The sequence below is a fragment of the Misgurnus anguillicaudatus genome, chromosome 3 (assembly GCF_027580225.2).
Source record: "Misgurnus anguillicaudatus chromosome 3, ASM2758022v2, whole genome shotgun sequence".
Taxonomy (NCBI): domain Eukaryota; kingdom Metazoa; phylum Chordata; class Actinopteri; order Cypriniformes; family Cobitidae; genus Misgurnus; species Misgurnus anguillicaudatus.
The window spans coordinates 18,470,317-19,623,749 of record NC_073339.2 but is presented as its reverse complement, the minus strand read 5'-3'; the positions used below and the strand labels follow the sequence as shown (position 1 = coordinate 19,623,749).

The 1,153,433-nt window shown below is 37.7% G+C and overlaps 13 protein-coding genes and 3 long non-coding RNA genes across 40 annotated transcripts in view; 7 read left to right on the top strand and 9 right to left on the bottom strand.

Annotated features, from left to right (window-relative positions):
* Window positions 1–15,342: 15,342 nt before the first annotated feature.
* vegfc (vascular endothelial growth factor c) lies at window positions 15,343–99,239 on the bottom strand. The gene is made up of 7 exons (XM_055205056.2): window positions 98,676–99,239; window positions 53,819–54,029; window positions 53,373–53,563; window positions 49,589–49,728; window positions 30,178–30,281; window positions 20,913–21,234; window positions 15,343–15,926 (listed from the first exon to the last, which is right to left on the bottom strand). Exons 1-7 carry the CDS (start codon window positions 98,784–98,786, stop codon window positions 15,812–15,814), a joined length of 1,194 nt encoding a protein of 397 aa, XP_055061031.2. The 5' UTR covers window positions 98,787–99,239; the 3' UTR covers window positions 15,343–15,811.
* LOC129444403 (uncharacterized) lies at window positions 96,759–98,360 on the top strand. Its single transcript, XR_008644416.2, has 3 exons — window positions 96,759–97,232; window positions 97,306–97,550; window positions 97,648–98,360. It is a non-coding gene; the product is annotated as an uncharacterized lncRNA (long non-coding RNA).
* Window positions 99,240–258,404: 159,165 nt separating the features above from the next.
* On the top strand, window positions 258,405–952,088 carry tenm3 (teneurin transmembrane protein 3). Of its 16 annotated transcripts, XM_073862719.1 has the most exons (37): window positions 258,405–258,852; window positions 368,251–368,290; window positions 437,866–437,946; window positions 512,260–512,328; window positions 564,596–564,734; window positions 677,477–677,803; window positions 686,611–686,889; window positions 790,801–791,007; window positions 808,373–808,601; window positions 818,298–818,396; window positions 822,096–822,334; window positions 838,212–838,334; window positions 851,988–852,193; window positions 853,445–853,655; window positions 857,097–857,198; window positions 857,543–857,737; window positions 861,168–861,368; window positions 868,196–868,381; window positions 880,648–880,671; window positions 881,679–881,699; window positions 882,770–882,916; window positions 888,652–888,868; window positions 896,719–896,838; window positions 900,252–900,513; window positions 906,369–906,636; window positions 910,102–910,245; window positions 924,293–924,542; window positions 926,595–926,615; window positions 932,439–932,671; window positions 933,397–933,551; window positions 937,421–938,295; window positions 940,925–941,100; window positions 941,625–941,860; window positions 943,496–943,792; window positions 946,005–947,616; window positions 947,737–947,867; window positions 948,059–952,088. In XM_073862719.1, exons 6-37 carry the CDS (start codon window positions 677,572–677,574, stop codon window positions 948,815–948,817), a joined length of 8,457 nt encoding a protein of 2,818 aa, XP_073718820.1. In that variant the 5' UTR covers window positions 258,405–258,852; window positions 368,251–368,290; window positions 437,866–437,946; window positions 512,260–512,328; window positions 564,596–564,734; window positions 677,477–677,571; the 3' UTR covers window positions 948,818–952,088. The 16 variants fall into 16 exon arrangements, with proteins under 16 accessions (XP_073718820.1, XP_055061014.1, XP_055061018.1 ...); XM_055205039.2 differs by lacking the exon at window positions 437,866–437,946; XM_055205043.2 differs by lacking the exons at window positions 437,866–437,946; window positions 881,679–881,699.
* LOC129439902 (uncharacterized) lies at window positions 308,291–311,344 on the bottom strand. The gene is made up of 3 exons (XR_012360381.1): window positions 311,132–311,344; window positions 310,322–310,428; window positions 308,291–308,721 (listed from the first exon to the last, which is right to left on the bottom strand). It is a non-coding gene; the product is annotated as an uncharacterized lncRNA (long non-coding RNA).
* LOC129444400 (uncharacterized) lies at window positions 923,473–968,103 on the bottom strand. The gene is made up of 3 exons (XR_008644412.2): window positions 967,889–968,103; window positions 966,209–966,308; window positions 923,473–924,537 (listed from the first exon to the last, which is right to left on the bottom strand). It is a non-coding gene; the product is annotated as an uncharacterized lncRNA (long non-coding RNA).
* A 1,505-nt stretch (window positions 968,104–969,608) lies between these two features.
* On the bottom strand, window positions 969,609–1,012,018 carry dctd (dCMP deaminase). 2 transcript variants are annotated; one of them, XM_055205037.2, is made up of 6 exons: window positions 1,011,860–1,012,018; window positions 1,004,418–1,004,529; window positions 1,003,385–1,003,520; window positions 984,404–984,520; window positions 975,614–975,710; window positions 969,609–970,562 (listed from the first exon to the last, which is right to left on the bottom strand). In XM_055205037.2, the coding sequence occupies exons 1-6, from the start codon at window positions 1,011,895–1,011,897 to the stop codon at window positions 970,460–970,462; spliced, it is 603 nt and encodes a 200-aa protein (XP_055061012.2). In that variant the 5' UTR covers window positions 1,011,898–1,012,018; the 3' UTR covers window positions 969,609–970,459. The 2 variants fall into 2 exon arrangements, with proteins under 2 accessions (XP_055061012.2, XP_055061013.2); XM_055205038.2 differs by lacking the exon at window positions 984,404–984,520.
* Window positions 1,012,019–1,014,117: 2,099 nt separating this feature from the next.
* Window positions 1,014,118–1,018,640, top strand: irf2a (interferon regulatory factor 2a). Its single transcript, XM_055205034.2, has 9 exons — window positions 1,014,118–1,014,362; window positions 1,014,830–1,014,923; window positions 1,015,080–1,015,179; window positions 1,016,108–1,016,284; window positions 1,016,432–1,016,466; window positions 1,016,545–1,016,659; window positions 1,016,829–1,016,996; window positions 1,017,097–1,017,140; window positions 1,018,082–1,018,640. Exons 2-9 carry the CDS (start codon window positions 1,014,837–1,014,839, stop codon window positions 1,018,400–1,018,402), a joined length of 1,047 nt encoding a protein of 348 aa, XP_055061009.2. The 5' UTR covers window positions 1,014,118–1,014,362; window positions 1,014,830–1,014,836; the 3' UTR covers window positions 1,018,403–1,018,640.
* An 807-nt stretch (window positions 1,018,641–1,019,447) lies between these two features.
* tmem134 (transmembrane protein 134) lies at window positions 1,019,448–1,026,036 on the bottom strand. Its single transcript, XM_055205035.2, has 8 exons — window positions 1,025,842–1,026,036; window positions 1,024,690–1,024,940; window positions 1,024,535–1,024,602; window positions 1,022,205–1,022,291; window positions 1,021,266–1,021,342; window positions 1,020,714–1,020,758; window positions 1,020,451–1,020,504; window positions 1,019,448–1,020,296 (listed from the first exon to the last, which is right to left on the bottom strand). Exons 2-8 carry the CDS (start codon window positions 1,024,894–1,024,896, stop codon window positions 1,020,214–1,020,216), a joined length of 621 nt encoding a protein of 206 aa, XP_055061010.1. The 5' UTR covers window positions 1,024,897–1,024,940; window positions 1,025,842–1,026,036; the 3' UTR covers window positions 1,019,448–1,020,213.
* A 3,250-nt stretch (window positions 1,026,037–1,029,286) lies between these two features.
* Window positions 1,029,287–1,097,829, bottom strand: stox2a (storkhead box 2a). 3 transcript variants are annotated; one of them, XR_008644408.2, is made up of 5 exons: window positions 1,096,658–1,097,829; window positions 1,044,595–1,044,747; window positions 1,036,176–1,038,660; window positions 1,032,001–1,032,609; window positions 1,029,287–1,031,471 (listed from the first exon to the last, which is right to left on the bottom strand). XR_008644408.2 is itself a non-coding variant. In XM_055205032.2 (4 exons), exons 1-4 carry the CDS (start codon window positions 1,096,977–1,096,979, stop codon window positions 1,032,408–1,032,410), a joined length of 3,162 nt encoding a protein of 1,053 aa, XP_055061007.1. In that variant the 5' UTR covers window positions 1,096,980–1,097,829; the 3' UTR covers window positions 1,029,287–1,032,407. The 3 variants fall into 3 exon arrangements, 2 of the variants coding, with proteins under 2 accessions (XP_055061007.1, XP_055061008.1); XM_055205032.2 differs by having other exon boundaries at window positions 1,029,287–1,032,609; XM_055205033.2 differs by lacking the exon at window positions 1,096,658–1,097,829 and adding an exon at window positions 1,073,326–1,074,766 and having other exon boundaries at window positions 1,029,287–1,032,609.
* Window positions 1,097,830–1,102,226: 4,397 nt separating this feature from the next.
* ing2 (inhibitor of growth family, member 2) lies at window positions 1,102,227–1,105,290 on the bottom strand. 2 transcript variants are annotated; one of them, XM_055205029.2, is made up of 2 exons: window positions 1,104,389–1,105,290; window positions 1,102,227–1,103,606 (listed from the first exon to the last, which is right to left on the bottom strand). In XM_055205029.2, the coding sequence occupies exons 1-2, from the start codon at window positions 1,104,525–1,104,527 to the stop codon at window positions 1,102,903–1,102,905; spliced, it is 843 nt and encodes a 280-aa protein (XP_055061004.2). In that variant the 5' UTR covers window positions 1,104,528–1,105,290; the 3' UTR covers window positions 1,102,227–1,102,902. The 2 variants fall into 2 exon arrangements, with proteins under 2 accessions (XP_055061004.2, XP_055061005.2); XM_055205030.2 differs by lacking the exon at window positions 1,104,389–1,105,290 and adding an exon at window positions 1,103,816–1,104,029.
* A 525-nt stretch (window positions 1,105,291–1,105,815) lies between these two features.
* sod3b (superoxide dismutase 3, extracellular b) lies at window positions 1,105,816–1,108,994 on the top strand. The gene is made up of 2 exons (XM_055205031.2): window positions 1,105,816–1,105,967; window positions 1,107,025–1,108,994. Exon 2 carries the CDS (start codon window positions 1,107,037–1,107,039, stop codon window positions 1,107,613–1,107,615), a length of 579 nt encoding a protein of 192 aa, XP_055061006.1. The 5' UTR covers window positions 1,105,816–1,105,967; window positions 1,107,025–1,107,036; the 3' UTR covers window positions 1,107,616–1,108,994.
* Window positions 1,108,995–1,109,163: 169 nt separating this feature from the next.
* On the top strand, window positions 1,109,164–1,120,100 carry aip (aryl hydrocarbon receptor interacting protein). The gene is made up of 7 exons (XM_055205026.2): window positions 1,109,164–1,109,356; window positions 1,114,069–1,114,251; window positions 1,114,331–1,114,519; window positions 1,114,649–1,114,825; window positions 1,115,126–1,115,267; window positions 1,116,663–1,116,898; window positions 1,119,308–1,120,100. Exons 1-7 carry the CDS (start codon window positions 1,109,258–1,109,260, stop codon window positions 1,119,311–1,119,313), a joined length of 1,032 nt encoding a protein of 343 aa, XP_055061001.1. The 5' UTR covers window positions 1,109,164–1,109,257; the 3' UTR covers window positions 1,119,314–1,120,100.
* Window positions 1,120,101–1,120,202: 102 nt separating this feature from the next.
* On the bottom strand, window positions 1,120,203–1,124,541 carry cdk2ap2 (cyclin dependent kinase 2 associated protein 2). Of its 2 annotated transcripts, none has more exons than XM_055205027.2 (5): window positions 1,124,289–1,124,541; window positions 1,123,889–1,124,038; window positions 1,123,355–1,123,446; window positions 1,122,339–1,122,459; window positions 1,120,203–1,120,537 (listed from the first exon to the last, which is right to left on the bottom strand). In XM_055205027.2, exons 2-5 carry the CDS (start codon window positions 1,123,941–1,123,943, stop codon window positions 1,120,470–1,120,472), a joined length of 336 nt encoding a protein of 111 aa, XP_055061002.1. In that variant the 5' UTR covers window positions 1,123,944–1,124,038; window positions 1,124,289–1,124,541; the 3' UTR covers window positions 1,120,203–1,120,469. The 2 variants fall into 2 exon arrangements, with proteins under 2 accessions (XP_055061002.1, XP_055061003.1); XM_055205028.2 differs by having other exon boundaries at window positions 1,123,889–1,124,025.
* Window positions 1,124,542–1,125,857: 1,316 nt separating this feature from the next.
* On the top strand, window positions 1,125,858–1,131,613 carry lgi2b (leucine-rich repeat LGI family, member 2b). The gene is made up of 7 exons (XM_073862667.1): window positions 1,125,858–1,126,332; window positions 1,126,561–1,126,632; window positions 1,126,865–1,126,936; window positions 1,128,288–1,128,359; window positions 1,129,656–1,129,727; window positions 1,129,845–1,130,014; window positions 1,130,101–1,131,613. Exons 1-7 carry the CDS (start codon window positions 1,126,136–1,126,138, stop codon window positions 1,131,081–1,131,083), a joined length of 1,638 nt encoding a protein of 545 aa, XP_073718768.1. The 5' UTR covers window positions 1,125,858–1,126,135; the 3' UTR covers window positions 1,131,084–1,131,613.
* Window positions 1,131,614–1,133,506: 1,893 nt separating this feature from the next.
* On the top strand, window positions 1,133,507–1,148,621 carry ccdc149b (coiled-coil domain containing 149b). 5 transcript variants are annotated; one of them, XM_055205020.2, is made up of 13 exons: window positions 1,133,507–1,133,716; window positions 1,134,462–1,134,623; window positions 1,134,770–1,134,808; window positions 1,135,630–1,135,737; window positions 1,135,827–1,135,943; window positions 1,138,241–1,138,413; window positions 1,141,092–1,141,164; window positions 1,142,481–1,142,565; window positions 1,142,659–1,142,806; window positions 1,143,986–1,144,062; window positions 1,144,258–1,144,290; window positions 1,145,602–1,145,688; window positions 1,147,226–1,148,621. In XM_055205020.2, exons 1-13 carry the CDS (start codon window positions 1,133,666–1,133,668, stop codon window positions 1,147,780–1,147,782), a joined length of 1,710 nt encoding a protein of 569 aa, XP_055060995.2. In that variant the 5' UTR covers window positions 1,133,507–1,133,665; the 3' UTR covers window positions 1,147,783–1,148,621. The 5 variants fall into 5 exon arrangements, with proteins under 5 accessions (XP_055060995.2, XP_055060994.2, XP_055060997.2 ...); XM_055205019.2 differs by having other exon boundaries at window positions 1,147,223–1,148,621; XM_055205022.2 differs by lacking the exon at window positions 1,144,258–1,144,290.
* Window positions 1,148,622–1,151,238: 2,617 nt separating this feature from the next.
* The window catches only part of LOC129444383 (uncharacterized), a 21,462-nt gene continuing 19,267 nt past the window's right edge, over window positions 1,151,239–1,153,433 (bottom strand). Inside the window, exon 9 of the mRNA XM_055205018.2 lies at window positions 1,151,239–1,152,755. Within this exon, the coding sequence (XP_055060993.2) occupies window positions 1,152,505–1,152,755 (251 nt within the window). The 3' untranslated portion in view covers window positions 1,151,239–1,152,504. The remainder of the gene's footprint in view (window positions 1,152,756–1,153,433) is intronic.

Genomic DNA, 1,153,433 nt, shown 5'->3' with positions numbered 1-1,153,433 from the left:
ACCTTTGATCACAGTGACTAGATGGTCTAGGCAAAATAGTCAACTTAACCCTTGTTGTTTTGGTCATACAGTATTGAAAAGGCTGTGAATTCGCCCACATGCCGCTTTTTGAATTCTCCCTTCTTCCATTGTTGCGCACCCAATCCAGCACACCCGTCCCCTGAAACACAACCTTACACACATAATGGGATTCTCAGTGGCTCCTGCCTCGCCCATTAAAAAGGTCGTAAGTCATGCAGAATTTCTATAGCAGGAAAAGTGCATGATAGTAAATAATGGGCACACTGATGTAATATACGGTGTGAACGGGTCGCAGTGGCATAAGGACTATCTGACAATCTTCAGACCAGGGCAATTGACACCGTTTCCTTCCCTCCTCTGAGGATATTGGCCATCCTTAAAAGAGTTTCGGACCCACAACGGTATTGTTTCGAGGTATCTAGGAAACAAGCCGACAACAAACCTTATTTAAACACCTCAAATTACAAAACAGATAAAGTTCTATGGTTACAAAATAGAATGATGTTTGGAAGCATGTCAAAGTAATGATAAACTTAAAAAATCAGCATAATTAGAGATGGGAATTTTCATTTCACCTTAGAGGCTGGTTTTAATCTTACTGCATATTTGCAATGCTACACAAGTAGACTTTGATTGCACTATAACATAAATTAATGTTGTCATTTACAACAATCATGGTCGGTCTGGCTCAGGCTGTATTTAAAGAGCACCTACGGTTCGATTTACGATTTTACATTTTCTTTGGTGTGTAAGTGTGTATAAGTCAGTGGCGGCTTGTGACTGCTCATCCGAGGGGCGCTAATTCAATATAAGTGTTTGGAGTGTCATGTGTGTTGCTTGCGTTTTCAAAATATGTGTTTGTTGATCAACCAATCACATGGCAGTTGCTTCAATGCATTTAGGGGTGTGGTCCTGGTCAAGTCAATCTCCTGAACTCCAAACTGAATGTCGGAATGGGAAAGAAAGGTGATTTAAGCAATTTTGAGCGTGGCATGGTTGTTGGTGCCAGACGGGCCGGTCTGAGTATTTCACAATCTGACCAGTTACTGGGATTTTCACGCACAACCATTTCTAGGGTTACAAAGAATGGTGTGAAAAGGAAAAAAATCCAGTATCCGGCAGTCCTGTGGGCGAAAATGCCTTGTTGATGCTAGAGGTCAGAGGAGAATGAGCTGACTGATTCAAGCTGATAGAAGAGCAACTTTGACTGAAATAACCACTCGTTACCACTGAGGTATGCAGCAAAGCATTTGTGAAGCCACAACAGGCACAACCTTGAGGTAGATGGACTACAATAGTAGAAGACCCCACCTGGTACCACTCATCTCCACTACAAATAGGAAAAAGAGGCTACAATTTTCTACAAGCTCACCAAAATTGGACAGTTGAAGACTGGAAAAATGTTGCCTGGTCTGATTAGTTTCGATTTCTGTTGAGACCTTCAGATGGTAGAGTCAGAATTTGGTGTTAACAGAATGAGAACATGGATCCATCATGCCTTGTTACCACTGTGCAGGCTAGTGGTGGTGGTGTAATGGTGTGGGGGATGTTTTCTTGGCACACTTTTTGCCAATTGGGCATCATTTAAATGCCACAGCCTACCTGAGCATTGTTTCTGACCATGTCCATCCCTTTATGACCACCATGTACCCATCCTCTGATGGCTACTTCCAGCAGGATAGTGCACCATGTCACAAAGCTCGAATCATTTCAAATTGGTTACTTGAACATGACAATGAGTTCACTGTACTAAAATGGCCCCCACAGTCACCAGATCTCAACCAAAGGAGCATCTTTGGGATGTGGTGGAATGGGAGCTTCGTGCCTTGGATGTGCATCCCACAAATCTCCATCAACTGCAAGATGCTATCCTATCAATATGGGCCAACATTTCTGAAGAATGCTTTAAGCACCTTGTTGAATCAATTCCACCTAGAATTAAGGCAATTCTGAAGGTGAAATGGGGTCAAACACAGTATTAGTATGGTGTTCCTAATAATCCTAACACAGTCTAACACATTCTTCCACTCTCTCACATACTACTGTAGACGTATCAGCTCTGCCAAGAATAATGAGGAAATAGGCGATGCTCTTGCATGATTAGAATGGATGGGTTAATGCTTCCTAGCTTTGGGATCTACAAAATGTGAACTAACTAAGCCTCTCAGTGAGTCAGTATTGTTTCATTAAGCAACACAGAGGCTATGTCTCCACAGATAGAGTTTGGTTGTGAAAATGTTACAACACTTTTTTTCCAAGAGCGGGTGAGGTTGAAAGTGTAAAAATTACAACTCTGTGAGTGTGTGGTGGGCACTGCTAGCAGTTAAAAGTGAATTTAGTGTGCGGATCACATTTACATACTAAAGTATAGCCCCAAACAACCTGAAGCATGCATTTATTGGCCATTGTAGACTTTATTAGTCGATGCCAGCATGGACTTACAAGGAGAGAAATGCTTAATCTTTCTATGTTTATATAAGTAACCCCTAAGACTTCTTAAAATAAGCAGCATTGAATGGCCAGAAGAGATCTAATAATAATTCACAGATGACATTAAACAGCTCCAGAAGTAATTCTGAAGCAATCTCTATTAAATAAAAATCTCTGTGTTTATGGTTTAAAGAATGCACGCTTGTAGAAACAGTGCGTGCAAATGGTGTACTTTGAAATTTGTTCCTAGTAGTCTTCCACAGAAGAAAGTGCTGAAATACACTGATGGTTGAGAACAGATGGAAATTATCAGATGGAATTAGAAACAATGGATCATATTCATAAAGGCTCCAGATGACTCTGCTGTCCTACTGTCTTTGGTTTTGATCTTTATAACTGCATTAAATACTGTCATTGTAAAATTGAAGCTTGTTTGCTTATTGGCTTTTCGTATTTGGAGCTGTCAGAGTGCATCTGTTTTATTGCACAAAGATATCTTCTGCTTGAATGAGACTAAAGCAAAGTATAATTACCACAAACTCTGTTATTTTATGTTGCACATATAAATGAAGAAAAATATTGTTTATAGTGGATACATGAAATGTGCTTTGGATGCTCTGAATCACCACTGCAACACAATACATATTTTACAGGAATGTTTATATCTGCAGTCACAAGCTTTAACAACACTTTAAAAAATAGCTGTAGTTATGCAGCCGTTGCCGGTAACTTACTGTAAATTTAAATTTATGTTATTTACTACAAATTTAAATGAATATTAAACATTAACAAGTCTTTGTCTTTACAGAATAAACCTAAAATAACAGCCTCATGCAAAGCATTCTGGGAACCAGAAAACCTCATCAGCCTTTTCTGTTTTTTTCCTTCAGATTTTGGTTCCCAGAATGCTTTGCATGAGGCTGTTATTTTAGTTTTATTCTGTAAAGATAAATACTTGTTAATGTTTAATGTTCATTTAACTTTGAACAAACTGTTGCCAGTAAATACATACACTGTAAAAAAAATTCCATAGAAATTACAATGTTATTGCAGCTGGGTTGCCAGTATTTTACCGTAGATTTAAATTTATGTTATTTACTGGCAAGAGTTTGTTCAAAGTTAAATACATTTTTAATATTAACAAGTCTTTATCTTTACAGAATAAAACTATACAATAACCGCCTCATGCAAAGCATAAATTTAAATCTACGGTAAGTTTCCGGCAACCCAGCTGCAATTTCTATGGATTTTTTTTTACAGTGTAATTTTAAATATACAGTAATACTGTAATTTCTACAGACATTTTTACAGTGAATTCAGTGGGCACAAATAGATTTAAACTGTGGCAGTGCTGGACTGATTGCTCGGCTTTATATTTACAAGCTGTGGTTGGTGTTGACTTAAAACTTTGTGAATAAAAACTACCAACAGGCATGTCTTCCCTCATCCTGAGCCAATCTAACCCATCAGCAGTTCACCCGAGGCATTTTTTTCACCCCATACTGAAATCATCTCACAATTACCAACACATAGGCTATTCTACATCAATGGCAATATTTAGTTGCTTATTTGTTTTTAAGTATTTGCTCATTTACCCCACTGGGTAAATCTCCTGAGAAGGGAACAAAATAAAGGGAAGATAAACTGTAACTTACTTTGTCGTCTTGAACTTAATTATAAGTATGAAATAAAAACATTTAATAAAATAACTGTTCCCAGATAATAGTTATAGAGATAAAAAACAGATTCTGTTATTATTGCTCACAGTCTTCGCTCGTGAAAGTGCAAAGGTTGTACAATTAAAAATGAAACTAAAACACTCAAGCGCAGCCAAAGAAAATAAACAACATGACTGTAAAAATGGGTCAACACCAATCTGAGGTTTGAACTACTTTAGTATGAAATCAGATCAATTTGAAATGTACTTTCCATCTCATTGTGAAAATATTGCAGTGTGGATCTTGAGACAGGTTGAACCGGTCATGGACACTTCTCTCCAAATGTGACCATTGTCTTTATTTTGACTGTAAGATGATTATTAAGACCACCAGTGGGAAAATGTGCAGGTTTGAACTGTTTGCATGGATTCATCATTTTAATTTTACTTGAAAGAGGGTTGTTAACACAAAGTTAGTAGATAAGGACAATACTCACTTTGGTCACGTTGTGTTTTGACTGATTGAAAAACCTATCCAAATGTGATTTATGACAGAAAGGAAAAGTTAAATGCATCTGCACTGCGCGGAAAACATCCGTGTTTCACATTCAAACCATTGTGAGTAATTAATACTGAATATAACCCAAATGTGGCAGGTCAACACTATCTCATGGCAATTCGTACATATTTTAAGAGGTGGCTAATTCATATTAATTCGTATGAGCACATTTATACATTTTTGTACGATTTGGTTTTTGCCCCTGTGACGTTTTTTTTTTTTTTTTGATAATCTGTGTTTTTGCACGATTAACTTGGTACGAATTCATATGAATTAGCCTACCTGCAAAATATGTATGAATTCTCGTAAGATCAGGCTGGGCAGCCCCATGGATCACAGCTCCCTCTACACCAGGGGTCTTCAACTACTCTTCTTCGAGGGACAGATTTTAAAATTGTAAATATGATGCGGGACAAACTTTTACCCCTTTTTTACCTTTTATATATTTTTTACTTTGCCCTTTTTTTACTTTACCCTTTTTTACTATATATATATTCACCCAACAGTTCTATTTAATATCACTGCGCCCTTAGCAACACCCTTAGCAACACATAAACATATAATGAGACAAAGTTTGAGAACAGTTTGTTGTTTTTATTTGAGCTTTCATGTTATTGTTCGCAGTCAGGGACTATTTTTTCTAGCAAAAGGGATGCTTTTATTGATTTAACTTCATGAAAGTTGCACTAATATTTTTTTTTACTTTAATATTGTGTAGTAACCTTTTTATAAAAGCAATAAGGTACATACAGTGGGGCAAAAAAGTATTTAGTCAACCACCAATTGTGCAAGTTCTCCCACTTAAAAAGATGAGAGAGGCCTGTAATTTTCATCATAGGTAGGGGAGAGCGGGGTATGTTGTCACACTTTTCACACTGTCTAACATTTACTGAGCACCATACATCAAAATGGTATAAATCTCATACCAAATGAAAGAAGGAAGTCTTGGGCACATATGTTGTATTCATAACATCTTTATATCTTATCTCATTACAGAGTTGTAGACTGTTGAATAGTGACTGTGCACTTGTGACAATTTGCCCCATCGGAGGGTAAGTTGTCACACTAGGGCGGGTAAGTTGTCACACTAGATTATCTAAAAATAAGAACACAACTACTTAATTGTGAATATTGATTTTAATTTTTAAACTCAAACCAAACTGGAAATATAAACATCCGTGCCTGGAGAATCTGGAAAAACAATTATTTCAATCCAAATAATGCACATTTCAATTAAGTGGCAAGACCACTTTACTTTGAACTTTGGTTCAAATGTTCTATGGCTTTCACATAAAACCAGATAACTGAATGGAACGCTGCAGATAACTTGCTTAACTTAACATGTTGAACCTCTGAACAAAACAGATGCCCTGTATGACTAATAGGACTCATCTCCAGAATCACAATTCTGACACACATAAATTGCCCGGCCTGAGGTGCAAGCATCATGGGCCCAATTGTTGCATTTTACACATTTTACCCAGGTCTCCTTTGGACGACTCTTTGAAAATGGCTCTACACAGACGAGGCAGAAGCACTCTTCATCATCTGATGATGACTCTTGCATGATTTTTCTTCTTTTAGCTGCCTTGTTTTTCATAGGTCCAGATTTCTGCTTCCCTTTCTTTTGAAACAGCTTTTTGCTAGATTGAGGCTTATTCTTTTCTATATCATGTTTTCTGAGCATGTTCGATGTGTTTGTTTGTACAGGGGCAAGTTGTCAGATGTGACGACTTGCCCCAAAGTCATTGAGACAACTTGCCCCATACTTACTTGTGTGCTAATGTTGTCTAAATCTCAAGTTTAGCTCATCATATCACTTTAGCTAAAGTATCAAAAGACACTTTACGGTCTCCTCTATTTTGTGCAAAATAATCATTTTAAACATTCACACCTAACAAAGTTGTATTGCATAAAATGTAAAGTGATTTTTTTTTACTTTTTAAGCAGAAAAATAAGAAAATTGTGCTAACCTCAGATTACAGTGATCTTGACCACATGTGAACAGGAAGTTCACTATAGAAGAAGAAGTCACATAAAGTGGCTATTTGATTTTTGAGATAGAGCCTCTAGTGTTGGAGTTATTAACAGTGTGACAACTTACCCGTGTGACAACTTACCCCGCTCTCCCCTACACTTCAATTATGAGAGACAAAATGAGGGAAAAAATCCAGAAAATCACATTGTCTGATTTTTTAAGAATTTATTTGCAATTTATGGTGGAAAATAAGTATTTGGTCAATAACAAAAAAGCAAGATTTCTTTCTCTCACAGACCTGTAACTTTTTCTTTAAGAGGATCCTCTGTCCTCCACTTGTTACCTGTATTAATGGCACCTGTTTGAACTTGTTAGCAGTATAAAAGACACCTGTCCACAATCTAAAACAGTCAGAATGCAAACTCAACTATGGCCAAGACCAAAGAGCTGCCAAAGGACACCAGAAACAAAATTGTAGACCTGCACCAGGCTGGGAAGACTGAATCTGCAATAGGTAAGCAGCTTGGTGTGAAGAAATCAACTGTGAGAGCAATTATTAGAAAATGAAAGACATACAAGAACACTGATAATGTCCCTCGATCTGGGGCTCCACGCAAGATCTCATCCCGTAGGGTAAAAATTATCACCAGAATGGTGAGCAAAAATCCCAGAACCACATGGGGGAACCTAGTGAATAACCTGCAGAGAGCTGGGACCAAAGTAACAAAGGCTACCATCAGTAACACACTATATGCAGCCAGGGACTCAATTCCTGCAGTGCCAGATGTGTCCACCTGCTTAAGCCAGTACATGTCCGGACCCGTCTGAAGTTTGCTAGAGAGCATTTGGATGATCCAGAAGAAGAGTGGGAGAATGTCATATGGTCAGATGAAACCAAAACATAACTTTTAGGTAGAAACTCAACTTCTTGTGTTTGGAGGAGAAAGATGCTGAGTTGCATCCAAAGAACACCATACCTACTGTGAAGCATGGGGGTGGAAACCTCATGCTTTGGGTCTGTTTTTCTGCAAAGGGACCAGGACGACTGATCCGAGTTAAGGAAAGAATGAATGGGGCCATGTATCGTGAGATTTTGACTCAAAACCTCCTTTCGTCAGCAAGGGCATTGAAGATGAAACGTGGCTGGATCTTTCAGTATGGCAGTGATCCCAAACATACCGCCCGGGCAAAGAAGGAGTGGTTTCGTAAGAATACTTTCAAGGTCCTGGAGTGGCCTAGCCAGTCTCCAGATCTCAACCCCATAGAAAATCTTTGGAGGGACTTGAAAATCTGAGTTGCCCAGCGACAGCCCCAAAACATCACTGCTCTAGAGGAGATCTGCATGGAGGAATGGGCCAAACTACCAGCAACAATATGTAAAAACCTTGTGGAGACTTACAGAAAACGTTTGATCTCTGTCATTGCCAACAAAGGGTATATAACAAAGTATTGACATAAACTTTTGTTATTGACCAAATACTTATTTTTCACCATAATTTACAAATAAATTCTTAAAAAATCAGACAATGTGATTTTCTGGATTTTTTTTCTCATTTTGTCTCTCATGGTTGACGTGTACCTTTGACAAAAATTACAGGCCTCTCTCATCTTTTTAAGTGTGAGAACTTAAACAATTGGTAGCTGACTAAATACTTTTTTGCCCCACTGTATACCAACAGGCATGTCTTCCCTCATCTAACCTATAAGCAGTTCATCCGAGGCATTTTTTCACCCCATACTAAAATCATCTCACATTTATCAACACTTATACCACGGGTCTGTTGAATGCTGCATTCTGATTGGCTGAGAAATGTTCTATGGGTGTTGATTATTTTTCTGTAAACCGCACACCTAACTTTTCAAATGTCTTAAAAATAGGCACCAGAGCAATGTTTGTGGTAACCGTGGTATAAGCGGAATAATTGACTCCGGTCCTTTGAACTATTTGAAAATAATGCACACCTGCGGTGTAACGGCACTCCGCTTCGCTTCGTGCCGCATTACCACCTTGGTGTGCATTATTTTCTTATAATTCAATGGCCCGTCGTCAATTATTCCTTACATAGGCTATTCTACATCAATGGCAATATTTAGTTGCTTATTTGCTCATTTACCCCACTGGGTAAATCTCCTGAGAATATATATATTATAACTTATGTTTTGATACTTTTTTGTTAATAAAACATGGATTTTCAAAAAAATGCAGTATTTTGCCTTTTAATTACTAAAGATTTAAATTTATGTTTAATAAAACCCTTTAATCTATGTATGTATTTATACTTATTTATTTAATTATCAGTAATCAATCGTTTTTAAAGGATTTAAGTGTTACTGACAAAGTTAAACAAAAAGGATTAATAATTTCCACATGATCTTACGGAAAGTCATGTTATAGTCACAAAAAATGTATTAATTTATTCGTGTCCATGGCACGAAATTCAGCTTTTTTCATGCCGTGAGCACAAATGCCTTTTTCGTGTCACTCGGACAAATGTCTTTTTCATGTCCGTGGCACAACTTTCTTTTTCGTGTCTGTATTGTTTTCTCTTTTTTCCCATTTTTAAATCATTGTCGCTTGGGGTTAATGAATCAAATTTTTTGTGACTATAACACGACTTTCCGTGAGATCAGTCTGAAAAATTTTCACCCTGCACACTGGGTACATCACTTACGGTCCCCATGTCACGCAATCTGCCAACTGACTAGCCCTATTCTAAATTCGTTGTCCCAGAATACACACATCTCTGTAATTGGATACTTTTAACACAAAATGACACATCCTTTCTCAAAGTGTAACGTGTGGTTCAGTTTCTTCATTTTTACATTATGACTTTCATCATTTTTGATTTTTTTAGTTGCATCTTCACTGATTTTGCAACTGTTTACTATGTCTTGTCCAAAGTAGTGGATTTTTTTATTTTATTATTTTTATTGTTTTGAAGTGGAGGTTTTTGCAAAAACAAAAACAAAACAAAACAAAAAAACACTAAGAGAGTTTTGCAGATAAAAGACATTTAAATGTGTTACTAAGGAAATTACTGAATTGACATTTGTGTAAATAAGGCATTTCAATTACTGACTAATAATATTTCCATTGCCATTAAAGTGAAATTACTGAACCTAAACATAAAAACCTGCAAAAAAACGAACTTAGAGGGTTTTGCATCTAAACTCCTCGAATCTTCCCAAACGTTGTTTATTTAAAGTCAAAATTTCCAAAGTACCTAATGGCTTTGACATAGTTTGCAGAGAATGGTTTTAGCAATGAAAACTTAACAGCTTGATATATTCTAAGTATTTTAAGCTCTGGGAAAAACCAAAGGCAAGGCGTGTTTAGGTTAAAATGACATATAGACTACAAGGGGAAAGGGCCTTTGGGAGAGATGGATAGTCTTTATAAGTAGTTTGACTTCATGGGTCCCTGCGGCTGGGCGTCTGTTGTCCGCTGGCTGTTTCTCTACGGGCGTACATGGGAGTCTTTAATTGTTGAAAGGAAAACGCCCTCCCAACTTGCCAATATCCACATCCTCTCTTTCTTGCCCTTTCAATTAATTTTTCATAATCAACTAATGGCTTCCTTTTCCCACAAGCTAAAATAACAGACCCATCAGGGCACATAGATGCTTGCTCTGGCCTCTCCTGTCAGTGGGGCCTCGGCAAAAGAGATGAAGTTGGCTGCTTTTTTAGCACAGACGGTTAATTTCCCTTCACCCCAAAGTTGAGTTCTCGAGAACATGATGTAGACCCCAGCCATCACGTGGGACGTAGTTGCGGAGTCAACACATGATTGATTCTCTGAAATGCAGGGATGTGGGAAATGGGGCAGCGTCCTCCTTTTTCCTTGGAGAGCTGGGTGTAATTTAGAGAAAGCCTTAATCTCCCCTACCAGAGGAGTGGTTGGGGGGTGCTTACCTTACGATCTGTGTGTTCACTGTGGTGGTGTGTGGTCTCAGACCAGGAGGAAAACGTAGGAGGGGGAGCTCCAGGTTGATCAGCAGGGCAGGAAGAGGGCGAGGTCGGTTCTCTAGAGGGCGAGTGAGACTGGTGATAGGGAGGGATTTGCATCCTGTAGGTCAGCATGACCAGCCTTATTGCTCTCTACATTTACATTGCATTTGGTACTTTTACACAAAAGGGCTTACCGTGCACTCAGGCTGTTCATTTGATCAGTTTGCATGTACTCTGGGAATCAAACAAGATTTTGACATTGTTTAGCATCATCTACCAACTGGACTAGAGGCAGGACTGAAAATGGGGGTTGGGGGGATTGAGTTCTATGTCAAAATTTAAGACATTTCCATCTTTAATCCACATAAAAGCCTCTAAATGGTATGCAAAGTGTCATTTTCTGTAATGGTTTAACAATAAAAAATAAATATGTGCCCAACTAAAGTCCCCTCAGTGAATCTGCCATTTTTTATATTTGGCTGAACATCTGATGCATGTGACACACTTAACTAAAAACACTTCAGCAGAATTGAGGTCATCCTCTGACACGAATGTCGCGAATGTCTTTAACCATCTGCCTGGAAACGACACAAAGCCGTCTGATCAGAAAGAAAGCTGCCATGCAGTGACAATAAGAATTGATCAAGATGGACTAAATCCTAAACGTATGCATAAACCCATAAGCAGTGTTGTTGTAAACTTTTAAGACATTTGTGAATGCACACTGGACTGTTACTGTAAGGACACTTTTTCATGCCCCTAAATATGTCGTGGCACATGAAAATGAAACATGATTGGTTGCCTTACCTACTTGGAACACCAACTTGCCTTATACAGTAGATAGTGCCAGACAGTTCATGCATCTGTTCCATATGACCATAAAACAATTAAAGTCACAAATACTCTTAAACAAAAATTTGAGTGACAGTAGGACAGCTGTGCCTTTAGCAGTGCTGGATCCATAAAAGAAGAGGCCAAAAAACATTGACCCTCCAGGAACTCATTCAAAATTTTCCATGATTTATGAGAAGAGAAAGAAACTCTTTCCTGGATCTGTTTCCTGGGCCGGTCAATCATACATCTCTTATATATCTGATAGTGACAATGAGTCATCATTCAATGTCTTAATTTGTCAAGTACACACACACACGCACACACACACACACACACACACACACACACACACACACAGTTTTTTTACATTTTGGTTTATATGTAATTTTTATACTGTACAAACTGTATATTCTATTCTCTAACCCAAACCCTAACCCCAACCATCACAGAAAACTGTCTTGTACCTTAGATTTGCAATAAACATCATTCTGTTTGATTTATAAGCTCTTTTCCTCATTGGCAGTGCTTTAAGTGGGCCAGTACGCGCTGATACTCAGTACCGCCACTTCCAAATATAGCTCTTTTGTGTGAAATGCGCAACCATAGCTGCTCGGGTAAAATGAAAATACAAATGAACACTTAATATATGCCCTGCTTGTTTTAGACTCTGAGTAGTAAAAGAACAAGGTCAGAATCAGAGGACTCGCTGGCTGACATCCCACCAAGCCAGAATGATATCGCTGCAGGTCAGACGCAAGCTTTTTCAGTACCCTTTTGTAGGTACGTGACAATCTATGCTGTTGCGGCTGTCAGTTTGGTTCCCCCCGATGCAACTTCGGATTTCCTCAGGCGATGTGCAGAGTAAAAACATTATTGAAACTGTAATATACATTTAGTTTATTGGCTAAACTATAAGTGAACAAAATTTCAATGAATTTGAACGACGCGCACAGGAGTTTTACCACCTGCAAAATGGAAAACAATGGGACAAAATAAAGTGATGACTTTCAAGTCTCAAATGGACAGTATTTTGTTATTCTTGAACCCATAGACATGGTCTTGGTGTCACTTTAAAGTTTTTTCAAGCTCTTTCTATCTGAACAACTAGTTTTAGCATTTAACCATGCTGAAAATTTTACTTGCATACCTTTTGCACATTTTATTTATGTTCAATAGATCTTTCTCTTTCTAAGGGTATTTTTCCAAAATCCTTTTGCACATTTTATTTATGTTCAGTAGCAATTTCTAGCTCAAGCAAATCCACAAACTTATAAAAGGATTTATTATTTTTTAAAAGGTCGTCTGTTGACTGCTGTATAAAAAACCCATTCAATATAGGAGGAGTCGAGTCAGCAAAAAAATAAAAAAATAAAATAAAAATAGAGTACCGGCACCTCTTTTGGGCCACTTAAAACACTGCTTATTGGGACCAGTTGTCCCCACAAAGATATGAATACCAGTAAATTTGTGACCTCGTAGAACATGATAATTACCAGGTACACACACACACACACACACACACACACACACACACACACACACACAAGCTCTATTTTAGTTTCACTTTCAGTTACGAGCTCTTTCTCAGTTTCACTTTCAGACACAATTTTTAAGCCTCAAAATGAATTTGGACACCTAAAGCATCAAAACGAATTTCTCAGATACTTTACATTTTTTTTGACATGAAACAAAAATATTGATCACAGTGTTTTATCTTTGCAGAGCTTACAAGATCATTTTAAAACATTTTACAGCAATAGTCAATTACATAATCTATAACTGCACAGCAAGCTCAATTTTAGCCAAAACCGAAGTTTTAATATTCTGTTTATAATTAAGATAATTAATTTGGACAATTTGCAGTTACTTAATTTGTGAGATCTTTTTATATATATACTAAAATAACATTGGATCAACTGGCTAAACGTAATTATAAAATGCCTCCAAACTTAGCTCTCTGGCATTATTTTTATTCAGATCCTTGTTTTTATTTTGATGTTTTGGTATGACACAAAGCAATGACATCTGGCCACTGTTCATAAATCCTGACAGCTGGACAATGTGTGAGTGCCTGAAACCATGCATGCGCTGGCATAAAAGCACAGGCAGGAAGTTCAAACGTGGACTTGAGGACAAAACCCTTTGAGTTGATTTCAAGTCCCTCCGTAACACCACAAACAGATTCCACAATTAACTATAAACACACTCGGTGTCCCCCCTCAAGGTACGTGCTAATAAAAAAGGCTTGTTGCAAGGATAGCGTGCATAAAGTTTTTTTTAAACGGAGACAAAATTTTGTAATATTCGTAAACAAATCCGTAATAAAATCCAGAAGAATTGAAGTTATATGCCATCCAGGTTATGAACCAAACTGTCTGCCAACTGATCTTCCTTGCTGTATAAATCCTGGCATTGCTGCAGACACCTAACTGATGCCAGGTGTACGATACTGGACTCTATTTAGGCAGAAATTATAGTTTTATAGACTTTATTAATTTGATCCCAATCTGGTTATTCAAGACCACACACAGCATTATAGAGCAGCATAATATATCGACACAAGCTTTTCTATGTATGATCTGCATTAAGTAAAATCTTCACTGTAGTGGACGCTTATTTAGCTTGTTTCATATAAATATGCTTGTAGGGATGTCCGAACTCTAGTTCTTCAAGTTAACATAACAAATCACAAATTTATTTAGATGACTTGTTTTGGTCGACGACAAATCCAAGCTGTACTACGTTGAAATGTAAACCTCATTCTCGGCTGTGAAGAAGCCAAACCTGATCTGGCTAGACAAGGCAACCCCCTATTCTTAAACTCTCATCAGGTGTCTGTTTCTAGTTATTTCATGGTGAGTCCACGCATGTTATTTTTATCAGGTATCTCTTGGGATTGTGCAGCGGATGCAGATGTCTATGGTGCAATCTGCTGCAAACTTGGCTGCAGGGAACCTTACTTTTACCTGGAAACCGCAGTTTTAGGTTATAACATATATGAATATGCAACCATGGAGGGGGGTAATACAATCCAGATGCAAATCGCTGCTTAAAGTGATGCGACCTTAGATCTGAACTTCCCTGGAGAACCTGAAAAGCGAAGATATGCATGCACATGTGTGTGTGTTGGCTGCGTTAAAACGTAAAGAAACGATACAACCTGCTGTATGAATATATATTCGAAGACAAAAGACGTGCCGGATTACACTTGAGCACATTTCTGATATTTTCCATCCAGCGATTGAAGCTTATGGGTCCAGTATGAAGCTAGAGGGGGTTGCTATGGAATGAGAAACATTGAAAAATCACACGCACATATCTGGCAGACACACACGCAAAGACTGGGATGGAGGCAGAGGTGATTTATTATATTTACAGTGTCAAGCTGAAACAGTGAATGGATAGCAGGTGTAGTTGGGAAAACAGTTCTATGTACACATCCATTTTGGGTTCTTGATCACTCACCGACACGCTTGCCGACGGCACTACACGGGCCATAAAGTCCAAAAAGGCCACTGATCTCCAAAAGCAGAGGTCATCATACACTCCACCTTTGCACTTTATATTGAATTTATATAGCGACAGGTTGGATTTGATTGTAGGGTGGGAATCCATCCAAATCATGTAACTCTTATGGAAATGCATACATGTAGCACCGGTTTGTAGCCGTTTTGGTCCATATCCAGGGTTTATAATCTTTTGTCCTCGTAATATCCACACTGTCTTCACTGGTATACACTGCTGTACTGTATGTGACTACAGTCTTGCGATACGATCTTATATTGTTAAACAGCAATGTTTCCAGCACAAAAAACAACAAGTTTTTACCATCTAACTGTACTGTTTAATAGAATTTAATCAGGAACGATATTGTGCACACTGTATATTTGGTAGTCAAAACGGGATACATTGGAATCTTGTGCAGTATTATTTTTAATAAGATAGTCTAGCTTATAAATAACTTAACAATATATAATACAACTTTATAGTTTATTTTACGGGACGTAACATGATACAAAAATATTGATCACAGTGTATTTTTCCTCGCAGACATTGGAATTTGCTATGAACAAGGGAGTTTTAAAACATTTCATGGCAATAAATTACATAGTCAATATCTGACAAATAACGAATAGACAATTCATTTAAAACGATGAAAAAACATGGCTGCAGGCTTTAGAAATCTCTCTCGGTCCTTGATAGCTCACGCCATGTTTGATATGTTGAATGTGGACATTTCGTGTCTTCCACTAACCAATTGTTCTCCACACTAGTTCACATAACTAGCACTTGTGAGTCAGATAAGCAGCAGCTGAACATTAGCACTGCTCCAAATGCCGGCGTCTCTGTCAGCACTCAGTGCCACCTGCCCTGTTGGTCGTCTTTAGTCCAGTCTTCCCCAGTATGTGGGTATACAGTGACATAGTTCCTCGCTGAAATACTCGCTCTCCTTACATTTCCTTTTTCTGGGCTCCACATAGCATGGCGGTCTCCAGCAACTATCAAGAAGAAAAAAAGACATAATGGTAGTGTGCCATTTGGTCTCAGAATGATTTGAACCAGATACACTGGTTCATAAGTCTTAAAAGTCCCATGTATAGTCTAAATAACCCAAAAGAGCCTTTTGTGAAACAGAATGATTATTCAGATGTTTCCTCAATGGAGCCATACAGCCAAAAATGATTCATCTATAGCACCTTTACCTTTAAAGGGCACATTTCACAAGTCTTTTTTAATATGTCAAATAAATCTTTGGTGTCCCCAGAGTATGTGTGTGAAGTTCTAGCTCAAAAGACCATATAGATCATTTATAATAGCATGTTAAAATTGCCACTTTGTAGGTGTGAGGAAAAATGTGCCATTTTTGTGTGTGTCCTTTAAAATGCAAATAAGATGATCTCTGCAGTAAATGGCAGTGCTGTGATTGGATAGTGCAGATTAAGGGGCGGTATTATCCCCTTCTGACATCACAAGGGGAGCCAAATTTCAATGACTTATTTTTTCACATGCTTGCAGAGAATGGTTTACCAAAACTAAGTTACTGGGTTGATCTTTTTTCCACATTTTCTAGGTTGATACAAGCACTGAGGACACAATTATATCACTTAAAGATAAAAAAGTCAGATTTTCATGATATGTCGCATTAAAAGGGATAGATCACCCAAAAATGACAATTGTGTTATTTCCTACTACTATATTCCTACTATAGAAGTTAGTGGGTACCGTCAACTGTGTGCTTACCATCATTTATATAAATACCGGTATCTTCTTTTGTGTTCAACAAAATAAAGAAACTCATACAGGTTTAAAACCAAACGAGGGTCAGTAAAACTGAATTTTCATTTTCGGGTGAACCTAACCCTAATCTCTTTAATAGTGTATGGACAATTCCATTTAAAAAAGCTATTTAAAGTACATTTACATTAATGTGTTTGGGAGAGATGGTCAAATCAAAGTGATTTACAGTGCTTTTAATTAATACATTTTATTTTATCAATATGTGTGTTCCCTGGGGTTCAAACCCATGACCTTTGAAATAATAAATACATTTTACATTTACAAAATAATAAATACCATGACCTTTCGATGTTTTTTGAATAAGATACCATGAAAGCATAATGTCTTCTGCAAAGCATCTTGGGGTATCATGCAAATACCATAGTATTTGAAAACTGAACTTTAGTATCATGAAACATCAAAGTATTGTACCATGGTGCCACCACAACATGACTTTTTATTATAGTAACACTAAACAACACCCGAAATAGTATTACTTGTAAAAAGGAATTTACAAAAGTACTGTAATTAATTAAACATTTCCAGCATAGACAAAAACTACAGCACCAACAGCAGGCATTTGACTTCTCAGAAATAAATAATGCAATAGATGCAATAGGCCTTTAGAGATCAGTCAGTGTTTCTCAAACGGGGACCGAGGCACACAGGAGGGCCTCAACAGATTTCCAAGGACTCCACAAGATGACTTAAAGGATCACTCTACTTTCTTGAAATAAAAATCCAGACAATTTACTCACCCCAACGTCATCCAAAATGTTGATGTTTTTCTTTGTTCAGTCGAAAAGAAATTACGTTTTTTGAGGAAAACATTCCCAGATTTTTCTCAATTTAATGGACTTTATTGGACCCCAACAGTTTGCAGTTTCACAGCAGTTTCTAAACGATCCCAAACGAGGGATAAGGGTCTTACCTAGTGAAACGATTGTCATTTTTGGCAAGAAAAATAAAAAATATGCACTTTTAAACACCAACTTTTCTTTTTGCATCAGCCGTGGGACGCACCAGCACAACCTCACGTAATGCGTTATAACGGCAAAAGATCACACGTCGCAAATGTGAAACGTACACTTGCTGACCATTTTAAACAATAAACTGACACAAATACATTGATTAGTATCATTCCACAATTTCAGAACAGCCCTCCTTCTCCACACATGTAAACACTGGGGCGGTAGTTTCACATACGTCATGCGTGACCTTTCAACATCCTCACGCATTACGTGAGATTGCGCCGGGGTGTCACACGGCTAGCGCAAGACGAGAAGTTGTGGTTTAAAAAGTATTTTTTTCTTGCCAAAAATGACAAGCGTTTTTTCTCGTTTTGGATCGTTTAGAGCCATTTGAAACTTCGTTGAAACTTCAATTTTAAACTACATTGAAAGTGTAAACTGCTGGGCTCCAATAAAGTCTATTAAATTGAGAAAAATCACAGAATGTTTTTCTCAAAAAACTTAATTTCTTCTGGACTGAACAAAGAGAGACATCAACATTTTGGACGACATGGGGGTAAGTAAATTATCAAGATTTCTTTTAAGAAAGTGGAGTAATCCTTTAAAATTATTAAAAATAACAACAACAAACAAATAAATACCTATCAAACTTATTTGGAAGAATTTAAGTGAGTGGAGGCCTTTAAACATTGTTGAAGTGGCAAGGCTGGAAACCACTGCTTTAGAGCTAAAAAACCTAATACAAATGCTGAATAAATTATAACAGTTCCTAGGTCAGAGTGAGAAAGCCTGGAAATCCACATTATACTAAACAAGCCGTTTTTAGGGCCCTTTAATTTCCACGATCACGGAATCATGGAATTGGCAAATTAACACGGAATCTAGTGTTAACATGGAATTTCGAAGAATTTTATTAGGAAAAAAATTCTGTTTTTGTGTGGGAGAAGAATGTATGTCTGGGGGAAATACAGACCGGGGGAAGCAAATCCCCTCCCGTCATTTCAGACCCCCTCCAAAACACTGAAACCACTGAAAAACAGTTTCTCTCCACGACTCTGCATTCGTCAGCGAAAAAAATAAGAAGTTCGATGCTAAGCAGTAAGCATTCAGTTCCGAGCAATTCCCACATGACTTTTATGTGAGCGAAGAACTTTTAATTTGTAAGTTTTTTCAACATTCCATTGACTGGGAGCGCAAAGATACATGCACTCTCTCAGCCATTGTCTCTATCACTGCACCTCTCTCACATGCACGCGCTCTCGCATCTGTCCAAAGTCCGAAAACAAATCCTCATGTATTTGATCAGTTTTATGCGTTTCATGCGAGCCGAGGCAAACTAACTATCCCTCGCATTTAAAATATAATCATCTGCATCGTGGCACCGCTCTCTGTCTCTCTTTCGCTCGCACGCGCAGTGAGCTGCGCGCTCATGCTGTCCGAAGTCAGATCAGTAATCCTGTAAATGTTTGTAAAGTTATATATGCATTTCAAGCAATTGTGTTTAAAATATGGATCGCGTTCCGCTGGACTGATGTGTTTAAGGCATTTCTGAAGGCACCACTGCTTTGACACACGTAGCCTTCTGCAACAACACTAAACAATACATTGAATTGAGTTGTGTGCGTGTGTGTGCGCATAAATGCATGTTTTTACAGTCATTAAATAATCGTGTTATCCCGTTTTCCCCATCATCGAGCAGCCCTACTACAAACAGGGAATGTGAAAAAGTGTTACCTTAATCAATTTAAGGCAATTCCTATTGTATTTGTGTCCATTTTAATCATTAACATTAAATGCACACTCTTTTTATGACTAAAATATCAGTAAAGGGTAAAAAAATAATTGCCAAAAAACAAAACAGACAAAACGGAATTTGCATAAATTAAAAAGGACAAAACGGAATTTGGGAAAAAATAAAACGGAATTTGGGAAAAAATAAAATGGATTTTATAGGGCCCTATGTTTTGGTAATCATCTTATAGCCAGATGTAATTTAATGACTAAACATGCATTGCTATGGCCTGCATTTCAGATCTCGTCTAATAAATGTCAGGAAATTATTTCATCAAATTAAAACAAAAAATTTTATTTGACATTGTTCTGTCATCACGTTCTGTATAAGCAGTATTTATGCAGCGGTGACTATTGTAATGAAAGAATAAGCCTGTAATTGCCCCTAATTCTGCTAATGACTCAAATTAAATGCTTAAGCATGACATCTACGCCTCATTTGTTGGTTAACAGTGTGTAGCATTATAGCACGTACACGTTTTGACAGTTTTTGCTTGAAGCGATCACATAACGTTATTTGTCTCTGCACATGGTTGACATATGTAATTACACTTCAGTTAATCATTAGGATGCCACATTTAGTTTGGGGGGGGGGGGTTCTGAATGCATCATACGCAGTGCTCTGTATGTGCGTGTGTGAAATACAAATAATGTCTCAATACCCTGAAGCCTTAAACAACTGTGGTTGTTATTTAGCTATTAAAACTCTCACTTATTTTTGTGTACATGATATATTTGTGGTCAGTGATAATGCCGTTACATCTTGAAGTATTTGACTGTTTATTATACAAAGGAGTCATTACACTGAAATCTCTTGACTTTAGATTGGTACATGATTAGTCAATGCCATCGTTGTTAGTTGTAAGTAGGCCCATCGATTGAATTCATGAGGGCCGTGACAAAATTGTTCTAGAAGATTATTACATCCATAAGCGAAGTATTGCCAAAAAGGTCTAAACACAGTTGATGATTTCCGGTACACCGTAAACAATAATATTTTCCAAGTCTTCCAAGTATTGTAAATTGTATGTCAAAGAGACGATAAGAGACGAGTATGTGGTCTCGACACATGACCCTGTCAGCGGTTCGAGCCCTTCTTACTGTGAGGCAATCCTGCCCTACAAAGCCAAAGTGCAGTAACTATGCATTTGGTCAAAATTGAGTTAAGGGTTGAAATGGGCTTTGTGAGATCTGTTGTGTCTTGTGACAAAGTCTCTTGGTTCAATTTTGTCCCATTTCAGAGAAACGTGTGTGCCAAAATTGCAGTAACACGTTTGACTGGCTGGTGTAAAAAACTTTATGGGCATTTTTCTCAGTTTCACTGTTTGCGTAGATACAGCACTTAGCATTTGTAGAGCAGAATAGTGCTACCCACTGAACCACTGTGGTACCCAAATATAAACGGCAATAATTTTACATTCAAATGACAAGAAAACTCATTCTCACCTGCATGTGTCTGGTTGAAACCTCCTGCCTTTTAGGAAGCACTTATTATAGGACTCTGTGCATTCGCACACACATTTGTTGGGGTTCAGGGGTTGGCTCTTGGGACAGGATTTTGCACAGGTGCACTGGCAGGTGTCTTTGTTGAAGCTCTGATGGGGCCCGCAGGAAGAGGGCTGGGCTTTGCACACGCACTGACAGGTGTTCTTATCCAGGTAGCGGTTTGGTCCACAGCCTGCTGCTCTCAGTTGCTTTTGACAGACACACTGACAGGTTTCCTCATCCAGCTCTTTGTCTGGCCCACAGAAGTCCTGCTCAATTGAGTCTTCATACGGAGACAGAAAAAAAGTTATTTTTATTACTTATTTCTGCATTTGAGGAAATGCGATGGAATTGCTTGGCTGATTTCCAAAGCGTTATGCAAGTAAAGCACATTGTCCGGCATGGACAATTGTGAGACGTGACAAACTGTTTAGCAATACAACATTTCTGCCCAGCATTCCTTACATTACATTACCCTCCAAAGATCTAAACAGATGTTTTTCTTTACAGATTGCTAAAAACAATGAACTTGGTGGCTTACTCAAATCCTTCATGGAGCGTATAAAGTGGCCTAAGACCTTAGCTGACAGGGGGATTAAATTCCTGTTACAACTGTTTGTGTTTTCTAATGATTCAATTCATATTATAAAGAATAGAACTTTATTCTTTTCCATGTGGGAAGAGTTTATGAAAGGCTACATAAACATTTTGATAGCATGTTCTCACTATACAGCTGTGGTAGCTGTGGAACCTTGCAAAATGCACAAAACGTAACTGAGTTGCTTTTACAATCGTGCCATATCAATAGATTCAAGTTATTTTTGTAGTGTCGTTTTAAATTGCAATTTTATATATTTTTCTTGGGAAACTGCTTCGTTACAGTAAAAAAACTAAAAAAACTATTAAGTTTTCACTGGAAAGGTACCATGCTGGTCTGGTTTTGTTGGTGTGACCACATTTGAAAAGTTCTTTCATGATGGAGAGGATTGTTTATTTAAATGTTATTCATATGTCATTGTGAATTCAACCCACATATGATTTCTCAGCATGTATTGCCTTTAAAACCACACGTTTCAAGCATTGTTACAGTGATTAAAAAAACATTTTTGCAGCTAATATAGGCATACTGTATGTCTAAATAAATTACCCCCGGTTTTACAGACAAAGCTTAAGGGTATTCACAGACTTACTGTGCATGTAGACGGCCACCGGCGAGAGCGTCAAAGTGGCCGGAAGTCATTCATTTTCAATGAGAGCCGGCGGCGAGCAGCGACGTGGCGCGTCATGTACAGCGTGAGCGTCGAGGAGAGTTGAAATCAGCTCAACTCTATGGTAATGAGATATGACGTGGTTCGGCGGCGACCAATCGGAAGGCGGAAACCTTCGCCTGAGAGGAGTTCAGAGAGTGCATTCGAGCTTCGGAGCGTCTGCTGCGCCTTTTCTGTGGCGTCGTTGACAGTGCAACCAGAGCTTTTATTGACGCTCTCGCCGGTGGCGGTCTGAATGCACAGTAAGACCAATGTTGGAGCGGTCTCAACTGAAAATAACTTGCACTGACAGATCTTAAAATATGCCAGTGTCATTGATTTGTCTCAAGATACACACAAGTAAGGTCTTTTTCCAAGGCATGATCAAAAAAGATGCTAAAACATCCTAATTTAACTAAGACCTAGTAAGACCTTCTGTGAAACCAGGCCATATGGTTGATTAGACTTGAGCAACCCAGATAAAATTGCATTGACCACCAAACAGCGTTAACAATTGACTTTATGACCAAGTAAAAGCTTTTCGCGCTTTTTCTGCGGTAGGTCCCAAACTCTGGAATAGTCTCCCATTCCATGTGAGGTCAGCTCCATCAATTGCCACTTTTAAGTCGTATTCAAAAACGTGTTTATTCTCTTAAGCTTTTTAATAAGTTATGTTCAATTGCTGTATGTTTTTTTTTATGTTATTTGTCTTTTAAAGCCTTTTGGGGCCACGTCTGTTGTTTGTAAATGTGCTGTATAAGTAAAGTTGCTTGCTTGCGACTATAAAAAAAGGTCACAAATTGTTACAAATCCACTGCAAAATATTCAAAGAAATGTTTTTAAGGCAGCATAATAGAAAACAATGTCCAAAACATCCCCCTATATCCTTATATGGCCCTGTCCCAAATGGCACACTTTATGTGGACTTTCTGTCTCGTGACCTTAAATTGCGCATGCTCGCTTAGTCTACGAGTCCATAGGGTGGCCCATCTGTCATTTTTTTACGCTTTGAAGTGTGCTCCTCAGCGCCCCCTTTGCATCCTTAATGCGGTCTTTGGCAAAGGCTGCAGGCTCCACACACTTTACCACCCCAGAAGTCCTTGCGAAAAAGCAATCAGACGACGGAAGGGAGGAGGTCACACTGATGGCCAACTTCTCTTCCTATTTTTGGGCGTGATGCTCAAGTCGGTTTCAAAATAAGACTCCGGTGCGCCCTCGTGGATTCACGTCAAGAGTCCCTAAGGTCTGCACTACATGATATCATCAAAGTGTGGACTCTGAGGAAGTCCACATGTCCAGAGTGTGCCATTTGGGACAGGGCCTATAGTGCACTATCGAGTGCACTCATGTAGTCCCATGATGCACCACAATATAGAAGGTTACAACCAGTAAAATTGGAACCAAATGAAACCTGAGTCTGCATCACTTCTGGCACTCCAAGTTCAAAGTGACATGACTGTCAAGTATTTTCATACTTGCAATCTGACCTTTCCATTTAACCCATTCAGTGAGTAGTGAACACATGCACTACAAGTCATGAAAAAATGCTCTCCGGCACCCGGGGAGCAACTGGGGAAAACTTGCGGCGCAAACTGCCGGCTTTAAGATCTCCAACCGGCGATCATAAGGATACAAGTCAGACTCTAACCGTTAATGACTGCCCCAAGTGGGATTTATTTTTAAGTGGACTATATTAGTGAAATAATGTAGGGAATAGTAAATTGAGCCCTTTTCACACAGACATTTCGTAAAATACACGGGAAAGGCATCCTGGATTTTTCCAGAATAGTTAGAGTTTTTGTTCATTCACACTGCCAAGATTACACGGCATCTGATGGTCCCGGTAAGACACGTGACCTGTTAAAAGTCCCGCCCTCTCTTCTACGCAGCCTCTGAAGTTTGCAAAGTATTTATTATTCCTCTCTCCAGAAACATCTCGCGTGCATTTTTGTTTATAATAAGACTACAAAGGAGTGCGTGAACGCACAGATCTATGCTGGTGAATGATTTCAGCTTTAGAGTGGATATTTGACGAGCTCCCTGATCTCTGCTTTAATACAGTTTTCAGACATTTCTCATCGTGATTGTTTATATGCATTTAAAACCCGCATTTTGAGGAACTGAACGATATATCTTGTTGGGATGGCGCGCAGGTATTTTCGTTTATTATAGCTCAAATGAGCACGTGAAGCGATATAAGCTAACTTACCTGATATCTGCTTCAGTCCAGTTTGCTGACATTTCTCGTTGTGAATGTTGTTAATTCCTTATTTTAAAGAGTTGAACCAACTTCATGTTGCCATGACACGCGCGTCCTCACTACGGCACGTGCGTCATTGTTTATGCATCTCATTTATCATATCCTGATAACTGCTTCAATCTAGTTTGCAACATTTCTCGTGGTGAATGTTTATATGCACGTTATCTCTCGTTGTAAGGAGCTGAACCATAACTTGTGTTGTGATGACGCGCGCATCCTCACTACGACACGCCCATTACGGCATTCTTGTGGCTTCTTGTTCACACAGAGGGTTATCTCTGTATCTGACTAGGTCCTATTTCCGGCAACGATTCCAGAAGATTAACGGGACAAGTTTGTGTTTACACAGACGCTTGTCTGGCAATTTTACGGGTATTTTCTGGGACCAAAGGTCTGTGTGAATGGGGTTTTGGTGTATGGGGGCAAAATCTTAATTTCTTGAGCCACCAGTGAGCAAACTAAAGCAACAGTGTCAAGGAGATACCTTCATAAGATGTTAGGTGGTGGAGGAAAATAAACCAGGGGCAAAATACAGCCGTTAAGTAAGACTGTATCTCAAGTAATAGTCTAAGCCAGTGGTTTTCAAACTGGGGGGCCGCGAGATGGTGCAGGGGGGCCCCAGTTTTATAACATTTTATGAAATACATTAATTTATCATGAATTCTGTGTAATTAAACCTAAAAAAATAAGGCTACTAACCAAAAACACTACTTTTTAGATAACTTGTAAGACTAGTATAAGCAGTTCATGCACCCATCTCCATTCTCCTCAGGTCTCACATTCATTTACATAAAATATTACTCAGTTACACAGATACAGAATAATAAATAATAAAAGTTGATTGATTAAATAGTGTAATAAACTACATCTTGCATTCTACCCCAATAAAATCCCAATTTTTTAAGTATCTTGGCATGGAAGAAGCTCTTCCCCCTAATGTTTAAAACAAACATACTGTACACCACTGCTAAAGAATGTAAATTTAATGTCAGCATGGCATTTATTTCTCTCGTGTAACTTATCGCTGCGGCAAAGAAAGCTCTTCCCCTTGATATCTTTAAAATAATTTAATGTTCAAGAGAAAGCACAATAAAATTGCACAAGTGCAAAGACATAAATCCACAGTGCTTAGCTGTTAGTGGTCAAGGTAAGCTGACCCCCAAGATAATACGCTATTAGAGGATGTAATATAAAGCTTTTCTGTCAAAGCACTAAGCCAAATTCCTCTGAGCGTGTCTGCTTAAGCGAAAATTAATTACATATGCACTGCACTCCCCAATCTCTACCGGGGAGTTCAGTGAAAATCTTTTATTTCACTTTAGTAAAAAAATGACCAGTGTATTGCTGGAACATAACCGTCCGCTCCTAATCAAACTGTCTCTTAAAATAAAACACAGTGGCCTGATATGTGTAAGTGGCCTGTATCTACACCCTGGATCTCATACATGCAGTATATCTTTCTGTCTATTATGAGATCAGCTATCTGCTTCTCTTAAAACTTGAGTTTAGTGTTACGCGTCTTTCGAATGCATAGCTTATGCACTCTAATCTTAAGTACATTCACCACAGGGACTCATATCCACATCAGGTTCAACCTGTCACATCTACTCAGAACGAAGAAAACAAGTGCGTCACTCTCGAAAACGTGCATTACGTCACCCTACACTTGAGCTGGAACTCTGATTCGAGATTGGTTGGGAAGGCGAGAATAAAAAATTACTTGATTTTAACTGAACGCACTTTCTTGCCGATGTTTTTGTTTAGCTTGAAAGATTCTTGACCGATTGCCACAGGAGCAGCTATTATGGCAGTTTTCCACTCTGTTTGGGGGTTTACATTTGGACTGAAGTGCTTGTTTTTTAGGCCTTGTTTTGTTACTGCATAGTCGAATGCTGGGTTTTCCTTTTGCAGCAACAATATAGAGGCTATCTACAAAAAACATCTACAAAGTATTTCCTTTACAGTAAAATGGCAAATACCATTGCACTGCCACCACCAATTGACCTATGGCTAAGCCCAGCCCCCCCTTAGTTACTGTTCCCAGCTGGGACAAACACACGGTTGCTAGCTGTTTTACAATGGAAGCTGTCAAGTTTGAACACCTTGTCCCAGGATGTTTTTAATATATTTTGGACACTGAGGGACCACCAAGTGGGACCTAAATATGCCACAGAGGGATACATAAGATTCTCATGGAGGTGAAATGCTGCCCGTTTCTCAAACAAAAGGCTGCATCCTTTGGAGGTCACATTTGTAGACTGCATATGTCCTATTACATAATATTACCAATTATAAAGTTTACTATTATAATTAGTTAATCATAAATTGTTGTAATATGCTTACGAATTGTGAATGTAATGCTCAGTTAACTAAAATAAAGCAGCCTGCATATGCAACCTCCGGAGGCTGCAGTTTTCCGTCTGAGAAATGGGCACAATATCTGCATAAAGTAAAATTTCTGGCTAAACCTTTTCCAGTGCAATGTGCATCCATTATATTCTGTCTTCTACTGTGTGTGGTTTTTTGTTTGGGTTTCCAATAATGTTTGTCTGAGTGTGTTGTGTTTGTCTTAGTGTCAAATGTTAAGGGTCTCAGCAGATTAATTTTTACACGATTTTATCTCTGCATGTTCTTGCTCAAGAATGACAGTGGCTGTAGAATTTCTATTGTAAAGAATTGGACAAATATCAATTTAAACGTTGTTGCTAAAAGTAAGCATCTAAAGCAGGGATGGGCAACTTCGATCCTGGAGGGCTGGTGTCCTGAAGAGTTTAGCTCCAACTTCCTTCAGCACACCTGCCTAAAAGTTTCTACTGTAGTATGCCTGATAAAACCTTAAGTGGCTGCTTCAGGTGTGTTTAATATTATGGTTGGAGCTAAACTCTGCAGGACACTGGCCTTCCAGGACCGAAGTTGCCCATCCCTGATCTAAAATGAAAGTAACAGAAGCGGGTCCGTTAGCGCCCCCTGCAGGCATTTGTTATAATACATAATGCTGTTTTTAATAACAAAGGCTACATATTACTGTAATGTGTTTACTTGTTTTGATACTGTATTTGAAACAATTATTATTGCATCATCATTATTATGTCATTTTAAAGTTATTGCTACCTTGGGTGTATTTTTATTACAAAAAAACCCGTCATTATCAATTAGCAAAATAATTGTTAGGGACAGTCCTAGATTAGTTAAAACATTTCAAAATAATGTGATTTCTGTTAACCATTCATTTATTTTATAATTGAGGATTTCTTAAAAAGTGTAAAAATCTTGTCTCATCTCGTTTTCGTGAATCCGTGTCTCGTCTCGTGGATTAAGTGTTTTTTATACCCCTAAGCGATCGTTTACAGATCACAATGCAAACGGGAGAAGCTTACGCTAATGTTACGGTCGTCACGATCGAGGTTAAGATTAAATGAATATATACATTTAACCAATTCTATATGTAGAGGCACTGAACTTAAGCTAACTTAATGTTAGCACAAGCTATCTAACTTACCAGATGCTGTTTTAGTAATGATTGGGATTAAATACGTTTAGATGACGTTAGCACAGATAAAAACATTGTTTTTTTGACTTACCTTGGAACAAATGTATAAATCATTGTTGATCTGGACATTACCTGACATTTTGTGTGGGTTTAGAAAATGGATTAAAAGAAATTTTATTGCCCATCCACCCAAGTGTTACAGAGTATATCCGTGCCGAATGCACTTCGCCAGGGTTCGTAAAAGTTTTTCTCGATTACAGGTTCAGCTGACGTTTCAGGGGTACACTATACGTATCACTTGTTTTTATGCGCACTTCCCCTGGAAAACCACGGCCACATGTCAACCAGCGGGAGAGCCGAGGACACCAAGTTACAGGCATCACTTGTTTTATATCAAACTCAACAATGGCACAAAAGAAGTGTGTTTTTGGATGTAAGGAGAAGAATTATGGAAACAATGGATATAGTTTGTTTATCCGGGGTACCATCTGTGTTTTGCGTTTGTGTTTGTTTAACGCTGGATTTCAATGAAAAGTCCCAACCGGGTCAGGAGTGGCATGCGGTAAGTAAGACTTCTGTGTTATGTCGTAAATCGGCGCGCAAGTGCATATTATATAAACGACACAAACATGTAGTGAATCATTAGTTATCCAGTCAGTGTTGTATAAAGTGTTGACCCGTGACTCTCTCCTCCCGCAGCTAGTAACTCCTCCTTCCAAATTTTTCATACGTTATCGAAAGAAACGGTGAAGCTAATATTTCTTCGGAAATATGAAGGATGTAATACTACTCCATAGGTACTCCAGATTAACAAGTTATGGACACTTTAACCCCATTCCAGCATCTATGGGTATATTAATGGTGGAAACTGGTTTATCCAAACACACGTTAACCCACACAAGTGAATATATGAAGAGTTTTGCTCCTTTTTTACAGAACGCAATAAATCCATTTCTGATATTACAGCCCACCAGTCACGCAATGTAAACAAACAATGGCGGACGCGCTGAGTACACGGAGTCCTAGTTTTCCTCATCTACTTTGTACTTCGTGATCAACAAACAAAACAAAATAATACTTTAATTGCATTGATAAAACTGTGATGGTTTTCTGTGACGGGAAAGAAACGTAAGCCATCAACATCTAATAATTTCCGCGAGAGGCGATCGGGTGCTTGTTCTCCCGACAGCAAGCTTCTCATGCTAACACATTGACCCCAGAGGATCTTATGAAAAACTTTCCATAATTTTACTCAAAGTCAACGAAAATCGAGCAGGACCAAAAACATTTTACAGCTGATCTCTGTGAAAGACGTTAAGCGAGGACGTCAAGTAACCGCAATGACAGTGATCTTATGACAAAGTAAGTGTTTTGATTAATGACATTAATGTTTATATTTTTAATTAGTGTGTACAACTAGTCAACTAAATGAATATAACATGGCAAAGATGAATGCACATTTATATAGGCTATTGATTCAATAGATTTATAGCATTTTGAATAAAAACTTGTCATGGATTTATTGCATTTTGTGGAAAAAAATTATCCGTTTTTATAATAAATCTTTGAAAATCAACTTATGGATTTGAATTTTTTATGTTTTTATAACCTAAAGATGCTATGTGAAAGTTTGTAACAGAAAATAGTTGTTTTCATCTTGTCACTTTCTTGGTATAGAAAACACGTTTTTACCAAAATTTGTCAAAATGGATTTATTGCGTTTTGGAACCAAACTCTTCATATACACATGTTGGAGGAGGGGCAATTGGACATATTTAAATCACATAACCTGCATGTTTTTGGACTGGAGGAAACCGGAATACCCGGAGTAAACCCACGCTGACACAGGGAGAACATGCAAGCTCCACACAGAAAGGCCTCCTGACCTAGCCCGGGCTCGAACCGGGGACTTTCTAACTGTGAGCCACTGTGCCACCCCGTGTAAATGTTTTAAACTATATAAAGTCCTACATAATTAGCCAAATAAAGGAATTAATTGTTTTGCCTTTGCATTTTTATGTAGTCTTGTTTAGCAATATTTAATGCATCTGGTACAGTGGGTGTTTCTGCTTAAATAGTTTAAAGGTTTGCTCAGACATTATTTTGCTCCACAAAATAAAATTAAAGAGAAAACTACAAGAGCAATATTTTTCATAACATACTAACGTTTCATTCAGGCACACCCAGACACTCAATTTTAGGGTGTTAGCATTATGAATTAGCACTTACCAGAATGTGTTTTTGACAGAAGAGGATCAGGCAGTAGCACACATCTGCATAAGCGATTGCTCCAGCTGTGTGTCTTCGGGCATGTTTTATTTGCCACATGGCATCTGTGGAGGAAATAAATGATTAGCAATGAGACACACAGAAGCATTACAATTAAAAAAGTATTCACATCAAGTCTCAACAAGCAATTGACTTGTGTTGACTTTACTGTTATAACTCAGAAACTAATATATATTCCATAAAAACACTTCTTTTGATCACAGTCTGTGTGTCTAAGCTGGCTGCAAATGAGTTTGTTTGCTTTTCAGGATTTAGTTATAAAATGGGATAAAATAACATTGATTTTCAAAGAGGACTTGAAAGATGACCTCACAGGCAACAAATATGTTTTATTTGGATCACTCACTTTATCTCTTAACTAAACACACCTCAAAGGAACTGGAAAGACAGTTTTATACCATTTGGCTTGACTCCGCAGTGACTGTCAATTAGAGCCCGACCGATTTATCGTTTTGCCGATTTTATCGGCCGATATGAGCATGTCGCAGATATATCTGTATCGGCGTATAAGCCGCAGATATGAAGCCGATATGAACGTTCCTTACAGAACACATTAAATGCATTTGAAAGATGTAAGTACTTGTTTGTCCAGCAGAGTGCGCCATACTGGTTGCTAATGGCGACCCAGATCACTCACTGTAGTGACACCATCCAATCCCCCACCCCCTTCACTTCAGTCAGTCTCTCAGTTCAGGTGGCTGCAGTCACGCAGTGTCTTCTTCACAACATTTTTACACCTGGTATTAAGACGCGCTTTGGTCGATTGGATTATAAATGGACAAGAGAGACGCATTCCCGCTTACATTTGGTGTTTTAATCCGTCTCTTTGTCGACTTGCGAGTTAAAACGCAAGCGGGAGAAATGACGCGAGACGGAGAAATGACACGTTTAAACTACGCGCAGCCGTGCACTTATATATCACTATATGAGATTACTGCTGCTTGTGTTGTTAGTTAACATGCTAATTTCAGAGCAATTGATTCAATAAGCTCGCGCAACTCTACACCCTTGCTAAATAAAAGAGGCGGAGCGAAGACGCTTTATTTTTATAAAAGTCTAAAGTTTGCACGGAACCCTGGGTTTGTGTTATAAAAACGTTGTGCACAACATTAAACATAGTGTACATTAGTATGTGCTCCGTCAAGCATTGTCTTCGTAACTGTGAGTGGCTAACTAATTTGTGAAGAACACAACTTACTGTAAAGCTAATAATCAATGACTTCATAAGTTTCTCTTTATAACGTTATTCTTGTCAAAACTGCAAATGATGCACGTTTTATGTATTTTGTTCTCTTTGTGTTTTAAAGTTATTTATAATAAGTCAAGTTTACTGTTTAGTGCACTGATATCCAACTAATTTTGGATAATAAAGTTTATTGTTAACTTCTTGCCTATAGTACATATCTTTGTCACATCAATATAAGTGTTGGATCACCACATTTGTGAGTGATCACCACATATGTGAGTGATCATTGCATTGCATTGTATTTATTCATATACAGTATATTATGTTAAAGTATATAGTGTATTCTATGTACAGTACTTTAGTATATACTGTAGTATATACTGAACTATACACATAAAGAATATCGGCCGATATATCGTTATCGGTCTTTTTTTACTCCCTAATATCTGTATCGGCATCGGCCCCAAAAAACGCATATCGGTCGGGCTCTACTGTCAATGGGAGAAATTTAATAAACAAAGAAAAAGGAGTGAGGGTATCAGAATAACTTATCAGCATGCATGAGGCACCAGAACACAACAGAGCTTTATTTCAGCTTTACACTCTTACTCCTGTTACTGGGGGGCCACTGGTTGTCAATTTTGTATGTCTTTTTAATTAATCACACCTTTATTTAAATTCAAATTCATATTAAACAGCTGCACTTTGTGGTTACTAAACAAATGCAAAGTGTCAAAAAAGCAGTTGGACGTGTTACAGAGTATTTCTGGACCGAATGCACTTCGCCAGGGTTCGTACAAGTTTTGGAAAGTTTTTTCCATTACAGGTTCAGCTGACGTTTCAGGGGTATGGCTACATTAATGGTGAGAACTGGTTTATCCACATACACGGATATGCACACAAGTTGATATATACACATGTTGGCCGAACTGAATTGTGAATCCGTCAACGTTGCGTTGCCGCAGAAGTTGAACATTTCTCAACTTTTCAAGCACCAACACGTGCATCAGCCAATCAGATCGCCTTATGTATGCTAGCCAATTACGTTTATGCAAGACCGGAGCATGTGTTGCGGCCACTGTGATTGGCTGTTGGCCACCTTCAAACAAGCCTTCCATCAAGCGTTAACGCATTCGCCCCGTGTAAATTAGGGGTGTAACGGTTCTCTGTAAAGAATCAAATCATCCTGTTATTCTCCCACGGTTCGGGAAGCACGTGCACCACGGTGCACCGTGTTTGATTCGACCACGCATTTTTTTATATAGTTTAGGAAAAAAACAACGCATAAAACCGCTAATGTATGATTCTGAATAAGCTCTGCGTGTGTTTAGATGAAAGTACATGTCCAATCAACTCGAAGTATGCAATTCTGTTGCCAACCTCACAGTTCCTCACGTGTTGGTGTGTGCGTGTGTGTGGCGCGGACCGTTTAGCGTGGCAAGTGAAGGAGAAAAGACGCTAATAGAGGCACCGCCAGCTTCATTTAAGTCTACTCTACTAGCCATGCTCAAGAAAACGTGGACAAAACTGTAAAATGCACGAGTGCAGTATGCTCAAGGCAATACATCTAATATGACAAGTCGCTTATTGCGCCGTCATCACCAGGGTTTGTTGATAGCACGCGATCACAGGTGAGACAGAAACAGGACACATTGCCTTCTGTGTTTAAATATTAACAAACTGATCTTCTTGCGAAAAAAACTTGAAGATAGTGGCATAGAATGAGTTAAATCAGGTGTGTTAAATAAGGAGACATCTAAAACTTTCTGGGAGGGGGGCCTCGAGGACCAGGATTGTAAAACACTGTTCTTATGTATGTTCATTTTGCCGCTAGAGGGCGCCAGATCAAATCAATAACAATGACGTAGATTAATGATGCTCTGAAGCAGCGTGGACTGATGGGATTTGTTGTCTTTAACTCAAACGCTGATGCCCATCAATCAGACAGGAACGAGAAATCATGTTAACACATGAGGTAAAGTAATCAAGTTTTATAAATGTTGTGTTTGATGAATTCGTTTTTTTATTATGTAAGGTTTCATGTAATGTTCAAAACGCAATTGTTAGTCATAGATGTTACAGTATTAGTCCAATACGATGGTTTGTTAACACAGCACAGAATTAAGTGTTCAGATGAACAAACTTACCATAAAAAAGCGAGTGGCCCGACAGACGCTATTATTTCCGTTGTCCACGTTGTCAGTAAAGGCGGTACCAAAGGGTAATGTAGATATTAACGTCATTTACAGGCAACTGCACTGCCCCGTGTCACTGTTTAGGGCACCAATTTTCTCATAATTTACAAGTACGGTAGTTGAAAACATTATAGATATTGTTAGTAATCAGCTGGACAAAATATATAACACCGGACTAGTGGTTTTTGGATATTTTACTGCAAATATCTTACAAATTGTATCTTTAAGTGAAAATGTTGATTTTGGCAGAGGTTAAACGGCTTAGGTTTTTATTTTTGTAAAGAAGCCTGTTGTGACCAAAGTGTACCGAAATGCATCGAAAACCGTGAGCCTAAAACCGTGATATGCACCGAACCGTGAGTAATTTGAACTGTTACACCCCTAGTGTGAATGTACCGTAAGTGTGTCAGGTAAGAGATATATAAAATGTTCAGAGCAGTGGGCCCCCAGAAACAGGATTGAGAACCACTGCTTTACAGTATTGCTAAAAATTCGGTCCTTATTCAGATGCAGATAATAGCATCCAGTCATCTATGAACTAAACTTGAACCAAAATAGGTTTATTGGACAACTGCACTCACTGTCACCCAGGTTTTGCATTTAGTAAAATATTTCCATATTAAGTTGTAGATGTGTCAAGAGTCCATGTAGGGAAAAGACTTGCCAGCAATCATACGGTTCAATTCTTTTATGGTTTCAACACTGGGGTCACTATAAATATTGAAATTCTTTGACTGCTGTGCAATGCACAAAGTATTGCGATTCACTTATGCAACTGCATTGTAATTTATTACTTTTTAAATGCAATAGCAACATGTATTTTACCTTTAATGACTGCTTACAAAACAAATATTACACACAAAGACTGTATATATTCTTAGTGTAAAAGCTGTACATGAACCCACATACGTTTTTAAAAGCAAAGACAGCATCAAGTCTATCTATAAACAAAATAAACAAAAATACAAGACAAGACAACAACAAAATATTAATAATAATGAAATCTTAAGGGCTGTATTAGTCTACAGTTGCAACATGGTTGACATAACCAATTGTAATGCTGCGTTTACACCAGCCGCGGTAGAGGCGTCAAGCGCGAGTGATTTCAATGTTAAGTCAATGTGAAGACGTTTGGCACGGTGGCCGCAATTCCACCTCGTTCGCGCGAATGGCATGTCTGGCGCGGTACACGCGAATGGTGCTTTTTGTGCATTTTGCGTTTGACGCGAATTTGCGGCTGACGCCCAAGTTGAAAAATTTGAACTTTGGCGGATTTTTGTGCAGCGTTACCCAATCAGGAGCCTGCTTGCTGCGGAATAACTCATTCAACATGAAGGAACGCTTGATATTGTCCGTAAGCAGTCACCAGGAGCTATACGACACAAGTTCTTATTTCTATAGATGAGACAGGAATAAAAAGGACCTCGCTTGGAAGAGTGTCAGTGAGGACATTGGGCAACCTGTAAGTTGTAAATACACATTTCACTTTTAAGTCACGTGACGTTTATCGACCCGCGCCGTTTATTTTCCCCCTATAGTAAGGTGACAAACCGGTAACTCTCTCGATAAATGCACAATCTACATCAGCCATCTTGCAAACAGACAACCGCATAGCACTTGCCCCTTTCACAAGAAGGGGATTTTGCCTCTGACGCACGGCAAATGCTTGCTTTCGCTCTAGACCCGTGAATACATTCAAACTGTTCAAGCAGCAAACTAGGAGCGCTAGACGCGATTTTGGCCCTGTCCCAAATGGCGCACTTCATGTGGACTTTCGGTCTCGTGGCCTTAAATTGCGCGTGCTCGCTTAGTCCACAAGGCCGTAGGGTGTCCCATCTGTAATTTTTACGCTTTGAAGTGTGCTCATCAGCGCCTCCTTTGCCCCCTTGATGCGTCTTCAGCGAAGCCCGCACTGCAGCAGGCTTCGCGCACTTTACCAACCCAGAAGTCCTTGCGAAAGAGCAATCAGACCAATCAGACGATGGAAGGGAGGAGCTCACACTGACGGGCAACTTCTCTACCTATTTCCGGTGTGACGCTCGAGTCTGTCCCAAAATACGACTCTGTTGCACCCTCGTGGACTCGCATTAAGGGTCCCTAAAGTCTGGACTACGTGATGTCATCAAAGTGTGGACTCTGAGGAGGACCACAAGTCCGGAGTGTGCCATTTGGGACAGGACCTTTGATGCCTCAAACGCGGTTGGTGTAAATGCAGCATAACACCTACACTTTAAGACAAAAGGTACCAAACTGTACCTTTTCTGTCGCTGGGGTTGTCCCCCAAAAGTTAATTTTTTGTACCTTTATGGGGATACAGTACAACATATTTAAATGTTGTATCTTTTAGGGTACAATATTATACACAATAGATCCTTAAGGTACAGTAATGTACCCAAAAAGGTACAACATTGTATTATGTTTAGTATACTTGTAAAGGTACACAACAGAACCTAGTACCACATATAGTTTTAAACTTTATTTTCTGACAGTAAATGCAGTAGATGTCTCCATTACCTCGACTTTCTAGCACGGACTATGAGAGTTAAGACAGAACTCTGAACTAGATTGGCTCGAGACCATTTCATTGTCTGCTCCAGCGTGCATCTATCTTCTCGTGGCCTCACACTTTAAATCCGGGCTGTAGCTACTGGGCAGGCAAAACACAAGCCGGCACCAAGATAAACTTTACGCTGGCTTCTCAGTTTCGAAGTGAGATAAATCTCCAAAATTGGATGGAAAGTGAGCACTACGCACAGAATGGTTTGACACTGGTGTGAAGTATTGTTTTGCTTTTCTGTTAAGTGTGGACTTCAACCCGTCTGGGATTTGGCATTGCCTGCAGGCAAGTAAAATGATATGAAGTAAGTCATCGAGAAAAGCCTTGTTCTATTAAACTGGCGAAAAAGGTCATTTCTGTAGACTCTTTGAATTTTGTCCTTTGTTTCATTGAGTGTAATCAGTGTGCATACATAAGGGTTTAAACATCTGCTATACATTTACATACATACATTCACAGCTGTAAGGCATCTATAAGCCTACATTTGGGGCCTACTCAGATTTATTTTTATTAACGACTGCATCTGAATTTTAATGTTGAGCCGTACGAAAGGACAGATTATTCCAACTAATTTTCTTCATCCGTCGTACAATACATAATTTCAAACAGAGCACACCATACGGCATCAACAAACAGAAAAAAAAGCCTTAATCTGCAGTCTGCAATAAAACTGCCATACTCCACACAGTACAATAAAACTGACAAGCCAAGAGCAATGCTTCTCTTGACCCCTAACAAGATTCCAAACACTAATGTGGAATTTAGTAGATCTTTTTGGAAAGAAATTAGTCAGAATTCTGGGAAACCTATACAGAGAAAGAACAACATACATGTATTACAAAGTGTACTGTACACAAGTTTAGTATACAACCAAAAATTGCTTTCTTAGAAAAGTTATTTTAAACATTTATTTTAGTTTTTAGGAGAAATGCAAGCATCCAGAGCTTAAAACTGAAATGTTGTATATCACAATGTACATTGTCTGAAAAAATGATCATAAAATGATGCCTATACCTGTCACATGGCAGTACCCTTCAAAAAGGTTCCGATATAGTGCCATCCACTAATACTGGCATCGTGGTTAAATAGGCTATAAGAAGGCTGTAGAGAGTTGTTTTTATTGTTTAACATTTTGATCTTTACCTTTAAAACCTAAACTCTGCTCTCATTGAAAACAAACAATTGCAAACACAACACATTTCTATATCTAACATTTCTATACTTTCTGCTGCCTCCCCTTACTAAGATAACCGCTCTGAGTCTTCTCCTTTAATGGCTGATAAGTAGGGGTGCGCCGATAAATGCCAATATACACTAATAATACGTGGCCGACAATTATTCTGAATCACACAGCCGACATTATTCACAGTCCTTATCGATCTGAAATCAGTGTTTGAGTCGTTTAAAACATCCAATATCATTATACATATTCTTTATTATCATGAAAATATCTGAAAAGGTTTGAAGAACAACAACATAAATATATCCTTAAGCCATTTCCTGGTGCAGTTGTTGTTTCTCAATGTCAAGGAAGGATCCTCGGAAGCCAGAATTGCGAGGATGCTACGTCATCGACATCCGTCGAAGTACTGTTCCAATGTCGAGGATCCTCGGAATTGCAACAAAGGTCCTTCGTTTGAAAAATATCCCATATACAGGAAAGGATGCATATGTGTATCTTCGCGCTCTTCATGCTCTCAAATCACCCACAATCCTATGCGCGCAGCACAGAAAGCACACCTTTTTACTGACATAATGATGCAATGACGTGCACTTGCTAGCCTGTTTCATTTACGTGTTCTCTGAATTCTAAAGAGGAGCCTCGTCTAGCCTCTGAAGGAAGTGACTTGGAAAGACCAGTCCTGCCAAGGAAGTATCCTTAACATTGAGAAACGGCCTGTGTGTCATAGCTGCGTGTGTACGGTTACTCATCTGTAGCGCACATTGAGTTTCTACACAAGTGCGCACTCTGGCTATTGGATGTAACGGCTTTTCACTGTAATTCATTGAGAAGCATAGCAAGCTTCATCGGCCGATCGATCTGAGCATCCCTACTGATAAGAGTAGAGAATGCATGGCAAGAGATCCGAGACTATTCCTCCATACAGAATCTCTCCATCTATCAGCTTTCGAGGTATACGCTGGTGGACTCTCCTCTTCAGTTCACACCACAGGTTTTGTATGGGATACGAAATTTTTGTGTGGATTTAGATGTATTATTTAGATGTATTTTTTGGATCATTGTCCTGCTGGAAGATCAAACCACTGCCTATTTTAAAGGGACGCTTCCTTTTTTATTTTAAATATGCAAATTTTCCAGCTCCCCTAGAGTTAAACAATTGATTTTTACTGTTTTGGAATCCATTCAGCCAATCTCCTGGTCTGGCGGTACCACTTTTAGCATAGCAAAGCATAATCCATTGAATCTGATTAGACCATTAGCATCAGGGGGCTACAGCATTTGATTGGACAGGAAATTTGATGAGAAGTTGAAATGCATGTCATACAAATTCTAGACTTTTTAACCCATGTTTTGAATGCTTATATCTTCTGAATAATCATTTTTCCAGTGTTTTGGACCAGGGCCGATGATTGGAATAGGCAAACTAGTCGGTTGCTTAGGGCGACAAATGTGTTGGGGGCACCGGCGCCCTCTGGTGTTACAGGTGGGAGGGGAGTTGCGTTATGTTAGTGCTCAGCTGCTGGCGCGTTGATCTAAAATGAAACGGTCTACTGAACCCTCTGGCGTACAGGGACGAAAACAGAGAAAGGAAAAAGAAAGCCCAGTATAGAGGTAAGTCTTCTCATCAGTGCTGTGATGGATCGCAGTTGATCCGTGGAGATCTCGCATGCGATTCGCGGATTAATATGCAAATTTAAATAGGGAAAAGTTTATCATTTGCACATGTTTTAAAGGCTTGCAAATGTTACATTTTGAACAATTTAAGCGCTAAAGTGAGCAGCTTTCTGTACGCACAGACGCACATGTGTCCGGTCCAGCTCCAGTCAGATGTGATCATCCCTGTGCCCTTTAAAGATCAGAACACTTAATGTGTAAACTTTAGAGAGAGTTGCACTACTGTGTCTCAAACTGTAGTCCATTAACATACATTTGGCGAATGGAGCACTGAAAAACAATGTAATGTTTTTATGCTGCACCGTTTGGAATTCGCCCTCCGTCTGTGTGTGCGTTTAAGGGCACTCAAAAGTGCACACACAAGAGACGCATTTCAAAAAGCAAGCGAACATAAAATCTTTCTGTTCACAACCATAATGTGATCCGAACCGTGGGTTTTGTGATCCGTCACACCCTAAGTTTGTCAGACAAAATAAATTTACTTAGTATTGTGCATTGGACGTTTCATTGCTGTCACTAAGCTTTCACTAGCTATGGCTAGGCTGTTTATGTTCAGTAATGCGATGGAATGTGTCTTTTCATCTAATACTTTTTATTGTTTTATTATTTGAGATAGGGATAGATTTAATTTTTAGTGTTAATAGCTGTTTTGTTTGTTCATCCATTGTTTTAAGTCTTAATTTGTTGTTCATATCCTTTATTATTTGTAGCAGTTTTGTATGTGTCATTTATTAAAACTCAATCTCGCCTAGGGCAACCAAAGGGCTAGAGCTGGCCCTGTTTTGGAGCATAACCGTGTTTATATTTATTCTTAAGCCTAACGTATTTATATTAAAAAGAAAAACATTTCATTTTAATTTCATTGGGGCTTAAGGCTTTCTGGCAGAGGCAATCAGGTGTTCATTTAATATTGGTTGATATTTGATAAGAGTTCATGATGCAATGTATCTTAACAACATGCCCAGATCTTCTGGCAGAAAACAGCCCCAAAACATTAAAGACCCACAACCATATTTTACTGCCTCTCTACCTCTCTAAATGTGCCAAACCCATCTCTATTAATTGCCAAAAAGCTCTATTTTGGTTTCATCTGACCATAGAATCTGATCTCATGTGAAGTTCCAGTATTGTTTGGCAAAGTGAAGACGCTTGAGATTGTTTCTGGATGAAAGTAGAGTTTTTTTTTCTTGAAACCCTTCCAAACCATTTGTAGTGATGTACTGTAGGTGATGTCAGATTGTAGTTTTGGAGACCCAGCTAACTTCTGCCGTTTTCCAGCTGTGTTTCTTGAAGATTTTTTGGCCACTCCATCCACCTGACAGGGCGTTGGGACAAGATAGACACACATCCTCTTCCAGGCTGACTCATAACACTTCCAGTTGCCTGGAATTTCTTATTGCATTGATGGTGGAAATTGGAATTTGTAGTGTTTTTGCTATTTTATTATAGCCATTTCCAATTTTGTTTTGAAGCTCAACAATCTTTTTTCCACACATCACAACTATATTGTTTGGTCTTACCCATGGTGATGAATGACTAAGGGAGTTTGGCCTATGTGTGACCTCGTATGTATGCCCCTGTGAAACAGGAAGTCATGGTTGAACAATTTCCTGTTCCTAGTCACCCAGGTGTTCAAAACAATATATAATAATAATAAAGCAATTGAAATTGCTCATGTGAAATCATATGGGTGCCAATAATGTGGCACACATATATTTAACAAATATAGTTATTTTTTGTTTATACTACGGGTCTGTTTAATGCTTGACTCTGATTCGCTGATGAACATTCTGAGGTGTGGAATTATTTTCTGGGAAATGCACGGCGAAAGTAGTTCCAGGCAGCTCTCTTGACCGCATTACAGTTTCATATCACTTTGCATAGTTAACTGTAATAAGGGACTAACAAAAACAACATGACAGACAATTTTCTGAGGCAATAACAGCGCTGTTTAGAGACGCACAGAGGTAGCTTCATTCACACAATCTCTCTTTCTCGCTCGCTCGCCCTCTCTCTCTCTGTGTCTCTGTTGCTCTCACTCTCTTTCTAATTACTTCATTAATAACTGCATTAGAATTAGAAAGACTCAAGCCTCCATTGCCAGCTTTAAAATTATGTTTTGGAACAAGCAAAAGAGCCGTTGGATGAGACACGGAAGAAATAGTCCTACTCACAATAGCGAATTTAAGTACAAAAACCGGACGAATCCCTTTAAATATATCATGTGATCAATGTCTTGAGTTGTGGTAACTGTAGTATAAGCGGAAAATTAAATCTGGGCCGTTGAATTATTAAAAAATAATGCATTATTTTTCAAATAATTCAACGCCCCGTCGTCAATTATTCCGTACTTATACCACGGGCCTGTTAAATGCTTTATTCTGATTGAGTGAAAAATATTCTATGGGTGTTGATTATGTAAGGACTAATTGACGACGGGCCATTGAATTATAAGAAAATAATGCACACCAAGGTGGTAATGCGGCACGACGCGAAGCGGAGTGCCGTTGCGCCGCAGGTGTGCATTGTTTTCAAATGGTTCAAAGGACCGGAGTCAATTATTCCGCTTATACCACGGTTACCACAGACATTGCTCTGGTGCCTATTTTTAAGACATTTGAAAAGATAGGTGTGTGGTTTACAGAAAAATAATCAACACCCATAGAACATTTCTCAGCCAATCAGAATGCAGCATTCAACAGACCCGTGGTATAATTTTCTTTAAACCGCACACCTAACCTGTCAAATGTCTTTAAAATAGGCACCAGATCAATGTTTGTGGTAACCATGTTATAAGAGGAATAACTGACGCCTGTCCTTTAAAATAATGCACCGATTGAAAATAATACTGTTAAAACTGTGTTCTGTTTTCAATTGTTTGTTTTTAATGAGAGCAAAGGTTTTTAATGTTAATATTTTAAACAAAAGATCAAAATGATAAACAATAAAGCTTATATTTACCAAGGATGCCATATTAGAGGAGGGCACTATATGTACCATTTAAGTACAGATACACTGTACAAAAATAATTATTGTTTTATGACTTACACATAAGTAAGGGCCATATCAGTGGCATCCACTGATCTTGGCTGGCAAAACAGAGCACATTTAATTTATTTTTACAGTATATAAATAGGCAAATATTTATTAAACAAATCACTTTACAGTACTCATCTGTCTGTTGTGTTTTAAACATTTAAATGATTTCCTCACGTTTAATTGGAATGCCACACTTGATTGATTTAAGTTTAATGTGACCAAATCATAAAGTCAAATTTATTGCTAGAGACACCCTGAAACATTACATGATGTCTGCAAAAAATTGTTACTGGTGGTTTGGGCAAATAATTTTTTTTGGGGGGTCCCCCCCAAAAAACGTATCTGTTATGATTGCATTTGCTTATCTAGAGTAGTCTTCCTCACTCAGAAAATATAATGCATTTTATTTTCCACAACAATCACAGAAAACAATGCATCACATACTCTGAAACTGACTGAAAACACACCCCAACTGGCATGATAAAACAAGGTTTGTGGGGGGCCCAAGGGTTGTGGTACACCACTGGTTTGAGTCATTTTTCTCTATATTTGCAAATCCACTCTATTTATGGCTTTGTCGCCTCCCCATTCCTTTAACCACTCTTCCCTTTCTTTCTTTTTTCTGCTATTGTGAGTTTAAGTGGCTCGGGCATAGTGTCAGCTCCCCAGGCAGATTTGGCGTAAGAGTTATCCAGGCTAAAAACAGGCTCAGATGTTGGTTTCCCCTCCAGATCAGAGGCACACGAGGCTTCACAGTCAACCTTTGCACTGGAAGATATGTGTCTTTGTGTGTGTGTGTGTGTGGTTGTGTGCTTGTACGTTCAGCCTATACATCCCGCTGAGAACCGACTCGGATGCAACAGCTCGAGTTACAGGTCCACTGTCATTAACCTCCACTGGCTGAAAAGTGAGAGGTCAGGGCCAGTTAGCATGACCCCAGGCTAGAACAGGACCATTCTCATACATAGATCAACCTTCTCTCCCCTGCAGTCTGGCTGTCCATGAAATCACCACTTTTCCATCTAGACAGCACAGATGATATATTACCCGTGTAGAACTGTTTGTCATTATGAAACTTAAGTAATGATCTTAAATAAATTGCCTTGACCAATCTTGACCAATGCCTAATGGTTAATGGGAACATTCATGTTTGTCGAATCTTATACATTATCATCTTATATATAAACAAGATATAGTTCAAAATTAAGATTAATGACCCAAAGATGGCACTAATAGGCAATTTTACTCTCACTTTACATCTCGCATGTCTTTGTCAAAATGGCAACAGCAAGCATAACAGATGTGGAAATAGATACTGGAGTGTATGATGAATTAGTCCCAAAATGAATGGACAATCTTGGATATGGGGATGTTCTGGTTTTCAAAAAATACTTCAAAATACCATAATTTGCAAGATGTGCAGACAGACAATCGTGCTATATGTATATATCAAGTACCGCCAACTTTGGAAAGATATGAGATATCAAATTTTGGAATATCCCCCAGCCTCTTGCCAAACGGTACTGTACAATGGATATCACAAACACGACTAAATGTCAGTACGCTTTGTATTCTAAACTGCAAACATACCGTGCACGCTATTCATACAAATGTTGGCTTAATTAGTGTTGTGGGTTGTTTACCTAGAAAAGGACAAGCAGGTTGTTGAATAGCAATAGCGTGAAATAAAGCAAATTGCCGACGTCGCCCCGAAATGGTTCAGTGATAAGCTACACATGCAAGGTACTCAACATGTTTTCAATTACCATACTCAGTGGCATAAGACAAGACATTCCTGAAATTGGGGAGAGGGCTTATGATTGGTCCATGAGTAGTGGAAGACACCCTATCGGACGACTAACATGTGCACTTGCACCTCGTGTAACGCAAAACAGATGAACCGATTTAGTCTAGGCAAGGTGTCATGAAGATAACATAACAAAGCTTGGATAATTTAGAGAGCATGTTCTTAATATAACAATATTGCTGTACAAATCCATAGGCTGCATTGAGACAAATTTGAGTCCCCACACCTACTGTACAGTAATTCATCTGCTTGGATAATACGACCCATATGTTGTTTGTTATGGAGAGACGTTTCTCGCTAGGGCTGTCTAAAGAGGTCTGGGGCTCTACTGATTTACATTTAAAAGTCTGAAGAGGTTATAAACATCCCTTTATATGCAAAGATAAATGACACTACCAGGGTTTTCCAGGCTGCACCTTGAATCACATTAAGAAGTCAAAATGTAAGTAGGCGGTTTTTGGTCTGGTAACAAAAACATATCTTTCTTCTGTATTTCTCAACAGTGGAGACACAATTTAACTTATCTAAAATAATGGACTTCTAAACTTAACAATATGAAATGAAACAATAAGCTAATGAGCTATTGTGAGCAAAAGATATTTGGCACCTTCCATGAGCATGGCACAAAAACAGAAAATTTTTGTTCCTTTTTAAGTCATATTTAATTAAATGAGGTGCTTGAAATTTTTGCATGAATCATGCATGAATTAAACATTAATAGGCGCCGATTTCCTTTTCAAAAGCCGTTATTAAGGCAGAATAAAACAGTGGAGTCAGTGGAGTGTTGATGAAAAGCATGCGGGTAAAAGTCAAGTTCAGGTAAAGTTACACCGATTGAAACATTCATCCGCGGTGCGGACGCTGCATATAAGATAAGGCTTTTAAAGATACGTTTTTTAAAGCTAAAAAAAAATAACGCTTAAAATGTGAACATCACGGTTGTTGGTGTAAGTAGTTATTCTCTGCTGTTGGCTTCTCAGTAGCACTGTACAATACGGGATTGTGGTTAGCGCGGCAACCCTAAATCATGTGGCTAAAGACAGCTGTACCCATTTTGATTGACAGCTATTCATTCAGCGCGTCTCCCCGCACGGGATCCGATCACACATCCGGATACAGAAGCCACTTTGATGTTGACAAATGTAAACACACCGTGTCCTGATATACTGATGATCCGATCTGCGTGATCGGATCATAGAGATCGCATGTTAATGCAAAGTGTCAACCCAGCCTTAATTATTATGTTATCATGTTATTATTTTGTTTTATGGTGCTACTTATCTGTATTTTTTAAGTTATGAAGGTTTAAATAAAAACAAACCAACTGCAGTTGAACTGATATTAATTGTAAAATTAAATTCTTTTTTTCCTTAAATTAAAAGTAAATTCTTAATTTTACACAAAATGCAATATCTGCCTTGTTATTCTGTCATCTTTTCTCACTTTTTTCCCAAAACACAATAAATGCCACTCCTCCTTTTTTGCAGAATGCAATATATCTGCTCCACAAATAACAGCCCACCATTCCACGCATTTTAAACAAACAATGGCGGCGCGTTGAATACACAGACTCCTAGTTTTCCTCATCTAGTTCAGCGACGGCGTCTCAAATATAAACGCAGCAATGACCGTGTACTTAATATGACAAAGTAAGTGTTTTGATTAATGCCATTATTGTTTATTTTTTTAATCAGTGTATACCACTAGTCAACTAAATGAATATAACATAGCAAATATTAATGCACATTTATATATATATTCAATAGATTTATAGTATTATGAAAAAACCCTGTATATATATATTTATATATATAGTTTAAGTGCATAGTGTATAGTAAGTCATTTGAAAAATTAATTGGCTTTGTGACTGCAAAAGTGATTATAAGAACTTAAAATGTGAAGAACCAATAACAGAATCCCAATGATCTGGTGAATAATGAAGTGCACACCCACAAGCACACAGTATGTAAACAAGCAACACCACCTCGAGGTCAAATGTCACTATTTAAGAGTCTGTGCGGTTTCATAGCCTCACTAATGTCTGAATGTTTATCCTCCTGGCGGGTCTCTACTTTCCTACATGGTGAGTCATCACCTCCCAAACAATACAGAGTGAGAAAAGTAAGAACGTAACTAAATTCTAGCCAACTGTTGATAATCACTACCAGGCATCTGCCATTGTATTGCACAAGCTCTGATATCATTGCCTGCTTTTATGTGCTTCAATATCCTCTCTGGACCACACATCTGAAGTTAAGCACGCCCAATTTCTCCTTCATGGCAAACGGTGTCTGTTTGTGTCGTCCTTCGATTGATCGGCAGACTGCGTTAGCACCTCGAGGTTCAAATCTGGATGCATGGATGGGACCACCCTGTGTCAAAGCCCCCGGCGGGCCGACTGCCCAAGCATTTATCAGATGGCGCAGGTTACGGCAAGGATTTTTCCGAATAGAAGATTAGAATCGAGCAGAAAGTATTTGAAGCCGACCTGGAGTGATCCTGAATTAATCTAGCCTTGGAGCCAGATTATATGAATAATATTGAAGAAAGAATCCGGACAACACGCTGCAAAAAGTGGACCGGATCGCATGGATGTTGACCTTTACAGCTGCTTAACAGACAGCTGTAAATAATTACAACAGCGTGCAACATTGTAATAGACGTCAGCTGCAGGTAATCGCAGTGGAAGCCACCGCGCATCCACATTAAACTAAACTATTAGTCTCTTAAAGGCGGCATCTCATGTACGTAGACGTTACGCCGTCCCCGCTTGCGTGAAAGCACGAAAGGAATGAGATGAAGCCTCAGTGTGTCCAGGAAACCAAAACAACATATAACACACTTCCTCAGTGCAGGTCGCCCTAGGAACACATCTGCTTTTTCTTAAGCAAGGCCTGGCTGTGCGGGACCTTGTGGGGGATAAAACCTCTTTCCTTTTCACTGCAAATCACTTTGACAGGGGATGACTTAAAAAAACAGTGTTGAAACACATAACAATAAACAGTTCTCTTCTTCACTGATGGACTTACAGTTGGGGCAATGCGAGAAAAATTATTATAGAAGCTGTCTAAAATGCGCCGTTACGATGGCACCTCCAAAGTGTACGTATAATGGCTTAAGCGTGCCACTGATCACTTTTCTGGCGTGAACCGTGCATCAAAAGTTAAAATGGGGAATGTCTCCTTGATAGCAAACAGATCTCTGAGCAATGCTGTAATACACTGGCCTCCACTGCCATACGTTTGCTAAAAAACGACAGAGTTTTCATACACAAAAGCGTGCATAAACAAACACATCTTTTTTGTTATGTATGCGCAAGTGAGTCATCGCTCAGCGTGGTGACAACTCTCCCGAAAAGCCAAATGTGCTAATCCTTCATTCTTCGAGAGGATAAAAACGATAAACATTTACGCAGTGAGGGAACAACGTAAAGGGGTGTGCCTCATGTAAAAAAATATCTGATGATAGGAAACAGACTGCGTCGTTGTGTTGTTTCATGCCTCTGAATCCGTTTAAACAGAAAAATGACATTTTATACAATGTCCTGGTTTACTCAACTACAGCGAAGATGGTTTACATATTTTGGTTAATCTTTTGTTCTATCCAAAACCGGGAAGAGTTTCATTTAAACATCTGGTGTGTTTATACCACACTGCTCCTTTTTCGCTCACTGTCTCTTTCTTTTTCTGACGGCTAAAATTCAGTTATTCGTGTTGCTCTGTGTTTCAAATTAAGTGGTTTGATACACAAAGTGATACAGGGTGTGTTGTGGGTTTGGCTTGTCATAAAGGAAGCAATAAACATTCTCTCACCACAGCAGAACTATTAAAAGCCTCTTGATGTACATGTGGATTAGAAGACAAAAAGTTTATTTTTTATATTATATTGTGATTACAATGTATTACGCATTAGAGTTATTATGACTGATACTTTGATCTAAAACAGCTCTCATAACATCAAAAGCAAAAATACCTAACGTTCAATGGAGATTTTGAGTTGTACAATCATGGTTATTTTCATAGGTCATCAATACTTACAGTAGGTTCAAACCTGTGAATTATGTGTTTTTTTAAATGTATCAGTCAGATTTTACTGCCGCTTCTACCTCAATAAGCTGATGATGAACAATGAAACAACATTAATGAGCTGCAATTTCTTAAGGAGACGTTGCCAGCAAGCCACAGGAACACATGTGCTTTCTAACTTGTTAGAATCAAGCCAACACACTGCATGGTAAGTTCATTAAGATTCCCTACTGGGATTTTCTTCCCCACGAAATTCCTACAACAACAGATGAAGAGGAAGATCACCGTGAACTCTAACAATGGGCAGCCACACTGCACCACCAATATGAAAAGCAATCTAATGAGCCGCCGCACGTCACTGGATGCAGCTACATCCAAAATACACATATCAGTATAGCCGCATATCCGCTCATGAGACGCTGGATTGAGCCAAGGCGCATTTAAAATGCTGCAAAGACAATATATTAAATATCTTGTTATGATATTATATTATATTTCTAATATATGTTACCCTACTGTACCATCAGTTGCATGTACACTCACCTAAAGGATTATTAGGAACACCATACTAATACTGTGTTTGACCCCCTTTCGCCTTCAGAACTGTCTTAATTCTACGTAGCATTGATTCAACAAGGTGCTGAAAGCATTCTTTAGAAATGTTGGTCCATATTGATAGGATAGCATCTTGCATTTGATGGAGATTTGTGGGATGCACATCCAGAGCACGAAGCTCCCGTTCCACCACATCCCAAAGACGCTCTATTGGGTTGAGATCTGGTGACTGTGGGGGCCATTTTAGTACAGTGAACTCATTGTCACGTTCAAGAAACCAATTTGAAATGATTCGAGCTTTGTGACATGGTGCATTATCCTGCTGGAAGTAGCCGTCAGAGGATGGGTACATGGTGGTCATAAAGGGATGGACATGGTCAGAAACAATGCTCAGGTAGTCATTTAAATGATGCCCAATTGGCACTAAGGGGCCTAAAGTGTGCCAAGAAAACATCCCCCACACCCTTACACCATTGCATTAATGAGAAATTGAACAGGTGTTCCTAATAATCCTTCAGGTGAGTGGACATTCACACCGCAACTGTTAAGGTATTAGTTATGAAACACAATTTCTGTGATGCATGAGTAATAGTTTTTAGTAGTGGTCAACCGATATGTTTTTTTTTAATAGCCGATAGGATATTAAAGCAACACTGTGTAGTTTTTTTACCTTTAAATAATGTCTCTAAAATATTTCAGTGATAGAACAACTCTTAACTGGATGAATTCTACTGTTGCTGCAACCTGAGCAGCCTCCTAGCTGCTACAAGCACACTCTGAAAGTGGTGGTGGAGGGTAGAGCACACAGCCCCGCCCCTCCCCCTGCCTGCAGAAGAGTGTCTGATACCAGGCACTGTTGCGCTTTTCAACCACATGGGGGAGCTGTAAGTCATGTTTACATGGAAACTACATAGTGTTGCTTTAAGAAAGCTGTATGGCCGATATGAGGCCGATATAACACAAATGTTATTACTAAAAATACATGTTGTGCATAACTTTGATAAATATACCCTTTTGAAGTACTTAAAACATAATTACAATCAATATCAATAACACATTAAGCATTTGTAAAAAACAATTTGGTTTTACACCTGATTTGAATTGCTCAGACTGACAGTGTAAACACTTACTCTGGTAGGGCTCTTCTAATGATCGAGTGCCGTTGTCGGAACACATCCAGTTTTGAGAGACAGCTGCAGGACGTGTGGTTGGCAAAGCTTATGGTGACTGGCTTGGTCCCTTGCTTGATAGGAACTGTGATTTCAAAAAGCTGTAGAATAATAAAGTAAGGAAATCGCATTAATTGGATTTCTGGAACTTCAAGAATTTCTGTGCTGCATGCCATGGTCATTTGTATCTAAAAGACCAGTTTATATTTAAAGGTGTGGTGCAACCATGCTTTCTAGGAAACCAGCGAATGTACACACACAACCACAACTCAAACTGCTGAGGCAGAATGAGGAACTTGTGCAAGGACATTTGCGAGATAGACAAATATTGCTTGATCAAGAAATCAAAACTTTCTCAACCTTAAGAGGGAAACATTTCCAAGGAGTTTGATAAATTTGCAATCAAGACTCCTCACCAAATGTGACCTGATATATACTATATTGCCGAACATTTTGGGACACCTGCCTTTATATGCACATGAACCTGGATGACATCACATTTTTAATTCATAAGGTTTAATATGGAGTAGGCCCACCCTAACAGCTTTAACTCATCTTGGAAGACTTTCTACAAGGTTTAGGAGTGTGTTTATGGGAATTTTTGTCCATTCTTCTAAAAGCACATTTGTAAGGTCAGACACAAAAGGCCTCGCTCGTAGTCTCTGCTCCAATTCATCCCAAAGATGTTCTATTAGGTCAGGACTCAACTTCCTCCACACCAAACTCGCTCATCCATGTCTTTATGGACCTTGCTTTGTGCAATGGTACACTAGTCATGTTGGAACAGAAAAGGGCCATCACCAAACTGTTCCCACAAAGTTAGGAGCAAGAAATTGTCCTATGATGAAGCATTAAGAGTTCCTTTAACTGGAAGTTATTGGAACACCTTAAAAGAGTGGTGCAACCATGATTTCTAGGAAACCAGCAAATGTACACACACAACCACAACTCAAACTGCTGAGGCAGAATAAGGAACTTGTGCAAGAACGTTTGCGAGAAAGACAAATATTGCTAGATCAAGAAATCAAAACTTTCTCAACCTTAAGAGGGCAACATTTCCAAGGAGTTTGTTAAATTTGCAATCAAGACTCCTTACCAAATATGATCTGATATACACTATATTGCCGAACGTTTTGGGACACCTGCCTTTATATGCACATGAACTTGAATGACATCCCATTATTAATCCATAGGGTTTAATATGGAGTTTGCCCACCCTTTGCAGCTAAAAGAGCTTCAACGCTTCTAAGACTTTCTACAAGGTTTAGGAGTGTGTTTTGGGGAATTTTTGACCATTCTTCTAAAAACGTATTTGTAAGGTCAGACACTGATGTTGGACGAGAAGGCATTACTCGTAGTCTCCGCTCTAATTCATCCCAAAGATGTTTTATTGGGTTAAGGTCAGGACTTTGTGCAGGCCAGTCAAGTTCCTCTACACCAAAGTTGCTCATCCAGGTCTTTATGGAGCTTGCTTTGTTCACTTGTGCACAGGTATGTTGGAACAGAAAGGGGCCATCCTCAAACTGTTCCCACAAAGTTGGTAGCATGAAATTGGCCAAAATGTCTTGGTATGATGAAGCATTAAGAGTTCCTTTCACTGGAAGTGATTGGAACAACTGAATTCAATGATTTGGATGGGTGTCCCAAAACTTTTGGCAATATAGTGTATCAACAAATAATACAAATCTTTCTTCTAAGTATGCAGTTGGCACATGTTTTTACCCAAAGCGACAAAGTATACATTTTTCAGTCTGTTCCCTGGGTTTGAACTCAGGTCAAGTCATGAACATTTTGTCAGACGTTTTGTTTGTAATGCGAAAACGATAAGAAGAGCAGCCTTACACCATAAAATCTCACTGGTTGGCGGGGTGCACAATTTTTAAGAAACGCTTTGGAAAAGGGAGTCAGGCCGAGTACCAAAACACACTTGTAGCCAATCAGCAGTAAGGGACATGTCTACTAACCGACATCTTGCCTGGGTTGGGTATGTGTGGGGCGGGTCTATCAAAAGAAGGTCCAGATTCTATTGGAGTAGGGGCGTGTTTGTTTAGGTGATTTCAATTGTCAACATTGGCTTTTTAAAGATCATGCACCCGCCTTTAAATATTTGTTAAATCAGATCAATCTGATGTGCTGAATCACACAGCCTCTTCAAATTCAGAATAAACAAAATACTTGCCGGATGTCATGTCTGGTTTGGACACAGTAAATAAATACTGAAGGTCACGTGTTTCCAAAAATGTGTAATATTCTGTGTGTATACATTTCATATTGTATAACTTTCTGGAGCTGGTAAAACCCTAACGATAGTTTTCTTGTCTACTCATCAGAATCTCCTCCTTCTCTTCCTCTTTCAGTTAAATGTCTTTCAGATGAATAGATGCAAGTTTGGCAAGACAACAAACAACTCTTCAAAAACTCTGGAATGTTAAACCTCCCTCCCGTAATTTAAACAACTGCCCCACACACATAAATTAATTGTGCTTGATCAGGACAAGAATTATGTGATGTTTGCATCTGTCCCGACCCCTGGCACTGGCTCACCTCACTTTTCAGGATTCCTCCCCTGCGTTATCATTCTAGTATGCCCCAAACATACATGTCATGTGGCCACTTGTTATTTGCACTGATAGATTTGCAGACAACTACTTTAGCATTCAAAATGCATGCGAAAGTACTGTATGTGTATAAGACCACATACACATTTGGGGAATTTAGTCCACTATACCTTGGCACTGCAAGCACCATGCTCAAAAAGTCAAGATATAGGATGAGCAGTGTTGGAGATACAGGGTTTCTGTCCGATGGAAACCAAATTATGGATTACGTTTTTGAGATTTTTCCTCAACTCACTGTAATCCACACCCATAACTTATCGCACTTTGTCTTTCTCGCTTGGCTTTTGCATAAGTCCACAAATCAGTGGTTAACCACTTTTACCAAGCTTCACTTGATCCAAAAAGCTTCACTTGCTCACTCTGTAAACCTGTCAGCCCTCGAGTATTGACAATAAAAGCACTTTAATGGAGTATTTACAGTCCAGAAGGCCTGAGAAATTGAGTCAAGGATTGCAGACAAAACCAGAGCATGGTTTAACATGGTCTCAATTCAAGAATGAAGACTAGCATCATCTTGCATAACAAGGAGCCTAAAAAAATGAAAATAGAATCATAACCATGTTCATATTACTGTGACCCAGTCATTTCTTGAATGAAAACTAGGGGTTGCCATTTCATAATCCAGATCTTACTAAAATATTTTGCAATATCTTCACATTGCATCTGTTGCTCAGGCTTTGTGCCCAGAGGGGGAGTTTTGCATCTGTAGTGCAGTAGCAGGGACATGAAGACCCTGACCTGTACGGCAGAGGGAGGGCGCCATGGTTTAAATCACAGGAAGAGAACCCATTGCTTGCTGGAGGTCAGCCCACCCAAAATAAGTGGGCAATTAAAGAAGGCCTGTTTGCAAATAATTTACATCCATGATCTCCAAACCAAACCGCTGCCTCTTCTACAACTCACTAAATCAAAGCTTAACAGAGATCATCTCTGCAGGCTGTGAAACAGAAGTCAATGTAATACATGATCTTCTAGAGGCATTACTTGAACTAAACAAAGCAAAGCGATTAAAACTTTCTTACAGGTCTTACAGGTGTGGAAAGACGAGGGTCAATTATTAATGACAAAATTTTAATAATGGAGTGAACTAACCAGGGGTAAACATGGATGTTGAAGAAGTCACTCACCGTCTTGCTGATGTATGAAGTGCTGATGTTCACGCACTGATGTTCCTCACTGTTACAGCAGCCCCCACATCTGTAGACAGACACGCAGGGTGGTTTATAGAAGGTGTTTGTAGCTGCCCCAAACTCTTTCCCCACATCTAAACAAACTTGGCGTGGCATGCACAGGGTCTTTCTCCACTCTGTTTCAATACCTGTAGGAGGCGCAGTGGAAGAGTAAGACAGGAAGAGGAGCATTAAATAAGGGCCAGCAGTTAAATGCATCAATTGTTATGCACTGCAATTATTGAAAACCATAGTCTAAAGCATTATTGGTGGGGAAACTTTGTGCCAGGATTGTTGAAAAAGTGTTTAAACTTTACAACTATGAAAATCTTGGCTGTACTAAATTAAGGACAGAAAGCACTGCCAACACAAGCTGTGGCAGTCCCAAATTAATAGTCACTCACTTTTAAGTATATCAAAGTTGAAGTAAGCAGCCGCAAAGGAGACCTCCTCCGACCTTGTTTCCGTGGAGCTGTGCTCTCTTTGAGGGAAGCGAGCTCCTGCTTTGGAACGACACTTTAGCATGCTCCAGTAGCTGGGGTAAACTATCCTCATCAGTTCATCTACGCTGCCCACCGAACGTAACTGCTCCACCATGTCTGTCTCTGAATTCTCCTGACAGGACACAGAAAAACAGGGTAAACCCGCTGCAAAGTTCTTCTTCATTCAGGGGTGGAAAGAAGAAGAGCTGAGAAACAAAAGTTTTGGGACGGACACTTCTAACCTTTTATTTCAATATAACATTGCCCCTATGTACAAAGCAAGGTTCAAAAAAGAGAAATTATTGATTTAGTCTGGTGTGGAAGAACTTGACTGGTCTGCATAAAGCCCAGACCAAAACCTAGCTGAACACCTTTGTTATGACTTGCAGGCTTTGAGCCAAACACTGATCACCAAAACCCTTCAATGGTTTGTACACAGGGGCATAGTTATTTCAGCACATAAAACGTCCTTTCCAAAACTGTTGCATCAGAGATGAAAACAAAAATTAGGCATGCTCTGATCAATGCAGATCTCCACTAAAAATACGTGGCCGATCACTATTCTGAATCGGACAGCCGATCTTATTCACAGCTATTTCATGTACTACGGCTTTTGATCAGTAAGTCCTTATCGATCTAAAAATCACTGTTAATTTTAAACCGTTTATAACATACATTTGAAAAAGCAACACTCGTCAACATAATTATTATACATATTCTTTATTATCATGAAAATACCTGAAAAGGTTTGAAGAACAGCAATATAAATATATCCTTAAGACATTTCCTGGAGCTGCATGTCATCATAGCTGCGTGTGTATTGTTCTTCATCTACAGCGCATTTTGAGTTTCTGCACGAGAGCGCACCCTGGCTTTTGGATGTAGCGGCATTTCGTAATTCATTGAGAAGCATAGCAAGCATTATCGGCCGATCGATGGGAGCATCCCTAACAAAAATATTTGGTAACGCTTTAGATTACAGCCCGGAAAGTACTGCGTAAGTACAGCGAATTTACAGCGTATGTTTCTGTAATTATTGTTTACTTATGAAGTACGTACATGTAATTTTAAGGGAACAATTTATAATATTTGGGGAATAAAGGGGTAACAACCAGGAAAAATACAAATATATATGCAGTGGAGTGCTGCGTAAGTGCAGCGAATTTACAGCGTACGTTTCTGTGGTTGTGGTGTGCTTCTGAAGTACATACATGTAATTTTAAGGGAACAATTTATAATATTTGGGGAATAAAGGGGTAACAACCAGAAAAAATACAAATAATGTATGCAGTAAAGTACTGCGTAAGTACAGCGAATTTACAGCATACATTTATGTAATTATAGTGTACTTATAAAGTACATACGTGTAATTTTAAGGGAACAATTTATAATATTTTGGGAACAAAGGGGTAATAAGTGCCACTTTAATTTACAGCCCGCAGATGCTGTACTTACTCTGTAACTACGTGAAACAAGGGGGTAACAAGTGCCACTTAAATTTACAGGCCGCAGATGCTGTGCTTACTCTGTAACTACGTGAAACAAGGGTGTAAATAAATTTGACTTAGACTGTACACAAAGCAATGGTAAATATACACAGTAACTACAGAAAATAGTTCTAGTTTTGCTTGCTTTGTTTTCACTATAGTTGCCTTGCCTATTTTTAATTTTGATTGATGACCCAACAAATTCCTGTACTCCTTTTCTTTCTTAAGGTAAGTAACCTTTATTGAAAATTCTAAATAAATTGTATCATACTAATAAATAGGATAAACACATTTTCTGAATTTCAAGTTTTGTTGTTTAGTAATCTCCATCATCATGCATCATGAAATGATAAAATATGTACCCCCCCCCCCCCCCCCCGTGGTTAAAAAAATACTAAGCCTATGCCTAAATATATTTTAATAGCCTACCTATATTATTCCAAAAATATATGTGGTGTATGACTATGATTGAATGAAGACCCACAGTTTGCAGAATCCATGTGAAAGCAGCCATGGTATGACGCCAGTGCGATCACCACGCACCAGCTATATGTGGAGAGGAGTGTGATCAAGCCAATTCAGTGAATGTGTTCTCGCTAAATTACTCTCAAACATAGGATTGTTTTGCATGTAGCCTACGCCATATCATGTAGGCCTAATATTTGAATTGTTAGTCCGAAGTTATGAATTACTTACTGTATAAATAATTTGTAATTTCCCACATTTTTAGCATAAGTCATACATACCATGTAATTTTAAAATAATTAGCCCTTACTAAATAAAATAAAATACTTACTGCATATATTATTTGCTTTTTTCCTGGTTGTTAACCCTTTGTTCCCCAGATATTATAAATTGTTCCCTTATAATTACACGTACGTACTTCATAAGTATACTATAATTACAGAAACATACGCTGTAAATTCGCTGTACTTACGCAGTACTTTCCGGGCTGTAATCTAAAGCGTTACCAAATATTTAAATGTATGGTATAGCATTAAAATTGGTTTTGATTGTAATACCTGGAATAGATAAACATGTTTATTTATTCTTAACACAATTTCAGCATCTATTGCTATATACATGCCAGAAAATGGTTAATCATCAGGTTAAAAATGCAGCTAGGTGAATTGGTGATGTCAAATTGCCCTTCCTTCAGTGTGTGTATAGATCAACATGTGTATAGTTTTTGGACTGTGGAAGAAAACTATATACTGTAGTACCCAGAGTAAACCCATGCAAACAAAAGTACCTTGTTCACACTGTTAGTCCATATCCGATTTTGATACGCATGCAATTTGACAGACTCACTGCCCACAGTGTGTATCACTACTGTCCAGATCCGATCTGTGCGTCCTGTACTGTTTCTGTGACAATGTCGTGACCGTTTCTGCCTCGACATTTGACGTTGTAGAAACTATATTCCACAAACACCCCTATCATTTCGTCAGAAATACTCTGGGGTTGCGTTTACCTAACGTGAAAGCATGACGTAATCAAAAAGCTGCACTGTAAAACCAAACAGTAGAACTAACTTATAATAAAAAGTACCTGGTACTCAAAATGTGCCAAAAAGTTTAGCTAACTATTATTTTTGAGTTCATTCAACATCTATCATAGATTTAAGTTAGCAGTAAATAGTTTTTTGAGTTTTTACAACTACACCAAAGGTATAGAGTTTAGGGAACTTGAAAAGTAGATTCAATCATAATTAAATATTTTAAGTCAAAAACCCTCTAGTGGCGGTTTTTACCAAAAGTGACGTCATCATTGAAAGGGCACTTAGACGTGTTTTAAATGGATGAATTTGCTCTTGAATGCAAATAATTACAAAAGTTTGCTGGTGGTGATGAGTTAAATTTGCCAGGTAAGCTAAGAAAGAGTCTGTCACTGCAAATTTACTTCATTTTAAAGTAAAATCAACACCATTGGTTGAGAAGGTTCAGTTCCCAGCATGCTTTGCATAAGCCCGCAAAACGAGAGCATTTTTTGAAATTAAGTGATATTTTATGTGGTTTTTAGTAAACAAAAAGACTCAGTAGTGTTAAACATTTATTTATGTTGGCGATTTAGAAAAGTTTGCTATTTTTTTTAGTTTTGTGCTTACCATTGTTCAGAAGTGTAGTGCCTGTGCTTAGGCTTTAGGTCAATAATGTGTTGCTTTATCATATAAACAATACGTGAAAGTCAGCACTGAGCTCAGTCTCAACACACTTTCACTGGTTTCAAATTTTCATGAGTCACATGATATGTTTCTGTGATTTGTGAACAAAAGTAAATGGTAGTTAGTTTACTTGAATATTTTGAGTACTCTGAACTTGTCAGGTTTTACAATGTTCTTTTAAGTTGTAAAATGTAGATATTTGAGTAAAGGAAACTACAAAAAAAACAAAGCAATCAGTTGCCACAAAATATTTAAGTAGCATTACTACTAGAGTTTAAGTTACATAAATTATATAATTTAATTTATATAACACTTAAACTAAGTTTAGATAAATTAAAATTTTTAATTTTTATATATGAATAATTGAAGTTGTCGGTACTCAAAACTTTTGACTTGAAGTAAAGCAAAGATGAACAAAACACTACATATGTATTTTGAGTTAAAAGATATTTATTTATAATTTACAGTTACTCAAAATAACTAGCTATAAGCTTACTCATAATATTTAAGTAAGCAAACTTACAAAAATAGAGGCAATCAGTTGCCTCAAAATTTTTAAGTTAGTAGAACTTATCCGGGTTTACAGTGTACACAAATGCAATCAGAGCGGTCAGACTGAAATGGATTTCCAAAAATGCGTTTTGAAACGGATTTCAAACCACCTCTGGATGTAGCCTGAAATGGATTTTTTTATTCATGCTTATTAATTCTACTTTTGGATGATGTATAAATCTCAAAAAAACACTGACCCTTATGACTGGTTTTGTGGTTCTAAGTAGATGTTGTGGTTCTAGAGTTTTGAGTAGGGCTGCAACTAACAATTGTTTTCATAATCAATTATTCAGGCGATTATTATTGATTAATCGACTAATCAGATAAAAACCTAAATATTTACTTAATTACAATTATCACTCATTATATCTAAATAAGGCACTAAATTAGGGCATTCATGTGTAAAAGCCACAAAGAGTTTTACGAATATAAGCATTTTGATTTTTATATTTTTAACCCTAAAATAAAACAGCTTTTAAATAGTAAAACATATTTAAATGTCAAAATAATAATAAACAAACCATATTGAGTCAAATAAATTTAGCCACAGATTAATACATTTATTTTAATCTTCAATTTTAGACCTTGATGAGTATTAACATTATGTGTTATTAACAAAATAAATAAGCCATATGATAAGAAAATGTTACAGTATAGCCTACATTGTTGAATTGTTACAGTAGTAAAACATGGATTTCCCCTTACTTAAAACAGGTGGTTAGTTCATTACTATTTTGATAAAAACCCAACAACAATTAAACAAAATATAAACTCACAAATATTAAAGAGGACATACTGTATCATGAAAATCTGACTTTTTCCATGTTTAAGTGCTATAATTGGGTCACCCGGTACTTCTATCAACCTAGAAAATGTAAAAAGAACAACCCAGAAACTTTATTTTGCTAAACCATTCTCTGAACGCTCCCCTTGTGATGTCAGAATAAAATGCCCCTTAATCTGCACTATCCAACCAGAGCACTGCCATTTAGTGCAGAGATCAGCTCATTTACATTCAAAAGGACACACCTAAAAATGGCACATTTTTGCTCACAGCTAAAGTGGCAATTTTAACATGCAATGATAAATTATCTATATGGTATTTTAAGCTAGAACTTCACATTCGTACTCTGGGGACACCAAGATTTTATTTGACAACTTAAAAAGTCTTGTGAAATGTCCCCTTTGAAGGACGAAATAAAACCTTTATTAACCAGCGTTCTTTTGCACTTTTGCTTCCTTCATTGTCCTTTAGGGTTGCCAGATCCACATAACAAAACCAGCCCAATGGCCATACAAAAGTAGTCCAAAAGCATCTCAATAATTATCCACAGCCTAAATGACGAACAAGATAATGAACAACATTTTTCCTTCTCTAACCAGCAGAAAAACATCAACCTGCTGAAACAGTTTAAAAGAAGCCCAATTCAGAACTCCACCAAAAGGCAGAGTGTGAAGAAGCAGCGCCAGATAAACATGCAACTCGCGTTATATGAAGACAAAATGATAGACTTTAATTATAAGTGCACAGCAGGCGCTGTCCAGCAGTGTTGCGAAAGCATGTGACACATCACAGACCAACTAATCGATAATAAATCCCCCTTGTAAATCATCATCATCACTGACCAGTGGTAGTTAAAAGATGTTTATAAGCAGGTACAAAGCTTTCCTGAAAGTTGCTTTAGTTGCCTTTCCTCCTGAAAGCTATTTTAGTAGCTGCTTCTTACAACCAATAATCTCAAAAACACTCAACTCTTTGGCCAGAGAGTGCTGTCACAATCACTTGTTCTTTAAATATATTGTACTGTATTGACATAGTTTTCCTCCTTACAATATTATAACCATAAACCTTGGAAATAAAGGCTGTCTAAAATAATTGCAAAGACAGTCTCTTTGCCTCAACTGGATTTTGCTGTCAAAACCATTTTAGGTTCTGGTTCCCAGCTACACAGTACACCTTCGGGAAAAAATGGTCCCTAGCTGTCACTTGGGCATTACCCTTTAAAAAGATCCTAATATCTACCACTCAGGAATTTCTGTAAAAATGTGTTTTTTATACCAAGAAAGTGAAAACCATTATTTTCTGTTATAAACTTTCACATAGCATCTTTAGGTTATAATAACATTAAAAATTAAAATTCATCATTTGATTTTCAAAGATTTATTATTAAAAAAAATTCAAAATGCTATAAATCTATTGAATTGATATATAACTGTGGATTCATCTGTGGATTCACATTAATGGCATTAACCAAAACACTTTCTTTGTCATATTAAGTGCACTGTCATTGCTGCGGTAATACTTGGGACGTCATCGCTTAACATTTTTCACAGCAATCAGCTGTAAAATGTTTTGGTCCTTCTCGATTTTCGTTGGCTTTGCATAAAATAATGGAAAGTTTTTCCTAAGATCCCCTGGGGTCAATGTGTTAGCATGACAGAAGCTTGATCCTGTCGGGAGAACAAGCAACCGTCATTTTCCGTCTATTGAGTGCCTCTCACGTTAATTATTAGATGTTGATGGCTTACGTTTCTTTCCTGTCACAGAAAAGCACCACGGGTTTATCCATGCCATTAAAGTATTATTTTGTTTTTGTTTGTTTGTTGATCACGAAGTACAAGATGAGGAAAACAAAAATTCTGTGTATTCAACGTGCCGCCATTGTTTGTTTACAACGCATGGAATGGTGCGCACTGCACTGTGATTTGTTGAGCGGATTTATTGCATTCTGCAAAAAAAAGGAGGAGTGGCGTTGCGTTATTGCGTTTTGGGAAGAAAGGGAAAAAAGATGACAGAATAACACAGCGGATATTGGATTTTGCGTAAAATTAAGAATTTACTTTTAAATACTGACCTTACATAATACTGATTTTGGCAGTAACTCATTCTTTTTAATGGCGTTTATCGCGTTTTGGAACCAAACTCTTCAGATATACATCTGGTAGCAACATGTACCTTTAAGTACTTATGGATAGAGTACCGCCCGTGTCAGATTTTGACAAATTTTCTGCCAGGTTCTACGCCTTAAGGGCGATTCGTAGCCTGTGCGTAGCTCTGCGTAGCCTGACGCGCACCTCGCAAAATTTTTAGCAGCGCGTCAGTTCTACGCGGACCTCAAGCGCTGTGATTGGTCCACCAGAACCCCTCCCGTCAGGTAAAAAAAACTGCGTCATAGGTATTTCCGTTTGCGACAGTGAAAACAAAGAATGGCCAAGTTGAGGAGTGATTTAACTCAAACTGCAACAAAAGTCGCTGTTTATGTACATCCATCATTGCTGGTCTTCTGAAATTATACACAACAAGTTGCTGTTTCTTCTTCGTTTGTGGCTTAACTTGCAAAGCTTCTTCTTCTTTGGCGTTAGCACTGCTACTGTGGTTACACGCGTGGTTACTGCCCACCAGCGACCTGTGCGTGTGTTTGCACATCGACGTGGACGACGACGCAAAAGTATTAATGAAAACCGACGCGGAACCTACGCCGTCGGCGCTACGCCGTAGGACCTACACACGACTATAACGAGCCCTTTAGAGTCCTGGCAAAAGTAAAATAATTTCTTTTTTAAGGACCTTGAAAGTGTCATCAATGTTTCATTTCAACAAGGCTCAACTACTTTAATTCCCTATATTTGGGTATTAATCAAACAGCTTTAAATTGGCTCCAAATGGTGCAAAATGTGGCTGCTAGGCCCCTTACGGAGTTGTGCACATTACTCCAATTCTAATATCTTTGCACTGGCTACCAGTTCGCTAAAGAATTGATTTTAGAGTTCTGCTGCTCAGAAGGGTCTGATTTACTAGCCATTCATAATCATCTAACAAAAGCCTATTAGACATGCATTGTTTTAAATTAAAGACAAGGGGAGATTAAGCCTTTGCTGTTGCTGTACATCCATGAAAGCAAAGCACAATGAAATTACGCAAGCTTCAACCACGAGCTTAAAGAGACAATAAGTAGGATTTACCCCCATCTAGTGGTGAAATTGTATTTCGCATTCAAACGAATAGTGCTATCTAGCGCCTCGCTTTTTCAAATGCGTGTTGCAACTACGGTAGCCGTTATGTACTCACTGATCTCCTTGTGCGTTTCAGCTTGTTCATGTGTTCTTAATGAAAACGCGTTGTTGAAACGCATTGGTAGGCTAGTGCTTTTTGTCCCTCTCTGCTATTATACTTTATCATTATGCCGGATGACATGGAAGCCTCCTTGGACTTACCCAAGGGCGTAGGAACCGGGGGGGGGACGGAGGGGACGTGTCCCCTCCAATATTGGAGACAGTCACATTTGTCCCCCCAAAAAAATTATACTGCGGAGGAGAAAAATATTTGATTTTGAAACCTGTAACTCGCATACTTTTATTTTGAAAGCACAAAACAGTGTCTTGTTACCGGCCCACTCCGCTCCCTCAACGGCTAGTGGGGTCTGAAGCTGGTGACAAGATGAAAAGACAACAGCAGCTCAGTTTAAGTGATTTCTTTATCATGGGGAAGAAGAAAGGAATTTGAGTTGGTAATAATTTTGTACAGGAGGATAATTATATTTTCTGTCTAACATTAGACCATGGATTAAAGATATCCGTCGCACGATGGATTAACATCAATTGCAAAATTCTTAAATTCACTTTTCATAAAGACGACTTGTATTCAAAGCCTGGAGTGGAGCCAAATCAAGTTCTTCTCTCTTACGTTCCTGTAAGCGTTCTGTAATCACTTCGTTCAGGATCCACTCCAGGTTTTCTGACCGTGTTAAACTAAGGTAAAACTTTAAACATGGACATACTTTTAATGCAGGAAGGCTCATATCGGAGGTCAGTGTAAAAGACAAATGGAGATTCACATGGCTTAGCGAAATGGGGAAGCCTTTTAGTTTGTGGGATAAAACAGCCAGCCGAGCCAGGTACGTGTCTTTGCACTTTACGTTATGTCTAGGGCAGTATTTTGGGGGTAATTGATTTGTCCCGTACATGATCACTCGCGTCCCGTTTTTTGACTGATACGCTGATCTAACCAGTGACTGATACAGTTTTGTTAAAGTTCATGTGGCGCCATAAGAACCGAGAGGTAAATGACATCAAAATCCTATGAGAGCGATTCAAGAAAACATACAGAGGAGCCTGCTATCGAAATGCTCTCGCGGTACTTTGATGTCATCCGCCTGTCGGTTCCAGCACCGCTGCACGAAGTCGAACCAGCAGCAATGCTGGTCACAACACATGAGAATGATCACCTGTCATCCAATCACAGACCCCTTCAAGTGTACATTAAAGGGGATGATATAATACGAATTCATATTTTCTTTTTTTAAAGTGGGTTATTTAGCCGTTTTGCCTCAATCTACTATGCCTCAAAAGCATTTCCATCTTTGCTTGGACATTCTCGTGAATGATTCACAGTCTGTAACTTACGTGTGTTTTAATAATCTTATTTGTTAAAGTATATGATGTTGACTCGAAACTACAGCTTACAGAATCTATGTAAGATGTTTTTTTAGTTTGTCACACGTAGATTAATATGAAGGGGATAACCTTTTTAACCCTTAGTGCAAGAGTCACAAGTGTTTTGTTTAAAGGATTGTGTTAAAAGTAAAGCTGTAAATTAACTAACTCTTAATAAACCTACCATATGTTGTAGGCATAAAAGTTATTAATCAGGAGATTAGCTATCATTTTGACAAATGGCTTAAATCAATACACTGTATATTTACACAAAACCATACCCCGTATTGTTGCTGTAGCCCACCTTTTGTCCTATTTTATAGTGACGGTTGGCAACCTTATATATATATATATATATATATATATGCGACTCAGGAGACAATGTGGCATTAATGGCAAAAAAATTAATCTCAAAATGCATCAGATTGATGGATTAAAATATGGAATTTTCAAAATTTTCTGGCAGGGGGGCATGCCCCCAGACCCCCCTAGAGGGGTAATATCCTTTTCACCATTTTCACCCCTAACCCATTTTCATGCCTGAATAAAGTATGTTGGTGAATGTTTTGCACTGTAGTTCATTTATGACATATTTCTGTTCAAGCTATTAACGGATCTGTCAGGTTTCCGATATGTGTCCCCCCCAATGTTAAACTTATTCCTACGCCCTTGGACTTACCCGTTCAATGTAAGTAAAGAGACAAAATTTTAAGCTTACAAAGAAAAGTCAGATTACTGGCAGAGGTCATTTGACACCATTGAGGACATATTTATGAATAAAGACATTGATTTTGATTAATAACACTTAAAACCCTACTTACTGTCCCTTTAAAGAGCAGATGAAGCTTGCGAGTGAACCAAAAATTGCATTAAAACTAATAACCCACTGTTTAAAAATCCCCATTTTTTATATTACGTATATTACCAGCAACAGGTGATGCAGCCCTGAATCACATTAACATCGAATGGGCAAGACTTGACTACTAACAGAATCAATATCGCATTGTTAGGAAACTTAATTTACACACCTACTTATCAGATTAGAAAAGATGGTTTGTGACTCAGTCTTACAATCGTAAACACAACTTCATGTGTATACCTTTCCCACATCTTTTACTGCACTCTTTAAATAGACAACATCAACAACTAAGGTAAGAATGGCAATATTTAGATGATGTTGTTTGTTTTAAGAAACCTTAATCAGATGCTTTCTACCAAATAACTTTGTAAAACATAAATGTTTATAATGCCAAAAATACTTTGATTCCAATACGATTCTGATAGAATTTAACACACAATTTAACATTTACTATTAGATGTGCTTTTTCAAATGGGCAGCTACAAATCAACAGCACAGGCGAAGGCCACACATGTCAAAAATCATATGAATGTGAAGGGTCAGATTATTCTGTGAAACTGAAAAATAAAATAATGCCTTCATGGAAAAATGTGGTCAGACCTCAACAGTCTCCAGCGACTCCAATTGTCAGTATTGCTTTCGTAGTGAGCTAATAGGTTGTCTGTGGAGACTAAAGTGTGTAAGTCTGCAGCAAGAGATACAGATTCTATGAGTTTCATTTTAGGAGGGGGGGCTCAGCCCCCAATACAGTGGTTCTCAATCCTGTTCCTGGGGACCCACTGTTCTGCATATTTTGTATGTCCCACTAACCTGACACACTTAGCTTAGTTCATGGAGCTCTCACCTAATGAGCTGATGATCAGAGTCAGGTGTGTTAGATAGAGATGTAACAACACTTTGCAGTACGATATTTCACAATACAAATAAAAATTGCACGGTGTGTATCATAACATGATAATGGGGATATTTATACAATATGCCATTCTGGAGGACTGGAGTTGAGAACCACTGATTTAGAGGATGCTCCATCATCTTAAGTCCTAAGTCTGGCAGCATTTTGGTTTTCCTGTCAATCGACGGGAATCTGAAGGGAATTAGGGATCTTAATCAGTCGCACTTATGCGTCCACGCACAAATTCATGTCCGCACGCTTCTGTGCATTCAGCCGCATTCAAAAGTCCAGGAGACACCAGGTGATAAGTTTTGTTATGTTTTCATAAGATAACTAAATGTAAGTTTCTAAGACAAACTACATCCTCACCCAGCCAGGTCTCCAACATTAGAGGTAAAGTCTCCTCAAAAACCTTTATCTAGTCTATAGAATTGCATTGTTGCTGAGAAAATCAACACATGTATGTGTTATCTGTATTTTCAGATATAAAATTAATATATAGTTCACTAGCTGTTGGACACAGTTGGCAGTAACAATGACTGAGATTATTTTAGTATAGCAGTCATAATATGACTAGTTTCTTGAAATATCGTTATTGTAAAAATATTATTGTAAAAAATAAGTAATTAAACGGAGCTAGAATTAGATTGGGTGGCCAAATGGTGGCCAAGGCTACTTTACGGGTCCAAAGTCCATGAAAGAAAATAATGTGCAACCTGTATCAGAAAGCAAGAATGAATCTATGATTGCTAATTACTTCATATTACCCCACATTAAACAAATATTCCTGTAGGCTACTGCACTGACTGCATGCATTACTGGCACAGATGTAAACATAAAGTAAGGCTGAATTAAAAATTTTCTATTTCTCACATCTGATTTACTGTCTGTTAATGAAACACAAAAGATCTCATGTTAACTCCAGTAACTTTTGTAGAAGTTGTTCAGAAAATGTAAACTTTGTGATAAAACTTAAGCTTAACCCTAATTGTCTTCTATGATGTGCAACACAATTAACTGCCATTGAGTTTTGATGTAAAACAGTACAAAGAGAAAAATAAAGCACAATCAATAAGCATAGACTTTCAGTCCAACGAACGACAAATACTATGCACGCTCTTCCAGCATACAATGAAATAATTATGTAAAATGTGCGTACGTTAAAATATTTTCTTAATATTTCATAATAACAATGTGCTGCGCTGCCACACGTCGAAACAAACATGTCTTTTAACATAAAAAAGAATTATTGGAGGGAGTGAAAGTAGCGCATTAAATTTGGACACCACGAACACCCCTCTAGCTCCGCCACCTTATTGGAGCGTTCCACTGTATTGCATTAATGGGCTGAGCGTGTTGAAAGTGGCAGACTAAAGAGGGAAAAAGAGCCGAAGTCAGCCCTGCTGCCGTGTTCATATGCCGTGTCACGAATTCATGTACAGCTTATGGAGCCACCATAGCTACATTGTAGCCCAATAATGGCCCATGAAGAGATAGCACAGCACAAGAAAATCAAACACCTCCCTAAGGTCTTGACCTACCCTCGATCCTCAGCGGAATGGGAGTTTGCAAAGTGTGAAAACACCAACAGCGTCTGCAAACAGCCTGAAGTCCCTGATGGTAAATGATACGGCTATCCGGGACATTCCAGGAAACATGCCCAGTTTACCCACATAGCCGATCGAGCCTGTCGATAATAAAAAGCACACCCTTCCCTCACTTTTGGAAGTGTTAAAAATAATACAGCTCGAACTGAGCCTCTGCGCAATTTCCTTTCCCTCTTTCAGGGGGCCTGTGCCAGTATTGGCCCAGTCTGATGTATCATATTTGACTGGTGAATGAATATATCTGAATATCTGTTAAAGAGCTCTCACTGGGCAAGATACTCAAGGGAGAATTTATTATCTCAAAAGCTAGAAAATGAGCTTTCTCTTTTTACACAGTTATATTTTACTGTGAAACCTATTATTTACATATGACAGGAATATTTGGCCAGTTAACTGTAGTGTAAGCTGTGCATTTCTAGACCTCTCATTTTCTCTAACTCTAAAAGAAGATCATCAATGAAAACAAATGTAAAATTAAGTCTTACTAAAAAATTTTATATATCGAAATGTTTAATACAAACCTTTTTAGTTCAAGCAACAACAAAAAAATAAGATTCTGCATTCTGTACGCACAGTATACCTAGAATTCCCTTAAAAGACGTTTTACAGTCCTGTATTTTATCTGCAGTTCTACGAGGAAACTTACCACAGTACAATTGCAAGAGGAAAAATATAATCCTTGTAGGAAATGACAATTTCTACACCCTTTGACTCCTTTCTATTTATTCAGGAAACTTAAATACAACAAAAAAAGTCTGAACAAGGCTATTGTCTGTGGCCTCTTCCATGTCTTTGTTTACAGTGATTCCTGAGATAACAAACTTGTCTGTTTCCTACCAAAAACAATGGAGACTGAGAAAATAATATTAGTGTGTGCATTACACATAGACACGTTCTCATATTAGCAAGTCCCAAACTTCAGGTTTGGTCATTGTAAACGCACTAATACAATGCACTATTTTTATTTTCCCTGGTAACTAAAAAGGGAACTGATGGGAAAAACACAAATATGGAAACCATAAAGTCTGAGTGCAGTTGACCCAAAAATGTCATTCACTGTTTTGTTATTGAGATCCTGTTTACAATATTAGATTCAATGAAAAGCACAAACTTGATTTGATTCTTATTTAAGATTGATGGGGACCCTATGAAGGAGTGCAACATTATTTATACACGGCTAATTTGGCATACTGAGTGCCAGGGACGTACTGGGACTGAAATTCAGCCCGGGACTTTAAGATGGAGAGGCCTTTTACACGAGTGCCCTTGGTGCACGAGCAGGATTTTTTGCAGTTATTTTAATTCTAGTAGTGTTTTTATGGTATGAAGAGAATCAGATTATGCTGAAGACCTTAAAGAAACTTTAGGATAACACCTGCCTCCTGAGGTTGTATAAGCAAGTCACCACTGCACTAAACACAACCAGGTCAGCAAAACCCAATCTCGAACACATAAGTCACAGTATATTGCTAACTACCAGCATGTTATGTGTACAGTCAGTTGGAGTGATAAAATTGTTACAAATACTCACACATACCCACTCAGATAATCAAAAACTACAATACAGTCCCATAAAATAGAGATTGTGTGTGTACGTACTCACTTTCAACTCTCCCTGGCTCCACTTCCCCTGTGCTGGACCCTGCCTCTGCTTACTGATTGTACAGCTACATATGCATGAGAAGAACATCAGTCATAAATATGACTAAGAATAATTCCTTTTTTTTTAATTCAATCTGTGCTTTAGTCAGGTAAGGTTATAATCTAGTAAGTGGAACTATTGCATTTTATCCTATATGTAAATATGTAATATTGTGCTGTATTTTTCTATTTGTGTGTCCTTAATAAACCTTTGATTGATTGATATGCCTACCCTGCTGAAAAAACAGCATCAAACCAGCATGGGAATTATGCTGGTCTATGCTGGTTTGATGCTGGTTTAGCTGGTGGTCACCAGCATAAAAGCACCAAACCACAACATATGCTGGTCTTGCTGGTATGCTGGTTTTTCCAGCAGGGTAATATGATTGCCTACCCAGCCCTGCACACTGCCCCATCACTGTTTTTGTACTGGTTCCATTCTCCTCCTCCTCTTGTTCTGCTTTCCTTCCTCTTCCTCATCAATATGACTGCAAGGGTCATCATCAACCTGTCTCTCTCCATCAGTGACCTTAACAGCTAATATACAGACATACAGGGATTCCTTAGACCATTTTACTGTTTGAACACAATGATGACGTGGAAACGTATGAACGCGCATGTTGGCAATGGAAGTATGGCAAGAATCAGCAGTGAAGCAACCAGAGCCGGCGCCAGACCATAACTAACAGGGGGGCACTCGGCTTCCAACGGGGGGGCACGCAATAGCAACAATAACTTGCAAAAACAAGACATTAAAACAACAAATACAGCAAGCACACACTCGTACAACTAGTACAGACTGTCAGCTCATTTCCCGTATAAAGTGCAAAAGACCACAAACTATGCGCAAAACTATTGAACTTCGACCGCGGCGTGAGCACAAGCTGAGCTCCGCTGCGCTCGCGCTTGGCTCGACGCAACAACAAACCGCCCTCGCGCGGCGCAAGCCATTGAAATGAATGGGTTTCATAGCGCAGCGCACACCGCGTCCTAGCTTTAAAAAAGCCGCTTTACCATAATCACGTCGTAATGCTGTTAACGGTCTATAGCCACACTTCACATTTAAGCTTACGTAATTTAAAACAACGCTAACTTACCTTTAAAATAGCAGAAGACGGCGTGTAAGAACATTAAACTTCCTTAAATTTTTAATTAATTCCTTAAATTCCTTAGATTTGTAAATTCCACCTCGACCTCTAATCTCCGAGTTTGAGCCAGTCTGTGTTTGCATGAAGATGAAGCAGGCGGTGCTGGTTCGTTCTAAATGTACTAATATCCATATTTTACACGACCCATAAAATGCCGCGAAAAATCACGTTGCTAGTATCAAGTCACAAATATGCTAAAGACATAAGACGGGTGAGACGCGGCAATACATCCAATCAGAGAAACTGGTCTTTTTTAATTAAAGAAAACATATATCAACTATATTTTCCTCATTTGATTACATTACAAGTCATGAAACATTCAATGTTTAATTTATTTTAATTATTCTTGATATATATTAAAGTAATAAAAAACTTTGTAGGGGGGGCACAACACCTTGTTCGGGGGGCACTGCCCGCGAATGCCCCCCCATGACGCCGGCCCTGGAAGCAACACAGACAGAGAAAGTTATATTTAAAAGTTGACTTTATCAAGTTTTTCAACACAGCTACCAGATCCGTGTACTATAGTGGAGTGAATAGAAGACGTTAGCAGATGGCCAAATATAAAGTATATTATTAGTGCAACCAAACGCAATTACCAGACATTTTGATGCTGGGAAACTGTTTTGATAAACTAACTGAGTTGCTAACACGTTAAAACCACTGGGGAACAACACCACTTCTGTTGCCAAAATGTGCACACAGGCTATTTCATCAATTTCATAAGCGGGATAATGTAGAGCGAGGCGGTTCTTATAGCCAATACAACCCCGTAAGGCTGATTCAAGCTCCGCTTTGCGTGGGGTCTTGATAAGCCTGTCGGGGTTGTATTCGCGCTTATATATGCCTATATTTAAATGCAAATATAAATGATTTCAGTGTATAATAGATGCATCACTAATTGTGCACCTGTCCTGTCCATGCTGCTGGTCCTTCCTCATCTGCACTTCCTGCCACAGCGTCCTTTTAACTGCGAAAAAGGTCTGTTTATTTGGCGCATTTAGCTGCCTCTTTTGATCGGCGCCTTTGAGCCAATCGGATGTGAGGAAAAACGAGGATCAGTCCAAGTTGGGAGGGGCCGCTCTTATCCCCCCTCAAGATTTGAAGAATTGGTTTGGCCCGGTCTGAAACAGACACAGCGTTCCGCTGCAGCTGAGCGGCGCCTGGTTAGGCATTAAAAAAAAAAAAAACTTTTTGACCTCCGGCCGGTTCGGCCTGAAATGGACCGGCCGTTCGGGATTGCTCCCGGAACTCCCGATGGCCAGTCCGCCCCTGCTGAGTGCTCAATAAAACTATTTAAAACAAAGATGTTAGTCTAGAATATAAAGTTTTTATAATTGACATAACGAGAATAAAATGGTAACTCAATGGATGCTTATATCAATAAAGTTAGTTCAAATGTAAAAAAAAGCATACAGTAAGTTTTACAGTTTACAAAAGGTCAACATGTACTAACTAGGGATGTTAGCAAATTGTCGATAAGAATTAAATCGATAAAACTTAATGATTGTCGAAAAAGCAAGCCTCGGCAAAGCATATACAGCCAGTGAAAAAAATGAAACAAGCGCACAGAAGTTAAACTAAATTAGTCATTATATTTCATTTCGAGATTAAATTGATGATTTTTAATAAAAACACAAAATACATTGACTCATTTTACAATCCCACTAGCATGTTTTTTAGACAAAATAAGCTTTTAATTTGCGTGAGGAAGCTGACCATTTTATGTCATTGGATATCTGCTATAAAGGCTTATTGCACTACTACAGTTAATGAGTATTCGATTGATTGGACGTTAATTTAAATAGGGATGCACCGAATTCAGATTTTTTGGGTTTGGCCGAATACCAAATCCACTGTTTAACTCTTTCACCGCCAGCGTTTTTTAAAAAAGTTGCCAGCCAGCGCCAGCGTTTTTCATGATTTTCACAAAAGTTTAATGCCTTCCAGAAAATGTTCTTCTTCAAATATATAAACATACAATATACCAAATGAAAGAACAGACCCTCTGCTTTCAAAAAAAAAAAAAACGATTCATCCTACCTTGAGTAGTTCTTTTGTAATCAGCTTTTGAATATGGGTAGGTTTCTGCAAAAACACCACATTTTGAGCAAAAAGCAGAGATAATTCAATTTTTGTGACAGACTTTTCATAGAGATCCTATTCAGAGCGATCTTTCAAACAGACACGGACATGCAGCAGCTTGCCATAGTTCAATACTTCCGGGTTCAAAAAGTTGCAGAAGGGCGCCACCTAGTGGATAATAGCGGTATTGCGGAAAGACGGAAATACTCGTCATTGGCGGGGAAGCGTTTTCTCTTGATTGACGAGATATCTCGTCAATGGTGGGGAAAGAGTTAAGATTCGGCCGAATCTGAAACCGAATACCGAATCCTACTCGCATCCTTATTCCATTAACACAGTAAAACACATTAATGAAGTAAACAACGTCCACAGCAGTGTATTTTTCATTTTATAACTGTAAAAAAAGGATAGGTAACATTATGCATAGGCTTATGGTAATTGTCAAAATAGATTTCCCACTTGTCATCCTGGCATAATGAAAGCGATGCGGTGCGACATGCCTGTTTGTCCAGGTGCGTCCACAAATGTGAACCGCCCCTAAGGCTCACCAACAGAAAAAGCTTATCTCCACGTCAGCACCCGATGCGTGTTATCAACGGGCGCATGACGTCGACCAGCCTAGGGTTCGGTTCAGTGGAAAAAAAATCTAGGATTTGGCCGAACCCGAACACCGTCAAAAAGGCCAGTATTCGGCCGAATCCAAATCCTGGATTCGGTGCATCCCTAAATTTAAATGATCATCGAATATGGGAATTTGCATAAATTGACATCCCTAGTACTAACTGTACATGTAGTGTAAAGATGCTAAACAAGATGTTTTTTGTTTTAATTTATGTTTGGATTTAGTTTTAGTAGAGCTATCACGATTCTCGATTCGATTACATTTTCGATTCTAAGCTCACGGTTCGATTTTTACTTTTTTTTAAGCACAAAAAAATGCTATGCCATTTTTAGACTAGACTTTTATGAAATATAATATCTGACCCGGAGATGGTGGCACCAGTGGAACATATGGTACACCCACATATCTAATAAAACGAAACTTCCTGTCAGATGAAGATTCCTGTCAGTACTTTGCACCTTAAAAACGCGCTTTTATTACCATCAGACAAGATTGTGAGACTATACCCCAATAAGTCATGTTTAAATGCTGTTTTCATGACTTTTAAGCAACTGAAATAAGTTTTTGGGAAACGGCCGGTCCTGGCACAGACGCCGCTCTTTTTTTGTTTCCCCATGTACAGAGCAGCTTGCGTGGTGTCTCCTGCATCTGCCATGCTATCTTTTAACTGGTTGTAGGTACCGAAGTTAGAGGAGGTTGCAGTCAAGACGTGATTTTTTTTCGCTTGACAAGACGACAGGATGTGACATGGGGGCGTAGCAAAATAGATGATTCCATTTTTAAATTTGAATTTCAAGGTTGTGACTTAATTTCAATCTAAAATCAAAATCATGACACCTTTAAGTTTTAGTGTTGCCTTCTTTCTTGCCCCAGTGCCACCGGTCCCATCCTCTAAAATAGAGCCCTGGCTTGGCTACCAAGGATTGTGAATCATGGTAAATGATAACCTGACCATGCATGCAACATTAGTGGACAGAAAATGGGGAAGCAATATCCTGTTTACCAATAGATAAAATTCACTTCTAATACTAGACAGTATGTCTCATTGAATGATTCACGATGGACATGCAGCTGGATTTAATAGTTTTAGACAGGACACCATGTCAGCTCCAAACCAGGATAAAATATCACCTCAGTCAAACCATCCTAGTAAAGACAATGACATCAAAGTATTGTCTTAAAAAGATCAACAGCAGAAAACTGTTTTCTCACATAAAAACATCAGAAATCCTGTTTTTGTTGCAGACCTCAAATATCCACATCAAAATCCTAAAAATCCTCTAGTGAAGGCACAGCTTAAGCAAATTACAAAACTCAAATCTAACACAATAACAAAAACACAGATCCCTTTATTGGCTATAATGTTAGCATTTATCTTCTTTACAGATAGACCTATTTTGGACAATGTGTTTGGAAGGCACTCCTACTGAATGAATTCCTTTAGTCTGAGTCAAAACACTTCATATTATTTGGCAGGTGAATAAAGTTGTGATTTCCAGACGGCCACCCCTAAACACCCACAATAAAACTTAATCAAAACCTCAAGTCAGAAAAGTCCACTTACCAAATAATACAACTGACCATTAATGCCTAACAAAACTTTTTGAAATTTAAGAACACAATTTTATACAAATTATAATAACATACCGAAACATAATCCTGCTTCATGTATTTGCAAAATGAAATCTGACAATGATTTCATAAAATAAATCAGTCAGTAATAGATGGAACGCTTTCAATATGGCACAGAAACACATTTTTTATAACACAAAGGCACCTTAAGCAGTCAATTGTGGTTTATATTATGGGGAATTCATACTGTATAAAATTTTAAAGAAAGGGCCAGACAGCAGACTAACACACAGTACTAAAATTATAGTCATGACATTGCCTGGCCAGATCGCTTTTGCACACTGCATTTTCAAGCAAATAATAGGGACACCATAACCATTATTAAACTAATATTACTGAATATAATACATACTCTGATTATGGATTATTATAGACTTTTTAGATGCTCACTGCATTGATTTTTAAATGTGCCATTGGCTTGGACAGCATATTGCTGAGTGCACTAGCAAGCAGAAGTACATCTTTACAGGAACACATGTTGCATGTGTTCTAGACATACCTTTCATCCTCAGTATTGGACTCCAGAGAGCAGGTTTGTGTATGGTGCTGTGCTCACTAGACTTGAATGATGTAGTTGAAGTCAGCTTCTGAGGGCATGTCTGGGGCTTTGTGAGCAGACACTCAAGAGAAGTGAAAGAGGATCAGAGATATCATTAACCCTCTAATGACTCTAATGTTCTCTCAGAAACTTTAGACCTGACTGGGAGTCTGAAGTCCCTGACCTGGTGAGAGCTGATCCTTTGGGGAGTTAGTCTGGTCCATAAGTGTAAAAAGTAAGAGACCTGACACTGAGACCTTTCAACAAACTTTAGATTTCAGACAAACAATCCTAATCTACACTGTTCCCCTGAAGCAATTGAGATGTTCCCCATAGGTAAAATACTCCACATTGATCCTCATGAATGCTCTATTATGGTCCCTCATATGTTTCTTAAGCAACTGCTGGACACGGTACACACGCTCTGAGCACACACGAGCTCTTCAGAGAAGACCTTACGCGTGGAAATAGTTTTTCCAGCTTTAAGCCCAGTGCCTGCTAGATCCATTAGAATGAACTAGCAGAAATGGATACAGCAGAATGGATAATAATGGATGTCATTGACAATGTTTTTGAATCTGCAGATACAAGCAATGTCTTCTAAATTAGGGCTGCACGATAAATCGCATGTGTTTGTCACGCGCATCTCCTCAGTAGTGCCGGTTCCTTGATTAGTATTAAATTTCCATCAGCTGTTTTCAGATGGAGCAGCTTTAACTACACAGAGCCGTAGTTCACTGACAATCGGGGCAATTTCGCATTAATTATCGCGGACGTATCGCCTGCGATATGTATCCGATATGGCCCAGCTTGTCAGGGAGCTACGGCTCTGTGCAGTTAATGTCGCGCTATCTGAAAGCAGCTGTTGGCGATTTAATACTAATCAAGAAACCGGCATTACTGACGTGATGCGCGTGGTATCGCATGCGATTTATCGTGCAGCCCTATTCTAAAAGCATTTGCATACTGTAATAAGCCCCAGTTCAGATATTTGTTTCGTATGCACTACGGATGGCCATTTTTCAGTAATAAAATATTCAAATATTTGAGCTCATAAAAATGAATATTCGTTTCTTTAAATGATGTAATTAAGACATACGTTTTTTGAAGTTTTATGTATTTTTCATGTCACAGAAGGTTCATAATTTAAAAATGTTGTAAAAAAATACATTTTTTCTTAAAAAAAAAAAGTGCCTGAAAATAGTCCCCTGCTATTGAAAGTTATCAAGGGGACTATTTTCAGCTGCTGCATTATATCATTGAGCCTGCTCCATCCATGGTACGGCAGCAAAGTTTTAAATAGGAAAAATATCGAAACTCTTTGGTCATTTTTGAACTATATTATTTTGACAGACGGATACAAGGACATCGTTTACATGCAGTTCGCGCCCCTTTTTTTTAAGCGTAAAAACAAAGGCAGTAGCAAGCAAGCATGCATTTGTACAGTATGCGTTTGTGCTGCGCACATTGCGCTGAATCAACAGAGAGGGGGATGCATTTTGTTGGGGGCGGCATATCTCATCAATAAAGGAGAAACACTGTATAAGATACAACTTGGTCTTTACAGCACTGTTTGCACTCTAGTAGCCTATTGCACTAGCCTGACTACGTCAGACTTCGTACTTCAGCTAAATTTCATTACGCTTCTGTACTGAGTCTGAGATACCTCCCATTCAAACCGTTTTCCTCCGGTCTCAAAACGACCGTCCAATCAACGAACAGAGGGCGGGCTGAGAGCCGTGACGTAGACGCTAAACGCCGAATCACAGTTGTAGTTTGTTGTGGACATGGAGATACAGAAAGCTATTTGCTCTGTTGTGGAGAACCGGCACTTGCCAACTTAAACCCGAACAAGAAAAGTGTTTTTTAAACATTTGAATGGAGATTATGTTGTTGCCCTACTCCCGACAATTTTTTTGAAAATTTTAATTTATCAACTTTACCGCTCGTCAGCGAGAAACTTTGTGAAGCACAGCTTGACGTGCACAACGATCGAGAAATCATGGAATGGAATTATATTGTTCACAGTTAATGGTGGAGGACGCGTGGGCAAGCATTCTTTGGTGACATTCCTGATTAACCAGAAAATAAGGTAGGAAGATTTAATTTACATATGGTTATGGTTGTCTGGTGGAAGAGTTTGAGAGGAGAGAGGGGCGTTCCTCCCGTTAGACACGAGTGGAAAGCCACCGTAAGGATAGTGTTCAACTAGCTCTGGCACGATTTACTTAACATAATCTGCAAAAGTCGTTCATAGCCATGTTAACACTGGTATTTCGCTCGATGGGTTTATACGTGTATTTTACAGCAGAGATTCGATGCGGCTGATCCGGCGCATAAAGCACATCATATCCAAATGTTATGTGTGATTGGCTTACGTTTAGACCAATGATTTTAAACTTCAGACAAGCCCCTCCCACGAGAAGGAAAACGATTGTCAATTATGCCCAGCCAGACTCTGTCTATGAAGCGAAGCAAAATAGCAGAGGATGGTATTACCAGGCTACTATTGCACGGTCTCTCTGAGAAATGCTTTGAGGTTTCTAAAAAAAAAGGATGATGTCAATGCCTTAAAGCTGTTGGCTCAACAAAACTTAACTTGACTGGAACATTTTATTTATGACAATGGTCATGACGAATCAATGCAGTTAAATCCGGTTGTCACTTCAGCTTTCACTCCTTAGTCATGTTCTGTACACACACTGTTCAGTAATTTATGGGAGTGACAACCACAATCTACAAAATGAATAAATTCCTACAAAATGCAGGTAGTGACGACCTCATTTACTAATTTTAACACAACACAAATTCATTGCAGTGTGTACAGAGCCAAACTAAACAACTAGCTGTTGATAAAGTATTTAAACATGCATCATGGACGTCACATGACAGGAAAAAAGCAAACAAGAGCAAGCTTATATCTAAATAAATCCAAAATCTTTACATTAAAAATAAGACCAAATATTTCAACCTGCACCTTCCCTATTTAATAACTCCAAAACTTGATTGCTTCATAAGCCAAGCCCAAAAACAAGACAACACCGCAAGACTCACAATGTCTCTGTAGACTGGAGAACATAACACAGTGATATTACTTCGGTCAAAACAATGAATGCAGAACACGCTAGACAACCAAATAATAAAATGTGGTTGTCACTCCTTCTGAGCCAATGTGTTTAGTCTTGAGGAAACTACATCTCCTTGCAATGCTTCTGCTAAGGCAATATAAAGACTTGCTGCTGTATTGCCAATACATGCATTAGTGTTGGGCGATATGCCCCATTTTGAGATCGCATTCAGGTCCGAGCAAGAGTCCAAGGCGTGCGCATTGAGTCCAGGTGCATGCGAGAAGAAATTTGTGTGTGTTATAAGCTCCCTTGCGCAAAGTGAAGCCCTCAAACCCTTTCATGCAAGGAAAAGCACGCAATGTGCATGTTAATGTGAAACTATGATGATAATAATAATTACAATCGCCAACTATCGTCATGTAGGCCTGCTATTGGCGATATGTCTGACGAGCGTCGATACACAATACTTTCGTCTATCGGCACAACCCAAACATGCATGCTGCTGTTAGCATGCAATTGATGCGACTTCAATGCTCCATCATACTGCTATAGAACCCTAAGTAGAGGTTAAAAAAATGCATTGACAGTGACTGCAAAATACCAGACTCATTTTGATTCACTCTGATGTGCAAACTGATTGGCTGGCGGATTGCAAAAATATAGGTGGATGCGGTTTCATGTCTGAACTATGTCATTTCTACCTCCGTAATCTGCTTTCACAGATTTCATATTTCCAAATAAAATGGGAAAAATGTTGTACTTGGATTTGAGTTGATCAATTGGGAACTTATCAGATTATGAAAAATGAACATTAGGTACCAAAATGTCAGGATTGGAATGTTTGGAAGGGAGTGGTTAAAATATAAGAAATATTCAACTTATAGTACAAGTTAATTTAGTTTAAAGGGCCATGGCATGAAAATCTGACTTTTTCCATGTTTAAGTGATATAATTGGGTGCTTCTATCAACCTAGAAAATGTATAAAAGATCAACCCAGTAACTTAGTTTTGGTAAACCATTCTGTGCAAGCACGTGAAAAATTTGGTCATTGAAATTTGGCTCTCCTTATGATGTCATAAGGCGATCTTCTTATAATAATCCCACCCCTTAGTCTGCATTATCCAACCATGGCACAGCCATTCAGTGCAGAGAGAAGGAGAAAATAATTCACAGCACAATCATTGCAATCAGTGTTTGCATTTCATCATTTTGAAAGAAACACCAAAAAACGGCACACCTTCGCTCAGGCCTACAAAGTGTCAATTTTAACATGCTATTAATAAATTATCTGTGGAGTGTTTTGAGCTAACACTTCACATACACACTCTGGGGACACCAAAGATTTATTTTACATCTTAAAAAAGTCTTGTGAAATGGCCCCTTCAAAAATGCTGAAATGTGCACAGATTAAATTCTGCCTGACTGCGAGAGAGAATGTGCTTTAAGAAAAGGTACATTTTGATTCCTTGTTACCCTTAAAAACGCCCTGCACAGTATATGTAGTTTATAGTATAGTATAGGGTTTTTAAGTTATAATATAGAGCAGAGCTATTCAAATCTTACCCTGGAGGGCCGGAGCACTGCACAGTTTAGCTCCAACCCTAATCAAACTTCCCCCACCTGTGATTTTCTAGTGATCATGAAGACCTTGATTAGCTTGCTCAGTAGGGCTGTTCTGAATACCATTTTTTGAGCTTCGAAGCAATATTCGAAGCTTCGGAAGGAGGGGCAGAACATATTTTTCTCTTTAATAAAGACAGGAATCTCTCTGTGTGTGTATGCGTCTGTGTCTGTCTGTCTACAGTTTTATTATGTGGTGGATGTGTTGCTGCCGACCCAAGAAACTGTAGTGCCTTTTTTTCGTGCAATATGGACATGTGACACGTTTAGAATTAATAAACTTTAAAAATACTACAGAACAGCGCAAGCCATGAGTGGCGTGCCTGTCACGCGTCCTGCGAGAACAGCATTAGTGAAACAAAACACAAGAGCAATACTTTTAATAAGGTAGCCTAACATTTTTCTAACAAACAAACATTCCTGTATCAGAAATTAGCAGCACAGTAATTACTGACAACATAAAGGGTAGGCCATTTAAATAAAACAACGAAAATAAATAAACTAAGTTCAACAAACTAATAAAACGGTAGCATTCTTTCAAAATCAAGTTTATTTATAACTCTTACACCATCCAATATGTTTTTTTCATCAGTAGAACAATATAGAAGATATTTTGCAGAAACCCCAGTGCTCCGTCATGCAAGTCAACCGATCCGCAGACTTTAAGAGCTAAAGCATATATATCCAATACAAAAGTAATCCATCATAACTCCGTGTGACATATTGACGTCTTGTGAAGCAAATCAATCAGTTTTTGCAAGAAACTGAACGTTATTTACAACACGTTATTTACAAGCGTGAATGCCAAAGCAGGAAGCACGCTTTACGTTTGAGGCGATCTCTTCTACTGGTGGGGTTTGGTGGCTGTTGGCTATGGATGTTGGTCTCTCTGCACCACCTATAGAGCGGGAGCGTGAAGCGCACTTCTTGCTTGGCAAAAGCTCTGCATTAACGCTGTAAAATAGATTTGTTTGATCAGGGTTGGAGCTAAACTATACAGTGCTCCGGCCCTCCAGGGTAAGATTTGAATAGCCCTGATAAAGAGTATGCATTTACCCATTAAATTGCCTAAGTCCCATGCATTAGACTCATTCTTCGTCTTTTGAAAAGTTACTTTCTTAGTCTTCTAAGTTTCACACATTTAGTCAGACGTGTGTCAAGATGCAATTACTGCTCACTTCTGACGCATACTTGGTTAAGGTTTCTGTGGTGCAATAAAGCTATTAGCCTGGAGGGTTGCCCACTACTCAATAAGACCACAGGGATATTAGGCCTAATGTTCTGTAACCCAATTCTTGAGCTTTCCAAAAACATAATACAGCTCTACAAGAAATCCTTGTGAAACTCCCTGTAGGCTGATTTAAAAAAATCTGTGCAGTGGGGGCAGGGGATGTGGTTCTTTCTTTGGCACACTCATAACATCATAGTATGGATAAGATGTTATGTTAGTAAAGACCATTCTGTGATCAGTCACAAGTCCAGGACTGGTGAGAGTACACTCAACTTAAAGCTCACATAACACACACACCATTTCTGCTTACCGTAATTCCTCAAATAAAAGCCGTTATTCAAATAAACGCCGGGCCTCTGATAGTGGCCGGGGCCGTGGTCATCGCGGACAAATAAAGCCCGGTCTAAAATTAAGGCCGGGGAAAGATGAGTGCCGGGGGAAAATGAGTGAGAGCTTAGCGCGTCAACTATAAATGCCTAGTCCGTTTGGTGAGACGCGCGCAATCCGCAGAGGCTTGCGTTGCGGACCAAAGCGCGAGTATAAACAAAGCTTAGCTTACGCGCAGTGTGAGCGTATTCGCGCCAGAGCGCGTTTCAAAAGGAGAGACGTCAACTGCGCGAGCACTCACCTTTATCTGCCTTCGTTAAAACCTTTTAATGCGGCAGCAGAGCTAGTGAATATCTACGGTGCACACGCAACAGATCAACTAAGCGATAACATAGGCATGTGAGTGGGCTTCAAACGACTAAATAAAAACACAGACTTAAAGGAATAGTCTTCTCATTTTCAATATTAAAATATGTTATTACCTTAACTAAGAATTGTTGATACATCCCTCTATCATCTGTGTGCGTGCACGTAAGCGCTGGAGCGCGCTGCGACGCTTCGATAGCATTTAGCTTAGCCCCATTCATACAATGGTACCATTTAGAGATAAAGTTAGAAGTGACCAAACACATCAACGTTTTTCCTATTTAAGACGAGTAGTTATACGAGCAAGTTTGGTGGTACAAAATAAAACGTAGTGCTTTTCTAAGCGGATTTAAAAGCGGAACTATATTTATGGCGTAATAGCACTTTTGGGAGTACTTCGACTCGCCTGAAAAGTCCGCTCCCCTTCTTCCTCTCATAATGGGACAGGGAGGGTGTTACTGCGCCAAGTCGAAGTACTCCCAAAAGTGCTATTACGCCATAAAATGTAGCTCCTCTTTTAAATCCGCTTAGAAAAGCGCTACGTTTTATTTTATAGTAGACTATTCCTTTAACATTACGATGGGTTCCAGTGTTAAGAGAGTGCTTTACCTCCTACTTTGCTCAAAACAAATGCATTCTATTCTAATGATGAAAGCGCGCCCGGGCGTAGATTGATAAAAGTACAGTGTGAGTGCGTGCATGAAGTAGGGAGGGGGGACGATCCCGCTGGGGCATGATTTGGATAATGTGAGTGCGGTGTTATCTCCTAAATGCATTCAAGTTCATCATGATGCACAGCTGTCAATAGATGGCACTAGCTACATTGGATGGGTCTTATTTAGTGCTAGTGACGAACTTTTCAACAACCTTGAAAAAAATATACTGTTAAAAAATGAATGATCTCTATCCACTAGAATGCTATCGCTTTTAATTTAACTGCTAATTTAAAACAATTATTTATTAAACAGATGGAATTTGAAATAAAGGCCTGTCTGTAATAAAAGCCTGCTTCAAAAAAAGCCTGTTACCTTTGGCAGTTTAGGTAAATAAAGGCCCCGGTCTTTATTTGAGGAATTACGATATGTTAATCTTGAGTACCTATAGTGTAGTATTACATCCTTCATATATCCAAAAAGTCTTTAGTTTTATCAGATTTATAAAAGACAGATCAGCTGTACAGATTCTTTCCGGAAAAAAAAAACAGAGCTGCGGAAAGTGTATCGCGGGTGGATTGAGTCGCAAGCAAACAACATACATAAAACATTATCCCACTATCTCTGGATAACTTATGATTCATTACATGTTCATGTTGCTTATATTATATGCACTTACACGTCGATTGCCAACAAAACACAGACATATGGTGCAGTTTACATACCGCCTGCGACTCATGACCTTGTTGGGAGCGACCCATTTCAAAGAAATCCAGCGTTCCACATACGCACAACTCCACTGCTACCCCGGAAAAACAAGCTATATCCACTGTTTCCATAATGCTGGGTTCTTTGGTAACTAAACAAGCTTAAATTTCCCTCACAAACAACAACACGCTTATTTGGTGACATTGATTTCATGTCAGCCCTTGGTTGGTGTTTGTGTGTGCTATTTTGGTTAAAGTGCCCTTATAAGGTCTTCCATTGTACTTCCTGCACTAAAATTGCCCATATAAGAAATAAAGCAAGATTGTTACATATTTGCTTATGTTTAGCATGATGAATACAACTCTTAAACAGTGTTAATAAGTCAGAATGCATGAAATAGCTTTAGACCCCCCCCAAATTCCTAAACAAGCTTAGGTCTAAGGCACAAACCCTTAAGAATGGTGAGATCACCAGCTCTGTAATATAATAAAAAATGACATGACTCATCGCTAACCTAATGAGTGAGTCCATTTCCACAAGCAAAAACACTTACTGTAGTGCACAATGGACATTACAATGGACAATATATTGCTTTTGAAACAAACTATTTCTAGGAGGCCACTGTTAGTGACACTGTTTTGTGTAGAAACATGAAAGAAAACCTGCCTGCATTGTCACCATAATGAGAATAAGTATTAAAAGAGAGCAATGTTATAAAATATCATGTAAGGTCAGTCTTGTCTTATTAGTAAGGTTTAAGTACCCCTTCATCAACATCACACCAACAAATGTATTCTTTTTAAAGGAGTCATATTATATAAAAAAGCTAAAAAGCACATTACTTTGTGTATTTGGTATAATACAATGTGTTCGTGTGGTTTATGATTAAAAAAATCATTATTTTCCACATACCATACATTTTTTTAGCACCTCTAAGTCCCGCCCATCTGAAACAGGTTGTTTGGTACAAAGCTCATCGTTGTGAGAAAGTGCGGTGTCAACGGGTGTGAACTGATTGGCCATCTATCCAGTGCGTTCTGATTGGCCGAATAGCTCAATAACGTAATCGCAAATATGACGCTCCTTGCCAAGTTTTAGAAGATGAGCTCCCAAAACAATAGTGAAAGCCACGAGATACTATCGCATTTACTACTACCTTATCAACACGAACCTGAATCTGACCCAGAAAACTCACATGGCTAAGCTAATCGATCAACTTTACCAGCGCGATGTGAGCAGAACGTAACAGATGGTAAGGTAAGGATACTAAAACATAAACCATGTTTGCATTTCTGAACGTAGAAACAACAAACAAGCACTAATCTGCACTTCTCAAATCTCACGTATGCATTAAAACACAGGCACGTCTCTGCTCAAAACTCGCCTTTGAATCGTCAGTGAGATTATTAATTAAATATGAAAACATCTATTTACAGGATGTCAGTGTAGTTGCAAAGTTACAATTGCTCCACTTTTTAGACGAAGCCTTTGTGTCCATCCAGCAATTGTACTCTGCGATGTTTAGAAAGTAATCCTCCTTAGAATGTGCAGCACACAATCGAACATTTGGGCTGTACTGTTCTGAAACAGTGTTGTAAATAAAACCTAACCACTGCTTTCTTAATGTTTACTCTGTTGGAATGCCAACCAAAGTAGATTTGCAATGAAACACAGCGTCTGCTCGACATGGCGGAAAAAAACAATACTACAGCATGATTGAAAGTTACACCCTCTATCTTTGCGTATATACGAGGGCGGTGTTATGAAAATGTTCAAACCAGTATGACGTCTAACTGCATGGGCGTGTTAAACAAGCTGTTTTAGGTGGGCGTGGATGAGGCTTAACGTTTAAAAAAAAATTCTCTTTGGATTTGAAACTTTAATTTTTGCAACTTTACAGATCTTTTTTGTGCACAGACATCATTTAACACTCTAAAAACAAAGGAAAACATGAAATCTGACAATATGACTCCTTTAAACTCATATTAGACTTGACATCATTCAGCAATTTCATTAAAGGGAATTGTAAAAGTACTACTTTCGGTGGAAAATTGACTCATCCAGGAAAACATATACTCAACTACAAAAATTTGACAAAAAAAAATCACATATTTTAAACTAGACTGGCTTAGCCGTCCATGTCTAATATAATCTATATAAAATATTTAAAGTAAAACATAACTGAACTAACATTTATTTCATTTAAAATAATAATGTTGCTAAACAGTGATGCCGCTAACGCGTTACTTAGTAACGCGTTGCTCTAATCTGACCACTTTTTTTAGTAACGAGTAATCTACTGCGTTAATATTTCCAAACCAGTAATCAGATTAAAGTTACTTATCCAAGTCACTGTGCGTTACTATTTTTGAAATTTTCCTTAGCAAAATATATATTTTCTTGTATATTTCTTCTTGCGTCTCGGGAAGTGAAGTCAGGTGTGCGACAAGTCACGTTTTCAGCACGAGGACAATTCAGGTCACGTGTAAGCGACACAAACGTAAACAACATACAATGGAGAGAGAAGAGAGATGCAGCTACAAAAACACTACGTCAAATAAAAAAAAACATTTGGAGTCGCAGCAAGGCACAGACAGTCAAACTAAGAGCAAGTCCCACCCGGTGGTGCGAAGCAGTGAGCAGGAGGTCATCCACTACCCAAACAACAAAAGCTGGACTTCAGTGCAAAATCAGTAAGTGTGGGAGAGTTGAAGAACGAAAGTAACAAAGCGATTTTCTCCGAGCCCTGATAACATCTGCATCTCACTATGACAGCATATTAGCACATAACCTCTGAAAGAGTTGACAAATATCGCGTTATTTACTCACCGATTTCCACGTGTAGATCCAGAACTGTGTTTTCAACCATGATAAGTAAATTCCAAAAGCGGTCTTTTTTTCTTATAACGCGTTGTGTTTCTCGTTTCATGTGTTACAATCAGTGTTGGGTGTAACTAGTTACTAAGTAGTTACTGTAATTTAATTACTTTTCCCATATAAAAGTAAAGTAAGGGATTACTCTTATTTTTATTGTAATCTAATTACAGTTACTTCTGATGTAACTTAATACTGTGTATGGACTGTAGAACAATTATGTATACTAAAATACAATAGTGGATTTAACATGGTTTTAGTTTACAATTCTCACTATTAACTGGTTGATTCATATTAATGAGATGTTGGCTGTTTATTAATACTTAATAGCACATATTAATGCCTGATTCTGGAAAACCTTATTCTACATCCTTAACCCTCCCCATTTCTACCAATACTTAAAATTAACAACTACTTAAGTATTATTAAGCAGTAGTTGGAGTATATTGAGGCAAAAGTAGTTTATAGTTAGTTAATAGAGAAATTTTGACCCTAAAGTGGGACCAAAGAAAATTGATATACTTTCATTTATTATTTCTTCGAGCCATTTCAAGCCTATCCTTGTATCATGTACTAATAGGATTTAGAAAGTAATTAGTAATAAGTAATTAAATACTTTTTGAAGAGAGTAATTTGTAAAGTAATCTAATTACATGATTGAAGATGTAATTAGTAACTAGTAATTAATTACTTTTTTTAAATAACTTACCCAACACTGGTTACAATACTGATAAATCTACAAGGTATTTAGTATATAACATCTTGAAGACTTCTCAGTTTTTCAAAATAAAAGTTTAAACTCGACTACCTTTTATTTTGTGAGTAGATCCTGTTGGGTCAAAAGTAACACTTGTTAGTTTTGTCCCGCTGCTAATACTGTGTATAATATGTTAAAAAATGTATATTATTCTAATTTGATTTAATTTCATTTTCATAGTGTTCAAACTATTGAATTTTTTTTAGTCTCAGCAATTTAAGTTTGTACTGTTGGTTGCTTTTGAAACATTTGATAAAACTGAAATTTAAAATAAAAATGTAATTTAATTATTTTTTACAAAGATAAATGACAAAATAAGTTTGCAGTTACATATTAAAGAGGTCATAGTCATATATTTAATAAAAACAAGTGTAACACAAAAATCTATCATGTTTTGTTGTGTTACTTTTGACCCACCTGTGTGTTACTTTCGTCCCTGCTGTCAAGGTCAAAAGTTACAATTCACTACTCTTGTTTAAAGTGAAATTATACCGAAGTCGTTTTACATTTGTTCAAAATTCCAGCTGGTATTGATAGAGCACACTTGTGAGTTATTGACCATAGCAAAAAAATATCTCTGTCTAAAACATTAGCTTTTAAAATTAAGTTTTTCTGAAAATGGCCCCTGCTTTTCCCTATTTATGTTAAGTGAAGTCAAGAAAGACTCGTATATATATATTTTAGTTTTTTAAAACACAACAGTTCAACTTAAAATGTCAGGAGATACATTGTTGACGTTACTGTTAAAAATGCACTTCCAATAAAGTGAGTGTTGGCAAAACCGGTTGACATTTTTAATGTTGAGGCAGTGGGGGTGTTGGCAGCTACTGGAATGTAACTAACAAAGTAACTTGTAATCTAACTTAGTTACTTTTAAAATCAAGTAATCTGTAAAGTAACTTAGTTACTTTTTAAAGGAGTAATAAGTAATCAGTAATCAGATTACTTTTTCAAAGTAACTGTGGCATCACTGTTGCTAAATATAGAACTAACTGATCATAACAACAAACAGCTTTCTTTCTTCCTAGTTACTATCTAAAGACCTGCGGGCCACCACACAGATTTTCTTTAAGAAATTGCAGATTTCCTATCTGAGCTAGAAGTCACTGCAGATAAAACTCTTATCGTTGGGACGTTAATATCCCCATTAATAACCCAAACGATAACCCAAACGACTATTGTTTCTGGATGTTCTTAATTCTCTCAGTATTAGACAAAACGTGACGACGGCCCAATATCCATAAACACACATTAGACTTGATTCTGTCACTTGGACTCAATATTAGTGACATGGAATTATCATCTCAGGGCAATGCTGTTTCAGACCATTGCCTTGTCTCTTACACAGTACTTCGATATAGGATCACTCGGTCCTCACCACGCTACCAATTAGGCAGAAGAATAATGTCCACTACTAAAGATAGCTTTATTGGTAATCTCTCAGACCTGTCTCAAATGAAACATAGCAGATAACCGTGAAGATCTGCTATTGCTCCCATTAGATAGAAAGAGAATCAAGGAAAACAGCAGCACTAGGAGTGGCACAGTTCCCAAAGCTCATGGTTCGATTCGTATCACGATTTTAGGGTCACGGTTTTCGGTTTTGTGGCGTTCTTGTTGTTGTTTTTTCTTTTAATCGTTAACACTCCAGAAATGTACTTCAGCATATGATATATAGCTTAATTGTCCACAATTTAGGATACATATTAACAAAATTGTTATATCATGTAATCATGCACAAACTGAATTTGACTTGACTTTAAGCACATTATTGGGACCATCTCTGAGGAATCCTAGGTGAGATTTTGATACAGCAAGAGAGAAGACATTGACATGCTTTTCATTTATTTGGCAAAAAAGGAGAATGTGTATTGCTATCTTTGCAGGAACGTATGTGCCTTTTTAGCACACAAAGATTAAACTGAAGAATTAACTTGCATTTATCAAACTGCCAACTTCAGTGTAGCTTTACTCAACGCATCCACACGAGCGTGAGGGTCAACGTGGAGTGGGCACTAGTGTCCATGAGATCCCATTTCGCTTGGTGGTGTGCACGTCAAATTTTGTAACTTTGCATGCTGCTCCGCAACCCAAGAAGCACAAGTTCCAGGCGAATCTAGCCGAGCATGACGTCTCATCATGCCGGCACCCAGTCTGTGCATCGAGTATAAACACCTCCCCAAACGGAGGCTCGCGCTGTGAAACCAGACGAAAGCGTACAAGACTTTAGGTAACATACGGGCACAAGGCTACATTGCGCACACGTCAAACCATGCGACACACACACGCTCCGAACCCGAGACAAGCCAATCGAACAGTTCAGATGTTTTTTCATGTACCGTGCCACCCTTAGCCCCCACTATGGTATGACCATCATACCGCAGTCCGTTAAAGGAACAGTATGTAGGATTGTGGTCAAAACTGGTACTGCAATCACACAACTGGTGGTCAATACACAACATGACAACATAAACATCAGTTGAGGGCTGCAACTCCACTTTTTAAATGACAATATCCTGGCCAGACCACTGTTGTCAGTGATATAAGTATTTGAAATGAAAATGATTTCTTAATGTCTAGTGACATATCAGGGCCATTTTATGATTAATTGATATAAATTTCTTACATACTGTTCCTTTAAATGGCAGCTAGAAAATGGAGCTTAATTGGAGGAGCACAAAGAGGTATGGCGTGCTGGAAAGAGAGTGTTCAACACTACAGACAGCCTATAAAAACCACCAGATCTACCCATCTCAACAAGCTCATCGAAGAAAATCATAATACCCTCTTTAACAAGTTGCAAACTTAAAACAAAGAACAAACAAATACAAAAAATCCAACACAGTAGTAACGACTTCATGAACTTCTACACTAACAAAATTGTGGTTATCATGGAAAATATTCGAGCTATCCAAGCAGAGACCATTTTACCCATTAGTACACTGAACACTAGATTACCACATGAACAACAAAGTCATTTAAAGCTACTACAATAGAGGTAGAGGAGCTCTCAAAATTAAGAAAATTATCCAAATCATTGTGTATATTAGATCATGTTCCCACAAAATTACTAAATAAGGTATTGCCTGTAGTGTCTGACCCAGTACTAAATATACGTTCTAACAGCGTTCAAACTGGCAATTATTAGACCACTCATTAAAAAGCAGCACCTTAATAATTTTAGACCAATCTCAAATCTCCATTTTCTTTCTAAAATACTAGGAAAAGTAGAGGCAAGCCAATTATGCACATTCTTAGTGAATAATAGCACATATAAAAAAGTTCCAATCAGGATTCAGGCCCCACCATTTTACAGAGACAACACGCTTAGTCTTTGTGCTATTAAAGTGACTAACTATGTTGGCATCAGTGGTCAGGCATTAGCCTGGTTTAGATCGTATCTAACCGACCGCTATCATTTTTTTTTTTTTTGAGGAGGAAAATCATGTCACTCTTCGGTTAAATACGGCATACTGCAAGGATTCGTCCTAGGTCCTATCCTTTTCTCGTTATGTATGTTACCTCCAGGTGACATTATCAGAAAAACATAAGATTCGGGGTTTTTTTATATTTTTTGGCCATATTGCCTTTATTTTGACAGTGATTAAGGAGAGGACCGGAAAGTACAGGGAGGAGAGAGGGGTATGGTATCGGCAAATGACCACGAGCCGGGAATTGAACTTGGGTTGCCGAAAGTGCGAAAGCCCACATGTCGGAGCGCTGCCCACTACACCATCGGCTCCGACCATAAGATTAGTTTTCACTAGGGGTCGACTGAATTTCGATCTGGCCGATTATTGACGTCGGTGTTAAGCATTTTGCCGATCATCGACATCAGCCAATTTAAAAGCAGATTTGCTGATAAAGTAATATCAATTTTGAAATGCCCTATTTTGGCTCTGATGCAGCCATGGATTTAGTGAGAGCCGTCGGAACACGGAACAGGGCACTCTATTCAGTTGCCTACAGCAATGGCCGCCCACTGCCTGTTTTGTTGGGAGTCTCGAGTCCAGCCAATCAGGGCAGGAGGCTGAAGACACCACCGAAAGCACTTGCTAACTGGAGCTGCTTTACAATGATTTCGCTCTGTGAGTAACAAGTAACAGATTGAGTTATTTTTTGTGACTTATTTATTACATATAAATGTTCAGATAGTCACGGGTACGCTTAAATGCCTGTCTTGGCGACATATATATTTAAGTAAAAGGCTATTGAACCAACTAAATGTGTCTATAATGTGGTATTAATGTTATAGTTTTATGAAAACATTTGCTGTCTTTTCAACAATGCACAATGAAGCTGTAAAGGCAATTCAATTATTTACACTAATTATATAATGCAAATTGTTTAGTTAATTGTTATATACATAGGATAGTTTATCCATTGATGTGCAACATGATTAAATGAATAGTTCTACTATTGTATGCAATGATAAAATCATCAGAAAATAATTAATATATTTAATTCAATAAATTTTATGTGTGTGTATATATATATATATATATATATATATATATATATTATATATATATATATATATATATATATATATATATATATATATATATATATAGTTTATTGGTGCTTCCTGCTCTTTTTTGTTATTATTAATATGATTGTTTTAATTAACATTTCTTAGAGTCAGAATTAAAAATGATTCAAAGCATTAAAAGTTTTTGTCAGAGCCTGAGTCTTAACTTTGAAATTAAATTGTGTTTTTACACCAGACATTTTGGTTCAAAATATCGGTTATCAGTACTTGATCAGCAATAACCGGTATCAACATCGCCTCTAAAAAGCACATATCGCATATGATACCCAGCTTTACATCTCCTCACATCCTAGCGAATCCCAACAGTTTTCTAAGCTAACAGACTGTATTAGCGTTATCAGTGACTGGATGACAAATAACTTCCTTATGCTAAACTCCAATAAGACTGAGATACTCATTATTAAACCAAATCGCTCCAACCTAAATATTTCAGATTATAAATTGCCCATAGATGGCTGCACTGTTGAAAGAAGAGACCCTCTACTTTCAAACAAACAATAAACAAACAAACCGAATGGGGAAATTTTTTTTCATCCAATCTATATTTTTTCTCTGCTTATAAATTCTTAAATATGGGTATTTTTCTTTAAAAAAAATGTTTGGCAAAAAGCTGAAATAATAGCATTTTTGTGAAGGAATTTTTTTAGAAATCAGATTCATGATTCAGAACGATTATCAAACATGCACAGAGATGCACACAGCTTCCTATAATTGCTGACCAGCTTGTTGCACGTCTCCACTGGTATTTTTGCCCATTCATCTATAGCGATGAGGTCCAACTCTTTCAGGTTGAAGAGTCTCCTTGCTATCACCCTGATCTTTAGCTCCCAACACAGATTCTCAATTGGATTTAAGTCAGGACTCTGGCTGGGCCACTGCAAAACGTTAACGTTTTTGTCTGCTAACCTTTCCTCACCACTTTTGCTGTGTGTTTTGGGTCGTTGTCGTGCTGAAATGTCCACTGGTACTGGTACTGCTCCTTTTTCATGGTGCCATTTACTGTGATTAGGTTCCGGCTGAAAACACCTGCCAAAATATTTGTTTCCCACCACCATGTTTGACAGTGGGGATGGTGTTCTTAGAGTTGGAGGCTACACCGTTGTGACCAAACAAATTAAATTTTTGTTTCATCTGACCATAAAACAGAAGACCAGAAGTCTTATTCTTTGTCCAGATTGCAAAGGCCAAGCAGGCTTTTGTGTGCTTTATCTGGAAAAGTGGTGTCCTCCTTGGTCTGTGTCCATGGAACCCAATGGGGTGCAGTGTCCGTTGGACTTTCTGCCTTGAGATATTTTTAACCTCTCTCACTATCCTCTTGGCCAGCACATGTGTCACTTTTGGCTTCCAACATTGTTCTCTGAGATTTTTCACAGTGCGGAACGTCTTGTATTTTATAATAATACTTTACACTGTAGCCACTAAAACTTCAATGCATTTAGATATGGTCTTATAGCCCTTTCCTGACTTATGAGCAGCCACAATGCGCAGCCACAGGTCCTCAGTGAGCTCCTTTGTCATGATTGTCCACAAACCAACAGCAAAGAGCTTCTGTTTTTCTCTTGTTGAGTTGATTAAAACAGCTGTTCCCAATGAATCAGGGTAATAAGGATGCTTTACAACAGCTTGGACTATTTGGAATGGTAAAGAACTTTGGATTTTCCCATAGACTGTGACAGTTTCCAAAGAGTATACATAATTATGGACATGGCACTTTTTGTATAAAATCAGCTACTGTCTGTCTGTCTCTCTGTCTCTCTGTCTCTCTGTCTCTCTGTCTCTCTGTCTCTCTGTCTCTGTCTCTGTCTCTGTCTCTGTCTCTGTCTCTGTCTCTCTCTCTGTCTCTGTCTCTGTCTCTCTCTCTCTCTCTGTCTCTCTCTCTCTCTCTCTCTCTCTCTCTCTCTCTCTCTCTCTCTCTCTCTCTCTCTCTCTCTGAGTTTTTTTCTTCATAGGACTTTTTCCTCCTGGCTAAGTCAGGATTTTTTTCTCCTAGGACTTTTTTTCAACCCCTAGGGAGTCAGCTGACACTGGCTTAACTTAGAACTCTCTTCTATATGTTAAAATCTTAGCCGCTGTATGTTGTCCACCATTTTTGTCTGTGTTTTCTCCTGCTTTTATTAATGTAAAGCTGCTTTGAAACAATTTAACAAATGTGAAAAGCGCTACATAAAATTTTAGCGAATTGAATACCCATTCATGACTCCTGAAAGTGACTGTTAGTGTCTCTAACTCTGCTATACATAAATCAAACTTTGGTCAGATGCACTACTGCCTTCCTGTAGCCAAATTAGTAGAGCTTGGCACTAGCAAGACCAAAGCCATGGGTTTAATTAGCAGGAAATTACAAAACTGATAAAATCTGAAGCCTAAATGCACTGTCAATTTTGCATCTAAGTGTCATATACATGAAAATACTACAGGCCTAAAGGGCCACTGTCCATTCTTAGTCAAACAAACTGAAGAAGCTTATCTTTGTGATTAGTAACCAGCTGGACAGTGGCCCTTCATGACGGTAACTGACGGCCCTGATGTACCGCCAAGGACTTTATAGCCATAGCAATACTTTAAAAGAGCAGTCCTGGTCCTGAATATCTACCTTTTCGCAGATTACAGATCCAAACCAAATAAACCACACATTACCAGCTAAAAGGTTTACTTGAAAATCAAAGGGCAGTTGTGTTAGTGTGCCTGTGTCCATACATTATATATACAGTATGTGTGGGTTCAGTGGGCAAACATTACAAGGTCTTTTGGGGTTGCAATTAACTCTTTCCCCACCAGCGTTTTATAAAAAATTTGCCAGCCAGCGTCAGCATTTTCTATGATTTTTCCAAAAGTTTAATTCCTTCCAGAAAATGTTCTTCTTTAAATATATAAACAGACAAAATATAACAAATGAAAGAACAGAACCTCTGCTTTCAAATAAAAATCCTTCTCCCTACCCTTGTTCTCCTTTATCACCTTTCAAATATGGGTAGGTTTCTTCAAAAATACAAAATTTTAAACAAAAGCTGAGATAATTTTGTCTTTGTAAAAGACTTTTGATAGAGATCAGATTCAGGGCGATCATCGAAACATACACGGAGTTTGAACCGATTGCCCTGAGGGAATACCTCCGTTTTTATAGGTTTTTTATATGTTGGGATTGGGAAAGAGTGTCACCTGGTGGATAATAGTGGAAGTATGAATTGCCGGAAAAACTCGTCATTGACAGGGAAGTGTTTTCTATTAATTGAAGAGTTAACTCGTCAATGGCGGGGAAAGAGTTACACTTACATTTAGGGCCCTATAATTTCCGCGATCACGGGATCGCGGACGGAATCACGGAATTGGCTAATTAACACGGAATCTAGTATTAACGCGGATTTTTGCGAAATTTTACATTTTTTGAATAAAATTATGTTTTTGTGTGGGAGACGAATATCTGGGGGAAATGCAGACCGGGGGAAGTAAATCTGGGCGACACGCCCGCTCCCGTCGTTTCAGACCCCCTCCAAAACACTGAAACCATGGCGAAGCGGCTCTCCACGACTCTGCTTTCGTCAGCGAAAAAATAAAGAAATTCGACGCTAAGCACTTAGTTCCGAGCAGGTCTCACATGACTTTTATGTGACCGGAGAACTGTTATTTTGTAAGTTTTGTCAACACTCTGTTCACGGTGAGCGCAGAGATACATGCACTCTCTCATCCACGGCTGTCTCACTGTACCTCTCTCACATGCACTCGCTCACGCATCTGTCCGAAGTGCGAACACAAATCCTCATGTATTTGTTCAGTTTTATGCATTTCAAGCGAGCTGAGGCAAACTAACTATCCCTCGCATGTAAAATATAATCATCTGCATCATGGCGCCGCTCTCTGTCTCTCTTTCGCTCGCACGTACAAAGAGCTGCGTGCTCATGCTGTCCTAAGTCAGATCACTATCCTGTGTATGTTTGTAAAGTTATATGCATTTCAAGCGATTGTGAATAAAATATGGATCGCGTTCTGCTGGATTGATGTGTTTAAGGCACTTCTGAAGGCACCACTGCTTTGACACCTTGTTGTAGCCTCCTGCAACAACACTAAACAATGCATTAAATTGAGTTGTGTGTGCGCGCGCGCGCGTGTGTATGTGCGTGTGTAAAGGCATCTTTTATAGTCATTAAGTAATCCTGTTATCCAGTTTTTCCCCAAATCATTTACATTTTAATCATTAACATTAAAGGCACACTCTTTTTATGACTAAAATAACAGTAAAGGGTAAAAATATAATTGCCAAAAATTAAAACGGATAAAACAGAAATTTGCAAAAATTAAAACGGAGAAAACGGAATTTGGGAAAAAATAAAACGGAATTTGGGAAAAAATAAAACGGATTTTATAGGGCCCTATACATTTAAATCAAAGACAATGAAGATATTTTTTCTGCATATTTCTTTCTATAAAAATATTTTGGTGGGTCCTTAAATAAATTATCCCTGTCTAAGTGGGGCACAGAATGAAAAAGTTTGGGAACCACTGCCCTACGACAATGTTACTAGGTCCCCTTGATGGGAGCAAACCCAGAATCAATTACCAGACGTGTTTACGTTCACACAGAAGGCACATTGCAATTGGCAATGGTATGGCACTTTCTGGGTTTAACATCCTGTGTGAAAGTTCATGAGAAATAAATTTCTTGGAATCTGTATCACTTACACACTTGACAAATCCTAGATAAGTTTTCTTTTTTATGAACCCTTTGAATTAAGCACCTTCTCAGCTCCTGTGGCCTTGTGGGTCTTCGTAGAACATCAGCGTTTTTCTGCTTTTTGCATACATACAGGCATACTACTCATTTTGCGTACTGATTTTCACATTCTTTATAGTATGGAAGTTGGCGATTTCAGACACAAGGTTTGTTTAGAACCAAACTCTGTAAGTGTGTAATGCTGTTCCTGGAACCAAACCCTACAGAAAGATAGATCTCCAGGAACCAGACTGGGCACCTCTGCTCTAACAGCTCACACTCCCAAAGTGATCTACACACTGGCTGCAGTTTGACTAAGATTACTGAAACAAAGCAGACAATAAAATGTACCCAATAAAGCAATCTGAAATGTTTTGCTTCAGTACACATTACAGTCATCCAGAGGACATAAAAATGAGCTAAGATTTTTTTTAAAGTGCAAAACACAAGCAGAATCAGAACGCCAGTCTCCCAGCTGCTTCAGGCGCACTGCTGAGCCACAGTCAGAGCTGAATTCCTCAGACACATCCATAGCCAGTTTACAGTTTACAAAGAAATAGATGTCACACAGATAACAGAGAAAGTCAGAGAGAGAATGCAACAGATGCATAAACCAGAAACCCCTGTGAGAGTCTTGTGCCCCAAAAGTTCAGCTGAAGTGTGTAATTTGCAAAAAATGTTTTCAAACTGATTTTCCCATCCTCTTTCACTGGCTAGACAAACAGACAGTCTTGCCCTGAACTCATGCCATTGGTTGAGTCAATGTTTCTGGGTTGAAATGACTGGGATGCATAAACAAACAAATCGATTATTTGATAGTACCACAAACCACAGTGTTTACACACTTCAGAAGGTTAACTTACAAATAGGTTACTTAAACTACCCTATAAAGGTAAAAGGTAACTTCACCAATACTTCACTTTTTCGAATTTTTATACATTTTCTAACCTATCGAATTTAAAGCAAATCACTCGAATAGGATTTTGTTGATAACTTAATTTACAACCAAATTAATTTGCATTGTTAGTGCACACACCTTAAAGGGATAATTCACCCAAAACATGAAAATTCAGTCATCATTTACTCACCCTCATGTTGTTACAAACCTGTATACGTCTCTTTGTTCTGATGAACACAAGACAAGATATTTTGAGGAATGTTTGTAACCAAATCATTTTAACCAAATTATTTTTCCTACTATGGAAGTTAATGGGGCTCATGACTGGTTTGGTTACAAACATTCCTCAAAAAATCTTCCTTCATGTTCATCAGAAAAAAAGAAATGTATACAGGTGTGTGACAACATGAGAGTGATTTTTTTGGGAGGGGGGGTGAACTATCCCTTTAAATCTACATCTTTGCACCATACCAATCCTGTTTAATGCACAGGAGCGATTGCTGCACAGTTATGAAGCTCCAGCTATTAAAACGCACTATTTGAAGTAGTTGCCTAATTCAAAATTTGCTGACCTCCCCAAAAAGACAAAGCCTTTGTGCTTATGTCATCTCGGCATCTGACTAGTGACTACCCCTTTTCCCCTGGGTGAAAGCAGATCTCCTCCAAAGTTGTGAAAGTGTTGAAAGGTGGTTGTGCTAAATCCAAAGTTAAAGGACTGAAAGGATCTGGCAGGTGGATTGACTATTAGAGTGGGGAAGATAAGAGAGGCAGATGTGGATAATCTGTTCCACCTGTGTTAACTTTTCCTACCTGGAAAGTACACGCGACCACACGCTCACACTGGAGAAGTCATTTCTAGGTAAATCCCTCAGACATGACTAACGAACTGAAGTAAACAAGCATTGTTTATAAGGTAAGAGCAAACTCTTTTTGTTTATGAAAGCAAAAAGAGCTGGAGGTGCTTTAGCATGGGTGGTTTTTCTCAGGCATTCATCACTAACCAGAAGACACAGTCCTGCAGGCTGAAACCGAATGCTTACTCAAGCCCTGGCGTCCCACGAGGCTTGCAACATAGCGGCTAATAATTTAAGCAGTCAACAGTTTAAAATGATAAAGCCTTGTGACAAAACCGGTCACCAAGATTGAGACAAAGTTTGCAACTGAGCCTGTAAGACTACAAATCTGGCTCCCGGCACCTCATGTGTCCTGTCCAGGCATCCACATTCACCAGGTGACTCTAATAACTCTATATTATTACTCTATATAATAACTCTATATATTTAACCCTCATGGTGTACAACTGCATTTACAATTACTCATGATTGCAGCTAACAGATGAGAGATGGACATCACTGAAATGTGCAAGGGAGAGAAATAAGGTCAGTATATAAGCCACGCGCTGACTGATGTCCAATGAATTATTGAGGGCCGACACTGCTAGCGGAGTCACCGATCCTATACGTTAATGTTCTGCACAGCCATATGTGCAATTACCGGACAATTATTCAAATCCATGGCAAAGGTACAAGACAAATATTCCCCAAATGAATAGAAAATAAACCATTAGGAACTCAGCAGCTTTCATTGTTGCCGTCACAGTTAAGCTTAACTTTCCCTTCTTTCTGTGAATTCCATTTAAATGAATCTTAATAACCATTGAACTTCACTGCGACCCAAAGCGGTTTGAGAGAGCAGGGAAAACAAAGTCTAACTTTAGGCAATTATGATGTGTGTACTGTACGTCCCACGTCATACATTACTGATGGGATATGTTTCAAGATTTTCGTCAATTGCTGTGTGAAGCATATGGTATTATTTATACACTGCTCATAGTAAAATTCCACAGAAGCTACCACTGCTGTGTAACAAAAGATTGTGTCAAAGTAATAGTCAGTGTAATGGTCATGTCTTCTGGCACTTAATGTTGGTGGGTGTTTAAGCCAAAGAGAAGTACAGACAACAAATTCCTCATTTCTATGAATTAATCACATTTCTCTTGGTAGCCACCAATAAAGCACATTGATGACATCAGGTTTGTAAAGAGAGAGAGAGAGAGAGAGAAATAGAGACAGAGAGACTGTCTGAAGTTGATCATCAATTACACCTGCTTTCTCCTTTATGACAATAGAATAAAATAAAATAGAATAGAATATTTAATAAATAAATCAGACTTCAATTTAAAACCACACAGTTTTGAAAACAATTTAGCCAATATTTATCATGGCTTTCCCTTAGGCTGACATCAGTTAAGTTTTACATTTGAACATCAAAGCCTAAGGCAACAATTCAAAGCCAATAAAAGATGCATTAAAACAATCCCTCTACTAGAATAATACTTGAATTTGCCAGAACTTACCAGAATATCTCCTTGATCTTGGTCATAATCATAATAGTCGTGACTTGACTCGAAAGCAACGTTTGCATAAAGCAATGCGAAACAGAAGACAGAAAATCCAAATAAGTGCATTTTAGTAAAAGAAAACCCTCTGAAGTCTGGACAGAGTCTGTTCAAAGTTCCTCTTTTTCACGTTTCGGCTTTCAGTAGCCGGTTTCTACAACACTCTCTCTTTCAACTAAAATAACGCACGCGTATACATCCAACATTTTAAGACAGGTCAGCTGTGGAGATACTGGTCCATGTAACGCTGTGTAAACTCTTAACATCCAGCCCGTGCGGAGACAGATGAGTGTGGAAGTGAGCTGAGAGCTCAATGGCATGTTTTATGCGATTTCACAGCGTTTCTTTGGCTTCTCCTCCCCCTCTTGGTTTTCCCCAGACCGCCTCTGCGGTCGCTGTTATACAAATCCATAGACAAATAGAGTCGCGGCACGCGCGGTTTCTCAGGTGTCCATTAATCACCGAACAGTCGATCGAACAGTTCAGACATATTCGAGTATATTACGCCAAAAACGCGTTGTGCGCGTGACGTGAACGCGCACCCGGTGTACCAATCCACACAGTGTCCGTCCTAAATAGTTTTGTAATCATTGTTATGTCCCATATCGTACTTTGTTGAAATTAGCATCCTTAAAGGTGACATATAATAAGACTTTTAAAAAATGTAAAATAAGTCTTTGGTGTCCCCGGAGTGTGTATGTGAAGTTTTAGCTCGACATAAACAACAGATAATTAACTATAGCATGTCAAAATTGCCACTTTGTAGGTGCCAGCAAAAATGTGCTGTTTTGGGTGTGTCCTTTAAAGGGGACATTTTACAAGACTTTTTTAAGATGTAAAATAAATCTTCCCCAGAGTACGTATGTGAAGTTCTAGCTCACTATACCATATAGATAAAGGCATGTTAAAATTGGCACTTTGTAGGTGGCAGCAAATATGATATGTCCCATTAAAAATGCAAATGTGCTTATAAAATGCAAACATTGATCGCCGTGATGGTGGTTTGTTGAAATTAAAACTCAATTGTGCTGTCAATTTTTTTCTCTCTTTTTCGTGGTTGGATAGTGCAGATTAAAAGCCAGTATTATTGTAATAAGACTCGCTTTCTATGTCATAAAAGAGGCGAAATCTGAATGATCTATTTATTCACATGGTTTACCAAAACAAAGTTAGGCTACTGTTTTTTTTCCTTCACATTTTCTAGGTTAATAGAAGCAGTGGGGAGCTAGTAATAGCACTTAAACATGAAAAAAGTCTTAAGCCGATTATGCTTAATAAACTGATAACACGTAGGGTCATGTAAACACGTAAAACGGTTTTCTTTAATTGGGGAAAGCCCATAAACGGTGTAAGCAAAAAACGATCGGCACGGGTAGTTTTTTGCTCATTACCCCGATTTCGCGTGGCATGTAAACTCCTTAACCAGCTTTCTCACGGTTTTGTCCATGTGCGCATGTTTCCGCGTGTGAAAGATAAACATCAGATGCGGAACTAAGCACAAAGTAACGTATAAAAGTCTCTGCTCTACCAAAGCAGTTGGCAGAGAAACTGTGAAAATAAAAACTGATGTTATATTTACAGGTTCTGGAGACACGAAAAGAGATAAAACAATATAGCTTAAGACAGATATGCCGTCGGCTTTTTGATTGACTATTATGTACTATAGGCGATGACGTCACTACCTGCCAGAAACCTGACAAATCTCCAAGTCCCATGTAAACGCAGTTGTCTGCATAGCCGGTTTATTGATTTGCATGTAAACGCATGAAAACAGTTTTTATAATAAGCAGATTTTTGATAGTTATACGCTTTTTCTGTGCATGTTAACATACTCAATGACTCATTTAATGGATCCTTGTTGCGTATGAGGAGTTTGGTGCTGTTGAACTGAAAAGCAGCACATTATAAAGTTTAAATAAATGCTGAAATGCGAGGAGATTTTGATGTATGTTGATCGTAAACAAAAATCACATACACAGTTATATGCATGATACAACTTAGTGAAATGTAGGTCTGCTTATTCTTGGATTGTGCAAAAACAGAATAACATAGCAGCAAAATATAGCAGTTAACAAATAGAAATGTGCATGATGTTAGACAGAAGTAAGAGTCCAAGCATATGTACATGTATGTGAACATATGTCAGTATACAATTGCAGGTGTTAAACAGGAATAAAAGTTTAAGCAGTAGGCTAATGTGTAATGAATCAGCACAATCTATGTATTATAGACCCTAAAGAGTGAAAGGGGCATGTATGTATTAAGAAGTCTGATGGCTTGAGGAAAGAAGCCACTCCTGAACCTCTCACTTAATGGCGAGAAGGTAGTTGTTGGGGTGCAGTGTGTTTTTGATGATCTTTACTGCCCTTTTGGTGCAGCGTCTGGTGTAAATGTCTTGCAAGGAGGGAAGAACAGCTCCAGTGATCTGTTCAGCTAAAGCCCTTTTTACACAGACATTACAAAAATACACAGAAAGTGCACTTTGGATTTGTCTGGGATCTTTTTTTTCTCTGCAGTGTCTGATGTTTGCTTATTATCCATTAATTATCTCTCCAGAAACCACTCGCATGCATTTTTGTTTATGATAACACTATAAGACTTTAAAGAAGCGTGTGACGCATCGTTCTGTCATCCTGGTGAATGAAGTTTCTGAAGTTTGCTTATTATCCGTTATTTATCTCTCCAGAAACCACTCGCATGCATTTTTGTTTATGATAAGACTATATAAGACTATAAAGAAGCCTGTGACGCACCATTCTGTCATCCTGGTGAATGATCTCAGCTTCAGAGTGGATAGTGACAAGCTCCCTAATCTCTGCTTCCGAAAGCGAGTCCTAAAGCGTCCTCACTACGGCATGCCCCTTATGGCATTGTTTCTGTGTCTCATTTACACAGAGGGCTTTTCGGGTATCTTACTGCAATGTTATGTCCTCTTTCCGGGAGTGATCCCATAACATTTAGGAGACGTGTTTGCGTTCACACAGAAGCCTGTCTGCCAATTTTACGGGTATTTTCTATAGTGCTGTATGAATGAAGTTTTTGTATAGCACTTTTCCAAGGACTTTACGATCATGGATGGAGCGGTTTCCATACCAAACAGAGATGCACTGAGTCAGAATGCTTTCTGTAACTCCTACTGTATACAGTAAGTTTTCAGGATTGCTGGGAAGACCCTGAACTTCTGCAGTTTTTTTAGAAAGTACATCCACTGTCTGGCTTTTTTATCTGAGTTTGGGTGTGAACAGCTTAAGGCAAGTCCTCTTAGATGTGGATGCCTAGATATTTAAAGTTGTTTATCCTATTCACTGGGCTCATGTCAACTATGAGTGGAGAGAGGGCCCACTGTTGCCTTCTTCTGAAGTCTATATCTACCTCCTTAGTTTTACCGATGCCATCACGTTAAGTGTCCTCATTGTTTTTGGATATGAGGCACAGAACCACAGTGTCGTCAGCAGATTTAACAATAGAAGTGGAGCTGTGAGAGTACATAGTCATATGTGTGAGAGAGTAGAGTAGAGGGGTCAGGACACAGCCCTGTGGAGCCCCTATGCTCAGAGTTATGGAGGGTCTGTAGTAGCATCAATTGTGGCACAGACAATGCTTCTGATCAGCCTCTCAAAGACCTTAATTACTAATGAAGTAAGGGCCAACAGGTGGTTGGTCATTTATAGTGCTTTTCCTTTGCATAGTACCCCACGGTTTGGTTTGGGTCAGGTCGGGTCAGCTCACCTCACTTTGGCTTGGTTAGCTTTCCATCAAGTTGACTAACACTTTGGAGTGGGAGGGAGTATAGGCGTTATTTGCGCTGCCACTGCTGTGACATCATGTGAGAGCGTTGTTGTACATTCCCATACATATTTATTTCCCAGTCCGCCACAAAATTAAAATTGACCACCACAAATAGATGTTTGCATATCGCATTTATCACTACCTCTGTCTCACATGACAGTTTCTGTACAAACACCCATGGCGTTGGTCGACGCGCTCCGCAGAGCCTCATTTAAGTTGCATCTTTTACATTATGGCGATGACACTGGTAGTGACGATTCTCTCAGACCAGTCAGTGATCTACAGTGTTTTCGCGTCACGTTTTGGTTTCAGCTCGGGTCGCTTGGAACTAAAAAAACTAAACCCAAATACTAAAAAAGTATCGGGTACTACGTAGCCTACTGCACCCAGTGGAAAAGCTCCCAAACGTAAGCTGACCGGACCCAAACCGTTGGGTACTATGCAATGGAAAGCACCATTAGAGAAGAAGAGTTCTTGTTTTTCGGCAGAGGTACAATAGCAGATTTTTTTAAGGGCCAAAATTATAAAATTAATTAAATTTGACCCAACAATAGATTAAAACAATCCTAGCATTTGTGGGTTGAAACAACAAAGCATAGGTTAAATTATAACCCAATGGGCTCGGTTCGTCCCTGTTTGACCCAACACTGGGTTGAAATTAACCCCTTCGAGTTGTTCGTGGATGAAAACATCCACTAAATTAAACGGCTGTAAAAATTTATTAGATTATTTTTTTTAATTTTTGCATAAATCTGTTAATCAACCTCAGTACTGATCAAAACTACCAAATGTTTACAAAAATTCCATGATTTTAAGTCTTTAATTGCCAAGTTCATAAATCATGTCACTGATTTGGAAAAGAAACAAACACAAAATTATTGATTTTCAATATAAAAAGTGATTGTGGGCTGGATATTTTTTTTACCTTTGTCACACTCTTGGGCATGTCAAAGATTAGTAAAAACATTGGCTTTGATGCAATGCTAGTTTTTGTGCAGCATCAGATTTTATTTATTTCTCCCTTGTTTACTGTTCGTGGCTGTTTTTGCACCATTGACTTCTATTATAAAATCATTTTTTGATTGCAAAACCATGACACCATATAATCATGCATTCTTGATTGTTGGTGGTTTTTTCTTTTGCAAAGAGGTCAAATTTGTAATTTTTACTGTTGATCACCATGTTGCACCATTAACCCTTTAGTAGGCCTGTGCAAAAACAAAGCTTAATTTCTGGTTTGTACATTGAGTTATACGGAGTATAACAGCATATTAGAGTGCGTGCGTGCGTGCATGCGTAAAAAATATTAATCTGATACATTTTTACAACAGTTTAATTTAGTAGATGTGTTTATCCACGAACAACTTGAAAGGATAAATTTGCCCATGGTATATTGTTGAGTTTTTAAAAAATTTCAAAGCATTTTCCCAAAATATGTGTCAATATAAGATTGTTCACCAAAAATAATTCCATTTGCTGAAACACAGATAAAGTTGTGGCCACATTTAGACAAAAAAAAAAAACCCATAGTGGATGAAAACGTTCCCAACAAACCATAAGGGTAAACACATGATTTTTAGAGTGTAGTATACAGAAAAGTAGTATATAAGCATACGAGATGAAGGATGTTCTTATTTTAGCTGACACTTTTGATAATAAAAATTTCAATATGAGAACCAATTTACCTAAATTCGTAGTTCTCAATTTGAGGAAAAATCATTCAAAATTTGATTTAAAACTCCATTCATCAATTGACAGCAAATGACATCTTACACTCAAAACAGTATGATATTATACACCAGTCTGTCGAACATGGTAGATTGGTGGATACAATAGTAATATGTCTATGTAATATATTTCATTTGGGGTGGTTTAAATTCTGTTTAAGGGGTGTTCTCTATATGGGCTCTTATTCTTCAGGTTCACTGAGTGCTCTTGTAATTCTGTGGAATGCAAGTCCCACATCAGTCATTGTGTTCCATTCACTTGTGGTAAAGGGTTGCTTTTAATTTTGTGATCTCCTCAAATAAGAAGCAGGCTAAATATGCACTGTGAAAAGCTTTCCGTGTTAACCCTCATGGTCTATTTTAAAAAAGGCTCAAAGCCTAAGGATTGGTGAATGATAATCTACTTAGCCACGATACTATTGAATACCTCAATATGAAAACATAGGCCTACCTATCTAATAGGTAATAGAGAGGTATAGACAACTTGTAAATAGAGCGGCTATAGACAACTTGTAAATACTGTAGTGTTCACTTAAAAACAGTAGATTTTATTAATCAGTCATGTTATAATAAAACTTTGTTATAATAAACCCAACCTCAGGATTAACAGGGGTCAACTCTGCATTGACATAACTGAATATGCATTCCTTTAAAGAAGTTATAACATTGCCAACTGAAAGTCTGGAGCAGCTTAGTTTAGCCACAAAACAATATTTAAGTCATGTAGGCATCTGGGTTCCTCACTTGGACTTTAGAAATACTTAACTTTTAGCCTAAAAGAGTTGACTCAACTTTTAACTTTTATTCTATTTTTTTTCTTTTTACATAATTATTGAAATGATTTTATATTTTATCCTTATTCAGCCCAAGAAATGAGAGTTTGTGTCCTTATTTAAGCTCTCTGTGCTCTTTTAAGATCAGCACAGCTTTACTGTAGGATTTATTTATGTGATGGTTTGATTGAAAAACAGATTAAAGATGATGTATGTAGTTGTATTCAAATTTTCTCTTGCATTAATCACTTTAGTCTACAGTTGCTTTGAGAAGCACACACTCAGTGGAAGCTTTTACAAGCTTAATAAAATATCATTATGGTATTGAACCAAAGCTAACAGATCATAATGACTGGATAATTGTGGTCTACTGTATTTATTGTCACAAATTTAATCGTTCAACATTTGTTATTCTATTTTTCATAAAGACCACAGTAAACACAGAGAAGTAAACAGTAAAATATTCTAATCCCAAAACAATCGCAAGCTTGCTCTAGTTTCTTCAAGCATAGTTCTGCATCACACCTGAATCAAACACAGTTTACTAACTTCTTCATTTGCCAGTATAGGGTACATATCACCACAGGAATTTACAAGGGTCCTAGTGGCACAGTGACCCAACACTGTCTAGCACTATAGCTTGTCTGCTCATGTGTGCAAAGTTTGTTCCCACACATTGGGAATTGCTCCTGCCGGAACTGGGAAACAATGAGTGTGGGAGTCCTATGACTGGACTGCCGCTTTGGGAAGCGCTGGACCTTGTTAATGCTGGAATTTGTGGTGTCCCTTGCGTGTCAAACAACGGCTGTATTAGCCAAGGCAGATCGATGAGGATAAGATGGCAAGGTCACAGGGGGCAGGCCTAATCCTTTGGCTTGTTTGTCTGTAATAAATTGCACATTGCAAATTGGGTATTTTGCTGTGTATCCAAACATACTTTTGGTGTTAAGTGTGTACCAAAATCCAGTTTTTATTTATAATGGAGAAGGAATATTTGTTGATTTGAAAAGATGAGGATTTCACTGTCAGTACTGACTGGGTAGAGTTTTAAAGCAAGCAAAGGCCCTGAGTTTTAGAGGCTAAGAAGGGAAACGTGTTGGGACTGAGATAAGGAGTTGTTTTAAAGCTTCTTTGTTTCACAGTTGACAGCTGACACAATTAATTAACCAACTAGTAAGGAACATGGGCAAAGGCCTACCATGGAATGTTAGTGGTTTTCTGTGTGTGTTTGTGATAATTTTGTAAGAATCCCTAGTTGTGTCAGCATTCATTTGCAGGTTTTTTTCTGTTTATTTAATGTCTTGAAAAAATAATTATGTATAGACATAGTTGTAGAGTGGCCATTCGTGCCAGTTCCGCCGGACACGTCCCGAACATGTTTTCGGGTTCGTTCTCCGGAAGTCGCATTGGTCGACCGCATACGTCATCAAGGTTTAATATTTCGGGTTTAATTTCAGAAAAGCAACCGTTACATTTCAAGGTAAAAATGAAACTACAATGATTGTATGTCTTAAAAGAAATAAATCTTAATTTTCTAATGTATTTTAACTGAAATGTGAGAACGTCAATGACGTATGCAGTCGAGCAACGCGACTTCCGGAGAACGCACCCGAAAACATGTTCGGGACGTGTCCGGCGGAACTGGCCCAAATGGCCACCCTACATAGTTAAAAAACAAAAATGTTAGCTTTGGGAGATAAAATCTTACATCACCAACATATCTGAATATCTATTATATGAAAAATATATATACTTGCTGAGTGCTGAGTTAGAATAAGAGAACAGAAAGTTATCATATTACAATATAAAACTAACATAAAAAAGGTAACAAGTATAGTATTTAGCCCTGCCTTTGCTCTGGGCTTAGGAGATGTAACAATGCAGCTGATCATATCTCAAATCCTTTCAAGACACCTGTTACCCCACAGTCTTAAAAATAAAGGTTCTAAAAAGTTATTCGCTGCAATGCCCTAGAACAATCTTTTGCCTCAACAAAGAATCTTCAACGGTATCACATGGCAATTCATACATATTTTACGAGGTGGCTAATTCGTATTAATTCGTACGACCACATTCATACATTTTTGTACAATTTGCTTTTACCCCTGTGACGTTGGGGTTTGAGGTGGTGTTTCGTATTTTTTTATAATCATGTGTTTTTATACAATTCACTTTGTACGAATGAATGCGAATAGCCAACTGGTAAAATATGTACACATTTCCTGAGATCAAGCTGGAAACTTTTATGTGAAAAGTTTTTAAAAGATCAACGTTTTTCATCTTTCAGGCTGTAAAACTTTTGTCCAACCTTTGATTCTGTGGAAAGAACCTTCAGGGGCGTTTTCCCGGACAAGGCAGTCTCAGAATAAAATGTATGTTTGAGCTGCCTTAATTTAAAAACATCTTGCACTGACGTATCTTAAAATATATCAAATGCCATTGTTTTGTTTCAAGATCAACACCAGTAATGTTTTTTAAGTACGTTTGTAAAATCTACTTTAATCTCCTAACATAATTATGGGGTGGTTTCCAGGACAGGGTTTAGATTAATCCAGCACTAGGCCTTAGTTATATTAGGACATATATATATTATATTATTAAGTAGTTTTTACAAACAAACCTTACAAAAAACATTACTGGTGTGCATCTTGAGACAAAACAATGGCACTGATATATGTTAAGATTTGTCAATACATTGTGTTTTTAAATTTAGGCAGCTTATACATGCATTTTAGTCTATGACTAGGAAAAGCACTGTCCGGAAACCACCCCTTTAAGGCCTAGTCCTGGATTAATCTAAACCCTGTCTGGGGAGGGGGGCTGTGGAGGAGTGAGCATGTGAGATGAATTTTGCTGTGACTCCCTTGTATTTGTGACATTTTACTGTTATTTTTGTACTAATTGACTCCTATTTCTGTCAAAATTATAATTTTTTTGATAAATTCGAATGGTAATTGAAAAAATTCAGCTAAACATCCAACATGACCAGTGACTAACAATCACAGTGACCAATTAGTAAAGCTACCAGCAAGCAAAAACCGAGACATTGAAATGACGGCTAACTATAGACCTAATTTAGTTTGGCTATATGTAACCCACTTCTACCCTAAATAACCTTGAATTTGGTTACATGCCATTTTTGCCAAAATAACTTGAAGATGTATAATATTCCAACATGTAAGCAAAGTCAACAGGTGTTCAGGTGTTTGCTTTCATTTGTTTTAAACGTAAATATATCGTCTATTCTTGGGCTATGGTAGACATCTATTAGCCTTTCACTGACAGCCCAAATTTAGCCTTGTTTTAGCCAAAATTGTGTCTTTCGAAGAAGTTTGAAGACCTGGAGGGACGATGGAACAATATTCGTCTGGTGGGTTTACCTGAGGGGTCCGAGGGCTCACGACCCACAGAATTCACAGCAAAACTACTTCAGGAATTACTGGGACTTGACGGTCTGCCAGAACTTCATCGCGCCTCGCTTCAGGAAAAGCCTGGTGTAGGAAAGCCTCCTCGTCCATTCATTGTCAGGATTAGCAGCTTTCAAGTCAGAAACCAAATGCATGGCAAACCACGCATCTATTGTAAAACGGAAAGAGACGTTCTGTATTCCCAGACTTTGCTCCATATGTAGCCAAGAAACGGGCTGCCTTTGCTCCGGTGAATAAGGAACTCCATTCTTGCCTGAACGTCACATTTTAGCGATTTTCCTACGCAATACTTAAAGGTCGCGCTGGCGCGTCACATGCCTAGTGCAAGACAAGAAGCTTTATTTTTCTTGTCAAAAATTACTATCGCTAGATAAGACCCTTATGCCTTGTTTGGGATCGTTTATAGCTCTTTGAAGCTGCGTTGAAACTGTAAACTGTTGGGATCTAATAAAGTCATAGAGAAAAATCGTGGAATGTTTTCCTAAAAAAACGTAATATCTTTTCTCGACCAAAGAAATAAAGACATAAACAACTTGGATGACATGGGGGTGAGAAAATAATCTGGATTTTATTTTTATGAAAGTGGAATATTCCTTTTAGAGTGGATTCTCCCTGTGGAGTATTTTAAAAGAATAAGTCTTACAATTCTGCATTCCAAAACATACTCCAATGTGATTTCAGTGTATAGCTAAGGAATTTTAAAATACAATGACAATGTAATTTGTTGTCAAATGTAGCAGTAAACCCCAACTTTTGCTTGTCGTGCTTGTGGAATGTGTGATAAGTGGACAACACTTCATAAAGAGCACAGGCTCTAGAGACATTTGACCCTGGGCTCAATGACATATTTGCCCAGCAAATTACCCTCAGTGAGAAGGTTTTCAAAGCAAGAGACCATTGTAGTGACCCCTTAAAACGCACGTAAAACATTCCTGCTTACACACTAATACACAAACACACTCCAGCATTTGCTAAAGAGTGAGAGAATGGGGAGGGGTAAGAGAGAGAAGGAGGGAGAGACCTTCCACCTCTGGCCTGCTTGCATTCGTATGGAAATAAGTCTTCTTGAGAAGTTTACGTTAAACTCTGAATGAGGATTAACATGGCTCCCGCTTCACTAAACAGCAATTACTGAGCACACATCTCCCCGACTGCCTATATAAATATTGTGTGTAATGGCTGTTAAACACATTGTCTGTAAGCAAAGTCGCAAACACATTTATTTTCTGGAATAAAATAAATGTTTTTATCACAGATGTTTTACTTTATGTTTTACAATATGATTTTAGGTTTTAAAATGTTGTATTGTGCATGGTTGTATAGTGCACAATGTACAGTCGAACATCTTAATGGGTAACACAATAATAAAGTCCTATGTTAACATGAGTTAATGCATTAGCTGATATCAATAGAATGTTTTACACCATTTAATTATCTTGATTAATATAAATACAATCCCAACATGCAATTTTTATATAATATGTATCAAAATTTTATTAAAAATGTCTTGTTGAAATTCACATGAACTATGAATAATAAATTCTGTAAAACTATGAATTGTTTGTTTGTGTACAAATCAACTGGTAATGAAAGTGTTACCACATCTTATAACTTAATGTATCTATATTTTTTAAAGAGAGAATTGATTGTGTATATATACACAAATAAATAATAATAATAATTCGTTTTCACTGATAACTTGGGCAAATACCAAGGTTTTGAGAGGCAATACAATCGAAGGAGACTGTTCACTGGCCATTGTTAGCTTTATATTGCGGATTAAAAATGAGTCCATACAAATTGACCAATTCTTTTTATAAATTAAGGGCAAGGTTGAGCTAGACAACAAAAATTGAAAACATCATACGACCAACTGCTTAATCTTTCATATACTAACACCCGCATATGTCACACTATGTGTGGAGGAATGAAGCATTTTACAGAAGCTAATCTTCAATCTGTCTAACAGACAGATTTGTCCAAACTGGCCCTTTCAGCTTCACTGGTCATATACAGTGGACCGGTTTTCTCAGTGTTAACATGCATTACGACTCTGAAGGATTTAATCAAACATGTTTTACTAGTACTGATGTCACATATTAAGTATTTTATGTAGTTTGTATAACTGTTCTTATTAAGATTTAAAATGTTGTCATATATTGCTTGCTTATAGTGCTCACTTCTGTTGTTTGTTTGTGCATTTTTTATTATTTGTGTAATAAATTGACTTTTAACCATGCAACATAGAGTAACTAATGATCAGACAAGTGTTATAATATGCACTGTAAAAAAATCCGTAGAAATTACAGTGTTATTGCAGCTGGGTTGCCAGTAACTTACCGTAGATTTAAATTTATGTTATTTACTGGCAACATTTTGTTCAAAGTTAAATAAACATTAAACAATTACAAGTCTTTGTCTTTACAGAGTAAAACTAAAAAACAGCATCAAGCAAAACATTATGGGAAACAAAAACTGCAGCAAAAAACAGAAAAAGGTTGATGATGATTTCTGGTTCCCAGAATGCTTTGCATGAGGCTGTTATTGTATAGTTTTATTCTGTAAAGATAAAGACTTGTTAATATTTAAAATGTATTTAACATTGAACAAACTCTTGCCAGTAAATAACATAAATTTAAATTTACGGTAAATTACCGGCAACCTAGCTGCAATAACATTGTAATTTCTACGGAATTTTTTTACAGTGTGTGTTTTATTAAGGATAACAGCCCCTGACTTCAGTTTCTGGAATATGTTCACACCCTCAAAACATGACTCGCAGTTTTTAGAAAATGCAGATATAGAGCTGGATGTCAGAGTGATAAGAGTTTGGGGGGGAAATAGTTGTGAGTGTGTCATTTGATAACATTTAACATTCTTAGGCATTGTCAAAGACTCACATGAAGTTTGGCACAAAGTCAGATACAGATGACAAGAGATATTGTGTGTTGAAGAGTCCCTAGTTGTCTCTGGTGCTTTCACTTTTGCATCTTAAGATAAATATTAGTACCTTTAAAGGAATAGTCTACTCATTTTCAATATTAAAATATGTTATTACCTTAACTAAGAACTGTTGAATCATCCCTCTGTCATCTGTGTGTGTGCACGTTAGCACTGGAGCGCGCTGCGACGCTACGATAGCATTTAGCTTAGCCCCATTCATTCAATGGTACCATTTAGAGATAAAGTTAGAAGTGACCAAACACATCAACGTTTTTCCTATTTAAGACGAGTAGTTATACGAGCAAGTTTGGTGGTACAAAATAAAACATAGCGCTTTTCTAAGCGGATTTAAAAGAGTAACTATATTGTATGGCGTAATAGCACTTTTGGGAGTACTTCGACTCGGCGCAGTAACACCCTCCCTCTCCCATTATGAGAGTGAGAAGGGGAGCAGACTTTTCAGGCGAGTCGAAGTACTACCAAAAGTGCTATTACGCCATAAAATATAGTTACTCTTTTAAATCCGCTTAGAAAAGCGCTGTGTTTTATTTTGTACCACCAAACTTGCTCGTATAACTACTCGTCTTAAATAGGAAAAACGTTGATGTGTTTGGTCACTTCTAACTTTATCTCTAAATGGTACCATGGAATGAATGGGGCTAAGCTAAATGCTATCGTAGCGTCGCAGCGCGCTCCAGCGCTTACGTGCACACACACAGATGACAGAGGGATGATTCAACAGTTCTTAGTTAAGGTAATAACATATTTTAATATTGAAAATGAGTAGACTATTCCTTTAAGGTTAAATACTGGTACCAAATATAATATATCTGTACCAGTAGTGAACTGTCAGTGTCCACTAGGCCCTCAAAGACGACCTGAACTGTGTTAAAAATAACTTTGAAACTTATTTTATTATTATTATTTTCAGCCTATTTCCCTTTCATTACAATCACATTGCAGACCGATCGGTGCATGACATCAAAGTATTGTGAGAGCGTTTTGAAAGTATCTGTCAGGGAGTGGGAGAGCAAAACACAAGTGCAGACAGGTGTTTCACAAAAGACTTTTATTAAATAATGAAAAACGGAAACAAAAGCCCACATGGGGGCAAACCAAACAGGAAACAAGATACTATAACACAAGACAGATTAAACACTAGACTTGACTAAAAACTAGACAATAAACATGACCATAAACTACACTTAACTTAGACTTGACAAAGCATATCCTTATTACATGAAAGATACAACGAACAAGCACAGGACAGCGAACACAAGGGTATTAAATAGGGGAGCAAATCAAAGGGGAACAGGTGACATGAATCAAACAATAATGGGATGATTAACGAGGAAACAAGGGGCGGGGTCAGGAGACGAGACAGAAAGCACATGGCTAGAATAAACAAAGCCAGTGCTTTCACACAAAACATACTGTAGGCCTGTCATGATCCTGTCTCAAGACTAATACTAAAACAAGGACAAGAGGGCAGAATCATGACAGAACCCACCCCTTAAGGAGGTTCCCTCAGGGGAGCACTAGACACATGACATGACAAACTGACAGATAGACACGAACCAACAAAACATGACAAATATACACAAAGGTAAACAATGAACAATGACAAAAGGGTTGTGGTGACACAATAAAAATAACAAACATGGAAGGGGGGGGTGGTGGCACAAAATCATTTATGCAGGGTAGTCCAGGCAGGGTGAAGCTGGGTGGGGCAGGAGATTTGGAGCAGGACGGTGCAGGGCATGGTTCAGGGCGAGGAGTCCGGGCAGGTTTAGTCTTGAGAGGGGCAGGTCCAGAAGAGGCAAACTGAGGCAGGGCTGAGGCAGGGATGACAGGAGGCCCAAAGGGGGTCAAGGCAGAGTTCCTGGGTAAGAAAGGAGCAGCCAAGGGAGTTGGCAAACCAGGGCTGACCGGGTAGGGAAGAGAGTCTAGGGATGACATGGAAACAGAGGCAGGGGACAAGGCAGACGAACAGGGTGATGAGGGTACATAGGAAGCAACAGATAAAACCGGTGAGACAGGGGGCGCTGCAGCTGGCTGAGGTGCAGAAACGGGGGGCGCTGCAGCTGGCTGTGGTGCAGAGACGGGGGGCGCTGCAGCTGGTTGTGGTGCAGAGACGGGGGCCGCTGCGTCTGGCAGCGGCGGCAAGACAGGGGGTGCTGCATCCGGCAGCGGTGGCAAGACAGGGGGCGCTGCGTCCGGCAGCGGCGGCAAGAAGGGGGGGCGCTGCGTCTGGCAGCGGAGGTAAGACAGGGGGCGCTGCGTCCGGCAGCGGTGCAGAGACAGGGGAGGTAGCAACGGGCTGTGAAGCCGACTGAAGAGCCGTGGACCCCTTCCTCCTCTTCTTCTTCCAAGGCCAGGGTGCCGAGGCTGAGGCAGGAAAGGTGGGAGCTGCGGAGGGCGAGACAGGCTCTGTGGAGAACCCTTCTGATGCAGACTCCCAGGAAACCCTCCGCTCGCGTTTCCCTCGGAGGTCGGCAGACTGGACAGAGCTTAAGGGGGCTGGAGCGGTAAGCCCAGTGTCCTCCCGCATTGCCACTCCGATGACGAGACCCTCTGGGATAGGGGACAGTGGGATGGGATCAGGGGCTCTGGCTGGCTCCCTTCTGGAATTGATCCCGGGTCCATACAAGAGAGGGTCAAACCAAGTAAGACCCGGTTCACAGACGAGGGGAAGTCTGCGGCCTCTCCTCGCAGAGCGGCGGAACATCCTGTCTGCTGGGTTCAAACTGGCTCGTTCGTTCTGTCAGGGAGCGGGAGAGCAGAACCCAAGTGCAGACAGGTGTTTCACAAAAGACTTTTATTAAATAAGGAAAACCGAAAACAAAAGCCCACGTGGGGGCAAACCAAACAGGAAACAAGATACTATAACACAAGCACAGGACAGCAAACACAAGGGTATTAAATAGGGGAGCAAATAAAGGGGGGAAACAGGTTATATAAATCAAACAATAATGAGGAGAGGATGACAAGGGAGCAGGGTAAAAGTGACGAGACACAGGAAAAACGTGGTCTAAAACAATAATACTAAGACCACGCTTTCCCACATAAAACATTGTACTGTCAGAAACCTGCCATACTGCACTAAATATTAAAACAAGACAATGGTCCAGCAGAGGCGGGGAGTGCCTTCCAGGCAGCGCTGCCTTGAAAGCTCCGTTGAGGGCTTAAAACACAAACAAGCATAATTTTTTTACTTTTTGTACTTTCTAGACTTTTTCAGTCTTTTTGGATTCAGTGTGCGGTCAGCCATTTTCTCTGTTTTGTTCGACAAGACCAACATTATCAAAATTCCTCTTGCTTTGGACTCACAGCCTGTAAGTTAACTCCTGTTAGAAACTGAATCTTCCAAACATGGTAAGGAGCGTCACATTTCCCGCTGCCGTCAGAGGTATTCAGACAAATCACATCGTACAGATTAGCTGGCCAATCGGGAACACAAAGCTTTTTAAATTGTGCGTTTCAGGAAGAGAGTGAAATCTGGAGCCACAAAAATGTACGGTATGTGGAAATAAGGTGTTTTTTAACCATAAACTATGCAAAGACATTGTATTATACCAAATACACAATTGTTGAAAAAGGTGCTCTTTAACCAAATCTTCATTTATTTTCATTTACTACAAATGAATATAAAACAATTCATATATCAAAGATATCTTATTTCCTATATTCCTCTGGGAATATATTTTTCATAGTATTGTCTCTCGACAAAATGAAACCCATCACTTCACATTAAAGTTGGGTAACCACAGTGTAGAAAGATGAGGGAATATTGTATGAAATCAAATACAGTCCTGCCAAAGAAAATCATCTGAAGGGGGTAAAAGTTTACAGGACAGAAATGCCAGTAAAACTGATGACGGACTAGATGATTTTGGCACCAAGTTTCCTGTAAGTGTGAGCTATCAAACTATATGATACTTTACAGACAGATGGGATATAGATGTATCAGCATGGCATTACTTCATACTAGAGATAAAGCATGACAGACATTTCCCTGGAAGCCTCTGCACTGAAATGAATATAAATAAACTAAAGATCACCCTGGAAAGCTAAAATTACCTACAACCAAAATATGTTATGAAGAGTCAGCAGGCAAATAAGGGTTTTTTGTTTCCATATCATGGGGTTATCCTGAATACGTTGTTCCTATAGCTCATCTGTTGTTTCTGTAGCTCAGTATAGAACGTTGTAGACTATTAGCTTTGTGAACATCATAGGTTTAATTCATTGAAACACACATACAAAGTAATGTAATAATAATACAAATATAAAATGATCATGTTTTTTGGGGGGGGGGGGTATGGACAACATAGATTCCATGTCATGGTGGTGGCATGCATCTCATTTGCAGTATTGAGGCTTTATTGACTGGATATTATCATATGAGAGCTGGGTACATCCAGAGCACCTGCCAGTCAAACAACAAAACCAACTGTTGCTCCTCTAAAGACTGAGGCCAGATCACTCGTGAATTAGGGAAATAACCCTTCCAGACTAGCAGACGAAAGAAAGAAAGAGGGAGACAGAGGAGGTATGCTTCCCATGAACGTTTGCCAGGTTCTGACGGACTAATCCGCTGGGAGAAACAAACCCAGTGTGTTTCAGGGCTTTGGTTAAGTAATGAGGAATTCTAGCCTCAATCTCTTATAGGATAAAATGGGGTGATTTTTTCCTTTCCTTAGGACTGCACAGAGACTGATGTCTCAACCTGCTAAGTTATCTGAGAAGCAGCGTTTTAAGACATTTAAGAGCTTATTTATTTTACAAGAACACAGATAAGTCTTTGTCGAACAACAAGTCTTTGATGAGCGCATGTAAGTAACAGCCAAACTCAGACGTTTAGATCTGGATGTGAGCCACAAAGACTGAACTGTGGGTTTTTCTGGCTCAGGCTTGAGACCCAATCAGCTTTGTCCTCTTTTTGCCATTATTCTCCACCTTTCTCTTTACTCAGATACATTGTGGTCCAAAAGTCTGAGGCTACTACTGAAAATGTTTGTGTTCTGCTATTTAATATGCAGGATTTGAATAAAGATTATAGCAGCATATAAATTTAAGAAAAAAAATCATCATTTAGGAATGTTGAACATTTAATAAAAAATTAGGAGAGAGCGGGGGCGAAAGTACCATTTTTTTTTAGAAAAACTTAATTTTATAAGATATGTTATAGACAGAGATATATTTTTGCTGTGGTCAATAACTCACAAGTGTCGTCTATCAATACCAGGTGAAATTTTGTAAAAATGTGAAACGACTTCAGTATAATTTCACTTTAAACATAAGTAGTGAATTGTTTCTTTCGACCCCACCTGCAGGGACAAAAGTAACACACAGGTGAGTCAAAAGTAACACAAGAAAACAAGATAGATTTTTGTGTTACACATGTTTTTATTAAATATATGTGACTATGACCTCGTTAATGTGTAACTGCAAACATATTTTGTAATTTATCTTTGTAAAAAATAATGAAATTACATTTTTATTTTAAATTTCAGTTTTATCAAATGTTTCAAAAGCAACCAACAGTACAAAGTTAAATTGTTGAGAATAATGTTTTTCAACAGTTTGAACACTATGAAAATGAAATAAATCAAATTAGAATAATATAATTTTTTACATACAGTATACAACACTAGCAGCGGGACAAAAGTAACAAGTGTTACTTTCGTCCCGACAGGATCTCCTCACATTTAAACCCGATTTACTTCTATTTTGAAAAACTCTGAGAAGTCAAACTTCAGGATGTGTTAGAGCACTAAATAACCTGTAGATTGATCAGTATTGTAACACATGAAACAAGAAACACAATGCACTATAAGAAAAAAATAAGCGCTTTAGGAATTTACTTTTCATGGTTGAAAACACCTTTCTGGATCTACACACGGAAAACGGTGAATAAATAGCGCGATATTTGTCAGGTCTGTCAAGGGTTTGTGTGCTAAAGATGCTGTCATAGTCTGGGATGTAAATGTTATCAGGGCTCGGAGAAAATTGCTTTGTTACTTTCATCCAGCGTTACTTTTGCCCCGGTTCTCCCCTACACTTAAGTTGGCATGGACATGATCCGGTTTCACAAATTAGGCTTAGATTAAGATTTTAATTAAATTATGACATTTAAGAAACTTTAATAAATGTGCTTTACAAAAACATTACACTGAAAAAAAGCTAAATAGCACTAAAAGTGGTTCACTGGCTTGTAATCATAGGGGAACCATTTTAAGTGCCTATGTAGCACCTGTGTAGAACCATATTGTGGTCTGTATAACCATAAGTAGTGCTATATAACAGTGGTTTTGAAATTGGGGGCCGCGAGATGGTGCCAGGGGGGCCCCAGTTTTATGACATTTTATAAAATACATTAATTTATTTCTGTATTCTGTGTAATTAAACCTAAAAAATAATAAGCCAACTAACCAACAGCACTACTAGGTATAATTTTATATGTTTTGTTTAATTAAAATTTTACATTTTAAAACTCTTTTTGTCATAAATTTTCTTTCGGGGGGCCGCAAAAAAATGCACTGTACACAAGGGGGGCCGCATGCTGAAAATGTTTGGGAACCACTGCTATATAATATGATTCTTTATAGGTGCTATATACAGGGTTCCCACACCTTAGTTAACTTCAAATTCAAGGACCTTTCAAGGACTTTCTAGCTCCAATACCCTCAAATTTAAGGACTACATGTGGGGACACATTTCAAGTGAGAGCAAGGTTACATCGTGTTACCTTTTAAGATATATTGTTAAAGTTCCCTTTCGAGGGAACTCGCGCTGCGTCACTGCGCTGACACTTTTGGGACGCCTCCAGGGGTAAGTGCATCTGAATGTGTATATCAAATTCAACAAATGTCGAGGCTTAACGACGCCAAAGACAGGGTGACGCGGGAGCCAGGAAGTATATCGCTATCTGAAATATTGCCAAACACGTATATTTTCAAAAACTTCCCAGGGCCTTGAATTTTTTTCCCCCAGATTCACAAACTTTCAAGGATTTCAAGGACCCGTGGGAACCCTGTATATAGCACTAAAATGGTTCCACTATGATTATGAGCTTTTAGTGCTATTTACCACCATATTTTGAGTATATTGGTGTGCATCTTGAGACGAAACAATGGCCTGGATATATTTTAAGATATGTCACCGTAAGCTGTTTTCAGTAAAGACGTCTCAAACATGCATTTTAGTCTGAGACTCAGAAGTTTGTGGCCAAGAAGTTTGTGCAAAACCTAATGATGAATTTTTTCACAAAACCTAATTTGAACATGAGAACAAAATAAATCTGAGCACTTCTTTAAAAGTGCAATGTGGGACTTTTAGAATGATCGCTTGACAGAAATGCAATATAAAATACATAACTATATTATCAATGGGGTACAAAGAACTTACATAATGAACTGTATTGTTTTTATTTCCTTAGAATGAGCCGTTTTTTATCTACATAAAATGGGGGTCATTGTCAGGTTTCTACAGTAGACCTAAACGGACAAACTGTTCTACAGAGCGTGTTTCGTTCCTACGTTGTCTCAGACAACGACACATTGCAGCTACTGCAACTTCTCATTGCGTTTCGAAATTGAGGTTGGTTGCAATTTGCAACTTCACTGCTAGATGCCACCAAAAATAAACAGTGTTTTTGCTGCTCAGTGGTAGAGCATTGTGCTAGATGCGCAAAAGGTCATGGGTTCAATCCTTGGGAAGATACATACTTAAATATATACCTTGTAAGTCGCTTTGGATCAAATCATCGGCCAAATGCATAAATGTAAATCCCAGATGCTCTCTCTTTTAGACTCTACCCTATTTGCTGTTTGCAATAAAATAAAAAGTGCATTATCATGCCATATCAGTTTGAGGTTTGATCCAATTCGTAAGTTTGTCACATTTAATTTGTTTTACATTACATTGTAGGTCATGCTGATTACTGGATCACTTATCATGTGTGGTCAACTAATAATTACCATATGCTCTGCATGATGTTATTGTAGTACAGTTATTCAATGTGGACAGTTGGCCTAATAAAAACCTCCAGCTTGTCATTAGGGATCAATTCGTCCTGGTAGATTCATCATTTGAACAGGTCTGACCCCCAATGAACTTAATGAAATTTAAAGAATTCTAATCCCTGAGATGCATACAAAGATGTGTGAAAGTCAAACAAAATGACTACATGTCAAAACAATCACATTCACTCCCGATTACAGTGATAGCTCTAAATGATAACATGACCTCATTCGCCAAACTGCAGGAAAACAATCGACAAAACTTTTTGAGAGATATGAAGCGTCACATGGCATTTTAAACACATTTGTTTTTTTAGACCATGTGTGTGTGTGATGCATGCATGACATACAGGATTATCTACGTTAAGTCACTGAATGTTATTCTGTTGCTTAATGAAATACAGTCCTCTACTATTGGTATTCCAAACTAGTGAAATCATTCATGCGGACTGTTTTTTATTTACCATGCACCATACCATATGTAGAACAACCCAACTGTTTGATGTTTGTCTGTTTAGCAAATGTAGCAGCATTAATGTTATTCTACAGAAGGTCTATGGGCTGACAGAAGAAACAATAAATGGGCTGCCATGCAAAGATGATAAATGCTTCAAAAACAAACTTTTTATGAGTCAAATGTTGCCGAAAGCCACCGATTCCATTAATAGAAAGTAGAGGTAAATACAACTTTATACTATACTACTTTATTTATTATTTTAATTAAAGTGATTTACTAATGGTATTCCAATCTGATAAGCTACAGAAACACAGCAACATTGGCATATGTACCAATGTCTGGTACAAAATTCATATAACTTACATAATAATTTTAAATGCTCTATAGCTCCAGGTGAAAGTTATCCAAAACAGACTTACTTCTTTCTCCATATCCCTGATCCCAAACCTGTGTTCAACAGAGACCTTCTCTAAACAAACAGCATGCTGTGGTGATTTTGGAGAGATGAGTGATTTATCATCACCTCCCGATGACAACTTGGAGCTCTGGTTGTGTAAAGGCTTTTCAGATTTGAATTCTGTCAAGACTGGCTTTTGTGGGAAGCCACAGAGTGCAAACTTCAGGCCAGCAGATAAAGTCAGGTTTAATATCCATTGAGCTTTAATTGTTATTATGTATACTGTATATTTTGGAAAACTCTGCAGTAATGTCAATCCTTATGATATAGAAATAATCCCTGATCCGTTTTACATTTGAAATAGCTATATTTTTTGGCAGCAGATACAGTGGTGCTTTTGCTCCAACAAGGCTGAACATTCCTTTTGATTTGTGCCCTGTGTGGTACTCATATTTAGGTTTTATATGGCCTCATGTAGAAAGACTATACTCTGTAAGGGGGTGGATAAGAGGGAGGCTTTAGATTTAATGTTCCTGTAGTCACACACCATTTATAACACAACGAGACACACACAGTCAGTTTTTATTATCGTCTGCTTTGAGATTTTGACTCTATAGTTACCAGTCTGGAAATCTGTGATGTTTTTATTTTGATAAAAGAAATTGTGTTGGGAAATTCAATTGAACTTTTAAAGTGGTAAATGCAGGTGGTTTACATTACTTTTTGAAGCTATATTTTGTTTAATATAAATGCCGTCTTCTCTGTAATTTTGAAGTTTAGCATCTGTTGGTAGATGCCAGAACTACAGAATATGATCTGGCCATCTCATTGTTGATCTTACAAATGTCTTTTTGAAAGGAAATCTATATATCAACCATGTTTTACCAGTGCCTGATTTTAAATGTTTTTTCTTTGTTTGTTTATTTCTTAGTTAATCCAAAAATGAAAATCCTGTCATGAATTACTCCCCTTCATGTTGTTCCAAGTCTGTTTGAGTTTATTTCTTCTGTTGAACACAAAAGAAAATATTTTGACAAATAATGGCATCCACACGTTTGACGGTACCCACTTCAATAGTTGGAAAATACAAATACTATGGAAGCCACTGGGTACCATCAACTGTGTGCTTACCATCATTTATTAAAGAGCACCTATTTCACTGCTAAAAAACAATGTTATTTTGTGTATTTGGTATAATAAAATGTGTTCGCGTAGTTTAGGGTTAAAAAAAATTCCACATACTGTAGCTCCAGATTTCACTCTCTTCCTGAAATGCATAGATTTGAAAAGCTCTGTGTCCCTGATTGGCCAGCTAATCTGTATGTTGTGATTGGCTTGAATACCTCTGACGTCAGAGGGAAATGTGACGCTCCCTACCATGTTTGAAAGAATTATTTGCTAGCAGTTAACTGATAGGCTGTGAGTCAATATTGTTCTTGTCTACATTACCAATCCCAGGAAGTAAATTGTTGCCTACAATCCGTGTGCCCAAGAAAAGAGATTTACGTTGGAGATGATAACCCGCGTCATAGTTTACTTTGGGGTATGTACCTTTTGCATATCGTATAATATGCACTAATACACGCTTACACACCAAAGGAAATAAAAAATTTGGAATTGAACCATAGTTGCTCTTTAAAGGGGACATACCATGAAATGTTTTCTTTTTCCATGGTTAAGTGCTATAATTGAGTCCCCAGTGCTTTTATCAACCTAGAAAATGTGAATATGATCAATCCAGTAACTTATTTTTGGTAAACCATTCTCCACAAGCATGTAAAAAATAAGTAATTAAAATTTGGCTCCCCTAGTGATGTCAGAAGGGGATAATACCTCCCCTTAATCTGCAGTATTTAACCATGCCACTTCCATTTAGTACAAAGATCAGCTCATTTGCATGTTAACCCAAAATGGCACATTTTTGCATACACCTACAAAGTAACAATTTTAGCATGCTATAATAAATTATCTATATGAAATATGGAGCTAAAACTTCATATATGTACTCTGGGAACACCAAAGATTTAGTTGACATCTTAAAAAAGTCTTGTGAAATATCTTATTTTATGTCTAACAGAAGAAGGAAACTCATACAGGTATAGAACAACATGGGGGGGGGGGGGGTAAATGATGACAAGATTTTCATATTTTGGTGAACTATCCCTTTAACGCTATTCCAGCATCTATATGTATTTTCCTTCAGGCCCTTTACATCAAAATGACTTGATTTGTGTTCCTCTAGCACCTGTGGGCCCTACTCTTTATCCTGCTTTTCGCCCCTTTAGCAACCACCATCAAGATTAATGTGAATGTTAATGGATACATTACTTTCAATATTTTAAACCTTCTCGTGTTTTTCTTAAATCAATCTTTGCAATAAGCCACATGTCTCGGTTTTTGGTTACCTGACTTGCTCTTGAAGGAACATTTGGAATCTCCATTTAATTGGATTGTTTTTAGAGCAGGATGATTTCTTCGCATCTGAGATCATGAATGTTTCTTCTCGAGAGTTCAAAGAAAATAAAGCATTTTGAAAATATTAACATTTTGTCTGTCCAGTGAAGATGGTGATGGTCAGGTGATGGTGTTTTGGGCAAACTTAGATGTGCAGCAGGACTGTTTTTGACACTTCTAAACTAAATTAAAATATCATATGTTCTTGAAATCTGAGCAGGGGGAATGGAATTAGGAAATGGACACAAAAACAACGTCTCTCGCTCCGTTTTCCTTTTGTCTGCAAAAACAGTTCAGTTCATTGGCACAGTGTAAGTTGTACTAACCTCCCTGGCTTTCTTTATTTCTCTCATCACTGTTTATTTACATCTACTTTGACCTTTAGAGTGTTCTTCAGTTCTACTGCTACAAAATACTCACCATTTATTCATTACACTTCTTTCCATCAATGGTGACGTTCTTTTAACAGTAATGGGAAAAACCAGCCTGATCTCACGAGAAATACATACATATTTTACGAGTTGGCTAATTTGTATCAATTCATACAAAGTTAATTGTGCAAAATCGTACGATTCTCATGAAGAAAAAAACTACGAAACCGACCCCCTAAGCCGGCACCTACAGTAACCCACAGTTAGACTTTTTTTGTACATATGCGGTAACACGTTGCCAGTGAGTTACGGTAACTGCCCCATTACAGTACCATAACTGTATGTTTTTTACAGTATGATGCCTTTACCGCAGTTCCATTTTAATTGGAACGAAATCTTGGCGTCACTAGTATTTTGAAGTCAAATTCAAATCAAGCATTCATCCATAATCCCTTTCTTGTTTATATCTACAATTCTCAATCAATTATTTACACTGCTGAAAAACAATTAACATTTTGAAATTTGCTTCACTGCTAAAAGCGTAACAAATAAAACGTATTTCATTTCATATATATATATATTTTTAATTTTTCCATTTTATATGCTTTTATAACACAGATTAATTCAACTACAGTAGCACTACTGCTGTTGTTTTACAGCAGTCTACCGCAAATTCAATACAGTAAATCCCTGTAAATTAAATGTTAATACCTATAATGCAATGCATATTACAGTAATGAACTGGAAAAAATTATGGTATTTTACTGGGCATTTTGTGGTAAGTAACTGTAGAAATTACAGTTAAGTCTAACAGTGCAACGTCACAGGGGTCAAGGCAAATCTTACCAAAACTTATGAATGTGATCGTATGAATTAATACGAATTAGCCAACTCGTAAAATACGAATTCTCGTGAGATATAGCGTTGGGAAAACTATGGTATTTTACGCCTTTGTTAGCAATAAGTTATTTCAGACTTTTCTACATGCAGAAAACATTGCTGACCCCTGAGATATGTTGCAATAATTAGGATGGGTCAATACAATTGAAGCAGAAATTATGCACTCTAAAAAAATGCTGGGTTATTTTCAACACAGCGTTGGGTCAAAAAAGAATTAAACGAATGCTGGGTTGTTTCAACTCAAAATGCTGGGATGTTTAAACCTACACTTTAAAAAAAAATGCAGCATGAAGTTAAAACAACATGGTTTTGCAATTCAATTCAACCTACTATTAATTTTTTTGACCTGTGATAAGTTGACAAAACTTAGAAAAACAAGTTTGAATGCATGTTTGAGCCGCCTTTAATGGAAACAGCTTGCACTGACATCACTTCAATTATATTAGTGCCATTGTTTTGTCACAAGATGCACCAGTATACTCTAAAAAAAATATTTGTGGTTCAACTTTAAAAAAGAAAGCTATCTAGTTGGTTTAACTTAAAAATATATTTTGTGTACAAATTGTTGTGTCAACTAATATTTGAAAAAGTTAAATTAACCCTAAATTTAAGTCAATAAGGTAACTAGGTAACTTACTTTTTTTAGTTGAACCAACTTTTTTACGGTAAATGTTCTTTGTAAGGCATGATTGTTAAAAACATTTAAATATTGACAAATATAACTAAGGCCTAGTCCTTATCTTAACCCTGTCCTGGAAACTGTTCCATACAGTTAGGGAGTTCCTATGTACATAAAATTATTTCATTCTAAACTATCTTTCTTAAATAATGTGATGTATTTTTTACTTCTATCTTGTCTTTAGTGACATTCTGAGTAGACACAGTTCACAAGACACAGCTGTTTGTAAAAGCAATTGAACATATGTTCCAGGCAGATGATATTATTTTCCCTCTGAGGCACGCCATGTTCCACAGCTGTGATATCTTCATGCAATTTACAAGCATCATAATGCTTTTTATTTTTAGCTTATTAGCTCACTTTTACTGCCCTCATTGCACTTAAGTGATCTGTATATCAGAGAATAACTTCAGGACATAATTTAAGATGTCTCCCTCTTGTGGAGCTCTGTGCAACATACTTCAGAGAAAACCACAAAGCATCCTTAGGAATACACGCCATCCAGCTAACCTGAGACACAGCAGACCAGACAGTATCATAACACAAATCATGTTTTAATAACAGATTCTTCCCAGCTTCAGTCAGACTGATGGAAAAGGAAATAAATTAAGGGAAAATCTATCTCCCTTACTTCTGTAAGATCACAAGGCTTATAAAGACTTTAATATAGGCTGTTCATTTGTATCTGTCAATACAAAACTTTTTATATATTAGTTCTCATGCTATTTAACATCTTTCTTTGACATGTATCTATTGTGTAAATACAGTATAGCCCTTATTTTTTCGTATTTTTCTAATACTCAAAGAGCTCTGCTAAAACTTTGCTATGTTCTCGTCGTGCTCTCTGCATGTGTACACATGGCAAATAAAACTTTAAGCAAAAAAACAAATCTCAGTTTTATTATGTAGTGGAATTCAATTCTAATTAAACAATAACCCAAAAGCAAAATAGTGTGATATTGCTCAAAAAATTATGAAAGACTTCAGGACAAATCTGGTCCTCACTCCAGACAAAATCATGCAACTTTGCTCCCCAAAGTGGTTCAATAAATAAGTGAAATGTCATTGTGCTCTGTGTTGGATATACAGTATGGAGAAAACCTCTGAAATATGATGTTTTAAATGTATACCCTTAATGTGTACAGTTTTATCCCAGCATAATGCAGAATAGTAAGTAACTTAAAAAAGAACTGCAATTGGCCACACGTAATTTCTAATTTTAACATTTAGTTTTGCTTTAAATGTTGTTTTTGTGCAAGTCTTAAACATATTTGGCATGGTTCGCTTTTAGGATAAAGAAATGTACTGATCTGAAATTATTTGGTTATGATGTATTTCATATTGGAAATCAGGGAAATAAGATATTTCTAAAAGGTATGTTTACTTGGAAAGTTTCTTCTGTCCAAAATTATAAATTATTTGGAGGCAAAAAACCATAATATCATGTTTGTCAAATTTTGGCTCTTCACCTCATTCAAAACAGAAGTTTGATCAACAGCCCATCTTTCAGCATCTCTACAGCCCATAGCAGTGCTCTCCATGGCAACAGCAGACTGAATGCACCCACTTCACTTCTCCATTATAACACAAGCCAGACCCCCAGTGGAGAACTTGCACTCTTATTGTTGCATTTTTGCATGAAGTCTAAATCAATCAGGTCTGTGGACCCCAGCCAGTAAAAGAGTAAGAGAACCATCTTGTGTTATAAAGCTTATTCACGATATGCAGCTCTTACAGTGAGCAGTTTGTAATGGGGACATGTTTTATATACAGTATTTACATGCCATTAATATAGTACAAGATCTGCTTTGTCCTCCAAAACTTTTGAATACAGAATAAACACTTTGTTTGCATATTAAGTCAGAATTTAATGAAACCATTGTTGAAACTCAAGGTCAACAAACAAAAAGTTTACAACTCGAAATACCTAACATTTTTTAATGTTGACCGGATGTCCTTCGGTCTCATATTTTTCTGTTGTGTCCCAAACGTTCTGAGTGCTGCCTATATTGGAGTTTTTAAATCTCCGAGGGACTAACCAGTGTTAAATAAAGGTTAGATAAAATGTAAAATATCTGGGGCGGTCACAGTGTAAATAAACAACATTCACGAGCACAGGTATTTGCCATGGTTATACAGCACAAGTGCATTACACTGACTTCAAATTTAAAGGAATGAAATCTAATCTCTTTGTTCTGGTCATAACCTGAGGACCTGGTGCCAGTACATCCAACCTGCATCCTACAAAAACATACAAATGTGGTCATGCACTCACCTAAAGGATTATTAGGAACACCATACTAATACTGCGTTTGACCCCCTTTCACCTTCAGAACTGCCTTAAATCTACAGGGCATTGAGGTGCTGAAAGCATTCATTAAAAATGTTGGTCCATATTGATAGGATAGCATCTTGCAGTTGATGGAGATTTGTGGGATGCACATCCAGGGCACGAAGCTCCCGTTCCACCAAATCCCAAAGATGCTCTATTGGGTTGAGATCTGATGACTGTGGGGGCCATTTTAGTACAGTGAACTCATTGTCATGTTCAAGAAACCAATTTGAAATGATTCCAGCTTTGTGACATGGTGCATTATCCTGCTGAAAGTAGCCATCAGAGGATGGGTACACATGGTGGTCATAAAGGGATTGACATGGTCAAAAACAATGCTAAGGTAGGCCGTGGCATTTTAACGATGCCCAATTGGCACTAACCCTATACAGTCACATTAGCTACAAAAGTGAGCGACACCGAGCACCATCCACTCGCTTGATGGGCGTTCCTTGGCTAGTATCTAAAAGCGGTATCAAAAGTCACTTAAGAGGTATTGTTAAGTTACAAGAACGGTGTTTTTGGATTTAAAAGTATTTATTTCTCGATAAAAGTAATAAAATATATGAGATAAAATGCCAAACTTATCAGATATATACAGAAATACGCATTTTTCTAACACAGTCTCACCCCATGTCGTCAATACTTGACAACACTTGACCATTCGTCAATATGTGACGCGGAGGGTATACCTTTCGCGTCATTTTTTGACGAACTGGGGACTTCAATACTATTACGTCCGTTGCATTCTCTTCTCCTATTTTCTTACCATTTTCGCGTCGGTTTAGGGTTAGATTACGCAAAATTAAACAGTGTACGCAAAATTAAACAGTGTACGCGAAATTAAACAGTTGTCACCTGGCGTTGGGGTTAGAGTTAGGTTTGGGTAGGGATGTCATTATGTAAATCTAACCCTAAACCGACGCGAAAATGGTAAGAAAATAGGAGAAGAGAATGCAACGGACGTAATAGTATTGAAGTCCCCAGTTCGTCAAAAAATGACGCGAAAGGTATACCCTCCGCGTCACATATTGACGAATGGTCAAGTGTCGTCAAATATTGACGACATGGGGTGAGACTGGGTTGATTTTTTGCCATCTTGAATTATTTTCTCCGACTCGACCACAGACCTACGTCACGCTGCTCCTTCACTCCGATTGGCAGTCGCTTTCTCGCATCGCTCAGCATTTGCATAAAATAGCCTGCTTGTCTATTTTGGCCCCACCTTGCCCAATGAATGGTAGCCTGTCGCTCTGTCTCTGTCTCCTGTAGCTAATGTGACTGGGGGGGGGGGGTAAGGGACCTAAAGTGTGCAAAGAAAACATCCCCCACACCATTACACCATTGCATTAATGAGAAATTGAACAGGTGTTCCTAATAATCCTTTAGGTGAGTGTATGAATTAATACAAATAGCCACCTTGTAAAATATGTACAAATTGCCATGCGATTTTGTTGGTAAATCTTTATTTATATACTGTATACGTAAGCAATAAGGTACGAGAGCCTGTACCTTAACATGAATAAGTAACGGCTGAAGGGCGTTGTTAGGCACGTTGCGATGTGGAGTAATCAGATAAAACGGTTACCACACAATATTACAGTAAAAAAAAAAATTGTGCAACTTTCATGAAGTAAAATGAATAAAAGCATTCCTTCCGCTAGAAAAAATAGTCCCTGACCGTGAACAACAACGTTCCAATGTGTAATATGCATGAAAGCTCAAATAAAAACAAGTGTTGCTAAGATAAATAGAACCGCTGGGTAAAGCAGTCATAGCCATAAAGGCTAGATGTGTTACGGCGGAGTCTCTAACATCATCACCTGGCGGCCATCTTACCTCAGACAGCTCACTCACTCGTAGCATTGTGTTTAATGGTGCAGGTACTTTTAAATGACCATAACTTGTTCAATTTTCTACCAATTCAGAATTCAAGTTTTATAATTTATATATTATGTAATGTATATATTAATATACTGAATATTGGTAAATCTTATGTCTCATTATATATTGGTAATACTTGGCCCAAAAAGAATTGTTGACTTTCTAAGTCTATTGTGAAACTCACCTGTATTGTGTATGCGTGTACTAGGCTACAGTTTGCTAGAAACAGCATGAATGCCATTTCTCACAACCTATTTTTCGGATAGGCTTCCTCAAGGTCCCTATGGGAAATCATACGGCTCTCATGGCTATTTCTTTTTTTTTGTTGGACCTGATTGTTCCTTAAAAATATGTCAGTTGTTTGGCAACAGCATCCTGCTTCTCAGACATACTGGTGTTTATTTTTCTCAGTCATAAAGGCTGAAGTCTCTCTCTGCACGCTTAAAATGCTCAATTGACCTTTAAGCATTGCTGTAGTTTCCGAGTTGATGACAGTTTGACCTATGCAGAGATTATGCAACTGATGCTATTTGCTCCTGCATAGCGAGCATTGCGTTAGTAGCACAAAGGGTTCACAATAGGTTCAAACCCAGAGAACAACCATGCTTGATATAAATGTATAGGGGAGAGCGAGGCACAACCTAACACTTTTTGGTTTTGGCTCAATCATGAAAAAATATTTGAGTTCAATTATAATTTGACACAAGAAACACACACGTCTCTGCTAGAAATGAACATTTGAAGTTTGTTTCTGGTACTTACCATTTTTGGACAATTACACAAAACATGAAAGAAGTGCAAACATTACAACTTTCCCCATAGGTGAGGTAAATTTTAACAGGCAGGGGGTAAGTTGTAACACTTGCTAAAAATTAAGTTTGCAGCAAATATTTCAATAATATTTTGTCTACAGTATGTTCTTAAAGTGGATATTGTTTATATATCTGTCTATAATAGACATGTTTCCACACTATTAATCCCTCATCTAACCGTAGTTCAATTATAAATGGATACAAATGTCTAAATATGTGAGAAAAAGCAGCACAATTATGACAAAATTTTTTTTTTATATGTGACCCAGTCTGTAAAAACCATACCAAATTCTGAGATAATGAAAATCAAAGTCTGATTTTGACCAATATTTCATTATTATTTCAATCTTTGACATCACCTTATTCCATCAATATTTAAGATATGAACAAAAATGTATTTTGACAAACCTTTTTTTTAAAGACAGGATTGGTAATGCATTCATCTTCCTGGGATTGGTGATGTAGAGAAGACCGACATTATCATAATTCTTCTCGTTTTGGACTCACAGCCTGTAAGTTAACTCCTGTTAGCATTGCATTTTGTGCGAGTCTTTCAAACATGGTAAGGAGCGTCACATTTCCGGCTGACGTCACAGATATTCAGGGCAATCACAACATACAGATTAGCTGGCCAATCAGGGACACAGAGCTTTTCAAATCCATGCGTTTCAGGAAGTGACTGAAATCTGGAACTACAAAAATGTACAATATGTGGAAAATAATGTGTTTTTTACCATAAACCGCCCCCTTTTGCGCCCATTGGCGTTCTGTTCTGAAAACGAGGTGTGTTCAGGCACATTGATGGCGTGTTGCTATTTTATGTTTTTTGTTATTTAAAGAGCGCATTAGTAATATGCGCCTATAAACGGACGACAACGCAGGTTTGATTATCACACACATGAATGTGCAGCAGCACAAAAACGTTTTTAAATATGAAAGATTAAAGGATTGAATGTAAAAGATTATTATTGAGTCTCTTGGACATAAATGAGGACTAATTATGAGACGTTAGAAGAGCTGCTTCACCTGCAGCCTGGTAAGTAAATAAATGCTTTGCTTTAAACAAATGCATCTGTTTTTAAATGTGTTTTTTAATGCTACCTCACGGATTTATTGTATATGATGACTCTTTACCTGTGGATATGGTGAGATGAGAAACATTTTTAAGTAATGCTTAAAAAAACTGACGCTGTCCAAGTGCTGAAACGTGCTGAGAGCCGTTTGTAAATTCTTTATCTCCTGTTTGTTTCAAATAAAGTATTTTTAGAGTACAAACCTTTTCTTACATACTTGTAAATAATTTTTTGATGATATTGGATAGCCATACATTTAAAGCAATTAAAAACCTGCTTTTTTACTTCCATGACTAAAAGAAAACGGGTTTTAAATGTTTTAATAAAAAATAACCATTTCAATACAAGTGAAAAACAACACAATTATTTAACATTAATCTTAAAGTCGGGGTGTTCTTCCTCTGCTTAGTTTTTCAGTTTACAAAGTCATCATCTAAATAGGGATTAGACATAGCGCCAGCGCAACAGGCTTTTAAAGGGGATGAGAGCTGAGACTCTCATTGGTTTATTGCACATTACACCCAAAATACTCCCATTACTCATTAAAAAAATAGAACCAACCTGTTTCGACCATGCGATCGGCACACAAATCATTTTCCCGTCGTTAAATTAGCAAATGTGGATTCGGACACACCCATTTAGACATTGCGCTGTGCGCTTTAGACAATGCGCTTAGATTGTAAAATAGGGCCCATTGTATTATACCAAATACACAAAATAACGTTGTTTTTAGCAATGAAATAGGTGAACTTTAAACAACATACTGTATAGTACAGGTGAACAAATGCCCCTTTTCAGTGAATTAACCCCTTATTAACATTATCTTTAACATTATTCGGAAATCATATGCTAATATTTTCAGATATCCTAAAAATCAATGAATCGTGACATGTTTAGTCTAGATATTGCAGTCATAATGGAGACAACATTGTTTTCAGTGAAACCTAATATCTTTGTGTATAATTCAAAACTTGCTGCGGAAAATTACTGTTTGTGTAAACGACCTGCAATATCAGGCCGGTATCTCATAGTTGATTCATTCGATCCGATCCGCTATTGCGTAAGAAAATTCAACACAGCTGCTAATGAAACACAGGGCTTTTGGGATAAACAAGCTGTGATTTCTGCTCTGTGCCTGTGAGTTATGAATATTCATGTTGTAAACCATTTCTAAAACGTCTTGTTCATGTCTCTTGACCACATTTGTACCTGGTCTTGAATTGGCTAGAGCACATTATTTCAATAATGATCAAAACCAAAACTTTGGTGATTTAGTACATTGCCAAGGCATTGTCCAATTAATTTGTTAACATCATTTTAAATGCAATTAATAACAAAAAATTTGATTTCTTTTGTTACTGATGTGCCTGGGCAAATATAAAATATGTCAACAATATTAACAGATACAAACAAAATTCAAGATGATTGCAGGAAAGTACTTGTATGAGATCTTGTTTTTATGTTATAACATCTAATAGAATTAAGCAATAGCACTAACAACCGCACCTTAGTCTTGGTCTCCTCTGATCATGGTCTCAGTTTAGATGGTCTTGACTACATCATTATTAAGTATACTAGATGAAATATGGCTTCATGGCTGGCTGTCACTTTCTGCATGTCACATGGTTATAATCAATGTGACCCTGCCAGGGCCCTTATATATTTTATTTCTGGAGCATCTGTACAAAAATATGCAGGACATTTATTTTCATACCCCTCTTTTTTATCTCTTTCTCAGACCATACCATGATAGTAATACATAATAATATTTTACTTAATGGTCTCTGAAAAGACATTGTAGACTCCTGCTTCCCACACAAAGCTAAGTTAAGGGCACTACCACTGACAGGTCTCATGGATTCTGTGGTCCAGAAAAAGATGTCTCACTGATAACAGCTTGTAAAGCCATGGCCTCTGTCACAGCTTTTTTTGGGGACAACGCACTGACCCGCTGGGAACTGAGAATGGAATCTTTGTGAGACATGATGGATGGGTATGATTTTTAGATTGTTAAATCCTCCCTTCATTGTTTTCATAATACGTTTCACATGTTCTTTGATCAAAATATCTCTATTATCAATTAATTATTCATATCAAATTAAAAGCACTGTTAGTAGACTGATATTTGCACATCGACATTGATAAATGAACTGCTATCAGGCCTAATTATCAAGGCTAGTACCATAATAACATTTCCCATACACTCTCTCCTGCACTGCAATGCCAACAAAAACTTTGGCTATTTTACACGGACAAGTTTAAAGTTGCCATTACAGTGGGAATTGTGGGCTTTCACACAGGAGTGTAGATTTGATTTCAACACTGGGGTAAATATGTGGGTCGTCACTGTTGTAACTAAATTTCCCATTTTGTTTTGCTGCTCCTTTGTTCTCATAAAGCATTAAAACAAACAAACAAAATGATTTATAATGGCTAAGGTTCAAAACATTTTATTAATTTTCTTGTGTACACATTGCAGATGTGTTTACTGTATGTTACAGTACATAAAGGTTGTGAAAGTGTGTTTTTAATTGGTTTAGAAATACTTTGTTTAGAGTTATATGTTATAAAAATGTATTTATATAGAAATAAAGGCATTTTAAAGACTAATTCACACTGTCTGAACCAAAAATGCCAACAAATACCAACCAAGACCAACTAATTTAGAATTAATGAGTTTGTAAGCATTTGCTGGATCAGGTCAATTTGCCTTACTATTCTTAAATGCATTTTGATTTCATTTAAGTATTTTAATAGTAAATTTAAGCAATCAATGCACTAAAATGTTACAAAATGAAATTTTGACCTAGAAACAGCTGCTGAAGGCGCTTTTATCCAAAACAACTTACATACACTGTATTGGTAGACAACCAATGCTTTGATATTGGTATATTTGTTCCGTGGTAATCGAACCCACAACATTTTGCACTGCTAATGCACTGAGCTATAAGGACCATTTCTAATCTGACTGTGTATTTTTAGCTCAGTGCATTAGCAGTATCTCTATAAACACACTGTATATTGCCAATGATCTCTACTATCCATATCCAGCCTTTGCCCAAAAGACATTTTAGATCAAGATTGAGGTAAGCAATGCCTTAACTAGTGGGGATAAAAATAGGGAAGATTCCAGGAGTCGACAGGTATAGGAGCCCCAGAACAATTTTACATTCATTTTGAAAAAGGTAAAGGGTTCAGGGCAGTATGCAGTAGCTGTGTTCACCTGACATGCGTAAAAGTCACAAGATCATTCTTTAAAGATGCAAAATCGCACACTATAACCTCACAGAAAAAGTCCATACGTGGCCCTGCCAAGGATAAAGGGCTTTCCTTGCTATGAATGATTGGAATACACGCTTCTCTTTAAAATAATAGGTGTTTTCAACTTCATTTGGCACCATGTAGGCCGACAGACCGATAGCAAGTACCATAAGAGTGATTCGAGATGACCCTGTATGACTTCTTAAATCGCTCTCATGGTACTTTCATATAATTCGCCAGTCTGTATCAAGTCAAATGGCACTGCATCAAGTCAAATGCCCCTAATGACTGATGCGCTGGCTGCGATATGTAAACATACCAACAGTGTTACGCATTACAAGTAACATGCATTACGTAATAATATTACTTTTCTGAAGTAACAAGTAAAGTAACGCATTACTTTATAAATGTACACATTAAAGGTAGGGTAACACATTTTGAAAAATGCTAACGGTAGCCGCCTAGCAATGAAATCCCGATCCCACTCTCAAGTCAAACCGCCATCCAAAGTCACGCCTCTTCCAAAACACATGAACACGCACAGATCAGACGGTCACATCTCATGTCTCATTCAGCAGTGAGACAACTTTGCAGTACAAAGTCGAATAACACTGCCAAAATAACCAAACAACTGGTTTACATCAGAATTAGTTTAAGCACAGTTCGGTTGTGTAGACGTAGTAACTATATCGTTACGCTAATCCGTAAACGAACTCAAATTTCATAAGCAACACAATGTTTCATCAAAGTAGAATATCTGAATCCATCTCAATACAAACATATCGCGTACCTACCTTACCAAAATAAACTGTGCAACGACTCTTTCAGACCCTTTGCGTCCTGCAGCTGTTTGCATCTCGTGGTAAGCAGTAAAGTTACCGATGTTCATTTGGGCTTTTGCTCTTGTTGATCCAGGCAGTTTTTGCTGCTGTTGTTGTTATAAAAGATGCCTTTAGTTTTGTGCCTCCTGTGTAGGTTGTCAATTTAGCAGAAAAGTTTGCTGTTCTCACTGTTTACAGACAGGAGGTTAGCGCACGTGAACGCGCCGATGACGTATGGTGTCTGCGTGGACTCGCTGCGCGGTGGGCATTCAAATTATGCTTACGTATGAGGGACAAAAATGGAAACGTCCGTTCGGACCGAAATCTATGATTTGTTGAACATTTTTTGGTCCTACGCCTTTCACAGATGACATAAATTTCTACAAATACATTTAAACAACTTAACACAGTGATTGCTATCAGGATGTAAGGAGACTTTTAACCAGCATAACAAAAAATGTTTCAGGATCAAATCTGTTACCCTACCTTTAATATTTGAGTTACTTTTTTAAAAAAGTAATGCAAGTTACTATTCAGTTGAATTAATTTGATTTAAAAGAAATAATTTACTGAATTAAACTGAACGTAGTCACATAGAATTGTGCACTCTATGCGTGCACGTCTGAGTCAAAACTGCAGATGGCCGGCCAGAGCTTGACATTTTTTGTGGTGAAAATATGCAATTTCTGAAAAAAAAACACCTCAAGGCTTGAAAGAGATCAAGTCTTAGCCAAGTAACAAAAAGTGACGCAAAAGTAAATTAAAAGTAACGCATATACTACTTTCCATGAAAAGTAACTAAGTAAAGCGTTTAGTTACTTTTTTGGGGAGTAACTTAATATTGTAATGCATTACTTTTAAAAGTAACTTTCCCCAACACTGCATACCAACACCCGTCAACGTGACTTTTGAAAGGACTTTTGCAAGAGGAGAAAACACGTTTTAGTTGCATAACATCTAGGAAATATTGGAAATATTGCTAACCAGGCTAGTGAGAGAGCTCAGAATTATAGGCAGAGTTTTGCGTTTGTGCTCGAGGGGGCGACAGAAAAGGGTACTGTAATAATTTGAGATTAGTGCAGGATTGTGGCTTCATGGTTTTTAAATATGGTTTAAGTGAATTAAAACTGTTTTAGAGCACCTATTTCATTGATAAAAACAACGTTATTTTGTGTACAATGTGTCTGCGTGGTTTATGGTTAAAAACACATTATTTTCCACATACCGTACATTTTTGTAGCTCCAGATTTCACTCTCTCCCTGAAACGCACGGATTTGAAAAGCTCTGTGTCTCTGATTGGCCAGCTAATCTGTACGTTGTGATTGGCCTGCCCTGAATGCCTCTGACGTCAGCCATAAATGTGACACTCCTTACCATGTTTAAAAGATTCGCTCACAATGCAAAGCTAACAGGAGATAACTTATAGGCTGGGTCCGAAGCGGGAGGAATTATGATAATGTCAGTCTACATCACCAACCACAGGAAGTAAACTGTTGCCTACAATCCGTCTGTTTGTTGTAGTCCAAGAAAAGAGACTTTGCATATCAGTAACATGTACTAATACACACTTACACACCAAAGGAAATGTAAAAACGTGAATCGGACAATATGTGCTCTTTAAGATACTCAGTCTACCTATTTCATAAATAGCTCAGACAAAATCATAATTGGATCTAGACTGTAAGACAGTGGCCCCCTGCCCCCCCAAACTTCACCTATGCCCAGAATCCTAGCTAGAACCCTGATGGTGAGACCGTTTTGCGATCATGTCACTGAGCCGGGGGAGTGCGCCTTGATTTCCTCTGGGAAAGCTCCTGCGAGAATTTCTCAAGTGACCAGAAGCACTTCCTGGACAGCGTCAAGGGAGAAAAGTTTAAAGAACCTAATTATATTCATTGTTTTCCCTTTGCGTTTGCCTTTCACCCTTCTCTGACTAATCTAGAGTGTGTGGGCAGACCTTATCGACCCATGTGAAATGCAATTTTTCAAAACCCATATGATCAGAAATGCCAGACAGTAATGTATGTTTTCTGTATTCATGGTTTTCCTTTACTAACTGACGGGAGTAAGGCTCATCTCATTGGTTCTGTCTGAAGACTCAGTGAGATCTCAGATCGCAGTAATAGGTTCAACTGAACTGTCAGGCCTTTGTCAGAATGATGGGGATGGAAAACAGGAGCACGGAGACCTCCCTGAAAGATAACAGCCGCTAAGTACTAATTTGCCAGGTGATGAATGAATCGTCTGCTAATCCTGAACATAGCCGGATAGGTTAACTTAGCTGTACCGCTTAGCATTCATCACACACTGACATTTAAAGATACTCTCCAGACCAGCGTGAGAATGGAAGGAGTGTCTGTTTGGGGTATTTGGCCTCACAGTGATCTTCAACCAATAAACAAACCGTTTGATCTGCCCAAGACATCATTGAGTGAATGTGCTTTGAATATCATGTTCCTTCACAGGTTTTCACATCTGTCAAATGATGTAAGCAAAACTTGACAGCCACCTCAGGGCAGTAATAGCTGATTTGGATTTTTGTATGCAAAAAAATTAAATTGTGTAAGTTATTGCGCTTACAAGAACATAATCACATCTTCTGTCATAGCAGGCAGGTAGTCGGGAATTTATGAGGTGTTTAGAATTTGAATGTTAAGCTACATTTAACCAGTTTAAAGGGATCTTTATACAACACAGCCATCATTAAGTATTTTCCTACCCTCTCTCTGAACCTTTGATTTAAAGACCTTGTGAAATTAAAGGAATATTCCATTTTCTGAAAAGAAAAATCCAGATAATTTACTCGGCACAATGTCATTCACAATGTTGATGTCCTTCCTTGTTCAGTCGAGAAGAAACCAAGTTTTCTTGAGGAAAACACTGCAGGATTTTTCTCATTTTAATGGACTTTAATAGAGCCCAACATTTAATACTTAACTCAACACTTAACCGTTTTTTTCAACGGAATTTCAAAGGACTATAAACAATCCCAAACGAGGCATAAGGGTCTTATCTAGCGAAACGTTTGTCATTTTTGACAAGAAAAATAAAAAATATCCACTTTTAAAGCACAACTTCTCGTTTAGATCTGGTCGTGATCCGGCAGGTGACCCCACGCAATACGTCATGACGTCAAGAGGTCACAGAAGACGAACGCGAAACTCAGCCCCAGTGTTTACAAATGTGTTGAAAGAGGACCGTTCCTACGTTGTTGTGTGTCAACTGATACTAATTAATGTCTTTGTGTCAGTTTATTGTTTATAAAAGTCCGCAAATTTGCGTTTTATATATGTAACACGTGACCTACCTACGTCACTACGCTTTTACGTTAGGTTGCGCTGGACCGGACCTAGATGAAACGTTGTGGTTTAAAAGAGCATTTTTTGTATTTTTCCTGTCAAAAATGACAATTGTTTCGCTAGATAAGACCCTTATGACTCGTTTGGGATCGTTTATAGTCCTTTGAAAAAAACTGTTAAGTGTTGAGTTAAGTGTTAAGTGTTGGTGTCCATTAAAGTCCATCAAAATGAGAAAAATACTTGAATGTTTTCCTCAAAAAACATAATCTCTTCTCGACTGAACAAAGAAATACATCAACACCTTGGATGACATGGTGGTGAGCAAACCATCTGGATCTTTCTTTTAAGAAATGGAACATTCCTTTAATATAAAACTAGCAAGTGTTACAATGTGCTTAAGTTTGGGTAAACTTTTCTTTTTTCCTTATGATATGATACTGTTAGTTTGAAACATTAATAAATAACTTAAATTGAGGAAATATAATGACACAGGAACATCAGAATTAAAAGGGGAAAATCTTATAAATTAAACTGCAGTATAGTGAAAATGTTTCCTGTCTGCTGTAAAAGCCACTTCAGTTTAGTTTACTACACTTCAATCTGTTAAGAGCAGCATCAGCACACACATTTTATTACAGCAGCAACTAAGCTAATTTAGGCCAACTGAATTTTTTTTACTGACATGGCAGAAATCTCAACTCATTTACACCTGAAGAAGGGAAACAACTTTCATTAATGTCCAGAAACTGCAATAACCTAGAATGAGAAAATCCTATGCGTTGTTTAATGTTGGAACTGATGTTAAGAGGATGCTGTTTTTAACAAAACGAACTAATTAGTGGTTTCACAGCAAAAGACTATAAAAGTACCAGGGACGTCACTAAAGGTATCGAACAAGTCTAAGGGCCCACGTATTATTGGGGCCCCCAATGATAATTTTTATTAGTAGTAACTTTGGTGTGGTAGATGGCCCAACCTTTTTTAAAAGGACCAAAAATTGCTAGTGGCACCCCTGTACAGGTCATACATAAAGCATTCAGATGTGCTCATGAGACGGTGACAGATGCTCACTTAGGTCAGATGTATTCAGGAGAAGATTACGTTCAATCACGGCAATGATGTTTTACATGGGTCTGGGATAAATTAACTACTTGCAAATTAAGAAGAAGTGGAAAGGGACTCTTGTGTCATACTTATAGAGGTCAGAAATCTAAACTATGCTGCCATCTCCTGGTGCAAGTTTATTGCATTCTAGAGGCATTGTTTTGTATGTTTCATACTTTTAAACTACTTGTACTTAATGTTTTAGATTGTAAATGTATGGCACTATTAATAAGTCATTTGCAGGAACGGTAATGGTATGCATATTTTAAAGTTAACATTCTAATTTAATGTCTTATTTCTTACAGTGCACTCTCAGAAAAAAGGTACATGAAGGCCCAAAGGTTGTCACTGGGCCGGTACCTTTTCAAAAAGTACAAAAGTTTTTACCTATAAGGTGCGTATTGGTACCTCTAATAGTGATACCTTAGATGTGGATAATGGTGCTTAAATGGTACATATTTTGTGGCAACCATGGTTTACTACAGTATAGTTTTTTTATTAACTGCAGTAAAACCATGGTTAATTTAATTATACAGTTAAAACCCTTTTCAGGTCAGGACACCTTAGAAAGGAGGAGCAGGGACCCCCAGTACATATGTACGTAATTAGGACTGGATTGACATACTTTGTTATGATGGTTACATTACCAAGATATTAAAATACTATTGTTTAAACAGTAACAAACTACAGTAGCCTATATTATATAAAAAAACATTTTATTTTAAATTGGGAATGCTATTCTTTTTAATTTAATCAAGTTTTAATTTGTATTACTGTAGTATCTTATTATGCATTTTTGTTTAATGCCTAATTAAATTTTTCAAAAAAAATAAAAGATAAAATTCAAACAATATTTGAAGGACCTCATAATACCACCACGGATCCCCGCTGGGCACTAGACTCCTTGCTGAAGACCCATGGTTAACACCATATTGCTGTGTGTTTTGTCACACACATTGTCAAAAAAAGGGAGGAAAGTTGTCACTGGGATGGTACCTTTTAAGAAGGTCATAATATGTATGTGTATACTATGGACTGGGACAAAAAAGTGGCCCTGGACTTACTCAGTATAAAATAATGCATTTGAATTATCTGCCAATGACATCTTACTCCATGACATAAAACAAGGATAAACCAGAGTTGTGTGTCAGATCTCTCACTAGAAGTTTTATAAATCATTATAGAGAACAAATTAATTTACTGAAAAGCTACCGGAAAAGCCAGGTAACCAAGATGTGAATGGACTTTGCTAACATAAAATTGAAACACAGGTCTATTTACAGATACACTGTTTTTTGATGATAATGTCCAAAATCAAAACTATTTTTGTCTAAACAAAAGTGAACAAGTGAAACGTACTCACAAAATCTCTTTCTCAAAGGAAATATAAAATATCAAACTAAAAACGATAGTAGATTCATAAAATCGTATTAACACAAACTTAGCCCTAAATCTCATTTCATTATAAGAGTTCTGATTCAAATTTAATCCACAATATACACACATTTATACTTTATCTTATACTATGCTATAAACATCTATTGTTTCTGCTTGACTGACAGTTACTGCAGCAATAGCGTTACATGGCAAATAATCTACATTTCATTTTTAAATTTAAATGAAAAAATTAAACTAAAGTCAATATAAGCATGTATTTTCTGTAATGCTTCTTAGAAACAATATGCATTCATCTGTAGAGCACTACACAAATGCTCAGCTGTGTAATGTGATTGGCTGGAATTCACATTGGAATTCTTTTATTTGATTGGTTAAAATTCTTGCTCGGCAGTATAATTAAATTGGCTTGGAGTCATTCACTGCAGCTTTTGTGAACAAAAACTCTTGCCTTCTTAATTTTGATTTCTCAACATTTTGACAGTGATGTGTGCTGCACTAGGCGACTATGTGTTTTGAAGGAGGCAGCAATGACAGCAGCGAGTTAAGTGTGTCCACAGTATTGTTATCATTATTATTTCTCTATAACTTACATGCATAACATAAAACGACCAGTTCGCCCGTGTCCGCGTAACCTCTGATCGGGTATATATATCTATTTAAATCTCATCGCCCATATAAAAAAAAACGGTCCGGCCCCTCTGCCATTTGCTAGAATTGCCAGATGGCCAATCTGCCCATGCCTTTGAGGTACCAATATGCACCTTTACTTTTTTTCTGAGAGTGCACACGCATGCACATACTCTGGTTATGGTCGAGAGAAGAAAAGAAATACTGGCTTTCTCATTTCCTTCACTCTTGCACCATTTGCTTCATAATTTCTGCAGCAGGTGGAAGTGATTGCTTATTAGACGCCCCTGCACTAATCAGAGCCTAATGGACACAAGGACACTTCGCCAGCAAGCTGCAACTTCAGGAAAGGGACATTGATTTTAATTAAACTCAGAAACCTTCCATTTGATTCTGCTGTTCATTTTCACAGCGGTATACACAGGGGTACGCACAGTGTTTGGTTAATTCAATTTACTTTATAGATCCATGATTTTTCTCTTAAAGAAAATGTAAAAAAGTAATTTAGTTTTACTTGTTTGTAATTTTAAAAAGCATACATTTACTGTAGGCAGTGGCAGCTGGTGACTTCTCTTCCAAGGGGCGCAAATTAAAAATATGTGTTTGTCGCATCATGTGAACCATGTGCATCATGCGTCATTTCATAATACGTGCCTACTGCAGACGCATCGAAAGGGTTTATTATAAAAGAGACGCTCACGTTCACAAAATACTCACAAGACACTAACTAACAATAAACTCGATTACACATGAGATTAAACGAGTATCTGGGAAACATGAGCGTCTCGTTTATCATAAACCTCACGCATGATGTACATAAGTTTACGCGCCAAACACATATTTTGAAATGACGAGCCACACACATGATAGGCTAAATACATGTTTCGCATCGTGCGCCCTCGAAAAATAAGTCCCCAGCTGCCACTGACTGTATTACACTCCAAATACATGAGGCAGTGATATTTACCACTAGTACAGTATTCACCAGAATTTAAAAGACAAGGATTAAATTAAGCAGAGTCTAGGGTTTGTTGATCCCAGTTTTTAAATTTAATTCAAGTTGTGTTGAACCACTAATATTTAAACACAGATAAACAAATCTTAGATTAAAACTTTAGTCTCACAAAATTTCGTTATATAGTCACGTAACTTTTTAATTCTTTTTTCGTGATATTATCACAAATTTCCGCGTTTTTTCGTGATCGTATAACTGATTCCTGTTTTCGTGTGATTATCACGTATTGGTTACTCAACTGTTTTGTCCTATTTTCTTACCATTGTTGCTTCGGTTTAGGGTTAGATTTACATAAATTACATCCTTACCCAAACCCAACTCTAACCCTAATGCCAGGCGACATATAAAAATGAAATCAGAAAAAAGAGTATAAACCAATACATAAAGTGACATTCTAATGCAAGTACCAAATCTAACCCTAAACCGAAGCGACAATGGTTTGAAAATAGGAAAAAGCAGTTGAATAACTAATACATGATAATCAAACGAAAACAGGAATTCATTACATGATCATGAAAAAACACAAAAATCTGTGATAATATCACGAAAAACAAATCTGGGTAACACTTTATTTTACGGTGTCTTTGTTACACATGTTACATGTAATTATTATAGTAATAAACAGTTAATTATGCGTAATTACATGCAACTAATCCTAAACCCTATTTCTAACCCTAACCCTACAGTAAGTACATGTTGTTGATGATTATTACTTGGTACTTAAATATATAATTACAATGTAACAGTGACGCCTTAAAATAAAGTGTAACCAAAATCTGTGACTATATCACGAAAGCTTGTGAGACTGGGTAGCAAAATCTTCATCTGCGATTTATGTTGTCCACCATGATGAATTGTGTAAAAATTTAATTAAACAATAATTTAACAGCAACAGTGTTGACATTGTCATTCAAATAGGAAAATATACAGAAAATAAACTGTTGATGCAGGTAAAGGAAATGTAATGTATGTATTATACATCACAACCTACATACATCATTAATCTAAAAGGCTGATTCAATTAAAAAACATTTGACGATCAGTTAAAACAATCTATTGTATTGATTAACGGAGCAGTGTGGCAGGATATATTGCGAAGCTCAAATATTGTGAAATAATGAACAATATGTGTCATCGCATTTGTCATGAAGCGTTGCCGTATCTTTTCATTAACTCCCTTTCATTTTCTGACTGGAGCGCGCTTGATAGAGGAGAAGTGCGGTATACGAGCACCGGTAGCTGTTGTCTTTCTACAGTATACCGTAGGATAGGGAGGGAGGGTATCCTGGACTTGACACTTTAATGTCAACAAAACATGTTACTGAGCTGCCAAACTCACTCTTTTGAGACGTTATAATCTTTAAATAGCGCCACCACACTTACAAGTTTGGTATTTTACACTTAAAGCCTTGTTTTCAGATTGTTTATGATGAAATAGAAAGGTTTTGACAGAAATTTGGATATATGCTGCTGGCCTGAGAATTTTCGGGTGTTTGTTGTATCACCTCCCACCTCTAGAATGGCTGTATAGGTGCACTGGAACAATCCTTCCTAAAATGTATTAAACATTCGTTTACAAATACGTGAAACTCACCGAGTGGTCAGGGGTGTTCAATGATATGCTCACACAAAAATCGCTGCAAAAGATGCTTTCCAACAGGTGTTTTACCATTTGTTGTAAACTTGTGGACCTATTTTTCCAAATGGCTCACACCCGTACATTCTTCCATTGAGAGCTTGAATAATAGACACTCCAGCCCAGTTGGTGGCGATAATCCACCATTGCCAATTGCAAGAATACAAACAAAGTTCCCGGCGCAGAGTAATACCATACCTCACAGCACATCTAATACAAGTCAATGTAGTTGGACAAAAACTACGATAAAACCTGTTGGAAAGCATCTTTTGCAGTGATTTTTGTGTGAGCATATCAGTGAACACCCCTGACCACTCGGTGAGTTTCACGTCTTTGTAAACGAAAGTTTAATGCATTTTAGGAAGGATTGTTCCAGTGCACCTATACAGCCATTGTAGAGGTGGGAGGTGATACAAGAAACAACCGAAAATTCTCAGGCCAGCAGCATATGTCGAAATTTCAGCCAAAACCTTTCTATTTTATCATAAACAATCTGAAAACAGGGCTTTAAAAGTGTAAAATACCGAACTTGTCCTTTAAAGTTTGGTGCAACAGAATTATTAAATAAGCCTTGATTTAAATCAGATTTAAGACTAATCCTTGTTGGTGCAACCCACCCAGTAATTCAAGTTTTGCAACAACATGCATTAATTCTAAAAGTAACTTTTACAATATTAAAAGTTGAAAAAATTAAGATAAATAACAAAAAATAAAAATGTAGTTTAATGTTCGCCTCTGTAGGTCAACTGTCCAGGTTGCTGTACATGGAGTACGGTCATGTTCACTTAAATCTGATTTAAACTAAAAACTGATTCTTCATATCCCCAAAACATAACAGACCTGTTCTGTTTAATAGTATTTACTCTTCACGACAATATTTATTCGGCATCCTATGTGCAATATATCCAGGACTAATGCTAGGATGACACTGAATAAACACATTTGTTCTTTCATTACTTTTTATTGGTTTGCCATACCCCAGATTTATCTTACTGGTGCTGCTGTCACAGCAGTTGTTTGAATTAGGCAGTAATGTTGTCCAAAGACAAATGCTCATCTCATATGGGAGGCAACCCAGGAATCGTGATGTACCAGTGCACCCTGATGCCAAAGGACCAGGAGGAGAGCTCAACTCCCTCCTGCTCACTTTTAGGACCAGGCTTTGGCTCGGCACAAGTCTAGAGCCAATGTTGGCTTTCGGCGCACTGTTTTCCTGGGGTTAAGGATTTGTCCAATAACTCATTGGCACATGCTTTGTGGTGTTTGAGCAGTGATATTCTGTGCCCAGTCATATTTGGGATTATTTTTTGTTCCTCTGCTTTATATAATCAGGAGCATAGGGGCTTATGATATCTAGATGCTAAAGCGGGACGAAAGTCTGTAATATTTTGTGTTGGAGAAATAAGCTCTACACTGATGAAGACAAGGCTTCTAGTTGGAACAATTTAAACACGCACCGCTAAACACTTCATATTTTTTCTATTATCATTGGATTGTTCAAATTGTTACCTTGCTAAAGTTATTGCCATTGTGGCTGTTCTGTCATTCTTACTTACTGTATTACAGCTCACAGTAATCAAATTTCATACACAACACCGAGCAACAGACAAATGGAAACTGATTTCACCCATAAAGGGCATTTTCAGTTTACTGAACTGATTGTTCATGAATAAAAGGTGAGGTTGATTGAAAAGTACTTATCTGCAAAACCAAATAGCAATTGTTTTGCTGCCAATTTGCATTAGGGCAAGCTGCGATGAGAGTAGGTAAACATCCCTTTTGCACAGTACTGTCCATCATTTAGGATTAGATAATTGTCCCTATTTTGGACTTGTCAGGAGATGTTTTACTTATTTGTAGCTCACATTCTGACATGAAAATTGGTTTCCTATTTTGTAGATATTTTAGGCAAGTGTTCATTTATTATTTTGTGTGGTAATCGAACTGTTTGTAATTGCAAGTTGCACTGTAGAGTCGTTTTACATGCCAATATTTTTTCATTATTTTTTAAATCAGTTCATTAAAAAAAAACACACACACATAAAGTTACTGCTATATAAGAAAAGATATTTATTGAGCTGCTTCAGTGTTTGCTCTCTTAATTTTCCCCCTCGCTGTGATTGATCTCGCTCTCTGCATCTTGTTGAGGTTCTACATGCGTGACGGATCAATCCGGTCACGCCTGTCAGTTTCCAGCTTAGCAAAATCATGAAACCTTTCACTGAAGATGAAGGGGGATTGAATATTCACTCGGCTGGTATAGCATCGACGCCTTTTCCTCTTCCTCTTATTGCTAGGAAATACCCGCATGAAAACTGGAACGACCTGACAAGAACACGCGTTCTACCCTTTGAGCAGCCTCTTCGCGTGTCATGCCAGTCAAGCCGTGAGAGTTGAGATGGATCAGACCTGTTTTACAAGTCTTATGGCAGCGCTTGTGGATCCGCACCAGAGCACCATTCTCTGCTCCCGACACGCCCGTCAGGATGGGCCGAGAAAGTCATCTATTGGCTCTATTTCACTGTTTGGCTATATTTAACAAACAGGCCCCAGAGACCTGTGTGATGGCTCGATGTTTGAAAGTGCTCTTCGAGTTATTCTACTACTAGAGGGTCTGAATGTGAATAAGTTATTGGGGAATTCATTTACCACTGAAGATAAGCTATGGCTGGGAACTCTTACTAACAGCAAACCTTTCTCTCATTATCTGCAGTTTGCAGCGACATGTTTTTTTCAGTGACTATGTTTGGTAGTCTTTTAAAAAAAAGGAAAGCTCTGATTTTTTCTTTAATCTATTTGTAAAGTCAGTTGGACAACAGCTCTTTCTCATTTTAGATGTTTTTGTGGCATTCGTGCTGAACAGTATAATATTAAAATTTAGATTAATTTAAATGTACAATACCGTTGCTGTCAGATGAAAACCATGTATGTCTATTTTGCCGATTTTGAGATTTTTCGATGGATTGAATGTCCAGGTTCATTTCCGTATACAGTATGCTTCACATATCTAAATGGCCAATGAAAAGTTGTGAAATCATGTCATGTGATTTTCACGTATATTCATTTGGTGTCAAAGCTGTCAATCACGCCGCGTATCTCCCGCCCGGTGGAAGCATCTCGCCGGTGTCTTGAAGTTTCATTGAAGCTCAGCACGGATAGCCGAATTAACATAGCCTGGTGAGACAATGACTTTCCTTCATCGAGGTAAATGTTTCCCCCCTGACGCCAGACAAACAAAGTATCTGTCTAGCATAACCATGTCAGTGTATTGATTCATTGTCCCTTCATAGTTTGCAAGAGACATTTAATAAATGTATAATTAATATTAAAAAATATTAAAGCGTATTTAATAAACTAAGACTTAGGCTATTTAATAAACTGAGTGTATTCATCTGTCAATATGAAACGCGCCTTGGCCATTCTGATTAATGATCGGAAGAACGCGTATCGACCACCATTACTGTAAAATTTTCACGTATGTCCATTTCAACTCAATTTTGGTCAATTGTGGATTATATCATTACACATGTAAAGATGCTGTACCAAGTATGACAACGCTACATTCAACTGCTTTTGAAATACGGTGTTTTTTTTTCACTTCCTGAAAATTAACCGTTTTGGACATACGTGAGTTTCATCGGGCAGCGACGATATGTGTGATTTTTGCAATTAATTCTTTCCCCGCCATTGACTAGTTATCCCGTCAATTAAGAAAAAAAAACATTTGCCTGAAAAAGACGTGTTCCTGGTGATTTTTTATGGTAATCTGTAATAATGTGATCATCCACCAGATTACCCAATTTATAAAAAAAAAACTGAAGCAAAAAATTATTTGTTAATTTTACACTCTTCTGATAATCATTCTGAATCTGATCTCTAACAAAATTCCTTCACAAAAATGCCAACGCAGTGTGATTATCGTGCAATATGATACGCCAGTCCTTCCCATTCACTTATATGGCGAATCGTTTCGTGTCGTTTTATTTATTGTTTTCTCATTTGTTTTCTTTTTTTCCCATTTTCGCCTGGGTTTAGGGTTAGAACAACTTTTTGTTATATAAAAATGACATCCTAACCCAAACCCCATCTCTAACCCCAACTCCAAGCGACCATGGCTTAAATATGGACAAAAACATAGAGAAACCTGTATATTAATAACCTGCTTAAACAAATGTGAAATCTAACCCTAAACCCAAGCGACAATGGAAAAAAACAGAAAACAAATGAGAAAACAATAAATAAAATGACACGAAACGATTCGCCATATAAGTGAATGGGAAGGACTGGCGTATCATATGCACGCAAAATCGGAATTTGGCGTATCTATTGCACAATAATCACACTGCGAGTCATTTGTACGCATTTTGGTGAGAACGGGTAGAAAATGCAATTATTTAAGCTTTTTGCTGAAAAATTTGTATTTTTAAAGAAAAATACCCATATTTAAGAGCTAGAAAAATAAATATATCATGATCTGTAAGAATGGGGCGTTTTGTTTGTTTGTTCGAAAGCAGAGGGATTCTTCTTTATTTTATATATTTGTATGTTTATATATTTTCAGAAGAAAATTTTCCTGGAAGGCATTTTGTGAAATTTTTGTGAAAATCACAAAAAAATAGTTTAAAATTCAACAAAATCACTAGCACAGTGTTATATATTTTGTTTATATGTGTACTTACATTCTTACGCTGCTACCCAGTCTCACGAGGTTTCGTGGTAATCACATAATTTTTTTATTCTTTTTTCGTGATATTATCACAAATTTCTGCGTTTTTTCATGATCGTATAACGAATTCTTGTTTTCGTGTGTTAATCACGTATTGGTTACTCAACTGCTTTTTCCTATTTTTAAACCATTGTCGCTTGCATTAGAATGTCACTTTATATATTGGTTTATAAAAATTTTATGATTTATTTTTTTATATGTTGCCTGCCTTCAGGGTTAGAGTTGGGTTTGGGTAGGGATGTCATTTTATGTAAATCTAACCCTAAACCAAAGTGACAATGGTAAGAAAATAGGACAAAACAGTTGAGTAACCAATACATGATAATCACACGAAAACAGGAAAAAACGCGGAAATTTGTGATAATATCACAAAAAAAGAATAAAAAAATTACGTGACTATATAATGAAATTTCGTTAGACTGGGCTGTACATTAACACATATTATTTACTTACATCAAAGCTTTGATGCGAAATGCTTATCTGCACTCTAGATTCTGCTGTTTTTTTAACCCAGTGCTGGGTAAATATTGAACTCATGTTGATTATAAATATACCTATGCCAAACTGAAAGGTCTACACCTATAATGGGTCAAAGCTCAACATCCTGCCAAGGACAAAACCAGGCTTGTGCACAATTCAGAATTGGCCTCCATTCAATTAATGAATTGGAATTTGAATTAAACTGACTCCGCCCTACAGGAAGTTGAATTTGAATTGGAATGACAGGAAGTGGAATTAAATTTATGGAAATTCAAAGAAATTCCACAATCACACAACAGAAAAAAATCTCACATACAGTGTTAGGAAAGTAACTTTGGAAAATTGTTTGGCAACCATTTTAAATACTTGGTTAAAGTAAAGCATTTTGGGAAATAAAGTCATGTTCCATCGTGTTTCATAAAATTACAATTACAAAAAATCTAACTTAATTATTTGTTGTGTGACTAGAGTTTTTAACATTAATTGCTGGGGGAAAACATTTCCTGTTAATGTAATCTGTACAAGTAGTTCAAACTAATATAATTTATAGAGTATAATGCAATCATATCTGACATATAATACTGAAAGCTTCATTTTTAACACTTCACTTACTATATAATATGTATATGAATTTCTTTGAATTTCTATTGAATTGCAATTCTGCTTCCTTTAATTCAAATTCTAATTGTAATTCTAAATCCTGTTTTTGACATCAATTCAAATTCAATTCAAAATCAAGAATTGAATTGGAATTCAGGAGTCATTCTTAATTAAATTCTCAAGCCTGGTGGATGCAGATTGTCATGGACACATGATTTGCAGGGACCTATATGAGACATAAGAAAAAGTAGAAGTAAATAGTCAGTTGTTGTTCTATGTAAGTTGCTTTAAAGTTTAAACTAGGCTTGTCATGTTATTTATTGCACATGCATTTGAAAAATATTTTGTTTCTTCTTTTGTCTAAAGGCCTAGACTTAAATACAAGGCCTCCAATCATCTTAAAGACCCCCTAACCGAAATAAAAAAAATGCACTTTAAATGTGTTTCTATCAGAAAATGAATTGCCTTCTTTGTGTAATCTCCTTTAAACCACAACAGTCACAGGCTGTTTGGAATCCCCTATTAATGTGATGTCACATTGATTACACCCCAACCATAACCGCTCACAGACTCCGCCTTATGTGCAGTTCAACTTTCTGCCAGAGACATGTTTTGATGTAGTAGAAAAGCACATGTATAAGCGCTCTACCCTCTTCTTTGCATATGGGGATGTGAAAAGAAGCTTTCTTTGCATTTAAAGAGACACACACATAACAAGGTGTTTTTCATCAACATTGTATAATGAATGATCTGTTGTGTATTTTGAGCTGAAATTTCACATTCTGGGGATACCGAGACTATTTTAATATTGATGAAAACACCTAGGTTAGGGGCCCTTTAATATCAACTTCTCCAAGTATACTAACACTGCAGCAAAACCTGTGCTGGCATCCTAAGAAAATGATGTGACCCTAAGAGTCCATAGGGTGTAGTGTGCTTCTTGCATACTTTATACAATAACTTTGCTGACACAGTGTGAGTAATCATTAAGCGTCATCCCATTACTCCGTAGATAACTGGGCATGAAATAAGCCAAATAAAAAGAATAAGGCTGTTGACAAAAAGTGACCACAGACACAGGTTTACAGTCTTCTCATAAAATCCACCACATGCTCCTCTCTACGGGCAATGGTCTGGTGTAATATGCATTATGCATGAGTGGTAAGACAGCTCATTGTGTACAGAAAGGAGCAGTGGTCCTGTGCTTTATGTTTATTGGACAGACAGATTTAAGTGTAATACAATCAAGTGTGTGGGTAGGGTGAATGTTGACGAAGTATGTAGATTAAATGTTCCTGGCTATGCAATCTTTTGTTAAACCCTTATTTAAATCATACCTTTTCACTTCATATAAAAAAGATGAATTAATCAAAGGAGTTAAATTACAGTGTACATTTAATAGGAGGTAATTATGATAAGAAGGGCCATTTTTCACTTGACTTTCATTTTGACGCCTGTGGTTGGTGGTAATAAGTGGCTGAAGAGCGCAGCCAGTAGACCATATCCTCTCTGTCTTGTTATCCCAGCTCTAAATCTCTAGTATGTTGGCAGTCTAGGAGATGTGTATTCCCAAACACACTCCCTAACTATCTTCCCCCATTGGTAACCATCATCATGGCACACACTCCCAAGTACTCCTACACATACCGTACAGTACACACTCACAGCGTGTCTGCTATATTTAGTAAGACTAATTGGGTGTGTTGGAAATCACAGTCGGCCGCGAGTGACACCTTTGAAGTCGAAACGAATCTCGGGTGCATTGTTTTATTTCGGTTTTATTAATATGTTTTTCCTCTCTCGTTGAGGATGTTTCACAGAATGGGGGAGTTGTGAGTAAACGCAGTGGCCGTGTGTGACAGCTCATTTAAAGGAAAACGTGTAAAAGATAAAACGCTGTTTCTATAAATGACTTGCTTGTCCTTTTTATCAAGAGGACGGTGGGCAACTTCATTCCCATAAGGCGTCTTTTCGCTTTTGATATCGGAAATAAGTGACTTGTCACCGGGGAGGTAAACAAGCGCGGCATCCCTCATGTGTGCAAATCCGCTGATTGCGTTGCGGATCTACAGGCCGGGACGAAAGCATCTTGATTGTGAGACCATGATGTGTTATTGACAGCCATTTGCGTGCAGGTCGTCCACTTTATTGAGTTGCCTGTTTATCAAATAACAAAAGCTGCCATTGTCACGTCTGTAAAAAGAACAGATTATGTTGTGTTATGCCGAGTAAATCCTTTTAGTGATTTTTTTTCAGGGTGCTCACAGCTGTGCACTGCAAAGGGCTTTAGTCGTATGAAACGTTGCAATAAGACAATTTGTAAAGTCCACATGTGAAAGTGATCGCATTTTGCAATTTTGCATTAATAGATTTTTTTCTTACAAATTGTCTTCAGAATATTTTAGTATTTCGTATGTTACACTTTTATGCTTTGATGTCAGCATGCATTTTAGTAAAGAAGGCAGTTAATCATGTAAATAAAGCACCTGTTTTTAAAAACATAATATCTGACTATCTATTTTTCTTGAATTGTTTTGAGCATCCTGGAAATTTGACCTTTCATACTTAACATGGTCAGTCTCACGAATTTGATAATAAAATTTCGGACCTGAAAATCAGTCCACAATCTTAAATATTTCATATTTAAATTTAATTTTGTTAATCTTATGAAACTTTATTTACAGATACTTTATATTGGGGCGGTTTTCCGGAAAGGGTTTTAGATTAATCCAGGACTAGGCCTTAGTTATATTAGGACATGTAAGTATACAAACAAACCTTACAAAAAACAATGCAGAGGGCTGTTTCATAAAACTCGATTACAAAATAAGCCAGGCCCGGAGAAGATTGTTAGTGTCCTGCAGACAATAATTGTTCACCAAGTAGGGCTTTAGACTTTAAATGTCTGTCTTCAACTGATCCTCACCGTGAAACCATTCATGAACTCTGTTTATCTATCAACACCTAACACTACATTTAAAAAAAATGTAGAAATGACAGAATTACTGTCAGCTGTTTGCCACTTAGTGTAGATTTAAATATATGTTATTTACTGGCAACAGTTTGTTCAAAGTTAAATGAACATTAAATATTAACAAGTCTTTATCTTTACAGAATAAATCTAAAATAACAGCCTCATGCAAAGCATTCTGGGAACCAAAATCTAAAGGAAAAAACAGAAAGAGGTTGATGAGGATTTCTGTTTCCCAGAAATCTTTGCATGAGGCTGTTATTTTATAGTTTTATTCTGTAAAGATAAAGACGAGTTAATGTTTTATGTTCATTTAACTTTAAACAAACTGTTCCCAGTAAATAAATAAACATTTAAATCTACAATAAGTTACTGGCAAACAGGTGCATAACTACAGCTAATAAAATTAAAATTTAATAAAATTAAATGTATTAATATCATTCATCTGCTAAATATTTATTTGTACATGACATTCTAATAACTTACATATTGTCTTTTTAAAATCTGTGTTATGTTTGAATACTACAGTATATAAAGAATACAGAAAAGTAGAGGCAAAGTAAAGACACATGAGCATTGAAGACGGGGATTGAACCCGGGTCGCTGAATGCGCTTTTGAGAGTACTGACCACTATCATTTCTGACATTGCTCCAAACTTTTAACAATAGATATTATACATTTTTACAATAGATTTTAATTAAGTTGCTGCATGAAAGGATTTAATCCGCAAGGACTTTACAGCTATTGTATGGGTTTGCTTATTGCAGCAGTATTATAATTTTCAGTGAATAGTAAATTCTTCATACATTTGTATCACAAATCACCGCTCTCTCTTTAACTTTGATCGAGTTTGTCACTTTAATCCTCGCTTTTCCAAGCGAGTTTTATGAAATAGCCCTCTGGTGTGCATCTTGAAACAAAACAATGGCACTGATATATACTAAAATATGTCAGTACAAGGTGATTTGAAATTAAGGCAGTACAAACATGCAGTTAAATTTGGAACTAGGATAAACCCTGTACAGAAATACGCCTTATTGAGTACCAGATTTTAAAAATGACATTTTTGTCCTTTTACTTAATATTTTTCACAGGTTTTGTGATTCAAGTAAATGTTCATCACTAATTAACTATTTTCGCGCCATTGACAAGTTATCTTATCAATTAAAAGAGAAAAAATTTGCATAAAAAATGTGTTGAAATGTGCTGCCTGGTGAGTTTTCATGTTAATCTGTAATACCACGATTATCCACTAGATGGTGCACTTATCCAATTTATTAAAAACTGAAGCAAAAAAACTTATTTACTAATTTTAAACTCTGTGTATGTTTTGATAATCATTCTGATTCTGATCTCTAACACAATTCCTTCACAAAAATGCAATTATTTCAGGTTTTTGCTTAAAAAAAATATTTAGTATAGGCAGAGAAAAAAATATAGATAGGATTCAATGTTTTTTCCCCGTTTTATTTGTTTGTTTGTTTATTGTTTGTTTGAAAGCAGAGGGTCTGTTCTTTCATTTGATATATTTGTATGTTTATATATTTTCCTAAAAAGGCATTTTGTGAAAAATTTGTGAAAATCACAAAAAATGCTGGCGAGCAACTTTTCAAAAAATAACTGGCGGCGAATGAGTTAAAAAAATACTGTACAGTGGCATTATCATTTTGAGTTATAACTTTGGTTAAAAATGCTCTGGTTAAAGGCTTTATTTAAAATTTTCCATTTTACTGAATCATCTCATACAGTGTATAGTGATCATATATTCGCATGATTTACCTGTGATCATACATACTCATCTTAATATGCATTGCATTGTAGTTTAAATACTGAGATGTACGCAACCTTCCTCTCTGAGGTCAGATGTCTTTGTCTCCTAATAAGTGCTAAGAGACCTCTCTTCTGTCACCACCGTGACAAGAGCAAACCTAACCCGGCCACAGGGACATTCTCACACACTCTTTACCTGTCATAATACGCATGACCTTTCCTGCAATAAGAGCATATCATCCATGGTTTGGAATAAGAAGTGCTGATTAGTGGAAGAACATTTCCTCTCGGCTCCAGAAGAGGGCACAAGAGGACATTTGAAAGACATTTTATAAGCAGGGTTGGACTTAAGATAGCAAAATTTTGATATTTTTATTTATTTATGATTTATCTGAAATTATAAAAATACACAGCAAAAATTACTTTTCTTAATTTGTATTTTTGTTTTGAAGTAAACTCTCCTGTGATGACAAGCAGGCTGAAGTCTTATAATCTAATCTTGAGAAAGTGAGCATCAAAGAATGATTTCAACCAATTAATTTCACAATCATTTCAATGTCCTTACTATATCTATTCACAAAAAAGACTTGCTGTGTATTTATAGACATGGATACATTTCTAAAAGAAGCAGTACGTTAATATAAGAAAGACTATAAGACAAATACATACATTATCAAGCATTATGCTTTTTCAGTTTTATTAGATTTATACTTTAAACAAACATTTGTAGTGGGAAATTGTACAAATTTCAAAATGTGATCACGAATGCTGAAACACGATCAGATAGCACCTACCCCTCCAACGGCACGGCACTGGAAAACAAGTACTAATATTACATGCATATGTATTTTGCAAAAAACTAATTAAGAATTTGTATTTTTGCTGTGCTACAATGGAGTAAATATGATTTATGAAGGCCAGATAGCCCACTGATTTCTCTCTTTGACATGCTGTGTTGGCTGTTTTTTGGAAACAGGTGCTTTGTACTGTAATCATAAAATCTTATCAAAGGCAACCAACAAATTTTACTGAACGTGTCCATCATGTCTGACACGGATAAATGACGGGGTGTCCTTTCATGACACATAAACAAATTGCAGCAGAGCAGACATAGCTCATCTTGTCAGCCAAAGGGCCATGATGGAAAAAAGGTGTATATTTCTATTTTTTACCTGCATTTCTCTGCAAGCATGTGGAGCACAGCATCGGTGGAAACAAGAGGCTTAGAGTTTTGTACAGCTAGATTTCAGTGATATATTGGATGTTTAACCACAGGTTATTGCTTGGCAAGCGGCAATATCGGTGTACAAGAACGTCATTGTCCCATCCCTCGATTCAGGTGGTCAAAGGAAGATAAATATTATATCAACAGGATGTATGGATAGATAGGATTGATAACAAATATGGACTGTTACATCTATTCACATGGTAGTCCTTCTGTTTCATTATTCATCCCCCAAATACAATTTGACATCATATTTTATTCAGAAGTTCCCCTGTCCTTAAAAACAACAACTTGTTAATTGAAGAGATGTTGCTGAAGAACGCTCACAAGGACAAAGATGTTTGTTTATGGAAAACATATCAGGTCCATTTTTCTCCTTACAATATTGATCAGAAAAAAAAGATTATCAATGAAATGAATGTGCCCTTTTAAAATATAGCTTCATCCATCAAAAATGCCCTTTATAAGACATTCACTATGTATAGTTCCTCTATTCCTGTCTCTCTCTCTTTTTCCTGTGCTTCTCGCTATTGCTTCTTTGAAAGTGTCTGTTTTATCATGATCTGGCTCCTTTCTTTTAATGCCGCTCCTCATCATTAGCGCTACGCTCAGTGCTTCCTGCTTTTGTTGTACGACTGTCTGCAGGCTGTGAAGATGCTAAAGAGAGTTTTGTTTCACACCGGTCTTCTGAGATTTGTGAGCCGTCAGAGATAAAGACCTCTGGGGTTGAGGCTGACTAATACGTTAACTTATTTAGAACAATAAATTTATTGCGCATATAAGTTTGAATTATCTGCTCGGATGACCGCACATTCGCATCTGGCCGTGTTTAATAACGCGGCGAGGGGGCACAGAGGGGGCCACCCAACTTCTGCCACTCTCTGCCTTCCTAATTACATTCATCTTTTTGACTTGTATAAATGCCTCGCAAAAACTCATTTCACCGAAGACAAGGGAATCACGAGCTGGCGGCTTTGACGGAGCGCTCATTTTGTCTGTCCATAAAGGGGGCGAGGGGCCTCTTGTTTGAAACAAAGAGCCTTAAATTACAACGTGTCATCAGCCCTCTCCAGAATTTCTTGATTGTAGCCAGGGCAACTGCGGACGTCCGAGGCATTAATGGCAGAAACGAACGCCATCGGCTCCCACTGGCGAAGCCCAGAAGCTACCTGAATAGCCATTTATTTGAATGAAAGAAACTCTGTGCCAATGCGTTGTGATTGCTTCCCTAATAATGGAACGTTCTTGAATTGTTCTGATTGGCATGGCTATTGGTTGCTCATTTAAGTGTGACCAATTACAACCATCATCCTGTCGCATTATTATTTTTATATTTATATAGTTCCCCACATTTTTCTGGCCAAAATTGCCAGATTAATTGGAAAGTTCGCTTTCAAAGTTCCCAAACTTCTGGCAATTCGCAACAATATTTGCAGGCTCTGGCGAGCGGAGGGAAGTCATCACCTATTCTGACACGCCGCACCATGACATTAACAGCCACCTAAGCGTGGAAAAGCTGTGCGCTTTGGCAAGGTTTCCTACGGACAATTGCAGGTCACGACTCAAAGCTCTTTCGAACTGTCGGACTGATGAGAGGGAGTACACAGTTCTTCTGTGTGCGTTTACAGAGCATTAGAGCTGCTGGGCGCTCACCCGCTTGCCTGACAACACTAACTGCGCCTCGGCCACTGGTGTGGTGGCTGCGCTGTGCTCGGCAGTATGGAAAAAACCATGTCGCTTACACTATATGTTCACTATAGCAACACTACAGTTTTCTTTTTTTTAAAGTACGATAATTGACTTTTTATTGTGGTCAAATAAATGGCTATAAGATTTAAGTTTTAATGGTGTGTGGTAAAGGACTCTCTTATCTCAAGTAAGTGAGAGGTATTTTTACCTTTTTTCACCTAACTACTGTCCATTGGTGAGTCATTTGGATTCTTTGCGGCCTATCGTTGGCTGTTTTCCCCCCGCACTTCAATTCATCTTTAATTAAGAAAAAATGTTGAGGCTGAAGGTGAATTGCAGATAATGAGCGGTAAGGTTGGCCCTGTTTTTTTTCCTTTCTTTTTCCCCTACCTTCCGTGCGCCCTGTAAACCGCTCTTTATTTTTCCTGTCAACGGTAGCTGCTCCTCCAGGACAGCTAGAAGCCTAATGAGCTACAGGGAAGAAAATAAAAGACTTTCCTTAACCCCCCCACCATCCATTTCTTTAGCTCACTCTGTCTTCTTATACGGTGTCTCTAGGTGTGACAGTGGGCCTTTTGCCTGGCACTGGCTAGAAACCTGCTTATAGAAAATAGTTTAGAGTCGTGAATACAATCAAGCCATGATTGGATGAGAATGCAAGCAACTTGTAATGCTCTTACTTTTTGAGTCACACGATTGTATTATTTTTCTAAAATGAAGTTGAGCACATACTTATAATTCCTCTGTATTTTTCCATCGCAACAGATGCATGTAAATAAATTAATAAAAGTATCAATGATTCTTTTTGGGAAAGGTAAAAGTTTTTCTGCGTTTTTTGTGAAAATTGTTAATTTTTATTATACAGTAATTGTCATATAATTTAAATTTGTCCTCAATTAAATATAACACTGTTTTTTTTCTCCAATACACTTTTGAATTAGTCAAAGAATGATCAATTCATTACAAGAAAGCTAAAAATTCCTGTTAAGTCAATCACCACAGAAAAAAATGTGTCTTGTGCCTCCTCTTAACCTTCAGATACCGCTACAACCTGAATGGGTGCTGTATATGCTATATGCAGTTCTTCATAGCAAAGTTTCATTGCAGCTTGACTGAGTTTTTTATGTCCTTTTAACTTCCTTAGCTTTGCCCTTAACTTGAAGTGAAAAACTCAAATCTCACCTTTTGTCACAAGACAGTGTATACATTAGACATGCTTGTGTTTGATAGCTGAGGGCACGCTAGTCAAGGTTAGCATCTTGTAGACCTGAATATAGAGACAAAATGTGGCCTGAAGCATTCAATGCCATTTTTTTTCTGAAATGCATGTTTAAACTATATCTATTTTCCATATTATGCTTATGTTGAAATCAAAATAGCAGTCTACAGTGGGAAAAAATAAGTATTTGACACATCAGCATTTTTATCAGTAAGGGGATTTCTAAATGGGCTATTGACACAAAATTTCCACCAGATGTTGCCATCAAGCCAAATATTGAATTCATACAAAGAAATCAGAATTATAATTTTATAAATTTTATTAATATTATAAATTCACATTACTTATTACGACTCAACTTGTATACTTAAATGTTCTGCTTTCTGTATGTATTCAATATTTTGCTTGATGGCTACATCTGGTGAGAATTTTGTGTCAACAGCCCACTTAGAAATACCCCTACTGATAAAAATGCTGATGTGTCAAATACTTATTTTCCCCGCTGTATTAGTAAATTGTGTGGGATCTGGCCTTATGGATTATTCAAAAGCAGTATGTTCAGTTCATGTTGCGATTTAGAAATGTGTTATAAAATTTAAGGTTAGCAGTATTTGGCTGGTGTGACCTCAATGAAGTGACCACCGATTTTTTGTGTAATATTTAAACCCTTGGAAGAGCTCAGATGCAAAAACTCTCTGGGGTGGTTTCCCGGACAGGGATTAGACTAGTCCTAGATTAAAATAAATGTAAGAGCTGTCCAAACTGAAAACAACTTTTACCGACATATCTAAAAATACACTAGTGCCCTTTGTAATATTTTAGTAAGGCATGTTTGTTAAAACTAGTTATATTTCATAATTAATCTAAAGTCTAGTCCTGGTTTAAACTAACCCCTGTCTGGGAAACCACCACTCTAAGTGCATCTCACATGTTTTCTTGTAAATTAGCATTTTTTTATTAGTCTCTTTATAGATTCTGCCAATAAACCGGAATTTCTGGATTACCTGAGGCTGGGATTAAGCTGATTTTAAGCGAAAGTATTTGATGAACGTATAGTACATGCCAAAAGCATTCGGTCAATATCATTATCTCATTTTTGAAGGAGAAGAGGTTTAGAGGCTTTTCATCTAAGCTCCTCTTTTAATTAACCAGCCAATTTAGAATATCAACTAGCTATCGAATCATTTTTTAGGTACACTCAAACGTTTTATCACACTAACTTATTCTTTATTTGTATTTTTTACATTATAAAATATTAAGCTCGGAATAACACACATATAATAACTGCAATTATGTTAAAAACAAACGTTTTTAAACTAAACCAGAACTTTGTGGCTTTATATCTTTAGTCAATGTTTACTTAGATTTAGAAATTACATTTTATTAAAATGTTTTTATTTGAATGTTTTAAACTTAATTGTGTTATAAGATACTTTACATTCTGTTTATATTTATGTATTTGGCAGATGCTTTTATCCAAAGTAACTTAGTTTATTCAATGTATACACTCCATCAGTAGGCCTGTGTGTTTTCCCTAAGGATCGAACCCATGATGTTTGTGCTGCTGAAACACCCCTTGCACACTTGGGTGGTCATGGGCTGAGAAAACAGTCAAAACCACTAAAAAGGTTTAGCAAGAAGATAGGATGAGGTGTGGCACGTATGGTCTGCATTTGACCACATAAGGGTTGTTTATTTTTTTGTTGGTGTAAGGTTAAATGGCAGTTTTATTGCTGTTTATTCCCTAGTTCACTACAATGTCTTGTTCTGTTCATTTAATTAGGTTAGAAAATGTGCAGAAAACCGTGTTCTGTGCTATTAAGAAGACTGTGAAGCAAATCACTTACAAAATTGCTAACTGTAGAATCAGAGGAGGTTGTGTCAGTCTTGACCTTTTTGACAATTCTGGTGTCATTCACACGGCGTGTGATAGAGCAGCCAGGCTTGTCGCGTCTGTACAGGGGAAAGAGGCATGACCCGCAGGAGCTGCCGGTGTTAATAAGTGTGCGGACATGGAGATGAGGCCGGCTGTAAATGAGAATGAGTCTCTCTCTGCAAATGATGAAGGGTAAAGCTGGCAGGAGGGATGCGGCTGATTGGCTCCATGTATCTGTCTTTGATAAGGACTAGCCGTGTCATTGCTCTGCATATGAAAAGAGCTCCTCCAACCGCAGTGCTGTCCACAAGATTTCTTTCCCCAGCGAGCCAATTTCATGTGGAGACCTCACACATCTTATCTGATAAATAACTCTCCTCATTAGGTATTTGGTTAATGTAGTGAATCCTGTTTACCAAACTTAGTCTTAACAAAATATGTGTGTATATATGTAGTTAAATGTTCCAAGTGAAAAGCACACCCACAGACTTTATCCAGACTTTATATGTTGCTTTAAGGTGGAGCTCTGTTAAGGAACCCAAAACTGCTTTCTTTATTTACTCTTTGAAAGACATAAATACAGTGCCTGATGGACTACTTTGATTGAAAGACGATAGACCATTGTCAAATATTTTGTAACGTTTGGTCCTTTTATGCCCCATGGAAACATAGCAACATTTGGTGTTGAAAAAACCCACTCATCTTTGCAGAAAAGTTGTAATTTAGCCACATTGGAGGGTTTTCACCTATTTAAGTTATTCTATAGCATTAAGGTCAGAACTTTGACTAGACCACTACAATTTTTTTTTTTTCAGCCATTCAGAGTTGGACTTGCTGGTGTGTTTTGGATCATTGTCCTGCTACAAACTCAAGTTCGCTTCAGCTTGAGGTCACAAACAGATGGCCAGACATCATTGTCCTTGAGAATTCATGGTTTTATTTATCACAGCAAGTCTTCCAGGTCCTGAAGTAGCAAAACACACTACCACCACCATATTGTACTGTTGGTTTGAGGTTCTTTTACTGAAATGCTGAGTTAAAGGGGACATTCCACAAGACGTTTTTAAGATATTAAATAAATCTTTGATGTCCCCAGAGTACATATGTGAAGTTTTAGCTCAAAATACCATATAGACGGCTTCATCGTACGCACGTCTGGATCCGAACTTTTCTTCCGGTTTCTTTATTTTTAATGGTCTGACTAGTTGCTAAACAAATGCCTTGTCGAAAATAACAAATGTTTTGGTTTACTATGTAATCTATGTGTTGTTGTTTTTTTTGCTTGTTATATAAATAAACTACGTTTAAAAAACTTTGATGTTATTTATTCTTTGCGGAGTTTACCGGAAGTTACGTGCGGACCACGACAGCCCCTTGTTTATGTTGTTACTGTTGAAACCGTCTATAGGTAATTTATTGTGACATGTTAAAATAGGCACTTTATGGATCTGAGCAAAATGCACCGTTTTTGTGTGTATCCCTTTAAATCCAAATGAGCTGCTCAGGTGGGCGGAGTCTTAAGCGCTCGCGCTTTAGAGAAGACAGAGCATAGAGACAGAGCGCAGTTATGCAAATTTGAAAAACACGCCCACCGGGGGGGAATTCAATCCAACCGTCTCCATTGACTTTGTATTGCGAGAGGCCGCCTCTTTGTCATTTCTGGCTTATAACAAAATACAGAATAATGCCTAAAAGCTGCTGTGTGACAATATGTACAGCTAACAAGCCAAAGAACCCAGAAACACATTTTTATAAACTGTCGAGCTGTAAAACCCTGCCTTTGAGGAGAAAAAAGTGGATCGCCGACTACGTTTCCCCCTAGTGGACGCAGTTCTACTAATATGAGTACTATGAAAAGTTGCCTGTTTCCACTTTTCTGTCTGTAAACGGTCGTTTTTTGAGCTCGACAGCTTATAAAAACTTATTTCTGGGTTCTTTGGCTTGTTAGCTGTACATATTGTCACACAGCAGCTTTAAGGCATTATTCTGTTTTTTGTTATAAGCCAGAAATGACAAGGAGGCGGCCTCTCTCAATACAAAGTCAATGGAGACGGTTGGATTGTCCCCCCCCCCCGGTGGGCGTGGTTTTCAGGTTATGATGCGCTGCGCTCTGTCTCTATCGAGGAAGATTCTCTCACGAAAGAAGTTAGTGAGCGATGTTAAGCATTATATATTTGAACAAGTTTAAAAAATCAATCATCTGTTTTATGCATACTAAATACATGTTTATCAGCAGATGGGGAACATTGTGGAATAAAAGTAAAGACTTTTAGGTCTCATGCTGCTTTTAAACAGGCACAATGATTTTCAGCATGTTACAATAAAATACACATCCACAAACACTCAGAAGTTTACTTTTTGACCAAACCACACGAGCACATTTAAATGATCTGTAATAAAACAACACGTTTAATGCTTAAACTTTAGATAAACAGATCAAATGACATGTTTAAGTTTATTGTGTACACATATTAAACACATTCGCATTTCTTTCAGTCTCTCACTCTCTTATTGTGTATGATAGTGAATACGCGTTGTTCTCTCACTCTGTCTCATGCAGTGCATTAATCCTCGTGTTCATTCATATAAACTTCAGAGAAACATATTAAACAACATACTTGAAAGCAAACCGTCGCGTTGCTCTCTCTCTCCTTTGTTCGCTCACTCGCTCTCTCTCTCTCACTCACCAACTCTTTCTGTTGCACTAAGGTAAGGGTAATCCTTTAGAACGTTAATTCAATCTTTAGAAAGATTATTAACCCTAAGAAACCTAATCAATCGTCGAACTGAGGCACTGTTAAAAATTTGGCGAGGTGCATGTTAGGCTACGCAAAGCTACGCAGAGGCTACGGATAACCTACAGCGTAGCTATGGTGTAGACCTTACGCACGACTATAAATTGGACTTTACTCACACCTTCCAAAAAATTCAACTTTTGTCTTGTCAGTCCACATGGTATTTTCCCAAAAGTCTTGGGGAACATCAAGATGTTTTCTGGCAAAATTGAGACGAGCCTTTATGTTCTTTTTGCTCAGCAGTGGTTTTCATCTTGGAAATCTGGCATGCAGGCCATTTTTGCTAAGCCTTTTTTCTATAGTGGAGTCATGGACACTGACCTTAACTTTGAGGTCTGCAGTTCTTTGAATGTTGTTTTGGGGTCTTTTGTGACCTCTTGGATGAGTCGTTGCTGCGCTCTTGGGGTAATTTTGGTCGGCCATTCCCGGGAAGGTTCACCACTGTTCCATGTTTTCGCCATTTATGAATAATGGCTCTCACTGTGGTTCGCTGGAGACCCAAAGCATTAGAAATGGACTTATAACATTTTCCAGACTGATAGATCTCAATTGCTTTCTTTATCATTTGTTCTTGAATTTCTTTTGATTTTAACATAATGTGTTGCTTTGTCGCAGTAATCAAGCCTTGGTGTGGCTAAATTTTACCACGGGGCAAGCACTTTTTTACACAGGGCCATGTGTGTTTAAATTTTGATTTTCTTTCATAATAAAAAAAATGCATGTTGTGTTTACTTGTGTTATCTTTGATAAATATTTACATTTGCTTCATGATCTGAAACATTAAAGTGTGACAGACATGCAAAAAAAAAAAAAAATCAGGAAGGGGGCCAACACTTTTTCACAACACTGCATTAGGCTTGCCGAACTCTTTTCAGCAGTCATACAATGATGGCTTAGAAATACCATCTCACGCAACTTACAAATGCAAGTGTGACAAATGCTAATAGGATCGCACCATATAATGGCTGTCACTGTAAATTATAAGAAAAATCCGGTGGCTGTTTGCAGTCGAACAAATGAGGCCAGAGTAGCAGAGGATGGTGCTAAGTTAAGATATAAAGCTCTGAAGATCTAAACTTTCTTGGTTTAAAATGTTTATTTGCTAACTTCCAATTAATTAGATAGTTTAGTCAGTTGTGTCAATTCAGTGGTTCTCAAACTTTTCGGTGTGCCCTTTTTGACCCAACGCTGGGTTGAAAATAACCTAGAATTTTTTAGTGTGTACATTTATGAAATGTCAATTTATTCTTTAAAACATATTTAGTTAAAATAGCCTACATTTTCAGTATTTTTATAAGAAATACTATTTTTTGTTTTGGTACAAAATGCGAGATAGGGCAAATTACAGTAGCAGTTTAACTGTTAAAAAACGTTTACTTTGTTAAATATAAAATACTTCAGGATTATTTTATGTTCAAAACCTTTCCTATAAACAAATTTTACAAATATCAGTAGTTGTTGGGATGTTAGGATAATTGAAAAACTTTTGTCCAACTTTTTGCATGGTCTCAAATGTCAAGCAGCCGCATCATGGGCCTTTTATTAAGAAGTTAACAAGTATATGCAGTAAACATGATATCACATCATCTAGTGAACCTCAGGTAATCTATATGGCTAAATGAAAAGCTTGTAGATTTTTCTCAAATACAGTATTAATGTAATAATGTAATGGGTAAGCTGGTAAACTCAGCAGGTACAACCAACAACAAAAAAAGTTAATATTTTAGTTTTATTTTAAAAGTTTATTTATAAATTTGATCCTCTATGAATTGCATTTAAGTAGAAGTCTGTTAAATGTAAAGTTATTTCAGAGGTCAAAGGTGCAACTGCTATAAATGCCTCCAAGAAATAAAAAACATGAAGCTAAATAGTTTTAAAAGCTAATAAATTAGCTAAAAAATTTAGTTGTAATAAATGCAAGCTAATATTGTCTATAATTGATATACTTTTTCTCAAATGTTAACTTTAAGGTAAAGTTGTTTCAAACTATTTTCAGGATTATAATTTTAACTCATTCCCCATCAGCCTCTTTTTAAAAAGTTGCCCGCCAGCATTTTTGGTGATTTTCACAAATGTTTCACAAAATGCCTTTCCGGAAAAAAAATTCTTCTATAAATATATAAACATACAAAAATATATCAAATGAAAGAACAGACCCTCTGCTTTCAAACAATAAACAAACTAAAATGGGAAAAATACGTTTTATCATATCTTAATTTTTTTCTCTGTTTATAAACTCTTAAAAATTTTGTCAGAGATCACGGAGTGTAAAATTAACAAAAAAAATTTGCTTTAGTTTTTTTCTAAATTTGGTAAATCCAGCTAGTGGATAATCACGGTATTACAGATTATCATAAAAACTCATCAGTAACACCGAAATGTTTTCTCTTAATTGACGACATAACTCGTCAATGGCGGGAAAAGAGTTAAGTGCCACTATCAAATAAACAAATTGTTCAGCATGAAACAAAAAGCACATTAAAACTTATCTGGCAATAGACAATGATTGGTTTTACCATCTGACTTCCTTGAATGGTGATATCAAAAATATTGTGAATCTATGGCATACACTGTGTTAGTGTTCAGAATATATTAAGCAGTTAAGTGGGCTTGTAAATATTGACGTGCGTCAGATATGAGTAATAAATCACACTTTATCTCTCTGTGCCGCTCAATAGATGTTTATATTATTGCTATATGTCTCTGTCCAGAAAGCACATATTTCCAGCCATTGAGAATAATTTTCTCCACCAATCTATTTACCTAGGTGAATTACAGAGTTTAAGACAGAAAGTGCTCTTTTGGCTGACTAAATTTTGTTTTCTTCTTTCTCTATGTTCTTTATTTGGGAAGAGTCAGCCCTAATGTTTATTCTTGACTTAACGGCGCGATAATGTCGTGCTGTCAGAAAAGGAGGGCGTGAAAGGGCTCCATCTCAGCGATTCACTAAAAGAGAAACGCAATTAGCCTACCAGATCCACCACTAACTGCTTCCATCCAAATCTGCAACACAAGGCACACTATGACAACAGCATTATATGGCAGGACTACAAATGCGTCCCGCGCTCTTCTCCCGGGCGCTATTAGTAATTGTAATGAATGCAATGTATCACAAGTAAGTGCTGGAGGTTAAGACATAAATCCACAAGCAAAAAAAAGAAGGAAAAAATAACAGTAAATATATTGAAGAGTGTGTTGCATGAATAATGCAGCTGCCTACACTGAAATCAAAGCAATATTCAGTTTCTAAATTAATGTCAGTACACGTCCTTTTAGACAAAGTCTAGGAATCTCGCATGGCACTCCATTTCTGCCTCCTTCACTAGTCAATAAAATACTCTCCAAAATGCATAAGAGAGAAAAAGAAGAAATGCAAAAAAAATTAAATGGAAGTTCTTGAGCGAAAACTTTTTGGACGTTTGGTTTGTATCATACCGTGCCCGGGGGCAGACAGCTTATTAAAATGACCCCCCACCTTCTCTCATAACTTCGCCTGACTTGGTCATTTTGTGTGACTTTCCCTTTTCGACTACATGCCTGTGGCAATGTCATTAATGAAAAGACTTCGAAGAAGATTTTTTTTATTCATGTGTTTTGTTTACAAGAAGATGAAAGGGCATAAACTGTGTTTTGCGTAGTAGTGACCGTCGGGCACCCTTGTGAGCCGTGTAACTATTCTTTGGGCTGGTGTAAGGTTTAATATTATTGCAGAGATGTTGTTCATAAACAGTGGGTTAGTGTTTTCGTTTATTTCAATATTCAAATCAAATCATGCAGCCTGGAGGCAAACACAGTATCATAATGCGCACCTCAGGGCAACTTCGCTTCTCCTACAAGGAAAGATCCTTTAATTATTCATAATTCGCCAATATGAGCTTAGCCAAAGCGTAGTTGCTGGGTCGGGACAAAGTTCATGAAGGGGTTAAAGCATAATTTACACTGCCAATGACAAAGCAACCTAAACTCATTTGTTTTCAATAAAAGGCAACTTTTACTGTCAATGCGGGTGTGTGTGTGTGACAATGCAACGTTTACATTTTATGCAAATAAGCAGTGATTCTTTTGGTAACTATCAAAAGGAGTAAGAACAAAAACTTCACGTGGCTACATTTGATTCATGCTTTATAAATGATTTATCTTGTTAATGCTTTGTATAATTCATTATGCACTGCTGCAAATGTTTCCTTTCCAAAATGTTATTTTTTTAAGCAACAGAGGATACTATTTAAGATCTGCAGCCGTAAGAATGGCCACTTGCAACTAATATTACAGTGACCCAGTTGCCTTCAGTAAATACAACGACTGTATGGATGAACAGGATTTTTCTTAATGGAATAGTCTACTCATTTTCAATATTAAAATATGTTATTACCTTAACTAAGAACTGTTGATACATCCCTCTATCATCTATGTGTGTGCACGTTAGCGCTAGAGCGTGCTGCGACGCTTCGATAGCATTTAGCTTAGCCCCATTCATTCAATGGTACCATTTAGAGATAAAGTTAGAAGTGACCAAACACATCAACGTTTTTCCTATTTAAGACGAGTAGTTATACGAGCAAGTTTGGTGGTACAAAATAAAACGTAGCGCTTTTCTAAGCGGATTTAAAAGAGAACTATATTTTATGGCGTAATAGCACTTTTGGGAGTACTTCGACTCGCCTGAAAAGTCCGCTCCCCTTCTCACTCTCATAATGGGAGAGGGAGGGTGTTACTGCGCCGAGTCGAAGTACTCCCAAAAGTGCTATTACGCCATAAAATATAGTTCCTCTTTTAAATCCGCTTAGAAAAGCGCTACGTTTTATTTTGTACCACCAAACTTGCTCGTATAACTACTCGTCTTAAATAGGAAAAACGTTGATGTGTTTGGTCACTTCTAACTTTATCTCTAAATGGTACAATTGAATGAATGGGGCTAAGCTAAATGCTATCGAAGCGTCGCAGCGCGCTCTAGCGCTTACGTGCACGCACATAGATGATAGAGGGATGTATCAACAGTTCTTAGTTAAGGTAATAACATATTTTAATATTGAAAATGAGTAGACTATTCCTTTAAGACATTCAGCTCAGATTAGTTTCCTCTCCAACTTCTCTGATCATTGTTTTATTTTTAATTCATAGTCTGATCTATCAACACATACTCATCAATGTGCCAGGCACGTTCCTTTCTGTAAATTGCAAAACCTCCGTGCCTGAGATGAAAAAGGAACACTGGTGAATCCTTACTAGTCAGTGTTTGCAGGTTTTCAATGCCACCAACCATATCATAATCATCTCCCACTGTGTGAGAAGAGATCGTATGATGACATAATGATCATGTAACATCGCCCTAGTTGGGAAAAAGCTACTCCTAGACCTTGTCAAGCACTGCAGATGTTTCTGAAACGTCCATGGGTGGCTGTTGATTTAATGACTGGGCTCATTCTGGAGGAGAGACCCCAGTGTGGCATCTCAGAACTCAGTCTTGGTGACATTTATGAAAGGTTGAAATAATTACTGCCATGAAAGCCTTCAAATCAGACAAATTTAACCCAGATACTATGGAAAGGCTAAGTGGGAAATGCCAGTCCCTAACAAAGTGCTTAATCGCAGAGGTGTTAAAACAGATAGGCTAGTTTGATGTCTAAGCTGAAAAGCTCATTAAAGATGTGTCATTTGACCCTTGTTTCTTAATCTTTCTAAAGAATACACCCCACCGATGACTGAGGGAGGTAATAAATGGTCTGGCCTGATAAAAGGTACATCGAAATATCACCTCAGTTATATATCAAATTAAGCTTTAAAATGCTGTGAATGATGCTCAAGAACAAAAAGTTTAGGCATGAGAGATAAATACTAAAACTCGACTTGCAGCTGTACTTGCTGTCATTTACACAAGTTTTTTTGCAAGGAATCATGTCCACTATGCAAATCAAATATTTAGACAGACATGCAAACGTGCTTGTGGGCTGCAGAGATGAATTGGCGAGATACAGTACTGTGTAAAAGTCTTAGGCCACCATCACCAGGTTTTTTATTTTAGAAGTTTTAATGTCTATATCCAAATACAGGAAATATGTACACAAAAAAAAATTCAGGACTAAATGTCTTCTTTATGCATCGTCAGTGTTTAGTGTGACTTCTCTTGGTACTAAACACATCTTGAGCGTTTTTGAGCAGAATGAAGTAATAGACTTCATTAGGATTGAATTTTATTTAGGTTTTAGAGATCCTGCGGTTTACTGCTATTGCTCAAGGGGAGTTTACCCCAAAAACTTGACACATTAGTTTACATTTTATACAGTTTTTAATACTATATACACATTTCCTGAATTTTCTGGATGTATTCGAGACAACGAAACAATTATATATGATCACATTGCAAAAACAACAAATCTATTTGTGGCATTGTGGCCTAAGACTTTTGCACAGTACTGTATGCAACTACATATATGTACGTAAAATTGATTTAATACCTTATTACATAATAATTGTGTACTTTTACTTTTCTTGAGTTAAAGTACAAAAGTACTTTTTATTTAAGTAAAGGTAAAAAAAATACTAGATGTTTAATGTACTTAAATATTAAATATAAACCAAAAACTTGAAATTATGAAATGTAGTGGAGTAAAAATTATGATAATATGCTTTGGAATGTATGTTTTCCAAAAAATACTGATAAAATACCAAAAAATATGTAGAAAGTAAAAATACTTAAGCTGTGTCTGGCTCTGTATATGTCACCCTGTCTGTGAAATCAAGGCTAAAATCTCAAAAACCAATTATGAGATTAGGAGTATCAAAGTTTGATTTCATTTAATTTCAATCTTTGACACAGACTTAGTCAATATTTTGTCAATAAAGATATTATCAAGGATATATTTTACAGAATTTTCTTTACATTATGTAGGATGATTTTTTGTGGCGGACAGTTATTCATCAAATAATGACTTTAGCTGGGTTTTCACAAACTGGATTTTTACATTTGCATTTCATAAGTGGATTTAATGGTCCCCATGAAATCCACTTTATTATTACCCAATTTAATTAAAGTTTTTTCAAGTAAAAAATATTTTGTCTGGATTACATTTTGTGGGGTAATTTAAATGGATTATTGAGCTTCTAACTATATTTTTAGTGATGTGAAAATATAACCATTAATTGGATTTAATCATTGGATTTGCAGTGTCAATGTACAAAATGTATATATTTTGTAAGATTCAGTGTTGAATAACATTCAACAATTACTCTTTGCTAGTGTGATATTACTTAAAGGAATATTTAACCATCTAACCCTAACTTTTATAAAAATCAAATCCTGATAATTTTCCCACCCCCATGTCATCCAAGTTGTTTATGTCTTTATTTGTTTAGTCAAAAAAAAAATATATATATATATATATATATATATATATATATATATATATATATTTTGTTTTTGAGGAAAACATTCCAGGATTTTTTTCAATTTTTATTTATTGCACCCCAACAGTTTACAGTTTAGTGCAGTTTAAAATTGCAGTTTCAACGCAGCTTCAAAGGACTCTAAACGATCCCAAACGAGGCATAAGGGCCGTATCTAGCAAAATGATTGTCATTTTTGACAAAAAAAAACAAAATAAGCACTTTTAAAATACATCTCTTCCTGCACTAGCCATGTGACGCACCAGCGCGGCCTTACGTATTTGCGTAAGCAAGTCGAAAGTTCACGCATCACATGTGAACACACATTTGCTATTTTAAACAGTAAACTGACCCCAAGACATTAATTTCATTCCATATACAACAATGTCGGAATGGTCCTCTTTCTACATACTTGTAAACACTGGGGCGGTAATTTCGCATAAGTCATGCTTGACCTTTCAACGTCCTTACAAAATACACAACTGTGTCAACTGCAATTTTAAACTGCATTGAAACTTTAAACTGTTGAGGTCCAATAAAGTCCATTAAATTGAGAAAAATCCTGCTTTTCTTGACTGAACAAAGAAAGACATCAACATTTTGAAAGATATGGGGGTGAGTAAATTATCTGGATTTATTTTTTATGAAAGTGGAGTAATTCTTTAAAAAATTAATTAAAAATAATAAAACCTATGTAGCTGTTTTGTTTAGGTTAGGGTATGCAAACAAAATGCTTTAATGAATTTAATATGAGGTAATATTAATTATTAATTTTGATGATATGGCTTCAGAATTTCAGAATGGTTTATTGTATATATTATTGTAGATTTATTGATTTAATGCAGCATTTTATGCAATGTCTTAGAATTGAATATCCTAGAGGTAAAAATGAGACTTGCCGTGTTGACTGACAGATCACAGTGCACATCCATAAACTCTGAAATGTGGCACTGGTATGCGTTTGATTTTGTTATGGTCACGCTGCCCAAGTGACCACTCAGTATTCAGCCTAAGGGCAAGTTTAACTTTATCTATCTGCCTGTCCCATCATTTCCTCCTTCACATTCCGATTCCACCTTACCTCTCTCTTTCTCCTCTGAGCACGTATTTGGTTTTCCATATGCCATCCACGTCCCCCTGCTGGGTGCGGAGCATCATTCCCTCTCAGCACATCCAGCGCAATCAGTTGCGTTTCCACCGCGCGGCATGCAGCAAAACATACAAGCAAGACAATGAAGGAAAGAGTGGGGAATGGGGCCCATAAATGGGACCAATTTGCCTTCTCCTTCTGTCTTTGTTTTTAATGAGCACATTTTCCCACCAGCAGGTTAAAAATATCAAGCGCTCCCTAAATGATCATATTCACCATTGCCTTGCGGTTCCAGCCCACTTTGCCAGGCTGGTGACATTTTCTCCAGGCATAAGAAGTGCCGCCTTCGATACACATAGACACACACGCACACACACAGACACAAGCATGTGTAAAATGGTTATAAATGAGACATGTGCGTTGGCAGCTGTGTGCTGTTTTTTCGAGTTTTGGGAGGAGAAACAAAAACTGCTGCAATGGGTCTCTCCACCTGCTTCTCTATATTGAGTTGTTCTTTCACATTGTTATTATTTCTCTATTTTCTTTTCTACAACTTTTTGCTCCTAACTTTAACAACCACACCCTTCCAATGCCCTACATTAACACTTTCATGTGTTTATATGGTCAATGTGATTTTGGTAAGCAAGACTTTACCTGCATTAACATCTTTTGTGGGTTCTGGACAAATGCTGATATCAAACATACTGTACATAATCTCAACTCTGTCCCTGACCATACTTTTAACTATAGTCTTTGCATAACCATGGCCAAGCAAACAATTTTGCTTTTAAAAGATCTTGCTTTTTAAAAGTCCAATAGCTATCCAAACACAGCCTAGATAAAACAAGGCAACATTTGGGCTGTCAATGAAAGGTAAAAATATACTTGAAGAGGTGTTCATAAGACTGACATGACACCTTCATAATCATGACACGACAGATTCGTCACGTGTCATTAAGTTTCATTTGTTTGATTATGTCATTTTTAACGCAACATTAAAAAACTAAAGTTGTTCTACCTTACACAGAGGGTTCGGAAATTTTCAGACATGGAAGAAACAACTAACAAAATATTTAATTAATTTAATTAATAAATTTAATGTAATGAACTGTTTTTGCAGTGATATGGACCCAACATTGCATGGCTTAACCCATTATTGTACTGTTTCCATTTAATTTTAGGTGAATCAGACTCCAAATGCAATAAAATACAATTTTATCATTATTAATTATTATTATTATTGGATGATTAATTTACTTCATGTGTTTAAGTAATAAAACAAAAACATTATAAAATGAATATTTATGACGCTGTTATAAAACTATTTGACAGAGTATTAACACTTAATGGCATTTTAATGACAAATTATATTTGTACCACTGTAGTCGAGGTCAAGAAAAATATTCATGACGCTGTTATAAAACTATTTAACAGAGTATTAACACTTAATGACATTTTAACGACAAATTATATTTGTACCACTGTAGTCGAGGTCAAGAAAAATATTCATGATGCTGTTATAAAACTATTTGACAGAGTATTAACACTGAATGACATTTTAATGACAAATTAAATTTGTATCACTGTAGTTGAGGTCAAGAAAAATATTCATGATGCTGTTATAAAACTATTTGACAGAGAATTAACACTTAATGACATTTCAACGACAAATTATATTTGTACCACTGTAGTCGAGGTCAAGAAAAATATTCATGATGCTGTTATAAAACTATTTGACAGAGTATTAACACTTAATGACATTTTAACGACAAATTATATTTGTACCACTGTAGTTGAGGTCAAGAAAAAGATTCATGATGCTGTTATAAAACTATTTGACAGAGTATTAACACTTAATGACATTTTAATGACAAGTTATATTTGTACCACTGTAGTTGAGGTCAAGAAAAAGATTCATGACGCTGTTTATTTTGGCTCTAGTGGGTTACTTAGCCAGACTATATGAGGTCGATAGTTAACCTAGACTGTGACATGACGGCTATTGTTTGCTAGAAACTCTTAACCCAGCAGCAGAAGACTCTGTGCCGGATCCGCACCAGATCTGTGCCAAAGTCATCAGCTCCGGTGTGGATAGAATCCAGATCTGGCCCAGGGTTGTATGCTGTCTAGGAAATCTGATTGTTTGATAGAAATGTTGTTCCTGAACAAACAGGACTTTACTGCAACTGAACTTCAAGATTTTCAACCTGAAATGTTATGACAGTAACAGCAATACACCATCTTCAATGATAACATCATGGAAGGCTTACAACCTTTTCCCTTCGTTTCTCCCATTCTCTCTCTGTCTCCTCTATCTCTTTCTCTCTCTCTCTCCCCTATCTCTCTGTTTCCTCTTAACGGAAGAGGGAGATGTGGCTGTTGTGATGGACTGTCTTCCCGCTGAAGTGCATCTGACAGCCCATGATCAAACACAAAGCCTGTGTATAATTCTGTTTGTCCTGACGCTCAGTGCACGATCAGACATGATAATGCAGTCCTGATGTCTTTGCCCAGCTATTGGATTACTTAACAAGCAGATAGGATTTCTGACACGCAAGTTAAAAAAACAACACAATAAGAGACATGGTGCGGATAAATGATCTTGTTAAACCATTTGTTCCAGAAGTCTTGGGTGAACCAGCATTAGATTGCCTAGGAATACGTCTTAATATCTCAAAGTAGATCCGGCACATTGAATTACATTTGAAGGTAAGCACCACATTTCCGAGCTGTACTGTACTATGACACACGTGGCCTACATGACTGCCTTTTTAATTTGAATCAGAAGGTTAATAACAAAGCAGTCCAATATATATATACTAATAGCCTAAGCTAAGATTTTTGTGTCAAAAAATGCCTAAAATATTTCCTCTTTGTGTCATTAATTAAAATTTTCAGCTTGCATACTCTGTGTGACACTAGACAAAAACAAATAAAACTGTCGGTTAAAAATCCCAGAAAAGATTACCTTGGGTTTCAACATTATTAACGAAGCTACACAACCCATGATCACATGATCAAAACGGCAAAATGACTTCCTTGTAGTGCTTATCGTATGTTCGCTATGCTAATGGCCTTGCGAAATGGGCTGCTTTTCTTGCGGTCCTTTAAGCGGCAGTTTAGAATTCGCCCATAGACATAATAGAATAAATGCCATAGACTTACTGCATAAACTCTGGCTGACTGATCTTATCTCATCATGGTCATTACAGGGTATGAATGGGGTGCTCGATCGGTGCCGATGTTGTTCTGCCACACGCCAGCGGCACTTATTTTCCCTGGCGGCTTCAGTGCGATTCCTCCTTTAAATCTATTCACAACATCTGTTTTGATCAGCATAAGAGATTTCACACTGAATATATCACAGTCTGCGTCACGCTTACAAGAAGTCCAATTAGAGTCACTAAAAGCCCTTGAGATGAATGACATCATATCTTTAGGATTTCATTTGTCACTATATCGCAGAGTCACTCTTCGTTCTCTCCTCGCAGCGGGCAGCTGGCGCTTCGATGTGAGGCGGCTCTCCGCTCAGGTGTGGCCTCATATATGCATTCTCACGGTAAGGTTGGCGCTGGGACTTTTCTCTTCCTGTCTGCCCACATTGTAGTGAAGCCCCATGGTTGGCGAAAAACAGCTTAGAGCTTTGTTACATCGAGCAAATAATCATTAAAAGCTAATGAAAACCAACCGTGGGTTCCAGGCATGAACCCGTGTGGCAGTCACTGTGGGTGGCAAAAAATATGTTATACAAATACAGAGGACGCAGGAGTAACTACAGTAGCTTCATGAAAGACATTTTAGATGTAGCTCTGTCAGACATACTTGAAAAAAAACAGAAAGCACACAATTTTGCCTCGCCGAACATCAGCTCTGTGCGCACACTGAGACTCTGACGACAGTCTATTCTTACAGGCTGTGGTTTCACCCCCGTACCGGAGTTAATAGAGGTCACTGCAGTGTGGTCAGGAGACTGAGCCTCCATTTTCTCCACCCACTGAGTGATGCTGAATTTTCCACCTCTCTGGATATGAGCTCCATCTCACCCACACATGCATTGACATCATTGTCCTTTTTCTCTGAATATGTTTATTAGTATGAATTTTTCATTAAGGGTAATCAAAGGGAAACATTAACCATTACCTCACCCTCATGTTTGTATATAAAGCTATGCTGTTTTTTTCTATTTGACACCGTGCCAGTACAATCTAAAGGCTAAAGTCTCATAATCTAGTATGTCATTGATTTTGATCTTTGACATGGCATTAGTTAAAATCTATCCAATATTAAAGATATCAAGGTTACATTTTCACAGGACTTTCTTTATATAATGTAGAATGATTTTATGTGGAAAAAATATATATTTATAAATTTAGCTTGCTTTTCAGACAGTGAGTGCATTTACATGCACAGAATAAGCGGATAACTATCAAAAATCTGCTTATTATAGAAAACAGTTTGCATATCATGCATATCAATAAACCAGACAACTGCGTTTAGGACTTTGAGATTTGTCAGGTTTCTCACAGGTAGTGACGTCACCGCCTATAGTACATAATAGTCATTCAAAAAGTTGACGGCATATCTGTCTTAAGCTATACTGTTGTCTCTCTTCTCGTGTCTGCAGAACCTGTAAATTGCTTTTATTTTCGCAGTTTCTCTGCCAACTGCTTTAGTTGAGCATAGACTTTTATGCGTTACTTTGCACGCACTTCCATATGTGATGTTTATCTTTCACACGCGGAGACATGCGCACATGGACAAACAGTGAGAAAGCTGGTTAAGGTGTTTACATGCCACGACAAATGAGTAATGAGCAAAAAACTACCTGTGCTTATCGATTTTTGCTTATGCCGTTTTTGAGCTTTCCCCGATAAAAGAAAACCGTTTACACGTTTACATGACCCCACAGGTTATCAGTTTATTAAAGGATTAGTCAATTTTCTTAAAAAAAATCCAGATAATTTACTCACCACCATGTCATCCAAAATGTTGATGTCTTTCTTTGTTCAGTCGATCTTATGTTTTTTAAGAAAAACATTCCAGGATTTTTCTCACTTTAATGGGCTTTAATGGACCACAACACTCAACAGTTCCAATGCAGTCCAAAATTGCAGCTTCAAAGGACTCCAAATGATCCCAAACGAGACATATGGGTCTTATGTAGCGAAACGATTGTCATTTTTGACAAGAAAAATAAAAAATATGCACTTTTAAACCACAACTTCTTGTCTATCTCCGGTCCTGTGATGCCCCCAGCGCAACCTCACGTAATTGCGTAATGCCGTAGAAAGGTCACGTGTTACATATATGTAACGCACATTTGCGGACCATTTTAAACAATAAACTGACACAAAGACATCAATTAGTATCATTCGACATACAACAATGTCGTAACGGTCCTCTTTTTCCACACTTGTAAACACTGGGGCATAGTTTCGCATACGTCATCCGTGACCTCTTGACATGATGACATATTGTTGCGTTGGCGCATCACAGGACCGGAGAAAGACGAGAAGTCGTGGTTTAAGAGTGCATATTTTTATTGTCAAAAATGACAATCGTTTCACTATACAAGACCCCTATGCCTTGTTTTGAGATCGTTTATGGGTTGTGTACACCAAAAATTTTAAACGCGGCTGAAAATGCCTGGACAACGCCGAATGCCAGCGGTTTTCAGCTGAGTGGCAGCTTTCTTCAGCTAAGCGCTTTGGTAGCTCTGATACGTCAGCTGTGAGATGGTTGGTTGCTGTGATACTTGTCCCGCCCATCCTCCACTGTGATTGGACGGCCCCGTGAGAACTGACATTGACGAGCTGAGCTTTTCTTCCAAAGTTGAACATTTCTCAACTCTTGGCGCTCAGCGCTGAGTGCGGAAAAACCGCCAGGCGCCGGTTTTCAGTGCGGAAGAAAACCGCTAGTTGCTGGCTTATTTAAAAAACGCTGAGCTTTCATTGAAAACAACTGAAAACATGCGCCGGCCGCGGGCGTAAAAGCGTTGGTGTGCACGCCCCCTTAGAGTCCTTTGAAACTCCGTTGAATAAAACTGTTAAGTGTTGAGTTAAGTGTTGGTGTCCACTAAAGTCCATTAAAATGAGAAAAATCTTAGAATGTTTTCCTCAAAAACATAATTTCTTCTCGACTGAACAAAGAAAGACATCAACATTTTGGATGACATGGTGGTGAGTAAATTATCTGGATTTTTTTTAAGAAAAATGACTAATCCTTTAAGCATAATCGGCGTAAGACAGGCAGGTAGTGTAAATTGTTTCATTGGAAACCGTGTTAGATTTTTATGCCAACCTTAAGTAAAAAGCTTAACTGCAGTGTTTTGCATTTAATTTTTATCTGCAGCACTTTCTCAGCAGGAAATAACTGGTCATGTCGTACTGTACCTCATTACACCCACCTTTTGCCAGTGAATGAACTCTAATTCAGAGCAAGTTTGTGACATTATTTTGGCTCCATCCTCCAACCTTGAGAGACTCTACCTGTTTATCACTCAAGGTATTTGATAATGGTCCATTTCACTCGTTTTCCTTTATAAAAATCCCATAATCCTTGCAAATGAACCATAATAAAACTCCCAATTGTCTGACATAATTAGTCCTGGATGGCGCTGCATACTCGCGTAAACTAAAATAATCACCTTGAAAACACACAAGCAAATGGTCATTTATTTAATTCAATGCAATATCATTTATTTTCAGGCCATGCAACTCAAATACTGAAATACACGCATGTCCAATATAATCAGCTCTCCAAGAACACGAAATCCCTTTAAACTGTCAAATTTCTGTCAATATAAAAAGCATTTATTCACCCGTTCAAGATTGAAAGAAAAAAAGTTGCAAATTTATTACATTAACACCCAGCTAGCTCCGAACCGATGCGGTTTCTTTTGCAGTTGGAAGAGTTTTGAGATACTTAAACAAACCATCTTCACCCCGTAGCGTCGCCTGCCCTCATTAAACACAACAATTACATTTGTGTATCAAATCAACATCCAATTCATGCAGTGTGACATTATCGCCTGCGTGAGGCTCCGCGCTTTTACTGCGCAGGAAGCGAGTTAAGGAACAATTAGTGACATGATGGGAGGGGATATTTAATGCCTAATCTTCCTTTTTTGCAAAACACAAAGAGAGAACAGGGCCGCTGATGACAGCTGTGACAAGAGTTCTGCTGAGCTTGTAAAGCGATCGCAGAAAGAAGGAAGGGGTTTGAGGATAAAAGATTAGCGTGCAGACCATGAAGCTCATCTCAGCCCGCTGACTCGGGTTGAAATATTACCAGTGTGTCTGACACAGATTTTGTTTACGGTAATTAACATTATTTCCTTTTCCTTTACAATTTTTAGGGAGGGTGGAATGAATGTGGGCCGCCATCTGGGAGTTCATTCAGACTGTTGTATCTGCCCATGCTTTCTCCGTGTGAGCAGTACATGCATTATGACTGTACAATATGGTCTGATTGAATGAAGGTGTATGAATGTGGTACAATGTCTATTATGAATGATTACACCTGCCAGCTCTTACAATGGCATCTTTGAAAGCGCTAAAGATTGCAGCAGAGACTTGGTAGACTGAGAAGAAAGAACGAATGTCACATATCTGTTTCTTATGTCTAAACAGTTGTGTTGGGATTGATACGCAACTTTCCTTTTTGTATTTTATGAATTTCATATTTTTAAGCGATCACATGTGACCATATGAATTTCACATGTGCATAAACACATAATCATGTGTGAAACATGGTTTTTGCACATGAGAAATTGGTAACCCCATCATTTTTTGTGATTTACTTTTCTATAGTGTAAAAAATAATGTCAAATCAACATATGAAGAGTTTGGATCCAAAACGCGATAAACTGCATTTAAAAAAAATGAGTTACTGCCAAAATTCGTATTATATCAGGTATTTAAAAGTAAATTATTTTTTTTACGCAAAATATAATATCCGCCATGTTATTCTGTCATCTTTTCTCCGTTTTTCCCAAAACGCAATAAACGCCACTCATCCTTTTCTACAGAATGCAATAAATCCATTAGTCAACTAAATTAATATAAAATGGCAAAGATGAATGCACATTTATATATTGATTAAATAGATTTATAGCATATTGAAAAAAACTTGCCATGGATTTATTGCATTTTGTGGAAAAAATTATTTGTTTTTATAATAAATCTTTGAAAATGAAGTTATGGATTTGAATTTTTATGTTTTTATAACCTATGCCATGTGAACGTTTGTAACAGAAAATAGTGGTTTTCATCTTGTCACTTTCTTAGTATAGAAAACACGTTTTTACCGAAATTTGTCAAAATGGATTTATTGCGTTTTGGAACCAAACTCTTCATGTATTTTTATGTTACTTTAACTTAACAAATTAAGTTTAAGTGCTGCATTTTTTTTACAGTTTATTATCCCGTCCATCAAAATTCAGACTGATCTCACAGAAAGTTGTGTTATCACGCAAAATTTGATTAATTTATTTGTGTCAATGGCACGAAATTCTGCTTTTTCCTGCATTGAGCACGAATGTCTTTTTCATGTCACTCGCACAAATTTCTATAAATAGTTTTTCGTGTCTATTGCATGACTTTCTTTTTTTTGTTTCATTTTATATATTGTTTTCTCATTGTTTTTCCTATTTGTTGCTTTGGGTTGGGGTAGAATCACTTTCTGTGACAATTTTAGACATCCTAACCCTAACCCCAAGTCCAGGCGAGAATAGTTTTAAAAGCAGAAGAAAAACATGTAGAAACCAATACATAAACGTACATCCTAACCCAAACCCCAAATCTAACCCCAACCCCAAACAGCAATGATTTAAAAATAGGGAAAGAAAGGGAAAACAACTCATAAAATGACACAAAAAAGAAAGTCACGAAAAACTGTTTATAGAAATTCGTGCAAGGGTCACGAAAAAAACATTCATGCTCAAGGCATGAAAAAAATGAAATTTCGTGCCATGGACACAAATAAATTAATCAAAATTTTCATGACATAACACGACTTTCTGTGGGAACATGTTGTCAAAATTTGATGGTCTTAATTTCATAATAAAAGGCTAGGCTCAAACAAGGCAAATTTTGGGCTGTCAGTGAAAGTTTAACGGTACATTCACACGGGGCGTAAGCGTTAACGCTTCCCATTCAATTTCAATTGGTGACGTCATGCGTTGCCGAACTGAATTGTGGATCCGTCGGCACCGCATCACTGCCGTTGCTCGCGGCAGAAGTTGAACATTTCTCAACTTTTCAAGAGGCAACACGTGCGTCAGCCAACCAGATCGCCTTATGCAAATTACCTAGGCAGAGTCAGCCAATTACGTTCATGGAAGACCGGAGCATGTGTTGCGGCCACTGTGAGTGTCTGTTGGTCAAGCATCAGACAAGCCTTCCGCCAAGGGTTAACACTTACGCCCTGTGTGAATGTAAAGTAATAGACATCTAAAATAGCCCAAGAATAGAATAAACGATACCTTAAGAACAAATGAAAGCAAACACCTTGAACACCTGTTGACTTTGCTTACATGTTACAGTTTTTTTTTCGATTGCTAAACGACAGTGAGCACAACTGGAGCTACGTGTGCAAAACTCTAACTACAGTCTGCACTAACAAAAGTCACCTGAGCACAACTCTTAACACATGGCTCAAAACCGCTCAGTGCAGCCAAACACTAAACACAACCCTCACTGAGATAACATCTTCAAGTTATTTCGGCAAAAATGGCATGCAACCAAATACAACGTTATTTAGGGTAGAAGTGGGCTGGACTATATTGGGTCTATAGTTAGCCGTCATTTCAACGTCTCGGTTTTTGCTTTCTTGGGTAGCCTGGATTTCAAAGACAATGTTACTTTAATTTGGCTTTTCTGTAAAGGTTTTTCATTTTGAAAAAAGTAAATAGTTTAAACAGAAAATTGAAAGAGAAAAGAATGGTAAAGGAACCATGAACTCGTGTTACCAAAAACTGTGAAGCATTGTGTCGGCATGCTGCCCACAAGGCTATTGCTCTAATTATTTACAATCTTTCACCAGTAACTTGAACGGCTTAAAAAACATACTAAATTGTTCCTTTGTAAATTGTAAATGAAAGACTGCCAACAGGTTTTTGTGATGGTTGGGGTTAGGGACTGTGGTAGGGTAGGGAATAGAATATACAGTTTGTACGCAGTGTGTGTGTGTGTGTGTGTGTGTGTGTGTGTGTGTGTGTGTGTGTGTGTGTGTGTGTGTGTGTGTGTGTGTGTGTGTGTGTGTGTGTGTGTGTGTGTGTGTGTGTGTGTGCGTGTGCGTGTGTGTGTGCTTACATGCGTTTGTGTGGCCTTCCGTGTGCCGCATTCATGAGCTTTCCTCAATTATTTAGTCCATCTAAACTCTAAATGGATATTGTCTTCATTCAGGCTCATCAATATTCACATTATGACTCATTCAAAGTTAATAGGTGTTTAGCATAGACAAACACAGTGATCTCCCTCAAGGACACAGTGTAGGTTCTGGCACAGGTATCAGAGCAGCCTTCTCTGTGTCAGGGGTCCCATTGAATCACGCTTTCAAAGGATAAGGCTTGAAGTAAACACTCGCTGCAGATAAGAGAAATGCCCTAACAACTGTCTTCTAAGCAGAACGGTCTCTTTGGAGAATTCATTGGCAAATGCAGACTGAATCCGAATCGGGAAATGTAGGCCCCCAGACAGGATCAAATACAAGGCTTAACAATAGAGATGATTTTGATGTTTGGGTGGCATCTCTAACAGGAAATGTTTACTACCAATTAAAATGGACTGGCAGTTTAGCATTCAGTAACTTAACAGGGTCTTTGCAAATGTTAATAAAATTGTACAGTTTACCAAAAATGTTTGTGGCTATCTTTTTTCAGTGGATAAAGGCGCTATGCAAAGCTGTCTGCACAAAAACATGCACTATAAGGTTCTTTCTACAAAAAAGGTGGAAATGCTTGTCCCTTGCTTTTGCAGACCCCTTAATCATTTAATTTGACCCAATAATCCCATAATGATATATATTTAATAAATATAGACTGTCCTTAAAATGATGAGTTTATTTATTTAATTTTCTTTTTTCCTTTTTTTAAACTTTTTTTTTTAAAATGTCTGGTCCTGAAAATTGCCCTGTCCCTTTGATCATACATGGAAGTTGAACTATGTACTTATTATTTAAAACCATGTTTTTTTGTAAAACAAATCAAATTTACATTTACCTTTAACCATGTATGAATTTACTAACACTGAAATGGTAAAAATACACTATTAATATGAATAATATCAAATAAATATTTGTCCCCCAAATTAATGTTATTGGTGTTACCCAAAGCACTTTTATTTTGAAACAATGCATCAGCTCTTTGAAATTTTTCATGGGTCAAGAGGTCAGTGAAGAAAGTGCAGTGGAGGAAGGCAAAAGGTTTGTGAGATATCTTACCTTATTTGTCTAAAATATCATGATATATCTAAGAATTTTGAGAGAAGATTTGTTGGATGTCATTAGTGTTACTCTTTTTTTTTATAGCTGGGAGTGTTAAGATCTTTACATAAAAATACATTATACTGAATAAGTATGTTATTGTTACATCTCTGATAAAATAGCACATGGCTAATGGCGGCCGTTTTGTTAAAATATTAGTTTTTTCCTGTAAATTGTCATTGGTGTTACCATCATTGGTATTACCATCATTAGTGTTACTTCTCTAATGAGTACTTCCTAAGCACTATTCCTTTAACTGACCAACATAAAAGCATAAAAACAAAACAAGATGGAAAATTTTATGAAAGTTTATAAGTTTTATCATATTCATTATCTATCATTATATTCTAATTTTGTCATTGGTGTTACATTGTGTCATTGGTGTTACATTGTGTCATTGGTGTTAAACCAAGTTTTGGTGTTATGAATGTATTTTCTTGTACTTTCTAGTAATATTTTGTTGTTGATATGGGATGTAAGACATTGTTGACATTTCAGTCTTTGCATCAAAGCCTTTTTGGCTGAATAATTTTGTTTTTGGTGGTTTTAAAGACAAAAGTCAAACTGAGAATCAAATAATTGTATACAATGCTGGGTAAAGATGAAGAATTTAATTAAACAAATATTAATAATCAATTATTTTTGTAATCAGAAAAAATATTTAGTATCAACATTAATGTTGTTTAAATCACAGGTAACACCAATGACAAATAAATGACTCATGGATTCTTTATTAAAATGTATTAAAATGTTTTGCCGATTCATGTATTTCACAAGTTAATTAATGATATTAAAAAAGTTTTGGGTTTGTTGAAAGACGTTCATTTAAGCAAATTTCCATCACCAGAATTCCACCTTTTCTGTAGAATTACCCATAAGTCTACTTAAGCCATATGATGGCTTTTTGTGAGTAGGCTTTACTGAAAATCTTCTTTTCCAACCTAGATCTGAATCTCCTGAAATCTTCATTGCCCTGTCTGTTGTCTGTAATGTCAAAGACCATCCTTCTGTCTTCCATAGACAAATATGGTTAAGGAAGTGACAGTGAAAAATGATGAAACTATTTTTATTTTTGGGTGAACTATTCATAATAAAGCTATTGATCCTTTGACCTCTAATGCTGCTCTGATCAAATTCCCAAGAGTACTGTATGTGATTCACAGGAACATGACCTTTAAAGTAATGTTGATTTGTTTCTGTCCTCTACTGTAGATATATTTTAATTTGCAGCCTCTTATGATATGCATAGTACAGTTAGATATTATATGCCTGTCAATGAATGTAATTAAGGAACTCAAATGCAAACTCATTTTCAATAGGGTGGTATAATTTGTAGTTGGTAGTGAATTCACGTTCCTGAGATTTTCTTAATGCTTTGATTGTTTTCTTTGAGAATCCAGCTTTTTCGAAATGACATTATCTCAGTGACATTTACAGACATGTGTGCTACAATTTCAGGGGCATAAAAGCATCCCTTACACAAAATTATAAAATGTTGTGAGCTGAAGTTTGTCTGCCCCCGTGGCATCCCAAAGGTTGTTCTGCTGCCCTTGATATTTCGATAAAAGTTTCTCTGCATATTTTAAACCTCCTTGTCAGGTTGCTCACCATTAAGTGATATTTAGGTTCGTCCCTGGTGTACTTAAGAGGACGCCCCTGTGTTTCTATACTGGTGATAAATGTGGTGTTTGCCAAGTATAAATTCCAAGTAAATGTTTTGGATCAGATGCCATCTGTTTCTTGAAGATGTTACACCTGTTTTGAAACTCTTTGTTATTGTCAGGTGTGTGCCTTAATGTGGAACATTGTGTTCTTTCCCAAGCTTGCAGACTACAAAATTAGGTTCATTTTGAAAGTGCTGGATGGCATTTGCATGCTGATCAAGGACTTTGAAGACATAAGCTTCGTGGCAAATTGTATCAAAGACTTTTTTTACCGTTTAAAAGTTATACTCACTGAATGTTCTGTCCTTAAAGTTTTTATTACATTTGTCCTTACATATACATTGCATAAGTGGCCATTATGTTCTGTCATTATGTCAGTCCTTGAATCAAGTGTTGATTTGCAGTTTTAATGATGTTTCAGCTCAGTACAACAACTGTAACTGTACTTAAGCCCAGGAACACACAATGATCAACAAGTAAAGAGGGGAGAAATAAAAAAGTTCATCTGTGTTTAGTGGCAAGGCTGTGCTGGATTCTCACACCTCCATCGCCTAAAATCAATGCTTCACAACCCATTTCTTACAACAGCGTTCATTTTTTATGATTAACTTTGAGGACAAGTTTAAGGATTGTGCAATGAACACAATGCAATACTTTAATTATTAAAATAACTCTCTAGTTAAAATGAATCATGATGCTACGGGATCCACAGTAGTCTCTTTATTTGCAGATCTATGGCAGAATCATATTGGGGCAGCATCTTAAGAAACTTATACACCACTATATAACATTAATCTCACGAAATTTCGTTATATTGTCACGTAAGTTTTAGATTTTTTTTCCCGTGATATTATCACAAATTTCCGCGTTTTTCGTGATCGTATAATGACCTGTTTTCGTGTGATTATCACGTAATGGTTAATCAACAGTTTTGTCTTATTTTCTTACCATTGTCGCTTCGGTTTAGGGTTAGATTTACATAAAATTACATCCCTACCCAACTCTAACCCTAACGCCAGGCAACATATAAAAAATAAATAAATAGTATAAACCAATACATAAAGTGACATTCTAATGCAAGCACCAAATCTAACCCTAAACCGAAGCGATAATGGTTTGAAAATAGGAAAAAGCAGATGAGTAACCAATACGTGATTATCACGCGTGATAATCGAACAGGAATTTGTTATACGATCACGAAAAACACGGAAATTCGTGATATTATCACGAAAAAAGAATCAAAAATTTTGTGACTATATCACGAAACCTTGTGAGACTGGGTAGATAATACATTGTCTTGTTAATATGCTAAATGCAATTTAAACACATACATATTCATTTGAAATATGAGGGAAAGTTAAAGCACTGAAAAGAAACTTTCCTAAAACAATATGTATTGTACATAAATAATATACAATATGTATGTAATATAAAAAATTCCAGCTGGGGGAACTGCACGGTTAAAGGTACAATTTGTAAGATATTTGCAGTAAAAATATCCAAAAACCACTAGGCCAGTGTTATTTTTTCCAGCTGATTACTAACAAAACCTCTAATATTTTCAACTTAAATTACGAAAAAAAATGCCATTCTAAACAGTGAGACGGGGCAGTGCAGTCACCTGTCAATTACATTAATATACCCTTTGTTCCCACCTTTACTGACATAGAAACCACATGACAACAGTGTTGTGGACAAATGCGGAAGTAGCGTCTTTCAGGCCCCTCGCTTTTTTATTGTACGTTTGTTAATCTAAACACTTAATTCTGTGCTGTGTTAACACACCATCATATTAGACTAATACTGTAACATCTATGATTAACAATTGCGTTTGAACATTACATGAAACCTTACATAATTAAATAAAACAATGTCATCAAACATTTATATAACTTGATTACATTACCTCATGTGTTAACATGATTTCTCGTTCCCGTCTGATTGATGGCCATCAGCGGTTGAGTTAAAGACAACAGGTCCCACAATTCCACGCTGCTTCAGAGCGTCAATAATCTATGTCATTGTTATTGTTTTGATCGTGCGCCCTCTAGTAACGCAGATTACACAAATTGCACCTTTAAGGAACCACCATGTTCAAAGAAAAGGTGCAATTTTGAAAAAAACCTTTGGAAACACTCTTGAAAAAAGAAAAAAATAGATAGTTCAATCTACACTCAACTCATGAACAGAATATTTCCATTGTATTCAGTCAACCTGTAACATTAAGCAGTATTAAGATTATTTAAATGGATGGGATACACAAAATGTTAACTTTCTGCCACAGAATGCAATTACACAAGGCATCATTTAATATTGATTGAAATGTTCATGACGTGTAGAAATAAATAACAGTATTCGCCTTTGACACCTGTATAGTAAGTGTTAGACATGGCTAGTGGATAAATTACCTAGTGACTAATAGTGGGAGTTAAAAAAGTGCAAAAAAGTTCATTTTCTAAAAGTTCCCAACAGTTGAAGAAACACCTATATGTAAAATGAACTTAATGTACATTAAGTTGTAACTGACTTCGAGGGAGTTCAAGCCTTCATTAGTTAGGTCCGAATCCACCCCCCCCCCATATTTCGCCCTTAGAGAACAAACTCATAGGAGTCCTATACAGTCTCAGAGTTGATCCCTAGGTTTCTCTCTCTCCTCTGTTAAAGGTGCTGTGGGTGATTACAGCTCCTGGGGGTCTGCTGCTGGATGGTTCCCCAGGGACAGCTGTCCGCACGGGAGCAGTCTCTCTAGAGAGCACAAATTAGAGGGTGTGTGACAGGTGCGGTGAGGGGTGCATGACGGCCACCAAATTCCTCTGTGCATTAGAAAGATACAGAGAGAGGGAGAGAGAGAGATAGAGAGAGTGAGTGATATATAGAGAGAAAGAGAGAGAGGGCTGAAATATTTATGATCAACGACTTCACAGGGCAGTGCAGAGCTTCAGCACTGTCCCCCTGGGGAGCAAGTGGACTAAGTCAGTGTGCCCGCCGGTCCAAACTGACAGCTCCCCGATGGGTCATTAGTGAGTATTACCTGAATGTGCACACACACACACACACATATGTATGTTATATATAGTATAGCTCACACCTTCACTCCCTATAGTGATGCTTTTTGGCCTGGATGCTGTCACTGGCATGGGCAGTGTGGACAGATGTGTGGAAATGTTGCTTGATTTTTATTTCTTCTGTCGTATGGTCACATTGACATAATCGCAAGTTCATGGTCAATGTAAGCACCTCGAAATGCCAGAGAAAGGTTGGTTTAGTTGTACTGTTCAAGATGACCACTGTCAATGCTGTCTCGAAGACAAAAGAGTATCTATGTTTATTTTATCATCCGGCTTGGATTTGTATCAAACAGATGGGTCACGTCCCCCTCGACACATGTTTGCACCATGGACCACATATCAAGAACTCTGTTTACTCTTTTAGTGTTAGGTTGGAAAGTCTCATTCACAAACAACACATTCCTTGGACTCCATCAAAAATGAGGTGCACAATTTCCGTCGCACAAAAACCCCATGCGTGCATGAGTACAGACTTTGCCTCTGACTGTCTGAGACTCCCTGCCAACACTTGGCTCCATTGACTACACCATTCCATTTACACCCACAAGCCCCGTTCTCTTGCTGTGCAAGAAACGACTTGGTGTGCAATTACACACAATTAAGTTCAAGTTGCCTTTGAGACCATTATGACGCCTAGCTGAACAAGTTTTAAACCACCAGGTTGCTAAACTGTCTACACCCATCTAGTTCAAGATGAAATTTGGCCACAAAGATTGAAACTACATGCATAAGCTTATCCAGAGAAGCTGTTGTCCTTTTTGTCTCTGGGTTGTGAGGTCTGAATCCCTCTCCCTCTGGCCGTGCCTCCATGCCAGTTGCACTCTTTAGCAAGTGACCCACAAGTCTGCCAGCACATACCCAGTGATACGCTGCCAGTTGGCTTGCCTGGGTGGAGGCAACATATTGCAGCACCGAATGTTCTCAAGTAGACTCGGTACATCGGGCATTAATCAGAAAGCCCTGCGTTCCCCTGTCCGTGTTTGAATGCTGAGGTGCCAGAAATCACGGCCAGTCAGTTTAAAGTGAGAGCAATTGCTCTTCAGGGAGCCAAGAGTAGGAAGCGTATTTTGTCCTGCCGGGAAGTTGGTGCAGTTGGTGCTTTGATTGATTATTTGGTGCCCTCTCCCTAAACTATTTCCCTTAAACAGGGCCAAAGGTTAGAGTAATGTCAGCTTTCATTCCGCGTACGTTTGAATGATTAATTGTTCTGATTGATGTCATCTTCAAATTTGATTTTCTGTTTTTGCACGTTGCGCCTCCTCTTTTTGTGAGAGGGAGAGAAAGAGCAAAACAATCAAGTTAAGCGAGATGAAAGGAAACATCCATATTAATATTTCAACTTAAAACGCTCGTAATGCTCTCTCCAAACACACCCCATTCGGTAATGTCAACTCGGAGGCGATCAGTAGCTCATTTATTTGTTCCTTGTGGGGAGGAGGAAGGAGCGGCTGCTGTATGTACACGGATAATATGATTGATTCGCATAGTCTACACCAATTTCCCCTCCAGTCCGCGGTGCAATTCGTGTGCGTGTGACCCCCCCACCACCGCCTCCTAAATGATAAGTGAAGCCATTAGAGTAAAGAAGGCAATCTGCGCTCAGGGTTCGGTTAGTGAGGTCAAGTCATCTGCCGACTCATTTATCAGCTTTATTTCGCTTATTTTTTTAGTTACGGCTAGCTCTGTTAAAAAATGGAAGGGATCTTGTATCGTTTTCTTTTAAGTGAATGGCCACTTCTCTCTGAGCTTGCTAATAAATGGTTTGTACTTCTCCATCTGGAGGCGACCGTGTTTGCTATTTTACGTACGCAAGTGCGCATTGTCGATTGATAGCTTAGACATCGGGATGCGCTGATGTCGCATAGCCAGAAATGTGTTTCTTAGATGGTGCAAAGCAGAAGCCGGAGATGAACCTCCAGCGATCTTTCCCTAATGTGTTTCCAAAACATTAACGCGTGTTGAACTTTTCAACTTTTGCAAGAGTTTTTCTGTACTATGCAAATCGAACAGAAACGCTTGAAAACTAAGACGATAAACCCATCAAATTCCATCTGATGCCACATGCCTGTGTGTGTGTCCATGTAAGCAATTGGCTTATTCTTGTGCGGGGTTTTTGTGCCGGGCCTCTCTAATCTAAGATTTATTGACCATTAGTGAACTCAGAAAGTCATTACAGTTCATTCTGCTTGGGGCCTGACGTTTTATTAGGACAAATTTCCCCGCTGAGAACGTGCACCAGCGCTGAACTGCTCGCGCTTCCCGCCGCGCGAGGTCATGTGACCCGCGGCTCTCCTTTCCTCTTCCCCTCGCACACTAAAAGCACAATGTTACTGAACACCAGTCCATTACCAGAGTGCGGGACCCGCCATCAAGAGGGATAGTGGGAAGAAAATGCCATCTCACCCCCCGTGACTAATTATGTCAAGATGCAAATTGTTTTGCCACGCTCCCTCTCTCCCTGATCATTACGTACGGCTTTGATTTGTGATCTTTAACTACAGAGATGACACAAAAGTTGCAGAGTGTGTGACTAAAGTTTACTAAAAGGGATGATTAAATGACTAATGTGCAGTGTTTTATCTCTTTCTAAATAAAAGAGAAGTATAAATAGAATTACAGAGACTTGTAGGTTTTTGTTTTTACTTTGACTTGACATTACTTTGATGCTAGCAAACCCGTCACTTTTGTCTGGCTTTCAGAGTGCTGTGCCTTTGCAGCCCAGAGGTTTTTTTAAGACGTCTCAATTGATATTGAGTGAAGCCAGGGATGGTGTAAAGAAAAAATGTACCATTAGAACAATGAAGGAAAGAAAAAACAACCCTTAGCGGGACTCATTCAGGTAAATATAGGTTTTAATGCAATTGATCTAGAACCGAATAAGTGTGGGAGATGTACTTTAATGCCGATTCTGTGCATAGAAAATAGCTACCCAATGTATGCTTTGAAAGGGGACATTTTACAAGGCTTTTTTAAGATGTGAAATAAATCTTTTGTGTCCCCAGAGTACATATGTGAAGTTTTAGCTCAAAATACCATATAGATAATTTGTTATAGCATGATAAAATTGCCACTTTGTAGGTATGAGCAAAAATTTGGTGTTTTTGGGTGTGTCCTTTTAAATGCAAATGAGCTGATCTCTGCACTAAATGGCAATGCTGTGGTTGGATAATGCATCCCCTTCTGATATCACAGGGGGAGCCAAATTTCAGTGACCTATTTTTCACATGCTTGCAGAGAATGGTTTACCAAAACTTACAAAAGTTACTGGGTTGATCTTTTTCACATTTTATAGGTTGATAGAAACACTGGAGACCCAATAGGCTTTATGCCCAGCTTCACTACTTCCTGAACTTCAGCCAGCTCCTTGTTTCCTGTCTGCCATTATTGGACAAACTGATTAATCCAGGTGTGTCTGATTATTGTTGTTGTGACTACTGAAGTTAGGCACACCTGGATTAATCAGTTTGTTTGTGACTACTGAGGTCACAACATGTATGTAGCCCGTCATGTGTGTGGTTCCTTTTTTCAAAATATGTGTTCTGTGCTTTGAGAGATCGTGTGTGCATCACGTGTCATGCCAAAATAAGTGCCTGCTGCAGATGCGTCTAAAAGGGTTTATGATAAAAGAGACGCGCTCGCATTTGCCAGATACTCACATAATCTCATGCGTAATCAGAGTTTACTGTTAAGGGAGTGTCTTGCATGTATTTTGTGAACGCGAGTGTCTTTTTTATCATAAACCCTTTAGACGCATCTGCAGCAGGCACTTATTTTGACAAAACATGTGATGCACACAGGATCTCTCAAAGCGCAGAACACGTATTTTGAAAAAGGGAACCACACACCTGACACTCCGAATACTTATTTTGAATTAGCTCCCCTCAGATGAGCAGTCGCGAGTCGCCACTAATGAGAACCAAGAATTGAATTAGTAATTCATTATAACAAAAATGGTGTAGAAATTTGAATAAGAATTTGTTTTGCTTGAAATGACTGGGATGTTGTCTCACATCTCTCACAATTTTTTCAGTCAAAATATGTCTGCTTCCCTACCAACCGTTTTTGCCAAAAATTTTCAAGCTCCAAAGCATTGAAGAAATATAAAAAACAGTGCCGGTGGAGTATAGTCCTGTATGAGTAAGCCTGCTTGACGTGGGTCGTGGTAAGATACACATTTTGGCATTTACCAGATGCTTTTATCCAAAGTGACTTACAAAAGTGACAAACATTTTGATGCTGGATGTATCTGCATGGACTTGAAAAAAGATTAGCCTATGTATAAAATAGCCTATTAAAATTTAAAAACAACAAGTTTGGCAGTAAGATTGTCACGGATGTTCAAAGAACAGACATGAAGGCGGTGTAACAGTGTTAAAAGTCAATGAGCACGAACGAAGACCAGCATTATAAACGAAAACAGATGCCAAGAGTGTTCGTCCTAACAGGCCAAAATGAGCAGTGTGAGCTTTTTCTTTGTGTATGTGTGTGCAGGGGGGGTTGAGTTACTGTCACTGTCTTTTTGACTTTGTGCCATCTTTCCTCTCCATTTGGGCAGACAGTTCACTTTATGAAACCATCATTCTGCCTCCTATCCTCTGTGCCTTTAGTGCCATAGGGGGAAAAGGGAGAATTCCATTTTAGTCATGTCACCCATTCCTCTTAGCCGAGTGTGTGTGAGAGAGAGAGATAGACAGATAGAGAGAGAGGATATGGACGATTTCAAATGGAACCCTTCATTCATTCTGAGTGATGTACTGAACTTCTGGAAAAAAATATTATGTTCATCTGTGCTCGCATTTATTGCATTTATATTCACAGCACATATTCTCTCATTGACCCTTTGCATTGCATGAATCTGTTTGTGTATCATAGATGTTCTTCAACCCTATTTAGGGGGGCTTCATTGTTGCTGTTTGTCATATCTGCTATTCTTTATATTTGTTCAGTAAAATGACTGCAGTAAGCAATATGAGGATATTTTACTGTAACTGCTTTGCAAACCAGTTCAAATAAGTTACGGTGAATATTAGCCTCAGTGATGGTATCCAGTCATAAGCCTTATGGTGCTTTTCCATTGCATAGTACCCCACGTTTTGGTTTGGGTCAAGTCTAGGGTGGCCATTTGTGCCAGTTCCACCGGACACGTCCCGAACATGTTTTCGGGTTCGTTCTCCGGAAGTCACGTTGGTCGACCGCATACGTCATCAAGGTTTAATATTTCGGTTTTAATTTCAGAAAAGCAACCATTTCATTTCAAGGTAAGAATGAAACTACAATGATTGTATGTCTTAAAAAAAATAAATCTTAATTTTCTAATGTATTTTAACTGAAATGTAAGAACCTCGATGACGTATGTGGTCGAGCAACGCGACTTCCAGAGAACGAACCCGAAAACGTGTTCGGGACGTGTCCGGCGAAACTGGCACGAATGGCCACCCTAGTCAAGTCGGGTCAGCTCACCTCACTTTGGCTTGGTTAGCTTTTGCATTGCGAATGTGCCACTACAAACTGCAAATCTGGAAAAAAACTGGTATGGTGTTCCTGCTTCTCAACCTGTGGATGTTTTTCATCGTTAAAGGGAGTTTGGGAACATAAAGCAGAGCACAGATGACAACATGTTTCCTCGAGACAGCGCAAGCCAGCACTAAGGTAAAGCTAATCGTTAGCGATGGCACTGGTAGTGACGATTCTCTCAGACCAATCAGTGATCTACGGTGTTTTCGTGTCACGTTTGGTATCAGCTTGGATCGCTTGGAACACCAACCAAAGTGTTACGAAAAAAATATTGGGTACTACGTACTGCACCCAATGGAAAAGCTCCCAAAAGTAAGCTGACCCGACCCAAACTAAACCAAACCCTGGGGTACTATGCAATGGAAAACCATCATTAGAGTGACCAATGTGTCCTGTACATAATGTAAGTGTCACAGACACACACTGAAACGGCAAAATTTACATGTATGTATGCATTTGGCAAATGCTTTCATCCATAGGCTTACAGTGCATTCAAGAAATGCACGTTTTACCAATGTGTGGGAATTAAACCCACGGTCTTAATGTTGCTAGCAACTAATAAAGCTATGTGAACAAAAATAAAAAAGCGAAAAAGGAGCATTCGGGTGAGAGGTTAAGCCCACCCAAGAGCCTCGAATCACCCTGCTGTGTATGTGTGTCTGTGCTACTGACGGCCCCTTGTCTGCTTTTAGTTTTTACGCTTAGGTTACAGTAGCATCTTTAGGCCAATAAAATGCGATTTCCCTCCAATTAAAGGCCATCTGCCCACGTGCCTCTGTGGGGGCATGGTGTGCTCTATTCATCCACCCCGGGGCAAGTCTGGCTATCATTTTCTTTTCACACCATACACCACTATCAGTCTGCTCTGTGCCTCTTTTTAGCCAGCATTGCACCAACATTTTGCCATCATTCCCTGGTGTCTCTTACACTCCCTCGCTCCCTGTTTACCACGCTTGGTTACTCTGGCCGTGGCCTCTGATAGAAACCTGACCTTGCTAATTGCTCTGGACCCTAGTGTGTGTGTGCACGGCCACCGTCAGAGCCATGACTAATAAGAGAGAGAGCAGATCGGTGCTGGGGAGACAGGCCAACAGTATGGTGTCTGCCTAATGTGGGGCAGAGAAAATATGGAAGGGGGGATGAGCTTAAAAGATCACAAACTGATTTTTTTTGCAATATGCTAACATACCAGAAGCACAGTGTGTTGATTTGTCTGATAACCAGCTTTAAAAAATGATATTTAATGCTGGAGCTTGGTAATATAACAAAGGGATGTTTTCAGTGGCGTACGCAAGTCCACCTGACCCTGCCAATGGGTACTGATATTGTCTATGTGCGTTTTAAGCGTTTGAATAAAGAAGGATGTGTGATGTATCTGATGTAATTGTAATATAGATTTCCTACCTGAATATGAAGTAAATGAGAGAGAAGCAATTCAATGTGAGACATTGCAGTTACTACTGTACCTTTAAAACTGTAAAACTTTACCATACTATGTAACTTTATGTAGTGTAAAACCGCCCATGTAACCATAATTTAATTGGCTCATAATGCCTTGAGGGGACTACAGGGGCATAGGGTAACCCATTGGAGGTCTTACCCTGACAGATGTTGGGGTCATTTGGATTGTCAGACAAGATCTCTCTTCAGAGGCCTCTACACACTTCGCATTGTTGTGGCATCTCATCATGCACATGCAGGTTTACCGAATACACGAATGTGCCAGGTTGGAGAAATCATGATGTGGTCCACAGTTTGTACCTCGCACAATTAGATCGGAAAGCACTGCTCTAGAGTTTATCATCACACGTTATGCTTGGCTTCCCCTCGACGCTTAATAATCGACCATAAATTGTGTTTGCAGGAATCAGAACTCAACCCGTGCACTGTAAACAACTCCACCTCACCTCATTTTCCTTTTCCGCTCCCAGTCGGCCCCCACCAATCTGAGAAAGAGTTTTTGAGCTTCAGAAACACACCACTTTAGATAACTCGCCACTCTTGGTGGCCTTGCTCTCATTAACACTGATATACAGAATGCAGGCAAGTGAAAGAGAGAAAGTGAGAGAAAACGAAGGCAGACACAGAAAGATAACTTGTTTTCCTTTGGTTTTCAATTTTCTCATTATCGCCTAGATAAATCGATGGCGCCTTTGCGAGTTTAGAGGCCGTAACGAGGAAGAGAAGCCACCGTTCGCGTTTCATCTCCGACGGCCACTTTTTCGATAATGAGCTACCCGGTATGTGTACCTCTGCTGCCAAGTGATTGTGTGCGGACGTCTTTTAGTAAGGCTACCGCTTTCTGGGTGGGCGAAAACGTACCCGAGTTCCTCCAATTACCGAGACCCTCCAGCACCAGTGGCTTCACTGCCATAGTGGAGCAGCTCTTTTGACAGCACGTCAGTTATAATGTCAGCCCGTGTCACTGTCATTCTGATAACTATCCCTGACACGCTCGCCTCGCCAAAACGTTCCTAGAATGTTCTCATCATCGAACAATCGCCCCAGTGGAAGCTTCAGATTGAACAGGGATATGCCGTGCCTTTATGGAGCACACCTACCTGATTGGAGCATGGCAGAATGCAGTGACACAGGTATAATTGGGCGTATCTGTACTTATAATGGTTTTTGCCTCGGGTGGCATTCGTATTGATTTAGATTGATTGAGCCATAGATGAACTTGTTTTGACTCTTCGCCTATTACTATGGATTTATTGTCAGGCCAGGTCGTAACTATTTGGAAATGCGTAATTGAGGAAAATGCACATTCTATAATTGCACGTCTGATTCCTTGAATTGTTTTTGCAAGGTGTTATCTCACAGCGCTGTTCGAGTCTGGTCGCATGCAAGTGCTCTTCGTCAAAACTTCTGACCGAAGCAGAGATTAGCGCCCAACAACACTGAATATGAAATAAGCTCATAAGCTGATGGGCGGACAGACTCTCCGGTGTTGACTTGTGCATTGTCCGTTTCAAAAGCCGTGCTATTATGCGTAATCCCCTTCGCTCCGACCCCATTGATCCAACCCACCCTCTTGCTCGGTGGGCATGACAATGTGACGAGAAGGTTTGCTCTCCGATGGTGAGGCTCTGATCCCGAGGAAACAATTCCATCTTCGGCAAAGCACAAATCCCCTATCACACACCAGTCAAATTATCATCCATATCAAGAGGCTTTCTGTCAGATAATGTCATTTTGTGAGGCCAGACGCCAGTGAGTGAAAAGACATGAAAGGCTTGTGGTCCCTGCAGACAAGGGCAGCAAAGGATGACTCTTTCTGATATCTTTAGATCTTTTCTTTCCGGACCCTTTTCTTATCGTTCTGAAGGCGTTCAAGAGAATCATGCAAATGTATCATTCCGTCCTCATTAAACACTCTTTCCATCTTTTTGAAAAATTATGATTTAACCGTGCTGTTGGAGGATCCTTTAATTCTTCATATTGATAAAGGAGTCTTTTATAGTACGAGAAAGCAGATGTAGCATAGATGTAGCATTAGTTATAACTGGGCTGCTGTGTTTACAGATAGTTGCTTTTCGATCAATTGGATTGTTACCTGATTGGGATTTGCACAATGCTTTTTACATCCGGACATAAAGATTTACTTAAGCAAGAAAATATTGTTTCATCAAGTAATGGGTGATGTGATTTAGTTTGATATTAACTTATTGATTTAGCACTCAAAGTAAATCAAATTCCATGATTACACTGTCAGCTGAAAATGGTAAAAAAAAGTAAAAAAAAAGGTCCATAGCAGCTACTGAGGCAGTACCCTTTAAAAAACAAAATACACATTTGTACCTAAGGACTTCATAATAGCACCTCAGAGGTACAATTGGTACCAATTGTATACATAAATGTACCTAATACATATTATCACCTTTTTTAATGGTCCTGCAGGGACAGCTTAAGATTTTTTTCTGACAATGCACCTAGTTACATTTATTTCATGTTGTTTTATGGTTTAATTTGGTCAACAACAACAACACCAAAATAAAACAGAATTACTGTTACTTAATTATTTTACTGTTACAATGATCAAATATCATTTTGCAATAATAGAGCTTAGTTAGAAGGCCAAACTTTGCAATTTTCTGTTAAAGGGACACTCCACTTTTTTAAATATACTCATTTTCCAGCTCCCCTAGAGTTAAACATTTCATTTTTACCATTTTGGAATCTATTCAGCTGATCTCAGGGTCTGGCGCTACCAATTTTAGCATAGCTTAGCATAATCCATTGAATCTTAAAGACACACTATCCAGTTATTTTACCTTAATATAACAGCTTCAAAGTTATTTCTGTGGTAAACAAAGTCATAGTAAGGCGAATCATCCTCCTGTTGAAGCTTGGGGAGGACGCCGCTACCAAAACCAGCAATGCAAGCTTGAGAGAACCGCCCCTGACAAATCTCGCGAGAATCACGACTTGCTTTACGGCAACGACGTCACATACGTTAGGCTTGTTCGACTTCGTGTGGCGCTGCAAGAACCGACTGCCGGATGACGTCAAAGTACCGCGAGAATGTTCAGAGACGGCACTTTGACGTCATCCGGCGGTCGGTTCTTGCAGCGCTGCATGAAGTCGGTCAAGCCGATAACAACAACTGCACGCGTGAATTTGAGACGTGAGGCTAAACAATTTAAAAGTTAAGAAAGCGCATTCGGAAGCGAGTAGGAAAAGGAAAAGAGAATCTGACTGCGTTAGAAACCAGACAAGAGTCCCACTCGGTCAGGTTTTTACTCGTTGGCGTGAGCTAAAAGACAGCACTGGAGGGATGCTGATCTGGCGATCTTGTTGATGAACTAGTAAGTAAATCTCTCATTTGTAAACTTGTTTGCGGTCTATGTTGTATGTTGTTGCGCTTGCTTGTAGTATGTCATGCGATTATCATGACAACAGTTGTCAATATCCAGACATGGGGACTTGTGACTTGGTGACTTGGACTCGAGTCGACTCGAGTCGCTATTTTTGTGACTTGTGACTCGACTTGACAAAAAATAAAATACTTGAGACTTGACTCGGACTTGGAAGTTAAAGACTCGGGACTTGACTTGACTTGAGACACGATGACTTGAATGACTTGAGTGTTAATCACATCATGTTTTCAGTTTGAATATAAAATATATAAATAATTAAAAAAAATAAAGTTGACGCAGCTGGAGCGCAGGCTAAGAATGGCGTTATCATGACTGAATCACGACACTATGCAGCTCTCATACCTTACGCACGCCACGCCCACTTAGATCAGATATCAACATGTCAGCCGGAGGGGTACCGAGGGTCATCGCTTTCGGCTTCAACAAGATGTCAAAAGACGAACAGTGCATTGCAAGACATGCAACATTAAAATCACGGGCAGCCACGTGACGACCTCCAATTTTGTCCGTCATTTGAAGAGCCATAGTAAGTGCTTGTCATTTTTTTAATGTCTGGTTAGTTGGTAGATAGCTAATGTAATAATAGCTAAAGTAGCCATTAACCCTCATCAATGATGAGTCATTATACCGTGTTGGGGACAAATGTGGGCAAAATAATTTAGATTTTTTTTTTAAATACTTCCCTTGATCTGAGCGGTATGAGACTTGGCTACTTTTTCTAAGTTTGTAAGCGTCTTTTGCGCGCTCAAGTTCGTTATTTCATATGTAGGCCCACGAATGGAAGAGACGCGCACGCGGTGTGACGCGCTCATTTTTCTCGGCGCAGCCTTGAGCATTCAGAGCATTACACAAGTGTGTGTGTGTGTGTGAGAGAGAGAGAGAGAGAGAGAGAGAGAGTGTGTGTGTGTGTGAGTGAGAGAGAGAGCTTGTGTGTGTGTGTGAGTGAGAGAGAGAGCTTGTGTGTGTGTGTGTGTGTGTGTGTGAGAGAGAGAGAGAGAGAGAGAGAGAGAGAGAGAGAGAGAGAGAGAGAGAGAGAGAGTGTGTGTGTGTGTGTGTGTGTGTGTGTGTGTGTGTGTGTGTGTGTGTGTGTGTGCACATGTGTGTGTGTGTGTGTGTGTGTGTGTGTGTGTGTGTGTGTGTGTGTGTGTGTGAGTGTGTGTGTGTGTGAACTTGTGTGTGTGTGTGTGTGTGTGTGTGTGTGTGTGTGTGTGTGTGTGTGTGTGTGAACTATGTTTGAGAGAGAGAAAGAGAGAGAGAGGGAGGTGTTCAGAGAGGAGTCTGTTGGGTATTAAGCTGTTATTTGTTTTATGGACTCAATGTTGAAAATTTCAAACATTTTAAACAAGGTTGGCAGAAGTGAAAAATAAATAATTTATGAAGTTACAATTTTGTTTGATTCCATGATGTATTTTACTGAACATGAGTATTTACAATGCAAATCCAAATTATTGTAATTTGCTGATAGTTACTTACTGTATATCTTGTCTTTTCACTTTATTAAGATCAGATTCTGCAGGTAAAATTACAATAATAAGGTGACTTGACTTGGACTTGACTTGACCTACTACAGGACTTGACTTGACTTGACTTGATATAGCCTGTGACTTGACTTGACTTGACTTGCCCAAGACAAAAAATACTTGGGACTTACTTGAGACTTGAAGGTTCAGACTTGAGACTTACTTGAGACTTGCACATGTGTGACTTGGTCCCATCTCTGTCAATATCTCACATAATTATCAGGACATAAATAAGCAAAGAGGTTGTAAATAGTGTAAACATGCACAATTTGCAAACTATTATGATAAATAGCAATAATCATGCATAGTGACATTATAGCGAACAATGTTATGAAATAATGCAACGTACACAATTAACTTTGTCACGGCATTTTGTAATGTTTAATTGTGATTTAGCTGCAATCATGTTAAAACATTATAAGCTAGCAAACGCGGTATTTTATTATTATATGCACTTTACACTTGGAATAAACTTCTTATTATCCTATTACCATCATCGGTAGTTTAGTAGACTATGCAGTAGCCTAATATTTGTATGAAATTGTGAAACATTACCTGGTCATTATCTTTGGAGTAGTAGAGTGGGAAATTACGACAGTTGCAAGTATTCTCCAGCGACTCTAGGGGTCGCTGTTTGACAAAAACGCCGAATTGCATAGAGCGGCTTTAATAGACCATTTAGCAACGCGCTCAAAAATAACCAAATAGTTTCAATATTTTTCCTATTTAAAACTTGACTCTTCTGTAGTGACATTGTGTACTAAGACCGACAGAAAATTAAAAGTTGTGATTTTCTTGGCAGATTTTCTGGCTAGGAACTATACTCTCATTCTGGTGTAATAATCAAGGACTTTGCTGCCGTTACATGGCTGCAGGAGGCGCAATGATATTGTGCAGTGCCCAAAAATAGTCCCTTGCTATTGAAAGTTACTAAGGGGACAATTTTCAGCTGCTGCATAATATGTAAATTTTAACAGCATCTAGCGGTGAGGTTGCGAATTGCAACCAACGGCTTAGTCCACTGCTCACCCCTTACTTTTGAAACACATAGAAAAGCTACGATAGCTGTCACTGGACAAACATGTCATCGTCGGAGACAACTTAGTAAAAAAATTGTCCGTTAAGGGCTTCTGTAGAAAAATGGTGGCACAAAATGACGACTTCCATGTAAGGGAAGTATATAGATAAAACGTCTCATTCTAAGGTAATAAACACATAATGGTTCATTATGAAAGGTCTTTTTACATCACCAATAATATCGTTTTGTATATTATTTTGCATTTCTGTCAAGAGATCCTTCTAAAAATTACACACTGCACCTTTAAGATACAAAGAACTTATCTGAGAACTGTTATATAAAACATCATGTTCACAATCGTGCTGTTGTAGTGTAACAATTAAAGTTAATATTGAATCACCAGTACAGTAGCGCAACCACTTAAGCATGGCACGGCCATGGGTTCAAATTCCAAGAGAAACACATACTGATAAAATATACAGTCTAAATGAACTTTGAGTCAGTTTGTATAAACGCTTTAAGTGCACAGCAATACTCGATATTGAAAAAATCAACAACATTTTAAGTTTTATTTAATGTCATCATGTAATACACAACACATTTTCTTTATTCACCACTGCCCCTGACCTTTCATTTTCAGGGTTGTGCCATTGGAGACATGAGCAATATGCCTGTTTTGTTGTTTGTCTTTGTTAACAGTTCAGGATATGTTCACAGTTAAACTTTCCCCTGCTATAAACTGACAGTTTCTTGAACACAAGAACAAGATTTTTATTTATACTGACCCAGTATTTTCATGTCCTTCCTTTTCCCATTCATCTCCCATTGCTTTTTAGTGGTGTATGAGGACACGATTGCGTTTGTGCGTGTCTCGCTTTTTCATCGGTACTGTTTTTGAAACTTAAAATAGGAAAGACACTCTTTATGTAATGACTGATGCTACTGTCAAACCATGTTCTATTGTTTGCAGCAGAAAAGAGGAAGAAAGGGGACAATGCGCTTCCTTTCTTGAGTTTAGTAACAATCAGAGACGGGTTTTATAGCTGTGATTTAGTACACACCCTTGTTGCTTTGTACTCGCAGATGTTATCCTCTAATTGGTTCTATTATTCTGTAATTGTCGCTTTAGTGCTGGTCAACTAAGCTGAGAAATTATGAAAGCTATAAGAAAAGACAAAAGATTTTATCTGAATCATTACCCTGACTGCTAATCTGGCCTTTATTGTTCCTCTCAAAGGTTATTTTTGTATTTTATAAAGAGATATTGTACCAAATAAATTTTTTTCCAATATTTATCTTTTTCGGTTGCCAGAAATTTGTGTGCAGAATCTTTATTGAGGTAGAGTTCCTGTACTGCTTTTGAGGATCTTAAATATGCTTGGTTTCCTGAAAGCTAAATGAAGATTGGCACACAAAGACAGTTCTGCCAAAGTTCTGCTGATTTTATGCCTGAAAAGAGCAGTGTAAACCGAGTGAATATGCATTAATAGGGTTTTAGGTCAGATAGACAGACAGAAACATCAAAGTTCAAACTGCAAACTTCTCACCTGTACGTGAATGTGTGAAGGGGTAAGTGTGTGAGTTTGAAATGTGTGTTTGTGTGTACTTTGCATGCATGCGGAGTAATGACAGTGCCCATTCATGCTTCAATGACTTCCTCGTGTTGGCTAGGGATTAATTGTTTATGCATAGGATGTGAATTCTTTTGTAGAAATGAAATATGCCTATTTCTGAGTTTTTCCAGTCTGTTTCACAATGTGCTTATTTATACTTTACAACCTGAGTGAAGTACATCCACTCGAATGCCCCACTTAATATTTTTATTTTACTTTTACCTCTTCCCGAACATTTTTTTTTTTTTTTTTGACAGGGACCATACAAGCAAACATACAATACAAAGCCTGTAACTGATGCGCAGCATATAGAGTTTACAAATTTGGTTTGCCTTTAGCCACAACTTAACCCTTGAAGTAAACTTTTTCAAACTTAGCTATTTATTCTAAACTGAAGAATGGTTATCTGTATTAATATGACAGTGAAGCCAAAAGGTATTTTATGACATTTATTTAGACTGCATGTTCATTTTCTGTCAACCATGAATAATCCTTTCTGCCCAACTAGTCTTCTGCACACAGAGTGGTCAAAATGGAAATATGGTAAACTAAAAATTACCCTCTTCATTGTGTGCTTGCCTCTGTTTATGTATCAAAATGCATCTATTTCTACCAAAATTTATAAAATAGATTTATAAAAAAAACTGCACTGAAAAAAATGATTCATTCAATTTACTAAATTTTTTTTAAGGTAAGTGGTCGCAATCAATTTATTTAAGTTACATTTAAACAAAAAAGTAAAAAAAACTGAGCTTGCTTCAAAACTCTTGGCCTTACTTTACACATGTCCGCTTTTTGCAAACGCAACCTTTCTCCCCCACGTGTTTGTGTGGCACCGAATCCGACGGTTTTATTTACTTTCCTTACTCTTCCCTGCAGCCTCTTGCCTCCTCCTGTGCCATCAGCTCTGTATATGAGCCGCCAGTTTTATCTGTCCATAATGACTCTGGCATCCAGCATTTGGAGAGAGTTTCAAATGAACGCATCGGCAAGCCGGCACCGGCCGCTGGCTGCGTACCATGCAAGGGACCAAATTAAAGCGCCTGCTCTCTCAGCGGGGCAATGTTTGTCACGTCAGCTGATTATAAAAAGCTCACATCATACTCCTCACTTAATTCCTGGCCCGCTGGTACCCCAGAGCTGCGAATGGGGAGCCGACTAAGGGCAAAGCGGTGAAAGTCCAAAACCAGAACGTTTTTCCGTAGGACACGGGCTGGAAAAGGTCACCAGGATCGTGATAAAGGGAACTGCGTAGAGATGGGTTGCTGGGTAATTGGAGCTTTCAGCACATTGGCACTAGCCCATGTAGCCCTGTTGTCAAAAAGGTCTCACGGTCTGCAGAGTCGGGGAGGGAACGTTTGTCAAAGTAAAAGACCAGTGACCATGACTGCTGTTTTTTAAGCATGCCACACATGAGTCAAACTCACAGCGCTGCCTTTGGCTGTGTGTGGACACCGGGAGCGGACCGGGACATTGGTATGCACTGTGATTTTCTTGTAGTGACTGGCAGGAAAGTGTAGCTGTGGTTTAGGCAAGTGAAGTAGAGTGTATACTTTAGACGGGAAGACAAAAAGGCTAGGGGTGCTTTTAAACCTGAGCAGCTCTTTATGTACACAGTGTACATAGTTATATGTATGTGAAATGCATATTAAATTAATGGAGAGGAAGAACTGCTTGGCTATTTATTCTAAACTGAAGAATGGTTATCTGTATTAATATGACAGTGAAGCCAGAAGGTATTTTATGACATTTATTTAGACTGCATGTTCATTTTCTGTCAACCATGAATAATCCTTTCTGCCCAACTAGTCTTCTGCACACAGAGTGGTCGAAGTGGAAATATGGCAAACTAAAAGTTACCCTCTTTATTGTGTGCTTTATTGTGTGCTTGTATATCATATTGCATCTATTTCTACCAAAATAAATAAAATTGATTTATTAAAAAAAAACTAAAAAAAATGATTCATTCAATTTACTCAATTTTTTAAGGTAAGTGGCCGCAATCAATTTATTTTAGTTACATTTAAACAAAAAAGTAAAAAAAACACTTTTGTTTAAATGTAGCTTAAATAAATTGATTGCGACCACTTACCTTAAAAAATTGAGTTAAATGAACGAAGCATTTTTTTTTTCAGTGTGGTCAGTTGACATGCTAAATATTAAGTTAAATGACTGGATTTGGTTATAATAATTGTTAATGTTAAAAAGGCCTTAATGGGTTTGAATATGTATTTTTGGTTGATAAGTCGGTTAATTTCCCCAGAAATAATGTCGATAGTCATACAGTAGTGTTGTCTTTTTAAATCCATTTTATGTCACTGCACTGTAAAAAAATACTTTGCTGCCTTAAAATCTTTTTTTAAATCAACTCAGATTTACAAGTCATGTCAACAGAGAAGAGTTGTCACAACTTATAAAATATAGTTGAGAAAAGTCAACTTAATTTTATAAGTTATAACAACTCACCTGTAGTTATAACAACTCATCTCTAAGAGAAATAATAGTAAGTTGAAATGACTTGTAAATCCGAGTTGATTCAACAAAAAATTTTAAGGCAGCAAATTATTTTTTTACAGTGATTATATATGATATTATATAACAATAAAATAGCATAATAATGCAAGTGCATCCTTTCTAAGAACACAACTTAGATTTTTAAGAATATTAAGATGAAAAATACGAAACATGTATATGAAATTGGAATGTAAGAAAAAAAATAATATTCTAAATATTTAAAACATAAATGAATATGTTAAAATACATTTCAAATTTAAACAGCTAATAGTCATTGTTCAGTGTAAATCCCAGCTTCACGGGATTTATAACTTTAGACAAGTGTTAATGATCACATCTGTGAGTATGTGCCATTACACAAAGTAACGTTTAGCTTTAGGTTATGTTTCAGATGACTTTTTTGTATTGCTCTTTTTATTGCCTTTGTTTTTCAATAGAGTAAACATGCTGGCTTACTCTTCTTACATCTCATTTACGTCAGAAATGCAAGTTGTAGCTTTAAACCAATCCCAGTCAAATATATTCTTTCAAAATGTATGTATTTACCAAAGAAAAAAAATTATCTCGAGAAATGCTCTCTTCGCCTGTCACTGTCTGCTCTCTGTCTGACCTGCGCATGCCACTCTTCCGAGACAGACAGAAGACAAAAATGACAGAGGCAATCATGATCGACTAAAATGCTTATGACATTTTTATGCAAACAAACACACATGTAAACATCAAAATATTGCCTCTCCAAAACCACCCATGTTCACTTATCGTGTGATAAGTCGATATAATCATTATCGCGACAGGCCTATTTGTGATTCAGATTTGTGACCTGTGTAAATCTTTCCAATGTTAGCCTACAAAAACATTTGATGTGACCTTGTCTGTGAAATTCAGTATCATAATCTAATGAAATTAGGAGCATTAGAGTTTGATCAGTATTAAATACATCAAGGTTATATAAATCACAAAAAAATTAATTTAGCTGTGTTTTCACAGACTGGGTCACAGATGTGAAAGTATTCTTGACAGACATAAAGTACTCCAAACATTAAATGTGTTAATATTATCTTTCTAAATATTACACCTAGAATCTAGTTTTTGAGATATTTTAGATAAAGGCGTGACATAAAGAACTCTATTATGCCAAGCTGTACCTATAGCTTACAGTCTTATATATCATTAGGCTCAGTCTTAATTGAAATTCAGATAAAATATAAATTATGATCCTGCATACAGTTTTCTACATAAAAATAATGTAAATAAAATTCAGTGAAAATATAACCTTGATATCTTTAATACTGACCATGTCAAAGATTAAAATCGAAAGACTGAAAAAATATGAGACTTTAGCCTGGATTTAAACAGGCAAGGGGACAATTAAATAATTTGCTGATATTACAGCTCTAGATTACAGAATTTTAATCGCAGATACCCCAACGCTCGCGTAAGCCCCCAACGGATCAGAAAAGCCACATGGATGTCAGTGCATTTTAAAACAGAAATGAACTAAATGACGTTTAATGTGTGCCAGAGAGATTTGTCTCTCTAATCTGTGTATTTCAACATCCTCATTCATATTAAAAGACGCCTTGGGGATCCACACTGAGATTTGAATTCATAAAGAAAGTGCCACCGGGGCAGAGTCAGTCGGACCAGGTTTAAATCCCACTCTTCATCCAGATGTGAAATTATTAATTGCAGCTATTAGTCTCTTCCTTTGTGTTATTTTGGTACACACCAGAGGCTTGTGGGTTTAATTGTTTGTGCGTGTGTTTGTATGCTTGCGTGTGCATGAAGTTAAAAAGAGAATTTAGTTTTGAAAATTTCGTAACAAAAGTTTTAATGCATAATTATTGTTTTTATTAATGCATTTACATGTTGATGTAAGTTAATACAAATACAGTTGTTCATGTTAGTTTATTGTGCAATAACAGATATAATGTTTGACTTTAAATATGTGACCCTGCCTGTGAAAACCTATTATAAATCTTTATTTTTATTGATTGGTTAAAAATGCATAATATAAAGAACAATTTGTAAATATATGACATTGATATCTTTACTATTGAATGATTGCAATCTATTTGAAAACAATAATTGAAATCAAACTTTGATGCTTCTACATTTTGCATTTATGCATTTGGCAGATGCTTTTAAGGTATACATGTATTCAGCATGTGTGTTCACTGGGTTCGAACGAACAGGGGCAATTAATTAGATTATGAGACTTTAGCCTGGATTTCACACACAGGGTCACATATACAGTATTTTAGTAAACATTTTAATTAATATCATTACTAAGATCTATAAAAGCTGTGATAGTTTTGTCCATTGTGATTACTGATTTTACTAATGGAAACTGTGAAACAAAACGATTTGCTAATTGTTATGTGATAAACAGCAATGCAACAGTTTAAGGAAGACTCACATGGAAGCTCTGATTCTTAATATTAATGCTATTTTTAGTAAAGCTTTAACAGAGAATGTGAAGTGGTCCCAGAGAGGAAAATGAACTTTAAGCTGAGTGACAGCCGGTCTCGTGGGGCTTATTTCTGTTCTGCTTATAAAACTTCTAAAATGTTCATTCAAGGTAAAACTGTATGTAGCTCATTCACACAAAAGTGCTTTTTCTCTGTGCCCTACTTAGAGACCCGTGGATAAAGGATACTGTATGGTCGTTCCTGATAGCATACATAAGGAATTTAGTAGTGTTTCTTATGGAAGTCACTCCGGTGAAGACAGGAGGCAAGTAGAGCATCACTAGAGGGAGCTCTAAACAGAACCTGGTGATTAAAGAGCACAGACAAAACATTTATTAATGAATATTAAGTGATACAGCTGCATTAAACGTCTTGCGTTCCATTGTCTGGCTTTAGGTGCACGAAGCTGGCAATAGTTGTTAACATGTGAATTTTTCTCTCTGACATGACCACAGATCTACAGTAAATGTGAATATACACAGACTCACACACATGCACTCAAAAGAAGAAGAAAATGAATGCATCTTTGTCTTGCATTGTGAATTATTCCATTTCCTGGCAAGGGTAATATCTGCTCATTTGCAATAACCAACAACGGATGAATCGGTCATTCATTCATTTATAACAATTATCTTTGTTTTGTTTTGCTTAGTGGAGTTTTTTCATCCCAAATTTCATTGAGGTAATAATCAAAATGTTAAATTCAATAGCACGGGCAGTCATTTGTCTCGAGAATCATTAGAGACAAATACATCTGCTGAAAGTCTTACAAATTTTTCATTTTGGGAACGTGATCATTTTCCATTATAAATTACGCTTTACATTTTCGCTGCATTCGCAGCACGCCCGGGGCCAGCATTGTTATAATTTTTTTATATATATTGCTCTGCTTCAAACCTTCTGTCAGCAGTGCAGAGCAATTTGTATTTTCTATTTTATTTGCGTTTGCTTACAGATACCTAACAGTAATGAACTGTTACATACAGCACTAATGTGTTGCGTTATGGCGAGGCATTGAAATTCGATTTTAAAAATACGATTTTAAAACTTCATTATTTAATGCCATTTGCGTGGCATACCATTATAATTGCATGTGACCCTGACATACATGACAGCTGAGATTCGCTTGCTTTTGGGAAAAGAAGTGAAGTATTTTGATTAGCAGAATATAGTATTCGGTAGAAGGGGCTATCGAACGAGCCCCTGGAATACCAACATGGCTGCGCTTTCTCTACAAGTCAATAAGGGGGAAAAAAAAGAGTTTGACAGTTCAAAGAAAGCACCTGAATAAAGTAATGCAAATATTGTTCTAGCTTCTCAGTGAACCTTAAAATATATTCAGTGCGATTTTATATTCAGGCGTGGAGAGTTATAATTAGCCATTGAGGAAGACTTCCAGTGCTTCCTCTAGCGACGTGGTTCCTCATTGGAAAACACCGCTTTCTCCCTCTTCCATCTGGTGAGAAATGACACTCGAGTGTCAGTTTATTTACCTAATCTGTAACATGATGACAACACGCTTAAATAAAGATGGCATATAGACAGGATCGGAAGTGGGCAATTAATTATGAATACCGAGATGATGGACCGAATGGGGTTTTCCGACCACCGTCTGGCCATCGGGTTAAGATAACTTTGGATCCCATAAATATTTATTGGGCTTTATGAGTTAAGCATTGTTTTCTCCACAAATCGATTGGGTTCGGCAGTCCAGCCAACCCCAAACATTGAATGTCCCTTCATTCGTTACAATATTACAATTTTGTTTTCAAACAAAAACACAGTGTGTTTTATTCCTGTTAGCCGGCTTAGCAGCGCTGATGCCTGTATGCGGTTCAGGCTTTCGTCCTTCCGACTCGCCGTTCTGAACATGATTGGATTAGCATATCTAACGCACCATAAAGAAGACCTGCGCCCGCTGTGGAAACATTGATTTGATGTTGATTCGCTGCTGACTGGCCTGCAGTTTCATGTCGACCCCTTGTCCTCCTCGCTCAGTACTTTCATATACAAACAGCGCAGGAGTTCTCTCAAGGTCTTTTTTGCATGCGTTTGTTTGATCGGCTCCGTCTTATCGCCGCATCTACACTGTTTACACTTTTGAATTTGACTCGCGTGTCCGCCACAAAACCTGCCCTCTGCTTTACTTGCACAGATCAAGATTAGCCAAGTGGGAAGGACAATCCAAAACTATTTATATCGATTACACCGAGCTGCTGGGGTGCAAATGATGTTTTGCAACGCTTTGAATAATTCAAGCCCTCTATGCTGTAAATTTTAAAGCGGTCGAGTCTGAGACAATCAATAGAAAGACATGAGATAAAAAATGTATGTAATGAATTTTTGAGTGACTCAGAAAGGGCTATAAAGCAATATTACAATTTCCAAACACCTTCATCTGTGCTTTATGCAAGATGAGTGAGAGAAATTGATTTACAATCAAGCCCAGTAACAGAACGCCTTTCGCGTAGTTTGCAGGATTATTCAATGTTTTTCTTATTTATTTGATATTTTTCTGAATCTTTTACTTGTGACACATTAATCAATGCTGGGCCCATCAAAATATATAAGGCCAATAATGATTTATTTTTATTTGCGTTCTAATGATCATCTCAGCTTTTAGGCCTGTTTGTTTAGATGTATACTGTTGGGTAAAGCAGAGCTAGTTATCCCTATTTCAGAAACCATAACTTTATCACGTCCATTGGCAAAGCTGTGTTTTTTATTTGGCAGTGGTTTTGTATGTTGGATTGTTTAAAATCCTATTAAATATAGATTTTTAAATCATCCAAACCAAAATGTAATTTAATTTCTGCACAGTAGCTCAAATTTTAAATGAATAGGGTAAGGGTATTTTTAACCATGTGGCAAGTTGTCAGGTGTTTTTAAGGTTCAGTGTGTACATTTTAGCGGCATCTAGTGGTGAGGTTGTGAATTGCAACCAACGGCTCAGTCCTCTGCTCACCCCTCGCTTTTGAAAAGCATAGAAAAACTATGGTAGCCGCCACCGGAAAAACATGTCATCAACGGAGACAACTTAGTAAAAAAGTTTGTCTGTTAAGGGCTTCTGTAGAAACATGGCGGCACAAAATGGCGACTTCCACAAAAGGTGACCATCTGTGTATGTAGATAAAAACATCTCATTCTAAGGTAATAAAAACATAATGGTTCATTATAAAAAGGTCTTTATACACCCCTGATAATATAGTTTTGTATATTATTTTGCATTTTTGTAAAGAGATCCTTTTAAAAATTACACACTGCACCTTTAAACAATGGTTTGATATTTTTGTATGCTACTTTGATTTTTGCTCTCAGTTGTTTATATTATGCAGTGTGACCACATACTAGATCCAATAACCTTTATTTTGACATCACCAAGCCACAAAAATATAGGTGAAAGTCTTTATACTACATAGTATACAATTATAAGCACAAACAATATAGAAAATATACACATGATACAAAATATACACAAAACAAAATATGCACAATACAGGATTTGTACAGTACAATATATACACAGTTAATACACTTGTTATTATACAAAAAAATAAATATGTACACAATACAGTATACAGGGCTAGTCAACTTATGGTACGCGGGCCAAATGCAGCCCTCCAATCATCTTTATCCAGCCCATCGTTCATCTTTGTCTGATTTAAAATCAGCGTGGTTACTTTAAAGCTGCCTTCCCACTGTTGACAAATGACGTCCGATAATCCGGAAGGAGAGTCGGAAAGGGGCTGCGTAGGGTGCCAACATCTATGGGTGCATAATTTTCGGATCCAATTTGAGCTTTTGTTGCATTAAAAACTGGTGCAACTACACCACATGTGTCATGCCAACCCGAAGTGATGTATTGCAGTTTGTTCCAATCAAAACACTGTGTGCAAGGTGAAAATTATTAATTCTTTTTAATTTAATTTTAACGCCGTAACACTTGAATCATTTAAAAATGTTAAATTACTGATAATTAAATGATTAAGTATAAAAATGTTCATAGATTAAAGGCTCTTGCGCTGGAATGAGCTTTACCTCTATGTTGACGTGGATTTACGCTTAAACTGAAATTTCATTACGACTGCCACTAGGGGCGAACACCGACAGTTGTGTCTGTTAAAAGGCGGTTTAGCCTATATATCTTTAAAATATTAAAAAAGAAAGCATGAAGGGCAATTTTAGTCATTAGGGAAAGACTAAAATATAACAATTTATGAAAGTAAACAAAAGAATTTATGAATTTAGCAGACGCTTTTATCCAAAGCAAATTACAAAGATTAGGAAACAATAAAAACAATGTGTCATAGGGAGGCAATAGTACAAAAAGGTTTTTTTATAACAAGATACAAGTTTTTACTATTCCAAAACAATACCTATTGAGAGAAAAAAAAATGTTTAACTGAAAGGGAGAAGAGATAGAAATAGAGTCAATATCTATGTTAAGTATTTTTGAAAAGATTGGTTTTTAATTGTTTTTTGAATGTTGCAAGATATGTGGCAGACCGGATTGCAATAGGAAGGTCATTCCACCAGCAAGGAGAAGTGAAGGAAAATGAGCTTGAACGTGACACAAGGTGACACAAGGTAACACAAAGCGTAAGGTTCTAGATGGGGTGTAGGAATGTATGAATGTGTGTAAGTATTCTGGTGCAGTCCCATTGAAAGTTCTGTAAGTGAGTAGTAGCGACTTGTACCTGATACACGCTTCAATCAGTAGCCTGGAAGATAAGCAGAGCTCCTGCATTCTGAACCAATAGGAGTGGTTTAATAGACTGTACAGGAAGGCCAGCAAGAAGAACATTGCATTAGTCCAGCCTGGAGATTACAAGGGCCTGAATCAGAAGTTTTGCATGATCGCCCTGTGAATGCAATGTTATCATAGAAGGACAGTGCATCATCAAAGACTACAGCGAGGTTTCTTGCCGTTTTGGAAGGAAAAATGGTGTGTTGCCCAGTTGAATGTATAGGTTGTGCTGTAGCGTGGGTTCTGCCGGAAAAACAAACAACTCCTTCTTAGCAAAGTTCAGCTGGAGGTGGTGTTTCTTCATCCTTCATCCTTTCTTCATGCTATGGTGGGATCATCAGGGTCAAATGAGAAGAAGATCTGTGTTTCACCAGCATAGCAGTGGTAGGAGAAGCCATGTGCCTGTATAATAGGTCCTTAGGATGTTGCATAGTTGGAAAAAAGGAGTGGACCAAGCACTGATCCCTGAGGGACCTCAGTTACCAATGAAATGCATTAATCGTGCATGTATCCAGTAGTAAAGAATTAAAATGAGTGTGTTCTTTTGTCTCTAAATGTGCATGTGTGTTGGTCATAGAAAAATGAAACCCTTACTGAGGATCTGTTTAGACCTGGTATTAAGATGCGTTTTGGTTGATCAGTTCACCAGTCGACAACACTACAATACAGGTGTAAATGGGGTGTAAAGGTTTTGAGCTTGTCAGTTTTTGACCACATTCTGAGGTTGTCGAAAACGCATTTCGACTTAATTGCTTTTGCGGTGTAGGTCGGACGTGTTTGAACAGGCACAAAAGACCGCCTGCTCTCTGCCTACTGACCTAATGTGTAATATACAGAGTACAATGTTTATCCATCGGTCCTGACTTCTAGAGTGAGGCCACAGTGTCTTTATGCTATTATTAATATTTTAATAATATTATTAATAATTTTGCGAGCGTCTGAAAGTTCCACAAGCTTATGTCATCAGAAATATCTGAGAAAGCTCTTATATACACATAAACAAAATTTACAAGACAAGCACTCTCACATAATATTAGTGCGCATCAACTAACCTGGATCCTTCGAAAGACGTGTCTTTAAATGTTGCAGTCTACAAAGTCAACAAAGAGAACTGAAGTAAAACAGTCTATCCTTCAGAAGATCCATAACTTGGGTCACCTGCTGAACGCATCTGCCACGCCTGTCAGCGGGACACAACAAAGCTGTTTCTGACATATCAAAATAACTATGGAACCAGAAAAATATACATTTTATTTTAGAAACTATGACATGTTGATTTAGATAAACTAACCAACAGTATATCAAATGAATCAACCTAAGAAATATACACAACATACAAAGAATAATATTAATACAAAACATAAATTATAATTTTTAAAACAGTGACAAGAAACTTTTTCAGCTAAATATACAATTTTATTGAACAAAGGTTTAAATGTTTTTATTTATTTTCAGCCGTTAAAGGTACGCAATGAATCACGGGATAGCCTAGGCCTTGAAGGATCTATTCATTCTATCCTTCGCAGCCCAGAGAAAGAACGACGCATTTAGAGGTTGCATTTCATAGGTAGCCTTTGAATTGGGACCGCCTTACTAACCTTCAGTCGCACTGCTGAGACGCAATCAGTCGCATCCTTCAAATTGAGGCACAGCTATAATGTTTTGTTTTATGTTCATTCACATGTTCTTGTTCACAGATGACTTCATCTCTTCAATATTTGCTCATAGGTTTGATTTTATTTATTAAAGAGTTTGATCTGCACATAGATCAAGCCTTTCTACATGTTTTGAGAGAGCACATTACAGTAATCAGGACAGAAGCAGTCAAAAGTGGACAAAAGAAACGGATCAAATTGATCCGATCGACCAAGTCGCCTCTTAATACCAGGTATAAACAGCGCCTGAGTGTTCAGTCTGGAACAGACAAGCTGTTAGTAGAGAGAGACTTGTCCTGATTGGGACCCCTGCAGTGGCAGAGAAAGAGCAACAGACTCCAGAGATAAAGAGTGCCGCAAATCTGTTTTTCTACCTCCTGTCATACCGATTACTGCAGAATGTCATATTTCACATTTTCTGTGAAAGTTAATTATTTTATTACCGAGCTAGTTATTGTAGGCACTTCCACATATTTTACGTGTTTTATATTTAAGTGCCTTTATAATATTTTACAGTGCTTTTTAGAGCTTGACATTTAAAATGACCATCTCATCTTCATTGTTCGGCCAAAGCTGCTAAACTGCTTAGACATTCTTCCATTAGATCACCTTTTTCATGTAGGGAAAAAATAGTAGCCTACTGTACTGGAATATCATATAGGGTTGCGTTAATGATAACAAATGTAGATTTTGGGATCCAGTATAAATACAATTCATTGTATAAAAAGTGAATTCTCTATCAGGGATATACGCATAAATATTTTAGCCTTTTTAGTTTAAAGAAATTGAAAATGGATATCAATCCAAATTACGCTCTATAAATAATACATTTATCTCACAGCCGTGAAAGACACTTCACTCCGGAGGGGAGTAAAGGTGCAGTGGCCCAGGAAAAGACTCTTAGCAGACCTCAGCGCTGATAGAAGGAGAGGGAGCAAGCGATGGAAAGAGGAATAGCTGTCAGTGGGTGGCATCAGAGGCAAGGCTAATGATTTGGGGGCGAGAGTGACAGGCCCAGTTTTAGGGGGGAAAAAGAAAAAGAGTGAAAGCACCGGAAAGATGACACGCCACCCTAGTGGCGCGCAAGCAGGACGGCTCTGACAGGCGCTGGAGGTCTTCCGACTCCTCCAGGCTGCACGGGCCTGACATCCACTGCTGAGAGGGACTTTGGAGTTCATAAAACCCCCCACTTGCATCTCCCTCTTTCTCTCTCTCTCTCTCCCCCCACCCTCTCTCTCTCTCCCCCTCTAGCCAGCGGTTCAGATGCACATAGTATATGAGTGTATTGAAGAGAAAGAGTGCATGTCTTGACAGCACTTGACTGCTAAGAAGCAGGTTAGTGTGTGCAGATTGATGAGTGGCGTTCGGGTGACTGCAGACAACTGCCGTGCAGGTGTGACAGCCAGGAGGAGTGGAACTGGCAAGAGTGACATATCACAGGTAGTTCAGAGCCATCGTGTCACTAATAGGAAATCAACAAAAGCCGTGGGAAAGTCTTGCCCGACTGGCTCTAAGTGACCAGCATAATTCGGCACAGGGACATGTAATTTTAATCATTAATCCCTAGGCAAGAACAGGAAGTGTCCAGTCAAATAAGCCGTGATGGGACTTTCGCCTGTCAGTAGGTTTGGGAATTTTTCCAGAGATGCTCTCGGCTGCGTAATTGCATGGTGATGTTTTCACTTAATTATTTAAAGGATTTATTCAATATAATAAAATGATTTAAATTATTTTAATGAGCATAAAACCTTACAAATAAAAAAATTGTTTTTTAAATAGTTATAAATAGATTTTTTAGCATTAGCATGAACTACATTAAGGCTACATTCATGTCATTTCCAAATGTATTTACATGCAGCGACATAAACATTAAAAAAGCCAATTACATTTTAAATTAAAGGTTGATTCACAAATACTTTCATTTTCATTTTGTGTAAAATTGCACTTAAACGGATATTTTTTTCACAAAAGTATCACATGTTGTTCTAAACCTGTATGAGTTTTTTTTATTATTAAACACAAAAGAAGATATTTTGATAAGTAATGGTAAGCACATAGTTGACGGTTCCCATTAACTTCCATAGTATTTTTTATCCCACTTTGGGGGTCAATGGGAACCCCCAACTACACTGAGAAAATGATTCATTCAGTTAACTCAATTTTTTAAGAGGTTGCAATCAATTTATTTGAGCTAAAGGTTTTTTTTGTTTGTTTTTCTAATTTTTAAAAAAATGTAGCTTAAATAAATTGATTGCGACCACTTACCTTAAAAAAATTAGTAAATTGAATGAATCATTTTTTTCATTGTGTGCTTAACATCATTTATGCAACAGAAGAAAGAAACATAAGGGTGAGCATAAATGATTACAGTTTTCGTTTTGGGTTGAACTATCCCTTTTAATAAACACAACTGACTTAACATCTTTAAGTTTTTACACAAAATTAGTTTTAAGCTAAAAATTCCACCTGCTGACCTTACTTGAGCCTCCACTTAATTTTTTTCCCACTTTATTTTATTGCCACAAGAATTGATCTGCGGATGGAGCCGATATTCTGGTTGTAAATTATTCACATGGTGCATGACTTTCACTGGAGAATGCACTATGGAAAACTCTTAGTCTTAGCTGGGTCGACGGAGCAGGACCGCCGAAACCCAGTCTACCCTCCAGTCTCTGACCCCCACCTCTCTCCCTCTGACATCCACCCAGGGAGAGCAGCCATGATGTGGTCAAACAGCATAACATATGACCCTAAGGGAAGGCTTGAGGCAATGCTGCCTGCCTTCTCTATTTCACCCTTTCTTACCTACACATAGTGAATGCACACAGCGGTCAGGCAGACGAGACGAACGCGGGTAAACACAGGCCAGCCTGCTCGCAAACTGACATGCATATTCTTCGAGCCGGCATGTAGACGTTCGCTCTTAAAACAGATACCGCCTACGGTGATATCAATAACCGGCTTTTAATAAATGAAATTGCCTGAATCAAACTTTAACCCCCGCCTTCAACAAACACGAGAGCCAGAGCGTGTCTGAGTCTATAGCAAGTTGAGAGATGATTTATCGTGTGTGCTTTCAGTCAAGTGCTGCATCATTGTAAAGGCAGTTGCTTTTCCATTCTTTATTGTTGTATCTTGTTGGGTCTGGCGCATCAGCTGTTTTTTTAATTACTGCTATCATAGTTGTATTCATGTGCTTGCGTGCCAATACAGTTTCAGCTCAGTCAAATAAAGGGAGAATTTGGATTTAGGTGAAATAAAATTTTGGCAGGATTTTACAGACTCATTTTAATTCTGAAGAGTCTTGTTTCTGTGTGTGCACACATAATACAGATAGACCTGTACATACAAACATAGGGTGAATTTGAGCTGCTGTATGTTATAGCATGAAATATTAATGTGTATTTATCCGTGGCTGCTTGTATATATACTGACACTATATTCTTACTGTCACATATACACACTACACGTATATAAGCAAAAGTATTAATCCAATAATTCCAATCGAAATTTAATGAATTTTGGGTCACATTTTAAATGAGATGGCTTTAAGTACTATGTAATAACAATAAGTATGGATTTACTGTGAAACTACCAGTTGTTATGGAAATGTACCATATTTTCTGCTAATGAGTTTGAGATATGGTTCAATTTAGGAGTAAGCGCATGGTTAGGGTTAGATCTTGCTGTACGTGTTGGGTTATGGTGTAACAGTAACAGTGTAACTACGCACTTATTAATTAGGTGCCAGTTCTTAAAGGTCACGTTCTTCCTGATCCCATTTTTTAAACCCTAGTTAGTGTATAATGTTGCTATAATAGTATAAATAATATCTGTAAAATGATAAAGCTCAAAGTTCACTGCCAGGCGATATATTTTCTTTAACAGAATTCACATTTCAAAGCTTACAGCGATCGGCCGGTTTGGACTACAGCCCTCTACTTCCTGCTTTAATGACGTCACTAGAACAGTTTTCTGAATAAACTCCGCCCACAGGAAAACGTCAGTCACCAGCTAAGCTAACGGCAAGCTAAGTTTCTATCGAATCACAACACACTAAACAAACTACACAATCAGAACTCGATATGTATTTCTGAAGGAGGGACTTCATAGAACAAGGAAGACATCAGACCGTTTTGAGGACCAGTGTTGGGTGTAACTAGTTACTAAGTAATTAGTTACTGTAATTAAATTACTTTTCCTTTAAAAAAGTAAAGTAAGGGATTACTCTTATTTTTCTTGTAATCTAATTACAGTTACTTCTGATGTAACTAAATACTGTGTATGGACTCTAAACAATTATATATACTATAATACAAAAGTGGATTTAACATGGTTTAAGTTTACAATTCTCACTATTAACTGGTTGATTATTAGCATTAATATTAATGAGATGCTGGCTGTTTATTAATACTTAATAGCACATATTAATGCCTGATTCTGCAAAACCTTATTCTACATCCTTAACCCTCCCCATTTCTACCAATACTTAAAATTTTAACTTCTTTAGTATTAGTTGTTGGAGTACATTGAGGCAAAAGTAGTTAATAGTTAGTTAATAGAGAGAATTGGACCCTAAAGTGGGACCAGAATAATTGATGTATTTTTATATATTATTTATTCGAGCCATTTCAAGCCTATCCTTGTATCATGTACTAAATAGGATTTAGAAAGTAATTAGTAATAAGTAATTAAATACTTTTTGGAGAAAGTAATTTGTAAAGTAATCTAATTACATGATTGAAGATGTAATTAGTAACTAGTAATTAATTACTTTTTTTGAGTAACTTACTCAACACTGTTGAGGACAGTGAAAACAGCGCTATATAAGTCAATTGTGTAAAAAAAATAATGTGTTTTTATACACGTAAAACATGAACACGTTGTTATATTGTGCACTGTAAACACAATCAAAGCTTCAAAAACACAGAAAGAACAGGACCTTTAAATGTAATTACCATGCACCGACATGTACACACACAATAAGTAAATGGTATCAAAATGCCAAGTACATGGCCACCTCAAATTCTACTGGGTTATTTGTTCCCTAATGCTGGGTAAATATTGGAAAAAAACACATATTTAACTCCTGGTTGGGTTAACAACAACCCTGCATAGACTTATTTATAACCCAACATGTGTCTAATATTTACCCAGCATTAGGTTAAAAATAACCCAGCAGAACCCAGAGTGCTAATATAAAGTGTGACCGAATTTTGTTTCCCTCTTTCTTGCAACAGTTTTGGAAGGGCCTTGTTCTGTTTTGAAATGACTGTACTTCTGTGTACAAATCATTGATGGGTCTGGGTGATGTGTTTGGAGCCTCAAAATCTGCAAGTCATACCAAAGGTGTTTAGATTTTTTAGGTCTGGGCTTTATGCAGACCAGTCATGTTCTTCTAAACTACCCAGGTGAAAAAGTAGTAGACTTCCATAGTGTACTTAAAGTGCTTTATTTTCGCACAGTAATTTTGTATTTAATATACAAAAAATTAATCTTTAGTACTTCTTAAGATGTTCTTAAGATCATCTAAGTGTACTTCACTGTGCTATTTTGAGACACCATAAATATGAACTAAAATGTGCTAATAACGTATTTAAAAACTTTATTTACATACCTTGTAGTAAACTTGAACCCATCGTTGTATGAAAGTTGAGTTCAAGTTTGGTACAGGTGTTAACTAAATACATTTTTTTAATACAGAGATAGTATGTTAAAAGTGCATTTTGGTTCACATTCGTGGTGTCTCAGAGTAGTACAGTGAAGTACACTTGGATAATCTTAAGAACTTAAGATCTTAAGAAGTACTAAAGATGAATTTTTAGTTTATTAAGTACAAAATTATTTTGCGAATATAAAGCACTTTAAGTACACTATGGAAGTGTACTACTATTTCACCTGGGTAGACGGTATCAATCCAGCATGTTTTCACTGAAGATCTTACATATTTAGCAATTTGGCTATTTCATATGAACTTTTCCAAAGTAAAAGTTAATATGAATTAACCATCTCGTAAAATAGATACGAATTGCCATGAGATGAATTCATAATTTCTTTGTACATCGGGCCTTTGTCATGTTGGAAAGAAAAGAGCCTTGCCCAGTGGCGGAGTGGCAATCGGGAGAGTCGGGACTTTTCCCGGTGGGCCGGTAGTGTTTTGAGGGCCGGTCTCACGCAGAAAAACGATTAATCATATTTAATATGCCGCAGCGCCCAAAATTTATCTGGCCGCATCGCTCTATCAAGAAGCCGTCTACCCTGGAGTTCTAGTCGAGAGTGTAGCTTAACAGCCAATCAAAAAAAGAAAGAGGCTACACAGCCAATCAGAAAATAGCACTGTTGTATCTGGGTACATTTTAACGCAACAACCACTAAAAAAGCTTATCCTCGTTCACCCACAGAGAAGACGAAACACCAGAAATCAACAGGCTATAATGATGCTCATTAAATATAATTTTTATTAGAACATATCTGAACATTGGTACATCACTAATAGGGATAATTTACACGTGTGTTCGACTTTATGCTATAACATAGGAACCAACAAGCGGATGACATCAACCTGCCGCGAGAGCGGTTCGAAAGCAAACTCTTCCGATGATCTCTCGACTCACCCTCGCGGTACTTTGATGTCATCAGCCTGTCGTTCCTGCAGCGCAGCTTGAAGTTGAACAGTGGGGTTCCCAAACCTTTCCCTGCAGGAGGTCTCATGATGACCGCTGCTGTTGTAATCTTTATTTTCGCAAGTAAATTCCTTTTTGTTTTAAAATTCAAACAGACTCGGTTCTCCCCCACACTCGCGCCATGCATATTGCATACATTATTCCAGAAGTAATATGATTTGTTCTCTGCGAATAAATTTACATGTTCTCTTTCACCGGGAAATTGTAGCGCAGTCGAAGTGAATTGTATTATTTGTGCGCATTTTTTGAATATGGCCACTTGTGGAATGAAAACTGCACGACTACAAAAGGTAAGACTTGTTTTTGCATTTAGCCCTGTTTTACTTACTAGTGTTATAGTAGTTGGTTAACTACGTGTGCTTTATCACATCATTTTAAAGTCTTTATTGTGTGTTTATAAGTGTTTATTGGCGGTTGCAATGACAAGATTTGTGAAGAGATGTGACAGTATGTTTTGTTTTGATATTATCTTGTTTTAGTTTATCTGTAGCTGGAGTTGCACTTAGTTAACAATCACAACATTTGAAAAACATTTTAAACAACCATGATTTCTATTTTTGTTTTTCATTTGTACTGTATTGCTTCCGTATTGTTGTCAGTAAGTGTACATCCGTGCAGTCAGTATGATTTTGTACAGGTTGATGGAGTACACATATAATGTGGTTTCATAGATTTGTTATTTGAGAATGGCCTTCTTGTACGAAGAATTTTTGCCATAACCTAGGTTTTCGTGAAAACGTTTTTGTTACAGAGTGTCTGCAACTTAGCCAACATACAGCCTGTTCACTGACAACATGCTCAGAACAAGTAGTCTAGGCCTCGTTATATTTTCGTTATCACACGATGACTGACATTTTGTTACATTAAACATCCCTCTCTCCTATAGGCTTAATCATTTTATAAGCAACTGCTTGGCAACCAAATTAAGCTTTAGCTTACCTGAAACTAGGGACTGTTGTTGACTTAAAGATCTTTTAAAAATAATAATTATTATAACACTTGGTATTTCATGTTGTGCAGTCATTTCCTTCTTTTTTTTCTACCATGGAGGGCTGGTGGTCTACAAAATGTCCCGGTAGATATTTTGGTCCCACTCCGCCCCTGGCCTTGCCCAAACTAATAATTCTGTACAATATCATTATAAGCATTAGGATCGAGAGTAGTCAAACATGTTCATTTGAAGGGAGCGTCTTTTGTCCATATACAGTAGTCTAGCAATTACACGTAAAAAAAAGTAACTACAGCGGGGAAAATAAGTATTTGACACATCAGCATTTATATCAGTGAGGGGATTTCTAAGTAGGCTATTGACACAAAATTTCCACCAGATGTAGCCAAAAAGCCAAATATCAAAATCATACAAAGAAATCAGAACATTCAAGTACACAAGTTGAGTCACAACAAAGCGAAATGACACAGGGAACAAGTATTGAACACAATTTATTAAATACTTTGTAGAAAAGCCTTTGGGTGATTACAGCTTCTAGACGCCTCTTGTATGGAGAGACCAGTTGTCTGCATTGCTCAGGAGTGATTCTGGCCTATTGTTCCACATAAATGGTATTTAAATCTTGAAGGTGCCCTGGGCCTGTTTTATGAACTTTGATCTTCAGTTCTCTCGATAAATTTACTTCAACAACTTGATTTTCTTTCTTTGAAACCACTTCATTGTTTCCTTGGCCTTGTGTTGGGATCATTGTCTTGCTGAAATGTCCACCCTCTTTTCATGGTGTGTAGAATGACTGCCAAAAAGTTCAATTTTGCTTTTTAATCCACAGACTTCTCCAAATGCTCTTTCACAAACTGTAACCGAGCCTCAACATGCTTTTTGTTTAGCAATGGAGTCTTGCGTGGTGAGCGTGCATGGATGCCATGGCGGTTCAGTGCATTGCTTATAGTTTTCTTTGAAACAACAGTACCTGCTGATGCAAGGTCATCCTAAAGTTCTGCCTGAGTGGTTCTTGGAGAACTCTCCTGATTATCCTTTGGACTCCTCGGACAGGGATCTTACGTGAAGCACCTGATCGTGGCCGGTTTATGGTGAAGTGATGCTCTTTCCATTTCCGGATAATGGCCCCCACAGTGCTCACAGGAAATTCAGCATTCTGGAAATGCTCCTATAACCATTCCCATCAAAATGCTTGATATTGAGAGAGTTCTTTGCTTTTACCCAACATGAAGTCTTTCCTGTGTGCCTCCTGGGTAATGAGAAGCCTTTATAGGCCATCAATTAGTACTAAAGCAGCTGATATCAATTAGTACTGATAGGGGGCAGGGTTTCTCTCTCAATACTGACAGATTTCAGGTGATCTCCTGGCTTTTTATGCCATTTTGCACTTATTTCTCTTCATGTGTTCAATACTTATTCCCTGTGTCATGTCACTTTATTTATTATGACTCAACTTGTATACTTAAATGTTCTGATTTCTCTGTATGCATTCAATATTTGGCTTGATGGCTAAATTTTGTGTCAACAGCCCACTTAGAAATCCACTTACTGATAAAAATGCTGATGTGTCAAATATTTATTTTCCCCGCTGTAAATACTTTCAGCTGTTTAATAAACTGTTGGTTTTTGACTATTTTTTAAATGTTATGCATTCTTTGCAAAGTTTACTGGCAATATATTTTATATTTCTTAGTGACATACCAGCTAAAAAGTTGGATGTTGAGATTTTTTTTAAATGTAATTTGTTCATGTACTATGTAACTGTAATTTGTATAATAAGTCATGTAGGTTAACGCTAATTGCAGTAAAAATAACCCATGAATATTTACCACCTTCAGTCTTATTGCCATAAATGCTTTTGAAGCACTGTAGTCTCCATTTGCAGGTCAATTTATTTTAAATATCAACTTAGTGTGCTCATAATTAATATATGAAGTATCACACTCCTATATACAACCATCGCTTTTAAGTGTTAGCATAGCCTAAACCCCTGTTTTTCCTATTTTAAAGCAGGCGATCAGCTTAGTAATAAAAATCAGCTGTGTTTGAGCGCACTTCCATTGTTACTGCTCCAGGCATATAGTTTATTGTTGTTTTATGTTTTACCTGCCATATAATAATAATGCTAATACCTTAAAGGCAGGGTGCATGATCTCTGAAAGCCAATGTTGACATTTGAAATCACCTAAACAACCATGCCCCTACCCCAATAGAATATGGACCTTCTTTTGATAGACCCGCCCCACACATGCGCAACCCAGGCAACAATGTCAGTTAAGGCCGGGGTATACCTTTTTTCCGCATCCGGCTTGCGCGCGCACGCGTCCGCGCAACTTTCCAAGTATACTCCCCGCGGTTACACGCGGATGGCCGCGTTTGACAGTATACGCAATACAAATGATTTCTTATTCAAATTATTAGTTTAACAGGCTGATTTGGCTACATTTACAGTACATTAAAACATTAGGATAGGTGAAGAAAAGTAACTGATCCACCATTGTAAACACAGTTTGGTACAAACAACAAGACGACAAAGATCAGGAATAAAACAAACATGCTCCACAGCTTTCTGTTCTTGGAAGAGGTAAAAGTTAAAGAAGAAAAACGATAGTGTGTGTGCAAATGCTGTATATTTCCTTTGTATAATGGTTTGTAGTGGAGTGTCTAAATATTTTCACGCGCATGCGGACTGTACGCGCACTGTCTGTGCGGTCTCAAATTTTGGGCTGCATTTCCTGATGACGAAAATGACATCATGCGGACGGCTCGCATACGCGGATGTCCCTAGTATACTTTCGGCTTAAGTTGACACGCCCCCTTACTGCTGATTGGCTACAAGTGTGTTGGTAGTCGGCCCAACTCCCCTTTCCAAAGTATTTTTCAAAAATCATGAACCCGCCTTTAAATTACAGCCAACAGTCAACTTCCATCAGAACTGGGATACCAGAACCCCTTTGAAGAGTCCAACAAACAGGGAGATAAGGGTGCAGCATAAATAAACTCTACAATTCAACAATCTTCTTTTACAAGGACAGTTTTTTTCTATTGGCTTTAATGTTATGCTGTGTGATAAATTGAGTAATTGAATGTTATTTTAGTAAAGGTCAGTATGTGAGCTCTCTGTGTATACAGTAGACTTCACAGAATTAACATTCTTTGCATGTCACAAACTGCAAAAAGCAACAAAATAGTAATGAAAATTCCTCTTCAATTATGAAAAACATCTATGTGGGCTGTAAAAGACTCTGCAGGACTCTATCGCCAGTCTCCAATCATTGAATTCAAATACCTAAATTAACAAAAGGCAGCATGTTCAGCTCTGTATGGCTCCTCTGTCTCTCCAAACAGCCTTTGTCATTCCACTTTATCGTGTGGATTACTCTTTTCTTCCTCACAGTCTTTTTTTAAAGTCTCACCTTCAGTCACCTGCCATGTTGCAGTAATTGTCACCTTCTGATCGTGCTTGCAGGTGTGGAGGATATTGTAAGTCAAGGTGCTCTGTAATCTAGCACCTTGTCTAAATGAGGTCTTTCTTTCAGCAGGGCTATCCTCCATGGAGGCAGCAGTCAGTTGTTAGGTCAGGACTGGTTTTCTCATGAGGACCAACAGAAGCCATATGTCGGGGTATAGAGGAGAAAAGAAAAGACCTAATTCATACAGTTGTAAGATACACACAAACTCTGACTCATTGACCCAACACACATTTATTATTCTCTACTGAGGCTAGTAAAAGTTATAATAAAGAAAATACGTTTTTCGTCACGCTTATGGAAACAGAAACATTTGTTTGTTAGTGATTATTTTTTAGTCGGCTTTTAACCGCCACTCAGGTGAAAAATGAGTCTAAAAGCCCCAGGAGAAACATGAATACATATGTTTTAGATGCTGACACTGCCTTTCTCTTAATGCTTTGTAGAGGTGCATTATTGTTAAGCAAGCTCCAGTAGTCAGAGATTTAAGCTGACGGATTGTCAAAATGAATTCAGGACATTTAAACAAATGTAAATGTTACAATCCAGTTTTGCTTACTTATTCCTTTCTTATTGGAAAGCCATGATTTCCACTTGGAAGCTGTGAATTTTAAAAGCTTTTAAGCACTGAAGTGTTGATTACTCTGGTGCAGGTTTATTGTTCTCATTCAGGGCACCTTTTATGTGTTTTGTTTTGTCAGTTTATATTTCTTTCCACCTTTTTCTTCTCTGTATTTTTATAAAAAATTTTGGACGACTTCTAAAGATAATAAATGTAGACTCTCTTCTTATGATAGAATGATATGAGATTTCAGTAATATAAGTAGGATTTTGTTTAATTAAGTCATAATTAGCCCTATACCAGCAAACGTACTATAAAAGAAGCAGGCTACTTGCTTTGTGCTTCTTTGTGCATTTACCCATTGATGAAGTGTGTGAGTAGTTTATATATCAATACAACACTGAATCAGTTTCTTAGAAACCATGGATGCCGGTTGCTTGCATATATCTTGCTGTCTTAGCTCTTGAGTACAAGTAGAGATATATTAGATGTTGTTAGTCAAGCAGTGGGAATACTGTTACATGGTAACAGGGTTGCCATGGTTCTGATCAAGTCTATAAATGTTGCAATGATGTTAGCAGTATGTAGTTACAGATATGAAATTGCACTCACACACGATAGTTTTATTGATTTCTAGTATTGATTCTCATTGTCGTTGTTCGTGAATAAGTCCAACAGCACGTTGAATAATGTGTTTTACTACATCACAGTGAAGCTGCAGATAAACCAAAGAAAACTCTCTAGGATCATTAAAGGGACACTCAACTTTTTTTGAAAATAGGCTTATTTTAACGCTCCCCTAGAGTTTAACAATTGAGTTTTACCGTTTTGGAATCCATTCAGCCGATCTTTTTTTTTAAGTGGTGTCCCTTTAACCTTTTTTTTTTTTGCATAATAATATTCCCTATGAATACAGATTTTATTTCCACAATTCCAAAAATATAGATTATGACAGCATGCTGTCCAAAAGGCAACCCCAACAAATCTCAGCCCTGAAGCTTTGAGAGACCTGAGAGGTTGAAATATTTGCAAAGTACTGACAGAATTAAGCAAGTATTATTCTTATCAATCTCAGCCCCCTGACAGATTCCAATAAACCTGTGACCTTTCAATTTGCAGTTGATATATATCCCAGGATGTGAGTTATAACCTCTGATCTGGGTCAGCGATAGGCAGCAGCATTTGATATGCATTCATCAAGCCGAGATATACTTATCATCAATCTGCACAAATGATCTGTGGAATTATTGCTCTGTGCCAAAGCGAAGGACGGGGGTTACCGTCAGCTCGCTGATAAAGTCAATAAACAAAGAGCATGTTTGACACATTGGCTTTTTGAACCCTGCTTGGATGGGATTGTATGGAGTTGACATTCCAGCACTGTAGGGGTGGAGTAAGGAAACATATTTAAGTTAATCTTCCAGTGGCGTTCAATCAGTTCAAACCTCTGTGTTTACGAATCGAACAAGCTTTTGATGTGTCTCATTTTAGTTGAGACGGATACCCACTCTGCCACTGACTGTGAGGCTCCATATGTGCCTCGCGGCAGGAGATGAACTTTGTTTTCAAAGAGGTGATGATGGCAGAAAGGTAGAAGAGGCAGCATGTATTCTCAGAGCTTAGTTAGCTGCCTTCTACTTTGTTATTCTGTCCATTTACGCTTTTTGTTGTTGTGTCCTCTTCTTTTGATTTTAAAGTCGGAAGTGACCCTGAAAACCCCCTGGTGCACTTTTCTTGGCACATTCTTCTTAAAAGCAGCACTCTGTTGCTTTGGTCTGAAACTTGTGAGCTGCCTACAGCATGTGATCATTTTAAGGCATCCTTGGTGTAAATCTGTGTTTGTATCTGATTCATAAGGTAGACATCTTAATTCTGCTGCCTCTTGAGCTCAGTGAACAAAATCCATTCAAGAATGTGGTTGAGGTCAGAAAAATTTTGATTATAAACAATTTTTTTGCTACACTTTATTTTGATGATTCCCTTTAGAAATTTTGTTGACTATACAGTAAAACTTGCACCTGCATGTCAGCAAACTCTCATTAGAGTATGAGTTAAGTATTAGTAGAATAAATTTGCATGTAGTTGCAAAGTTAGGCCCTATACACATACTGCAGCTAAATTTGGTTGTCATTTCACCTTTTAGTGCTTAATCCTTTTGTGTCCACACTGTTTAGTAATTAACTCTTTCACCGCCATTGACGAGATATCTCGTCAATTAAGAGAAAACGCTTCCCCGCCAATGACGAGATTTTCCGTCTTTCCGCAATACCGCAATACCGCCTTCCGCAACTTTTTTAACCCGGAAGTATTGCCCTAAGGCAAGTGGCTGCATGTCCGTGTCTGTTTTAAAGATCGCTCTGAATGGGATCTCTATGAAAAGTCCGTCACAAAAATGGAATTATCTCTGCTTTTTGCTCAAAATGTGGTGTTTTTGCAGGAACCTACCCATATTCAAAAGCTAATTACAAAAGAACCACTGAAGGTAGGATGAAACGGGTTTTTTTTTTTGTTTGAAAGCAGAGGGTCTGTTCTTTCATTTGGTATATCGTATGTTTATATATTTAAAGGAGAACATTTTCTGGAAGGCATTAAACTTTTGTGAAAATCATGAAAAGCGCTGGCTGGCAACTTTTTAAAAAAACGCTGGCGGTGAAAGAGTTAACTTAAAAGACCAAAATATCGCAATCTGCACTTTCCCACTTTAATAATACCAAAAACTTGATCGCTTCTTGAGCCAAGGCCCAAACCGGTTGGCACAACGACATATGGTCATGCAGAAAAAGACGTGGACATGGCAACAAGACAGCCTCAGAAATGCATACATCACACAACTCCAAGGCAGTGGTTTATTAAAACTGCAGAACATAACACTGTGATATTACTTTGGCCAAAACAGCAAATGCTAAACACACTGACATTGAACATTGCTTTGGTTTCTTGGTTATGGTTTCTATGTCAATCATCGCAGTTTCGGAAGTAAGTCTTGTTCTGTGTGTATAAAATAGTTTTTTCTTTTAAACAATATTTATTAGTGCTTTTGTTTATTTTTTGTTTATTATTGAGTATTGTGTAGTTAGCTTCAGCATGCTAATGTTAAACTTAATTGCCAATATTTTTCATTGAAGACTCATTCTGAGATTTATTCTGATCAAATTGTATAGCTTACACACTTCCTCATCTTCACTTATTTCTTTAATAGGAATAGACCTTTCCCAGGTAGCATGCAACCATTGAAACAATGTTAAAAACAGTTTATTTTTCAATGTTGCATTGAATCAATATCAGGTTTGCACCCTTAATATTGAAAACATATTGAAATTTCAACAAACCACCATTATTGTCATCAGTGTTTGCTTTAGTTGGGTCCTTGACTCTTGACATTCACTAAGATAAATCTTTCTTTTCTTGTTTTAGTGTTTGTATGTGCTTATGTAGAAACACATGTGCATTGGAGAAGAAAGATGTGTTTCAAAGTTAAGTTGAAAGTGATTGCCTTTTGTGAAGATGTCAAGATGATATAAAATTAAGCTGCTTTACATGATCCATTTTTGACCATTATAATTGTTCTGGTTTGTAAATCCACTGTGATAAGAGATAAACAGAAAAATTCTGACACATTCAGACATCATTACTCATCCTACAAATCTCAACAATGGTGACAATCATCAAACAAATTCAGATAAAACGATAAACTGCAATGCATGCTGGGAGTCATAAATTAGTTTAATACTAGGATGATACCCAGCATGCATTGCAGCATGAAGCTTTCTTTTGTTGATCGTCACCATTGATGAAATTCAAAAACCGATTCATTATGTCAGAGATAGATTCAGTAATTTAATCTTCTAAGTGTTTTTATAATTCTCAAAATAAGACCTGACCACTGATCTATATAAATGACTGGATTGCGCATAGAACGCTTGACGTAACAGCGTGAGGTGAAGCCAGCGCAGAGTTCGAGCCGCCATCTTGGTATACCCAACCTGCAGAGGGCGTCATTGACTTCCATTCAAAATCATGATCAAAATGTATCCCCTTTAACAGCGTATCAGTTACACAAGGTTAATTTTTAGGATATGTGTACGTAAATTGTTTGTTAATTCTGGTGTTATTTGCAATGTTTATGTTTTAATCGGGCAGGATAATGGATTTATAAAAAACCGTTAAGGTGAGTGTGTCTGCTGCATTTGTTAATGACACGGTTATAAATAAAGTTTTTTTGACATTCAGCTACACAGTGACGGTCAGCGTTATTTCTCTAAATAAGTTTAGGTAACTTGTACGTTTAGATAACATAATTACAAAACTAGCAAATTATTGCATGCACATACGGTACAAAGCATGATTATTTATTTTGATTTCAGAATGAGCATGTTTATTGTCATTAATACTAAATATGCTGCGGTCTGTCTGCTGATCTGATACTGTAATGAAGATGAATGTATAATAACTGTTTAAAACGCAAAATGTACAACTTTCAGTAAATAACTATTTACATGCTTTGGACGTTTATGTTGTAATAATGTACAGGGTAACTTCACATATAAAAACGAAGACGAGTAAAGTGATGTTTTATCATTAAAATCTGACAACGTCCATTGATTTAATAGAACGTTTTGGGTATACCAACATGGCGGCGCGGTGGCTTCACAAGTGTGACGTCATGCGCAATCCAGTCATTTATATAGATCAGTGGACCTGACACTATTTCCAACTAGTACTGTAATATTCATTTCTTACACATCTTTAACAGTATTTCATTAATATTATTTAGGTATATCTACAAAAATTAAACTATTTTATCACATTAGATCTTTGTTTTCTTTGCAATAGCAGATGTATTTTAAAACACTGCTAAACTTACCATTAAAACACAAGGGCAAGATTCAAGGGCCCAACTAAAGCAAACACTGATCACGATAATGGTGATTTGTTGAAATTTCAATCTTTTTTCAATATTAATGGAGGGTGCAAACGTGATATTGATTCAATATTAACATTGACAAATCAATGATTTTTAACATTGTTTCAAATGTTGCATGCTATCTGGGTTTCCGTATGTGTAAGATCTGTGGAAAACCTGTGAAATCTGTGTGTGTTATCGTGAGGTAAGTGGACAACTAGGACAGCCAGGAAACTCGTAGTGGTTATCGACGACCAGCTAAGCTTCACTAATTACATTGCTAATGCTGCTCGATTGTACAACATCAGGAAAATCCAACCATCCCTGTTGGAGCATGCTACACAAGTACTCTAAGTCCAGACTGTTGTCCTAAGAAGACTGGACACTCCTGGCTGGCCTTGTACAGTCAAACCTCTATAGATGATCCAAAATCCAGCGGCCAGAACGGTCTTTAATGAGCCAAGAAAACTCCCTTCTTCTCAGTTTATATTGGCTTCCTAACTCAAAGCTCTGCTGCAGACTATAAGACAACCGCTGGCTCTGCACCCCTATAACTACACTCACTAATTCGGACATATGACCTCCAAATGTGTTTTCTGCTAGCAAATGGGAGCTTGTGGTGCCATCACAAAAAGGCACAAAATAACTCTCACACACCTTTTATTGGACCGTTCCTCAGTAGTGGAAAGACATGCCTATTTGTATAAGATCAGCTGAGCCTTTAGCCACATTTCTACTCCCCTTATTGTTCCTACTATTTCTTAAAAAGTAAATAAAAAATGAAAAGGTGTTTATGGCTTTCTGTATGTTAACAGATAAACAACAATTGACTAACATGATAACAGAGACAGAGAGTAGATAAAAAAGGCTTTGAGCATTTGTCCTGTTCCCGTGAGCTGACTCTGTACGTACTGTATGTTCAGTTTGGGGTTTTGTTCACTCGTGTCAGAGTGATTTCTGCTGTCATGTAACATAGCCATGGCCCAGAGACCTGCCATCACTGCCTCTGCTTGCTCTCTCACTCGCTCTCAGAACAGAGATACAGGAGAGCACTGACAGCCTCTTATGATTCATGTCTTCTTATCATAACCACAGGTCTCCGCCAATCAATCCCACTACAGCATATCTACCAGGCAGTCCCACTGGCATTCCCCAGCCTCTTTGTGTTTCTGATTACTTTGTTTTCCACCAAAACACTTCATTTTTAGGGCTTCACACAGAGAAAATTGTATTTTGTCGTTTTAATGGTTTCCTGTTGCTTAATTGGTGGAACATGGCAATGGCAATGCTGAGATCATAGGTTTGATACTCATGGAAGGGAAAAACTGATAAAAAGGAGTGAATTGGGTGAACATAATGAAATTATATCTTATCTGTTTTGATAATGCCAAATAATATTTTTCTCCCTGGATATTCCACTTGTTAAGAAAAAGAAATGACTTTATGAAATGATAATACTTAAAAGGCAACACCTCTCTTTACTTTCATGCAGTTTATATATCAAAAACGATGTACTTAATTTAGGTGTTTCATAGCATATAAAACCATAAAACATAACTGTATCTGAGCACTTCATCCATTGTATATTTCTTATTAACAAGTTTAAAAGAATTGGCACATATCAGCGAACTTCCATGTCTTTGGCTGAGCTCAGCATGTTAACGTTTTTGCAGTTTTGGTTTGCAAAGTAAATAAAGCAATTTGTCAAAGTTTTTCTTCCAGTGAGCCGGATACATCTCTCCTGGCCAAAATCAGGGAGTGTCAAGAGCGAGACCTTTTGAGGGCTTCTTTTTTGCCGACCCGCTCGTAGTTAACTGAGTTAACACTCCTGACGGGCACTCCTCCCTTGCCAGTCCCCTTAAGGAAGGACATTCTTTCTTGGGGGGGCACGATTTTGCACCCTCAACCAGACCTCTTGAATTTTCATGTCTGGCTCTTGGATAAAACATGGAAGACTTAAGCTGTTTCTCAATGTCAAGGAAGGATCCTCGGAAGCCAGAATTTCGAGGATGCTACGTCATCGATGTTCTTCGAAGGACTGTTCCAATGTCTAGGATCCTCGGAATTTCAGCCAAGGACTGAGTCCTTCATTCAAGAAATATCCCATATACAGGAAAGGATGCATATGTGTATCCTTCGCGCTCTTGGCACGCTGAAATCACCCACAATCTTATGCACGCAGCACCGAAAACACACCTTTCATTGACGCAATGACGTGCACTTGCTAGCCTGTTCCATTTAACGTATTCTCCGAATGCTTAAGAGGAGCCTTGCCTAGCCTCTGAAGGAAGTGACTTGTAAGGACTAGTCCTGCCAAGGAAGTATCCTTGACATTGAGAAACGGCCTTAGCTGGCCTACCATCGGCTGTGGGTAATACCATCATTCAGAGGACTCTGTGACCTGAAATGATGTCTTTTCGTGACCTGGTGTTCCTCCCATACTGAGGACCCACAGAGATATCCAGTGTCTTCTGTGCTCACCTTTCTCCAAGAAAGGTTTCACAGTTATCTGTTTCTATGTCTCTATGTACTTTGAAGGCTACTTTAGCTAACCACGTCTTACTGGATGGGAAATCTGTAGGGAAGCATGACCTGGTTGTCAGATTCCTCAGAGGTGATAGGAGACATAACCCCTTCTAGGTCTGGCTTCGTCCCCTCTTGGGATCTCTCTGTCGTCCTTTCAGGGAACCCCTTTTTAGCCAGTAGAATCAGTTAAAGGGACATTCTACTTTTTTTGAAAATATGTTCATTTCCAGCTCCCCTAGAGCTAAACATTTGATTCTTATATTTTTGAATCCATTCAGCTGGAATCCAATCCATTAAAAGGGTTGGGGATCTGCAAGCCTTCTCTTCCTAGAAGGTACAGTAAATCCTTTACCATCTAAATTTTATAATCTCAGCAGTATCGTCCTGGGTGGTGTCTGTTCCGAACACCTAACCCGGCCGATGTCTGTGGGCCTGGATTGTGCACTTGTTCAGTTGCACAATTCTCATCCCCATGAGTTCCTCCTTTCGCAGTGGATCCGGGTTTATTTCCTCACAGGTCGGTTTGCCAGAGAAGCATACCTTATTCTTGGCAACCTTTATGACATTGCCATTTGTTTCTAATTTAGGCTCTCATGATATGACAGTATATACTCTATTTTCCCCATGTTCCCTGGCAGGGTCAATAGCCTCGCCCCCGAGCCATGGTAGCTCCAGTAAGTGGCTCCGGCTTTGAGTTAAGTTTCCATTTTTTATGGAAATGTTTCACACTTATACCTCCTGGTGGTGGGTAATGTTCTCTGCATGTCTCTTAGAGCAGTGGTTCTCAAACTGGGGTCCGAGGCCCCCATGGGGGCCGCGAGATGGTGCCAGGGGGGCCCCAGTTTTATGACATTTTATAAAATACATTAATTTATCATGAATTCTGTGTAAATAAACCTAATAAAAAATAAGGCTACTAACCAACAGCACTACTTTGTATAACTTAATATGTTTTGTTTAATTAAAATGTTAAATTTTAGAACAGTTTTTGTCATAAATTTTCTTTGGGGGGGCCGCGAAGGAATGGACCGTACACACCTTATGCCATGCTCTTGTGGAAGCCTTTTTCCATTCCTTTGGTACAGTTCAAATGCACTGGATGGTTATTAACCTATGCAAAGTTCCATGGCACGCAAAGCTCCTCAGCACTAAAGCGCATATCGGACTCCGTTTTATACCTGGATTCACGGGCAGAGTCCCGCTATGCAAATTCCATTCACATTTCATTCGCCCATTTTCATTGGCCCTTTTTAGAGAGAATCAGAGAGATTGGTTTCCCAAGGTCGAACCCCTAGTGTCACTTCATCGACACAACGTCTCATTCCCTCCATCAGGGAACGGAGGTTACAGACGTAAAAAAAAAGAAACATCAAATGCCCACTGATTCTGTTATCTTTTTAATTTGGCAATTTCAGTCTTTAACCCCCCCTCCCCCCATTGTTCCAGAATGTACATCAGGGAAAAGTTTAGGGGAGTTCTGAGCTGCTCTCTTCTCTACAAGTACTGTATAGTAGGGTGTGTAGTAGGGGCTATTAAACTCCAAAAAGCACTGTAAATGCCTAATCAAAAATAATCTTTTATGATTCATGCATTTAAAAGTCTTCTAAATCCATTTGAAGACTTGGCTTGGTGTAAACCAGTAATTCTTAAAGTGTGGTCCGCCAAACCCCCCTAGTCGTCCTCCAAAAGATGACCTAAACTAGGTGTTTATACACTGTAAAAAATCCAACTAATGAAATGTTGGACGGGCAAAAATATATAAGTTAAACCAAGTTTTTTGTTTGAGCTAGTTGAGAAGACATATTATTTTAAAGGAACAGTATGTAAGAAATGTATATTAATGAATCATAAAATGGCCCTGATATGTCACTAGACATTAAGAAATCATTTTCATTTCAAATACTTATATCACTGACAACAGTGGTCTGGCCAGGATATTGTCATTTAAAAAGTGGAGTTGCAGCCCTCAACTGATGTTTATGTTGTCATGTTGTGTATTGGCCACCAGTTGTGTGATTGCAGTACCGGTTTTAGCCACAAGTTTTGTGATTGCAATACCCGTTTTGGCCACAATCCTACATACTGTTCCTTTAAGTCTAGATAAATCTGTGTTTAAAATATTAAATGAATGGTTATTTTCAAATTCAGTCAACATTCAGAATGTATATGTTGACTGAACTAATTAAGACAAATCAGGTAAATATGTGGACTTATGACAGCTATGTTTCCTGACAACAAAATGCTCATAATATTACTGTTATTTGGTCACAAAATGTAATTTTAAGAGTTGTTCAGGCGTGAATGTATGTGCTTAAAGTTTAAATATGCGGTCGGTTAATAAAGATAGCGTCTATTTAAAAATGTGCTCGGACACTTTCGGACGTAGATGAGCTCCATATGAGCTACAGAAAATCACAGACACTTAAGCGCTCACACCCCGCCCAGCGCAGCCTTGCCTCGGCAAGCGCATCAGAAATCGACTGCTGGCTCTGGTATCTCTGTGGCGTTTAAACGTGATTGAATTCATTTTAATTTCTTATACTTAACAATGAAAGGGTTATGTTTTAAATCATATTTTAGGATTGCACTTAATTGATATCGCTGTTGAGTGATGTTTCATATCTTTTACATTTGTTATAACCGGACTGCATGCGAATTTGAACTTCAGAGCTGAAGAAGCGGGTGGAGAAATAGTCCCAATATCATAACAATCTTAAATAAAACTTCTAAATATACCCGTGTGCGCGCGCACGCGTGTGTATGTACAGTATGTGCGTGAGGTTTTTAATTTAAAATGTCTTAACTTAACTCGGAAGGATCTGAATCACAGGTCATTTCATCTGAGATCATTCCGCATGTAATAGCTGGAATCACTCACTGTTTCCCACAACGACACAAGTCATCAGCCGTTTCCTCAAGGTCACGTCAGGTAAGTGTTTGTAAATAAATGTTAATTTTAGACTATATTAATTGGCAAAGACGCAAATACTCGACGTTTTTGTAAACATATAAGTTATATTGTGTTATGTTATGTGTCCGAGTTAAAGTGTGTGTTATGTTATGTGTCCGAGTTAAAGTGGAGCTATTTTAGTTAAGATAATACCGGACAGGTTTTAGGACTCCTTCTTAATTATAATTGGGACATTTTTACAAACAAACCTTATAAAATACAATACTGGCGTGCATTTTGAGACAAAACAATAGCACTCATATGTTAAGAGATGTCAGTATTTTAGTCAGTGATAAGTCCTGTCCGAGAAAACCGCCCAATAGTGTTTAATTCAATTACGTGTGATGTCTGAGGGAAATTTGGCAATTTTAGGGTATAAAATCTTTCACCGTCAAGCTTTATTATATTAAACATGTTATTTATGTATGTGTGTGTGTTTATATTCCTCTGTTTATTAAACCAGAGCGGTGATGATGTGGAAGAGGCAGACCAGAGGGCTGAAGAAAGTCTCCTAAATGGCCCTGCAGATGTTCTGACGGACTTTGGAGTGCCTTTTGGACTGTTTTATGCCCTCTATTTAGAGAAGACTTTATTCGCTTATCATACAGACTGAACATACAGAATTAAGCTTTTGTTTTTATGTGACTGAAGTTAATTATTTGTTAACAACACCAGCATAAATTATTTGATAAATAATTTAAAAAAGTTTCTTAAAAATTCCCAAATAATAAATATTAATTGAAATAACACATACAACATTGAGTAAATACTTAAATTTTAATTGACAGAGTCTTTGCTGTAAGTTTTTAAAGATTCAACTGATTAAAACATTTTAGTTGAATGAACTATAAAGCTAGTTGAGCAAACATACTTTTTTATATTTGAGTCAAGTTTGGGCCAACTAAAAAACATCAGTCCAGGTAACACTTTGGAGTCAGAAATTGAGTGAACGTAAAATTTCTGTGGAACTAGTTACTAAAAAATAATTCATTGAGCCAACAATTTATTTTTTACAGTGTACAATCATCACTTATTTAAGTAGATTTTTCATATTAAGCTGCAACTCATTTCACATTTACTTTTTCAAATGAAATAAAATTCATATAACAATTTCTGAACATAGCATTGCATTTGTGCTTAAAAAATGTGTTATTAGTGCATATTAAACTTAAATTTAGCTTATCCTTCCTATTTTGTTGTTTTTTGGGGGCATGTTAGAGTGGGATTCTGTTAAAGGAATATTCCATTTTCTTAAAAGAAAAATCCTGATAATTTACTCACCACCATGTCATCCAAAATGTTGATGTCTTTCTTTGTTCAGTCGAGAAGAAATTATGTTTTTTGAGGAGAGCATTGCGGGATTTTTCTCATTTTAATGGACTTTAATAGACACCAACAATTTTTTTCAACGGAGTTTCAAAGGACTATAAACAATCCCAAACGAGGCATAAGTGTCTTATCTAGCAAAACGATTGTCATGTTTGACAGGAAAAATGACAAGTATGCACTTTGAAAGCGCAACTTCTCGTCTAGATCTGGTCGTGATGCGCCAGGTGACCCCACGCAATACGTCATGACGTCAAGAGGTCACAGAAGACGAACGCGAAACTCCGCCCCAGTGTTTACAAGTGTGTTGAAAGAGGACCGTTCTGACGTTGTTGTATGTCAACTGATACTAATTAATGTCTTTGTGTCAGTTAATTGTTTACAATGGTCCGCAAATGTGCGTTTTATATACAGTATGTAACACGTGACCTCCCTACAACACTACGCATTTACGTTAGGTCGTAACTGGACAGGACCTAGACGAAAAGTTGTGGTTTAAAAGAGCATATTTTTTATTTTTCTTGTCAAAAATGACAATCGTTTCGCTAGATAAGACCCTTATGCCTCATTTGGGATTGTTTATAGTCCTTTGAAACTCCGTTGAAAAAAACTGTTACGTGTTGAGTTAAGTGTTAATTGTTGGTGTCTATTAAAGTCCATTAAAATGAGAAAAATCCTGCAATGTTTTCTTCAAAAAACATAATTTCTTCTCGACTGAACAAAGAAAGACATCAACATTTTGGATGACATGGTGGTAAGTAAATGATCTGGATTTTTCTTTTAAGAAAATGGAATATTCCTTTAAGTGGTTCTCAGAAAAAAATTGGAAGATAAAGTGGTCCCTGGGCTAAAAAGGTTGGGAAACACTGGTGTAAACCATTATTTATCACAAATATAGGTTTAAAATTATGTTGCAAAGCAGTGATCACCATTCCCCTTCACTGTACAGTATTAATAGTATTAATTAAAAGCAGGACATTTTGCTACTGTATAAATAACAGCTTTTAGGGGAGTTTAGTCCCCGACTAAAATGCATGTTTGAGTGGCCTTAATTTTGAAGGATCGTACCTTATATCCTCACATGCAGAATATTTTTATTGTGTTTTTTTTAGTTTATTTGTAATTATTTATTTACATAATCATTTTGTAATCATTAGTAATCCATATAATTGTTTATTTGATTATTTAATATTATTTTATCATTATCAATTTCATTATTATCATTTCACATTATTGTTTGTTTATTCATTCATTATTCATTTATTAATTCATTCATTGTATTTCTATATTATATATGTCTCTTATTAATAATTTCATGGTGGTTCAGTCTCACATTTGTGAAGTTTCAAGAGCTGTTCTGTCTGTGTGTAAACAGAGATAGATAAAGAGAATGTTTATGGAGGAAGCCCAAGGTCTAAAGGATGTTGCAGCTGAGCAATTTTGATATAACAGTGCATGCTGTATTCATGGGTAAGACGAGGTTTGAACATTGAGACATACTGTAAGCAACTGAAACTAAGCTGTCCATCAATAAAACTCTGTTCTATTTTATCATTTAAACCTTCGTCACACGTCATGTTTATGCTCTCCTCTAGCAATGATTGATCAACCTTTAAACTGACAGATGCCTGTTAAACAAGTAAAATGATATTTTCTGAAATGATCTGGCGTCCGGGGCTGGATCGTTTTTATTGTGTCTGTGGTGTGGAGACCCGATCTAACAATTTAAAAACATCTTGCATTGACATGCTCTATCTTAACATACAGTATGTCAGTTTCTTTGTATTGTCTCAAGATGCACATAAGTAATTGTAAGGTATGTTTTTAAAACTATGTTTTAATATAACTAAGGCCTAGTCCTGGATTAATCTCGATCTGAGCTCTTCATATATTCTACAAAAAATAGTTTTATGTTTTTATATAAACATGTAATTGTACATTTAGAAAACAAAAATACAAATTTGTCTTTTTAAGGATGAAAAACAACACCAAAATACAGCAAGGCATAATAATAATAAAACAAAAACAGACAGATATATTGTATATGTGGGTGATTCTCACGAAACCATTGAAACACCACGGAACTAATGATTTTAGCTTTAAAATGTGTAATATAGTAATATTAAAAAGCATCAGAATGAACACAATACTGTGTTCTACCTTGGACAATGTGTGATTTCAACATAAGAATTTATAATTGTAAATTTTATCTCATTTTCTGCTGAAATTCTCATTACCGCAATGTGTTTGAACATGCGTTATGTTGTAATTTAATCAAATTAACACAAAAATATTAAGAAAAAAATAAATGGATGTTTGCTAGACTACTTTAGATGACAGAAAAAATATTTACTGAATATTGATGTATAATAATAATGAAGAAAAATTAGGAAAATGATGTGTCCATGCCTGATGTTCTCATCCTCCGCAACACTTTTTGAGAACAGTTTAAGCACATATACAGAATTTTAATAAAGTTTGATTTTGAGTGACCAAGCACATGGACCAGTTACTTCAAGATGGCTACCAGGTAAGATCATTTTTTTTACAGTTAATTTGAAATATTGTCTTGTCAGAATGCTTACACGACATTTTGATTATCATTACCACAACAGATGCTTATTAAATGTTAATTTAATTAATAGAAGCATAATACTTTGATTTTAAATGCATGTGCAGAATCTCCAAATTATGTTCTTTCAGGTTTGACATGTCATTTTGAAAATATGTCAGTGTTGATGTTTTCTGACTGTTGCGGTAATGAGATTTTTTAGGACTAATTTTTTAAATTATGTTACAAAAAGTGTTAAATGATAAGTAAAAGTTTTTAAATTAATGTTCCCATTTACTCCAGACTTTGTTTTTCAATGTCTGGTGGGGAAAAAAGTAAATTTAAGCAATTTTTACATTTTCATGCTTGACATTTTTAAAACCAAGTTTTCGAGAGAATCACTCATGTGTACTATGTATCTCTTTTCTGAGAGTGATGATAGGGATGGTGATGTTTTACGCTACTTTGGAACAATTCATGAGTTCTTAAAAAAACAATTAAAGAGTGTGGATACGTTTTCAGATGAAAAACATCGTAAAGCATGCCATCGAAGTCCAGAGATCAATATTTAATTAATTGTGGTGTTTAAACTATGTAGGCCTATTGAGGATTTGCAAAGTCGCCTACAACAGTGTTTAGAGCTTGTCTCTTTACTGAAGATGTTTGAGATGCAAAACTGAATTATACAACAAGTCAGTTATTCAAATAGATTTAAAGGTTTTCTATGTTTTTATATAAGCAAGGGCATAGATAGGTTTTCAACATTGGGTGGGTTAGTGTCAATACCGCTTTCATTATCAGAATGCTTTCAGTATGTTGACAACATACTGATCCACTATTTACTGATCTACTATCTACTATTCTGCTTCTGATACAAAAATTTCTGCAGCTAACTTGTAGAACTTTCAATCTACATTCACCATACTTTCCACAAACCCTCAGTCTGGCCTGTAGAAGTTTGCTATATCTTTTCTAACTTCTACAAAGGTCCACGTAAACATGTCAATCCTAAAGCACTTCAAACTCTTTGAAATGTAAGGGCCAGGTTTTGTCAAGCCAACATAACTTTTGTCCATAAACTTTACTATCTAGGTAATCGTTGTAAAATGTTTCATTCTACTTGCAGGTTGTAAATTTGCATTGCATATATTAATTTTGCAAATGCTTTTTCTAAAGCAACTTACAAATAAGAGAGCATTTTAGCACTTTGTTTAATAATTGCTAGTTTTGATTATTGGGGCAGGGGGGTACATCCCGCAGGAAACGACTCCCCAGAATGTTAATAAAGTTAATACAGTAAACCATTTCTTATTAGATGACTTAGAGCATAAGTTTGTAACATGCTCACTTAATAGTTAGCGCGTGTTGCATAAGGTGAAATGACATTCCCAACCAACATGTTGTTTATTTTTGTTTTGTTCTGCACCTTTTTATTTACTTCCCTTCTCTGCTTTAGTATTTGCATATGATGCAATGACAAGTGCATTATCATAAACCTTTCATAAATGTCACAATTTTGGAAAGCCGTTACAAATATCCACTCTCGTTATTCAAATGCAGCATTAGCATCTTGTCTCTTGCTAATATGCAATGCACTTGCCAAGGCAAGTGAATGAACTTGTCATTGTTTGGAGCTAATTTGTTTGGAAAAAATGTTGCCAGGTGAAGCAGTTCACAGCTGAAGGGCAATAATTCAATCGTCTGTTAAATCAACTATCATTGCTTGACATTGTGCCTGAGTACAATTAGGTTTAGTTGACGTTGTGATGTGCTCGCAGAAATGCACACAGGACAAGTCCATGGTAATAAAACAGAGATGGTACAGCAGGGTTGGGAGCTGCCAGTAAGAGCTTTACTTAGCATAATAATCACATATCAGCTTCACAGCGTGGACAGTACAGTATGCTTATAATATAAACAGCATCACTGCAATTGTGTCCCTGCAGAGGCTATGGTATAGTATTAGTGTGGCTGGGCACACTTTCTCTCTCATAAGAGATACAGACCGATGCAGGTTAAGCGCAGTAAATTATATGGATGGTAGGTCCAGATGTTAAATATATAACTTTAGGATTTTAAAAAGAAAAATTAAAACAAGATTCTAGACTAATCAAATTTAAGGAATATTGTGACATTGACTAACCCACGTTACAGCATTTTCACCTTTAATCTCAAACATTTATAACTCACTGTATAAGCAAAAATGTCATATGACATCAATAACACAGCACTTTAATCCTATGCAACTATGTACTGTAAATTGGACAGGTTTAAATCAAACTAGATAAGAATGTTTTGTGCTTACACACTACTTATGTAGTACTTATGTACTACTTACACACAAACTGGTAGCCTGTTGTTTACTTATACAACAAAATGCATTAAGAATTGCGTAAATAACTTAAATGTTACCAGTAATACATACAAATTGATCACTATATAAGCTCAAAAATTGAATTATTTTCTTTCACAAACATATGGTTTTCCTTCAGAAGACATATATTTACCCACTAAAATCTTTGAATTACTTTAATGAAAGATGTATGTGCTTTTTGGAGCTTTTACCCTGTTTAAAAAGATAACATTACAGCATTTCAATTTAAAACTAGAGGTTAAAGTTTGTGAACAAACTTAGATGTTGGCTTGACAAAGGTTCTTATTTAACGGTTATGTAAGTGACATCTTAACATGTGGTCTTATAAGCACATATTATATGTACAAAGGTATTCCTGTCACAGACTCAGTTACATTACATTCACTGTTACACTTAACTGTAATTTCTACAGTTACCACAAAATGCCCAGAAAAATACCCTAATTTTCTTTTTCAGTTTATAACTGTAATATGCATTGCATTATGGGAATTAGCATTTATTTTACAGTGATTTACTGTATGTTTTGAATTTGCGGTAGACTGCTGTAAAGCAATGGTGCTACTGTAGTTTAATAAAACATTGTTATAAAAGCATATAAAATGGAAAAATAAAATATATCAATGAAATGAAATACATTTTATTTATTATGGTTTTAGCAGTGAAGCAAATTTTTAAAATGTGAATTGTTTTTAGCAGTGTAAATAATTGATTGAGAATTGTAGATAGAAAAAAGAAAGGGATTATTGATAAATGCTTGACCGTCAGAGTTGAATTTGACCTCAAGACTTCAAAACACTAGTGACGCCAAGATTTTTGAGTGTCGGGAGAGCGACAGAAGAGGCTACTTGGGGAGTGTAGCGAGTAACTTTTATTTAGTGACTCTGTGGCACTGTGGTAGTGTTATGGACCTATGACATGTGCGACCTGGGTTTGATTCCCCTTCAAGGCAATATATTTTTTTAAACTACACTGTAAAAAAAATCCGTAGAAATTACAGTGTTATTGCAGCTGGGTTGCCGGTAACTTACCGTAGATTTTAATTTATGATATTTACTGGCAACATTTTGTTCAAAGTTAAATGAACATTAAGCATTTACAAGTCTTTGTCTTTACAGAGTAAAACTAAAAAACAGCATGAAGCAAAACATTCTGGGAAACAAAATCTAAAGCAAAAAACAGAAAAAGGTTGATGATGATTTCTGGTTCCCAGAATGCTTTGCATGAGGCTGTTATTGTATAGTTTTATTCTGTAAAGATAAAGACTTGTTAATATTTAAAATGTATTTAACTTTGAACAAACTCTTGCCAGTAAATAACATAAATTAAAATCTACGATAAATTACCAGCAACCCAGCTGCAATAATGTAATTTCTATGGATTTTTTTACAGTGTAGGTTACAGTAAGGGTATTATACTGTAAAATGGAACTGCGGTAAATGCATCATACTGTAAAAAACGTACAGTTATGGTACTGTAATGGGGCAGTTACAGTAACTCACTGGCAACACGTTGCCAGTGAGTTACCGCATATACAATAAAAAGTCTAAGAGTGTTGATTGTGATTCACAGTGTTAAGCATTATGACATGGTAACATAGTACATTGCAGCATGTTGCTTTTAAAAAATCGTTATTTATTGTGAAAATTGTGGCTGTTCTGATTTTGGCTGAATGCATTTCATTTTGATGTACAGGTTGCTGTGTCAGATTTGCAGTGCTAGAACTATGTGCACATGACAAACTTGCACCAGGGGTGATGCCAGAAATTGCAGAAAACTGTTCTGAATGTGTTCAGTCATTCAAACGTTAAATTTATTCCACTAGCAGTTAATCAAAAGTTATAGTCATAAAGCCTATGATACGACGTATAGGACTGGATTAATATACGCCTGACTAACTGTACACTGAAAAAAATGATTCATTGAATTTAATCAATTTTTTTAAGGTAAGTGGTTACAATCAATTTATTTAAGCTACATTTAAACAAAAAATATTAGTAAAGTAAAATAAAATATAAAACTTTTGTTGATTCCAACCACTTACCTTAAAGAAATTGATTAAATTCAATTAATCATTTTTTGTCAGTGTAAATAATACTACTGTAAATAACTTTTTAACTGTAAATAAATATTAAAAAAGTGTCTGCCTTTACATGTCCTGCTGTTTTAAGCTGAGTTGATGGCGAACATCTCATCATAACAAAGTCCATTATCTTTGATCACAATCATCTGTCAGTTTGTGCAAAGAAGATCAGAGATACATTTCTCTTCACATTGAGAGTATATTCTATCAATATGTCTTGGATGAATTCAGTATTTTAACATAACATGAAGTAAAAATCCAAGTAATGTGCTCGTATCATTTACTTGACTTCTGAAAAGATGTCCTCAAGACTGTACTTGCTTTTAAGATCCATGATTTGCTACACCAGTTTCAAATTAAATTCCACAATCATGCGAATATTGGGCTTTCAGTTTCTGTGTGCTTAAAGTGGAGCGCTTGTAACATAAAAGAACCAAAACTCTATTATAAAGCATTTCATTCGTTTAGGCATAACTTAGTATTGCAGCTTGACTCATTTAATCAGCATTTGGCTCATAATTTAGTCTGTCAATGTTAGTCTATGGGATTTTATCAAACTTTAATTGCTTGTTTTATGAAACTGTAAGTCCGATCCCTTAGAAAAGATATAGCAAAAATCTGCAGAATGGCCTAAGGGTCTGAAGACCAAGGTTCAGTTGTTGTAGCTTGAAATTTGTAGGAGTTACAGTCAACAGACTTCAGTAGAAATAATCAGTATGCTGGCTTTGGTCAAACATTAACTATTGGTTTGTGTTCAGATGAAGAAAGAAAGTCATGTCTGAGATGACATAAGGGTGAGTAAATTATGAGATTTTTTTCATATTTGAAATAAACTTTTTTAGTTATTAGTTACGTAAATATTCATTCAACTGTGCAAACTGAATCTTATAAGCCCTTTCATAGTGGTTTTATGAACCAGACTTACTTTCTGGTTGTTTGTGCACATTTGTTACCAGTCTGCCCTATCACATTTGAAGTAAGAAACCCGTCTAATTTTACTTTCAGAATATCTAGTGGAAAGTAATAAAACCAAATTTTTTTTGAACCCCACATAAGCCACAGCAGATTATACAATAGACCAGTGATAGGTCACAAGTTAATGCATTAACTGTGTACCATAGCTAGGATGATTTAAATTTAATAACAGCCAGTTCAGGTGAATAATTAAAATGTATCCAGCCAAAAAAAGTATTGATTTTTAATTAACTACTTACTGGACTCGCACTAGCACTTAATTAGCAGAAATAAAACTTGACAGTCCTCACCCCTGAATGTTAGTTCATTGATAATACCTTAACCTGTATTAGATATTTTAGCTTTAAACTGCAGATTTTGACCCACTTCTATGTCACTTCCAAAGCCTGCCCTGACCTCTCTCCACTCTCAGTGCGGAATATGTGAGTATAAAGCAAATTTAATGAATCTCATTTATGTCCCTTAGCCCTCTCGCACCAGGGGAACCAGAGAGAACAGAAGAAGGTCACAACATGCTCACATAATAAAGATACCTCTTCAAAATAACCATGGCTCTATATTGGGGCATGCCTCGTCCATTGAATACCTTGAAGCGCTGAAACTTTCATGCAGGATTTCTCAATGATAACAAAAGCATTGTCAAAGTGAGCTGGTAAGCTTTACTCTACGTGCATGTGTGCGGTGAATTATTGAGTGCTACCAGAGGCTTTTTATGAATTATTGGTGTGAGATACCAGCTGACAGCATTGTGTTAACCACACAGAATCCAAATGCAGACAGTGATCTCCAACCCATCCTACAAAAACATCACCTCTGTCCTGGCAGGTGTTCTCTCTCTGTGTGCAGACAGCGGTTGACCAAGTGCTTGGATCTCACAAAATATGTCTTATATCAGATATGCCCTCACTACTGTACAAAGACATAAAAGACAAAATGTTTTACAATTTCTTTCTTTTCTTTTTTGGGAATGTTTTTATAATGTATTTTTGGTGCAATACTTTTAAATTCATAATACAGACAAGTGAAATTGTGTATATTTGGAAGCACACTGTTAACCCAGATATTGTCTTTATTTAAACAATGACGTAAACATCACTTAATGTCATACTTTTTGGACATACTTAAAATTAGCGTATTAAATTCATTAAACTAAAACATTCAAGTGTTGTAAGGAATACCTTAATCCTTTGTGCCTAAATATATTTTTATTATTTATGCTTTTTCACCAAATAAGAACTTAAAAGAACTTTAGGGTCCTAAATATTTGTTAATAAAATGTCACTGTAAAAAAAGTTGAATTCTTGTTTTAACTTATATGTTTAAGTGAAAAATACTTTGTCAACAATTTAAGTTGGAAAACGTGCAGTAAACCAATGAGAGACTCAGCTCTCATCCCCTTTAAAAGCAAGTTGCGCTGGCATTATGTGTAATCCCTAGTTAGATGACGAACTTTGTAAACTGAAAAACTAAGCAGAGGAGGAAGATCCCCAGTTTAAGATTAATGTTAAATAATTGTGTTGTTTTTCACTTGTATTGAAATTGTTATTTTTTTATTAAAACCTTTAAAAGACGTTTTCTTTTAGTCATGGAAGTAAAAAGCAGGCTTGAAATTGCTTTAAATGTATGGCTATCCAATATCATCAAAACATAATTTACAAGTATGTAAGATAAGGTTTGTACTGTTAAAATACTTTATTTGTTACAAACAGGAGATAAAGAATTTACAAACGGCTCTCCTCACGTTTCAGCACTTTGGACAGCGTTTTTTTAAGCTAAGAGTTTTTTTAAGCATTAGCCTACTTAAAAATTTTTCTCATCTCACCATATCCGCAGGTACAGAGTCATCCATCATATACAATAAATCCGTGAGGTAGCATTAAAAAAAACATTTAAAAACAGATGCATTTGTTCAAAGCAAAGCATATTTACCAGGCTACAGGTGAAGCAGCTCTTTGCGCCTTCTAACGTCTCATAATTAGTCCTCATTTATGTCCAAGAGACTCAATAATAATCTTTTACATTCAATCCTTTAATCTTTCATGTTTGAAAGCATTTTTGTGCTGCTGCGCATTCATGTACTTTTTGATAAGAAAGCGTTGTCCTCCCCTTTATATAACATAAAACACATTGCGCCATTGACTTTAGACTTTAGACCAGGTTTTTGTTGGTCAATGGCGTAGTCTATTTTAGTTGCCTCAAAATAGCAACGCGCCAACAATGCGCCTGAACACACCTCGTTTTCAGACCAGAACGCCCATGGGCGCAAAAGGGGGCGCAAATGCATTTGCTATTTAAACAACGTGGCGCTTAACGTGAAAATTAGGGTGGAAACTAGCGAAAGACACTTGCGTCGCGCAGTGCGCCGGTGTAAGATAGAGCCCTTGCTGTGATAAAGCATTAAGAGTTCCTTTCACTGTAAGTGATTGGAACACCTGAATTTAATGATTTAGAGGGGTGTCCCAAAACTTCTGGCAATATAGTGTATTTGCCCTAAGAAATCAGCAGGCCCGGATGGAATTTCCTCCTTCGTTATTAAGAGCTTTGCAGATGAGCTGACTCCAGCTTGACACCCTGTATTCCAACAATCTTGGACTCTGGTTTTGTTCCCAGCTTGTGTAAAATAACATTAATAGCATCATGCACTTGATTTTTAAAGATTTAGAGAATCCTAAAGCTTACGTCCTGCTACTGTTTATTGATTTTTAGCTCTGCTTTTAATACTATCCAACCTCAATTTGTAATTGAGAAAATGAAGCAGCAGAGTGTTAAACCACTAATTATTAAAGGGTATTATTCTTTTTTAACTGATATACTGTAACTCAATTCATAAAAGTAAATGGTTGCATTTCACATTTAAAGATTGGTGGTGTCCCTCAAGGCTGTCTCAGTTTACCTATTCTTTTTTACACTCTTCACATGAATGAATGTTCAAACTGACACTCAGAATTTCATTTTTAAATATTCAGATGACACAGCCAGTCTACTCTATGGGCACCATTCATCAGGCAGATATACGTTTGTTGACTGGTGTGATAAAAATGAGTTTTTAATTAACACAAAAAAGACACAGGAGATTGTATTTGATCCAAAATGTATTGATGACCATTGTCCAGTATTTATACATGACCATTATATCACTCAGTCGCAGACCTACAAGTATCTGGGTGTGTACATAGACAGTTCGCTTACATGGATTACACATATTGAATGTGTTTGTACTCGTCTAGAGCAAATACTGTACTTCTTATGTAGATTACATCTGTATGGTGTGAATAAAAAGTCACTTTTTACAAAGTATTGTTAGGTTCGGAATCACAGTATGGTTTGGTAATCTTTCAGTTCAGCTTAAATCTAAGTTGCTGCACCTGATACTGACCACATCAAAAAATGTTGGGCATGAGAAAGATTGTAACCTTCAAGATTTATATGAGGAATGTATTCTTTACCATGTCGAGAGGATTCTTGGTGATCAGAGTAATTTTTGCACTCACAGTATGAACTGCTTCCCTCTGGAACAATTTTCATTTCAAGAACAATAAAGTATACTACTACTACTACTACTACTACTATTTTGATCAACTTTCTGAATTATATTGGAACTAAACATGACTAAACATTTTAAGTTAAATATACTTTAGTTTACATAACTCAATTTTTTAGGAAGCAACTTTCATCTATTTTTTATGTAAATTTAACTTTAACTGTAGTATACCTCTATTAGCAAATATACACTCACCTTAAGGATTATTAGGAATGCCTGTTCAATTTCTCATTAAAGCAATGTTGTAATGGTGTGGGGGATGTTTTCTTGGCACACTTTAGGCCCCTTACCAATTGGGCATCGTTTTAATGCCACAGCCTACCTGAGCATTGTTTCTGACCATGTCCATCCCTTTATGACCACCATGTACCCTTCATCTAATGGCCACTTCCAGCATATAATGCACCATGTCACAAAGCTCGAATCATTTCAAATTGGTTTCTTGAACATGACTAAAATGGTCCCCACAGTCACCAGATCTCAACCCAATAGAGCATCTTTGGGATGTGGTGGAACGGGAGCTTTGTGCCCTGGATGTGCATCCCACAAATCTCCATCAACTGCTAGATGCTATCCTATCAATATGATGCCAACATTTCTAAAGAATGCTTTCAGCACCTTGCTGAATCAATGCCACATAGAATTAAGGCAGTTCTGAAGGCGAAATGGGGTCAAACACAGTATTAGTGTGGTGTTCCTAATAATCCTTTAGGTGAGTGTATTGTAGTCATATTGTATATTTTTTAAACTGTAAGCTATAAAATATGGAATTTGTTTATGTATGTTTATGTATATCTATCACCACAACATGTACTAAACACAAAACCATGTTTACATTTTTGTGAAAACGCTCAGAACATTTAACAAGAATTCAATAAATCTTTTTTCGCTTGTACAGTGTGTCACACTGATAGCAGACAAATGAACTAATGTAAACTAGTGAGAGTGTGAAAAATGTGTTTTAAAGGAGCGTTTTTCCATGTCCATGGGCCATATGTGTCCAGAGGTTAAAACAACAAACCCTCATACATGTTGACTTTTATACTTTCTATACTTTAAAGTTGCAAAAAATGTCTTCAGGCATTCTGAATCGCCATCAATGTGGGTAAGACTGCACACATATAGGCTACTCTCAATAGGTTTACAATAAATGTGTATAACTCTATTGCAAACTTTCCCCAAAGACATTTAGATATTCCTGGCATGTTTGCATTTGAGATATAGTGCATGTAAACACAGACATATACAGTATATTCGAAAATGTGGTGCAACATTTTCTGGGTTTAAGGCAAGGGGAATTGAAATATCTGGATTTCTACTGATGCAAACCTGTTTCTTATGGATGTACACAGTCAACACCTTTATACTAAAGGTCAGGCTTCTTGCAGGTTAATTGTCTGGAGGGCTTGAACCGTCCAACCTTTTTTCTCTTAAAGCTTGATGAGAACATTTTAGCATGATGAGCATGTAACTGCGATTTAGTTCCAATGCTTGCAGCAGTAAGAGAGACTGAAACATACATCATACAGTACAAATAAAACATTCAATTCTATAAGAAATCACATTTACATGTTTTGTAGCTGTTGATAAAATGCTGTTTGACTTTAGCGTGGCTGTCAGTAGTAAGGGCTGGGCCAGTTAGATCCTCCCATCATGAAACATCTTGTAGGCTTGCAATGTACAAGGAATTTAGATGACAATAGTATATACCTACACTGTAAGAAAAAAAGGTACAAAACTGTAACTTTTTTGTCGCTGGGGTGGTACCCCAAGGTACCGTTTTGTACCTTTACAGGTATATAAACATAATACAATGTTGTACCTTTTGAGGTACATTACTGTTCCTTAAGGATATATTGTGTACCTTTAAAGGTACAGTTAACTGGTTTGTACCCCTAAAATTTAACTGGTACAAAATTGTTCCTTAAGGTACACAATTGGTCTCTAGGGTATAATATTGTTCCTCATAAGGTACAACATTTCAATGTGTTTTATACCCTTAAAGGTACAAAGGTACCTTTTAGGGTACCACCCCAGCGACAGAAAAAGGAACAACTTTGTACCTTTATTTCTGACAGTGTACTGCAGAAGGATAGTACAGTTATTTGAGGGCTCTTTACTAAAGAGTTTGAAAACTCAACAGGCAAAAAAGAAATTCAGGGTGGACGATGTCTCCTTTCACCTGCAGTGTAGTGCTGATGTTAAAGTTTGTGTAAAAACAGCCTATGGCTAGATCTTACTTGTCTCTTCCGGCGTAGTTGTCCAATGGTGGTGCAGTAGTATATACTGTATTTACCCCCAAGGCAGTGGGGTAGAGCACTGAAACGGTGAGATCTTATGTCTTGTTCTGCAAATACATACAGCATGATATCTTATGCACTGTAAGTTTTGCTCTCCATACAGTTCTAGAAAAATTATGAGGCTCCTACAAAATTAGATTTTTTTCATGTACTTTTTATACAGTATGTGTTTAGGTAAAATGACAAATACTGTAAATCTAACATTTTCAGACCTCAAATACTGTGAAGAAAACATGTTTATATTCATTTTAAATAGCACAATACTAATGTTTTACATGTATTTAAGCAGCAATACACATTTAAAAATAATATTTGTAACCTTAATTTTTAATCACAGCTTTCATGCGTTCATTTATTTGGTCTGCTGCAGATGAGGTTGTTACAGTAGTGGCTCAAAAGCTAAGGGTTTTCCCCCCAGGGGCAACCCATTTCGGATAATCAGGGTAACGCCATAGAAATCCCAGGACCTGACACTAGGGGCACAAGAGGCTGGGGGCAGTTGTGGAAGGCCGTTCAGCCAGGGGACTGTGGAGAGTGTGACATCTTCATTGGCACATAAATTGTCAAGAGATGTTAGCTAAAGGCATTAAGGTACTTTCTCCCAGTTCTCAGAAACCATCATGTGCTGGTGGGAACAGACAATATGACAATGATCTCATATTTAAATCACCAGGGGGGCCTGAGGTCGTACCCTCTGTGCAGACTGGCGCATCAGGTCCTTCTCTGGGCCCAGGAGAAATTTCTGTCGCTCAGAGTGATGCATATCCCTGGAATCCAGAATGTGGGAGCAGACATCCTGTTGAGACATGGGTTGAGACCTGGGGAATGGAGACTCCACACTGAGGTGGTGGAGAAGATTTGGGAGAGATACGGTCTCGGTATGTGCGGTATGCCTTCACCTCTGTTAGTTAGGGCACATTCAACCAGAAGTATGCCTTCATCTCAGGCCGTCTTGTTGGGGTATCTTCCCACCACACATTTATGAGGTCTTAAAGTTTAGAACTCCCATCAGGTGCATGGGTCACAACATGACATATACATTACATTATGGCATAGTGGGCATTGTCATTCCCAAAGTGTAATTTCATAACACAGCATGGAGTTCCCCCAAAAGGGAACGTCTTAGTTACATTTGCAACCGTTGTTCCCTGAGAAATGGAACGGGATGCTGCATCTCTTTATCATAACTCCATGTGCTTGTAGCGCTTGCTTTATGTTTCGAAGCTAGTATGCTTTGTTTGTACTTCCGGTTCTGTGTCACTTGTGACGTCATCACTCCATGCCTTTATAAGGGCTTCGTATAGTGGTACAAAGATTTCACGTGAGCACACGCTGCTAGTGTATTCCCAAAGTGTAATTTTATGGATGCAGCATCTCATTTCCTTTCTCAGGTAATGTCTCAGTTATGGATGTAACCCTTGTGGCGAGGAGACATGATGTCTTTGTTCCCTTCCTTCAAGGAATGAGATTTACATCAGCAACCGAAACATTCCTTTTCATTCGGTCACTCTGATGTCACATCAGTTACCAATGAATTGGGAATCCCTACCAAAGCTCCAAGGGTGCTGCCCCTTCCAGTGCCCTGCATTGGCTGCATATTGAGGTCTCTGGGGTGGCTTAAACAGGCTACACTGGTACACTGGCCATGTTACGGCAGCAAAGTCCTTGATTGTTGTCCACTATGCAGTGTGACATCTGCTGTCCTCCGTAACAGACAAAGAGCTGTTTTGAGGTTCTAAAGCTTTCCAGGTCCACATACAGGCACAAAGCAGGGACGGGACACAACAAAGCTAAGACTGGGTCAGCCTTCTCCAGAGGCAGCGCTTGCAGGTTCACCACCTGATGCTTAAAGGGGTGGTGGAAACCTTGGTGGGGCTAATGGGGTATTTCCAGGGGTCCTCTTGAGAAGAAGAGCACCACTTCACAAACAGATTTCACTTCCGCGCATAAGCGTGCCATATGGCCCCTTCCTTGTCGCAAGGTGTACAAACTCTGTAAACCAGGTCCTAAGGTGTCAGTAGGGTGCCACTAGTAGGACCCGCTCCCCGTCTTCCCTGACTTTGCACAATGTTTGTGTGATCAGGCTCACTAGGGTGAATGCATGTTTGCGAAGGTCCTGGAGCCAGCTGTGTACCTGTTCTAAGGACACACCCACCTGAAAAGAATCAAGAGTTTGGTGGCAGGTCAGAGTGAATTCCACCCAATAGGTGCCTTTTGCATGCCCATCTCAGGACTTGCCCATGAAACCAGTGCTGAAACGGTCTCATATGAAGTGGTGTCATTCCCGCCAAGGCCGCCATATAACCCGGTAGCCTCTAATATGTAATGTCAGTGGGACTGCTGTCCTGCATTCTAACAAATTGAAGCAGTTTAAAATTGACTGTACACGTTCCTCTGTGCTGTTTTTTCGACTGAGTGCAATATCATACCAAGATTTGCTCTTGTCCAAGTTTGACCGAAAAGTCCAATCAGGAGAGGTGCCTGAGCACCAAGTCCCTGTGTTTGCATAATTGCTCTTGAGAGTGTGCTATAATGAGCCAGTCGTTGAGATAGTTGAGGATGCGAATGCACTGTTATCTCATGGGAACAAGGGTTGCCTCTGTGACCTTCATGAAGACAATGGGAGACAGGGAAAGCTCGAAGGGTAAAACTTTGTACTGATATACCCATCCCTCGAACGCAAAGTGGATAAAAAACCTTGTGTAGGTCCGCCAGCTCCTTGGCCTGGTGAACCTGGAGCAGTGCCATTATGTGCAGGGGTTGAGGCCGCCTCCCCACAGGCCCTTTAAGCACTTCCCATTTAGTGCAGATAAATGCATACAAGCCCGTGAGGGCAGGGATGGCTTTTCCCTCCAGGAAGCAGCGGGGGCCAGACACAGCTGCATCACGACAGACCGCTCCACCATTGGGACAGCCATATAACCCCTAGCTCCCACGGTAACTTTCGACCCAGAGAGCCTGCCGCTTGAACCAGACAGCGCTATGGACAGTGTGGGGCAGTGGGATCAGGATGCCTCCTTTCTTGAGGTAAAAGAGCCTCAGATCTGAGATGGTCATCTTCCCACAGTTGGAACACGAACCATCCATAAGCGCTGCTTCAGGGTGCCAAATGCCAAAGCACAAGAGGCAGCGATTGAGACCCTCTAAAGGACAAAGATATCTGCAGCACCCAGAAACACACGGGGGGAAGGACATTGCAAGAACCCCTGTGAACATGAGGGGAAACTATATCTTTAAAAAGACATAAATAAGCTTGTGCCCAGTGCTTGAAGGGGGGTAAAAAAGGTCCGGTACTCACTTGTGCACCATTGAAAGATAGAGATAATAAAACCCATGGCGCTGGTTTCCCGGACATGGCTTATCCCCAGTCCCAGACTTAAAAGCATGTTTGAGCTGCTTTTATTTAAAACATCTTGGACTGACATATCTGAACATATACCAGTGCCATTGTTTCGTCTCAAGATGCACACCAGTATTGTTTTTTGTAAGGCTTGTTTGTAAAAACTACTTAAATGTCCCAAAATAACTAAGGTCTTAATGGATTAATCTAAACCCTGTCTGGGAAACTGCCCCATAGAGATTTAAAACCCTTTTATATGCAGATTGACCACCCAAATTCAGACTACATATATGACCTGGTATATCCGGTATAACACTACAGATCATATCATATATTTAGCTGCATGAAAAACATGCAGTTTAGTAAGGCATAAATAGAGTAGATTTTAGAGAATCTAATAAATGTGGTGCAGAACTGAAAACACTTTAAATTTATTAACAACATCAGTAAACACTATTCATTCAAGACATATACATGAATTTTACTGTCAATTTGTTTATGCAGATAGTATTTAATAAGCTTAATCATGGTTTCTGTGATTTAAAGCAACACCAAAGAGTTTTTTTAACCTTAAAATAATGTTTCCAAAAAAGTTTCAGTCGTTCATCCACTCGAAACAGGGTGAACGTCACTTTCACATTCGCTTTGTTGCCCTCTATTGGCCAAAACTGCACTAAAGAAGTTTCCAGCCGTCGGGTCACGGTCCTGTAGTTCGAGTGAAAACTACAAAAACTGTTGGCATTATTGTTGCGCAAAAGTACAAAAGCAGATGATGAAGATGATGATGATGCACGAGCGCGAACCTCTCTTCCCTCAACAGTTTCATTTGCCTTTGCACAAAACTGGACGCGCGCTCTCAGATACTGTATGCCCTGAGCTCTTTACAGTATATGCAAGGAGTGTTCATGGGAGTTGTAGTACTGCGCATTGTTTATTATTTCACATGGCTTTTACGAAAACTACAATAACAAAAAAATTATATTCAACCTGCCAAAGTGGCTAGAAGGAGTAGCTGTCTTACCCACCAGCACTGAAATCTACCAGCATTTGTTGACAGGTGTTGATGTCAAGCCCTACGGACAGTGTTTACTTTATCTGAGTGTTCTGACTGACACATCCTTTTGGTGCCTGAGTATTCAGATAATAAAAGAAAGCTTTTATTTGTGTGATTTGTCAAGAAGACAAAAATAAGATAATTCACTTAGTGCCCCCTCCCTGTAGTTTATATTATTACTATTAATCACCCATTCACTGATGCTTGGACTTGGAGAGGCGCAGTACCGGCAACATGTGAAAAGTGCCGAAACGCCAGAAAAAGTGCAGGTACAGTAAAGATAAAAATAGAGAAGTGCCGGTACTGCGTACCAGTGAGTACCAGCCCACTTCGAGCACTGTTTGTGCCACTCCTTTAAAGGAAAAGCTCTTTCGGTGGCGTTGAAGCACACAGGGGAGATGGCACCACACAATAACCAAAAATGGGAGAAGTGGCACCACCACTGCAAAGCCGTAATGCCAACGCCTTGTTAAAGGAACTCTCCGGACACAAAAGCTTATAGTCTCGTCTCCAAAGGAAAAAGCAACTGATGCAGTGCACCTGCTGCCCTCTTATACTCGCCCGGCAGGGCGGTGCCACCAGATGCCGACGTGACGTCAAAAGTGACTGACTGAAAGGGAACCATGGTTACATACGTAACCGGGATGTTTTTAAAAGTGTACCGCCCAAGTGACAGCTTTTGTATCTATATTTATGAGTGTGTGTTTGCCGACTTTATGCCATTCCTAAGGTTTGTTTTTGTTAAAATTCCAACAGACACTCAAATGCAGTTTAAAGGTAAATTTGAAGAAGTTTCCTAATTTTTACAGAGCTGTATACAGAGTTAAACATGTATGGCTTTAGAGGTCTGACATTACATGTATTCTAATGAGTATTAAGGGCCAAAAAAACCTGCAGATTTCTTAGAGATTTTGGCTTATATCCAAATATATTATTTAGTCATTTTTTTGAAAGAGTGGATCTAGCACTGGTCTTTGCTTTCAAATGTTGGCATAGACAAGTATAAAAAATCTGAGCCCTATTAGCACTATAACTTGTAGCAGCCAACACATTTTGGCTTTTTAGCCAGTAGTGAAATGCTTACAATTGTTGTTTTCTCACAGTTTTTGTATCATGTACAGTAAAGCATATATTTTCAAATATATAACGTTTTATTTTCAAATGTTTAAAATGATAGAAAGTCATTTAAAAAAAAATTAACAGTTTTAACCTTTTTGGTTCCCTAAACTGTTTCATCATGCAAGGTTTTAAAGTTTTCGCTATCTACATTTCCTCAGTTTTTACACAGCACAACGAACCTAATGCCATCAAAAAAGCACCCAGCGTGCCGAATATAAATGTTTAATCTGACATTTATTTGCAGTCCAGTGGGTTTCATTTGAATGATGTAAATCTGCAGAAGTGTTTACCTTCAGCCCTAGTTGTCAACAGCTATTGAATTGCACAGTCCATGTAGAAGGTTGGTTTCTTAATCAGACAATGCTCAAAAAATTTTAAGAGACCTTAATTTTCTATTTACATTTCTTAATGTTCTATTTTCTTGAGGAAAATAAGACACTAATTAAACTGATAATTTAGTCACAGATTAATTACAATTTATTATCTGCTGATATATATTTTTTATGAACATTAAGCAGAATTATATATTTTATTACTCTGTGGTCAAAGATGTCTTAATGTCAAAGTCTCTAATGACTGAAGACAATGTTGTTGGTGGGCTGTACACCACTGTCTGGGCAGCGGTGAATGTTAGAAAGAACAGAGCTGGTTTGCCAAGCAGAACTAACAAAGGGCTTGTGGATGATGCCGTGTGGACGATCCTGTTAGAGGCGGGTGATGATGTATAGATTCTTAAATCTGAGGTAAAATGATTCTCACATGTTTTGGCAGAAGTCCAACTAGTCATAAAATTAATTTCCCCTCCATGATTAACCCTGATTTGAACAAAGAAAGACCTGGGAATTTCAATAAAGCTTACGGCATACTTTATTTTCTCAGTTTGAAATGTGTTGACTTGCCAGTCCCTTGTGGGTGGTTTCACAGGCATGCAGGCAATCTTTCGAGTTATTATTTCTTCCCCTGTTTTCCTTGTTACTGTAAGTTTATGAGGATGGTGCCCATATATTCCCAAACTGCTATGCATAAAGGAAAATAAAACTCACCCTGGTGTAATAAACAATTTGATTTTTAATAAGCGCAGCATGACCCAAACATCGGGATGCTCTTAAACACGTACTGTCATGGTAATGACTATGTTTCATATGGGACAGTTAAAAGGATATTACTGGGTAAGCCGGTGTGGTCTAGTCTCTTATTGTTAGCTCATATGCAAGCCTACTGCTCACAAGTATAATCTCACTCTATTGCACTGCAGTTTACTCCTCAGATGAGCAGGAAAATGAATGAAAGCTGATTAAAATACCCAACCACAGTTTTGATCCACATCCACAGATAGATTAAAATATGCACGAGAGTGTGAGATTGTGTGATTACTTCAATAAACTACAAAAGCAATGTCTTAAAAGCTTATGAGCGAGTTTTACAGCTGCCCTAATAAAACAGATAAAAGGCCTGTATATTTTACATGTTAAACCTTTTTCTGTGCATATATACAAATTCATTTTTATTAAGCATTTATTAGTTTTATAACTAAACACTTAATGCCTCACTACAGAAAACTTCTTTAAGATTGTCTTAAGTGAAACATGTTAAAACACTTAAACAAATTATTTAGGAAGAGATAGTACATCAATATCTGACTGTTAAACGGAAGATACCCAAAATGCATTGAAAAGACCAACTTTGCATCAAGTGCAGTACAGAATGGACGTTTTAATGATGCGCACGGACATCTGTCAGTCTAGGGTTAACCTGTCACGAGACCCGTGTGTGATGTACAGGGGTTAAAACAAAGAAGCGCGTAAGAGAGAGTCGCCGTTTCACTCCACGCACACGCTGCGCTAGTCCACACAGACTACACGCTCATCCTCGCAAGACCCCACTGGTCAGCCCTTACCCATCACGTTGCCTTCTCCCCACGGAAGTCTCTCTTCAACACCGCACGAGAGAACAATTCTCGAACTTCAGTTCACGTGCGCTCGAGCCGCGTCGCGCGCGCTCACGTTCCGCATCATTTGTCGACGGTTAGACGCACGCAGAAAACCGTTGAAACCGGTACTTGGCAGGCTGTGTTGTGGCGGAGAAGCAAAGAGGAAAAGAAGCAGAGAGAGAGAGAGAAGGTGAAAAGAAGAAGAGCATTTCTACTCCTTTTTCCTCTGTCAAGCGTGTTTCATCCGCTGTGTGGTGAAAAGCACAGAGCTGCGTGGGACCGATTTCCCGCCGCTGCACGGAGACACGAGGCGTCCTCTGAAAGGTAAAAGTTACCTCACACATCTTTAAGACGACGTCGTTTTGCGTTTTATCTGTTTTTGTGTTTTCTTACTTTGTTCCTTTTTACTATCACTAAGTAGCCTAGAGTATATAAACTGACAACCTGCAAGCTAGTCAGGTATCAAAACGCATGGTAGGCTACTTGTTCCTAACGACTGTTTGTGAACATCAGTCTTAAATTCGCATATACAGAACAACAGCCAAATCTTTAAATGTATTGAGAGGAAATTGCATGAGAAGTAATTCATCAGTCTCATAATTACAAAAGCAGTGCTCAGCTGCATCTCAATTAATCTTATACCTGTTGATAGCCCTCGTGATGGATGAGATATTTAATGTCATTGAAGTGACTGCACTGGAATACTTTGTACGTCTGTATTTGAGAAAAAACACTTGACATATGTAAAGAAATATTTAAAATCGCTTAAAGCATTTCAGCGTTTAATTTATAACTAAAAACTGAGCGAAATAACAAGATTCTTTAGATCTGCTTTGTCATATCTGGTTATTACTGGGAATTGATCTTCTTAAAATGCACAGAAGGACAATGGCTTAATGGTGTAACTGTAGGGAAGTTTTTGCATGTAGCCTTATTAATCATGTCAAGTTCTAAAGTTTTATATTACGGTCAAACAAGATACGCTCAGCACAGACTGACACAAAAGCTGGATAATGTTAGCATGTAATAAATGTGATGCTAAATTCTGGATATATTTTATCATTGCTGTCATTGTCCATGACAGCATTTTAGTGCTTAACTGGTAATGCTATTAAAAATTAGCAGCTGATGACTTTAAAAAATGCTAATGCTTAGCGATAAAAGAGCACTTATCCTATGCAATCTATATATTGTAATATATTTTTTGTTTGTATATCCAATGTCATGTTTGAAAAAGCAGTAAACAGACAAATCACATTTCTGCTGCACTTCAATGTGGCATTTTAAAATGACATATTTCAGAGCTATAGATTGGAGATTTACAGTAGAGTTACAGTTGAGAGGATGCTGGAAAGTGTTTTCACCACAAAGCAGAGAATTTCATTCATAATAAAGTGCTATAACTCCATCTTATGACTTCCACCAACTATTCCTGTAAGACAGAATTGAAATGTACCGCACACAAGACACAACCACCTCAGAAACTTAATAGCACTACTTGAAGACAGTTTTAAATTGAGTTGATCCACGAAACGCTTTATTGAAATTGCTATACTTTGCACTTGTAACTGTGTTATTTCTCAGTAATGGGTAATCATGAGCACTGTTCCTGTATTCAGATGTGTCTGATGCCTTTTCAGACGAGTTTTATTGCTGATGATAATCTTTACACTGGCACCTGTTCTTGGGCCCATTTCCAGGTATTTCAGCCAAACAACACAATTAAAGGATCAACAGGGTGATGAGACAGCTGGGGAGAGACAAAGTATGAGAGAGGGAAGGAGAGATGGGGCGGGTGGGTTCAGGAGGTAGAAAAATGCAGAGAACCTAAAAGTGATGTGGTAATTAAGGCTAAATGGGGGTGAGGAGGCACCAGAGAATGCATCCAAGCGGTAATTTGTTTTTTATTGAATATATTTATCAACATTAAATGACTTTTTTATTTTGGGAAGAGGAAAGTAACTTTAGCCCGGGCTGGCCGCATACATAAATCTGGTGATTTAACATAGCAGTGAGCAGCTGTTGTGCTCATGAGGGCATTTTCTGAACGCAGGGGTATTTGATGGATCGTGGCTGCGCCACACTCATTGAAATTGATTATCAATATGCATCATTCGTTTTCTTTATTGCACCTTTTCTCATTTAGAAGGAAACCCAAGAATTTAATAACATCAGTCACTCACTACGAGTTCTGGATTGTAATAAATTTTACATATAATTTCCATCAGAAATTTAGTTTTTTTATATTGCTCTTTGTTCAGAGTCAGCTGATTTACTTTACAAGTTGTTTCACCTCTGTGATCACTTAACAGCTGCTTTTTAACATATAGAGAAAATTATGATGGAGTGGAGTGTTTATCGCTCCTGAAATACTGTAGCCAATAGCTACTGTATGCTATGAATGCATAGAAACCAAATATTTATAGTCGAGTCACACAACTTTGGATTGTACCTGTCAAAAATTATAACCATGCAGCTTTCTGCATACCGCTAGAGTAATGGGGTTCTTCTGGAGTAGCGTTTGTATTCGGTGCACATCAGACGAGAAACCTTTTCATGACCCTAGCGGTAGCCATATAAGTTCACAAGAGATAGTGATGTGATCCCTTCCTCTGAAGTTACAGACAGTCACACAAATCTCTCATGAGTGTTGCTCAGGATTGAAGCTTTATCAACTGCTCAGGTGTGCCAGCCTGCAGGAGGACCTGTGAAATGTGTTTAATTGTAGCTGAAGATATCTAGGCAGCAACAGCAGATCGCTTGTTCGCTCAGGCAGCGTGCTGATTTAGGGCTGTAATTTCTTAATTAAGCTTCTTTAATTAAAGCACAGTAGGGTAGTTATTGCATTGTTTAACTTAATTCACTGTAATTCTTTTCATTCAACAAATAAATAACTACCTGGCGCAGGTGTTCTTATGTCAAATCTGACATTAAAATGTCCCTCCTTCTGATATAATAGACAGGTGGAGATAACACAATGCATCAGTTTTCTGCTTTCAAGCTGTCTGGTTGAAAATGGCAGACTACTATCTGATATCAGTGGGGTTATTTTTTTACGAAGCAGATGTTTCAGATGTATTTGACTAGGTGGCCTCATGTTAGTTTTTCGACAAACCTCTTATCATAATCTACTATGTGTGATGTAGATTTAAATTAGTTACTTTTCTGTTACTTCTTATCTCTTGTGTTTTCTAGTATATTACCAGCTAGTATTAAGCATTTAAAATGCATCCTTGTAGTACAATATTTTTAGTTGTAATGAGGCTCTTCCACAATGATCCAATTTGTCAATTTAAAGGAAGTTTTTTTTTCCTGTTGTAGAAAATGCAGTAGAAAAATTAAGACACTTTGTGAAACGTAGAGACTTTTTAAATAGCAAAGTATTAAGTAACCAAATGCAATTGAATATCTTGAGTCTGGTTGGTAGCATGAAACTATCACTGATGAATAAAGCACACTTAATATTGAGTTAATATTAAGTTTGTTCTAGCATGTATTTTTTAAATATATTTTAAATATATTTTTTAAATAATAAAAACTGTGGTCGGAGCCGATGGTGTAGTGGGCAGTGCTTTTGCACTTTCTGCGACCCGAGTTCGATTCCCGGCTCGTGGTCAATCCCATACCCCTCCTCCCTGTACTTTCTTGTCCTCTTCTCAACTTACTGTTAAGGCAAAAATGGCCAAAAAAATAATAAAAACTGCGAAGAAGAGATAAGTGAAGTGTGACATTTTTTAGGTGGCTTAAGAAAAATTACACATACAGTACTATACTAGCATTTAGTTAGGTGGCTGTCCCCTGTGAGGCATTTAGATTTATTAAGCTGTTTTTCTTAGAGCAATTTCTCTAAAGCAATTCTGTAATGTGGGCAAATACACATTAATATTAGCTAATAGATAACAAATATGAAAATTACACTGTGTGCTTTTTTACTCTGTCACCATTTTCTCTGTGTGGTAGCTCAGGAACATTTCACTGTTAATTAATTGCTCTTGTGATTCAGCTTCTAGGTGGCCGGAAAAGAAAAAAAGATTTTAATTTTCCTCTCAAAGAACGCGTCATATTGACAGGTTCATAGGTGTTAAATTTACCCGAAATGCCAGAGCGTAGGTGGCTAACCTTGTAAAGAAGGAGGAGATGGAGGGGTGTGAAATGAAAGTTTAGGTGGCAAAATACTGAGCAGCCCTTGTTCCATTAAGAGCAGAACATAGATATGACCCATAATTCAGTAGAAGGGGGCATGAGATGAGTGTCCTGACATTTCTCCTGTGCCGGAGGTCACCTTAGCTTTAATATCAGCACAATGAAGCGGCCAGTGTTTTCGCGTGCTGCCTTTGACTCCAAAAGGGCACACAACAGTTGGTCCTACAGTCTTTGAGAGAAAGCGAAAGCGTACATGTAACATTTTAAAATAGCTTGGTAAAGTTTAAGGGCCCTATTTTAACGATCTAAGCCCATGTTCTAAAGAGCACCGCGCACGGTCCAAGCGGGCATGTTCGATTCTACTTTTGCTAATTTAACGATGGGAAAAATGGTTTGTGCACCGAGCTCAGGGTTGAAAAGGGTTGTTCTTGTAATGAGTAATGTGTGTGTTTTGGGCGTAACTTGCAATAAACCAATGAGAGTCTTATCTCTCACCCCCATTTAAAAGCCAGTTGCGCTGGCGCTATGTCTAATCCCTATTTAGATAACGGAGTTTGTAAACTGAAAAACTAAGCTGAGGAAGAAGACCCCCAGTTTAAGAATAATGTTAACAAATTGTGTTGTTTTCATTTGTATTAAAAATGTTATTTTTTTGGAATAAAACCTTTAAAAGCCGTTTTCTTTTAGTCATGGAAGTAAAAATAGCAGGCTTTTAATTGCTGTAAATGTATGGATCATCATCAAACAATAATTTACAAGTATGTAAGAAAAGGTTTGTACTCTAAAAATACATTTAAAAAATTCTTTTCAAAATAGATGCAATTATAAAGGTTTGTAAATAACCAACTTCCATTGTAATTACTTGGTTGTTCACATCTAAAAGACCCTTTGCGATTCCTGTATGTGTGACTGGCATGGCTGCAAACTAAAATCAATACTGCAATGTGTTGTTTATCCTTGATTCTAGCATTTCTAATGGTGAATTTTCTGGGCATGGCTTTGTTTTTCCGTCTGAAAAATACTCTTGTTTTTATTACGTGGCAGCTTTTTGGACCCAAGAAGAGATGACACATTGATTGATGTCTAAATTGATCATTCCTTCTCTTTGCCCCTTCACCCACAATTAAGGGCATCAGAAAAAAATAAAAGCCAGAGGGTACAAAAGTGGCATCTGTGATGGTACTGGGAAGTGAGAAATGAGTGTGCTGGAATTGAGTAGATGCCTTGGAGAGATAGATGCGTCACTTTTAAAATGGTCTTTGTAGGTGTTGGAGATTGCATTTTTGTGTATGTTAGCTTTAAGTGAATCTTATGTAGGAAGGAGTAGGGATGTACCTTTCTTTTTTTAAAAAAAAATTATGAACTATTAACTCTAGTAATATTGGCATAATTGCAACAAACTATTATTTTCATTGTAAATTTATTAGACGATTATTTTTTTTATTTATTTTGGATTATTCAGATAAAACCTAAACATTTAATCAATTAGATTTTTCACTTATTATAGCTAAATAAAACCCTAAATTAGGGTATTTATGTGTAGAAGTGTACTTTTATAGTGCAAGAAACACACATTGAGTTTTACTAATATAATATTTCAAAGTTTTATATTTTATGCCTTAAATAAAAAATGCTTTGTGCAACTTTTAAATAGTAAATGTTAAAATATAAATAAAATATATTGAGTTGTAATCTTCAGGAATGTGCTGGTGAGGAAATTTTTCCACAGATTAATAAACTCATTTTAATTTTCAACTTTATACCTTGATGAGTACTAACATTATTTGTTTTTAACAAAATAAATACTGTAAGACAGATGATATGACAGTAATATACATAGGTTGTCACAGAAAAAATCAGTCACTGACCTGTCAAGCATCATGCTATTTTACTGTCGTCATGTGACCACCCCCACTGATCTGTGCTGAGTGCCGCAGCTTGCTTTGCATTTAATCTGGAAGCACTGTGAGAAGAAGCGGCGCTGCGTCACTTCATGTGTAGGACAACTCGCAGGTATCACACCGGACGTGCACATTCAATAGTGCAAGCTTAGTTAGACAGAGTCTACTTCCAGATGCAAAATATGCATTAGCAGCCTATGTTAATCGTTAACGATTTTGGTAAAAATTTGATTTGATTTGAGCAGCGTTCAAAGTGACAACAGACAGCTGTCGTTAGTGCGCTGCCAGTGTGTTTAAATTCATAGAAAACAATGTGTTCAGTTTTTAGAAACGACGCAACACAGCTCTTCTTGCCTGGTGTGCGACCTCCTTCATGTGCATACAGGAGAACGTGAAGACAAACCAAATAAAGCGCATATAGAAGATTCACACTGGTCGTGTTATCATAAAATAACTATTCACAGTTTATCCTGCATATAAACGCTGACGTATTGTGAACAGATATAATACTGAACTGTGTATCAATACATATTAACCTGTATGATGTCGTCAAAAGATGCGAAACCGGATCGCCCATACAGTACTCCCCAAATCACAGAACTGTCTAGAAATGTTTTCACCTTACAAGCGTATTTTCTGTGTGTGTTTGTAAACCACAAAACAAAACAAAAAAATGTTGTGCTGTTGCACTGAACAATACACAAAGATTAGCTATGACTCTAAACAACAATAATAACAATAATAATAACAACAAGAAGTGATGATACGAGTGATACTTTGCATGCAAAAATATTGTGATAGCTTGTGCAAATCATGCCGCAGTGATTAGATGAGTCCTTTCTCTTGAATAATGCTCAAAAACCAGTCACGTGCATTCGTAATCTGCAGCCATGGCAGCCAATGAACCACTGGCATTTACATCACGTTATGACGTGGCTTCAACTAAACTTTTCATAATGAAAGAACGAAATGGCCCAAAAAAGGGCAAAAATAAGGAGTTTCCACTTTGTAATATAATTGGAGACAGCTATTAATTTTATCAATGTTTTAAGTGATGTGAAAAAAATGTGTTGTCGACCTTTATGACCTTTTAACAATGTGTTGAGGATGTTCTTTTTTACTCCTTGGTTATGTCTTAACATTTTCTCTATTAGAAACATGATTATTGACATGTATGTACATCTAGACTGATCAGATAACATTTAAGTATGCATTTATTGAAGAAGAGTAAGCACATTGTGTATTTTACCTTTGTGCCCTTACTGTCGTCAAACAATGCGGAAAAAGTTCTTTGTTTCATTAAAACACAAACAAATTCACTGTGATTAATCAAACTTTCCAACAATAAATGTAAATATGCTTATCTGCATGTGCTCAGCGTGTTTCCACAGATCTTGAATATCTCCTTACATCAAGATGCTTACATTTTATGTCATCATTGTTTCTTTATGTTGGAACATTTACTGAATGTCAGGGATGCTGCATGTATATTGCATGGTATATATTTGAGCATTATTAATGAGTATTGGATCAGATACTTAGTATTCCTTTAAATCAGTATTAAGATATGCATACATCTGTTTGGTTGTAGTATGAATGACATTTTTGTGGGTTCTATCTCTTTGCATGTTGTGTCATGCACTTGCAACTGCATTAAACTTCCCCAAAAGCAATCTGTTGCCCATTCTGTGGGGACTGCTGAGTTAGTAGGGGTGAAAATTGCCCTTTCTCTAGGTGATAATTTGCTGAAAGCCTCTCCATTTGACATTATGGATAGATATGAAGTCAGCGCTGACTCTGTGGGCCTGTATATTTGTCTCCTGACCTGTGGTGGCAGTACAGGGTGACGCTTCCTTCCCCCTAGACACAATGGTTTTTCAGAGAGGTGAAAACCAGCTGTCTGTCACATCTGCCTTTTTATGAAACCCTGGCTTCTCCAAGCTATGTGCCATGTGACATTCAAAATGTTTTTGCCACCTTTTAATGGGAAGCAGCAGAAGATAACAGTCTGTTGAGTTGTCTTCCTTCTCATTTTCAGGAATATGGATTCGGAGGGATTTTTTAAAGCCTCTGATTGGCTCACACATGTATGCATCCAATTGGAGAGTGGAGAGATTGCTAATTAAGATAAAGCGATTCAAGCATGCAATTAAACAATGCAGAATCTCAAGTCTTTTGTATATTATTCTTATGATTTAAAATATAATTGCTTTTAATCTGACATGACATGCAGGAAATTGTGCAGTCAGGCGTCACTAACATTATTGAGGTCAAAAGATAATTTTTAATTCTGTAGTCAGAAACAATATATGGGCATTGTATATAGATCTACATCTGAAGAAATATATTAACCTTCCTTAAAAGATGTGATGACAAGGATATTTGATGAGTGGCCATTAAAATGAAACACTTATATAGCTGGAAGCTTTTCTGCCTATAGGTTCAATTCGTTCAGAATGTTTCCTTGTGGAGTAGAATTGTAATTAAGGTTGGGAGCAGGATCACATCAGTTCAGATACTTTTAACTGTACTGTAGTGGGAATAATTTACATATTAAGCATTCTGTGTACTTACATCAGTATGTTTATGCAGTAGAGGAGACAGATTTTGATTAATGCCTAACAAGTTACAACTGCATTTGATCACCAGGTGAACGTATGCTTCTTTCCAGGTTAGATGTTAGATTTATTTTGAGAGCCTTAGTAACTAGTGACCTAATGCGCTAATGATTAGGTTTACCAATATTCAGTTGTTATGCAGCTGTATTTGAAATACCTGTACTCACTCTACAGTACTTGCTGCACTTGTCAGTCAAAATATGGTAAATGTTCATTTGTTAAAATGTTTGTGTTGATACTTAGAGAATGTTCCTAAAATTGTTTGCTTTAAATTATCTTACAGCAGTGTTGTTTTCGTCAACAATGACGATAACGAAATGGTTTCGTTGACGCACATATTTTTTATGACGCTAACGCGACGATGACTAGCTAAAAATGTCTCTAAGGTGACGAAAACATGACGAGACGCTTTCGAGTTTTCGTTGACGAAACAAGACGGAACGAAAATGATTATAAGGCTGACGTTCATAATGCATGTCATTTCTGCCTATTTTGCGTGAAATCAGTCTGTTTTTAGCTCAAAAGTATCAGCAATGCTGCCGCTTTCTATCCTTGTTTTGGGTCAACACAGTCTCACTCACGCTCACGCCCACCACCCGGCTGCCGCCATGTCGCGCACGCGCACAAGATTTCAAACAACAACAACAACACACCTGCGGCTGTGGCGAGTTCGGAGGACCGTAGCGGTGACGCCAATAAACGGAAACGATGAGATGATTTATTGACATACTTTCAGTATAATCCATCAGACAGAAAAACGGAATGCATATTGGGAGACGACGGTAAATGTGGACACAAACTAGGTGGGAAGAATACCACCAATCTCAAACGGCACCTGAAGGCTCATCACGCTAATATTTTTTAAAGGTAACTAACAAGTCACGCTGTTAACATATCATATACATTCAATTTTACTCGACAATCGGCTTGTGACACATTTCATGGTAAGCTTAAGGTTTTACATGTATCTGCTTGTCAAACCTAAGCCCATTTCCAATACTTTTTGTGGTGTATTTAAATAAGGCAAGGCACGCGTTTCTCAACTTTATAAGCGAGGTCTCAGCGTAACACACAAACTCAACATGATGGTATTTTAGGCTAAACTTTTTTCTTCATAACTTTTTGTTATGACATGCACAGAAGGCACACCGACTAAAACAACGGCAAGCCCTCAGGGACAACCTTCATGCACATTTTAATTGTATTAAATACACCACACTTTTTAACCTAAATTCATTGGTTAAAAATACTTTTTTTACTAAAATTGACTTAAACTTGACTAAAACCTTTTTGCGTTTTTGTTGACTAAAACTTGACTAAAACCTTTTTGCATTTTCGTCGACTAAAACTTGACTAAAACTATACATTTTACAAGTGACTAAAATGTGACTAAAACTAAAAGCATTTTCGTCCAAAAGACTAAGACTAAAACAAAAACTAAAAGGGCTGCCAAAAACAACACAAATTGTCTTACAGAAAATAAAATAAAATTCATGATCGGTCGGAGTGATACATCACAAGGATCGTAAGTGCGACCAATTTTGTCGCACATGCGACCTAATTTTTCAATGGTGCGACTTAAAAAAAATCTGAGTTTGCACCAGTGCGACCAACCGTTCAAGTGAAAAAAGTTTCCGCAACTCAAAAGTCTTCTTCTGGTCCAAAAACAGATGTACATTATACACACACATACACCGTGGTCTAAACCAATCAGATAGTGAAGGGCGGACACCTCCCTCCCTCACTATGGGCGTTTCACACGGTACGCGGCAACAGCAAGTGTTTAGTTCTTTTTCAATAGGAGACGTGCGGAAAGCGGCAAAATGGGGGCGGATACAGAGGTGAAGCATAGTTGGTCCACAAGCCTTGCCTGTGCACCCCTAAAAACTGTCCCTTTTAAGGACACGGCCCTTCACGGCAGGTGCCGTTGAAGATAAACATATTTGCACTAAATGCTGCACAAAACGCTTCCACTTTACACGAGAAAGCTGTAGCTGCGTAGCGATTCCGTCGCTTGGCGCGTACCTTGTGAAACGGCTTTAACTATCAGCCACGGTTGTGGACAAATCTGAAGCGAATGCCGCGAGAGAGGGCCAAAATGCACGAAAGAGATTGTGTGCTCTTGTACTCATTAACCAGAAATTAACCTAAGAAATAACACCACCTCATAATCACTGCATTAAATGTACAGATTTCATGTTTTCCTTTACTGTTACCTATGCGTCTCCTCTGACTGGGGAGTTATGTTTTCACTTACAAGTTGTTATATATAACATAACAACATGTATATATATTACTTATTTTATGTTCAGCAATGGCAAATCCTGCAAACTACATTAAAACTACAATGAAAGTTGGGGACATAATTGGAACATAGCAATGTAATAAAAGTATTTTTAGGAAATAGATTTTAGAACAAATATAAAAGCAATAGGCTATAAGGGAAAAAAGCATCACAGCATGAAAATTATACAATACATGTTCATTTATATTTTGTACATTTAACCACCATGGGCGCTTGTAAAACTGCGGTGCTAAATGCAATGCAGTCAAAAATTTGGGTGCACCTAACTTTTGTGCTGGTGCACCTAAGAAAAAAGCACACCAGTGCAACCAGTGCAAAAAGTTAGTGTAGAGCCCTGCATCATTAGAAGACAGTACAGACACAGGACAGTACAGTACACACACATATAAAATATGACACATTTGTAAGCCCTTGTAATAGAGCTGCCTAGTTGCAACATTATTTTGCATTCCTAAAACAACATACAGTTACTGTTCTACACTTGACACTAAATTTTTGCAATTATTATCAGCAAAACTGTCTTTATTCGAAGCAACCATCTGTGACAGTTAAATGACTAAATTCTAGTCATATTATAGTCTATATTAAACTTAATATACCACCTTAACTGAAGGCCTGTTTCATACGATACAGATAAAAAAACACGGGGCTCAAATTTGCACTTAACTATAAAGTTTTTCTAAGTAGCCCACAGACCTTGAAATTGATCTGCCATGAATATTTAAAGACCTTTCCTTTATTAACCTAGAGACACAAAGGTCAGATGTGCCTGTAAAGACTACATTTTAATGAAATGTTATCAGTTGCATTATTATTTAAAAAGCATTAGCTTACATGCTTAGTGTGGTTGGTAGATTTAAGAAGTACATTAAATCATTCCTGGTGTAAGTTTACATGAGCATTTACAAGGTGGGAACAACATCGCATCAAGATCACAGAACTGAGGAGCAGGCGGCCACTGGCACTCTGACCCTTCTAATTGTGTCCTCTCATCTTTCAGTTGTGCTCTTCTTTTCCTACCTTTCTCTCTTCAGCCTACAGCCGCTTGTAATTACAGCATCTCTCACTTTGCTCCCCAGTGACATATCAGCACAGTGTGCTTACAACTAGACAGGACTCGCCGTGTCACAGTTAAGAGCCAAAGCCTGTTTCTCACGCTGTTTAGCAGAGGCTGTCAAAATATTGCCTACTGTAAATGCCGGACGCTCTTATGGTCACATTTGGAGGCTCCACCTTTGTTAGATGATCACATATTTACAGATTTACCCATTTGGCAGACGCTTTTATCCAAAGTGACTTACAGTGCAGTTAGGGGGTGTGCACACCAAAGCTTTTACGCCGGCGTGTGTTTTCAATTGTTTTCAATGGAAGCGCACCGGGGTTTTTTTTTGCGCTGAAAATGTTCAACTTTGGGTGAAAAGTTCTCGCAGGGCCGTCCAATCACAGTCACAACAACCAACCGGCGCATCGTTTAACAACTGATACACAAAGCAGACGTATCAAAGCACTCAGCTGAAGAAAGCTGGCAGTCAGCTGAAAAGGTGTCAGTCGGCGTCCACCTGCTGTTTTCAGCCGTGTTTAAAAGCTTTGGTGTGCACACCCCCTTAAGGTATATATTTTTCAGTTGATTTAGTATATAGCTGTACGGTAGATTGATATTGGATTGTTTCTAAATCAAAATTGGCAGGTATAAACTAACAACAGATGATAGTGAACTCAAACTGTGACTGCTTTCATATTGGTGATAAAAGGGCTGTGATTATGACAGTAATCGTTATTATAGAAATGAGAAAAACCCATTAGTCATCATCAGGCATTTGCATCGTTGTGTTAATTCCAATTGGCTAGAATGATGCCCTGCAGCTCTCTTATGAAAGTGTCATTCATTATCAGGGTAAATTCTCATTGCCCTTCTGACTGCCAGCTAAGAGGCTGTGTCATTTATAATAGCCATTGAGACAAAAGGTGATGGAGCCAACTAAACAATTTGTGCCACTAAATGGTACTTTTCCTTCTTATTTTTCCAGATTTGTTTATAAACCTTAAGGTGATGGTGAACAGTAGCTGAAATGAGAACTTAAAGGGCCCATGGCACAAGACTTTTTTAAGAATTCAAATAAATCTTTGGTGTCCCCAGAGCACATATGTGAAGTTTTAGCTCAAAATACCATATAAATAATTTATCATAGCATGTTAAAATTGCCACTTTGTAGGTGTGTGCAAAAATGTGCCGTTTTTGGGTGTGTCATTTAAAATGCAAATGAGCTGATGAAATTTAAACACTGATCACAATGATGGTGGTTTGTTGCAATTAAAACTCAATTGTGCTTTTCTCTGCACTAAATGGCAATGCTGTGGTTGGATAGTGGAGATTAAGGGGTGGTATTATTATAATAAGAGCTCCTTATGACATCATAAGGAGAGCCAAATTTCAACAACACTGAAAAAAATGATTCATTGAATTTAATCAATTTTTTTAAGGTAAGTGGTTGCAATCAATTTATTTAAGCTACATTTAAACAAAAGTTTAATATTTTATTTTACGTTACTAATCTTTTTTGTTTAAATGTAGCTTAAATAAATTGATTGCAACCACTTACCTTAAAAAAATTGATTAAATTCAATGAATCATTTTTTTCAGTGAACCTATTTTTTCATGTGCTTGTAGAGAATGGTTTACCAAAACTAAGTTACTGGGTTGATCTTTTTCACATTTTCTGTGTTGATAGAAGCACTGGGGACCCAATCATAGCACTTAAACATGGAAAAAGTCAGAGTTTCATGCCATGGCCCCTTTACAAACATAGGCAAATGGTTACTATACTATTGTTACTATTGAGATTCATCTTGATGGCATGCCGTTTTTCTAATTCAGACATGAGTAATTGCACTTGGACTTGCCTAGCTAATAGTGACCTACAAACTGAAATTGGAGCGGTATAAATGAAGTGGCTATCTAACAGAACCCTCAGTTACGCTCATCCAAAATAGATGCTTGATCTCTTTTTTTAAAGTGTATGCTGAAAGATGAAACACATAGCTGTGTGTCAAATTAATCAGCATCAGCACAGAGCCGTTTGACAGTGACTGTTTATAGCTTGATGCATTTTGTGTTCCCAGTCAGCCGGGGCTTTGGGATGTCGGGAGTGTTTTCATTGTGTTCATTTTCCAGAAATTGTTATAAAACAAAAGTAATCACTCCAGTCATCAGACATTTGCATTAATTTTGCTGTAGAAGGCACAGTATGCACCTGGTGAAATGTAGAGTAGGCGTTACTTAATATTCTCTTGTGAATTGTTTAGGTTAATACACAGTACATGCACAGGCACTGTGGCTTGTGGAGGAGGCACAGCCAAGCTTTGCTTTGGCTCAGTTAATCAGTTCTGGCAGCAAGGATTGTTTATGATAAACTGTGGTTGCTTTTAAAATTTTCACCCTTGACACAGAAACGCTAAAATGAAAAGAAATTAAATCAGGATGATAGAGTAAATAAGATAAATAATAGTAGTGGTATTGATTGTGAGAAATGGCAGAGCCTATTTATTTATCTAGAACTTGGCATGTGAGCAAGTTTTCTTGCCAGCTTTCAACATAGACATGTTTTTTTACTTCTTTAACAGCTTTTATAGTTTTACAGAGAAATTACAGTTTTTAAAATTTCATTCACCTCTGATAGAGCTTGTCAGTTTTCATTTCCACTGCAAACAATTGATAAAAGCTGAGAGATACACAACTTTCCGTGCTTCATCATGTTCTAAATGCATCCAGCCATGACACACTGCACGTGTTATACCAGCCAGGAAGATTATTGTGCTAAATGAGTGACATTAATGTCTTTGATAAATTGTTTTTAAATCTGCTTGTAATTTCATTGGCAGTAAATTTCCACAACTCAGAGAGCAGTCATCTATTCCTCAATATCAGCTTACATGACCCCTCCCAGCTTGGCTTCTAACTGTGTTAGCTGCAAAACTAAAGTGGTCATTAGGTGCTTTTTTTCCTCCACGGCTTGGCAAGTAATGTTGGTAAAATGCTAATGCTTAATAATGATCCCTTCGTCCATTTCTGGATTACTTTTCAGCTGAATGGCAATGCATCAAAACATAAAGCATTTTGAGGCTCATTAAGGAGGCATTATGCGATGAGGTCTGCGGAGCGGTCACATAGGCCTGGTGATGGATGTGAAAGCGATCTGCTGCTGAAACCCGGTTAGGTCAGGGCTCTGCGGTAAAGAGCGTTGCTCTTTGACATGAGGAGGAGGGCCCGCCACCGGACCCGGCCCATCAGAGCATCATTAGTGTCCACTTTGAATCAGTGACAGGAATTCCATTCCGAGTGAACTCCAGGCCTGAGTGTGGGGCGGTGATAGCCTGAAGAATCACACACGTGGGAGTACTAAAGGCTGCTATACAGAGATGATGCTGTTTTCCAGCATAGAGGTTTACATCCTGCGATAACATGCTAAAAGACAAACCGGCAAGCAAAAAGCCCCTGTTTTTCAAGTGCAAAATGCATTGGCACGTTAATACCGATGTGAATGGCAATATAAAGTCAGCGCTGGATGTTTATCAGCCGATATGTAATTGTATGTTTACCACTGCGAAGTTTTATTTTGCTTTTGTCATCATGAAGCCCATTTACATAGTGCTAGAATATGGCAAAGGTTTCCAGATTAACTTAATTAACTTAAAATAAATAGTAAGATAAATACATTCTGTACTTTATAATGTTATCATTAGTGATGCACCAAGCAAAAATAATCTTCAGAATGCACTTGGTCATAAATAGAAAATGACTTTTGGTGTATTGTGTTTAAAATATAATTGTATTAATTTAATGAATCTGTATTTAAAAAAGAATTGTCACATGACAGTCCAACATTAGCTACAAAAAACAAGGCATTCTGTTGTCATCAGTTAACTGACAAAGCCGCCGATCATTTAGGACTGTATGTGTAAACAACACTTGCGTTTCGCAGAAGGATTTAAACTCAATGCACGAGTCAATGCATGTGATATATGACAATAGAGAAACATTATAGCACATCATGCATAATTTGCTTGTCATTTTATGTCAACTGGTTTGAGCTCTCCTGCTACTTCCTGTGACATTGATTAATTTTTATTTGCTTTATGTTATTCTCCACTGACAAAGGTCCTTGTATGTTTATTAAATTATGTCTATAGGCAACAAATATTGCACAAATATATCACGATTAATCTATAGCAGAATAATTTTTTTGTATATATATATATATATATATATATATATATATATATATATATATATATATATATATATATATATATATATATATATATATATATTTATATTATATATAAATACTTAATATGTAAATAATATTTTTTTCTTAAAATTAAACATACATGTGTGTGCATATGTATATATACATAATTATTATACACAGTTCACACACACATATTCTGCTATAGATTTATAGATTTATCACGATTAATCGTGATGCATCCCTACTCATGAGAAACCTTTAAGTATTTGCACACCACTGATTACTTTTTGCTATGTTGCATGTGATAAAGGTTGCAGTGAGAGTGAAAAGCAAAAGAAAAGGTACGAAAGTATAATAAAAAAAAAAAAATGACACTTAGACTCTGCTGTCAGAAAATTTTCAGGGGCTGGAATTCGGTGCATCCCTAGTTGCCATGAAATTTAGTGCATTGTCTTAAGTGTGTCAAGTGTGACTAAACATTTAACATTCATTTATTGGTTAATAGGCATTACATTAGTATGCTTATCTCAAGCGGGAATTTTAATGTTGTCCCTAATGTGTCCTTAATTTCAACCCACTAAAAACGAAAACATTAAATCTTAAGTAAAAATGGTGCCCAGTTACCCAGTGTTTTTCTTACCCATTTGAATTGTGAAAAATAGAAAGTAAAAGTCAAATTAAAGGAATAGTTCAGCCAACCCATGATTTACTCCCGTTCGAGATGCATATGTCCATCATTTTTCAGTATGCACTTTCCAAGTAAAGTATGACAAATTCGGAGGGCAGAGGCACAGAGCGTCAGCAAAGAACCCTCCACAAATTGCTACACTTTCTCATAAATGCGGATGTGACTAAGATGGCAACGTTATCGGAAGCTAGTTATTTTCATTTAAAAAGCTTAAAATATGGATATTTTTACAACAAAACCACACAGATTACCCTCAGAAGGCCATTTTATGAAAATTCTCAAACTGAAACATCTAGGACATTTTCTAAAATGACTGAAAATGTGTTTGTCTGAAAAATGATGGATCAGACAGCTTTAGGTAATCATGGGTTTAATAGCATTTTTGGCCAAACTATTCCTTTAAGTAGGCATGACAGAAATCAGCGTGGCAAGTTAAAAGGATGAAAACGAAAAAGATTTTTCTAACAATGAAGTGAATTGTTTTACTGTGTTCTGTGTGGATAAGTTGGCTATTGTATCTTTAAGCCAAGTTTATACTTCATACTAAATTTACAATGGTCTTGAATAGCCCCTGACAGAGAGTTATTGGCTACTTAACAAACAAGTGCATTTGTTTGATCAATCAACATTATAGCTGAATTCTCATTCACCCGATGCCACACATAATCAGTCCACATGCCTTTGAAAATTGATTTTATATACCATTTCCTTGATTATCTATCTGAGGTTAATGCAGTAACAACCATAAGTGTTTTTTTCTGTGTCAAGTCAGGGTTGTTTGTTTTGCCACAGAGGAAACTCTGCTTTCTGAGACTTCTGTCTGGGGTCCTCTTTATTAGTCAGGAATGCACAGCAGCAGAAATATTCATAATTACATTACCTCATTTTTCTCTGAAGTCTCTGGCTGAATGTAGACAGATTCTTCTTCAAGTGTCAAATCCAGCACTTCACATCTCGTTTCATTTTCAGTGTCATGATACAACTGTAACAAACATATGGTTTTTATTATGTCATAACATATTACAAAAATACATATCTTCCTTATTATTGTGCAGAACATACCAAGTTAGAGTCTACTGACATTTATCAACAAGTCCACAGTGACAGTCTGTTCTGTTCCACTTGATTACCCATACTAAGCATGTAATTGACAAATGATGTCTATTAAACATAAAAACATAGTTCTACTTCAGTTTATAAAGCACTATTCAATATTCAGATAGGGTGAGAGCTAGGTGGATAGGCTCAGATTTTATTGCTTTAGTATCCTGAATCACAGATGCAGTATTTCTGTGTTCGCAATTAATGATCCAAAGCTGGACAATATGGTTTCTATCCCTGTGTTTCTAGAGCCAGATTATATCCCCAGATTCCAATTTTTAGAGCCTGCTTCCTTTATTATTCCTCCTGGTGTGGACGCACTGGTCGTCATTGCTGTCTGTCATGTCAGTTGAGTGTTAAAGAGCATACTGGGCTTGGAAGCTGTGGCGAAGAAACACTCCTCTGAAGCCCTTCTCACCCGCTTGTTTTACGATGCTTCATAAAAGTGTCATCATTGGTGTCAATGCGAAGGTGTCCGCCGTGTCCTCTTTCTGCAATCTGTGACAGCTTACATTGCTCAGAACCACACGGCTTCAATGAAAGCCTCAAGGCCGCCATGCCCTCTGCCCCTTAACCGGTTGTCCTGGGTTTGTTCTTCATCGGTGTGCTCAAAATGTAAGATAGGGAGTATTAAACCTTCTGTATTTATGGCCTGCTGCAAAAGAGGTACAAATTCTTTTAGCTCAAGATCAAGACAAAGGATGTTGACCTTACTCATTATCATTCCCATGGCATAATACAGTTTTTTTATTCAAACATAATAAGGGCATAGAGCTTTTTGTAAGAACAAAGCAGGCGGATACAGGTTAAAATATTGATCTGCATGGTTTTTCATGTATTATTAAGGAGAGTAGGCTACCCTGTTCAACCATATAGCAATGGTTTGTTATTTACAGATTAGACAGTGTTTGAATGCAGGTTTGCATTCATTTTTAGGTGCTTAAAAGTGGCATGTGTGTAAATGTAAATGGTATCTAGTGTTGTGATTGCGAATTGCAACCATCTGCTTACCCCTGAATTTTAAAACGCATATGGTAGCCGCAACAGGACAAACATGTCATCATTTAAAATATAGTAGGGACGAAACTCGTTCTGTAGAACAGTTTGTCCGTTTAGGGTTACAGTAGAAACACGACGACTTCCATGTAAGGGGACTCTATAGATATATACACTAGATGTCGCCTTGGCTACGGCAGTTTATTGGAACGAATGCGTCAAATACAACCACCATCTTAAAACAGGGGAGCCAATCCTCTTTAATGCATCAGCGTCAATGTAGGCAAAGGTTTAACGGAAAAAAAATCTCCATAAATCATCATGAATTCAATTTTCTAGGTTTTTTTTTTCCGTTTCGTTCCAAGGGTCAGACATGTATTTGGCATTGAGTCCAGAGAAAATGTAAAGTTTTGATATTAAGAAAATCTACTTTTTCTAAATATAATGCACAGTGCTAGTATGCCTAACATCCATATAGGCAGCACAAAAGTCCAGCATCGTCCATGAATTCGAAGTACAGGCGGAGATAGCAGCTTTACCTACAGTAGCTACTTCCTATGACAAGACGCATGCTTTGAAGGCGACATCTAGTGTATATATCTATGAGGGGACCCGCAGTGTTTGTAGTTAACCAATGGCTTATTCTAAGGTAATAAAAACAATACAGTTCATTAGGTCTTTATACACCACTTTATACACCACTGATAATATAGTATGTATATTATGTTGCATTTCTGTCAAAAGATCCTTCTAAAAGTTACACAATGTACCATTAATCTATAGGTCTGTATTTTTATAAACTATGGAAAAATTGGTTATCAAAAATTCTGTAACACTCATAAAAATATCTTGTTCAATAAACTTCAGTTCAAACTGTATAGTTCAGCTAAGAAAAACCTTTTCATGCAATTAGTTCTGGTCTGTTCAACAAGGACAAAACAAGTTAATTCAAACAAAACATGTCATGTTAAACTAACTTAGTAATTGTCAGTTTTTATTAGGGATGCACCGAATGTTAGGCAATCGAAATTATTTGTCCGAAATAGCAAAGTACTCGTTTTCAATGTTCGGCCGAACAAATGAAAAGGCAGAATAAATTTTACAGAAGAATGAGGTCTTGGATTAAGTAATTTGCGCAAAAACAGTAATATCACACACGCAAATATTAGTAAATCACGTTGTGTGAATCATTTAAATAATCTCCTCCCGTAAATGTTGCATATCTAACCCAACACAAAATTAAGTTAAAAAATGAAGTGGGTTTAAAAATGTACAATTGTGTTGTATTAACCTGTTACAGTAAATTGGACAAGGCACTTTTTGACTGTATTGATAGAAGCAATGACCTTATTTGTGTTCATTTCTGAACTAAAACTGAATCATGTCTACTGTGAGACACAAGTGCTCTCAGGGCACATGCTTGCCCTTTTTTTTGTCTTTTACAGAACCCTTAAAATGTGGCACCATAGATTGATTAGCCTTGTTTGGTGGTGTCACACCCTTTTCAGGTTTTATCTGTTTCTATTGTCTGTGGAAAGCTGAGTGAAAACATTGCATTTTGCACAATGTTCACAGTGTTATATGTATTTTGCATGGAATATTATTGTTGGGCTTATTATACTGTTCATAAATTGTATTTGCCAGTATGTAGACTTTTAAATGTAGGTAAATTGAGGTTTTTGTATACTGTATTATTGATGTGCCTGCTACACATGCCATTATTCAATGTCTTTCAGATGATATTTGAATTTTCAGATAAGAAAGGAATCAAAAGCAGGAAAAAGAACGCTATTATAGGGCTTGACTCATGATCATAATTTTTTTGTATAGACATTTTCAATTTACTTGTCAGTTACTTGTTGAGTTATCCGGTCATGCATATAAAGTTTTCTCTTACTTGCCCACACAAAACATTCACTTGTCCCAGACAACTAGAGTTAAAGTTGAGCCCTGTATTTCTATATTAGTGTTTAATCTAGTATTTACATTCATTGTCTAAGGTGACAAAACATTGAGGGGCCTTTTCCTGGACAGGGTTTAGATGAATCCAGGACTGGACTTTAAGTCTATCCAAGACTAAAATGCATGTTTGAGCTGTCTTAATTGAAAACAGCCTAAACACATATCAGTGCCATTGTTTTGTCTCAGGATGCACACCAGTATTGTTTTTTGAAATGTTTGTAAAAACTACTTAAATTTCCTTATATACTAGCACTTTAATTTTTTTTAAAGCATCTGTTTGCATTTTACTTTCTTTAAACTTTCCTTTAGCCTATTTTTATTTTTTAGGTTTACAATTTGATAACAAGATGTAACACAGTGTCTTGCATATTTCACATAATTGTGGAAAGGCTTATAGCATAACTTGTTTATCCGTCTTCATGGTATTTATGTGTGGCAGTGTTTAAAAGACATTTGTACGAAATACTTTTTTACTATGTGATAAATACAAAGTGACAACACAATGGAAGTGCATTATTAGCTTATTCGTGCTACTGTTTAATTGGTTGCCCTTGTCAAGGAGTCTCTTGTCTGTGTGCTTACAGTAATACAGAGATTTACAGATGGTACAATGCTCTATTCTATCACAATGTTTCTTTCCTAAGCGATTAGGAGGTGTAACTGAAGTAACAGTCATAGTAAAAAGGTTAAACTGCAAAGTATACCTCCAGCTGTATTGTATCACGTCAGTATCTATTAAGGAGAGCAAGTCTAATCTCATTTATAGACTTTATTTGCCTTGACAAATGTGTGATGCTTATCAGTAGCATTCAATGTGATAAACTGTTTGCAAAAGTAAAACCTTTAATTCCCCTAAGATACCGTTCACCGTTTGGTAGTCAGATCCGTTCAGTGAACACAAAAGCCAGTAAGTGCTGGCTGCAATCCATGTCAGTAGGAGAATACACAATGCAAACCGATGCCCATGCAATGTAACACAGCAGCCCTTGGGAAACTGGATTGATTTGTCTTGAGGCCTGGAACAGCCGTGTCTGGGCTTTGCTGGAACCTGTGCCTTTATCTCATCAGGAGCAGATTGATCGGAGGTCACGGCATTCATGCAGGTCGCTGACGGACAGCTTGATCAATGCTGGAAGGTGTCTGAATGGGAGATATCTGATGGGGCTTGTTGATGTTTCTGCTCTGTGAGGACATTTTGAGGCATTACTAGTGGAGCGGGAGCTGCTTTACATAGACCTCTAACACGAGTTTTCCTCCCTTAAGACGCAGTGTTGTGCTATGCATTTAAATATGCGCTAAAGCCAGGCTCTGGACAGGAAGCCAAACCGGTATCATCGCTTTGAAGATGCAACTAACAATTTTTTAGGTGATTATTCTGTTGATACTTCATTATTTGATTGCTTGGTTTCTTTTTATTTGCCTTAGATTTCTTCTTTAAACAATATAAAAATTGAAGATACTGTATTTTGTGTATGCAAAATAATTTTTGAAATTGCATTATTAATATTGTTGCTTAAAATAATGCACTCCCGCATAGGTTGCTTTAGATATTATATTTCTAAATAAATAAATGATAGTTTATTATCAATTTAAAATGCAGAAAATGCAAAAATTAAAATCACCAATTAATAATAACAAAGAAGGCATAATAATGAATTAGTAAAACAAAAAATAAAAAATAGATTTTCAAAAACCCTGACATTTTTCTGTATGCTTCCGAACTGTTTTAAAACAAAAGTCATTATGAGATTTCACATTATTATAAAATGTTCTACTTGCTACAGCACACAAATCCAAATTTGTGACTAACTTTATTACCAATTTTAATTAGTTGTTGCAGCTTTACATCACTTTCTTAGAAATAATGTATAATGGGGAATGTTTTAAATTAATTAGGTTGTTTGTAATGTATAATATATACTAAAATTACATTTATTATGTTAATCTGTAATTCCTTTTTACATCATACATAATGAATCTTCTGATGAATTTATTTATACACTCCAGAAAATCTTAAATAATATGTTCAGCAGTGTAAAGGACAGTGATGCAAAATAAAGCTAAACCTACAATAATGTTGATGCCGCAAAAAAACACAGTATAACACTGCCTGTATTTTTTTCTGATTTATCCCTGCAGAAAAAAATAACAAAAAAATAATACTGAATTTGACAGTTGACAGTGTGTTGTTTGTGTATAGAGACATGACAATATTTAGGCAATGTAGCAGCTCTTTTAATGAGGCTGTGCAGAGATGTTGATATTATTGCTTTAAAAAAATCAAATTATTGTGACATGGTTTTGGTCACTTTTAAACTTTTAAACAGTGCCTAGCATTGCCTCTTTTAAATCCATCAAGCTTCTAGTCAAGTTTTGGCCATGAATGTTGCCAATTAAAGCTTGACGAAGCACATAAGTTTTAAAAGTAAAACTTTTAAAGAATTGCCAAGATTTGATCTATAGAAGATAAATAGGTTTGAGCAAATATATTCTGTGTGAAAAACAGGACACTGTGCTTTGTTTGCTGTGCTGTTGTCGTCTTATCCATCATCACAACGTCAATCGCCATCACAACATTGTCAATGTAACATTTGATCAAACGTGCACATTTCATGTTTATGTATATACTGTATATTATATATCATTTCCAGAGGTATTGTATTGCTTTTACTTGCTACTAAGATTATTTAATTTACAATATGCTGTGCCAAAAGAAAGAATGTACACTACAGCACCTTTATGGCAGTCAGTCCTCTCACTAGGGAATTTTTTTTTTGGCTAGAGTTTCTCTCCACCATAGCCTTCCCCTCTTCCTTTTTGGCTAGATAGAGATAAATTGAAAACAATAAGATGCACATTGATACAGGTCAGATCAGGTTATGAAAAAGAATAGAGCCCATATCATTAGATGTGATGATCTGAACTTCCATAAGGCAGAATACCTTACCAGAACTTTTTATACCCTAATTAGATTCTTTTACATGCATTGTGACGTGGACTTACAAAGGAAAAACACGCAAACTCCACAAAGAAAGGCCACCTGACCTAGCTGGTGCTTGAACTGTGACTTTCTTGCTGTGAGGTCACAGTGCTACCCACTATGCCACTGTGCAACCTGCAATTCATTGTACTGCATCGTACCGCTTTTTAATAAATGAATGCAACTTGTGTTTCCCAAAACCCATCACTGACTGTTTAGACTTAAGAGCATGAACATACTTTTGTAATAAATTCACATAGTTTGTTATCCAGACAGAGGCGCTGGGTGAGCAGCATTAGACAGATAAAGTAATACATTTTCAAAACCACTGCTCCTTAACAGAGGTGTATAATGATGATGATCAGACGATGTGGCAGTCTGTGGAAGTTACTGCCTGTTAATATGTAAAATTAATGAGTCACACTTGTTTTAATGTCTGACAACAAAAACAGAACATATATGTAAACGATAATGGCTTTTTTGAGCACTTAGTTGCTTTAAAATACAGTTAATGACAGTTTGGCTATAGTAATCTGACATAATGACGTCACAAATATGCTAATTAATACTTCAGGAATTGATTCTGAATCGAATTATTAGGATCCATTTATTCCCATCCCTACTAAGAAGGTCAGAGGCACTTTGATGGTGATAAAGGTCTGTCAGGGGGGTTATCAAGTAACATGCATTTTATATACAAATCTATAAAGGTTTCATTCTCACGTTTTTTTAGCGTGCCTGTATGTGTGTCTTGGTAAAGACTAATTAATCTTGTTGATATTTTAAATATTTGTGAGTGAAGCTTTTAGGCTTTCTTTAATCCTCTTGATTCAAAAAACAATCAGGCTTGTCAAGCACTCCCATGAGTCATGGTTCTTAATGCTCTCACTGTCTCAATTAAATGATTACATTTGTCTCTGTTGTGAGTAAACTGACAAATTAGAGGTCGAGAGATAATGATGCAAATAGATGTGCAACCAAAACATGTTCTCTCATTGAGTGAGCGCACTGGGTGTGTGATAATTACACACTTGTCCATTTGCATGTGTTGACAAATCTGATTGTGTGTTTGTAGTTTTATGCTAAGTCTATTTAGGATGGCATTGTGCATGCGACTGCTGTACATTGTGAGTTGTGGTGGGTTTTCTGATGATGGTAATTATATTCCTGTGTAATTCAGCTGGGATGGAGACAAGGCTCTCTGTTATCTCTTTGGCAATCTTTAATTATTATGTTCGGTGCCATGTCTCTTTGGTCTTAATGCTTCTCCTCCTAACAGAGTATTTGATTCCATCGCTCATCTTTTCTCTTCCAAAATTCATTTGTGAGGCTTTAATCATTTTGTTTCAAACATCTTAGCAGAATCATAGTAAAATAAAATAAAAATCTGTTTGTCTTTGCTACCTTTACTGTTTTATATTGCTATACAAGTATTGTTATTATTTATAGACTGATTGGTTTCTTTTAGGTACTTGCAAATACCACTTCAAATACCTTTTTTTTGTAATTTCAGTGTACAGTAGAATTAAATTATTTTAAGGTATATTTGAAGATTCCAAAACGAGATAACTCTGCTTTCTCTTAGATTTTTCAAAAATCTCGTTTTTTGATTGTGCATTCCAATTAATATCAATCAGACTGCAGTTGGTTTGTTTTGATTTAAGCCTTAATAACTTAAAAAATACAGCTACCATATACCAATACGTGACAATGACACTTAAACAGAAATTTGTGATACGATCACAAAAAAAAAACTGGGAAATCCGTGACAGTATCATGAAAAAGAATCAAAAAACTATGTGACTATAGGTATGTAATTTCATGTGACTCCATACTACCTTCTGCCCTCCACACACGTGAAAAGACATTGTTTGTTTTTACTTTGATAAACTGATATTTAGCAATGTGCAATAAACATACGCAGTAAATTCCCATTTAACCGGCTTATGCAAGCTTTTGTGTGTCTTGCAAAGAACAACACACTGACATATTTCATCCATTTCTATTGGTGTTTAGAGCCAGTGGACAGTTTTTCTGTTATCTCACCTTTGTAATAAACACTGTGACAAGCAGCCACTATAATCAGAATACTTTTCTCCTCTAATGATGTAGGGAACTACATTTTTTCCACAGTTCTGTTACAATACTTTTACCTGTGTTACATACAAAATTAGAGGAAATTAATTGCACTCTCTTTGTTATAGTGAACACGGATGCATGTCCCGGTTTAATGATGTGCAGTGAATGAGTGCACATGGCAAAGGCAAGCATATGTCACCCCAGCTGTGAAAACCCGGCTAAAGTTAATTTCGGTCATTTACATATTTTTTAACAAAAAAATCATTCTATAGAGAGTTGAGAACATTTGGTGAAAATGTAACCTTGATATCTTTAATAATGACTGAGAAAGCCAATGTCAAAGATTTGATGAATTTCGTTCTCAGAAAATAATTTCTTTGAGAATTTCCAATTTAAAACAAACTTATTTAACGCTGCATTATAATTGAACCATAATTTGCCTGTCTATGTGTCATATACTATAGCATACCTCGTGAAAGCTGAGATTCTCCAGTTTTTTAGAAATATATCACACATGTATAGGAAAAAGTCTTGTAAAAAAGGTTTACTAATATCATTACCAGAAAGCAAAAAATCATTGTACTGGTCTGTGCACTGAATACGCGCTTCAGGTACTGCATGTCTTAAAATTCATCATGCACCAACATCCAAAAACATAATCATTTAGACACTTAGCAACTTTAAATTATTTTTAAAATAGGGTGGTTATCTTGTCAGGAATTGAGCAACAAAACAGATAAGCTGAAATTTTTGAGATGACACAAAAATATCTGCTTTGAAATAAGAACCTGGCTAAAGTCGTAAACAGTTGGAATGGAGCAATAAACATAAAATTTCTCCAAAGCAACTGGAACACAAAAAATACAGCCAAAATTGCACTTGTAGGGATATGCCACTGAGAAAAGCATAATATTCTTCTTCAAAACCATTTATTCACTGAATTTTTTGGAGTTGTTTACAATCTAGCGACAAATTAAATTTAAACCTAATTTTAAACGTAACGACTTATAGCTTTACATTATATATAACACACATAGTTTTTAATTATATTTTAGGTGAGGACAATCCTCAGATGGGGGAAACAGAAACGATCAAAGTCAATGTTCAGAGTTGATATTTTTTGCACAGAATAATAAGCGTAGTGTCAATAAAATGATTTAGGTTTAATTATTGTATATTAATGGCTTAGTTTTTAACAGGAATAATCATAAATTGCATGTTTTTGTCATTTTTATGGTTATGACTTTGACGCTTTAAATCTCAAAATTAGATTAAACAATTTTAGTCAGGGATTTATAGGCAGGGTCACATATTGTTCACACTCTCAGTTTCTTTTGGAAGCTCAGTGAAACATGTTCTAATTCAACAGCAATTTTAAATGAATCATTTCACAGCATTAAATCAAACTTGCAAGAGCTTCAGTCCTTGTGAGAAAGGAAATTCTATAAATGCATATTCCCCTGTCTGTAGCACTTTGTGACTCAGTGGTCATGATGTGTCTACGTAGTTGTTTGCAATTTTGTCTGGAAGCTTTATGCAGACAATGAATGCCGTAGATGTCACTAACCTTGAAATATCACCAGTCCTCTGACATTTGCTCCATTGCTGTGCTGATGTTTCTTTTTGTGGTGATGCTTAGTCAATAGACGAATCAGACTCAGAACTGATTCTGATACCATAAACAATATTTGTGCATCTCTAATCAATTTATTACTCACAAAATTAAGCTATTTATTGTGCTATGTTGACAATTGCTGTCCTAATGAGTTTGTGTTATCTAAATCATGTTATCATGAAAGCTAATTTTGTTCTCACTCAATTATTGCTGATAGGTGATTTCCAAAGTTACACTTACAGGTAGGGATAGGTTTAGTTTTTATCAATTCGGGTTCTTATTGATACTGTTATTAACACTACTCTTTATAAATTGGTGTAGTAATAAAACAGTAATAAAATAAATTGAATTCTTTTCACATTCTTTGTAACAAAGCGTTTAAACGTGGCAGAAAACTCCAAGCGAACGCTGACTGTAGGCCCTTGGCTGCTTTTTTTGCTGAGCGCTTTGGTTGCTATGATACTTCTGCTTTGTTTAGCAGTAGTTAAACTATGAGCGCTAAAAAAACACAGATTGCAGAAGCTCAGCGCGGACAAAACATGCAAACGGCTGGCTTTTTTGAAAAGCGCTGCGCTTCCATTGAAAATGAATGAAAACATATGCCAGCCACCAGCGTAAATGCTTTGGGGTGCACGCTACCTAAGCTACCACACCACAACATACAATATTTGAACAACAACCAATAGAAGCACAACATAATGAATATTCTGGCATCTCTAGGCATTTTTATTCAAGAAACATTTTTATATGGAACTCGTTTTTTGACAACATCATTCAGGGAAGCAAAATAACACCAAAGTATATAAAGAAAAAAAAAAACTATTCAAGTATCGTTTGTCCAGAAGATTACCGATAGTCTGGTACCGACTAGGGGGGTGCTATATCATACTGTCCATGATAACACTGTTTACATGATGAAAAAATGCCATTTTGCGATATAAATGATATAGCGACGTGATGACAGGTACAGCAACAACGTATGAGAGCAAAAGCAGCATGTTAGCAACACGAGTACAACCAAGCTGTAAAGGTACTTGAGGAGAAGATACTAGCAGCTGGTGATGTGCGGCCCAAATGTAAACAAATGACTCAACCGAGCATGATTGTGCAAATAGCTTTAGTTACTGTTAAACGGAGTTGTGTTATATAATGAAAACATTACCAACTCGTACCACTGTGATGACAGTAACTTACTTTACTGACTGAATTTAAATCCAAAAAATTTTCACATTTAGGAAAATCTAGTTGTATTGACGCATGTTTACGTAATATTTAATTAGACACATCCGTCTTGTCTATTAATTTTCCATTAAATTACATGATCGGATCAGTTTAAACATAGACTGTAAAAAAAGATGGATGATGCAACATCGCCTCCTTCTATTGTAATGAATAGACGCAAAAAATGTCCGACCATGGTCGCTGCCATGGTGCGTAAAAACGTCAGTTTGGAGCCAAGGCATGCGCAGAAGGAATCGTCCGTGGAGCCAGAGGCGGAGCCGCGGTATCAAACTTCCGCCCAAACGCTCGCGCACCCAATTCAACCACGCCAATCAAAACGACACGCCCAATATCTATAGCATTTAATTACTAGCTAAAATAAAACGTATCACAAAAAAACCAATTGAACATATACAGGTATTAGCAGTTAGCGTGATATCAACTACCTGAAAGGACCAAAACCATCTTTCGGAAACTTTTATTAGTGTAAACGTTTATGAGTGTAAATAATTTTTTTATTTAGAGCAGAGTCCCATTCGTTTGAATAGAGGGGGCGGGGTTTATGACTTGTACTGCAGCCAGCCACCAGGGGGTGATCAAAGAGCCAGCGGCATCACTTTTCAAGACTTATGAGACACACCCGGTTTACAGCTCCTTTTTACTCCATTACCTGACAGGGTTTGCATGTCGTACATTTGCCTACCCTATTCATCCTCAATTAAGTCTCAGAGTTTATTTCAACTGCATAGAATGGCAGATTTACTATGGATGATGTGTCAGTAGATTTTCTGTCAGTTTGTGAATTGTTCATCTGCAGCTGAGAGTAAATAAATGAGATAAAGCAGACCAAACAGACAGGTGGTACACTAAAAAATAAAGAAATATCTAAGGTAAAGTCAGAGAAATGCATCAAAGCTGCAAACTGAAACAAACAAAAGCAAGAAAAAGAAGTGGCCTCAAGGCCAAACTTATCAGGTTTCTACATTCCACATGCTTGTGTTGAATGGTTAGCGTCTCAAATGAATTCGCTACAAACAAGGGATTATTTTCATCACCTAAACAACGTGTATTGCCTCAAGAGCAGCAATCAGCATCTTAGTGTTAGCTATGTCATCCTGAAAGAAAAGCTGCTTTTATGAGAGGCATAATATGCAAAATTGGGTTTGGTAGGTAATAATTTAAATGACCTTATGCACATAGTTTAACAGAATTTCAGTCATTATCCTAGGTCCTGACAATAATTCAATATCAATATATTTTGTGGCATTTTTTCCAATAACAGTGATATGATTTCTAAACACATTTCCGATATTTCAAAATACATAACAGTATCCCAAGGCCGTTCACATGTCACGCCACATAAACGTGGGTCAAGGCGCTTCTTACTTCCAAAGCATGCTTCCGTGGCGTCTTTTGTAGCTAAGCAACCATGAGCCCCTGTTTCCGGGAGGGCGAGGAATGCCTGATCAGATTTAAATCGCTCAACTGTACCTCGCATCAAATCATAACATTGTCACCATGCAATCAATTAATCTGTTTGGGACTTTGGAGTGTTTGCCCAGAGAAAAGCTGTTACTCAGAATTACGAGACGGATGTGCGGGTTAGTTTGCATCAAGTCACAGCTTTCAATGGTGACACCATATAGGGAGGGAGGGAATCAGGTGCAGCTATGACACTTGTCTCGTTATGAGTATAATATGTGTATAATGTAGTATGCTAGTATCTAATATATCTTTAGGTAGCTTGCTATGCAATAACAAATAGAGCTTTAATATAAATGTTTCTGTCCAACTATCTTATGTTACATAAAAAAACCTACAACCATTCAAACGTTTTAGGGGGCGTGCAGCACACCAACGCTTTTATGCCCGCGGCCGGCGCATGTTTTCAATTGTTTCCAATGGAAGCTCTGCGTTTTTCAAATAAGCCAGCAGCTAGCGGGTTTTTTTCGCTCTGCGTTTTTTCCGTGCTCGGCGCTGAGTGTCCAGAGTTGAAAGAGATTCAACATTGGGAGAAAAGCTCCGCTCGTCAATGTCAGTTCTCACACGGCCGCCCAATCACAGTGGAGGAGGGGCGGGTCATTACCACAGCAACCAACCGGCTCACAGCTGAAGTATCACAGCTACCAAAGCGTTCAGCTGAAGAAAGCTGGTACTCAGCTGAAAAACAGCTGGTATTCGGCGTCCTCAAGGCGTTTTCAGCTGCGTTTAAAAGTTTTGGTGTGTCCAGCCCCTTAGGGTCACTTTTACTTAGGCTATTTATTAACATTTTTCCCCACATTACTATAATAGTAAATTGATCAAAACTATGGAACTGTTAAATTAAATACTGTGACAGAACAAATACTTTAGTTTGAGACCCCTGCATTACAGAATTTATCACTGACTGACGTTTAGGTGCACCTTATTAATATTAAAGGTGAGCCTTAAAGTCTTTTGTTTATTTGATAGGGAGTTTACATTTTATTTTATATAAAGGCTAAATACAAATTAAAGACGAAAATAAATTTTTAAAACCTTTTTATATAAAAAAAAAGGCTTCATAGACTTGGCAAATTTGTTGGTTAAGAAGTTTGTAGGTACAGACATTTGTTGTGGGCATTCTTTGCAGTATATCTCAAGGCTTTTTTAACATTCATATCGTTATCGGATTTATACCATACCGACTAAAATTTTGAAGTATATCGGTAATAGAAAGTTTGGTCAAACAAAAATTTAAAAAGTGAATGAAATGGAGCGTCTCTTCAAGATCTAGAAAAATAGTATTGTTGGAAGAAATATTTTTTTTTTTTCATAATATCTGGGCAGTATGGGCAAAAATATAATCACAATAATTTATTCCGTATACAGATAACAATATTTATCACAATATATATTTCCATAATGTTTGCCAGCATTTTTGTTTTAAATGTTTTAAAATATATTTAAGTATTTTTAAGAAAATGCAAAAAAATAGCACAAGCTTTTAAGATATAAGATATGACTGGCTATAGCCCATAATTATTTACCACAGCTCTCCCTTATTATCTGTTTTATGATTGTTTTTTTTTTTGGTACAGTTCAATTCAATTCAATTTTATTTATATAGGGCTTTTCACAATTGGTAATTGTTTCAAAGCAGCTTTACATTAATAGAAGACTGCTGAAGTGGGCCTGCATTAATCTTGTTGTGCTCGCTGGACTGATGAATACAGTGTTTCCCATAGTCTTACAGTTTATTTGTGGCTGCATATCCAGCAGGGGAGATGTGTAAATAATGAGTAACTAATATGCAGTCAGGACGGTCATTCTCAAATGCAGATACATGCACAAGGTTCCAATAATAATCAGCATGCTGCTTACTACCACGCAAAGCAGAGCATGGTGACTGACACCACAGATGTGTGTACAGAACCTGTCACGAGAATGGTAGTGAATAATGCACTGTGCAAAAATCTATTTGTGGCGGTCAATTATGTGTGCCACCACAAATAAATGAATGTATGGAAAACACTGAAATAAATCTTAGTTGACACTGGTCCAACACTTGACTGTTTTACAGACCATCTTAATCTGCGCTTCGCTGCATTGAAATATCCAAGCATCTTATAAATAACTGATGTTAACTCATGTGTCAACAATTTCCTCAGCTTTGCAGGATAATGTGAGTTCAGTTGCTGGTTCTGCTCATCTTTTCTATTTAAGGCTTAGTGTCTAAAAATGTTGAAATGTGAATTGAACGTGTACTTTAAGGTGCCAGCAAAACTGAAGACTGACTGACGCTTGTCACTTTTATTTCTGCTGTGTGATAGGCTTTAAAATGTACCCTTATTGAATAAAATGCCCAAAGGATTATTATTGTTATCCACAAGAATTTTTATTGCACAATTTAGGATTGATTCACCCACCAGGTATATTCAATTAATATTGCCAATTCATTCAAATGTATTTTTGTAAGAGAAAATCTACTGAAGCTCAATTAACAATTTTCCTGATTTTGACACTACCGTGCTAAGGACAAGCTTTTATGGCAATACATAGTTCCACTATTATCCACCAGGTAGCACTCTTACCCAATTTATAAAACCTGGAAGTATCCCCTCAAACTCTTAATTATCTCAGCTATTTGCTTAAAACTTGGTATTTTTGAAGAAACCTACCCATTATTGAGAGGTGATAAAAAGTGAACAAATAAAGGTTGCATTTTTTTTTTAAAGCAGAGGGTCTGTTTTTCATTTGTTATATTGTATGTTAATATTTTTTAAAAAGAAAATTATCTGGAAAGCATTAAACTTTTATGAAAATCATAAAAAAGCTGGCAATTTTTTTTTTAAATGCTGGCGGGGAAAGTTTAACAGAAAATCTTTGCTGCGTATGTATTTTTTAGATAAAGTGTTCGATTATTTTCATAGTCAATTAATCAGGCGATTATTTTTTTTTTCAATTAATCTGCTATGACAGATAACAAGCTAAATATTTACCTAAATTATTTTTCACTTAATATAGTTAAATAAGGCACCAAATTGGGGCGGTTCTTAAGTTTAAGCAAAGACTAAAATTTGACTAATCAAATTTGATCTGCCTTAACCGAAAACAGCTTAAATTTATCTTAAAATATACCACTGCCATTGTTTTGTCTCAAGACTCACACCAGTAATGTTTTTCTAAAGGTTTGTTTGTAAAAATACTACTTAAATGTCATAATATATATATAATATAATAATATCAGCCCAGCAGGAACCAGCATAAAGGGCAACGACGATGTTGAGCCCCGTATGGGAAAGACAACGTCAGTGGATACTGCTAGAAGATCAGTCGCATGGGTTTTATGTTAGCTACATCAGAATTTATTCAGCAAATGCCTTTCCATCTCCCATTTTTCCCATTTACTCTTTTGTGCATAAGCAAAAACCACATCAAGCGAAAGTAAAAACTTTTTTACTTATTAAGTGATGCTTATTTGAAATTTGGCATTTCAATCAATAGTTTCTGATGCGATAGTTCAAAATGCGCATAAAATCGGGGTGATGGAAACCCAGCTAATGACGTTGATGCGTAGTTGCAGAACTACTCTCACATCTGCTGTTGTTATATGCTATTGCTGTTTTTTTTTCATTACTTCATCCTGCTGTAAATTGCAATTGTTTCATCCCATTGTATTTCATGTTGTATTGGTAAGCTTAAGACAAAGTCCACATCTATTATTCTTGTCCTTGTCAAGTGTTCCTGTACAATGAGTGATGAAAGCTGAATCCAAACATTTAAAAAAGAAACTCCTTGCATTTTAAATCAAATCTCAGAATGATTTCTCATGTTTTACAAAAATGTGTCTTTTCAGAGCTTACTGTTTCTTTACAATGCAATGTTAAATGAAAGTGAAACCTAATTTATTATAAAAAGAAAGAGCTTTGTTGTTTTTAGAAAGGGTAATGTGATTAACTCAGGCTCCAATTTAAGATTAAAGATTGAGGGATTGAACAAAACACTAACATTATAATGAACTCTTCACAAAAACGCCACTTCACCTGTCTGCGCTCTTTCACAAACCCTCTTAGACATGTAACTGTTTTTCCCACATTTAAATAAATGATCTGACTTTAAATTAAAGTTAAACTGACTTAAATTGACCTAGCAGGACTGGAGTAGTCATCATCAGTATTTTAATATGCTCAGGATAAACTCTAATTTAGAAAAGATAGACTTAATGTTGTTTTGTGCGAACTGTGTTGGTGGCAGTGTCAAATGTTATATTGTGTGTATTTAGCTGCCTGTGTACTGTCTCATCATATATTAATAAGTATTTTTATCTGTTGTATATAGAAAAGGGTAAGTGAAGGTCCTCCAGCAGTCGATATGATAAAAGCAATAACATGAGGAAAGCAAAAACAGTTCTTAATATCCTTGCATGCTTTTGTATTGCTGCCGGGACATGTTTGTGTGTTATGCACATGTACATGTAAATTAAAGCAGTAGTCCAAATTGTGGTTAAATCATTGTAGCATGGCGTCCAGTGGCTTTCTGCTTGTACTATATAAAATCCGCTGAGGAAATTCATAGCTTTGTCGTAGTATCATTTCAATATACTGACGGGGTCTGTATCGCTTTTACTCGTACTTTTAAAATTGAGGTTTCGGGTAGTAACCCGAGCACAAAAGAAAAAACTATAAAAATCTGCTTTACGGAATACGCCACTTCTTCTTCTTCTTCAAATTCGGCGTGAGAGTGCAACTATTTATTTTAGGGATGCACGATATATCGGCCGACATATCGTTATCGGCCGATAACTGCTTATTTTTAATATTATCGGTCTGATAGCAAAATTAGGCCGATAAATGAAAGCCGATAAATTATGGATTATTTTTGTTTGTTGAACCACTTCACTTGCTCATTGCTGGCCATGTGAAGTTTTGATTGGTGCTTTCTGTGACATAGCACGAAGATGACACGTGTTGCGGGCTTAAGAAGAGTATGCTAGTCTAGCGCAAAGACAAGGTGTCCGCCCGGTCTGCGAGTTTTTCATTGTGAAAATAATATTAATATTTATCGGCCTATAGATATCGGTTATCGCCCCCCAAATTTAAAGAGTTATCGGTTATCAGTATCGGCCAACATTTCCATATCGGTGCATCCCTAATTTATTTTCCTGAGGTTTTTGTCATGGCCGAACCACCAATTAAAAAAAAGAAGCCCAAGGTTTTGTCGGAGGAGACCAGAAAGAGAGAACAGGAGAGTGACAGAATAAAAAGAAGGACGAGGAACAATTATATTGGGCCAGTGTTCGCTCGCTGGCGTGAACTAAAGAAGGAGGAGGGGTTTCTGACCGATTTTTTTACGCAAATTTTACTGGAGGCTACTTGGAGAGTTTAGAAAGAGACTTATAACACGTGACATTGTGGCGCCGTGGTGGTGTCATGGACCTAGGTCACTGCGATCCTGGTTCGATTCCCCTTTAAGGCAATATTTTTTTATATAAACTTTAACCAAGCGACCACCGTTACAACTAGGCCTGGGGGGTAACCGGATTACCACCATACCGCGGTCACGTGACCCATGCCGCGGGTCTAAGCTCCTCACCGTCATAACCGCAAAAAAAAAAAAACTTGAAACATTGGCCTGCACTTGTGTGTATATGTGGGGATGTTAATTTCTAAAGCAGGACACATTTCAAAAAGTTTTGCTTTTGCGTCTTCTTCCTCTGTTTGTGGAAAAAGACAGATGTTTATGGTAAGGGTCGAGGAAAGAAGCGGTCTGTCCGAGCACGCGAGACAGAGGCGGACTGCCCGGGTGCGCACGAGACAGACACGGACTGCCCTATACTCAAGCACGGACACATATGCAGTACAAGTGATTTCTCATACAAATGGTTATTTTAACAGACCGTCAGGGCAGCAATAATTTGCGTCATTTACAGGCTATTCATAAATTAAGGGTAGAAAAGTGGCGAAATGTCTGTTTCGTTTTTTTTAATGGTCTGACTAGTTGCCTAAACTGATCTCTTGAACAAATGCCTCGTCGAAAATAACAAATGTTTTGGTTTCCTAGGTAATCTATGTGTTGTTTTTTTGCTTGTTATATAAATAAACTACATTTATAGAACTTTTTTGTTATTTATTTATAGGGGAGTTTACCGGAAGTTACGTGCGGACCACGACAGCCGCTTGTTTATGTTGTTACTGCTGAAACGGTCTATAAAGTTTATTATCCTAACTCTATGTGCAGTCAATTTTTATTTTAACATAGAATGTACAGTCACAGATGTCGTTAAAGTCTGAGCATTTTGTAGAGTACTTTTTATACCGGTAGCTCTTTAAACATGAACATGGACCTAAGCCAGAAGCATACGTGAAGACACAGACCACTTTGCTGAAAGATGTTTAGGGCGAGAGAGCACGATTGTTCATCCTCTACTTGTTTATCCTCTAATCCTCTCTAGGGTTTCTGTTACATTGATAAATTTTCTTGTTTTCACCAGCTTTGTTTCATTGCTCAATAGCCGTGCAGACAGCCAGGAACCCCACCTGCGTCAAGCCATCACAGACTTGGATCAATGGTCACACATGTACACACAAACTACATCCCTCTCAGCCTCCTAATGCAGCATGCATGTCAACTACCTCAGCTCAGGATTTTACTCTTTATCTATCGGTGCTGTCACTGCACAGATTTCACTAAACTATTTAAATGATTCCCTAAATGAAGCAAACATGGCATTCGCAAACTTTTGTCCTCCATCTGCCATCTTGAGACGGAGAATGGTGATTGTTATTGGTCCAGAGAACAAATGCTGATTAGGTTGATTTGTGTAGTGTTGTTCTGCTCCAGATGGGTGTTGCAGTGCGTTATGCAGGGTAAACAGACGCAGGATGTGCTGATGAGAGGCAGGGAGTCCCCATGCGTGGCCGCTGAGGCCGTGCTGAAGAGCTCGGGCTTAGACACGCATACTGACAGAGTGACTGCATGTCACACATGCTCAGCTCACTCAGCTCTGCCAGACAGACACAGTCCAACGCTTATCTCCTGTAATTAGGAAAAGCCAAACTTCTTTCTGCGCATGCTGGAGAGGCTTACGAGTAACTCCTTTATTTGTTAATTTGTTCAATATTTTGTTCAAAGTTAGGCATAAATACACTATAAATGTAAGTGAGTCTAAATGTTTTTAGTTTTTTAAACAATATAGCAAATTGATCTTGATTGATTCTACATGATATTAATCACATAGCCTAGATACACAATACAAATTTTATATTGCCATGTGCATCTAATTGCAAGTGAAATGAAACTAAGTTACGTACTGGACAGAAAGTTGTGGATATGCTCCAAACCATAACAGTGTGCTTTAAGACATGGCCAGTCAAAGCACAAAGAATTCACAACATTAATAAGGGCATTAAGTCTTTTGTTATCATTTTAGCAATTAGTTTTGTTGTGTCATCTTCTCAGCTCTGCTTGTGTTGCATTTTTGACTTACAGTAAACTATATTAGGTTCTTATGTCGGGCTTGTCGCAATAATTACTTTATCGACTTATTACACGATTAATGAACACGACCTCTGTAGTTTTTGGAGAGGTGATATATTGCCATAGTGTTTACATGTGTGTTTGTCTACTGTCTGTCTCTGAAGAGTGGCACGCACAGCTCAGGGTCAACACGTGAGCGTGTGCACACACACACACAGACAGACACACACACACACACACACACACACACACACACACACACACACACACACAGAGAGAGCGGACAGTGACAGGCAAAGAGAAAGCATTACTCGTCTAAAGCAATAAACCCTGTGAAGCTGGGATTTACACTGAACAATGACTTTTAGCTGTTAAAAATTGAAATGCATATTTTATCATATTTATTTATGTTTTAAATATTTAGAATATTATTTTTTCTTACGTTCCAATTTTATATTTCATATTTTTCATCTTAATATTCTTAAAAAGTTGTTGTCAGGATCCTGCCAAAGAGTCTTGTTTTGTATTTTTATCTAGGCGTGATGGCAGGGTTCTGACAGTGTGGAGGCTCATGACCTTACTTATCGGGTCATGTGTCTCTGGTAGGGATGGGCACGAGTACTCGTTTGCTCGAGTACTGGAATGTGGCATCGATGATCCATCACGAAAACGATGATTATGTGGGTTAATTTATTTATTTATTGTAGTTATGGCGGCATTTGGATGTCTGGTTAGCATTACAAGCGCCTGCGGTGATAAAGACTGAGTGCGTCACGCTGTGTTGAGCTACGCAGACCGGCGTATGACATCAGTAACGTTAACAAGCAGGATTTAAAAACAAACAGAAAGTCCGCAAACCCTAAGGCACTATGGTTTAAAAGGATGCCGTGATTTTGGGATTCACTTTGGTAGGACGAAAATACAGCGCCGCCGTCACAAGTTCCCTCATGTCATCTCATATTTAAACATCAAACGTCAAGAGATACCAGTGAGCCATATGAGCATATCTTGACTCCGAACAGGTGAGAGGACGACACGACACAGCTAATCGCTAAAATGATAGCAAAAGATTTAAAGCTGCTTAATGTTATGAAGCTTATACTTTGACTGGATGTGTTTAAAAGCACACAGTTATGGTGCACATCCACAATGGGAGTTAAACTTTACCAGTACTACTTAGTTTAAGTCTTGCAGTTTGGGCAGATATATGCACGTTGTATAATACATTTAGGTTGTATATAAGGCTTAATATTATGTAGAGTGCATCATATAGAAAGCGCATCAGTTTGTGTTTATTAACCCTTTAGTTTCACTTCATCACGCAGCTTTTCATAGAGGTTTCTGTTAAAAAATATTTAATTCATCAATAATCTAGTATGTGTTTATTTTTCTGACATAGTTTCCTTAAAATTAATTTTATTTGAGTGTTTTTAATAAAAATATATTCATTTTCACCATGACATAGCCCCGCTCCCAGTTAATCGAGTACTCGTTTTTCAGACCTATGGATTAATCGAAATGAAAAAAAAAATGACATAAATGCACATCTCTATTCTCCGGTGTCTTGCCTCTTATTCCCGCTCCCTCGTTCTCCTGCTTATTATTAATTATCAGTTTACTCCCATCACCTGTTCCCTCTCGTTACCTTGTTTAGTTTTTCTTAATGTCATTGTTTCCTTAGCTCTATGCAGGTTCATCTTGTATTGTTTTCGTGTTCATGTGGTTTTCCAGTCGAGTTATCTTGTCAAGTTTAGTGTTATCTGTCTGCATAACGTGTTTCAAGTCGTGTACCCCCTCGTGAGTTTTTGTTTTATGTCAGTTAATAAAGTGCTTTCTGTTTTCCCTGACATCGTCTGCGATAGGGTTCATCCGTCCTCTGATCCTGACAGTTGTGTTCTTAGAAGGCATGTACTTAAATTATTATGCTATTTTATTGTCATATATATATATAATCTGTGACATAATGGGCCCTATTTTAACGATCTAAGCGCATAAAAAAGCCGGCTTTAAGTTGCTTTAAATGTATGGCTATCCAATATCATCAAAAAAATAATTTACAAGTATGTAAGAAAAGGTTTGTACTCAAAAAATACTTTATTTGTAACAAACAGGAGATAAAGAATTTACAAACGGCTCTCCTTTCAGCACTTGGACAGCGTCACGAGATTTTTTAAGAATTACTTAAAAATGTTTCTCATCTCACCATATCCACAGGTACAGAGTCATCATATACAATAAATCTGTGTGGTAGCATTTAAAAAAACATTTAAAAACACATGCATTTGTTTAAAGCAAAGCATTTATTTACTTACCAGGCTACAGGTGAAGCAGCTTTTTGCCCCTTCTAATGTGACGTCTCATAATCGGTCCTCATTTATGTCCAAGAGACTCAATAATAATATTTTACATTCAATCCTTTAATCTTTCATATTTAAAAAAGTTTTTGTGTTGCAGCGCGTTTAGTGATGCACCGATGTGAAAATTTTGGCCGATGCCGATAACCGATATGACCCTTGTCTGTTATGGCCGATACCGATATTTGCCGATGCCGATATCTCTGTATAAAAACACATTTTAATGATAATCAAATAAAGAGCTATTTTCCAAAAAAGAAAATGTACTTTTGTAATTTATTCCCAGAAATGACTGATTGGGCACCTTTACCCATGTGCAAAATGTCATCAATTAGCTGATTGATATGTAAGCTTATTCTTTGTAAGCTTCGGGATGCTTATTTTTTAAGTGGGTGATCAAATTGGTTGTGTTGAACAATTTGTCCCGAACTCACCCTCGTATCACCCGGCCCTCACTCTCATTGCACACAGCAGCAGGGGTGTCCGGACTTTTTTGTGTGGTGATCTACTTTTAAAATGATAAAGCCGACAAGATCTACATGCTAAAAAACACTTTAAATGCGTGGACTATACTGCATATATCTCTACATTAGATTTAGGGCTGTCACCATTAATCTATTTTTTTGAGAAGTTGAAAAAAATCCTGGAGTTCATGTACTGTATAAAATAGCAGAGACACGGTTTAGTAAAACAAACTAGAAAGAAAATAACAATAGTATCAGAAGCATATAAATCAGCACAATGCTGCAGCTCTCTCTCTCTCTCTTCCTCCCTCGTTCGCTCGGGCGCGCGTACACACACCGGGCGCGTGCATCAGCTGCATGAAGGAAAGAATGCGATTGCATCCTGGTAAATTTCGGAAGTTTACACTGGAGCGGGCAGGCATAAGATTTATAAAAACACATTTGAGAAGAAAAGCACAGCAACTCAAAAAGACTTTGTGTTTCACAATTACTCTAAGACAGTGGTGTCCAGACTTTTAGCCGACAAGTTCTACATGCTAAAAACACTTTAAATGCGTGGACTATACTGCATATATCTCTACATTGGATTTAGGGCTGTCCACCATCAGAGCATGTGAGTGAAGCAGAGCGGTGTGACGCTCCGCTAAATATTCCTCTCTACTGTTAAAGCGCTCCACTCAGTCGCTCACCGCCCAAGCAAGCGCTCCGTTAACTTTCCGCTCACGCTCGCAAATAAACCAATTCCCGCTCAGATCCCGCTCCGATATAATTTTTTTAAGTAAGCCAAATTGTTTTCTTGGATAATTGCATTTAATTAAAGTATTAGCTGATAAATCGCAGTTATGTACAGTTGTGTGTTGGCTATTATAGTTTAACTGATACGGAGCTCCGGATATAATTAAAATTAACAAATTGTTTCCACGACATTCACATGTTTTACTAATTTTAAGTAATAATAAATGTAATAAGTAATTACGAAATATTATAATAATTCGTTCCCCTTATGAGAAAGATTAACAAACTATTCTGTTATATATTATTTGAAAAAACTAAAATAAATTGAAGAACAATTTCTTAACAAGAAGGTTTTTAAAGTGCAAATTTACAGTGCAGCAGTAAATACAGAACACAGCTGTGTCTTAAAGAAATTAAAATTAGACAGTATTCAGTGTTTCCCACAGGATTTTGAGGAAACTGTGGTGGTGATGACGTCACCCGCTAATTAGCATATATGTGACGTCATCATGTCGTGTTTGCGTTTGATCTAGTGTTGGCACCTGAAATATGTTTCACTTCTACTCTTTGATCTGTATCTGTATTTGATCTGTATTATATATCAAATTATATTTTAGGCAGAATAAAGCTGTTTTAAATGGTGAAATAAAAATGTAAATGGGAATCATGAAAATTCTATTTGTGGGGGGCAGTGTTGATTCTGTGGTGGGCCACCACAAATAAATCAATGTATGGGAAACACTGGTATTTATGAACCTGTAAATGTACAAAACGAATGCAATACAGAAGGCCATGAGTATTTATTTATGGCATTTTCAATAGTATATTGGTAGATAAATTAACGTGTATCTATATAGTATGAAAACGAATATATCATTATTTTGGCTAAATTCATCTGGATATATCATTTTAGTCAGACTGATTTGTCATCATTTCAGAAGCTTAAATGCTATCTAAAACAACTTACATTTTATCCCGAGTGTTACTTGGTCAAAAATATTTTGAAATATAGCCGCGAGAGCAAATTATAGCACAAAAATGTTTAGCTCACACGGACCGAATGAAAAGCCGTTAATTAAGCGAACTCTCTGTAAAATAGAGGACGTGCTGAATCAGTCGAGTCGGCAGATTCTCATCAATGTTTATAATGTTCCACGCATGCTGTTGATGAAAAAAATAATATCTAAATGTCCAGGGAAGAGTCCAGTGTTCAGTCAGTTAATATTAAATGCGTTTTTGGCTGAAGCTTTCTCATCCACGGACGGGAGAACTATAAAGATTCTTATTTTAAATGGTTTTAATGCTGGTAAGCAATCAGTTAGCCTATATTATGGCGCTTTGTATTTGTGTTGATCAGTTAAAGTAGATTAAAGTAGCTATTCTCGAACTAGCAAATTACCAAAGGGCATTCTGGGATGAGCGAGCGGTGCTGAGGGTATTGAGCGAGCAGAGCGGAAATTTCGGAAATGCGCTCTGATGGAAATATTACCGCACCGCTCACATGTTCTGGCGGGCAGGCATAAGATTTATAAAAACACATTTGAGAAGAAAGGCACAGCAACTCAAGACTTAAGTTACGTGTGTCACAATTACTCTTGGAGGCATTGAGCAGCATAAGGATACACAGTTAATTTATGTGCAATCTACCGGCATTGCCTTTGCGATCGCGATCGACGTATTGGACACCCCTGTCACACAGCATAGCGAGGATCTTCTTCAGACACTTTGAAGAACGACCAGGCAAACGACAGAACCTGCTTCAGCACATGTGTAACTTATGCCCTTGTGCAAAAACAAACGTACTCGCCCCCACACTCACGTCTCCTACACACACACACGTCAAATACACAGGAATGATTATCGGCCTGTTCACATCGGCCCTATTTTGACATCGGACCGATGCCGATGTGTAAAAAAAATGACCATATCGGCCGATATTATATCGGCGGCCGATATATCGTGCACCACTAAGCGCGTTCATGTGTGTGATAAGCAAACCCGCGTTGCGCTCTTTAAATATCAAAAAACATAGTGCGCCATTGACTTAAGACTTTAGACCAGGTTTTTCTTGGTCAATGGCGTAGTCTATTTTAGTTGCCTCAAAATAGCAACGTGCCAACAATGCGCCTGAACACACCTCGTCTTTAGACCAGAACGCCCATGGGCGCAAAAGGGGGCGCAAATTAATTTGCTATTTAAACAACGTGGCGCTAAACGCGAAAATTATAATTGCGCAGGGTGGAAACTAGCAAAAGAGACTTGCGTCGGGCATTGCGCTGCATTGCGCCGGGTGTAAGATAGAGTCCATAGTGGTCTTAAAAAGACAATAATATCGACTATCACCATTATTTCTGGTGCAATTAACTGACTTATGAAAAGTAGCTATTATGACAGACCTATTCGTATGGCTCTCTTGGTATCCCTTAACATTTGATGTTTATAAATTAAATTATAATGCATTGAACTTGTGTTGGAGCTGCTCATTCATACCTGACTGTGTTTTCGTCTCATCGAAGTAAAGCCGGAAATCACTGCATGCTTTTGAAACCATAGTGCCTCATTGATGTGAGGTTTATTTGGCTTTACCACGCAGGATTGCATGGACCGGTATGAGAGCGTTTGGAAGCTGACTTTTCTGTCTGCTTTTACTCTCACTGTAATGCAATGTCATATCACGATCTGTCTGTAGAGCACAGCATGAGGTCAAACATATCCCTAGTATTTACTATGAAACACAGGAGATTGTAATGCTAACTGGCGCTATAACCAACCACAATTTTTTTTCTTTCATTTTGTATTTGATGCACTCGGGTACTCGTGTCAAACCTTAAGATGCCACCATAACCAACCACATTTTTTAATTTCTTTTTGTATTCAATGCATTCGAGTACTCGGGTACTCGTTCCCATACATATTTAAAAGCAAATCTTATTTTCATTCACCCATCCATTTCGCCCACCTCCATTACAGCTTTAAGGTTTAAAAGGGACTCAAAAGCATCATGCCAGTTTATGGAACTTATCTTTATCTTAACTCTTTTTCACTGTTCTTGTATGCATGATTGCAATATCATAACACTTTTGAGATCTAATGATAGCTTTGTGGTAAAGGATAATCTTCCACACTAATGAGCTTTGAACCAGATTACTGAGTCAGTAGGTGGAAAGTGGTTGAAATTGAGTAAATAATGACAAAATGTACATGAATTTTTGGGTGAACCATTCCGCTAATGATAATGAATATAATTTTCATCACACATGAGTGACCTCTGAGCATGTGAACACAGCACAAATCATAAAACTAACAACTGCAGACAATCAGCAATAAAATGTTTTTTTTTTTTAGGTTTATATGCAAATAAATAATCCTACACATGATTGGTTTCTCCCCACATTTGATGAGCTGAACTCTACCATCACATTTCATTTCTCTCACCATTTTATTTTATTTAATCCACTCTGTATGTGTGTGTTTTGGTTTGTCCATTACTGCATCCCAGTGGAACACAGAAAAGATGCTATCATGGCGATTGATCAGGCTCTCCTTGTCTAGCACTGCAGTCATTAATCAAGTGAAATGCTAATTGTGAACAGAGCAGGGGGTCTGGGATGGACTCTCTGTCAGGCTCCACAGCTGGAGTGATGGAATAGTCCAGCCGTAGCTCACTGCAGAAAAGCCTGTTAGAGGAAGATGCATTGTGCAACTCTACCTAAGATTGATAGCCAGCACGAAGCACCAGCATTTGTTTCTTCTTTTGTTAGCAATAAAAGTCAATCAAATAATTCAATGTTTTTTCCTATGCCATTCAAAACAATCCAATCTAGTAGCCTCAGTTTTTGAAGGCTGTGACCCTTCACTATAAGATGGTGATGGAGCTTCTTATCTTCTGCATTTATCTTTTTCCTCCAGTGGTCATATAGACAGTCCATGCCCTTTCCAAATTACAACGAAGAAACAGACAGATAAATGTGGATCCCACATCTGGAAACCTGGGACCTCAGTCAATATTAAAGATATCACGGTTATATTTTCACAATGTTTTTTTTTTACATTATGTAGGATCATTTTAACTCTTTCGCCGTCCTCTTCAACTGTCACGTTTGGGGAGCTTGTGCAAATTGTAGACTCTTTTTCCTATTTGTAGTGAAGATGAGTGGTACCAGGTGAGGTCTTCGGCTGTTGTAGCCCATCTGCCTCAAGGGTGTGCGTGTTGTGGCTTCACAAATGCTTTGCTGCATACCTCGTTTGTAACGAGTGGTTGTTTCAGTCAAAGTTGCTCTACTATCAGCTTGAATCAGTCAACTCATTCTCCTCTGACCTCTAGCATCTATCTCTAGGCACCATTCACACCATTCTTTGTAAATTCTAGAAATGGTTGTGCGTGAAAATCCCAGTAACTGAGCAGATTTTGAAATACTCAGACCAGCCCGTCTGGCACCATCAACCATGCAACGCTCAAAATTGCGTAAATCATCTTTCTTTCCCATTCTGACATTCAGTTTGGAGTTCAGGAGATTGTCTTGACAAGGACCACACCCCTAAATGCATTGAAGCAACTGTCATGTAATTGGTTGATTAGATCATTGCATTAATGAGAAATTGAACATGTATTCCTAATAATCCATTAGGTGAGTGTATCTACTTTGCTATATTTTTCCTTTTATTTCCGTGTTAGTGAATCTGCACTCTCAGTAAGGGAACACATACTGTTTACAATCGGGTAGCACTATTCTCTTAGTCTTCATCTAGCTTTCTGTTGTTCTCATTTATTGCCTACTAGTAAAAGTGCGGAGGTCTCATGCCCCAATTGTTTGGTTGTAGTTTGTCTTATACCTGTAGGAGCGCTGAGGGCATGCACAGTGGTAGCATGTCATTTGCTGACTCTCCTGCTTATTCCTGGACCACTTGGCAGCGGTTGATTATGTTAGGCCTGTGGGTTCTGTAGCAGCAAAAACAATACTGGTCATTACAAGTCTGAAAGTGTTGAGTGTACTGGGCTGAGGCTGGTGTTTAAGAACTCCCTGACTTGTTCCCCAAACTGTACTGACCGAGCCGCATTTAAAACGAAGTGACAAAACCTGTTATAAAGTACAGTAGCTAACTACAGTACAGTAGAGTGTTCTTACATTCAGAGTCATCTTATTTGTGACAGTAAAGACTGATATGTTTAGAAATGTGGATTTTGTTTTTTCTTGATGTCAGACGGCAGTATGTTTGTTACTAGTGGACATTCCTAGTTGTAGTTGGCCTAGTAATGGTTAAGGGACATAATCACTCAGACGTTATTTATGTTATTTCATGTTGTTATTAAATCAGTATTTTGCTGCTAAAATGAACATTCTATAAGTGTCAACGTATAAATTTGTCTCATCAATGATCAGCAATGATTTGCATTTTTGGCCATCAGTTTGTAATCTCTTCATGTAAATGTCTTTTGCCAGTGGTCATAATGTCTCATAAGTAAACATGTTATATTTTTTATATTAAAAATATTACAAAAAGTTGGTGAACCAGATAGTATGAAAGTCATTTGTTGTGACTGGTGGTTGTTACTGACAGTCCCTGTGTCTAAGGCTGGATTTATACTGCAAATCTTGCCCAATTCGGATTTGTTGCCTGTATTCAATTTTTTTGACCGCTGGCTTACATCATCTTTTAAAAGCAACTCGTATATGATATCTGCATTTACATGAAACACTTGGCAAAACAATTCAAGGTAGACATACTGGCCCGCAACAGCTTTCACAGAGGAAGTGAAATGTTGCAATATGTAATAGACACAGACAAAATGATACAAGATTATAGAGCTTTATTTCTGTAACAAGCCATAAAACATGCCATCGTCCTCCACTGCGCTAAGAGTAGTAATTGCGGGTGGTGTTCACCTGAGTTGACTCATTTGCCAGCGTTGCATTTTCAATGATGCACGACATGTCTTAAAATGGGAATATACACTTACCTTGCGTATGCGAATTGCATATCCGATTCATATCCATCCACTTTTTTCCTGCTTACACGTTCGTGGGTCATTTACAATCTGTGCCACATAAGGTAAAAAATCTTAATTCAGTCACTTCAAACATGCAATATAAATGTGGCCTAAGATATCTATGCTCATTTCGGATTTCTCTACAAAAGGGATCAATGCTTTTCTGGATCCGGAGCTTTTTGCTGGATTGGGTATCGGACTAATGGCTATTAAAGCTTTTAAAGGACAAAGTATTATAAAGCAACATGAAAATTTTCATGCACTATATTTAAAGTCTTCTTAATATACTCGATAGCTTTATGTGAAGAACAAATGCATATAGACCTTTTGCGAGTCGACATCACAGTTACGTCACACACGCATGTGGTGGCAGAAAAACAGTGAAAACAATGAGACACGAGTGAAACGAACAATATAACTCACTAGAAAATGTTTTGTTGTGCTATTGAGTGTCAGAATAGGAATGCCAAAATAGATGACCTTCATTTTTATAGTATACCGTCATCGAAAACACCATTTGAAGATAAACGTAGGTGTTTATGGTTGCAATAAGCCCTTAACCGGACAGACTGGAGTGATGAAATCATTTGGAAATCTTTTAATAATTACAATAGAAAATAATTAGAGAAGATATCCGGAGTTCTGGTGAAGTCTGATCCCTCTATGTGTTTCTTATAGCGTTTTCATCACGTTACGTTTATAATTTATTTAGAAATATTAAAGATTTGAATTACTTCATAATATCAATAATATTACCATTTATTAAAGTTTTCGGGGTTTTTTTTCGTTTTCTTTTACTTCTTTTTACATTATATCTTAGTCTTCTTCTTGTTTGTTCTAAATTATGATGTTTACTAATAAATATATAAACATAGCACACACACACACACACACACACACACGATGTAAAGTGTTAATAATATATATAAACAGGCCTATACAAATTAATTTGTATGTAAACATAATAGTTTTAGATCAAACACGTAGGCTATAAATATAAGGAAGAAATTGAAAACAGGAAATTATGAAATATTTAATAAATTGTATTATACAGAATACATGATAGTATTGCTCTTATAAGTACGTCAGCGATTCATAGTGTCAAAATTATTGATTTACCAATAAAGAACAATACATATACATTACATACCTGCACACAATTAGTAGCCATGCCATTTAAACTTTTAATTTATTTAAAAAAAAGTAACTTGGTGAAAACATTATAAGAAACATTACACTTAAGAGAAATATAGGGGAAACAGACTTCTACAGAACACCAAATCCATAAAAATCACAGTTTAATGCTAAAACACTTCACACAGCTATTGAGAAGCATTCACTTTCTGCCACCAGTTGGGCTCCGCCCACAAAAAACGTTATCTCTGTTTGCAAACACGCAAAAGGTCTATATAAAGATATTTAACCTCCTAAGACCCCAGCTTTGGTTTGGCTTGGATTTTAGATTTTTTCCAGCTATTTGGGGTTAGGAAGAACCAATATATATAACAACCAAATATTTTTCTTTGAACATAAACAGTGTAATTGTCCACGTTTGTATACAACAGGTTCCAGATACACAGAATTTAGTATTATGGTGTAAACAACAAAAAATGTGATGTCCACGTATGTAGACACACCAGGTCTTAGGAGGTTAAGTTCACAGATACTTTAATGTGATACTCGCTACTGGGTTGGAGTACTAAAGAAGCGGACTGGATGAAACACATAATACACATAATAACTGTATTTTAAACAGGGATTTGAACCAGATTTTTCTCCAATTGGTTCGTTCCGAACAGAATTAGCATTTTAAGGTTTGACTAGTCGATTCAACCCTACTCACTAAAAACAGTTGGGTTAAAAATAACCCAATAAATAACCCAATGGTGGGTTACTATAGCACCGACCCATTGTTGGGTTATTTTAACCCAATGCATTGGGTAGAAAGTTTTACCCAATTAGTTGGGCTATGAAATAACCAGTTTGTTGGGTTATTTTTGCCATGCTGTTTTAACCCCATTATTATTATTATTATTATTATTATTTATTACTATTATTTGCTTTATAAATAAATAATACAAAACTTACAAATACATTTATAATGCTTTATTTTCATTTAGTCATTTGCACCTGCATTTAAATGTATAAATACATACATGTATAGAAGCATAAATACATACACACATAAATAAATATATACATACATAAATAAACAAAAACATAAGAACAAAACAAATCTACTCAATCTTATCCAACTAAAAACTGCTTAAAAGCGTTCACACATTTTGTCATAGTTTTCTCCCTCTCATGTTGTTGTAAACCTGTATATAAGTCTTTGCTTTGATGACCACAAAGGTATATTTCAAAGAATGTTTGAAATCAAACCGATCATGGGCCCCATTCATTTTCATAGTATTATTTTTTCCTACTGTGACAGTCAATGGGGCTCATGATCTGTTTGGTTTCAAACATTCCTCGAAATATCTTCCTTTGTGGTCATCAGAACAAAAAAATGTGTACAGGTTTGTAACGACAGGAGAGGAAGAAAATTATGACAATTTTCATTTTTGGGGGAACTGTCCCTTTAAGCAGGTGACAGTGTGTTCAGGAAACATCACATGGTACAAAATGTATTGTGTGTTACAGAAACTACTTAACAGTAGTGAAAGGCTTGGGATACTCTGTATAAAATGTAAAAAAAAATATTAAAGCACATGTCAACTGCTGGTCTTGCTCCTGGGCCATGCCTCCCCACGATAACAAAGGCTTGTGATTAGTCAAATTCATCCCATAGGAGGACATGGGGTCTTCGTTATACCTCCTCCTCCAAATACTGAATTATGTTTGTTTTCTGACCTGAAGACAGAATTTTCACAATGTAAATATGCACACATAAACAGGATAAAAAAAACTAAGTGTCATAAATTATACTTACAGACAGGCACGTGCACAGATAGGGCTCAACCTGTGCAGAACACATGCCCTTTTTGTCCTTACACTCCGAAGTGCCCTTTTTTTGGAGGTGTTTTATTATTTTTTTAATATATAAATTAATGCTATTGTCAACCATTTACGTCTGTCTGTGTGTTTTACAAATATATTTATCAAATAAAATTATTAAAAAACGAAATCTTTTTGGATCCGCTAAAACTGTCTGTCAAACCTCTTTACTCCGCCCCCTGAGTGCAGCGAGCTGAAGTTCCACACAGCAGTCAGTCAGAGCAGCTGAACGTCTTGCAACGGTAAATAAGGTTCTTGTTGTTTGAGTACAATGCTGTCTCATTACGAAAGAAACACTAGTATGTTTATAACGGCGCATGTTTTATAAATTTGAGCAGAGCCGAATTATCCATAGACGGGATTGGACGAGTGGGCAATCAGGGGGCACCAAGGGTTCCAAACTGCGACCAAATGGAGTTTTTGACAAAGCGCAAGCAGTGTTCACGCATGTGAAGGGCACCCGTGACAACAATACGGAATGCAAGGTTGGGTTTTTACCGCTTTTTTTGCATGACGCGTCTCAATCGTTTAACTAAAATCAACACATCTCACGCGAGAAGACGCGCCCACGCGGGTAAATGTTTAGCCTACATAAACACCAAAAACATTACAGATTAGAAAGACATCAGAAGCCCAGTTAGGAAAACTGGATAACGTTAGAGACGAGAAACGTGTAAAGGATCATACAAGTATGTACATTATATTGCCCTGTCATTCATTACAGTATGCTATCAGGATATAACTTATTGTATATGTATGTACCTTATGCCTTGACTTAGTCAAGGGAGTTGTATGATTATTTGGTTCATAACTTTTTATTCTGAAATCAACTGCATAGAGTTAAGTCTATTTAGTATTTAGTAATGCAGTTATTTGCACCTTCAAAAGACCAAGGTTCCTGGTCCTCAGCACAGTTTTTGCCAGGTAGGCAGATACATGTTGAATATGCTAATGGCTATAGTGTAGTATAATCTCCTATTTTGATCATTAATCTCCTATTTCCCCCTCTTCTCAATCACATACATAAACATGTTAACCAAATAATAACAATTAGCTTATAAAACCAAACAGAATACCTTTTTTTCCCTCAAACATATTTTTATTTAACTTTATGTATGTAACCAAAGATTTAAATTAATATATTCTACTATTAAATAAGGGCGAGTACACAAGAGCACTTCACAAACACATGACTACAAATAGGCCTAATACAGACAAACACCCAGGATGTAAATTGTTAAAGCCAACTTACAAGGCCAGATATCCTTTGCACTGCATAATGCCAAGCTATCATAAAATGTCATTTTTCATTCATTAATAGTGATTTCTTCAATCATTAATAGTGAATAAATATAAAGCTTTTAAGATGATTATTATGTGATATTTATTTGGAGTGGGTGCCCTTTTTCAGTTTCAGCACATGCCCCTCAAAAGGTCTGTGCACGGCCCTGCTTACAGATTGCAAATTAATAAATGTTTGCTTTGGCTCTTGGTACTGTAGGAAGGCTGAATCATCTTGCTGGCCATTTTGTAAGGTTTTTAATGCACCATCTCCAAGAATGTCTACATTTAAAGAAAAGAATAATTAATTAAATCTCAAAGCAAACACATCTGGCATGCTGAATAAAAACTCTAGTTTGACAGTAGATGGCGCTGAATTGCAAATTCAACCGTTACCGGGGTTACAGTAAACAGACGTGCATAATTAAACAGCGCTTTATCAGGGATTATACTGAAGTAAGACGACAATAAAATGCCATCGAGTCATTTCTTAAGACATTTACATTCAGAATGACATTTATATTACAGCTCTGTGTCTATAACACAGACCGGCTAAAAAATATTTGGAGCAAAAAACAGCCGGTTGAATCCCTTACAAAAGTTAAAAAACGGTTTTTACTACACTTTAAACCAAAAAACATTGTCTGTTACAGAAACCATGGTTAAAGCAATATGGCAATCAATACGCCATGAAACTAACGTTATACTACTAAAAGAAGAAATGATTCATTTTCGTAAGGGACCATGCTGTTGGTGCTGTTTAGTATTAAAATAAATTGCGATGTCTCTCTACGTTTATGATGGCTTAAAAACGCGTTTGGCATCGGTAACAGTTAATCAATGGAACAGGTGTAACGGACAAACACTAGACAACAGCGTTTTTACACTTATTTAAACGTGACTGATAGTTTACTGTGTGTTAGAGCTTAAAGACGCTTTGTAGCAAAATAAAACATTACACAGAGATATATATTTTAAAACGTACCTCTCGTGTCTGTCCGCACTCAGCAGTGGCACCGGTCAACCGTTGAAATTCAAAATGCATGACGTGAGCCCGGTTTTAACCCAACTCTCTGGGTTGTTATGGAAATAACCCAATACAAGCTAGGAATAACCCAACAGAACAACCCAATATGTTTAACCCACCTATTGGGTAAAACAAATAACCCAACGGTTTTTAGAGTGTAAAATTTACGTTCCTGAACCGGTTAGAACAAAAAAATTTAGTTCCCGAACCGGTTAATCACGTTCCATGTCAGCTGTGGGACATACAAATAAGTAGGCTGATCATTAGGACATTAAACCTAAATTATTAGTCTACATAATTTTCCTTAAGTCTCTATCTTGTCATCAAACATTAAAAAGGCTACATTATATAAAGTGACATAACTGTAATTCTGACATGCCTACATTTGTTGAGTGAACTTAAAAACGCGCACACACAGGCGGAGGACAAATTCCAAACGGCGCTTCGGGAAGAAGATGCAGCATAAACAGTCGCTCCACATAAAGTGAAAATTACGTTGTTTTTCAGTGCTCTATTCGCCAAATGTATTTTAATGGACTACAGTATGAGACACAGTAGCGCAACTCCCTCTCTAATTTTATAATCTCTCACTGAACTAAATCACTTTTCTACCTTTAGTAAGATTTCTAGTTTGAGGTGCATTAACTAATGTTAACAGTTTCAAATTTGATTTAAAAATGTAAATGTTAAAGTAAATAAGATTTACAATAAATAAATAAAATACAAATTATAATTGATATATAAACTGTGATGTATTTGTGTGTATATATGTATGTATGTATGTATGCATGTATGAAGGTTTGTGTCTTTTTCACCTTTTTCAACCCTGATGAGTTTGCACCCCTGGGCTAAGAGCTATGGTTAACTCAAGGGCTAGGTTAAGATAAGGACAACTGATACTCAAATCGACACTACAAAAAAAAAAACACATATTTGACAACGACAATACTTAATGATTACAATTAAACATTAGTGTACCTAATATGTATGATGGGTGTGACACTTGTACCTTATAGTAAGTGGTGCTTTGCATACCCCTTCCACACCCCCAAAAAACGGGCTGCTGCTTGATGTCGTGCTGGTAGTAAAAAATATTTTGGAGGTGTTAAAAAAGGTAGTAAAAGGTAGTAAATTTATCTCTATGATTCCTGCATATACCCTGCGTTACGTGACAATGGAGCATAGTGAAAGGGAGTGATTGGTGGATAATATTAACCAGTCTAAAATCTGCATTCAAGTTAGCAATGTAAAGATGAAGTTTTATTGGTTATGGAACAGTGGACTGGTCACAGTATTAGCTCACAGCAGACACTCACATAAATGTTCCCAAATGTATTTTGAGGTTGCACAGATTAAATTTTGGGACCATATGTGACCAATATAGTTGCAGTTTCGAGCTCTGATCCATCATATTTTGTCCAACAAATGTTTTTTAGAACCAATATCTTACAACCTTATAAAAGCTACAAAGATGAGTGGTGCAGGGCACCTTCCCTCAGTGGTTCACCACCTCAGTCAGGCCTTCATCAGTGTTACTCAGAGCCTCAATCCTGCCTGTATTTCCAGAGGATGCGGCCACGTTTGGTGTCTCCGCTGTCATGTTTCATAATTTCACGCTTCCCTGAACAAAAGGCTCTTACAGTTCATTTGGAGCGTGTCAACTGCACACTGACAAGAGAATCTCACTTCTGTCTGTCTGATTGGTCACTTCAACAAGCAACAAAAAAGCTGGTCCTCTGTGTTTCTCTCCGCTAAATTTGCTCGTGTGCACCTCTTTCTCAGCTTTCCATCAGTGAAGGCTAATGAAAGGGAGCGGGACAGTTTGGAGCGAAAACATTGGAAATCTTTGTCCGACTTCATTGCTTTTTGACAAGGTACAGCGAGTAACTTTATGGTCACATAAACTACAGGGCAGACAGCGTCACCAGGGCATATCCCACTATGCCTGCAGTTATATGGTCTGTTATTTACAGAGGCCTTCAGCAGGTTATGCCTGAATAACTTTTACACTGCTCTGGATTTGTCCATCCAAACTTCTTAGCTAGTGGACTGTTGTGAGCGAGCAGTGTGACTCCCTGCAAATGAGCCGCCAGTCTGGTTTGAATAAACTAAACCCACTGAGTGCACAGTGACTTTAAAAAATGTTTTCCAAGTATACGATGTTTCATGTTCTGCTTTATAGTATGTAATCATAAATGTAATGGTAGGAATGTAAATTGGGCTGCAGGGTCATTGTTTTGTATTGTTTTAGACAGAAAGGATGTAACATTTGAAATCCCGCAGGTGATGAAGCTTCATAAGGATACACAAAATGTCAAATATAGAAATAAACACTGCCAAAATAAATATATTGTGCATCCATATGCCCCAGTCTTTTATCACACCTTAAGGTAAACATGCCTTAAAAACAAGCCTTCTTTTGTCCCATTAAATGTCACCCAATTGTGAAGTCCAGGCTTCATTTCTCTATCTGATTTTAACATCATTCTTACGCTGACCCCATCTCAAAGAGTCAATTATATCAAATTAGTTGGCATTAAAAATAGTACATTTGAAAGCATCCCTTTCAGTGCTTTCTGCAGTTTCTATGGGAACCACATGAAAATCTGACTGAGGTGAACCACTAGCTTTCTGCCTGATTGTACGTGTGTTTTAGCAAAATATGAGCTATAGGTTTATTGGTCCATGTGCATGTCTGTTGTCATTCTTAAAAGGAATCCTTTTAAATGTAAGATTGTGTTGTGACCCTATCTGTGTGAAACACACTGTTATTCTCATGAGTTTTAAGCCATTTCACTTTTGATTTAGTAAAATTTTTTGTTCTTTATTTTAGTGTTGAAATTTAAATCAGCCCATTTCTTACTGCACCACCAGAGTCAAACAGTTTTTGTAGTTCAGATGCGAGACATTCATGCACATTGTTTTATGTTATCTGCTTATACTAAGAGAAAGCAGTAGTCCCCTGTCACAAATCGTTGATTAAATTTTTTTTATAAACTGAAATAACCCAAAGTGAATGAGAAACAAATGGGTAACAGATGTAGAAACAGAAATTAAATGTTAATTAACAGAAATCATTTTTATGAAAAAACACTTTGACCCATGTGTCTGTGTGGGAGAAGACATCCCACCTGCAAATGGCGATATGGCATAAAATAATTAACAAAATGAAATAAAAATGGGAAATGATAGAGGCAGTTGTTAAGCAACTAACTGAAAAAAGTGAAAAAAATGAAATAATTGATTTCATAATTATTGAGCTCTCATCATATGGCAGAATATTCTGACCTGTGTGTTCATGTGGGAGAAGACATCCAACCGATGCAAGTATTAGTAAGGTTACCAATACTAATAAAAACATAGACAAACTAAATTGTAATGGCTGGTGGTAAACTGCTAAGCGCAGTCTTCATTATAAACAAACTTTCATTTAGTGTTTTAATGATTTGGTCATTTAAATAATTCACATTCCTTTTCATTCAGTATATTACATCCTGAAACAAATTTTGTGAACATTAAACTGAATCCCTATTTAAACTTTCTGACACTAATGTGGCTTTAGTTCTGTTTTCAGTTCCGAAGGGGCGGAGACCCCTATTGTATCTGTTAGTGTTCCTATTAATATCAGTGTTTCCCCTGCCATTATATTATAGGGGTGCCTCGTCCCCCAATGTCACCCCCTCAAAGGTCATTATTTATCTTATTACACGACATCTTGTCATTTCTGTTTCTATTTGGTATGTATCATCTGAAGACACCTTAGACCAAAAGTCAAAAACTTTTTGATAGACCAATCTATTTTCATATGCTGCGACAATGAATTTGACAGTGAGCACACCGAATTGGATATGAGGCTGTATCTTTGCAAAACTTTTGTGTATTGACATGACTTGACTTTTGTGTATTGACATCACTGTTTCATCACAGTGCAACCTAATGGTGTTAAGATTATAAAAAAATTGCTATTTTGTATATATTTTTAGACAAATTCTGCTTAAAATAATGAGGTGTTTCCTTTTTTTTTTTGAACTGCATCCACAAAGTCATTTTTTTCTCCATTTGTGTCCTTTTAGGAGCTTGACTCCGTAATTGCTGCTTGCAGCTATATTTAGTTCTTGTTTTTTGTGGCCTTTGCACAAGAAATCGGCAAACAGCAGATTCATTGAGCTCATACAGATTTTTAAGTGATTTGAGATTCCTCTGTAAACAGATATCTTACTTTAGTTGTAAGCCCAAACAGCTGATGTTCTGTTGACTCCTCAACTAAGTCCTTAACCTGTTAGCCCTCATTCCATTTTCCGAACCCCCCCACAAAAACTGTCATAGCCAAACTAAAATAGATACAGTTTATAAAGTCTTTGCACTAAAAGCATAAGTTTGGTCTCATTTGAAAGCAGACACTTGGAAGTTTATTAAGAGGTGAACATTAGTTACTTTCATAATGAAAAAAGTTGTTATAGAGAGCTTAAATTATTCTTTTTTATAAACTCCACCAAACATGTATGAAATATTGTTATGAAAATCTAAATGAAATTGGCCTTGGAGCAATCTAGAAATGCTCTGCAGTTAAAGCCACAGGTCTGACCATGTTCTGTTTTAAATCTGAAGATGATACCTCTAAAACTCTGTATTTTATGAAATGTTTTTTAGACCCATGTCATGTAAATTTATTTAGAGAAAACAGCAAAAATGCTAAGCTAATGTTTGTTTATTTATATCTCACAACATCCTTTCAGTTTATTGTCCTATTGCTCCGTGTTTAAAACAGACTCATTAAATAAGCATCCGGATGAGTCATTAACAACTTTTAATCCGGGATATGGCTGTCTAAATGTTTATTTTATTATTATAAACAATATAATAATTGCTCATAATTTCTGTTTAGTGTTTTATTTCCTCCTTTTGTCTCAATTCACTTTCTTTTTATTAAAGTCCTTTCTTACAAAAAGAAACTTACCTTAAAGAAGCTTTACCAGTCAAAATTATTCATAGAAACACATATCTCATATCTCCAGACAGCAGATGTTTACAGAACAGCTAGTACGTTAGCTTAGCATACCATCAAAACACTACAAATAAAAGCATTTATAATAAAACTCACTTTATAACATCAAAAGTCGAGTGCTTAAACAATCATGCGTGATCTGATGTGGCTTTGGATCATAAAATAAGACCGAAAATAAACAATTTTATGTTATTTATGCTGTTAGCTTAGCATAGCATTATAATATACAGTACTGTTATGAAAATAACAGACATAGCGTAAAAAATACAGACAAACCATATATAATCTTAATCGTGTTTATTGTCTCCATGGTTTTAAAACATCAAAACATCTTTATTTGCATGTTATTATAAAAACAGCGATCGCTCGTTGCAGGTCACTGTTCAAGTTCACGTCTGACTGACAGCTGCTGCTGAGCTCTGACGTCTTATTCTTTTTATAAAAGTTTCATATTGACACTTTCAGACTTTAGCGCCCTCCGGCTTCACGTATGAATGAAACAAACTGAGTGCGAATGACTGCAGACTCAAACTTCCTCATATCGCCATATTTGGAATAAAAATGGGTGAAATATTACCCCCACTGCAGAAATTTGAAGTAAACATATAAAATTTAAGTAATATTTCTCCAAATATGCATACTTTGAATTAAAAGCCCCGATAGATGTTGTTTTATCGAGTGCTTTCATGACGATCACGGAGGAGTATTTTTATCAATGAGTGCGGCTGAGGGTTATATTTCAAATTAAAGGTATGTACCGTTTTTCATTTTCATAACGCCTGACAAAAATGAAGAAATTACTGTTACTAGGATTCTCAGATTAAAATAAAGGTCAAAAACTAAATCTTAAATCAAAACACTTTTTAATGATGTATAGTTGTTTAATGTAAGTACATTTAAACTAACAGTAATTTAAATTATGTAAATAAATAGCTCTTCAGTACATCCACGTCCTCGCGCAGGTTATCAAGTTAAATATAAGTGCTTTATTACTATTTATAATTTCAAAAAAAAGAAGAAATTAAATAGAAATATGTCAATACTGTATGATCAAATAAAATTGGAAAATTACTATAGGTATGTTTTCATGCACAACATTTTGTCAATCCCACTGAATTTAATACGATTGAAGGTTATGACGATACAGTTTACATGCACCCTAAACATTGCAATATAATTTAAATGTTCGTTTACATGTACGTTTTCATGTACATTATATAGAATCCGAACCGAACGTCTGCGCAAGTGCACAGCCAGGGTTGCCAGATTCACGTATCTATTCTGCGAACAGTACCTCTCGTTCAGTTCACACATTATCTCTTGATTAAAGTCAAAGCTAAGTTAAAGAAAGTTGTTCTTAAGAAGTTTTCAAATGGCACAATGCTATTTTATTGCTTTAAGTAGCCTTATGTTTTAAAAGTACACATAAACGCTGCAGAGTGTACAGCGCGTGACCCCGTTACCTTATTAATGCGTGATGCTATTGCCTTGCTATTGGGAGTTTCTGTTATGAGAATCAGGTGATATAAGAGGTAAATATAAGACGTGAAGTTGAGCACTTGTTCTGCACATGGTATTTTTGCATCCAATTGTGGGAAATGCATACTTTTCTCCTGCTGATTGGATCACAGATCGGAGTACACCACCTCCTTCAATACAATCCAAATTTGCATCCGATCATCCTCAATCGTATTGATCAAGGTTTACATGAAGGCTTTTCAATATGATTGAGCCATCAATATGATTACAAACAGATTATTTGGTTGCATGTGTACGTACCTACTGTAATTTGAAAATAGCATAAAATAAAGACAAATACCAAAATGCCAAATGTTAACCTTTTCTTTTATCTTCTTACTAGCATTTTCTCTACATTTACTGCTATAAATTTATTGAACAAACTATTCATCTGTGTGCATTAGCTATTGTGGTGTTTCTAAGTAAATGATAATTGCACCTATGTACCTGGCCTTCTGCTTAAAGCAGCTAGCAGTCATCACCATTTTAGCTTTGTACTTCACTTTTTGAGGAATCACTACTGTCTGCACATCATTGGTGAAAGACACATGGCGTGATCTGAGCCTCGACAAGTATCTGTGCCTATGACATAATGTCAGAGATTAAGACTTTGAGCTGCAGCACTATAACTGTTGAAAATAATGTAAGCACTCAATTCTGACCTTTGATTTTGACCTTTAAAGACCCATTGAGTGCCTTAAAATGAGCAGCTTTGTTTAATGCATTGACATAATTTTTAGAAAGTAGAAGTTCAGTGATTCCTCCCTTTTTAAAATAGCCAATAATATTTGGTTTACCACACAGCCTGTAACAGTTTAACATGAATTGAACATGGGTGAAATGTTTTAAACATCAGCATTGTCCTGCCCTCTCATGCCATTGACTCTCCCAGAGGCCCTGCTTTAGTAATTTGAGATGCATTACATGTTTGGTTATGGAACAACAGTTTTATAACCTTTACAATTTTATATGAATTGTCCTCAGGCATTTCATAAGAGCCAGCTGAGTGGCTGTCTGATTTTAACGGTCAACAGCCTGCACGCTTCACAAGGAACACTTATCTTTTATTAATATCGCTTCATTAAAAGTTTGCCTTTTCGTCTTTCCCTCTGCCTCTTTCCTTTTAAAAATACATTGTTAATTAATCAACAGAAAAACAAAAACATCACAAGCCAAATGGGAAAAGTCAGATGGCAAGGTTCAGTGCTCCAAGACGATTGCAACTAGTGTGAGACAATTAAAGCGTGCAGCAAACAGCAGGTGCTTAACACACCCCAATGTGCTAATTGTAACTCCAGCTGAGGGGCCTTGTGGGCACGATTGAGTGGGACCTTTTCAATATCGTCACCCTTACATGACACAGCCTGACACCCCTACTCTTTCCTCCGTAGTGCCACTCTGCCCTCTTCCCAATTATCAAACTTTATTAAGACATTTGTTTTTTACAGTTGGCCTTTGCACGTTTTGGTGGGCTCTGGATGATCGATGTTGTTTTGTTTCTTGTTAATTAACCCTTTAACACATACAGTCACACTAGTGTTATCAACCTAGACTCATCCCTGGAGCGTACGATCACACCTGTGTGATTAGAAAGTTCAGTGCATCACATCACCTACTGCCTGATTCAAATCGGCTTTCCCGCCACATTCACGTAATGAACTTAATGCGTCACCACTGAAACTCAAATATGACAGTCATTTAAAAACTGCCATTAAAAACTTTCTCAAGGGGGACAGTTGGGACATTTTAAACATACGCATAAAGGGGTATAATCCTGCTCAGGTGATAAAACACATGCTTGTAGTGAATGAATTCCGTTTATACCTGCACACCTCTCGAAAATGTGTTATTTCCATTTATGCAAATGGCAGAAGCATTTATTCAAAATAGTACAGTGGATTCAAGTTGAACATTGGTACTGTATGTGTGCTCTCTAGGAAATACAAGATCTTGATGTCATTAGCACCAACCCAGTATCACGAAATTGCGTGACTATTTCACGCATGGACCAGCGTGACAATGTCACGCTTTGCCGCGTTTGAGCGTGTGCATGTCACGCTTTCTGTTTGTGTCGCTGTCACGTATTGGTTACTCAACTTTTTTGTCCTAATTTCTTACCATTGTCGCTTCGGTTTAGGGTTAGATTTACATAAAATGACACCCTTACCTAAACAAACTCTAACCCCAACGTCAGGTGACAATTGGTTAAAGTTTAGAAAATATAAAAGAATAAGTATTGTATCTTTTTATTTTATAAACCAATACTTAAAGTGACAAATACTTAAAGTGACATATAACAGAAGCACCAAATCTAACCCTAAACCGAAGCGACAATGGTTTGAAAATAGGACAAAAAAGTTGAGTAACCAATACGTGACAGCGACACAAACAGAAAGCGTGACATGCACACGCTCAAACGCGGCAAAACGTGACATTGTCACGCTGGTCCATGCGTGAAATAGTCACGCAATGTCGTGATATAGGGTTGTTAGCACATACTGTATACTTGGTATATACCAGACCTAAACCTAAACTCATTGGGTATGTAGATAACTTATATTTAGTATTTTTTTGTATTTTTTGGATGCACTGTAGGTACACTGCAAGTACACAATAGCCATTTATCTTAATATTTTTTTTATATATAAATTCAAAGTTTTGCATGATCAACTCACTTTCATCCTAAATATGTTGATCAGTTTCCTTTCACTTTTAATAAAATGAAGAATCAAAGATGTCCAATATAAAATGTTTAGTCACACCCCAATGATATAGTATTGAAAATCTTGTTTCTAAATTGCTGTTAGCTCTGGCATCAAAGCCAAGTGTCAGGCTGCAGTTTGAGCCTCCCTACCTCACCTTAGTATGTCTGAGCTCTTGGCAAAGCACTGTCTTTAATGTTTTGCAGCATTAAATGGAGAAGTGTAAGACTACAGGCAGAAGGAGCACCAGCCGTAGCCTGCAGCCACGCTTTACAGGTTGCCTCCCTAATGGAGCTCCCAGGCCTTGAAGTGCAGTCGAGGAGCGGGAGGGGAAAGATGTCAAATGTTCATCTGAGACCAATCATTAAGGACTTTTTCTGACTAGAGATGAGGGAAGTGGATGGGTAGCACAAAGAAGACACAGCAGTAATTGACTACTTTCTGCAATGGGACTAATTCACAACGAAGCGCACTGCACCTAGTGATGGGGAGGAGACCCTGAGTGATCTTCTAAATGATGGGAGATAGAAAGCCAGCACTGTTATCCAGGTGACAGAGGATTATACGAAGAGTTGGGTGTAATATTATAAGCCCGGGATCTCAATCTGAAGATAAACTACTGCTGTAGTTCTCTGTCTTGCTATTGCTTGCTGTCTCTCTGTAGTTTGGTGTAGCTGGTATTAACCTGCTTAGTCCTATTTTCAGATGTGAAGATGGCCATCATTGCAAATAAACTCTTTTCATATTTGATTGCGGTATGCACTTCCCCAAGGCCACACTTTTGTGGGTTAATAGAATTTCAGAGAATGTTCTCAGTCAGTGAAGAAGTGCTGTAATTGTAGTTTTGGCAAACATTTCTTTTTAGCACTTGGTTACATAAATAGTGACATCACAAAAGCCCCTATTAGGTTGCAAAAAATAACATTATTTTGTATTTGATGTAATACAATGTGTTGGCAATAATTTTATTTTCCGTAAAAATAAACTGTACTGTATTGTTGCTCCTCTATGCCCTGCCTCTTGGAAAAGCTTAAATTTTGTACAAATCTTTTTGTTCTGAAAGACGCTCCGATTAGCCAGTTACCTACTGCGTTGTGATTGGCCGAATACCTCAAGAGGCGGAAATGTGACACTCCTTATCATGCTTGGAAGATCAGCTCCCAATGCAATACTGACTGGAGTTAATATCGAGCAACGGCAGTGACGCAACGCCAACGGATCCACAATTCAGTTCGGCAAAGCATGACGTCACCCATTCAAAGTAAATGAGAAGCTTTAACGCCAGCGCTTTGTGTGAATTTACCGTAAGTCTCACACAGGGATTTGGTTTTATTCATTTGTTAATTTATACATGAATTCCCGTTTAGGTACTAATATTGATATTATTAGCTTACTGTTTAATGCCTGAGTGCCATTGTGTACATTACCTGCATATTTCATAATGGCAGTGTTTGTAACAACTACAAGGCATACTGTATGCATGATTGTGTTAGGCTGTGACGTTGATAAACACAAAAGTTTCTCGTTTTATTCACAACCTTGTAATTGTGCCGTATGTTGTTGATTCATTAGTGCCTTAGTGTGTATTGAATCAAGGCCATTTATAGTGCCTGCCTGTCCACATATTCTGTTTAGCAACGTGGAACTAGCTGTGATTATGTGAATTTAGAATCACAGGTGTAAATCACAAAACTGCAGCACTCTCTCTCTCTCTCTCTCTATCTCTCTCTCTTTGTTTTTAATCTGTCACTCTTTATTTTATCCTCCATGTCTCTTTTTCATCTGTATTTATCTCCAACGGGTACATAGATGGAATATCTTAGGCATTTGTATGAATCAGATGCACCTTTTGCCCTGGTGTGCTATCTTGTTCTGAAAGCATGTCAGTGTGTTTACTCATTGGGAAAGGGGGGACAGAGGTCAGCACAAGACAAACCAATGTCCTGGGTGATATAGTTCAGGGAATTCATTCCCCCTTTTTTATATTCGCCCCTTTCATTATTTTGGAGTTTGTGTTTTCTGGATGTGAATTCCCATCTTTTTGCTTTGTCCTTGTGACTAACCAGAAGTGCTGTGTGTGTGCGTCAGGGGTTAGTATAGAGACACAAAAAAGAAACTCTTTTTACATCTGTTAAAATGCGGCACCAAAATACAGAAATATGTCTCTATGAGAATAACCACTGGTGCTGCTGTGATTTTCCTTTTCGCCTCAGGCCACAATTCTTCAGCAGCGAGGGCTTTGCTTTTTTGGTGCAGATGTACCACTAACACAATTGTACATTCCATATATTTTCATAGTTTTTGTGCTGAGGATTACTGCACATGTGGTCCATAAATAATTTCAGCTTTCCACTGCATCTTATTAAAAAGTAACTACATTGATCTTTATGCACTATACAATGGTTTGTACACCATCATTCAAATTACAGATAAAAGATTGTACACTTTTCAATGGGCTAATAGTATTCATCCCCCTGCATACATGTCTGTTGAGAAAGAATAGATAAATTTAGGAGCAGAATAAATGACTTTTGCCTGGCGTATTACACAAGCTGAAGATTTTATTACGCGAATTCCTCACAAGACTCTCTAGTCCAGGCTAAACAAGCCTACCTATTCCATACAATTTACTAGCCATGTGTTATATATCAGAGCAGAATATGTGTTTCCTGATTTGCTGAACAATAAGCTTTTAGCTTTTTACCAAAATTAAAAGGATTTGTGGTTTTCTCTGTAATTGTTTTTTAATAAACTGTCTTGTTTTTTTACTCATGCCTGCAATGTTGCACGGTGTTTGGCTGTCCAACAGTAAATTAGTTGCCTAACACTCCACTGCTGTTTTTTTATTTTTGTAAAAATGAATCATAGTTCAGCTGGATAGCAGATACTACTGTACAGTTAAAAAGTGAGGCGCTTCTGCTCCATGCAGTGTGAGCTACAGCATATGATTCACAGGACGATGGGAAGGGTACAAGAGCAAAAGTGGTGTTGTTAATGTGATTCATTTCTTAATCAAACAGAAATTTTAACATGACTTTGTTACTAAGTGTTTAATATGAGCAAGTTTTTTTATTAATAATTAATCAACATTTTAAGCATTTATATTTTTAAAATAAAAGATGTAAATATTTTACCTTGAAACGTAAAGAAACAATAAAGACTCCGAGCACCATTCACAAATCGCTTTTCTTGTAAAATGTGCACTTAATCATCAAGTATTTTAATCTGTGGAAAATTTCCTCGCCATCACATTGAAAATGCCTACCAGAGTAAATGAGTAAATGTGAAAGCATTGGTGAAGTTTAGAATTGAAAAACAAATACTTTGCCTATAATATTTGTAACACATTTTATAGCAAGGATTATCTTTAAATCCTGCAAACATGCGACCTTGCACATCCAGGGCACGAAGCTCCCGTTCCACCACATCCCAAAGATGCTCTATTGGGTTGAGATCTGGTGACTGTGGGTGCCATTTTAGTACAGTGAACTCATTGTCATTTTCAAGAAACTAATTTGAAATGATTCGTGGGATGGACATGGTCAGAAACAATGCTCAGGTAGACCGTGGCATTTAAACAATGCCCAATTGGCACTAAGGTGCTTAAAGTGTGCCAAGAAAACATCCCCCACACCGTTACACCACCAGCCTGCACAGTGGTAACAAGGCATGATGGATCCATGTTCTCATTCTGTTTACGCCAAATTCTGACTCTACCATCTGAATGTCTCAACAGAAATCGAGACTCATCAGACCAGGCAACATTTTTCTAGTCTTCAACTTTACAATTTTGGTTTTTGTAGCCTCTTTTTCCTATTTGTAGTGGAGATGAGTGGTACCTGGTGGGGTCTCCTGCTGTTGTAGCCCATCCGCCTCCAGGTTGTGTGTGTTGTGGCTTCACAAATGCTTTGCTGCATACCTCGGTTGTAACGAGTGGTTATTTCAGTCAAAGTTGCTCTTCTATCAGCTTGAATCAGTCGACCCATTCTCCTCTGACCTCTTGCATCAACAAGGCATTTTTGCCCACAGAACTGCCGCATACTGGATGTTTTTCCCTTTCACACCATTCTTTGTAAACCCTAGAAATTATTGTGCATGAAAATCCCAGTAACTGAGCAGATTGTGAAATACTCAGACCGGCCCGTCTGGCACCAACAACCATGCCACGCTCAAAATTGCTTAAAGCAACACTATGTAGTTTCCATGTAAAAATGACTTACAGCTCCCCCATGTGGTTGAAAAGCGCAACAGTGCCTGGTATTAAACACCCTTCTGCAGGCAGGGGGAGGGGCGGGGCTGTGTGCTCTACCCTCCACCGCCACTTTCAGAGTGTGCTTGTAGCAGCTAGGTGGCTGCTCAGGTAGCAGCAACAGTACAATTTGTCCAGTTAAAAGTTGTTCTATCACTTAAATAATTTTAGAGACATTATTTAAAGGTAAAAAAACTACATAGTGTTGCTTTAAATCACCTTTCTTTCCCATTCTGACATTAAGTTTGGAGTTCAGGGGATTATCTTGATCATTGAAGCAACTGCCATGTGATTGGTTGATTAGATAATTGCATTCATGAGAAATTTAACAGGTGTTCCTAATAATCCTTTAGGTGAGTGTATATTTTGCTCAAAGAAAAAAATCTTAATTCCCACTTAAATCACAAATAATTGCATATTGTGTTTTGTCTACATCAAGTGGCTGATGCAGAATATGCAGGGGCTCCTTTGAAAAAGTAGTTTTGCTTCCTCTTCATCCTGTAGAAGACAAGAGGCAACACTCGAGCCCACTGCATCCTTCTCCGTCAGCTCTGCTCAGCTTGTTTCAGTCAAGGATGGACAAATTCAATACCTCAACCAGACCAAGGACTTTTAAGTTCTCTGTGCTAGAGCGTTGTAGATTTTGTGAGCCAACTAAAGCTGCTGTTCAAAGAAACTGAGTTACATTTTATACTTATTGATTGGCACCTTACAGCTCTTACTTCAAACCTTATTTTTCTAAGAGGAGCAGCTTCGTATTTTCTTTGCACTTTATTAACCATTACGTTTGTTTATTTATTCCTAACGCCATTCCAGCATCTATGGGTATATTCATAGCACAAGTTGATCCACACAAGTTAATCCATACCAACGTGATCTTATTATAAATTTACTTACGATTTCATACACACTGAAACGTATAATATTGATGTGTTGACAGGACTTATACGTTAGTTATTTACATATTAACAGCTTTACAGATGTACAGATTTGTAGGTATTCCTATTCATACATATTAAAATTGCGGGCATTGGCATTTCTTACTCATATTAATGACATGTTTTCAGTCGTATTTTCTAACTTAATTATTTAAGACAATTTACTAATGAAATGTGTATGACTTTCAGAAAATTTTAACATAATATTAAACAAGAGTACACTTTAAAACTTTTAACTGATTAATATTTCTGTAATCATTTAAAGGGATAATTCATCCAAAAATGAAAATTCTGTCATCATTTTCTAATCCTTGTATTGTTTTAACCTGTATGAACTTCTTTTATTTTGATAAATGATGGTAAGTACACATCTGATTATAATCATTGACTTCAATAGTAGGAAAACAAAAAAATAGGGAATTCGATGGGTACCGTCAACTGTGTGCTTACCATCATTTATCAAAGTATCTTCTTCTTGTGGGAGAAAACCAGAGTACCAAGAGTAAACCTACTCTGACACAGGGAGAACATGCAAACTCCACACAAAATGTCCACCTGCCGAGGTGAAAAAGTAGTACACTTCCAGAGTGTACTTAAAGTGCTTTATTTTCGCACACTAATTTTGTACTTAATATACAAAAAATTCATCTTTAGTACTTCTTAAGATGTTCTGAAGATTATCTAAGTGTACTTCACTGTGCTATTTTGAGACACCATGAATATGAACTAAAATGCACTTTTAACATAGCCTACTTTCTCTGTATTAAAAAATATATTTAGTTAACACTTGTATTTAACTTGAACTCAACTTTCATACAAAGATGGGTTCAAGTTTACTACAGTGGTACCTAAATACATTTTTAAATACAATTTTAGCACATTTTAGTTCATATTTATGGAGTCTCAAAATAGCACAGTGAAGTACACTTAGATGATCTTAAGAACATCTTAAGAAGTACTAAGGATGAATTTTTTGTATATTAAGTACAAAATTAGTGTGCGAAAATAAAGCACTTTAAGTACACTATGGAAGTGTACTACTTTTTCATCTGGGTGACCTACAGTAGCTGGAGCTTAAACCAGGGACCTTCTTGGCAAATGTGCTACACAATGCATAAACGATTCTATTTAATAGCCTGCTGATGTGCACATGCAAATAAAAATACATTTGTATTAAATAGCTGAAGTGTATACCTGTGGATGCTTGTTTTTAGGCAGTGAGACATGATAAGCTTTATTGATTACAAACCAGTTGATTCTAAAAATTGCAAAATTTCTGTTCATTTTAGCAAGAAACACAAATGTATGCTATGAATGAAAGTAGTTTTTCACAGTAGGATGCTAGTGTTTGTGGTATACTTTAAGTAATGGAAACCTTTTTGAATGCATTTCTTATTACTATGTGTACAGTATACTTCAGTATATAGTAGTGCTGTGTTCAAAATTTCGATACGACGATACATCGCCACGAACGCCTGACGATGCGCGCATCGATACAGCACCTTCTGTAACAATTCGGATGCACTTTTAAAAGTAACGTGACGAATTGCTGTTGATCCATGATCCATATGGAAAGGACGCATGTGACTCGCAAAGTACGTAGAGTAAAAGGTAGCGGAGGTAAACTTTCACTTTCCGTGTCCGTCTCGCAGGCTCACGCGTCTGCACAACTTGCGTGCCTCTCTCTCTCGTGCGCGCACGTGTTCGTATTTAAAATAAGTTCAGTATGAAAGTGCAGATATCTTAGCCTATACTACTGCAAAGGTGTTTATTAGACTCTCTCTTATAAAACAGTATAACGCATTTAAGAAGAAACACAACCTGCATGTGAAAAGTGTACGTCTAGAGAAGAGATACAACGCTACGCTCTCTGTAAAACTGCTTTGAAAAAAACATAAGTTAAGTACTAACTCTGAGATTTTAAGTATTTTTATGAGTTACCCCAAAAGCTAATAAATTAATGGCAAAAACGCAACTTTTACAGCACTGCTTATTCAATGTGCAATAAACAGATGATAATAATAATAATATTATTAATAATAATTTTACTAAATTCTGAACAAAAATGTAATTCAAAATAGTCTTGTATCGTGATGTGCATCATACCGTGGCATTGTATCAGGATACCTGTCGTACCGGGAAATAGTTGCCGATACAAAGCCCTAGTATACAGTAGTATGTGTATACTGTAAAGACAGTTAATTCACAAATCTAAATAAAGTCAGTCTTAAGGATTGCTTCCGCCTCCCCAGCAATTTAGCAGTACAGATTAAGTTTAATAAAACTATTTTATGAACCCCTTAGGATTTGTGACATGTTTATTATTAGCTAAACGTTTGCACATTGCTTAAGGCCCTTTTGTTATCATGCTCTTAATTATTATTTTGTCATTCGCTCCCTTCAATGTTCATACTCAATCTATTAATTACAATCTCCATTAGCATTTTAATGAGAATAGGGCCAATAATTAAATCAGTCTATTTAAAGCTATAATTGAATGACCCCTTGCTCTGCTTTGATGGCTAAAAGAAAGAAGTGTCATGACTGTGATTGAGATGGAAAGAAATTTAAACAAAGCGAAAGAAACATGGAAAAAAAATCACAGCTTGGAATTTTGTTTAGAGATCTGAAGATTGAAACATAATTCAGAGGTCACTGCATATTTTACAATTCCCTTATGGCTACAGTTTAGGAGTATGATTACAGGGGCCAGCTAATTATAAAATCACAGCCAATTTTAGAGCCTGAAGTAATTAATTGCTGTAACCTACTGTATGTGCTAAGTAGCATTAAAATTTTTACTGAATATAATAGCTAACGGCTTGAAGTTTGATCCTGGGGAAATAATGTCTAACTTGCATCCAATTTGCTTAAAGCATATGTGCACAGCACTTCTCCAATGTGATAGGGTCTCTGACTGATGCTTTGCAAGCACCGATGCTCAACCTCACAGCTCGTGGGCTGGAGTCACGTGCACCGTAATGAAAACAGACAAGCTTTTTCTCTAATGGCTTTTTTCTCGAACAAACAATGACTCTGACCTCTGTTGGCCCCCTGCTGATGGGGGACTTGGAGCTGTCCATTCTCCGCCCAACAACGCGGTGCGAGAGGGCTGACCCGGGACCAGCGACTCGGTGCCAGCCCAGGGCGGCAATAATAGCCAGGTTAGTGCTCTCCACTGGTCATTAATGGCAGCGCAGTGTAAACAGCATCATGAGAGTGGGACGGGATGATGGGGTCGTGCTCTCTGCGTCTTGGCCATATGAACATACAGGGAGTGAATGCACCTCTAAGGGGTTCTGATTGAAACAGACTTTTGTGTTTTCATTGTGTCTGTCTCTTCTGTGAATTTACTTTTAACAATGAAACTAAGAGTGTTACGGTACAGGCAGTATAAAAGCGAGGTGATATAGTGTCTGACATGAAAACAGACGGGTGTAATTAATGAGCTACGGCGGTATGATTTGCACACATGACAGTAGTGATTGACTAGCAGTCAGCTTTGCAGCTTGATTCCTCTAGCCATAAATCGTACCATCTCGTACAGGTACTCGGGCACTCACATACCCATCTTCAACCATTAATGCTGAGCAATCCAATTAACATACATAATGCACCTGGAGAGAGAGAGAACCGCTCAGCAGATAAGCCTATAACGATCATTTATTTATAGGGGCTTGTTTACACAAATGGAGGATGAGCTCAGTCTTAGGCAGGTCTGGCTGATTCATTGCCTCGACCTCTCCAGTTCAGGTGAGGGTGAGAAGCGCATTAGCCCGCTAGTCATGAGGATATTATTGCACCTGTGGCTGCAGAGTTTCATTTTATGCACCCGTGGGCAATTTGTGGCCCCCTCCACAGCACCTCCTTTGTGTTCATCACATTTATGCTTCTGTTTTCCCTCTATGCAAGCAGGTCATTGTAAATGAGGATTGCGCTGGTCGCAGCCCACAGCTTTCAGCGCTGGCGAGGCAAGCGAACACACGCTGCATGCTGCAATTGGGTTATTACTGGAGTCTCAATGTGCTCTCCCATAGCTTTCTCTCTCTCTTCTTGGTTTTCTTGCTACTTTCTGCCTTGTTCTTTATTTTTCTGTTCCTCGTAGTGTTATTGTGTACAACGCTGCATGTTTAGATGATGCCTAATGTGGTCGGGCATCCCTCCTGTAGATTGCACCCCAGCTGCTTCCACATTCTTCAGCTCATGAAGTTATATGGAAGGAAAAGCATTACGTGTGACCCCGACAGGATTGCATTTGCAATCTAATACGAGAAGCGTCTCCCATTGTCTTCTTCCATCTCCCCTGTTGGGATGGTTTAATAATAGGAATGCTGGCTCCTGGGTTCTGCTTCTTCTGAGTGAGGGTTAGTGGAAATTCACCGCTGTACACAAGCTGCAGGACGTCCAGGGTTCAAGCCACTTCAAGGTGTCCTTATGTGTTCAAGGTGAAGCTTACTTGCTCTGTTCTGAAATGGATGGAAAAGTCAAGCTTTGCTTGAAACCAGATTCAAAGGTTTTTTGTTCACATGTACAACATTAAGATCGATTAAGTTGGCAAATATCTTGCTTTGTAATCATGACTTAGAATTTAAACAGATGCAATGTCTTCCTACAAAAATGTCACACAGTGGCAGCAATATACCGTAACTGTTAAAGCCATCAGAGTGAATGTTACTAGGTAGCTTGATTGTAAAAGAAACTCTCTCAATACTTCAAAAGGGGGTTAGTAATGAGTTTTTGGATGAGGCATCTATTTTTCTATTCCTTTCCTTCTTTTCCCAGCCAAAGAATCATTGGCTGATCCTTTTTGATTGAGAGAAGCTTTGGATGCTCAGAAACGTTGTAACCCAGCAGGCACAGCTGATCAGGTTATCCAAACATCATGAGCTAAACACTGCTGGCTAAATTGCTTTTTGCTATTTCTTGTAAAACATTTTCATTTTAAGAAATAAGACAAACCCCATAAAATCTAAAGTGGTTCTAAGTTGCCAAAAATGACAACTTTCAAGTAAGCAATTTCCAAATAGCAAAATACAAGAACAGTGGCTTTAACTTTATGACATCTGTGTTTACTACAGGCCACATCTCCATTTTACTTTGTCGTGATACCTGTTTGCGTTATTGAACAGAAGGTACATCACCTACCTTACACTATTACACTCAAGAGATGTATCCCACCCAAAAATCAGATAGGTTCGACGCTAAAGTTAAAAGAAGTTTTTCAGAATCTGTCTTGAGACCCCTGATAGCTAAAGTATAATGCTTATGGTAGGAGAGTGTGGGGTAAGTTGTCACATGGGTAAGTTGTCACCCTGTTAACTTTAACACTAGAGGCTTTATCTCCAAAAAATGAAATAGCCACTTTGTGTGACGACTTCCTTTATAGTCAACTTTGTGTTCACATGTTGTCAAGTTTAATCTGACGTTAGCACACTTTTTTGACTTAAAAAAGTTTTTAAAAAATCACTTTAAATTCTATGCAATGCAACTTTGTTAGGTATGAATGTTAAAAAATACTGTTTTGCACTAAATAGAGGAGACAGTAAAGTGCCTTTTGATATTTTAGCTGATGTGTTATGTTGAGCTAACTATGTTGACTATGTTGAGTTTTAGCCAACATTAGCACACATGTCAGTTTGGGGCAAGTTGTCTCAATGACTTTGAGGCCTTAAAGTCAACACATGCATTTCACACTGGAAATAGTTAACCCCAGGTTATTCCAAACTCTGGGTTAACAGAATCCTGGGTTATCTGTTTCACGTTTCACACTGTTCGTACGTAAGAGATAACCCTGGGTATTGATAATCAGACGTTTCACACTGTGCATTCCTAAACACTAGCGGTACATTCATATGGGGCATAAGCGTTGACGCTTCCCATTCACTTTTAATTGTGACATCATGCGTTGCCTGAACTGAATTGTGGATGTGTCCACCCGTTGCCTGCAGCAAAAGTTGAACATTTCTCAACTTTTTAAGCGGCAACGCGTGCGTCAGCCAATCAGATCGCCTTATGCAAATAACCTAGGAAGAGACAGCCAATTACGTTTATGGAAGACCGGAGCATGTGTTGCGGCCTCTGTGATTGGTTGTTGGCCACGCTTCAGAAAAGCCTTCTGTCAAGTGTTAACGCTTCTGTCCCGTGTGAATGTACCGTAAGTCTGGTGTCTGACACCCTGCTCCTACACACCTGTCTGTAATTATCAAGCAACCTGAACACCTTGATGAACTGCTTCAGCTGTGTTTAGCACTGCAATGCGGGGTTAACCCCACAAAACAGGGCTAGGAGGGTTTCATAACCCTGGGTTAATTTCAGAAATAACCCCGCTTCTAAATTACAAGTACTAAACGATCTTTAACCTATGATTAAAAGCAGGGTTTAGAACGAAGATAACCCAGGGTTAAGCGCAGTGTGAAAAGCCCTAGAGTTAATACTGTATTTCCAGTTCTGGTTTGAATTCAATTAATCACAATTAAGTTCTTTTTTTCTTTTTTTAGATAATCTAGTGTGACAACTTACCCACCGATGGGACAAATTGTCCCAAGTGAACATTCTCTGTTCAACAGTCTACAACTCTGTAATGAGATAAGATATGAAAATGTAATGAATACAACATATGTCCCCAAGACTTCCTTCTTTTATTTGGTATGAGACTTATACCATTGTGATGTATGGTGCTCAGTAAATGTTAGACAGTGTGAAAAGTGTGACAACTTACCTCGCTCTCCCCTACTCTAGGACTGTTCTGTTTTGAAGGCCTAGATTTGTTCTGGTCATGGCCATGTCCCTGTATCTGCCCCACAGAGATCCACACTGTTTGTAGTACCACCACCCACATCCCATCTATAATTCCATCTGCTATACTTCTTCTGGACTTCAGGGAGCAAGTGTGTCCAGCTGTTGTGACAGGCTGTGTTTAAGTAGAGGCATGATTGTGTGTGCTTTACCTAATCTGCTCCATTAGTTTAAATAATGCAGGGACGCTAATGAGCCAGGGAGAGAGAGAGAGAGAGAGAGAGAGAGAGAGAGACAGAGTGAGAGGGTTATTGCAATCCATGTCTAATTAGTCCTGTTCCTTAACAACTGAACTCTAATCAACCAGGGCAGTTAGAACATGAGGGATTCAGTATTCCAGCTGGCTTGAGGAAGGTCACTGATTTATGAAACATTAACAGACCCACTCAAGGATATAAAACAATAGTCATTGCCTGCAACAAAAAATGTGAATTATGTCCTGTTCACTCTGCATGAACTAAGTTTACATGTGCAGAAATAATGTAATTACTTCTAATAAATACATCTAAGTAAGAACTTAATCAAGTTAATATATTTTTGACACGAGGCAACCTATTCCCATTTACATGTGATTTTTAATTATTCTGATTATTCCCTAAAAATAGTGTTTATTTTTACTGCAATTATTTATCCCCAATGCACAACACCAGGTAAAGAACTTTAAATTTGTATCAAAGTATTGTTTTTTACATGAGGTAAAGTTTAATAGTGAAAGTTAGGAAATAGTTAGATAGTTCTGTCTTTTACTCACAGTCACATTGTTCCAAACAAATGTCTTTGTTTCTTTGAAAATCAATTTAATGATTTATTAAATATTCAGTTATGTTGGTTCAATAAGAAAAACAGTACAGTATATAGTGACTCACTTTAGTGAACGTGATGTAGTGGCCAGTGTAAGGTAACCCAAATTTGTAATGTGCAGTGGGTAGCCACTCACGGAGCAACTGGGGGTAAAGTGGCTTAGCTTTAGGGAGCAACTGGGGATAAGGTGGCTTGTTCAAGGGCACCTGACTCGTTGCCTGTCTTTTTTAGGAATTGAACATGTGACCTTGCTATGTAAAATACCCAAGAGTGTCTGTAAGAGATTGTGCAGTTAATTATGTTGAAAAAACAACCTGATATTTTGTAGTGGCCGGTGGGGATGCTTACGTGGTGGGACTAAATGTTCCATTGGTCATCACATCAACCCTCCCTCTGGTCACTTCAGCTCTAGTGCTGTTTAACCCTCTGGGGTCTAAGGGGTTTTTAAGGCTCTGTAGAAGTCTTGACCTGCACTGACATTTGTGCTTTTATCAGTTGCTTAAAAACATAATAATGGCAAAAGTCTCATAAGACTGTGTTCAGCACAAACTGGGCTACAATATTATATGATCAAGATGTATGTAAATGTTTGTATTTTTGAGAGAAAATGTTCATGCGTGGTTTTTGAAAAAGCCAAATTTTTAAGTGACTGATGTAAGTCCACAAAACTCATTCTTAACATGTTTTCCCAAGACTTTTCAAAACAGGATCTAGTACTGTAGAGCTTTTCCTTTAAAATGATGTGAAAAGTCTTCCTTCTCATTCACATAAAACAATATATCGATTTACAATTTCGAAGTCACTTTTTGGTTGGGAAGGCAATATTCAAGGAGGCTGGAATGCTTCTGATAAATCTGTGATTGACAGCTGAGGAAACAAAAGACTTGCATAATGAGCTTTTAGGCAGGAATGTAAGACGACGATGATTTGTCTTTTGTTTGTCTGACAATTATTCGTTAACTTACAGTTTATTTTTCTGTTGCGTTTCTGAAAGGAGTTCACTGACGGTACATTCACACGAGACAGAAGCGTTAACGCTTGACGAAAGGCTTGTCTGAAGCGTGGCCAACAGCCAATCACAATGGCCGCAACACATTCTTCGGTCTTCCATAAATGTAATTGGCTTGCTCTGCCTAGATTATTTGCATAAGGCGATCTGATTGGCTGATGCACGAGTTGCCGCTTGAAAAGTTGAGAAATGTTCAACAGATCCACAATTCAGTTCGGCAACGCATGACGTCACCCATCAAAAGTGAATGGGAAGCGTTAACGCTTATGCCCTGTGTGAACATACTGTAAGGGAGAGAGAACTGAAGTGCATCATGTCTACAGTATTTTCTTAATTTTGCGAAAAGCACAACATTTTGTTTTAATTGGGAGTAAACACAAAAAAATAGACACTTTAACAAACATATCTGTATGTCCAAAATCAGCAGAGTAATCTAAGTCTCTTTGTGAAGAGATTGAAGGGTTGCGCCTGTGCCGCACACAACCCCAGAGAGTTAATAGAGATTCATGTGTAATATTGGAATTGGAGGCACACTATTACCTACAAACTGCACATTTTCATGTTCTTGCATCGCTGTCAAGATTCAGAGGATATGTAAGGAATAATTGACAACTGGTGGTTATTAAAATACATTTGACATGTTAGGTATTAGGGATCGACCGATATGGATTTTTTTTGTGCCGATGCCGATACCGATTTTTTCCATCAGCCTTAGCCGATGACCGATACCAGGCTGCCGATTTTCTTTAGCCGATATTTGGAGCCGATACTGTTTTTTCTCATTCAGTTTATATCATAAAAATGACACAATGATAAAACCAAATGTTACAACTCTTAATTTAAAAAAGGAACATTTACTGAACTATATTTAACCCTCTGGGGTCTAAGGGGTTTTTAGGGCCCTGGGGAAGTTTTGACATGCACTGACATTTGTGCTTTTTTCAGTTGCTTAAAAACATATTAATGGTAAAAGTCTCATAACACTGCGTTCAGTACAAACTGGGCTACAATATCATATAATCAACATGTATGTACATGTTTGTATTTTTGAGAGAAAAATGTTTATGCGTGGTTTTTGAAAAAGCAAAAATTTTAAGTCACTGATATAAGTCCACAAAACTCATTCTAAACATGTTTTCCCAAGACTTTCCAAAACAGGATCTAGTAGTCTAGAGTTTTTTCTTCAAAATGATGTGAAAATCATTCGGCCTACTCGTTCACATAAAGCAAGATATTGATTTACAATTTCTAAGACACTTTTGCTTGGGAAAGGCTGTATGCGTGGAGGCGGGAAAGCTCCTGAATAATCAGTGATTGACAGCTGAGAGACAAAAGGGTTGCAAATGAGCCACATAATGAGCTTTGTGGGGATGTTCAACAGGAATGTAACTTTCTCTGTAGTAAAACCATGATAAGGTTTACTTTTATGGTTTACGTTTACTGATATGGTTTACTTTTCAATTTAAATGTAAATACACACTCATTTTATATATATATATATATATATATATATATATATATATATATATATATATATAGATAGATAGATAGATAGATAGATAGATAGATAGATAGATAGATAGATAGATAGATAGATAGATAGATAGATAGATAGATAGATAGATAAATATAGATATATAGAGATATTATATTAATTTCACAAGTATAAGTTACCTTTTAAAAACCATAGTAGCCTAATCATGGTAAAGGTTTGTGTGCAGCAAAAAGCTCAAAAGAACAACTGCCTATTGTTGTTTGGTTTACGTTTACTGATATGGTTTACCAATGATATGGTTTACTTTTCAATTTAAATGTAAATACACACTCATTTTATATATATATATATATATATATATATATATATATATATATATATATATATATATATATATATATATATATAGATAGATATATAGATATATAGATAGATAGATAGATAGATAGATATAGATAGATAGATAAATATAGATATATAGAGATATTATATTAATTTCACAAGTATAAGTTACCTTTTAAAAACCATAGTAGCCTAATCATGGTAAGGTTTGTGTGCAGCAAAAAGCTCAAAAGAACAACTGCCTATCGTTGTTTGGACTCTTAGTTGTGTTTTTGTAATCATTATATCATTATAGTAGAAACACAACAAGGGACAAGCATGATAAACTTGCACGATAAACTTGCTCAATGTTTGTTTACAGCCGCCGCCATTACCTCACGTGTTGCTCATGAAAGCAGTAACTTATGTGTGCACATGCGAGTGATCCTGTGTTTAATAAACGTGCTGTGCGGAGATATATGCTTAGACGCAACTAAATAAGGATTGTACTGTTTGCAGTCGCGTATTTTATAAGATTACCAAAAACCGGGTCGATTTCCTGACTCGCGTGTTTGTGTATGCGTTGCCCATCGCGTGAACTGTTTGACGGAAGACAAAGAAAACACTCGCGTCTGGAGATAGTGACACACATACGCAAGTAAATAACTGTTTTCAATCGCGTATTTTATAAGAATACCAAAAACCGCGTCGAGTTTCCAGACTGGTGTGTTTGTTTATGTCTGTTCCCCTCGCGTGAAATGTTTGACGGAAGAACAATGAAAACACTCGCGTCTGGAGATACTGACACACATACGCAAGTAAATAAGGATTTAGATGTCATGTTTTGGTGCAATCTGATGAAACAACAAGGAATGGAGAGACTTGGTTGTGGATTGCGTATCCATTGACTGCAGGAGGCACAAGTTATGCATATGCATGTCTCTGCTCATTCACTTCAATGGCGCGGGGGCGTGGCGATCTCTTCTCATTACAGATAATCAGGTAACATTAGAAAGACGGTCCCTCTCCTACTTTTCATACAGTTTACACCGAATGACAATATATGTTTTCGATTTCACTTACATCATTTAAAAGCTGACATTCCAAGCATTATGTAGACATTTATCCTTTGTTTATATGACATGAATTCGTGAAGTTACAGTTAATTTTCTGACGCGTTTCTGAAATGACTTCACTGAGGGAGACAGAACAAAACGCGCATCATGTTTATTTTCTTAATTTTGCGAAAAGCACAACATTCTGTTTTTATTGGGAGTGGACAGAAAAAAAACTAGACACTTTAACGTTTTAAATGATGTATAAATCATATCCTTATGTCCAAAATCAGCAGAGTTATCTAAGTCTCTTTACGGAGTGATTGAAAAATAAAGAGTTGGCGGCGCCCGCGCCGCAGCCGACCCCAGAGTGTTAACAAATAGTAAAAAAGGTAGAGCAAGTAAGAAAATTCAGTGCTGCTTATGTGACCGGAGAGTGCTTTCTCATCCTCTACACGGCAAGTTCCAACTGATGCCTTCGGGAAGACGTTATAGGCAACCACGAGTAATTAGGAAGGTTTACCAATTATCCTTTGTGCCAAATGCTGTCAAGATTTTAAATGGTTCTGATTGATGTGTGTTTGTTTTTTCTATTTTCTTTTTTTTTTTATTGTATTTTGTTATGTTATGTGTTGTTGTATTGATGCATGTGAAGCCAGATACAAATTTCCACTACGTGGACAATAAAATAAAGTAAAGTAAAGTAAAGTAAAGTTAAAATACATAAATAAAATAATAATTACACCATTGCACACAGTAGCAGCAACCAAGCAGCATAACAAGGGGAACACTTTACTTTATCCATGAAAGTAACCAACTATTTACAACCTATTTAATGCTTAGGTCTAAGTTTTAGTGCACTTAACTTAATTTCTTGTATAGCAACTGTCTTTCATAAGAAGACAAGGGAAATGTAAACAGCAATACTGATAAAAAAACAACTTAAAAAGAATTCTGAATAACATGCCAATTGCCCCACTTCTGTACCTCACACACCCTATGCCCTATAATAAATGCGAGGGATAGTTAGTTTGCCTCAGCTCGCTTAAAACGCATAAAACTGAACAAATACATGAGGATTTGTGTACGGACTTCGGTCAGATAGTAAAGCGCGTGCACGTGGGAGAGGTGCAGTGAGACATGGATGAGAGAGTGCATGTATCTTTGCGCTCCCAGTGAACGGAAATGTTGACAAAACTTACAAAACAACACTTCTCCGGTCACATAAAAGTCATGTGGGAACTGTTTTGAACTAAGTGCTTTGGGTCGAATTTCTTAATTTTTTTCGCTGACGAAAATTCCGCGTTAACAACCATAAACGTATGCAACCATGAACTGCGCTCTCCACAATGACGAGAAACTATCAGCAATGGATATTGATTTTTAGCCTTTTACTACTACATATATTTATGGAGATGAGAATTAAAAACCCACCCTGTCCAGCTATGATCAGCTGTTCGGCTTATGACCTGCGTTCGCTTGCGGCATTATGAGCACGCGTCGCGTCCAAACGTCAGACTGGTGGTCGCTGAATAAAACTCCTATAAATACCACGAAATCACGGAACAACGTCAGCATTATTTAATCCTATGACCACTGTTCGTAACAGCTGCCGTATGCATACGGTTAGCCTAAAAGCTATCTGAAGCTCCCTAAATACAATGGCAAGCAGTTTTATAGGCATTCGCGTTTTCCATTAGGACCACCAAACTTTCTTAGCTATGGTTGCACGCACATATAGAGCAACGTGTTAACACTTTCAAAGTATATGGCAATATTTCAGTCAAACAGTTAAAAGATGCTTTGAAGTTTAAAACTTACCAGCACAGGCTTGGAGCGCTCCGCTCTGCTAGTGGGGGGATGGGCAATGCACGGGCTGCAGGCAGCCTCCAGCAACACAGAGCTGCCTGTGGGCGCCTGTCTGTAATTAATGCCGGGGGAAAAACTATCGGCGAACGCAAGCCGCGAATCGGCCGATGCCGATACACCTAAAACCTGCTAAAATCGGCCCGATGTATCGGCCGGCCGATATATCGGTCGATCACTATTAGGTATTGCATTTTCAAACATTTTCAAACATGGAATATTTCTCAATAATTAAATTTAATTCATGTCCAAAAATGGGTCAATAGATCACTTCAAAATGTTCTCGTAAACTGATATGTTACTAGCTGGCCTCTGCATTGCGCTCTTTACACTCCTTCATTGCCTTCTCTATTAGGACAAATTTAACAACTTCTTTATTTCAAAAAGGTGATGAGCTAGTGCACACACCACCACTGCAGACCACTGTATGCAGATGGCTGCCCAAATGAAGTCCGTAAACCATTCTGACAAGCACAAATGTCGGCCATGCAAAAGGCACTCTGGAACATTTACAGGCCCTCACTCTCAAATTGAATATCTCTCCTCTTGCTCTTTACAGCTCTCTTTATATTTTTTAATCTTCCTTTTTTCTGATTTTTTTCTATCTGAGTGAAAAAACTGCTTGATCAAAGAGTGTGGTGACCTCGGCCGGTGTTTTTCCTCTGCTGAGCGGATCAGCTGGAGCTGGTATAGCTAATGGAGGGGGCTGAGTCACAGTGCATAGCCCTCACGAAGCTGGCACATCCTTCAGATGTAGCTCCGTGTATTCTCATCAGGGCAGGTGTTTTGGAGGGCACTCTTCATTTTCTTTCAGGTTTCTTTTCTGTGTTCAACTGGCTGTGAGGAATGTTTTCCTCTACATCAGGGGTCTTAAACTGAAATTACCGGGCTACTTGCCTGGTGGTGTTCTGTGGTCGGGATCCAGTCGAACAGAACACCAGAATGCAAGTGTTTTACGACCATGTATATTAAAATATAATAATTGGTGAGGCTGAACAGGTAATAAAATAAATAAATCAAAATAATGGTTACATACAGTAGTTCAGTTTACATGTAGGTTTATTTAATGCAGTTTACGTTTACTTGTTTTTTTACAGTTTTCCATGTAAAGCAGCTTTACAGAAGACACTATGGGGCAGTTTCTCAGACAGGGTTTAGATTAATCCAGGACTAGGCCTTATTATATTAGGACATTTACAGTAAGTAGTTTTTACAAACAAACCTTACAAAAAAACGCTTTCTGCATTTTGAGACAAAGCAATGGCACTGAGATATGTTAAGATACTGTGTGTCAGTGCATGGTGTTTTTAAATGGAGGCAGCTCAAACATGCATTTTAGTCTGGGGCTATAATAAGCCCTAAAACCACCCCAATGTAAAATATACATACGGCACAGACAAAATGTATTACTTTTACGTTACAGATTTCTTTATAATATTTTTGCAGCCTTGTGACCACTGATCTGTATAAATGACTGGATTGCGCATAGAACGCTTATTTTGATTTGTTGCCTGTATCCAATTCTTTTGACAGCCCACCCTACTGAAAAATCCAGCAAAGAGCAGCATAAGCTGGTGGCTGGTTTTAGCTGCTTTAAGGTGGCAGTAGCTGGTCTAAGCTGGTTTTCCCAGCCTGGCAAAGCTGGTCAAGCTAGTGGGTCCAGCTAGACCAGCTTAAAATGTGACAAAAACACAGCTAGACCAGCTTGCTACACCAGCAATACCAGCTAAAACCAAGCTGGGAGACCAGCTAAACCACCTCACCAGCTTATGCTGGTCTTAGCTGGATTTTTCAGTAGGGCACTTACATCATCTTTTAAAAGTGACTTATATCCGACAACATTCACACTAAACACTTAGTAAAATACTGACATATAGACTAGGAACAGCTTTCAAAGAGGAAGTACAACATTGTGATATGCAATGGACACAGACAATATGATAATACAATGTTTACATACAAGATTTATTTAGGAGAAACAATCAACCTGCTTTATTTCTGTAACAACACATGAAACTTCAGCATTACTCCACTAAGCGGAGCCGGCGTCCTCCTTTGCGCTGCTAAGAAGAGTCATGTGATCACGGGTGGTAAATAAAATATCACGAGTGGTGTCCACCTGAGTTGACTTCATTTGCTAACGTCGCTTTATCAATGAAGAACGACACGTCTTGAGATAGGAATATCCTATCTGTCTGCTTACCTTGCAGATGCAAATGCATTAGATTCATATCTGATTTATTTCCAGATATGAATGAGGCCTTAAACTGAATATCGGAATCTATGCGCTTTTTTCCTGCTAACGCGTTTCTGGGTCATATCCGATCCGTGCCACATGAGAGAGAAAAATTGAGCCACTTCAAACATGCAATGTAAATTTGTTTACATGTTTTCTTGTAATTGAGCATTTTAAATCAGACCCTTAATGTATTCTGCCAAGAAATCACTATTTTTGAATGACCTGGGGCGAGGATTAAGCGAATTTTTAGTGAAAGTATTTGATGAACATATCGTACGTGCCAAGAGCATTCAGTTAATAACTCTTATTTTTGACAGACGTGGTGTTCAGAGGCATTTGCATCTGAGGTCCTCATATACAGCCCCAGAGAAAAATAAGAGACCACTCCAGTTTTTCCTTTAATCATTTCTACGTGCATTGTGACCATTTCAGTGTAGTTTAAGAGGCTGAGAGCGAGAGCATGCCAAAACACATGACAGATGTGATTAAAATTCAAGGTTACTCCATCAAATATTTATTTTTGGATTGTTCCTAAACATTTAAAAACATTAGTATTGTGTTGCTGAAAATTAATATAAACTTGTTTACTTTGTAGTGTTCAAGATCTGAAAACATTGTAATCTTTTTGTTAGTTTGCTTAGTTTTCTGCGAATAAATGCAAATATTTGGCAGGAATTTGGCAGAAATGTTGTCGGTAGTTGACAACAATTTCACTTAAACACAAGAATCATCTTTTTGCTGATTTAAGAGTCAGCTATTAACAATTGAGCGGCCTGCCAGTTTAGGCCCCTCTCTACATCATAAATGAAAAAGTGAGACCTGTTGCTTGGGTCTAAAAATGCATACACACATACATACATAAACCTGACTGTTAAAAATTTATGCATGAGCTAAAGTGCTCTTATTCCTGTTGAAGAGGCCGGACTGGTGTTTATTAATTACTCTGAGTGGTCATTGCAAAGTGGTTGTGACCTGTGCTCTCAAAGAGAAAGCTTATAATTATGCTGCCTCTAGGAGGTAGATTAAAGATAATGTTATTCTCCATGCATCTGTGGCTCACAGCACATTTGTTCACACCTCCATTAGTATTGGGCAAAAGGTGGAAATGGCCCTGCCGCAGGTGTAATGTGCTTCAACTGAACCTTGTATTTGCTGAAGTGGAAGGCCAGAATGGAAGGCAACATTATAGTAATTGGGTGAGAGGACGACTCGGACTGGTATTCACAATAATAAGCTGGAAGTCAGACCATGGCAGCACAGGAAATTCATCACTTGGAGACATCTGAATTACTGAGCGACTTTGAGTCTGTATGGTGGTCTGAGAAGTTTTTGTTGCCATTCAAAGTGGCATTGATTGATGTCTCCGTTAGCACTGTTTTCATACAACATCAATCGATCCTCGGACTCTTCTATCTGTAGCATGATCTTTTCTCTGCGTGTTCAATGTTATATATTTATTTAATATACACCACAGTTTGGTGCGTTTTTACATTTAGTGTGTTTTAAAACAGAGCACTACCTTGTGTCTCTTTCAAATAATAGATCTGTCTGCCAGCCATTAATTATAGTACACCACATTCAAAGCTACTCTGGTTGTTCATGTATTCTTGTAGGGTTTAATAAGGGCTGATATGTGTCAGCATCGTGACATATCAAAACTAAATCACCCTTATTATAATCACTGAAGCTGTCTACACTGGAAGGAGAATTTGTTGTAGTGGAACGACACAGTGCACCTCTAGTTGATGAATGATCCGTTTTTTATTATTTTTTTAGCCACGTCTTTTCCTCCATCTATCTGAAATTTAATTATTTTATTTATAAATGCATCTGTGAATTTATTGCTTTGCATTTTTTTATATGTATTTGCATGATTGGCTTAGAATCTGGTACTTTTTGGAGACATTAGGGGAGAGGGGGGCACAACCTAACGCTTTTTGGTTTTGGCTCAATCATTCAAAAAATATTTGAGTTTGATTTATTATAAAATGAACATTTGAAGTTTGTTTCTAGTACTTACCATTCTTGGACAATTACACCAAACATAACAAAAGTGCAAACGTTACAACTTACCCCATAAGTGGGGTTAATTGTAACAGGCAGGGGGTTAGTTGTAACACTTGCTAAAAATTAGGTTTGATATTTCAATGCTATTTTGTCTATATACTTGTTTATATATCTGTTTATTGACGTGACCTTATTCAATCAATATTAAAGATATGAACAAAAACAAATTTGACACAATTTTTAATAAGACAGGCAAGTTTATTTTGTTGGCAGCCAGCAATCATTCGTGTGTAGCCTATTTAAAACAACGGCAAGAATTAAGCTAGCGTTAGCGGTTTTCATATCGTAAGTGCTGAGGGGTTAGTTGTAACACAGCGTTACAACTAACACCGCTGGGTCAAAATATTTTCTAGCCCACCAAAAAAGTTGCTAAGAGCTGCAGACATTTCAAAACGATGCTATGTTTTAGTCAACAAGACACTGCTTAGTATGACATAGCATTGGTTTGGTATCTTACACACCCAACTTAGAAACCGAAAAAACATATGATGATTCATCAACAACTCTCTGGAAAAACATTATACATTTCCATAAAATTGCGGGAGATCTTTTGGCAGCGTGAAAAAAATACCGGAAAAACAAAATGCTCAACATTGTGCAACAATTTAAACAGTCCGTGTTACAACTAACCCAGTGTTAGTTTTTTGCCCCACGCACCCCTAAATCTTATTTAGGACTGCACAATAAATCGCATGTGATTGTCATGCGTATCTCGTAAGTAAATCCGGTTCCGTGAATAGTAAATCGGCATCACCTGCATTTAGATGGAGGTTTTAGATGGAGTGGCATTTACTACACACAGCCATAGTTCACAGAAAAGCTTAGCAATGTCCCATTCATAATCGCAGACAAATTACCTGCGTTAATATGCCGCTCCAGCTGAAACCAGGTGATGGCGATTTACTAAGCATGGAACCAGCTGTACATGCGATTTATTGTGCAGCCCTAATCCTATTACTGCATTACGTTTGTATGTATACTGTACATAATGCATTACATACAATAGTTGTATACTGGAAATGCTATATGCACACACAAAAATATACACCATACAGCTGCTCAGTAACCTGAAAAAAAATGTGCTGTTTTGCTTCAGCTGAGGTACTTAAACAGACTTTTAGTATATCAGTGGCTTGTGGGTAAATGGTAATACTTCTTACTAAGAACTAAGCCGATCTGTTTCTTTAGCCGTTTAAGCTAATCATTATTGCTTGCCTTAATCCGTTCATTCAAGCTTCAATGTGCATTTAGTCAATTTAAGAATTTGCTACAGCATCTGAGGCCTATTATTTATTTATTTAATGTTTTTGGACCTGACCGCCCCCCTTCTCACTTGAGGTCAGATTGTCGTTTGTTGCTTATCGATTTGTGTAGATCGATGTCGAGCTCACACACATATTACATTGTTACAAATTAAATGGCAAAATGACAGGCTTGACAGAAAAACCTTTGCCACCAGACCTCCGCCCCAGTAAATCCCAGGATTACAGTACTGAGGTTTTGGTGTCTGCTACGAGACCAAATAACATTGACCCAGAGGTTAGTAATGCAATTAATGTTGTCTGTGCTCAAAGGGCTTTCAATGGGGCTACCAATAACACAAGATTAATTAGACACGTGTTGCAAAGCAGTCTATCAAACACGCCTGTTTCCATGGAAATGATACTGCTGTCACAAGCTGCTATATTTGTAAAGACCCTGTTAATGAAGACTGAGTTGAATTGTGATAATGACACATTCATGTTTTACCTGCAGGTCTTACTGCCAAGGCGTTTATTTGGTCAAAGCACATGGAAAATACTAGGCAAAGAACCGCAAAGAATGACAGTGTTGATTTAAACATCACATTCATAAATCAGTGACTATGCTTTTAAGTGGAGATGCACCGATATAAAAAGTTTCCACCGATAGCCGATTATTCAGAGTGATATCTGCCAATACCGATAGTTTGGTGGCAATATTAATTTGCAACAACTACATTTTGAAGATTACATTATCTGAATATTAATTCATTCATATAATGACCATTAATTCTAAACTAGTGATGCTTCTTTAAATTTTCTACACAGAGGGCTCAAAATCGTTGCATTTTCCTGTTCTCTTTTGATTGACTGCATATATCAGCCATTAATATATGCAGGGTTCACACGGGTCCTTGAAATCCTTGAAAGTTTGTGAATCTGGGGGAAAAAAATCAAGGCCCTGCAGTTTTTAAAAATATACATGCATAGATACAGGTCATTGAAAGTGCTTGAATCTATTTAATGCAAGAAGTTTTCTGAAAAAAATCCATATTATTCCTTGTGTAGTGTAGGATAATATCATAAAAATTTGATTTTTTAAGCACATGTGCTAAACTGTTCACTTTTAATGCTTATATCTTCTGTATGCAAATTTTGATTCATACCAAAATGCTTTTTTGCATAGTTGTGTTGGAAACATGAAAACGTCTCGGGTTACGTATGTAACTGTTGTTCCCTGAGAAAGGAACGAGACGCTGCGTTTCCCTTGCCATACTTCCTGTGTCCCTGTAACGCCATCTTTGACAATTATTCAGATAGCGTTATACTTCGATAGCCCTAACCCTACACTCTTAAAATAAATGTGTTAGATTAACACATCTTGTGTCTGGTTAAGGACAACACATCTAGTGTGTTGTCCTTAATTTAACACATCTCTGTGTTATTTTTAGAACAACACACTTTGTGTTGTTTTAACACATCTTGTGTTGTCCCTTTTATTCATATGAACTCAAAATCAACATGAAATGACACAATGTGTTAAAAATAACACATAATGTGTTAAATAGTTTAACACAAAACAGTGTGTTAAAAGTAACACATCCAGGGTGTGTTAATTTTAACACATTATTTTGTGTTAAAATATTTAACACATTATGTGTTGTTTTTAACACATTATGTGTCATTTGAGTTCAAAAAAAAATAAAAGTAACAACACAAGATGTGTTAAAACAACACAAAGTGTGTTGTTCCAAAAATAACACAGAGATGTGTTAAATTAAGGACAACACACTAGATGTGTTGTCTTTAACTAGACACAAGATGTGTTAATTTAACACATTCGTTTTAAGAGTGTAACACCCTGTCTTTGTCGTTAAGCCTCACTATTGGTTGAATTTAATTTACACATTCAGATGCACTTACCCTTGGAGGCTTCCCAAAGTGTCACCGCAGTGACGCAACACGAGTTCCCTCGAAAGGGAACTGTAAAAATGTATCTTAAAAGGTAACACCTTGCTCTCACTTGAAATGTGTCCCCACATTTAGTCCTTGAATTTGAGGGTATTGGACCTGGAAAGTCCTTAAAAGGTCATTTTTACAGTGCATTTTTACTTTTAAGCATTTCAAACTATAATGTTTTCTTTGATGTTATGAACATTGTTAATGTGTTCTGTTCATTTTAATATGCCACCAGTAAAATTGTCTCGGTAGCTAACGGATGAGATTTTGTTGAGATGACAAGAATGACTTAGTCTTAAGGGCTCATTACAGTTGTGCGTCCTTTGGCGTATGATACGCGTCAGTTTTCATATATACACTTCTGTAGTCAGTATCCACGTGTGTAACCACAGTAGCAGTGCGACCGTCAATGAAGAAGCACCTTGGCCAGTTTAACCCACAAACGAAAAAGTGACAGCAGCTTGTTGTGTATGTTTTGAGAAGACCAGTAGTGAGGGATTTTAAATAAACAGCTGCTTTTGATGCAGTTTCAGCTGAATCACTCCCCAACTTGGCCCATCTTTGTTCTCACTGACGCAAACGGAAAAACCTATTAGGCAGTCTTTTACCCTGGCGGGAGGGGTTCTAGTGGACCAATCACAGCGCTTGTGGTCCACGTAGAACTGACGTGCTACGCAGAGGCTACGGATAACATACGGCATAGACTTTAGGCACGACTATAAATTGGACTAAAAGGTATTGCGGAGGACTTTGTTTTTCCGAGTGGATCATCAAGTCTATTGGTCCTCCTAGTTGTCAATCAGGAGGGTTGCGCAATTGCATTTTTTTAAAAAGTGGAGAAGGCGGTTCTTTTCTAAAATTCGAGAAAATCCTCCGCTACACCTTTAAGTAGGAATTGTCTTAGAAACATCAGACAAAATGCTTTGAAAATGATTAATAAATCAGTAATGATGTGCATTGTATACCATAATTTTATTGCAAAAGTTTTGTTTAGAGCTAACAGTTGTCTTAAAGTTAACCTATAGGTATAATGCTGCAATAATTTATCATATTTTTTATATAACATAATTTTAAGAAATTTTAAGTGTGGAGAAAAGTTCAAATATTGGCAAGTGCAAATCTCAAGAAAACTCACAAATCAATGAAATTCAGTTGTGTACAGTTTTCTACCCATACTGCAATAAAACAATGCATCGAGCAGCAAGTGTGTTTTCACAGAACTGTTGCCCAAATCATCATAAAGACTTTTCTCTGGAGCCCCGTCTGCCTGGGCTGCCAGCTCTCACACTAGAGATTCATTACAGCCCTTTACAGCGGGTTAATCGTTTAGGAAATATCTGTGAAGCGTCTCACTTTGACTCAATTAATCGCAAAGGCAACTCTGTCAAGCAGCATTTTCACCATGCTCTAATCAGCCTTTTATCTGCATCTTCATTTCTGCACAAACATTGCTGTTAAATATACACTACACAAATGTATGCAGTCATAAAGTCTATGCATTCATCCCAATAGTGTGTTTTTGGTGCATTTTTACATTTTTATGTTCATTTCACCATCAAATAGGCTTTATGTGTAAACAAAAACCTTGAGGTTAAATAGAAATGTGTAAGTGTCATCCACACAAATGTATCAGACTTGCACCTAGTGTTAATTTTTTTACCTTAAGAAATAATAATAATTAGTTTTTATAATCAAATATTTTTTTAAATAATATATTTTCATGTTTTTTATATTTCCATGTTTAACAATCAATATCTTTCTAAGAATGCTGTGAAAAATGCTTATGTACCACCTGGGGGACATGTATTAGTGATTTACACAGTATGTTCTGTGTCTGTGCATACAAATTAGGTTTGAACCAAAATGTAACTTGCTTGGAGTACAGGGTGCACTTTAGAGTCGGTAACCCCCTCTAGTGGTCAGAGAGGTACTGTGCAGGTGCCACGGGGCTTTGGCAAAACTATATCACTATTACTGCTCATAAGAAGCTTAATACACACAGTGTCAGGGGCCCAAACAGGGAAGAGGACGCCAAACACAAGCTCTTTTGTTAACAAGCTCCTTTAGCCTGAATAATGCAGGTGTTGAAAAAGTAGTGAGTCAATATTCTTTTGTCAGTATAATTATATTCTTGTAGTGAAGTGTTTTAATGTGGAGCATTGATGCATGTATATCCACTATAAAGCAATGTTTTCACATTGCCTTTGACACTTCCATTATAAAATCAGTCATTAAAATATACAAATTGTTGTCTTCACCTTGTACCTGTCCTGTGTAAAAATGCACGCCGCAGTGCGAGATTCCACAGGACTCTGCAGGTGAATAAAAGCCGACTTAAAACAATTTCTGATTTTTCACCCATGCTAATGTTTGTCATTCCTGGAGCTTTTTGACCTCAAACTCACGCTGTCTGGGAGGATATTCATTTTGCACAGATCATTAACTTTGTAATCAGGGCATGTTATTTTATCACACCACGGTTGCAGCCTCTGTGTAGTGCGTAGGTTGATGGGGTTCACTGTCTATTAGAAGAATGTCTATTATATGGCGCTGTTATAAGCTTTTATTGTTTAAACCATTTTATGTACAAGTTGGGTCGCTGGAAGATCGAGCGGTGACCCTTTGCTATCTTCTGAGCACATCCAGAAGGGCGGATTGATGAAAATGTTTAAAATGTTGAACTTCATTTGCGAGGTTTTGGTGCAATGCTTTATACGATCACTTAGATCAAATGATCAGCGGAATGGAATGCATTTTACCCTTTCTGCTTCATTAATCAATTTTATGTTAAATTCATTAGAAAAATAGGCTCTTCAAATTCCAGTAACTCTCAGCACATTGAATTTTATGCTTTAATGGTAGGTAATTAGACACATCATTATCAAACAAGTTTTTCAAGGGCTGCTACTGAACAAAACATCAAGACTGTTTTTAATAAAAAACTGCTTTATTGATTTGTAAAAAAAAAGCAATTTCTAGTTCTACGCGAAGGATGCCAGACTTTTCGATATTTTTTCCTCTCACACACTTTCTGGCTCGACTTCAAGTCAAACCTGTTTCAGTAGCTCCTTTCTGCTTGGACCCATGGGAAAGGTTCAGGCATGGATAATGGGGTCTACAGATGCAGCTCGAGCTTTGACAGGGTTGACCAGAAGTGTCCTGGCTCCTCTTTGGGGAGGGGGACCATAAAGCAAGCGTCCGGTACCTGCCTGACACCTGAGCGCGGCCCCTCGTGAAACAAGACCGCCTGTGAGTTATACTTAAGGCATTCATTCGGAAATGCTTCATTACCCCTCAGCCTTCTGTGCTGGCCGGCCTGACAGTAGTTCACTGGGGCTGGGAGTCCAGGAAAAATCCCCGGGTGCTGTCAAATAGCAAGAATATAGACTGAGAAGCTCTCACTTGCACGAGTCTATGCAGATTTTCAAATAAACACAAAGTTTTATATTGTGTATAAAACAAATCTTGTTTTTTTTCTTTCGTTTTCTTTTTGCCACCTGATGTGCTCACTGCATGTGTAGTCAGAGGTCACTCTCTAGCTACAGGCATGTATTTAGCCTCATTGCAGGCTGCTAATGAGTTTTTTTAACTCATGGAGAGACTGGAAGATATAACTATCCAACCACTGTATATTAAGATAACTTTGTTGTTGAAATGCGGTTATTTTTTGCAGATTTAACATTCTGCATAACATCAGAAACAAGGGAATGGATCAGCATTTCAATAGGCCTTAATGTGACCGTAGCATTTGTGTTGATTGCCTCTGTGTGTGTGTTTTTTCTTTCTTTTTTCCTCAATCACAGAGTAATTGTAGACCAGTGAAGGTGGTGCTTAGTGATCATCAAATACAGGATATTCAAAAATGACTCGAATGATGAGAGAGATTGAAACCAGGCATAATGCATTCAGAATCACCCGTAGTGGTCAGTTACTAGAGTTTTACATACTAAAATAATAGATTTTACAATTTGGACATTCCGTACTTCGAAATTCTGTCTAAAGGAGAATTATGAAAATGTTTAAAATATTGAATTTAATATATTGGGTTTGTAATACAAAAAATACCATAAATGCTCTATATCAGCAGGTGTGATATTATAACCCAGACTTTTTAGGCTTGAGTTCTTCTTGGTTATGACCTTCTGAAGCATTTTTTTGCAAGCCTACAAGTATTTGGGTAAGAATGAAACCTTCAAAACTGTGTGTTTCTAACACTTTAACGTTAAGCGTTTCAAAGTATTCTATAAACTCCACTATAAAAAAATTCTGTAGAAAGTACAATATTACTGGCAGCTGGTTGCCAGTAACTTACTGTAGATTTTACATTTATGTTATTTACTGGCAACAGTTTGTTCAAAGTTAAATGAACACGAAACATTTTCAGTCTTTATCTTCTACAGTAAGTTACTGGCCACCCTCTGCATAATTACAGCAATTTTTTACAGTGTGTATATCACTTTATCATGTTTAAACAAATTTGAGCTGTTATATTTCTATACTCTAAATTCGACTGGGTTATTTTTAACCCAATGTTGGGTAAATATTGGACAGAACATGTTTTGGATTATTATATAAACATATGCTGGGTTGTTTCAACACAATGCCCAGCATACAGTAGGTTTATTTATAACCCATCACGTGTTATTTATTTCCCCAACATTTGGTTAAAAACAACCCAGCAGAATTTAGAGTGTATATTTCTTCCATTGATAATTCCGTAAATGGCTTTTAACCTCCACTTTACACTTTTTACTACAGTAACAAGCCTGGCATCATTCTGGCATCATTTTTAATTATTATTTATTTTTGACCCTGGATATGGTCAGAGTGTGTGAGGAGCTGACTGAAATTGATGATGGCAGAAGCCGCGTGCATACTCATTTTGTTATAATATACATATATAGGGGCAGTTTCTCGGACAGGGATTAGCTTAATCCAAGACTAGGCCTTAGTTTACTTAGGAAATATAACTGGTTTTAACAAACATGCCTTACTAAAAACATTACATGTGTGCATTTTAAGGCAAAACAAAGGGGCCTGATGTATTTTATGATATGTCAGTGCAAGTTGTTTTCAGTTTGGACAGCTCTTAAAAATGTTTTAGTATAGGACTAGTCTAATCCCTGTCCGGGAAACCGCCACATAGTGTTTAATATAGGCAAGAGTTTGTTTTGTAGTTGATTTTTTTTCATTAATAATAAACCCATCATTCAAGCAGCGCTTCATATGGAGTAAAAGTCGGTTGTTGGATTGGCGGGCAGGCCCAGATTGGCAATAGGAAGGACCCAGAGAATTTCCGTTGGGCCAGACAATTTTTTTTGGATATGAGGGCCGGTGTTGTCATGCCACCAGGTTGAAGGTGGCTGTCCCTAGGCTGTCAGCACTTAATCAGGCCCACTCACGTAATTTGCCCAATTTGTGCCCAAGTTGATTGTGTCCCGAGTCCTGACCGCATATTGGAAGAATTCTTGCATTAGGGTCTATTAACATCTAAAACACATGGAAATGCAGGACACACTGTTTTCTTCTGATTTTCAAAGTGCGCGCTTGTGAACACGAGTTTGTTTCAGACGCACACAGTATATATTTTTAGTGTGCTTGTCGCACGTCTAGATTTAAAATAAACTTGAGCACGACTTGATATAAACGTCCCCTAAAAGGAAAAGGATCTACAAATTGTATTTAAACATTTAAGTCATATGTAACATTGAATCATCTATAAATAGTCATTATTCATTGTCTGTTGCAAGAGTAAAAAAAATCCATTTGATGCTAAACTCATCAGTTTATTGAAAAAAGTAAGTGTCATATGAATATGATGTTTTCTCAAGTAAAACAAAATGTTGAAAGACCATTATATATTTATTCTTTTTTGACACAAGGTAGGCCTACCTTATGTTATTTGGTAATATACATGATTAAAGTACTAAAAAATTTAAGATAGGATTTTTATTTTTCCATCTGTTTCCCCTACATACAGTACTTGATAAATCTTGCTTGTGTATTGTATATCCGGGGTTTTCAACCCAACAAGTAATCTCAAGACCTCAAAAAAAAAAAGGAATAGGGGAAAAGACAACCACACAGTGCCGGCGCCAGCCGAGCGCTGATGAGGGGGCGTCTTAAATACCAGAGGGGGCGATCACACAAAATGCATTTAATTCCCCAAGCTAGAAAATACATATAGCTTTGGTACGTCCCTTAAGCTTTAACGTGTTATAAACAAACATCTCTGGAATACAATCACAAAAACTACAGCTATAGTGAGCAACGTACATGATCTGAACACTTTTACTATATAAAACAACAAAAAAGCATAGCCTACCTAACGTTACTTAACAGCACAACACTGCTCATTTGAAGTTCAGACCCAGCCAGAGGTAGTTTCTTTTTAATCCATTTCGAATGTCCATGGTGAAATTAGTTAATGCAATATAATACTTTGTGTTTGCTTTCCGTAGTGCAAATAATTTTCACGTAATGGTGGGGGACAGTGTTTGCAAATGGTTTCTAGCGCAAAAACGGTCCAAACGCAACGTTTTATCTAAATTTTGGTTCAATTTGATCATTTAACGTAGTTGTTTTTAACTGCCACAAGTAAGTCACCATAAGCTAGCGAAACACCAGCAGATAGAGAACCACAATAGCAAAATGACAATAACTCGTTTACACATTTAGCTATGCTTTAGGATAGGCTCATTCAAATACCTGTTCGTTAATTATAAATTCAATGTCTGTTTTTTATCTATTAATATTAATACATGTATTTTACTTCTGATAAACAGGTGTGTGTGAGAGAGATGCTTACCTTTAACGTTAAATGCAGAACAAGTATAGGTTGGTTGTACTTTAACTTGCAAGGATGCAGAAGAACATAAACATCTCAACTTTTCAAAACTATGTACAGTCTGCTGAAGTTAATGCCAGAATTGACATGACAGCCGAACATTTGGTTCTGTGCATCTGAAATGCTCCGGTAATAATCCACGCCACGGCATTAATTGATGTGTGATAATCCGGAGTCCGGTTTGCAGAATTTGCAGTGCTATTTTCCATATGTCCATTGCTACAGGGCAGGCCCGGGTCACTCTCCCACTCCTTTCTGTAACTTTTGATATCCTTTCGCACTTCGACATTTTGATTTCCCGCTGAGACTGAGAACGCGGGGTCATTGTCGACGTGGGTCAACCTGTCAACACAAAAGGCTTGTTCAACTCCATGCGGCGCTGCAAGAAATGACAGCCGGATGACGTCAAAGTACCGCGAGAACGATTCGAGAAATCATGCAAAGTGTAATTTCATCTCGCTCCCGCGGCGCTTTGACGTCATCGCCTCACAGTTCTAGTGGCGCCGCTTGAAGTGTAACAAGCCATGGAGTGGGCGTGTATTTATTAATGTCACGGTAGACAACAGAATACATGCACACTTGATTTTTTTTGTTTTGTTAAATAATTAGACTATTAAATTCACTTTAGGAAGACAATACACAAGGCAAATGTGATTTTTAAATAAAATTGTATCATTAAAATCCCATTCAACATTAATGGTGATATAAGGGGGCGGGAAAGTGCCGGTGAGGGGGCGATGCCCCCTCGTGGCGCCGGCCCTGCAACCACATTTGTTCCCTTTCAGTAGTTTTTGAATAAGTTTAATTGAATAATATTAAAATACCTTATGGTAGGGTTGCAACATTTTGGCAATAATCGTATTTGTTTAGGCTACTGTATTTGCACTGAATTGAAAATGATATATTTGAAAAATACAATGAATTGGCTACAGAGAACTGTGCACTATTACAGACTTATATAGACTACTGAGGCTTTAATTATGTTATTTTAATATAGTCAGTCTTGAACTAAAGTGGGTCGGTCTAAGGCATGAAACTCCAGGGCTGAAAATGAGTCCCACTCCAGCCCTGCTGGCGGGCTTCCGTCAGAAGTACCTGCGCACATTGGCTCAAGCACTTAATTAAAACAATTGTTGCCCTCACATTGCACACGGATTCATAAGCGATTTAATGCAGCATATGCAAGCTCTGCATTTAAACAATTGCCTCTAATTCAAAAGTAAAATGTGCACGGCTGCATGTGCATTTATAAGCTCCTCCCACACAGTGAAACCAGTCTAAGGGTAAATTTTCTGAAATTGAGATACATAAGCTTTCCATTTATGTATGGTTTGTTAGAATAGGACATTGGGTCTCATTCACTAAGCGTGCACAACACACAAATTTGTTTGTGAAATATGTGTTCAGATGTTTTAACTAACAAATCATGAATCAACAAAAACTTTCATACTCAATTTTTTTCTAAATGTTTGAAAAAATGTAAAAACAACTTAGACCACACATACGCAATAATCATGAACAAGGAAAAAGAACCCTATAATATATATGTGTGTTATATATATTTTTCCTTGTTCATGATTATTGCGTACGTGTGGTCTAAGTTGTTCTTATGTTTTTGCATACATCTAAAATAAATTTTGGTATAAAAGTTTTTGTTGAATCATGATTTGTTAATAAAAGCATCCGTACTTCATGCTTAGTGAATGAGACCCAATATTTGGCCAATATCCAACTATTTGAAAATGTGGAATCTGGTGTAAAAAATGTGTAAAAAATGAAAATATTGAAAAAAATTGTCCAAATGAAGTCCTAAGCAACTGCATCCACTCACTAAAATAAAGTTTTGATATATTTATGATGTACAAAATTACAATTTACATAACATCCTAATGATTTTTGGCATAAAAGAAAAATTAATAATTTTTACAATGTAGTTTGGGCTATTGCTACAAATATATCTGTGCGACTTAAGACTGGTTTTGTGCTCACGGGGCACATTTATAGCTTCAGTATGGTACAGTACATCTGATAAAATTAGGAAAATATACTTTTAAAACATTCATCCACTAATCCGAAAAGATGAGCATTAGTATTATATTTTTGTTTTGTACATTGTTCAATGTAATGTTGTAAAGAGTCCTTTATTGTATATTTGAGTATTTGATGACGTAGGGGATTGGCTAATTGGCTAATTTGAAGTTGTGTGACATTGATTGGACAGTTTTGCATTTAAATATGTCTTGTTTTTTAAAGTATGTTAATGCCTGATAAAGGTCACGTTGCTTGTGTCAATGAATATTAAGCAAGGATTGATAGTGTGCAGGATTTTGTGGAATGATATGGAAATTTTGGCGGATACCGATAACCGATAACTCTTTATATTTGGGGACCGATAACCGATATATATATATATATATATATATAGGCCGATAAATATTCATATTAATTTCACAATGAAAAACTCCCAGACCGCGGACATCTTGTCTTTGCGCTAGACTAGCATACTCTTCTTAAGCCCGCAACACATGTCATCTTCGTGCTATGTCACAGAAAGCACCAATCAATACTCCACATGGCCAGCAATGAGCAAGTGAAGTGGTTCAACAAACCAAAATAATCCATCACTTATCGGCTTTTATTTATTGCCTAATTTTGCTATAAGACCGATAATCGATAATATTAAAAATAAGTTATCGGTTGATAACGATATGTCAGCCGATATATCGTGCATTCCTATTTTTTATATTTTTGGGGAAATGGCAGAATTTAAACTTGTTCTCAAGTTGATATACTGTAACTGCTTGTTGGGAGTTTTGTACCTTGAGGTGTCGCTTGATCTAAGCTGGCGCTGTAAGAATGTTAAGACAGCAATATAAGTAGCTGATAGATGGTGTTATGCCCCCCAGCATTGTGTGTTTCTTGGAAATGGAACCCATGAACCTGTTATCATTAACACAGTGCTCTACCATTGTGCTAGAGAAAACACACTTAAAACCCAAATACCTTTCAGTATGTCTTTGATGTAGTCATTTATTGCCGATAGTTCTGTATTAGAAGGCTAGCCTTGACACTGATGCGTGTGGCTTACAGCAGTATTTACTCTATTCTAAATCCATCATAAGAAAGAAATGACCAACTGTCTCTATGATGTTCATAATTTCCAGCACTCTCACAATGATCAAACACATTTTATGGTCCATTCCATCACACAGTACATATAACCATACACACCCAGCACCAGGTTTTTTTATTTCATCCCTGATAATGGACTTGTGAGCTGGATAAAGAGAGAGAGAACGAGAGAAAAGATCATTTTGCCAGACCCGAAGCGCAACGCAGGCTCGAGGCTGCCCAAATTCAATAAAGAAACAATCAAGCACGGTAACACGGCATAATGGCTTTTTAAAAAAGATAAATGTTTAGTAAATGACTCTTTTATGTCCAGGAGGGAAGGGAGAGAATGGCTTTCTGCATTAGGTGAAGAAATGCAGCCTCCTGACCCAGCTGATGCTTTCTGATTACCAGCCAAATTGCAGGAGAAACCCCCTTTGTCCCGCAGGTAGCCAGGGCCATTCTTTACCCTCCTCCTCATTTCCTGTGTTTTAAAAAATGTGCGTGTGTGAAAGGGGGAGAACGGATGAGACTGAGAAAGGTAAAGAAATAATATGTGTGATGCAAGATAATATATATATATACATATATATATATATATATATATATATATATATATATATATATATATATATATATATATATATATATATATATATATATATATATATATATATATACAGTAGGCTATGTGTGTGTGGGGGGCTGATCTTGTGGGAGCACCCATTGCTGCCTCGCTGGGGTGAATATATCTCTGCTATCTTACTGCCAGCATCGCTGCTGCCATTAGACTGGTTTGATGTGAGAAAACAAGGGCAGATACTGAGGTAGACAGCAGTGAAAACCAGATAATGCTTCTTAATCATCCAGACATAACACATTTGATGACTAATCCGTATAATACAGGTGTGAAAGGAAACAGGGCTACCCACGAGCTGTTAGCTTTCTGAATAAGATTGAGGTCTACGGTGTGCATGTGTGTTTGTATAAGTCTGTTTGTCTTATCTGTATCTGTGATATAAATCACAGCTGCGGGTCTCCGCCCAATGTGCCTTGATGAAATATTCATAGTCCAGTTTAGCGCAGGCGCCGCTTTTCAGTGCTGCTTAATTCTGTGATTTGTGGAGCGCAGGTTATTAGTACACACTCCTCTGTATATTAATAATGGATGAAGTATTTTCTATAAATCAGTGTAGAAAGGCTATGTGATGTGAAGTCATAAGTACTCGAGGATTAGCGTGTGTTTGGGAATGTTTGTGCTTGTTATATATAGATTTATGCTTTCAAAAAATAGGTATGTACAGTGTTGCTTATGTTTAGGCCCCAAAGTCTGAAGATAGTTGAGTTAGCATACAGTCTGGTTATAGAATGATTTAGCAGGCACTTTAAATCTGTCAACACATGCCACATGTATATCTTATAGCAGGGCACTCTTCTGATGCCATCCAATCTGGTGCCAGATTGTTCTTCAGTTTGATGCACCACTGAAAGTCTTTGCTTAACAAACCAGCTTAGTTTAATTCAACCAGTTCCGGTGTTTTTCTAGAATACAGCACTGATTCATTGAGGTGAAATGCAGCTACAGGTTCCTGTCACATTGATCCATGAATTAATTACAATGCTTGCCAGGCAGCACTGTATTGATATTCCTTATTCAAACATCTTGTCTTGCCCTATTTATTCATCCCACTTAATGTACTGTATAGACTCAAACTTGTAGATACTTTTCAGGTTTTCCTGATTTTTCAGATTGAGAGATGGCCCTGGATAGGGCTTGGTATTTAGATTGAGTTCTTTTTTGGTAACACTTTACAATACGGTTCATTAGTTAACATTAGTTAACTACATTAATTAACATGAGCTAATAATGAACTGCACTTATACAGCATTTATTAATCTTTGTTAATTTTAATTTCAACAATTAATAATACTTTTATTAAAATTTTGTTAACGTTAGTTAATGCACTGTGAACTAACACGAACAAGCAAATAAAGCTTTATTTCTATTAACTAAAATTAACAAAGATTAATAAATACTGTAACGAATGTATTGCTCATGGTTTGTTCATGTTAGTTAATACATTAACTAATGTAACTAATGAACCTTATTGTAAAGTGTTACCATTTTTTTTAAATACCGAATTTTCTGAACTATAAGTCGCATCGTTCAAAAATGTGTCATGAAGGCGAAATAACAGCATATTTATTTAGAAAATTATTTCCCAAAATTCAAGCCGAAGAACAGACATTTAATCTGAAAAGTCAAGTTATTCAACTAAACAATAGCACACAGAACAGCAGGCTGAATAGGTGTCTGTATGTTAAAGTAATGTTATCAGTTATTTACCCGATAAACAATAGCATACAGAACATATCTGGAAGGCTAAATAGGCTAAATTAACCAAACAAGCCAACTAGCATGAAGTTCGCAGGCTCGTCCTTCCACATCACTGAATTCAATAAATTACATAAATACAGGAGCAGCATATAGCGGATTCTCGCGGCTGTAGATGGGAATGTTGTATCTTGGTTTATATATGTCAAAATTAATTTATACTGACTTACAAGGCGCACCTGACTATAAGACACAGCACCAGCCAAATTATGAAAAAAAACGCGACTAACTGGGCATTCACACCGCCACCGGCGAGAGTGTCAATAAAAGCTTTGGCTGCCCTACTAACGACGCTATAGAAAAGGTGTAGTGGACGCTTTGATGCTCGAATGCATTCTCTGGAATCCTCTCAAGAGGAGGTTTCCACCTTCCAATTGGTTGCCGCCAAACGTTTCCTCCTTCCGATTGGTTGCCGCCAAACCGCGTCATTGCTCATTATCGTAAAGTTGACCTGATTTCAAATCTCTTCGACGCTCACATCTTACATGACGCGCCACACCGCTGCTCGACGTGGCTCGCTGCCGGCTCTCTTTGAAAATTAATGACTTTCGACTACTTTGACGCTCTCGCAGGTGGCAGTGTGAAGGCACAGTTATAGTTCGGAAAATACGGTATGTTTTTAATTCGATTTAATTTCAATTTAATCCAATATCGATCGACTAGTTATCAATAATTCATAAAAAAAAATTAGTTTTGCAGACAGGGTATTTATTTGGGGTGATGTCACTTTAAGACCGACATGTCTAACTGTGCATTCACACCAGATGCGGTAGAGGCGGCCAGCGTGAGTGATTTACATAATAAGTCAATGCAAAGATGAGAATAGGCTTCCTGCGCGAATTGAGTTGAAAAATCGGAACTTTGTCAGAAAACAAAACATTTATGTTTTTACTGCTTTTACGGCTGAAATGTCAATACTTTTACACTGATTCAATATACAGTTTTCTTTCTGAATTGTTTACATTCAACGGACTATGTTTACAAGAAAAATTGGACCTTATTTAAATAATTTAAGTAAACTTTCAACCTTAAGAAACGTGAATCCAATTTGTGCGCTGTCTGAAGCCTTGAGATTTTAGGCTTTTGGGACGCATGTTGCTGATGATCTGTGTCTTGTCTTCTTTGATTTAGTAAATTAGCAAGGCCTAAAAAATGCAAATGATACATTTTGTGATGCTTTCGTGTGGCCTGATCGGGCAAGTGACAGTTCTGTTAATTGGCCCAAGCATGATTAATGCTTGCCCCGGGCCATCAGGCACTCCTTATTGTTGAGTCCGGCCTCTGAAGTAAAGCACATACATTAAGAATCGATTTAGGGATTTCCTGAATCATTACTGTTTTGTTAAACTGAAAAATGATTCAAATCACAGAATCTATGTTTTAACCCAGCTCTTTTCCTGGATCAACATCATTGTTGACCCTGGGGTGACATTCCAATCGACCAATCAGATTTAAGGGATACGTTTACAGTAAATGTGAAGTTTTGGCTTACAACCCAGTTACGGTTACAAACTATGTTGGCCTAGTAACGTCTATCACTTGACATATCAGGTTGTGTGGTTTAGTAGCTTTAAGTTTGTTAGTTTAGTAGTAGCTTTTAAGTTTGTTGGTTTATCTACTTTGTCTATTCTGCTGAAAAATCTGCTGAAAATGTAACTGACAATGATTGCATGCTTGATATTTGCATATCACAATTGGTCTTCTTACATTATTTTCCTTGCATATATTTACACCATTCATAGCCACCTGTACACTACACAGTGACTGTATGCTGAAATTATGCAAAATGAAAACAATAAAGCACGCTCCAGGAAGTGGCATTTCTGAAGCAGCCCTCCAGTGATATAAAGCTGCAACCTAAGATTACCTGAAATTATTCTGTCTAGACAATATGGATGTTATACCTTGTGTTGTATAACAGTTGACATGAAAATGACTGAAAGTATTTTGTAATGAGATCACTGTGTCCTAGTATCAGTCCTAGTATCTTAATGTAAAAATCACATTTAAATGACAAAGAAAGCCTTTAGATTTTTAATAAACCATGTGCCCACTCAGATGAGGACAAGATCCCCCTCTTAAAAGTTCAATTTGTTCGTTATTCCAGGACATTTTCACCCAGTTTGTGCAATGTAATGTAAACTTTTCAGTCTGGAGTTTATGACATCCTCCACATACTGTATGTAATTTGAACGTTGCAATTTTTTGCTGTCACACTGTTACTGTTCCCAAAAAACATAATGCTCCATTTGCATGTACTGTTGAGTTGGTATGGCCTAGTAACACCTATTGTACAGGCAAAAATATGAAGTTTAAAGAAGTAAATTACATTTACAGTATAAAATGGCCAATTTTCAAATCATCAGCTGTCAACCATCTCAATACATGCTGATTTACTGGAAAGTGTTGAGCTCAGTTCTTGACAAGTAGGTAGTTGATTATTGGCTACGGTTTGTGACTGAAGAAATACTGCAATGTAAATTCAATCAAAAAGTGAGCAATAAAAGTGTCAAATTTGGATCATTACAATTCTGGTCATGTTGACAGTATCTTGCTGCTCTGTGGACATAGAAAGGAGAAGTCCGTTAAACACTGATTAAACCAGGCAGATAAAGCCCAGAACAAACCTGACTCCCACAGGATGGGCTCAACACAACCTTACACAGCGGCCAGTTATCTCAAGGGTAATCAAGAACAAGCATGTCCACACATCATCCCTCTCATCTGGTGCATTGTCAGACAGAACATGTCATTACAGCACAGTGTTGTGACAACCCATTTTCTTTCTCTGGTATTAAATCGTTTATACTCAGATTATCGGCATAAAATGATCCTTTTGTAGATTTCGGTGGAAAGACACAATGCTTTAATTTAATGCCCTGAATTAGCTTCTCAATCCTTGTCTAATCTTTTCATTTTCAATTTTTTATTTTCTGCCTTCTGTCGAAACTGTAATTTTGCCTAGTAAAAACAAAGCTTTTGAAACTTTTTGATTAATTTGAAAATAGGCTACTGTTTTTGTGTAGTAGTGTGGAAACAGAGGTACTCAGAAACAATGGCATACAGTATGTGTTTGGCCATGTGACACAGTAAATGTGATCAATTTAACCCAAAACATTGTTGTGTTTGCTTTGATACAAATGTAAAATGTATCACAAAATGACCCATAAATATGGATAGGGCAAAATACAATTAATTATTAATCCACCACATCAAAATAAAACAGAATTACTTATCTTGCTTTGTTTTTGCATGCGCAGAAAGGAGATTTAAGCATTTTTAGAGATTTCAGTATGGCAGTTTAGACGAGTCCGACACAGGGCTCCAGGTCGCGACCAAATGGCAGCGCAAGCATTTTTACAAGTACTCGCGCATGTGCGACCGGCAAATTTGCTATTTCTTGTTGAAAGATGTGTAGATCCCAAGCCCACAAATGTGCAGTGGTGGATTTAGGGGGCGCATACACCACATTTAAGTGTTTAAACATTGATGAAAATGGCAGGCGATGCCAACTGTGGGAGCTTACCAGCGTTTCTTCAGCAACGTGCTTTGGTTTCTATGATACTTCTGTTTTGTTTATCAGTCCTTGTACGATGCGCCGGTTGGTTGTTGTGGTATTTGTCCCCCCCTCTTCTCAAATGTGATTGGATGGCTAAGTGTAAAGTGACATTGACGAAATAACGGAATACGTGACTGGGGTTTCACCACTCATTTGCCCAACGGGTCAATTGTTTTATTGTGCGGAACTAAAATTTTTTTAATGGGGTGGCCAGGGCTACTTTAGGGGGTCCATAGTCCACGAAAGAAAACAATGTGTAATGTATCAAAAAAGCATGAATGAAACTTTACTCACCTTTATGTTGTTCTAAGTTTATTTTTTATTTTGATGAACACAAAAGATATTTGCTGTTTGTATGAAAAGTATTCGTTAAGTTACGTTTCTGAAAGGACTTCACTGAGTGAGAGAGAACTAAAGGCGCATCTTGTTTATTTTCTTAATTTGGCGAAAAGCACAACATTCAAGTTTTTTATTGGGAGTGGACATACAAAAACTAGATACTTTAACGTTTTAAATGATGTTTAAAACGTTAAATATCCAAAATCAACAAAGTTATCGAAGTATGTCCAAAATCAGCAAAGTAATCAATATCTCAAAGTGTTTCAACTGAACCAGGATAAAAAATGCCTCTGTACTCAATTGGATAGAACTACAACCAATCAGAGCAACCGAGTGTCCAACGTATGTTGAAACGGCGTCTTTTGCAGCATGACCAAACTGCTAGGTATTTCGCTACAATGACACTAACATTATGATTATACTAAGTCTGAGTTAGCGAACGTACATCGACACCTACTATGTTTACATCATTTCATTCATATCACAACATTGTGAGTTATTTACTAGGTCATACAGTCAGACTGTTATCTCTTATCATTCGTAAGTTAAATGAACTTCATCCACAGGCTTCCGAAAAGGAACTGGCAACGACCGCTAGTTATATCCACGCTGTTGTGGACACATTTTCATTGTGTCCCATCTTCTCAGCGACTATCAGAGTCAGCTGATAAATTAAACTTTTGCCGAATCCCGGAGGAGGGACAGCAAAACATCTTTCTGATAAACAAATGTATTGATCGCATTTCTCTGTTCCTCTTTTAAAATCACTGCGCTGTTGATATCTTCTAGAACAGACTCGATGGCAGAATATTCATATCTCAATTATCCAGCGGCAACCGTCTTTATTCTAAACGGATTCAACACAAGCGCTCTTTGGTCACGTGGTTGATTACGTTGCTGTTGATCATCTGTCCATCATCTTATAAAGCCCTCCCTGACAATTTGATTGGTCCGCCAGTTTTTGTTCAAGCATAGTAGTGCCACAACGGAGCGACTCCAGACCGAATTTCCCCCAGCCTACAATGTTGTAGGCGGGACTAAATTCGGCTGGCATCCAGGCTAGCCATATAACTGGATATAACTTATTGTATAGTTTAATAAAATTATAATCAGCAACAAATCAATAATAATTTAACTAGTTCTCGTATTTTCTAGGTGCTGACCTAAGATCAGCATAGGGAATCTTTAGTTAATTATAAAGACATCTATATTTTGCCTACATGTTGTACCTTTTGTTGTAAATTCAGTCTTTTTGGGGTATCTTATGCCTAGAATTATTCAAGGGGATTGTATGATTCCTTGGTTTATAACTTCATATTCTGAAAGTTTGATCAATTGTGCGTAATGACATGTGCAACATATGCATATAGAGTCAATTTCTCATTAAGGGTTTTTTTTTTGGGGGGGGGGTGAATAATTGCATTGCAGGCTGTTTCAAGGTCAATTCTGCTTGTGCTCCTAAAGTTTTCAGTCAGGGTCTACAGTGCTCCTAGAAAATAAGTTAGACTGAAACCGTGTGACACCAGTGGTGATGCAGAGTGTCAAAACTGAGACAAGATTTTGAAACTTGTCTGGATCAGTTTGGACATCACTTCAATTCTTTGCGCTGTGCGGCAGACTGTAGTTAAAGAAATGGATGTGACTTCATTAACCCCTCATTCCTAGAGGCAATGAAAAGGTTAAACTTTGTGGGGGTATTTGATTCCAGATGGGAAAAGTGGCACAAAAGAGTCTGCAATCTGACATTAATTACTCTGCCAATCTGTGTCAATGTGGGGGGTGTCAATCACGGGCAGGTGTGCAATATATCTGCAGCTGATTCATACACCCACCGATCCCTCAGCTGAGTTTGTTGTTCTGGAAAACTGAGTGCTTCCTGCCAGCGTGATGGATTTCAGAGACCTCTTGAACTGCACCGAAAACTCCACAATTTTGGAGTTTATGTTACTGATTGTATGGAGCAGAAGGAAAATTAACACACCAAAGATTTACTATGCCTGGTGTTAATAAGCGATTAATTAAAGTACTTATTTTTATGTTATTTTTAAGCCTGAGTATTACAAGCGTGCCACACTTGTTAGTAGTTAATATAAAGATATATTACTATATAATTTAAAGTAATTGATGGCTGTTTCAAGAACTGTATGGCACCGGCAGCAGTTTTCTTTTGGAATAATACAGGCCCTATCCAATGCTGTCTCAAAATTCAAAGTTAAAATTTGTTTGTTGATGTGTTGACCTTTTTTGACTTTGATTCAGCCTTTCAGATATTCTTTATACTTTACAAAGAGTAAAAATAATTTGCTGCCTAAAAATTATTTGTTAAATCAACTCAGATTTACAAGTCATGTCAACAGAGATGAGTTGTCACAACTTATAAAATATAGTTGAGAAAAGTCAACTACCTGTAGTAATAACAACTCATCTCTGGTCAAAATAAATAATTGGAAGTTGAAATTACTTGTAAATCCGAGTTGATTTAACAAAAAAAATTTAAGGCAGCAAAGTATTTTTTACAGTGTAGCTTTTCTACTGCTCTGTAGTTGGCAAACCACTTTCTCCAATATCAGTTTCTATCTATAAAGTTAAAAGTAACTGCAGTTGCTCTGTTTGTTACCTACCCATTGGGTCGGAACCGAGTTGTGTTTCCTTTGGGTCTCTGGTCATTCACCTACAGGTCTGAGTCCTGATTAAGCCAGCTCCCTACAGCCCGATCCGTATATGAGGTGAAGGGGTTAATTCCTCATTGTTAACCTGAGTTTGAGTGAGAGCTGGCAGTGTAGGGGAAGTCACCTGCCCCCCTGGTGGGTCCTACAAAAAACTAAAGAAGCTTCCGATGTGCCAAGCAAGGCATGAAGAAGCTTTGGAAATGGGTCTGTTTGAGTTAGGGTTGCTTTGGTCTCGGCAGAATTCATAGTTCCTGGTGCCTCACCAGTCCCTTAGCAGTCCAGCGCGAGCTGTCAACCTGCTCCCTGTGCTGGAGATCTCTGGAGATAGTCCTTCACCTCACCAGAGAACTCCCCCCACATCCTGTCACCGTTCTCCTCATCAAATGCAATGCTCTCTTTCTTCCTCTCCCTCACCTGCACTGCTGTGTCTGAGACATTGCTTAACCTTCACCTGAGGTTCTCACGGCTGGCTGGCTCCTCGCCTCCCGCTGTGTCCCCACTGACACCAAATTCATTTTTGTCGCACTGCTTCCTGTCGGAAAGCCACAGTTTAAACTCCAATAAGAGGAACGTTTGCTAATAGAGAACTTTATTCGCCTGAATCACAGTGACATTATACACAAGAGAGAGACTTTTTATGGTTATTCTGAGGGCAGGAGCTTGGTGTTCAGTCTTTTGAAACATCTCCGGTACACTTATTATTTCAGTTATGATTGGTTCATGATTAATGCTTCACAGTGTTCTTTATTGCTTTTGAATTGTAGAAAAGTGTAAATGTTTTTATTACTGAGCAGAGTTAATTTTTGTGTGTGCGTTTGTTTCCTTGATGCTCTTTTGGATTTTTGGACAGGGACAGTTTATAGACTGTTAATAGTTATATTAGCAGGATGTATTAATGACAAAGTAAAAAAAAATCTCTTCAGCAACATTTAATTTTTACCAGATTTTAAATTGTTGTGATAGCAAATAGCATATTTGTGTAAAACATATATAAATATATATAAAGGATTATTTGGAACACTTGTTCAATTTCTCATTAATGCAATTGTGTAATGGTGTGGGGGATGTTTTCTTAGCACACTTTAGGCCCCTTAGTGCCAACTGGGCATCGTTTATATGCCACAGACTACCTGAGCATTGTTTCTGACCATGTCCATCCCTTTATGACCACCATGTACCCATCCTCTGATGGCTACTTCCAGCAGGATAATGCACTATGCCACAAAGCTTGAATCATTTCAAATTGGTTTCTTGAACATGACAATGAGTTCACTGTACTAAAATGGCCCCCACAGTCACCAGATCTCAACGCAATAGAGCATCTTTGGGATGTGGTGGAACGGGAGCTTTGCGTCCTGGATGTGCATCCCAAAAATCTCCATCAACTGCAGATGCTATCCTACCAATATGGGCCAACATTTCTAAAGAATGCTTTCAGCACCTTGATGAATTAATGCCACATAGAATAAAGGCAGTTCTGAAGGCGAAAGGGGGTCAAACACAGTATTAGTATGGTGTTCCTAATAATCCTTTAGGTGTGTGTGTGTGTGTGTGTGTGTGTGTGTATTGGAAAACCTATATATATATATATATATATATATATATATATATATATATATATATATATATATATATATATATATATATATATATATATATAAATCACACAATAAATAATGTCAAAGAATTACATTTTGCTTTGATTATCTTAGTTTACTCTTGCAACAACAGACATGCATAAAATACATTATTGTTTGTGCAATATAATGAATTCCTAATATTTTAGCATAAATATTCATATTTTAAGATGCAAAGAAGATATTAAGACAAACAATACGTTTATAGATCTATAAGGTATTGTGAAGATAGCAAATTAAGTATCAATAAATAAAAGCATGGTGTGCACAATTTATAATTTACACAATTTAATAAGAACATTAAATGGCAGTGTTAGACAAAAATATTTGACATATTTATATATGTGCCTATTTCCCAGCTTTTTAAGTGTGCCTATTTTGGTTTAACTTCTGATTCATGAACTATTAAAATGCAAAATAACTTTTTTATTACATTTCAACTTTTCTCTTATTTTGTGGTCTATACTAATTTGGATGATATATTTTACAAACATTAATATTTAAATAAAATTCTGCTGTACACAATTTTTACACATGTAGGACATTTATGTTTAAAGCACTTTTGACCTTTCACCCTACAATCCAATTCTTTGAAGCCTTATCCTCCCTTTCTTCATTATTGCACCATATTTAAAAGCAATGTTTCTAGCAACCATGAGCGCAGTTCCCCTTTTCTATGTTCCTGCTATTCTTTCTTTCACACATTGCCTCTGCCAGGCCTCCCTCGTACCTCAGAGGTACGAGGTTCACTAAAATGTCAGGCTGGTAGAGAGGGATCCCAGGCCCAGTAGATGGGGCTGAAGAGCTACTCCTGGCACAAACAAGTGCCCCATTCACAGCCATTTGATCCTCAAGCAGGCCTGATATGTGCAATTAGACTACTAATGATAAGCAGCACTTGGCTGACATTTTGCATATAAATTACGCATTTGCGTGAAATAGCTTCTTATATTCTTAATTGATGAAATAGGAATTCCGCACTGCCCTTCACATGCAATAGAAGAGGTCCAGCATTATCGGTTTTCCAAGCACGCTTTCAGAGTAATCAAACGCAGACATTAAACATCTCCCTCACACTTTGTGTGAGAAGGGGTTTCTCTGCCTTGTCCTCCAGTGGGATGCCGCATGTGTATGTGGGAAAGAAAAAGAGAGAAGGTAGCAGCTGCAGAGCTGTATATGGAGACTGTGTGATATACAGGCTTCATAGAGGTAGACTGCTCTTTGAATATCTGTTTCATCTCTCTTTCTTTCTATTCACAGGTTTCTGTATTTCGGCCCTGAAGGATGGCAAATCGTACATGTAAGTCCTCCTGTTCCATTTAAGTTCAAGAGTGGTATATCAGCACATTAAGATAATGTTCTTACATAATTTTATAGAGAACATATTAAAAAAATGTTACTCTTTTTCTTTTCTTTTCCTATTCATTCTTTCGTACTGTTGCAGATTGTCACCCATTTAGAGAGAATTGCATCAGCTTAATAAAATTGAAAATTTAATTTCATTGCTCGTTGTGTAGCCAGTGGCTATACTGTGTCAGTACTGAACTGTGCAATATGAAACACAAGCTGCCAAAATACCTTCTGGATAATACAGTTGGTCTTTACCTACCCTGATGTGCACGCACACACACACATCCACCCCCACACACCCTCTACACGCTGTGTGAAGTTGTCTCTTTATTTAAGATGTATTGGGACCACCCAAGTCTGGCCTCTCTCTCTACCTGCACGCCCATCGATTGACTGATGACCCCTTGCATCAACTCATTGTACGCTTCCACCTTCGAGCAAAACCATGTGAATTTACTATACTCCCTTTGTCCCCCCCTTCCTCGCCTTTACCTCCTGTATGTAGACTCATGAACACAATCTTTTCCTTTCTCATCTCCCCCTCCTCTCGTTTTTCTTGGATCCTACTGTTCTCTTTGGTGTAACTGTGCATCTGTGCACCACGCTGCTTTCCCACAGTTCCTCCACACTGGAGGCCTTCACTTTACCCAGGAGAACTCTCGCTTTTTCTGACTAGCAAAGCTCTGAATGCTGGCCATTATACCACATAAGCATAAAATGCGGCTTGTTGAGAACGGGCGGGTGGAGTGTTTTTTTTTTGTGATTGTCAGGGTCATAGAAACTGTATGTGGAGTGGAGGGATTAAAATCTGGCCAATGCTGTAAAGTTGGTTGGTAGATTTGAATAGAACACATAAAAGATGCTATCAATTGACACTAAGCTCTTTGTATCTGTTAGGAACCATAAAGACCTGTGTGTGCTGAGACAGACATCACATACTGACTATCAGGGCAATCCCTCGAAATGTGTAGTTCATATAGCTGTAGTTTAAATATACTGCTTGCTATGAATGACTGTAAAGGATGTGTTTTATTCGAAAAGATGGGCTTGTACAAAATGGTGGATAAATGTCGTTGTAAGGAAGCAGTGAAGGTACGTCCAATGCAAATAAAACTATATATTTATATAAATATAATAAAAATATTGTAATATATATATATATATATATATATATATATATATATATATATATATATATATATATATATATATATATATATATATATATATTATATATGTAGATATTGTAATATTGTTTTATATATATAATGTCTTAAAGCCTGGAACCGGAAATAGATTACAATATTTTTTCACATTTAATATTTGATGATTTATTATAGTTGACTTATTAAAGCATATATATCAATAGTGTTGAAAGAAGTCCAGATCAATTCTGCTTCTTGCTTCTTGACCTAGATAGATCAGCAATGCCAACGTTTTCATATAAGCTGTTTGAAATATAGGAGCCATTACCAGATTTTAAATGTCTGTAATCTTGTAGACGGCTTTTATGAAGCACTGTATGTATAATATGGGGAATTAAAATCTTGTTAAAATGAGATCTATAATTGCATTATTTTTCTGTCTAATGTAAGGCTTATGAACATATTCTTGACCATGTATAAATGAAACACTAAAATATTAATTTCATTTAACTTTACTTAATTCTCAAAAGCACAATTCACATTGCTGTTACTGGAGAAGTATGAAATTTACACCAGTGCTGCTCTGTCTAATCTACAAACTGACAAAGAGAAACCAATTACTCTTAATTCCCTTTAAACAACTTTAGGCAACAATTAGAGTTGCTCCATCTGAGAGAGTCTAAAGAAGACAACGTAATATGAAAATAGCCTTCAATGTCAGATTAATTGCCGCTTGATTATTGCTAGTTGTGAGTGGACGTGAAGGTTGAGTAGCTCACTATGAATGTTTTAATTAAAATGGATTTACTTTGATTTAAATTAAGTATAATACCTTGTTCGGTTGCTTATCATTTTAACAGGCCTTTGAAGAAATTATGCAGGTATTAATTATTATTTTAATCCTTGATCACTAGTGTCAGAAAGTTAAAGTTTTTAAGTATTACTAAGTTGGAAAGATATTTTGGCTACAAATGCAGAATTCATAATATATACATATATTTTTTGTTTCAATGATCAGAGCCTTTATTCAAAAGCCATTTCAGCAGGTAATTCTACTGCTCTTTCTTGTACTTCATCCTCTCAGACATGCATCTTGCTTTTCCTTTGTTCTCTTCTCCACGGAAAAGAGTGTTTTGAATACCAAGGCATTCAAAGACGGTACACCGGTCGATCCACTCAAAGTCGGCCATCTTTAGCATCAGGCTAATGGAGAGAGAAGGCTTTTGTCTGGGCGTGAGCCACAGCGCAATGCCTAATGTCAGCGACACTCTCCGATCCTTCTAACCGTCCTTCTGTTCTGTGGAGATAAGACCTGAGTGGAGCGAGTCCACCTGCAGTCTTTTCGGGCAGACGCAGCTGATGCTATCATCCAGAGAATATTTACTTCTGGCTGTGTAATGTGAGCGGGTGCACAGCGGGTGAGCTCTCCTCCTCACTATTCGTCTCTGCCCGAACCTTCTCATGTCCGCACTCGCCGCTATGCTGCAGCTTTATTGATAGCGCTTTTTGCCAAACTCAGTGGTGGAATCGCACTAAAGATGTTTCACGCCTCCGCTTGCATAGGTAGCGCTTGCCCTTTTTAGTCCCATCAGGGTGCCGTGGTTGAGCGATCATCCACCTACCAGTTACTGGAATTCTGGCCTACTCTACGTCACCGAACTGGCGGCACTCATTAGCAGATAGCTGTACTAGCTGTTTGAGCAGGGATCGCTGTCTTTGCGAGTGAAACTAGAGCAAATACGGCTCAATAGAGTCTGCTCTTTCAGTGCCATCTCCTAGTTGGACTGCAGTTCCTTTAAGCAACACGGATTCCCGAGTGTCTGCAGCTCTGCTATTCCCTTTCAAGCCACTGTCAGGCAGGCAGCAGCGAATGCTGTATCCCTCTAACCCAATTACAGATCTGAGCGCAGCTGGGCAGCTCAGCATGTGGCACTCACGCACTCGGTGCTACACGGCCCTCGATATACAGAACCCCACTGTTGCTGAATAATCAGAACGCTCTCTCCTCAATCCTACTTCTGATCACATGAACTTAATGTGAGGTCAAGCGTGACTTAAGATGGCCACAATTGCATTTTGCTGGTGTGCAGGACAGATCTAAATGGGAACACGCATGTGATGCGCATATGTAATCACAACATGGTGGGCCTACACTCCACCAATTGTTGTCCCAAAATGGGGAGCAGGTAAAATTAAACAGTGAATCAAATCTTAAAAGGACATATATTATGAAAGGCCAGTGCAAATCGTTTTTTAGGTTTCCATTATGGTACATTCACACGGGGGAAAGCGTTTGATGCTTCTCATTTACTTTTAAAGGGTGATTTCATGTGCTGCCGACTCCGTCACCGTCGTGTTACTGCTATTTCAGCAAATGGAATAATTTTTGGTTTATAAAATTTTTATATTGACACATATTTTGGGAAAATGCTTAGATTTTTTTTTTTTAATTCAACAATACACCATGGGCAAATTCACTACCCTTTTGTTTTGTCACTGATTTGGAAAAAAATGACAGATTTTTAATATAAAAAGTAATTTTTACCTTTTATCACAGTCTTGGACATGTCAAAGATTATTAAAAACATTGGCTTTGATGCATTGTTAGTTTTTGTGCAGCATCAGATTTTTTTTCTCTCATTTACTCTTCGTGACTGATTGTGCCCCATTGACTTCTATTATAAAAACGTTTTTTTGATTACAAAGCCATGACACCATATAATCATGCATTCTTGATTGTTAGTGGTTTTTCCTGTTGCAAAGAAGTAAAATGTGTCATTTTTACTCTTGATCACCAGGTGGCACCATTAACCCTTTAGATAGGCCTGTGCAAAAACAAAGCTTAATTTCTGGCTAGTACATTATGTTATATGGACTATAACCGCATATTGTTTTTTTGTGTCTGTGTGTGTGTGTGTGTGTGTGTGTGTGTGTGTGTGTGTGTGTGTGTGTGTGTGTGTGTGTGTGTGCGTGCGTGCATGTGTGTGTGTGCCTGGTAATTATCACGTTGTGGGGACATTTTGAGGTCCTCATTAGGAAACAAGCTTATAAATCATACTTGAAAATCTAAGGTACAATAAAGTTTTCTGTGATGGTTGGGGTTAGGGGAAGGTAATAGAATATACAGTTTGTACAGTATAAAATGCATTACGTCTATGGAATGTCCCCACAAAAAATGGAAACCAGAATGTGTGTGTGTGTGTGCGTGTGTGTGTGCGTGTGTGTGTGTGTGTGCATGTGTACTATGCATTTTGGTTCATAATAAATGATGTTTATAAATCTGATTCAGAGTAGATTTTTACAGAAAACACGCACAAACACATTTACACAATAGGTATTGGTATGAATGGGGGAGATCGCAATGGTCAGAATGGCTGGTTTATGTCCCGCCTCCCAGTAAATAGAGCCAATCGTCTACCTTTCCATCTTGTCACTGGAATCCTTGCTCTGCAATAAATAGACATGATATTTTATGCTCAGCACATAGCGTATTGCATCCATCCATGGTTTACTGAGACTTTTTTAAATCAGATGTTTAAAATAAAGCTGGATACTGGTTAAGATGAGATAAAGAGGCAAGCGGTGGTGTAATGGCTGTGAAGGGGGATTGTTTTACAGCGATAACAGTCAGCAGTTGTCTACCTTACAAATCGGACGCGATTCTTCATATGCGTGGCGGCAAGTTGTGGCTTTACAGTGCTGATTAAAATTCATGACAACAAACAAACTTTGAGAGCTGTGCACACACATAACCAAGACATTTCCCACTGCTCTAATATCACAAAGAATGTTAGAGTAGGTCAATTTAGTACTTTTAGAGTTTTAGCAAGAGTACTTTCACTTGTTTGTTTTTTAATTCAGTCGCTCATTGTGTAGTGGTGTTGTTCAAGTTTATTATGTCTGTTACAACCGTGAAAGTTCCCGGTTTGATCCCAGTCAGGTCAATGCAAGACCTAGAGGTAAAATGAATTTGTTGGGTGGTGAACTCCAGGGTCCTGGTGTTTGATTAAAAGTCTGCACATTGTGCGACTGAATAAGAAACCTCTTTGACCCCATCTTTCTGGTCCACTGGTTAAACCCACTTACGAAAATCGCTGTTGAGCGTGGCATCACTGTGTATTTAAGTTTGTGAAGTTTAAATCAAGCTATATCAATCACTCCAATCACGTGAAGATTACCTCATTTGCAGGCTAAATGATTGCCTGCAAGGGTGTGAAAATCACATTCTTAGCTCACTTTGATTAACCATATTTGCCTCATACACGTTCTAATTACTCATATCCTTAATCTTTCTGTGATCTCATAATTACAATATTTTGTGCCAGCTTCACCAACTAAAATGGCAGGGTGATTCGTTTTTTAATGTATTTTTTGCCAAATTTTGCTGAATGCAGTTTAGTTTTTGATAGGCTTCACTTTTGATAAGCTTTCCCCTTAATTGTCATTTTTAATGTTGCACCGATGACAAAATGGGCAAAATGACAAAATGGGCCAAAAATGTTTTTAGTTTTTTTACTTTGAATAAGCAACAGACAAGACAGAATGAAAAAGTACATGAACAAGATGTTTACTTGCTTAATAGGTCGAACTGACCTTAAACAAAAACTAAATATCTGTAGCTATTTAACAGCAAATAAGCACAATGATCAAAGATGCAACTTTCATGTGGCATCAGCACTTGTTTTGGTTTTAAATTAGATTTTCAAGACTTAACAGAATAATCTGACTTCAGCTTTGTGAAATTGGAATAAATATAACAAACTTGCACTAAAAAAAAACACAAGATGGGCTAAAATCAAAGTGCTTTGTGACAGTAGACTGTCATACACTAGTTGCTATTTATGTTTACCCTGTATATACCATTTATTTATTTATATCTAACGCAAGCTCACTTTTTTGCCCCTGTTGAGTTTGCATCCCTGCGATTTATGGCTGGTCGATCGGCGCATCCCTGCGATTCATGGCTGGTCGATCAGTGCATCTTTAGTAATTTTAGCACCATTAGCAGCACCAAGAAAAATGGATTGTCTACACACAGGTTTTCCAAATACTCCCCACCCTCCATCCATGGTTTAGATAGACAGCCCCACCACAAATTCACGCTATTGGTTGATCCAGAAGTCGATGCGCTTGACCGTTTTAACCAATCGAGCACACTGAGGGCTCTATCGTATATGAGCAAACCACTTTTTTATAGGGAATAAATTGAAGATTAGGTATTTCATTGTCTTTTCAAGTTGCGTGTACAATGGGATTGTACCTTTAGCTAATTTTCCTCACTACTAATCTATTTGCAGAAAATACATGACTGGAAAATTGTGTGTGCTCAATTTACACAGTGTAAGAAGCTGATGTAATGTCAGTGCAACATGAAATTTACTATTTAAAAAGCTGTGATTTATGTCATTTTTTCTGGCTTTTTGCTCAACAAGACAGGCATTGAGCCGTGAGCATGCTTGTAGCCATTGCTAGATAAATGTATGATTTTAAATTGCAGACAGGGTCCAAAATTAACTTATTGCCACAGCTTCCAATGTCAGATGAATTTAGAAAATATAATGACCGGCTATACCGTAAATATTTCTTACCGGCTGTATTTTATTTTAAAATGATATTTTCACCCACCAATTTAATTAGCTGTTTTCTTGCTCTCATATTATTGACCATCAACTCAGGCCATTGTGTCACCAGCTGATATGATATAAGCCAGTGAAATGGTACCTGTCACAAAAAAAAAGATATTTTAGTTTTCGAGGGTTAATGTGAGAAATATTTTATTAATATCACCACATTGAGTTCTGGGTAAAAAAAACTATTTAGAATCTTAACCTGATATAAGTGTTGTAGTCAAGACCACCTAAACCGAGACACAGCACAGAATTAAGTTTTCAACGTACAATCTACAATGATTTTTCACATAATGTATTGACAGTACAAATCTTATTGTGAAGTGTCTTAAAATGTCCATTTATATTGCTGTACAATACCTCTTGATGTGCATATCGTCCACGGGAAGACGCGCTGATTACAATCTACACACTAATGTTGTGATCAATATAATAGCATACGTTTGAAGGGTTACGAATCAAAACAACTTACCCATCACGTAAAACACAAGCAGGATCAGAATCTCGGTCTAGTTAAATGTTGTCGTGAAGCTCTCTCCATCCAGATAATGCAACAACAAATTGATCCTCTCTCGTTTTGTTGCAAACTCTTCTTGGGTCGTTTGGTTGGCCCGTACGCTTACAGGAGCTGACACAACAAGCGGCAGACGGTAAAGAGTTATCCATAAGTTCATAAGCAAGCGTGCCGCGTAGCCCGACAGGCGCTATCGCATAGTTCCGCATTTGTCCACGACACTGGCTGTGTCCGAAAATTCAAGGCAGTGAGGACTGTGAGGACTTGTTGCCTCGCTGCCTCATGAGAAAATGACTTCGGACTCGGAGGCATGAAGGCAGCTCAGAGAAAGGCCCTCCGACGCACCTCAAAGGCAGCGTGTTTGAAATACAAACAGAGAGCGCCTCTGTGACAACCAATCACATATTTGAAAACTACAATACTAATTTCTCGCTAGAAATGCAATTAAAATATGTAAAAAGTGAAAATATACGTGTATTTACATTAAATTTGTGCTCCAGTCGCTTCCTTGGCCGCCATTTTATTTTTCCGAACTCGACCACTGTTGTCATGTGGTTTACGTCAGTAAAGGTGGTGACAAAGGGTCACATGGATATTAACGTCATTGACAGGAGACTGCACTGCCCCGTAACAATGTTTTGAATGGAAATTTTCTCACGATTTACAAGTAGTTGAAAACATTACAGATATTGATAGTAATCAGCTGGACAAAATATATAACACTGGCCTAGTGGTTTTTGGACATTTTACTGCAAATATCTTACAAATTGCACCTTTAACACAATGCATGTGTTTTTAGTAATAAAATTAGAAAAATTGTCATTGGGAGAAACTTAAACAATGCTTAAACAATGCCAACATCATATGCCAAACCTTAATAAACTGCATAAAATTAATGATAAAAAATAAGTCTTGACCGGTCTTGAAATAAAATTCCGAGTCCTCTTTGTCTGAGACAGAAACATGACCGAGTAAAAATGTGGTCGATTCCAAGACGAGACCAAGACCTTAAAAAATTTATCTTGAGACCGGTCTCGAGACCAAGATCGGTCTCGAGAACTACAACACTACCTCACATGTTAAGTTGTTTGGACCAACATTAATGCAGTTTGATTTATGTGCTGTATTATGTTGCTGTTATTAAAAAAAAAATTGTCCAACTTGCTCCCCAAACTAATTTTTCTGTCATTTTTGCGACTCTTAATTTTGAATTGTAACAATAAACAGCTGTACCCCAGCCTGTAATTTCATTGCTTTTAGTGCTTCAGCATTTATTTTTTTACATTAGCAACTAAGTAGAAGTACTGTGCAAAATCTCACTATCTATGTATAGACATTCTGTCTCTTCCCATGGTGTTGTTGAAAGTTTGAGAAGAGGCAGAAGAGAATGTTAATGGCTAACTACTGCTGACTGATGGGTATTGGGAGAATGGTGGTGCTGAGATATGAAATTAAGAGGATGCTGACATAGCCTTGCGTGACGGGGCTTTGGACTGATCCACACTCACTTTCAGATCCGAGATGTGCCAGCGTGTCTACCCTTGCCCTTCCCTGCAATTTGTCATCTGCAGCGACAGGCCTTAAGTTTTTTAAAATGCCGCATGATATGTATTATCTGACAGCCCATCATTTTAGTCCCACTCAGGCACATAACATTAAATGTTGAAACTTTGCCCAGAAAAGCAAGATAGACTTGCACCATCTATACTATATGTGGGTGTATGTAGTGGCATTTTTTGTATATGTTTTGTTCATGCCATGCTGTTTGATGTAAATATACAGAATATTTGAATATTATTTTGTATCAGCAAATGTTTTTGGCCCAGAGTAGAACTAGTCCATATATATGTTTCTCTTTATCTAATCAGTTTGCTTTTACTAGTAAAGAAATAAAGCAATGATATTAACACCTGCATATGCTTTATTTTACCATTATCTTTTATGCTTCCCAGTCTGCTAATACTTCTTGCCATTTTACCCTTATAAAACAAGCAAAATGGAGCTTGAGTAAAGGAGTCGAGCATGGTAATCAAAGGCACAGGCAGTTTTATGTGCTGATGTGACATTTTTTCAAAATGACAAAACCTTGTAAAACAAATGAAAGACAATGTGACAGTCTGGTAATAAGATTATTTTACCTCTCTAAATCTCTGGTCTGTGCCCATAGAACTGTAAATCACTGGCCTGAGCCCCACAGAATGTGCACTGTATTAACCCTTATTCTTAAGCATTCAGGGGTGACCAGGGGGTTTCTGTCTCGGTTTATACATGGCTAAAGCTCCCATTTGGGCAAGGTCGTCGGTCACAGTGATTTAGCCCTAATTTAGTATTAAAAGGAGCTTGTGAAATATCCCCTCTAATTCCTTCGACACAATATCAAAATCTCATTCAAAGGCTTGCTGGATTGATATGGCATAAAAAAGGCATTTTCTCTCGCTAAGTCAATCGATGGAGAGGCAGGAGCTGACATTTGCTGAAACTAAGCTTAGAGATTCATTGTATTGGACAATTCATTCCCATTGCATTTAAAGAGACACTCCACCTCTTCAGAGAGACACTTAACATCACATTCATTAGATCCATTATGATACTCTTGTTTAGTGTATGTTCATGGTCTGTAACCCGTAAAATGAGTAAAAAGGTGGAAAAGAAAAGGCCTCTAGGTAATTTCTTTGGAAGGATTCTCAAAAACGGCGTACTGGTATACTCCAAAGTCAGGAATTTAGGAGACAAACAAGCTTTTGAAAGTAATGTTGTTGCTGACCCCCTTTTTCAAAGGCGTGTGTTTTATGTTGTTATGCTTTAGTTTTTACTAAATGACATCGGGAGTCAATCCTGATGTCTCTTCAGACTGGTTTCCTTGATGTATAAAATTGCAAGCATCTGACAAACATTTACTTTCAAATATGATGGCATTCACAAGAGGCCGAATACATTGAAGGGACATAACTTTAAAGAAGCAAATGACCTCTTTATTTGAATAAGGAGTATAAACTTTGGATTATAAGGGCATATTCAATAATGAGAAATAACATCCTTACAGTCCTTTTTAAATACTTTAAATTTTTTCGCTTTTTAAGTGTCAACAACTCAAGTACTTTGGTGCAGAAAACTCATTTTGTTTGGAATCAAAGTTACCTTTTTTGCACACAACCATTTGAAAGCATAAACATTGCAATGTATAGGAAGAATCATGTTAAAAGGGAAAATATCCAAAATTTAAAGAAGACAAGAATGCTGTAGAGCGAGATGTAGACCAAGGCCGGTGTGATAGACGGGAGAAAGGGCACACATCCAGGAGCAGATCCACAATAGGAAATCAATGCTCTTGTGAAAGCATCGCCTGAGCTGGTAAAAAGAGGTTAAATGGGCTTGCGCTACAGAGAAGCCAATTCCCCTGATGTGACCTTTGGGTTATGCCATTAGTTACATACACAAAAGGATGGGAATTAATGGAAGCTTCCTCGTTCTGTTCTTTTCTACTTGTGCAAGTTATTAATCAGACTCCACCAAAAACCTCGGACTTCTTCAAGCTTCATGAGATTGATGCGCCACAAAGATGTAGATAAATGCTTCTCATGGACGATGAGTACAGGGACTGTCTGTATTACAGAGATTCCCCCTGAACTGATGAAATTAAAAATAATTTTGCATTACTGTACACTCTCTGAAAGGTACCAAAGCTATCACTCGTCGGATCCAATGGTGTTGTGGACAGTGCCCCGACATATGGTGCAAACACACTTCCAAACACGCCGATCCCGTACCACTTTCTTCACCCTGTATTTTCCTGTCGCCTCTCCATTACTTACTTTCAATTAAAGGCAAAAATGGCCCTAAAAAATAAAGCTATCACTCGGACGGTGCCCTTTAAAAAGGTCCATATACAGTATGCAGCATTTAGATACAGATACTGCATGTATACACTAAGAAAGAATATGTTAATTTTTTACAAATTTTTGTGTTATGCTTTTAACACATTACATGTAATTTTAACACATTATGTGTTGATTTTTCTGTTAAAAGAATTTTTGGATGTGTGTATTCTGGCATGTAGTGTGTTGTCCCTATACTAAAAATGGTGTGTTGTTTATAAAGCTCACATAACACATGCTGTTTTTGCATTTCTGATGTTAATCTGCAGTACCTGTAGAGTAGTATTACATCCTTTATATCTCCGAAGAGTCTTTAGTTTAATCAGATTTATAAAAGACAGATTAGCTTTAGTGATTCTTTCCAATAACGTATGAAAAAATGAAGAAGGTGGAGTTACTATCGCGTGAGGAGCGAGTACGAGTCATGCAACACTATACAACATTGTTTAACTTATGATTCACTACACGTTCATGTCATTTATATAATATACACATGCTTATTTCCAACATAAGACAGAAGTCTTACTTACCGCATGCAACTCATGACCAGGTTGGGACATTTCAATGAAATCCAGTGCATCAAACACACACGCAAAACTCCGCAGCTACCCCGGATAATAAACTATATCAATGGTTTCCATAAGGCTGGCTTTCTTTTCCTTACATTCAAAAACACACTTTCTTTTGTGCCATTGTTGAGTTTTGAAATTAAACAAAGCTTGCAGCGTGATGTGATGTTTGTAAGTTCTAGCGTCTCCCGCTGATTGACGGGTGGGCGGGGTTTTCGGGGGGAAGTGTCCATAAAAAGAAGTGATACGTATAGAAACCTGGTCAGCTGGACTTGCAATCTAAAAAAACTTTCCGAAACTTGTACGAACCCTGGTGAAGTGCATTCGGCACAGAAATACTCTGTAACACGCCCAACTGCTTTTTTGACACTTTGCCTATATGTTTAGCATGAGGAAACAACTCTTAAACAGTGTTAATACGTCAGAATGCATGAAATACCATTGAACCACCCCTGTAACACATCCATTGAGTGTACGTACATTTGGTGCAAAACGTACCTTTGAGATACAACTATTTACTTGTGAGGTATTAATATGCTTTCTTTAGATACAAAGTTGTAAGTTTTGAAAGGGTACTGTGACATCTTTTGTACCTTTTTTGAAAGGGTGGCTCCATAATGATACAACATTACTTGATTAGATTTAAATGATGAAAGTGCGAGACACGAGATGGATAAATAGCACAAGATCTGTAAACAGTTTGCTCAACGCCTGGCTCTCGGCTGCCATCAGATGAGCTTTTTGTTTGTGTTGTCAGGTACACCTCCAAGGGAATGCTTCACTTTGTCAATTAGCTGGAGAATTTTTTTAATTTTGTCTTCCCACCTCAAATGTTGTCCACAAGGGAAATGTGCGGCTTTAAAGGGTGTATCTACTACATTAATGCGAAAACTTAATTAAGAGAACAGTAGAAACCCATTATTAGGTACACTGGAATTAGCCAGTCAATCTCCACATCTAAATTGAATTTTTTAGCGGGCAATAGTTCCCAATGAGTCTCGTCGGGAGATCCAACCATGACCTCCTGGGTTCAATTTAGGATGTGGTGAACACACATAAAGATGTACACTTATATTAGCACGATAGAGAAGTCAATTAAGAAACTGCTTCTAGAATCCAATTAAAAGTCTTTAGACAATTTCACCCCCCCCCAAGCCCCTCACCTAGACACCCCACCTCCCCAACCCTTGGTAATGAAGACGGGAAGAAGCACAAGGGGGCTTTAAATGGGCTTTCCAAAGGATTGTTTGTCTTTTTTATTGTCTTAAGAGCATGGAACAAGTATTATTGACTTTCGATTTAAATGAAAAGTTCTTTTCGCTTTTTCCCACATTTCTAAAGGACGTCAAGAAATCGGCCCCAAGAAGGAAAAAAACAGCTGAGTGTGGCTATTAGATTAAGCCCGGTAATGAACAGCATAATGGACACCTTGTTAAATCTTATTGTTCTGTATTATTGCGGTCACCAGAGACAAATGCTACGCCAGGACCCACGGAACGAAGGCCTCAATTCAATTTCCAAAAAGTATTACAAGCTGTTCCATAGCCAAGTCCACTATTTCATAATTACTGCTGGTCTCAGAAGATGTAAATGTCAGTGTACCATGCAGACAAGATATCTCACTTACTGGCCATGGATGGTCTGGCCTGGTCATCATTATTACAATCGATCAAAGCCTGAACCAACTTAATTAGACAAGGCTGTCAAGATATCAGCTTAATTTGAGCAGCAGGTAATTCGCTCTGACGGTGTGGAGTGTTGTTCAGAGGATCTGAACAGGTGCCTTGAAGGACCTAATGGGCAGTTTGTTTGTCTTCAGCCCGCACATACACAAACAGCCCCGGCAAAAGGTGTGCCTGCGTCCTTCCGCAAACAAACCTCGCGCCACTGCCGGCGAGGGAGCTGTTTGATGGAGACCTGAATGAGTTAATTTGTCAGTGTATTTCCCCTGTGAAGTTTCCTGGAATTTGGCCGACATGATGAGTGGTGAATGTTTAATTAGATCGTCAAGGCACGAAAGAACAATGCTGAGGTTGCAGGGAAGTTCACGAAGGTTCATTAAAGTGACGTTTATTCTTGTTTTGACGAAAAAAATTTTAAATATCACTTGCGGATATAGTGTCATATGGAAAACATTGTTTTAATGTTTAAAATGTTAACAGTTCTGTACGTATTACAAGGTCATGATAAATGATCTGTTAGATTTATTCGAATGAAACTGTACATTTGAAATCAAAATGGTTTGAAAATGTAGGTCAGGAAACGTTCCAAAGGGTAGCAACGGAGTGACTGCTTTGATGCTGAAGAAGACAGTAGGGCTGTCACTTTTTATTTGATATTCGAATATGCATGCGAACATGAGCTGAAATATCCGTAATCGAACTATAAATAAACCATCCGGTTTCTAAAATGCCACGTGTAGCGCATTTTTTTTCAGTGTAACACCACGTAATAGAAAGGAAGCTGAGAGTGAGACCGACGGCAACTGTGCATAAGAGAGGGAAGACGTGGCTCTGGCTTCTGCAGACTTTTTTTGCTTTTTCTGTGGGATTTTTTTTTGGGAAAATTCTGCGGGATGATTTTAAAAGTTTTTAAAAAATATATTCGAGAATTTAAGCTGTAAATATTACAAATGACTAAAATAATTACTTTTTAAAGGCTTACAATGAAAATGAATGAGTCCTCTGAATTAAAAATTGGACCAACATGAACCAGATAGATAGAATTATAGTTTATATATAAAATTACATATATTATTGTTTATAGTGTTATAGCAGAATAAAATAAGCTTGTGTTAATACGTTCTCATTATGAAATTAGCATGTATGAAGATAATTTCATAATTTTTACAACGCAATGTAAACTTTATATTAAACATAACAACAGCATTTGTCTTAAAAACGGATTTGAAATGATCATGTGCTGACTGTCGCGCGTCACATAGACAACAGAGTCAAGTGAGATCTGCTTAACTCAGCGGTAAGTTTTATTTAATTTCAAATACCAAATGGTTTGTGTTCTCCATCATTAAAAACGGTCAAGCAACGCATGGGATAGGCTATGAATGTGTGCTTGTTGTCAATGCCGATTACTTCTCACAAACACGCTCAAGCGCAGGATATGTGTGCTTGTTAATGACAGGCATTAAATCCGAGGAATTCGGCGGACTTTTCCGCCAAAATCTGCGGGCGTGGATTCCATTTGGGCCTGGCTATATGCCTTACTCCTGCTGCTGTTTAGGTTGTCACATTATTGTTTGTACCTGTTCTGAATCGTTTTTTTTTTCATGTAGCCTAATTGTAATAATACATTTGTGATTGAATCTCCATTACGGTGTTTTTTTAATGCGTGAGGCGGGACACATAGATATATTTAAATATATTCGAATACATTGCATATTATTCGATATCCGTTCGAATTTGATTTTTCTCAAAAGTGACAGACCTAGAAGACAGTGGGGCATTTTCACGCACATTAACACTTTCCGATTTTGGGGACAAAACAGAATTTTTTAAACCTTTAATTGAATAGATTTTAAATAATAGCTGTAAACGTGTGTGAATTGTCACAGAATGCAGTGTATTTTACTCAGATTTAAAAAACATTTTTTACAAAAAGTAATTGTTTTTCTAAGTTACTGTAAAATATTAAGAGTTTTTATAAAATAAATTTGACTTTAAGGAATGCCTAATTAAATTAATGAGTTAAATGATTTATACACTATTAGTTATGACTACTAGCAGGATAACTTCAATAAAATTTTAATTTTAAATGTATTTTTTAGAAATATTTTACAACATTTTTTCTGTTTAGTTTAAAGATGGACCTTAAACAACACTTGTCAAAAATCTTGCTTGCTGCAGTGTTTTTAGTTATTTTATCCGTGGTTAAGTAAATATGTCATTAATTCACAGCTCAACAATAAATATTTTTTCACCATCATGGCTATAATTCTGCAATTAAAACACTTATCAGAGAAAATGTTGGTTTACACTGCAAAACACGGTTTATAATATGCAGCCCTTTCTTTAAATCAGGACAATTGCGCAGAAAAGCTTTATCCATAATGTTAAAGGGATGGTGAAATTCTGTCATAATGTACTTGCCTTCATGTTGTTTTAGACCTGTATGAATTTCCTTTTATTCTAATGAACACAAAATATATTTTTTTTTTCATAAATGATGGTAAACACACAGCTGATGGAAACCATTGACCTCCGTAAGAAAAACAAATCCTATGGAATTCAATGGGAACGTCAACTTGTGCTATCAAAATATCTTTATCATCTTTATCACGATACTTCCATATTTGTCTTTCCTACAGTACTATGGAAGTCAATGGTTTCAACCAGCTGTGTGCTTACCATCATTTATCAAAATTTCTTCTTTTGTGTCTATCAGAATAAAATAAATTCATACAGGTCATGAACAACATGAGTTTGAGTAAATTAAGACAGATTTTTCATTTTTGTGTGAACTATCCTTATAAATTCTGTATTAGCACATCCCATAGATAACAAACCAAAAGATTTGCATCAATTGATTATTATTTTGCTGAATTGAATATATAAAAAATATGAAAGTGCAAAGCCCCATTTACATTGCTTGAGAAGCCAGTGGAGTGCACTGATAAAAAAAATCTTTGCTTACTGTACAAAATGACTGATATGCTAATGTATATGTAAATATTTGTATATGTGTAAAAACTTGCTTTAGTGTTTGTGAAGTAGTAACTTAATCCATGTGAATATTTAGGTGGGGACAAATAGTAATAACTCAACGCTGCCCTTCCTCCTTAGGAGCTGTGATTCGTTCACTGAATTACACATTTCAGTGTTTGATTGGATGGAGAGGGCACACAGTCAGATAAGATCCACCCAGAACTGAAAGGCCCAATCAATAGCGTTGGCTTTCATATGGTAATGTGCCGCAGCAGGAAGCAATAGGTGAATATATTCCCATTCGCTAGCTGCCAGTTTGCCCCCATCAAATGTATACCAGGCAGATGAAGATTTGTTGTTTGCATAACAAAGCAGACCGCGTTTGTGGGTGTGTTTTAAACAAATATGTATTTTTACGCTTAAAAAAATATATTAACAGAGACGTAAGGGGTCAGTGTAACATTAGCTTGGCTGTAGACGCTGAGAGTCTGCGAATTTCAGACTGCAAAATCAGTAGATTTACAGCACACTGCTCTCATACAGTAGATATTTAGTCATTTTGTGAGATTATTGAATGATTTCTCCTTTTTAAGATAAGGCACACTTGGAAAAATGTACAATACTGCAGGCATACAAACTGGTTTAAAATTAATGAATGTTATTAACTTCCTGATTGGAAGCCAGTAATGGCGGAAAGGAAGTGGGATGAAAGTTTCACTGTAAGGCTAGAAAAAATGTGCTTTTAATTTTTTTTTAAGTTCCATTTTTCACAACATTTTGTTAATCTTTTTTAAGTCTCCCATTTTCTTTTTGTTTAACCCCCCCCAAAAAACCCCCCCCAAAAAAACAAAAACAAATTTCAATTAGATTGTATTAGATAATAAATACACTGTAGGCATGCTCCATCTACGGCATGCATTTTTATCTAGCGCCTCATTGTATTATCAACATGGGTTTAAACCCCCCCCCCCCCATCCCACGACAAGGAGAGGCTAAGGAGATTGGGTGATGAATTTAATTCTGCAAGTTCAGAGAGATTTTTTAGTTTGACATGCGCAGCAGGGGTTCTTTGAGAGCTTGGCAATGTCTCCACCACTGCAGGCTTTGAAAATCTCTCCCCACAGTCGAGCTCCTATCAAAAGCCAAGGATAATATTCCCTTCGAGGTAAAAGCATCCTGGTGAAAGAACTTCTAGACCCTTTTATTTATTCATCATGGTTATATCTGAATATATCAGAAGGCTTTGCGATAATGCATGAAAGGGTAATCACAGGAATAGAAAGAAGGAAGGAGTGAAGATAGATTGGAATGCTATTCTGGTTTCTTTAATTCCACACTATGTAATTACAGACAGTTTTATTCCTACATTGAGATCACTTAGTAAATGTATACACTATCCCATTCAACCGTGTATGATTTTTATATTGTCACTATTCAATTAAATTTTTCTGTGTAGTGCTTTTCACAATGCATTTTGTTTTAAATGTGCACTAGTGAGGGTGGGTTGGTTTTAGAGATGTACACTGACTGCCAATCTGCACCAAACCTACACCTCATATTCAGTGAAGTCTGGGTTGTGTAATTCTCAGCCTTTTAGATTGTTTTATGGTTTTGTAGGATGACTGAATTTATGCAGCCTGTCCATATTGTAATCTAACAAATTTGAGTTTTTGCGCAACAGTACAGTATGGGACCGTTTCCTGGACATTTATAAATAGACATTTAAAGGCAGGATAGGCAGGAATTATCTAAAAAACTTTTTTACAAATTTGTTTAAACTGTCTTTATATAGCAATACATAAGTAAAATGTAAGTACTCTGAAAAAGAGAGTATACAAATTGAGTGTCTGTAGACCTTTCAGCTCATTTCAGCTAATTTTTCCATTCACTCCACCCCCTCCCTTCTGGGTTTCTTCTAAAGCCACTCCCCCAAAGCACATGAACGCGCTGGGAGAATCATTTACTTGAGACGAGCGGAGAGGAAGGAGCGTGGTGCATGTAGTAACATCATGTCAGAATCACATGTAATAATACACCTAACTTTATCACTATGAATATAAAAATACGATAACTTTAAGTACTCAATATTAAGCTAGCATATTGATACTGGTAAAGTTTAAAATATATTTAGTTTGATTCGGTAACAAACAAGCTAGTTATATTTATAAGACAAAGCTAAAAACATATTGCAAGTTTTTTTATTACCATCAGTTACACTGTGATGAAGGTGAATTTCGATTCATAACATATACGTTGTTTTGCGTGGAAGAGTTTCCGTGATGAAAGCATTGTTGACTCTGATGAGGACTACACTCCGGAGACAATACCGCTTACGTTACCGCATCGTCGTCTCGAGGAAAACCACGCGATATTTACTCTCATTTGATTTGTTCATTTATTCCTTTTTTTGCCTTGTTTGAATTCGCTGACTGCATATGCAGGTACTGTGAGTTCTGAATGCTCTTTCTCTGCCGTACTTTTGCTCTTCCTAGAGTGCCTCGTGCACGTTCAAATCAATCGGGTGTGCGCATGTGTGGGCAGATCCCATAGCAACAGGGGTGGTGCCAGGAGTGATAGTCGCGCAAGCCAATCATTTGTTTCGGCCCGAATGGAAATAATTAGTTGTGTTTAAAACAGTCGTGAAAGGTCTACAGACACTCAAGTTTTATACTCTCTTTTTCAGAGTACTTACATTTTAATTATGTATTGGTATATAAAGACAGTTTAAACAAATTTGTAAAAAAGTTTTTTAGATAATTCCTGCCTATCCTGCCTTTAAGTAGTTTTTACAAACATATCTTACAAATAATGGTGTGCACCTTGGGACAAAACAATGGCAATGATATATGCTAAGATATGCAAGTGCAAGTTGTTTTTAAAGTAAGGCAGCTCAAACATGCATTTTAGTCCAGGACTAGGATAAGCCCTGTCTGGGAAACCACCACTAAAACTAATATACCCCTTCACAGTTCACGTCACAGGCGGTTCCCACTGCTCATGTCGGGGTCAGAAAAGTCATTACAGCAGGTTGAGTTGCGTATTATTTGGTAAATCTCAAAAATGCCTACTTGCGTCGTGGGCTGTGAAAATCACACCAGGTCTGCCGTTAAGTTTTTCAGGATTCCTGCAGAATCGCATCCATTAAAAAAAACAACTGTGGCTTCAAGCAATTAAACGTGCAGACTGGGACAATGCAAAGATCAAAGATGCTTGTGTTTGTAGTGCTCACTTTATTTATAAGTCATCATTGTCAGCCCTGTTAGATTAAACTAGAATGGTATAAACAGTTTGACCACATGCTGCGCGCGCAGCCTATAGTCATTCAATGTTTACAAACATTGAAGGGGTCTATACAATTCAAAAAGTATATTTGTGATCCTGTCAGTGAAAACCAGGCTAAAGGTTTCTGACATAATGAGCATCAAAGTTTGATTTCACTATGATATTAATGTTTGAAATTACCATTCTCAGTATATTGGGAATGCAGGTAAAAACACATCTGGAAAGCGTCATTGGTAGGGACATGTTTTCTCTTAATTGATGAGATAACTAGTCAATGGCGAGGAAAGAGTTAAAATGCTTTAATCAATATGTTTGTTGGATTTGCGCGTCTCTCACTCTGTGCTGGTTACATTTGATCGCGTCACTGTTCGGTAAAATTTATTCAGTCTTTTCACAATTAGTTTTTTGCTATATTTGGCAAAATAATTTCGTTTGCGGAACATTCGGTTCATCCCTAAAGTAAATATTAATAATATTACATTTTCACAGAATGTTCTTATGTAGAAAAATTTCATGGTGAAAACAGCTAATCTAGCTGGGTTCACAATGATTGATTTGCATTATACTGTATTGTTTTTTATTATGCTTATAAAGACCGGCAAACCTTTTTGGGTCACAGCCCATCAGCTGAGAATCGCATCTGTATCATATTTACACATATTCACATATGAATGCTGCAATGATAATACTCCACCTGGTTGGTTTTAGCTCACAAACACACACGTACACAGATAGTACACCAACATCCAAAAAGAGCAAGTTGTTTCTGTCAATATCAAGCCTGCAGCCAATGGATGTTGACTGTGATGGATTGTCCTTGTTGCTTCTGGATGCAAAGTATTGACTCTATGGGCTATTTACCTGCTCGTTGGTGTTTCTATCTAAATTTGTAGTAGTCATTCAGTCCCAAACAGATATAGATTTTTCCACACCCACTTGTAACAATAAATTTGGAGGTCCTTAATGACCTTTTTTAATTCTGATATTTGTTTTCAACCAATTTCTTGATGAAATATTTAACCACAACCATTTTAAGATTTCCAGTAGAGCAAGTCAGGTTTTGACTTTTTTATCTGTTTGTATTTGATATAAACTATGAAGCTAGTATCTGAATAAGATGTCCAGGACCTCTGGTATAAAAGTAGGTTCCCAGCAATAAAGATTCTGAGGTATATTTACTGTAGACATGGAGCACATTCTAATCCCTGTGTGCACCAAAGCTATCTTGTGTTCCTCCTGCCAATAAACACTTTTTCGTTTCATATGGTTACAGATCCCATCCTGTTTAAAGTTCCAGTACAGCAAATCAATATGTTGGAGTTTGTTGTAGCATGAGAGCCGATGATTTGTTTCTTAAACTGTGTCCCAAACAACTTGTGGTGATGATGGTGCTGTTTTTCTTTATTTTTTAAGCTTTCTGACTGCAAAATTCAACTGTTTTCTGAAGTTCTCCATCTGTGATCCTTGGAGAGTTTTTGTTCACTCGAATTATTCTCCTTGCTGAGCATTAAGACAATATAGACACATGTCCTATTTCAGGCAGATTTGCAACATCCCCGTTTGATTTAAACATCATTTTTATTTCCCTGATTGTGGAAATAGAAAGCTTCTTTCTACTTTGTGTAACTCAACAATCTTTTACTTAACATCAGAAATATCGTCTTGGGTTTACCCTTTGTGATGAATAATTAAGAGGATTTGGAGTTTGTGTTACTTAATATTTATTTCCCTGTGAAACAGGAAGTCATGATTGGACAACATCATATTTCTAGTCACATTGGCGTGCTACTGTATAAAAATATATAAATATACTTAAGAGATTTTTACTTATAAAAGTTTCTAGGGGTGTCAATAATTGTGTCCAGTGTCTATAAAATAGAGAAAAAACTTTTTTTGTGATTTTTTTTATTAAAGATCAAAAGGATAAACATTGTAGATTTATTTTCACAGCTTTCTTTCCTCATTTTTACCAAGGGTGCCCATATTTTTGTCCACAACTGTATGTCATGAATCAAAGAAAATATAAAATGTATTGTATGTCATATGTGAAGTGTGGGGCCATAACGCATCCTGTGGGCTTCTTCATTTATTTTTTCATGTTCTATCCATCATCCAGCATGTGCTTATGAACACATTAGGTATCCAACAGTGTTGGGTGTTATCAAACCCAGACAGCTCCCACTCTTTGTCATGCGTCTTACCAATTTGCTTCTTTTTACTTGACAATCGCGCTAATGATGTTATATATAAGTCGCTGCTCACGGTGGAAGATTAACACTGTATTTAGAAAACCACGGAAAAGCCGGGCCAGTGTCCTAGCAGTGGTTGATGCGAGTTTGTATTAGAATTAGAATTATACTCATAAATCTCATAACATTATTAAGCCCATAGATTAGTGTAGTGCAGTCAGTATGCATAAAAAGCCCTCACTACGTTCCCTTCCTGCTCTTCGGAGACTCTTATTAGTTTTAAACTGCTAGAGCTGTAATTTCACCAGATGTAATCATCAGCTTTGTCTTACAAAACTGCACGCCAGTTGCGCGGTCGAATCCTTGAGCCTTTCATTAAATAACTTCCCTCCAAAACTCATAAACATTAAAAGGATGTTTGAAATTGTTATAAAGCACCTGCAGTATCTCTTCCTCATGCATCCCCCTGCTCCACACCCCCCACCTTTTGTCATTCTTGCTTTGTGCTCCTCCGATTGGGTCTTTCGCCTTAGGGCGTTGGGACATCAGACGCATTAAAAGACAGGCAATGGCAGCGGGCGGGCGAAACAAAAGCACCCCAGCACTCCTGCCACTAATCGCACCGGCCCTTTTACAAGTTCATCTCTCTGCATGAGCCCTTCGACTGGAGAAGTACTTCGTACTTCTGCCCAAAGGGCAAGTCATCAACGTCAGCCATCTTGCACTTGTTCACAAGCTCTTTTCCTTTCCCAACTCTCTGTTAGCATCAAACAGTCCCTCGCTTCGTCGTAATAGCTGTCAGTCGTAATGTAACGATGCCAGAGGTATTAGAAGCCAGTTGTCAGTTTGCTGGTGTTTGTGCTATCTCAAACAAAATGAAAGGTCGATCCCACACTTACCAAAGGTTGTATCCACATACCAAGGCAAACGGGCAGGACGGCGAACTAAGATATGTGATGCATCAAATCATTTTTATTCTACCTCTTTACAGTGCTATTGTAGTACTGTATTTCAAGCCCCTATAATTTATAGACATTTTTAGCCTGTGCCATATGCGGCAGTACAAACACTAAGGTTCATATTTCCCCTTCTCTGCTGACATATGCTCAAATTAGGTTGGACATGGAGAACATCAGGCAGAGGGATGGTGGTTTCTGATTAAGAATGCTTCCGTTAGGCTGGGCCAATAATACAACTTCAGTTCCAAAAGATGAGGTGTATTTGTGCCAGACATGTGGTGGACCTGCTGCTTGTTTCCAAGAATCTACCGTAAGGTTCCAGAACTGGAACCACACTCTTTTTTTGAGTTTTCTTTAGATATATTTAAGCAACTGTGTTGGATATGGTTGTAGATGTTATGACTAAAACTCAGTTTTATTGTGCAAAAAACAACCAGCTTTTTCCGAATCTTGTGATAAACACAATATGCTGCAAAAAGCTACAAACATATTCAGAATATTTCTGACCAAAGTATGCTGTAGGTGTAAATTAGGGATGTCAAAATATGCAATTTCCCATATTCGATGATCATTTAAATTAACGATCAATCAATCGAATAATCGTTAACAGTAATAGTGCAATAAGCCATTACAGCAGTGACATATAGCCAATGACATAAAAGTGTGCGTAAAAATGCCAGCTTCCTCACGCGAATTAAAAGTTTTTATTTTGTCTAAATAACATGCTAGTGGGATTGTAAAATAAGTCAATGTAGTTGGTGTTTTGATAAAAATCATCAATTGAATCTCGTAATGAAATATAATGACTAATAGACACAGTAAACTCCGCCTCATAACGGGCACTCCGCACAGTCGGATGAAAGTCCGTGCGTCCATGACAAAATAAGTTTTCATTATCATCAAGTGTTATTTTTCTAGTTGTTCACCTTGCTTTCTGAGTCATTGATACATCGCTTGTTGTAATTATATCCAAGAAGCACACAAAGGGCACTTTTCCCGTAGTCACCTCAGCTTTAGACCTGCGGCGTACTTTCAGCAAAGATGCTTTTATTATGAAGATTTCAACCTTCCATTAGAAAATCTGTTTAGCGTGTAGCGCCTCAGCCAGTAATGATGATGATCAATGATATATGTTGTGGGCGTTCAGAGTGTAACGACAGTCAGTTACAGTTTACATTTAACAGTTTCTTGCCAGAATGTAAGTTTTACATTTTAATCTGTTTATTAAAAACGGCTTCTGGACGCCTTCCCTGTGTAAAGCAGTGTTAGCAGCGTTGCTATGCTAATCTTGCAGGCTTCCCTGAAAAGGGTCTTTGCTTTCAGTAACTGTGTTTAGATTTTCGGCATCGGAACCTCTCAGATCCACTGCGGATGCCATTTCATTGCGTTACCAGCCAGCCTTGTCTCGAATGAGGTTATAAAGCCCAAGTGAGTGTTTGGCATCAAGCATCGTTGTGATCATGGCTAGTTTAACTTCTTCGCGCTTGTTTAATTTTTTCACCAGCTGTGTATGTGCTTTGCGGAGGCGCCGGACACACGTGCTTGCTTTGTCGACAATCGTTAATTTTTATCGATTTAATTCTTATCGACAATTAATCGAAGATCGATTAATTGTTAACATCCCTAGTGTAAATATTCTATTATAAAAATATTTATCTAAGTTTGCATTCAAATATATTGTATTATGGTTTAGGGATTTGTTGGCTAACTAGACACACAATTGGTCATTAGAATTTCCTGAAATAATAAACTTTAAAAACTAAGGCTCCATTATGCTGCGTTCAGACCAGCCGCGGTAGAGGCGTCAAGCGCGAGTGATTTCAATGTTAAGTCAATGTAAAGACGCGGTTATGCGCGTCTGGGGGTCTCACGGTGCGAATGAGGCATTTAGCGCGATTCTGCTTCATTCGCGCGTCTAGATAATTAAGCGAATTGAGCGCTGCCACGGCAAACGCGCGAGTTAAAAAAATTGAACTTTGGTGGAAAAACGCCAATCAACCAATCAGGAGCTTGCTCTAGTAGTGACATGATTACAGGAAGCGAGCGGAGTCGCAAAAGCCTATGGAAGGCCGTCCCATGACGCGAATGTCCGCGTGAATGTCTCAATGACTAGAATTTGACGTGTGGCTTTCATGCGCGAATGAAGCGAGTAAACTCAAATTGTTCAAGCGGCAAACTCGACTTGGTAGACGTGAATTTGACGCCTCAAACACGGCTGTTGTGAACCCATGGTTAGAGTCTCTGTTTTTGAAGTGGGCATTTGTGCGTCATCTTAAGGTTGAGCAATATCACATCTCAGAGGAAGCTGCATTTGCATAATTTGCGGCCTGTCATAGCATAGATTCTAACTGTAGTTTAGTAAGCAGTAAAATATCCCTGACTTTGGGTCAGGAACAAATTGCCTCCTTTATCTTATAATCTCAGCCTGGATATAGAGATATGTGTATGTTTGCTTTCTGGTTTGATGATATTTGTCCGCGCTCAATGTGTCTGTCTGTCATCGCACTGCTCCTGAGCAGATCTGGGAGCGGTTAGTGCACCAGGTGAGGCGGTAGGCGTCTAGCCACATCCTCATATGAATGCGGCCGGGGTACTGATATACATCACCAGCTGAAAAGAAGAGGAGGCCTGTCTGACTGATAAGGTGGAGCGATAGCAGCCTGTGGCAGGGTCATCGGCCCCCTCCCGCCTCTCCAGCCAATACGTGCCAGAAGAGATCGAGGAGAAATGCTCCCGTGGTTTTTCTTATGTTCGGGATGTGCACCAAGTATTTTTCAGCTGCCAGCTGCAAGCAGAGAGCCTGCCCTTCCGACCAGCGGAGGTAGACTTCGGCCAACTGGCCTCAATCGTGCGGTCTGAGGAGACAAACTTTTGACTTTCCATCTGAGACCCCTCGAAGGAGTCTATTCAACATGCTTCCGAACATAATTGCTTATCTGTTTCTTTATGCGTGTCATACACTTGTATGATACCAAATTCATACCGAATGCCATCCGTCCCGCTGCAGATCCGTTTTTAATGGCTCTAAAATAATGTTTTGAGTGCTTTCTATAAAGGACAACAGAGCACCAATTAATCTGTCTCAGTTCATGGCCAATTCTCTGCTATGATTTATACCAGTGAAGCTGTTGGGATGTTTGATATATCGGCAGTCGTAAAGCTGATATACAGGCCATGGTTACGGTAGGCAGGGGAGAACAGTTTTTGCTATTGTCCACCAATAAAATACAACAGAGATCAAAGGCCTCAGGCTTTATAGGAAGCCTAGCCGTGCTGTTAGGTCTTGTAAAGTACACTTAAGGGTATGTGCTTACACACCCAAAGGCCAGAAGGACCATTAAGTGGCAATTTTTCACAGTAATTTGGAAGTCTGGAGACTGGGTGCCAAGTAACACAAGAAAATACACACAGACTCACACAAAAACACACTTTTGCCATCTTTCTTGACTCTTTCTCCTTGTGTCTAATGATTTGGTGAAATCTACACAGGTCTGTCCTCAAAGGGTCAATGGAGGTGCTGCCAGGAAAAGGCAAACACAAAGATAACACCTCACTGGATAAATCAAACACCTCAGTTCTTCACACAGCAACATTGATCTGCTCACTCGATATAAGATGAGAATGGAGGATTATGCCTAGGCTTGTTTTCAGGACAGTGTCCCTTTATACAACATACACTTTTACAATATACATATTTCTTAAAATCATAATTCGTGATCTCATGTCTCAGAGTTTGGAAGAGATCTCAACATTGTCGTCGTAAACTGTTCTCAGATTTGCTAAGCGATAGGCATTTGTGTAAGTCTACATTGATGTTCTATCTTTATATTTTAACCCTCTGAAATCTAACAGGGTTTTGGAGCCCTGGAGAAGTTTTGACCTGCACTGACATTTCTGCTTTCTTCAGTTGCTTAAAAACATAATAATGGCAAAAGTCTCATAATACTCTGTTCAGCACAAACAATGGGCTACAATAATATGTGAGCAACATGTACTACTGTAATAAGACAATGGTAAATGTGTGGTTATTGTGGTTTAGAGGTCTACACGGGTCCAAAAATTCCTACCCGAACCGATCAGACCCATAAATGTGCTACACTGAACCGACCCGGACTCGTCTGTTGTTTTGAAAGCTGGACCCGGAACCGAACCGGACCCGTCTATTACTTAAAAGCTGGACCCGGAACCGACACGGACCCGTCTATTATTTAAAATCTGGACCCGAACCCGTCTGGGAAGACACAGACCCGACCGGCAAATATTCTTTAGCTAAATGTTATTAATAAGTCAATAAACAAGTAGCGAAAATTAAACTTTTTGTCTTACCCGAAGAAGTTAGTCTTCTCCCTCCTTGTACCTGACTGTGTGATGCACAATCCTTATTTCCAAGAAAGTTCCATCCATGTTATTCCTCTCTTGACGATTGAAATGCTTTATGCTTATTCCAGCTTTAAAGGTGCAGTGTGTACATTTTAGCAGCATCTAATGGTGAGGTTGCGAATTGCAACCAACGGCTCAGTCCACTGCTCACCCCTTGCTTTTGAAACGCATAGAGAAGCTACCAGAAAAACATGTCATCGTCGGAGACAACTTAGTTAAAAAGTTTGTCTGTTAAGGGCTTCTGTAGAAACATGGTGTCACAAAATGGCGACTTTCATGTAAGGGGACCCTCTGTGTATGTAGATAAAAACGTCTCATTCTAAGGTAATAAAAACATAAGGGTTCATTATAAAAAGGATTTATACACCCCTGATAATATAGTTTTGTAGATTATTTTGCTTTTCTGTCAAGAGATCCTTCTAAAAATTACACACTACACCTTTAAAAGTCCACTTTACAGTCATGGTGATTATGTACGCAGTTTTACATTTGTTGTGTATCGGGTCAATTTGCTTAATAATGTCAACCTATCTATACTGTTTGTTTACAGATGCGATTACTGCATTGCATTGTTTGAAAGAAGCACAAAGCAATGCCTTGTGTCTGGAGATGCGTGTGATCGACAGACATGCATAAACAAGATTTTAGATGTCCGGTTTGCAATTGTGTCATTTATAAGAATAGCCAAAAGCATGTCAAATATAGATTCCTCGGGTATTTGCGGAGGCGTCTGGCCATCGCCTCTTGTTCAGTGGCGGCTCGTGATATCTCCTATCCGAGGGACGCTAATTCAAAATAAGTGTTCGGAGTGTCATGTGTGTGGTTCCCTTTTTCAAAATATGTGTTCTGCGTGTCGAGAGATCCAGTGTGCATCACTAGGGCTGTGAAAAAATATCGATACAGCTAACTATCATAGTTAGCTGTATCGATAGTGTATCAATATTTCGACGTCTACTATAAATTTAAAAACACCTCCAGCTTTCTAAGAGCTGCAGGTGTTCAGCTCTATTTTTTTAACATTTTTGATAAAAAACGGAAAAACTATTGCAATGTATCGCAACATGCAAGCCAATGTATCGTGATATGTATCGTATCGGGAGGCCCTTGCCAATACCCAGCCCTATGACTGCAGGGCTTGAGGTATGCATATCGGATCGTCTCAACTCTTTTACTTGTGAATGATGCGGGGGTGTGGCGATTTCAGCTCATTTAAGGAGTAATGAAGTAACAAGCGAAAAACTGTACCTCTCCTTCTTCTCATACAGTTTACACTAAGTGTGAATATTTGTTTTCAATTTCACTTACATCCCTTAAATATTAGACACTCCAAGCATTATGTAGACATTTATCTTTTGTTTATCTGACAAGTATTTGCAAAGTTATAGTTAATTTTGCAACGTGTTTCTGAAAGGACTTCACTGAGACAAAGAGAGCAGAAAGCACATCATGTTTGTTTTCTTTTGCACTAATAAGAAAAAAAGTGTGGCATTACCGCCCGTGATAATATCAACCCCTGGGTGTTAATGAATGTCATCAGTTGTCATATCTGTAAAAAATGAATGAAACAACTGATGATGCTATGATGGAACAACCTCAATATTGGAGTATTTCTTATCCAAACTTAGCCGAGAAACTGCTGACTGATAAATGTTGGCTAGAGATTTGCTGAAGGGTTGATGATTCAAGGGACAGTGTTAAAGGAGCCATTAGCCTACATGTTGTTGACTCATTTTTTGTTGTCGTCCATTAGATAAATGATTCTGCGTCTCAGGTGATGAGTGGAGTGTGTTTTAGAGCAGCGGCGCATCACTTTTGAAGAAATGTCAATCACCCCACTTCATTAGTTTGTCACATTAAGTCAGACTGATGGTGATGGGTGTTTATTCCTGTGCGAGTCAGTAGATTTGCATGAGCCAGGAAAAATGAATGCTTTCAAATGGCATGTTTGTCATTTCCTTGGACACACTTTTGATATGTGTGTTTCCCAGAGTCCTTTAACAAAACCTTTTAAACAATACTTTTACTTTATGTCACTGAATGTCTTTATGTATGTTTCTTATTCTTTAGTATACTGTTATTACTTATTATAATTATATTTTAGTATTAAGAATTACTTATTACAAGCCGGATACCAGCCAGATGCTACCCCAGTTGAATGTTGCGTTAGGTTTAAGGTTATTTCAAGTGAGCACGCATGCTGATAAAAATTATATACAATAAACTCTAAAAGAAATGGTGCAAAATAGTACTAAGAGGCTGTTTACACCTGGTATTAAGATGCGATTTGGACGATCGGATCACAAGTGGACAACGCTAAAGACAGGTCTATAAAACATTTTGAGCGCATCCACTTTCAACCACATTCAGAGGTAGTCGAAAACACATTCGACAGCTACAAAACACTGCCTACTCTCCACCTATTGATCTAATGGTGTAACATTGGACATGACTTTTTGCGCGAACACACAGTGTACAGTGTGATCTCTAGGCTTTCATTGATAAAAGTAAAGTGGCTTTTTCTCCACCTTTTTAATTTTTGCTTCATTTTGGGAGCGTGTGAAAATTGTGCAAGCTTATTTCTTCAATTGCACTGAAATATCAAAGAAAGCTCTTACATTTACATGTACAAAACTCTGTGCAGCATGTTTACTAACAACACAAGAAGAGGACTCTGACATAATAATAGTTTGCGTCAATTTAAACCTGTCATTTCTCCTGCTTGCGTTTAAATGAAATCAGACCGACTCGCCCTCAGACCAACCCCTCAGACAAAAAAGACAGATTAAAATACAAGGTGCATGTGTCTCTCTCGTACACTTGTGATCCGATCTACAAAAACGTATCTTTCCCTAAAAGTGGTTCACTGGCTTGTAATCAAAGGGGAACCACTTTAAGTGCTATTTAGCACCAATGTAGAACCATTAGTGTTGCTATAGCACAACTATAGCAACACTTATTGTTCTACTGTACATTGCACCATATGGTTCTGCATAGGTACTATACATCCTTCCACCTGCATTTCAGCAAGCACTGTTGTATGAAGCACTTATCTTACTTGGTCTGTTGTCATAACAGTTATCAGGCAGTGTCTGCAATTTCAAAATGACAAAAAAACTAAAGTGGCTAAAGTATTAACCTAACTAACCTTTATTAATTTCTTTGATCATTATTAACCAAATAACACAGGTGATTCTAAATGTTAAAATCTTAAGCATGTTTGACATTTCTATCAAATGGGTGTAAAAGAGCCTCCCCCCAAAACATCTTTTTCTCTTGAAAAGTATCTGGGGCTACATCTCCTAGGAAACAAGACGAGAGCTTGTAATTGCTTTCATTTTTGGAGAGGAGGGGAATGGCTCCTTCATACTTTTGTAAATTGAATCGGCACAGATGAGCAACCGAGGTTACTCTTTCTCTATCTTTCAGGTAATTTACCAAATTACTCAAGCCACTTCCTCCAGAAGATCAAGACAATGTCATTTCCAATCTTTCATGTCCTTGGGAATATAATTCATTCTGATTCACTGAACAGAGTTAGAAAAAAACGAACAGTAAGAAACTTTTGCCACATCACTCCCACCTCTCTCTCTCTTCAAAAATTTGAATCCAAGACATCATTCTGAGTTATTATGTTCATGTAATATGTAAAAGATTTTTGGATAGGATTAGTGTGTGATTTGTGAAAAAGTGTAAAACCTACCTGAAGTATTATATTAAAAGATTTTAAAGTTGCTGGTAGCCATAAGAATTCTGCAAAAGTTATTTTTCTAATTGTAGCAAGACTTAAAAGTGGAATGTTGAGTCAAGTCTGCCTTATAGTTTAAATAATATTGTGACCTTTGATTTTTTAGCACAGCATGCAGTGTTTTGTTTAACTCTGCGGACCCTGGGTCCAAAATTATTTATTATGACTTAATATAAATTATTCCTTTAATTTTTAATGGTCTGTCATAGACCCACATACTGTTGAAAGCTTAGAATCTCTACTTTCTGCAGATATGCATTACTTTGACATATATTTTACTGTAAGAAAATTATTTACACTTAATTTACACTATCACCCCTCCCCAAATTTTATATAATTTAATATTCACATATTTCATATTTTTCAAATATGACAAACATGGGCAAGTCTTATATCAAATGAAAGCTCTCACTCTCAGGAATAAGGTTACATCATAAGGTTATTTTTGTTCTATTATCATCACATATCCAACAATCGTTGAATGAATATTGAGGTAAAAAATCGTCTTTTGTAAACGTATGTGAAACCTGAGCGTGAACTGCCTCAGATAGCACAGATAGCCACAAATGCTGCACCATCTTTTCTCTTAGGTCCTACTCTAAAAAAGTGAGTCCATTCACAGCATTTTCTTTGGTTGTGTGCATGCATAATCCCTTGCTATTTATTATATGTGCAAAACAAAACAAATTATTTTTATATGAAAAATGTATTTTCACACCCTTCAGTAAAATAAGAATAACTTTTGAATTCGACATGCCTATTGACTATTCTTTTTTGGGGTGGTTACTGTCTGCTGCTGGTAACAACCAGAACTGTCTGCTGTCTGCTAGAGCACACAGAACCAGAGTTATCCACTTTCAAATACATAAAAAAGAGGATTTGGCGTTTCCTCATAAGAAAAACAACATAAATAACAATATTTGTCATAAACAGCAGCTTTTTATGTAACTTCAATGGGTTTTCTGTAAAATGATATAAAGATATTGGATTTATTCCACTGTATGTGGTTATGGGGACACTTCAAATATTTAGGCGGAAATTGAATACAAAAATGTTATTATTCCTCCCTTCAGTTGGAATAGAATAACTTTTGCATATATATTATGATAGAGAAAAAAATCCTTTTTCCTCTGTAAGCTAACATTTGCTGGAATCAAACAAAACTGTCAGCAGGTTTCGTTACCACTCAGGGCCAGATTTATACACTTATACACTGACAACACATACAACCATGTTTAGCACTTTCAACAGTGTTTTATGTAATTTCAAAGGGTTTCCTGTAAAATTATACCAAACTTTTGTATGTACACCTCTGCATTTGGGTATGAGAAGCTTTTGAAATTGAGTAGGCCAAATCCAGGCGGAAATCCCCAAAATAGCCTGTAGCATCTATAGTTGCACACAGCACATACATTGGGGTCTTTATACATCACTTTTTCAAACAGTTTTTCTGCCAATTTCTTGTTCCAGCGGGTTGATTGTTCCGATCCTTGTGTTTCATGTTAACTGATTGGCTTTTCTTTACTTGTTCACCATCTTTAAATATGAGCTAGCACCTGCTGTTCTCTACAAACTCACAGAACACTCTAAATTCTGTTGGGTTGTTTTAATGCAATGCTGGGTTGTGTAAACTCATGGTTGGGTTAACAACAACCCACCATAGGTTTATTTATAACCCAACGTTTGTTCTGTTCAATATTTACTCGGCAATTTAAAGTGAAGGTCTTTTGCAGGTTTTGACCATATATAAAATCCCCTTATAATTAAATTTAAGTGTCTGTTATCCATGTCTATTAGTTTTGAAGCCATCTATATGCTAGTGGAGGTGTTTTCAAACTGTGTGTCGGGATTCACTAGTGGGTCACACAGTGGGATCAGGTGGGTCGTGCAAAGTCACTTGATTGTTGTAATAAATGAGAAAAAAGGAGTTTCGTTCTATTAATGGCAATGGTTTTGATATCAGGTATTTTGGGATTGCAATTAAACTTACAATTACAATAAAATTAAAACTACTCTCTTCTAAAAGACAATTCTTTTTTTTTTGGTTAGTATTTTTGTTTGCAGGTTTTCTGCATTTTATTCTGCATGTAAGTGGGTCGTGGAATGAAAAAGTTTGGGAAACACTGTGATATTTTTGTCAAATGCCTTTTTTAGCGACAATGTCCATTCCCATTCTACAAATACAGTCACAAGCCTCTCTGCTGTCACAATCCTTTAAGCTGAACCACTCCATCGATTTTTTAAGTAGTTTCAGGCCCTATTTTGTGCCTTACAGTATGAAAAGTACAGTTTGTATCCAACTAGCAAGTGTGTAAGTCAGGAGACTGGAAAACATTTGAATTATCACCTGATCCATTGAGCTTTCATATACAGTATGTGCATCTACTGTATATATGGGTCCCTCAAGTACCTTCTTCATGACTCATTGGAATGAAACCACTTCTCTTACAGACTTTTTTTTCATCTACGTATTTTTGACCTACCTAAAATACCTTGGGACCAAAATGATATTTATCGCTACTGGTCTCAGAGGTAGGTTTCATTTTAGGTGTTACACTGAAGAAATCAATGTGTCCTAATCCTATCGTACCCCCTCTGGGACCCCCATCAACCCCCCTTTCTTGTGTTACGCTTTTGTGCTATAGTACAGACAAAAGCACTGTCATACAACACAATGATTTAGTAAGATGGACCTAATGTGACGAAAACAGGGCTAAGGGCCTTAACCATGCCTGTCATACAGATAGAGCAGTGGAACAAGCAGACAGGGACAGTTTAACAATAACTAAATACACACACAATCCTGTGAATGAGACCCATTTAATGTCATCATCACAATTTAGTTCAAAGCAACAGCCTCGGAGGGCTTGTGTTTGTGCCGTGTAAATCACAAGCTGCTTGTTGCCATGGTAATTTATAAAGCCTAGAAACGTATGAAGGTGCCTTCAGTATTGAAAACACAATGAAGTAGAAAATAATCAGTCAGAAATTATGTAGGTGTAATATAGATGAAAAATTCAAATAATATTTGTTTTTCTTTCTTGTAAATACACCCAAGCATTACATTATGCATTTTATGCAGTGAAAAATACAAGTTATTCCAGTTGTATTTGAAGACATATATATATTTATAATACCCTAAAAATTGTTGGGTTGTTTCAATCTATGTTTGTATCAAATTATGTTTGTATCAGACCATTTTATAGGTTAATTTTAACCAACGGTTGGTTTTGTAAATATTTTTCCAACCTATACGATTGTTAAGGTCATTTTTCAGATGAAGCTTAATATATTGGGGTATGAAATTACATATTGGTGTATTATTTTGAAGTGATGACATTGGGAGATGATTTTCTAAAAAAATCTAGTATTAATTGTATTTATATTATGCTACTCAGGCATTTTTAAGCAAATTAAAGGACAAGTTTGGTATTTTACACTTAAAGCCCTGTTTTCAGATTGTTTATGATGAAACTGAAGTTTGGACGTGTGACGCTGGCCCGAGAGTTTTCTGGTGTTTGTTCTATCACCTCCCTCTGCAATGGCTGCATAGGTGCACTGGAACAATCCTTCCTAAAATGCATTAAACTTTCGTTTACAAAGACGTGAAACTCACCGAGTTGTCAGGGGTGTTCACTGATATGCTCACACAAAAATCGCTGCAAAAGTACTTTCCAACAGGTGTTTTACCATTCGTTGTAAACTTGTGGACTTATTTTTCCAAACGCCTCACACCCGTACATTCTTCCGTTGAGAGCTTGAATAATAGACACTCCAGCCCAGTTGGGCGCAATAATCCACCTTTGCCAATTGCAAGAATACAAACTACTGTCCCGGAGCGGAGTATTTATTTCATAACAATCTGAAAATAGGGCTTTAAGTGTAAAATACCGAACTTGTCCTTTAACGTATGCATTAATTTATTATATAATATAAAACACAGCAAACAAAATGGTCACCAATTTTTTTTCCAAAATTCCAAATATTCTAAATATATAGACGGTTTCATCGGACGCACGTGTGCTGACGCGATACACGTCTGGATCCGATCTTTACTTCTGGTTTCGTTTTTTTAATAGTCTGAACTGATCTCTTGAACAAATGCCTCATCGAAAATAACAAATGCTTTGGTTTCTTAGGTAATCTATGTGTTGTTTTTTGCTTATTATATAAATAAACTACATTTAAAGAACTTTGTTGTTATTTATTCTTAGCGGAGTTTACCGGAAGTTACGTGCGGACCACGACAGCCGCTTGTTTATGTTTTTACTGCTGAAACCGTCAGTATATTACAAATAAGTGTACAGAGGTCAAACGATGGATTTATATGAGAAAAAACTGCTGTAATTCTCAGAACTCCCAGAAGAAGAAAAGCGAAACGAGATATTTGATTGTGAAATTGGCTCTTGTGTGTCTCGTGACCGGTACACTGTAAAAAATACTGTGCTGCCTTAAATTTTTTTATTGAATCAACTCGGATTTACAAGTCATTTCAACTTACTATTCTTTATCTTGACTAGAGTTGAGTTGTTATAACTTATAAAATTAAGTTGGCTTTTCTCAACTATCTTTTATAAGTTGTGACAACTCATTTCTGTTGACATGACTTGTAAATTTGAGTTGATTTGACACAAATTTTTAAGGCAGCAAAGTTTTTTTTACAGTGTAGCGTCATTAAGTCAGCTTGGAAAGTAAAGCGCTATTGGCCCTTGTGAGCGATTGCGTTGAATGACACCTGGAATGACATCCTTCAAAAAAAGTGATGTTATAGCTTCAGTTCGCAATGTTTGCAACGTGAGTTGTTTATGTAAGCAATAAGGTATGAGAGGCTGTGCTGTATCGTGAATAAGTAACGGCTGAAGGGCATTGTTAGGCACGACGCAAAGCGGAGTGCCTGCAACCCCTTCAGCCGTTACTTATTCACGGTACAGCACTTGCCTCAAGTACCTTATTGCTTTTATAAAACGGTTACCACCCAATATTAAACAAAAAAATATATTATTGCAACTTTCATAAAGTTAAATGAATAAAAAGCATTCCTTCCGCTAGAAAAAATAGTCCCTGACCATGAAAAAAAATGTGTTCCAATGTGTAATATGCATGAAAGCTCAAATAAAAACAACAAAACCGAAACGTGTTGTTCCTAAGGGGCCAGTCACACCAAAAGCGCTTTAAACGCTTGCAAACGCAAGGCGCGACGCACTGCCTTTTTTAAAAAAGAGCAGTGTGATGTGGCTTGTCATATTGCTAAGCAACCACCGAGTCAGCTGTCTTGTCAATCAAATATTGAAGCGTGAGCGCTCTTTTGCTGTTAACTGTTATATTAGCAGAAACTTTAAAAAGAGGAGGCTTGCTCTGACCTTGTTTGAGGGTGAGAGGTCCAGAAACACGCAGGAGAGAGTGAGCGAGTGGAGTCCGGTTCTTCAAAGCAACTTTAAACTTCCCTCACCACAACGTAAGGCCCACCTCTCCCCTCATTCGATTGGACAATGGAAAGACGCGAATGACGTCGGGCGCTTCTCCGCTCTCAGGGCTCCTTCAAAAACGCATGCGCAGTTTTTTATCATTCAAAAAAGGCGCCTGCAACTGCCATAAATGCTTTTGGTTAGAGTTGTTCCGATTCCGATACCATTATCGGAAATGCTGCCGATACCACAAAAAATTCTGTCATCGGAATCGGCTAGTACTTGAACCCATTTACCGATCCGATACCATTTTCTTACTAAACCTAGTTATGCCCGTTATAGCTAACGCTGCAAAGCGAAACTCATTTCTTCTTCGCTGCTCTGAATGCGAACACCAGGAAGTTACCTCATGCGTGACGCAACCACTGTTTACTTAGAGCGGCAAAGAAATGAAAGCATGCAGCCGTATGTCCGCTGTTTGTTAGTATTTCAGACTAATAAAACAAAACATCGACATGTCTCAACGGAATCCGCGCCCGCAGATTTTGGCGGAGTACTCAACGGAGTTAATGCCCGTGATTGACAAGCACACATACCCCGCGCTTGAGCGCGTTTGTGAGTGACCAGTACTGTCATTGACAACAAGTACACATACATAGCCTCGCACGTTTGTGAGCAGCATTGATAAGTACATAAACCCTGCGTGTGCTGTTTGCTGTGATTCTTTTTAATGATAAGAGCATGAACCGTTTGATATTTGAGATGAAATAAAACTTACCACTGAGTTTTACCTCAGATTCTCTAATTTCTTCTAAAAACATTTAAAATCATCCCACAGAATTCCACAGATTTTTCAAATTATTCTAAAACTAAAATACCGTTTCAGTGTACAGTGTTAGATTTGTGGCTCGTTTTCTCTTAGGAAAAATAAATATTACTGTTAAATGTCTTTCAGATAATAAAAATACCCTAGTTCACTGTATGTATTTGTTCATGTTTTATACAGGAATAAGTCTGAAGCACACCATAAAACCGTTATAATATAATATAACCATAAATATCCATTCATACAGGACTAGTAGTATGTATAGCTGTATATTTTACAGATATACACCCAGGTATCGGATCGGTACTCGGTATCGGCCGATACCCTGAGCCCAGGTATCGGAATCGGTATCGGGAAGAGAAAAATGGTATCGGAACATCTCTACTTTTGGTGTGACTGGCCCCTAAGGGTGTTGCTAAGGGCGCAGTGATATTAAATAGAACCGTTGGGTGAAGTTGTCATAGCTGTGTTTTATTGTGAATAAAGCACACCTATTGATCAATCAGAATCAAGGATTGGAACTAACCGTTTTTTAAAATACTTTTATACTGTTGTTTATTATTCAATTTACAGCTATGCAATAAATATCCGTGACTGTACTTTTACCTGCGTGTTTTATACGTGGTTGGGTTTAGGGTAGGGGTTGGTCAGATGCTCCAAAATGTCTTTAAAACCATTTTTATAAAACCATTTCTAATTTTACAAATGCAGACAATTTAATTTGTCTAATCTGATTCATAAGGCAAACAACCTTGAAACATAAGCTGCTGGCTCACTCTTCCCCAACACGTAACTGTATGTCGTAATAATCAGCTTGCACAAATTAAATATGAGGTCATTATTTTTGGAGGACAGTCATTATTTTGCCCAAACATGGCCTAAAACAACCTACCATTTTAGAGTGTAATGTCCAAACTATTTTGCTGTAATAGAAAAATGATTCTTATAGATACTTTAATTGAAATGTGACATCCTGTTATTCCTCTTGAGGCTGTACCTATACCTTCTCACTCTGCTAAAAGTCTCAGAGTTACTGTGAATACTGGGTGGTACAGTATAATGATGTTTTCTTTACTGACATACAGTACAGCACACACATTTTTTTTAACAGAACTCTCAGCCATCTGTGAAAGTTAACTTCTGCCAACATTTCTTTAAAATAGATAAGGCAAATACAGCTTGTATTTCATACAGTGCATTATATGTTTTTTTATGGTATGCATTTAAATTTGTTCATCAACATCTGTCCACTTTGTAAGCCTTCACCCCATAGCATCAGAGTAATGAAACTTGATATGATTAATATGGTTATAAAGCGATTACAAAATAAATGTAATGATTTAAATGGGCAACATATCCTTGTCCAAAGATATAACGCTGTATCTCTCTATAACTGCAAAATTTTTAAAATGCCAAGGCTAAAAGGTTTCTGGTAGTCAAAAATTATGATGCTAAATTTGGAGTTTATTTACAAAATGTCAAAAGCATTAGATCATATGTATAGAGTCATGCGGTTGGATGAGAAGCAAAGCTGAGAAAAATAATCAGTGCTTATGAGAATCGACAGGACTTTGAAGTCAAGTCTCCAAAGCACTTTCAATTTCAGTGCAACAGCAGGCTATTTCGTTTCAATATAGATTCTCTTTCCAAATGTGTGAAATTACCTTTTATTCGAAAGAAAAGCCAAACTGTGAGAATCCACACTGGATATTTGCATATTTGTAATTTACAAATGTACCTAATATTCTCCTAAAATCATTTCTTAATAGACCCTATACTCAGTGGTTGTTACATTTTTCTTTTAGCAGTATTACAATGAAACTGCTTGTTTTACATGACACAATTCTCCTTTTCTTCCTACCGAAAGCAATTGTTAGAACAGCGCCTGAACCATTTTAATAGAGGGACTGACTAAATCGTTTTGACCCTGTTGGCATTTTAGAAAAGCTGGGCTTTATAAACATTACATTTATAGCTTAAGTTGCATTTTCGGTGTCCGAAATCCCCAAACAGCACTAAAACAAAGTAAAATTGCTGACCCGTTTGTTTATTCGCTCAATTGTCTATTGGTATGTTTTGTTTTATTCTGTTCTTTCCTGCTAAGATGTTTGGGGAATATGGACTTTTGGTACCAATAAGTAACGATAAATAATTTATCAGTAGTCTCTCATCCTATGTTCCACCACATCTTTTGATCGCACTTCGAGAGGCCTGACGGACTCTGCTTCAATCAGCAGGGTGGTGTGGTGGCTCAGATAAGCCCTGTGCCTCTTCCATTCTGCATGGTTGGACCATTTCGCTTTGTCGCTACGTCAGCTGACACAAACCATACCTCAGGCACTGTTTGAGATACTGATTTATTGTTGACCTTTAGTTTTTAAATGTCTCCGTTCTCTTTCGAAGACATGCAGAAGTGTTGGCCCCCACAGTTACCAATAACAAACTGCTTGATTTAATTCACCATCCCATGTGATAAATCGTGTAGCATGGTGTGGATGTTATTATCAGATTGAGGCTTGTTAAACATTCGATTAGGCATAGGAAAGAAAACACTGCCTTTATTTTGGGTTCACTTGTAGTCATCTTGATGTTGCGGAGACTTCGCTGTACTCCTAGTGACAGATGGGACCCCGTTCCTGATCGGATGTCTCAGCTATGTCATGTTTGAGAGATGGCTGTCAGAAGAGCTGCCAGATTATGGTGCTGGAAACCTCTGCAAGGGTGTTTAAAAAAGGCAATGCTAAGCTCCAAATTCAATTATTCCAGATGGAAGACATTTTGGAATCTCTGATGGCTTGAATTGACTTTTGGACAATTTTCTCAGTGGACGGCTCCGTGTTGTGGCATTAAACAAAGGGCTTAGGCACACTGTATACATTTTTTTCAAACAGGTGGAAAAATCCACTTACAATGATCTCTTTATACTGATTTCATACTACAGAACATTGAGAATGCATATATTCAGACACACTCCACAGATTTTTAAACACATGGAGTGTGTTACCTGAAGGAAGAGGGATTTTCATAACACATTCCTTTTATGCTCTACCTCAGAGGAATGACTTGTACAGTCTCTTTTTCCTTATGCAGGCATTAAAAAAGGTTTTCTCTCCACCAATCATTTGATATGCATGAACTGACCTCTCTGACTCCGAGCATGTGATTTGCACATTCCCCAAAGAAAGCACCAGAAACCTGTCTTTCAGAGATGGCATTATGTCCCACATATTTAGAGCTTGGATCCCACTTCTCTTGTTCTCTCTGTTAACTTCACTGTGCTTTGTGCTGACTTCCTGTCTATCTCGCTCGATCTGAATTCAACAATACTTGTCATTTTATTAGGGCTGCTGGCTTAATGTTTCAATTTAGTGCGATTATGATAAAAAAGTAGAAAGGCACTGTGCACAGGCTTTTTAACTCGTCAATTAAGAGAAAACGCTTCCATGCCAATGACAAGTTTTTTTAGGCAATTCATATTTTTGCTATTATCCACCAGGTGGCGCTCTTACCCAACTTATAAAACCTGGAAGTATTTCCTTAGGGCAAACAGTTCAGTGTGTGTTTTGAGCAAAACTCTGAAACTGATCTCTATCAAAAGCCCTTCACAAAAATGGAAAGTATCAGAGTCCTGCAACGGGTCGGGTACCCGCGGATATCCGTATAAAAGTGTCTCAAACGGGTGGATTGTGACATTCCTAAAATTCACGGGCGGGGCCGCGGGTGGATAATTAACTCCGTGCGGGCGGGTAGTAGCAAAATTTGTATGTCTAAGGGTAGTCTCAGCCTCAGATGTCACGCCCACAGACTGTTGGCTAAACGTCTGATGTTTTTCGTACACTTTTCTGGAAACCCTGTGAGAATGTTGAAGTCTTTTTGATTGCGATTAGTTTCGGTCCCTGGAAAACAAAGCTCTGTTGTCCCATTGAGGAAAAGAATCGGTCGTGTTCACGTGGATAATAATGACCAGTTATCATGATCAGCTAAACATTGGATTCTCAAAAATATGCAAAGTTTGCGGCATAGACTCTCTAAAAGACGTCCAAGAGTTTTGCTTAAGGCAGTTAGTTCTCCTGAATTGCTTGTAGGTGTTACAAAGTGAAGAGATATGCTTCAAACAGACATTTAACGGGAGCGTCTCATTGGTGTGGCTGTTGATGAAGTGCACAACATTGTTCTATGGTAAGTAATGTTTATTTAGATGCTATTCGGTTGCTGCTGGTTATTTCAATAACTGACTTGTTGCAAGCCGGCTCGTTATTGTGGGGAGTCCGAAACGTGACGCTAGACGAAACAAACTGTGATTGGTTGTTTGACATGTCGGTCAAACAGCTCGTGGGTGGGCTTTGTCCAAAATAAGCTGCAAAAAACACCAGACCTTCAGTATTGAAGGTCTGGCTACGCGAGACTAGTCTAAGGGATGTGCACACCAAAACTTTTAAACGCAGCTGTTTTTTCAGCCGAGCGCTTTTTAGCTGTGATACTTAAACTGTGAGCCGGTTGGTTGTTGTGATACTTGTCCCGCCCCTTCTCCACTGTGATTGGATGGCCGTGTGAGAACTGACATTGACGAGTGAAGCATTTCAACTTGAATCTCTTTCAACTCTCGACGCTCAGTGCCGAGCGCGGAAAAACCGCCGAACGCCTGCTTATTTGAAAAATTGAAAACATGCACTGACCGTGGGCGTAAAAGCTTTGGTGTGCACGCCCTAATTTCCATTACACGCGCAACATATGACATTTGACCCATCACGTCACCACCGCGACAGTGCGAAACCTTTTTGATTCTTCTCGTAGCCTAGTTGTGGAGTGAGCGTTGCAGGAGTTGCATAACGTTTTGCTGTTGATAGACGGAAGCTGAACGTCTTCTGTTAGAAAGCATTTCGAGACGAGACTTAGGAGCACAGCAGGGGTTGTGTAGGTAGGTTGTTTTTTCTTGGTCTTTTTTTATTAATAGGTCTATTTGTGTATAGTTATCAGGTTCCATTTGTGCCGATGGTAGGCTACTTAAATGGCGCAAAACAAGCCCACTTTAGCCTGTTTCATTAGCACATTCATGACGCTCTTGTGATGTTGAAAGAGGTACGAGATACAAAAGAAAGCACTTTAATTGGAATGATTTTAGCTTGTGTGATTTATGCGGGTACGGGTCGGATCTGGTGCTGAGCTTTGCGGGTACGGGCGGGAGCGGGTCTCCAAAAATGGACCCGTGCAGGACTCTGTCTCAGCTTTTTGCTCAAAATGTTGTATTTTTGAAGAAAACTACATTTGAGAGGTGATTTTATAGCTGTGACATTTAATTCTCATACATTTTTTGTTTGTTTATGAAATAATGTTCACACATTGTTGTAATTATTTAAATTAAATCTTTTGCAAGGTTTACCTGACAGTAAATATTACTACACATAACACATATTTAAAAGTAATCTGATAATATCTCATTTATACAGGCGCTGCAGCTCCCCCTTGTGTTTTTTAGAAAGATGTGCAATCATTGCGGTGATCTGAAATCATCGCGATGAGGTCAAACATTTGCGATGAGACGATTATTCAATCATTGTGACAGCCCTAACCTGAAGTCAGTGCTTATGGTGCAAAATGCAATGAATTGTGATTAACATGATTCAGTATTATTTTGTTAAATTAAAGAAACAAAAAGAAAAGAAATACAGCATGTACAAAATCATCTAAAAAAAAAACAAACAAAGCATCATTTCAAGCCCTAAGTAATGCAGCAAGTGTAAAGTTTGTAAACATATCCTGCTGTTTCTTGCTTTGTGGAGAAAAGTTTTGGTTTTACAGTAATTGTTGGTTGTGTTTCCTACCTTATGCTCCTTATAACTGCTTTAAATCACAAGGAGAGGTGGTTCTTACATTTAGTCCTACAGTATGCTCACAGCATTGTGCTTGTTAAGGTGAATTGCTGAACCCTGTTTATTCGCTTTTCAGTCTCTCATATTCTCTGTTCACCTAGGCAAGCAAACCCAATCATTCAAATGTCTTTAGAGGAGAAAACGCATTTCACACCCTCGACTGTAATTGCGTACCTTGTATGTGCGCTTTCCACAAAGCTTTACAAGTGTGCTGTTAGCAGTTTTCAGCTAAAGTTTCTGTGTAGGTGTAAATCTGGCAGCCTGTTTCACCTGGAGGATTCATCATAACCGAGATTTAATCTATGCATCCGCCCTCACTTTAAAAGAAGGTTCATTCGCAGTTCACAAGTACACAATCTAGCTCTTTTCTATCATTTGTCGAGTGAATGGCTCAGGCTCTAAATTTAAGAGTAGATGCTTTCTCATGTCTTATTTATGTTACTTTTTGTACATACGTCATTTTGAGTTAAGAACACATCAGATGTGCCCGAACGAGGACGTTCTGAACCCACGATGGCCTTTAGTCACTCTGAGCACGAACAATAACACAGCTCCAGAGACTATAACAGCTCCTCAGGAGCTGCCATCTTGGATGGGTGTGAAAATCTAATAGCGGATTGCCGTGCCTCGCAGGGCCGTGTGTGCGCGCCCGGCATCTTGCGTTCGCACGTCTGTTTGTTTGCATACCCGCTGTACTCCTGCGACTGAGATGAAGCAACAGCTTGTCATCTTTCTGTCACGGAGCAGAGCTTTTTTTGGCCGGAATAAAAAGCAGGGCTTGGTGGGGCGTCTAGGCACAGCCGCCGATAGACAGGCAAGCGGAGGAGCGGTTTGTGAGCATTCTGCATGTAGCGGGCATGCATTGAGAGCAGGCATAATGGGACGGCAGGTGGGCGTTGGGCACTTGAACTCCCACTGCGTCTGGGTTGTGTGTGGTGTTCTGTTAAAACCATTGATGACGGCCAGCTTTTCTACTCTTACCAACAGCTCTCAGAAACATCACCATAATATTTTTACACTCATTATCAATGACTTCATGCAAAATAACCCATTCTGCCTAAGAGCAAGATTGACTTTTTCAATGTTTCACATTCAGTAGCTTATTTTGTAAGCTTTTTGTTGACATTGCAACACCTGTTCATGCACTTCACCACAGTTTACTTAATAAAATATAAATGATGCTTATCTGTGAAATGCACAAATGTCTGATGCACAAGTGTTAGCTTACATACGCCATCAGTTAATAATCAGATAATAAACTGTGAGATAAGTTGAATCACAGACATAATTTATGGTAAGGACACCTTTTGCCCTAACAATTATCTTACCAACGAAGCTTGTGACTAATACATATAAATTGTAAAGCATGCATTTTTCTTTTTCTTTTTTTGCTTGTCTTATGATGAGTAATGATGTTTGCGTTAGGATCTGGCACTTTCTTTAATGTTTTGCTGTTCGTTCACTGCTGTTGCCACCAGTGGTGGAACCTGTTATAGAGTGACAGTGTTTTTTTTCACAGCTCTGCAGATGTGTGCTAATCTCTCAACTGCTTATTTCCATACGTCTAAAGCCAATCAGCAGAACATGATTTAAGAAACGCTAACAATGTGAAAATTACTTGAACTACACAAAAATTATGTTTTTATATTTACGTGACTATACTGTAGAATGCTTTGATCTTCAGTCCATAGCTCAATCTGGCTGTGCGAGAGCCTCAGCCTCTCATCGTTCAAATATCTGCCTTTATTGTATGATGTACATCATTGAAGGCCATCTAATCTTGTCTTTGATGTACATTCTTTTTTTGACATTTGATTCAATTAATTGAGAATGGGGCTCAGCAAGGGGAATGACTCTTCATTGGTAGCCCACTTGACATTTTCCTGGCAATGGCATAAATCTTACACTTCTTAGGTTTTGGAATTGGAATGCATTCTCAGTTTTGTCCTATTATCTCTTCTATACATATGTTGCTTTGTCTGGACCTTTTCAATGTGTGGATGCAGGCTATTGACCATGCATTTTCTTTTATAAGTGTGGTCAGTGGGCAAAGTATATTTGAAAGGTTTGGTTCCAAAACGAGATAACGCGTTTGATTTATTTAAAAAAAAATACAGATAAGTAGCACAATAAAACACAATAAAAACATGATAACATAATAATAAACATGTTTTGAACAGTTTGAACAAAGTTGTCTCGTTTTGGAACCAAACTCTTCATTTATAGGTATAAGTAGGGCCCTAAGAAAATCTGTTTTATTTTTTATTCCGCGTTTTCCGTTTTCATTTTTCTGGATTTTGGTTTTAATGGTTAAATTTCAGTAATCCAAAAGCATATCTTATCAACTGAAAACATTAAACCAATACAATGTAACATCAATTTATTGAAAGTTTTAACTAAAATAACATATAGGCCGATGTATTTTGGCTGTCACAGTAAACCCAATGTAGGGGTGCGCGGGGCAAAACTAACGCAGGGTTAGCTGTAAAACAGACTGTTTACATTGTTGCACACAGGTTGAGTGTTTTGGTTTATCTCCGGCAAATGGAAATGGAAATGTATAATGTTTTTCCAGAGAGTTATTGATGAATGAGTGTTTTGGTGGCATGCAAGTACATTTTTTCATCATAAGTTTTTTCAGTTTCTAAGTTGGGTGTGTAAGATACCAAATCCAATGCTATGTCATATTAATCAGTGTCTTGTTGACTAAAACATAGCATCATTTTGAAATATGTCTGCAGCTCTTAGCAACTTTTTTAGTGGGCTTGAAAATATTTTGACCCAACGGGGTTAATTGTAAAGCTGTGTTACAATTAACCCCTCAGCACTTACAATATGAAAACCGCTAATGTTAGCGTAATTCTTGCCATTGTTTTAAATAGGCTACACACGAATGCTTGCTGGCTTTTAACAAAATAAATGTGCCTGTCTTATCAAAAATCGTGTGTCAAATTTATTTTTGTTCATGTCTTTAAAGAGGAAACCAGGCAAGTCTGCGTAATATTTCTCTACGAGCTCCCCCTAGTGTCTGAAAGTAAATGCTTTCAAACACACTGTCATAAAAACGAACTGTTGTCCCTCCCCCCTCGGAACCAAGTTTATCAGCTTATTTCCAATTCAGTTAGGTTTCCCTTCCGTCAAGGGTTTTCGATGATTCTTCCCCGGCTCTGCCATTTGCAACAATCGCTAGCGGTGTTTAGCTCGCCTGCCTCTGTGTTGTTTGCTGTAAAGTGATACTGCTTCTCGCGATATCTGAGACTTTGCGAGACTGAAGGACACCGGGTCGGATACAGCAAGTGGGGTATTCTTCCTACAGACGGTAGGGACAGGCGAGAGAGACTTCATTCGTCTGGTAGTGAGTCATTTAACCATATACCGACTTACGAAGATGGTTTATTAACATAAAAATGCTGCCTTGTGTCCCTTTAATATTGATTGAATAAGGTCACGTCAAAGATTGAAATTATAATAAAAATGAATGGCTAAAATCAGACTTTGTTGCTCATTATCTCAGAATTAGATTTTTGAAACTGTAGTATGGTTATTACAGACTGGGTCACATATATAAAAAACAATTTTTGTCATAATTGTGCTGCTTTTTCTCACAAATTTAGGCATTTGTATCCATTTATAATTGAACTATTGTTAGAAAACGGCTGGATGCCAGTGTGGATACCTGTCTATTATAGACAGATATATAAAAACAATATATCCACTTCAAGTATATAGACAAAATAGTATTGAAATATTTGCCTGCAAACTTAATTTTTAGCAAGTGTTACAACTAACCCCCTGCTTACAATTAACCCCACCTATGGGGTAAGTTGTAACGTTTGCACTTCTGTCATGTTTGGTGTAATTGTCAAAAAATGGCAAGTACTAGAAATAAACTTCAAATGGTTATTTGTAGCAGAGATGTGTGTGTTGCTTGTGTAATATAATGAATCAAACTCAAACTCAAATATTTTTTGAATGATTGAGCCAAAACCAAAAAGCGTTATGTTGTGCCCCGCTCTCCCCTACTACAACCATGCTCTTGACAAGCAACCAAATGTTTTGATATTATTTTTAATCATAATACTATACTAATCTTGTTTTCAGGCATTTGTTTTAAATGTAAATACTGTATATTAGTTATGAAATTGTCTGTCAACAATCTGATTTAACATTAGCAATAAAAACAAATACAACACTGTACAGTCCTCATTCTATGAATTAAATTATCAGCTGCAAAAGTTGTTCAGTTAAGAGTAGTGAGTGATTTTGTTTTTGGTGTGTAATAAACATTTCTAACATAGAAAATAGCAGGCTACGGTCACTTTAGACCCAATACAGCTTTAAGACTGCACTGCTTCAATATACTGATAAACATCCAGTTGTTTATGTTCACATAAACAAGAAAACTTAGTTCAGTGTTCACGCGTGTGTTGACTACCGGTGGTGATGCTCTGCTCCTGTATGCTCCCTTCGGATGTAGGCCCTCATGTCTGAGGAACATATACAAGCTATACATGCTGGTAAATAGATGTGAAGAGCGTTGCATTGTGCGGATGTGTGTGTAAGCAAGGCTGACGTGGGAAGAAAGTATACTTTGCCTATAGTCTGCTGTGTTCCAGCCTTTGAAAAAACCTGCCTGCGCTCTGATGAGGCAACACTTGTCATTGTTTGCAATGCATAACGAGAAACGGATGTACCTTATTTATACATCCAACATTACACAAAAAGAAAATGTTTCTGCATATTTCTGACATTTGCTGATTAATGAAACAAAAAACTAGCATTTGAAAATGAGTTTTTATGGGTTTTTAAAATGACTGAATGCAAAATTTGCAGAATGCTGTGACATTACGTGTTGTAAAGTAAATTCCATTTTTATGCTTGGATTCCGTCATTCCGTCTGGGTTTTCCGCATCATGGAAATCATAGGGCCATATATAAGTAAAGAATATTTTATCCAAAAATGTTTTTAGTATTTTTTCTTTGATAAAATATATTTACACATGAGACATGTAAAACCTTTAACAATCCTTCAATATTTTATAATGTGTTACAAATACAAAAAGGCACAGTTATTGAAAAATCACCAATAAATTTTTTGAGAGCAAGATTATCAGTAAATTTATTTATTTATTTATTTATTACAGGGATAATGCATATTAATAAATATTTAAGTCAATATGCTAGCCAAAGCAAGTTATGCGAGTTATGCGATTTTTCACCTGTAGTCCCTAGACGGATGGTAATAGTCACCCTAAAAAAGATAAAAGTAAATATTTAAATAACAATAAAGCAACTATATAGCAATACATTTGAAGGACAGGTTTGGTGTTTTGCACTTGGAGCCCTGTTTTCGGATTGTTTGTGGTGAGGTGGAGCGGTTTTGGCTGAGGTTTGGACGTGTGATGCTGGCCCGAGAGTTTTCGGGTGTTTGTTCTATGGCCTCCCACCTCTACAATGGGCGCATAAGTGCACTGGAACAATCCTTCCTAAAATGCATTCAACTTTCGTTTACAAAGACCTGAAACTTACCGAGTGGTCAGGGGTGTTCGCTGATGTGCTCACGCAGAAATCGCTGCAAAAGATGCTTTCCAACAGCTGTTTTAGCATTCGTTGTAAACTTGTGGACCTATTTTTCCAAACGCCTCACACCCGTATATTCTTCCGTTGAGAGCTTGAATAATAGACACTCCAGCCCAGTTGGTGGCGATAATCCACCTTTGCCAATTGCAAGAATACAAACAACGTTTCCGGCGCGGAGTAATACCGTACCTCACAGCACATCTAATACAAGTCAATGGAGTTGGACAAAAACTACGATAAAACCTGTTGGAAAGCATCTTTTGCAGTGATTTTTGAGTGAGCATATCAGTGAACACCCCTGACCACTCGATGAGTTTCACGTCTTTGTAAACGAAAGTTTAATGCATTTTAGGAAGGATTGTTCCTGTGCACCTATACACCCACTGTAGAGGTGGAAGGTGAAACACCCGAAAACTCTCGGGCCAGCATCATATGTCCAAATTTCAGTCAAAACCATTCTATTTCATCATAAACAATCTGAAAACAGGGCTTTAAGTGTAAAATACCGAACTTGTCCTTTAATAAAAATAATATTTAGCTAAGATTTAAAAACAGAACAAATCAGCAATCAAACAAACATTCTTATGCTTGATATACATTTTTAATTGTTTTTCTCACACAAAATTTATAAATGCCTTGATGCCTTGAGAAGAATATTGACTAGTTGTTATGCCTACTTTAATGCCTTTTTTCAATTTATGATTTAAACAAAAAATAGCTGAAAAATGTCCTTAATGAGGCTTCCATCTCACAACCCTGCATACTAACAGCATGTGTAATCCTGTGAGAGACTCTGACTTCACAGCTGGACCAGAAGCAGCTCAGACCACTAAAGAATCTATTAATAGCTGACTAAGACTTTCACCTCTCCTTTTAATTCCTCCTTACAGCATCCCTTTGGACTCACACCTCTGTACTGTACCTATCAGACAAACCACGGACTTTGAATACTCTTTGTAGGACCTTGGCTCACTGTTGCACCCTTGATCAGTGCAGTGACACTGGTGCCAGGCCGACAGCAGCAGTGCACACGCACAGATGCAGCTGCTTGTAGAGAAAGTTAGCAATTAGAACCAAATGGCAAGGCACTTTAATGGTAATCTGCATTATCACTGACAAAAAGTGCAGTAATTGGGGTAATTAGTTCAATGAATTTCGGGTTAATAAATATTGCACAGATTTTGGTGGAGGGCTGAAAGTGCAGATGGTATGCCCAGGCATGCATAGGGTGCAGCTGGGGGTTGAAGCTCCAGCCTTTCCAGCTGTATGTTTAGAGTGTGTGCGTGCAGGGATGGGCTTCCTCTTCTACGAAAGAACAAAGAAGAGAAATTAATCGCTGGGACCTGATTTACTTCCACCTGTAGTAAAATGAACGAATTAACGGCAGCATAATTTAATCAGAGTGGCAAATAAAAACAAACAAGTAAAACCGTTCGACTTCAAAAATGTAGTTAGCTGCCTCAAAACCTCCCACTGCGAAAATGATTCAGAAGAGCCTTCTTTGCTCGACAAGTTAATAATATATTGCAATTTGTTAATTAAGGGCAAAATGCATGGGAGTTTGGGTGTTTTCCCAACACAAATTAATCATTGAAATGAACAGAGCGAGGCCTCACGCTCCTTTACGCCAGCCATAATGAAATAAAGGAGGCCTGCTGTTTGATGGGCTGTTTTGGGAGAGGGAGACGTGCCTGTGCCGAAAGAGGAAATCAATAGCTGGTTGGGTGGCGATGCCCTGACTGCTCTGTCAGGCACACCGTATCACCTCAGTTGCGCTGTGTTTCCGCTTTTTACCTTCCATTTGTTTCAAGCACAATAATGTTTTTTTCTAGCACCTGAATTGCGCTGTGCCTTGGACACAAGGGACACTTGCAAGTGGTGGCCGCATCGATTGCAATGTCTCATGAACGAAAACTCTGCAAAAAGAAATTAGACTCATTATAGATAGCGAATGTTTTTCGCATCTTTTTTAAGGTCCGTGGCTTTTTTCTCTTATAGTAAGAAAATGAACGAGGGTGCAAGAAACGCATTTTCAAAGTGGGAGTGATGCGAGGCCCATGCTGGGTAACCAGCAGGAGGCGGTCTCTGAGCTTGCAGCAAGCGAGGACTGATAAACACTCCTCAAAGACTGTTTCTGTCCATCTCCAAACTTTTGGGAGAGAGAAAAGAAGAATATGGCCCTCCATGCAAATAGCATGCTAATGACAGTGGATGGTGTGAGTGCCACATATGTTCATAATGAGTACTAGAGTGTAACTCTATGTTTATTTTTGAGCCAAAGTAATAATTAAAAATGCAAAAAAGGGTATCAATGCATGCTTATTATAAAGCAGACTCTTCCTCTACATATCTGTCTTGTCCTTAGAAAGTTTTTTTTTGCTTTTTATCTTTAAAGCAATGTGGGAAGTGTTTGGATAGTTCAAATTAAGAGACAGAAATCCCATAAGGATTAGTTAGTAACTTGCTGTGTATGCTGTCCTGTGAAGTATAAATTCTTGATGTAATGAAGCTAATTAATGCTAAGTTATTTGATAAAACTAAGCTAATGTTTGGTCTAATTCACACTCTGAATAAATAAAAAAATGTTTGCCCCCAAATAATTTTAAGGCTGTTGTGGCCTAATGGTTAGGGAGTCTAGCCGACGGTCGCCCGTTCAATCTCACGGCCAGCAGGAAGCGACTAACATGCTTTTGAGCAATTCGGTTGCTTCTCGGGCACAGCAGTGAATAACCATCCCTTGATTCAGGTGTGTGTGTGTTCACGATTTGCGCTGTGTGTGTTTACTACTCCATGGGATGGGTTAAATGCAGAGGTCACATTAAGAGTATGGGTTACCACACTTGGCAATCATGTCACTTTAATTTGTTTACCAAAAAATAAAATGTCACCATGTGCATACCTTGTTTTTCAAATACTGTACAGGTCTAAAATAATAACAGATGCACTTTAAAAAGAACAAACTTGTAAATTATTGTTTACTGATAAGCTTACAGTATATGGTGCATGTAAACAGGGCCTGTCACAGAATTTCATAAACACTGAGGTCCGAATATGTATTTTGCTAGGGCATGCATCCCCAGAAAAATTGTGATAACTATAGATTTTAAACCATGTCAGTATGGTCAATTGGGCCAAAGATCACATTTATACACAGTGCCCTCCATTGGGACAATAAAGGCAAAATTCTTTTGTTTACTGTGGAGTCAAGAAATGTCTAAACAGTACAGAATGTCACATTTTATTTTTAACATACACAATTTACCAACTCAATGGAACAACACGTTTGGATTCTAACTCTTAACTATCTAATGTGAACATATTGAGACAATTGGCTGACAAGTGTTAAGTGAACAGTGAACTATTCTGGTGTATTAATTGTTTACACATAAAAAGCAGAGAATTCGCAGTATCAGTTTGATTCAATGCTTCTGCAGTCTGAGTCTTGCATTTGGTGACAAGAATTTGATTTTCTTGTTCTTTGTTATAAAAAGTTTTTAAAATGTAACATTCTGTTCTTTTGACTGATATTCAACTTACCAATTTCTTGACTCTACAGGAAAAAGAGAAGTTTTGTTTATACTGTCCCAAATACTTATGGGTACACTGTACTGTATGTGTGTTGGTATAGGAACACATTGTAATAATACTTTCCTGGGCACAGTGGACTGCATTAGTAAAGTAAATATAATCTTACTGATATTAATATATTTATAGACAATGTTGCTTTAATCATTTTCTAAATAGAATAAAATGAACTACTAAAGGCTGTAATGAAACTAGGTAAAGAAGTTTATTAAATTCATTCACAATATGCACACACTTGTTATTGTCATACATAATATGCTGTATGTATCATTGTGTGTGTTTTAAGTTATAGCCTATATGAAGAGTTTGTTAAAGTAAAAAAATGCTATAAATATATTAAATCAATATACAAAGGTGCATTCATCTTTCCCATGTTATATTCATTTAGTTGACTAGTAGTATACACTGATTAAAAAAACATTAATGACATTAATCAAAACACTTACTTTGTCATATTAAGACGTCATTGCTGCTGTCATTTTTGTGACGTCGTCGCTGTACTTTTTTGACAGCGATTAGCTGTAAAATGTTTTGGTCCTGCTCGATTTTCGTTGACTTCGAGTAAAATAATAGAAAGTTTTTCATAAGATCCCCTCGGGTCAATGTGTTAGCATGACAGAAGCTTGATGTTGCAACCAGCATTTTCCGTCTCCCAAGTGCCTCTCCCGTAAATTATTAGATGTTGATGGCTTACGTTTCTTTCCCGTCACAGAAAACCACCACAGGTTTAGCAATGCCATCAACGTATTATTTTGTTTTTGTTTGTTTGTTGATCACGAAGTACAAAATAGATGAGAAAACTAGGATTCCGTGTGTATTCAGGATTTGTTGAGCGGATTTATTGCATTCTGCAGAGAAGGAGGACTGGCGTTTATCGCATTTTGGGAAAAAAAGGAGAAAAGGTGACAGAATAACACGGCAGATATCAGATTTCGCGTAAAATTAAGAATTTACTTTTTAATACTGACCTGATACAATACTGATTTTGGCAGTAACTCATTTTTTTTTTAAATGGCATTTATCGCGTTTTGGAACCAAACTCTTTATATTTAACTTAAAATAAAGAATTCAGACAATTAGTTTTAGTTTGCATCCCTGATTATTATAATCGGTTGTTTAACATTTCATTAAACACATGTAGAATTTTCAATGTTTGTTTACTTTTATCTTGTCTCTGTCAGGAACTGGTGGACGAATGAACCCAAACGCAAACAATATCGGTGAGAACAGAAAAACACTTTATTTAACAAACATAAAACAAAAACCCACGAGGGGGTACACAACATGAAACACGTTCTGCAAACAGATAACACAAAACTTGACAAGATGACTAGAACCACATGAACACAAAAACAAATACAAAATGAACCAGCACAAGACCATGGACACAAAGGGATTAAATAGGGGAAAACGTAACAAGATAACAAGGGAAGAACAGGTGAGGGGAATAAACTAATGATTAAACAATTTACAGAGAGATCAAGGGGGCGCGGTCAGGAGACGAGACACCGAAGGCACATGACTCGAAACACAAGATCATGAGCCTTCACATAGAACATGGGACTGCCAGAACCCTGCCATCATAACAAGAAATATCATAAAACAAGACTCTGTGGCAGGATCCTGACAGTCTCACACTTAATAACTGTCTGCACTCGTTGCACTTTGGAGCTTCTGTGATCTACACCTGCCTGGTTTGATCTGATTGGTTTGCTTGTTTGACCCAATGGGGCGCCACACAGACCTATTGCGTGTGACATCACACTGCCGCAAGATTGATTTATAGGCATACTGAGTCATATACTCTTGAAATGCTTTCGCAATGCTGTAATATCACGTGCCAATCGATCGTCACTGCGCCATACCTCAATGGTACAGCCATGCATGTAAGGCCTCATGTTTAAATGTATTCAGAAAGTGGACTTTTTTGCTTTTGCAAAAAGCTATAGTCTTATAGTCTGGAGAAAGAAGTACAGTCAAATATATTACAGTATGTGCTACTTTCTTTAAGCTCCTTTACAGTAGGGGGCTTTTTGTTATTTTGAAGCTTGAGAGCCCAAATCCCTATTCACATATGAGAAAGAGCAAGTGGATAATGTCATAATCTCAAAGTGTATGGAGCACTTTTATCGTACTTTTTCATCATTTTAAAAAATGCCACTCCCCGTTCACTTTCATTATACAGAAAAGAGTGGCCAGTATATTCTTTAACACTTTTCTTTTGTGTTTCACAGAGAAAAGTCACACAGTTTTGAAAAGTCAGGAGAGTGTTAAAGGTGGCATAATTTTAGCTTTTTTTTGGTGCAGTATTTCTTTAATTTTGCAATTCTTATTCATCCCATTCCATTTTTTTCTAGCCTTACTCTATATCAACTAATTTCTTATGGCTCTATCCTTTATTCCATCTGACCTTCACTGGAGACCATACTTTGAACAGGCTCTCTGTACCCATGGCTTTGCCTTGTAGCAGGCCCAGAAGGCCGGTCCACTCTTCACACTCTTCACTTCTCTCGCCTTTTAAATTTGCCATCTCACCTGGTCCAAATCCCATAATGAAGAAAGTGCATGTGTTGGCCCTGGAGATTTACTACAGCACCTGACACTTAGCCTGCAGAAAGCTTTACAGTTTTATTTAAAGAGACTTTGAATGTACACCACATGTCAAGAGTGATTGCTGAATGCAGGACCTGACAAATGACGACCAATCACGTGGCAGCAAATTAATGCATTAAAGTGCATATGGTCAACAGGATCAGCTGAAGTTCAAACCAAGCATAAGAATGAAGAAGAACAGCTGTGTGAAACCAATGAAAAGTTTGAGGATGTGCAAATTCTGGTGATCCTTTCTATATTCCCTTATGCATTGAGTTGCTGCTGTGTGATTGGCCAATTTAAATACTTGTGGTCAGTGAGTATGTAAAATGGCCAGTGAGTGCATGTTATTAATACTAAAAGTTACAATCATTTTGTTTAAGAAAAACAATGCAAACCACAGTTTTTAAAGGCAGAAATGTATGACATACTTTTTGTCTGGTAATTTTCTTTATTCACCTGTTTTTGGTAGCTGTGAAAAAAGTTCATTTTGGGGACTGTGAACAGCGCATGAACTGAAACAGCACTGATACCAAAAGTTTTACATTTTCAATACATCCTGCTGGCAAGTGTGTCTGTGGCCCAATTTATATTTTCTTTCATGAGCTCTCTCAAAAGCTGTAATTTCCTTCACAGATAGGAAAAAGAAAATCATGCTATCCCACCCCAATTGACGACAAAGACATAAGCAGCAAGCTCTGACAGTGGTAATATCACCAAAGTAAATTTCTTCAGTGTGTGGCTTATTTAATGCCCAACCTCTAATCAATTCTATTGATCGCAGCAGGAATCTTTCTTTATCATATGCACTGTTTACACATACCCAATTACACCAGCGTTTGTCATAAATTTACAGGCAGTTACAGCCTCCTGTCATACTTTTACAGGGCATTGATTAAAACATTACAGCTCTAATTGAGTATGTGAATCGATCGACTCTTTGTCCTCGGAAGCCACAGCTCAGCCTGGAGGAAAAAGATGTACTTGCTGTCTCTCTTTCTCTTCCCTACTCCCTCTCTCTTTCACTCTCTCTCCCTCTCGCATATGTACTTTCCAGCAGAGTTGCTTGTCCAGACCTTTGCAGTATGACTAAAGAAAGATGGAATACCAAGAACTAGGAATGAAGATTGAACTTCTTTTGATCGAGTACACACAAGTCACAGATTTGACATACTTAAGTTATTGGATGCTTTTCACGGTTTTTAAAAGTGTTTGATATATATATATATATATATATATATAGCATCAAGTTGCTCTCATGCTAACACATTGACCCCAGGGGATCTTATGAAAAACTTTGCATTAAGTCAACGAAAAATCGAGCAGGACCAAAACATTTTACAGCTGATCGCTGTGAAAAATGTTAAGCGACGACGTCAAGTATAACCGCAGCAATGACAGTGATCCTAATATGACAAAGTAAGTGTTTTGATTAATGCCAATAATGTATATTTTTTAATCAGTATATAACACTAGTCAACTAAATGAATATAAAATGGCAAAGATGAATGCACATTTATATATTGATTCAATAGATTTATAGCATTTAGAAAAAAAACTTCATGGATTTATTGCATTTTGAGGAAAAAATAATTTGTTTTTATGATAAATCTTTGAAAATCAAGTTATGGATTTGAATTTTTTATGTTATTATAACCTAAAGATGCTATGTGAAAGTTTGTAACAGAAAATAGTGGTTGTCATCTTGTCACTTTCTTGGTATAGAAAACACGTTTTAACTGAAATTTGTCAAAATGGATTTATTGCGTTTTGGATCCAAACTGATATATATATACCCCCACGGTTCAATACGGGCATCTGAATTGCGGTTGTTTGGTTTGTCCATCCAAATCTGTCCATTTTATATTCCCTGCACTTCGGTTACTGTGTGCACGCCTGCATGATCTGCGCGCTGGGATATATAAATAAATTCATACATCTATTTGTGTTATTTCAAAGTTTTGCATTCTAAAACAAATGATGTAAAATAGCACTAAAAGTTGTTCACTGGCTCATATTTGAAGGTAAACCACTTTAAATGCTACATAGCACTTATGTCGAATGACTATAGCATCACTTATTACATAAAGTAGTTGCTATATACTTACTACTGTATAACACTTAAAATAGTAAACGTGTAAGGATCATTTTGTAATGCCAGGACTAATGTACTTTAGCTTTTGCCATATGGATTTACACATAACTTTTTATTATAAATTAGTTTACAGTACACTATTGTATTCAGTAAGGTGTTGACTATGGTTGTGTAGGCGCTAAGACCTTTTATGTTAAATTACTTAAAGTAATGTTATACAGAAGGGTTAGTAAGAAGCACGTCATTCTCTCAAACTCACTGTGTTAAGCAGCTGCTCATCCCGGCACTCCATAGGCCACCAATTATAGACACAGAGGGCTGGACACCTGCAGCTTTTATGGCTGCCTTTCAATTAAGATCTGATTTAGGCCAGCAATAACCCTGTTACTCCCTTCCCAATGTACATAACTACCTCAATTAAATAATTAAGGGCCAGGGGACGTCTGAGACATCTTAGACATTACCTTATGTCTCCTGTGGCCAACTGCGGGCATCACTGGTGTCTACAGTGTCTATAGGTCACATGTTATGTTTTAGAATACAGCAATAGTCCCATCATTTTTGTAAGTTCTCCTGCCCCCTACTTAGACATTTTTTATGTGTTCTGCATTTATTGGCCGTCCGGGTTACTGTACATGCAACATACAGTGGTATGAAACAGTGTTTGCCCCTTCCTCATTGTTTTTTTGCATGTTTGTCACACTTTAAAGTTTCATATCTTCAAACTAATTTAAATATTAAGCAAAGATAACACAAGTAAACACAGCATGCAGTATTTAAATGAAGGGAAATAAAATCCAAACACACAGCTTTGTTACAGAGCTGTGGAGGAATTTTAGCCCACTCATCTTAGCAGAATTGTTGTTATTCAGCCACATTGGAGGTTTTTTGGGCATAAACTGCCTTTTCAGCATCATGCCACAGCATCTCAATAGGATTGAGGTCAGGACTTCGACTAGGCCACTCCAAAGTTTCATTTTGTTTTTCTTCAGCCATTCAGAGGTGGACTTGCTGGTGTGTTTTGGATCATTGTCCTTCTGCAGAACCCAAGTTCGCTTTAGCTTGAGGTCACAAACAGATGGCCACACATTGTCCTTCAGGATTTTTTGGTAGACAGCAGAATTCATGGTTTCATTTATCACAGCAAATCTTCCAAGTCCTGAAGCAGCAAAACAGCCGCAGTCCATCACATTACCACCACCATATTTTACTGTCGGTATGATGTTCTTCTTCTGAAATGCTGTGTTACTTTTACGCCAGACGCAATGAGACACACCTTCCAAAAAGTTCAACTTTTGTCTCGTCAGTCCACAGAGAATTTTCCCAAAAGTCTTGGGGATCATCAAGATGTTTTCTGGCAAATCTGAGATTAGCCTTTATGTTCTCTTTGCTCAGCAGGGGTTGTCGTCTTGGAACTCTGCCATGTAGGCCATTTTTGCTTATGGTGGAGTCATGAACACTGATCTTAACTGAGGCAAGTGAGGCCAGGTATGTTGTTGTGGGGTCTTTTGTGACCCCTTTGATGAGTTTTCGCTGCGGTTTGGGGGTAATTTTGTTCGGCTGGCCACTCCTGGGAAGGTTCAGCACTGTTTCATGTTTTCACCATTTGTGTATAACTGTGGTTCGCTGGAGTCCCTAAGCTTTAGAAATGGCTTTATAACCCTTTCCAGACTGATAGATCTTAATTACTTTCTGTATCATTTGTTCCTGAATTTCTTTGGATCTCAACATGATGGGTGTATCTGAAATCAGGGGCTGCGTCCTTCGAAGAACGTATTTGAGGGTCAATGACAAAGGGTGTCCCTTCTTCACATGCAGCTTCCAAATGCGGCCTTTGTTTTCATAGATAGATCCTTCACAGCATTGGCTATCCCAAGATTCAACCACTTGTCAATGATATAAAACACAACATGCAAGTAAAAGTACAGTCACATGTATATATTGCATAAATTGAGCAATAAACAACAGTATAAAAACCACCACTGGGTCAGCACCCCCTTAACTTCACTTGCTTATTCAGCCTTATGTACCCTCTCGATCCCTGCGCTCTGTCACAGAGCGACGGCTTGTGGTGCCATCTCAAAAAGGGAAAAAGCGCATACCATCTCAGGAGCTGTTCCACAACTGTGTAATGATCTGCCGGTCGCGACACGATCTGCTGACTCTGTAGCTGTCTTTAAGAATCGGCTAAAAACCCATCTTCCGCCTATACCTCACTTCCTAATATAGGATACTGTATACTGTGTTGGACTTGATGAAACTATTTCCAGTGCACTTATGAGTTGCTGTTCTTTTGTTGCTATACTTGCTTCTATTGTTAACCTCATTTGTAAGTCGCTTTGGAAAAAAGTTTCTGATGTAAATGTAAATAAAAGTTTTACTGGCAAACTGAAGCCATAAGGTCACTTTATGTGAAGAACGTAACAGGTACAGTCAGATCTCATTCAAATATAATCCGAAATTTAAGAGCATGAGGCAATCACTCATTCGAGCCAATAGTGTTTTACATTCCAAGCTGACGTAATAATACAATTGGTCAAGAGACACACAAAAGCTAATGCTATTTCACAATCAAAGATGATGTATAACATCTTCTGGCACCAGAGTGTACACACTGGATTTGAGATTTACAGCAGACACTTTTGCGTCTTTTCCAATTGTGACAGTTTAATATGCTGTGTTTTATATCATATAATAAATAAATGGGTACATTATGTAATGTGATATGTAATCATTGAAAAGCACTGTTTCTAAAAGATGTCTGAACAGTATTATAATGAGGAATTTTTTAGCTTGTTAGAGATTTTAAAATGAAATTTATGTTTTTTATACTATACTTTACAATATAAAGATGCACAGACTACTTGTATTTATCACAGATCTGAAATTGCTGACTGACATTTGGATAATGGTAAACAATTATATAATTTTTGCACAAACAACATAAACTTGCATTTCTCAGTATCTAAAATTATGTTCTCAGCCCTCTAAATCAAGGCAGCAATAATTCCCAACTTTATCCACCACCCCACCCCCCAAATCCTAAAGGCATTGCTGTACATTTTTTTTAGGAATTTCAATAGCTGAGCAAATGCTTTACACGGCAGTGGAGAGTGCGCTGGGAATATACAGTATGTGCAGGAAATTGATCTAATTATCTCATCAGGCCTCAGACTTTACAGATATTTACTTTGATCTAGTACTATGGTGAAATGACTGCACATCAGCTTGTAGGAAAACTCGTTTTAGGTCTGGTAATCAAATCAAAATCAATCCAGTTTTGCGATTTAGCCTCTTTTGCTCATTTGTAAGGGTGATAGAGCTTCCCATGAGCTTTCCATCTAACTGAGACAGGTAACACCCTCTTTCACAAATAGGGCACATTTAAATGAATTTATGAGCTTGTTTACTTGTGTACTGGGAATGCTATGTCTAAGCTATGGATAGACCATATCTCTATGGGGCTTCCTCTGATCTCCCACAAGCATCTGTCTCACAGGTCTATGTCTCATTAAATCCCTTTCCTATGTTGCAAACACACCGACGTTCATGTTTTGTTAGTGCTTCATGGACAGAGTGGTAGGCACTTAATTGTACCACAGATATTTGAGACCCAAGACATGTTCAATTATTGAGGCAGGTCCTTAAGAAATAGATTTTTCTTATTTCCTCGTTCTGTTTTCTTTCTGTTTTTTTTTTTTGTCGTCCCCTCCCTTTCCCTTCCCATTAAAAAGTAAAGAGTAGAGAATAGATTTGGCTGCAGCATCCTGGTGAGATGAAAGTCCAATTATCTCCACAAATGAAAGGAGAAGCCTTAATTAGGACTGAACCAAATCTGTGTAAGGGGAATGTGTGCAGCCATAGAGATGGACAACCATGCGGTCTCCTTAGCGACCGCAGACAAAAAGGAGGGAGGACCGGAATTGGAGGTAAGGGAGAACGAGAAACGAATAGGTGTTTGTAGCTTAACGCTGGCCAAGGTGCATCTACTGTATGACTTGAGAGCCCAACCCAGTTGCTGACGCCCTGAGATTACCCAACGCTACACGTCCACTACTGTATTTCCAGCATTAGCTTTGATCTGCGCTCTACCAGCAGGGGCTGCTAACAAAACAAGCTTTTAATGTTATCCCCAGCTTCATCCTCTATCTTCACTCTCCAGCCTATAGGACTCCTCACTAGCGCCATAATGCATAGCAAATTGCTCCGTGGCCATTTCTAACAGTATTTTGCAATAGTCACGCTTTTCTCAAGGCCATATATAAGACACAAGGAAGTATTTGACTGCCAAATATATAGAGACACTAAGACGGATAAGAATGGGGTGGGTAGTGTCTCCATTTTATGCTCATGAACACTTTCATGTAGCTGTTGTTGCCACCAAGCATTGCAGAATTATTACAGTTTTAATTAAAATTGCAATATGACTTGCATGCAAATATTAAACAATGAATTCGGTGATTTCATTAAAATGTATGGTCAACATGCAGTGTGGTGCTCTATTTAAATGTCTGCGGTGTTACCATTTTCTGACATTTTTGAATATGATTACGCCTCTTCTACCTTTTCTTTATTGGGTGACTTCTCTTCCATCAAATGCATACTTCAAAATCTTGCCAGTAGGTCACCCACTGTTTTTTAATTCTATGCATACTATGAAAGCCTAATTTACTTTGGTTGCACGGTCTACCAGTGCTACGGTAGCATCACGATTCCAAGGTTTCAAAACACTGGTGATGCTGGCACTGTATTTTTTAAACCATAGTATCGTAGTGCCGTCTGATGTTTTTGTCTGTAACTGGTGATGTGAAGCAGTTGCACTGTTTTCGCCCAAACATACATTTTACACGTATGTATGCAAGAGTATTTAATAACAAGAGAATGCTGACAGCTATCACCATTCTGTGCCCTTTAAGTGTGCAAAATGTAAAATCTGTGCCTACTGAGTCAACAATTTATGCACATTTTACTTCTTTTACAAAACACACAAAGGTTACTGAAACTTAATTTACTTTAAAGCAACACTATGTAGTTTTTTTTACCTTTAAATAATGTCTCTAAAATTATTTCAGTGATAGAACAACTTTTAACTGGACAAATTGTACTGTTGCTGCAACCTGAGCAGCCTCCTAGCTGCTACAAACACACTCTGAAAGTGGCGATGGAGGGTAGAGCACACAGCCCCGCCCCTCCTCGTGCCTGCAGAAGAGTGTCTGATTCCAGGCACTGCTGCGTTTTCAACCACATGGGGGAGCTGTAAGTCATTTTTACATGGAAACTACATAGTGTTGCTTTAAATTCTTTATCTATATTTTTAAAGATTTCTTTTTAACATGTTTAATACAAAATGAGATGTTTTGCATGTCATATTGTTTATGATGCAGGTTATCAGGAGAAAGGGACTGAAAAAATAGCAGCTCAACATTACTTTTCAACATAATAATACATTTATAGCTTGTCTATGGAATGCCAGCATGTCAGCATTTACATTGTCTGGGACTTGAAATGCCATAACTCATGGGCAAAATTCACAAACATTCAACCTCAAGAGTATTTCCTTATCAGGAAACATGTTTGTAAATGTGTTAAATAAAGCTTAAAAGAGTTGTGGGAAGATTGGTGATGATGACGTTGAGGTCGAGAGAACGGTGTGTAGTTCGCTTGTAGCTCAAGGTTAGCTTTTCATTTTTAGTAAACAGCATTTATTCAAAATTCATAAAGGTTGTGTTCATCCATGAAGATAAACACTATTAAAGTATTCAGTGGAACAATATCTTCTGTTTTTGTCTACATTTATTAGGGGTGGCACGGTTCATGAAAAAAATCAGAACCATTCAGATAGCGTGTTTCCCTTTTGCGAATCGCGCAAAAGAAGAGGTGAATGGTGTGGAGAGTGAGTGCTGCAGGTCATGGTATGTGTAGAAATGGCAAGTGGGAAGGAAGTCTGCCCGGATTTGGAGGATGCGCCAGCGTCATATAAGTTTGGTGTGTGAAAACATTTTTTATTTCATGTTACCTATGATGACAGCGGAAATAAAACAAAACATAGAACTGCGGTCTATGGGCCCTATCTTGCACCCAGCGCAATTGACTTTGTCAGTGACGCATGTATCATTCGTGTTTTGCACGGGCGCACAGCGGGTTTTTCCCTCCACAGACGCACGTCGGCAAACTAGGGAATGAACTTGCGCTCCCTGGGCGGTTCAGCGCAAAAAAGGAGGCGTGCTCCGGCGCAAACCATCTCTTATGCTATTTTGCAGTTTCAAAAAACAATTGTGCCACTGACCAAAAAAAACTAGTCTTAAGTCAGTGGTGCGATGCGCGTTGTTCATTATGCTATTTTAAGGGCGCATGCTTGACCATAATATATAGCGTGCACAACCCGCACACACTTTGCTTATCTAATCTACACAGATGCAACAGTTATTTTGCAAATCATAAATTGTTACAATAAAAAATATTAACACATGAGATAAGGGAAATCATAGTGGTGAGCATTGTGGTGATAGTTTTTATTTATTGTGTGGCTGCGTTTAAAAAATTCTCATGCAAATAACGATTAAAATATTTTCATAAGTTTGTTGTGTGGCTGTATTACGTTTATTTTATGTAAATAATAATTAAAATGTTTTCATAAGAAACCTTAATGTATATGAACTTGATTTGTAAGTATACTTTGGGGTTGGACCTTGCTTGCATTTCTTGGGTCCGATTTCAAAGCCCCCAAACCCTTTCAGCGGTGAGGGTGGACGCAGCGATGTCCTCTGCTGGCGTCAGGTCCTGTGTAGAGGCAGATCCACGGCGTGCCCGATTTATGCTGGCAAGCTTGGGATCCCCCCGTCTCCTGACATCATTGTAGCGCTTGGCGCAACGATGGGGATGCCAGCTGATGAGACAATTGTGGCTATTTCCTCTCACGCCTGTTTAACCTAAGCTGATTTGGGCGGGTTTCTCCTATCCCCATACAAAACAACTTCTCTGTCTTTGACTGCTCTTACAAGAACGTGGGTCTCATCGGCTGTGATCCGCTCCTGGCGTGCGCCTGGTAAATCCGTCATAATAATAGCAACCCGCCATGGAACTTGCACCCTTGCGTTTTAAGGGAATGTTGGATAGCGTTCTGTTTGGTTTATTTGACGTTACGCCCAAACCACACCTATGAATAATGAACCTACTTCAGACCAACCCCTATTGATTTGCGCCTGGCGCAAGAGTTATTTCTCCCGCCGGGAAAATAGCAACAGCGCCCAAGATCCGCCCACAAAGTCACTTGCGAATAAATGTAAAGCATGTTGAAATCATCATTGTCTTCCCTCTTGCTGTATCAAAATCTCACCTGGCTTTCCTCAGAGATGGTCCTAATAATGTGCTTAAAGTCAAATTCAGTTTGTGCATGATTACATGATTTTTTAATACATGTTTTTAAACTTGACTTAAACATTTTTATAGATTGTATTTCTGGATTAAAGGGTAAATCAACATCAAAATGTATGCAATACTTAACTGATTAATTTAACTGATAAATAAAAATAAGAAATATATGTATTTTTTAGTCTGCCATGTTACCGGCTTTACTATGACAGCAGTTTTCTGCAGTGTTTCAGTTCCATGGTCTGTGAGTGTGCAATGTTTCCGGCTCTGAGAATCTCGAGTCGCGCGGATCAGCCGGTTACAAGTGGGTCTGTACAAGTGAGTTTCCTTGGCGATTTAGCAATACTGACTCAAGTTACTCACACAACCCGGATCCTTAAAAGGAGTCGAGTTTGCCAGGCCTAGTACCAAAACTGTGATCCTAAAATCGTGATACGCACCAAACCGTGAGTAATTTGAACCGTTACACCCCTAGTTGACACCCATATAAGAAGATAACATAATGACATTTTAATGTAAATACACAATAAATAATTAAATTAATACAAAAACATATTTTTAAAATTTAACATTAATCGGAATAATTTTATTTTTTATAAAAAAAAGACAAACCAGTGTTTTCTTGCTGTAATCGCACAGCACTACTTTTCACTTTTTTTGCAGCCTATGAGATACTATTCTCCAACAGCTATTTCATACACCACTGAGGCTTTGCAAAACAATTCCCATTGCCTACTCTTGGGGAAAATCACACCACATAATTAAATTTACTCTCTCATATCTGCTTTATATAGATGGCCCGTGCGCCAGTCAATCCTTCTCAGTCATCTATACATTTGTGGTCATAAAGTTTTCACCGGAACAGTAGACATGCAAGTATTGCAGCATTAGACTGTGTAATCTTCTTGCTTTACCATTCATAGACTGCCATTTTGCTTTCATACAGTATGTGGCGGACAGCCAAGGGACGAATAGGAACATAGCACGCATTTCATCCCAAGCAGAGGATTAAGGCAAACCCCCAAGCTTACCTGTGGCTTCAGATGCGTCTCTAATATCAAACAGCCAGCAGTATCACAGCATCTTAACAATACACGCCCGCTGCCTTTCCGACACAACAATTTGCTTGTCGTAGCTGAATAGTCACTGATATTCGACAGGGAAATGAAGAGATGAAGAGATGCAATACTCTCTGACTGTATTAGATTAATAGCTTATTGATGAAGGCACTGATCTGAAATGACTCTTGCGGTACTTTAATGTCATATGCTTAGTGTGCGCAGCACCGCATGAACTTGAACAAACGTGGGGTTTATACTATTATAACAATGTTTTTTTTTTGGCATGTTGATTACCATTGTATTATCATTTTACTACAAATGACACGGTTGAGCTGTGGTTACTGTACCAAAAGCCCTGTTAATTTGTGGTTGCCATAGCAAATGTTATCTTTATCTTGCACTTTTATTTATAAAAATACGTTTTACATATCAACAATATTTCAACATAATTTTCACATTATTACCTTTCTCAGTATTTTGTTTTGAAAAAAAAGTAAATAATATTTAGTAATAATATTTAGGGATCTTCCTTATTTTAAATTTGATCCGCATGTTATGCAAATCTGTATCAACTAGGGATATTAACAATTAATTGATCTTCTATTAAAACTTGACAATGGTTGAAAAAGCAAGGTCATGCACGTGTGTGCGGTACCTGCGCAAAAAAAAAAAAACATACAGCAAGAGAAAAAAATAAAGCAAGTGCTCACGAGTTAAACTATTAGGGGTGGGCAATACAGCCTCAAAATATAATCATGATATTTTAAGATTTTTTTGCGGTAATGATATTTATGATGGTATAAAAAAATTATGGAAAAGATATGGCAATTTCCATCCAATGAGCTGTCATTGATGACAGAATACTTAATTCAAAGTGTAAATTCGTTGTCATAAGGTGGCAGAAGCAGCATTAAAGGGAAACTTCACCCATTTGCATTAAGCTTTGTACCGTTAGAACCCCAGTCATGTTTTTGAATGGTCGTGCACCATTCCCTCAGTTTCCCCTGAGAGGGGAGAAATACTGATTTCAGTGAGGCACTTCCTTCTTTCAATGATGTAAAAATCGTCATTTTGCGTCATTGAAAGAAGGAAATCCTGTATCTCTATTGAGTGTGAAAGACTACAGACACTCATTCCTCATTTTTCCAAGGTGGGGGCTATGGGTGGGACCCACTCACGCTTCAGACCAATTACAGATAAGTGGGTGGGACTTACGAAAATATACGAACACAGACCGAAAAAAAACGACCAGCCGCCATCTTTATGCTAAGCTAAGCTAAACAGAAGTTGTGGAGCGAGCCAGAATTCATGTTACAATAACAGTGGAAGTTAATCAATATTACATGGAAGAGGGTGATTTTACAAGCGTGATGCTCTAATCCGCTGTACATTGCACCTTTACTGCAAAGAGCTGAGGCAGATGTAGGAACAGAAGCCCGAGGAGTAGGCCGGAGCCTGGGCGTCGGCTGGGTAGAGGAGCCCGGTGAAGAAGCAGCAACCATCGGCCTATGCTGCGTAGAGAAGCTTGCCTGTTCTCTCGCTGTGTTGCTTCTTTATAACATTTCTGCATCAGATAAGGATATGGACGTTTGTTTGGTTAAGGTTTCTATGAAATAGAGGAACTTTGCTCGCGTTTGGAAAGTTTATTTCACGGACATGTTTCGGTTTACGAGCAGACGCGCTGCGGAGTATATAAGCTTGGACGGACTCGCGCCGTTTGCTTTCGGTTTAACATTTCTGGATCAGATAAGGATATGGACGTTTGTTTTGTGAATGTTTCTGGTCGCGTGCTTATTTCAAAGACGTGTTTCGGTTTACGAGCACAAGCTCCAAGAGCTGAGGCAGCGCGTCTGTGGAGATATTATGCAGGGGACGCGTTTGTGTGGAGGATGCAGGGATAAACGGACTAAAGTGAGTGTTTATATTTTCTTTGTTATACTAACGTGGCATTTATGTACACAATAGCATATCTGAGCGGTGTTTTATATGTCTATATTGTGAGAGCAGTGAGGCCAATAATAACACAAATGTAATTACAGTAAACAAGAGACAAAAAGAAAATTGGTAAAACTAAATAAACATTTAAAATGCATACACTTTTTTTAAGTACTTGGAAAGACATTTGTACTGTGGATCTGAAACCGCACGTTACTGTTTGAATAAGACTTTGATACACACCAGGCCAGAGTGTTATTGTGTGTACCACAATGTAACATCACGTTTAAAAGTAAGACATGATTGGTGTCAGTCATACACAGTGGTGGTGGCTATTTTCTTTGTTTTACTAACGTGGCATTTATGTACATAATAGCATGTCTGAGCCGTGTTCCGAGTAATGGGAGTGGCTTGCAGAGCTGTGCATTGTGGTGCATAGTGGCAGTTGTAGTTTTTCATACAAATGTGCTCTAAAGTCACATTTTGTCTTTTCTCTGTCAAATAGGCACAAAATTCTACATTTATGTTACATTTTGACTACAAATATGACTCACTTTCCATAAAGATTAATGTTCCTATCGGTGAAATGGCCCTTTAAAGTGCAAAAGTAGTGACACTACCACACAGCATGAGTCAAATGTAAACAAAGTACACTAGAGATGAAATGGTATGAAAATTTTACATCACTATGACACTACCACAGATTTTCAGTAATTTTCACACATCCCAGTAACTTAAGTCATTAGCTAACAATTTTAAATGTTGATTTTAAAATGATTTTACATGATTTTAAAATGATTTTTGTTTGCATAAACATCAAATAAATACATTAATCATGGCACATTTGGGTTTGTGAGATAAATGCTCATGTAGTTCAGATAGAAATCAAGTGAATAAATCAGATTTTCATATAAAAACAGAAGAAATCAGCAAGGCATCTGTCTGTTGGGAGAAATTTGGGGGGCTTTAGGACCCAGGAGTGGACGATGCACCCGCGCCTCGCGGCAGTCGCTGAAGAAACAAACAGGGTAAAACTGAGCTTTAAACTCATCAATGAGTTTAAAGCTCGTTATGGAATGTAAATGCACCATACGTCATCACGCCGCTATATCGTTGATATCATGTTATGACATTGTTTATCATGTAAAAATCATACCGGTATTATCATGAACGGTATGATATGGCACACCCCTACTAGACACCTGGGCTTTTTATTGTCATGTGAGACGAGGCTGGCTGTCAACGCAATAAAATGGCATGCACAGTGGATCAGATTGGGTCCGATACAGAAAATGCAAATACTGTTAGCCTACTGAAAGCAAAGACAAGGGAAGCTTGCAAGCTTAGCATAATGCTGCTAACACTGCTATACACAGGGAAGGAGACCAGAGGGCATTTTTAAAGGGACAGTAAGTAGGGTTTTATTAATCAAAATCAATGTCTTTATGCATAAATATGTCCTCGTTGGTGTCAAATTACCTCTGCCAGTGATCTGACTTTTCTTTCTAAGCTTGTCTTTACTTATATTGAACGGGTTAGTCCAAGGAGGCTTCCATGTCGTTCCACCATATTGATAAACTATAATAGCAGAGAGGGACAAAAAGCACTAGCCTACCAATTAGGGATGGGCACGGATATTCGAATATTTGATCAGCAATAATAATTCGAATTTAAAAAATGCTATTTGAATGTTTGTTTGTTTTTAATGTGCCACCAAAGGGTTACGACTTATTTAATGCTTTTTCACTTCATCTATACTGTCTTTTACAGGCTTAAATATAAGATATACATGAACATTAATTCGTATGTATTTCTGATTGTTTGGCAATGCAGATTGCAGACAAATTTAAGTTTTTCCATTTATCTCCGGGTTTGGCCGCGCCGAATGTGGCCGCTGGCTCAGTGAGGGCTCACGTGTTATTAAACGTGCTTCTCCGCCCCCCGCGTCAACACATCATGAGAGATTTGTAAGCTTTCTGTTATAAAGTCTACTTTATTTTGTTAATAACGAGACGGACACGGAGAACGAAATGAAACGGAGAACATTTATTATATGCGGTGCTCTTTCGAAAATAAACTGGATGACTGCACATAGCAGTTTAAAAGCAAAGCTCCGTCTTTGTGAAATGTTGTTAAATTAAGCTAACGTTAGTAACTTTGCACAGTCAACAATATTCTATCGAGCCAGCTTACGTTATTTGTAAAATAATGTTAAATACAGATATTCAATCTTGTTCAATCCGTCTGTTGTTTTTATAGGATAACCACCATCACGAGGAAGAGTTTTGTCCGCAGCACCGGCATTATTGTATCTAGTCAGAAGAACTTTCACCGAAGCAGGTAGGATAAATACGGTTTTCTTCATTCACAAATACATGTTAAACTAAACTGAGAAGATATTTATATGGCGACTGAGCAGTCGGTTATGTAGATGTGTTTTTTCGTTTGCTTCAGGCTCTTATTTGCAGTATGTTTAAGGGTTTAAATGATGATAGCCTACTTTGTCAGGTCCTCAAACTTTGCTTAGATTTGGGGTTAGTATATAATATTTGGTATAATATGTATGTAAGATCAAACAGTAATGAATTCATACTAACGACCAACTTGAAACTAAGGGTTTGACTGACTCAGACTTCGCTCCGCATGGGGTTTTAACACCTTTTTTTCTGTAGGATATTTTTTAAGAAGAATTTAAAAAATATATATTTTTTACAATGTTTTCAACTTAAAAATACATACATATATAAACATACAGAATATAAGTTTAGCTTGTTGTGGATATTTCCTAATTATAAGCCTTCTGTGAAATTATGACAAAATTAAAAATACAAAAGACGCATGTCTTAATTAACGGGTTCGGGTCTATATTTTAAATGATCAGCCGGGTCCGGGTCGGGTCTCAACCTATTAATTCGGGTCCCGGGTCTGTTTAACATTGTGGGTAATACCCGAGGTCGATCGGACTCGGAGAAAACACACTCACATTTAAATAAAATTTTTCAAAAACAGCAAAAAAAACTTAGATGAAATGTCGCATACATTTTTTCTATGACGCTAAAATTGCGTTAAAAAGTTTATATTTGGTTGCTCCAACCAGGCAGCTAACGTGCATGCGCTCTTGTAATGTTTCTCTGGCTACCAGTCAGGAGCTTCTGCAGTGAGACGCAAAGACTTTACCTTTGACAATTGGCTATTTTATTTAGAAGGCGGGACCTATTCCGCCGTACCGCTCATTTTGCACTGACTTCTCTCATTTTTATAATAATATTATAAATTGACCATCTTGCTGTTATATCTAAAGTTTTCCCGATCTGCTCAAAGAGCACAGAGATGATAGCAAAGAAGTAAAGCTAACGAAAGCAGCCATGACACTGAACGAGCAATCGTTATTATGATCCAAATGGGCAAACATTATTAAGCTAGTTGACCCGATACACAACAAATGTAAAACTGCATTATTAATCACCATGACTGTAAAGTGGACTTTTAAAGCTGGAATAAGCATGAAACATTTCAATTGTCAAGAGAGGAATAACATGATGGAACTTTCTTGGAAATAAGGATTGTGCATCACACAGTCAGGTACAAGGAGGGAGAAGACTAACTTCTATGGGTAAGACAAAAAGTTTAATTTCGCTACTTGTTTATTGACTTATTAATAACATTTAGCTAAAGAATATTCGGGTCTGTGTCTTCCTGGATGGGTTCGGGTCCAGATTTTAAATAATAGATGGGTCCGTGTCGGATCCGGGTCCAGCTTTTAAATAATAGACGGGTCCGGGTCGGTTCCGGGTTCCAGCTTTCAAAACAACAGACGGGTCCGGGTCGGTTCAGTGTAGCACATTTACGGGTCTGATCGGGCAGCAATTTTTGGACCCGTGTAGACCTCTACATTACAGCTACCGTAGTTGCAACACGCATTTGGAAAAAGCGAGGCGCTAGAGAGCACTATTTGTTTGAATGCAAAATACAATTTCACCACTAGATGGGGTAAATCCTGCTTATTGTCTCTTTAATGAACATTTTGATTAAAATGTCATCTTAAATTCTTAAGATCCTAACACTCTCAATGCCCACTTTCATGTCATTGGCTATATGCCACTGCAGTAAAGGCTTATTGCACTATTACAGTTAATGATTATTTGATTGATTGATTGATTGATTGATTGATTGATTAATTGATTGATTGATTGATTGATTGATTGATTGATTGATTGGTAATGTAAACGATCTGTATCAATATTGTTAATAGAATGGTAAGGTTACAAAGGAAAAAGTGCCATTTTTGGTCCTTCTACCATCTGCGAATGTGCACCCCACTGGATTGTTGCACGATTGAGTATCAACTAAACATTTACTATAGTGCTTGAAGCTATACTATACTAAGCTATTTAAATCACTACGTACAATCAGCAAAACAACACGTGGTACCTCTGCACCCTCAAACCGTGGATGCAATGAGAAAAATCACTTTTTTTGTCTGTGTGCAGCTTTTTTGAATGTGACAGCACAATGCCACCTACCGCTGTGACAGTGCATTTTAAAGCATGCGTGGCATCAATAAATAATGCGTTGAGTGTCAAAGTGCAGCACGTAATCAGCCAAAAACAACAGCAGACGCTGCTTGATCTGCCATCCAACTAGTGCACCACTTAAGGGACCACAATTACAGCCAACAATCGCCGCCATCACAACAGCTGTGTGGCTACCTGCTTTAAATGCTGTGTGTTACGGATCTATAAAGCGGAGAGCCAGTTTTGGCTAGCTAAATCTGCTACCTGTAGCTGTTGCCTTGTTTAGATAGACTGTCTAGAAATCTTCATGCCCTTTCTAACTTTTGTATATGCTTTTTGTCATTGGCTAGTCCAGTCAGAGACTGAACAATTCTTCTGCTGCAAAACACCAAAGACAGTCTTCTTGATATGTGGAGGTGGTTGCATCACCTCAACTTTGTTCAAATGACAGAAAGTCAGTATTTATCTATTGTTTCATATCAGCTGGTGAAGCTTCTCTGTGTGTGATATGATACCGGTGCTTTTGGCATCTCCCCTAAATAGATGAAAAGGCTGTATTTGTGGTGAAACACTTCTTTGGGGGAAGATCTGAGATGGTGGCTGAAACTTGTGGATCTGAATAGACTCAAAGTATGATTTGTGTGAAGCATAGATACAGTCATCCTATTTATTGTATCTGTCTGCATTACAGATTGTCAAACAATGCTTTCACAAGACCACTATCTTTCAGGCTGGCAAATATCTTTTCATCAACTGAGGGAATATAGCCTCTTTTTCTCTTAAGTGTATTTGTTGATGTGGAATGCCAAAGGCAATTTGATTGGCATGTATAGCAGGTTTAATCCATTTAACCGTTTACATAACTGCAACACACTTGTCCATTGTTTGTATCACCTTGAGATGTTTGCAATGCTATGTACTGTAAGTACCCATGGCATCTCTAAAGATGTATTTTTAGTTGTGCTACGAAACTTGGAAACACTTTTTTTGTGTCAGAAAACTATTTATGCTGTCAAAAAAGAATTCTTTGTTTTGAATCTTAATAGAAACTTAAAGATTGCATTAAAGTGTCATACAGTATTTTGTGAAGCATAAATTCCGTGAATCTGTTCATACCATCTTTGGGCATTGGCATATTTTTTTTACATCTTACATTTAAATTTTAAGTTTTAGCTTGATATCATGTCATCACCTGAAGGAATACTTATCTTTTATACTTGAATTTGTTTATATGGCTCTCATTTATGTCGGATTATTAAATTCTTACTTTAAAGGCAAACTTTGCAGCAGGAGAGCTGACATAAGCGTTGACTTTTCTGTCCCTGGAGATGCTGTGGCGGCTACAGGCTGTCTAATCTCTGAATCCAGGGATGAGATAGTTCCTGCAGTAAATCCCACGGGCGTGGACACTGGTTAATGGCCTTGGTATTTAGACGCGCATAATGGGCCCGGTCTTAAGGAAGTGCCGCGTTCAAACCTGCTCTCATCATCGTCTCCAAGGACCCAGGCTCCGCCGTCTTGTCTTTCTCCCTCATCTCCAGGGCCTTGATCCTGACCTCCTGCTGCATTAAGCTCTTCTTCAAATCCGCTGTGGGGCCACTCCTGTCATCCCTCCCCCTATCTTTCCTGTTCATCTGCATAACATCCAATTCAAAGTAATTACCTTGGATTATAGCAGCTGGCCAGGTAAAGTCTTTTAGGCTTGTAGGATGAGCCGGTCACTTTGTTTTTCTTCTCTCTTTTTCTCTACTTGAGTACATATGTATCCAACACAGTGGAAAGGTTTAATTAGGTCAGCTCTCCAGTCAAACCCCTCCGGGGTCATGGTGAGCTGGTCTCCATATAATTTATCTATGTATTATGATAGGTCAAAGAGACAATTAAATCAAAGGTGATTTGGCCTACATAACAATGGGAGGCACGAGACGGTGTGCCGCTTCAGTTCCTGGTCCTCGAGCGCCCGGGATCATTAGCCAGCAAACGGCTGGTTGCAGATCGAGGCTAGTAGAATGCAGGGAGTCAAACTGCTCCATGCCACAATCACAGCAGGATCACCCCTCATCCAGCCCTCACACTGCACCCCTGCTTGGCATATTTGTGTTCAGACATGCAAACGATGAATCACTAATTCTAAAACCTTGCAAGTTTGATGCTAGCTGCACACTACATCATTTAAACAAGCACTTGCGGTGCACATCCGGCCTTGGAGATGTTGTTTGTTAACCAAAGGATGCGCACGTGTTAATAAACACAGATTTAAAACATGTCTTAATGACAATATTTCTTTGTCCTTCCCATGCGCTTTGGTCTGTGCCGTCCAACTGCTACTAGTATGATCACTGAAGAGTAAAGGTGAAGAAATCCCCTCATTTCTGAGCCAAAGCGAGAGGGCTACCGCTGGTCATTATCCTCTTCCACTAAACAGTAGATCACTTCAAATGACCATCCAAGCTCTTGGCCTCATATCCCTCTGAGTGACTTTCAAAATGCTGAATCCTCACAAGTGTACAAAGCAACACCCACACAGACCCCAGTGTTTTCTTCTATAATGAGCACCAGCGTATCAACTAAACGAAAAAATGAATCAAAAGTAGAACATTATAATTTGCCGTCTCTGCTGTTTCGTCCGCCTGCTTTTCAAGCTTTCCGCAACTGTGCAGGATTTGAGACTCTCATTAATGGCCCAAACTTTTGACATCCCACAGATCCTACGAATAGAGATCTATCAAAACTGTTTGTGTTCGTAGATGTCACACGTGTAGCGTGCGAGTTCACGGCTACACGAGTGCTACACTTCAACATTGAATTGGACTGTGATGTATTTAAAAATAATCTTTGAGTTGGACACTCTGAAACTGAGCACAATGGCGAAAACAAGTAGGCAGACGGTGCGGAATCAATTTTATTGATGATGTGCTTATAGCCCTGCGACCGTATTTAGCTGCATGTATTCGGCCATGCTGTTTTAGCTACATGATGCTTTTATCAATAGCACTCCGAGGGCTGCACTCTGTTTACAGTAAATGAGGACGGAAATCTCCAAGTTTTTCTGGTTTCGCTTTTTGCTTCTCTCTGCTGTTGTACCTCACCACCAAGTAACTATTAGGTTCTTTATTGTCAATGAGGCTTTCAGTGTCCCCGAAGCCGAGAAGTGATGATGAAGCAAGGAAGAGTGAGAAATTAATCTCAAGCGGTTCTTCGTCGTACATTTGAAAACATTTACAATGTTCCTACTGTTTTAATGCAGCATTAATCACAATATCCTTTGACATGTCTTAAGGACATAATATTGTGTATCCACAAGCATTCCCATAGTGGTTTAGAACTGAGATGGAGGTGTTGTAGTCTGTATTGTTTGCTAATGAAAATTTGACCTAAGGGGACTTACAGCTTATGTTGCAACTTGTACTGGATAAAGAACGTGCCTAGAGGGATTTGTGCAGCTTTTGCACTTGGGTGTATTCGTGCAAAAATGGATTCTTAAAGCAATAAAAAGCTGAAAAGACGTAGCCCACCAGCAACTGAAGTTAATTTTACTGAACGTCTTATCAGTATTAACTTGTGATATCTATTTTTGCTGATTCAGTACATGTTGTCGTACTTCAAAATTAAACAAGCTGAGAAGTTTAAAGAAATGCTCCCCAAGGTGACTTTTAGTCTCATATCTTATTTGGTTGGGGACATATGTGGCAACAAATTTGTGTCACTAATAATTTATGCTTCACAACTGTCTGTGCATGATTTATTCAGGACAGGGATTAATTAATATATTCAATCAATGAAGCTAATTAAGAACACAGTAGGAGCTTCGCACATGCACAACAGCCAGCATGACCAGGCAAAGCTGCTATATGAGGTATATATGTGCGTTTTTGGCCATAACAGGAAGAAAATGGTGAGTATTTTTATTTTGATAGCCTTCTCCAGCACAAACACACTTCATAGATAAAGGGGTCATGGGCATCTGAGAGAGGACAGTGGATAGGCATCCGATCAAGGGCCGGTGTTTCGCTTGGCAGCCTCACTCAGCACCGCCACTATTTCCATTTATCACTAAGATTCTTTATTTTGCGCTTTTCTTTCCTCTCTGGCTGTACCCCAAACCTCCCTCCTCTCGCTCCATACCCACTGTCTCCATCCACAGGGACATGCTGACAGTTAAGCGTACAAAAAAAATAGCGACACTGTGGTAGTTGTCTCAACGGAGAGCCATTTCCCAAGCACCCAGAGCACCGGCAGGTCGCTCACAAATAGACAACAACAAAAAGAGAAAAAAAATGAGAAAAAGTAGTGTTCCCCTCCTGTCACTAAAGTGGAAGTTTTTTCACAATTACTTGCACTGTAAAAATGGCACAACGAAGATGCTTGTCCGTCCTTGCTTCTACATTTCTCTCTCTCTCTGTGTTTCTTTCTCTCTGTAGATAAAGTGGGGAAACTGTTGTTCATGTTATGGTGGAGCTTTGCAACTTGCCTATAATGTTAGCTGCTTTCGGGCTCATAATCGCTAATTGGAAAGTTTGATTGGTGAAGCTGCATGGGTTTTCATGGCCTGCTGAGTGGCCTACACTGGAGGAATCAGTTTGAAGCTTAGTTTTACTCACAGTCATACATTTGTTTTTCTTTTTCCATCAACTCTTGGTTTGATGTCCTCTGTTACAAATAGAGCGCTGCACTATTTTCTTTTGTGCCTTAACTGGCAGTAAATGGGTGGATCTGTCAAAAAAAAAAATGGATTATGTTTGTTTACCCTAAATCTACCAAGGAAGATTAGACCAAACTAAAACAAAAAAATAAAACCATCTCGAGATTAAAGTCATTAAAATGCGAGAATAAAGTCGTTATTTAACAAGAATAAAGTCGTTATTTAACAAGAATAAATTCGTTATTTAACAAGAATAAAGTCGTTATTTAACAAGAATAAAGTCGTTATTTAACGAGAATAAAGTCGTTATTTAACAAGAATAAAGTCGCTATTTAACAAGAATAAAGTTGTTATTTAACGAGAATAAAGTTGTTATTTAACAAGAATTAAGTTGTTATTTAACGAGAATAAAGTTGTTATTTAACAAGAATAAAGTCATTATTTAACGAGAATAAAGTCTTTAGTTAACAAGAATAAAGTTGTTATTTAACGAGAATAAAGTTGTTATTTAAGAAAAATAAAGTTGTTATTTAACGTGAATAAAGTCGTTATTTAACAAGAATAAAGTCGTTATTTAACAAGAAAAAAGTTGTTATTTAACAAGAATAAAGTCGTTATTTAACAATAATAAAGTTGTTATTTAACAAGAATAAAGTCATTATTTAACAAGAATAAATTCGTTATTTAACAAAAATAAAGTCGTTATTTAACAAGAATAAAGTCGTTATTTAACGAGAATAAAGTCGTTATTTAACGAGAATAAAGTCTTTAGTTAACAAGAATAAAGTCGTTATTTAACGAGAATAAAGTTGTTATTTAACAAGAATAAAGTTGTTATTTAAGAAGAATAAAGTTGTTATTTAAGAAGAATAAAGTTGTTATTTAACGTGAATAAAGTCGTTATTTAACAAGAATAAAGTCGTTATTTAACAAGAAAAAAGTTGTTATTTAACAAGAATAAAGTCATTATTTAACAATAATAAAGTTGTTATTTAAAAAGAATAAAGTTGTTATTTAACAAGAATAAAGTCGTCATTTAACAAGAATAAAGTCGTTATTTAACGAGAATAAAGTCTTTAGTTAACAAGAATAAAGTTGTTATTTAACAAGAATAAAGTTGTTATTTAACAAGAATAAAATAAAAAGTCATTATTTAATGAGAAAAGTCGTAAAATTTAGTTCAGTTTAGGCTTATTCTTACGTTGTTCACTGCGGTCGCCGTGATTTCACAAAGTAAGATGTGACCTGGATCAAAAATGTTTTGTTGGTCCTGGATCAACATTTTAATCAAAGATACCTCAGCTTCCCCTTAACTCAAACCATAACCATTTTTACCCCTGAAATTAGTGTGAAAAATAGTTAGTAAGAATTTTTTAAAGCCCCTAACCCAATCCTAAACCTAAATCTAACATATACACCCCAATCCTAATCCTGCAATTTTATTCAACAATGTTGTTGATCCAGGATCACATCCTACTTGGTGTAATCACGTTCATCTGTTTACTGCATTAAGACTCAATACACTATAATATATTATTAATAAGCATGTAAGGTCAAGCAGAAAAGCACAGAATGTGCTCGTTTTCATTGAAGGAAACTAACCTGCCCTTTAGCGGTTTGTTTGCTTATTCTGGGATCTTCTGCTTGCCTGTATACAGAATGATTTTATTAATAAAATGTTTGCTGAATATGGTGTTTTATTATTACTGTGTAGATGCATTAAGCCACATTTAATGTTGTCTTTTAGGGTTTTATGAGGGTCTGCACTTAACGTAAAGCTTTTATATTGTTGCTTTCATAAGAACATCCCTAAAGTGAAACGTAGCCTACTCGTTGCATTTATCTTAATTGTTAGTTCACAGAGCTGCAAAGTCTTTCCATTTCTCCCCATTAATATCCCCCATCACCTGTGCACTTTCATTCAGGTGCACCTCTATATGCGTATACTTTACCCTACCCAATTAACAAAACCCTTTATTCATCACGATATTCTGTTCATTGCATGCCTGTTTTATTAAGGTGTGCACCGAATTTTGATCACATTATCTCCCCCCATATTGCCTTTTATATGAGGGAGAATCCTTACATTGCCTTTCTGAGCGCATCTCCCTCATATTGTTTTATTAATAATACAGGTATGTAATTTGGTATCTGCTTTGCAGATCTGCTTGTTCACATCACTCCAAAAACGTTAATGTAAAAATATGACATTATTATCATCAAAATATTACAACTTTATTCTCGTTATATTACGGCTTTATTCTCGTTAAATAACGACTTTATTCTCAAAATTATATTTATTCGGACTTTTTTCTCGTTAAACAAGGACTTTTTTCTCGCATTTTAATGACTTTAATCTCGAGATGGTTTTATTTTTATTTTAGCTTGGCCTAATCCTCATTGGTATAAATCAAATAGGAAAAAGCTATTTCTTGAAAAAGGAGACCCTTATTTTTTCCATTGTGACAATATTTTGAATATACTTTTTATTTCCTTCTTAAAATTGTCTAAAATTGTTAAATTGTCAATTCAGATTTAAGAGGCAGTACAATATATAGTACTATTGTATGGATAATAATATGGATCGCCAAGATATAGCACTGTAGTTGCCTACAGTTGTTGCATGTAGTCTTGTCCATGGTAATTGATTTAATATTTACTTTTTATACTTTTATATTCCAAAAACAAGTAGACTCTGTAGCGCTCAATACTGCAAAATGACAGTTGGTTTGTCTTAAACGATTATGGTGTAATAGTTTATTCTAAACCTAGACTCTGTGGGACAAGAAATGATGGAGAGGGTTTTCTCAATGCTAATATTTTACCTTCTGGCCTAATTTCTTTGTTGAAAACCCTGACACTAAGGCATTTAAGCGGCTCTCCAATGAAATTCACAGCCGTACTGTATGTACAGCTCTGAAAACAAATGAACGGGACCCCCTGGCAGTAACTCAAACACGCATACAGACGCACACACTCTCTTCCTCCCACTGTGTCTTTTATTAATGAATAGCTGAGCTTCCCAACAGGTTGGGCCACTTTGCTTCAGGTAAGGATTAGCCTGGTCAACTCCCTCTCTTCCTCTCTTTTATCCCAGCATCCCTCTATCCTAAGGCCCCCTCTCTCCTTTAAAGGAATTCCCCTCCTGCCTCATTCGTTAAGCTTTTGCCAGATGTGCGCCCTCCCGAAATTTCCAGCCAATTGGATGCTGCCACCCTGGTGATGCAACACAACTGTTTGTGTGCAGCATGGCAACAACCATCTCAAAGCATGACCCATTTTTATTTTAGCTTACGATGAAGCGTGCCCATCCCATTCACAGCTGCCATCGAACTCCCAGCAGACTTTTCTTTAAACACTTTACAGAGTTCCAGAAATTTGTGAACCTTAATAAACATTTGAGGCTCAGAATAAATAACGAAAAATGTTCAATCAGAAGGCTTTTGAGTCCATATGCTCAAATCTACAGTAAATGGTCTAATGATTTTAAAATCACTTTCATTATGTTGACACTATAATCTGTTAAAATACTGTATGAATTGAATTATGTTGTACATCTGAACTATCGAACTCCAGAACAGTATCACATTTTCATTTACTTTTCACCCAAAGATTCTTTCAGAATAAAACAAATAAGAAAATAACCTAGAAATGCTTCGCATGTGCTTTTCTCGGATTATAGTGTGACTGCGGCAATGAATATCGCCCTTTTTATTTTGCATTGGCTTCAAGATTTTAAATCAGATGTCCAATAATTTCACATGTCTTCTTATTGTCAACTGGGGTCTCATTTATAAAACTGTGCATATGATCCTTAATAAAAGTCTACGTACGCATAAAAGCCAAAAATGGCATATGCCAAAAAATATTAATACCTATAAAACAAAGTATTTTTTCCCTTAAAATCACAGATCACCTGCAAGTGTGCATACATGAATCATCCAATCCCACCCTGCAGGCTCATTCTCTTGTCAAGTTTGTTTTTTTATAGATCACAACCTTTGCGTGGGAACTGGCGTATGCACGTATTATGCTTTAAAAATGAGACCCCTGGCTTTTATTTGTCATCTGGCCTTTACAGTATATCTAAGTGACTTAACAGGGAAAATAAATGACCCCTAATATACACTGTACAGAGAGAAAATTATAATGCAGTTGTTTTAAGTAGTTACATCCTTCAGTCTTATGGACTACTTGGTTCAGCCAAATGTTTTCATCTCAAATGTTGGCTTATCACGCACAAGAAATATTGTGCAACCTCTAAATTTAAGAAAAACGTTTAGGTACACCTTTTATGAAGCCCCTATTTACAATGCATTATGAAGGCATTATAATACATATTATAAGTTTCATATTTTGTCATTGCATAATATCTTACTACATCTTATACGCAGAGGCAGACACTACTTAAGTATTTTTACTTTCTACATAAAAGTACATTTTTAAGTATTCGTATTTTATCAGTGTTTTTCTTTGGAAAACATACATTCCAAAGCATGTTATCATAATTTTTAATCCACTACATTTTAGTTTTTGGTTTATATTTAATATTTAAGTACATTAAACTAGTATTTTTTTACTTTTACTTAAGTAAAATGTACTTTTGTACTTTTACTCAAGAAAAGTAAAAGTACACATTTTTTATGTAATTAGGTATTAAATAAATTTTAATATGCAATATAAAAGGAAAATGTACTTAAAATACTCAAGTAGTGTCCGCCTCTGCTTTTACGTGATCTTTGACTGCTTTAACCTCCTAAGGCTAGAGCTTTGGTTTATCTTTTTTTCAGATTTCTTCCAGCTTTTTGGGATTAGGAAGCATCAAAAAAATTATATATATATTTTTATTTTTCATTGAACATGAAGCAGTGCACTCTTTAGAATGAATGTGTTAAAAACAACACATTTGTGTTGATTCTGGGACAACACACTAAATGCATTGTCCCAGATTCCACCCATCTCTGTGTTATTATTGAAACAACACATTTTGTGTTACTTTTAACACAACTTGTGTTATATTTTAACACAAAATCAACACAAAATGACACATAATGTGTTAAAATGACACATAATGTGTTAAAAGCTTAATGCACAAAGATGTGTAAAAAATGAACACATCCTTCCTAAGAGTGTGTAATTGTTTACGTTTGTGTACAACAGGTTCAAGTTACACATCATTAACTATTATGGTGCCAAAAAAAAATAATTGATGTCCATGTATGTGGTTGTGGTCCAAAGTCTAGGTCTCATCCTAAACTAAATTAGTCATAATATATTATTAAGTTAAGTGGCATTATACATTAACACTCTACAAATGGTGTAAACCTTTGATGCACACCTCACTTTTTAGTAGAAGAGAAAAAAAAATCTGGTATCCAAAGTACAGTAATTGCCCATGCATTGACATTTTTTATTTTATTTTTGTGCTAGAAGGTGTCTGCTTTGTCAGGTGATGCTTAGTTTTTGACATAATTGACCTTTAAAAGCAATATGCATCAAGTGGGTTAAAGGTGCTCAAAGGGAATTCACGCGTTGTAGACCATAAAACATTTTTTGTTACATACAGCAAACATCTCACTATCTGCTTGCTACCTGACCGCTGATCAAACTGTAAAAAACTGCGATCTCTCTAGACAGCCCAGGCTCCACAAAGGCAATAACAACACAGTGGCCAAACCTAACACTACGAAACATAACAAAGTGTTCCAGCCAATAAACGACAAGAAGGATTTGGGAGTGGGTTGGTCGCGTTCATGAAAGCACGGAAAAGAGAGGGAGCGGGAGGAGTTAGCTACACTCCGTTTGTTTGAAAACAGTTCAAACATCAACAAAAAGTGACGTCACACAGATTCGCTTAGAGCGCCTTTAAGCAAAACATGAGGTTAACTGGTATAGCTTCTTTAAATGCAAACAGGTAGATGTTCATTAAAATGCATGTCACATAACCTGCACAACAAATCTTGTTGTTGTCACAGAAAACAACAAACCAAACAAGGATAACTACTAAATTGTCTTTTGTCCTAAAATATCCATAAAGTTAGAAATGGAGTCGTCTCAGACATTGTAAAGTGTGAATGGTGCCGTAGTTTGTAAGGACGATGAATGATTTGAGCAAGCAAATGTTTAGCGTCAGTCTCTGGCATTAGAAACTAAATTATCGCAGTCTCTTGATCGCTGGACTCCCATGGTGATGCACTGAAAGCAGGTGTGCCTTTCTCCCCATGGTGTCCTCGTTCTCCTGTCTGAAATACTCTCTTTTTAAAAACACATTTTGAGTAATTTCCCTAAGAGCTCAGCTTCTTGCCTACTGTCAGAAATAGCCTGCAAACTACAGGGCAAGTGCTGGTTGCTGTGAATGCTTTTTCACAAACTTTTTGCTTTTGTTACTTTCCTTGTGACTTTAAGTTCTGTTGCATGACACATTTTATTTGTGCTGTGACTGAAATGCACTTGATGATATAATAAGAAAAACGTAAACCATGTTACCATCTTACCATCTTAGTATTTGCTAGTGAATACTGCACAATATTTGACAATGTTTATACACTTTTTAATTCACCACATCAGGTATAATAGATTACATTACAGTATTTTGTAAATACAGTTTTATTCCTCAAAAAAAAAATTTTGAGTACTTGTTATTCATTTATTTTACACTAACAGAAACACTGTAAATAAACTAAAACTGATAAACCTTTTTGCAATGCTGTTAAGACCAAATATTACAAGTGTACTAGTAAAAGTCTAGTATCATGAAGCATATAGCGGAACAAAAGCCACACTGGTCCTTTTTAGTCAAGCTAATATGTGGTATTAGTGATGGTAACAGCTGCACATAATAATAGCTATTATGATAGCTATTACATTTAAAATGCTGGACATTGTTATGCACTCACCTAAAGCGCTTGCGTCGTCTTTAAACCTGTCCATCAAGCGGTGCTTGTTATATGGTCAGGTTATGCATACATGAAAACAGTTCTCAATCTCCGCACATCTAAAACACAAATTTGGACATGCAGAGCCAGCATGTCTCCATTCCTTTGATGTTGTTATCTTGTTAACATTTGAATGCCTTTGGGAAGACACAGAGCTTGCGCTGCTTGGGATTCGTAAAACTAAGGGGAATGCAGATGTGTTATAAATTCATCAGCCATTAGAATAAAAAACTTGTTATCTGTCCAATATTCGGATCATGCTTTAAGCCTGTTATTGACCGTCGACCTGCCTGCTGATGTACAGTAGTGTGTTAAAAATATCTCCTCTCACAAAAAGGGTACACTTTGAAGTGCCATAACATTTCTTTTCAAGCATTAGATACACAAATCCCATGTTTTTTTTTGTTAATTTTGAATGTAATAATTTTCAACACAAACAAACAAGCATGATTATCAAGTAATATTAATCAAGTGTCCTCTAGCCTAGATACAAGTAGACTCTCCCCCTTAAAACCATCCTAAATTAAGTCTACATTTACACGTTCACTAGAGTAAATCTGTGTGAGACAGAACTTCTGCAGCCGCCTCCATTAAAACATTGAAGAGTGGAAAGACATTTTAAGGGTGTGTGAGTAGGCGAATGGACGACACGCTCACCGAATGTGACAAACCGTGCCAACAACAGTTTCCAAAGGACACATGCTCGCTAGGCAGGACGACAGGAGGCAATAGAACAACATCAGTCTGCTCAAAAGCAGAACGCACCCAGCAGCAATCATTCGTCCCTCATCACAGGGAAGAAAGCAAGCACCTCGTGTTTAAGATGGGATTGAAAATAAAAGTGAGGCACATAACAATAAAACTATACATGATGTTGTTACATATTTGTTACATAGTTACATACATGTAGGATGCAGATACATATTTCCATGTTTGTTTCATTTCACAATTCAACATCATTTCAGATTTCCACGTGTGCTCCAGTTTCATATTCATTTTTAATTTGTAATACGTAACATAGATTTTTTAAATTATCTTTTTATAATACTTTACAGTACAGCTTTTAACCTCGTACAATTTAAAAACAGAATTACAGAAATGGAGTTTTAAAATAATAGAAATTGATTTTTCACTTTGACATCCATCCTGCCTTGCAGGTTATACACTGTAAAAAGTAAAAAATACTCCAATTGGTAAAATTTTTCCACCTTAAATTTTTTACTTAACCGCTTGACACTTATGCCATATATAGGATTCAAATGAACGTGCATTAAATCATTTGCAAGTAAACAATAAATAAATTGTTAAAGGAACAGCATGTAAGACATGTATATCAATTAATCATAAAATGGCCCTGATATGTTACTAGACATTAAGAAAAAAATTTCATTTCAAATACTTATTTCACTGACAACAGTGGTCCGGCCAGGATATTGTCATTTAAAAAGTGGAGTTGCAGCCCTCAACTGATGTTTATGTTGTCATTTTGTGTATTGGCCACCAGTTGTGTGATTGCAGTACCAGTTTAAGCCACAAGTTTTGTGATTGCAATACCAGTTTTGGCCACGATCCTACATACTGTTCCTTTAATAATAACTAATACAGAACAATAGAAGTAAAAATAGAGATTTTAGTGGTTTATTGCATGTTTTACTAAAATGAATTACAGTACAGATTATAGAGCATAGACCTTTTGTGAGTAAATGTTTATAATATTTTATTGTGGTGTTGTCCATTTCTGCAAATAAGAATGTTTATAATGAAAAAGAAACTGAATGCGTTCATGGCCACTATGCAGGAAAGCGCACATTCAGGTGACAAGCTTGATGCGTTGCTATGGAAACCAAAACAGCCATTATAATAACTTACTCCAGGGGGACACATACACTGCAAAAAAAAAAAATCCTTGTTGCACTTGTTTTTTTTTAGTTTATTCAACTTTAATTTACAATTATTTAAACTTTCTTGACTAGTGACGAGTTGCTATAAATTATAAAAATAAATATGAAATAGCTTAAGATATTTTAATTTTTACAGTGTAGGATTTTGAAAACCTACGCGTGAAATGGTCAAAGTGGGGAAATGTATAAAACATATTTTTTAGGTGTTACCAATTGAAGTAATTTATTAAGTTAATTAAACTTTTACTTTTTACAGTGTATGAAATACTGATTAATGTCCTTGACATATTCAACATAGCTCTATTATGTTGTGTAAATCAAAGCCTTAAAAGGAACTGCTTTGAAATCAGCATGATAAAAGCCTCCTTCACACAGTAGTTTCGGTAAATTACCTGAAATTTACCAAAATGAATTTACCAGTAAATACAAAAATTTGCTGTTCACACACACAGTGACGTTCCGTCTTTTTACCAGTAAGAAATAATTCACACATCAGTATCAAAATACCGGTAAACTCGGAGAGAAAGCAGAAATTACTTGTGGCGCGCGGCGTGCTCAGTGTTACATTTGTTAACAATCCACGTCCTTCATATCCACAGGCCCTATTTTGACGCTGACAGTCGTGAAGTTGCTCGTGACTAAACAACACTGCATTAGGCGACGTCAAACAAAAAAACTGCGTCCTGAACCACAGTACTGTTTGCACATGGCTTCACAGAGGGTATGCTAAACAGATGGTAAGTTGTTTTAAACAACATTCGTGAAGAAATATGTACATTAACTTCAGTTGTGCTGGACTTTTAGGCAGCGTGTGTGCAGAAACGTCCGGGGGTAGAAGCGTCATCTGTATAAAAACGTTAAGATTGGCCCAAAGCTGTCAGAGATGTCTAAATGCCTTTCTAATCTATATTTTTTGTTCACACATAGCACCTACCAGTAAATTACTGGTAATCTTACAACCTCTCTTACTGGTAAATTGGCAGCACTGATTTACCGGAAAGGTTCTGTTCACACATGACCTGTTAATTGCAATTTACCAGAAAATTACCAGTAAAGACTGTATGTGTGAAAGGGACTAGTCTGTTTTCATCTTATTGGTGCTATGCACAGGATGTGTTGTTGAATCCATACTCGTTTCCTTTTTGGTATAACGTCTATGTAAATAATTTTTTGCCACAATGTTAAAATTTGGTTTGGTATAATAGTTTTGAAAAAGTCCCTTTCACTATGTGGGACCTAAAATAACAAAGATGACGTTTTGATAGCCTATGTATTGAATGCTCCCTTGCCCTCGTATGCTTGAATACATGCATTTCCTTTTTTAGATGATTCCAAGAGTTCATAAAAAGTCCCTTTCGTTTATATAGCTGCTCCCTTATGTATTTATTTATCTGTTTCCCACAGTGTTGTATTACCTGTCCAACACTGTAGCGAGCTCATCCATCACAGCTCCAGGCTGAGTCGGCCTCTATGTGAGAGCACCTGGTCATGCGACGCACACACATGCTGCCAGCCGCTCATGAATACATTTTTCACTACTACGCTCTTGCATTACGCTCAGACCTACGTTCTGTCATTTTGCCTGCTTCATATCGTTGTTTCCTGTTGTCCCACAGTCGAAGAAAATAAATAGTCGCACTGTATATAGACACAGGGGTGAGCAGACATCCCTAGACTTCCTTTATTTCGCCGTTTCCTTTTTTTAATTACGCATTGTTATTTATCCAGTTATTTATATTTCCTGGTGCTTGCTGTCTGTAATGTGAAGCCCAAAATAGGTTTCCTGGTGCAGCACACGAACGCAGAAAGGCGAAAATCAATTTCTCCCACTTCATTGTCAGGGAGAGAAGAAGAAATAGTTTATTTGGCGACTCCTTTAAGGTAGTGATATTATTATTATGCAAATACCTGCAGAGCAGAGAGTCATTATTTTTGATTGAGTTTGCTTTTCTAGATGAGCAAATCAGTGGTAATTGTGTACTCAGGCTTGGCACACAACAGGCCTATCACAGGCGGTGTCAGAAGTTCACATTTCCATGATGTATGAAGAGAAAGAGAGTTCAGTTTCACACAAACACGCAGGTGTGCACACATCTGCACACACACAATGTTTTTGCCATAGTTTTATTTATGCTGTGGATTCTGGTTTAAAGAATAGTTCACCTTTAACAGAAAATGCTCAATTATCGATTCACTTTGTGTTGTTCAAAAATACAAACGTATGTCGTCCTTTTTTTTCTTTGGAACATAAAATGTCTTTTCCATTTTTTCCCATTTATTTATATGCAATAGCTTTGTGTGCTACTACAAACTACTATTATAAGTGTACTTTTGAGAGCTAGGGCACGAATGACTAAGATGTTTACAAAAAGTATTATTCTGACATAGTTTTTGGATGAACTGTCCCTTTAATTACACTGAGGGATTCATTAAGCTTATCGGGAACAAATACTGTGTAAAGTCAGGGCTCCTCTGAAGTTTTTATTATTTGATATTTCTACATATCTCCTTACAGCCCTTTTCTTGTCAAAGACACATACACGCACTCTTAAATGTTTGTCTCAACCAAGCCTTTGGATCTTGAATTTCAATAGCAAACATATTTTGCATTTCTGCTTTTTTCTCTTTTATCATAGCACGTCTGATTGGACCCCTGCTAAGGAGGTCTGACGACACAGCCACATGTGCAGATGTGATATCAATTAATGAGAAATGCATGGAAAATCAATTATACTAATTGCGTGTTTTTCGTTTTACAAGAATAAAAGAAAATGGGTCAGGGGAGCATATTGAAAATATAACACGGTGTTTGGCTAATTTCAGGAAAAAAGAAACAAAAGAGATGGACAATCTGCATCCTGCTCTTGTGCACCAAGTCCATTCATCGCACTGTAATTTTCTGTAACAGCTGGGAGTTTGTCGCTTACTTTTTAGTCTGTGACACACTGAATAACAGACTTTAATAAACACTTTGTGTGAAAGGCAGAGTGGGAGCTTGCGTGTAAGACCAGCGACTCTCTGTGTCAAATTCTTCATAGAGGTTTTTTTCACGTTGTGCACTGTGGGCACTAACACCCTGTCCTCTTACAGCCAATCAACGCTTTCGCTCCTTCTGCCTCTTATTTCATATTTTCACCTTAGCAACAGGCCCAAACCACAGCAGGCAAGGGTTTTAATGCTGCTGTGTCTAAGATGCTCTTTTCCTTGAGCACCACCCCACCAGTTTAAGTCTTTCGTTGGCTTCTGGTATTCAATCATACTCAATTTGTAGTTATTAGTTGCTGAATCAATGAACATTTTTTAGCTCCCCCTTAAAAGCATATTTTTTAATATTACTAGAGTTTTGTCAAACATATCACAGAATGCTGAAGCCTTTGACAATGCCACGACAATATTCGTCTTGTTAGCTCATTAATCAGTCCTTCCAGAAAAACAAGTTTTCAGCCCAGTCTCACGAAATTTCGTTATATAGTCATGTAATTTTGTATTCTTTTTTCGTGATATTATCACGAATTTCTGCGTTTTTTCATGATCGTAAAACGAATTCCTGTTTTCGTGTAATTATCACGTATTGGTTCCTCAACTGTTTTGTCCTATTTTCTTACCATTGTCGCTTCGGTTTAGGGTTAGATTTACATAAAATGACATCCCTACCCAAACCCAACTCTAACCCAGGCGACATATAAAAATATAAATCTGTAAAAATAGTATAAACCAATATATAAAGTGACATTCTAATGCAAGCACCAAATCTAACCCTAAACTGAAGCGACAGTGGTTTAAAAATAGGAAAAAGCAGTTGAGTAACCAATACGTGATAATCACACGAAAACAGGAATTTGTTATACAATCACGAAAAAACACGGAAATTCGTGATAATATCATGAAAAAAGAATCCAAAAATTACGTGACTATATCACAAAACCTTGTGAGACTGGGTAGGTTTTTTACGATTGTTGCGAGCAAAAATACTTGATCTTGCGGCACGATTTCTTAAAGAATGATATTTATGCAATTTTATGCAATGGAATTGCGGGAACTTGCAAAGATTGCGGGAACTGTTTGCAGCTTTTGCAGCTTTTCAATGATGTTAACTTTACATAATCACGTCACTTCATAACGTTCCAATGGCAACAGGTAAAGGTGTCACGATTACGAATTAAAAAATGGGATCGTCGATGCTGCCCACCCCCCCATGTCACCTCCGGTCGGCTTGCCAAGCGGGGTAAAAAACTCTCAGAGGTGCCTTTCAAAACATCGGTCCAGCGGAACGCAATTTATATTTTAAACACGAGGGATGTATTGCAACAACAACTTGAAATGCATATCATAAACAGGATTATTTACTACCTAGTGATCTAACTTTGGACAGAGCGCAGCTCTCCGCACGTAATTTACCCGAGAATGAGAGAGGATTTTGTGCAGCGGGTTATATTTTAAACAAAAGGGATAGTTTGCCTTAGCTCGCATGAAACGCATAAAACTGAACAAATACGTAAGGATTATCACTTTTGTGTATGTTTAGACTTCGGACAGATGACACGTGAGACAAAGAGAAGCGCAGCTGCTTATGACACGCTGGATTTATTTCAGATGCTAGGAATCCAAGACGTGCGCATTAAATCCATGTGCGTGCAAGAAGGAATCCTCACTCTACAAGCTCTATCGCATAAAGGGAAGCCCAAAAAACCCCATGCGAGGAAAAGCACGCAATGTGCATGATAATGTGAAACTATAATAATAATAATAAATAATAATGGCATAGCATTTTTTTATCTTTTTATCGAATCGTGACCTTAGAATCGAAAATGTAATTGAATCGAGGATTTAGAGAATCGTGACACCCCTAGCAACAGGGGACATGGCTGCGCTTGTGTGAAGTAAATGCAGTAAAGTAAATTTTTTCAACTTTCTGCTAAGATATATGTGATTTTTGCAACGAAAATGCGGGGATTATGAAATCATGCAAGCCCTGCATATTTTCCGCATGGAAATTTGCAATTTATGCTGTGAAAGTGCGGCATATTTGAAAAAATGCGGCCCCAGCATAAATATGCAGACTTTGGCTGATTATGCGTTGAATCATGCGATCGCATAATCACATTTTTCTGGAGGGACTGATTAATGTTTTCAAATTATTATTATTAATATTATTATTATTGGCCCATCAAAGTCTTAAATCTAAATTACAGCATAATCTGCGCATAAAGCATTGCTGCTATTTGCATGGTTTTTCGAGCTTGTAATGCACGAGGCTCAGACTTTTCCATGTGTTGCACGTGAGGGTTGTTTCCATTTGTGATGCAGGCGTCAATAGTGTGCTTGGAATGATGACATTGATTTGCAGCAGTAGTTTACCTTCTCTGGTTTAAAAAGCATTCAGTCAGTTGTAACTATGTTGCCAGCTGCACTAGACATGTGCTCTGATGGAGTAGCGGTTGCGATCACACAAGTATTTTCTAGTCTTCTGTTTTTTCAACCATTCCAGTATCTTGTCATAGATAAATGAGCAAATAAGTAAATGATTGCCCCGCCCCCGATGATATCGTGTATCAGCAATCTAACTATGAAGAAGATCCCCCAACACAAAATTTTACTGCAATTGATTCTGCAGATAGGCACACTTTGCTTACCTGAATCGTACTGAATAAAATCTCATTCTTGATTGGGAGGTCTCAAAAGACACTATGTTTGACTTTTTGGGGAAAGGGTGATAATAGGGCTCTAGCCTGAATTAGTTGGTGAATTCTGGATTGTCGCATACTGAATTGTAACACAGCAATTATCATACAATTCCTGTCTTCACAATCTGTATCACCAAAATCAGCATCAGTTTTATTTGTTTGCATATTAAAATTGAAATACTAGAATATCATTGGACTGGAGTGTGATAAGTACATGTACTGTGCAGGAACAGAAAAAATGTTTTCAGCATGTTTTAGAATAACATAATATAATACTCTACTGTAGATTTAATTCTGGCCCTCTTAGGCCCCCAGCTAGTTCACAAGTCAAGGTAATGCAGATATGTATATACTGGTAACGAAAACATCTTTCAGTAAATGAAAAGTGAATATCTAATTTCTGTTTTTCCTGCTTAGAGGTTGATTTAGTAGATGCCTCCTCTGAAACATTTAATTATTAACATTTATCTGTAAAAAAAAAAAGAAATATAACTCCCTTTTATCTGCTGCTGAGATACACTTTGTAATAAATATGAGCACCTACTTGCTGTTTAAGGCTTATTTAACTTGGCTCAACTATTCTTGCTAGATGGTTTTAAAATCATATTTAAGTTGGCTCTTTTCAGAGCAATTTTGCCTTATATTTGAGCAATTGGCACAGGATAAAAATATATTGTGCGTGCAGTGTGCCGAATATTACTCAAAAATGAAAGGACTTTTGTTTGTGAGACAATAAATCATGGCGGAATTGCTAAATGGGCATGTAGGCTGTGTTGCAGTGCTATTGTTTTAATATTATGGCGGATAAAATGAAGGAAAGTAAATATGTAGGAGACAATATGGTAGACTTTATATGGTACATCAACCACTGTACTGTACTTGGTGGCTTAATACTGACTTTCCTTGCTGTGAGCCAGGAAGCTAAAGGTTGACGGAAAGTTTAAAATATGTTAGGTGTCTCTGCTCTTTGATGTTTTTTGATCTCGTAATGCCTTTTACGCACATGCAAATTTTACTTAAACAGACATTCTACATGGGATTCGACCTACTGTATAAGAAGGTAAATTGTCAGTCACATCGCCTCACATCTAAAGAAGTCTCTGTAAAGACAGTAAGCTACAATTACGGTATGGCGCTCAAGCTTCAAGGCATTCAAGCCCTGGGATAGTGCAAGGATGAATTCTTAAATCTAGATGTAGTAAAGCATAACCCTCAGTTAATAACCAAGTAGTGGCCTGAGACCAAAAGAAAGCTGCAGCTCTTTTAAGAACGCTGCAAAGCTTTAATTGTAAGGAACAAAGTTTCAGTGCCATGGGAAACCCATTTTGACTCAATTATCTCAACTCCCTGCTGCTTATGCCCTCTGTTGTGGTCGATCAAGTAGCCCTATGAGGTCTTTCTCATCTAAAGGGTAAAAAAATAATTATATATATATATTTCAAAATGACTATACAATATACACTCTGTTCATACAACCTGCGCTATGGGTGAGGCTGTTTTTAATTTTCATATTCTCATTGTTAATTATCTCCAGCCTCTTGAAGGTTGGCTTCAGAAACTGAAGCTGACCGGTGATAAAATTGAAGGATAGGTGGCATCATGCAATTTTACTGTACTGAAGGTGAGTTGAGTGTACCTGGCTCAATATTATGTAACTTAACTTGATTTAACATACCCCTCACTTGATAACTCACCAACAATACAGTATACAGTATAAACAGTAGAGACCATGGAAAATCCCTGAAATGACCGAAACTTTGGCTAAATTCATCTATTGTAAAAAAACAACATTTACAGCGAGTAAGGTCATGTCAAATATTGAAATCAATGTGAAATCCATAAGTGAAATTACTGTAAACTTTGATTCTCCTAATATAACTGTAGTGTTAGGTGTGTTCGACATCGGCTGTGGCTGGATGTAACCGATCGGCGAGATTAGCCGTGTGCAGGCGGGGAGGAGCTGAAAAGGGAGACGTGAAGTCGGACATGCTGTGGTTCCCGTAGTTTGCTGCATTTACGTCAGGCATGGCTGATCACGTGGTGTTTGCTTGCTTTATCACAGTAAACATGATTTGTAAGATGTAAACTACATAAAAAGTGAATGATACTGTTTTGAATGTCCGTGTATGAGCATAAGTGGAACTGAAGAGGCTTACAGCATCTGTTTTTACAAGAATAAAGTTCAACATAAGCATATATTACGTAAATACCAATGTAGTGGGGTCTACGTTTTTTATCCATTTTATTTTGATGAACATGACACAATATAACATCGCGACTACATGAAAAGAGCTTTAACTGTTATGAAAATTCAGATTTGGGAGCATTTGTGGAACTGAGGGCGTGAAAATAAACATGAAACAGACGTGATTGTTGTCATGTGGTGAATCCGACCAATCGTGAAACAGCTGTGTCGTCATTACAGCCCGTGCAGCTCCTCTTCGCGAGCTCCGCTGGCTAAATCCTCGCGGTTCTTTAAAACCATATGACACAGTCACGTTCCTGCAGCGCCAGCTTAAGTCGGAAAAAAATTACTAACCGGAATGCACTGCTTCAAGTCAGCCACCGATCGGTCTGCGCAGCGCCGCATGAAGTCGAATACACCTTTTGTTTTGAGAAGACAACATGTGACTTTCCTCAAAGCTGTCCAGATCATTGGACTGGGGATTATGCGTTTCTATAGCAACATTAACAACTGCAAAATGAATCCATGTGAACAAATATTGTTGGGATCTGTAATATATATATATACATTAAAATAAATTTTTATATTGCTAAAAAGTGAATTGATTAAATGCATTAATTACTGCATGGCATGAATGTTAATGAATTTCTTCTGGAGTTTAATGGCTGTTGGGGAATGTACCTTTTAGCTTGTATTTTTTCACATGAATGTACACAAGTTTATCAAGGACAACGAGAATCACCTGAACACCTCAATTAGGTACACTACAAAGACCATGGACCAGTCGTGATAGGAGAAATGCTTTTCAAAGCTTTGAATCAGTTTAATCAATAGCTTCAGAAATTGAATGTTTACAAAGCATTTGAAACACCATGCACGTTGTAGATACCTGCTGTTCAAAATAGTGTAAAATCAACAAGATAAGAATTGCAAATATCTTCACGTTTAATTATTTCAATATTACAAATCATTAAATAGGTTGTTTGCACATTACATCATGTCACCACCTTGCTATGGCACAAAATGAAGATCGAGGGCAGGAAGTGATTTTCTTCAAATGTAAGCAATCGTCACAAACTCAAAATGCTGGTTTTGTGTCATTTTTAGTTGTTCAAAAATCAATCAAACCATAAAACCACAAGGAGCTTTTATCATGTACCAAAAGTTGTTGTTCAAAAGGGGGGCATTTGCCAGACATTGACTGAAAAATGCAGAAAAACGTGGCTTGTAAACCTGCGTCTGCTTTCGGGAGGAGCCGAGTTTAAAGTTTATTTATAATATTCATAAAAACTGACTCAAAATCAGTAAAAACCATACCGGTTCATGGGTTCATTTTGAGATCAACTCCTCCTAGTGGCAGTCATCGAAGTTTTGTAACTGTCACGTCTTTAGGGAATACAGTTAGACGACTGGATACTAAAGTCACGGCTGACAGGCTTGTGGTAATACAAGAAGTGCAACGAAATTTCAAGGTTAAATCTGCATTCAAGTTTCTTTATTTTTTCACTGTGGAAATTGTCTCATAAACAAGCCACAACTGTATTTACTCAGCAGCGCAGTCAAATAAAGCAACATCTTATGACCTGACTGTTTTGTTATTATATTTTAGACACAAAATAATGCGCTTTTGTCTCATAATAATCTCTGGCTAAGTGGTAATTGCTCTATTGATGGCATTAGTACACGGCTTTGACACATCATTACTCACTTAACTACTTGACCTGGAACAAATGTTAAAGCAATTATTGCTGAGAGCTTTTCTACATGGGAAAAATACTACTGACTTTTGCCTGGGGAATGCCATGAATGGTAATGTTTATAATCAGGAACTTTCGTTCGACTGCTTTTAATGCTTTTATCTTGTTTGCCTGTACAGTATGTTATGTATCTACTCATTATTTTCAGGTTAAATTTAGATCTTCTAGATTTAGAATCTGTTTGTAACTCTATTCAGACTAAACTCACTTGGAAAATAAATTAGTTGTTGTTTATCTAAAATTTCGAGTAGGCTTGCGGATATAATTTATTTATTCATTTGTATATTTTCAACTTCCATCCTGGTAGAAGGGGAAGGCTGAAAGGGGGGAAGACTGTCAGACGGAGACCTCTCTCTCACTCTCTGCGATTAAAATTTAACCAGCGCTCATGTCGCCGCTGTTGGTTTTTGCCGAGAGGCTGGCCGATACCCTAGGGAGGATAGCGCTTGTCTGAGGAGACCCAAACAAGCGAGGTTAAATCGTGTCATCCACCCCACGCCTCATCTGCTCTGACAGTGGACGAGGGGTGCCGGTTGACCTGACCAGTGTCACATTAATTATGGCAATAATCGCTCAGTGAGCTGCATTCAGCTGCAGCTCTGCTAGGCTTTGTGACTAGCTAGCACTAATGTTTTACATAAATTACTGTTTTGCAAAATTTCTTGCATGTAATAAGGTGTGTGCAGAATGGCAATATAATTCCTTTTTTAACATGATTTTATGTTTTGGTATCCTTACCTTACCAATCTGTTACATTCTGTTCAAGCCACGCTGGCAAAGTTAATCGATCAGCTTGGTCATTTGCATTTTTGGGATCAGATTTGTGCTCATATTGATAAGGTGGTAAAGACCATATTATCTCTTGAGGTATTCTGCCAATCACAACGTACAGGATAGCTGGCCAATCAGAACACACCATGCTTTTCAGAACGATGAGCTTTGTACAAATCGACACGTTTCAGAAAGACGAGTCATGAAGGAGCAACAATAATGTATGGTATTTTCGGAAAAGAATGTGTCTTTTAAATCATAAACCATGTGAACACAATGCATTACAGCAAGTACACAAAATAATGTTCTTTAAGATTTGTGTGTCTTTAAAGTTAAAGCTGCGGTCTGTAACTTTGCCCCTATATCGCCATCTCTGTTTGAAACCTAAAATTGCAGGTTACTTTACGTGGGTTGAAGTTGAATGAAGTCAAACAGATTTTTGTTAGATTTTAAAGGTAGTCTACAGACAGGAGCTTTAATCATACAAATACAAACATGTGCATATGTATGTAGCTGTTTACAACATTTGTGTATTGTATATTTTTGTGTTTAACAGAGCCATACTGTTTACGCCAAGATTCTGAAGTGTGAATCCAATGGGGACGTTACAATCCCATGAGGCACAGAGAAGCTGTCAGATTAACACATTTCATGTAGTATGCATTTATGCTACTTGCTTGCATGCTGATCAGTACATAATGCAAATGTTTGGCAACCTAATTTATTCGGTCGAAAATAGTCAATGAATGTAACCAGTTTTAACACATCAGATAGCTTTCAGTTCAGACAATGACCAGGTGTAAAAAGGCCCTACAGATGGTTTCATCGGACTCACGTCCGTTGTTGCGGTTACTCGTCTGGGTGGAACTTAACTTCCGGTCTCTGTTTGTTTAATGGTCTGATTAGTGGCTAAACTGAACTCTGAAAAAAATACCTTATTAAAAAAAAATTTTTTGGGGATCCTAAAGACTTCACTGCTGTTTGAAGTATGGATGTTAACAATTAATCAATCTTCAAATAATTTTAATAAGCAAGGTCATGCACGTGTGTGCGTCGCCTGCGCAAAACACATACAGTACAGCAGAAGAACAAAACTAAGCGTATCACAACGATGCTCGACGTCAAACACACACCTGGGTTTTTTAACCTCCGCAGTGGTTAAAATGCCGCAGTGGATCTGATACAGTCCAATACAGAAAATGCAAAAAACGGTTAGCCTACTGAAAGCAAAGACCCTCTCTAGAGAAACCTGCCAGCTTAGCATAACAATGCTGCTAACTCTGGGAACACAGGGAAGGATCCAGAGGCCGTTTTTAATTAAAAAATTAAAATGTAATCTTAAATTCTAGCAAGAAACTGTAAAATGTAAACTGTAACTGAATGTCGTAACACTCTGAATGCCTGCAACTAGTCACTGATCATTATTGGCTGAGGTGCTACACGCTAGTCAATTTGACATTTGCGGGTTTTCTAATAGTAGAATACCGAAGGTTGCCATCTCCATAATATAAGCATATTTGCTGAAAGTGAGAGGTCCTCGCTGAAGGTGATACCGAGAAAAGTGCCCTTTGTATCCTTCTTGGATATAATTTCAACAAACTGTGTATCAACGACTCAGAAAGTGAGGTGAACAACTAGAAATATAACACTTGATGATATCGCTTGTTCTGGTTCTTCATTCTGATTGGTTGAAACGCGTTCTAAGACGTGATAAAATACCCCAGTAACCCCACGGTTCAGACCGCATTACATAGGTATCACTGCGCCATGGTTGCTGCGTACTGATTAAAATAAACACCACTTTAATCATATTTTAAATTTTTCTACAATTGCACAATTAATGGCGATATCCAGATAAATGTCAAAAAATATTGTTGAGTCATCTCGTCAATAAACAAAAAACGTTCCCTGAGGAGTTTCTACCTCAAATCTATATTTCCGCTATTATCAACTGGGTGGCGATCCTACCCAACTTAAACACTCACGCATTCACTCAACACTCACAGTCCTTAATCATATTTTCATTGTGTCTTTGCTGCATTTGTGTAAAAGAGTAATATTTGTACTGTGCTAATTACAACTTATTTGTATTTTATTTTATGAAATTCTACTATGTATATGAAGTAACCATTTTATAAAAGCAATAAGCCCCGCGAAGCAGTGGTGTTACAGTGCATTTTATAACAGCTAAGGGGGTTTTAGTCTAACAATGCCCCTTAGCTGTTATAAAATGCACTGGCAACCCACTGCTTCGTGGGGCTTATTGCTTTATTTTGACATGGACACACACTTTTTCGTGCAACTGTTACCAGAGTGCCCATGTGAGGCGGAGTTAACTTATACACCATGTCTAATTGTCATTTTATTTCATTGCAGTACAGTAATGAAATTACATGCAGTAAAGCCATATTGCACTATTACAGTTAACGATTATTTGATTGATTGATCGTTAATTTAAACGTTTCGTTAATTGATTGTTAATTTAAACGTTTATCAAATATGGGAAATTGTGTAAATTGACATCCCTAATTTGGACTCTGTTTCTGATTCTTTGCGGAGTTTCTTGGAAGTTACATGAAAGCTGTTGGTTTATGTTGTTACTGCTGAAACCGTATGGAATGTTTAAAAATGTTAATTTTTAAATAATGTGAAATAAATATAAAACGTAAAAAGGACATTCTGAATATGACATGTAACGTGGGGAGACAATTAGCAAAATAATTAGGAAAAAAAACATGTTTGGTTGTTGGTTATTCGGCTGACTGTTAAATTTTGTGCAGCTTCGGCCAAGAAATTCCCTGTTAAGAAGTACTACATCGATTTAAGTATATTCTTCCATTGAGAGACATAACGTCAGTGGCAGTGAATGACTCAAATAGTTTTCTCAGCATTTTATTTGATGTTGTTATTGTTTTCTGTGAGAGGCTATCACCTTGTTCATTTATTCATAAGCTGTTGTCACCCCCGTGCACAAACACCTCTACAGAATGAGGGGTTAAATTGAACTTGTGCCCAGATAACCTTTTTCACTGACTTTATGTAATAGACTGAGCAGTATAAATAGGGTCTGACATTTGCAGAAGTAGCGGTCAAATCAGTATTGCCCGAATACACAAGTGAGTGCTGATGTGCTTGATGTCTTTTGCAATATAAAGTATATGGACTTTTAGTAAACTTTGTACAGTTATATCATCAAACCGCTCAGGTAACCAGCCAGCTTTCCTAATGCTTTCGAATTCAATGAGAACTTTTGGACCTTGGCACAAGGTTCCAAAAAAGAACGGAAAAATTATCCATCAGTTATACACCGCAAATTATTTTGACACAAATCAAAATAATATGTCATTCCAATTAATTTGGGCACTTTGCTAAACTGATTTTCTACAGAGTCATATCTGGAATTTATTGATATAATTTCATTCTCGGCTTAAGGATAATAGATCACTCAGTAAAGGTCTTTTTAAACAGCATACTTGTGGCATGCTCACCAGCCAAACAAGAAATAGCAGCCTTATTCAATATACTTCCTAACATAATAGACTGAAAGGACAATAACCCAGGAACACATTTATTACACTGCTTTGAAATTCAATGCAAGTGTTAAGTCGTAAATTTTGCTCTCTCTGCTTATATGAATAGAGGGAAAACGAGATGTATATCATATTAAAAGAAAAAATAAAGTGAGGTGAAGTTGCAGTAGCTGAAGCCCGGGGACACAGTTCTGCATACACGTATACATTATGGGGCTGAGGCCGTTGAATTTAGATGAGGCGTTTATATCTCAAACGCTGGAGGGCTCACTCAGTCCATATCAATAATGCAGCCTTCCTTTTCAAATGGATTGTTGTAACATACATTACCACAAACAGAATAATGCACTGTCCCCACTCATTGCCAGTGTGGATTTAGCCAAACGCCAGCTTTTTAACTCCTGGGTCAAAGTTTGGCACCACACATCGCTGAAGAGATGATAAGCTAGACTGAAATGAATTTGCTGGAGCGCATTAGCCTGTGGTGTGAATGAACTCTTAATAGTCTTTCTGCTTTGCCACACTTAACAGATTTTGATCACTTAGCCTTTGTGTCTACCTAATGTGCATTTTCAGGGGGCATGTTCAGATCATGGAGTACACGATGGCTAAGTATTGCTGTCGGAAGCACTGTAACCTATAGGTCACACATTCAAATTACAGTAATCTGTTAATAAATCTGTTGGTTTGTTGTGTTTCCTGCTAATAAGGATGTGGTGGTGAGTCTCCAAAAGCTACACGCAAAGTAGTGACACCAGACACGTTGTAGGCCTACTTGTTGATGTTTTGACACCTGTCAAATGGCATGTGTCATGCCAGCACTGGATAATATGATAATCAGCCTGGTAGCATGGTAATATATAGGGATGCTCTGGGGTGCATTTCCTGAACAACGACGTAACTCGCTGCTGAACCAACATAGTACGATGCATAGTTTGAGAAACTAACTACCTTGTCATGACTTTTTCCTGAAAGCATAGTAACTTTGTCGCACATTCGTCGTTAGAACCATGTTGGTTTAACAACATAGTTGATGATGTCACGTGGGAGGTGAAGTACTAATAATCTATGCAAATCGATTAAATGTCAGATGTACTGCTTATATTGCATCGGAAGACTGATTTTGTTTTCGTGATTTAGTTATCTGTTGTTTATTTTCAAGATATTTAATTTATGCGCAAGTTCCCTCTTACATCACTTTCTGAGGGATTCCCCAGGGACTTAAAGCTCGTAGCACTGCGCACATACGCAGTTTTCAAATGCAGCGCTTTTACTCTGTTTACAAATTTAAAGTAAAATAAAATGTTTATATATCTAGAATGATGGATATATAATGTACTACATGTTTTCTGCTTATTTTGTTTAAAAGCATGATCAACGTAAGTCTACATATTATAAAAAACAGGAACTATGCTTCTAATTACAGGTGAAGAGCTGTCGTTTAAACCACACAAGTTTGCGATGCAGCTTGCGAATTTTCATTTGAACGATGGTTTCGGGAAACACCAAATCCTTCACCTTCGTCAGTAACGGCGTAACTTACGACAGTAGTTGGCTAACAATGCTTTTGGGAAACGCACCCCTGATCGTCCGCAGATCGGTATCAGCGTATCAAATGACTCGATCGTTACTCGCTAAATTTGCAGATCTCATGAAGCGATCTTTCTGTTTACTTTTGTCATCATAGGGCAGAATGTAGCGGCAATTGGAGACCATTTAACGCAGTGCAAGTATTTTTACAACCCGTTGCTCATGTGCGACCTGCAAATTTGTATTTTCTGTGAGAATGCGCTCCGGTCCTAACTTTCTTCACATACCCATTAAACAGCTTATATATACAACACACATATCAATTGCGGACATTGCACCTTCATGCCGAAGGTTTATTATTTACATGCGTTTTAAAGTTTTGACAGTTTAAACTTTCATTTTACTTACAGCTGCTCTTGTCCGCTTACACTCGACGGCCACGCACACAGACAGCCTGTCATCAGCACACGTGTACAGAGCGATCTCTCTCACGTCTTAAAGGCACAAAAGAGCATGTTTTCGACGACTGAGAATCCAAAGACCATTACTGAGTTTTTGAAATGAGCGCATGCGTAAGAACAGCCCCCCTCCGTCACAGTTTATTTCTAGGGAACGCTAGTAACGTTAGATCAGTTGACACTACTTCCATTTCAACTAGCATGTAGCAGATGCTACTTGTACAAATGCTGTTGTAAAATGTATCAGATTTTTTTTATTCTTTTGCATAAATCTGTTAATCACCCTCAGTACTGATCAAAACTACCAAATTTGTACAAAAATTCCATGATTTTAACTCTTTAATTGCCAAGTTCATAAAGGATATCACTGATATGGGGAAAAAACACAAAATGATAGATTTTCAGTATAAATGTGATTGTGCATAAATTTGTTAATCAACCTCAGGACTGATCTAAAATAACAAATGTTTACCAAATTTCCTTGATTTTAATTTAATTCAAGTGAAAAAACCAAAATGACAGATTTTCAATATAAAAAGTGATTGTGGACTGGATTTTTTACCTTTTTCACAGTCTTGGGCATGTCAAAGATTGTTTAAACATTGGCTTTGATGCATTTTTGGTTTTTGTGCAGCATTAGATTTTTTTTCCCCCTAATTAGTTGTTTGTGGCTTTTTTGCCCCATTGACTTTTTTTTATTGCAAAACCAGAGAAGATTTTTTACAGATTTGTTTTCACACGCATGCACACACACACACACACACACACACACACACACACACACACACACACACATTAACATGCTGTTATACTCCATATAACTCAATGTATAAACCAGAAATAAGCTCTGTTTTTGCCCTGGCCTACTAAAGGGTTAAATGACAAATTTGACCTCTTAGCAAAAGGAAAACCCAACAATCAAGAATGTATGATTATATGGTGTCATGGCTTTGCAATCAAAAAATGTCGTTATAATGGAAGTCAATGGGGCAAAACCAGCCACGAACAGTAAATTAGGATGAAAAAATCTGATGCTGCACAAAAACAAAAATTAATCAAAGCCAATGTTTTTACCAATCTTTGACATGCCCAAGAGTGTGAAAAAGGTAAAAAAAATCCAATCCACAATCACTTTTTATATTGAAAATCTGTCTTTTTTCACTTATGAACTTGGCAATTAAAGAGTTAAAATCATGGATTTTTTTGTAAACATTTGGTAGTTTAGATCAGTCCAGAGGTTTAATTAACAGATTTATGCAAAAAAAAAGAATCTGGTAAATTTTTGTAGCCATTTAATTTTGGGTATTTTTTTAGTTAGTTTTTTTATTTCAAAGCATTTTCTCAAAATATGTGTAAATATAAGATTTGTCACAAAAACATCATTGCATTTGCTGAAACACAGAGAAAGTTGTGGCCAAATTAAGACAAAAAGTAACAAAGCAAGTAATATAACAAAAGCAACATCTGTGGTTTTAATTTATCTAGTAAAAATTTTAACAGTTACAGTCATCAAAGACCTTGAAGAATCAGTATTAAGCATTGGTATTGGGTGGTCATGAAGACAACGAATCGGTACTCAGTATCGGCTGCAAAAATCCTGATTGGAGCATCCCTAGTAATATACCATATACTTTATGTTAGTACCAAAAACATATTTGAAATGGAGGGTTAGGTATTGGTATATGGCATTAGATTTTTCTTGTTTGTTTTTTATGTATATGAAGAGCTCAGATGCAAAACCCTCTAATTGCGTCTGACATGTTTTCTTGTAAATTAGTAAAAAAAAATACATTTTTTGTAAATATTTTGTGTAATTTTTTGTAAATTTTTTGTAAATATTTTTTGTAATGTTTTTGTAAATTTTTGTTACGTTATACATATTATAATATGAGCATTCAGTTAATATTATTATCTTATTTTTCATCTCAGGTGGCATTCAGTTGCTTTTGCATTTGAACTCCTTGTGAATATATAGTGAGATTTTTTTTCTTTGTCTAAGGAGGAAAGAAAAGCTGAGTCTCCGTAAAGCTGCCTGAGAAAGTACATTTCAATACAGAAATAAAACCAAAATTAAAAAGATCAAAACAGTCTGTAAAACACTCATTTTTAAAGTAACACTGTCCAACAGCGACACCAGTGGATACAGGTTCGGATGGAGAAAACATTTTAAGCTTGTTTCTTTTTTTAGTTCCTAAAGCGTAGAGTGAATGTTAGAAGAGTAAATGCAAGAGGAAAGTCTCATGACCGGAGGCTGCACTTTCACTTCACTGTTATTGGCACGTTGCAGTGTTGACAATGTAGTCCGAAAGAAGGTTAACAGTAACAGCTGTACAGCAGTCAGTAGTTACAAAAATAAAAACTGCTTTCAATAGAAATAAATTAGCTTTTTTCTTTATTATTTTAGTTGCTGTTCTAAAAGCAAATTCAACAAATATGGAATAAATATGTTGTTTAAAAATGAATAAACTTTGATGTGATTTTGTTTAGAAAATAGTATGCTAATATAAACATACAACAGTATAATAATATTGGTTGGATGTTGATAAGCATAGCAGAAACTGCACAACATCAAATGGAAACAGAAAATGAATTTACATTGGTCCAAAAAATAAACCTTTGGGGAAGTCACCAAACACCACTGACCTTAATATATTACACACATTAATATTTTGAGTTTAATCTCTACCAACCACAAGAATCCTAGAATTATGTCTTCAAAATTTATGTAAAGAAGACTTTTCATCTCTGTGTTTGTGGGTGGATAATCCATGTACTTAAAATATTCACTTTTTAGTACACATTTATTATAAATGTAATTTAAAATTTTGTGACTGAAGGTGTTGTGACCTGCCATTATTTCTTTAAAGTTAAAGTCACATTTTGCCTTTATTAATTTAACTTAAATGGTTTTGTGATGTGACAAAATATTGTAATTTTATATATATATATATATATATATATATATATATATATATATATATATATATATATATATATATATATATTATTTATTATTAATTATATATATATATAAATTATTTTTAAAATAGATTTAGTTTCCCTGCATAGTGCAGAGCATGCCACCTTCCCAAAAGTATATGTCAACAACATTGTTAGGCTATATATTTTTATCTTTATCCTCTTTTATTAGAAACTCAGGTATGTCTGTCTGTATGTCTGTTACATCATTAGCGAGCATTAATAACTACAGCAGCATGCCACACAAAATAATTGATCATAGATGGCCTGACGCAAGTCCTTTGCAACAGGAATGTGATGTTTCTGCGCCGAGCCTTTTCATGACAAGATATATTAAAGCTTCTCAGCCCTTAAAAAAACATCAGAATCGCGAAGCTGCGTGTAGCGCTATTGCGCCAGGCTCCAAAGGGCGCTGGATTGTTTGTTCCCTGCTTCCTTCTCTCTCAGGGGTCAGCTGTGTGAGAGAGCATGCTTTTTATAAATCCATATATCCTCCCAGGAACAACAGCAACCACATCAAAAAAACTGCAAAACAAGGACATCATCCTTTCCGTCGCCAGCTTGCACACACACTCACAGTAATGCACTCGCTGACACACGTTTAAGCGTTCATGCGCATAAACGCATAGTCACACACACACGCCGTCAAAGGATGGTGACATCTGGAGCGTTTCTGCCTGAGTGATGCTAGACTCCCAGTTCGTCTATCAGTAAAATAAATATATAATTAACACCTCACTCTCTGTGCATTTGGCCAACTGTGTGTGATAATCCCATGAAACGCTTGGGCTAGTGAACCCTTTAATAGGTCGACCCGATTAAGGCACAAGTTGTTGATTGCACAAATGCTGTCACCTTCAATTACATGGGTATGGCTGAATCTGCTGCCGTCTACACCCATTGTGTGTTTTGTTGATGCGAGACACTCTGAATCTGTGAATGGCACCATGTACTTAAAATGCTTATGCGACCGTTAAGAGGAGCAGATTGCCTTCTGGGAAATCAGGGAGGACAAATGATGTGACGTTATGTTGTGCGTGACGTATCTTAACATATGTTTTCGAGTCTTTTAGTAAGTCATGTTATTCCACCGTTGGTATTTTGCTGATACTTGTTTAACCTTTGACCTCCGCAGATAAACCACTTAGAAGATGTTGACAATGAAATAAATGACTCATGTACTTCTAGTGTATTGCTAAGAGCTTGATTTGTTATTACGTGTCGTCTCAACAACAACGCCTGAGAGGAATGAAAATGGGATCCTTTCAAAATGTCATTAAAAAATCATTATTGGCTTACTTTGACCTTTCTTTGAGTAACCATGCCTCTGTGCTTAATTTGGCATACATAATTGATGAAGGCCCATCCACATTCAGAGAAAAAAACTTTCACTCTCAATCTCTGTCAGTCACTTACACGCGAAACAGACGTAGGGCCTTACACAGTGTTGTAGACGTAATTCTATTACAATGATTTAGGCAATTAAGACCTATGCTTTTACATGCAACAACTATGTTATGTACCTTGGATTATCCAGGTCTGTAGACGTGTGCGTCTGAATCTTAAAGAAAATTGAGGTGGATGAATGGGCATCTTTTTTCCCACCACCTTGAATTATTCATTTATAACAAGATGTGTAAAATACAGTTTTTTTTATTATTCTTATCAGACTACATGGAATATGCTTACGTAACGTCTTGTGTAATTATTTTGTAAAGCTGACTTTTGTGTTTTAGTAATGCAGAAAACAACTCTTTATCATAAGACGTGCTGATTGGAGATCAGATGGTTTGGCTTCAGTCATTATTTAATTGTAGAATATGGTCATTTAAATTTAGGTCTGTCATGAGAATTTACATCAAACATATCCATCTTTTCTTAATCACTAAACTATTTAAATTTGATTTTGTCAATTATTTAATTGCTATCATAAAATGTAGTTCATTGAAAGATGACATGGAAAATTTGTTCTTAAAAAAAATAACCGCTACACTTGAAAAAATCACCTCTCCAAAATTTGTAAAAAAAAATGTATGTATATATATATATATATATATATATATATATATATATATATATATATATATATATATATATATATATATATATATATAATATCAAATATAACATATATATAGTTTGTTTTGTATTAAATTAAACTAAAACCTTTATTTAAAAAAGTAAAAGTACTACAATACGAAAAGTAAAGTTATGCATGATGAACTAAATTATTCATCCACAAAGTTCAACTATGTATTGCCCAACATTACAAAAAGCACTATTTTTATTTGATATACAGTTTATATATTTTTGTTCTTAAAGCTAAAACTAGATTTAATACAATGAATATAGATGATAATTGTTTTTTTGTTCTTTCTGCAGTCCATACTTCGTAATTAGAGCAGATAAACCACAGCTTGTAAGTGTGCTATAGTGGCATACATTTAGATCACTGTTTAGCCACAATTAAAACTATTTAATTGAGAAGAAGGAGGAGAAAAACGAAGTGTGGGTAGATTAGCTGAGCTAAATCAGCATTATAGTCATCACAGACCGAGACTCCCCCCTCATTAGAGACAGTGCGGCACTTAGACGCCAGTAAAGTAGGTATCCCATAACCATGTCTCCCAACTTTCTTCTAATTGAGATATCAATAATTAACAGAGGGATATACTATCTAAATAAATCATGTGAAAAGAAGCCCCAAAACTCTAACAACAAAAGTCTTGCAAATATTTTTTTCACTGTCACTGGTATAGCAGCACAGAATCAAACTTTGATTTAAAAAAAAATGTTTCTCTTTTCTTAACTTTTCTTTAACTTTCGTCTCAGTGGATGTGTTCATAAAGGCTTGGAAAATGGAACAAATTGTTTTTACTCTCAAACTGTGAGTATTTCATGCCTTTTTACAAATAATTCTTTACTCAGCATTGCAATCAGTCTGAAGAGCAATCATGTGTAAGAGCTTTTCTCACAGAAGTCAAATCTCTCTTCAAGAAAGTGTTTTTCCCTCCTTTTATTTCTTCTCAAGTGTGACATTGTGAAATTCTTTGATAAAATGACTCTATATAAGATTTCTAGACTAGTGTTGATTTGTTATTAGGCATAATAATAATAATAATAATAATAATAATTAATATGTTACATTAATATTAAACTAATTATATTTTGTAATAATGCATACAGTCTTGTGTTCATCCAACATTTATTAAACAGTAATTTATAAAGTTTTGGCATGATTTACTCATCATTGGTGATGTTACATACATTCTTCCTTCATTTTTGTTTTTATAGCTTTTTATCAAACAAAACTAATGAAAACATCACCAAGAGACTACAGTATTTTTGGCACAGATATTTAACACTTTAACCCCACCCCCTGCATGCATCTAATTTTCTCAAACTTTACGTATCTAAATAAATTAGCAGTAGGAGGTCGTCTTAATAGGTAGTTTAAAGCAATGCTTTATTATTGAATTAAGAAAGATAGGTTTGAATTAGTCTATTGATTTGCCTCTTAATGATGAACTGCTTATTGCATCGTAACTTCAAGTTTTTTATTTGAAAGAAATTGCCTTTTAAAAGACTTTAAACTAATCCAACTTTGTCACAACAGGAATTAAACCTGTATTGCTGTATTGCTAACTATTATCATTTATTAATACTTTTTACACTCATTGAAATGATTACAGTATTTTTTAATGCGTTTATGTATTCTACCATACCGATTAAATGTTCAAAGAGACAGGGAATGTGGGTCTCATCAGTTTATTATTGTGAAGGAGGAATGTGGTACTGCTGTTGTTGTTGTTGAAATCCCAGATGATGTTGTGTAGCAGATGAGACAACGTGCATTTAGCCTTCCTCATCATTGTACGTTTAAATATTTAAGTGTTTTTAGTACCATCACATCAGGCTTGTCAGAAGTTACTTTATGAACTCAAACTAAACTCACTTACTGTATTACTTTTAATTTTGCTTACACCATAAAAAAATCTTCTCAATTAATAAATAAACCTGAGTTGTTCCTCTTCAAATATCTTTTTCATATAAGGGACTATATAAAATGTCACAACTTTTACAAACCATCCACCAGCTCTGTAATTTTATGTAATTTATAGATTGGCATGTAGGTTGGGATGTTTTGGAATTATGTAAATAATAAAATATTATTTTCTTTTGTGCTTGCCCAGTTTAAATTTAAAGTTGAGATAGGGCTTCAAATGAGCTTCTTTAGACGTTGCACAATTTAACATACCTAAAAAGTTTCTTTTAACCCTCTTGAAAGGGTAAGAAGTTCCCAATGATGTCCTCTTTCATTTTTTTTCCTGATGTCATCCCTTCATAGCTTGTTCCAAATGTCAAGTGCTTTGTCTCCTGCTGACTTGATGACAGCAGCAATTAGTCTATTCATGCTTCATTAACACTCCATTTTTAATCAGAATTAAAAGTGTGTGTGGGGAGGAAAAAATACTTTAACACACATGCACACACATCCCGTCTAACCACAAGCACACTAAAGTGCACAGTTAAAAGCACACCCCATGCTGTTTCTTAACCTCTCCGTGCCCCAGCACACTGACTTAGGCAACAATTAGTGAGGTTTAATATAGCCGTATTAATTTTTTTTTTTAATAATGAAATATGGTTAATGATGGTGAGAGTCATTTTTCAGTGAAAATTTTAAAGCAAGTTGCTGGCTTGACCTGCTGCAAAATGGGGTGATTCTATTGGTTGCCAAGTTAGTTCTCCATCACTGAAAAGATAGAGGAAGAGAAGAAAAAGTGATTGAGAGAGAGAGGGAAGGAGGAGAAGAGGAACATAAATAGCACTTGACTGTGGCTTTGACCTTGTTTAAAGGGAACAAGGAGTTTTGGGTGCACTCCTCACTCACCAAAGAGCAGCGAATGGAAAGGCTATCTGGCTTTGTCACTTTTCATTAACCTCATGCCCTTCACTTTACCCGAGGCAGACACGCACATTTCTGTTCAACCATCCTTTACTACATTTTTCTTTCTGGTTTGTCTGTACCTGAGCACCAAACATCCATCCACAGTCATGCTGTTTGTGGGAAATTATTTAAAGTAGCTCACGCTTTATGCTCTTTAGCGTGGCCTGTCTAAAGACACATAATTTGTTCCAACATATCTCTTTAAGCGAACCTGAAGACTCAGCATAATCAGTGCATGTCGTCACCATGATATACCATAGTCTCCTGGCTTAAAGACAGACCTGTTTCACCATTTACAGCATCATCATGCATGAAATTTGATTAGACTGTGGAAATGCAGTCAGCTTGCTCTGCTGTGCCAGTGCTTATGGAAATGATTTCTGCTGACTAAGGGATTGTAAATTCTATAGGATTATTTCATTTTTTTAATCTTCCATTTAAATCAAAGTTATTGTGCTATTAATTTTCAATATCAATAATAATGATGATTATACAGTTTAAATTAGTTGGTTCCGGTCCTCTTATTTAATTAGACAAGCTGTGTTCCAAAAGTTCCAATATTTTTACACATTGGACCCTGCCAGTTAAAACCTAGCTAAAGTATTTTTTATGTGATCAACATAGATAAAGTCGATAAAATAAAAATCATCATCCATAATGTCAAGAATATTCTGTGAAAATATAACCTTGATACACTCTAAATCTGCTGGGTTATTTTTAATCCAATGCTGGGTAAATATTGGACAGAACACATGTTGGGAAAATTATTCATTGGATTAACTCAATAAAATTGTTGACAGGATTTCCATCCAATATGAATGTGTACCCCTAACTCATAAAAAACTGCTTTACACAATAAAAATATATTGGAGTTAGTCCAACTCAATTTAAAGTAAATGGCAATACTCAATTAGTTGCCTCAACTCAATTTAGTGTAGTGTGAAATAACTCGATTTAGCGTAGTTTGAATAACTTAATGTAGTGTAGTCTGAATAACTCAATTCTGTTATTTTATATAAAACATTTTTATATGATACTAATTAGCATAAGCACATGTTAGCATGCTAATAATAATAACATATGATACTTTGGATGAGCATGTGAGAAGAGACTGATCTCCAAAATGTCACATCCACAACCTAACCACAAGGTAACCAAACAATTTGAAAAAATATAACACAAACGCTTCTAAATCAATAAGATAAACGGACATTTAACACTGTTAAGTCTTTCTCTTTACCTAAAAATGCATAAAATATCACTTAATTAAAAAAAATGACTCTCCAAAAGCAGTTGCATGCAAAGCATGCTGGGAAATTCTTTTTACAGAACCCAGACTCAAACTAACTGTGTTAACGCAATTAAAAAGAAATCAATAAATTATACTACATATTCATTTTGTGTTAGACTAATTAAATATATATACTTATTGCTCTTAATGAGGTATTTTTAATTTATTGAACACAATTTTAATGTGTCATCTCTAAGAAGGGCTTGAATCATTTTTTTCAGTGTAATAAATAAACCTGTGCTGGGTTGTTTTAATGCAATGCTGGGTTGTTTCACAAAAAATAATTTATAACTAAATTGTAAACATCTTAATTTATGGATATTATTGTTATTATTGTAACATTTCTGTTGCTAAACCTTTACTCAGTGTGTTGCTTGGCGAAATGCAAATATTGCTGCTTTGCCTTTTGAAAAACTATTTTAGTTGTCATTAAAACAGCAAGAGTGACTGGCTTGTTTACATTTTTAAAACATATGCTACCTTATATGAACTTCTTGTTTATAAACTGCGATATTAAAGCAATATAAGACTCACAATCATACAGAAAATATATATATATATATATATATATATATATATATATATATATATATATATATATATATATATATATATATATATATATATATATATATATAGCCGAGTCATAGCTGTGCTAATAATGTATTTATTAGAAATTAGATTGTTGTTTCGTTCAATTTGGAGAATCAAGCACTTTCATTACGGAAAATCTGCTGTTCTTTTATTCAATCTTTAACTCAAAGTTCTCATCGTCTGTAACCCCTTCAACAAAGTTTTATTCATGCACTAAACCCTGCCGGTGATTAAAGAAACAGAAGAATGAGGAATAGCTTGCCATGTTATGATTGGGGATGTCATTTGCTGCATGAATGGAAATCACATACCATCAGAGAGGCTCTATCAAATGGCTCTCATTTTTTTAATGAAAATATTTGAGAAGATTATTCTGGCATTCACTTTGTTATATATTTATTTTTTTAATTAGGCATGAAGAGGTTTATTAGCATTTGAGGCTGATGTGGCACATTTGATATTAGGAAAATAATTTAATTTAGCAAAGCTCTTGGGAGAACAGATGATGGCTGCTTTCTTAGACTATTATTTTATTTGCCATGAAGTTTTTTGGGGGTTTTTTGCACTGCTCCTGTGTGAAGGTTTACTTTTTTCAACTTACTGTAACTTTTTTAAACATGCTGCAGGAAGCATCTTGTACATGGGTCAATGACATGACATGCATATTTTTGTTTAAAAATGCATTCATGATATGTTAGTTTATTCTATAAAACGTATTTAGTTTAAAAACATTTTAAGTATTTTTAATAATTAATACTAATTTTTGTTGTGGTTTCTCAAACTTGTAAAATAGCACTGTCCGTACAACTGTTAAAATTATAAAAAAGGCATTAATTTATGTTTAAAAGATTTAATATTAACAGATTTTACAAATATTAGTAGTTGTTGAGATGTTAGAATACTTTAAAATATTTTCTCCAACAGTTTGGGTGTTCTCAAATGTCAAGGTAGTACAACCACAATAATGGACCTTTTATTAAGAAGTTAACAAGTAGAGTATAAACAGTAACCTTGATATCACATCATCCAGTAAACACCAGGTGGTGTTTATGCCCAAATTAAATGTTTTTAGATTTCTCTCAAATACAAAAAAAGTCAGTCCAGAATCCAGATAGTAATTCAATTAGAAATTTTAATTGTAAACTTACATTACTATTATTTATTATTAGTCCAAGGGTCAAAAGAGAACTGGATTTTTTACTGATGATGCACAATGAGGCGTTGCAGCATGTTTGCTTTAAATGTGGTTTGAATAAAATAAGTTTCATTTTTGTTTAACAATATGTGACTTTTGAACATTATTCGATAAATGCAATCTATATGACTTTGGTAAATCTGTTATTAATTCTGTGACTTAGTATGTGGTAGAATCAAGTCAGAGGTGTCATGCCTATTCAAACTGAGGGGGCACGTGCCCCCTTGGTTTTTTGAGCCAAATAGATTTTGCATGCAACCTCAAAATCAAAGAAGCATATATTAATATGTTACTTGTCTTTTAATCTGTTTAATATGCACAATATTATCAATTCTGTATTATGGAATATGAGGAGGAACCCAAAAGCAGAAAAACAGAAAACAAAACCCACGAGGGGGCAAAACAAACATAAACAGGATAACTAAAAGAGATGGAGTGAACACTAAACAGAACAAGATACAAAACTACACTAAAACACTAAACTCGATGACACTTAAATATAAACTTGATCAAACACTAAATATACAATTGACTTGACTAGACTTGACACAGTATACTCACAGGTAGGGAAACAATGCACAAGCACAAAGCAACAAACACAAGGACCTTAAATAGGGGACAACTAATGATGACAACAGGTGAGATGGGTTAAACAATAAGGATGACAAGGGAGCGGGGTAAATGAGACAAGACACAGGGAACACGTGGTCCTTGATTCATCTTCTTGGTACAAAGCCAAAGTTCGCCAGAGTTTATGTGGGAGCGGAATCACACATGCTCACATATGAGGTAAAATTGAATGCAAAAATCCGTTTTAGATGTAAATACGATGCCAATATGTCATTATTCCGATTGAATAGTATTTGAAGTTAGTCAACACTTTTATTTTGGAGGTTTTTGCAAGAAGGCAGCGGCGCTTTTACACGCTAAACTGATCCCAAAAAGATGCATCCATGCTTCACAGAATTATTCCACACGGCTCCAGGGGGTTAATAAAGGCCTTTTGAGGGTAATCAAAGTGATTTTGTAAGAAAAATAAATATTTAAAACTTCACAATAAAAAATTACTAGCTTACTGTTAAGGCCAATGTGAATTTTTTTTTTGTAGCGTACAGTGCGTAAGATCTGGTGAGAATAGACTCTCGCAAGAACCGTATGTTTTAGCTACAGAAAGGGATCATTCAATATTCTCGTCTTACAGTATATCGAAATCCTCCGCCGTTTTATTTAAAATCCTCATTTTAACTTTTGACTAGAGTTGTTTTGCCACCACTCTCCATGTTCGTCACTGCGCCACTACGCATTGTAAGCTCACTATGCTAATACTCTATAGTAAATGCAAAGGAGTCCAAGATAGCGTTGTTACCGGAAGCTAGTTATTTTTGTTTGTAAAGTTTTAAATATAGATTTTTTTTTACAAAATTACACAGATTGCCCTTAGAAGGCCTTAATTAACCCCCTTTATTAATCTCCAAAACGTCCAAGTCAGGTCCAAGTATAAATGAAGAGTTTGGTTCCAAAACGCAATAAATCCATTCTGACAAAAAACTTTTTTTCTATACCAAGAAAGTGACAAGATGACCACTATTTTCTGTTACAAACTTTCAAATAGCATCTTTATTATATTAAAACATAAAAAATTCAAATCCATAATTTGATTCTCAAAACTTTATTATAAAAACAGATTTTTTTTAACAAAATGCTATAAATCTATTGAATCAATATATAAATGTGGATTCATCTTTGCCATGTTATATTCATTTAGTTGACTAGTGGTATACACTGATTAAACATTAATGGCATTAATCAAAACACTTACTTTGTCATATTAAGAACACTGTCATTGCTGCGGTTATACTTGGGACCTCGTCGTTGAACTTTTTTGACAACAATCAGCTGTAAAATGTTTTGGTCCTGCTTGATTTTCGTTGGCTTCGCGTAAAATAATAGAACGTTTTTCATAAGATCCCCTCGGGTCAATGTGTTAGCATGACAGAAGCTTGATGCTGTCGGGAGAACAATCAACTGGCTCCCGAGTGCCTCTCACTAGATTATTAGATGACAAAAAACCACCACAGGTTTATCAGTGCCATCAAAGTATTATTTTGTTTTTGTTTGTTTGTTGATCACAAAGTACAAGATGAGGAAAACTAGCATTCCGTGTATTCAACGTGCAGCCACTGTTGTTTACAATACGTGGAATGGTGCGCTGTGATTTGTTGAGGGATTTATTGCATTCTGCAGAAAAGGAGGACTGAAGTTTATTGCGTTTAGGGAAAAAAGGGAGAAAAGATAACAGAATAACACGGTCAATATTGTATTTTACGTAAAATTAAGAATTTACTTTGAAATACTGACCTGATTTTAAATGCCGCGTTTTGGATCCATGACAAGTCTGGGGTCTTTCAAAATTGGACCCAACTCAACAATATGGTAATCTATTGTAACCATTTCACTGTTGTACTATGCAGCCATATCATTCAAGATGAATATGTGTCTTTGTGAGGTAGACTGCTCCGCTCATAACACTGAAATATGCAATTTATAATGAAAAGTGAATATCTGCCTTTACAGGTCAGTGTGATAACTAAAGCTGTTTGATATGGCGTACATGAGCAATTATTTAGTCTGTATATGCATGAATGTATATCTGCTCTAACCTTGATAACTTATACACCATTGAGAATTTTAGAATAGAATGACAAAACCTGACATATTGGACGCGTTCTTACAAAGACTTAATGGATTGCAGGGCTCCCATGGCACTTTTTTGGTTTAAGTACTCATAACTTGACACATTTTTAAGTGTACTGCTCACGTTGTAATATGTTACAAGTATTTGATTGTAATTTGTTATGTCTTTTTGTCTAACATGATTATTCAGTGCTTAACACAATAATCTAGGCATTATCTGTCACAATATTACTTTTATTATTCTGTAACATTAGCAAGAACCTGCATTGGTTGAATTGATTGTTTTGAATATTGAATGTATTTTTATGTGACTAACTACATTAATGTAATTACTTTTTATTTTCATTTTAAATGTCTGACAGCCCTAATGTATGCCATACAGTTTTTGCAGTCATCCAAGTTTTTCAGTTTCGTAGTAGAAACAAAGAAAAATCATCACCGACTGCCACGAGTTGTTATTTTTACAAATAGCTAATAGTCATAGAAAACTGGATATGTTATTAATGAAGCATTAACCTCCATGCAGGGAAAAGTCATTCATGACTCTTGTGCATCTGTGATCTGAGCATCTGTCTGTGTCACCAATATTTGACCCCGTGCTACAGATATTTCTCAAGTGTGAGCTTTCGCTCTTAATGAAATTTGAATTAAATTTCATGTAAATGACTGCACTAATGATGTTAACGCAGGCGCTATGCATCCCTTCTGCAATTTCATCTCTCCAGACAGACATTGATGCAGCCCACTCTCCCCCTTTAATGACAGAGCACAGAGAAAATATAATCACGCACGCCCCAACACCCCGCAAACATGAGAGTGCCGCCGACAAACTTTATATGGCCTGAAACCTTTTCGGTGACCGAGGTTGTCGGTGGGGTAATGTGATATATTCTTTGTAATTTACGGACTCCTGTTTCTTCTATTTAGCCTGCGTCGAATCACACGCTCTCCTAGCGAGAGGCAAAGGTTTGCTGTGAGTTGCCGTTGCGTCCTGCTGCTTTTATGATAAAAAAGGCATCGCTCTGAATGAGCTTCCCCCCACAGCGTGTGGAACAGGGTCTTTAAACTGGCACTGGGTTTCAGCTGCACATTTTGACGGACTGTGTGCAAGGTGGGCCGCGGCGAACGAGATCAGAGGTCGGTCACTGTTTCCACCCCCAGCTGAAATTAGGCTGGAGAAAGAGTGTGAAATTGCTAAAATTTGCCTAAACTAGCCTATCAAAATAAAACTGTTTGACAGGTAGCAAACAATGGGAGCAGATGAAAAAGAATACATTAAAGCCTTTATAGCTTCTGAAATCTTTGATTTCTTTTTCATTCGCTGGTATTGCATCACAGGGTAAGACATTAACCCATGTCATGAGCTTTAGTGTACCTGAGTTTATTTAGGAGAGCACATACACATATAAATTAAAGCACGCAATCAGATGTTCTTAATAACATTCGTATTGTCCAAGCTTGACTAATGGTTCCATTTTCGGACACGGGCTTCTCTCTCTCTCTCTCCCGCTTTGTCTCTACTGCTCATTAGAGCTTCATTATGTTATTAGGTTTGGAAATGGGTTTGAAAACAGAGCACATGAGTAAGAGGAGTCCTTAGAAAAATAATCAAACTGGTAATAACAATGAGGCCAATTTGATCTCCCCATTATCCGATTTTCAGGCTTGTGGATGAATAATGAAAGAGAGATGAAGGATGTTCTCCATGAAGAGAGGCTCTGGACCATGTCCAATTGTCAAGCAAGCCATATGAGAAAGAGTTTTCCCAAGCAAACCATGATGAAGATACATATGAGAAATCTACTTCCTTACATGAATCTATAGTGTTTCACTCTCTGTAAACACATCTCAGAGATAAAAACATTTCTTTTCTGCATGTCCTCAATGACCAATTTTTCTAATGGCCCTATCAATAAATGTATTATAGGGCTGTGACTGTGGCACTATTTAACCACCACGATGGTAATGCACCAATTTACCATGGTTATAGAATGTGAATGGGGGGGGGGGGGTACACGTCCATGCGTCTATGGGCACGTGCACATTGATGCATATATGTTTTATATATATATTATGCATACATATATTTTCAAATAAAAAAATGTAAATGAGTGTCAGATACAAGTTTCTAAACAAACACACATGGCAGCAATATTTTTTTACGCCTGTGGGTGCCCATCACAACTTCAAGCAATGCTTAGGTCACTTAGCAACACCAGACGCTCTGGAGCGCCCAAACGCTTTGAAGAGGCAGAAAGCGGTGCGCCACGTTTTAAACATGGTTTTTGATTCAAAATTTGAAGTAAATGTGAAGCAATTGAGCATATGTGCTTGGCCATTTTGGTGGGTGCTCGAGTCGAGTCCCGGGATCCCATGGGATTGGCACCTATGTGTGTGTTTATTGTAGCAGCTCCATCCATAAAACAATAAATGAGGAACATTCTTGGGATTATAATCTTCCCAGCCGCGCTGAAATCGCACTCTGATGGTGGATTGGTAGCACAGATTGATAATTTTTACAACCTTGAGTGACCAAGAGAGAATATCTTGCCTCATTGTTCTGCCCCGAAGCCAGCGGGTCATCATTGATATCAGTTGCCTCTCCTTGCAAATAGCGCACTAACTTGGAGTCTGATGGCTGTTTGCATTCACACGAACTTGAAGACTTTATATTTTTTATAGTTTGTGCACACCACCACAGGCCGCACTGCACCACCGCGGTGATGCGGTGGTTATGACAACCATCACAGCCCTAGTATTAGCCAATTTAAATTCTTTTTTTGCATTGTTATGACAGAGCTATTTAGTATTTTTTCTAAACCTAAATCTAACCCATATTAAAGTCCCTGTAAAGTCAATCTTTAAAATTGTTTCTAAACACATTATAAATGTTAGAAATGTATTGCTAAAACATGCCACAAAGACTGTAAATTATGTAGTACTGAAATGCAAACAGTTTTTCACCATTTCTGAGTTTAAGATTTTTTTAGGCAGGCCTAAAACGGTGACTCCAAGACACACTTGATCTACCGTGCATAGCTCTGCCCCTAACACAATCGTGAGCTTCCATTCAGGTTGTAGCGGTATTTGAAAGTTGAGAGAGAGTGGGAGTGGTTTCAGCTCTGACAATGGACACGCCCCCACCGCTTGAGAGCAGAGAATGCAGCCTATTTTTCCAAGATTTTTATAACTTATTTTACTTGCTGCTTTTTCATAATTCAAATTTAGTTGGGTGGTTCATAACACATTTTTCTGTAGTGTGACAAGCTCAAAACACATTTAATATTTGAATTTACAGGGACTTTAACTAATTACCTTATATTATTTAGTATTTTGTTGGGTAACACTAAGGGCCCCATACATCCGGCGCAATGCATGAGGCAAGAGTTTTTTGCTAGTTCCAGCCCAGGACATCTATAATTTTCACATCCAGCATCACGTTTGTTTAAATAGCAAATGCATTTGCGGCCATTTGTGCACCCATGGGCATTCTGGTCTGAAAATGAGGTGTGTTGAGGCGCATTGTTGGTGCGTTGCTATTTTGAGGCAACTAAAATATACTACACCATTGATTAACTAAAACCAGGTCTAAAGTCAATGGCACAATGTTTTTAATGTTATTTAAAAATATATGTTATGGGTTTTATGAAAAAAAGTCAATACAAATTAAAACAATGCACTTTTTTAACATCAATCTTAAACTGGTGGTCTTCTGCTGTTTTCAAACTGTTTTTCAGTTTACAAATTCCACCGTCTAAATAGGGAATCGGTATGGCACCAGCGCAACTAGCTTTCAAAGGGGATGGGAGATGAGGCTCTTATTGGTTCATTGCATGTTGAGCCGAAAACACACCCATTATTCATTACGAGAATATACAACCATTTTAGACTGTGCGCAAGGCGCACAAACCATTTTTCCCATCATTAAATTGGCAAAAGTGGATTTGGACACACCCATTTATACAGCGCACTGTGCGCTTTAGACCCTGTGCTTAAAACGTTAAAATAGGGCCCTATAAGTGCAAAAACTGTAAAATACAGTGTTTAATACTGCAGACCCAAATGTTTACATTTCCAAGACATAAAAACATATGTGCTGTATAACATCAGTGGTGTAGTGCAGGGTATACGCAGGTATACGGAGTATACCCACCTCTTTGTTTGATCGTAGGGGGTATACCCACTTCTACTGGGGGCATACATTAAGAGTATACCCACTTCTACTGGGGGCATAAATTAAGAGTATACCCACTTCTCCAGACACCAATACACCACTGTATAACATCAATGAATGTGCAATATGTTACTACTGTATACAGCCTTTACTTGGTAGTTCCTTAAACTGGCCTGTAAACACTGTCGCAGTGTCATTGGACTATCAATTTATCCCTGTTATTATTGAGTCCAGCATTCTTTAATTTGTTCTCCTCAAGTTTTACTTTCATCACCCCTCTTTATTTTCTTTTTTGCTTTATCTCTCTTGTAAAGACAAGATGAAATTTTACATAGTTATTTTCTTCTAAAACACGACCACTGCTTTCATTGCTCTGATCCATACCAGCTTGCACAAGGGAAGTGAACCTGCACGCATCAGATTTATCACTCTGCTTTTTTATTTTGGTTCACCACAGTCAAGCTTGTATTTGAGAATATGTATCAGCAGGTCAGATCATGGTGTGTCAAATAAATGCAGTTTTTTGCGTATTTCCATTAGGCAGACACAGTGATCCTTAGTACACCAATGCAATTGAAAAACTAAATGTATTTCTCATTTCCAATGTTTTTGAATTTATTAGCACATCTATTCTCTCTCTGTTTCTCTCTCACACTCCACCCTGTTCCCCTTCTAGTTTACCTCTGCTCACCTCTTCCTACCTGTGGGTGGGTTTGCATTTGCCTTGATTCAAAGAGAAGCCCCCACTGTGCCCTTGAAGTGGAAGGCTGAGATTATTTTCAGGAGGAAAATCCATAAATTCTCTCCTCTCTCTTTACTCATAGCCCCTTTCAAAGAAAGAGACCTTTACAGTTTGTCCCTCTGTCCTTTACTGAAAATCCTACAAACACCACACACATGAAAAACACTTGGTAGGTGCAATATTAAATTGATATATTGTGTCTAAAATAAACAAAATAATTTAGTTTACTCAGTTTGACATAACAGTTTAATTCTGTGCATATTTGAAATCATAAAATAAATTTTGCCTAAGAATAAATCTTCTTTCCATGCATTTAGCATTTTTTTCTATGAAGTTCATGTTACCACAGGAAAATAAGTATTTGACACATCAACATTTTTATCAGTAAGGGGATTTCTAACTGGGTTATTGACACAAAATTTCCACCAGATGTAGCCTTCAAGCCAAATATTGAATTCATATAAAGAAATCAGAACTTTTAAGTATACAAGTTGAGTCATAATAAGTAAAATGAAATGACACAGGGAATAAGTACTGAACACACTTTATTTAATAATTTGTACGAAAGCCTTTTTTCGTGATTACAGCTCATTTTTTCCCCGCTGTATTAATAATACACCCTCTATGTCAAAAATGTTTAACTTTGTAATGTTTTATAATTTGTATGTATTGTAATATGGACAAATACTAGAAAAGCTTCCGTAAATGAAAGGTAGCATTTGCCCAATATTGTGCTTTTTATGTTGTCATATACTGAAGCAAATACACAGCATGCAGGTTTAGCAGAATAGGAATTTATAGGGACAAAAGGTGAACAGCCATTATCTGATGCCTACCTCTCTCACTCTCTTTGTTAAACATGCACGAGGCTTGCTCAGTCATTTGGAAACACAACTTTCACACTCTGTAAGTCACCTCCACCCCATTCCATTCCTTCATCCAATTGGCTGAGGAGCAGAGGGGCAAATGGCTTTGTAAATCATGAATACAGAACACTTATTTCCCTCCCCTTCATACACATTTGTTCTCTCCAGGTAGTCCGGCATGGCTTGATTAACTTAGACTTACGTCAGGCACTCAGTGTGAGGACCGTGCCACTGCACTGCAGAATACAGCTCGTGATGAGTGCCTGCCGCTTGACGTCCCATCAGGAAATGACACAGAGCGAGGGCTGCACATATTATGCCCCCTCTGTGACTGCACTATAGGACTGGCAGTGCTCTAGAGTGGCTGGGATATGTCTGATATCTGGCGTCAATGTTGATCTGTCCTCTCTCCCTCGTGACATTGCCTCACTCTTTCCCTCTCCCCCACTTTCTCTCTCTCTTTCTCTTGGGTCCTGTTAAACATTTTAGTTTCGGATGAATACAATTGTTCTGCTCATTGACTCAAACCTTAATTGGACACTAGAAGTTCAAAGAGCAATGAATTTGGCCTGGGCTGGACATGTAAATTGCATAATGTACTACTGTATTAAGGTCATTAAGGTTATTTTCAGTCCCTTGTGCCTCTCTTGTGCTGGTTTAAAAAACCTTGCAAGGATTTTAAATTTGAATTTGCCTGTATTGACACAGAATCTTTTAGGAGATGCATAAATAATCATCTTTTTAATCATCACATTTTTTTAAAATATTTCGACCCCTATCATGATTCACAAACAGCTGGTAATGGAAAGTGCAAACAGGGTTTTATTTCCGATTTTTCGGTTGAAAAAAGTGAAGGGTTAGAAAGCATACTATGAAATATCTATTTTGTCATAAACAGGACACAGTACACAAACTCCCTGCCAGCGATCGGTAATGGAAGTGGGAATTCTTTCATTGAACATTCACAGCAAATGAATTGGCTGAAGACCACACGAGGCACAAGCGGCTCTGAATTAGACTGATTGAACACTTCACTAAGTGAGATGACTACTTCAAAGATCAATTTACACATCTCACTGTGTATTGATCAAACTATTTGCAAGCACTGCATTCTCACAGTGAGCATTTCAATTAACCGTACGTCAATGTAGGAGTCGCAGCACAAAACATTTGTTGTCCTTGGCAAAATGCAAAGATGCAATTTCGTTTTTATCTGATAAAAATGTATCAATAAAATAGCAATTTGAAGCATGATGATAATTGACACCAGTGAATTTGTTTCTATTCTATAAAGGAATTTTTACAGGGCTCAACAATGGCACAACCTCAATGGTCCGCAAATAAACAACAAATTCTGATTTAGATCAGGGCCGGGTTTCCCAAAAGCATTGTAAGGCTAAGTAAAATGTAAAAATGATCGTACGAATCGTATTGAAGAAGTGTATGTTTGTAATGTAAATGTATGTTACTGTGTGTATCTTGTAATATTGAGTGAAGTGTGTTATTTTGTTGTAGGACCCCTTTGAAAAAGAAATGATGTATCTCAAGGGGCTATAAATATAATAAAATTAAATAAAATTAAATAAATAAATAGAATCATCTTAGAATGATGGGTCGTTTCCCCAAAGCTTCGTAACTTAAGTAGCACTTATCATCGTAGATCTACGAGTGCTCTGGAGTAATCGTTAATTCATAAGTGCATCGTAAGACAACAAATTTACAAGGTCACCAGCAGGACAACCAGCAAATTGCACTCCTGCAATGACGATAATGTAATGTTTTAAATGTATATTTATTTTTTTGGGTTCTTTGTTTATTTGTTTAAATTACTTTAATTGTTTCGCCGCCATTGACGAGATATCTCGTCAATCAAGAGAAAACGCTTCCTTGCCAATGACGAGTATTTCCGGCTTTCCGCAATACCGCTATTACTCTTCTGCAACTTTTTAAACCCGGAAGTATTGCCCTATGGCAAGCGGCTGCATGTTTGTGTCTGTTTTAAAGATCGCTCTGAATGGGATCTCTATGAAAAGTCCGTCACAAAAATGGAATTATCTATTTTTGTTTGAAAGCAGAGGGTTTGTTCTTTCATTTGGTATATTGTATGTTTATATTTTTAAAGAAGAACATTTTCTGGAAGGCATTAAACTTTTGTGAAAATCATGAAAAACGCTGGCGCTGGCTGGCAACTTTTTTAAAAAACGCTGGCGGCGAAAGAGTTGATATAATATATTTAAAATTCAAATGAGAAATCAAATTTAAATGACTAAACATAAATTAATAAGGAAGGAAAACGTATTTGGTACAATTTTGGTAAAAGTTGGTACTGTACTAGCAAATTGATGAATGGTTCCTACCAATTGCTGCTATAATTCATCTACAGTAAAAAAAATGTTTTGAAGATAAATTGCATCTGATTAAAGAAACCAAATGAATATTTACGGTACAATGCAATAATCCATAATAATAAATAAACATAAATAATAAACAACAAATAATAATCTAAACTATAATATAAAACGCAGAAGGCATTTCGCAGTGGGACGAGTCTTACCTAAATATTTCATTATGCACAAATTATTAAAACATTTAAAAAGTCATTAAACAATAATGAAAAATATTATAAAAAATATAAATGCACATCGGCTGAAGATCATTAGCCTAAACAAGCTTCTGCTACAAATTTGAGTCATTCTCTTGGTGACATTTCAGCATTTGACAAATGGATAGCGACTCGTAAGTAGCACTTAAAACCCAGCTGCGAGCAATCGTTTTACGTAAATTTTTGGGAAACACACGTAAATGTGTACGTTTAGTAGCTTGTAGAAAGCGCTCTTAAGTGCTAAGTTCAATCGTCATCGGAAACCCAGCCCTGATCAATGAATGGAAGATGTAGTAACATAGCAGCATTGGTCCAACATAGCAAGCAATAGTTAATAGACGTAAAACTCGTGACTATTCTTATTGTTGACCCCCAGAAAAATTCCTTAAGGGGGCATGCACACCAAAGCTTTTACGCCCGTGGCCGGCACATGTTTTCAATTCTTTCCAATGGCAGCCCTGCTTTTTCAAAAAAGCCAAAAGCTAGCGGTTTTCTTCCGCAATGAAAACCGGCACTCTGCGGTTTTCCGTGCTCAGCGCTGAGCGCCGAGAGTTGAAAAATATTCAATTTTGGGTGAAAAGCTCCACTCGTCAATCTCAGTTCTCACATGACCGTCCAATCACAGTGGAGGAGGGGCAGGACATTACCACAGCAACCAACTGGCTCACAGCTGAAGTATTAGGGCTACCAAAGCACTCAGCTGAAGAAAGCTGGCGCTCATCTGAAAAACAGTTGGCATTCAGCGTCCTCCAGGCTTTTTCAGCCGCGTTTAAAAGTTTGGTGTGCACGCCCCCTAAATGCATAATTAAATTACAGTTCTGTACAGAATGTTATAGACAGTTTCAGTAGTAACAACCTAAACAAGTGGCTTTCCGGTAAACTCCGGTAAACTCCGCTAAGAATAATCAACAACAAAGTACTTTCAATGTAGTTTATTTAAATAACAAGCTAAATAAACAACATGTAGATTAGCAAGGAAACCAAAACATTTGTTATGTTTGATGAGGTATTTGTTCACGAGTTCAGTTTAGCAACTAGTCAGACCATTACAAAAACTGAAACCAGAAGTAAAGTTTGAACCAGATGCGTATTGTCTCACCGCACGTGCTTCTGATGAAACCGTCTTTAGAATATCCATAGCCGCTTTCATCTCAGGAAATCTTTTAATTTCAATGACAATGTAAATGTTAGGTTGTAATATGCCGTCTTAAAGTCTTAGTAAACCCTCTCAGGTGGAATAAAGTCTGTTTAATGTTTCTATGCAGCCAGTAAAATTCCTTAAATGCTTTGTGGGCCATCCTTAAAAGTGACGATAAAGAGAAGCTATAGCAGTTTATCATAGGTACAGTGTAGTCAGGTCAATAGCTATTGTTTCAGCCGATCATTATTAAGACACAGCAGAATGGCAGAAGAATGCCAGATCAATCAGCCAATCAGACGAAGCGTTCGTCTGGAGTCATTTAACAGTGTGGCTAATGACCTAAACATGATCATTATCCCCACCAGCAATTTCCCTTTTTCAACTTTGGGAAACATTTGGTCTTCCCGGAACATAATGACGATTCAGCTAAAGATGTTAACTCTGAATGATTTAAGCTATACGACTGTAACATGGTCCAGAAGCCATCCTGTCAGCTTCTCCCAGACAAAACTGTGGTTACAACACGTTTTTTTTGTCTCCTGGCTGCCTTCCACACGAGCGAATCAATGCTAGAATAAGTTTTGGAGGTGTAGGGATAATAGCCGTCTGACAGAGAAAAGAGCAGGTAAAATAAATTCTAGAAAAGTTCTTATCTGTTTTTGACATATCCCACAGACCTAGTAATGAGGCCAAGCAGCTGGGTGCTATTAGCACAGAGCACAAAACCTGACATATCACAAGATACCTGGTGTTGTAATCTCCCAGATTAATTTTCCTTTACTCATTACTATTGACTTTGTTTATGATACAAGCAGGCCACCCAACGCCCAGAGTTCTGTTATATATCCAGGCTCTTTTACCTGACCTTGAAACATTGCTCTGCTAAATTTGTATGATTCATTTCCATGACAGATTCTGACCTTGAATGGATAGATTTCAGTCACTCTGCATTAGTTTAACATGGCGTGTTACTAACGTAATAAGCACCTGTTGCATATCATATTTGGTTTAACTTGGCAACTACTGTACATGTTCACGTATCAAGGCTTGACATTAAACATTGTCATGTGGTTGTCCTTCAGAGAAGTACATTTTTCATTCACCGGTCCAAGTAAAAATGTTATTTGGCCGTATATAAAAATGATTGCTATGGGGCTATATCACAAATATAGATATTTGAATATAGCATTGACATTTCAGTTTTTACACAGATATACAGTGTGTGGCGGCAAATCCAACGGAAGGATGGATAAATAATTGGTAACATATGCAGTCAGGTAGGATGCAGAGCCGTAGCAAGTTACAAAAATGCAGTGCACACCGCCACTGAGCATGCACATCTGCGTTTGTGTGCGCGGGGAGTGGGTGGACGTGTGCGCTCAGTGTGCATGGTGGTATGCATGGCATTTTTGTAACTTTGTGCATGGCTCCACATCTGAAAATGGCCTAAAGTCCGTCAAGTGTAATCAAGCCTAAATGAGGGGTAAGAGTCACAGCGAGCGACTGAAGCCATGGGTGTGTGTACAGAACATTTGAGAAATTTAATATAAAACGCGATGTGCAAAAATGTATTAGTGGGGGGAATTTTCAAGTTACTTGTCTGGTTGGGCAAGTTCTCTCTCACTTGCCCATCCTAAACCTCCACTTGTCCCGCACAAGCCTCATTTTTTGAAAATATGCTAATTTTCCAGCTCCCCTAGAGTTAAACATTTAAATCTTACAGTTTTGGAATCCATTCAGCTGATCTCCGGGTCTGGCGCTAGCACGTTTAGCATAGCTTAGCATAAACTATTGAATCTGATTAGACCATTAGCATCGCACTCAAAAATAACCGAAGAGATTCGATATTTTTCCTATTTAAAACTTGACTCGTCTGTAGTTACATCCTGTACTAAGACCGACGGAAAATTAAAAGTTGCGATTTTCTAAGCTGATATGGCTAGGAACTATACACTCATTCTGACGTAATAATCAAAGACTTAGCTGCCGTAACATGGCTGTATCAGGCGCAATGATATTACACAGTGCCCGAAAATAGTCCCTTTGGTAACTTTTAATAGCAGGGGACTATTTTCGGGCACTGCGTGATATCATTAATTAAATATCGTAACTCTTTGGTCATTTATGAGCACGATGCTAATGGTCTAATCAGATTGAATGGATTATGCTAAGGTATGCTAAAAGTGGTACCGCCAGACCCGGAGATCGGCTGAATGGATTCCAAAACAGTAAAAATCAATTGTGTTGTCCCAGAAAATGGAAAATGAGTATATTTTCAAAAAAAGTTGAGTGTCCCTTTTATGTCGAGCCCTGACTCCCTAACCCCTACCCCCCAAAAAATGCTAATAATCTAATGAAAGTTAATTGACATGTAATTGCAAAGTTACTTACAGTTAGCAGTCAACGTCTCAAGTGGACTTTCGAAATAAAGTGTAACTTTAATTTTCTGTATTATTTTAACAGATTTATTTTCTATTCATTTTTATGTTTTGTGGCAAAAACAATTATATGAGGAATTTAGGATATTGAAAAGCTGTTTTGTTTCAAAACACGAGAATGGCATGTTGCTTTTTTGACTGAAGCGAACAAGAAAAATTAATGTCATTTTTCAATGCTTTGTTTAAGATAAAAGCCCAGTTTCATATTTGTGTGAAGGTTAAAAACAATCTGTCTGCTCCATCAAAGGCAATAGTTGCTTGCCTATTATCATCATCATTCTTGTTAATTATAATCATTTTGGATATGTCAAAGGTACTCGAGCCCCTGAACTGTTTCCACACCTTTTCCACAAAGAAACATTATTGTGGTTTCTCTCTCTCTCTCTCTCTCTCTCTCATCCATCGTAATGAAATGTGAAATATGGTGTTCCATCAGAAAAAGCATTGTTTTCTGTACAGTTTATGATAGCTGGGAGGCTGTGTTTAGAAAAAATCCTCTCAGGGCTTTTTGACTAACTTGATGGAATAGATGGTCTGTCCAACTGTTTGCCCACATCAATAGGTATTCTGATGCTCAAGGTCCTGTAAATGCTTCTGCACAAAAGCCATTAGAATTTGACTTCTGCTTTGGGAGAAAGTCTTGCGTGTACTCCAGGCCCTCATCACTTTTCTAAATCCATTTTTTTCTGTGCGTGTGTGTGTTTCGTCACACTGAGTTGCTTTTACGCTGCAACGTTAATGACAGTGAACTATGTTTGAACTCCGTGTTCTGCTCTGACATTTTTTCGGCAAACTGCAACCAGGACTGTTTGCACAAAGTGCCTTTAGAGTGTCATATTTCAAATAGACAGAGTGTCTATCATTAAATAATTCATTTGTGTGCAGATGTCTTGACATGGCAATTAATATTTATTGAATTAAAAACCCTGCAAGAGCAGCCGTCTGAATCCCACCACCTCTTTTAGGAAGAACAGCAGAGGAGGAGAAATAGATTGTGAAAGCGAATCATTTATTTTATCTGTCATGCTCCGTTTTCCCCCTCAAAGCACACACACACACTTTTAACATTAATGCTATGGTGTAATATTATGTTTGATCAAGGCTGCAGCTGTTTTATTTTATTCTGTTGTACTCCTTAAATTTAAAAACTATTTCAACTCTTATCATTACAAACTGTCTTCTGGTTTCAATCAGTGACTTATAAAAGGTCTTGAAAGGGCCTAAACTAATAGCTCAATTTACAAAAAGTATATATAAAGAAAAGAAAGAAAATTATCCCCTTCTGTTTTTATAGACACAATATTTTGTGCAATTTCCCTTCTTAAAGTAGGAATTAAATGGTGGTCTTTAGGAATTAAAATAAAGGACAGAAAGTTTTCTTTTTCTTCTGCTTACAAAAATACCAAGATGTGCACGTTAAACCTTTTCTATCAATTGCTCTGTATTTGATAAAATATGTTTTTTTATAAAGTATTATTAATATTAATGCTATTAACTGCATATTAAACATATTTTTGTAATGCTGATTTATTATTTAACAAGTTATAATATAAATTTAACGAATCTCATATCTCATATCTCATCTCGAATCTCATACCTAAACATGTACAATTAAGCAACCAGACCAAAGTACACAAAAAATGAACTTTCACTTTTACCAATTTAACTTAATCCTCTCATGTTGTGATTACTTAAATCTAAAAATCTATTTAACAACATGAACTTAATTTACTCTAGTTTATTCAACAGAAAAGTGTGTCTTGTCAGCTTTACCTAAAAATTATTTGTTCGGCCAACATAACATTGTTGCATAAAAGTAACATATTAATAACACTAATACAGACTTGCATCTCATTGGATGAGGATTTTGCAGTGTTTTATGGGTAATTGCTGTTCAGGTACCGTCTTGCAGAAGTCTAGCACCATTAGATAGGTACGTGAGTACACTGAAAAAAAATTACTCATTGAATTTAATCAATTTTTTTAAGGTAAGTGGTTGCAATCAATTTATTTAAGCTACATTTAAACAAAAAAGACTAGTAACGTAAAATAAAATATAAAACTTTTGTTTAAATGTAGCTTAAATAAATTGACTGCAACCACTTACCTTAAAAAAAATAATAATAAATTCAATGAATCATTTTTTCAGTGTAATAAGTGGCCAAATTTGAGTCTTGTTCTGATATATTTTAGAAAACAAACAAACAAACAAATAATGTTACATTGCATTTCAAAAATGTTTGTGATATGTTTGATAAGCTGTAATTAAAAAAGGTCTATATGATATGTTGTATTGTGCAACTGCACTGATTGATTTATTTGGACTTATTAAATCCTAATTAAAGGGGGTGGAGTTTATAAAATGGAATTATTAATTTTTTTGTCATAATTAATAAAAATTTTCATGTACAGTTAACTCAATTGTTCTTTGTTGACTCTACTAAGGTTTGTTAAGATTACTTAAAATTATTTTGTAAAATGAACTAAATTATTGTTTGTTGAGATTACTTAAACAAATTGCGTGGAACCTGTTGAAATAATATTTTTAATTAAACCCAACTTTCTTTTTTTTTTTTGAGTGTATACTTCACTTTTTACATTTAAAATTAATGACGTAATTACTAAAAAGTAAAATAAGTAAATAAATTATTAATATATAACCACACCCTTATCTATTTGTTCACACATCACTTTAATTCTAATTGGCCCTTTAGTGGAGAACTGAGTTCATAAGGTCAAAAGCTATTTTTGCGTTGAACAAGCTCTTTTTTCTTATCCTCTCCTGTCTAATATGACAGAGCATCTTGAGCATCATTACATCCCCCAGACAGTCATCAGCACAGGGAGTTAGACTCGGCTGTAGGGAAATTAGATTGCGAAGCTCTCTCTCCTCTCGCTTCCCAGCCCTTTTTTGGGCTAAATACCTGATTATCCCACATTTAGGAGTGTGGGGAAAAAGGGGGAAAATACAGCAGCTGGATTGTAATCAATCCTTTTAAAAAGTGGAGCTCGCACGGCACTTCTCTCCAGCAGGATAAATGTGACACAGAGGCCTCCGATTCCGCTCCTCTGATGAATCGCTCCCCGCTTAATGATTACGGGAATTGTCATCGACTGATCATCAGTCTCCATTTATTTCAAATCAACGTCAGGAGTTTGTAGGGCCCCGAACGAGAATGTGTGTGTGTGAGTATGTTTTCTCTAGATTGCCTCTTCTCGTCTGCACTGCTCCATAAGGAGGATCAGAGCGGGGTCATGTATCATACCGTGTGTGTGTGTGTGTGTGTGTGTATGGCAGGATGGAAGAGTGCAGAACCCCCCGATGTCATCTGCCCCCTGGGTGGTGCTGTTTTAGGAACCATACCGAACATGGCATCCTTGCCCTTTTAACAGTAATGGCTTGTTTAAAACAAACTCCAATATTCTCTGAACTGCATTTACAAACAACTTCAACTACTACATATTTGGTTGACTGCATGTCCTTCGTAGATTTGTACATTTAAGCTACAGTGTATGAATTAAGTACCAGGCAGCCATTGGAGATTTTTTCTCTCCTTTCTCTTTTCTATTTGTCATAGACACACACAGACTAATAGTTAATCAGCCCGTGTGTATGGCCATGGCTGTTTGCTCTTCCTGCTCTCATATCAAGGCTGTAGTTAATACCCAGTGCTCAGTCCACAGTGCTGACATTAAGCAGACTCCGGTGTGTGTTCCAGGGTTAAGCTAGATTAAAGAGAGAGCCCCGTTTACACAGCTTTCTGTTCCAGATTTTCTCCATTAGTTTGCAGGACTTTCACCTAAAGACCTTATGAAATAACTGCATCACCTTGATCTTTGTTTGTTTGCCATAAACCCTTATGCAAGGAATTAAACAGCCACTGTAAGTAAATATAATAACAATAATATAATATATAGACCTTTTGCGAGTAGACGTCACAGTTACATCACTGGAAATAAATTACACACAAGTGAAACAAGCAAGATAACTCACTAAAAAATGTCTTGTTGTGCTGTCAAGTGTCAGAATAGGAATGCCAAAAAAAAGATGACCTTCATTTTTATAGAATACCGTCGTTGAAGACACCATTTAAAGATAAATGAAGCTGTTTATGGTTGCAATAAGACCTTAAACGGACAGACTGGAGTAATGAAATTATCTGGAAATTTAATAATAATTAGAATAGAAATAATTAGACAAGATGTCTGGTGTTCTGTCAAAGTCTCATCCCTCTATGTGTTTCTTATAGCGTTTTCATCACGTTAGATTTATAATTTATTTAGAAAGATTTTAGATTTGAATGGGTTATACTGAAAAAGAAATAATATCACCATTTATTAAATATTTTATATTTTTTCCATTTTCTATTATTTCTTTTTACCTTATATCTTGTCTTCTTCCTCTTTCTTCTAAAAATATTATACATTAGTTTACATAGTTAATAAATATATAAATATAGCACACAAACATGATGTAAAGTGTTATTAATATAGAAACAAGCCTATGCATATTAATTTGTATGTAAACATAATAGTTTTATAATAGTTTTAGAGCAAACACGTAGGCTAAAAATATAAGGAAGAAATAATAGAAAACACAAAATGATAAAATATTTAATAAATGGTATTATATAAAATACATAATAGTATTGCTTAGTTTTTATATGTACTTTAGCGATTCATACTGTAAAATAATTGATTTACAAATAAAGAACAATACATATACATTACACGCATGCACATATATCAGTAGCCAAGCCATTTTAATTTTTTTATTTATCTAAAAAAATAAACGTAATAAACATTACACTAAAGAGAAACAGACCACCGGATCCATAAAAATCACAATTTAATGCTAAAACACTTCAACCGCTATTGCAGAGCTGACACTTTCTGCCACCAGTTTGGCTCCGCCCACAAAAAAACGTCATCTCTGCTTGCAAACACTCAAATGGTCTATATATACATTTATTTTTAAATATAAAAAATCCAATATATACTGTATTTATACATATTCATGACTACTGAAGATAGAAAAATACACACATACTTTTAAGTAAATAAAATAAGAAACAATAGGTGTTAACATAACTAAATATTAATTATTTTATATATGCTTTATATTATTTAAATGATTTAAGATTTAAAATCTGTAGGCTTAATCATTAAAACAAATACAAAAAATAATAAATACATAAAGCAAGTATGTGCTAGAAAGCTGCGCCGAGATGCATTTCTTTTGTTACCAAAAATTGTAATTTGTTTGATGAAGAGTAAACATGCTAAAATCAAAAAGATAAATTAATAAAATACTGTATTGAATGTCTGTAATCAATTAAAAACAACCATTGTTTTTATTTTTTATTATTAGTTTTATTATTTATTTTTCCATGTACATTTTACACTGTTGTCTTTTTATAACTTCAGGAACCAGAACCTCATTGTGGTATAAATGACAGGTGTGCATTTTAAAGGAGCAGTTGTGCTTGAATAAAGTATGTAAAACTCTGCTGCCCTTGATGTTGTAAATACTTCAGTCACTGAATTATTTAAAACATCTTTACTTCTACTTTCTTTACTTTTACTGTCAAAATTATTTAAGAAGTCTGTTGAATTGCCAGTATTTAGAAACAATCCAGTCAAACTCAATCAAAACTCAGGTTGAGCTTGGACATATTCATACCATGGCCCCCGAGCGTAACGCACGTGGAATGATTAGAAATTCATAATACTTTCAAAAAGTCAATTCTCAGGAGGATTTTACAAGCTCTCTCTTAACAATCTCCATGACAGGCTAGGTGTCATCGAAGTCGGTCTTCCACTAGATCCACTAGACTTCACTTTGACGTTTTCACTCGAAGCCCTCCGTTCCGAAAAAAACGTTCTGCCAGGAGATTGCGATTGCTCCTGAGACTGCGAGACTCACAGGTTAATGTAGTCTTTGAAGTAGGCAAATTAGCACAACAAAAATAGACCAATTGACCCCATTAATTTCTTCTTCCACAATTATCCCAAGGGCCGGAAGAAGGAGGCGAAACAATAAATCACAATTAAGCCCAAGTCAGCTACGTTCATTAAGCATCGTAAGGGCTAAATCTGCGCTTCATGGGAGATTTGCAATCAGAAGTTCGAATCATAATAACAGCTAAACAACAGTAGTTGATGAATTGATGAATTTGTTTTTAAGCAGGCTGTACAGTTTAGAAAGTCTTTATAACATTCATAATTGTTTACATAATTCTGCAATTTTTGCTGATATTGCGATTTTTCTTAGTTTATCTAAAATGATGTTCAACAGTTTCTTAAGAAGTAGTAAAAAGTTAACATGAAATAATTTTTTTTAGTGGTTTATGTAAATCGAGCACTTTAAAAGTTTACTTCTTACAAATGGCAAACACAAAATATGTTTTCATAATTCACAGAACAAGAACAGCTGTTTGTCTTCAATGATTTTTTCCATTAAACAGTGTTCTCAGTTTTTTCTGGCGTTCATTATCACCGAATTAATTGATAACAGACTCCATTGTGTACAACCCTGCAGAGATCATTCCTCGAGTTCAATATCCTGTGTACATTTAATCACTTTCTCCCAAACATATGAGTCAACACTTCTTGGGGATGATAACCTCTGGAGATTCATGTCTGTTTGTCCATAAGACATGTAGCTCTAAAATAGCTAAAACGGTCTTTCCTATTAAGCTTTAATTCCTGGTTCATACACACACACATTTACACACATTCATAATCTCTTTTAAAATATTATATTTGCCATGAATAGGATGAAAGTATCACTGTTATTCCAATTTAAAGTATGATTAATTGAATTCAGATATAAATCAGTTTTATGTATTTTTTTACATATAAATTATAAAACGAAAAAAAAAATGCTTCTGCGTGTAGCGAAGCAATTCCAGCTCAAATCGTTTTTGTAGTTAATTAATTACGTCCCGTGATGGTAATAGCAACAGTATTAACAAAGAAAACCAATTAAAACAGCAGGTATGACGTTATCAGATGGTTTTCATTATTAATATGGGCATCGAAAATTGCGCAGTTAAAGCTTCCTAATGTTATCACTCGGCTCATTGACAGAGGTAAATCAACAGTTCCCAGGAAATTAGCAAGCAAAGTGCAACCACATGCATACCTCTGATAAACATTAGGAAAGTGAAGTGGCGGTTTCAATTATTTGCCGACATCTTCATTTCACGTTTCGGCCGAAACGTCAAGGATTGAAAATCACCGCCGCCGCCCGTCACGTCTAATGCCTTTCCTCATCCCATAATTCTCCAAACCCTTTCAACAAGCATTCAGTGCGTCGTTCTCTGACGGCAGGAGCCGTGGCGCCTCTTCGTTTAGAGGGATGAATAAACGAGAAGGAGTGGGAGGGATGAGTGGAGAGGAACCCACCTCAATCAAGAGGTCCATTCATAATTGAGAAGGGGAGAGATCTGTGCAGCAGGTCAAAAAACTCTACTGCATAATTGAGGAGAAGCTAAAGCTGGAGTGGCTCCACGGTGGCACTCTGCGGCCATAAAAAGTTCCTGAGAGGGGGCGCGCATGTATGTTTGTGTACGCGTCTCTGCGTTTATGTGCATTTGTGCGTGCACTTGGGTGCAGCTTGCCTCGAATGCCCCGCTAAACTTGAATGAACTGTTAATGTACGGACATTTACACAGCAAATTTGCCACTTTCCATGTTGAGAAATGCCTGAAATAGTACATTAAGTATTAAATGAAATATCATGTAAAGTGGCATCATTCTTTTAGTTTATTGGTGAGATAGTTGTTTGTAGGTTCTGGGCTTGGAGCAAAGTAAGTCTACCTGAAGATCTGCTTTTTAATCTAATAAATTTAGTGTAGCAGTTGTTGAGCATTATCTGTTCACAATGTGTACATTACAGTAACTTACTGTAGTTTGCTTGGATGACTAATTTATTAAGCTTGCACAAAGGATGTTGTGTCTCGCTTGTATAAGTTGACCTTCACGTCACAACAGAGGACCACAAAAGACATTTTGCGTTTGCAAGCGTTTAAAGCGCTTTTGGTGTGACTGGCCCCTTAGGCCTCCCATCCAGATTGAATTTTTTACCGTTTGTATCGATGAAGGGGTACTTAAGTGATATGACTGTGATGAAACATAAGAGCAAATATTTGAAAAAACACCATCCTAGACAGGACACAAGTTCATACTTTACTCCAGTACACCATTTATCTCGACTTGCAAGATGCATTGGAAATGCCAGTCCGATCTTCTGAGCAGACATTCTTTTGAAAGGTGCCATTTCTCAGAAGCGCAGAGTGATGTTGTTTTTGCTGGGAGCTGGTGAATGGCCCGTGTTTGACCCCGTGAAGGGTTGAGTCATGTCTGTTGGTCCTCTTCATTTGAAAGGTTTGGAGAGTCAGGCCACCCACCTCACCTTTTCACAGTCGTGTCACCTGCGCTCATGAAAGGAAAAGTTCAGCTTGCGTTACAAACGGTGAGTCATTTTTACGGACACTTTCGCCATACTGTTAAATTATGGATTTGAATTCCTCTTCCTCAGATGCCTAAGTGACTCGGCGCACTGGCAAGTCAGTAAATACATCTCAAGTTTCTGGGAGTTTCTGCCAAAAAATGGGAAAGTTGTCAGGCGGTGGTGGAAAAATTTCCATAAGGAGCAATTGGCTGTCAGAATTGGCTGTCAGGCTTTTTTTGTCCTACTTCCTTGCAGAATTGAACCCAGCCACACATTTGCTATGGATTAACTTGACAGAGAACTTGGGATGCTGTTCTTGAAAGGTCTCTGTCATACATATGTAGTCATGACTGGGAGGAAATGTGAATGTGTGTGTGTGTGTGTGTGTGTGTGTGTGTGTGTGTGTGTGTGTGTGTGTGTGTGTGTGTGTGGTGTGTGTGTGTGTGTGTGTGTGTGTGTGTGTGTGTGTGTGTGTGGGAATGTCTATATGGGTCGGTATGTAGAGAAGGGTGCACACATGAGGGCATGTCTGTGTGTGCTGATGCGTGACTGCAGGAATGCCACTTTCTTCATTGATATTTCCCTGTTGCCCTTCATTCCAACCTGTGGCCCCCAGAAACACATATTTATACATATATTAAAATCAGGAAGTTACTTTCAAACAATAAGCTGTGCGAGTTGGCACTCTCCTCATTCCCAAAGGGAACTTCTAGTGTCCTGTTGGTCTATACATGTCCACTCCGATCAGTCTGAGTAACTCCAGTGCTACATGTTAGCAAAAGTCTGTCAGAGTTTTTTTTTTGCCCTTTATATTCTGTAGAGAATGGATACAGCACCGAACAGTCCAATCATCTGGTCGACCACACATCGGTTTTTAGAGTGTTCATTTAAAAATGTACCAATTAATTATTTTAATATTAAAAGTTTTCACTATCATGGAAATCCTGGAAATTTCAGGAAATGGAAATGCTTATATTTATAAAATCTTAAAATATAATTAAAATTATGTTGCGGTTTTATTTTCTAGCTTTGCATTGGTGAAAAGCACTGAAAAGTGAATAAACCAACGTAATGACATCAGTATACTGAATAAAAATTATTCATTGAATTTGCTTTTTTTTTTTAAGGTAGCCTGAGTGGTTGTATGAAATTAAATATCTAAATTTAGATATGCATTTAGTTAACTTACTCAATTGAATTTAGTTACATGAGCACAATTAAATTGAGTTAATCTGAGTAAAAATGAGTTAAATTCACCAATGCTACTATTATCTAATCATGTTAGTTCTACGTAAATTTAGAAATATAAAGTTAATATACAGCAACAGCTAACCATAACTAACACTCAATTAAAACAGAAGCGGATTTTGGCATAAACATTTCCAAAGTAAATGATTTCAAATTAAGGCATTTACACTTATCAAGTACAGTAATTGATGCTAATGAGACTCTTCCCATCCTAAGCAAATGCTCTACTCATCTGCACAACGGTGACTATTTAAAACCCAACAACAAAATACTATCAAATAGTATTGTATTTATACTATCAAATACTAATATATCAACATACTAAAAGTCCCCATCTTTTCTTATCTTAATTAAAAATGCATAAAATAGCACTTTATTTTGATATTTCTCATTATTTGGTTTTATGCAAAGCATGCTGGGAACTAGAAATCTCCGCCTAGTTTTAGCAATTTTGCTTTAATACAACACAAATTATTCATGTAGTCCAGGGGCGTCATGCACCATTTTTTTTAAGGGGGCACAGTGTGCACAGCTCACAAAAATTTGTGCATATATAGACATCAAACAAAATATTATAGAGCTTTCAGTCTTTTCCTTGGCACTCACATTTCTAACAATCTGAACACCCATGCTTTTATGCAGAAACCTCCAAAATAAAAGTGTTGACTAACTTTTATATCAAATACTATTCAGTCGGAATAATGACATATTGATATCATATTTACATCTGAAACAACATGTTTTATTTATTTAAGTTTTAATAAATGACTTGTTTAATTGTGTCATTAATGCATTTTGCACAACAACTGCATTATCCTATAAAATTAATGTAATTTTAAATCCATAAAGTATATGAACAACGAAAATGACATAAGCTATAGCCACGTGATTGACTTTAATGTTCAATAATGATTTAAAAAAATGTAGATACAATTATTAGAGGAACGCATTATTGCATACAATTTTACCTCATATGTGAACATGTGTGATTCCGCGCCCCCGTGAACTCTGGCGAACTTTGGCGTTGTACCAAGATGAATCTAGAAATCTACTAATATAACGTCGATACTTTCACATTTTGAACCATACATTTTCTACACAGAGGAGGTTAACTGCATTGTACTGGGGTTTGGGAATGTTGTGAGCGTTTCTTATACATTTTAATTCTTCAGATAGCAAAATGCAGCAGCAACAGCAAAGAGCCCCGAGCGTGCTCAGACGCTGATGACGTCTGCGACTGTGCTGTCTGCAGTGCCTGCCTCCAGAATAAAGTAATGTAACACGATCAAAACGGCGGAAATCTCCAAAAAGTGACAAGGATGCAGCAAAGAATTGATAATATTGTGCATATTAAACAGATTAAAAGTGAAATAACAGATTAATGGACGCTTCTTTGATTTTGAGGTTGCATGCAAAATCCATTTGGCTAAAAAAACCAAGGGGGCACATGCCCCCTCAGTTTGAATGGGCATGACGCCTCTGATGTAGTCCCAACTTAAATGAGTCAAGTTCACATGAAAAACACGTGATACAGATAGAAACCAATTTATATATTTTTATTAAAATCAAAAATTATTTGGAATGGATTAAATGAGCAATTTTAATTATGTTAGATTTAATAAGGGTCAGAAGATTTCAAAACATTGGTGCTTTACATAACATCTAAATCTGCCCACCTATCTCTCTTAAAAAAAAAAATCTAAAAGAATCATTATACGATTATTTCTGTAAAGGTCATGGTCATGAAATCTCACTGGCTGAAAGTGTGGGAATCCAGTGTACTCCTACAAGTAAAAACAGATGATGTCACACTTTTTATGCCTTTTTTTCTCTCAATTGATGCAGAGGACCATAAATATATATTTTTTTACATTATGAGGTATTTTAAGGTATTTTGCTCTAAGCTAGTTTTAAAGTTTGTCTTTCAGCACATAGAATATTGATTTGAAATGGCAGCGTAACAACAATTCATAATTAGTGCTCTGTTAGGAAACAAGATGCTTTTCTTTGTGTGTGGCCCTGGAAATAAAATTAATGGCATATGATATTTGGCACCTTCTAAGCTTGCATAACTTTATCATCTTCCTTATCCTTTCCTGGATCCCATCACCGGCACAAACTGCACTACGTGTCATTACCCAAATGCACACCGTGTACCGTGACTAATCAAGAAAAGACAATGCAGATTTACCCAAGTAAGCATTTCTGGACATCATTAAGAGCCTAACTGTGGGTAATGGGAAGTGAAGAAAGAAAGTAAGAACTGTCATGACGACTCAAATCTGTGTTCCCTCCTTCTGGCCCAAAAAAAACTTTCCACGAAGCATCTAATGCTTAAATGGGGTCAGCAGAAGGTTAAAAAGCGCTACATGAGCACAGTCATGAATATTTGAACTGCTGACTTGAAAAGACTTGCAGTGTTCATAAGGGAGGTGGCTCGTGTCACATCCTTTTCTCTTCTCTACCGCTGAGCAGCACTTGCCCTCTCAACCGCACGTTTTTAGCCTCTGTGTTAGGTGGATATGAATACCCCCCTCAACCAACACACCGCTGTCTCTGTGCTGCTTAATGCTTATGGCAAATGTCCTATTCATCAGATAGTTACCATAATGTCTATTCTAAACCTTATAAGCTGAAAAACTGCAGAATTTGGGTGATGATGATGGTGACTGTGGTGATGATACATTTTCTATTTTTTATCAATAATATTTGTTTTTTCGTTAGAGCGTTTGACAACAGAGGTACTGTATATATACTTTTGTATACACTTCAATACATGAATTTTTGAAACGTAAAGGAAAAAAATTTCTATTCCAATGTTTTTTTGCTACCAAACAAAAAAATAAAATGATTTCTAGTTTTTAAAGTGTATGTTCACTCTTTACATAAATATACTAGGACTAGGTAAACCTCAGCTTTTGTCAACCATGTCGTAGGTTTCAGGTCCCTACAGTACAATAGGGTTTGAAAAAATAGTTACATTTGTATATAATATAATTATTTTTGACAATATCTCTCTTTCCCATGTAATATTGATTAATAATTAAAGGTTTTACGTGCTGAATGTCAGTCAGTCAAGTCACAAGTCCCAGAAGTGCTTTTATTCTGTGAAACAGTTTTACACGTCGCAAGCGCCTTAAGTGCCGGTTAAGAACAGCTCCATTAATCAGCAAAAGGTTATTCTTTCCATTTTCAACGTCTATAAATTAATTAATATAACACTTTACAAGAAACTCTGGTAATTTTGTTTTTAACACATGTGCTAAAAGCAAATAATGATTCTAGTACGGCCTTTGTTCCACATACATTTGTGTCTGTTCTATTATTATTTCAGTAGAGACATTTTCAAGCTTTTGCATCTTAAAGGGATAGTTCACCTTAAAATGAAAATTCTGTCATCATTTACTCATTCTCATGTTGTTCTAAACCTGTATGAATTTCTTTTTTCTGATGAACACAAAAAAATATATTTTGAGAAATGATGGTAAACACACAGCAGATAGTGAATATTGACTTAGGCATAAAAAAATATGATGGAATTTAATGAGTACCGTCAACTGTGTGCTTACTGTCATTTATCAAAATATTTTCTTCATCATTTATCACAATACTTCCAAAATATTTTTATTCCTACTATGGAAGTCAATGATCACTATCTGCTGTGTGTTTACCATCATTTCTCAAAATATCTTCTTTTGTGTTCATCAGGTTTAGAACAACATGAGGATGAATAAATGATGATAGAATTTTTATTTTAAGGTGAACTATCCCTTTAAATCCCATCTCTATAGAACAAGTTTTGCTAGATTGTCCGCTACTGATGCGTTTCCAAATGAATTTTCTAACAATAGATTCAGCGCTCCGAACTTCTCTTTTCCCGTCCGTCACACTTCCAAACAGGCGCATCCGGTTCAGGCAGACTAGACTATACTCAAGACATGCAGACACAGATTAGCAACGAGGAAGCCGTTAGTCATGGTGTGTCCTACAATAGCCCACCTCTCTATCTGTACTGTTAAACTGTCCAAGCTGCTCCGCAACATAAGGTGCACATTTAACGGAAGTAGACATGTCAAACTGAATCAGCTGGATCAGTTTAAACAACACCTTATTATTATTATCATGGGTTTGTAAAGATTCCCTTTAGCAAGTGACAATAAGTAGTGTCATATATATTCATTAAATTCTCTTTGTAAGCCAATTGCCATATGCAAAAATGTGTACTGTATCATTAATATATTTTTCTTCATGTAAGTAAGACATATGACAGTTTAATTATGACATTTATTAGTATTTTACAATACTTATTAAATCATTGGGGTTATAAAGTCATTCCCTTTATGTACTGGACCATAGAGAAATTCTGCTCAAAGGCTGTTCTTTATATAGGTGATAAACCTAATGTAGTTCTCAGTTATGTTTCAATTCTGTTTCAACTCAAAATGGAGGAATTGCTTTTGTAGAGTTAACCCCGTCCGCATTGTGGTGCCAAACGCATGCAGTGTAAAACGAAGCAGGGTTAGAATATTATGGGTTAGCAACGGACAGCCAATCAGAAACTGAGGAGCACTTACCTAATATTACCATCTGTGTACTGAAAACACTTGAATTGGAGTAAAAAGACATCGCATGAGGTTTAAAACAGCCAGCAGCATAAACAGTGCGAAACGTGAAACAGATAACCCAGGATTCCGTTAACACAGAGTTAACCTGGGGTTAACTATTTCAAGTGTGAAAAGCCCTTTATATTCAGTTTGACTGTTGTCTGGAAGAAAGAAATTGTGCTTTTCATATTTGTCTTTTTTCTTCTTTGAGGTAAAATATCACCTTGTAAGTGATCTTAACTTTTTTCATTTTACAGCGTGCATGCCATGTTTAAATATTTACCTTTCAAATATGAATGGCAATATAAATGTAGTCCACATTGCCTGAAGTGCTCTTTAGCTTTGGACTATTAAATGCTGTCTTTTATATTAAGAAATAACTCCTAGGTTTAGTTTGCTTGATTCACTGGTGTTACAATTTGTACATAATTCTTCGTGAGAAATCTCTATTTCCATTTTTCTATTAACAGTTTTAAAGTGATTGCTTTATTTTTCTAGATCACTGCTCATGTATATGTTGAATCTAAGCCTGAAGAAAATATCTTCCTCACAATATCCCCATAGATATAAATCTCTGATATTTTTAAACATAGAAGCTGATTTGAGCATTAGACAAAGTTTTCATGACTTGACTAATTTGCTTGTGGTTGGGGTGAGTAGAAGCTTTATAAAGAAAACTGTATCGCTATTACATGCAATAGACATAAATTTCCTGTAATTTATTTAAAAATGCTTTAACAAATTATAGCATGCAGCACATTCTGCCAAAAGGATTATTATTTGAAATTATCTAACATTAGCTGGGTAAACTTTCCTGGATTCCTTGATAATTGGTTAATGGAATAATTTACCTAATCTGTCAAATCTATTAAATTGCTTAAATTAAACCTATCATTCACTTACCTCAAACTTTATCATATAAATTGCATTCACTCACCAGGGGTTCATATTTTAATATGGAAACATTTAAAAGAATATGCATTTAAAAGAAACATTTATTTATGTGATTTATAATAATGCACAGAACATAAGACATCACAAACTCTATCATTAATCACAGAGCTACAGTATAATGTGTGTTTAAGAGTCATTTTAATTCTTATATTTGGGAAATCACTACCCAGCGGCGGCCTTACGCATCTGGGGGCCCGTTTCAATAACTAATATGGGGCCCTACCCACATAAACATAATAGAGCAAAAAAAAATGATTCCTGTTGGTTTGCATCAATGATATATTATTTTATTATGTGCACTTTCAGCTTCACGAACAGGCAGCTTAACAGAAATGATCCAACCTTATTTAATTAAAACTATATACAAGTTGGAATAAGCCTTTTATGTTTAAAAATGAAATAATTGACTTTTCAAAAACATAATTTAAATGCCCTATAATACATATGAATGCAGTTCTACAGTTTTATTGTAGACTAAATAAAATACATTAATTTCATATTAATAATCCAATCTCTATCGTAGGCTAAAGCGCGTAGGAACGTCCGAGAGAAAATAAAGAGCGGAAATTAATTGATTTAAAATGAAAGATATGTGATTGCTTAACGCCCACTGGCACTGACACTATGACCCCCCCGTTCAAATGTTCTGGGTCCGGGGCTGGGCCCCCCCTTGAAACATAGGTAAGGCCGCGTCTGTCACTACCTTAAAAAACAAGGATAACTGAAAACAATCTGCATAAACTAATAAACCAGTATTGCTATATGATAAAAATAAAATAAGTCATTCATAAGCTGTGCTCCAGTTGTCAACAGCATTTAAATGTGCTGTATGACTGCCAAAGAAAGGATGATTTGTTTTAATTTTATTGGAAGCACAGGTTTAGAGAAATGTACCAAATTACACGAGTAAATCAAGAAGTTGGATTTATAAAAGAAAATGGTTTGTAATAATGTTATCTCTTCTCAACAAAATAACTCAAATTGAAATTAGAAAATGATTAAAAATAAATAAAAAGAGACATTTCTCGTAGTTTGTACTCTTCATAAAGTCCATAACTTGGAGAATCATACGGTTGTATCAAGTCCCAAAAGACACATGATTTGAGCAAACCTAAGTGCATAACTTCCTAAAAGCTGTTCCCAGACCTGTGCGGACAGGCACGCCTTTCATCAGCAGGGGATAATAACCGAAACGGTGCTAGACGGCGTCCCCCTGGAGAGCCCACACTGATTGATTCAGGAAAATGTTTAAACAGATGATACCTGAGGGGACGCAAATAAATTGTGGTGTGGGTTCTTATTTGTGGAAGAGATCAATACCATTCAAAATGAGTTTGGGACCCTGTGTGCCTTGTCTAGTGGTTTAATATAGGGGAGGTGAAGTGTCTGCATTGGAGTTGGACGGGGAGAGAGAGAGAAAGAGCACTCAAACCTATCCTAAAGGGCACCAATCAAATCTGTGTTTTACAGCGAGTCAATCATCAGTTAGTGCTTTTATTTGCTGCAGCAACTTATTTGAACTTGAGGTATCAGAACTTTGTTCTTCTCTTAGGTGTAGTCAGCTCTCCTGATAGCTTGACTGAAACTGTGTTATGTGTGTTTTTGATGAGAGATGGGACAGTAGTGCATCAGATCGCATCGCACTGAAACGGACCGGCTGTTCTTATTTGCCTTTCTAAAACAGCCAACATCTGTTGTGTGTGTGCCCACATATCCGTGTGTCACCATAGAAAGCTGCTCAAATAATACAGCAGTCAATTATATTTCAAATAACACGTATTCAAAGGACTAATTGTGTTCTTTTCTTTATTGCAGAGTTGAATATCAATTTATCAACACATCATTCGAATCGGTGCAGCTTATGAGGAAATGCACAAAGAAAAGGTAAACCGTGCAGATGTGCTGTTTTTGTTGTTCATTGTTGTTGGTGGTGTTTATCTTTATACTACTTAGATAGACCGATACATTATTTCTCATTCAAACGAAAAGATATGGGGGAATACACAATTGCGACGTAATTGAATCGTGCCCGCTGATAGCACCGTTTATTTATATGCGCAGCCTGAATTGTTTTTAGTGTTCAATTCACTAAAGGAATAATGCAAATCGGGTAAAGGCATAGATTCGTTCACAGAACCTGTGTGAAGTGCAATCTTAGCCGTGCGATCTCCAATGCTTTAACTGTGATCTGGTATACCTTGCTAGAATTGAACAGATTTACTTCACCATTGTTATCTAGACATCTAAATAGGAACTCAAGGCAATGCTTGGTCATTTGATGGATAAATGGTGCCATGATCTATCCGTGAACGTACACAAATACCTCTTTTAAATTAAATTCAGTTTACCACCCGATGGTAATAGCGTGATGGTAATCTCACAAACCATAATGACCTTAATTTACATAGAAAGGAGGTGTGTTTGTGCTGAAAAAAATGACAATGGCTTAATTTAATGCTCACATCAGTGCTATTTCGGCACATTTAGCACCTGCTAAAATCTATTACAGATGGTGGTGGTTTTCGAAATACTGCACGTAGAAAATGGCTTAGCGAATTTGCCCCACGCTTTGGTTTTTCATAACCAAACACCTTCTCTTTTTTATGTATAAAGAGTCTACTTTAGACCAAAGGTGGTCTCAAATTTGTTTCTCTACATTGCTGATAACATGTTCCAAGGCTGAGTTCTCACTTACACATAAATTTACACATGATGAATATCTATAATTCATGGATACTGGTGCTAACCCTGTATGTTGTGACCTTTGTCATGTCCTGCCTGCTGCTACTTTATAAATAAACATCTGTTCACGCCAGGCCTTTAACTGGCGCCCACATGTGTTTTTACATGGCAGCCCAATTCATTCCCTAAACAATTTAAGACTTTAAGGTTTTTATGAGATTTTTCTCTGAAGGAACAGCTAATAAGAGTTTAATGTACTGTGTAAAGACATTGTAAGTTGCAAAGCTTCCATTCCCAGTGCAGAAAGACTATTGAAATAATGAATATGTGAATACATTAATTCCCAAATTAACACATTAAAAATGCCTATTCGGTTCTTACAGACATTGTGAGGTTTTAAGGAGAAATTGTACTATTACTCCTCAACACAAGTAGTTGTTATTTTGCTGCCAAGAACTGTAACTACATGTGGGGCGAGGTTCACCAAATAGTATGCTGTCCTAGCTTTGACGTAACACCTGTAGCTCTGCAGCATTATCTTCTGAAGGTTCCCATCATTTGGAGAGAGTGGTTGAAATGTGTTTTAAACAAGGTCCCTTATGCTGCGTTTACACCAGCCGCAGTAGAGGCGGCAAGCGCGGGTGATTTACGCCTCATTCAGACAGCCAGCGACACGCAGTAGCAGAGCGACGCGATCTCATTTATTTCAATGGAAACCGGATGACTTCCAGCGGCACGAGCGAAAGTGACTGTTGGCGACTGTATGGGCGTGTCCAGCGACGCGGAAAGTTAAGAAAAGTTTAACTTTAATGCAAATGTCGGGTGAATTTCGGGAGCGACTACCAATGAGAATGAAGCAGTGGAGTTCACGTCATCCTTCTCTCGTCAGTTACTGGCGCGGATGGTACTCATTTGTTTATGACAAGCAGATTAAGAAACGCCTCATTGAAAGAGACGGACGACACACAACGATAACATCGCTGGCTGTCTGAATGCGGCTTTACATGTTAAGTCAATGCAAAGACGCGATTAGGCACCCTGCGTTACGGCACGCGCGGAGGGAATGACGCGTGGCGCTTTCCGTGCGAAATGAGCGTTGCCGCGGGAAACGTGCGAGTTGAAAAATCTGAACTTTGGCGGATTTCCGCGCCGTGTTAACCAATCAGGACCTTGCAGTAGTAGTGACGTGATTACAGGAAGCGTGTGGAGTCTCAGCAGAGTCACAGAAGCCCCTCCCATGACGCGGATTTCCGCTTGAATGCCTCAAATGACTAGAAATTCACACGCGAATGAAGCGAGGAAACTCAAATGTTCAAGCGTCCAACTACGCATGAATAGCGCGTTTTTGCCGCCTCTACCGCGCCTGGTGTAAACGCAACATGATTTTATTGTGTCAGAACAGTTTGTGTTGCACATTTCATGTATTGTGTCATAATGCCATGCAGGTTTGATATTCAACAATCATCACAGAAGGGATGGAAGTCAAAAGCATTTACACTGAATTAAAGGAGGACACAATTGCTTGTTTAGTTCTAAGGATATGAAAGATAAGCTATTTAAGTTGTTTACCTTTTAAAGTCTATTTAAAGTCAATTTAGAGAATTGTTTCTAAGCACAATATAAATGTTGCCCTGTATATAAATATAAAGCATTATACAAATGCAATACTAAAAATAAGACTCCTTAAAATACACCCAAATCATCTCTTTAAATTACTTAACAAGAGTGTTTGATACTGTAAGTTTCTGTTCAAACTACAGTGTTCGCTTATTTTCTTAAATAATCAAAATGACAATATAAACCCACAGGCAATCAACCATCTGTTACTGCACTCACATAAGTCTTCCATTAGTTAAGATCAAAGTGATGATTTTAAAAAACTTTAATTTTAATTAAATGTAATCTAAGACTTCACATTACAAATAATCAAAGTTAACCTTAAGTACACACAGCTGCAACAATCAAAACACCAACTAGACTGGACTAGACTCGCTAATTCCTGTGATTTCAGTTTATAATTGTGTTCTTAGGTTTCTTAAGCCTTTTGTTAATTGCTTTTGTTTTATCGACAAAGCAAAGCTGAACAAGAAATAAAACATAAATGTTTCTTTGTGTGTGTGTGCGCGCGCGTGCACGAGTGTGCAAGAAGGCAGGTTTAGTTTTTCTTCAGTTACGACTTACAAGGTATTTCATCAATTGTAACACAAGTTTAAAATTTAATGCACACTTAAATCTAGTGAGAAATGAATTAATGAGTCAATAAATTAAATTAATGAGCGACAAATGAATACAAATTCCCACCAACGATTTTGTAGCCTCCGCATAGTTCTTCATGACGTTGCGCATTGTAGTTCTTTAAAAGCTTGTAAAATCTCTATACGTGCTCAACGTTCTGCGAGAGGAGTTAATCAAAGCCCATAAATCACATCCGCAGGCACTTCGAACATTAGGCACTCAGAGGCAGTCACCCATGTGCAATTAATGGCAATTAAAGCAATACTTTTATGATGTCTGCTACTTGCACTACAAAGAAGTAATTGCTTTTTACGGCTTTTAAGTCGCTAGCTGTCGTTTTACAATGGCCCACTAGTTATGAGGGATTCCCAAAAAAACATGCTTTTCAAAGGGGTCTACATGTACATTACTCTAATGGATTAATAGCGAGTGTTTGGTCAGCAGCCAAATAGCTCTTGTTCATCCTTTTTCCTAAGGAATCCACCGCAATGGTTTCCAGGGTTTCCCCATACCAGCGGTTCATATGGAGCGCTCTACTTATTGCTTTGATGTCGTGTACTTGGCCCATCTCTCTCACTTTCTTGCATTCTGTGGTTTTATTCTCCCATTTCTTGCTTTGGATTTTCATCACCCTCATGACCTGAGTCCAGACGTAATGCCTACTCTGTTCTTTTCTATGTGGATGGCCTGTAGTCTGCATCAAACTGCAGTCAGGGTTTCATTTGCAGTCCTCTTCGACATTTTCGCCATGTCTTTTATTTTTGCTATGTTTATAATATTTATGTCACATTCATACAACATGGAATGAAACACAAACCTCGAATTAAACATTACTTAAAAACAGCTAAGAAATATGAATAAAATAAATATGTAGCCTATGAATCACCTTTTTAATTAGGCTATTGCAGTGGGAAATTTAATACAACTTCCATTTAAAATCCAGTTTTTTGAAAAATCAAGGAATTACTACGGAGGCCTTAAGGGCAAAAAAAAAAAAGTTTAAAGTGCTCACGTGAAACTTTCGCATGCGCGTGTGAAACTATCGCGTGCCCACGTGAAACTACCGCGTTTAGTTTCGCATGCGCACGTGATACTATCGTGTGCTCACGTGAAACTATCGTGTTCTCACCTGAAACTATCGCGTGCTCATGTGAAACTTTCGCGTGCTCACGTGAAACTGTCGTGTGCTCACATGAAACTTTCTCGTGCTCAAGTGAAACTTTCGCGTGCTCACATGAAACTTCCGCGTGCCCACGTGAAACTACCGCGTTAAATTTCACGTGAGCACGCGAAACTAAACTTAAACAAAATTCTGCACATGAAGGTTTCGTGTGAGCACATGAAACTAAACTTTAGATTTTTTTCCTCCAATCTCACCTTAGGGCCTCAGTAAATTACTGTATAAGTTTCAAGTATAAATATTTAGGGTGGTAACAATGAACGATTAAACAACAACAAAATAATAATTAAAGTGACACCTACTAAACAAAGGCATACATAAACATATGTTAATTTTTTATTTATAAATGTAAAATTGTATTTGTGATAAAAGAGTCTTAATGACAAATAGAAAGTATATTAAAAATAAATTAATAAACAATACAAATATTTAGACTACCACACCAATTATTATTATTATTATTGTTATTGTTGTTATTGTTATTGTTATTGTTATGGTTATGGTTATGGTTATTGTTATTATTATTATTATTATTATTATTATTATTATTCCAAGCAGCAATAATGGAAGGCTTATTTTCAGCTTTCCTTGACTTTTGCGCACCAGAATTATTCTGGCAGCTGCAGACCAACATTTCAAATTTGTTTATGTTTTGACAGTCAATAGAACAATTACAGATTCTCAAGCTTGTTTGTGACCGCAGAAGGGGTCTGGAAGGTTTTTTCTTCCAAGCTCTCTATTTTTCTCTATTTCTCTCTCTTTTTGAGTAAGGCAGCCTCCATCTCTTTTAGTCACACAAACATGGTGAATCCAATGGATTACGATGAAGCAGCTGGGGTTCCATGTGTGTGACCAGCTACCTGAATTGAGACATCTGCTTTAGAGACAGTTTGGTGAGAGATGATGCGTGTAGCAAAAGGTGTTTCAGGATATTTTGTTCATTTCCTGATCTGCTCAAACATTTTCAAGCATACAACATACTGATCTTACTTTAGACTTGCACTATATACTCTGATCTGTCTAAGCATAGTACTGTAGGTGAGTTAGATTAATGCAATATTTAGTTCATACAGTAGGCCTTCGGTGAAAACAATGACAGGGATGGCAAGTACAACGAGCTCAAATGCAGCATTGCAAACTGAATATAATAAGCATTACTTTTCCCTCTTGAGGTAAAAGGCAAGAATGTTGTAATGTGAAACTTATGCTCAGGAAGAAAGAGTCTCTCCACGTCTGTGGCAAATAATTAAAATCTAATGAAGCACCTCACATCATCACATTCTGCCACAACATTTGTCGTTTCTCTTTAGTCATTCATTTAACATTTTTAATATCGGGGCATCCAAATTGTTTGACATATTTGAACTTTTTTATGTAGCACAAAAGTTACTTTCTCTGGTAATTAGTTACTTTTGAAATGATGTAACACAGTTACTAACTCAATTATTATTTGTGAGAAGTAACTAGTAACTATTACTTTTTTTTAATACCATCCCAACAATGTTCATGTGCCAAATACTGTAAGTCTGTTGGTATTTAATGTACGTTGCTTAGTTTATGTGATGTACTGTATGTTCATACTGCATGATGTCATCAATACTTCAAGTAAAAATCATTTTGCACCTCACAAGATGATTGATTTTCTTAGAAATTATGTTTGAAAGGCATATCGAACATTCATCTACTTAATCTAAATCTTACAATGTTCTAGAAAGTCGTGGCAGTTTTACCTTGACATTATATTTATGCATTTTTACATGCACTGTATTCAAGGTTTACATTAATGCGTGTTCAGAGAAATCTGAACATATGACCTTGGTTTTGCTAGCTCCCTTTTTTAAACAGTTGAGCTTAACTCTTTCCCCACCAGCGCTTTTAAAAAAGTTGCCAGCCAGCCCCAGCATTTTTATGATTTCACAAAAGTTTAATTCTTTAAATATATAAACACACACAATATAACAACAGACCATCTGCTTTCAAAAACAAACAACAAAAAAAAAACATTTCATCCTATCTTCATTTGTTCTCTTTTTATTACCTCTCAAATATTTGAACAAAAATAATTTGCAGATAATTGCATTTTTGAAAGTGACTTTTATTACAGATCAGATTCAGGATGATGATCAAAACATACACAGAGTTTACACAAACCATGGATGCTTTAGCGTTTTTTAAGTTGGATAAGAGCGCCACCTAGTGGATAATAGCGGAAATGTGGATTGCTCTAAAAACACGTAATTTGCAGGGAAGCATTTTCTCTTCATTGACAAGATAACTCGTCAGTGGCAGCGGGGAAAGAGTTGTATTAGCTTCAGCAATTTTAGTTTTCCAAGAAAGAGTTGATTTGACTTTGTTTTTAACTCTTTCCCCGCCAGCATTTTTCATGATTTTCACAAAAGTTTAATGCCTTCCAGAAAATGCTCCTTTTTAAATATATAAACATACAATATATGAAATAAAAGAACAGACCCACTTCTTTCAAACAAAAAAATCAGTTTCATCCTACCTTCATCTGTTCTGTTTTTATCACCTCTCAAATATGTGAAGGTTTCATCAAAAACACCAAATTTTGAGCAAAAAGCTGAGATAATTCCATTTTTGTGAAGGACTTTTAATAGAGATCAGATGCAGAGCGATCTTTAAAACATACACGGACATACAGCTGTTTGCCCTAGGGCAATACTTCCGGTTTTAATAAGTTGCGGAAGAGCGCCACCTGGTGGATAATATCGGTATTGCAGATTGACGAGATAACTCGTCAATGGCGGGGAAAGAGTTAAGACTTTAGGTGCTGACACTGCTGCAATACTGTTGTTTATGTTGATTGTTGCAGATTATTGCAGTTTTAGAAAGAGGGAATTGTTCAGGTCTTTCCTTGACAAAGCAAGCGACAGGGACCGTTCTAGGCTTTAATTCTTAGGGGGTTGAGCCCTCAATGAGAAAGTGAAGAGAGCATTTTGATTTTTTTAAATCGGGACCAGTATTATATTAATAAAATGTAAAATACTTTCGAATCATCATCAATCAAAAAATACACAGTTGTAGTAATGATGGCCGAAACTCCAAAACATGCTATTAAAGTTATTCATGTGTCACAGTTTACTGAAGGACTGCTAACAATTTGAAATGAAAACAGACTTTACAGTACTTTTTTGTTTTACATAGTAAAAAAATTACATTAGTTACTTTCCAATGAAGTCATAACAGCAAGCGTAGCACAATTCATAAACTAACATCAACCTGCCCTGTTTCTTAACATGACTGACATAAATCATACATGACCATTTTAATCCCTAATCTGAAAATAAAAATGTTTTATTTAATGTATCATGTTTCTGAACAACATAAGGGTGATTAAATAATGGCATGATGTTTTTTATGGGGTAAGTTACCTGTATTATGTCTATAAAACTGCACTTCATTCTCCATCATCGCTTACCTGAAAGCTCTGATGCTGCATTTACACCAGCCGCGGTAGAGGCGTGAAGCGCGAGTGATTTCAATGTTAAGTCAATGTGAAGACGCGTTCACGTGCGGCTGGAGGTCTCACGGCACGAATGAGGCGTTTAGCGTGGCGCGGAAGACGCGATTCCGCCTCATTCGCGCAAACCGCGCAAATTTAGTGTCTGAAGATGTACGTGCCAATGGTGCTTTTGTGCATTTTGCATTTGATGCGAATTGCGGCTGACGCCTGAGTTGAAAAATTTGAACTTAACCAATCAGAAGCCTGCTTGCTGCTTTGGCGGCAGCCCTGCCCGGAGTCACTAATTTAACCTGAAGGAACGCTTGATATTGTCCGTAAGCAGTCATCCAGAGCTGTACAACACAAGTTCTTATTTCTATAAAGACAGGAGTAAAAAGGACATCGCTTGGAAGAGTGTCAGTGAGGACATCATGCAACCTGGTAAGTTGTAATACACATTTCACTTTTGAGTCACGTGACATTTATCAACCCGCGCCGTTTACAGCCGCATAGCATTTGCCCCTCCCACAAGAAGCGGATTTTGCCTTTGACACGCGTCAAATGCTTGCTTTTTCAAACTGCATTCAAGCGGCAAACTAGGCGCAGTAGACGTGATTTTGACGCCTCAAACGCAGTTGGTGTAAACGCAGCATGACAGTGCCAAGATTTACAAAGACACTACCGCTCACACTCTAATACTCAACTGGTAATGCAAGGCCGCCATGCATGCGCAAAACAAATTAAAACATCTCAAACTGATTGTTATTTTTTCTTCATCAAACAGTCCTGAATTTTTGCATTATTTTAACTTCTATTTTCATATAAATTACTTTCAAAATAGAAATATACCTATTTTTTAAATATTTTTTAATAGCTTGATAAAGTTATATGTGGCTAAAATGACAGACAGACTTGCAAGTGAGATGTACAAGCACCTTTATCCTGCAACAAGTTTCACAGCATCCCTCCACCACCCCATCACCTCACTCTTGGCTGTTTCTTTTCCCAGTGATTGAAAAGGAGGGGAGTACTCTGGGTTCGGGCCAAATTCCGAGCTCGGAGACCTCCCCGGACGGCACGCCAAATACGCATACATTAATATATACAAATGATCTTATTGTGATGTAATGTACGTGTAAAGCTTTAAACCTGTTAAACATGTTCCCTGCAAACATATGTTACTTTAAGCTGACAGCTTCAATAATGATACTTCACAGTCTCTTACAGTAAATCCTTCACCTCAGTCACAACATACAATTTTTCCACTTTCTACGCACATTTGTTTCCTTTAAATACATTGTGCTGATGATTGAGCGATAACAACACGATTCTTCAATTCTTGTTCATGACAAATCTCTTGCTGACAGTCAGATATAGTTTCATTAGTAAATGGAGGACGAGTGTGAATAGCCATTCATCTCCCATCCAAAAACACCTTCAGCCCCTTTAAATGATGTGTGCCGTCAGCAGCCTATTGATTTTGTATCGCAGATATGAAGTCTTCAAGTGTTCAAGGTTGACAAGGATGACTGTGAACTGCCAAGTCCAGTACAAGTCACCACAACATCAAACCGTATATTGCCTCATCAGCCAATCACAGCACTGAATGAAAAGCATACATTGTTGTGAAATGACATTTAAATGAATGGTTTAAAAAATAACAAATTTCCATAGTTTGGATCATAAAATTATATTCCCTGAAATTTATGGAAACGAGGAAGAAATGTTCATCAAAGGCACTCATAACAGTCACTGCAGATGGCGAAAAATGAGGGATAATTATTTCAGACATTATCTTCTACTGCACTCTTTATGACACAGAAAGAGAGACTCAAAGTTAAAGAAACAGTAGTGTTGCTTTGATAACCACACTTTTGTTTGGCAACTGTAAAAAGGTTAACAAAATGTTGTCCTTGACAAAGGGTGCGCAATCATTCTCATAAACTGCATGTCACATTGAGCACTGACTGTATACAGATGAACATGCTTAAAATTTTTCTAGCTGTTTTTGGCTTTGTCCCTTGCTTTCATTTAAGACATTTAAGTTTTGAAAGTTAACAGCGTCTCAAGGGTTAGTTTTTTCCTGCATTCCACATGCTTCTCATTTCATATTGAAGTGTGCATGAATATGTTTTCTATTTGTGCAGAACTATTCAAGATGCATTGTAACTGTATTACTTAGAAATGTGAATAAAAGAAACAACCAAGGAGAAAAACTGAATAAAAGTTATTGCATTAAAATAAGTTCAAACAAATCCTCTGTTGTGGATGTTAATCCTCTGTAGTGCCCATGTGATGGACTCAACTGATGGTTGAAATATTTGATGGTATTTCTCTTTCACATTCTTCTGCTGCATATTGATTTAACATTTAAGTACAAGGTCAAGTAATGAGTTAATGAGCGTGTGCATGGTGTGTAAAAATATGTACAACACAGTTTGTTAACAGACCGGGTTTTGTCACAGAGTGGGTGTTGACAGGGTTTCTAGGTTGCGTGGTTAAATTGACGTTGGTGACGCATCATTAGCTTAGTGGGGTGAAATAATAGTGCGCGCCACTGTTTCTTTAGCTTTGTTTAGCGTAGTGTCCTAGCCTCCCGGGATGAAACATAGGTGTATCTTTCTGTACCGAGTGAATGTTTGCAGCCCTAACAAGACACCCAGGAATAGGAGTTTTATGCGCAACACAAGCCAAGCACATTCTGGGGGCTCAGAGAGCCTCAGTGGCTCCTAATGCTCCCCTGACACCGCGATTGATGTTCCAGTTACTTTCGTCCGCTTGAAACCTCCTACAGCTGTCCCTATATGAGCTTTATTTGCCTAAAACTAGTTCAGAAACATAAGGCTGACCTTAAATCATTTGAATAGCCCTAAATTGCTACCAAAGAAGTTTATTTGACACTCATTTGCTTTGGTCATAGTGGAACAATCCATTAGAGTAAATAGCGTGGGATATAAACATATGGATATGGGCTTGAGTGGCGCTATGGAGGGAATACAGTACATGCACAAAAGGCCTGCATGTGTATCGTGCGACACATATGCAGTCTGTTTAGTACTATTATAAGTTCTTATATGAATTTGTTCATTCTTTAATGAGTTAACTTGGTAATGGTTTTTATATAGAGTCAGCATCTGCACTGCATTTTACCGAAATTGTGGGAATTCTTTAGGAGACTTGTGTGTGGTGGGATTTTTAAGTTAATAATATCTAAGTAATAATGTCTAAATTACAATGTGCAATGTGTTTATATTTATAGTTAGATTTCCTACAGGTATATTTTGGCCATGGTTTAAAAAAAGGGCTGTTTAAGATTGGGAAAATGGGCTAAAAATGATCACTCATTAAGTTTTAATGGAGCCTTGCTATGTTGTATATTAAAGATATATAATATTTATATTGTGATTAAATTGCTGACAGATGCGGAAAGTGAATTCGTTTTGGGACTAACATACTTAAACCAACCTGATCTCACGAATTTCCGTGGCATAGTCACGGAATTTTGTGCTAATTTTTCCGTGGCATTCTCACGGATCTCCGCATTTTTCCGTGGGTCTGCTATGGACTTTCTTTTTCGGTGGCGTTCTCACGGATTGGTTGCTCAACTGTTTTGTCCTATTTCTTACCATTTTCGCTTTGTTTTAGGGTTAGATTTACATGATATGACATTCCTGACCAAACCCAACTCTAACCCCAACGCCAGGCAACAATTGTTTAAAGTTTAGAAAATATAAAATAATAAATCAGAAAAAAATAGTATAAACCAGTAGTTAAAGTGACATACTAACGCAAACACCAAATCTAACCCTAAACCAAAGCGAAAATGGTTTGAAAATAGGAAAAAGCAGTTGAGTAACCAATCCGTGAGAATGCCACGGAAAAATGAGCACAAAATTCCGTGACTATCGCACAGAACTTTGTGAGGTCATGTTGACTTAAACGCAGTGTTGTGCCTGAATGAGTTCATTGAACGAAAGTTCATGAACTTGATCATATTTTGGGCGAATGCGAACTGAACGTACTGTATTACTACCTGATGAACTTTAATGTGAACTCGTTCATTCTGGTGTTTGTGAACGGCACGCTCTCTCAGTTTAACGTCGTTCAATAGGGTGAAAATAGGGTTGAAATAGACTTTGACTAAGCTCACGCTATTTAACGTGCACGTGCGGCCTGCGATACCTGCAAGTTTTCCTGCTTGCAACGCCGCATAGCACTTCTCGCCTGGTGTGCGACCCCCTTGAAGCACCTGGCTAGCCTTTTAAGGTGCAAGCAAATACAAAAATGAAAAGACAGTCAATGCTAATGTAAACCCTGGTTGGATAAGAATTTAAAGGTGGAAATGAGGATGAAATCGGACATATTTAGCTTCAGTGTTAAAACTGATAAAACAATTGCTGTCTTTCTGTTGTTCTATATGGGCTATAATGGCAATAATTTTAAAAATAATATGGGAAAAAAGAACAAAATTTTGAACTATGAACTGAACTAGTTCTTTTTAAAGTTTGTGAACTGAACTTTGAACTAGTTCATGTAAAAAAAGTGAACTTTCCTAACACTGCTTAATCGTATATTTTACATCCAGTCACATATGTGCAACCAGTAAATTTGACCTTTTTTTTGTAATGTGATACTGAATTTGAAACAGCACATTGTTCTTTCTTTATCTAGTATTAAATTATTTATTAGTAATACAGTGGAAATTAGTAGAAATGTGAATATTTGGTTAGCATGTTGATTTATGGTGTGCCCCTAAATTGTCTGGTTGCGCCCCTAAAATTTTCAGTTGGGGGCCACTGTGCTCCTAGTGAAAAAAGTTAGTCTGGAGCCCTGAACATGTATGTATACCTGCACATATGCATGCATATAAATGAAAAAGCTACAGAATAAGAAAAAACTTGAAAAAAGTACAACTCCCAATTCCAAGGCCACAGTGTAGAATGTATACTGTAGAACTTTAAAAGCCATATAAATCACTTTGCGTAAAAGTGTCTGCCAAATGCATAAAATGTAAATAATGACAGAATTTCATCCATTCATTTTTTAGGTAAACTATTTCTTTAAGCTGAAAGCTCTGTAAGTCTGAGCGTACGTGTGCAGGTTGACAGTGTCACCGTCAGTTGAGGGATGGTACCACTGGAGCTGTAGGGAAGGGCTCTCCATATCTCCATCTTTTTGACATCTCTAGTTCACAATCAATCACATCTGTGTTGCACAAGCATTCGCAGACAGATACACGGCATGACAGGAATCCTATTTTTTCAGCTCTTGTCGTCCTCCACATAGACACTCTGGGGTAAATTCACTGAACAGACTTTTTTGGGTTGCACATATTCACAGAAGTTTGTGCTATTTTCCTGGTGCATATACCATATGTTGTAACTTGGAAAAGATGGTATAAGCAAACACGCATTGTCGTCCCGTTTATAGGCGCATATTACTAACGCGATCATTAAATAACAAAATCAATACTGCACCATTGACTTTAGACTTTAGACTAGGTTTTTGTTGGTCAATGGTGTAGTCTATTATAGTTGCCTAAAAATGCGCCTGACACACCTCGTTTTCAGATCAGAACGCCCATGAACGCAAAATTAGGCGCAAATGCATTTGCTATTTAAACAATGTGGTGCTAAACGTGAATATGATAACTTTTTGCCTTAAGGGAATACTTATGGGTTCATAAGTTAGGTAAGAGCACCACCTGGTGGATAATAGCGGATTGCCGGAAAAACTCGTCATTGGCAGGGAAGCGTTTTCTTTTAATTGACAAGTCAACTCGTCAATGGCGGGGAAACATTTAATGAAATCACATAAAAATAGCATTTGAAAATGAGTTTTAATGGGTTTATTATATTACATTCCGCATTGTACAGTAAATTCCATTTTTATGCTTGGATTCCATGATTCCGTCCGCATTTTCCGCATTTTCCCAATCAAAGGGCCCTACAAATGTACTGTATCTGAGCTGAAGTGGTGGAGGAATACTGTACAGTTCCATCAAAGTAAACTTGAAAAAATAAAAGTGCTACGAAGAGTTTCTACACAGTGATGATATAGATCAGTGATTCTCAACGTTATTCCTTGAGGCCCACTGCTCTGAACATTTTGTATGTCTGTCTTATCTGACAGACTCAGATCAGTTCATGGAGATCAATACTGTTGAGCATATGATTTAAACAGGTGTATTAAATAAGGGAGACATACAACATGTGCAGAGCAATGGGCCTCCAGGAATACCGTTAAGTACCACTGCTATAGATAAACCATTTTTGGTTCCTTAAGTAACCATTCAGTCAAAAGCCCCATTCGCACTGCATGATGGTTATCTCTCTTGAAACGCTCTCTCTCCTATTGAGCATTTTCATGGAAAGTAAATGCATTTGGATATTTACCCAATAGATGACAAGATTGACCCTCTGCACCCTCTGGGTACATAGGGTTAAAATAACAGAACGTCACAGCGTGGATCTCACTCGGCCAGCCTGTACCAGGAAATAACAGCCTGTCTGTGGATTGATACTTACATGGCCATGTTATGATGAATAGGTGAGCTAAGTGAGCCATTTTTGAAAATAAGAAGTTTATTTTCAACCATTGACCTTGACTTGTTGAATAATGCATGGCCAGGCAGGCTGGTGTGCTAGTGTGTTGACAAGCTGCTGAGAGAAGTTAATTTGTATTACATGCAAAAGGGTTTGTGCCGAGTCCAGTGATGTGCCATCATTCGGAAATAAAGCTTTGACAGCTACAGTCATTACAACCAATGTATACCAATAATTACTCGCCCCCCGCTCCATGACAACAGCTTTCATCTCATTTCTCTCAAATCTTCGAACACTTTAGCCACACAAGTCAGTCTTTGAGATTTTCGAAACGCTAAAACATCCTGTCATTAGCGATACCGTTGCTACATGCCGGCTCTAAGGCCCTGGTGTACTGCAACCATGGCAGCGTCCAGCCTCCTCGAGAACATTCCCTATTGGTTCTCATTCAAACCATGTCCCAGCATGCCTCTCTCAAGGGGTATGCAGAGCGAACAGACGTATGATTAGCTCTCTGTGTGTTAGCGATGGAAGCACAACGTTTAAGACAATTACTCTGCACAACTTTGCGATAGGGTTCCAGCATACTGTGCCCTTCAACGATTGTGATTAATAGAGACCAACGGCCAAAGCAGTGAAAATTGCTGTATGCCATATTTGTCTAATGCCACTGTTTGGCAGTGGCTTGTGATACAGTTTAAACTCTTTTTATGTTATTTAGTCATCGATTTAAAAATCACTTGATTGTTAGAATTTATTTTAAGTTAAGGCATAAGACCTTTATTCTACTGACAATTTTAATGTATTCTTAAAGTATAACATTGCTTACTGGAAAAGGTTGCTTGGTGTCTGCACTACTTTATGTTCTTCCCTAACACTGATATTATCACTTTCTTTTGGACCTAATTTGTGGTATTTCAACTGGGTATACAACCTTATCCTCTTAAACTGTCATTTTACTGTAAGTAAGTAGTGCTACCTTCCTTTTTTGGAATCTTCATTCCCATGTGGCTCGAGTTGAGCATGATGAGTCTAGCATTGTTTACTACTGTTTACCCCATCCATAATGTTAAAAATGCCAAGTCTTTTTACTGCAACATGGTTTAGGCACAGATTTTTTTAGCCATTTTCCCATGGGGCTTTGTAACAGAAATTCAGTGTTCTGTGCAGCACTGGGTAGATAATAAGTCCACGCTGCATGGTTCAATTATGTAGCACAGTTTTGTGGCTTGAATAACATGCAACAGAAAATGGCAGTGCATAATCAAAACAGGTTGGGTAAATTTGTAGTTGCGCCAGTGCACAAACAATTTCATGCCAAACCAAACGTAGTTTCGGCAGAAAAGTCTGTAGCCTATAAATTAGATTTCTTTTTTATCGGGGTTAGAGTATGTGGGCTAATGAGACAGCACCAATAGTTAAATGTGTTAACCAGGAGTGGAAAAGTAAGGACAAGATCACAGGAAATCTTGTGGAGAAGTTGAGGATGGGATTAAAAAGAAAAACTAGTGGTTGCGTGTAGCTTACTGAGAATCGACTCTTTTGAGATGGTCTTGAACAGGGTGAGGTGGGCAGTAGGTCACATCAGAGGTGTGTGAGAATTGCTTTTAAAGTGGGTCAGGAAGTCCTCAGGATTTAATGTGGCCTGCAAAGAGGTTAGAGGGGAGTTCTTCATTCTGGAATGGATGTTCAATGTCTTGGCTTGTTCAATATATGTGTCAAAACAGAGCTGAGCTGCCTGCTGTCTTCAAAAGCAGGTGCATTCAAAGGCAACATCCTAACTGCCATGCAACCTCGTTAAGAAATAAAAATTGGCCAAATTACAGTAGCTATTTTCAGGGGTTTAATTGGAATTTGTTGTGTGGAGGGGGGGCTCTCTGCTTTCAAGAGGTAGGCCAAGCTTATATAAGCGTGAACAGTAAATAAAACCAGTTTTTTATTTATTCTTAAACCAAATCAGCAAAGGTCCTGCCTTGCAGCTAACCTCATTGGTTGAGTTTAGGGTAAGGCCGGTGACACACTGGCTGCGTGGCGTGAGCGTGGCGTTTCTGTTGCGTGTCAATTGCGTGGCGGCTGCGTCGCGTTTTCTGTGACTTTACACACCAGAACCGTGTCTGACGCGGAGCCAGCGCGCTGCTGCTGCTGTAGGTGACATAGAGGGAACCCGCCGACAGACCAGGCTGTTGTCTTCACAACAACAATTTCAACTTCATGTAAAGCATGAATATAAAGCTGATAAAGGAGACATTCAACAGTATTGATGGCAAAATGGACTATGTTAGACCGGTGCATATTTGAAAATTGATCATTATTTATTTATGTATATTTTAAATTACATTTATATCTGAATGTATGTCAACCTATAGACTTTCAAACATCAAAATGTCATTCATTTAAATTAGGGATGCACCGATATGGACATTTTAACGGATACCGATAACCGATAACTCTTTATATTTGGGGACCGATAACCGATATATATATAGGCCGATAAATATTCATATTAATTTCACAATGAAAAACTCCCAGACCGCGGACATATTGTCTTTGCGCTAGACTAGCATACTCTTCTTAAGCCCGCAACACGTGTCATCTTCGTGCTATGTCACAGAAAGCACCAATCAAAACTCCACATGGCCAGCAATGAGCAAGTGAAGTGGTTCAACAAACCAAAATAATCCATCACTTAGCGGCTTTCATTTATCGGCCTAATTTTGCTATCAGACCGATAACCAGTAATATTAAAAATAAGCAGTTATCGGACGATAACGATATGTCAGACGATATATCGCGCATCCCTAATTTAAATGTATTTGTGTACAAAATGACATATAAACATATTTTCCTATTCTATTTTGCTTGGAAAGGGTTCCAACATGCTTGCGTCTCTCGAGCCGCGCCTGAGACACGCGTCTCACGCAGGCAGTCTGCAAGCTTTTACCTGTTAACATGGGAGCCGAATTAAAAATGGACACGCCACGCAGCTGAGAGGCTTACGCCACGCATCCAGTGTGTCACCGGCCTAAGGGGTAGGGTTAGGGGTTAGGCGTAGGTGTTGAAAGGTACAAGTTACTTGCGAGCGTGATGGGAGCTCTGACATAATCTTGTAAACTCTGGGAGCTTTTGTGCTACAAGGCACTCACAAGCATAGACCCTGCTTACATAGAAATGAATGAAAAACAGTATTCGGCCCTGGACCCACCTAAACCCTGCTTATTTTAGAAGGCAACACATTTAACCTGCTCAACTATTTTAAGAAGCCTACATTGAAAACACACATGTGACCCGTCACGGAAACCAGTGACACAAGCCGGCAGCACAACTTTCAAGCAAAATGAAAAAGAAGCGATTTTTTTTTCAAAATTGGTGAGTTTTGTTTTGTTTTGTTTTTTGCAGAATCTGTTAGTTGAGATCATGAAGAAGCCTATCCATGTTTGAGAAGCAGTATTTGTATATTTAAAAAAAGTAACTCTTGAGGTTGAAATCGGCTTGTTTTTCCAGAGATTCTAGCATGCATTGTGGGGGGGTGATTGTCTGTGTGTATTTACATACTGGATAAGTGACATTGGTTTGTTTTGTTATCGCCCCCGCCCCCCAAAGGAACAGCGTGGCTACTTAATAGGGATAGTTCCCCCAAAAATGAAAATAATGGCATTAATGACTCACCCTCATGTCGTTCTAAACTCGGAAGACCTCCGTTCATCTTCGGAACACAGTTTAAGATGTTCAGGATTTAGTCCGAGAGCTTTCTGACCCTCTATTGAAAATCTATGTAAGTTACAGTGATGAAAATACTTCATGTCCATGCACTCCCTAGTAAGGATGTCCAAAGCCACCTTTCAAATTTCAGACAATTTGTGATGTAATCAGTCTCAAGGTAGATGTATAATTAGGGATGTTTGGGTTCATCTGATACTGATTTAGTGATTTTTATGGTAATTTACATAAGACACATCCTTGTGTTCAGAAACAGCTTGGTTTGCAGATATTCAGGGCTCGAAATTGTGACCATTTCAGTCACATATGCTTCTGAAACGTCGATGTTTAGATACATGGCGTGACATAACATGGCGCAGCGCTTCGCCTTTGTTTTTCATTTGGGTTTTTTCAGTAAGATGTCACACACTAAAGTTGCAGTACTGTATTAATTACAATGTTTTAAATGCATCCCATTAGGAGTTTGCAAGCAAAGGATATAGGAGTGTCTTTATTATGGATGCATGAACACAAATTTATACGAAAGTTGAGCCCGCTGGAAAAAATTTGGGAACCACTGGTATACAATAATGTAGCTCCAAATTATGATGATTTAGAATAAAGAATATCCATGTGATTCATAAAAGCCTGAATAAAACACTGAATGTGTAAAATGTACTGTACCCAATGGCCAATGCAATTACGTAAGATGTCGTATCAGCCTGCGATTCTGCCCATTGCAACTTATTCTTGCATTTGTCACTTTTTGATTAAAGGTTGTAATAGATGTACTCTTGATGACTACAATGCTTTTAAATTATCATTGATCAGATGTCACTTTGTTGTAATTACAAAGCCGACATGTACACTTACCCTGCCAATTGGCCATCTGAACAAGAAGACAATTTATGACTGTGGCAGATTTTAGATTTTCTCTCTCTCTCTCTCTCTCTCTCTCTCTCTCTCTCTCTTTCTCCCTCTCTCTAAACCACTTGACATTTCTGTTTCTTTTTGCTTCCTGATGCTGTTCAAGGAAAAGTAAGAAAAGTTAAAATCAATACTCCAAAAAGAAACAGGCACTGTATGTGTGTCTATCTGTTTTTTTGTGGCATGGGCTATTTTCTAGCTGTAAGTTATTGAGCATAAGGACAGTAAGCATTGAGTAAATAAAATAGCTTATTGTGTTCGCCTACTGTAGCCAAATAAACTTTTAGAGTTTCCATGTTCATATCCACTTTAGACCTTTTGCCATTTGCCTCTACTCCGATGTTCATATTTTACAACTTGGACTTTTAATATTGTGCTAATTTCAGCCTCTCTTATAAGTGACCCACAGCCTTTTTGCTTTCTTGTGCTTTCTTCGCCATCTTTTCAGACAAAGAATCTGCAACAGGTGTTAAAGATCTTGGAGCACAAAGGTTTATGTTTGCAACTTTGTAATTCTCTCTTTCTCGTTGAAATGGTAAAATTTGATTCCATTTAAATTTTAAGTAAATTTGCCCTTTGCTCTGTTTTTGTTTATCTCTCTTTATAATTTTACAATCATTATAATTATAATAATCTGTCAAGTTTAAAGTTTTAAGTGGGCAATGTGTTTTGTAATGAAATAAATTTGCCACTGCTGCTACATTAAGCAGAAATTTGTTGACTTTGTTCTAAATAATACCAAATAAGGGTTTTTCAGCTTGTAACAATAGCAGAACCCTTTTTGGTTCTGTAGACAGTTTCATCAAACGCATATGCATTGTAACGGTTACGCGTCTGGGTGGAGCTTGACTTCTGGTCTCTGTTTATTTAATGATCTGGTAATTGGCTAAACTGAACTCTGACAAAAAAATGAAACATAAACAAGAATAATCATGGCATGACATGACAGCACATACAACTACATTCAATAACCAACAAAAGACAATGGAAACATGAGGGCTATATACAGACAGTGAAGCAATGAGAACATGACACATCAGGAAATAGGGCAACTGAAGACAAACATGGCAAGACATGATTTAAAAAAACAAAACATGAACACGATAACTAGACATTCTTAATAAAAGACACAAACATGACACAAGACAAGATAAAACCCTTAAATACCTCCCTCCTACGGGGGTCTTTAGGCACCCAACAAACAACAATTGCGATAAACACAAAGTCCATGTAGGAGTGGGGGCAGTGGCGGGCCTGGGCCGTAGAGCAATGGTGGGCCTGGGCCGTGGAGCAGCAGCTCGGACACAACGGCAAGATCCTCAGTAAAAAAATACACATGAAAGCAACGCGTGGTTAGTTTTAAACTGGTTAGTTTTTCAGTTTACAAGTTCCGCCATCTAAATAGAGAATAGGCATAGCGCCAGGGGCAACTTGCTTTAAAAGGGGATGTGAGTTGAGACTTTTATTGGTTTATTGCACGTTACACCCAAAACATACTCATTACGAGAATAGGATCAACCCATTTAGGCCATGCGCTTGGCACATAAACTATTTTTCCCATAGCAAAAGTGGAATCGGACACGCCCATTTAGACAATGCGCTTAGATTGTTAAAATATCTACATTTTAAAATTCATTTGACAGCAATTTATCAATTCAGTTCACATTTACAAAAGACAAAAAAACATGGTTAGCAAATAATGCTTAGCAGATTATGACACAGAGGTCAACTATTTTGCATGGCATGCCTTGTACGATAAACAAATTCCTAAATGCTTTGAGGTGTAAGATTATTCAACAGAAACCAGTATAATGTATTTTGATGAAAATGACATAAGCAATTGAAAATTTAGCAAACAGCAAACTATTGTACATAATCATCTGCATGATTGTACCAAAGCATTTGTGACAGGAATGAGCAAACTTTCAAAAATTAGTTATTTATATTTTGACATATATAAAAACAGAATCACTGCATCCATACCTTAAAATCAGCCGTAAAACTAATAGATTTTATAAAAACAAAGTAAAACAATGCTATGGGTAAAATATAAGTTTAACCTTTTTTATTTTTTTATTGTTTGATTGAGATTGAGACAGACAGATTTAAGGTTTACTGTAATGCAAGAATCTAATATAATATTACACATCAGATTTTGTTCACCCATCAGTTAACCAAACAAGACATAACAGATTATATCTGTGTAAATTCTTGTCAAAACAGATATTTTTAAAACTGTAATTCGGTGTATATGTGTATATATCAGGGTTGTGCGCTCAGGTGTCTGTGTGGAAGCTTGAGAACTGTCATTCAGCGCGAGGAAGATCATTTTTGAGTCTTGTCACTCTTAATAACTCTTTTAACATCAATCAAGTTCCAAACTTTATCTCTCTTAATAAATCTTTTAACATCATTCAATTCCCGCACTTCATTTTCTAATTCCTGCATGTTTTAAAACTGAAAGCAAACTGTCACATGCATGTGGATGGACACACATCTTCGTAGATTAAGCATTTAGGACACTACACCTCTCAGAAAATACACAAATAAAGATCATTTTAGATGTTTAATGAGCATTGGGATCGCTAGACGAGGGGCTTATTGTACTTAATTGTATGAAAACCTAAATTTCGACCAAAATTGACATACTTTTATTTGCCTCTAGCTCAAAATTACACCTTTCACATTCCGACTCTTTTTGCCAGCATGGGTCACATTTGCAATTTGTCCAAAACAAAGAGAATTTGCTTTAATGTTGTGCACAACAGACATGATGATGTGGAGGTTGTACAAAGTGTTCAAAGTGAATTCTCTAAATATATAATTTAAAACAGTATGAAGCTTATAAAGGGAATGAAGCTTACAGTATAAAGCTTACCTGTTATAAAAGAAATAAAGTACAATAAGAACACACACAATTTCAGATGTTTTAACAGTAAATGACGACTATTTTATATTTGACTATTTTACTTGTTTGTGTTGTTAGTCTGCAGGTGATTCAGCTTTACAGGTGAAACAAATCAGGATGCAGCTTCAAAAGAACTAATTGCATTTAAAATAAAAAAGGCAGGAATTAAAGAATCCTTTTTTCTAAGACAAAAAAACTACAATACTTATTTCTCGCTAGAAATGCAATTAAAACGTGTAAAAAGTGAAAATATAACTTTATTTACACTAAATTTGTGCTCCAGTCACTTCTTGGCCACCATTTTTTTTCAAACTCGACCAGGCTCGACCAATTACATTTCCCATGCATGCCAACGCATAGAATTGTGGGACAGGCCATGAAGGTATCTCAGGATATATGAAGTAAACCTAACATTGGATTCGGACATGCCTTGATGCCGTCCTGCCTTTGAATGCTCCTAAAAAGGCAGCATTTTAGATCTTTCGGACGCAGCCATTGTTGAAGAACCTTTCAAGAACCATATTTTTTACAGTGTAGTCACTAGTCACTTGTGCTCTCCCCTTTTTCAGACAGCAAATAAAGCCCCCCTAAAAATGGCCTAACGATGCCCCTGATATAAAGTATTAATAATTGTGATTTCCTGTTAACTACACTATTTGAATGAACTAATGCTAATGTGTACTGTGTAAAACATTATTGCAAAAGCCAAATTGTTTGTCACTGCTAGTTTTAATCGTGGTAATAGTTTTCATCTTACAGCGTCTACATTTTTACATTCCATTCTGCCCTGTTTAACAGGCAAATTATTTTAATTATTTTCTCCAGTGCTATTCCCTTTTTTCTGGCTCGCTAATTCATTTTCATGAGTCATTAATGTTATATTGTCTCTCTGCCCTACTGTCCACAGAGTAGTTGAACTCATTTGTGCACGGCTAAAGCCCATTCAGAAGACAGTGAGGACTTTGACATGCTGATCATATGACCCGTGCCCTTGTAATACAAATTGCCCATCACTCCTACAATCGCCGAGTCCCTCTGGCATCATTCTATTGCCTTTCCTGGCATCATTCTATTGCCTTCTACTCTGCCTGTCAGGCTTCACAAAGAAATCCTCTTCAGCTTGGTCCAAATGATTTTTCCTTTTCATTTCAACCAAATTGCTTTCAATGTAAGTCGTTGGCTTCCTTTTGTTTTCGCTTTTCTATTCGAAAAGAGACACGAGAGTGGTGCATGCATTAAACATTTAGTATCAGTAAAATAAGGCCATTGTAAATGGATTTTCTTTTGACAGCTACTCTTAGACGTTGTTCAACAACCAACAAGTTGATTAAAGAAGTTGTACATAAATATATACAAAACCCTCTAAGTGCATCTGACATGTTTTCTTGTAAATTAGTTTTTTTTTAATCAGGCTTTGGTGTTTAGGTTCAGTAATTTCACTTAAATGACAATGGAAAGGTTATAGTCATTGAAATTACTTATTTTCATAAATGTCACTTTAGTCATTTAACTCTTTCCCAGCTATTGACAAGTTAACTTGTCAATTCAGAGAAAACGCTTTCCTGCCAACCAGGTGGCGCTCTTCCGCATTTTATAAAACCCGGAAGAATTGCCCTATATGAAAAAAAATGATTATGTGCCTTAGTAAGTTTAACTTAAAAGAAATGATTGAATTCTATTAAAAATGTAAAAAGTAAAAATAACACAAAAAATTAAATTATTCTAAATTAACAAAGTAAATTTCACTTAATTTTATCATGTAAAATCCACCCAAATTTGTAAGAAAGAAATTTTGTGTTGAAACTACTTGAATTATTTAAGTTAATATAACTAACTAAGCAGTGGACTTCTACTTCCCAGCATGCTATGCATGGGACTGCATTTGGAGAGTAAAATTTGAAATTAAACGCTATTATTACGCAAAATTAAAAGAAAGACTTGTTAGTGTTTCAGGATAAATTATCTTTGAGATTTAGAAGAGTTTCTGTTTTGAGTTTTGTAGTTACCGGTGCTTGTATAGAGACAATAGGTGACACAATGAAAATCATGATGTAAACAGTAACTGTGCTTATTCCATTACTGAGACCTACTGAGTCTCTTCTTACTTGCTAAACATAATGTGGCAGTTAAATGTGGAAAGTTAAAATAGAATAAGAGTTTAAAAAACGATTGGATTAAACCATTCAATTGATCTGGTTGCACCTAATTAATTTTAGTGTACTAAACATAAAAAATTGAGTAAATTCTACTCAAAATAGTTTAGCTACAATTATGAATATAAAAATCTGAATCACTCAATTGATAAATTATAAGTACACTTAACTTAAAAAATATATCTGGAGTTAGATCAATTTATTGTGTGCATCTTCTTGCCATATTAAAATGAAGTAAATTCAACATAACATTTTTTTCAGTATAGAGCAAGCAGCTGTATCTGTGTATGTTTTGAGGATCACTCCGAATCTGATCTCTATCAAAAGTCCTTCACAAAAATTGAATTATTTTCGCTTTTTGCTCAAAATTTGGTGTTTTTGAAGAAACCTACCCAAAGAAAACTAATGAAGGTAGCATTTAACGTTTTTGTTGTTGTTTAAAAGCAGTGAGTCTGTTCTTTCATTTCATATATTGTATGTTTATACATTTAAAGAAGAACATTTTCTGGAAGGCATTACACTTTTGTGAAAATCATGAAAAATGCTTGGGCTAGCTGGCAACTTAAAAAAAAATGCTGGCAGGGAAAATGTTAATTATTAATTAACACATTTGACTCTCTTTAGCTGCAGAACCATCTAAGTGCATGTAGGCTTATTTGGCAAAAAACTCCACTTTAGACAAAACACAGTAAACAACTGCAATATCACTGAACATGCGACTAGAAACAGTGCAAATGATGAAAGTCAGAATGCAAAAATGAAGAAACTGAACTCATTAGGGATTGCTGTGATCCATGTTACTACAACATAATGATTGTATCAACATAAAGATAAAGATCAACATAAAGATCCAAGTACTCACAAGGGACCCAACTTTAAATGTGATCCACGGTCATCTTGCACATCGTAGTCCATCTAATTCATCTTTCGTGCACTTAGAGGACAAGTCGACGTGGCATTTAGCCGATTCTGACATTAACACAGTATTTCCGAATGGCGCGAGGCCTGGATTAAACAGATTTAAAGCATAGGTATTTACTGAACTTGATGAACTTTTCGGTGTCTGCATCTCTTCATGGCACCCACAAAGAAAATTCATGACATAAAACAAACTAAACAAAACATTAAATTATGTAGTGCTGTTGGTTAGTAGCCATATTATTCTAAACTTTAATTGCACAGAAAATATAATGCCTTAATGTATTTTAAAAAATCATACAAATGCGGTCCCACTGGCACCATCTCAAACCCGCTAGTTTAAGAACCACTTAATACTTCTACACTTACTTCTTGCTTTTTATTACACTAATAAATGCTCTAAAACTTTTCTTTGTGTAAATGGTTTCATAGTTTTCTATTACTGTAATTTTACCTCACTCCAACTAATCCAAAAACATCAATGTGTTGTGGACTATTTTGTCAACTGGTGGATTAAAAACTTAAACATTGAATTACTGGCTATTTGTCAATACAAAAATTCACAATTGTGAAGGCTTGACCTATAGGTTTGCGTTCTGGTCTGGCTCGGTTACTAAAAGCAATCGCTGACGTATGCCGTCCTCAGCTACCTCTGTGATAACTGCCACTGCCATCACCAAGGCAACTGTTGCCAGCGTTCCATGGCTTGTTCGTCATCAAATACCATTCTTGTTTTTTAGAGAGAGAAGGAGAGAGTTGGATAAACTCACCAGAGCTGACTGAGGCAAAGTGAGTGACCTTTTTGACAAAGAAAAAGAAGACATAAAAGACTTTGCGTTTGAAGCCCATTTGAAGCGAAGGGCAAACTTTTAGGAAAGATCAAGGCAACATTTTGATTAAATAGCAGGGAGGAGCGAAGCAGTGAGAGAGAAGGTGCTGGTGGGCCTTCATGGGTTTACGAACATGCTGGCATATGCACATTGCTCCCCTCATCTGTATCCGTCTCTCTCCTTACTGATGGGCTTGTAGTATTCATCTTTCTGCTGCTATCCATCTCGAGCAAAACAAGATGTCACAGGCACCATCTGTGGGCCATGTTATTTTTATTTTTCGTTTTTTTTCTATCTTCCTCATCCACCCTCTATTTTTGTCAGAGTGGAGGTGTTTGTGATTAGCCCCATCCACCTGGCTAATTAAAAAGGCTGGCAGGCTGACTTGCAGACGGAGGAAGCACTGGTGTCACTTCCTGATTATGTACCTGTTTTTGAAAAGAGCACGATGTGTCAGGGCTTCTCTCAATCTCCTACGCATAGGTACAGTATTTCTCCCCCATACTGAACAGGTGGCCAGATGTTTCATTTTTTTGCGCGCTGAAGCGCTGGCATGCTGTGGAGGCACTTGCCACTCCTGATGGAGTCGAAAGTTTTTCTGAACTACTGTAGTGAGCTGAAACAAGAAGTTCTGGTGTTCAAGCTTGACTTGAACTTTTGCTGTTCGGTATTATGAGCAGTATGAGAGAGGACAGTCCCTATGATAGAGTTGCTGTTTTATTATATAATTCAATAACAACCGCAGGGATTACCCTCAGAAGACATTTGTTTATCATCCTGGAGCCGTTTGGATTTAATTTGTGAAGGATTGACGCACTTTTTTTGGACTTGAAGGTCGTGGACTATGGCTGGACCCCGTATCATTACATTTAATCAACAGAAAGATCTAAAATATTTTCTAAAATATCCGAAAATGTGTTTGTCTGAAAAACGATGGACATATGCAACACACGGACAGCTTGGGGGTGAGTAAATCATGGGTTTATTATCGTTTTTGGCCGAACTATCCCTTTAAAGCTGAAAAAAATATAAATAATATTTCATAAACACATTTAATATTGCTAAAGAAGTAAGGTAACACCACTGACAAAAAATGTTGTATGCAGTCTTTAAGTACATGCACACAGAAAAAAAATCATTAAGCTGTCATTTATGTGTACTCATAAAGTCAAAGAGTAATCTAATAATGTGGTTGAAGTTTAAATGTTAGAAAAAGAAATCAATTTTAAAACATCTTGACATACCAAAAGTGGACATTTCTTTAGAATGACCCATATACTTTTATTCAGCTTTAAGACTTGCGAATGAGAATATGAAATGATTTAATTGAAATGTTTGCTATCTTTACGGTGTGAGAAACCCCTCGGATACTATACAGTACAAATCAGTTGTTTGTCTACACTAGCCAGGCCATCTGCCCAGATTGTACACCTGTTGCGTATAGCGCTGTGTTGTGTATGTGCTTGTCAGAGAGATGTCACTCACCTGTAAAGGCCAATTTCACCTTGTCCTTGTAATGTTTACCAGCACTGTCATCGCTATCATCTAGTTCAAGTAAGAGGGTGAAGGTGCTGAGGTTTGCCAGCATCACACCCACATCAGATTCTTAATGCAGGTGGATACAGACATGCTTCTTGTATCTAGAAGAGGAGGGGGCGAGCACTTACGCCAGTGGTTACTGTAGTTGGTTTGATTCAGATACCAAACCCCTCTGAGAAACCTTGCTGATACTGCCCATGAGAACAGCTTAGCATACCAGCGATGTCTAGTTCTGAGAGGGTTAATATAAAAATCTGATGATTCACTGTGTCAAAGGCACTATTATAAGTGTAAGTGTGAGACTGAGAGACTTGTTTTCTTATACTTAGAGGAAGAATACAAGAGGCAGCGTAGTCAGCGCAGCCAAGCTTCTCATGGTGAGTTCATATTTCACACTGTCAATAATATGCAGTCTTTTCAACAGGTTTATACACATGCAATGCATTCCAGGTCCTCTCTTTTATACTGCATGCTGGTAATAATTAATTGCAAGATATTATGCGATGTTTATCCACAGCCTATTGCTGTTGCTAGTGCCATTGTTCTACTGTTTAAGCACCATGAATGCTAAATCATTTTAAAATATGATTTCATGGATTATAAGGACATTATTTAAAATGCGCATGTCTGTGGTGGAGTCCCTGTGGCCTTTGAATGTGCGTCAATGGCAGGCTGATGATTGTGACTCTTTGTATTATATGCAGTTATATTTAAATGTTGTTCTTTATGTCATTGAATGCCCAAATCTAGGTTGGTGAATGACTTAATCCTATGACCTTCATTTCATTTAGGCTTGAAGTTCATTTAAGTTAGTTCGATTGAAAACTTGAAAATGCATTTGTTAAAAATGTTATTTTTATTTCTTTACAGTAATGCCATAAAAATATTTTTGGTTCTCCAAAGAATCTTTTAAGTCAAACATCCATATTTTTCTTAACTTTTTATAGTGTGTAGAACATTTTCCACAACACTGAACATTTTGTGCAACAGAAGCTTTTGCACTCAGGTGTTAAATACAGGAGCTACACAATGTCATAGTGCAGTGGTTCTCAAACTTAAAATTTATGACATAAAACATTCCAAAACTTAAAATTTGAATTAAACAAAACATTAAATTATACAATGTATTGATGTTGGTTAGTAGCCTTATTTTTCTGAGGTTTAACTACACAGAGTTTATGATAAATTAGTGTTTGTTTGTTTTTTTGTTTTTTTTTAATAAAATGTCATTAAACCGGGGCCACCTTGGCACCATTTCAGGGCCCCCAGAGCACCATGGCTCCCAGTTTGAGTTCCATAAAAAAACTTTAACATCCAAAGAAGCTTCTGTTGAATAAAATGTTCTTTGTAGTAAAACATGGACTACTTAGATTAGAAAATTGAAATAGATTTTTTAAAATAAAAATGATACATTCTTCAATTGATAACACCTAAAAAATTATATTATATATTTATATTTTTACTTTTTACAGTATTCACGTTTACAGTGGTTCTTTTGACTATAAAATGCATCTTTTAAAGGGATAGTTTAAAAAAATCTAATTTTAATTTACTCACCCTCATGCTATTCTAAACCTGTATGAGTTTCTTTTTTATGTTGAACACAAATTAAGATATTTTTAAAAAATTATAGAAAGCACCCAGTTGACAGTATAGGGAGAGCAGGGCACAACCTAACGCTTTTTGGTTTTGGCTCAATTATTCAAAAAATATTTGACTTTGATTAATTATATTTTTACACAAGCAAAACACACATCTCTGCTACAAATTAACATTTGAAATTTGTTTCTAGTACTTACCATTCTTGGACAATTACACCAAACATGACAGAAGTGCAAAAGTTATACCCTATCCCATAGGTGGGGTTAATTGTAACAGGTAGGGGGTTAGTTGTAACACTGTTAGTTGTAAAAATGTAGTTTGCTGGCAAATATTTCAATACTATTTTGTCTTTATACTTGAAGTGGATATTGTTTATATATCTGTCTATAATAGACAGGTATCCACACTGTATTCATTCATCCAGCCCTTTTCTAACAATAGTTTAATTATAAATGGATACAAATGTCTAAATATGTGAGAAAAAGCAGCACAAGACAAAACATTTTTTTTTATATGTGACCCTGTCTGTAAAAATCATACTACAGTTTCAATATAAAATTCTGAGATAATGAGCATCAAAGTCTGATTTTAGCCATTCATTTCATTATGATTTCAATCTTTGACGTGACCTTATTCAATCATTATTAAAGATATGAACAAAAATAAATTTGACACACGATTTTTGATAAGACAGGCACATTTATTTTGTTGGAAGCCAGCAATCATTTGTGTGTAGCCTATTTAAAACAACGGCAAGAATTACGTTGGATTTGGTATCTTACACACCCAACTTAGAAACCGAAAAAAAAAACATATGATGAAAAAATTTACTTACATGCCACCAAAACACTCATTCATCATTAACTCTCTTAAAAAACATTATACATTTCCAATAATTTTTAGGTAAATTATCCCTTTAATCTTTGATTAAAAATTTTATTGGGGAGCCAAAATAATTATTCTATGACATCGCTGTGAAGAACCTTTTGTAGCACCTTCGTGTGTGTAGTGTAGTCAAACAGGTTGTTTTCCCACATAAACACACATACTTTACAAACACATGCATACATTCAGCAGCCCTGGTTATAACATTTCTATTCCAACTGCAGCATGATGCCTTTCCTTGCTTAGCTTATCCATAACGGTAGCGGTGGGAGGTACTTTGAAGTCGTTCTCTCTCTGTATGCAACCAAGTCAAAATGAGAAGAAAAAAAGAATGAATAAAGGAAAGGCAGCTTGACAGAAAAATGTAATAACAACAGCAGTTACGCCAGTCACTCTTTGATCAAAGGCACCATCTACAACACTTGAATGAAGCCGTGCAAACATCCCTCTCATTTACTGACCTCTTCTGAAGGCCTGCGTTGTCAGAATGACATCGGCTAACCTAACATACTTAATATAATAGACTCGTTTTAGAGGTAGGATGGAAGAGACTCTTGTTTGCTCAGACTCTGACCTGTAGCCAAAGGGCCATGCAATGTTGTGTGAGACGTCAGTTTAGTTTAAGGGGGAAGGGCGAGTTTAGAGGGGCCATGAAGCACATTGCTGTAAGGATGTCCCTGTCAGATTAAAACTGACCTGTTGTCTGACAAGCTTTCATCTGGTTGAGGGTAAACTTTCAATAGGGAAAGAAACAGAGGCTGCCATCGCTGCGCTACAGAGGAGAAAATAGATGGATAAGGTTGTCGTCTACACTGTTAAAAGTAATACCGAAATCTAACTTATAAAAAATTAGGCAAGTGGCTGCATGATGTTTTAAGTTGAGTCAACTTGCCTTTTTTAAGTATAACACTTTAATATTTTTTTAATACAAACGCAACAAAATTAAGTTGAGTTAACTAAACGTTCTAGTATTACTCAGTTTAATTTACTTTTCTTGGTACAGGTAACTTTTTTATGGTTTGTTGTTGTTTCCATAAACATTGATCTAGACTTTAACTTTCTGTGAGACGAGGGCACGAATTGTTTATTCAATCAACGTGCCCACCCAGTTTAGTTTTGGGCAGCTGTAAGCTGTTAAATTGCACTGTTCAAATGCAGTCCCATGCAAAGCATGCTGGGAACTACGAGTCTACTGCCTAGTTAGATATCTTTACTAAAATCATTCATGTAGTTTCAACACAAAATGATTAAGTTAATTTCCTTCTTACAAATTTAAGTGGATTATACATGATAAAATGAAGCTGAATTTACTTAATAAAGTGTTAATTTAGAATTACTCAAATTATTCATATTTTTATGTTATTTTAACTCAAATTTTGATTAAAAAACAAGAATATATTTTTTTTAATACAGTTTTATCTTTGTTAAATCTACTAAGGCATAGAAACACTTTTTACAGTGTAGAAATGATAAGTGTTGAGAAATATCCTTGTGTGACTGTAAATATTTACATTTATACATTTAAAGCTATACATTATTATCAGTAACTGTTTCCTGGGATCAAACGCAAACCTTTGCACTAACACAACCCTCTGCCAGATGAACTATAAACTATCAGAATTGTTATTATTAAAATTTAAATGAAATGTATTTGTTTTATTATAAAGTATATGTTTATTGGTAAATTTAATATTTTTATTAGATTTAATATTTTTTATTACATTATATAAATCCCCTCTGTCGGATTGACACTGGGTTTCTCATTGCTCTCCCTTCACGAAATGTTTTTGCTCATGCTCCAGGGCTAATTGGATGCTCCTCTTTCTTGAAAAGCATCACGTAACGCTGCCTTCTCCTCATTTACTTACACTGAATAAATGTCTCTACTGCCACATCATCCTTGCCCTGTGCGCACGGAAATGTGGATGTAAAAGCATTAAACTCACATTTACACACACAAAAGCAGACCTAAAGGAAACGGCTCCGGGTCTGCTGCATCAAATATACAGTCCCATGTCTATAATAAAAGAACAGGACCAATTATTCTTCCGTCCTTGAAAACACGTGTCTGTTTCTGGCTGATCTGAACTGGTCAAATGAAACGTTGTTGTCCACCTTCAAAAACTGAGAGAGTCATGTTTAATCAAACAAGATCATTTACAATTTAATTAAATATAAATATAATAAGTTGTTAAATTGTATGTGAATATAGTCCAAAAACAAAACAAACAAAGCTTTTATAAATATCAACAGTATGAGCAGTGTTAATAACAGTGTGCTATTTTTATAAAAATGTAGAAAAGTCTTAACATATTATTCTTTGTGATGACAGTGTTTTCAAATTAACAGAACTATAGAGTGAGTTGTATAATAACAATAATCGCATGCATATTTAGATCAATTAAATGTGTCAGAATTTTTTTTTACTCTAATGAAATAATACAGTTACATTACTGGTGAGAAATATTTATTTAACAGGTGTGAGTGTGCATCACATTATACACAAAGTTTTGTATAATGTTGAAAAGACACATCACACAACAGCTTCAAGCCGAGAAAATATTCAAGAACTTTAAAAAATGTACAGTTTTAAATATTTTTTTCTTTCAAAGGAAGGCATTTGATAATTTATTTTCTTCCATAATTTGAAATAGTTTAAATATTCACATAATATAGAATGTACACATCAAATTCTTTGCTTATGCGTCTTAGCATATTTTCTATGTGGGCTGTACATGTCCTTGTTTTTGGATTGGGGTGGGGAAATCATCCACGTTTAAAAGTTGGCCGTAGTGCTGAAGTTGCTAAAAAAAAGGCTGTTTGGAGAGCACACTGTTTGATTGTTTGTAAATAGTGGTGAAATATTGGGCTCGCGTGCTTGTACTGATGCTAGAGAGACCTTTCAAAGCTCAATGGAATGAAGGGTTACAGATGGGTCACCATGGTTATGAGCGGTAAATGGCAGAGCTACTCGTTCAACCGGGCATTTATGAAGAGAAATGGAGTTGTGCAGTGTAAAAACTTCATTTTGATTGTGTTTGTTTACCAGGGCTTTTTTATTTCGCCTTTTTCTTATAGAACTATCTTTTCTTATTGCCTATTTTGACTCTTTTTCTAGTGCATGTTTTCCTAATGTAGTTTGTCTCAGTAGCAGGCATCCGGTTTATATATACAGCGACGAAATGGCCTCCATGATCCAGACACAGCAAAATGGCAAAGCATAGAAACATGGCGATTGTTCTCCTCTTTGAGGGGGGGGGGGGGGGCATAAACAATGAATTAATAAATAAAATAAAATCCTCTTTCATTAAGGAACTTTGCCGTACTTGTTGATCTTTAAATCACAACGTTTGCAGTGTACTAGTTTTTATAAGCGTTGTTATTCTTTGCTTTAAACAAAGGTCATCATAACATGTCAAGTAGAGGCTATAAGCTAGGGATAATGTACAGTCAGCCATTCAGTATTACAGAATGAACCCTGACATGATGATTGCAGAGGGATCTTGTATCACACTGAAGGGGGTTATTTTGTGATAATTATCAACTGACTGTACTGTAAAAAAGCTGCCATGCTGTGTACAACTTTTATCAAATTGGATAAGCAAGTCATTTGTTTTTGACTGGTATATAAACTGTAAAAAATGTAAATCAGCATACATTTTTACTTTAACATTACAAATTACGTTTTAATAAATACATTGAAGTAAGTGTTTGTTTGTTTTTTTTAAATAAATGTAAGTACATTTTATAGAATTTTTTATAGTGTAGTTGACATAACTTGTAAACAAGTTGAAATTAGTAACTTGGGACAGTCGTTGGTTGTACTGTATTACAAATGAAGAGTTTGGTTCTAAAACGCAATACATACATTTTGAAAAATTTTGGTAATTTTGGTTTTCTATACCAAGAAAGTGACAAGATGAAAACCACTATTTTCTGTTACAAAGTTTCACATAGCATATTTAGGTTATAATAACAGATTTTCAAATATTTATTATAAAAACTGATTGTTTTTACAAAATGCAAAATGCTATAAATCTATTGAATCAATATATAAATGTGAATTCATCTTTGCCATGTTATATTCATTTAGTTGACTAGTGGTATACACAGATTAAAAAATAAACATTAATGGCACACTGTAAAAAAAATTGTTGGCTTAGTAGTAAATTATTTATATTAACCAGTTCCACAGAAATTTTACGTTCACTCAATTTCTTTTACCAAAGTGTTATCTGAATTGTTGTTTTTTAGTTGGCACAAACTTGACTCAAATATAAAAAAGTATGTTTGCTCAGCTAGCGTTATAGTTTATTCAACTAAAATGTTTTAATCAGTTGAATCTTTAAAAATTTACAGCAAAGACTATTTATTTATTTATTATTTGGGGATTTTTAATAAACTTATTTAAAATAATTTATGCTGGCATTGTTAACAAAATTATTAACATCAGTCATATAAAAACAAAAGCTTTTAATTTACTACAATCACTTATCTGAACATACAGAATTAAGTCCACTCTAAATAGAGGGCATAAAACAGTCAAAAAAGCACTCCAAAGTCAGTCAGAACATCTGCAAGGCCATTTAGGAGAACTTAGACAGTTTTGCCATGTATCTCTTCCTCTCCACATCATCACCGCTCTGGTTTGATAAACAGAGTAATATAAATAAACACACACATACATAAATATATGTTTAATATAATAAAGCTTGACGGTGAAAGACTTTATTCCCTAAAATAATTTTAGGCCAAATTTCCCTCAGACATCACACGTAATTAAACACTGGGCTTATTGGACCGTGCTTACCACTGACTAAAATACTGACATCTCTTAACATATCGTTTTGCCTCAAAATGCACACCAGTATGTATATATATATACAAAACGTTGAGTGTTTTTAATATATACAAAACGTTGAGTGTTTTTAATAATATCTGAAATTTATTAACTAACCTAGTTCTTGTTGTTATAACATTATTTATTAAGGCTACATGGATCAAAAATAATAATGAGGCCTGTTTTATTTTAGTGTGTTTTTGGTGGGGCCTGTGACAATTTTGGGACTGACAGTAAAAAGTAAACCACTGGCCCAACTGAGCCAGTAAAAATATCCTTAGCGTTGAGCACTGAATAAATCCATTTCATTGCTGTCCTGTGTAAGACAGACTTCTGTTCACACAAAACACACTATTATTTTCTGTCAGCTGTTTATGTGAATATTGTTGTATGCAGATGTGTAGATTTTCATCTAAGGCCACTAAGTTCTTACTAGTTTCATTATTATATAATTAATTGTACTAAATCACACATTAAGCACATACAGCATTTATTTGTAGACTTTAAAGTTTACATTTGAAGTTTACTTTTCCTAATTCGCCCTCAATTGAAGCATAATCCTTACTTGCAACATGTGGGAGGATATCCAGCGTCGCTTTATAATGAGTACACATACACACACACATTCTCTTTGCAACTTACAGCTTCTCTCTTGAGAAGTCCCACTGTATATCTCTCTATTTCTCTATCTCTCTCAGCAGGCCTCATTACTGTACCTGTAAACAGTGACAGAGAGGAGAAAAGGTTGTGAAAGTCAGTGAGAAAACTTGAGAGATGTACACAGCATTCTGTCAACACTAAATATACAGTAGAAACCCGTACTAAGCTCAGAGGCAGATGCACCGGTTCTCAAAGCACTGGAGAGGGTCTCCATGTGGCCCAGCTGTCTGCCAGCTCAGATCAGGTCAGGGTACACGGCGCTCACCACGCCACATAGAACAGAGGACTGCGGCGTGGCCTTTGAAGTACTACTCAGGACCCAAGTGGCTCTTTGCATTAAAATTGTAAGTCACCTCAAGGTGATATTGGCTAAAGAAGACGTTTTTTAAGTTCTGATCGGTTTACAAACAGCAGTTTGTTTCTGTACACAAAGCTGTCCTCCAGCCCACACCCTCTGCTCAGTCATTGGTCCCCGGATGGGGCTGAAGCTGTTTTTTGGATCATGACTGTACCTACTAAAGTGCACAGAACTGTGGCGCCTCTGTTCTTTACCACAACTCGCCTTCTCCTCCCTTAACTCATAATGGAGCTCATTACTGTAGCCCTCCATCTCTACTGTGTGCTATATACACACATCAATATTGATGAGGCGCTGATGTCATCATCAGTTTTAAAACTGTTTTGGAAGAGAAACACTGATTTATGAGCGTTTGTTGTAAGACTTTTGATTTATTTTAATTTGCAATACTTTTTGTTTACATGTTTTTGTAATATTTTGCATGCATTTTATAAAAAATAATTAATTCAATATAATAATGTAACTCTTTTTTATTTTCATTTAAACAAAGCCTATTTTTATTCCATAATACTCAAAACTTTAAGTAAAACAACCAAATATTTAAAGTCTCTTTACAATTTTCGCATGACCTCATATTTTCATATTTTTTTCCATAACCTCATTTATTCAGGCATATTTTTCCCTATAAATGTATTTATTTATTTTTGGACCATCATAATAAACCAAAGCATATAAAAATATTAAAACTTAAAGTATAACAACCAAATATTAAGTAACTCAAAGTCTTTTCACAATTCCTATGACCACATTCGGTCAAAAAAATATGTAATTGTATTACTTAAAGATTTGTATTTTTATAGCAGTGTTTTTCTGTATCAAGCCGATTCAAAATGATGGTGATGTTTAAAATTAACTGCTTTTAAGTAGATATTGTTTACATTTTAACATTTCTGATTTAGAGAATGTATTTAAATGGTTAGATTAAATAGAAATAGGTTCTCAAAGTAACAACTGCACGCCACAACTTTTTACAGTGTACCACCAACACATATTCAGAGATTAATTGCAACTAAAGCAGATGCATTGCTGACTATCTCATTAATAATTTTGTTTCTTTTTTGTACGTTTTTATACTCTGATGTTAGGAGGCATCCCATGTGTGTTTAGCACCATATTGCTTAGATAAACTAATTAGTCATACTTCAGAGTCGCTACACTATTCACATAATGTAAAGAAATGCTAATAAGATTATAATGAATTGCTCTTCTCTGTTTCACTGACACCCACACATATTTAGAACTTAGAGAATAAACAGCTCTTTTTCTTTCCTTTCTCTTCAACGAATGCAACTTTAATTTACTTTATATCCCTATACATTATTAAACCATCCACTCAAAACCTATTCCCTTTTAGTGTTAGCCATTTCCCTCGCAGAACAAATTAAAACGAGAATACCGTCAGACCATGTGAATCACAGAGCACACGCATAAACAAGCTGTTTCTAGTTTTGAATATTGTGTTTTGCCCTCTTCTCTAAATTGATTTGCATTCTCTAGTTGCAACCACTTACCCTCAGTTATTCAGCTAATACGCCATTAGTTTTTTGTAATTCCACTACTTTATTTCAGTACTTGCCACGATTATAAGAAAAATAAGAAGAATTTTTAACTAAAACTAAATAAATAAAAAACAAACAAAATAAACGTAATTAAATAAATGTAAAAGTCATTTTTACGCATTAGATCAGAACATCAATTTTGATGTTCTTTAAAAATAACCAACAGGCTGTAAATAGGTTTTCATAAGTATATATATATATATATATATATATATATATATATATATATATATATATATATATATATATATATATATATATATATATATACAGTACAGCATATGAGATATGCTCTTGATCATTATAACATAGTAAATGTATGTTTGACCCATACAATTTTTTATTAGTAACTGTCAATGTTGTTTTCAGTTTATTTGTTTTATTTCACAAATTGTATGAGATTAGTTATTTATATATAGCTGCTTTAAAAGTAAACCTTTTAATCTAATAAAAATAGGCAATATTTAAATGATTAATATAATCATTTAAATCTATTGAAGTGAATTTTTATTTCTTTATGTAATGTCTTTTTGTGTCAAATCAATTACAATTTATCTTTAACTGAAATAAATATTTTGATAAATATATAAATGATTTGAATAAATATTTCTGTATTTATTTGCTGTATGGCATAGTTTGAAGCAATGGCATACCATTTCCAAAACATGCAGCAAAGGAATGTTTTCATTTGGATACTGTGTTGTTTCAAAACATTTATTTTGGTGGAATGTATCAGTAGGAATTTAAAAAATAAAATGCCAAAATTTCTCAGCATGTGTATCTCATTTAAAGGCAAACTATTTATCATGTTTTATCAGAGATGTTTGTAGATATTTAATTTAATCATTAACAGAATTTGTTGTGTCGTCCTGCCTGAAGATGAATTTCAAAAGTAAATTGTATACTAACCGTTGCGGATGAAGATATCCTCAATGTGTTTTTGTATATACGAGTCCCTGTATGCACTTATCTGTGTGTGAGATGGAGAAGTGGTTCTTGGCTTGTGTTATGGTGTTCAAGCAAGTACCACATCAGGGTGGGGCTTAATTTAAACACGAGACAGCAGGGCAGGATCTGATTGATATTATCTTACAGTATGAAACAGTTAAACAAAAAAAGGTCTTATCAGCAATGTGTTTTATTTTTTCTTTCAACGTCCTTGAGTACAATGTGCCAACAGAGTCTCCTCAGGAGAGTGTGACCATAAACACAACAGAAGAGAAATAAAATGTGTGTGTGAATCTGTGCACGCCCCTTATCTCTCTCTCTCTATTTTTCTCTCTCTGCAAGAATATATTTAATTGTCCTCGTTGTACAAGTGTGAACAACATGTGCACAGGTGTGTCTGGATTTCTGTTTGGTTTTTAACCTGTGAACGTGTCTATTTATGTTTAGCTCCGAGTGCTGAAGTTGGTGAGGAGTGCTAAAATCATTCCCTCGCTACCATAGATACACAGTCTGAGTGGTTGCCAGGGTGACGGGGTTCTGACCTGTAGAGGCAGGGGAGGGATTGACCCGTGTCAGAGCGCATTTGCTGCTTTTGACTCGTCAGCCGTGCTTTTCCACTCTGCCGCTGTCTCTCAGGTGTCTTCAAGGCCCTGTGCCGCTCCTTTGTGAGCCCTCCCCCTATCTGCCCGTATTATTCCCTCCATCTCTCCACCCCTGGCATGGAATCCTTTTCTTTCATTTCATGCTGGAGATCAACCGTCTCGCTGGTTCTCCTGCCCAGCGTTGGGCCAGTGATGGGCACGGTGGTATTGTTTTCTCACTTTAGGTGGGGCGAAGACCAAAGACAGCAAAGCAAAACCCCACACCCTTTAAACATCTTTAGCTGTGCCAAGTAACTGTAGATGGGGTAGCTCGAACAAGAGCCCAGCAAGTGGGGCGTCGTTGGTGAGATGCCCCCCTCCGTTTGACATGTGCACAAAGGCGCTGACCCCTCCGATGCGTCTCTCTCAATCCCACCAACCCAGCATCGGTACCCCTCACACGACAGCTGTTTTAAGCTGAGAAGAGATCACCCTCACATTTCATTTTTGTGTTTGTGATAGCGAACATTATTATTTTAGAGTATAGTCTTTTGGCTCATAAAAGGCATCTTTCGGTAGGGTTTATTATTATTTTTTTTGGCTGTCAGCAGGATCGTGCCGTTGTCATGGAAGCGAAAGAAGATTTCACAATGGTAAGAGTGGCTAACTTTTATTAACACATCTAATAGAGGTCAAAGGTTTCGTTTCTTTATTATTTTTTATTGATTTATTTACTATTGATTGTTCTGTTCATGTTGGTATTGTTTAATACCCATGATAGTACTCAGGGCTCAGCAATAAGATTTTCTTGTTGGTTTGAGATTTTCCGGTGTGCTAGCTGCACAACTATTTTTTCCCATCTCAAAATAAATAAATAAATATATAAAATTCACATTTCTGATTAAAAATGAGCAAAATTCCAACAACAATATTAAGTACATCACAGAAACCAAATCGTTTTGGTTGCACATGTACTGTACGGGATAGACACAAAATATTCTATTTCACAGGCCGTTGGCCATCCTCATTGTTGAAACCTTGTACTTGAGTAAACATGTCTCAAAGCACCACAACTTTTAAACGGTTCAATATGCATTTTGCATGTATTTTCTGTGATTGATGTAGGACCTGCTACATTGAACTATTTTTCAGGACAAATTCACACATGTGCTTTTAATGCAGTGACGGTCAAAACAGAACAAAGGCTGATGCTCGATGTATAATTTTGGCCACCATTTTGCCATCCGAGACAAATATCTGATATCAAAATTTATTTATTTCATCATTATTGCTTAGTGTGACATGCACTCTGACTGACAATCAATTTCCTTTGTGATAAATCAAAACTTTTTGTGTCTCTTCCTTGCGGTATAAATGCTCTCATGGCGGACATTGAAAAAAGAACCAATAGCATTTGGTTTACAAATGTATTTAGATACAAATTGATACTAGCTTTTCTATATGATTCAATAAAATAATTCCTTTTTATTATTTACCATCCATTAAGAATATTATTATCTCAGTAACTTTGAAGAATAACCAGGCCACCAAATTGTCACATTCACTCCAGCCACGGCACCTTTTCCCCCTATGGTAAAAAATAAGTACAAGTGCTTTGCTGTACAATTTCATGTCAAAACATAATACCAACTCTGCCAATCACGACTGAACTCCTAAAATGAATATCGTAAAGTCTAACATTAAAGTCTGTTGATATCGTAGTCTCACTTTTATGCAAGACCAGACTACCATACAAACTGACAAGCAACAATCATATAGGAGAGCAAAATAAAATGGCACCCAGCTTACGATGTGATATTCTACTCAACAAATGCAACAGCAGAAAAAAATTATTGAAAACGAACAGCTTGGAAGTCAGCTTGCTGAAATATGCATTATGTTTCTATCTCTGCTCAGCTGATATACTGCCATTAGAGGGCACAGTTGGCTCTCCACAGCAGGAGTCTCTGTGCCCTCCACCGCACCCCTCCTGTCTCTCTCCATCATTCTCTCTCCCTCTCTCGGCTTTCAACCCTGTTTTCTTTAAGAGGACAGGGATTGGGGAACTGGGAGACTTTATAGTAGATATGATCTGCTGTTTACATTCTAGGTTTCAAATATATGCTTGTTGCAAATCTCCTGCACATTTCTCAGCGGGTTTGCAACATCGTCCCACTTACACAGATGGAATTCGGATTTGCACAGCACTCATGTCCAGACACGAAAAGATGTGTTTACTCTTGGCCAAAACGGGCTCCAATTTACACCTAGGTGCGAAATCTTTGAGCTAAGAAGATTTGTTGTGTCATGGTGAGATGCAGCTTCTGTGTGAAACACAGACACATTTACACCTGGTATTAAGAAGCGTTTTGGCCGATCAGATCGCAAGTGGATGAGAGAGATGCACGGTCGTTCATATGTGGTGTTTTAATCCGTCTCTTTTTTCTGCTTTCGATTGCTTCTGTCCTGATAAGCTTTCGTTTAAATGGGAGCAGGTTTTTAATTGATAAGCACTAATATTATGTTAAAGTAAAACTGCTTGTGTTGTTTTTAACTCTTTCCCCACCACCTTTTTTTTAAGTTGCCAGCCAGTTCCAGCATTTTTTATGATTTTCTCAAAAGTTTAATATATAAACAAACAATATTGTAAATAGAGCAGACCCTTTGCATTGAAACAAAACAAAAAGATCATTTGTTCTATTTTTATCACTTCTCAAATATGGTTAGATTTCTTCAAAAACACATAATTTTAAACAAAAGCTGAGATAATTGCATTTTAAAATGCTTTTGTTAGAGATCAGATGCTGAACAAAGATCAAAACAAGCATAGACTATTTAGTGCTTTAGGATCTGTATATGTAGTGGCAGCCAATGTCTTCTCTTCCGAGGGGTGCAAATTCAAAATATATGTTCGGAGTGTCATGTGTGCTGTTCATTATGTTAAAATATGTGCTCGTTGCCTCATGTGAACCAATCTGCATCATGCGTCCTGTCAAAATACGTTTCTGAAAGGATCTGTGATAAAAGAGACAAAATACTCGCAAGACACTAAACACTACTTAACACTTAACTGAGATTACACATGAGATTAAAGGGAATCTATTGTCCAATTCACGTTTTTTTTACATTCCCTTTGGTGTGTAAATGTGTATTAGTACATGTTAACAATATGCAAAGGTACATACCCCATAGTAAATGATGACTTTTCTTGGACTACAACAAACACATGGATTGTAGGCAACAGTTTACTTTCTGGGATTGGTGATGTAAACAAGACATTATCATAATTCCTCCCGCTTTGGACTCACAACCTGTAAGTTAACTCCTGTTAGCATTGCATGACCGCATTGACCAAACTTTCTGACATGGTAAGGAGCGTCACATTTCCGTCTGACGGCAGAGGTTTTCAGGCCAATCACAACGTACAAATTAGCTGGCCAATCAGTGCATTTCAGGAAGAGAGTGAAATCTGGAGCTACAACAATTTATAGTATGTTGAAAATAATGATTCTAGAACCATAAACCACTCAAACTTTTTTAAGAGCAACTGAATAAATTGAAAGAGGTTGAAAGCAGTCTCTTTAATTTTATCAATGAACACTGTGTGTTGGCGTTAGAAGCCAGGATAGAAAAACATTGTGATTTACACATTAGATCAATAGGCGGAAGGTAGGCTACCTCGAAAGTGGACGAGCTCAAAATGTTTTACACCCTGTTTAAACCTCAGGGTTCCCACAGGTCCTTGAAATCCTTGAACGTTTGTGAATCTGGGGAAAACATGCAAGGCGCTTGGAAAGCTTCTGAAAATATACATGCACAGATACAAGTCTTGAAAGTGCTTGAATCTATTTTATGCAATAAGTTTTCTGGAAAAAAATCCATATTATTCCCTGTAGGATAATGTAATAAAATTTCTAGCCTTTTAAGCACACATGCTAAACTGTTCGCTTTAAATGTTTATATCTTCTGTATGCGAATGTTGACTCATACCAAAATGCTTTTTTGCATAGCTGTGTTTGACACATAAAAATGTCTCTCGTTACGTATATAACTGTTGTTCCCTGAGAAGGGAATGAGGCGCTGCGTCTCCCTTGTCATAATTCCTGCGTCCCTGTAACGCCGTCTTTGAAAATATTTCAGATAGCGATATACTTCCTGGCTCCCGCGTCACCCTGCTTTGTCATTAAGCCTCACCATTGGTTGAATTTGATAAACACATTCAGACGCACTTACCCCTGGAGGCTTCCCAAAGTGTCACCGCAGTGACGCAGCGCGAGTTCCCTTGAAAAGGAACTGTAACAATGTATCTTTAAAAGGTAACACAATGTAACCTTGCTCTTACTTGAAATGTGTTCCCACATTTAGTCCTTGAATTTGAGGGTATTGGACCTGGAAAGTCCTTAAAAGGTCCTTGAATTTGAAGTTAACTAAGGTGTGGGAACCCTGAAACCTGTATTTAGAGTCATCCACTTTTGATCCGATCGACCAAAACGTATCTTAATACCCAGTGTAAACATGGCCACACACTTACACATATAGCTTCACTTACCTGGTTTCAGGTGTGGGTGATTCTCTGCACAGTTGTTTTTCCTTTCCTGATTGTTTATTCTAGTTGATTTTGCCACTTACGCAATCATTAATATTGAACTTTTACACACTGTTGTTTTTAAAAAGAGTGCATTATGTTTCCCTTCACATTCTATAGCAGTCTTCACTCGGTTATAACATTAGCATTTTTCGTTCAACTGTTTCTTGAACTGATTTTCAAATGTTCCAGCCAAATTCTGAAATTAACTCACTCACTGAAAGCCAAGTGCGTATGAAATGATGCAGAGTCACGGTTGGCCAGCAACTTCATTATGAAATGCAAGATAATATATGGTTTGAATTGAAATAAGAATGATAGAATGATGTTAGTGGTTTGTGTGATTCAAATCAAAGACATACAAACATCCAACGTTTGCCTTGGTCAAAGCATTTATCCTTTTGGATCTTGTTCCTTTAGACATGTGGTGACATGCGGGATGTTTTCCACAACATATATAAGAATATAATATAGTTTTAAATGTGATATAGTTGTTAGTGACAGTATGTCTTTGTTGTTTGTTACAAGAGAATTGCTACACTACTATGGCTAATGACTCCCATTGTCATAGGGACATGAATGTGATTTTTAATGCCGTAATAATATGAGTACAGTTACATGGCCAGTTGGTTTTTATGGCTGATATGTTTTTTTTTTCATATTTTCTCCACTGATGTGCATACAATAGGCATTTTTATAGTATGTTGCATTTTGTTCCAACTGTAAATATTGCAAGACTAATGTCTGAGGTTTGCTCATTGACTGTATGTGGAAAGATGTGAATTGTTTGTGGTCTCTGAATTTACTCACATAGTGTAAAATCCAATATGAATCATGTTTACCTGCTCTGGTTCATCTGATCTGTCTTTAGGAGGTTTGGTGAAGCACTGCTTGCAGAAATGTCTGTTCCCCCCCTCAACTACTTTTAATTACACATGCTTTGATTCTCGTCTTTGTCTTAATTGTGACTAGAATCTGTTACATACAGCTTTAGCTAATTATTTAATTGTTGCCTCATTTGTGATAATTGGCCATCTGAACAAGAAGACATTCATGCCTGTGGCAGATTTTAGATTTTATCTCTCTCACTCTCTCTCTCACTCTTTCTCCCACTCTCTCTCCATTTCAATTTTAAGTTAAGTATGTTTTATTGACATGACAAAAACTGTACTTTTGTATTTCCAAAGCATTTGCAGCCAGGCTAAATCAAATTTCAAGTAATAAAAGTAAAAAAATAGCATTTAGTGCAAAACTAAAAGTGAAATAGTTACATTTATGTTGCGTTTACACCAACCGCCTTTGAGGCATCAAAATCACGTCTACCGCGCCTAGTTTGCCGCTTGAACAGTTTGAATGCATTTGCGCCTCCAGAGCGAAGTAGACTCGCGGTAAAAGCAAGCATTTGACGCGCGTCAGAGGCAAAATCTACTTCTTGTTGGAGGGGCAAGTGCTATGAGGTTGTCTGTTTGCAAGATGGCTGATGTTGATTGTGCATTTATCGAGAGAGTTACTGCACGGCGCGGGTCGATAAACGTCACGTGACTCAAAAGTGAAATGTGTATTTACAACTTACCAGGTTGCCCAATGTCCCCACTGACACTCTTCCAAGCAAGGTCCTTTTTATTCCTGTCTCTATAGAAATAAGAACATGTGTCGTATAGCTCCGGGTGACTGCTCACGGCCAATATCAAGTGTTCCTTCATGTTAAATGAGTGACTCCGGGCGGGGCTGCTGCCACAGCAGCAAGCAGGCTCCTGATTGGTTAACGCGGTGCGAAAATCAGCCAAAGTAAAACATTTTCAACTCGGGCGTCAGCCGCAAATTCAAATCAAACGCAAAATGCACAAAAAGCACCATTCGCGCAAACCATACCAGACGCTCAATTTGCGCCATTCACGTGAACTAGACGCGCAAATGAGGCAGAATTGCATCTACCGCACTGCGCCAAACGCCTCTTCCGCGCCGCGAGACCTCCAGACGCGTGTCAATGCGTTTTCACATTGACTTAACATTGAAATCACTCACACTTGACGCCTCTACCGCTACTGGTGTAAACGCAGCATTAGAAACATTTATTATTTACATATATCAAGCGTTCCTTCATGTTGAATGAGTGACTCCGGGCAGGGCTGCTGCCACAGCTGCAAGCAGGCTCCTGATTGGTTAGCACGAAAATCCGCCAAAGTTAAAAAATTGTAACTCGGGCGTCAAACGCAAAATGCACAAAAAGCACCATTTGTGCGTACCGCGCCAGACGCTCAATTTCACCATTCGCGCGAACTGGACGCGTGAATGAGGCGGAAATGCATCTACCACGCCGCGCCAAACACTTCTTCCGCGGCGCGAGACCTCCAGACGCGTGTCAACGCGTCTTCGCATTGATTTAACATTGAAATCACTCGCGCTTGACATCTCTACCATGGCTGGTGTAAACGCAGCATTAGAAACATTTAGTATCTACATATAATGGAGACATTAATTCAAGTCATATTGATTTTCAGACAGAGCAGTTTCTCAAATGTCTTGTTTGTTTTTTGGTAGAAAGTATACACATCCTTTGTGCATTCTGTTAGAAAGTGCAGCTTTGTCTCGACTTGGTTTTGGTCACAGTGTGAACATAACCTCTCCTCCTCTGGCAGCTATGTTTTCTGTGTCTTCCCGTCTCTATGGTGAGCTTGTGTCCACTGAGTCTTTATCTGCTCAAGATGGATCTCAGTCTTTTATCTGTCACTGTATACAGATAGTCTGCCATTCTGTAATCTCTATTTAGGCCAAAAAGACATTGCATTTTACATTGTTGTTATGTTTGTTCCCCAAAGAATTATGTCATTTTGTTTGATTTGTGTTATAATTTGGTGATGAGTATTGGTAGATTTTAATGAAACATCAGGACTAAAGCTTTGACTCTCTCTCTTTCTCTCTCTCTGTCTCTCTCTCTCACAGTATCTCCTTATACTATGACATGTAAACAATACATACTTCTCCACACCCGTCATTGTGTCTTCCTAATAGGTAGAAAAGGTTCCCATTATTTGGCATGTTGTCAAATCTCTTTATTTCAAGGATTCTGCTTAACTTTCTGTGCGTACAGTCAGTTTTGTATTTGTTTTGTTTGCATAAAATACACAATCTTTCATCATGTTTCTCTGTGGCGTTTGTGTTACAGATCTCTTCCTCTAACCATATCTCTTTGTTTGTCTGTTCAAATGTACCCCTCTATAGTAAAACCGGGGGTAATAGCGCCCATGTTGGTGAGAAAAATGTGATTGGTTGGCTCCTCCAAGTGATTGCTGGTGCTATTTTTCTCTCAGCGCTACCAAATGGGTTGCCAGGGAGGGGGTCTTTAACTGAAATCATACGACAAGCCAATGAGGCGCTGGTGTGCCAGATCAGGCTACAGAGGTGGATTGTGGGTAGAAAGGGTGGTATTCAGCGTGCCGTTAATGTAGGCCTCCATCCCAGCACCCCAGCTGTGAGACGCCATGAGCTGAATAGGGGCAGATTTCAAAATCCTTTCAATTAAAATCACAACATAATCCTTCTCGCAACCTCTTCAGAAAATTTCCTCCACTTCACTCTCTTTGTGTGCAGAGTCTGACGTCCAGTCACCAAGTGGAGATGTGTTCAGCATTGAAATGTTTTGACTCCGGTACGAAGAACGTATTACCGGCGACAAGCGAGTGCCAACCTGAAAAAATGAAGAAGAAAAAATGTTACACGTTACATGAAACAACCTTAAAAGACTTTGAAAAGTAAATCAGGGCTCATGTTTTACAGTTGTGATTGTCGTAAAATGGGCCACGCTCTCTCAGGGGAGAATCTGAGCTCGAATTTGCCATGGTGGACTTGACAGTCTCAAAGGGATTGGTTGAAAGTTTACGGTGCTGCATCAGCATTCATTTATTTGTGAATGAAGACAAGATAGTCTGCTTTCAGATCCCTACATGCTCGACGTAGAAAAGGAAGCGAGGATGTTGAAACCAATATACTGTAAGCATAGGCAGACATGTATAGCGTCCTGGATGTTTTTTTTTTTAAATACCAACACAATTGTAATCATATTGTAAAATAAATACAGAATGTGATTGAATAATAAAAAATAACTAAACATTTATTTAACAAAAGCATCGCTGCCTAAAAGCGTTGCTCGACCTGTGGAGTTAATGTATCTTTTAATTGGTTATAAAAATAGAGTCCTCTGAAGCAAGCTGCCATAACTCATCTAAGTTAGTATGATTTCATGTAATTCTACCATTTTGCACTTTCTGTTCGCCTCCTTTTGACTCGCTCTGTGCGGAAGGTTCTTTAGGGCTATTTAGTAGTTGCCCCCTCATTTCGCCCGTTCACTGCGCCGTACCTCTTATTCGTCTGGACAGGTCAGCAACACCTTCTTATGAGTTGCGGGTGGAAAGTGACAGAAGCAATTTGCAACCGAATCTCAGCACCATTAGAGAAATAAGGCAAGTGTGATCAACGGTATAAATAGTACTTGTTATTCTATGTAATAAGGTTACTCCTGATTGCTTCCAGGTGCATGAGGCAGACAGTAGAAGCCTGAAGGAAATTCAAGCCTTCAGCGCTTCTCCCACCAGGACCGACTGAGAAAAGCAGATTGTCATTTCAGTACATTTCTTCAGCGCTCCTTTCGAACGCTCTGTAACTCATACGATTAACCTCCTGCGAGTCACACCTCAGTCCGGTGCGAATCTCGTTCGGGAATCGTTTCGCCCGCAGTACCCCGATGCATAAAACATTTACGATGTTGTAAACAGGTAAAAATGAGGATGATGGTAATTGAAATTGTTTTTAAGCACTGCTTATGTTTGACTTCTGGAAAAGCGAGACAGGAAAGTAAAATAGGAAGAGAAGAAAACGCAAACCGTAATGGTTCTAGCGTGGGTGTACTGTAATATTAGAAGCTCTCTCTTTATCCAATGTTCACATGAAGACTACATCAGGTACTAACATTCAACCATGAAAACCTGCTCTGACACACTACTACTAAGACAAAAAACTGTTCTGTGAACAGGTAAGGGGTAATGTGCAGAGTCAATCGGTCATTGTAACAAAATAAACTGAGCAGGAATTGTATCACCCTGAAGGAGTTTATCTTGAGATAATGACTGCCTGACTGTACATTATACAGATTACAAGGCTACATACTGAATAAACAACAGACTTACATAAACAAACCTGGTGAATTGATTTGAGTTGAAATCATTTCATTATGTGAGGAGAGAGAGACCACATGAACAGACATTTTAACAGACATTGTTCAGACGTCAAATCTTTTAATGTATTATTATAATTACGAAAATGTTGTATTTCATTTTTATATTGCTATTCGCATGTGCTACTAACACTAGGATTTTGCATAAAATACCATAAAATATTTTTTCCAATGTTTGTTTTTATTGCCTACCAGATTTAACCTTTGTTATTAGTTTTTTATTTTATTTTAGTGCTTATACTGTATTTTTAGCTGCTTTAGTTTAAATGTTTCGTCTTTTTTTTAATTATTGGCACTTTGAGCCGGTTTCCCAGACAGGGCTTATTTTAGTCCCAGACTAAAATGTATGTTTAAGTTGCCTTAATTTAAAAACATCTTGCCCTGACATATCTCAGCATATATTGTTTTGTCTAAGGATGCATACGAGTATTGTCTTTTGCAAGTTAAGTACTTAAATGTCCTAATATAACTAAGGTCTAGTCCTTGATTAATCTAAACCCTGTCCACAAAACTGCCCTTTAAAGAATATATAGTACTTAAACAAAGTGCATGCACAACCACCACTGAGTCGCAATGCGGAGGCCACGGGTCACAGCGCCGTCCTAGAAACTCATCTCGCAACAATTCCAGGAATGAGAGAAGACTGTCAACACAATTATAATCAATCGCATACCATCACTGTGTTTTTTAATCCAAGGGATACGTGGGCCTTTTGTTCTTGACTAGTTTATCAGAGACAAGGAGGAACTTTAAATGAAGCAGCAAAATGTTTGATGTATTTTTGCCCCATGTAGTTTCTTTGACTTTGCGTTAGGTGAGATGACATGAGAGTCTGTGAACGGATTCTGGGCCCCAAATCTTTTTGGCAGCAATTCGTGTGAATGTAGCTTTGGTATTTTTACTGTAAACAGCATCATTGATAAGAAATAGCCTTAATCATCTGTGGACCTCAATGGGCCAGTTCAAATAAATGTAACCTCCATTTGTTCCAAATACATGAAACTTGTGTTTTATTGGAGGGGATAATACTAACATACCACTGTGAAAATTACTTCCCATTGACCTTGGTTTAGTTGTTTTGGTACAGTTTATTGTTTGAAGTTGTTATCTCGTTTCAGAATTTCAGAAGAAGTGCAATCTAATTAAACTTTACTGTATAAATGAATATAATTTATATAACCTTATATAACCTTCATAATTCAATGGCCTTGGCATTCATACATTTTTCTAAAGCAAGAATGGCTGTCCCAAGTCACCCTTTTGGTTGGTCTTGTAAATTCACTGCTTTGCTTTGTGGTGTTTGGGCCAAAATATTTCAGGCATGACTTGGATTAATCTGTCTGTATTGTTTTTCTGTCAGCCTGTCTGTCTGTCTGTCTCTTATTTCGTAGCACTAGAGGTTCTTATGCCAGCATGTTGCTCAAAGAACTCCATTTTATTTATTTTTTTATGAAGTGATTCACATTTTTATAGTCGGAATCATAGTAGATTTCTTTCAGACTGGAATCTCAAGCAGTCTGAAAGGCTTCTCGCTCTAAACACATATATTTCCCACATGGATTTGTTGGAGAATATGACGGTTTATAACAGCCATGGGAATAATCCGACATGGCGTTCTGAGAGTTACATGTGTGACCATGCATGCATGTTTATATTCAAGCAGTAAGGTTGATGAGATGTACAACCATAGCAATTATATTATCTAAATATAGTAATACTGTACAAACTAAAATTAAACACGTACCTCTATTCATTTTATTTATATTTTAATGAATGCCTGTACAATTATGTATTTACTGTAATGCTGCTTTGCTACAATGCAAAACTGCGAAAGTGCTATAGAATGGACTTTTAATTCAATTGAGATATTGTGCTTTTATCATTAAAGGAGCTAAACATAATTCAATAAAATATCAAAAATATATTATATGGCTAGTTCAACGAAAATGTAAATTCTGTCATCTTGTCACTCGTATGTTGTCATAAACCTTTATTTTGTTGAACACAAAAGAATATTTTGATAAATGATGTTAAGCACACAGTTGACAGTACCCAATCCAGTACCCACTGACTTCCACAGTAGGATAAACAAATACTATGGAAGTCAGTGGGTACCGTGAACTGTGTGCTTGCCATCATTTATCAAAATATATTCTTTTGTGTTTAACAGAATAAAGAAAATCATAGAGGTTTAAAACAACATGAGGGATGTACATGAGAGGAAATGTTGACAGAATTTTTATTTTTGGTGAGCTATCCCTTTAAATATATAAATAATTTGCAAAACAGTATGTTTAGTTTTAAAGATGATGTAATTTTAAAATAAAAAATATAAAAATTATATTTACATATTAAAATTATAATTAAAAATATATATTAAAAATTTGTTGTTTATTTCATACAAAATCTATTAAGCAATTTTACCAAGTAAAACTAAATTGTTTATTCTAATTTTTGTCTGTTGCAATTTGCTGCGTTAATTTAAAACATTTTTACAATGACTTTAAATGCAGTTAATGACATCAAAAAACATGTGTTTAGATGATTTAGGTGTATTAGTCTTAAATATTCTAACCTATTTCACAGCTAGCTGTGTTATAGTCACAAAATATTTGATACATTTATTTGTGTTATTGACACAATTTTTCGCAGTTTTTTGTGTCACTCAGCACGAATTTCTATACAACAAATATTTTCGTGTCTGTGGCACGACTTTCTTTATTGTGTCATTTTATTTTATTTTTCTTATATTTTTTTCCTATTTTTAAATCATTGGTACTTGAGGTTGGGGTTAGATTTGGGGTTTGCATTAGGATGTAATTTTATGCATTGGTTTATTCATGTTTTTCTTCCGCTTTTAAAAGTATTCTCGATTTGAGACAGACACGAAAAATTATTTATAGAAATTCATGTTGAGTGACACCAAAAAGACATTTGTGCTCCAGTGGCACGAAAAACTGCGGAAATTGTGTCAACAACACGAATACATTAATCAAATATTTTGTGACTAAAACACGAATTTATGTGAGATTGGGTTGGAATATTTCATTGACACTATTTTGGTGAGCGTAGTATTATAGAGTGTAGTGTAGTTGGCCATGCAGGTCTTGTGTAGATGATAGTGATTGCTGAGATTGGCTGTTCTCCCTCTTATCTTCAGAAACGATGAGTTGTTTGTGCTCTCCAGCTCACCAGGAGGTCCGTGCCAACACTTCGCACTATATCGCAGTCTCTTATTGTCCAGATTCTGATCTCCATAGGGAGCTAATGCTCTTCATTCACTACCATGCCATATGACTGCACGTAAAGCAACCAATCACATTTCAAAGTGTTTCCAGTTCTGGGATAAGACGTTCAGCCAACGGTCCGTGGTTGTGACGTCTGAGATTATTTAGCAAATTGCTTTCAATTAAACCTCGATTAGGTGAATCCATTAATGATAAGCAAACCTTCTGAAAGTGTGTGTTCCTATGCACTATCAAATCATGTGTTTAAAATACCAGCTTTTTGGGACTAATGTGTCCACAGTTTGTGTCAGGAGCCTATAAGGTTTTTTTAGGGCTGGGTGCAGTTTTGTCATGCTTGGTTGGAGCAAAGAGGGATGTGGACTTGGTGGTCTATGCTTTAAGTGTCCATCACTGTCTGTCTCCTTAGAACTACATTAATTACATCCAGAGTCTCTCGGTTAGCTTTTCCTCTAATAAGCTAAAAAGGCCTGGAGAACATGATCGGTGAACTCCCAGTGTGAAACATGACATCCATTTCCTTCTTTTCCAGGAATAAATGTTTCAATTTCTCTTGTTTCTTCTCTCTTTTGTTCTTTGAAGGTTGGTCTGCTGATCTTCGCAGTCTTGATGCACTGATGTCCGTGGGCTCTTGACCTTCATCCATGGATTAGTTCGTTTACGCTTGAGGCAGTTCTAAGTGACCAGATGGTATTCCTATGTGTCACCTCCAGTGTGTGAGGTGAGTGATGCCCCAATTGGAAATGACATTTATTTACTTCCTCTGTTTTGTCAGGGCTCCTAACGCATCTTTACACAGCTGAGTTCAGACTGCTCTGATGTGGCTAAGTGGCTGCTCCAAATTCAGTACTGTGCTGCATAAAAGCCATCCCAAAATCTGCCACCTCCTGTGTTTCAAAGGCGGCTCTGATGCTGCTTTGGTTCGGTGGAAACGGAATGTGGCACCAGTGCAGCCCCAAACCTTGTCATAGTTAAGACATACGCAACATTATTTCATTATTATTTTCTGTATTTTCTGTATAAATGCATGTGTGTGCGTGCGTGCGTGTGTGTGTTTGCAGTATGATTTACAAATATTAACCTCGAAAACAAAAGACTGTTTCATAAGAATTTTTCCTTGAATAAGAAACAAGGATAAATACACAAAAAGCATTTCAAATGCTCTAAAATAAATAAACTGTCACACAGCAGTCCTTTAACAATTAAAATATGCACTTAATTTTACTTTGTAATGTGAAGTCTTAAACTGCCAAGCGTTTTTGTAAATGCATATCGTGTTTGTGTGTCAGCGTGTACGAAACACTTTCTCTAAGCCCCATTCCTCTAAGGCTTAACAGCATCACCCAATCAGTGACAGGCGCTGTCTAGATGAACCAATCAGGGCGCGATCGGCTACTACCCTGTCTAGAATCAAAGGCACAGCTCTCCTATGATATTAAAATGCACAGTTTCTTTGTTCACGCCATGCTAAGACAGAGGATGGGAAGGGGGTAGGGTTATAAAATAAAACCATACTTCACTCACCCCCTAGAAAAACTTTTTGTGTTGCTCTACATATATCTCTGCGGGTGGGCACGCAATGACTCTCCCACTTTGAAATCTCAACCACTTCGGAAGCCTCCATGAGCTTTAATCAACATCATACACTTTACCTCAATGAAATAGGACAACTAGAGTACAGTCTTCAATTTCGCACGTCACTGACGCCGCCATTTTGGCTCCTTTCGTCATTTCCTTAACTTGTTTGACCCACTTTCCAGTGTTATGTGTAGCTTCTTTTGACTGGATGGGTCAGAGTTTTTCCTTTTTTTCTTTTTTCTATGTACTAGATATATTATTGGGCAAATTGCACGGCTTTTGTGCAGATAAATTGGTATTCAATAAAAGCCGCAGTGTTTTTTTTGATGCAGCCAGAGAGCTGGGCTGCACTGGGTGATAACTTCATCGCAGCGTGGGGTCAGGGCCAGGAAGAGAAGAGAAGCCTGGCTGAAAGGGGATTAAGAGGAGCCTTCGAAGAGATCTGGACTCGGACCACCTGCTGGGTTGCCCAGGCCTGGACCGAATCTAATGTTTCTGATCAGCTATGCAATTGTCTGACCCCCCCTCTTTTTTTCATTTTGCAAGAAAAAAGCTGTCCTTTCTCCCACTTTCCCTGCACCCAGATTATCTCTTTGCCCCTTTTTTGTTGTTGTACCCTTCTTTGTATTAATTTGACCTAAGCTCACAGATCCATCATTTCCCTTAGGGTCAGGTTAGGTAATGACGATAAGCAAACCTGATTTCACACGCAGTTTTGGATGCTTGATGGATAAGGTACTTTTAGCGGTGTGTGTGTTTATGTGTACTTGGTAATTATCACGTTAAGATAGGAATACCAGTATTTTTGTGACCTTGTGGGGACATTTTGAGGTCATCATGAGGTAACAAGCTTATAAATCAAACAGAATGATGTTTATTGAAAATGTGAGGTAGGAGAAAGTTTTCCGTGATGGTTGGGGTTAGGGGAAGGAAATAGAAATATACAGTTTGTACAGTATAAAACCCATTACGTCAATGAAATGTCCCCATAAAACATGGAAACCAAGAATGTGTGTGTGCAGCCCAGTCTCACGAAATTTCGTTATATAGTCACATAATTTTTTGATTCTCTTTTCGTGATATTATTACAAATTTTCGCGTTTTTTCGTGATCATATAACGAATTCCTGTTTTCGTGTGATTAGCACGTATTGGTTACTCAACGGTTTTGTCCTATTTTCTTATCATTGTCGCTTCGGTTTAGGGTTAGATTTACACAAAATGACATCCTTACCCAAACCCAACTCTAACCCTAACGCCAGGCGACATATAAAAAAATATCCGAAAAAATAGTATAAACCAAATATATAAGTGACATTCTAATGCAAGCACCAAATCGAACCCTAAACTGAAGCGACAATGTTTTAAAAATATTAAAAAGCGGTTGAGTAACGAATACGTGATAATCACACAAAAAACAGGAATTCATTATATGATCACGAAAAAACGCAAAAATTCGTGATAATATCAAAAAAAAAGAATAAAAAAAATATGTGACTATATCACAAAACCTTGTGAGACTGGGTAGGTGTGTGTGTGTGTGCGTGTGTGTGTGTGTGTGTACCTGGTAATTATCACGTTGTCGGGACCAATTGTCCGCACAAAGATAGGAATACCAGTATTTTTGTGACCTTGTGAGGACATTTTGAGGTCATCATGAGGTAACAAGCTTATAAATCAAACAGAATGATGTTTCTTGAAAATGTGAAGTAGGAGAAAGTTTTCTGTGATGTTAGGGAATAGAAATATACTGTTTATACAGTATAAAAACCATTACGTCTATGAAATGTCCCCATAAAACATGGAAACCAGAATGTGTGTGTGCAGCCCAGTCTCACGAAATTTCTTATATAGTCATGTAATTTTTGTATCATTTTTTCGTGATATTATCACGAATTTCCGAGGTTTTTTCGTGATCGTATAACGAATTCCTGTTTTCGTGTGATTATCACGTATTGGTTACTCAACGGTTTTGTCCTATTTTCTTACCATTGTCGCTTCGTTTAAGGGTTAGATTTACATAAATTTACATGACATCCCTACCCAAACCCAACTGTAACCCTAATGGCAGGCGACATATAAAAAAAATCAGAAAAAATAGTATACACCAAAACATATAAGTGACATTCTAATGCAAGCACCAAATCGAACCCTTAACCGAAGCGACAATGTTTTGAAAATATTAAAAAGCAGTTGAGTAACGAATACGTGATAATCACACGAAAAACAGGACTTTGTTATATGATCACGAAAAAACACGAAAATTAGTGATAATATCAAGAAAAAAGAATCAAAAAATTACGTGCCTATATCACGAAACCTTGTGAGACTGGGATAGGTGTGTGTGTGTGTGTGTGTGTGTGTATCTGGTAATTATCACGTATTCCAAAGATAGGCATACCAGTGTTTTTGTGACCTTGTGGGGACATTTTGATGTCCCCATGAGGAAACAAGCTTATAAATCAAACAAAATGATGTTTCTTGAGAATGTGAAGTATCAGAAAGTTTTCTGTGATGGTTGGGGTTAGGGAATGGGGTAGGTAAGGGGAATAGAATATACAGTTTGTATGATATAAAATGCATTACGTCTATGGAATGTCCCCACAAAATATGGAAACCAGAATGTGTGTGTGTGTGTGTGTGTGTGTGTGTGTGTGTGTGTGTGTGTGTGTGTGTGTGTGTGTGTGTGTGTGCGTGCGTTCGTGCGTGCGTGTGTGCGTGCGCATGTCAGCACCGCATAATTTAGATGGAATCCTAAGAGTTAACTATCTGTGCCCTGAGGGTAGGTTGAAAAATCAATTTACTGTTTAAAATCAATTTGATCACACTTTGAATTATTTCTCAAACTATTCTGGATTGATCCACAGAGATTTCTTATCGGACCTGTAGGAATTATAATTAAATATTTTGATGATTGAAAAAAACATATGCAGGCCATACTGAATCACCAAATAACACTAAAGGAAAAACACACAGAGTGCACCTTAACAACATCATATTAAGTTCAACACCCAAGAAAATAGGCTTTAACATCTTATAGAACAGAACCAAGTCTGTAATATTAAAACATATATACAGAGGATACAATATAATTCATATATTTATTTACACTGCGTACGCTGTTGTTTATCCACAGACAACATTAAACTTTACGGCATTTTACTGCCGCTCTGATACAGTTTTACATTTACACACAGCGGAAGCCACAGACTCTGCTTTTATACAAGCAAATTATACACTTACTCTATTTGTATGTGCACTTCAGAGCAAATCTTGAGAAAAATATGACGCGTTGGGAATCGAGAACTCTGAAAATCAAATTCATGTCTTCAGATGCCAAAAGATTCCCACTCCTCTTCTTTGTTCTCAGACAACTAATGGAGAATTGTGATGTGGGAATATCCACTGATCAGTGTCTGTGGTCAGTTTTATTTTATCTTATATATTCACACATTAGCCACAGGGGTTTTTCAGATTTTTTTTATTTTCTCTTTCCCTTTCATCAATGCCAGAGAATATAAAAAATGAATGTATACACAAAAAACATCTTTCTGTGTTATACGTGTGCTATATTAGCTCTGCATCGCTTAAACCGGTCAACCAGTAAGGTTTCCCCTGCAATCAACATATCTGCATGTAAAATATTTTCCTGCACCATGTTTCCAGCCGCAGTTAGATGTCTGAATACTGATAGGGCCAAACGCATAGAGGAGTGCAGTGCAGAAGTGCAGGTGAACGCTCTGTTTGGCAGTTGCCTGACATGTTTCTTCTCTTTAGCATGTGGAGTGCAGACAAGCTCATGAATAACAGGTCTTATGAATGGACTGAGCAGGCTTAGCGCTAACTTTTACAGCCCCTGCTCCTGTGTTGCGCCCCGTAAAGGACTGTGTGTGTGTGTTTGCACTTGATGAAGAACAGTCTCACAGCCTGTGCATGTATTTCAATTATGAATCTCTTCATTATACGCTTATTATGTCAAGTTTATTTTGATGAAGGTTATGTTGTCAAAAACTGATAGGAGCCTGTAAAACATCAGTTAGAAAAATAGGCAAATTACTATAACACAGATGGGTTATTAGGGATTACAAAGGACCTAATGTATTTTTTGTGGTATGCTACGGTATTATTCTCGTTTAAGTGGCTTCTGGTTTGTGTTCTGTATGTATGCGTGTTTATTACATGTATTGCTGGTATGGCCCTCAAGCGTATGTTTTGTCTCAGCTATAAGCTGAAGATACAGAGATCTTGGCAGTCCTGTAGCGCGGAGGCAGCAAATGACTCCGTACGGATGGTATCTAAAGGATGGCTGTCAAGGTTCTCAGTGGCATTATAGGGTTCCCAAGTCTTTTTTTTTTCTTTTTCTTTTTTTAAGCAGCCAACATCATATTCTGGAACATTTTCTCTCTCTCCTCTTGTAGCGGCTGTGGTCAGCCACTCTCAGCCTGTGCCAACTACCAATAACCATATTCCAGGAAAGAGCTCCACATGTTCAATTATATAATTACATCATCTCAGATTTAGACAGATGTCCCATAATATGTTTCAAATGCAATCAGCCGCACTCGTTCCCCACATAATGCATTTGGAGAAGAAAAATGATGTCCGCCGAGCATAAAACAGATCATGTTTGTTATGTTGCTGCTTCTGTTGCTTGCACTATTGATATTGTTATTATTAGTATTGTCGTGAGCGCCATTAGAATTTTTTTTTTACGTGTATTTTTATGGTGAGCGCTTTAAGAAGACTGCTATCATGACAGCTTACCTGGAAACGCATTACACAATAAACATACGCACAGGCAACTAACTGCCTAGTTAAAGCAATCATATAATAGGAGATGGATTTTCATATTAAAACCCACATGCTCCCGAGTGCCTACCTGGAATTCTATTGTTAATCTTAAATCTCAGTGCTAAAGCAAGTCTTTCCCACTCAAATGCGGGCAATTTTAAAGCATCTCCTCTCGTTGTTCGGCACACGGTGTAGAAAACCCTTGAGCCTTGAGTTCTGAGAGTTAGAATGAGTAATTGTTTACCTTTATAGAGACAAAGCTGTATCTCATTGTTTGAGCTGAACAGTAGTTTATTCTAGTAGCAGATAAATAGGGGTTTTATTTATTTATTGCTTTGTGTCAGCAGTTAAGCTGCTTATAGACAGAGTTTTGGCCACATGAGTGGTCAGGTGGGGCTACATTTTTTGCAATACTATAGATATTATATTATGCTGTTTCCAAGATTAGGAATAAAGTTTCTTATTATATATTTTAAAAAATAGTTGTTTTTTATCTAAAGGTTACTACAACAATAGGCACTATACGTCTATATTTTTAATTTAACACTTTTTACAAAAATGATAATACAAAAATGAATAAATAACAAATAAAAAATAATTAATGGGGTTCTGAGAAGCATTTCTGATGTAACTTCGGGAAAGCTATGAATTCATACACTTTAATTAGAAAACAATGGCATATGGTGCAACAAAAGGATAATGTAAAGTCAGCTGGTCATTATTACAAAGTAAACCCCGGCAGTGTGATCAGGACTCCGGTGGGAAGTGTTATATCTTATTGTGGTGCTAATTAGCCAAGAAAGTTGAGATAAATAAATGGTTATATAAATAGTTAGATAAGTGGATATGCTATTTGAGATGAAATTATTTTATGTAATATATTTTTGTTGAATAACTTGCCTTTCCAGATCAAATGTCTTCTTCGGCTAAGATTTTGTGAAATGATTTTCTAAATACACGCATCGTATAGTCCACTGCGACTTATATATGTTATTTCGTCTTAATGACGCATTTTTGAATGATGCGGCTTATACTCCGATGCGGCTTATAGTCCGGTATCTGTAACTAATGGTAAATATTAGGACCTTTTTAAAGGGTACTGACCCAGCGGCCGCTGGAGTAAATATTTTAACAATTTTTTTTCTAACAGTGTGTGTTTGTGTGTGTAAAGAAATAGACAGCAGACTGATGCAAGAGACACGGAGACGCTCTCTTTAAAATGAAGGTGCTTCATGATGCCACAGAAGAACTATTTCTGGCTGAATGGTTCCTTAAAGGTGCAGTGTGTAATTTTTAAAAGGATCTCAGAAATGCAAAATAATATACAAAACTATATTATCAGGGGTGTATAGAGACCTTTTTATAATTAAACATTATATTTTTTTATTACCTTAGAATGAGCCGTTTTTATCTCCATACACAGAGGGTCCCCTTAAGTGGAAGTCGCCATTTTGTGCCGCCATGTTTCTACAGAAGCCCTTAACGGACAAACCTTTTTTACTAAGTTTTCTCCGTTAATGACATGTTTTTCCAGTGACGGTTACCATAGTTTCAAATAGAGGGTTGAGCAGTGAATTGAGCCGTTGGTTGCAATTCGCAACCTCACCACTTGATGCCGCTAAAATTTACACACTTCACCTTTAAAGAACCATTAAGGTTCTAAGAACATTTTTGTTTCAAATAAAGGTACTTTGTAGTAAAAAAGGTTATTTAGAATATAAAAACATAAAAAAAGAACGTTCAATAGTCTTCGACTGCGGGGTTCTTTTATATCTCTGTAAATAACCTTCTAGGCACCTTTATTTATTTTTTAAAGAGTGCATTGAAACTGGGTTGTCTGGCGCAATAGTCAATAATAAAGTTAAGCATGTCTTATCTGTAAACATTTGTCTGCCAAATGTTGTGAATGGCCAATCAGAATTGAGCGTTCCATAGAGATGTTTTCTTTTCATTTGATGGTTCCAAGATTATCGCTAATCATTTTAACAATATTTACTTTAGCAGGATTTGTAAGTGTAATTTTTTGATACATTAAAGCACATGATCAACAAACAAAAGATGTTTTGACTACGAAGCAGTGCCATCTGGGCCATCGTGCCATTGTCACTGTTGCCCTAGTGCTTTAAAGCTGTTTGGTTTATTCTCTGTTAGCACTATTTATAGCCTTTTCTGAGATTACGTTTATCTGATAATTGTTGAAGTGGTTATGTGAAATGTGGCCCAGCTCACAGGCAAAACCATTTAAAAGGCATTATTCTTTTAAAAGGCCAGCTTTTTGTGCTTCTTTGATGAACGATAAAAATTGAATTGAAATGATATGAATGAGACTTTATTAATATGCACCCATTCAGTCAAAACAGCGTCTTGACAGGTGGAAGTTAACAATGCAGATGAGCAGTCCAATGACAGTTACATAAATTACAGTGAATTCGTCCATCTCGCTCTCTTTTTTCAATCTTTTTTTAATTGTAGTGGTAGCCCTAGTCTGGAATAGTTGAATATGATGATTGATTCTGACAGGGGAATGTAAATAGGGACAAACGTTTGAGAGGTGACCTTTACTGCCAAAACTCTTAGGACCAACCCGCCACAAGGCGTCCGTTTTAGTCGACAGCCCATCTCCATTTTTCACATCAAAATGGGGAGAATAAAGAAAAAAGGTAGGGCTGTTCTGTCCCATACCAACCACGGATGTGTCAGTTCACCTGCATGGGCAAATCCCACTGTGCTTGAATCAGATAACTCCACACGCTAATCACAATAACCGTACCCTACTGCGACTAACACTGCTGACCAAGGTGTTGATGTTTCCCTCCCGCTCTCTTGCTGCACACAATCCCGTGGTCAATTATACCCTCAGGCAGTAAATACTAATCATTTCCTTGTGAAGACAAAACTGTTGTTTCTTTAGCTGTCAAATGGCTTCACAACAGATCACAAGGGCAGTTTCTCCAGAGGTGTTGAGTTATGAAAAACACGTGTAAAGGAGCTCCACCCTGAACCAAGGGAGTGAGTCACTTTATGGAGGTGACGAGATGTAAACCAAGCTGCCAAAGAAATTGCGTGTGTTTTAGATAAGATTAGCTGTGTTTTATTTTTATATGTGGGTTAAAACAACAAACCTTCATTCACATACAGTGAATCTATAAGTGTCCACAGGGAAGGAGCGAGTCTTAGTCATAAGCAGAGGCTGTTCACTAGCATGAAATTTGACGTAATGGGTTTTTTAGCCTTTTTGGCACATTTCTAAAACATAGGAATGTAATTTTCCTGGTGGTTGTAGTTTTATTGTTTCAGTATTTTGTAGTACATTGTGGGTTAACGATAATGGTGAAATCATTATAACGCAAATCAGTACATATGGATTTGATGTTTTGTTTTTTTTAAGCAATGAAACAATATAAAAAACTAATATAAGTGAGTCATGGGTCTTGCTATATATTATGATATAAATATTTGTTAAAATATTAATCTCTTTCTGATATTTTTCTATATTAAAGTCTTTTGATTTTATTTTATCACAAAAAAATTAACATACTAATTTCAGTTTAAAAGATTGCCAAAGTAGATTTTGCCATTTATTAAGTTATTTTAAAATAAGTTGACACCCACATGTAAGCCAAGAATTCTGACTAAAAGAGATCTTGTGGTCAATGTTCTCTTAAGCATATATATATGCTTAATATATATATGCTTAATTAATTATAAATAATTAATTATTAATTATAAAATAATTAATTATAAAAACTGAATATATAGCTATATCTTTTAATATATAAATATAAACCGTGAATATATAAATATAAACCGTGAATATATAAATATAAGTCTAAATATATAAATGTAAGTCTGAATATATAAATGTAAGTCTGAATATATAGTTATAAGTCTGAATATATAAATATTAATCTGAATATATAAATGTAAGTCTTATTAATTTATTGAAATTAATATCAATTCAACTGCAGTTGGTTTGTTTTGGTTTAAACCTTTATATCTTAAAAAAATACAGCTAAGTAGCACCATAAAACAAAATAATAACATGAAAACATAATAATAAACATGTTTTGACAAAAATAAATAATAAATGGATTTATTTTGTTTTGCAACGAAACTCTTTATATATATATGTATGTATATGTATGTATGTATGTATGTATATGTATGTGTATATATATAAGTATTTGAACGCCCTGCTATTTTGCAAGTTCTCCCACTTGGAAGTCGTGGAGGGGTCTGAAATTGTCATCGTTGGTGCATGTCCACTGTGAGAGACATAATCTAAAATCCAGAAATCACAATATATGATTTTTTAACTATTTATTTCTATGATACAGCTGCAAATAAGTATTTGAACACATGTCTATCAGCTAGAATTCTGACCCTCAAAGACCTGTTAGTCTGCCTTTAAAATGTCCACCTTCACTCCATTTATTATCCTAAATTAGATGCACCTGTTTGAGGTCGTTAGCTGCATAAAGACACCTGTCCACCCCATACAATCAGCAAGAATACATCTACTAACATGGCCAAGACCAAAGAGCTGTCCAAAGACACTAGAGACAAAATTGTACACCTCCAGAAGGCTGGAAAGGGCTACGGGGAAATTTCCAAGCAGCTTGGTGAAAAAATGCCTACTGTTGGAGCAATCATTAGAAAATGGAAGAAGCTAAACATGACTGTCAATCTCCCTCGGAGTCTCAATGATCCTAAGAAAGTGAGAAATCAGCTCAGAACTACACGGGAGGAGCTGGTCAATGACCTGAAAAGAGCTGGGACCACTGTTTCCAAGGTAACTGTTGGTAATACACTAAGACGTCATGGTTTAAAATCATGCATGGCATGAAAGGTTCCCCTGCTTAAACCAGCATATGTCCAGGCCCGTCTTTAGGTTTGCCAATGACCATTTGGATGATCCAGAGGAGTCATGGGAGAGTCATGTGGTCAGATGAGACCAAAATAAAACTTTTTGGTCATAATTCCACTAAACGTGTTTGCAGGAAGAAGAACAATGAGTACCATCCCAAGAATCAATCCCTACTGTGAGGCATAGGGGTTGTAGCATCATGCTTTGGGGGTGTTTTTCTGCACATGGGACAGGGCGACTGCACTGCATTAAGGAGAGGATGACCGGGGCCATGTATTGCGAGATTTTGGGGAACAGTTCGAGCATTAAAGATGGGTCGAGGCTGGGTCTTCCAACATGACAATGACCCGAAGCACACAGCCAGGATAACCAAGGAGTGGCTCTGTAAGAAGCATATCAAGGTTCAGACGTGGCCTTGCCAGTCTCCAGACCTAAACCCAATAGAGAATCTTTGGAGGGAGCTCAAACTCAGTGTTTCCCAGCGACAGGCCAGAAACCTGACTGATCTAGAGAAGATGTGTGTGGAGGAGTGGGCCAAAATCCCTCCTGCAGTGTGTACAAACCTGGTGAAAAACTACAGTTTGAACTCTGTAATTGCAAACAAAGGCTACTGTACCAAATATTAACATTGACTTTCTCAGGTGTTTAAATACTTACTTGCAGCTGTATCATACAAATAAATAGTTAAAAAATCATACATTGTGATTTCTGTTTTTTATGTCTCTCACAGTGGACATGCACCTACAATGACAATTTCAGACCCCTCCGTTATGTCTAAATGGGAGAACTTGCAAAATAGCAGGGTGTTCAAATACTTATTTTCCTCACTGTATATATTTATCTTTGTATTTACGTATTTCATTTAATTATCACATGCCGTTTTGTAGAAATGCGTTCTTAAATTTCAATAATACAATATCTATTCAGTTACAGAGTTCAAAGGGTACTAACAGGAGTGACCCCTATATATTCAGTCACATTACATTAGCGCTGTCTGAAACCAGATAAGCGAATTCTCCCTATTGGAACCACATTTAGTATGAGCAACCTAATAATAGGCCTTTAGCAGGTAATATTCATCCTCTGCTAGACAGAAATAGGCCCAATAAACATAGAATCTTATGGGTTCTTCCCAGCATAAGAAAACTATAAAAAACTAGGTCGGAAGTCAGCTCCATCACTGGGGACCGAGAACGGCCCTGCATTAACATAACGAGACATATCACGTCAGCAGGTGGCAGATTGCATCTTTCATTCCCTGGCATGTAGCATGAAAGGTCATCTGTTGCTCCGTCACCGAACGCCTCGCAAGGTTCCTGCACGAACATGGAACAGTCCCAAGATGACCAGATTCACAGTGATAAACACGGTGCATTTAGTAAGACGATACATGTAGCACCCATGTAGGCCTTCACCTATGAAACCAAACCAGGAGCGTTGTCCCACAGCAACAGTGTAAGCATCAAATTACTCCTTTCCGAGCCCACAGCAGATGACATCACCACCAACACTGTACCTGCTAGCCATTACTCTCTCCTCAAGCAAAACACTTCCAGTCATGTATTACCGCATGGCACCATATGATTCAAATCATTAAATCATTTTCCTTTGATACTCTTTGCCAATGTGTTTAAAAGGGAACACTTTATCCGCGGCTCTGTTGTTTTATTTTGCCGACCTGTTTGTTTGTGCTCCAAAATTAAAACCATGGTGCGGCGTAAGTGCGTTGTAATAACGGCATTTGCGCTTTGGCTCCAACCATGATCCCCCTCCCTTATTTTTCCTCACTAAATTCCTCTTTTAGAAAGCAAACCTCTCCACGGGGAAAATTAAACAGAAACTTTATACTTTTCTTTTTAAAGGAATCAAATGAACATTCCATCTCAAAAGTGTCAGTCAAAGTCCCACTCGGTGGTCTGGACTCGAGTTTGTGTACTATATGAAGGGTTGACGCCGACAGCTATAGCAGCACACAGCAATTATGTTTAATAGGGAAAAGATTACAGTGCTTTTTATCAATTAAGTAATAGTTTGTAAACTGTGGTAATACCGCACACAATTTCCTACCTGAATTGTGGGACATCATTCCCGTCCAACAGTTTTTTGACATAATCTGTCTTTTGCAATTTAATGAAGCATGGCAAATTAATTCTGAATGACTTCTTTGCAAATACTTACAAACGGTTAAAAAGCATGAATAGAATGGAACGCATTAAATGTTTGATTAGTGGCTGAGTTTGCATTGTGTATGGTTCATTTATCATCAACTGCTAAAGTTTTAATCATCACGTCTTTGAGAACATTTGCTGGAACAGTTGAATGCTCGTTCAGTCTGCTGGAAGACAGATTTGTGTGTGTTTTTTCTGAAATAATTAATTCTGAAATAAAATTCTGTCATTTTTTACCCACACCATAATTTTATCAGGTGAACTTAAATATAAAATATAATAAAACATAAACTTCAGTTCACAGTGGCTGTGAAGCTCCTGACAGAACACCAACAGTGTGCCATAAAATCATTGTTTAAAGGATTAGTCAATTTTCTTAAAAAAAGAAATCCAAATAATTTACTCACCACCATGTCATCCAAAATGTTGATGTCTTTATTTGTTCAGTCGAGAAGAAATTATGTTTTTTGAGGAAAACATTCCAATATTTTTTTCATTTTAAATGGACTTTAATGGACTCCAACACGTAGCAAGTTTTAGTGCAGTTTCAATGGAGTTTCAAAGAACTCTAAACCATCCCAAACGAGGCATAAGGGTCTTAGGGGGTTTTCACACCTGCCTTGTTTAGCTCGATTGAATCGTACCAGAGTTCGATTGCTCAGTTGGTGCAGTTCGTTTGGGCAGGTGAGAATGCAGCAATCGAACTCTGGTGCGCACCAAAAGCGGACCAAACAAGCGGACCGAGACCAGCTTGCAGAGGTGGTCTCGGTACGCTTTCAAACGAACTCTAGAGCGGTTCGTTTGTGGTGAGAACACGATCCGAGATCGAACCGACCTAACTGCAAAAGTACTGCGCATTTTGGACTAAACCAGCTGCCGTAGTAAACTGTGCAGTGCATTATTGGATGAGGAAGTGTTTGTTGACCGTTTCTATTAGCAATATTAGTTCAATGACAAATCGCGGACATACCTGGAGTTGCGAGGAGGTGCGGGCGGAGCCTCTGAATTTTTTTGTCTTTGCCGTTTAGGAAATACGTTCAAATACATGTGGCCAATGAGTGATGTTGATCTTATCACATGACAGAATTTTAGTTCGTTTCAATTGGTGCGGATCAGAGCAATCAGTGTGGTGTGAAATGGAACCAAATCTGCTAAAAAAGTTACAATGTATAATTTTTTGCTTTTGGTCCGGACCAAATGAACCGAATTACAGATGTGAAAATCTAGCGAAAGAATTGTCATTTTTGACAAGAGAAATAAAAAATATGCACTTTTTTATTGCGTAATGCCGTTGAAAGGTCACGTGTTACATATATGAAACACACATTTGCGGACCATTTTAAACAATAAACTGACACAAATACATTAATTAGTATCATTCAACATACAACATTGTGGGAACGGTCCTCTTTCTTCACACTTGTAAACACTGGGGTGTAGTTTCGTATACGTCAACCGTTACCTCTTCACGTGATGACGGATTGCGTGAGGTCGCGCTGGTGCGTCACAGGACCGGAGATAGACGAGAAGTTGTGGTTTAAAAGTGCATGTTTTTTATTTTTCTTGTAAAAAATGACAATCGTTTTGCTAGATAAGACCTTTATGCCTCATTTGAGATCGTTTGGAGTCATTTGAAACTTCATTGAAACTGCAATTTTAAACTGCATTAAAACTGTTAAGTGTTGGGGTCCATTAAAGTCCATTAAAATGAAAAAAAAATCCTGAAATATTTTCCTCAAAAAACATAATTTCTTCTCGACTGAACAAAGAAAGACATCAACATTTTGGATGACATGGTGGTGTGAATTATCTGTTGTTGTTTTTTTTAAGAAAATTGACTAATCCTTTAACTAAAGCAGAGGTCTTTTCCTTTTTCATGCCAAGGAGCCCTTAATGAATAGAGAGTAGCAGCAGGGACCATCAGTACATGTATCAAATTAGTTTCCTATGATGGTTGTATTACCAAAATAAAATAAAAATATTTTTTGTTTTACACAGTCACATGCTGTTAACATCCCACAAAACATTTTACTGAATAGATTTTAAACTGGGAATGTCATGCTCTTCATTTTAATTCATTTATTTTTTCATTATCAGCCTATTTTTCTTAAATAAATTCTGACATTAATTCATTATTTGAATTGAAACAATATTTGGAAGACACCCAGTACCACCTCAGACCTCCAAGGGGCCCCAGACCCCCTCTGTTGAAGACCCATGAGCTAAAGTATAAAAGTTTTTATGAGTTATTTATTTTGAGCTTGTTTATTGTTATGACACTTATTTTTTTCTGTTTGACTACGTTTTGCAATATTTTTTGTCTTTTGATCAAGTGAAATGGTCAAGCGCCACTGTATCTGATTTCCCACATATTTATAAACAGGACGAGCACTTAGCCTATAATCTCAATGGCATCACTACTATAAATGGAAAGTAGTTTATTGTGTCTGCTTAAACACAAACAGTGCCGGTCCAGTCTGTGAAGCCATTCCTTTAGGTTTCAGGCGGAGATGAAATGAGATCAGTTTATGATGGCAACAGACGCTTTCTGCTTCTACTTCCTGTGTTTAGACTGGGGTCTGACACACACACACACACACAACCTCTCACACGCACATCACTCACTATGTTGCCACTTTCTCATTTCCCCCATCCCATAATAGATCTACCCTCAGCTGGAATCTCCCCGATATGTGCTTGAAAAGTCAGAGCTCTGTGTATGTGTGTTGGAAAGTCTTGTACGATTATCTTTCATCGTGTTTGTGTTGTCACAACTTTTCAAGCCTGATCTGGTGCGTGTGTGCGAGCAGCTTTGTGTGTGTTTAACCTTCTAGTGAATTCATGATGAATCTGAAAGGAATGCCACAGATGTCTGTAAGCAGCCAAACCCCCATGTATCCTGGATGAACTACTCATACAGTAAAGTGTCGCAAAGAAAGGATTCACTGTATTCTTTATTGGACTCCATATGGATCGACTCAAAGGCGCTGTATTGATTGCACAGGTTAATGAAGAACAAAGTGTGTGGCAAGGACTTCAAATAGATTGAGACCTCAAAATACAAGAAGAAACAATCAAACACAAGGTTCAATCAAATACCGTATTGAAGCAACAAAATTAAGAATAAGCCTCCAGAGGCAAAGAAACAAAGCATAGAAAGAAGAGAATGGTATCAAGATCAAAAGCTAAGGCTGGAATCATTGACTGAAAGTTTCGGTATCTCTACAGTAATCTACGAGTTAGAAAGAAAGTGAAAATAGATGCATTCCATCCTGTGATATGCGGATATTCGTGTTGGGTAGTGCAGGAACAGGTTAAATTAATCAGCTGCTCCAGTTGCTCTGTTCAGAGCAGCTTTGGGTTCACCGTGAACTCATATCTGTAGATGGGGTCAGCCATAAAATATAGTGTGATATTGTGACATTGAGAATGAAGGAAGTGAATTCATCATGGTTCTTGCGTGATGCATGGAGCGATACGGTGAAAGCGACGGCGCCCGGATAGGGGAGGCGAACGTAGTCACGAATCACGTCGTTCTCCGCAAGCATTTTATTAAAAAGCTTGCTTTAGTCAATTGAATGGAGCAACTAAATGATTGCAATGAGCTCCTAAAAAGGGCATTTAACTGCAAATGAAAGAAAAAAAAAATTCTGTGGAGCCACAGAGCTTGTTCAAAGCATGAGAAGAAAATAAGCAGTTAAATCCTTACTGCACATCCTCCAAGTTGCAACCTATCCCCTTTTGTAATTATTACCGTATGTTTTGCAGACGACTGCAGATGTTAGCATTTTCGGTTACCAGTAGTTTCGTTACAATTCTGAGTGGAAAATAATGTTAATGCGGTTGTTGTAAACGCACACAAACCGTTTTAATCCATCTGTCTGCATGAGAATATGCATGCACCCAAAGATCTGCTATACAAACTTGTCACAAACACAAGCACTTGTATTGCACAAGCAAGAGCTGATATTCGATATAACAACTTGATTATGTGAATGACTATTTAACAGTTCTATTAAAGTAATATTAACTTACATTTTTGAGAGTGATGTTTATTTGTCTATTTATAAAAAATCATGCCACCAAGCTTGTCTGGAACGGCCAAAAAGACAAGCTGAGTGATACAAAATCAGTTCCATCGCTGTTATAGTTCGGTATTTTACACTTAAAGCCCTGTTTTCAGATTGTTTATGATGAAATAGAACGGTTTTGACTGAAATTTCGACATATGATGCTGGCCCGAGAATTTTCGGTTTCTGTTGTAGCACCCACTGCCTCTACAATGGCTGCATAGGTGCACTGGAACAATCCTTCCTAAAATGCATTAAACTTTCGTTTACAAAGACGTGAAACTCACTGAGTGGTCAGGGGTGTTCACTGATATGCTCACACAAAAATCGCTGACAAAGATGCTTTCCAACAGGTGTTTTACCATTTGTTGTAAACTTGTGGACCTATTTTTCCAAACGCCTCACACCCATACATTCTTCCATTGAGAGCTTGAATAATAGACACTTCAGCCCAGTTGGTGGCGATAATCCACCTTTGCCAATTGCAAAAATACAAACAACGTTCCCGGCGACGGAGTAATACTGTACCTCACAGCACATCTAATACAAGTCAATAGAGTTGGACAAAAACTACGATAAAACCTGTTGGAAAGCATCTTTTGCAGCGATTTTTGTGTGAGCATATCAGTGAACACCCCTGACCACTCGGTGAGTTTCACGTCTTTGTAAACGAAAGTTAAAGGCATTTTAGAAAGGATTGTTCCAGTGCACCTATGGAGCCATTGTAGAGGTGGTGGGTGATACAACAAACACCCGAAAATTCTCGGGCCAGCATCATATGTCCAAATTTCGGTCAAAACCGTTCTATTCCATCATAAACAGGGCTTTAAGTGTAAAATACCGAACTTGTCCTTTAATAGACTGTTTACTAAATTTCAGCACTCATTGAAGACTGCTTGTCCAATCAGATTAAATGATCAGAACTGTTGCATTGTAACATTTATGTATATCTTATGCCATGTAATTCATATTACCCATGTATTGTAAACACAGCTTTCTGTACGCTTCTCTGGCATATGGACACACACAACCCCCCATAAAACCACTGATGTGCATCTGCAGAACCCAATGGTCATGTGACACATCTGGAGGTTTCCAGTTGTATGCCCTAGTTGGCTGGAGATGAACAGGACCTCAGAGCCCGGTGAGAGAGAGAGAACGAAAAAGATGACATTGACTCGTCCTAACACTTCAGTGGCCGTGTGAGGGATGCGCCCGTGAAGGTGGGGGAGGGCGGTACATCAGTGCTTTACAGTATAGTGTCGTCTTAGTGTACACATGCCAAAGGAGACACTCCCACACCGGCAGGAGACATCCAGACAGCAATTAGGTGGTAAGACACATGTGTGATGCAGATATACATTAATATGCATTACACACTATTTACTCGAGGTGCTGCATGTCCGTCGTGCGGCAGGTAGGACTGGATTGCCATAGCCACTGCACGGAGAGCTGAACACCTCTGTGTGAATATCTCTGTCTAATCTTCTATTCTGGTGCAGTGAGTTGTGCTTGCCAGCCGAGTGTCTGTCAGCATGCAGGACAAGAGGGAAGTTTTGCATTTGTGGACACTTAGGGACGGACTGTGGACGGCTCTATATGTAGTGAAGCATGAAGCGATGTCAGGGTCTGTCACTGCCAGCATGCGCTGCCCACTCGGGGCCGCCCCAGAGGCATTGACCGTACAGCAGCCATCTTTTTCACACACATACTCAAGCACACATTCAAGCACAGAGGAGCTGGGAAGGGACGTGCTGTCTTATTGGAGAAGCATCCTTCTTTTTTAGTGCATGTGTGTGTTTTAGTTTGTTCTCCAACTGTGTGTTTGCCTCTTCAGTGCAGCAGGTGAATGGATGGGTATCCTGGACTGTGTATCGCCAATCTGGACCCCCTCAGGTGTGTGTGTGGTTTGGATGGGTGGAAAATAGGGCCGTGTGTGTGAGTGAGGGGGTGTATGTGTCCTGCAGTGGGGAAAGGAGAGTGAGAGAGAGAGTGATGAAGGGTGAAAGCAGGGGGAGACTAGACACTTTGATGATGTTAATTTTGGGTTTATCTCACAGATGGTATGAATGATTTCTGTTTGGTTGAAGCTCATCTAGAACACCAGGGGTTCTTTTATCTCCCTTCCACTTATTTATTTATTTACGTATTTTATCGCCAAACCCCCCCACACACTATATACACCCAAACGGTACTTGGACACTTTGTTTTGATTACATTGTTAACATTTCACACCACTGAAAATTTTGTTCCCTTTCGAGTTTAGAGAGAGGCTCCATGCGGACTGATTTTGATAAATGGAATGCCTGCTCTGAAGAGCAAAATAAACTTGCTCATTATTGAAAGTGGCTCCTAATGGAAAGAATTAACTTGATTGAGATCTGTGAAGTTGAATTTGGCCAACAATGCCGGTGATAATGTTTATTCAATGGAGCAGTTGAAGAGGATTGTCTAACGGTTATTGTCTCTAAATGGCACCCTTTTTATGAATAGATTTGAATGTTTAAACATACTACAGTATAATAGTCAAAGCATTGTTTTATAGAGCACTTACAAATATGTATCTGGCATGCAGGAGTTGGGAGGGTTGACCAGAATGTTATATTACGTAAATCTTAATGTCATACAGATTTCAGTATTTTTTGCTTTGCTCTAAAATGTTGGCTATACACTAGTCTCCATTGTTAGTGCTTGTTAAACTTGCCCACAAGCCAGTGTGATAACATCAGTCTGTCTGCTGAGGGTCTTATTGGAGACATTTGTAAACAAATAAGTATAAATGTTTAAAACTAAAAATCAAATCAAAATATTAGTACCTGGCATAAAAATGGAAACCAGCACAGCTATGCAATTGTGTAAACCCTTTATATTCGTCTGACATGTTTTCTTGTTAAAGCAGCATTTTTATCAAACTTTTGGGCTGTATTTCTAAATAGTCTGAGGCTGGGATTAAGCGCATTTGATGTTAAAGTATTTGATGAACATATAATGCGTGCCAAAACCATTTGGTTAATATCATTATCTCATTTTTGACAGAGGTGGCGTTTAGCAGCTTTTGCATCTGAGCTCCTTTTTTGTAATTATAAACAGGTGCTACAGTATGGCATCATAGTACAGTTCTTTAAGGAATACTTCACAGAAAAATGCAAATTATGTAATTTACTCATTGTCCGATTGTTCCAAACCAAATTTCTTTGTTCTGGTAAATACAAATGAAGCTGTTTTAAAGATTTTTTGTAACCAAGCAGATCTGGGGCACCATTAAAGGTGCAGTGGTGAGGTTGCGAATTGCAACCAACGGCTCAGCCCACTGCTCACCCTTCACTTTTGAAACACACAAAACATGCCATCGTCGTAGACAACTAAGTAAAAACACTTTGTCTGCTAACCTCTCGACACACTAGCTCGGGTGCGGAAAGACGTCAGTTTTTTAACGCTGCTAACAATGTCTATATAGCCTACTGTCTACAAACATGAATAATATTAACATTACTATACATCGTTTAAAAGGTCTACGGGTTTAGCATCAGTGTATGGTCTTTGTTTTGAGATACAGATGCTCTAGCATCATAAATGTAGTATTTTGTTACAGAAGTCCAGATGACAACATGCAAAATATAAACGGGACTCCTTACCTTTGTGTTGATATAGCGATCGCAAATCGAATCCAATCTGTTTCAGATGTGCGAATAACCCATAAAAACTCTCCAATAAAATACTTCCAATGACCATTTTTGTCCACAAATGAGTATATTCCATGAAATATAGATATATTGTCCATTGTTTACATCACATTTCACATGAACGTCTTGTAATAGAATATAATATACAATCTGAGGCCTATTTACGTCGTAAAACTTGTATATGAGATTACACTCGCGTGTTTCTAAAAGTAGGCGGGAGTATAATACATAATATCCAAACAGCGCTGTCAAATATCGTGACGTCATCTGAATCGCTCGTTCCTCTAATGACTTCATGGAAAATATTGATAGACAGAACGTGTAGCCAATTAGATCGAAACGAATCCAACGATCTTTGTGTGACGTTTTATTTCCTGGTGTGGAAACGGCATTTTATACGCTTACATAAGGATAAATAATAATAAGAACGAACGTGTATGCATGTAAACAAAATACTTTTATTTTGGGGCTGACTGACACTTAGAAAAGGCACTAGTCTTACACATTTTTGGGCCTATTGACCTCAAACGTGAAACATAACATTTTTAGACTTGTGGCTTTGGCATCATTGCATTTCTAGGTTTCACACACATATTTATCATTATGATTTTTAGTATTAAAAAAGATTTTTAATCAAAAATTATTTTTATTACAGTGTACTTCAGCCTCTCTAACTTTTTTAATTTTTATCTGAAAATAAAAATGAAGCCTTAAAGTGTCTTCTTTATAATGATACCACAGTTATGCTTATACTCAGTCTAAATGATTTAGTAAAAACAGCCCTTTTAGTGAAAGTAGGTCTTTTCATGGTTTGGGCCAGAGTGGGGGTGCTTTTCAAGAGGTTAAGGGCTTCTGTAGAAACATGTCAGCACAAAATGGCGACTTCCATGTAAGAGGACCCTCAGTGTATGTAGATAAAAACGTCTCATTCTATGGTAATAAACATATAACGGTTCATTATGAAAGGTCGTTATACACCCCTGATAATATTGTTTTGTATATTATTTTACATTTCTGTAAAGAGATCCTTCTAAAAATTACACACTGCACCTTTAACTTCCATTGTAGGAAAAATAATAGTATGGACGTGAATGCTGCCCCAGATCTGTTTGGTTATTAAAATGTTTATAATATCTCCATCTGTGTTTAGCAGAACAAAAAATGTATACAGGCTTGGAACAACTGGAGGGTGAGTAAATGATAACAGAATTTCCATTTTAAGTTGCCTGCATTACCTGTGGTTTACTTTCTCAATATTATCAGTTATTTATACTACGGGGCTGTTGAAGGCTTTATTCTGATTTGTTGGGAAATATTCAATGGGTATGCATCATTTTTTGATAAATGCACACCTGACCTGTAAATTGTCTCAAATTAACCGGAATAATTGACTCCAGTCCTTCGAATTATTTATAAAATTAATGCACATTAAAAGCACAACAAGGAAGTCTAAACTTCCCAAACACTGATATTGTGTTACATTAAAGCAGTGGTCACCAATCCTGGTCCTGGAGTGCCGGTGTCTCTGAAGAGTTTAGCTCCAATCCTAATCAAACACACCTGAAACAGATAAATAAGGTGCTTCAGGTGTGTTTGATTTTGGAGCTAAACTCTGCAGAACCACCGACCCTGCAGAACCAGGATTGATGAACACTGCATTAAAGAAATAAGCTAAAATTCTGAATAAGCTTACTTATGCAAACATACCACAATTAATGTACATTATTTTCTTATAATTCAATGACCTGTTAAATTTTTCATTACTTATTATTTAAGTTATTAGTTGTTTATTTGGTTGAACATTCAGCACAAACCGTGACAGCAAGTTTAAAATCCATTGCAAAACATACACCAATGTACACCAATGTGATGATTTTCTATCCCTTAAAAAAATGTCATCATGTATAACACTGAAACTTCAAATGAAATCTTCCGTCAGACTGTGACCACCGTGATTTGATTTTTGCAGAGGAGTGTTTTCCAGTCAACTGCCACTGTGCAGAGGCAGAAGGGTCCTCTTTGTTTAAAAGTATGCTAAACCCTTCAGCAAATGCACTGGATTCAGCCGACATACCGCTCTCTTGTACTTTTGTTCTACCGGGTGTCAGCAAAATTAATAATTCATACCATTTACAGAGTAACTCTGAAATGAATCCTGAATGAAACTTGAGGAGAACACCTGATTACATTCATTTAGCTCAGCACAAAGCAAGGATCTAAAACCCTTCAATGTTGATATGTGAGGCTCGCATTATTGCTTGCTTTATTAAATAAGCTACAATGCATTTTTAATTAGAAACAACAGTTCTTTTAACTGTCAGTCCGAATTGTAATTGTATACAAAAGAAATATTTTTGAGAATAAAAATAAAACAACAAAAATATTGTGAATTTGGTAGAGGGTAATTGAGTTATCTCCTGGCTGAATTAAGTGGGAGGCTAAAAATCTCATTAAGTGTTTATAACCGAAAAGCACACGACCTCGGGTTAAGCCAGGTCAGATACCAAAACTTGCTAAAATTGCATCTGCAGCTCCTTTTGACTCAGTCCTCTGCAGTTACCCAACCCCACGGGCCTTTGTGGAAATATTTGAACTGTAACAATGTAGGAGGTGGGAGCAGGTGAGATGGTATCAGAGGTTTACTTCAGTTCAGTCAATTCCAGATTGTAATTACAGCGGTCATGCACTGTTCATTTATCCACAGAATATTCTTTATATTCCATTCACTCTGTATGTTTGCTGACTTTTGCATCAGAATAATTATTTTCTTCACACATACGTCCTCTTTGATGTTCTCAGTGCACACTGAGGGGAAGTTGTGATGCTCTCAGACAGCAGATGCTCAGAAAATATTGCTTAAAGTCACATATGCACTTATATAGACAGGGCTGAAGATGGCAGGGACTTTGGGTGAATTTCGGGAGGGTACACAGTTCCATTTGATTCCCATCTTCTGTCCACATAATAGTCTCCAAATAGTATGCATAAATATGGTAGGAACCATGTTTAAAAATATAAATATTTTCCCAATTTTGGGGTCCATCCAGTGAATTGCGAACATTCAAGTATGCATACAGTAGCAAAATTATAATATCATCTTATTTGTATGTCTATTAAAAATAACCGGACATCAAATGTTCCTCAGCTGGTTAAGCATTAAACATTGTGGGTTCACTTGAACACACATACAAAAGTCAATGCATTTGATAAAAGAATCTGCGAAATGCATAACCGTACTGTAAATGTAAAACTTAACTAGCGGTGTTATATCTCCTGTTTGTTTCTGCACAATATTAAATTACAGCACACAAACTCGGTGAGAATGAACTTTGCAACCCCGAAATGAAAGCGCAAAGAAGAACCGAATCCATTAACCGCTCACAATCAGAATCAGGCAGAGACATTAGAGTGACGAGCAGCTCGTGAAAGTCATTCATCAGGGTTCGGCGTTAGTCATGGATGACCCTTCATTTATCACCGATCCAGCGCTGGATGCAGACACATAGCGCACTGATTGGACGCAACGGGGGGGACCGCATCCACCGCCAAACCAGAGCTGAGGAAACACTCCTGCGAATGAACCGATCCCGACCTGTCGGTTCGTGTGTGTTCTCACAGCGCGCGCAGGTGAACGTGCATGTCCGCGCTCTCGGCTTTGTCGTGGCTCTTTGAGGAAACAGCGGCGTACTCCGCGCGTCCGGAAGCTCCAGGCTGATATTCGGCAGATGCACGCGCACGAGCGCTCGGCACATCGCTTCTCCGTTTGTTTGGCGATTTCGGAGAACAGACCGAAACGTTATCTGTCAGCATCAGAGTGACTGAAGGCGAGGAGCGCTTCGGACTATCGCGTTTGAAACGGAGTTTCTGCCTAAAGCGAGCGAGGACGTCTCGTTTGGTCTTCTTCAGCTCTTTCCTGATAAACATCTCTCCGTGGTGTCATTGTCTAAAGTTGTTACCAGTCGTTTGGTGAAGTTTTGTCAGTGGGATGCTGAAACACATCAGCAGCAGGTAGGAGCCCTGATGGCCTCACTTGCACATTTACTACTTTTAGGCGCCAATAATAAAACATTACAGACAGGTCAGGATGGATACAAGGACGCGACAAATTCAATGTTTTGTTTTTCTTAATTGTTTAATTAATTGATATAACGAAATAATCCCCTCAAAAGAATTCTACAGGCACGGGATTGTAGCAGTAGTTTTGTGTAGTATAAGCTGTATAGTAAAATTGTGTATTTGCACACACGTTGTAAATGGGTCCACGCGCGGCAAGTGTGCTTCACTATAATATAGAGCGAAGGACAGAATTGGTTAATATTAAGTTGATCGTTTTAAGTTAATCACTATATTTCAGTGATTTTTTTTATAAACGTAAAGTAGCATATACGTATTGCCTGTCGTATCGTAATTATTTGTTATAGAAATGCAGGCTTGTAGTAAACATCTCTCTTTTTTTACCATAAAGACATTGAACAAGAACACTGTACGCTACGTCAGTAAAACAATAAAGTGTAAAAAGATGCAGCACCATTTATATAAAACACACGTTTTGCAGACTTTCAGGTCACAGACACATTTAAATATAAACGTAAAAAATACTTTCACTTTACCTGACGTCTTAGACAATTAAAAGAATACAAAATACAGCATTTTTATTTAACTCTTATTGTAAAGATGCTGTTTAACGAGATAAAACATAATAATAATAATAATGTTATTACATTGTTATTTTAGTGTCCTATGTTGCTCAGATTTAAGAGGCATGTGTTGAAGTTTGTAAGTGTGGGAGACGCAGCTCATTGCTCTCTGTCTGAACTGTGTCCAGCATTAAAACTCACATTTACACATCCCCAGGAAATCTGTGAAGCTTTGACTGTGAAGTTGCACGTGGTTTCTTTTAACTGGATCTTTTAGCTTCATATTTATTGTCAGAAGTGAATAATAACAATGATTAGAATAATTATAAAGTAAATTTAATATGTTAGGTGACGGTGATATAGGAGTATTTCTACGTTTATATAAGCACATACAATTTTTGGTTATTTAAAATACGCTTTAAAACAAATGTGTTTTCACAAAATACTGCCTGGCACAAGTTTTTGGTCTTTGTGTGTGTATGTGTGTGTGTGCGTGTGTGTTGTCTTAACTTTTCCTATATTTTACAGACAAATATATATGAATTATTTATGTTTTTTACTTATTTAAGGCAAATCATGCATTTGGTATGAAGCATTGCTTTTGGGATTTGAGTGTCTCTGAGTCAGTATGTCACACTGTGGGTTCAGAAATGAGGCAAATCTCTAAAGCACAACAAGGAAGTCTAAACTTCCCAAACACTGATATTGTGTTACTTTAAAGCAGTAAGCTAAAAATCTAAATAAGTTACTTGTGAAAACATACCGGAAGGTTGTGTGTGGAATAATAAAGAAGCGAATCCCACATACAGTACACGCACGTACGCATGCACGCACGCTGGAAAGAGTGTAGAAGGGTGCATGGAACCGAGGTATCACCATGTACTGTAATTGCGCTGAAAGCTGATACTGACGATAGTGATTGGTGAAAGATTCCTGGCCCATCCTAAATGGTCTTTTGTTTGAATGTAGTGTACAGTATCTTACTCACTAAAGTCAGTAAATGAACATAACATGAACATGGATGCCCAGTGAATCATACGTTATGGCTGGCCTTCTATATTTAAACAATCTTTAATATACACTTAATATATTTCAGGACATGTTTCTTGTTTTCCGCTTGTTTCGACCAGTTTAGGACTTCAGCTGGAGTTTTTTGTGTGACTTATTTATTTTTAGTGCATCTTTGACCTTCAGTTATTCATCTCCGTTCTCCCGTTAAGGTCAAACAATTTAGAAAAGTCAGTTTGATGTTTTATATGTGTGAAAAACAGCTAAACCTTTATTTGTATGTGCATCATGTTCATGATACAGCTATGAGTATTGTGCAAATTACAGTAGATATTACTTAGAGAACACATTTACCATAAATTGTATTATGGTCGCATTGTAGAAGAATTAACGCGTGTTCATATTCATTTATTATATTCTTTATTGTTGACACAGATGTAATTACACATTTGAAAAAACATATAAACATAGACTAATAATAATATTAATAATAATAATGGGACATGATTTGAATGGAGCATGGAAAGGTTAGGATTTGTGTTCCTGTAAAGTCTGATTATTTGAAGGTGTATGTAATCAATTTGTGATGTTACATTGAACTTGGCCTTCATTTAGTTGAGATGCGCGGAGAGGGAACGAACGGACAACAAAAAAGAAACTTAAACTGATTGTATTATTTCACATTAAAGTTAGAGTGATTGATAGGAGCACTTTCAAAATCTGAAGTGTCATTTATATCATGACAGAAGCTGTTTTTTTAAAGACCTCATGACAGGCCACAATGTGTTGGACAGACAGCGTACGTGCATGTTTGATCTCACATCAAATACAAAAGCAAGCGACTGCCATTTGTAACTGTAATGATGTTAATATTGTCACATATAGTGGCCCTCTTTCCCTCATAAAGGCCAGTACAGATGTTATTGGCTGGAGGTTGTCATGGTAATGGGATTTGCAGAAGGTGGATTGATTGACAGAACCTATGACCAGATGTTTTTTCTGCTTTCACACCTGTTTAAAACTCAGAAAACATATCATTTCATTATTTTAAGCCCAATTAGTCTGTGTCTTTGTTTTAATCTTTCCCTGTCAACGGGAGGCATGGCAGCTAATTATAGAAAAAAATCCTTGTAATTTTACTTTTCGGCTCAGAAGCAATAACACTTTAACATGATTAATAAATGCTGGTAGTGAAATGAATGGAAACTTTTGTGTGTGTGTGTGTGCGCGCGTAGCTGTGTGTATGAATATGTTTTTATCTGTGTTTGGGTGAATGTGTATGGTGGAAAGATGGGCATATTATTCGGCTCTTCGTACTTCCTGATGGTATGGACTGATTCACCAGCTTGTTAAATGTAGTGTGTGAACAATTGGGAGCCAGCATTGCATAGCTCACACACACACACAGGGTTGGAATAGCGTGTAACATTTGAAGCAGGCTCATTGCTACCCAGCCATGCTTAAAGAGGGAGACACTGTCGTTTTTGCCGGCAACCCAACACCAGCGCAAAGCTCAGTGACTTGAGTGCACATGCCAAACGTTAGCCTTGGAACCGCAGGCCTCGTGTCTCGCATTACCCCGTGCTTCTGTGCATGTGGCTCGTAGGTGCTTTGTAATGCATGGACAAGAGCGGCAAATAATATTTGAGACTTGCGACTCGTAAATGGATAAGATGTTATGCCAGACCTATGCAAGGCATAATTAAAACATGACGCAGAAGAGAAGATGATGTTGTTGTTGAACTGAAACGAACAACTCGAACGTATCGATATGCTACTGTTGTTGTGCCGTTTAATTGACACTGAGAGATGCACTTCCACTCGTCTGTTAACGGTCGGAGTGTGCTAATATTTCAGAGAAGAAAGGAATTGTCTGTGTTTAAGACCCATCCCCTTGACCTGGGCTCTTTAATGCAAAGCCGTTTCTTTCAAGTCTGTCACACTGATTTATGCTCAACTCTTGAATGCATTGAAAACGTGGAGAATACTTCAAATAGGATTATGCACACACACACACACACACACACACACACACACACACACACACACACACACACACACACACACACACACACATACACACGTAGACACACTCTTGCACTCTTGTAGGAATCCAGTCTTTAGAGACGACCAATGTTATAAATAGTGTTTATATGGTAAAATAGATGGCTAACTCTTTAATAATGCTGTTAGAGAGAGACCGCTCTTACGAAAACCGGCATAGAAATGTTAACTCGCGTGTCAAACCTCTGTACGGTCGACATTTGCCGATTTCTTCTTTGAGAGCCATTACACTGACAACCCAGCATACTGTTAAACAGATAGCGGCGCTTACTTGGGTATGCCGTAAATTTGGGAATAGCTTTTTGTATTATGGGTACAGTCATTGTGTTTCTTTCAGAACAGTCAGAGAATCCATGTATCAACTATCCGTAGGGTTTTGTGTCTGTACGTCCTTAGAAACTTGCATTTGACTAATCGGTTTATTTTTTGTACAGATGAAATTCGCACCGACCTCCCTGAAATTCTGTTTCTCCCCTCTTTCATAGTGAAGAGTGGCGAATGACCTCTCCCTGTGAGCCGCTATAAAAAATTCATGCGCTCCTTCTTCAAGCCATTATGTCAACATCTAAAAATACTTTATTTCACACTGGCGCCTCTGCGATGGTCAATGATAAACAAACCGCTAAATTCACCATCTCAGGCTGGCAACACTTTTCGTGTTGGCAAATAATTTTCCAGTTGCGTCAAAAAGTTGGAGGGATCTGTTGTGTTACTTGCGAGCGTATGTCTTTTTCGTGAAATATGCAGTGCGACCAGTGCGGAAAAGACAAAGATTGTGTGAATTCTGTCGAGTGTGAAACAGGGAAATAACCGGCAGCTTTTAAGTTGGCTCCGCCTCCAACCTTAAATCTGTTGTTTTTATTTTTTTTAACTAACACTGTAGTTGCCGACTCTCGACAAATTTATCACATTTATATCTGTATAAGAGGAGTTGTGTTGTTGGGCTTTGCTATATGATTTGCTAGTGGCTATCATACAGAGTTGCTTCTGCCAACTGTCGAATTGCATGTGCCAGATAAATATGGTAGTGACGGAAGAATGAGCAGTCAGTGGTAGTTGATTCATTGAAGGATTTTTGAGTATGTTTGTTTTTTATTTTATTTTAGAAGAGGAGAATATGATCATGGCATAACACAGGGCAGACTCGAACCCAGGACTCTGTGAGCCGACAGCTCATATATAATGTGAGAACACATGCTTCCCATTGTATGTTTGTGTTTTTAATGGCTTTGTTCCTAACTCATTTTTTACTTTAACAGTAGACTATTATGTGCATTTTCTCATACTGTAGGGCTGACCAGTATGCAAAACACCGGGGGTGTCAGTTAACTGTAGATTGCATTAAACAATTTGTCTGTTTTGACAGGAAGGTTATATTTATTCGCTAGGTTCTCTTTCATTGTTGCAGCTGTTTCTTGAATTATTTTGTATTTTTGTAAGGCCTGCCCATTTATATTAATTTTTTTGTCATCTGTTTAAGGAAAAGAGCATGTGTGAACGCAAGTTTCGTTATTAACTTCCTTATCGACACACTCGACACAGTGTGAAATTAATTGTGTTGTGGTTTTCTGCTTCACGTAAAAGTATCATGGACTTGCCTGGACGTCCTCCGCAGAGCGCTGAGTTTTGATTGGTTGACGGCAAACCTGCTGTCAGACACGTTTATAGGGTAGGACAGGTCAGTAGCCTTTGTGTCCAAACCTTACGACAACCCCGAATGCTCTTTCTTAAGCACTCCACTATTCTGGCACAACATGAGGATTTCCCTTCACACAGTCTGCAGTACTTCTTCAATGACCTCTTTAAACCTTGATTCATTGGACTCCAGAGACAGGTACACTTTGTACTACATTTTTGTAGCGTTTCATGCTTGTACAACCTCTGCTAATAAATATGTTGTACATTTAGACTACTAGGATTTACAGCGTGAAACTTACAGGTGAATGCGTTTAAGATACTTTAAGCGTTTCGGATCGAATGTTATTTTAGTCATCAGCAAATGAATGACTGATGGGAAAATACATATTTGAGCAAGTTCCCGGTCATAGTTCACCAAGTGCCAGATGCTGTGATATTTTGTACTGCATTATTCCCATTTTCTTCTCGTGTCAGCCGGTATCTTGTGGGTATCCATATTTTATGAGTGTCGCAGTAAATAAAATGGAGGCCGCTCTGTGTAAGCTTGTGAGAGTGTTTGAGGAAGGGATGTAAACATGAACCCTGCGCTCCTGTGGCGGACGAGGGGTTCAAGCAAAGGTCTATCTAGTTCTCGGTGAGCCCATCATCCCGTTTCCTTTTGTCGCAGATGCGGACAATCTAAGCCCCCCCACAACTCCTTTTGGCTTTCTTGGACGATGTTCAGAATTCCCGCGGGCACAGCTTTGTGACCAGCGTGGCATGCCCCGCGTAACCTTTTGAGACCAGCTGCAGTCTTCCACGGCAGATATGTTCATTAGGCAGAGGAGCAAAGCTTTTGTCTCCCCCTGACAGTAGAGACAGCAAGCGCGCTATTGTGAGATGTTATTCGTGTGAGCGCCATTCTGCTTGTTCTTACAGCTGCGCAGGTGAAAAGGTCGCGCCCATTTCCAGGGCAAGTGATTCGTTTTTCTTCTTAACCACCTGCCATTTGTTTGGGTTAAATTACAACGTATCGTTAAAAAACAATCCTTGCTCGCTTTTTCTGCGTCTCTTTATTTTTTCTCCCTTGAGCGGTACTGTTTCTTTGGTAGACGCTGAAGAAATTTGTCTTGCGATATGTCGCCTGAAAGTGCACGGTGCACCATAATTTAGCACATAATTTATTAGCCTTCCTTTGTTGAAGTTGGTTCTTGAAATTGAAACCGAACAGTCCTCTTGATGGCTTTCTTTGGATTAAGATCACGGAGGTAGGGGGCCGGGACTAGGGATTCGTCTTTCTAATGGCTGTGATGAAAATATTTGCCACCGTAATTTATGTGTGTTTCAGCATAACTTTATGAGCACTTACTTTTGGAATGCAGTAACCCCCTTTACCCATTAGTTTCAGCTTTACAGGAAGGCCCACTCAATATTGCTTTAAATACCATATAAAAACCACCAAATTATAGAATTATATTTTCCCCTAAGTGAAGAGGTAATAGTGGGCGTCATATATAATTCATGTGAGATGATTTGTGCACAAAAAAGGCGTTTGAATTTATGTGGAGAACATGAAAGGTTAGCTGCTTGCACTGTATGGTACAGAACATGGCAGGTAGCGTCTTCGGCCAATCAGCTCCTTCACTCCTCCATAAGAGAGAAAGAGAGAGATAGCAGGAGGGGGCGAGAGACACATGAAAGACATAATGAAGGTTAGCGAAATGGAGAGCAATACATCTTGCACATTGAGCTCGCTACTTGTTAAAGCGACAGGGCCTAACCAGAAAGGAATTTGCTTGATGGATGAATTTTACCCTTCTAATGGATACAAGCACTTGAAAAATGAAAACATCGATCCGCTCCCCAAGTTTTTCCATCCCTCTAATGAGAATGGGTGTTACGAAAGATTTGGAGAGGGGAGAAAGGGGACGGTGTCGTGCCGAAGATTCGCAGCACATGTGTGTCTCGGGTTTCAGTCACAGCTGAACTGCCGCTCTCTCTATTGTATATGTTACAGTAGGAAGAGGGAACGCTCGATTTGTCTCTCTGTTGATGTGCAGATTCAAAACAGCTTAGATATTACCTCTGTCATCTCTCCGGTGCTTATTTTTTCAACCCTTTATGACCCAGTTCAAAGCAAAAGCAAAATATATGTGTATGCCTGTTTCTATGGACACAAAGGTTTACTCAGGTTAGCCAAAGATGGAGCCAGAACTACATTTAATGTATTGCTTTTAAATTAGCATGCAAATATTCATTGGTGTTTTTGTTAGGTCACTAGAGCAGTGTTTCACAACTGCTGGCTCGACAGTGGTTTGCAGGTTTGTTTTAATCGGGTCACAGAGAACCGAAAACTATGCAAATAATGAAATTCATCTACTAAATTAATGCAGATGATAGCAGAATAGCAAAGTGAAAAGGCTTAGTAACTTTTACAATATAAAAATTCGTACTAATTATTTTGTTTTTAATGGCGATGGCTGTGCATCCCGTCAAATTCGCTGTGTTTTGGCACGCACTCATCTGCTGCTTAATAGTCTGTAGAAACTTTTAAAAGAAATACACTGAAAAAAAATGATTCATTGAATTTAATCAATTTTTTTAAGGTAAGTGGTTGCAATCAATTTATTTAAGTTACATTTAAACAAAAAAGATTAGTAAAGTAAAATAAAATATAAAACTTCTGTTTAAATGTAGCTTAAATAAATTGATTGCAATTCAATTCATAATTTTTTTCAGTGTAGAAGATTTAATATATTTTATCACATTGTCTATTTATTTTATTATTTATCTATCTTCAAACAAAACATTTCACAAAATGTTTATTAGGTTTCAAAATATAAACAAATATAGACCGTTTCATCGGACGCACGTGATACACGTCTGTATCCGAACCTTACTTCCGGTTTCGTTTTTTTAATGGTCTAACTAGTTGCTAAACTGATCTCTTGAACAAATGCCTCGTCGAAAATAACAAATGTATTGGTTTCCTAGGTAATCTATGTGTTGTTTTTTTGCTTGTTATATAAATAAACTACGTTTAAAGAACTTTGTTGTTATTTATTCTTAGCGGAGTTTACCGGAAGTTACGTGCAGCCGCTTGTTTATGTTGTTACTGCTGAAACGGTCCATATGAATATACTTTTTAAAGTATATATAATTTCTCAATATATGCAATAAAAAGATATTCTACTTATTGTAAAAAATCGTTAAGTGTTTTGACACTTTCTGACTGTCAGACTTTGGGGAATAAGGGAATAAATATCCATTACATCCATTAATAATAACCTTGACCTCAAGCTGTTTAAAGAAAATTTTCAAAGTGGATCAAAAGAATGTAGTTTAGCGACAATATATAGGGTCTTAGCATTTTTCGGTTTGGTTATTGCAGTGGTTCCCAAACTTTTTCAGCGTGCGGCCCCCCTTGTGTACAGTGCATTTTTTGTGGCCCCCCGAAAGAAAATTTATGACAAAAAAAACAGTTTTAAAATTTAATATTTTAATTAAACAAAACATATAAAATTATACCTAGTAGTGCTGTTGCTTAGTTGGCTTATTATTTTTTAGGTTTAATTACACAGAATTCATGATAAATGAATGTATTTTATAAAATATCATAACTGGGGCCCCCCTGGCACCATCTTGCGGCCCCCCTGGGGTTATTGTACTTGGTATGAATATTTTTTAAGTAACACATAGTTTGATACTTTCAAAAACTTTTTGCTATCTTTTATGTGTGGATAAAAGTTGTTATTATATTTTTTGAGATGTTTATTTAGTCAATAAAAGAAACTTTACTCATGAAGCCAACTTTACTCAACAAGTTAACTCTACTGTCAGTCATTCTGTTTACTATAAGCATAAACAAAGAAATTTAAATCTTCTTATTACATTTACTCGTTGCTAATCCTAACATCAGAGAATGTGTTTGAGTGGCAGCTTACAGTTTATATTAGATCTCCGCCATTCACATTTACCTTATTCCTTCATTTTTTACTTCTTTCTCTGGCACCCTTACATTCTGTATTTATTGCCGCACCTTTCCAAAGCACTGCATCCTCATCTGCCCTGATTAGGCTGCTATTGGCTGCGGTCACCGAGCAGACGGGGTGAGAGTGTTAGGGCACGGTGATGATGGTGAGGGCGGAGAGGCGTAAGATCCAGAGATCGCCGGGTGTTTGAGCAGGCCGTGCTGAATGTCACACACCTCGCCCCCTCCACACACGCTCGCTGGGTGCTCTCATAGCACACTGTTAATTAATCTGTAGCTTCCAGCCAGACGGGCCCTGCTCACGCAGCCAGCTGGGAGATGGTTCAGACCGAGCGTGCTCTCTCTCTCCTTCTCTGATGGCTCACTCTGCTGGCACTCTCTGCCAGGTTACATCAGGTGGGTGAGTGTGCAGTAAAGAAAGAATAGAATATAAAACAACAGCAAATGCTTTATTGAAAAGGTTTCATTTTGGGAATGAGGGTGTTTTCTGTACAAATACTTTATTGAACCCTTTTTAACTGGATGTGTTGTTGTCATTTTACTGTAACTTTGAACCATTTGCACTATATGAAAAATTTGAATTGCTCCTGAAAGTAGACAAATTGTGCTTTTTGATCGTAATTTCTTGCTTTCCATCAGCAAATCACTGCTGTTTTCATGAAGAGTGGAAGGGGCTATTTGAACAGTGAGTCACAGTGCGCATTAGGTTAAGAGTGAAGCAGATTAGAGTGAAAATGCCTCGAGAACTGGGGTAAAAAGCTTCCTAAATAAAAACGGTGTACATCAGTATAGTGCTGTGTTTAAATATCGATACAACAATACATCATCACAAACTCTTCATTATAGCACCTTCTGTACTGATTCGAATGCACTTTTGAAGGTAGCGTGATGAATCACAGTTGATCCGTGATCCGTTTGTAAAGGACGCATGTGACCCTGTGGAGTACGTAGAGTGAATGGCAGCAGGGTATACTTGATTTTAGCGTGGCACGTACTTTCTCTCCCTCTTTCTCTTCCTCTCTGGATGAGTTCAGTATGAAAGCGCTGATATTTTAACCTAAACTGCTGCAAAGGGCGAGTCAGTTATAGTAGTTATAGAAGTTATAGTAGCATTGGACAAAAAAGACTGCACGTCTTTCGTAAGCAATCCATAATATAGCTATTGCGTGCATTTTAAAATCAATGAAGAGCGGACTGCTTTATTAGCTGCTTTATTATAATACAGTCATGCATTTGGGAAGAAACACGGCAAAGAGCTGCAGGTGAAGAGCGTGTGTCTGTAGGAGAATAGATATAGAGCTACTTCAGTTCAAACTATAGCTGTCACATTAATAATCTGATTTCTATAGAGACATGGTATTTATTCTGAATGCATGTTTATATGTTTATTTATAGATATGAACGAATTATATGAGAGAAGAATATAATGCCTAGAGGTACTATCTTTGTAAAACTGTAGCTCTCGTAAGTACTGTAGCTCTTGAGATTTTATGTCTTTCTACCAGTTCCCCCAAAAGCTAATAAATAAATGGCAAACTCACAACTGTTGCATCACTTCTTATTCAATGTACAATAAACAGATAATAATAATAATGTTATTAAATTCTGAACAAAAATGTAAATCAAAATTATCATCACGTTTATCATATCGTGGTCTTGTACTGGGATACGTACCGTATCGGAAAATTGTTGCTGATACACAGCCCTATACATCAGTATCACTAAAATGACTTTCAAGTCTAACGTGTTTTTTATCATTATATTTTTTTATTATTTCTAAATAAAAACAGTAAAATGTATTTGTTTTTTATTTTTGTTCATTTAAAGTCTATTTACAAACAACACACAGTAATGATCAATAAATGTAATTTATTGAAATATTTATTCAGATTAATCTATTTTCTGAAAAAAAAATTATACTGTACCTTACACATTATATTAGCACATTTTGTTAAAATTTGACTGTCAAATAAATACATTTTTGATTCATCTTACATTATAAAGAGTTAAAAACATCATACAACTCAGCTTTAATTAAATGCAATTAAATTGAATATTGTTTTTGTTATTTATACTATGTGCTTATTTTTTTCTTTTTTTGTTCTTTTTGTTTTTCTGAGGCTGTTGGTCTCTGAGAGCTACTAAACAAATTTTATTATATTTTATAATGACAATAGTTTCTATTCTATTCTAAACTAGTTGATAACACTTTAGTGTGGGGATTTGTTTTCACTTTATCAAGTTGCCTATTAGCTTGCATATTGGCTGTTTATTTATACTTGTAAAGCAAATTAACGCACCTCATATTTTTCATCCCTTATTTTTTAGTTAATAGTGAACATGTGTTCCCCATACTAAAGTTTATCAAATAGTTAATCATAATCCATCCAAATACGCAGGCTGATTGTAAGTAATTAATTTGTACGTTTGTTTGAGCAATCTGACCATTATGATATAGCAACAATAGCTTAACTAGTGACATGAGTTTTAAGGTGAGACTGTGTGCTTGACTGACAAACAACAGCTAGAAAAAACAGGTTTCATTTAATGATGCTACATAAATAAATAAAAAAATCAGTTTTAAATTGCTTTGACTAGGGCAAGTGAATTCAAACCTTAGATCTAAAAGAACGCTAGTATCCATTTCATCTTCCCAGCTTTAGTAAAACTTCATCTCTCCTTGGAAATATGTGCATCGACATTAGGGTTTAATCAAAATCAAGATTTTGGGCTGTATCTTAAAGTGGTAAGCAACAGAAGGTCATTCATTAAAATGATGTTTTTATGAGTAAGGGCTGTTGTTGTGGGCATCATGTGCAGTCCCTGTATCACACACTGTAACACACAGCCTCTCATGGCTTATTGCTAGTATAAAACGTTACAAAACAACGTGATCAAAAGTTATATTCATAATATTTGTAACAAACTACTATTATACCAAGAAATATTGTTTATTAGCTTAACTGTTGCCAGGCAACATAGTAAGTTGGTGCATTATTATTGCATTCATCATTGGTGGTGTAAACTCACAGGTTTCAAAGACTCACAGAATTACATTCTGAATTCTCATTTTACTGCCATTTAGTGCCACAATTACATTATGTTACTGTAATCTAGCCCAAGATTTGGCAATATCTTGACATCTTTTTACAAGTTTAGAATCAAGACTCAAGGTGTTAGAGACAGGAAGTACACAAGTTCGGTCAGCACACATAGCGCGCCTACCTGTTAGCCACCCACATATCCTGCAGAATCTGAAGAGGTGTTGTACCTCTCACTTGTGCTCTCATCACCCATAAACAGTAACCGAGAAATAATTTGATCTGCAGTCACTTCTAAGCGCACTGCTCTGTCATTAATGACCGAGTCCCAGGCGAGCGAGAAGTGAAGGACAATGAGTACTACAGTAAGTCAGTCAGGTTGCGACACTTTTGCATGGCACTAAGCAGTAATTAAGATGGACAGTGGTGAAATTAAAGTGGTGATCTTCAGATGTACATTAGACTGCAGTCAGATAAACTTCCCTGATGAAGTCTCTGTCTTAAAGTGTATAGAGAGAAAGCTTGGTCATACTACCCCAGAGAAAAATAGTATTTCTCAGACCTTGTTTTTTATATCAGGAAACTTGATAGTTGTCAGTTAAATTTAATTTTATCATTTTCATCTTGGTAGATCTAACATTTATTTGCAGAGTCGTACCTCTACAAGTCTGAGCACAGATGGGTAAGGTCTTGTCTGAAACTCTAGAAGAGATACATTTAAGATTTCTGAGCTCTTTGTCTCGTGAGAAAAATCCCAAAAGCTGGATAATCCATCAAAAGTCTTCATTTGCTCTCCATTTATTCCCATTGTTGTCTAGAAGAACAGCTGAGGCATCCAAAAACATATCATTCGTGATTTTTCAGTCTAACCACTAAGGACAGTTTACCTGAAAAACTTTTTGTCTACCAGCAATCTCAGGATCCCTTTTGAGAATCTGATGGGTTCCCAACAAGCGTTTTGGCACAGTGTAACACCCCAAGAAACATTTGCATTGTTGCTTTATCACAGGTTGTCATTTGTTACCTTGCTTGTTAACCAGATGCTGCTCCCAGCACCTGTGTGGAGGGCGTTTTGAAACACTCGCTTTATGCTTTACACTTTGCATGTATTATTGAAGCATTTTTTTCAACACCCACCATCTCAAAAGGAGTGGTTTAGGTTACTGTGTCATGTGCAAGGAAGTGTACATGGCTTGTAAGTGAAGAGCTTTCAACAGCCTTTCATCATTTCTGCCCCTCCCATAAGCTGGACCGGTCTTCCTCAGAGTGCCCGTTTCCCCGAAATGGAGTCTTCTTTTCCCCTTCGCTTATTTTTGCATCTCTCACTGTTGGCATGGCGACGGCTTGCAAGCTACAGGTGTCGCTGCTTGCCGGAGTAATGGTGGAAATGGGCTCTTGTACTCAACAAGAGAGAATAACCACTTCACCAAACAAGACCAAAACAAATGCATCTGAAAAAGCCCGGCTGAAGGCTTAGGGTTAATGTTTGCCTCTTTGGTCTCTTTTACTTTAGTGGTAGCATTATAATGGTGTCGGTAATAGTAAAAAGACTGTGTTTTACAGCTGTCTAATGCTTAGAAAACACTGCCACCTAGCACAGTTAAATCAGCATCTTATTGCTATTAGCAAACATCGTATTGCTTGATTTGAAACACAACAAATTCTCTGTCTCACTTTAAATACAATGAACTGAGAAACTCCTTTGGTTAAAAACAAAAGCAGCATGCTATGATATATACTGTTGTCTGTTGTTTCACAGCAGAGTCCCTTAGCGCTTTAAAATAGTGTTGACATCAACATTTCTGCATTTGTACTCAATTTACTTTATCCCCCCCCCCCCTTCTGTTCTCCCAAGTGGGCACATTGACATTTTAAACAAAATCAGGCCTGACACTCGCTTCTACAGTAGTAATTAATGGGAGGGTTTTTATTCAGTCCTAAAAAAGTCACCACTTATGCTAATACGTTAAAGCAAGACTAACAATGCACACTGCGTTAAAGCCTCTGCTTTATTTAAAGAGCACCTATTTCATTGCTGAAAATCAAAGTTTTTTTGTGTATTTGGTATAATACAATGTGTTCGGGTGGTTATGGTTAAAAAAACATTATTTTCCACATATCATAAATATTTGTAGCTCCAGATTTTACTTTCATCCTGAAACGCACAGATTTGAAAAGCTCTTTGTCCCTGATTGGACAGTTAATCTGTATGTTGTGATTGGCCTGAATACCTCTGACGTCAAACGGAAACGTGACGCGCCTTACCATGTTTGAAAGATTCGCTCACAATGCAATGCTAACAGGAGTTAACTTACAGGCTGTGGGTCCGAAGCGGGAGGAATTGTGATATGTCGGTCTTGTCTACATCACCAATCCCAGGAAGTAAACTATTGCCTACAATCCGTGTGTTTGTTGTAGTCCAAGAAAAGAAATTTACGTTGGAGACGATAACTCACGTCATCGTTTACTTTGGGGTTTGTACCTTTTGCATATTGTTAACATATACTAATACACACTTATACAACCAAAAAAATGTAAATACGTGAATCGGACTATAGGTGCTCTTTAAATTTCATCTGCAGTCATTGAAGTTAGGCTTGTTCTTGTTTTCCTTTCTATGCAAACCTTTCCCGTCTAGGATAGGTAGCATTTAAAACAGAATATCTTTTCATGTTCTGACAGCATCATGAGATTTGGAAAAGTGTACATAAGCAGTAACTTAAGTTTACTTAAGTTGGACATTAGCACAACACACAAATTGTGTATAATTGTTCATTTTTCATTATGATGTGCTTTTAGTATTTTCAATATTAAATGAAATGTGTTCCCTCATGGCTCGTCTGCCATATTAGATTTTTTTACTGATAATGTTGCAATGCATTCTGGGATTCTGTTGGCCATGAATGCCATTGTCAATGGTGCATTATAATTTGGGAAAATTTGGTATTAAAGGCGGAGTCCACGATGTTTGAAAAACGCTTTGGAAAAGGAGAAGGGCCGACTACCAAAACACACTTATAGCCAATCAAATCAAATCAAAAAATTTTACATCCAGTAGCACATGTGTGACTAGTAAAATTTAACTTTTTTTGTGATTTGATACTGAATTTGAAAACAGCACATTGTACTTTCTGTATCTATCATTAAAGTATTTATTAAAGTGGAAATTAGTAGAAATGTGAATATTTGGTCAGCATGTTGATTTATGGTGTGTGCCCCTAAATTGTCTGGTTGCGCCCCTAAAATTTTCAGTTTGGGGCCACTGTGCTCCTAGTAAAAAGTTAGCCTGGAGTCCTGTATCTATAACACCAAAATGTTGCTTGTGTAGGCAGCTCAATAGGTTTGCAACAGAGAAAAAATATTGCTGTATTGTGTATGAAGCATTCTACATTTTGTTGTAACACTGTTCAGGCCAATTAAAACCAGTTTCACCTGTTAAATAGTGATCACTGATAACTTTCTCATTTGACCTTTCCGGATATGACCACTTGCACTGGTCTAACTTTAACCGATTCTTTTGTTTCTTTCATGAGATGTGCATAACAAATCCTATTAAATAGGACCATGTGATTTTTACTAAGGGCAGGTCATTACCCCACCCCAATTTCTTTCTTTCGCTTCCTGCTTGTTCACCATCCATGCCAAGCCCCTCAAATGGATGTACTCCATTATCAAAATTCAATTTTTGCCTCCGTCGCAGTGGTCCTTTCAGTGAGGCGTGGGGCGTTCAACCAATCCTCTTCTCTGTCTGTCTCATCAGCATCTGCTGCAGGAGAGCAAATAGTCTTAATTGTGTTTGGTGAGAAGCGACCACCACATGACTGATGAGCCCCGCAACCCTGCAGAGAAGCAGCGCTGCAGCTTGCATTGGCGCTCTGATGGCTGTCAACTGCCGGGACGGCAGGGTCTAGAGGGCATGCCGTTAGCTCAGGTGGCAACTCTTTATACGTGCTTAAAAAAATCAACCTTTGGTTTTTATTGCTCTTTTAGTAAGAAATGGGATAAGGATGTGTAGGTGTTTTATGTTCCTGCTGTTACATCTGTTTTGTCCGGGACATCTGTTTATCCCTCTGTTGACCTCACTTTAACTCTCTGAACAATTATTCACAGCATCTAAATTCTTTAAACACTATTGGGTCGTAAAGAAAAGTCATTATTGTAGATGCAAAATATCAAGAACATTAGGATAATCTTAGGTGTTTTTCGTCAATTATACTTAATGATTGCCACATTTGGGATGAAATCAAATTATAGGATGCAAAACAAATTTAAAATAAGAAAAAATTTCTGTAAAATAAAACGGATTTGTAGTCTGTGTGAATGTTATTATTATTACTATTAATAATAATAATAATAATAATACAAATAAATTAGGCCTATAGTGTAAAATGTCTTTTAGTAAATATTATAAACTTTATTTAGTATTAAACTCTGCAGTACCAGTATGACAAACTGTGCATATACATAGGGCTGTCTGGTGTAGTTAATAGCAAAAAATTTGCACTGCTGCTAAGCTGGAAGTCAAATCTTGTTTATGAATGGACTCATGACACATTTAATATGACTTAATATGACACATTTCTTCCTAACATCCAGCACCATAATAAATACAAGATGGAGAAAATTAACGTCACACGCAATTGACTTAGAAGCTCAGTAAAAAAAATACTAAGAAATACTAGATATACAATTGTTACCTAATTCCCATCAATAATTCACTATGTCTGAGTTTGTTTAAGTATGTAAGTATATGAAGAGTTTGGTTCCAAAACGCAATAAATCCATTTTGACAAATTTTGGTAAAAACGTGTTTTCTATACCAAGAAAGTGACAAGATGAAAACCACTATTTTCTGTTACAAACTTTCACATAGCATCTTTAGGTTATAATAACATAAAAATTCTAATCCATAACTTGATTTTCAAAGATTTATTATTAAAAAATATATATTTTTTCCACAAAATGCAATAAATACAAGTTTTTTTTTCAAAATGCTTAAATCTATTGAATCAATATATAAATGTGTATTTAATGTGCTATTTTATATTCATTTATAGTTGACTAGTGGTATACACTGATTTAAAAAAACAAAACATTAATGGCATTAATCAAAACACTTTGTCATATTGAGTACAGCTGTAAAATGTTTTGCTCGATTTTCGTTGACTTTGAGTAAGATAATGGAAAAGCGGTCGGGAGAACAAGCAACCGGCATTTTCAGTCTCCCGAGTGCCTCTCTCGTACATTATTAGATGTTGATGGCTTACGTTTCTTTCCTGTTAAAGAAAACCACCACAGGTTTGTCAATGCCATTAAAGCATTATTTTGTTTTTGTTTGCTTTGTTAATCACGAAGTACAAAATAGATGAGGAAACTAAGATTCTGTGTACTCAACGCGCTGCCATTGTTTTTTTTACATTGTGTGGAATGGTGCACTGAAATTTGTGGAGCGGATTTATTGCATTTTGTAGAAAAGGAGGAGTGGCGTTTATTGCGTTTTGGGAAAAAAGGGAGAAAATATGACAATAACACGGCGGATATCAGATTTTGCGTAAAATTAAGAATTCTGACCAGATACAATACTGATTTTGGTGGTAACTCATTTTTTTTAAATGGCGTTTATCATGTTTCGGAACCAAACTCTTCATATACTTATTGTTTTACATACTGTAGAACAATTGTACATACTTACATACTTATACACACTTAAAACGGTTGTGTTAAAGGGATAGTTCACCCAAAAATAAATGATTCTGTCATCATTAGCTCACCCTCATGTTGTTACAAACCTGTATAAATGTCTTTGTTTTGATGAACACACAGGTAGATATTCACCATTAACTTCTATTGTATTCTTTTTACCTACTATGGAAGTGAATGGGGCTCATAAACAGTTTTATTACAAACATTCCTTAAAATATCTACCTGTGTGTTCATCAGAACAAAAAAATTTATACAGGTTTGTAACAACATCAGATTGAGAAAATTATGATATACCTATTATTTTTGGGTGAACTATAACTTTAAAACAACACATTTTGTGTTGTTTTAACACATCTTGTGTTGTCCCTTTTATTTATTTGAACACAAAATCGACACATAATGTGTCAAATAGCATAACAACACAATATGTAATAAAAAATTTACAATTTTTTTTAGAGTGTACTAACTATATACTATAAACTTATTATATAAATAAGTATTATTTATATAATTACATACTTGCATAATTATTTATTTGCATTAAGTATATATAAAAATGCTTACAATCAAAATGTTGTTTTGCTCAGAAAAATAATACATTTCTTAACATAAAAGAAAAACATGATTTACATTTTAATTTTCATCTATTTCAACTATTTGCTTGTTTGATTATTTTGCTGTTTATTCTGTTCATGTGGAAAAGAATGGCAATCAATTAAAATTCTTACATTCTGTTCATTTTAAAGTCTCTTTATCTTTGAGTAACTATGCATAAACACAATTCTTTCTTTTATTGTATTACGCATTATGCACCTTAATGTTAGTGTAATTTTTTATGGTTATTGTTATAATTTTAATGCTGCAGCATTTAGAAGCACTTCTTACTGAGGATGTCACACGGGACAGTTGGCAAAACTCCGACAGGCATTTTTCCTATGCAAATCAGTGCTTACCACTATCGTTTGTTCTAGGGTATTTATCCAGTCCTGCTATAATATAAAATAAACGGCTAAAGTTTTATTTAAACACTTAAACGTTTTATACCTTCCCATCAAGCTGACACCAACAAAAAATACTTCTTTCTGAATAGGATTTGACCTCTAACCCCTCACTTTATTTGAAAACGAGGGAAGGAGGGCAATTAGCAGTGTCCTTAAGCGTCCTGTCTTTGCTGGAGTTGCATTAATTGCCTTGCTTTTTTATTCGGTTAGATTGGCACAATTGCAAAACAAACATGTTTACAATCTGGACCAGCTACTCAATTCGCAATATTTTCATTTTTTATAGCCAAAGCTTTTGCCTCTGGATGTCACAGCGTTCGTGTCTCAATTCCCGTTCGTATTGCGTTGCACAGAGGGTATTGTTTACCTCTGGTCCGGTTGGAAACTCAGGGGAGAGTCCGTCCATATGAGCCTCCAGCTTATAGATAGAGTTATCCATCTGTTTAAACAGGAGGGATGGAAATTATTGCGATTTGCAAGGAAACTTAGAAGAGATTGTCCTTCATCCTTTTATAACAATTAAATGATTAAATCGTTATTTTTACGTTTATTGCAGTCTGGTCAGAAATGAAAAATGTTTGCTCCAGCAATATTATAGCATGCGCAACTTTAAAGCAAGCTGGTCAGATTTACAAGAAGTGATTCTAGTCTTCAAGCCATCTTGCCTTGTGAGCGAGGAAGTAGAGGTGTTTTGATGTTTGTAGCACACACACACCTCTATGAAGGGATGCTGCTATCCTCACACGAGATGACCAGATGGTATCTTTACTGTTGCCGGGTGGAGATGGGAAATTGTGTTTCACTCTCCCGCTAGTTTTGCAACATTTGTTGTTTATTTCAGCTTGAGAAATGCTGCAAAAATGTTGAGTTAGTATAAAAAAACAGTTGCAATCAAGTGCTTTGGGGGGTTTTAATTGAGCAGGCCACCCAGCGCTTCCGCTTCTGTTTAGACTGTCAGAAAGAGTTTATTTCTCTGGCCTAAACAGCCACCAAACACTCTTTGCGCCTCTCCTACAGCTTTGCGAGAGCCGACATTTTGTGTTGACAGCAATCAGAAAGTGGATGCACTTGTGTGTAGGAGTAAAAGATCAAAATCTCAGTGCCGCCACCCCTTACACAATCCCTCGACTTTTATAAACGTATCGCCCTTTCCCCTCATGCCTAGCCTGTAATTCCATTACCCTATTTCACAAACAACCAAGCCTGTTTACTTTTTAACTTTTGACAAATTCCCTCATTTTTCTGCCAAGTCTTATTTTCAGAGCCCGCTCGGTTTGAGCAGGCACGCATATTTCCCTGCCGTTTATCCAGATATGCAAGAGAAAATCTTAACCGTCGAGCTGCAATCTGCAATCTTATGCGGATTAAGGCAAGCAATTAAGTGATATAATTGCACGCTCTTATTCATTTAAACACTTGTTATTGTAATAATTGGAGCTGGAGTCCCTCCAAAGCTCAGAGTTCCTGCCGGAGTAACACGCAGCGCAGGGCACTGGAAGAAGTTTCACAGTAATTCGCCCACAGAAACGCTGTCAGCTGGAGAGATTTGGTACGCGCACATGGTAAAATAAGACACAGCGAGAGTGAACAAGACAAAAGATTGTGAAGGAGTTATAGCTGGGCAGGTTAAAACAGAAGAGAGGAAGAGAAGGAGAAGTGATGAGAGGACAGGAGAGGAGAGGGCAGAAAGATTATAAAGAGGGATGAGATGAATACAGTGGAGAATAGGACTTTGCTGACAGCGTTTATGTAATTTAATCTGACCATCTGGGGGAAAATCAAACTAATTTGAAGAGCTTGGGAGGGAAAGGGAGGCAGCCTCTAATCTGCTCTCACAGCCACATTGATATTCAGGAATGCACAAGTGCCAGTGAAACACGGAGCCTATAACAGCTAGACGCTCTTCATGCTAAAAGCCCAGTTGGGGAAAGATACAAGATGCAAAGTGTGTTAAACATTAGAAAAATAAACTTTTCATTGCGTTTATTTCTCCTTCTTTTTTGTTACCTTTACGCGAGACATCGAATGTATTGATTAAATTTCCACCTTGCACCATCCTTTTTCTTTTCTGCTGATGTTATTAGGTTTTAAACCTGATGAGAGCAGTTAGCTTCCGTCAATAGAGAAATATCTAATGGAATCAGAAGGCTGCGCGGAATATCAAACATGTTAGGAAATTAAATCTATTACCGAAGACACCAGTAAACCAATGAATACACGTCACGCAAGCATTAAAGCTGTTCATGCTGCTGAAGACTTGCGAAAGTGCTGGCATTTGGAAATTAAGTATAAAAGTAGTATGAATTAATCTTTATAAACGGATAAATCTTACTCGCAGTTCTGGTCAGATGTGTTTTCAAGACATACCACAGACAGAAATGCATCAGATTGCTATGTTGCTTGGCAACATCAAACAACCCACAGTTAAGATAATAAACAATAATACCACATTCATGTTTTGCCCAGAAACACCACTTATTCCTGGTAAAATAACCTCAGGCTTACATAGCTTATTATGTATGTGCACGTTATCCTTTTTTAGCAGTCCAAGCCTATTTGACTGTGTTATACAAAACATAGAATTGAATGTCCTAGCACCTCATTTGTTTTTTCTTACACCTGACTGTGGTCTTGTAACACAAAATTCCACACTGTTTCTTCAGTTCAGCTAACTTCAAGACTTGAAGATGAACAGCTCTCAGATGGGAGTAGTGTTAGTACCTTTTTCTTTCATAACCTCTGGAGCATGCTGGTGTTCTGATATGCAATGAACCTGTAATGCTGGATTCACACCAAACGCGGTAGAGGCGGCAAAAACATGTTATTCGCCTGTACTGCCCTACAAAGGCTAGGTGGAGTAACTACGCAAAAGCTGAAACCGAGAAAAATGCCCTTGAAGTTTTTTTACACCAGCCAGTCAAACATGCTATTGCAATTTTGGCACACACGTTTCTCTGAAATGGGACAAAATTAAACCAGGAGACTTTGTCAAAAGACACAACAGATCTCAAAAAAGCCATTTCAACCCTTAACTCAATTTTGACCAAATGCGTAGTTACTGTGCCTTGGCTTTGTAGGGCAGCGTAGTTGGACGATTGAACATTTTGAGTGTACTCGCTTCAAAGCCACGAGTGAAATTCTAGTCATTCGAGACATTCACGTGGAAATTCGCTTTATGGGAGGGGCTTCTGCGACTCTGCTCGCTTCCTGTAATCACGTCACTACTAGAGCAAGCTCCTAATTGGTTAACGCGGCATGATTTTTTGCCAAAGTTTAGATTATTCAACTCGCGTGGCAATTCTCAATTTACGTCATTCGTGCAAACTAGATGCGAAAATAAGGCGTATTCGCGTCTACCGCACCACGCTAAACGCCTCATTCGCGTTGCGGTACCTAGAGACGCACGTAAACAGGTCTTTGCATTGACTTAACATGTAAATCATTCATGCCAGATGCTCTATTCATATTTGGTGTGAACGCAGCATACACTGTGGGGAAAAAAATTACAAAACTGTACCTTTCTTGTCGCTGGGGTGGTACCCCAAGGTACTGTTTTGTACCTTTACAGGTATATAAACATAATACAATGTTGTACCTTTTGAGGTACATTACTGTTCCTTAAGGATCGAAAGGTACAGTTAACTGTTGTGTACCCCTAAAATGTAACTGGTACAAAATTGTTCCTTAAGGTACACAAATGGTCCTTAGGGTATAATATTGTACCCTAGCCTGGTTAGCCAGACCTACATCAAGATGTAAGGTCTGGCAACTCTTCAGACAAACGGCTCAATGCAAGGGGCGGGATATAAGGTTGTCCCTCAAAATGCCTCTGCAAGCAAAAGGATAGCGCTATGACCAATCAGAGCAACGAAGAAGGTGACGTATGAGTCCCATGCGTTTCCCCACCAGTGGAGCTAATTGGTATATCAAACTTTTACCGTAACCAGTCGGCAAAACTCCAAACACATCTTTCTTGCTTAAAAAGGACTTCAGTAGGGTTATTTGCTCTTCACTCAAAGAAAAACATAAGTCTAAGTCCTCCAGAGTCGCGGCCAAAGCCGCTTCAAAGAAAGCTGTTCGCCAGCAGCAGCAGCCATTCTTTGTTTTCAAGTAGGAACCGTCGCAGGCAGCTCTGTCGTCATCATGTTAAGCCCGCCCCACAGACGCTACACACGATGTGATTGGCCTGACCAAATATTGGTTTTTGGAGCTGTTAAGTGTATTGTGAGTGTCTAGACTAAACCCTGGCAGCAAATATATTTTGCGGCCGCTAGGGTGCGTCTAGATTTCTAGGCTAATTGTACCCCATAAGGTACAAAATTTCAATGTGTTGTATACCCATAAAGGTACAAAAAGGTACCTTTTAGGGTACCACCCCAGCGACAGAAAACGGAACAACTTTGTAAATTTTTTTCCGACAGTGTAATGCTGCGTTTACACCAGCCGCAGTAGAGGCCGCAAGCGCGGGTGATTTACATGTTAAGTCAATGCAAAGACGCGTTTAGGCATCCTGCGGCGCGGTACGCGTTCCGCGCGAATTAAGCATTGCCGTGGGAAACGCACGAGTTGAAAAGTCTGAACTTCGGCGGATTTCCGCGCTGCGTTAACCAATCAGGACCTTGCTGTAGTAGTGACGTGATTACAGGAAGAGTTGCAGAAGCCCCTCCCACGAATGTCTCGAATGACTAGAATTTCACGTGCTAATAAAGCGAGTAAACTCAAATGTTCAAGCGTCAAACTACGTGCGAATAGCGCATTTTTGCAGCCTCTACCGCGGCTGGTGTAAACGCAGCATAAGAATGTTCACATCGCTTCATTATTGGTGCTTTCTCACCCAAAGCAGTTCCGCTCCACATTTGAACCTTCCAATGACAAACACAGACCTTTTGTACATTTTATATTACCGCATTTTCCAGACTATAAGTCGCTCCGGAGCACCAATAAAAAATGCGTCATTAAGACGAAATAACATATATAAGTTGCAGTGGACTATACGTGGCATTTATTTATAAATTTATTTCACAAAATACGCGCCGAAGAACACACATTTCATCTGGGGAGGCAAATTATTCAACTAAACAATAGCACACAGAACAGCAGGCTGAATAGATGTTTGTACGTAATCGTAACATTATCAGTTATTTACACGATAAACAAAACATACAGAACATACCTGGAAGCCTGAAGAGGATAAATTAACCGAACAAGCCACCGAGCATCAAGTTTGCGGACTCGTCATTCCACATCACTGAATCCACTGAATTACATAAATACTGAAGCAGCATATAGCGGACTCTCGCGGCTGTAGACGGTAATGTTGTCTCTTGCCTCATAAATGTCAAAAATAATTCCTACTGACTTACAAGGGCTCCTGAGAATAAGATGCAGCACCAGCCAAAATATGAAAAAAAAAACGCGACTTATATTCTGGAAAATACGGTAAGATCTGTCTTTTGTGAGCCAATCACATGCAGTCAGGTGGAATGAGGAATGAAAGAAAAATATATAGACGGTTTCATCGGACGCACGTGATACATGTCTGGATCCGAACCTTACTTCCGGTTTCGTTTTTTTTCATTAGCAGCCCAAAGTCACAAGGTTTGATTCTCAAGGCAAAAGATACTGATAAAAACGTATCATGTTCAGCATTCACTGTGCCACTATTTCTTCATGTTTCTAAAGCTAAATAAACGATGTATGGAAAAGAACATTAAAATATTGGCAATGAATTCAGCTTTTGTGCATTTTATGTTCAAATAGGTTCTTTTTTTGTAAAGCCATAACCAGTAAAGTTGTTATCCTTTAGAATCAGCATCAAAGAAGCTTCATTGCCATGCATGCTCACACATTCCCAAGGATTTTTACTCTATCTTCCAGTACTCTCGAAAATACAACAGCTAGACACAGAATAATAAAGTAACATATGTCTAGAAAGACACGTACACAGAATAACATATACAGAACTGTTGCTATAAATATATGTGCAAGGGGGAAGTAATATGCAGAGGAGGTAAAGGTATGCATTGGTAGTATGAATAGATTTATATTGAACCAAGTGGATGATTGACAGGTAAGTCGGTGGTCCTTCAATGTTGCCTGGAACAGATCAAGACCAGCATTTGTATTACAAATCCAATGTGGTCACGTGCATTTTCAACTACCTTTAAAAGTGGTCTCAGTGGTCGAATCACAAAATATTTTGGATTTTCTTACACATGTATTTAGCTTTCTGCACTGTAAAAAAAGCAACATAAGGTTGGTTTTGCAAGTCAATTCAACCTACTTTTTAATGTTTTTTTTTAAGTTGACAACTTATAAATTCAAGTTGAAATTGTTAAACTTATATTTTTAAATTTAAAATAACACAATTATCTGTTGATTTGACAAAAATGCTGCATATATTTTTTACAGTGCGGGTAAAAGCAAGATCAAATTTACATTAATGCCTTGGACATTTTTTATCAAGCTAAATATTTTGTCAGTATGTGTGGATCAAACCCATGACCTTTGCACTCCTGACCCAATGATAATTGAGGTTCATGACACTATACAAGGGTCATGCATGTTTGACTGTGTTGTGTGTCTGACAGTACATGCATGTCTTAGATAATGAAGATAAAGCCCTTTGATACAGCTTTCCCATACAGTAGTTTGTGTGTGGGTGCTTTTGGCAATAGTGTGGGCGATGCCTAATGGGAGACCCTCACACGGCTGACATGACAAACGGTGGAGTGTCTTTCATAAACCGCGCTTGCCGTGACGCTAGGGGCCCGTGGCCCCTAAATGCCCTGTTACTCCTGCGGCTTTCTGTCTAAACGCTGAGGATTAATTGCCTGCACCAAAAATAGAGACACTAAATGCAATAGTTGAAAAAAAGGAAAAGAGGTCGGAGGAGAAATATGAAGGGAACGCTTGTGTGCGCTCAAGACTTGGAAAATGGAAATGGCACTGCTGCGGGCCATGAGATGCAGCCTGATACAAATATGAATGAATAAAAGTGAATGATAGTGCTGATAGTTTATTGCCAAATTTATCATGATAATTGTAAGATCTGTAATGAGTTATGATTTTTTTTGCCACCCTGGTGTTTTTGCCATTTTTGGAATAAGGATATGCACCATTTAACATTTCTCTCTCTCTCTCTCTCTCTCTCTCTCTCTCTCTCTCTCTCTCTCTCTCTCTCTCTCTCTCTCTCTCTCTCTCTCTCTCTCTCTCTTTATCTGTCTCTCTCTGATATTATAAGAGGCGTCTGCATATTGAGTTTGGTCATGTCAAGTGAAGTCTATTACTTGTCCGGAATCTCTACCCTCTTCGCCCCTTACAGGACCTTCAGTCCATACACTACACCCCCCTACCAGCAAATCAAATGCCCATGCAGCCCTTCCCTGCCATAACCCATTACAGCACAATCATACGATCACAGACACAGCAATTTGAGCTAGCAGCATGTAGTGGAGCTGTTCTCCTCAAGTGCTTTGTGCCTTTGCAGCCCTATTGATTTTCATATCATATGGATGGGTTCATATCATCTGTGGTGAGCAGCTTCAGATATATCAGAGGTCAATGACATGGCTCATCTTTGAAGTATCTGACCTGCGTTTGCAACGTGCTGGATTTTGATAGGGCGCCTATTAGATGTCATTTATTAAAATGTCACTTTTTATAGTTTTGAACTGTAGTGGGACGGGGAATAAGAATGTTTCGGGTTCTGTCCAAGTTATAAAACGTGATAACATGAGTCTAATATGAATAAATTCTTTATTATTAAATCCAGATCCAATATAATTTTATATCTATTTGTGGTCATGACAACACAAAATCAGTAATGCCTATAAACTCTGTGACCTTCACACATTGTCCACTCAAGAGAACATAGGTGACATGGTTACAAGGAAAGCACGAGCAATAAAAGTAAACAGGGTCAGGTAATAACGATAAACATTAAAATATTAAAAAGGTTTAGTATTGTGTGTGGCCACTAATAGAAGATTTAATTATTATGCAATGTGAATATTTTATTATTTTACATTGTGTGCGAAAAAAATATATAATATAACTTGTATGTCTGCACAAGGATACCAAGATGAATTCACTGAGAAGTGACTCAAGCAGCGGAGCAGGTAGTTTACCAGACTGCTATCATAATCAACATAATTAACTATGTAATGTTGTCTGCGTATGTTCATAATAATATCAGACAGCAGAAACAGTTTAACATAAGCAGATTGCTATGTTTTTACCTGACACCAGGTGTGTGATAACATCCCTCTGTGAATGTACCTGCGACACTCACCGCAAAGGTCATCTATCTTAAGCACTAGTCTTACTGCTAATATGATGATTTAATACGATTTTTTTAATGTATTTTAATCTAACCCCACTCAGATTTAGTCTAAAATAAATAAATAAACTAAAGGATTAAAGGTGCAGTGTGTAATTTTAAGAAGGATCTCTTGACAGAAATGCAAAATCATATACAAAACTATATTATCGGGGTGTGTAAAGACCTTTCATAATGAACCGTTATCTTTTTATTACCTTAGAATGAGACGTTTTTATCTACATACATCGAGGGCCCCCTTACGTGGAAGTCGCCATTTTGTGCCGCCATGTTTCTACAAAAGCCCTTAACGGACAAACTTTTTTACTAATTTGACTATCATAGCTTCTCTATGCGTTTCAAAAGCGAGGGGTGAGCCGTTGGTTGCAATTTGCAACCTTACCACTAGATGCCGCTAAAAATTACACACTGAAATAGTTATCTGTGCTAATCGACATCATGCAGCAAGTGTTTTTAATTGAGCTTTCCTCATAGCGGAGCATAAAGATTCTTTTAAGTTGCTAGAATTGCATCTTAAAGTTAACCTTCTTAACCCTCGGCTTAACCACATTAGGTGTAGTGGTTCGTACGAGGAGCATTCAGTGGGAAAGAAAGCTTGTTGTAAACTGGGGGTGTTGTTCTGGGCTCTGTAGCGGGTGAGAGTTTTGAAGAGGGCATTTTATAATGAGAGACGGAGAGCGTATACATGTTTAATGTTGGCCTCTCTTCCCGTATTCTCCTCTCAGATAATGCTTTCCCTCACGCTAAAGAGCAACATTGAAAGGCGCCCACTTCAGCGTTGTTTCAGCCCTCTGGAATGTTATATAGAGGAGGAAGACTCCATTTAGTGGCTGGAGCAGCAGCCACAGTGAGAACCTTTCAGCCGGAGAGGAAAATGGGAGAGGCGCTTGGAGTGGTTAGTCTGCTGCCTGTTTTGCTGGAACATGTTGCATTGTCCTGCAGAGACCTTTCTTTTTTCCTCACTTTGTCCCTGCCTTCTCGAGAGTAAGGAGGGAGGGGTTTGGCATGGTGCAACGGTCTTGACCTGCCCTTCGAGCACTACAACCAGGACCTCCGTGAACTGATACGTAATAAGGCCCACCTCTTATTTTCTCCTACCGAGCTTTTAATTGTTTGGAAGTCCCCCGGCCTCCAAGTTTTGTTTAAAGTGGGCTGCTCACTACCTTCAGATCCCCCCCTACACACACGTACTGTATATCTTCCCTCGGTGGTCCTTGGGAAGCCAGGTGTGTGGGATTGTCTCCAGTGTTTTACCTCAGCTAGCTAACAAGCTCCCCGTGGCCCTGGAGGAAGGCCCACTTTCCCCGCTGTCCATTCCCATAATGCAGTTTCATTATGGTCCCCACTGGAGCATACACAGCCATTCACAGTGCAAACTTCTGATAGCTTAACGACCAGTGCGGAAATGTTTTCACAGAAAGATACTTTTTCTAGTCCCTTAATTTGAGTTTACATTTAAAGCCGTTTCCTTTGGGAAACTTGCCAACAGTTCTGTGGAAACTTTTCGTGCCCTTCGTGTCGGAGCGTACGAGACCCGCACTTAGGCAATTATAACTTATCAAGAGAGATTTTTCTTTGTTATTATGGTTCATGCTGTTTGCTTTTTTCGCAGCAATATCGAAGCCTGACAATGTGGAGATCCATTAAAAGTGATGCAGTGGGGAAATTGCGCACATTGCGCGATTCGAGGACCCTAATGGTGGCAGTTATAGCTCAAATATCAATCAGTTTCTGTTTACTGAAATGGATGATTCTCTTAGCGCAAGTGACTATCCATCGCCCCATTATCCTTAATGAGCAGCTGCCAGTAGACACTTTCCCCATTTGTGATTTCTTCCTCAAGAACCCCTCTTCGTCAGCCAGCAGGACACTCCCATTTTGGAACATGCATCCACTAGAATTAATTAGCCCCTAATGGGTTCTGCCATTTAATGCAAATGAGTTTTACAATTATCGTTTTGTTATCGCTCACGGAGTGCGCTGCTGTTTGCCTTTGCCCTCCGAGTGACACCGTTACTCCATTACCGCGTTTGACGCTAGTTCCTCTGGGCCGCACCGTTACGCCGACTCCAGTCGTGCATCTTCCCGTGCGTCAAGCAGAGCAGGCCGGCCTCCTTTTATCTGCCCGGTCCATCTCAACGACATTCTCTTGTTTATTCGTACCCATCATGCATCAGCTCCATTAAGGTCCCCGCGCCAGCGAAATTGACTTTCTGTTGTTTCTCTCGTCGTCCCCTGTTGTTGCTATCATAGAATGTATCTGCTGCATCTCGAAAATGTGTTGGCACCCTGGCTGTTGACCGTTCGGTGTCTGTTATTCAATCTTTAACAGAAGGTTTGGAGGAGGGATCCCAGCTGCTCGATGGCAGCACCCCTGCAGTAAACAATCAGATCCGTGTGAGGTCAAGCTCACAAAGCGCTCACCTCTGGCATGGGTCGCGCTCTCTATACCGCTGATGACTCTATGTGGAAGCAAATGATTTCTTTGGCTCACGCTGTTCGACACCCTTCTCTCCTCCTTCCTGTAGTACCTCTTACACATTCACCTCCACTAGGAATAAGTTAATAAATAAAACCAAGGTCTGACCTTAAAAAAAAACATCTCAGGAGAACCTTGAATTATAGGTGTTTATGAGGTTTATTTAGTAAACCTGGCAACCAAACTAGGAATGTGATTAGACTATATTTTCTACTGGAACTACTCTACTAATTGGTATCAGAAAGTCCATAAATACTATATTTAGAGGGTACAGAGTTTCCAATATTGAAAGGTCAAGATGATAAAAATATGTTTTTATTATTTTAGATTCATTTTTATATTATGTTTATATCAAATAATAAAAAATATTTTCTTCAATATATATAAAGTACTGTGCAAAAGTCTGAGGCCACCATGTCACAATTAAATGTGTTGTTTTTGCAATGTTTTTTTTGCACTATGTTATAGTGATCATATATAATTGTTTCTAAGTCTCTTTAATAAAATACATCCAGAAAATACAGGGAATGTATATATACTATTAAAAACTGTATACAAATGTAAACTGATATGTCGAGTTTTTAGGGTAAACTCCCCTTACACTTGAGCAAAAGCAGGAAATTAAAGGATCTCTTAAACCTAAATAAAATTAAATTTATTATTTTCAAGAAATTAAATTTTACTTCGTTCTGCTCAAAAACGCTCAAGATGTGTTTAGTGCCAAGAGAAGACATTTAGTCCTGAAAATGTATGTTTTTATTTTTTGTACGTATTTCCTGTATTTTCTGTTTGTATCGATTGAAAAATAAATATGGATGGATATTAAAACTTCTAAAACAACAAGTCTGGTGGTGGTGGCTTTTGCACATTCATAAAAGTTCCCAATACCCGTTCCTATCTTTGGACTTTTTTGATCCACTTCAAATTTTGACTATATATTATTTTACCGCCTGCATAAAAGTTGTTGGACATTAAACTAGTAAACTAGTCATGGCCTCTGCCAAACTGACACTCTGCTACGTTGTTACATTGCTATGCAGAGATTACACTTTCTTTCTGTGACATTGGAGCTCGTTTGAAGAGAGGTTTAATATTTTCAGCGTGATGTGGGGGCGGATCTGAGCTCCATGTGACATTTTAGTCCGCCCCAACCAGAAGTCAGGGATGCTGCACAGGCTGCAGCACCAGTTGTCACTTGTTGTCACTTGGAACAAGACATACGGATACTCAGGACCTGACGGCATATGTGACGCTGTCCTGCCAAAAGCATGCTGGCACTTTAGGGCCCTGTTTTTTACACCATTAGTCACATTTTCCTCTTGGCTTGGTTCAGTCAATCTCCCCACTCACTTCTCAGCATTTTCTCTTTCTTATATTCCTGTGCATCTTATGCATGTAAACCGTATCTAATTATTTATTTATTTAAGCAATTATTCCAATTACTCTTTTAAATGTATGTATATATTGCAATATGGATTATAGAGGATCACATTAATATTGGAATTCCTTTATAAAAAAAATCAGATTTATTTGTATAGTTTATTTATAGCTTGCCTAGACCTTTGCTCACTTCATATTACCGAGCTGTTTTTTCTGGATCCCAGTGTTTTCAAAAGTTCTTTAGTCTATACAGTGGTTACATCATCGTTGAACTTAATTAATGTCATAATGCACTTGCACGACCAAGTTGCGTTGGCCATGTGTAATATGATATAAAGGCGTAATTGGTCTCTGCTGTTTTTAGTATTGCTGCATTTCCCTTTACCCCCTTTGGATGGCGGTTGACAGATTAGTCATTACCTCTCAGAGGGCCCGAATTAGCGCCATGTTTAACGGCACTAACACAATTGAATCCTTTAATGATACCCCAGAGTGCAATGTTCTTGTGTAATGATACTGGACATGCTTTTTTCTTACGCGCTGTCCCTCTTTCTCTCTCGCTCTGTCCTAGTCTAATGCATTGTTGTCCTAGATAGTATCTCACGCTTTGATGATGGACTACATTAACTGCTTAAACAGTTAAACATGCTGCCTCCTCTTGTCCCTCTTGAAATCATTTTTCAAACACTCAGAGGGGAGTGCAAGTATCAATATTAATTTAATGTAGTATTTACAGGACTGGGACAGTATGATGGTATATATCATGCAACCGTAGAAATATGTCTGTCAGAAGAGATGTCTGTGTCTGTGGCCTAATTAAAATAAAAATATTATTTACACCAAGCAAAATGCCTTAACTATAAGCTTGGCACATTAACTGGGACATATATGAACTATTACATATTTTACAATGGCTTAAATGTTTTTTACACGTATTATTTATATTGTATTACTGTTTTTTAAGTTGTGTTGTCATGTGACATTGTACAAAATTATAATAATTATATGAAGAACCTTTTCATGTATTTTCAAGTATTAACTAGATTTTCATAAAGCAAGACTTACTGCTTTAAAAAAAAAAAAAAAACTTGTGTATGCATTTTAATGTAATACTGTGAAAAATGTATTTATATAGTGCTTTTTACAATGTTGTCTCAGCTATATCCCAATTCGAAGGACGCATCCTCAAGCAAGGGCTTGTTCTTTACATTTACATTTATTCATTTAGCTGACACTTTTTATCCGGTGGGCGCAGCCTCCAAAGTATGTGAAAAGAACTAAAATCAGATGGTTTACCGAGGATTCATATCTGCATCACAAAAAGGACCACTGCGCCCATCAGCGGGACACATGAGAGCCGTTTCTGACTTCAAACAAATATGGAACCAGAAAAAAATATTTTAGAAAAAATAGGGAAGGTTCAAATTAACCAACCTTTGAATTATACAAAAGTAAAATGCAACATACACAGTATTGCTGAAATAATATTAACACAGAACACAATATATAATACTAAAACATTTATTTAATATAGGTTTTAAATGTTAAATATATTAAAATATTCAACTGTTTCAGACGCGCAATGAATCTCAGGATAACGGAGGCTGTGAAGGATCCATTCGTTCTATCCTTCGCGGCTCGAGGAAAGGATGCATTTTGCGAATTGGGATGGCCTTACTAACCTTCAGTCGCGCTACTGTGAAGCAAACGGTCTTAGAATGCAACCTTCGAAGGTCCCAGCCTTTGAATTTGGACGCAGCTTTACATGAACATATAGATTATTAAATTATCACAAAAAATAAGTTAAATTTCTTTTGTATATTTATATAATAATTTGATAAGAATTTTAAGTTTGTTTAGCACTTACAATGTAATTCAGTTTAATGTTGGTTAGTTACTACAGCCAATACTTCAGATTTTTTATCTTCATTTCATTTTAACATTTACTAATACATGTTACAAACATTGTATCTAATAACATTAGTTACTGCACATAGTATTTTGCGAACTATATTTGTAATAACTATCATAAACAAATATCAATAAATGTTCATTGTTATTTCGTGTTAGCTAATGCATTATCTAATGTTAACAAATGATACCTTATTGTAAAAGCTTCCCACTCCTAATGAGCTAAATGTGTTGCTTATGAAGTTCATTAGATTAATGTGCAATCAATGTTTTCTTCCGTTGTTTGAGAGCTGAGAAGTGAAAAGTGTTACAGTAGCACAGCTGCACAATGCGAGATGCCCTTCGTGCATTCGAAGCAAGCACGTGCATTCACTACAGAGAAGAATGACTGTAATTTGACCCATGTAATTGGCAAACAATGTCATATGAAAGTCTCACTCACTTCATTCAATGAATAAATCAATCGCAATGCATTGCAATGCTCAGTGTAAGACAACACATATACAGAATAGTGATATTTTGTGACCTAGTATTGTGATTATATTGCATTATAGAATTTATGACGGCATGAAAGAACACGAAACATATATCTTGCTTACTGTATGTACTAAATGAGATTTTCCTCCAAATGTTTACTATGGATAGCTGTGAGCAACAACCTATCCACTTTATCCTATTCACTTAATGCTGTCTCTCTAGACCTTTACTTCTATTGGTAAAGAAACATCAAAGCGCTTCAGGACACACATTTTTGTGCTTTATGTAACTTACTCCAAGAGCGTATCAGCACCAATGTCCCTAAAATATGCCCATTTTCTGTTTAGCCATGTCTGAGGCATAAACATCTCTTATTTATATGATTGGAGCCAGGCTTATGTTTCTCAGTCTGGAGAATTTGTTGTGGATGTGAATAAACCTGAGCTAAACCGCAGCGGCTGGGCTCGGTAAGGTATCTCCTGTCCCCTGCCGGGGTGGCGGGGCTTCTGATGTCCAGCCTAATTGGTTAAGCATTCAGTACAAGCCTGCGTCGCCGTGATCGGATTTCGGCTTGGGCACCGATCCTGTCGAACAGCTCCACATGGTTGTCTTCTCTTGACAGCGGCACTGCAATCTTCCCATCTGCTTTTCGTTTTCTGTCCTTCTGTATCATTGCTATCATTGCTATCAAAAGATTTTTCATTATTTTAGCCTCCATGAATGAATAAATGAAACATTATATGATGTCAATAGACTGCAACACAGCATAATAGAAAGTGGTTTACGCATATTTAATAAATACAATTATAAAATAGGGCTCTGACGGTTATCATGACCACCGCGAGGGTGCAGTGCCATTGCGGTGGTAAAGTGCGTCCTGCGGTGGTGTGCACGTGCCCACACACATTCTATAACTACCGCGGTGATTCGGTGCATTACCATCGTGGTGGTAAAATACTGCCACTGCCAATTGATTCTTTTTTATTCTTTCAGAGTTGTTGTTTTTTATTATTTCTCCACCGCCTGAAGATTTTTCAGTTTCCCAGGTTACACCAGCCTCATCCACTGTACAGGGCACATCTGCAGAGAAGAAAAGCCTTTGTCTGAGGTTGATCTGCCCTAGTCAACAGCTAATTTCCCTCGGCGGCAGGAACACGCCAGCCAGGCTATCTAACTTTTTATTCTATAATACACATATTGATTTCGCTGCAAATGCTCCAAGCAGGGTGTGTCATGTAATCTTTACACATCTGCTTGTTTGATCAGACAGAGGTCTGTAAGGTATTGCATCAGTAAACACACACGTGCACACACCTTTTTTCTTTTTTGATGTCAATCTAGAACACATGCACCACTTCTATAATGCGCATACAGTTTGACCCACACCAGGACTGATGTTCATTGCTAAAATCAAATGTTTTAGTGTGTGTTTGTTGAAAAGAAAAACATTTATATGGTATACAAATTAACATAAATAGTATCATTGAGTATCACCAACTACCACATGATATTTTACAGTTTAGTAAAATGCATTGCAATATCATAATTGGATCACAATTGAAACTGTGCCAAGTGTACAAGAGAGATCCAGCATGTCCATGTGAGAATGTATATCTTAACCATCAGCTTCTTTCTGTCCTCCATGGAGGTTTTAATATTTTCTCTGTATGATTAGAGGCGGCTTAAGAATTTCCAGTTTTTGTATTTGTGTTCCAGGTGACCTGCTTTCTCAATCTAGTTTGTACTTTAGGAAATGAATGCCCATTTTATTAAATAAAAGTCAATACTATAATCTAATGAAATATTGTTCAAACACTCATTGTTATAGAACATATAAAGATTTTCTGGCATGTCCAATAGAGGATCATTGTGTCAATTGACAACACCTTGTGTTTCTTTCTAAGAGGCCAAAATTTATGGGCAAGGCACAGCATTTAATGTTTACCGTGGTGCAGGACTCTGGTAGGCTGCTGCAGCTATAGTATCAGCTGCATGGCGAATGCTTCAGATAAAGCCAGTAAAGGTTATCCATCCATCACCACACACCAATTGACAGAGTTTCACAGTGGGCTGAGTGCTGTTGTGTAGAGGGGACCACAGAGCCTAAGGAAGACCCACTGTGGTTAGCTCGTACTCTACTGTATTCTCCAGTAGAGCTTTGATATACTGATATCCCACTATGGCTGGTGCTTAGACACGCAGTCCCTGGAATAGACACCATTTGCAAGACCGCATGTCGCAGTGTTGGGTTTAACCAAACAATAAAGCTTGTTTTTTATCTTAAAGGCAGAATAGGCAGGAATTATCTAAAAAAAACTTTTTTACAAATTTGTTTAAACTGACTTTATATATCGATGCATAAGTGGAATGTGGGTGCTCTGAAAAAGAGAGTGTGGAAATCGAGTGTCTGTATACCTCTCAGCACTGTTTTAAACACAGCTAACTTTTCCATTCACTCCACCCCCTCCCTTCTGGGTTTCTTCTTAAGCCACGCCCCCAAAACACATGAACGCGCGAATTACCTCAGACAAGCGGAGAGGAAGGAGCGCGGTGCATGTAATAACATCAAGTCACAATCACATGTAATAATACACCTAACTTTATCACTAGGAATATAAACAGATGGCTTTTATAAACGGATGGCTTTTAGTACTCACTATTAAGCCAGTGTTTTGCATGGAAGAGTTTCTGTGATGAAAGCATTGTTGACTCTGACGAGGACTACACTCCGGAGACAATACCGCTACCGCATCATCGACTCGAGGAAAAGCCACGCGATATTTCCTCTCGTTTGATTGCTTCATTTATTCCTTTTTTGCCTTCGCTGACTGGATATGCAGGTACTGTAAGATGTGAATGCAGTTTCTGTGAGTTGTGAATGCTATTTCTCTGCTGTACTGTTGCTCTTCCTATTGCCTCGTGCACGTTCAAATCAATCGGGTGTGCGCATGTCTGGGCAGATCCCATAGCAACGGGTGGAGCCATGGTCGCGAGAGAGAGTGATATTTGAGCAAGCTAATCATATGTTTCGTCCCGGATGGAAATAATTAACTGTGTTTAACACAGTCGTGAGAGGTCTACAGACACTCGAGTTTTGTACTCTCTTTTTTAGAGTACTTGCATTTTGATTGTGCATTTGTATATAAAGACAGTTTAGACAAACTTGTAAAAAAGTTTTTTAGATAATTCCTGCCTACCCTGCCTTTAAGATGTCATGCGGCGAGATTTTGCAGTCTCTTTTCCAAGGTGACTAATGTAGCTACGGGCACTTAACCATGAATGCCAACATCGATGAAGTGACTTCTGTGACAAGAGCAGAGTTGATTCTGTTTATTCTGTATTCATTGTTAATGTAGATCATTCAGGCTTTAGGCTATGACAGTCCCACACGCTTTTGAGAAATTCATGCTTTTAGTCTGAGGTCATAGTTTGAGCATTATCTTAGAAGCCACAGAACCCCTGAGTTTCATTCAGAGGCACACGCTTTTCGTGCTTTATGAAGATTGGATATTCTGCCCCGTATTTGTAAAACAAGTTTCTTGCTAGGACAGAACCTTCTGACCTCTGTTTTTGACTTTTAGATGTCAAGGGGTTTCGTTTTATGGGGGAATGTTGTGAAGTATCTATGAATGGAAAGTGGTACTGTAGAGCTGTATGACAGTTGTGAAACTAACATGACTTTCGGAATTATCTTTTTATCGTCTTTCTCTGCATGCCACAACTTAAGAAAAGAGAGTGTGTCTCGTTCACTAATAATTGGGTACGTTTTCGTATTTATATGCACACTATATAAATAGGTCCACAAGTTTACAAAGAATGGTAAAACTGCTTTTGGAAAGTATATTTTGCAGCGATTTTTGTGTGAGCATATCAGTGAACACCCCTGACCACTCGGTGAGTTTCACGTCTTTGTAAACGAAAGTTTAATGCATTTAAAAAAAAGGATTGTTCCAGTGCACCTATACAGACATTGCAGAGGTGGGAGGTGATACAACAAACACCCAAAAATTCTCGGGCCAGCATCATATGTCCAAATTTCAGTCAAAACTGTTCTATTTCATCATAAACAATCTGAAAACCGGGCTTTAAGTGTAAAATACCAAACCTCTCCTTTAATATGACAGAGACGCGCATCTGTATCTAAAATAAAACAGACAGGAGATCAAGTGACTGACGTTTGGACTTCTCATTACATTTACATGACATTTACATTAGGCATTAAGCACACGCTATCATGTAGAGATTTAAAAAGTGAGGAAGGAAAGCATGAAGATTTGTCATTACGTGCACCTTCTTTAAATGTGTAGTAAAAATAAATAGGCTATTATAATGTATATAATAATAATAATATAGATAATGCATAATAATATATATAATACAGAAAATATTCTAATATAAAATATAGACATGTAAATTTTATATATCAACATTATCATACACATTATAATTATAGCCTAGTATTTGATTATAGCATACGTGATTATTGCGTATGAGTGGTTTTTATTATTTTTTTTATCTTGTGTACATTTAGAAGACATTTTGATATAAAGGTTTTGTTGAATCACGATTTGTTTGTGAAAACATCCATACGCACATCTCACGCACAAATTTGTGCTTACGCGTGCTTAGTGAATGAGACCCAGTGTCTTTATTCCTCATTCAAACAAGTGAGATTGCTGTTTTAAATGACTGTGAACTAAAAAATAAAGACTGATTTGACATTTATCCATCATAGTGGTCTTCAGTGTGTTTAGAGATTATCGTTTGTTAATTATAATAGTACACAGACAATCATTCATCTCTCCTAAAGCCATTCTGTTACATATGGCTTTATAGATATATATATATATATATATATACCTGTTGGCTTTTAGAAACTGTCAAGTGCTACTTTGCTCAAGATAAGACACTTCACACCTCAGTAAAGCCCAAGTGTCCTTCACGCAGTCTGCAGGCTGGTGTTGTCATTCATACAGTTTACTTTCTACCTGTTTGTTGGTGCCTGTTTCTGCATTGCAGGCATTCGTGTTTTCAGCCGTTTTAACAGCATATTGCGTCTTGCTCCGACAAATCTTATTAAGCTCTTGGCCCAGATTTCCTGAAGCTCTGCCAAACTGTACAAAACCATATATATCCCTATTTGTTGTGTTGTGCGCTGCCTTTCTACATTCGCAATCACTATGACATAAGAGAAATCACCTTAAAGGTAGCACCTTTAGTTTAAACACTTCGCTGAGTTTGTTGAATTTAATTCATTCACTCAAAACTGGGATCACCTATGTAGGTCCTAACTGAGTCACTTTAGTGGGCCCCAGATAAGATGCCCATTTTGAAACGATACCCACTCTGTACCTTTGTTGCCCGTGTGTAACCCATGTGGGCCCCACATAAACTTGTTTGCTGCAGTGATTACCATTATTTTGACATGGCAACACATGATGCACTTGAAATTTAAGCTAAAGTAAAAAAAACATTTTTTTTTGTCAGGTAACAATAATAACATATTGTAAGTGGTCATGTGGTACAAGTCGTAGCTCTCAAAAAACTCCCATAAGCTGTAATTACGAGCTCTACGAGGATGTGGACCATTTTTACATGTTCAAATTTTTTAATTACAGTAATTATAATATGCAGCTGTATAATCATTATAAAGGATTTTTAATGCAATGATAAAAAAGATCTGTGCAAAGTGTGAGGTTCTTGACAACCTTTGCACAGTAGCTAAAGCAACCTGGTAAAATATTTTTTCTAGCATCATTTAAGCTTAAGAAACAGAATCTATGGTACAGTTGATGTTAGGTTTAATTGTTGGTGGGAAATATGTTGTTTAATTGTAATTATAGACTGTGATTTCAGTGATATTGATCTTTCCCAATTCAAGTATCTATCTTAGATGAATTAAACAGCTGCCGTGAGGTGTTGCAAACATAAAAATAAAATTAGGTTTTTATTGCTGTTTATATATGTGTTGTTTTTAATATGCTTTACGACAAACCATGTGCAAATTCATCATTCAGCACCATTGCTGAGTATTTTCTCATTTCTGAGAGTCTCATTGCCGCGGTTTGAAATTGCCTTGCTTTCCTACATAAAAAACATGTAACCAATCACATCAACACAGTTGAATGCGTGGATCAGTAGTTCGAGTTATAGATATTATGTATGAATGTCGCGTAGACTCGGTGCTGAAACAGTTGCAGCACTGTTGCTTCAGATCTACTTTTGTTACTTGTGCAGTGTGAACGCTCTAACCTATTAACATTAGGGCTAAGAAAGATTAGTGCTGCAAACTCGCAGTTCACGTATGCATTGTGTGAAACCAGACTTAGCAGTTACACGTCTGAATGCAGCATCTATTTACAGATATATCTATGGTCTGAGGTGTTTCGAAAGAATGGAGGCGGGGACTAACTCGCATATAATAATTTTCATGTTCATAGATACACATATACTAAATGTGGCAAGGGTCTGGAGTTACATTCAAGCTGTTTTAAATCACGAAGAAATTACTCTGACAGGTAAAACTTTCATATGTGCTATTATGATATGAATTTCAGGTGATACAATTACTGAGTACAGGGGGACTTTAAGATATAAAAACTTGACTTAAAATGTTAAGTTACCTAAATGTTTTTATTACAACATGTTACAATTACATGTTTAAAGGAACACTTCACCCATTTGCATAAAGCTTTATAGTTAGAACCCCAGTCATGTTTTTGAATGGTCGTGCATTATTTTCTCAGTTGCTCCTAAGACAGGAGAAATACAGATTTCAGTGTTGCACTTCCTTCTTTCAATGATGTAAAAATCATCATTTTGCATCATTGAAAGAAGGAAGTCCAATATCTTTGTTGAGGGAGTGAGACTACAAACACTCCTTTTCTCTGTCAAATAGGCACCAAATTCTAAATGTATGTTACATTTCGACTACAAATATGACGCACTTTCAATAAAGATTCATGTTTCTACAGGTGAAATGCTCCTTTAAGTTAAAGGAAAACACAGTTTTTCAATATTTTACTATGTTCTTACCTCAAATTAGATGAATTAATACATACCTATCTTTTTTACTGCGTGCACTTTAAATCTTTGTACAGCACCTTGTGAATGTGTTGGCATTTAGCCTAGCCCCATTCATTCCTATGGCTCCAAACAGGGATGAATTTAGAAGCCACCAAACACTTCCATGTTTTCCCTATTTAAAGACTGTTACAAGAGTAGTTACAAGTATGGTGGCACAAAATAAAACTTTTGTTTTGAGCCAAAGGAATGAATGGGGCTAGGCTAGGCTAAATGCTAACACATTCAAGAAGCGCTGTTCAAAGATTAATAGTGCACGCATTGATAAAAGATAGGTATGTATTAATTAATCTAAGTTAAGGGTAAAACATAGTAAACGATTGAAAAACTGTGGTGTTTTCCTTTAAGTACATCTCAGATTTCTTATGTTGTTTCAAGACGCTTCAACATGTATTTATGTGGGTTTTATATTTTGTTGTCTTATGTCGCTTGTTGTCTTAAACTCTTGACATCAAATAAAACATTCAAGACACAAAAAAACTGGTACACTGGTACACGAAATGTAACAGTCAAAGAATGATCTTTTAAGTAAAGCAAGCGACTCATCCTGACATCACAAAACAACAAGTGATAAAACATGACAGCAAAATCAACAACAGTATGAACTAAACTAGCAAACAGTCAAACAGTACAACCATATTAGTTATTCATCTTCCAGGAAAGAGTGAACGGGACAGAACCACAAAACAGTTTTGTCTATGAGTACATTTACATAGGCAGTAATCCAGCTATAGCCAAGCATAGAGCTATATGCACTGTATGATACAGTGCATAATTGACTATTATCACATACATGCTCGTTGAAGTCACAGGTATCTTTGTCTGGATTTTCAAAAATCTAAATATTTCTTAATAATTAAAATCTTTAAACTGCATGTAAACACACTTTCATGTTAGAAACGCACCATCAGTGTGCCTAACATGTGTTTCTAAAAGATGTACGTTTGTGATGAGAATCATAGTGCAGTCTTGGTGGGAAGCATTAGGTATGTGATGCTAAGGGGGACATATCATGAAAATGAGACTTTTTCCATGGTTAAGTGCTATAATTGGGTCCCCAGTGCTTCTATCAACCTAGAAAATGTAAACAAGAACAACCAAGTAACTTGGTTAGTAAATTATTCTTTGCAAGCATGTGAAAAATAAGTAATTGAAATTTGGCTTCCCTTTTGATGTCAGAAGGGGATAATATCACCCCTTTATCTGCACTATCCAACCAAGTCACTGCCATTTAGTGCAGAGATCCGCTCATTTGCATTTAAAAGGACACACTCAAAAACGGCACAGTTTTGCTCACACCTACAAAGTGCCAATTTTAACATGCTATAATAAATTATCTATATGAGATTTTGAGCTAAAACTTCACATATGTACTCTGGGTACACCAAATATTTATTTGGCATCTTAAAAAAGTCTTATAATAATAATAATACCTTACATTTATATAGCGCTTTTCTCAGTACTCAAAGCACTTTACATATGAACAGGGAATCTCCTCAACCACCACCAATGTGCAGCATCCACCTGGATGATGCGACGGCAGCCATATTGCGCCAGAACGCCCACCACACACCAGCTTATTAGTGGAGAGGAGACCGAGTGATATCGCCAATTAGCATGAGGGATGATTAGTAGGCCAATGGGCAAGTTTGGCCAGGATGCCGGGGCACACCCCTACTCTTTTCGAAGGACATCCTGGGATTTTTAATGACCACAGAGAGTCAGGACCTCGGTTTAACGTCTCATCCGAAGGACGGTGCTTTTTTGACAGTATAGTGTCCCCATCACTATACTGGGGCGTTAGGACCCACACAGACCACAGGGTGAGCACCCCCTGCTGGTCTCACTAACACCACTACCAGCAGCAACCTGGTTTTCCCAGGTGGTCTCCCATCCAAGTACTGACCAGGCTCAGCCCTGCTTAGCTTCAGTGGGCAAGCTGTCTTGGGCTACAGGGTGATATGGCTGCTTAAAAAAGTCTTGTGAAATGTCCCTTTTTTAAAATGCAAGAGAGCACAGTCAGAACTTGTTTTGTTTGTGTCATTACACCAGCGGATCTCATTCACTCCGCCCCTGTTTACATTTGCTGCAGTTTACAACCAGGAGTTGGAAATTTACCAAAAATGTTCTGCAACACTTCAAACACACACCCACAATAGACTCAAGAGTCCATTTTTTTTTATTCTTTTCCATAATCTGTGACCCATCCCAACACTTCCATATGTGTCAGCGCTCTTTGTTCCAAGTGCTAGAGCATAAATCCTACTGAGATTTAGAAGTCTTTAAAAAGTGTTAAACAGGCCTTTCTAAGCTTAAATAAGTACTGCTAAGCACACAGGTATGTCCATGTAAGTCTGTTTTTCTATGACTTTTTGGCACTCATATTCATATCCCACTGGAATCAGTTTTGTGACTTTGGGAGAACCCCAGTAGTGGTGTCCCATTTATGAAGCAGGCTGCTTCAGAGCGTGTTTAAGCCTGCTCGGCAGAAAGTTGTTTGATGGTGGTGTAAGAGGTTATTTAATAAGTGTAAAACAAGTCGGTGTTTAACTGGACATACTGTATAGAGATGTATGAATCAAATAGACTTGTACAGCTTCATGTCCCGAACCAGAAGTCTATAGCCAGAATGTGTGTGTTTAATCAGTGGGGTTAGCTGTAAGTAGTAATGGCATCACGGTTCTTATTCTGCAGAAAGAGCCCTTGAGGGCTGATTCTAGATTCTAGTTTGACTTAGATTAGGAATGATTGTAAGGTTAACATACAGGTCAGTGAGACGGACTCTCAATCAGGCATCGGATCGTTCTCTTTCTTCTCACGGTTTCACGGTGTCAGCATTATGTTTTATTTTAAGTCCAATATTGTCATAGGATTTGGTCTCCCAGAGCAGAAATATCATGAAGCCGCTAAGCGGCAGTCATGGGAAATTCTTTAAGCAATAATTGTCCCCTTCGCTCACATTGATTGTTTCTTGTCCCACGAAAAGAACTCAAAGGTGCAAAATGGGTGTAAAATTTGCCACAAGCGGGACTGGCTCGGATCCGAGCAGGATGTGCAGCCGTTTCAAATCAGCCTGTAAAGACGTGCGCTGATGAGCAATTAGAAAACGGTTTACATCATTGCAATCATCAACCATTATCATAATCAACTTCAGACTGAAGAGAGCCCTTTACCAACACCATCCTGTCCCACAAAAAAGAAACACTCGCACCATGAGAGAAAGAGATTTGCCTTTGTGTGTAAGTGTGTGAGAAAGAGACCCAAAAATTGCCCACCGATGCTAGATGAAACAGTTGCACTGTGTTATTCTACATAACACCTTTCCACCCTCTCGGGCAACCCCTGTAACTGGCGGTACGGTAACTGAAAACATCATTTTGCTCTACTGTAATACATTATTTACCGTCTCCTATGAGTCGTCCTCATTTAAGTGTGATGTGGTTAGGTTCCATGCGACACGTTCCTCACAACCTTCTGCTGCGGGGTCAAGCTCTCACACAGGAGCATCAGTCACGCTTACCTCATCCTTGCGGCCATATCCAAGTTAAAACGCTCTCAGTGGTGCCACGTATGGACGTACTAGCTGCTCCATGGGAAATTAAAGCTTAATTAAACATGCATAGCGACGAGACACTTGTGATATGGTATTTGACTGCCTCTGACCTGACAGATTCATTATCTGAGAGAGTTTCTCATTTTTATGACACTCTCCTCTATGGATTCACAGGCTGTGATAAGATCCTCTACTGTCTGGCTAATGGTCCAGACAACATGCTGCCTGCCTGGGCAACAGGAATATGCATTCACTGTTGATCTCATTTACAGTTTGCACAATAGAGTTCGGGTTAAATTGAGTTTGAACGGTTTAGGCTGGTTGATATATGAGCGTATATGTGAGGAAAGTGGTAGAAGTTTCCAAGTTTTGGGAAAAGCTCGCTATAGTTTTTCTGACCTAGACTGGCGGTTAGCCAAGCTTTTGGAGTTTTGGCCTGGAGCAACGTGAGTCGTATATACACAAACACATGATCCAATGCAATGTACACGCATATGTAGAAAAGATCAGGTTGTAATTTGACTATTGTTGGATACAGATGCAAATATATGAAAATATATCACTCTAATCTTACACATATAACAGTATAGTGTCAGTAAAAATGTTTTAAACATCTGATAAACTGAGACGTTCTGACATAAACTACTAGTTGCAAATAATAAATAAATGTTTATTTATTTATTACTATTTTTATTTTCATATATTTCTTTAAGAAAATGTGAGTGTGCCTATCTATATAAAATTTGCATCTTAATCCAGTCTTAATCCATTGTTTGCTAGGGTATGTAGTGTATATGCTACTGCTGACATGTTCTGTGGTTTTAGGCATGTTTCCATTGATGTAGTTGTGTTCTGTGTGTTTGAAAGGGTAGTGCCAGGTGGTTAGTGGTGCCTGTGTTTGATAGGTGGTGGTAGTTTATTGTTTTAAGGCAGCATTCCAAGGTATGAAGGCATCAAGGCATGTTCGAATCCAATGTTTGCTTTACTTCTTTTCTACTGAGATACCTTCATCGAATACATTTTTTAAGGCAGAATAAATGTATTTTTTTGCTGCCTTTAATGTCCCACAATTATCCGTGTGTGTCGCGTGGAATGTGATTGGTGTAGCCTGGTTCAGTCTGATAAAATAAAATGTCAGCCAAGAAAGTGGGTGGAGCACAGGTTTGGTGTAAATAAAGTTTTATATTTTTAAACCATTTAATTGCATTTCTAGTGAGAAATTTGTATTTTTAGTTGTATTAAAGTATTTAAAATTTGTAGTTTTACATTAAGTCGCTCTCTCTTTATATTTCAAGCAAAATTCCTTCATGCTGCCTATGAAGGCTTTCTCAATGTGTATTTTAACTCATTCCCCTCCATTGACGAGTTATCTTGTCATGTAAGATAAAACATTTGTATAAAAACTGTGTTCCTGGTGAGTTTTTGTGGTAATCTGTAATACCGCGATTATCCTCTTACCCAATTTATTAAAAAAACTGAAGCAAAAATTTATTTATAAATTTTACACTTAGTGTATGTTTTGATAACTGTTTGAATTTAATCTCTAAAAAAATTCCTTCACAAAAATGCTATTATTTCAGCTTTTTGCTGATTTAATTCATTTTTAAGAGTTTATAAGCAGGGAAAAAATATAGATAATTAATAATAATAATGTTTGTTTGTTTGTTTATTGTTTGTTTGAAAGCAGAGGGCCTGTTTTTTTATTTGATATATTTGTATGTTTATATATATATATGTTTAGAAAAAAAGTTATTGGAATGCATTTTGTAAACTTTTGTGAAAATCACAAAAGAAAGGCTGGGGGGGAATGAGTTAAATGTTTGACTAATACTTTGTTGACATAACTTATAAACGTTAAGTTAAAGTAAAACAAAAAATATTTTAAAGTAAAATAAAAAATGCTCATCATTTTTTACAGTGTATGCGTCGGACGCATACAAATCAAATGACATCACCCCCAACCCTCTATAATATTCTGATCCCTTTTTTCGTGCTACCACATTTTTTATGTTTAATCAATTAATTGTACGAGTCATTTGAACTTTTTTATTTTTGTTTACACTTTAACTTATTATTATTATTATTATCATTATTATATTAAGTTAAGCAATTTTAACCTGTTTTAATGAGTTGCTGTATCTAATAAAAGCAAGTTGCAATTCCGTAATCTAACCTACATTGTAGAAAGTAAAATGTTGGATCAACTTAAAACGTTACTTTAATTGATTTTTTAGGTGTTACCAATTAAAGTATTTTTTAAAGTTTTTTTTAAAAAACAACTTTTCAAATTAAAGTGTAGTTAAAAATTAAAATAGTAAGTGTGATTAAACTTACAACATTTAAAGAAAACTACAAATTTTTACAGTGAAAATCATAATTCTCCAAAAGATTAAAGATACTGTTTGTGTCTGCAGCAAACAAATTAGAATGAGTTCCTTACCAAAGTTCAATATTTAGCAAAAACCACTAATGATTTTCTTTTATTGAAAGGTAATCACCTTAATAACCTCCGTCCTTTGATGAGATAATAACTTGCATGAGCACTTAAATACATTGACAGCCTACAGCAGAGATACTGTATTGAAAAGGATTTGGATGTTCGCTGGGCAAAGACCGTTAGTGTTATGATTGGGATTATCTTAATACTCAATAAACCAACAACAGCAAGATTAGCGTGACTGACATATCGCGTATGTTAATAATGAGGGGATTTGCACCTTGGCTATTGTTTGCTTGTCAGGAGAGCGATTAAAAACCACCGGCTCGGAGACGCAACGTTGGCCCGTCTCGTCGAACAGAGCCAAGCATGCTCCGCTAACTCAGGTTTAACACAGTCTGCTCTCAACAGGGGTCTTTATTCATTATTTCTTTTACTCTAGTCTGGAAGAAATTTAACATTGTTAACGCAAAACCCCAAGAAGAGGTTCCTTCACATTTTTGCTCTCATAGTTGCCGTACTTTGAAGGATACGCTATAGATTGTTGGGTGTCAATATGTCATTAACTGTAACAGTGGCAAATAGCTGTTTGGATAAACTGAAATGCCATCATCTACTCACTAATCAAAAGTGGCTGTTTGGTGTTAAATGCCGGTTTGAAAATGAGTCGCTAGCTGTGAGTAGCATTTTTCACTCTGAGGGGCACTGTTTCCACTCATAGGCGTGACAGTTCCCACTGCTTGGCATCGCATTTATCTGTCACTCTATTGTGAAGTCGCCTGCTAGTGAGTTGTGATTGAATCAAGCAGCGAAAATATTTTTATGCTTTTTAATAGAAACTCTACAGGTGCTTCAATAAAGGTGTTTAATACACACGTCTAATGTACTCACACTCAAAACAATATTTCATTTAGACCATTTCACAAATGTTCCTGTAGCTCAACTCAGCTACGTCATAGATTCAAACACACCAAATGATAAAATTATCATCATAATTTATGTAAAGACTACTCAAAGAACGGAGAGCTCAGAGTAACTTCAATACTCAGGGATTTTATAGTGAGATTTTAAATAAGTGATTCACTTTTGAACTTTGTAGCTCTTTGTGATATTCCAGGGGAGGCATGATATTTCCAGGGTCTCCATTCACTAAAGATTTTAAACAGATCTCAACTGTAATTTTTAGGAGCTTTCATTATAGTAAACGCTTGAAGTCTGACATGTGGGATCCGCTCTAAGACAATTAACGCTGTTCTTTGACCGGATCCTCGCGGAAGGAATGTTCTGTTCATGATGGCGGAATGCTATAACTCCCGTCACCCTCTCCCTGTAGAGCAGATGCTTCCAGTGTGGGATAACTTTAATAAATGAGCTCCAGAGGCCTGGGTTTAATCCTACTGCCTCTGGAGAAGGATCACACCTGGTTAGCCCTCAGCATTTCGAGGGAATGTATGCTAACCATAGCTAAGCACACACACATGGACCTATGTACACACTGTTCGCCACAGTCAGCGGAGTCAGTTTGCAAAAAGGGATCAGATTATTTCCTGTTTCCATCTGACATGTTGTCAATTACGGCCCGGCGCCCGGCCTAACAGGACACTTTAACATTACCAGCAAATGACCTTACACTGTTCAAACAATTAGCCCAAAGAAAACACCATCTTCACTGATTTATCAGCTATCCTAAAGGAGAATTCTGGCGTAAGAAGAATGCCTTTCCATTCGTGCTGCCATCATATGGAAGTCTTTCAGCACAGGGTTCAGAGAGAAGGCACTGCGGTGACGATACTATTTAGCTCAGCATCAACCACTTATTACAGTCATTCATGAAGTGCTTACTAAAAGTGAAACCATTAAATTTTTTCTATTTTCAATTTGAATTTATTTAAGATCTAAATAATATTTTTTTATGTGAAAACTCTACTAGAAAGTTTAATTAGTTAGATAAATTACATTAGAAATAAATGTTGATCACATTAAAATTCCTTAAAATTGAAGTAACACACGTAATACAAATAAGACTTACCGTGGGTTCACACCAGTCTACTGCGTCTAGTTTGCCGCTTGAACACTTTGATTTTACTCGCTTCATTCGCGTGTGAAAGTCACGCGTGAAATTCTAGTCGTCGAGACATTCACGTGGAAGTTCAGGTCATGGGAGGGGCTTCTGCGACTCTGCTCCCTTCCTGTAATCACGTCACTAATAGAGCAAGCTCCTGACTGGTTAACGCTGCACGTGTTTTTGCCAAAGTTAAAATTTTTAAATCGCGCGTTTCCCGCAGCAACGCTCAATTCGCGCCTTTCACATGAACTAGATTAGATGCGCGAATGAGGCGGAATCGCGTCTACTGCGCTAAATGCCTCATTTGGGTCACGAGACCTCCAGACGCGCATCAATGCTTCTTCACATTGACTTAAAGGTGCAGTATATAATTTTTTGAAGGATCTCTTGAAAGAAATACAAAATAATATACAAAACTATATTATCAGGGGTGTATAAAGACCTTTTTATAATGAACCGTTATGTTTTTATTACCTTAGAATGAGACGTTTTTATCGACACGCACAGAGAGTCCCCTTATGTGGAAGTCACCATTTTGTGCCGCCATGTTTCTACAGAAGCCCTTAACAGACAAACTTTTTTACTAAGTTGTCTCAGACGATGACATGTTTTTCTGATGGCGGCTATCGTAGCTTCTCTATGCGTTTCAAAAGCGAGGAGTGAGCAGTGGACTGAGCCGTTGGTTGCAATTCACAACTTCACCACTAGATGCTGCTAAAATTTACACACTGCACCTTTAACATTAAAATCACTCACGTTTGACGCCTCTACCGTGGCTGGTGTGAACACAGCATTACAGTCTTAAAAGAAAAAATAACAAGAAAATACATTGCATCTGAAGTTTATCAATTACTCAAAGTCTTTCTTTAAAATTTATTTTTCTTTAAAATGTATTTAACTAGATGTTTATTAAATGTTTATTGTAAGTATTTAACAAAATCAAATAAAAAATAGAATTTTATAATTTTATAAATTATATATATGTCCAAGATTTTGGTAAGAGACAAGATATTGGTTTTGTAGCGCCTGTACAGGTGTTACAGATAACAAAAACATTTATTTAACTATTACTGTCTTTTATTTTGGAATCTGAGAAGACATAACAGTCCATTGGCTGGGAATAAAAGACTAATAAAATCCTCTCGAGCTGTAAGACTATATATCTTAAATGATAACGTCTTATATAACTTTTTTTCAGAACCATTGACTCTGACCATATGTTTATGCACAGCTCCCAGCACTCAGAGCCAGAGCCGAGACTCCCACTTCCGAGCACACATAATATTTCACACAAAGCCTTTTTTTCTGCATCAGTACTCTAATCTTTGAAACGTTTTTTTTTTTTTTAAAGCACATACCCCATACAGACCTGTCTGTTTCTCTCTGATCGATCGGCATCATTTTTACTCAAAGAGAGGAGAAGAGATGAGACATAGAAGGTGTGAAAGAAAAAGAGTGTCTACTCATTTTGTGACAAAGTACTCTGAGCATCTAACACGGTGTTAATCAACAGCCATAGTGCCGGCTGTCACTCACAAGAACCATGAGAGAAGGCAATCAATATCAGCATCCAGCGCTGTTTTCACTGGCTGTGTATAACTTTTGTAGCACTTACAACATTGTTTGCATTGACCAGAGCCTTGCTTTGTGGCCTTGCAGACTCACCGTTAATTTCACAGCTAAATTAACAGCCTCCGTCTCACCATAAAGTCAATCTGACCCTGGAGACGTGTGCTAAACAATGAGGCTTGGACAGTCCTTGAAACTTCCACCATTTTAAGCGTAGATCACTGGCACAAAATGAAAGACTTTTCCACCTGCCTGCCGATAACCGAAGTTGTCCTGCAATAATAAAAGACTGCAAATCAATGGGAAAATTTATTTTCCTGCACATTTATCTCTTTTTATGTGGCCCTAGCTGCGGGACAAAAAAATAAAACGGCAACATATTTGGCTTTGATTTTGCCAATTTGATATCTGGTGATTTTCCTTGGGGCGTAGTTTTGTGATATTGTCTCTGTTTTATCTCAATTAGAGCTTCTGATGTTTTGCTGCTTAATTTCAAAGCTTTTGTAAATGTCACTGTGTGTGTGTTTCTGTACATATGTGCTTTGTGTAGCATGCATTAGTGAACACCACTAAAACAAACGGATATTACATATACAAAATTGATCGCTGTGCAGATTCGCCTGGCCTTTTTAAACAGTCCCCACAAAGGTCTTATACTGTAGTGATTGGCATCGCATTCATCTATTATATCCGTACCATGACGGAAGCATCTCAGGCCGTGTCTGCAACATCTACAGTTGTATGTGTGAATTTGTCAGGGTTTAATGAGAGTTCTCCCTGCGCTTTGCTACAGCCTGCACTGCTGTTGACATTTGTCCACCCACCTGTGTCTGGGCTTTAATGACCCTTAGCATGTCAAGCATGCGATTTTCACCGGTGCAGAGGCACACACGGGACATTTTGTCGAGAATTGGGTCCTCAAAGTGGATTGAGTCGTCATGCTTTATATTTAGGTGCGAAAGGCGAGCCAGGTGTCTGAGGTTGTATTGTGTGTGTGGCTTTGGTAGATTTGGCAGCGTTGTCCATACTAGCTGCTCTTAAATTAGTTTTTGTCTGGTGTGTAATACTGATTTTCTGTCCCCTTTTGCCATGTTTTGGGGACGACTGAGGTATGTGAGGAAAGAACCGTGTTTTCCATTATGGTAGGTTGATGGAGTGACTGAACATGCTTTGCCCAACAATACATTAGTACACACCTCCCCACATATACACAAACACACACACACACCTGAAGTTATGAAACCACCACCTCTCCAACTGTCTCTGACTTGCTATCTTTCTTTGTTTGTCTGCCTGTCTGGTTTTCAGCTTGGATACATTGTTTAAGCCTTCTTTCATAGTTCTTCTTCTACACCCCCATACACAAACATCTGACCCCATGTTATGAAACAACCATCATCATCTGACTCGCTGTCGGTCTGTCTTTCAGTATGTCTGTCTTTCAGCTTTGGTACATTGTTTCAGCTTTCTATAACATAGTGTAAACCCAAACAGTACAATGAACTCATTTAAAATGTTTGAACTGTAATGTTCATTTAAGCTTGTACAGGTATGTGTGTTCAACGAAGCCACAATTTGAGTTCCACAAACTCAAATAAAATAAATATAATAACATTTTATTCATTACTTCCAAACAAACTCATTTCAATACAACAGACTCATTTCAACAAACACTGCAAATAATTGCACACTTTTGGTGGTTGTGATGAGGTTTATGGCATTCAATCTGCCAGTTAAGGTAAAAAAGATTCTGGCACTGCAAATCAACATGATTAAGTTAAGGAGACTTTCCAGTTCCCAGCATGCTTTGCATGGGCCTGCATTATGAGAGCATATTTTTAAATTAAGTGATATTTTATGTGGTTTTCAGTAAAAAGAAAGACTCAATATTGTTAAACATTCATTTATGTTGGAGATTTAGAAGATTTTGCTATTTTTTTGTTTTGTGGTTACCATTGTTCAGAAGTGTAGTGTGGTTAGGATGTAGGTCAGATATGTGTTGCTTTTATTATAAAACAATAACTGTGTGAAAGTCTGAGCTCAGTCTCATCACACTTACACTGGTTTTAAACGTCACGTTCTTTCTGATCCAATTTTTTAAACCCTAGTTAGTGTGTAATGTTGCTATAATAGCATAAATAATTCCTGTAAAATGATAAAGCTCAAAGTTCACCGCCAGGCGATATATTTTCTTTAACAGAATTCCTCTTTCAAGGCCTACAGCCAACGGCCGATTTGTACTACAGTCCTCTACTTTCTGCTTTAATGACGTAAAGTAGTAGAACAGTTTTTTTGACTTAACTCCGCCCACAGGAATATGTCAGTCGCCAGCTAAGCTAACGGCAAAGCTAAGCTGCTGTCGAATCACAATACACTAAACAAACTACACAATCAGAACTCGATACGTATTTCTGAAGGAGGGACTTCATAGAACAAGGAAGACATCAGCCCTTTTTAGGACAGTGAAAACAGTGCTATACAGATAAGTCAATTGTGTGAAAAATACTGTGTTTTTTTAAACGTGAAACATTATATTGCGCACTGTAAACACAATCAAATCTTCAAAAACCAGCCCAGTCACATGAAATTACGTAGCTATAGTCACGTAATTTTTTGATTCTTTTTCGTGATACTGTCACGAATTTCTGTTTATGTGTCATTGTCACGTATTGGTTACTCAACTGTTTTGTCCTATTTTCTTACCATTTCCGCTTCGGTTTAGGGTTAGATTTACATAAAATGACATCCTTACCCAAACCCAACTTTAACCCTAAACCGAAGCAAAAATTGTTTGAAAAAATAGGAAAAAGCAGTTGAGTAACCAATACGTGACAATGACACATAAACAGAAATTCGTGACAGTATCACGAAAAAAATAATCTGGTTCAGTAATAGGTTTTAAGGACAGTATACAAAATATATGGTAAATATTATTTATTGTAAACAGTAGTTTTAAAAAAAAAATAGTTTTGATTAATTGTAATTTATAAAGATTCTTTACTTAATTTTTTTAGTTGGTTTACTTAAACATTTTGATCTAACAGTTTTGAGTACTCTGAACTTGTCGGGTATTACAGTGCAGTTTGTTTTGTTAATATAACTAAGCCCATAATGTTTAAGTTCCCCAGTGAAAAAATGGCAGTCTATATTTCCTCCACCTTTTCTCTCTCTCTCTCTCTCTCTCTCTCTCTCTCTCTCTCTCTCTCTCTCTCTCTCTCTCTCTCTCTCTCTCTCTCTCTCACTGAACAGAACACACAACTGCCTTTCAAAAACAACCATATCGAACAGTGTATAGTCTATTAATTCTGGATTCTGTGTTTTCATATCAACATGAATGTGTGTGATTAGTAGCATAATATTTATTTGTGTGTGTGTGTGTGTGTGTGTGTGTGTACCTGGTAATTTTCACGTTGTGGGGACCAATTGTCCCCACAAAGATAGGAATACCAGTATTTTTGTGACCTTGTGGGGACATTTTGATGTCCCCATGAGGAAACAAGATTATAAATCAAACTAAATGATGTTTTTTGAAAATGTGAAGTAGTAAAAGGGTTTCTGTGATGGTTGGGGTTAAGGAATGGGGTAGGTAGGGGGAATTGAATATTCAGTTTGTATGGTATAAAATGCATTACGTCTATGGAATGTCCCAACAAAACATGGAAACCAGAATGTGTGTGTGTGTGTGTGTGTGTGTGTGTGTGTGTGTGATATAAGACAGAGCTCTGTTTGAAAATGACTCTGGTGTGTCATCAAGTGTGTACGTTTATGTGTATTATTATTTTTCTGAGGCTAGCAAACAGGTCAAATTTGTTCTGTGTGTTGTGGCATTCAGTTCAATAAATAGGAAAAATGTCTAGAATTCTGGTTTACATCAGATGTCATTGAAAAGAGACCGAGTATTGAGCAGTTTAATTCAAGCATCTGTTTCATGTTGTCCACTGACCGAATATGGTTTAATATGGGTTCTCATTTAATATGATCTAAGTACCATCATATAAGTGCATCTCACGAAATCTGTCAATAACATGCCCAGATCATATTTCACCCTGAAATCAAAAGAAATAAAAACAAGAAATTTCACTTAAAGAAAACTAAGCTAACACACATACACAAAGACACGAAAGCTTTGATATATTATTTAAAGCTGCAATCCGTAACTCGTGCCTTTGTATCGCCATCTCTGTTAAAAAAATATAAAACTACAGGTTACTTTATGTACTTTTCTTTATGTATTAAAGTGAAATTACATCAGACTGATGTTTCCTGTGAATCATATCTGACAGCTCAAATTATAGATCATTATTTGTAGTAATTGTTTTTAATGGGCTTAAGGTAACAGTTTAAAACACTGATTTAATGTACTTGCTCAGTAATTTATTTTTATTTATTTTTAACAAAAAAAGAAGTTACGAAATAGCAACTTTAAATATTTATAAATTGTAGTAGTTTATATTTGACTTTATTTAAGATTAAAAAAGCATTGGAGTATTTTTCAGTACTTACTGTATGTGTGAACAAGGTTTATTTTTATTTCATGACTCTGTGTGGCATTCAGTGTCAAATATTTCTCAATTGCCCATAGCAACACTGTAGTAGCTGACCGTTTAACAAATAAACATTTGTTTTTTTTTAATGTACTGTAGCTCGTAGACATTTTATGTTTCTCAAAATAATATTAAAAATAAATAACAATACATAAATAATTTCAACTTAAATCAATTTTCACATTTATAATAAAATAAACCCCTTTAGTGTCATACAGTTTTTCCTAGTTGACTTAAATTCACCCATATAGAAACAGACTCCTCCATTGGATTAAGTCATCCTTTGAATTATGGGCTACTGAAAATTAGCTTGTTTCACGGCATGCATATTGCTACTCTCTCGGCATGCATCTCTTTCCCCCTCTCCCCTAAACACTGAATTATACTCTTTCGTATCCTTTTACTATAATAATGAGAAATCCTCTTGCTCGTACTCAGTAGTCTGTTTACAATCAACTGTGTTCAATTACGTGTCTGTGTGTATGCGTGTGCCTGCGTGCGCCTGTCCGCCTGAGTTCGCGTGCCATATTCATACAAAACAATTATTTTAAATTAATGGAAAGCCTTGTGATGAGTTCAGATGTTAGATTACGGCCTTTTGTTTCGCCACAGCTAAATCATTTTGTAATTTTCCAGTTTGTTTATGATGGAAATCATTGACTGCGGTCAGTAATTTTGCACGCTCTCTCTTAAAGTCTCTCTCTCTGTCGTGCTCCCAAACCACTCCCTTATATTTGTTGTGTCTCATATGCAGATGTACTGCAGCGTGTACAAAAGTGCTTACTGTCGAGATGTTTCAGACGCTCCCTCGGTTCGTGATGCATCACCAGAGCGGGGCACAGCTGCGGTGCACACTACAGTACGTGCCGTAGTACCGTCGTGGGACAGGACTATCGATCACTCTCACACCCTCCGCACATCTATACGATACGTACAGTGACACACACGGTGGTCATGAAATGCTTTTTCCTGCCTCTGGCTCCAAATAGGCCTCGTGTAAAGTGAGACTGAGGGAATAGGTGACGCTAGCCCCTGTGCGTTCGGGTTACCGCACGCTTGTGTGGATGTATGGAAGGATTTAGACAGGTCGCACACAACCGCTCCATCTTACTGTCAGCTTGACCTCCCAGCTGTGTCCTATCATAGCCCTGGAGGAAGCACAAAGCGTTAGTGTATGTGTGCGTGCGTGTGTGTGTGTTAGGAGAAATGTGCCTTTCTGGCTGGCGGTAGAAAATTAAATCTGCACGAATTCACTCAATGGCGGTATTAGAGCAGAACACTTCATAGAGACAGATATAGCGAGACGTACATGATAGTACGTGTTAGGGAAAGAAAGGGAGACACAGAGAGAAATATAGAAGAGACGGTTTAGAACGTAATTTCCACTAGGCTGGTTGTGAAGTGTTGAAGGCTGACGTTAATATCTAGTGAACTGCACGGTGGATCTGTAAAGCCTTTCTGTGCGGGGAGGTTTAGCTGCTGTAAAGAGACGTGCACAAAGAAATGCAACACATAACCTCTCAGCATCCCTCTGCATGGATTCAGGTTGATTACCTGGTGACCAAGAATTGCACAATTGCTGTAGTTGTATCTTTTATTCTTCATGGATAAAATGAATGATTTTTCTGCTATGGGTCATTCTACAGAAACGTCCACTTTTGGTATGGCAAGATGTCTTAAAATTGATTTATTTTCTAACATTTAAACTTAGACCACATTATTAGATTACTCTTTGACTTTGAGTACACATAAATGACAGTCCAAAAAAGTGCGTCCATCCTTCACAAATTAAATCCAAACGGCTCCAGGATGATAAACAAAGGTCTTCTGTGGGTAATCCGTGCGGTGTTGTTGTAGAAATATCCATATTTAAAATGTTATTAACGTTATAAACTACCTTCCGGTAGCGCCGCCATCCTAGACTCAGGAGAGAGTATTAGCGTAGTGTACGCACTTTTCTTAGTGACGTATGACAAATTCGGAGGGCGGGGGCACAGAGCAGCAGCAGAGAAACTCTGTACGCTGCGTAAGCTCTCATCCTGAATGCGCATCACTCCAAAATGGCGGCGCTACCGGAAGGCAGTTTACAACGTCAACAACATTTCAAACATGGATACCTCTACAACAACACCGCACGGACCACCCACAGAAGACTTTGTTGATCATCCTGGAGCCGTTTGGATTTAATTTGTGAAGGATGGACGCACTTTTTTGGACTTGAAGGTCGTGGACTATTGCTGGACCCCGTAACATTACATTTAATGAACAGAAAGATCTAAAATATTTTCTAAAATATCCGAAAATGTGTTTGTCTGAAAAACGATGGACATATGCAACTCGGACAGCTTGGGGGTGAGTAAATCATGGGTTTAATATAGTTTTTGGCCGAACTATCCCTTTAATATTTTTTTATTTTTTGTGTGCGTGTACTTAAAGACTGCATAAACCATATTTTTGTCAGTGGTGTTACCTTACTCCTTTAGCAATTTTAAAGGTGTTTTTGAAATATTATTTATAATTTTTTCTTAAGTGTAGCAGAATTCAATGAATTTAAAATTACCATCATGTCACATGTGAAAGATTTTATTTAATGTGAAAGAAAAAAACACAGTAACATCAGTGACACAACAAATCACCAGTCACTGGTGTTACTGAACTTCACTGCTGTTAAGGAAGGTAACACCAGTGACAGTAACACCAGTGACAATTTTCATGAAAACTGCATTTTACAAATTTGCTGCTGCAAAGTATCAAACCACATGTTGTCAATCATTGTATACTCACTAAATTAAGTAGTTTAATACATTTGTATTCTAGTTTTTCGCAATTCCCAAGAAATAAAGGAGGTCATACCAGTGACTTAAACTAAAAGCTTAATATGAAATAATAGATCTCCAGAAAATTGAAAGAAGAAAGTCAAGTGATGTCATCAGTGTGATTTTAATTAAAAATAAAAGCTTTTTTGTTAAACGGTTACACCAGTGACACTTCAGGGGACCACTACTTTCATTATATATTTTATAATATTTATTTAGAATTTAGTTTTTTAATGTAATTTAAATTACAATAATGCGTCCATAACTATCAAATATATATTCTAAATGGAAGAAAACACTGTTTTTCAAAAATAAAGCATTTTCGCTCTGTACATGACTGTGGGGACGAGCACTTATGTGGTGCTTGGAATTTTAATAAATTAATAAAAATCAAATATTGCTACATTGATGGCTCAAGAAGGTGTAATTGTTCAAATAAAATATTGTGTCATTTTAAAATATAAAAAATTGTAACCCTAAAGTGTTTTTCAAGTGTAATATTTCTGTAAAGGCTAGGGACAGAAAAATTGACATTTCCGTAGAATGACCCCTATGATGAAAAAGACTTAGTTGTATAAAAGGTTCATAGTTGTTCTTGTGTAAGTAAATACATTATATAAAATTATAGGTGATTTTTTTTTTTTTTTTAAATAGGAATACCATTGGATTAAAATCTATATTCTAGCAGTAATGCCAAATAAGTATTTTACAATAAATATGAGGATTTTATATTTCCACTAATCATATATTAAAATGTATGCGGTATTGTAATAATATTTTATTAGCATTAATTATCAGTCTTTATCATTGCTCAAATCAAATGACTTATTTGTTTTGAATACATTTAATTAATTGAATAAAATAAATCATTTCCCTTATAGTTTCACATTGTCATCCACTAAGTATTACTAATAATGTGTATTAAATTATATTTCATCAGTTTACTTAAACTGTAGGGCACTCTGTAAAATGCATAAAATAATAAATAAAAAACTAGGTTAATGTTTATTTTAAAAAGATTAAATCTGAAAAACAGTGCTTGTGCGTGTGCATCAGGGATTCAGTGTTTTCCTGTGTTTGAATGAGTGCAGCCACTCACAATATTTTGTTGGTGTCCTTTCACACACTTTGTCTCCAGATAAATCCCAAGCCTGCCAGACTTCTCATTTTAATTCCAAACCAAGTGTCAACACACAATCCTTCAGGGAAGATTTCTAACACGTACGCATGCACACATTCCTCCAAATATCACAAACCAAAAAAAAAGAATCCATTCTCTCATTGTCAGAAGCAAGTAAAATCCTCTCTTTCATCCATATGCACCGACCTATAGGCGGGAGGCAGCGGGGAGTCAAGGAACGTGGGAGTCAGAGGGGCAGACGAAGAAACAGTGAAAGGGTGACGGAGATAAAGGGCACAGCTCGGCGCTTCGGCACACTGCAGGGGTGAGGCATCGAGGACCCAGGAGCTCGGCACTTGTCGCTTGAGACGGCCCAGATGTGTCAGGCTCCTATGCCTGAGAGATTTCCATCTCTTTGGCCTGTAGCTCCCAGCCCAGCAGGAGGACCTTCGTAAACCGTAGAAGATTTCTTTCATCGTCTAGCTTAGATAGCTTAGTGTGACATGCTCATCGACAGCTCTTTCATTGCGATTAATCTTAGCCTTCGATGAAGTTTTGGATAAAGTGTTAAATATTTTGTGTTGCAGTCGTGCAGTGCAACTGCTCCTTCGAAGGCTGTCTAACGGAGAGCCAATAGGAACGCAGCAATTGATGACGTGTGTGTTTGTGTGTCTGATAGAGAGAGAGAGACAAAAAAGAGAGAGAGAATAGTCATACTACCTTGTCTATATGCTATGCAACATGAATTATTTACTTAATAAATATATTATTTAACATTTTCAATTATCTTCAACTTGCAATATCTCTCTTTCACACCTTTTCAGGCAATATTAGCACAAAGGCTTGCTTGCGTTTGTGAGGTACATTTCAATTTCACGTGTCAATGAGGATGTCAGAACATGACAAGATTGATCGCCCCATCAACGCCGTCAATCGTTACCAAAGATGCATATCGTACCATCTGCCGTTAAAAACTGCTAATGTCGCTCGGCCTCACTTGTCTTTTACCCAAGGTGCCATTGGGGACATATAACACGATCTGACACCGAGCTGTGGGCTTTATCAAGGCAACGTAACCCCGTGTGCCGAAGAAGATGTAGATCTACGTACAAATACGAGCAAAAAGAACCTGTCCTAGCTTATCGGCAGAGGGAAAATGCTAAATTACGCACTCCTGCAGATATTTTTATCCATCCTGAATTTTCACACTCACAAGCTCTCTTCTGTCAAAATGTGCTTCTTCCTCATGAGGGGAGTTGTGTGCACGCGCGCCCCTGCTGCGCTGTGATCTGCCTGTATTGAAATAGCTCAGTATCATGACCTACATTCCTCAGCTGGGGGGCTGACACTTAGGGAGTCAATAGCAGATAGGGTGTAGGTAAAAAGACGACTTGCGCGTTTCCTATCTCGCTTTGGATGTAGTTGTGGGACATGTAACAACAATAAACTTTCCATTGTTCCCCATTATCGTTAACAAACATTCAAATGTTGTCTATTACTAATGCTTTTTGTTTTTGCAGCTGTAGCTTTTTAAGATACACGCGCCTCTTGTTTGTTGTGTTGTTAGTTTGTCAGGGTTATGTAAGGCTTTGAGATGGGGTGACGTGAAAGAGGTCACAACTCAAGGGAGGCGTTTTAGCACAGGCTGCTACAACACCCTCTGCTGTCTCACCGGCCGCTCACATCTGAGGTCTTGGCGTCACACTATTGATGTTGATGTGTGTGTGGAGATGCCCAAAGCCTTTGTAGTGTTTATTTGTAGAAAGCAGGATTATTTTCTGTCAGAAATGTTGGGAAAGTGAATGCTTGGGTTGTTGACATTTAAGCGTTTTCATACAGGTTTAACTTAATCTGAGTATTCAAGTTGCTTACTTTGTGTTATCAGTCGGGGCGTGGCTACATCTGTGCCCACCCCAAAAAAATTATCAGATTGGCTTTTTTTTGCATTTTAAGTGTGTGTAGAGTAGACTTGGTATGCAGGCAAGCATTTTGTTTTGAAATCTACCTCTTTATTTGCATTTCTCTATTGTAGTTTTGAGTAATAGCGTATTGTATTATTTATCAGGATACGCACATGCACTGCTTTTTCCATTTTCGGTTGGCATGCCACCGTTTTCATTTGTAAACATTTCTGGTATTAAATCCCAAACTGTATTTTATTTTCTGTGTTCCCATAGTTACATATCTATTTTATATTTTCCATTATTTATTCTTTTCTTATTTGGTTGGCAGTGTAAATGAAATATTACTTTAGGAGACCTCAAAATGCTGCTAGCTGCATCACACACTCTTGAAAATGAAGGTGCTTCACAATGCCATTTTTTTGTCTAAATGGTTCTTTAAAACACCTTTAACATTAAAAGAATCTGGCGGTACCACATTTAGCATAGCTTAGCATAATCCATTGAATCTGATTAGACCATTAGCATCGTGCCAAAAATAACAAAAGAGTTTCAATATATTTCCTATTTAAAACTTGACTCTTCTGTAGTACCATCGTGTACTAAGACAGACGGAAAATTAAAAGTTGTGATTTTCTATGCAGATATGGATGTGAACTATACTCGCATTCTGGCATAATAATCAAGGACTTTGCTGCCGTAACATGGCTGCAGGAGGTGCAATGATATTACTCAGTGCCTAAAAATAGTCCCCTGCTATTGAAAATTACTAAGGGGACTTTTTTCGGCTGCTTATCATTGCACCTGCTGCAGCCATGTTACAGCAGCAAAGTCCTTGATTATTATGCCAGAATGAAAATTAAATAGGAAAAATATTGAGACTCTTTGGTTATTTTTTAGTGCGATGCTAATGGTCTAATCAGATTCAATGGATTGTGCTAAGCTATGCTAAAAGTGATAGCGATAGACCCGGAGAACAGCTGAATGCATTCCAAAACTGTAAAAATCAAATGTTTAACTTTAGGGGAGCTGGACAATTAGCATATTTTTTTATTTTGAAAAGTGGTGTGTCCCTTTAAGCCCTTTTATTTTTAAGAGTGTGGTGACCCTACAGGCAACAGGCTGATTAAAAATATCTCATGAGATCTTCCTTAGAGAAGTGAAGAGTTTTGTTACCGGAAAACTGTTGACACCATTTGAGACCAAATAATGTGGCGAGGCAGGATGCCTGAGTTTAGACGTGTGTGAATTTCAAACGGATGGGTTGTTTTCTCAGGTGCGGGTAAATGTCTTGGCAGGTTTTCTGTCTATCACAGGTTGTTCCAGTGAGTTCTGTTACACATGCATGTAACACACACCAGTGAAGTGCAGCTTTAGCGCTAAAAGCCATGTAAGCCTAACAGACCGACTCCTCGTGATTGTGTTCACCTGCTTCAAGAGTAAATAAATCCTGAGCTGTAAACATCACGAGAGGACTCGTTCCAGCTGCACCTTCAAAATACAATAAGCGAAAAACTTTTCTGCTCTTTATTAAATTTATCCCAAGAGCAGATATTCGATGCCATCAAAGGAGAAAATAAGATCAAGTTAGTCAGGTTTTGTATGGTTTGAATTACGTATTTACATACATTTGTCAAAACATCAAATCTCAGAATGAACACAACTTTCCTTTTTGTCAAAGGTTCAGAGGTTCTTAACCACAATATCAGATTTAGGTTTAAATTGAAAGCATTTGATGTTTAAGTAGTTGGTTTTCTTTTCGTATGTATGAATCGTATTCCTTAGGCTTTAAGCGGAGTCATAAAACACATTTTTCCTTTATGTATCCCACACTGACTCTTTGTCTCCTTTGGTGCCTCTTTATCAGCTCTTACTCTCCTTGCATGCTTTTAATAAAGTTTTCTTAGGATAAATGGTCTTGGGTAAAAACGTAGCCAAACCACATGTGTTTGCCCTGGGTGCTTATCCAGGGCCCTTTCTCATGCTTCATTCTGTTAACAAACCCCACAGAAAGCCCTGAGGGTTCGAAAGCTAACTACAACATTGCTATACGGCACCGGAGAAGAAAAACATCGCTCTCGTGCATATTCTTAATGATGTGTCCGAGCCAAATGAGAAGGTGAGCGTTGGGTCAATCGCGGGGGCTTTGATAACTCAAGCCCATCGCAAGAATGTGGAAACCGTAACGGATTTCATTTTAGTCCCTGTTATATTTGCCGAGGGTACCGTAGTTTGCTTTAAAGCAACGTAATGACTCTTCAGGGCTGGTGTGGGCCGCCCCAACAGTTGGGTTATTTTCAATATTAACAAAAGAGCGGCGAATTGCACAGGGAAATCAGCGCTGCAGCTGCAAATTCCCAGACCCGAGCTTGCTTTTATAGGTCGGACTCCAAGGCCTGGAGCGAAGGAGGGTGAAGAAGGAAGAATCGCTGAGAATTACATCACTGTGTCCTGTCGCCCGTAATGAAGTGCTCTGACAATTCATTGACCTGAGAGAAAACCTGTCTTTGCAGTTTGACACGTGACTCAGATGATGGACAGTCTTAAAATCCAAACGGATATGTCATAATACAATTACTTCCTCTTGATAAATCAAGGAAAAATTGCTGTCTGTGACGTGTGACTTTGTTTTGTTGGAAGATGAGTTTGACACTCTCTGCGTGAGAGGTAGATATTGATAATAAGTGTTTAAAGAGAAATTAGACCACCTGATGCTTTCTGCATCTTGCATACACACATCTGTGTTTGTCTATTTTATGATTAAAAACATATATTTTAATAAAGGGACTAATTTAATTAGTCCTAGCCAGGGTTTTGTATACTTTTAAAGATTTGCTTTGTTCAATCTAATAAACTGAAATTTTGATTTATATAAGATCTGTCAACAGATTAAATTAATCATGATTAATCCAATGATTTTCTATTTTCTTTTTAAACAAAGAAACATAATGTTTGTATTATGCGCAAGATTTACAAGTTTTTGATGATGACTTTTGTAGCAGAGTTTGCGTGCTATTTGAGCCTGAGTTTACATTTACACTTGTTTTGTTTTGTATTAGTAATGATTTTTATAGTTTTAATGATTGGTGTTAGTAGGCTACATACTATATAACAAAAACGTTCAGCAGATATTCGACTAAATACATTTGTACATATGGAAAAATGAATAGCTAAATCTGACAGCAAGACATTTGTTATGTCTTAATATATAAAAAATATTAGGGCTGTCAAAAGATTAATCGTGATAAATCGCATACAAAATAAAAGTTTTTGCATAATATTTATTAGGGGTGTCCTCGACGAAGGATTTACATATTCGAATCAGAATTGTCGAATCTTTCTATAGTCGACCGATAGTGGAATCATCTATGTGTGTGCGCATGGGTTGGGAGAGGCACCAGGTAGTCAACAAATGGTTATCTTATTTTCTTTCACAAGCAGCACACAAAAATAAATATCTGATAAAGTAAGTGACCCAAAACTGTCTTTCAAGTGATGAACGAAGATAAAACTGATGATGCATTTGTATCCTTTTTAAGGTAAAAGGAAAGGCAATATAGACATTCGTTAAATGATTCCTCATAAGATTTTAAAGCCACGATCTACAGAACATAAAACAAAGATTTAACATATATTTTTGTTATATCAAACATTTTAATAAAAAAACGACAAATGACAATTTGTGATTTGTTAATGCAAGGCTTAATATACAATTCCTTAAATGTTAATTTATAACGAGATAAATTCTGAAATTAATGATTTTATAGACAAATATCTGAAATTAATGATTTTATAGACAAATAAGCTTTATTAACTCTTTCGCCGCCAGCGTTTTTAAAAAAAGTTGCCAGCCAGCGCCAGCGTTTTTCATGATTTTCACAAAGGTTTAATGCCTTCCAGAAAATGTTCTTCTTTAAATATATAAACATACAATATATCAAATGAAAGAACAGACCCTCTGCTTTCAAACAAAAAAAAATCTGTTTTATCCTACCTTCAGTAGTTCTTTTGTAATCAACTCTTGAATATGGGTAGGTTTCTGAAAAAAACACCACATTTTAAGCAAAAAGCAGAGATAATTCCATTTTTGATAATTCAGACTTTTCATAGAGATCCCATTCAGAGCGATCTTTAAAACAGACACGGACATGCAGCCACTTGCCGTATGGCAATACTGCCAGGTTTACAAAGTTGTGGAAGGGCGCCACCTGGTGGTATCCTGGTGGATAATAGCGGTATTGCGGAAAGCCGGAAATACTCGTCATTGGCAGGGAAGCGTTTTCTCATGATTGACGAGATAACTCGTCAATGGCGGCGAAAGAGTTAATACCTGCTTGCTTACTTTGATAATCTCTGTATTCACACCTGATGATTCTTATATCATTTATTTTAGGAATTTATTTTCTATCATTTGAAAGTAAACACCGACCACAATATTAAATCACAAGAGAGACAGTCATGTCTGGCATAATTTTTTTCCGTGTCATCAACGAAATTTACAGAAACGGCTTACCTGCCAAATAGTTAAATCAGATAACTGCGAGTGATTTATAAATCAAATAAAACAAAGAAATTAATAAAGAAAGTATAACCAGAATTGCCAGCTTTGTCTTTTTAACTGCAGAAACAAGGAGACCACTGCTTTGCAATGCATGGAAACCTCTTACCATATGGACAAGTAGCCCTGTCTTGTTGGATTTATTAACACATTTTAAAAAATATTAATAAAAGCTACTTCTTCACATATTTTTTGCATAGCATTATCATAATAGACTGTATATTAATATATTGGGAGAAAACAGATATATGGGAAATCAGATAATGTGCACCCATATATGGCCAACATTTAGTGATCCTCATTTCATAACATATCTGTGATGATTCGACTATAAAAATTGGTAGTCAAATCAGGCTTCTCATATCGATGCATTGAATATTCGACTATTCGGGGTCACCCCTAATAAATAAATAAATAAATAAATAAATAAATATATAAGCTTTTATTTATTCAAATATATTTATTAATATTTTATAATATATATATATATATATATATAAATAAAAATATATACATAAATAACATTTTTTTAATGTATATGTGTATTTATATATAGATGATAATTACACACAATACCCACATAAATATATTATGTGAACACAAACTTTTGTTTTGTATGCGATTAATCGCGATTAATCTTTTGACAGCCCTATAATAATTAATAATGTTTTACATTTGCAAAACTTTATTTACAAAAAATATTGCTAACTATAATTAGCTATATATTAAACTAGCATATGATATGGTACTTGTATACTCAGTAAGGTTTTTTGTGGCGAGGTTTAAATGTGTGCTTCATGAGGACGCAAATATCTAGAATCACATGGGTATTACAACAAAAACATGGTTTAGAGGACATTTTTAATTATTATTTTTTTGTTCTCTGTGATGGGTGGGTTTAGTTTTAGGGGTTAGAACATTTTATTTGCTCAGTATAAAAACCATTACATCTATGGACACACTATAGGCATATCATGATGTATGACATGCTCTGACATATTTAAATTATTAGAGATCATACTTTTCAGCTGTCAAAGCAAACACAAACCTTGTAATTGTAATACTTCCCATCTCAGTAACTTAGTTTTACTTTGTGTGTGTGTGTTTCCAGCCCCTTTAGGTTTTTGACCTTACCTGTCAATGACTTTATCAGCATATGGCGTAAGTGAGTCCAGTTAGGTAACATCACACCAGGCAAATGCATGCTGATTAATCCCCTAACGCACACACACACCTCAGACCATAGAGACCAAGATCCAAATCTGTTTCCCCTGCATAGCGAATGTAGGCGTCATGAAATTGTATATTTTCAAAATATCTGTGACCCGATACCACCAAAAGTATCCAGTATACGCAAGGACCCCATCCAAGTCTCCACTAAGTCTCTTTCCCGCTCTCAGAAGTTACCGTTGGCGTACTCCAAAAACAATGACGTTTTAATCCCTTTCCTCACACGCTAACTTAAGTGCCGTGAACTTTTCTAACTTTCACGCTTCTCTGAAACTTTACAATTCACTTTGTTCTGCATAATCCTCCGTCAAATGTTGAAGACAGGTGAAGACCACCGGAAGGCCTTTCAGATCAGAGGTGAGAACGTTGTTTCTAAAGAAAGAGACAGCAAAGATTTCAGAGACATCGGGCAACTGCATCTGATAATAGGCTCTAATCTGTATATTATTCTGGACAGAGAGGCCTTTGTTCTGCAGTTATTATGCTGTCCGTAAGGTTCTGATCTCACCTTGTGTCTGTGTAATTGAAATAACTTTTCCCTTTAAAATCCAACTGATGTGTCCGTAAAGAGAGATGAGAGCGATAGACGGCAAGAAAGAAAAAAAGCAGTGTGAGAGAGAGGTTAAGCTAAGATGTTTGTCACATTAATAAAAGACTTCTCTTGATGGCCTGTATCTCTAAGGCCACAGACTGTCCCATCTTCTGGTAGGTCAGGAATATTATCTTTCTTTTAGAGGAAGTATTTGTCTTTTCATACCTTGCCAATGCAGCCGGCCAAAGTTGTTCCCTCTGCCCCAGAATCCACAGTGTCACCTTTTCTGTGTACTGTGAGTAGAGGATTGTGGGAACGTGATTTCCCCCTCCTTGTCATTTCGGCTCCAGATCGTATATGAGAGTGGTCTGATACTGTAGTCTGTAGCCTGCGGCCCAGACCCAAGAAAGCCCAACAATCAAGCTATTGTCCAGCATCTGTTCAGTTGAAAGTTGCTACCTGGTGCTATCAGTAGGAGTAGAGGACATGGAAAAAGCATTACATCAATGGTTGCATTGTGAGGGGCCGTGTTTCCTCCACCAACTTCCCCATCAGCTTAATTAAATGAGAGGTATAAGGCACTAAGATCCAGCAATTAATACCCACCCATCACTATCAGATCATTTCACACCTAGACTACCTAAGCAAAGGTGTCTTCACACTGTTGAGACAAAGTTCTGCGAAAGCTTTGCACTGGCTTAAAAGCCATACGGAAATACGTCAACTTCAACCTCTAATATCAATGGCCAGCTCTGCTTTGGCTCTGTGGAAATGAAACGTCACATCTAAGCCACATTTAACTTTGCCGTTGTCATGACAATCAGCATGTGCCTTGTTTCCTGTCAGCTCAATCAGATGAAAATCAACCAGCAGTAGCCAAAACTAATAGCCTAATAGCTCAGTTTGAGGAAATATCTAGCATTAGAGGAAATAACTGGTCCGACAGAGAGGTTAAAGAGGTCCTTTAATCAGAGGAGATGAAGAGGAACAAATGGATGCATCTGAAGGGAGACAGTGATGTTTATGGAGCTTCTATTATAGGGAGACTTTGAACACATAGATTGAAAACAGGTGACGGCAAAACTAAAGTCTGAATTCAGTAATTCATATAATAATAATAATAATAATAATAGTAATAGTAATAAGGAAATTATATATTTGCACACACAAACACAATGTAAAAAAAATTGTGCTTAATTTTTTAGTTTAATCAACTTGAATTTACAGTACAAGTAATACTGTAAAACAGTATTGACTAGTGATGAGTTGCTGTAACTTATAATAAATAAGTAATATAATAATTATATTAAGTATATTATATTATATTATATTATAAAAATAAATATGTTTTAAATAAATAAAACAAATTAAACTTAATTTAATACATTACAGTAAAATAAATAAATAAATATATAGGGGAAAACCGGGGCGAAAGTACTGCGGGACGAAAGTAACAACGTGATTTTCTTCGAGCTAACATTTGCATCCCAAACTATGACAGCATCTTTAGCATGCAACCCTTGACAGAGCTGACAAATATCGCGTGATCTACTCACCGTTTTCCACATGTAGATCCAGAAAGGTGTTTTCAACCATAATATGTAAATTCCTAAAGCGGTCATTTTTTCTTATAATGCATTGTGTTTCTTGTTTCATGTGTTACAATACTGATCAATCTACAGTACATGTTATTTAGTGCTCTAACACAGTGGTTCTCAAACTGGGGTCCGGGGCCCCCAGGGGGGGGACGCGAGATGGTGCCGGGGGGGCCCAGTTTTTTTGACATTTTATAAAATATATTAATTTATCATGAATTCTGTGAAATTAAACCTAAAAAAAATAAGGAAGCACTACTTTGTATAATGTAATGTTTTGTTTAAGTTTTTTGTCATAAATTTTCTTTGGGGGGCCGCGAAGGAATGCACCGTACACAAAGGGGGCCGCACGCTGAAAAAGTTTGAGAACCACTGCTCTAACACATCCTAAAGTTTGACTTTGCAGAGTTTTTCAAAATAAAAGTATAACAGGTTTAAATGTCAGGTGTTCCTGTCAGGACGTAAGTGACACTTGTTACTTTTGTCCTGCTGCTAATACTATTGTTTATGTTGAAAATGTATATTATTCTAATTTGTTTTAATTTCATTTTCATATTGTTCAAACTGTTGAAAAATTTTTTTATTCTCAACATTTTAAGTTTGTACTGTTTGTTGCTTTTAAAAGCATTTGATAAAACTGAAATTTAAAATAAAAAATGAAATTTCATAATTTTTTTACAAAGATAAATGACAAAATATGTTTGCAGTTACATATTAACAAGCTCATAGTCAGGTATATTTACTAAAAACAAGTGTAACACAAAAATCTATCTTGTTTTGTTGTGTTACTTTTGATTCACCTGTGTGTTGCTTTCGTCAAAATTCCACCTGGTATTGATAGACCACACTTTTAAGTTATTGACCACAGCAAAAATATATCTCTGTCTCAAACATTATCTTTTAAAATTAAGTTTTTCTGAAAAATGGTACTTTCGCCCGTGCTCTCCTCTATATATACTAGTCAACATTTGAAGTGGATCAAAACCTTTCATAAAAGATTTCTTGATAACCAATACCCAAGACCTGTTCTTGTCTTAAGACAACTTTGATTAACTTTTTTGATCCACTTCAAATGTTGACTAGTGTATATTAGATTTTTTTCTCTTCATTTTAAGTGAATTTTTTTTAACTTAATGCCGTAACATTTTTAATAATTAAACAACATAAGAATTAATTTATTTATTGACTTGTTTGTTTATTTATTTTAGTAGTAAAACTACATTATATATATTCTGGTAGCTCAGACTTATTGGGATTTAGTTTTGTCATTTTAAGATGACATGCCATTACTTTAAAGTGCAGTGTTTAGATAATATATATATATTACTACACAAAAGGGATAACTTAAGAAAACTTTGCTGTCCATAATTGCAATTACTTTGTAAATTCATTTATGATGCCTGGGTGCAGCATTAAAAGTGTGAAAAATCCACATTTTGGTGGTATATACCCCACCTCAGATGCAGCGTAAGCAGTGTAAAGAGGGCACAAGAGTGCTCTAACCAGAAGACAGGGGCACGGTTTTATATAAAGAAGAGCTATGTTATTAATATAATTGCTGCACAGTTGTCACTTATAGTACTTAGACAGTACGGTATAATTGTGTTAGAAGGGTTTTATGTGGTATTATTTGCATTTCTTTACACTTCAATTCAATGGACTGTTGTTGAATAGACTTGTTGTTCTCTAATCTGCTGATGCTCTTGAGAAACCTTGATTATACAGTTTTAACGTAGACATAAAAGCATAGATAGCTGCACTGGAATTAATGGTGATTAAAGCTTATATCTGACTGTTCAGAGCTGAAAGTTCTTATTGGTTTCCTTTAATCTGAATATGATCTTCTGTGTCTCCCCATGCATAAACAAGTGACTGTTTTTCAAAGCATAAATAGTTAAAAGTTTAGCATTGAGATTTTAACAGTGAATCTTAAAGCTAAATTTCATTTCATCTCTTCAAAATTCATTTAAAATTATTCACTTTAATTTCATCTTTTGAAGTTAATAATCCTGCTCCATGCCAAAAAATTCAAATGAAAACAATCCGATATCTCCGTCCCGAGAGAATAGAAGATACTTGAAAATAACCCTGTTGAAATGAGCATAAATCCGTGTCTCAACGACCTGTATTGCCTCAGACTGAGTCTAATTTGAAGGCAAATATTCATAACTCAAATCTTTTTCTGATCCACACGCTTTATTTGGAATCCGTTCATTATTTAATTGCCGTGTACAAGTTTTCTTTTTACTTTTTAATTGGCATGTTTTTCAGGTATTCTGCGTTTAATGTCACTTCTAACCTCACAGTTTATATGCTAAGATGCTGTCTTCTGACAATACAAATATATATGATGAAGCGCTTTGTTATACTTATAGTCATTATAGTCCTTTATGATTTAATTAGCTATGCCAGTGTGTATGTATATGTGTGATGGCTGAAACAGCTGGATGGTTTCTCTGGCTTTCACTCGCTCTGAAGAAGAAGCAGCTCACGGCGTGCTGATCATCCTTCCTATTGTTTCCTGAGTGGCTTATTAAATTACTCGACCTCCCTCGTATAGTCGGAGCTGCCACTGTGCCGCCCAACTACACTCTCCTGCAGTCTCTTTCTCTCTCTCTCTCTCTCTCTCTCTCTCTGACCGATAACAGGAGCATGTATCTATGCATTAATCCTTATACTCTCTTGGGTGGGATTAATACTCTCTTTGTGTAATTATGTCTCCATTGCGCTGTTCTGATAAGAGGCAGGTTATCTGGTCAGACGACCGTAGTGGGATGGAGTGAAGGAAGGGAAGAGAGAGAGAGTGTTTACAAGTGACATAGTTAGGGGAGAGTGTGCTGACCTGGAAATAAGAATGTGCTCATGCATCTGCCATGTTTTTGAATATTTTTATGTAAGCATGCAATGAATAGATGTCTGCCTTTGAAGAAATGGTGTCAAGTGTGTAACGTTTGCACCAAACAGAATTGCCAAAATAATAGTTGTTTATAAAGGTGGCCCATAGTCAGGTTAACAGGGTATCATTGCAAACTCACACTGTTGGTGTTGTCAAAGTTGCTGCGTTGGAGATGTTTAAAGAAAGTGCTTTTCGTAGTTTGAAGAAAAAGGAAAGGCCATTGGTCAGCTTGGAGTAGCTTTGTTTATTAAGCTAGGATTGGAGATAGGATTTCAACCTCCAAAAAGGACATACTTCAGGTTTAAAGAATTTCAGCTAAGGCGTCTGTGTCTTGTTCTGTTGTGCAACACATAACTTTGTTTGAACACAAGAATTTGTTTTGCGTGAACAGCACCATGACAGGTTTAAAACAGTTTGGACTTAGTTTATATGACTTTATCACGAAAATTACAGCCTAATTTGCCCATGTTTTCTTTCATCATCTTTCTCTATAGCCATTACTCTCTCTCCCTCTATCTCTCACTCTGGCTGCCTGCTGTTGCCGCTCTGTGCCATATGGAGCTTTACTGGAACTCCTCTTAAAAGATTCACCAGATGAACCTCTCTCTCTCTCGCTTTCTCTCTCTCTCTCTCAGATGATGGCTTTCTCATTTAACAGATTGGCTGATGTGTCAGAGATGACTGGGTTATGCCACCACTAAATGAGAGGAGGGAGGAAGTGCTTCCAAAAGCTCAGTGGTGCTCCCGGGGGAAAAGTTCTGTTTCTCTGTAATGTTTGTATACGTTTTTGATTTCGACTGTATTTATGAGCACTATACAGCGTACATAAGCTCCGAGTCATTTTTCAATGAACGTGTAAATAAAATAATACTAGGAAAATTGCACTTGCAATTTGCAGGCTTTAGAGCCATTAGGACATATTATTGTATTACATTACATTGCATTTATGGATTTGGCAGACGCTTTTATACAAAGCGACTTGCATTGCATACAAGCTCTACATTTTATCAGTATGTGCGTTCTCTGAGAATCAAATCCACCACCTTTTACACTGCTAATGCAGTTGAGGTGTTTTTAATATATTAATAATTAAATAATATAGTAATTTAGCAGCAACTCATAGCATTATTGTAATTAGGTAAAAATTATCAATGCCATATAAAATGCTAAATTGACTGAATACCTTATAATAAAATAGAAGTGTATACATATCAAAACTTGAATGTGTTCTGATATATATATATATATATATCCAAAGGATTATTAAAAACACCTGTTCAATTTCTCAATAATGCAATTATCTAATCAACCAATCACATGGCAGTTGCTTTAATGCATTTAGGGGTGTGGTACTGGTGAAGACAATCTCCTGAACTCCGAACTGAATGTTAGAATGGGAAAGAAAGGTGATTTAAGCAATTTTGAGCGTGGCATGGTTGTTGGTGCCAGACGGGCCGGTCTGAGTATTTCAAAACCTGCTCAGTTACTGGGATTTTCACGCACAACCATTTCTAGGGTTTACAAAGAAGGGTGTGAAAAGGGAAAAACATCCAGTATGCGGCAGTCCTGTGGGCAAAAATGCCTTGTTGATGCTAGAGGTCAGAGGAGAATGGGCCGACTGATTCAAGCTCATAGAAGAGCAAGTTTGACTGAAATAAGCACTTGTTACAACCGAGGTATGAAGCAAAGCATTTGTGAAGCCACAACACGCACAACCTTGAGGCGGATGGGCTACAACAGCAGAAGACCACACCGGGTACCACTAATCTCCACTACAAATAGGAAAAAGAGGCTACAATTTGCACAAGCTCACAAAAATTGGACGGTTGAAGACTGAAAAAATGTTGCCTGGTCTGATGAGTCTCGATTTCTGTTGAGACATTCAGATGGTAGAGTCAGAATTTAGCGTAAACAGAATGAGAACATGGATCCATCATGCCTTGTTACCACTGTGCAGGATGGTGGTTGTGGTGTAAGGGTGTGGGGGATGTTTTCTTGGCACACTTTAGGCCCCTTAGTGCCAATTGGGCATAATTTAAATGCCACGGCCTACCTGAGCATTGTTTCTGACCATGTCCATCCCTTTATAACCACTATGTACCCATCCTCTGATGGCTACTTCCAGCAGGATAATGCACCTTGTCACAAAGCTCGAATCATTTCAAATTGGTTTCTTGAACATGACAATGAGTTCACTGTACTAAAATGGCCCCCACAGTTACCAGATCTCAACCCAATAGAGCATCTTTGGGATGTGGTGGAACGGGAGCTTCATGCCCTGGATGTGCATCCCACAAATCTCCATCAACTGTAAGATGCTATCCTATCAATATGGGCCAACATTTTTAATGAATGCTTTCAGCACCTTGTTGAATCAATGCCAAGTAGAATTAAGGCAGTTCTGAAGGCGAAAGGGGGTTAAACACAGTATTAGTATGGTGTTCCTAATAGTCCTTTAGGTGAGTGTGTACATATTATAAATTATGATTTAGACACAAAAATGTGCATTCGATGCATACAGATAAATGCAGATAGATACACAGAATCAATAAAAAATGCAAATGACAAAAATGTAATAATAAGCTTTTGCGTGCAGTGTAGCTGTGGCCTAAGGAAGTGCACACTATCAGAAAAAAGTACAAGAAGGTACAAACATTGTCACTGGGGTGTTACATTTTCAAAAAGTACGCTTTTGTACCTAAAAGGTGAATATTGTACCTCAAAGGTACACATTGGTACCTTAGAGGTACACTGTAAAATATTTCTGTAGAAATTACAGTATTACTGGGTATTATTGGCAACTAGCCGCCAGTAACTTACTGTAGATTTTACATTTATGTTATTTACTGGCAACAGTTTGTTCAAAGTTAAATGAACATGAAACAATCTTTATCTTCTACAGTAAGTTACTGGCAACCAGCTGCATAATTACAGCAAATTTTTTACAGTGAATATACTGGTACTTCAAATGTACATACAGTATCTGTACCAAAATAGTACATACTGTATTAGGACCTTTTTAACTCTCTGAGGTCGCAATCTCTTTATTTTTTAATCAATCCGCAAAGAGGCTTAGATTACTCTGCTGATTTTGGACATACAGATGATTTATACATCATTTAAAATGTTAAAGGCGAAGTACACGATTTCTGAAAAACACTTTGGAAAAGGGAGTCAGGCCGACTACCAAATCACACTTGTAGCCAATCAGCAGTAAGGTGCGTGTCTACTTAACGACATTGTTCCATGGGTTGCGTATGTGTGGGGTGGGTCTATCAAAAGAAGATTTTATTGGGGTAGGGGCGTGTTTGTTTAGGTGATTTCAAATGTCAACATTGGCTTTCAGAGATCATGGACCCTGCCTTTAAAGTGTCTAGTTTTTTTGTGTCCACTCCAAATAAAAACAGAATATTGCGCTTATCACAAAATGAAGAAAATAAACATGTTGCCCGTTCTGTTCTCTCTCCCCCAGTGAAGTCCTTTCAGAAAGTGTCAGAAAAATTAACTGTAACTTAATGAATACTTGTCATAGAAACAAAAGATAAATGTCTACATAATGATTGAAATGTCTAGTTTTAAATGATGTAAGTGAAATCGAAAACAATTATGCTCATTTGGGTGTACTGTCCCAGCAGTGACAACTTGTGAACCTTTTTTTCTGAGTGCACTCTACGCATCACTCTACACTGTGTACATGTGAATGGATTAGTCCTGTCTTCGTCCGAATTAGCCGTCAGCGTCTCGCCATTATTTTGTGTCTAGAGCAGCTGCCGTCACAGACTCACCCCCTAACCTCACTAAAACCCATTGACCACCATTAACACACACAACTCAGCCCTCCGCCATCTGGAAACAACTGCGCCCCACTTGGAACACCCGACATAGATTAAGAGGAGCGGGCTCAATTTATTAGAGGCCTGTCCCACAGGCTCAGATTTCAGCTAGCACTCAACACTGCTGTCCTATATTCACACATTCACATAGTCTTCTGACAGTTCTCTTGCCTGCTGAGACATGTTGTACATCAATAGATTTGTAACAGATTACTTCAGTTGATAAACATAATTGACCAGATTTATAAAACTCACTCTTGTTGTTCCAAATATATATGTTATATTTGTGTGGATCACAAAGGAGTTATTCAAAATGTCCAAGTTGATCAATTTCCATAAAATGAAAGGTGACCACGGTTGTCTTCAGTCCTTGTCTACTTTTTATTATATACTGTAAAATTGTCACATGCTCACAGGTGGGCCCAAATTGTTTACGTAACTACTAAACCGATAATAGCCTATTTTAAAACTAAAATAATCTTGACAAACTATATATCGTTGAAGAGTGTACTTTTCATATTTAGGCACAATTTTGCATAAAGAATGATGTAGTGAGAGATTTTGTAAGTTGTTATTGCATATTTATAACACTAATATCCGTTTCTAAATCTTGACAAACTATATATCATTGGAAAGCTCTAAGAATGTAGTTTTCATATTTTCATGAGAAAAGAATGAGATAGTGAGAGCAATTTTTAAAATGTCATACTTGTTATTACATCAACATGATCTGACGGAAAGTCGTGTTATAGTCACGCAAAATTGTATTCATTTATTCGTGTCCATGGCACAAAATTCAGCTTTTTTATGCCTTGAGCACAAATGTCTTTTTCGTGACACGCACAAATTTCTATAAATAGTATCTGGCCGTGGCACGACTTTCTTTTTTGTGTCATTTTATGTATTGTTTTCTAATTTGTTTCCTATTTTTAAATCTATGTCGCTTGGGGTTGGGGTTAGATTTGGGGTTGGGGTTAGGACGTGCTTTTATGTATTGGTTTCTACATGTTTTTCTTCCGCTTTTTTAAAACTATTCTCGCCTGGAGTTGGGGTTATTGTTGGGGTTTGGGTTAGGATATTTAAAAATGTAACAGAAAGTGATTCTAACCCCAACCCCAAGCGACAATGGTAAGAAAATAAGAAAAAACAATGAGAAAACAATACTTTTGAATTTCGTGAATTTCTTGCCATGGACACAAACAAATTAATAAAATTTTGCGTGACTATAACACGACTTTCCGTGAGATCAGTCTGTATTTCATATTTATAAACTAATATCCTACTAATATATAATATTATTTATTACTGGAATGCTCTAAGAAAGTTGTTTTCATTGTTTAAAACCTTTTTGCAGTATTCAGTTACAGTCATTTATTAATTTGTGAGAAACATGCAGAAAACCAATGACACCTAGTGGCTTTTGTTGGTAAAACCACTAAAATTTGAAATGTGTATCAAAACTAGATCAGACTTATGGCTTTATTTTTTTAGCATTTCTATTTATATTTTGTTTGTATAAAATATATACTTCATTGCATTATTTTGTATTTGTTAAAAAAAACTAAACTGCTATAACATTTTGATTTAATATTAACAACTACAGACACTTCAGAAAAACTTTAGAGGGTCTACTTTAAAAAGAGACTAAGATAAGAATGCCAGAGTTATATTAATATGAATGCGCACCTCACCTTTTCACCCCCACTCAAAAGGGGGGGGGGGGTGACAGTTAAAGGGTAAATTTTATTAAATTTCTTTCTTTCTTTTTTTGTGTTCTTTGGCAGAAAAGAAAGTCAAACAGTTTAAAACAATATATGTTAATTAAAAACTTTAACTTTAACAGTAACCAATGGCAACCAAGGTTATTGGAAATTCTCAGGCTACGCTACATGTTTGGTCTGTGTTTGTAAGATTAAAAGTTTTATTTTTTTTTAAACAGCTTTAGTTTAAATTACATTACATTTACCTAATTACATTGCATTCAATCTATACATTTCATTTATCAGTATGTGTTTCCTTACATTTGAGCCCACGACCTTTACACATTGAGCCGCAGGAACAAATTAGACATGTTTTACTGACCCTGTAACAGTCAGATGTGTTTTTCATACAGGTGTGTGTTTAAGTGCCTCTGTAGTGGTCTGACTGAAGGCTGTTTGTAATTAGCACTACTAATGGCAAAGTTTAGAGAACGAGCTACTCTAATTTGGATCTGGGTGGCATCCTGTTGACCATGTCAGCTTAAACTTACAGCCAATCACCGCAAGGCAACATAAATCTCCCAGCCGGAGAAAAGCAGAGACATACACGGGGGAGAAGGTAAACACTTCCAGCTGAAAGCATTTGGGTGCGATTTGTTGAGAGGAATGATGTCGTTTATATTGGGTGATCAGCGATGTTTAACAGACTGGCGCTCTATTTCATTTTCTTCCCTTCGCGCACTCATCTCTCTTCATTCCTTTCTCCTTTTCTTCCCACACACACACACACACAACACAATAACTGCCTAAACTCTCTTTCATCCTTTTGCATTTTCTCTCTCTCCCTGGTAAAGATGGGCCTGAACGTCTGTCATTCCTGCATGTTTGGCATGGCGTTCTTGACACGGGGGCGCTGTGGCAGAGTGACGCATGGGAGCCATGCTGTGACACGACTTTGAATGTTTCTCAAAGCAAAGAGTGACAACCATTCGAACTGAAACATTTTAATGATGCCTCTATACTTTCAGCCAGAGAACAGGAGAAAGAAAAGTTTGAGTTACGACAAGAGTTACACCATATTTCGCTTTGATGCCGGCGGGCCGCCACAGATTATCTCTGTCCGTTCTTCAGTGAGCAGAGCTTTCATTCTGCCATCTGGAAATGAAGTCTCTGGCTACTTTTCTTCGGCCCGCTCCCCTCCATACAGTCGCTGTTCCGGTGATTATGTAGCGGCCACTCGGCTGCAACGCCGTCCAAAAGTTTCAATTTCACACCATGTTCAGCCACGTTGAACCCTCCTATTCCACAAGGAGCCTCTGTCAACCTCTGTGAATCCGACCCCCCAACCTACCTTGATATGTTTCGCTTTTCTCATGTCGATAGCTCCTCTGTTTCCAATTTTACCAGCCCTCACTGTCAGTGTCTGGGTGTTCTGCAGGGTGAACGCGATCTTGCACTCTTACCCCCTACCTTTTTTCCTCCATATCTCTCTCTCTCTCTCTCTCTCTCTCTCTCTCTCTCTGTCACTCGCTGTCTTTCACACCCTTTCTTTCTGTGTTTCTTTCCAACTTTTCGGGAGAGTGTCTGATGAGCTCAAGCTGTTGAGTCTGTCTCTTAACAGATCTCAGATTATTAGCATGTGGCCTAAATGCCTTGGTCCCATAGTTAAACCACTCTGCTGATGGAGATAATTGCTTACCATACACACACTACAGTCAACTTCAGAAGTCACACCCACAAAGTGAACACAGTCCATCTGAAACATATTGCACGCAAAACTGCCAAGCGCTCACTGTTAAAGCCATGTTTTAATCGGAAGTAAGGGAGCCCTAAATTGGCTTATTACATAAATTATTGCCTTTATGGAAGATTTGCATTCAGAAATGTATATTTATGTATATTTATTTTTATTAAGTTGTGTCTGAGAAAGTATTTACAACATTTAGACAGGCAGAATTTCTCATCTGACTGAATACCACAGTTCCACACTATTGGCATTTCATGATGTATGACACACTCTGACATATTTTAGTTATTAGAGGTCATACTTTTCAGCTGTCAAAGCAAGCACAAATCTCTTATGACTCGTTGTAATATTTCACATCTCAATAGCCAAAGTTTTACTTTAAAATACAGTTATTTGTTTGTGTATAGTCAGGACAGAAGGTGTGTCTATGTGTGTCTATTTTTCTGTATTTTGGGGACAAATGCGTACCCTTTATTTGAGAACGTCCTTATTTAAAAAAACCATAGACTGTAACAAATATGTACCTAGTGTATGTGATGTCACCCATAGGTTTGTGAAGGGCCTTTTTGAAGCCAATAGTTGGCGGGGCTTGTTGTCGCCATCGTAGCATCAGGTCACTCGCGGATAATCGAAAAAGGGTAAAGAGGTCCGACGTGGGTGAAGCTGAAGTGGTTGGCTGCTGAAACCACACCTGCCTAGCTCGCGGTAGTGACAGCTGTGGCAGTTCATCCCGTCACTCAAGTGACCATGCCCTTAATTATGCAGAGCATTAAAGGATTAATCCAAATAATTTACTCACCACCATGTCATCCAAAATGTCGATGTCTTTTTTTTGTTCAGTCGAGAAGAAATTATGTTTTTTGAGGAAAACGTTCCCGGATTTTTCTCATTTTTATGTACTTTAATGGACACCAACACGTAACAGTTTTAATGCAGTTAAAAATTGCAGTTTCAACGGAGTTTCAAAGGAATCTAAACGATCCAAAACGAGGCATAAGGGTCTTATCTAGCGAAACGATTGTCAGTTTTGTCAAGAAAAATAAAAAATATGCACTTTTAAGCCACAACTTCTCGTCTATCTTCGGCCCTGTGATTCACCAGCGCGACCTCACGTAATTGCGTAATGCCGTGGAAAGGTCACGTGTTACATATATGAAACGCACATTTGCGGACCATTTTAAACAATAAACTGACACAAAGACATTCATTAGTATTATTCGACATACAACAAAGTTGGAATGGTCCTCTTTCTCCACACTTGTAAACACTGGGGCGTAGTTTCGCATATGTCCTCCGTGACCAGTTGACGTGATGACGTATTGCGTCCGGTCGCACTGGCGCTTCACATGACTGGAGATAGATGAGAAGTTGTGGTTTAAAAGTGCATATTTTTTATTTTTATTTTCAATAATGACAATCGTTTCGCTAGATAAGACCCTTATGCCTCGTTTAAGATCGTTTAGAGTCCTTTGAAACTCCGTCGAAACTGCAATTTTAAACTGCATTAAAACTAATAAGTGTAGGGGTTCATTTAAGTCCATTAAAATGAGAAAAATCCTGGAATGTTTTCCTCAAAAAACATAATTTCTTCTTGACTAAACAAAGAACGACATCAACATTTTGGGTGGTGAGTAAATTATCTGTTTTGGACTAATCCTTTTAAGACTTAATAGGCTATAATTTAAACGGATGAGTTACAAAAAATGCACCCTCCCACCCACAGTTGGCATGAAGGGCAAAAATATCTATATAAAAGGCTGTAAACAACTGTAATTTTTTGCTGTAAAGTTGGGCATTTTAACATGGCGATCTATGGGAATCGACTCCCTTTTGGAACCAGCCTCTAGTGGCCAGTCGATGAATTGCAGTTTAAGTCACTTCCGTATTGGCTTCATCAGAGATATAAGATTATTGCTCCTATATAGTAAATCATTTTTTTTGTTAATGCAGAATTTTTTTGTTAGGGTTAGAGTGTGGGTAAGGTTATAGTATTACTAACTAGCGGAGTATAAAAACAACAGTGTTTAAGGTCAGGTGATCAGTTTCAGTTTTGTATAGTTTCAGCCCAGAACAATTACTTAACAGAGGAGAGAGAGCATTTGGAAAACATGGGTGTTGTAAGATAGGTAATCCTTTGCTGTAGAAAAATGGGTCATTTCCAATTTAAACCTGATTCATTCTCTCTTTTAGTGTCTGTTGTCCATTCCTCTCTTTATTCCTTTGTAATTCCACACTCCTTTCATCTCACCGATTCAAACAGTCATAGAAAAGATTAACTGCAGGAGAGTAAAGCTGCTTTTTTGATGATGGCATTTGTGGGTTAAACAAAAGATCTTGACAGCAGCTAACACTAAACTTTTCCTTCCTTTGATCCCAATTTACAAAGCTCCCTCCCTTGCTTTCCTGCAGAACTCCTAAGTTTATATTAGATACAGTTGTGCCGGTCTGGCTTGCGTTACTTCTGTTCCAGAGCTTTCAAATCATACAGGCTGGCAATACATAAACCTACAAGCTCCCACCGGCCAAAAAAAAGAGGAAAGATGGAGAGAAGAAATTCTCATAAAAGTGGAAATGCCCAGCTGATGTTTCCAAGCTGTTGAGAATGATGGGAGATTTGGCAGTGTTGCAGAAGATGAATATTTTCTCTCCAGTTCGTTTTAGTTGCTTTTTAACCTTCTGAATGAACTCATTTTCAAGTGTACTCAGCTGGTAATTTAGCTGGCTTTCTTACTTATCATTTCTCTCTTTCTCCTTTTTTTTCTTTCTGGCTGTTGTGATAAGGATATTAACCTACGCATTGATACAAAAGAAATGATGCTATTCAAATTGATGTTAGAGAAACATCAATCTGGCCTTCTTGGCTCTGTCCCAATAGCCATTCTAAGCCCTTGCGATCCCCTTTCATTGTCCAGATTTTGGGGACGTAATGCCCCATAGACAGGTATTAGTCTACATTGCTGTAAACTTGGCAAAGTGTTGTGATGTGTAGTGGATGCAAATGTGGTGCCTGAGGGCAACCTAAACTGACTGATGGGACACCATGCAGTCTTGTGCACTTGGCTATCGTAAGTGCCTAAGGCAAATCAATTGCCTTGATTGTCATTTTGGTGACCCTTGGAAACTCTTTCTATGTAAGCAATAACTACAACATATATGTACTGCACGTTAATAATAGTGTTTTAATAATATGTGACCCTGCCTCTGAAATCCAAGCCCCATGATCTAATAATGAGATTGAAAACATTACAGTTTGATTTCAATCTTTGATTTTATATTGACTTCAATCTTTAACATGACTTTACTCAGTCAATATTAAATATATCAAGGTTATATTTTTAAAGAATGTCCTTTACAATATTTAGGATGATTTTACGTATAAAACAGTTAAAGGCGGAGTCCATGATGTTTGAAAGCCAATGTTGATATTTGAAATCACCTAAACAAACACGCCCCTACCCCAATAGAATCTGGACCTTCTTTTAAAAGACCCGCCCCACACATACACAACCCGGCATTTGATTTGATTTGATTGGCTATAAGTGTGTTTTGGTAGTCGGCCCGTCTCCTTTTCCAAAGCGTTCTTCAAACATCGTGGACTCCGCCTTTAATGCAAAAAAATGACTTTAGTTGGGGTTTTACAGGGGGGGGTCACATATATCCTACATAATATACTGGCAGTAATGGAATCATACATTTTGGTTCTTTAGCTAAAGTCAGTAAGTAGGAGTAAACAAACCAGCAACATTTGTAATAAATACTATTTTTTTTATTTGTGACAGAAAAGGTGTTCAGGAGCCAAATTTTGGATTACACCATTTATCTAGTGGTCCGTCTACTCTTTCTAGTTGTACCATCTCTAGTCTTCCATTTCTTTTTTCCATTTCTACACCTGTGTATGATTCACACACGCACACACAGGTAACCTTAGAAACTGGCTAAGATCTTTTATAAAGCCCAGAAGGTCTTGTCCAAACATACATGAGCGCAAAAGAACACACATGCACATGTTTAAAGAGTGAATATTCATCTTTGGCTATAGCAGGTTAAAGCTGAAATCCCCCTCTGAAGCCAAGTGTTACTTTTCCGCTTGACTTGATTCCTGTATCCGCTCTCACAGACCTTCCAGCACCACACACACATACACACACACACACACACACACGCGCGCGCGCGCGTCCTAATGATTCGCACACACAAAACACACAGCTCTTTCATCATGGAGTGACTCATTTTACAAACACTCAAAAACATATATTCAAACTGATTAGGGTTATTTCCTATGCAAGACTTTGGTAGTTTTAGTAGTTTTTAGGTGTTTACAGCTGAATCAGCTCTATCCTGTGCTATCTTAGTATGTAGAGACTGTATACTGCAGAAACTATATAAAGAGCTCAGATGCAAAAGCCACTAAACGCCAAAAATTTGATAATCGAAATGCTCTCAACACATACTTTACTTTCATCAAATACTTTTGCGTCAAATTCGGTTAATATACTAATGCAGTGAGTAAACAACTTGTACGTAGTTCCCACCTACAACCAAAAATATGAACACTATAGTGTTGGGCGATATGCCCAATTTTGAGATCATCAGCCTGTGAGATCGTAGCCTGCCTGCGCTCTCCTACGCACTTCCGCTCAATTTCATTTATTTCTTCAGTACTACGTCTGGGATTTCAGTCTATTCTAGCGTATCGAGAAATTAGATTTTTGTAGTACCAATCAGTGAACAGAGGGTGTGGCTGAGAACGATGACGTTGATGTTGTGTGTCGTTGTGCGTCAACGACCAGAGCGGCTTTTTGTTAATGATTAGACCCAGCTTCGATGGTTGACTGAATACATCATTGTCCTTAGTGCCAAATATACATTTAAAATTTACAATTGTTCCTTGAACTCTTAAATTCGATGAACAAAACCTGCATCTCTTGTTGACAGACATCTTTTTCTAAACATTACTCTGATCATTCGGACTTCCGGCTGGTTTCGGCGCATGATATACATCACGACCACACGTTAGCGATTGGCCATGGCAGATCCTGAGTGACTCTGGGCAGATCCAATAGTGTTGAACTTTAAAGCAACACTATGTAGTTTCCATGTAAAAATGACTTACAGCTCCCCCATGTGGTTGAAAAGCGCAACAGTGCCTTGTATCAGACACTCTTCTGCAGGCAGGGGGAAGGGCGACGCTGTGTGCTCTACCCTCCACCGCCACTTTCAGAGTGTGCTTGTAGCAGCTAGGAGGCTGCTCAGGTAGCAACACTACAATTTGTCTAGTTAAAAGTTGTTTTATCACTGAAATAATTTTAGAGACATTATTTAAAGGTAAAAAAAACTACATAGTGTTGCTTTAACAGAGAACCCGCCTACAAGGAAGTAAACGTTTCTGAAAGGAGAGAGTCCATACTCTGTACAAATGAAATGTACGAGAGTCTGGTAGAACCAGGCTAGTGAGATCGCCGATACATGATATGTTTGGGGGGCGGGGCAGTAATTTACTCATTTATATATTTGTTCATTTTTTAATCAGTTATGACAAGTCACTTGATTGGTGGACCAATCCAGTCCAGGTGCGTGCGAGAAGGAATCCACGCGCGTTACAAGCTCTCTCGCGCAAAGTGAAACTAAGATGATAATAATAATAACCATCGTCAACCATCGTCATGAAAGCCTGCAATTGGTGATATGTCTGGCGATCGTCGATACACGATACTATTGGCACAACCCTAGAACATTATGATCTGTGACACTTTAAAAAAATTGCTCTCAGCCTGGCATAGACAAACTAAACCAATATCATGAGTTTGGGGTAGGGCTGTCTGTTTTTCTGACCATTGGCAAGGGGAGTTTTCAGGAACCACTTCGGGGTCACTGTTTTTGCATTTTGGAAAAGTGGTCGTTTTTTGTTTAATTGGAAATTGAAATGATGAAAGAGAAAAAGTGTAATTTCTGTACATCGACTGTAGCTAAAGTTGATGGTTGAGGTGATTTGCAAATAAAACAGGACAGTGACAGTTGTGGATTTTCAAGTTCATCTGGTCGTTAAGTATTTTCCCCTCTGGCTGTCTGTGGGCCTTTTTCCCACAACCCAGGATATTTCAGAATTCATCTGCGCTGTGAACCATCATTAACACTGTTTATCATAAATACATATTGCTCGCAATAACTTCTCAGTGTCAGACACTCAGCATGAGCCTTCCATATGAGAAGAAAATGTACAGTTTTAAATATTATGTGACAGTGCTTATCTGATTTATTAGGAGACTTGGCCATTTCTCTTCAGTGCACAAATAAACCGTCCTTCCAGATTCACACACGCAAGCAGGCGCGCAGACATATTTCTACCATCACAACTTTTATTTTTTCCATTTTTCACTTAGAATTATTTATTTTAAATAAGACACTTGATTTGTGCAGGACATCAGTGGTTCTGCTCTGTCCAATGGAGCGTGACGCACTAATAGATCCTCATTGATAATTTAACATCTTCACTCTCTTTGACGGCAAACGTAAACGATCCTTCAGTGGGACTATTTTTCTTTTTTCCAGACTCCCATGCTAATACAGCGCTCAGATTACCCCAACTGTGCTCTTGTACGAACCACTTGCCGTATTAGTGATGTCAGTGTTTTCCTATTTAAAGCTGGGTGCTAGTCATTGAACCGCAACCATTTTTAATTAAGAATTTAATTACCAATAATGCATTTGATCAGCCGCTCTTAATTCATTTATGACGCCAGAGAAGAATCAGATTATTTTTCCGTTCATTCTTCATAGACAAAAGCGTCTTTTGTTAATTTGTCTGATAAGAAAAAATATATTCTACCATTTATTAATTTTTTCTTCATTTTATTTTAAAAAGCCATAAATCGTCTGTGTAACAATTTAGATGATTAACGCTTAACAGTGATAGAATTGATTGAGTGAGCGCATTAATTTTTATTAATTTTTTCAAATTTAAAATATATCTGTTATTAAAATGTTTAAAAATATCTGTTATTATACTTTTAAAAAGGTAAAGTTCTCTCAAGGTTAGTAGTTTATGATGGTGGTAGTAAGATAAATAGTAAATAAAAAGTAAGTTCTGGTAACAGTAATACACACTTTATTGAGATCAGCTGGCAAGTTATAGACTGTAGCTTTACTCAGAGCAGCAATATGTTAGTGTATGTGTTTGTGTCAGTTTTTGCCTACATAGTGAGGACCATCTAATGATGCCCTAATTTATTGTTAAAAAATGATGTACAAAAAGATTTGTGTGATGGGGTCTCAGTATTTAAACAATACCTATAGACTAATGAAAACGTGTGTATGTGTGTGTGTGCATCCAAATCCCATTAAAGCTAGTTCAAATGCGGTCAGGTCCATTTCCAGTACAAGCCAAATAGATTGCTGATCTGTGTAGGAAGGACCTCAGATGCTCTGTCTGCTCACACATTTTGAGTTCTGCTTTCTCTCTCTCTCTCTCTCTCTCTCTCTCTCTCTCTCTCTCTCTCTCTCTCTCTCTCTTTCTCAAACAAGAAAACACCTCATAACCGTCTTCACCTATAAACATTTCTGAACCCCTGTTCCTTTTGAGTCTCCAGTCCACTAACACGTCCATATAGGGAAGCTTTTTAAAAACCATCTACGCATGACGTTTCCAAAAACGAAGAAAGCCCCTTCCAAAAGAGAGCGGAAGAAAGGAGACAAATGAAAAAAATATGTTTGAGCATGAACAGCAGAGCATGTATGTTGGGAGAGCTCCAAAAAAGGGCCAGCCAAAAAAGAAATTAAAGTACAGCGATTATCAGGACCCAGAATTAGAAGCAGAGGGTTTTGGACTAATAAACATTTGAAACGCACCCCAGGGCCCTCACCATCATTTATTACTCCACCATCTCCCATTAATGTGTTTTTGTTTTTTTTCTTACAGTTTCTTCATATTTTCTCCAGCATGTTTTAGGTAGATTTTATTAATTCTTGCTGGCAGAGTTTAATGAAAGGTTGTTGGCTGTTTTGCTTGTTTTTTTCTCTCTACTTCTCAATCCCTTCCGCTTTAGATGTCCTGATCCGGTGTTTTGTTTCAGTCTCCTTCTTACTGTATCGTGGTTATCAGTAATTCTTGACATATTACGGGTTAAAAAAGCCTGACTATCAATTAACCAACAACCTACACACGCTCCCCCCTCCCAGTGTCCCATCATGACCTCTTAAGCTTATCAACTCTCAAAACGAAACCAACCCTTCTCGGTAACACAGACATTAATGTACTGTGAGTGTCTGCTGGGCAACATACTGTATTGACTGGGCGGCATATTGAATATCCCTCATGTATTCACAATGTGTTTTTTTGTGAATCATCATAGTAACGTTAATGTGTTTTTTTAGTAATTAGGTTTTTGAAATATGTTGTCATTAACATCATGATCCTTTTTTTTTACTTAAATTTAGTAAGTTTGAAAAATTTGTGTGAATCGCTTCAAGCTATCAACTGCAATGAACTGATTCAAAACTATCCTTTAACAATATCTGCTATTACTCAAAATGAGTTGTATGTTTAATATTTTTGTAGGGCTGGAAAAAGATTAATCGTGATTAATCGCATACAAAAAAAAAGTTATTTTTGGAATAATATATCTGTGTGTGCTGTGTGTAATTATTATGTACATATAAACACACTTATATATATATATATATATATATATATATATATATATATATATATATATATATATATATATATACGTATTATATATATATATATATATTTATTTATTTATTTATTTATTTATTTATTTATTCATATTTTTATATATAAATAAAAAAATCTGACATGAATATATGTATGTGTGTGTGGTTAAATATACACAATAATTACACACAGTACACACACATATATTATGCAAAAAATAACTTTTATTTTGTATGCGATTAATCGCGATTAATCTTTTCCCAGCCCTAATTTTTAGTTCAAATATATGCATGTAAATGTTAAAAATGTTTTATTTATTATGCAGATTTATATACTTAAATAAAAACATAATTCTTAATCGTGTTCATTTTGTAATAAACAGCAGTGTTGAAAATTTGAAGATTTAAATTAAACAGAACATTGAGTTTTTGAGTGTGGTTTAATTGAAATGTTCCTTAATATTTACAAAAATTAATAATGTTAGGATATAATGTTTTCATATATAATGTATGCCCTACACACTCACACACACCTGGCTCAGAGCCTGTAGACATTTATAAAAACTACATTCAAAACCTCCAGGAATGTCTATTACGCAGACACACGCAGGAGGAAAACACTCTCATGCTGTCTTCCGAAAGAAGACATGCTCATGCCGTCTCAGCACAGTCCAGAAGGTGGATAGGATTTGCGAATCCCGGAAAGATTAAGTGTACAGCTTAGCGTGCTATGTGACTGCTAGTTTACACATTTTTTTTTAATTCTCTCTCTCTTTCTCTCTGTTACCATTCTCTCACTCTCCAGGTAGACAACAGTAAGCTCACAGTTGGGCGGAGCCTGCGGCGAGCGAGGGCTCCAGTTGGTTGTCGCGTTGCGTTACACCGCGTCATGCGGGCAGGATGGATGTGAAAGAACGCAGGCCCTACTGCTCACTGACCAAGAGCAGGAGAGAGAAAGAGCGCCGCTACACGGGCTCATCTGGCGACAGCGAGGACTGCCGCGTGCCCACCCAGAAATCCTACAGCTCCAGTGAGACCCTCAAGGCCTTCGACCACGACTCCTCACGCCTGCTGTACGGAGGCCACGTCAAAGAGATGGTCCACCGAGAGGCTGATGAGTACACACGCCAAGGTGAGTCACCTGGGCAAATTTTATCTCAGTGATGAGAGGAGTGTGACATCATCAAGCACAGAGGTCACATGTCGATGAAATCAGCTCTGCCTGCTTCTTTTAAGTGGATGAGATTTTTGCCACGCCTGCCATTAGAGAGAAATTATTTTATTAAAAGAGAGTTTAGGGTCACTTACTCTTTTTATTTATTACACAAATGTAACAATTTGAATTTTGTTGTTACTAAATACCAAAATATATCAAAACTGTTATATTTTAGCATCTTTGAAATAGCCACCTTACTGCCTAGAATTTGCAAATAAAATTATTTTATCAGCCTTTTTTAAAAACGTTAAATGTATTAATACTTTTTTATAAAAAGAAAACATTTTTGTCTACAAAATATTAATTTGTGTTCCAAAATATAATTTTCTGCATATTTGTAACACACCATGAATGGCCTTTTTTATATTTTGCTCTCATATTTTCGATTGGTGCCTTAATGTGAGGAATATTCCACGTTTGTCCGCATATTGGGTTCAAGAGACAACAAAGCATCCTTAACAAACCTTTTAAATAAAATAAAGTTAAAGTGGTTGATTTTCATTAATATGATGCAATTTAAGCCATGTACTGTTGCAATAAAATCACACCAGCCAATTGGCAAGTAGTTTACTAACCAAACTTCTGCATTTTGCTTTTGGTGTGTGTTAAATTAGTAACCTGCATAGACATATACAACCAGAATGCATTTCTGGATGCATTACATTGGAATAATGATATATGGGATGTATAACCATAATTATACGTAATTAGAGGAAATTAAATTTGGTCTGGCACCACTGCACACTTTCTCTGACAAAACAATTATTTTCATTTGATTGAAAAATGAAGTCGAATCAAAACAGATTAGACAGATTTATGTACACACACCGACAGGGCACCGAAATAAAGCATTTCCTCTGATTAGCATTATTCGAACCCCTGGTCCCGGTCTCTCATTTTCAGATCTGAAGTTTTCTTTATAACGTATGCCCATGTGTCCCATTGGCAATAATGAATGGCACCATAAAAACATAAACAGCATTATTGCACTGTTCTGAAGTTTGCAATGTGCCCCGGTCGGCCACAGTTTTATTACTAATTATGTGCACAGGGGGTGCGAAACCATTCACACAAAGCTCGCTTTATAAACTCCCTCACATTCGAGTTTTTTACAGTACTATTGTTTCGGGTTTTTTTCATCGTGTTTTTTCTTTTGTTCTTTGTCCCGCATTTAAGGCTTCATCAAAATACACACCAGTAAAGGTGAGTTTCGTACTGCGCAAGCCTAGATTTGGGTCAGTTTTTTTCTCGTGTTGTGGTTTGTGTGTTGTGATAGAGGTTAACCCTCCGTATTTGTGTGCCCTTAACGTAAGTGTTGTGTTAAGCTGAAGGTCAGTCTAGCTGTTATCAGTCACTGAAGTGCTACAGGCTCTGTCTGTTGAGTGTGTTTATTTTAGAAAGCACAGGAAGTGACACCAGATTACAGCAGGGGGTAAAGGAGCAGCCCGCCTCAAACCATTATGCAGGTTAGTCCACTCTATCATAAAGAGAGAGAGACTGTGTTAGTGCATAGGCGCTCACAGATGTTGTGCAGACACTGTTAAGCTCTTGAGACTGCACATACATGGTCTGCAACACTCTCTATAATCACCCCGTAGCAAACGTCACCTAACCCCAGTCTCCTGGCATAACCTTAGTGTTCTTCATGAAACTAATTCCTCCCATGTGATGTATTTTTCGACCACAGCAAAAAGCCATACCAAGATAATTAATTTGCGGAATATAAAGGACCAGGCAGGCAAATAAAATTGTTAATTAGCCATTACACAACAATGGCAGATTGGAATTACCGAGATCTGAAATAATGTAGCCTTGCTGAGAAGTGCCGCCGTTTAGTTCCATTACAAAGTTCCATAAAGGTCATTACCAGTTCATTGATTGCTTTCAAACTCAAATTAACACTTCATAAATATTTGAGCAGAAAAGCCATAATTGCTCAATTATCTTATCCTGTACAATTTCATCTACACTAATTGGTGTTCATTTGGAATTTATATGGCTTTAATTGAACTTTAGCAGAACCCCGATTATTCCTGTAGTTAATAGCCCTTATTAATTCCTTTTAATGCAGGGGATCAATGATTTTACGTATTTCTTTTCATCTTTATAGTCGTTGCATTAAAATGTGCCGTTTTTATAGTGATTGTTTTAATATGGAATTTTGTGACTCAGTAAGGTTCCCATGGTTTTTTTTATTTTAAGCATCACCAAATATATTTTTAAAATAGATTTTTTATTCACATCATGTAGCCTAGGTATAAAGTAAATAATTTTAAATGAAAAATGCAAGATTTTTATTGTTTTAATGTTTGCATATTTTTCTTGCCACTTTTTCATTTGAAGAATCTTACCCATTAAAGCTTACGAGCCTGCCTGTAAATGACAGAATAAATGATCCGTTTTAGGGAGCAATATATTTCGGCACTATTTCTGGTGCTCCGTAAATGCGAGGAAAGCTTTTTGTCTGCTGCTGCAGTTCTTCGGGCCTCATTGTTTTTGGAGCTGCACACACCTCTCACCATGGCAGATAAGCTTCCTCCATGGAATGCAGTCTGCTCCACAGACTCGTTCCACAAAACACAGTTTGCAAATCATTACAGACAAAAAGAACGGCAAATGATTTATACAGTAAGTCGTTTTGGCTGTTAAACTGAAAGCTTTTTTCAAATCGCTGAATGTGGAGTCAAATTTTTGTTCAGTTTGGGGTTAATGGAATATAAAAAGAAGAAAGAAGTTTGTAGTTATTCTCAATTTTCATGCATTGTGGGAGAATTTTATTTTTAGGGTTTAAATATAGTTTTTATTGTGTGTGTTGTTCTCATTTGTGTGTGTGTGTGTTGGGGGGGGGGTAAAAATCTTTAATTAAGAATTACAGCTATAACAGTCCCAACACAAACTGTTATAATTTATAAAGGTAAATGTGGTAGTTGTGCATTTCTTTTAATATATTTAAGTCAAGCAGCACATACATATTTTTATTCTGTTTTTTCGATTATTTTAGTAATAAGAATATGCAATAGCAATGTGTTAAGTCTTAAGAAAATTACTTGTTTGTTTTACATACACTACCATTCAAAGATTTGAGGTCATTTATTCTTTATTAATTTTTTTTTCATTTTTTTATAATAGTAAACTCATTTAAACTATAGAATAACACAAATGTAACTTTGAAATGATGTTTTGACAAAAACGTTTTTATAAATCAATTTATGTTGAAAATATAAAAATATGTTTGGTTTTAAACACTATTAAAGGAATTTTTTCTTTTTTTTCTGGGCATAATTTAGTTTTGTCCATAAAAAATTATTTGAAACATTTAAGCCTACACCTTCACTCAAGTGACTTAAAGCTTTTGAGTGGTGGTGTATATTTTATGAACGTATTTTACACACCCTTTTTATCCCTCAGCTCAGGATATCGGCAGATACCAAGTACTGATCCAATATCTGGGATACTACAAGCCCTGTATGAATTTATCAAATTATTTTAGGGTGTGCTTCAGACTTATCCCATAACAAAACATGGACAAATACATTATTATCTGACATACATTTGACAATAATAATTTTATTTTTTTCTTAAGTAAAGAAGAACCACACATCAAACACTGTAAACTGAAAAGGGTATTTTGGTTTTAGAATATAATTGTTTAAAAAATTAATCTAGGAATATAAAAAATATTATATATGAATAATAATTTAAGAAAAAGAAAATAATCTCTTTAACACTCAAAAGTCCAGAAACAATTTTGTTAAAAAAGGCATTTACATTTTTAAATACAAAAGCACATAAAAGGTGCTTATACTTATAGAATTAAGTTATTGAGTAATAAAGCAGAGCTCATCCATATCTGCATTAGCCTTTGTGTAGCCATCATGTTCTTTGGGGTGTTGTCTTTAAATGCTTTAAGTAACTTGTTTTAGGGATGGTTTCCCAGACAGGGATTAGACTAGTCCTAGACTAAAATAAATGTAAGAGCTGTCCAAACTGAAAACAACTTGCACTGACATATCTTAAAAACATCAGTGCCCTTTGTTTTGCACTCAAGTCAGGTTTTTAGTAAGGCATGTTTATTCCCTAATTAAACTAAGGCTTAGTCCTGGTTTAAACTAATCCCTATCTGGGAAACCACCCCTTGAAGTTGCTAATACTTGTTCCACCCAACGAAACTGCAGCAAGGCATATATGAGACATGTCACCGTTTTACTGGCTTCAAGTACTTTTTTAATACCGATACCATTTTTTGTGTGTTATCGGCGGCATTTCGGATATTAGTGTCGCAATCGGAACAACCCTATTTTTTCAAAATTGTAAAATAATATGTTGATGTATTCATATTTTTAACTAGCCTAAGTTATATATCGTACGTTTTATTTAATGCAACAATGCATTTAAATATGCAGACACATTTTAAAGATACATATTTTTATGAGGAATTTTTATTTAAATAAAACTTTGTGTAGCAGTTATTGTTTGTTATATAATATCAACACATGCGCTTTTTACGGTAGTGATAATGTTACAGTTAAAGTCAAGTATACCTGTACCAATCTGTCAACGCACTATAACATAATGATCTCCTCATCTGTGCCACATTCCTCCTTGCAGTATATTTGTGACGCACATACATTTCTAGTGTGCGTCTGCGTGTCTTAAATCGCACCTGTATTTATAAACTTCAAGTTCAGTCGTTTCTGTGCAAAACTAATTTGATTTTAATTGTGAAATTGTCAAATGGTTCAAACGCTGAAGACATGTGATTTTATTCCTCCAGTCACCTCCATAAATCACAAAAATAAAGTCGTATAAGTAGTCTGACATTTTGATTACAGAAAATCAGCTATATCTTGTCATTCTTGCAGTGCCAACATGACATGGATATAAATAATTGCTCATTTCAGCAGCGATTCTGACTCGGTATGAAACTGTGCACAGCCCTAGAGAGTGCAGTCAGTTCATTAAAACTGTTTTAAAGAGCGTGTAAACGGCTGTTTAGACGTGTTGCCGCGTCGTTCCCTTTCGCTGCTAATTGCTGCAGTTTATCTGAATCCTTCCAAAAATACGTGTGGAAGGTACACATCACAAGACATCATCCGTCTCACAGCGAAACACATTTTTCAAGCTCACTTAGCACAACTAGGCTTGCCATGCAACATGCATGGTGCTAAAGGATGACAATTAGTCAAGTGTCTGCCCACCTTTCTCAGTGAGAATACTCACTTTGGGTGTGTTTGTTGATCTGTTTTGTGCCTACCACTAAATGCATTAATTGCATTTAGTTATAAAACACACACACACACACACACACACATATATTTTTTATATATATAGCTTTTTGACTTGAAGTCAGGAAGGACTAGGACTTATAAGGGCGCACTCACATTATCCAAACCGAACCATGCCACAGCGCGATTGTCACCCCTCCCTACTCCCCCAGATGCACGCACTCACGCTGTACTTTTTATCGATTCGAGCCCGGGCGCGCTTTCGTCATTAAGATGCGATTGTTTTGAAAAAAGCAGGAACTAAAGCTCTCTCTTAACACCGTAATGATAAATCTGTGTTTTTTATTCGGAGTCGTTTGGTGCGCGATTACAGACAGCCTTCTTACATGTCATCATATTGCTTAGTTGGTCTGTCACGTGTGCAGCTCGGACATTAACGTAACCCTGCTGCGTGCATCAAAAGGTTTTTACGGAGGCAGATGAAGGTGAGTGTTCGCGCAACTGACGTCTTCGCCTTTTAAATCGCGCTCAGGGGCGATTGCACTCACACCACAGCCCAAGTGAACCACGCTCCAGCCCACCTCTGCAACCCGGCCGGGGGGCGATTTACCAATCCGGGCCCGGGCGTGGTACAGAGCGAACACAATAGTCAAACGAACTAGGCTTTGTGGGTCAAACGCGCCTGAGCGCGGTTTGGTTTGGATAGTCTGAGTACACCCTAAGATATCCTGCTATGACTGTAGCATGCTGGTTTCAGTCCGTTTTTGTGTATGTTTCAGTTTTTTGTTGTTTTTCTCACTTTTTCCTCTCAGCTTTACTTTTACTATTTTCCCACATTTTTGAGTGTTGACTGCTGGAACCTATCACTTATCAATTAACTTTATGTTACTTTCCCACATTCCCAAACTTATTGCTCAGAGGTTGCTCTTGAGACTTGAAGATCTCAGCTATATTTTAATCCTCAAAAAATGCAAATTGAAATTGAAAGTACAGAACAATACATTTAAATTGGATTGAATTGCTCAGATAATTAAGCAATAAATAAATTGATGAGAAATGTTCTGATGAGATGTCACACTTTATTTTGCTGTTATTGGCAAATAAACACTGTAAAAGTTGTTGTCACAGTTGTCACAACTTATAAATTATAGTTGAGAAAAGTCAACTTAATTTTACAAGTTATAACAACTCACCTGTAGTTAAAACAACTCATCTCTATTCATGATAAATAATAGTAAGTTGAAATGACTTCTAAATCCGAGTTGATTCAATAAAAATTTTTAAGGCTTAAAATACAATACTTAGCATCTCTTTATAGAAGGGATTAGTGGAGCAACTCTTAATTTCATAGGACAAACGGCTGACATGTTAAAGAAAGATCATTTAAGATTTTTCTTTTATATACAGTAGGTCATGTCTGTGTTTCCTTTTTCACATGGCATGGTCTTTACAGCAGACATCTGTGTTTTTATCTGCGGTTCCAAAAACCGATCAGGACCACTGATCTATATAAATGACTGGATTGCGCATAGAACGCTTGACGTAACTGCGTGAGGTGAAGCCAGCGCAGAGTTCGAGCCGCCATCTTGGTATACCCAACCGGCAGAGAGCGTCATTGACTTCCATTCAAAATCATGATCAAAATTTACCCCCTTTACAGCATATCAGTTACACAAGGTTAATTTTTATGATATGTGTACGTTAATTATTTGTTAATTCTGGTGTTATTTGCAATGTTTATGTTTTAATCGGGCAGGATAATGGATTTATAAAAAACCGTTAATGTGAGTGTGTCTGTAGCATTTGTTAATGACACGGGTATAAATAAAGTTTTGTTTGACATTCAGCTACACTGTGACGGTCAGCGTTATTTATCTGAGTAAGTTTAGGTAACTTGTAAGTTTAGATAACATAATTACAAAACTAGCAAATTATTGCATGCGCATACGGTACAAAGCATGATTATTTATTTAGATTTCAGAATGAGCATGTTTATTTTCATTAATACTAAATATGCTGCGGTCTGTCTGCTGATCTGATGCTGTAATGAAGATGAATGTATAATAACTGATTAAAATGCAAAATGTACAACTTTCAGTAAATAACTATTTACATGCTTTGGACGTTTGTGTTGTAATAATGTACAGGGTAACTTCACATATAAAAACGAAGATGAGTAAAGTGATGTTTTATCATTAAAATCTGATAACGTCCATTGATTTAATAGAACGTTTGGGTATACCAACATGGCGGCGCGGTGGCTTCGCAAGTGTGACGTCATGCGCAATCCAGTCATTTATATAGATCAGTGATCAGGACTCATATTTGCAGTGCATTGTGGGGCAGACTGCTAAGTCTGCAGCTATTTGACTGTCTGATGAGACTTGATAGTCTCTTTGTTCCACACATGTGGTGTTAGCTTGCCTTCTGTGTGCCTGTGTGTGTGTTAAAAGGAAGAGAGTTGTTTACAGAAGCTCTGCTTTCTGTCTAGGTTTTGGTTCAGTTGACACAATGTCTCTCACCTTAAAAAAAAGGATGAGACCAAAAACAAAAAAAAAGATAAATTGCACTATCAATTTACAGCTTTATTTTTCTTTCCTCTTCCCTTTTCTTTGGAGCTGTGGATCTTTTCATTGCCCAGCACTCCACAAATGGCTCCCCGGTTGCCAGCAAAGTCCATTTACCTGTCAGCTTGTGTTTTACCAATGCTCTATGGGCTCAAAGCACCCGACAGAATCAGCCAACAAAGCATACCTGAGATACATCCCTTTCCCAATAACACACAAAGATACATATGGGGAAGTGTCCAGTCCATGCTCACAATGAGAACCACTTATCATGATGTCCAGTCTGTGAGTAATAGCGAGCTCTCTTAGTCCCTAAAGTGAGAAGAAACTCCCTTTTCTCATGCTCATATACTTAAAATGTGTGTGTTTGGAAAGAGGCATCTGGGGAATTAGTGGTCTTTCATTTATTTTTCTTTCTGCTGATACTTAAATAGCACATATTAAAAATAATCGCAGAAAACCCCAGTCAGAGTTTCAAAACAGGACGTTTAAAGAGCTTCTTTTGTGTCGATTGATTGTTTTCTTTTCATAACTAGGGCACTTAGATTGTCTCTCAGTGTGTGTGCTACTACAGTATATTGCTACCTAACAAGTGTGTTTTGTATACCATAGCATTTTGTTTTTCTAAATGATATATGGATAATGTACGTGTTCCTAGGCGCAAAGGTTGTGGGGTCGATTCACTTCCAATAACACTTTTACATTTACACAGATGCTTTTATCAACTCACCGTGCATTTAAGCGATACATTTTTTTATCAGTATGGCAGTATTTGTGTCGAACCCGTAGCCTTTTGCTTTGCTATTTTAATGCTCTAAGAGCTAAGCTACAGGACTAGCAACTGTCTGCCAGATGCATAAATGTAATATAATGAATAAAATATGTATATAGCTGTGTTTATATATTCATACTGTGTGAATTTATCCTACAGGCCAGAACTTTAACCTGAGGCAGCTGGGGATATGTGAACCGGCCACACGCCGTGGCCTGGCCTTCTGCGCTGAGATGGGCCTCCCTCATCGCGGCTACTCTGTCGGCGCTGGCTCAGACATGGACAATGAGAACGAGGGGGTGATGTCACCCGAACGTGCCATGCGCCTCTGGGGCAGGGGTGTGAAGTCCGGACGCAACTCCTGCTTGTCCAGTCGCTCCAACTCAGCGCTGACCCTGACCGACACGGAGCACGAGAATAAGTCAGACAGTGAGAACGGTAAGCAGAGCTCCACTTGAGCTCTCTTCAGTCTTTTAATTCAGATTCAACCAGACAAAACAGGCACACGTGCATCTTACATGTCCTGTACTCAGGATCCAAAATCAACTCTTTGACGGCCCTGTCAATGTTGGGTAAAGATAGAAAATTCATGTGTATTTTAATAAATTTGAACATATTAACTTTTGTCCCTATTAATGATTTCCATTGAATGGCTTCTTAAAAGACGTTTGTTTTCTATTTTAGTATACACTCACCTAAAGGATCATTAGGAACACCTATTCAATTTCTCATTAATGCAATGGTGTAATGGTGTGGGGGATGTTTCCTTGGCACACTTTAGGCCCCTTAGTGCTAATTGGGCATCCTTTAAATGCCACGGCCTACCTGAGCATTGTTTCTGACCATGTCCATTCATTTATGACCACCATGTACCCATCCTTTGATAGCTACTTCCAGCAGGATAATGCACCATGTCACAAAGCTTGAATCATTTCAAATTGGTTTCTTGAACATGACAATGAGTTCACTGTACTAAAATGACCCCCACAGTCACCAGATCTCACCCCAATAGAGCATCTTTGGGATGTGGTGGAATGGGAGCTTCGTGCCCTGGATGTGCATCCCACAAATCTCCATCACCTGCAAGATGCTATCCTATCAATATGGGCCAACATTTCTAAAGAATGCCTTGTTGGATCAATGCCACGTAGAATTAAGGCAGTTCTGAAGGCCAAACACAGTATTAGTATGGTGTTCCTAATAATCCTTTAGGTGAGTGTATATTACATAGTTTATTTATGGTTTTATTAGATTCACATTCACAAACATCAGTGAGCATCATAGTAAAAGTTTGACTTAAGTTATGTATTGATTATAAAAGGACTGCCGAAGCAAATACTTTAAATTTGTCACTTGGTGGGGCTTATTTTGGATCCTGCTTACATCTCACATGAGCTTGTTTGTCAAAAATTGATTCTTTCAGTACACAACCCAACAAAATATGTATGGATTTTCTGAACATCTTAAAATTGCAGTGTCGTCGTAAGTCTGATATTGCTGATTCTGCACACCTGTCACATCTCTCTTGCATAACATTATCATCATCAAACTCTTTTGACTTTTATTATAATGGCCGCGGAGTCAATAGCCAGCACGATGAAGTCAATACATTCACGTCCTCTTACTCTTTGTACCTGTACCGCTGCTTCTCCTGGCCCTGAGGGGACCTTCCGACGGCCCAATCAAAGGCCCGTCTTTGTGTCTGGCGCTAGGAGACCTTACCTAGCCATCGTTGGAATGCGCCACTCGCATGAGTGAACACACACAATGGCTGGTTAACAGGCCCCGGCGGTTTGAAGTGCAAATTTGATCATGCTTGAAACCTAGAGAAGTGATGGTAGCGACGATCTCTCTCTCTCTCTCTCTCTCTCTCTCTCTCTCTCTCTCTCTCTCTCTCTCATATTTCTTTAGTTCTGTCGTTCATTTCCACAAAGCAGCTGTGATGGTTCAAAGAATGCTCAGGTGACAGGTTTCCTCTGGGCCCCGCGCCGCATTTCCGCTGGGGCCTCGGCGGGTGGGAAACGTCATCACACCCTCACACACTTTTCCGATTACATTTTTATTCATGCGAAAACCTCTTAGATTTGTGTCTTGTTGTACTTTTCATATCCAATTGAAAATGAATTAAGTTCTGTTTTTCTCTCTCCTGCTCCTGAAGCGAGTTGAGAATTGAAACTGCTGACAGTGATGTAAAGGACAACCATTTTAAGCGAAAATAGGGGATAAAATGAAGTAAATGAAGAGCTGATTTATTCATTATCTTTCCTCCACACGCTCTCCTGTCACTTGTTCTCATTTATTAAAATTCCTTGGACTAACAGGTGTTGTGTGCAAATAACCTTTAAGAAGACCTTATCTAATCACTTTCATTAACACCTTTTGGCTTAATTAAGGAAGGCAAAGCGCTGAGTGTGTAGATTCATTATATTTGCTTCCATTATGAAATGAATGTGCTGGGCGACTCTCATATCTCTGATGACGGCAGGTATGGGCACGCTCATCCAATGGGAGCTTATTCTACCATTTTTAAGTTCATTCTTTCGAGAATGTAGTTAATATTTGTATAAGCAGCCCTGGTCCTGTGCGTACGTGTGTTCATATCAGTGTGTGATATGCATTTCTCTCCTGGATATAAAAATAAATTCCATATGTCAGCTCTGTTCCAATGAACCAGGTAAAGTGCCCTATAAAGCATTATCATGACGAGAAAAAGAAAGTAATATTTGACTTCTAGTGAATTATGTTGATCGTCGTAAAATTGTGATCTTGGTGATGGATGTTAAAAAGTCTTTACTAAAGTAACACATACACTGCGCAAAATTCTAAGGCCACCACCACCAGACGTGTTGTTTTAGTAGTTTTAATGTCCATCCATACTTATTTTTCAATCTATTTCATTAAGATACAAACAGAATATACAGGAAATATGCTATAAAAATTTATTTTCAGGACTAAATGTCTTCTTTAGGCATCGTTGGTGTATACTGTGACCTCTCTTGGCACTAATCACATCTTGAGCGTTTTTGAGCAGAATTAAGTAAAAAGTGTAGTTTCTTTAAAATTATAAATAAGGATTAATTTTATTTAGGTTTAAGAGATCCTGCAGTTTCCTTCTATTGCTCAAGTGGAAGAGTTTACCTTAAAAACCTGACACATCAGTTTACATTTTTATACAGTTTTTAATACTAAATACACATTTCCTGTTATTTTCTGGATGTATTCTATTAAAGAGACTGAGAAACAATAATATATGATCACTATAACATTGCAAAAACGACAAATCTAATTCTGGCATGGTGGCCTAAGACTTTTGCACATTACTGTACATTTACATGTAAAATAATTTACATTTTATGCATTTGGCAGATGCTTTTATTCAAAGTGACTTACAGTGCATTACAACATATGCATTTATTTTTTATCAGTTTGTGTTCCCTGAGTTCGAACCTATGACCATTTGCTCTGCTAACACAATCCTCTACCACTAAGCCATAATAAAAGCAGATAATAATAATAATATTATTATTATAATATATATATATATATATATATATATATATATATATATATATATATATATATATATATATATATATATATAATAAATTAATATTTTAATTAAATAATAAAAAATAATAATAATACAAAATGAAATATCATGGCTAATAGAAATACTGGATCCCATGTATCTTTACCGAATGTGCAGTTATTCTACAAAAGTGTTTAAATTGTTTCTTTTTGTTGTTGATCTGTTATTTCTTTTTCAACTTTATGTTCCAATTTTACTCGCTTTTTAATCAACTATGTTATTGTTTGAAATAAAATTAAATGGGCTTATATACAGGGGTATGGGTGTTGTTACAAAATACCCCAGAGTTGAGGTCTTAAAACCAGCTTTTTATGCCCTCACTACTAGATTTCTAAGCTAATTTAAAACAGATACATATCAATATATTACATCAAGGAAGTTACAGACATTTAATTACAATGTGTTCAAAATCTTTTAAAGCAGCGGAATTCAATGATTCAATCATTTGGTGATGTGCATATGATGCCTTAAAAGCCTGCCGTCATAAACAACTCACTAGGTTTTGGAACGGAGCATTTGTTTAGACTGTTTTATGTGCTGGTGTTGACACTTAACAGAACTGTGTGTGGGTTTTTTATAATTTTCACATTGAATTGTGGCATATGTAGCAGTTGTCGAGGCTTAAGTTCTAACAAGAGACAGCTGCTGGCACTGTTAGTGAGTCCACGAGGAGACAGTCAATATAATGTGTTCTGTCCTAAGTGTGTCCCACTTCACTCTATTACACGATCTTTGGTAATACCGTCAGCTACCGTTCCACCCCCCAAGATGTCTCGTGACTTGAATGGTGAAAAAAGCTTTCCCCAGCCATATCAAAAGATTTCCTGTTTACATGTGCCTGGCGTCACTATGGAAGAAAGTGTGTCCAAATGATTGACACACTGTTTGGCTTTTTTACCCTTTCTCCCCGACTCCCCTTTCTATACTGAATTCAAAATGGAGTCATTTGTAGCTTTCAAGATTTTTCAGCTTGTCGCCTCTGAGCCTGATTGTGTTCGCGCGAATAGGCCGTTGGCCTGCGCGAAGGAGCCCTTTTGACATCAAACTCAGTGGAGGTTAATTCTGTTTGGGGAAAAAGCGGGGTTTGTCAAGCAAAAGCCAAGAGTGGAAACGAAAGAGGTGTGTGTACCACCTCTAATAAAAGGGTCTCAATTCCATTCTCACAATTCCAAGTTCACCCTTAAACTCTATTAGAGAGCACACTGAGAGAAAGATGTGCTCAGCCCAGTCGACCCGGCCTGTTTGCCCTCTTTGGACTTAATATCCTGTAATGGAGAAGGGGTTCAGTAGAAACACCTGAGCACAATGCATTTCACTGCGGCAAAAAAGAGGGAGAGGTAAAGAAGAAAGGGGGAGTGAGAGATGGCCGCTAACAAAGGAGGGATATTTCGTCCCCGGTCTCCAGGGGACATTTGAGCCAGGGATGCGCTTCACCGCATACCCACCCGTGTCTCCCTCTTCAGGGTCACTGGACACCTGCTCACTCCCCCAAAGGGAACAAATGAAAGGAGCAAGACACATAAATACACACACAGTATTCACACCGTGGCCATTAAAAGCATTTATATATAAAGAAAAAGGAATATATTGCTTTACATAAAAATATTATTTTGGTATATAAAAGAATATCCTTAACATTATGTTACTGTAGGTAATGGCACAACCCTAAATATTAAATTAATACACAATTTTCTAGGGATGTAACGGTATCAAAAATTCACAGTACAGTAATATTTCGGTAAGATGCCCACGGTACGGTAATTATTTAAGCATTTCCACTCGCTTCACTTGGCCGGAAAAAAACTACACATGTTGAGTGTTGAGAAAAGACCTAATGTTTTACCGAATCACGTGACCACAGTTGTACCGGGAAAATTTAATTCCGCAATACCACGAAATTTATAATATCTTGCATCCCTACTATTTTCTAATTTTTCCTCCTAAAATTTTATCATTTTCCATTAATCACAAACTGAAGGTGTTTTAAAAAATACATTTAGGTTAGATTTAGTCAGGGGCGTCAGATTGTGTTGAAAAGTGGTGGGGACAAAAGATCAGATAAAAAACATTACAGCAGGACGGGAAAAATATTGAATAATGGCGCATCAAAAATGGGCTTAGTGTAGGCCGGTCAACAACACAAAAATACTCAGCATAAAACCCTCAACAATGTCGACTGCACATGTAACAGTCCCTACAACACCAGCTCAACCGAACAGTGCCAAAGCACCATACTGTAGAAAACAGCAGCTAGTTAAGTCAATGATTCCAATGAAATCCATTATATATGTAAAAGAAAACACACTATAAGCATACATTGCAACATGTGACCCTGGACCACAAAACCAGTCACGCACTGCAAAAAATTATTTTCAAGAAGTTTTCTTAGTATTTTTGTCATGTTTTCGGTAAAATATCTAAAAATTCTTAAATTAAGATGCTTTTTCTTGATGAGCAAAATGACCCAAGAAAATAAGTCTAGTTTTTAGACCAAAAATATAAAATTTAAGTGACTTTGTGCATAAAACAAGCAAAACAAATCTGCCAATAGGGTAAGCAAAAAAATCTTGAAAATTTTTCTTAAACACTAAATTTAAGAAAAAATTGGTTACCCCATTGGCAGATTTTTTGCTTGTTTTATGCACAAAATCATTTAAATTTAATATTTTGGTCTTAAAACTAGATTTTTGCTCATCAAGAAAAAGCATCTAAATTTAAGAATTTTTGAGCCCAGTCTCCTGAAGATGCGTATAAATAGCACGAAGTGTAAAACTGCAATACATATGCCAAATTCCACTTTGGTGTGCATATGATACGCAAGTCCTTCCCATTCACTTAAACGGTGCATCTTTTTTTGTCGTTTTATTTATTGGTTTCTCAATTTTTTTGCTTTTTTTACCATTTTCGCTTGGGTTTAGGGTTAGAACAACTTTTTGTTATATAAAAATGACATCCTAACCCAAACCCCAACTCTAACCCCAACTCCAAGCGACCATGGCTTAAATATGGACAAAAACATGGAGAAACCTGTATGTTAAATAACCTCATTAAGCAAATCTAAAATCTAACCCTAAACCCAAGCGAAAATGGTTTAAAAAACTTTGAGAAACCAATAAATAAAACGACAAAAAAGATGCCCCGTTTAAGTGAATGGGAAGGACTGGATAGGAATTTTTAGATATTTTTACTGAAAACAAGACAAAAATACTATTTTTTTTCTTGAAAATCTGACTGTCTTACTTAGTATTTTTGTCCTGTTTTCAGTAGAAATATCAAAAAATTCTTAAATCAAGATGTATTTTCTTGATGAGCAAAATGGTGTAAGAAAATAAGTCTAGTTTTTAGACAAAACTATACAATCTAATTGGATTTTTGCTTAAAACAAACAAAAATATCTGCCAATGTGGTGAAAACATTTAACTTAAATTAATTAATCTTATTTTTAGATTTTTTTCTCACCCCATTGGCAGATATTTTTGCTTGTTTTAATCACAAATTCACTTAAATTGTATATTTTTTTGTCTAAAAAGTAGACTTACTTTCTTACGTCATTTTGCTAATCAAGATAAAGCATTTTAATTTAAGTATTTTTAGATATTTCTACTGAAAACAAGATGAATAAGAAAGTCATTTTTGCAGTGTACTGTAAGTCGCATAAATTTGTTTGATTTTTCAGAACATTTTAACCAAATGCTTTCAAAAAGTTTTGGGGACAAAATCAGCCATTTCAAAAAGTGGTGGGGACAGAATCAGCCTTTTCAAAAAGTGGTGGGGACAAAATCAGCCATTTCAAAAAGTGGTGGGGACAGATTCAGCCTTTTCAAAAAGTGGTGGGGACAAAATCAGCCATTTCAAAAAGTGGCGGGGACATGTCCCCAGCGTCCCCAGTGTAAATGACACCTATGGATTTAGTTAACCTTTATTCTGAATTGTGCATTTATCATGTCAGTGCCAGCAAAAAGTGTCCTGCATCTTGTGTTTTTTTGTCATCACGTGACACCTTCTTCTCTGTTTAGAGCTTGATTGAAGCTCCTCACATACACACTCACCCCACTGCACTCTGCAGGGGTGCAGAGAAATGGGGCCGAACCATGACTACATGAAAAACAGCAAAAGACATGAGACGACTATTTGGGATTTCGTTAGCTCTGCTCCCCGACTGCGTTTTTAATGCACCTCCATTTTGGTTTGAATTATTTAATTATATTGGGCGACTTTAATCAAAAATTGCACACCAGATATGAGAGCGGTGTTCCTGCTGTGAGCAAGGAAGTAGTACCTTTAGCTCGCTTTTCCAACTGAGGGAGAAAAGGTTCCAGAACTAGCATCACGACTCGGCCCGTTTTTAAGAGCCTGTGAAGTTACATCAAAGGATTTGACAGGAAAGAAGCGGGAACTTCACCGTCCCGACAGTTTCTTTTATTTTTTTAACTGGAATGCCTCACTTGAACGCTCACAGAGGCCTATTTGGTTTGGGTCAGGAGCTTACGACTCTCGCGTTTCTGGATTGTAAATCCAGCGAATTTCTTCTGTAATAGTGCAAGGCAGTCAAGTCACATTTCTTGTGTTCAGGAAGGCACTTCTATTACTTGTACAGCTATAAGAAACAAAGGCCTCTTGCTCTTTTTTTCTCCTTCTATCGCTTTTTTAGCTGAATCATGGGAGGTGATGGAGTCCTCCGGGAGTAATTTTCTGCTTGGTGAAGTGCAGGGCAGAGTGCAGCGTCCACCTTTTCTCTTCTCCTTATGTTTATGTGAGGTGGTCAGAGGCGCAATCTTAATGAGATTAAGAAAAATGTGTCAACAACAATGCAAATCCTGTAAATAACTTAACCGGCTTAGTCAGTCCTGCCCAGCAGTCCATAACACAAAAGTCATTCACAGAGGCCAAGCATTCATGTATGCCTACACGCATAGGAAAAATTGTATTTTAAGAAGCAAGGCCAAAGAATTGTCAGATTTTTGCCCACATGTTCAGCACCGATTTGGGGGTTGAAATCTATATTGTAATTATATTTGATGTTACACAGATCTGAGAGTATCGTAGTATATTGTCTGCTTATACTGTAGCTAGGCCCAGAATTTTCACATTTTCTGTGCTGATTTTGTAGGAAAATATGTGAAGCTCTGAAATAAAGTTAAAGGAGTTAAACTGAGAGTACTGGTATCAAAATATGCCAAACATCACCCAAAATGTGGTGAAGACCTGCATTGCAAATTCTGTTGAAATCAGTGCATCTGATTCTTTGTGGGGCTGCTAATAGGCATTGCGACATCTCCAGGACACTGCAGTATAAAAATGCGCACATCTAATTATGTTAGGTAACTTTCCAAAAAGTGCTTAATAAGCAATTAGATGGAAAATAAAGCCTTTTATCCTAGAAGTGCTCTAATATATCTAATATATGTAGTTTAGTGTGTTCTGCGTCCTCTTTAGCATGCTAATGCTTTCTCATACAGCACCACTTTAATTGGACACATGATTAAATGCACTACAGAGAGAGAAATGCATTCAAATAATATGTGGAACAATTACTTTTGAACAATAACCAGGTGCTAAATATATCTGCTGAAAGCGAGGAAATGATTTAGAGCGAGAGTGCTGAAAAAGGCCAGACATGTTTTGTATTATAAAAGCGTTACTTATATATAGGTTATGGCTTTCATAAGCAGAGCATTTGTAGCATTTCATTCCGTTTTAAATGCTTTGGGTTGTACAGGTCATAGTAGTTTTTATCCTCTGGTCGTTGATATCAGTGCAGGTAAGAGACCCCAGCCACAAAAAGATACGGGGTAAGATTGATGGGGATGATATGTTGTGAAAGATCACACAGGAAAAAAGCTGGCGTTGCACAATGACTGCGCCGTTAATAATGCGAGCCAGGGCTCTAATGCACCGGCACATCAAAATGTCTTGCAGACGCATAAAACAGCATGCAATCCACAGAAGCACGTATGGGCACATTACGGCTGTTTACGCTCATACATTTACTGTCATTTAATAGTGACAGGTGATGTGTCAGAAAACCACAAAAGAAACATTCTCGTGCCTACCACACAGAAGACACAAAGTGTCTTTGCTTTCACTTTTACATGTGATACCGTGTTTTACAGCAGTAATATAAAATATTTGGTTTTGTTAAGTGTTCACTATCTTACTCGAATTGCAGGGTCAGAAAATCCTAAAATGTATGAAATGACAGTGTTGCTTTATACAGTACACTCACCTAAAGGATTATTAGGAACACCACACTAATACTGTGTTTGACCGTCTTTCACCTTCAGAACTGCCTTAATTCTATGTGGCATTGATTCAACAAGGTGCTGAAAGCATTCTTTAGATATAGCATAGCCCAAAGATGCTGTATTGGGTTGAGATCTGGTGTCTGTGGGGGCCATTTTAGTACAGTGAACTCATTGTCATCTTCAAGAAATCAATTTGAAATGATTCGAGCTTTGTGACATGGTGCATTATCCTGCTGGAAGTAGCCATCAGAGGATGGGTACATGGTGGTCATAAAGGGATGGACATGGTCAGAAACAATGCTCAGGTAGGCCGTGACATTTAAACGATGCCCAATTGGCACTAAGGGGCCTAAAGTGTGCTAAGAAAACATCCACCACACCATTACACCACCACCACCACCAGCCTGCACAGTGGTAACAAGGCATGATGGATCCATGTTCTCATTCTGTTTACCTTAAATTCTGACTCTACCATCTGAATGTCTCAACATAAATCGAGACTCATCAGACCAGGCTGTAACTGTCCAATTTTGGTGAGCACATGCAAATTGCCTCTTTTTCCTATTGGTAGTGGAGACCCGGTGGGGTCTCCTGCTGTTGTAGCCCATCCGCCTCAAGGTTGTGCGTGTTGTGGCTTCACAAATGCTTTGCTGCATACCTCGGTTGTAACGAGTGGTTATTTCAGTCAAAGTTGCTCTTCTATCAGCTTGAATCAGTCGGCCCATTCTCCTCTGACCTCTAGCATCAACAACCACAGGACTGCCGCATACTAGATGTTTTTCCCTTTTCACACCATTCTTTGTAAACCCTAGAAATGGCTGTGCGTGAAAATCCCAGTAACTGAGCAGACTGTGAAATACTCAGAATGGCACCAACAACCATGCCACGCTCAAAATTGCTTAAATCACCTTTCTTTCCCATTCTAACATTCAGTTTGGAGTTCAGGAGATTGTCTTTACCAGGACCACACCTCTAAATGCATTGAAGCGACTGCCATGTGATTGGTTGATTAGATAATTGCATTAATGAGAAATTGAACAGGTGTTCCTAATAATCCTTTAGGTGAGTGTATATCTAAATATATTTTTGTCTTCATAAGTTTATCCAAGATGTCTGCAGTTTTACTTTGAATAACAGTTTATACAGTTTTATGGCATGTGAGAAAATTGTCCCAATTAGTCAACCGTTAGCAGGTGTGGTAAAAAGTTAGTTTTGCATCTTGGGTTTTGCCTTATAACAATTAATTTATTTAAAGGAACAGTATGTAAGAAATGTATATCAATTAATCATAAAATAGCCTTGATATGTCACTAGACATTAAGAAATCATGTTCATTTCAAATACTTATATCACTGACAACAGTGGTCTGGTCAGGATATTGTCATTTAAAAAGTGGAGTTGCAGCCCTCAACTGATGTTTATGTTGTCATTTTGTGTATTGGCCACCAGTTGTGTGATTGCAGTACCAGCTTTAGCCACAAGTTTTGTGATTGCAATACTAGTTTTGGCCACAATCCTACATACTGTTCCTTTAAGAATTAGTGACCCCAATCTATATCCTGCCTAAGAATCAACCAACCTCTCTCAAGGAAAAGCATCATAACCTTACATTGCAAATGTCCTGCAGTGCTCCAGTTGTCTTAGCAGAGACACCCTTTTGGGAAACAAACTTTACAAAACTTCAACCAGTTGTTCAACCAGTCTAAGAGACCAAATACATAAAAGATAAGTAAAGACATGAGAGAATGCCAGCAAATAGATTTCATCACATGCCATGTCTGAATAGCCATGGTTTGTGGTGTCTCCGGAGGCTAAATCGAGATACATTGTTTTCCCGCGAGGGTCGTGAACTCCTCTCGTAGGTGTAGCGACAGTATCCGTGTCGGTTTTGTAAGAGGGATGAGCTATTGGCAGTTCAATCAAACACCCTTATCACTCACAACAGAGCGTGTGTTTACTGGGAAACACTGCACTTCCTAAGGGCCCTGTGGCTGCAACAGCACCTGGGTGTTATGTAAATGTTACTCTTTACATAAATGTAGTCATTTTTTTATTTTTCACATTTTAAAATAATTGTAAACTCATCAAAACAAATCAAACATCATTATATCGTGACTAAACGTATTCAAAGGTCACCCTTTAACTAAAATATTATATTGGCATTTTTTCAACCAGCTTTAAGAACAGCTTTAAGCAGTTCCCGTCTTTTCTTAATGCCTTCTTATTCTTTATTATGCCCACTACCACACACATGCACAATTATGTGTGTCTTGAAATATATATAATAATAGATGCATGTACGTATAAATGTCATCTCAGGACTGATATTATGTATTCAGTTCAATAAATGGCTTGTCTGTAATAACGTTAATTGTTTGCAAAACCTGTCATTTTCACACACCTCATTATCTTGAGGTCTCCACAAAGAGTCAACTGTGGAAATGCAAATATTTACTTACATCTCACCACCAGAAGCAAGATGGACATTTTTATAATAATGATATGACTGTAATTGTAAGAAAATTGCCATATGGTTGATAATAGCAGGCGGGGAAAACACAGAACGCTACACAAGGATTAATGGCTTCTATTCTGACAATTCATGTAAAAAACAATAAATACACTCACCTAAAGGATTATTAGGAACACCATACTAATACTGTGTTTGAGCCCCTTTCGCCTTCAGAACTGCCTTAATTCCACGTGGCATTGATTCAACAAGGTGCTGAAAGCATTCTTTAGAAATGTTGGCCCACATTGATAGTATAGCATCTTGCAGGTGATGGAGATTTGTGGGATGCACATCCAGAGCACGAAGCTCCCGTTCCACCACATCCCAAAGATGCTCTATTGGGTTGAGATCTGGTGACTGTGGGGGCCATTTTAGTACAGTGAACTCATTGTCATGTTCAAGAAACCAATTTGAAATTATTCAGACTGACATGGGGCATTATCCTGCTGGAAGTAGCCATCAGAGGATGGCTACATGGTGGTCATAAAGGGATGGACATGGTCAGAAACAATGCTCAGGTAGGCCTTGGCATTTAAATGATGCCCAGTTGGCACTAAGGGGCCTAAAGTGTGCCACAAAAACATCCCCCACACCGTAACACCATTGCATTAATGAGAAATTGAGCAGGTGTTCCTAATAATCCTTTAGGTGAGTGTATATTAATTAATAAAAAACTTTATTTAAATGCATAACTTTTAATCAGAAATTTTTGACATTTTATTTTAGATAACAAAAAATTCTGCACATTCTTTTTCGTGATTTAAATTTGATTAAGGGATTTTTATCATCACACATACTGTAAATTTGACACATTTTTGTCTCACACACTCACACTGTCTCTCTCGTGCACGCACACACATGCACGAACGGACACCCATATGGAGTCAGTTTAAAGAGAACCAGTATATAAAAGAACACAGTTACAGTACCTACAGCTCTTTCTGAGAATATGCCTTTGCAGCAGAGGGAAACATTACTTTAGAGACATTACAATCAGTGTGCATCAAGGTCCTACAAAGAAACAGCAGTCGACATCAACTACGTACTGCACCCCTAGATCCAGTCAGCCTACAATATAGCTCTCCATGTAGATTCTGTGATTCAGAATTTAACTGGAAATATTTTTTGATCAGGTAGCAGAGCTTTTTTAATGGAAGATCAAGTCGAATAGAAACACTGGAGTCTCTTAAAAGCAAAGAATTGTTCATTATTTGGACCACAAGTTGATTTCAGTGCAATGAGAAAGCCACAGGAAGGAAATACTGCTGAATGTGGACAGGTTAAAGGTCCTGTATCAGGAAGCATCAAATCATCTGTGCAATCAGCATACTGATTGATTATGTGCACAAGCTTGGTATTTATAAGTTGTCTGACAACCGGTCAATCACTTGTAAATCTGTAGTTAACCAGTTTTATCAGTTTAAGGGGCTTATAGGCGTTCTGACAGCATGCTTTCTTACAAAACAAAAATACATTGCAGTACATTGGAAAATATAATGTAATATATTAGGCAATATATTCCCATATTTAATATTTATATTTTCCAATATATTGTAATATATGCATAGACCATACATGTATGTATATATTATATACACATACATACATACATACATACATACATACATACATACATACATACATACATACATATAAGTATTTCCATATAATTTTACATATATTTAAAATGTACTTCACAATATATTGAACACATATCTACATATATTTCATGTATATATATATATATATATATTTCCATATAATTTTACATATATTTGAAATATATTCTACCATACAGTAGAATATATTTGAAATATATGTTAAATTATATGGAAATATATAAACATGAAATATATGTAGATATATGTTCAATATATTGCGGAATGCAGATATTTATAAATATAATATTGCATATATTTTGAGATATATAAACACATATATTTATGTGCAATATATTGAAAGTGGAAATCATTTGTATATTTTGCAATATAATCCAATATATTACATGACCATAGAATATATGTAACATCAATATTATTCCATGTATTGCCAATATAAAATATATTGGAAAATGTAAAGGAACATAATATATTACAATATATTTCAAGTAATATATTGATAAATATATTTTCCTTTCGTAAGGGCTGTTTTAGACGTTATGGATTATTAAAGCCTTTCAGAAAAATTTCATGCCATACACATGCACAGTGACATTCTTGGGATTTTTTCACAAAGCATCTTGGACCAGAAAGGGTTGCATTTTAAACATACTTAAGTCAAGTAAAAAATATTTCATCAAACCACAATTTTTTATTTATTTATTTTTTGTGCTCTCTCCAGCTGCTTTTAAACACAAAAATGTGTCTTGTAAACGCCCCCGGGAAATGCATGTGTTTAGGGTCACGTGAACCCGAAACCAGACTAATTATTCAGGGCTTCTCTAAGGCTGATTAGCCAAGCGGTCTTTCAAGCAACCCACCAACTAATGAGTTCTGTAAATATGTAGCTTTGCACATACTTCATAGAAATTGCATTTTGACTGCATGGTAAGGCGTGCAGTGTGCACATAAAGCGTTTCACCATATATGGGAGGCATTTAGAGGGGTAAATGTATGCGTAAGTAGCACCTTTGGTTGTTGTCCCTCTCTGTGTACCTAACAGAAACTGCACATGTGCAAACTAATCTCCATGCAGTGTATACATAGCAGCTTTGGCTGATAGAGCGAGTGCTCTTATCTCGGTAAGCCCCACATGAACGAGAAGCAGCTGTGTTCTGTTAGCACACGACTGAAGACCCCCCTCTTTACACCCCCGCCGTACTGGACCCTTCTAGAAGCCCGGTCTGCGCGCTGATTAAAACGCAGTTTGTTTTATTTTTGTCCAGTGATGGGGTCACATAACACTCATCAGAGTGGACCCCATCCAGCTCTGGACCCATAACAAGCCAAAATTCTACCCTCCAACCAGCTGCCTGCCATTCTGGCTCGCTGTGAAAAAATGTGTCATTTCCTTTTCCTGTCACCTACGAGAAAAAAAGTGGGGATCTGGGTAAAGTTAATTGCAGCTCGTAAAGCAGAGAGTTTGAAATGGGCGCCATTATGGAATGTTATGAAGCAACGCTGGCAGGGTAATGGCATTAAACATGCTGTGTTAAGCTAACCCACCATTATTTAAGAGCACTCTCTCCACAGTGGCACTCTCTAGTGATGGACTTTGACTGACAGAGTGACAGTTTCAAGAGCGAACCCCACACACAATAGGCCATGTTAAACCAGACTGCATATATTTAAACATAAACGAGCCACTTTTATTCTATCCAAGTCTGCTGTTTGACATCAGTCTGCACACTGGACTCATGTGCCCCGTAATGCTTATTCAAATCAATGTAAATATTAAAATTCAGATATGGACGGTTTTCATCGGCGCTTGGATTATTTGAAGAGAGCGCGTATCGTTCGCCCTTGTGAATTGAGGGCAGTGGAGGAGCGTGCTTCACTCCTCATTCTTGAATTGCCATCTTAATTTGTACATCAGGTTGAAAATCGAACACAGTCATGCCACTTCCAGTAGAGGCAAATAATGTCGGTACTGGAAACGAATTTGGTGAAGAAGTCTGAGATTGAGAAATGTTACTTTAAATGGTAAAGGGCAGATGGTTTCATTTACAATGCATTTTTTGCATACATATGCATGCTGATTATGCTTAATGAAGTGGCTCTATGTTAGATTTTGGTTAGTGTAAATAATAAATCATTGATGAATGATATGGACTTCATCATCAGAACTACTTTAGATATTGAAAGAGACATTTGCTCTCACTTAAACTCCTGGTACGCTTTTATGTTTCTGATTCTTAAAAAGTTTCCTTTAATCCAAACAATCCTAAATATGTGGTTTCTTGTTTACAGAAACCAGCAAGTAATCTGATCCCTAACTGACTCCGACTGGTGTGCGTAGTGTAGTGTGTCTCAACAAATGCAAACTTTTGGATCAGCGTGACAGTTATGTTAACAGGAGATTTTAACTTTATGTTGGCATTTGTTCGGGAAGTGCGAATTAGCATTATGTGTGTCTCTACGCCTCATATACTGTATAAAGAATCTTGTGGCATACATGAAATCCCACATGTCTAAACTTGAATGCTGTTATACTGACGTTTAAAGTGCAAGAAGCAGTCATGGAGAACCAGCACATAGCAATGAATCAATACTTTACAAATCGCCAGGGGGTTGCCATATGTCACAATCAGCAAAAACTAACAAAGCACCTCTAAACCCTAGATGATGTCTGCGGCTCCGTTCGAACAGAGACGCTAAATGCAAACCAGAAATGGGCAGTAGACGCACATCGTCGTAGTACATTGTTTTAAAAGTTCAGCATCATACTGAACTCATTCTGTTGTTGGGAAATTCTTTCAGAGCTTTCATTTCAGCTGCTTGTGCGTCTAAGTGTCTGTCTGACAAATATGATTTGCATTGCCTAGGTGTCACTGCGGTGTCAGATCCGAAGAGAAATTGTCAAAATCCTGTTTTACTTTATCCGTCCTTGCATTTGGTAATAGGAGCTAATGATGTGAGCACTTCAGTAGTCTGGAAACTTTTACTGGCATGAGTTTTCCTCCCCCACTCTCTCTGTTAGCCATTAGCCAGGAGTCCAGCAAACCTTCTACACCTTATTTAATTACCACGCTTACCAAGATATAATTTAATTACAAAATGTGGTGTAATTGCTGATGAAAGCCCGTCTAAATGTGCGTCAACCCCCACCGACCCTACTACCCGCTGTTAAGATCAATTGAGTTTTATAGGTCACCTGGGACATTAATTTTTTGGATGGCCGGCAATCATCCTTTTTAATGACACTCAGAAAAGGCCCTCTCAATTAGCCTGTCTGTCCGAACAAAGAGATCATTCAAAGAGAAACGGAGGGCCAGAGATACTAGTGAAAGCTGCGAATTTATGCCAGAATAGGGGGAGAAGTGTCCAACGAAGGTTATTTAGAAAGCCTAAACATTATGAAATGACGCACTAGCACTAACAAGAATATTGTGTTGTATTTGTCCAGAGATGAGAAAATAATGAAATAAACGTCATACTCATTGTAAAGTTAATCTTAATGAAATCGTGCCTTATTTTTCCTTGGCCCCAAAATGGCCCGAAGGTCCATCCATTCTATTCTGAAATCATTTGTTTTTTATTGAATTTGAAGGGCATACAAATATTTTGAATATACTGACAAACAAACAACAGCAAACCGCCAAGGTTGACCTGGTATGACAGTCTCCCAGTGGTGAGGAAAAAACTGGTGAAGCCTTGGTAAATGTACTGCAGCCTTCAGATAAGTAATTTGGTACATTTTTGTTTTTATTTCATGATTTAAAATGTTCCTTTTTTTTAAATATTGAATGCCAACTGAAATAAGGGAGTTTTTTTATCTTGGCAAGTCTGAGCCCAGTTAAACCCCATTCACAAAGCGCTTTGATCTCAGTTAATTGGCAGAGAGCCTTCTGTGTGAACCGAGGGGCAACTTTCCGATCTTTCTGATGAAGCCAATACGGAAGAGATTTAACCTGCAATGCATCGACTAGCCGCTAGAGGCTGGCTTCAAAAGGGAGTCAATTCCTATACACCCCCATGTTAAAATGCCCATCTTTAGAGCAGAACATTTTTGGGTCTGTATAGCTAATGTTGCCCTTCATGACAACTGTAGGGAGGGTGAATTTTTTTGTAACTCATTCGTTTAAATTCTATTAAGCCTTAAAGTTTTGCATAATTAAGGGCGTGGCCACTTAAGTGACGTTGAACAGCCACTGCTGTCACTAGAGTTGAGCTAGGGGGGCGTGGTTTCAGCCACCAGCCACCTTAGCTTCACCCACGTCCTGCGTCTTTACCCATTTTCGGATATCCGCGAGTAATGCGTGGCCAAGATGGCGAGGACAGACACCGCCTACTTTAAGCTTCAAAAACGATCTTCAGAAACCTACGGGTGATGTCACAGACACTACGTACATCTTTTTTACAGTCTATGGTGTAAACACAAACGCGTCCCATAAATGTTCTAGGATCACTACCGTAAAGGCGACCTAGTAACATTGGCGTATTTTTTACGGAAAACGTTCCGTGTGCAGAAAAGGCAGAAACAATGCTGTTAGGGGGGTGCGGTAGTGAAGGCAAAACAAGAACGTATCGTTCAGCTCTTTGACAAGGGGGATTTAAATGCAGATTATCATTCACAACGAGAAATATTTGCAAACTGGGCTGATGCAGAGAACAGGGAGCTTGGCACTATTCGAGCTAAAGCTGGATGTTTACGGCATGTGTGTGAATGCACACACAGATTCCGGAAAATCATTGGCAGTGTAAATGATCCAAAATCAAACAATCGCCGGACAAATCACGGACACATTTTCCATTTTTTCCCATATTTTATGTGTGAAAGAGGCTATAAAGATAGATTTATGAGGAGACGCATGACACTACTAAGGCCTGAGCATACTTAATTTTTTAACCTGATAAGGAACACTGTGCCGTCCACACCCCCCCCCCCCTTGAAGCATTAAATCTTCAAAATATATGCAGCACATCGTTTGAAAGCTTAGACTCTCAGGATTCCATTAAGGGCACACACAAAGCATTTTCAACTTTTGTTCAACTCTCACTTCTCATTCAAGACTTATAATGCTATATTTGGGTGTTGTGTTTGTGGAGCAAAGTCTAACTAATCAAATTTCCCTCTTGTGGAATTTCAGCCGTTTCATAAGAGGTTAAGCGTACGCAAGCATTCAACTTCAACTGCTACAAATCGCAATACCTCTCCTGGCCTAAGGAGCCTCCAAAGTCTGGGGTATTTTCTTCCCTCTTTACTCAGTCCCTTAAGAGTTTTGTAGCACTTACATATCTGTCATGAAGATATTTCCACCTTTGTCGACAGTATGTTTCGTCTTTGCCTAGTGTTTGAGCAATCTCTCGCCAAAGGTACAAGCCATGTAAACATCTTTGTGCTCTTTCACGGCACTGTTTAATCTTTTATCTATGGCTTCCATTGTCGCTGTAACTTGAATGCGTTCCTGTCTGTTTTGTTTATGCAGTTTCCTTTGACTATCTTTTGAATCAGCACACTCACCTTTCAACCACCGGTTGCCACTTTCTAAATAAACTATCTTGCAAAAATGTAATGTTTATACACTGTATGCAACCTGCACATACAAAGTACACTGGATTATTGGCGTAGATTACTGTCTGTGAGAAGCAATTGAGATGTTAATCTGATTTGTTTATTTGCTTTTCTTTGGTTATATTTAATTATTCTTTCAGTTGGAAAGTCATCTCAGGATAAGAGAAAACATTTGCTTTTTGTTGTTTTTAGTAACCTCCTAAAGGCACACCACTTGTATTTATTAGTCTCTCTAATGTCTGTTAGATTTTGGGGCTGTGTTTTCCTTGTCGTTTTTAGGTAATTCATCTATTAAGAAAAGGCGAGTCGTTTACATCTGCTGGCCAAGCTAGAGGTCAGAGAGGAACACTTTACCAGCGGTGTGTCAGAGAGACACCCAGGGGAGTACTGCCTTAACACATCCCAGAGCTGCTTGTCTACAGCCTTAAAAGATACATGCACACATTCCCTCTCAAAGCCCAAGGCCTGCATTTTCTCAAAGAGTACAAAGGAATATGGAAAATGTGGAGCGAGAGAGAGGCGAAATATTTTTAAACCGAGCCGATTTTTCACTGCTTGAATGAGCGGAGGGTCACTGAGCTGCCTGAGAGCTTCAAGGACACAAATTCTCTATTCCTGTCTCTCGCTCTCTCTTTGTCCCTTGTGTTGCACTGTGTGAGCGACAGCCCCAGAGGCCTGTGGGAAATGTGTGGAGTCACTTGTTTGGAGCACAGGAGCTCTCTAGTGACTCAGGAGACACACACTGACATGTGACACGAGGTGACAGACCAGTACATTGCTCACACCAAGAGAGAGAGAGAGAAAAGGAAAGAGAGAGTGTGTGCTATGATCACCAATAGTAAATAGAGAGGAATTTGAATATAAGGATCTTGAGTAACAAATGCCAGTGTTCTCATGTGTCTAGAGTTTCAACAATGTCTCAAACTCAAACTATCTTAGTTATACTAATCTACATACTTTAAAATCTTGGTACTCTTGTGTCAAAAATCGTTTGGATCATTTTTCAGGAAGAAAATGCTTATTTGGGTTGTTACTTGAAAAAACAACAGAGAAAAATCCGATTATCTAGCTTGCATTACCTGGTAACGCCGTTACCTCCAACACTGGTGAGAAAACCTTCATAAACCCAACCGTTCCTGGAACTCTTACAGGATAGCATTTCACAGAAGAGCGCTCGTGTCTGAATCTATAATGAAGGTGGTGTATGAGAGCGCTCTGGAGGGCAGACAGGCCGGGCGGCTACAGAAAACCCCATAGACAGAAGCTACAGCTCTGGTGCCACCAGCGGCTCCAGCATTAGAGGCCTTGCTGGCTAAACTACTGATAAGAAGCATAAAAATCAATGATTAGTGGCTGGCGCCTACGCTAACTCAGCCCGTGCTATTCATTTGGATCAAACATGCCCACTTCCCACTCGGAGAGTGTTTACTTCTAATGTTTCATGGCGATGTTCCCCACCACATTCATACTGTAGATGTTCAGCTAAGATATAGGGCTACATTGGTCGTGAAGCTCTGTTGCTTTTGTATTCTCAGCATGCATACTGTAGCTGTCATAACTTCCTAATCGAGTTGTCAGAAAATAAGTGCCAAAGCATTTGTTATTGTCTTTAATTTTATTAGTTTTAGTGGAAGGGCAACAACCCTGCAAGCATAAAGTATAACCAGTGTTGGGGGTAATGCATTACAAGTAACGCACATTACTTATTAATATTACTTTTCTGACGTAATGAGTAAAGTAAAGCAAAAAAGGAATGAGAGTTACTTTTCGGTGTAATTAATTCATTTTAAATAAAAATAATGCACTGAATTACTCTGAACATATTACAGTTATTACAGACACTAGGACACATTTCTCAATACTTAGGACACTTTTGCTAAACTCTTCACACAGTTCTCCTAACCAACTTTCAGCTTGGCAAAGCAGTTCATTTCACATTCAAAATGCACTACAACTACCAAAACACTTTATTCGGGTCTCAAATCAACTCATTCTTCCAGAACACTAGCAAAGGTTGTTTATACAATGTTTTCCTTTGTAAAACAAGGACACATCTCTGTTTATAATTCACTGCAATATATGTTACTGGAATGAATCAGACATGATGCAGAATTCTTCAATATTTTTAATTGCGTAATACCAAAATACCATAATTTGTATACACACCATCCACTGGTACAGATAGATACAATAGTAATGCTAATCTACTCGGCTGTGGACAGCTGTGGCTGCTCCAATTGTCCAATTGTTTTTTATAGCATGCAATTTTAAGATTTAAAATATATTTCATTAAAATATTACTGTAGAAATGTAGCAAATTGCTGTCTTATTCAGTTTTGTATTATGTTATTGTTTTGAACATAAGTTTAACAGTTTTGAAAAAAGTATAAGCATGTGCAAATTGGCCTGGATGTACAAAGAATTTTGTCAGTTGTTGTGTCTGAGTGAGAAAAGAATTCATGAAATTTGAGAGATGTAGTCATTGAATGCATTTTGTGCCAAAGCAATGATAATTGATCCTCAGTTTAGCCCACATAGACTTCTGTTGTGCTCACTGTGTGAAGAGTTTTGTGACCTAAGTATTGAGAAATGTGTCCTAGCGTCTGTAAAAAACTGTATCATAGAATTATGCACTCTGTGCGCCTGAGCGGGAACAGTTTGAGTCAGAAACAGAGATGGCAGGCCAGAGCTTGACATTTTTGCGAACACCTGCAAGGCCTGAAAGAGATCAAGCCTCAGCCATGTAAAAAAAAGTAACGCAAAAGTAACATAAAAGTAACGTAAGCATTACTTTCCATGAAAAGTAACTAAGTAACGCAGTTAGTTACGTTTTTGGGGAGTTACTTAATATTGTAATGCATTACTTTTTAAAAGTAACTTTTCCTAACACTGAGTATAACACAGCAAAGTCGTGTTATAGTCACGCAAAATGTGATACATTTATGCGTGTCCATGGCATGAAATTCACCTTTTTTTACGTGCCTTGATCACGAATGTCTTTTTCATGACACTCACACAAATTTCTTTAAATAGTTTCTCGTGTCTGTGGCAGGAGTTTCATTTTTGTGTCATTTTATGTATTGATTTCTCTCTTTTTTTCTATTTTTAAATCATTGTCGCTTGGGGTTGTGGTTAGATTTGGCGTTTGGGTTAGGATGTACTTTTATGTATTGGTTTCTACATATTTTTCTTTCGCTTTTTCTCGCCTGGAGTTGGGGTTTGGGTTAGGATGCTTAAAAATGTAACAGAAAGTGATTATAAAACCCCAACCGCAAGCGACAATGGTAATAAAATAGGAAAAAACAATGAGGAAACAATACATAAAATGAAACGAAAAAGAAAGTAGTGCAACACACACGATAAACTATTTATAGAAATTGGTGCGAGTGTCACGAAAAATTCGGCACGAAAAAAAGGTGCATTTTGTGCCATGGACACAAACAAATTAATAAAATTTTGTGTAACTATAACACGACTTTCCACGAGATCAGTCTGTAGTAAGAAGTTTCATTTAGTTCCGCAGTATCAAAAGTGCATTCTAATCTTTTGTGAATGTGATGTGATTGTCAAGTATGGTAGCCCGAATGTGACCTCTGCATTTAACCTATCCCAGTGACACACTCATACACACACACACTCCCAGGGCAGTGGACAGCTATCACTGCAGCACCCGAGGAGCAATTGGGGGAAATGTGCCTTGCTCAAGGGCACCTCAGTCGCAACCTGCTGGTCATGAGTCTGGATCCAGCAACCGTTGGGTTACAAACCTAACTCTCTAAATATTTGGCCATAACTGCCCCCTAAAAACAACATTTACAGAACATCTACGCTTTATATAACATATACAAGGGGCACTCAAGTAAAACAGTGATTTTTGTGTGTGTTATTTTTATTACATTTCTTTATTGGCCAAATGCCATTGTATACGCACATTAACCTTTTTTTAAAACAACATTGGTAATTAATACCTGCTACCTGCTAATATGCAACCTCATAACCATGTCACACATAATTAAATCATCAGGGCCACAATGTTTAACGGATCAATACTTTTGCTAGTGCCCTGTCTGTACGATATACAGTCAGTACACAGGGACCCGGGGATAGGAATGGGACGCAGACCATATTTTTCAATGAACGAGTTTCCCTCATGATTCCATAGCAGTAAAGAGAAGGAGCAAGGGTGAAAGGACGCATGGATGGATGGATGAAATGATAGAGAGAGAACTCGATGAGAAGTGATAGCAGGATCTCAAGGGAATGGGCTGAAATATCTGGCTTTTCTCCTGCTCAGCAGATACTGCAGCAGGGCTGCCGAATGACGCCTGTGGGAACAAGAACAGTTAATACATCCCATGAGTCAGAGAGCGCTACGGTGTCTTTACCTTCTCTTTCATCTCTCCCCCATTTCTCTTATTTTTTTCTGTCTTATCATCTTATAAACCTTGCTCAAAGGTTGCTCTCTCATAACAGGCTTAATAGAGTTGTTAGTTTGTTTAATTGAACTATCAACTTTGTATCCCAAATTGATATAATACTTGGAATAACACATCATTGTGTATATAAATTTGAATACATTGTTTAAATCTTATTTTTTAATCTTTCAATAGGACACACACTGTCAGCTGATTGGCGGAAAGCATAAAAATGTGTTACTTTCCATAAAAACATTAGCAATAAAACATTACCGGTTACTTTATAAACAGAAGATTTAAAACCGTTTTTAAACGGTGAAAGGTTTTTCGCAATTTTATCACTAATTAAGTTTTACGCACACCATAATCAGGTGAAGTGCACGTCTGTCTGCGTTCGCGTCTGAGAGGGGACTCTTGAGGATAAGTGTAACCTTGATGTAATCAAATTTTCATTTTCATCTTAATGTGCAAGGCACTCAAGTCACCCGTCAAGTCTGCTTATGTGAAGTGTTTGTGTGTGTTTCAGAGGGTTTCTGGCCTGGCTGACCTCTAATAAGCACTTTGGCTCTCTTTTAGATCCGCAGGGCTGTTGACTAACCCTGTTTACTACTGACATTAGCAGCTGGGAGGTCAGTTGTCCAGTTAGCGTTGCTGATCTTCTAAGAAGTGTGCTGATGGCCTGAACTCGCTTATTAAGTTTTAGCTAAAGAAGCCTAAATGAGTTTACTGAACACTTTTGCACTTTTTTGTGTGTATTCATTAAGACAGTATGTGTCACAACTGGGAATATGTCCAGAGGCAAAGTGTAGACAAACGCTTTCAGCAAAATCTTGAAGAGTTGATTCAGGTGGCTGGACTGTAGTACCACAACGCAGCTCTTGAACGGAGCCGCAGAATTTGTAAGCATGTTTGTGCTCTCTTGTGAAACTTCTTTGCATAATTTCCTAGTAAAACAGCAAAGACAGGGAATGCAAATAAATGGCGGCTTATCATTCTTATTGAATTCCTTCCGCACTCTCTTTCACATGCATGAAGAAACACAATGCAGATGGTTACATACATGCACTTGCTCCTTTTAACACATCTATGCAATGGACAGAACACAGATGTCGGGCCTCTGAAGTGGCTTTCGCTTTTATATTCAGCAGACATGTTTGCCATCACCAGCTGTATTTGTAAACTCTAATCCTCCAAAGCATGTGTGAGATGAAGTGTCTTATCAAGACCTGTAGGTGGTTGACAGTGTGAGCTTTTTTTTTGAGAGAGACAGAGAAGAATAATAAACAGCAAAATGGACATAGCCGTGTATGTGTGAATGTAAACTACATTGAGTAGTTGTATGATTGTGTATTAAAAAAAGGTCCTAATTTGTACCATTTTGGTACAGATATGTACCTTTGAGGTACCAATATGCACCTTTTAAGTGTACTTTTTGATAAGGTACCCCCCCAAGGTGACAGATTTTGTACCTTCTTGTATCTTTATTTATGAGAGTGCAGGACTGGGGCAAATGATAGATTATGAATTTGAGTTGGTCACACCCTACAGGAAGTTGAATAGGTAATTGTTTGTTTTTCTTTTTGAATACATACATTCCAAAGCAAATTTTTTACTCCACTTTATTTCATAATTTCAAGTTTTTGGTTTATATTAAATATTTAAGTACATTAAACATCGAGTACATATTTACTTTTATTTAAGTAAAAAGTACTTCTGTAATTTTACTCAAGAAAAGTAAAAGTACACAATTTTTATATCATTAGGTATTAGATCAATTTTAATATGCAATATAAAAGGAATACATATGATTCTATGCTTAAGAATGTAGTGAACATTTTTTAGTAAAGTGAATTTTTTTCCCAATACAACTCTGATAAAGCACAGATGCTTGGAAAATGTAACTAAAATACTCAAGTAGTGTCCACCTCTGGGTAATTTATATATCAGGACGGGAAGGCAAACATTGTGAATTGCAAAGAAGTGAAGTGGAAAGAAATTCAGCACAAGTGTACATGTTTTGCAGCAAAACATAATAAATAGTGAATTTTCACTAACTATGCTTAATACTTATATAAAGTTAATATTTAACTTTAAATATTCAACACATTATTTTATATAACAATTAACAAACATTTGTCAGCTAATTTGAGGGTAAATTGTATATATTTTTTTTTAATTTATGAAATATAATATATTGTACATAATATACCATATATCATAATTTAAAATGAATGTTGCATTTTTAACATCGTTCAATGTCTTTGGTAATATTTATTATTATACCATTGGGCTGTTGAATGCTTTATTCTGATTGGCTGAGAAATGTTCCATTATTTTTCTGTAAACAGCACACCTAAACTTTTAAATATTTAAAAAAAAAGGGGGCACTAGAGCCATTTTTGTGGTAACCGTGGTATAAGAGAAATAATTGACGACAGGCCGTTGAATTATTTGAAAAAAAAATGCACACCTGCGGTGTAAAGGCATACCTTGGGTGTGCATTATTTTCAAATAATTCAACGGCCCGTCGTCAGTTATTCCTTATGTATTTGGTAATGTGATTCAGTCTTTAAAAACCTTTTTTGTAAGTAAAGTCTACCTATAATCATCCTACATAATGTAAAGAGCATTTTGTATAATTATAACATTGATATTTTGATGGGGCATGATCATTTCAAAGATTAAAACTAAAGTGAAATCAGTAACTTAAACTCAAAATTAAGTTATAAGACGTAGCTTGGATTTCGAAGACATGGTCACATGAGTAATTTTATTGAAACTCAGTATAGGAGTATAGTGATTATTTGAATTCCATTCCATTTCATTTTCACTTCAAGTTCAAATGACTACTCTACATTTTGTGTAAAACCCTCCCAGCAGCATGTTAATGGCAGTGTTACAGCCATCATTGCTGTTCCCTTTACAGTTACTTTGCCTGTCATGTAGCCCCAAAAGAATGTGTTATTATACGGCAGCTAACGAAGCTTGTTGCTGTTATTCCTGTGTGAAATCTCAACACTTGCTCACGTTAAAACGCTGCAGATGGAAATTAATGTCAGTTAATCAGGCCGGTCGGCGGCTCTCTGGTGAGCCGGCCTTGAAGAAATGAATTTACATCTTTCGTTTTTCATTTTCATTCCTGAACAAATTTGACCTGATCCGGGCAAGAAACTTCAGGGACTTAAGTTAATTTGAATCGACGAGGAACATCGTGTTTATGGGCATTAGAAATGTCAATAGCACCCTTTGGCAGATGCTAAGCCATCAAAGTGATTTATGCTAATGATGATATTTTTGTAAGGTGGCCATTTTATCCACTGGGAAGCAGCGGTGTGCAAGAGTGACGACTCGTTTGATTGTCAGCGGGATTATGTGGACGCCTTTTGAGGGTATTAGGCCGGAAATGAGGTTTGTCTTGGCACTGTGATTAGAGTAAGGCACTTAGCATTAGCCTGTTCCCTTGTTCATATTTGCCCCAGGGAGATAAAGCAGAAAGCTAACTTTTCTGTTGTACACAGTGAGGATTATTGGATTGGTTATAGTAAGAACAGTCAGGATGTGGTGTCTTCAAGCTTCAAGACCACATTGTACTAAGTATTTTATTTTTGGCAGACGCTCAGACTCGCACACCTCAAATATGAGGAGTGTGTAAACCCTATAATATGAAATGCATATACTTATTACATGACATATTGACATTATATTATGTTTATTATTGAAACATTAGCAGTTAACCTGCTGTGTGTACTTTCTGTCTGTCTCAAAACTTATATCTTCTTTTGGTTATACAAGCAAATAGATGAGATACTTAAGCAAAACAAAGCCATACTGTTTACACTTAAAGGAAAACACCACTGTTTTTCAATATTTCATTATGTTCTTACCTCAACTTAGATTAATGAATACATACCTATCTTTTTTACTGCGTGCACTTTAAATCTTTGTACAGCGCGTTGTGAATGTGTTAGCATTTAGCCTAGCCCCATTCATTCCTATGGCTCCAAACAGGGATGAATTTAGAAGCCACCAAACACTTCCATGTTTTTCCTATTTAAAGACTGTTACATGAGTAGTTAAATGAGTAAGTATGGTGGCACAAAATAAAACTTTTGTTTGGACCCGTAGGAATGAATGGGGCTAGGCTAAATGCTAACACATTCAAGAAGCGCTGTACAAGATTAAAAGTGCACTAATTGAATAAAGATAGGTATGTATTAATTCATCTAAGTTGATGTAAGAACACAGTAAAATATTGAAAAACGGTAGTGTTTTTCTTTAAAGTTGTCACTGCACATGAAGCCAGTATGGGCAAAAGTATTTTAAAGGTGCAGTGTGTAATTTTTTAGAAGGATCTCTTGACAGAAATGCAAAATAATATACAAAACGATATTATCGGGGGTGTATAAAGACCTTTCATAATGAACCGTCATGTGTTTATTACCTTAGAACGAGACCTTTTTATCTACCCTTACATTGAAGTCACCATTTTGTACAGCCATTTTTCTACAGAAGCCCTTAACGGACAATTTTTTTTACCAAGTTGTCTCCTACGATGACATGTTTGTCCGGTGGCAGCTACCGCAGCTTCTCTATGCGTTTCAAAAGCGATGGGTGAGCAGTGGACTAAGCCGTTAGTTGCACTTTGCAACCTCACTACTAGATGCCGCTAAAATTTACACACTGCACCTTTAAAGCTGCAATCTTTTTGCCTCTCTATCGCCATCCTGGTTTAAAACGTAGAATTGCAGGTTACTTTTCAAACCATCAAACAGACATTTCCCAAGAAATCGTACCAAACTGTTTAAATTATAAATCATTATTATAAATAAGGATACAGTTGTGATTTTTGTTTATTTTTTTATCCAATAAAAGTTTCAGATTGCAGCTTTAACATCTGAAAAATAGCAAGCATAACGTCTAACAAATCCGTTCCTTTATAACGATCTGGTAGCTGGCAAATTCAGGTGACAGAAGGTGCAGAGGTGGTGCCTTTTCTTCACACATGCTCACAGTACCAACCTCACATACACACACACACATCCTGTGCGTTAACACCACATGCCTGCACACAATCACTCTCTCTGGGATAATGTGATTAGTTAAAAGCAACTCCCAGTTTGACCCCTGACGGAGAAACCAAAGACACAAGCTGTCCTCTATCAAATGGCCTCAATTTAAAAAATGACAGAGAAGAGAAGAGAAGAGAGATGCTTACACACTCAGATTTTCAGCTACACTACCACGCCTCACCCCAGCACCCCTATCATACCTTAAACACTGTGTAATCTCTCATGCTAATGTGCGATATAGCAATGCTAAGCTGTTGTACTAAGTCCCCAGGTCTCCAATCCCTCACTGCTTTGAGGACTGCCGCTCTCTCACTATGTGTGTGAGAGAGAGATTCAGGAGCGCTGGATTTATCTGTATCTGTTTTAACTCCCTCATGAATAGACGAGTGTAGGTGGTCCCCAGCATATGTTGTGTTTTCAATGCTGGTCCCCAGCATGGGTTTCTGATGCGCTGGTGTCCCCACCAGGCTTTTTAACAAGACTTCATTAGTGAACCAGCTTTGCTGACCATGCAGTTTACTGCTGAACCAGCTAGACCAGCAGCAAACTAACATAAACCAGTCTCGTCCAGCATGTAAACCTGGTTACAGGTGGTAACTAGATAGAAGGGAGATCATAGAAGGCATGCGATTGGACTAAAATTGTGTAGTTGCAAGTTGAGTCTTTTAAACAGTTGGATAAAGATTCCATATATTGCTTAAAGTTAAAGGAATAGTCTACTCATTTTCAATATTAAAATATGTTATTACCTTAACTAAGAATTGTTGATACATCCCTCTATCATCTGTGTGCGTGCACGTAAGCGCTGGAGCGCGCTGCGACGCTTCGATAGCATTTAGCTTAGCCCCATTCATTCAATGGTACCATTTAGAGATAAAGTTAGAAGTGACCAAACACATCAACGTTTTTCCTACTTAAGACGAGTAGTTATACGAGCAAGTTTGGTGGTACAAAATAAAACGTAGAGCTTTTCTAAGCAGATTTAAAAGAGGAACTATATTGTATGGCGTAATAGCACTTATGGGAGTACTTCGACTCGGTGCAGTAACACCCTCCCTCTCCCATTATAAAAAGGGGAAGAGGAGCGGACTTTTCAGGCGAGTCGAAGTACTCCCAAAAGTGCTATTACGCCATACAATATAGTTCCTCTTTTAAATCCGCTTAGAAAAGCGCTACGTTTTATTTTGTACCACCAAACTTGCTCGTATAACTACTCGTCTTAAATAGGAAAAACGTTGATGTGTTTGGTCACTTCTAACTTTATCTCTAAATGGTACCATTGAATGAATGGGGCTAAGCTAAATGCTATCGAAGCGTCGCAGCGCGCTCCAGCGCTTACGTGCACGCACACAGATGATAGAGGGATGTATCAACAATTCTTAGTTAAGGTAATAACATATTTTAATATTGAAAATGAGTAGACTATTCCTTTAACTTTTTCATAACAAGGATTATGTTAGCATACAGAGGTTAATGCACACCGAGCCACAAAAACTAAAGCCACAAAGCTAAAAAAAATGTTGAAGGGGTTTAAATTATTGCTTTGTATGCTCTACTGTATGCGAGATTAGCGTGTTTGAGTGTGTGTGAAGTACATCTCTGAGGCTATGTTGATTTGTAATGGAACGAGGACCGGATTCAGAGGCCAGCCGACTGAATTTCTTCTGCTTTCTCAATCCAGCTTTCATGTTGGGAAGGTTTTGGCAGCTGTTTGGAGGAGTGTGGCTGAACTTTCTCCCTCTTTTTTTCGGCATTGGGTTAGCGAGGGCAGAACGTAGGACACATTGCCAGCAGCTTTATGAAGTCATATCACACTCTCTTTTCTCTCTCTCTTTCTCTCTCTCTCTCCCTCTCTATCTCTCTTTTGCAGACGCCTTAGGGCTCATGTAACCCTGTCTAGCATCATACCATGATTGTCAGAGACAGCAAGAGGAAGAGTGAGTGTGTGTTTGAGCAGAAAAGTGGGTGAGAGCTGAATAATGCGTGAGACTACGGGACATGAAAATATAAAGTGAGGGGACATTAAAGGCCAACAAATTTAAAAAGAGATTTTAAAGGGATAGTTCACACAAAGCTATAAAAATGACAAAAAATAAGTACTTGCAAATATACGCTAGCGTAGATGAAATTTGAAAGTTGATTTAGAGACACAAAGCTATCATATGATTTTAGGAGACTTGCAGTATAGTGCGTGGGTCATAAGGAGTAATGTTATGGTGCTTGCTGCCATTTTTGGAGCGTGACGACAAGCCTCGGTCACCATTCACTTTAATTGTATGGAACATTCAGCTAAAGTTTTCATTTTATGTTCCACGGGAGAGAGAAAATCATACAGATTTGGAAGGCCTTCAAGAGCGAGAAAACGATGACAGAACGTCTTTATTTTTGGGGGGAACTTTTCATTTAAATTAGAGGCTTGCCAAAAAAGAGTGGGAGGAAGTCAAATAGCTTGTTTCACCTCAGCATGTTACACCTTATTGCTCTCGGGCCAACTTTTATAACTTTAACGTCCCCCTGGTTTTAGTGCTGGCTGAAGTTTTTATATGCCCGGGCAAGCAATGGAGAAAAAGCATGTGGGCGCGTTAAGGCTGGAAAGTAGAAACCGAGGCGATGGGCAAGGAAAGGAGGTAGCTGCAGTTGGCCCTAATTATTTTTGTGGCTTACAGTGTACTTTGTGACAGGCTTTGGAATGATTTACACGCTTGGGAACATTATGAGGAAGCTTTGTGTTTTTCAGGGGCTACAAGAGAGGGAAAGGGAAAGAAAAACGGCCTACTGGTGCACTATGCCCTAATGAGTGCCGACACAGCCTGTGCCCGACGCAAAGTGCATTACCAGCTGTCGGCCATCTTGTTTTAATACGGTCTTAATGTTGCAGCACTCCACTTAGCGTGTCTCCCGCTCCTCTTCTGTTTTTGTTTCATCTCCCCCCTTTTTTATTCTTGGTAAGGGAGTTAAAGTGCTTTGGTGGTTTTGCCATTTTAGGGGTATTGGAAGGAGCCACCGCATTGCCTTTCTAACCGCATGCAGCTGGCACTGTGTCTGGGCCACGGCAATAGGGACTTTAATTGAAACACTATATGTGTTTATAGCCTCCTCCACCTCTCTGAGCCAGAGATTGTCTAACTGACGTCTTGTAATGTTTTTCCAGTGCGTGTGGATGTGTGTCTTTGGGATCCCGTGTGAACCGAATCTGTGAGAGTGTGCACTAGAGTGGTTAGTCTGAACAGTGTGCGTGCGTGTGTGTGTGTGTGTGTGTGTGTGTGTGTGTGTGTGTGTGTCTACCCATAGAAGGAAAAAATTGTAAATGAGATGTCTTTGATATCACACTTGTTACTGTACGCAGATAGTAGACTGAGTAAAAAAGCAATTTGAGATGACTAATGTCTTTTTACTGTATGTTGAAAAATCACAATAATAACCACAATAATCACACTTTTGTCTTTTGTAAAGTTGTAGAAGAGATCTAAACATCTCAGACTGCACATAAATTTGCCAAAATATGTAATTAAACATATGTGAGAGATTTGTCAGGTTCTTTTAAGCCTGAAACATCTCAGCTATGCAAAAGTATTTACATATTTTTGTTGTTCTGTAACTTTGACTGTATGGCAACAATTGTCTTGTTTGTTTCTGTTGTTATGTTCCTATAGCTTAACTGGTAGGCAAATTCAAAAGGAATGAAAAGGGTATAGGTTTGATTTCCAAGGAACATAAAGGTATATGTATTTCTCCAAAGCATTTTATGGGGAAACATTTAAGACAATGTTAACTATTTCACCGCAAGTGTTTTTTTAAGTTGCGGTCAGCAGCAGCATATTTGATTGTGATGATTTGCCTTCCAGACATTTTTCTTTTTTTATATATATAAACATGCAATATATAAAATGAAAATTTGTTCTATTTTATACCTGTCAAATATGGATAGGTTTCTTCAAAAAAAAAAAAAAAAAATTGGAGCAAAAGGCTGAGATACTTGCAATTTTGTAAAGGACTCTTGTTAGAGATCTGACTCTGATTCCTACCTAGTGTATAATCAGGGAAATATGTATTGCCTCGTCATTAGCAGGGAAACAGTTAATACTTTAATTGAATTGGGAAAGCGCAACATTCTATAATAACTACACTCACCTAAAGGATTATTAGGAACACCATACTAATACTGTGTTTGACCCCATTTCGCCTTCAGAACTGCCTTCATTATACATGGCATTGATTCAACAAGGTGCTGAAAGCATTCTTTAGAAATGTTGGCCCATGTTGATAGGATAGCATCTTGCAGGTGATGGAGATTTGTGGGATGCACATCCAGGGCACGAAGCTCCCGTTTCACCACATCCCAAAGATGCTCTATTGGGTTGATTTCTGGTGACTGTGGGGGCGATTTTAGTACAGTGAACTCATTGTCATGTTCAAGAAACCCATTTGAAATGATTCAAGCTTTGTGACATGGTGCATTGTCCTGCTGGATGTAGCCATCAGAGGATGGGTACATGGTGGTCATAAAGGGATGGACATAGTCAGAAACAATGTTCAGGTAGGCCGTGGCATTTAAACGATGCCCAATTGGCACTAAGGGGCCTAAAGTGTGCCAAAAAAACATCCCACACACCATTACACCATTGCATTAGTGAGAAATTGAACAGGTGTTCCTAATAATCCTTTAGGTGAGTGTATATTAGCATCCACACTTCTGGACGATATGTTAATTCAAAACTCATGCTCTGCAGTGTCACAATAGCTGTAGATGACCTGCTGTTGCTTTTTTACGTTTTTAATGCCGAATGTTTCCTCCAAAATCTGATACTGAAGGTTGCTGCTCGCTATAGCATGCAAAGTATATGTAGGTCTGTCAAGATACTTTTTCATAAGCCGGTTAATTGCCCCAGAAATAATGGTGTTAGTCGATAGTATAAGACCATTTTATGTCACTGGTTATATATGACAATAAAATAGCATAATAATGCAAGTACATCCTTTCTAAGAAAACAACTAAGATTTTTTTTAAATATCAAGATCAAAATATGAAATATTAATATGAAATTGGAATGTAAGAAAAAAAATCTAAATCTTTAAAACATAAATAAATATGATAAAAAATGCATTTCAGCTTTAAACAGCTAATAGTAATTGTTCAGTGTAAACACCATGTTTATTGCTTTTATCGAGTGTTACTCTGATCTCATCTGTGAGTATGTGCCATTACGTGCAGTCACATTTGTAATAGCTACGCTTACACATTAATTTCCTCTCCTCACGTCATCTCATTCACGACGGAGATTTGGGTTGAAACCAATTCCTGTCTAATTTATTCTTTTAAACTTTATGCATTCACCAGAAAAATACTGTCCATTCTCAGTGCCTGCTACCGGACATTAAAACCCACACCACAATCAACAATAGCCAAACAACATTCAGAAATCTGCCAGAGAATATATTTGACCCTTTCTGTTAAATGCAACATTTCATAATCTAATGATAAGAATAGGAGCATCAAAGTTTAATTTCACTAATTGATTTTGCATTGATTTCAATTTTTCAACCCTCTTACTCAGTCAATATTAAATATATCAAGGTTATATTTTCACAGATTTGAAACAGAAAAATCATTTATTTACTGATCATAAAGAGACACCTTTACACTGACACATCCAAACACATTTCTAATTAGACATAACTCGATAGGAAGGACAGATTCACCACAATTAGCCGCTTGCCAGAGAAGCTAAGTTTTAAAAGCTTCATCCAAGGTTACGTTGATGCATTAATTCTGATATAAAAGACATTAACATCAATTGAATGTTAGATTTAATTTGATATTTTTTTCTGTTTTCTTGCGTACAATATGAATAACAGATGTACATATTTTCAGATCAAGGACCATTTATTATTGGCGTGTATAGCCAAATACAGTAGGCCTATATAAAACTAGTGATATGATATATTGGCCCCCACTGATGTTACATCCCAATTTACATTTTTATCTGTTGGTTAATTCATTCAGTACATTTCAGTGTATTTTTCTTCTATGTGCACTGATTCAGAAATAGAGAGGACTATCATAATTACTCTTCAAAATGGACAACTTCAAATTTTATTTTTTGAAAGCCTTGTTAGATATGAGATGAACCATGGAATCATGCTGTGAACTGAAATTTTTCATTCTTAGTATAACCAAGTGTACATTACAGTAATATGTAATCAAAGTCCACCCCACACTGGCACTAGACTTACACTGCAAGTCCTTTCTCTCTGCTCAGTGTATAACCCGCACACTTTAATATCATTTTTTTATTTTTTTATCCTTGAGCCCAATGAAATTATCGTTCTTAAAGTGAAATATGCTATGCCTGTCGAAATGCATCAAGCTAAACTTCTAACCAGCATCTAAAATTAACACTCCGTAAGTGCCAAATGAATACATAACACTGAGTAAGCAAACACTGTTACTCATCAATTGGCTGCTGACTTTATTATGAACTGTAACATTATGGTACCTGCATAGTTTATACAGTAGAATTGAAAGAACGACGAGCTAAGCCTGGCTTTGGTAAAATTTGAATCGAAGACATTGCTTATATTTAATGTAACAGGTGAAATGATAATTATGTCATTTGCAGTGCGGTGCAGATCAGAAATAAATAGGCATGGGTGGGCTGCGGGTTTAAAACCCACAAAAGTTCGACTTGAAATATGACACAACTTTGTGTTCACACTCTGTCTGAAAACCACTAAAGGTGTCTAATTACAGTGGGATTTGCTGGTGCGATCCGTGATGCGGGCTTTATGTCAGACGGGTCGGGTACAGAATTAAATGATTGCTGTTGTAGGATAACGCGTCGGGTGTTCTGTTAATTACTGCGAGTGTGGGTTTATCAAACAGGACACATGCAGGACCCCGTCTCAGATTACTTCTGTATTTTTTATCTCAGTGGAAATTTTACCATTACAGGGTTTCCGCTATATTCATTTTGCTGTTGCAGACCGCCACACCAAAAAGCATCTCCGCCATGGCTGCAACTTGCAAAATCAGGCTATACCAAAATGAGTTACTGCCCTGCCAGACGGGCTATTTTAAATAGCTAAATAAATTCCTTCCTTGATTAGAGTTGTTCACTCTTTTATATTTATTTAAGAGGAAACTAAATTATTATCTATTTAAAATCTTAAAGTAAGTTCACTCCAGAATGTATTGGATTGGTGGATTGGCCATCCATGTATCTGTATTGATAGAGATGTTTTTGTCATCCAGTGAGAACAAACATCTAAGTAGGTGCTCTTCTACATTAGTGTCCTTCACTTTATCTCAATTTGCCTTGTCTCTTACACTTTCATTCTGTCTTTCTGGTTTGGTCACTTGTTCAGGCAGACAGCTGTCAGTGTGAGAGAGAGCTCTGTGCTGAGCTACAGGGCAGTATTTACTCCTAAAAATATAGGTGCTTTAATGGGGCTTCACAGCGATGCCATAGAAGAACCTTTTTGGTTTTTATCATCTAAAGAACCTTTTAAACCTTAAAGAACCTTTTGTGAAACAGAAAGGTTCTTCAGATATTAAAGGTGCTTTAAAGAATCATGCAGACAAAAATAGGTTATTCTATGGCATCGTAAAGCACCTTCATTTTTATGAGTGTTAGGGTGCGTCTCATTTCTCTGTCTTACCCCTTCGCCTTACCCCTTCACCTCGGTTTTGCGCGTTCATGTGAGGCGAAGTGGTGTCTCAATTCTCAGTTTGATCAAGGGCTAGGGCCAAGGCGTAGGGATACATAGCCCTTGAAACGAAGTGTGATAAGGAGTCCACTTGAAAGAAGGGGGTAAACGTTATCTCAGGAGAGCCGGCATCAAGACGTTTTATTGATGAATGTCGAACTGTCAAGGAGTCGCACAAAAGAAAGTAACGTTATTTTCTGCATTTTAATTGAGATTATATTATGACACTCATGTTTTATGATACTTTTAATAAAATGTTCAAGCGGTTTTAATTGTAATGTTTTTGTTTTGAATCGCTAGTTAAGGCGCTAGCTAGCAGCTAAGTTACGCGCTATTTGTGGAGCTCCGCTCAGGCAATCGTTACCAGAGGCAACGGCATCTTCTTTGTTTGTCAACGCTTGTCTGTTTACGTAGCAGCCACTTAGCAGCAAGGGAAGGTCGACGCAAACAGTAATCAAGTGGTGTCTCATTTTTTAGACGAACGATCTGTCTTAACCCTTTCCCCTTTACTCGGTTTCGAGGGGCAAGGGGAAGACGAAGACAAAGGGGAAGGGGTAAGACAGAGAAATGAGATTGGCCCTTAGTCTTCTGCGTGTGCATTTCCTTTGGCTCAGCACCAAACTTTACAATAGGGAAATATTGACATTCACACGTTTCCTTTCTTGTACTGATCAAGACAGCTAATAAAACCAAAGTAGGGGAGAGCGGGGCACAACCTAACGCTTTTTGGTTTTGGCTTGATCATTCAAAAAATATTTGAGTTTGATTCATTATATTTTTACACAAGCAACACACACATCTCTGCTACAAATGAACATTTGAAGTTTGTTTTTAGTACTTACCATTCCTGGACAATTACAGCAAACGTGACAGAAGTGCAAACGTTACAACTTACCCCATAGGTGGGGTTAATTGTAACACTTGCTAAAAAGTGTTTGCTTAAAATTAAGTTATATTTCAATACTATTTTGTCTATATACTTGAAGTGGATATTGTTTATATATCTGTCTATAATAGACAGGTATCCACACTTTATTCATTCATCCAGCCCTTTTCTAACAATAGTTCAATTATAAATGGATACAAATGTCTAAATATGTTATAAAAAGCAGCTAAATTATGACAAAACTTTTTTTATGTGACCCAGTCTGTAATAACCATACTACAGTTTCAAAATCAAATTCTGATATAATGAGCATCAGATTTAAGCCATTCATTTCATTATGATTTCAATCTTTGACGTGACCTTATTCAATCAATATTAAAGATATGAACAAAAATAAATTTGACACACGATTTTTGATAAGACAGGCTCATTTATTTTATTGGCAGCCATCAATCATTTGTGTGTAGCCTATTTAAAACAACAGCAAGAATTAAGCTAACGTTAGCGGTTTTCATATCGTAAGTGCTGAGGGGTTAGTTGTAACACAGCGTTACAATTAACCCCGCTAGGTCGAAATATTTTCAAGCCCTCCAAAAAAGTTGCTAAGAGCTGCAGACATATTTCAAACAATGTTATGTTTTAGTCAACAAGACAGTGATTAATATGACATAGCATTGTATTTGGTATCTTACACACCCAACTCAGAAACCGAAAAAAACATATGATGAAAAAATACTTACATGCCACCAAAACACTCGTTCATCAATAACTCTCTGGAAAAACATTATACATTTCCAATAATTTGCTACTTTTAATGGCAGATTTTTTCACTTGCCAACCGTCTTGGTAACAAACTTTTCTTTAATGTGGGCTTTTAAGTTCAAATCACTCTTTAAAACAGTATTTTTAGACTGGTCCAGCTACTGCACATGCATGTCCTAGAGTTTGAAGGAAACGATTGAATCTTTTAACCGAACGGCAAGACTTCCATCCCCACAGTCACCATGTTGAGCATTACAATTTCTTATTCCATTTATTTCTCTACATGCGGTCTGTCTGAATTCTCTTCTTTATAGTATCTCTGATGATACTTTGTGATTTGATTTTTATTTTGATTTGCGCTTTTATTCATTTCATTTCTATGATCACAACATACACGAGAACCATTAGCAGCCCATGTGACCGTGTCAACCGCAACGGCTATTTTCCCCACACTACCCGTTAAGTCTTTCATCATTCACACAATCATTTCACATTCAGATCAATATCACTCATGCACGCTGCCCACCGTAGTCATTAAATCCAATGTTTATTTTCTTGTTAGGGGAAAGGTTTCATATAGAACATAACTCTTTTGTTATAAATTAAAGGTAACCCTGTAACCCTTAATGCCCCTGTTTACTTTCCTCTTCTCTTTGCTCAAAACGCACACGCTACTCTGATTGCCGAACGCATTCGGTTAGCAAATCAAACGATCGTGCCGTGCGTGTTTGTGCGAACATGCAAGCTTGTGTATGACCACGGCCCACTCTCGTTTTCATTTACCACTGGGCCGTAATGAGTTTTCGGCACCGGTGTTTTTGAGTGATCCCTTCTCCTCTGCGGTGAGAGAAAGACATTTATTTCTCTTAATCTGAGACGAAACCGAGGGACTCGTGCTTAAAGTGACTTTTCCTCCCCCTGCTCGCATTCGCCAGAATTATAGATGATGGGCTTACATTTATTAAACTGCAGCGCGCTTCCACTCACAGCACCTTGCACGTTTCTAATCAGATGTTATTTTCCTCTCCTGCCCATTTCAGCGACAAAAGCGCTTTTCTAATTTACCTGTTGAGAGCGCGTTTTTGCCAGGAATGCGTGCGGCTTAGGTTGTAATGAATAGCGGAGCGATTTATAGGAGCGGAGGAGATTACACGCACCTTTCTAATGTTTTGTTATCCGAGGGTGATTTTCCTATATGTCCTCATATGGAAGTGATGCCATGTTTTTATATGATGATAGTTAAGTGAAGGTTTTGCTTAAATTGTAGCGTACATACAGTACTGTGCAAAAGTCTTGAGTTTGATTAATTAAAAGGCCACCATCACCAGCTTTCTTGTTTAAGCAAAGTTTTAATGTCCATCCATATTTATTTTTCACTCTTTTTTAAGATACAACAGAAAATACAGGAAATATGCACACAAAATTAAAGGATTAGTCCTTTTTTTTAAAATCCAGATAATTTACTCACCACCATGTCATCCAAAATGTTGATGTCTTTCTTTGTTCCGTTGAGAAGAAATTATGTTTTTTTAGGAAAACATTCCAGGATTTTTCACATTTTAATGGACTTTAATGGACTCCAACACTTAACAGTTTTAATGCAGTTTAAAATTGCAGTTTCAAAGGAAAATATGCACTCTTGAACCACAACTCTCTTCTTCCTCTGGCTGTGTGACACGCCAGCGCGACCTCACGTAATTGCGTAATGCCGTGGAAAGGTCACGTGTTACAAATATGAAACGCGTATTTGCGGACCATTTTAAACAATAAACTGACACAAAGACATTAATTAGTATCATTTGACATACAACAACGTCGGAACGGTCCTCTTTCTCCACACTTGTAAACACTGGGGCGTAGTTTCGCATACGTCATCCGTGACCTCTTGACGTGATGACGTATTACATGAGGTCACGCTGGAACATCACAGGACCGGAGATAGACGAGAAGTTGTGCTTTAAAAGTGCATATTTCTTATTTTTCTTGCCAAAAATGACAATTAGAGACCCTTATGCTTAGTTTGGATGTTTAGAGTCCTTTGAAACTGCAATTTTAAACTACATTAAAACTGTTAAGTATTGGGGTCCATTAAAGTGCATTAAAAAATTGAGAAGAATCCTGGAATATTTTCCTTAACAAACATAATTACTTCTTCAACATCAACATTTTGGATGACATGGTGGTGAGTAAATTATCTGGATTTTTTTTTTTTAAGAAAATTGACTAATCCTTTAAAAACAAAACAATTTTCACAACTAAATGTCTTCTTCATGCATCAGTAAGTATTTAGTGAGACCTCTCTTGGCATGAAACACATCTTGAGCATTTTTGAGGAGAGTTAAGTCATTTAATTAGAATTAGAAATTAGGATTAAATTTAATTTAGGTTTAAAGGAATATTCCATTTTCTTAAAAGAAAAATCCAGATAATTTACTCACCATGTCATCCAAAATGTTGATGTCTTTCTTTGTTCAGTCGAGAAGAAATTATGTTTTTTGAGGAAAACATTGCAGGATTTTTCTCATTTTAATGGATCTAGACGAGCATTTATTTCTTCTTGACTGAACAAAGAAAGACATCAACATTTTGGATGACATGGTGAGTAAATTATCTGGATTTTTCTTTTAAGAAAATGGAATATTCCTTTAAGAGATCCTGCAGTGGCCTGCTATTGCTCAAGTGGAATGGGAGTTTACCCTAAACACTTCAGCTTATACTTATACTGTTTTTAATACTACATACACATTTCCTGTATTTTCTGGTTGTGGTTTAATAAAGAGGCTGAGAAATAATTATATATGATCACTTTACAATTGCAAAAACAACAAATCTAATGGTAGCATAGTGGCCTAAGACTTTTGCACAGTACTGAATATATTTTGAAATGTCTTTAAAAAGGCGTTAGCAAAAATTTTATAAAAAACTAAAAGCTTAGAGGTTTAGCGGAGAGACAATCAAATTGTATAAAACAATAAACATCCCTTTAATAGAAAAACAAGCACGTGTATGAGAAAGTTTAAAGAAAAGGAGTTAGAAAGTTATTCCGCTTTTAGCTCAACTGGAGCGCTCCGGTTCTTGGAGGACACAGCGGTCTGGCAGTGGACTTTCTTCCATTTTGTGTCACCATACCCCTCAGTGTGGTGGACTTGGCTGTGCGAGCTTGTGTGTGTGACAGCTGAATGGATAATGCCTTGGAGTTAAAGAAAAGCCTAGAGTGAAACCAGACTCACTGCCCTGCCATCAATCCTCTTGCAGTCTTCCTTCCCTCTCTGTCTTTCTCTCTCTCTCACACTAATGCAGGTCTAACCTTTCAGGGCTGTTTGGGTGAACTTATTTGTCACCTTCTAGGCGTCCATTGGTAAAAGAAGCTCAAAGCCCTGTGGTTTTTATCGGGAACCTGTAATAGAGAAAGAAAAAGCGGGAGAGAAATGAAGAGTGAGAGAGAATACTGAAACTGGAAGAGATGGAGTGAGCAAACACACAGATCCATCACACAGAACAGTCAGTGGAATAGAAGTACTGTTGCCCCATGGGGGAAAAAATGAACCTTCACTAGCACTCATCCGTTCTGAGTACAAGCTACCGTTAGCCTTATGATCAATACATGACTTTCCGACCTGCTGCCGAGTACGATATCAAAGGTGTTCACTCACACCTTCTCTAAACTAGAAGCAACCAATGACAGCTCGAGTGTATGGACACCGAAAATGACGTCTATGCATTCAACCTTGTTTTATTATCCATGTTTGTAGCATCACACGAATCAGAAATATAACAAGAGCAGATTTAACACTAAGCAGTAACATTGCAGTAACTCTGCAATGTGTGAACAACAGGAACTTTCAACTAAAATTTTGTAGCAACACTGAGTTTACGGAAAAGGAATTTAGTCTTGACTGTACCTTTTCTGTCGCTGGAAATACCCTCACAGGTTCATTTTTGTACATTTATGGGTATACAACACATGTGAAATGTGAAAAGGACCTTTTGTGGAACCATTTTGTACCAGTTCAGTTTAGGGGTACAAAACTGTTATCTGTACCTTTAAAGGTACACAATAGTTCCTTAAAGGATTAGTCCATTTTCTTTTAAAAATCCAGATAATTTACGCACCACCATGTCATCTAAAATTTTGATATCTTTCTTTGTTTAGTCGAGAAGAAATTATGTTTTTTGAGGAAAACATTCCAGAATTTTTCTTATTTTAATGGACTTTAATGAACCCCAACACTTAATAGTTTTAATGCAGTTTAAAATTGCAGTTTCAAAGGACTCTAAATGATCTCAAACGATGCATGAGGGTCTTATCTAGCGAAACGATTGTCATTTTTGGCAAGAAAAAAAAAATATGCACTTTTAAACCACAAATTCTCGTCTTCCTCCGGTCCAGCGCACCAGCGCGACCTCACGTAATTGCGTAATGCCGTGGAAAGGTCAGGTGTTACATATATGAAACGCACATTTGCGGACCATTTTAAACAATAAACTGACATAAAGACATTTATTAGTATCATTCGTCATACAACAACGTCGGAACAGTCCACTTTTTCCACACTTGTAAACACTGGGGCGTAGTTTTGCATACGGCATCCGTGATCTCTTGACATGGTGACGTATTACGTGAGGTCGCGCTGGTGCGTCACAGGACCGGAGGAAGACGAGAAGTTGTGCTTTAAAGTGAATTTTTTTTTATTTTTCTTGCCAAAAATGACAAGATTTTTCTTGCTTTATAAGACCCTTATGCCTTGTTTGGGATTGTTTAGAGTCCTTTGAAACTGCAATTTTAAACTTCATTAAAACTGTTAAGTATTGGGGTCCATTAAAGTCCATTAAAATGAGAAAAATCCAGGAATGTTTTCCTCAAAAAACATAATTTCTTTTCGACTGAACAAAGAAAGACATCAACATTTTGGATGACATGGTGGTGAGTAAATTATCTGTTTTTTTTTTAAGAAAATGCACTAATCCTTTAAGTTACAGAAAGGTATTGTATTATGTTTAGTATACATCTAAAGGGTATACCTTAGGGTAACACAAAAACCTTTTATTTGACAGTATGGTGTCAGGCCTCTAATTTTCCCCTTAAACAAATATAAAATTTAAAAAATCATTTTCTGTCTAATTCTCACAAATGAATGGCCTGTGCTGTGTCGGCTTTTTCCCAAGCCAAGCTATACATGCTTTGTCCGTTGCCTGCTAAAAGCCCGCTAAGTTCAACCAAACATTTTCTCTGGGATTTTAGTCCAGACAAAGACCCAGCACCGGCTAGGCTTTTGAAATGCAGGGGCGCTGTATAAAAGTGGCCGATTGTCCGGGTGTTGCATAGAGGCCCTGGTGTTCATGGCTGCCGTTATGCACTAAGCCTGTTGTGTGAAACGGAGCGAATTTCTAGATTACCCGGCCCTGCGTCGACGCAGCCTTTTGTGCCCGCCGCCTTTCGAATCACGCAGTCGTGACCAACAAAGCGTCAAATGAGTAAATAACGCCCCTCGAAGAAAGCCCAACATTTTACACCATTGTCCACGGTCCCCTAAGCTGCTTAAAGACTTCAAATGCTTTGCCACTTCTGTGTTCTTTCCCCCTTTTGAACAGTAAAATGATAATGACAGTCATTGAAATGTGTTTGTTTTGTCTGGATTTTTGGGGCTCTCATATCTAAATGCCAAATGATGTTTCCAGAGCATGACCGCTGGGTGCATGCTAGAATGTGTGTGATTTACTAGAGTCATTTGGCACATAAAGAGGTGAAATTAGCGCTAAAGTATAACAGTAAAGTCGAATATGGGAAATCGCTGATCTCTTTGGGACATTTCTAGGAATGAGCTACTTGGAATTGAAGGAGAATGAGGAACTCAATGCCATCTGTAACTCTGTTTCTTTATCTTTCTATTTATCTCCCTTTCTCTCTTTGTCAAACATTGGCAGATAGACCAAAAAGATGGCTGGGTTTTACCATTCTCGCTAAACTAACGTAGCTCCAGCTGAAAGTAGACCTTTCATGGAAATGTTTCACAGATGCTCAGATGAGTTGTTATGGTGGTCCATATGGCAGAAAAACACAATTAATTTAAAACAGATGCATTTTTCCAGAGGTTAGGCAATGGTGTCATATATACGTGATGTCATAAATAAACTGACAAATAGCGGCCCTTTAACAAGTCTCAGGTTTCAACAAACCTCACACAGAAGCATCATGCTGTGCTTTAATCCTTTACATTTATGTTTTGACATTAAAAATCTGAATAAATCAAAACTATGTTATATTTTAGCATCTTAAAAGTGTGTTTGGAGAAATTATCTCTTGACATTTTATCATACAGCTTTTTTAGGTCTCTCACTAGATTATAATCTGAAATTTTACTGAAAGAATTTAATATGTTACTCTATTTTATATTTTTTACATAATTTCAAACAATCAGACATGCCTTTAGATCTAAAAGTTTTTAAAATCATGATTAACAAGCGGCTAAACTGAACTCTGGAATAAATATCTTGTCGAAAATAACAAATGTTTTGATTTTCTAAAGACTAGGGGGGGACGGTGAACATGGATCACCACTATGTGAAGGGAGGTTTAGCAGCCGATCAGTAAGATTGTATACATTTTACACAGTAACATTACCTCAGTGTAGTTTTTCATACGCTTTAGCGTTGTAACTCTTCAAATTTAGCTTTTTATCAGAAATAAACTACTCTTAAACAACTCTTTGTTTTTATTGATTCTTTGCAGAGTTTGCCAGAAGTTAAGTTTGTTCCACGAAAGCTGTTTGTTTATGTTGAAACTGCTGAAATCGTCTGTAACACTTTTAACAGTTTTGCAAAACACCTTTACAGGAGGACACACATAAAGCATAACAATTCAGAAAATTGCAGATGAAAAATAAGCAGAATGGCTAAATCTGGCACATTTACATAGGAGACTTTTTCTTGTGTAAATTAAAGTGCGTTGTCCTCTTTTAAAAATAAATAAATAATTAATTAATTAATTAAATAGAAATGATAGATCAGTTTATAGTCCAGCGCTGGCGTTGTCCAAAGTCCTCACAAGGGACGGTGTCATTTTTCCATGTGTTGCATCATCTGACAGAAGCAGGATCGAGACCGGAGCTGGCGTAATCGCTAGTAACCTCAAGAGAAGCATCCTAAGGTAGAAACAGAAATGCAAATTGAGAAAAGTAGTGTAGCTGCTCTTCATAGCTTTTTAGGTAGAAGATAGTTATCAATAAGTTATTTATAACTTAATACAATGTGTAAATGGGAATGTGGATTGTTTCATTACAAAGCTAACATTTTCTAAAAAAAAAAACATTTATTGTATAACTTTTATTGTAACATAAAGCAGCCAATAAGAGCTCAGAACAGATATGAAGTTCTAAGCATCCCAGGGTGAGCCCCAATAGTGGAGTGGCAATCAGGAGAGTCGGGACTTTTCCCGGTGGGCCGGTCTGATAATAGTTATACATTGCGAGTTATATTAGCAACACCGTCTGGCGTCCTGATGTGCGGCCACTTCCTGCTGGTCAAACTGTGCAGCCTCTCTGCTCAACAAAGTATATAAAAGTGCTCAACCTGTTCGGCAGGTCCAAGGATTTACAAAAATACGGGGATCAGTGAGCGGTCCCTCCCCAAATGGCATAGCCTGTCGGCCTTTGATGTAAAAAGTCGCCTGTTTATACAGTATGCGGTCTGATCCGAGTGCTGTGCAGCTACTGACCGCTGCTTCTGCGTATAAAATGATCATGTGATTCGTTATGATCGCATAAACAATATAAGAAAGCATCCTTTTATTTCACAAAACAATATATTTTAGATATTATTTGATAGACTAGTAAGTGTGGATTAAGGATGTTTAAAATCTCTAGCCTGGTGGTCAGGACATGAATGGATCAAATCAGCAGATTTTCAAAGGTTTATTTATCTTCACATATATCATAAATAATAATTAGCATGGTAACTTTGTAGTATACCACATTATATATGTCCTACTGTGTATATATGATTTCCATATTATATACGTAAGTATTCAACGGCAAAAAAAGGTCTCATGGCAATAAATATCCTCACAACATTATTATTTCTCAAAACTTTATAACAAAAATTTATTTCAAAGCTGTACAGTTATTCAAAGATGCACACATTATTCTGCATATGATTTGCATATTAAACGAGAGTATTCATATAGCGACAATGAACGTCTCATGGTAATAAATGTACATAACATAACAGAATAATGAAATGAATAAATAGAGAGGAAGCAGGATTGACATGTAAATTGTATTATTATTACTGAAAAACAGTAACTTTACTGAAATAAACTCTGAGGTAAATGTGCCAAACATGCTTTTAACCACACTAACAAGTCTAAATAAGCAATAACAGTGGGGGAAAAAAACATTATTATCTCTCAAAACTTTATATGACAAAAATTATATTTAAAGAAAATATACAGTTATTCAAAGATGCCAACATTATTCCATTTATTACTTCCTGTTTATAAGCACGTTCGACCCTATTATTTTTTTTATTTTTTGACCACGAGGGCCGGTGGTCTACAAAATTTCCCGGTAGATTTTTTGGTCCCACTCTGCCCCTGGTGAGACCTCTAGAAGCTGTTTGATGAAATGTCAAAAGTACATTTTTGCACATTTTAGCAAAGTGTAAGTACATTCAAATGACTAAAGTATCATTTATTTTTTTAAGTTCAACATAATTCCATTAGTATATATTTGATATATGGCCTGAATGCTATATGGCAAGCTTCATGGCTATGCCTCTTTTAAACACACACGCACACAAATACACTCTTATAAGCACGGAGCAATTTGTGCTCATTAGCACTAATTATAGTGTCAAGAGGTAATGAGGGTCTGAATACGTTCACAATCAGTGTAGTTTCAAAAGATCCATCTCTCCGTACACTATAAACATACAATTAGCACTAAACTAACTTGGCTGCCTGACTTTTAACCCAAGTTCTCATATCCTAACTTTATCTTAAGTTTCCTTTCCGAGGGGCATTCGTAAAGGGGGTGGAGTGGGGAATTCAGCTTTTGAGCGGAAATGTAATGGTTTTTCTGCTTCAATCGATTTCGCCATGCCGGGCAGGAAATGATGTTGGCACACCACAAATAGCCTGCAGATGACGGGAGATTTGATGCTAATAATTTGTTGGCGGAGAGAGTCACGCGGGCCACTCGCTGATGGAGATTGGGATGAGTTTGTCAGCAGCCAGTCGGGGGTGAACGAGAAAAGGGCGGACCGCAAGTTTTCCAAGGCGGGTAAAATGATTAGCGAGTGTGATGTGGCAGATAATAGACAGGAGAATGAATATTTTATTTGGTCGGAGCTTCTGACGAGAGCAATTTGTGTGTCAGGAGGTGACAGACCTTGCGCGGATGAGTGACAGCTCAATCGTTTGGGGCTGCTTTAAAACATTACCCTCCAATATCGCCTGCTACCAGACACTCACTCCTAGCACCACTTCACACATTTAAACATCAGTGGTGTCACTTAAGATCATCGCAGGTGTGTGTGTGTCCACGTTAGTTGTTGAAGTAAATGAATACCCCTGTAGTGGTTTTATTGTTGAATGCATTTTTGTGAATCTAATCTGTAATTTCAGTTATGGAATTGCACAAGCATCACAAAATTTTGACTTTGCTGGTCGCCCTTTATCATAAATGTGGCCCATGTGATTTGTGTGCTACACTCCACATTTTGTAAAGCCATATAGCATTTTGTAATTAATGAGTAGTTAAGATCCTAGTACGTGAGGCTCGGATTAGTAAAAAGAATACCCTCATGCCAAACGAGCCCCAGCTTCAGCCACGGTCAGTGGGCCATGCTGCGGATTCAGTGTTGGAATAACACTAATCCAGGTAGGTTCTGGAAAGATAATCATGCCATGAGAAGGTTGCCCTCAAGAATGTTGCATTTGGCAAAGCGGGGCATCAGTGAGAATAACACATACACCCTCCCTGACCTTTCTTTTATTGCAGCCAATCTGGTTTGTAAACATTAATTTATTCATGAGCGTGCATCTGGCTGTTTAAACACAGCAGCAACCCAACAGCAATAAAACGAAAGGTTGACTGTGTCAGACACAATACACACTGACGGAGAGAGAGCGAGATAGAGATTGAAGAGCCTGTTTCTAATAAACACGCTCGCACACTTATGCGAGCCCGACAGGTATAGTGGCTTGAGGTTATAAATTCCCCTCCATCAATCTTTATAAGCCTCCTATAACACAAACTGTTAAACCCTGGCAATATTCAATAGGACATAATTGAAAAGCGATTCATGGTACAATTGAAATGTTGAATGATTGCAGAGTCGTTTAAGAGCAACTTTTAAAAATGTGATGCAGCATCAGTTTGCCAATAAAAAGCCGACTCTGACAGAATGAGTTGCGGAGAATAAACAAAGCGCCACAGCAAAACAAACAACGTTTTAGCCGAGTTGAGAGCTCGCAATCTGAATTGATTGTGGTGAAGGACAAAGACTGGGTGCTGTGAACTAATACAAACAAAAATAGACAACAACTCTTCTGTATGCAATAGCCTCGCTGTTCACGCAAACAACAAACATGCAGTGTTTCTTTAGTATATAAACAGTGTAGTATAGCTTGCAAATGTAGTGAATAGGTCAAAATAAGTCATAAATATTTGCTTTCAATAAGACAATTTACTTATTTTGAGTGATTTTTAAAATTTAAAAAAAATCTTAAAACTTGAAATAAACCAATATATATGTGTGTGCTAAACAGTGGCAGCTCGTGACTGCTTATCCGAGGGGCGCAAATTCAAAATATGTGTTCGGAGTGTCGTGTGTTGCTCGTGTTTTCAAAATATGTGTTTGTTGCCTAACGTGAACCACGTGAACCACATGAACCACGACGCTGCACATGCGTCGAAACCGTTTATGATAAAAGAGATGCTCACGTTCACAAAATACAAGCAAAACACTCCCTTAACAGTAAACTCTGATTATGCATGAGTCTCTTTTATCATAAACCCTTTAGACGCGTCTGCAGCAGGCACTTATTTTGACAAGACGCGTGATTCACATAGGATCACTCGACACGCAGAACACATATTTTGAAATTACGAAACACACACATGATGGGCTACATACATATTCTGACAAACTTTGCAACGAGAGCCCTCGAAAAAGAAGTCACCGGTCGCCACTGGTGCTAAATACTCAAAAGGCATAAATTGTACAGCTTGTACAAGTTTTGTGGTATTAGGTGTTTTTTAGGTGAAATATTTATTTATTATACATTATATATATGAAGAGCCTAAGATGCAAAAGCCCCTAAACGCTCATCCGTCAAAAATGAGAAGATGATATTAATCGATTGCTTTCAACACGTATACGTTCATCAAATACTTTTGCTTCAAATCCGCCTAAATGCCAGTTTATTAGCAGAATCCGTTAAACAAAAATTTTTCCCGCCAGCGTTTTTTTTTTTTTTTAAGTTACCAGCCAGCACCAGCATTTTTTTATGATTTTTACAAAAGTTTAATGCCAAATGTATAATTCCAGAACATTTTCTTCTTTAAATATATAAACTTAAGGGGGGTCGCACACCGGACGCGCAGCTCAGCGCCGTTCTAAAAAAATTGAACACATTGTTTTCTATGAGTATACTTACACCGACGCTGACAGGTGGCGCCTGTCCGCGGCGCCCAGCTTTGACTCAGGAAGTTGCTCAAATCCCGCCACCCACATAGTTTAACATTAAATAACATCATATTTGTCCCAAATCATTAACGATTAACATTGGCTGCTAATGTATATTTTGCATTTTGAAGTAGACACTATCTCACTAAGCTCGCGCTGTTTAATGTGCACTTCCGGTTTACGGTACCTTTAGTTGTCCGACTTGACTCGACGCGGCGCTGAGCTGCGTGTCCAGTGTGCGACCCCCTTTACAATATATCAAATGACCCTTTGCTTAAAAAAAAGTTTTATCCTATCTTTATTTGTTCTTTTTATCACCTCTCAAATATGGGTAGGTTTCTTCAAAAATAATTTTTTTAACAAAAAGTTGAGATAATTGCATTTTTGTAAAGGACTTTTGTTAATGATACACAGAGTTTTACTGTTTTTAAAATTTAGTGTTTTATAAGTTGTGTAAGAGCGCCAAGATTGCCGTAAAAGTTCGTCATTGCACTGAAAAAAATGATTCATTGAATTGAATCAATTTTTTTAAGGTAAGTGGTTGCAATCAATTTATTTAAGCTCCATTTAAACAAAAGTTTTATATTTCATTTTACTTTACTATCTTTTTTGTTCAAATGTAGATTAAATAAATTGATTGCAACCACTTATCTTTAAAAAATTGATTCAATTCAATGAATATTTTTTTTCAGTGTAGGTACAGATATGATTTGGTACTACCTTTCAGAATAGTACCTTTGAGCTACTAATATGCACTATTTAGGTTCAAATGTGTACTTTTTGAAAGCGTACCACTTCAGTGAAAGCTAGTGACTATTTTTTCTGACGGTGTTGAAAAGTAGACTGATCCAAATCTAACATGTAACTGCCATTGATTTTAGACCACTCTGTTTATTATCTACTGGCAATATATACATTCATTGATTACTAGGTGTAAAAACAAGGATTTAAGACAATTACCGTGTATTTGTTTAGGGCTATTCCCATAGTCTGTTTGTTACCCTGCTCAATATTGACAGTGTGAACAGGAGGCCTTAATTGAGTAGGTGTCACTTTAAGACCCTGGGACACAGAATGATGTAATGCCAGTATATTTACCCCCACTGCAGACTGTCATCAGTCTCTGGGCTGAGCGCCCATTTCAGATAAATCTGCAGGTCACATTAGGCTGAAGATCAAGCCAAACTACAAATCGGCATGTCTCTTAGCCCGTGTTTTACTGCGAGCACCATAGTGCCTTCCAGCTTCGCCCAATGTGGAATTGTCAGTATTTTGCACGTTGTCGTTTTGTGCTCAGAGGACGTAACTGGCTGCATTTCCGCAGCGTTTGTCCAGTATAACAGTGTGTGTGCGCGATGTGTTGAGTTCAGCAGGAGGTTGTGTTCACTTGCCTCTCTGTTCCCTGTAGGGCAATCGCTAGCTGCTGCCATCAGCACAACTCTGCTTATTAAGCCAGTGTCAGACATGTGGGTTCATATTCTTGGCTCTGGCTCCGCCCTTTCTCTTTCCATCTGCCCAGACCTTCTTATCTGCTGCCTCATTTGTCTCACAAACCTGCTTTTGCCCGCAGCAGGGATGAACCACTAGGTGTGCACGTCCAGGTGTGTAACAGTGTGTGTGTTTTATTCTTTAGAGGTGGATTGATACCAACACTTTTACACTTTACTTTGTAGGTAATGCATTCATTTGTTCCACAGTCACATTCAGTAATGGGTTGGAATTCCTTTGGGTGACAAACATAGCAGGGTATATATTTATTCATTAAACAATTAGTTCCAGTCCTTGATTCTGATTGATCAATAGCTGTGTTTTATTTATGATAACTGCTGCACTATGGAGCGAGATATGTTTCTTTATTACATGCGATAAATTAAATGATCTGAGAGAAATAAAACTATTTGAAAGAAAAAGTTATCACACTGATAGCAAAGAAGCATTTCATGAGAAAAAAAAATATTTGAGAGAAAAAGTTTTCATACCAATAGCAAAAAATAATAATATTTGAGACTAAATAAAAGTTTTGAGAAAAAGTTTTTTCTCATGATAGAACATAAAAAATATAAATTTGAAATTTTTTAAATTATTTCTGAGAAAAAAAATCTCTCAAGTATATGTTTTTTGCTATTAGTGTGAAAATATTTTCTCTAAAAAAAAAGTGTTTCTATCAAAACGCTTTTCTTTGCTCTCGATGCAATTTCTTGCTCTCCTGTCAGGATTTAGCTTTCTCTGTGAAAATTGTGTCATGGGCAGGGCCACGTTCCTATTGGCCAGTCGGGTAAGCATCGTCTTGTCTTGGGAATCGAACTGAATCATTACACCGTTGTTTGGTTCACCTAGATAGATGCCGTCTCTGCTTTTAGTTGAGCACGGACACTCTAATGTTTGAGTAAGATGATGACAAACTCGATGGATAGCTAGCTGAGCAAGTTCACAGCACTGAAGATTAAACATTAAAAAATGAAATGGTACTCTTATTCATGAATGAATGTGTATTATATTATTAGCTTGCTAATCGCTAATTAGCCATCATGCTAGGTAAACTTGCAAACTCACCTGGTTTGTACTATTTTAAATCAAATGCCAAATGAATGTTTTGATTCACTCCTTATTTAGTGAGTAGTGATCTAGTTTCTACCTTTGCACTCTCCAACTGCTTTGCAATCAGAAGCTTAAGCTTACCTGAAACTATAAGGAAAATAGACTATAGAGGCTTTCTGAAATGAATGAAAGGACTAGAGATGACTATTGGAGCATGTCAGACCTACTTTTTTTTATAAGTGTAATTATTGTCACTTGTCACAATTTAACACATCATTGTGTTATGTTTGGAACAACACTGGGTGTGTTAATTTTAACACATTGTTTTGTGTTAAACTATTCAACACATTATGTGTTATTTCGTATTGATTTTGAGTTCATGTAAATAAAACACTAGATGTGTTGTCCTTATAAGAAAGATATCTCAATTTAACACATTCGTTTTAAGAGCGTATGTAAAATACGGGACAAATCGCGTCCCGTATTGATTTGATACGCGTCATTTTGCCTGTAAATACGGGACGATTTCGTGTTTCACGGGACGGGTGGCATTGCCACCTTCCATGCACACTAACGTTGGTTGAAAGTTGTACAGGATGATGAACACGCAGTTACTCTTCAGGTGCTTTGAGGCTAGCAAGTGCAAAGGTAGAAACTAGATCACTCACTAAGTTAAGGAGTGAATCAAAACATTCATTTGGCATTTGCAAGCTTACCTAGCATGATGGCTAATTAGCGATTAGCAAGCTAATAATATAATACACATTCATTCATTCATGAATAAGAGTACCATTTCATTTTTTAATGTTTAATCTTCAGTGCTGTGAACTTGCTCAGCCAGCTATCCATCGAGTTGTGTGTCATCATCTTACTCAAACATTAGAGTGTCCGTGTATCAACTAAAAGCAGAGACGACTAGGTGAACCGAACAACGGTGTAATGATTCAGTTCGATTCCCAAGACAAGACGATGCTTACCCGACTGGCCAATAGGAACGTGGCCCCGCCCATGACACAATTTTCACAGAGAAAGCAAAATCCTGACACGAGAGCAAGAAATTGGATCGAGAGCAAAGAAAAGCGTTTTGATAGAAACACTTTTTTTTTTAGAGAAAATTTTTCACACTAATAGCAAAAAACATATACTTGAGAGATTTTTTTCTCAGAAATAATTTAAAAAATTTCAAATTTATATTTTTTATGTTCTATCATGAGAAAATACTTTCTCTCAAAACTTTTTTTTAGTCTCAAATGTTGTTGTTTTTTGCTATTGGTGTGAGAACTCTTTCTCTCAAGTGTTCTTTTTCTTCTCATGAAGTGCTTCTTTGCTGTCGGTGTGATGACTTTTTCTTTCAAATAGTTTTATTTCTCTCAGATCATTTAATTTATCGCATGTAATAAAGACACATATCTCGCTCCATACTGCACCCAATGATTTTATGTGTGTCACTGCGCGGCATCCTTAGCAACCGCCGTTAGCAATGTAACATACAGGGATGTGAAACATACAGTCAGGGACTATTTTTCTAGCGGAACGAAGGCTTTTAGTGATTTTAGTGAATTTCATACTTTGCTTCACTATTACTTTTGTAGTCTGAATTATAGATTATACATTGCAAAAGTTTTTCTTCTTACGCATGTATGTTAAAAATACATTTATTGAATCTTACAGGCCCTTACACATACTGTATTAACTTCAGTCTTCCGCATTGCACTGCCTGAACTGCTGAACCGTGCTGTTGTGTAGGTCAGGTACCAAAATATGCAAACTGATGATATTGTACAGCAGTATCTTTTAGCACAGATATACTCATTTACGCTTCCTCACAGTATGCACCTCACATTAGTCTGCCCTTCCACCTGCCTGCGAGTATGATTGGCCAGGCCCAGGGGGAGGCTGGGAAATCACCTGCTCCATTTAGCCAGGTTGCATTGGTGATGGCGGGCCGGGCATTCTGCTAGCAGCCCTTTGTGCTGCACTCAACGCACTAAAACAGTAGGACTCCTGATTAGCGTGAATGGAGTTCTCCAGCGTGGGACCTGCTCTTTATGATCATAGTGATTGTTGTTATTTAGCCCTTCTGTGGGTTAGATCAGCACGCCGCCGTGCTGGAAATCATTCTGACGGCGCAACAATTATCTGTGATCTGCATGACCACGGCAGAAAAGTATTCGTAATACTAAAAAAAATACTAAAAGATGAACAAATAAAATATTAGCCCTCCCTTTACCCCCACACTGAGGCTGTTTTTTTAGTCTCATTTCACACTTTTTCGCTATTTCTATTTTGCCCTTTTCTTTGCTGGTCTTTCACTGGGTCTAGCCCCTGGTCTGGGCCCAGCAGGGATTCGTGGAGCAGCTGAATGAAGTGGCTTAGCTAAGCCGGCCTCCAGCCCTTACAAGGGTCACCCCAGGGAGTCCTCTCTGGTGAGGGGCATCTGCAGCTGTGCCTGCCTCCTCCCCGCAACTCTCACCCCATAATCCAGCTTGTGTTGCACCGCATGGGGTGAGCATACATTGAGATATTGAGGGATAGTTTAAAAGAGAGAGAGAGAGTTGAAAGTGTTTCATCTTTTATCTAAAGATTTTACATTTCAGACCATATTTGGGGTTTGAGAAAGAAGAGTGTTTGTGTTTGGAATAAGCTATGTGTGTCTATATGTAGTTTACATTTTTATCCCTCATAAGCTCCTATTTTCCTGTATACGTTAGAGTTCCTTGGGGGTAAAAATGACTTCAGAAATTAAAAGAGTGATTACAAAAAATGTATACATTTTTAATGATACAAATAATATCGCTTTTTTTGTTTACTTCCCAACTATACATTAATGCTGTGTTTTGAGAGATATGAAGTACTTTTGTACCGTTTACCACTCAATTCCTCAACTAGACCATTAGCTTGCCTGTAAAATATAAAATTTTTATGAAAATTTCACATGGTGAAGTACCAGGCCTACTTTTCTGTGTTGAAATTTTCAGATTTATTCTAGATGCATATATTTTTTTTGACAAATAAAAAGAAAACAAATGAAGCGTTTTGTTGCAAAACGAGATAACCACAGTTTTTTTTAATTGTTCAGAAATCTGGTTTTTTGGTTGTGCATTCCAATTAATTTCAATGCAACTGCAGTTGGTTTGTTTTGATTTAAACCTTCATAACTTAAAAAATACAGCTAAGTAGCACCATAAAACAAAATAATAACATGATAACATAATAATAAACATGTTTTCTCAAAAAAGTAAAAAAATTGATTTATCTCGTTTTGCAACGAAACTCTTCAAATATTTTTGCATTTCCCATTCATTTCAATTGGGGTCATTTTTACCCCCAAAGGGCCTCTTTTTGTAAAAAATTTTAACACCTCTTTAGAACGACCGAATCAAGCCCAGTTTTTATATGAATCTTGACAGATAGTCTGGAAAAGTCACAAAATATTATACCACTGAGATGAAGGGAACCATGTTTTTTAACTAAAGAAAAGTGGCTTGGGGGTAAGATTGACCCCAAGGGACTTATTAGGGATATACATTTGTATATACAGTACACACACTCCAAAAAAAAACCCATGGGGCGGTTTCCCGGACAGGGATTAGCTTAATCCAGGACTAGGTCTTAGTTTAATTAGGAAATATAAGTAGTTTTAACAAACATGCCTTACTAAAAACATGACCTGTGTGCATTTTGAGGCAAAACAAAGGGCACTGATGTATTTTAAGATATGTCAGTGCAAGTTGTTTTTAGTTCGGACAAGCTCTTAAAAATGTTTTAGTCTTGGACTAGTCTAATCCCTGTCCGGGAAACAGCCCCCATATGTGTTAAAAACAACACAGTCTGTGTTAGTTTTGAGACAACTAACTAAATGCATTATTTTGGTGTTATTATTAAAAAAACACATTTTGTGTCACTTTTACCACATCTTGTGTTGTCACTTTTATTTATTTTAACACAGAATCAACACAAACCATTTCCCGGACAGGGATTAGACTAGTCCTAGACTAAAATAAATGTAAGATATGTCCAAAACTGAAAACAACCTGCACTGAACATATCTTAAAATACATCACACAATGCACACAAGTAATGTTTTTACTAATGAATGTTTGTTAAAAGTAGTTATATTTCCTAATTAAACTAAGGCCTAGGCCTGGCTTAAGCTAATCCCTGTTCGGGAAACCACACTATAATGTGTTAAAATGACACGTGATGTGTTAAATAGCATAACAGAAAAAAAATGTGTTAAAAATTAACACATCTTTTCTTAGAGCGTATATATACCACAATGTATTAAATATATATTGCCCAGCCCTGGTGTGTGAGACAGCACGTCTCTTGTAGAGAGTGTCATATAAATATTTTAGCTCAATGAAAACGAATGAGCACTGATGACAATAGAAACTCTCTCTTTCTGCTCACGTCTCTGTGGAGACCTGAAAAGTGCAGAGAAATCTTCGAAAAGTCGTGCTTTATAAAGACAGCGAAACTCTCTGCTGACTTCCATTGTTTTGTTTAATGCTCGCTATATGCCAACTAATAAGCAAAAATCATGTTTTCTTCCTCACCCACTATCACAGGAAATGGGCAACGCCACCGCAGGAAGTCTCTTAAATTCTGTGAATGCTCAAAGAAAATCCCAAGCAATGAGCTCCATCTGCCATCTCAAGAAGATCTTTTTTTATTGCGTCTTATGACATGACACAAATCCCCATTTTCATATTTCTTTCACTGCTCCCAAACACCATCCTTTACATAAAAGACGCTCGGCTACAGCCCATCTCAGCATGCGTTGTTTTTTAAATCCTCTGCTTCTTTCTAAGTGAGGTGTTTTTGCGAAATCATTACACCAGTGGGTCAGTCTGATATATGATATCATTACAATTCCCTGTAAATATACCCTCATTTTTTTCTTTCATTCTGTGAGCAAGAGGCAAATGTAGAACATGATCAATGCTCACTGAAAAAAAGGAAGAGTCTCTAAGGGAGACGGCCTATTGACTCGTAGCACGTAAACCTTCCTTGAATATGCATTCGCTTGGTCAGAAATATTCATCCCTTCTGTTCTGGGTTAAAATGAGGCTGCGCGGTTTCGCCCCCCTGCGATATCAGACGTATAGGAAAATATGAAGAGGTGTGAAGATTTTTATTTTATTTTATTTGGTTGACGTTGTCTCTAGAGAGATGTGTGTGCAGTCATTACTGGAGAATTGTGGGTGATATTACAAGAACACCTTGTAGTTCGGCATTGCCATCAATTGACAGAAATTAAGTCTTTTTAACCATAACCTGCAAGCAGTGCACAAAGACTTTTGAACGTACATTTAATGCATTGAGTTATAAGCCATTTCAGTTGTTTTTTTAACGTAACTTTCGACAGTCCTTTGCTATATCGGCCTTGATAATTGCATGTAATTGGACTTCCTGAGAAGTTCTTCTTTGAAGTTTCGAGAAGTGGTACTTTAAAATAGCTGTGATGTTAATCTTACCGTGCACCTATTAGCATTGCAGTGCAGGGAATATGACTAAAAAAGAAATGAATTAAGCTCGGTAAATTCAAGCTGGCTTTCCATCAGTTTTAATAGCCTCGCTCACTAATGAAGAAATGTGCAATAATTGGCACAGGTAGTTTTGTACAAGCACCTTCTGCTGAAAATTAGCACGTCAGAGTTGGAGGCAGGTAGGAGTGAATCAACAGTATATCTTCGCTGCCTTAAACGGGCGCTCACTACTTTCTCACACTTCTCTCTCACTTCCTCTCTACTCTTTTAGCAAGTCTGTTCACACCTGCGCAAGGGCACGGGCCTAAATTACCTTGTGTCTCGGTTATAATTAACTACTGTGCCTTGTTTGATGTTTGAATAGAGTTGTCTAAAATTGACGCTAATTTGCATCTAATTACGCAAAGATAAAGAGACATGTTTGCCATCTCCATCAGCATCACTTTACAAGACAAAACCGTGCATTTCTAATGAGTGCTGACGGCAAGTCCTGATTCTTAACGTGGTTGTGGCTATTGACTGCACGCTTTCAGCGAGTGCAGGTGCATCAAGGCCCGTGCTGTATTAAAATGCACCTATTTCATTGCTAAAAAATGTTATTTTGTTCATTTGGTAAATACAATGTGATTGCATTGTTTGGGGTTAGAAAACACATTATTTTACATATATCATACATTTTTGTAGCTCCAGATTTCACTCTTTTTGAAAAGCTCTGTGTCTCTGATTGGCCAGCTAATCTGTACGTTGTGATCGGCCTGAATACCTATGACGTCAGCCGGAAATGTGACGCTCCTTACCATGTTTAAAAGATTTGGTTGCTGACAGGAGTTAACTTACAGGCTGTGAGTCAAAGCGGGAGGAATTATGATAATGTTGGTCTTGTCTACATCACCAATACCAGGAAGTAAACTGTTGCCTACAATCTGTGTGTTTATTGTAGTCCAAGAAAAAAGATTTACGTTGGAGACAATTAATTGCGCCATCATTTACTTTAGGGTATAGAGACAGAGCGCAACGCGTCATAACCTGAAAACCACGCCTACCGCGGGAAAACAATCCATCCGTCTCCATTGAATTTGTATTGCGAGAGGCCATCTGTTTGTCATTTCTGGCTTATAACAAAAACAGAATATTGCCTAAAAGCTGCTGTGTGACAGCTAACAAGCCAAAAAAATCAGAAATACGTTTTTTATAAGCTGTCGACCCCAAAAAACAAGCATTTAAAGACACTAAAGTGGAACCAGGCAACTTTTCATAGTACTACTATTAGTAGAACTGCGCCCACTAGAGGGAAACGTAGTCGGCGATCCACTTTTTTCTCTTTAAAGGCTGAGTATAAGGCTTGGTAGCTTATAAAAACATATTTCTGTTTTTTTTGGCTTGTTAGCTGTCACACAGCAGCTTTTAGGCATTATTCAGTTTTTTGTTATAAGCCAGAAATGACAAGGAGGCAGCCTCTCGCAATACAAAGTCAATGGAGACGGTTGGATTGTTTCCCCCCCCCCGGGTGGGCGTGGTTTTTAAATTAGCATAACTGCGCTCTGTCTCTATGTATCTTTTGCATATCATTATCATGTGCTAATACACACTTGCACACCAACGGAAATGTAAAAACGTGAATTGGACAATATGTGCTCTTTAATACTGCTACACAGTGTAATGGTTAATTCTCACCTTTCACTTTTTTTCTCCTCACCACTGAAACAGTTGAGGTAGATTCAAACCCTGCCGTTTTGCAAAGCAATATGTCGTGGCCTTTTCGAGGTCCAGCAATAAGAGAAAAAAAAGTTTTTATTCATTTTACGGCATATTAAGAATCAGAAGTCTATTAAATCTTACACAATGTCCTCCGAGTGGTTAGAAAATCAATAGCCCATTACGCCTTGTTACATGTCATCTGATTCATCCACAAGGTTTGGCAGTAACTATATCTATATTTACCGGTGAAACGTTGTACTAATAAATGGATTGTGCTTGAGTTTTATTACTGTGTCACCACAATGCATACGGGCCTAATTTAATCTGTGCGGTTGTGGGTGTACATAAGAGTATTTTATAAACATTTTTGTTTCTAGATTAGCTTGACAGTGGACAAGATTGTTTATCACCAGCCATTTGCATCTAGATTGATACAAAACAGATTTTTTATTGTTTCCAGAGTAGAGCGATTGTGCGTTTGCCCAGGCCTCAGTAAGGGCCTCGCGCCGATGCCATCCCAGCCATGGCACAAGCAGCTGCTGGCGGCTATTGTGTCACTGAACCATCTGTGAGACTTCCACTAACAGCATATTAATCTACGACACTAAACTAGCGTGCCCTTGGAGGGAATTAAAGCAAAAATTTTATCTGTCCTCTAGATAAATTGTGTGTCACGGCAGGAATGCGTTTGTGCGTATATTGAACCGTTCTCAGACTCTAAAAGCTGTCTCTGCATTATTGGTTTAGGAAAAATGAATTAGCGTCAAGAGCTCAGCGTTTTAGCAGTAATCTCTGGGCCACAGCCCTACTCGTGTCCCGAAGTCACTTGACCCCCAGTGACCTCCCAGGTCATGCCCTCCCTCAGATTTGGCTTTCGGGCTTGTCAGCATAGAGTCTGATCTGGAAGTAAAGTGACATGTCTTCTGATTGATGTTGACCCCTTATTGAACTCACACCCAACACGGACCGCTGTCCACAGGGGATGACTGTGGGGTTTTGACCACCAATACTTCTCAAAGTCACACACACATGATCAAACCATTTTTAAAATGTATCCAATTATGCCTCTTTTTAAGCAAACCAGGCAATTGGGCCATTGTACAACTGAAAATGTTGTCCTGGGCTCTGTAATGAGTAGATCCCACTAAGGTCCATTATGATGTAGCCTATAGCCTCACCAGGCCCAGAGCCAGTGAAGCCAATCAATAGAGATTTTGTCCTGTCACTGAGAAACTAAAAAAATGGCCCTGCTAGGTCATAAATCCGAGTCTCAAGTATAGCATCCGTCTGTGCGTTTTAGGACAAAAAGGCATCGGAGAGAGAGGGAAAGAGAGGGATGAGTTGCAACTATAGCAGAATATTCAAACAGTATGTGTGTGTGGGACTTGTTTGCGCTTGGGCTTAAGAGTGCTGCGGGGTGCTGTATTCACCAGGGGTTGCTTGGACTGGCACGGTGTTAGCAAACAGCCTTCTCTATTCCACGGCCTCCTCTGTAGGGGCATCAGTGGGAATATGAGAATGAGGCACAGAAAGCAAAACAGAAAGAGAATGTAACAGAGGAAGGTCCCGCCGAACATGCGTGACCTGCATTAGCATACCCACCTGTCGCCGTCCCTCTGTGACTCTGCATCACCTGTCAGTCATTCACCGGTTCTTCTCATCGGCCGTGTCAATCTGCCCCCTCCACCGCTACGAAGCTCTGTCACAGCACAGTGGACTGTTTACCTCATTACACAACCTTCTCAGGGATAGTAAACAGCTGGCACTGGCAGGCGGGCAAATAAGCAAGCAAATAGAAAGAAATATTGAATGTTAAGTGTAGTACCTGGGGACAGAAGAGACACACCAAACGGATTAGCGAATGGTAGGATCTGTTTCTCCATCGTGACGGGCCCTCGCACTTCAGTGACTGATGGATATACTCGTCCTCTCACTGCTACTATGCTTAATTTGCAACTTAATGATCCAGCGGGCCGCTCCACTAACCAGCGCTCACATAAACTCCGAGCAGCACCGCCAGTGCTAAAGTCAAGCTTAGCAGGGCGCGTCTGTATTCAACAACATCGTCACTGTGAAGGCTTTTTATGGGGAGCAGCAGACGCACGTATGCTCTCGCACAACGGAGGGAGCTCTACTGTAGCGGTTTGAGCAATAGAAGAAAAATTGTTTTGTTTGCCTTCTTTCGCTCCCGCTCGGCAAACAAGTGTAAGCTGCATTGTAATGCAAAAGCATGCGGAGCAGAGAAGCATGTTAAAAAACATAATTAAAAAAGCTAAACAAGACTAACATTGCTGGTCACCAGCTTACGTTGTGTTTTGGATGGTGGAGCTCAGCATGGGATGCAAGTGTTTCTTTGTCGAACCATGCGTTTTTACTAGTGAACAGCACGAGGTGAACCGGCACTAACCAGAATAAACCAGCCATAACCAGCATGCGTTGTCATATAATTCTTTCCCAGCCTTTTCAGCAGGGATAAATGATGTTTGCTATCAAAATCTGTACGTACAGAGGGATGAGAGCATTTAGAATTAGATTACAGAGATCATTAAAGAGAGCCATTGTTGAGTTCCGCACTCTCTGATGGGTTTCGGCTACTCCGAGTGCTCCATGCGCATGGCTTTAATGAGTCCTTTGTTTTAAGTAGGCATCGATTGGCCTCTTCATATTATGTGTGCATTCCTGTGCTCTTGTTAGAATCTGTGAAAATATGAAGTGCCTTAACGTAACAGAGAATCTCTTTCGCAATAACAGTTCAACAACATGTGGATTTGTTTACATAGAGGTGTAATATATTTATGGGTGTTTTGATAAATGTGTAATTTACAATTGAAATTTGTGCATGTTTTGTGTGTGTGTGTGTGTGTGTGTGGGGGGGGGGTTCCTGGCAATTGTCCCCACAAAGATAGGGATATCGGTAAATGTGTGACCTCGTGGGGACAAGCTTATAAATCAAACAAAATTATGTTTATTGAAAATCTAAGGTAACAAAGTTTTCTGTGATGGTTGGGGTTAGGGTTAGGGGAAGGTAATAAAATATATAGTTCATACAGTATAAAAACCATTACGTCTATGGACACAAAACATGGAAACCAGAGTGTGTGTGTGTGTGTGTGTGTGTGCGCGTGCGTGCGTGTGTGCGTGTGTGTGTGTGTGTGTGTGTCTGCGTGTGTGTGTGTGTGTGTGTGTGTGTGTGTGTGTGTGTGTGTGTGTGTGTGTGTGTGTCTGCGTGTGTCTGTGTGTGAATCAGTGCTCCCCTCATTCAGTCAGCTAATCATGAATTATGTAAGGAATAATTGACGACGGGCCGTTGAATTATTTGAAAATAATGCAAGTAATCCAAGGTGGTAACACAGCGGTGTGCATTATTTTTTAAATAATTCAAAGGACCAGAGTCAATTATTCCGCTTATACAACGGTTACCACAAACATTGCTCTGGTGATTATTTTAAGACATTTGGCAGGTTATGTGTGTGTTTTACAGAAAAATAATTAACACCCATGGAACATTTCTCAGCCAATCAGAATAAAGCATTCAACAAGCCAGTGGTATCAATAAATATTTTATATAGAATTTATTATTATTATTATTATTATTATTATTGTTGTTGTTATTGTTATTGTTATCGTTATTATTATTATTATTATTATTACACTGTAAAAAAATTATTTGCTGCCTTAAAATTTTTTGTTGAATCAACTAGTCATTTCAACTTACTATTATTTATCTTGACTAGAGATGAGTTGTTATAACTACAGGTGAGTTGTTATAACTTATAAAATTAAGTTGACTTTTCTCAACTATATTTTATAAGTTGTGACAACTCAACCCTGTTGACATGACTTGTAAATCTGAGTTGATTTAATAAAAAAGTAATAAGTCAGCAAAGTATTTTTTACAATGTATTATTATTATTATTATTATTACAATTTATATTCTGTTAGATCACATAAATGCATAGCGATTGCCTGTGAGTGCATATAAGTAATTGGCTCCATTCCTTTTTTTTAAAAAACGGCAAATAATAAAAAAAAATTATTATTGTCACATAGTCTGGAATTTCTGATGTCAGAGACTCGGACCACCACAACAATACATTATTATTTAGTAATAGCTTCTGCGAAGTTCTTGTCAAGAAGCTAAAAAATTGTTTACTGCATGGAAATGGAAAGACTCTCTCGCAATAAAATAGAAGGGCTAATGGCCTTTCTTCAAACATGCCCATAGGGGGTGATCATAAAGTCATGCATTTATGCACAAATGTGTTCTGTTCACACCGGACCTGCTTCCAGGCTTGCTCCTAAATCAAACCAAAACAGCCCTCAAACTTTCACTTGTGCTTCTCATTACGTACCACTGACTCCTGGGTTTTCTGTCTTATATATATTTTTTAAGATTTCATCAATTTTGCACCACTTATAATCTGAAAATGCAATTAGTGAAAATTAGGTATTTGCCTGTATTGCAATTAGCAGCTGGGCTTTTCAAGGTGTAAAACGCAGGAGAGCTTTGAAGAAAAATGCAACTGGATTGTAGTTATTACTCGGGCCGTGTGTCTGTGTGTTTGGGAAGGAGAAGAGACCTCTTAAAGTACAGCACTGCTGAAACTTGAGGCGAAAACTGTGTCAAGGTGGGCTTTCTTGTTCCCCCTCAACAACAGCAGTAACAGATGCCATCTCAGGGTATCTGTGTTTGTGTTTAAGATACGCGTTTGTGTGTGTGTATGTTCGGGGGATGCTTGGGAAAGAGAGCAGTTCTGTGTTTGGCTTCCAAATGGTTAATGCAGCACAGATGCCCCTCCCATTCCCCCACCTCTACCGCTGTCTCCACCCCTGGAGTATCGGATTGACAGAGGCTCGGCCAATAGCGTGCGCCGGGACCAGCCATGCATGACGGGGGCTCCGTCGAAGGCTGCAAACTTCCCAGTGCATCAGCAGCAGCCTCTGCGATCAGCACAGCCTGCGCGTGAGCGAGCGAGAGAGACAGAGCAACAGAGCAGAGTGTTAGAAAGAGACAATCAGACGGCGTGATGCTTGTTTAACCACTCTGTGGCCAATTACGGCAAAACAGATACAATCTCTCACTTGTCATCTCGGGTTTTCATCTTTGTTTTTCTTCTTTTGCTTCCACGCTGAGTTTTGGCTCTTCTGCGGAAACATCGGGACGCAGATCTCTTAGGTGCCTCGTGCAGGTCTCGCTGCCGTGCATGTGTTTGTAAGCACGGCTGTGTGGTTATGTGTGTGTGGAATGGGAAGAGGACCTTAAATATTCTGCGCTGAGACTTGATGAACCTCTACAGCCCTGGAGTGGGGGGTTCATTTTAACCCTTCAGGTCATCGCTGGAGGAGTCCTGACCAAGGTAACAGCTAAACAGCCTCCCCCCATCAATGCATGCTCATAGATTGAACTGTTCTGCTGTCCGATGTCTCTCTCTCTCTCTCGCTCGTACTCTTGAACATTTCTTTTTCATGCTCTGTGTTTCTTTATTAGTGAGCTTCATTGTTTAAATATTATGTGTATGTATGCAATGCCGATCAAACAAGCTGTTTAGATATGAATGTAGTCGTGTAATGTGAAATCTTGTTGGCAAAAAAAATCATGTAGTTCGAACTCCAAAGCTTTATTTTTTTAAAGCTCTTTTAGTTCTTTGCTTTTGTAAGGTTTAAAAAAGAACATTTTTTTAGTATCACATTTAATGGGATGCTACATGTGAGTGCGGCATTTCTAAAAATCACTACATCCACTTTGAGTAACCGGAACCCTGACCACGATGCTTCAGAAAACACTGGATTTATTTACTTACTGTTTGCAAGGAGATTTATTTTTGCCTCTTCATTTTTTGCATTTTTGATCCGCTTTGAAGAGACAGGCATATAGCGGAGTGCCGTGTGTTGCCTTTCTACAATAGACGTTTACAGTGCAGCTAATTGGAAACAGCTACAGCGTGGAATTTCTCGTACGCTCTGCTACCTTTTCAATTGAACTGCTCTCACTGTCCGCTTCCCCTGCCCGTTTGATGGATGGTGATAGATCTGATATCCGCACCCTTCTGAAAAGTGTAATTATGGTTTTGGACACAAAAGCTTTGATCGATGTGCGGATATGTGCAGAATAGTCATTTAGTTTGGCCGCTTGAGACTGTTACCACTTTTTTCTTCTGTTTTCCCTGTTTTTTTTCCAGTTTATGTAGAGTTGTGTCGTATATATCCGTCTGGGAATATGTGAGAGTGTTGGCCATCCGCAAGTTCTCCAAGATTTTCAGTTGTGGAGAATGAGGGAATAATGAGAAAAAAGTGATCTGCTGTGTGTATCGTGTGCCGCAGAGCATCTGACCCCAGCGCTATGAGAAATAAGCTGTCAGAATGGCTATAACGTTGGAGGCCATGTGTGGAGGTGTTTAATGTCCCTTTTGCAGCGGGCGTTAGTGTACGGTTCCACTCTAAACCCTGTATCACCCTCACGGTTGATTTATGATCGCATTTATCTCCTCTAATTCCAAATAGAAAAGCCATTTCATAGCACAGGAAAAAAAATAGTGCGTTTTTGTTTTTTTTAAAGAGGCAAAAAGAAAAAAGCCATCTCGGCTTTCGGTACCCCCACCCTCACTTCATACCCTCATGTCACCCTATTTCTCTTTCTGTCGCTTACAGTACAAACGGGTAGCGATCTCCTAGCAACGAGAGCTCCTTTTTTCTTTGTGTGATATATGTTCGGTGTGTGCAGTAATCTTGCTGATGGAGTGCATTACTGGAGATGGTGCTATTACTCAAAGAATAAAAGTTTCAATTACCTTTGATACCGGCCCATAATATAAGCTGATTTACAGTGTTGTAAAATGAGCCAAGTCACATTTTCTTATCCATATTTTTTGTTTGATTATTTTTTAGTACATGATGATGATGAAGGGTGTTTTGGACGCCCCAGGTGAGAAGTGGAAAGGCGGTGCGAGCGAGCTTGTGTCTCCTGGTTGCTCATTTAAACATTACCAAGCCTCATATTTAATTCATGCAGGAAAAATTGGTTCGGGTCATGTGGTGGTGTAAATGGAAAAGTGAAAAAGCTCGAGAAACCTTGCGGTTCACGGGCAGTCTCCGCCCTCCATCATTACGGTTAGCGACTTTATTGAGACTTCAAAACATGATTCTCATTAACATGGGAAAAATGCAACATTATGGGATGTACTAGAAAGACAAAGTAATTGACATTTTGCACTGAATCTGCGTTTGCTAACAGAGCAAAGCACTATATTCATTTTTTTCATCTTTCTTTTGTCTCCATGCTACAGTAGGATCTCATAGAGCTGTCAGTTTTATCTTTTTATCTTTTTGCTTTTTTCTCATTATCTCCCTTTGAGGAACAATAGAGGTTGATGGGCACTTAAACAGCTACAAAATGTAACAGAGCGAGTAGTAGAAACGGAATGAAAGATTCAGATGTTTTCGCCATTGGAAGCGACGCACAGCATCATTTACAAAGAGAGTGACCGAGATGTATAGAGTAAGATAAATGAAGAGCGAATAGATAAGAGAGATGGAGGCCGATGAGGGATGAGGTGTGTGCGGAAGAAGGGGGTCTTATCAAGATAGGTGTCCAGATGGATAGGATCTCCGGTCTGCTGTCTCGAAGGAGAAACATCTAGCAGCAGTAAGGCCCAGTCAGGCTGAACACAAGCAAACAAGAAGCCGAGGCTGAAGCCACCGTAAAGCCGGATTACATCTCAGACACTATTGATTTGTTGTTTTTTTCACATCACAACTCTTGCTTTATCACACTCTTTTACACACAAACAAAACTTTATAACACAAAAAGTAATTTCATATTCAGTTGTAGTCACACACAGACTTTTCAAATATCATGTTGCTAGTATCCTCTTTTAAATATCCTCATTAACTCAAATATGTTTTAAAGCTTATGTGTTTCAGTCAGTTTATTATACTTGTCATAAATAGAATAGATTTGTAAATGTTTTTTAATGGCTTGATCTGAACAGATCCTGTTGTAGTTTAATACAGAACTAGTTAAATGTATAATAACGTGTCACATACATAGATGTTAAAAAGTTTTTCAGTAACTGCACTCTTAGAACGGATTTGTTAAAAACAACACAAACAGTGTTAGTTTAGAGACAACACTAAATGCATTGTCCCTGAATACACACATCTCTGTGTTATTATTGAAACAACACATTTCGTGTTACTTTTAACACAACTTGTGTTTTATTTTAATACAGAATCAACAAAATGACACATAATGTGTTAAAAAGTATAACACAATTTTTTAAAAATTGAACACATCCTTGTGTGTATATTTTTTATTCTTTTTTAGCATGCTCGTATGTTTTCTGCTTGAATTTTTTTTTATAATTTAAAATAATTAATTTTACTTATAAATGTGTCATAAATGTGTTTGAGTTTTATTTATATTATCTTTTAAAATTAATTATGCCAAATTCAGTCTAAATATTTTAAATATTAGAATCCAGCAAAAGTATTCTGTAAAGTTATTTCATATTTGGAAGTGCTATGTTAAATATATATAAAAAAATTTATAAAAAAAATTCTCATACAGGTACATAGTTTTTTATATAAAATATTATACGTTTTATTACAAAGTGTGGGGTTGTGAAATGGCGAACCAGAATAAAAAATGTGGCAAATACACACTCAGGCAGACCCATGAACACACACATGAAATTTGTACATGTATGTGCATTTAACAACAGCAAATATAAAAAAATAAAAAAACTATTTATAAACAACTAAAATACTTACAAAAGTTTTTTAATTAATTTAAAATTAATTATAAGTATACATTTAAAAACTGTAAATATTAGGATTATATAAGATCAATATTTGGTGCAATGCAGAGGACGTAAAACGTTTTCAAGTTGGGCGTAAATAATGTTTTAAACATCTAATTGCATTTCAAAAATATTCATTTTAATTCACAATCATTGATGCGGTCATCTGCAGCAGTGTACAATTCTATCAAATATTTGCTCATTATTTTTTGTTTTTAAAGAAGCAACACAAATATGTAGCAAGTCGGGATTTTCTGCCTATTTTAATTCAGTCTGTGTCGGCCCACTGGTGTGTGCGAGTGAATGTGTGTGAGACTCTGCTGTGCCGGGCGCTGGACTATGACAGAGTGATCAGCTTAGTGAGGGAGAAAGGCTGCTGGGCTGCCAGTAATGGCTGCCGAGGGAGGGAGAGAAAGACGATTCGTCAGCGCTGAATGAGGGGTCAGAAAGGTCAGGGTCCGGAGACACCACCATTTGCAACAAACGCTTGTATGTATCCGTATGCGCAAACAGGCAAAAATGCTGCTGAGGGTCGCATTCGCCGTATTATTTCAATTGTCAGTTGAACTGCCGCTGTACCATAACAAGGATTTACACTTACAGCTTACAACTTTTTAACCTTCCCACATAAAAAGACAGCAAAATTGCCTACGTATGTCATTTTCTATTGATTTCTCTTCTGTCAGGAAATAAAGGCGGCCTTGTAGTTTATTCCTGTCGGTTTGTATTTACTACCAACCAAGACATGCGTGTGTGTGTGTGTTTGAGCTGTGAATTTTTTTTGTGTGTGTTAAACTAAATCTGTACGTGGACTCAGACAGGGCCCTGCATTTGCATTGTGCTTTCCAATGTGAAGCACAGCGAATTGGTTTATTCATGGATAGACAGTGTTCGAAAATTCAGCAATTCGACACATCCGTCCATTCCTTTAGTTGACTAGTAGTACTAACTGCTAACATTTGCGTCTGTTCCTGCAACCCTTTAGCACATAATAGCTACAGTATCTAGTGTGGAAGAGCATGTAAGGAAAAGATAAAACTATTCAATGGTTTATTCACCAAGCAGAATAACAAAGGCATTGCGGAGCGAGACTGGCGTGTTCAGAGGAATGTGGCTGTTGAAGGCAGTAAAACAGATTCTAAATGAGATTACGTTGACATGGAAGAAAAGAGACACCGTTTCATAAGCATCCGAGCTACAGTTAAACGACTGCGGCCACACATCATTGTCCTCGCAGCTCCGCTCGCTCATTAAGGTGATTAAATAAGCATTACTGTCAGTGGGACGGAAGAGAAAAGGTTGGGTAGATAGATGCGACCCAGAGCATCACATTGATGCTATCTAGGGCAATTCTGAGGGGGCTTTAAGTGAAAGCGAAATGTTCTTTGCCAACTCTGAGTAAAAATCAGCTTTCAAAATACGCCGGAGGGGGTTTAAAGAGCAAGCCAGTGACCCTGTGGTAAGAAGGCAATCATTGGCCGGTGGGGAAACTGTGTTCCCTTTGTCCACAGTAATCTCCGCTCACTTCAGCGTCCATGTGAAGTGTCAGTACAGAGCTCGTGTCCAGATTCCTAAGACCCCACTTGAGTTATGGGCAGTTCAGTTTTCTCGATGATTGAAGACTAGATAGTGGAAAGTAGATTACTTTCGTTTTAGTTTTAAAGGGTTGACTGACTGTGTATGTATCATTAACTTTTTTCAGACAGTGTATTTCACTAAGACTCGTTGAGTTAATAGTTTGATTAATGATATAATTATAACCTTATGTGAATGATTTAATTAAGGTTGGACAAGTTGGCCGTTTTGAGCACTTTTTGAGACTTTCTTTACCGATTCAATTTCACTTTCATGTTTGATGAGATGTTAATCAATACCAACTATTACCCAAAAATGCCTTGAATGCACAATAAAGGAGCACCAGGCAGCGCAATTGGAAATTTAACCATAATTACAGTATTTGACAAAGTTCAAAATTAATGCGGCGAAGCATTGTTCAAAAGTATAAACTGCAATCATAAATATTCCCATTCAGACATGATTACATTTCTCAGAGGACCCCTGAGTTAGCCCAGAAAAAAAACTGTTGGCAATTTTTTTCGTAATTTTATCGAGAATGAGTGAGACAAACAAAGACGTGTCAGATTCAGAGAAGATTAAAAATAAGTCAATGAAACACGAAAGTACCTGACTAGAAATGTGACTAGGAATGCTAATATTCATGAATTAACATAGTCTGGATAAAATTATGCTTGCTTGTTTCATTTTTATTAACTCTGTGATTATTTTTAGCCACTCAGGATTTATTAAAGTAGTCTCTCTCTTTCTCTTCCCCTGTGCACGTGAATGTCCTTGTTGTAGGTTGAGAAAGTCATTTCGATAGTTTATATATGACAGTGCTCAAGTGAACCTGTAGTTAGAGATGTCCCACCCTCAACGCCGCCAGCTACATAAATCAAGCTAACCCTCCCCTTTTATTTCTCTCTCTCTCTCTCTCTCTCTCTCTCTCTCTCTCTCTCTCTCTCTCTCTCGCTCTCAAAAAATGTTAAATTTTTATCGCCACAGGATAAGTACTATAAGTAGCTAGTATAAATACAATGATGTGTGATGTATATGCAATAATAGTCATAAAAATAACTATTACAGAGAAAATAAAAACACTTTAAAGCAAAAAAAAATTAAAGTAAAACTGAAAATGCGTAAAACTAAAACTTTACAATAACAAATACGGTGTAAAGTTGTACATTATAAATTCTCTCTATTTCATATTTTTAGTAATATAATGCTGCGTGGACCTTTTTTCTGTGGCTGTTTTTTATTGCTTGGTCTAACCTCAGTCAGCTTACTTGAGCTTAGAGACTACAGTGACTTTTCTTGGCTTTTTCTCGCTGCATGATTTGTATATATTTATCATCTATTCAGTCTTGTCTTTCCCACTTCATTCTTTACAGTCAGGGAAAAACACAGGCTACCCGCCACCCTCCACCACAGACAACACTTTCAAATGTAATGTTTAAAAAAGCACACATCTCTTTCAAATTATTTTTAATTTGAAACAATTTTACAGTGAATATTGTTGTGCAAATATTGTTGTAGCATGCATAATGTTTAATGTTGCGGTATATTTTGTGTAATTATTGCAGCTCAATATGTTGCTATCTAGACACTGTTTCAGTAGTGACCACCATGTAATTGTAAACAATATGCTTGATACAATGGCGAAAGATAAAAGTCATATCAGAGTGGAGTGATGGGGTTTTCACAAAACATTATTCTCAAGTCATTGCCTCTGGCAGTTGTATACAAAAAAAAAAACATTCCCATTCTGTGTGTGTAAGAGCGCGCACACACACACACACAGAGTCTTTTTTTCTTTTTGGTCATTTGAATTCAGCTGGGCACCCTTGCTTGGTCCAACACTGAAAAAGAGGAGCTTTTGATAACTCTAAAAAAGAGGCACTCCAATATTTTTCTTTTTATTGATGAAAGCAGCCTCCATTTTTGCTACACTATTATACAGTATGAGCTCCCAGAGTCCAATTGTAACACTCAGCAAGTATACAATGTGAATGATGGCTTAGGCACATAAATACAAATCTAGTAATCTTATTTATATGGAACTGCAACAAATTACACAATTAAGTAAATTGTTTATGATAGTCTGATCTTTGTAGTTGTACATTTAGATGGTTTGTTTATTTTTCCGATTTTTCACTGTTGAAAATGTATCATTAGTATTTTACTATAATGACTTAATGTGGCTGCACACATGCAAAGTATTTCTCTATTAAGCCATTTGACTAAATATAATAGGAACAAAATCACAATGTGTTATTTTGTAGCTTTGTGATTTTGAGGTTTAGACTAAGGTTAGCTATTATATAAAAATGCAGTTCATTTTTTGACTAATGTGCAAATAAATAAAGAGTTGGGTTCCAAAACGCAATAAATCCATTTTGACTAATTTTGGTAAAAACTTGTTACCTATACCAAGAAAGTGACAAGATGAAAACCACTTTTTTCTGTTACAAACTTTCACATAGCATCTTTAGGTTATAATATTACAAATTTAAATCCATAATTTGATTTTCAAACATTTCTTATAAAAACTGATTATTTTTTCTGCAAAATGCAATAAATCCATGACAATGTTTTTTTTTCAAATGCTATCAATCTAATGAATCCATATATAAATGTGCATTCATCTTTGCCATGTTATATTCATTTAGTTGACTAGTGGTATACACTGATAAAAAAATAAACATTAATGGCATTAATCAAAACACTTTGTCATATTAAGTACACTGTCATTGCTGCGGTCATCCTTGGGATGTCGTCGCCGAACTGTTTTGACAGCGATCAATTTGCTCAATTTTTGGTGACTTCGTGCAAAATAATAGAAAGTTTTTCATAAGATCCCCTGGGGTCAATGTGTTAGCATGACAGAAGCTTAATGCTGTCGGGAGTACAAGCAAAAAGTCCCTATCGCGTAAATTATTCGGTTTTGATGGCTTGCGTTTCTTCCTCGCCACAGAAAACCACCACAGGTTTATCAATGCCATCAAAAGTATTATTTTGTTTTTGTTTGTTTGTTGATCATGAAGTACAAAGTAGATGAGGAAAACTAGGATGCCGTGTGTATTCAACGCGCCGCCATTATTGTTTACAATGCATGAAATGGTGCGCTGTGATTTGTTGAAAGGAATTTATTGCATTCTGCAGAGAAGGAGGACTGACGTTTATCACGTTTTGGGAAAAATGGAGAAAAGATGACAGAATAATGCGGAAGATATCAGATTTTGCATAAAATTAAAAATTAACTTTTTAATACTGACCTGATACAATACTGAATTTGGCGTTAACTTTTATTTAAATGACGTTTATCGCGTTTTGGAACCAAACTCTTCAAATATTTCTCAATAACTATTTTTATCCAATTCAAATTCATGGCCAGTAAGCCATTTTTTTGCAGCTGGTAAATTATTCATTACATACTGTACAATTAGTTGGTGAGAAAAAAGTTATGCTTGGCCCTGTGTGTGTATATATAGTAAGTGAGGAAGATAAAGGAAAAGAGAGTGAGATGGTAGCGGGCAACTGCACATTTTCCCATGTGCTCGCCACAACTGGTCAGCAGATTCTGTTGTTGTGTTTGACTGCTTTGTTTGCTAATGATGTTTGTCTGCGAGGGTAAAACGTTCTCACTGCTGATGCCCACAATATGACCGCTACTCTATTTATTCCCCATGGCCTATAGCAGACGGTGATTTGCGTTCTTTCTCTGCCTTTAATCACGGCTGATAGCAAATCAGTCACTCTATTCTAGATCCGTGCGGGACATCTAAAGTGATCTCATTCAATGAGCAGCCCTAGGAAAGAAATTAAATGTCATGCGAGTGAACACTTTCAAACAGACGATGTGGAACGTGGCTGATATCACCTTTTTTAAGCGGTGTGGGCGAACAAAATATAATGATGATGTCATTGCACGTTCTTCAGCTTCAGTCCTGCTGGGAAAAATAATAATGGCTGGATTTTAAGTGGTCGTCGCCAAAATGCTAGAGTATTGCTGTACGGTTGCTATGGTGTTCAGAGTGATTTTTTAGCAAGTTCTGTGTGGTTGCTAGGGTGTTTGCGGTGATGGGTGGTTGCTTACTGGCTCGAGACAAAAGAGCCCACTTCTTTAATGTGCTTTAGTGTGCTAATGTTCTTTAATGTGTTTTTTTTCTAATCGAGAAAAGTCTGAACACCCCAAAAAGCCTTAGAATTTGAGAATCATTCATGGCCATAGCTTAAACGGCGTGGGATGAGTTGCGGTTTAAAGTGGGGGTTCTGTAATGGTTACCATCCGCAATCACAGTAAATGAGTGCAATTGGACTCCGTGGATCTAGAAAGTTAGCCCTTCAATTAGAGAGAATTTTGAGGCCACAGCAGTGGCAGAATCAACATAAATAACTGCACATGTTCTTACTAAAATAGTTTCATTACAGCATAATTCATTACAGAAAATAAAAGCAAACATAAATAGGAGCGTTTGGCACCAGATGCACCATAGGTCTGACTTGTCCGCAATGTGCGTCATGTAGCTTGATGCGAGCCATTTTTCTGTGTAGGGTCAACTTAACCCTGCATTTAGTTAGATTATAATCGCATTGTGATGACCAAGCAACCTTAACCCACTTAGATTGCCCATTTACATTCAAATACAAATCTTTGTTTTGTGAGCTGAGTACATGCTTTTTGCATTCCCATTAGGAATGGGTTAATTTGTGTTATTCACAAATGTTATTACCCTACTGAAAAATCGAGCATAAGCTGGTTTTAGCTGGTTTAAGGTGGCAGTAGCTGGACTAAGCTTGTCCTCCCAGCCCGGCAAGCTGGCCAAGCTGGTGGGTCAGATGGTCTTCCAGCCTGACCAGCTAAGTCCGGTTAGCCCAGCTTAAAAAGTGACCAAAACACAGATAGACCAGCTTGCTACACCAGCAATATGAGCTAAAACCAAGCTAGGAGACCAGCTTAAACCAGTTGAAACGTTTTAATCCAAACATGAATAAATCTTACACAATAACATGGAAAAATATGAGGAATCATCAAGTGTGTGACTATTCTTTAAAGGCTACTATATAGTCTATCTATATTCTACTTTGTAATTATATGTAGGTGAGCAAAAAGCAGTCCCTCCAGAAAAATGTGATTATGCGATCGCATGATTCAATGCATAATCAGCCAAAGTCCGCATATTTATGGGGGAGGCTGCATCTTTTAAAAATGGCGCACTTTCGTCGGATAAATTGAAGATTTCTGCTCGCAAAATATGCGGGGCTTGCATGATTTAATAATTCACGCATTTTCATAGCAAAAAGTCATATATATCTTAGCAGAAAGTTGAAAAATGTTGCATTTACTTCACACATGCGCAGCCATGTCCCCTGTTGTCATTGGAATGTCATGAAGTGACGTAATTACGCGACTTGAACATCAATAAAAAGCTGCAAACAGTTTTTGCAAGTTCCCGCAATTTTGGCAAGTTCCCGCAATTTCATTGCATAAACTTGCATAAATATACGGCATATTCCATCGCATTTTTTAAGAAAACATGCCGCAAGATCAGGGATTTTTGCCCGCAACAATCACAAAAAAAAATGCATTCTTCTGAAAGGACTGAAAAAGCAATGTACTGTATAGATGGTTTCAGCAGTAACAACATAAACACGCGGCTTTCGTGGTCATCACGTAACTTCCGGTAAACTCTGCGAAGAATAACTAACAACAAAGTCCTTTTAAAGTAGTTTATTTATATAACAAGCAAAATAAACAACACGTAGATTACATAGGAACCTAAAACATTTGTTATTTTCGACGAGGTATTTGTTTAAGAGTTCAGTTTCAGTAACTAGTCAGACCATTAAACAAACAGAAACTGGAAGTAAAGTTCGGACCAGACGCTTATCGCGTCACCGCACCTACGCCCGATGAAACGGTCTATAGACTGAGTGATTTTAAACATAACTAAGGAAATGCATTTGAAATCACAAACAAAAAGCTTATTTACAGACCAGCTTACATTCTCAAGGTTGTTTGTTTCAATCTCCTCTTTATGTCATTAAATTAGCTCTAAGGAAGATGCATTCATTACCATGATACCAAGCACATATACCTTGTAAATCCATAAAAAGCAATGAAAAAATGTGTACACTTTCCAAACCCCATTAATTATGCCAAGTCAGTATGCAGAGGTGGCATTGTTTACCCCAGCTACATCCATTTTCCTCCACTAATTCTGTGAAGGGACTGCTTTTTTATTGTATTTATCTTAAGTATTGCTACTCTTACATCCCTATTTGGGTTACCAGTGCTGTTCAATAGTAAACAACCCCCCAACCCATCAAGCCAGACCAACCATTATCAAACACAGACTGAAAGGCGTGGTTTGGATGAAGATAACAGCACTTCTATCTTATGCTGACACGGCCAAGCATTCCATCCAATCTGGTGTCTGGCAACAATAGCCAAAAGTCAGCCTGCGGGACACAGGTAATGACAGAACAGCGATGCAACAGATGAAGGGAGGATGGAACGCCAAATGCTAGACTACAAGACACGGATTCTCCGTTGATGGCACCTCGGCCACATTTGAGGAGCTCTCACGGTACAATCCCCAGATGTCTTGGCTTTCATTCTTTTCAGAGGTGATGAAATATCTTGGGCTCTTGATTTCAACAGTGAGAACGTCTGTAAGCTTGTGCTCAGACATGCTGGAGAAGATTCTGATGAAACGTAGTCACCGTTTATTCTTTTTCCAAAGGAGAAGATGGGAAAAAAAGATGAAGAAAGAGCAAGCGAAGGATGGATGGATTGCAGGATCGGGTTATTTTTAATCCCACAATTAGTGAAATTGGGCGCCGAGCTATGAATGCCATCTCAGATTAGCCTGTTATAGAGCGGCTTCACGCTTTGAGGCCTCGCTCACACACAGACAAAAACACTGGATCCATTTTTATGCTTTTTTAATGTAGAATCACTTCACAATTCAGTCAGCAAAACCGCCTCATGCAACCTGTTTTAGAGAAACGAATAAAGCCAGTAATTGCTGGATGTAGAAATGCTTATAGATTTTGTTCCCTTCAGATGTGTAAATTGTCTGTGTATTGGCTATACCTATGTTTTCCTTCAGACGTGCTGCTAGGTAATGAATTCAGAATTAGAGGCAAATCACCTTCTGTTCTGCTGTGGGCTGTGATTAAAAATATTCTTTCTTTAAAAAAGAAATCCATATCTGCACAATTCCTAGTGATGAGTAATGCTTTGTTTGCCCCTAGAAAGATCAATGAAAGAAAGTTTCTTATTGTTCAAGGTAATGAATTGGGATGAATTGTAATGGTTCGTTCTGATCTGTATCGTCCTTCTCCTCCCATAATAATCTTTTATTAAGAGAAATGTCTGTGAGTATCCTGTCAGGCTTCAAGGCTTTTTTATAAGGTGCATGAAAACCTAAACAGCCTGCACATAAAGATTCATGGTCATCAGACGTTAGGTTCACAAGAGGCTTTGATAGTTTATTGCTATAACAAATTTAAGACTACTAGTCTATTTTTAAAGCGTTTTAGTATTTCCTCTTTCAATAGAGTTCATTAAAAAAAATGTCTCATCAGAATGTATTTTAATTATTTGGCACATTTCCACTAGGGCTGTCGCTTTTCGTTCGAAAATCGATTGCACAATCGATCGGACCAACCAAAAAACGTTTCGAAAACGAAAATAGGCAATCGATTTTAACCAAATATGTACACTATTAATTTTAAAAGAATTAAACAGTTAAAAATATAGATGTAACAAAACTCACAAACAAGCAGAAAAAGAAAATAAAGAATTCCGAAAGTGCAGTAGGTGTGCGAAAGCTAGACAGAAAATACCCAGCAATTTTACGCACCTATAGTTTCACGCTTTCAATAGCTGCATCTAGTGTTTTGCAAAGAAAATGGAGGACAACGTCAATAAACCTGTGCAACACGAGACAACGTCGAAATTGTGACCTTACAGGAGATGATGAGTTATGACAAGGAACCACCCTTGCGAGCTGACAGCGACCCGCTTTTGAGATGGAAGATTGGCAGTACGAAATACGCAGCTGGCAACGAAGTACCCGAGTTTCCCTGGGACATCAGTGCGGTCGGAGTGCGTCTTCTCAACAGATGGACATAGTGAATGAAAAGCGTTCTGCTCTTGACCCCTAAAATGTTGATCGACTTGTTTTCCTGACCAATAATTTGTAATGCCCCTAGTCTTTTTGCGCATTTCATTATGCCTGCCTAGTGCCGCCTAAGTGTCGGTTACGTTTAATAAAAAAATACACAGCATGTTCTCAACTTCAAGTAAGTCTATTTAAAGTTTCATTTTTGAACAGTTGTTTGAAATGGATCGAATCATTATTTAAAATAATTTTTGAATTACCTAAATCATAAAAGCAGCCGGTTGAACCTGCAGTAATGTTTTTCATTTATGGCAGCAGTCCACTCTGCATATTTTTTTAGAGAATGTTGCACTACTGTTGCTGTTTTTATTCTGCACGAAACTTAATGACAATGAATAAGAAAAATTGCTGACTTGTGCGTTTCAGGCGCTCTCTTTACATTTGTCTGTTATTTGGCGTTAAATGGAAACGTCTTTTTTAGACATGGAAAATCGATTTTACAATCGATTCAATGAACACTTAATATTTAAAAATCGAAAATGATTTTTTCACAAAAGTGACAGCCCTAATTTCCACTAGTGTCTGGTGACTTCCTTTTGAGGGGTGCAAATTCAAAATGTGTTCGGGGTTTCGTGTGTTGCTCGTCATTTCAAAATATGTGTCCGCTGCATCACGTAAACCATGTACATAATGTGTCTGGTAAATATATGTTCCTGCTGCACATGCATCGAAAGGATTTATGATAAAAGAGACGCTCATGTTCACAAAATACCTGCAAGACACTAACTTAACACTAAACTTTGATTACACAATGCGAGCATCACTTTTATCATAAATCCCTTTGAAGCATCTGTAAACATCACGTATGACGCACATAGGTTCACATGACACATTTTTTTAAATGACGAGTCACACAGATGGTGCAGGGTTTCTCGCAGCACTTTGCAGTTCGGGCGGCCCGCCTAAGCTGGGAAACCCTACCGCCTTAACTAGGTTGTCCAAAAAAAAAATCTGCTGCAAAAAAGGCCGTCAAGTGCATCTCGAAAAAATATGATATGAGAGAAAGATGTGTTTTAATAAAAATAGCAAGAGCGCTCAACAATTATATTGAATCAACAGGCACGTGCAACCTACTAGCAGGTTGCTCAAACAACAAAATCACCAGCTAGCTTACTTTAAATTGGCAAGAACTAATGACTAATACAATAACAGGCTTAAATAAACCCAAAACAATTCTCACGGACACGCGTTTTATCAACTGGCTATCCTTCAGACAGTGACAGACCACGTCTTTCTTATTTCGGCTGTGTGGCGCACGTGCACGCTCACGGTGTGAAGCGCGTCCACGCTCTCCGAGATGTTTTATCAACTGGCTAGTTATCCTCCAGATTCTACAGTGACAGACCACATCTTTCTCTCATATCGGACGTGTGTCCACGCTTTTTTTTTCGAGATGCACTTGACGCCCTTTTTTTGCAGCAGAATTTTTTTTTGGATGACCTAGTTAAGGCGGTAGGGTTTCCCAGCTTAGACGGGCCGCCCGAATGGCAAAGTGCTCCACCATCTGTGTGAGTCGTCATTTCAAAATATGTGTTTGCCGCCTCATGTGAACCTATGTGCATTATACGTGATGTTGCAGATGCTTCAAAGGGGTTTATGATAAAAGTGATGCTCGCATTGTGTAATCAAAGTTTAGTGTTTAGTTAGTGTCTTGCAGGTATCTTCTCCTCTTATTTTTTACACAAACAAATTTGGAGGGAGCCATAACTGATCACAAGGTCAAACAATGATATAGTCTCACACACATTTTGCCAATATACATTTCCGTCTTGTGTACAGAGATGGTTTTCGCCCATAAGAATGGAAATGTTTGTCGTAATTAAAGTGCGTTTGCATTTGCAAACAGCAGGTCAGGCGGGTAAGATCGAGGTCGTCCGCCTTTCCGAGAGCTCTTTTATTAGAAACAAAAGAGGTTTTAGGTAACAACCAACATATAAGTGCTTCACGAGCAATAAAGAGAGTGAAAATGGAGTGGGAAAGAGAAATGAAGGAGAGAAAAGCATCCTTATCTTTCCATTAAAATGCTAATACATTTAAATGATCTGCCAATTGAAGAAACGCTTGTTTTATTTGCTTTATTTGTTTTAATCCCACTCTTCAGCAGCCGCACTGAAAGTTAATACACTCGAGTGGGACAAATATCACACACATACACGCTCACAGACATGATTTGAATCCCTAACATGCAATGAGACAGTTCTGCCGGCAATGGCGTTTTAGCCACTGACCTAATTGGTCAGCGATAAAGAAGACGATGCGCTAAGACAATGTCAAAAAGGCCACGTCGCTCCATTAAAGCACAAGGAAACCAGCCACGGTTTGGGTTCCCACGTGCGTATTTGTGGCTTTCAGCAAGGACTGCTTTCGTCTGACTGCGTTTTCTCCGCTGCTGGCTTTTCATTAGCCTTAAAAGCACTCGGGTAGTGCAGGTTGAAACATAGCAAAGCAGACGTCTTTTCCAGCTTTCTGATACTAGCGCGCATGATAAAGTTTAAAGAATAGGGGGCCATTTCAACGGCCTCGCCCTCAGGCTCATTGAGTGGATGTTCAGAGCCTGTAGCCTGAAGATCTTATGGAAACTCGGTGAGATGCTAGACTGTGAGTGAATGCATGTCAGTGCGTGGGGTGTTTGTTATTATGCTCATCTCGACCTTGGGTTACCGAGCTTGAGGGAACAAATGTAGTCTTGCATTTCTATATAATAGCTATTATTTATTTATCTGTCTTTATCTATTTATCAGTACTTTTCACAGCGAACAATTTCACCCACAAAAAGAAAAAAAAGCAAATAAGATAGCTTTAGCCCCTAAACAGACCTCTTGAAGTAAGCTGTGATGCGAAACCAGTATTTAAGAGTTTTCACTCGATTGAGACATTTTGTATGCCAGTCCGCACACACTCGCAGGGATATCCACGCTTTTTTATATCCCCAAATAGCTCTGAGTCTATTTCAGTGTACTCCCCACTCTCACATTGTGATTGCTGACCAAGTCTTCTGTTGTGTGCTGGGCTTTAGTTTTACGGTTAATCACCATCTGTTTACGGAGTTGCTTGAACACGCAGTGTCCCAGTAACGTTAAAAAGCCCAAAAACATCTCCTTGGCTCTGGACGAGAGTGCGCCCAGGGACTTTGTTATGGCACATCCTGCCGAAACTGATGGCTAATTAACATTTATTTAAGCTTTCTAAAGGCCCAAAGTATCCTGTTTACCTTTCCAGCCTGTTTGCTGTAAAGGTTTGTGTGTATGTGTGTGTGTGTGTTAGTTGGAAGTGGAGTGTGCATGTTAATGCACACTAGAACCATGCAAATGTGTCGCCTCTCTCTGTCTTTCTCACTTAAAGTAATGCATGTGTGAGGGACTCGGGCTGTGTACAAACTGCCATTGTTATCATGCAAAGGAGAGTTCAGCCCCACATTACCACCCGGCACCTCCATAATGAGAGACCTATCAGAGGGTGTGCGCGAAATGTTCAGCGCTCTCATTAGTCAACAGTGAGTGAACCTGGCTCTGGCTCATCTCATAATGAAGGCTACCATGTTGTTCCAGAAGCCAGTTAGTCGAGATCTCTAAAGTCAGCCCACCAGCAGCTTTTCAGCCACCACTGGCTCTTCAGTACATGGCAAAAAAGAAATGTCATGTGCATATTAACATTTTCAATGTAAGATCATTACAAAATGACAGTCTTCATTGAGTGTGTTTACATGCACAGTCGCCAATTATGCTTAATAAACTGATAACACGTGGGGTCATGTAAACGCGTAAAACTGTTTTCTTTTATCGGGGAAAGTCCATAAACGGCATAAGTGAAAACCGATCGGCACAGGTAGTTTTTTTGCTCATTACCCCGATTTCGCGTGGCATGTAAACACCTTAACCGGCTTTCTCACGGTTTTGTTCATGTGCGCACGTCTCCGGGTGTGAAAGGTAATCGTCACACGCAGAATTAAGTGCAAAGTAACGGATAAAAGTCTCTGCTCGACTGAAGCAATTGGCAGAGAAACTGCGAAAATGGAAGTTCATTTACAGGTTACACTGCAGACATGAAAAGAAATACAACAGTATAGCTTAAGACAGATACAGTATGCCGTCGGCTTTTTGAATGACTATTATGTACTATATATTGTGTACGTCACTGCCTGCGAGAAACATGACAATTCTCCAAGTCACATGTAAACGCAGTTGTCTGCATAGCCGGTTTATTGATTTGCATGTAAACGCATGAAAAACGTTTTCTTTAATAAGCAGATTTTTGATAGTTATTCGCTTATTCTGTGCATGTAAACGCACTTAATCAGAAAATACAATATGGAGGCACGATTAAAATTTAACCCCTTTATAATTTATTAAATTGCAAAACGTGGCTTTTTCTAGCAGAATAGAGTCAAACGTGAATGCAAGTTTGCAGGGATGTGGAGGGTGAAGGTAAAGTTCACCCTGGTAGCATCTCTAGCTATCCCAATGGTAACACATTTTTCAGTGTGCTTGCATTATAACTTTTATTAAATGGATCTGATTTAAAATTAAACTACTGGTTAACTATTTTTAGAGATTTTATATGGGGGGTCTAAAGCTATTTGATGCTTTCTGGCTTATTAACAATGTTTAAGAATCGTATTCCTCTTCCTTAACATAGGCAAGTGTAAAAAAAAAACATTTGGACGTATGGAATATTTTTGTGCCAGGTTTATACAAGTTTCTGAATTTTTTTGAAAATTCAAGATTTATACGTAACAATCTTGCTTTATTTCTTTTACGGGCAATTTTAGTGCAGGGAGTACAGTGGAAGTCCTTATATGGGCACTTTAAACGGAATAGTGCACGCACACACCAACCAAGAGCTGACACGAAATCAACGTCTCCAAAGAAGTGTGTTGTTGTTTGTGAGGTAAATTTAAGCTTGTTCAGGTTCCCAAGCATTATGGAAACAATAGATATAGATTGTTTATTCGCGGTAGCAGCATAGTTGCGCGAGTGTGTTTGTTTAAAGCATAGACCGTAAAAAAATATGGACGTAGTGTCCGTGACGTCACCCATTGGTTTCTGAAGATCGTTTTTGAAGCTTAAAGTAGGCATTGCCTGCCGTCGCCATCTTGGCCGCACGTCACCGCGAATCACTCGCGGAAATCCGAAAAAGGGTAAAGAGGCGGGACATGGGTGAAGCTGAGGTGGCTGGATGCTGAAACCATGCCCGCCTAGCTCGACTCTAGTGACAGCAGTGGCTGTTCAACCGTCACTCAAGTGGCCACGCCCTTAATTATGCAGAAGTTTAAGGCTTAATATAATTTAAACGGATGAGTTTAAAAAAAAATTCCCCCCCCCCTCACAGTTCTCATGAAGAGCAAAATTAGCTATACAGACCAAAAACACTTTTTGTACCAGGCTGTAAACATATTATTTTCTACTGTAAAGTTGGCAATTTTTAACATGGGAGTCTATGGGAGTTGACTCCCTTTTGGAGCCTGCCTCAAGCGGCCAGTCGAATGAATTGCAGTTTAAGTCATCCATATTGGCTTCATTAGAGAGATCGGAAGGTTGCCCCTCGGTTTAAAGCTAGATGTCGTTGAAATTGGCAGTCCTAATTGAGTTGCAGGCAGTACGTAAAACTGCATCAAATGTCTGTTTTGTTGCCAATCGGCATGTAAGTGGAAATAATGTAAATGACACAAATGTGTACTGAATCACAAGTTATCCAGAGATAGTGGGATAATGTTTTGTTTGTGTTGCTTGCTCGCAACTCGCTCCGCCGTGGTTCACCTCAAGGGGGTCGGGTTTATTCGAAAAAAATCTGTACAGTTGATTTGTCTTTTATAAATCTGATAAAACTAAAGACTTTTTGGATATATGAAGGATGCAATACTACACTATAGATGCTCAAGATTATATGAGATAAGCAGAAACATTGTGTATTATGTGAGCTTTAAAGTGGCTGAATTAACAATGGCTAAATAGCTAGGATTATTTTTTATTACCCACACAGGCTAGGTGACATCAGGCGACAGTAATTTTAGATTCAAAACAAGTTATTACATTACAAAGTACATTGATTAAAAAAGTACTGTTTACTGTAAAAACTGTAAAAATCGATTTTGATTTTATGAGTTGACTATAACACTCACAGAAATTACCTCATTCCAGTGTACACAGGAATGAGCAAAACAAATTGTATCCATATTTCTGCCTTTTTATTTGTGTATGTGTGTGTGTGTGTGTGTGTGTGTGCGTGCGTGCGTGCGTGCGTGCGTGCGTGCCTGCGTGCGTGCGTTCGCGTGCGTGCGTTCGCGTGCGTTTGCGTGTGTGTGTGTGCATGCGTGCGTGTGTTATAGAGTCTGGGCTAAGCTTCATTTATTGGAACTTTACATAGACAGACTCTAAATCCTACTCACTCAGTTTTATCCTTACTCTGTATGACAGGACACCAGATTTATTTCACAGCTAATTGGTCCAATGAGCACCATGAACCCTGGCTGTTTATATCCACATGCCTGGATGCATTTCATGTCTGTGATTTTAGTTGGGAGAGTTTGAATCAATCAGTTCGGTAATGCAGGTAGGGCTTGAGTTTCAATCACAATAGTGCTTTAGGCCTGTGTATGCGTGAATGAGAATATGTGGGTTGAGAGTGGAATATTTCACGGCAGCCCCTGACGTAACCTATTTCAGCCCTTCAATTTCATCAAAAAACCTGTTGGAAGCTCTTTAAATCTCCTCAATATCTGATAATTCCCTCCCCTCTGTCCTTGGAATGAATCAAAACACACACAAATAAAGGAATAAAAATGCATCATAATTCTACCGGTTGTGGAGTGGTGTAGATTATCCCTGCGACAATCACCACAGAGCTCTTGATGAAAAAATTCAGGTCAGCCAATCAGGTGGACAGGGACCGAGATCAGATGGGTTGCTTTTTTCAACCCTCAGAGGTCATACACACACCCTTCAGCTATGTGTATGTGTTCAGCTGTTGTTGGTTTCTGTATGTGTGTACTGAGTGTGGTAATAGAGGCTGAGATGTTAGATCTGTTTTGTTGTCTAATGTGTCATTGTGAAGTGTTTTACATAAGCAGCATTGCCACGTGCTCCACATAGTGCAAATAAGGTGCATATCTTGGGATGCTGGGAATTCATATAGGATTTTATGTTTGCATGAATAAGTAAAGTAGTGCACAAATATTTGTTAAATAATAGTTAGTATTGGTTTATGCCTACCTTTAGGTTACAAATGAAGCAGAAGCATATTTATAATCATTATTTCTCTCATTTATTTTTGCTAAAATTAAGTGAACCAAGCTATTGTATCCAGTGACCATACATTATTGCTTTCTCACTAGGTGTTGCCTTATATATTTTGTGTTTGTGTGATTATTTGGTTTTGAGAGTGACAGGTCCACACACCATTCAATCTTCAGCATCCCTTTTATTTTTGTGAGCGAAAGTAGTATGCTAATCTTTTAATCTGCTGTGAGGTTTGTCGCCTTGTGACTATTGAACAATTTGTTCTTGATTTGTTTTTCGCTGGTGCTGTCTTTCCCCGTACAAAGTGAGTTTTAACTGCAGAGTAACTGATGGGATGTTCACCTGCGCCTGAGGAACCTGCATCCCAGCATTGTATTGATTCGTACACAATTGAGCAGATTTGTACCGTAGGGCTTGTGGGGGATTGGACAAGCGTTTCAGCCTTTAGGACAGGCCCCTGCCACTCAACAGCCAGTCATGTTAACAAACTCCTTCCCATGTTCACGCACACAGTGAGGGTAATTTGGGAAAGGGCCACAGAGACCACACGTATCTCCCCCCGCACAAGAGAAACCTGGGCAGACAGAGGGGCTGTTGTATGTGGGCAGCTTCCTGAAAAAAATCCCCCACGCCAGCCGTAGACTCTTTCGTTGTCAAATATAGCCTGAAGGTACAAGGAGTATCCATGTGGTCACTAATCTATCCAGCACATTGAACAAAGAGCAAATTATTCCAGTGGATTCATATTCTATTTAATTACCATTCAATTATCAATTCAGCCAGCGATTTAATTTGCTACATTGAGAGGAGAGAGAGAGAAAAGTGAGAGAGGTCTCAAATGGTGTTTGGACAGAATGAGAGTGTTAATTTTTAACAGAGGTTAAGCTGTGGAAATTTGGACGATGAAGGGATCATACAAAGCGAAAGAGTATGATTTAAGTCTGTAACTAGATGTGAATCTTACTGCAAAGAAAGCAGAATATATAAGAAAGATGTGAAGGGAAAAGTGATATTGTAGGTGGAACTGCAGGCTCTTATCTGGAGGAACAGCTATCATAAATATCCAGCACTGCCATTACAGGAAACACATTAACACATGTTGATCTGGAGAGCAAAAATCGGTTCCTTGTGTGGGATCTGGTGTCTGATAAACTACAAGGTGATAGGGATCAAAAGGCGAAGCGAGATATCGATTCACTTTTTTTGTGGGAAACTATATATTGTTTGGCATTTCTTCGCTATGTGAATAAAGCCTAAATCAATCCTATTTGCAGACATAAACAAAACATTTACAAAATTGGAAATGCTGGGGAATAGGGCTAGTTGTAAAATTCAGGCCAATGTCTTGTGAGACAATATTAACTTCTTTCTGAGTCACGCAGCTGGTCTCACCAAACCCACGAAGTACGGTCTTTTCGCATATAAACTCTTGGTTTCCTGTGTTGGGAGTCTACACTCGGCAGCCATGTTGTTTGTTGTTGTTAAGCTGTATTTGAAGTTGTTTAAGGAGGAAGAATGCACTCGTGCGTACCGAAATACACATCCACACCAGCGCAGATGGGCTCTTTTTGTGGAGAGCTTTATCTGGGATCTGAGGCGTGTTTACCACGGTTGTCTGACAGTGGTTCTCTAAGCCGCGGATGTGTATCTGAAGGAGTGTGCTTGCCTGGATGTTTCGGGGCTCAATGGCCTCTGTTGAGATCCAGGCCAGATGCATGGGCACGCAACAGCCGCCGCTCCATCTGATGCCCAGCATCTACCCCAATTTCTCTATCTTTGCCGCAGACACTCCACGGGGAAGAGTACATATTTTCCTGCTGCCAACAGACAGATGAAAGCCTTGTGAACAAAGGTGGCAGAAGCATTCTGCTGATGTCCTCACACCTTCCTTCCCACTGTGCTCATCCCTGGACAGATGTGTTGTCTCTCCGTTGTTGGTCCGGGTGTGCGAGGCAGGTCTCTCTTTGTTTGCCGACCAACCCACCGTTCTCTCCCCTTCTCTCTTCTCAGCTGGTGCCATTTGAACATCTGCTACCAGAGAATTGCCATCAACCAGACAACAACAGCATACTATTTACTAAAGAGCTATTATGGCAAAAAGGGGGGAAAAAAACGTCTAACACCTCTGAGTGTTACGGAGGGGTGAGTTGTGCCAGCCAGCTGAGGCTGACCCTGAGGGGTCTTGACGGTACGGATAAGCTTCCGATCTGTTGTGAGGCCATCTAAAACCTCTGAATGACCCAATTACAGCACTACTGTTACCCGGACATTGACCAAGCAGCGATGCTGCCAAAAAATCCAAGCCAGCACTATCACAAGAACAAAAGTGTTGTTGTACTGAATATTGAAATGCAAACTCACGTCACAGATAATTACAATTTTGCTGCTATTCAGATTAACTGCTAGCCTGATGTTGTCATACTCACTTCTAGTCAGAATTTGAGTCTGATACCGCTCCATTGGGCTGTGATAATGGGCCATATTTCAACCGAACCAGGACAAAAAATGCCTCTGCACACAATACGTGTGTGACGTATGTTGAAATGGCATCTGTCCTTTTGCAACCTGACCTGAATGAGACTTACATTATGATGAACTAAGTCTGAGTTAGCGAACATACATCGACACCTACCATTTCATTCATATCACAACATTGTGAGTTATTTACTAAGTCATAAGGAGCTGGCAACGACCGCTAGTTATATCCACGTTGTCGTGCACGCCGAGTTGCCCATTTTCATTGTGTCCCATCTTCTTAGCAACCATCGTAACCAGCTGATAAATTAAACTTTTGCCGAATCCCGTAGGAGGGGCGACAAAAACATCTTTCAGATCAACAAATGCCTTGATCACGTTTCTCTGTTCCTCTTTTAAATTCAATGCGCTGTCGATATCTTCTAGAACAGACTCGATGGCAGAATCTTCACATCTCAATTCTCCAGCGGCAGCCATCTTTGTTGTAAACGGATTCAACACAAGCATTCTTTGGTGACGTGATTGAATACGTTACTGTTAAACATATTTCCATGATCGTATTTAGCCCTCCTTGACAATTTGATTGTTTCGACCAGGTTTGGTTCGAGCATAGTTGCGCCACAACGGAGCGACACCAGACCGAACTTCCCGATCTAAAATGTTGTGGGCGGGGCTAAGTTCGGCTAGCACCCAGGCTATTTAGCTGCATCACTGCATATAATATGGTTTTTATACAGCAGGTCTGTAGAGAATAACTTAAAATACTTTATGCTTTTTACAATTATAAATATTAGAACTCTTAGACCGATCTGGCCAATCACATTTTAGAAACCAGCTTTAAAATGTTTCCTATTGTGTATCTGAAACTCTGCCGACTGTGTTCATCAAGCCCAATTAAATGTGCACATTGTGAGTTTGTTCGGCGGGTGAGATTTATTTATAGTTGTGTAAATGAATGTGTATTTTTGGTTGTAGAGCACGCAATGGCTCCCCAGTGTGCTTGTTTGCCTATATTTCTGTCTTGTGTAAGTATCTATAATGTATATACACATATACAAGATCAAAACCAACTTTAGTCATTATTGTTTTTCTGAGAAGAGCGTGGAAAAAAGTTGAGAATCTAATTCATTTCCTCCGTTACTGCTCGGGGAGCTGTTGGTTCCACCGTAAAAAAAATTTTTTATTGATGAATCCCCTTGACACTTCCACACCACCATCTCCCGGTCTGCTCTCCCGCAGTGACCGGCATCACACCTCTGATTGGTCCCTGGCTGCGGTCTCATGTGGTAACAGCACGAGCTGTATGGCAGCTGTGCTGCGGGTGTTGGCTGGTGCGAGCTCCTTGACTGATTTTGTTATCACAAGGGATGGAGATAATGAAAGACTCTGGTGTTTGTATATGTGTACATGTGCGTGTGAGATTACACCCTCAGAGAGGCCTCAGCCTGCTTTTTGCCCAGGAGGTAGCACTGCCGATGCTGGTTGGTTTAATGCTGAGAGATTAGGCCTCTCCTCGGAGGTAATTGCTCACAGCATGCTCTATTAAAGACAAAAGAAAGGAAAACTGCTGTCTAGTGCAACGACTAATTTATTATGTGCTGTCCGGCTTCATCTTCGTAGTACCGTGGCTTTGGAGTCACATGACCGTGCCGGTACCCAGCAGGTACCCGGCTCCATTGTGAAATTTAAAAGCTAGGCATTTTTTTTGTTTAAATTAGCATATCGTTAGCACAAGAAAATGTCATTGACAGTCAGAGAAACAAACTGAGTAAGGTAGTGCTTTTGTTCCAGGAAAAAAACATGCTTTACATATGTTTTTTGAATGATTTCCCATCCGTGCTTGCCGGTCGATTCCCAACACTCCTAATGGCTCATAAAAATACCACACCACAACATACTAAACTGCAAACTAAACTACACTCACCCGCAAAGTATGTCTGCAAATGCATTTGAGCCGAGGATCATCAAATGGCGAAATAACGGCATGGAAATTTTGGCTTTATTGATTTTGTGTGTCTGTGTGGATGTAGCCATGTGGTGTAGCGGAAAGAAAGTGAGAGCGGGTAGATAGCAAGATCAATAGCTCAGCATTCTAGGCAGCACATTTTCTCTCTTTTTCACCGCAAACTTGGAATCCTTTGTCCTCACTTTTTGGTTCCAAGCTTTATTCATCCTAAGCAAGCATTTGAGCATTATTTACCAGCTATAACAATGGGCTTGATGTAAAGAGAGGTAATCAACATCACTCATGAGTTGCTCTTAAACTTTATTTAACAAGTCACTCATCTTTGTTTTGCTTGCAAAAACACACTCGTAAAAGAAGGTGCTGCTTAACGGCACATGAAATGGTGCCGTAAAAATGCTAAGAACAAATGGGGACCAGCCACTCTATCTCTCTTTCTCACACACATAGAGCTATAAAGATGTCACTTGTAATACTTTTCTCACCTTTTTAACTGCCTCTAATGCTTTTGATGATTGCTCTCATTCAGCCACCTTAAGCAGGTGGATAGGCTTAGGTCTTTTTTTTGACCTCCGGTCCGGACAAGCAGGTCTTTCACCGGAACTTAACTACGGAAATCTTGTTATCTCAGTGTGTATCTTTTTTATTAACTCACTTATGTTTTAGCAAGCCTTTAGTTGGTTTTATATTTTATAGTGGATTTTCTTAAGCAAGGTTTCAATTATCTGACGATGCAAGTACAATACACACGCTTTTTTCTGATGACGAAAATTGCACCATGTGCACGGACCCTTACATACACGTAAAAAATGGACCACACTTTGGCCTTTAAGGGGACTTTGGTTTGCTAATACTGCACTTTAGATGTAAATGGGTCAGACTTCATCTCCAGGGATGGTTTATAGTTGTGAGGGGGCAGGATTTGGGATGTACAAAGGTTAGAATGTGGGGGTGGTGGCCTTGGGACCACCCTGACCTCCATCATCCTACTCGTGTCACACACATAATTGTCAATCCATCCATCCATCTGTCATCAGCAACACCATATTGATCACAGTCTTGACCAACAAGCTTCACCAGAAGGGTCATGTTTGTTGACCATGGTTTGCACCATGGCTTTGCAGATTTACCATTTAGAACGGCACATAACCGTTAGCAAACCACCATTACAAGCATTAAAATTATTTTCTTGTGTTTCATAGATTTTAACCAGCCTATATCACAATCATACATTCCTATACAGTAAATAGCTGATTTTGGAAGGCAGTTGATAAAGCAGCTTATCTCCAGCTGGTGTGCATCAGCATGCTTCGGCTAACTACTTGGGCTGAACCCAGACACTTTTTTGCATTTGTTTAAATCCCTCATTCTGGCACAGTGCTGAACCAACCCAACACGATTCAAAACATCATGTGCCATTCCCACCACTCTTCTATATGCACAATTTCATATGTATGGGTGCATTCATGATATCTACATATCAAAGATCTCCACCAGCATTGTCTCAACATTTCGCAGTAATCCATCGACAAAAAACACTCCCACTTTCTCTGGCTCTGCCGCAGCTAACCACATCTGACCTATGGAAGGACCCTGCATGCACTCCTCCTCGCAATTGGGCGAGTGATTGTGTGTGTGTGTTACCAGGCTTAACCCCCTGCTGTTCCCATTTGCTGGTTACAGCAGTAAACTGGGCAAGCCCTGGCTGTTTTAACAGTGCATGTGTTGATGAGCACTCGTTGGCATTCATGCACAAAAATGGACCCAATTAGACTCAAGACAAAAATCTTTGGAAATGTGTGAGCATATATGCGCAAGTATGTGTTATTTTAATTTCTTTTTATATTCGTTTTTGAAATGTTGAAATGACCCTGCTGTTTAGCGAGATGTTTGGTTTTGAAGGTGGTAGAGCATTGCGATGTCTCTTGGAGAAACATTTTTAAGCTCAGCCTTCCAGTTGGCATCTTCTCACCTATTCATTCTCTTTTGATTTCGATTATTCGTTTACTCTCCAACAGCGCTCAGAGAATTCTCTGTAAAATATTTGTTGGCCTTTGAATCTTTTAATTATCAAGAAGACTGTCCTTAAAACAACATCTCTTAGAACTCAATCTAATGGTGTTGTCATTTAAAACAAGTTGTTTACCCAAAAAACACACTTGCTCTCTAGTTTGACTTTTTTAACTTATAACAAAAAACCTAAAATCGTTTAAACGGCTTTGGTAGTGTCCTCTGAACGCTTGGAATATTGGATTCATACAAATTTACCAATCATTTTTAAATTCTTCCAAAAAAATGTTCGTTGGAAGAAACAACATGAAGGTGAGTAAATAATAAGAATTTTTTTATTTTAGCTAAACTACTACATTCCTTTAATACTTGCCTGCACTAAAACGCAAGCGTTTACTGTCACGACTGCACGCATCCTAGTTGTGCAGAGTTTGAATTATTCATTTATTGTTTTAGTTTCATAAGAGCGATTATGTGTCTAATCATACACTGGAGTTAGCTCTATTTATCAATGCTAGCCTATACAGTACACTCTCCGCACATTTCCGTCTGAACCATTAACATCGCTGCGGCATGAATCATTGTAAATCGAATAGTGCACTTTGTGCGGGAATGAAACACGGCTGTCTCCGGATCATAATGGCGGAATTATAGCTCTCCCCCATCATCACGCACGCGCTGAAGTCATCCCAAACCCAATTAAGGAGAATCCGTCTTCATTTGCCGGGTTTTGGAGGCTGACAGGCAGAGTGTCAGAGATGTGCTCCGGGATGTTTTCTTTTTGAGGGGAGGTGGGGGCCCGGCTCATTTGATGATCGATCACAGGAAGTTTGCCTAGTATTGAAGAGTGTCGTTGTGAACGGGGCGAAGACCTTAGATAACATCATCATTAGCCAGCAGACAGACTAATGTTCATGGTTTAAATTGGGATGGAAGAATCCGTAACAGCATTCCGGCACTTTCGCTTCAAAAAAGAATAAGTATGGGCAGTTTGTTTGTCAGTCCATTCCATTTTCTCATACTCCAGTCCAGTTTTTTTTCATCCACCCGTTCGTTCTCCATTTAGGAAGTGTAATCACTCAAAAGCTTCATTACATTAAGCTTTAAGGAGGCTACATTAGCTGAAGCTACGTATTCGCCTAAAGCATCACGAGTGCCACACCTACCAGCCCGCAACCCACTCTCTTCTTTAGTAAAAACACAAAATAAATCCCTCCGTTTAAGCTTAAGTTTACTTTTTACAGTCTCCTGTATGTACTGTAGCAAATAATACTATCACAGGGATTGCAACATACATACTTATGTTATACTTATCTTTGAGATAGGGGTCATGTTTCGTCATTACAAATGTACTCTTCCATTGTTCTGTCGGCGAATCTGTGGCCTGCCTGCCTGCACCGGAGAAAGCCGAGAGGAAATGAGCACAGAGCTGGAGAACCGAGAAGGGAGATGAAGTAGAATGAGATGTGTGATGATCTGAGAGAAGAAGAGACTAAGATAGATTGAGCGAGGTGAAGGCAAAGAAAAACAGAGAGAGTGCTATTGGTGTTTATGGATTTGCTCTCTTTTTATTTCGGTGGCAACAAGAGGCAACAAGGAGGAAGAAAAAACAAAGCACGCGTAAGGCAGCTTGGAAAGAGATGAGGAGCACAGAGAGTTGAGGCGGTGAGCTCTGAGCAGTTTTTGATTGTTGCTGAAATATTGCTGTTTGCAGAGAGCGATGTTTGGTAATGAAGTTTACGCCTAGCTAGGCTGCATTCGCTGGTATGGATCATGCAGGACTTTACCTCCTGGCCTACTTTTAGCACTAAATTAGCTGTAAAATATTTAAAACATCATAATTATTTATTTAAATTTTTTTAAATCAAAGTGTCAGTGTCAGTGTTTAAATAATTTGAAGAGTTTGGTTCCAAAACGCAATAAATCCATTTTGACTAATTTCAGTAAAACGTGTTTTTATACCTAGAAAGTGACAAGATGAAAACCACTATTTTCTGTTACAAACTTTCACATAGCATCTTAAGGTTATAATAACATTAAAAAATTCAAATCCATAATTTGATTTTCAAAGATTTATTATAAAAACGTATAATTTTTTCCACAAAACACAATACATCTATGACAAATTTTTTTTCCAAAATGCTATAAATCTATTGAATCGATATATAAATGTGCATTCATCTTTACCATGTTACATTCATTTAGTTGACTAGTGGTACACTGATTAAACATTAATCAAAACACTTACTTTGTCATATTAAAAACACTGTCATTGCTGCGGTTATACTTGACGTCGTCGCTCAACATTTTTCACAGCAATCAGCTGTAAAATGTTTTGGTCCTGCTCGATTTTCGTTGGCTTCGCATAATTTAATGGAAAGTTTTTCCAAAGATCCCCTGGGGTCAATGTGTTAGCATGAGAACTAACCGGTCTCCCGAGTGCCTCTCGCGTAAATTATTATATGTTGATGGCTTGCGTTTCTTCCCCGTCACAGAGAACCACCACAGGTTTAGCAATGCCATCAAATTATTATTTTGTTTTTGTTTGTTTGTTGATCACCAATAACAAGATGAGGAAAACTAGGATTCCATGTATTCAACGCGCCACAATCGTTGTTTACAATGCGTGGAATGGAGCGCGGTGATATGTTGAGCAGATTTATTGCATTCTGCAGAAAAGGAGGAGTGGTGTTTATCGCGTTTTGGAAAAAAATGGAGAAAAGATGACAGAATAACACGGCGGATATTGGATTTTGCGTAAAATTAAGAATTTACTGTTAAAAACTGACCTGATACAATACTGATTTTGGCAGTACACTGAAAAAAAGGATTTATTGAATTTAATAAATTTTTTTAAGGTAAGTGGTTGCAATCAATTTATTTAAGCTACATTTAAACAAAAAATATTAGTAAAGTAAAATAAAATATAAAACTTTTGTTTAAATGTAGCTTAAATAAATTGATTGCAATTTATTAAAATTGATTAAATTGAATGAATAATTTTTTTCAGTGTAACTCATTTAAAAAAAATGCCGTTTATTTCATTTTGGAACCAAACTCTTCATCTGTTGCCTGATCAAACCTTTTGAGTCTCATTTGATGGATATATTATCCTGTCACATTAAAACTAAAACAAAATGGTGTTTGTATTTACATGTCACTGTATTAGCAAGAGAAGTCGGATATAAATGTAGGGTGGAATAACAAAAGAAGTTTTTTCGGTAGGAGCAGGTTATTGGATTTTGATCAAAAGTAATTATAAACTTAAATTAAAAATATAATTTAATATATTTTAGAAACAAACTAAAGGTACTTATATGTATGGTTGGATAGCCAATAATACAAATTAAATTAATTATCTAAAAAAAATGTAATGTATAAAATTAAATTGAAAACACAAATATGTAAAAGTGTACATTTTTTATTCACCCCAAATAATAATTTGTAAATTATTTAGAAAAAATTTTTTATTTTTTAATTTTAATTTAGAGTTCTACACTTAGTTACATTTATAATTTTTAAAACATATACCTTTATTTAATTTATTTATCTTCTGAGCAGGCATAATGCAATTTGTTAGCAGCTATATACATCCTCTATCGTATAAATTCTTTTAAGTTATTTCCCTTAAAACCATAACCTGGAATAACTCATACATTGACCTTTAAATCCCTGTTCACCTTGAAACATCCCAACCAGCGTATACGCACCCACATCCTTCCACATACTTCATCAGAGTCGGTGAAGACAGGTGTGTTGTTAATGCTGCGTGTGGCTAAGCTACTGTGAATCTATTTCCTGTTACAGCAGCATCAGTGCACGGCCGTCTCTCTCATGTTAGCCCAGCCAGAACAGCAGTCCCAGGTGTACGGGTATAAGTCTGTCGCTTTCTTCAACCATTTTCTTGTTACTACTCTCCTTCTTTATCTGTTCTTCACCACTGAGGGACCATCTTCGCTTCATTTCTCATGTCGCCCGAAGGGGAAGAGGGGCTACGGAAAAGAGAAGCTTGCTACAGAGAGAAAATGAAAAAGATAGTAGGAGCAAAAGAAGGGAAGGCAGAGAGCGAGGGATACTGGAGGCATTGTTCCACTCCAAGAGACGCAAACAGTCTCAAGGTCTCTGGTGTCCAACCTGAAGCTTCTCTGTGTGTGTGTGTTTCCAAAAAAGTTATAAATCTATGGGAAGGATTGAAATGGGATAAAATGCACTAAAAGATCCGTTAGGAAGTTATACAGTAATCCCCCGTCTCTGCTTGCATTCATGAATGCTAATCTTCAGGTTTACTGTTTGCATATTGATTTTAAAGACATGTATGCAGGTGTATGCAAGGGGGAGGTGATGGTATTGTCACATGTCCTTTCAGCCACTGAAGGCCTTATTTGCTTTTCTTGGTATTATTATAAACTATGTATTGTGGAAATTGTGAGGATTGGATTCATTAGTCAAATAGGATAAAATGTACACTGTCATTTTCCAGTAAATATGTGTTTTGAAGCTGTCAGGGATTTAAAATGATTGAAACGCCTGTTGTGGAGCTCTGGCAACATGCTCGCAAACACACTCACAACATCCCTGAATGTCATTTGAAGTGCAGTGCATCATGCTGTCCCTTGTGTGTTTCATCAAGTGCTTCTTCTACAAATTGTTTGTGGTAAGAAACGTCTAATGATAATTACACAGCATCCACTTATTATTCAAGTGACCAACAGTTGTCATTACCATATGTCCATTAGCATCAGCACAATGATGGCAATACATTAGTTATAATGGACATTTAATCTCTAAAGGCGTTTAATCCGTTCTCTATCTTTTCTTTAGTCGCCCATATGCAGTTCTCAGTTTGATGAAGCGTTTGTCATGTGCTAGTCAGTGAGACCACACAGCAGGAGGTCCACACAGCCACGCAAAAACTCGGAGTCCAACTTCACACGTTTCTTTTTCCCCCATCTGATTCATCAAGTCGCCTTTTTTCTCAAGGGTTCATTTCATATGCATCAAAGTCTGTGTATGCATGCAGCTCTGTGACTGTGATGTGTCAACTGTTGTGGATTCAGCTTTTGTGAAACCCGACCCTAATGGACCAGAGACATTATAAAGGAGGGAGAAAAAAACTGTTGGAAAAAAATGATAGTAAGCTGAATATGGCATCTTTGGCAGTGGAAGTCCCGCCTTTCAGTTATAAGAGCCAATCATATTTTTTATAGCGTTTCTTTACTCTGAAACCTGTGTTATTGAAATGTTATCTCGACATGCAGTTTTGGAGGTATAAGATATTCTAACCAGTCTTCCAAAATTGTGTACCTAGTCACGTAATTTTATTATTCTTTTTCGTGATCGTATCACGAATTTCTGTTTGTGTCATTGTCACATATTGGCGCTTAAACCCGGATGCTTAAAGTAATGCCCTTATTCCAAGTTTAGCTCCCAGTATCTGCATCCCAGTCTCACGAAATTACATACCTATAGTCACGTAATTTTTTATTCTTTTTCGTGATACTGTCATGAATTATCGTGGTTTTTTTTGTGAACGTATCACGAATTTCCGTTTATGTGTCATTGTCACGTATTGGTTACTCAACTGCTTTATCCTATTTTCAAACCATTTTCGCTTCGGTTTAGAGTTGGATTTGGTGCTTGCGTTAGGATGCCACTTTAAGTATTGGTTTATACATTTTTTTCTAATTAATTTTTTTATATTTTCTTAATTTTAAACCATTTTCGCCTGGCGTTAGGGTTAGAGTTGGATTTGGGTAAGGATGTCATTTTATGTAAATCTAACCGTAATCCGAAGCGACAATGGTTTGAAAATAGGACAAAGCAGTTGAGTAACCAATACGTGACAATAACACATAAATGGAAATTCGTGATACGATCATGAAAAAAACGCGGAAATTCATGACAGTATCACGAAAAAGAATAAAGAAATTATGAGACTGGGTAGGAGCTAAACTTGAATGATGGGCATTACTTACAGCTGGGCGGATGCTGGAAGAAAGTACAGTATACTGTACCTATTTTTTCTGCTGTGTTTCGGGCTTTGACAAACCCTGTTTGCGTGTCCAACATTACACAAAAGGAAAATATTTTCGGGCATTTGGATTCCGTGATTCCGTCCGCGTTATCCGCATTGCGAAAATTAGTAGAGCCCTACTAATACATTAATTATTTGCCTTATCTTACTCCACTCCTTCAAGTCTAACTGACACTGTGATTGTAAACCAAGACCGCGTGCCACATCCAGAAGTGCTTGCGCAACGTTACGCACAGTTATCACTTATCGAACTGTCGTTATCGGTTTATCGCGAAAATGTATATCGGTAAAATTATCGTTATCGAATTATCGCCCAGCACTTCTTTAAGCATCCGGCTTTTAATGCTTTTAAAGTCACCTACATAATAAATAGATGCATTACTAAGCTGGCCACCAAATATATTTATTCATTTATTTCTTACCCCAACCCACCCATTACTCTGCCTCCTAAAAGAATTTATGCCTTACTTACCTGCCAGATTCTACTGGTAGATTAAACTATAGGCTCTGTGTGAGTGTACAGTATGTGTATGATTTATTCACACATTTTTTCTTGTTGAGGCAAGTTACAAAGTCTGGCCTTCAGCCTTGTTTGTGCTCACTGCCGTCCACCGAGGACCGGGAAACAGACAAAGAGATGGAGAAAGAGAGAGACAGATGGTTAGTGATTTCAGCAGTACGGCTTTTCTTAAGCGCTCCTGTTAGCACCACGGCACGGGTTGCTATCGATTAGAATATGAAAACCTAGAGGCCTGCATATAAGATCGGGGATGAGAAGGCAGTGGAGGAGACAGGTTGCAAACACAGCATGCACAGACACGCACGATGGCACAGGAAGTTGCTGATTAGGTTTGACCCGGTGTCAGGCAAAAAAAGACGCACCTGGGCGAAATCGCACAAGAAGAAGGGGAAAATCAATGACTGACAAACAAGCACCTTTAGTTTACTGCTGTGGAATGATGAGGCTGTGAAAATAATACCTTGATCATTGACTGTGTGTGTGTTGATGAATGATTGGAGGGATAAAGAGCTGGATGCTGTATTTACAGCATTAGTCTTCGGTTACGTGCGACTGCGTGCTGTGCTTGCAGTTAAATCGGTTAGGAAAAGTTCTGACTTTAAATTTTGATTAGATGAGCCAGGCTCTGTGAAAGGACCAGTGGCGTAGCAAGTCAGTCCCAAGCCCATATGCGAAAAAAATTTGCGGGCCCCCTTAAGCCAAAGCCCCCCCAACCTTGCCCGTTGGCACTGTTAACTGTGGTGTGCAGGTCTGTTAACAACATATACTTTTAATAAGGTAGTCAAATATTTTTACTTTACTTTTTTACTTTAAAGGGTAGATTTAAATAAAGAAAAATGAAATGTTTTGGGTAGTTTTTGACTCGTGACTAACTTCTCCGCCTTCTCTTTTCTCTTTAAGGCCCCACTTTTATGTTTATATTTGTCCATCCTTAATGTTCATGTAGATAGCCTTATAATAACCTTTTACACTGTTTTTTCTTTTTTTTTTGGCGCGGTGATGCGTCATGTAAAAAAAATGATGGCGTAGTAGTTTACGGCAGCCGCGGAGTGCAAAAAAAAAACACTAACAAGAAATGACGGAAAAATGAGAAATTATTAAGAAATAAGTAATCACTACACATGATATGTATACAAAAATATATGTATGGCGGCCACAAATAAAATTTAATTGAAAAAAATTTTTTTTATTAAAAGCTGGGGCGGGCCCCCTATTGGCCCAGGCCCATTTGCACGTGCATACCCTGCATGCCCAGACGCTACGCCACTGGAAAGGACTATAAATGCATATCTGCGATCGCACCTTCTGTATTAATGTGGCATTGGGCTGTGTTGATAGGCGACTGTAAACAGCCTACAAAAAAATGTGTTGAAATGTTAACATTAACTCTATATAATATTTAACGATTTGCTTTTATTCGTTTTCCCAAGTAATGTAATATACAGAATATTTAACAGTCAGCTGGTTGTTAGTACAGAATAAACAACAGGATGATCAAGATCTTGTTTTGCCCCGAGGGACGGCAATTGATTGATTCTGACCAATCACAATAAAGCATTCCAGACAGCCATCCGTGCCCCAGTACTGTTTATTATGCTTTGTGTGCGCAACGTGCATGTTTAATTTTACGGTCTAGGCTGAGTGCTGTACTCTTCCACCACCGTGTCTCTAAGCTGGAACAAGTTTCCGTTCCTTCAACCCTTCTTGATTTCCGTTGTGTTTAGGAGTCAGTTTGTTTGTGCACTGGTAGAATAGAGAAAATAACAGTTTCCTCCTGGCACCGCAACAGCAGCTTCATCTCACTCGCTTTCTCCTCTCTGTTTAATTGACAGCTGCACTGGATTATGGGCCGTGTTCAACTTCTTCGTCTGTTCCCACAAATCATTACACACGAGAGAGAGAGAGGGTCATCTGTGTTTGATCTCCTCTCATGCATGTGTGTTTATGTGTGTGTGGGGGGGTGTATGTTTTTGCTTGAGGCAGGCAGTAGAGTGCTGATGGAGCAGGTTGGCATCGAATCACAGGCAGTGCTAAGGGTTATCACAGAAAGGGAATGAAAGAAAGAGAGATGAGAGTGAATGAGTGAGTGCGGTAGTGAGTGAGTGATTGAGAGAGAGAGAGAAAGATTACACAGTGGCCTCTGCATTCATTCACTTACTGCTACACTGATTTCCCTTTGGTTCACTATCTATAATAGACATCGACATTAACAACAGCTGTAACAGCTAATAAAAAAATAGGAAATTGCGGGTGAATTGGGAAAATTAAATTGAAACTGAATGAAACTATATTTGCATTATTATTATATGGTAATATGATTTTTTGCTGGATTCTATTATCATTTTTGTGATAGGGCAGGTCATTTGTGAGTTCTTGTTTTTTATTCTTACTTTGGAGTTTATTTTGGATCCAGATTGTAATCACTTCTGTAATACATTTTAGGACTAACTTGTTCATATTTATAACATTAAAATGTATAAAACACAATCAACACTTTTTGATTCAATCAACACAATTTACTCACCACCATGCCATCCAAAACGTTGATGTCTTTCTTTGTTCAGTCGAAAAGAAATTTTTGAGGAAAACATTGCAGGATTTTTCTCATTTTAATGGACTTTAATAGAGCCCAACATTTAATACTTAACTCAACACTTAACAGTTTTTTTCAACGGAGTTTCAAAGGACTATAAACGATCCCAAACAAGGCATAAGGGTCTTATCTAGTGAAACGATTGTCATTTTTGACAAGAAAAATAAAAAATATGCTCTTTTAAACCACAACTTTTCGTCTAGGTCCGATCCAGCACGACCTAACGTAAATGCGTGTACTAGTGACGTAGGAAGGTCACGTGTTACATATATAAAACGCAAATTTGCGGACCACTGTAAACAATAAACTGACACAAAGACATTAATTAATATTATTTCGACAACCAACAACGTCGGAACGGTCCTCTTTCTCAACACTTGTAAACACTGGGGCGGAGTTTCGCGTCTTCTGTGACCTCTTGACGTCATGGCATATTGCGTCGGGTCGCGCTATCGCATCACGATCGGATTTAGACGAGAAGTTGTGGTTTAAAAGTGGATATTTTTTATTTTTCTTGTCAAAAATGACAATCGTTTCGCTAGATAAGACCCTTATGCCTCGTTTGGGATCGTTTGTGGTCCTTTGAAGCTCTGTTGAAAGAAGGCTGTTGTGTGTTGAGTTAAGTATTAAATGTTGGGCTCTATTAAAGTCCATTAAAATGAGAAAAATCCTGCAAGGTTTTCCTCAAAAAACATAATTTCTTCTCGACTGAACAAAGAAAGACATCAACATTTTGGATGACATGGTGGTGGGTAAATTATCTGGATTTTTCTTTTAAGAAAATGGAATATTCCTTTAATAATACTTAACATTTACTTTTATGCTATAAATGCAATTATCCTATTATACCTTTATTAAATATGTGTTACCAAATTATTTTAATATGTTTTAAAATTGCAGTGTAACTTTAATTGTGTTAAAAAATTATTTTCTCTACATTGTAACCTATATCTTACAGCAGTGGTTCCCTTTTTCAGCGTGCGGCCCCCCTTGTGTACGATGCATTCCTTCACGGGCCCCCAAAGAAAATTGGTGACAAAAAACTGTTCTAAAACTCAACGTTTTAATAAAAAAAACATTAAATTATACAAAAAGTAGTGCTGCTTTTGGTTAGTAGCCTTATTATTTTAGGTTAAATTACACAAAATTCATGATAAATTAATGTATTTCACAAAATGTCATAAAACTGGGGCACCATCTCGCGGCCCCCAGTTTGAAAACCACTGTCTTACAGTATAAAGGACATACACTGTGTAAAACTACACAGCTATTTTTGTACTGTAGTCAGTTGGTCCGAGCATGATGGATTCAACACACACACCGCCTTGTATCAGTGGCAGCACATAATGTTAATGGCACTTATTTTGTTGGTTGGGATGGGCAGGCTGGTGTGAGCCCGGCTCTCAGAGGACCTGCCTGTAATTGTGTTTCATATAATAAATATATAAATAAAGCTCCCAATAATTACAAAATAATAATTCTCTTCCCCCCCTCTCTTTCTCTCTCTCTCTCTCTCTCTCTCTCTCTCTCTCTCTCTCTCTCATTCAAACACACAGTCTGGATGTCCTTTGTTTTTTATTATACCTCGCAGTGCATTGAATGCAAACAAAGGATGGCTAATAGAGTGAATGCAGGACTCTGAAACACATGCTACAGAAGTGGAGGTGACTTTAGTTTGTCAGAAGTGTGTCTACACCCAGTCAGCGTAATTGTTATTCACAGCTCTCACCCTTTGCCTTTGACTGCTCTTAGATTAGGGGTCCATAACCAAGTACGATAAGTTTTCATTTTATGATAAACAGTGGCACTGAGCCCAGGCCTCGGCATTGTACTGTAAATAGGTATGCATAGCGCTTAGAGGCTGCTGATAGTTTTGAGAGGTGATTATGTTGCTGTGAGATGGGCTTCAGGACTGTTTGAGCATGGTAAAGACCAACACCTTTTTTCACAGCTAAAACTATTTATAGTAAAGGTATGAGCAGTTATAAAATTCAGATTTCTTTTCTATATAAATCTGTGGTGTTATGGCCCAAACATATAAACACTTTATTATAAATATTTAATTTTTGGAGAATTATATTATAGGCAAAATAAAGATCTATTTATTAGTTGTAATTTTAATACTTAAATTGTATAAATGAATACAGGCCCACTATACAGTAAATTACATTTAGGCCTATGTATAAATCTTTATACAGTATTTAAATGGAAATATTTAATATTTATTTATTTATTTACGTATGTGTAATTAGGTTTTACCTAAAATACTATGTTTACTTTATTTACATGTTGGTTTATACATATTTAATCTTACTTTAAATTACATAAAATAAAATTATATTTTTTTGAATTTTTTATTTAAACGGTATGGCTAACATTTGGTAAAATTGCTACTAAAATAATTGAACGCAATTAAAATGAAATTACAAGCCTTTGGTAAATATTAATGTGTTCAGCCTATTTGAAGCGGTTTGCACAGTTATATAATTGTAAATTAATACATCAATTTTAATATCCCTTTTAACATCAATCTGATCCCTCTTTTGCAGTATTAGTAAATTTGTATATTTTCCCAAAAAATTTTTTGACATTGTTTAGTCAGCTTCTTGCCTTATAGTTTTTGGTATGTGTGCTTGTATATAGATGTGTGTGTGCACGCGTGTGTGTGTGCCAGTACCAGTGTCCATTTGTTAATAGCTGAATTGATGGTAAATGGACTACAAGCGGAGCTGTATAAATGATGAAGATAAAGTGAATTTGGCAGCCATGTAAAGCAAGTGCGTGTCTGTCTGACTGCTTGAGAAAGATAGAGAGAGATGTGGTTTTCTTGCCCTTGCAACTTTATGCAAACTCCACATTGCTATAGTCCTTAAGACAATTGTGGGTATTGTCAAGAACATTTCCAACTTTCACGTGACCGCAGCTAGTGAAACGAAGCAATAACAGCAATAGAATACTTAATCATACGAGCTGTAAACCATCATTTTTGGGCGTTTGCTAGTGTTTCATTTTGGTTTGTTTGTTTGTTTTATGTTGTTTTTCTTTGTTGCTTGCATTTTAAACTCTAAATTTATTGCAAACCTTTTTTTATTTAATTTACTATTCATATTTATAGTAATGCAGTTTTTGATTATTTTTTTGTTTATTTTGCCGTTTTTATTTTTTCGCATTGGTTTAAAGTGGTTTTCTTTTCTTTAGGTTCTCCCATGCCATCCTCTCTCTCCAGTCCATCAGTCACTGAGCATTCCCATTCTCAACCACCCTCACCCAGTCTCCATGACAACCAGAGTTCCGCCTTAAGTAATGCCACCACGCAGGCGGCGCAGGACTCTGATTCGGAAGAGGAGTACACGGCCGCTCTCTATAGACCCGTAACACAGCCTGGCCTCGGCCACAGCTGTAATGGTAAGGTGATCATTTCTCTCCCTATCTCTCATTCTCTGCCTCTGTTTGTGAAGCAAGAAAAGCGTGAAGGCTGCGTGCGTGTTCCCTGGTAAAACCACTGGAGTGAACTCTATGCAGACCTTGTGGAAATTTTTATTGGAGTATGTCACATGCAATCAGTGGTGCTCAACCTCTAGGTGGATTAAGGGGGGGTTAACCTGCTTTGTCTATAAAACGGCTGTGGACCTTGTACTGCACTCTAAAACCAATTTTGCACGCTCAGAATCGTATTCAGCGGAAAACGTCCAGTTTTGATTCTACTAAATTCTGATTGAAATTTGTCAGGTTTCAACATAAGCGCAGAACAGTGCGCGTGTGTGTTTTTATTCAAGGCTCATTCTGTTTTATGTGTTCTCTTTCCATCTCTCCAGCAGCTATGCTCAGAGCCTCCTCCTGTTTTTGTTTTCGTCTCATTTTCTCTCTGTAAACACTAACACAAACAAACACTTCACTGGTGTGTACTTGTCCTCATGCGCCATGACCTCGGCATCTTTGTTGAAGAGCCTTAGGAGCTCCAGCTGTCCTCATCAACATCATCTTCAGTCAGCGTCCCAGTAGCCGATTATCAGCTGACTTTTATTTGTAAGGTTTTTTTACATTGTTTTTGAGAATCGGAGGGAGTCGCTGCGTGCGTCACCACGTGCCTCATCGAGTCAATGGGTTCTTTAGAAATGTTGGCCCATAATGATAGGATAGCATCTTGCAGTTGATGGAGATTTGTGGGATGCACATCCAGGGCACGAAGCTCCCGTTCCATCACATACCAAAGATGCTTTGTGACATGGTGCATTATCCTGCTGGAAGTAGCCATCAGAGGATGGGTACATGGTGGTCATAAAGGGATAGACATGGTCAGAAACAATGCTCAGGTACGCCGTGGCATTTAAAGGATGCCCAATTGGCACTAAGGGGCCTAAAGTGTGCCAAGAAAACATCCCCCACACCATTACATCATTGCATTAATGAGAAATTGAATAGGTGTTCCTAATAAACCTTTAGGTGAGTGTGTATATATAAGCTGTTTCAATTTTGTATTTTGCAGTTTTTGTCTAAATGCATTTTAATGCATTTTTGGAGACAGTTGCTGGGGCGGATTGCAGTAAGTTCCACCCCAAATTCATGACATTGTTTAAGCCAGTGATGTTGTTTATGCTTGTCGAGAGCAGCAATATTTTGAATATGCCACACAGCCATAGTGTTTATACCTTTTGGTAGTTTTAGCTTTTCAAGCCGCCACCAACGAAAGTATTCACATCAGATTTAAATAGCATATAAAAAGTGGAGGCAGAAGAGATTGCGTTTATTAAATGTACATTTTTTTCTTATTACAGCTGCGCATATCATGTAATTTTTACAAATACAAAATCTAACACATTCACAGGGTAAGTTACTACAAAATTGCACCGTCATTCCATCTATTACACTTGTTTATGTTCATAAGATATTCTTATTTCTTTTTGATAGTGAGCTTCATGTGAAAAGCTTCAGTTTAGTCCTTTTCCAATCTTAAGCAGAAGTTGCTTACCAAAAGCTAGCGAGATGTCTGGCTTACAAACCGTAACGGATCCATAAGTACATTTGGAACGGATACATGAATGAATACTTTATGCAATCTAGAACTTGGATTGCATGATTGCAAAACTGTATCTACCATTCATTTTAATCATAGTATCGCCGGCAGACCTGCCAACAATCTACTTTCTTCACTCGACGTTGTTGACATTGGTGTTGATGTATTTTTACCTCTAAGCCTGCCTTAAACAGGAACATTTCATTTGTTCGAGTATTTTCCATAATGGGCATGATTAGATTTGCTTTATAAGGGGAATGCACAGTTTCCCTGCCATTGTTTATTCAACAGAATAACATGGGAAATTGAATTTAAAACCCACCTCTGCACAATTCCTAAATTCTACGGTGCACCGTATATATGGGTTATAATATTGAATGTATTCGTGCAGCGACACTTTGATGATACTGATCGCAAACAGACCACACATGCCTGTGTGTTTACAGTATGCTGCTCTTAAAGGAATTCCATCTTATTCCCGCTTCTTTCCCCACGTGTCCAAGCGTCCAGGCCCTAATCAAAAGCAGCTCCAGTTAAAGGGAAAAATATCTGTGTCAGGCTGCCCATAATGGATGAGCTTTTATCTGAAGTGGGGGCCTTTCTCGATAGCGATCTGGGCTTACAGCGACGTGGGCATGACTAGGAAACCCCGAGCTTACCGCCAGTAAGTCTTTTAGGCAGACTCGCGTGTTGCTGTCAAGTGGGGATCGGGAAGCACTCCAAACCCCTGACGTCCCATCATTTGAAGCGTTCATCGATATTTGTAATGAGTGGAGGTGCTGTAGCTGATCGTTGCGGAGATGCAGGCTGCCCGGCCCACTTAGCAGATCAAACTGGAATTGGGGTAGAGAGAGAGAGAGAGAAGAGAGAGAGAGGCTGAAAAAAGGTTCCACCTCACATCCTCAGAGGCCAGGTTTTAATAGTCTGAGAGTAGACAGCAGGTCAGTGCGCCGGCTCCTGTCTGCAGCCCTCCATATTAAAGACATGAACTCGGGCAGAACAAGGACAGGAGAAAGAGGAACGGGAAAGAAAGAGAAACTGAGAAGTGAGAGGGAGGAAGGGATAAATCGAATAGAGGAGATGAATACAGAAAAGCAGCTTGGGTCAATGATCTTGGTTTTCTTTTTGCATGTGACTTTGCTGGGCAGACCTTTTAGTATGGTAAAAAAAATGTATAACAATAATTAATTTAGGCAGTTTTCATGAATAGGGTTAAAAATAGAATATTTAATATTTAGAATATAATAAATTATTTAGAATATTTAAAAATATATATTTTCAATAAATGGTCAGTGAAACTGAGCTGTTTTAATTTTGTATTTTGCCATTTTTGTCTGAATGCATACACTGTAAAAAAATCGTAAAAATTGTAGCTGGGTTGTTGGTAACTTGCAGTAGATTTGGGTTTGTGTTATTTACTGGCAACATTTTGTTCAAAGTTAAATGAACATTGAACGTTTGCAGGTCTTTGACTTTGCAGAGTAAGACTATAAAACGGCATCAAGCCAAACATTCTGGGAAACAAAATCTGAAGCAGAAAAAGGTTGATTATGATTTCTGGTTCCCAGAATGCTTTGCATGAGGCTGTTATTGTATAGTTTTATTCTGTAAAGATAAAGACTTTTTAGTATTTAAATTTTATTTAACTTTGAACAAACTCCTGCCAGCAAATAACACAAATTCAAATATACGGCAAATTACCGGCAACCCAGCTGCAATAACATTGTAATTTCTTCTATTTTTTTACAGTGTATTTTTTATTTCTGTGAATTTAAGTTTCATTTAGAATTAAAATAAAAAAGTAAATGCCAGAACGGGTAAAAGGTTGCAAATTTACCCTCTTACCCTATTATGCGATGTATAACATGCATACCTTTACTTAAAGGAACAGTATATAAGAAATGTATATCAATTAATCATAAAATGGCCCTAATATGTCACTAGACATTAAGAAATCATTTTCATTTCAAATGCTTATATCACTTACAACAGTGGTCTGGCCAGGATATTGTCATTTAAAAATTGGAGTTGCAGCCCTCAACTGATGTTTACAGTATGTTGTCATTTTGTGTATTGGCCACCAGTTGTGTGATTGCAGTACCAGTTTTAGCCACAAGTTGTGTGATTGCAGTACCAGTTTTAGCCACAATCCTACATACTGTTCCTTTAACTATATTAACACATGCGCATGGTGTCACCATGATCGTAGTTTACATAAAGACGTTGCTTTCAAAAACTTGCATTTTGAAGTGGCCAAATGCTGTTGTTGTGTAAGCAAAAAGCCAAAACCCCCCAAAAAGTTCCCATTTTGTTTTTGTTTTATTTCGGGGTGGTTTCGGTTTCACAGACAGGGTCACAAATGTAAAAGGGGCCATGGCACAAGACTTTTTTAAGATGTAAATACATCTTTGGTGTCCCCAGAGCACATATGTGAAGCTTTAGCTCAAAACGCCATATAAATAATTTATTATAGCATGTTTAAATTGCCACTTTGTAGGTGTGTGCAAAAATTTGCCGTTTTTGGGTGTGTCTTTTAAAATGCAAATGAGAAATTCACTCATTGAATTACATTGATGGTGGTTTGTTGCAATTAAAACTCAATTGTGCTTTTTCTGTACTAAATGGCAGTGCTGTGATTGGATAGTGGAGATTAAGGGGTGGTATTATTATAATAAGTGCTCTTTATGACATCATAAGGAGAGCCCAAATTTCAACAACTTATTTTTAACTTAAACATGGAAAAAGTCAGATTTTCATGCCATGGCCACTTTAAGACAAATTCCCAGCAAAACTTGCCCTGTTCTATTGTCAAGACCCACTCAAAACACATAATACACATCGAGGAGATGGACAGACTGACAGTGAACAAGAGCTATGTCCGTCGAGAACGATTACCCTCCCTCTGCGTAACCCATCCAGCACGAACTCTTGTTGTCAATTAGCCGGCTGGGGGGTCGAGCGAGGCTGCCAGTGTACCATGGTGCAGACTTTCTGAAACTGAGCCTTGGGTCTCTGGGCCTGTCGAGATCCTCTACTCTCACGCACCGATTGCTGTTGTCAGGTGCAGTGGGCATGAAAGCAGCAATTTTATAGCACAGGAATTCCAATAACGTTTACTGGTGCCGACAGAGGCCCCCAACTCCTCAGCCTTGTTCACTCATGCCACACGGGTTGCTTAAGCTCCCACTGTTTCTCTACTTCAGGCTTTATTTTTTTCTTCACACTCGCTCCCAACTATATCAGTCGATAAAACAGAAGGCGAACAGGTAGAAAGAATCGGCTTGCCGGCCACAGTTTAAATTTGGCCACCAACCAAATTAGGGCCTGGTGCAAAAACAAACAGCAGTGTGCAATGAGAGCTTTCACAGTGATCCAGCTCCTGATGGGGGTCAGTAACAGTTTGATAGGACTGTGAAAGCTGATGAAACAGGGCTGGACTCTGATCAGAAGCACCAATGCCTCAAACAGTGCCTCAATTGGAAAGTGGTGGTGTCAGGGGTTACATTGAGAGTAGAATAAAGCCACACAAAAAAACATGAAAGTTAAATCCTAATTTATAATTTTTAAGAAACTAGTCTTTTTACTTCATTCTGCTCAAAAACGCTCAAAATGTGTTTAGTGCCAAGAGAGGTCACACTCGGACGATACCTAAAGAAGACATTTAGTCTAAATTTATATATATAATTTGGACAAACCTGGCTTGAGTTTGTGTTTTTCGATTTCAATTTCTATTTAAAAGCTTTGTGCTTAAAAATGAGTTTTGCAGAAAATTGTAAGTTGTAGGATAAATTCAGGCATTGTTTTAAATGAGATGGATCGGAAAGTGTAGGAAAAGCAGCCAAGTGCACGGCATGTATTGGAATTCCAGTTAGAAAAGCATCCCAGGTGAATACCTCATTGGAAGTTGGTTGAGTGGGCGCCAACAATGTGCTGTAATCCAGGCAAGGGAGGGTTACTTTGAACACACTACAGTATCAGATAGTTTGATTTGTCTCAAAATCAAATTCTGAGATAACAAGCATCAAAATTTGATTTCAGCCATTCATTTCACTATGATTTCAATCTTTGACATGACCTGACTCAGTCTTTAAAGATATTAAGATTTTATTTGCACAGAATGTTCTTTATATTGTGTAGGCTCATTTCATGTAGAAAAAAGTAAATAATAAAAAAAAAACTTTCGCTGGGTTTACACATGTAGTGTCACGTTTGTTTAACTTTTCATCAGCATCTGCAAAATTCTAGTGCTTTCAGTTGTGTTATTTTTTAGTTGTGATGACTCTAAAGCAGGGCCGCTGCTAAAAAATGCATCCAGGACAAAATAATAAGGAATGAATCGGTGCATCCCAACTATTTCTGTATACTCTGTATATTTAAAAGTTGCTGCAAAGCAAATCTCGTGTGGGTTCATGAAGTTTCCACCATTAGTCCAAAAACTGATGTAACTTGTGTGATGCCACAATGGGGCATTTATAAAAGATTTAAAGGTTAAAGATTAATGTTGTGTTTTATTGTCAAGTGTATTTTCTTGCTGTGCAGTTGCACTATAGTTGCATGGAGTCATTTGGACACCAGTAATATGTCTGTCTGTCTTTCCATCTGTCTCTATGTAACATTTACTTGCCAACACTCGGCTTGTGCAAGTTGGATGTAATTGGGAGCAAAACTCTGTGTCAGTTACACTTCAGTGTAACACTCAACCCAACTTTCCTCATTAAAGGTGCATGTGTGTGCGTTTGTCTGATGTGCGGTGCTACAGCAAACAAATTCACTCTCACCTTCTCATTAAAAATACATTACCAGCCAAAATGTTTCGTCATCAGCGTTTTACATAATGCTCATTCTTCCTGTGAGCTACCAATAACAAACAAGGTAATGGGTTGTCCGACACCTGGAACAGTTAGCGATTAGCCTGCCCATCAGCTTGTAAATGATCACTCTGGCCAAGTATTCACTGGGGTGTTTATAGGCTTTCTGCTGGCCACTGGCTTACAGATCTCGCCGCTTTGTTTAAATACCAGAATTTAAATTGATCCGGATTGTTCTGAATGCTTGATTGTTATCCATCCCATTTTACATGTTTTTTTTAACATTTATTTTTTGTTTGTGTTTTGTCCATGGACTGCTTGCGCACAAACATTTTCAGAGTCGTCAGTTAGAAGACAAAAAGTTTAAGGTTATTGAAAGGTTAACACTTTTCCAATGCGTTTCCGCTCATTTTCTCATCTTCAATAGGGTGCTGTTTATCACGGCTCTACATTCAATTTGGTGTTGCATGTAATTTCATATACCATTTCAACTCATGCATTATTGCCTCAGAACTACAACCTTGCACTTTAATTCACCTCCAAGTGATAATATCAGGGGACTCATCAAAGTGGAAAAAAGAAATAATATCCCTCTAAACCCCACAGCAATTACTCTGAATTACGACGAATTATGAACCTGCAATTCAGCTCTGAGGCTGAGGATTAATGTCAAACTTCCTCCACATCGTTGGTACGTCTTAAATTGCCTCTTACTGCCTTTGACACTTTGAGAAATTTACATCCTTCCGAGTAGTGTAATTACACTGCTTTGTTTCTCTCATTCTCCCTTTCCTTCATTTTCATAACTTTAAAAAATACTCCTTTTTCAGCGCAATATGTCACACGGGGTGGAGCTTCGATTGAACTCTAGTAATGATTCGCCCTTGAGTTTGTCAATATTTAAAAACCACTTTGTCCCCCAGAAAATCATAGACAGCCCGGCAGATAAATGTCACAACCTGCTGATATTTATCTTTTATAAATAGCACACTGCCCGAATGTTTGACGAGAGCAAGCAGGAGCGAAGGAACTCTGCTTCCTGCTCTATTCGCTTGACCTAAAATTTCAGCAGCACCACCCAAAACAGGGGCCCCCACTTTAACTCAGACATACCGCCATTAATAACCATCCAAAGCTACTGTCTGCTGTTCTTTGATGGTGGGAGCCCACATATCTCCCACAGTGCCACAGACTGGTCGAAATTTTGCCCAGTGAGTCGAGTGGTGAGTCGTTCCTTCTGCCAGTGTTCATTACTCTTTGGTAATGGCTGTCCTCTGTTGGGGGTTGATGCTAAATTGGCTGTTAGAGGCCAGAAGCCCACACTGGCGGTGGCAAAATAGCAAAAGACAGCAGGAGAGACCTTGAATCACCAAACTTTTTCTTTTTTTTCCTTCCTGTTTGAAAAATGGATGTCTCCTCTTCGATGCACCCACATCAGGCCTCTTTCCCCCCCAGCCACTTCCTTGCGCCCACACATGCACGCACACCTGTCAGCCATAGACACTTCACAAAAGAGCCATTTTCAATTCTGTCTGGGTCGCTGATCAGAGGACAGAGTCTTGTCCAGATCCCACACAAAGAAATGACGGCCAGCATGCGGTGGCAAACGCTTGATCTCTCCTCTGGATGAAAACGCTGATTTTAGCCTCCCATCATAAATAGATAGTCTAGTGTCAAGCATCTGCTTTTGTTTAGCCGCGGCTTTTAGCTAATCAAGCAGTGCTTTTTTCAGCTCCATTCAGCAGCAAAAAAAGTAACCTGCTCCCTTTTTTGTCCTTTACAATCACTCACAATCATGCTCATCAGACGTAAACATCCTCCCAAACAAAAGTTTGCAGTTTGCGCTAACATTCAATATGGGACAAAAACCTCTTACTGACCAAGTTTGTTTTCTTTTATATAATCAAAGGATGTTTGTATGCGCTAATCATCTCTGTGCTTTAGAGGAAAGAAATAACTCACCCAAAAACCCGTAGGAATTTACTCATGTTGGTCCAACCCCATATTAAGTGGATGATAGCGTTTTTCTAGCATTGCATTAGCAGTATACAGGTCATGGATTCCATGCCCAGGTAACACATGTACTGATGTAAATGCACCGTTAAGGGGGTTGCACACCGGACGCGCATCTCAGTGAAGCACTGTTCTAAAAAAAAATCAAACACATTGTTTTCTATGAGTATACGCACACTGGGGCCGACAGGTGGCGCCTGTCCGCGGCGCCCAGCTTTGACTCAGGAAGTTGCTCAAATTCTTGTCGCGCCACTCAAATACACTAGTCAACATTCGAATTGGATCAAAACCATTCAAAAAAGTTTACAAAAACCAATCCCTAATACCCATTCTTGTCTTAAGACAACTTTGATAAACTTTTTTGATCCACTTCAAATGTTGACTAGTATAGTTTAACATTAAATAACATCATATTTGTCCCAAATCATTAACGATTAACATTGGCTGCTAACGTATATTTAGCATTTTGAAGTAGACGCTATCTTACTAAGCTTGCGCTATTTAATGTGCACGTCCGGTTTACGATACGTCCAAGTTGTCCTAGACGCGACTCGACACGGTGCTGAGCTGCGTGTCGGTGTGCAACCCCCTTTAGTTGCTTTGGAAAAAACATCCCAAATAGATAGATGTCACAATGGTAAATAGTAAATTGTGCTGCAGTCAAAATATTTAGAAGCCATACAGTAGGGTTTGTAAAGAATGGACCAAAGTATTCAGTTTTGGAAAATCTGTGTCGTTTTTGAAGGCACATTTTTATTTACAATGAATTCAATCCATTATCTCTAAGGAAAGACACACCTTGTCCGTCAAATTCATTTCTGCCGCCCATCCTGTCGTAACGTCAAGAGATGTGACGTTTCTACTCTGCGCATCTAAGCGAAGTCTTGACATGGTCTGTCTTGGTTGCATTGTATTCCAGCGATCCAAATCGCACATCTTTTTGTAATGTGTTTATCTGCGAGGAAGTTGAGAGTTTGATATGTCACTCAGCTCTTTGCGTGGCCCACGCCGGTTTGCATTAATCCCACCCGCCGATCAAAAAGAGAGAAGTTCTGCAAGGTGAAACATGACAGACCGCAACATTGTTGACAAATAACCTTTCCCTCCATTCTTGTCAGGCCTACGAATGACAGCTTTAGCTTTCAACGACTGGTGCGCTTTTGAAATGTCAATTTAGCATCTTGACACATATTGACGACGGAGGGCTGACATTTTGCAGGCCTTTCAGTTTGGAAGTAATCCTACTTATCATAATGCCAGACGTGCTGCAGCAAAATAAAGTAACATTGAACTCATTTCTTTATTTCAAAAAATTGTGCACCTCCTCCTGTGGGAATCGGATGGTGGTTTTTACTATGTGTCTACCTCCATAACACTACATGTCCTGGTGCACCAAACTCTTATTCTCACCGTGTTTATAGTAATTTAGTGCAGTGGAGTCCTAGATAGGGCTGAGAAAGACACCAGGCCAATTTTTATTTCGGCTAAGATGTCCTCTAGATATTACAATGATGCTAACACTGTCCTTAATCGCCAACTCAGAGAGACACGACCTTATCCCTTTTGCATCACAGCTTATTAGATCTTAACCTTTCTCATTTTGACACAAACTGTGTCGCATACTGTAATTACACAGCCGCTAGTTTCTGACCTTTCATTTGATTGGCCAATCGGTGTTCCAAGAGTGCTGACACCAGCAAGTCGGCAGTGGTGCAGGGAAAACCTGGTGTTTATTAATAAATAAATGTTATAATAAATTACATTGCAATAAAAATGTATGTTTGGTTAATAAATAATGCTTGATGATTTGTTGTACTGCACATCTGCACGACTGCAGCCTCATGCCTTCAGCCCAGTCACAGCTGCGCTAATATTCACTACAACAGCAGTCTTGCTCGTGTGATATAACGATTGCATTAGCCTGATGAGCGTCCCACTGGGAAGGTCTAAAACCCCCAGTTTTTCCTCCTGGCCCACAGTCAGTCCATCTCAAAAGCTTTGTCTTCCATTGACTGTGTGCCCCTAACAGGACACACATCTCTATCAAAGCCCCATTTAGCTTTGCAGTCATTCATTCCTCTTTTCCCCAAACAAGCAACTTCATCCCAACTACGTCGTGCCTCCTCCCTCGCCCGACATGGCCATTGTGAGCAGACACAGCAAAGAGACATTGATGGACATTGATGGACGCTCCCCATTGAGCGACTTAGGCCTTCCTTTTGTAAAACCTCTTTTAGGAGCAAAGGAGACATGAAGGAAGGTAGATGTTGAATATGACAGGCCTCTCCGAGTCCTCCCAGCTTTCTGACAGGTGCGTGTGAAGGGCATGTGAGGTAATCTAGTGTTTGACAGTGCGGATAAATAAGCACTGACACTTGGGGTGTCAGGGCGTTAGCGCATAGGCTTTCTCACCCTCTTTCTCTCGTCCGCGTGCACACGCTCTATAGGTCATGTGTCTGCTAATGAACCTTTTTGAAATACAAGCTCGTGACCGAGATGCGTTGGTACAGATAAGCTATACTTTCATATTATTCGTTTTTTCTAAATAGCCGTCACTCATCTCCATTAAGAGACGAACTGCAGCGGCTATAATTTCAGGTCTGTCTGTGGAAACGTAATCAGAAGGGCTCTTAAAACATTTTTGCAGCGCAGGGGTATGACAAGCCTCATCTGATGAGTTACGGCATGCAAGCCATCCGTCAGTGATCAGGTTTCAATACCCGGGCCATAAAACGTGCATCTGTCTCATTCATCTTACTGCCCTGCCGTCAGGCACTGACATGACCAGACTGACTTCCCAATCACTACCTTCTCCCATCAAGGAAAAGAGAGTAAGGAACCCAGGCTGGGTTACACAGCCCTTCTGCCATCACCAGAGGGGGGTTGTGTGTGTGTAGCAGGGGTCAGGCCTGGAGGTCAGAAAGAAGGCTTAAGTCAGTGTTACTGGGCATGTAAAGGGTCTGCACGAGGAGTCCCCGGGGAGAAGCAGGCGCGATGAGGCTAAAAGGGCCTGCTGCGTGACAAATGTCCATCCACACTCTGGAATGGCACCTGTGTTGCAAACATATGGCATTGTAATGGAGACGTATTGGTGAGCTGTCTCAGTGAAGGGCCATAAAGTTGTCCCACAGCCTCCAACCCACAGAAGTTCGTGTGTTTAAGTGTGTGTGTGTGTGTGAAGGCACATTGTCTAGCTAAATGCGTTATGTATGGTACTCTGCTGAAATAAGATAGAGATAAAGTGAGCAACTGTTGAAAGACTGTGAATGTCACATAAACACACTTGATCGTCTCATCCTGTTTTTTTCTCAAAAATTATTTTTTTACTGTCGATTGTGTAGTGGGCAAATCCGACATATGGTGCAGACGCACTTTCGGCAACCCCGATTTGATATCCAGCTTGAGGTTCTTTGCTGATCCCGTACCTCTCTCTCCACCCTGTACTTTCCTGTTTTCACCTTACACTGTCTATCAAAAAAGGCAAATTGGCCCCAAAAAAACCCCGTATACTTTAAAGAAAATTAAGAAAAGTTTAATCATTATGTAAAGTTGAAACATTACGCCATTGGGTCAATGTTTTAATCTTCTTTTAAACTACATTAAAGCACTATGAACTGTCAGAAAAAAAGGTACAAAACTGTGTTAATCACTAAAGATTTGGGACAAATATGATGTTATTTAATGTGAAACTATGTGAGTGGCGCTCTGTAGCACAACAGAGATTTGAGCAGTGTTCAGAGCTACAGCGGACACCCGCCGGGGTGCGTACATTCATAGAAAATAATGTGTTCTGTTTTTTGGATTCATGGTGCGACGCGGTGCTGCGCTTCTCGTCTGGTGTGCGACCCCCTTAAGGTTTTGTTTTTAAACTAAACATAATACATTGTTGTACCTTTTTGGGTACATTACTGTACTGTAAGGAGTCCTTAGAGTGTAATATTTTACCCCAAAAAGTACAACATTTCAATGTGTTTTATACGCATAAAGGTACAAAAGTGAACCTTTGAGGGTACCACCCCAGCAACAGAAAAAGTACAGTTTATACTTTTTTGTCCTTTAGTTCAAAAACTGTGTAGTGCCAGTACTGCCCATTTCTTCTGTGTATTGATGCTTGGGTTAACCTCAATTTTTACATGCTTTATAAAACTCCTTATTTATAGCATATATTTACAGTTTTCTCTTGAAATCACCTGGGAAGTTGGGAAGTAGAAATTTCTCCTGTGACCACAGTAGAGCCACGGTGCGCTTTTGTATTCAGGGAGCTAAAATTCTACCACTCCTCTTCGGAAGCGTATCCTCCCCAGACTTAATGACTCAGGAAATATATGGTGTTGTGTTTACTTGCGGGAGCAAAAGAGAATTGAGTACAGAAGAGTGACTTTCCCAGAATGATTGTGTCTCTGACAGTCTGATTATCATGGGAGTGAGCGGTACCATGCGCCATCAGTTGCAGTGGAGACTGGAAATTGAATTTTAACAGGCTCAACAGTCCCTCTTTCCTTTCCCCCACCATTGTTTTTGATTTTGTTGTTTTGCTCTTTCTAAATGCCAGCTGCAAAACAGATAGGACCCAGTGGAACGTGCACACCTAGACTATGGAAATGCATGAAAACTGTCCCTTGAGGGCATTATGCGAATCCAATCTGAAAGCTGTCTGCACTCTTGCCTCTGGGTTTCAGGAACTCGCTTTGTTTTGGTCAAAGAATAGATCAATCCTTGGTTTTTGTCCAGGTTACAGCCCATCCCGAGGTCCACTGTGGATGACGTTTAGGGGAGATATATTTGTACAGACCCTGGCCAAAGCTAGATGTGTTGTGATTCCCACCAGATTAGCAATTGTTTTGTGTATGTTGCCTTCAGCCAACCATACCACATGTGTCTTTTTTAGTCTGCAAACCTTCCTTTCTTGTGTTCTCTCTGCACATTTGAACAGAGTAGACTGCATCCTACTATAACTGTGGGGGTGGAGTGAACATCTTCCATTGAGTTTGTCCTTTGATTCAGGATCAGCACGACACACCTGTACCACAGAGTCACAGCATCATCTTATCTGTAAAAATAACTGCTTTAGCTGTTTTGCTCGTTTCGGTCAGGACTAGTTTGCTGGTTTTGGGGTTGTTTAAGAAAGCTGGCCAGTTTGGAAGAGCATTTTAATGTTGCTAAGATAAGTATACCAGGTAGAAATGGTTTTGGTTTTGATTTGATCTGATTTGCTGGTTTTAACTGGTAGACCAGCTTAATCAACCATCAAGCCATCTTATGTTACAGACAGAGAGGTTAATGCTCAGATTTGTTACACAATGGCACCATTTGAGGAGAAAAGAGGCTGAGAAAGAGCACTCTTTTCAAACACCATCACTATACTCTACTGGAATCTGCTGTGTGTCTTCAGAAGCCTGAAGAGGTTTCAATGAGAGCAGAAGTGGAGATGAGAATGAATGGAGCAGACATATACAAGCAGCACAAGAAAAGGTCAAATCTTTTGCAAAATGGGGCTGTCAGACCAGAGGAGAACCGTTCTGCTTAAGAAATGTTACCTTTAAAAGTCATGTGTTACAATGTTTCATTATTCATTATAATTCATAACTAATTAAGGTATTAACTAGCATTACACTTTAAGTTTACCCCTATTTCTTCTCCTGTCTTTGAGTCATGAGAAGCTTTCCATTATATATTATGTATTTATATTTAGTTTATACTATTATTACTATTATATTATTAGTAGTAGTATTAGTATACTTTATACCACAGGCCTATTTAATGCTTTATTCTGATTGGTTGAGAAATGTTCCATGAGTGTTGATTATTTTTCTGTTAAACGCACAACTAACCTGTCAAATGTCTTAAAATAACCACCAGAGCAATGTTTGAGGTGCGTGAACTTGTAAAAATGTACTTGAACTTTAAGTAAATTTACTGCTTTTTAAGTACAACTTACCTGCTAAAATCAAATAAAATCTACTTAATTATGCATGAAAAACATTTATTAAATAATTAAGTAAATGTCACTTATTTTTTTATTTTAGGTAAAGTCTATTACTTTTTTGAATATTGAAGCATTGCTGTCCTAAAATATTAAATAAATCTTATTTTCTGTTGTATGTTAGATTGTATTTACTGTTTGTTATTTTCTTTATGATAGTTGTACGGACTTATGGTGCGTTTACACCAACCGCGTTTCAGGCGTCAAAATCGCATCTACCGCGCCTAGTTTGCCGCATTTGACGCGCGTCAGAGGCAAAATCCGCTTCTTGTGGGAGGGGCAGGTGCTATGCGGTTGTCTGTTTGCAAGATGACTGATGTTGATTGTGCATTTATCGAGAGAGTTACTGGTTTGTATTTCGTCACCTTCCTATAGGGGAAAATAAACGCTGTGGGTCGATAAACGTCACGTGACTTAATGTCCTCACTGACACTCTTCCAAGTGAGGTCCTTTTTATTCCTGTCTCTATAGAAATAAGAACTTGTGTCGTATAGCTCCGGGTGACTCAAGCGTTCCTTCAGGTTGAATGAGTGACTCCGGGCGGGGCTGCCTCCACAGCAGCAAGCAGGCTCCTGATTGGTTAACGCGGCGCGAAACTCCGCCAAAGTTCAAATTTTTCAACCCGGGCGTCAGCCGCCAATTCGCATCAAACACAAAATGCACAAAAAGTACCATTCGCGCCTACCATGCACAATGCTCAATTCGCGCCAGTTTCCACACAGTTCATTTTGTACATGAATTAATTGTGTATTTATCATAATTTTTCTTAGAAAACTATAGTTCTCAATATATTTTAATATTAATATCTAGAAATTATGAGGGTTAATCGAATATATTTCACTACACCAAAAAGTTTACAGTTTTTCAATGTGGTATAAGAGAAATAATTGACTGTAACCTGAATGATGGAAATAGATGACTTGGACTAAATAATGAAGAGAAAGCAGCCAATGAAATATCTGAACAGATGGGATCTCCTTCAGTATAGTTTAACAGCATCCCAGCCAGGGTGATACCTTAAAAGAGTGGGTGAAAAAATTCAAACACTGAAGTTGCTAAAAAATAAAATACTTATGTAATTTCCATCTGTATTATTATTATTATTATAAAATGTTAAAAAATCTAAAAAAGAATAAGAAAACTTTTGAACAGTATATTCTTTTAAAAAGCTCTAAAAGTAATCTGATTATATAAGGCTTTCCCCCAACCCGCCTGCTGCACTCCAAATCTGCTTGTCTACACCGCAGTGCTCTGCATGAGTATGCTGATTTAGTTTCTGTTTGTCATTCTGCTTAGTCCTTATCCATATGACCATACCGTATCAAACGGTATCAAAGACAGCCTTATGAGTAACACTACAGATAGAGTGCAGGAAGTTGAACGATGGTTTTGTCTTTCTGGAAGTGCTCCTTCGCATATATACCCTTGAGTTTCATCTTATCTGTGTTCGAGGAAAAAGGATTTCGTGGCCTCAAGTTACAGCACGTAATCTCATTCACTCTCTTTCACTTGATTTGACTCACCAAAGGTTTAGATGAGAATATACTATGTGGCACATGGGAAAACTGCGACGCCAATTAAGATCCCTGACTCGAACATCGATGCTGCTGGTTATGAGCTCATGCTAAGTACACAGCTTACACCGCCCCTTCTCTCACCTCTGTGTTACGTTCAAAGAGGTTTGTGTGGTAAGAAGCTTAAAAAGATGATTGTAAGTATCTGAGCAATGAGATAGCAGGAGCTGGTCTGAAGTCTTAAAGAGAGAAAGTTTATACTACGGGACCAAACTTACATTTACCCAGTGCTAAATGTGAGTAAATAAAAGTCACCTAACCATCTGTCTGGTGACTTTATTAAGAACAGTTATATAAAGCATGTGTTATGTCAAATTTAAATTAAAGTCAGGCAAACTGTTTATCTGTCATGACTCATGCGTCATCTGACTACTAATATTTACCATCTGAAGTTTATCTGGGATGTCTAAAGTTTATTTTCACAAGGTGGTGACTCATATGTGGAACATTCCTCACAATAGGCCGCAAAAACCAGGATATATGGAACAAAATCATGATGTGACTTGGCATTTGGTGACAGATGCAGTTTCACAGGGTGACAGAGGCTGACTTGTGTCATATACTGTATGATGCTGTGAGTGACACTTGCACTGTTTGTCATAAACAAACCAGGAAAAACTGCTAAATAATTGTATTGTCATAGTGAAATAAAAAGTCAATTTAATGGGCAGTAAGAAATATTTATGACGATACATTTTTTTCATTCAACCACTATTGGCAAGTGCAAAAAGTTGCTTCTACTGGTTCAATTGCGTTGTCATTGCAATGCCACATACCACTACAGTTTAATTAATACAACTACACGATTGAAACCTTCGAAAGTGAAAAAGATTTCCTATGTGGAGTTTAGCATTTGGATCCTGCTGCAGGGCAGATGGGTCATTTGCATTGCAACTGTGGTAATCAGATCTGAGTCTTACGCTAGAGTAATGAAGCGCCTACTCGACACTGTACAAAACACTGCTGCTTTCTACGGTTCTTGTTAACACAATGCAAGCCCGAAAAACCCAAAGGCACATTTACTGCAATTATGGCAGATAAGCGATGAAAAGGTCTCCGGGACATCCAAAAGTGGATATAATTTGTTTCAATCGTATGCTTATATATGTATGGATGCTTGCATATCTGTCATTGTCACACTCATCAGCTCATTGTATAGGCAGCAGTCAGACAGCTGGTGGAAGCGGGCACCAAACGGTTAAAGTCATCATCACTCTGCTGTAATATGTCCCAGATGTTCTTTGGCAAAAGCACATTCGTTCAGACACATTTGCCTAACTGCCACGATTAATTACAGAGGACAACTGCCTGCATCTGCACAAGATTACCGCACCACCTCACCATTGGTTAACCCAGTTCCGTGTGATTCTTTCTGCAGAGCAACCGTCCAATCATCACCAGCAAGGCCAGTCCACGCTGCCACCGGTGCCGCCCCCGCACAAGCAGCAGCCGTCGGTGACGGCGCTGAACCACAACTCTCTGAGCAGCCGCAGGAACGTGAGCCCGGCCCCTCCGGCCGCCCTCCCCGCCGAACTGCAAACCACACCCGAGTCAGTGCCGCTGCAGGACAGCTGGGTCCTGGGCAGCAATGTGCCGCTGGAGAGTAGGTCAGTTATGCAAACGCACACACACACACACAGATACATCCTAATATGTGACCTGCTGAAAGATCTTTTAGTTGACATTATTCATATATAGGCACGCAAGCGCGACACTGAGCAGAAAACGTGACCTACATACCTGTCTCAAAACTGTAGCAACCAGTAATTGAAAGTGCACTCAGTAATTTTAGTTAATGTTAGTTACACTCTGAAACATGCTGGGTTACTTTCAGCCCAGCGTTGGGGCAAAAAGAGATTTTTAAACCAGTACTAAATGTACTGATGTACTAAAACAACCCAGCATTTTAGATTGAATCAACCCATAATAGGGTAAACTTCAACCTAATGTGTTTGAGTGTATGTTGTATGTGTAAATATGCCAGTTATCTTAGACTTACAATGACATCCAAGCTATGCAATTTATAAAATGTTTTATTCGTACCTGGAATTGAATCCATTAAATTTGCAAATCCAGTTGAGTCACAGAAACACTATATGCTTTATCAGTATGAGTTTATCTTAGTCAACTCTAAATAGTGTCTATATATGAAGAGTTTGGTTAAAAAAATAGTTACCGCCAAAATCAGTGTTATATCAGGTCAGTATTAAAAAGTCAATTCTTCATTTTATGCAAAATCCACTATCCGCTGTGTTATTCTCTCATCTTTTCTCCCTTTTTTTCCAAAACGCGATAAACGCCAGTCCTCCTTCTCTGCAAAATGCAATAAATCCACTCAACAAATCACAGCGCACCATTCCACGCATTGTAAACAATAATTGCGGACTTTGAATACACACAGAATAGTTTTCCTCATCTACTTTGTACTTCGTGATCAGCAAACAAACAAAAACAAAATAGTAATTTTGATGGCACTTAATATGACAAAGTTAGTGTTTTGATTAATGCCATTATATGTTTTTTATCAGTATATACACCACTAGTCAACTAAATGAATATAACATGGCAAAGATGAATGCAAATTTATATATTGATTCAATAGATTTATAGCATTTTGAAAAAAAAATTGATTTATTGCATTTTGCGGAAAAAAATAATTTGTTTATAATACATTTTTGAAAATCAAATTATAGATTTTATTTTTTATGTTTTTATAACCTAAAAATGCTATGTGAAAGTTTGTAACAGAAAATAGTAGTTTTCATCTTGTCACTTTCTTGGTATAGAAAACACATTTTTACCCAAATTAGTTAAAATTGATTTTTTGCGTTTTGGAACCAAACTATTCATATACTGTAGGTGTTTACCATAGTTATTCTCAGTTAATCGTGTGATCCCTGTTGGACCTTTTTTTTTATGTAAATGAGCACAAATGTCTTTTTCGTGTCACTCAGCACAAATTTCTATCAAATGTAAAACTAAAAACCAAACTATGACATAACCCAAACCCCAAATTTAACCTTAAGTGACAATAGTTACAAAATCGGAAAAAAAAATATAGGAACCAATGCATAAAATGACATCCTAACCCAAAACCCAAAAGTATTTTGATACAAAAAGAGGAAAATGAGCCCAATTAAATAAATCAAACGTTTCGTGACTATACCAAGAAATGCCTTGGTTGATCATGTGATCAATAAAATGTATAGTTTATAGTGCACTGTAAATCATTGTGGATAAATGCGATTGCCAAATGAATAAATATAATATGTATATTATTTAGTGCTGGGAAAAGATTAATCGCGATTAATCGCATTCAAAATAAAATGTGTGTGTATATATAAATACACACACATTCATGTATGTATTTAAGAAACATTTACATGTGTATTTATATTTATTTAGATTTTTATATATTCTATATTATATATAAATAAATAAAAATTATATATAAATAAAACAAATCTGAAATGACTATATGTGTGTGTGGTTGAATATACATAATAATTACACTCAGTACACACACACACACACATATTATGCAAAAATTCACTTTTATTTTGAATGTGATTATTGTTGTTTATTATTGATGTTATTACATGAAAAATCTATTGTAACTGAATCTGCAAATAGCATTTGCCAAATATGCAAGTAAAAAAATCACCGACTACACCCTTAACAAGTAGGCATCATGACAAGCCTAAATATTTCCTTTAAGAGTATTATTGATAATACTTGATAAACTTTTAAAGTTAAAAATCTGTCAAAATATGCTTTCCGTACACCAAGCAATGTAATCTGCATAACCAAGACATCTAAACTTCTGACAGATCTGTTGATAATATGATGGCGTCAAAATGGCCCTCCGCTGATTCTGCTAAAGTATCCCATTGTGACTGTGGCCTAGCCGAGCTTAGGAGAGGATACGGCTGACTTGTTTTCCCTCCATAAATCAGTGAGGCTCTAAGCTCGGAGGAGACTCTAAGGGGTCTTTAAACACTCGCAGAAGGGAATGCTGTGTTTCAGAGGTTAGCACGTCAGCACCATAATGGCCCATCTCTGTTTTTGATCTATACTTTCTAGTGACACTGTATATATAATGCCTAAACCTCCCACATTAAGTGATGTGACCACCTAGCGCCGCTTTCATCCGCCCTGTGTAAAATAAGCCCAAGATATCTGTCCGAGACAGAGCGAGTGGGTGTAAGCACAGAACGAGAAAATCGTGGGTAGTTGAAGAAAAAACTTTGTAGAAGTAGTTGGTAAGTGATGCTGTCATTGTGCCAAACGTCTCACTGTCATTCTTGAAGACGATTTGATGAAAGACAGTAAAGTGAGTGAGAAACTGACAGCCTTCCCTCAGTTCCCGTTCACAGTCGGAAAGCCATAGGCATGCGGGGACTGATTGGTGTCTTGCTTTGAGTTCATATTTTATGAAGACAGCCTTAAGAGATCCAGGAATAACACATGTGCCTCCGCACGCTGCTCGCTAGTTTCACTTCATATGGACGCAGAGGTCCTACAACAGGAATATCCAACGGCTACACTTCCGTTATGGTCTTTCCCTTCCTTTTTCTCTGTTTTTCCACCTCTTTTATTTCGCTCAGGGGGAATTCACTGAAATGAATTGCGTTTATTTGCCCTCTATGTCTGTTTGCATTCAGTTTGGAAAAGATTTAAGCATGCAGGCCTATTCTGAACGCTTGGTCGTGGAAAATGCAAAAAAACGCTGAGTCTGCATACTTTGCTAGAACAGTACAGTACTTCATCTCTCCACCACTGAGATGCATCTACAACACACATATGTGACACTAAACTCAATATAAATTTATCCTACATAATGTAAAGAACATTTTGTGAAAATATAACTTTGATATCTTTCATCCTTTATAGATTAAAATCAGTGATTGAAATCAAACTTTGATGCTTCTAATCTCATAATTAGATTATAAGACTTTAGCCTGGATTTCACAAACAGGGTCATTTATACTGTAGATTAGCCCGTGGTAATGCATAGTTCATATTAAGCCAGATTTATATTGGTTTAGCTTTAATACAGTGCAGTGATATTTAAGTGTATTTAGTTGAAATGTTTGGAGATAAATACGCAATTGTTCAGTGAATGCACTCCTCTGTCCTGGTTCTTTGTTCAGTAGTTTTGTGACCTTTTGGTCTTGTGCTTTTTCAATAACAGTAACATTTCTCTGCGTTTTAGTCCATTGTTCTCAATTGTTTTGTTTTCTTTGTCCTTTCCAACTTTCTCTACTGTTTTTTTTTTTCTTTCTTTCTCTATCTCCCTGGTCCCACCATATCCTCGCTATGACCTCGGCAGTCTCCTTTCATATTGACCAAGCATTATGCAGATATTAACAAGAGAGCTTAAGTTGTGTTCATATCCGGGGATCTTACTGTGAAGGACCACAGTGGGCCACACACAGCACAAATCCAGTAGGATCATAACTCAAGACTTCGGCCGGCATCCTTCCAGATAAATATGCACCGAAAATCGATTACGTATTCACTCAGCAGTGATGTTTAAAGGTGCCGTTATCCAAGTTAGACATGGAGCTTATTTAACATCTGATTACACGATACAAACTGATTGTTTACAGTTTACATAAACACAAAGTCTAGCTCCTCAGCGGGCAAAGCGGTGAAGTTTAGAAGAAAATAATGAAAAACATCAGCTATAGTAAATGGATGACAACACGCTGGCAGAGTGTGGAAATGCTGCAGATTCGCAACATGTGTCGCTGATCGAGCTAATTGATTTGTTTGAGGCGCTGGCTAAAGAAATAAAAACATTTCAGGGGATTGCATTAGACTTTGGATAAAATTGCACAATTCATCCCTTATTTTCGTCTTGCTAATACACTCGCACTCGGATAAGTTGTTATTTGGCGTAATTGTGTGGCTTATTTACATAAATTTCGTTAAGAAAACAATTCAGAATTTGTTTTTTTACGAGCAAGCTGTAAGACATATTCAATTCTTCCAGCAGTGCCTTTCCATAAAATCGGCTTTCTTGTGTTTAAAAATATGACTCGAATAAATTATCGACTGTACCTTTAAGGCGTTATTGACATTGTCACGCGCCTTGTGATCGACTGCAGATCTCTGCTGAGCATTCGCTTCCACCTTGTAAATAGCGCGCAATTTGCGTTAACAGACAATTGAGTGTAAGCGATCATGACTTTGGCTCTCGTGCAGTCAATTACCTCACTTTACTGTCCTTACTCCCGTAGCTATTTGATTATGCTGTTAGAGCGCCAAAAGAGACACAGGAGAAGCCCCTTGAGACATCTGCCAGTCCTTAACTGATTAAAATTACCAAGTAATGCACAAAGATGTTTTCCGCATTCAGAGTTTGAGCACATTTTAAATATGATAACAGATCAGGCTTTTCGCTAGCTGCTTCCGAATGTAATTTTCACATACGGCAAAATAGCTCTGTTCTCAGTCAAGCTCTTCTCCATGTGGAGATGGCCAGACGCATGCATGATGATTCGTATGTGATTCTCAGCGCACTTGACTCATAGGTCAGCTCCCATGCCACACCTCAGAGGCAGAAAGCTAAAGATAGTGCCCACGACTTTAGTGATCACAGAGAGAGAGAAAGAGAGAGAGAGAGAGAATTACAAAAGCTTATTTATTGTAGATATTTGCTTGTATTTAGGTGGAAGTGTAATAACAGGGATGGTTTACATAAAATTAAAATTCTTTTATCATTTATTCATACCAAAGACTTTATTTTCTCCCGCACCGAAAAATGATAGTAGAACATTTGACATTTCACCCGGAAACACAAAACCAGTCATAAGGGTCATTTTTTGAAATTCGGATTTATACATCACCCGAAAGCTAAATAAAGAAGCTTTCCATTGGCACATGTTTTTTTAGTATAAGACTATATTTGCCAGAGATACAGATATTAAAATTTAAAAGTGCTTTCTACTGGCTTACTACTGTAATGACGTTGTTGACTGAATGGGGAAAGTTGTAAGCTTTTACATAAATTTACAAAATATCTTCATGGGACATGATATTACGCACTGCCCGAAAATAGTGCCCTCCATTGAAAGTTACTAAGGGGACTATTTTCGGCTGCTGCGTAATATCATTGCGCCTCCTGCAGCCATGTTACAGCAGCAAAGTCCTTGATTATTACGACAGAATGAGGGTAATAGTCCTAGCCATATCTGCCTAGAAAATCGCAACTTTTAATTTTACGTCGGTCTTAGTGCACGATGTAACTACAGAAGAGTCAAGTTTTAAATAGGAAAAATATCCAAACCAATCTTTGGTTATTTTTTAGCGCGATGCTAATGGTCTAATAAGATTTAATGGATTGTGCTAAGCTATGCTAAAAGTGATACCGCCAGATCCGGAGATCATTTAAAAGTGCTTTCTACTGTCTTACTACTGTAATGACGTTGTTGACTGAATGGGCAAAGTTGTAAGCTTTCCATAAAAACCAAACTTGACTGGAAAATCGGAACAGGTAGATCACATTTTTGCTGCATCCACTCTCAAAAAAATATAGTTTTTATATATTTACAGTAAGAAATTTACAAAATATCTTCATGGGACATGATCTTTAAAGGGACATGATATTACGCACTGCCCGAAAATAGTCCCCTACATTGAAAGTTACTATAGGGACTATTTTAGTTCCTAGCCATATCTGCCTAGAAAATCGCAATCTTTGGTTATTATTTAGCGCTATGCTAATGGTCTAATCAGATTCAATGGATTATGCTAAGCTATGCTAAAAGTGGTAGCGCCAGACCCGGAGATCAGCTGAATGGATTCTAAAACAGTAAAAATCAAATGTTTAACCCAGGGGGAGCTGGAAAATGAGAATATTTTCAAAAAAAGTGGAGTGTCCCTTTAAATCATATAATAATGATTTTTGCCATTTTGACCCATGCAATCTATTTTTGGTTTTATCTACGCATATATCCGTGCGACTTGCGGTTTTGTGGTCCAGGTTCACATTTATGTTTCTTATTATAATACAATAAAAAGTGATGGGTGACCAAGGCTCCAAAAATGATAAAAAGTGCCCATAAAATATATCATATCAGTTGTCCATATCTTCTGAAATCTTGTGATAGATTTATTTATGGAAATCTTCCTCTGGAGCAGCTTTCCAATTTCATTTGTGTTTGACAGAAAATAGAAAATCATTCGCCAAGTAAATGATGACCGAATTTTCATTTCTCTTTGGAAGAACTGTTCCGTTAAACGCCAACTTTTTCTCTATAATCCTGCCCAAGGAACATTTCCTGATTTGTCACCCTTTTTTCCAGCTGTAAGCAGATTTGAAGAGATTTGATTTATTGCATCCAAACAAGCCAGACATCAAATTGTCATTATAATGAAGAACCATCAATCAAAATTGCATCAATTGGTGTTTTTACTACAAAGAAGAGAGTGATGAGCGATAGGGGAATCATGTCCAAAGTATGATCACATGCTCCGTCCTGCCAAGCCGGGCCAGTCAGATGCTTCATTATTTTGTCTGTGATCTCCACTCCTATTTGGCAGGGTCAATTCACACAGCCAAAACACGCAACAACTGTGAGACGCCACTCAGCACAGGCTTAGCTCAGGTCAAGTGCTAAAGCTCATTCCAACACTTTGTCCCTCGTCACTTCTGTAACTTGCAAACGTTCACACTAGCGCTGCATAAAAATATACTGCAGGCAGAGTCAAAGGAATCAAGATCCTTGAGAATAACAATAGCCCCATTTGCATTTTCCTTCAAAAGGAGGCTACAGTGATTTTTTTTCTTCCTCATCTGTTTTTTATTTTTCTTTCTACAAGAGCAAAAATACTTTAAAGACTCTATCTATAGCCCTTTATATGAGAAACAAAGTTTATCACTGCAGTCATGTTGACTGTATAGATTTTTTTAAAAGCGTGAAGCACAGTAAATGGGCCGTTGGTTACACCGATTGAAACATAAATGTGATTGAAAGGCAACGTAAAGATAAAGTAAGAAAATTTAGCTTCCTCCCAGTTTACCAAAATGACATTTCACATTTACTATGTCATATAGTTTTTATGTCTGCAATCCCTTTTATTGTTATTGTTTTAAAAGTAGACTATTCGTGCTTACACCAGCATATATAACTACTGAAAGGTTTTTTTTTTTCATGTGCACTCTACCCAAATCCTCTGTGAAGACATTTGTCAGAGGATGACAAACATGAAAGAAGATACACGGATTAGCATAGCAATTTCCAGCCTGATGTCATGCATCCTGTAATCAATTAAGAATGGTTATCCTGTCCCTCATGCGCCCAAATCCCCGTTGGCCCTCCTCTGTGTCGAAGGAGCGTTATCCAGTCTTACCTAAACAACAGATGCCGCAGTCAGTCCTCAGATACCACAGCTGGAGATTTTATCACCGCATGTCTTCCATTACATCTCGTTTAAGTGGACAGTGAATCTACAAAGATATAAAAAAAATCATATAATCTTAGCATTTAATTCAAAACTATTTTCGAGAACCCAGCATGTAGTCAGTTATTGCTGTGATCATATTAACGGCGGTAAAACCAATTTTATGTGGCTATAAACGTCATATGAACTGTGAGGCAGGAGTGAATTGAAAGTATCAGCAGCTATAGTAAAATGTAATTAACGTTTATCACTTTCATAAGGATTTGACTTAAACGGCTCTTTCAAGTGCCGCACAGTTACCAGAGTTTGTCTTCATCTGTTATTCCTATTGTTTTGGGCAACAAAAAAAACCCGACTGTGACCGACTTATAAATCATTTTAAAAGCCGCTGTATGGTTCGTATAAAGGCAACTCACTCAATGTAATTCAAGAGGGATGAACATATGCTCAAGTCATGCTATAGAATTACATGTCGGTGAGTTACTTGTTGTGAAAACTCGAGGTAAATGTTTGAACTCCTGCTGGGAGGTCAGGAGGTGAGCCGGTGAAGGGTTTAGGTCATAGTGACGTTATGCGAAACAACCAGGAGGTCATGTGTGAAGTCAGAGCAAATTAATTTCCGAATCCCATAAGCTTATATATTGTCATGGAAAAAATGACAGGAGACAAAGAAACTCCAGACTGTCTCATGGATTTAGATTATATGCATCTCTAGGGATTCATGTCCCTCTAGGATGCTACACTTGATGAAATACTAGATGGAATAGTAATTAATATATTCACATACTTGTCTAAGAGTGGATGTGGAGAGCCCAGCAGTAACACTTTATAGTCATTCAGGCTAAAATACATAATGCTACAGTTTTTCTTCTTTCTTTGTTTTATTCAAAAGGTAATTAGTTAAATGTGTAAATATTACATTGCTTATATTAGCTGCTTACAGTTTTTTGCAACCTTGTTACCAAAAAAGATTTAAATAATTTAAAATCCTAATTTATGCACTGTTAAAAAGTACTTTGTTGCCTTTGCTGTTGAATCAACTCGGATTTACAAGTAATTTCAACTCACTATTATTTGTCTTGACTAGAGATGAGTTGTTATAACTACAGGTGAGTTGTTATAACTTGTAAAATTAAGTTGAATTTTCTCAACTATATTTTATAAGTTGTGACAACTCATCTCTGTTGACATGACTTGTAAATCTGAGTTGATTTAACCAAAAAAATTTAAGGCAGCAAAGTATTTTTTACAGTGTAGAAAATAACAAAATCACTGTAAAAAATACTTTGCTGCCTTACATTGTTTTGTTAAATCAACTCAGATTTACAAGATAAATAGTAGTAAGTTGAAATGACTTGTAAATCCGAGTTGATTCAACAAAAAATTTTAAGGCTGCAAAGTATTTTTTACAGTGTAGCAATAAACAAACAAACATTAAATACATTTTTTACAGATGTTATGTTGGCAATTTTGAGCAAAATTGTTTAAAATAATTGTTAGATTTACTTGTGTAAATAATATGTTTTCAAGAGATTGTCATAATTATCTTGATATAATAATAAACACAGATGGACTTCCAGAAATTTAACTTATTGTTAAGTTTCATAATAGATTATTGTTTATGATATATAGTTTATATCTAAATCTCATTGCACGTTTACAGAAAAAAACTGAATTATGCACTAAACATAAACGTGCAAAAAAAGTATATTATGTGTGTGAGATCGCGTGCAACAGTCTTCATTCGGCGAACATTCAGCTATGACTGACTGGCGTCTGTGAAGCCTTTCTCCGAGATTTGCTGCCAAACTCATAATTAGAAATAGCTTGACTGTCTCATCATCAGAAGGCACTGACGACCTTTATTCTAATTGTTTGTCTTTCTCATGTAGAAAATTAGCAAAGCAAGCAGTTCTTGAAAACGGGCATGACAACTTAATAGAGATGGATGTGTTCACTCCCGTGTGCCACGAGGGCGACTATGGGGACGGGTACGTGCTCCTGAGTCTTCTCATGGTGCCAGCTGCCGATGCCAAGCCCAACACTGAGCCAACCAAAGTGCTAAATCTGCAGACCCCCCGCCACCCCTAAACAGAAGACCAACAGTGAGCCAATCAAATGGCTCAAGTTCCTCCATAAGCCCTATATTAAGCCGTTTAAACACGCACTGGCCCAGCCTCCTGTCGTATATATCTCCTCCCCTGTTCGGTTTGCCAATGAATGCAAATTATCAAGAGGCAATTGATTGGCAGTCGTGTCTGACACTGATACTTGCTTAGGAATAATTGCTCTAAATTAAGTTGTAATAAAAATTCACTAATATGCTAATCGATTTGCCACTTGCATAAATCAAGTTACAGTCTTTAATATTTTAATTTGAGTAATTGGTTAATTGATATCACTGCATTACTAGATTAAATCCTAAAGCCCAGAGAAATTAAAGGCACAGCATCTTGGCTTTGACTGGCTTGATTGATAACATTGGAGTAAGAGTGAGTTGGCAGCAACTGTTTACCGCACTAAGACAAGGGCGCAGTGTCTCTCTCTCCCTCTGTCTCTCTTTCGCTCTTTCTGTTGCTGCATTAAAATGCCGAGAGATTGTTGAATTGTCTGGCTAATTGGATTTAGTGCTCAGTGTTATTTGATATCGCAGCTCGAATCATCTGTTTGTCCCATTGTGCACTGTCTTCATGGGTCATTCTGTCAACATAAAGAATGCAATCGAACAGACAACCGTGCAGTTTTAGAGAATTACTTAGCTCTGCAAGCTTGTGAGTTGTTTCGTCGGACAAAGGGACAGGATTTGTTTCGTGGGGTTCTGTCAAGGTCTTTAATAAATGTTTAAAGGATACCAGGGCTAGTTCACACGTTATACTGCGGTGAACATTTCCACTTCGCATTATTCCTAAGAAAAGTAGTTAATTGATGCAGGTAACATTTAGCTTGATGTTTTATGACAACATGTCCTTATACTAGTAAATGTTTGTCACACTCTACAGTATGTATTTTTTTTCTGGATGCTGCCATTGAAGAACCTATACTAGGCTTTAAGCTATACACTGAAAAAATTCTTCATTCAATTTACTAAATTTTTTTAACCTGATAAGGATTACTGTGCCGTACACGGCACACCCCCTCCCTTGCACGTGAGGCTGCATAAATGTCATTGTAACTTTGAAGGATTAAATCTTCAAAATATACAGTCATGCGGCACATCATTTGAAAGCTTAGACTCTCAGGATTCCATTAAACGCACACACAAAGCATAAGATAATTTATAGCAGTCATAAAACTGTCATCTAGTTGTTAGTTACCTGAACCAAGCGGCGCCGATTTAGGATGTTTACTTACCTTCAAAATCTTTCCTTTATCCGCTTCAGTGAAATTGTTCGAAACAAAAAATGGAATGGCTCCATTTTTTATAGGAATGGAATGGAATATCCAAGCCTTTTAATCCAAAAAGTTTTGTTCGCCTTACAATCTTGACTTTTCTGACTGAATTACGATATAAATATTGTAAACAATTAGTTCACCTACGGACATTCGTTCGACTCTCACTTTTCATTCACGATTTATAATGATATATTCAAGTGTCACATTTATTGTGCTACGTCTGAGGAACAAATACACCCCTTTGTAGAATTTCAGCCGTTCCATAAGAGGCTACGGTAAGTGGTTGCAATCAATTTATTTAAGCTACATTTAAACAAAAGTTTTTTGTTTTGTTTTTCACATTTTTTTGTTGTTTAAATGTAGCTTAAATAAATTAATTGCGACCACTTACCTTAAAAAACGGAGTAAATTGAATGAATTTTTTTTCAGTGTATAACCACGAAGTAAAAATACAAATATACTGTACAAGATGACATACAGAAATATCAAATCATTAACATACTGTTCGTAGTAATTAAATGTTAAAATCTATGGCATTTATTAAAAGAAATATCATTAAAGGTTAAAACTCAGCCTGATGTTAATTATAAGTCCTGAGAACACAGTTTTACTTTCAAAATCTCCCCATTTCCTAACATACTATTATAATTGTATTGTTTTTATTTTACACTGTAAAAAATTTCTGTAGAAATTACAGTATTACTGTGTATTACTGGCAACTAGCTGCCAGTTACTTACTGTAGATTTTACATTTATGTTATTTACTGGCAACAGTTTGTTCAAAGTTAAATGAACATGAAACATTTTCAGCCTTTATCTTCTACAGTAAGTTACTGGTAACCAGCTGCATAATTACAGCTAATTTTTTACAGTGTACTATTACATATATCAAAGTAAAGTTTTAGTTTTGCAGATAAAAATTTACTTTTAACTCTTTCCCTGCCATTGACGAGTTAATGAAGAGAAGACATTTGCATAAAAAACGTGTTCCTGATGAGGTTTTATGTTAATCTGTAATTCCGCGATTAATTACCCAATTTATAAAAATTTAATAATTTTAAACTCTGTGTATGTTTTGATAATCGTTCTAAATCTGATCTCTAACAAAATTCCTTCCCAAATTTTTTTTTTAAGAAAAATACCCATATTTAAGAGTTTATAAGCAGATAAAAAATATAGATAGGATGAAATGTGTTTTTTGCCATTTTGTTTGTTTGTTTATTGTTTGTTTGAAAGCAGAGGGTCTGTCCTTTGATTTGATATATTTATATGTTTATATATTTTTAGAAGAAATTTTCCTGGAAGGCATTTTGTGAAACTTTTGTGAAAATGCTTGCGGGCAACTTTTAAAAAATGGCTGGCGGGGAATGAGTTAAGAGGGTCTCGAGCCACATGTTTTAAACCCACATAATAGGCTTATACTGTAGGTGAATGTTGCTAGGTAAAAACTTCCACACATAATAGAAACTGGAATTTTTGATGCAAAACCTTTTAATTACTGAGAGAGGCCTTGTGACAAGTCGCCCATGTGTCCTAGTCAGCACCTTGGGAAATTTAATCTTGAAATACTAAACAACAAAAAGCCCATTTTTAAAATATGTCCTCTGCTGCTGAGGTAACATTACCTTTAGTGATTTTATTTAGGGAAAGCTCTTTCCTCACCTCCTAAGTCTGTTCGATTTTAAGTAAAAAAAGACACACACACAAAGACACACAAATATTTCCCATTTCTCTGCCTTTACTTCAGGAAAGGTAAAACAGCAGGCTAAAAGAAAGTCAAACACTAGGGCTTTGATTGAAATGTGTGTTGTGTAAAGATTGAAAAGTATGTGGAAAAAGGATAGATTTTCACTGTGGTGTGCAAGAAAGCACAAAGGCTCGGCTTAATACATGTGATGGTAATACCCGCCTAGAATAATTACCACATGCCAAGAGCTTCTGTTAGCCAATCATACCTTAAGTGCCATTCAGCGGGGAAGGGTGTCACTAGCTTAGCAGGAGTGCGCTGCGTAGTGCGCTTACTTTCTGTACTCTGCCCCTACGCATTTAATTAACAATATCCGTGCCTCTGTAACTATTCTTTAAGACTTAATATACTGAACTTCCGATAAAACTGTAGATGTGTTTTAAACTGTAGACTTTATTAAATAATTTTTCAACTTTTATAATACTTTTTGACTGTATGAGGTGTGTCAGTTTGACTTCTTGTCGTTAATCTGTTTGGCCCAGAGCAGTTCAATGTAAAATGAAAATGGTTTCTTATCAAATTTGTAAATCTCTTTCTCGCTCTCTTTCAGGCACTTTCTCTTTAAAACAGGCACTGGCACCACTCCTCTGTTCAGCACGGCCACACCAGGCTACACCATGGCCACGGGGGCGGTCTACTCGCCCCCTACACGGCCCCTGCCCCGCAACACACTCTCCCGCAGCGCCTTCAAGTTCAAGAAATCCTCCAAGTACTGCTCGTGGAGGTGCACGGCCCTCAGCGCCATGGCCGTGTCTATACTGCTCTCGGTTTTGCTGTGTTACTGCATTGGTAAGTACTAATATGCCTGTACAGATTTGCACTTACAGAATTTGCAAATATCAGTATTTAATATATGTATGTATGTATGTACACTGTTAAAAATGATGTGTTAATTTTTTACCACCAATTTTTGGAGGTAATGACAAGACATTTCTGATCTAATGTCGCAGGACCGTGGTGGGCGGCACAATGAATAATAAAACAGAAGGTGTGTTAGTTTAGGGACAACACATTAAATGTGTGTGTGTGTGCGTAAAATTCTGTGTTATTATTCATTGTGCCGCCCACCACAGTCCTGCGATGTTAGATCAGAAATGTCTTGTCTGCAAGTGTTCATTTATCACAAAATAGAGTAACGCGAGTAACAAACTCATTGGAATTTCAGTAATTGTAACTGCGTTACTTGATTTAAAAAAATACCTCATTACATGGTTGTTACCACTAAAATTAGTGGGATTACAGTAGCAGAATTACTTTGTAACCCGTTACTCCCATCACTGTTTTAACACAACTTGTGTTGTCCGTTTCATTTATGTTAACATGAAATAACGCGTTAAAGGGGCCATGGCATGAAAATCTGACTTTTTCCATGTTTAAGTGCTATGATTGGGTCCCCAGTGCTTGTATCAACCTAGAAAATGTGAAAAAGATCAACCCAGTAACTTAGTTTTGGTAAACCATTCTCTACGAGCACATGAAAAAATAGGTTGTTGAAATTTGGCTTTCCTTATGATGTCATAAGGAGCTCTTATTATAATAATACCACCCCTTAATCTGCACTATCCAACCACAGCACTGCCATTTAGTACAGAGAAAAGCCAAATTGAGATTTAATTGCAACAAACCACCATTATTGTGATCAGTGATTGAATTTCATCAGCTCATTTGCTTTTTAAAGGACACACCCAAAACGGCACATTTTTGCACACACCTACAAAGTGGCAATTTTAACATGCAACAATAAATTATGTATATGGTGTTTATATGAGCTAAAACTTATATATGTGCTCTGGGGACACCAAAGATTTATTTGACATCTTAAAAAAGTCTTGTGCCATGGCCCCTTTAAATGGCAGGACACACACAATGTGTAAAAAATGTACACATAATTTTTTACAGTGTATGTTGTGGCAATCATATCCCCACAAACCACTTTATTTTATATATTTTTTACATTTTTTACATTTTTGCAGTATCTTTATTTAATATTAGAGCTGTCACAATAGTTAAATAATCGTCTCATAGCGAATGTTTGACCTCATTGCGATTATTTCAGATCACCGCAATGATTGCACATCTCTCTAAAAAACACAAGGGGGAGCTGCAGGAATTTATTTTTTTGCATCCACTACAGGCATGTGGTCCAGTACTAATTTGACCTTAGGAGAATTGGCTATAATTTAAGGCCTGTTCTGGTATAGTTTATTTTGATGGCATTATTATTTTCAGTTGTTTTTTTCTTATCAGGAATTTTTAGTTTTTAAAAGATATATTTATTAAATAATTACTTTTAAATATGTGTTATGTGTATTAATATATACTGCCAGGTAAACCTTGCAAAAGATTTCATTTAAATAGTTACAACAATGTGTGAAAATTTTTACATAAATATAAAATCGTCGTAATGGTCACAATTTATTAAACAATTAACCGCCAGCCAAATTTCATAATTGTGACAGCCCTATTTTATATATATATATATATATATATATATATATATATATATATATATATATATATATATATATATAGATAGATAGATAGATAGATAGATAGATAGATAGATAGATAGATAGATAGATAGATAGATAGGTAGATAGATAGATAGATAGATAGATAGATAGATAGATAGATAGATAGATAGATAGATAGATAGATAGATAGATAGATAGCCCATTACATTGCCATGGAAACCACTGCTAACTTTTTTCTAATACCCAGTCACCTGTAGAATCGTGTGTTGCTGTATCAAACGTGACCCATTAGACAGACAAGCATTTGTGTTATTTCCTTCTTCATCACCATGGATTAAAGTTTAGTAAAGCCTTCATTCAGTTTTTATTCTGTACCGTGTGCCAAATGTAGACAGCCATGTCTGCGCTTCCTCTTTAAATGAAGCCAGTTCTTTTCTTATTCCATACAAATGTCACGCTGATGAGGATTTGTGAATGGCCCGTAGAGATGTTGCTTTTCATTGTGAGGTGGGCTGGTTTGTCTCAAAGACAAGACGATGCTTCTGTTGAACTGCATGGGGAAACGAGGTTGCAGCAGACATAGGACATCTGTTTATTTTAAGTCCGTTCATGCTGCACTATTTTGCTATATAATGAGAGCGCTTCTACTCATGGTCGTTCTTGAAACATTTCTTTTTTATTGCTGAAGGAGAAAGGACAGCAGATAATGAGAAAAAACAGATCAAGGAAGTATAGAAAGTGGTCCTTTCACTGTACAGTGTATGTACAAATTCACACACTGTACACACATAAGTGTTGGTATTTCAAGGACTTACTATTGACTTTCATCGGTTCTTTTGTGAGTTAATGATATTTTTATCCCTTAAGTGTAACCTTCATACGAACCTTTAGACATTGTTTAATATGTTTTAAAGGTAGTTGCAGGGACTCTTGGGATATTGATGCAAAAATTGCCCTCATATTGGTGTAAAACCTAAACCAGACATTTTATATTACTTTGTATGGCTGTTGCTGCATAGTTCTAGTACATTACTGAAAAGAAACCCTTACAATTAGTAGGGTTAGCCTCTGTATATGTTTATTAAATTATTATTTATTTGTGTGTGCTTGCTGTGGAGGCAGTAACTGTAATAAAAGTAATTGTATAAGACAACACTAAATGACTAAGCCATTGTCACAGCCTCCCATAGGAATCAGACATAAATTACACACCCAGTCATACATACCCTGTTTTTAACATCACTAAAGCCAAACTCAGCCTCCAGTGTCAATAATAGGAAATGAAACATATTTCTTTCTTAATGTGGTATTGCGCCAGACCTATTCAGTTCTGTGTAGCGACGCTCTTTTATCACAGGGACATAATAGAGCTTAGCATCGCTAGGCCCTGGCTACATCTATTATATCATATAGAAATGCATTTGTTTAGTCAATACTCTTTCCATTTCTGTGTCAGTTCAACCAAGTTTTGTAGTAGATTTTCCACTCCTATTGATATGAAACACAACATTAAGGCCTTAGCACATTTAAAGATAGCCTATGAATTTCCACTGGAGCAGTGAAGAGAGTGAGGGGCGAATAACAAAAGGTAATTTTGCTCTTTAGAGAGAAGGCTAAATCCATTTTGGAGTTAATTATTTCTCTGTATTTGAGCAGCTTCCAGAGAGCTATTTACTGACACTCCACAGCCAGGTCTGTTCCCTTTGTCAATACAACTGCTAATAGAGCGGAGATCACAGCCGTGTAATGCTCTCGTCCTCTGTCTCTCCAGAGACAGAAGAAGAGGGCATTACAGGGTTCTTCACCCAGGGTCTCATCATAATTGGCCCGTAATGACCATTTTTGCACTTTTGCCTTTATATTTTCCTCTTCGGAGTTAAGTTGCATTGGCCTAATAACGTCTGCTTATTTTATATTTTATGTTCTTAGAAGTTCAATGTGCACAATTTTACCTAAAGGAAATTATAGAATAAAACATTTGAAAAAGAAAACCATCACACATATTTCTTTGAAATGCAATCCTTGTTTCCTATAACAACATAGTGGCTAGTTATTATCAGTGTCATTATGAAGGATGTGTTTGTGTTATGTTGGTTTACAGCCAAAAGGGAGTCTCTGGCCACCCCCTTTGCAGCTCTGATCATTACTGCATTTTAGGGTGAAATGCACATTGAAGAGCATCACAAAAAATATGGAAATATATGGAGAGTTAATCACAACATGCACTGTAGGGCCAAACATTAACAAGGCCCACACCAGATTTTTATCTCACTGTCTTTTATCTGTGGCTTGTTTGAAGTTTTTTGTCAGACATCATTATCCCTCTGAATTTTGGGTTCCAAGACCTCGTAAAACAGTTCTTATGGGATCTCAAGAATGGAACATTGTTGCTGCACTTTTTCTTCCAATTTAAGATGTCTCGACAAATGGGCTTGACAGCAGATTTACTAAATGACTTTTCATTTACAAAATTACTTCTGTTCCCTCCCAAATTACTGCGCGGAGCTAATAATGTTTAGGTTAATAATAAGATAGGCCTACTTTAATCATCTGACAATCCTTAAGCAGCAGCACTTGAATCAGAGGAATTAGCTGTTATCTTAAAAACAAACATGTGTGTGAGCGTGGAACAGAATTTCCGCTGGGGAATATCAGGAATGATGCTGTTTGCTTATATGGCACTTTAATTATGCACAACCAGAATTCAGCACAGCTTGGGTAAAACAATTAGGATTATATGTTGCCTCTTCAAACTTTGTCAGGGCCTAGGACTCTTTAAGTGAATAGAGAGAGATTGAACCTTGATGCATATCATATTAATATATATTCGTACAGCATCATTTCATTTCAAATAATTTTTAATGACGTAAAACGTCATACATTAGCAGTACGACCATCAGGGTTCCCACGGTTCTTTGAAATCCTTGAAAGTTAGTGAATCTGGGGAAAAGATTCAAGGCCCTGGAAAGTTTTTGAAAATATACATGCATAGATACAGGTCATTGAAAGTGCTTTCAAGCAGGTCACTGAAAGAAGTTTTTTGGAGAAAAAATCCATATTATTCCCTGTGTGGTGTAGGATAAGGTAACGCTTTAGATTACAGCCTGGAAAGTACTGCATAAGTACAGCGAATTTACAGCGTATGTTTCTGTAATTATAGTATACTTATGAACTATGTACGTGTAATTATAAAGGAACAATTGATAATATTTGGGGAACAAAGGGGTAACAACCAGGAAAAATACAAAAAATATATGCAGTAAGTATTTAAGATTACTAAACATCAAAACTTGAAATAAAGTTAATGTGTTTATGCTATTTATTAGTACGATCCAATTTATTTAGAATTTTCAATAAAGGTTAGTTACCTTAAGAAAGAAAAAGAGTACAGAAATTTGTTGGGTCATCAAGCAAAATTAAAAATAGGCAAGGCAACTATGGTGAAACCAAAAGCAAACAAAACTAGAACTACACTCATAGAACGAATGTGTTAAAAACAACACATTAGTGTTGATTCTGGGACAACACACTAAATGCGCTGTCCCAGAATCCACCTATCTCTGTGTTATTATGGAAACAACACATTTTGTGTTACTTTTAACACAACTTGTGTTATATTTTAACAAAAAATCAACACAAAATGATACATAATGTGTTAAAATTACACATAATGTGTTAAAAACTTAACACACAAAGATGTGTAAAAAATTTACACATCCTTTCTAAGAGTGTATTTTCTGTAGTTACTGTGTAAATATACCATTGTTTTGTGTTGTTACAGTCTAAGTAAAAAAAAAATTACCCCCTTGTTTCACATAGTTACAGAGTAAGTACAGCATCTGCGGGCTGTAAATTAAAGTGGCACTTGTTACCCCCTTGTTTCACGTAGTTACAATGTAAATACAACATCTGTGGGCTGTAAATTAAAGTGGTACTTGTTACCCCTTTGTTCCCAAAATATTATAAATTGTTCCCTTAAAATATGTACTTTATAAGTACACTATAATTACAGAAATGTATGCTGTAAATTCGCTGTACTTACGCAGTACTTTACTGCATATATTATTTGTATTTTTCCTGGTTGTTGCCCCTTTGTTCCCCAAATGTTATGGATTGTTCCCTTATAATTACACGTACATACTTCATAAGTAAACTATAATTACAGAAACATACGCTGTAAATTCGCTGTACTTACCCAGTACTTTCCGGGCTGTAATCTAAATATCATAAAAATTCTAGACTTTTTTAGAACTGTTCGCTTTAAATGCTTATATCTTCTGTATGCGAATGTTGATTCATACCAAAATGCTTTTTTGCATAGTTGTGTTTGACACATGAAAAGGTCTTTGGTTACGTATGTAACTGTTGTTCCCTGAAAAGGGAACAAGACGCTGCGTCTCCCTTGCCATACTTCCTGCGTCCCTGTAACGCCATCTTTGGAAATATTTCAGATAGCGATATACTTTCTGGCTCATGCATCATCATGTCTTTGTCGTTAAGCCTCACCATTGGTTGAATTTGATATACACATTCAGGCGCACTTACCCCTGAAGGCGTCCCCAAAGTGTCACCGCAGTGACGCAGTGACGCAGCGCGAGTTCCCTCAAAGGGAACTGTAACAATATATCTTAAAAGGTAACACGATGTAACCTTGCTCTCACTCGAAATGTGTCCCCACATATAGTCCTTGAATTTAAGGGGGATTTGCACCTGGAAAGTCCTTGAAAGGTCCTTGAATTTAAAGTTCACTAAGGTGTGGGAACCCTGGACCATAGATGCTCTGTTAAAGGCCCCTGCTTTGCATTGAATTAGCGCAGTGTCTTTATCTCACCGTGTCTCACGCTGTCAGCCGTGCAGATGGAGAACATATCCTCCTTTTCAGTTTCACACAGCAAACAATGCCTTGCTAGCTATGTGCTATGCGTCAACAGCTCTTGCAGTTACTAACGAAACCCAGAGCCTCTTCACAGTCAGACCCATCTGGTGTGTGAGACCCCAGCCATCTCCACTAAGCCCGCACCCAGAGAACAAGAAAAGCGGAGGACGGGGGGAAATCGGGTTTCTCTTTCTCCTTGTTTAACAGGAATAACATAGGAACAACGCTCGATCAATAACACATCTTCAATGCTGCAGGAAGGTTCACATAGATGCCTCCAGCCGACACTTCTTACTACAATAACATCCATACTGAGACCAGAACAACAACGGGGTCTGAGATGGGTGTTTTATCTCACTTCGAATACAGGAAACTGACCCTTGAGAAAGAGAAAGTATTCTACTCAAAGCTCAAAAGCAACACAAACCCAGGTGGAAGGCTTCTGTGCGTTCGTATTGTGTCTCCTGAACAGAGTGCCGATTGCCTGTTCTTAGATGTCCTCCATCGCTCTCAACATTGAGGCCCAAGGCGGTAGAAACTCATAAAAAAGTCCCGACGGACCAAACACCAGCCAGAGGAAGCACGGCATGCCAAGAGTTCCTCAGCCGTCTTTCAAAATCCCGCAAGATGGAGAAGCCGTTCATAAATACTTCACAGCTTTTCACACCTTTGCAAAGCATTTTACATTTAGGCCGAGGCAGGCAGCATTTTTTATTCGCCTTCTGTCTTCGTGAACGAGTAGTGACACTCTGGAGAAAACAGTCACTCAATCTTTCCACAATGCACTCTTATTTTCACAGGTTAGCGAGATGGTTTGTCTTCCTGCTTAATGTATGGATGCAACTTTATGTGCAGAACTAAAGTATTTACTGTAATACTGTCAAAAAAAGGTAACAAAAAAAATATTGAAAAACCTGGATCTCAATATATCAAATGGCTTTGTTCGTAAATGGACAGGGACAATGAAAAGGTGGTTTTGGTGCCCTTGAAGTAGTGGTTAATGATTGGATAGTGAAAGGTTAGATCATTTGATCAGTGCACAGCCCAACACCCAGCGGAATAGAAAAACATTCGATTTTGCCTTAGATTTATTGGAGTTGAAATTCTTTTTACTTTTGCAGTCTGTGCAACGTAAAGTCCATTCAGTCAACTGTAAACGTTTAAGTGTTCCCTAGAAATTGAACCCACATCCCTCCCTTTGTTAGCTCCATCAGTACCAAAACACTGTGGTACTCAAGAGTTACTGTTTCTTTAGCTTTGCTTCCAGGCCTTGTTTTGTTTGTCTCTCCTCGGCTAATTTCTGAAAACAGATTCTTTATGTGAGTCATACCTTCTCATAGAATTCCAGCTGTCCTACACCCACAGGTTTTGCCTGGCTAATGATCATAACTGACATACAGTGAGATATATGAAACTGTATTTTAATCATAGCAGAAGTCAGATCTTTGTTTCCGGGAGCAGTCCTACATTCTCAATAACATTGTAAGTCCCACTGGTTACATAACCACCAATCCAGCCTCATATAAGTTGCCTTACATTTACCTCAACTGTAATTCATACCGCTCTGAGTATGAACTCTGCCCCGGTGAAAACGTTCCCTGCGTTCGTCTTCATTTGCTCATTCTGCACACACCTGAGGCGGCAATATCCCACCTACAAACTGATAAGGCATCGCATTCCCTGGCATCGGCTGCTTTCTCTCTCTCCCATCAGCACCATGTAGAATAAGTGTTTCTCTAAAGTCGGCTCTTCCATTCATTGCTCTCTGTGCCCAAGGCTCATCAACAATGCGATCCGGCTCCCGTGATCTCGCCCACCTTTTGCTGTTTTCGAGCTCGCGAGGCAACCAAGGGAAAAGAAGAGAAAAACGCATAACAGCCAATTTCCATTCCGTGTCAGCTAGAGAGGCTTTTTTATTTTACACATGGCACATTTGTATTGTAATAGCTTGGATATGAGCTCGGTTCCAAACCCTACAGTAGTGGCCTGTCTCATTGCCATTATAGTCACTGGTTCGTCCTAACCAAACCCCATGAGTGACTTATTTGGAACGCTCTACGTACGCAGAAGCTTCTCACGTTAACCACACAGGAAATATGACTCGCTATTGATTTCAGTAGAGATGTTACACTAATGAGGCAATACTTCATAAGCGAATAACGCAGGACAAACTTGTAAGTATATTGGTTAATACAATCTGTTTTTCATTACACAGCATTAGTTTATATCAATTTTTTATTTTGAATGAAATTAATTTTCACTTAGTTCGTAAGTTTGTTGATTTATCTAGACTCATTCTGTTAAAGGTACAGTATGGGTTTTTCTCGGAATCTAGTGGTGAGAATGCAAATTGCAGCCAACCTCAATATCAAAATGCAATGAAAAGCTACGGTAGTGTCACATGCCAAACATGTTGTCGTCTGAGAAACTGTAGGGACAAAAGCGCTCTGTAGAACAGTTTGTACGTTAAGGGCTACTGTAGAAATATGACAACGGCTTTATTGTAAAGGGATTCGCGGTGTATGTAGATAAAAACAGCTAATTTTATAAGGTAATAAAAACAATTCAGTTCATTATGTAAGCTCCTTAAGCATGGGATACACTGCACGATTTTTGGCTGTCCCCGACAAAAGTTTGCCATTGTCGCGATTACTATGAACGTGGCTCTTTATAGGTGACCCTATGTCATAAAGTGAGATGTTCAAAGACGGCCATTTTCCTGGTCTTGCGCCCAAAGACAGCCTACGATAGTTTTCCAACAGTGTCAGAAGTTCAGCATGATCAACGCACAGTATGTTTGCTGCTACGACCTGCATACTGGTATTTGTTTACCACTCGCGCATGCTGGGGACGTTGCGCTAACGTGTCACGCAGCCGTTGAAGCATTGTGTCATCATCATACAGCCTACATCCTTGTCGTACCCAAGTTTAAACCGTCCATGTCGTACAGCATGATATCTTATAGGAGTGCAAAAATCATGCAGTGTATTCCAGGTTTTATACACCACTGATAATATAGTTATGTATAGACGGTTTCATTGGACCCACGTGCGGTGACGCAATTACGCGTCTGGTCGGAACTTTACTTCCGACTTCTGTGTTTTTACTGGTCTGACTACTCGCTAAACTGAACTCTTGAACAAATACCTCGTCGAAAATAACAAATGTTTTGGTGTTTTAGCATTCCTTGTTAACTTGTGGACCTATTTTTCCAAACGCCTCACATCCGTACATTCTTCCGCTGAGAGCTTGAATAATAGACACTCCAGCCCAGTTGGTGGCGCTAATCCGCCATTGCCAATTGCAGGAAATAGAAACAAAGTTCCCGGTGCTGAGTAATACCGTACCTCACAGGACATCTAATACAAGTCAATGTAGTTGGCAAAAACTACGATAAAACCTGTTGGAATGCGTAATTTGCAGCGATTTTTGTGTGAGCATACCAGTGAACACCCCTGACCACTCGGTGAGTTTCACGTCTTTGTAAACGAAAGTTTTATGCATTTTAGGAAGGATTGTTCCAGTGCACCATTAAACCCATTGTAGAGGTGGGAGGTGATAGAACAAACACCCGAAAATTCTGGGGCAGCCGCATATGTCGAAATTTCAGTCAAAGCTGTTCTATTTCATCATAAACAATCTGAAAACAGGGCTTTAAGTGTAAAATACCGAACTTGTCCTAGGTAATCTATGTGTATCTTTTTATATAAATAAACTTCTTTAAAGTTACTTTGTTGTTATGTATTCTTAGTGGAGTTTACCAGAAGTTACGTGTTGACCACGAAACCCGCTTGTTTATGTTGTTACTGCTGAAAACGTCTCAAAAAAGTTACACAGTGCACCTTTAAAGCAAGTGAATCTAACTGACCATCATAATATCGTTTACAAGACAGTCTTTCATTAACAATAAGAACTTGGTATTAAGGTCAAAGATTTTGCTCTTCTACTTTAGGTCCTCGTTTTTGATGCTGAATGATTATGTAGCAGCCCAAACAAAAGCGCGTCTGAGGCTCGATCAGCTCAGCGGGTGGTGGCCGTCTTTCCGATGGAGAAGTCAATACCGCCCACTCTCCCATAACCCCCTGCTTCAGCTAAGGTCAAAGTGCTGGACATCGGCTGGTGTGCAAACAGGCCGAACCAGCGGGTATCTCATTTAATGAGAGTCAGAAAGGAGCAGATAGAAAGATGTAAAGAGAGTCTAGAGCATAGGCTTAAGGATTTTTATAACCCAATTACCTTTCCAATTCTATAATGTAACTTCAAGTATACCCTCTGTCTTTATCTTTCTCATTACCACTTTCATTGGAGCAGAGCTGTATATACCGGTGTCAGGAATAGCCAAAGCCAACAGTTCCAAATAACAACCTTACACATCCACCTAAACAGACGCACACACAAATACAGGTATACCAGTGCAGAGGGAGGCAAAATGATTTATGTGTGGTGGTTGTGTGTGACTCTGGGGGCATGAAGAGACCCAGTGGGGGTTGTTGGCAGGTCTAAATTACCTTTATTAGAGGCAACGTCTAAAGCTAACACCACTGTTACTCAGAAAAAGGATCAGCCTGTCCCCTTAGAGCGGCCTACCTCGGCATTGTTACCACACACACACACACACACACACACACATAGTGGGACCCAAATACGGTATATCTTATGAAATTCCCCGACTAATGTAAAAACCCATTCGATTTAAAAAAAAAGAATGTTTAGTGTTTATGTCAGTAATAAGCACCACATTAGTAATAGTTAAAGTATATTTAAAGGTATAATATTATGAAGTCGCGTTTGTGATTGATGTACAGTACTATGAAGTTGTAATGTAAGGCGGCAAAAATGCGCTATTTGCGCGTAGTTGGACGCTTGAACATTTTGAGTTTACTTGCTTCATTTGCTCATGAAATTCTTGTCATTCGAGACATTCACACAGAAATTTGCATCATGGGAGGTGCTTCTACGACTCTGCTCGCATCCTGTAATCACGTCACTACCAGAGCAAGCTCCTGATTGGTTAACGCGGCGCGAATATCCGCCAAAGTTCAGATTTTTCAACTTGCACATTTCACGCGGCAACGCTAAATTTGCCTTCCGCGCACTCCGCTCTGCGCCTTCCGCTCATTTTGCGCCATTCACACAACGCCATTCGTGCGTAGCGTGCCACAGGATGCCGATTCGCGTCTTTGCATTGACTTAACATGTAAATCACTCGCACTTGCCACCTCTTCAGCATCTGGTGTGAATGCCACAAAAGACATCTTCCATCATCTTTAAAAAAGGATTTATTGGAATTAAGATTAAAAAATGACTCATTTTCTTTCAGCTTGATGACATCACTCACTCCAACACGTCAACGTCTACATGTCATTGACACCAATTGGGTGATCAGAAATTTGGCCCACCCAGTCACAATGAGGTCATCATTTTTAGCCATTTGGTGTGAATGCCAGGTAGTGATCTGAAACTAATGTTACTATGAAGACCTTTACGCATAACTAAAGTCTCTACAGTCCTCTCCACATTTTATTTTCTGTAAATCTCTTTGGATGAAAATGGTCTGCTAAATGAATTTCCTATTTTTCCCCTCCATTACAAGTCTGTCTGAGTACTTTTTTGTCAACTCCTTGATATGTTGCTGTATTTCCTTTAAATTTACAGCCAACCAGTTACCCATATAACATGCTTCACGATGGCACGGTTCCCACAGAATCCTACAGATTGTACAAAAGCCTGTATGGTATTTCCAGACAAGTACTTTAGATTCATCACCAGGGAAACAAAACGTGCTCAGATAGATGTTGATTCACCCATGTTGTCATGCTACCCACAGGGAAATGTTACAGATGGCAGAGTTCTGGGAACACGCAACCTGAAATGCGGGCAGTTGTGTCTCCAGCCACGCTTAACGTGAGCCTTGTCTCGTTGCTTTGCAGAGCTACAGGGAACTTCCTAACTCTTGCACATATTGTACAGTATTTAGGCATATGTTGTGGCACGTACAAACTGTATTTACAAAGGCTTTCGCATCATTCTCCAAAACTGTTCACATACAATGGTCGAATCACGGACCAGTTTGCTGAAACCATCGAGACGTTTCAGAAACGAATGAAATGAGACAGCAAAAGCAGCTGTCTAAACACATTATTCCATAGAGCAGCCAAAAACTCTTTCCAGTCAAAAACACCAAACTCATCAGCGGAGGCAACTGTACAGTTTCAGAACTGTTTTAGCTTTTAAACCTGAGTCGTGATTGATGCCACACATATGAATTGTCGTTCTCATATGACATATGATAATGACTCATTAAAGAGTTTCTCTGAACAAAATGAAGCACAAATAAATCAATACCGGCTACGTGGAGTCATTTTATTCTCTCATCTGCCAAACGTGTAATTAGGCAACATCTGTCTACTTTTTGACTCTGAATCATTGTCATTTAGGCAATATGAGAGGTTTTTCTCTAATTAGTGGTCTTACTAATCACTATTACTTTTGTTCATACTTTAGGGACTTTCGTACTTTTAGGGTTGGGGATTTGAACCAATTTTGTTATCGCATAGTTTGCTCTTGCAAGCACCTTGGATACTGTAGCAGGCGAATAGCAATGCGTTAACAAACCACTCAGATCACATCAGCAATGTTATAGCGACGCCCTGGGAAGCGCCAACAAAACTTTACATCATGAAAGCAAGTTTTGCACGGTAACATTTTCTTTCAAAATTAACAACTAGTAACTTGAATTACTAGAGCTGGGACGATACATTGCATTTCCCATTAAAAAGACCTGTATGAAATCGATTCTGAATAGCTACGGGTCTTTGATCAGTCCTTATCAATCTAAAATCATTACGAGTCTGAGTTGTTTACAACGTGCATTTAAAAAAGCAACACTTGTCAAACACAATCATTCAAAATATTCTTTATTATCATGAAAATACCTGAAACAATCTGATGAACAGCGATATAAATATGCCTGTAGACATTTCCTGGAATAGTGTTTGTAATGGTACTTCTGTGGCACAAATGGCGTTTCTGCCCTCTGGCTTTTGGATGTGGTGGCATTTCACCGTTATTCATTTAAATTCATTCATTGAGAAAACTCACATTTGCACAATTATTTGTCATAGCCCTATACATTTCTATAATGTTTACGTGTGACCCGTGCTGTTTAAATGAGTCGGAATGTGCACAGCCTAATTTTAAGCTACAGGCAAAAGAAAGTATAAATGTCGATTTTGGTCGATAGTTTTCATAAAAATAAGTACATTAAGTCCTTATATATAGCGATCCCAATGCTGTAAACATGTTTTATGAGGTGTAGCGTCCTAAATGCTTACCCTATACAAAGATGTGTGTCCACCCACATGCGAGTCTGACATTTTGGTTTTAAAACATGCAGGAATTAGAAAATAAAGTGCAGGACTTGCTTGATGGCAAAACAGTTATTATGAGAGATAAAATTCGGGACCTGATTGATTTTAAAAAAATATTAAGAGCGGTAATGCTGCGGCAGAGGCGTCAAGCACGAGTGATTTCAATGTTAAGTCAATGTAAAGACGCGTTGACGCGCGTCTGGAGGTCTTGCGGCGCGAATGAGGCGTTTAGCGTGGTAGTTGCTATTCCGCCTCATTCGCGCATCTAGTTTGCGCAAATTGAAAGTTGCCGCGGGAAACACATGATTTGAAAAATGTGAACTTTGGTGGAAAAACACGCCGCGTTAACCAATCAGGAGCTTGCTGTAGTAGTGACATGATTAAGGGAGCGAGCAGAGTCGCAGAAGCCCTCACATCACGCACATTTTTGCGTGAATGTCTCGATGACTAGAATTTCACACGCGGCTTTCCCACGCAAATGAAGCAAGTAAACTCAAAATGTTCAAGCAGAAACTAGACGTGGTAGACGCGAATTTGACACCGCAAATGCAGCTGGTGTGAACCCACGGTAAGACTCGAAAACGATCTTCCTGACGATGACTGACACATCTGAATAGTGCACACAGACACGCGACCACGATATACACACACTATATACACAGAATTACAGTTGACAAGAATTCAGGCAGATGTAATCTGTTATGTCTTAAGTAAATGTTTGGTTAAATGTTGGGGAAAATATCTGATCTGTAACATTTATATTGGATCATTGTACAACAGTAGTTCCTAAAGCTGTCTGTCTAAATGTCAATAAAAAAATAAAAGAAAGTATGGATGCTGTGATTTTGTTTTTGAACCTTAACTCTTTTCCTGCCATTGACAAGTTATCTCGTCAATTTAGAGAAAACATTTGCATGAAAAAAAACTTGTTCCTGATGAGTTTTTATGGTTATCTGTAATACCGCGATTATCAACTAGATCAGTGGTTCTCAAACGTTTTCAGCGTGCGGCCTCCTTTGTGTACAGTGCATTCCTTCGCGGCCCCCCCAAAGAAAATTTATCACAAAAAAACAGTTCTAAAACTTCACATTTTAATTAGACACAACATTAAATTATGCAAAGTAGTGCTGCCTTATTTTCTTTAGGTTTAATTTCACAGAATTCATGATAAATTAACGTATTTTATAAAAATGTCGTAAAACTGGGGCCCCCTGCCACCATCTCGCGGCCCCCCTGGGGGCCCCGGACCCCAGTTTGAGAACCACTGAACTAGATGCCACTCTTACCCAATTTATGAAAAAAACTGAAGCAAAAAATTATTTATTAATTTTATTTAAGATGTTTTGGTAATTGTTCTGAATCTTATCTCTTATAAAATTCCTTCATAAAAAATTTTTGCTTTTTGCTAAATTTTATTTTTATTTTTGATACTCATTATCAAAATACTCATATTTAAGAGTTTATAAGTAAATATTTTTTCCTGTTTTGTTTGTTTGTTTGTTTGTTTGTGTGTTTGTTTGTTTGTTTGTTTGTTTGAAAGCAGAGGGTCTGTTCTTTCATTTGATATATTTGTATGTTTATATATTTTTAGAAGAACATTTTCCTGAAAGGCATTTTGTGAAACTTTTGTAAAAATCCAAAAAAATGCTGGCGGACAACTTTTCAAAAAAAGGCTGTAGGGAATGAGTTAAAATTGTTTTCAGAATTAACCTTGCTGACTCTATCAGCTTCAAACATGTGTAGCTCTGTCATTTGTTTGTCAGATTCTAGCAAATCATACATTGTTTAAAAACTCATTTTTGAAAATGTGCTCATTTTAAATCATTTTGCCAGCACAGGTCACATATATGAGAATAGTCCCCTTCTCATTAAATTTAATTCAGTGCTTGGATACCATTACTATTAGCTATGTTGTTTTAAACATTCTTACGTGTCTCTCTTCACAGCCATGCATCTCTTTGGATTGAATTGGCAGCTGCAGGAAACTGAGGGCTATGCTTTTGAGAACGGCCAGGTCAAAACCGACTCCACGGCATCCAACGCAGTCACTGCCCTGTCTACTGAAAACAGTAAGAGTGAAACGCTCTCACGCACAAATGCTTAATATGGCGGCAGCACACACTCCGTTCAAGGCCTTTCTCGAGCACAGAACAAATTTGCATTTCGTTTAAAGGCATTGTGAGTGCGCATACACACAGAAACTCACTGATAATTACCAAATGGACTCCCTCCTACACAGGACCAAAACCTTCATCCATGAAGACCAAGACACCCTTAAATAAACATAGCTTGGGATAAATAACCCCCCCACCATCACCACCCCTATAGCCATAAATACTCCCACTCAAAAGCAGTTTTCTTTGCAGTGCGCCATGCACCCTGATCTGCGTTTTAGTGATTTGAGATGAATATGAATCTGTCTGTGTGTATGAGAGCAACAGGCGTACATGCCTTCCTCAGCTTTTAAACACTTGCCTTACAGTATCGGGGCTTCTGCTTTGATGTGTCTGCTGTCAGGGCCATGGCAGGCAGGTCCGGGAACCATCTGTGATTCAGGAGGATGAGCCAAAAACACATTTAGATGGAGATATTGAGTTCAAATAAGAAAGCATTTTAATGTGAGAATACGGGAGGGGGGATTGTGCGTGTGCAGAATGCACAATAAATGGATTCTTAAGAGTGTTTAGGTCTTTCAGATCACAAATTAGTTTTCAAATATGAAATGCCCTAGAAGGCTCTCTATCGTTTCAGAAGTAGGATTCATCCTGTCCCTTATATTACTGTATCTGCCACACAAACCTATTCACCAGTGAAATGGAGTGCGCATGCATGCAGATAATACATGCATCAAGGAAAAGTGCTTACAAACCAAATACACACTCACTAATACATGTCTTGTAGAGTCTCTTAGAGTATCAGTCAGTCAGATAGATTTTGCTAAAGTAATATCCACATGCCTAAGTAACATTCTCGTAAACCAAAGGTTGTTGTTTCAAGCCCCGGTAGGGATGATCTGTGACCTGAACCACATTCACACAGCATGTTTTGTAAAACAAACGTGTCCCGTAAATGTTCTCGGATCCCCTCTGTAAAGAGGACCTAGTAACATTCACAGAAAGCATTCAATGCGGAAACAATGCCGTAAAGCCTAGTAAGGACGCATGTGGCATCGCAACCAGAAGTTATAGTTCAGCTCTTTTCGGGTTTAAAAGTTTCACATGTGCCTCGGACATGGGTCGGGTACAATAATATCGGCATCGGGTCCCTGGTCATTTAAAATGAACGTTTTTTTTTTTTGCCAAGGGCGCTTGCGACATTGTGTGGCTGGCAGTAGGTTCATTTTCGTTGAGACAGACATGTCGGTCAATTTTAAATGTACATTTTAACGGTTACCTTGGTGTCGAAACGAATGTAAAAAGAATGGAGCAGCTCGCCAAATTGGTTGCGAGGCCACCAGAGTTTCCAATCTGATCTCACAAAGTTCCGTGGGATAGACACGTAATTTTTTTGCTCATTTTTCCGTGGCATTCTCACGGATCTCCGGATTTTTCCGTGGGCCTGCTATGGACTGTCTTTTTCCGTGGCATTCTCACAGATTGGTTACTCAACTGCTTTTTCCTATTTTCAAACCATTTTCGCTTCGCTTTAGGGTTAGATTTGGTGTTTGCGTACTTTAACTATTGGTCTATACTATTTTTTCTGATTTATTACTTTATATTATCTAAACTTTAAACAATTGTCCCTTGGCGTTGGGGTTAGAGTTGGGTTTGGGTAGGGATGTCATTTCATGTAAATCTAATTTTCTCAAGTTTGTCTCGGGTCTGGTCTTTCTTAAAAAAAAAGATTTATGCACGTCGGGTTCGGATATAAAGTGATTCGGGTCATTTCGGGTCGGGTACATTTCTTTGGAACCGACAAGACCTCTAGTCCAAAGCGACTTACAAATGATTTAAACAATAGAAGCAATTATAGCAACACAAGAACAGCAATACATAAGTGCACTGGAAAATAGTCTCATCAAGTCTAACACAGTATAATTGTTTTTTTTTGGCGATTCTTAAAGACAGCTAGAGAGTCAGCAGATCGTGTCACGACCGGCAGATCATTTCACAGTTGTGGAAAAATGCAGATCAACATTCAGCACGAGAAATGTCTGCAAACTGAACTGAAGCAGAGATCAGGCAGCTCATCACTATCTGCGCTGAACCTGAGATCATTCACTAGCATGACAGAACAGCGCATCACATGCTTTTTATGATCTTGCAAACCTCAGACGCTGTGGAAGAAACCTACCAAGTGCAGGACTTTAAATACATCACGTGTCTTTATGGGATCTTTACAGTATATGTACACTGCAGCATAGCATATATGTTACAGCATAGATTCCAGAAAATCATTGGCAGTGTGAATGAACCAAAAATCAAACCATCCCGGAATGCATTTTCTGTGTATTTTCCGTAAACTCTGTTTGAAAAGGGCTCTGGAGAGTTACTACCATTGTCTCTGGGAAAGGCTTTATGGGTACTCTCACTTTAAAACCTATTTTTCTATTCACGCTCAATGTGACAAATACCAGCTTAAAGTCATTTATATGTTCTACTATCAAAACATAGTCTCATAGCCCTCCTGATATTTAATAAACGGGATTTCACTCAGGGCAGGCCTGCCCAGAATGATTCAACATATTCATAGGAATGATCGGAAAAGGGAATTATAAACCTTATCAGCCTTGCTCATGAATTTTAATTATGTGGCGCAACATTCATCCAGTAGTCGAAAGCGATTTGCTTAAAAGCACGTAAGTGGGCTTTGGCCATATAAGGGCAAACCGCTTACCGATCGCGTGTTTGATTGACTGGCAGTGCACGCGGCTGGCAGAGGCTTCTGTTTGCTCTCCTAAAGCTTTCGTTTTACACTGCCTGCTTCGTTTTTTGTTCGCACTGTGGCCAAGCACAACTAAGCTCTACAACATAACATCTGCGGCCCAAAAAGTGGCGGGGGGCAATGAAAACATTTCTAAAAGTAGTTTACATTTATGCATTTCATATGTGCATGTGGACTTTCAGTAAATGTGTTTCCATGAAAATCAAACCCATAACCTTTGCACTGATAACGCACAGTTTTAGGGCCATTCCTGATTCCTTGGAACAAGAAAGGGTTAAAATAACAAATATTGCAATAAATAACAACTACACCACCACAAATAGGAGGCAAGGTTTTTTCCCACCCACATGCAGGTGTATTCCCACAAGGTCTCCCTCACTTAAATACTTATGCATGCTCTCATACGCTGAAAGAGCAACACACAGTCACGCTTTTAAGATGAATGGCCATGCTGTATGTGTGAAGGCCATTATGATGATTCCCAGAACAGTAATGTGTTTGTTCTTGAGGTGATGGACGTGCGCACGCTTGCTGCTTTGTTTCGGGTCCGGACACTCCTGCGTGTAGCAATAGGACATTTTTATTCAATATAATTTTTATTTGCCATCAGCAGCAGAGTTAAACAATTGGATGTGCTTTTATCTATTGCTTATAAATTGCTGGGAAATTGATTGCGATACAGTTATATACACATCAATGGCTGTTTACTTACGCAGCATAAAGGAAGTCATTCATCTCCCCGTAAGCAACAGTGACACAGTCAGGTTACGTTTATTTGTGCAGAATTTCAGTCTTTTGTTTCCTAGCTCGAGGCCCCTCTCTTACCCCCAACCTCTCTTTATTTCTCTATACCAAACCAAAAATTTGTATGGGAATGTAAATGCATTAACAGGGCAGTAGAATTCGCTACGGCAGACTCCTCCAGCGGTGAGTGTTTAGTTTGCTGTGAGGGTTGATCAGAATGATGGGGGATTGTTGGGGTCCCGTGAAGAGCGGCCACCTAATGAAGCCATCAGCAATGCGTACAATCACACTGCTAAGTCTCAATCAATACCGACAGCAGCTAACACCGCCACCTTCTTCAGCTAACCTTGATCTGAGCATGCTGGCTGTCTGTGAAGGACACATCGTGTGCAAACACAGAAACTGCAGTCGGTTTTAGTGAACACGTACACAACATATACTGTAGCTATAAAAAACACAGACAAGCAGAGTGAAAGAAACAATGCAACGTCTTTGTCTTTGCATAGTTATAAATACTATACTTATGGCGCTAGTACTACTGTATTTTTTCTAGATGTTTTTAAATACGACGTTGTGAACAAGTCCTTATTCTGTATTGCCAGCTCTCAGCATATGGGGGCTGCAATGACCTGATTTACTAGATTTACTGTATGTGGTACTTATAAGGGCTGTTTACACTTGGTATTAAGATGTGTTTTTATCGATCGGATTACAAGTAGACGAGAGAGACACATCACTTTTACACCTGGTATTTAAATCTGTGTCTTTTTTCCACTTTCGACCACTTCTGTCCTGAATACTGAGAGGGGGTGGTCTGTCGAGACAGTGGGCGAGTCTCTCCGCTGTCATTCAAGCGCGAGCGGGAGTAATTATGAGCTTATATGGACGCAAACTAATATTATGTCAGAATCCACTGCTTGTTTAGCAAGTAAACATGCTGCACAGTGTTTTCTACATGTATATGTTAGAGCTTTCTCTGAATTTTTAGCCAATTGATGAAATAAGATTGCGCAACTTTCACACGCTTGCCAAATGAAACTGCAGAGATCAGCCGCTTTAGTTTTATCAATGAAAGGCTATAAATTAGCGCTGTACATCGTGTGTTTGCGCCAGAAGTTAGAAAAGATGTAAAACATTGTGTTCAGTACCTCAGATTAGATAAATGGGCAGAGAGAAGGCGGTCTCATGTGACTGTTCGAACACATTTAACCACATGTGCGTTTACACTACAAAAGCAATCCAATCGAAAGGATTTTCGACTACATTTGAATGTGGTTGAAAGTGGTCGAGCTCCAAACGTTTTGAACACCATTTACACCTGGCATTAACTAGGCTGACCATACGTGCCATTCTTCCCAGATGCGTCCTAATTAGGGGTGCACCGAAATTTCGGTTGCCGAAAATTTCGGCCGAAAATGGCATTATCGGTTTCGGGCCAAAATAAAAAATCCAGCCAAAAAAGTCAACCGAAAATGGATGTCAACCGCGCCCCTCCCATCCGTGCGCTAGTGCTTGGGTTTCACTCACGGTGATCAGTCGTCACCCACCCCTCCCCTTCGTGCTCAAGCAGGTTTCACTCACGGTCTAGCTGTTTGCACGCGTCTGCAAAGATTAAGCATGTCTTGATGTGTAAACTTTAGAGAGAGTCGCGCTAAAGTGTCTCATACTTTAATCCATTAACATACATTTGGCGAATAAAGCACCGAAACACAACGTAACGTTTTTATGTGGAGCGACTGTTGCGCTGTTTGGGATTCACCCCTGGTCTCTGTGTGTGCGCGCGCGTTTAAGTGCCCTCAATAGTGCACATACTAGAGAAATGCGTTTTAAAAAAAATACAAGCAAACCTAAAATCTCTCTGTTATTGACAGGGCACATATAAACAAAATTATCTCCACAGTATTCTTTTTGTAATAAAAACATTTGTTTATGTCTTAAGTATGTATAGATTACAGTCAGATTAACCTACTTAAGTCTGTGTCATTAATGCTAATCAAACAACCCATGACAAAGAGACAAATAGCTCTAAAAAATAATAATATATTTAATTTATTGTGTTATGATTCATTTAATTTGATGTCTGTACGTAATGCTAATTTCAGACATTATTAATGTACAACTTTGTTCTTTTTTGTAAATGTTTGCAATTTCTTTATTGTTTATTAGATTTTTCCCACCTGCTTTTTGCTGATCCGAAAAATAATCTGATCTGTGCCTCAAAAACTGTAATGTAATCCGAACTGTGAGTTTTTTTATCTGTCACACACCCCTAGTAAATTTAGTACACAGTGATAGCCATAAATGCAATTGTACTAATAATTGGCATAATAATTTCTTTCCTTGTTTCGGTTTTTCGGCCTTGGTTTCCGGTTTTCGGTTTCGGCCAAGAATTTTCATTTAGGTGCATCCCTAGTCCTAATCAAGATTTCGAGTGCGTCTTACGGAAGTCGTATTTGTCAACCGCATACGTCATCAAGATTCTCACAATTCAGTTAAAAACATAAGACATAAAATTGTAGATTTAATCTTACCTTGAAATGTAATGGTTGCTTTTCTGAAATAGAACCTTAAATAATAAACGTGTTCGGTTGACAAATACGACTTCTGGAAGACACACTCGAAATCCTGGTCAGGATGCATCCGGGAAGAATGGCACGTATGGTCAGCCTACTGTATATTAACGTCATCCAATTGTGATCCGATTGACAAAAATGCATGTTAATGCCAAATGTAAACAGCCTCATAGTTTGAAATGCTCCAATGGTTGGAAAAGTTCTTATTATTGAGTGTAAACACTGGGAAGGGTACACAAATTTTGTGTTTGTTTTGAGTTAGTGCACTCATGTTTCATGGATTTTAGATATCATTAATCCTACACTATAAAAAATGCAGAGTTGGGTCAAAAAGTAATGAATCCAACCTGTTGGGTTGTAATTTAACCTATGTCGAGTTGTTTTAGCCCATTGTTGGGTCAAATGTCAAATTTTCTGAGTTAATTTAACCCAGCAGGTTGGGTTTGTCCCTTTTTGACCCAACGGTGAAAATAACCCAGCATTTTATACCACATTAATGTCCTAAATTGACAGCCCTAGAATTAATACATTATTGTTTGCTTTCACAAACCATTTATTCTCACTGGGATGTCCCCACAATGCATTTTTGTCAGTTTTTATTGTGCTTCTGATGAGATTTTCAAAAAACTTTACACCCACAAGGATAGAAAACCTGCCCACACACAGACGTGCAAACAGAGGCGCAGCAAATCCGTACAAATGCATATTCATACTCCCAGACTGAGAATACATCACATATACCTGTGTTTGACTTTGACAGAACTGCAGTAGATCAGTACGAACTGACAGTCTGTGCACACATGCACACTCATTTCTCTGTCTCGCCAGTGAAGAAGGAGCGAGTAATAAGTGAGGGTGCTGCTGTTGTCATCTCCAGTTCACCTTTCTTTGAGAGACAGCTGACCTAAAAGCACTCACTCCATAAAAGAGCTTCAAGTGCTTCGTCTACCCCTGTGTGTGTTTTCAAACCAGGAACAATAGCCCGAGCGCAGTCTCTCTCCTAAATGACAGGATGTTCTTTAGATTGCCTGCCTCACTTCAGAGGCGAGCGTGTTTGTGTGCGAGTTGTTGGGGATGTCATTAGCAGACAAGGACTTCAAGTCTACTGCTATCTCTTTTTTTTTAAACAGAATGATTTCCATAATCATTGAACATTGAAAGCAGACTAGCCTTTTTAGTTTTCAGAAAATAATTTAATGTTCCTCGCTTTCACTCTTTTGTATTCAACCCATTCTCTTTAGAGACTCCACCATCCTCACACAGATGTGCAGAAGTGATAGTCTCAATCTAAAACTGAATTTTATCCCACTGTTTTTATCCCTGGTGTCTGGGAACCAAACATTGAATTTAGCATTGTTTCACAAGCCGTTATATATGTGCGACATCGTTCTGAAAACAAATCATTTAAACATCTGAGAAGCTGTGGACAATTGTGTTCAGTCCCATCGCAAACCTTAGAGAGCCGAGCATGACACATCCTTAATATATACCACCATGCACACAGACACACTACCACTGATTTTAGTGAATTAAAAACTGCTCAAATGACTTTTCGTAAAGTCATAAAGACATCTGAAAGCTTTTGGAAAGAAAAGAGACTATGCAAAATTGCATGTTGTGCTGTTAAAGTGTCTCAGGTCTTTTCGAAAGAGAGAAAGAGAAGGTGAGTGATGACCATAATGATTGAGGGAGGTCGAGGATGAATCAGATTAAAATAGAGGATAGGTGTCAGTGGCAGCCATTTTTTTGTTCGTTTTTTTGTTCATCGAGGCCGTTATTTTGTTCGTAATTTCAAAATATGTGTTCTGCGCGTCGAGTGATCCTATGTGCATGTGTCTTGTCAAAATAAGTGCCTGCTGCAGATGCGTCTAAAGCGTTTATGATAAAAGAGACACTTGTATAATGTCATGCGTAATCAGAGTTTACTGTTAAGGGAGTGTCTTGGGTGTATTTTGTGAACGTGAGCGTCTCTTTTATCATACACAGTTTTGACATGTGTGCAGCAGGCACTTATTTTGACACATGCACATGGTTCAAATGACGCAACAAAACACATATTTTGAAAACACAAACAACACACATGACACTCCGAACTAGGGCTGTGCAAAAATATCGATACAGCTAACTGTCGTGACAATTTTCCATGATCAATATTTCAATCTCTGTATCAATATAAAAAAAAACACATCAAATCCTTCTATGTGCGTTAAACCAGTGGTTCTCAAACTGGGGCCCGCGAGATGGTGCCAGGGAGGCCCCAGTTTTATTTTATGAAATACATTCATTTATCATGAATTCTGTGTAATTAAACCTAAAAAAATAAGGCTACTAACCAAAAGCACTACTTTTTTGTATAATTTAATGTTTTTTTATTAAAATGTTGAGTTTTAGAACAGTTTTTTGTCACAAATTTTCTTTGGGGGGCCACGAAGGAATGCACCATACACAAGGGGGGCCGCACTCTGAAAAAGTTTGGGAATCACTGCGTTAAACTACCTTTTCCGGCGCTGCTGTAGTTGTCGCTGTCCAGTTATCTGTCATATACGGCTATTCGGCCAATGTCTCAGAAGTTAGAGGGAGTGAGAAATTGGCAGAAAATTTAAAAACGATTGCAGTTTTCAAAGCCGACGTGTGGGAGCACTTTGGCTTAAAAAAGTTTTTTAAAAAATCTAAAAAAGTTTTTTTTACAGTTTTGATTAAAAAAGCAAAAAGTACTGCAATGTATCGCAATATGCATCGTATCGTATTGTAAGAAGTTAGCGGAAGTGAGAAAATGGCAGAAAATGTAAAAACACCTGCAGCTTTTCGGAAGCATTTTGGCTTTAAAAAAAGTTTTTAAAAAATTCTCTATTTTTAATAAAAAAAGAAAAAGTATTGCAATGTATTTTAATAGGCATCGTATCGTATCGCAAGAAATGAGCAGGAGTGAAAAAATGGCAGAAAATGTTAAAACACCTGCAGCTTTCAAAGCCAACATGTGAAAGCACTTTGGCTTTTAAAAAAAAGTTTTAAAAAAATTCTCTATTTTTTACAAGTTTGATTAAAAAAAGAAAAAGTATTGCAATGCATCGCAATATTTACTGTATTGTATCGTATCGCAAGAAGTTAGCAGGAGTGAGAAAATGGCAGAAAATGTAAAAAACGCCTGCAGCTTTCAAAGCCAACGTGTGGAAGCACTTTGGCTTTAAAAAGTTGTTAAAAATTCTCTATTTTTTACATTTTTGATTAAAAAAGAAAAAGTATTGCAATGTATCGCAATATGCATCATATTGTATCGTATTGCAAGAAGTTAGCAGGAGTGAGAAAATGGCAGAAAACGCCTGTATTTTTTATCATTCTTTTTAAAGTATCGCAATGCACCGCAATACGTACTGTATTGTATCGTATCGGGATCCATTGTAGTGTGCATCATGTGCACATCATGCCCTTGCAAATACCCAGCCCTAATCCGAACACTTATTTCGAATTTGCGCCCCTCCGATGAGCAGTCACGAGCCGCCACTGATAGGTGTATTGGGTTGTTAGGAAGATCTGTGCATTTGCAATGAAATTTTCAGTTACATTAAAGATTTTAGTTGGTTTAGCTGCATGCTGGTAAAGAAAACAGGCCAACAGCATCTCATCAGTCACAAACTGCAATAGGAAAGTTATCTTTCTCTTAATTGGTTCAGGTAGAGAGAACATATGTTGTTCAAAGTTGTACTCTGTTCTTTAATTTAATATTAGTTATGTTGACAGCGTTACTAATAATATTACTTAGGTCAATGTGAAATAAAAATTGAACTTTTTAATTAATACATTAATACATTGTTCCACATTGTTCCTCCTTATACTGTATTTAACCCCCCTCCCTCAATGTTTATAAAATCCACTCTAGTATCTTGGTAAATAAGTAAAATTGGTTACGAACATATTTTCATGTTTATTTTGAAGCCCCCAACACCAAACATAATTGAAAAAATAATGGCTGTTGACAAACATTTCCCCAGATTGTTTAGCATAACATGTAGTATCAGCCCTAGCTCACACCACTGGTTAAGTTGACATGCCGAGACAGCTCAAACAAACTGAAGTGTGTTATTTTAATAGAACCATCCCCAGGTATTCTGATTGGCTAGCATCCGGGCTGTATTTGTTGTTTTTTGTGCCTAGCCCTGTCATTTTGTACGACATCTATTACAATGATATCTGTCAGGTTGTAGGCACAATTTATGCATGCTATTTCAAAAAAAGCTTACCGCGGCTTTAATTGTCATCAAACGTCTTCTTTAAAGAAACATTCAAAGATCAAGACTGGCTAAGATGAGCTGAGAAGCTTAAGACTGAGAGAGAATAAAGACCTGGGAGAGCCACAACAAACCTTCAACTACTCTTTGTTTCTTATTTAGAAATGCCAATTCAATACCCATGTCCAAGAAACACCCCGGGCGTCCCTGGCACACATGACACATGGCAAATCCTTTTTCTCCACTGGCATTCTCTGAGAGCACCATCCCCTTTTCTTTCATCCTGTGGACAATACTGTTGATTTGAGCTTCACAGATGGCTTCTCTCTCCCTCTTTGCTCTGTGGAATATTCAGGGCCACAGGCAAGCTCGCATTAAAACTAACAGTCAGCAAGTCCTCCCTAATTACTCTTTCATTCACTTCAACGTGCTCTTTATGTAGCCGGCTGACTGCATTAGCAACGCGCGTGCGGCATTACGCAATAATAATTAATGCAATATTAATGCCAGCTGCTCTCCATTAGCTAGCATACGAGCATAGCCCATTCTTCTTCCCCCATTACTGCTTCATTCTGCACCGTTGCTTTGCAGCACATTGTAAGGGGTTTGAATATGTATCACCGAAGCTTATGTTGGCGGAGCGTGTTGTGCGTGTAATGTCTAGACATTAGCTTTCCCGCTTGTTAAGGGAAGAGTCAAATAGCTTCGCTTCCGCTTGGCTTGTAATTTTACCACAGTTGGGTTGGGTAAGATGGACTCTTCAAATAAAATGGTGGCTCCACAATTACCATTATAGTTATTTTGGTGTCAAGTCTGTTATAAAATTTGTTTTACTAGGAAATGAATGTCTATTGACCAAAGCCAGGAATTAAAACAGTGTAATGGAAGGCATGAAATTGCCCATGAAAAGTGGCTGTTCGCATTCCTGTGCTGTACAGCACGTACTGTATTGAGTTAAGAATGTGATACTTGTTGATAAAGTATGTGCTTTAAATATAAAGGTATATAGTGATAGTCATTTTTTTTTTGACATTCTTACATACCTTACATGTCTTTACATAGAATCAAAATATAAAGATATCAAGGTTATATTTTCATATTTATGTAGAAAACAGTAACTCAAAATAACAAATAGGTGGGTTTTCACATTTTATTCGCACACTTTATCATGCATATAGTTTTATTCCTTTTGCATATTTGATATACTATGTAGCAGGAAAGTACATATACAGTACTTGAATGGGGCTGTCGTTTTACTTAAAGGCGGGGTGCATGATTTTTGAAAAACACTTTGGAAAAGGGAGTCGGTACCAAATCAAACTTTTAGCCAATCAAGGGGTGTATCTACTAACCAACATTGTTGCCTGGGTTGTGTATGTGTGGGGCGGGTCTATCAAAAGAAGGTCCAGATTCTATTGGGGTAGGGACGTGTTTGTTAAGGTGATTTCAAATATCAACATTGGCTTTCAGAGATCATGCACCCTGCCTTTAACTACAGGCTGAGTTGTTCATGATGTTATCTTGGGGGTGGGGGCGGAAAGCATTGGGGAAGATTGGCTTAAACATGCCAATTAACTGTTTCACGGGGTTGATTTAATATATATTAAAGGATTAGTCAATTTTCTTAAAAAAATCTAGATAATTTACTCACCACCATGTCATCCAAAATGATGTCTTTCTTTGTTCAGTCAAGAAGAAATTATGTTTTTTGAGGAAAACATTCCAGGATTTTCGGATCCATGGACTTTAATGGACCCCAACACTTAACAGTTTTAATGCAGTTTAAAATTGCAGTTTCAAAGGACTCTAAATGATCTCAAACGAAGGTCTTATCTAGTGAGACGATTGTCATTTTTGGCAAGAAAAAAAATTTGCACGTTTAAACCACAACTTCTTGTCTTCCTCCGGTCCTGTGACGCGCCAGCGCGACCTCACGTAATTGCATAATGACGTGGAAAGGTTACGTGTTACATATATGAAACGCACATTTGCAGACTATTTTAAACAATAAACTGACATAAAGACAATAATTAGTATCATTTCACATACAACAACGTCAGAACAAGCCTCTTTCTCCACACTTGTAAACACTGGGGTGTAGTTTCGCATACGTCACCCGTGACCTTTCGGCGTGATGACGTATTACGTGAGGTTGCGCTGGCGCGTCACAGGACCGAAGGAAGACAAGAAGTTTTGGTTTAAAAATGCATATTTTTTATTTTTCTTGCCAAAAATGACAATCATTTCGCTAGATAAGACCCTTATGCCTTGTTTGGGATCGTTTAGATTCCTTTAAAACTGCAATTTTAAACTGCATTAAAACTAATAAGTGTTGGGGTCCATTAAATTGAGAAAAATCCTGAAATGTTAGACTGTTTCATTCGAGCTAAAATGTCCTTATGTACCATCCGCCATTTTCTATAATAAGTTTCTTAATACATACAGATGATATATCACATTTTAGCAAAAATGAAAACCGTTCATCTTAAAGAGTTTCTAATACTTGGAAGTATTTTTAGTCATAGATTGCTTTCCAACTATTTTGATCTCAGATCTCAATAAAAATGAATAATTTTGGTAATGCAGTACATGATTAATATTACAGAAAATTTTGATATAAATATGTATTTTAATAACATATAACATTATATTTACAAATGATTAAACCAAATAGGGCATTTGTGACATTTTATTATCTTGTTTTCCTCGCCGAAGGTCTGCATTCATTAAAAATGAGCGAATAAAATCTTAGAAATCAATATTTAATGTTCCTTAACTTACTTATGAGTTAAATAGCTGTGTAATAAATGAAAACATTTACAGACAGCCGGTTATTATTGTGTTATAAGCCTCTTCACTGCTGGGGCTTTTTTCTGCGATATCATCCGGCTGTCTATACATTATCCCTTGCTTAACATGGTTTTTACTAATTCCCTGAATGTGGGGAGAAGCAAATCATATTGAACGAGGCAATTGCACACAGTATTCATTTCTCCACCAGCTTGCCTATGCTCAACCACAGTGTCTCACAAGAAACACATCATGTGCGCTGCAATGCCTTTATTCACATCGCATCGTAAAGTATCACTGCTCAGTTCCATATGTTTCTTTAACCTTGTTGCATCGAGTCACCTCAAATCGGTGCTTTCATTCAGAAATAAATAAATAAATAACGTTCAGTCACTTTGTTAGTGCACATCACTGCCAGTATGGACACCCCTTAATGTGTCTACACATAAACAGCTATATGTTCACATAAGCTTTAATTTAACCTTCTCTTTTTCTCTCTGTCTAGGAGTTTATTTTCAAGAGAATAACACCATAGACACGGGTGAGGTGGATGTGGGTCGAAGGGCCGTACAGGATGTGCCTCCAGGAACTTTCTGGCGCTCTCAGCTCTATGTTGACCAGCCGCAGTCCCTCAAGTTCAACATCTCCGTCCAGAGAGGCGCCCTGGTGGGGGTGTATGGTCGGAAAGGCCTCCCTCCTACTCACACACAGGTATCAGACCAATTCTTGAGATTAGTGTGCAATTTTTAGAATATCTGTTAAAATAATGTTCCCTGTATGGTTAAAATGACTGGCTCCTGTTGTGCCAAAAGGTATTTGCATCATTACATATGTTGCATGATGGAATAATTGAGTAATCTTTTGCAGGAGGCTGTTTTTTACATTTATATCTTTCATCATTTTCATTTCATAATTGGAGTTGTAATTCTCGGCATAGAAATACCTCAAAATAAGAAGTATCACAGCATCCGCTATTTCAATTTTAGTCATCTTATTACACGAGGTTCACAGAACTGCTACAGATAAAGCATCAAACAAACCTAACTCAAAGGGCCATCAATTTTGTCACAGTTTTAAACCTGACCTTCAAAGCAAGATGGTGTAGCCAGACAAACCCCATCCAATTTCCATCAGCCTTGTCTCTCAAAGAAATTCAAACATATAGCCATGCATGTTGCTTTGATTAAAACTTCAACTCGGCCTTCGCAAGCAAACCAATTATTTCTCCCTCGTCCATTCTTTCTTTTGCCAAGCAACAACGGCACCTGTATTTCTTCAGGGTACATTAGCTGTAAATGCATAATAGAGGTAATTGGCGGCAAAGGCCTCCAGAAAACGAGTCAATAGCACTGACCCGGTGCTTTAATTGCCACAAATGAATCAATACGTTTCTTAAAGGCAAAAAAGGGATTTGTTGAAGGTGTATTGACAAACAGAGGCGTGGAGACTTCTGTTTCCCCGACTGATCGAAATGTCTTCTGCTTGTTTTGTCAGATGGTGTCTTGTAATTTCTCTCTCGCTTATTCTTTATCTCTTTTTTGTGCCGTTCTCCAACGGGTCTCATAGGAGACAAATATCTTTTTAATGCACTGTAAATTGAGAACAGCATGGTAAACTCATCAGAAGCCTTGACTCAAATTCTCACTCTGGAGCAACTTGTCAAAGTCACAAAAAACTTTTTTTAGACATTATCACTCAAAAGAGGATGTTGGAGTAAAAGCGTGCTTTTGATTCTAAACCTATTTATTACATCTCTTGCTATTTATACGAAAAAGTTTGTATTGATGCCACAGTAAGTAAATCATCAAAATCAATTATGTGACATTGTAATATCTACATTGCACGACATTGCACAGTGACTGCTTTAATATTAGCTTGTATTGATGTATGTTCTTATTCTGTTAGTAACTTACAATATAAATCACTTATGGGTTGGCCCTGTGTGCATCCGTGTGTCTACAGTATGACTTTGTGGAGCTGTTGGATGGCAGTCGTCTGATAGCTAAAGATAAACGGGGACTGGTGGAGGTGGAGGGAGCTGCAAGGAAGGCTCGTTCGGTTAATGTTCATGAGGCAGAGTTTATCCGCTTCCTGGACTCTGGCACCTGGCACCTCGCTTTCTACAATGACGGCAAGAACACTGAGCAGGTGTCCTACAACACCATCGTCATAGGTAAACAATATATATGTGTGTATGAGTGATAATGGGGTGGTTTCCCGGACAAGGACTAGGCATTAATTTAATTATGAAATATAACAAACATGCCTGACTTAAAACATTACTTGTGTGCATTTTCAGGCAAAACAAAGGCATTGATGTATTTTAAGATATGTCAGCGTAAGTTGTTTTCAGTTTGGACAGCTCTTACATTTATTTTAGTCTAGGACTAGTCTTATCCCTGTCCGGGAAACCGCCCCATAAGGGTTTAAAATCGAAATACAAGAAAATGTATTTGGCATAATATACAGTAGCAATAAAACAGTGAGACAGACATTATGAAATATTGAAAATGTAAGTGTTTTAGGTCAATAATTAAAGAGCACATATTATGCAAAATCCACTTTTAAAAGATGTTCGGACATAAATGTCTGTTGGCAGTGTTAACATAACAACCCTACAATGAAAAACATCCCACCTTGGCTTCTTGTTTTAAATCCTAAACAAATCGTCATTAGACATGCCGTTTTGATTCTCTTGTTAATGTGATGTCACACAAACAAAGCCACTGACTGACTGGTTATTTTGGAAAATTTGTTAGTTAAGGTGGTAGGGTTGGGCGGGTGTCTTGGGGCCGGTGGCGAGGCAATCAAAGGGGTGGGGCGTATGTGTCATGATGAAAACTTAAATATTTTTATTTAAAACACCCAAATAAAACTTAATTTTGAAGAAACTATGACAGAAAATGAACACATACTAGATTATTAATGAATTAAATGTTTTAAACAGTTACCTCTAACGAAAATAGCTGTGTGATGAAGTGAAACTAAAGGGTTAATAAACACAAACTAAAGCATATGCTGTAGAACGTCTGGCGAACGATCATAGATAGCGCAAAAATTTTAAAAACTGATTATTTTCCACTATTAATTATATTATCTTAAAGGAGTGTAACTACTGTATCATGTAAATAATGCACATAAATAAGGTGAGCAAGAGCGCTCAACAATTATATCTAATCAACAGGCACGTGAAACCTTGCTAGCAGGTTTTGCTCAAACAACAAAATCACCAGCTAACTTACTTTAAATTTGCAAGAACTATAGACAAATACAATAACAGGCTTAAATAACCCCAAAACATAAGTCCACTTACAGTTCTCACGGACACGTGTTTAACTATCCTCCAGACATGACGGACCACGTCTTTATATCATTTCGGCCGCGTGGCGCGCGTGCCCGCTCGCGGTGTGAAGCGCGTCCACGCTATTCTCAGAGATGTTTTATCAACTGGCTAGTATCCTTCAGACAGTGACAGTCCCGACCACGTCTTTCTCATTTCGTCCGTGTGGCGCGCGGTGTGAGGCGACCTAGTTTTTTTTTGGACGACCTAGTTAAGGCGACAGGGTTTCCCAGCCTAGGCGGGCCGCCCGAACTAAAAAGTGCTGCGGGAAACCCTGTAAAAGATACTACTGTCAGAGACAGTATACACCAAAATCAGATCTATTTTTAACCAAAAGTGCTCACTGTCTGTTTGAAAGGGAGTGAGGAGCTGTAGCTTATTTGCATATAAAGGTTCACACACAGGTCTTTTTTGCTACCAGTCAAATATAGGCATTTTGGACATGCTATAATAAATAATCTGTGGGGTATTTTCAGCCGAAACCTCACAGACCCATTCTTGGCACACCTGAGACTTATACTACTTATATTGTAAAAATGGGCATAATATGTGCCCTTTAAACATGAACGAAAGGTCAGATTTCCATTAAAACACATTAGAAGTTAGAAAAATGCAAATAGAAGTCTGTAATATCTAATCCTAACCCTAATAAGTGTGTATGCCACCCATTCATCGACGATTGTATGCGCTGACGGTCAGAGACGCATCGATCCGCGCTTTAAGTGGTTTGGTGGGCAGCAGCTGACTTCAGAGTGTTGCCTGCTGACCTGGAGGACCTCTCTCATCTCTCTCTCACTCGCTTTCTCTCTCACCTTCTCTTTACCTTCAATTTCCCCACTTCTCTCACCTCCGTCGTGAACTCATAAAAATAGGTTTCAAGCAAGAGTAATTTCCTTTCGAATTCGATCAAAAAGGCAAGAACATGAAATATTATCTGTGGGACCGCAGCCAGGGCCCTTTTTTTAAAAGGGTGTTGATTATGCTTCGATGAGTAAAAAGTTAACCTTTCGAAAATGAAAATTGATTAGTTCTCTGTAGCGGGATAATATAGGCCTGTAGTGGTCTTGTCTGAGAGATCCACTAAATGCTTCAGTGGTGTCATAACAGAGCGCTGATGACAAGAGAGTGCTGCAGTTCATTACTGTGTCAGAATTGACTCAGCCACAGCAATAAGCTGTTTCGTTTAATGAAACTATCGACAGGTGATGCCACCATTATTGACGTCACCTTGGCGACACTTAAGAGTGTGAGAATCAAAAATAGCACGAAACCGCCCAGCTTTATTTAACATGTATGAAGTTATTGATCGCAGAAGCAAATAATTACATGGAAATACTGTGTAGTGCATGGTTAGGAAAACAGATAAAAAGTATTTGTATACTGTGCATCTGTCATACTCTGTATTTTGATGCAAAGCAAAGATAGGAAAGCAAACACCAGCATGGTGTTTAGATGAGATGCCTATAAGCAAAACTAGAAATAACATTGCATAAAAGATACAACAAATTAACATCACATTGAAATTTTTTTAGTGGTTCAGTTCAGTGTTACATGCATAACTTGCAGGTTAGGTAAATTGGATATGTCAGCTTGTGTATTTTGTATACATTACATAGATGCTGGAATGGCAATAAGAATAAATAAATAAAACTATTACTGTCAATTTTCATGTCAATCATTTTGCACATTATCATGCCATTGCTGCTTATGATAGAAGTAATAAGTTGTGATGTTTCATTTCAAGTGAATTTTATTTAATTTTGTATGAAAAAAAGGTTACCTCTTAATGTTCAATGTCAAATCTTCTCCTGAAGTGAAACCAATTACGAAGCACCGCAATAGAACAATGTCTCATTATAACGCAGATGCGTCTTTGAATAGTTTTTATTGGCAAAATCTGCTTTAGCCGCACGGCTCCTCGTGCGCCTGTATAAATAAACATGTTTTAAAATATAAATAAGCAAAAGTGGAGGAAAGGTGTGTACACACACTCATACTCGTGTGTGTATTTTAATGGCCATCCAGCAGTGTAAAGAAAGCTCCGAGCGGAGCGTCTGGCTTGCTAATTGGTGGCAATAATGCCGTGATTGGTTCATTAAAGCAGAGTAAGCTTAGATGCAGGTTTTTGTTAATCACGCATCTGGCACTCCTTTAATTAAAGATGGGGGGTCTGAATGTCTACTAATTTCCACAGACTGTCTCCTCAATTAGTGCTTTCCTCATACATTCTTTTTTCTCGGTGTCTCTCTCGCATGCTTTCATTCTTTTCCCCAGATACCCTCACAGAGTGTCCGCACAATTGCCATGGCAACGGAGACTGTCGCTCGGGAACGTGCCATTGTTTCCCAGGGTTCCTTGGGCCTGATTGCTCACGAGGTATGCTTTCAAACTCACGCACACAGACACACATGACTCTCCGGAGAAATAAACAAGCAATGCCGCTATTCGTAATTGGTTTCAGATTGTCATTTGAATGAGTGCGGCTGGCTATCAGGTTTTTGGTGCTACTCAATTCTCAAGCCTGATTGGCTTCCTATTAACAGCGGAAAGCAACAATTTGTATGCGATTTTTCATGCTTTTATATTTTATCTGTTTGCTTTCTCCTTCCATGTCTTTGGTTTCATGTTTAATACAGGTAAAGGACCATGAAGAAATGGATTTATTTAAATGACAGAAAATACTTCATGTTTTTAATCCTTCCTTGTATTTCCCTTCAAAGCTGCCTGTCCGGTTTTGTGCAGTGGCAATGGCCAGTACTCCAGGGGGCGCTGTCTTTGTTACAGTGGCTGGAAGGGGACCGAGTGTGATGTTCCTAGCAACCAGTGCATAGATGTTCACTGCACTGGCCATGGAATCTGCATCATGGGCACCTGCGCATGTAACACGGGCTATAAAGGAGAAAACTGTGAAGAAGGTCAGTGACACATTATCTGTGCTGACATAAGATCAGTTTTGTAATACTGTTATGATATTAATCACCGTGTCAGAATGTCTAATGGATGAGGGAACGCATCATTAAATATCCATCATGTTATAAATTCAATTAAAAGAGCCGTATAACATATGACCATTTTTAAAGGACAAGTTCGGTATTTTACACTTAAAGCCCTGTTTTCAGATTGTTTATGATGAAATAGAACGGTTTTGACTGAAATTTTGACATATGCGGCTGCCCCGAGAATTTTCGGGTGTTTGTTGTTTCACCTCCTACCTCTACAATGGTTGTATAGGTGCACTGGAACAATCCTTATTAAAATGCATTAAGGTTTCGTTTAAAAAGACGTAAAACTCACCGAGTGGTCAGGGGTGTTCACTGATATGCTCACACAAAAATTGCTGCAAAAGACGCATTCCAACGGGTTTTATTGTAGTTTTTGTACAACTCCATTGAATTGTATTAGATGTGCTGTGAGGTACGGTATTACTCCGTGCTGGGAACGTTGTTTGTATTCTTGCAATTGGCAAAGGTGGATTATCGCCACCAGCTGGGCTGGAGTCTCTATTATTCAAGCTCTCAATGGAAGAATGTACGGGTGTGAGGCGTTTGGAAAAATAGGTCCACAAGTTTACAACGAATGCTAAAACACCTGTTGGAAAGCATATTTTGCAGCGAATTTTGTGTGAGCATATCAGTGAACACCCCTGACCACTCGGCGAGGTTCACGTCTTTGTAAACGAAAGTTTAATGCATTTTAGGAAGGATTGTTCCAGTACACCTATTCAGCCATTGTAGAGGTGGGAGGTGAAACCACAAACACCCGAAAATTCTCGGGCCACCCGCATATGTCGAAATTTCAGTCAAAACCGTTCTATTTCATCATAAAAAATCTGAAAACAGGGCTTTAAGTGTAAAATACCAAACTTGTCCTTTAAAGGGGTCATATTATGAGATTTTTTTAAGATGTAAAATAAGTATTTGGTGTCCCCAGAGTGAGTATATAAAGTTTAAGCTCAAATTACCTTATAGATAATTTTTTATAGCATGTTAAAATTGCCACTGTGTAGGCCTGAGCAAAAATGTGCACTTTTTGGGTGTGTCCTTTAAAATGCAAATGAGCTGATGATATGCAAACACTGATCACAATGATGGTTTGTTGCGATTGAAACTCAGTTGTGCTGTCTATTATTTTTTCTCTCTGCACTAAATGGCAGTGCCATGGTTGGATAGTGCAGATTAAGGGGCGGTATTATTGTAATTGGCCTTGCTACCTACCTCACAAAACAGGAAATTTGAATGACCCATTTTTTTCACATGCTTGCAGAGAATGGCTTACCCAAACAAAGTTACTGGGTTGTTCTTTTTTTTCACATATTCTAGGTTGATAGAAGCACTGGGGACACAATTATAGCACTAAAACTAAATGTCAGATTTTCATGCTATGACCCCTTTAAAGGAACAGATCACCCAAAAATGACTGTAATGTTGCTCTGAGCATGTAAGGAACACAAAACTCTAACCAAAGCCGTAGTTGCTCATAATAAACGTGAATAAGTGTCTGTCAAACTATTATCAAAAGTGGATCATATGACTTGCAGGCTATCCCAAGTCTTTTGTTTTTGTGTGAGAGCATAAAAATGACGTAAATGATCTTTAAAATGTTTCACAAGGCAGGTTCTTCGAGAAAGCCCTGATGTTAGAAAACAGTTTAATGGTCTGTTTTCGTAACACTTTACGGATATTTCGAAATCACCCATAAAGAGATACTCAGCATCTAAAGTCTCAGTTCATAAGAGACCCATCAGAGGCCCTAATGGAAGTGTTTATCTAACACTGCTATTTCCAGTGTTGCTGCCATTAAACCCCACTGCATTACACCATCAAAGATGTGCAAGATAATGTGTTATCAACGTGATCACTGATTACCCATTGGTTCGAGGGGGATTGATTTTTTTTCACTAGAAGTGTTTGAAAGCTCAGTCTCCGCAGACACGGACAGACTTTTCAATAGACCTGATATAAGGAGAGAGAGAGAGAGAGAGAGAGAGGAGCAGTTTGAGTGTGTTTGAGAGAAAAATCGGTCATTGTTTAGCATCATTTTGCCAAACAAGGAACTCAACGGCGTGTCTCTTGCTATCAAAGGGGCTCTTGTCCTGTGACCTTCTTTGATAATTTACTGTCCCGGCAATAATCATTACCCATGAGTTAATAGTTCAATATTCCAGAAACAATTGCCGTTCACCGCTTCAGAGAGCAAATAATTGCACTCATGTCCCCGCTGATGTGCGGTTTTCTTACCCATCAGTGTACATGTTTATCACGAGTGGGAAAAAGTGCTAGATTACAATTGATTTTTCTTTTGCTGACTTAATTAGCAAAATTAGCTTTGTGCATGGTGCTTATGTTCCCGTGACTCAACACGCAACACGTGGCGTACAGTGTATTCTGCCTTTAATGTATTTTTTCCCGAAAGACTTGTTTCTTTCCTGCATCTATATCGTAACGATTTGGCATCGCAAACAAAAACAAACAAATACATTTCCATACCTGGAGAGACTAATAATTTTTATGGAGGGAACTGGCCTGTTGTCAATCAATGGCATGATTAAACCACACCAACTCCAAGACAGTTAACGGTTACCGAACCCTTATGGAGTTGCACTTGCTGAGTTCACCTAAAAAGCACTACCGTCCCCATCTGCAGAAGTAGACTACTCCCAATGAGATCTCTAGCACATTTTTTGAGAGAACATAGATCATGTCTCTCGCTACATGAACGGACTGATTTTCTATAAGTTAAAAATGGAACAGGAGGAATTTTAATAGCCGTATAATTTAAAGTCGTTTTATATACACTTTGAATGTTACTGAAATAGTTTTTCCTGTGAGATGTGTGAATTTTAAACAAAGTGCTTTGAAAATACCCTGTATTTTACTCTGCCCCTAAATTAAAATTCTGTCATCATTTATTCAGCCCGTATGACCTTATTTCTTACGTGAAACAGAAAAGTTGGTTATAGAAGAGTGTTGAAACTGCTCTCTTCCATACAAAGTAACTACGGGGTGACCATGGCTGTCAAGCAAGGCAATAGTTTGAGTAATTAATGCTTTAAATTTCAGTATCTTCCTCAGATTATGCTGTCAGGGCTTGATATATAGTGCAGTCAGATGATTTCAATTGTGCTGCTTTTTATTGTCAGTTTTAGAGCTTGGCAATCCATGATCTCCATTCACTTTTATTGTCTCTGGAGATCAGACATTCAGAGACCAGATCAGACATTCTGCTTTAGTTCTCATTTTGCCAGATTTTTCATTTTTGGGTGAACTTACCTTTTTAAATCGTTCTACCTTACTAACTCGACATACCTTGCGTGCATTGCTTACAAATTTTTTGGTTTTAATACAGTGGACTGCCTGGACCCATCCTGTTCATCTCATGGTGTATGCATTCACGGAGAGTGCCATTGTAATCCAGGCTGGGGCGGCACCAGCTGTGAAATCCTGAAGACTATGTGCCCAGATCAATGCTCGGGACACGGAACCTACCAGACAGAAAGTGGTACCTGCACCTGTGACGCCAACTGGACTGGGCCCGACTGCTCCATTGGTACAGTTATTTATCTTAACCTTTAGAAATGCTCGTTTTGGGGTCATGTACACTTAACAGTATATGGTTGTGTTCATACAAAGTTATTTATGGGAGTGACAGTGCTTGCAGGATTGAACTTCGCGTTATGCTAATTTTCCGCTTGAGTTGAATATGTTTATGCAGAAGACGCATTTGAGGCGAATAGCGCATGTTTGGGGCATTCACGCCGCCCAATTCGTGTCATTTGCATTGTCACAAGCATCTATTTGCATCTTTGCATTGACTTTGTATGTTATCTACTCGGGCAAATAATTTAATTCGCTTTTGGTGTGTACACAGCTTTACTTTATTACATATTACAGCAAGACAGTTCGGTGAAAAACACCAAATGAGATAAACTGCTTGCATATATGTTCATGTAACTCCAAAAGGTCATATGGCAGAAAGGTTACTATCACAATTTGTTAGCCTACTTGGGTTTAGGAGTTTTTTCTGTATTCTGAACATACCAAACTATATGTATATATGTTAAAGGATTTACTTTTGGGTGATTCTCGCGAAATTAGACTTATGAGGTGTCATGAAACATTTTGATAAAAAAGTAAATGCAAAGTAAGAGTATCAAAATAAGAAGCATACAGCTACAAACTACTCTTCACATACTATTTTGCACATGATTTCAAATGACATCATACGAATTTTGTTGTTTTTTCCACATTTAACGGGAAAATTTTCATTACCGCAACGTGTCCATGACTGGATTTGGGTTCTCTGACATGGAAAATTTATATTTAAAAATCTAAAAAATTAAAAGCTTCAGTGCATGTTATACTAGTATAAACATTTACAGTAAAGAAACATGTGGTATTTGGTGATTATTGGTAAATGAAGAGACAATAATAAGGAATATAAATGTGTCCAAGAAAAATTTTCTCATCCTCCGCAACAATTTGAAGAGTTTGGTTCCAAAACGCAATAAACGCCATTTTTGAAAAAAATGAGTTACTGCCAGAATCAGTATTATATCAGGTCAGTATTATAAAGTAAATTCTTAATTTTATGCAAAATCCAATTTCCGCAGTGTTATTCTGTCATCTTTTCTCCCTTTTTTCCCAAAATGCAATAAACGCCACTCCCCCTTTTCTACAGAATGCCATAAATCCACTCCTCCACAGATTACAGCGCACCTCACGCAATGTAAACAAAGAATGGCGGCGCGTTGAGTACACAGAATCCTAGTTTTCCTCATCTACTATGTACTTCGTGATCACCAAACAAACAAAAACAAAATAATACTTTGATAGCATTGATAAACCTGTGATAGATTTCTGTGACGGGAAAGAAACGTAAGCCATCAACATCTAATAATTTATGCAGAGGAACTCGGGAGACCGGTGCTTGTTTGGCCGGGCCGACAGCATCAAGTTACTGTCATGCTAACACATTGACCCCAGGGGATCTTATGAAAAACTTTCCATAATTTTACTCAAAGTCAACGAAAATCGAGCAGGACCAAAACATTTTACAGCTGATCACTTTGAAAAACGTTAAGCGATGACGTCAAGTTTAACCGATGACTTCTTAATATCACAAAGTAAGTGTTTTGATTAATGACATTAATGTTAATATTTTTAATTAGTGTGTACAACTAGTCAACTAAATGAATATAACATGGCAAAGATGAATGCACATTTATATAGGCGATTGATTCAATAGATTTATAGCATTTTTAATAAAAACTTGTCATGGATTTATTGCATTTTGTGGAAAAAATAATCCGTTTTTATAATAAATCTTTGAAAATCAAGTTATGGATTTGAATTTTTTATGTTTTTATAACCTAAAGATGCTATGTGAAAGTTTGTAACAGAAAATAGTTGTTTTCATCTTGTCACTTTCTTGGTATAGAAAACACGTTTTTACCAAAATTTGTCAAAATGGATTTATTGCGTTTTGGAACCAAACTCTTCATTTTCAATCATTGTAAGCAGTTCTTATATTTTCTCTCCAGTTGAAAAAGTTGAAATTTTGTTTGTCATAGACTTTTTAGTTCTCATTACTGAAACATGAGTTTGTAAATGCATATATTTAATGTAATATCATGTTGCGGTAATGATAATTTTTGATAATGCTAATTTAAAAAAAAAAAGTAATTCTATAGGAATTATTTTTTAAATCCTCTAAAAATAATGGTTATAGTAAGTTTAGACTTTAATCTTATATGTGAAAAAATGGGCTTTTTAAAAAAATCTGATGCTGGACACCAATTCTGGATTTTGTGAGAATCACCCTTTGCGTTTAATTGTGGTTGTCTCTCTTGGAATATACCTAAAAAAACACCCTGGAGCCCATACACACTGTGACCAAGCTATTTTTTTACTCTTTCCCTGATACACTAAAAGGCTGATTATCGTCTGAGACTTATTACAAGGATATTTAACAGTCTGTCAACATTTTCATAACCCAGTTCCACCCCCCTTTTGTTGATTCTGTCAATAGATCCTCTCAGAGCCACATCTGAATCAACCAAAAATACACTGTCATTATGAAGTATCTCAGTCAAAAGCTAAGCTTCTATTTTATCTCATCCGCTGCCGGTGCGGTATATGTGCGCACGTCTTGTGTTTGTTCGAGTGACGATACTGATCTCTGTAATAAGACCAGTATTGGGCTCCTGCTGTTTTAGGACTCGCCCATGGTTGGCCTTTTAGTTATACAGTGCTATTTTGCCAGCAGCAAACTGTGTCTAATGAAAATACTATTTCACCCTGGAGCCCAACACGGCAATCTCTCTCTCTCACTCTCCTTTTTTGTTTCTCCTTTCGTTTCTCACCCTGTTTTAATCAAAAAAGAACCACCTGATGTTTTTTAATCCACCACTTCCCTCCTGTCCATTAATTAGTCGTACATCTTCAATTAGCACAGTGCTAATGAATGAGGTCTGCACACTTCCCCTCTGTCACGTTGACGCTGCAATGCTGTGGTAAATGCAGATAAACGCCTATTGCGTGGGGGGGTTTGATCAGATCGACGGCAGCTCTCCCAAAAGTGCTGATAAAATTAGTATTGCCCCACTTGTCCTAGATAATGACAGAGAAGGAGATAAACTGACAGAAGGGCATGTACCAGCTGAAGTGGCAAATAGAAAGTGAATGCAACTAAAAAAAAACTTCCTAAAGAAAATGTTGTTTAAAGATAAATGATCATAAAAGAGTTTGTAGATTTACCCTTATGCATTGGTCAGTCACTTTTGTTGTGACATATAGTGCATTCAGGCTTTACAACTTAGGATTACTTGTGCTCTCCGAAATTTTAACCTATTCTAAACCTACAAGTTTATTTGTATAGTGCAGCTTATTAGAAGACATAATGAAAAAATTCATAATCAGTTTAGAGTTCACAGCCGTCGTCATCTGAAGTCCTTGCATGTGCCAGGATCATCTTTCGCAGTCTTAACCCTTTACCTGGCACAGCCCTTTTTGAGTGTGGATGGGGGCTGAAAAGGCGATGTAACCCTTGAAATAAATATAACTCTGGATCTTGTTGATCTAGAATCCTAATTTTTACAGCAATTTAAATTTATTGTAATAAATTAAATTAATGCAATATATTATTATTTCATACATAAAATTAGCTGTGAGGTTTGCTACATACTCTTGTCACAAATTAATAAATTACAGTCACTGCATTATTATTACTGCTAAAAGATTTTAAAATATGAAAACTACATTCTTATGCTGCGTTTACACTAGCCGCGGTAGAGGCGTGAAGCGGGAGTGATTTCAATGTTTAGTCAATGTGAAGACGCGTTGCGATGCATCTGCGGGTCTTGTGGTGCAAATGAGGTGTTTAGCGCAGCGCGGTAGACACGATTCCACCTTATTCGCAGTCTAGTTTGTGCGAATGCCGTGAATTGAGCATCTAGCGCAGTATGTGTGAATGGTGCTTTTTGTGCATTTTGTTTTTCACGCGAATTTGCATATGACACCCGAGTTGAAACATTTTAACTTTGGTCGTTTTTTGCGCTGCCTTAACAAATCAGAAGCCTGCTTGCTGCTGTGGCGGCAGCCCCGCCCGGAGTCACTCATTCAACCTGAAGGAACGCTTGATATTGTCCGTGAGCAGTCACCGGGAGCTATACGACACAAGTTCTTATTTCTATAGAGACAGGAATTAAAAGGACCTCGCTTGGAAGAGTGTCAGTGAGGACATCAGGCAACCTTGTAATTTGTAATACACATTTCACGTGACGTTTATCGACCCGTGTCGTTTATTTTCCCCCTATAGTAAGGTTACCAAATACAAACCGGTAACTCTCTCGATAAATGCACAATCAACATCAGTCATCTTGCAAACAGACAACCGCATAGCACTTGCCCCTCCCACAAGAAGCGGATTTTGCCTCTGACGTGGGTCACATGCTTGCTTTTTCAGCGTGTCTACTTCACTCTAGACGCGCAAATGCATTCAAACTGTTCAAGCGGCAAACTAGGCGCGATAGACGCCTGAAACATGGTTGGTGTAAACGCAGCATTAGACAATTACAACAATATGTAGTTTGTTGTGATAGATTAACATTTACATGAAAAATATTGAAGTAAACTCATGTGTCCCGCTTACGGGACAGTGCCAGGTTACGGGTTAATGAATGATATGGGTTATATTACGACAGAAGATCTGTTAAATACCCATGAGCTAAGGCTTAGTAAGTAGCAATATTTATGAACTTTGGCACAATGCTCTACCAGTTTACCAGCTTTTTTGTTTTGTATTACACTTATGTTAAGAAACGCAACAGTTTTTTGGTGATCTCTTATCTTGCCCAGGGCACCACCGGGACCACCACTGAAAAAATATGTGTGTGACGCCAGTGTAACAGGGACACATTCAGGCACTTAGTCCATGCGTTCTGGCAGCGATTCGTGGAAAGAGAGTAATCCAGATTGATGTAGTACAGTTTCAGCAGTCTAAGAGGTAGCGGCAGACTTACGGCTCGAGCCGTCAGTTTTCCAGAAGCACTTCTCAGCAGCTGCACTCCATCTGTCTACATGAACTTTTCCCTCCACGCAGCCTTTCTCTCTCTCTCTCTTTCTCTCTCTCTTTCAATCATACTCTGACTCTGAGGAAACAGAGACGAACTTTAGCGGAGTCTCGTCTGATGAAGGCTAAAACACACAGGCGCCCAGGGGGCAGCCGCGTCATTTCTGCCCACCTGCAGGAGCCATAATAACAGCAAACAGCGGGGAAGCCGACCACGAACTGGCACTCACCTGACCCAGGGGCTGATGGGAAATTTTCTCTGCATTTCTTCACTTCACTTTCCTTCTCTTGATACGCTTTCACCAGCTCTGGCTGAGTTTCGTGTGGTAGATTCGCAACTTGTCAGGATTCACAGCAGAACGGAGACAGAAGGAATGTTGAGGGAAGGCGTTTAACAATACATCATCCCATGATTTGTCTTTATCAGGGTTATGTGTCTTTCTGCTGCTTTATTTCTTGTCTTTTGTGACAGGGCGTATCAAAATGTGAGGCTCTTGTGAAATGGTGTGTGGGTTGTTAAACTACAGCTTGCCTTAAAGGAATAGTTCACTCAATAGTTCATCATTTACTTACCGTCATATTGTTCCAAATCTAATTTTGTTTTATAGTAGGAATAAAACCGGAGTAGGTTTAGCAAAATATCTGATCCGCTCTCCAATGAAAGTGGATAGGGACTTGGGGATGTCAAGCTCCAAAAAGGACTAAAAGCAAACAATTATTCATACAACTTAAAAACATTTATTTGTTTTGCATGAAAAAGAGCAGCTAGGGCATTCTGCTGTAAATAGCTAATTTTGTGTTTCGCAGAAGAAAAGTCATAAATGTTTTGTAAGACATGACAGTAAGTATATTACAGGATTTTCATTTTTGGATTTAAGCCCTTTTGTTTCCCATCCACTGTTCTGCAAATCCACTCACGTCTACATGCACACAGATTCATAAACCAAATCTAAATCACCATCAGACTCTTTTCACCGGGAATCGTTCGAAATGCACTCCAATTTTCTCTCGTCATCTATTGTCACCAGTCGCGCTGGACAGGCTTTCATTTACGTCCCGGCATGCTAAACAGGAAACTAGTTTCTTTGGACAAAAACGTGTAATTTCTCCGTAGAAGCTTCAACTAAAATGATTTGTCGATACCGAATCTGAACAGTAAACATGCCAAAAAGTGTTTGAAGAGTGCAAATCTCAAGAGAAAAATGCTAATGCAATCTTTTTGTGGTAGCGTCAATCCCAGAAATCATTCAAACATCCTCCTGGTGTTTGGTAGACCACACCGGAGTGTGTATCAATTGATTTATTTTGGTTTGATGTGTTTGCTAGATGTTTGCTCCGAAACCGTGTAGGGGGCCGTGTTTGGGGTCCGGGTGGAAAGTTCAGCGTGTCATTTCACATCCGCGTCTGCACTCTCTGATCTCCCTGATCTCTCTTTCCCTCCCCCCAAACGCTCACCTTTAGCCGGCGCCCCTCCGTCGCAGCCTCCTCACAAATCTTACACCCACACACACACACAAGGTTGATGTATGTCATTGTTATGAGGTGTTGTGTGAGGTGGGGCAGACAGTCCGCCACTCAACCCACCAGACGCGGCAGGGGTCTGCAGTTATCTATTTCCTGTCATAAGTTTTTCACACTTAAAGTCAATAACTTTGACGTGATGGTTCTCAGGAACGTAACCTCTGCTCTCGTTGTTTTGGTAGAGTAGAAAGCGTGCTTGAAATGTTTGCCGGCATGACCTTACAATCCTTGAGATTTACTGAAGTCCAAACAAAAACGTGATTTAAATGTGTTTGCCCTTGCAGAGGTGTGTGCAGTGGACTGTGGCTCTCACGGTGTGTGTATAGGAGGAAGTTGTCGCTGCGATGAAGGCTGGACGGGTACGGTGTGTGATCTGAAAGCGTGTCACCCACGCTGCACCGAACACGGCACCTGCAAAGACGGCAAATGTGAATGTCACCAGGGCTGGACCGGAGAGCACTGCACCGTCGGTAAGAGACACACACAAATTCATGAATCACAGAAAGTTTGATGAGAATTACGTTTATATGAAATCCATTAGCACAGTGTGTGGTTTTTCTTAGGAGAAACATCTCAGGAGAAGGAGATTTCAGCTAAAGTTTTTTTTTATTTGTGCTCTACTGAATCTCTAATTGCTAAATGTCAAGGAGAAAAAGTTCTCGGAGATCTCATTGTGACTTTTCTTGACTATGGGTTGTCAGTATGCACACACACACACACACACACACACACACACACACAGGAGTGTTTCTATCATGGCCCGAGTACACACTGTTATTTTTCAGATGCTTTCAAGCAGTTGTTGACACATCCGTTTGGATACAGCCGTCAAAGCAAAGTCTTATTAGGGTTTACCTTGCATCTTTGAAGTCGTTTTGATTGCATATTCCCTTTGTCTTTCTGCCTTTCATTTACACACATTGCCTTCTCCCTCCAACTCTACAGGAAGGGGATTGTTGGTGTTTGCTCTGTTTTGTACCTTCCCCCTGACCTTTGCATGCTATCAAAGGGTTGACATTTTCATTGCAGTTGATGCAGGTTTCCAAAGGGGAACACCCATTCTGAACATCTGAAAAGGTTTTTGTATGGGGCCAAATGGCATAATTGTCAGAGTACAGAAGCACTAAACTTCTTTTATTACTTGAGTATTAATTAAAGCAAATCTGGCATGAATGTCAGATGCGTGAAGTATTGAGTAGCATTTGTTCTTCCAAGACCAGAAACTGCTCCTGCTGAAAAGGCCATCTTAGGCCACATGCTGGTCCTTGCTGATTTATCCTGGTTGCTTTAGGATTGGAGTCAACCAGTATAGGGTTTTTGCTCGGTTACGACTGTAACCTTGGTTCCTTGAGATAGGGAATGAGACGCTGCGTCATGAAATGACACTTTGGGGAAGAACGCCACAAAGTGTCATTTCATGACGCAACGTCGAGTTACCTCGAAAGGGAACGTCTCTTTTACGACTGTAACCTCTGTTCCATGGGATAGGGAACTCGACGCTGCGTCATGAAATGACACTTTGGGGAAGATTGCCACAAAGTGTCATTTCAGAACGCAGCGTCGAGTTACCTTGAAAGGGGATGTCTTGGTTACGACTGTAACCTCTGTTCCATGAGATAGGGAACGAGACCCTGCTTCATGAAATGACACTTTGGGAAAGAACGCCACAAAGGGTTATTTCATGACGCAGCGTCGAGTTACCTCGAAAGGGAACGTCTCGGTTACTGAGATAGGGAACGAGACGCTGCGTCATGAAATGACACTTTGGGAAAGAACGCCACAAAGGGTCATTTCATGACGCAGCGTCGAGTTACCTCGAAAGGGAACGTCTCGGTTATGCCTGTAACCTCAGTTCCCTGAGATAGGGAATGAGACGCTGCGTCATGAAATGACACTTTGGGGAAGATTGCCACAAAGTGTAATTTCATGACGCAGCGTCGAGTTACCTCGAAAGGGAACGTCTCGGTTATGCCAGCAACCTCAGTTCCCTGAGATAGGGAATGAGACGCTGCGTCATGAAATGACACTTTGGGGAAGATTGCCACAAAGTGTCATTTCATGACGCAGCGTCGAGTTACCTCGAAAGGGAACACATGTATGTACAGCATTGGAAGAAGTTTCCTACAGTATTTCTTGAACATTAAATCAGTATGTTTTATATAGTATGGATGGGTGTAGTTTGCATACAATCCGGACATTCTGCCATGTTTTCATTGTCATGTGACTGACATATGGCATACTAACAAAAGCCACAAAAATGATTTACTCAAATGTTGTTATACAAGTACAGTTGTTGTAGGAAGACTTAATTGTACCTATATCACTTACGCTTTGAAAGAGCCACCCGGTTTACAGTTTTATGGTATTTTTATTTTTAACTTTGGTGGCTCCTTAGCTCCTGAGGCATATAGAGTGCCACAGGGATGACACATTTTTGTAGGCTAGCCCGGAAGTTAGCTGGATACTGGTTCTTTTGCAAAAAACCTTTTTGGATTATCGCAAAAAAGCAAAGGTTTATGACACTTACACATTTTGTCCGACAAGATAATCTTCACAGATAAACACAACGTTTATGAAGTTTAAAGTGTAAATTTTAAAAAGGGGTTATTTTTTGCGATAATCCAAAATTCTATAGAAAAAATTAATGGGCTTTTTTATGAGAAAACCAATGTCCCGCTAACTTCTGGGTTACAAAAATGTGTCATGCCTGCGGCACTCTTCAGCACTCTTCAGGGCAAAATGCTTTTTCACTTTGGCTCTGTTATACAAAAAATATTTAAGTTAGATTAATCATTACACAGTCACAATTTACACAATCAACACACACATCTCTGCTACAAATCAACACTTAAAGTTTGTTTGTGGGACCTACCGTTATCGTGCAATTACACCGAAGTAACAGGAGTGCAAACGTTACAACTTACCCCATAGGTGGGGTTAATTGTAACAAACAGAGGGTTTGTTTTAACACCCGCTAGAAAGTTTAGTTTAAACACAAATAATTTAATAAAATTCTGTCTATATACTAAAGGTGGATATTGTTTATATATCTGCCTATAATAAATAGATATCCACACATTCATCCATCCATGATCATTCATCTAACCATCCTTGTATTAAGCATTAATGCATAAATAGATTTATATGAAAGGGCTTCACCATTAAGACAAAAAAACATATTGTGAGTTATTTTCCCTGATATTGTGTGAACAGTTATCATTTTGATTAATAGTATTTATATTGTTTTAATTTCTTTATCATTGTATACTGGAGCTTTAATTGGAACACTGTGTTACAACTAACCCCGCTGTGTAAAAATTGTTTCAATCCCAGCCAACAGTTACTAGAAGTTGCTGACATGTTTCAAAATGGTGTTATGTTTAGGTTACAAGAAAGTGGTTCAAATAATATAAGGTTGCATTTGGTGACTTACACACCCAGCTCAGAAATCGAAAAAAAACATAAGATGTAGAAATGTACTTTTATGCCTCCAAAACACTCTTAACTTCTTAACCTTTTCACAAATTCACAGGAGATCATCTTCTGACAATAAGAGAAAAAGACCAAAAGCACAGATTGCTCAGCCCTGTAGAAATATGTAAAATAGCTGCCCCGCTCACCCCTAAATATGACAAAAAAAGACAAAAAATAATTCATCAGAAGCAGTAGTCCATTCGAATATTTTTCGCTTACTGTTTTTTGATTACTAAGCATTATGACATTTATTAGGGAACTAAGAGATTTCAGATGCATGGCAAGGATATGGTGTCTTGCTGGTCAAGCTATAGTTAATATTTGCACATCAGCATCTCATAGTCAATTTGATCTTTTCAGCAGGGTGGTGCTATTGCGTAAATGCACATTCAAGTTTATATTCTACTTATCTATCACAACAAAGGCCAAGAAAGCCTACAAGTGAATTTTTATTTAAATATTATAATACTTTCAATATTTAATAACAGAAATTTGTTGTGAAGTTACTACGTTCTTGTTTCTTCTCAAACTGTACTCAAAAGTCTACATGTTGCTGGGCATCTGCTCATGTTGTTAGTGTGTTGGCTACATCCTCCAGCAGCTCAGCTCTCAGCAGGATACGTCAGCTGCTCCATTACTCAACACGAGCGATCGAGGTACGCGGTCTCGTTAGCAAGCGGGTCTGTTTCGCCGGGCAGCTTTATGAGAATCTGGCCAGCATTTTGCTATTCATCTTCTAAATTAGCACGGTTAGCACGTAATCCTGTCACACTCTTCTGTTCGAACCAGCCACCCACACACCACACTCACCCTGACTCCGAACTTTACCAAGTACTGAACAGCTTTCTCCGTTTGATCACTTAATGACCTTGTTGGTTTAAAGTTTAAAGATTATAAATGGCTGTTTAGAAGCCTTCAGGATAATATATTTTAAATTAAACGTCAGTGATTTTTTTTAACAGATATTGCTCAATTTGACAGTTTCATTAAAGTTTTTATGCGGCATAATGAATTGTTGATGAGGTGTGGGTTTTTTATGTAATAAACCAAAGTGACAAAAGTGTCATAAAAAGCCCCTATAGTAAATTATTTGGGTGTTTTTTCAGACACGCAACTTTTGATGAAATATCATAATACACTGAAAAAAATGATTCATTTAATTTAATCAATTTTTTAAGGTAAGCGTTCACAATCAATTTATTTAAGCTACATTCAAATTAGAAATACAAAACAAAACAAAAAACTTTTGTTTAAATGTAGCTTGATTGCAACCACTTACCTTAAAAAAAATTCGTTAAATTGAATGAATCATTTTTTTTCAGTGTATTATAGTCTAGATGTAGTCTGACCTTTGTATTATTTAGCCATTATTACCTCACATTATAATATTTTTAATTATAAAATGATTTACATTATTATATTACCTAGCTATCACTTGTAGATACCTATTTACTTAAAGTGTATTTTTAGTTTATTTTTAAGTGACAGCCGTAATCATTCAATTTTTAATTCAGTATTTGACATAATTAAAGTTAATTTTTTTCCAAAAAATGAACCTTAATTCTTTTTAACCTTTAACCGTGAGTACAGTGGAAACTTTGGATGTCTGGATATATTTCTTTAGGCCAAGGTTGAGACTTTGTCCCTCTGTGCTGACCGCATACATTACATGAGTCTGTGTGTTTGGGAGAGAACACAAGGGGGAACTAAAAGAATTATGGTACCTCATACATCATTTGTGTCAGATTGAGATAAGGGGACCCTTGGCTCCACATAGGGGCTGTGTGTATGCATGTGTGTATGTGTATGACCTTCTCTGTCCCTTTACACCCCCTCACTCTCATTAGACCTCTTCACACTGTGTGTACACACATATCTACCCTGCATTACCCCATACTTGCATCATCATTCTTTCACATAGACACCTAGACACAGATATGACAGCTTTCATACTGACCAGCAGCACCCAGACATTCACAATATATTATATGTTGTAATAGCAGACATATCAAAGACTTCAGATTTAAGGCATATAGGTGTGGTTTCCCGGACAGGGCTTATTCTAGTCTCAGACTAAAATGCATGTTTGGTCTACCTTCATTTTAAAACACCTTGTACTGACATATCTAAACATATATGAGTGCCATTGTTTTGCACACAAGTATTTTTTTTGTCCTAATTTAAACCCTGTCCGGAAAATCGTCCCATAGTATATTAAATATTCAGTTAGTTTAATTAAACTAAAGTTTATTTGCTTACACGTCAGATTTATTTTTTCAGAGCAATTCTGATTTGCGCCACTTTCACATTTGTCTGCGGCCATAGATTGAACCCTTTTTAATTCAGGCGTCAGAGCCGCACAAATGTACTGCTGTGTTCATTATTCAGCACCAGCAGTGCCTAACCTATAAAAGAAAGTGGAAAGCTGAGGAGGAGAATTGTGATAGACGCGAGATGACAACTTGAATTGTTTTCTGATGTTAAATCTTACAATTCGGGCAAGTGTTAGCACATTAGCTTTGCAGTTTGTTTTTCTTGATGAAGTGCCTGTTTCGTTCTTACATGCAAAGAGAGAAATGCTCATGATGTTATTTTATTTAGAAATACAAACATGCGATCCACAAGTTTGCTCGCATTGGCCCTAGTTGACCTATCGTTTTAACATCTGGTCAAGTAGTCAGCTGAGACACAATTCTGTTTACACCTAGTATTAGCATACATCTCAGATGGGTCTAATTGAGGAGAGTGACTCTTTTGTCATTTACCTGTATTTAATTAACTTTAGATATTTATGGTCCCTTTCACACATAGGGCCCTATTATGCACCCGGCGCAAACTGTTTTTCGCTAGTTTCAGCCCACCGCAGTTATCATTTTCACGTTCAGCATTACAGTGTTTAAATAGCAAATGCATTTGCACCCATTTTTGCACCCATTTTTGCACCCATGAAAAGTTCACGCACATTGTTGGCACGTTGCTTTTTTGAGGCAACTAATTGTTGTGGCGCAATATTGTTTTTGTTATTTAAAGAGCGCGTCAGTAATATGCGCCTATAAATGTAACGACAAAGCGCATTTGCTTATTGCACACATGGATGCGCAGCAGCACACAAACGTTTGAAACATATGAAAAATTATATGATTAAAATACAAAAGATTATTATTGAGTTTCATCAATACACCCGGCGCAAAGTTTTTTCGCTAGGTTCAGCCCACCGCAGTTATCATTTTCACGTTCAGCACCACAGTGTTTAAATAGCAAATGCAATTGCACCCATTTTTTCACCCATGGGTGTGCTGGTCTGACAACGAGGTGTGTTCGGGCGCATTGTTGGCGCGTTGCTATTTTGAGGCAACTGATTGTTGTGCCACAATATTGTTTTTGTTATTTAAAGAGTGTGTCAGTAATATGCTCCTATAAATGAGACTACGACACGCGTTTGCTTATTACACATATGGATGTGCAGCAGCACACAAACGTTTGAAACATATGAAAAATTAAATGATTAAAATACAAAAGATTATTATTGAGTCTCATCAACACGACGTTGTTAGGTAAAGAGCAAGTGTTCATGACTCTCAGCAGTTGCCACAGAAGTAGAAACAGCGAAAATACAAGCCGTGGATATAAAGTCATAACCCACTCTTGTTTACAATATAACGCCTACCTTGCTGCATAGCGGTTTACTGAGAGAGTTTACCTGTATTTTGGTACTTATGTGTGAATAATATCTTACTGGTAAAAAGACGTAACGTCGTTGAACAGCACATTTTTGTATTTACTGGCAAAGTCATTCTGGTAAATTTATAGTAGTTTACCGAAATTACTGTATAAAAGAAGCTTATGTTTCTCATGAACTGCATTTATTCAGTGGATGCTTTTATCCAGAGCAAATTATCTGTGTCGCTGCACCCAGCATACAGACGATGATGAATTTATGGGCTTAATGGGAGTTGTATATTTATTGGCTTTTCCGAATTTTCATGTCATTATTTTTGTCATGTATAACCTCTAAATGGGGTTTAAGTGATGCAATCACTGGTTGTTACACCTGTATTTAGCATCATCCTTTTGCGAATAAATCACAAGAACGATGTTAATACCAAGTTTAAAAAAGGGTCAATGACTGATATGGGTCACAAAATCCAAACTGATGACGAGCAAAAAATGAGTAAAACATACTATAAACTTAGCCAGACAGTACAGCATATTTTTAAAAGACACAACTGTTTGATTTAGGGTACTGTGACTCAGATCTGTTTATTCATTTGGAGATGATTTGGGAACTTTTGAAGAAAGGGAAAAATGAAGGCATGTGAATGAAATATTTTTTATGAAACAGACAACAGAAACATACTTTTAGCCAACTGCACTTTTTCTTGTCTGTGTTTTTTTTAATAACGTGTTATTTTAGGTTTTTTTAAGGGTTGTTAACAACACTCTTTAGCTGTCTTAGAGTTTTGCTACATTTGAGACTGTGCTTAGGATTTAGTTTAGCATAAGGGGGGCATATACACCAAAGCTTTAAAACGCATCTAAAAATGCCAGGTGAACACCAACTACGGGCGCTTGCTAGCGTTTTTTTCTTTTTCTTCAGCTAAGCACTTTGGGTGCTATGATACTTATGTTTTGTTTATCAGTCGTTGTATGATGCACCGGATGGTTGTTGTGGTATTTGTCCCACCCCTCCTTCACTGCTGAATAAAACGTGACTTTAACGCAAAGATGAACACGGAAAAATGCTGAGCGCTGGACAAAACCATCCAGCAGCTGGCATTTTTGAAAGCATGGCACCTCAATTGGAAACAATATTTAGTGAGAATAGCTTAGTGAGCAACTGATGGTAGAAAAACAAAACACTGAAGGTGTATATGCATTAATTTTAAGTGGCAAGTAATGACCTTTTTTATATATTACTTCGATTCATTGTATGTAATGCGTGCACATTATTTAGACTAGTGTGAAAAATACAGTTTTATAGTGTAATTTGTGATGATGATAGCAATTTTTTGTGCCGATTTGAAATAATGGATTTATTTCCTAACTGAAAGCCCTGTTGCTGAGATTGCTAACTTTCCTGATTTCTCCAATCTCTGACCTCAGACATTCACATTAGTAAACAAGTTTAGGAGCACAATAAATCACACGGTTGGCATGTTTTATAATGTGAATATATAAAGCATGTTCTGGAACATAAATGGACCCATGCTAGCATAGCCCATTTTCTTTGGAGCCTTTCTTTTGTAATGGCTCCTTAAAGACTCTTTATGACTTAAGAAAAGAGATTTTTTCTTTGTCAGAAGCCTCCACTGCCAGACATTTGAGATTTTTATTAAGACTTGTATGCTTCATTAGGCCTTGGGCCTTTCCAGATCATTCATCAGGCACACAACTCTTACTGTGAGAAAGGCCTGGATTACAGCAAGCTGTGCACACACATCAATCAACCCCGCAGGAGCGGATTTGTGTGTGTGGATATGCTTGTGCATATGCATAAGGAAACATGCCCACATACAAAAATGCATACAAAATAGCCTCGACAAACACACTATAAAACCCAGAAAGGGCACGAAGAGTCATGTGAAAAGTTATTGGAGAAAATCTGTTCACTCCGCGTTCGTACTAATAATGCATCATCTGGTCGTGCAAGCACAGTTTTTCTTCAAAAGATAGAAGACCAAGTTACCTAAACTGTTTTTGGTTTTAATAACATGATTAAAATTATGTCATACTATAAAAATAATTGTATGACAGTTTTTACTACAATCAGGTTATATAAACTCATCTTGGACTAGCTAATAACATGCATCATACTGTGCTTACCCATGTGCAAGCATAATAAACATCTCAGTGTCTCCCATTCATTTTTTTTCTACAAGTGGTCTGGCTTTTCCGTATACTATTTATGCTCATATTTACCCATACAACGACACTAACAGACACACATATATAGAGCTTCCGAAACGAATGCACTACCAGGCAGGAATGTCTGTCCCTCAGAACCTCAGATTCTCATTTATCACACACACACGTGCACATGGACAAAGAAATCAATAGCACACCCTACAGGCATGCAATTGCACACAAACACACAACTTCATTCTCATTCAATGGCCTCAATTCTCCCTTACATTAAATCGCCTCAAATCGAGAGGGTTAAAGCAATAACACGCCGTGGCCTGTACATCCACAAATCATTCGTCGCGCTTTATCATCTCAATCACTAATTAATGAAACGCCCTTTCACAGTACATTAATCCAAACAGGCTCCGAAAGAGAACAAGAAAAGAGACGTTTCTCTGCCGAATGCTGTAGATGGAGGCGGCGTTGTGTACTGCGCTGTCATTATAGCACCGGGCCAGCTAGCAGGTAGTTAGAGGGCTGACACATTGCTAACGTTTGATTGGTTCTGTGGGATGCCCATGAGCGTGATTAAAACACATGCTTGGCCCCTGTGTCAGACTAGCTATACCTACAGCTGTGGGGGCATGTATGCCGGCATGTGGCTGCGCATAGCAATTACGATAATGGAAATTAATATAGGCTCTCTCTCCCTCTCTTTTGAGAAGCAGTGATTGAACCGCTGGACGTGATGTATAATTGTTTCCAGATTAATGTCACTTTAATCAGAGCTCTTTGAATGTGTGCGCAAATAATGAAGCATTGATGTCCATAAGGGGATGATTGTCTCTCTCTCTCCCGCTCTCGCTCTCTCTCCCTTAAATCTCCTCTTTTTAGCTGTCTCCCTATATCTTCCCCTCAGGACCATCAATGTAAATGAACAAAACTTTGTTGTAATTAGGCAGTAACTGGCTGCCATCGTTGGCAAGTTTCCAGGTTATAGCATCATGTGTTAGCTTGCATGTGTATAAGCCACTGTGTACAATGAGGTAGATACGCAACCAATCTACAATCTACCACAGCTGTAGATCAGTGGTTGTTAAGTGAGTGATTGCAAATCAGAAATTGGGGCAAAGATCTATTCGGTTTCAATGCTGAATGCACTTACATGAACTATATGTTGTGTATCATTAAGATAGGAGAATAAGTAGGTTGATCAAAAACGTCTTGGCACCAAAGACTGTGCTGGCCGTCAGATTCTTTGGCATTTTGGCAGAAATTTGTCTGCCACTTGCTAGCCGCTAGCCAATTTAAAGAAAGGCCAACATGGACAGGTTGCTTGACATGCCTTCCTCTCTGAAAACCACAAACAAAACCACGCAAGGTAAAACAAAACAATAAATACAGCTGCACTTGCAACAATAACAAGCATCAGTGGCGGCTCTTGACTGTTCAAACGAGGGGTGCAAATTCAAAATATGTGTTCGGGGTGTCATTGTTGTTGCTCGTGTTTTCAAAATGTGTGTTTGTTGCGTCATGTGAACCATGTGCATTACGTGTTTTGTCAAAATAAGTGCCTGCTGCACGCGCCTCAAAACCGTTTATGACGTGCCCCAGTGTAAATCTTTTGTGCCCCATGTGTTAATATCAAGCAGTTAAAAAGTGTATTCCTTTACAAAGATAATCGCGGCAAAACGTATCCATATGCAATGTAGTTACCCAATTCACGTTTGAAAAAGCGACGCAGCAGTCGCACTGACGCGTGCACACATCAATTCATGTCCGCGTCCACGCACCCATTCATGTCCGTGCGCGTCTGTTTTGTCCCTGCGCTCACGTTCATAAAATACACGCAAGACACTCCCTTAACACTAAACTCTGATCACACATGAGATTATGCGAGTATTTGGCAAACGCGAGCGTCTCTTTTATCATAAACCCTTTAGACGTCTCTGCAGCAGGCACTTTTTTTAACAAGACACATGATGCACAAAGGATCACTCCACACGCAGAACACATATTTTGAAATTACGAACCACACACATGACGGGCTACATACACGTTGTGACGAACTTCGCATCGAGCGCCATCGAAAAAAGAAGTCACCGGCTGCCACTGACAAGCATGCTTTGCGAAAATGGCGTTGTCAGACAACCCTGCTAAAAAGACCATCTTAGTCCAGCGTGACATTTGCATGCTGGCTTGCCATGCAGCTATGCAGACCTTAATTGGAGAAGCTGGTCAGACAGCATGGCAGCACTTTTAATAAAGCTTGTTAAATAAGAAAGTCTTGCTGGTTAAGCTAATTAAAAAGCCTGGTGGACACGCCGGCATACCAGCAGCCTTTGCTGGAGACCAGCATGAAGAATACAGCATATACTGGTAACCAGCAACCTGCTAAGGCTTCCAAAGAAAGTCATGGGTTTTGAACACATCACAACAAATCATTAAAATAAAATTTATGGTGAAGTTAACGCATCATTTTAATGCTTGATTTAAGGGGATTTTTGTGAAATAATAATTTAGTGTTGAGTTGCCATTCGAAAACTGCATCCAGAAATAAAGTGAGCTGAGAACGACTGCTCTAGATTTCCCAGATGGAACCGCGAGTGTGGAAACGGGACACCCGAGGAATTTAATCAGCACATACTGTCTCACAAACACACGCACACAACCTCTCGATCAATCCCAACCACACACACTACAGGTTACTTAAACCATAAAGCAGCTAATGAAGCTCCACAATAACTGCATTGTTATGCTCGCATTAAAGGTGACCTTTGATCGCAGATGATTTAATATGACTCAGCATATATAATGTTATGACACGCTGCACAGGGTTTCTCCTAAAGCCTTGTCAGAATCAATTTTATTTAGCCACAGGAAGGAGACGATTTCTCGTGTACACACATGTGGAGGATTCAGGCACATTTTTTTCTCTCACACAAGGCCGTATAGTATTTCAATCACACTGAGGGGCTCGAGGATAATAGATCTGATGTGATGACAGTGTGAAATAGCAAACATACAGCAATATTCATGCGCCGCACGCCAATCATATCCAGTTAGCATGAAAGGCCCGTTCGGTGCGCCATCCTGACAATACTGTAAGTCCCATGATGCTCTTGTTATTTACCTCAAGCATTTTGAGTGAAAACTGATGCTCGGTGAATACTGAACAGGACAAGACAATAACTGTATTGAATCTATTCCCCTCAATGTTATTGTGCTCGACTGCTTCTGAATGATTGTGGGTTTTGGGGCTGGATGATGTGCAGTACAGCATCTACCGGCAGGGGTTGAAGTGGGACATGTTTAAACTTTGACTCCTTCTTTGTGTGTTTCAGGTTGACTGTGTTTGTTTCACCTCTTTTTAACATCCTGTCTTTCTTTTTCTTCCTTCTTCTTGCTCCCTGTAAAGCTCACCCAGAGACGTATGTCCAAGGTACTGTGTCTTTTTCTTCTTTCTCTCTGTCTTTCCCTTGAGCTCTTGTGTCCCGGATTGAGGTCTTTATGACATTTTTATGGCGCATTAATAACCTCTTCTCTCTCTCTTTCTCCTCTGCGTGTCTCTGCTCTGCTATTTTGTGATTCTTCATTCGCTTCTTTTTTGGGACTGTCAGAAATCCAATCCAATGTCCTCAGCGCTCTCCTTGGCTAGCGTTCCGACTTTAACAGAACCATCCCCCTCTATGTATACTATATGACCACAACGCCACATCTGCACTTTAGCATCTCCAAAGTTACAAAACAAAATACCTAGTATTTAAAGATGGGTGCACATGATGAGCAACGGTGTTTATTTTATAAAGAACCACGAGCTGGCAATATACACATAGATAAGAGAAGAGGAACTAACGGATTGTTGTTTACTGTTAGTGAGGTGTTTTTGGAAATGATTTCGCAGGGCTAAATCAGTGCTAAGCCAAGTGTGATTTCAGACTCACATACTGGCATATGGTGCATCAGACCGCCAAGAACTTTTTTCCAACAATAAGATGTTTCTCATCTTAAGGCGTGTTTTTGATATGTCTCAATATGTTAGCACTATCTTTGAACACTTGTTTTATTATGTTTTATCACCCTTTGAACATTTCATATTGCTTTCATCTTTTCATTTTCTCACTCATACGACGCTAAACACGGCACCTAGCGCTTCTCAGTATGGTATTTATTCATGCCTTAAGTAATACAATATACGCACTGTGGCAATCCTCCAGAGAGAGTGGTCCGAACTCAAAACAGCTCCCTCTCTCGTCTTTCAACATTTCACTTTCCTTCTACTTAAAGCCCCTCTTTCCTGTCCTTTTTCTCTTTATGGTCATTTGCTTCCTTTCTCTCTTTTCCTTTGTGTTTTTCGTGTTCTGAATTGTCCTTCATTGGACTCAAGTGCTCAGAATTTTTTTGTTCATTTTCTTTACCGAATTTTACTCCCTCCCGGCCCCATTATAGGAGAGAGGATAGGATTTAAAGGTAATGCATACCAAAGCCCCAGGGAGACTGTCACAAGCAATCACCCCTCTGTCTCTCTGAGCCTTTCTTTCTTTCTTTCTTTCTCTCTCTTTCTCGCTCTTTCTGTTTCCTCCCTGTTTATGTCTTGAAGCACGATGTCAGCGTGTCTATGTTTAAGTCTCCTCACTGTTTTTATTGTTGTCCTTTTAATCTGCCAAATTCATCATTGTTTGTCTTGACTGTGACACACACACACAATTACACACACACACACATACACACACCTGTGGTCCTTAAGTTTTGTTTGGGAATCCTGTGGGTCCTGACTCCATGCATCCCGCGGCCTGATCCCTGGTGTTTGTTAGCCTAGCTGCTACCACAATCCTCCCCTCCCTTGCCCTTTCCTCCCCTCCTGCCCCGACCTCTCCGGCTTTCTCTGATTCCGTCCGGCGGAATGTGACCTGGGCAGAAAGTATAGCGCTGGAGGCACACGCGCTCCCGCCAGTTCAGACGTCCACCCTATACTTTATGCCACTGGGATTGTCTGTATGCAGTAGCTTCACATGGATGCCAAATTGATCATTCCCTCACCATCATCCACTACAGTATGTGCATTCCTTTGATCTCTCCTTCAAAAATTCAATTTTCTTTCTTTTAATTAATTTTCTTATCAATAAATTTCTGGATTCTGGTTCTTTTCCTTTTGGCTCTCACCTTAATTTTTCCATAAATTTATGCAGAGAAAAGCATCCATGTGAATCTACAGCCTCTATGCATCTCACTAGGCCTGTTCGAAGTCCAGCGTCAGTCTGTGTTCGCCTTTAAACCTGTACTCTCATTCCCAACGATCTCAGTGTATCTGTTCGGATTTCCGTCCATTTATTTGTGTTTCACAAGTCGGAGACACACACGGTGTCCTGCCGCACGTATGACAATTTGTAACGGCAACTGAACAACATCACTACACACTTCACTTTCAAAGAGTCACGTAATTGTAATAACAAACACATACATGACATATAATAACGACACATTCTTAAACACACATGCACATCTCTATTAGTGCGTGATGGCTTTATCTGTCTTTAAAGAGGGATGCCCAGGTCTGTGCAACAGTAACGGTCGCTGCACGCTGGACCAGAATGGCTGGCATTGTGTCTGCCAACCGGGTTGGAGAGGTGCCGGCTGTGACGTTGCCATGGAGACGCTCTGCGCAGACGGCAAGGACAATGAAGGAGGTGAGGTTACCAATGACTGGCTGGAAATTGAAATTCAAAAATTCAAATTGGACTCATCAAACAGAACTGCATCTGGAAATGCATATGTAAATATCACATAAATATTTGTCAATGATAATCAGGTCGAGGATAAAACCCTGGTGGATACAGCAAAATGTGCGTCTCGCATCGTCCTTATAAAACAACTGTCATGTTTTGACATTGTAATTTCACCCTCTGCAAAAGTCACGGAAAATACTAAAGTTGTAGTGTGCCATTTCCACGCCACTTGCATGAGCAAACAGAATTGCAAAGATATGGACAGTTTTGAAATGTCAGACAATCTGCCATTGTTCGGGAGAACGGGTAGCCCCACCCTAACTCACATCATTGGTTTTTTCACAGCCGGTTCAAACAAACTGTGGATTTCGCCTTTAAAGAGGACATATCATGAAAACTGACTTTTTCCATGTTTAAGTGCTATAATTGGGTCCCCCGTTGCGTCTATCAACCTAGAAAATGTGAAAAGTCAAACCTAGTAACTTTGTTTTGGTAAACCATTCTCTACAAACATGTAAAAAATAGGTCATGAAAATTGGCTCCCCTTGTGATGTCAGAAAGGGATAATACTGCCCCTTAATCTGCATTATCCGACCATGGCACTGCCATTTAGTGCAGAGATCAGCTCGTTTGCATCTAAAAGGAGATAATTTTTGCTCACACCTACAAAGTGACAATTTTAACATGTTATAATAAATTATCTGTGTGCTATTTTGAGCTAAGACTTCACATATGTACTCTGGGGACACCAACGATTGTTTTGACATCTTATAAAAGTCTTGTGAAATGTCCCATTTAATATTAAAAGTATGAAATAAAAAGACTTCCATATGAATCTGCAGCCCAGTCACAAAATTGCGTACCTATAGTCATGTAATTTTTTTATTCTTTTTCGTGATACTGTCACGAATTTCCGCGTTTTTTCGTGATCGTATCACGAATTTCTGTTTATGTGTCCTTGTCACGTGTTGGTTACTCAACTGTTTTGTTCTATTTTATTACCATTGTCACTTGGTTTAGGGTTAGATTTACGTAAAATTACATCCTTACCCAAACCCAACTCTAACCCCAACGCCAGGCGACAATTTTTTAAAATTTGAAAATATAAAAAAATAAATCAGAAAAAATTGTATAAACCAATACTTAAAGTGACATCCTAACGCAAACACCAAATCTAAGCCGAAGTGGGGATGGTTTGAAAATAGGAAAAAGCAGTTGAGTAACCAATACGTGACAAGGACACATAAACAGACATTTTTGATACGATTTCGAAAAAAATGGGAAATTCGTGACAGTATCACAAAAATAATCAAAAAATGACGTGACTATAGGTACATAGTTTTGTAAGACTAGGTAGGAATCTGATAAACTTTCAGGGGTGGTTTCCCAGACAGAGAGTAGTTTAAGCCAGGACTAGGCCTTAGATTAATTAGGAAATAGAACTAGTTTTAACAAACATGCCTTACTAAAAACATTACTTATGTGCATTTTGAGGCAAAACAAAGGCCACTGATGTATTTTAAGATATCTTGTTTTCAGTTTGGACAGCTCTTACATTTATTTTAGTCTAGGACTAATCCTTATCCGGGAAACCGCCCCTCAGAGTTTAAGGTAAAGGCTTCTTTTCAAACAATATAAACATTATCATATCCTATATTGGACACGATGTTCAGTCGCTTCGTTCTCACTTTGGTCTTCTTCAGTCGTGTTTTCACTACTTACGTCCATCAGATTATAGCAAACAAAGAAGATGATGAGTTTAAATTGGACAACCCTAAGACCAAATACAAGCAATGTTTCAAAACAAAACGGGCCAAACAAAACACCAAACCCTCTCTTATTTCTCTCCTTATCCTCTCATCATGTTTTACTGGCTGAATCCGAATGTTCCCCCTCTTATCGTGACAGAGGATGGGGAGACCAGCTCCATGAATAACACAGCATCTCTCACTGCTTACATTTAAATCCTAATACAAATGACAGGCCTGCTCAAGGGGCAAGCAGCAGTAAATCCCTCTCCGCAGATCCTGGAACAGGCCGAGTGTGTATGTTTGGCTGTTGAACTTTCCCAGTACATGGGAGATTCTCTGCACTCTAAATTCTGCTCAGTTTTTTTTGGCCCAATGTTGAGTAAATATTGGACAGAACACATGTTGGGTTATAAATAAACCTATGCTGGGTTATTGTTAACTCAACCATGAGTTGAAAAAACCCAATCATGGTTTATTTAATAAGCCAATATGTGCTCCATCCAATATTTACCCAGCAATGGGTTAAAAATAACCCAGCAGAATTTCGAGTGTGAACACGTAGGCCTGTTTCAGTATTTCTATTATTTGTGGTTAGGTGTGATCACTTTCTACGTATCCGTGTTAAATGCATGACCTCCTGAAATACTCTGTTCGTCTGAACTTGACATTTGTGTATATGTGAGTCTTAAGCATGTAGGTTGGATGGTTATTATGGTTTAAACCACACAAGAAACAGCTTAGACCTGGTGTACACCTGTGTTTATTTCTGTCAGCTTGCGATTGGATAACCTAAAACAGATCTTAATACCAGGTGTAAACAGGCTCTCAGATCTTGGGATCCAGGAAGTTTTTTTTTGTTCACACAAATGCCTGGAAATCCTTTCCCGTGAAGCACGGAGGCAAGTGGTGTGAACGTTTAAACACAGCTTACTTTTAAAGTATTTGAGGAGGTTATTTTTCAGGTAAGGAGATAAGGCCGTCTGTAACATCATAAGTCTGGAGGATTTAAAGTCCTCTGGAAGCTTGACAAAAGCCTTTGAAGGTTTTCCAAAGCGGAAAGAAAAATATACAGTAAGGTTATGATGTATTCGAAGTTGTACAGTATGCGTGCCACGGATTTTGAAATAGAGCTCCTTTGAATAGCAGTTACAAAGAGGTACCGTAAATGCAAGCAACATTGTTTGGTTACTTGTCTATTCTAAACTTTAAGATAAATACCTTTCTCCTTAAATACATAAATACAAGTCCGAAGATCTCATTACGTGACCTCTGCGTAGTTTGAACTGAACGGCTATGCTAACAAATTCCACTTTCTGCGGAGGAACCTTTTCATGTAGGTGTTGACTTTGGCAAAAGAGGACCGGATTTAAAGCGGTGAGAGTTACGAGAGGTTCAGAACTCACATGAAGTTGCACGGTGCTTTTGGCAGGGGGTGCCGGGACGCTCATAAGGCAAAACAAACAGTCATACTCTGTCTGTATCTCACCAGGGCCATGTCAATGGAGGGTACTGTAAAAAAAGAACCGGTCTCCTACTGATTAGCGCAACAAAAGCGTATGTTTGTGCGTCTGGGTGTTTGCACATGTGTTCTTTAACAACCCCCTCGCGACTGGGTGCCAGATGTACACTGGTCTTTTTATAAACTAGCCGAGACGGATGGCAGAGGTTTATGGCACTTACCTGCGGGAGATCAGATCATATTTCCACACAATGCAACCAGGTGTTTTACTGATAGAGGACGGAGAGACAAAATCTTGACAGTATGAATGAAGAAGGGGCTTGAAAGAGGATATTGCTCCGGTGTCTTTTGACCCTAAAGGTGAGAGAAATGGGGAAGTGGTGTGATGCACAAATTGATGGGTGATGTGAGCAAAATCTTACTGTATAGGTATGAAGAATGTCACGATTGAAAAAAAAAATTCATCCTACCTTCATTTGTTCTCAATTGTTTTTATTGCCTCTTAAATATGGGTAGGTTTCTTCATAGACTCTTGATAGAGATCAGATTCAGAGCGATCATCAAAACATACACAGAGTTTGAACTGTTCGCCCTAATGCTGCGCTTACACCAACCGCGTTTCAGGCGTCAAAATTGTGTCTACCGCGCCTAGTTTGCTGCTTAAACAGTTTGAATGCATTCACGCGTCTATAGCTAAGTAGACACGCGGGAAAATCAAGCATTTGATGCGCGTCAGAGGCAAAATCCGCTTCTTGTGGGAGGGGCAAGTGCTATGCGGTTGTCTGTTTGCAGGATGGCTGATGTTGATTGTGCATTTATCGAGAGTGTTACCGGTTTATATTTGGTCACCTTACTATAGGGGGAAAATAAACGACGCGGGTCGATAAACGTCACGTGACTCAAAAGTGATATGTGTATTACTATTACCAGGTTGCCCGATGTCCTCACTGACACTCTTCCAAGCGAGGTCCTTTTTAGTCCTGTCTCTATAGAAACTTGTGTCGTATAGCTCCGGGTGACTGCTTACGGACAATATCAAGCATTACTTCAGGTTGAATGAGTGACTCCGAGTGGGGCTGCCGCCACAGCAGCAAGCAGGCTCCTGATTGGTTAACGTGATGTGAAATTCCACCAAAGTTTAAATTTTCAACTCGCGTCAAACGCAAAATGCACGTCAATTCACATCAAACGCAAAATGCACAAAAAGCACCATTCGCGCGTACCACGCCACAGACGCTCAATTCGCGCCATTCGCGAGACCTTCACATTGACTTAACATTGAAATCACTCGCACTTCACGCCTCTAACCCTAAATGCAGCAAAAGGGAATACTTCCGGGTTTTATAAGTTAAGTGAGAGCGCCACCTGGTGGATAATAGCGAAAATACAGATTGCCTGAAAAACTTGTCATTGGCAGGGAAGCGTTTCTCTGAATTGAAGAGTTAACTTGTCAGTGGCGGGGAAAGAGTTAAAGGAAAAATTGCATTAAATACAATTATATATTTTATTTAAAAAAATAGAATAGTATAATTATAGAATTTTTTATTTGTACCTGATGGATGCAAGCCAAATTATAACAACTAAATGATAAGTCACGTTATGTAACAATTTAGGCTATGTCCACACGAAGCCGGTGCATTCCCTATCCGATCATTTTTTTTCCTTGCTCTAAAAAAATAATCCGTAAACACGAAACCACTGAAACCGACTGAAAGCGGTGTAGTATATATGCCGGACCAGTATGGGGCGCTGTAATTCTGCCACAGATATAGACTCTACACGGAGAAGAAGACTTTGAGCATGCGCACAACCAACGTATGGTGTTGTCCATTATCGCTTGTTGGTTACCACAATTGCACAGAAGCAATAGATTTTGCTGTAATAAAGCTAGTAGGCTTTAGTAGCTTCTGTAGCACGAACACAATCACGTAGTCCGCCGTTATTGTTGTTGCTGTTACGTGTGACGCTTCCGACACGTGATGTGATGACGTTTTCGCTTCACAAAATATACGGATTGGCTGTACAGACGAAACCGCAAGGGTGTCGGTTTCAGATTTATCCACTTTAGGACCCGGTTTAAAAAAATAGCGGATTCAGTCTCCCAAAACGCCGGATCCGTGTGGATGAAAAGCCAATACGATGACAAATTTATACGTATACAGTGATACGCGTCTCCGTGTGGACAGCCCCTTAGTTAACAAATAAAACTCGGAGCAATTGATAAACCATGAACCAAGCTGAAACAAAATGATGTTATGCCCTTTAAGTCCTTTCTAGTATATAGCTGGCATATCTCTAACATCACACGGCAAATACCGGTATACCGCCCATGCCTTCTATATACTATTTTCATACCGTATGTGGTGCAGCATGATCTGTAAGACAGGACACAGGATATATTATAAGACTATTTAAACACATAACACCTCATATATATTTTATATGCATTTTTAAAAGTCTACTGTGTGTATGTGGCTTGCGTGCAGATGGTCTGGTGGACTGCATGGATCCTGACTGTTGCCTGCAGAGCTCGTGTCAGACTCAGCCCTTCTGCCGTGGCTCTCCTGATCCCATCGACATTATCAGCCAGAACCAACCAGTCAACCCACAGCAAGCCGCCCAGTCATTCTATCAGCGAATCAGCTTCCTCATCGGTCCAGAGAGCACGCACGTCATTAACGGAGACAACCCCTTCAACCGGAGGTAAGACTGCTCTCAGCGGCCACTGCGATTAGCAATTTAGACCTGAAAGAAAACAGGGAGGAGTGTAGCTTGTTTTTGAGCTGGAAAATAAGGGTGAAAAATCCTAAGCAACACTTGTTCATCCTGTGAAGTGGATTTCGTGAATTGTACTGTACCTGTATGTCTTTTTTGATTGACTGCTGTCTGTGTTTTATAGTAAAAGAATTATGTAAGAGTTTAAGACTTGTTTTTAGGGAATACATACATTTTAAATTACAAATCCCTGGCATTTTAAACATTTAAAATCAAATGTGAAATTTAATTTTGCTTACAACGAGAAAAAAATGCCTATAGGGTAAATTATTTGCACCTTATTTAATTTTACCATTATGCAAGATACATGCATATTGTTTTGGAGATGTTTTGCTATTGTTACTGGAAAATGTGATTTTACTATGGAGAATTGATTGGCTGACCTGAAGTCAGATGCAGGCACATGAGATATTATCAGCTTGTTAAAATCATCCAGTTTCCGTTTGGCCAGTGACCATATGCAATGAGCACTATTAAAAAAAATGACTCTCTACAATTGCTCCTAACAACCCTCTTTGAGACTTTATACAGTTGCCATAGAAACAGATGTGCTGACAAAACCTCAAAAAGAACCGTGACCCCGGTTAAAGCGAGAAAGATTTTTGAAGTTGCATTAAAGTATAATTTACAAATTATGCTCCTCAATTTGCATTGTGTATGCGAGAGCACCATTACAGTTATTGGAAAGAGATGCTGGATCTGTTAATAGCCCACTTGAATAAGCAACCCTATTAATTAAGTTGTCACATCCAGAGCGTAGGTTTGTCCGAGGCGTCTTCTCTCTATTTGTTTGCTTGAATGGATATAATAATTTCTCAGTTGTCATGGTCAGCTGCATTTATGACTCTGCCTTTCTTATTTATCTTGCTTTGTCAATTAAACATCTACCGCTATCCAAGTCCCTCTTCACAAACTTCCTTTTTAGTGCTTCTAATTTAATTTCCTTCTTGTTGTGGCTGACCACTATTCTGAGACTATGTAAGCTAATATCTGTGGAAAGCAAGCCCCGTATCTGGAATCAAAACACACGCCAGGCCACTGATCTTCGGCGACAGCGCATATGCTTGAAGTCACATTTCTATTTAAATAATGATACGCGATAATAATGCAATAACGATTAGTTTGTTTATCTCTTCCCCAGTCTCCAATGCATAACTCAACGCACATGTTCAGTTAAAATGGAAATCACATTGACGTTAGCTTGATTACTCTCAAAAATCGTTTGGCAATTGTGATTCGGTCATGATAGATAACACGATTAGCTACAACAAAGGGTTGAATGGATCTAGCGCCAGTGCCCCATATGCAAGGACATTAAACCTTTTAAGTACCTTTGTGGCAAGATAAAGACATATAATCAGATAAGGGAAGGTGTAGGCTAATGTGATTTAAAAATAAATGCACAAACCCACACAGGCCACATCTGTGCTGAATATTGGTCATTTCGGCTGAAGAATTTGTTTGGCAGTCATTGAATGTGCAGTAACACAAACCATGTGCAACAGACTTCCTTATCCTCCCAGCTTTTGCTAAAAGTGAATAATTTCTCTTTAAATTATAAGAACGTTCAGATAAACATTACATTCTCTGGTTTTTATATTCATTTTTAAGAGTTAACTTGGGTTTGTGAGTCTTTGTCTTGGGCTACCTTTGTTTTTAAAGGTGTTAAAGTAATAACAATGAAAGACGCAGAAAAAATATTTCTTTTGGCCGTCTAAAGAAAAGCTGTTAATGTGAAAACCGATATATCACCAGACTTGGCCTTCTCAGGTCCAAAAAGTTTCAACTAAAAGTCCCACTAAAAACAGTTGCTGTTCTGTTCCTGAGGGTAACTACATATTGATTCACAGTATAAATGCTGTAAACAACACACTAACGGTGCAAAAGTGCCAGCTCTCCAGTTATCTGGTATTAAGTATCCGTCATTTGGGTGTTTTTCGATTTTTGCTACTTTAATGCCGCAGGGTTTCTTTTTTTAAAGCTATCAGAATTTAACTTTTTATTAAACACTTAAAAAGATGCTGGGTTATTTTCAACCAAGCGATTGGTCAAAAAGGGACAAACCTAGCAGTTGGGTTAAAATAACCCCAAAAAAATGTTTATATTTGATCCAACAAGCATTTTGGGTTGAAATAACCCAGCATAGGTTACATCATTGTCCCTTTTCGACCCAACACTGGGTTAAAAATATCCCAAAATTCACATTAAACTATATTGGAAACTTTTCCCATGCCTTCATTTATTCTTTCTTATTTAAAATAAAAAGAATATTATATTTATAGATTTTGTTGTTTTACCCTTATCTAAACCTAGACAAAATATGAAAATTCATCACAATTATTATTTTAACAATTATACATTTTTAAAAATCTAATAAAATAATAGTTAATTATAAAGGTATTTATTGTGTAAAATGTATTATTTTGATTGTCCCTTAGCGGAATTATGTCCATTATGACCAACAGTTTTACCCATAAAAACTGCCTGCTTGACGTGAAGAAAACAAAGACAAATCATACTAAATATCACATAAAAAAATATATCATTTACATCAAGCTGTAGATTTTCACATTTTGTAAAAAGTGTGAAAAAATATAACGTGGGTTGCTTGAAGAAAGCAAAAGTGAGTTGAATCCATGTGCAAAAGAGGGTTATTAAAGTAATTCCCAAAAAAGCAAGCAAACACATCCAAAAGGGGCAATCCAAAACATAATCCAATAACAGGCAATAGGTCAGGGCAGGCAGCAAAACAAACAATATTCAAATGAACAGGCACAGGTCAAAAAACAGGCAAACACAAAACAGGATTCAGGCAAACAGGCAATGTAAGGCTAAGTAACAGGCTAAACATACAAAGTAATAATCAGCAGTGATCTAAACAAAAGGAAGTGGCTTTATATTATATAAACAGAAAGTGGGAAGTGAATGATGATATTTCAAAATAAAAGCCGGAACGGAACAGGGTGTCAAAATAACCTCTTGGCCGAGGCGGGGCAGTCCAGAGGACAGAGGAGGTCCTGGGTCGTGTGGCCAGGATAGTCCGGGGTCAAGGGGCAGGCGAATCAGGTGAATCAGGTGAACCAGACGAATCAGGTTAATCAGGTGAACCAGACGAATCAGGTGAACCAGACGACTCAGGTGAATCAGGTGAACCAGACGACTCAGGTGAATCAGGTGAACCAGACGACTCAGGTGAACCCGGCGAATCAGGCGACTCAGAAACACAAAACACAACAGAACACGACAAAACCCTTACAAAAATTTTAAAGGCAGGGTGCATGATCTCTGAAAGCCAATATTGATATTTAAAAATCACCTGAACAAACACACCCCTACCCTAATAGAATCTGGACCTTCTTTTGATAGACCTGCCCCACACATACGTAACCTAGGCAATGATGTTGGTTAGTAGACACGCCCCTTACTGCTGATTGGCTACAAGTGTGTTTTGGTACTTGGCCCGACTCCCTTTTCCAAAGCCTTTAATTGCGTGTTTTTGTTTAGAGTAGATAAACAAAGAAGCCTATTTTCTTGAAATCCACTGGTCCAAAAGTGACCATAGCTGAAGAAACATCTAAGTAGACTCGCTGTTTATCTGTAGATGTTTCATGTATGTCATCTTAGTTGGTTTGTTCACCTTAACACCTGACTCCACCAACCCCTGCCTGCATACATGAAAATCTCTTGTTTTCATTTTGTCAAATCTCCCCCAGCACTAAGGCGCCTTTTAAGCAGATTAACCTTCTGCATGGTATTTGTTGGCAAAATGCAAGATGTTTTACCAGTGAGGCTTGGATGGAAAACAACTGGAGCTTTGCAAGGGTCTTCAGTCCAGAGAAGCATCTGAGGAGAGCGCATCTGTGTGACCTCTTAGCAATAAACGGAATAACCCTGAGCACCTTTGGTAGACGTCCACCTGGATCCAGCTCTAATCCTTGTAATGGCAACATTATAAAATGTATTCTCAGTAACCAGCTGGGAGAGAAAGAGAGAAGCTGTGCATGTTCTTGAAAACAAGGTTGTGCTAATGAGATGAGTTCAACCTTCCACCCACCAGACAATCTAAAATTCAATGACCATTATCGTGTAACTCTGGAGTTTTGTCGTCGTGGTGCAATGACAGTGAGTGGGAAACATGCAGAGCTGGTAGTTGTGTGATGATAGGAGCAAAGAGAGAGATATACAGCCCTAACGAGGGTGAATTACAGTATGCTTTTAGAACACAGTGGTGGTTGACAGTGGACACTATTGTTTTATTAGCTCATACAAAGCAAATGGGATTCCTGAGTTATAGTCACATCAGGAGGAGCAGCAGCATATTTATGAAATGTTTACCTGTGCATGTGACCCTTGGGTCATTTCCACACTTCCTCCATCCTGGCTCGAAGCGAGGGAGGCCGGACACTGTGATTTACTGCTGATTAGGCCCTCAGAAAAGCAGTAATGACCTGGAAAATCAGCCAATAAGTGCGGCGAGGTGTCCTCAGCACTGCCGTGAAGTGACTCTGCCTTTTCTGCCAATGATTAACAGCTGGAGCAGATCTGAAGCAAACAATCCAGACTCTGATTCTTTTTGTTGTACTATTTTCTTAGGGCTGTCAAGGGATTTGAAGACTTACATGATATGCTGATTAATTGAGCATATTTAATGCAGGACGGGTTCTTGTATTCCCACTGCCGTTTTTTAATTTGTTGGTCTGTGTACATGTGAAGGACAGATGTATTTGGCCGTTGCTGTTTTACATCATTTGGGTTTCAAGCGAGTAGTTCAGCAAGTTCGGTTAAGACTCTTTCTTATATTATGTTCCACTCTGTTGCACTCCATCCAGCTGTTTGGAATGCAAGAGCACGTCCTAGTTGAAAAGATCCTTATACTCATTTTGTGCTGTCTGCTCTCTGCAAGTTAAGTTTGGTGAATTGAGTTTCCTTTAGTTTCAGCTGGGAAGGGGTTGTAAACGAATTCGCAAAAACATGGTAGGGGAGAGCAGGGGCAGGGGCAAGTAAAATTTTTCAGAAAAACATCATTTTCTAAGATAATGTTTTAGACAGAGATATATTTTTGCTGTGGTCAATATCTCACAAGGGTGGTCGATCAATACCAGGTGGAATTTTGTACAAATGTAGAACGACTTCAGTATAATTTTACTTTGAACATAAGTTGCACATTGTTACTTTGACCCCGTTGGCTGGGACAAAAGTATTTTGTTGTGTTATGCTACCTTTACACCAGCCGCGGTAGAGGCGTGAAGCACGAGTTATTTTATTGTTAAGTCAATGTGAAGATGCGTTGCTGCGCGTCTGGAGGTCTCACGCCGCGAATGTGGAGTTTGGCGCGGAAGACGCGATTCCGCCTCATTCGCGTGTCTAGTTTGCGCGAATGGCACGAATTGAGCGCCTGGCGCGGTGCGCGCGAATGGTGCTTTTTGTGCATTTTACGTTTGATGCGAAATTGCGGCTGACGCCCAAGTTGAAAAATGTGAACTTTGGCGGAATTTCACGCTGCGTTCACCAATCAGGAGCCTGCTTGCTGCTGTGGTGGCAGTCACTCATTCAACATGAAGGAACGCTTGATATTGTCCGTAGGCAGTCACCTGGAGCTATACAACACAAGTTCTTATTTCTATAGAGACAGGAATAAAAAAAGACCTCGCTTGGAATTACTCCTGTTTTTATAAAATATACCTGACTACAACCTGGTTAATATGTAACTGCAAACATATTTTGACTGTATCTTTGCAAGAAATAATTAAATTACATTTTTATTTTAATTTTAGTTTTAGGGCCTGTCTACACGAGAACGCTCGAGGGTCAGAACGTAAAAATATTTTATCGGATGTGCCTTTCGTTTACACAGCGACACCGTTTTTGGGGCTTAAAAACGCAAAAAAGTGAAACCACCCTCCGGAGTGGAAATCTTAAAAACGCTCTACCGTCCCGTTCCCGTCTAAAGGGTAAAAACGCAAAAGGCTGCTCACGATGGCTCTCAAGTAACAAGTTTTACTTTTGACCCAACAGGAACTCCTGACATTTAAACTCGATTTACTTTTATTTAAAAAAAAAAACTCTGAGAAGGCAAACTTCAGGATCAGTTACAGCACTAAGGGGGTGTGCACACCAAAGTGTTTAAAGGTGCCAAAGAATGCATTGAAATAAAATGTTAAATTGTTCTTAACTTTATTAAGTGCAAAAAATATCCAGAAACGTTTTACATGTCCATTTACAACCCTAGGATTTGTCCTTTGAATAAAATTGTCTATTTTTGCCCTGTTCGGAAGAGTCATGAATAATAATATTGAGCTCTGCTCTGATTGCTCTGCTCTGCGGCTCATGCCAGTAGCTCAAATTAGTAAACATTTTAACAACTTTTTAATTCATTTAATGTTTAATTTAATGTTGGGGGCACACATCTCGACTGTGACATCACAGTTGATGTTATATTGAGATTGGCCTGTTTTCCAGCAGTCTTTTATGTGCACTGGGCTTACATAAAAATGAGGAAACAAATGCATTTGACGCTCACGATACGTCATTACCATGTACAAAGCTCTTATTGTTTATCTATGCCTAGGTAAATACAGTTTTTTATACTGTGGCACTGAAAACGCCAGGCGGACGCCTATAGGCACTTGTGCTTTGGTTGCTATAATACTTCTGATTTGTTTATCAGTCGTTGAACGATGCGCCGGTTGTTTGTTGTGATATTTGTCCCGCCCCTCCTTTACTGTGATTGGACGGTAGAGTGAGAAGTGAAACTGACAAGCTGTGCGTTGCACCCAAAGTTGAAAATTTTTCAACTTTCGGCGCTGAGCCGGAAAAACGCTGAGTGCTGGCGGTTAGGAAAAGTGCGGTGATTCCATTGGAAACAATTGAAAACATATGCTGGCCACCGGCGTAAATGCTTTGGTGTGCACGCTGCCTAAATAACCTGTAGATTTTGTTTGATACTGTAACACATGAAACAAGAAACTTGTAATTAGAAAAAATGACCACCTCAGTAATTTACTTTTCATGCTCGAAAAAGCTTTCCGGACCTACCCGCGAAAACGATCAGGAAATAACACAATATTTGGCAGCTTCGTCAATGATTGCGTGTTAAACATGCTGTCATAGCTTGAAATGCAGATGTAGTCAGGGCTCTAAGAAAATCCCTTTGTTACTTTCGTCCCGCGTTTCACCACGGTTCTCCCCTACTGCTTGAATTGTTCCAAAAATCCTCATTATCTTTTCCGACTTTTTAACACTTGTTTTTCTCAAAATTGCTGAGGAGAAATAAAAATAGAATTGTGCAATTGTTAAAATGCATTAAAACTTAACTAAAGTAGAATGTATAAGTAAAATAATCTGGATTTGATGTAAAATGTTCATATAGACATTTTCAATAATAGTCACTTAATTGCAGACTTGCAGTACTGTAACCCCAAAAGAGACATTTGTAAGATCAAAGAGAAAGCTGCACTGAGATTTGAGGACATGAGAATCCCGATGCAGCCTTTAGGGGACTGAATTATGACTGCCTGTAGAGAAAGGGGCAAATGAGGCACATAAATAAGCATGGGTTGTGTGTAAAAGAGAGAGAAAGACTGTGTGCTTGCTAGTTATTTACAGTGGATTAGACATTTTAACATTGCAGTGAAAGCTTGGTGAGTCCATGTTCAGTCATGCTGTAAATCACATTAATATAGTGTGTGAGCGTGTGTATATTTGTGTGTGTGTGTGTGTGTGTGTGTGTGTGTGTGTGTGTGTGTGTGTGTTTTCTAACAACAGTGTTTGTTTTACAGCCTGGTGTCTATAATCAGAGGGCAGGTGCTTACCGCAGATGGTACACCCCTGATCGGAGTCAACGTGTCCTTTATGCACTACCCGGACCATGGATATACCATTACACGCCAGGACGGCATGTAGGTTTAAAACACACACACACACACTCTATACACACTTCCATACAGCTTCTGTCCTTGAATGTCATAATGCAGCATAGCAGTCCATAAAACCATCTGTTTAGACTACTTATGCATAGAACAGTTTGTACATTATGTGTAAATGCTTTGGTAGAATACACAACCTCTTACCACCCTACAACAATTTGTGTGTGTGTTCACTATTGCTCAATCTTATCTACCAAGATCGTCTCATGAAAATGTCAGCCATTGCTCGGGGAAGCAGTGCTTTAGCAAACAGCCTGTTTAAAATGCATTGAATTTACAAAAGGGGAATCACTCAGCCAATGGCCCGCACTCTCCCATACTGTTAAACCAATCCCAGTATTATTAAACAGCCACAGCACCGCAATCACGAAGGCCTCGGGACTGTAAGCAGCATAGCTCTTCAAACCTGACATCTTTGTTGGAGAAGGCTGTTAGGACCTACCACCATGGACTGTCATGTGTCAGCGGTGAATGGCTGAAGGGAAGCAATCATGCTCATCAAGCATGCTGAGATGACAGGAATTGAAATTAGGTTTTGATTTGAATGGGACTCAATTTAATTGAATTCAATTTTGAGTTCAATTGAATTAAAGATAAAGGCACAAGAAAAGTCTTGCACTTGTCTTAAGAGAAATGGTTGAATAACTTAAAATTTATATTATTTTATAATAAAAAATTATTTTTTTACAAAAAATCATTTTACTTTTTTCCATGGAACACAAAGAATTTGGTGACAAACTCCCAATACATTCCATATTTGCCCTGAGAGTTACAGCAATTTTCGGATGATTTTCAGGAAAATGGCTTGAATTTCAGTCTGTTCCTTACAAAAGCCACTGTATGGCTTTAGAAGACTCGAACAAGTTGTCTGAACCGCTACCATACCTTTATACATTTCTCACTCTGTGAATGGCGCTGAGTGCTGTTAAGCTTTAAAACGCTGTCATTATATGGAAAAAACAGTCTGGTTTTTCTAAAAATAAATACACATTTTCGGTTTGGAACGACATTATGGTGAGTAAATGGTTGCTTGGAGTAAATGGTGATTTAGTTTTGTTTGAGCTATTGGTCAGAGAAACCAATTTTCCCTCCCTAAACTCACACCATTGGCTAAGAAAGCATTGTTATTCAGGCTGCTCCAACAAACAAAGCAGAGAGATGCTTTGAAATCTCTTTGCGAGTTGTTTTGATGTCTCCCTATATAAAAAACCTGATTCAACACATTGCCCTCTCCCAAAAAAGGTTTGCTTGACTTAATGCGGCGCCACACAGTACGATCAGCGTGTGACATCACATGCAGAGTCTTCTACAGGGTTCCCACGGGTCCTTGAAATCCTTGAAAGTTTGTGAATCTGCAGGAAAAAATTCAAGGCTCTGGGAAGTTTTTGTAAATATACGTACATAGATACAGGTTATTGAAAGTGCTGGAATCTATTTAATGCAAGAAGTTTTCTAGAAAAAAAATCCATATTATTCCTTGTGTAGTGTAGGATAATTTCATAAAAATTCTAGACTTTTCAAGCACACATGCTAAAATGTTCGCTTTAAATGCTTATATCTTCTGTATGCGAATATTGATTCATACCAAAATGCTTTTTTGCATAATTGTGTTTGACACATGAAAACGTCTCTGGTTACGTATGTAACTGTTGTTCCCTGAGAAGGGAACGCGACGCTGCGTCTCCCTGCCATACTTTCTGCGTATGTCCCTGTAATGCCGTCTCTGGCAATATTTCAGATAGCGATACACTTCCTGGCTCCCGCGTCACCCTGTCTTTGTCGTTAATCCTCACCATTGGTTGATTTTGAAATACACATTCAGACGCACTTACCCCTGGAGGCATCCCCAAAGTGTCACCGCAGTGACGCAGCGCGAGTTCCCTCAAAAGGGAACTGTAACAATGTATCTTAAAACATAAAACGATTTAACCTTGCTCTCACTTGAAATGTGTCCCCACATTTAGTCCTTGAATTTCAGGATATTGGACCTGGAAAGTCCTTGAAAGGTCCTTGAATTTGAAATTAACTAAGGTGTGGGAACCCTGATTTAACTCTCGATCACAGTACTGTTGTGTCACACGCTGATTGGCCTGCGTGACGCCACTTATGTCAAACAAGCATTGATCAGGCATTTTATATAGGGAGGCATTTAAAACATTGTGAGAGGGGGACACAAGGACATAAATTGAGAAACGCTGCTTTATATACTTAAAAAAAAGTTCAGTTGTCTTAAAAATAGGAGAAAACACACACTTTAGCTCCTAGTGAAAAGCGAGTGTGAGTGGCCGTGAAAGCACAAAGGAGAAAGGCTTGACCGTGACAGTGTATCACAGATAAAGTGAGAACGAGGTGTTGGTGAAAGAGGCTGCCAGAGAGATATGTTTAATAGAAAGTGTGTTGAGAGAAGAGGTTGGACTGGAGGGAGGAGACCCAGAATACAGGAGGAGTGAGTCTGAGATTAGCCCACTCAACCAGCTGTTGCAGCCCTTGAACCCACACCACAGCGTGCCGGGCCGAAAAAGGGCAGCGGATAATCATGCCTACACCTCTTCCCTATCCACTTACTCAGAGGGGGAATCAAAGTACGGGCCACGCAGCTGTTTGGATCCAATCACCACCAGGCTTTCTTTCAGGGCCGCTAGATGCTCTATGTGTGTGTGTTTGCTCTTTCATAAATGAGAGCGAGCTCTATTTCTTTACGCCTCGGCGTGGATATTTTCTGCCTTATCTCGCCGCTCCCCCCTGCAGCGTTGCAAAATATTTGAATATAGGACAGTACCCCCAGTCCCTGACTCATTTCCTATCTAATAAGTCTCCCATGGGTAGAAGGAGTGAGAGAGTGACAGAGGGAGAGCCAAGGGAGATTTTTGGCTTTTACACAAATGCAATGATAAAAAGGCTCAACCACATTATCATGCATTTTTCACCGTGGCAGGGCCTTGTGTCGGGAAGGATAGGGTACTATTTAGAAATAGCTGGCGCAGAGGAGGCCTGCTCTGGGATCAGTGAGGTTAAAGGAAGAGACAATTAAACCAACCATCAGCTCTTTTAGCCATCAGCTCTCATGTCTAATTCATTTCAGTTACTCACTCTATCACCTCTGCAGTACATTACCTGCATATTGCTTTTATCTAATGAGGAGAACATGTAATGTGTTTTTTTTTTTATGTGTGGGTGCTTACATAGAATGCATTTATCGAAGCAGGTTATGTTAACAACAAAGAGACAAATTCACAAAGCAGACATATTTCAACGCAAAAGCCTTTGTTGCATTCATTAACCACGCACAGTGCAGTTACGCAGTTGTTGAATAAATTCCTCCCCTTAATTGTCCTTCTTATATTTTATGTTACTTTTGTAAGCTAATCTCTGTTTTAATTGTGTAGGTTTGACATTCTGGCCAATGGCGGAGCATCACTGACACTGAGCTTTGAGCGGGCTCCATTTCTGACGCAATTCCGCACGGTATGGATCCCATGGAACGTCTTCTATGTTATGGACACCCTGGTAATGAAGAAAGAAGAGAATGACATTCCTAGCTGTGACCTAAGTGGCTTCGTCCGGCCCAGCCCTCTTATCGTGGCCACTCCCCTCTCTACCTTCTTCAGGTCCTCACCTGAGAACGGACCCATCATTCCAGAGACACAGGTAAGGATCAGTTTAACTCATTCAATCCAACTGAATGTGGATGTCATCTTCGAAGAACAAAAAATTGTATATGTTTAAAGCATTTTTTAGTTTAAAGGATTTAGTGCTGGGCAAAGATTAATCGCGATTAATCGCATACAAAATATATGTGTGTGTACTGTGTGTAATTATTATGTATATTTAAACACACACGCACGCACACACACGCACACACACACACGCACACACACACACACACACACTAGGCTTGCCGCGATAGTCGGTGAAACGGTGATAACCGGTGCTTCAGCCTCTCACCGGTTAGATCACTTGCCCACCGCGACACCGTCTTTCACCGTCGTTTTGATATTTTCGTGTAATTTAATCATTTAGTTTCGATAGAGAGAGCAAACTGAATGTGTCTGGTGCCTGAATTAAGCGGAGCTGAACGCGCTTCACGTCACAAAGCAGCAGGTGTCAGATTTCATTTATTCCTGTCAGAGTTTGCGAGGCAAGCTGACTAACCAGACGAAGGCAGAAGCCGCGTGCTTACTCGTTTTTTTTATAATATACATATATGATGTTTAATATAAGCGAGATCGTTTTGTTGTTGTGTTTATCATCAAGAAAAATAATAAACCCATCATTCAAGCAGCGCTTTATGGAGAAGTAGCCGGTTGCTATGCTTGGGACTGGCTGGTTCTTTGAGAATTACCTGCGCACATTGACTCAAGCACTTAATTAAATCAGCTGTTGGACTCGCATTGCACGCAAATTCATACGCAATTTAACGTAGCGTACGCAAGCACTGCATTTAAACAGTTGCGTAATTCAAAAGTGAAAGTAAAATGTGCACGTCTGCATGCGCATTTATTAGCCCCTCCCACACGGTGACACCGGTATCACCGTGTTTGTGACGCGCTGATTAACCGGTGGGAAAATTACGTCACCGCGGCAACCCTAACACACACACACACACACACACACACACACACACACACACACACACACACACACACACACACACACATACATTTCAGAACATTTATTTATATATCATTTTTATTGTTAATATATAATATAGAATATATGAAAATAGAAATAAATATATATACACATGTAAATGTTTCTTAAATACATACATGAATGTGTGTGTGCATTTATATATACATAATAATTACACACAGCAACCCTTATACTGTTTATTATGCAAAAAAATCACTTTTATTTTGTATGCGATTAATCGTGATTAATATATGCCCAGCACTAATTTAGACTCTCAATTTTTACTGCCAGATATGGTAAATGGATTGGATGTTTTCTTCAGCCACTTTCCAATGTTATCTGCGCTCGTTTCACTACATGAAAGCAGAGTAAAAAAATAAATGGAAAAGTTTTTAATCGCAAAAAAATCCTTCTAATCAAAAGGATAATTAACTTACATGAAAAAAATCTTGAAATTTACATAGAAAAAACTGGTGACTTTCTTACTTAATATTTTTGTCTTTTTTTAAGTACAAATATCTAAATGCATGATGCATTGTCCTGATGAGCAAAATGACAAAATATATAAAATTTAAGTGAATTTGTACATAAAAGAAGCAAAAAAATCTTGAAATTTTTTCTTAAATACTTAATTCAAGAAAAAAACTAGAAAAATTTGCTTACTCCATTGCCAGATTTTTTTGGCTTGTTTTATACACAAATTTACTTAAATGTGATTTTTTTGTCTAAAAACTAGAATATTTGCTTAGATCATTTTGCTCATCAAGAAAATGCATCTTGATTTACGAACTTTTAGATATTTTAACTAAAAACAAGAAAGAAAGTAATTTTTGCAGTGTAGTTCAAGGTAAAATAAATGAAAACTTAATGATCTTTTGTTTACCTGTGCAAAAGAGGGTATCATATAACAGCAGTCAGTTTGTCTTTAAATAGGTTGATATGCATTGAGTCTATATACGCAGAGTTTAAAGTCTAGACTGAAGTACTGCAAAGCTTAAGGCAGAACAGAAGGTAGCTTTGAGAACTAAGAAACATCAAGACACAGTCTGTTCTCTGCCCTCAACCTGCACTCACAATCCAGTAGCCAAAAAAATTGTATCTCAGTTTGATACTGGCACAAGATAAAAATCACCACAGTCTTCAGCAAACCCCACATATTGAGGAATGAGATATTTTCAATTCAGGATCCTCCTGCACACTATACTTTTGTTCTTCTTATTCAGATAGGGTTTCGGACATGTAACTTTTTGCATTGCAGCTCTAGGCATTAAGCAGTCGTGCAAATCCTACACATAATTAAACACAATATTTAAGATGCATAAGTACTGGATTTTTGTTTATTGATAAATATGCACTGAAATATTCATGTGTTTCCTTTCACAACTGAAAAATCATACAACCCTATTACAGTTGCAAATGCATGTACAGAATATAAACTTACATGCATTTGTATTGTTTTCCTTATTTCTATACTGTGTTTTCTTATGTCTATACTTTTTGTTCTAAAATGTATTTTCTATAAAATTAAACTAACTTTAGCTAACCCGACAGGAAACATTAACCATTAACAGGTTATTTGATATGTTCGTGTTTATTAAAAAAACATACTTAATACAAAACTGGCTATATATAATTATTATTACACCCATACTTTACAGATTGGTTCATGTGATAGAATTGAGTAACCTGAAGTCTTTCGATTTTAATGCCATGTTTTCCCAAACAGATTAATCTATGTTGCAGTCTAGGCTGAAGTCAGTATTTACAATAATGACGATTTTAAACAAATGTCATGTCATTTAGCGGATTTGTGGCTGAATCGCTGTTGTGCACTGACTTGTGTTCACTCATGCTTGAGTGCGGTTCCAGCAGATCATTTATATTTAGAATAACTAATTTTATTATAACGTGATGACTCGAGTGCAATAATTCCAAAATGATGTTTAAAATTGTAAGTACTTTGTATTATCAATCACGCCAGGACACATTTATGTAATGGAAAGTAGATTACACTACACTAAAGCAACAAAACATAATTCAGCCACATAACTAATGTAAATACAGAAAGCTATATATCCTCTCAAAATGTATAGCACTTAATTTTTGACAATGCTTATGGTTTCGGGGGATATTTTAAAACATGAATCAATTTCTCTGATTTGCTGTTAACACAGCAAACATGAATAGTGAAAATCCAAACAGGCACACTGTGTCCATACGCATAATCAGTGTAAAATAGCTTAACCTTGCACACCGCTTGCGTGACTGTAACAATAAAACTGGATCCACATCAGTCAAAATATTTTTGGGAGTAGAATATGAAAGCGTGCTTAGTTTGTGTCTGCACAATGTTTTTAAGGTCTTAAAGCAAACTCCAGTATGAAATACAAAACATTCTTTAATACTAAATCCTCAGTCATTCGCTGTGGCACTGTGGCAGGTGAGGCTAAGGAAATGCGCGCTTGTTCTGCTTAATTTTTTTGTAAATACAGGAACAGAATGATTGATGTGACTTTAGGTCAAGTAACTCTTACATGGGGATTTACAATGTATTTAATTCTCACAAGTTTTACCGCACCACATTTTGGTGGTGCAATCTGTCTTCTACTGAATATACAGCACTTAACATACATAAAGCAAATAGTGTTTGACTTCTCATTGAGTGACTACTAGACGCATTTATTACATTAAAAGCTCTACTTATCTCTGAATATTTATAAGTACAAAAAATGTAATGCAAAATTTGAATAGAATCTGAATAATTTAATTCCTTTCAGTTTAATTCCTAGAAGTTATTAGTGTTATTAAATGAGAGGCTTAAAATCTTAGCACTGTCGTGTCTGTTTCTCTCTCTCTCTTTAGTTTCTTTTTCACTGTGCCTTGTGTCCAGATGTGTATTTGATCCCTTTTTTTATAACCCTGGCTTTTCCATTCTTACCTTTCCGCGCCATGTAGCAGGGGGAACATCCCCTGTAATGCGAGCACGCCGGGCCAACACACATGCCGCCTTACGAGTTTGCTCCGAGACATAAAGGAGAAAAATTGTTTCCTTATTGTCGGCAGCCAATAGACCACACTTTTCTTCCCGTGTTTCTCTTCGGTCCCAACACGGGCATCTGTCCCTCCTGTGGAACCCCACTCATCAAAGTAAATGGGTCCTGATTTAAATTACAGCCTGCTTTGAGAGGAACTCTAAACAGGGGTAATCAGACCCAACCAAGTTAGCATTTAATATGGGCTTTTGGACCCCAGCTGTAATAGCCTCCGAGGTTTTTTCTAACCCGGAGCGTCACACATAAATGGCAAACAGACATCCCTCAGTCAGGTTCCGTAATGCTTAGCGGCCATGACACCGAATGGGCATGCATATTGCTTTCACTTGGCTGGGAAAAAAGGAAACCAGCACGTTTTCACGTCCGACCGACAGCGAGCCAGAGTAAACCTTCACACAACAGTGGAAAATCAGACAAGACATTTAAAGAATGAAAGATATATTTGCTGTCCCATCAAGCTTTGTCTCGGTAACGGCATAACACCTCCAAATGTAATGCTGTTTTGGGTTTTCCTTGCAGAAACATTAGCTTACTTCCTTTTCTTAGCATAAAAAAAAAACTTGATGATAAAACTAAATCTGGTCTTTATTACTGTGCATTAAATGGGCTGTATCAAATGAACTTTCAAAGCCTTTTTCATCTTCCCTTTCATTTGGCAAATGAGAAAATATTTAGCTTTAATGCAACCATATGCATTTATGGCCCTTGCCCCGTGGCTTAGAATAACATTGCTGCACACGTAGACATGGAAGCGCATGCAGTGCTATTTATTAAGAGCTTATAGCAGGAAAAGTAAAGCATGTTATTAGCTCAGACTCTGTAATCAAAGTCCACAGAGGGGAAGCCAGAAGCATAGCATGAATGCATTTTGGCTTATAGGACAACTTACGAGCACATGGCATGCACACACATGATGGTCCTAGGTGACTGTTAGTGTTAGGGTGACCACATGGGCCTTCAAAATTGAGAGAGCATGAATGTGTGCATGCATAAATTTATATTGCTGTAATTTTAAATCACAACTACTATTACATTTCCGTTTTCTCCGTGCATATCAAAGGTTCTCCCAAAGCCATCTAGCCCCCTCTACTGATCTGGTGAAAAGTGCAGCAGGATCCATACCAGAACAGAGACGAAAAGAAATTCCCCCTGGCTCTCTTTGTCCTCTGCATTAGAGAAAAGTAAATGTCCCCTCCCAGTAGGACACTTGACAATGCCAGGAGCTGGAAAACAAGGGGATTACTGACTTTCTACTGTGGCTTTTCATTAAGCACTTGAGGAGAAAGCTGTGATGCCGAATCCCTCTGTTGATCCAAGCTGCTCCTCATCTAGTATGCTCCATTTGTGGCATCTCAAAAGAGGGAGAGAAATTAGCGCTAATACTCTGAACTTCGGTGACTCCGCACCAGGGGCACTAACTGAACGTTTGTGTTTCATCTAGCACAACGAGCCAGCTGTGTGGAAGTCTGAAATCCGACCACTTTCTGCTCTTTTACTTGAAGATGTAGCACACACCGCTCCGCCTGTCGTGGTCGAGCGTGCGGAATGCGGTACGGTAATAGCCTCCGACAGTGATGTAAATATAAACGTGTTCCGCCCGTGAAAATCTCCCTCATTAGATCCGAGATGTCAAGTAAATGGCGGTCAAAGCAAACACAGGCCCAGATGTGCTTTAATCCTGCGGAGAGAAAAATCTGTGTGCCTTTTCCTCAGCACCGATTCCTTTTCCAGATGCTGCCTGAGCTGTTCAGGATGTACAGTCAAATCCTTCTCTCCCCCTCTTACATTTAACTTCACCTCTCTTTCTGTGATGTGCAGGTTCTTCAGGAGGAGACGGCGATTCCGGGGAGCGACCTGAACCTGATGTATCTGAGCTCCCGGGCGGCCGGCTACCGGCCTGTGCTGAAGGTCATCATGACCCACGCCACCATCCCCTTTAACCTGATGAAGGTGCACCTGATGGTGGCCGTGGTGGGCCGCCTCTTCCAGAAGTGGTTTCCTGCGGAGCCCAATCTGTCGTACACCTTCATCTGGGATAAAACAGACGCGTACAACCAAAGAGTCTATGGGCTGTCGGAAGCAGTGGGTATGTAAGCGTGCAGAGATCAGAGACCAAAATTTGTAAACAAAACAGCTTTGATCAATAGGATTTTAATGAGTTACAATATCACAAATCTGATATTTTTGTGGCTAACGCACTCATTCGGTTCCTTTTTAAGGGAAGAAAAGTAAATGTGAGTCAAAAGGAATAATGACTAATATTCGGTATTGATTTAACAAGCGTTGAGCTGATAAACAACCACTTACAGTGCCTCCATTTATAACATTCTGCTCTTATAGATTTACAAAGTAGAGGAATATAAATCTACTTCACTATACAAACGCCCCTAGCTGAATTCGTTACGTGAGTGTAGACGTGCTTAATGGCCCGTGACGGCATGACAGTTGCATTATGGGACATCTCCTTAAATGTACCTAGGCAAATGTAAATAGGAAACACGGTAGTTACGATCCACCAGCACAGGAAGCATTTTGTTCCTCTGAGAGTTTTTTTTGCCGTTGCTTCACGTTGGCATTTTTTATGCTGACTGTATTTTCTAGTATGATTACCCATCAGCAAAATCACAGCGGATAACACATCCCTGTTCTGTTTTGAGGAAGGTCATGGTGATTCTGTGGCTTTGTTTTTCACTTAAGCATCTAGAGAGACGTCCAGCTGCTGATGGCAGCGCCTCGGTTTGTTATTTTCAGCTGATGATGTGGCAGGCAGTATAGTAGACATGCTTTTCATTGCCTTACAGAAGCAAACACGCAGGATGTCCGGATACAAAAGGAATGTTTGCCACTAAATGAAGAATGTTTTCCGCCTTTACAAAGCGAACTGTGTAAAATTGTAAATGGGTTAGCTGGGTCTTATGAGTATTGATTGGTTTTCACCTTCTCATCAGGCTTTGGTTTGCCAATTGCATTAAGCAGGTAATTCTTTCGCCCGACGAATAGCAGTGTGGTTATCGATTCTCTCTGGGGGACAAAAGGTCGCTTTCTTAATATGATCGGCTGAAAAAGTTATACATTTAAAATGATTTGCACCTGGTGAAGCGCAGAGCTCTCAGAGATCGCTTATGAGATTTACCAAAGTTATGATAGAGTCACAGCAGTTTCAGGCGGGCTGCAATAAAGATGAATTGACATTGTGTAGGACATCTGATTAGGACTTAGAAAGTGTGGTTTACGCGGTGATTTATCTATATGCCTCTTAATGTTGTGTTTAAAGTAGAATGTCATTATGGTCAACCACAAATTTATCTTAATGTATGTAAACTGCTCCTGTTGCTCAGTTGTGCAGCACAATGATCATGGGTTCGATCCGTAGACAAAACTTTGGATAAAGACATTCACCAAATATGCTCAATTTAAATGTAAAGACTTCCAAAGATCAAGTCAAAAATATGAAGTTTGGTTCCAAAACGCCTTTTTTTTTTAAATTAGTTGCCGTTATCAGTATTGTATCTGGTCAGTATTAAAAAGTAAATTCTTAATTTTACGCAAAATCATTCTGTGGAATGCAATAAATCCGCTCAACAAATCACAGCGCACCATTCCACGCATTGTAAACAACAATGGCGGCACTTTGAATATACACAGAATCTTAGTTTTCCTCATCTACTTTGTACGTCATGATCAACAAACAAACAAAAACAAAATAATACTTTTGACGGCATTGATAAACCTGTGATGGTTTTCTGTGGCAGGGAAGAAACGTAAGCCATCAAAATCGAATAATTTAGCGAGAGGCACTCAGGAGACAGAAAAATGCCGGTTGTTGCTTGTTCTCACACGACAGCATCAAGCTTCTGTCATGCTAACCAGTGTTGTTTTTGGCAGCCCTTTTAGTTTTAGTCTTTTGGACGAAAATGCTTTTTAGTTTTAGTCACATTTTAGTCACTTATAAATTAGACAGTTTTATCAAGTTTTAGTCAACGAAAACACAAAAAGGTTTTAGTCAAGTTTAAGTCAATTTTATTAAAAAAAGTAGTCTTTAACAAATTAATTTAGATTAAAAAGTGTGGTGTATTTAAAATGTGCATTAAGGTTGTCCCTTAGGGCTTGTTTTAGTCGGTGTGCCTTCTGCGCATGTCATAACCAAAACGTTTAGCCTGATATACCCTCATGTTGAGTTTGAGTGTTACGCTGAGACCTCGCTTATAAAGTTGAGAAACGCGTGCATTGCCTTGTTATTTAAATACACCACAAAAAGTATTGGAAATGGGCTTAGGTTTGACTAGTAGATACAAAAACCTTAGGCTTATCATGAAATGTGTATCAAGCCGATTGTCGAGTAAAATTGAATGTATATGATATGTTTACAGCTTGACTTGTTAGTTACCTTTAAAAAAATATTAGCGTGATAAGTCTTCAGGTGCCACTTGAGGTTGGTGGTATTCTTTCTCACCTAGTTTTTATCCACATTACCCAATATGCATTCCGTTTTTCTTTCTGATGGATTATACTGAAAGTATGTCCATAAATAATCTTGTCCTTTCCGTTTATTGGCTTCACCGCCACGGTCCTTCGAACTCGCCACAGCCGCAGGTGTGTTGTTGTTGTGTGAAATCTGGTGAGCATACGCGGCATGGCGGCAGCCGGGTGGTGGGCATACCCAAAACAAGGATAGGAAGCGCCAGCGTTGCTGATACAGTTTCTGATATAGCTAAAAACAGTCAGATTTCACGCAATATAGGCAGAAATGACCTGCATTGTGAACATCAGACTTATAATCATTTTCGTTCCGTCTCGTCTTGTCAACATAAAACTCGAAAGCGCCTCGTCATGTTTTCGTCACCTTAGAGCAATTTTAGCTAGTTATTGTCGCGTTAGTGTAAAAAAAGGTCCGTCAACGTTGACAAAAACAACACTAAAGCTAACACATTGACCCCTGAGGATCTTATGAATAACTTTTCATTATTTTACTCAAAAATTGAGCAGGACCAAAACATTTTACAGCTGATCGTTGTCAAAAAAGTTCAGCGACAACATCCCAAGGATAAACAATGACAGTGTTTTATTAATATAACTAAGTGTTTTGATTAATGCCATTGTTTTTTTTTTAATCAGTGTATACCACTAGTCAACTAAATGAATATAACATAGCAAAGATGAATGCACATTTATATATTGATTCAATAGATTTATAGCATTTTGAAAAAAATAACTTGGCAGAAAAAAATATAAATTTTTACAATAAATCTTTGAAAATCAAATTATGGATTTGAATTTTTAATGTTGTTACAACCTAAAGATGCTATGTGAAAGTTTGTAGCAGAAAATAGTGGTTTTTATCTTGTCACTTTCTTGGTATAGAAAACAAATTTTAACCAAAATTAGTCAAAATGGATTTATTGTGTTTTGGAACCAAACTCTTCATATGTTGTTTTGCATGTCTCTTACTTAAATTCACTCTTAAGTTTTCAAGAAGTCTGTATTTGATGGGGTATTTATATAGTATATTTGCATACTTGAATAACAGCAAACTCTCTGTGTGTCTTTCAAGTGTCCGTGGGATTTGAGTACGAGTCCTGTTTGGATCTGATCCTGTGGGAGAAAAGAACAGCTATTCTGCAGGGTTACGAACTCGACGCCTCAAACATGGGAGGATGGACTCTGGACAGGCACCACGTTTTGGACGTTCAGAGCGGTAAGCCCACCGCCGACCTCTGGCTTTGCTTATAAATAACACAAACATTGCTCTCCTACACAAATGTTAATATGCAAAGCAGCAGAAATCAGATTGATTTTGCAATCCACTCAAATAACTTCGAAGTCTACCCACACACTCCCGAAAACAACAAAAATCAATCAGAATACACGTGAATTATCTCTTTTACTTTCTCAAAAACGCTCATTTTCTCCCTATTAACGCTACTTAGCATGACATGGATATAAAACCTTTAAGTTGCTCATTAGTGTCAGTGCAGTTAAATGACTTTGATGAAGTGGAGCTACAGTGTTGGGGTTCAGTGTCCTTTTTGCCTTAGTGTCTCGGGCATGCCAATGAAAAGACATTTGACATTTCCATGTGACTGACCTTCACCCAGACTAAGCAGTCTGGAGTGCTCTGTGCAGCAAACATTTATGACCACGTGTCATTGGGGAGAAACTGCTTTGATGAATACTTAAGGAGTCTCTCACGCTTCATCTTGGCTGTAAAAGGGTGCAGAGCAGAGGTTGTCCCCACACACTTTGCTTAAAGGTTGAACCTGTTTATCCAATGCCTACCCTTGAGCCCTTTCAAGAGGACAAGATGAGCTGTTCTTAGATCATAGTTTTTTTACTGTAGCCCCGTGCGATGACAGCGGCGAGCGTGCTCACCTTTTCAGTGATAAATGTTTGTTTTAACCTTTTACTAAAGCTCATAAACCTCACAAATAGCATTTGGCAACACAGTGAACCAAAATCTCCGTCAAACATATAATTCAGCCAATAATATGTTCAATTATACAACAGTTCTTTCTGGTTCTCGAATCTGATTGGCTAAGAGCTATACGATATTGTGCTGATAACGGCACTGTAACCGCTTCACCTTTCGTATTATTCTGCCACCTAGTGAATGGAGGTCCTAAGCAGGCTCATCTCTGAATGGAAAAACACAGACGCGCTTTTTGTATCACTCTCCGTGTGTCTCATTAGTTTACTAGCTCATAAATCAGTCTATGAATCCCCAATCGGAAGTTATTATTCCGTCAAAGATCAGCGCTCTTGTATGTTACGTTAAAGTTAATGGGAGAAATGTCTTGTCACATCGTGTGGACGATTAACACTTGGAAACAGGAATATAGACACTCGTTTTTTTCTGGAGCTATATCTTTTATCAGAACGCGAAAACACCGTGGAACTGCAGGTAAGCCCCGCAGCTTTTAAATGTGGACATTGATCATTTACTTTATCGTGACGTGACTATTAAAACATGTTATGAGATATCGCCACTGGTATATTTATAAGCAGCATGCAAAAACATCTCTCTGACACTTATAAAAAACCGTTTTGTATAGTACTGACAAGAACAAAGTTTAATAATAATAATCGTGTGCTCGTATCGCGTTAAGAATAAATGAGAAAGCAATAGTAACGTTACACAAGTATAGTTTTATTAACTTTTACCTCGCGCCAAAACAATAACAACACAAAAGACACTAAATATGAATAAAAAAACAAGTACTAGTTTGATCATGACACCAAATACTGCTGATTTGATCTCATTTTGACGATCATAAACAAACAAGGCCAACATGAGAGCCAGGGAATCCCTTTCAGAGATGTAGCCCAGAGAGGGCGGTGGTCAGCGGGGCGAGTGAACACTGACGTCCGCTCATGCTTTGGTTCTCATTCGTACCGAATCTCACTAAGCAAACGTTCAAACAGATATAGAGCTATATCACACTCCTACTCGAGCGATATTGCTTAAATATGTCCTCATGTTGTTCAAACCTCATATGTGACCCTTAAGTAGCACGGGTATATTTGCAGCAGTAACCAAAAATACATTGTATGGGTCAAAATTATCGATTTTTCTTTTATGGCAAAAATCATTAGGCTATTAAGTAAAGATCATCTTCCATAAAGATTTTTTAAAAATATTCTACAGTAAATATTTCAAAACTTTATTTATCATTAATAATATGTGTTTCTAAGGACATCATTTTTACAATTTTAAAGGCGATTTTCTCAATATTTAGATTTTTTGCACTCTCAAATTCCAGATTTTCAACTAGTTGTATCTTTAGCCAGATATTTTCTTACCCTAACAAATCATATATCAGTGGAAACCTTATTTATTCAGTATACATGTATACTCAATTAAAAAAATGTGACCCTCGTGACTGGTTTTGTGTCCAGGGTCACTGTATTATTTTCTATCCTTCTCTCTAAAGACAATGGAGATGAGAATGTCATATTTCATACAATGAGACTATTATAACTAGATATGATGGCTTTTTAAGAGGAAGAGAAATTTACATTTTCATTATGTTCCTCATGCTCACACAAAGCAAATCACTTATGTTGTATGGTAAAGATCTGCTCAGACATTCTGCTCGCATCTTTTTGTGTTTCACAGAGCAAAGAAAGTATTGCAGGGTCGTTATATAAAGGATATGCAAATTATTGTTTCTAAATGGTCAGTTTTGCTTAAAGCCAAACTGTTGTTAGCATACCGTACCTAAAATCTTAGTCACACAGAACAAGAACTGATGTTAGTAGCTCATAAAAAAGTGAGTGAAGCAAAACATATCCTCACCGGATGGCAACAGACAGTGATGGACAGCTGGTAGCTAGTGAATCCATGCCGGAAAGCCATAAATATCCCAAAGAAGTGGGCTTCTGATGGAGAGAAGTGATTTGGGCCTTTCCAACGCAATGATTGTGGAAATGAACTCTTTGGAGCGAGACACAGAGAGCAATAAAGAATTACGTTAGTCAGCCAAATACATCTGAGAGTCAGCGTCATATAAATTATAGACATGTGTATAACCTGCATACATTGTTCACTAAAGCTGATAATTAACTACGGTAATATTACCATGTGAAATGTCAAAATGTACTCTGTTTACTATCTTAATGCTTGTTTTATTGTAATTGATTCAACAGTGCATGTTTTTTTACAATATATATTTTATCTTTAAACACATTAATCAAAATGATAGAATTTGCTCTTTCTGAAAATCTTTCCATCGAATAATGTTAAACAACAGCCAAAAAATTAAGTCATTCCCTATGCTATTTTTTCAGTCATTTCTTTGGCAGCCGCACTCTTATGTCAATATGTCGGTCCCATAGTCAGTTGTACATGCCCAACCCTTTTTTTGTCGTTGGCATCTTGAGTGACACTAAAGCCTCATTTACCTCACTGGCAGAGAGCCAGCTGTCCTACGAAATCTCTGAGCCTGTTGCCCTTCACTCGTCCCTGACCCCCTTCTGCTCAAGAGCCCTGATCCCAAACCCTTCTCACCCACCACCTCAGTCGGTGTGGAAGACTCCTGCTCTGCCTACAGTATTCCAGAACGCACTGCTGCGGATGTCTTTGATTCATGATTGTTAATCCTTCCAATGTCCTTCGATTTTCAGCTCAACGTTGACGTGCGCTCCAATATTGCATGGTGTGAGTGAGAAAGAAAGAGATAAGGATCTCTAATGTTTGTTCGGTGCAATCCAGGACCCATCTTGTTTTTAGGAGCACCATGCAGTGGCAGCAATACAAGATCCACCCTACAATATTTTTTTCAGTATATCTTGTTTTGTTGCCACAGATTCAGAAAATGAATGCAAGTTATGAGGAACACAATGCTGGGTAGATTTGTTTATGTTAGATTATTAGTTAGCGCATGAAATGCATAAGGCAGAATCACAGAAACACATTTCGGCTACTGCAACCTGAAGGAAATGAATTAATAGTGCAGTTTTCAGTCATCCAAAGCCTTAAAAATCACTCAAGAATAAGACCTAGACTTGTAAGAATCTGTCTGTACCATGTGCAGCCCTAAGCTTTAGGCCAAGGAATCTGTTAGTGTATGTGTCTTGTTGTAATGAAAGGAACCAGAGTAATAAGACCTACAGTATGTTCCTCTGGGGTTTGGTTAAATGTAGGAGTGTTTGTTTGCATTAGCTTCCTGTCTTTGGTGACCTCACCCTGTCACCACAATTTTCATGCTGTCTCACAGGGAAAATGCGCACATGCTTACATCCAGACAACGCCCAGCCACAAACTAAAACACACCATCTCTCTTTAGCATCCTCCATCTGTTCACATACGTGCCTTATTTTACAAGAGGCACTGTAAGTGATAATCACTGTTGGGGTAGTTACTTTGAAACTGTTTTTCAATCCAGCATTGGGTCAAATTGGGACAAGCCCAGCCCTTCGGGTTGAAATTTAACATATGCTGGGCTGTTTCAACCCAAAATTTTGGGATGTTTTAACCCATCGTTGGTTCAAATATAATATTTAAGCCAAATGGCTGGGCTTGTCCCCTTTTGGCCCATTGCAGGGTTAAAAACAATCCAGCATTTTTTATGTGTGTGTGTGTGTGTACACTCATCTAAAGGATTATTAGGAACACCTGTTCAATTTTTCATTAATGCAATTATCTAATCAACCAATCAAATGGCAGTTGCTTCAATGCATTTAGGAGTGTGGTCCTGGTCAAGACAATCTCCAGAACTCCAAACTGAATGTCAGAATGAGAAAGAAAGGGGATTTAAGCAATTTTGAGCATGGCTGTTGGTGCCAGACAGGCTGGTCTGAGTATTTCACAATCTGCTCAGTTACTGTGATTTTCATGCACTACCATTTCTAGGATTTACAAGGAATGGTGTGAAAAGGGAAAAACATCCAGTATGCGGCAGTCCTGTGGGCGAAAATGCCTTGTTGATGCTAGAGGTCAGAGGAGAATGGGCCGACTGATTCAAGCTGATAGAAGAGCAACTTTGACTGAAATAACCACTCGTTACAACTGAGGTATGCAGCAAAGCATTTGTGAAGCCACAGGCGGATGGGCTACAACACCAGAAGACCCCACCGGGTACCACTAATCTCCACTAGAAATAAGAAAAAAGCTACAATTTGCAAGAGCTCACGAAAATTGGACATTTGAAGACTGGAAAAATGTTGCCTGGTCTGATGAGTCTCGATTTCTGTTGAGACCTTCAGAAGGTAGAGTCAGAATTTGGCGTAAACAGAATGAGAACATGGATCCATCATGCCTTGTTACCACTGTGCAGGCTGCTGGTGGTGGTGTAATGGTGTGGGGGATGTTTTCTTGGCACACTTTAGGCCCCTTAGTGCCAATTGGACATCGCTTAAATGCCACGGCCTACCAGAGCATTGTTTCTGACAATGTCTATCCCTTTATGACCACCATGTACCTATTCTCTGATGGCTACTTCCAGCAGGATACTGCACCATGTCACAAAGCTCGAATCATTTCAAATTGGTTTCTTGAACATGACAATGAGTTCACGGTACTAAAATGGCCCCCACAGTCACCAGATCTCAACCCAATAGAGCATCTTTGGGATGTGGTGGAACGGCAGGTTCGTGCCCTGGATGTGCATCCCACAAATCTCCATCAACTGCAAGATGCTATCCTATCAATATGGGCCAACATTTCTAAAGAATGCTTTCAGCACCTTGTTGAATCAAATGGCATGTAGAATTAAGGCAGTTCTGAAGGGTGTCAAACACATTATTAGTATGGTGTTCCTAATAATCCTTTAGGTGAGTGTAGTTGAGGTTTTTTTTAGTGTAGTGGAGTTATTAGTGTACCTACTTTTAATTAACTACTTCCCAACACATAATGGACTTAAAATAAACCCAGCCATTGGAAACCCAGTGGAGACAATAAACTAGCACAGCTATGAGAGGAAGCTTGGCCAGGCATAATTGTAAATTATACAGTTTGTCAATAAACAAATATACAGAATAAAGCAGTGACCAGTCTGCAGCAAGAATTTCAGAGAGCCGTGTAACGAATATTTAAGCTTATGCTTGTTTTGCAACTCAGTAGAAACAAGAAAAATTTAAGTGTGTACTGTATATGCATTATAGTAGTTGTCTATACACTCTAGGTGATTTATTAGTCAGCATTAATGTGTAAACCCCCTTCTTCTACCTCAGGTTGTATGCTCTGATAAGGCACAGGGTGTCTGGGTCACTGTTCGGTTTGGTTGTCTACATACCACAGCTAGCCCAGGCTCCAGTCAGACGTTAGTAATCTTAAGAGCTATACAATCCCTTGGTTATGAAGTGCACTCCTACTTTCACTACCACTTGCTGCTTTAATGTGTGCAAATATACTTAATATATATACACACACATCAATCTGTCACCCATGTCTACACTAACACATACACATAAAAGTGGCATTCTGACCCAACCTTCCCAATTCCCTTCTCTCTCTTACTTTCCTTTTTATCTTAAGAGCGCTGCACACAAACACTCAAACACAGTAAATTCGCCCATGCTAGAATAGACTGCCCTTTCTAAATCCCATTGAGTTTAGCTTTAGTCATGTGCAGGCATGTAATGCAACTGTGAAGCTGGCACCATGAGCCGGCCGCACCTTTCTCTCTGATGTAGACCACCACTGCCTAGGGGGCTTACCTGCATCCCCTCTCTCTCACTCGCCACCCCATTCCTTTCATCTGCCCTTATCAGGCTCTGTCAGTGTTCGGTGACCGTACCTCCCCTCCCTCAACCTAACGGCAGGAGGTCAGGGAGACCGATTCAAGCCACTTCTCTTTGGGACCGCAATTACTTCCAGTCTAAAATCTTCAAAGACTGTGTGATTGAGGGAGAGCACGTTTAGAGATTTCCTCCTTGTCTTAAGGACACGTGTGTGGTACGGACTCGATTGCTTATTGCTAGTTTTGTCCTGACTCTGAACACACCGTTTTCGCATTATTCAAATTGACTTTGGACCTGTCGGGAAGGAGTTACTTCATGAAATATTAATGACAAAAAAAATGCCAGCGAGATATGAGAAATGAACACAAGGGGAGAGGCAAAATGATTAAATTAAATTGATTTTGGTAATACTCGATGACCACTCATCTCACTCTTTTTCCCTCTCTCTCTCAACCGCATACGCACACGTCATGCAGCTACAAAGATTTATTGCTGCTTTTTCACACAGTTTTTATATTTTTCAAATTAGCTGACAATGCGAAGATAAACAAATCCTTTGAGAAATGATGTATTGCTCCAAAATACCAAAGGCCCGGAATCAAAACTTCAGTAAGCCAATACATAAAGAATTTTCTTTTTTTCCAGAAGACATAGTTTTCAACATGTTTTTGCCAAATACATTTGCCGTTTTATCAGATTCCCACTAAAGTAAAAAATAAGGATTGAACATTGGCAGAAGATGTAGAGATTGAGGTGAGTGACGACGAAGGAAGCGAAGTAGAACAAGAGAGATGAAATAATATGCTGAGGAAAAGAGAAAGAGGCAGTGACAGATGGCTTGTGAGGCGTAAATGGAAGAAAATTGAGTAGACTACAGCTCTTGCTCTATAATCTCATCTAGTTTCTGACCTAGCATAAACACAGCGACTATAAACTCCAATTCAAGCCTTTATTGGCAAATCACCGCTTTCCGCTCATGACCTGCCCCCTCCGTCGGATTTATATATAAACACGCGATATCAAAGAAACATGTACACATAATCATTATGAGCTGAGGGCTGTCTCTCAGCATGCCTCAATGAATAATGCAGCACATCCCACGTCGCGATTTGGGGCACGTCATAATCTTAAAATGTGTAATTGAACACAGTCATTGTGTTCAATGTGTGCGTGGGGCGTACGTATATCCGCTTGCAGTATTATTCCCAGCTAGTAGATCAAACAGGTGCAGTGTGTATTTCATTACTGTATGGCCGCGAGTCATTTGCATTGAAGAGCGACCATGTGCATGGCTCCAATTAGTGTTTTTTGTATACATGCGTGTCTGTGTGTGTATTTCTAGAGCAGCCTCCTTTAAAGAAGATCAGTTTGAAGTCAAGGTCGTGGGCCCTCAGCAGGCTTCTCTTGTCTAATTTGTCTTTGTTAACACAGACCATCGCCTAAAAGTAGTCTAGAAGACACCGCGTCCATCTCCTTCCCTGTACCACCATCCTTTTGGCCTCTCACTTTTTCGGCCAAACTTCCACTCGACGGCTTAATCGATGGTGGGTTGTTGATCAGGGGAGCAGGTATATTGAGATTTATGTGGACGTTTAGACTGCGGATTCAGTGCGGACCGGTGGCCGAGCACACCCGAGAGGGGGCTTAAGATGGCGTCATTGATCTCGCTCATAATTAGGCGCTAGATGCAGAATTCCAGCACGTTGCCCGATGTGAATAATTTAGCGAGCACAGTATGAAGTCATCCTTTGAAGTGGAGCTTTGAAGACCCACCCTCCCAACCCCATCTCTAACACCCCGCCGTTTTCAAAGCAACTTCCAAAAAGCATCTAACTGTGCTCTCAAAAAAAAACCACTCTATTGAGTTGGACACTTTGAGTTCACCTGCGCACTTTGACTTAATGTGTGAAAGAAAACTTCCACGCTTCTGAAGATCTTTGTTATGCAGTACTGTGCAAAAGTCTTAGGCCACTATTAGATTTGTTGTTTTTGCAATGGTATAGTGTTATTATGGGATATGTTTTAGAATGCAACAAGAAAATTCAGGAAATTTGTATGTAGTATTAAAAACAGAGTAAAAGTATTTAGGTTAAACACCCCTAAATTTAGCTGTATTTTCTTGATGAGCAAAATGACCTAAGAAAAAAGGTCTAGTTTTTAGTAAAAAAATATACAATTTAAGTGAATTTGTGCATAAAACAAGGAAAAAAATCTGCCAATGGGGTGAAAAAAAATCTTGAAATAATATTTTGCTTGTTTTAAGCACAAATTTACTTAAATTGTACATAAGAGAAAAAATAAAAAATAAATAAATTGATTGACGGACATAATGGGTGATTCTCGTGAAATTAGACTCATGAGGTGTCATGAAACATCTTGATAAAAAAGTAAATGCAAAGTAAGAGTATCAAAATAAGCAGCATATAGTTACAAACATCTCTTCATGTACTATTTTGTACATGATTTCAAATGACATCACACAAACCATTTTTGTTGTTTTTTCCACATTTAAGGGGAAATTTTTCATTACCGCAACGTGTCCATGACTGGATTTGGGTTCTTTGATATGGAAATATTTATAATTAAAAAATCTAAAAAATAAAAAGCTTCAGTGCATGTTATACTATACACATTTACAGTAAAGAAACACGTGGTATTTGGTGATCATTGGTAAATGTAGAGATATAATAAGGAATATAAATGTGTCCAAGAAAAAATTTATCATCCTCCGCAACAATTTTCAATCATTGTTTAAGCCCTCAATGAACTAACATTTTCAAAAAAAATTATTTGGTAGGGACATAATTGACTGTGACACTCAAGATGGCTACCAGGTCATATTTTCTCTCCAGATAAAAGTTGAAATTTTGTTGGTCATAGTACCTAGACAACTTTTTAGTTCTCATTAACCAAACATAAGTTTGTAAATGCATATATTTAATGTAATATCATGTTGCGGTAATGATAATTTTTAAATGATAATCTAAAAATTTTAATAATTCTATAGGAAATATTTTTAAATCCTCTAAAAATAATGGTTATAGTAAGTTCAGACCTTAATCTTATACGTGCAAAAAAAATGGCTTCAAGTGCTTTTTAAAAAAATCTGATGCTGGACACATTCTAAGCATGGATTTCGTGAGAATCACCCATATGGATGGACATTAAAACTTGTTAAAACAACAAAGCTGGTGGTTGTGGCCTATGACTTTTGCACTGTACAGTATACTTTATGTTGTACAAATAGATGCCCTCTTCAGCAGTCATACAGAGATACATTTTCACTTTGCGCCAAGGCCATAACCAGGTCTTGAACATTAGAGGAGACAAAAACAAAGTTTTATACATGCATATACATGTAAGTAGGCCTATATATTATTTTATCTCACCTTTAAGTTGCTCTGCAAATTTTAGGGAGACAATTTGGCCATTTTTAATTATTGGGGGGACATTTCCCCCTGTGTCAATTGTGGTTACAGCCCTGCTTTGCGCTGTTCCAAAAAAAAAAATTCAGCATTTTAAGATAAGCGTTTTTCACAATAAGACCACACTCTATTGAAATCAATTGAGAGACGAGTCTCATGCAACATCTGGCACAATGAATCTGCTGTCTACTAGGGCATCCAAAATGGGCCACTTATGAGATTTCATGATGTTCAGAATGCAGCTGGCTAGAAAAATAGAATACAGTCCACTACAGTAGGTTTTCAAACCTGTGCATCTCTCTTTCCCTTTCTCTTTGGGTGGAGGAGTTGTAAGTATGCACTAGGAAGTTAGTGGAGTTCACAGTTGACAGGAGACTTGTGGTGGACTCCAATTTGAGCACTTAGAGTGGATGACAGTGGTTTGTGGTGGCACATGTTATTTCTGCTCCGTCTATGAATCGCTCGTCTCCCCCTGATGCCCTCCATCTCTTTTCTCTTTCCGTCTTGTTTGCTTTTTCTGAGAGTACCAGCAGCCAGCAACCCTATTAAATTCAGCATGCAGTATTAAAGTCTAAGGCCTAGCTTAGCAGGTGTCATGTGTCCTCAGTTCTCTGTCTGGTACTTGCCATTTCATGTGATTTTTCTGCTTCTGCTAAGAACGTAAACGTCTGCCGAGAATATCAATGTGAATTTTAAAGCACACACGCCTTATTTCTGGGCTTTTGTAAGCATCAGTCAAGATCTTCGGAGGTAATTCATCTTGTTTTTAAGAATGGCCTGGTTTTTGTTTGCTAAATGAAACTTTCCATTACTTGCCTTATTACATTTACCGTATGCTATTGACCTGTTATCAAATAAATGGAGAAAACATGCTGAAGTGACACATGCTTGATTTTTTTTAAAGGCAAGTTGTTAAAATATGTTTTCTTCCGCAATGAAAACAGGTATTCAATAGCTAGAGTAAATTCCTTATTGCCTTCATATATTTTATATATATAAAACAAGGCTAGCAGACTCTAATCAAATCTCTGCTATCAATGAAATTTTTATGAAAAAAAAATTGTGATAAGGTGTCAACATCAAAACATTTACCAATGCGAACATACTAGTGAGCATGTCAATACTAATGCTTGTCTCTCCAACCATTTGCAATTCACTTTCATATAAAATAAAATATCGCTGTCCATAATCGTGGACTTTAGTTATTATTCCTCCTGACCCTCCTCCCCTGGTGTCGTTCTTGATCCAAACCAGCATTAAAGAAAGATCAAAAACTCTAGGGGCTGATAAAAGACCCCCCATGTTCAAACGTATTGCTAACCAGAGGCTTCATCTCTCCTGCATGTTCCAGGCTACGGTCGTCATGTTTCTTTAAAAGTTTACTAGAAGTTGTGTAAGGTTTTTTGATAAAGCTTTGAAGATTGCACAGAACACTTGTCATCATTTGTAATGGGTTATACACCCTCAGCCAGTCAAATGCAACCCAGACTGGCCGATTAAGACCGTGTTAGCATGCTGGCTATGACACTGGATAATCTTTTGTTATTATTGATTATAGCCTTAGTAACTATTTACACATTGATATTGTACAAATCTAAAGCACCAATCCAAACCCGAATACAAGCAAGCCCAAACCCACAGTTTGTGCTATTTCCACACTGTGTTTAATACACATACACACATACTCAGCGAGACAGATAGTCACAAATGCTTTTTCCACACAGAACCAATCTAACAGGCTCACCAGTTCACAGTTGCTGTGGCTGAGATTATCCAGGGTATATAAGCCAAATTCGTATATAAAGAGATGCAGTCACGGAGAGGAATACAAGAAATAACATTCACAATGGGTAATGATATGGGTAATAACTTGTTCACGTACTGTAAGGTAACGCCGTAATGGATTAACTCCCTAAAAAAGAATAGCTTTAACCAGCTTTGCTGGTCTCTCAGCTAGGTCAAATTGATCTGTTTGATGATTTTAGAGAGGTTTTTGGCACTTTTTCATGCTGAGACATCAGTTTGAATAATAAAGTGATACTAAGCATGCTTCTAAAAATTTGATGTTCAACCCAAAGGATTGGTCAATTTTCTTTAAAAAATCCAGATAATTTACTCACCACCACGTCATCCAAAATATTGATGTCTTTCTTTGTTCAATCGAGAAGAAATTATGTTTTTTGAGGAAAACATTCCAAGATTTTTCTCATTTTAAAAGACTTTTAGGACCTCAACACATAACAGTTTTAATGCAGTTTAAAATTGCAGTTTTAAAGGACTCTAAACAACCTCAAACGGCAAAAGTGTCTTACCTAGCGAAACGATTGTCATTTGTGGCTAGAAAAATAAAAAAATATGCACTTTTAAACCACAACTTCTTGTCTTCATCTGGCTGTGTGATGCGGCAGTGCGACCTCATGTAATACGTCATCACGTCAAGAGGTCACGGATGACGTATCCAAACTATGCCCCAGTGATCACAAGCGTGGAGAAAGAGGATCGTTCCGATGTTGTTGTCATACACTGAAAAAAATGATTCATTGAATTTAATCAATTTTTTTGGGGTAAGTGGTTGCAATCAATTTATTTAAGCTACATTTAAACAAAAAAGATTAGTAACGTAAAATGAAATATAAAACTTTTGTTTAAATGTAGCTTAAATGGATTGATTGCAACCACTTACCTTGAAGGAATTGATTAAATTCAATTAATCATTTTTTTCAGTGTATATGTAACACGTGACTTTTCCACGGCATTACGCAATTACGTGAGGTCGCGCTGGCTCGTCACTGGACAGGAGGAAGACGAGAAGTTGTGGGTTAAAAGTGCATATTTTTTATGCCAAAATGACAATCGTTTCACTAGATATTTTTTTTTAAAGTTTTTATCATTTATTCATGCTAATGTTAGTAAGTTTTAAAACAGTTATTCATGTTAGTTCATGGTACATTAACTAATGTGAACAGGTACAATGTTTTATTTTCAAAAATAATATTAGCAAATGTTGAAATTATCATGAACTAAAATGAATAAGTGCTGTAGTTTTGTTTATTAATAGTTGATTTTAGCTACACTACTGCATTAACCAATGTTAACAAATACAACCTTATTGTAAAGTGTTACCACATTTCTTTTGTTTTTACTAAATTTACGACTGATTCCATCATGTCAATTATAAAATGATCAGAACGATACTTTGCTATAAGGCAGAGAGTTTTGTGAACCAGTTTTACACCTTCAATGCCCTTCAATTATTCTTTTAAAGGTACAAATCTTTCGAGGAAAAATATGCAAAACCAAAATTAATGACTGCTTTGAAATGCTAATAGTAAAGAGTTTATTTATTTCTCATCATTGCTATCATTAGTTAGATATGTTTGCATGTTTATTTATATAATTGTCTAATTATGTAATTACAATTATGAAAGATAATAATATTCGTTTTGTTGGCAAAGGTATGGATGACAGGAATATTTAATGAGCTCCACTGCTCTGGTCTGTATCAGATTGTAGTGTTATTATATCTGTAATGAGACAGCTTAAATGAACTGTAAATGATAAAATAAACAGCTTAGATAAACATGTATCTCATTCAGTAAACATGTATATAGTTTCACCTGTATATACAGAACATGTGTAAGATAAGACATTAAATTTATGATTTTTACTGGGTCTGAAGAATTTAATGCAAATTGAGTTTGGTAGGGCAATGCTTTCATTGGCAGCTGAAAGAATCATCAAATAAAACAAAATATTTAATAAAGGTTAGTGTGAGGCATGAGGCAGTGGCTGGCCCACCCAGTCAGAAGAGACACAAAGCAAAAGAAAAAGTCAGGTACAGTAAGAGAAGATTGTAGGTGTTATATAAACTAAAGCAAACTTTTGTCACCTTGAGCAACTCAGGATGCCACAGGGTGTACTGTTCCTGGAACACGTCACCCCAAAAGACAAATTAGAAGTTGCAAATTCTTGCAGCCGCATTTACATACATTTCTGCAGAAGTGATATTTTATTATGTATATAGTTTCTTTGTTTGCTAATTTTAATATTGTAAATAAAACACAAATGAAAGTTGGCTACATAAAAAAATCACAAACCTGGCGTAAGTTTTTTAATAAGTATGCTGCTATTGTCTTGCAGGTATCCTGTACAAAGGCAACGGTGAGAATGTCTTCATCTCCCAGCAGCCGCCAGTGATCAGCACCATTATGGGTAACGGGCGCAGACGCAGTATCTCCTGTCCCAGCTGTAACGGGCAGGCCGATGGCAACAAGCTGCTGGCTCCAGTGGCTCTGGCCTGCGGATCCGACGGTAGCCTTTTCGTCGGAGACTTCAACTACATCAGACGCATCTTTCCCTCGGGGAACGTTAGCAGTGTTATGGAGCTGAGGTAAGAGACGGAAATAAAAAGAAGTGTCAAGGATCAGTGGTACTGATAATATTAAACAGTAGTTTCAATGCTTCACAGCAGCCCAATATATATATAAAACAACATGCACAAAGTGTTTAGGTGGGTGACTCACTACTGGTGCTCACGGCCCTTTAATGCCAAGAAGAGATGCGTATTCCCATACCTTTCTTTTTATCATCCAACACAAGCCTTCTATTAAGCTATTCCAACCCACATCAAAGGCTTAGCGTGTTTATTTACAGGGCTCAGGGAAATAACATTGTTTAGTTGGCAGCGATATTCTGAGAGCGAGTTTTTTCTTCAGAGAGATTTAATCACTGCTATTTTAATATGGCTGTAAAGGTGTTGACTGCACTTGCGCTTAAATTTTTATTGAAATTTAACTGCAATTATTCTGCTGGATACAAGGCGTCACTATTGTACTTGATGTTTCATCTGGCACTCAAAAATCAATTTAGCTAAAAGCACACCTTAAAATGCTGGAACGAAAGTTAAAATTTGGAAGGCAAAACTGTTAATGCATGTTTTTTTTGTCCACCTCCATTATTCTTAAATGGGAAAATGTCACCCAAAGGTTTTTAGAAATGTCAAATTTGCTCATATAGTGCTCATGCAGGGGCACAGCAACCATTTATTAAACCCCCTCCACATTTTAAGTGTGGGTCTGACTTTAGGACCCAGCAGAAGCCTCTGTTAAACGGTCACTTTGGCAGTGAGCCCAATAAAGGTGTAAGCAGTAAATGATCATTTACTATTTCCTTTACCTGTCATTCAGCAAGGATTAACTGGGTGTGTGCTACGTCACCTAAATAAATAATATTTATGAGCTGACCCTTCATGTGTCCCCCCACTTTTCCTATTCCTACGCCATGAGAATAATGGATGTTTTGATTTAATAAGGCTAAATCTCACATATTCAAACTAGATTCTCTCCATGCTGTGATCACTACGTGTGTGTATAATCTAAACCTGCCGAAGTGCAAAGCTGATACATTACAACCATAAGGTGCACACATGTGCCCTTTTCGTTTCAAACCTCAAGACCTGTCATTTCCTTTCTTTAGATCTAGAGCGGACTCGCACATACACACGGAAAGAGAGACGCACACACGCAGATATTCTTTCAAAGTGCTCTCGGGGCACCTCTGTACGAAATCAGAGCCGCGTCTCGGGCCTTTTACGGACTCTTGCCGAAATGATCATAAATTCTTCCATCACACTCGACGGGGCCTAACGGGCCCTCCATGTCACTCCTCGCTCTCCTGTAACACCTCATTTAGCCATCGCAGTGATACATGACCACTGTCTCTTATCTTCTCTATTGCCTTATCACCTATTCCCTTCGCTTTCAGCCTAAATCGTCTGTCTCTGGTCCTTTTAGTCAGCTCTTGTTTTCCATCTCATGTTTTCCCTGTCTGTGCCTTTTCTGTCATTGACACTTACTGTATTTTTAACCTTATCTTATCATCTTTCTTTCCTTCCATCTGCCCCCAACTTGATACCCGCGTAAAATCTTTCATAGGCACAAGCGCTCTATAAATGGCCCAGCACTTAACAGGTTTCAATATCATCTTTGTGTGTATTGCTGCTACTTTAAATTAAATTCCTTCATTAAAGCAGTAAAACACAGGGATGGAGCAAATGAAATGGTGGTCCTCTGTGTGACATATTCACAGCGTGGCTTCCGTAAGTTAAAGGCAACGCTTCTTAAGGAATTGCTTTTCATTGTCTGGGACACAATCAATTTGCTATTATGGGCCAGTTAACCTCAGCGTGTGCCGTGAGCTCACACTGTTCCTCAGTTCCCGGGTGGAATATTCACACATCTAACTCTGTTTAAGAAACAAGACAGAGTACAGTTAACAGCCCTGCCTCTCTCCTTTATTTCCCATCAATGTGTAAGGAGAAGATTAATATATGCACATCTGTTTTTTCCCTCCTTGACAAAGATTTATGTGCTGCTGCGCTTTTACGCTCTCTCCTTTTTCTTATCTCTCGTATTTCTGCTCTTTTTTCCTCTGCTTTCCTAAGAAATAAAGATTTCAGACATAGGTAAGCCGTTCCAACTATATACATATATATTTATTTTACTTGTCTCGAATACACAGCATGTCCTTGTCTGATGCATTCTGACAACAAATCCGTTCATTATAAAATGATTTGTCTTATAAATGTTGTTGCATGCCGTCGGAAGAGAAGCAAATATGTCACCTGCCTCAGATTGTCATGCAGTACCAATGACAGTTTTAGGTGTTTTTTATTGCATGATATGGTACTTCATTTACGTTAAAGCCTTGATTTCCAAAGAGGGTTATTTTGTACCCCAGGGTGGGTTTTTAGGCAGGTTCCAGGAGGTATATGGAAAGTAATTTGCTTGGTTAAAACTGTTATAAAACTATAAAATATGAATGCTTTAAAATGTCACTGAATGTGGTCAGCTGTTGACGTTTAACGGATTTAAAATAACAGTGAAGTGTTGGTATGGAGGAATATGCATAGGTTTTGCATTAAGGGATTTCTGCACTGTACTGTACAATTTTTCTCAATTCAAAAGGTTTGTTTAAGTTCGAATAAAGGCAACATAGGCCTGGTTTCACAGATAAGGCTTAGCTAATGCCTTAGTTAACTCTTTCCCTGCCAGCCTTTTTTATAAAGCTGCCAGCCAGCGCCAGCATTTTTATGATTTTCACAGAAGTGTAATGCCTTCCAGAAAATTTTCTTCTTTAAATATATAAACATACAATATATCAACCTGATCTCACAACGTTCTGTGGGATAGTCACAGAATTTTTTGCGCATTTTTCCATGGCATTCTCACGGATCTCCGCATTTTTCTGTGGCCCTGCTACAGACTGTCTTTTTCCGTGGCATTCTCACAGATTGGTTACTCAACTGCTTTTTCCTATTTTCAAACCATTTTCGCTTCAGTTTAGGGTTAGATTTGGTGTTTGCGTTAGTATGTCACTTTAACTATTGGTTTATAAAAAAATCTGATTTATTGTTTTATATTTTCAAACTTTAAACAATTGTCACCTGGTGTTGGGGTTAGAGTTGGGTTTTGGGTAGGGATATCATTTCATGTAAATCTAACCCTAAACCAAAGTGAAATGGTAAGAAAATAGGACAAAACAGTTGGGTAACCAATCCATGAGAATGCCGCGGAAAAAGACAGTCCGTAGCAGGGCCACGGAAAAATGCGGAGATCCGTGAGAATGCAACGGAAAAATGCGCAAAAAATTCTGTGACTATCCCACGGAAATTTGTGAGATCAGGCTGAATATATCAAATGAAATAACAGACCCTTTGCTTTCAAACAAATTTTATCAACTCTCAAATATGGGTAGGTTTATTCAAAAATACCAAATTTTAAGCAAAAAGCTGAGATAATTGTGTTTTTGAGACTCAGAGCAATGAACTGTCGCACATCGGACGTGTAGCTCAGGCGCGCGCCGTTCTATATCTATGTGTATTTTGCATTATGAAGTAGACACTATCTGACTAAGCTCGCACTACTTAATGTGCACTTCCGGTGTACGATACCTCCGAGTTGTACTAGATGCGACTCGGCGCGTCGGGTGTGCGACCCCTTAAGGGAATACTTACAGGTTTTATAAGTTAGTTGGGTAAGAGTGCCACCTGTTGGATAATAGCAGAAATATGGATTGCCGGAAAAACTCATCATTGGCAGGGAAGCAGTTTCTCTTAATTGACGAGTTAACTTGTCAATGGTGGGGAAAGAGTTAAATTAAGGTTTGAAGGGATAGTCTACCCAAAAATGAAAATTCTTGTTACAAACCTTTATAAATTTCTTTGTTCTGATGAACACTAAGGAAGATATTTTGAGAAAAGTTTGTAACCAAACCGTTTGTGGACCCCATTTCCTTCCAAAGTAGGAAAAAGAATACTATGGAAGTAAATGGGGTCCACAAATGGTTTCCCTTAAAGCATCTTTTATGACCATGCCTTAACAGAGATGTAACTGGTGTGTATCTTGAGACAAATCAATGTCACAGGCATTTTTTAAGATCTGTCAGTGGAAGTTATTTTCAGTTGAGACAGCTTAAACATGTGTTTTAATCTAGGACTAGCCTTAAGCCTAGTCTATAAAACTGGGGGTTAGTGAGATCTTTAATTATGTAATTCAGATGTTTCTGTTGAAAACCCTGCTCTGAAGGTCTCTCCGGTTATGACAACAGATTTGAATTCCTGATGCAATTGTTAAACTAATTCAACTTGATAGCTATCATTTTCTCAATTTCAGGAAAATCTTGCACATTTTGTAAACGGTTTTTGAATCAACATCACAAATCCCACATGTTTAAGTTTCCCATGTCAAACCCCCCACAATGAGAAATCCCTTTTCTCAGACACTGTTAAACCTCCCCCAGTTGGGCCATTTTGGCTGGGATATAATGGTAGACATTTATGTAGCTCAAGTGTAATAAGGGTAGCTTAACTGTGACATCTATGCATCTCAAGTGAGACATTTTCTTTTAATGTGGCATATTGCTTGAACCAGAAAGACAAAAGATGCCTTTTTTCAGAAAGAAAAAAAACGCTGAGACCTTTGATTCAGTGGTTAATGCGGTCAGAAAGGGTTTAAGAAAAATACACAAGACGTCAATTTTAGCTGACACTGGTGGAAACCTGTTTTCTCAGAGAGAAATTCAGGACATAAACCTCGCTTGACAGGTCTCCAGTACTCGAGTAAACGGCTCCAAATGTCTCCACCCTGAACAAGCTGAAGTTCCTGATAAATACTGCAAATAGGCCCTCACCATCTCCCAGATGTTTAAATAGTTCCACTTGAAAGGCTATGCATAGAGTGCTGTAGTCCTACATTAAATTCTGTTCGATACCTCTGTAGGTTTTAATCGCAGACGTATGTAGCTCATGAATGGAAATAAATGCCACTAATTTGAAGCGGGCCAGCCAAAGCCATTAGTGCCTGTTGAATAAATTTGCAACTGGGGATAGATGGAGGAATCCCATGGACGTGCTAGTCATTTCTCTTAGTCTCCTACCAAATCATTTCAAATGGAATTAGAGGCCAGCTCGGCCGTGTGGTTACACGGTGTGTGGGCAAAATAGTTGAATTAAAGCCCATATTTTTAGAAGCATCATTTTCCCCCAACATTTCTCAATGTATCGGAGAAACAAAAACGACCCATTAAGCATTAATGATTCTGAATTAATAAGTGCTAAGAGTTATTAATTCACAACCACAGTTTTTTGGCTGCTGAACATTATGAGGCACCTAATGGCTGGTGTTCGTCTTCCTCTCGGTCCAGATGTCTCGGCTAATCTGTATGTATCATCAAGTCGCGCCCATATATAGCCTAATGCTCCACAGAGCCTCGTAAACTTAAGAGATTATTGACCCAAACCTCAGTGTCCTTAAAGCAAGCCACATTTAAGCCTCTCGCATCTTTATTTCACCCCCACAACCCACAGTTGTGTCCAGTTGTTTCACGGCAATATGCTGTATGGTGCATTAACTGTAAGTGTCACATTTTCTACATAGCAACAGTGCTTAACATTGTGTTTTGAAAATGAGCTTTTCCGCTTGATCTCGATTCATTTTATCTTGTGTGTTTGTGTTGAAGGCTGCTGAAAGCTTGTTAATGCAAACTGTTATGATCTGGGAAATTAACACATGTAGCTTGTCCATTTATAGAGCCTTTGTTTTTTTCTCTTTTTTGATATCCTGAAACAAGATGATGGATTAGCTCAAACACATGACTCAAAGCAGTAACTCTGACCTTAGATCAGAAACTGAGGCTTTAATTTAAAATATAAATCAATGTACTTAACCCTTCTGATGCATGGTGTACAATACAGCGGGCATACCTTTCAAAGCTGTTTTAACCATACAGGGTGTGATGTGACATCTAAGGGTGATTATCTTTGACTCCTGACCTTTATGTGTGTGGATACATATGTGGTGGTGGGGGGTTCATGTGCTGCATTTTTTTCTATGCATGAAAAGAATGTATATATATTTATATAATAATGAAACATTATGGTGCGTTATTCTTGATGATTTAATAATTCATGCATCAGAGGGTTAAATAAAAATTAAGATATAAATAAGTAAGCAGTTCTTCACCGTACAAAGAAGCGCTTTAGCAGCTCTCATCTGTCTCGCAATATGTCATTGAGCGCGGCCTGCCCTGCAGCCAACCCTCTCGCGAGGTGTCTGTATCTATTCTTAGTCCTTAGTCACTTTTAATTGAAACACTGCGACGGGTTGTTGATTTTCTTCAACAGATACATCACTTCACGTTGCTCGTTGGCTTTTTTCCTCCGTCGTAGGGGTGCGTGTGGGAAGTGCAAATGATTGAAAGGATGTGACAGTTTGGTGGGCATCATTATGGTTGTGTCAGACGATAGTGATTTCCAGTCATAACGCATTAGGTTCAGTCTGACAGAGTGCTCAACTTCTTTCCCCTCTAACTGGTCGGGCAAACCAAGTACATTCGCTCATTTTTAACAATAACAGTCTAATGCTATTATGTCGTCTCAAAGCTTGTCCAGTCAGTTGTGTTGTTGTACGTGTACCTCGTATGTTTTTGAGGAATTTATTGATTTATTGACTTTTACAGAATACACAGCATATTCATAAAAAACTCATTTGTACCTAAATTTGTATTAATTTCATGCATTTTATACAAAATTGCATCTGTATAAAATCAATTATAGATCTTCTCTTAGAACTAACTTCAGTTTTCTTTATCGTCTCTTCGATTATTTTTAACTACAATTGATTCTAAGGTGATTTTTAGTAGATCAAACTATGGTCCCAGCTGTAACTTATTATTATGGGGCAGTTTTCTCGGACAGGGTTTATCCCAATCCAAGACTAAAATGCATGTTTGAGCTGCCTTAATTTAAAAACATCTTGTCATCTTCTCATATCAGTGCCATTTTTTCGTCTCAAGATGCACAGCAGTAGTGTTTTTTGTAAGGTTTGTTTGTAAAAACGACTTAAATGTCCTAATATAACTAAGGCCTAGTCCTGGATTAATATAAACAAATTGGTACCTCAAAGGTATACTGGTTGCAAAGAGTGCACATAAGTACGTCAAAGGTGCATATTGATACTGAATGGTATACTGAATGGTACATATTTTCAATGGGTACTGCCCTGTGACACCTAGGGACCATTTTTGTCTGATAGTATGTCAAAATCAATTCCCTTTAAATTAATTATAAAAATATTTTACAACGTTTCAACTAACTTTTAGTGTCTAAATAGTTTTTAATTATTTTTTTATTCAATAGTTTGAACAATAAATCTAGTTTTATTTTTTATTTCATTAAAATTATTGCAACTTCTTATGTAATTCAAAGACTAAATGTTTAATTGTGGCTTAAGTGTCCAAATACTTGTTCACGTGTTACTGTATTACAGTGGCGGCTCGTGACTGCTCATCCGAGGGGCGCAAATTCAAACCTATGTGCATCACGTGTTTTGTCAAAATAAGTGCCTGCTGCACACACGTCAAAACCGTTTATGATAAAAGAGACGCTCACATTTTACAAAATACACGCGAGAAACTCCCTTAACAGTAAACTCTTATTATGGATGAGATTATGCGAGTTTCTGGCAAACGCGAGTGTCTCTTTTATCATAAACCCTTTAGACGCATCTGCACCAGGCACTTATTTTGACAAGACACGCGATGCACATAGGTTCACTCGACGTGCAGAACACATATTTTGAAATTACAAACCACACACATGATGGGCTACATACATGTTGTGACGAACTTCACATCGAACGCCCTCAAAAAAGAAGTCACCGGCCGCCACTGCTGTATTATATAGCTTTTAATTCATTGTTTTGTAAAATGTCTACTTTTGTCCCATTAGCAACAATCCTGCACATAGATACTACCTAGCAACAGACCCAATGACAGGTCAGCTGTATGTGTCAGACACCAACTCTCGGCGGATCTTCAGACCTAAAGCCCTGACGGGAACAAAAGAGCTGCTGCAGAACGTGGAGGTTGTAGCGGGGACAGGAGAACAGTGCCTGCCCTTTGATGAGGCTCGCTGTGGTGATGGTGGCAAGGCAACAGAGGCACTTCTGCTGGGACCCAAAGGTAAAAAGATTAAAAACCAACAAACTAATATCTTTCCAAATATTCACAGCACAGAAACTGTGTAATACAGCTTTTGATCTTTGACTGTAGAGCGGATATCTGTTCTTATCTAAGGGTGCCTTTGATATTTAATTTTGCATGTAGATCTCTTATATTGACAAAGATAAATATTATTACATTTTGTGTAGTTTTGTTCATGGACAATGTATAACATTTATTAAACTGCAATACTGTGAAAGGCTTGTAAGATCCTCCTTGTGTGATATGAAAAGGTATTCATATCATCTAATGCATAATAATACCCACTCGTAATCATATGTTTATACAATTTTTGTGTGTTGCTTTTTCCAAAACTTATATGTAAGTACAAACCTCTGTCATTTTAATTAGCTTTCCAGTCAAAGCAAACTATAGTGTTTTTCCACATTTCCACACTAGCATTAGTAATTGAAACCAATACGACAAATGGCGTGAGTGCCACACAAACATTTTAAAGGCCTTTGATCAGGAACTTGAATCTCTGCATTCCTCTTCCTCAGTAATAATTCACCATCCGAAAGCAAACTGTGAATAATTCACCAAGCGCTGTGTCTTCAATGACCTGGAAACCACAGGGGCAAGCGTGACATGTGTACCAGTCGTGTTTTGGCTGTTTTGTAGGTGCAGTTTGTGTGTCTGTTTGCATCTGTCACATCTGGGACCTCTCTGTCTCTCCCTCAATGCAGGCATTGCAGTGGATAAGAATGGCTTCATTTACTTTGTGGACGGTACCATGATTCGAAAGGTGGACAGAAACGGCATCATCTCCACACTGCTGGGGTCCAACGACCTTACATCTGCTCGCCCTCTGACCTGTGATACTAGCATGCATATTGGACAGGTATATATCCACATTCACCTGATTACGGCATTGCATAAGCACACTTTAACCTCTACACTTCTATCAAAAAGTACAAGACGTCTGTATACCGAAATAATTTCAGTTAAGCAAAAGGTAGTACTTGCAACAAATGCCCAACAATAGATAGACTGTTAGACACTCATAATCTCTTGTCTACTGTCAGTATTATAGTAATTTAACAAGCAGCTGTTAGGAGCAACATGGCAGACAAAAAGAATAAAAAATCAGATTTGGGAACACATTTTGCCATTGATAAGTCACATCTGTGCTTCCTCAATGTTGAAAAGCATCAGCCATGTCTGCCAGAGAGTAATGATATGATTTATAGAGGAGTTGAATTGACTCCAGTTTTACCACTGGGCTATTTTTGTATATCAGACTTTGTTTCAGAATAAAAACTAAATCTTAGTGCAAAGATTATTGCTTATATTTTCATAAATACGGTAGCATGAAAACTGGCTTTGTTTAAAAAAATTAAAGCAAAAAGAATAATTTAAAAAATTTTGCCTTTTTAGACTGAAATGACCACACTTTCAGAACAAAGGTACAATGACGTTACAAAAGTTGTCACTGGGGCGGTACTTTTCAAAAAATACACTTTTGCACCTACATGCTGGCACCTTAGAGATACATACATCAAAGTCTTATATCTGTACCTAATGGCGCTTTTCCATCGCATAGTACCCTATGGTTTGGTTTGGTTTGGTTTGGGTCAGGTCGGGTCAGCTCACCTCACTTTGGCTTGGTTATCTTTTCCATCGAGTTTAGTAACACTTCAGAGTGGGAGGGATTATAGTCGTGTCGTTATATTTGCGCTGCCTACTGCTGTGACATCATACAAGTGAGTGTGTCGTTGTACACATTGACCACATTGCGTTTATCACCACCTATGTCTCACATGACAGTTTTTCAACAAAACCTGTGGCGTCAATCGACGCGCTCCGCAGAGCCTCATTTAAGTTGCATTTAAGCATATATGCAAACGTTGGCAGCCACAAACTGGAAGTCTGGGAAAAAACTGTTATGGTGTCCGTGATTCTCAACCTGTTGATGTTTTTCATCGCTAAAAGGGAGTTTGGGAACTTACAGCAAGGCACAGATGACAACAGGTTTACTCGAGACAGCGCAAGCTAGCATAAAGGTAAAGCTAATCTTTACATCATAGCGATGACGCTGGTAGTGACGATTCTCTCCGACCAATCAGTGATCTACAGTGTTTTCACGTCATGTTTTGGTATCAGCTCGGGTCGCTTGGAACCCTGACCGTGGTGGTACAAAAAAAATATTGTGTACTACGTACTGCACCCAGTGGAAAAGCCCCCAAAAGTAAGCGGACCCAAACCAAACCGTGGGGTACTATGCAATGGAAAAGTGCCACAAGGTACATGCTGGTACCTCAAGGTCACATATCTGTACAAAAATTTTACATATTAGGACCTTTTTAAAAGGTACCGTCCCAGTGACAAAACGGTACAACTGATCCAAAAACGGTTTTCACAATGATCCAACAAACTCTAATAAATAAATAAAAACATTGTGAAACTGGCTTTATTGGTAAAAGTATAGATATAATTGTTTTAATGTATTGTTATTAAAAAAGAAAGGTAAAGCAGAGAAGTACTGGATTTATAGTACTGGTGGTGATGAACACTAACATTTTTAAACCATCAAAATCCAGTTTGGTTATTCAGCTAACCACTTGTAGCAGACTGCATTCGGACCTGCTCTTCATCCAGTAAACTTAATACATTAAGACCCAAATCAGGAACACACTTGGAAAAGTAAGTAAAATCCAAACTCCTGAGGTCAGCCTTTTGTTGCAACTCCACCCTTAATATGAGGGACTTCCTTGAAGGGTTGGAGCTCCCCCCTCTGGCTGCTCTTACTCTGGTGTTAAATGCAGGTTAAATTTATCTAGATCAGCGAGCCTGTGGACAACATCCACACTTACAATTACTAGCAGTCAGTTATCTGCTGTTCCATTTTGTCTGGGCCCTTCAAAACTAGTGATGTGTCTGCTGTTATATTGGAATTTTATATTTGGCTCCAATTGCATAAATCTCTTGATTGAGAATCCTTCTCTTGAACAGAATCTTAGCTGCTTTCCAACTTTTGTACAATAAAGCATATCCCAACAAATCCATTTATCTCTGTAACTGTGATGGAGTTTGGGAAGGACATATTCAGTGCCCCTGGGTCCACATTCAGTGAAGCTCAGTGAGGTAAGGACAGACCTAGGTACGTAGCAGGTGTCAGCCTCACAATTACCCAAACATTCTGTCTGCATCACGTTAGTCCCCAGAGTACATGAAAGTGCTATAGTTTTATACTAAGGTATCAGATGGTGACCCTGTGAGTTGGTGAAACATTTTTTGAGCAGATGTCGTGGCGCATCCAACGTTTGCCCCAAGTAAAATCTTGTCTGGTTCATGCATTATGCAGAGGGTGGAATCACAGACGGTACTGGGCTAAGTACAGAAAGCTTTTATCCACAAGCTGCAGTTCAGCACCATTACGTTTTAATGTGGTGCTCTTCAAAGATGCTTAACCTGCCTGTGTGGCCAGAGTGCAGGTTCAGTCAACAGCAGAAAAAAATAGAGATGTCATTTGAAGAATTGATGACATCTGGCCAAAGAAAAGAGAAATCACAGATGAGATATTGATAAATCAATTGTTGTTCCAAGACAGCGATAGAAAAGAGAGCAAATGGAGACTTCTACAAATTTTTCGTTTCAGGAAAAAAATTATTTGCATTTACGCATTTGAAAGATCCGAGTTTATCTAAAGCGAGTTACAATGCATTACATTGTAATGTTTCGAACCCATTTTCCTTTTGTATTGCTAACCCGATGCTCTACCACTGAGCTATACTGGAGTTTCATAGAACATCACAATGGTGTCTCAATGGCCAAGATACCAAAGTTTCAAATAAATCCACATTATTTTACAAGCTCTTTAATGTTCCCTACATGTTAACAGCTTTGTCATTACTAAAGTGTCCTAGGAGGAAGTTTTCAATTAAATATCTCCGATAAAGTTAATACTTGAATTAAACACAACTAAGATCTCAGTTAATTCGCCCTCAGCTATAAAAGAGCAAGCATTGAGCAGTAAAATCATCCTGTGGGTGGTTGAGGAAATGTTCCAATCAAGCCACATAACCTGATTTTATTGAGAAAAAGTATTGCCATCAATGTTCATTTAAAGCTTTGAAAACACACTGACAATTTTATTGTCAGTCTAATTTTGCAAGGGCAAAGTTATAGATTATGCAGTTGCATAAGCATCCCCCCACTAGCACTTGCCAACATTATTGAGTCTGTTGTCGAGACTGTAAAGTATTCAAGAAATATTGAAACCAGATAATGCAGGCGGACGAGACAGTTCATTATCAAGGGAGGAATCCTTGTGCTTCCTCGGTATAAAGCCTGTATGAGACCAGAGAAGTGTTCTACTAGCGAGTCGTTTTATTTTCATTAATAGATGTCCAGACAAAACTGCCCTTGCAAACCATCTTTAGGAAGGTCTTGTTCAGACAATGGAGGTATTCCAATCCTCGGTGCAAACAACGTTGTTCTTATGTTTTCGTTTGCCAGACAGTTGTTCCCTCTAGGCGCTGAGGAATTGCATCCCGTTGCAAAATAAATGACCCAGCGACAGGCAAATCGAATGAACTAGAGGCACACAATGTATTAAGCCTCCAAAGTAACGGATCCTTCTTCATCAGTGTCAGACCCAAGCATCAAATGCGCACAGAGTGAGAGAGCAGGAGGGAGATGTAATAACGTGTCTGTGTGCGTGTATATGTAGGAATCCATAAGTGATCGACTCTTCTGTTTGGTCTCCAGGTGCGTCTAGAGTGGCCTACGGATCTTGCCATCAACCCTATGGACAACTCCATCTATGTGCTTGACAACAATGTGGTGCTACAGATCACAGAGAACAGACAAGTCCGCATTGTAGCAGGTAGGCCAATGCATTGTCAAGTGCCAGGCATCGAGTACGCTATGGGAAAGCGTGCCATCCAGACGACTCTTGAGGGCGCAACGGCCATCGCACTCTCCTACAGTGGTGTCCTCTATATCGCCGAGACGGATGAAAAGAAGATCAACCGAATCCGACAAGTTAGCACGGATGGCGAGATTTCTCACCTGGCGGGAGCGCCCTCCGACTGCGATTGCAAGAACGACGCTAATTGCGACTGTTACCAGACGGGCGACGGCTATGCCAAAGACGCCCGACTGAATGCACCTTCCTCTCTGGTGGTCTCTCCTGATGGAACGCTCTATGTGGCTGACCTGGGAAACATTCGAATCCGGGCCATACGTCGCAATCGACCTCCGCAAGGCTCTTTGGGTCTTTATGAGGTCGCGTCACCGGCCTCACAAGAACTCTACGTGTTTGACGCTAATGGAACTCATCAGTATACCATGAGCCTCGTCACTGGTGATTACAAGTTTAACTTCAGCTACAGCAATGAGGATGATGTCACGGCGGTAACAGACAGCAGTGGAAATACTCTCCGTGTTCGGCGCGATCCCAACCGCATGCCAGTGCGCATTGTTGCCCCTGACAACCAGGTCATTTGGCTGACGATAGGCACAAATGGAGGTCTCAAGACTCTCACAGCACAGGGACAGGAGCTGGTACTCTTTACCTACCATGGTAATAGCGGCCTGCTAGCCACCAAGAGCATCCAAATTGGCTGGACCACATTTTATGAGTGAGTTCTTCTGTTAATTCCTATACATATAAAATATCTGTGTAAATATTAACTCATTATTATAGAAAATGTAGAGTATGTGACCCTGCCTGTGAAAGTCATTTATTTTTGTTTTCTACAGCAAATCATTCAAAAGCATTCTGTGAAAATACAACCTTGATATCTTTAATATTAACTAAGGCAACGTGAAAGATTGAAGTCAATGTAAAAATCAAATTTTGATGCTCGTAATCTCATAAATAGATTATGAGACTTTAGGATTTCCCAGACAGGGCACACATATGACATTCACTAGATGGGCAGCTTTGCCAGTTTTTGGATTTTCAATGCATCTCTATGGTGATACACATTCCAGCTGCAGGGTTTAATGCTTCGCTAAGTCTTTTCTTTCAGCACAAGTACAGTCTGTAGTTACCAAACCTACCATTTGATATCACCACATGCTATTTAGAACATACTAAATGAATTTGAATGACATTTTTCGGCTTGAAGGTTTTACAGAATGCCACTTTGGGGTAGATCCTTCTGGTTGCATGTTGGACAAAGTGCCTTTGCACCCGCCCTGCCATAGCCACAGAGACACTGTGGGCATTTACAGGACTTACTGATTGTTACTACAGCCAGCAGTGTCATAATGGCTATTTGATTGTGTTGGTGGGTTAGGATTAATCCCCCTCACAGTCAGAAAATGTCCTCGGGCCGGCTTTGAGTTTGAGCCAGCTTGAACTATTATTCTGCTTAAAAAGCAACCCACACTGGACTGAAATTCTGTTCCAAGTTCTAAATCAAGTTGTCCATTTGAACTCAGTCTGAAGGCATACAAATATACACTCAAACAAGACTGACTCTAAACCTTACATTGTAGGCTTGTCTGCCCAATGTCAAGACAACATAGGAACTAGCAATCACACATCAGCGGCTATGTTTACATGCACAAAATTCTGATTGAATTTAATCTGATTGCAGGTTACGAAAGTACAGGTTATGTGCACCCTAAACATTGCAATCTGATTAAAATGTTCGTTTACATTTACATTTTATATCATTTGAACCAAGCGTCTTTGCAAGCGCACAGCCAGGGTTGCCAGATTCACCAATCAAAACTATCCCAAAAGCATCCCAATGACTATTCACAGCCCAAATACCAATAACTAATGAACAAAATCCTTTTATCTTTAAGGGGATAGTTCACCCAAAAATGAAAATAATGTCATTAATGACTTTTCCGTTTATTTTCGGAACATAAGAGGTTTTATATTTAGTCCGAGAGCTTGTTAACCCTTATTGAAAATCTACTTATGGTATACTGTCCATGTCCAGAAAGGTAATAAAAACATCATCAAAGTAGTCCATGTGACATCAGTCGGTCAGTTTGAATCATCGAAAATACATTTTGGTCCAAAAATAACAAAAATTACGACTTTATTCATTATTGTGTTCTCTTTCGCGTCTGTTGTGAAGCGTATGTGCAAGTCTAAAGTCACATGACTGTAGTGACGTGGATGACATACGACGTGGATGACATACGACGTGGCTGACGTGTTATCTGGTGCACCCCAGCTGTTTTTTTGTGCGCCCTGGCTTCGTTTACAGTCTGAGGGAGACACACGCTGTAAGTTTGAAAAAACACTTTGCAAATATGTCTAAGGATAACACGTCAGCCGCATCACTGCAGTTACGTGACTTTAGTCTCGTGCATGCGCTTCACAACAGACCCGGAAGAGAAGACGATGCTGAATAAAGTCGTTATTTTTGTTCTTTTTGGACTAAAATGTATTTTCGATGCTTCAACACATTCTAACTGACCAACTGATGTCACATGGACTACTTTGATGATTTTTTATTACCTTTCTGGACATGGACAGTATACCGTACATACATTTTCAATGAAGGGTCAACAAGCTCTCGGACTAAACATAAAACATCTTAAACTGTGTTCTGAAGATGAACGAAGGTCTTACGAGTTTGGAACGACATGAGGGTGAGTCAATTACTTTTTTTTTGGGTCATTTTTGGGTGAACTATCCCTTTTAACCCACAGAATAAATAAACTTGTGGAAACAGTTTAAACAGCAGCCCAAATCTGAACTAAAAAAAGCAGAGGACTTGGCAACGCAGTGCACAACATCTCTCGTCGAGTTTACGCTTTATCTCTGCATGAATGTTAAAAGTCAACGTTGAGTTGGTGGAAGTTGTTTTTAAGAAGTTTTCAGATATACAGTAGGGCAATGAAAACACACTATTTGAAAGCCACAACACTATTTTATTGCTTTATGTAGCCTAATGTTATGAAAGTACACATGAACATTGTAGATTGTACAGTGCGTGACTCCCCATAACCTTAATAATGCGTGTCGCCATTGCCTTGCTATTTTTATTAAGCAGTTTGAGTTAAAGGAAATTGATATTTAGCTTGACATGCATTTAGTTTTCATATTAAATAGTTTGAATAGGTGACATTAAATGCAATGCAAGTAATAAATAATATTGTATTGTTGTGCACAAGTGTGCATTTTTCAATCCCTAGTCAATATTACTATAGCTTTTCTATGTTGAACTAGGCAAAATCGAAATCTTTAAGTCCCCCCAGTTGATAATCACTGCTCTACTGTCATTTACTAATTTTCAGCTATGACAGTGAGGGGCGTCTAACCAACGTAACCTTCCCCACTGGAGTAATCACCAGTCTGATTGGAGAGATGGACCGAGCCCTCACAGTGGACATTGAGACCTCGGGAAGAGACGATGATGTCAGCATCACCACCAACCTCTCATCCATCGACTCCTTTTACACCTTAGTTCAAGGTGCGGCAAGTCTCTGCTGTGTTATTATCATTATTAACAATAACCCTGATGGCTCCATAAACTGACCTGTTGCTTTAAGTCTTGGAAACGATCCACATTGCTAATGAAGCTGTAGCTCATGATAAATCAATATTAATGACCAAATACTCATTATTCATTCATTACGGCTAAAATTGTCAGATGGTGAGTTATAGTTTCACAATAATCAAAGCACTGAAGGGAATTAAAAGGACTGAGCTGAAATAATACATCTGCATAGCACAATCTAAAGCTGAAGTGTGTCATTTTGTCAGTGTTCAAATATTCTTTACTATCCGAGTTTAATACAGAGTGGGGCACAATCTCAAAAAAAAAAGGTACAAAAGTTGTTACTTGGACGGGACCTTTTAAAAAGGTCCTTATATGTACTATTTTGGTATGCCAGTGTTTTTCCCTTTACATACCAATATGCTTCTTTTAGATACAATTTTCTAAACCCCTTATCTGAATGTAAAGTGACGTTTTACCCTCTTGCTTCCCCATAGATCAGCTAAGAAACAGCTACCAGGTGGGCTATGATAACTCAATGAGGGTCATCTATGCCAACGGAATGGACTCACATTTCCAGACCGAGCCTCATATTCTTGCGGGTGCATCCAACCCCACAATGGCCAGAAGAAACATGACCCTGCCTGGGGAGAATGGACAGAACTTAGTGGAATGGCGCTTCAGAAAAGAACAGACCAGGGGGAAAGTCATAGTGTTCGGCAGGAAACTCAGGGTATGTAAATCAATCCTGAACAGCTTTTAGTCTCTGACAGACTCATTTGGCCTAGACTTTGAGTGAGGAATAATCTCTTAGTCATCATAATTCATTATGACAACTAACAACTGTCACTATAAACATAATTGATGTATTATTTGAGAGCAGTATATTATAAGTGACTTAACCATCAAATCCCTATTGCTATTAAAAATGGAAGTTAATTTCACTAAACTAGACACAGTCAAATCTTTTGTATTTAGCATTTATTTGGGTCTAATTTTGGTAGTGAATCAGAAAAGTTTGCCCGTTTTAAGGAGTTGTTTAATCATTATGGTGTGCTTGGTGGCACAAATGAAAAAAATAGAACCAGAATAGTATGTCATCTAAGAGAGCCAATAAAGCAGCCCAGTGCCTTATACTGTATATGGGAAGCCGTTTCAGCATTTTGAAACTTGTCAAGGTCCAATATAAAACATGATTTCACTCTTTCCCCACCACTGACGAGTTATCTTTAAGATAAAACATTTGCATAAAAAAACATGTTCATGATGAATTTTTATGTTAATCTGCAATACCGCGATATCCACTAGATGCCACTCTTACCCAATTTATAAAAAACTGAAGCAAAAACGTTATTTACAAATTTTAAACTCTGTGTATGTTTTGATAATCATTCTGAATCTGATCTCTAATAAAATTCCTTCACAAAAATGCAATTATTTCAGCTTTTTGTTAAAATAGTTTTTTTTAAATAGGCTCATTTTTCAGCTCCCCTAGAGTTAAACATTTGATTTTTACCGTTTTGGAATCCATTCAGCTGAACTCCGGGTCTGGCGGTAGCATTTTTAGCATAGCTTAGCACAATCCATTGAATTTGATTAGACCATTAGCATCGCGCTCAAAAATAACCAAAGAGTTTCGATTTTTTTCCTATTTAAAACTTGACTCTTCTGTAGTTACATCGTGTACTAAGACTGTTGTCAGTCTAGAAAATTGCAACTTTTAATTTTCCATCGGCCTTAGTACACGATGTAACTACAGAAGAGTCAAGTTTTAAATAGGAAAAATATTGAAACTCTTTGGTTATTTTTTTGCGCGGTGCTGATGGTCTAATCAGATTCAATGAATTATGCTAAGCTATGCTAAAAGTGGTACTGGCAGACACGGAGATCAGCTGAATGGATTCCAAAACTATAAAAATCAAATGTTTAACTCTAGGGGAGCTCGAAAATGAGCATATAAAAAATGGAGTGTCCCTTTAAAGAAAAATATCCATATTTAAGAGTTTATAAGCAGAGAAAAAATATAGATAGGATGAAACGCTTTTTCCCTGTTTTATTTTTTTATTGTTTGTTTGAAAGAAGAGGTTCTGATCTTTCATTTGATATATTTGTATGTTTATATATTTTTAGAAGAAAATTTTCCTGGAAGGTTTTTTTTTACTTATGTAAAAATCACAAAAAATGCTGACGGGCAACTTTTCAAAAATGGTTGGCGGGGAATGAGTTAATGATAAATCTTCAGAATTCATCTAGATCTGTAGCAATAAATAGAAATAAAATGCAAAATTGAAAAACGATAGTGATCAGTATGTGTCTATTTTTATGCACCGCAATAAATGTTTATATAAATATGTTTTCTTATCCAAAGGTCAATGGTAGAAACCTGCTCTCTGTGGACTATGACCGCACACTGCGGATGGAGAAAGTGTACGATGACCATCGAAAGTTCCTCCTGAAGATTCAGTACGATAGCTCTGGTCATCCTACACTGTGGGTGCCCAGCAGTAAGCTGATGTCTGTCAACCTCACCTACTCCAGCACTGGACAGGTCACGAGCATCCAGAGAGGTCCTACAACCGAGAGGGTAGAATACGATAGCCAGGGACGAATAGTCTCAAGAACCTTTGCTGATGCCAAAGTGTGGAGTTACACATATCTGGACAAGGTAAGAGTTATATTTATAGAAAGACCTCTTACACCAGAAGATATACACTGAAAAAATTATTCATTCAATTTACAAAATTTTTTAAGGGAAGTGGTTGCAAAGCCTTTTAAATTTATTTAGTACATTTTTAGTCACTTTTTTGTTTAAATGTTGCTTAAATAAATTGATTGTGACCCCTTACCATAACAAAAATTGAGTAAATTGAATTAATATTTTTTTCAGTGTACAATATATCATATTTTGATATATCAGAAATCCATGGATATTTATTTCGTTTTCATAGATGTCCATTCATCTATGTAAATTAATTGATAGCATTTGAAAAATACTTAATAATTGCTGCCTAAAATATGCTAATTAAAGCTGCATACTAACTCTTGCACAAATACATTTTAGGACATCAAAGGTGGTGCACATATAAAAGCATTATCCTTTCCTACATTTTTATTTAATAATCTTGCCTTCCCTTAAAACTTTCCCCTATATTTTTATTCACCCAAAGAGCACAATGCAAAAGCTTTACATATGTGACCCTACACTACAAAACCAATCATAAAGGTCAATTTTATACAAATAAATAAGCTTCCCATGATATATGATTTGTTAGGACAGGACAATATTTGGCCGAGATACAACTATTTAAAAATCTGAAATCTGATGGTGTAAAAAAACTAAATATTGAGAAAATTAAGTTAACTTACAAATTAAGTCATTAGCAATGGCATTCTCTCACAAAAATAGATATTTGGTATATGTATGGTAAGAAATTTACAAAATATCTTCATGGAACATGATCCTTACATAATATTCTAATGATTTTGGCATCAATTTTTTTTTTTGACCCATACAATGTATTTTTAGCTTTTGCTACAAATGTACACGTGCTATTTAAGACTGGTTTTGTGGTCCAGGGTCACATATTTTTTGCTGAATAGGTTATTTAAACACCATTATCATTTTACAAGAGTTGCAAACAATAAAGAAATATGCATGCCGTTATTATAAAAACCTCTAGTTAGGTCAAAAATTCCCTTTGTGGGTAGTTTATGGACTTGAGGAACTAGGAAGTACAAAAAGGCAGAAAAGGTAATGCTGTGGCTGTTTTTTGAGAAGTAATGGCTTTGTGTGTTCAAATACAGACACAGTTACAGTCTCAAAATGAGACCGCAGGGAGAGCTCAGGGTTTGAGTACAGAATAATGATGTTATGAGGGCAAGAAATAAAGAGAAGATGAAGACAAACAGTGAAGTGAAAATCCCAAACTCGCACCTCCAGCCAATCATACCTGCAGAAAAACGCGTCTGGACTGTTGTTCAGGTTTTTTTTAGGAATTATGAACATTATAAAACATAACGTAATTAAATGTAAAGTGAAATTCCTAGAAAAAGCACTCAGCTGAAACAGTTTTGTGGCAAGAAAAAACTTTGCAAACGTGTAAATTAAATATGCCACATGCGCAGGTAGCGTGAACAATGAGAAGATATCGACGAAGGAACATATGCCATCAGTAGCCCCTTGGGAACTAGAATAATGTCTGTCCAAATATGGTTGACAAGGTGAAGGCTTCTCACAGGTAGATTGGTAGCAGTTCCCGGAGATGGAAAGGCCTCTGAGGATAAAACTCAGTTTCTGCTGGCCTCCCTGTGGGCACCAGTGAAAAGTGTCCTTTTTTGGTAGCAGGAAAGACATGAAGAATGTATATAGAGTGATGCAGCAGCTTTGAATGCCACAGTCTCAGATCCAGTGTAAGTAAGGCTCTGGGATGACAGTACTTAAGCCCCACAGCAGGAAACAAGATGCCTTTTACTAACCCAAAACAGTCTGAGAATAAACATGAGACCTCAATCATTCAGAACTCAGACAACTTACAGACTTGTTTGTTTACCTTAAATCTCCTTTTTAGCATACAGATGCATTTTCAAAACTATTTATTTATTTATGCTCCAAGTTTCATGATGTGCAAAGCCGGTCACACACTGGTTTCACCCATCCTAAAAGTACAGTAATTGCTGAACATTTTACAAGTGCACACCCCTAAACATTCAACAGACATGCATTTGAAACTTGGAGGTCAAGGAGAACTCCTTTGTGACCCTGTCTCTGTGAAATCCAGGCTAATGTTTCATAATCAAATTTTAAGATTAGGAGCATCAAAGTTAAGAAAGAAAATTGTGATTAATTCATTTCTCCTGTCCCATCTTTTGACTTGCAGTCCATGGTGCTACTTTTACATAGTCAGCGGCAGTACATCTTCGATTACGATCTGCAGGACCGACTCTCCGCCATCACTATGCCCAGCGTGGCTCGTCACACAATGCAAACCATCCGATCCGTGGGTTACTATCGAAACATCTACAACCCACCTGAAAGTAATGCCTCTGTTACGGTGGACTACAGTGAGGACGGACAGCTATTGAGGGTGGCACATTTGGGCACCGGTCGACGCGTCCTCTATAAGTACCGCAGACAGAATAAGCTTTCCGAGATTTTGTACGACAGCACACGGGTGAGCTTCACCTATGACGAAACTGCAGGTGTGCTAAAAACTGTCAACCTACAGAGTGAGGGTTTCATTTGTTCTATCAGATATCGACAGATAGGCCCGCTGGTGGACCGTCAGATATTTCGCTTTAGTGAGGATGGCATGGTCAATGCTCGTTTCGACTACACCTATGACAACAGTTTCCGAGTCACCAGCATGCAAGGAGTCATCAACGAGACCCCGCTTCCCATTGACCTTTATCAGTTTGATGACATTTCAGGCAAGGTAGAGCAGTTTGGTAAATTTGGCGTCATCTACTACGACATTAACCAGATCATCTCAACGGCTGTTATGACCTACACAAAGCACTTTGATGTACACGGTCGCATTAAGGAGATCCAGTATGAAATCTTTCGCTCCCTCATGTACTGGATCACAATCCAGTATGACAACATGGGTCGAGTCACCAAAAGGGAAATAAAGATCGGCCCTTTCGCCAACACCACCAAATACGGCTACGAGTATGATGTGGACGGGCAGCTACAGACTGTTTACCTTAACGAAAAAATGATGTGGCGGTACAACTATGACCTGAACGGCAACCTACACTTACTGAACCCTGGCAACAGTGCTCGACTCACACCGCTTCGCTATGACCTACGGGACCGCATTACACGGCTGGGCGATGTGCAGTACCGCATGGATGAAGATGGCTTTCTGCGACAAAGGGGTGCAGAAATCTTTGAATACAACTCTAAGGGCCTCCTAGTCCGGGTGCACAGCAAAGCCAGTGGGTGGACGATCCAGTACCGCTATGATGGGTTAGGAAGACGCCTGGCTTCGCGCAACAGTCTTGGCCAGCACCTTCAGTTCTTCTATGCTGACCTCAATTACCCTACGCGCATCACCCACGTCTACAACCATTCCAGCTCAGAGATCACTTCGCTTTACTATGACCTACAAGGGCATCTGTTTGCTATGGAAATCAGCAGTGGTGAAGAGTTTTACATAGCTTGTGACAACACAGGAACACCGCTCGCAGTCTTCAGCAGCAACGGGCTTCTCCTCAAGCAGGTACAATATACTGCCTATGGAGAGATCTATTTTGACTCTAACCCTGATTTTCAGTTGGTTATTGGATTCCATGGTGGCTTATATGACCCTTTAACAAGACTATTACACTTTGGAGAGCGTGACTATGACATTCAAGCCGGCCGTTGGACCACCCCAGATATAAGCACCTGGACCAGAGTGGGCAAAGACCCAGCTCCCTTCAACTTGTATATGTTCCGCAATAATAATCCTATCAGTAAGGTCCACGAGGTCAAGGAGTATGTCACAGGTGAGGATAGATAAATACTCCCTCAGGCTTACTGTATTTTATTGCATGAATGAATCAAGCATTTGTAGGTAGAAATAAACCAATTTTATTTATTCCAAACCATGATTATTTTATCTACAGACGTCAACATCTGGCTGGTGACATTCGGCTTCCATCTGCACAACGTAATCCCTGGATTTCCCATACCTAAATTCGACCTCACCCAGCCCTCACTTGAAATGAGGAAGAGTCAGCTGTGGGATGATCTACCGGTATGCTATTAAATATTTCTTGAGCGTTGGGTATCTTACAAAAGCCACTTGGCTGGGTATTCTAAAAACTGAAAACATAATTTCACTTAGCTGCGTTAGGTCATGGGTTCGAATCTCGTGGACACACATACTAATACAATCTATTGTATAAAATTCTTATACTGATATTGTCATGTTTTTCTGTTCTCTAGTCTATCTCAGGGGTCCAGCAAGAGGTTATGAGGCAGGCCAAGGCTTTCCTATCCTTTGAGAGGATGCCTGAGATCCAGCTGAGCCGCCGACGTTCTAGCCGGGAAAAACCTTGGTTGTGGTTCGCCACAGTCAAATCTCTCATTGGCAAAGGTGTCATGCTTGCTATTACCAGCAAAGGCCAAGTGGCAACCAATGCACTGAATATAGCCAATGAGGACTGCATTAAAGTGGCCACTGTGCTCAACAACGCCTTCTATCTAGAAGATCTGCACTTCACTGTGGAAGGACGCGATACGCACTACTTCATAAAAACGAGCCTGCCCGAGAGTGACCTGGGGGCACTGCGACTCACCAGCGGTCGCAAGAGCTTAGAGAATGGCGTTAATGTGACAGTGTCACAATCCACCACTGTGGTCAACGGGCGCACTAGGCGTTTTGCAGACGTTGAGTTGCAGTATGGTGCGCTGGCCCTGCACGTCCGCTACGGCATGACACTGGACGAGGAGAAGGCACGTGTCTTAGAGCAGGCCCGCCAGAGAGCGCTGTCGAGCGCATGGGCACGGGAGCAGCAGCGTGTACGTGATGGGGAGGAAGGGGCGCGACTTTGGACAGAGGGCGAGAAGAGGCAGTTGCTTAGCTCTGGAAAGGTGCTGGGTTACGATGGCTACTATGTACTGTCAGTGGAGCAGTATCCCGAATTGGCCGACAGTGCCAACAATATCCAGTTCCTGCGGCAGAGCGAGATTGGGAAGAGGTAACAGTGTGCAGAGCACAGATTGCCTAATTGACTACTGCCCCATGCTCCCTAAGCTCCTCTCTCCTTGTACACACCTACCCTACCGGACCCCCGAGCCCAGAGACTGAAGGGAAGGGGTTTAGGCTAGAGGAGTTGTGCCTAAGTGCCACACACACAGCAATTATACAGAAAAAACATGAGGCACTTCGTCCCATAGATCAACCCTCACCCCATCCTACACGTTTGCCCACACTATTGCATTGAATGGACTCTAAGAGAGCAACTGAAGAAAAAACTCTTATGATTTGTTTTTGGGAGTTATTTTGTGCTTTTTGTATAAAAACCTTAAAGGTGACTTGGTTACGGACAAAAACGTGTTTACATGTGGAAACCACTGCACCCAGATCAGCTAACAATGCCTATACAAGGCTGTGACTGTAAATCAGTGGTTCACACCGTCTCGGGCGTACTCATAAAAGGGTTCTCGCTCGTGCAGTATATGAAATGTTTTGTCAACTAGTAAAGACTGTGAGCTAGTTGATTGTTTCTCTCCTGCTTTGATTTCTTAAGGGACACAGTTGTGGTTCATACAGTATAATCGAATCCGAGTGTACAATCTCATTCCTGAACCAACCTAAGTGGTAGATAGAGCGGAAACTGACAGAACAAAATATATAAATATACAATATATATCTCATAACTGACCGGTCTTTTGAGAAGAGATGTTAGAATATCTTTTTAAGTAAAAAAAATCCACTATCCATACAACAGCATTAGTCGCAGAGAAAGTAATTTATGTACAGTGTTTATACATAAAAATAAAATCCTACAAATATTGAGACTTTTCGTCTTGTCATGCATTACTGTTTATATTCATGAATTTTATGAATTTTATCTTATTACAATTTGTGGTAATGCTAATTGAAATAAAATCAGCTGTACTGTGTCATTCAATTCTCAACATTTGTTGTTTTTCTTTCCATCTTCTGAAATTGATTGTTGCCATTCTTTCTATTTCTCTCTCTTATTTTAAATTGTGAAAACACACGTTCGGTGTTTTCATGGCTTTACGGTCATTGCGTTTTTTTCAGTGTTTGGTTAATTACTAAACACAAATACTAAAAACCCAAAAGTTTTCCAGAAATCAAAACTTAACGAATGATATCGTTCTGTCTTTTTGTTGTCTCTGCTTGAGTTTCAGGTCTTAGCCTCTCTCTCTTTCTAGCTAGATACAATTTTAACTAAAAGTTTCCGCTCTTTTTAACGTTTCAGATGAAGGACATATCAAACTAGCATTAATGTTGCTGCCATTAGCAGCACCAAAAAAGCCTCCCAAGGAGATGTATGAAGTGTATATTCCTGCATTCTTGACTCTTAATTGGCAGGAAGATGAGCTAAAACTCTCTTGAATCAAAGGGGTTATTAGACAGAGCAGTGAGATCAGTGTGGGTTGTTTAAGTGGGCACAGATATAGATAGGTGCCCTGTGATCGTGTCATGGTACCAGAAATAAAAAGCATTTTGCATTGGGCCCAACTTATGTAACATGAGTGGTAAAGATGATATAAGAAGCTTACACGAATGAAAAGAAAAGAATTCCAGGAATTCCCGATTGCTTTTGAATTTCTTTTACTTTGAAATGTTGGCGAACCAATGTATTCATCTAAGAGCACTACAAACATTGAAGTGATCAGAAGTTTCCCCGAAAGAAAAAAAACTTAATTTGTATGCCTAAATGGACTGCCTCCTTCAGATACTGTTTTTGTAAAGGCTTTTTAAAGATTGTATAAAAATAAAATGTTCAGACTAATGAATGAGAAAATATTGTTTCCATTTTAGTTTGTTGTTTTCTTATGACACGTTTTTTAATCAAACATGTAATTGTACGGTGGAGCCTATTTTTCTATTTGTATGTGAACAGACTGGAGGGAATGTTTCTGAAATGTGGGCCTGTGAGTCTTTTCCAGAGCTTTCTGTGGATGTTAATGGTGACTGGGGAGAGTCTACACTCACTGTTAGGGTGAATATTTCCCTCAGCCCAAAAATATTCCTTAGATGAAGATGAGCACTTAATCCAGATCAAACAAGAACCACTGCAATATTAACGTAAACGTGTTTGGTCTACATACAGTAGATTCTCCCAGTAGCTTAGCGATACAGTTACGGTGTTTGTTGAAGTGTTGACTGCCCTCGCTACTCAGGAGCCTTCAGTACTTTAATCAGTTTACATGAAAACAAATTCTAACTAGTTGAACATACCAACTTTACTTGTTGGTAATGTCACCATTTCATTCAACATATTAAAACCCATAAATACTGTAGCTTAACAAAAGCAACAGATTTTTATACATGTGACTGCAGTAACAGAGCAACGGTGCCGTTTAAAAAAAAAAATGACATGACAAAACATGTTCTCATATGTTTGCATGCATACTGTAAACTCCATGAATCTGAGAACGTCACCATTTTTGTTTTCTAGCAGCATATTAGTGCCAACATGTACATGGTCTCTTTATTTGCACTAAGATGTATATGTTGAAGATGATGCCTATACGTTATACATAACTGCATTTGTCACGTCTCTGATCTAATCTAATGGCGATTGTAAAAACTGGTTATTTTTCCTAAAGAAAAGGAAGGATACCTGTACAGAAAATCTTACCTATTTAATTTAATGCATTCTAATAAATGCCATTGTCTTCGCACGGTTCACAGTCACATAATCGTAACATTTTCTCATATCAGATGTATCACATCTGACGTGGGATTCGGTTAGCCTAACGTGTGCATCGTGGGACTGAATTTGTTTAAGGTAGTTAACCTATGAAAATGCTGTGTGATTAGCGTTGTTGCTACTGCGACAAGTCAAACGGTTGTTGGGTTTTTGTTGTTGTTTTTATGTACTCGATTGTTTTTGAACAGCCTTTGCATTTTATGTATTTTGTATTATCTACATTTTACATACTTGTTCCAAACAAATACTACAAACTGAAGTGGTTAACGTGTAAATTCAATAACTTTTCTTGCAGTCACTCATTTGTAATGAGGATTTAGAGGGTGTTGTATTAATGATGTTTTTCGTTTCTCTTTTTGCCTTTGTATTGTTTTATAGCCATGCAGCATCTGGAAAAAGGCTCATGATTTCCATTTGATAGACACATCTGTTTAGAGTGCAGTTAAAGTGCAATTTTGATGTAATCTGAACTAGGTCACTGCTGGATTCATTACCTTTTATCTTCAACATGTTTAATGCTCCACAGAGATCAATCATAAAAATAAAATGTAATATTCAAAGGGCTTGTGTATTTGTTAGTCCATTCAACAAATATGGAGAGACTACATCCCTTATTTGCCTGGATTACACTACGGGATTTTCAAATCCTAGCCAATTATGAAATCTGCTTGCAGCACACACACTTGTCACATAATCTTTACTCAAATCTTAAACATTCTCACACTACAGGATTTGAAAATCATAGTGTATCACACACTACAGTAGGGGAGATTGGGGGTGAAATTACCATTTTTCAGAAAAACTTAATTTTGAAAGATAATGTTATAGACAGAGAAATATTTTTGCTGTGGTCAATAACTCACAAGTGTGGTCTATCAATACCAGGTGGAATTTTGTAAAAATGTTAAACATCTTTGGTAAAATTTCACTTTGAACATAAGTAGTGAATTGTTGCTTTCGACCCCACCTGCAAGGACGAAAGTAACAGAAGAAAGCAAGATAGATTTTTGTGTTACACTTGTTTTTAATAAATATAAATGACTATGACTTTGTTAATATGTAACTGCAAACATATTTTGTAATTTGTAAAAAAATTATGAAATTACATTTTCATTTTAAATTTCCGTTTGATCAAATGTTTCAAAAGCAACCAACAGTAAAAAATTAAATAGTTGAGAATAAAAAAAAATTCAACAGTTTGAACACTATGTAAATTAAATCAAATTAGAATAATATCAATTTTCAACATAATGCAACAGTATTAGCAGCGGGACAAGAGTAACAAGTGTTACTTTCGTCCAGACAGGATCTCCTCACATTTAAACCGGATTTACTTTTATTTTGAAAAACTCAGAGAGGTCAAACTTCAGGATGTGTTAGAGCAGTGGTTTTCAAACTGGGGGCCAGGGCCCCCAGGGGGGCCGCGAGATGGTGCCAGAGGGGCCCCAGTTTTATGACGTTTTATAAAATACATTAATTTATCATGAAGTTTGTGTAATTAAACCTAAAAAAATTAGGCTACTAACCAAAAGCACTACTTTTTTGAATAATTTAATGTTTTTTTTTATTAAAATGTTGAGTTTTAGAACAGTTTTTGTCACAAATTTTCTTTGGGGGGCCGCAGAGGAACGCTCCGTAAACAAGGGGGGCTGCACACAAAAAAAATTTGGGAACCACTGTGTTAGAGCACTAAATAACCTGTAGATTGATCAGTATTGTAACACAAAAACCAGAAACACAACGCGTTATAAGATAAATAACCGCTTTAGGAATTTACTTATTATAGTTGAAAACAGCTTTCTGGATCTACACGTGGAAAACGGTGAGTAAATAACGCAATATTTGTCAGCTCTGTCAGGGATTGTGTGCCTAAGATGCTGTCGTAGTTTGGGAATGGACATTTTAACACATTTATTATTATTTTTTAATATTTAAATTTATTTGCAGATATCTACACTTATCAGATATCTACTCCTCAGCTCTTGTTTATGAGGCAACAATCCTGATGCGTTTAAAAAAGGCATTATTTAGGCAGTCCTGTTGTTTGCAGGCATACTGTAGATGTGAAGATAATTTCTACATTTCCTACCTAAATATAGACCCTTTTACAGCTCACATGATCAAATAGCCTGCGTGCGCATTTAGGCAACAGAAGTGGTGTTTTTTCCCCCATTGGTTCTAACGTGTTAGCAACTCAGAAAGTTTATCAAAGCGGTTTCCCAGCATCAAAGTGTCTTGTTGTTGCGTTTGGTTGCACTAATATAATATACTAATATACAGTACATATATATGTATCTGGCAACTTTATATTTGGCCATCTGCTAACATCTTCTATCCACTCCACTATAGTACACGTATCTGGTAGCTTTCTCTGTCTGTGTTGCTTCCCTGCTGATTCTTGCCATACTTCCGTTGCCTAAATGCGTGCGCATACGCTGCCACGTCATCATGGTGTACAAACAGTAAAAGGGTCTATATCAAAACTTTCTTTTTGTGAGTGGACGCAGTGCTAACAATTTCACCTGGAAAACTTTAAAAGTGATTTTCTCAATATCTAGACTTTTTGCACCCTCAGATTCATTCAATGTTAAGATGATGTATAAATCTCAATTTCCCCAAAATAATGTACCCTTATGACTATTTTGTGGTCCAGGGTCATATATGTTCTTCAAATTATAATAAAATGTAGAAATTTCTTTAATTGACAGAATGAGATGGGGGGGGGGGTTGTTTGTGTGTATAGTGGCAGCACCAAATGGTCAATTTGACTTTTTACCCACAACTATAAACAAAATAAAAAAAAATTCTAAACACACACTATTTCAGTTTCAAATATATCCTACAATCAAGCCTCAGCCATCCACAATCTAGCTACTCTTTACCGTCGTTGCAAAGCAGTATTTGTCCCTCATTTCTGTACTAGTCACACATCACCTGCTGGCTCTGACACAACCCTTATCAATAAAACCATAGACTTCATTTTAATGCAGCAGAGAGCCAAAGGCTTTAGGCCAATAGATGGTCTCTGATTTTATGAACAACGGAAAGTTCATAATTACGGAGCAATAGCTCCGCTGGCCCTTTGTTGTTCCAAGAAAACCACACAGATGTGCATCCATAAGTGTTTCGGGTGTAGTCAATCAGAATGGGCTGCTGTCCAAAAGACATCACATCCCAAAGGTGCTTTTGTTTCTAGCAGCTGCAGCTACCCAGGCGAAGACTCAAAGCACACTTAAGGGAAGATCTTGACTGGTAACCAATTTCCCAGACAAGTCTCTAGACTTCTGTGAGAATGAGGACATCTACATTGTCTTTTTTATGAAGTATTGATCAAGGGCACGTGGTGTGTGTAGTTTAGAGGCCTTACAGGTGATGTGGTACCTGCTCTAAAACTCATCACAGGTACTCCACTATACTCTCCCAGCAGCCATAAGATTCAGCTCAAGCTATTTCTTTCAGTGTGTTACAGAATGCAACAGGATTAGAAGTTTGTATTACTCTACTTTATTGTGTTGCATACCAGGCAGGCTGTCAGCGTACATTGCACACCACACTTGGCTACAATTGATCCAGCTTTGACCTCTTTGGCTTAATTAAACTAAATAACTGCCCATATTAGCTCTGTTCCAAAAACCATCAAGATGCCTACGGGGGCTGCAATTCAAGGTATTTTAAGCATGCTCCCGACACAAAGCCAAAAAACGTCATACTGCTGTCTTCCAGCCAACTCAATAAAGTTAAATATACCCACTGTGTCTAAAATGTTACTACGTCAATAAAATTGTTGTATAAAAGCAACATCACATAAAGTACATCAGCACAGCTGCCACCTATAACCCACAGAATATCACAGCCATGCTTAAATCCAGATTAAGATAAACAAAAAAAGCCACATTAAAAGTTCATACACATTCTTGTTTTCGAGCGGTTAGATTATAGATAACATGCCATCAATACCAGATGTTGGTACGGTATTTGCAGTGAGGGTGAAAACCAGTATGAGAGAGTCTTGTTTGTCCATACATTGTAGCAAAAAAAGATCAAAACCAAGCTAAGAGTACACAACAAAACTAAAAGCTACACAAGCTTCCATTTTCTTATTAGCCACCTATCCATTCCAACATCTGTACGAGACAACAAATCTGGCTGCCAGATTTCATAGATTATTATTACCCCTAAAAATCAAACCTTTGTAAAAAGGTTTTCCGTTAAAGGTGCAGTGTGTAACTTTTATAAGGATCTTTTGACAGAAATGCAATATAAAATGAATAACTATATTTTAATATAGTTATATATAGTATGTATAAAGACCTTTTATAATGAACCGTTATGTTTTTATTATCTTAGAAGAGACGTTTTTATCTACATACACCGGGGGTCCTCTTACATGGATGTCGCCATTTTGTGCCGCCATGTTTCTACAGAAGCCCTTAACAGACAAACTTTTTTTACTAAGTTGTTTCCGAAGATGACATGTTTGTCTGGTTCTTCTATGCGTTTGGTGAACGGTGGACTAAAATGTTAGTTGAAATTCGTAACCTCACCACTAGATGCCGCTAAAATGTACACACTGCACCTTTAAGGGCTTCTGTAGAAACATGGTGGCACAAAATGGCGACTTCCATGTAAGGAGACCCTCAAGGGGATCGCACACCGGCCGCGCAGCTCAGCGCCGCGCCTAGGAGAACTCGGAGGTATTGTAAACCGGAAGTGCACATTAAATAGCGCGAGCTTCGTCAGATAGCGTCTACTTCAAAATGCAAAGTATATGTTAGCAGCCAATGTTAATGATTTGGGACAAATATGATGTTATTTAATGTTAAACTATGTGAGTGGCGCTGTGTGGCGTGACAGGGATTTGAGCAACTTCCTGAGTCACAGCTGGGCAGCGCGGACAGGCGCCACCTGTCGGCACCGGTGTGCGTACACTCATAGAAAACAATGTGTTACATTTTTTTAGAATGGCGTGGCGCTGAGTTGCGCGGCCGGTGTGCGATCCCCTTTAGTGTATGTAGAAAAAAGCGTCTCATTTTAAGGTTATAAAAACATAACGGTTCATTATAAAAGGTCTTTATACACCACTGATAATACAGTTTTGTATATTATTTTGCATTTCTTTGAAGAGATCCTTCTAAAAATTACACACTGCACCTTTAAGTTAATGGAGGCCAGTGTGAAACAATTTTTGTGATAACTTTAGTTTTGAGAGGGATTAAAACTTTTTATTTTAAAACCCATACAGGCTAAGCTGAGCTGTGCTTGCACAGTCATGAACTGTCATCAGCTAACCTTTGATTGAGCAATGCCTTGACATTGGGTTTTCTCACAGTGTTTTTATAAAATGACTGATCCATCTTAAAGTCACAGAGACACATCTTTTCTTTATAGACGATGCCTCTCGAATAGGACGAAAGTTTTAGAGTTGCACCGACATAAACATTCTGTTTTTGCATATAGGAAATGTTTTAGAAAGTGCTGACCAGAACAAGACTGGATACTCAGTTTGAAACTAGTAGAATTGCTAAATATTTTTGCATGCATATGGCTGATGCTCTTTTAATTGTTTATTAAATCAGGTTGAGGGTTCCCACAATAAGCCAAATGTTAAATTCCCTGATTTTAACTGACGAAAAAGCTGAATTTCCATGTCCTATCTCCAGGATGCCATGAGCCTAAATAGTGTACACCGTGAGTTTATAAAAATGTAGCTTAAATGCCTGAAATAAGTAAACAATGCCAATAGAGGTATGTTAGATAGTCGTTTTTGAGAGATTGCATTTTGATAAATGGAAACTAAAATTTAAAACGACAAATAAAAATCTGGTGTTCCAATGACAAAAAAAAATTCCCTGACGTTCAATGTCTGAAATAGATCTTTTAAAAATCCATGATATTCCAGAAATTCCATGACCTGTGGGAACCCAGTTAAATCCATACAGTAAATCACAAAAAAACTAATTATTACTATGCCATCACAGCACAAGCTATTAGTCAGAATGTCTGTGGGATATTACTGTGTCAGAATTCATGTTGCTAGTAAGCTTTAAGAAATGTAATTAAATTAAAGAAAATCTACCGAAACCCATAGAGCAAAGGGTAAAAATATTCAAAAAACATATATTTTCCCCTTGCACATGTTCAACTGAATCTCTTAAGGCCGTAAGGATGCATAAGTAAAACTACTTCCATTCTAATTAGCTGAATTCTCAATCACCTATAGTTTATTTATAGGCAGGTGGAGAGGGTCACATGAGCATAATTCATTAATTACCTTCAGACAGCATCCTTACACCTTCTGAATTTTAATACGACCATAGCCTTTAGGTGTCAGCTGGTGATTAGGTTAAGATAAAGTATTCATGAAAAGATTGATGACATTCAACCCTAATATTGTTCTTCTTAGGGAGCACATGGGACAGTATGAACAAATCCCGCAATAGCCTTACTTTAAGGAGCGGTGAATCAAAGACTAAATTTTAACTTGATAATTTGTTATATAAGAGGTCATCATACTTAAATGAACATCCTGCAAGTTTCAGAACTGAAAACGTCCGTGCTACTGAAATATAACAGTTTTTGGCACCAAGCCAGTATTACAGCCGAGTGTGGAATTCTAAAAATATGACATAAAAGTAGAATTGAAACACCTCCCCCTAGCCAAATACGACGACCACCTTTGTAGCCCCGCCCACAGCTTCGCGTGACACGTGTGTCTCAACAATAAGTAAACATGTCTTTAAAGTAGGGCTGCACAATAAATCGTATGCGATACCACGCGCATCACGTCAGTAATGCCGGTTCCTTGATTAGTATTAAATCGGCAACAGCTGTTTTCAGATGGCGCGACATTAACTGCACAGAGCCGTAGTTCCCTGACAAGCCGGGCCATATCGCATACATATCGCAGGCGATACGTCCCCGATAATTAATGCGAAATTGCACCGATTGTCAGCGAACTACGGCTCTGTGTAGTTAAAGCTGCTCCATCTGAAAACAGCTGATAGCGATTTAATACTAATCAAGGAACCAACATTACTGATGAGATGTCCGTGACAAACACATGCGATTTATCGTGCAGCCCTACTTTAAAGATTGCCAAATGTAACCAAAATGACTTTTAAATACATTTTATTTTGACACGGTGATCTGTTATGATAGAGTAACCATGGAAACGCATTTTCAGTTGTGGAAGAACCGTCTATGGAAAGAACACAGACGCTGGATAACGGAGGCTCAGAACATAACATTAGGAATGCGTGGATAAAGTTTGCTTTTGTAGAAGTTCCAGCTCGCGTTTGTTTACTTTCTGTACACAGATTCATTTGTAAAGAAGTCGATGCTGGATTTGCAGAGAGACTGTGATTAAAAACACCACTAATATTGGATCTGACAAAAATGACACAGCAGTATACACAGTAAGTTAAACATTTAAAGGAGCGGTGAATCAAATACTCAATTTTAACTTGATAATTTGTTATATAAGAGGTCATCATACTTAAATGAACATCCTGCAAGTTTCAGAACTGAAAACGTCCGTGCTACTGAAATATAACAGTTTTTGGCACCAAGCCAGTATTACAAGCGAGTGTGGAATTCGAAAAAATATGACGTCAAAGTAGAATTGAAGCACCTCCCCATTGCCAAATACAACAACCACTTTTGTAGCCCCTCCCACAGCTTCGCGTGTCTCAAAAATAAGTAAACATGTCTTTAAAGATTGCCAAATGTAACCAAAATGACTTTTAAATAAATTTTTTCTGAGGGACTTTTATTTTGACGCAGTGATCTGAAGTAACCATGGAAACGCATTTTCAGTTGTGGAAGAACCATCTATGGGAAGAACACAGACGCTGGATAACGGAGGCTCAGAACATAACATTATGAATGCGTGGATAAAGTTTGCTTTTGAAGAAGTTCCAGCTCGCGTTTGTTTACTTTGTGTACACGGATTCATTTGCAAAGAAGTCGATGCTGGATTTGCAGAGAGACTGTGATTAAAAACACCACTAATATTGGATCTGACAAAAATGACACAGCAGTATACACAGTTAGTTTATTTAAGTTACTGCGTTTCACTATTGCTTTGTTAAAAGAGATCGCTTGATATGTCTGTTGTAACATCCGTGTCTAAACACGTATGTTTGACTGTTTTAATGTACTAAAAACATGAAACGATTAATAAAGGTACAACACTTAACAACACGACTGTAATTTAACGGTAGAAATATACAAAGTTAGTGATAAAGAAGGATTTATCAGCCGCAGTTTAGATTCTGATTCCCGCTTACTGTGTTGTATACGGTATTTTAGGCGAGTTGCGTTTGAAAGGTCAAGTACCCAACAAAGCTTTTTTATCATATAAATGTGGTATGTAACGTTACGTTTATCTAAGAGCAACCTCACAAGCACAATAGAAATATGCAAAGTTATTGATAAGGATTTATCAGCCACAGTTTAGATTCTGATGCGCGCTTACTGTGTTGTATACGGTAATTTAGTCACGTTGAGTTTAAATTTTTGTTTCTACTTTAATATACGTATTGTCATTTATGTGTATCATCTTTATCACCCAAAATCTTTTGTGGCTCAAATATATTTGTGTTCGGCTGCTATTTTTACACATTAATGTTTTTAAAACATTTCCCCACATGTAATGATGGGGAATAAAGCTGTCCAATCATAGCAGTGGGCGTTTACGTCCAAGTCTTCAGTGCGGCCCGCCCCTTCAAATGAACTATTTCTCCAGAGAGCCACTAATCCATGTTACAAAATAGCCTATTACTTATTGCTTATGATGTTTTTGAATGTAAAAACCACGCGAACATCATAAGTAGACATCAGACAACAGTATAAAACAATAGAATCGACAAATTCACCGCCCCTTTAACATCTACAAAAGAGTTGTATACAGCACAAAGCGTGCAATTAAAAAATACGTAACAAGTTGTGTAGTTTGTTTAGTGTGTTGTGATTTGACAGCAGCTTAGCTTGACCCGAGCCGTTTAAGCTTAGCAGGTTGATGTATTCCTGTGGGCGCGGTTTAGTTGAGACGGAGCATAACTTAACTTCTGGTCTCGGTTTGTTTAATTGTCTAAATAGTTGCTAAACTGAACTCTATAACAAATACCTCGTCGAAAATAACAAATGTTTTGGTTTCCTAAAGATGAGGGAAGACGGCGATCATGGATTACAACTAGGGAGGTTTGGCAATGATTGCATACATTATATAGTACACATTTTACACAGTAACATCAGCTAAGTGTAGTTTTTGAAACGCTTTAGCTATGATTTGTACTAAGGTAAACTACTTGTTGTTTATTTTGGTTCAGAACTAAACTACTGTAAAAGGACTCTATTGCTATTGATCCTTTCCCAAGTTTACAAGAAATTACATGTGTTCCACAAAAGCTGTTTATTTACATTGTTACTGCTAAAACCGCTAAAAGTCCTCATTCTCACAGAAGTAGAGGGCTGTAGTCCAAACTGGTCATTCTCTGTAGTCTAGAAAAGCAAATTCTGTTAAAGAAAATATATTGCTTTGCATTGAACTTTGAGCTTTATCATTTTGCAGGCATTATTTATGCTCTAACAGCAACCTTACCGTGGGTTCCCACCAGCCGCGTTTGAGGCGTCAAAGTTTGCCGCTTGAACATTTTTAACTTACTTGCTTCATTCAATTCTAGTCATTGAGAAATTCACGCGGAAATTTGCGTCATGGGAGGGGCTTCTGCAACTCCGCTCACTTCCTGTAATCACGTCACTACTAGAGCAAGCTCCTGATTGGTTAACGCTGCGTGTTTTTCCGCCAAAGTTCACATTTTTCAACTCGTGTGTTTACTGTGCCGCAATAAACGCCTCATTCGCACCACAAGAACTCCAGACGCACGTCTATGCATCTTTACATTGACTACACATTGAAATCACTCGCGCTTGACGCCTCTACCGCGGCCGGTCTGAACACAGCATGACACACCAAAAGTTCGAAAAATTAGATCACGAAAAACGGCAAGTTACCATATGGCGGCGCTGTAATGGGGAGATGTCTGTCAATTTAACATTTGAATCAGCAGACAGAGAGAAAAGTTTGTTTCAAATACAGCCAAATGCTTAGCCAGAACACTTTAATTTAAATAAATCAAAAAAGCTAAATGTTTAGCCATAACATTGCTCTGGATTAGGGATGCATATCAATTAATCGCGATTAATCTATAGCAGAATAAAAGTTTTTGTTTACATCATATATGTGTGTGTACTGTGTATAATAACTTTGTATAGTTAAATGCACACACATGCATGTATATATTTAAGCAATGTTTACATGTGTATATACATTTGTATATTTATGTATAATTTATATTATATATAAATATAAATACTTAATATATAAATATATTTTTTTCTTAAAATTATACATGCATGTGTGCATATTTATATATACATAATTATTATACACAGTTCACACACATATATGATGTAAACAAAAACTTTTATTCTGCTATAGATTAATCGCGATTAATTGATATGCATCCCTACTCTGGATCATCATAGAAAACTGTCAAATATTACATATACAATACCATTTTAGGATCACCTATCATTACTAGAATATACGCATTCATTTTGCTAACTGTAAACACTATAATTTTTACTTTATCTTAACTTTATTTTCTGACATAAACTTTTTCTGTAAAGCAGCTTGGAAAAAAATTGCATTCTGAAAAGCGCTATAAATATAAACTGAACTGAAAAAATGCCACAGCTTTTAGCAAAATAAAACAATAAAAATGTATTGCCAACATTTTGTTCACAATAGCAGATACTAAAATATAATCAAATATATCAGAAAATATGCAAATACTTTGTCAGGTTGTTCACTTTCACTAATCATTGTTCTTTTACAGAGAAGAAAGATGGCTATAAGCTCATTCTGCTCTGCCAGGTGATATGAATAAGTGTACAAGTGTATAACTGCTATTTAAAAGAGCAATTTGGCTGCTAAATTGGAGAGAGGCTTATATGAATCAATGGTTAAAGGAAAACACCACAGTTTTTCAATATTTTACTATGTTTTTACCGAAACTTAGACGAATTAATACATACCTATCTTTTTTCAATGCGTGCACTTTTAATCTTTGTACAGCGCGTTGTAAATGTGTAAGCATTTAGCCTAGCCTCATTCATTCCTATGGTTCCAAACAGGGATGAATTAGAAGCCACCAAACACTTCCATGTTTTCCCTATTTACATGAGTAGTTACACGAGTAAGTATGGTGGCACAAAATAAAACTTTTGTTTGGATCCTAAGGAATGCCCATTAATAATGTCGTAAATCGACACTGTTCGTTTATTTATTCTGAACGCCATTCCAGCATCTATGGTTATATTCATGACGAGAACTGGCTTATCCATACAAGTTCATTCATACACATGTTGGGGCAATTTAGCATATCTAATTCACCTAACCTGCGTGTTTTTGGCCTGTGGGAGGAAACTGAAGTACCCGGAGTAAACTCACCTTCACACAGGGAGAACATGCAAACTCCACACAAAAAGGCCACCTGACCTAGACAGGGCTCGAACCGGGGAGCTCCTTGATGTGAGGCAACAGTGCTAAATTTACATTGTTTAACACTTGCTTCATAATATGATGCCCCTTTATTACAGTATATTTTACATATTTGACATAAACTAAGTTTGATGGTTATTAAATGGAGCGCTCCACATCAGAATTGATATACCTGAGCAAATTAAAGGCTGATTTAAACACACGCCAGATCACAATCAGGTCAGTTTATTAGTCAGTTACATCCATTCATTCAACAAATCAATTCATGTCTTTACATGAAGACAGTGTCTTAAATGAAATGACACATGTTTTTAGTTCATTACACTTTTAGTTATTTCTCTGAAGGTTATCCTTTAAATGTCTGATCAAAGTTTCATTTCACTTTGCAGCCAGAAGAGTTCCTCCTCTAACAATCTCTTTACTTAAAAAGCTTGTGGCTAATAACCAGAACTTTATCAAGGCTAAGATAAAGAAAAACCAGACGGGAGCTCAGTTTATAGGACCTTGTAGTCTTTTATGTAGATTACTGCATTGAGCTCCTAATGAGTTTTTAATTAATCTTTTATTACTTATTAAGTAATAAGATCTAAAAATCCCAAAAAATCATGATAGTCTCATTTTCTAAGCCATACGTTCACATTAGGATACATAAGAGGGCTGTTGTAAAAACATATTCTAAGGTTTCCATTTAAAGTATGTTTTAATAATTTATATTCAGCCTTTTTTGGGCTTAACACCAACATTACCTGTCATTGTGTTTTATACCTGCTGAGCATGTTTTGCTCAAACAGCGTATCGGACAGATTGCATCTCTCTGGTCTGAAAACTTTTGCCTTCACACCGAACAGCCACTCTGCTGGGATGGATAACTCCTTTTCGGAGTTTATCAGCCTGATATTGATATTTTGTGTCAGTATGCCTCTATTTGCTGCTACACTTATCTGCCATCTATACATAGTCCTCTTACACTGTGTGACAGGAACGCGTGTGCTGATGTAAGTACAACACTCGAACTGTCACTCAGTGACCTTTCTAAGTACCGACTGGAGTATGTCTACCAGGAGCATCATGTACCCTGCACACTTGGAGCCTCAGGCCAAATATACATATTTTATATTCCAAGAAAAGTTGCAACTGAACTTGACAGCCGGTAATCGTCATGCACTCGCATTGTATGGAAAAGAGCGGCTTTGACATTTTGGAATAAAAACTCCTTTGAGGTGGGCTCACACTACAAGATTTTTAAATCTTGTAGCAGCACACACACACACAAAAGAATCTTGACAGATATGATTCTCTCAAATCCTAAACATGCACACACAACAAGATTTGAAAATACTGGCGCATCACACATTACAGTACTTACGTAATCTTTCTGATTTAATAAGATTGGGGCGGCCCCGTTTTGCTTGCGAACAGATCGGGAGGTGTAAGATTTGACGATTCTAAGCCAAACATTGGAATCAATATAGGTCCTGTACCAGATTGTCTCTTGGATTTTCGGGAGTGGAAGATCAGGGTAAATTTGGGCTGATAATTCTGTAGCGTGCGCCCGGCGTTAGTGTTTCATAAGAAATAGTTATAGACCGATATATCGACCAGCCGATGTATCGACCAGCCGATATATCGGGCCGATTTTTGCACATTTTGTGTGTATCAGCATCGGCCGATACATGGCTTATGTGTTCGCCGTTTTTTCCGGCATTTTTTACAGAGTGCTGGAAGCCGCAAGCGATTGCAGGTCACGTGACTAAAAACAACCAACCTTTCCATGACAACATCAAAAGATCGACCTAACAGCTGATCATAGCTGGACAAAGCGGGTTTTTATTTCTCATCTCTATATTTGTAGTAGTAAAGTGCTAGAAATCAATATCCTTTGCTGATAGTTCCTCGTCATTGGGGAGAGTGCAGTTCATGGTTCCATAGCACCCTCAACTGTTACCCTACTATTTGTTAAATATAGTTTTTTTTTTTTTTTAGTTCAATAAATGTTACTTTTTTGAATTGAGACATTTGGTATCATCTTGTCATTTTTATGATGTAAATTAAGTGAGCAAAAGCAGTATTGGCTCAAAATATCGGCTTAAGAAAATCGGCAGCCTGTATCGGTCATCGGCTAAGGCTAAAAAATCCATATCGGTCAATCCCCAATAGGAAAAGCTCAATTCCCTTCCGAAACCTGAAAACCCAGTAAGACATATAAGGTGTGCCTTGACTGTGATGGGTATATATAAGTTAAAATCCAGTTTCTGACATTTCTAAATCTTGACCGTATCATTTCCTGTCAACACAATCAAATGCATTGGGATTTTAGTTCTTATACCCTCCCACAAACACATAATAAATTGAAAATCACATCCTGTGACCAATTTCACATGTAATTTTCTTAAAAGTATCAGTATTTTAACTCTGAAGGGGGCTATTGTGCTTTGGTCTGTTATCCCTGCACATGTGGTGTCTGTCTGTGTGTCTGTCTGTCAGAGCGCTGTGTTCCAGAGAATGACTGCACTTGGTTCTTAAACAGGTTGTGCTGCAGCGTTTCATCAGCTACACCATCTGATACATGAACAGCTTTTCATCTGCTTGCTGTAAACTTACTTTCAGGCTTTTACAAGCCCTTTAGCTGCTCACATGGTACATTTTCCATTCCTTCAACAGACCATTACTTATTTTTAGCAGAACTGAAGACCTAAAATCTTCAAACTGTACACGGCAATCCTCAGAAAGCCAACAGTACCCTAAATTATACGTTTTCTGATTACTTATGATTAACTATGATGTGTGCATATATCAACCAACACTTTTTTTTCAAATTTGAGGGGTATATGATCTTAAACCTTATATTTGTGTTTTCTTGTAGCACATGTGATGGTCCCAGAGATAATCACACAATATACATAAAATGTACCAAAAAATCATATTAATTTAGGTTTGTCTCCTTCAGGCCGGCTGGTGTTCAGTGTCTGTATGTTCAATTATGTGTAGTGTAATGTTTTGATTTTTGTGTGAAGGGGGTGGTGGTTGGTATATGTTGTTTACGGGGAAGGGGTATAAAATGCAATGTGTCTATGAAATTGTCCCCATAAACTGTGTGTGTGTGTTTAAATGTACATGTAGGCTTATCTGTAAATCCAGAACTCATCCAACAGAGATTCAGTCATCCTCGGGTCATGATGAGATCATGTTCACAGGTTACTGGTTTGTACTTTAACTGCAAACAAATTATGCAAAATAATGGAGATTATAATTATGCATGAAAGCAAAATACATGCATTTCTAAAAATTATTTAAGTAATATTAGCTCACCACTTTTACTTTTACACAAGAAATGCAGTAACGTTAGCTTTCACGTGAACACATGCTAATTGTGCACGCTAAACATAAACATTCTCAACGGTATTGAAGTTGTTTCTGACACATTTGTTTAATATAGACATTTTTACACCGATTATACATTGTATAATTTATAATATCAAAAATGACACCGACTGAATTTTTATTATGGTAACATATTGTAATGTAATGACACAAAGATGTTGAATTTTAAAAAACCAAATTGTAGGTAACGTACTATCTTCGCTGTCGCAGCTGCCAGTTTGGTTCCCCTCAACGCAACTTCAGATTTCCTCAGGCCACGTGCGAAGTAAAAACATTATTGAAATTGTAATATTCATTTAGTTTAATTGCTAAACTACAAGTTAACGAAATTTCAATTTGAACGACGCTCACGGGAGTTTTACCACCCGCAACATGAAAAACAATGGGACAAAATAAAGTAATGACTTTCGAGTTTCAAATGGCCAGTAGGCTATTTTGTTATTCTCGAACCCATAGACATGGTCTTCGTGCCATTTAAAGGATTTTTCAAGCTCTTTCTATCTGAACAACTAATTTTAGCATTTAACTAGGTATGTTGCTAAAATTTTCAAAATGGTTAAATGCTAAAACGAGTTGTTCAGATAGAAAGAGCTTGAAAAAAGCTTTTAAATGAGACCAAGATCATGTATATGGGTTAAAGAATAACAAAGTACTGGCCATTTGAAACTCGAAAATCATCACTTTATTTGGTCCCATGTTTTCCATTAAAATTCAAGAAAATGTGTGACCGAATCATGAAAATTATGACGTTTTTAGCTATAACTTTTTACATTTTTAAGATATTGACCTGAATCTTTCAGGATAAGCTGTTTGCCATATCCTCTACATATTCTACTTCTGAAAAGTCAGATAAATAAAAAAACAAACCACTAATTACACCAAATAACACTCTTTATTCAGTCTATATATACAGACATTTACTAACATGGCTATACGGCTGCTCCCCATTCTTTACCATTCAAGCAGATTTTGGTAGAGGTAAAACCACCTTTGGTAGTCGTTCAAATTTATTCAAATTTCGCCAACTTGTAGTTTAGCAATTAAACTAAATGTCTTTACAATTTCAAAACTGTCTTTACTCAACTTCAGTAAAAACAGCGATGATTTTACAAACAACAGACTTTGGCGAGCTCGCACGGCCAGTAGTGAAACATAAAAGGTGGTGACTGAAAACGAGAAGGTACCTATGCTTCTTCCGGTGATGTTAAGAATTAAAACTCAGAAATTTCACCATCAACAAACCAACAGAAGCATTATTTTCCACAACACCGCGCGCCGCCTGAGGAAATCTTGGGTTTCGTTGAGCGGAACCAAAAAATCAGCCGCGACAGCGTAGTTAGCAACATACCTAATTTAACCATGTTGAAAATTTTACTCACATAAGTTACCTACAAATTGTTTTGGCAAACTTACCAGAGTTCACGGTACATCACGCATATCACACTGGACTTTACCCGTTAAAAACTAGCCGCAAAGAAAATATGAAGTGATTAACAAGGTACACTATAGAAATACTATACTACAAGTATTTGTTAATATGAATTGCTAATATTAATTTTTATTATAAACTTATAAAAACTTACAAGCGCATTTACTTCTGCTTTACTTCTTCTGATTGATGATATGACTTTCAAACTCGAGCGCCCCACAAAGGTGTAAATGCTGTACTGCACTCGGTATATCATTAATGCTCTTTATCAATATATTTCAATATATCCAAACGAATGAAACTGACAAAGTTGTCGAGTTCAATTTACTGGGTTGTTAATTTACTTGGGTGCAAGTAAGCGGAGAGCATGCATTTCAAATTAACTTAAAGTCTGCTTCTTACACAAAGCTGTTTCGTGACTTCAAAGATAAATCAAACAAGTAGAATAGGACACGTTTTTAGTAGTTATGCATTATTTAAAAAAATCTTAGCTGCCCAATTACAATTGCATGGAAAAAATAAACGGCATCTACTTCATAAAATGGATTTCATCTTTTTATCCCAGATTTGGGACAGAAAAATTAAACAAGAAAATAATGAAAAAAAATTATATTTGGGGGAGAACTATAAGATTTAAAAAAGAATGTTAACCAAAAGAGATATTTCTTCGTCCAAATATTTTACTAATGTTAATTTTCTTTCAAAAAATAGTTTAATTTTATTGTAATGGGGTAGAAGGGACACACAGTAGTAGTTCTCCTCATCCCCTTGTGGGATGATGGGGTTACATTATGATCTCAGTGATCATGCATGTATAATACTTAAAGTTGGAGAGGTTTTCCAGACAGGGTTTAGATTAAGCCAGAACTAGACCTAAAGCCGGGCTCATGCCACATGATTTTTGGCATAGTTCAAACATGCATTTTAGTCTGGGACTAAGCTTAAACCCTGTTCGGGAAACCACCTGTTAAGTCTGTAAATGCATGAGCACACTCGAAAAGCCCAAAACAATTAACACACATGCATGTGTTTTTTTTAACTAAACAGTAAAGAATGAATTCTAAAGTTACGTTTTAAAAATGTCATTCAATGGTATTGTTGAACAACACGTGAAACGTGTAGAAGTACACTTGAAACGAGAACCTCTTTAAGAGCTCAACCGCTTTTTAAGAGGACGAGTTGTGGTAACAGTGAAAAGAATCTAAGAATGTTAATCATCTTAAGTTTGACATCATTTAAAGATTTCTCTACGGTCTGTGAACAATTGGTGCAATTTTCCTAAATCATATCTCTTAAGCATTTGCTGCTCTGGTTTATAATTTTAAGACACTAGTCTGAATGACCCAGTAATGTCTGCACAGACAACAAAGAGCTTTGTGTTTTGCACTACCAGAAGTGAATTTGTAATGTATTCAAGAGGCCTTTAACTTCAGTAGCTATCTTCAACATCTCAGACAATCATCTGAGCAGCACGATGCCTGTAAATGAGTTTATTCAACTGTTTTTATGGCCTTACTATAATATTACCATTCTCACTCTTAGTAATAGTGTTGAGCACAGTATCAACCTATTGTGTGTGTGTCAACTACAGTTTAATTCTGTAACCCACCGTACAAAAACAAACAGCAGCTGTGTGGGCAGTTCAGATTTATATTATGTGTATGTGCTGTGTAACAAAACACGTAATACTCCGATACCACAAAAAATGATAAAGTTTGTTCTTTATTCAATTTTTCATTTTGAGACAATGATCTTGTTAGAGCGATTATATACAAAACAGCTGCAAACATCTCCCAATAAACATATAATACAGTTTTCATTAAAATCCTCATAAAACTATATTGCATTGCAGAATAAAGATAACTTGATAATTTTGAACACTGTAATACAGACACATGAACAATAAAGCATTGCCTGCCAAAATATACAGTTTAACTTAACTGCAAGTATGAGAAAAACATTCAGTGGTCAACAAAACTACACTATCTGGAGAAAATGTACCCCAGTTGTCACTGGTACCCTTTTAAAATGCACAGCTTTTGACCTAGAGTTTATTTCAGACCTCAGCGGTACATATTGGTAACAAATGTATACTTCTGTACCGCATTGTAGGGCCTTTTTAAAGGGTACATGTTTTCTATACGATTGACATCTGTGTAGTTGAGATAAAATACATTATATAAACCATTAATACAGCATCCAGCTTGATTTTCTTGTGTATTATATGTGTGTGTGTGTATATATATATTATATTCACTTATTATAAATACGTGAACACTAAAAGAATCTAAACTTACATCACCCAATATACTTACCGATTTATTGCATTTGAGACAAACGTATTTTATGCATTAAAATGAAAAAAAATTTTTTAAACCTAAACAAAAGTTCTGCATGTTTCAAGAATATCATTAAAATAATAAAGAACAATAGTGTACACTACTGGTCTATATAGAAGTCTACTGTTTAACCCATAGACCATCACCAGCACATAGCTAAGAAAGACAACATGTCTGTGTTTTGGATATTTAGTGTCATCCTCCCCGTTCTTCTGTCTATGTTGACTGCGGTCCACCCAAACCATTGATACCGTTCACTCCAGAGTGGTTGATTGAACCAAAATCTATGACGATCCTGCCTCGCTTTGGCTCGAACTGCCTGGAAGACAGAAAAGCAAAGAAATATTACTAATATAAAATGTTTAAGAAGCCAGTAGAAAACATATCTGCACTTCACCCTTTAAAATACTTTGATAGGTGAACAGAAAGCCAATTCTGTCCTCACTGTTTTGAAATGGTCACATAAGTGATTTACTTGAGTTGAGGAAAACAAGTTAGACACCTGCCCTCTTTAGAGAACACAAGCAGCAGCCCCTCCGTAAGGCAAAGGTACAAGTAGCCCAATGTCTCAAGAGAAAATGGCCTGCCAAAAAGAACCACACCAGCAGGTGGGAAACTCTTTATTTCTAGCCTCGTCCTCTGTACCCTGCTTTTTTTATCTTCTGCTTTTATTTGTTTTTCCTTTTCTCAGTTTACTTTCTTTTATGTACTTTTTAACTTTTTATTAACCTTTACCTCTCAGTTTGAGGTGGGCTGCATGAAACCAAAATCTATTAGTGAGTGATCACCGAGTTTTTATTGAATCTCCTTAACACAAGCAAATTCAAACAGAAACTTTTCGTCCACCTAAGCATTCGAAGACTGTCCATGAACATCCACAAAGCTTTGTGTCTTGCTCTACTGTGTTCCTTAATGCAAAGCCGGTTAAAAATCATTCCTGAGCAAAATCGATTCTGAATACAAAAATCTGCTTCAACCAAGGTAAAGTTTCAATAAAGCCTTTGTTCATTCATCATTCTTCTTTATGTGCTGCTGTTAACAAAAAGAGTCAAAAAAAGTTTCGCCTGCTGGTGCAGGTCATTCTTAGGGTCAAAGTCTTTGATTTGTCACATACACAGTGACAAATGACTTTTTGCAGGTCAGATCCAGTTCAACTGTCTCAACTTAGTTTTTGATGTGTAATTTATACTTTTCTACGTTTAAGAACAAAACTGGATTAAAACAAGAATTACAAGACAAGAAAGAATGGCAGGGGAATATTTTCGGGCAGGGCGTAATATCGTTGCACCTGCTGCAGCCATGTTACAGCAGCAAAGTCCTTGATTATTACACCAGTATATATCCTTCCTAAATATATCTGCCTAGATCTTTTACAACTTTTAATTTTCTGTCGGTCTTAGTACACAATGTAACTACAGAAGAGTCAAGTTTTAAATAGGAAAAATATTGAAACTCTTTAGTTATTTTGTTAGGTGCGATGCTAATGGTCTAATCAGACTCAACGGACCATGCCAAGCCATGCCAAAAGTGCTACCGCCAGACCCGGAGATCAGCTGAATGGATTTCACAACGGCAAAAATCATGTGTTTAAAACTAGGGGAGCTGGAAAATGAGCCTATTTTCAAAAAAAGTGGAGTGTCCCTTTAATATGTGGTGTAAAAAGGTTGCATTAGCATTCAAACATAAAAATGTGTTTTTATTATCTTCGAATGAGCTGTTTTTTATTTACATTAACCACTAGTCTCCTTACATGGAAGTTGTCGTCATGTTTCTACATTAAGGTACATTTACGAAATTGAGGTTGGTTGCAATTCGCAATCTCACCACTAGATGCTGCTAAAAAATGACACCTTTAAGCAAAACATGGTCAGGTCTAAGTGTCTGAATAATTTTGGGTCCCTAATCTTTATCCGATTTACTGGTAGTTCACAGTTAGAAGAATGTGTGTGTATTACACCCCATTCAGACAGCCAGCGACCAGCAGTAGCAGAGCGATGCGATCTCATTAATTTCAATGGTTACCGGGCGACTTCCGGCAACACGAGCGAAAGTGACCGTTGGTGACCATATGGGCGTGTCCAGCGACGCGAGAAAGTTAAGAAAAGTTTAACTTTATGCAAATGTCGAGCGAATTTCGGGAGCGACTACCAATGAGAACGAAGCAGTGGAGTTCACCCTTCTCTTGTCAGTTACTGGCGTGGATGGTACTCATTTGTTTATGACAAGCAGATTTAGAAACGCCTCATTGAAAGAGACGGGCAACACACAGCGATAACGTCGCTGGCTGTCTGAATGAGGTGTTTGTGATGGCCGATTTCGAAGCACGCTTCATAAGGCTTCGAAACATTTACAAATCTTTTGTTTCGAATCATTGGTTCGGAGCTTGTTTCAAACTGGCCAAAGTCACATGATTTTAGCAAACGAGGCTTCATTACAGTTTCGAAACGTTCGAAAATCTGACGATTAACCACTAGGGGAAGTTGATCACAAATCATGACCAGTGTAGGTGAACTCGGGTCAGTTTTATTATAGAAGTTCATAAAACATTCATCCTTCTGACTAATACACTACCATTTTGTCTACTTTTTATTTATAGACAGATTTAATGACAAAAATGTGCATAATTAAAAAGGGAGTTTGTGTTAATGATTTGTTTGCCATAAATAAAACTAAAATCACAGAACACACTTTTAATTATGTCTTAATTAAATTAAATAATTTATTTTTTTTAAAAACATTTTTAGAACAATCTTGTTATTATTTTGTTAAAAGTGTAAAATGTTTGGACATATCTTGCTGCTTTTACACTATTTTGACCAGCAGGTGTTGTCAGCGTGTATGGTGTTTTGAACGCTTCGAAAAACTGAATCAATTTGCAAAGCAATTGGTTCAATTGATCCGAAGCTTCGAAAAGCTTTGTTTCTCCCATCACTAGTGTGTAAGGGTGTCACAATCGAAATTAAGTCACAACCTCGAACTTCTAATTAAAAATGGGATTGTCAATGCTGCCACGCCCCCACGTCACGTCTGGCCGGCTTGCCAAGCGGGGGGAAAAACTCTCAGATATTTATATTTTAAACACGAGGGATGTATTGCTACAACTCCTCGAAATACATATAAACAGAATTACTAACTACTGATCTGACTTCGGACAGATCGGAACTCTGCACGTACGCGAAAGTGAGGCGCCAAGATTCAGCGAATTATATTTTAAACAAAAGGGATAGTTTGGCTCAGCTCGCATGAAACGCATAAAACTGAACAAATACGTGATGATTACTACTTTAGTTTATGTTTAGACTTCGGACAGATGCGAGAGCACGTGCACGTGAGAGAAGCCCAGCTGCTTATGACGCGCTGGATTTATTTCAGATGCTAGTCCACGACGCGCACATTAAGTACATGTGCGTGCAAGAAGGAAACCTCTCTCTACAAGCTATCTCGCGTAAAGTGAAGCCCACAAACCCCCATGCGAGGAAAAGCACGCAATGCGCATGTTAATGTGAAACTATAATAATAATAAATATTAATGGCATAGCATTTTTAAAAAATCAAGAATTGAATCGAATCGTGACCTTAGAATCGAAAATGTAATCGAATCGAGGATTTGGAGAATCGTGACACCCCTACTAGTGTGTTTAATGTCAGCGTTTATTTTGCCATCCTCAATTGAATAGTGTCCTGCACCCACTAGTAAAAAAAAGATTAAAAATTATATCTGGTTTGACTGAAGTATAGCGTGTATGAAGTAGACGTGTTACGTGTCCAGACGAGTAGCAATCAATTGTGATTTGCATCAGGGTAAGAAAAGCAATCTCGTGTTGGACGCAGAATCTATTTTAATACAGGTTTTATTAAGCAGCTCTCTGCTCTGCAATCAAAGGGCCGAACCCATAGAAATGCAGAGATCGAGCTGGCCGAATTCGTAGTAACGTTGGAAGAATTTCCTTAGATGGGGAACAACCTTCAAAAGCAGCAGCAGGGGAATTAACCTTGCTACCCTCAAAGACAGCCAAACAGCATGAAAGTATCTTCAAGGATTTCCTGATTTTCATCTTCAGGCGGATCTCCTCCTTTTGTCTCCTCAGGCTCATGTCCCCCCAGTCCCATTTGATCTCGCTCTGATGAAAGTCTTCAGAGCATATTTAGCGTGCATCTATATCTAGTGCGTACATATACCGGGGAGATGAGATTTCCGTCCCGTCCGCTCTTGCTGCGGTTCCCGCTGGCTCTCTCGAACATAAAGAGGACTGTGTTGGGACTGCAAACCCCACAGAGAGTTCAGTCGAGGTGACGGTTAACCCTGTGTCTCATAAAAGTAAAGTGAGGGACAACTTCACTCACTTTACATGCGTTCATGCCTCATAGGTCATTTTGCAAATACACTTGCATCTGAGTATTCTGTCAGGTTTAAATAAGAAAACAATGACAACAACTTTATGCACCTGTGGAGCGTGGCACTAGCAATGGCAAGGTCATGGGTTTGATTCCCAAGGAATGCATGGCGTGATAAAAAGTATATTTTAAATGCAATGCAAGTCGTTTGGGATAAAAGTGTCATAAATGTTAGCATAAATGTATGTAAACGCTCATGTAAGGACGAATACTCTGCTACAACAACAGAATACATTTGCACCTGTATTCTCACAACCACCGAAGCATGCATGTAATGAATTGGAACAAGTAAACAACTAGGTTTTTATCCTTAAAAAACAGATTTCCCATGCAAAACTCACTGCCACAATGCTATGGTGTTGTAAGTGGCTCCCAGGGCTTTGTTATGCAGTTGTAAAGCTTCTGAATGGTTGTTAGCAAGTTGTTATGTGGTTCCTGGGCGTTCTGGGTGGTCATTACTGATCAAAAATCCTCCCACGAGTTTCTAAAATATTGTGCCTTTGGCTATGGCTTCCTGATTCAATCCAAGTCAATAGATTTTCACCCTAAAGATAATAAAACTGCAAAAAATGACTTTAGCTGGGTTTTCGCAGACTTATGAGCAATACTAACAGTGGTGCATCCCTAGGAAAATAACCTTCTTTAGTATGACATAAATCAATATAGACTTTATTTAATGCATGTTTAGGGCACTTCAGACTTAAAAGTCTGGTTGTGAAGGTGCTGGTTTCACATTTGGCCCACCCATACCGCACAATGCGAACTCATACCTCCCCAGCGGATTTTTATTTGAAGTTTAACAAAGGCTTTTTCAAATTTCAGGTCACATATTCACCCGTAGGTCTGCGAGTCGAGCCCAATTGCAGCCTTGATTGTATGATAGATCAGGCCCGAACTGACGGGAATGCAAATGAGGGCGCTTCAATACCAAACCGTACCCCGACCTACCACTCAGCCAGGACACGAGAGACTCACTTGTATGCGATTCCCGCCAAGTTAAGCAGCCGTCTGGAGGCAGTCATTTCTGGACTGTCATGGTATTTGTCTGACAAATAGATCACATCCTTTATACCTGCAGGGCAGAGACAGAAGACAGTGTGGGTCAGAACAAATGGGGGCTTAAACACACACACATACATACACACACACACACAAACCAACAGGAGAAATTCAAACAAACAGGCCCAAATTGGGGCTCGGACAGCTTTTGGGGAACGAAGGCAAGTCGCTAACTTGTCACAGCAGGTTTTAGCCAATATCAACCAATCCCAATCGAGAGGAAATCTACCCCGCTGGCGTCTTTAAAACACGCCGTGCATTTGGCAGCACCCCCACGCTTCAAGCTGGCTACTTGCAAGCGGCCCACATGAGGTGATTCTATAAAGAGCCCAGTTACCCGAGCGTCACCGAATGGTGAGAGAAATCTAGCGCAAGCACTTACCCTCCTCCACTCGCCCTTTCAGAGGTAAAAAGTAGTGTCCAACATTGCCGTTACAATCTCAGATGAACATACCACACATACACAAGCGCCACATCCCCACTAAAACACACAGTCTCTCCATCAAGTATTTTTATCTGCACAGGAGGAGAGAGTGGCTTTGATCGAAGGCAAAATGACTTGCACAGAGTGAATTCCACCTGTCATTAAAGGCTGTCATTACATACACAGGAACTCTCCACAGTATTACCTGAACAATTTCAAGAGGAAACGGTTAAAATGACTATGGAAGAACCTGGCTATCTCTCAACCATTGTGATGGTGACGTTTCTGATGCAGAGAAAAAAAAGACATTTGTATTATTTAGGTGTCTATTTAGAATAAGAAAGCACTCAGGATATTTTCCATAAAATGCCAGCTTGTGCAATTCTTTTGTCCTTTGTCTACGTAAACACGTTTAAAAAAAACGACCCATGAAAAGAACACACGGATAAGCATGGAGGCTGCTCGAAACCCTTCCGAAAAGACAAGCTGTCCAACAGAACTGAAGCTTCTGATGGAAGGTGGAGCAGCACTCTGGAGATGAGCCGGTGACAGTGCACATCAGTCCCTCCAAAAACAGTCACAGGAAGTGACAAGATGGCAGGCACTCGGGAGCTGTACGCTTTAATTCCACCGAGAGCGGAAAGGCTCCGAAGCCGTGCTTCAGATACGCCACCACAGGCACCGAGGAGCCAAAGAGCAAGAGGACATCACCGGGAAAGTGAAAATGATTCCGTATCATTTTAAGCTGCGAGATTTGAACTGCATTCAAAAAGCCGAACAGCTACAGAATTGGATGCAAGGAAAAAAACATTGAATATCTGGGAGACTTCATTTTCTTCAAGCCTCGGTTTTTTATCCTTGTCTGTAATCTTGCTTACAATACATGACATTTGGAAAGATGGAGAATGTGCTGCGGAGGTGCGGACATTGTAGTTAAAGAGCATTTGCCAAATCGCAGACACAGCAGACGTTTAAGTGGAAATCGGATTAGGCCAAACAGGGTATGGAGGATTAACGGAGCACAATGGTGATGCTGGCACACAAAAAATATCAATATACATATCAATGACACCAAAATGTACAAGGATACGTTAAGATTGGAAAAGCTTTTTCGGTTCCGTCTGGTCCCTCATAATTCAATTACATTACATTTGAGTACTGTTTATTACAGGAAAAAAACACTAATAACTAATATACAGTGAGGAAAATGAGTATTTGAACACCCTGCTATTTTGCAAGTTCTCCCACTTAGAAATCATGGAGGGGTCTGAAATTGTCAACGTAGGTGCATGTCCACTGTGAGAGTCATAATCTAAAAAAAATCCAGAAATCACAATATATGATTTTTTTACTATTATTTGTATGATGCAGCTGCAAGTAAGTATTTGAACACCTGTCTATCAGATAGAATTCTGACTCTCAAAGACCTGTTAGTCTGCCTTTAAAATGTAGCCTGGCTCCGCCCTCCTACGTGCTTCCGCTTAATTTTCATTTCGCTTCAGTACTACGTCTGGGACTCCTCTGTAGAGTTTCATTTTCTCCTGCAAAAATCTGCAGGACCAATCAGCGAACAGATGGGGGTGGCTAAGAACGATGACGTTGAGGTCGTGCGTCAGTTTGGGTTGTAGTACAGTAATGGCAGTGGAGAAAGACGTGAGAAAAGCTATTTGGTCCGTTTTTGCAAAACTGCCGAATATACAGAAGTTAAAGCCGGAGCAAGAACCAGGTTTGCTAAGTTTTGTTTGTCTGATTATTCTTACTTGTTGTTTCCGGCCGGTTTCTGTGCATGATATACGTCACGACCAAACGTTAGCGATTGGTTATGGCAGATTCAGAGTGACTCTGGGCAGATCCAATAGTTTTAAACTTTAACAGAGGACCCTCCTTAACGGAAGTAACGCTTTGCAATGGAGCGGGGCCAGACTCTCTGTACAAATGAAATGAATGTACGAGAGTCTGGTTGGACCAGGCTATTTAAAATGTCCACCTCCACTCCATTTATTATCCTAAATTAGATGCACCTGTTTGAGGTCGTTAGCTGCATAAAGACACCTGTCCACCCCATACAATCAGCAAGAATCCATCTACTAACAGACCAAAGAGCTGTCCAAAGACACTAGAGACAAAATTGTACACCTCCACAAGGCTGGAAAAGGCTATGGGGAAATTGCCAAGCAGCTTGGTGAAAAAAGGTTCACTGTGGGAGGAATCATTAGAAAATGGAAGAAGCTAAACATGACTGTCAATCTCCCTCGGACTGTGGCTCCATGCAAGATCTCACCTCGTGGGGTCTCAATGATCCTAAAAAAGGTAAGAAATTAGCACAGAGCTACACGGGAGGAGCTGGTCAATGACCTGAAAAGAGCTGGGACCACCGTTTCCAAGGTTACTGTTGGTAATACACAAAGACGTCTTGGTTTGACACCATGCATGGCACGGAAGGTCCCCCTGCTTAAACAAGCACATGTCCAGGCCCATCTTAAAGGTATAGCGGAGGATTTTCTCGAATTTTAGAAAAGAACCGCCTTCTCCACTTTTTAAAAAATGCAATTGCACAACACTCCTGATTGACAACTAGGAGGATCAATAGTCTTGATGATCCACCCGGAAACAGAAAATCCTCCGCAATACCTTTAAGTTTGCCAATGACCATTTGGATGATTCAGAGGAGTCATGGGAGAAAGTCATGTGGTAAGATGAGACCAAAATAGAACTTTTTGGTCATAATTCCACTAAACGTGTTTGAAGGAAGAAGAATGATGAGTACCATCCCAAGAACACCATCCCTACTGTGAAGCATGGGGGTGGTAGCATCATGCTTTGGGGGTGTTTTTCTGCACATGGGACTGCACTGTATTAAGTGCGAACCTAGTGAGAAACTACAGGAAATGTTTGACCTCTGTAATTGCAAACAAAGGCTACAGTATATTAACTTTGGCTTTCTCAGGTGTTCAAATACTTATTTGCAGCTGTATCATACAAATAAATACTTTTAAAAAATGATACATTGTGATTTCTGAATTTTTTATGTCTCTCACAGTGGACATGCATCTACGATGACAATTTCAGATCCCTCCATGATTTCTAAGTGGTAGAACTTGCAAAATAGCAGGATGTTCAAATACTTATTTTCCTCACTGTATATATTGCCTTTACTGTGGAAAAACAAGCATTCACATTCCATGTCTACTAATATTTCCTATATCCTCATGGGGGTTTTTTTGGTGAAGAGGCTTTTCAGTTCTCATATTGTGAGGTTCTAGTAAACAAACACAAGCATAACACCTTCAAAATGAACAAACAACAAACGACCGCTCCGACTCAAATCTTTTAAACTCGCTGCGGGTTAAACATCAGGCGCTTTGCTCGGCTATATCCGACTGGCATTATCACAGAACTATTTTAATTAGATCGGACGATCGTTTTTTTGCTGCATCCTGTAGAAAGCGAGTAAGCGCTGTGGAGACGGAGAAAGAACGCTTCGCGTTTCTTAATGATGCAGAGCATCGAGAGGTGGCTGACACCCTGCTGAGATACGGGCTGGGGCAAGGCCAAGCTTCCTGAAGATCAGACGGTACGCGAGCGAGTGTTGTGCTATCTTCAGCACACAGCTTCAGTATGCTTTGCCACAAGAGTACATGGCAAGGATCAGGCAACATAAACCAAAGCGAGAGAGAGAGTGCGAGAGAGAGAAACCGAGGACAAAAAGGTTTGAAGGAGAGAGACGGGAAAGGAGGTTTTATATAAGTTCAACAGATCAGAAGATATTGAAAATAACAACGGAAGAGATACTAGAAAAAGAAAAAAGATGAAGAAGACCTGTCACCATGCAGGCTATATTGAACCCGCAACAGAAACGGGCCGCTTGATGTGACGCCCACTGCAGCTTCTCGGGCTGACCAGAGAACCACTGTCAACATTTGTCTATCTATCATTTCATCTGCAGTCACATCAGCAACAGAGAGAAGAGTCTGACATGTTGAGCCTGATGTCTGGCATCGTAAATGTGTTAACGATAAAATGCATTAAACTTACTATGCAATGCAATGCAATAATGAGGTGCCCACACTCAGTTTGATACACATTTGCACCGAAAGTCTAATCCCATTTCTACATATTGTGCAATACATTGCGATACTGTGAAGCAGTGCAATGTTTTGGGGTATTTTCTATTTTTTAGGAATATAATTGGACATAATTTTAGAAGAGCTGTAAGAGAACACACCACCATATGCAAACCATAACAAATAAATTTGTGGCCTGCCCCTTTGCTAGTCTTTCCTGTCACCGTTTAAAGAAAAATGTTTTTCAATATTTAACTGTGTTCTTACCTCAACTTTGAAAAAAGATAGAGATGTATTAATTTTTCTATGCGTGCACTTCATCTTTGCAAAGCGCGTCATGAATGTGTAAGCATTTAGCCTAGCCCCATTCATTCCTTAGGATCCAAACAGGGATGAATTTAGAAGCCACAACACTTCCACGTTTTCCCTATTTAAAGACTGTCACATGAGTAGTTACACGAGTAAGTATGGTGGCACAAAATAAAACGTGGCGATTTTTTTTAAGCGGAAACATCATCACTCCTGTGATGATGCTGCTGCGTGTCAAGGTCAAAGTGTACTCTAAGTTATCTTCCATCATACAATAAAGTTCTTATTTTTATCTGCTTAAAAACAATCGCCACGTTTTACTTTGTGCCACCATACTTACTCATGTTACTACTCATGTAACAGTCTTTAAATAGGGAAAACATGGAAGTGTTTGGTTTCTTCTAAATTCATCCCTGTTTGGATCCTAAGGAATGAATGGTGGCTAGGCTAACCGCTAACACATTTACTGTGCGCTGTGATTAAGTACACGCATTGAAAAAAGATAGGGATGTATTAATTCTTCTAAGTTGAGGTAAGAACATAGTAAAATATTGAAAAATGTTGGTGTTTTACTTTAAGTTCAGAGATATGAAAAATGCTTTAGTGGTCAGGATGTAAACTCCAAATGAAACTACCATGAAGCTTGTATAATAGTTTTTTTTTTCGATACAGTATACATGTAACGATATTTTTTAAAGCCCTATTTATGTAAAAACATCCTACAAATTGTAAATAAGATTCTGTGTAAATATAACCCCAACAATCATTAAAGGAGACAGATCATGAAAATCTGACTTTTTCCATGTTTAAGTTCTATAATTGGGACCCCAGTGCTTGTATCAACCAAGAAAATGTGGAAAAAGAATAACCCAGTAACTTATGGCCTGTTTACACGAGAACGCTCAAGGGTAAAAACGTAAAAATATTTTATTGTATTTGCCTTTCGTTTACACGGCGATGGCGTTTTGGGGGCTTAAAAACGCAAAAAACTGAAACCACCCTCCAGAGTGGAAATCTTAAAAACGATCTACCATCGCGTTCTCGTCTAAAGAGTAAAAACGCAAAAGTCTGCTCACGGTGGCTCTCAGCGCATACGCCAGTTCAGGAAATAACAACAAACATGTCTGATTATTTCAATACGTCGGACCTTCAAGTTGCCATAGCAGCTCTGATAAACATACAAGAGTCTGTCCAGCACTTGTACGAAATATTCACAGGTAGTATTACTGATTAGAGAAGGCGCATTCATTTCCAAAGCCGTCTAGTTTGCCTCCTACGAATTGGCGCATCAACAGTTTAACTGTTGATGCGCCAATTCGTAGGAGGCAAACTAGACGGCTTTGGAAGAGACCTGGGAGAACCAGGAAGAAGGTTGTACGCAGGCACACGGACTTGGTGTTGTTGTGTGTCAGTGCTTCACACTGTCACCTAGCCGCCTGGAGTGCATACTACAGGGCTAGTCAACTGGCGGCCCGCAGGCCAAATGCGGCCTGCCAATAATCTTTATCCGGCCCGCCGGTCACCTTTGGCCATTTCCCAATCGGAAGGCTGCAGCCTCTGGAGGTCGCATATGCAGACTGCATACGTCATCAAGTTTAAGTCAACTGAGCATTACATTCACAAATCATAAGAATAAGTCAACTGTATAATTGTTAAAATTCTGAAATAAGACTTAATGACGTATGCATCCTGAAAATGCGACCTCCGGAGGCTGCAGCCTTATTGAGAAATGACCATAGTCTGATTTAAATTCAGCGTGGTTACTTTTACCTTTCCACTGTACAAGACAACAAAGAAAGGGGCTGTGTGGGGTGCCAACCCTCTGCATGTGTGTAATTATCTGATCCAATTCAAGCTTTGGATGCATTTAAGAAAATAAACTTACTGTATGCGACTACACCGCATGTGACGCGGCGACCGGAAGTGATGTATTTCAGTGTGTTCCAATCAAAACTGTGTGCAAAGTTAAAATTATTAATTATTTTTTGTTTTACTTTATCAGTAACACTTGAATACTTTAATTACTGGTAAGTAAATTATTAACTATACATATATTCGTAGATTAAAGGTTCTCTGCCATTGCAGATTTACGATTAAACTACATTTTCATTACGACTGCCACTAGGGGGCGAACACCCGACAGTTATATCTGTATATAATGTACAATGGAAAGGCTGTTTAGCCTATATATCTATAAAATATAAAAAAAAGAAAACATGTAGTGCAATTTTAGTCATTAGGAGAAGACAATCTCTAACAATTAATGAAAGTTAAACAGTTATAAACAACATATGTTTAGGAGTGTTGATCTTTTACACTTTTACTATTAACATTTGGCTCTTACAAGTTAAACTGCAATTGTTTTTAAATATTAATAAAGAAAATATGAGTTTTCAGTAATTAAAAAGCTTTTAAATTTCTTTTTTTTAAATGCATGTTTTTAATAAGTTTTTTTTAAATATACTACAACAAAAGTAACAAAAACGACAACAACACACACACACACACACATATATGGAAAAGTAAAAAATATATCAAAAGTAAAAATAGGGAGAGTAGTTGAAGACCCCTGGCATACTACATCGAATATCACACACTTTTGTGTCACCATATGCACGCAGATTTCACCCTGAAACACTCGTATAAACGCGGAATAAAAAGTGATAATGCCAACGCCACTTTTGCATTTTCTTTTCAGATTGTTTCCATGAAAACGTAGCCTTAGTTTCTGTAAACTATTCTCTGCGAGCATAGGTAATTGTAATTTGGCTCCCCTTGTGATGTCAAAAAAAGGAATAATACTGCCCCTTAATCTGCACTATCCAACCACGGCACTGCCATATAGTGCAGAGATCAGCTCATTTGCATTCAAAATGACACACCCATAAACGGCACATTTTTGCTCACACAAACAAAGTAGCAATTTTAACATGTTATAATAAATTATCTGTATGGTATTTTAAACTAGAACTTGACATATGTTCTCTGGGGACACCAAAGATGTATTTGACATCTTAAAAAAAAGTCTCACTTTTAATACTCACTGATCAGGTCAAGCCAAAGATTGAAATAAAAGTGAAATCAGTGATTGAAATTAAACGTTGATGCTCCTAATCTCATCATTAGGTTATTAGACTTTCGTCTGAATTTCACAGACAGGGTCATATTTAAATAAATATTAAATGTGTGAAAACATGCGTGTGAAAATGGACTTTCAGCATAATTAGTATTTACAACCATTTTCTCTTAAAATATGCAAATGTAAATCTTGATCAACTTGATGGAATGCAAGTGGAGGGCATTAGTAAGACAGCATGTTTATCAGCAGAGACAGTGTGTGCACACAAGCACTCGGTTTCACTCAAGACTCAACCTCAGCACGACTCTGACAAGCCCGTTTTAAGCGCTTATACACGATTACAGTAATAACAGCAATAACAGTAAATCCTGTAATAATAGAATTGAGACTTCCTCTCAAAGGTGACAACTGTTCATCCGTTTTCTATATATTCCTACAATGTTGACACCTTACAAACTGTACATTGTTGTCTGTAACAGAAAGGAAATGGCTTAATGCTTTATAATGCTCTGACTGGGATTAGAAAGACATTTTAAAAATATCAGAGATGTATCGTATGGGCCTAATACACGTACCCTTAAAAAGAATGCACACTGTATTTAATGAACAAAATGAAACCATAACCCGAAAATGATCAGAAAACTGTTACAAATCTGTTATAATACAGACCACCACATTCTTTTGATCTTAAACAAACAGGCATGCAGGGTACACTAATGCCTGCTTATGAAATAAGTATGCCAATTATCTCGACTAAAGGGTAGATGCATCACCATAATGCCCGGCGTGCGGAAATAAAAACACAAACACACCTAGAAACAAACACTCACCTGCTTGAATAATGAGTTTGGCGCACTCATTACAGGGGAAAAGCGCCACATACATGGTGCAGCCCTTAACATCGGCCGAGTTCTTATTCATGATGGCGTTCAGCTCGGCATGGCACACTGCAAAAACACACGAAAAACCAGTTAGAGGTCACAAACGTGCACGCGTTAAGTACGAAGCGCGATGCGTCACAGCCGCAATTAACATTTCAGCTTTAATTATTGGCTCCCTCTGTGCTTTTTTTTTGGCATGTCAACATTGTACCAATCCAACACAAAAAGGCTCCAGTCACCGGTTCAGTTTAAAAGGAAAAAAATCTCAAAGCATGAGTCTGAACAGATGTCAGCTCTCCACAACAACATCACCCAGAAAAAGCCCAGTCTAATCACTCACTCTGCTCGCCTTAATTACGGAGAATGAATTGGCCCATCAGAGGTGGCACATTATCATAGCGCCATGAAACAGCAGCCTGACACACATTTACTTTGGCAGAGCTTCAGCACACAGGAGATAGAGAGAGAAAGAGAGAGAGAGAATGGCGTTACGATAGAAGAGAGATGTTAATAATTTACACAGACACACACGTGCGCCCACATGCTCGCATGGGTACGGACACCAGAACAAGATGGAGCACGATCATGACTGAGCTCTTAAGTCTATCAAAATTAAATTTAACACTTGTTAATATTACATTTTACTATTAATCTGCTAAACTAAAATACAGCACTGACTCATCTAACACAATTGGTGGAGCATTGCAAAAGCAAAGGTCATAGGCTTGATACCCAGGGAATGCACATACCGATAAATGTATGCAATCAACCATATGCATAAATGTAATGCATAAATAGGAATCACTAATAACAGGACAGTGATCTCAAAGGGATAGTTTGCCCAAAAATGAAAATTCTGTCATACTTACTCTCATGTTGTTACAAACCTATATAAATTTCTTTGTTCTGATGAACACGAAGGTAGATATTTTGAGGATTGTGGGTAACCAAATCGTTCACGAGCCCCATTCACTTCCATAGTATTCTTTAATACTTCTATGGAAGTGAATATGGGTCGTGATCAGTTTGGATACAAACATTTCTCAAAATATTCTTTGTGTTCATCAGAACAAAGAAATTTAAACAAGTGTGTAACATGAGAGTGAGAAAATGACAGAATTGTCATTTTTGGGTGAACTATCCCTTTAAAGAGCACCAAAGGTCCGATTGCACTGTAAAAATGCACTGTAACCCCACTGCTTTGCGTGACTTATTGCTTTTCTAAAACGGTTACTTCATATGCATAACGTTAGCAGGATTTCGTAAAATAAAACACAAAAAGTTGTAATTATATTAGTACAAATATTACTCTTCCGCCAAACAAAGTAGTTCCTCAGAATCAAGTGTGGCTGCAACAGAGCGCAGTTCCCAACCAACACAGATGCAGCAAAGACACAATGAAAATGTGATTTAAGACTGGTGTTTATTTTCATAAATCAACATTCATCTAATTTATACATTAAAGGCCGGAGTCCACGATGTTTGAAAGCCAATGTTGATATTTGAAATCACCTAAACAAACACGCCCCTACCCCAATAGAATCTGGACCTTCGGTTGATAGACCCGCCCCACACATACGCAACCCGGCAAGGATGTCGGTTAGTAGACACGCTCCTTACTGCTGATTGGCTATAAGTGTGTTTTGGTAGTCGGCCCGTCTCCTTTTCCAAAGCGTTTTTCAAACATCGTGGACTCCGCCTTTAACATTTATATCGAATAAAGAATAAAGAACCAGAACAGGACGTTTTCTAAGTGTTATTAGTACATGTTAAAGATATGCCAAATGCACATACCCTATGTAAATCTCTTTTGTTGGACTACAACAAACACACAAATTGTAGGCAACAGTTTACTTCCTTTGATTGGTGATGTAGACAAGACCGACATTATTATAATTCCTCCCGCTTCGAACTCACAGCCTGTAAGTTAACTCTTGTTAGCATTGCATTGTGCACAAATCTTTCAAACATGGTAAGGAGCGTCACGTTGCCAGTTGACGTCAGTGGTATTCAGGCTAATCACAGCGTACAGCTTAGCTGGCCAATCAGGGACACAGAGCTTTTCAAATCAGTACGTTTCAGAAAGACAGTGAAATCTGGAGCTACAAAAATGTACGGTATGTGGAAAATAATGTGTTTTTAAACATAAACCACGCAAACACATTGTATTATACCACATACACAAAATAACATAGTTTTTTTGGAATGAAATAGGTGCTCTTTAATGTACTCATTCAATGCCTTCTTTCAGGTTTCAATATTGCCCATTTAAAACCCCATCTCCATAAGGTGAAAGTTACGTTGTGTTGCCAACAAACGGAGCAAGAATTGTGCAAATGTCTGATATATGGTATTTCAGCATCCTCTAGTGGCGTAAGAAGATACAGGGTACAGTTTATACAGTAATAATCATCATTTACAGACACGACTGATCGATGTGATTGAGTGGTTGTGGCTCAGAACTCTTTAATGGAAAATGTTTGAAACTCCTGAGAGGAAATGTGAGAGAAAAATGCCAACACCAAAATGCACAAAATACTTACAGTACATCAAAGCAACAGCATAGATTAGAGGAAAATAATTTTTATTATGAATTTATTTAATTTATTATTATTATTATTATTATCATCATCATCATCTAATGGCTTCAGAGGTCCTCTTTCAGTGTTTTAAGTTCACCAGGCAATTTCTTCTTGCTAAACATGCTTTAACATGTTTTATCAATTTGTGGTTGCCAGTTTCTATGCTTTTGTGTGCTGGGAGACTGGTGTGAACGTGGGTGATGTGAACTAGAGAGGATCTGCTCCCTCTGGATTTGGTTGCTGAGAGGAGAATGTTGTCCAAAATGCTGATAGTCACAGAAAACACCTCCCCCTTACATGATATGCTTGTTGGAATGAGGAGTAGTTTTAGGTGCAGACTGGTACAACAGGGAATGCTATGAGCGCACTAGAAGGTCATTCGTGCCTTTACACTGCATCCCTTATGTACAAAAAAAAGCACCATTGACCTTATGTTGAACTACAGTAGATGGCCACACCCATTCTATTACACCTGAAAACACACACACACTTGCCTACAGGGTTGTTTTGTTATTTTTATTGTACGTATATAGATATCTACCGTGTTTATTTTGTGTCTTGCACATTGCAAAGTGTTTATACTGTAGTACATGTTTATATTGTATGGTATTGTATTGTATGTTTGGCTGCTCCTGCAAACCAATTTCCCACAGAGGATCGATCGGCCAAGAGACCGACAAATCCATCAATCTCTCTCTCTTTCTCCCTCCCTCCATCGCTGTATATTTCGCTCTCTCACTGATTTTGAGTGATCTACCCGCCCTCGTGTTTTACCTTTTAGCCATCACTTCAGCTCATGTAACATTAGTGTTACAATAATGTAGTTAATATCTACTGCTTGATTACTGGAGAGACTCAACTGCGACGGTTCTCTAAAGAAGCACTTCAAAAGAAGAACCAACACTACACGACTTACCCTCATTTTGCAATGTTTGTTCATTAAGACAGCCAGAGATATGCCAAATGAATCCTTTGAATTGAATAAATGCACCATCACTTGGCAAGTAATTGAACTGTATATTTGAATGAGCTAAGATTGCAAATGCGATTTTTACCTGATGTGAAGTTACCTGATGATATTTATCTTATCTATATTACATTTAATACATCTCAGAAAATTTGCCTAGAGCCAAATAAATGCATAATAATGCCAAAGCTTTAAAGTAAAATAGTAGCTTTTTTGGTAACATTTTACAATATGGTTTACAATATTTGTTAGCAATTCGTTAATGCATTAGTTAACATTAAATAATAATGAACAATTCTCCTACAGCATTTATTAATCTTAGTTCATGTTAATTTCAGCATTTACGAATACATTTATAAAATCAAGCGTTGTAACGGTTAATATTAATTAATGCACCATGAACAAACATGAATAACTGTATTGACATTAACTAACATTAACTTTAACTATATCAATCATTGTTTGTTCACGTTAGTTAATGCATTTACTAATCAAACACAACCTTAAATGTAAAGTGTTGCCACTTTATCTTATATTCAAGGAAACAAAAAGTATGCTTAGACTCATGTTAAAAAGCACCAATTATACGATTCACGATTTTACATTTCCTTTGGCGTGTAAGTGTGTATTAGTACATGCGCATGATATGCAAAAGATACATACCCCAAAATAAATGATGGCATGAGTTATAGTCTCCAAGGTAAACCTCTCTTTTTGGACTATAACAAACACACGGATTGTAGGCAACAGTTTACTTTCTGGGCCTGTTGACATGGACAAGGCCGACATTATCATAATTCCTCCCGCTTTGTCTCACAGCCTGTAAGTTATCTCCCGTTAGCATTGCGAGCGGATCTTTTAAACATGGCAAGGAGCGTCACATTTCCGGTTGACGTCAGAGGACGTTCAGGCCATACCCAAAGTACAGATCAGCTGGCCAATAAGTGATATAGCACATTTAAAATCGATGAGTTTTGTACAAAATCAGTGCGTTTCAGGAAGAGAGAGAAATCTGGAGCTACAAAAGTGTATGGTGTGGTGTGGAAAATAATGTGTTTTTTAACAATAAACCACACAAACACATTGTATTATACCACATACACGAAATAACGTTGTTTTTTTAGCAATGAAATAGGTGTATTTTAAGCTTAACTGAAGAACACCACCTATGTGCAGCTGTCAGATTCAGCACTTTAGATGTATCTGTTTGTATCACAATCACATACACACATCAATCGGACCACAGTGAGATTTTTTAAGCAATATTTTAACTTCATGCTCCATTTCAATCTATAAATTAATCTTACACAGTGGGATACATCTTTACTCTGACATCAAAGTACAGGGGCTGAGTTTTTTTATATAAAGGTCACATCAAAACTTTCTTAAAAACTTTATACCTTAGTAGTCTGTTTTTTAATTATCTACTTTTCAAACTTTTAAAAACGTTGTATAGATTTTATCATTATATTTTTGTCCCAGACTTTCAAATTACATAAAAAATACAACTATAAATCTATGGACAACTAAACAAAAAAAATCATGCATTGGAAAAACTCTGTGTTGCGCTTAATTTTTAAGTCGAATCAGTTTAAAATTACAATTAATTTAAACTTTTTTGACTAGTGAGGAGTTGCTATAATATACAAAAATGAAGTTGAAATAACTTTATTTTTATAATTCATAGCTCCTTACTCACTCCTTGAAAAGTCGATTAAACTTAAAAATGTAAAACAAAATGATGAATTGTATGCAAAAGGGTGACAGCTGTGATTTCTTTTTTTTAATGAAAATTTGGTCCTAAAATTGGTTCTAATTTTAACAACTTTTAGTGTACTTGGTTGCCAAGTGAGAGAAAATAATGATGTGAAGTATATACTTGATTAAATGTAAAGCATGTAATGGAGGCAAAAGGTTAATGTCAGAACTGAATATTTTTAGTAAGCATCATTTTTAATCATGCATTAATTTTCTGAAATTTTGCCAAAAAGATTTTTTACTATACAATATAAAACGCCTGCTATAAAACTGGCCTTATGATATTATATACAAAATACACTCACCTAAAGGATTATTAGGAACACCATACTAATACTGTGTTTGACCCCCTTTCGCCTTCAGAACTGCCTTAATTCTACGTGGCATTTGATTCAACAAGGTGCTGAAAGCATTCTTTAGTAATGTTGGCCCATATTGATAGGATAGCATCTTGCAGTTGATGGAGATTTGTGGGATGCACATCCAGGGCAAGAAACTCCCGTTCCACCACATCCCAAAGATGCTCTATTGGGTTGAGATCTGGTGACTGTGGGGGCCATTTTAGTACAGTGAACTCATTGTCATGTTCAAGAAACCAATTTGAAATGATTCGAGCTTTGTGACATGGTGCATTATCCTGCTGGAAGTAGTCATCAGAGGATGGGTACATTGTGGTCATAAAGGGATGGACATGGTCAGAAACAATGCTCAGGTAGGCCATGGCATTTAAACGATGCCCAATTGGCACTAAGGGGGCTAAATTGTGCCAAGAAAACATCCCCCACACCATTATACCACCACCAGCCTGCACATGTTTAACAAGGCATGATGGATCCATGTCCACATTCTGTTTACGCCAAATTCTGACTCTACCATCTGAATGTCTCTAGAGTTGTTCCGATTCCGATACCAGTATCGTAAATGCGGCCGATACCAAAAAAAAATCTGGCATCGGAATCGGTCGAGTACTTGAACCCATGTACCGATCCGATACCATTTTCTTACTAAACCTAGTTATGCCCGTTATAGCTAACGCTGCAAAGCGAAACTCATTTCTTCTCCGCTGCTCTGAATGCGAACACCAGGAAGTTACCTCATGCGTGACGCAACCACTGTTTACTTAGAGCGGCAAAGAAATGAAACCATGCAGCCGTATGTCCGCTGTTAGTTAGTATTTCAGACTAATAAAACAAAACATCGACATGTCTCAACGGAATCCACGCCCGCAGATTTTGGCGGAGTACTCAACGGAGTTAATGCCCGTGATTGACAAGCACACATACCCCACGCTTGAGCGCGTTTGTGAGTGACCAGTACTGTCATTGACAACAAGTACACATACATAGCCTCGCGCGTTTGTGAGCAGCATTGATAAGTACATAAACCCTGCGTGTGCTGTTTGCTGTGATTCTTTTTAATGATAAGAGCATGAACCGTTTGATATTTGAGATGAAATAAAACTTACCACTGAGTTTTACAGCAGATCTTACTTGTCTCTGTCGTCTATGTGACGCGACAGTCAGCACAGCACATCATCATTTCAAATCCGTTTACAAGACAAATGCTCTTGTTATGTTTAATATAAAGTTTACATTGCGTTGTAAAAATGAAATTATCTTCATACGTGCTTCATTCATAATGAGAACGTTTACACAAGCTTTTTTATTCTGCTATAATATATATTAACAATAATATATGTCATTTTATATAGGCTACAAACTATAATTCTATCTTGACATGCACATTATCTGGTTCATGTTGGTCCAGTTTAATTCAGAGGACTCATTGGTTTGGTGTATTCATTTTAATTGTAAGCCTTTAAAAAGTAATTATTTTAGATGCAATTTTGCAATATTTAATAGCTTAAATTCTCTAATTTCTTCTAAAAACATTTCAAATCATGTCACAGAATTCCACAGATTTTTCAAATTATTCTAAAACTAAAATACCCTTTCAGTGTACAGTGTTAGATTTGTGGCTCGTTTTCTCTTAGGAAAAATAAATATTACTGTCAAATGTCTTTCAGATAATAAAAATACCCTAGTTCACTGTATGTATTTGTTAATGTTTTATACAGGAATAAGTCTGAAGCACACCATAAAACCGTTATATCCATTTATACTGGACTAGTAGTATGTATAGCTGTATATTTTACAGATATACACCCAGGTATCGGATCGGTACTCGGTATCGGCCGATACCCTGAGCCCAGGTATCGGAATCGGTATCGGGAAGAGAAAAATGGTATCGGAACATCTCTAAATGTCTCAACAGAAATCGAGACTCATCAGACCAGGCAACATTTTTTCAGTCTTCAACTGTCCAATTTTGGTGAGCTCATGCAAATTGTAGCCTCTTTTTCCTATTTGTAGTGGAGATGAGTGGTACCCGGTGGGGTCTTCTGCTGTTTTAGCGCATCTGCCTCAAGGTTGTGCGTGTTGTGGCTTCACAAATGCTTTGCTGCATACCTCGGTTGTAACGAGTGGTTATTTCAGTCAAAGTTGCTCTTCTATCAGCTTGAATCAGTCGTCCCATTCTCCTCTGATCTCTAGCATCAACAAGGCATTTTCGCCCACAGGACTGCCGCATACTGGATGTCTTTCCCTTTTCACACCATTCTTTGTAAACCCTAGAAATGGTTGTGCATGAAAATCCCAGTAACTGAGCAGATTGTGAAATACTCAGACCGGCCCGTCTGGCACCAACAACCATGCCACGCTCAAAATAGCTTAAATCACCTTTCTTTCCCATTCTGACATTCCGTTTGGAGTTCAGGAGATTGTCTTACCCAGGACCACACTCCAAAATGCATTGAAGCAACTCCCATGTGATTGGCTGATTAGATAATTGCATTAATGAGAAATTGAGCAGGTGTTCCTAATAACCCTTTAGGTGAGTGTATTCTATAATTTAGGAAATTACACTTTTGTTCATGTTCAATGTTTCTATAAAACAGACCAAACTGAAGTCTCCTGTATATTAAATGCTGGAAACGGCTAGTGGAGACCAACATCATCACATCTACAGCATTTGGAGTGCTTTAGGGTATTAACAAAGAGATAACAGAAATACGTAATTCATCCCCCATTCAACACATCTACACTGTGGCTTTAAATTAAACCATCATTCTTAACTAGATTACTCAATAGAGGAGGCCGGCTTATCAACTGCCTAACATCTCTAGCTTTCAAAGAAACTGACTAAAAAAAGGATCCTATCACAAACACAAGCAGCATCTTTGGCTTCCCTTCAAACATGATTGCCACAGCAGATCACTGTAAGATTTTATCATTCACTTCACAATAAACTTTTACATGACAACAAAGACACAAGGTTTCTGAACAAAGCGTAGCTCTCAAAAACTGTATTGTCTCTGTGGAACCAACTCAAAGTCATTGTTCTGCATTCAATTTAACTCTGCAGGTCGCTTTGTGGAGCTCATCTCAGCTGAGATCTTAAAACAACAACAAGAAAATCTAATCACATCTTTGTCCACTGACAACAAAAACCGGGGAGAAACGATTCAGGAATAGTTCAGAGAATCGGCCGAGTGCCAGACTGATAAATTCTCTGCAGGGTTTCACACCTTCCCTTTGGCAACACGACCCATTCAAAGCCTCGAGTTGGCATCTGCCGCCTTTTAGAGCGCCAGATCCAGCTCATTTCCATTTCTCATGTTAATAGCTGCCACCGAGTGACCTTGCCCATTCCCAGCTTAGCAGCTCTGGTTTTATCTCACTCATCAGAGCCATGCAGGTGAAAACTAATCCATGACTCACCCCTGTGTGCTCAAAAGACCATACACAGTGACACCGAATTTACAGACTGGACACTGGTCTGGGCAAATTGGGTACAAATTAACGTGCACAGGTATATTTATAGAAAAAGCAAAAAATACATTGCATGGCGCAAAATTATTGATTTTTCTTTTATGCCAAAAATTATTAGTATATGATGTAAAGATCAAGTTCCATAAAGATATTTTGTAAATGTCCTACCTAAAAGGAACAGTATGTAAGAAATGTATATTAATTAATCATAAAATGGCCCTGATATGTCACTAGACATTAAGAAATCATGTTCATTTCAAATACTTACTAATATCACTCACAACAGTGGTCTGGCCAGGATATTGTCAGTTAAAAAGTGGAGTTGCAGCCCTCAACTGATGTTTATGTTGTCATTTTGTGTATTGGCCACAAGTTGTGTGATTGCAGTACCAGTTTTAGCCACAAGTTTTGTGATTGCAATATCAGTTTTGGCCACAATCCTACATACTGTTCCTTTAAATATATCAAACTTTATTTTCTTTATTTTTATGAGTGCATACGGCAAATTCGCGATGAAAATTGGCCAGAAACTTGCCTACAAACTTTGCTTTGCTACCCGTTGCTTAGCGATTTGCCATTCAAGTTTGGTTTATGTAAAAGCTTATAATTTCCCTCATTTAGTCAACAACGTTATTACAGCAGTAAGTCAGTAGAGAGCACTAAAACAAACCTTTTCATTAGTAATATGTTGCCATATATGGACTTCACTTGGACTTTAAACGGGATTTTCTTAATATTTCACTTTTTTGCACACAAGTTTCAAATCATTATATCTCTGCAAAGTATTGTCCTTACGTAGATGGAAAGCTTATTCATTTGGCTTTTGGATTATGTATAAGGGTCAATGAAGTGACGTTAATTATTTTGTGTCACTATGGTTCAATTAAATGTAAAAGGGTTCAAATTTAAAAATAAATTAGCAGATTTGCATACATTCTCTTTTTTGAAGACCAAGTCTAAAATTTTTGGGTTTATTTCATTTTGAAAGAATATTTAGGGGATAATTGCAAAAATGTCAATGTGGTGTAACCGGTCTGTGTCAACTGGAGTAACTAGTATTTTTTTAAATGAAAATATAAATATGTTCATAAAAAATGAGGAATAAAATAAAATCATCTAGTTTAGTGTAGTAATATGATTTTTTACATAAATTTTTACATCATTTGTTAAAGATTATTTTAGGGATGCACGATATATCGGCCGACATATCGTTATTGGCCGATAACAGTTTTTTTTTAATATATATTATCGGTTATCGGTCTGATAGCAAAATTAGGCCGATAAATGAAAGCCAATAAATTATGGATTCTTTTGGTTTGTTGAACCACTTCACTTGCTTATTGCTGGCCATGTGGAGTTTTGTTTGGTGCTTTCTGTGACATAGCATGAAGATGACACATGTTGCGGGCTTAAGAAGAGTATGCTAGTCTAGCGCAAAGACAAGATGTCCGTGGTCTGGGAGTTTTTCATTGTGAAATTAAAATGAATATTGATCGGCCTATATATATATATATATACAACAGTTCTTTCTGGTTCTCGAATCTGATTGGCTAAGACCTATGCGATATTGTGCTGATATCGGCACTGTAACCGCTTCACCTTTCGTATCATTCCGCCACCTAGTGAATGGAGGTCCTAAGCAGGGTCATCTCTGAATGGAAAAACACAGACACGCTGTTTGAATCACTCTCCGTGTGTGTGTCTCATTAGTTTACTAGCTCATAAATCAGTCAGTGAATCCCCAATCAGAAGTATTATTCCGTCAAAGATCAGCGCTCTTGGATGTTACGTTACAGTTAATGGGAGAAATGTCTTGTCACATCGTGTGGACGATTAACACTTGGAAAGAGGAATATAAACACTCGTTTTTTTTCTGGAGCTATATTTCTTATCAGAACGCGAAAACACAGTGGAACTGCAGGTAAGCCCCGCAGCTTTTAAATGTGGACATTGATCATTTACTTTATCGTGACCTGACTATTAAAACATGTTATGAGATATCGCCACTGGTATATTTATAAGCAGCATGCAAAAACATCTCTCTGACACTTATAAAAAACCGTTTTATATAGTACTGACAAGAACAAAGTTTAATAATAATAATCGAGTGCTCGTATCACGTTAAGAATAAATGAGAAAGCAATAGTAACGTTATACAAGCAGTTTTATTAACTTTTACCTCGCGCCAAAACAATAACAACACAAAAGACACTAAATATGAATTAAAAAACAAGTAATAGTTTGATCATGACACCAAATACTGCTGATTTGATCTCATTTTGACGATCATAAACAAACAAGGCCAACATGAGAGCCAGGGTATCTCTGTCAGAGATGTAGCCCAGAGAGGGCGGTGGTCAGCGGGGCGAGTGAACACTGATGTCCGCTCATGCTTTGGTTCTCATTCGTACCGAATCTCACTAAGCAAACGTTCAAACAGGCGCTATCTTTACTAATCGACTGCAGATTTAAATATAATACATATACATTCTCGACTGAACTAATCTTAAAACTACACTTTGTGACCAAGAAACGGTAATATAAAGTAACGGCTTTTCTGTCCATTGAGTTGTTATGAGCTTCAAAGCAGCCGAAAGTTTTACCTGTCATTCTGGCCGCCCTCAAATCCGTGGCGGAAGAAGTAGTTCTCAAACAAAGAGGCTTTTAAAATAACTCCGTTGTTGTTTTCTAGTTTTCGTTTTTCAAACGTGTGCCGTCGAACTGTTGTATAAAAGCAATATCGCTCTCGGAGTCGTGTGACATAGCTCTATATCATCACGGCTGTGATAGAGCTATATCACACTCCTACTCGAGCGATATTGCTTAAATATATATATATATATATATATATATATATATATATATATATATATATGTTATCGGCCCCCAAATATAAAGAGTTATCGTCCAAAATTTCCATATAGGTGCATCCCTAGATTATTTAGAAAAAAATAGCTGTTTTCAGCATATGTCAGGACAAATATTACAAAAACGCATAAAAATTTACATTTAGAAATAACTAATAACATGATATTGTAAAATAACTTTATGATTACTTCCGGTTTCACGCTGAACAGATCGTGCATCGGAGCTCCGTCGAGTTCTTCATCTAAAAGCCTTTTTTACTATCTTATTCCTATTTATATATTAAGTTTTACCTAGGAATACTTTACCGTGAGGATTATTGAGCATTACTACCACGTGAAACTATTTATCACTAATAAACACCCACAGTGTTAGCATATAGCCCGCTAGCTTCAACAAACGCTGCCGACTGAAGCTAGCATTTTCCGATCTAATGGCGGATTCATCTGATATATGCTTTTCTGACCTGTCCTCGCCTGAGCGGGAAGCTGCGAAGGAGTTGATCGGTTTGAGCAGATCCAACGCGAGCTACAGCGCCCACTTCACCATGTCTCCGGACGTCCACAAGCGACCGAGGAATGCGACAAACGAGTGCTCCACGCGATGCAGCTTTACGGACCGTAAGCGAGTGAACGGAGACGCCATTGCCCAACATGAAAGCGATCGGGAAGCTGTGGAGGAGCCGCTGCCCGGCCTTCGCAGATTCAGCATGCCCAACATCACCCTGGACCCAGACGTTCGCAGGCGACTGAGGCGTACCACAACCAAACCCCCAACGCGATGCAGCTCCGCGGAGCGCGTTCGGGTACACAAAGACGCCCTCGCCCAGCATGAAAGCGGTAAGACTCCGCTTGTTATTGTAACATGTACTACTTGCTACATGTATAGTTTAGCTTCTGCCGTTAGCATAGATGTGTTTACATGCACTAAGTGTATTGAAGTATTAAGATTAACTGAGAAGGTTGCTGAACTAGAATCGCGCATCCGAACGCTAGTTGAGGATAGCAAAACCGCTAATGTTACTGTTGTAAATACTGTATCGAGCGAAAAGACTAATGGCTCGGTTCCGACATCAGATGCTAATGTAAACATTACAAACAATGTATCGAGCGCACATAGTGTTCCGACATCAGATGCTAATGTAAACATTATAAATACTGTATCGAGCGCGCATAGTGTTTATCATAATACACATGGCTCGGTTCCGACATCAGAGTCAAGTCGGCGGTCTAACTGGGTGACTGTCAGGCGGCATAGTCATATACGGCGTCCATCTAAGACCCATAACGTTACGGTACTTTCTAACAGATTCGATCCCCTAAGGAATACACTAGCTGAAACACCTGTTAAAAGTGCCCTGGTCATTGGAGATTCTATACTCAGGAACACTAACATTGAGGCACCAAACACCCTAGTCGACTGTCTCCCGGGAGCCCGAACGTCTGACATTAGAGCCAAACTTAAAGTGCTGGCTCATGCTCAAGGGAAGTGGTCTAAGAGGGTTATTCACGCCGGAACAAATGACACCAGACTCCGACAGTCGGACATCACCAAAGATAATATTAAGGAGATGTGTGAAATTGCAAAAACAATGTCAGACAATGTAATATGCTCTGGTCCCCTCCCCGCCTACCGGGGAGATGAAACACATAGTAGATTAGTGTCTCTCAATGGCTGGATGTCAAAGTGGTGCCCTCAGCATAATGTAGGGTTTATAGACAATTGGAAGCATTTCTGGGGTAGACCATTTCTCCTAACCCGAGATGGCCTTCATCCGACATCAGAAGGAAGTGCTATACTCACCAAAAATCTGATTAATATTCTTAATTCTGATATAGTATGACTATCCAGGGCCCAGGTCAGGAAACAGACGGATCAGCTTAACTGTCCGTCTGTTAGCTGGCATGATATGTCTAGATCACATATATCCCAGAACTTCGAGTCGATCTTACCAGAATATCAACACATTTCAACTGTATCTGTTCCCCGAACAAGCAAATACAGATCACCGCTTGCCACATCACGTACAAATTTGACCAACATAAAATTAGAAAACAATACATTACAAGATGAACCTCGAATGTTAAAATTCGGCCTTCTTAACATTAGATCGCTTACCAATAAAGAACCTATTGTTAATGAAATAATTAATGACCAAAACTTAGATGCACTCTGTTTAACAGAAACCTGGCTTAAAGCAGACGACTACATTAGTTTAAACGAATCCACCCCACAAGACTATTATTATAAACACGAACCTAGGTTAAAGGGGAGAGGGGGTGGTGTAGCTACAATATACAACAAAATTTTTAAAGTAAACCAAAAATCTGAACTAAAATTTAAATCATTTGAACTAATGTTGTTAAATATGGAAATAACTGATCGTAACCACAAACAGCTCTCTTTTGCCTTAGCTACAATCTATAGACCTCCGGGCCACCATGCAGATTTCCTTAAAGAAATAGCAGATTTTCTGTCTGAGCTTGCAGTCACTGTAGATAAAGCTCTTATCGTTGGTGATTTTAATATTCATGTGGATAACCATAAAGATGCATTAGGACGTGCGTTTATGGATGTTCTAAATTCTCTCAATATTAGACAAAACGTGACAGGGCCAACGCATACTCGTAAGCACACATTAGACTTAATTCTGTCACTCGGGCTTAATATTAATGACATCAAAATATCACCTCAGAGTGATGCAGTTTCTGACCATTACCTTGTGTCATACACTGTACTTCTAGATAGGATCACTCAATCCACAACATGCTACAGATTAGCCAGAACAATAATTTCCACCACTAAAGATAGCTTTATTAGCACTCTTCCAGACCTGTCCCAAATTAAACATGCAGATAACTGTGATGATCTAGATATTGTAATAGAAAACCTAAACAATGTCTGTTCTAACACATTGGATGCCGTTGCTCCCATTCGAAAAAAGAGAATCAAAGAAAAGCCGCCAGCTCCATGGTATGATCATCACACCGCAGCTCTTAAAAAGGCAACTAGGAAAATGGAAAGAAATTATAGAAGCACAAAATTAGAAGTATGGCGTGCAGCATGGAAAGATAGTGTTAAACACTACAGACAGGCTATTAAAACCGCCAGATCTACCTATCTTAGCAAGCTTATAAATGAGAATCATAATAACCCTCGTTTCCTCTTTAGCACCGTTGCAAAACTGACTAGAAACAAAGAACAAACAGAAACCAATAGTAAACTCCAACACAATAGTAACGACTTCATGAACTTCTTTTCTAACAAAATTACGGCTATAAGGGAAAACATCGTAGCTACACAGGCAGCCACCACTCTACCCGTTAGTTCACTTAACACTAGACTACCACACGAACATCTTGATTCATTTAAACCTACTACAATAGAAGAGCTCTCTAAATTAGTAACGTCATCCAAATCATCGTCCTGTATATTAGACCCCGTTCCCACAAAACTACTTAAAGAGGTATTTCCTGTAGTGTCAACCCCGGTTCTAAATATCCTTAACTCATCGCTAGAAATAGGATACGTTCCAACATCTTTCAAACTAGCAGTTATTAAACCGCTGATTAAAAAACCACAGCTTGATCAGGGAGAGCTTAATAACTTTAGACCAATCTCAAATCTCCCTTTTCTTTCGAAAATATTAGAAAAGGTAGTGGCAAGCCAGTTACGCACATTTTTGACAAATAATAGTACATATGAAAAGTTCCAATCAGGATTCAGGCCCCACCATAGCACAGAGACAGCGTTGCTTAGAGTTACAAATGACCTCCTATTAACATCCGATCGTGGTGAAATCTCAATTCTTATATTATTAGACCTTAGTGCAGCCTTTGACACAATAGATCATACAATCTTACTCAATAGACTAGAAAACTATGTTGGTATCAGTGGTCAGGCGCTAGCATGGTTTAGGTCGTATCTAACCAATCGCTATCACTTTGTTTATGTAAACGAGGAAGAGTCATATCACTCCCTGGTTAAATACGGTGTACCGCAGGGATCGGTTTTAGGTCCTATCCTGTTCTCGTTATACATGTTACCTCTAGGAGACATTATCAGGAAACATAACATAAGTTTTCACTGCTATGCGGATGATACCCAGCTTTACATCTCCTCACATCCCAGCGAAACACACACGTTTTCTAAGCTAACAGACTGCCTTAGCGATGTTAGTGACTGGATGGCACATAACTTTCTTAAGCTGAACTCCAATAAGACAGAGATACTTATTATTGAACCGAATCGCTACAAACATAATATGTCAGATTACACGTTGCACATAGATGGCTGCACTGTGGTGCCATCTTCCACGGTAAGGAACTTAGGTGTGATGTTCGACAGCAACTTATCCTTCGATAGTCATATCGCCAACGTCTGCCGTACAGCTTTCTTCCACCTTAGAAATATCTCGAAAATACGCCATATACTGTCTACATCTGACGCAGAGAAGCTTATCCATGCTTTTATGACCTCTAGAATAGACTATTGTAACTCGCTACTCGGGGGATGCCATGCAAATCAAGTAAACAAGCTTCAGCTAGTTCAAAACGCTTCCGCAAGGGTACTTACTCGATCTAAAAAGTACGACCACATAAGCCCAATTCTGGCATCTTTACACTGGCTACCAGTTAAATATCGCATACAATTTAAAATATCACTACTCACCTACAAAGCTTTAAATGGCCTAGCACCCTCATACCTTGGAGAATTACTATCAGAATACAATCCATCACGCACACTACGGTCACAAAATTCTGGTCTCTTGATTATCCCTAGACTATCAAAAGTGTCTAAAAGTGGAAGGTCATTTTCCTACTTGGCCCCTAAGCTCTGGAATGATTTACCAACCGATGTCCGAGAATCAGACACAGTCGATAATTTTAAATCTAGACTTAAAACTTTTCTCTTCAACAAAGCATTCGCATAATTTGTCTAGTAAAAGTACTTAACTCGAAATAGTTATCTGTACGGAACAAAGCACTCGCGGTCATAAAACAGACCAACCAAATAAATAAATAAAAACCTTATCTTAACGTATAGTCGGATTGCGATTTTGGAACTTTCGTGTTCTTGTGAATAGTATGCCATACAAACCCGTTTGCCACTGAACCTGCATTAACGACGACAGTGGGGCATCCGGCCTTAGTCAAACGGGTTGGCACGTACGGTTGGGTTGGGCTTTTAGCGCTTTCTTTATATTGCGAATACTATGCCATACAGACCCGTTTGCCACTGAACCTGCATTAACGACGACAGTGGGGCTTCCAGCCTTAGTCAAACGGGTTGGCACGTATGGTTGGGTTGGGCTTTTTGGCGCTTTCTTTATATCTTTATATTGCGAATACTATGCCATACAGACCCGTTTGCCACTGAACCTGCATTAACGACGACAGTGGGGCTTCCAGCCTTAGTCAAACGGGTTGGCACGTATGGTCGGGTTGCGATTTTGGCGCTTTTTTGTGTCTTGTGAATAGTATGCCATACAGACCCGTTTGCCACTGAACCTGCATTAACGACGACAGTGGGGCCTCCAGCCTTAGTCAAACGGGTTGGCACGTATGGTCAGGTTGCGATGTTGGCGTTTTCTCATGATCTTGTAAATAGCATGCAATATAGACCCGTTTGCCACTGAACCTGCATTAACGACGACAGTGGGGCTACAGGCCTTAGTCAAACGGGTCGACAGGTTTCATTTTCTCTTTCTCTTAAAAATCAGAAGGTGACCCTTAGTTACCATATATACCGTCGCAGTGGGCCCCCAATTTGCAAAATCCTCAACTGTGGATAATATAATTATGCCGCAATAGTTAGTCTGTCTGAAACTAAGCTGATTAAACCACATCACTGTGTGACACTTGCATTACATGTGAACGGCCCCTACGCTAATATGATTTTGTTTTTCTCTCCCTGTCCTGTCCTCGACCCTGAGGACAATGGGACAAACAGACCCAGTTCCGATAGATGTGAAAGTCGACTCACCTCTGATCTACTGGTCGTCCATCACTGTGATGCCCAGCTGATGCCTGACCAACGACCACCGGCAGAACCCGCTTAAACCCCGCTTAATCCCCGCTTAATCTCCTTATCCGTTTATATGTGTTTATATACATATATATCTCCCAAGGGTTTTTCCCTCCTAGGACTTTTTATTTTTTTTTTCCTCGGCTCAACAACCCGGGGTTTTTGTTTTTTTTCTCCTAGGGGGTTTTTTACCCCGGGGAGGTAGCCTGCTTGGGCTTAATTTAGCTTCTTCTCCTAGACGTTACATTAGTAATACGCTCGTTCATAATGTCGAGTCATAGCCTCAGCAAATTTGACAGCTTATGCTATTGTGTATTATGTTGTGCTATCTGTCATTTTTCTGTGCTTTTACTGCTTCTATTAATGTAAAGCTGCTTTGAAACAATTGAGTATTGTGAAAAGCGCTATATAAATAAAATTGAATTGAATTGAATTGAATTGAATGATTACGCTTACATGCCATCAAGGTGGATCAAATATTTAACATTTTTCATTCTTTGGAGCAATTGGAGGTTACACCATTTGACATTTTCAGGTCCATTCAGTCTTAACTTTCATAAAAATGGTGCAAATGTAATTTTTTATTGAATAAAATTAACAAATACACTATGTGCATTGAAATAAACAAGATGCATGCTTTTAAAACAAGTTTATAAAAAATATTTTTAAATTTCTCATCTTGCCAAACCGTTTTGTCACTGACCCATAAATCTCCATTAAAAAAAGACCCCTACGACCCTTGGTTTTGTGGGACAGTGTTGACAAACGCCTAAATCTAAATTAGCCATGCACAGATTGCATGTGTATGCTTACTAACCAGTGTGAAACAGGCGAAATATATTATTATTGTTACTGCTGCAGTTCAACAGCCAAGACACCAGGTGTCAAAAGCACAACTCACCATAGGGGTATTTCGTGTCCAGCTTGTTATCAGCGATGCGAGACCAAGGCAACAGATCATCATCACAACCGTTGGGCATACCATTGTACCCAATTCCCACTATCTTATTCTCCTGATTCACGATACAGGCACCAACCTGTGAATGAAATTTTATAAAGGTTTATTTTTTAAAACATGCATCATCACCACAAAGATAGCCAGACACAAGACCTACAGTGCTGCATTATAAAAACACTGTTCCTCAAAAACAGAAAGTCTATGCTTAACCTGATGGCTCACTGTCTTTTCCAGCGAGACCCATCAAACTTATCTGATGCAACACTGGTCATTACAAGCTGATGGGAAAAAGTCTCCCCGAGACTTTCGTGAGCTTGCATGTGTGGGGGATTGACAGCATTTCAGTTCAGTGAAATTTCTGTGTTATAGATACACAATCCTACTTTGCCTTAGGAGTAATAACGAATGCATGAATGAGCTGACCGATGCTTGACTGAACCCGAATATCACACAGAAATATTGTTTATATTGGCCGGGAGGTCACTGCACAGCGGGGAGCACTGAAAAACAAGAACTTGTTTGGAGAATACTTGCTTGGACCTGATAAGATGCCGTGTTAAAAAACTCACAGGAAGCTATAGGGTGTTATCGGGTCTATCATGTATTGCAGCATAAAGAGTTGCAACAACATTGAAAAAGTTACTGAAAATGCCTTACAGTCATGTTGAAACATTTTTAACAAATTATGACAATACATTAGTTTGTGTACATTTTGTGTACCGTTTAAGCCTAGTAAAAACTATTTGTCAATTATCCAGTTAATGAAGCATTGGGTTTGTGCACTAACTGCATTTCCAATCATTCCCTGGGGGAGCATAAGAATGTTAAAATGTACAGATAAATAATCAATTACACACCTAATTTAGTCTTAAATCTTTTGTTGCACAAACACTACAAAAATATTCAGTAGCCAGTAATTGATAAAGGATGCCTGCTTAACTTTGCCAGTTGGGCAGCGAGGCCTGGATTGTGTTACCTGTGAATTAGGGTCTTTGCTCCTCTGTGCTGATAAGAATGCAACTGCCATGAAATATTCAGGCCACTCCAGATAGTCCTGCCTCTTCTTCATCGAACCTTCACTGTGTGTTCTGGTGAATTATGATAAAAAAACATATTGTTATGAATGCACACGAGAAAAGTCTAGGGAAGACGGTGGTACTTGATGATCTTATGGACCGGAAATTATTTTATTGTTTTTATATCACTCATTAACGCTTCCCATTCACTTTCAATGGGTGATGTCATGCGTTGCCAAACTGAATTGTGGATCTGTCGGCGCCGCGTCACTGCCATTGCTTGCGGCACAAGTTGAACATTTCTCAACTTTTCAAGCGGCAACGTGTGCGTCAACCAATCAGATCGCCTTACACAAATAACCTAGGCAGAGTCAGCAATGGCTGAATCCGAAATCGCATACTGCCATACTATATAGTAGGCAAAAAGCAGTAGGCGAACGAATAGTATGTCCGAAACCTCAGTATACGTAAAAGGGTAGGCGAGAATTAGCGGGATTTTGGACTATTTCTCGCGAGATTCAGAGGCACGTGTACTTAAGTATTGTCCGAAACCGCTTACTTACTGAAAATGTAGTAGGGGAAACAGCATGTGAACAGAGTAGTACGTCCGAATCCTCAGTATCCATAAAATCAGTAGGCGAGAAATCCCCGGATGCCCTACTGAGTCCGCCCCTATTCTGAAGCGTGCATCGGATGGACACTTCTATCCCAGCTTTCCCATGATGCCACGGGAAAACAAAGCAATCGACCGGAGACCAACCAATCGGGTGATTTTGATACGTTACACAGGACTGTTCCTCAGCACCCTGACTTCACGCACAGATCCTGGATATACCACAATTAAAGTGCTCAGCTGATTCATCAAAATAAAGCTGTAGAATTGTCACAGCTGTGTTGAGCTGACAGTAAATATGTGATGGTTTGTTAGAAAAATACATTTGAATAAAGTTTTGTTTCATATGGGAAAGTTTATTATGATGGATTTATTCATTCATTTTTATTCATGTTTCCTGTCGTTTTAAGTAAATACAAGAGATTGCTTCACTAAAATGTATATAATCACATTGGCTGCATTGTCTAGTTTGTATTCAAGCACAGCTGTCATCTGACAATAGATATTAAATTACAATCTGCTTGTTTTACTTATTTTGTCCCCTACAAAATAATGTGTAATATATCTGTAACACTGTTACAGATCAAGTTACTGATGCAATCAGGTGTTAGTGCACCTGTCCCTCATACACACGCATACGTTTTCATGTCTGTTATTAGGTTTGTTCGAGTTTATGCACCGCTGTAAGAACCAACAGCTGGACGACACCAAAGTACCGCGAGAGCGACTCCAGAAATCATACGGAGAACTCTGATTTCGAGTTGCTCTCGCGGTACTGTGATGTCAACATCCCGTCGGCCCCTGCGGTTCCGCATGAACTCGAACAAGTCTACTACGTCATATGTCACATGATAACGTCAACATGGCGAATGCTGTACATACTTAACGCGAACGTACATACTGCCTTAGCGCACGTTAAGTAGGTACCCAATGAAATTCAGTACCTACACAGTTAGTATGCGATTTCGGATTCAGCCAATTACATTTTTGGAAGACTGGAGCATTGCGGCCACTGTGATTGGCTGTTGGCCATGCTTCAGACAAGCCTTCCATCAAGTGTTAATGCTTACACCTCGTGTGAATGTACCGTTAGTGGCTAATTGTGTATGCTGTGTGGTGCATATAAAATGAGCAATTATATTCTCCACATGCATGCAACTTTATTATTTTAGCATGGAGGTACGGTTTGAAGTTCTCCAACTTTACTTATTTGGATATTGTAACTCTGGTATTCCTAAAGTCCCATCGGTTACTGTCTACTACATGTGTGATATGGGCATCACATGGATTTCCTCTGGGGCTTTTCATCTTGGCTTAAAGTTATATGCCACCTTTTGCAGCAGATCTCAGTGACTGCGTTTGAGAGTCATGGGGAATTATGTGTGAACATCTAATGGACCCATCTGACTTAAATCTCTCTTTTTAGTCTCTTTAGTGATTCTTGCTTTTAGTGAGCAGATGTCAGAGCAGGTGCGTGTTTGTGTAATGGCGAAATGCTGAAGTTGATGATCTAAAGCTAATGGGCAATGCAATGAGACAATGTTGAAGCAATCATTAAACAACCTAAAATTGTGCAGTTAGCTGTAAACTGTTCACATAATATAGCTCTAGATTAAAGTGCCATGACATTAAGGCTGGCACTTTGTAGTTTCCTTTTAGATCTAATGCGTTTCGACGCAACAATAAAACTCAAACATTTTGTAATGAACCTCGCTTACTGGCAACAGCTCGAATGCTGACAGAAGTGAAGATGCCATATGCAACCACACGAGAGCAGTAGGGTGTAGTGATCCTGCACTGCCAAAAATAAAGGTACAAAGCTGTCACTAGCCAGTACCCTTTAAAAAAGGTCTTAATATGTACCATTTAGGTACAAATATGAATCTTTGAACTGCCAATATGTACCTTTGAAGTACTACTATGCACTCTTTGGGTACAAAAATGTACCTTTTTGAAAGAGTACTGTCCCAGTGACAACTTTTGTACTTTTATTTCTGAGAGTGTGTGGTTAATATCCTGTGGTTATAGTGAATCCCTTTACATTTTTTTTTAAACAAACTATATACCAACATTGTAATGCTAATGTCATTTATGTTGAACATTTCTTAACGCTAACAAACACACACCCTCAAATCTAAAATCATGAAACATTTGGGGAAACAAAAGAACAAGACTTAAGGTTTGTCAGTGAGTCCAAGCGCTATTTTCCCCCAAAGTTGACCAAGGGATTCAGGTTATAAAAGTGGATCTCAACATTTTCAAGGAAATCACTTCTATTGTCCAAAACATTATTTTATATTAATCAATTTCTACCCAATAAAATATTTAGGGATGCACCGATAGGATTTTTTTGGGCCGATACCGATTTAAACAGACAACTTACGGCCGATACCGATGCCGATACCGATTGCTACTTCAAAAAAAGTTGGACTTCTTTCCCCCCACTAAAGTGCAGTCTGTTTCTTTTATTGATCATTTGAGACAGCTCAACAAAGGTTTTCTGTCGGTGCTTAAGTATAGTGCACAACAGAACATTAAATAATTTTAATTGAACAACAGACATTTGCCTTTATGTGGTTAATTAATAAACAATCGGTATCGGCCTTTCTCGTGCTACTGCCGATATGCCGATGGTTTCAAATTCATCAAAAATCGGCCAATAAATATCGGCGGCCGATACATCGGTGCATCACTAAAAACATTCTAGATATTGTACCTTACTAGAAAGATATTGGTTACAAAAATAAACAAACACTGAGAAATTTCTTGATTTTTAATTGCTTTAACTTCTTTGAGTGTTTTGTTTGTTTTTTACTTATTTTAAATCATCTTATTTACTTATTTAAAGTCATCTTAAAAGCCCCTGGTTAAGAAACACTATGTTTTTCTGGGTCAACATCTATATATGTGGTTCTAGAAGTTTAATGACATTTTTAAAGGTGCCAAAGAATGCATTGAAATAATGTTAAATTGTTATTTGATAGAACAGGGGTCTTCAACACGTCGCTCGTGGGTTTATTTATTTATTTTCTGTGGTTATGGAGCATTTGGATGTCTGGTAACTGTTACAAGCACCTGTGGTAGTAAAGACTAGGTGTGTGTTTGACATCACATTGAGCTGTGTAGATCGGTGTATGACATCAGTAATTTAACATATGATTAAAAAAAAGTCCACGCAATCAGCGCAACGCCGTGAAGCCGAACACACCTCGAGTTGAGGCACTATGGTTAAAAAGAATACCGTGATTTTCGGATTCACTTTTGGTAAAACGAAAATGCAGTCGTCGTCACAAGTTCATTGGGTTATCATCTCATATTTAAACATCAATGGTGAAGAGATACCAGAGAGCCATACGGGCATTACATCTTGATCGAGAAGAGGTGAGAGGACGACATGACACAGCTAACATTAATCGCTAAAATGATAGCAAAAGACTTAAAGCTGCTTATTATTATGAAGCTTGTGCTTTGGGTGGACGTGTTTAAAAGCATGCTGATGATACGGATCCACAACAGGAGTTAAACTTTCTGTCAAAAACGCTCGTTTTTTGAAGTCGACAGCTTATAAGAACGTTTTTTTTTTTTTTTTTTTTGCTTGTTAGCTGTACACCTTGTCACACAGCAGCTTTTAGGTATTATTCTGTTTTTAAGTTTAATCTGTAAATAAGTTTTTATAAGCTGTCGACCCCAAAAAAAGAGCGTTTAAAGACACAAAAATGGATACAGGCAACTTTTCATAGTACTTCTATTAGTAGAACTGCGTCCACTAGGGGGAAACGTAGTCGGCGATCCACTTTATTCTCCTTAAAATCTGGGTTTTACGGCTCGACAGCTTATAAAAACTTATTTCTGGGTTCTTTGGCTTGTTAGCTGTACATATTGTCACACAGCAGCTTTTAGGCATTATTCAGTTTTTTGTTATAAGCCAGAAATGACAAGGAGGCAGCTTCTCGCAATACAAAGTCAATGGAGACGGTTGGATTGTGTTCCCCTACCGGTGGGCGTGGTTTTCAAATTTGCATAACTGCGCTCTGTCTCTTATGCTGCGTCCGAAAACTCAAGGCAGTGACTCGTTGCCTCGCTGCCTCATGAGGAAATGACTTCGGAGGCATGAAGGTAGCTCAGAGAAAGACTTTCGGACACACTTCAAAGGCAGCGTGTTTGAAATTTAAACAGAGAGCGCCTTTGTGATAACTAATCACACATTTGAAAACTACAATACTAATTTCTCGCTAGAAATGCAATTAAAAGGTGTAAAAAGTGAAAATCTACCTTTATTTACACTAAATTGGTGGTCCAGTCGCGTCCTTGGCCGCCATTTTATTTTTTCGAACTCGACTGGATTCGACCAATCACATTCTTAATATACGTCCACGCATAGGTATCTCAGGAGACAGGAAGTAAACCAAACATTGAATTCGGACATGCCTTGATGCCTTGCTGCCTTGGAAAGCTGCCTCAGAAGGCAGCAATTTAGAGTTTTCGGAAGCAGCCTATAGAGACAGAGCGCAGCGCGTCACAACCTGAAAACCACGCCCACCGGGGGGGAAAGCAATCCAACAGTCTCCATTGACTTTCTATTGCAAAAGGCCGCCTCCTTGTCATTTCTGGCTTATAACAAAAAACTGAATAATGCCTAAAAGCTGCTTTGGGACAATATGTACAGCTAACAAGCCAAAGAACACAGAAATAAGTTTTTATAAGCTGTCGAGCCGTAAAACCCAGTCTTTAAGGAGAATAAAGTGGATCGCCGATTGCGTTTCCCCCTATTGGACGCAGTTTTACTGGTGGGAGTGCTGTGAGGAGTTGCCTGTTTCCATTTCTGTGTCTAGACGCTCGTTTTTTGAAGTCGACAGCTTATAAAAACTTATTTATTTATTTTTTTGGCGTGTTAGATGTACACCTTGTCACACAGCAGCTTTTAGGTATTATTCTGTTTTTAAGTTTAATCTGTAAATAAGTTTTTATAAGCTGTCGACCCCAAAAAACGAGCGTTTAAAGACACAAAAATGGATACAGGCAACTTTTCATAGTACTTCTATTAGTAGAACTGCGTCCACTAGGGGGAAACGTAGTCGGCGATCCACTTTATTCTCCTTAAAGGCTGGGTTTTACGGCTCGACAGCTTATAAAAACTTATTTCTGGGTTCTTTGGCTTGTTAGCTGTACATATTGTCACACAGCAGCTTTTAGGCATTATTCCGTTTTTTGTTATAAGCCAGAAATGACAAGGAGGCGGCTTCTCGCAATACAAACTCAATGGAGACGGTTGGATTGATTTCCCCCCCGGTGGGCGTGGTTTTCAAATTTGCATAACGGCGCTCTGTCTCTATGTCTACAGCTCGAGCGCTTGAGACTCCGCCCACCTGAACCGCTCATTTGGATTTAAAGGGATATACACAAAAACGGTGCATTTTTGCTCAGACCCATAAAGTGCCTATTTTAACATGCCACAATAAATTACCTATATTGTATTTTGAGCTAAAACTTCACATATGTACTCTGGGGACATCAAAGATTTATTTAATATCTTAAAAACGTCTTGTGGAATGTTCCCTTTAATAGCATGTACAGTGTGTCATATAGAAAGCGCATCAGTTTGTGTTTATTAACCCTTTAGTTTCACTTCATCACGCAGCTTTTCCTGTTAGATGTTTCTGTTAAAAAACATTTAATTCATTAATAATCTAGTACGTGTTCATTTTTCTGTCATAGTTTCTTCAAAAGTAAGTTTTTTGAGTGTTTTTAATAAAAATATTTTCATAATGACACCCTTCTCATTGCCCCACCCTCAGTTAATCCAGTACTCCTTTTCCAGACCTATGGATTAATCGGAAAAAAAATGACATACATGCACATCCCTATTATGAATCCAAAAGCAGGAAATACTATGTGTATGTTTGAATCATCTTTTTAAATCTGATCTTTAATAAATTATTTTTTTATATTCAAAATGTGGTATTTTTGGAAGAATTTTACCCACATCTAAGAGGTGATAAACAAGTATAAATAAAGACAAGATGAAAGTTTTTGTTGTCGTTTAAAAGGATCTGTTCTTTCATTTGATGTATCGTATGTTTATGTTTAAAGAAAATCATTTTCTGGAAGGTATGTTTTGTGAAAAAATATATTTTAAAAAAATGCTGGCACTGGCTGGCAACTTTTTAAAAAATGCTGGCGGGGAAAGAGTTCAAATCACAGTGAGTTAATAGACAGGTTATTGATTCTTTGCAGAAGTTTACCAGAAGTTACGTTTGTTCCACGAAGTCGTTTGTTTATGTTGTTACTGCTGAAACCGTCAATAACTTACATTCTTCAAAAACAATGATTGAACAACAAATGGCTGAAATTAAATCTCATCAAAAATGACTTTTTGTTAAGTAGTGATGGTCCCGTCTTTATTTAAATTTGTAATGTCCTGACTCTATTGTGTTCAATTAAATGTCACAATGGATAATTCTGTACATTATTCCAAACTTTCTTCCCAAATCAGTTAAGTGAAGCTAAAAGACTATAAAAACGTTTATAAAATGTATAAAAAGTTTATTAACATTACTACTGTTCATATTACTGATCACAATTTTTAATCGATTTTACTTCTCTCTATAAGACATGCATTAAAGTCCCAGTGACAGCAAAAGCCACAAAATGTAAATTAACTGTCTGCACGTGAGTTTCTGTACTTGCCCTAAACTGAATAAACCATGTGATCTGAAAACTAGCATGTGTTTGCGGTTAATACAGTAGTACAATAATGGCAACAACAACACTTTAGTTAAGTGACTTTACCCGTTGAGCTGTGCTGAACTGTTTTCCTTTTGGTCCATGGTTTAATCCGAAAATCCAAAGTCTGCTTATCAACCCCTCTAAAAGAGCTACTGATGTGATCCGCACTGACACCTCCACCACCACAAGTTCCCGCGAAAAATTTCTTCTTTTGGGGTTTTATGGCAGCTGACATCCACTTTGTTGCATTACTGCCATCTTGTGTTCTAACTTTTCCTTACATTATATTCTCTTATGCAGTCCAGTTTCTTTTAAGAAATCAAACTATCTTGTCCCCTCTCTGCTGTTTCTAAAATACTTTTAACATGTCCTTCTATTTTTCCTATACCCTGCAACTAAATCATAATTTTATGCAATTCCTGAATACATTTTCCACAAGATATGAGGATGCCCAACCGTCTACTTTTCCTGACACTGGGTGCACAAATCTATTGGGGGCTTTCCCGTAATATGAGTACTATTTAGGTTGCTTTGTCAATTTGAAAGGTCCCCTATATCACCCCATCCTTCTACTTGATAGATTTCATTTTCAGTTTCTTGCTATATACTCAACATTTCTTCCTCTTTTCCATAACGCTCCATCATCAGCAAACAATGACATTGCCTACTGTTATATTTGGTAATATATTCGTAATCATAATAGTGAACAGCATTGGACACATAGGGTCTTCCATTTCTTACTACATACTGTTTGTTGGACCTCCGTACCCATTCTCACTTAAATCATTTTCCTTTAAGAAAATCCTTTGGGCTTTTCTCACATCATCCTCTAACTATATTATTGCATCCATTGTCCTGCGAAAAAATGCTGTCCAGCCCACTTTTAGATGATGTACAGATGTCTGTGTTGAATAATTTATTACAGTGGTTTCCATTATAACTTTACTAATAAAAATACATTACTTTTTCTTGAAAAACAACCTGTGTGTGTGAAACCAAAATCAAACGTTGATGCTCATAAGTTCATAATTAAATGATGAGACTTTAGCTGGGTTTCACAGGTTTTACGTTCAATTATTTATTTGTTTCATTTACCTACTGATATGTTTGTTGGGTGCGGTATTGTCTTCACAAGTACTGATAAGGGAATTTCTCAATCTTAAGGTTTTGACAGAGCAATGTTGTAAATTTCTACTGTCGTTGCTTGGTATAACAATACCTTTTACTAATTACCATTAAAAAACAACTAGAAATGAAGAGAAATGGGATGTGAAAGAGATGGGTTGCAAGGTTGTAAATGCTTGTCAAAAGAGGAGAAAACGTGAGATCATTTCAAGATGTTCAAGAAGTTTTTTTTTTTGGAAGATATGTTTGTAAAAACTACTTACATGTCCTAATACAACTGGGGGTGGTTTCCCGGACAGAGCTTATCCTAGTCCCAGACTAAAATGCAAGTTTGAGCTGCTTTAATTTAAAAACACCTTGTCCGTATTCATTTTAACATATATCACTGATATTGGCTCAAGATGCAAACCCTGTAGTGTTTTTTGTAAGGTATTTTTTTTTAAACTTCTTTAATTACCTAATATAAATTAGGTCTAGTCCTGGCCTAAACCTGTGTCTGGGAAACCGCCCCTAAGGTTTTGTCCTGGATTAATCTAAACCCTAAGAATTTGCCCCTTAACATTACTAAAGCATTAGTAACATTGTTTTGATGTAACAGAATATTTTTAATGCATTACGAGTTGTCTGGAACAGCATAAGTCCAGCCTTTGTGAAGCTGATTAATTTGGTCCATGTTCATTGAATTTAAATGAACAAGGCAGTCAAAATAACACAACATAACATTGAACGGTAAACATCAAGCATTATACAAATATAAAAGGATATTCACATATTGCATGTTTCAGTTGCTTTCTTATTACTAGAGAATAATTGTATTCATATACATTGTAATTTCTTTTTCAAGAACCAAAAACAAAGGTGTGTCTTTACGATATTTGCATTTATTAATATAATATAATTAATATAATAACATAAATGAAAATAAAATAAATGATTGAAATATTCTTTCTTATTGGTGAGAACATTTGTAAAACCAAACAAAACATAAACATAAACATCAAGAAAAGGTGGGGTGAATGTTCTAGACAAATCTTTCCATAGATTTCTTACATAAGAGCAATGGCTAAATGAATAAAACAAAGGAGGGTGTGATTTACTGGTAGTACTACTAGTACGCAGTACCGTACTGCCAGTACGTGACGTTGCGTATGTGGAAGCGGAAGTGAAAGTGAAAGGAACTGCTGTTTGCAAAGATCCGTGCGGCGTCGACCAATGAAATGCTCCGTTGATCTACTTCCGCGGTTCTCTGTACGACGGCGTTTGCGTCATTATGAAAGACGACACGTTTAATGTACTAATTTCAAAATGACCCATTTAATGCTGAAATACCCTATCGTTTATCATATGACAGAAAAGTTAAAACTATGTTGACGTCTTTTGCGTAGTTTTCGAAAAGATTTTATCAGCGTCTCATCGAGGATCTTAGCTGCCCATCGTTCAGGTAACGTAAACACCTTTCGTGTATGGCTGATAGGGAAAATGCTTCTATCTAAACGCACACATGTTAAGAGAATACAGTTATGATAAACGTCTAAAATGCTGTAGTGTAGTAAAATATAGATTTTTTAGAATTTCTTACCATTGTAATTGTATGCTACAGTATTTTGTGCAGTTTGTCAATTTAATACTACATAATATACATTAGCAAAGTGTAGTGATTGTTATACTAGTATACTGCAATTTATTACAGTAAATACTTAAATATATCACAATATTTTCGCTTTATTTTTCCTTCTTACAGACATATTTCTTGTAGTAATATTTTCTGAATGAACAACTCGTGATCTTATATTTGTTTCAACGTTTTTGTATTGTAGCACAGTGTATGACGATCAGCGCATTTTATTAACGTACGGTGATTTCAATTTGGCACCCATTTAGATAATTGTATTATCTTTGTATGTCCAGTGTCAAGATGCCAGTAGACAGAATGAGAATGCGCCCCTGGCTGGAGCAACAGATTAAAAGTGGATCTGTAAAAGGTCTTCAATGGGTCAATGAGGTAAGGGTGTAAAAAAAGATTATGTTGGGGTCTAAACAAATTAGGTCTGAACTCATGATTCATGTGTGTACTGTGTTGTGATCTTAGGGTGTGCATGTTACTTTATTCATTGTACATGGATTGTATCTTATACAATTACACCTTTTTCGTTTACAGGAGCAAAAGATATTTCAGATTCCATGGATGCATGCAGCCCGACATGGGTGGGAGTTGGACAGGGATGCACCTTTATTTAAGAACTGGGCCATTCACACAGGTATTGGCAGAGCTGTTGCCCATTGCCGCTTTCTTAAATATCTTCTTTAAATATACGTTTAGCAGTCATTGCAATCGAGGGACACTCAACTTTTTTTGAAAAATGCTGATTTTCCAGCTCCCCTAGAATTAAACATTTGATTTTTACAGTTTTGGAATTCAGCTGATCTCCAGGTCTGGCGGTACCACTTTTAGCATAGCTTAGCATAATCCATTGAATCTGATTAGACCATTAGCATCACGCTAAAAAATAACCAAAGAGTTTTGATATTTTTCCTATTTAAAACTTGACTCTTCTGTAGTCACATTGTGTACTAAAAAATTAAAAGTTGGTATTTTCTAAGCAGATATGGTTAGGAACTATACTCTCATTCTTGCGTAATAATCAAGGACTTTGCTGCTGTAACATATTACCCACTGCCCAAAAATAGTACCCTTGGTTACTTTCAATAGCAGGGGACTATTTTCAGGCCGTAATATCATTGTGCCTGCTGCAGCCATGTTACAGCAGCAAAGTCCTTGATACAGATCAGCTGAATGGATTCCAAAACAGAAAAAAATCAAATGTTTAAAAAAGTGGACTGTTCCTTTAAGACAACGGCCATGCCTTCATTAGATTCAAGGCTGGTTGCATAAACTGTTTAGACTAGTCTTCCAAGTTAGTCATCTTTTTTTTTTCAAAACTGATCATAACTGTTTTGATTCGGTTATATAAAACGTAGACTGATGTCATTTCAATCCGTAAAATAAGACTGATTACCCCTAACTAATTGCTAGTTGGTTAGACTATTGAGACACAGACACTGACAATGTTTATGCAACCAGCTCGTTTTTGCATACAGCTTTGAGTGTATTTCCTGTGTGATGGTTTTGTGGTTTCCAGTAGTAAAGATTGTTATTCGATTTTTACCTAACAATGTTTTGTGCAGGAAAATACCGTCCTGGTATAGACAACCCAGACCCAAAGACGTGGAAGGCAAACTTTCGCTGTGCAATGAATTCTCTACCAGACATTGAGGAGGTGAAAGATAAAAGCATGAAGAGAGGAACCAATGCCTTCAGAATGTATAGGATGCTTACTGCGACTGAAAAAGCTATTAAGAAAGGTTAGTTAAGTCTTCAACATAACATGCTAAACATTCCATATTGTCATCTTTGGCTATTGATGACAAAAACTTATTTGTGACTATAACAGTTTTGGCTTTTAAGTCATCAAAGATTGTCTAAAACATATATGTTGTCATGTGTTTCAGGCAAGAAAAAGAAGGACCAGGAACAAAGATTACAAGTAGGAACACACATGTTTACACTTTGGCAAAATTGTGCATTTAAGTATTGCAAACTCTCACATCTATCATATCCTTAGGGAGGTTTTCAGAAACGGAAAGCAAGCACTCCCAGAAAACATGCAATGATGAAACAAGGAAGTTTACAGATGACGAATGATGAAACTATGCCAGACAGCACCGTACTCTTTGCTGGTAAATATAGTGGCATATAATAGCGGGTATCCACTTTATTGTTTTTGTCCAAATAAAGTTCATTAACAAAGACTGATACTCGTAGTACCCTAAATTCCTAGAATAAATGTTTCAAGAGAGATCTGTCTTTAAAATATTATAATATTAGCTTGCTTATTCACGAACATAGAGCAAGAAAACTTCCACAAGCCCACGTCATCGGGAAGGCAGATGGCTGTAGGTGAACTACCTGATGTGTGTGCAGTTGTTGAGGTGGGAACATTGGAGGAACGTCCTGCTGTGAGTTCCAGTAAAATGTCTTACCCGCTCCAAGACTCTCATGTTTCATCCTACAGCGGTAGGCTACTTCTTGGATGGCTATATTTTTATTAAAAACATTGTTTTTGGAAACACAGTTGCATAACATGGATTTTAATATCACTCATTTGCCTCAACAGATAGTGACACAGAGAGCACACACACTGACGATGATTTGGTACAGGTATGTATATTGTGTCTATTGTATCATTCTTTAAAAACAATTTAGGCATGCAGATTTCAAGAAATTTAGTTATTTGTTAAAGGAACACACCCAGATTTGGGGAATTTAGCTTATTCACTGTATCCCCCAGAGTTAGATAAGTCCATACATACCTTTCTCATCTCTGTGCGTGCTGTAACTTTCTAACGCAGCCCCCGCTAGCTTAGCTTAGCACAAAGTCTGTAAGTGAATGCCTCCAGTTAGCAAACTGCTCCCAATAAGTGACAAAATAACGCAAACATGTTCCTATTTATGTGTTGTGATTTGTATAGTCACACTGTGTACAAATAAAAAGGTGATATGAGACACAGCGATCTTTTAACAGTGTACATACTGGGAACTATATTCTCAGAAGACGAAGCACTGATACTTGGGCGTAGTGATTTGCACAACTCTGAGCGAACTCTCTGCTCCTCACAAGGGGACTTCTCAGGTTCTGCGAGCAAATCACTCCGCCCATGTATCAGTGCTTCATCTTCTGAGAATATAGTTCCCAGTATGTATACTGTTAAAAGATCGCTGGGTCTCAAATCACCTTGTTATTTGTACACGGTGTGACTATACAATCACAACACACAAATAGGAAAATGTTTGTGTTGTTTTGTCGCTTATTGGGAGCAGTGTGCTGGCTGAGGCCATTCACTTCCAGTCTTTGTGCTGGGCTGGGCTGGTGGGGGCTGCGTCGGACATAGTTGCAGCATGCACGGAGATGATGGGGGTATGTGTGGACTTGTCTAGCTCTGGGGGATATGGTGAATAGGCTAAATTCCCAAATTCGGGGGGTGTTCCTTTAAGCAATAGAAACCATGTTGTTATCAGAAAAGAGCACTGATGGTTTTATTACTCTATGCTCCAATCTGTTGGGTTTATTTCCATGATGTGTTTGTCTTTTTCTCCTGTAGCTTCCTCAGGACTTGTCCTTAAATGCTTTACAGAGGTCATCATGCAAGTCTGTGTTAAGAATCCCAGCTCAATCTTTAACACCCTCATTCAGCACATTAGGGAAAACCAATTTAAAAGTGACGAGCTACAGAGAAGACTCACCCCTTATCGCCTATAACACCACTCCTTGGCTACCCTTACTGCTTAACTTTCAGAATGTCACAGGTGTGCGATCCCTGACCCCCACCCAAACAGTGGATCTCACCAGAGGTCCAACTTCTCGTGCAGATGTTATGGATAATGTTATTGACCTCTCCGTTACAAAACACAAGGCACTATGATGATGCTTGAAATTAATAGCCTGCTGCTATTCAGCTGAGTAATGCATTTATAACACTAACCCGAGTTTCAAATTTAGTTCAAGTTTGATCCTCTGGTGCTAGATTCTCCGGTGTTTTCATTCAGCAGACAGCTTTGGCGAATTAGTTTGACTACATCCAAAACTTTTGGTATACATGTTTGTATTGTAGAATACTACCTCATGCTTTTATATAATTAAATATGCAATTTCTAGAACTACCTCACAGATCATGATCTGTGACATTTTGGTCACAAAACATAATGACAGTGTAAGCTATTACGAATGTCTTATTAAGTGTAAGGGCGGGGTGTAACAAAGTAGGTGGGTTAAATATTCAGTTGTATTGTGTAACATTTCACAAGAGAATTTAAAGAGTCTAACAGCAGATGAAACTAAAAAATAACATGAACAGTTGCTAAGAATTATGAATTAATGATTTTTTTTTACAGGTAAGCACCAATATATTGAGATTATAATTGAAAGGTTATGTATTTTCATACAAAGTTGCTACATCTATAAAATTAAGTTTTTTTTATGAATTTGAAGTTTGTTACAAATATTAAAATTTTTTGCTACTTCAGGATCAACACTCAAATGTCTGTGGGACTACAAATACTTGAATAGAGACGTTCAAAGCATTATATTGTGTAATAACTTTTGCATTTCTGTTGTTAAAGGAACTTTATTGCAATGTAGTTGAATTGTAGGTATTTTGGTAACACTTTACAATATACAAGTTGTATTAGTAAAAATTAGTAAATGCATTAACTAACATGAACAAACAATGAACAATATAGTTTATAGCATGTATTACTTCTTGTTAATGTTAGTTAATGACTATACAGATACTTGTGTTAGTATATGGTGCATTAATTAATGTTAACAGTTACAAGGCTTGATTTTATAAATGTATTAGTAATGCACTCGTTGTTAACAAATACAAACTTATTGTAAAGTGTTACTAGTATTTTTATAGTCACTTGTGTGTGCATAATGTGTATAATAAACAAGTGCAACATTTAAAATCAAATATATAAAAAGGTTTATTGTAGTGTCAAAATTATTAAAAACATTACAATACAAAACATCAACACTCATACGTTGTACACAGTGGTTTAAAGTGTTAGTAGTGGTACTAGTTTAAGGTAATTGATGTGCAGTAAAAAAAAATTACAATAATTGGATTCATGGATCTTACATGATTTTAACAAAATACTTTAAAATACAGATTGTATGTGCATTTGGTGGCCAAAATGGCTCCATTCTTGATTTGCATTTTTGTGTGATTTGTTTTGTCTGTGATTTCATTTTTTTTTACTACGCATGTACAAGGTTAGTGGTGTACAATTTCATGTTGATGCATTGACAAAGGAACTCTGTACATCTATTTGACAGGCTTAATAAAATCAAAAACATTTCACTGAATTGAGAACATACAATAACACCAGTGTAATAGAGCTAATATAAAATGTCACAGAGAAATATACTCTCTCCCTTTCAAATACTTCACAAATTAAATGGACATATTTGACTTGATACAGTACAAGTCTCTGTTTTCATTTATCTATATTTTAGTAAAAGTCCCTGTTAGTTTAATCTGTAGAAGTTACACATAGACTTGTGTACAGAATTCTGAACAATGAATTACAAAATCACAAGTGATAATGTAAAAGTGTCCATTCTCATACTTCATTTCGTTGGGTTTTAAAATGCTGATATTTTAAGTGGTTCATGAAATGTTGGGCAAAGACGATCCAGACCACCAGTCTGAATGATGTGAAGTAAAAGTCTTTACTTCTCAAAGTATGGCAAATAAAAGAACTTGAATCCTCTTCGCCCCTTAACCGCACAGCTTATATAGATGACATGATAGACTGAAAAGAAAGCAAGCAATGGGATTATCTATATTACAAAGATGACTTAATTTATAAAACTATTGTGTAATATGTGAAGTACAAACTCCAGCACTGATATTCAAAGATAAAAGTTACTCTATTAAATTACATTAGGAATGCATTCATATCTTACCACCAGGAATGAAAAGAAGAAATCCAGGAACAAAGAAGATTGCACTTGAAACACCTGCAAATTATATATATATTTTTTTTACATTATTTGTTACATTATCTTAAGTTCATTTAGCTTTGCATGTAGAAACTAACATGCTTCAGGTGTATGTACCTGAATTAATTTGTGTGCTAAAACAAACCCGATGAGTATGATGTTGCACATAAGCATGACTCGTTTTAAAAAGTACTAACACCACCCAATGCCAACGTGACAGGTCTTACCTGCGTGTGGGTTTAACTGTATGACAATGCCTGTAAAGATCAAAGCTGATAGAGAAGAGAGGCAGATGGGAAGAGATAACACTATTACTAAACAGCTGATTACACATGAATACCATCTGTGCAAAAGATCAGAGTTAAAGGGATAGTTCACTTTAAAAATAATTTACAAACCTGAATACATTTCCCTGTTCTGATAAACACGAAGGAAGATATTTTGAAGAACGCCTGCAACAAAACCATTCGTGGACCCCATTCACTTCCACAGTAGTATTTTTTCTACTATGGAAGTGAATGGGGTGCACAAACAGTTTGTTACAAGCATTTCTCAAAATATCCTCCCCTGTGTTTATCAGAGCAAAGAAATCTGTGCGGGCCTGTAACAACATGAGAGTGAGTAAATTATGACAGAATTTTCATTTTTGGGTGAACTATCCCTTTAACCACAGGCAAATCTATAACCAGTCAAACAAAACAGCAGCTCAACCAATGGGGAGATCTGTATTACTCATCATCATAATAATGGAACAAATCACAAAGGTACGAAAGTCTCACCAACTCCTGTGATTAATAGGAGGAATGAGGCAAGTACAACTCGTCTGTTTTTCTTCACCAGAGGATGAGACGTCCACCTGGGAATGGCCCAAACAGAACAAAGAACATCAAACTACATTCCTGAAAACAATTATTATTAAAATCATCCTAAAAATCATTAAAATCATCCTTAAAATCAATCTACTCTAGAAACAGACAATCTAGAAATGCTTTTAAAAAACTGTGTTACCCACAATATGGCTCCACATTAAAAATCGTTTTTTAAACCAGGTTACATAAGGTTTGAAATATGAAATCAAGTAGTTATGTAGTTATATTTTCAGTTATATTTTCAAACTAAATTATGTTTATTTGAAAATATAAAAATGCTTCAAGTTTCCCGTGATGGTTAGGGCACCCTCACATTATCCAAATCGTGCCAGAGCGTGGTTCAAAAGGAGAGACGTCAATTGCGCAACCACTCACCTTCATCTGCCTAAGTAAAAACATTCTGATGCACACAGCAGGGTTGAGTAAAAGTATCAGCTGCACATACGACAGATAACTAAGCAATATGATATGGCATGTGAGAGGGCTGTGTCATCCCGCACCAAACGACTCAGGATAAAAAAAACACACACTTAACATTATGTTGGGTTCCAGTGTTAAGAGAATACTTTACTTTCTGTTTTCTTCAAAACAATCACATCCTAATGCAAAAGCGTCCAAGGGCTCAGCTCGGTCACAGTACAGTATGAGTGCATGATTCTGAGGGAGTAGGGAGGGGGGACAATCACGCTCGTGCACGGTTTGGTTGGGTACGGTATGATATAAATGCACTTAAATTTAGGGGTTGAGTTAGGGTAAAGTATAGAATATACAGTTTGAACAATATAGATGTCATTTGTCTGTGGAAAATCCCCACAATGAATAAAAAGTGTGTGTGTGTGTGTGTGTTACCCGCAGCAGTGGGCAGACAGCTGAGTGACTGAGCTGAGTGTGCTAAAGGACCACTGAGAGCTGCAGTAGGACAGAGTAGCTGGATCACTGGAACACAAACAAACACAAAACCATTAGCAAACCATGAAACAAACCATTAAATAGCAAATGAAAAACTGTAACAAAACTGTGGTTGCCACTTAAAAGGGATAGGTCCAACCAAACATGACAAATCTATTTTTTATCTATAAAGCGCAAGGGTATCCATCTTTTTCTTGAACGCGAAAGTAAGTGATGTGGCGAGAGACGGTGCGAGACTTCCCATTCAACAGCCAGCTGGTAGAAAACAGTGTAGTGGGAGCACGCATAAAACATGATTTAAACAGTTAATATTTACTACACCTGCCATGTATGAACCAGTGTGAGGATGAAAAGAAGAAGTTGCTTGATATATGAAGATATATATTTAATCATTTCGCGTTGTTGATCGGAGGTGACGGGTCTTCAATGCGCAAATATAAAAGCAGAGCCATACCAGTATCTTTACAATGGGAAAGTCAGTCGGGTGTTTGTACATGGAATTTACCAAGACTTACTAAACCATAATAAACATACTAAACTACTAACGTTACATGTATTGAGTATGTTTTCGTTTTATAAAAAAAATATTATTACATTGCTTCTTACGCACTAGGTAAAGACATGAGTTAATGAATTTATTTGCTTACTTTTTAAAGTATTTGCCTTTTCATTTAAAACATAACAGAAGTACGTGCAAACACATTCCGAACTATTATAAACATAACTTTTGGAAACGAATATCTATGTTGATTTTTGACACATTTCACAAGTTAGTTGCAATTGATGACTTTATGATTCTTTTTCTGGAATGTAACTCTGGCTCCTCTGATGTTGATTTTGCACTAAAATTGTTGATTCTATTAGGAAAATTTCATTTACATAAATCTAAAATACTTTTAATAAAACCCGCCTTTAATTTTTTTGTATAGATTTAAAAATCTTCTATAAATCTCTTAAAACAAATCTTAAAAATAAAACTGGGAAAAATTTTAACTAGTTTATGATGATCTGGATCGTGTGGCTTTGTAATGGAAATGTATCATTCTTATTCTTTTTTTATTTTTATTATTATTTTTATTTATGTATTTTTGTATGTATGTTAATTTAGTAAGGTCTGTTATGCGTCTCCCCTTCTTATACATGTTATGTAATTTGTATGTTTTTTTTATGTAATGTTTAGTGAACATGCAAAAAAAACTATTATAAACATTAACTAAACAGATTACGTCGTATATATTCTGTACTGTAATCTCATATTTGTAATAATATAATAGCAGAATAAATAAATCAGCTTAATCAGCATATTTTAATCAGCATAATATTAGTTGTTTTCAAACAATTATTGTATTTATTGTTTACTGTTAGTGTCTATGAAAGGTTTTACTGAATGGATTTGTAAATACAGATCTTGAGTGCACGTGCGCCACATAAACATTCAGTCCTTGTGCACAGATTATGGTTAAAACAAATGTTTTGTAGAGATTTATTTGTATTAGCTTTCATGCCAACCCATAACTGCACAAATAATGTCAGTCTTCCTGGATTTCATAATAAACAAACAGCCAGTCAAAACGGCACACTTGTGTCCTTCGCAATAGACTAGCATTAGCTTTAGTGGCTCACAGGAAGTCATAAACAGGAAAGCTCAAAGATGGCGGCGCCCACATTTACGTCAAGAAACAGGTGGAATCACATATTAAAATATTGCTCTTATTTCAATACAATAAATGATGACTGGAGCTATCTAGTCACTAACATTTGTAAGACTGAAAATGTAGGAATTTATTACTCTGTCACAACCCCCATTGCCTTCATTGTACCATCGACATTCCTGTGCTCACTGACAGTTAAAGACTATTGGCAGAGTTCTTTGTCCAGTACAGTGGGGGTTAAAGGTGATCTTCTGATTGGTCCGTTTGAATGTATCGTGTTGGGTTTGGTCACATGGTCAAGGAAGGGACAAGATGTTTGGGTATGTTTTGGGATGCTACTGCTTTTTCTTTCCCTGATCTTCCTTTGCAGCTTAGCTCTGGGGTTCGGGCCGTTAGGCCAAGATTCCAGTTCTCAATGGTGAATCTCTTTACTATCAGGTAATATCTCATACACATTGAAAACAGATAATTGTACATGTATTATATTTACTATTATAAGTTTTAGTTCAGCAGAGCTAAAAGGAAAAATATGGACATCACCAAAACTCCACTTTGAACTATTTAATACACTTCAGTACATTCAACGCTTTCCTTTCTCAAAATAAAATGTAAACACACCTGATTTTGAAGAAGTTGTTGAAAGAAGAATTCACAGCGCCACCTAAACCATCTTCATTCTCCAGGTTCTGTATGTGGCCATAAAAAACCGTGAGTCACACAACATGATTGATTATGTCACACATTTGTTGCATACCACATAAATAGCACCTGACCTGATATTTCAGATTGCTGTGTTCAGGAGTGCCAGCGGATGCAGAAGGATGACACTGCGTTTTGGCAAAAGAAAGAGGTCCGAATGTCATCTCTCCCCCGCCGTCTTTTTCTCTTCCTTCCCATTCATCCACATCCTCTCCAGGCACCACGCCTTCCTCCTCCCCCTCCAGGACAAAGGCGTCATCGATTGTGAACTGTGTCCCCATAGCTACAGGCCCTCACACATTCACTGGGTGTTAACTGACAAGCACTGTAAAGTCAATAAACATCTTAGTTTACATGATTGCATCTTAAAGCAACATAGCATAGTGCTGCCAAGTAAAATCCCTTGAAATGCAAAGTAATACAATTTACATTTAGCAAACACTTGACCAAATCCAATTAGCATTTTCCTCTGACTCACAAATCATCAGTATGCCAACTTTACCAAATTAGTATCAAAGTGTTCCCAACGTTATAGGATAAAATGTATAGCCAGTATAAAATGACTGATCTTTAAAATAGGGAGGCTAACTTACTTCAGTTGTATTTAGTTGTTTTTTAGGCACAACAGGGAAAAGTATTTCACTCCATGAATAAAGTATGAACCATTTTGATTTGCTATGAAAGTACTTTCAGTACTTGACTTAGTTTAGTTTAATCGGTCGGTCACATTTAACAGATTTGATAGTTTATGCCGATTCAGGCGTTCAATTCTGTCACCTCATAAATACACCAATGACAGAAGAGTTGCCTGGGGGAAGCATGTGACTTTCCATGTAAAAATCACATTTCTCTTCCGCTTGCTCATTAGAAACCATTAGAAACAAACAAACGATCCAACGCATATTACAGTGAAGATTTTTTACATATATCATTACTAAAATTACATGTTATCACGTGTCACGGAAGAACAGACAGGTATAAAACGATTTATAGCGACGAATCGATGCAAATAAAATTCACTTTTGTGTTTTCTTTGCTTTGACGCAATACTTTGAAAATTAACTACCTATAGTTTTGTAGAACGTATGTAAATACAAAGAAATGCCCACATGGTATTTTATTTCTTAATCAGTATGCCCGAACATCTATAACGTTAGATGAAAAAGACGATCGTTCCGTTATAAACTCCAACAATACACCAAAATTACAAACAGTTCTCTACTTACTCTCGATTACAGTTGATCCTCATCAATTACACATTACTTTCTCTACCATGATCCTCTTATTACTTCCAAGCACTTCGGCATTAGTTTATCTGCTGTAAATTATAATTTAATCGGCGTTTACAACCGAGAAAACTTTAACCTGAACTTTGCTAATACAGCTGCTTCTTTTTTGTGGGTCGAATAAAAACAGAGAAAAGCAACTGCTGGCTCTTTTGCGACCCCTACGGGACTGGAGGGTTTACGGTTCATAACTGCCCCTTCCAGCGGTACCCGTAAATTCCAATAAAATCAAAACTACGTTATTTGACTTTAAGTGTGAATATATTAGCCTTGAGGAAAACATTGACACAATCCACTTGTAAAGGATATAAGCATTTAAAACGTACAGACTTTCACTTCCGCCAATTACAGATCAGCTATTTTTATTAGGCTACATTCTGCACTTCAGATTCATATCAGATTCCAGGTTTTGAGCAAACCACTTTTTTGAGATTTAAACATGAAATGAAAATGTATTTTGAATATATTGAATTCTCCATGAAACTAAAAACTTGGTGCCATCAATAGCTTTGTTTGAGGATGTGGCACTCACCCTGCTGAAAAAAAAACAATAAAACCATTACAGAAAATTCTAATGGTTTCCATTAAAATACCAATAGGAACCATTAGCTATTACCATTAAAACCACTACACTGTAGTGTGTTTTGGGCCATAATCCATTAGAACCAATAAAATTCCCAACAAAACCAATAGAATTTCTGTGATTGTGTCTATTGTTTTTCTTAGCAGGGCAGTCTGGACTGGAAGATGGGGACCCCATCTTATTTTGATATGACAATGATGACCGTATTGTTGTGTTTTCAAAGTATGTAATAAATAAAGATTCCAGGCTGTGAGGTAAACCAAACCCTATTGGCTATCTTTAAAGGTGGAGGAGCCATCCGCTCCAACTTCCTGTTTCACTGGAATTACATCAACACAGCAAACAAAGCTGAACGTTTCTTGCTCCCTCGGCAGTTTCACATTGGGATAGACTTTTTGATCATTTAAATTGGAAAAATATATGGTCCTTGCAACAAAGATTTTTACTTACAAACAAAGTAAAAGAAGTCTCTTATAAATTACTTCATAATATACCCTACCAAAGATTTTCTAAGAAAAAGATTCAGTTCTAATTTCAACACCAAATGTATTTTTTGTCAGAATGACACTGAAATGCTTCTTCATATGTTTTGGTTGTGCAATTATACTCAGCAGTTTTGGAAATATGTTGGTTTGTTTATTTCAAATAAGATTGTTAAAGGTTTCTTTATGAGTCCTAAAATTTTTGGATTCTTTGAAGGAGACACAAAAGCTTGTTTTATAATAAATCTAATTTTGTATTTTTTATACACATAAATGCAAATTTTCTAACTGTAGACCAACTTATTTTGTATTTTTACAAACAATATTTAAAAACCATTTTATTTTCTCCCAACAAGAAAGCAATCAGAACATGCACAATTTGCACGACTTATAATCTTTTCAATGTTTTTTGATTTGTGATTTCTCTAATTTGTACAATGTCCTCACCTTCTTTTAAATGTATACTTTTTGTTTTGTCTGATATGAGTCATTATAATTCTTTTTTTGTTGTTGTTGTTATTTTTGTTCTTTCCTTTCCTTATGATGTTACTCCTAATGTTTTGGTTGTAATGATTCAACTATGTTCAATAAAAAAAGTAAAAAAATAACGTTTCACATCAGTGGGTCCTCAGTGAGCTGCAGCTGGTTAGTACATTTGAAATAGAACAGATTCTAAATAAATTATAGTGTCATTCAGCTTAACCATGCCGTAGAAAATCATGATTTGTATAAATGATTAATCAGATAAAATATGAATTCATAGACTAAAAAGAGAATAGCAAAGTATTCTGTAATACATGCTTGGAAAACAGTGTACAAATTCTTTGATCATCAGTAAGAAAGCAGACAAAAAAGGAAGTGGAGTCAAAAGTTAAGTGCAGCCAGCATCAAAGAAAGTTTGATCGAATCTCTCAACACCTGGCACCTTAGATGTTAAAGTTAGCTGCATCAGGGTACGTCACAAACCATCTCTTCCTCATATGCCATTAAAATTTTTCTAATTGAAAATTGCTGTGCAAAGTGGGACACAAAGGCTTTCTCCTTCCTGATGATGCAGTGCTCTTATTAAACTTAGTCAAAGGATTTCAGTTTAATGCCTTTCAGCCAAAGGCCAAGCTTTTCAAAAAGCACACATTTCTACCTTTGCACTTTTTACCTAGTACCTTAAAGGTAAATATTGCTTTTCCTGTAAAGGTACCCAGCAGGCATATGACCGACCTTCAACGTTGAAATTTGGTTGAAATAAGGTCAGTTGTTTGTTCAACGTTGATACAACGGTGAATGGTAAACGGTTGCAAAAGGTTATTAAAATGCTTAAAAATCAACGTTGAAATTTGATTGAAATGATGTCCGTTGTTGTTGAACGTTGAATAAATTTGCCAAATCAAAAGGTAATTCAACGTTGATTTAACGTTGAAATGCCTGCTGGGTACATTATATCTATTGTACCGTAAATCAGTGTTTCCCAACCACTGTGTCATGGCACATAGTGTGCCGTGACCGCTTGTTTGGTGTGCCGTGGAAAAACAACACTTCCACAGTGTTTGAGAAAGTGCTCGAAGCTAACTACCAGGTTGCGTGTATTACTGTCATCAATTCCAGCCAGAATATCATCATTGTGTTCATCAAAACAAGATCAAGTTTCACATTAAATGTGGATACTATATTTAATACAGTATAATACTCCAGTTTAACAAATCATTTAAGCATTGCTATACAGGTTGGTGCAGTTCTGTTAATGCTTATTGTGAAAGTGGTGTGCCGTATGATTTTTTTACTTATCAAAACTGTGCCATGGCAGAAAGGTTGGGAAACACTGCCCTAAATGGTACCGTCCAAGTTGTACCTTTTCTGACAGTGTAGGGTGGTGCCAGAATAACATCAGACCATTTTGCATTAATCTGGGTTGAACTGAAAGGCGGGGATGTGATTTTAGACCAGTACTGTGTTTTGACCCATATGTGTGCCCATTTCCCTAAATAGTTTTACCAGTGTTAGGCCAGTAGATGGTGGCATAGTACAGTCTACAGGAAATAAGTTGAATTCCTTTCACATTTCATCCGTATTATTGATTCAATTTCACAGGGATCCATAAAGTTCATTACTTGTATTTGCAACTATTTTTCTATTTAATAATTTAGACTGATTGTGAGCACGCGAGTTTGCTGAAAGTGATTATATAAATGTACTAAATAATATGTAAAAAAAAAATGTTCTTTTAGGTGGAAAAAAGTTTTATAATTAAAAAAAGTATGATAAAAAACGTTCTAACTTTTGAACTTACAGACATGGTTTCAAGACAAAAGACATTTAAAACATATAACCAAACATGTTATTTTATTGTCTTAAAAAGTAACACAATCTCCCAACTGGGTTTATCACATACACTACCACAACGATGAAACACCATTACTACACAAATAGGGACTTCTTTTCAAATATTATAGACATTACAAAAAGATCCCTCATATCTTTCAGTTTTCTTTTGAAGTTATACTAAGCATGGCAGATTGATTTCATTTACAGTATGATACTGTACACTGTCACCATTTAGAAACAATGTTGTCTGACGTGGTTCTAAAATCCATAATGTTTAGGGAAGACATTTCATGGTCATTTTTATTTCATATGAAATATTTTACAATATAAACAAAGCATCCGTCTTGGATGAACTTAACAGCAACCAGAGGCCAGGCATTTCAGTGCAAACATGTTTTTTACAAGGCAGTCTTGGCTGCATTACTCCCTTTTGTCTATCAAAAACTAAAGCGAGAAACAAAAGAGAAATATGATTATCAGATGGTGAAGGGGGGGGGGGGTTGAAATTAAAACTAAATATGTGACAGAAAACCAAAATGCATCTTCTGACAGTTTTACTACTGATTAAAGTTAGACTGGGTACAGTAAACTGAAATAAGTGATTATAAAGTGTTTTAAGTAAAGCTCTTGCAAAATTATACATTAATAGATCTATTTATAGATGTTATGAGGTGCTTGCTCAGATGTATTTCTATGATGTCTAGCAATAATATATAATTACCATTAAATATATGAGGCTCTTATCTTTCATATTCATCCCAGACTTCATAAATTTAGGTGGGAAACTGAAAACAATACTATTGCAAATCAGTATTGCCAAAAAGCAGGTTCACACTGCAAGTAAACTCTTTTCGATTTGGGCTTAGAGTAAGCCTAACATTAAGCCAATGTGATTTAATTGGGAATATTGTGTATGTTGAGGTGCTTATTATAGCTCATATTATCTGGAATATGCAGAAGGATGTGAATGCGACCCTTGCCTCTGTCTAGTTGCATTGTCAATAAACTAGAATTTGAGAATTGTTCACTGGGCTTAAAGTAGATAAACCTTAAAAGAACTGAAAATGGCTGAAGGGATAAAAATCAAAATTTAAATGTTTCGTTAATGCTTGACAGATTTATACATTTAAACTTGCAAATAAGTAAAAGACACTTCTGTCGAAAACTGAGAAAAATTGAGTTTAAACTACAGCACTTAATACTGATTATTTCGAATAAGTCCTCTTAGTTACAATGTCCGCCGCTCCTTGTCAACATTCACAGAGAAGAGGCTGTGTCAGCGCTGTGTTCCACAGGCAAAGAATCCAAATCTGTACACATCCCTACCTTGTTGTTACACAGGTGGTGGAGGTAGCTAGTTATGTGCATGTATGTGGGGTTGTTTGCATGGCTGATTGCAGACGTGTGCATGTGTATGTGTGGATAATATTGAGAGTGACTCAAATACAACAAGAAGTCCCACTTGAGGATCATCAGAAAGCAATGAAGCATACAAAACAAACAGAACGTAAAAAAAAGGGAGAATCACCACATAATAGCACCAATGGATGTGACATGAGCTCTGCTCTCTTTCCCGATCCTCACCGCCAGAAGAGACGAGATCCGGTGCGCTCTTGACATGTCATGCCAAACAGTTAAAGCCATAGTCCAAATGTTCAAATCAAGTATTTTAATGTTTAATTCAATCTTGGAAAATGGGCCGTCGCTCATGGATCAAAATGGTACGTAATCCAGCTCTGACATTGAATAATAGTGGAGCAAATTATTCTTACATAACTTAATCAGATCCAACCAAAACAAACATTTAATAAAAGCATGAAGAATATGGACTGTAGTTTTTACACAGGTCAGGAACAACAAAAAAAAAACGAACCTAAAAATAAGAATCACTGTGGTTTGGATTGAACTCAAGTAGGAAAATATGCGAAAATAAAGGTTTTATCGGAGCAGCAAAAGGGCAGAGTCTTTGAATCCCACTGGCCCAAAGGAAGAGAATGGCATGACCTTTCCATGGAGCTATGGATGTTATAGACACAACACCTGTGTTCCTGTCACTGCGATTTCCAACATCCTCCTTCTTTTACACAGCAAGACATTGAGCTACACAGAAGACAAGCATGTTTCCAAACCAACAATGTGTTCTGGTTCATGAGATTAGGTGTCTGGTTCACATTTGTATTTCATTTCTAAAAGGAATAATCACAATAAATGAAACTAATAGCAAAATTGTGACATAATTAAAATCAGATACATTGTTTTATTCCTAAAGAAACAAAGGTTTGGTGAAATGATCCAGAGAAACATGATTCCAGACAAATGTTTTAACTTCTTCTTAGGAGAGTAACTATTTATGACCTGAGATTAAATATGGATATAAACTTTTATGAACCAGGTAAATCCATTAGGTAATGTAAAGTTGCATACAAAGTACTTGTATGCACAAGTTTGGGTTTAAAAAAAAAAATCAATAGTCCTTTGTCCTAAATAAATCCTTTTAGAACGAGATCATTTTTTCCACTAATTCATCTATGTGTTGTTTGTAATAAGCATGTACGCATGTGATTCTTATTGTTTTATCAATGTAGCTAATAGCATTATGATGAATGGGTTTATTTTTTCGGGATATTATACAACTTTATGAACCATGAATTAAATGACGCCTCATTTTTTAAACTTGCACTGTATACCAATATCACAAATCTTCATCGTTAATACCTCAGACCTGCACATCGGCATCCATTTCTTAATGCGTGCAAAACGTAATCCATCGGCAGGATGATCTCTAATCTGTGACGGACATAAAGCAATAAAAATAAAGCAATGTTAAATTACCAGTTACTATTTTGAAAATAATGATTGATTCCAACTGGAGAATTTCCTGATTAATTGCTTGTTAAGGTAAATCCTATGATGAGAAATTTCCTTATGATTTTCCCCCTTCTCTGTTCTTTTTTGCAGTGACCTTTTATGCTGTAGGAACAGTCTCTGGAAGTCATGCCTGTGGGTTTAACAGTCCCCATATAGTCGAGGTGCTTGATGGAGGGAGTCACCCAACCTCCTGCACTGTGGCACCCCAAGATTGCAGATCACCCTGACCCTACGTCACCCCAGGTGGGCCCATGTCAGACGCTGGTGATGGAGGCAAGGCAGTTGGGGGATTTCTGCAGTTTCTCAGGTTGCGTTGTAGGGGGCTCTGGGATTGCGCGGAAGCTGAATGGGGGGCCGATGCTGGTGGTACCCATGTGGCCTGGACTTAGGGCCGGATTCTGTCGCCGGTTACTCTCCACGATGCTCGAGGTGTTGGATGCCAAGCTTTCCCGTGTGCTGAAAAAGTGGTGAGGAGAGAAATGAGCAACGAGAGATATTTAGATAATTTGACTGTATATCATCGTACAAGGCATCAAAAAGAGAAATCATACAGCCTCAGCGTTACCTAAATGCTTAAACTGACAAAATTGTTGACAGTTCCAATGCAGAAAAGTACCTAAGGTCAGCTATAAGAAAGTATAGTCATACTGTAAATACTCTTATTTGCAGTAAGAACTAGATTAAAAAAATAAACTCTTTATAAAGTATTTAACAGCAGTACTGCATAGAGCAGAATAGTCTTTTTTTGCATTTCCCACTCTGCGTAATTGCATTACTACATCACATCAATCACAAACTAAATTGTGTCTCTGCACAAGAGCTATGCTGGTGTTTTTCCAGGAGCTGCGGAATGACATCATCGCTAATGTGATGAGTCATCCAGAAAATAGTGAATGATTGCGCGCGTGTGCGTATGTGTAAAAGGGCTGCCGGGTGTCTTAAAATGAGAGACTTGTGGCAGTTTGTCTCGTAAGCTTTTTGGGGCTATTAATTTAGAGGCACAGACCAGACCCTACAGACTAAGCTAATGGGCCGGACCGAGCACAGTCGCATCACTCTCAGCAGTCTTACGTCGCTCAGTTCAAGCAACAGTTCGCCAAAAAAAGAAAATTCTGTTATTATTTATGAACCCTTATGTTCAACATGTTGTTGTTATTTCAAGGACATATATTAAGAACATTTCTATGTAGAATGTTCCAGGGGCTAAAAATACATATAAAGGACTATAAAAGTATTTTTAAACTAGCAATGGTGACGAGAGTGTGCGCGTCCAGCTACACGTCAAATCTGAGAAAAGTTGAATTTTATGCAAATGACGAGGGACTTTCGGTATTGACTACTTGGAGTTCATATTATCTGACTTTCGTCAGTTATTATTGGGCATACACACCAAACGCGAGTTCAACGATTTGCGCGAGTAGATTACATACCAAGTCAATGCAAAGACGCGATCAGACGCGGCAATGAGGCGATGCGAATGATGCAAACTGGGCGCCGCGATTGCCGCGAAAACACATGCTACTTGCCTCAAACACGCCTTCGCGCAAGTTGAAAAATTAGCATGACACAAAGTTAAATCCTGTGAGTAATCTAGAGCGAGAAACTTTGGTGTGTACGTAGCATAAAGGGGGTCGCACACCAGACGCGCAGCTCAACGTTGCGTCTAGGACAACTCGGAGGTATCGCACATCGGAAGTGCACATTAAATAGCGCAAGCTTAGTCGGATAGCGTCTACTTTAAAATGCAAAATATACGTTAGGAGCCAATGTTAATCGTTAATGATCTGGGACAAATATGTTATTTAATGTTAAACTATGTGAGTGGCGCTCTGTGGCGCGACAGGGATTTGAGCAACTTCCTGAGTCGTAGCTTGTCGGCGCCGGTGTGTGTACACTCATAGAAAAAAATGTGTTAATTTTTTTAGAGCGGCGCTGTGCGGCGCTGTGCGGCGCTGAGCTGCGCATCCGGTGTGCGACCCCCTTATGGCTTGTTTTCGACTTCATACGATGCCACAAGAAACGGCAGGCGAATGACATCACAGTAACATATCAGAGCAGAGCGTATGATTTTTGAAATTGCTCTCACGGTACTTTGATGTCATCCCCCTGTCGGTTCTTGTGGTGAAGTCGAACAAGTCTGCTGAAAGGACGGTAAGGGGCCAATCACACCAAACACGTTTTAAAAGCTTAGAAATACAAGGTGCGTCACAATGACTTTTTTGGTCACTTTAAAAAAGAGCTGTGCGGCGCTGCTTTTGTTATTGCTAGGCAACCACAGAGTCAGCTGTCTTGTCAATCAAATATTGAAGCGTGAACGCTCTTTGGCACATTGGCAAAAAACGTAAGCTGTTCGGCGCACATAAACAGCACCATAACGCTCCCTACCCATAGAAAATCTTTCCAAAAAAGGCGCCTGCAACTGCAGAAATGCGTTTGGTGTGATTGACCCCTAAGTCATTTGTTTATAGTTGTTACTAGGACAAGCAGAATTAGGAACTCCTGATGGCGGCTCGTAACTGCTCATCCGAGGGGCGCAAATTCAAAATAATTGTTCGGAGTGTTATGTGTGTTGCTTGCATTTTCAAAATATGTGTTTGTTGCGTCATGTGAACCATGTTCATCACGTGTTTTGTCAAAACCGTTTATGATAAAAGATATAGAAAATACACAGAAAGGACTATGAAGAAAGAAACAAGTCCAGAGTGTTTATGGGAGACACGCTGGCCGCTGGCGTGAGCTAATAGGACAGGTTGGGCTTCCCACGCGAAGTTTCTACTGGAAAGGTACATTTTGTCATGCTATTTGGAGAAATCACTGCTAGTAAAAGTTGATGTAAGCTATGATTAGCGATGCTAGCCCTGGCACAAGTCACGAACCGCACAGACACGGTAAACATGGCGACACCAACTTGTAAACAGGGCGAAGAGAAGAACTACGCTCCTGCATGCTCTCTCTCTCTGTCTCGTGCACGCGTTTAGTCAGCTCAGAAATTTGTAGCATCAAGCTTGGATTTTAAGAACCGGCATAGATGAAATGAGGTCACTCACTGGAATCAAAATTTTATGGTAAACAGTCCCAGAATGCAGATAGTTTACAGACTGGATCAGAACGTGCAGCGAACACAAAAAAACATGCACTATTATGAGGAGTACCTGCATCATGTGTGCAACATGTAGGTTTTCTGAGTTATTCTACCCCTGCCATATCCCTCTGAATGAGTCATACAGACCCAAGGGGTCTATTTTTAGCAGCTGAAAAAACTCCTCACCCTTTCACTCATAAAGGGCTTTTGCTAACACATACACAGCCTTGGGAAACCCACTTAAAGGCCATCTGTACTGGTCTGTGGCCATGACAAAGAAAATGGGAGAAACCTACCAGCACATATACTGTAGTACGGTGGGGTGTGGTACGATAAATTATACAGTATGACCTTAAACATACAAACTAACATGAATATTGCTATCAATACTTATTTCTGTGAGTTGCCCACCAAAGCTCCTTCTACTAATAGCCTCAATTTTATTATTATCTTTTTTATATTAGCTTGGATTCTTTTATGTATGTTAACATTTTAAACAATGCTAAAACATATTAGCAAGTAAAATAAAATAAACAAAAAAAAGTTTTGAGTAGACTATAAAAAATAGCCCTCCAGATTGTTTTATCCATTGTGGTAGCCCTTGCTCATAAAAAGGTTGGAGACTCCGGTTGTAGGCTGTCAAGAAGAATATTCGATTCTGATACATTCGTGGTTTATATTGTTAGATGAGCTAAATGTTATACTGTCTGCTTGTTAAATGTTGTTGTCTGATTTCTATAATAAACCGATCCCCAGTTATCCTGCAGACTGCTAAGAACTTTCCAAAATTCTAAAATAAATCATAAGATATGCCATAAACACTATTTCAGGGTCAACCATGATACACCAACAATTGCCATGACAATGTGCACTCAAATACAGGTTGCGTGTAATATGCACGATATTTACAAGCATCTCTCATCAATTGCTCTGTACTTACCGAGGGGAGTTAAACCCACTGTCTACAGTCACACTACTGCTGTCCATGCTGTCCAGCCGTGCTGAGTGAGCCGACTTCTGGCTGTTATTGTTCTCGCTTTCCTTAGGGCTAAGCAGAGTCAAGTTGTTCTCAAACTTCCGCTGTAGATCACGCTCTTTCTCCCGTTCTAGCAACCACTGCATGGTCCCTACTCCTCCGCCACTCTCTCCAGCCCCTGACCGTCCCTTTGTCTCTGTTGGAGCTGCCTCTTTATGGGGGGCTTCTTCCACCTCCTCCTCCTCATCATCATCATCAGACACGTTGTAATAGTCAAAAGCAGCCTCAGATGTTGAGGGGGCACCTTGTTCTGAGCCTGTAGGTGCTGGAGCAGAAGCAGACAAAGGGGTGGAGTTAGGTGGCTGTTGTGTCTCCAGAGTGTCAAGGACCTCGGATGATTTCATGTGAGGAGTCTTACGCAAAGTGCCTGACTTTGAGTAGCCGCTGTCCACATAGCTCACAGTCAAAATATTATGTGGCGGTTTGAACAAAGTGTCCTTACTGAAAATCTCTTTCCTCTTGTCCACCCCGCCACCAGTGCTAGCACCACCTCCCCCACCCCCTGGATCAGTGTTGTGTTGGTGCTGTAACAATCGTCCATTGGGCATAGGCTCAGGGGTCTGGCTTGGTGTGGGTTTGCCAGAACCATTGTGGCCCTTGGTAGAGGAGTCCTCCTTGTACTCCAAGGAGTGAGGCGAGGTGAGGTGCGGTGTCTGCCGGTCAGCTGGAGAGCCCTTGCGGATTCCGTCAGATGGGGTTAAAGTGTCATGGTCAGATTTGCCCAGAGGCAGTGGGGCAGTAAGGATTGTTTCATTCGATGTATTGCACTGGAAGTAGTCATCGGCCAAAGGCTTTGGCGACAGGGCCTTCAGGTCACTGTAGGCTGGCAAGCTGTCCCTGCTCTTATTCCTTTCAAGAGGACTGCAAAGTCTTGATTCATCCAGACTCAATTTGCCCATATCAGGTACAGACATTTCAGAGCTGAACTTTGCCGCAGAGAACATGATGCACGAGTAGTGCGGAGCCTTTTGAGAGGAGGCCCTCAGCGTCCCATCATCAGTATAATAGCGGCTTCTGTCATCCGGACTGCGGTCATAATCTTCAACTGTGCCAAGTGTAGAGCTCCCACCTCCCAGTGGTCCCTTGGAGTTGTCCATAGAACGCGATCGCTCTTTAGCTTTATCAGACCGCTCGTTGCGTGACTTGCGGTCCTGCGTGTGACTGTGGCTACGGTGCACTTTTGAATGTGATGTCCCACGTGAAGGCTCGGGGAAAGGCATCTCTGTCCGCCTCTTTGCAAGTTCCCCCGATACATCCCACTCTGGGGTAACAGGAAAGTGCGACTCAGCAATATTGGGGTTGCTGTGGACAAGATAGGCACCACCACTCCTGCGTTCCACCGTGTACATTCCCTCTCTTGGTGAGCGTACCAGTGAGTGGCTAAAGAAACGGTAGTCCCTTTCCAGACTTACTGCTTGCAGGTCAAGATTTGAGCCTTCAGAGGGGTCTCCTCTAGAAGCCCGTGTCTTGCTGTGCGAACGCGACTTTCCATGTGGCACGCGCCGGTGGCCTCGACTGCGCCGACTTCGGGCACTGTGCTGTGCAGATGAGTTGGCCTTACAGCGCTGAGCACGTTCCTCCTCCAGCCGCTTCATGACGGCTGTATGACGAGCCACATTTTCCACAGTCAGGTCCGGGTTGATTCGGCGGATGATCTCCATTTCCACCTCACGGGGTATAGCTGTGGCCGATGGCGTGTCCTCATCCCTCAGGGGCCACTCCTCTGGAGGGAACTGTGCTGAAAAGGTGGCCAGTTGTTTGGTCTTGTCCTTCTTGAAGCTCAAGCGGAACAGCTTCAGCCCAAACTTCTTAGACTGCCTCTCACAGCTCCCCCCACCACTGCCCTCTTTTTTCTTGGTCAGTGTGTCTGTCTTGTAAGAAAAGGTGGCGGTCATGCTTTTGCTCTTGTCTGTGGGATCAGGAGGGTGCTGAATGGCAGGTGGAGGGGGTGGGGGTTGAGGGTATGAAGGGGGATCTCCTTTGGGTTCTTTTGGGGACTTCCTTTGAATTGTGGATGTATGAAGGTTGGTCAGCTCATCGCGATATGCATTATAGGACTCACTGTGATTCTTAGGATTAGGTCTTTCTCGCACACATCCAGAAGTGGAGGGAGTGATGGTTCCAGATTGTGGTGATGTACATTGCTGTTGTGGTGGTGGTGGCTGTTGTTGCTGCTGCTGTGGCTGAAGTTGTTGTTGTTGTTGCTGTCGATCTGGATGCCGCTCGTCAAGGTGGTACCACTTGCTGTTGGTGCGGATGAGGGAGGGGGTGATGAAGTAGGTCTGAGGAGTAACAATAAAGTAACCTTCTGGTGTGGGGTAGATCTTCCTCTCCCGTACCAACATGTTCAGTGTGTGGCGCAGGATCTCTGGACTCGGAGTGGGTACACCTGATGAAAAAACAATCACATGTAAGATTGATAATCAATTCCATCATGCCAACCTAAAATTAGTGCTGACATATTATTTTTATTCGGCTAAAGTTTGTAAAATGTTAAACATATATCTTCAATCATCAATACTAATGGCTTTTACAGATATGTAACTTTTTGAGTCAAAAGAATATTGCAAACATTTTGATGGTAAAAATGGGTTCATGTTGATGTCAGCATTATCCAAAACAGCTCTGATGTGCCAAAAGTAGGATTAAACATGAGTAGATGTGATCACACAAATAGCAACAGAACGCCAATCAAAAGTAGAACTTTGCTTTCTGATTTATGCCACCACCAATCACAGCAGATCAGGCATTACATCATCTTTCATCATCAAGATTGTAAGTGCCTTTAAAGTTATAACAAGGCCTAAACTGCCATTGTGTGACTTAAGAGGCCCTCTTATTAAACAATACATTTATATGATTGAAAGATTCTGTGAAACATCTTTATTATTTTCCTTTATAAATATTGCTTAAATTAGTAAAGCAGTTTAAGAATAAGTTGAAATTCGTGCAATGAAATAATGCACTCGACATGCCATGAAGTTTGTACTAAGCCTGGTGATACGTTATTCCAGTATAATTTAATAGCATTCCAAAATAATTTTTTTGTGCTTCAAGAAATCTTGACTTTTGACATACACCCACTCTATATTTACGAGCAATTATTTTTCCTATAGACCCCTTCACAGTTCACGTCACAGGCGGATCCCACTGCGCATGTCGGGGTCAGAAAAGCCATTACAGCAGATTGAGTTGCGTATTATTCGGTATCGTCAAAAATGCCTACTTGCAGTTAGACATTCAAATACAGACGTTAGCTTTGTGGCATGACTCAGTACTGTGGATGTCCCTTGTGCAAATGAAGTAAACATGGCCTGTACGCTTACAAACAAGTATTACCAACGGAGTACACAGTGTCCTCAAGTCCTCACTTTTCTCAAATCAGCTTTTTAACACTCTCATCACAGAAACACACTTACAAACATGCATATACACACAATGAATAAAGGAGCAGATAAGCTGTAACTAGTCAGGGTTAAGTGTTGCCTGCCATTACATCATACTGTGGTAGTTGCCATACCAACATGACGCAACCCGGAGACTCTGTGCCTTTTTTCTTTTTTCCACTTCTTTACGTAAAGACAGACAGACCTTATTCAGGTTTGCACACTTTGCAATTTGATTGATGATTTTTTTTTCTAAACAGGGCTGGGCAATGTAAGGTGTAGAAAAGGGTCATTCTACAGAGATTGAAAGTAATGTCTTCAATAAAAAACATATTTCTCTAGATTATCATTTTCATTTACATTATAAGCAGAGTGAAATGTGAAATATAAATTTAATTGTGATTTACGTCATTTTCATTTGTATTTTTTATTAAAAAGCAGTCACTTAACCATTGTAACCGATCATTACAATGAAAATACAGTATTATAAAATATTTGAGACATACGGTTTTGGTTTTCTACAAATTCCAGTTCCAAAATGGGTTACAAAGTCCAAAAAAGGTTGTTTACACCTGAATTGAACAGGTAACGTTTTTTGAATGCATTAAATTGTTTACTACATGGCTCGTTGGATTGCTTGATTCCTATTGGCTAGTCATGACATTTGCAGTTTGTTATTCCCAGATAACAACCGCTCAAAACTAATAACACACGAAAACCTGGATGTTGCAAATCATTTTGACAGGTACAGTTAAGTATTTTTACAAATGAAATATAAATAGTTTTTTAACTCTTTCACCGCCAGCGTTTTTTAAAAAAGTTGCCAGCCAGCGCCAGCGTTTTTCATGATTTTCACCAAAGTTTAATGCCTTCCAGAAAATGTTCTTCTTTAAATATATAAACATACAATATACCAAATGAAAGAACATACCCTCTGCTTTCAAACGAAAAACCAGTTTCATCCTACCTTCAGTGGTTCTTTTGTAATCAGCTTTTGAATATGGGTAGGTTTCTGCAAAAACACCACATTTTGAGCAAAAAGCTGAGATAATTCCATTTTTGTGACAGACTTTTCATAGAGATCCCATTCAGAGCGATCTTTCAAACAGACACGGACATGCAGCCGCTTGCCATAGGGCAATACTTCCGGGTTTAAAAAGTTGCGGAAAAGTTGCGCCACCTGGTGGATAATAGCGGTAATGCAGAAAGACGGAAAATCTCGTCATTGGTGGGGAAGTGTTTTCTCTTAATTGACGAGATATCTCGTCAATGGCGGTGAAAGAGTTAATAACATATATGATATTATATTTACAAATAATTAAACCAAATAATGTGCTCGTGACATTTGACCATCTTGTCTTTTCTTAAAACCGAAAGTAAACAGGATTTCCTCACGGAAGATCTGCTTACGTTAAAAATGAGCTAATAAAATATTTAAAGGGACAGTAAGTAGGGTTTTAAAGGGATACTTCACCGATTTAGCATTCAGCTTTGTATCTGTAGAAACTCGGCAGTATTACTGAATGACCATGTTTCCCTCCCTCATTTCCCCCTGAGAGGAGAGATATCTGCATTTTGGTTCTGCAAAAAAGTCCTCCGATGATGTAATATGACGATTTTTGCATCATCGGAGGACTTTTTTGCAGAACCAAAATGCAGATATCTCTCCTCTCAGGGGGAAATGATGGAGGGAAACATGGTCATTCAGTAATACTGCCGGGTTTCTACAGATACAAAGCTGAATGCTAAATCGGTGAAGTATCCCTTTAAGTGTTTATTTATCAAAATCAATGTCTTTATTCATAAATACCTCCTCATTGGTGTCAAATGACCTCTGCCAGTGATCTGACTTTTCTTTGTAAGCTTAGAATTTCTTCTCTTTACTTACATTGAACGGGTAAGTCCAAGGAGGCTTCCATGTCGTTCCGCCATACTGATAAACTATAATATCAAAAAGGGACGAAAAGTACTAGCCTACCAAACACATTTCCACAACGCCTTTTCATTCAAAACACGTGAACTAGTTGAAACAGACAAGGAGATCAGTGATTACATGACGGCTACCGTAGTTGCAACATGCATTTGGAAAAACGAGGTACTAGAGAGCACTATTCTTTGAATGCAAAACACAATTTCACTAGCCTGGGTGCCAGCCGATCTTAGCCCCGCCCACAAAATTTTAAAAGACGGGAAGATCGGTCTGGCGTTTTTCCGTTAAAGAACTTCTATGTGAAACCCAAAGCTGGTCGACCAATCAAATTGTCAGGGCGGGCTTTATACGATGATGGACAGATGATCAACAGTAACGTAATCAACCACGTCACCAAAGAGCACGTGTGTTGAATCTGTTTACAACGAAATGGCTGCCGCTGTAGAATTCAAATGTGTGGATTCTGACATTGAGTCTGTTCTAAAAGATATCGACAGAGCACTGATTTTAAAAGAGGAACAGAGAATCGAGATCAAGCCATTTGTTGATCGGAAAGATTTTTTTGCTGTCCTTCCTACGGGATTCGGCAAACGTTTCATTTATCAGCTAGCTCCGATGGTCGCTATGAAGACGGGACATGAAAACCCTATTGTCATTGTTGTTTCTCCTTTGGTCGCACTTATGGAGGACCAAGTTAAAGAAGCAACTGAAATGGATATCATGGCGATGCAACTCGGCGTGCATGACGAGATGGATATAATTAGCGGTCGTTCCCAGCGTCTTTTCGGAAGCCCGGAATCGTGGCTGCTGAATAAGTGGAGGGACATGCTAGGCTCCGATATTTTTTGAAGCCAACGTAATGGGTATCGTCGTGGATGAAATTCACCTAATGTACAAATGGTAAGAGATAGTCTGACTTAGTAAATACTTAATGTTGTGATATAAATTAAATGTTGTAAACATAGTAGGTGTTGATGTACGTTCGCTAACTCAAACTTAGTATAATCACAATGTGTCTACTAAAGACGCCATTTCAACATACGTCTCACACCCCGTTGCTCTGCCTGGTCGTAGGTCTATACAATTGAGTGCAGAGGCATTTTTCGGTTGAGACACGCCCCATAATCATAGCCCAATGGAGCGGTATCAGACTCAAATTCTGACTAGAATTGAGTATGACAACGTCAGGCTACAATTTCACCACTAGACTGGGGTAAATCCTACTTATTGCCCTTTAATATCAGTGTGATACAGTATATCCATCCGTGGGGGCTTCTTTCTGCGATAACAACCAGCTGCCTATACATTATCCCTTACATAAGCTACTCCAAAATACTTTACCAATTTACCAAGCTAAATTATATTCAATATATGCTGTTTTTCAGTTTTTGAGGGTGTGTTTATCTTTTTTGAAATATGATGAATTTGACGTTTATCTGTTTAAGAAGTTTTAGTGCAAAAAGTTGATAATTTTTTTTACAGCAAAGACTGTCCCTTTGACATTAATATATGAAGAGTTTGGTTCCAAAACGCAATAAATCCATTTTGACTAATTTGAGTAAAAATGTGTTTTCTATACCAAGAAAGTGACAAGATAAAAACCACTATTTTCTGTTGCAAACTTTCACATTGCATCTTTAGTTTATAATAACATTATAACATTAAAAATTCAAATCCATAACTTGATTTTCAAAGATTTATTATAAAAACTGATTATTTTTTCCGCAAAATGCAATAAATGCATACGTTTTTTTTTAAAATGCCATAACTCTATAGAATCAATATATAAATGTGCATTCATCTTTGCCATGTTATATTCATTTAGTTGACTAGTGTTATACACTGATTAAAAAATATACATTAATGGCATTAATCAAAACACTTACTTTGTCATATTAAGAACACTGTCATTGCTGCTGTCATCCTTGAGACGCCATCACTGAACTTTTTTGACAGCGATCAGATGTAAAATGTTTTGGTCCTGCTCGTATTTCGTCGACTTTGAGTAAAATAATGGAAACGTTTTTCATAAGATCCCCTGGAGTCAATGTGTTAGCATGACAGAAGCTTGATGCTGTCATGTGAGAAGCAACAGCCGGCATTTTTCCTTCGCCCAAGTGCCTCTCACGTAAATTATTCGATTTTGATGGCTTACGTTTCTTCAACGCCACAAAAAACCACCACAGGATAATCAATGCCATCAAAAGTTTTTTTTGTTTTTGTTCAAATTTGTAGTACAAAGTACAAAGTAGATGATGAAAACTAGAATTCCATGTGTATTCAAAGCGCCGCCCTTATAGTTAACAATGCGTGGAATGGTGCACTGTGATTTGTTGAGCAGATTTATTGCATTCTGCAGAGAAGGAGGACTGGCGTTTGTCGCGGTTTGGAAAAAGGGGAAAAAAAGATGACAGAATAACACGGCGGATATCGGATTTTGCATAAAATTAAGAATTTACTTTTTAATACTGACCTGATACAATACTGATTTTGGTGGTAACTAATTTTAAAATGCCATTTATCGCATTTTGGAACCAAACTCTTTATATGTAATTCTTAGTGTCTATATACTGCCCCACCAATATCAATTATTTGCACAAGGAGGAATTATTCAAATCAGGCAACTGCAATAACACGCCCACAAAGTCTTTGCTAGGCACAATTTCCACAGCGCAATCTCCAATCTTGTTGGTCAGTTTCCTGTGTTACAATCTGAAATACTATGCCCAAACTATAACGCATTATAATCCTGTCATCTGCATTACCTTAAATACAGTAAATACATTGTACATCGGGATCAATGCATGTTATAACACCCTTCATCATTTAATATATTACTGCTGCCATGATCAATAGAAACTGCACACATTCCTCTCTTTGAAAGGAAATATGGTAACAGCGCATTTATTGCTCCCAACAAAAAGCACAAGATATGTGAATAAGGTGACGTATAAACTCAGTATAAAAATAGCACTAGTAAACAATGATTGTGTGGTTTGGGGGTTACCTGGAAAGCAGGTGGAAAGGTGCTCCATCAGTGCATCTTGTGTGACAGGCTTGCGGGCAGAGTTCATGGCTGAGATGGCCAGGCACAAAATCTCTCCCAGTGGGATGAACTGAGACTGACTGATGGGTGACATACTGATAGGAGATACATCACCTAAAGAGAGACACACACACAAAATCAAAAGTTTAAATATTTGTTGCGAATAAAAGTGTCACTTCATATGCCAAAATATTAAAAAAATTAATAAAATGTCTCCAAACTGATACTTATCTAGAAACTACAAAACAGAGAACAATAAAGATGGAGAATGTTTACTTCCGTGCTACACTAACAAAGTGTCAAATGAGTAGGATTGTCCACATAATCAGCATTCTTGATGTTTTAGGCAAACAATATTTGAATGACGTATCCAAAATAAACATTGCCAGACATATCGCTACATCCGGGCATCCAATGCTGGAGAATACCCATCCTGCACAATTTACCTCCATCTGTAACCAAACACACCTGAACCAGCTAATGAAGGTCTTCAGGATTGGATTAAAGGTCCAGTGTGTTTTTTTTTGTTGCAGCATTTAGTGGTGAGGTTGCAAATTGCAACCAACAGCTCATTCCACAGCTCACCCCTTAATTTTAAAATGCAAAGAGAAGCTACGGTAGCTGCCACAGGACAAACATGTCATTGTCTGAGACTAGTGTTGGGCGATATGCCCCATTTTGAGATTGTCCTATCGTCAGCCTGCGAAATCGCTGATACACAATAGTGTGGGTGCGTGGCAGTAGTTTACGCATTTATTTATTTGTTCATTTTTTAGTAATTTATGACAAGTCACTTGATTGATGGACAAAAAAGAAGCAAGGGCAACAATGTCATTACCGCAACAGGAAGCCATGCGTATTACAAGCTCATGTGCGAGGAAGAGTCCAAATCATGCGCATTACAGAAGGAGTCCATGCCGAGGGATTTCAAGTCCAAACAAGAGTCCAAGACGCGCGCATTAAGTCCAGTAGCGTGCGAGAAGGAATTCGCGCAAAGTGAAACCCATAAACCATCTCATGCGAGGAAAAGCACGCAATGCGCATGTTAATGTGAAACTATGATGATAATAATAACAATCATCAACTATCGTCATGAAAGCCTGCTATTGTCTATATGTCAATACGATACTATCGTCTATCGGCACAACCCTATCCGAGACAACGTTGCAAGCATGTCAATGGTCAGAAATCATATGGGTCAAATACAAACATAGTGGATGGGAATGTATTTATACCACAGAACTGCAGACCTATAGACGGTTTCATCAGTAACAACATAAACAAGTGGCTGTCGTGGTCCACGCGTAACTTCCGGTAAACTTCGCTAAGAATAAATAACAACAAAGTTCTTTAAACTTAGTTTATTTATATAAAAAGCAAAAAACAGCCAAAACATTTGTTATTTTCGACGAGGCATTTGTTCAAGAGATCAATTTAGCAACTAGTCAGACCATTAAAAAAACGAAACCGAAAGTAAAGTTTGGATCCAGACGTGTATCGCGTCAGCGCACGTGCGTCCGATGAAACCGTCTATAGTACAGGTTGTGGTTCAACAATATACAGGAAATAATGGACACAGTCTAAATCCAATATTGTGACCTGAAGTGTGGGGTGGATGGGCAGCTTTTAAGATACTGTGCGGTCACAAAAGTAGCATGAAGGTTATCCTAGACGTGTGATCGTGTGTGACCAAACGTGACTTTATTCTGCTGACTCAGCGATAAGTCCCTCTTCATGCATACCATGCAGAAAAAACACACGCCATTGTTTCCAAAAAATGTCCCATGCACATCGGATTTAGTAGTCGCACAGCTTGGTGAAAATCAAACATATCACCTAATAATTCATGGGAGTGATTATATTTCACTTATTATGTCCTTTAGAATCCATTTAAAATTATTTTCCTGGCTTTAACATGCATGAAATGAAATATAAACCATATCACAGTCACAATGTTGCAATTGCGTTGAATATATGTGATTGCCTGTGGGAAAATTCTGACATTCAATATAAGTTTATTAAATCACCAGCTCTTATTTCAAAGAGCATCTCTATTACATTATCTAACATCTAAAATGTAGACTAAAGCTTTTGAGTGAGCTATTAATAAACTACCAAAGCACACAGATGTTGTGTGAAAAAGATCTGTCGGATAAACCTTATAGACCGTGCAAGTTATATGCGTAGTGTTAAAGTTATAAACACTAATAACTTATATTTCAGTCAAAGCAGATGGGGTTTAAGCAAAATAAAAATGTATTGAATTTCTTTATATAGATACTACAAATTTATCAAACTCACTGATTTAGAATTGAGAAACACAAAAACAAAATCAGAATTATTATGTGTATAAAAATCAAACTGACAAGCACCAATACAACACTGATTTGGGACTACAAATAGACTGAGACATTCATCAAGAAGCTGCAAAATACTATCCCATCTTGTGCTAAGCTTGCTATATAGGCCTGAATGACTCCTTTACCCAATAAAAAATGACTCTTTGATCCAATCCTTAGCTAACCATGCTAAAAGAAAACATAAAACTGGTCCGAGTTTAGCATAAAGGGCAACAAAGGGTCTGTAGTAGTCGCACTAAAAACACTGCAGGATGCAAATGGGATGACATCATCCACACGACGTGCTGCTCTCCTGGTGTGAATGTGTGTGCGTGTATGTGCACGGCAGGCAAAGGACCATCATTCAAATCCCAGCCTGTTCAAGCAGAGAGTCTGAGCAATGTGGTACTTGTATACTCTAAATGACTTACTGAGCATTAGTGACTGGGGGAGAGACTGGTAAGAGCCTGGTGTTGGTTTCTGTGGTATTAGCTACATTCAGTCATTCTCCATTATGAATTTTATTGTTTTTACTTTAGTAGGAGGAGGATAGAGAGAGAGAAAGGGAGGAGGGAGGCGCAGAGAGACCCCTCCCTCAGCTCCTGTACTGCAGCTATCAGAGAAGGCGGCAGTGACGACGGACGTTAACCCAACATGCACCACTCCACACAAAGACCGGAGAGGTGTGACCAATCACAGGCAAGCTTCATGCACACCTTTTTTTCCCACTCTCCTTCAACACTGCTCACTGACACACACACACACACACACACACACACACACACACACGCACACATTTCTGCTTCCTTGTTCTAGCCTCTCCTCCATCTTACACACACACACAAGCTAGTAGGTGGCCTGCTGAATTCGTTGTTATGGCAACACATCCCAGTTGCTTGCTCTTGTTCCTCAGATGTGTGCTACTCCAGGATTTCTCTCTCGCTCTCCCTTCACCGTCTTCCTGTCTCCATTCCTTCCCATTCATTCGTGCTTCACAGTCAATCTTGTTAATTGTGTAGAGCATGTTGGGTAAAACCTGCGAAACCTTTTTCCATGGAGAAGGATGGTGGCCCGCCACACCAATAATCATCCTCAAAAAATACATAGCTGGCAAAATCAGGCTATATCAAAATATATTACTGCCCTGCTGCCATACGGATTATAGAGGAATGGGAAAACAGAGCATTAGCAGAACGACTTCAAAGGTCACTTAATTCTATAAACCAAACCCTTAAATGTGCTTGTAAAGAAATGATAATGTATATAGCCAATTATATATAAATATGTTTAAAGACAAACATAACTTATTTGGTTAACATTTCCAATCAGAAAAAAAATATTTCCAATCAGGCTACACTATTATAACTGGCCCAAGGAGTTGACTTGAGTTTGTGCTGTCTGTGTGTGATATCTAGTTGTCTTAGACTCAACGTGTAATACAAATGGTAATCAGACAAACATTGTTAATTGTCTTATTGAAAGAGAAGGGCGATGAGTATAATAAACTTGAAGCAGACAATGAGATCGTGTTTCATCCGTTTTCAGAGGAAAAGTAGGGAACTGTAACGCTAACATGAGCGCGAACTTACAAACAACATTAAACTGCTTTGAAAGATTGACGAGCATGTAGCCATATAGAACATATTTATAGAAAATACACTTTACAAACACATAGTAAAAACAACAGGCTATACAAATAAGGAGAAGGAAATAACAGCTTGATAATTATAAAATACATGTTAGTTCTATTAATACACTTAACTATTTCCCCGCCAGCCCTTTTTTAAGAGTTGCCCGCCAGCATTTTTTGTGATTTTCACAAAAGTTTCACAAAATGCCTTGCAGGAAAATTTTCTTCTATAAATATATAAACATATAAATATATCAAATGAAAAAACAGACCCTCTGCTTTCAGACAGACAAAAAAAAATTTGTTCTCTTTGTATAACCTTTTAAATGAGTAGGTTTCTTCCAAAAGACCAAATTTTGAGCAAAAAGCTTAAATAATTGCAATTGCAATTTTGTGAAGGAGTTTTGTTAGAGATCAGATTCAGAACAATTTTTAAAACATACACGGAGTTTAAAATGAATTAAATTTGTTTTTGCTTCAGTTTTTTATATATTTTGGTAATTGGCCATCTAGTGGATAATAATGGAATTACATATTACCGTGAAAACAGGTCAGGACAGCGTCATTGCCAGGGAAATGATTTCCCTTAATTGATGAGATAACTCGTCAATGGCGGGGAAAGAGTTAATATGCATTTGCAGCTGGTTGCATGCTAATATTTTTGCGTTTTGCCTATAGTTGAGTGGTTATGTCCCTGCCATCCATAGATATATATATAATAAAGGCTAGATGTCTCGCCCGCGCTGGTGGCCAATTGAGTGGAACGTCCGCATTTGGCAGCCATCTTACCACAGGTTTGGTTTGTTATAAACGTCAAAGATGTACCTATGACACTGCATACTTATACAAAAAAAATTTTATGAGACATGTTAAAGCATCGAGAATTATAGCCACGTTAATAACGTTTGTAAGAAACCAAACTGTTTGAAAATCGGTAGAAAATTGAGCAAGTTTTGGTTATTAAAAGTACATGCATCCTTAAAACACAAAGCTACGAGTGAGCGAGCGCCCTGTGGTAAGATGGCCGCCAGCTAATGATGTTAGAGACTCCACCGTAAGACATCTAGCCTTTATACATGTCTATGCTGCCATCTATATGCTGAAATCACATATATTCCTTCTATATGTCACTGCCTAAACCAGGGCTAGTCAACTGGCCACCCACAGGCCAAATGTGGCCCTCCAATCATCTTTATCCGGCCCGCCGGTCAACTTTGTCTGATTTAAAATCAGCGTAGTTACTTTTACCTTTCCACTTTACACGACAAATGACGGCCGAAAAACTGGAAAGCGAGTTAGAAATGGGCTGCGTGGGATGCCACACAAGTATAAATACATATGTAGATTAAAGGCTCTAGCTTTGACACGGCTTTACGATCAAACTGAAATTTCATTACAACTGCCACTAGGGGGCGAACTCCGACCGTCGTGTCTGGATGTAGTCTACAATTAAAAGGCGGTTTAGCCTATATATCTTTAAAATATTAATAAAGAAAACATAAAATGCAATTTTAGTCATTAACTCTTTCCCAGCCATTGACGAGATATCTCGTCAATCAAGAGAAAACGCTTCCACGCCAATGACGAGTATTTCCGTATTTCCGCAATACCGCTATTATCCACTAGGTGGCTCCCTTCCGCAACTTTTTAAAACCGAAAGTATTGCCCTATGGCAAGCTGCTGCATGTCCGTGTCTGTTTTAAAGATCGCTCTGAATGGGATCTCTATGAAAAGTCTGTCACAAAAATGGAATTATCTCTGCTTTTTGCTCAAAATGTGGTGTTTTTGCAGAAACCTACCCATATTCAAAAGCTGATTACAAAAGAACTGCTGAAGGTAGGATGAAATGTTCTTTTTTGTTTGAAAGCAGAGGGTCTGTTCTTTCATTTGGTATATTGTATGTTTATATATTTGAAGAAGAACATTTTCTGGAAGGCATTAAACTTTTGTGAAAATCATGAAAAACGCTGGCGCTGGCTGGAAACTTTTTTTTAAACGCTGGCGGTGAAAGAGTTAAGAGAAGACTGACTATATGTGAATACTTGAAATGTAACAATTTATGAAAGTTAAACAGTTATAAACAAAAGAAGTTTAAGAACTTATTAACACTTGCACTTTTTGCAATAGGTCAAAGTAGAAAATATATAAAGGGAAAAATAGGTGTAAAAGTTTGGCCTGCATCATATTTACAATTTTAAAAATCTGGCCCTTGAAGAAGAGTAGTTGAAGACCCCTGGCCTAAACATTCACAAAATTCACATTTACTCTTCAGGAATACAGACCAAAAATATTGATGACTCATCCTGTACTAGACAGATTTTTCTCCAACCAAATGTTGTCTAGAATAATAAATGTCCCTCCTGCTGAAACCAACTATACTAGTCAACATTAAAGCTGTCCTAAGACAAGAACGGGTATTGGGTATTGGTTTTAAGACAACTTTTACGAAAGGTTTTGATCCACTTCAAATGTTGACTGTAGTATTTAGCATAGTTATTGGCTGTGACATAACTAAAGCCTGTTGTTTGCTAAAAAAGTAAAACAAATGAATGGTTTGATATATCCCGCCCCAACTATTTGTTTCCCTAGAAAATAATATAACACTGAAAAGAAAACTCAAATTCACAAGGTGTAAAAAATACAGAAATAATTGACAATACCATGAGAATCATCACAAACTAAAGCACAAATTGTTTGGGGGGGTACTGGTTAGTTAAAATGATAGTTCCCCTGAATAAAAGTGCATATATAAAGAGGTACATATCAAATATCCCAGAAACAATCGAACAAACAGCTTGTCATGCAATACAGAAAAAAATGAACATTCCTCTCTGTCTGTACAGGAAACAATAGTCAAATGGTGTGTGACATTGTGTGCTGTAAAATAACAGCATTGAGTCGGCTTGTGTGGCTCGGCATAAATCTGAGATGACGTCACTTTACCAGGCACGAGCATCTGACAGGAAGAACTGAAGAAAGCACGGAGGTATAAATGAGATGTAGAAAGGATGGAGAGAGTGAAGCTAAGATTCAGAATTGACAGATGAGTGACGGACATACAATCTAAGTATTAAAGTAATAATATTTGTTTATTAATAACTCAATACCCTAGAACATAAATAAATACCCTGCAGATATGCTTATTGAATACGGACTACTTCGATTTCAGAATCAAGTCAGTAAAAAAATACAGTGTTCATTCAAAACAAAGTGAGTCAGCATTTATGCCACACATAATCAGATGGTCTGATGTGCTCCAACAGTAATCCAAATTGAAGAACTGGTTCAGCCAAATATGAAAATTCTCTCATATTTAGTTACCTGTGACATATACCCCGCCATCTGCCCTTACTCACCAGACTACACTACCCATGATCCTCTGCACCCCGTCATTCCCCATCAATCAGCATCTGCACCAGATCACGATTACCCGAACTCATTAGGTACTCATTCATGGTCAGTCATCGTTTCATGTATGCCACAACTCTGCTTCATGTTTCTGTTATTGTATGTTTGAAGTATTAAATAAGTGTTGTTTGTATCATCATCTCCCGTCATGTGTGCATTAAAACTTTACATTACCCTCATGCCACAACAATTTTATATTAAAATAACAAAGGTACAAAACAGATGCTTGTCTTAATGAAACATGCATATGACAACTAGTGCTTCTGTATAGCTCAGTGGAACAGCATTTGCATTAGCAGTGCAAAAGGTCATGGGTTCGAACCGAGGGAACACGCATAAAAATAAAGTAACACCTTACAATAAGGTTGTATTTGTTAAAGGGATATTCCACTTTTTTTGAAAATATGCTAATTTTCCTGCTCCCCTAGAGTTAAACATTTGATTCCTACCGTTTTGGAATCCATTCAGCTGATCTCCGGGTCTGGCGGTAGCATTTTTAGCATAGCTTAGCACAATCCATTGAATCTGATTAGACCATTAGCAACGCGCCAAAAAATAACCAAAGAGTTTGGATATTTTCCCTATTTAAAACTTGACTCTTCTGTAATTACATCGTGTACTAAGACCGACGGAAAATTAAAAGTTGCGATTTTCTAGTCAGATATGGCTAGGAACTATACTCTCATTCTGGCGTATTAATCAAGGACTTTGCTGCTGTAACATGGCTGCAGCAGGCGTAGTGATATTACGCACTTCCCGAAAATAGTCCCCTTGGTTACTTTCAATAGCAGGGGACTATTTTCGGGCAGTGCGTAATATCATTACTCATGCTCGTTTTCCCTTACTCTTTGAAAAAATGTGCATATTTTCCAAAAAAGTGGAATGTTCCTTTAAAGGTGGGGTGCAGGATTTTTTAAAAAACACTTTAGAAAAGGGAGTCGGTCCGAGTACCAAATTACACTTGTAGCCAATCAGCAGTAAAGGGTGTGTCTACTAAACAACACCGATGCCTGGGTTGCGTATGTGTGGGGCGGGTCAATCAAACGAAGGTCCAGATTCTATTGGGGTAGGGGCGTGTTTGTTAAGATGATTTCAAATGTCAACATTGGCTTTCAGAGATCATTCACCCCGCCTTTAACATTAGTAAATGCCTTAGCTAACAATAACCAACATAGTTTTTCAGCATTTACTATTCTTTGTTAATGTTAGTACAGACAGTTATTCATGTTAGTTCTTGGTGCATTAACCGTTAATAGCTACAACTTTTCATTGTAATAATATTTTAGTAAATGCTGAAAATAACATGAACTAAGATTAATAATAAATGCTGTAGAAGTATTCTTCATTGTTTGTTCATGTTAGCTAATGCATTTACTCATGTTAAAAAATACAACCTTACTGTTACCAAAAGTGTTACCAAAAATGTATACGGTACCTTGTAATGAATTTTACTTTGGATAAAAAGCGTTCGCTAAATGCGTAAATGTAGTCACAATTGATTTTGATTTGACAATTGATTGTGATTTGACATGCTGCAATATTTGAATATAGTGCTCCGATCTATTTCTTTATTTCTAAATTCTATTTTTTTATTATATTTTGATTCCTTCTTACATTTTAACTCGTATTTTTCTCTTTTGCTTTTTTTAATTATTCCTTCAGTAAGCAATTTTATTGTGCTGTTGTTTACTTTTTAGTAAAAGTTTTTACGCAGATAAATATGTGAAAGTGGTCGGCAGAAATCATATTGTAAGTTAAGAAAGTGATTTAATAACAAAAAATCTTCATTCCTGGTTTGCCAAACACAATAACACTAGCCTGTCATTTTACGATTCCTCTACATTAGATTTTGCGTGAAGTAGTCTGACTAAAGGTCAGATATTTCACAATTTATCTGACTAATCGTATATAAATATTGTTACTGTAAAATTATTCTGTACTGTAATGTACAGAATGCAACAGTACCTATGGATGATTTAGATGGGCTGATGATAAACAGGAAAAGGCTAATATGCATAACACCAACAAGAGAAAAAAAATAAATAAATATAATAAATAGCCTATATTTAACTCAAGTATCTCAAACTGTAAATGACATCATCCTCATAGCCTTGTTAAACTCAGGTAGAAGTTTGTCCGAAGCAACACTAGATGGAGGCAGGAATCCAAAACTTACTAAACCAAATTGTGGGTAATCAGCAAAAATGTTTTATTGCTATGCATGCTTTATTCGCACCTAAATTTCTGTTCTCTAACTTTGGGTTTTCTAAAGCAGTTTAATCCACCTTAATTATTCAACACGTTTTAAACATCAAACAAATGCTCATCCAAAAAACATTATTCCATCTGCATCCCAGAATAATTTGATCCCGATGTGAGATAATAAGGCCAATTTTCGAGCCTAACTGGCATCTGAAAATGCTCAATCAATTCAGGGGTGCGACCACACCACAGAGAGAAGATGGAGGTTTGGTCACCTGACTAATCTCCTTGGTGATCTATGATGTAAACATCTCACATAGAATGGGTGCGAGTGAATAAGGTTTAGTGGGGTACAGATTTGATAGCTATTTGATATGTAAAACACAAGCTTGTGGCTTTCTGTATGAGTTATTAAATTGTCATTTTGTAGCTGATTTATATTCACATAAAATGTTTGCTCATTAAAAACTACAACCACAATTTTTTCCTAAACAGTATGAGAATAAAACTAAGATTCCAATAGATAACCGAAATAAAAAAGTGCTTCTGTTGAATAAGGTATCGCAGTATGTTTGTTGTGCAAATCTAAACGATAATGTAATCTAAACAGTCCAAAATTGACGATTAATCATATATTTGTTTGCTCGTATCTCAAGCACATCTTGTTCTTTGTTAGTGCTACCTACAAACTACAAAGAAAAGAAAAAGAAAGAGCCTTTACCTAAATCCTCACAGCTGCCCACTGAACGAGAGGTGACCTCATTTTTTGTGGGAGAGGACACCAAAGATCCGTCTCCATGACAACAAACCAGAAAAAAAGTGTTTGCTTGTACACACCAAATGTGGCCAACATTACCCTTGGAGCCCTATTGTATGGGCCATGCTTACCACTTGTGCTAGGTGTTTACTCTGAGAAGGCCTCTGTGATAGCAAACCAAGAGCAGGACTACAAATCAAATTATTTTAACCACATGTGTGAAACTGTAAACCACATTACTATCAATCCATAAAGGATTATTAAACGGTTTCTTTTTGTCGGAGCCGATGGTGTAGTGGGCAGCGCTTAGACGTGGGGCTTTCACACTTTCAGCGACCCGAGTTCGATTCTCGGCCTGTGGTCAATACCCCTCTCTCCTCCCCGTACTTTCCTGTCCTCTCCTAAACTCACTGTTAAATAAAGGCAAAAACTGGCCAAAAAATACATTTATACATATATAAACAGTTTCTTTTTTTCAGTACTGGGAAGCTAACTTTATGTACACACATAGTTGTCGCTCCTCTTCTGACTGAAACTCTAAAAAATGCTGGGTTGAATTTGGCTCAAAAAGGGACTAACCCAGCCGTTGTGTTAAATAAACCCAGAAAATGTTTATGTTTGACTCAACAATGGGTTAAAACAACGCAGGATTTTGTATTGAAACAACCCAGCATATTTTAAATTACAACCCAACGAGCTGGGCTCGTCCCTTTTTGACCCAATGCTAGGTTGAAAATAACCCAGCATTTTTAAAGTGTACCCTAATGCTTACAGGAACAAAATAATTCAACAAATGTAGTGTCCGCAGAACCAAACTAGCTGTTTATGATGTCTGAAAAGGTATATCAGTGAAATTTTTCTCTCTTCACCAAGTAAATAAATCACAGGGAAACACAGATACATTTGTGACACTGCTTGTGAAAACCCAGCTTAAGTCATTTTTGTGATTTACTATTTTCTACATTAAAGGCGCAGTGTGTAAATTTAAGCGGCATCTAGTGGTGAGGTTGTGAATTGCAACCAACGGCTCAGTCCAATGCTCACCTCTTGCTGTTAAAACACGGAGTAGCTCTGGTAGCCGCCACTGGACAAACATTTCATTGTTGGAGACAACTTAGTAAAAAAGTTTGTCTGTTAAGGGCTTCTGTAGAAACATGAAGGCACAAAATGGCGGCTTCCATGTAAGGGGACCCTCGGTGTATGTAGATAAAACGTCTCATTCTAAAGCAATAAACACATAACAGTTCATTATGAAAGGTCTTTATACACCCCTGATAATTTAGTTTTGTATATTATTTTGCATTTCTGTCAAGAGATCCTTCAAAAAATTACACACTGCACCTTTAAAACATCCTACATAACGTAAAGAACATTCTGTAAAAATTATAGCTTTATATCTTTAATATTGACTGAGTAAGGTCATTCAAATATTGAAATCAATGTAAAATCAATGATTAAAGGTGCTCTAAGCGAATTCACGCGTTTTAGACCATAACATTTTTTTGTTACATACAGCAAACATCTCCTCACTATCTGCTTGCTACCTGACTGCTGATCAAACTGTAAAAAACGCAATCTCTGTAGACAGCCCAGGCTCCACAAACGGCATTAACAACACAGTGGCCAAACCTAGCACCACGAAACACAACAAAGTGTTCCAGCCAATAAACGACAAGAAAGATTTGGGGGTGGGGGTTGGGCGCGTTCATGAAAGCACGGAAGGTAGAGGGAGGGGGAGGAGTTAGCTTTGCTTCGTTTGTTTGAAAATAGTTCAAACATCAACAAAAATTGACGTCGCACAGATTCCCTTAGAGCGCCTTTAAAATCAAACTTCTATGATGCTTCTAATCTCATAATTAGATTAGAAGACTTTAGCCTGGTTTTCACAAAAGGGTCACATTTTTGCACAGAAAAATGTCCACCCTTATAGCTTATTGCAAACAGATGCAACATCCATACACAACGTACTTTACCTTATTACTTAAAATGCAAAAAACTATTCAGGGAACAACCTTAACCTTATTCTGTATTCTTATATCAATTCCAAAACATGAAAGTGTGTGCCTTGCCTTTGACAAACATTGCATTAACAATTTTAAATATGGGCTACCTAAACAAACAATTAATTTTTTATTGTATGCATACAAAATTAGTTTGTGCTAGATCTGCAAATGCAAAAAAAAAAAAATGCATTGACAAATTTTGTATATAGCCAAACTACAACTAGATATTACTAGGTAGCAGAGAGACACTGTCCATTTTCTCCACGCTACTTCTTTATGAGCTCACTTCTGCTTAATTTGGACCACAGTGAAGAATCAAGGTCCAGACAAAATATGTTCAAAATCAGCATTTTCTGCACTAATTTTTGTAAAAAAAAAAAGAAAAAAATCTGGGGATTTTTGCAGAATAATGTGAATATGTTTATGTGAAAGTTTTACAATCTGTTTGGTAGGTAAATGCAGTTTCAAAATAAAAAAAATATGATAAAGGATTTCCACTTTCATAAAAATCCTGATGATTTACTCACCACCATGTCATCCAAAATGTTGATGTCTTTCTTTGTTCAGTCAAGAGGAAATGAAGTTTTTTGAGGAAAACATTCCTTTATTGGACCTCAGTTTCGATGCAGTTTAAATTCGCAGCTTCAATGGGCTTTAAATGATCCCAAACGAGGCATAAGGGTCTTATTGTCATTAAATAAAAATATGTACTTTTAAACCATTTTTCGCTTGCAGTAGCTGTGTGATGCGTCAGCGCAACCTTACATATTACGCATGCGAAACTACCGCTCCAGTGTTTACAGGTGTGAAGAAAGAGGACCGTTTCTACGTTGTTGTATGTGAAATTATATTAATCAATGTATTTGTGTCAGTTTATTATTTAAAATGGTCCGCAAATGTGCGTTTCACATATGTGACATGTGATCTTTCGACGTGCTTATGCCAAGTAGTGCTGGCGCAAGACACGGCCATTGCAAGATGAGATGTTGTGGTTTAAAAGTGCTTATTTTTTATTTTTCTTGCTGAGAAACAGTGGCGGTCCTGGCTAGATTTACGCCCTGGGCGAACCATCCCTTGGCCGCCCCCAGAAAAAAAAGAATTACCCCCAAATCCCGCCACCAACATGTATTATTTTATTATATATAATCTTAAATACAAAGAGGTAACAAGAACAGAGAAAAACAAGATAAATAAATGTAATACAGTATATAAACACACACACACTCTCCTCATCAGACTCCACAACCATGTCTGTGGCTGCTGTTGAAGTATCTGACACCTAATTTTTGCCAGTGGGTGCTCTAACTTCAAAATATTTCAGAAATGCCCCTGAATTTACAATTAAGATCCAATATGTAAGTTAGATACACTTACATCACACATGCATCAGTTACCCAATTAAAATGACCATAACACACATTTTATTAGTTTATAGGATGTTAACAAATGCTAAGCATACACTACAAATTATTTAAAAAGCTATATCACTGTGTAGCTTACAAAATGGCATGTCAATTTATATTAGAAGTTATTTAAGTTCACATATAGCGTATAGCAATAAAAAATGACACAGTCAGGAGGTCTGTGTGAGTTTGCACTTGTTGTGTTGCAAACACAAACTAGACTGTGTGTTGCCTATGGGTGAATGTAGTTGCATGACATGGTGCCTCAATTCTAATAGTTGCTAGTTCAGCAAAACTAAAACAAAACAAAAAAACAGTCGTGATCTGTGGCTAATAGCAACATATTAGCAAGAGAGCGAGGCTAATATAAATAACATTAGCTCGTAGAAATCGGCATACCTTTATCTTTTGCCCATTTTTCCTCATCTTCTTTTCTTATTTTTCTGATCTGGGGAACTTATGGCTTCTTTGGTCTTTTAATTTGATCCATGATGATGAAGACTCGACATCATTAACTTTGCATTACATTTTGCCAACAACAACGTCCGTTCGCCCGTCAATCAACCGGTGTCACGACTGACTCTACAGATTTTTTTTCTCACAAAATCCAATTGATAACATGTTCGTAGGTATATGGGTCTATGTTAATTTTAGGAATGAAAAATAAAATGATTTTGGAAGCAGACGCAGCAGTTTGTGTTGTATGGCCTCTGGTCTGGGATCAGTCTATCCCTCACTCGCCCCCCTTAAGGCGAGCGAGCGTTTTGCAGTCGCAAGCTGTTTCCCCGCCCCTTTCTCCCGTGCCTCTTCTGACACGCACACAACCTGTGTATGACTCTTAGCACTAACTTGAGATGGAAATGAGCGTTTGTCTAAAAAAACGCTTGGATTTTTTTTTTTTTTGAGTGCGCTCGTGCGCCCTCACATAGATTGCGCCCTGGGCGTTCGCCCACATTGCCCATAGCAAAAACCGGCCCTGCTGAGAAAGACAATAGTTTCACTAGATAAGACCCTTATGCCGCGTTTGGGATCATTTAGAGCCCTTTTAAGCTGCGTTGAAACTGCAATTTTAAACTGTAATGAAACTGTAAAGTGTTGGGGTCCATTAAAGTCCATTAAAATGAGAAACATCTGGAATGTTTTCCTCAAAAAACTTAATTTCTTCTCGACTGAACAAAGAAAGAAAGACATAAACAAATTTGATGACATGGGGGTGAGTAAATTATCAGGATTTTTTTAATAAAAGTGGAATATTCCTTTAATAAACAAACATATGCCTCAATTCTGCAGAAATTGAGGCAAAATGGAGTTTCTCAGCTCCATTTAGGCTTGAAAATAACTAACAAAACTATAATGCCTTTGAAGTATAAAAAACCTGTTTTGATTTGAGTTGCTGACGTACATATATTGATTTATGCTGAATGGCCATAAACACTAGTCTTATCCTGCTATATTAAACGGCGGATAAACCCTATACTTCATATAGACTTTCTAGATGATATCTCTATACATCAAGCTACATAGTATCACTGACATCCTCTCCCACACGTACTGCACACCCACAATTACATCACGTCCCATATGGCAGCCAAGCAGCTTTGAACTAGTTCAACTCCACCCATAAAATACACCCACACAGACTCTCTCTCTCTCTCTCTCTCTCTCTCTTTATTTCTCTACCTCTCTCTGATGGGTAGGTAATGGATTAGGGTCACCAGACTGATGACTAACAGGACTGAAACAAGTTGGTGAACAGACTTGGGCCTTGTTTACTTGTATTCATGTCACAAATGTCAGTAAATCGGAGGCTTCAATAAGCCTAAACGCATCTTTGGTTACATCAGCTATATATTTACAGCCTATGTAAAAGGTGCTGCGTAATATCATTGCGCTTCATGCAGCCATGTTACGGCAGCAAAGTCCTTGATTATTACGCCAGAATGAAATTATAGTTCCTATAAACCAATTTAGCAGTAACAACATAAACAAACGGCTGTCGGGATCCGCACGTAACTTCCGGTAAACTCCGCTAAGAATAAATAACAACAAAGTTCTTTAAACGTAGTTTATTTATATAACAAGCAAAAAAACAACACATAGATTACCTAGGAAACCAAAACATTTGTTATTTTCGACGAGGCATTTGTTCAAGAGATCAGTTTAGCAACCAGTCAGACCATTAAAAAAACGAAACCGGAAGTAAGGTTCGGATCCAGACTTGTATCACGTGCGTCCGATGAAACCGTCTATAGTCATAAAAAGTGGAGTGTCCCTTTAAGGAAACTCTCGCACTAGTCAGACACACTTCCAACGCCTTTCAATTGGTCTAGCAAGACCAAGTCCTATCTACATGAATGAGGGAAGACCAATATCTTTAAATTCGCAGGCTAAGGTGACAACAAAACAAATTTTTTCAGACCAAAAAAAACCTTCAATAAATCTTTGGCTACACTATAGTCCCTGCGTCCGAAACCGCACCCTTGTACCGTACATGCTGAATTTGATGAACTACATACTCGTTGACCATTAAAACAGTACTTTCTATATACTATATAGTATATAGTATGAATATGGAGAGTATAAATGAATTACGGACATACTACAGCTGCCATGTGATAGGCCTACTTCACGTGACTTTGTCATAACAAAAGGTGAGCCATTGATGTCAATCAAGCACAATTTAACAACCGTTTTCCTTATTTACATTTGAACAGAGCATGCTATCCAACATTTGACAAAGCCTCTCCTTCTTATTCTTTATTGGGTGACTCCTCCAGGGGCTCGCAGGATTGTAAAGTTTCCATTGAATGCAGACTTCAAAATCTTACTCCTATACTCCTAGCCCCGCCTACTGATTTTCATTTGCTATAAAGTATGGAAGTAGCATCTTGGTAATGAAAGGGAATCTTATATGGTGTCATTCATCACATGAATGTTGGGTCGTGCATCAAATCTTGTTTTTATGTCTTAAATTGTAAAATACTTTAGACCAGTGGTTCTCAAACTGGGGGCCGCGAGATGGTGCTAGGGGGGCCCCAGTTTTATGAGATTTTATAAAATACATTAATTTATCATGAATTCTGTGTAATTAAACCAAAAAAATATAAGGCTACTAACCAACAGCCCTACTTTGAATAATTTAATATGTTTTGTTTAATTCAAATGTTACATTTTAGAACAAATTTGTCATAAATTTTCTTTGGGGGGCCGCAAGAAATGGCACGGTACACAAGGGGGGCCGCACGCTAAAAAAGTTTGAGAACCACTGCTTTAGACTAACTCACTAAAATATAGATGAAACTTAAGATTTTCACCTACAGACAGAATTGTGTTGTTATTAATGGTTCACGATCATCACTTTTGCATTATATACTGGCTGTCAGGAGCGGGAATGGGGACCCACCAGTAAATATTTAAATCTATGCAAAGTCTTATTAAAGGGATAGTTCAAACAAAAATCAAAATCCTGTCATCATTTTCCTACCCTCGTGTTGTTGCGGACCTGTATGAGTTTCTTTGCTCCTATAAAGGCCCCATTGACTTGCATAGTAGGATAAAAATACTATGGGAGTCAATGGGGCCTCTGATCGGTTTGGTAACAAACATTCCTTAAAATATCTCCCTGTGTTCATTATAACAAAGAAATGTATACAGGTTTATTACAACATGAGAGTTTATAAATGACATTATTTTCATTTTTGGGTGAACTATTCCTTTAAGTCAGTTTGGGCAGTTGTATTGTATTAAGTTCAGCTCTGCATCAAAATGTACCAATGCAAACACACAATGAACATAAGATTAATGCTAATAACAGTATGCAGTAGAAAGTAAATTGTTAGTATTAAATCACAAGTTATTTTCATTGCTTAACGTTCATTTAAAGCTAGCCTAGCCTAGCTGTGCCTCAACTGAGTGCTAACGAACCGTAGGCCACTACACTCCAGAGCACTGACACACTTTCATCCTGCCAATCTGCGTCATATGCAACTAGCACTGTCATACCATGCAAAATTAGTTTAAGAAGCATCTCATCGAAACATTTCAAACGCAATCATTTCTGCTAATAAATATAGACAAATTCTAACTTCGTTCCCCCATATCAAGTTCAGTATGTACTTTTTTTGTGTCCTGTTGTTTGTCAGCATCCAAGGTCACTATGAGATAAAATCAATGGCAGTCTACGTTATGCTATTGACTGGTCTGGCTAGCTTCTGTCAAAACAGAGTACAAAACCAGCCCTCTGAAAAACCCAAATTTACACTTGGATTATCTGCTATTGAAAGAGAATAAAGACAGGCTGCTACATAAATTAAAATCATTTTTCTTTTAAATAAAATGATCTAAATATATGGTCCAGGAGAATTGTTTTGCTGCATTCATAATGCGTTTTTTGAAAAACACTTTGTAGCCAATCAGCAGTAAGGGGCGTGTCTACTAACTGACATTGTTGCCTGGGTTGCGTATGTGTGGGGCGGGTCAATCAAAAGAAGCTCCAGATTCTATTGGGGTAGGGGCGTGTTTGTTTAGGTGATTTCAAATGTCATCATTGGCTTTCAGAAATCACGGACCCTGCCTTTAAAGTTATCAACCTTCACTTTCGTTGCAACACAAATATATGTAAACATAAAAGATCCCGACTGCAGTTGCTAAAGTGCATCTATTTCATTGTTAGAAAAACACATTATTATATGATGTATTTGGTATAATACAATGTGTTTGCGTGGTTTATAGCTCAAAAACACATTGTTTTCAACATAACGTACATTTTTGTAGTTCCAGATATACTGCTTTCCTCAAACGCTCAAACATCGATCTGAAAAGCGATGTGTCCCTGATTGGCCAGCTAATCTGTACGTTGTGATTGGCCTGAATGCCTCTGACGTCAGCCGGAAATGTGACGCTCCTTACCATGTTTGAAAGATTCGCTCATAATTCAATGCTAACAGGAGTTAACTTACAGGCTGTGAGTCCGAAGTGGGAGGAATTATGATAATGTCGGCCGTCTACATCAACAGTGACTACAATCCATGTGTTTGTTGTAGTCCAAGAAAACAGATTTATGTTGGAGATTATAACTCGCGTCATCGTTTACTTTAGGGTATGTACCTTTTGCATATCGTTAACACACACTTACACACCAAAGGAAATGTAAAATCCTGAATCGGACCATAGTTGCTCTTTAAAACACTTTTGTGAATAATTCCTGAGCATACAAAGAGAGCCCCATAATACAACAAAAGGTAAAAACAGAGGGTCCCGATATTCTGAGAAATTTGCCTTTGAGGCAGATGCTGTGGAACTGGAATCCAAATTTAGTCAGGGCAAGAGTGTAGCCCTTGCCAAAAGCAGGCCATCCTCTAAAGAGAGTTCTCTTCTACAATGAAATTATATGACTTACATTCAATTGACCTGAACTGAGGCCGTATATTTACTTAACTTATTTCAACCATAAAGGTGTTTCATAAATTACCTTGATTAGTAATATATCAAACATTTTTCTCCAAAAATATGCAGTCAAAGAAAATAACTTTTAACCCCACATGATCTCTAGAGATGCAGATTATAAATGTTACAGGTGTGCTGTAAGCTGCATGGAGATCATGGAAACATATCATCCAGCCCATGCAACAGTATACTGTAGGATTAGCATCACTTCACTCAAATACAACCTACAATAGTGTACTGTATAATTAAGCACCCATACCAGCAGAAGGTGATGCCACCAAAAAGTTTTCTTAATGAAATGTGGGGTTAAATCTGCATGATAATTGGTAGAGCACTGTGTTAGCAGGGCAAAGATGGGTTAGATCCCAAGGCGCTCTCATACACAGATAGAAACTATACCTTCGATTTTTAATCGCTCATCCAAAGCATCTGTCAAATACATGTATGTCAAAGCAAATTTAGCGAAATGTAAAAAAATTGTGGTAAAGGGACAATGTAAAAAGTTCACACATTAAAAGTGTAATGTGTTTTTTTGCGAATTGCAACCAACCATCATTTCGAAACGCAATGAGCTACGGTACCTGCCACAGGACAAATATGTCATCATCTAAGACAACGTAGGGACAAAATGCTTGCTTTTTCCATGCATTTTGAATGCATTCGCTCTAGATGCGCAAATGCATTCAAAATGTTTAAGTGGCAAACTAGATGCGGTAGACGCGATTTTGACGCCTCAAACGCGGCTGCTGTGAACCCACGGTAAGACTTAAAGATCGCATGTTGTCCGATTCACGTATTTAAATTTCCTTTGGTGTGTAAGTGTGTATTATTCGTACATGTTTACGATATGCAAAAGGTACATACCCCAAAGTAAACGATGACGCGAGTTATCATATCCAACGTAAATCTCTTTTATTGGACTACAACAAACACACGGATTGCAGGCAACAGTTTACTTCCTGGGATTGGTGATGTAGACAAGACCGACATTATCATAATTCCTCCCGCTTCAGACTCATAGCCTGTACATGGTAAGGACCCAAAACATGGTAAGGAGCGTCACATTTCCGGCTGACGTCAGAGGTATTCAGACCAATCACAAAGTACTGATTAGTTGGCCAATCAGGGACACAGCGATTTTCAAATCCGTGCATTTCAGGAAGAGAGTGAAATCTGGAGCTACAAAAATGAATGGTATGTGGAAAATAATGTGTTTTTAACTCTTTCCCCGCCAGCGTTTTTAAAAAAAGTTGCCAGCCAGCGCCAGCATTTTTCATGATTTTCACAAAAGTTTAATGCCTTCCAGAAAATGTTCTTCTTTAAATATATAAACAAACAATATATCAATACAAAATGAAAGATATGAATAACAATATGAAAGAACAGACCCTCTGCTTTCAAACAAAAAAAAGTTTCATCCTACCTTCAGTAGTTCTCTTGTAATCACCTTTCTTCAAAAACACCCAATTTTGAGCAAAAAGCTGAGATAATTATATTTTTGCGAAGGACTTTTGATAGAGATTAGATGCAGAGAGATCTTTAAAACATAAACAGAGTTCTTTCTCTTTCACGTGAGGCGCTACTTCCGGGTTGTATAAGTTGCGGAAGTATTATAATAGCGGTATTGCGGAAAGACGGAAAATCTCGTCATTGGCGGGGAAGCGTTTTCTCTTAATTGACAAGATATCTCGTCAATGGCGGCCAAAAGAGTTAACCATAAACCACCCAAACACATTGTATTATACCAAATACACAAAATAATGTTGTTTTTTAGCAATGAAATAGGTGCATTTTAAAGGTGCAGTGTGTAATTTTTAAAAAGATCTCTTGACAGGAATGCTAAATAATATACAAAACTATATTATAAGGGGTGTATAAAAACCTTTTAATAATGAACCGTTATGTGCTTATTACCTTAGAATGAGACATTTTTATCTACATACACCGAGGGCCCCCTTACGTGGAAGTCGCCATTTTGTGCCGCCATGTTTCTAAAGAAGCCCTCAATTGTCTCCGTCTATGACATGTTTTTCCGGTGGTGGCTACTTTAGCTTCTCTATGCATTTCAAAGGCGAGGAAAGAGCAGTGGACTGAGCCATGGGTTGCAATTCACAACCTCACCACTAAATGCCGCTAAAATTTACACACTCAACCTTTAAGCTTTGTCTGGAAAAGCGCCTCATAGTGTTTATGTTTTGGTGGCAATTTGCATGCAATCCCACAACAAATTTTAGTCCCTATAACATAATTCAACCATGTTTTTTACTCATCTGGTTATTTTTGAAGGTCAAAGGGCTGAACTGCAAGATACTCTTAACTACTGCACCAGAAGCATATACGTTACAATAAACTTCAAACAATCAGACCTGATGCATTTTATCTTTCTGACCAAGAACTGTGCATTTAAACTGTCCAATGTAAAGTCCAACAACACTTTGCATTGTTTTCCATGTCATTTATCAGAAACATTTTAGCAAGAAAAAGTTAGATGATTAAAGTAGTGAAGATAATGAAAAATAGTAGAAAATGTAAAGTGTACAAATTTGTGCAGGCTGCTTCATACAGTATAGTTAGTCATAGTTCTGCTTGTGGATATTTTGTTAACTTGCTGGTAAGTACCTCAAACAAAACTGAGAGTAGCTTTCAATGATCTAAAGCCATCAACCACACACATTTTATTCTAATCGATTGATAAAAAGTAAAACACTTCAGGTTACATTATGCCAGGTTGAGAAAATGCTTTGCTGTTTTGTATGCAATAGGCATGACACAGTTGCCGGTCTGTGGGAAACTACAGTAAACTTTACTTCATCCTACAATGACAGTCAACAGTTTAGAGTCCTTTGGTCCTGACTTTCAAGCAGTGTAATGGCAAAAGGTTGTAACAGAGAAGCAGGGGGAGGAGGCAGAACTGAATTCTCATGGTGGTCCCGTTAGACTCACTGTATGACCCACTTCCAGTCAAACACAAGAACACAGTCGTATTAAGATAAAAAAAGGATATAACTATATGCACACTCACAGCCTGCCATATTACTTTAAGCATTTGTGAATAACCCCCTGCCTGGAACAAGATGGAGACCAGCGTTCTTTGCCAAACGATGGAAAGGTCAAATATCGCTATATAGGACAGCCCGAAAATGGGGATCATAGCACAGTCTCAATACTGTGTGCAGTAGCTGAAGTCCTATTTCCACGGCCTTATCGTTCTCCATCCGTTTCTCCCTCCCTCTTCTCATGCTCTCATTCTCTTCTCAATCATCCCATGCAAATCCTGCATGGAGTGGGACTGGTGATGTCAGCATCTGGGATGTCCAGAACTGGGGTGGTTATTTTTAGCCTGGTGCAATGAGTGATAGTATGTGTAGAAGAGAGGAGAAAAAATAGAACGAGGGTGAAACTGTGTTGTGAGGAAATAATGAGATGGTCTATATTAAAATGTAGGCGTGCATGCATGGCAGAAGAGAGTAGGTACTATATATGGATTTAAGGGGATTGTTTACCCAAATATAAAAGAAACAATTGTGTCATTTATTCACTGTTATGTCATTTTCTATAACTTAATTTGTGCAAAATATCTAACTTTTCTTTTTTCATGCAATTAAAGTGGATGTGGGAACAGATTTGGTCACTATTCAAGTTACATATAAAAAAGCATATTTAGTGTTAGTAAAAACATACAAGCTTGCAACAAGATGAATACTTGTATAAGTGATGCTTTTCTTTTTTTTAGGTGAGCTGTCAGTGCACATATTTCACACGTGCAGTTTGTGTGTCTGCGAGTAGCCTACGTGTGATTTTTAATGCAAAAGATCCCAAAGGCTTAACTGACTTCTTCATAGTGACTGGATGATTTCTACAAATCTATCAGCTGACTGGAGGCGGAGACCGGCGTTTTATTCAAGCTGAGCCTCTTCTATCTCTCTCTTTCTCCTCTACGCACATTATTACTACAGAGGCCAGGCTATTACTGCACCAGCATGGCCTCGTTTCTCTCCCACGCCTAAATCAGGGACTCTGTCACAGCTGGGCCGGTGTGTGTATGTGTGCAGTTGAGCCACTAAAATGAGTACAAAACAGTCCAGTGGCAAACGGGCAAAATGCATGGATGCAACCAATGACAAAAGCCTTTAACAGCAGCAATGATGCTTTTGTTTTGATGATTGTTACCAATAACTTGGTAACATCAGCTTTTTACATTTAGCTCCAAACAATAGTGGTATAAAACTGACACTGTAATACGAGGTTAGCACACTATTGTAACATGATTTTAACTGTGAGTGGTGGTGGGGGGAGTCAGATATCTGATGTGTTTTAAACTCCCCACCTTTCTTGCTGTTTATGTAGTGATTTTATTTAAAACTTTGCAACATTATAACAGCTGTCACATCCCAAAGACTGTCATGAAGGACAAAGGGTAATCGCATGTCAAAATTAATAAGACCAGCTGGGATTTTCTTGGGAGTAAAATAGAGTTTTAAAAGCCAGAGGGACATGAGTACAATAATTTAGGATTTTAACTAGTCTATCTGCTCACTGTATAAGGCACGAACGGTCGGTTTACTGTGAACACTGAATAGGAATTTTGATGCACGTGATTCATGTATACTGCAGTTATCCGTATTTTCAATTCGAGGTCTATGGTATGCCAGGGACTACTACATACATGTAGTGTATAAAGAATAAATGTAAGCACTGCAGCCGCTGAACAGTTACGAGTTAATATTGAGCAAATTAAAGGTACAGTATGTTTTTTGCGGCATCTAGTGCTTTCAATTTTGAAATCCAATGAGATACGGTAGCTGCCACAGGACAAACATGTTGTCGTCTGAGACAAAGTAGGGATGAAACACGCTATGTAGAACAGTTTGTCCATTTATGGCTACTGTAGAAACATGACAGCGACTTCCAAAATGACCAGCGGCGTATGTAGATAAAAACGGCTCATTCTAAGGTAATAAAAATGCAACATGATCTCATGGAAATCCGTGTTATAGTCACACAAAATTGTATCACTTTATTCAGCTTTTTTTCCACGATGGGAACACAGATGTCTTTTCCGAGTCACTCCCACAGAGTTTTCGTATCATTTTATGTATTGTTTTCTCATTGTTTTATTTCCTGTTTTTAAATCACTGTCGCTTTGGGTTGGGGTTAGATTTGGGGTTTGCGTTAGGATGTACTTTTATGGTAGGATGTACTTTTATCTATTGGTTTCTACATTCTTTCATCCGATTTTAAAAATATTCTCGCCTTGAGTTGGGGTTAAGAGTTGGGGTTTGGACGTCTAAAAATTTAAAAGAAAGTGATTCTAACCCTAACCCCAAGCGACAATGGTAAGAAAATACAAAATTGTACAATGAAACGAGAAATCCGTGGGAGTGACACAGAAAAAAGCTGAATTCCGTGACATGGTCACAGATAAAGTGATCAAATTTTCTGTGACTATAACACGGATTTCCGTGAGATCAGGTTGTAAAAACAATACAGTTCATTATGTAAGGTCTTTATACACCACTGATAAAATAGTTATGTATATTATATTGCATTTCTGTCAAGCGATCCTTCTAAAAGTTAAACAGTGCACCTTTGAGACTTTTTCGATCTATTTCTCATCGTGCTAAACTGTTTATGAGAAATATGGTTTGAAACAACATAAGTGTAAAAAACTGACAGAAGTTTCAGTTTTTGGTAAACTATCACTTTACAAAACTGAGAAGCAGATGGCAAAACAACAATTCTTAAATCACTTAGCTTTCCGCTGGAAAATCCAGCATAGACCAGCATAATTTCCATGCTGGTCCATGTTGGTTTGGTGCTGGTATGCTGGTGACCACCAGCTAAAACACAACATATGCTGGTCTTGCTGGTATGCTGCTTTTTCCAGCAGGGCTGTAAAGTCATAAAATGACTTAAAGAAGTTGTCTGAGACAGCGAAAACAGGAAAAATGGTTATATTGGTGTAGTAAATAAATTTACTTTTCTCAGACCACACTGTCAGAAAAAAATATGTACGCTAAGCTTATATGTACGATATGTTCAAAATATGTACCCAAGCTGTCACTGAGGCTGTACCCTTTAAAAAAGTACAGCTTAGCACTTAAAGACTTCATTTTATAACTTATATTGGTAGCAAAATGTTCAGCATTAACCCTCTGGGGTCAAAGGGGTTTTTAGGGCCCTGGAGAAGTTTTGACCTACACTGACATTTGTGCTTTTTTCAGTTCCTTAAAAACGGCAAAAATGGCAAAAAATCCCATAACAGTGTGTTCAGCACAAGCTGGGCTCCAATATTATATAAGCAACATGTATGTAGGTACACTTGGTATTAAGATACGTTTTGGTCGATTGGATCACAAGTGGACGAGAGAAACACATGTTCGTTCACACCTGGTGTTTAATTCCCATTTGGTGTTTAAATCCCATTTGTCCACTTTTTGTCCTGATTAGGATGGTCTATGGGCAATAACTTTCATTTCAATTTTATTTATATAGCGCTTTTCACAATTGTTTAATTGTTTCCAAGCAGCTTTACATAAAAGCAGGAGAAAACACAGAAAAATCGGTGGACAACATAAGAAGCAGAGTACAGCGGCTAAGATTAAACTGTACTAGTGAGCATAGTAATAATGTAACGTATAGAAGATAGTTCTAAGTTAAGCCAATGTCACCTGACTCTCTAGGGCTTGAAAAAACTCCTAGGAGAAAAAAGATTATGTCAGGGTACCGGTGCTTGTGTTGTTATTCAACATGATGTACAGATCCCTTCAAAGTAATCAGGACAGAAACGGTCGAAAGTGGACAAAAAAGACCAATTAAAACACCAGGTGTAAACGAACATGCATCTCTCTCGTCCACTTGTAATTTAATAGACCAAAGCGCATCTCAATACCAGGTGTAAATGTGCTCAAACATACATATTACAAATTGACATATTGGTACCAAATGTATACATATCTGTACTTAATGATACAGTACTAGGACCTTTGGTAACACTTTACTTGAAGAGGAATTCATATGATTGACATGACACATTCATAATCATGACATGACACATGCTATGAACATGAAGGAGATTTTATGCACGTTTATGACAACTGTCATTAAGTGTCATTCATTTATTTATGTCATTTTTAATGCAAAGATTGCATTGTTTGAGATGTCTTTGTTATGACAACTTGACATTAACCAATAATTCATAACTTGTTATGACAACTTGACATTACCAAGACAACATAACTGACCACTTTACACCAGTGATACAAATTGAATTTGTCATTAAAATGTCATTAAGTGTTAATATTCTGCCATATAGTTTTATAACAGCGTCATGAATATTTTTCTTGACCTCAACTACAGTGGTACAAATATAATTTGTCATTTAAATGTTATTAAGTGTTAATACTCTGTCAAACAGTTTTATAACGGCGTCATGAAGATTCTTCAGTTCATATTGTTTTTTTAAGTTTCCTCCATGTGTTTAACAAATAAAATCAATCATCCAATAATAATAATAATAATAATAATAATAATAATAATAATAATAATAATAATAATAATAATAATTAAAATTGATAAAACTATATTTTATTTCATTTGGAGACCGATTCACCTTAAATTAATATGAAAACAGTACAATAATGGGTTAAGCCATATGCACCGTTGGGTCCATATAGCTGCAAAGTTAATTAAATTAAATTGATTGCATTTTTTTGTTAGTTTTTACTTCTATGTCAGAAAATTTCAGAACCCTCTGTGTGAAAAAGAACAAGTTCTGTTAGTTGTCAGTTTTTTATGTATTGTGCACATACATAAAGTTAAGTATAATAGTTTGACGTGTCTGTTGCATTTTGTTAAGGTATTTAAAATTATTTGATATAGTATTAACACTTAATGACATTTAAATGACAGTTTAATGTAATGTTAACCCATAAAGCTAAGTAGTTTCTTAAGTTTGAAAATAATTCTGCTATGTCGTGTTTATGAAAGATTTATGACAAGTTATGATGTATTGGATTATGTCAAGTTGAACAATTGAACAAATGATGACAGTTATCATAAATGTACATAAAATGTCATGATTATGACATGTAAGGGTACTTGCCCAGTGACAACTGCGGTAAATATTTTGTTTCTAACAGTGCAGACTATTTAGTGAACACAAAAGCATGCTTTCCATGAATTAAATACAAAACAGGAGTTGGCGCTCAACAGAGTTGGATGATGACATAATATTTAAGAAAATGATCAACGAAAAGAGGGGTTTAACCTTCAGAAAATGGTCAGACTTGGGGATTTTAAAGCGTATTAGGTTGGTTCATGAATATTAAACAGGTGACATAATGTTTGGTTGGCAAAAGCTCTGGCCTGTATTTATAATCTTACATTTCCCATAATTTAAAGGAAATATAATTTTTTATCTTATTTTATATTAAGGAGATTCTTAACTATCATATGTGAAACATTGAAGAAAAAAATTAAGCAAATAATTTACTTATCATTCTACCATGCTACCACTTCTTGGGAGTCACAATTTAATTGAGTGATTCATTTTTGTACTAAAGTGAAAACTAATGCAGTAACAAGGTTAGTTAAAAATAATCGAATGAAATCAATCATGTCAAAATGATATTACTGTGGTATTTACTTGTTGGATTGATAAAGTTGACAATGTCAAGACCTTGTGGACACCAAAATGTTCCTGTTGCTTGTGCTTAAAGCTACAGCAGCAGAGCTTACAAGCTTATTACTTTTTATGCTAACAATTTAGCTTAAGCTAACTTCACACACAACTGGTTTAGCACTGCATTAGCAGCGTAAAAGTTATGGGTTTGATCTTAGGGAACACACATACTGATCAAATGTATACCTTATAAAGCGTCTGCCAATGCATGTAACGCAAATACAAAATGCAAATTCAAAAACACATCCATGCAAACACACCTACAAAAGCGATGCACAGTATCGCTATGTTAAAAGTACTTTCTCCATTATCAGCAACGGAGATCAAAAAGTGCTGTTTCAAATGCCAGTTTACTATTGAGGTTTTCTCCTAGTCTGACCAATTGTCTAGCTGAATACTACAGACGATCAGTCACAACCAAAATGGAGAAAAAGAGCCACAAAACCTGAGGCCATCTCACGATCTCTCTCAATCTCCTCATTATGCTAGTACAACAGGGAAACCAGTTGCCTGAATTGTTATTCATAGTGCTACAAACTTAATGCCGTAAAAAACCTGCCAGGACCAAAATGGTGGATGCATGCATGATGCTCGAATTCTCTTGCATCCTTTTCCTGTGCGGATGTGATTGTCGTGTGTTTAAAAGCTCCTGTCAATTTCTGTCAGTCAGTACATCAAATATCACAACCTCACATGCCCAACTAAAACATACACTGATGGACATCGACAGGTTACTAATGCGCTAAGCTTACAAACATTTAGTATCCCTCAATTTCTACAGCCTCTGGTCCAAGGTGAATCAGAGGTCCTGGGGGGACCCACCTGGTGTTATGTAGCCCCGCGGAGAAGGGGAGATGTGGGCTGAAGGAGGGGGCGGTGGAAAGTGCTTATGGAGGTGGTAGTCCTTCTCACTACGAGAGCGGATGCGCTCCAAGGCCCGCTCCGATATATCCGAGCTGGGCCAGGCCCGCCTGAGGTTGGTGCTGCGGGTCTTCTTCATGCTGGGCAGGTTACCCGTGGAAGGGGGGGAAAGGGGAAAGAGGGAAGGGGGTAAGGGGAGGGAGGGGGTGGGGAGCGACCTGAGGTTCAGTCCCTCCCCCACATTTGCAGGGGACACCCCAGTCCAGGGATCAGGCCAGAGTCATGGTAAGGGTGCTCTCGCACATGCACACATGCGTGCACATATACACACATACGCGCGCATGCACACATACACACACAAACTCGGGATGACACGTGGTGGCGCAGGCGGGCGTGCTCAGTGACAGGCGGGCTGGCTGGAGGTGGGCGTGGGAGCGCTGGGCTGGGCTGTCCTCCGAGGCATCACCCTTGGCTGGAACGAATCCCGCCGACCCCCTGGCAAACATCCGGATTCACGTGCCACGAAGGGCACATTGCGTCGCTAACTCTGAGGCACTGCGGGGATGAGAAAAAGCAGGGTGCTGGTGGGGGGAGGCGACGCGTGCGTATGGATGAATACGCGTACGAGTTTAAGCAAGGTGCATCACAATGAAAGGATGGAGAGTGACGAGTGGCAGCCAGAGGAGGAGGAAAGGAACATAAAGGAAGGAGAGTATTTTGGAGGGAGAGATGGAGATAGATAGAGATAGATACAGAGGGAGAGAGAGAGAGAGGCCTGCCTGTCCAACAATAGCCCAATTCAGCACGGCGGCGGCGGCAACCCCCTCGGACAAGTCAGCTGAAAACAAAAGGCCCGCCTGCGAACGAGAAGAAAAGGGGAGAGGGAAAATAGAAGAAAGAGCAGAATGGCCTCTGAGGTGACCTCGAAGCTTTAGTGATCTCAGTCTGCGGACGAGCCCTTGTCAGCCTCCCTCCTCCCCAGCTCTGCCACTAGCCTCCGTCGAAAACGACGCCACGCGCGAGGGGAGGGCAGAAAAGGCGCGATGGAGGGGAAGGTAGAAAAATGGCAATTGCAGATGCAGAATAACGGTCCTCCTCTTTTGTTCCACGGTAAATCCACGGCAAAGGAGGACAGCGCTGCGAGGGTACACGTTCATTCACGCGACTACATCTTGTCTCCGAGGCTCCCTCCTCTCTTTCGATGCTGCTATCGTCGCTTCTGCTAACGCTGCTGCTGCCAGCACCTTATGAAAGGGGTGTGTGTGTGTGTGTGTGCGCGCGTGTGTGTATGTATGTGTGAGTGTGTGTATGTGTGAGTGTGGGGGGAGGCAGGAGAGCAGCAGAGCAGCCGATCCAGTGTGTGAGCGCGCGGCAGAGGCTGTACGTGAGCGTGCGTGTTTCGCTGTGTGATTGAGACGAAGTGAGCAAGTTAGCGTGGAGCAGCGAGATTGTGTGGTGGGGGGATAATAACAGGTTTAAGGATGGAAATAAGAGATGAAAAATGTTTAGACCAGAGCAGGTGTCCTAAAATAGCATTTAATGAAATAATACAAAATCACTGCATATCCTATCTGTCTTGCCTCTGTTAGATGCTCTGGATCCAAGCTAACTGTACCAACGCATTTACCCTACTAAACACACATGTAAAATCACACGCATGTGAAACACTATTTATAAACAAGCTCAGTGCCAAACTAGTGATTATACACAATATATACATTGGAACATATAAGGAAATGGTAACCTATGTCCATCATTTTAACATCCAGACTTTTGGAATAGCTCAAGAAATTATGTTCTTGCTAAAAACTAAATCGATGTTCAAATGTATGATATTGAAAATAATCTGAAATCTAAATAGTATAAATCCCGTTTAAAGGCCAGCAGAGCTGATCACAAGCATATGTTGTGTTTTGAATGCCGGTCACAATATTGGTATGCTGGTGCCCCAGCAGGTTTCCTACTTAGCCAGCAGGATCCTAGTTCAACCAGCTTGATGCTGGTCGACCAACTTCACCAAATACTTTATGCTGACGAACTGCATACCCTACTGAAAAATCCAGCTAAGGCCAGCATAAGCTGGTGAGCTGGTTTTAGCTGGTGTAGCAAGCTGGTCTAGCTGTGTTTTGGTCACTTTTTAAGCTGGTCTAGCTGGACTTAGCTGGCCAGGCTGGAAGACCAGCTGACTCACCAGCTTGACCAGCTTTGCCAGGCTGGGAGGACCAGCTTAAACCAGCTACTGCCACCTTAAACCAGCAAAAAACAGCTACCAGCTTATGCTGGTCTTAGCTGGATTTTTCAGTAGGGTACGTATACTCGTGACCATTACCAAATCTCCACGACAACCAATACGACCAATTTAAAATGCCATTCAGGATTTCCATCACAGACACATCAGGACTTAATTTTAAATATGTTGATTGTGGATTGAACTGAAATCAAGAAACAAAAACAAGAGAAAGTGAATCCTCTTTCACATATAAAGATTATATGACACTATTTACATTGACAACATCTTAAATGCAAGAATTACATTTTAAGGGATTTGGGCTAATATGCAACACCAACCGTGCTTATAAATAAGTTTTAAGAAACATAGGGTCTCGGTTAAGTTTTTATGTGGTTTGGCTGGTTGTTTACACAACAATGGTGTTTTGGGGTCCTAAAAATACTAACTTTTAAGGACAGGTTTTAAAGTGCAAGCATCTCCATGTCAACTATGTAACAGCGAATCTGTGATAACGATGACGTTATGCACATGTGTTAATTCAGTCTATAGGCATGCACGGGTATAAGCAGCTTACAGGCCTGTGTTTGTGAAGTTTACAAAATTGCGTCCCTTTATAGTTCAGGGTTACTTAAAGACAAAACACCACCATTTTTCAATATTTTACTATGTTCTTACCTCAAATTAGACAAATTAATACATACTTATCTTTCATCAATGCGTGCACTTAATCTTTGTAAAGCGCGTCAGGAAAGAGTTAGCATTTAGCCTAGCCCCATTCATTCCTTAGGATCCAAACAGGAATTAATTTAGAATTCACCAAACACTTCCATGTTTTCCCTATTTAAAGACCATTACATGAGTAGTTACATGAAAACACGGCGCGCAGTAACATCATCACTCCTGCTAACTCCCTCTCTCGCTCAAGAAGGAATGATGTTACTGCGCCAGAGGTTGAAGTGCTGCAAATTAAGTCCTCTTCCGCCATACAATATAGTTCTTATTTTTTATCCGCTTAAAAAATCACCATGTTCTATTTTATGCCACCATACTTACTCGTGTTACTACTCATGTTACAAAGAGGGAAAACATGGAAGTGTTTGGGGGCTTCTAAATTCATCCCTGTTTGGATCCTAAGGAATGAATGGGTTAGGCTAAATGCTAACACATTCATGACGCGCTGTGCAAAGATTAAGTGTACGCATTGAATAAAGATAGGTATGTATTAATTTGTCTAAGTTAAAGGTGCAGTGTGTAGATTTTAGCAGTATCTAGTGGTGAGGTTGCGAATTGCAAACAATGGCTCAGTTCACTGCTAACCCCTCGCTTTTGAAACACATAGAGAAGCTATGGTAACCACCACCGGACAAACATGTCTTCTTCTTAGACAACCAAGTAAAAAAGTTTGTCCGTTAAGGGCTTCTGTAGAAACATGGTGGCACAAAATGGCAACTTCCATGTAAGGGGACCCTCGCTATGTAGATAAAAATGTCTAATTCTTAGGTAATAAAAACATAATGGTTCATTATGAAAGGTCTTTATACACCCCTCGTAATATAGTTTTGTATAATATGGCGCTGCTGGCCAATGGAGGTCGACGTCCACACCTGGCGGCCATCTTACCTCAGACAGCTCACTCGTAGCATTGTGTTTTAATGGTGCAGGCACTTTTAAATGACCATAACTTGCTCAATTTTCTACTGATTTTCAAACGGTTTGGTTTCTTACAAACCTCAGAGATGTACCTATGGCACTGCATACTTATGAATAATTTTCATGAAACATGTTAAAGCATCGAAAATTATAGCCACGTTAATACCGTTTGTAAGAAACCAAACCGTTTGAAAATTGGTAGAAAATTGAGCAAGTTATGGTCATTTAAAAGTACCTGCACCATTAAACACAATGCTACGAGTGAGCGAGCTGTCTGAGGTAAGATGGCCGCCAGATGATGACGTTAGAGACTCCACAGTAAGACATCTAGCCTTTATACATATCTATGAATATACCTGCCTCGTCGTCTGTCAAAAGAAAACAGCTTGAAGCTTTTTCCGTCTTGATTGTTTGTTATTTAGTGCTTCTTTACAAAGTAACATCGCCATCTACTGGCCTAGCACATGCAATACAGTGTTTTTATTCAATATTGCGGACTTATAAAAACTTGGACCTTTTTGAAAGCGGTGTCGTGTGTACGTGATTTTTTCAAACATGCAAAGAAAAAACTTTTCAGATTAGCCTAAATGCAACGCAGACATCATAAAACTAAAATTTCACACACTGAGAAAAAAAACAAGCAAAAAAGAATCATAAGTATAGCATAAGGGTAATGAAATGCAATTGGTCAAATTTCAAACCATTTTCCAAAATTTTATATAGTTGAAAAGACCCCAGTCTTAACTAAACTACAAGGTGGCTCATGTTGGACCATGTATGAAAGATGTTATTGGCTTAAATCAAGAGGAGGAGGAGGGGTTAGAGGCCAACTACACATGACAAAACACAAGTGCCGTCCCTTCAATGTCTTCCCACCCCTTTAACAATTAAAATGGCAAAGAATGTGACCACAGCAAACTCCCTTCAACAAGGCGTTACGGAAAGGTTAACAAGAAATAAGAAGAGGGTGTGACACAACATGCTGTGAACGTGACCTCTGTGGGTCATCCTTAAAAGTTGGGGTGACAACCTTTCCCAAAACTCCTTAGTCCAGGACAAGTGGCAGAATGTAAGCATTATTTGGATATTTGTGACCCTGGACCACAAAACCAGTCATGGTTTTGAAAGCTGAATAAATAAGCTTTCCATTGATGTGTGGTGTGTTAGAATAGGACAATATTAGGCCGAAAATCTTAGGCTGCAAAAATAACAAATATTGATCAAATCGCCTTTAAAGTTGTCCAAATTAAGTCACTAACACATTTTACTAATGATTTACTAAATAAATTTTTTATATATTGACAATGTTTATAATTTTGATCCATGCAATGCATTGTTGCCTATTGTTACAAATACGTTTGTGGCGCAGAGTCACATTTGTGAATTCTAGTTCACAATAAATCTGTTAATGTGTCTAATATATTCCCCTAATAAATGCTAAATATATTATCTACTGTACAGTACACCTCAGGTGTATCTATCCATACTTATCAAATCAAACTGCAATATATGCCTCCTTATGATAGGAATAAGTAACATACACTAAAATAATAGTAAAGTTATCAAAACTATGAACTATGATGTGACTAGAAAAATCCTATGTAAATCAAAACTATGTTATACCTTTAAAATGGTCACTAGAATTTGCAAAAACTGTATTCTTAGCATTTTATTAACCATCTTCTTGAGGTCATATCCTAAAATGCTTTTCGAACAGTATTGAAGGAATTCCAATTTAGCTGGGCTCTTAATTTTTCTTCATTATTAATTATAAGTCATTCATTCCTAAATCATATTTTAATAAAATTTGTTTTGAAATGACAGATATTAAAATTTTGGCACGCAGCTGTTGTTGTTGTTTTTTTGCTTCAGATCAAGAGTTTTTAAAGCCCATGAAATATTTTTTTGTCAAATGAGCCTTAAATTTTGAGGGCGGTGTAAAATTTTAATTTTAAAATCCAAAACATGCACATTTAATAAAACATTTTAGCACTCAAGCAACTGACCCAAATACAAAAAAATACACAATATCAAACACAATATACAGAAGTTAATCACTATACAGAATCTATGAACAGTTTTACAGACACAAATATCAATATCATTATGTTATGAGAAATACTAAGCTACCTAAAATGTTTTTTATGACAGGTGTTCAGATCATTGTGCAATGTGCACAATCTTCACATACCCTCTAGTGGTACAGTGGTGCTACTGTGACTCTCAGCAAGTATTTCTAGTATAGTATAGTATATAGTATAGTAACTATCAGAATACGAATAATATACATAATTTAAAGCAATAATTTATATAATTTTTGTACAAATGCTGACTGATCAAATGTACTTTTGTGCATTTGTCTAGTTTTATTGGTTGTAGTATTAAACTAAAATAATGTGTTGGTAGTGCAGTTTAACTAGCCCCTTGAAAACATATGACAATTCCTAATTTCCCACCTTAACTGTGATGACTGGGCGAGTTCATATGCGAGGAGAATGCTATGCTTATTAACCTCCTCCCTGCACTGTCCTATCCCTGTCTGGCTGCTCATCAGCTAAAATTGTTAAGTGTTGTGTCTGGCAGCGGATTGGAGGAAGGGAGATTGGCAGTGTGAAGAAAGAGAGCGAAGTTATAGGGGAGGGTAGCTGTTCGGGCTCATTCATACAAAAAGAAAGGGGAAAAAACACCAGCCATCTTATTTCTGAGCCGCAACAGCAGCCGTAACCATGGCGACGTTGCTTGATGAGCTAATAGGCTCTGCAGTAGGACATCTTTAAAAGGTGAATGGTGAAGACATTGCTGAAAATATAGCGAGGGATTGAAGAGGCATTATGTGGGTGGCAAATATAAAATGTTATTTTTAACAATTACTTGAATTATAATTTAATAAATATAATGAATAAATGAATGTAATATTATAATATAGTTTTGTAAGATAATAACATAATACATTCTAACTTTACAAACTTTGATATGTTTGAGATGTAATAAAATCTAAATCTACACAGTTTCTTACTTCATATATTCCTAATTCCATCATATTTAAAAAATATATATATTAATAAAGGAATAGTTAAATTGTCATCTTAAGCTATATGCAGTTTTTTATGCCTTTTTGCATGCACAATATAGCCATTTCACAGGCCAAATAAAGAGTCACTAACTATAGTATATTTTAAACAGATACTTTGTAATGAATCAAAGCTTCACATTGTGTCAAGCTGACAAAATAGACATTTTATTTGGGAGCTCTGAGAATCAAACAGTACATTTTACTTAATATTCCTAATATAGATTCAGTGTTTCCCTTTCAGACTTTTGAACTGATTTATGAACAGTGAGTTTGATGTAAAAGATGCAGAATTGTATCCTTTATTTACATAAAAAAAAATACTAGACATAATGACACAAAGGCATGCAGAATCCAGCTAAACTCCATGCCTCTAGATGGCAGCAATGTAACAATCCACCATATGATTCCAGCCTTGGAAACAAATTATGTTTTCCCTTGTTGAAGTACTTAAACAACCTCTTTATTCATCAAACCTTATCTGAACTGTATAGGACTGTACAATTTACATGTTTTTTTTTAATACAAAGTGATCATATTCTAGTTCAAATCACTGTCAAATTGAATTAAAACCTTATTTTTATCATTTATAGGTAATTCACTATCATTATTATTATTACTATTATTATACATACATACAATATGAGAACTGCCTTAAAAACCCAACAGTAATCTTAGGGGGCGGTTTCCTAGACAGGGCTTATCCCAGACAAAAATGCATGTTTAAGCTGCCTAAATTTAAAACAGGGTTCCCACACCTTGGTTAACTTCAAATTCAAGGACCTTTCAAGGACTTTCCAGATCCAATACCCTCAAATTCAAGGACTAAATGTGGGGACACATTTTAAGTGAGAGCAAGGTGTTGGCCTTTTACATTGTTACAGTTCCCTTTCGAGGGAACTCGCGCTGCGTCACTGTGGTGACACTTTAGGGACGCTTCCAGGGGTAAGTGCGTCTGAATGTGTATATCAAATTCAACCAATGGTGAGGCTTAACGACAAAGACAGGGTGACGCAGGAGAGCCAGGAAGTATATCGCTATCTGAAATATATGCTGCGTCCGAAAACTCAAGGCAGTGACTCGTTGCCTCGCTGCCTCATGAGGAAATGACTTCGGAGGCATGAAGCTCAGAGAAAGACTTTCGGACACACTTCTAAGGCAGCGTGTTTGAAATTTAAACAGAGAGCGCCTTTGTGATAACTAATCACATATTTGAAAACTACAATACTAATTTCTCGCTAGAAATGCAATTAAAAGGTGTAAAAAGTGAAAATATACCTTTATTTACACTAAATTGGTGTTCCAGTCGCGTCCTTGGCCGCCATTTTATTTTTTCGAACTCGACCTATCACATTCTTAATGTACGTCCACGCATAGGTATCTCGGGAGACAGGAAGAAAACCAAACATTGAATTCGGACATGCTTTGATGCCTTGCTGCCTTGGAAAGCTGCCTCAGAAGGCAGCAATTTAGAGTTTTCGGACGCAGCCATAGAGACAGAGCGCAGTTATGCAAATTTGAAAACCACGCCCACCGGGGGGGGAAAGCGATCCAACCGTCTCCACCGACCCTGCACTGCGGGAAGCCGCCTCCTTGTCATTTCTGGCTTATAACAAAAAACGGAATAATGCCTAAAAGCTGTTGTGTGACAATATGTACAGCTAACAAGCCAAATAACCCAGAAATAAGTTTTTATAAGCTGTCGAGCCGTAAAACCCAGTCTTTAAGGAGAATAAAGTGGATTGCCGACTACGTTTCCCCCTAGTGAACGCAGTTCTACTAATAGAAGTACTATGAAAAGTTGCCTGTATCCATTTCTGTGTCTTTAAACGCTCGTTTTTTGGGGTCGACAGCTTCAGGTTGTGACGCGCTGCGCTCTGTCTCTATTGCCAAAGACGGCGTTACAGGGACGCAAGAAGTATGGCATGGGAGACACAGCTTCTCGTTCCCTTCTCAGGGAACAACAGTTACATACGTAACCAGAGACATTTTCGTGTGTCAAACACAACTATACAAAAAAGCATTTTAGTATAAATCAACATTCGCATACAGAAGCATTTAAAGCAAACAGTTTAGCACGTGTGCTTAAAAGGCTAGAAAACTTCTTGCAAAAATAGATTCAAGCACTTTCAATGACCTGTATCTATGTATGTATATTTTCAAAAACTTCCCAGGGCCTTGAATTATTTCCCCCAGATTCATAAACTTTCAAGGATTTCAAGGACCTGAAGGAACCCTGTTAAAAACATCTTGTACTGACATATCTTGACATAGCAGTGACACTGTTTTGTCTCAAGATGCACACCAGTATTGTTTTTGTAAGGCAAGTTAATAAAAACTTTCTCAAATGTCTTAATATAACTAAGAATTCATCTAAACCCTCTCTGGGAAACTGCACCTCTGTGTTTCAATTAACTGACCAATGTACATCAGTAAAAACATCTGATCAATAAAAACAAGATCTAGAATCAGAATAAGTGCAAATTTGACACATTAATATAATTCATGCCATTTTGATTAAATCAAACTCTAAGGGGTGGTTTCCCAGACAAGGATTATCCTAAGCCAGGCCCAGGACTAGGACTTATAACTAGTTTTAACAATCATACTTACTAAAAACATGACTTGTGTGCATTTTGAGGCAAAACAAAGGTCACTGATGTATTTTAAGATATGTCAGTGCAAGTTGTTTTTAGTTTGGACACCTCTTACATTTATTTAAGTCTAGGAGTCTAGGACTAGTCTAATCCCTGTCTGGAATTACGGTTTAGGTCGGGTCAACTCACCTAACTTTGGCTTGGTTAGCTTTTCCATCAAGTTTAGTAATACTTCAGATTGGAAGGGATTAAAGGCGTGTCGTTATATTTGCGCTGCCTACTGCTGTGACATCATACAAGTGAGAGCATTGTTGTACATCCCCATTAATTTATTTATTTCTCAGTCCGCCACAAAATTAAAATTGACCACCACAAATAGATGTTTACACATTGCGTTTATCACTACCTCTGTCTCACATGACAGTTTCTGTACAAACACCCGTGACGTCAGTCGACGCGCTCCGCTGAGCCTCATTTAAGTTGCATTTAGGCATATATGCAAATGTGCGCGTCGCAAATGTGCCGCCACAAACTACAAGTCTGGAAAAAACTGTGGATGTTTTTCATCGCTAAAGTTTGGGAACTTACAGCAAAGCACAGACGACAACAGGTTTACTCGAGACAGCGCAAGCTAGCATGAAGGTAAAGCTAATCTTTTACATTATAGCGGTGACACTGGTAGTGAAGATTCGCTCAGACCAATCAGCGATCTACAGTGTTTTCGCATCACGTTTTGTTATCAGCTCGGGTCACTTGAAACCCCAACCGAGGTGGTACTAAAAAAAAAATATTGGGTACTACATACTGCACCCAGTGAAAAAGCTCCCAAAAGTAAGCTGACCCGACCCAAACCGTGGGGTACTATGCAATGGAAAAGCGCCATAAATTTCTTTGTTCTGATGAACACAAAGAAAGATCTTTAAAGAAATGTTTGTAACCAAACTGTTTGTGGACCCCATTTACTTCCATAGTATTCTATTTTCCTACTATGGAAGTCAATGGGGTCCACGAACAGTTTGGTTACAAACATTCCTCAAAATATCTTTCTTGTCTTCATTAGAACAAATAAATTTATGTAACAACATGAGAGTGAGTAAATGATGAATTTTCATTTTTGGGTGAACTATCTCTTTAAGCAAGTATGAGCTCAACAGCAGACTATAGTAGATGCGTGAAAGGAAAACGTTCACTAATGCTATTCTTCCCGTCAGCTTATTTTGAAAGGAACACAGACAACCAGCTACCCTACTTGCCAGATCCACAGCTTGATAACAATTCATTAAAAAGTGAAGGATAAAGGAATCTAAAGACTGTAAAGGAGAGATGTCAGTGTTCTTCAAGCTCCAAAAACATTCAATAGGGTGGAGAATGAGAGTTTAGTGAAAGGCCATTTAGTGGTTTTTAATCAATGTTTCATTTCAAGAGGTCCTATTTTCATATTTTCAACTTGGTTGCAAAATTACAAAACTTTAAAGTGAAATAAACTTTAAAGTGAGATATTCTCATTTATAGAAAAAACTTTACCAGAACTACAACAAACAGCTCATGTTTCTTCTGTATAATCAACTGCCACAATATCAACACATAATCGGCAAGAGACCAGAGCAAAAATAATTAAAGGAGACACATATCTGTTACCAGAAACATTTTTGCTTTTACCACATTCAAAAGAGCAAAAATAAATAAATAATAAAATAGCTTGATTTAAACCATATGCACATGCAGTGTATACAGCTACCCGAATTCAATCATCTATGCTACGGTCATCATAATTAAATGCCGTATGAGCTCAAGAGTATGTGGTTTCACATAAAGCATGCAGTGCTTAAATGTGTGAATATAAATGTACTGTAGTGCATCTTATGCAACACCGCAGATATGTTATGACGGACTTGAGGCGAAGGCAAAACTTCCAGTTTCTTTTCCACACTGTCAGCTACTCCTCTGTCTCTTGGTTGTTGTGCTGAAGTCATTGCTATGGAAATCAATGTAAATATACAGAATAATTGACTACACCAAGCAAACTTTCAAAATGGCAGTCCTTAAGATCTCATTTGGAAAACAAATCTGATTTGGAAGCCGTGTGAACAATCCTCCAACAGTACAAAAATAATCATCCAGTATCATATCAGGAACTCTCTAAATATCTGCACTAACATTGTGATCAAGTGATAAATGAATTCAAATGCATCTTTAAAGGAGGGGGGGGGGGGGTAAAGCTATGTCATGCATTTTGACTTATTGACACTGTTAAAGAGTTGAATTCTTCATGCTAAACATAGGCAAAGTGTAAAAAAAGCAGTTGGACGTGTGATGCAGTATTTTTGTGCCGCATGCACTTTGCCAGGGTTTGTATAAGTTTCGGAAAGTTTTTTCAAATATGAAAGATTTATATGTAACAAACATGCTTTATTTCTTTTATGAGCAATCTCAGTGCAGGAAGTACAGTGGAAGTCCTTATATGGGCATTTTAACCAAAATAGCACACGCGCACGCAAACCAAAAGCTGACACGAAATCAACAAAGTGCGTTATTGTTTGTGAGGAATATTTATGCTTGTTCAGCTTCCCAAAGTACTCAACATTATGAAAACAATGGATATAGTTTGTTTTATGTGGAGTAACAGCAGAGTTGTGGTTGTGTGGGACGGTCCCAACCGGGTCATGAGTCGCAGGCAGTAAGTAAAACGGCATCAAATGTTGGTGTTTTGGTGGCAATCGGCGCGTAAATGCAAATAAGTTATCCAAAGCTAGTGAGTTAATATTTTGTGTATAATGCTTGCTCGCAACTCACTCCGCCCGCAGTACATCTCAAGTATCTTGTGGTTTTACGGAAACTATCTTTAAACCTGATCTATCTTTAATAAATCTTATAAAACTAAAGACTCTATATGAAGGATGCAATACTATTGGTACTCAAGATTAACATGAGATAAGCAGAAACAGTGTGTGGTGTGTGAGCTTTAAGAAATATTCAGAGTAAATTACTATTGCGTAAAAAATGCTGGGTTAATATTGGACAGAACACATGGGTTATTTCAACCCAAATTTGGTAACAAAAACCCATCATTAGGTCAATTTAACCCCGCTGAGTGTTCTGTCTAATGTTTACCCAGCATGGGTAAAAAACAATCCTGCACTTTTTTAGTGTATGACGTTAAAAAACATTTTACAGCACTCCATTAATGTCGTATGGCTTTTCATAAACCAGACGAACAAACTGACATAGCATTTGCTGACTATTGTCTTTATCACTGTAATTTTCCCCTTTCAAAGCACTCTATAAATGTCAGAATAACATTTCAAGTGGGAACTTGCCAGGTAGAATCTCCACAGGCTGTCTTTCATTTAAGAGTACAAGTTTAACTGAATGGAGCTGCTTTAAAATGCATTGGTGACTTGCTAACACACATGCATTCAAGAAAGAAGAGAGCATTCAGAAGAGGGGAGCTGAAATTATGAATGGGATAAAAGAATGTACTATCAAGGTACTATTGCAAGAACTGCGTTTTACCTGGAACAATGGACTGCACCTATGTAAAATACTATTAATAGAGTTCTGCATGTCTCTTATAAGTCTACGCACACAGAGGATTAATAAGTGTTAAAGAATAGGAGTTCGTAAGTTCTACCAAGGTGATAGATGAGTGAAGGAAAGGTGAAGAGTGCAGGTTAGGCTCCAGGGTAAAAGCCAGGTTTGCACCAGCTCAGATCACAAGAGATCAGATCTCCTTACAGGCCAAAGATCAAAGCCTCAGCTGGGCTTTCAACTGGAAAATTAATCAAAAGTCTATTTTGTTAAAGTTGAAGGGGCAGATGGACAACTTTTGCTAAATACACAGTTGATAAGTGGAAGCAAAAAAAAAATATATATATATATATAAACTATAACGGTTTGCATGTTATACTGTCAATAATTACCTGAATAAACTCAAATTTATTAGGAAAATGGATAAGATACTAACAGTATTTACACTGAAAAAATTATCCATTCAATTTACTCATTTTTTTTAAAGGTGCAGTGTGTAGGTTTTAGTGGCATCTAGCAGTGAGATTGTGAATTGCAACCAAAAGCTCATTCCACCGTTCATCGAAATGTATAGAAAAGTTACGAATGCCGCCACAGGACAAACATGTTGTCTAGGACAAAATACAGAACAAGTGACAAAACGCGCTCTGTAGAGTAGTTTGTCCATTTAGGGCTACTGTAAAAACATGGCGGCACAAAATGGCAACTTCCATGTATGGGAACCCGCAGTGTATGTAGATAAAAATGACTCATTCTAAGATAATAAAAACTATACAGTTCATTATGTGAGGTCTTTATATACCACTGATAATATAGGTATGTATATTATATTGCATTTCTGTCAAGAGATCCTTCTAAAAGTTACACACTGCACCTTTAAGGTAAGTGGTCGCAATCAATTTATTTAAGCTACATTTAAACAAAAGTTTTTGGTTTTGTTTTGTATTTCAATTTTTTTAATGTAACTTAAATTAATTGCAACCACTTACTTAAAAAATTTAGTAAATTGAATGAATCATTTTTTTCAGTGTATTTGTGTGTCTTCTGTATTTAGTTAGTATTAAGTGTCTAAACTACAAACACATATGTATCTTATTCTATGTTATTAAGAAACAAAACAAGGAAGTCTTTGCAGAAAATCTTAAAAAGCTATTCTCTTGTAAAGAGCTCCATTGTTACCAGAATAAGAATCTGGGGCAAACAGAATCAAACAATGAAATAAAGAAAATGCAAAATAGTAAACATAAAGTGAGATCTAAGCACATGGCCATTGAAGAGTTCAGATGCAAAACCCTCCTAAGTGAGTCTTACATGTTTTCTTGTAAATGAGCATTTTTATAAGGCTCTTATGTTTATGTTCAGTAATTTTAAAAAGGTTATTAGTCAGTAATTCAAATGCCCTATTTTCCAAAATGTCATTTAATTTACGCAACTTACAGTCAATACATTTTTTCAGTATGTGTGTTCCCTGGGTTCGAACACATGACCTTTTGCACTGCTAACGCAATGCACTAAACAGGAACACTGTAGATAATACCAACTTCATTGGTATTTAATAAATTTGACTGTTTTTCGGTGTAAAACCCTCTTTTATTTGGCCAAAAACCTTTAAAAACCATTAAAATGAATCTACTTCTTTGGACAAGACATAGTAAACAGGTGCAAAATCACTTAAGATGCAACAAGAAACATTGCAATATGATGAAACTTATCTAGACATTAGGGGGCGCTGTGATGCATGTGGCTGTCACCCAAGTTTGGATGTAATCCACGATCGTTTCACATTTGTACTCTGTGCACTTTGAGGACCTCAACAAACAGGTATCTCTAAATGACCTGAGGCCAGGATTAAACCGATTTGAAGTATTTGATATACGTTTAATACATGCAGAAAACATTTTGTCAATATCATTATCTCATTTTTGAGGTGGCGTTTAGTGGCTTTTGCATCTGAGCTCTTCCAGTTACTCTTTTTCCAGGAAAAGTCACATTTTGGGTGTTCTGTTCTCCAAAAACCTACAACCATAAAAAGATGAAAAAAGCAAAAAGGTTTTGATCCTTTTTTTAATTCATAAATAATAACAAATAAGATTTTAATGATATTTTGACCATTGAACTTGAAAATGTCCCCGCTTTTCATTTTTTAAAATCTGGTCACGCTATAATATATACACATTTGAGAGTGGAATTTATGTTTTATGTATGGAGTCAGCCGGTAAAATAGTTTATTTGTTATGCTGCGTTTACACCAGCCGCGGTAGAGGCATCAAGCGTGAGTGATTTCATTGTTAAGTCAATGTGAAGACGCGTTGACGCGCGTCCGGAGGTCTCGCGGCGCAAATGAGGCATTTAGCGAAGCGCAGTAGACGCGATTCCGCCTCATTCGTGCGTCTAGTTCGCGCAAATAGTGCAAATTGAGCGTCTGGTGCTTTTTGTGCATAATGCCGTTGATGCGAATTTGCGGCTGATGCCCGGGTTGAAAAATTGGAACTTTGGCAGATTTTCAAGCCGCGTTAACCAATCAGAAGCCTGCTGGCAGCCCCGCCCGGAAAAAAGCAGCTTGATATTGTCCGTGAGCAGTCACCCGGAGCTATTCGACACAAGTTCTTATTTCTGTAGAGACAGGAATGAGGACTTTGAGGACATTGGGCAACCTGGTAAGTTGTAAATACGCATTTCACTTTTGAGTCACGTGATGTTTAACGCGGCATTCCCGCCATTTTTTAAACTATTTTCCCCCTATAGTAAGGTGGCCAAATACAAACAGGTAACTCTCTCGATGAATGCACGATCAGCATCAGCCATCTTGCTAACAGACAACCGCATAGCACTTTCCCCTCCCACAAGAAGCGGATTTCGCCTCTGACTCGCGAATGCATTCAAACTGTTTAAGTGACAAACTAGCAGACCCGATTTTGACGCCTCAAACGCGGCTGGTGTAAACGCAGCATTATCTGTCTGCATTGTTTTAGCCCCCGATTTAAAAGTTAATATACAAAATCAGGTAATGTTGCAAAGATGCCCAAAACTTAAAATTTGCATGGCACAATTCCCAGTCCTGCGCATCAGTTCTAAATACCAATCTGAGTGGGATTTACTGGGACTGTAGGGCATTGCATAAAATGCATTCAATGCAATCCAACCAAATCAGAGTTTGAGTAGATCACACATTTGAACGTATGCTAAGTTATAACCCTCATCTCCATCTTTTGATGAATTACTGTTACCATGAAAATGTACTAAAATATTTCTTGTTAAACAAATTACTACATTATTTCTGTTGCATGTCAACTGCGCCAAATCATGTTGAGTTTTGTAAAAAAAAGGTGCTATCTGTATACCTGTTTTATATAAAAAGGGGATGTGCTTGCACTAAAATAAATGAATTAAAAAATGTGCACAGCAGATGCATTTAATGTGGGGTAATCTACATTAAGGATTAATATTCAATCACATAATCTTTCTTAAAGGGGTCATATTATGAATTTAAAAAAAATGTAAAATAAGTCTTTGCTGTCCCCAAAGTGCGTATGTGACGTTTTAGCTCAAAATACCTTACAGATAATTTATTATAACATGTTAAAATTGCCACTTTGTAGGCCTGAGCAAAAAATGTGCTGTTTTGGGTAGGGATGGGCAATATAAACGATATGCAATATAAACAATACAAAATTGCCATACGATAGAGATTTTAATTCTATTGCACGCGGTAATGCATGTTGATGACGCTATCAACCCGTGAAATTTAGAGCCACGAGCTGCTGCCGGCTGCAACGCATAATCATATTCGTCATTTTGAATAAACATGGCTGAAAGCGTCAGCGAAACAAAGGAGCTCGTGAAAAAGACTGGTGCAACATCTATTATTTGGACTTGGTTTGGATTTAAGCCGTCCAACAAGCAGCAGGAAAATATACTCTGTAGAGCAGGGGTGTCCAATACGTCGATTGGCAATGCCGGTAGATCACACATAAGTTAACTGCTGCTTCACGCGCAAAATTGGCATTATGGACTTAATCACTTTTTCTAAGGGTCTTTATAACGTGTTCTGAAACGAGTCTATTAAAAGCATCATACCGCAATACATATCGCTATCGCAAGAGGCTGCAATGTATATCACAAAATGGATTTTAGGGCATATCGCCCATCCCTAGTTTTGGGTATGTCCTTTAAAATGCAAAGGATCGCAATGATGTGGTTTTTTAATATTGAATCTCAATTGTGCTGTCAAGTTTTTTTTGTCACTATCTTTCTCTCTGCACTAAATGGCAGTGCAGATTAAGGGGCGGTTTTATTGTAATTGGCCTTGCAACTGTACCTTTGTCACAAAACAGGCAAAATCTGAACAATCTAATTATTCACATGCTTACAGATAATTATTTACCAAAACTATGTTACTGGTTTGTTCTTTTTCAAAATATCTGGGTTGATAGAAGCACTGGAGACGCAATTATAGCACTAAAACATGGAAAAAAGTCAGATTTTCACGCTATGACCCCTTTAATATTATTTTATTTCCCTTTAAAAACTAAAATTAATTATTTTACCAAAACATTTACTTTAAGTGACACTGAAAAGGACAGAAACCCATTAAGTTCAATATCAGTTTCAATGGAACAATATTCCGAGTGCATGGCAACTTGCACATCAGGTCTTGCATCAGGTTAGTGTCTGGTGAGAGATTTACAATCAGGCGTTAAAAGCAAACCTGCATGGGCATCATCGTCCCAAACACAACATCAGACAAATATGCAGTAAAAGAGCTCAGAGAAAGCACCGCTCAGCATGTCTTACTGTTGACCTCTCTGACACAGACCTACAAAAAATGATTTACCCTCTGTGAATAATCGGGTATAATCATGACACATCTCACAAACTTAAAACCCTGCAGGGCAACGCACAAAGAGCATGTGGAGGCAACCACAAAACATATCATGAACCTTTAAGACTCAAATTGTTTCAGTGCAAAACAAATGTTTGGTACTCTTACTATCCGTCTCTCCGCTATGCAGATTTGCTGATCCTTTGACTATTTCCCGTCATTCATTTTTGCACTCCTCCCTTTCCTGCCATTGAAAACAAGGCATTTAGGGTACACCATGTGTCAAACACAGTTCCCTTCCTGTCCCCCTGGTTTCCTTCCCATCTGCACCGAAACAAGACCAAAATGCTGTCACCACACTCCATGCGTGTACACAACTCCGATGGCCATATTGATATGTGTGTTTCCGCCCTGCGACAGGTTATAGAATTGCTCTACTGTATGGAGAGACACTGACATTCCAAAAACCGGGCACTGACATGGATGCTAAACAATGAACATCCTTCAGGAGTGATTCTCGCTTTCCAACAAATGATTACCATCGCGCAGACGCCTTGAGGACTTGTGTCTTGTGAAATTTAAAACTTCACAGTCTTTGGGCGACCTCCGAGTAATACAAAACATCAGAGGTAGCAATCCTAATTTAACCGGAGTATAAATCTTCAACCCATTCCAGCCTGACATCCACAAGGAAATACGGGGCTTTGGGTTACACATCTCCAATTTCAATTCATTTAGAAGAAATAATGGCAGGTTATGTTTTCACACTTAACAGAAACTATGTCCCACAGTTGCATTTATGTTAGCATGGTAGTTTCCGTTTTTCTTACTTTTCCCAGGAGTGCACCTACCAATACAATATAAGCTTGAATGCGAGGTTATGCAATGGCAAGGCACTACAGATAATGGCATCTGCCAATTCATAACTACACCAAAACTACTCCGTAAGTATTGGCACAATAAAGGCAAAATTGCTAGTAGACTTTTCTAGTCCCTCTAGTACCTAAATGTGTTTCATCCTTGCTTGTAAAAAACACTAAAGCTGTTCATTTCAAAAGCTTTAATATGAGTTTAAGACAAACACCATGTCTCCTGTACTTTTTCTTGAAGTTTTATGAGGCAGGGTTCAAAGAAGATGTGGGGTGAGATAATGTCACCCTTAGAAGATCTGTCATTAAGCACAAACAACCTTCCCATATCCACATAAACAACTACTTCTATTTATGATAATCATACACCTGAAGAGATCTTTGCCATTTCAAGACAACTTTTTTTTAGCACTAATGGGATATTTTTTAGCTGTCTAGGTGGCTGTGTCTGTGTGCAGGGGTAATGTCTGGGTTACTGACAGCATTTAATGCCTGGAGGTGCAGGATATTCACATTTAATCCCAGCAAAACCAATTTCCCAATTTGAGGCATAGGGGTTATAAAGCTCCATGGGTTCTTTGATGAAGCTGCTGGGGTTAAAGATGGTGTTTAATCCTGGTATTTAATGGAACGCATACACACTATAATCAAGAAGAGGAGTTTTAAAGGGGTCCTTGTTTATGATTTCACTTTTTTACTTCAGTTAGTGTGTAATGTTACTGTTTGAGCATAAACAACATCTGCAAAGTTACAACGCTCAAAGTTCAATACAAAGGGAGATATTTTCGCTTTTTAAAAACTACAAACAAATGGCTGGATAGACTACAAGTGAGCTTCTTCCTGGGTTAGTGACATCACAAACCCTAAAATTTACACAAACCCTGAGAGAGGCCATATTGGACTGCTTTTTATGTTGTAGTAAGGATGTAAGCAAAGGACAAGCCTGCTAGGCAGTTAGCTAGATGCTAATTCATACTTATCTTACAAACATCTTTTTAATCCCAACAGCGAACTTCAAATGTTGGTGTTTGTTGGCATTTGTGTGATCAGTTTAAATTATTCTTTGATTAAAGCTTTTATGTGGTAGCCTGGGTGCCAGCCGAATTTAGCCCCGCCCACAACACTGTAGGCTTGGGGAAATTCGGTCTGGAGTCTACGTGCTACTATGCTCAAACAAAAACTACCGGACAAATCAAATTGTCAGAGAGGGCTTTATACGATGATGGACAGATGATCAACAGTAACGTAATCAACCACGTCACCAAAGAGTGCTTGTGTTGAATCCGTTTACAAGAACGATGGCTGCCGCTGGAGAATTAAGATATGAATATTCTGTCATCGAGTCTGTTCTAGATGATATCGACAGCGCATTGATTTTAAAAGAGGAACAGAGAAACGCGATCAATACATTTGTTGATCAGAAAGATGTTTTTGCCATCCCTCCTCCGGGTTTCAGCAAAAGTTTAATTTATCAGCTGACTCCGTTGCCAGCAAAAAACATGCTATTCTGAAATGTCCTGTAAGATCTGTGCTAGCACAGGTTCTGTTTGATCCACTTTTGGTCTAATTCGGACTCAAATATATAAGGGAATATTGACAACGGTCAGTGTACCAATTTGAGCATATTGCGATTTCTATAAGGACTTTCAACTGTGTGTTTGGAATCAGTGGATTAATAGAAAATATGTGAAAAATACTTTTTTTAACGAAACATGAACACATGTTACACTGCACCCCATAAACCCAATCAAACCTTAAAAAACAGCCAGTTTATCACCCCTTTAAAAATACTTCGGCTCCACAAAGTTGAAAATCAATTCAGTTTAACCTGCTTTAGGTAATATAATATAAAGGTACATATACATAATTCCAGTGGCGGCTCGTGACTGCTCATCCGAGGATGCAAATTCAAGATATGTGTTCGTAGTGTCATGTGTGTTGCCTGTGTTTTCAAAATATGTGTTTATTGCGTCATGTGAACCATGTGCATCACGTGTTTTGTCAAAACCGTTTATGATTAAAGAGATGCTCACATTCACAAAATACACACAAGACACTTCCTTAACAGTAAACTCTGATTATGCATGAGATTATGCAAGTATCTGGCAAACATGAGCGTCTCTTTTATCATAAACCCTTTGGACGTGTCTGCAGCAGGCACTTGTTTTGACAAGACAAGTGATGCACATAGGATCACTCGACACGGAGAACACACATTTTGAAATTACGAACCACACACATGATGGGCTACATACATGTTGCATCGAGCGCCCTCTAAAAAGAACTGCATAATACATCTTTATATGACATATAAGTAAAATACTAGAAATTAAACAGTCACAAAACAAACAAATAAATACATTTTATTAATTTTAATAAAATTAATAATTATTAAAATGTAATAATTGTATTATTAATAAATAAATAAAATGACATGAAATTCATAAGGCATGCCAGCAAGACTCTTTAATTTCTAGAATTTTACTTAATCATTGATTAAAGAGTCTTGCTGGCATGCCTTAAGAATTTCATGTCATTTTATTTATTTATTAATAATACAATTATTACATTTTATTAATTATTAATTTTATTAAAATTTGTACAATTTATTTATTTGTTTGTTGTGTGACTGTTTAATTTCTAGTATTTTACTTAATCATAGATTAAAGAGTCTTGCTGGCATGCCTTAAGAATTTCATGTCATTTTATTTATTTATTAATAATACAATTATTACATTTTATTAATTTTATTAAAATTAGTACAATTTATTTATTTGTTTGTTGTGTGACTGTTTAATTTCAAGTATTTTACTTAATCATTGATTAAAGAGTCTTGCTGGCATGCCTTAAGAATTTCATGTCATTTTATTTATTTATTAATAATACAATTATTACATTTTATTAATTATTAATTTTATTAAAATTAGTACAATTTATTTATTTGTTTGTTGTGTGACTGTTTAATTTCAAGTATTTTACTTAATCATAGATTAAAGAGTCTTGCTGGCATGCCTTAAGAATTTCATGTCATTTTATTTATTTATTAATAATACAGTTATTACATTTAATTAATTAGTCCTTTTATTAAATTTAATAAAATTTATTTATTTGTTTGTTTGTTCTGTGACTGTTTAATTTCTAGTATTTTACTTAATCATAAATTAAACAGTCACACAACAAACAAATAAATAAATACTTGCAAACCTTTATGAGTGATGGTGGTTGAGTAAAATGTAAAGCATGTCTTAACCTTCAGCTGTCAGTACTTGAAATCAATATAAAGGATTAGAAATCTGTTAGCTAAAAGCAAAAATATGCTAAAGAAACAGCACAAACCAACTTGCCATGCTTAGGCTTAAAGAAAACTGCAAGTAACTGTAAGCAACCGATTCAATGTTTAAATTCTTTTTTGCTTTGCAGCTTTTGCACCCATGGAGCTCCCAAAGATGTATGAATCTTTTAGAAATTGAATTAAATAATGTGCTTTGATGAATTTAAAAGCTTTTTTAAGGAATGAATTGAGATAGCATACCACAAACTCAAAACTATCCAGAGATCAAAAGCTTCTTTCAAATCAAACACAAAAAGTCCAAATCTCATTGCAGTCTCTTTATCAGTGGTAATGTAGATCAGCCTCTTCAAGGCAAAGAAATCAAATCCGCAACTGCAAATACTAAACATTTCACTACATTCCAAAACAGGCCTTTTAGTACCAAGTATACTGGAATGGGAAAAATTTTCCTTTTAGTTGCAACAATGGGTGCCGGTTTGCTTCATGTTTGGACTATCAGTGTACTGAAGGCCCACATTTTCACAGTCTCACCCTTGAAACTATCTTTTGTTTACATAGCCTTGAACACATACAAAACTTCAGGACAATTAGTCTACAAAAGGCAAATTGTTACACTTTTCTTCATACTTTTCTTCATATGTTGTGATGTTCATTCATCATTAATCTAAATGTGTTCACATTTAATTAAGAAATATCACATCCCAGAGAGCAATATAAGCCGTTTAAGAAATGGTCAAGTTTTCAAACCTTTTTCAAGCACTTAGACTGTAAGAACATTCCACTGAGATTAAAAACAACTTTTCACACTCTGAATGAATAAGATTCAATGGAATGCTATAACTTTAAACCTGTTTCTCCTTCAAGACCCATCAAGATTTATGAGTGTTAAGGCAAAGAAAGGAAGGTCTGTTTATCTTAATAGGGTATGTGTGTACATAATGTATGAAAGTGAGTTTCTTAATGCATGATTTATGCATACATATTATTATATGTTTAAGCAAATACATATAACAAAAATAATGTAAATCAATATTTAGATGGTTAAATCCCAATATGCACCCCATGCTGTTTTCACTTCCCATGCATGTAAACCTGTGCACCTACACCTCACAAACCACACTGCACACTAATCTTTCTGATGCATGGACTAAACGATCAAACATGTTCCTCTTTTAGAGAACTATGTTTGTCTGTCCATGAAGGATATCTGGTCCCTGTCGTTTATTCGGGCTTACCTATGCACTTGATCTCAAAGCCCCTTGGTGGTTTCAGGGCCCTCCGTGTCCATCCTTCCCTCAGCACCTCCAGATGATCCTCCTTGCCTTGAATGAGCAGAACATGTTCATCAATCCAGCCCAGAAAGAACGTCTCCGATATGGCGTCCGTCACTTTCTTATTCCAGAAGTGCTGCATGTTCTCCGCTTTGAAGTCGGCGAATATCTCATAGCCGGTGTGATGGTGCTGGAGCTTCTCCGTGACCGCGGGCAATTCCTCGGTGCTGACCCGTGACAGCACTATGGCCAGGGAATGGGGGGCTATCTGCAGGAACTTCTCCATTCTGGAGGCGCGTTTTATACACAGGCCACGGCGCGGATTGCGTCCCTGTCCGATGCTCCGCGGCACTCACACGGTGTTTTATTGCGCACCTTATTGAATTTCCAAAACGAGCACATCGCACCGTGTTTCACTTTGGGTTTATTTCCAGGAGCCGAGGCGCTCCGCGTGACGGCGGAGGGTCCACCAGCATGACACGCGCGAGGGAGACGCCAATGTCATTTATTCGTGCAATAAATGCCGCGTTCCGTATGCTGAGCCCATAGCCTGATGCCAACGGTCCGGTGGGCAATAAAACAAGGCACTGCACTGATCGACAGAGTTGAATAATCAATAGGGCTGTCTGTACTAATAGATCGCAACCTGCCTCTTTCCACACCTCTCCCGCGGCATCATGCGCAAAGGAGCGAAAGAAAGCGCGTTGTTCTCCAGACAGATCGCCAGCATCGAGGCCTCTCCAGCGGTGCCCTGATCGATCCCCGCATTCATTGGTGATGTTTGCCGGCCATAAAACGCAGATGACTTCATCCCTTCTTATTCATTCCGTCTTCATTTGGTGGTTGCCTCCCTGTCTGTCTTTTCTTAGTTTTTTTTTACTGACAAATCACAGAGACCGCAGGTTTGCGTTTCAGAGGTCAGACTCGCAGCAGTGAGGTTGAGCTCGTGCTCGGTGAGGTTGTCCCCCGACGCCTCGCTCCTGGTGTCCGGTGCGGCGGCCGCGGATCTGATCGAACGTGCCGTGAAGCGCAGCGACGGGAGCGCGAGCGGATCACCAGATGTTTTCCTGACTCCACCTACAGGCGGCCTGCAAACATGGCGAGTGTAGTGCACGAATCTCGCAACAGGTGAACATGGGAAAAGCAGAGCATGGATGGCGGTATTCCTGTTATTCACAGGCAACTAGAGCATTTGGTTGTGGGTTCGACTCCAGGGAACACACCTACTAATAAATATGTATAGCACAATAAGACGCGTCAGAAGAAAGCTACAAAAGAAATGTAAATTGCTATCTTAAATGACTAGGTCAATGCAATTAAATAATTTTTACGTGTGGAGAATTTTGTGGAATAAAAGTGATGTGAAGACGTGTTGTTCCGTGTAGTCGGTTCAGTGACTTCCTGTGAGAAGGCAACTACTGCCCATGTGCTTTATATTTTAAGTTATGCCATCATTAAAAAAATTCCAAAATCAATCTAGTTTTATTACTAAAATATTCATATTTATATCATAAATTGATTGAACGTTTGAATTGAAAATGTAAGTCCTTAAAGAGATAGTTCACCGAAAAATGAAAATTATGTCATAATTTTCTCATCCTCATGTTGTTTCTAAACTTGTATGAGTTTCTTTTTTTCTGATGAGCACGAAGATATCTTGATAAATGATGGTAGCATCTGATTATACACATTGACTTCCATAGTAGGAAAACAAATATTATGGAAGTATTGTAATAAATGATGAAGAAGATATTTTGATAAATATCAAATAAGTGCTTATCACTTATTTTTGGGTGAAATATCCAATTTAGCTAAACTGTGGATTGTGAAAACCAAGTGCATGGATCTTGTCCAACAAAGGTTCAGGCTATTCCACTACACTACACAAATTGTATCCTTTATTTTACCAGCTATAATCCCATTGAGATATAAATCACTACTGCAAACCTTGGCCAAAATGGCAGCACAAAGATGTTTCCCATAAATAGAATATACCTGTACAAAAAAATGCTAGGTTGTTTTAACCCATGGTTGGCTAAAATATGAATATTTTAGGTTCATTTAAACCAACTGTTGTGTTTGTCCATATTTGACTAAGTATGGGTTGAAACACATGATTTTTTGGCATACATCATAGAAAGTTTTGTACTTGTTTTTTTACTAAGCAGCAATCAAAAGAAAGATTTTGGATTGTTATCTGAAAAGTGTATGGATCGGGCTTTATTTGCATTTGTGTGTGGCTGCATTCTCATTGATTAAATCACTTCTATACTAGCCTATGAGAGACAGAGAGTGGGGAGGGGGATGGCTTTGGAGTCAGGTAACCATTCCCAAGGTGTTTCCTCTTGCTTAGTGATTTAAGTATAACTAGAGAGAACAAGACTGACTCTAAAAATGCTGACCCAGGGTTGCAATTGTTTGGTTAAAAGAATGTCCCCACACACGCCCACATGCCCAGGTAACCTCTAAATAACAAAGCCTTTGAAATGTGTAGGTAGGATAAGATTTAGGTGAGATTTACGTGCATATAATAATTAAAACAGGACTTGTTTGGGAATAGGATTGATGACAATGGTAAAATTCTGTTTGTTGCATTTCACATTAGATGGTAGAATTAGTGGAGTTGTGAGATACTTATTAACCAGCACATGCATGGGTTCATAGATTGTGTGAAATGTTAACGCAACAAACCCTAGGTTATAGAGTAATCCTGATTACTGTGTAACCCAGAATAAATATACATTCACAAGTAATGATCAACATTTGTCTTGCTTGAAAGAGCATAACTGTTTTGTTGTATTAAATATGGAGGCTTTTCTTTACATTGTCGCAAAATGATTAGCTATCTCATACTGTTAAATAAGATATTAACACCTTTTAACATGTCTGACTATATATTTTAGACTAGAGGAATAATAGTCTTTATTTTAATTTCGTCTGCTGAGATCAACAAAACTTCACAGATCAGACTTACCTCAAAACAGTTGATAACTTTACTTGATGGTGACATCTGCTGGCAGGACTGTTGTTTATATTTTTAAACTTAACATTAGATAGGTCTGATGTGATGACCATCATGGGTTATCAAGTATCGTCCTGTTTTGTTTTACATGTATAGGCAAAGAATGGACTTTGGAATGACTACTACAATTCCAAATGACTGAAATGGGTTATGGGACTGTACATTTCACTTATTAAGTGGTTCAATTTACACAGTGTCATCACAAATACTGTCATAAGATTATATTTTCAAGCTTAGCTCAGAACAGCAAAAAACTAAACGGCGAAATGCAGAAACTAATCTGCAATTTTTGTTTAAACAGACTAAAATGACACTTTTTTAAAATGGGCCTGGCATTTATTTAGAATAACGTGACTAAAGGTTTTCAAACATTAACTGTTAAAAATCCTGGTTGCCTTAAATTTTTAAGTATAATCTAAGCTTAATGAGTTATTTTAAAGTATTATTTCTTATCTTGATTAGGGAGTTGCTGTAACTTAGGGGCGGTTTCCCAGACAGGGATTAGACTAGTCATAGACTAAAAAAAAATGTAAGAGTTGTCCAAACTGAACAACTTGCACTGACATACCTTAAAATAGATAAGTGCCCTTTGTTTTGCCTCAAAATGCACACAAATAATGTTTTTAGTAAGGCATGTTTGTTTAAACTAGTTATATTTTCTAATTAAACTAAGGCCCATAGCTTAAGCTAATCCCTCTCCGGCAAACTGCCCCATAAAGTTGAAATAAGTTAAGCTAATTCAACTTTAACCTCCTAAGACCTGGAGTGTCTACATCCGTGGACGCCACATTTTTGTTGTTTGCATCATAATACTTAATTCTGTGTAACTGGAACCTGTTGTACACAAACATGGACAATCACACTGCTTCATGTTTAAAGAAAAATATTTGGTTATTATATTTATTGATTCTTCCTAACCCCAAATAGCTGGAAAAAATCTAAAATGCACACCAAACCAAAGCTATTATACCAAAGCCAATATATTGGCCCATAATCGGTATTAGATGTTTAAAAGCAATTTTTCACACTATCGGCCAATAAAAACAGCCGATGTAAACCTGTCATGGCCGATATATCCAGTCAATCAAAAGAGAAAAGGAAAATGGAAAGACTTTAAGACTGTGTATTGAAAATGTAAAGAAACATCACTAGTTTAATGTTCAATATTAATGGTCATTATACGAATGAATAACATTCAGAAAATTTAATCTTCAGAATGTAGTTATTGCAAGTTAATATAGCCACCAAACTATCGGCATTAGCATATATCGGTCTGAATAATCGGCTAACGAAGGAAAATTTTTATATCAGTGCATCTCTACTTACTAGTGATATTTTTCTATCTAGTCAAATCATTTCCTAACAAAAATAAATAAAGTTTTTAAAGGGGCCATGGCACAAGACTTTTTTAAGATTTCAAATAAATCTTTGATGTCCCCAGAGCACATATGTGAAGTTTTAGCTCAAAATACCATATAAATAATTTATTAAAGCATGTTAAATTTGCCACTTTGTAGGTGTGTGCAAAAATGTGCCGTTTTGGGTGTGTCCTTTAAAATGCAAATAAGCTGATGAAATTCAAACACTGATCACAATGATGGTGGTTTGTTGCAATTAAAACTCAATTGTGCTTTTCTATGCACTAAATGGCAGTGCTGTGGTTGGATAGTGCAGATTAAGGGGTGGTATTATTCTAATAAGAGCTCCTTATGACATCATAAGGAGAGCCAAATTTCAACGACCTATTTTTTCATGTGCTTGTAGAGAATGGTTTACCAAAACTAAGTTACTGGGTTGATCTTTTTCAGATTTTCTAGGCTGATAGAAGCACTGGGGACCCATCATAGCACTTAAACATGGAAAAAGTCAGATTTTCATGTCATGGCCCCTTTAAAAGGGTCTTTGTCAGATTGTGTTTTAGAAAGAACCTTTAACATCCACATAATTAAAATGTGTGTCTTCTACCTTCTGTGACAAAAATGGTTCTTCTGTGGCATCCCTGCGAAAGACCTCTTTATAGCACCTTCATTTTCAAGAGTGTATGCCCAGTTTATATGCTTCCATACTTGTATGTCACACATTTAAGTATACATCTTTAAAAAGTCTTTAATATCAGTAGAAACAAAACCAGTGTGCCCAATGTATTGGTATACACTCTTAACAATAAAGGTGCTTAACGATGCCATAGAAGAACCGTTTTGGTTGAATGGTTTTATATAAAGAACCTTTAACATCCAAAGAACCTTTCTGTTTCCAAAAGGTTCTTTAGATTATACAAATGTAAAAAGAAATGGTTCTTCAAAGAACCTTTGACTGAAAGGTTCTTTGTGGAACCAAAAATGGTTGTGAAGAACCTTTTAAGCATACTAATTTTTCAGTGCAGTGTAGCATTTCTGTTATTTAATTTATTGGGCGTTCCTCGTCTACTCAAAATACTTAATATAGGTTACATAAAAAATTGTTTGTATTGTACAACTCTTTTGCCACTACCCTATAATTACAACAAGCCGATTAGAGACATAACAAGCACTGATTTATTTAAATACATGAAACTTAAACAAAACTGAAAACATCACTCCAAAATAGTAACAAAGAAAGTGAATTTGTTCTTTCACTGGAAGACATTTCGGAGGTGTTTTTTCATATACATTTGCTAAAATGTGGAATGAAAGAACAAGAAATGCAAACATAAAAAAAGATGTGGACATAATGCTGTGCATGTCAATCATGTGCCTCTTTTTTAACAACACATATTACCCTGGACTGGGTGACCTCCAATATATAAACGCTTGAGGCTTATTGAAACCAACAAATAACAGTAAAACGTTAAAAAAAAACTCTTCATTGTCTATGGACATTAGTGGCAGTATCTTAAACATCTGTGTTTCCAGGGTTAAGTCTGTTGGTCATATTTACCATCCATCCTAATGCATTAGCAACAACAGCACCTGTTTGGAAACGTTTTAGCTAAGTGCATGAGCCAGTGTTGTAGTCGAGTCCAAGTCAAGACCAGGGATCGGACTTTATCTGGACTCGCTCTTGACTCGGACTTAAGTTGGACTCGACTACAACACTGGCGTGAGGAGAACCTTAACATAAGTTAAACACAAAAAATGCCAATCCCCATACAGGCATATTTTCACTTAAACAATCTTTAATATTAACATAGCACATCTTCTGTAAGGCACTACCTGGACCGCCTATCCTTCTTGGCCCTATCTGCGCTCTTTTCCATAGTCTTTTCGCTGTCACCCCTGCATTTGGGGCAATACCATTTACCCTTGGGTTTGTAGGTGAGTCCAACACATGAAAAGTGGAACCACTCAATAGGACACTGCTCATTGTCGCAGCCAATCATCTCCCCATAGGACACCTGTTCGCAGAGGCAGTAGGTGGGCTCATTCGGATCTATGGTGAACTCGACCGGGGACGCTTCTCGCTCCTGCTTGGCTTTGGAGCGCTTCTTCTTCTTGGCCGACTTGGACTTTTTCTCACGGGGCTGCGGTGGAGGCTCTTCGCCTAGGTCTTCCAGGGCCCCGTTGGCACCGTGACAAGTGTCACGGCTCTCGCTGTTGCGCTGACGTCTGGGCCGCCGTGCCGAGGAACGCTCGGGCAAAACGTTTGCAGAGGTGCTTGCAGGATCGTGCCTCACCTTCTCAGGAGGTCGCTCTGGTTCTCCCGGCTCCAAGAAGCAGGGCGAGTGGGCCTCGATCTGGCGTGACCGATTCTCCACGACTTCCATCATCTGTGTGACCACATGGATTTTCTCGTCTCCCAGCTCCTGGCTGCTGATGAGAGCTCGCTGCAATTGAATCTGCAGCCGCTTGCGTTGCCCGCTGTCAGCCTCCTTTTTGTACTTTTCATAGATCTCATCCACCTCCCTGAGGACCTCTGAATGGTTCAGAAAACAGTATGAATAAGAGTGTGAAGTCGTGGGTGCTTTAAATGAAACATTAAAATTAAAGAGGATGTAACTTGTTCAATACATTTTACAAAGGCACAACCTAAACAGACTACAGTCGATTGTTTGTTTTTTTCATGTCTTGGTTTCTCTATTTCTACCCCTGCCGCTGTGTAACAAAAACATACATGCAGCTTACCTGCCCGAGCATACGTGCTCCCCTGTATTACAAAAACGAGGAACGAAACGGTGCTTTGAAACATTAAAAAGAACCGTTTCCCGTTGCACAGAAAACATTTCAACTACAACATTTATTTGCAAAGTCCGACAAAGCAAAACCTAACTGCAAGGCAGTAGTAGGCGTCGGCTTCGAGCTCTAGCCGTTTTAGATCCGCGCGAACAAAACGCAAGCAGACAGAAAGCACCATTACGTCGTAATGTAGCAGATACTATGGTAACTAAAGCAATGCGTTAAGAAAGAGCGCAGCTAAACAACAGTACAGAGTATGCACTAGTCAAAATGGCTGATCACTGGTGGTACGGTAGTGTTGCTAGAACAAACAAAATAGCCGAACGTGCCAAAGAAGCAATTTAACTAAAACACAACGACTGTGTGCACCGTAAGAAACACTAGCGAAACGTTAAATAAAAATGTACTTGACGTTTACAAGAAATTAGACAAAGCCGGTCTATTGGGTAAAGTGAACACGGCGTAAACGTACTGAAATATACATCGTACTACACTGGCACCTTTCGCCGATGTTTCGCTTACCTTGATACTTCGTGTCGATCTCGCGTAACAACGAAACATTCCTCTGTATGTCCAAAGGTAGCGATTCAACACATTCCAAATAATCCTCCACGTAGTTGACAAGCTGCGATTTTTCCACGTTTGGATAATGCCCTAACATGGTGATGGTAATACATCAAGCAGGTATGCACCTTTTGGACAAGAACTGCGGTTTAAAAACGAGTGCTTTCCACTCATAGGTTCCTTTAAAATATGATGTTAGTTGGCAACCTTGTGCTGAAGCCACTCTTTCCGGGCACATTCAGTCCAGTCTTCCCTGGCTACGAGAACTCCTTCAAACAAAACTATCGGATGTGCGCATGCGTAGGATCAACCCATAAAATGCCGCGTTTGGCATTTTCAGATGCGTTAGCAAATGAGAGGCGACGTTGCTGAGATGTAGGCGGATCGCAGGATCAGCTGGGCGCGTCCAGAGCTCATGATGGGAGGATCGATTCATTAAAAACGAACAGAAACCATACGAGCGTTAGCATAACATGCTAAGTCAACATCGGGTTGACAATAATAAGTTATTATCGTGGGTGGAATTATCAGTGCCATAGTTCTACTTCATTACGGTTGGACGTTAAATCGTCAAGTTTTGCTCTCAGTTCAATCGACGTGAATTTAAAGTAAAATATTGCGCAAGCTGAGAATGAGCCCCGTTCTGTTGAAGTAGCGTGGTACTTCACTTGCATATCTATGCTCATTGACAAACCGGGTTTACAAGCGTACAGCTCAGTCACAGACATCTTAGCATTGATACGCTACGCAAACCAACGTTCTGCGCTGCATGCAGGACATCTCTGCCCAGTGTCCGGGGACTTTCCCCTAAGCAATGATGGTGAAACGAGGTTCCCAGTACGTAGCTTAGGATACAAGTTTTCAGGCATGCGCAATAAACTCCTCCTTTGGGGTAGTATATATAGAGCGAAAGCCAGCCATGTGTTTGCATGATGGTGATATTTTGATGGTCTGTCTTCAAATTTCTCCCATTTTGTTCATTTACAGCGGAATTGGGTAAATTATTACCATAGTTTACAACACAATGTGAATCGCATTTAATGTAGTATATAGATAAACACCTCGTATTAAGACTGAAGAAATCATGTAAATGAAGCACATACGTCACAATAAAACGTCAGGCTGAAACGCCCCTTACAATGGCTTTCTGAGCTAAAAGTACCGTAAAACAAGTCAAATCTTAGTTTTTTAAATTGCATCCAAATTTCATTAAAAAGTTCGGTAATTCACATTAGGTAAACAAAGGCTTGCACGTGTACGTTCAACAATCTTTAATTTACCCACAAAAACAGACGCACGACAAGCAATCCCCCTATCTTTTTTTTCCAGATTATACTATTCAGAATTTTTTCGTACTCCATTTTGGGCAGGTCTGCAATATGATCCGTAAAAGATGGGCAAGCACAATTTTTATCATTTTTTACGCCCCCTAAGTTATACAAGCATGAAACATCAAACTTAAATGTATCACATGCGACGGGAACACTGACCAGACAATACGCAGTTATACAAAATACTCATTTTGATAACGCAGGAGGTACGTACTTTGTACAATATAGCTAATTTACTGTACATTGTGATCATAATGTAATGTGTGTGTGTAGATCAGAAACAATGTAAAACTTGTCCTCGACTACTATGTAGGCTACGCATTATGTATTGCAGTTATGAAGTAGTGTACTTAATAGCGTATATATTTTTTTGAAAGTTTTAGGGTGTTTGTTGAAATGATTGTATTTGCACTGTGTTTATAATATAGTACCCGTTCAAAAAGGTACACCTTTGAACCCAAAGAGTGCATATGAAGAGTTTCGTTGCAAAACGAGATATCCACCGTTTTTTTTAATTGTTCAGAAATCGCGTTTTTTGGTTGTGCATTCCAATTAATTTCAATGCAACTGCAGTTGGTTTGTTTTGATTTAAAACCTTCATAACTAAAAAATACAGCTAAGTAGCACCATAAAACAAAATAATAACATGATAACATAATAATAAACATGTTTTGACAAAATTGTTAAAAAATGGATTTATCTCGTTTTGCAACGAAACTCTTCATATATAATAGTACTTCAAAGATACATATTTGTACCTAAATAGTACATATTAGGACCTTTTTTAAAGGGTACTGCCTCAGTGACAGCTTTTGTACCTTTATTTTTGACACTGTAGTGTAAGTTTAAAGGGATAGTTCACTTTAAAATGAAAATTCTGTCATCATTTACTCATCCTCATGTTGTTCTAAACCTGTATGAATGTCTTTTTTCTGATGAACACAAAAGAAGATTATTTTAAGAAATGATGGTAAACACACAGCAGATAGTGACCATTGAGTCCATAGTAGCTATAGCTTTGTGTTTACCATCATTTCTCAAAATATTTTCTTTTGTGTTCATCAGAAAAAAAGAAATGCATACCAGTTTAGAACAACATGAGGATGAGTAAATGATGACATAATTTTAATTTTAAGGTGAACTATCCCTTAACATTTCAGAGTGTTTAATAAGAGGAGAAAATGATACTTTGATGAGGCAACATGTGGTTTGAATTTCTGAATTAAGTGTTTTATAATATAATAAAGTGTTATTTTACCACAGGGAAAAGAAGAAATGAAGATCCTTTTTTCATCACTTGTGGCCCTATTGTTGGGTTGCCATTTGTACGTTTGTGGATCATTCTCAGGCTTAGCATATGCATCAGAGTACAGTACTGGATCACTTCAGGCAATGTGTAGGATCTATCCCAACACTGGTCTAGCATCTGGGATGCCCCGTGTGTATGGTCGTATTTTATTTAAACAGTCTGACCCAAAGGAAAAACTCAAGGTGACTTTTAGACTGTCCGGATTCCCTGTCGACGAACAGCCCAGAGCAATGCACATTCATGAGTATGGAGATTTACGCAAGGGCTGTGATTCTACAGGTGGACATTACAATCCCCTTGGAATAGACCATCCACAACATCCAGGGGATTTTGGAAACTTTGTTCCGAAAAATGGGAAGATTCGTCATTCGCAGCTTTGTAATGCAACACTGTTTGGAAAGCTCTCAATAATTGGCCGCTCTGTTGTTATTCATGAGGGAGAGGATGATTTGGGCAGAGGTGGAAATGTGGAGAGCCTGTTGCATGGCAATGCTGGAAGGCGACTGGCATGCTGTGTTATTGGATTAGGCAACCCCAAATTTTAATAATGCTGGCTACACATTAAAGCCCTTTTTTGTGGTTTATCACAAAACATCCCAATGAAAAAAAACATATAAAAGACAATTATGAGCCATCAGCTGTTAACCTTTAAAAACAAAAAGTGGTGTGTTTTGAGACTATTCTAGTAGAATTTAATGCTTTAACAAGTGAAGTTGCTGAAAGGTGTTTTATTGGTTCCTATTTCTCATATAACACCAATAGCAGCAAACATACCAATAGAGACACACATACACCATTAAAGCTTCAATTTTGTTCAATTTGTTTTTAGAAGGGCATTAAGAATGTATTACTTTTGGCCAAATAGCTTCTGTAGGTTCTTTGAAATAAATAGATGCTATATAACAGTAGTGTCACATTATTCAAAAAAATAGAGGTTTTAAAGGCGAGGTGCATGATTTTTTAAAAAGACTTTGGAAAAGGGAGTCGGGCCGAGTATCAAAACACACTTGTAGCCAATCAGTAGTAAGGGGTATGTCTACTAACCGATATCATTGCCTGGGTTGCGTATGTGTGGGGCGGGTCTATCAAAAGAAGGTCCAGATTCTATTTGGGGTAGAGGCGTGTTTGTTTAGATTTTAAATATCAACAGGCTTTCAGAGATCATGCACCCCGCCTTTAAATAAATGTTTGTTTTTTAGATTCACAAGGTTTAAATAAAAAAGCATGCATTTATAAAACTGACTACTCCAGAACTACATAGACACTACAAAAGCACTCCCAACTCTGGAAAAGTATATTAAGCCTTTTACATGGATGGTAAAGTAAAATGTTAGTGCTGTATATTTAAATTGCAACATATTATTGTTTAACTCATTTTAATCTGTGTGTGTGTAATGCCTGTATTTAGTTTTTTGTTGTGTATATAAATGAATGGATGACATATTAAAGGGATAGTTTAAAAAAAGGAGAATTCTGTCAGCATTTACGCAGTCTCATGTTTTATAAATTTCTTTGTTCTGATGAACACAAAGGAAGATATTTTGAGAAATGTTTGTAAACAAGTCGTTTGTGGACCCCATTTACTTCCATAATATAATTTTTTCCTAATATGAAAGTAAATGGGGTCCACAAATATCTTCATTCATGTTTATCAGAACAAAGAAATGTATACAGGCTTGTAACAACATGAGAGTGAGTAAATGATGACAGAATTTTAATTTTGGGTAAACTATCCCTTTAACTAAATAGCAGGATTGGTACAGCAGTTTTTAGATAAAAGCATTTCTATGGAGTTGAAATGCAAATTAGCACATGTTATACTCTTTATATACCATGCATTCTATGTTCTATGCATATTTTTTTCATGTTAATATACTGTATCTATTCAAATAAACAAATAAAATTAAAATCTTGTTACATCTTGTTAATAGTTGTTACAGTTATTATTAGTGCCTCTATGATACAACAATATACATTAGGCTGTCTTATCTTAAAAATAGATTACATGATAAACCTTCTGGTAATCTTTACATCATATTCATGTGTTAACAAACATAACACTACACTATGGCATGTTGAGTAGTGCTGTGTAATATTTGTGGTCGAGGCGTTAGCAGCGCCCTCTATAGACTCAAATGAACACCGAGCAGCAGCGCTATCATCATCATCATAACGTCTCGAAGAATCATGGAGGAAATTGCTAGCAAGCTCCAAGCAGACGGCATTCTTAAAAAAGTCATCGCTCCTGGAAAAGGAGAGCTTTCAACCTTTCCAGATGGGACAAAGGTAGTGTTCGGTCTAGTGTATGTTTTCTATACATAAAATATCGATGGGGCGATGCGGTGTTTCATTTTGTAACGATTCAAAGTCCGATAGCAAGCTAGCTGCAGTAGTTTAATTCGTTAGTTTTGTCAGATGATGTGCGCTTGTTTTTTACCTTAACATAGGCTATATGAAATTAAATGCCTATACGTAACTAGTATCGCGGAAAGTTGTATAGGTTTATGTGCTATCTTTTCAGGAGCGTGATAGGTTTTTTGGTTTAGCCAAACTAGCTAATATCAGGATACCTGATGCAGTCCATAGAGGCCAGGTCTATAATCAGGACGTGTGTTTGCATTTTTTAGCACTGAGATGAAAGGAAATCCGTCCGATTTGAGTGACAGCCGTAAGTTATGCAAAGACAATACAACTATTGTTTGCAAGGGTTTGCCCACCACCAGGCAGAAACGTACTGAGCTCCCGAGACATGAGAACTTAGCCCTTTACATTATGACAAGACCATAGTTAATATCTGGTAACTACGTTTTTACTACAACTAAAACAAAACAAAACAAAAAAACCTACACTTTATTATAGTACAACATGGGTTAGGTTGTGTGGGTGGGCATCATTTATATTTGTAAATTATTGCATTATGCAACCCCCTTAATGTTAAACGAAATGTAAATTTTCCTATACAGGCCATACAATGGTGATTTGTTAAAGGGGACATATCAGGAAAATCTGACTTTTCCATGTTTAAGTGCTATAATTGGGTCCCCAGTGCATGATAAAGACCAACCCAGCAGTAGCTTAGTTTTGTTTAACCATTCTCTGCAAGCATGTGAAAAAATAGGTCATTGAAACTTGGCTCCCCTTGTGATGTCAGAAGGGGATAAAACGCCCCTTAATCTGTACTATCCAACTACGGCACTGTCATTTAGTGGAGAGATCAGCTCATTTGCATTTAAAAGGACACAACCAAAAACGTCAAATCTTTGCTCACACCTACAAATTGCAATTTTAACATGCTATAATAATAAATTATCTGTGGGGTATTTTGAGCTAAAACTTTATATATGTACTCTGGGGACTAGGGCTGTGACGATTAATCGCGTGTCCCATTAAAAAGACCTATCTAAAATCGATTCTGATTCGCAAGGCTTCGATTCTGTGTTTAATGCACAGTTCATGCATGTACTACGGCGTTTGGTCAGTAGGAAGTCCTTATCAGTGTAAAATCATTATGAGTCGGAGTCGTTTATAACGTGCATTTAAAAAAGCAACACTCGTTAAACAAAATCATTCAAAATATTCTTTATTATCATGAAAATACCTGAAACAATCTGAAGAACAGCGATATAAATATCCTTTAGACATTTCCTGGAATAATGTTTGTAATGCTACTTCTTCTGTGGCACCTTTGGAGTTTCTGCACAAGAGCGCCCCCTGGCTTTTGGATGTGGTGGCATTTCACCGTAATTCATTAAATTTCTTTTATTGAGAGAACGCGCATTTGCACGATTAATCGTCCCAGCCCTACTGGGGACATCAAAGATTTATTTGACATCTTGAAATGTCCCCTTTAAATGTGCAATATTTAAATTTTAGAACGATCTCTTGACAGAAATGCAATTTAATATACATAACTATAATATCAGTGGTGTTAAAAACTAGATTCGCCACTGAGTAAAATTTCCTCATGGATATTATTCAAATATACAGAACAGATTAAAGTATCCAATTCTCCCAATCAGTGGGTCTCATTCACTAAGCATGCATACACACAAATTTGTGCGTGAGATGTGCGTACGGATGTTTTCACGAACAAATCGTGATTCAACAAAAAAATTTGTATCAAAATGTCTTCCAAATGTACACAAAAATTCAAGAAAACCTAAATCACGCAATAATCACGTACGCTATAATCAAATACTAGGCTATAATTATAATGTTAATAATAATGTTGATATATAAAATTTACATTATATTTTCTGAATTACATATTATTTTACATGATCTATATTATTATTATTATTATATACATTATATTATACATTATTATAGCCTACTTATTTTTTCTAAACATGTAAGAAGATCTTTAAGCTTTCCTTCCTCACTTTTCAAATCTCTTATGTGAAAGAGTCTGCCTAATGCCTAATCTAAATGTATTGAGAAGTCCAAACGTCAATCACTTGATCTCCTGTCTGTTTTATTTTAGATACAGATGCGCGTCTCTGTTATATTAATTAAATGTCATATTTGTTAAAGGCGCAAAAGAGGATGTTTTTCGCCGACCGAGAATCCAAAAACGGTTACTGAGTTTTTTAAATGAGCGCATGCGTAAGAACAGCCTCCCGCCTTCTCAGCTCATTTCTAGGGAACGCCTTCCAAAACTCGTGCACGAATGAGTGTTTGTTTAGATCAGTCGACGCTAACTTACTCCCATTTCAACTAGCATGTAGCAGACTGGTCATTGACTTACAACTACAGTACAAGAACAACGTCAATATTCCTGAATAACAGTACAACAATAATTATTCCACAAAGAAAGAATAATCACTGTTACCTGTTGAGGAGAATTTTTGCGAACTGCGCGTCTGTCTTGACACCTCTCTGTTCCTTCATTGCTCTCCAGCGTTTAAATGTTTCTTCATTAACGACTCTGGTTACATTAAGTTACGTTCTTCTGACAATTTTCTCCTATTCCCAGCGGCTTTAAAATAGTCTTTCTTTTGCGTCCTACTTCGGGTTTTTTCTCTTCCATGGTGCAAATTCGAGGAGGAAAGCAGGATCGACGATGAAAACAAAACGAAACTTAAGACGGAGTTTCGTGCGCTATGTGCATGCGTCGCCTGTGGAAAGTTACTGGAGCGCGCACGTATCTCACAAGGATCGTAATGGCAGTGATTGACAAGCCAGAGGGCCAATGATTGCGATGACCGCATGAGCAATTGGCTGATATTTTTAAGGCCCTATCTTGTGGACAGATGACGTATATTAATATTATGACTTTCAGTGCACCTAATAAATAGTCTTTTATCATTATGTAAAGACAGTTTTAAGTAATATTGCAAAAATGTATAAAACAAACATCCTCTTTTCCACCTTTAACGCATCCAATACTTATTAAATGGCCACTCATGTAGAACACTCCAAATTCACTAACGTAAGAACAAGTATTGAAACAAACTCATGTGCGTACACGCGTGTTGTGAATTATTAGGCGGAATGTTTTCAAGAGAAGTTCAAGTGTGCGTATAAATGTGAAAATGTACTCAATTATTAGTGAATGAGACCCATTGACTTTTACTAACAGTTTATTATTTACAATCCCATGTTGTTTAAAATTTTTTAGATTAGGGATGCACCGATAGGATTTTGGGGGGCGATACCGATTTAAACAGACAACTTTTAGCCGATATTAAACACTTGTATACAATACTATACAGTTGGTCTATTAGCTAGTCTATTTCCGCATCAAATTATTTTTACTGAACATGGATTTGATCTAATTAACATTAAACTGACCAACATAATAAGAGAGGCACAAATTAAGCTAAAACAAATATAATAAGACAGCATGATGGTTTTTGCTATTCAGCATTTATTTTATTAACAACATTAACTCATTTTTTACATAATATGGATTTCTTTATGCAGTTAATTAATAAACAATCGGTATCGGCCTTTCTTGTGCTATTGCCGATATGCCGATGGTTTCAAATTCATCAAAAATCGGCCGATAAATATAGGCGGCCGATACATCGGTGCAACGCTAGTTTAGATAAAACCAGATTAAAAAGTGGGGCCTTTATTTACCCAATGCATTTATATCTGCATAGTCATTTTTTGCACTGCTATGTTTTAACATTCTATGTTATTGTTATCTTATTTCAATTATAAATAATATAACTAAACAAATTAATAATTAAGTAAAACTGTGTGCTTGAATTTGCATCACACAGATTATGCAATGCAGTGAATTATTATTGTTATTTTAGTATTTAAATATATGATTCACATTACTTTGTTAATACAGTGGTATATTACAGTGAAAATAATCTTAAAAATAATCTAAAAATATTAAAACAGTAGTTATGTGTGTGGGTAAATTTTACCCGCTGTCGGTTTTAGGTATACAACGACCCCTGGTGGTTCTAATGTTAAAGACCTTACATAATGAACGGTATTATTTATTACCTTAAAATGAGCCGGTTTTATCTACATACACCTTAGGTCTCCTTTCATGGAAGTCGCCGGCATGTTTCTACAGTAGCCCTTAACAGACAAACTGATCTACAGAGTGCGTTTCGTCCCTTGTTGTCTCAAGGCCGAAGTATGGTCCATTTTTCCACATAAACAAGACTCTGCATACAGTGCGCGTGATGCAATTTTCGTCATCAAAAGAGTCCATGCGTACAGTACGCGCACCACCGGATTTTTGAAACTGCACGTACATTGTACACGTAGGTTGCGCATGCGCCTTTAGGAGAATGTAGTATGTAGCCCAGGAGATGCATTGCATTTTGTCACATTGCATTTTGACCGTGCGCGAACACGTAAAACACAGATTATACTTCAGGACTCAGACGACAACATTTTGTTCTGTGACAGCTACCATAGCTTAGTTTTGAAATTGATGTTGGTTGCAATTTGAAATCTAACCACTAGATATTGCATAATAAAGTCCTTAAACATAAATTTGTTTTAAAAACAAAACTCTCTTTTAAAAGGTCAAGTTTCATTACCGCACTAGTCTTTGTGATGGGACCCTGTTGGATGACTCGAGGACAATGGGAGGTCACTCTAAGCCTATGGAGCTCATACTGGGAAAGAAGTTCAAGCTTCCTGTGTGGGAGCAAGTGGTGACCACTATGAAGGAGGGTGAAGTTGCTGAATTTACCTGTGACGTCAAGGTTGGTCATCTGTGAGCATATCGCTAAGCAATGCAAAATTTTCAAGAATATTTTTTAACCATCATTTTTACTGTATTAGCACACAGCTATCTACCCTTCGGTCTCAATGTCATTACGCAACATCAGCAAAGGAAAAGACCCGCTGGAAGGACAGAGACACTGCTGTGGAATAGCCCAGGTTCACTCGCATCATTCTATTGGCTACCCAGACCTGGATAAATTGCAGGCCAATCCCCAGCCACTTGTTTTTACTGTGGAGTTGCTACAGGTAAGTGCATGGCGTCATGTTTTGGGAGGCAATTTTGCAAGGGTATGTGCAAATGTGTTTCGTATTATTTTAAGTATACAAAAGTAAATTAATTGGTCATTTATATTTCTCTGTTGTCATCTTACTAAGGTTTTGCCCCCTGGCTCCTTCCAAATGGAAATATGGGCAATGACAGATGAGGAGAAACTGGGAGCCATACCCCAGATCCATGAAGAGGGGAATGCACTCTTCAAAAGTGGAGACATTGCAGGAGCTGCTGAAAAATACTACAATGCCATAGCCTGCCTTAAGAGTTTACAAATGAAGGTTAGCCTCAGTGCATGCAAGTTTGAAAATGCAGTGCATTTTGACATCATTTACTCACCCTCATGTCGTTTGAGAACTTCAATTTTTTTTCATGTATTACCCCTTTAACACAACTTTAGAAGACCAGTTGGTTTTGTATCCGGTTTATACTTTTTTCAAAGCTTAGTGCACATTATATCTGTGGTTATATTTTATAAAGAATGAAGCTGTTTTTAGCCAACAGTCTAAATTGACTTGTTCCTTGCCTAATGTAAGCTGTGGTTATGTAGTTCCTTAAAACTTGTATTCCTTACTTTTTAGGAACGGCCGGGTGATGAGTCATGGATCAAACTTGACCACATGATCACTCCTCTTCTCCTCAACTATTGCCAGTGCAAACAAATTCAGGGCCAGTACTATGAGGTTTTGGACCACTGCTCATCTATCATCAATAAGTATGAGGGTAAATGTCCACAACAGAGTATGTAAACTTGGGCTGTGCAATTAATCATTTTTTATTTTAGATTAAAATGGTTGCAAAACCAAAATAATCGAGGTAAAGCGATTATTGTGCCACATTCAGTTTCTGTTGTTTCGTCTTGTGTAATAAATCCAGCACGTCATGTCTTTCTTTTTTCTCGCATCTGTCCGAAGTCAGATAGTCAAGTAGGAAACTTGTTTATATTTGTAAAGTTTTATGTATTTTAAACGAGCTGAGGCAAAACTATACCTCGCATATGAATTAGCTTCAAGTCCCTACCGAATTTCATAAATTCCCCCAAAACAAGTGAGTTATTAAAATCAAATTACATACTCCGCATAATTATTATCTGCAAAACTACCCACAATTACATTCGGCTTTTTCAAATGAGTTAATGTCATTGTGAAAGAAATGCACCTGAAGAGGTGTATACAAAAAAAGGTCTACTTACCAAATAAATAACATGAAACATTTTAATTGTTTTATGTAAGCAATAAGGTATTAAAGGCGGTGTTGTATCTTGAACAAGTCTTGGCTGAAGGGCATTGTTAGGTGCAATGCAAAGCAGCATCCTGCAATAAAGTGCAAACCTTGAGTTCCTTGTTGCTTTTATAAAAAGGGTACCAGACACAATAAATATTTAAGCAGAAAATTTTGTATCAATGCAACGTTAGTGAAGTAAAATCACTAAAAGCCTTCCCTCCATTAAAAAAAATAGTCCCTGACCATGAGATATTTCCAAATGAAACAGCTTCTGAGATGAGGAAATTTTTTTTACTTGATTTTGGAAGTTGGTAATCGCCGCAATCTTTTCCCGGGCAGAAGCAAGTCTCCGATAGCCTTACCCTCGTTCTATCCCACATGACAGGTTTTTTTGAGTAGGGGAGGTTGTTAATGTTTTTGATGAAATATTATGAGGGAACATGAATTTGAAACAAGGCATATTTAAATAATTTATAAACTATTTCATTCAAAATTAAAGTTTTAAAATATTATGGTGACTTTCAAATGTTTACGTTGGTAAGGGTGCTGCGCACAATCGTTGAATGCAGCGGTCACTTTATTATGAATAAAACCGCTAACAGAATCAAGAACTGGAGCGATTTTGTTTTCTTATGTAAAAATAAACCATGTAATGTTACGACAGAAAAAACACCAATGTACCCTTACCTTAAACGTGTAGCGGAGGATTTTCTGGAATTTTAGAAAAGAACCGCCTTCTCCACTTTTTAAAAAAAAATGCAATTGCGCAACACTCCTGATTGACAACTAGGAGCACCAATAGTCTTGAAAAAGAAAATCCTCCGCAATACCTTTAAGTGACTTTATGTATAATTTGCATTTCAGATGAATATATACATTTTTGTTTTTTAACAGATAACTTAAAGGCATATTTCAAACGTGCGAAGGCACATGCAGCGGTATGGAATGAGGCACAGGCGAGGGCTGACTTTGCCAAGGTGGTTGAGTTAGACCCATCACTTGAATCCTCAGTGGCAAGAGAATTGAAAGCAATGGAAGAACGCATCCGGGAGAAACAGAAGGAGGAAAAGGGACGCTACAAGAACCTCTTCGGCTACAGTGGAAAAGCGGCTACTGCTGCGGCTACTACAGTAAGTTTGGTCTATTACTTAATTGGCCGTTTTGGATGACGATGTTTAGTGTGACTTCCCTTGGCACTAAACACATCTTAAACTCTTTTAAGAAGTTGTTTGATTGGAATTAGAAACTAGGGTTTAATTTAATTTAGGTTTAAGAGAGCCTGCAGGTTCTTGCTGCTGCTCAAATGTAAAGGGAGGTCACATTAAATACACGTGACACTTTAGCTTAGAATTTTATTCTGTTTCTTAATTCTGCATACAAATGTCCTGTATTTTCTGGTTGTTTTCCAATAAAAACACTATTCCATTGCAAAAACAACAAATCTAATGGTGTTCACACTTTAAAGTCAATCTTGAAAATATTTGTTTCTCAACACATTATAAGTGTTAGAAATGTATTGCTGAAACACACCAGAATACTTTTAAACCATGTAGTATTGAATTGCAGAGTTGGATCGTAAAGATTAAATCATTTTTGAGTTGAGGATTATTTGGGCGGGGCTACAATGGTGACTCAATGATGCACTTAAGCCACCACCCCTAACACAATCGCGAGCATCCATTTAAGTAGTAGTAGTAGTATTTGGTGCTTTTCCATTGCATAGTACCCCAGGGTTTGGTTTGGGTCGGATCAGCTTACTTTTGGGGGCTTTTCCACTGGGTGCAGTAAGTAGTATCAGATACATTTTTTAGTACCACCTCGGTTGGAGTTCCAAGCGACCCGAGCTGATACCAAACGTGACGTGAAAACACTGTAGATCACTGATTGGTCTGAGAGAATCGTCACTTCCAGCGTCATCATTATAATGTAAAAGATTAGCTTTACCTTCGTGCTAGCTTGCGCTGTCTCGAGCAAACATGTTGTCAGCTGTGCTTTGCTGTAAGTTCCTTTTTAACGATGAAAACATCCACAGTTTGAGATCAGGAACACCATACCAGTTTTTTCCAGACTTGCACATTCGTGACATGCACGTCCGGATATATGCTTAAATTCAACTTAAATGAGGCTCAGCGAATCTCGTCGACTGACGCCACGGGTGTTTGTACAGAAACTGTCATGTGAGACAGAGGTAGTGATAAACGCAATGTGCAAACATGTATTTGTGGTGGTCAATTTTAATTTTGTGGCGGACTAAGAAATAAATGATTGTATAGCAATGTATAACGATGTCACAGCGGTAGGCAGCGCAAATATAACGACACGCCTATAATCCCTCCCACTCCGAAGTGTTACTAAACTTGATGGAAAGCTAACCAAGCCAAAGGGAGGTGAGCTGACCCGACCCAACCTAAACCGTGGGATACTATGCAATGTAAACGTGCTATTTGAAAGATTTGGGGTTTTTTGCCATTTGAAAGTTGATAGAGACGGCAGCTTTCCCATGAGAGGGCGTGGTTTCAGCGCAGACAGCAGACACGCTTATTTTTTCCAAGATTTTAATAACTTCGAGCATTAAAATTGGTTGGGTGGTTGATAACACATTTTTCTGTGGTGTGACAAACTATTTGACTTTACAACGACTTTGATGATAAACATAATGTTAACTATAGCGATAACCGTTTTGGCATCAACACCATTGGACGTAATGATAACTGTTAATTTGCTTGTGCGCCGCAGTACGGCATTACTAATTTTGTATTCCTTTGATAAAAAACTGTTGCAGTTGTTTACATGTCATTGAACATGTAAATATGATGTTCTTGTAGCATTTACAGCGACTATAACCAATATCTGTATATAACCAATAGTCAGCGTAGTAAAATATAAACGTTATGAAGTCAATTTTACTGCAGCAGTGCTGAAAATGTAATCCAATTTGATGTTATGGACCTCGGCGATGAGCTTCTCCACAAATAGATTTGATTGGCTGGTAATCGTTTATAGTTCATCAGCCCAGTGGTTCCCAAACTTTTTCAGCGTGCGGCCCCCCAAAGAACATTTGTGACAAAAAACTGTTCTAAAACTCAACATTTTAATAAAAAAAAAACATTAAATTATACAAAAAAGTAGGGCTTTTGGTTAGTAGCCTTATTTTTTTAGGTTTAATTACACAGAATCCATGATAAATTAATGTATTTCATAAAATGTTATAAAACTGGGGCCCCCCGGCTATATGTGTATAGTCAGAGATGGTACAAGTGTGAACAGCCCTCAAGATTTTTGCACAGGGCTGTATATAGATTGTTTATTAAATCAGATTGTTGGGTTTTTATGAGGCATTGTAGTGACATGCATCCATATGCAGTTTTATTAATCTGAATGCAAAGCATTTTACCTGTTTTTGTGCTCTTGTGATCATCTCTCTTCAAAGTAAGGTTAAAATGATTAAGAGTCTATATTGGGGTTAGCAATAATTACAATTAAGCAACCAGAAATATTATTCAGTTAAATAATATGTGCTGTATTTCATCTCTTTTTAGGGCTGAAACAAAGATGACCTTTCTGATTTTCCAATTATGAGGAGAGAGTCGGTTGTAAGGCCATTGTTAAGTTGGAACACATGCGTTTTTATACATTTGCCCCTCACATGTATCTTGTACACTTGTCGGTATTCTTTCTGCAAACATGCCCATAGCAAACCACATTATTCTTCATTACATAGGTTTGTTTTGCGGGTTAATTGGCTAACAATCAATTAACTAGTAAGGAGTGCATCATTGTTTTTACTGCATAGATTTGAAGAGCCTGGTCGTCCATTTCTCCTTGACTTACTAAAAAAATGAAGAGTTACAAAGAAGAGAACAGAAGGCAACAGGATAATTCAAACAGTGGCAACATTTCCAGAAACTCTAAAATACAGGTTTTGGTCAATACTGGCTCACTGTGTACACTTATCACCCTATTCACTTATTGGATATAGCAGGAGATTGTGCTTTAAAAAGTGTGGTTTAAATGAAACAAAGTTGAATGAAGACAATCTAAAGCCAATCTGTTTAAGCAGCATTTCTACCACTATATCCCCCATTTCTTAGTATTTATTGTTTTGTTTTTTACATTATTGCTGTTACCCTCACTGCTAATTGTAGTCTTTGTATGTATGCTACATTTTTAATATAAAGAAAAACTAAAGAAATAATGTAATACTATGTAAGCACTGACAGCACATGTGAAAGATTTCACTTTGCCATCGAAGCTGAAAAGAAATACTCTCCTTTTTATGTAATTCACATTTATGTCTGTGTATGTCACTACAAATAAACTTTTTTTTTTAAATACTTTTTTGTTTCAATTTTTCTGCATTTATATGCTATGAAAAAAGTGCTTAAATACTTCTTCGAAGAAAACCCCAAAAAACTTGAATGGTGACATTAGAAAATCTGACAAATTTTTTATTGATTTTATTGTTTTATTTAAATACAGAACTGCAAAAATTTGGCTTAAAAAAATGCTATGCTGCTTGCAACTACATGAGGTGTACATCAGGAGGGAGGCAGGGACTGAGCTATGCACAATGGACAAAGCAGATCAATAAGAAAGATATAAAATGTTGGTGTAAATAGCTTGGCAGAAAGGAAAACAGCCTTTCTTGTGAGAGACGGAACAATGGGGAGACGAGTACCAGAGGGAAATTGTGGGTGGATGTTATGTGCGAGCACTTCGTTCTGTCTCTGCTAGACACTCCCTGACAAGAGCACGTGCATGAATGATACCTGAAATGACAGAAAATGAGATATTTAAACAAACCGGCATTCAATTGAACAATAACAACAAACTGCTAAGAGGAAATATTTACCAAGCCCTAAAGTAAAAAGTTAACAGCTTCTGTACTTGTGCATATGTGTGTAATTTTAATAACCGTGTATGTAACTATATTACAATATATAAAAACCCACACATAATCTTCTATACAATAAACAGGCTTATTTTTGTTTCTTATTCGATCACAAACAAGTTTCGATATTAATTTTTACAAACATTTTTATTGTAAAAGTTGATCTGCATTTAAAATCCACAGTCAAAAAGCTGAGCAATAACTTGTCGCAATGGCAGACACAGCTTCACTTCGACATGCCCCTTAAGTGCCTTTTGTTCACACAAGATGTGTTCTGTAATGTTATGACAATGTTACAAGGTTCCCTTTATAGGAGCAATCCCAGAATCAGTTACAGTGGATGTGACTTTTCAGGGATCAACATGCTGTGTGAAAGGCCTTAGTGCTCAAAATATAGATACGACAATACATTGTCATGAACTCCTGATGATGCGCGCATCAATACAGCACCTTACGTATTAATTCGGATGAACTTTTTTAAGGTAGTGTGTTGAATTGCAGTTGATGTAAGTATGGAATGGACTTATTAGACCCATGGAGTACGTTAAAGTGCACCCATTTCATTGTGAAAAAACAGCGTTATTTTGTGTATTTGGTATAATACAATGTGTTCACGTGGGTTATGGTTTAAAAAAAAACATTTTCCACATAACGTACATTTTATAGCTCCAGATATCCTGCCTTCCTCAAACAAAGATCATCGATCTGAAAAGCTCTTTGTCCCTGATTGGCCAGCTAATCTGTACATTGTGATTGGCCTAAATACCTCTGACGTCAGCCGGAAATGTGATGCTCCTTACCATGTTTGAAAGCTTCGCTAACAATGCAATGCAAACAGGAGTTAACATGCAGGCTGTAAACCAAAGCAGGAGGAATTATGACAATGACGTCGTGTCCACGTCAACAGGCCCAGAACGTACAAACAGTTGCCTACAATCTGTGTGTTTGTTGTAGTCCAAGAAAAGAGATAAGTAAAAAAAATAAAGTAGCGTTGCACAAAGAAGACTGCACGTCGTCTTGTAAGCAAATCCATAATAAAACTATTGCACGCATTTAAAAACAATGAAGCGCATGCTGCTTTATTAGCCGCTCTCTTATAATTCAGTAGCACATTTGGGAAGAAAGACGACAAAGAGCTGCATGTGAAAAGTGGGTGTAGGAAAAGAGATTTAGAGCTACTTCAAACTACAGCCGTCACATTAATAATCTGATTTCGATGGAAAAAAATTTATTTAGTCTGACTGCATGTTTATACATATATTCATAGATATAGAAGAATTTTATAAAAGAAGAATATAATGCTTAGACTTGAGTAAGGCACTATCTTTGTAAAACTGCTTTAAATCAAGTTGAGCTAGGTACTGTAGCGCTGAGATTTGATGCCTTCTACAAGTTCCCTCAAAAGGTAATAAATGGCAAAATAACGGTTACAACAACACTGCTTATTAAATGTACAATAAACTGAATAATAACAATGTTACTAAATTCTGAACAAAAATGTAATTAATTTTCTTGTATCGTGATGCACATCGTACCGTGCCCTTGTATCGGGTTTATGTATCATATTGGGTAATTGTTGGCGATACACGGCCCTAGTTCGTGTGAACAACCCAATGCTCCTGCACGCTACACATGCCATTGACTGTTAAAGCATTATGTGTGTACTTGGTTTTGAGTACCTCTCTTTAGTCTCTCCATGGCACTTTTGCTGCCGGCATATGTAGGCCGTATTTCACGGCTCATCTCCTCAATGACAGAAAGCAGCTCACTATAGGTAGATCCCTGGGACACTTTTACTGGCTAGAAATTGAAAGAAAATGTTTTAAATGTTACCCTCTTCCAAAAATTGAAGTTAGAAACACCTCAATAACTTAAAACCTCAGTGGTTTTTGTGTGTCATATGACGAAATATCATATGACAATTAGTCATGCGAAAACCAATGACATTTTACGTTATGGGACAGATTTAAATTTAGTGATCGGATAAGCTTGTTTTAATTTCAATTGTACTAAATAAGCTCAATATCAATAATAACGTGTATATAAAGTGATGGTTATTTATAATTAAAACAGTGTTTTGCTGAAAACAAGTCATTTTAATTTTTAACTATTCCTTTAAACTAAAATAAATGTCAGTCCTTCCAGAAAAAGGCGGAGTTTTTTTGTGATCGTAGTGGGCAAAAATCCTTGATCTTGCGCCACATTAAAAAAAAAGCAATTTTATGGGATGAAATTGCGGGAACTTGCAAAAACTGCGAGAACTTTGCAGCTTTTCAATGATGTTCATGTCACATAATCACGTCACTTCATAATGCTCCCATGGCAACAGGGGACATGAATGCGCTTGTGTGAAGTAAATGCAATTTTTTTTAACTTTCTGCTAAAATATATGGGATTTTTGCTATGAAAATGTGGGATTATGAAATCATGCAAGCCCCGCATATTTTGCGCACGGAATTCTGCAATTTATGCTGCAAACGTGCAGCGTATTTTTAAAAATGCGGCCCCCGCATAAAACCGCGGACTTTGGCTGATTATGTGTTGAATCATGCTTGGCCCTACTTGTTCAGTCACACAGTGAGAAAAAAATCTATTTAGGGATAAAACTGGGGGGGGGGGGTACGAGCATAGTTAACAGGACCCTAACTGCTTAGAAGATTGCTAGTTTGGGTGAAACTAGTTAAAAAAAACGTACTTGTACAAAGCCCATTGATGGTGGACCAAAATCACTAAATGCTGGTCTAAAGTTTGAAGAGGAGGGTAGTGATGGAGAGGAGCCACAGGATCCTAAAACCAAAGAGCAAATGGAGAACCAGTCAAAAATCCAAAAAGCACCAAATGACAAACTTAAACAATGGTAATATGCCACTCAACAACATGGAAGAAAGTAAAATAAGGCAAAGATTGGATCTGATTGTGTCATGGCATGGGCATGGCACACTCGGATATAACATTAAGTACGAAAACAGCCATGTTAGGTTTCAAGACAAACACAGTAGGGTGCGGTTAGCAACGCACTATGCCACATTTATGTAATGAGCAAGACAGATGGCTATGGCTCCTTTAACTCCTCCCCTTTATCAGTTCATCTGACCTCGTTTACTGTAGGTTCACTGACCCTTTGCCCCGGATTAACAAGGGTGAATGAGAAAAAAATTATGTATACTAAAAGCCCCAAAGTCTGTTTTTATGCAAAACTCGCATAAGCAACGAACACAATGAAACTCACCTGGTGGAGTGTGGTTGGAGCCGGTGGGTGCGGGGGCGATCGGCTTGTAACTCATATTTACACCGCCGTCGACTGTACCTCGCTTGATCCAAAGTTCCTGTTTATCTTCTGAATAGAAAGCCAGTGATCTTTGGTATCTGAAGCAAAGAACTGAGTGAAGCATACATAAGAGGTATGAGGGATGATAAAGGCTAGCGGACATTAAAAGACAGTACCCATTGAACTTAACCGGCTTCAAATCCTTACTTCTCTACTTACACTATTTTTGTTTAACTTCACAAATATTCCTATCAACGGTAATGTAGCGATGCATTTAATAAACACGTGCTAGAAATATGAGGCATATTAAAAAGTCGAGGATGCCTATAGTGCCATATGAAAGGTAAATTTAACTACCCACCTCTTCCGCGAACTCGCTCGACAGCGACACGCGCTAAATATCCAACAAACCGACAAAAAAACAAACTCTGTGAAGACTTTGGGGTCTTTCGGACAACTGGATGGGCTTTGGTCGTTAGCGATGTCGGTTAATAACTGTTTGATGAGGTGAATGGGGAATATAACGCACAGAAACACTTTAGCTCCGCGGAGGTGTCGATTCTCCGCTCTTCTTCCTGCGCGTGCTAGCCTGCTATGTTATTTTCCCATGATACTCGGCAAAAAGAGTGTGTGCGTCATCACGCCGCCCGGCACGCGCCTGTACGCTCTCTGCTCCATGAATCCATTCTGGAATTTTCTCGTTTTTGCGTTTTAGAGGGAGTAGATAACATAAAGTGGGGAAGGGTTTGTTAATAAAATATTTTATTTTATTATTTATAAATCATTTAATTATTTTATAGGATATGGATTGCATGCGTGTTATGCAAAGACACGTGGGCGGTTCTTAAGACAACGATGCAAAGACATGACTACAAAGAAGATCCCGTATGGCTTGTGAAAGTGTTTTTTTAAGATTTGCTGTTTTTTATATAAAATCATCCTACATGTAGTCTAGTGAAGATTCCCATTTCCAAGATTTCCATTCTGTGGAAATATGACCCTGATATCCTTAATATTGACTGAGTAAGATGATGTCAAAGATTAAAATAATAGTGAAACTAATGGCTGAAATAAAACTTTGATGCTCGTTATTTGAGAATTTGATTTTAAGACTTCCTGCATGCATGGTTTTCACAGACAGGGTCACAATTATCTTCTCGATAAGCAAAAAAGTAAATTTTTGAGTTTCATATTGAGGTTTTAGCTTACTGGGATTAAAAGCAGAGTGAGCATTTATTATAAACATTGCAGCACACTTTATGTAGATATTGATTACTGTTCATTAAGGCATTGTTGCATCTTACATTTGTCATTATCTCATTATAACCCTTACGTTTCAAAGTAAATGGCAGCTTTAAGGTCTCACCACTTTTTTATTTCTATTGGAAAAAGTGTGCAGATGCATCATTATGTAAATTTTCCCTCATATGCATTTTTTAGTAAACCATATAAGAATTATTAAATCAGATATTACAAATTATATGCCACATATAACAATAATTTGAAGAGTGACTGTAAGTTGAACCTTTAGAAGTTATTTCATTGTCATCCATTAAGTATCTTTCTTGTCATATATAGACAGAAAGTGCTTACACTGTAGTTACTGAAATCAGATCTGCTTCTAAATCAATAAAGGTACACACAGAGCCCATTGCAGTCACATAATACAATATGACCTGCAGAGAAATAAAGTGCATTTACATCTTGAGCAGGAGTATGTGTGTGGACAGAAATAGACAAGGACCAACGTATGTGAAACAAACTAAATGCTCTTTTTTACAACACAAGAAGCCATCAACTAAAGGAAATGCTGTGTCATTGCACCATGTTTAAATCATGTTTTCACTGCCTAGATAACTTGGGCATTTCCACACATCTCTCTCTCTCTTTTTCTACACACACATATGTAGATGAAAAACCAAGACAATACTCCTGTACAATCATTTACCTCTATTTTAGCCAAAAAAGCAAATTAAACAAAGTGCAATCTGCACATATTAATCACATTTTTAATATCTATACATATGTACAGAAAAGCACAAACCGTAATTCTATATCGGATAGTACTTTTGATCATTTTTGGACTTAAAGGCCTCGGTTGGGACAGCCCAAGCACTGACTGGATCAAACCTGCTGAAGTCAGAGCTTCATGCTGCGTCTCACAGTAGTACCGTGCGGGACAGGGGCGCATTACTCTGCAGCAAAGCCATGGATCTTACAAACGTCAAGTTATCTTTCAATCGGAAGTGTGTTGTGTTAACTTTACTGATCATTTGTTCATTTCATCTGTCCCGATCAAAGCGAGTATCCAAGTGTCCTTCAGGATGCACTTGTACGACAGATTCCATCATTTGCGTCGGTTCGCCTTTCATCCCAAGATCTATACCGAGTGACATCAACTCTCTGTAAGTCTGTTATGTGCGCGAAACATCTTAGCGACAATGCTTGTAATTTTATACAGAAATATAAATTAATGTATAATATATATAGCCTATATAAATGTACGATACATATTTGTGTTTAAAACTGCATTGCGCAGTAAATGTAGCCTACATGGTGCAAGCAACCAAACAAGAAATTAAACACCAGTGTCTTAATCATCAGTGTATTTTTTTTATGTTTTTTTTATATAGGAGTATTGTTAACTGCAGTTTCCCAGAAATCCAGGAGGCTATGTTCTCGCTCATGCCTTCACTGCAGTTACTGTAAGTGACCACTCTGATACATCACTTTTAAATGTGTCTTGTGTTTATCTGCACTACACAATCACAGCATGGTAATTGTTTTACAGGGCTATATATTAATATACAAAATATATCTTATACGTGTATGATTTCTGTACTATGGTCAATAAACTGTAAATAATAATATGCATATAGAATGAGGGGATTATCTTCACATAAGTCTGTTTTTTTCTAAATATTTTTTTCTCTTTAGTCTCCTTAGTTCAAATTCATTTTCTGCAATAAAGGAGGATGCATTCTCTGGTCTACCTCACCTTGAGTACTTGTGAGTGTTTGTGCTTTTTGGAAGACAGCAATATATAATACAACAATATATCTGCAAAGAATTATCAATATTTAATCATAATATTTAAATTATATTAATTGTAATGTGCAGCCGCAGCCTATTATAGAGCATTAAAAAATTATTCAGACCCCTTTACTTACAAATGTTGTTATGTTACAGCCTATACATTTAAATGAATTAATTGTAAAGAAGAATAGCAGAAAATACCCCAATCTAATTGTGGAAACTGGTTGCGTCATACCTAAAAAGACTTGAAGCTGTAATTGCTGCCAAAGATGTTTCAAGGCGGGGTGCATGATCTCTGAAAGCCGATGTTGACATTTGAAATCACCTAAACAAACACGCCCCTAACCAAATAGAATCTGGAACTTTTGATAGACCCGCCCCACACATACGCAACCCAGGCAACGATGTCGATAAGTAGACACGCCCCTTACTGTTGATTGGCTACAAGTGTGTTTTGGTACTCGGTTTGACTCCCTTTTCCAAAGTATTTTTAAAAAAAATCATGCACCCCACTTTTAAGAGTAAAGGGTCTGTATACTTTTGTAAATGTGATATTTCAGTTTTATTGTTTTTAATAAAAATACAGACATTTTTAAAATTCTGTTTTCATGTCGTCATTTTGGGTGCAGAGTGTAGATTATTGAGATAAAAACAATTTAAACGATTCCATAGGCTGCAACAAAACAAAAACAAAAAGTAAAGGGAGTCTGAATACTTCTGTATAATATACTGTTCCATTTAATTTATATTATATAGAGAAATCTACATATTTGTTGAAAATTATTTGGTTTAACGTTATTGTAAATGGATTTGACAGCATTTTAAAGCATTTATGATTTCTGGCCATATTATCTACCCTCTTAAAAATAAATGTATAAATATAGTCATATGCCACAAAATAACCTTTTTTAACCTTTTTTTTTTTTGTTTCACCAAGGAACCATTGTCATAGGTTCTTACAAGAACCATTTCCTTCTACATTTATATAATCTAAAAAAAACCTTTTTTAAAAACAGAAGGGTTCTTCATTATGGAACCATACAGCCTAACCTTTAAAAATGTTGGGTTGTATTAACCGATATTTGAGTCAAATATGGACAAACCCAACAATTGGGTTATTTCAACCCATAGTTGCGTAACAAAATGTATAACCATACACCATTTTTTAGAGTGAAAATGTGTTCTTCTGTGGCATCGCGTAGCACCAACATTTTTAAGTGTATTACCATACAGAATAGTTTAGCTTTCTTTTACAGTGTTTATGCTGAAGTAAATTTAAAATGAAGATGTGCACTTTGTCATTTCATTTCATTTGACAAACTAGATTCATTGAGGGTAACAACATTGAAGACATAAGCAAATATGCCTTCAGAGGACTTCGCGATGTTACACATCTGTGAGTATAACATGCAACAAGGCAAGGTGAAATTGTTGCCACATCTCTATATTTATTTATTTATAATACAAAGAGACTACCAACATTAAGGGCATCATTAAGACTTGGCAGGAATCAACAAAAGCACTTTATAATACATACCTGAGCAGAGAATGAACCATTACAGAGTTTAAGTTACAGGAAGTCTGGAGCAGGCTGATAAAGCAATCATGTTGTTAAATCAAATTCTTTTTTGTTTACTAAAGGCCTTGTTGGGTTTCATAAAGAACCTTAAACATCTATCGAACGATGATAGTCCATTCTATATTATCGTATTTCTAATTGTCACTACTTAAAGGACAAGTTCGGTATTTTACACTTAAAGCCCTGTTTTCAGATTGTTTATGATGAAAAAGAACGGTTTTGACTACATTTTGGACATATGATGCTGGCCCGAGAATTTCCGGGTGTTTGTTATGTTACCCCCACCTCTACAATGGCTGCATAGGTGCACTGGAAAAATCCTTCCTTAAATGCATTAAACTTTCGTTTACAAATACGTGAAACTCACCGAGTGGTCAGGGGTGTTCACTGATATGCTCACACAAAAATCGTTGCAAAAGATGCTTTCCAACAGATGTTTTATCATTCGTTGTAAACTTGTGGACCTATTTTTCCAAACGCCTCACATCCGTACATTCTTCCGTTGAGAACTTGAATAATAGACACTCCAGCCCAGTTGGTGGCGATAATCCACCTTTGCCAATTGCAAGAATAGAAACAAAGTTCCCGGCGCGGAGTAATACCGTACCTCACAGCACATCTAATACAAGTCAATGGAGTTGGACAAAAACTATGATAAAACCTGTTGGAAAACATCTTTTGCAGCGATTTTTGTGTGAGCATATCAGTGAACACCCCTGACCACTCGGTGAGTTTCACGTTTTTGTAAACGAAAGTTTAATGCATTTTAGGAAGGAATGTTCCAGTGCACCTATACATCCATTGAAGAGGTGGGGGGTGATACAACAAACACCCGAAAATTCTTGGGCCAGCATCATATGCCCAAATTTCAGTCAAAACCGTTCTATTTCATCATAAACAATCTGAAAACAGGGCTTTAAGTGTAAAATACCGAACTTGTCCTTTAATGTGATGTTATTTGAAGTATTTCTTGCTGTAGCCTTGCTTTTCTTTTCTTCCTGTTTTTCTTTATAATTAGGCATATTTTACATAATATACAGTAAAGAAAATATCATATTATTTATGTTTTTAAATCTTTTTTGTCTTTTTGTAACTTTCTGCCGGTTCTAACAGATCACTGGCAAACAACAATTTAAAAACACTACCCAGAGGGCTTTTCTCAGATCTGCGATCTTTGATAGAGCTGTGAGTTCTTCAATTCACTATATAACATGCTAGCTGTTGCTTATCTGGAAAACAGTGTGAAAAATAACATGTTTGGTTATGCAAATAACTCGATTATTTTATGTCTGTCATAATCAGAGACCTGCGAGGGAACTTGTTCCAGTGTGACTGTGATTCCATGTGGCTGATGCTCTGGTTAAAGAGATCCAATGCCACAGTTTCAGATGTTTACTGTGCCAGTCCATCTAGCATGAAGGGTGTCCTTTTAAAGGATGTCCCAGAAAGACACAGCAAGTGTGTCTCCACAGGTAACTAAACCCATGTCGGAATTGTTTTGTTGGATTTTGATGCATTGGATCATATTATCGAGTATGTCTGTTTCTTTACTCTCCAGATTTTGTTGAGCATCAGATAATAAACACACAATCCATGTCGGCAGACATCTTCTCTTACAAAGATGATATATACATTGCCATGGCAGTTCCAAATTCAGACAGCTGCATAATCATGGAATGGGATCACATTGAGACCAAATTCAGGCCTTTGGATAATATCACAGGGCGATCTGTTGTTGGGTGCAGGTCTGTTGTGATCAATGAGCAGGCCTTTGTCATTGTCTCCCAGCTTTTCGATGGCTCCCTCGTCTACAGATATGACCGAACGCAGAATAAGTTTACCAAGTTTCAAGCAGTCGAAACGCTTAACGTGTCCAAGCCAAATGAGATCGAAGTCTTTCAGATTGGCAGCGACTGGTTCTTCCTTATTGTGGACAGTTCCAAAGCTGGAATGACAACTGTTTTTAAGTGGAATGAAACCTCTTTCTATCCATTCCAGTTTCTTCACGAATGGTATCGTGATACAGATGCAGAGTTTTTGGATTTAGACGGCAAGTCTGTACTGATACTGGTAAGCCGTTCGCAGGTTCCTGTTATCTACCAGTGGAACAAGAGCACCCAGAAGTTCGCTCTACTTGATGAGATACCCAACATGGATGACATTGTTAACGTGAAGGCCTTTAGGATCAAGAATGTTCTCTACCTCGCCCTCGCCTGCTACATTGGTGACTCGAAAGTCATGCGGTGGACGGGCAAACGTTTTGAAGAAATACAGGGTTTCCCTTCACGTGGAGCCACAGTATTGCAGCCTGTCACATTCAATGACCAGCACTATTTGATTCTGAGCAGCGATTACTCTTTCTCTCATATCTTCAGATGGGACGAGGAGAACCAAAGATTTTTCAAGTTCAGGGATGTGTATGTTCAATGGCCACGCTCATTTACAGCACTCTCCACTGACCAGCGTGACTTTGTGCTGGCCACCAGCTTTAAAGGCAAAACCAAAGTGTTCGAACATATTTCAGTTGACATTAGCAAATGAAGCTAAGAGATACATGCTGTTATTTATCTCTTTTTGAATATGTGTACACATGTAACCATAATATTTATGAATGTAATGTTTTGCCAACTAAAAGGCTGAAACATAATGCTCTCCGTCTTCTGCCTTGCAAAAGAAAATGTATGCAACATTTTCCATGAACACTATAATAAATATTGCGCTGCTAGTAAATGTATGCAAATGTATGCAGCATATCTGACTGTTTTAACATATCAGGGCTCTTTCATGATATACTGTATAATGGGTACTTGGGCTTCAGGTTAAATACAAGGCACTGATATTATGTCATGGTTGAACTAGCCTAACTGTTAAGCTATTTTTACTTGATGCAAGGATGGTAGTATTCAGCAGAGAATCTTCACAGAATGAAAGCCATGCATTTTTTAAATATTATTTATTTACTATTGTTATTATGCAGAGGAGGACCTATTTGTTAGTTTTATTACTATAGATGGCAAAACAATATACTGAATGTACATTTGGACATATAATAATTAAAATAAATAAATAAATAAAACAACACATTTTGCTTTGCTCATCATTTTGTGTGAAAGAGAAATCAATCCAGAGGCAGTGGTGTACTTTATATACAGCCTACATAAAGCAACACTGAAGGCATGTTTAGTGTATAGGTTGTGCTGCTATTGTTTAGGGGAGTGCTCATTGTATCTTGATACCAAGATAGTGCACAAGATAAGTTTGTGTAAGATATGGGTGAGCACAGTGAATATAATATAGTGAATAGAAGCTTTACTGAATAATAGAAGCTATACATATAGGTTTGTATATTATTAAAGCAGGTGTATAAGTTTTGTAGTGTTATTAAAGCAGTATGCAAATCTTTGAAATAAGTCAGATACTGCTTAACTAAATTCTCTCTTAAAGGTGCAGTGTGTAACTTTTAGAAGAATCTCTTGACAGAAATGCAATATAATATATAAAGTATATAAAGTGTATAAAGACCTCAAATAATGAAGCATTACGTTTTAATTACCTTAGCATCTACATACACTGCAGGTTCCCTTACATGGAAGCCACCATTTTGTGTCACCATGTTTCTACAGAAGCCCTTAACAGACAAACTTTATTTAATAAGTTGCCTCTGATGTAGACATGTTTGTCCTGTGGCATCTACCATAGCTTCTCTATGTATTTCAAAAGCGAGGGGTCAGCTGTGGACGAGCCGTTGGTCGCAATTTGCAACCTCACCACTGCTAAAATTTACATACTGCACCTTTAATACCACATGGCAAAAAAATGTCTCTGGCCAAAAATATGTTTTAAATGTATCATAAATACATTTTAAAGTAGAAAGTAAAGCTTAATGAAAAATATATTTTGTAATTTTAAAATATATTTAGTTTTAACCTAACACATATTTTAAAATGTATATCAGGGGCAACAAATACATTTCTAATTTAACCACACATATTGGAAAAATACATTATTCCTGGGTAAAATATAAAAGTTTGTACATACAAAGAGTATGTAGACTATAAAATCTAAAACTTCATACTTTTTAAGTATATTTTTGCTTAAAAAGTATATTTTTATATTTTGAAAATATAAAATATTTAATTTTAATCTTTTCAAACTTGTTATGTTTACTAGTTTTTAACATACAAAGTTAAATGGTTTAAATTATATATATTTTTAAACATATTTCAAATTATACACAAAATAGCAAAAAAAAATATATATGAGTGAATTTCCCCCCACATATTTTAAAATATATTTCTGCACATTTAATTTTGGCAATTTTTGGTATATTTTGAAATATTGGTCGTATGGGTACAGCAACAAGTATAATGTTTATGAGTAAAGGCTTTATAATTTATCATATTTTTTTGTATACAAACATTTACAATGGTTTCCACATGAAAAACTACATTACAGTAAACTACAGCGAATTGTAGTATATTTTATATTAAAGTAATTAAAACACTTTGTTAATGTATACCATTCTGTAGTGTTATTGTGAATGTAAACTGTAGTATACTTCAAAAATTACTATGGTAAGGTTTAAAACACATATCTAGGAATGCTATGTGGAATGGCTAGTGGGCTTGTTATAAACGCACTGCACTAAAATACTTAATATTTTAATATTATCTTATATAATGATGTAATATATATAATATTTTATCTTATATAATTGCAAGTGATAACATAATTTAAACCGTCTAGGAAAACGCTGTATATGTAAAACATCAAGTTTATTAATAATGTGCTTGAAGTTCGCAGCAAAAAAATAATACAATGAATTTGCAAAGACAATTTTGCGACAAAAATGACACAATCACGCGAATCATAACCAAAATATTAGGTTAAATAAAACATTATATATCTATTTATTTATTACAGCGCCATAGCTTTACACTTGTCTGTCTTAGAGACACGCGCTGCTGTTGGCCATCATCATCGCAGCCGGAAGTGATGTACGTGAGGTTGATAAAGCCTGAAACATGTAACCGTGTCCTCCGCGTCGCAATAGATGCTTACGCCGTAACAGTTTATATTTTAATTCCATCATTGTTTCGGAGAATAAACCCGAGGCGATAATAATGAACACTTCTAGAAGAACCGAAAGTGATTGGCAAGGTTTGGTGAACGAGGTGAGAAACGTTAGATGCTCTTTTTGCACTATATGAATCATTCTGTAACACTATAGAGGCATATTTTAATCTGCTTTTGTGTGTTGTTGTGAATGTATAAAATTATTGACGTTTATGCAAGGTAATATAGGTCGATGTATCTCAGAAAAACGTGCGTCTAAATGTAACCAGTGTTTACTTCATTTCACATGACAGCTTGTCATTCTCTTCAAATATCATATTTTTTGCAGTATTGCACTGAGCGTGTTTCAGAAAACACAGCACAGTAATAAAATAATTAAAATAAAATCCAAAGCTGAAGGTCAGACATGACACGATAATATCAAGAGGGATTAGATTAAATCTTCTTTCTCTATGTTAAGATCAGTGGACAGCATTGAGTTGGACTTGGATCTAAAATCAAATGAATTAAAAAACAATATTAAAAGTGATAGTTTTGCATACAAGATCATTGTTAAGACCCAAATCTATTTACATTCATCAATTTTATTAGAGACGTATTTACAACAAGTAAAAGAAAGCACCAGCCTCTTTAAAACAACCAATAGACCTAGCAACAGTCGGAAGGTGTTTACATTTTAATGCATATTTAATGCAAGACGTTAATAGTGCTCTGTGGTGAAACGTCAGACATGCACCATATTAAAGCTTTTTTCAAAATCAGTGTGCCTACTTTGATCATGCAATAGTGACTAATGCCCTCATCTGAAGCATTGAAACACTATTGTTTTCTTTTTTTGCCCAGTTCCTGGTGTGCAAGAGAAAGCTGGAGAGCAAAAAGGAGGCACTCCTGATCTTATCAAAAGAGCTGGACACCTGCCAACAGGAACGGGATCAGTTCAAACTGATGGCGAATCAGCTCCGAGAGCGCCACCAAGGGCTGAAGAAGAAGTACAGAGAGCTCATAGTATGTACTGTACTTTTCTATTCTATTCTATTCTATTCTATTCTATTCTATTCTATTCTATTCTATTCTATTCTATTCTATTCTATTCTATAGCTATTGTTATTGAAGTATAAGAAAGGTTTACATTATATTTACTTTATTATTAGGATGGTGACCCCTCTCTGCCTCCAGAAAAAAGAAACCAAGTAAGAAAAGAAACCAATTTTTTAATATATTTTATTTTTGTTAAACAAAGAAACACGAAATATGTTATATTTTTAAGATATAGGATATTGACTAAGAAATATAAAGTTTGGTTGACATTGACCATCTTAACTATTGTCCACAAAAGGTCAGTTTTCCTTACATTTCCATTACAGGAAGGTTATTTTCATTCGTGACACCGCCTGTGAAACCCTGACTAAAGTTGCGTAATCTAATTTTGAGATGTAGAGCATCAAAGTAGTCATAACAATAAAAATAACAAATTAATATTAATTTGTGATTATTGCTATAAACTATTAAAAACTAAGCTTTCAATATATGCTTACTTAAACTTTATTTTATAACATGAAAAATACGGAAATGTGTTATTTTGTTCATACTACCCACTGCACAAAATGCCTGAACTCTATCGTATCTGTGTTTACTTTAGGTACAGTTGGTTCTTATATTATGCGTTTCAGAAACCTCTTTTCTGTCATTAGAAAGTGAAACAGACCTTAATATTAAATCACACAAACACCAATCGGGTCAGTGGGTGCAGGGATATGCATAAATATTGTGACTTTAGTCCGTTTTATATTTCGGTGCAGATATTTTTCATGTTTTCTGACTTAATTTGCATTGACATATCTTAACATGTATCAGTGCTGTTGTTTAGTCTCAGGATGCACATCAGTGTTTTTTTGTAAGATAACTTTGTAAAAACTACTAAAAATAACAAAGGCCTAGTACTGGATTAATCTAAACCCTGTCTGGGAAACTGCCCGTAAGTGTGCTATAGAATTGATGTGTTTAACCACAGGTCAATATGGCCCAGTTACTCAGAGATTCAAGAGAACAGAACAAACAGCTGTGTGATGAGATGAAGGAGTTAAAACAACGTTTAGCAGAGATGCAGGGTGATAACAAGGTATGGACACTGCTTTGCTTGAGGGTCTTGTTGTTTACAGCTCCAAACCCTGGATATATTAATATAACACAAATATCTCCATTCTGCAGCTGCTGAGGATGACCATTGCAAAGCAGCGTCTAGGGGACGAGGAGGTGGGCGCCCGTCACTTTCCAGCCCACGAGAGAGAAGATCTTGTTCAGCAGTTGGAGAGGGCCCGAGAACAGGTGCACTGCTCTTGGTGTTCAACACCTGTTGAGTTAAATTTAATTCTCAGGAGTATCTCAAAGACAGCTTTTATTGACATTATTAGCAATTAAAGGATTAGTCCATTTCCTTACATTTAAAAAAAAAAAAATTTCTCGCCAACATTGATATCTTTCTTTGTTCTGTCGATTAGAAATAATGTTTTTTGAGGAAAAAATTCCAGTTTTTTTCTAATTTTAATGGACTTTAATGGACCTCAACACTTAACAGTTTTAATGCAGTTTAAAATTGCAGTTTCAAAGGACTCTAAAGATCTCAAACAAGGCATAAGGGTCTTATCTAGCGAAACGATTGTCATTTTTGGCGAGAAAAATAAAAAATATGCACTTTTAAATAGTGCTGCACAATTAATCGCATCGCAATCGCGATGTCAACCTGTGCAATTATATGACAGCAAAATGTTGCAATTATATAAAAAAAATAAATGCGTGGACTTGTTGACACAAACTTTCTGATAACAGTTTGATGATTTTCCTTGCTGTTTAAAAAAAGAAAGAAAAACGAACAAAAAAGGCAGTGCACGTGTGGCATACACGTGTGTGGTGTGCGTCGTCACTTGTGTGTGCGCAGCGTGGAAATACTAGAGCGAAGATGGATGCAGAGGAGGTTGACAGTGATCTGGTAGCTAAAATGTTGTATGGCGGTATTTTGGATTTAGGATTACTGACACTGAGCAGTTGCTACATCACGTGGCAATACGAAAACATTTCTAGTTTTACAAATACACATTTTAACATTATCACTAAATTGTGTGTGGATTTTCCTTAAAACCCATCAAGTTGACTCATGATACCATTTATTATAATCGCAATCGCACATTGCAATATTAGCATCAATAACCGCAATGGGAAAAATTACCCAAAACGTGCAGCCCTACTTTTAAACCACAACTTCTCTTCTTCCTCCATCTGTGTGACGAGCCAGCGTGACCTTACGTAATTGTGTAATGCCGTGGAAACGTGTTACATGTATGAAACGCACATTTGTGGACCATTTTAAACAATAAACTGACACAAAGACATTAATTAGTATCATTCCACATTCAACAACGTCGGAACGGTCCTCTTTCTCCACACTTGTAAACACTGGGCGTAGTTTCGCATACGTCCTCCGTGACCTCTCGACGTTATGACGTATTACATGAGGTCGCGCTGGATAGGCTTGCCGCGATAGTCGGTGAAACGGTGATAACCGGTGCTTCAGCCTCTCACCAGTTAGATCACTTGCCCACCGCGACACCGTCTTTTTGATATTTTCGTGTAATTAAATAATTTCGTTTCGTTAGAGAGAGCAAACACTAAGAACTGAATGTGTCTGCTGTCTGAATTCGGCGGAGCTGAACGCGCTTCACGTCACAGAGCAGCAGGTGTCAGATTTCAATTTTTTGCTGTCAGTGTGCAGGCGAACTGACAGACCAGACGATGGCAGAAGCTGCGTGCTTACTCGTATTTGTTATAATATACATATATGATGTTTAATATAAGCGAGATTGTTTTGTTGTTGTGTTTTTCATCAAGAAAAATAATAAACCCAACATTCAAGCAGCGCTTTATAGAGAAGTAGCTGGTTGCTCTGCTTGGGACTGGTGGGTTCTGTGAGAATTACCTGCGCACATTGACTCAAGCACTTAATTAAACCAGCTGTTGCACTCGCATTGCACGCAAATTCATACTCAATTTAACGCATGTTACGCAAGCACTGCATTTAAACAGTTGCATGATTCAAAAGTGAAAGTAAAATGTGCACGTCTGCATGCGCATTTATAAGTCCCTCCCACCCGGTGATACCAGGATCACCGGGTTTGTGACGCGCCGATTAACCGGTGGGAAAATTCTGTCACCGCGGCAACCCTAGCGCTGGCGCATCGCAGGACCGGAGATAGACCAGAAGTTGTGGTTTAAAAGTGCATATTTTTTATTTTTCTTGCCAAAAATGAGAATCGTTTCGCAGGATTAAAGACCATTATGCTTCGTTTAAAATCGTTAAGAGTCCTTTGAAACTGCAATTTTAAACTGCATTAAAACTGTTAAGTTTTGGGGTCCATTAAAGTCCATTAAAATGAGAAAAATGTTGGAATGTTTTCTTCAAAAAACATATTTTTTTCTCGACTGAACAAAGAAAGACATCAACATTTTGGATGACATGGTGGTGAGTAAATTATCTGGATTTTTTTTTAAGAAAATGGACGAATCCTTTAAACATTTAAATCGATACAACAATATAGATCCAGGTATAACTTAACCCTTTGGTCTTGTAGAATGAAGCCCTTGAACAGAGCCTAAAGGCAGCAACGGATGAACTTCTTGATGTAAGAGCAGAGCGTAATGTATACCAAGAAAAAGCCCAAAGACTAAATTTAGAAATTAACCACATCCTGGGTAGCCACGAGAACCGCATCCTGGATATAGATGCTCTGTGTATGGAGAACAGGTCAGTGGTCATCTTGAATAAAAAATCACAAGCCCAGGTTTGTTAGTATATTTCAATGTATCAATACCATAAACATAAAGTAAGTAAGGGCACTGACATTGAGAAAACAGTAATCAGTAACATAGCACGGTAAGCAGCCATATTTGTCTTTGGAAAGCAAACAAAGCATGGTATGAAACTGGTTAATAAATTACCATATGAGAGAACAGGTGCAACTTACAATTGTAAATTTTGCTTCAGGCAGCAATGAGGTTGGGCACTGGGTCCATCACCACCTTGTAGCTATATGGACACATGAATGTAACCCTCTTGTTAAAGGAATAGTCTACTCATTTTCAATATTAAACTATGTTATTACCTTAACTAAGAATTGTTGATACATCCCTCTATCATCTGTGTGCGTGGACGTAAGCGCTGGAGCGCGCTGCGACACTTCGATAGCATTTAGCTTAGCCCAGCCCCATTCATTCAACGGCACCACCCAGAGACAAAGCCAGAAGCGACCAAACACATCAACGCCCCTCCCACTCAAGACGAGCAGCCATACGAGCAAGCTTGGTGGCACAAAACAAAACGCAGCGCCCCTCCAAGCGGATTCAAAAGAGGAACTACATTCCATGGCGCAACAGCACCCCTGGGAGTACTTCGACTCGCCTGAAAAGTCCGCTCCCCTTCTCCCTCTCATAATGGGAGAGGGAGGGTGTTACTGCGCCGAGTCGAAGCACTCCCAAAAGTGCTATTACGCCATAAAATATAGTTCCTCTTTTAAATCCGCTTAGAAAAGCGCTACGTTTTATTTTGTACCACCAAACTTGCTCGTATAACTACTCGTCTTAAATAGGAAAAACGTTGATGTGCTTGGTCACTTCTAACTTTATCTCTGATTGGTACCATTGAATGAATGGGGCTAAGCTAAATGCTATCGAAGTGTCGCAGCGCGCTCCAGCGCTTACGTGCAGGCACACAGATGATAGAGGGATGTATCAACTCTTCTTAGTTAAGGTAATAACATAGTTTAATATTGAAAATGAGTAGACTATTCCTTTAAAAACGATATACAGGTGCTGGTCATATAGTTAGAATATCATCATAAAGTTGATTTATTTCACTAATTCCATTCAAAAAGTGAAACTTGTATATTATAGTCATTCATTACACACAGACTGATATATTTCAAATGTTTATTTCTTTTAATTTTGATGATTATAATTGACAACTAAGGAAAATCCCAAATTCAGTATCTCAGAAAATGAGAATATTGTGAAAAGGTTCAATTTTGAAGACGCCTGGGGCCCTATTTTAACGATCTAAGCGCATTGTCTAAATTGGTGTGTCCGATGCCACTTGCTTTTTTAACGACGGGAAAAATGGTTTGTGCGCCGAGTGCACGGTCGAAAAGGGTTGTACATATTTTCCTTATGAGTAATGGGTGTGTTTTGGACGTAACGTGCAGTAAACCAATGAGAGTCTCAGCTCTCATCCCCTTTAAAAACCAGTTGCGCTGGGGCTATGTCTAATCCCTATTTAGATGACAGACTTTGGAAACTGAAAAAGTAAGCGGAGGAAGAAGACCACCAGTTTAAGAATAATGTTAAAAAATGTGTTTTCATTTTTATTGAAATTTAATTTTTTTTGGATTAAAACCTTTAAAAGCCTTTTTCTTTCAGTCATAGAAGTACAAATAGCAGGCTTTTAATTGCTGTCAATGTATTAATATCCTACATAATCAATGTAATCTCATAAAATAATTTGCAAAAATGCAAGAAAAGGTTTGTACTCTACAAATACAAAGAAGAGATAAAGGATTTACAGACGTGCAGAGAGCCTGCTGACTTGACAGATGTCCAAAAGACGACCATTGACACCTTGCACAAGGAGGGCAAACCACAAAAGGTCATTGCAAAAGAGGCTGGCTGTTGACAGAGCTCGGTGTCCAAGCACATTAATAGAGAGGCGAAGGGAAGAAAAAGATGTGGTAGAAAAAAGTGTACAAGCAATAGGGATAACCGCACCCTGGATAGGATTGTGAAACAAAACCCATTCAAAAATGTGGGGGAGATTCAAAAAGAGTGGACTGCAGCTGGAGTCAGTGCTTCAAGAACCACTACACACAGACGTATGCAAGACCTTGGTTCAGCTGTCGCATTTTTGAACAACAGACAGCGTCACAAGCATCTCGCTTCCGGACTGCTGTGTAATGAATTAATATAATATATAATTAGTGAAATAAATCAACTTTTGATGATGTTCTAATTATATGACCAGCACCTGGATGTATCTAGTTTGGTGACTTCCTGTTTGGTGGAGTTAATATGTGTAAATATATAAGTAGTTAGTTTTGTTTGATTAAAGGATGTTGTATTCCAACTGTAGGTGAAAAGTAACCAAAAAACCTTCAAAAGCCTAATAATAATAATCCTAAGGAAAACCACAGTGACTTGTGTCATAATAATGATTGAACTTGGGATGAGTCTGACCTCTGGTGGTTTCTTTGGGACATTACAGGAACTGGACATAACAGTATACATTTAATCATTATTATTACAGAAGCAAGTTATAAGTACAGTATATGTCTTTACAGAATAACACATACTGTTGTCTTTCCCTGTTTAAAGTGCTTAAACATCTCTGTGGCATTCTAGCTTTTCATGTTGTGGGTCATCTGTTTGGTTTTATAGATATCTGCACGAACGGCTGATGCAGCTTCAGGAGGAGGTCAGCCTCCTCAAATCAAATGTCATGAAGTACAAGGTATTTATTACACACACAGACAAAATAATGTGCATGCTGTGTCTAAAGGCAAGGATGTAACCACATCTTGAACATTGGGACAAACATGTTGTTGTTTAAGACAAAATATAGTAGTGCCAAAACACAGTTTGTCCGTTTAGGACTACCGTAAAAACATGGCAGCACAAAACGCCGATTTCCATGTAAGGGGACCCTCTGTGTATGTAGATAAAACGTCTCATTCTTAGGTAATAAACACATAACAGTTCATTATGTAAGGTCTTTATACACAGCTGATAATATAGTTATGTAGATTATGTTGCATTTTTGCCAAAAGATCCTTATAAATGGTACACACTGCACCTTTAAAATATGTCCCCATCAATGTCTATTGTGGTTACAAGTACAACTGCATGTGTATTGTAACTTAAAGGATTAGTCAATTTTCTTAAAAGAAAAATCCAGATAATTTACTCACCACCATGACATCCAAAATGTTGATGTCTTAATTTCATCTCGACTGAACAAAGAATGTTTTTTGAGGAAAACATAGCAGGATTTTTCTAATTTTAATAGACTTTAATAGAGCCCAACATTTAATACTTAACTCAACACTTAACAGTTTTTTTCAACGGAGTTTCAAAGGACTATAAACAATCCAAAACGAGGCATAAGGGTCTTATCTAGCAAAACGATTGTCATTTTTGACAAGAAAAATAACAAATATACACTTTTAAAGCACAACTTCTCATCTAGATCCGGTCGTGATGCGCCAGCTGACCCCACGCAATACGTCATGACATCAAGAGGTCACAGAGGACGAACGCGAAACTCTGCCCCAGTGTTTACAAGCGTCTTGAACGAGGACCGTTCCTACATTGTTGTATGTCAACTGATACTAATTAATGTCTTTGTGTCAGTTTATTGTTTACAATGGTCCGCAAATGTGCGTTTTATATATGTAACACGTGACCTCCCTACGTCACTACGCATTTACGTTAGGTCACGCTGGACCGGACCTCGATGAAAAGTTGTGGTTTAAAAGTATATATTTTGTATTTTTCTTGTCAAAAATGACAATCATTTCGCTAGATAAGACCCTTGTGCCTCGTTTGGGATTGTTTGTGGTCGTTTGAAACTCCGTTGAAAAAAACTGTTAAGTGTTGAGTTAAGTATTAAATGTTGGGCTCTATCAAAATTAGAAAAATCCTGCAATGTTTTCCTCAAAAAACATAATTTCTTCTGGACTGAACAAAGAAAGACATCAACATTTTGGATGACATGAAAATGGAATATTCCTTTAATAGTTCAGTATGTACAAATACGTTTTATTCCAGAGTGCTTTAGAGAGCAAGAAGAACTGCAAAGTGTATGGCAAGAGCAACAGCAGTGCTTTGACAGGTGTGCTCTCTGCCAAACAAGGTAATACACAAGGCTTGTATGCTAGCGTAGCAGTAAATAATTGTATTTTGCATATGAATTTTTTTTCATTAAAGTATCGTAATGTGCTTCCAGTACAAGAGTTGTTGCTGTCTGAGGAGAATGGCTGCAGTCTCCCCGTCACTCCTCAGTCCATCAGTGATCTGAAGTCTCTGGCTACTGCACTGCTGGAGACCATTCACGAGAAGAACATGGTCATTCAGCACCAACGGCAAACCAACAAGTGTGTGACTACTACACCAGACAACGTGAAAACTGTCAGCTCGCTTGCACAATATGATTGCACAATTGGATAAGTGTGCTTGATATATTACACAATAATTGTGACACTTTCAGTAAATAGATACAGTTTAGAAAAACAGTTATACTGATTTCTAGGGCTGTCACGATTATGAAATTTGGCTGACGGTTAATTGTCTAATAATTTGTGACGTTTTATTGCTTTGACATTTAATTCTCATACATTTTTTGCTTGTTTATAAATTAATGTTTACACATTGTTGTGATTATTTAAATTAAATATTTTGCAAGGTTTACCTGGCAGTAAATATTAATACACATAACACATATTTAAAAGTAATCTAATATCGTTTTGTTTACACAGGCGCTTCAGCTCCCACTTGTGTTTTTTGAGATATGTGCATTCATTGTGGTGATATTAAATCATGGATATGAGGTCAAACAATCTCTATGTGATGATTATTTAATCATTCTAACAACCCTACTGAAATCTTCTTTTGTTTGAAATCTGCACTCACTTGTGACCTGCTATTATAATCCACAAACTAATGAATTGAGTCGGATTACGCCCCACCCAGATTTTTTTTTAAAATATTGGAGTAAATTGGTGCCCCTATTTTTGGTTAATCTCACACTTCCCGAAAATAATCCCCTTGGTAACTTTCAATAGCAGGAGACTATTTTCAGGCGCTGCGTAATATCACTACGCCTGCTGCAGCCAGGTTACGTCAGCAAAGTCCTTGATTATTACGCCGGAATGAGAGTATAGTCCATACAGTATATGCATAGAAAATCACAACTTTTAATTTTCTGTCGGCCTTACTACACGATGTAACTACAGAAGAGTCAAGTTTTAAATAGGAAAAATATCAAAACTCTTTGGTTATTTTTTTTGTATTTTTTATTCTTTTTACTCCCCAACCCATATTTTTCTTTTAAAATATTGGAGTAACCAAATTTCTTTAAAATAGATGTTAAAGAACTTTAGACAAAGTTTTGATAATTGGTGCCCCTATTTTTGGTGAACCTCATGTACTTTTGGCTTTTCTACTCTTTGTTTGGAGTATTGTTTTTTCAAAAATGGATCAGAAATGACCATAGAAAGGTTAAGCACATTTATAATTGTAGAATTCTGCACTCTGCTGTATTTTTGTTTGAATAGGATACTGGGAAACCGGGTTGCAAGCCTGGAGGGGAAGTTAAAAACATTGGAAGTGTCTGGATTATGGAGTCTGCCAGGTAGGCACTGATACCATGCAGATGCTTTATCAATTTTCAACATTTATCATTTGAACATCTTTTTGTCTTTCTACCTTTTCTTATATTACAGTATACCTTTATATATGTGTACAATGATATATTATGCTTATTTCAAACATTTAAATGATTTTCAATGACTTTTCTATTTCTGCTTTCCATCTGAACTCTCTGGAGGCATCACCTACAATGTGTCTCTTGGATTAGGGAGTACGCTTTTTTAATTCAATATAATTTTTGACTCTGCTGTACTTGATTAATAAAACTTATCTGTCTCTACTGTTGACCGTGAATCTAAAATTTTAAAGGGACACTCCACTTTTTTTGAAAATATGCCAGCTCTCCTAGAGCAGTGGTTCTCAAACCTTTTCAGCGTGCGGCCCCCTTTGTGTACGGTGCATTCCTTCACGGCCCCCCAAAAGAAAATTTATGACAAAAACAGTTCTAAAACTTCACATTTTAATTAAACAAAACATTAAATTATACAAAGTAGTGCTGTTGGTTAGTAGCCTTATTTTTTTTAGGTTTCATTTCACAGAATTCATGATAAATCAATGTATTTTATAATATGTCATAAAACTGGGGCCCCCCTGGCACCATCTCGCGGCCCCCCTGGGGGCCCCGGCCCCCAGTTTGAGAACCACTGTCCTAGAGTTGAACATTTCATTTTTGCTGTTTTGGGGTCCATTCGGCTGATTTTCGGGTCTGGCGGTACCACTTTTGGCATGGCTTGGCGTGGTCCATTGAATCTGATTGGACCATTGGCGTCCCGCTCAAGAATGACCAAAGAGTTGGTCTTGACTCTTCTGTTGTTGCATTGTGTGCTGGGACCGACGGAGGATTGAAGGTTGCGATTTTCTGGGCCGATGTGGCTACAGACTATATGCTCTCATTCTGGCGTAATAATCAAGGACTTTGCTGCTGTGGCATGGCTGTAGCAGGCGTAGTGATGTTGCGCACTGCACGGAAGTAGTCACCTTGGTTACTTTTAATAGCAGGGGACTATTTCCAGGTGCTGTGTAGTATTATTGCGCCTCCTGCAGCCAGGTTGCAGCTGCGGGGTCCTTGATTGTTGCGCCAGAGTGAGAGTGTAGTTCCTAGCCGTGTTGGCCTGGGAAGTCGCAGCTTTGAGTTTTTTGTCGGTCTTGGTGCACGATGTAACTACAGAGGAGTTTTAAATAGGAAGAATATCAAAACTTCTTGGTTATTTTGGGCGCGATGCTAAGTGGTCTGGTCTGATTCAGTGGATTGTGCTGAGCTGTGCTGGGGGTGTTACAGCCGGACCCGGAGATCGGCCGAATGGATTCCAAAGCTGTGAAGAAGTCAAATGTTTGGCTCTATGGGAGCTGAGGGGTGGGCATATTTTCAGAAAGAAGTGGAGTGTCCCTTTAAGTGTGTTATGTACTTTGTGTGTGTGTGCATGTCTACGTATGGTGGATAATTACATAAAACCATCTTGTTTTATTTTACTGCTGTTATAAATACAATACAATTTACATTTATGTTAAATCCAATGTACAGGAAGGAAAGCTGTTATTGTCCTGAGTGACTCTCAGCATGTCCAGTCCACCACAGAACAGACAGTACATCTAACACCAGAGTCAATGGGTGAGTTGCAACCGCTACTGTAAAAAGGTTTTGCTGCCTTGAATTTCAAATGTTGACTAGTGATGAGTTGCTGTAACTACAAAATCTAATTTGATTTGATAAGTTAATATAACATTAAAGGTGCAGTGTGTAAATTTTAGCGGCATCAAGTGGTGAAGTTACAAATTGCAACCAACGGCTCAGCCCACTGCTCAACCCTCGCTTTTAAAACGCATAAAGAAGCTACGATAGCCACCACCGGACAAACATTTCATCGTCGGAGACAACTTAGTAAAAAAGTTTGTCTGTTAAGGGCTTCTGTAGAAACATGGTGGCACAAAATGGCGACATCCATGTAAGGGGACCCTCATGTATGTAGATAAAAACGTCTCATTGTAAGGTAATAAAAACATAACGGTTCATTATGAAAGGTCTTTATACAACACTGATAATATAGTTTTGTATATTATATTGCATTTCTGTCAAGAGATCCTTATAAAAACTACACACTGCACCTTTAAAACACATGTTGATATGACTAATGGTGCATTCACACCAGACGCGGAAGAGAAGGCACGCGTGAGTGATTTACATGTTAAGTTAATGCAAAGACGCGAATAGGCATCCTGAGGTGTGAATTGGGCGTTGCCGCGTGATCCACGCGAGTTAAAAAAAATGTGAACTTTGGCGGTTTTTCACCCAGCATTAACCAATCAGGAGCTTGCTCTAGCAGTGACGTGATTACAGGAAGCGAGCGTAGGCAGAAAACCAAAACAACAATGGAGTACAATCATCATCGCTAAGTTACACGAGACATCTTCGTACTTTTACAGGAATTTGAAGGATCTTGTTTGGAAGAAAGTAATGAGGTCGAAAAATCTGGTGAGTTTACTCAATTTGAGCTATATAAGCCTCTCCCATGACTAGAATTTCACGTGCGACTTTCATGCGTGAATGAAGCGAGTAAACTCAAAATGTTCAAGCGTCCAACTTAGGGATGCATAACGATTAATCGCGATTAATCTATAGCAGAATAAAAGTTTTTGTTTACAACTTATATGTGTGTAAACTGTGTATAATAATTATGTACATATAAATATTCACCCATGCATGTATAATTTTAAGAAAAAAAATATATAAATATATATAAATTATACATAAATATACAAATGTGTATATACACATGTAAACATTTCTTAAATGTATACATGCATATGTGTGCATTTATCTATACAAAGTTATTATACACGGTTCACACACATACATGATGTAAACAAAAACTTTTATTCTGCTATAGATTAATCGTGATTAATCGTTATGCATTCCTAGTCCAACTACATGCGAATAGCGCGTTTTTGCCGCCTCTTCCGCGTCTGGTGTGAACGCATAGTTAGGCTGGCCACACACGTCAAGATTTTAAGAACGATTTGCGATCAAAAGGGGGCGTGACCCGAATAGTGTTTTATTGCAGCCAATATTTTTAGTTGGTTTTAAGAATGTAGTTGAATGCATCATGAATAATTAGGCTCATTTAAAGCATTCATACTCTTTTTAGCAGGAGATGAAGAGATTGTCACTGGAGAGGAGGTCACAGAAGAAACTGCACTTAGTACAGACTTCGGCCAGGCTGACTGTCCAGCTGATGCAGTCGAGGTGAACCAAAAGCACGATCATTTCAACAGCACATACTCTGTCTCGCAAACTTCACAATACAGTAAACCAGTCGAAAGTTTACAATCTCTGGGGACAACAGTGTGTAAAAAGCTTGCTTTTCGTGACTCTGAGAACCCTGCGTGTCTCTCTGAGACCGAATCAGAGGAATGTGAGTTTCGGGCAGGACAACACGATGAAATTCTGGCAAGCTGTGGAAGTCAGGATATGCACACAGAAAAGCCTTTCATAAATTCAGAAGAAGAGGCTTTGGGAAATGATGCTTCTGAGGAGGGCCTTGATATTCAAGGTCCTTTGCAGTGCAACCTGACATTGACATCAGAAACTTCGGAGTCTGAGTCTTGCACATCAGACCAGCAAACTGAGCGATCGGACAGTGAAGAAACCAAGCATGCTTCCATAACCGCCAGTCCTTCCGATCGGGAGCCATCACACCAGGAGTGAATGTCATTTCTTTGTGAGAGAAATGACCTCTGTTGTTTTAAAGCCCTATCATTTAGAAGCAATCTGCATAATTAAAATGAAAATTATAGAAGAAATCCTTCAAAGTTATTAAATTGTAAAGGCAAAATACAAAGTCACTGAAAATGTTATCCTCGGGCAACTTATAAAACCAACGACAGGTTGAATATTAAAATGAACAGCATTATGATCACAGTAAAAACACTTTATGGTGGTTATCAAACATCCATTAGCAGCTATAAGAGATTTATTTTTCATCCTAAAGCTATTGTGATATCATCCAAACATGCATATTTCTGTATCTGAAATATATTTAAATATATTTTGTAGGTTAAACTGTAGGTAAAAATCTTGATCTCCGAGCCATCTTGTGGTTTCTCACTCGTTCTTGACAAAAACATGCAACTTTTTCAGAGTACAAGATGTTTATTTTACACTGGATGTCACAGTTTCAACAATTATGATTTGTTGCTTGGTAATTTTAGTCTTATTATAATTTGTAATGTTGATTGTAACTGTATTTGATCTTTGAAAGTTAATATAAATACATACTATTTACTGTAATATACAGTAAAAACTAAAAGCAAAGAGATTATCAGATGATATATTTAGTTATGATTGATGAAAGCTTTCACTGCAGTTTACCAGTGGTTAACTTTGACACTGCTGTTACGTATATAAAGCACTGTATGTAATGTATTTAGTAATGTATTTAGTCTTCGGTCAGCAAGTTTCCTTGTTATACATCAACCTGTTTAACAGTCTTGTCGATGTTGCACACTACAGTGTTTTATTAAAATAAACGTTTACATTACAGTCGAGCAACTAGCAACAATCTATCGCTCCATCATTTTAAAAATGCGAAAAATCTCTCTTGCCTGTATTTTAAATAGCACATATTTTGCAAAATCCACTTTTACAAAGTGTTTGGACATAAATGTGTGTTGGCAGTGTGTGAACACAACCACCCTACAATAAAAAATCCACCCATTTCTTCTTTTTTAACACCTTAAAGTTCCAATGTACCGTGGAAGGAACACTGAATATTGTCATACAACATCTCAAAAGCAAATAACTGAACATGTCAGACTTCTTTGGAAAGCTGGAATTCTTTTGATTTGAACAATGTTATCCCTTTTAAGATACAATCAACACAGCAGGTACAATTAGTGTGCTTTTTAAGGCATTTTTAGCCTTTTTCGGGAATACTAAGAGATTAATGAAATTTAACAAAGTTTGGGAGGAGCATGGTCATGTAAACCAACCAGTCAGTGTGAAGAGGTCTCTATATATGGCCTTCCTTCACCTCTGTCCCTCCTCCACCCCATCGCGTCACTCTCTACTGGTACATCTATCCTCGCGGTTCAGGCTAATATTCCCCTCCCCTTGGACAGCCAAATATGCTTTATCTCATTGAACTTGTGAAATCCCCATTAAACCAGAGCAGTCTCATTAGATATGCTGTTTTGATTTCCTTGTTAATGTGATGTCACACAGACAAAGCCCCACCCACAGCCATGACTGGTTAGCTTTACCCAAAAGTGTTTTTTAGCACGTTGTAAGCTAATGTGGCTAAAGATACTATTGTCCTAGACTGTATTCACATGAATCAGATCTATTTTTAACATAAAGTAGTAGCTCATAGCATTTAAAGGTACATGCATGAAAACAACAATTTGGACATGCTATAACATGTCTTTTGGACTGAAACTTTACAGACACATTCTAGGCACACGTCTTCTCGGGTCCAAAGAAATGTACCCGACCCGAAATCACTTCATACCCGAACCCGACGTGCATAAATAAATTTTTTTTAAAGAAATACCCGACCCAAGACAAACCCGAGAAAATTAGACCCGAGTCCGACCCGAACTAGTGAAAATTTTTTTTAACCCGACTGGAACCGAATGCAAACGGCACTGACGTGTGTGCATTCTGCAGACCCACGCGCAGCAGTCAGACAGAAAGAAACTCCGGTGGCCTTGCAACCAATTTGGCGAGATGCTCCATTCGTTTTACTTTGTTATCTGACGACGACACCAACGTAACCGCTAAAATGTACATTTATAATTGACTGACATGTTTGTCTCAACGAAAATGAACCTTCCGACAACCACACAATGTCGCAAGCACTCTTGGCAAACAGATGAGAGGTTTGAAAAGGACATTGACACACACAGGCGAGAGAGTTCGGGTCTTCTCGGGTCCGTTCAGAAAAAACACATTCATTTTTAAATTACCCGAGACCCGATGCCGTTATTATTGTACCCGACCCGTGTCCGAGGCACATGTGAAACTTTTAGACCCGAACCCGATCTGGTCTCGGGTCTGACCTCGGGTTTTCGGATCTAAGTGGAGCCGTGAAGACCTCTACCTGAGACTTATATTACATCTTGTAATATTAACTTTTTTCTAATAATTGGTACTGACTAATAAAACGTACTAATGATATATGCAGGTTCATCCGTAACATTATGAGAACATAAGCAGCAATACTCTTTTAAATCTATCTGTATATCTTCAGATACACAAAATGGAAATTCCCATTCCAGTGTTTTATTTATAGTTGCTTTGATAGGGTGATGGTACAAAGGGGGATAAAAAGTTTGTGAACCAATACCACCTCTAATAATATAACTATTGTACTAGATTTCTAAGCATAAATGTGGTATTCAGAGCACATGTCCCAAATGTATATTTTTTTATCTACTCTACGTAATGAATACATGTCACAATGTATGGTGATTTTATGTATCGAACACAATGGTAAGATACTTAAAGGAAAACACCACCGTTTTTAAATATTTTACTATGTTCTTACCTCAACTTAGATGAATTAATACATACCTATCTTTTTTCAATGCGTACACTTAATCTTTGTACAGCGCCTCGTGAATGTGTTAGGATTTAGCCAAGCCCCATTCATTCCTTAGGATCCAAACAAAAGTTTTATTTTGTGCCACCATACTTACTCGTGTAACTACTCATGTAAGAGTCTTTACGTAGGGAGGTCATGGAGGTGTTTGGTGGCTTGTGAATTCATCCATGTTTGGATCCTGGGGAATGGATGGGGCTGGGCTAGATGCTGGCACATTCGCGACGCGCTGTGCAAAGATTAAGTGCACGCATTGAAAAAAGATAGGTATGTATTAATTTGTCCAAGTTGAGGTAAGAACATAGCAAAACATTGAAAAACGGTGGTGTTTTCCTTTAAATGCTTATACTATAAGAGTAAGCATGACTGCTATTTGTATTTGTACTTCGTAGATAATATCACTCTTCACGTAGATTTTAAATGCAGACAAACTACAATAAATGCATTACTCAGTGCCAATTCCACAATTAAATTAAAAATAGAATTGGCAAGCTGTATAAATCAGCTTTCTTTGAATTTTTTTTTGGAATTGAATGTAAACTGATAAAAGAGACAGCATGGGCTTGATTTACAACATTTAATGCAAAAATACTTGCGCACCACTCGCCATCTAAACAAACTTTTGGGTGCAGAGTGTAATGAAACCCTGAATAATACACAGTTGTATATTACAAAACAATAAAACGGTCTAAATGAAATGTGATAAACCTCATAAACAATTAAAACAGATCTATGGTCCATATTTTTGCGCTGAAAGAGCAAACTTATGAAATGATTATGTATGATGCAACTGGAGAATGTTGATGCTCTCGTTCACATGATATTTGATAGGTATACACATTATATAAGAGGCATAAGGAATACCAAATCTAGAATGATAAAAAACACAAAAACAAGCATGTCGTACCGACAACGTATTTACATCGTGCTCTGTGGTATTTTTTCTGCAAATATTTACATTTAGTATGTACATAAAAAATGAAAAACACCCATCACAGTACGTTTTCATAGCAATAACGATATAAATACAAAATGTCTGTGTGTGTACATAAATGCACGCATAACTAAACAAAAAAGAAGAATATATCATTAAATAAAGTATAAACAGAGGTGTTACGTGTGGTTATCGTGTGTTTCTAACATTACAGCTTTGACAGATTAATACAAAGCAAACTCAACTCACACATCCATATCTGGTTAAGAGTAACAGGACGGACAGATGTTCATTGTTCAGTGCTGGATGGTTAAAAGACGCTAGACCATTACTAGTGTAAAAATTAACCATTGTTGTTCAATCTGCAAACATAATCATGGCACCTCAATGAAAAATAATACAAATATTTGGACCTTTTGTAATCTCACTAAGCAAAGATAAATAAACAAATACACTTTGATAAGAGATTGTTATATTATTCTCCATTACTTCATGTCCTTCATAACATAACTATCTTTAGATGGTGTAAATGAGATGTTTTACTGCCTTCAAGGCACATAGTGTCTAGTTTTGTGTCTTGATCAAACCGGAGTTCATGCAATTCAGACTCTCAGCTCACAATATGTCCATCTACTTTCAAACCGTCAGTAATAAAGCTCACATTGATTGTGCGGACAATAAGTAGTGTTTTTCGTCATACTGGATAGGTACACAAAACGAGTTTACGTGTCCTTGTACCAAAGGTATCGTTTTCATGTTTTAGACACTGAACACAAATCACAAACGACGTCACATTAATTAAAGCCTTCCTTATTCGGTGGTTACCGTAACCGTACCGTTTATATATGTTCATTTGGCACCACTGACGTCCCTAGGAGCCAACCAGCTGACCGCCTCAGCATACGGGCAGGGAAGATGGACCCTGCCTCTGTTGGGTTTTCTTGAGCAGTTGGATACGATTGTGGCAGTAGAATTTAACAGCCCTCCAATCCCGGTGGTTAGTGACCAGCAGGGGGCAGAGCTCCAGACAGCGTTCGCAGTCTGCTTTGGCGGGCACGCGCAGCTCCATAATGTTACGCACCAGGTGGGACTCCACAGCTGCTCGCTCTGCCTCGGACCAAGGCCGCTTTAGCACGCCACGTTTACCTGAGACAAAGATTAGAATGCATGTTAATCATTATTCCTGTGTAAACACACACATACACACACACACACAGAGGCTCTCCGCCCTCACACACACACTTTCCCGGGTCAGTGAGCCGGAGCTGTGCTGAAGGTCTCGGGCCTTTGCCTCAGGCCTCATGGCAGACGGTGTGTGATTGCAGGCTGAATTTGTACAGGAAAGAACTGGAACTAAGGGGCTGTTTCCAATGATTTTAACTGTAAACGGGAAAGTAAGCCAATAGTACTTTGGGGTCCTGAAAATGCAACTTTTGAAGATGGGTTTAAATATTTTTTGATAATTGTGCCTTGTCATCTCTATGTAAACCATGTCATTACAAATATTTGATAACTGACAATGCGCATTAACCAAAACAGCAATGGCAGCCTACAGGACTGTGTTCGTGCTGCTCAAAATACTGAGTTTATTTACGCTACTCCTACAAAGTTTTCAGAATTTTGTCAATTTATAGTGCAGGATCACTTGTAGTAATAAATGTGCCTCAGTGTCCATCTAAACAAATTTGCCTTTTTGATGGTATGTATTTATCGTTGTAGAAGAATGCATATGTAAGGTTTCTTTACATAACATCGCCATCTACTGCCCGGCCAAGCGTATTAGTCTTTGCAGATCTATGTAAACGCGGATCTTTTCACTACATC

Bases quoted from the DNA above. Each gene is read 5' to 3' on its own strand.
- vegfc (XM_055205056.2), bottom strand. From the start codon at position 98,786: ATGCACTTATTTGGATTTTCTGTCTTCTGTTTCGCATTGCTTTATGCA. The intron at 21,235-30,177 runs GTAAGTGCTAAT...CTCCGTATGAAG, and splicing joins TCTGTCAAAAACACATTCTG to ACTCAATTGAGCAGGACTTC. The intron at 15,927-20,912 runs GTGAGAATGAGT...TCTTCTTGATAG, and splicing joins TTTCAACCAGACACATGCAG to TTGCTGGAGACCGCCATGCT.
- tenm3 (XM_055205039.2), top strand. From the start codon at position 677,572: ATGGATGTGAAAGAACGCAGGCCCTACTGCTCACTGACCAAGAGCAGG. The intron at 818,397-822,095 runs GTACGTGCTCCT...GCTCTCTTTCAG, and splicing joins GAGGGCGACTATGGGGACGG to GCACTTTCTCTTTAAAACAG. The intron at 838,335-851,987 runs GTAAGAGTGAAA...CTCTCTGTCTAG, and splicing joins TGCCCTGTCTACTGAAAACA to GAGTTTATTTTCAAGAGAAT.
- dctd (XM_055205037.2), bottom strand. From the start codon at position 1,011,897: ATGGACCAAAAGGAAAACAGTTCAGCACAGCTCAACGG. The intron at 1,004,530-1,011,859 runs GTAAAGTCACTT...ATAATTCACCAG, and splicing joins AGTTCAGCACAGCTCAACGG to AACACACAGTGAAGGTTCGA. The intron at 970,563-975,613 runs GTGAGTCTCTCG...TCTGTCTTCCAG, and splicing joins TTGGCGGGAATCGCATACAA to GCAGTTCGAGCCAAAGCGAG.
- irf2a (XM_055205034.2), top strand. From the start codon at position 1,014,837: ATGCCAGTAGACAGAATGAGAATGCGCCCCTGGCTGGAGCAACAGATT. The intron at 1,016,467-1,016,544 runs GTAGGAACACAC...TCATATCCTTAG, and splicing joins ACCAGGAACAAAGATTACAA to GGAGGTTTTCAGAAACGGAA. The intron at 1,017,141-1,018,081 runs GTATGTATATTG...TTTCTCCTGTAG, and splicing joins CTGACGATGATTTGGTACAG to CTTCCTCAGGACTTGTCCTT.
- tmem134 (XM_055205035.2), bottom strand. From the start codon at position 1,024,896: ATGGGGACACAGTTCACAATCGATGACGCCTTTGTCCTGGAGGGGGAG. The intron at 1,020,759-1,021,265 runs GTGAGACTTTCG...CTTCTCTATCAG, and splicing joins CCTATTAATCACAGGAGTTG to CTTTGATCTTTACAGGCATT. The intron at 1,020,297-1,020,450 runs GTAAGATATGAA...CTTTCTTTTCAG, and splicing joins TCTTCTTTTCATTCCTGGTG to TCTATCATGTCATCTATATA.
- stox2a (XM_055205032.2), bottom strand. From the start codon at position 1,096,979: ATGGAGAAGTTCCTGCAGATAGCCCCCCATTCCCTGGCCATAGTGCTG. The intron at 1,044,748-1,096,657 runs GTAAGCCCGAAT...GTCTCTCTTTAG, and splicing joins CTTTGAGATCAAGTGCATAG to GTGATGTATCTCCTATCAGT. The intron at 1,038,661-1,044,594 runs GTAACCCCCAAA...TTTTTTCATCAG, and splicing joins CCTTTCCACCTGCTTTCCAG to GTGTACCCACTCCGAGTCCA.
- ing2 (XM_055205029.2), bottom strand. From the start codon at position 1,104,527: ATGTTAGGGCATTATCCAAACGTGGAAAAATCGCAGCTTGTCAACTAC. The intron at 1,103,607-1,104,388 runs GTAAGCGAAACA...TGAACCATTCAG, and splicing joins GATCGACACGAAGTATCAAG to AGGTCCTCAGGGAGGTGGAT.
- sod3b (XM_055205031.2), top strand. From the start codon at position 1,107,037: ATGAAGATCCTTTTTTCATCACTTGTGGCCCTATTGTTGGGTTGCCAT.
- aip (XM_055205026.2), top strand. From the start codon at position 1,109,258: ATGGAGGAAATTGCTAGCAAGCTCCAAGCAGACGGCATTCTTAAAAAA. The intron at 1,114,520-1,114,648 runs GTAAGTGCATGG...CATCTTACTAAG, and splicing joins TTACTGTGGAGTTGCTACAG to GTTTTGCCCCCTGGCTCCTT. The intron at 1,114,826-1,115,125 runs GTTAGCCTCAGT...CTTACTTTTTAG, and splicing joins TTAAGAGTTTACAAATGAAG to GAACGGCCGGGTGATGAGTC.
- cdk2ap2 (XM_055205027.2), bottom strand. From the start codon at position 1,123,943: ATGAGTTACAAGCCGATCGCCCCCGCACCCACCGGCTCCAACCACACT. The intron at 1,122,460-1,123,354 runs GTACGTTTTTTT...TTCAATTTCTAG, and splicing joins CATCAATGGGCTTTGTACAA to CCAGTAAAAGTGTCCCAGGG. The intron at 1,120,538-1,122,338 runs GTACTCAAAACC...CTGTCATTTCAG, and splicing joins CATGGAGAGACTAAAGAGAG to GTATCATTCATGCACGTGCT.
- lgi2b (XM_073862667.1), top strand. From the start codon at position 1,126,136: ATGGATCTTACAAACGTCAAGTTATCTTTCAATCGGAAGTGTGTTGTG. The intron at 1,126,333-1,126,560 runs GTAAGTCTGTTA...TTTTTTATATAG, and splicing joins CCGAGTGACATCAACTCTCT to GAGTATTGTTAACTGCAGTT. The intron at 1,129,728-1,129,844 runs GTGAGTTCTTCA...TGTCATAATCAG, and splicing joins CTGCGATCTTTGATAGAGCT to AGACCTGCGAGGGAACTTGT.
- ccdc149b (XM_055205019.2), top strand. From the start codon at position 1,133,666: ATGAACACTTCTAGAAGAACCGAAAGTGATTGGCAAGGTTTGGTGAAC. The intron at 1,133,717-1,134,461 runs GTGAGAAACGTT...TTTTTTGCCCAG, and splicing joins GGCAAGGTTTGGTGAACGAG to TTCCTGGTGTGCAAGAGAAA. The intron at 1,144,291-1,145,601 runs GTACGCTTTTTT...TCCAATGTACAG, and splicing joins TGTGTCTCTTGGATTAGGGA to GAAGGAAAGCTGTTATTGTC.